At 43.8% G+C, this 848,363-nt stretch overlaps 5 protein-coding genes and 1 long non-coding RNA gene across 30 annotated transcripts; 5 read left to right on the top strand and 1 right to left on the bottom strand.

Moving 5' to 3' along the window:
- Window positions 1-343: 343 nt before the first annotated feature.
- On the top strand, window positions 344-98,724 carry SGMS1 (sphingomyelin synthase 1). 18 transcript variants are annotated; one of them, XM_064513554.1, is made up of 10 exons: window positions 344-516; window positions 6,234-6,312; window positions 8,825-8,877; window positions 9,853-9,987; window positions 29,940-30,058; window positions 82,983-83,814; window positions 89,839-89,956; window positions 93,382-93,535; window positions 94,194-94,360; window positions 96,213-98,724. In XM_064513554.1, the coding sequence occupies exons 6-10, from the start codon at window positions 83,192-83,194 to the stop codon at window positions 96,390-96,392; spliced, it is 1,242 nt and encodes a 413-aa protein (XP_064369624.1). In that variant the 5' UTR covers window positions 344-516; window positions 6,234-6,312; window positions 8,825-8,877; window positions 9,853-9,987; window positions 29,940-30,058; window positions 82,983-83,191; the 3' UTR covers window positions 96,393-98,724. The 18 variants fall into 18 exon arrangements, with proteins under 18 accessions (XP_064369624.1, XP_064369627.1, XP_025953163.1 ...); XM_064513555.1 differs by lacking the exons at window positions 344-516; window positions 6,234-6,312; window positions 8,825-8,877; window positions 9,853-9,987 and adding exons at window positions 21,912-21,967; window positions 66,365-66,450; XM_064513558.1 differs by lacking the exons at window positions 344-516; window positions 6,234-6,312; window positions 8,825-8,877; window positions 9,853-9,987; window positions 29,940-30,058 and adding exons at window positions 42,490-42,623; window positions 81,394-81,593; window positions 81,669-81,775.
- A 14,015-nt stretch (window positions 98,725-112,739) lies between these two features.
- LOC112981627 (putative neutral ceramidase C) lies at window positions 112,740-137,656 on the top strand. The gene is made up of 21 exons (XM_026097424.2): window positions 112,740-112,858; window positions 114,185-114,331; window positions 116,907-117,016; window positions 117,510-117,659; window positions 118,216-118,392; window positions 118,572-118,699; window positions 119,285-119,362; window positions 121,051-121,171; window positions 122,644-122,769; window positions 123,144-123,230; window positions 124,869-124,973; window positions 125,125-125,206; window positions 125,693-125,808; window positions 127,541-127,635; window positions 128,726-128,765; window positions 129,531-129,626; window positions 130,566-130,661; window positions 131,321-131,470; window positions 132,415-132,474; window positions 133,230-133,318; window positions 137,138-137,656. The coding sequence occupies exons 2-21, from the start codon at window positions 114,199-114,201 to the stop codon at window positions 137,325-137,327; spliced, it is 2,229 nt and encodes a 742-aa protein (XP_025953209.2). The 5' UTR covers window positions 112,740-112,858; window positions 114,185-114,198; the 3' UTR covers window positions 137,328-137,656.
- Window positions 137,657-144,294: 6,638 nt separating this feature from the next.
- A1CF (APOBEC1 complementation factor) lies at window positions 144,295-177,702 on the bottom strand. Of its 5 annotated transcripts, none has more exons than XM_026097429.2 (12): window positions 177,567-177,702; window positions 169,645-169,788; window positions 165,756-165,890; window positions 165,070-165,200; window positions 163,386-163,624; window positions 160,295-160,459; window positions 156,902-156,999; window positions 155,733-156,003; window positions 153,307-153,371; window positions 150,603-150,739; window positions 149,742-149,875; window positions 144,295-147,332 (listed from the first exon to the last, which is right to left on the bottom strand). In XM_026097429.2, exons 2-12 carry the CDS (start codon window positions 169,741-169,743, stop codon window positions 147,181-147,183), a joined length of 1,626 nt encoding a protein of 541 aa, XP_025953214.2. In that variant the 5' UTR covers window positions 169,744-169,788; window positions 177,567-177,702; the 3' UTR covers window positions 144,295-147,180. The 5 variants fall into 5 exon arrangements, with proteins under 5 accessions (XP_025953214.2, XP_025953212.2, XP_025953211.2 ...); XM_026097427.2 differs by having other exon boundaries at window positions 153,307-153,491; XM_026097426.2 differs by having other exon boundaries at window positions 153,307-153,515.
- Window positions 157,201-166,698, top strand: LOC135328678 (uncharacterized). The gene is made up of 4 exons (XR_010389635.1): window positions 157,201-157,801; window positions 159,930-159,995; window positions 162,598-162,782; window positions 166,477-166,698. It is a non-coding gene; the product is annotated as an uncharacterized LOC135328678 (long non-coding RNA).
- Window positions 177,703-211,025: 33,323 nt separating the features above from the next.
- PRKG1 (protein kinase cGMP-dependent 1) lies at window positions 211,026-707,799 on the top strand. 4 transcript variants are annotated; one of them, XM_064513567.1, is made up of 18 exons: window positions 211,026-211,137; window positions 279,297-279,463; window positions 395,539-395,652; window positions 501,204-501,309; window positions 536,707-536,770; window positions 568,296-568,373; window positions 573,728-573,822; window positions 620,316-620,381; window positions 630,734-630,808; window positions 669,768-669,864; window positions 685,850-685,989; window positions 689,709-689,798; window positions 692,296-692,437; window positions 695,843-696,006; window positions 697,020-697,142; window positions 697,241-697,303; window positions 698,395-698,461; window positions 703,293-707,799. In XM_064513567.1, exons 2-18 carry the CDS (start codon window positions 279,340-279,342, stop codon window positions 703,389-703,391), a joined length of 1,707 nt encoding a protein of 568 aa, XP_064369637.1. In that variant the 5' UTR covers window positions 211,026-211,137; window positions 279,297-279,339; the 3' UTR covers window positions 703,392-707,799. The 4 variants fall into 4 exon arrangements, with proteins under 4 accessions (XP_064369637.1, XP_025953205.1, XP_025953204.1 ...); XM_026097420.2 differs by lacking the exon at window positions 211,026-211,137 and adding an exon at window positions 211,349-211,811; XM_026097419.2 differs by lacking the exon at window positions 211,026-211,137 and adding an exon at window positions 246,788-247,465.
- Window positions 707,800-710,485: 2,686 nt separating this feature from the next.
- Window positions 710,486-711,971, top strand: DKK1 (dickkopf WNT signaling pathway inhibitor 1). The gene is made up of 4 exons (XM_064514470.1): window positions 710,486-710,799; window positions 710,905-711,061; window positions 711,135-711,245; window positions 711,356-711,971. The coding sequence occupies exons 1-4, from the start codon at window positions 710,608-710,610 to the stop codon at window positions 711,604-711,606; spliced, it is 711 nt and encodes a 236-aa protein (XP_064370540.1). The 5' UTR covers window positions 710,486-710,607; the 3' UTR covers window positions 711,607-711,971.
- The last annotated feature ends 136,392 nt before the right edge of the window (window positions 711,972-848,363 follow it).

An 848,363-nucleotide genomic window follows, 5' to 3' on the forward strand; every position in this document is an offset into this window, starting at 1 on the left:
TGCCCAGGGATGTCATTCCCCCTAGATGCGCCACCCCCCACCCAGAGGTGTCACCCCCCACCAAGTGTCACCCCATGCCCACGGGTGTCACCTCCAGCCAAGTGCCACCCCTCACCCAGGTGCCCCAGCTCCTACCCCAGTGTCGCCTCCCTGCAAGCGCCACCCTCGCCCAGGTGTGTCACCCCCCGCCCACCCAAATGCCGCCCCTCGCCCAGGTGTCCAAGCGCCTCCTCGAGTGTCACCCCCACCCCGGTGTCGCCCCTCGCCCAGGGGGTGTCACCTCCCCCCCGGCCCCGGCCGGTGCGCGGCGCGCAGAAGATGGCCGCGCAGGATGACACGGCGGTCACGTGGGCGCGCGCTGCCCTCCGCCCCGCTCCGCTCCGCGCCCCGCCCGCCGCCGCCGCCGCCGCCGCACGGGACACGGGGCCGCCGCCGCCGCCGCTGCCGCTGCCCAGGGGGATCCGCCCGGCAGGCGGCCGCGCCAACCCGCCGCGGGCCTCCGCGCAGCGCAGCCCGGTGAGCAGCGAGCCCCCCCCCCCCCCCCCACCGCCTCCTCGGCGCAGGGCCGGGCGGCGGGGCCGGGGCGCAGGCCTGGGGGGCTGGGCGGCGTGACAGGGCGGCGGGCGGCGGCGGAGCGGTGACATGTCGCGGCGGAGCGGGGCCGCAGCGCGGCCGGGTCCGGCCCGCGGGCCCGGGAGGTCCCGTTCCTCAGCCCGCCCGCGGTGCCCTCAGCCCCGGGGGGGTCCGGTGCCCTCAGCCCCGGAGGCTCCGGGGGGAACCGGTGCCCTCAGCCCCCGGGGGGGTCCGGTGCCGGCAGTGCCGGGGGTCCCTTCCCCTCAGGGACCGCAGCCCTGGAGGGTCCGGTCCCCCAGCTGCTGGCAGGGCCTGGGACCTTCTCAGCCCCCATGGGGGTCTGGGGGGGATCCGCTCCCCTCCTCCCTGTGAGGGATTTGGGGGGGCAGGTCCCCTCCTCCCTGTGAGGGATTTGGGGGGGCAGGTCCCCTCAGGCCCAGGGGCCCCTTCCCCTCGGGGACTGTGGCCGTGGGGGGGTCCTGTCCCCTCAGTCCTGGGGGTCTGGGCCCCTCAATGCCAGGGCCCCTCCTGCTCAGCCTGGCCATGAGGTCTGGGCCCCACGGCAGGGCCTGGGGGGGTCCCATCCCCTTGGTCCCAGTGTGGCTCTGGGGGGCCCAGGGGGGCCGGTCACCCCAGCCCCATGGCGCCTGGGGCAGGGGGGGTCCGGTCCCCTCAACCCGGGAAGCTCCTGGGTGGTGTGGCCCCAAGGACACCCCCGGGTGTGGGGTGGCTCGCAGGGGAGTCACCCGTCACGAAATTACGGTCCAGACAACCGCAAGGGCCGTCCGCCCACAGCCCTGTGCCTTCCAGGGACGGTGGGGGTGACTGTAGAAGACACGTGGCAGGACCTGCATCTGCAGACGTCCTTTCTCCTCTGCTGTCCCTCCTCTGCTGTAAACAGGTTGGTTTCTCTCTTACGCAAAGCTCTAGGTGTCCACCGTGCCTCACCGCGCGCCCACGTGAGCGGGGAGGAAATCCCGCTTGCAGAAAACGCGTCCAAGTAGCTCGGACCCGGCGTCGCAAGACCTTGTGCGTCGCGCCTAAGGGTGCTTCCCCGCCTGTGAAGGGTGCCCTGTGTGCAGGGATGACCAGGTAAAACTTGGCTGCAGCGCTAGGCTTGGCAGTGTTTTCCTGAACCGAACTGCAGCAAACTGATTTTTTTGTGTGTGTAGGGAGGACTCTACGGAGCTAGAGTCGCTCCTGGTACGCCGCTGAAGTGAGAGCTCTGGGCGAGCTGAGGTGATCTGGGCATCCTGCAAGGTCAAAACAGTGTAAGGTGGAAGTGAAGCTAGTGTAGGTGTCTGAGGCAGGAGAAATTGAGAGGAAAAAAACCTGAAAACTTCAAGATTTGGGGTGGTGGTGTTAAGGCTGTTTCAAATCCGTGAATCAGAGGTTCACGGGGTAGTGACAGCCTCAATGTGTCAGGGGCCGAGAGACTTAACAGCAGAACTAGTGCTGAGAGGCCTTGCCTTCATCAGTGGTCATCACCTTCATCACCTTGGCAGGTGAATACTCTCCTGGTTTACTTGTGAAATTGCTTGCTGATCGAAGGGCTGGATTATTTGGATATATTTTTGGGGGTGTATAATGTATGTGGCTGTCTGATTACTACTGTGTGCCTGCTAGAGGCCCTATTTTGATCAAGCTTTCTAATTTATTCAGTCTTGTGTGAAAACCTCATTAAGAAGGCCTGGTGCCTTCAGGGGCTCTCACTGTACGTAAGAGAGGTGAGGGCGGAAGGAAAAAGAAAAGGGTATTATTTGTAAAAATGGAGCTCTGCCATATTGACACGGTGCCGATGAAGCTTGCAGACACTGAATCACGCAGTCTCTCTTATTAGGGCTAGAAATAGGATGTCAGTGTTTCAAACCCACTGAATGTCCTGTCGTCAAATAGGCCGGGATCAGCGTCGGTGTGTCGCTGCGTGACAGCAGCTTTCGTAGAGATTGCTTCAAAATCTGTTCGGCCACTTCAGTTCTGTGGGGAGGAAAATGATTTGTGTTAGCCTTCTTGCCACTTTGCAAACTAGTATAAAATTTAGGCGTGATTCCTCATAATTCAAGTCTGTGGAAGCTCTGCCATCGATCCGGGTGGGTTTGGGCTTGGCTATATTTGTTTTGGGAATGTCTTTTGGACTGAAAGAGTGCGTACTTTCTGTTTTATTTTGTGAGGCTTTTCGCGGGCGTTGAAATTGCTTCAGCTTTGTGAACTTGCTTACAATTCAGAATGAGAATGCAGTCAACCCTATTTGGTTGCAGATGGAAGATAAATGCTAGTTTTAGAATAGTGATATAACCCCCCTTAAATCTAGAGAGATTGCATTGATTTTCTGGGTTCGCGTATGTAGAACAGAATTAAATTTAGCTCACATGTCTTTAAATTGTGTTTGTAATCTGTGTATCAAACTTTGGTTCCCAAATCATTTATCATGCTTCTTTCATCTTTCATATATCAGCCTAGCGACAATATATCTCTATGCGCTTTATTATTTTTTTAAGGAAAACTTACAACACTTATAAATTTAATAAATTGAAGCCCTCAGATAAGTTTTAGGAGTTAGAGGTACTAATGGATACTCTGACTATTCAGGATTAATGGTATCTTCAAAAGGCGGTAACTTCTTAATAGCTCCTTCTGTATGACTGTTCTCCATGTATATCATCGTTTCTCTAAACACGCTGCAAACTTCAATAGATGCTGCTTTTAATTAAATAATTATTAAGTTCTCTTTAACTGAGAACTCTTTTTGGGGATGAATGCATACATTATTGGTGAGAGCAACTTGAAAATTCTTTCAGTTTTCTGGTCACTACCATACTGCGTTGATGTTCAAGACCGGTTAATTGGTGTGCTAAATATGGGTGGCCTGGGACTTGCTCAGATTTAATAGCAATTTCAGTCTGGCCGTAAGGAACAGTCGCTGAATTAAGACTTTCTAATTGGGGCCACTGTACGTCGTGTAAAATGCTCAGACAAAAATAATCCAGAACCTTTTTCTCCAACGTGTCAGATAAGGCCTGTTTGGAGGTTAAAAAAAAAAAAACTGTGTAAAAGCATCTAAAAACTAACGAGGATGGTTGTATGTGGTCGTGAACACTGGTTCTGTAGGATCTGACATTAGATCCTTCTCTTTGAAAAGCACTGTGTGGTTCCCAGAGACACATGTCGTGCGGTAAGGATTTTTAAGGCTTCACAGCAAGGTAGTCCAAACTGTTCTTTGCTGAAATAGAGCAGAGCACCTGGATGCTATTTTAGTTGTAATTCAAGTGTAATACATCAGAAACAGCTGTATGTAGAGAAATGCTCTGAAGCAGAGGTGAGGCCCAAAACGAGCTCAAAAACACGAGTTTCTGATTTGAGAATTTGGGTCTCATGATTGGGCCCACCTGAAAGAAATGGCTTAACACTGAGCCTTGTGTAAACCATCAGTGTTTTTTGAAGGATTTCAGTGTCACTGTAGCTCTCTTGCACCCAGGAAACCAACACAGAGATGGGGGCAGCTGGTCCTCCAAAGGCTGATGTTCTGCGTGACTTTTGTACTGTCACCTTGGAAACTATGTTCTCAATGTAGGTGGCTTCATTACAGCTAGTAATTATAAGTCCTCTTCTTTCTTTTCCCCACCCAAAGTCAGGGGAAATGTAGAAGAGAATTCAGAAGGCATGAAACCTACTGGCTTTTGGTGGAGCTTTCGTCCTAAATCTGCTTTATGCTTTTGAAATGTATTGGAGATGGTGTTTGGTGCTGGTTGTACGTGCTTGGCTTTTGTTGGTAAAAACAATATCCATGTTAATAAACTACTAAGTATAACTAGTTTCCTTATGCTACGTATAGTTTGCTAAAATAAGTGAATATTTAAACATGTTTAGAACACTATTTGTGGTTTATCAAGCATTAATGTAGTTGGGGAAGAAATGCTTGAAGGTACCACCCAAATTTTGTTCTGATAGTTCTTGGCTAAGAGTATGTAAGATAAAAGAAGATCTAATTTAGGAATATATTGCTTGGCTTTTGAAGAAATGCAGCTTTTTATATTAACTTATTACTATCAGTGTTTTTTACAGTTCACTCATCCAAGTTGATAGATTCCTGTATTCAAAGGAAAACACTCGTAAGTCTTTAACATGAAAGCATTTTCACTAACATTAGGTTTCACTTATGCAAGCTTGCTTAGCTTTAAACAAAAAATTCTTCCTCCACTTCACCGTGACCCGAAAGCTGTTTTCTCTCTTGGACTTCCCAGGGTGGTGCTTCTTCTGCCTCTTCGATTTTTAATCTCTTTGCGGGTAGCTTTCAACGCACAGCGCATTGCCACTTGGAAAAAAGTCTTAAAGAAATCCCTGAAAGGCTGAACTCTAGTAGCTTTGGTTTTTTTTTTCACATAGGACACATAGCTGTGTGAAAACTGGCAGCTTTCTTATTAAATTGGTTGAGGCGCAGGTGCGCAATTGGAAAGCTGGATAGCAGAATCCTTCAGATGTGGTGGTTGGACTGGCTTTTTTCAGTGTGATATGCGGTATTTCATCCTCATCAGTCAGCTGGGATGGGGCTTGTAAAATTTAGTGCTCCCGTGAATATCCGTGTTGGTCCCTTACTTCTGAAGAACAGCGGTGAGTTGAGTAGCGTTGCCTAAGTCTTCATCAGGGAGGAGGTAGGAGAAAACAGAAGTATAAAATGGCAGAAGAGATTGTGATTCCTGCCTTGAGAGCTGGAACAACATCGTCCGAGATATATTGCATGCAAAATCCAGCAGTTTGCAAGGAGAGCTCACCGAATAAAGCAGCTGCTTTTCCTCCTTGCTCTCTTGTTACATGTGAACGTAGCTCTGTAGCATACCTGGAGAGAAGAGCTTTTGTGGCCTTAGCTTAAGAAAGATTTTTCAAGAGCTGTCATCTTTTCCTGGCTAGTGCAGCCTACACCTTTAATTTCCTTGAGTGGAAAAGAGCATAAAATTTTTGGAATGTCTTACTGTTTTCCTTGTCTGTCCATTAGTGTATTAGCTTCGTTCTGTGTGTGTTGAATATCATTAAAAGTCATTTGCATAGTTAATGTTTGGAGTGCTGAGATTCGTACTAATTGAATTTAAAATCTTATACTTGCATTTATTAAAATGGCAGATTTAGACGATTGAAATGCTTTAGTGGGAGAATATATAAGCGTTTGCAAATTTGTCCTTGTAAGTGAATCTACCGCTCCATTTGTGGTAGATTCAACGGGAGACCCTAAACACACAGATCAGGTTTCGACGGGGTTTTACCATCTCTTTTTTTGTTACGATGTGGTGACAGCTGGCAAAATCCAGTATGTTGGAAGTGTTCATGCTTAACATCTGTTCAGGGTCACTGTTGACCCTAAAGTGACATTAAATGCTTCTGTAAAAATGGTAAGTGGGGAATATAGAATACAGAGCCTTTCTTTTAGGTCAAAATAAGCTTCTCCTCCTGCAGCCATAATTCTGGGTACTAGTGGAGACAGGCCAACTGTTGGGGCTGTTAGTCCTTAAACTCTGTTGTGCTTTCTTAAATTTTCTGTGGCAGGGTCTGATTTATGGTTGTTTTATGTTTTACACCTTTTGCCTCAATCTGATATCTGACAGTAGTTGTAGAGGATGGTCTGCATAAAACTCTTGGGTTTAACACTTCATCTTTATTCTTAATTACAGCAAAAGAACCAGAGTTTAAACAGACACAGAAACAGATCTTACCACCTACAGGAGGCCCTACCACTGCGCTTTTCATAAGGTAGAGAGTTAAAAAATTACCTTTGGTTGGAAAGAAGTCATAAAGATTGTGTTTACTAGGTTTCCCTAGTAGTGTACATCTGTGCCTCTCTAGATAGCACAGTGTTTTTAAAAAGCTTGTCTCAAAATAATTCTGTAAAATCTCTTGATACCACTCTTTGACCTTCTGCCACTGAGCTGGCGTTTTCTACAGTCTTCTGGCATGAGTTCTCCTGCCACTTTCAAGTAAAAATCTACCACGCATTGAAAAGTTTGACGCTGCAGTTGAGAACTGTGCCAAGCTATAAAAACCCTATTTGTCCACAGAATGGATTTTTGCTTGCTGGGAAGACTTGGATAGTACTTGAATAACTGCACAGGAATTGCTTTGAATCTACATACTAATGAAACAGCTCCATATAAATCGAGCTATCGTTTCTGTTCTACTGTGAGGTCTATAATTTGTCTTCATTGCAGCCTCTGCTCTTCCAGACTGTTTTATGTAGTCAAATTGTATAGCTCTGGAAAACTTTGTCAGGAAAGTTAATTTAAAACTATTTGAAAGATTTTACAATGACTACTCTCGTGAGAAAGACCTTGGAAGTGACTTGAGGAGGATTCTTGCAAAAATACCTGCTCGGATATGCGAATGACATACAGTTCCCAGTGCATGCTCATCATCCACTGATAGGAGTGACTCAAATGCCAGTGGCCACCTTCAACACCAGCGTTGTTAGCTAGCTTAACTGGTGAAGACGTGTTAGGGTTCAAAGCCCATTTGCTTTAAATGGGAGTGAAAATCCAGAACAGATTTTTTAGGGGAAACATTTCTAGGCTAATAGGTGAGTGAACAACAAGGCCTACAGGAAGGAAGAGGAAGCAGCATTTTATTTTCAAAATTGTGTAGGATGGTGAAGGTAGGCGTTTGGGGGCCAGGGCGATGCTGGGATAGATCATATGTCGGGGAAAAAAAGAATACAAAAAACTTTGAATAAATCAGGAATGGGGAAAGAAGACTGAATGCAAGCAAGTGAAGGCCCCTACTCAAATAGTTTCTTGATGGAATATGTTGTTCTGTGTTTCCATCAACACGTCTGGGATGCCAGGATATAGGTTTGGTGGAATTGTGATTTTATGCAGTTTCAGTCATGATAGGAGAAACTCGGATTTGCCAAGAGCAATATTTGGTAATGGGCTAGTTTTTCTTATCTGCTCTTCATGAAACAGTGCAAAAGCCTTTTTAGGTAGCAAGGAGCAATTATTCACAAATTTAAAAAAAGTCAGATTTTGACTTTGTTTTCATGAATTTCCTGTTTCAGTTTTTCTGCTTTTCTGCCTGTGAATAGATTGTTTATCAAAGGACACTTTTTTTTCTTTTTTTAAATGAGGCCTAAATTATGTGTGTCAAATGCAGATTACTTACATTCTGATACTTTGTTCAGAATTTATTTGGGAACATTTGCAAGAGAATGGGTAGTTGAATTGAGAAGACACAGACCCATCTAGCCCTGTATCTTTTTTCCAGCTCTGGCCAAAAGCAGACACTAAGGGAGGACCATAAAGTAGAGCAAGTGTTTATGATTGCTTACCATTTTTCAGCCAGTTTTCTTAGCAGCCACTTCTTGAACCAGGTCTGTCATCTCTGTGTTCAGTAACTCTTGGTGGAGTCCTCTTCCACAAACTTTTCCAGTTTACCCATGTAAATGTTTAGCATCTATAATGTCCTTGAGATGGAACCCCAGTTAAATGTACTTTTTGTGAGGCGTAGTTAAGATTGCTACCTAGCATGAGATAACATAGGAAATAGTCTAGGATAATCTGAAAAGATAAACAACCTACGATTAATTAATGTTGTTATCATAGTCTATGTCCAACTTAGCTGTAGGTATGTTAAAAGGAAATGAGATGACTATAAAATATTAGAGGGTGAAAAGATCAGCTAGGGTTTCTCACTGGCAGAAGCCAGAAAGCCAGCTTAGTCTTTACAGACTGGTCAATAGTATTTTTAATCTTCTGTACAGTTGAGTAGCTTTAAATTATCCTGGTCTATTGCAAGTAAATACATTTGCTAATGTAAGTGTAAGTGGGTATGATTATGCTTGTGAAGATCACAGAAGCACAGGAAGATTTAGGTTCGAGTCTCTAGCCCAACCTCCTGCTCAGAGCAAGGCTAACTTCACGTTTTATGAAAATCTCCAAGGATGGAGATTTACTATGGTAAGAATCTCATTTAGGATTTGGGGAGGGGTATGACTTCTGTGCACCCTGAGGTTCCCGTCTCACTCGTAGAGACTCTCAACCCTGCAGATTTCTTCTGGTGTTTCCCAGTTCTTGTACTGGAGGAGGCAGTAAATGGTCAACACCTACTCACCCTGTCTGTGCCAGCCTGTGATTTTACAGAGCCAGGTTATAGCATCGGCCTTGCAGAGTGAAGAGTTTCAGGCTGTTTGGCTGTTCCTTATATGGAAACTATTTTGTGCTTTTGGTCATCTCTGTTGCCCTTTCTTGAACTTTTCTTGTTCTGTTTTTTTGAGATGGGAGTGGAGAAGAGGGAAGAACCTGAGCTGCAGATGGATTCACGATACAGGTGCACCAGATTTGTGCCATAGAAGATACTGTTACCTGTTTTGTTCTCTGTGCCTGTCTAATTGAGCTGATGTTTTCAAGGAACTATGAGTTACTCCTTGAGGATCTTAGTTCTGAATAGTGTTGGTTAAATCACAGTTCATCTTGTACTGGCATTTTCTCTTAAGCATCATTTTACAGCTGTCTACAGTGAACTTCACTTGCCATTTTATTGAGTGGCACCAATCTTTAAAACGCTTTTGTGATTCTTCACATTAGTTCCTTTTCTTTGCTAATGTTACACAAAGTACTCAAGACATTAAATGTTTTCAGTGTACTATCCGCCCTTTCTCCAGGCTGAGCATGTTGAACAGGACAGATACCTCTAGATCTCCATTGGCAGAGGTCTTTCTACTAAGAAAACTGTCCATTTGTTCTTTACTCTTCTGTAATCTTTTTATCAATCATTTTTCTGTGCAAGGATCTTCCCTCTTATCTGTTGCTGCTTAGTTTATTTAGGAGCCTTTGGTGAAAGACCTTGTCAAATGCCATGAGGAAATAAATCCAAGTAGTCTGCTTTAGCCATATCTCCTTTAGCTGTATCTTTTATCCTTTGACTCCTTTGGAGAATTCCAGTATGCTTAGAGACGGGATTCCCTTTTCAAAAGCCCTGTCGGAGTCTCAGTTAGTTTTGGGTTTTATTCAGTAACAATCTGGGAATCTTGTTTTCATGTTCGGGACATATGTTATTGGTAAGAACTCTTCATCTTTTCATCCTGAGTTGCCTAAAGGTGGAATATGTACCAAAAACGATGCAAAATTGGTGAACGTCTTATATTTTTTAGGTAAAAAAATATCCTTTCCTAACGCCTGCTGCGTTTTGTTTTGAGTTTTCAGTTTGTTCTTTCAAGCAGTTCCTCTAATAGCTGCATGTTGAAATTCAGTCTGTAAGATGCTATGCCATGCTGCTAGATTAATTACTTATTTTTATGTGCAGATTTGATGGTAACCTCATCAGTGTTTGGACCTTCTACCTGAAGCCTTGCAAAAACTAAGATGAAAAAAAGCCAAAACAACGTGGTGATTTTGGAAACAGCGATTATTTAAATTTGTTTCCCTGATTTCAGGAAAAGTGAGTTCTATAGTTTGCCTTTGCTGATTGTCAATATCATTAATAAACTATATCTGAACACTTTAATGCGCACATAGGTTTGTAGAGGCAACTGGCTTACTCCAGAAAACATTTTTTTATTGTATGAGAAGGACTAATTTCTCGTGGGATATTCAAGCAGGTGAAGCCTTTTTATCTGTCATGTGTAAGGTGACAGATCTTGTAATTTCTATGTGTTTCTAACTACATTCTGCATAGTTGGACTTCACAGGGTATAGTGATTTCAAAATAGCTGGGTATACAAATGTACAGCCCAATAAGTACACCCTGCTCCTTTTTGAATGTCAGAAAAATAACTGTATCTTGTAGTCTTGGTTAGTCATGTGTAGCTGGGACACACAGTTCAGTTCCATCTCCTGCGTGAGCTCGTCACATCAAAGCGAGCTTTCTGGGCTAAATTCATTCATGGCTGTAGTAGCACTGATTTCCCTCCCCCTTCCCTTCCTCTTCCCATTTTACGGTGTTAAACTGTGTCCCAGTAGGTCATGGAGAGCTGCCTCCTGGTCTTCTGGTTCAGGGGAGGACCCTGACTTCCAGCAGGGAAGGAAGTAACAACATGATGTCAGCATGTGGGTTCTTGTCGTATATTTGCTGCCTTCACTAGTGTTTTTTATAAAGTAGTGGTTGACTTTGCTTCTCTGAAGTCTGTGCCACGCAGAATGCTACTGGTGATCTCTGCACCATTGAAGTGGAATAACTTGTGCGATGAACGGTGTGTGTCTGTTTGATGTATTGTTGATGTTGGAGAAGGAAAAGAAGTTGTGGGACTCTAAGGGCCACATGCCGCAGACATATTTGTGGTGCCTGATCTTAGTATCATACAATTAAAATATTGATGCTGTTACAGTGATACAGTAACAGCCTTGACTAGTCCATCTTCTCGGAAGGGATTTCAGAATTTACAAAGCTGGTTCGCAGTATCTTAGATGAAGTGTATGCGTGAATATATGCTTGTATTTGATGTGTAAGTGTATCCAAAATACAACTAAGCATGAAATCAGTCTATGATACAGGGTCAGAGCTTGCAGACTCAAGGGCTTTGTATGTGGAGCTTTGTGTATTTCTTGCATCCTCTTGTCATTCCTCTTAATGTTGCTAATTTTCACCAAAACAGAAAACACAGGCTTCAGCTAGAAGGAATGAAAAGGCCAGTTATCTCGGCAGACACTACAAAGTGAGACATTTTCAGTATATGCTCGTTGAAATGAATACGCTGACCTTTCTGTGTTTGTAGCTTTAAAAATAGGGGGAGAATTAAAAGAATGAGAGAGAGAAAGGCAATGCATTTGTGTGCTTCTCTGGAGTCAGTATTATCCCCGTTTGGATTTGGATGTTTGTTTCCTTTCAAGAACTCTTAAAAAAAAAAATGCTTTTTTAAATCTTCTCTGAAAATGGTTTAGCAAACTTCTTCCTAAAACAGAAGTGCGTGACTGTGTGGTCATCTTAAACCAAAGAATTAATCATTTATTTAAGTTGAATTGTCGTGTGTTTCATAACACATACAGCTTACTTGTACCTTACTCTTAAAAAACAAAACAAAAACACAGGTCAAGCCCTTAGAAGGCAGATTGTCTTGTACAGTGAATGTTATGTTGTTTTGAACAAGGCACCCTTTTCTATTATTATAAATTTGGTATTTTTATTGCTATGATTTACATTCGCAGGGTGAGGGCAGCACTGTTCCTCCAGTGGCAGTCTGAAGTGAGACCTCTCCATAGACAAACCTTATAAAGTTAACCGTGCTGGGGAGAAAGAGCAGAGCTATTCCCTTACCTGGAGCCATTTGCGGGTACTTAAAGCTGCATGTTTAATTCATTCCTCAAGTGTAAGTATTGATATGCAGTGTACATGCCATACAGCAGTAAGTTGCTAAACAGAGCATTTAATATAAGTATTCTCGGTGCAACATTTAAAGTATTCCCAAATTAAACCTGCTAGTCAAGGGGACTACCTGTCATCAAAGTCAGTGGAGGTGTATGTGAGGCTGAGAGGTGAAGCTCAAGTTGTAGAGTAGAGTTTCTGCCCTTTCTGGACTGATCCTCACGCCGTTCCTCCGTGTCTTCCAGCTCTTCATGTTCCTTCAAGCTTTCTCGAGGGCCCTGTCATGCCCCTTTAGACCTCTGCTGCCGCCACCTTGGTGCTGGGCTCATACTTGTTCCTGGAGCTGATGTTCGTGTTCATCTGCAAGTAATTTCCTAGTAATTGTGGTGGGGGGAAGGGTTAAAATATTCTTGGAGATTGTTTGTAATGACTGGTAATACTTGTGATTGATCGAGCATAAGTGGAGAACGGTCTTTGAAAGTGTTAAAACGGAAAACAAAGTCTGCCTTGTAAGGTCAGCATCAGAAATGTAGGGTCTGTGTTGATTTTTCTTTTTTTTTTTTAATACTAGATTTTATATCCAGTTTCACAGACAATGAATCACTTTGTTTCCCTTCTTTTCCCTAATCGAACTGCTCTTGCAAAGTGTGTCAACCTCTCCTTAGTTGTCCATAGAAAGACCCACACCTACGTCCGTAGAGAGCAGAATCCGCTCGTGCTTTTGGGCCTTGAAATATCCCTTTCATGACTACCAGCTCAGCGGCTAAGCCTATTAGTGTAAACTCTTTAGTTGTTGCATGCAGGCATTTTTTCCTCCTTCTCCCAGTCCTGCACCCTCTCAGGGCCACAGTGTGCAGCGTTTGCTGTAGCTTTCTGCTTTTTCGTGGACGGTGCCAGCGTCCCGGGGACACTGGAGGATGCTTTGCCGCGGTGGCTGTCCCCATGCTCTCCCTTACGGCCCTGCCTTTAAACAGCCAAAAAGCGGTGTGCGGGGTTGTCCTTGCCGCTGAGAGGAGCCTCTTCCTGTTTGTGTGTATAAACGAGTGTGCACGTGCGGATTTTCACCAAGCTGTGATGAGCTGGACCGAAAATACCAAACGAAAGCATCCAAGTTCTGCTCTCCCCAGCTCAACAGGACACAGTGTAGTGCTTGCTCCGTGGGAGATGCACGTACGTAGCCATTTTCAACCCGAATTGCAGCCCAGATCAAAACTTGCAGATCTCAAGGCCTATGGAGAGCGGCTTTTCCCGGTAAACTTAGCTCAGCGCAACCTTCGGTAAGCAGGCTTAACTCTTGGCAAGGGGAGGTGAGCGGCTTGTGCGGTGCAAGGCACATATTGCCCGTGCGCTTTGGGAAGTGTGAGTGCGGGGCGCCTCAGATAACGGCGTGCAGCAGCTGGGCTCAAAACCCTTGTGGTTTACCAGCAGCCTGGAGGAAGCAGTCTGCAGTGACGGTGTAGCTCAGAAGTACAACGGAGCCGCTTGTGAAAGCACATCGGTTGACGCGATTCACTAAACAACAGAAAAAACATGCTGGGGTGGGGGGGACCCTCAGTGCCCTATGGGGACTAGGTGAGGTTTGCTGAAGAATTTCCCTGGCTCTTGACTCCTGCCTGTCTGTGGGAGGGCTGGAGTCGGGATGAGCATTCCCGCAGGGCAGGGGAGGGAGAACAGGCTGTAATTGCTGCCTGTATAGGAATTGCCTCCTCTCCCTCGCTCCGGAGGATTTGATCAGATTCCAGCAGTTAAGGGGAATTAGCAGTTCCTTGGCTGGGGTAAAGACTTGCAGATGGCGTCTTGGGGAAGGGCAGCAGAACACATCCCTTTTGGGGAAAATCAGCTACTCTTGACCTCCAGCTGTAGCTAGTTTTGTGGCCTGTAGTTGGGGGAAGGTAGATCCAAAAAACATGCTTTTGCCAGATTTAAGATCAGCTGAGCTGTAAAATCTGCAGTCAAGTTGTCTGCTGCTTACAAGTAGGATATGTTGCACTACTGATACTTAGGAACTGCTTGTTGCTGACTCTGAAATTTCTGTACTTACATGGGGAACCGAAAGAGGACGACTCAGAATCAAACTGTTTACTCTAGGACTGTAGTTTATCATCACTGGGCTCCGAAACAGAAATGGGCAGAAGCATCCCTTTCCAAACAGGATTGTGTTTAATAATACAGTGATTTTAGTGTTTGTGATACTGGTCCTCTTTTGGTGTTGTTACTATTCTCCCTTTTGAACAAGGCATCGTGGAGAAACGATGGGTGTGCATATGGGTAAGTGTGCCTAGGTCCTCTCTACTGACACTAAGACCTTGCTCCCAAGCACTGGTTTTCTCTGTAGTCCCACTTTTGCCCTTTGAGGAAGATGTAGCTCAGTTTCCTGATATTTTTTTTCCCCAGTTTTTCAGAAAAAAAAACATTATGTTCAACTAGAATTTGTGCATATATTTCTGGAGTTTTTTTTTTTTTTGTTTTTTTTTTTTTTTTTTTTTGGCCTGGCAATTTAATGTTTTGGGCCCTTTCCTAAACCATTTGATTAGCTGTTAAAATTGGAAGAGGCGGTTTGCTATTTATTAAGTTAACGGAAAACTTGAGTAACAGATGCATACAGACATTATGAGAGATGGCCTCTGAAAAAGGGAAGTAAGTCAAAGCCAAGGTAATGTTTTAATTATTGACAAAACGTGCTTGGAAAGGATTATTTATCCCTCACATCTGTATAAATGCTAGCTTTCAGACTCCCAGCTATTAGTATTTTTAATAGGAATAGAACATAGTGGGGAATTCCCCCCTCAATCCCCCATCCAGTACTTTAGTTTCTTCAAGGAAGTTACTTTTCTTTCAAAAACCACATTTTGGTCACTGGATACAGTATCAAAGTTCACCGTAGAAGCTGTCAGATGGAAGAAGGAACGTAGCCCTTGTTAAAATGCTAAAAACACAGTGAAACTCTTCTCTTTGAAGCAAAACTTAAAACCATTGAGGTTACATAATAAAAACCTGAAGATGGTGAGTAGTAACAACGCAAACACCGGGGAGAGCAGGTCTGAGGGAGGGGAAATGTTAGGAGATGTAGTGAGTGGGGAAACAAGGAGCAAGCACTAGATGAACATGAACCATTTGTAGCGCTGGGATTCCTAAAAAGCGGGTAAAGTTGGTGCTCATGCAGGTCAAAAATAGGCTGCTGGTATTTCTGGCTTCTGTGGCCTGAGGCTTTTAAAATGCTGTTCATGTTAGCTGCTTAGGCAGTGAGACAGTGACATGACAACTCTTCAATCCAGCATCTGACCTTGCTCCCTTAGCCCTGCAGTTGTGTATTAGTCAGCCCTAGAGATGCAGTTTAGGCATGAAATGACTTTCGAGTCTTTTTCTCATGCGGCTTTTCTTTGGAAATGGTCAAAGTTAAATTCGAGTCTTAGTATTTTTTGTGTGTTTGCTGGTTTCATTGGTGTCAATTCTTAGAACTGAATTCTGCTTCTCAGAAACGCGGTCTGCTCCTGAACGGCTGGCTTTGAGGAGTGCCAGACACGCCGGGCGTGAGCTTTAAAGTGCCTCTTTCCTCAGTCGCTTTTGTAGTGGCCCCGCAGATTCTCCTGTCCCACAGGGCTTGGTTTTGCCTTGAAGGCTGCTTAACAAATGGAGCACTCTCAAAACCAAACTTTGCAAGTAGGCATTTTCTAAGAAGCAGTTTCTAAATGAATAATTTAGAATGAAGAATTGTTTTTCTGCAGTTTGCAAAGTCACCGTCTCTTAACTGCACAGGAGGAATGCTGGAACCGTGCACAGATGCTTTCCAATACATGGAAGAAACAAGATTAAAAACCAGTTACTGAAACGTGGTGGGGGTGTGGTCCAGTAAACTCTTTTGCCAAGTTGATGGTTTTTAGGTCAAAACAGAGGATAGAAAACCCTAAGGATATGAAATGAATTTCTGCTGCGAACCCTAGGAACCTTTGAAAGTCGGGATGACTTTTGTGGTTAGATGTTTCGGATCTTTGCGGGGGCTTTCCTAGGACTGAGCTGTACTTGGAATTTGTTGCATATGAACTTGAGTTTATTTACGGACATGCTGCTCTCTGACAGAAGAGATGCCCACTGTCCACCTTCTCCCATCCTCTGCCCCCAGGAAGTCATCTGCGTCTTGCTAATGCATGTGCTTTAAGCCCACTTAAGAAGCACTAAGATTTAGGTATCAGGCATCAGACTGAAGGAAATGGATGAAGGATGTATTCATTTTTAACACAGAATAGCTGTCGCCCATCAACCACTCTTGTACGCTGCTTTGTAGACTGTTTAAAGCATCTGTGTGCCCTTCAATGGGTTGTTCTCACAGCATCATTTTCTAACTTTACATTTTATTTGCAGTGAATTGCTGTCCAGTGCAAACTCAGCTTGAATTCATTGCCCTCAGCGGGGAGGTGCATGTGCAGGTCTCTCACTTTTGGCTGCTGCAACAAAAGAATAAATAAATCTCTCTTCCCAGGAGACTCAAGCCAGTGTCACAGGAGAAAACAGTTTCTGCTAAGTTTAGCATGTGTGGCAGGTGACGGTAAAACATCTTTGGGAGTTCAAGGTCTGTGGCTCCTCTGAGCACTGCATATTGTCAAGAAACCTTACTGCTGAACTGTTATATTTTACAGACGCAAGGGAATAAACCACTACCAGCACGCTGATAGCAGAGCCTCTCTCTGCTTTGCCTCCAGAGACCCAAGAAACAGGCAAGATTTGTGAAACTTAGGAGCAGGCTGCACCTCAGCCTAATTACCTGGCTCCATCACAGACCCAGCTGTGGAATTTAATACTCCAGGAGAGCGAGCAAGTATTGAATTACTATGTCATTACCTACATGATGCTGGTCTGATGAACAGATCTGTCTCTAGCTTCCTCCTACCTGCCATTCATAACTATGGCACCAAAAGAATTAGCAAAAAGGAACATGGAGACAATTTTAATGCAGTAGCTGATATGTTGTCTCGCTTTTGCTCCACTTAACACGCTAGCTTTTAGTCTGTAGGAGAGATCTGAGAGATGCATTTGGTAAGTTTAAAAAAAAGGTTTGCTGTAAAAGAGGGGAGGAAGGAATTGCAGCAGAGCTTCAGGCTGTCAGAGGCTCTGCTTGTCATTCTGGGTCTGCATCCCCTCACCACTAGCTATCTGTCTAAGCTCAAAATTAGCTCTCAAGAAAACCTGCTTCAGGAAAATGAGTGCTTGATATTGGCCAGTCATCGTCTTTTTCTTCCTCAGGCTTCCTTTTTTCCCCCATGCAGAGCCTGCTGCCCAAATCTAGCTACGTAGCTCTGATCATGCTCATCTCCCTTTGCCCCTGCACATGCTTGGATAGTGTTTCACGGGCCAGCGCCGGAGGAGGATGGTGGGAAGCCTTAGCTGGATCACAGGACACAGTTGCTTTCTATCCCTTCTGCATAGTATGAAAGGGTAGGTAAAAAAACATACTGGTGAAGTGTTTCAGAAAGTGCTGAGCTCTTGCTTTGATGTGTCCCTGCGATTCACACCTGCAGTGATGTGAGAAGAAAAGTGCATTAAATCGCAGGGCAACATCATATGTAAGCAGATCCCAGGCCAGTCATGGAGGATGACTTTGTGTACAGAAAAGTCATGTGAGTTTAAAATGGAGATGTGATCATGTGTTGCATCCTCCTGTACCTTTGTCTCTTTTTCTCTGACCTTTGGATTCTCCCCAAAGCTGAAGTTTTGCTACTATCTTTGGCCCACTTGTAATTTCTGTTATAAAAGAGCTTTTCTAGCTTCTCTGTTCCCATAGATTTCCCTGCTGAACCTGCACTCAGAAGTCACTTTAGCTCTGAGAGGATGTGCATCTACCTGCTTGAATGCCGCAGTGTTTTCCTCTTCCATCCCCATCCCAGCTTATTTAATCGTGTTATTCCCCTGTTATGCAAGAGTTTAAAAAGTGGCATTTGCTCTAGTTCGTAAGTGTGGTGACATGCTCTTTGTCAGCAGCTTGTGACTGACTGTGACTGTCACTTCACACGTGAAGGTGACATCAGTGTGACAGTATATAAATCTTGCAAACGTGACCCTAGAAATGCTGAGTGTGAACTGAAGGCACACTAATTTAACCAACTGCAAAATGAAAATGTCTCATTCTTGGTGTGTCCAAGTCTGGTGTCAGCTGCCCTTCCTTCCTTTTCTTCCTGCATCAGATGTTGTAGCCTAAAATTAAAATCCGTTATGCAGAAGAACGGGAAACATCATAGCGTGACATTTCAGTTTTCATTACCTTTGCACCAGCGCTTGCACCACCACGAGAGGCTTTATTCTGGTCAGCGTCGTAGCTTGCGGACAGTTCATCACGCTGCGCAAAGTGAGCTAACGTGCACCTGCACTCTGGCCTGTAATTAATTCAGACCCCAAATTAAGAAAAGGGGTTTGAAGAATGCGAAAGGCTGCTATGATTTCTCTGGGGGTGGCACAACCCTTGTAAATCTCTGAAGCGGGAGGACATAGAAACTGCAGAAGAAAGGATGGCATCGGGTGTGTAGCTTGGAAAGGTCTCTGGGGAGGGAGGTGATGCTGAACTGTAATATCACTAATGAAAATCAAGGCCTGATAGGTCATCAGGCAGTGGTTGCTCAGTCGGTCCGTGTTAGGCTGATGCTTTAATTGGACTAAACGGATAACGGATACCTGTGTCACTTTACAAGTGTCTGAAGCCTGAGCAGGAAAATTTGAATGGACACAGAGACTGAAGGTTGCTTTTATTTTCCAGCCACTCCGCTTACGTTAGTACTAACATAAATATTCAAGAATACAAGGAAAACTTCCATATTGCTCTTTGTGCTCTGCTGACTCCTGCAGAGACTGAATTCTCTATGGATCTTAATTTGACATGCTTTTGAAACTTGCTACAACATAGGTGAAATGTGTAAGTCTACTTACGCTTCTTTCAGAATTAGGCTTTCTCAACCAATCTGCCTGTAAAGCTCGTATCTCTGAAGGGGGGCAAAAAAAAGTAGAAAACTCTTATTTTTAAAGATTCCAGGTTTTGTATGCTGCATTTAAGCAAACCAGCTAATTTGGCACTTAATATGGCTGCATAACTGTTTTTGTCCCTGGTGTGAAAAAAAACCTGACAGATAAGTCTGTTTTGTTTTACTGTTATGTGGTGGTTTTGATTTGGTCCTGGACTTGTTAAATACTAAGCGATAACACACTCTTTGACTTTTCAGAGCGAGACTGAAATTATTTTGACTCACGGTGTGTTTTCAGATAAGAGAGATGGTAATTTCTTCTATTTGGTGGCAGGGTTATCATGAGGAACCCATAATAAACCTGCAAGTTTTTGCTTAGATTCTTGAGCTTAGTCTAATTTTCCTGTATTTAGGTGTCGCACAAGGCTCGTTTTGAGGAACTATCCTGTAGAGTTGTAAGGCTGAAGTTAACTTCGTGGAGGGTAAGCACCAAGTTGACCAAAGCTTCCCCCAACTTACTCGCTTTTATCTTTTTCATATATTGGATTGACTTGGTTTCACTTCTTGCAGTTTCTGTTTGAGGTCTCTGAGCACACTAGACAAATTCTAGTTTTGAAGGTAGTATGAGTTAGGATCTTACTGCAAAGGTCTGTACAATTTTTGGTACCTTACAAAGAAATGGCTTGTCAAACTGTAGGGCTTATTTTTCAGCACATGTATTTTTGGTGATGTCCAAACTTGCTGTTTCGTTGTTCTAATGCTGTGTAGGATCTCTTAGTATTTTTTTTTATCATTAAAGTAGAAGTGCATGCGGGTATGTAGTATTATTTTACAGCAAACCTGCATATAATTAAGTTACCTGAAGGACAGAAAAAAAGTGTTCGTATCTGCTAGATCACTGTTTAAGAGACGAGCCTTTTTTTCCCTGTTTATATTTGCTTAATTCCACATTTTGAATGTAGCTTGAGATAAGTTCATCGATTAATTAGACAGCTTATGAAGTAACGAACTGGTGTAGAACCGCCCCGGCTGGGAATTCCCTGACGGAGTCAAAGAAAGAAACCACAACCCACGTAAATTATGTACCTGGGGCTCCGGGACAGGGAGCCTGCGGAGCCAAATAAGGCGAGAAAGAGCAGGAGGTTGCTGTGTCACACCGAAAAAATGCATTAATCAATTAGCAGTAGAGAACCAGAATGGTGAGGCTGGAGAATAATAGTCTCTTTTTTCTATGTAGGTATCTTGGTCTTAGCAAGAGGCAGCAGCCCATCTGATTTATGCTGTTGCTGCTCTGCTCATCCTAAAGCAGAGATCAGGAATCGAGTATGTGGAGGGCATGTCTCTAAAGGAGAAGAGTTTCAAGCTGGAAATGGAGGTTCTTTCTTGCTGCTTTTGAACTGTAACGTTCTTAATATTGCTGTCCTCCAGGTCTATGGCCTCGAGATACTTAAATTGAGTTGTGGTGACCTGAGTGTTAAGCTTGAAAATTTCCACTGTCAAATGTCATGGTTTTGTCTCTGGTGTGACCCATGTGGTTGACTCCTCTGCTCTTTAAAGACCAACCCTGTTAACATGCTTTGTGCAGAGCTTTGTTTTTAAGGTGGGTATGAATGTTGTAACACTTAGTGTTAGCAGATTAGCTGGTTAGCTGGATTTCACTATTACTATTATTGTTTAAATTGGGGACCAGACCTCAGGGAAACTCTCTTTGCTTTTACAGTTGTCTTCTTTAGCCCACTTCCTAGGGAAGATCCCGTAGAAAAGGATTTGCCCTACCTTGCTGCAGCACATAGTTTTTCCTACAGATTAATACACTGTGGTCTGCTCTGGACTGAGTGAGCAAGGGTGAAATGGCAGCCCAGCTTTGTCTTCTGCTTGTCCTCACCCTTGCTATAACAACCTTATTTTGCATATTATTAAGAGCTACACTTTTGTTTTGCTGTCATTTTGCTTTTGCGAAAGAGTTCTTTATGGGGATAGTGCCCGAAGGAAGAAAGTTTCTCGCAGTATCTGTAGGAGTCGTAGTCCTTTACTGTGCAAATGCTGAAATCTATGTATCGCTTTAATGTTTCTTGGAGCTAAAATATTTTTGGATAAACAAAGCATTTCACAGACTCCATAAACCGCTTGCAGGCAACCCTTCGCCTCCGACTGGAAAGCAGCCATCGTGAGCACTGCAGTGCGAACAAGGAGCTCTAACACCGCCGGGAGCCGCGAGTGGGAGGCAGTGAGGCCACGTGGAATAGCTAAATGTTAATTTTGATCCGAGTATCGGATTCCAAACCGGTGACTTCACGAAGAAATCGCCAGATTTTTTTCCTGCAACAATTTACAGTTGTATTTCTCCCCAGCACAGGCGCTGAATATTGCTGTGTACTGAGTAGGAATATTGATGCTACAAAACATACTCGAGGAGTGCTAGCTTGAAAGCAGCTTTAGCAGCTTCCATGTAGAAACCTAGCCTAGAAGCGACAGCAGAAATGAATTTGGTAAGGCGATCTGGCAAGTATGGTTTAGCACCAAATACTTGGAGATAGCAGATGTGCATTCTCCTGCTATTAGACATAGCAGCATTGTCGTTTTTCATTTCAAGCAGTGCTATGAACAGCTCTGTAATCTGTTGGCAATGTTGCTGCTTTGCCCTTTTATTCTATAGGCTGCCTAAATCCTAAAGGACATAGGAAGTCCGTGTGCTTGTTCAGCTGTTGAACTTTTGCTAGCAGCGTTAGAGGCTAAGGTGATCAGCTTTTGGGGATATTGAGACACTTTTGCTTTTCCAGAGCTGGTGCCTCTCATTCTAGACTTTAGAGTGTGTTCACATCAAAGAAGGGATGAAGGAACTTTCTTTAAAAATCAGTTGTTCTGCTATCTTTGACACTTGAAAAGCTCAGTGCCATATCTTAGGAATCAAGGAGGAGCCTATTTAGATGAAGTTTATTTCTGGAAAAGTTTTTCTTACAGGGGAGAGTCACATTTCTGGTATTTGTTGTTTCCTGGTAAGAAGAGGTTTCTGAAATATCTCCCTGTGTAGTTATAAAGGGGAAGAAAGGCTTAAGTGTTCTCAACCTGTGGATTGTAACCTGGCTTGTTTTTTGTAGAGAAATGAGAGAGGAAAGCCGACAGCTTGTGACAACTTAAAAATCAGAGCAGCTGTGTAAACATACCTGCATGAATCTGTAAGTAGCCTGATGCAAATCTGCAGACCCAAAGAAGAGGTATTTTTTTGTTTTTTCCCACCCTGTCTGAATAGTAGCTGCCCTGCTGGGCACAGAGATGGACGGGTGGCACTCCTTCCAGATATTGCTGTGCACACAAAGAGTTTAAGTGGGATCAAGAGGAGGCTGAAAACTATTTGGATGAGAGATTCGCTGAGGGTTACTCAATGCCGGCTCAGGAAACTCCTGAAGCCAAAAATAGTCACAGCCTCAGAGAGGAAGAACCTCGTCCCAGGCACAGTATTTAGCTCCTTTTACGCCTTGATCCAACTGATAAGGAACCGTTGTGAGATTTTCTGTTGTATAGGGGTAGCATGGAAATAAAAGCACTGAAGCTTGGGGTGACTACATTCAAGGTTAGTTATAGTGGAAGCAACTGCCAGACTCGGTGCCTGATACAGCCCTGGGAGGAATCCCTGCAAAAATTAGCCACTGATCTCGGGGGCTTGGCTTCAGCCCAGAGGGGTTGCAAGAATGATACCTAAGTGGCTTTTCAAAGCTCTAGATCTCATCAGATTGGAACTGCTCGGGAGAAAGAATCCATTGATCCAGGTGGCATTGGTGACTTCCATTTCACAGGTTTTGGGGGGTTTTTTTGTTTGTTTTTTCATTTAGTTTTCCTGGTCAGCAAGGTGAATTGAAAAGGAGGTTGAAATGGGATAGCTGCCCAACCATTGTGTGCATGGCAGCGTTTGCTATTCTGATACTAGTACCACTTTCTTGTAAATCTCCTGTGTAGAAGAAGTATTGAATCATATTTTAATGGCTAATATATATGTATTTTTTCAAGAAGTCTCCTTTATAAACTTTAGTGTCACCTGATAACAGCACATTTTTGTATACCCAGAAGATAGTTAACTTCCACAATAGTTTAAGGAAAGATGCTTGTGCACTTTTTTGGTATACAATATTTGTCCAATGAATAGAGAAATTTTTTTTTTTTCCTTTTCGCTTCAGTGGAAGTCTTGCTGTGCGTCATGAAGCAGGTTGTTCATTAGCTTATATACGCAGCGTAAGTAATAAGTGCAAAAAGGTCCTCAGAGGAACAGCGAGGCCAACTGCTGCCTACCTGAGACACAGGGCAGCGGACAAAGGAGACATTCAGCCACCAGCGGAGGATCACGTTCCAGAAGCAAATCTGTGAACTAAAGCCCTTAACCCTGCTGGAGTCCAACAACCGCATAACAAAGATCTGTTTTTGTGCCCCACTTACTTCGCTTAACCTCTTCCAGTTACACAGCCCGTAAATGACCTGCTCTCTCCGCTCTGCCCATGCTCCCTTTGAGATCTGTGGGTAACTTCAACGGCTTCCACCCCGGTCTCCTGCCGTTCTTGCCCCACCACCATCACCACAACCCCACCTGCACCATACTGTCCAATTACTTAAGTATCAAACTAGTAGTAACTGTTTTCTGGTTAAAAGTTGAAACATTTAAGTATGAGAAATGTAAGTTTTCAACTCTCCAGTCAGCAAAGGGTGCAGCTCCTTTTGCCAAACCAGTTATACTGATTTCTGTCTTTGTAAATAAATCCCGAATAGTAGGTGTTGCCACAAAGCCCAGTAAAAACATTTAGTCCCTCTGTTATTTGAGGGCAAAAATGGTGCTTCACTGCTTTGTATCAACTGTTACTTTTTAAAGATGCTTGCAAAGATGGAATATGTTTAAGGCCTGTTGTTTAAAAAGACCTGCAAAATGGGAAGAGCTAGGTGTAAGCTGGTGTGACTTGTTCCGGAGTCAGTAAGCAAACTTGGTAGGAAAGGTTTTTGGTGTGTGTCATGTATTTAATGTACATACAGTGTGGTTTCTGAAGCATGATGCTGTTTGCGTGTCAAGACGAACCACTTCTGTCTCGATGCCTTTAGCAGACCATGCTTGCCGTGGTCTCAACCTGCATGCCATAAGGGCAAAATAGATACTGATCGATGGAAAATGAGCCAAATCGGATGCCAAACACAGGTATGATTGCTCACATTAACCAATACAATCTACAGTAGTTGTTGTCAGGGAAGGAAGACAGTAAACTGTAATTGTGGTATTATCTCCGCCAAGAGCAGTGGCAACTCCAGTCATACCCTGCATTCCTCACCGCTAAAACCGTCGTCTAATGAGCTCACAAGGTACGTCGTACAAAAGGTCATGGACTACAGTGAAGGTTTATAATTTCCTAGCCATTTTTCAGAAAGAGGCATGTGACCTTTTCCAGGTAGCTTCAGCGATCACAAGTTGGAAGAGCCCCAGACGGGTTTGTCGGTCAGCAAGGAGCATGTGTTTCAAAAGCCAGCGTTGCAGCGGATGGCATTTCATTCAAAAAGGTTATCAAAAATTCATGTAAAAAAGGTGTTAACAGCGTACCTCGAGTTGATTGTCAAAGCTGCGGCTTTTCAGGAAAGTCCGTGTAGTATACGTAGGCTGGATAGGACTGCAAGTGGGAGCTGCATGTGGTGGAAACTTTCTTCCAAATATTGAGCCACAAAATGTGATCTCTCCAAATAATTGGACCTTGGATTTTATAACCTGGGGTAATTTTCTAGAGAGATCCAATATGAATACAGCATAAAGAATATCCTGCACATTACCTAATTATGAGGTAGTTAGAGATGTTTCGTTTTTATCTGTATTCCAACCTAGTAATTAGCTTGTTTTCTGAGAATTAGCTAATCTTATTTTTCTGTCTTCAAAGTATTTTCAGGTTGATCTGGGAAGTTTTGAGCATCCCACCATGCCGGGACAAGTGAAAATATCAGTGTGCACCAAGTCACTTCTTGGCGTCCTGTTATCCATCTAGTTTAGAGATTTTCGAGAGTCAGTGGAGCAGTTTTGCGCCCTAAAGGATATGGAGACTCATAACAACATAGTGGCCAGATTTGTGGAGAGAAGTCTGCCCTGGAAAGTGTTATTTGGAGGCAGGAATGATTATGTTGCGAGCAGGGAAAAGGAGCTTTGCCTGTTAATGGGGATCATTATTTGTTGCATAATCCTGTCCTGTTTTGGATCTCCTATGACAGGGCCTAAAAATAAATCTGGGCCATAGTCAAAGAGGTGTTTGGGTCTGGTTGATTTGTCATGGAAGCTGATTTCTCCTTGTTGTATGACTTATCTGCTGTTGTTATTTAGTAAGGGACCTCAAAATTGCAACTCCTTAACTGATTCTTGTGCAGTCGTTTTCTTCATCCTTCTAAAAGTTCTGCTTTGCAGTTTTTAAAGTGTAAAATGCAAATCAAGACTTGTTGGGGTATTAATTATTCAGTTTGATTATAACAAACATTTTAGTTGGCTTTAGTCAGGCTAGTGCAGTAGGTGCACAGGTATCTTGGGACATGTAACCAAGAGCAGTTGTATCCTGCCATCATAAAAGGGCAAAATGCTTTTAATAACAAAGAAAGTGTGCCCGTTGCAAGCAATATCTTTCCTCTTGTCAGTGAGATCTTTTGAGCATCCTCACTTTGATTTTGTTCACAGCCCAATTCAGGGGACTTGGACACTATAAGAGCTAAACCAAGGTAGTCCAATGGATAGTCTTGCTAACTCACATATTTATGGGGCTGTCCCTGGACGTGGGCACAGTAGGGCTAATTCTACAATACTTTTTAAGTCCCGTCAGGCAGCGTGTTAGCTGTTTTGCTAACTTCTTTCCGTTCAAGAAAGATAAAAGGGATGTTTCTGGGCTGCCTCCCTTACCGCTCCATTGAGTCCTGATTAAAGTGCGGTGTGGGTGAGGGGGAACTGCATGTAAATCTTCCTAAAATGGAAAGGGGAACCAAAATGTTTATTTATACTTGTATTACCTTTTACAATTAAAGACAAAATTTAAAATGGTAGTTAGCCTGAAGCATAAAAGCAAAAGCTGAACCCCCCCCCCTTATTATTTAATGGAGGTCCTCTACTGCAGATCTGTCTACTAGTAAAGCAAATAAAGAGTCTTCTTTTCTTCCATACCCTTTTATTGTGGAATGAATGCTACGTTAAGTTAGCTGTATGGATTTATTGTCTCCCGCAAAAAGAGTGCAAAGGCAAACAACTGTAGTTTAGGAGCGATTTACAAAATAGTACAGCGATTAGCGTGTCTTTGGAAGTGTTTTCTGTGTAAGCATTGCCTCACAGATTTTACTGGCTTCTCATGTGCAAGGAGTAAACTATGAGGAGGATTTAAAGAACAGTTAAACATTCTCTCAAAATCCCTCCTGTTGTCTTTAAATGGATCAATTTGACCTCTTTAATCCGAAACCAAAGTGGGCTGATGAACTTGTCCGCTGATCTATTTAGGCTGCATTTCTCCTGTGTATTTTAAGGAGTACTTTAGTGTGTGTGCGACAAATGAGAAGCAAAGATACGAGTGAAACGTGGAAACATGCTTGTCTTCCCGTGCTAGGGTATAAAACGAAAATGCTGCTGTTATCGCTGAGATGCCTTTTCTAAATAGCAGTTGGTGGCTACCGAAATCCAGCCTTTGCAGACGTTCCCGATCCTTACTGTTTATGTCGGATAAGTAAGTAAGGAGACAGCCCACTCTTTCTCCTCTTGCGGCACTGCTGCTTGCAAATACTTGTTAAGTGGGCAGAAAAAGAGGGAGAGGAGAGTCTTGAACTCCAAAGCTTCATATCTGGGCTTTGCAGCCACGGCTGATGTACAGGACACGCAGACTTAGGTGTGGGCCCTTAGGCATGGGATAGTAGCATTCACTTGAGAAATAAGTGAATGTTAATGAAAGAAATTATTTGCCCTTTCTGGAAATCCTGTAGGCTTCAGTGAGCTATAATCTATTTAAATGTATTAATCACAGGTGCAGCTTCAGCTCTAAGCCTGTCCTAAGCTGGGGGCTCTGCTGGTCGCAATACGTTGGATCAGATGCTGTAAAATGGTGCATGTATTGTGAATAAGCTAGAGATGCTCTTTACAAGCTGGAGTGACCTTGAGGATGAAGGCAAGAAACATTATCTGGTGCTATTGAAAATGACTGTTAGTTCTTAACTATCTTATGGTATATAGAACAAGATGGGCAAGTAACTTCAGAAATTAATCTTCATAGCATCAAAACCATCAAAATTGCTTCTTAGCTGATGCTTTCGCATTAAAGAAATGCTGTGAACATTAAAGTAAGTGCTATCACGGAGCCGAATGTTGTCGTGTTATGTGCTAAAATAGAAGTGGCTTCTCTCATGCCGTTACGACTTGCTATTGCTTAGCAACTCCAGAAACTGAACTACTTCCATAAAGATATTAAAATGTAGCTTTAGGATTCTGGGCTCTGAACTTACCCACCTGTAACTCAGCAGACCAGCAACCATTGCTGAGAAAAGAGAGAACAGGACTTCTCTTGGGGAAGGAAGGAGTAGAGGATGGAGGAGCTTGGCATACAGGCCAGTCAATTTAGGTAAGATGGACCTTTTTTTCTGAAAAATATATTAAAAATGTTGCAGTTTTTCAAAAAAAAGACGCCGTGAAGTGCTGCGTGTGCCACAAGCAGGCAGTTTACGCTGTACAGTCTGTTTGGTCAGGTGGGACCAATCCTTTCTAGAAGAGGGGCACACACCGAATTTGCAGCTCTGGCCGGACGCAGGGAAGGGTGCAACAGGTTGGTGCGAGGCTTCGTGGGCTTCTTGCTGGCGCTGCTCTTCGCAGCTGCGTGACTCTTCGGGCTTTATAAAACTTGGCTGCTGAGTGAACGCCCGCGAGCAGGGAGTATTTTGTGTTTGGAGGGCGGCTGTTGTTATGAGATGAGTGCAGCGCTGTTACTCATGGAAACGGGGCCGCCTTCTTCGCTGAAGAAGTGCTAGTGGGTGTCGTGGGATGAGTAACTTGTCTTACATTTAGTAAACATTAGCTCCATGCTCTTATTACTACGCTCATACACCAAACTGGGCACGATAACAGGACTGCTACTCGGTAACCACATGGCCAGCACGTATGCGATAGCTCCATCCAGAAGCGTTTTGCAAGGATGGACAAAAGCCATTTCACTTCCAGCCTGTTGCGAAGAGAAGTACCGTGGCGGCACATCCGTGTGGCTTGTCCTCGCCGCCTGAGGCTGGGCTGGTGGGTGTGCGGTGGGCTGAGCAGCTGATGTTAGACTGTCATCTTCCCTGAAGCGCTTTAATAAAACATGCTTGAAGATGAGGCAAGAACGTGGTGGAAAATCCAAATATGAATTCCCAAGTAATTGCAAACGTAACGAGAAAGAAGTTGAAGTAGAAGGAGATTTGAAGTCAGCATGCTGCAGAGTGTTTGCTTTTTGGCAGCAGGTTGCTTGGATTCGGTTCTGCTTCAGAAGGTAGAATTTAATTTTTCCCCACTCATATCTGGATGGAAATGTATGAATTGCAATTTTCTAACTAATGTGAATGGAAGGGGGAGGTCATCTGTTTTTCCTTACCTGAAAGCTCCTTTGAAATAGCCCTACCTTCCTTTCCGTCTGCCCCTCTCTTGGGGCGTCATAGTGAGGGCAAGTCGAACGGGAGGTGGTTCGCTTGGGAATCGCGCTCTCTTTCTCGTCTACCGTGAAAGCTGGAGGGTTGGATGAGGAGTGTGTTCTCTCCCCAGCCGTGTCGTTGGGCGGTTTGTCCACTGTTGCTGGTGCTAATGTTTGATGGCTGTGCGAAAGTTTGGTAATAGCAGAGCGATTCAAAGAAAGAAGCCTTTTTTCAGTGTACTGCCCCGTGAGGATCTTGGTCGGGTGCATTTTGATTTTTGATTTTGGTTTTGCTTCAGTGCAAGTGCTTCTATTGTAAATGATCTTGACCATCTTGAAGACACGCAGAGATGACTTTCATCCTTCCTTCTTCACTTGCCTGTGTCCATTTATTTTCCATCAACACCTGTTGTCTCATTTGCCCATTTTAGAGCCTGGATGGCCTTATCGGCTCCCTTCAAAGAGTATTTGGAGACTTCTTTAGTGTGTGCGCTCCATTTGGCACTTAACACTGCTGGATGCGTATCCCAAGAGTTGTCCTTCCTGCCTGTTCTTCTAGTTATAGAAAATGTGCCCTGGGACCTGTTGGAATTGCTGGAATTGGGTATTGCGTTCCTGTGAATTGCACCACTGTCTGCTGTAACGTGCAGCATTCAAACCCAATATTCAAAGCGAACCGTGTGAAAAACATCAGTCCTGATGGCCTTGGAGAGTTTCCTCCCAAGCGAGCAGCGGTAGCTCTTTTCCTTCAAAGCAGTTTTAGTGGTCTTCCAAAGCTCTAGGGCAAAAGTCACACCAGGAGCTTCCACCCTTAAGTGGACTGATTTGTACTAGTTGTGTTCATGTCTTGGAAAGATGCAAGCATGGCCGTAAGAAGATCCTACGTGTTGTTTGTGCCCCAGTATAGGGGTTGCATAGATGTAGATAGACCTGCCCACCAGTTGGATCTGTGCTGCGCTTGGAGGGGATCACTGAATGCTATTGCTGGTAGTAAACAGCTTCTGGTCTATGGCCCAAGCAAGTGCTCCTGGACCAAATCACCTGGTCAGTGGCTTATTCCTAACAGCTCTGTTTCCCACCTTGGGCTGAATGAACTGTTCTTGTGGTGACAGTCTCATCCAAACTACTTTTTCGTGGCACGGGCTGGGAGCTAGCCACGGATAAAATGGGTGTGTGTACGAGACAAACATCCGCAGGGAGACTGATGCATGCAGGGAACGTCAGATGTGCTCTCTGCAGAGTGCCACAGATGGGATGCTGAAGTGCCCCACAGTCCCTCCAGATCTGATGAAAGCTGCTAATAGACCTTGTCTGGAGACAGGGATCTCTATTCTCTATTTCAGGTTCCTTTGGGACGTACTGTATTTGAAACGTAGTTCTCTGTGTTTGTCCGGTGCTTTACTCTATCTCCCAGCTATTACTATATCTTGACTTCATCTTCCTATTGTAATAACACTAATATTTAATAAGACTAAACAATTGCCACGCTTCTCAACACATGACTTTTTTTTTTTTCTCCACGCAGTGACTCTTATGACTACTTGAGAAGCAGCCAGCAGCAGGTCTTCTGAGCTTTGATTCTCATAGTCGTATTGAGCTTCTCACCTGATGAATCGAGTGCTCTGGGTAGGAAAGCAATTTCAGGTAAGTAAATAAATTTTACCTTTTGAAAGATTCGCATACTATGAAAGTAGAGTGCCCTGTTTTTCAAAATTTTTAAAGTTGGCTGTAAACTGATACTAAATGTGACCCAAACTTGGATAAATTCTTGTTTTGAACATGCACTTGCTGATACGGATTTTTTCGCTTTGCATTCATGGTTTCCTGAACTCATGCCAATGGCAGCATTCAACACTGACAGCAGTCAGTGGTCCTCACTTGGGTATGTGTAGCAAACATCTGACTTAATGTCCTACAGCTGCATGGCACTGTTTGTTTTGGCATCCGTACTGGCTGGTTTCTTGAAGTGAGGCTTTCTTTCACAAAGATGGCTTGCTAGAGAATATGACGATTCTCTCCATTTTCTGTTAGCTTAGACATTGCTTATGCCAGCGTGGCACACTCTTCATGCAAGAAAAAACTGTGCACATAATGAAGCTTCAGTAGTAAGTTGTATAATCTTAGGAAGAGTCAGCTAAAACATCACTTAGAGCAACTCCCTTTTACTTCTTCCAGTTAAGGATAACTAAGAGCAGGACTTCAGAAAATGCAGATTAGGTTAATTGCTCCAAAAAGACTCCTTATAAGGAAATCTTTGCCCTTCTAGCTGTTGAAAGCAGAATGATATATTGGGTAGGCAACCAGACTGGCAGTTGGTTTTCTGGTTCTTCTTCCCAGTTTTGGTTTTGACATAGATGAATGACCTGCAAAGAGAAAATAAATTGGGTGCCTGCACTTTCTTGTTGCTTGTGGTTATGGTTTTTTTCTTTCAATAATCCTTTTGAAGCTGTGCAAGGAGTTGCTGAAAGGCATCTCTTAAGCTTCTTTAATGGTTTTGTTGGGTTTGATCTATGCTGGAAAGCTCCGTGACTGATTTAAGAGTTAGAGGGGGAGATGTAAGAACTGGCAAATGAAAGCAGCACTATTGCACAAAGAGATTTTGAGAAAGAATGTATTTTAAAAACAGTTATTTGTTTCTTCATGTGTAGCCTGAGTGATTAGCATATTGTATGAAACAAGTCTTTGGTGCCCCCAGCTCTTAGTTGGAAAAGCTGCTTCCTTTTGCTTTAGACACTCTTGAAAACTGGTGAGACTGAACTGGATGCTTTGGAGTGATCTCAGTGAGGGACAAAACAGAAAAGCAACTTTCAGTGGTAATTCTCCCTATAGGTGCCCTGACCGAACTTGTTTTCAGAAAGGTCTGTATTAGTCCCTCTCCTTCTTTGTTTCTTTTTTTCTTCCTTGTAAAGCAGATGTCACGTTGCTTCATGCTTCTGAATGTCAAGTGTTGTACAATTAAGATGTTTAATAGTGCCTCCGCAGATACTGTAAGAAATCTGGTCGGTACTCAGAAATAATGAGAAAAATACTGTGACTAAATATTTGATCAACATTGCTGAAATGCACAGAATTGATGGTTTTCTTTGTGTCTCACATAAGGTGAAATATTATGGGCAGGGTTTAATTTTGCAGTTACTGCTTCCTGAAAGCTAGAAGCTGTGTGATAGTTGTTAAGGACAAAACCATAATACCCCTAGTCATGTTTTCATCAAAGATTCTTGGAAAAATTCCTACCGTTTTTTTTTTCCCCAACCATATAAATATTAAGGGTGGAAGACACTCTTTTACCAGGCAACAGAAACTCCTATCATTATATTGATTCATCTTTTGTTTCCTCTGGGCCTTATACACAGATGCTATAAATAATGTAGTAATCTATTACTTAAAGTTAAATGTGGATTTAATAGGTTGAACCTAAACAGGGGTAGTGCAAGAGAGGCAAGGCTTTCTTTGTTTCATGCTAAATATAAAAGTTTCAAACCACACTGTTGTGTATGTGGCATATCTTGAAATTCGTGCTAAGAAAAGACGTGCAGACACCTAGAAATCTGGAACCTATATACTTTTTGTGTGGTTGTCCCCATATATGGCAGTGTATGTTCCAAACTAGTGGAGTCACAAAACACGTGGGTGACTTTTATTTTGACTTGTTGTTTAAATGTAGGGATCAAATAGAGTGGAATATCAAGTGAATCAGTCATGTTTCTTAGCCCTTTTGCATCAGTAATAGCTTTTTTTGGGGGGAGGAAGGCATCCCGTTTCTCATTTGTTAGCTTTGCAGAACTTGGACCTTAAAATAATCTAGATAACCTTTCATTATATAAATATGCCCATCCTTCAGCTCGGCACTGCACTTGCTTGATATAGCTGCTTGCTGAATTTTCTTTTAATTTTAAACTGCAGAGTCTTTGAAAGAGAAACCCTCGGTTACTTTTATGTACCACTTAATGGTTCTGGCCGTGGCAGCTCTCTTGACTGAGAGCAAAGCAAATGCACCGATTGCTGTATAATGAGAATATAAGAGTAACTATTTAAAGCAGACATTGCAGCGTGAAGCAGTGGTTTATGACTGCAACTAAATTTCTCTTGATAATTTGTGTTTAAATGTATTAGTACTACCTATTACTGCTGGGTATGCTTATACCTATGAAATGTAACTCCATGGGAACAGAGCCTCAAGATATAATCTATTTTACTAAAAATATTTTTCCATAAATTGCTTGTTTAGAAATAAAAATGTGTATGAATACAGCAGGGGCTTAAAATGGTTAAAATTAAATTTGAATACAGACTACTCGATAGTTTAACAGGCACTGAGATTTTCAGTTATGAAATTTCCCACTTAAATGGGCAACAATTGGGTAGAAGAGATGTTTAGGAAAAAAAAAAACCCGTGAAATGTCAAACGCATGAGAGAGAGTCTGCATTAGAAGTGCTCTCTCTGGTTCCTAGGTGCTGCACATGTAAAAGTACCTTTTGTGAAAATCATTAATCGTATATGTAACTGACTGCAAACGTAGTGGTGTTTTTATGTCCTCTGTAGGCTATTAGTTCGTTGCAAAGTTGACTTTTAAGTAATCACCTCCCTTCCAGAAATGACTGATGGTGAAGTTGCCTCCGAGTTACGGCATGATGTGGCAGGTTAAAGCCCAGGACGTCTGTGTGAGCATCGCATTCGTTCACCCTCTGCACACCGAAGGCAACGCGTTTTGCAGCACCACCCGCCAGACCTGCTGCTGGTTTTTTTAATCCCCCCTCTCTGGGAAAGTTTGGGGATCATTTTCCACTTTCCTTTGTGTGAAACTTAGAAAAAGGAGCTGCCCGTTATGGAATAATAGCTAAAAGAGCTAGTCGGTCTGGGGCCTGCAGTGAATACTGGGCGGTTTTGGTTAGGCTGTATATGGTTATGGTTATACATTAGGCTTTCTGGAATTAAATGGACTTCCCCGCTAGCTTCACCCCCAGCTTCTTCCAGGCACACGTCAAAAATGTCCTGTAGAAGTAGGAATGGCAAGTGGGTGTTGCAGGATCTCCCTAGCTGCTTTGGGCACAAACGCACGGCCCGCAGGTGTTTTTTTTAAAGGTGAGGCGAAGCTGATGAGCGAATCCATGCGATCCTCAGTCCCCAGGAATACGTGAATCCAGCCCGTGGACTGAGCTGCTGCTGCCGTCTCCTCCCATGTCCCTACAGCAGTCTTGTACCCAGCGGGAAGCGAGGAGTCCAAGGAGAGAAGCAGTTGCTCAGCGTCTCGGGCACTAATCCAAAACTGAAGATTTAACTGAATTTTGGAGCAGCTATTATACATTCCCCGCGTTCGGTTTGTCGTGGATTGATCACATTTGACTGTCATAGCTCCTCTAGCCATTGCTGCTTGTTAAATAGCTTGGCTGAGTCTTGGTAGACGAGTATCATAAGATGGAAGATGAAGCATCCATAAGCAGGTGGCTATCAATAATTTCACTGTCTTCTCCCAGCTCATTTTCCCTCAGGTATAGAGCAGCCGTCTTGGGCTCTGGTGAAAGGGAGCAGGAAATGACTGTTTCTGAAAACAGGCTCTACCTCCCGGTGATTAATCCTTAATCCGAAGAGTAAAGCTTTCCTCTGTTTGTTTGTCCGCCGAATTAGCAAATGGCTGCTGCTGTGTCCTGGGGCTCTCCCTGAGTTACCCTGAGATTGATTCATAGCTTACAGCCCCAAGTAATAGGATTTCCCGTAAGGGCTGCTTGCGTGTTTCTAAAGAGAAAACGGGCCTGAAACACAACACAAGTTTGTTTGTTTTTTTTTATTTGGGATGGTGTCTTTTTAACACAACTTTTTTGACTTCCTTTGAAGGTAGGACAACTGGGGTCTGCTGCGTGCCGCTGCTTTGTAGCCGTGCTGTTACAGCTTCAGCTCTTACGTTACCAACAGCCTCGTGCAAGTGCTGTTTTGTGCTGAAGTCCTGTTGGAAGTCATTCAAAACGTGTTGTTTATTCGGTTTCCCGAGGAAAACGCCATCTTGCCGTGCTGCAGTCGTGTTTCACTCCCTAGCAATGCATCAGGAAGTTAAAGACTGCAAGTTGAGCCTCTCTTGAGTTTGGGGGGGTTTCTCTGTGTTTATGTCTGGTTTAAGGAACCATTGAGAAAACTTGTATTCGGGTCGTGTCAAAGCCTTTGAAGAATCCACACATCCTCTTGGTCTATAACCCAGGAGACACAGACTGCGTCTCCGATGGTGCTTCTTGGCACGTTATATTATTAATTGGCCATTTTCTCCCAACTTTAATCATTCATTGTATCCAAAGACTGCGCTGCCTTGTTGAATTAGACAGTATTCAATAGCTCTCTCTACTAGTGGATAAGTGTTGACTAGTTCTTTCGTTATTACAATGCTAGACATAGTTGTTTTTAATTACTCCATGGTTTTGCAGTTTTATTATTCCACAGCTGATACGGTTCTGGGAATTCTTGCACAAGATGCTTTCTTCAAGTTCATTTGTTAAATGTGTTTCTCTGTTCACATAGATTTGTGTTTTTCCAAGATGCATTAAAACAATTTTTTTTGTCCTGTGTTCCCTCTCCATCTGCTTTTTTATTTTTTTATTTTTTTTTAATTTCCAATAAATAGTGGAAAGGTTGTCAGCAACTGTTGCAACAGGAGACTTGCGTGTAGTTCTTAGATAAAACGTTATCTCTAATGTATTTTTCCTGATGGTGATAAACATGTAACAAAGTCTGGGTAGAATATTTGATGTTAAAGTGCTGAAGAATTTTTTAGTCTTTACTGAGGATGCCTGCTCCATCACAGGAGTCCTCGGTCCCAAATGGTTAAATCATGTGTGCATCCAAGCTAAATCAAGGTGAACTTCAATATCTTCTTGTCTAGAGCACGTTTCTCCCTTTAGGTTCCTCCCTGCCCTTCTCTGGGTTGTGGGACTCTTCATTTCGCCTGTCCCAGACATTGATGCATTGCTAAATTCCCCAAGCTTTACTAATAGTTTCTTGGAAGGCTCAAGTTAAAACAGCCTTGGAAGCTCCCTGGTTTATACTGCACATCCTGAAGGGAGAGTGGCAGAAGAACATGTAAAGAACGTGCTTTGCACAAAAGCTGCTTGTATTATTCGGGTATGTTAACTGTGCTTTCAAGGTCACTTCAGTTGTCAGATGTTTCGTGAAAGTTGTCGTCGATCCAAATTAGGCCAATGCCCTCCTCAGCCTGATACAGCTGCTGGATGGCTGCCCCTTGCCAAAGATTTTTACGGACTAAATCCCTCAGTGTGAGGGCACTGGGTAGCCCTTCCATAGTACCGGTGTGTCCACTCTTACTGCTCCAAAAATAATAACACTGCATGAAAAGCGTTTAAATGAAGCCAGCAGCAGGTATGGAAGTGAGCACCATAAAAAAAGGCAAAGGTAGACTAGCAGGTCTGGGCATAGTGGTGAACATGGAAGATGTGCGTCTCTCCTAAAAGCCATTGCAACGCTGGGCTCGCTGTTCCTCCCGTTGACAGCTTTTTCCGTGTTTTCGTCTTTTGTGAACTTTCTCAGGGAAGGCAGCTGACAACCAAGAACGTGAAGGCACCAGCTCCAGTTCTGCACTGCTTTTCAGTTGTTACCGATCCTGTTTAAAGTCCCCAAACCCACCGCTGAACAGATGATTGAATTCCCAGGGAGCGTTGCGATCATAAGCGTTACCCTACGTCGCGGAAATTATCTGAAAGCTGGTGTGTAGTCCTCTAGCTGCCAGTTGTCTTTCAGCATCCTTGTTGTGCTTTTTCGTTGTTAAATGCTTATTGCAAAGCTCAGATAAACTCACCTGTCGGCAGTTAGGAGAACATCTCTTCCTGTCTCCAGCTGCTCCTTAATCACAGTGGTACGTGGCAGTTTAAAAGCTGGTTTACAAAGGAGATAAGGAAGCAGCTAGTTGTAGCTGCAGAATTTCTCCAAGGGGTTTTTCTCACACTCCAGCAATATTTGGCGTGAGGTTGCACTTGTGATTCATGAGCATGCCAGTGTACTTGAAGCGAAAGGACAGGTCTGTCTTTAAATCAGCGCTGGCTCTGAAGCATCACCCACCAGTTGGATCTCAGACTTGTTAGCAAGGTGGTAACATCGTGGAGCTGAGCTGGATTCCTAAAATGGGTTGATTTGCTCTGCTTTTAGATCAGCCGCACAGGTAAATGGCCTGCAGTATCCTACAGGTATTTAATCCCACAATCGCAACTTGTGTATGAAATAACACAGCTTTCTGTCTGTACCCTCATCTCCCCTGCAAGATTTTTCCCAAAACTTCGGGTCAGGAGGCAGATTGTGTAATGGAATAGATAGGTCCCTCATCAAACTTTAATAATTTTAGTGCTATGTTAAAATAATGAAATATAGGAGTGTAGCACAAGAATAAAGAGCTAAAACTTTGGGGACTGTAACCTGGCTAAATTCTGTAGGACTTAGTTTTACAGGATAGCAGTCAGTATGAATGTGATTTAATTTTTGCTTGTAGGGAGAGGTGTGTTTTGTGTGCTCAGCTTCACAACTTGAACGCACCGCTCTTCGCCCACTGAATTGCCCAGCGAAAAGGCAAAGGGGAGCAGTGGATGAGCTGGTCGGTATCTGTATTTCTGCGCTTCAGCGCAGTTTCTGCACGACAGCATTCCTTTCGCTCGCAGAGTTTTCTGAATGTTTGGTTGCTTATCGGAGGCACGCGGATACGGTCACGCCGTGCTCGCCCTGCTTGTCCTCGGTCCCTCGTCACTGTAGATGACGGGGAGCTGGGGCAGGGCTACCTTTGGTTTGGTTCAGGTAGCCGTTCTTATGCCAGCCAGGATACTCTGAAATAAAGAAATGAATGTTAGCTAGAGAGTTTTCTGGTGGCTCTTGCATCATTACAAGATCCAAGAAGTGGCTAGAAAATATCATTTTTTCTTTTTCTCTCCTTTCCTTTTCTTTTTTCTGTGTCGTCTGCTGTCCTTCCCTCTATGGAGTAAAGGAGAGAGAGAGAGAGGGAGGTGAGTTTTCTGCAATTTTCCCTTCTGCTGTAGGAAAAAATAAACGCGGCAGGACTGGTAGATCCTCATAATCATCTCCTTCAGTACCTGTAATAGCAGCAGGGAGGCCTAGAGGTTAAGATGAAAATGTGAGTTCAGTTGAGCTTAGAATAGAAAGAGTGTGCAGTAATTCAGGATAAAGGGGATTTTCGAGGGAGAGTATAGAGTGAGTAACATAGTGCAGCAACACCCTGCTATCCATTGCTTTTCTGTCCGTTGGTTTAGAGAACTGTTGCTCATCATTTAATACCCAGCTTTGCAAACTGCCTCATTACTCTGTTTTCTTTTGACTTTTTTGATCTTGATGAGAAGTGGGCATTGGAGGAGGATGCTGATGACAGTGAACATGTCCTCATTCAGAAAGAGGCAGCAAAGGCACTTGGACCAAGTGATCCCTTGTCGTAAAGAGATGTACAAAGTAAAGTCTCGAGCAGGCAGGCATTTGCCTCTTGATTCTTACTTTAGAAAGCAGTCAGCATGGCCAGCCATTGGAAAGCCAGTATTTCCGAAGTCCTTCCATGCATCCCTGCTCTATTACGTTCATTGTTCTGGGAGAAATTGTGTCACTATCTATCAGATTTTTAGCTGTTGAACTTTTCGGGAATGCATCCTGGGTGGATAGCAGGGTGTTTCCTGTTACGCTTTGAAACCTGGACAAGGCAATTGTCTGGAAAGGAGTGGACTGAAAAAGAAGGGAAGAGAGTATTCAACAACCCAAGTGAGGGAAAGGAGGTAAACACTTGGCGTGGCTTGCCGGAGGAGTTGCCTCGGGCCGGCAGCCCTGTTTCAGAGGCCACATTCACATAATTAGAATTATAAAAGCAAAGACTCTTTGGAAACCTGAAATTTGAGACCACAAGATAGACTAAGTTCCTGAACAGGTTGATTAAGGCTCTCATTCTTTCTCAAACTGAGGCATTGTCTGCTTACCTGTGTGTGATCGCCACTTTATCACCCCAGCCAAAATTAGTCAGTCCTATGTATTCCAGACATTGTCCCAAACTGCACGATAGGGATCCCAAGCAGAGTGTCCCAGGGAAGAGCTTTATTTTTACCCCACAGCTCTTGCAAGGTTGATGGAAAGACTTTGGAAATTGTTTCTTTAAATGAGCATATATAAACACTCCAGCAAGTTTTCTTCAGCGTTGTGCTAATTCAGGCTGGTGCAAAAAACATCGTCCCTGCAAAACGTACGTTAAATCCAGAGTTTTTTCTCTGCACATTTGTAACCCCATTGTTCGCCAGGAAAATGCCAGGTAAGGGGTTTTTTTAATGTTTCCGCACCAATTGTCTAGTTTTAGCTGGAAAAATGCTTTTATTCCATCAGGATTAGCTTCTCTGTGTTAATTCTGGGGTTAGCGAAAATAGACACCTTAAAACAAATCTGTGTTGTCCTCCTATGTCGGGAGAAATTTCCAGTTCGAGGTGCTAATAATTGGCAAAAATATGCGTGCTGGCAGGAATTTGAGAATACAGCAATGTCCCTTGGCGTCCTGTGATTACTAATAACACGAGAAGTATTGGGTGTGCCGTTTCCACATGAAAAGAGGAAACGGGCGTGCGTGGAGCACAGATGAGGTAGAGAAGTTGGTATGCGGTGAGGTTAACGGAGCTGTAAAGCAGCAAGCGGTTACTCACCGGGTGCAGAGGTTTCTCTGTGTGCCTCCGTAGAGGTCAGTTTGCCGGTTCTGCATCCAGGAATAATAAATACAGATGACCAAGATCTGTTTTTAGAGAAGCAGAAACATAAGCATCTTGAGATACATGTTCTACTTAATTTACTTGAAGTAGATGAATGAATGCTAGGAGTTGTTAATGAAGGGATAAAGAAAAAAAACAATAAGGTGCTGTAACAAAAATTTGATTCCCCTGTGTTTTGAATGCGCCGTTGGTCTTCCATCTCGAAAAAGAAGAAGGCTCAGTGGAGGATGATGAAGGTGATCTAAGGCATGGAGCAGCTTTTGTGTAAGAAACTCCTAAAAAAAAACTTTGACTCTTTTGCTCGGAGAAGAAATGATTGTGGACGGAGGAACGTGATCAGAGGAATCCTATGGAAAGAGTGAGTAGATGATCACTGTTCCCAGGCCCTCCCCATCCAAAAAATAGTGTCAGATAAAGCTGGGGAGTGGCAAGCTTAAAATAAGGGAAGTTTTTTTTTTCAGGCAGCATGCAGAAATGCTGCAGGGTCTTGCACAGGCTCAAAGTTTGCAGGGGCTGGAAGGAGACTGGCTAAAATCAAGCTGTGGCTGTTAAAGACAGCACCTCCTGGCACGGGAAAAAGGGATGAAAACAGTATTTTAGAAGAGGGCCTTCTATCTTAAACTTGCAGCAGCAGTGTGAAATCTAGCATTATTTTGTTAAGTACGTAATAAATAATTCTAGCCTGCTTTGTTGTTTTAAAATACTGTGTTGGATTCATTTGCGATAACACGACGGCTACAAGTTGGGGCAGCGGATTAAAAGCGGCTTGGCTTCTGCACTGAATTTTTTGGCAGTTAGATTAACGGCAAGCAGGCATCCGGCATAGTTTGTGGCAAGCGGTTTGGGTGATAAAAAGTCGGTGTTTAAGAGCAGATAATAGCGGCGGTTGTTGTGGATAATTTGCTGTATTACTTGACTGCAGTTTTGCGATCCGTTGCTGTTAGGAAACAGTGCTAAGAGCCCGGTACGTCGGGGTGGCAGCTGGTGACCAGGTTAGCGTGGTGTGTTGGAGACCAACCTTTGGGTAGAGTTGACACTCTTGAAGTCAACCAAGCAGTTTAGAGGGTGATGCATTCTTGCACAGTACGCTGCTTTTTACTACGGAGAGGTGATTGCTTGCCTGTCATATGAAATGACTTTTTGGAGGCTTTTTGCTCTCTGCAACCTGTGGGTTTTAGGAGGCTTTAGAAGGTGAAGGAGGACGGAGGTGGAAGAACATGCCTCAAATCAGAGGTGTTCTGGCAAGCGCAGAGGGAAATTGGTGGTTGTAGAAGTTGCGGGGTGGGGGAGCTATCAGCTTGGAGCTGATGTTTTTAAAAAAAAAAAAAAATTGCAGTGAACTGAAATATAGATGAGCGGGTGGTCGGGTGGGATCCCACGTTGTGTGCACAAACGGCAGCTTGCCGTGGCGCATCGCTGAACGGCAATATCTTGGAAGTGGGGGGGAAAAAAACCACATTGCCAGTTTGCTTCCAAAGCACTAAGCGGAGTATTAAAAAAGAAATTTCAGTTCTGAACAGGCTGTATCCAAAGGCAGGGCTTTGGTGACCTGCGTGATAAATTGGAGGGTAAATTCAATGTAATTTATCTCCGATCATGTCTGTTGGTGTGAAGTAGCTGCATTTGTGTTCACTAGCAAGGTGGAAACTTCTCACCTTTTTTGCTTCCTGTAAAAAAAAAAAAAAAAAAAAAAAAAAAAAAAAAAAACTGATAAGTCTTAAGATAGTAAGGAGAGTATTTCTGAATGTACTCTGACTAAATTTGCCATAAGGAACTGAAGAAGTGTAAAAGATGACGGTTGGGAGGCAGATGCTTATTGCACAGTGACAGTAGATTTCTAGATAGTTTGATTTATAGATAAATCTATTGCTTGCCTGTATTTCCCTAGCCATAAGCGGTTAGCAAACGGGATTTAAAAGCTAAAACTTTGATATAATCTAGAGACCTTTTTACTCTTTTTTTTTTTTTTTTTTTTTTTAAATCCCATCTGCCAAGTTCGGCACTTATGGCTAAGACGTCACGTGGCACCGAAAGAGCCAAGAGAAGTGACGCATCTTGGTATCCCATGGTAACTCTCCCTTTCCTTCGTTTTTAGCTTGTTGCTCTGCTACCAGATAAACTAACCTGCCGGGGGGGATTAGATTTCCTTTGCTCGCGAGAGATGACGGTGAGGATGCAGTATTTTCACCAACTGTTTGCAGAATGGCAACCCGCACTGGTTTTTTAGAAAACAAAGCCCAAGCATCCCCCCCCACCACCACCCCGCTTAGCTTTTGAACGTGCAGGAAGTATTTGGTGGTGGCTTTTGCCGTCCGTTTGCTGTTCAGAGGACTCAAGCTCGCTGGAGAAACTTCTCAACCCCCCAAGGATGTATCCTGCAAGCGTCTGTTGGGTTCAGGGGTAAAATCTCACCAAGGCTAAATTTGCAGTTCAGGTCTTACAGTTCACACAGGCTTTGCTGCTGGAAACTTGTTAATTGATGCTTTCTTTTTTCTCTTTCTCTTTTTTTCTTCTTTTTTTCTTCCCCATCGACTATTTTTAATCTCGGAATTGTTATGTGTGGTTACCGACTGCATCTTTAATTAGAAAGATCTGACTTAAATGTCTTCAGAAAAAGCTCTTCATTTTGCATTCAGATATGTTGGTATTATTTAGGATTCTTCTTTTTTTTTAATATATCACTTAAACTGATTTTCTGTTCTATGCCTAAATATCCACAGCTGACTGTATTATATTAAGACACTAGTGGTACCGTTTGGTCAACCAGAAAGCTGCAGACTGCAAATCTGCAAATCACCTAATTTAAATAGCGTGTATCGTCTTTGCAGTCGCACATGCAAAACTTTGAGCCTCTTTTCGTGCCCTCGTTCCAAGTTCTTCTGTAAGCGCTTGCAAGCGTACCTGGTACGAACGCCGGTAAAATAAATCTGGCTAAATACATTCCTTTGCCCTGCAAATTAGGCTTGGAGTTTGGGGGAGGGAACAGCTTTCAGAAACCCAGCCTGTTTCTGGGTCTGAAAGAAAGGGCTAGTTTTTACTCGCCCGCGGTCGGCGTTTGCCGGAGGAGGCAGCGCGGCCGAGGTTTGCAGCGTGGCAGGATTTGCATTTGCTGTTGCCTCAGCTGTGAGTGAGCTTGTGAAATTTCGGTCTTCTCCGGGGTGGAATAAAACAGTACTTTCCCGAGTTAAGATACAAGTAGATAATGCTAGCAGGTAGGTACGGGGGACTCATTTTGGTGCGCCCAAGCGATCGTTTTTGGTGCCTTGGAGTGCACGGCGGCCGTGTGCCTGGCCGTGGCGTTTCTGGGAGGGGAGGGATGTAGAGACGTAGAGACGTAGTCGTGACCAATTTTGGACTTCCTAGATTTGGGGCCGTCGATCCGTATGTTTGCAGTTAGCAGGCTGCGAAGCGGGCGTGTGTCGCAGCTGATGCACAGCGTGCACGGAGGCACTCGTGTGTCTGGAAGCGTTACAAGACTGCTGGGGTATGTACAAGCTCAGCCTTTTTTGCGGACGTGCCAAAGCAGGGTCTGTCTCTTTTTCTGTTTGTCCAGAGCAGGTATTTAGTCCAGAGCGCTGCTGTTATTGTAGCGGGGCTGAATTGCCCTCGGTTAGATTTTTACTTACGTGCTAACGCGAGCTGTGTGCTTGCATCAGGAGTGCTGCATGGTTAAGTACAAACAATAGCCGATTTGTGGCGGCTGAAAGGGGTGGGGGGAAAAAAACATCTTCTGTAATTCCAGGAAAAAGGCAAGTCTATTTACAGCAGGAGTCAGCAAGAGTTTATTAAGCCATACTTGACTCTTTTCCTGCATTTTCTGCATAGATTAGGATGACTTAATCATGAGTTGCTTAGGCAGAATAATAAATAATTCAGCCATTATTTAAGTTACTAATTGCAGGAGCTTTGACCTCAAGGTGTAAAGAATTGCTATACGTTTCCAAGCGTGAAACTGCTAGCAAGAACTACATGTATCGAGCGTGCGTTTGTGCATGTCTGTGAGCATACCTCCAGCGGGAACCCCTGCATTTGCAAAAGACTTTTAACAAAATGGGTAAAATCAGGGATTCATTTAGTAGAAACTCCTGGCAGTACACATTTAGCTGAGCTGGTTCAAAAAAAGCCTGTATGTGGTTTTGGTTCTCTGATTTGGGTAACAGTGTTGACCTTGAAAACACTTTTTGGGAACTGAAAGAGTTAAGGAGCTCTTCCCCAACAGACTAGGCTTTTAAGGCACTAGGGGAGAAGGAGCTGTGCTACAGAGAAAGGTCTGAACTGGCAATACGACGAGTAAATGAAGAACGGTGCAATGCAAGTGTGATATGGAAAAGTGATGTAATGCAAATGATACGAAGTATATGCAGCTGGTGACTGTGGGTACTAAATGGAAACAAAAACAAATGTAAAGGAAAGGCCAGAAGTTTAAGGTCCACTGGTAAAGGTTATCGAAACTAGTAATAGAAAGTTCTCCAGCGAGGACAGAAAAACATATTTTCAGAGGCAGGAGGGTTGAGATGGCCTGGAGATGGGAATACCTGTGTGGACCTAGGTTCAGTGCCAGAGGAGCGCTACCCTACTACCAGTTGTTTATTATTTTAATCAAGTGCAGGATATTTAATATGTGTAGAAGGTGATTGGATTATGTCATAATCTAGATAAGATTAAAACCTGTATCAGAGCTACCTTGTAGTCATTTGTTGTTCTTTCTGTCCGCTGAAAGTCTAACTCATCTGTGCCTTTAATCTCCGATATCTCCTGTTCCTCACACTTTTTACCGGCTGTGTTTCATCAGCTGCATGTAATGATTATTTTTACACACTAAACTGCTATCTCTAACTGGTTAATAATACACAATTTTATCTATATTGTCTTGCCCAAAATACAACTAAAAGAGTTGGAGCCCTAGGAGAGAAACAAAGCTGCCACTTGAGGAAACCAGAGGTTGTGACTGTGGTTAGGACAGTTGGAGCTGGAGAAGTAGGACTGGGCCATACGTGGCAAATTGAGTAATATGGGGTCTTTCAATGGAGAACTGAATCTGAAATGTCATGAGCCAGTGACACTTTTTTTGAGAAGCTGCTTTAACTTGTCGGGTAGGTGACTTTTAAGTGGCATTAGGTCTAATGACCTAGCCACTGGGCTCGTTTAAAATTTTTATTATTAAATGTTAGTGCTGTTGATGATATAATACTTAGATTTTTGCTTTGTTGTGAAGGTCTTTGTCGGTGGTAGCTTTTTTTTTATATATTTTTTGGAGCTGTAGGTATGTAGGTTTGTGGGTTAAAGAAAAGGGAGGAGGAACCTTCCAAACAGATTAAACTGTCCTCAGCAACGAGATTACAGCTTGCGATACAGAGGGAAGACGAGGCCTTAACAACAGCACAGATAGGAAATGGCTAAGGAAATGAGAACCTCTAGCTGCCGTGTTAAGCCTGCGTTAACATCCTCTCTCCAAGGAGAATTGCCATGGTCCCGTCCCTTGTTTAGAAAACAGCGTATCGAAGGGAAGTCCCTCGAGGGAAGGGGTCGTCTTCGTTAGCCCCTGGCTAATGGTGAGACGGTTTCTCACGGTAACATGCGTTGGGCTAAGGTACGGGCTCGGAGAAGGGCCTGCCTCTGCGGGCATCCGGTGCTTGGAGCAGTTGTGAAATTGGGAATAGTCTGATGCCTCTGGGTTTTCAGGATATTCGAGTCATGGGTAGACCAGTGCATCCCACCAGCCATTGCCATAGACGTGCCTGGGAGTATGTCTGCGTTGTCCAGTCCATCTACAAAATGATCAAGTAGAGACTCCTTAAGTAGTTTGCTTTTCTATAACCCCATTAGCCAAAAAATCTCCGTGGGAGGAGAAGTTTGGTTTCAGGAACTGTTTTCTTGGGTGTGGGTGGAGGGGAGGACAACCGAAACATAAAGCCTCTTTTGACCTTGCTTGTTCCGGCAGCGTGAAAGCCCAGAAGCAGAAATAATTAACTGGGAAGTAGCTATAAAGCTCAGAAACCTGACCAGTTAATAAAACACGGGATAACCACCTTGCTGGGAAAGCGATGTGTTGGCTAGGAAACCTTCCTGTCACGGTGTTACACATTATAGGTGACCGGCAAAAGTCCGACGACTGGATTGTCTGCATAATACCATTTGTATAGCTGTTCGTCGGGTGACATCCACCCATACAGAGGGACTTTCTTGCAAAGAAATATTGCAGAAGACGAGTGTATGGGAATGCAGACCTCCCTGTGCCACCACCACCTCTGCCCACGCTTCTCCTGAAGGCTCCCACATCCATCCTATGCTGTCCCCGTGCCATTCCCCTTGCTCTTCCCTGTGCCCTATTCAGAAGGACCTTGTAGGTGGCCAAGGAAGAGAGAGGGCAGGAACCTCCGAGTGTGAAAGGTAAAGGGCTGCTGGTCACCTTTTGGGGTAGTGAGATGAGGAGAGGACTCCTCTATGTCCTGATAGGCAGAGATGGTTTCCCAAGAGAGCAGTCTTTCTGTGTTGTAGATCAAGGGGAAGGTAATCTTCCCCTTGCAGGAGCCTTGTCCATGATTTCTTTGCCTTCATGCATGGCTTTCAGACTTGGAATAGGGTAGCTGGTTTTTATTTTGCAAGAAAATGCCTGTTCATATAGCAGGTAGAACGAAACAAGAGACAGCTGTTATCGTAAGGAGCATATCTGGCCCAAAGTGAAGCATCTGTTGGCTTAGAAAGTACACACAGAATATGTCATTCAGTTTGTGGGACTCCATCAGTGTGTGTGCTACCTGTGAGCTTGCAGAGGTGAAGAGAGAGGTTAAATCAAGGGTGAGTCACTTGGACCAATGGTAATTTGGAAGAAGTGAAAACTAGGCTATACTACAGCCAAGAGTGCCAAAGTTTTGAGACCCAGGAATGCTGTGTCTCATTGCTTCTTTGGGCATAGCTGGCCAAGGAATAAAGGTACCTGCCGATGTGGTCAGAAGTAGTGGGGAAAGCCTTTTGGCAACAGCACCATGCTATCTACAAGTGAAGCTTGTTCTTCTAGGCAGCTGCCTCTTAGAAGCTCTGCCATTTGTATTCTTTTTTCTTTCTTTCTCTCTTTTTTTTTTTCCTGTTGTCCTCATAGATATTCAAAACACACTCCTAGATTCCTAGATTATCTGGGTTACACTTAAAGAATTACTTCTATGGGAAGGATAATGAAGAACAACAAACCTGTCATCTGGTAGATTTTTATCTTGTTCTGCAGGCAAGTGTGCTTCCACTGAGAGATCTTCAAGGGCTTTTGGAGAAAAGTGCTTGAAAACCAGTGGGCAGTTTTGCTTCCCCAGCTTTGGTCTGTCCATATAGGCCCTGGGAATGTAAGTCTGTAACTTGAAGCTTATCTTAAATGATTTGGCTGTCATCTGTGGTGTTTCACAACATTACCAGACTGACGCTAGAACAAGAATCGGTGGTGGGATTGGCGAGATTAGCCTCTCTTCTTCTTCTAGTTCTAGTCCATGGCAAGACCTCGTGTACCACCGCAATGAATATCTGCAAATGATACCAGCTGTGTAAAGAGTCCATCCTAAAGGTGCTGCCATGAAAGTTGGCCAACCTTGTCTGGGCCAGGTAGGCCTTGTGCAATTGAGTCTGCGGAGGCTTTTGTGTTCTTTTTTTTGCTGGCGGAAACAGAAGCAATGGGCCTGAGCAGGAAAATTTTTGCTGAAGCACAATAATACAGCTGTCGCTGGTGCACGAGGATGAAATGCAGGCTGCAGGAGGAGTTTTTTGACACCCCAGGAACATTTGTGGAGAGTTTGGACACATGAAACAGTTCTGCAGGGACTGACGGAGCCCGTATACACCTGAACATTTTTACTCGGAGAAGTTTAATCCAGAACTCCTGGTGGGAGTGGGGAACTTCTGTGTACTTCTGGTGTGCCACAGCCTTTGCCATGGAAAGGCAAAGAAAAAGGGCTTCTGCTCCACGCTGGGGGTTGTACTAGTGGTGACAGATACATATAGGAACCTGTGATTTCCTGTGGCAACCCATGTCTGCTTCCTTTCTTGCAGGCTTGCTTTCGTGCACAGTTGGATCAGAGTTTGTCCTGGAAGCAATAAACTGCACCACAAGAAGTTAAACAGCGATTTAAAAAGAAAAAATCGGTGAAACTCAGAATGGCTTTTTAAAATAGCACAGGCAGGAGAGAAAATGTGTTTGGATTATTCGGTCTCTTGGGTTTTGGGTCTTTTTTTTTATAGGCCCTAAAAATACCCGGAGGTTAAATTTAGAAAGCTTTCCCCCTAATAAACATTGGTCAGTAAATGTTCAGTGGTTGGTTGTCCTTTAGAACTGAAAGCCCTGGAAAGCAGCGGTCCGTTTTGGACACCCAAGATAAATTGCGTGAGCCCAACTCCTTAGCACGGCGCCTGGGAGTGCAACGCATCTGGTTAGGTATTTGCTCTTAGCTGATATTTTGTTAGAGAGAGGCGATGGCTGTGGAAATTTTGAGTTTTCCTGTACTTAGCAGTGTAGCAAATATGTTCTTCGACTGACATTAGCAAATAGTCACCTAAGCAAGGGTAACTAAGCAGTGCAGTGACTTATGGAAGGTTATGGTGAACTCCTTACTGCAAGCAAACGTACATCTTTTCTGCTGAAATCTCCTTGGGTTTATGGCATCATCACTTATGGAAAATCCTGTAGCCTTTCTTGCCTAGGAAAAAAAGCTTCTGTGTCCACCTTAGCCATGCTGCCCTGTTGCATAGTATATTTAAGGAAATAGTGCAGTTATTTTTCTTGCTAGATGAACAACTCAAAATATAGCAGGACGCCTGTTGGGTGACTGTGGATTGAAAAGGCTGGCTGTGCTACACCGGTTTTATGTTGTGCCTTCCAGTTGTCATTATTCGTGCACTCAATGCTGCTGTAAATGTTTCCCTTTTTCTGATGAGGGAAGTCTGTCAGGACCACTCGGAAAACACATGTTGGGGGATAGGTTGTGGCTGTCTCAGCTGGAGCCCTGCGATATCTTTGGAGCAAGAGAGGGTCCCGGCTCCCTGTTGGCTGCTAAACTGTTTCCTTGGGTATCTGGTCTGATATACATATACATGTGTGTATCTATATTTCCTTATATCTTGTTATATCTGTATTTTTTCTGTAATATCTACAATAACCCTGCAACTTCAGCAAAACGTGGGTCATTATGTTGTTAGCAGCAGCAATAGGGGCTGCCTTCATGGGTGGATCTAGCAAACCAGCAGCGTGCTGGGCATCCCTGTGCTGCTCTTTTTGCTTTGCAAGGCAGCTGCTGTCTGAATGTCACATCCAGGCTGCTGGCATGTCACGGCTTGGATGCTTATTGCTGTGCAACTCTTGGAGAAAAGCTGCTCTACTACAGTGTAAGGCAACTGGCTTTGCAAGCAGCTTACTATATGCAAAACCACAAAGACTTTCAAGAGGGGCCCAACAGTGCCGTCTTTAATCGGTTAATAGCCCTGGGACCTGTTACCCAGGACTCTTTAGAACCAGTCTGAACTGCTCCTTAGTTAAATAGAGCTGGAAGTGCCTCCTGTATCAAAAAGACGAAACATAAACACAGAAGCTCAATATTACCAGCTTGCATGCGGTAAAATATACTTCTGTTCCTGAAATCAGTTCGTGGCAGTATTGCATATAAATAGCAGTCCCTTTCTGAGACTTCCCCTGGTTGCCTCCAGCCTGGGTTGGATGGCTTCCTAGTGGTGGTGACCACTAATAGTGGCATTAAACAGCAAATGAGTTGACCAAGAGTAACCAGGAACCGTCTGGTTGTGGAGGACAAGCTGCAGTCACTCTTTCCCAGGCAAGATGGGCACAGCGGAGAGGTGCTAGCGAGGACGCTCACCTGGTCTCCATCACCTGGAGCAGCACCCTCTTATTTAAGGGTGCTGTTCAGCTCCTTTCACGAGCACTGAAATCCCTGATTTCACAAAATGCCAGTGCTGATGTGCATTGTAAAGAAGCAGCTGATAATGCTTTTATGGCGGTGAGGAAATTACTTGGGCTGTAATTAGCATCCTCTCTCTTCCCTTACAAGTCCGGAGAGAATGCCGTAGTTATTTCTGTGTTTAGCTGGTTCTGCTTTATTGGTTTTAATTCAGTACGAAACAGTAGATTATACCTCCCAGGAGAAAAGCGCCGTGTAAATGGGGTTTTGTGCCTGTTGAGAATGCTACAAGTGAAAAGAAACTAACTTAATCTCAGTAGGACGAGCTGCTTTGATGTTCTCCGATGCTGGTCTAATTTGCACATTCACAGCTACGGGATTTCTAAAGACCACAGTTTAGTTTAGCTGAGAATATGCGCCTTCTTTAAGACCAGGAGATTGGTGGAGTGAACGTATATTGCTTCAGGGCTCTCTTTTGGATTTGATGCACTGTACTAAAATCTATCTTGGCAGTTGTCAAAAAAAAACCTTCCTTCCAGCAGGAAACATGGCATTGCTTATAGTGATAGGAAGGTCCTACCAGAAGATGCAGCTTTGGTCCAGCTTCAGGCAGCCCTGCTCTGAGCAGGGGTTTGGACTGGCTGACCTCCAGAAGTCCCTTGCACCCTGGAGCTCTTGGCAGTGGACTTCATGACGCAAAGCTAACGTTGGGTTGGAAAATACCGGGGGCAAAAAGCCAGACTCATGAATGGACTTTAAATACCTGTGAACAAACACAGGTGGCAAGCCTGTTTAAAAATTATAGTGTTCTTTTGCTGGGGGAAGAGTTGGGAAGGGACCACAAGCGCTTTGGCCACGCATGTGACAGCTGGTGTGGTATATCGTCTCATCTGGGCTCTCCTTCCAAGCCCCCAACGTGCTCCATCTATTTGCAAAGGGAAAGGGGGAGGAGGGATGCTAAACTGAGATCCAGTAAAGACCAATGCGCTACCAAAAACATGTTTTATCTCAATGTTTTGTTCAAAAAGCCTGAATTCCCTATAGAAAGTTTCCTGTTCCTTCTCCTTAGGGTGAGGTCTCAGTAGGTAGGATCCACTTTCTACTTCCCTCAGTGAAAACCCCCACTGGCCTTTTTTTTTTTTTTTTGCCAGACCACTTCAAGTTGTAGGAACAGGAAATGCTGGAGATTTAAAATAATTACTGTTTTATTTTTAATTTATCTCTTGGCCTTAAAGGCAAAGTTTTTAGGACTTCTGTTCTCTTATCCCAGGGAATGAAGATTTTAGATAGTAAACCTGAAGGGTACCCGTGTCTGAATCTTCTTCCAGCTTTGGGAGGCAACAGCAAGAGCACTGGTGGAGCTGAGGGTGTTTTGAGGCATGGCTGAGGAAGCACGTTCATCGAAAGGTGCCGTTCAACAAAGGAAACAGGAAAGACCTGAGGGAGACAGAGGCTGAGGGAGAAGTGTACGGAATCGGGTGACGCCGTGCAGGCTGGCGAAACTTCTTCCGAGTGCTCCATCTGTGTCCCCAGCGTGTGACCCCTGCGTCACCGGAGGAGGAAAAAGCAGAGTTTGAGCCCAGCTGTAGCAGAGGTGAGCTAGCAAGTACCCAAAACTGAATCTCAGACCTGAGAATGAGCTATGTCTCTGCCAAGCTGGCGTGTGATCTGTCAACACAAGGATGTTGTGGGTTTCTGACATGGGTGGCAGCTTAGATGGTGCTAAGATGCTTCTTTTGAACTCTTGTTTTCATTTGAGCCATCTCTTCAATCTGATCTTGGATGAGCAAGTCAACTGGGAAAACGATTTTATCTTAGTGTTGTGAGTGAACTGGCTGTAGTTTTGTTGAACCCCAGTAAGCTGGACATGCAAAAATGAGTGTGAGCTACAAGGGTGGCAGTCTGTCCCAAAAGAAACAGCACATCTTCTGGCAAAAGCCAGGAGTGTGTAGAAGACCTCCTAATATTGGATGAATGCGGTATTCATCTGGCAACGTTCAGCCTGGCTCTATCACCTGAGTCACTGTTTTGCATAGAGCTGTAGAAAAATACCGATTTTATTCTTGTCTCATGTTCTCCCCTGCTTACGTCTTTCCTCGTGTAACTGAGTAGCTACAGAAGGGCTCTGTTTCTTTTTCATTCTCCTCTGTGTGTGTGTGTGTGTGTGTGTGTGTGTGTGTGTGTGTGTGTCTATATATATATACCCCGTGACGTTGCAGGAGTGTTTGCTTTGGAAGAAATCGATCCATCTGAGCCAAACTGAAAGCAAACGTGCAAGATAAAAGCCTTCCTTTTTTCCTCCTCCTCCTCTTATAGAGAAGGGGGGCCCGAAGAGTCACAGAAGATTATCACCTGGGAAGGACAGTAAGCCTGTGAAGGTAAAGGGCCTCTCTCTGTTTAACTAATTCAGTAGGAAACACCCCCATGAAACTGAACTTGAGTTTAAGGGATTGCACTGGGGGCAGAATGGGGGCAATCCTTACAATCCTCCCTCCCCCGCCCCCCCCAAAAATATTAGTGCAGTATGGAAGTGAGTTGACTACAGTAAACCTGAATTTCAGCTCTTCCTGGCTTTCTAAGCAATTCAGAGCTCCAGGTTCTGAGAAGCTTTCTAAGACTATTCCATTTTTTTTTCTTTTAAGTGCTCAGTATGAATCGAAATTATTAATTTGGGTAAAAACTCTATCTCAGTATAGACTGAGAGAAGGTTGTGGGAAATTCCACAAAACTAGACAGTTCATTTCTGGTTTAAGTACAAGTATTTTGGTATGTCTTAAGCTGCATTTGCTATCAATATACTTGCAAGCTGCAGAAAAAGAAACTCATACATCATGTCCCAAGATTTTGTAAACTCACTATGTGAAGCCAAACATCTAAATGAATGTTTAGGCACTACATTTTTGCAGAAGTGCGGGTCACCAAGCATCTCTGTCTCCAGCAGTAATACTTAAATGGACAGGGCAAGAAAGCAAGCCCATCTCTCTGGAAGGGTCACACATGTACCTTTACCCTTTTTTTACTCTGTGTTAGATATTTTAAACCCATTATAGAATTACTTTTTTTTGTGAACTGTAATTGCAGAGCTAAAAGCTTTGAAAGTGGCTTTGTTCCGACAAGGCGTAGCTAGTTTAACAGTCAGCGGAAGGTCTGCGGAAATCTTGTTCTGGAGTAGGGCTCCCTGGTGTCGGTAGGGAAACGCCTAATTTCTTCTTACTTAGGAAATCTTACTGTGCAAAGTGATAATATCCAAGTAATGCCATCCTTTGAGAGTAGTTAGGAAAGATCTCTACCAAAAAATGTGCATTTCCTATGGCTCCAGTTTCCAAGAGCAAGTCATGGATGGCAGCGTCCAAAATTTTATATATAAATCTACCTGCCCAGTTTGCACACAATCAGCTCCAGTATTTCTGTGTTTGGATAATCCACCTGGGAATAATTGAAAGGCTGCAGTTTATCAAGGAGAGAGATTTCTCTCTTCCCTATTCTTATCATATGGGAACTTTCAAGATCAATGTTGAGTGCAGAACTGCACGATGCTTTGCCCTGTGGAATATATGTGATGTGGTAAATGTTTTGAAAAAACGCATGTAGTCTTTGCTTAGTGATTGGTGGTTTAAAAAAAAAAAAGAAAAAAGAAAAACAAAAAACCCCACAAGTGTCAACAGAATAAATGCCAGCCGAAATGTATGTAACATTTGCCAGGTGAGTGGTATTTGACCGTGTTTGCCCATGGCTTGATTTAGCAATTGCTGTTCTGTGTATGCTATGGTGTTGTATACTTGAGGGATATTTTTGGTATTGAGAGAACTACTAGAGAAACTACTAGTAATGCTCTATATAGACCACAGACATATTCTCGGTCATTAAAATTAACCGTATCAGTAAGAAGTCAAAGTGTATCTGCCACTTGAGGAGTATTTACTTCCAAATCAAATCTGCGCACGTTCAACCTTCTAAAGTACATGACTCCCGAGAAGTTGGTTTGCATCAAGCCTCGACTGGTGTGGATGGATACTGCATTTAAGCAGAACGCAAGATTTGCTGAAAAATGCATGCTCCTGCTTCTGCCTGGAGTGCACAATACCTCTGTGGTCAAAGTTGGTGAGACTTTACTTCAACGGGAGCAGGATGAAGTTCCTTAAGGTCCCTGTTCAGGTCGGTACTAAGTGTTGTAGTCAAAGGGACAAATCCTGGTGCCTATAGCGAAGTGTACGTTTAAGAACTATCGTGAATTGGGATCTTAGTGAATGCTGAATTCTTTGGGGGATACTTATGCTAGGAAGCAGCGTTTTAACGGTCTTGGTGGATGGTAATTTTTAATGCTTAGACAGAACTGATGCTTGCTTTTCCTGTAGGAATAAATTGGACCAGCAGTTTCCATTAGGATGAAAACTAAATAGGAGCAACCACAGGTAACAAGGATAGTTGGTTTAGGAATCAGTGTGGTATTGATTAGCGCCTTCCGCATAGTTTTAACAAGCATTAGACAACCAGACTGGAATAGAAGTGCTGATGTTTTATCGTTTCTGACGTGGTGGTCTCTAATATTTTCCAAGTGTGCAGGTTGCCACATCTTGCTTCCTGTGGTCATATCCTTTGCTTCTGCAGCAAAAGGGATGCTTCCTGCAGGAAGCATTATACACTTACCTTGTAAGAAAGCCAACCTCCTGCGTCTGGAGCGCAAAGGCTGCGCTGAACAGTAGCCACTTTGATCTTTCTCCTTTCTTGTTTCTCGTGTGCATCTCACTTATAACAGGCAAGGTTGTAAAAACAAGATCTCATGGGCCAGCGCAAAAATAGGAACTGGGACCTCTCTTTATCTCGCTCTGGTCATTGATTGAACTGGTCATTGATTGAACCGGAGGAACGGTCAGATTGGGTGATACCAGAGGGGAAAAAAAAGGCAGTGTCATGCCTGTGGTAGCATTGCTGTATGTTTTCTCCTTTTCTTGGAAGGAACACAGATAAAGGGGCCTATAAACATACTTCCCATTATCAGCTCTTCAAGCCTTTAGTGATTAATGGCTCGGACTTCCCGAGCATGATGCTTGCCTCTTTATTTTTCTAAATTCATCTGATCGCCCTTTGAACCCAGGTAGACCTTTGGCATTTGCAATGGGCTACGGGAGGAAGTTGCATGAAGAGGATATGTATCATGACTGTGGGATCACGCAGCTCACCCAGCTGTGCAAAGGTGATAACACTGGCCACGCTGACACAGGATATTGAGGATATAACACCGTGTGGTCTTAACAAAGAGCTTTTTATCACTTCTGTTTCATTAGTCCCCTTGCCTTTGGGATGGAGGAAGTGGGTATTTGAAGTCTTAATTTGCAGTACTCATCCGCAACGTGTCTATTAATGAGTCAAGGCGTTGGATAGGCAGATATGTCTGAGTCGGTGCAGTTTAACCTTTAAGCATTTACCAGTACTTCCAGTTACCTAGGAAAAAGAGGGAGCAGGAGGCAGTGATTAATTAATAGCAGCCTTGTGTTTCACCTTCAGAGTTTCCGAGTGAGATATAAGCCGTTCCTGGTTGATACCTGTGTGTACATTAATCCTGTGAGAGAGAAGATGCTCATTGCATATCTGAACAGCAGGTGCAGGTTATATATTTGGGATAGTTAAACCTACATATTCCATCCTGGTGACAAGCCACAGAAAATACATTGCAAATTAAGGAGTTGGATTTCTCTAATTTGAATTCTGTGTGACCTTTTTTGCATACAAATACACAGGATGTAGAGACTGAATTGGTTCATCTTTGGCAGGAACAAGCCCCCTCCCTGCGCCCAAATGACCTGTTGTTGGCCCTTAACACAAAACACAATGACATATTAACTCTTTATTTGCATCTTTTTTAAGCTGTTAATTTCACTTGTACTGGAAAGTTTCGACTCCTTTCAGGTCTTTCAGGTTAATAAGCAACTCGGATTCTCCTTTGAACAGCAAGAGATAGAGTCACTAGACCATAAAGTTGGTATTTGCAGAATGGTGCATTGCTGCTGCAAAAGAATAGAGAAGATCTGAGGAAATATTCAAGTCTTTTATGTCTCTGCCTCTCCTCTGCATAGAGGTCAGCATTAAGACTATTTCAAATTTCACTGTTTTAAAACAGGGATTGCTCAGCAGGCCTGCAAGCAGGCAGTTCTGTGCTTTAATGAAGCGTACTTTCAATATAAACTCCTTTATTTTCTGAAGGAAGTACATTTGGCTTGCAGTGCTCTACAGAAGCACAAGCGTGGACGTTTTGGCTTCATTTGCCCACCTTTCTGCATAATGTCTTGCTGTATCCGGTCAGCTGTATTTTAAATCAGGGAGGATATTTTCCTCCTATGAAGGGTTCTTCATTGCTCCTTGGGTGGGCAGCAGAATCCGACATCGATCATTACAACAGCGTTGTAACAAGATTTAGGGCAAATAACAGTGAAACTCTCTCTTCCGTGCAAAAATCAACAGGGTTCCCAGTCTGTGTGCATCATTACAGTATTTGGCAAGGAAACAGTCTGTTGCCTGCCCATAAACAGAGGCCTTTGAGTTGAAATTTCTTTTTTTAGGAAGAAGTATAACAAAAGGGACGTTCTTACGTTGTAACTTCTTTACCTAGAGGATTTTGACGGACGCTCTACCTGGACACAGGCTGAAGTCGCGTGAGAATAAGTCCTTGCAGTGTGAAAAACGTTCTCATGGGTGAGGTGATGAGTTGAAGAGGGTGTTTTGTTTAATGTTGCTTTTAATGCTTTGTTTTTTCTGGATTAAAATGTGACCACAGCAATCACAAATACCTGCACAGCTCATTTCTGAAAGTGAATCGTGACAGTGCAGCGCGCTACCCTTTTTTTTTTTCTTTGCTCTCCTCTCTGAAGAAGTGCTGGGAGTTGCATTCCACGCTGGAATTTGAGCTTCTAATAGCAGAGGCACCACTGAGAAAATCAACGCATTGAACTGATCTGAAAAGAAACCGCAACGTTTAACTCGAAACAGCAGAAGGATGTACACACCCTGCGGCCGAGGGAAGTATGTGTGACAAGCAAATCGGCTGGTTTTGCGCGTAGAGATGACTGCAGTTAGATGAAAGCTCGTGACTTAAGCTGTTTACATGGCTGGGACAATGCAAATGGTACAGTTTGTTGTCCACAGTGAAAGATGTGGTGTCGTGGAGGCCCTCCACCGTGGGCAGAGATCACACTGGTGCTTCTGCCGTCTTTACGGCTTTCAGGCACAGCTGGCACACGCTGATGAGCTGGTGTCTGATTCCTCAGAGCTGTCGCAATTTAGCGGAGTCCCGTGACTGTGTGCAGGCGCAGATGGAGAAGGGGAGCGAACTGGCAGCTGCCCAGGACGGATCCTGCAGCCAGACGAAGCATCGAGAGGTCGCAAAATCAGCATGAGGTCAAAGTACAAACACGTGTTCAAACGCAATAACATGGCAAATTTCTTAATTCACTTCTGAAGGAGGAGCGGGCGAGTTTTTCATCTCGGTTTCCAGAAGACACCTGTTTGCTAGAAGGCTGCAAAATCATCATCATGGCTAGAGATTTAAAATACACATTCCCTCTTGCACACACGTTCAAGCAAGCAATGCTCAAATACCCTTTTTTGTTGCTGATGGAGGGAAGAGTTTTGTTCAGGTGATTTGATTAAACTTAGAAGCAAGGTGGGCTTTTTATAGGAAAAGAAAGAAAAGTGTGGTTTCCTCCGGACATCACTCCGTGAGTCATACACTGTATGACACAGCATTCCTCTCTGGAAGCTTAATTGCTAGAGCTGAAAAGCATATTCCAGCAACCTTAAGGTAATTTTAGTGAAACTTATTCAGTTTCAAAAGCAACTGTCCACGCCTAACTCCTTTGCATGTAAAGAGTTGTAATGGCTCTTAATGCTATAATGTAGATGAACTAGAGTTTCACAGTTTTTCTCTTTAAGCCAGTCTATAGGAACAATGATAGATTTGTCTTTTTGTCTACTGCACTTTTTTTTTTTTAACTAATGGTTTATTTAAGATCATGTTATATTGAAAAGAAGCATAAACATTTGCTGTTTGAAAGCAGCATTAATTGTCTGTAAAAAAAAAAAAAAAAAAAAAAAAAAAAAAAAAAAACAGAGAAAAGAAACCCCAAATCTCAAAAGACAGTGCAGATCAGTGCTAACAGAAAGCTTAATTTCAGAGACAAGACAATTTTTACATCATTAATAAAAAGTGCTTTGTTTTTGGATCATAAAGCAAATACGCTGAAAGGTCTCTAATCAAAAGTTAATGATGCCCTCAATTTTTTATTTTCTTTACAATGGAATTTCAGCTTAGGAGAGTGGTTAAAAAACCAGCTTGGGGCTGGAGGAAGCAATAAGCTTGAGGACACGGGATTTGTTGCATTCGCAGCATCTCTGGATGTGTGTAAGTTTGCAGATTGCACAGTGAATTTACTGTAAACTAGATAACTTGTTTGGGAGGGAAGGGGTTAAAATGCTGAAACCACAACAATAAATAGCAATTTTGGAGTGGTTATTCAACTTAGTGTGATATTAACTGCTAAGTGGAATAGAGGGTTTGATGCTTTTCAAGCAGGAATTCAATGCGGTAGTTAATGCTTCCTTTCAAATGAGCAGGCACATTGGAGTGAAGATCAAATAGCCTCACTCTGAAGGGAATGGGCTGTGTGTTTGAAATCTTTTAAAAAGTTATCCTTGAGCTGTTGTTGAATGTGGTGTTTTAAAGTATTTTCAAGCAAACAGAGATCTGATTAGCCTTTTTATGGTCCTGTAGCACGTTTATTTTGATATGTTAGTAGCCAGAATCAGATGATTTGAAGGTTTGGGAGGGGAGGATTTAAAATGTTCTTGAGATACTTTCTCTATGGTATATGGTTTCTTGACTGGCATATGGTTAATGCGTGGATTTATATTGCTCATGTATATCCAGTCTTGTAGAAACTGAGGTGCTGATCCTCAAAGTAAGTAATCAGTCTTTGAACTCTTAGGCTCTTTCGCATTGTGGTGATACTTGTCCTCGGTAGCCAGCAACCAAGCCAGCACACTTGCCTCTGTGCTAAGCCCTGTGCAAACAGTTCCTCAGAAGGCAAGACTATAGCTTCTTCATTAAAGCCATGCTCTGAAATGAGTGCCATTTGGTAATTTAAGGAGAGAGGGGTGCATTGCTTTAAAAATCACCACCTTTCTGTTTCATGACATGTCTCTTGCTCCTTAGCAGCAGAGAAGATAAAGCTACTTTGTCTGTACTATTTACTTTTTAAATTTTGTTTTTATTTGTCACTTCTTATGCATGCTGGGCATCTCAGGCTTTCCTTCCTCTTTTAACATGAAAATATTTTTGTATAACTCAACTTCTTGTTCCTTTTCTGCAGCTCTGTTGGTAGTAGTGTAGTGGCATATGAATGCAATACCTCCGTAAGACCTGTCGTGGCTGAAATTCCATATATTTCCTGTTGCGCTGTTTACTGGAACTCAAAACTTTGTGCAGTGATGACCAAAAAGTTAATACTGGGTTGATGTTTTCCTTCATCTGTGTTGTGGTGCTTGGGACTCGGAGTTGAGTTAGCTCGGTGATGTGGATGGGTTATGTTCTTACGTGCACTCCTTCCCACCTTCAGTGCTGGATTTCATCTGTCGGTATGTATTTTCTTTACTGATGTAGAAGGAAAAAGGTGACGTGGCTAATATAATTTAGTTCCTCTGACATTTTTTTTAACATTTAAGCAGATATTTAAGCTGTCAAGGCAAGTAAGACCTTTCCCCGGCAAGGCTTCTGGAAGGATGCTGTCTAACCAGTGTACATGCTGTTTGAATTAAATTTGCAAGTAAATGTTCATGCTGAAGCTGGGTGGTGGCTGTTTGTTTGAAGAGCTAGCAAGTGACCCGAAATTCAGTGTCCTGTCACATAGCTCATATCCTGATTAAGAAAGAAGTCAGGCTCGGACATCGTCTCTCCTCTTTATGCATTTTCATGGTAATTGTCATGCTCGTACTCAAGCAGAGTGTGGGAAGGTAGCGATGAAGCAGAGCAACAGCAATTTAACCAGAAGCAGTACTCCCAGATACTCAGCCGTGTGGAAAGAAAATGATGTAACCACTTCTCGCTGCCTTCTAACTCTTTGCCTAAATATGTCCTGGCTGAGGTGTGTCCAAAAAAACCCTTGCAAATACTTTGGGAAAATTCATTAAGTATACTTCTCTTTATTTGTTTAAAGCTGTGTGTGGTATTTAGTTGTATCTGCCTGGACACATGCAGTATTTAAATAAACATGTCGAAAAGGTGTTCCCAAAGCTCACTTTTAATTACCTGTAATACTAGTCAAGCTGTCCTCTCTCCTCGCTTCTCCCTTCTTGCCCCACCTCGCTCATGGGAAAACAGGGTTGTCTTTGTTACCCGCCTTGAGGTCGTTGAACCCATCATGGATCACTGGGAAGAGGAGTTGCAAATATAAGGTCTGCTGGAGCAATAAAGAGCATTTTTGTCAAATATGGACGCATGCGAACATCAGAGGTGAATTATTAAGTTGGCCACTGTCCTCACCAGCTGCATTCTGCTGTCCCCTTAGATGCATATTGGCCGAAAGTAGACACGGGTGACATCTGCATAATGAGGAACGCATCACCTGTGGTGTGTTCTGTAGTTAATCCTCTAATTTCTCATATTTATGCTTAATGGGCAGAAGTGACAGAGTTGGTACCGATAGAACGACATCTAAGAGATTCTTTAGGTAATGAATAAATTACCAATTCTACTCCAGAATCTCCCCAAGAAAGCAGGGCAAGATTTGGCAAATGGATTTTTCAAGTGTTTTGGAGATAATTTACTCAAAGACAGCTGAAAGGAGGGGGAAAAAAAAAGAGCTTGTCAGTGGCTTACTGTTAATCCACACTTTTAGTCTGTCCTCAAATTTAAAATAAAATTTTAAGCTGGACATGACTCTTTGGCCTGCTGAAGACAAAGCCTCAGTGTTAAAAATCCTCCTAAAAAGAAGTATGAAAAATGAGATCTGATAGTCAGTTCACTTGAGTGAGGGTCTGCCAGCTCCCGTATCTGCAAGGTGATCTGCAAGAAAAGAGGAATGAACTTGCACTTTTTCTTTAATTCTTAAGAACAAAGCTGTTTGAGAAAGGGTGGGAGAGAATAATGTTTTTACAACTTTCGTGTTAAAATCTGGTTGGGATTTTTTTAAGGACCATTTAAATGTAATGATTTTTTGATGATCTTTAAAACAAAACAGCAGACTTTTTATTTTATTTATTCAAAGCATGGGAATTGGCTGGGCTCACTAAGACATTAAGATGCTGGCTCTGTTCTCCTTGATTTGGCGCTTGCAGAAGTACTATTTGACTTTCGGCATCCTTCATCAGAACCAGGAAGAGATATGATATTCCTGAAAATTAACGGAAAAAACAAGAATGAAAAAATGGAAAGCAGTCATACTGACACTGCCTTTATTACATTACAAAGCAGGTAAAAGCCCCATGTGAGAATTTCTCCCCCCAGAGCTGGGAATCTGGCTGGGAAAAGCTGGGAAATCCAGCCCCAGCTCACAGCAGGGCCAATGTCGCAGCTACAGCAGGTTGCTTAGGGTTGTGTCCAGGTGAGTCTGGGCAGTCCCCGAGGATGGAGATCCTCCACTGCTGACCTGGGGCAGTTCTGCAAGCACTGCACACAGAGGGAAGAACTTTTTCTTTAGGGCTAGCCGGGATTTCCCAAGGGTTCTGCTGCTTTTGCTGTACTCCTCTAAGCAAAGTCCCTCCCCGTTGACTCTGTAACCCCTTTGGGCAGTGGAAGATGCAGATGGATTCACCCTTTGCTGTCCTGTGTCTGGGCTGAACCAGCCCAGCTCCTGCAGCCTCTCCTCGTATGCGCTGGCCTCCAGCCCAACCATCACCGTGGCATTGTGCTGGCCTTGCTCCAGTTTGTGGACATCTCTCTTACTGTGAGGCCCCAGAGTGGACAGTGTCTACACATAGCCTCATGAGTGCTGGGTAAGGGAAAAAAAAAATACTTCCCTTGACCTGCTGGTTACACTGTGGCTAACGCAGCTGAGGATGTGGTTTGACCTAATTATTGACTTATGGCCAACTTGTTCCCCAGGACCCCCTGGTCCTTTCCTACAGAGCTGCTTGCCAGCAAGTCAGTCATGTTACATCACCACACACTAACATGGTAAGCTTAAAAATTTAATCTACGATTTATTCTTAACCCCTTCTCTGGGCATCTCTCCTTCCGAATCTTTGAAGGTTAGTGACAAACCTATGGACATTTTTGGCCTCCTTACTTTATGGAGGAGCAGACCATGAGCAAATTACAGCATTTGATACCTGACTATCTGGCTGTCTACAAGTCTGTCGGGAGCAAGGATTGATGGGCCATGCCAGAGGTACATATCTATGAAAAATACTACTCTTATTAAAAAATATTACCCTCCGGTATAACAATGTTAGTATGAAGGGATTTCTGGATGCAGCTTCTGGAAGTACTTCTTCTACTCGGTAGTTCTTCGATGTGGTTCTGCAGATTCCTAGGTATTACTGGCAAAGGCTCTGTCTCTGGGATGGAGTTCAAAAACCTGATGCTACTTTTAGTTAATGCTGCTGTCTGGTTTTTTTTCCACATTATTTCATCCATGAAGTGAAAGCAGGCCACTTAATATGGCTCTGAATTCACTTCTGGACAACATCCCTTTAGCTTACAGCTGCCAGAAGGTTGTGCAGACTGTCTGCTCTCACGTAAGTCTGGATGGATATGGAGAACGCTCTGCCAGTGCTGTTGCTCCCCTCGGTCTCGCCAAGCGGTGGCCTTGGTCTGCTCTGTATTGCATTTTGCACTGAATTGTATGGAGATGACAATGTAGTCAAAGTCTTGCACCAAAAGGGGAGGGGATTTTACCAGTATCGGAGTCAATTTTGCATGTTGAATATATTAGTATCAGTACGTATCGTCTAAAATCTTAGTGTTGTGGTTCCTTTCCTTGTTAAGTAATAGCTCCTTTGCTGCCCCTAACACGCCGAGCAGCTCTGAGCTGGATCTCCCCACCTTCCCGCAATGAGCTGGCTGGTGGATGTCCTTCAGTCCCTCTTGTGCTCACCAAGGAAGCTCCACACCTTCCTCTGCTGTTCAGCTTTTCCACTCCGTTTTTATGGGCAGGATGTCATTCATGCGATAGTAGTGTATATATTTACGTGCTTGGGAGAGGCCAGCTCATCCAGGGCTGTATGTTCCTAGTCCCTGGTGTGTCGTCTGGGATAAAGGTTAGGGAGGACAACAACCGTAGGGACTTGCTGCTGGTTGCAGCCGTTTGACTCACCTGGCACCCTGTGGCAATCGAGTGAGCTAAACTCGTGCTGGGGCTTTGCGACTGAGAACTTTTCTTTGTTTGTTTGTTTTTACGTGGCGAAATATTAGCCTGCTTTCAAGGGAGAATTTAACCCCTGATATTCATATATGGAAAAATGAATCCTTCCTCTCGGCATTAACTCTTCCGTTTCGTAGCGTAATGCTTTCTCCGTGCTTTCAAAAGCGATAGCAACGTGAGGCTTCACTGCGGGTTATTTGACTAAATGCCAAAGAATCGCTAGTCTTGAATTTTGCTGCTATAAAACATCTTTTTTTTTTTTTTTTCCCCATGTATCAATTTTTGTTTTGCCGTTAAAAGCCAAGCTTGAAAGGTGCCCCCGCTATAGGAACCGGTGGTAGAGCTCCTGGGCGGTTGACAGCTCCATGTTGTGCTCCTGTCCGCGGTGGGGGGGTGTCACGCACGGTGGGACCTTCCCCTGCCCATCTCCAAGCCGCGGCCGCTTGCGGGGCGCGCGACGGCCATGCCCGGCCTTGGCGCTCTCTTATCGCACCCGGGGGAGTCGCGGGCCCCCCTCCAGCCGGACTGGCCTTCCCCGTCTCTCTCCTCCTCCTCCTCCTCCTCCTCCTCCTCGCGGCTGCTGACGTACTCGGGCAGCGAGGCGAGCAAACGCGGCTGGGGACGGTGCAGCGCTCCAGCGCGGCGCACGGCCGGTGAGCGGCGGCGGCTCGGCGCCCCACGAACCTTTCGGCGGGGTGTTTGTAGGCGCTTCCCAAGAGGCGGAGCGCCTCTTCTGGGCTCAAAAAGAGTGGGAGAAGGGGCTGTCGGCGAGCCGGGCTCCGGCGCCGATAGCCCGGAGGAAGTCGAAAGGCAGCTTTTAATTTGAAGGAAGTTCAGCTCGCAGAAGATAGGCTGGGGCGCGGACGAAAAGCTCGGGCGCAGAAAGCTGCCTTCAGCTCCTCAAAGGCCTCGGTGCTGCCTCGCTTTGCCTTAAGCGTAACGTCTGGCTTGCAGGCAGCAAGATTAAATTCAAAAAGGTTAAAAAATCGGCTGCTAATATCCGCTGCCTGCCTTCCCCGAGCGAGCAGCTCTCGGGGTCCGGGCGACCCCGTCCTGGTTAAAAAGAGTATTTAGATTTTGGCCACGGGCTGCGTGCGGGAAGGGAGGAGAGGTCTAAACTGCAATTTTTTAAAACTTTTTTTTGCTTTCGGTTTTTCTTGGCAGCGTTCAAACGTTAGTCACCAATAAAAGCCAGGTAGGCTGCCAGCGACAGGAGAGGCGGCTGCCCGAAGAGCAGATTTTTCTCCGGGGCGGGCGGCCTCGTCCTGCTGGGGTCTGTCAGCCTCCGATGCGTCTCGGTCGAAGGCGTTTTCCTCGTCGCTGCTGAGCGTTAGGCGGGGGTTGAATTTCCTTGGGTTTGTAGGTTTGGTGGCCGTGTTTGCGACGTGCCGGCGAACGGCGTTGAGGTGCCCGGTGGGGCAATGGCCCCCGGCCTCGAAGTCGGGGAGAAGCTCCTCGTGCGCCTCTCCCTACCCCATCTTAACCCTCGCTTCATACCCCTGCGGCAGCTGCAACCCCCCCCTCGTGTGAAAACACAGCAGCCGGAGAGCAGCGTGGTGTTTTTAGGGTCTTTTAACGTGATTTTGAGCAGCTGGGAAGAGGGAGAGCCAGTGCCGCGTGCCTGTGGCGCGCTCGGTGTGCCGCAGCGTCGACCCCCTGGATCCTCCGGCTGTGGAGGGAGGAGGCACCGGCGGGGCAACGAGTCACGGGGCTTCGCTCTGAGAAACCACAGAAATCCCCTCAGTGGGCCGAAAAAGCAGGAATAAAACTTCACCCCTAAGCAGGGTCTTCAACAGATCTACAGCCAAGCCTTTCCGGGCCTGTACGGGATCCTGCGTGTGTGGTTTCGGACGTGACCGCCTTTCCCTCTCCTCTTAAACCTCTCTTGAACTGAATGCTTTAATCTGTAAGCTTTCTAATAGATTTATAGTGCTCAATTTAACTAAATTGTTGCTGGACTTTTGCGTGAAAACCAAACAACAGTGCCTGGAGTGGCTGGTTTTGTGTTTGCATACATATACAGTATACAGCATACAACGAAAATGTGTGTGTGTATAAATACTTGCGTATTTATTTTTACTAGGATGGGGAGAGCAAGCTTCGGCTGTAAAAAAGAGGCTTTTTTATTTTTTATTTTTTTTTTAAAGTAAAGCTCAGCTGCTTATGGCATTACCGGATGAATCATTAACGCAAGGTCCCGCTGCTTATGAAGGCTGTTCAGGAGAAGTCTCTCCCCTGAAACTCCCTTTTTTTCCCGAGAGGTAAGGAAGGAGCAAAGTTATTTACAGACTCCTCCGTAGCGTGCGGGTGTTTGCTGCTGGCCTGGCTTTTCGTGCTGGTCGATGAAGTAACGTAGGCCAGTGGGTTTAAGCCGAAGAGGGAACCTCCTCCCCTCTCACCATGCACAAAGGTTAAAGCACTTCCTAAGCGAGCGTCTCCAGTGTTAAGGGCCGAGGAAGAGGAGGGGAAATACAGCATGGCCCGCTCCGGGCTGGATTAGCTCATGCATTGCCTATCGTGCTGGAGGAGCAGCAGGTGGGTAACGCTTTTATTTTCCATGAGCGAGAAAAGTTTGCTCTAAAGCCGTTCGGTTGTGGGGGGAGAGGGGGGGCGGAAATCGGCCTTTCTGCCCCTGTTTGTTGAACTCAACAAACTTGAGGGCAAGCAAGGTTTCAAAAAACCACAAGCTGAGATGCGTGGGTTATCCGCGATCAGATAAGGCTGACAGGCTGTTCTGGGCTGTTGCTGCTGGGTGTAGTGAGGAACAGGTTCTCACAGCTGGCTGCCTGGACTGTGTTGGGAGGGGGTGGTTGTACTGGTGTCTCCCCTGGCAACAGGAGTCGCGTGGTAATTCATAAATCCCATCAGCTACCTGTGAATACTGCAATCATTGATGAAGCTTGATTTTAGATGTACTTACGTTGTTATCGGAGGCTTTGTTTTCTGGACCGTGAGTCCAGCTTGTTAGTTTGAGCTGTGAAAATCTGCTGCGTGTGTTGCCATGCTTAAATCTGCACCCGAGTTTGTCCGACTTCACTTTCTGGAGGCCTTTAGGGAACTGATTTCTCTGATGCCTTTGATACTTCTCATCTGTAGAGTCCTGCCTGCGTATTCTTTAAAATTCAGTCATTGCATTTGCAATGAACTTACCTTGTCCAAGTAATCTGGAGTACAGAAAGTGTTTAGAAAGCATGTAAAAATACTTTATACAGAGAATGGCAAAAGTAGCTTCATTTCTGATGTTCACATCAGTTATTTAAATGAAGGAGAAAGCTTAAGTCCTTGATCTAGGCCCTATCTTGTTGCCTAAGTCCAGGAGCATGGCTCTGAATGTCCAGCTAAACTCTAAGACACGCCAAATCGACGAGTCAATTCAATTAAAAAAAAAAGCCTCAAAAACTTGCTTCATGCTGTTGCACGTGGCTTGGCGCCTTGCACAGCTTGTGCTTTGGGTCCTGCGTTTTCTTCGGCCTGAGAAGATTCAAACTGCCCTTGCTGCTCAGGAAAGTGCATGTTAGGTCTAGTATCAAGTGCATCAGCCACTGCTCGGAGAAGGGACTGGATTCGAGCCTTTCCCTGAAAGATGTGGGTTGTAGCAGTTTATGTCAAAGATCTCCGAATCGAGAGCATCCGAGTGAGCGCTCTCAGCTGCTCTATCGAATAGTCACGTTGCCTTGCAGAAGAAAGGAATGGTCCCCCCCATTCGGTTGAGGCTCTGCATCTTTGCTCGAGTTAGCCCATGGCTGTAGGCAGGACCTGCAGCCCTACGTACCACTTGTCTTATGAGTGATTCTCCCATGGGTTAGCACGGACAGGTTCCTGCTTAGCCAACTTCCAACTCCAGGCTGTGGGTCCCAGTGCGAGTTGCTTGCAGCAGGACAAAAGTCCTTCGATTCCCTCTTCCCCATGTGTTCGCCTGTTCCCCTGCGTATTGAATCTCTTGCACCTCTGATTAATAGCTGGGCTTCTCCCTTTTGACTTTTTAGGGACGGGAGGTGCTGGCTGGGACTTCATCCGGTTTACGGGAGCCACAGCGGGAGGACAGGAGGACGGCAGTCCTTTTGGTAACCAGGTAGCCACCTCGACAGTGTGCAGTAAGAGCCGTCTCAGCTGGGAGACACAGGGCACAGGAAAAAGGAAGGCAGCCTAGTTCCCCTTCAGCTCTCTTGAGACGCCTGTTTCGGGGTGGTGTTTGAGAGCCTATCTGCTGCCCCTTGCACGCTTGCCGTGGGCCTGGAGATGACTTTTGCCAGGAAAATTGGCCCGATGGGGTTCTCGGTTGTCTCCAGTTGTTCTCTGCAGCCGTTTCCCCGACAAGAAACGGAGGGGATGACTCAAGTTAAAAATAGAAATAAAGATTAGGAAACTCGAGGTATGGTGTCAACATAGAGCTCAGCTGCTCTAACGACTCGCTGCTGCCACCGCAAGGGGAAGGACTTGCTTATGCTTGTGTGACCGCGCAGCGAGCTAAGCCCAGCAGCAAACTCATCCGGAGGGAGAAGGTCATTTTCCCCCATGCACCCGGAGAAGCCCAGGAGAAGAGGTGGCCCAGGAGACAAGGGTCTCAGGGTGCTTCTGATAAAAGCACCTTTTAACTTTACTTTAACAGGTAACCCAAGTCCAGGTGGGCTGGGGCTGGAGCTGAAAGCAGCTCAGATGCTTTTGCATTAGCGTCAGCTGTTCTGCATGCTCGGCTCAGGTTGAAAATCAGAGCTATGCCACCCATGCTGCTGTTTATAGCTGGGGCTAGCTAATTCAGGTTAGTCAACCCACCTTAAAAAAAAAAAAAGTGTTTTTTGTTGTTGGTTTTTTTTTAAGTGATTCTGAAACAAAATTATATTGGGAGAAAATATTCTCTTGAAACATCCCTTTTCTCTCAGGTGCTCTAAGGAGAAGGCTTACTTTGCTGTTCAAATTGTTCACATTCTTCTAGTTTATGGAGAAGATTTATATGAGTAGCTGAAAAAAATAGGTAAAAAGTATTGGGGCCTTAATTTCATTTACTAAATCTAAGACTTGAAGTGTGTGAACTGTCAGAGAGCTATTCATTAGGGTAAATGTATCGTGTGCATTGTAAACTGCTTACTTTTGAAGCATTGCTTTTAGGAAGTGGTCATTATATAGTGTTTTGTCAGCAACTCTTCTCTCTGTGTTTATCGCTAGTTCCTCTAATTATCATTAGTTGTTGTAAGTTTATCTGAATATATTCTTCTGTAGCCTTTCTTAAAATGGGCCAAAAGCCAGATAAGGAAATTGTAATTTTCTTTGTTGAACAGTTTGTTTTCTGATACTTTTTTGTTTCTTTGGGGATTATTTTTCTTTGTCAGTCTTAAAACAGCGTGATTGCTCAAGCTGCTCTTTGGTTCAGATGAGTTCCTGTTGTTAGAGCACTTCCAGCCACCTTTCAATACCCAATTAAATGTCCTGTTAAGTGACAAACTAAGAAGAAAATATTCAGGGGCAATTCCAGATAGGTTTGGGAAGCTGGTTCCTAAAAGTCAGCAGATGTGCTATGCTCCCTGTGCGGGACATAGAAGAAAAGCAGCATTTAGTTCAAGATAACTAAACAATGTTTAGTTATGTAGTATTTAGTTCAAAAAAACTATAATGTAACCCTTTCTCTTGGCAGATGACTTGAGGACAAACATCACTTCTTTTGCTTGAGCGGCCTTTTCCACGTGGCAGTAAATAAAAGCTTATCTAGAACTAGGTGGAATTCTGTATCAAGTCAAATTGTGCCTCTTTGTTTGTGCACACAGATTGGAATTCCTCTGTGTTTGAAAGTAAGTTTAAGAATTAAAGTTATTCTTTCAGCCCCTGGACAAGAATCCTGAAGACAAGCAGCTAGTTTTCTTACCAGTTAAGTTTCAAAATGCTTTCAAGATGCACTCTCACTTGGTACAAGGTGGTTAACCAAGAGTAAAAGTGCTTTGGTGCCTTTGGTACATATAATTACATTTTCTTGTAAATTAAAAAGATCAATTTGTTCTTACTGAACCTTTAGCAGTGAAGGAGATGTTTCTTTTGTAAGAAAGGTGGTATTGTTATACTTAGTTATTGTTTAAAATAAAATGTAAAGTCTAACGAGGTTAAACCCAGTTTACTAATGCTGAGGAAGCTGATGCTTTGGGATCAGTGGGTATTGAACATCCAGGATGAAGAGGATTTGCTAGGAAGGAGACCAACTTAGTTTCAGTTTAGCTTTGATTTCAATTTCCTAGTCTTCCTAGCCTTCTGGGTTTTGTTTACTTTCTGATTCTGTTTCTGTGTTGTGAAATTTTCTCTTTTACGCCCAATCACATGCTTTTCTTTGGGGACATTCGTTCTAAACTAGTCACAGCATACGTAAATCCACAGCAAAATGCTGGCATTGTTCAGCCCTCTGCAGGTGTTTATATGTAGCACTCGGGTTACAAAAATAAAGATCAGATTTTAGCAAACTCAAAGAAATTTTGTTTCGGATTAGTACAGTTGCACAGAGATAACAGAGAACTGCTGCAGATCGTGAGAGTATCTCTGGTCCTGTTGAACACCGGACCTATGAAGAGCAAGTAATGTATTGCAAATACAAAATGAGAAATGAAAGAAACCTTACAGCTGTATTGGAGCGAGTTTCTTTGCCTTCACCATTCTCCTTGCAGTTGCACAAAACGTAAGCAGTTTGCTAGAGACTATGTTTTAGAAGAATGAAAAAGCTCTTCTAGGATGCTGGAATAATCCAGTAAAACACTTTGTCCCTGCTTTGATAAATAAATTTCTCTCAAACCTTATATATTTTTTTAAATGATAAAAATCTCTTCCTATAATAAAATTTTAACTGTTTAGCAAAGGAACCATTTGCAAACTTTTTCCATGGATGCAGTGGCGTAGGTTTTTCAGTTTAAGAAGGAAAGGAGGGGAAAGAATTGATCCAATAATTCCAGGTTCCTGAAACTAAAAGCACGAGGTTACTGAATTAGATTTATATGGGAGAAAAGCAACACAGGCTTAGACTTTTGTTAATGTTTAATGTTCTGTGTCGGTCTTCACAGGAATAATTGAGCCATCGGCGCAGGAGTGATCCCATCAGCAGAGTTTATTTTGAGTGATTACAGAGCCCGCTGTGGTTTTCCTTTCAATGCAGGCTGCGCTAATTGATGAACAGGGCCATAATTTATTTACAGTCCTCAAGATCCTTTCAGGTTGATCCTCCTCCTTTTAAAAACACTTGAAAGGGGAGCGAGGAGGAGAAGGATGGTGGGGCCCATTGAGAAATTTTGCGCTGGACTGCAAACTGCAGTTGTCTAAAACACTGTCTTCTTTTTTTTTTCTTTAGTGTCGTGATTTTGCCCTGGCCTAGGTTTAGGAGCCTCCCTGTTTCGTTAGAAGTCAGTTGACCTTTAATGTGGAGCGTGTGCCGTGAGGTCGGGGAAGATCTGATGTGCAGAGGTGACACGAGCTGCGGCGGGTGGGGGAAAGGAGGGAGGTGATGAGGAGTGGAAGCCACCACCGATTAGATGAGAGAAAAGATAAAAAGAGCTAGAGAGGGGGGAAAAAACACCTGCGGTTGTTCTCTAGGTCTCAGCTTAGGATGAATGCTGTTTTTCTTCCTGATTTTGTTAGATCCCAAAATAATCCTGTTTGTCTACAGTAGCTGCAGTGGGCACCTATTGAGCGTTATAGCCCTGTATGGTGGGAGAGAGTAGCGGAGGCACCTTAAAGACGTGAGGATTTGTGTCCTGGAGGCTCCTTATGCCTTGTCCTACCCTTGAGAAGTTGTTTGCACCGCCAAGCGCCGTCTCCATCCCAAACTCGTTTATCCGGCTGCAACTTAATGACAACCTCAAATCCCGAAATCTGCTCGGAAATGCGGAGCGGTAAAAAGGTAATCGGAAAATATTTTAGAACACATCCTAATTTTGAAGATTAAAGGCCGTTTGAAGAGTGTAGGGTTTTCAGGTAGATGCACGGTTAGTTTGCATGGCTGAACTTTGATGCGCCAGCCACCGCTGTTTTGAAAGCTGCTATGCGATGCTCCTTGAACCAAATTTTGCAAATGCAAGGAAGAAGTTGTGCATTGTAAACGCGAGTACTACAACAATACTATTCGTCAATCAGCTGCCTGGAATTACAAAATAGATACATAAATGAAAGAGAAGGATGACAGCAGTTTGGGGCAAGTCTTCCATATGTAGCTATTACTCTTTTCCCTGGGAAAATTTGCTAAAATGATACTTTCATGTAGACGTAACTGCTAACACTTGAAAGAAAGACATTGTATTCCAGCTCATGCACGTGCCAAAGTGTTGGAAAACAGATGAAGCAGACTACTTTCAATAGGACAATTGATGCTACTTTCATCTCTTCAAGCAGCTTTGCAGAGGTATCTGAAGGAAGGATTATTTCAGCCCTTATGGCCTAATTATCAGACTGGTGCGTGTCCTGCCTCTCCCACAAAAAGTTTTATATTTGCTGGAGAGGTGAAATAAAATCGGCTGAAATTTGACTTGAGGCTTGATTCTGCCTTTTGGCCATTTGGCCTGACTAAAGAAGATGTGGAGCAGAAAGATTTCTGTAGTTTTTTAGGCAGAGTGGAAATGAAATGCAACAGTTGTTAATATAAAACTTCGTTGCCTGCTGAGTGTCCCTTAAGTGCGTGCCCTCCATTAGGGGACATAAGTCCCATTTTAGTGAATTATTTATGCTGATTCTACAGTAACAGGACTTGTTGCTTATGAAAGTGCATGCATTTATATTTTATGCCTCTGCCTGGCCTTTTTTTTTTTTTTTAATAAAACAAGTGCCAGAAAGATGGTTACTTGGCAAAAATTGGCTTTTAGTAAGCTAGTAAAAATACAAGTTTACTGATTTGGGCTGGTGCTGTTTGCATAATGCTCTCCTCCACGGTAGCTGTGCCTCTCTTTTCCAGGATCTTCTGCCAGTTTCTAAACATGTGTCCCTCTTTGCTACTCACCCAGAAAGCAAGGAGAGCTTGTAGCACTGCTGCTCACAACCTGTCTCCTACAAATCGCTTTGTGGTCTCCGGGGAGGACGAGAAATCCCCGTAACCCAGCTTAGACAGGTGGGAATGTGATATAGTTCTGGTCTGCTGTAGCCACTACCTTTTTATAGTCCAAGATTGGCAAACTCCCCTTGAGTCCTAATTCATATGGGGCTGTGCTTGGCAGTCTTTTTGCAAGATGCATTTTGCATTTAAGTGATGGTGAGATAGGTTGCGTTACATACGTACAGATGCTGTGACCATTTGCGCGCAGGTGTTTTGAAGAGGCAGCTCCGACGTGCTGTGCTCCTGCTTTGGCGGTGTATTACCCTTTACTCTGCCCGCGAGAGGCTGCTGGGCTCTTGTACCCCTGCGTGGTTTATAACTTAGCTGCCGCGATTCAGGCTAGCATAAGCTTTCTCAGGATCAAATTAAATTAGGTTGCTACATTGCTTCATTAATGGCATGAAATAAAACCTATACTAAAACACTTCTTTTTTTTGGTCGTGTTACAGTACCACTAAGGGTGATCTGCATGTTTCACCAGGATTTCTGCTGCAGTACTGTCATCCCCATCTCCATTAAATTTTTGTGAATGTAGATATTTTCACACGAAATGAGAGTTCTGCAATGCCTAAGGACAGATAATAATACACTTGCTTTTAAAAGCAGATTTCATACATCTTTACGCTCTGCAAAATCTTTGCAAATGCAGCTCCACCCCCACAAAACCCACCCAAAACCAACAAAAAAAAATACAAACCCAAATTACTGTGACTGTTTAATATCTTTTGGTATGAGAACTCATGGTACCTGATCTTATCACTTCTAAAACCAGTACGCTTTTTTTTTTTTTCCATTAGGTAGTCTGATCAACGTTTTAAAATGTCTGTACTGTTAGCGTGAGAAATACTGATGGTGCCGGAGGGCTACTTGTGAATTTTCAAGATCTGTCTACAGGGAAGATTATTTTGTAAGATCCCTCATTAAAAGCCCTTATTTTATCAGGTTTATAAGATCTGGTAGACGTTCTTTCCACGTGCTAGGCCTGTCTCAAGGGAACAAGTCAGAGCGTGGTGCAAGGAGTGGTCCTGCAGAACAAGCCCGCCTGAGCGAGGGATCGTTGGATGAAGTTACGACTCTGTCAGGTTGGCCCCAATTTACTTGGTCCTCTTAAGATAGTCTCCTGACTCCTCTGCTCTAAAGCAGTATATGGGTTTCTGCAGTACAGGAATGCCCCGACGGCTGTGCTGATCCTCTGCCCGTTAGAGTCATCAGCGTAGTTATTATTCCTTTATTTTGTTTGCTCACCCAGGTATGCAGCAGTGATGCTACGTCCTGCTGGACCTCTGGAGGGAACGCGGCCGCTGATGATTTACATAAGGGAAAGGCTTATTCCCAACGAGCCTGTTACACCGCGGGTTGGTTTATAGGAATATTGCTTTTTCCGACACGGCTGCTGCTTCGTTATCGACGTTGCTCCTCGTCTTTTGGATTAGACCGCTGAGCTTCTGCGGCCGTTTCTAACCGTTCTCTGCTTCTCTCCCGTTCCTACCTGGCAACTTCTCTTCCCTTCCCACAAGCCGACGGACTGGCGGCTTCACAGCCATCGCCGCTCCTCTTTTTTGAGCCCCACCTCCTCGGCGTTAGTGCCTGGCTTTCATTAGCGCCTTGCTAAGCTGGGTTTTGCCCAGCCGCTTTTAGAAAGCTACGGCATCCACGCGACCGTGGGTTTTAATCCTTCCTCCCCTCCCTCTCGTCTCCTTCACCGGATTTTATCTGGGTTCGTGCTCCTGGGGATAAAAGAGTCGTTCCTCCGGATTTCTCAGTTCTTTCTGCCGCTATAGCCGTGCCGCAAACGGCTCCACGATCCTTTCGGAGTGACGGGCAGCCATTAGTTGATCAAACGGTTAACTCTGCCCGTTGCCGCACAGCCGGGGAGGAATGCTGATTTTCGAGGGTGGAAGCAGCTTTTCGGTTTCGGAACGGACCGAAATTATTTTAGCAATTAGGTTGGTTTGGCGAGAGCCCCGCAGGGAGAGAAAACGCCGCATGGGTTCAGCCGCAGGGAGCTAGAGTTATTAGCTCGATAAAGCGCGTACGCCGTGACGTAGGCTGTAAGCTTATGTTATCGTGGAAGAGACACTGTCCAGTGCTGCATGACAAGCTGTTAACTCTTATTTCTAAATATATATAATGAAGGGGATCACAGGGACTTAAGAGGGTTTTATCCTACAGTTCCAAGCCTAAGGCTTGCCTCGCCTTTTTGCGGTTAGAAGCAGACATTTAGGCTGGTTAGCAAATACGTCCTAGCAGCTGTAAAAACATGTGCTGGTTATAGCAGACTGGATCCGGTGGTGTTATCTCCTCCTGCGGCGTGAGAGAAGTATCACATGAATCACCTTCTCAAGATAGGTATCTGCCTTAGGTATTTTTAATTATTTCTAGTTGTGGGGCGTGAACTAACAGCAGATTAAGCTTTGATACACTTGGCTTTGAGATACTTTGCAATCGATTTATGGGCTTTTTTTTTTGTGATGTAAAATATTATTTTCTTTAAGTGCTATTTTTTAGCATCACTTAATTTCCAGGGGAGGAATGCAAGCTAGTCCTACTTACCCAGTGCTTAGAGTTGCAAATCTTCCATTTGGCTGGTGTTGCAGCTTAGTTTTTAAATGGGTTTAACTGAAGCCCTCCAAAGCTACCAGTTCAGCATGCGGATCGGTTACGCTGTCATCGCCATAGAAATAGCCCGTCTGGCATGTTTGGGGTGGCAGATCCTGGAGTCCCTGCCTGCCGGAGAGAGGATGGCTGGGAAACACCCTACTTGATGTGCTCATAACTGGAATTGCTGGATGGCTAATGGATTTCTTCATAACGACGTTAGGAAGAAATGATGCAGCCACGTTTCCTATACCCCGACGTGTCACTAGAGGAAGAAAAACAGCCAGAAGGAGAGGGAATTGGATGTGTGCAGGAAGAACTTTCTTCTGAGGCTTATTAAAGAGTTCATAATTTCCGGAACAGTTAGATAACAAGCTATGAGTCCTTTTATTACCTATCTTTATTTGTGAACATATTTGGTCACAACTTGGAAAATAAGCTGAGAGAAATATTCCAAACACTAAGAGCATGCCACGCTTTGAACCCACCGCACCGCTTCCAAATAATTCTGCGTGTGGCCTTGGACCTCGTTTTGCTGATATCTAGCGGTGCACACAGCCGTCGTCTCTGGCTGTGGGGAAGCAAGCGTGTTTTTAATGTTCTTTTGTGCTCTTAAAATATCTGACATTTGAAAAATGTTGAAAGTGCTGGAAGTGCTGGGAACGCTCGCTTGATGTTCTTGGGAGGTAGTTTGTGCATCTCTCTCTTTTGGGAGGTTCAAAGTTGAATCGTCGCTGGAAGCGAGATTTTAGCAGGATTTGCTGTATTATGGTATAATCGCGGAAGGGATGGAAGTCATACCCTTGCGATAGTCTGCCTCCGGTCAAGGATCGTTGAGTATGGATAGTCAATGACGTTAAGATCTGCCGACCAAGACGGAGGCAAAACTGCCCAGTGTGCGGGGGGGGAAACATCTCGGAAAATAGGGACCCCTGAATTGGGGAACAGAGCCAGTCCGAGTTGCTGTCCCTTTCCAGCACTCCTTCTTGCTTTCAGTGGAAGAGATGTTGGCATCACAGTGGGGAAGAGAGATGTTTCATCTCTCCGGTAACGTTGACCAGCTCGTGGTCCTACGTACCAGAAATGATGTTGCGTATTTGTCGTCTTCTCCCTTTCAGACCAGGGATCAGTATGTGTTATATGAAAACAAATTAATAAGGACAAACCTGAGGATTCTTCTGTTTTAGAAGATTAACGATGTTGAAAATTAATCATGTTGATGGTATGCTTTTTGGGCAGGTTTGTGAATAGTGACAGCTGAAATACAGAAATGAGCATCTTCCATGGAGGTATCTAGATACTTAAACTCTGGGGACTTTGAAGCTTTTTGATCTAGTTCTGCTGTGCTGGACTTCAAAAGTAGTGTTATTTGAAATAAAATACTTACATTGCTAATGAAATATGAAAGTATATTATTCTAGGCTGGGTTTCTAAGGGCATAAACTCAGTTTTATGTTGTTTTACACATAATTCAAGGCAGTTTGGAGGAAGTAACTGTTGTGGTCTGGATGCTGTCTAACATATCTTCAAGAACAAAACCAAATATTAAGGCTTAAATCAATTATCTTATTTTTTAAGTGCAGTGAGGCTATATATTCATTGTAGTTTCTCTCAGTATTCTTTTTCCAAATCTGCATGGCTGGTTTTGTAAAATATTCTGGCATACGCATTTTAAAACTACATTAAGTTCAGTCACAAGACCGTTCTCAGTTTCTCTAGGCAAAACTTCCCTTTTTGTTTTGATAGGTGTTTTTTATTCTTGCTACTGCTTAGATTTCTAGAGGCTCGCCACAAATCTGGCTTTCTAGCAGTAAATGACTTTTAGGCATTTAAAGGTGTACCCTCCCCCCCCCCCCCCAAAAAAAAAAAAACCCCTTGGCTCCTTTAACGGACTTAAAATACAGAGCATTTCCTCCTTTTTACCTTCGTGTTTCCATACATGTGCCCTACTCCATCCTCTCCCCATTTCCACATCTTGTGGAAAAATAGGATTTTTTTTTTTTTCCTTTTTGCCTGTGTTTTATCTGTTTTCCTGCTGCGGTCTTTTCTTGTCTCCATGTAAACACGAGGAGGTTTGGATAGTTTTAGGAGGAAGGGAAGTATTATCTTGTGCATTTTAGCAATATGGCTAGCTGAGAGGTTTCGCGAGGACACTGAGATCTATTTCTAGCTCTGCCCCATCTCTGGCTGACCCAGATCCCAAATTATAACTACCCAGCCGCTCGGAATGGAGGAGAAAATAGATGTTGTGTTGGAGACGACTGCCAGAGCCTCGCTGCTTTCCAAGCGGACAACTCGGAAATACTTAGTTACTTCTGCCCGGAAAATAGATGTGCAGGTTTTGAACACAGTATGTCTTGTGGTGTCCATGGTGGCTTTGTAGTAGTGAGGACGGGACCAATGCACTCGTAGAAGTCTTTGCTGAAGAATTAAAGGTCCCGTGGCAAAACCGGCTCACCTGTGGGTAAGAAGCAATATGATCATCTGTGACACTCTGTTCCTGTCGTTGCAGGCTGAAATAGTTCAAAGGCTTTTTTTCCCCCTCGAGAACAGGGTTGCAAAAGTGAGTTCTTAGAAGTTAAATGTAGTTTGGTTTGTTGTTTTTCCTCCCGTGCAAATGAACTTTTTTTTCATGTATTAGTCACGTCTTTCTTGCACAGAAGCAAAAGTGAAAGTGTGTTTTGGGTTGAAAGGTGGGTTTCCTATGGTAGCCGTTCAGAAATAATCTAATATTGCTCCTGCTTGCATTGTAGGCGTTACGTTACTTTAGGACTTATCTCAGACATCAGGTTTGTGGCATACGATATAAAATCAGATTTACGCGTGGATTACCCTTGCAATAGGTGGGAAGCACTGAGCTATTCCTGCCTCCAAAAACGTGGTGACTGAGCATCTTGCGCTCGATTCAGTCTCATTCGTTTGAGATGGCTTCTCTTACGCTCTGCGGTCCGAAATAATTGCTCAAAAATTTAAGCCGAAGCCGAGACGTCCCCCCGCCGCCCCGCACCCCATGCTCTCCACCCCCGGCACGTTCAAAGCAGTCTTTCTGTAGCTGCAAAACAACGGCCCAGCTTAGCAACTGTTCGGGTAAGAGGATTGCTGGTCAGGTGAAACCTTGTCGTAAATGTTTGCTGGTTTCCATAACTACTTCGGAGAAGTAGAAGGGAAAAGGGGAGGAAGAAAGTAGATCAAGGAGACTTGGGGCTACAAAGCAGCTGAAGAATGAGGCTTCCCCTTTTAATCAGGTTTGGATGCAAAAGATGCCACTAAGACCTCGTGCGTACGTGTGTATGTATATGTGTATTGTATGTGTGCGTACATATATGCATACAAACAACATACATATGTATTTTTGTAACGGATTTTAAGGTATTTACTTGCAGTGTTTCTCGTTTAAAGATAAGTTGTTTGGTTCTTCTGATTTAATGCGAGTGCTTTCATTTGGAAATCCTCAGCACTTGAATCTCTGAATCTGTGCGTGGCTGGTGAGCAGATTCCCCTCACTGCGGGTGGCTTCTTTTTAATTTTTTTTTAAAATCGAGTTGGGAAATATATATATATATTTTTTCTTCTCTTGGAATAATTTAGCAAAAACAGACCCCTCAGGGATTTAAATTGCATAAAGGTGATTTTCCTCTTTCTGAAGTTGTGTAAGTAGCTACACAAGGTATGGTGGAATAGCCTCACGTTGCTTTTAGTCTCTCTTTTTCAACCTGAGCTTTATAGTAGTCATTCCCGTTGCTCTGCTTTTGCCTGGGCTGCTCTCCGTCTGGGCCTGACCTCGGCAACCCAGCTCAGCAAAACTCGTGCATCCGGCTGCGCCTTAGAATTTGTCCGTACGGCATAAAACCACTTTTACTGCAACGTTTGGAAATGTCGGTGGTCTCGCACTTCCCTGTGGCGCGGCCGCTTGCAAGGGGCAATCCGTGCCACGGAGACAAAACTGTATCTTGGCGGGAAGGAAGTAATTTTGCAGGTTTTTTTGAGGGTCTTGTTAGTGATATCCAACGTGCAATTTGCAGCAGGCATTGCCCTCTCCTGGCAAATCGGTTTGCAGGGGGAGTTTGCAGCTATCGGGCGTCCGGTCACCGAGGTGTTGGAGCGTTATTGTGAATTAAGAGAAAATGCCCGTGGAGGAAGTGACTGTAGCCGTGACTCAGCCCCTGTTGCTACGAACAGTTTGTGTTGTGCTGTGCAGATGCAGAACGAGAAGTCTGTACTTTCACCCCGAAATATATATGTGTATATATATAAAAAAATAAAATTTGGGGAATTAACTTGGGAGTTGCTTTCTAAGGCATTAAGCCTTCCATCGTTATTGCAGCCGACTTCTCTCCTCTGTACGTGTGTACGCATACACATGGTCAGTCTCTATCTCTGTGTGTGTTTTTTAAGGGAGACAGCTCCTCTATTTTATCTCCGAGCTGGGCTTATGCCTGGACCTTGCTCGCTTGAACAGTATTTTTGCCAGTGGTTTTATCGCGTGAACTTTTCCGGAGTGTTTGGGAATGATAAGCGATTTTGCTACTGAAATATATTTACTGCTTCACTACATTAGAAATACCAGGAAGAGCGTTTGAGTATCTCGCTGGCTCCTGGTGAAGAGCTAGTTGCGGTTTCTGAAATGGCTGGTTATTTTACTGATTTCTATAGTGACTGTTGCCTTGGCAGCAAAGGTCCTCACTTCGAGGATAAAAGCACTGTATAAACAGGAGGAAGGCATGATTTGATTTGGGCAAGCTGCGATCTGGCTTTGCCTTTTACAACGCTATCCCTGCTCTTCTGTAAATAGTATCGTCCCCTTTTTCCTACCTACTTCCAGCTAGGGCTTGCTTCGTTCAGGTTTTAAAGCGGTTTTCTTGCAGGAAGGTCTTGGCTTTTAACCAAAGTGGTAGGTGCCCTCAGGTTTGGTCCTCAGACCCATCGGCAGCTAGACCGTCATCTCCTCGGAGCGATGAAGAAGAAAGCAGGTCTCACCGCGGGAAGTTTGCCCGTGCTCTCCCTCGAGTGCTCGTCTAACCTGCTGGCGTAACCTCCCTGTGGGTTATGGTATCGCAGCCCTTGTACGGGCTGATTGAAGTGGTGAAGGCAAATATTTTCCTTACCAGAACTCCCTGTCACTGAAGTGGAAAAGGATCTGAAAGTTTCGAGTTAGCACTCTGGTCACTGGGAAAAAAGATTGTGTAAACATGCGGGGTTTCGCAGCAGTCTTTGCTGATGGTATTTTCTCTTGCTCAGTCTCGTAGTGGGTAACCAGTGCACTGGTTTTGCACTCCATCATTATTATTATAGTGCAATTAGTATCATTATGATAATTGCATTGTTATTTATAATTGGTTATCAGATACTGTGTCCTCAGTGAAGCAGGTCTGCTGCAGATGGAGGGAGTTTCAGGGTCGCACCCGTGCCTCTGCCCATCGCCTTGTCTCGCTGGTGAAATGGGGTAAGCTAAGCCGACGGACGCTGCCCTGCAGCAGCTGATGCCCATCTGCACATCCTCTCTTTGGCTTTCATGGAGGGGAGAAGATCTATTGTGGAAGTAATGGGGACAGCAAGGGCTGTTGGCCTCCCAAATCGCTCCAAAAAGGGTCTGCAAACGTCACTTGGTCAAGCTTATAGGAGTAACAGCTCCGTTATGATAGTTTAAGAAATCAGCATCTGCAAACCTGTCCTACCTGCCTTATGAGCTCTGCTAGACATCTCGTTGTGAGATAACGTACATCAGCTCACGCTGCCTTTACCATGCAGGAGGTATTTTTAACTTAACACACTGGAAGGTGTTGGTATAGAAGGTTTTTGCCTACTCCTACCCTGTGACACGGGATATGTAATGGAAGTTTGAATGATACGCTGTTCCTTAGAAATTTTAGTCATCTTGTTTTAACCCAGAACAGGCATAGAAAACGAATCAGTGGCCTGCATCCTTAAGAGGATGCATCCTTAAGAGGATGCAGGTGAGAGGAAGCATCGCTTTCCTCTCACCCTCTTCCCGTGAGTGTCAACTACTAAGTCTTTACAAGAGGTGCTTGATGGTGACTTACTCGCTCGTGTTGCGATAGCGATGGGCTGGGCTTCCCCAGACGCCGTGCTTGTGCTATGGGAAATGCCATTCTTGGGTGCTGAGGCTTTCTGCTTGTTAACTTGTTGCTCCTTGCGGATTCGGATGCCCTAACGGTGCGTTCATCCGCAGAGGACAGCACCTGGATTTCAAACCGGGATGGGAGCGTCTGAGTATTTGTGTGATGGGATTTCTCATCTTTAAAATCAACAAAGTCCCTTAGGAGGGCTCCTTTTATACCCCGTAAAGACAAAAATAGGACCCAAGAGCAATCTTTGCTCTTCTCTAGGGTACCTTTTAAAGGCACTATGGATGGTGACTCTAAAAAAACAAAGCCCATCCGAGCTTCTGAATTGACCATATTATTTTTTCCCCCCGTTAGCAGTATTGCCAGGTCCTGTAGTTTTACTGCAAAACACATTTGCTGTTTCTCATAAAGCTGCCAGAGCAGGTATCATTGGGCTACAGTAGCATATTATGAACTTTGTGCCTGTATCAAAACAGTATTTGTCGGCTGGCAGTAGATTTTGGTTTTTCACTGCTGTGATAGTAGGCTCCATGCAGAGCTCACCTTAAAATCTAGCTTAGTCCAGGCACGAGGAGATGCAGGTATGTGATGAGTAGTGAGATGCAATTTGGAAGTTGGCTGCCGTCACTTAAACAGTCATGTGTGAAGACCTTTGCGTTGGATTCAGAGTCCTGAATCCTGAATCAGTTGTATTCAATGTCCTGAATCCTTAAGCGAGCCAGAGGCTCGCAGGACACTGTCAAGGGCTGGACAGAAAGACTGGTATGTCAAGGTGATCCTGGTTAAAGATAATCTTTCCTCCTTTCCCATTCCAGCTTTCCGCATGGTTTGGGAAGCCGTCATTCCAAGAGTCGAGCTTTTAAAACTTAAAAGACTTAATATCGCCCTACCTTGTGGTGTGCTCTGACAGCCCAAAATCCAAGGTAGCATCCACAAAACGAAACTTGTGGAGGCACCGGTTGAGCTGTTAAACAGCATGGGAAAATGACAGCCTGCCGCGGACTGAGAGCCAGGCTGATAACAGCAGACTTCAAAAATAAGTAACTTGAGGCTCTTAATGCCTTATCAAGATCATAAGATAAATGAGGCCAGGCTCAGAAGCAGCGAGCGCATGGACCGCTGTCGTTTCAGCGAACATTAGCATCCGTTATTGCCATTAGCGTTAGTTATAAATTTGAGGCTGAGTGGTTTCTGGTGCTGCGTTTCGTGGATTCTGATTTTTCAGCCCAAGGACAAATGGAAAAGCGTCTGTGCGCTTTGTGACAGAGGTATTTCCTTGAAATAGGTACCAGTTTCCTGAGATCTGAATTAGTTACATCACTCGAGACTGAAATCTTGCGGACATCGACAAGGGCATGAGGTTTCTGGCCACAGGCATCAGCAAGCTGCCCTACCCGCTCCTGGAGCAAGGATGCTCAAGGCTGAGGTAGCCCCTAACGCACAGCTTGAGGCCGGATGAGGAGCTGGATGCAAAGCGTCTCTCCAGTAAGCGGTGGTGGTGCTGAAGGCTCCCTGGCACGCGGTAGGATCCAGGGTACACGCTTGGGTTTTGTATTGCAGCTGTGATGAGCTCCAGCATTTCAGGTGCCCTGTAACTACGTTGTGACTGCAGCGAACGCGATGGAGACTGGAGTGGCGGACAGTCGAGATACCGTACTTCGGAGAAGGTCTTGTAGGAGTTTATAACGTGGGTTAACATGCATAATTCAGTTGATCCTTTTTTCCGTGTTCAGTGCTGTATAACTAAATACCAATTTGCTGAACACAGCTGGGATGATGAAGTGATGTGTGGCTAAAAAGCTTCCTCGGTACAGATAATCCCACAGAGAGAGGGAAGGGGGAAAAAAAAAAGCCTGTACCTTCTCTTCTGCTGTGTTAAAATAGCACTGGTGTTCACAAGGGAGAATATTTATCTCCATCCCTGTTTGCTCTACATACGTAAATACGAGTGTGTGCATGGGCTATGCAACAAGTCGAAAGCGATGCTGCTTGCTTACTCTGGCCAGGGAACAAGGGGAATCTCAAAAATACATTTTTAGGTAACCAGCTTTTATAAGCTTGCTGTTTTTGTGATTAATCGAGTGTAGAAATTTGTGATCTGATTCTTTCTTTAGTATCACTTTCATTCTTTTTCTACTGTTTCATTTTATAGCTGGCCACAGGCTTTTATTTGAATTGCAGCAGTATAACGTGGAAGCTATAAAATATGTCTTGAAATGAAGCTAAACCTCTACTAGGGTTCTGTAAACCTAAATGCTTTGGTTTATTAGCAAGACAGCCTGTTTGGGCCTCCACATTGGCTTTTACTTCACCTGGGAAGTATAACCTTGCTTATATCCGTCATTTTTGTGTGTTACAGATCTCCAGAAAAGTGTTCAGGGTGATATGCTAGATTTTCTGCTGTGCAAAAAAAAAAAAGCCAAGCTATTACCGTTCAATAATTAGGTGCAACGCATCCAGCTCATACCCCAGGGTGGGGCAGAAGGTTTGCAACATTAATAATATTAAACTTTTGCTGTGTAGATCGTTAAATCCATTAGTCTTCTTACTGTAAGGCGTTTGGGTACTGGTTAGGGAGCAGAACGGCATAGCAGTGGAGAGCTCGCAGATACGGAGCAGGAAGGATCCCTTCCCACAGCTGTTGAAGTAACGTGTGCGATGCCAAATTGCTAATGCTCTTGAATAATTCGTAGCAAGCTCAGAAAGGACAGTTTTGTATGTGCGAGGCTGGCACTCGAACTGATTAATCTCTTTCAAGCCAGAGCCTGGCTATTCTTTTGCAGCAATTTTGCCCTTAAACATGAATTGCAAGCTATTGGTAAAGGCTGTCTTAATAACTGCTTTGGGTTTTTTCTTCTTTTCTTTCCTCTCTAGAAAGAAGACTGCAAGCGTGAATATGAAGTGAAGCGTTTCCTATGCTTGCCCCAACGCGTGGACGTTCGAGACGGGGACTCGTCGTCGGCCCAGCAGGTTCCTCTGACAAGATGAAAAAGCCACGGAGGAGCTTTCCGCTGCCCTGGAGTCGCAGTGACTGCTGCCCGGTTTGAAATCCATGCCAGCCTGTGCCCGGGTTGCCCGACGCGATGAAAGAAGTGGTGTTCTGGTCACCCGAGGAGGTGACGAGTTGGCTAACGGAGAATGCCGCGCCCGAGTACTGCGAGCCGCTGAAGAGCTTCACCGGGCAGGATTTGATTAACCTAACGGCGGAGGATTTTAAGAAGTCGCCTCTGTCGCGGGTGTCTTCCGACAGCGGGCAGCGGCTGTTGCACATGATCGAGACTCTGAAAATGACTCACCACATCGAGGCTCACAAAAACGGGCACGTCAACGGGCACATCCGTGTCGGCACGAGCGACGCCGGGCGCAAAAATGGCTTCGGCAGCAAAATGAAACTGAACGGGATGCCAAATGGGTATAAAAAGGAGATGATAAAGATCCCCATGCCAGAGCCGGAGCGCTCGCAGTATCCCATGGAATGGGGGAAGACTTTCCTGGCTTTTATTTATGCACTTTTTTGTTTCATCTTTACCACAGTGACTATCTCAGTCGTTCACGAACGAGTGCCTCCCAAGGAGGTGCAGCCTCCCCTACCAGATGCATTTTTTGATCGCTTTGATCGGGTGCAATGGGCCTTTTCTATTTGTGAAATCAACGGCATGATCCTTGTAGGACTGTGGTTTGTTCAGTGGCTGCTCTTAAAATACAAGTAAGTAAGACTGAAAACTCAGTGCTGAGTTTTACTTGTGATGGCTTTTGGGGGCTTGGATACCGGTTTATATGTTCATGTCTGAGTAAAATGGGGCTGGCTTCTTGTGATCTTCCAGGTTTTGGTATCCCCAACTGGAATAGATACACCATGGGCTCTGCAATTTGTGTGATTTGCAAAGGCAGAAAGGGAAAGAAGTTCAGTTCAGCTGCTGCATGAGAAACTAATTGCTGTGGACTTGTTTGCCTGCAGAACTGAGCCCCATTTAGCTACAAAAACCCGTGAATTGAATATGGCAATATTCTTAACTCAGTCGACTGTCCAATCTATACATAGCGAGCACAGTTCATGCTGGTGTAACTTGTCAGCCACTAACCAACTTGAGGTAGGTTTAGTGTCCATGGTTTAGTCCTTGCAGTCATTTAGTCCTTGCAGCTAAGCAGCGTTGAGTGGAAAGTTTTGAAGTATACTTTCTGCTTGACATGAGATGGGACAGGTACTGACAAACACAGAGCATGGCTCTGTCAAAAGCTAATCATAAAATAAGCAAAAATGCAGATATTCGTTTTTACAGGGTTTACAGGGTCTCAGGGCTGTCTGGGTATCTGCTTTCACCTCGTCAGGATGGCAAAGTAGAGTTTGCCCTCCAGTGGTAGTCCCTTACCTCATCTTCTACCAAGCAGATGTGCACGTGGATGTTAATTTAGTGTATCTGATGTGCTGCCAATCCACACCTCCGTCTGCCTTGCAATGAGTGATCTGATATAAAATCTGCTGCTGCCAAGACCTAATGACTGAAGTGTTCGAAGTCAAGTGGCTATAAGCAGTATCATATAAGTAAGTAGCATGTCACCTTTCCTTTCGGAGAGCAGGCACAAGTGTGTTCCCAACCCAGAAGCACGCTATTAAATGTCTAGAGCTGGTCTGGAAAAGAGGGGTTGGAAATAGTTGAATAATAATTGTCAGTGCTGTTGACAAAAGGATGGAAATGCAGAGTGTAGTGCGAGAAACAAAATGCTATGAAAAGTTGCCTGCGTGCTCTACTTAGTGTCTGCATTTCTCCATCGGTTTTTGCATTTGGTCTGCTGCTTGCATGTTCCTCTGTTGTCTTCTACGCGTAGGAATTTGTAATGACTTTGGAATTTTTTAGGCTTTGCTTTTTGAAAGAAAAAAACCAGAGTCCAATGGATCACTGGCCCTTATAACAGAGAAAAGCATTCAAACTTAACTTAAATATAATATTATATATAATATTCACCAGCTTCCTGAGGTCAGCTTGAAAAGAGAGAATTGCTAAGGTCAGGCAGGATAAACTTGTGCAACATAGTTGTGGATTTCTATAGGAATCTGTCAAATAAATCATCCACATGATGCTGTGAACTTTTCATCCCTGAGAGCTGCCTCGAACATCCTGGAGAGTCAGCTTTTGCTCTGTGTGTTCCCAGTAATGCATTTCTGATGAGCACTTCCCATGCAGCAGGGTAAATTTATCTATGAAAAAGCAAAAAAAAAAAAAAACAACACATTACTTTATGAAATATAAAGGTCATTAATACATAAAGTGAGTGCTGGAAAAATAAATCAGTTCTGAGACAGTGGTTTTATCATCTTTCCTATTGCTTTATACTAGCTGAAGTATTTTATTAGCTGATGTTTTAAAACCATTGTACATTTTTATGGAGGTTGCGCTCCTTAAAGGAAAGTTTCTAAAACAGTGAAGTTATTCTATCATTTATTTTTATTGTAGGACTCTTAACAAACTGTGAAATTGATCTTTTAAAAATTATTTTTTGTTTTTAATGTACACACGTGCATAGGAGGAGGAATTTACTCTGGCTTGGCCTCTTGTTTTGTTTAGGTCTATAAGCTTCAGTATTAGACTCCTATGTTGGTAGCTGCAGTAGCTGAGCACTGTGGTTCCTGTCCCCACTGCTCCAACTTGCCCATGGTGAACTAGAGGGAATATTAACTTACTTGGCCTCTCTGAGCATCAGTGTTTTTTTGAGACCAAGGGAGGTATCCAGAGAAGGTGACATGGGATCGCTTTCCAAAATGGAGAGTCAGGCTAACAAGGCAGTATGAGGGATCCAAACACCCTGTGATGGAGCTGAGCAGGGTCTTCAAATATATTATAGCAGCATCCATAAAGTCCTTGGAGGTCTCAAAGCAGTGAGAGATGGGTTGACTTGACAACACAGTATTTGGCATCACCAATAGATGTAGAGATTCCCCCCTCGCTGTGCTTGGTTGCGTTCCTTCTTACTTGCCTCGCTTTCTGGTGTAAGTGAACGATTTAGGGAGGCTCATCCAGGGCTTTCAATTCCCAGTAGCAGCCCTGGAATAGCCATTCTGTACCGGTCAGTCTGTCCTGGTCGCATAATGCTCTTGCGGCATTTCTTCTTGCATATCAGCGAACAGGGCAATCATCCACAGTTAGAAAGATCCCCGACCATTTGTTGCTTTTTCTCAGGAGGCTTCCCGATCCAAACTGAGGTGTTCCCAGCAGGAACAGGAAACATGGACAGTGGAGGCCCGAGAAACTCCTCACATTTACGGTAGTGGCACCAAGATTTGTGGTGCGGGAAATAACTTTTAAAGCCTTCTTAAACTGGATGGGCGAGACTCTAATCATGAACGTGTTGGCAGGAGCAAGGTTGCAGAAACCTGACAGCGTGGGTCAGATCCTTCTTGCTGTTTTTAGTACAGGTTCGATAATGGGGGGAAACGGACAGATGTCAGATGTCCTTCACCCTCAGGACACGGATAGAAAAGGTCCATCAGAAGGTTTTGAGCCTTACATCTGCCAAAGCCTGACAGGCCCATAAGAAGCAGGAAGGGAAGAAGGGGAGAGGTGTTCATTAGCACAAGACCTCAGGGCTGTGGCTTGTTTGTGGCTTTGGATGGTGAATGACTAAGTGCTGTAAAAGAGTAGAATCGCTTTTGTGGCATGGGTTATCACCTCCCTTTGAAACTAATGCAAGACTAAAGAGAGGAAACGAAGCCAGCTGGACCTCCCCCACTTTTCTAACCTCTGATGGTTTGGGGATAGCCCATTTGAGATGTGAAAATACGAATTGGAGGCCAGTGATTGCTGGCCAGGATGAAACCATCTCCTAGCCTAGTCAGATGACCGAGATACTATTCACAGATGTCTCCAAGTGAAAGTACAGGATCGCTGATGACCCAGAAACTGCATCTGAGCTGAGCTGTAACCAGTGCCTGGGTTGAACCTTCGGTGAAAGCAGGCTGCTTCCCCATTTCAGACTTTTTGACATGCTTTTCTTTGCCCAGCAGTGAAACGTCTATGGCTTGTCACACCAGATATGTTATTTAGCAATAACCTGATTTCGCCCAAGCTTAGCCTGCTATTCTCAGAAGTGGTGAAGGATGGTAGAAATGTGTGTCATTCACATTGCTGATCGCTCAGGCCTTCGTTGTCCCACCATTTAGTCCAGGGCTTGCACGGTGATGTTGAATAGGACCTACCTGTTTTTTGTGACATTTCAAAGTTGTGGTCTAAACAGAGAAGGGTGCTAGAGAGTTTAAGGTTATCTTTGGTTTCTGGCTGGCTCTGTCCTACCTGCTCTGCAAGCTTCCTCAAGAACGAAAGCTTCGGTGCTCAGCACTCGCCTGGATGTGATGCAAGGAGAAAGGTTCCCGCTTTCTTTGGCACTTTCATTTTCCATGTGAAGCACTGTCCGTGGCATTTACGGTAGGTTGGGTTGGCCGGTTTAGAAAAGAGGAGCAGGCTGGGTGTGCAGGTCTTGGCTGGAGCCTCCTTGGGGCCGGCCGAGCCTTTTTCCACGAGGGAACGTAGGGAACTCGAGGAATTTAGGCAAGCCGCCGATCTGCGAGTGCTGCTGATGCACAGCGAAGTTTTCTGGGAAGCATTCCCAGATGTTTCTGGAGAAGTACGGTGGTGGTTCTTGGCCGTGCTTCACGTTGGATTCAGCCTGCACCCTCACAGGGCTGAGAAAGCCCCGCCTGTTAGGTGAGGACTGGATAGCTGTAAAGCCTGACAGGTTGTCCTGGCCGGTAATAAGCTTAGCGGATGTAATCGTTAGCTGAGATTGCACAGTGATGTTGAATAGCACCTCATAATTGCAAGGAAAAAAAAATCCTATTTTGAACTGAAACTACGTGGCTTTTCACATCTTTATATATTACAGTACAGACAGCACTTTGACACAGACTTTTCTAAGCTAAGTACACCAAGTACGACCAAGTAGCTCTGTATGTTATGTTAAAAAGTGGCTGAAATGTTCAGTACTGGGTAAAACACTACTGCTTCTGAGGTGTGGTGCTTCTCAGTCTTTAATCCCCAACCCCTTCCTTGTCTTTACAACAGGTTATAAAGAAAAGTGACTTCGTGTATGGTTATAAAAGCTAGGCACAGGTGTGAAATCTTCAGTGGATCACCCTTCCAACAGAAAAACTCCATCTATGAGAAACGGATGAAAACCTCTTCCCCAGGGACACAGTGCCTTCAACTCTTCCATTTCAGTTCATGGAGCTACACTAATAGAGTTATAATTTTTAATTCCCAATTATGTCCTTGTTTGCCCTGGGAAGGAGAAAAAAAAACCCTAAAACACCATGTTTCAATAGCTGTGATCACTCTAAAGTGTAACAAAATACACGTACACTGTCCGTATGCTGCACTGTAGTATTTGAAACTTTTCTGATAAATTAAGATACCCAAAGCTGTTGTTGATCTGGCGCTGCAAAGTCATAGTCCCGTGAGAACGGCAGCACTGCAGTTTAATAACCTTGTCAAAAGCTGTTAATGAAGATGGCCAATTCTGAGCTTCAAAAGAGCTCAGCTTGGTAGAGCCCATTGGAAATACTATTTTTTTAGAAGCCAAAGTTTCAAAATAGTGACAAATGAATGCCGGGATTTACACCCGTTGATGGCAGGGTAATCCTTGTACATCCAAATGATCGTCTTTGTAAATAATGATGATGTAAAATCAAACAAAACCCAACAGGATTTGTAACCACCAGGATGTGGGAGGACTGGAGTTGTTAAATTTATGAATAGTTGTAATTGGATCTGCCCTTGCTTTGGCAATGCTCTTGCATTGCAGCGACTCTCTTTACTGAAAGCCAGGCAAACCCAGGTAAAGCGAGCTCCCACCCCGATGGATGGATGTGCCAGGAAAGGTTTAATTGCTGTAGCTCTTTCTTTTGGTGCGTAGCAGTGAAACTCGGTTTCAGAGCTGGCTGTCATTTCTCAGTTGAAGTTGTAGCTTGTGCCGTTGCTGGTTTTTGCAAAGCTCTGCTTTGCAGTACCCCAGACTCGTATCTGGCCTCTCATATACTTCAGCAATTAACTGGCAGCCTTGGATGCATAAATCTGCTTGAAACTGTGTCTGCTTGCCTTTACAGTGTCTTCCCGTGAAAACACCTTTTTCTGCATCTAATGCAGCTCTAAACTGATATTTCTGAAGTTTCAATGCTGATATGAATTGTTTGCTTTTTTTAAAGCTATGCGAGAAAGACAGGCTCACTGGAAAGAGGAGCCACTATTCATTTCTGCTGAACTTTTCTATAGAAGTAGTGTTAGTTCTCATTTGTTTGGGTCATATCGAGCTATTTCTTCTAAAACAGCCCTTCGTAATTAATGAACGTATGTTTTATCATATAATAATGATATTGTAACTTTATCTCCTTCCTTTAATACAAAATTAGTTACCGCTCTAAGCTAACTGAGGGGTGTGAGCTGTGAAATCCCTTCTGGTGTCTTCAACGCCAGATTTGCACGGACACTCATGATACAATCGTTAGGTTTCCTGTAATCAACTTCGTGGGTAAACTTAGTCGAATTCTTTGTGTATTCCTGACCTGTAAAGCGTGGGAAAATTTGTCAAGTAATTCAATGTTCTTAGGTGTAAACCGATACACGTGATTACATCAGAAGTCCTGGGTTTCAAAAGCACAAATAAGAGAAAAGTTACTAGCTCATGTGTTTGCATTGAATGACCTCTCTTTTTTTTTTCTCTCTCTCTCCTTTTTTCCTTCTAGGTCTATTATTAGCAGAAGATTTTTCTGTATAGTTGGCACACTATACCTATACCGGTGTATTACAATGTATGTAACTACACTCCCAGTACCTGGCATGCATTTCAACTGCTCTCCAAAGGTAAGTTTCTTGCTGCCATTCCATACTGTAATCTGAATATTCTTCTGTTGTCTCACCATTGCCAAAAACTCTGAGCAGCACTTCCACAGTAATGGTTATTAATTTGAAAATATTGATTTGGCATGACAGGGACTTCCTTCTGCAGATCATCTGCTTTGCCTCTCGGTTGGGGTGTTGATTGCTTTTAGGCAGCGTAGTCATTCCCACCCATTTTGAAGGCCTGATCTATGCAATTTCTGTAGCATTTTTGCCTAATTTGTGGGACCAGTTCTTTTCCGTCTCCAAACCAGCTGAAGCAGTGCAGCCTACGGAGGTGCCATATGGGACTCATTTATTTCTAAACAATTCAGCGTGTTAAATTGGAGTGCGACTTGTATTTGAAAAGGATCCGGAGAGACTTTCTTTCCAGGCCAGTTCAGCGTGAAGCTTTCTGTCCCCTTTGTTGCCATTTGCCCCTCAGAGGTTACAGCTTGGGATCTTCATTCGGTCTCTGGACCTGACTTGATGTCCCAAGAGAAACCCCATCGCGGTTCCCCTGTGTCCTGCAGTTTGGTCTGGGGAACGTGCGTGCACTCACGAGGTGTGTCTGTATATATATATATTTTTGCAATCATGTTAGGGCAAGAACTTGCCACCTCCTCACCCAGCAAGCAGTGACTCCTGTCACACCCATAAAATGGGCTTGCAAAAGCCATCACTGAAATAAAGTCACTAAGGCAGAGATGGTTTAGGCAGGACCCTTTTTGTCACTGTTGAATGGTGTTTCATAGGTCAGGGTGGGATGAGACGGGGCAGCGTTCTTGCATCCATCTAATGTAACACGAGCATTTGTGTGAGCTCCTTGCTGTAACGTGCTGTTTGTGGTAGGGAAATGCAATTTGATACTGGCTGAACGTATGTGATATGACACAGTGTGCCTATACTTGATGCAAGTGCTCTTTCTCCACTGCAGTTCATCTTCTGGCCCGCCCAGGATTATCTGCACTAACGATTTAAGAAAGAAAACAAGTAATTTCCATGAAACATCTATTGCACATGCAGCCCACAGGCTTCGTGAGCACAGTCAGAGGTTAGATGACGGGTAGCAGAATCATAAATCAAACTCCTGATTTGACTTGATATATGTACTGGCACTGTTTTGATGAGTAGTGCTGGAACATATAAATCTGCAGTGCAAACAGAGCTGCCATGCTTCAGGTCCTAGGGGAAACGAAGCCAACAAATGCTTGACAATTCGCAGCGTTTGCCAAGCCACATGTGGCTGCTTAAGAGACTTAAGTCTTTTGTAAAGAGAACTGAGTGGGAGAGAAATCAACATGGTATTTGATCAGTCAGCCATTATGAAATTAAAAAAACCAGCACAGATATTTATGAACCTAAATGAGTAAATCTGCCACTTTTGGGAAATTTACAGTGTTGGCACGTTGGCCTCATTACTCAAAGTAGAGACAAGCCTACGTTGCCCTCTTCTATTTCCGTGATAAGTCTCTGCCACTAATAATAGCAAGGTTTTCTCGAAAGATATAAATATATTGGTGGGAAAAAATAACTTCTCATCACCTTAGTGAACTATATATAATTGTAAAGAGTGGGCATTTGAAGGCATTTTAACGTTTGATAAGGAACTGTTAGCAAGAAATATTTAATTACTACAAAAGATACCACGTAGATCTGTCCAAAAAGTACTATTCACACTTCTTAACTAAGAATAAGGTTTTAAATAAAGGAATAACATGCCTATAATGACTGGCCGGGTGATCTTTTTTTCCTTCTTACTGTTAAATGGTTCAAGCAGATTGCAAAACTTCTTAAAATGAGCGAAGGCAGCAGCAGGAATGTAACTGGTGGCATTTATCCATTAGTTCTTCTTTGAGCTCAAACAGTGTCTGGCTTCCCTTTGGGTCCAGGAAACGCTTGATACGTCCCAGTTGTGCTTGTCCCACAGTGCCCGTTTTTTTTTCGGTGGGTCCATTTAATGCGTGGGCTCGTGTTAGAGCTGGGAGCAGCAAAAGCAAGGTCTGCGAGCGTCAGGGAGGAGGCAGAGGAGAGTCCTCCCAAGAAGGGCTCCAGTTTGGCTTTCCAAAGGCAAATTGGGGTTCTTGAAATATCCTCTGAGCCAGCACCGTGGACTGGAGGTAGTCTGGATCAACTCCATCAGGTGTTCAGGAAGGCGCCTATTACTCATGGGCACTGTTTGAATTAAAGTTTTGGGTAAGACGTTCTGTTTTGTGCGTTAAATCTGGGTTTAGGCACCTGGATGTCTGGATTGGGTAGTCTGTCTGCTTTTCTGTTGCATTATCATCTGTAGGGCCTGCACTGTTATGAACAAACTGAATTTAATTAAGCTTCCTTTATTTAGAGTGCGTTGCTTCTCTAACAGAAGGAAAAACAGATGTTTAGAGAACATTAAAAAAATTCTAATTATAACTGGAAATATTTTTAATTACTATTTTTGTGGAGCTGGTTTTTTTTTTTTTTTTTTTTTTTTTGAGACTTACATCCCAGAATCAGTAGGAAAAACAGATTTATTTTTCTGACCCTCACTGTATATCTGTGGCTTATGAAAACATCCCTCAATACAAAGATATAATGAATTTAAAAAAAAAAAAAGTCAACCCATTACCTCTGCTTGAAGATTTCTACTACAGTCATCCTGCTGCACAGACACAAACATTAGCAAAGGCTGCCAGCAAAACCTCTGCAGAAAATTATGCCTTTAAATAGCACCAGCAATGACTATTTAGAAATACCAGAGAGAACAATTTTTGCTCCCCAACTGTTCTTCCGTAACTGTGGCACTCTGCATGTAGCTGTTGACAGTATTTTGATACCCTTGGGAACACTTTTTTGATGTGGTATCACACTGAAAAGATACCGTATTTATTACTGCAACTGGAAGTGACTGGGTAAAGATTTTGTACATATGTACATTTGTACTGACTTGCACATATATCTGCAGATTTTTTTGTTTAAATAAAACTACCTTTTCTCCTTCAATCTGTTTTGTGATCGTAGGAAAAGTCAGAAGTCCCTCAGTGTATTGTATTCGTAGGGAAGTTTTAATAATTTCCTTGATTCCCTGCCTTGGGAATGCTTCAAACCAAATACTGCTTTAGGCAGATGGTTATAGGACAATAGAGTCTCCTGCTGTGTTCATATGAAGACTATCGCTATAATGCGTGCAAAGGATCGATCAGAAATAGCTCATGTCTCATTTCCTGTCTTTTTTCCTCTGGAAACATGTTGCTAGCTTTTGGGAGAAATTGTAGCATTTTACTGATTAAATTCTCATGTATCAACGCAAAAGGGAATAAACCATCTCTCCCACAATGGTGAAGGATAGAGCTGCTCGCTAATGCCGTACTTTAAACTCGGAATGGTTGGCACTGACTTGTTACCGTGATTTTATTTTGCTCTTCCACTAGCTTTTTGGAGACTGGGAATCTCATCTGCGAAGGATAATGAAGCTGCTTGCTGGCGGAGGATTGTCCATCACAGGCTCCCACAACATGTGTGGTGACTATCTGTACAGCGGTCACACTGTCATATTAACGCTTACCTACTTATTTATCAAAGAGTGTAAGTTCATTGCTGTTCTTGCTCGATGTCCTGTTGTATAAATTCCCTTCTCGTTAAAGAATTACTGTTGTGCTGATCCATAAATAGAATTCACATAAAAATACGCTCTTTTTCAATTAAATTAGTAGGAATTCAATGACATAGCTTATAGATAAAGAAAAATTTGGAGACAGAATAAAGCACTTTACCATGTAGATATTTGAATTCTGCATTTTATTCAAAAATATTTTGTTTAGAGTATAGTTCAAACCTGTTTTCTACCCTACCTGATGGACATTATTTTAACTAAGCATCTCCTAGCCTAGCAAGATATGGATGTCCTGCTAAATGCAATGTTGCTGATTTTACAAAGTTCAGGCCTTAGCGTATGCATTTATGTTGCATGAAAGGAAAGAATTGATTGCCGTCTATGTAGAATCAATATTGAAGTACAAAACAGTTACTTTTACAGACCAAGATATATCAGATCTTTGTCTGTTGGGCTTTTGAGTTATTCCTTAAGAGAGCGATACTTATTTTGTAATCTCAGCATTCCTGCACTAAATTTTAGTGCTGACGTCACTGGAGCGCAGTCTGTGTCCTCTACTAATTATAGCAATGGTCTTGAGCGCTCAAAACGTTACGCTTTGAAGTCATCACTGCTTGTGCTTCTTTGCAGATTCTCCACGGCGACTCTGGTGGTATCACTGGCTTTGCTGGACACTCAGCATGGTCGGGATGTTCTGCATCCTCCTTGCTCATGACCACTACACTGTGGACGTGGTGGTGGCTTACTACATCACTACACGACTTTTCTGGTGGTATCACACGATGGCCAACCAGCAAGTGAGTTTCTCCCGGTCTTTGGATCCGCTTGGCTCCGCGCCTCTTGCTGTAGCGTGGCGGTGGGTGAATACGCACACCTTGCCCTGAGCCTTTCCGCAGGAGTAGCAGTGTCCTGTGGCGTGTCCCTCTCTTCCCCGCTCACGTGGTGTTTGCAGGAAGAGGAGGAGACATCCGTTGAGCTCATCTTGCATTTTGACCGCAAAAAAATATCTGAAGGCTTACTGACAGGCAGGCCTCTCTCCTTTGGCTGTGTAACTGCAATTTTTGAGGTCCCTCTGACTTCTGGCCAGTTGGCCATTTTTGTGGTATTAGAGCCAGGCATTTAGGTGTGGTGGTTTTTTTGTTTTGTTTTCTTAACTGGGTTTTCCTTGCATTTTGTGGCTTGTACCTTTTAGTTAGGCGACAACTATCTTGAAGAATAGTACGAGGCCAGGCTGTTCTCGCTAGAAATGATCCATTTGCTCAAAGTGTTTCGAAATGACAATAAGTTCCCCTAACAGAGATAAATGTTTTCATTTTGGAGGATAACGGAGTAGAACAAGCTGCTTCTGTTCTAAGGCCTGTCTCTGGGAAGACATGAAAAATTGGGTGATGCGGGAAATACTGAGAACAAGGAGCTGCACGGGAGGAAACACAGCACATGATGGGAGGTAGCAAAGCGTGGTCGTTACAGTGTTAAAATACTCGCCTGGAGAGCAGGGGTAAATGATCCGAAGGTCTGATGAGGAAGTCTAAGTGAGGTCTCTTGTAGTTCTTTGTTCTTTCTTTCCTGCAAGTGAACTAGATCAATAAAAGATGAGTTTACATTGCTGAGAAAATACACAATTTGCATTATGCATGCAAAAGACCTAGTGAGGTAGAAGAAACTTAAGACAGCATAATTTCTCCTCGGTCTGTAACAACAGATCAGAGTCCGAAATATTTTCTATGCAAAATGGAGAAGGCTATTTTGCTTATTGGTTGCATATGACTCCAGTTAATTATGCTTGACAAAGGTCTAGTATGATGATAGGAAGTTTGCAATTAATATCTTTGTGGTGCAGGTTCTTTAGTTCACAATGTCATATATTATTGCAAGGATTTTGATGCTACTTGGAGCAGTACACCACAGTGAAGCCCTTGCATCACCTGGGTGCTGTTGTATCTACCACTGAATACTTAACTGAGATTTCAGTTCAATATTCATTCACAGTTTGGGAATCATTGTGTTTGATAGCAATCCGTGCCCAAGCTTTGTAACTGTTGTAACTGAATTTGCTCCTGTGCTCTGTCGAAATGACGGTACTGAGTGCCTGTGTTTTGAAGTTGGAAGTTACTAAGTCAAACTTACCTTAAATGCTCATGAGGGCTTGCTTCAGAAAAGCCCTTGGCCTTGTATGGAAACGCATCTGTTGTGCTGTACGGTGTGACTCAGATAAAATGGCTCAGCATTGCCTCCCTAAACCAGTAAGGCATTGAGAAATAACGATTCCTGGATCCTTCCCCGATGCACTTTTGTGTGCAACACTGCTGTTCTCCTTCCTTGTCCTGCTGTTCCACGTGCAGAGGGAGAGAGGTGTGGCTGTGGCTTGGGTGTGACCTTAAAATTCAAAGCTGAAGTCCCCCAGGTTTAAAGTAGTTTTATTTTACATACGAGTTTCAAGACGTGCAGACCCCTTTCTAGTGGGATAATACAATGCTGCTCTGCTCTGGCCTTGAAAAAAATCTAAGCATTTATAGGTTTTTGGAAATCGCTGTAGGCAAAACGTGTGGTTTTGGAAAGCCACTGATGGTTGCAAGCAATGTGCAGTGAAGTCATACGAGGAAGTAACGTGCTCTTTCGTAACTCTTTTCTCCGATTATCTCTGTGCAGGTGCTAAAAGAAGCTTCCCAAACTAACCTCCTGGCAAGGGTCTGGTGGTACAAGCCCTTCCAGTACTTTGAGAAGAACGTCCAAGGAATCGTACCTCGCTCCTACCACTGGCACTTCCCCTGGCCGGTGCTCCACCGCGGTAGGCAAGCTAAATACAGCAGATTGGTGAATGACACATAACAGCGTGTCAAAAAGACAAAATGTGGGGGGAAAGGACCTGTCCCAAGTGCTAAGAACTCCGTACGAGAAGATGCCATAAAACACGAACTGCTCCCTAACCCTTTCTTTAACAGTTACCTTGACCTAACCTATTCAGTTACCTGGTAAGCACTGTGATCTTTTTTTCTCTCCAAAGGATCTGCGTTGGACAACAATAAAGAAAATTTAACTTATCATGCACTGTTATACATTTCTTGTTAATAGATTTGGGATTTGCATTACCCATCACCATGTTCCTTTGTATATGATGCGACAGCATAGATGAAGGCTTTTATATCATAAGTTCTGGTCTTTCCAGTCACGTCTGGGAATAAAGCATATTATTTTCTTGGGAAAACATACTTTTCATATCTCTTGCCCCAAAGATTGGGCTGTAAGCCATTTTCTAGCAAATGACTATATGAAGGTTTCTAAATATACCTGCCTTGGGTAAAATTGAGAAATCTTTCTACCTGTTGCACCGACATACAAATAAGATGATAGACACAGGAAGGTTTGGTAATCTCGATTTTGTAGAATCTGCAGTGACTGTGTCAAAAAGTGCAAAAAAAAAAAAAAAAAGAAAAAAAGAGAAAAAAAAAGATGTAAAGTGATTTTCTAAGTATTTCCTAACTTTATTTTTCAAAATGTGTATGAAAATTAAATTTAAAAAGATTTTTACATGTCAGAGAATAGAGAGTTAAAATTTAAAAAAAAATGCTTCTTGAGAGAGAGAGAGATTTGTCTATGTTTCTAGTGCCTTTCTTGTCTTGATTGTATGGTCAGTAGGCAGTCTTAAATGTTTTTATTTAAAATAAAGTATTCCATGAAAGCAGAATTATATATACTGTAATTACTAATTTTTGCATTTATAGCTAAATTAAACTGGAAATTTGCTTATAATGTTGAAATTGCCATGTGTAGGGAAAAACCAAATAAAAAGGGTCAGATCTTGTTCACACATTGTGGGCAGGTCATACTAAAATATATCACTTTATTGTCTACTTGGTAGCTGTATTTTAAAAAGAAAAACAGCCATGAATTCCTGTTTTTTAAGAATTTTACAAATGATCACTGAGTGAACTACGAATGGTTTCTCCATCCCGTATTGAAATGTTGTTGAAAAACAACAAAGATAATCTATTTCTTTAAAATATTTGTGCAGAAACTGCATGTAATTTTAAGTTTCACTCCTATCATACATACTGTATGTCTGGGGAAGTATTCTATCCTACGTGCAGAACTTGCCAATGTGCAGAACAAAATAGTTTTTTTTAAGAATGAAGAAGAGAAAATATATATATAAATATATATATATCCATTCTGTATTTTACGTGAAGCAGAGTTATCTTCTGTAGGGTTTTTGTGTATTCACAAGGTGATATTTGTATTGTAAAACAAAAATGGTGAAGGAAAATAAAAAGGCTTTTAAAAAATGTAGTTTCCTTTATCTTTTTAATATTAATTTTAAATTTAAAGCTAGGTTTATTCTTCCAAACCTTGTTTTTAATTTTGTGTTATTGCACTATAGGCCATCAAAATTGGACTGTATGGAAACTGCATTGATTTTGAATTGCTGTTCACGATTTGGCAAATCAGTGCCTTATTTGAAATAAATGCTATGCAATAGATTCTGGTCTTTAGAGATCTGAGAGCGGATCTGAGAAGCCTTCCTTGGAACCATCCCCAGGGCTTGAAAAATCTACCCCAAAACTGCTGGGAAGGAGCGCATTACAAGCTAAACTATCTATCAGTCTTGTGATTTAAACTACAAAACCTGTCAAATTTCTGTGAGTATGTTGCGGCGAAAGTATCTTTTTTTTTTTTTTCTGATGAGCTAAGTTTATGTCTACTTCTCTACCGTGTTCCCCAGCCTTGGTCTAGGACCTCCTCGAAGAATTGATCCAGTGTTACTTCTGCTGCTTTGCCTTGCTGTTGCCTGGGATGCTAAATAACAGTTGTCTGTTTCTTATTAGTTCCCTTTTCTCCCTGGGAGGGTTGGGTTTTCTTTGCTTCCCATGTTTCTTGGCAAAACTCTTTGCAACAGCATTTGCAGAGCTCTTTGCAAATTTGGGGGCTTAGTTCTGCAGGTTTTACATTAAGTTCCTGTTGGCAATACTATCTTTGCAAGTATATGGTCAAAAGTTCATTTAAAAACAAAAATACATCCCAAAATGATTTCTTGAGAGAATTCACGCTCCCAGACGTAAATGAATGAGTAGATTTTTCAAGACCTGGATCACGCACATCGAAAACCATTGACATAAGTAAATGTATGGATATATGCACATGACATTAAATGGAATCTGCTGAATTCTGCATTGTAGTGTCTGACTTACTGCATGAATTTTGCTAAACATGGTTTCATTTTTCGCAGTAGAGCTGTGCTTTATTAAAACATGCTGTCTTGAGAAATGCTGGGCAAGCAGGAACATGGAGCCCACTAACATGGCATTGCTCCGGTTGCAGCATAGTCTGAAGCAGGGGACCAAGGGAATAGATACAGGACAAAATTGTTTTGCATCAGTGTTAACTACAGACTGTGTTACTTCTGCTGCCTTTTTCTTCTCGTTCCATGTAAGTATCTCCTTAGTGGCACCAGTTTTTTAAGATGAGTGATGGCTTGTGATGAAGCAACACTGCAGGGATAAGTATGCAAAATGCAACTGTTCCTTTTGTAGCGTTTCACTAATGAATTGGGGGATCCCAAATTTCCCGTCATCAAACACTTCAGCTATGTTTTCCAGAAATTATTCAGATACGGTACATCTGATTAATCTGCCTTCATTTTCTGAAGAAGCATAGCAAAGAGACGATGGTGTTCTCCTGGAGATTTTGAACATGTACAGGCACCTTTTGGACTTTGTTTATCTGAGGTGAGATCCCTGGCAGCTTGCTGGGGCAAGCCCGTTCCAGGCTGGAGGCTGCACCGCCCCATACATCATCCCTTTGCCCTGGGGCACTGGCACGAGGATGCTTTGCATGCATCTACTTTGGAAAGTGAAACCTGGTTGGACTCACATGGACCTTTACCACTGACTCCCATCAGAGAGAAGAACACAGCAAAAAACAGTGCCAGCATGAAGCAAGGACTGAAGTGCGTGCGTTTTTGTCGCTTCCATCTTAAACGTACTTCACCTAAGTCAGCAAAAGAGTTAAACTCCTGTGTTGTGCTGGCTAGATAGAAGCAGACCTAAATTTTAACGTGTTATGAAATGCAAATTCCGGGAAGCTGGAATTGAAAGGAAAGATCTGCACTGGAAAAGGCTGGGAAAGGACAGCTTGAGATGGAGAAGAACCCTGGTAATCATCAGTCTTGGGGAAAGAGAAATCAAGATCTTTCCCAGAGGATGAACTTGAACAGATGAGTGCCTGTATTGCTAAGGTCCATCTCCGTTTAGCTTTTAGTCCTTCCAGATGGGGAAAGTTTAAGACCCTTAAAATACAGGGGGGCAGATTTTTGGCTAGCACAGACCAAGCAAGGGCAGTGATCCCTTCCCTTCTCTATACTCTTCTGAAAACAGCACTGTTTTGAGAACAAACTTTTTCAGTCTGGTTCAGCAAGTGTTGCTAGCAGGGGCCTAAGGCAGATAGATGTGTTGTCTTTTATGGTGCATTTGCAGGAAGATTTGTACCTTCCTTTTGAGCTATTTGTTGAGAGCTGCTTCCAGATACAAGCTACCAGGATAGATGAAACCTTCATCTGATGCAGCGTGGCATTCCCACACATCATCTCTCTGCACGTTGTCTCCAGGCACATCTCTAGCACACTTTGGGAGCCAGGCAGGAATCCCTCAACTTGGTTCCAGAAGGCTTTTGCCGGCATCTCTGACCCTGGCAGTTGTCGCTCTGGGCTTGCTGGCAGTCAGTTGGCATGGGTGAGCCTAGAGCAGTCCACCTTGTTCATTTTCTGCCCAATTCTTGCCCAGCAGGACTCCAGCTACCAGGAAAAGCCGCTGGAGTTAGCTTGGCAAGGATCTGCCCAGTTCCTCCCGTTCTGCGTTGTCATTTTTCCCTCTTCAGGCCCGGGGTGCAGTGAGGGTTTTTCTTTCTCTTGTGCCACAGCTTTTCCGCTCAGGTGCTACTTGGCTGCTCCTCGGATCAGGTGCTCTCCCAGTGCTGTTGGCCTCCCAGGTAAGTGCTGTGCCCATAGGGCTGTGTGGGCTGCTGCCGTGAACGCGCGTTTGAGCAGAAGATCCATCCAGGGCTCAGGAATATCTCTAATAAACTACATTTTGGGAGGAAATTAGGATGCTGTTGTCACCAAAGTGTTTTAGACCAAATGCTTCCAAATATATTCGGCTGCCTTGTTGAAAGTTAGTGAAAATTGGTGAAGGGCTTGGGACGGGGGGGTTGGCTTGGGGGAATGTGCTTCAGTCAGAATAGAGGATGGGCCAAAGCCAAAATAAACTGCTTTAGGGTTTCTTCCAATGTCTCCTACGTTTCTAAGTACCTAGAATATTGCCAGATGCTTTGGGAAGTCCCTGCCTCTGACTCCTCCTAGCACCCTAGTCTTCTATAGCTTCTCCAGTCCTCTTTCAGTTCTCAGAACAGCTTTAAGAGTTGATTTATTTTACTAATTTATTAATTATTATTATTTTTTATATATATCTCCTGGTATGTTTGTGCTTATGGACACAAGAGGGGAAGGCAAATTGGGGATCCCTCTACCCCCATCACGGCTGTAAATCACAGCTCTTCTGAGTGCTGTTGTCCTTTGGATCAAAGAGGCAAATTCCTTTCAACCTTGGCATATTTGCTGTGTTTGAATAGGTTTGACCTGCTCACATGGCACCTTGCAAGGGCCTCTTTGTCCCCTAGGTACAGGGGTCCCAGAGGGAGGTTTAGCATCCCTGGGAGCACCCTCATCTGGCGAGGAAGAGCACCTGCCGGAGCGTGGGTGAGTGGGGAGACAGGTCTCCGTGGCGAGTGTTGCCAGTCCTTCATCTGAGACACGCAGTGGTCACTTGTGCTAACCTTGCACCTTGCCTCTTAAATATTTTTAATAACGGGAACAGATTTTCTGAGATCTTTTGCTAAAACTGAAGAATGGAGAACAGGGAGATCTGCTGAACGCAGCCCTGCAGCCTTGAAATGATGGGCAGAGGAAAGTCTGTTTTTCTGCTCTCCTTCCCCCACGGAGAGACCAGTTTGCCCCAGAAATCTCTGAAAGGGCAGGAGAGCTAGGAGAGCTTTTGTTTTCCTCAGCTTCATCATACGATCAGAAAAACCTGAACCCCTGTAGTCCTGCGACTGTCAGAAATCTTTTAACCAGTTTTGCTCTTGAAAGACCTGTGTCTAAACAAGGATGACTCTCTTGAATATCACCATCTGAGGATGGGATTGCTCCTCTCTCTAGTTGGTTAGACCCCATTGCACTTACCTGGAATTGGCTTTCAACACCTTATCGTGATGGGTTGAACTTGCTTCAAGAGCTTTCCTGCAAGGTACCTTAGACTCCTGCAAGAGCCAAAGCAACTCATCCAAACCCCGCTTAATTAATAATTGCTTCTGCTGAGGCTTTACCACTGGTTGCTGCAGACACTGGTCATAACAACATAACCTTGCGGCTCATCACAACACACTCAAAGCACTAAAATGTTGTTCTGCAAGTCGTTAAAATAATAAGGAAGAGATTTCACTGCCTTTTGCCCGGAGCATGCGGTACAAGGTGCAGGTTTCCTCTGCAGACCTGCCAGCTGGTATTTTGAAGCTTAGCGGGAATTACTGTAATTGCTGATTTTTTTTTTTTTTTCCCTGGGGAGAAAGCTATGCTACCAAAACCATTGCTTGCACAACGGTTTGTTTTTAATTAATTTTGGTTCATCTCAGCTTCTTCCATGCAGAGCGGGTTGGCCATGAACAGCGTGAGCTGCTGCGGTGCCTGTAGCTCATCGCAGAAAAGAGATTCGTATTTGCTGCCTGACAGATTGCTTTTAGGTGGTGAGATGAGCTGTAGAAGTGGGACTGCTCTTGCGGCCCTCTGCCAGGTGATCCAGTCTCTGCCATCACTCCAAGGTGATTTTTTTTTTTTGCCTTTGTTCTTCCACATTTTTTTTGATAGGCCTGTAGGAAAATCAAGTTGGAAAGGATGTCAGGAGGCCATTTATTGCTCTGCACTGATCTTTCTCTCTTCGCCTAGAACGTGCAACTCCGTAGCTTCGAGGAGTGACAGATACTGTGATTTTTAATTTATTTATTTATTTTTAGTAAGGGTGCCTTGAAATGTGTTTCCATGCATTGCATTTTGGAAGAGTGATGGAAATGCACCCCGCGATTTTACTTTGCAGCCGAATGACCTTTCCTGGATTAAATCCAGGGTGAAATTTTTGACATATTTTAACACTTGCTCCAATGCCTTGCCGGTGATCCGGTTTGCGCTGCTGTTCAGGACAACAGCAACATGGGTGGTTTTCCACATGTGCTCATCTGGGCCACCCATTGGTGCCATCTCTTTGTGGAAAGCGCTGATTTGTCCGTGCCTAGTGATATGATCCCTTTATAACTGGGTTTCATTCTGTGTTTTAATGTGTGTAGCTAATGGAAGATCTTAGCCAGGTGAAGGGGAAATCAAGCTTGAGTGTCAAAAGTAATAGATGTTATATATGAAACAGGGAACTGATGTTTGGCTTTTTGCTGTTGTTTTAAATAATGTCTGGCAAAATATCTTTCTCTTGTGTTTACGGTGACATCTGAGGTTTTAGCCCACTTGCATTTAATCTGCAAATAGATTTAAGTCACAAGATCTTGAGAAGTTTAGGGTGTTCCTCATGTCTGAAAATTAGCCAAGTATCAGACAGCAGCAAAAATTGCCAGGACTTGGTTTTGCAGAAGTGCAGGAGGGCTGTTACTTATTCTGCATTCCAGAATAACTTTTGGATAGTGGTTGGGAGGTGTCGCTTGCTGCTTCAGGTCAGATGTGACTGGGGAATATCATCGTGGTAGAGAATAAAAGCATGTTTTGGAGCACTGCCTGTACCCTTGTGATTTAGGAGGAAATGATTTAGAGGCGCTTGTTAATTATTTGGACCAAAAACGTGGATTATGGTGATATGTTGTGCACGACATTCGAGTTTAGAAATCGTAATTACTCAAGCTTTGCGTGCCTTTTCGAAAGCCCTTTCTCCCATTCCAGCCTGGAGGTTTCAAAACTTTCTGTGCCTGTTCTTGGCTGTGTTTTCCAGCAGGAATGTTGCTGTTTATTAACACAAACAGCTCTCGTCCCACGGCTGGGAGCAGTTTTCAGCTACGCCACAGACCTCTTGCGGCACGCGGAGGAAGCCGCGCTCACGGCTCTGCTCCGACGCAGCGTGCCGCCTCCGAACGAGCCGTTTGCAAGCACAAGAACACCATGTCACGTAGAGATGTTGGCATCCCTCCTGGAAAACAGCTTCACACCCTGGCTGGCTATTCAGCACATGTGCAAGGACAGGTGCTTAGGGCTCTTGAAGGACGTCACGGTCAGCCCAGCTACTGCTGTGACTACACCAGGTCTTTGTAGGCCTCCTCCTCTTTTATTTTATTTTATTTTTTTTCTTCTGTTGTCAATTCTGTTCTTTTGCATCTCTGCTGAAGTTTTAAGTTTCAAATCTACTTGCAGAAAGGGGTCCTGGGCTTCACTGACATACCTAGAGCTGGGTTTAGTCCTGTGTCCTCCTATTTCTCACAATGCTTCCAGAAGCAAAGGAGTTGAAACAGAAGTAGCAGCAGGCCTACAGCCAACGCGTCTGAAGGCAGAGTGAGCAAAGGTGTTTTGCTGTCTGCTGTTCTTCCTTGGGAGGGCAGCCCTGAGACGAGACTAGGGAGAAACGTTTGTACCAGGTACTGGGTGGAGAGCGTAGCCTGGGTCCTGAGCACCTGTAACGAGGGTTGTGAGACCTTGATGCAATCATGCTTATCTGCAGCAAAAAGACTCCTGTTGATTTTATTTCCTAGCAAAACCCACCTGTACACTGCTTAAACTGCTCAAGTCCAAATTCAGATAGCTCCTGTGACCAGAGAAAGGTATTTCCACAGCAGGCAACTGCAAGCCAGTACTCCTGCCAAATGCAGATGGGACAACTTCTCCCAGCTGAAGCGTGGCAGATTTGGTTTTACCAGAAGAACTAGAGGTTTCACAAAGTGATTTAAGGCAGTTGCACTAATACCATCTTGGACTGACAACTATGCTCAAGTTTTTCTTAGAAATAGTCGAGGAGGTTTAAACCCAGCTCAGATCTTGGTGAAAAATCTGAGTTGCAGCATACGCTCCTGGAGGCAGAAGATGCTCCAGAAGGAAATTGCTGCATGTCAATCTGGGCATATTAGACTAGAGGGCCTGAGAAAGATCTCGTATTACTGCTTGGCACTTCAGGGTCAGTCTGGAGTTAACTACTGCTTTGTGCAGCCCAGTTGCAGCACAAAGATGGGAGGAAAGAGACCACCTAAACTGGCAGAACAACCGTGGGAATTGCTCAACTTTTGGTAACCTATACGCTGGCAATTGGACAACTTATGGTTAGTTACTGGGTTAGCTGGGCTTACTAAACACGCTCCCACAAGCTGAGGATTTAGCCACAGAATTTGACTCTTTCCTGGCCAGGAAGAGTCCACTGTTAATGAGGGAACTGATGTTTGTCTGAGACTTGCGAGAACATCTGTATCGAGATTATATCGTGGTAAACCCACAGCAGTGTTGACGGAAGGGGCTCTGGGGTCCTCTCCTCAGAGCAGGACTGCCACCAGCAGTAAATCAAGGCAGCTGTGGCCTTGTCTCATGAGCTTGAAACTCTACAGCCAGCGTGGGAGCAGTTTTGGTGGTCAGCAGAGCCCAGGCAATGCTGTCGTGGTGGAAAGAGGCTCTCCTGTCCCTCAGGTGTGAACATCAATCTAGAGTGGAAGGACACACATCCATCTGAGATAAGGGAAAAAATCATCCATAAGATGGAAACAGGCTCAGATGCCTTTTGGGTGGCTTTGAGATGCTGAAAATAACATCTTGTAAAAAGTGAAGACAATACTGCCAGCTGTAAATGCATCTCTGTGTGTGTTTATGCCTGGATGGGGTTGGGACAGGGTCTTTGCAGATGATGAGGAAAGCTGGAGCAAGAGTGAGGTTGCGAATCACAGGGCTATGCTCAAGGCTGGCCATGATTTCCACCCACTATATCCCCCCACGATCCTACCGCAGTTCTTAGCCCTTCACTCAACACCATTAAATACTGCTGCTCAGGGCAGGCGTGTGAGTGTTTTCCCTGGGAAAGGCGGCGAAGAAAAGCCGTGTGCTTTGGTCTGATAAGTCACTCCACAGCGTGTGCCCTTGTCAAAGTCCAAGCGGGTTTTTTGCTGACTACTCCATGCAGAAACGTTATCTCCTGTTGTCAGGATCCTCCTGTATTCATGCAAAAAGGACTTTGGTCATTCTTTAATAAACAACTTGATGTAAGAGGCTTCACAATGACTTTCTCCTCCTTGTAGCCAGGCTTTGGTGAATGTCTTGGGTCCACGTGAATAACGTACCCATATCGAGAGGTGATGCTTGCTTCCTTTTTCTGCTACAGGAGCTGACCACGGTTGAGCAAATTGATTTACCCCGAGAAAAACGCAGGGTAGATGCAGCCGCTTTCAGCAGTTGTAGAAATTCAGCCAGAAGTTCTGGCTTTGTAGAAGGTGGCACAAAATGTTCCAGTCTGATAAAGAAAAGGCTGGGCGCTGTAGTGCTTTTTTTGGAAAAAGAAAATGTCAGTCTATTCATTCCCTGCCCATCCTTTTAATACGCCCCGGCTGATGCAAACAAGAAGTCAGCCAGATTATGCAGCAGAGCTGTCCTCTTCCTGGCTCTGTGTGTGTGGTGAGTTGTACCAGCTGGTGGGTCTCTTCTGGACTCTTTATTATGAATTTAATTAACACAAAGGCAGAAAAAGCTGTGGGGAGCCACAGGACGGTGAGGACAGGGTGATACAGAAGAGCTTTCCGAAGACATTCAAAACCCGACGCTATCCAACGAAACGCACAAAGGATCCGAATTTTGCATGCAGAAAGCAACGGCTGCTTCACCCTAAACACAGGGCAGAAATTGCTGGTGGAAAACGAAGTTTTAATTACAGTGCAAACGCTTGTGTGTTTTGGCTTTGGGCCATTCATGCTGAGATGCCTCTGGTCTCCAAACCAAAATTCAACCTGGCATGTAAAAAATCACGCTGTCGGGGTACTGTCCTGATGACGATAAACCGCATCAGAACAGAAGTGATGCCTTACAGAAGGCTTTTAGCCTGGGGGGGAGGATGAGGTGTTCATTCCTTTAGTCCTCAGCCCTTGAAGCATCATTGTATAGTGAGAATCCAACCTGGACACATGAAACCTTTTGTGGTGGTTCTGCTTAGGTAGGACGTGGCGATCACAGCCCTATTCCTGGTAGGGACAAATCACATCCTGGCTGGCCCCCAGAAACTGCATGCCTTTATGTGTTTTAGCCAAAAACGATAGCTGCGAGGAGTGTCGCAGCTGTAGACGAATGCGTGCTGCATGACGGCAAGCTGAATTCAGGCTAAGCCGCTCTTAGCCGCTGCTTGGAATGAACTGAGCTGAAAGCAGCTATTAAAGCTGTAACAAACCGCGCTACGAAGCAACGTGAAGTGTTATAACAGGAGTCTGGAAAAGAAAGGGGAAGAACGGAAAAATACCCCGTGGCTGAACTGCAGCTCCAAACGTGTTTCGTGTTTCTGATTTTCCTCCATTAAAATCAGGACTCTTTAAAGTTCTACATTTCGCTGTAAGTTGCATCTTCTCCGGTGCATTCAGGTGAAGCCACTGAAGGCTTTGACCCATAAATTCAGGAATCCCATATCTAATCATAAGCAAGTACATTTGTAAGATAAGAGTTTTCTTGGAAACCCCATGGACTATAGTTTACTTTCATAATCTTCTCTGGTGACTGCCTGAGACTTACAAAATCAGGGATGAGATCTGTAGATGTTGAAGTGTTCTGCCTTAATTATCCAGGTGCTCTTAGTGCATGAAATTTCCAACTGTGAAGCATAATTACCAGGCTGTCCCACTAGATATTCCTGTAGTTTCCTGCTGGTTTTGAAGGGAAATGCCACGTTGGCATTGCTTGGGCGTATTGGTTGGTTTGTTTTTGCTTTACTGACAGTTTTTAGGCTATACCCCTTGCAGTGAAGCAGGCAATAAAGAGGCACCACTGATGGAGGGTTATGTTCTTCCCTGCTGCAGTCTATGAGAAGGTTTATGCTATAAGGAATTCAGGATTGAAGGGAGGATCAGCAGAAAAGAGAGTGAAGCAAAGGGACAGAATGGAAGAATAAGTACTCTGCTTATTTAGCCTCTCTTAGGACTTGCTTAAATTCGGGTTTTCTATGGAAAGAACATCTGGAAGGTCAAGGGCATGCAGGAAACCCTTGGCGTCCAGCATGTATCTTCCATGTGTGTCTCTTCTGAGATTTGCCTGTTGCCTTTCCTGCACACCAGCATTTGAAGATCAGGATGGATGAGTTTGGTTTCAGAAGGTTTATGGAGAAGATTGTGGTCTAATGTGAATTTATAAAGGAAGAGCCTAGTTTTTGTATGGTGCAAGCTCTGCCGGCTTTGACTAAACGTGTGTTGAGAGGGCTAAGAGGCCAGGAAACACTATTTTCAGCCTGCTGGTTTCAAAGCGAAAATGTGAAAGATGGAAAAAAAAAGGTCTGTAGTCTGAAATGATCTGATTATCCGTGCGAGTTATTCCAAATCAGAAAATATATGTGGAGTGGAAGGATCAAAATGCCTTTCCCCGTTCATCCTCTTTCTTGGAAAGCATTTATTAGCATGTGCTTGGTGTATTTTCTCCAGCATGTTATCACCAACTCTATCCTACAGAGCAAATGTACATTTTGACATCACCTATAACTTCTTCCCTTTGGAGGGCAGGGGAAGATGGTGATTACAGAGTAAGTTTTGGGATCAGAGTTGAGCAGCACCTCCCTAGGCCACTGGTGTGCTCACTGGCCAAGGTATTAACATTGCAGAATTCACACAACACGCAAAATAGCTGAGACCCCCACGGACTGATGTGACACAGTGTTTGTGAAACCCATCAGCATCCTTCTCTTACATGGCCTGTTCCAATTCAAAATGCTGCTAGTGATAGTGTGTTTTATGCTAATTGGGCTTAAGGAGTCTTATTTTAAAAGAGGTGTATTTTAAACGGGCTGATTCTTCTCTGCTAAAGCTCTGTGGATTCAAGTATCTGCCTTTCCCCTTGGAAGCCAAAGCGATAGCCTCTTGGTCTTGGAAAAGGATTCAATAGTTGGTAAGTGGAAGGGATATGGCCTTGCTTTGGAAGGGAAGAAAAGCTAAAAAAATTAAAGAGCAGAAAGAGAAGCAAATGCTTACTTCGTTTAAATTTTTAAAGCACAATTACTTAATTCTTTTTAAAAGATCATATATACAGATTTTTTGAATGCTGTTTTGTGACGATTTAGAAGTACATCCTTGTATAAGGAAGTGTACGTATGTGAAATCTTTTTATATTTACTGTATTTTTTTTCCTTTGTGCTCAGCTTTGCCTGATAGCTTAAATGGGGTGAATATAGCAAGTGGCTTTAGAAGTTTCTCTTTTTTTAATTAAAAAATACATTAACAGAGTCATCTCAAATGCCTGAAATGCTTGTAACAGTGGAAAAATACTGGCCAATTTATCCTATGAGGTTTCTTTAGCAGGCTTACCTGCAAAGTTGCTCCGTAACTGTGTTGTTCAATCCCTTTGAGTGAGAGGAGCCACACTCTTGGGAATGTTAGCTGTGAAATCTTTTCAAATAATTGAATAGCTGGCACCCAGATTGCCCTGGACACCACTCTTACTGCAAGAAATCAAGAGCATCCATGAGGAGAAGTCAAGACAAGCTCAAGATTTCCTCTGCTGAATGCAAGTCTCCTTGCATGAGCCAGTCGAGTGACACTGTCAGAGAAAGCAGATTTGCACGGGCCTTGCTAGTTTGGAAGTGATCCGCAACATTAGTGCTATGTTAGAAGAGAAATTCCTGCACTGGTGTTTTAGTTACTGGCTGTATCTGGGGAAAGGTACAAATCACTATGTTATTGCGTGTATCAGTAGCAGGTAGAAGCCATTTTTTAGCATTATAAATGAAATATAATCTTCTTTGGTCTCATTTTGCATGAAATGAGAAGGGGAAGAAATTCGAGGACTCTCAATCTTGGGAAAGGGTGAGGGCTGTGGAAAAATCTTTTGTCTGTGAGAAGGTAACTTTACATGTTACGATGTGATACCAAGTCGGACTGGTGTGTACAGGGCTACGTCACCCGGGCATCGCCGGACAAACACCTCACCAAATCCTTTTCCTAGGGCTATGAACATTCAGCACAGTAGGATCCTTTGCCAGCAGCATCTGAAAGGGTAACACGTGCCTGGTGCTTCCTCCCATACCAATGTAGAGCAGAAATTCAAGGGCATCCTGACTGCTCCGAACACGACTACCTGTTGCTTCCCAGGCTCTGGTTTCCTTCCAGCTTGGATCAGGTGAGTTAGAGAGCTGGACGGTCAGCAGTTAATGTTCTACATTTCCTGCCAACTGGTTCCTGATGAGACAGCTTCAATTTTTGTGTGAGGTTCATTGTTTGGGGTGGGTGCTCCAGGGCTGCTGCTCTGGGGTGAGCATTGCCCCCCCTCCAGTAGGACCACTGTCCTTGCTTGTGGTGGTTGTGCTCATGACTTGTCTGACTTGGTGGACGCGAGGTGCAGAAACCATCAGGGAGAATTTCTTCCGAGAAGTGGTAGAAACATTTCCAGAACTTTTCTCTGCAGCCAACTTGCTGTTGTTTCTCACCAGCCCAACGACAGCTTGGAGGTACTCTGCAAGACCTGTTGCACCACCAGATGACGACCTTCTCTGCGTGCTCAATAAACGTCCTCCTGGCCATTGCCTTGGCAATCCACCTTCCAGTATGAACACAACTTGGTGCCTCCAAGGAAGGCAGGAAGAGTCCAGATGGGGTTTAACAAGCACTTCAGCAACTTTTACCAAGCCTTCACAGTCTGCAGACTCTGCTATCTGTACCAAAAATTGTGCACTTTCTGTCATCCTGAGCCAGGGTAGGTGGACATGGGTGAGATGGGGATCTGTGGGTCATCATGGCATAACCACATTGAACAGTCTTTTGTAAGATCTTCCCCAAAATGTGTTTTGAGGTGGCATCAACCCCCCCCCCCCCACACACACACACACCTCCCAACAACAGCTGATTTGTGTGTTGGTCCTTTCTAGAGTTAAGATAAATCCTCACTGAGGCTCCCTGAGGTCTTTGTGTTTTGTGGGGTGAGACTAGAAGGCCAAGCCACAGCTACACCAATTGTTTAAAATTCACTTTCTTAAAGATTCATTATGACCTAACAAATGTGCCACCCTTAAAAAGAGTCCTTGCTCTTCTTGCCAACATACAACCTACTTCTGTGTCCTGTTGGCTCATCTCTGGCCTGGGGACACTCATCTATCAGCAGTGTGATAGTTTGCTTGTGATTTTGTCGAACTTGGCTCTTCAGTTACCTCCAGGTCTGGTGCAGAATTTGGGGCAACCTTGCCATTTTCACCGTTTATATAAAGCCCCTAAGCTGAGTGGGACTGCTCAGAGGTTGCCTGCAAGGGAAGGAAGTCCAGGTAGGTAACTATTGCTCTTTGCAATGGCTACATGCAACACCCATCCTACCCCTTGAGTCTCATAGTTTCATAGCATCGCGGCTGGGTAGACCTGGGTGGTACTCTGCGTCAGGGAGAACCATCCCAAGCTAAATTACAGCTGTGTGTCCAGGGTGAAAATATGAGATGCTTCTTAAGAAAGAAGAGAAACTCAGATAGAGCATGCTGGCTCTCTGTTGGGACAGATCAAAGCAAACTGGTCTGCTTAGCACACATGACCATGATTTCACACCCAGGCCAGGTTCTGGAGCAAGGCAACCACACTGTGCTGCTCTTTGCCTGAGCTAATGAGCTCAGGGGACAGAAGCGATGTTCAGTCAAGAGTTCAGTCCTACCCACCACACTGAGAGCACAGTCCAAGGATGAGTTCCTGCATGCGCTTAGATGGAGAAGGATCAAGGCTCTTCTTGCTACATCTCTGCGCAGAGCTGTTGAGAGGTACCGGGCTGATAAAAGCGCAGCCATACTCAGGGGTCAGCTCACATCTAGCGCTGTGCCTGAGCCAGCACGTGCTCCCTGGGATGGGCACGACACGGAGCCTGACATGGACTGGTGGACCCTAGGCTGGGCTTAACAAACCTTGCTGGTCCTGAGCTGGCCTGCTGCAGAGCCATCAGGGTCTCTCTTGGACTCCTGGGTTCCCCCTAAGCAGGATATTCCCGACAGCGCAGAACTCCCCAGGAGTATTTTTCATCCCCTAAGGCAAAACAGATCGGTTTCAGCCAGTGCCGGGGCACTAATTTTCCTCAGTATCACAGCAAGGAGATAACATATCAGAACGCCTTACTTATTCCTACAGTCAGTCCAAAAATTGCTGAGTCGAAAGGAGATACTGAATATGGCCCTGAAACAATAACTCAAATTCCATGTGCTTGACGCTAGCTGGGATATTAACCCCTTGAGTTTGGGGGTGTGAGAGAAATGAGGGCAAAAAGAGGAAGACCAAGTCTCCCGTGATGGTTGGCTAATGGAAAGCTGAATGTGACAGAAAATGTTCAGGTGGTCCCATCCTTAAATTCTCCCTGAAATGCATGGGAGTTTGGGGAGCTGGGGGAAGTAACAGCATAGTGCTCACAGGGTCTTTCATCCCCACCCCACCCCAAGCAAGGGCAAGCAGCTACCATCCCAGGGAGGGGGTGAGACCCTTTGTGTTTGCGAAGAGCAAACCATCAAGACCTTTTGGGCAAAGCATGCTTTAGCAGCTGGGGAATTCATGCATGATGGAACCAACCTGTGACTTAGAAAACCCATGTTAAAAACAAATGAGCTTAAAACCTGAGAATAGGCTCCCATGTTCAAGTTCACCTTCTAAAAACATCTGGCAATGTTGGAGACTGACCTTCCACAAAGATTAGGAGAGCTGGCCAGGTGGAAAGAAGAGGACAACCTAAAGGCAGGTCAAGCTATGCCGAAGCAAAGAAGAGGGAGGAAGCCTTATTCCCAAACTCCTGGTGTACCACAGCTGACCAGTGCAATCCCAGAAAGATTATTTCAGAGAGATAGGCACTGTTCATCATCTAAGATAAATGTGTTGAGAAATCCTACTTCCCTTTTGGATAAAAATTATCAATATCTGTTTCATGTTATCTTGTGCAGTGCCTGACTCACAGGGCTACAGCAGCAATAAAGCCAGTTTTCAGGCTATGAGATGGTCCTTTAGACCTTAGGACATGCAAGGAAGCTCAGCTACAAACAGAATTAAACATACTGAAGCCATACGTCATCAGGAATACAGAAATCTCTAATAAGCTGCGCTACAAGGTAAGTTTGCATAAGATTTCTTAGTACTAGATGTTGCCATTTTTATTGTTATTTCAGCAGTTTAATTGCTTATTAATGTAAGTGAGTCTCGTGCAGACACATTTAAGGATGGCGCTGTGATATCGTTTGTCTGGACGGGTCGTTGCACTGTGTGGCTGGCTGCCAAGCTCGCGCTTCCAGAATAAAATGCGAAATGAAAAAGGGGAGGAAGGAAATGCATAGTATTTAAATTCTGCTACTGGAAAACTTGCTAGGTGAAATTCAGCAATGCTCACAACTGCTTTATCTTACCACAGTGAAATAAGCTGATACAAAGATCATTTATAAGAAGCCTGGATGAGCAGCCAGCTCAACCAGCAATGTTGGTTTTTGTCACCGCTTTTCCAGGACCATAGAGGTTCTTTTCAGCAGTTATCTTTTGCAGATCAGTTGTTTCCAGGGCATCTAAGGATGCATGAAAGTGGCCAAAGCTATTTTAAAGGCTTATTTCTAACTTGGATGCGTGCAAGAAGAGTGAAAGGCATGTCTTTGATCCCACTGCCAGTCCCACCAGGGAAACCTGAAATCCTTGATGCAAATCTTGGATGCCAGAGCAGGACAAAGAGGAGGGCACTGTTGTTTTTTCATACAGGGAAAAAATGGTGTATGTCCCCATAGCCTTACTTTTTTGTTAATCTTTAAAGAGCAATAAACCTATATCTGAGGTGATCCTCGAGCAACCTGTCTCCAAGTGTTTGAGCAGATGCAACACGCCTAGGATGGATGGGTGCCTTTCTCTGGGCAATTTGCTCCCAGTGCTGCTACGGCCCAGGGGAAATCAGGGATCTCATTCGGAGGAGTGTTAGAGTTTGTGTTGTATCTCAGGCAATCCTGAGGTAGGGAAAAACACTCTGTATTCCTAAAATTTGTGGGTCCAGGTTTTTATTATAACGATGGGATGGAAAAACCACAACCATTGTTTTTTTCTAGCTGGGTAGTTGTTTGTTTTGCACTGTGTTTCCTAAATTAATATCATCATCATCATCACCATTGTTATTTTGTGATGTGCTCTGAGCACGAGCAGCAGAAATGCTATTAGGTCTCAGGCTGCAACATCTCTCTCAGCTGCTACACAGGATCTGCTGGAAGACTTGGCTTTATTTAAAATATCCGTGGACTTTATTTGTGCTATTTTTATTTGGATTTACTTATTTTGTTTGTGGCATTTATTCAAAAGATTTCTTCTAAAGATTCGACAGAGTGTCCTCAGAACGACGGCTCTGGGTGTGACGTGCCCGACGTCCGGCGGTTGTCCCCGCTCAGACGGCCTCCCTTCTCTTTCCACAGTGTGTGCTCCCACCATGCGTGGAAGGTCCAAGTGCTCCTTATCCCGCCTGGAGGCTGTGCTCATCGTTTTCCTGACGCTGATGACGGCGGTCACCGCGGTGCTGCTTATCCTCCGCTTCCTCCCCGGGGAAGGAGTTTCCGCCGAAGGCAAGCTGGGATGTTCCAATCCCTCCATCGCAGCCTGCTCCAGTTGCTTGAAATCTGGAGGGTTGGCTGGGGTGGAGGGTGCTGCACAAGGAGGGCTGTGAGGAGGAATAGCTGATTTCTTTTTAAAGCAGCAGTGGCCAGAAACCCTTTCTGGGGTTGGACATCCCAGGCTGCTGTCCCTTGTGCAAAGGCACTGGCACAGAGAGCCCTGCCTCGGAGACTGTGCCGATAAATAGATGCAGCACCTAAAGGGTGGACAGAAAAAAGGGCAGATTGCACTGAAATGTTTGTATGAATCTGGATGTCACCCCAGTTACTCACCCTTCCCCACTCATGGTGAGATGACGTATGCATGGCATGCCTGTGGGCCCAGCAGCTAAACTTTGTTAGTCCATTTTCACCTGAAGCAGCTTGTTTTTTCAGAAAGCGTAAAAATGCATTTAAAAAAAAAAACCAAAACAGGTTGTGAAGCTCCCCTCTGAAACCCAGAGAAATGAGAAAGCTCTTACCTAAGGGGCAACTCTGCACTGTCTGTTCATTTCAAGTTGCAGGATCATGTTGTCCATGAGCCATGTGCCTGGTGCAGTCATTTAAATTAATGGGCTACAGGTAGAGGGTTACTGGGTAGCTGCTGAGCATTTGTAGCCTTCTCTGTGGGTGTGAGGTGTGTGATCCTCTCGCACAACCACGGCCTGTTGCTTCTGCTGGCTGTCACAGCAGGAGTGTGGTGGCCAAACACAAGAGCATCTCTCCAGGCTTCATTTTGGAGGCCTTGGTGCAAGGTGGGTTAGAGTGACCGCAAGGACATTTGCAACCTTCTTTCGCTCTCCTCGCTCTGTGGAAGGAGATCCAGAGAGCCCGTTGATCTGGGTACCACACTGAGGAACCTCCTAGCAGTTGCAATACTGTCACCACCCACGTGCACCTCCAATCCCCTCGCCTGGCATGGGGGAGTTGGGTGTTTGGAGCATCCTGCCCAGAGTCCCCTTCAATTCGCTTCTAGTATGCCCAGAGATGAAAGCTCAAGGGAAAAACATCTGTTAGGAAGTTCTAGCTGTTTCCACCTGATAAGAGCTCTTTCCCAGAGCAAGGGGTTTCCCTTTGACTTCTCCAGATGAATGAGGATTTGCCTTATGTGTCAGGAATGGTAACTTCCAAATTCTTGATTTTTGGTCTCGAATTGGATAGAGTTCACACTTTCCTCATGTTTCTGTGTTGGAACACATAAAATTTTTGTACAAGTGATTCCCCTCTGTATCTTAGCTATGAAGGGAAGAGTTTTAACAGATAACCCTCTCATTTATGCCTGTTTAAGATAACCCTGTCATTTATGCCTATTTAAGTGAGAGAAATGTCTGGGGCTTGTAATGATCAGTCTGCGGCATATGTGAGAATTTCAGCTCTCCTCTGTTTTAAATAACAGCCTAAGACAGGCTGTACTGGGAAGACGAAGCATCCCGTTATCCCACTGCCCTGTCTCTAACAGCAGCCAGCAACAGATGACGAGGGAAGACTGTAAGAACAGATTAAGCGCATACAAATATTTTCCCACAGTGTTATCTCATTCTCCACTAATTTGTGGCTCTGGGACTTCCTGAGACAGAGAGAATTCCTTTTTAAATTTTTTTTTATTTAATATCCCTTGGTGATTTTTCTTCCATGACTTTCTCCAGATGCTTTGCCCATCCTGTAGAAGGACTTCCACACATTTGCAACGGGTGGGATGAGACACAGTGTCCTCTGGGAGGCCTTTTCCTAGCTGTTTGTGTGGAAGTTGCTGGGGCGCTTAGCTTCACCCGTCTCTGAACTTGTGCCAGCTCTGCTGTGCCCTTTTTTGAGATCAGGGCACCAGCGCTGCACGAAGGAAGTGTTGGCTGCCCCAGGGATTTATACACTGACATAGCGATGTGCCCTACTTTGTGCTCTGGTCTTTCCCTGATAGTTCTTGACATGCTCCCCACTTTCTTTAACTGCTACTAAGCTGAAGTTTTCAGGAAAACAGATATTACACCCCAGGATTTGTCTCCTGCATGGCAATGGTGAGCTCAGAGAACTTCATCTTCTGCAAAGCTAGGCTTATCTTCTACCTGCAGTGACTTACTGTGCACTTTACACAGCCCGGTGACTCTGCCTTGTGAGCTCCCTCTGCAAGTCTTCACGGCTGGCTTTGCTAGCCTGGATACCTCAGCAGTGTCAGCAAACTTCGTCACGTTGTTATGCGGTTACCTAGTGAAGTCCCTTCTAGGTCATTTATGACTGTGCCGACGGGCGCGGGATGCAGAGCTCCCTGTGTGACCCCACTCACTCTGAGCCAGGATGGTCCCTCCTTGTCCCTTACCACATTATTCATCTGTCCCAGGCACTTCCCTCCTAACCCATTCTGCTGTATCTTCTGTAAGAGCCTTTGATGAGGGCTGTTTGGAAGTTATCAGCTGGATCCCCTTGTCTACAGGTTTGCTGAGTCCTCCAGTAGGCTTGTTAGGCATGCTTTGCCTTTAAAAAAGTCATGTTAACTTCCCCACCCCCCGCCAAAATTCTGCTTGTTCACGTGTCCACTAATCCACTCTTACTACAGATCCCAGTCAACCAACCTCGACTCAGAGCACGTCAACTAGTGGATCAGGAAACTACTTAATAGGCGTAGGTCGAGCTGACTGCACAGGGCCCGTCGCAGAAATTCCTTTGGTACGTATGGGGAATTGAGCGTGGGGTCTGTGAAATACTGGTTTTCATCTTCTGCCTGTTCTTCGCAGAACTTACCAGATAGTTGTCTTTAACAACTACGTGAACTTTCTTGCAATCATGGGGCAAGACAGTTGTACCCCTGAGCTCATGCTCTGCTACTGAATGACTCAACCATCTGCTTGTCGAGAGAGGATGCCGTTCTGGCAGCTCTACTGCGACTTAGGTCACAAATGACCAAGTGTTTGTATGAATCAATTGCTATATGAGAAAAATTATAAAACCATGGAGTATTTCTGCAGAACCACACCTATAGGTTGACTGGTTTCTGCATATATTAAAAGCTATTAAAAAAGAACTAGCCTATGACCACACTTGCAATGGCTGGATGTAATTCCCTTGATCCTCTGCTAAATCTATGTAGAAATACATACGCAAGTGAATATGTAGCTCAGTATTTTGGCCATATGAGCCTGATAGGCCTCTTCCCTTCCAGATGGGTTTTGCCAACCCTGACCAGGTGGGCGGTGGGCTTCTCACGCGACTCTACAGCCGAGCTTTCATTGTGGCAGAGCCCGATAACTCCAGACGAGTAGTGTTCGTCAGCGCCGACATAGGAATGGTATCTCAGAGAGTGAGGCTGGAGGTACGTGGATGGAAACAAACAGTCTGCACGGTCTGACTTTATTCTGTGTTGTCGCTGGTGTTACCGGTAACGCTGTAGTCATTGCTAAATAATGACAAATATGCTAGCACGTTTGCTTTGGCATCTCCTTGCTCCAGAGACTTGAAGATGTGCTGTGTCCATGCTGAGAAGCTGCCTCTGCTGCTGAGGCTACACTTTGACTGTGCTCTTTTTACCGGAAGCTTTATCAGGAACGCACATGGCACTCGGTGCCTGTGTAACTCTGGATTTCTAGCACCACGGAGGGAGGGAGAGAGAATAGCAGAGAAGTGGAGACCCACTGGGTGATATGGGATTGGCTGTAAGTTGGCCATAGGGCTCTTCACTTAGGAGATTCAATTATCATAAGGCTGTTACCAAGTTGATACCAAAATCCACCGGTGTGGGAGTATCGGGAAGAAAGAGAAGAGTGGGGAGTCAGATGAGAGATGTTTTTTTTTTTTAGCAAGGGCTGATACAAATCTCTGCACTTTTGAGGTGTGAAACAGGGTTTGTAGGATTACCTCCTCCTTCCTAGGTGCTCAAGGAATTGAAGAGCAAGTACGGTGAGCTGTACCGACAGGACAACGTCATTCTCAGTGGCACTCACACGCATTCGGGGCCGGCTGGCTATTTCCAGTACACCCTCTTCTGGTTAACTAGCAAAGGACTGGTCAGACCATCCCTTCAGGCTGTTGTGAATGGCATTGTAAAGGTAGGTGTTTCTACTCCGTTGAAATGAGATCCTGTAAGCATGGGAAAGGCAATGGGGAGATGTCTTCATGACTAAGGTTGCTTTTGTTGGGATGTTCATCATAGCATCTCCAAATGCTGCAATCTTTCCATTCTCTTTCCCATGCATGGGCTAATATCCCCTGCCTTCCTAATTTTCAGAGTATTGATATAGCACATGAGGACATGAAGAAAGGAAGGCTTTTTATAAACAGAGGCACTGTAGAAAACAGTCAGATCAACAGAAGCCCTTACTCTTACCTCCAGAATCCAGCATCTGAGCGAAGCAGGTAAAGGCCCTTTCAACGGCAAAGAAAGAGAGCCCTGAAAGGGGCTCTCTGACCAGGTCCCTAGCCCAGCTGCCTCGGAGTGGGTGTTTCTGGTCATCCATAGGATGGTTCAAAATGTGGACCACAAGAGCATGACACTGGCACCATCATGGGTACTTGAGCGTCTGCTCCCCGCTAAAATGGGTTGTACTAATGGGCCTGAGAGTAGTGGTTGGGTGAGCCTCCGGCTCCCTCCAAGCGTGGCAGAGCATTGGTTAAGGGTCTGACCTTGTGCTTCATTGAAAAAATGAAGAAGATGGCATTAGAAGATGTTGGCATTTGAGTCAGGTGGCATTAAAATGCTATCCTTTGTGCATGAGGTTGTATTTAGAGAGAGGTCCACGTTCCGCTTGATGTCAATGAGAGCGGTAATTTGTCCCTTATATTCAGCAGGTATTTTCCGGTGCTCCTTTCAGGTCTAACCGCTCTCTCGTAATAGCCTCTTTGTTTTCTTGCTCAACTGGTGGAGATTTAACGCATCTGAGCAACACAGAGCGGGACCACAACTGTGGCACTTAATGGGATTACCTTGCTTCGTTGTCCCAGGTATTCATCCAACACTGATAAAGAAATGGTGATGCTGAAGATGGTAGCTGCAAACGGACAGGAGTTGGGCCTTATCAGGTACTGACTACAGAAGTAACATGTTTTGTTCCCCAAATCTTAATGAACCAAAATACCCCAGAAACCACAAGAGGCAGGACACTTGGGCAAGTGGCCCTCAGGCTGTCCTGGGAATAGCATATTTTTGCTGTTATTTAGAATCTGCGCAAAGATGATAGAATAATTCAGGTTGGAAGGGATGTCTGGGAATTTCTGATCCAACCCCCTTTCTACAGTTCCTTTCTATACAACCTCTCCTTTTCAAAAATCATGCTTTCTCACTGCTCCCAGCTAGTCACCAGAGGGTCTCTGGATGACGAATAAGTTTATGGTGAGAGTCTATGAGTGCATAAAACAGGACAGCGTTCTTCATCTGCTCTGGGAGCTATAGCAGCATCTGGTCCATCTCTAGCTTTCTGCCCATCTCTTGGCACATGTTCATAGGCCTCAGCATACAAAAGAGGCTTGGGAAGATGGTCTTATTTGGTCTTCCTTTGGAGGGGTGTAAAACCCGCCCTATACAGCTGGATATTGGACATTTAAGTCTCTTCTTGCTCAACAGTGTGGAAAAGAGGAGGAGGATCACACAGGCACAGCCAGGCTGAGGCTGGGAGCACCCCAGGGCTCCCTGGTCTGACCCCAGCTCACAGCAGGGGCCAACGTTGCACCTGCAGCAGGTTGCCCAGGGTTGTATCCAGGAGAGTCTGGGCAATCCCTGAGGATGGAGATTCCCCGCTCCTCCAAGTCCTTTCCCAGCATGCCACCACTTGCATGGGGAAGGGGTGTTTCCTTAGGGCCAGCTGGGATTTCCCTTATTGCAGCTTGTGCTGGTGCCTCTGCTGCTTTTGCTGTGCTCCTCTGAGCAGAGTTTGCCCCTCTGTAGCTCCTCTGGGCAGCAAAAGGTTCAGCTGTATCCATCTTTGACTTCTCTTCTCTTGATCTCTTGATTATTTTCTTTTAATGCCCCATATTTCGTGCAAAGTGTGCCGTTCCTGGTGTCGAACACTGTGTGCTGAGCTACCTTTTCCAGGAGGCAGCATTTATGACGCCTCTCCTATCAGGAGATCTGAGCCCGAGTGCTTGGCTGGTCAAAGTTTAGAACTCAAGGCCACGCAAATGAAGCAACTCTCGGTAACGAAGTCACCATTCTGGTTTTCTCCTCTAGAAAACACAAGTGAGGGTTTGACTGTGTTAAGAGGAACAGGAAGGTTTTCCTAAGTAACTGTTTTTTTCTCCTGATGTCACAGCTAAGGAAGTAAGGAAAAAAGCCAAGGATCTTTCTTGAGGCACAAGTGCTGTGGAAGGGGGACGCAGCTGCCTGCATTCAGAGGGCGTAAGGGGCTATTCCAGACCCTTCTTCTACCAGCTGTCGCACGCAGCGGTTAACCAAGTGCTGTTTGATAACCTCTGCCCTTTTAAGGGTTGAGCAACTGCTGAGCAGCTGAAATTGCAGGTTTGCACATGGAGGGAGGACCTTCTCAAGCTGCAGAGCACAGCAGTAATCTCAAATAGACCCAGCTGTCTGGTTGGCACATAAAGCAAAGCAAGCTGGTTTGCTCTGGGGAAGGGGATGGCAAGTTCTGCACAGTGCTGAGGAACTCGGTTGCTCTGGTGAGGCAGTGGAGCTTCGTTACGGTGCAACAGAAATAGTGGAATATATATAGATGGAATAATGTATTTCCTATATGTATCTTCTGATTTTTCTTTAGCTGGTTCGCAGTCCATCCAGTCAGCATGAACAACACAAACCACCTAGTGAACAGTGACAACGTGGGCTACGCATCTCACTTGTTTGAACAGGAGAAGAACGAAGGGATGCTCCCGGGAGAGGTGGGACTATTTTAAGACTATCAAAAATAATGGGAAAGAAGGTGCACCAGAATAGGTTGATTGGTGCCTTTTGTGCACCAAAGCAGGTTCTTTCAAACAGTGAAATAAGATAGCAGGATAAATACAGCAAAAGGAGACAAAGATGCGTTCTTTGCCTTATTTACTTTTTTCTGCCTCCAGCAAAGACAAATTACAAGATGTACTCATGGCTTTCCAAAATAGCAGCCAGCTACGTTTATTTAGATTTTAAAGGCAAGCCAAACTTATTTTGATTCAACTATTGAAAATAATGAAAACATTAGAAAGATGTGTGGCACAGCTGAGCCAAAGGGAATGCAATACTATGTCAACGTTGGGGGATAGAGACTGTAGTCAACTTTATTTGTTTCCTGCAACCTCCCAAACAGTTTTGCCTTCCAGTTTTCATTTGTCCTGGGGGCACTTCCATCCTTGGAGAGCAAACACAGCTCCTTTAAAAAGCTTTATTTCCTCTGGAATGTGAATAAGGATATGAACCAACCTCATGGACGCTTTGAATCATGAGCCAATTAACAGAGTGGCCTCTGCGTATCTCCAACTTCGAAACAGTTGCCCGTTCCCATTTCAATCCTCTGGGCAGAGGACCACATGCAGTTCATACCAAAGATGGAAACTAAAGAAAGTTTACTCGTTTCCTACTTGCAAACATTTCTTTTTATGGTGGGTTATCTAAAAGTTTTCAACAAGACCGCACCGTAGTGCATAGTTATGGGTGCAAGTCAGTGCGAGCTGACACACACACAAAGCTAAGTACGTGTGGAAGTGTCTGCAGGTTTCAGTGTTTAGCCTGCTGGGCACATCGCGTCTAACAGCCTTGCAAGAGGATGGCTGAAGAGCTGATAATATATTTAAATAGCCGGTGTTGACGCATGGTATCTCTAAAATGAGAGCATCGTCTGAGAGAGATGAATTCGGCTAACACTCGCTGTATGTAACCAGCCTTGCTTTATGAGTGCTGCTTGACGTTAACTCCTGTGGTCAGATGCAGTGGCTCTCACCCTCTAAATCTGTCGTGGATCGAGCCTGGCAGAAGGAAAATCTCATGCAAGGCGCTATGTTGACCCGTTAGCATCTGGCCAGTAACATTAGGAATTACGAACGAGAGTAAATTGCTACTGCTGAGCTGGAAGAGGTGGAAGAGGCATTATCCAGAAACTAAAATGGTGTGAAGGTCCCCCTTTGGCACCTGCAATGGTAGCTGCATCCAGCGCATCCTTTTCTCTCTGGCTTTTCCCTTGGGGCACTCCTAAATCCGAGCATCAAACCTCCCCGTCACTTCAGAAATAGTTACCAGTGTCCCATGCCAACCAGCTGGCTATAATATCAGTCTCGGCATTGTGTTGCACTTTTGTAACCCTAAGGGAAAGATGCAGGCGATGTTTGCAATCACTGCAAGGCACTAAAACCCATCTGTCTGTGTCTTTATTCCACAGGGCTCTTTTGTTGCTGCTTTTGCGTCCTCTAACCTAGGAGATGTGTCTCCCAATACCAAAGGACCATTCTGCATAAACACGGGCGATTCGTGCGATAACCCACAGAGCACCTGTCCTGTGGGTGGGGTAAGTACATATTCTTGATCTGCATGAAGTTTTATTAAGGAGAAAGTTCCTGCTGGAGGTGCAAATATGGAGCCAGGTGGTGGACCATTCTGCATGAATAAATCACCTGTTTCTTGTATGCTTCAGGATACCCATTTCAGGAACTTACTGTGTCTTGTCCCAGCACACCCAGCTTTCTGGTCGTTCACCCCAAGTCCAAATAAAATCAGAGGTTAACATAGAGACTGGGTGCCCAAAACTTTAGATGGCTTGCAAAAAGTAATTAGTTCCCAAATTACAAAAATCACTTGTGCATTCATCCACTGCACACTCACTTTGCAGTTATGTTCTTTACGTTAACAGGTTACTGGAATTCAAAAAAAATTTCTTAACAGGCAAAGATGTGCATGGCCATGGGTCCTGGTACTGACATGTTTGACAGTACAAGAATTATAGGGCAAAATATCTACTTGAAAGCAAAGGTAAGCAATGTTTTTACCTTAAGAGTATGCATGGATGTGGTTATTAGAAAAACAAAGGCATAATTCATTTGAGCAAATTTCTTGCATCTACTTGTGTGAAAGTTTGTAGGCTTAAAGTACATTAAAATACATATTTATATGCTAAAGAAGGAGTTGCCTGATTTTTCAAAAAACATGCACTTTTATTTTAGATGAAGGATCATAGGCCTTGCAACTTTAAAATGTCAGTTTGTGTTTTTAATCTATCTGGTCCTTATTGGTATTTAATATGGATATTGCTCCCTCATAATCTCCCTCTTCCATACATGTATGTCAGAAGAGTAATGGTGGGAAAAATCACAGGTCCTGAAGACTCCTAGAAGAGCTTGGAGATGCCACCACATACCACTTGTTGGATGAGTTTGACATCATGCTCCTAAACTAATGCAAGTGTGAGCTAAAACGTGTTAGCTTAAACACCCATGAAGCACGTTCATCCTTCCACGCTTGACTTTGCATTTATTCAGCTGAGGTGCTCCAGCCCATTGCCTCACTTACGCTTCTTTGGTCCTTCGGCCCCAAATTCACCCGAATTCACCAGTTCCCCTTCTGCAGATCTGCGTTACTTGAGGACTGTTAGCAGGAGGACGTGTCTGGCACAGGTTCAGGGACAGCAGCTTGTAGGAACTGGAGGAGATCCAGTAAAGCAGTAAGAGCAGAAGGCTTGATGATAGCCATTTCCTTCTGATTGCCGTTTACAGAGGTTTGCCCTAAAGTCCATCTAGACTGATGGTGACTTGCAAGTCAAAGCTCGTCCTACGGAAACTCTTGTCCCAGTCAATGCTCCTTCCATGAGTATCAAATGGAGAGAGGAAACATTGCTGCCGTTTTAACACTCCAGATGTTTGGTTTTCAAATGCAATGTCCTCCATTTCTTCCTACAGTTACAGGAAATTTTGCAAAACCTGTATGACTTCTGGCAACATTTTCTATGTACCAATTCCAGATCTGTGTGTCAGAAAAATCATTCACTGAACAGTTGATGACCGAATTAGAATGACTAAGCAGTCATCCATATAGTAAATGCCTAGTAAAATCTGTGTGTTTGGAAGCAGCGAATACAATGGAGGGTATGTTTTCCCATAGAAAATATTTGTTTTGGTCAGTCTAAGATGTGAGAAATGCAGATACACTAACATCTCCTGTAGTGGCTTTTCCTTCCATTTGAGCCATGAGTAACATGGATGAGGCCAAAAGGTTTCAACCAGCAAAATATTGTCATCCAGGTGGAATAGATGCATGTTTTAGCTGTGAAAAGAAAGACAAGAACTGCTGGCCGAAGAGTATCTGCTGTATGTTACTTGGGCTAGGGAGATCTTGCAGGAATTGGGGCATACAAGATTTAGAGACAAGATGATAGAAACAAAGAAGCTTGGGAAATATGCTCTAGCTTTAATACCTGGAAGATGTCACTAGAAGATGTCAACAGAATATGAAAATAATTCATCCAGCTGAATTTGCAACAGGGAGATAGAGCTGAGTGCCTGATTTCTTCTTCCTCAAGAATTTACACCCATTCCAGAGATTATTCTACACTGGCAAGCTGCATTGCTTTGGTTTGCTGTCTTTGACTCTGCTTACTCTATGTCTGTGCTTTAGGAGGTGTATGCAAATGCTTCCCAGGAGATCACAGGACCTCTCAGCTCGGCACACCAGTGGGTGAACATGAGCGATGTCTCAGTGGAGCTCAACGCCACGCACACGGTAAGGGCAGGAGCTCCCCTAGGCACAGCCCTGGGACCACTCACCAAGGAAGAAATGTTGTCTTCTTATAGCAGGACTTGGCACACTGAAGAGAACTGATTTTAAAGTCTCTCTCTCTTTTTTTTTTCTTTTTTTCCCCTTTTTAATTAAGGTTAAAACATGCAAACCTGCCCTAGGACACAGCTTTGCTGCCGGTACTATTGATGGAGTGGGGGCTTTCAATTTTACACAAGGTAATTGAGGGAACAGATGTCAATAGGATTTCGTACAAATGGGAAAGACATGGGGCATCCCACCAATAGATTCAAACCCTCAGAGTCACTTTGAGAACATCAACAACTGCTTGAAGCACAGTCTCCAAAGGGATGTTTTTAGGAAGGTGTGATCTTATGGTGCCCTTGCAAGTTTGTATTTGCCAAAAGCCTTACAGGCAAGGAAATGACCAGGTTCTGAAGGGAGAAGAGTGCTGAATGAGGAGTGGGGAGGAGAAAGAGCTGGCCTTGAGCCAGTCTCTGCAATTTGTTCTTGCTACCCAGATCCTGCCAAGTATGGAGCTGATGGAGTCCAGCATTTCAAACCACCTAGAAAAGGGAGATACCCAGAATCTGCTGAGAAATATCCCATTCTAGATAAGGAGGGAGTATTTAACATGAAGATTTCTGCCCAGCAGCTGCTGTAGGAGCTGAAGCATCAGTGGATGAAGATGTTTTTCCCTTCAGGTGCAGTAGAAGGGGATCCATTCTGGGACAACATCCGGGACCAGCTGCTGGGAGAGCCATCCAATGAAACACAAGCGTGCCATGAACCCAAGCCAATCCTCTTTAGCACTGGAGAGGTAAGGATGCACTGCTACGTGCCCTGGAAAGCAGAGGGATTGCAGATCTGGACAAATACCTAAGATCAGGGAAAGCAAACAGCATGTGGAGCTCAGCATTCCCTTCTGGCAGTCTCAGGTTTCGGGACATCCTCTGCTGGGGCTCATACCTTTGTGTTTAATAGCTCTGGAAGGGCTTTTCTTCTCTCCTACTCACACTTTCCTGTCTTAATCTATGGGAAGACCTTTCTTTTTGTTGTAAAACATGTTGGACTGTTTAAGTTGAGGTAGCTTGTCACTGTGCGTTTTGGAAACACCAGGGACACTATCAACCTACCCACATTCGCAGTGGTGTCTTCAAAGATCTCTACCGTACTATGACTTCCTCGAGAAATGCCCTGTTGACTTCTCTGCTTTTCTGTTGTATTTATGCAAGTGTCTGCCAGTTCTGTGGATTATAACATCTATTAATGCCGGATTTATTCGTCTATAGTTAGACTCATAGCTGGGCTGAGGCTGGGGACACCCTTTGGTGGGGATCTCTGGTCCGACCCCTGCCCACAGCAGGGCCCATGTCGCAGGTACAATGGGTTGCTCAGGGCCATGTCCGGGAGAGTCTGGACAACCCCAAGGGCGGAGATGCCCCACTGCTCAGGGCTCTCTTCCAGGGCAACACTGCTCACATGGGGAAGGACTGTTTCCTTATGGCCATCTAGGATTTCCCACGCTGCAGCTCGTGCTGTGGTCTCTGGTGCTTTTGCTGTGACCCTCAACTGCAGAGCTGCTTCTGCCAGTGAGTCCCAGCCTGTCCCTGTGCATGGGACCACTTCGTCCTGGGGCAGGACTTTGTGTTTGTCCTTGCTTAACTCTCCCAGAGTCCTACTTAGAACCTTAAAATGAAATTGATGCCACATTTTCCACCTGCTGTTCCTTTGGCTTCAAGGCAAATGTAATGTCCTGCAGAGGGTAGGGCAGCAGGATCATGTCCAAGGTCCTTTAGAGCAATTAGGGAATGCCATCTGGATGAGGCATTTCATTGTTACTCCTTTCATCAATCTCTTTAAAAGCTTTTCTAGTGCCACTTCATCTTTCAATCGGTTCCTTGGCTCATCTCGCTGAAGAGAGGCTCCAGTGTAGACCCTCCTCCTGCCCCAGCTTCTCCACCGAGGCTGGTGCTATCGAGAATAAATTACACTTTATTCTTATGCCTGTATCTCCTTTGAGCATCCTTTTATAGATGCTCTGGCAGGCCTCCTGCCCCTAATGTGTTTGACAAAGTTTTACCATTCATTTTATGCCCCTGCTAAGTTGCTCCCCAGAAATCCTTCTGCCTTTCTGTACCAGGATTTTGCATTTTGTTTGCCAGAGCCATGTCATTCTCGAGTTGCTGGTGGTCTTAATTTCCTTTTATCCTCTTCCCATGCGGGTGGGGAGTTCCTACTCAGGAAATTTCTGTTCTTAGGTGTTACACTGACCTTATTCATCTAATTTGCTTTAAACTACCCCTCCACCAGCACAAATGTTTTTGCCTCACCCATTGCACTCACAATTGTCTCTCCTTAATCTGTGTGTGGTAACCAAACAACTTCTTGTACATGTCATACAGGAGGTAAAATGCTTTCTCACATGGCTGGCTATAGTTTGCAAAGTAATTTTATTTGTTTGATTTAAGACTATAGAAAGGAAAATGCTTCAGCTATCTATCTTGCTATTATTCTCTAAAAGTCATATCCACTTTTTCTTTTCATCTTAGATGACTCGACCTCACCCATGGCATCCTGACATAGTAGATGTTCAGCTTGCTACCATCGGGTCGCTGGCAATTGTTGCTGTTCCTGGAGAGCTTACGTATGTACTTTTGATCTTTTTCTATATATCACAGCTGGCACATTTTTGTTCAAATCCCTCTGTAGTACTTTTGCATGTGGGTGCAATAATCCAGTGTAGAGGGGGATTGGAGGAGGTTAGACTAAAAATTGTCCCCAGCGTATGGTAGCTCTGCAAGCACAACACACATATGTCCACTGCATATAGTCTCTTGTATACTGTCTCCTCTGGGTACCTGGAGTTTCCCATTTTCTTCTTCATTTTATGAACTATCTACGGCCAGTCTATGAGGGAGATGATTGAAACAAGCTTCCTAAGTAATTTTAACTGTTCCCTGCAGAATGTAGTTTAATTGAAATGAAAGGAACACGTTAACTTCGACTCTTCGTGCCACAAATGCTGGAATGATGGATTGCATTGATCTTAATTTTTCATTGATGATAAAATGTTAAGAATCTGGATAGGTTAATGATTTATTTCTATCATCTTTTTTCTATCATCCTGAGTTTTGATTTCATAAAAAGCGATTACTACGTTTCAGTGTTGCCAAACTAAACAAGTACGATCAAGAGGCAAGTGTTTCTCTGGTTCCAAATAAAAGACTTCTGCTCTGTGAAAAATATTTAAGTTTTGGCTTTAATCCTGAATGACAAACACAAATCAAGAAACACCAGAACTGAACATTTCTTGGCTTGAGGTTGCCCAGAGAGTGGGGGATCTTTGTCCTTGCGGGTTGCCCAGACTTGCCTGAGCAATCTGCTATGACGTTGGTGCTGCTGTGAGCTAAGGTTAGACTGAAAACCTCCAGTCTGAGTCTGGCTGTGATTACATATATGAAATGTTTTGAGATGTTTTGATTGAACTCGCAACAGAGAAGACCCAAGTGCTAACAACTTGCTGACAGCCTGCCTTCTGCTCTGGTGTGCTGCACGTCAAAGGTAAAGCTAGCCTGGAGAGAGGGGCCTTGTAGTGACCCCAAGTAGTCAGATACCCCAGCAAAGACTCAGATAAATATCCAGACTTTTGGACTTTAAACAAATTATTCCTTCTTTAACACCCTCTGTGTTCTCTGCATTACTGGAGATTGACATTATTCCCTTAATATCCCTAGGACCATGTCTGGACGTAGGCTACGGGAAGCAGTTAGAAGTGTAAGTAGTTGAGGAAGAAGTTTCTCAAGAGAGCAGTGTATCTGGAACTTCTCATTTCTTAATTATGCTGTTTTTTCTCTTGTCTCCTCCTAGTTGGGATCCTGGGTCTCACATTTTACAGAGGTTTCTTTCTCACGATTACTTCATGCATATTTGTGCATGCACTCACTGACATGCAAGAAAGATGAATGTCCTCCCCAAAAGAAGCAAAGCTGTCAGATTTCCATACATTAAGTCAACAAAACTAAATTAACTGAAATCCTGGCATAACTGATGCTAACAGGTTTTGTCTCTGAAGCCTCTGTGGTGGGGGGTTTAGCTCCTGCAACATGAGAACTGGGAAAAAATGGCATATATATTTTTTTTTCTTCTATTCAACAGATTGATTTATCTTATTTTCAGCTGCAGTCTGAATACCTCCTTAATCTTCCCTGCTGTCCCCATAACTCACTGAGGCGATCTCACAACATGTTATAGTGCTGTGGTTTTTAGGAGAATACAGATATTAGACTTCAAAAGAAACTGTATTCAATTTGTTGCATTTACTGTAGTATGACATCATTTATCCTCTTTCTCTGTGGGGAGTCTCTTTGCTCTTTGGCACTGAATGGAAATCAAGATGTTAATATGGGAGAAATTGCATTTGTAGGGCCATTTTCCTGAGCTTCTGCCTCCAAGAACTTTGCATTCTGTCCTGGTAAATAATAATACATAATTGTGCATTAAGCAGGTATTACAAGAAGAGTTATTTATTTCCTTTCTTAGGAATTTGAGTCTCATGGAACATCAGGAATGAATGTTGTAATTGCAGGCCTGTGCAATGTCTACACCCATTACATCACCACCTATGAAGAATACCAGGTAAACAATTAAAACTGCCTATTGAATGTGCTTGGCTGGGTTCAGATTTTGCTATATGGGATGATACTGATGTGTAATTATGCGCACGCGCAGTAGTCTTTCTTTGCCACAAAAAGCTGAAAAGAGTTATGAGAGTCTTTGGTAGAAATCTTGACACCTGCTTGTTTATTCTGGCCTAGACGAAATAGCGTAAGTGCCAAAGTGGTTCCCAGTAGTTCTGGATAGCTCAGTAAGGAAATGGTCAGATGTACTGAAGGGAGCTCTTCTGGGTTCAGGTCTTTTCAGTGTTTCTTCTGATGACCTGAATGAATTGGTAATGATCTTCACAAGTTGGAGAAGCTGCCAAAAGAAAGATTTGGAGCTGTAAGACCGTGAGGTGACCGTGAATCAGCACCGTAAGGCTGCGGTGGTAAAGGCAGCAACAAAGTTTGCAAGACCCATGAAGTAGCTTTAAAGGTCCCAAGAGGATGTGGTAGATGCTGTGCTGTGAGGAGGACGTGGACAATTGGATGGATCCCAGAGGTTCAGAAATCCTAATCTGGGAGGGAAGGTTGGAAGAACTGGGGTTGTTCAACCCTAGAAGTTGGAGAGGAAAAAGTCCTACCTCATAAAAATTTAAGGAAATAAAGAGCTGTCAGAAATGGAGAGGTGATAACTTGTCCTCCTTTTTTGTGGTGGATAGGAGAACAAAGAAGGACCTGAAATTGCAGCGGCAATACTTAGGTGAGCTGTGAGGCTGTCTTCCAGGCAGTAAGGGGGTTGAGGTACTGGAGATGAATCTCCAGGGAAGTGTACATCCCTCTCATAGGTGACTTTCAGAACTCATTAAATAACCCCCTGCAGATATAGTGCTCGTGTTGTCTTTGGGGAGTAGAATGGGCCACATAAACTGCTCAAGACTCCTTCAAACCCTCCTTTTCCAATTTTGTCCTTTTCTAGGTTCAAAGATATGAGGCAGCGTCAACTATTTATGGGCCACACACTCTTTCAGCTTATATTCAGCTGTACAGAGGACTGGCAAGGGCTATCGCAACGGTAATCAAAACTTTCTGTATGCCACATGCTGCTAGACTTTCAAATCCTGTGAAAGGTGATTGGTATAATTGTTCTTCAGCGAGGTTACATGACTGTTACACCTCTATTTCTTATAAATGTCAATGTCTTTGTGGCATTGTCATATGGTATGAAAAATAATTCCTATACTGAGAGCCTCACACCACTTGCAATTCTGCAAATTTTTGTGCAAAGTTTAGAATATAGGTACCTACCAGGGTTGAGGCTTCCACACCACTAAATTTTAGTATGGCCTGACACTGCTGCTCTTCCACCAAGAGGAAAAAATCTGCTGCATTTCTACTGTACGTGACAGTATTTGTTACCATTGTATCTGTGGCCCACGTTAATGTGCACAGCTGGAACGTACCCGTGGGTGGGAGCTGCCTGCCATAGGATATTTTAGCAGGTGGGTTTGGGGGATCTCAACAACAGGATAGTTTGTGTCTGGCCAGGATTGTTTCTGAACATGGAGCACAAACGGGGATCTTCTCACCGTGCTTTTATCTTCCCTTTATTGCTCTTGTTAAAGTCTATTTAAGCAGTGTACTTTGTTAAAGAGCCATAGAACCGGTATGATTCATCACAGAGGTACTTGGCATCTATAGTTTTGTGTCGTAAGCCCGTGTTTCTTCTCTCAGAATACAGTCCAGGATTTGCCAAGTGGTCCAGAGCCCCCACTTTTCAATGTAACTAGCCTGACCTTGGTGCCTGCCGTCACTGCTGATAACGCTCCATCGAGCAAGACGTTTGGGGATGTGCTGCAAGAAGTGAGACAACAGTATCGAGTGGTGAGAGCTTCAAGGAGATTTGCTAACTTCTGTTTAGGAAAACCTCTTTAAATTCTAAGCCATCTTCCTAAAGAGCCTGTTTTCCAAAGAATTGTGGGGATCTCAAATCAGAAAAATATCATTGTTCTTAGTGGGCTTACATCATGACTGAAAAGGCAGACTTTACATATAGTTTTACTCTGTTAAAACACTGATTGTCCTAATCACTGTGCTGTCTATGCATATGTTATGTGCTTTGTTTTTGGTACTTTCCACCCATTAATAAGGTCAGAGAGTCCTCTTCAATTTTAAAACTGTTTCAAAATGCTTCTCTACTTCGTTACTTTTTAGTAATGAATCAAACTTATCCCCTGAACCTGAAGCTTGTGGATGAATGAGATTTGCCTCCAACATATGGATAACCACACTAGTGACTTGATGAAGCATCAGTACTCTTAAAACTCTGTTTCCTCATAAAACAGCAGTTGATGATTAAATAGGCGAATATTGTACAACGCTATGTTTATAAGCAGAAATCAGGTCACCTGTGATGTCTCTGGTATAAAATGTAAATGAGATGAAATGTCAGAAAGAGTTCAGTGTTTTCAATACTTAATAGTTTAGATAAGGTGTTGAGAGCAAGGGCTTTCATCTCACTGGCATACCTGCAGGAGAGAGGTAAGAAGGAGGCAGGGAGGTCTTGTATTCTTAAAATGTCACTTATTTCCTTCCCTGCTTTACACAGAAATTTTACGTGATACCATGGAGTTCATCTTGCAAGTAGGACAAGTGGAATGGCATAGCACAGCATACAAATTCAGAATATAAATTGTCCATTCCTACTGCAACAAGTGAAATATTATTTAAAAAAAAAAAAACCCCTCTTATCGATGGCTTCTGAAAAGGAAGTTTTTAATGTGCAAAATACCACTCAGTCTTTAAAATAAATTTTAACGTTCCCACAGGGAGAAGTTGCTGAAGTAACTTTTGTAAGCGCAAACCCGAGGAACTCTGCAGAGAATGTGGTAAATATAATGCAACAGTGCTGGAATTGGGGCTTTTATGGACTGGTTAATATTTAGTTACTGCCTCTGCCCTATACGTTTTAGTCTTTGACGTTCAGGCTTCAAAAGGAGTGAAATTGTTCACTTCTAGTTCTTTTTTCTTTGCTGGCTGTTCAGAAGTGTCTCCCTTAACCATGTGCTCTGGTAATTCACACCATCGCAATGTTTTTGAAGCAAAGTCCTAATTTTGGACGTATGTCCATTTGTTAGAGACCACTTTGTCTTGTATTGGACATCTCAAATGTAAAAGCTGCACTGAAGTCAGATACAGATCATTCATGATCTCTTCACATGTTCAAGCTGAAGTCACCTGTGTAACGCACCAGTCCAGATACCTTTTCTCGGTTTCCAGTGCCCTTTTGTAGGAACAAGAGTGGGCTCTAGTCTCCATCCTATCAGCCTGGTATATGATTTTAAGGAAACAAAATGAGAAAAGTACAAAATTCACCCTGTCAGTCATCTTGGATAGAAAGTGATGGCAAATGCCTTACTTGCTGATGCTCTTTTTAATGTCCAGGTTCCTTATGGGTTCTCTGTTTTATTTATAGATGTAAAGTTGTGCATTGCAGGAAATATAAGCATTTTTACTAATAACTACCTAATTTGGCAGTTCAACATGCAGACGCATAGCCTGTTCTCCAGTTGCAAATGAAACACTAGAGAGGGAACTTGCCTGTCCCGTCAGAGCCTGGCGATTCCTCTTATTTTCATTGCAGACGGAACACAACTTCCTGACGGTGGAGAGATACATGAGCACCTCAGGGAGCTGGCATGTGGTGCATAATGATGCCTCCTGGGAGACCAGGTGAGTGACTCACAGTGTCCTCCCCAGATTTCACCCTTTCACAAACTCCGGAGAGTCATGTGAGTTTACCGCAACGTGCTTTCTCTCAGATCTCCAAACGGAGGTTAGTCTTGCCCCTGGAGATCATGCTCTCGGGGGACAGATCAGTCTGCTTTAGTGCAGTTACCGTGTCCAGACCGTAGCACTCAGCCTTCCCCTCAGAAATAGCTTTGGGAAAGGTAGAAACGAGAGCGAGAATTAGAGAAGGAGCTGTTCTGTACTCGGCTTATCGAGCTAGTTAAGACTACAAATGCAAAGACGTTGCTTAACTATGAGGGGTCACCTTACCCAGCACCGAGGTAATGCTGTAGAGTCCAAGACGCATCGGAAATTCATGCAAGACTAATGAGTATGGCTGCCTCTCTTTGTAGTATAGAGTCCAGGTCTAATAATTTGTCATCAGATAATTCATTTTGCAATGTGTTGCTGCAAAGTGACTTTTAGCGGGTTAAAACTTTGTCTCAAGACTAGAGTCAGCAGATCACAAGAAGCAGGAGGTTAGACCATCAGTATCTCACTTTGTGGAGACTTTATAAGAGGCAATTCTTGCCTTTTGTAACGACCAAAAGGAGCCACAAGTGATCCCTTTTACAAATGGAGAGATAAGTTATCCGCCTCTGTGGTTCCTCGGTTGCAGAGCTGGGAACTGGCTGACCACAGTCTAATTTGTTCGTAGCCTGCATCCATCCCTCTGCTGTATGGTACTGAGGAATAGGATACCAAACAGAGAATATCAAAGATTCAGTCAACAGAAGGATTTTTTTAGGAAGACGCTGGCTAGCTTCGCTGTAGATCATAGCGTAGAAATGGTAGACATTTTAAAAGAAGTTCAGAAGAAAACAGAGTTAAGATTGGAGATATCCGGCATTAGGAAAAATACCCATTAAGCGACAAAGCTAATGTCACCTTTCAGAGCGACATCAGAAGTCAGTACATGCCATAGGAATACAAAGGGATCTGTTGTCGAGCCATTCTTTTTGAAGTTATTCCATTATTTGAATAAAAATGGACATTTACCTACCTGTCTCTCCAACCTATCTATAAGAGAATGGCCCTGAAAAACGTCTGTTTTGGGGGATCTTCTGACCTTGCAATGTTCCAGCGCAAGCAGATCTCCTCAAAGATCAGAGAAGCAATGTTCCCAGTAGCTCAGATTCATCAGGAAGGTCTTTTTTTCTGAATTTATGACTAGCAGTTGGTAGGGCATAATTCTCTCTGCCCAAATGCAACCAATTGCTCTCCAAATCTAATCTGGTGGCCAGAACTCCAGCATAAATCCACTGTCTCCCATTGACATGCTCTAATAATGTAACACAATTAAATGTGGTTCAAGCAGGCTGCCTGTCTCTGTGAAATAAAAGCCAATGTACTCATCTTCTGCCCTGGAAAAATTCCTGTTCTATCCCAACGCAGTAGATTTATTCCTACCTGTACTTGGAGCTTTACATGTCTAAGTGTTTGGCCTTTATTTAATACTAGCGCTGTTTTTACCTTGTCACTTAAATTGCACGCTTTTTGTCAAGTTTTCTACTTAAATAAGGCAGTGCTGGCATTTTACCCCCTGTATTCACATACTGTAAGCTATACTTAGCCCTACCTACAAAGATTTTCCACAATCTTGGACAGAAACACTGAAAACGTTTAATAAAATGCCTCTCAAAAAGCTGAAGAACATAGGAAAGGGCAAAACTTTAAGGATGTGCTGCCGTAAAAAATCTAGACATCCTGTTTTTCCTGCTGAGCAATGTCAGACTTTGGATCTAGCCTGCTCTGACAGTGATGCTCGAATACTTCTGCTGTTAAGAAAGAGGAATTATTTTGCCTTTTCCTGTCTGAAGGGACTTACCAGAAGGCAAAGAAATTGCAGGTGGCAATTGTTTCCCTTTCTGCTGCTCCACAAACAATATGTAGTAGAAAACAATATGAGAAAGGGAAAATAGTTTTGTAAATAATGAAAACAAGGAACATGAACTTTGAAATATCAGTAATCAGGGTGATAGGCTCAGGGAGCATCAAGCATCCATACCAGGCATCAGCGAAGTCAGACTGTGGGTTTTTTATGTTAGAAAAACTAAAATTTGATTCCATTGACTTTGGTGGCATTGCAATAGGAGAGTAACACAAGTGAAGGCTTTATTAGTTTAGTGTGACCAAGTGTTAAATAGCTTACAGACACATTTGCAAAATGCATGTTTTCAGGGGTCAAAAGATAGGAAGGTTTGCTGAAGGAGGAGCTACTTTCAGGGAATGGGATCTCTGTTATCTGTCCTTTGTCTTGCATCCACCACTGCAGCAAAGATAGATAAGCTCCATTCAGGTTCTACTTTTGATGGACGCTCTTTTGATGCTTCCAGGGAGAAAAGTTTGACGAATCTTGTGTCTGGGGTGGAGGCGTGGGATGTACTCTGTAATAGCTTTCTTGTGACCATTTAGGAGGATGAACCTAGCTAGAGGAGGAGAGTTTGACTGCCCTGCCTTTAGCAAACAGTCAACAGAGATGAGGTGTGGTTAAATCCCTATGAGCTCATCTTGCATGAGGCCTCCTCCCAGGTGGGATCTGAGCTATCTTCCAATTCCAGAATCCCAGAGCAGGGGTCCTGGTTCACCGAGCTCTCATTAAGAGTTCTTCGACCATTTATTTTTATTTAGAAAAAGAGAGAGCTAATAATGATGTTTTCTAAATTTGTTATGGTTTCCCATTTCCCACCATGGGCCATGAACTTCATGAGTCACTGCCGAGCTCTTCAGTTGCAGCTGCTGCTGTGAGCCAGAAATGTGCAAAGTTACAGAGCGGTGTTAGCGGCTACTGAATGTCTGGCTTGGGTAAAATCAGGGCATGTCAAACAGTACCTCTCACTGGCAGCCTTAAAAAAAAAGAGCAGATTAATCTTTTTTTATCATCCCAAGAGGTGCTCTGTGATGCCTGGCTGAAAAATCCCTCACCACCCGATTCTGGGATGTTTTTGTCTTGCTGTCCTTAGCCTTGAGGTTGAGCAGAAGTGTTTGATCCCTCTCTGACCTGACATTCCTTCCTAAAGTGAAGAAAAATTCTAGCAATTTTTGTCATTGAAATAAATAAATTCCCACAGTGTTGTTTCAACTGGTTCTGTCTTCTAATAGGCCTGAATATCATTTGGGGCCTGCTGGGATGAAGAGATGGTAGGAAGTGTGTGCTGTTGTTTGTTGACCTCTTCAGAAAACATCTGCCTTAGTTTGGGGGGGGGGGTTGTTTTGTTTTTTTTTTTGGCTCTCAGGCACTTCAACTTCTCAAAAACTTACTTAAAAGTTACCCATTGAGCTTATAAAAGAAAATGGGAGTTTGAGAAGGAAATAGCTGAAAAATTTGACCTTAAAATTGACAAACTTTCCAGTAACCTTCAGCTATTTATGTAACCTCTTGGTTCACCACTTCCACTTTTCAGGGAAGACTAAACTGATGGATATTACTCATGGGATAATGTTGTATGGGGTTTATGATACAGAGCTGGTAACATGAGAATGCTTTGGTAGAAATACCTTCTATCTACAGAAATGACCAGTGACTTGTTGTGTAGTGTTTCCAGATATGTCTCAACCCTCCTGTGTTTTGGGTTGGTTTGTTGATTGCTGCTCTAATAGCCTGAATATATGGGAAAAGGTTAAAAAAAAGGCTCCTAAAATACACTGAACTTGAGTTAATCCATCTTGTTCCGCCTAGATTAGTCAGTTTGAGCTCTTGAGCTATTGAAACAAATGAAAGTGGATTTTCTTGTTGACTCTAGTTTTCCATTTGTCTGTTAGATTTTACTGGACCAAAGGGTCACGTGGCCAAAGCAACGCGACAGTTCAGTGGCATATCCCTAGGACCACAGAGCCGGGCACCTACAGAATACGGCACTTTGGGCACTACAAGAAAATACCACTTTTCAAGCCAGCTGTCTTTTATCCATTTGAAGGCACATCTTCAGTGTTTGAAATCATAAATCTATAGGTGATTTCCTTCATGAAAGGAATTTTTTCCTTTGAACAGTTCATTTGATATTCTGTGATGTTCAAATTCGCATTTGGGGGCTGTTCTTACAGTGTTTGTGACTACGCACGTCATTTCTGTCCCTCAAGTGCTGCTGGTTATCTGTTGCTGTGCAATGCAACTCTCCTTTCTGTAAAGTTCTGGCTTGTTCCTGCAGTTCAGCCTAAGTAGTTTGAGATACCTTCATTCGAGCTGTCCTCATCCTGGACTGTTCTTGCAGTTGATTCTTATTGTACTAAAAGACTAACTATTTTACTTTAGTCCTTAAATAAATGTTTATTGATTGTGAATATTCTCTCCCAGAGAGAATTAGTGAATAATGGGAGCTAATCCAGACCATAAAATAGTCCACAAAATTGAGTCCAGCCCATAAAACTGAGAAGAGCTGCTGAAGTCACAAGACACCAAAAGAGAAGACTCAGCAGTCAAGTGACTGAAAGGGCCGATTTCCTACATCGGAGAGCAGAAAAACAGGTTAGATACTCATGAAAAAATTAAAGATTATTTCTTTGATTAGTCTGTTTTAGGATATTTGGAGGATTCATTCTCTCAGTTTAAAACCATCTCAGTCAATAGGTGTGTGTGTGTGAAACAGTGTTATATGAAGTGAATTGTGCATGGTTTTGCATAAATCAGTGGCCTCAGTTTCAGAGACATCTAACGAGACTGTCTTTACAAGATCCTACTGGAGAGGTCTAGAGTAAGGAAAGGGAGGTCAGTCACTCGTAAAATAAGATACTGAAGCAGTCTGCAGGTTTTTCCTGTTAAGCTGTGTTTTTCTCTTTCCCAAATGTGACTTTTCAACTCACTGGTGTGCCACGGGGGCTCGGTGCTGTCCACCTATGCATGAGTTTGTGTCAGTTCAAGAGGACATGGGCCAAATTCTTGAAGAAGTCTTCTGAAAGCTCTCAAATAATTACCAGTAGCCCAAGCAGCCATGGATGGGTTGGAAGAGAGTACCAAAAGGATTATATATGCTCACTCTATATGTGCTCACTCTGCTCTTACGCTCTTCCTGAAGCATCTACCCGTGGCGTGGTCCAGAGGCAGGATGCTGGGCGAGAAGGATCTCAGGACTGACTTTGGCCACTCTTGTACCCTTGTGCTCTGCTCCTGCCTCGCACTCCTGCCACAGCAAAGAGCCTGACCAGGTGGCAGATGCTGTTTTTCCCTCCAACTATCACTTTGGACACCGTGAAAAGAAGCAGGGCTGGATTTCATCGCAATAAGAAGTTTCAGGTGCTTCAGATGGAAATCAAAAAAACCTGAACTTAAGAGTTAAAGCTGCCATTTCCCTTCCTGGTGAAGCAGCTCTGAATAGACCCCAGTCTGCTTCATTTTAGCACTGGGAAGGCTGCAAGGAGGGGACTCTCTGGCTGGATGAAGGGCTGTCTGGAGCCGGCAGCCGGAGCCTGGAGAGGGCTGCGATCACTTGTGTGTAGGTCGCAGGAAGGGCTGGCAGTGCCCCTCCAACCCAACTCTGCTCTTGGAGCAGAGCGTGTAGGTACTGTCAAAGAGGCAGAAGGACAGACCCAAAAGCCATCAGCTGAAAGCATTTTGAGATGAAAAGCAGGTCACCAAGGTGATGGGGGATCTCCATCCTGGGAGGTTTCAGGACCTGCCTGGATGTCGTCGCAGCCACCCATCCACCAGCACAGCCACGCAACACAGCCACCACTTAGTGCTGGTGACAGGTCCCTTCAGAGGTCCCCTCCGAGCACCCTTGCAGCAGCGCTGCGGTGAGGCCGTGGTAAGCAGGGTTGGCTCCCCATCGTCCGAGTCCCTTCCCAGCTCAGGAAGTCTTAGATTTGGTGGCCACAGCAAAAAGAAAACACGGTTGCCAGCTCTGCTTTTAGGGTTCTCATCGTGTCTTATGGCTAAACAACTGTAAATGTTTAATAAGATCCAACAGTGTATATTAATTTTGCATGTGAGCTCTTTAATTCTTCAGAGAATCATTAGTCGGATAATTTTGCCTCTCTTTAAAATCAGTAGGAGAGAATGAATTATTCATTTAAAACCATCTTCAATCAGTCGCAGAGATCCCTCTCCTAAGGAGCTTGAAGCAATCTCAATATTGAGTCGGAAAGAGAGCGCTTTGGAGGAACAATACCAGGAATTAAATCCCTGAAGATGCTCTTAATGTCCTTTTCTAGTAACTCACCCGGCCAGTCTCTCCTCTCTGCTTTCGGTTGCAAAATTACTGTGTCAGTAGTGGTGTCTGTGAGATAAGGGCAATTTGGCAGGCTCCTGCACCAGCATCTCCAGCTCAGCCTGCCACGGTGCAGGATGGGTTTGGTAAGTGCAGCAATACCCGCATTGAAAAGTTTCCTGCAAACTTTCTCCCTCTTTGCACATCAGCTTTGCTCGGCTCATGCCTTCACATGGGACCCCGCTGGCTTCCCGCCTGGTGAAACATGTTTCAGTGCCCTTAAGCAGGGCCTGGTCATCTCTATGAGACAGAGTAGCAGCTCCTGGAGAAGATTTACCTCCTAAAACTTGAGCGTTTGACCCTAAAAGGGAATTTTTAGAAAACTGGCTTTTCTCACATAAGAACCACGGAGGTGGTGAGAGCCAGAATTAGGGTATCTGGAGGGTCCCACAGCACCCATGTGTGGCACAGTGCTGTTCCCCCTATGAAAAATCCTGCAACTTCATAGCATGGCGTCACCATAAAGAAGTTTGAAATGTAGACGCTAAGAAATGAGTTGAATTGATGGATGTAAAATAATGCAGCTGGAGCAGCATCTCTTGGATCTTGGTCCTTAGCAGATAAGGTAGAGTAGGAAACTGGACCTTTCCCTAGCATGCCCTTCCACTTCCCCAGTTTACAGGCTTATTTGTGTATTTGCCACTGCCGGGCACAGGTTTTTTCAGGTTTTTAGGGAGGATGGAGGAGTTTTTTGGAACCTTTTGTAATTTTTGGCTTCCACAGAACTCAGCGGCTCTGAGTGCTGTAGTTTGAGAAACGCTGTCGAGAAAAATACTTTTTTAATATGTTTTTAACAGCATGGTGGATTTCATCCACTTTTTGTACGCATTAAGTCCTTCCCTGTTGGCTGCCTTCGCATCAGCGGCATTTAGCAGGGTGCTGTGATTGAATCCAGCAGCCACTAGATGCCACTGCGGCTTTACAGCAGAGCAAGGTTGTCGCTAAACAGAGTGAAAGCGTATAAAAATTTTCAAGAATTTAGGCAACCTGCCAGGTGGTAAATTTAGAATTGCTCCTCGCAGTTGCTCTCGTCTCTCTAGGGCTGCTCTCCTTCAATGTATAGACATTTGTGCACTGTGTACGTGCTCAGAGGGCGCATGCAAGCTCCACCTTTTTTGTCGTGGTACATAAACTAATATGAACTTTAGGAACTCGGGAGGCGCGTGCTTCTGCAGGCTGATCTTGGCTCGGCGGAGACACCTTGCAGAGCTTCTTTCAATGAGCTGTGTCCGCTCTGCCAAACTTAACCGTGCTATAATTTCCCTCCTGCACAACATCTCATCTGTCCAAAATTGCTGATAGTATTTGGTGCTGCAGAAGAGAGATGCTAAATTAGGATCTGACCCAAGGCACTGGGGTAAAGGGGAGAATCCCGCTGCTATCTCTGGGCTCTGATGCAGGCTTTTAGGAGCTGTCTGATCCTGTGATTGTCTGGTGGTGTTTCCATGTGTCCCACCAAGTATCTTTACGTGCACCCTGAATTAAATGCTTGTTGCTACCCTTGCGTGCCCACGGGCAACTGTCTGCTTTTCAACATCTGCATGACTGGGAGTATATAGGCACAACATTGCTCTGCATCCCATGAACGTCATTCTTCCAGTGTTTCTCTTAAACAGCCCCAAATCTGGATGGGGAGAGGATGTGCAGTCCCCTTCTCCTGGGTCCAGACCAGGGAGAGACTAATGCTGCAGATGAATGTTCAAGGTGGCAGGACATCTCTGGAGACACGGGCCTGCCCAAGCACCACCGTGGATGAGGGGTTGGTGAAGAGGGGCTGTCTCAGCCCACCAAAGGCAGCTGACAAGGGGGAGCTGGGGAGAACTTGCAATTTCAGCCAAGCCCAGGAGTTTGGAGGGTGAAATCACTTCCAGCCCCTGAAAGAAAGGAGCATCCCACAAGGTACCGCCACAGCTGATGTGAGGATGGTGTGGGATGGAGGTCTGGGGAGATCTCTGTACAGCTGTGATGTGCACATCTGTTCCTCTCCAATGTATCTTCCTTCCCCCTAAAGAAATGGGCGTAGGAGTCAGAGAGTAAGTTTGAGACTGAGGATGTATCTCCAGAGAGGAAAAGATCCTAAAAGGTCAGTTAATAAACGCTCCTTTCCCAGAAGCCAGCGGTGCTCTAAGTTGCAATGTAGCAGCACCGGGGCCAGGCTGAGCCACAGGCAGCTAATGAAGAGCAGTGATTTGCGGTGCCTGGCTTGACCACCATACAGCAGGGCACACGGAAAGTCGTTTTTACCTTAAGCAGTTCCCCCAACCCAGAGAGCCGGAGACCTGGCTCCAGTGCCCACACCATGAACCCACCGCCAGCTTTGCCCCAAATTGCCTAGCCCCTGCCCAGCAGAAAGTGTGGGTGGGCTGGACAGGAGGAGGGAGTGTGTGACATTAAAAAAAAAAAATAGGATGTGATTTTTTGAAAACAGGCAAACCCAGGTATGTGAATTCTGGGAGAGAAGATCTGACGGTCCATGGAAACCTTAGCAGGGCTGACAGGGAAAGGGGGACGCACAATCTCAAATATAAGACGACTCCCTTTGAAAGTCACTGCATTTGCAAGCTGGAGCCTTTATCCCATAGGCTTATAACAGGGGTTTTGGTGGGACACAGGAGATATCCTCAGAATGGGGTGTTTTAGAGTCTATCCGGCTCCAAAGGTGGAATCGGTGTGTGATCCTCAGACACGTTTTATTCTTACTTTGCACCTCATGCGTGAGGCCTTGTGCTATAGAAACTTCCAGAGAAGGGCTGGATGGAGGAAGGAAGCAGGAAAACAGTTTTTTGTACCTCCTGTGCTATCAGCAGACAAACGTGTGGCCATCTGCAGAGTTTCTGGGCCATTGACCTTCTCATTGCTTAAGGCTCAAACACGTCTGAGTCTTGTTTGTGGAGAATGGATATGTTATTTGCCTGTGTCTTGCTATCCATGGGGAGCACGTGGCTTTAAAAAGAAAGGGATAATGTTTTTTGAAGTCGGGTCATGGGTTTTACAGTTCTGAAAATCATTCTTGCTCTCCAAAGTTTATCAACCAGCCGCTGTTGAGAAAAGAGGGAATTTCAGGTCTCTGAGAAACTGGAAGGGAAATTCAAAAGAAGAAGAAAAGTGTATTCTCCCATTGCCCTGATTTTAAACAAAACAAAAGCAGGACATAAGGTAAGCCTAACGAGGTAAAATAATAGAGGTGGCAAAGCTGTTGTTCTTGTTAAAGCCCAGAATACAGCCAACCTCGTTATAAATATATGAAAACAATGTCGGGCTATTTGGGGGAAATCTCTTTTGGCCTGGCAGAGGCATCTTTTGTTGAATGCTATGTGATATCAACAGCAAGACACCAGATCTTCCCTCAGCTCTTTGGTTCAGGATCTCTCTAGAGAGAGAGGTGACAAAGGTGCAAAACCAGAACTAGCAGTTATTGCTCCTGGGTTTAGGGATGAAAGCAGGAATTGCTATTGCTCGATTATTTAGCTATGAGCGCATTACAGGTGACAGGTAGTTCTCCTCCATCTTCCTCCCATCCTGCCTCATCCTCTTAAAGTAGCGAGTTTACCTACTGGCTGCCTGGTGACAGGCTCTTCCCATGGTAGGACCGATGCGTCCCAGCTCCAAATGCTGCATCGCCCCTTCTGCCCCACCAACCTCCTTATTTTTGTGCGTTCCTCCCTTGCTAGCCGTAGGCTCCAGCAGCCACTTGCCTCCAACGTGTTTTCTTTGGGATCATGTAGGGAACAAATATTGTTCCTGTTGTTTAGCATTCAGCAGGGCAGGGCAGTGGAAAAATTGGTGCTTTTCTAAGCGTTCAAGGCTGGCTAGCTCTGAAGCGAATGCTGTTATCTGAAGCACTGGGATGACCTGGAGAGTAGCAATTTCCCACTCTTCGCCCTGATGGATCCTGCAAATAAGGTACAGATGCTTTGCTTCGATGAAATGTGAGTTGCCTACAACGTGACTGCCGTAGCAGCCAAAGCTGGACGGGCTCTTCTGAGATTTCCCAGCCACGTCCAGCTTGCTCTTAAAACAGTTTCTAGGCTTTTTTCTTCTCCTTACCTGTTTTCTGCATGTCCACTCTCTCCTTTTCCAATAATCATTGAGCTGCTGAGCTTTCCTCCAAAGGCACGTGGTGTCTGGAGGGAGCGTTCTTCAAAATTCAGGACATGATTTAGCTCCAATTGCAGGTCTCTTGACCCTGCTTTCTAAGTAATCCTTGGGGGTTTTCCTGAAACTCGTGTCATTTCCATTGTGGCTTATTGGGGCACCTTCTACATTACAGTGGCTTCCATTTATATATGTTTAGGTGGCTCGCAATTGCTGTTGCTGGAACTTTGAGAGGTCACGTTTCCTTTTAATCTTTGTGGAAAACGTCTGGAAGTACCGCACGAATGTTACTGCTATAACAAAGTTATAGCAAATATAATTCCTGTGGAGTGACAGAAATGAGGATAAACGTTGGCCAAAGAAGTGATGAGAAAAACCCAAACCCTTGATTTTTGACTTAAAGAGTGCAAAAGCATAAAACTGTGTATTTTCTGCCTCATGCGAGTGCCGGGTGTCATCAGAGTGCATGTTCAAAACTGTTTCAGCAATACTGGGAAGTCTGTGAACTCCTCTATATGACCCCAAATCGATGCCAGCAGAGCAAAGTGTGCTCTTATTTGCCATGCGTGGCATGACCTTTCCAGATAAAACTTTGGACGGAAAAAGACTGAGCCACTCGTGTTGGTTTAAAAAGTTTTAATGATATTTCAAAGTCCAGTTAATGCCCTTTGATTATTCTGGAATTACAAACTTGCTTCACAGAATTTAATCCAGGTTATAATTTCCTTGTAATGGATGATTAAGATGCCATTTCGACTTCATTTCATCTAAGCATATATGATTGCCCTCCAGTAAATGGATGGTGTGATTTTTACTACACTTCATAGTGTTAAAACTCTATACAAATATTGTACGAAGCGTACAAAAATAAGTGCTTCATGCACACACTTTTTAATACTGTTTCTTGCCCTTTTCTTTGACATCTTTCTGAACTTATATAAATAGCTGAAAAAGCAGACTATATTTACTGAACATTGAAAGTGAGAAGCGTTTTCTACCGACAGTAATTTTGCTGTTGTTGTTGTTAGAGAGAGAAGCGGAGATGTATTATTCATTGGCCGTTTTCTCAAACACGACTTAAAACACAGAAAGAGAAGAGAAAATAGAGCCAGAATACCGATAACACTCTTGCAACCCTGTAATCAGGGTTGTCCTTTTTTTTTTTCTTTTTCTTTTTTTTTTTTGTGAATCGAGGTGTGCTGAACAGCAGTGACAAGGACAATAATACCTTTTGGCTCACCTGAACGAGATAGTTCATAAATAGAAACAAGCCTCCGTTAGCAGCAGTTACAGAAGGTCCAAAGTACCTGATTAGAGGTTATGCTCCAGATGTCTTAAAGGGACACTGTCCAAGGGAGCGACTGCGAATGATTTCCGTGCCTAGCCTTGGTTACAAGCTCATTTTCCACAGCCAATATTCCCACCTGCGAGCGCTAATAAGGCTTAACTGAAGAAATGGGTCGTGATCAGGCAAATTTTTGCAGGACGTCCCCGAAAGCCCTGATCCAGGCGGGTACCTAAGCCTCTGCTCCCTGGGAGGCACCGCGGCGTGTCTCGCGAGCCGGCGGCAAGCTCAAAGCAAGGCGAACGCAATCGGCTTGGGGGGTGACGCAGGTAAGGCAACCTACGGCCGTGGGGTTGTCCTCCGTGTAGAAAAGGCCCCCGGTTTCTGCTGGGCTGTAGTAACGCCAGCACAAGGCACGAGAGAGCTCAAGCAGCGCGTGGGAAGCAAGGTGCTCAAAATAAACAGCCAGGACATTAAAAACGACAGCAAATACCTTGACAGTGTCCGTTTAAGTTTCTCACACATACTCTATTTAAGGAGCATGGGTACATGTTAGGTCTAGGCACAGAGAGAGAGAGAGAGATGCTACTACGAAGCTACAAAACACCTTTAACATATGTGTCTAATAGTACCACAAACTATACAGCTTATATGGTTTTGTTCCATTCCTACCAAAATCACGTCAGCTGAAGGATGAGAATACGTAGCTCCTACCAGTCAACACCTTTTCATCGATTATCTTTTCTTTGCAAAGCTTTAGGTGCATACGATAAAGCTCCACTTAAAATAGCAAAATAGCTTTCACGGTGTCACATTATCTGTGACAAACCTGCTAACAAATTTGGGGCCAGGTCTGTTCAAATCAGTGGGCATCAACATCTAAACACTGAGGGGAAGCTGCTCTCGTGACATGCGGGGAAGATGCTTGTTTTTGCTCTCTGACGGAGGAAAATGTAGAGCTGAAATGATGTCGCAGAAGCAACAAATGGGGGTTCAGCTGTTCGTCTTACAGGCGGTAAACTCTCCTGGTTAATAAGTCTATGGGGGTTTTCAGATCTAGACTGAGCAGATTCAAGGTTTCTTTTAGAGTGCATGCTCTATACAATTGCAAAATGTGCCCTGTAGTCACTGACCACTGGATTTCTTCTGTATCTGTAGGGCATGGTTACTCCTACGTCAATCCGGTGGCTAAAATATAAAGATAATCCCCTGCTGCTGGCGAGCAAAGGACACTTTCAGTATCCCAAAAGAGTACGAACCCAACACCAACTACCAGAGGCCGGTGCTGCTCCGAGCGAGAGGACCACGTACTGCTGACGTATGTGAGTTACCCGGGGGAACTTTCATGGATGTGCGCTCTCCTGGGCTAATTAAGCGAAGAATTGGCCCTAATAAATAGTGTTTTTCTGGTCCTCAGCCTTAATAGTCCTAAAGGCTTTCCTGTCTTTGCCTGAAAATTGGATGGGAGGGGAGAACGAACCATTCTTTGTTGTTTGGTGACTTCTAGGTATGACTGGGAAGTAGCAAAGTGAGAGAGAAAACTCTATTGCATGCCTGCTTTCTACTGGAAAAATCGAATTCACATGAAAGAGCGTACAAACTAGCCTGTTAGGTTGGACTGACATATTTATGACAAAACAGCTTTCTTCCTTGGCTGTGCTGGTGTGAATTAAAAAAAAAAGACATTTGAGACGCCTAGCTGAGCCTGAGCACGTCCCCAGAGCGCTTGTGGCATGAGGTTTGCAAAGGCAGTAAGGGGCAAGCCGGAGATCTGTGCAGCAAGGGCCAAAGAGGTGGCTTTAAATTTCTCTATCTGGTAGAGATAGAGGCGAACAGAGAGAGAGAGGAGAGTGGGGAACTGCTAGAAACACTGCTTCCCTCCCAGGCTCTCGAATCACAGCCTGAAAGGGACCTATTCTGTTTTCAGCGTGGATTGTTGCTTGTAAACACACACACACACACACACACAGTGGTATATATATACCTGAGAACCACTTATCTTCTGGGATAATATTCTGCTTTTTAGTATGAAAATCTGATTTTTACTGATTTTTCCTTCATTTTTCTTTTTCCCCCCCCCCTAATGTTCTGTTACGAAACTAACAAACTAGAAGAACAAACCTCTGGCTAAAAAATCTCATTTTAGAAGACAGATTAGTTAAAAATCATGAGAATCTTCCTGCCTGTGCTCAATTTAAGGAAACTAGCGATACAACACAGCATTAAAACGCCCCGTAACCGTCGCTGCGCGTAGCTACTGCGAAGGCGGGGTAAGCTTCGTAGGCGGCATACGTCGCTAAATCTTGTCCCATCGTCACTGCTTGTTTGAGCTGGGTGGCTGTGACAGTTGCAGCTGCGTTAGCAATGGTGTATCCTGCGGCAGAAAGGAGATGCCAGAGCGGAGGTTAGTGGAAAGATGCTCAAAGGCCACCTGATCGTCAGTTTTCGACAGGAAGACTTGTTGTCAATGGGAATAACACAGGGAATGATGAATTTGTCAATGGGTAGATGGGAATGATCTAATTAGACTGGATATCTCACTCTGGGCATGTTTTTCCTCCACGTTAGAGGTAGTAAAATGAACAGCTACAGCTGGAAAATTAATGCATTTTTTTCACCTATTATTTGTTAAAAATATTACTTAAAAACACCCCTCTTTCTTGAGCATTTTTCCTCAGGCTTGGATTAGCTCTGAACTAAGACAGTGGCACTGGTGTTCTGTAAACTATCTATCTCCCACACCTGGCGTGAGGAGTACGAGAAAATATAAGTAACACAGAGCAAAATCTGGGCAGGTTTCATAGACGAGATGTTTGTGCAGCTGGGGAATACATGGCTCTGACACCCTGCACAACCCAAGTATGTGCAGTTCTGTACAGCCACGTTAGACGGGAGACAACTGCCTTCTGTGCAACACTGGGGAGAAAATATTCAGTAAGATGGAAATTTTCCCATCAGCTTTTAATGGAAAATGTGGTTTCGACACTTCAAAATTTTCCATGGGAAAATGTTAGCTTTGCTGATTTAAAATGAATCATTGGGAAAAACAAACATCATTTCGGGCTGGGTTGCCTGAAAGCAGAATATAGGCTCGACCACAATATTTTGTTGTGACAGACTCAAGAATTGAGAGGAAGCCCAAATTTGGAAAGTGTAGCTGGGTACCCATCTGCATCACCGGACCAAGCTCCGCTGCTAAACTACATTTCCCATGATCCAACTTCACCCACCGACTAGCCAGGCGGCCAAGCATCTGGACTGACTTAAAATTAATCAGATCCGAGTGCCTCTCTTGGGGAAAATGGAGATATTGGGCAACACAGAAAGCATATTGCCTTATTGAAGTTGTTACCATGGGAAAAATAGGAGAAATTTGCTATAACTTGACTAGATCACTCAGAGTAAAATATCTTCTTCACGTCAGCAAACCAAGATGCATCTTTTCAAACTGGAATCGAGAAATTGGTCATTTAAAGTGTAGTATTTGCCACTAGCATAGCAGAAATGAGCTGCTACCTGTGTATGGCCTGAGATGTGCTGGGTCTCAGCTAGTGTCGACCAAGGACCAGCGCTTGTGGCAGGCAGAACTTTAATGCATGTCTTATTTGTTGAGATTCCCAGACAAATAAATAAGGGTGGGTGAAAGAAAAAGAAGAGATTATAATCAAGCAGTAAGTGGGGGCTGGATTCAATAGCGTCTCCATTTGGTTTCCATGCTGCGGAAGCTAGCGCAAGCCCAGACAAATTGATCTTTCTGTGGCTTTTGCGGACTTCTGTGGCAGGAAGCCGGATAGATTTTTTTTTTTTTTTTTTAAACCCATCCCTGAGACACTGCAAACAATTCACTAGTACTGACTAATGCATTCCTCATGTGCAGTTTGGTATAAATTGTTCCCACTGCATCAGAATAACCGTCATGCTGCAGAGCATAGTAACTGTAATGCCTACAAGCTGGATTCCTGCTCCTGGCTTAGATTTTCCATAATTTCCCTAGCTGTTTTGGGTAGCTACAGGAGATGTTTTGGTTATGAACTCCCAAACTGGAAATATAAGCCCTCTGGGAGGTGGGAAAGAGCTTGCGTCAGAATCTGAGCGTCACAGTTGTGTCATTTGCCTGGTGGGTGAAATCAAAAGTGTTGATAGAAAAGGACCTGGGATGCCAAGGGAGGATAAAGTGACCATGACTTGAGCAGCTCATGGTGAAGAAGGTCTACACCATCCTAGGCTGTGCTGGCTGGAGCGAAACCAGCAGGTTGAGGGACGGGGTTATTCCCTCTCTTGGCACTGAAAAGCCCATATCTGGATCCGGTGCCCAGTTTGGGGCCCCCACTACAAGAGGCATCTACAAACTGGAGGAAGTCCAGGGCAGGTGCATCCCTGGAGCAGGTTGCCAAGCCGTGGGAGATCTCCACCCTCGGGGATTGCCCAGACTCGCCTGGACACAGCCCTAAGCAACCTGCTGTAGGTGCAACGTTGGCCCTGCTGTGAGCTGGGGTCAGACGGGAGACCCAAAACTGGGACTGCCTCCAGCCTGAGTTTTTCTAAAAGTACACTATATTTTGGGGAGTTCTGGTGTACTGATAAATTGTTGCTCTATAGACAATAAAGATGCCGTACCCAGAAATAATATCAGCCAAGGTAAAAGCATGCAGAGAAGCACAGCCAGATGCTTGCACGCATCCGCACGCCGTGAACGTAAACTGGTGAATTCTTGACATATATAGGAAAGCATATAGAGAAAACCAAATCCCAGGAGACTGTTGCTGTACAGACCTTCACATACCTGGAAAAGCAGGTGCCGCGGGAGGCACCTCCGTTCCTTCCATGGGAATGCCCAGCGTCTGAAGGGTATATTCTGCTGCGTAGGTTTTGGCTTCATCAATATACGCACTGAGCTTGGGCGGTGTGAAGGGATGTCTGTGGATAAAAGAAAAGAGGAGCCTGTTTTCTTTTCTTTTTTTCTCTTCCAGGACTTTCCTGCAAGTTATTTTTACCCAGCAACGTTGGGTTAAATATTCTGGTCATGTCAGCCTTTGCGTGTAGTCTCTACGGTTGGTACGATACCACGCACCAAATGGAAACGTGAGTTAACTGTGCTGATGCATTAACGAAAATATTCTCCTCGTAGCAGTCCGGTTTGTTTGCCGAGTTTATCAGCCCTGGCCCTCGTTTTGGACAAAATATCCTTTCAGGCCATGCTGCCAAACATTGCCATGCTCCAAACTGCCTTCTTAGTCCAAATGAAAGCCTGCTGGAGCCTGGGTCTTTTGATGAAGTACATAGCAAACAGCGTTTTAGATCGGAAGTGTTTAGGAGCGTATTTGGATCTTAAATATAAGCATGCGCCTACAAGCTGCTGTCTTCTTCCTAAAAGAACCAGTGTCTGTTTTGCTTTCCTACTGAAAAACCAGCCCTTTGCCCGCTTGTTTCTGGCTTTACGTAGATTTTTTTGGGCCATCAGCGAGAGAGCGCCAAGCATGGCAGCCCTCGCTGTCGGTCTTCTCCGGGTTACGGCTGCTCTTCTCCCTAATATCCGAAATAATTAAAAATAGATGCCTGCGTGGTTGTATTTTCAGAGAGATGCTGGATAAAAAGACCTTTAAAAAAATTCCTAAAACCCACAAAAAATCCAACAGTTACGTACATGGCAGGGTTCTGGCTGGCGAGGGCAGGAATCGTGATTTTATATAGGAACAGCTGTCTTTGATCTTGGCCAATGGCAGAATGGAGCTGGTAAACAGGCTGTCCCCAATTATTTTTCTGGCAGATTTCTTCCAAGATCTAGAAGGGGAAAAAGGGATTTGCTCTGGTTAATTGCCGCACAGTCGCGCTCTTACCCAGCTCCAGCCCCCGGCACCGTGAAGCTTCATTCCCTCCAAAGGGCTTTTGGAGGTATATTGGCAGCTTCCTGGCTTCAGCTAAGGCAAAAACAGATGGAGGACCTGGTAATTCGGTCCATGCTGAAATACAAGATTCATCTAGACACCTTATACCTTAAAATGCCATTTAATGCCTGAAGGTAATTATTGCCTTGCTAAATCCAATGCCTTTGTCCATTTTGGCAATTAGTTGTTTTCTTCTGTTATCGGCAGGATTTTCTTTGCATTCTCATCAGTAACTCTATGCACTACTTTTTAACAGTGTTAAAGCATTATGGTTGCATTCATCTGTTCTCTGATGCCTCTCTGGCTCGGTGGGATATAGTGTATGCACTATCTAACCAGTCTTAAAAAAAGGCTGTGTTTCTGTCCAATTAATTATACAGGCTTCAACAGGCGATTTCTGCTTCTAGTTTGAAAGAGAAATGCTGAACCATTCTGCCCTCTGCGTAAGAACGGCTTATTCAGTGCTAATTGGGAAACATTGTCTGGAAATGCTTTTGCTTCGTCTTCCCTTTTTAACTCGCTGGGTAGCTGGTTTCCCAAACAGATCTGAATGTAGCTCGACGTTCCCATACCTCCATGGCAGCGATGCTCGGACCAGCTATTTTTCTAAGTAACTCCGCCAAACTTGACCTTCAGCTGAAGGTCGTTGGGTTTCCCCAGATCTTTTTCAGTGCCATAACGATATACATTACAGTGGCACAGGAAAGCAAATTAGCACCCCAAAGCTGGACAAAAGACAAAAAAATCCTGGTTATCTGCTGAAACCGAAACAGCCCAGAGCAACCTGCGGTAGCTGCGATGTTCATGCTGCTGCGAGCGGGCACTTGGACCAGAGACCTTAAAGGGTACTTCCAGCCTGAATCTTTTTGTGGTCTACTTTTTTAAATTTTTGCAAATGCTGGGTTTAATTTTTTAATTGTATCTGCACGAAAACTCCAATTTAAGCTTATCACTTGATAGAGTACATAAACAGGTTCATTAGATTTCTCGAATATGGCAACATTTGTCCCCTGCTGTTCCAACTGCACTATAAGGAGGGTGATTTTAAAATATTATGCCAGCGTTTAAATGATAAGACAGGTCTATTTATTAGCATCGAGCATCCTCACTAGGCAACGGGAACAAAATTAGGAGGGGTCCTTCAAAGGCGCTGTTGAAATGGTCTCAGTTTAGTGGCCAGGAGAGGCTGACCAAGTTAGCAGATGTTAACGAGGTTGTCGTATTAACGAGGCTGTCTCTTATGCAGCCAGGCAGACAGTAGTGTGAACCAGGCCATAGCTGTTCAAGACCAGTTGGACTCCTAGGAAATCCCACTAACCATTTCTAAAGAGTGGGAAAATGAAAAAAAAGTCTGAATTTCACCTGCCCTAGGGCACTGCAGCAACACCATTTCACCCCTCAGGTGTGCCGCTAAAACAGACTAAAGAGTTTGTGAAGCTTTGCAGGGGAAGAAAAAGGCAAATTTCCAGTTTTCAGGTGCAAGGGGGGAAAAGAGGATATTTTCATGAACATCTGGCAAACCACATGCTATGGCAATTTAAGTGTTAATACACAGAGATGTAATTCAAAAATGCAGGGTGAAGTTAATTTCTGATGTTGCTTTGGGTGACTCAGGGGGAAAGGAATTGCCATAAGACACAGACTCTCCAAAACTCGGGGAATTTATTCTGGATTTGTTCTGTTCGGTCCTCAGTTGTCTGTTTGGATCCGTCACATCTGGGCAACCACATCAAAGGCCTCATTGCACAACCAGTGCATTTGCATGGATTGCACAGCTAATCAACACCTCTTTCCCCACAACTGATTTTAAGATATATGTCTGTGATTTCAGCTCTTAGCATTACTGTTTCACGCAAAGTTACGATTTCTGTGGAATTCTGCTTTCCGACCAGGCATGTGGCTTGCCTTGAAATTATGGGAATCAGCGAGAGGTGACATGCTCAGATCTGAGGAGATGATACTTTATTCCATGTTTTTTCTTTATTTTTTGCTGCTTTGGAGTGATTGCGTGGAGGCAGCAAAGCTCTGTGCCCTACCATGACAGGCTCTGATTTGGAAAATGGGTGGGGGGGTTTCTAGCAAAACCACTATTATTTTTCTTTTTATGCGCATTTGTTCCTCAGCGAAGACCGATATGATGCATCCTATTTATCAAATCCATTTGGGATGAGAATTTCTTTACTCCACAATGCTCTTCAGGAGCAATAGTCACAGCTAGAAGGACTTCACGCCCGTGGGTGTCTATGGAAAGTCTCCCTCGAGGGAGAGTGGACACAGCCTGTTCTCCAGCCAGGCAGGTGGGTATTTTAAGATGCTTTTTTTTTTTCCCCCCCATATCACTCAAGATTTATGAATAGCTATATTCATCGGCGTCTACTTCAAGCAGCGGCTTGTTTTTCTGCAAGCATTTCAGGAGAAGACAAAGTCTGGCCAGAACATTTAGTCGACCCTTTGTGAACGTACCTGAGGAGCAAGCTTGATCCCTTGGGGTTTTAAAGTGACGTGGTTCATCGGCGTGAGCTCCATTCCTGGCAAGAGGTCGTAGAGTTTATCCTCTCCCCTCTTTTCTCCTTTGACCTGGTATCCGCGCCCCAGGCCCGTGTAAGCCAGGTAGCCGCGACCTCCTAGTCCTCTAACTCCCGCAGCCCCTACAGGTACATTCATGTAAATTTCTAGGAATGTAAGAAGGCATTAAACTGAATCAAATCACCGGAAAAATTACCCTGATTCTCGCTGTAATGGAAAAGTTAGCCCCACGCACTGATTTGGGGAAGAAGATGGGCAGGAGGGCCAGCAGGCTCGAGGCCACCGCCCTTGACGGCTCTGCCAGGAGCGGGAAAGGGGAGTTCCCGGAGGAATTCCCGGAGCACCCCTTTGGAGGGAGGGCTGATTTACAAGCACCGTGTGCAATTCCCTGCTGCACAGACGTTTTTCCTCTCCGCAGGTTGCAAGAGGCAGTAAATCAGGGCATTACGGCCGGGTGCGGCAGTGGACTCAAAGATGGAGCTTCACCTCCTACTATATCGCTTCTGACTTTAGACCTGGCAATGCTGTTGCTGGAACGAGCCAGACTCAGCGTTGTCATCTTTGGGCTCGAAAGCTTTGATTTGTGAAGTTTAGGGGGAAGCCCTGCTTCTTTCTTACCCCATTTCCATCTTCTCTGCTCTGCTCAGTCAAGGTGAGGCATACCTTTCCATTTAGTTCATGCACAAATCACTTTTGATTTCAGGACACCTTTCTAACGGGATTTGTAGTCAAAAGGCAGAACGGGGACAGCTGATATTACAACGATTCCTACCCACTGGCGTAATTTCAGTTTCCTGAGGAACTCAGAGTTTACACTTCTGTGAATTCCCCGCCCTTATGTGAACCAAGGTCATTTTTTTCACATTACGTTTCCATTTTAATTTTCAGGAGCACCGCTTGGAGCTTGAGGACACTGTGAAGCAAGAGAGGGCTGGTGGACTGTCACCTCTGCAGCTTTCCCAGTGTGATCGTAACGTGAGCTTACGGGGGGCACGGGGGCAGCGAGGCGAATTTCTGCTCTCCAGTTCCCTTTCTCCTTTGGAAAGGAGTAAAAACTGGCTGGTCTGGTCCTCATCAGCCCTCCTGGCATGCGAGACGGGATTTGGAGTTTGCTGCGGGACCCGGACACGGGCTGGGGACACAAGCTGACTTTGCAGCAGGCATCAGCTTTGGAAGGAAGCTTGGGGACAGATTGCTTTTTGCTAGTCCTCAAATTTATTCCCACCCAGATTTAACTGGGAGGTACTTGAGTGTGGGATATGATTTGGTCGCAGGCGCAGTCACCCGGGATCGAAGGCAGAGTCTCAGTAACTCGCAGAAATACTGTATATTTTTCAGAGACTGCTTATTATTAGATTATTTGTCAAAAAGGAGTCCCTCTCCCAGAGCATGCAATCAATTTCTGGATTTCAGTTCTGGTCCCCATTTACCAGCCCCTGCATCAGGGGCTAGGGCTGCTTAGAGATAGCTGCAAAGGTGACCTCCCTGGGAAATGTCATGATTTGGGGCTCAGAAAACAGTGGGACCGGTAAAACTTTCCCCGTGGGCCTTAAAGTAGAGAAGAAGTACAGTTGTGGGCTGTGCCAGTGGCTGGTCGAGGGAGCTGGCTCCAAAGCGGGGGAAAAAATATTATATTTGTTTTCCCTGTTGGGGAAAAAGCAGGAGGATTCCTGGTTTATTTACCCTGGAGGGAGGGTGATTTGGAAGCTGTTTCGAGACAGCTGTCCAGCTTGCTCCAGGCATATGGTTATTTTTTCATTAAATAGTATGCTGGAAGACCACTGTGTGTTTGGAAAGGGAACATGCTAAAAACTGGATTTTTTGTCCCTCTCTTGAAGGGCTCCAGAGTCCGGGGCAATGACGACCAACAGTAAGTTGGACAATATCCCGGGGTCTCGCTGTTGACTTGAGACAGTGGTGGCTGGAGGGCTGGGAAGCCGCTCTCATGAGCTGAAAAGCTTGGGAGCACAGTCAAGCTTTTGTATTTTCCAGTGCCAGATCCTGGAAGGGTGCAGCGCGCTGACGGCTGCTGGTCTTTGGTGGTGGGAACATGAGACGATGTTTGCGTGACGTCCCCCACCGCTAAGAAAACATGAGAAAATGAAGCTTACAGCCACCCTCTGAGGGGGAACGTGCCTCAGCCCGTCCAGCCATCATCAGAAGAGGGGGCTGATGGCGTCATGCCCCAGCTGCTCTTTTTAAAAACACATTAGTACCAGCTGCAGCGTTATGAATGGATACACCGATCAAAATGAGAGAGACTAGTTCACCCATGTTTGCCCTCAAAACGAACGAGGAGGCAGTCATCTAAAACCTGGGAGGCGTGTTTTGATAGATTTCAGCATTGCCATGGCTAGAGTTACCTCGGACGGACGGGGGTCGGATGATGCTCCTGTTGGTCAGCCCCTTGGTGGCCGGGAAATGGAGGTTGGGGAGAGCCGTGTAGGCCTGGGGCGCGTAGAAGACGGGAGCGCCAAGGTAGGCCGTGGCGGGATCGTACACGTGCCCAAACGCGTAGGTGTATTCCCCTTGCAGCACGGTACCTCTTCCCCCGGTGCCCCGGGTGTATCTGACGTAACTGTCTTTGTCGACGGGTTTGGCTAACGTCACCTCGATAGGGGACCCATCCAGCACCTTCGCACCAGGACATCGGGGAAAGAACACGAGAGAGGCACAAACGTGAGGAAATCTCCCAAAATGCACAAGGATTATCCTGCCTAGGGAAGCAGCTTCCCCTCGTAGTTTGCTAACCAGACAGGCATAGCTGAAAGAGTGAGAAAACCACCCAAAAAAAGGCCAAAATCTCCATCCCACAGGTGGAAAAAATAGACTGGAAGGTTTAACATGCTGAAAGCATCCAGCCCTGAAACCAGCCAGGGAGGGCCTAGTTAACCTAGTTACTGTAGCTGGGAAGCCTTTAGAAAGACTTCGCTTCCCTACAAAGCAGCCTATAAACCTATGAGATTATATGTACTCCTATATCAAACAGCAGCAACACTAAAAATAGGAGCGGGGTTAACACCTCTTTGGGAAACGCTCTTGCATTGCAGCACCGCGAATTACATGCAGCGTGAGAAATGCTAAATACAGCAGCCTCCTTGCAAATCTGCATCTGAATTCAGAGCAGATGTTTTGGGTTGACCTTGTTTGTCCCTGTTTACCATTCACATGCTTCCCTGTAAATGTTTCTGTTGGCAGACACCGTACAAGTTTGTGAGCACGAGCCAAGGGAACCCATAGCCCCGCGTTTTCTATTCCTTGTTTCGGCATTGTTCTGTTTCTTTTTGAGCGGTGAACTACATCCTGATTTGGGCAGAACATTTAGCATGAATGCAAGTAGCAAGAAGCCAAAACGAACAGTCTGTGAACACCACACTAGCTGAAAACTCAATTCAGGAATATAAAGGCAGTCCGCAAACAGAGAATAGGGCTATCACCTTCAGGATGCTTTTGTAAGTAATAAGCCACACAGCTTTATTTCAGCAATATGCTGCATAAAGGCCGTATAAATTAGCATTGACACCAGCTTTACCTTCCCATTCAAGGCTTTCATTGCTTCGACAGCATCTTCTCTTTTATTAAAGTGCACAAAGGCGTAGTCTCTGATTTTCTTTACTCTCTCCACTGCACCTACAGGAAAGGTTGGAGTATTAGTTTTGAAATGGAGCATTCAGCAAAACCCTGTCCTGAAGGAGCAGCTGTGTTGTGCTGTAAGCTTTAGAGAGCAGAGGGCAAGAAGACAAGGGGACAGCCCATGTGGTGAGGGATCTCCATCCTCAGGGGTTGCCCAGACTCACCTGGACACGGCCCTGAGCAACCTGCTGTAGCTGCGACGTTGGCCCTGCTGTGAGCTGGGGTCAGACCAGAGACCCCTGGGACCAACCTGAATCTGTCTACAACTTTATAATTACCTATAGTAGCTCAAATATAAATATCTTATTGTTCTCTTTGACGCCTATCCTCTATAGCTTTTCATTCCCCTTGTCAACTCCTCTTCTGCTCCTTGGAACTGCAATACTCAAGTACAAGTGAGTTTGGCTCCAGATTGACCACACAAGCTCCTATTCCCCATGGTCACAGGTTTTAGACCCCAACCTTTATTTTCTTCTTTAGTATTTCATCTTTCCCACTCCTCTTGGTTGGGAAGTGCATTGTTAACCAGCCTCGCCACTGAGACTTCTAGCATCTTCAGACACATCCCTTAAAAATATGGCTAATGAATGCTGAATTACTCTTCCGTTGGCTTCTCCCCCCTTTACAGCTGAACAGGCAACCTGTCCCAATGCTGCAAAAAGTACTTAAGTAACTACAGAAGAAAAAGAAATTTCTTTGGAGTTAAAAGGGAGTCGTTGGGAGCGTCAATGCAGTAAATGAAGTCTATCCCGGCCTATCACCCAAACAGCCTGCACGTCTTCAAAATGACACTGAAACAGTAAGTGGTACTCTGTTTCCTAGTGGGATGAGAGGGTGATTTTCTAAGCGCAAAGTTGTGGGAGTTACATACCGATCCCTTGTTTACAAGTCAAGGCTTTAATGAGCTCTGCGTCTTGAAAATCCCCCTTCTGCCTTCCTGAGAGCGCTCTGTGTTAGTGATGCTTGCTCGCGCCTCAGTCTTGCTCGCTCTCGTTTGTGCCTCTATCAGAACAAAGCAATGTACTACACACGCTTAGGTCATCTCCATGGAGAAACTGGCCGTGTGGCATTACTGGGGGAGTACTGTCCTCCTTAGATAGGTCTGGAGAGCACAACCTGCCCGCTATTGCAGCGCAGCATGTACTAGCTAAAATTACAGGAGACGCCTTTTACAGACTTGCCCGTCTTTGATGCTCCCTTTCAGCATCATCCTGCTTCAGCAGCAGTGACTGGGGCCTATTTAAACACGCGGAAACTGCCGGGGATGAGGATTACACCAAGGTCCCTAGGGAATGAGGGCAGTGTTTTTCGCTGACAGAAGTGATAGGTGAGTCTACAGAAGTCATCTGAGGAGGGGATAAGAAGCATCAAATTTGGCACCAGCCGAATTAAATTAAAGGACGATGCTTTTTGTACTGTCGTTAGACTTGGGATACATAAACAGCGGTCCTACTAGTGTGTTTATGGAGACTCTGCTGATGTGAGAGCCTTTGTGGCAGTTGCTCTGTAACGGGTGCCTCTAGATTTTAACTCTTACTTGGATAATTTTTTATTAGATGATTTGTTATTGGCAAAACAGTTTCTAAATTCACTGGATCAAATGTACACTTGAGGCAAGTGTCGCTGAAATACAGCACAAAGAATAATGCAGACAATCAAGGGAGGACATGAATCACTGCAGATTTTTGCTGACACATTTGATTGTAATCTCACTATAACCGAAATTGCATTTATTCTCCCAAAAGCTCAGCTTTTGCTTGTAGTATGCACATTTTTTAGAGCTATTCCATTCTTTAAAGCATGTCAGAGCTCTACAGAAGGCATTCCTGATTTAATCCAAAGTCAATAAAGCTGTCTAGGAAAAAGAAAAAAAGAGAGATGACAATTTCCAGCACAAAATTGAATACCTGTGTCAGAAGTAAAATGATAAAGTGGCAGAAAGGAAAACTGAAGATGATGTAGTTTGAAATCTTCCACTGTTGTGCTAGGAAACTTTTTTTTCAGGAGCAAACCAGATGACTGTTACAAAAATTTCAGATGGCTTTTAAATGTGTTTCTGAGGAGTGCAAGAAGTTCAGTGTTCAGCAGCGAAACCGAATGAATAAAGGAGGAAGCAGTTAATATAGCAAGATGAAACATTTAACTGAGGGGTAAAATGGGATCGCTAACAGCTTGAGGGTTGCTACAAGTACTAGCTGATAATGTTAGAGGGATAAAAAAGACTTATAAAGAAATTTCTAACAGATCTGTGCATCGCAGCCTACCACAAAAAGAAGAAATATATGGAGCAGAAATGAAAAGTTAGTGATGGAAAAATGAAGCTCTATAGTGTATTTTTAAAAATTAATAGAAGGAAGTTAATAGAAATGAGATGAAAGATGATTTCACTTTGCCAAGCATAAGTTACTAATGCCTAATGGATTGTGTGGCTTGGAGAGCTGCAGAAATGGGTTATTTTTGCTTTGTTGTTTTTGGTAGCATTTTCTACAGCCTGAAAGACTCAGAAGTGAAATCTTATTTGAAAGCCAGCAGAATTTTTATTCCCAACAAACCTACTTGCTTTTTGAAAATTTCACCCTAAGCGCATGTAATATATGCCATGAAGGAATACCATCATGTTCCGGATTAAATGATAAGCGCTGATTATTCACACGTTGACAGTGGAGCTTTTACGGTATGAAAATGATAGAAGTCAACATATAGATAGATTAGACAAAAGATAAATGTAAAAAACCCAGCCAAACAACAAATAAACAAACAAAACCCCCAAGGTGGTATCTTGGTTTCTTTTGCTTGCTCATTTTATGGTGCTTTTTTTTCTTAGAATATGCTTTTTAAGGTGTGCCTAAGGAAATTAAATTCTTCTCAGCAGCAAAAGGGGAGCATCTGTATGAAATCACTATTTCTAACATTATCCTTTTTCATAGGAGAAAAATGCTGAAAGCAGCTGCTGTTTCACAAGCTCTCTTTTTAAGGAAGGTACAAATTCACAGGTGAGATCATTTTTATGATAGAGGCCTCCCCATGCAATATTTTGGACCTCTTCCAGTTGGCAGCCATCTAAAAAAGATTAGTAGTGTTGCTAACTAGAAATTAAGTGGATAGAGGGATGATGTGATGTGCGTGTAGGGTGGGAGCATTCACTTTAATGACAAGTTTTGTGGCATTACTCGTGAACTTTTTATGGCAGAAAAGCTGTTATTTTTTCTCTTTGGCATTTTACAAATGAAGAAAGATTTCCATCTGCAGTAGGAATACTTGTTTAGGAGCTACCGTGTCAATGGGTTCCTACCTTGCTTGATATTGTTGAATTCCTTTTCAATGGTCTCTTCGGTAGTCGATAGCATGAGGTTCCTCACGTAGAGAATTTTTACTGAGGACATGGTGTCTTCATCCACCTCGACTTCTGGCTCTGCCCAGTCAACAGCGATTGGGTGTCCCCATAACTGGATCCTCCCTTTAAAGGCATCGGCATCATCAGTGTCAAACATACTTTGGTTCTTTTTACTTTTGCTCAGAGACTATTTTATAGAGAGTATGAACAGGCTGTGGTATTAGAGCAGTAGAATAGATTGGTTCTACAAAAGGGACCAAAATAAATCTTTCTAGTTCAAAGCACTGGCATTTAGGTAACTTATTTCTGAAAGCAGCTGGCCACACTTTCAGTGTGCTCCCGCCAGTACCTTAGATGCCTGCAGAAATGCAGTGTCCAGAAAGAAAAGAGAGAAAATATGGTATGATTCACTAAGGGAAATACTTTAATGAACATAGTTCTCTTGTAAAAATCCCTGTTCCTTGCAAATGTTTAATTTCCTCGATAATTGGAAACGGATCCAGAAGTCCCACTTGGACAAAGTGAAGTAAGGATTTTTCTGTGTGGAGTTGTATGGTCCCATGGGATAAAGTTGCAATGGAAGCAGTAGAAATAAGGGAAACAAAGGACAATATCACAGGTGCAGGTGTGGAGGAGAAGCATACGGGCTCTGTTGACAGTGGATCAAGCCATCGAGGAGCAGGGAATAAAAAGAGTAAATAAAAAGGTATTTAAAAACAATGTTGTGGTCAGATTCTCATGCTGGGGTCCATAATCATTTGCCTTTAGTCAATTAAGCCATTAGGTAACTGATTAGGGAATTATTCCAGCGATTTTTCAATATGTAATGCAAACTGACTGCCAAGAACTTGTCTCAAAGCTGTTCAAATTGCAGCAATGAGAGTAGGATGGAGGGTGAAGCAGAGGTACCTCTGTCTAGTGAGTTTTTTCACCTCCTGTCTTCTCCAGATGGCAATGATAATTGCCTTCCTGTTTTTCCTCCCTATCCCTTCTGCACATCTTGCAGGGAGATCTTCCTCCCCCTTCCCTTCAAGAGCAGCTGAAATCTGGTCATCCACTAATACCTGGAGACCTAAATTTCATGTGCTCTCTCCTGCTTTGCATTCACCCAGTGTTATCAGTGGCCAGGTTTTTCTCTGGTTATTTTAATCAGCTCAGCAGATAGTGGGAGGTGCAGTGTGGGCAGCTTTCTGTCTAAGCAGAGTAGTAAATGCTAGATGTTTCCTCCAAATAATGGAATACAATATATCTCCCTCTTCAGCAAGGTTCCCTCGAAGAGTCACAAAACTTTTTTTCAATAACAGGAGTGAAAAGTTAAAAAACAAAAAATGGAAAGGGGCTGCTTTCCGCTAGAAAAGCCTGTGAATGAGCTGTGACTTGTGGAGCTAGATTGGGTTGATGTTTAGCTTTCAGCAGTGCCCAGTCTCATTTGAGCTGCTAATGAAAAGGAATAGAAAGATGGTAGTTAATGCCAGCCGAAGTGGAAATAACGACCTGGTTTTACGGGTAGCAAGGAACAACTAATTGTGTTGCCTGTACCACCGTCTTGCTGAAATCCGGTTATCCTCCACCCCAAAGGCGTTCTCTTATTTAAAGAGGAGGCCAGACAAAGTTGCTGTTGAAAGCATCTTCCTTTTTGAGCATTTCTGCCTCTTCTACAAAGCTCCCTCAAAGAGTGGCTAGGTTCACAGTCAAGGATGAATCCTGATAATGATCTTCATTTTCAGATTCATCCAGTACCTCATCTGGAGACACATTCAGTCCTGGCTTGAAACCTCTTTCAAGTTCCTCCCTTATGATTGCAACATCATAAGACTCTCTCCTGCAGTTCAGGCCTTTGAAATTCCCCAAACTGTTTACCGAGTTGTCCCTAAATGGGAAGTCCCTAGCAAATTGCACACGTCTGCTCAGGACTACATTTTCTTTCCCACCTGTCTCACTGTCTTTGCTGAGGATTTTAAGGGCTCTGCTTCCTCAAGGCTACCGTTGTCAGCTGTAGCTGTGCCTGCTCTGTTCCTTCATTCTTGCTGTGGAAGCCATGCAAAAGTTATGCTGAAGCACAGATTAAAATGAATGTGCTCCCATAATTAGGGAGATGCTAAACTGATTCAGAATGTAGAAGATACAGAATAAAAGGAAAAACAGTCAATGTAAAATATCCCGCAACGGCTAAGCATACTCAGACGCATATCAGTGCTCAAAATCATCCTTGTTTCTGGCAATAAGTAAAAGGTGTTTAAATGACTCATGATTCTTCACAGACTATGATATAGAAAGTGCCAAAGAAGGTACGTGGGACGATGCATAACGAACAAATCTCAAAACAGAAGGTCGACTGAATTCTTGCATCGGCAAGTGAGCTGAGTTCAACAAAGTGATGAGGGTAATGTTGAGCATAAGAAAGCACGAGAAAAATGGTGAAATTGCTCCAAATGCACACTTAATGGTAAGTGACTCTTTCATCTAATACCTATTAAACTTCTCCTGCTTTGTAGCGGCCCTTTAGCACCGTCCACCAGTGCAAAATGACATAGACTCATTCTTTAGAAGTCTTCCTCCTACACGGAAAATATCACTTTTCAGGAAAGTCCTCAGCACATTCACAAGGCTGAATGTGTTCTTAAATGCTTTCCTGAGTGATGCTCTCCAATAGGCTATATATAAGGCTATATTTTATTTATAACCCAGAATAACCATAGAATAATATAAGTCCTAGAATAGAGCTGTACAGACACATACAGCTAGATCCATCTAGCTATATTTTTCATAAGTTCTTGCTCCTTAATGAAGTGTGTGGATAATGAGCACGGTGATAAATCGGGATCTGCAGAGAATTGCCCACCTCCTACCCCAGAGCCGTGGCATCTCCATGAGGCAGTCCGGAGCACTGAGGCCACTCCAAGCAAACTGTTAGCAACTGAGAGAAAACCCAGCAGCAATTGCTTCCTTGGGTACGTGGTTCCTCTTGAGACTTCTGTCGCACCACAAGCGGTAAGGATACGACTGACAAGATGAAGCCGTCCCTACCACCCCAGGTCGCTGTACTAACCTGGTAACAATTTTCTCCTTGCCATTGCTGCTGCCCGATGACTCTCATATTCCACGAAAGCAAAACCCCGGTTTTTCGTCTTGTCAGCCGCACTAGGGTACACAATGACGTCCACAACTCCGTCCGTGACTTTCTTCATCTCTGCTAAGATTTCCTCCCTCTTCTTTGTCTTGGGGATCCCCCCCACGAACAGACGGCAGTTGTCCACGCTGGCACAGACCCCAAGGAGACGCCCGTTCCTGCATATAAACCACATTTCTGGTTGGTTGTCCCCGCCTTGTCCCAAAACACAGGTTCAAACACAAGCCCTCCCACTCCAGTGGTGTACGTTGCTTGGGACATTCAGGTCATTTTGCTCAACGTAAGGGGCTCAATCCAACATGAAGGCTGACACCTGACCAAATTTGACATCAAGGTAAGAGAGCACAGTTGAAATGAGGGACTGGAGATTTGGGAGAAACCAAAGCCAAATTTTACTTTAGCTTCCTGGGATTCTCTCTTCTGCTGGTTCCAAAAACAGCTGCTACCACCCAGCTGTACCTACCACCATGAGCACAGCAGCGACCCATATGTTGCCATCAGTGTGTGCCAGGATTTGCCGTGTCTACTCATGACCGAGGTTTGGGGGGAAAAAAAATCCCTCCATTTCTTCTTATCATACATGTGAGAGCTTACAAAAGCCAACTGTTCTGCAGACCCCAAAGTAAAAATTTCCTTCCACACACACTTCCTCACCTCCTTGCAGCTTGAGTACCTCTTGAGGGATCTTGAGAAGTTAAAAACTTCTTCAGAAGGGTCTTTGGAACAAGACAAGTAAGCAAGGGAGGTGAAGATGGTTAAAATCTGATCTTTAACACCCTCCAGCCTCTGATGCAAATCATGTTTCCCAGCCATCCTCCTGTGTCTTGTGACCTGCTCATCCTCGTAGTTGCTAGTAGAGCTTCCCTAATTCACAACCTATCCTTTTTGTGAAAAATTAAAATCTTAAAAACGCCAGAATGGTTCATCAGCAAATACTTTTAAGGGAAGAAATATACTCATCCCACTTCTAATGGGGGGGAAAAAATGTGGTTGAAATCAAAACAAAACATATCAATAGACCCATGTGTTGCTGATTACTGGTTGTTTTGTTCCCAGTTCTTAGTGACAAACATGAGTGTTTTTTCTATTCCTACTCACTGGGGAATGTCACTGATTTGCCATTGGTTTTTATCCTATTTCACTGTTTTTTGCAATCACACTGTCTTTCAGAACATATCTGCAGTATAACGTGAGACTACTCACATGGGTAGGAATACATCAACAGAAAACAGCCCAGAGTGGAACATGAAATGAACCATGACGGTTAGCTGTCAGTTAATTTGATCCACAGCAAAATATTTTTTTCCCAATGTTCTGATAGATTTTTTTTGTAAGGAAGAAATTTCCTGTAAAAGATACTGATTCTGGTGAAATAGTGGTTTCTGTTGACTGCATTTCCAGAGCAACTAGCCATAATACATACTTGCCTTTGTAGCAGGGAATAAAGGAGTGATTGCATAGAGGGAAAAGTGATTTCCTTTTCAATTTTGGGTATCTAAATAACCTTCCTCTAGGTAACGGGGGAAAAATATGGCATGTATAACAAAACGGATTAATACATCATATAATTTAAAGTTGACGTGAAGGTGTTTGTCATGCTTACCTAATCTCGTAATTATTGAGTTGCTTTATTGCATTCTTCGCCTCCTGTTTAGTAGAGAAGGTTACAAAGGCATAGCCCCTATTGTTTCCATTAAAATCCATCATCATTCTCATTTCATAAATTTTGCCAATCTGGAAATGAAAAGAAAAGGCATTCTAAAGGAAAGGTTTGTCAGCAACGTGGGAGATATTTAAACAAGACTGGGTACTTCCTTGACTATATAACGTCAGAGCTCTTTGAATGCTTCCACATATAAGAAAATTATCCAGAGCCTGTTCCACTGTTACACTGATTTCTGGCCCATCAATGAAGTCACACTAAGTAGAAACAGCATGTGCTTAAGAGATAAGGTGGGCAGTTAGCACGTCAGTAAAGAAATATTACGCATACTAGTAAATAGGAGTTTGGCCACTGACTTTAGCAGCTCCAGGATTTCTGATCTCATTGCCCTGAAACCACATCAGGGCTTGGAGCCAAGATGAATGATTTCTTGCTGGGGAGGTGGGGGCTCCTGGGTGGATAAGGGAACGGGGGTGGAGGGGGCTGTACCAGCTAACTGAGGAAAGAACTAGGGTTTCAATAGATGGTTTTCCCAGTCTGGGCCAAATCACCTCCAATTCAGCCTGGAAATGTAGCTTTGATCATCAATATCCTCTGCAAAATGACTATCGGCCATAAAGACTTACTTTTTCACACAATGGTATAAGCTCATCTTCGAAGAGGTCTCGGGGCAGTTTCCCAATGAAGATCTCACAGCCCCTCTCTGGCGGAGGGCCGTCCCAGCCAGGTGGTGGGCCTCCATATTTTCTTTGCCCATTTTCCTGTTGTGGAGAAAAATAAAAGGATGGCTTAAAATATGCAGATTTTAAATGTGGATGTAATCCTCTCGACAAGGAACCCAGACTTTTGTCCAACTTGATGTGACATAATAGACATACACCATTACCAGTGCATTACCAGGCAAGCACTCTCCTTTCCCATAACGAATAACTCTTTACAGACTTAAAATAGATGATACAGTGTGAACTGGCTGCCTCACTGATGTATCTATACTGAAAGACCTCAATATCCCTTTCAGTAGGACTGGTGATATACTGGAAAAGGGTTTGATCTGTACCTAGATGAGTTTCACTAAGGAACATGCATCAGTGCGTTGAACAGGATGTTGTTTCAGCAACCCGATTTCTACTTCAGATGTCCAAGATGGAGACAGTCAAATACCTCCTTGGAAAATAGAGGTTTTCTCGGCTATGGGACGTGAACCCTTGTGGAATGTGTACTAGTTCTGGAATGTGTAATATGGCACTTGCAAAATGTACAAATTGATTCTTCATCCAATTGTAAACATTGATTAGCAACGGTATGTCTCATATTTTAGTAATTCATGGAGATCTTCCTTCTGTATAGACCAAAGAAAAGGTACCAGAAGAATCATGTTTGAAGGCAGAAAGGCTATGTAGAAGGAGAAGGCATCTGGACCTCAGGCACAGCTAACACAAAGGGGAAAAACAGAGATGGAAGTCACAAGGGAAGAAATTACGAGAGAGATTTGGACAGAATGAAAAGTGGAGGGACGGTGCGAATGGATAGGAGCTGCCTTGCAGGCCAGCCAGGGAGCCTGAGACATCATCAGTGGTAAGTGATGCTGGAAAGGAGAGCAGGCGTCTCACCACACTTGGAAAACGGTGTTTCCACCAGCAATTGGACTTGGCAAAGAGCCATCCACACCTGGCACAAGGCCTGGTGAGGACTTGGGCCTGGGGGCTGTCATGGAGGGATAGCGCAGGGGAAGACGTGATGGAGTTGGGCAAGAGCTTGGAAGTGACAGTAGGAGAGCGATGAGTTCTGGATGCGTAGTGACGCTTTTTCTGTGTTTCTTCTCACTGCATGCATGCTTCCTTGCTCAGCAGAGGAGATGTGAAGGAGAGAGCACAAGACATTCAGTGGGATGGAGGACACAAAACCTGGAGCAAGAAGGTCGTGCCAGAGTCCTGGTTTGCATCAGGTCTTGAAGGCACTCCGCACCCAAAAAGCCACCCCAGGGAGTGCAGGTCCCAAAGCCAGGGCTGTGGTGAAGCCCTTTCTCTACCCATCTGGGATTTGAGAGAGAGCCTGGGAGGTGACAAGGTAAGGAAGAGGAGAAAGAAACAGTCCGTTGGAGGGGAGATAGGAGGGTCATCAATAGGAAGAGGAGGCCAGGTGAGGGGCAGGAGAGCTCTCCCACCAGGGACTGTCTGGGGAGTCACCTGGGATGATGCCTGCCTACCCAGCAGGGTAGGGAGCAAGTCTTGGCCCTGAATAATACCCAAAGATGTGAGAAACAGCCGATATTTCCACCTTTGCCTACATTTTTGCTAGATGGGTTTCTCTCTCTCTTCTCCCCTCCTGTTTTTTATCAACTTTTCTGCCTTTCTGGTTTTCTTCTTTCTCACATTTTCCCTCATCTTCCTCTCTACGTTTTTTCTTTTTCTCTCTTTCTCTTTTTTTCCTCTTTTTCTCTCTCTTCTCCCTCTTTCTCTCTCTTCTTCCTATTAATCTTTCTTTTTCCCCTCTCTCTCTCTTTCTCTTTCTCTCTCTCTCTAGCCCTCCTTGTCCTGCTGCAATGCCCTGTGACCAGAGGAGCTGGGAGTTTGCTCATTTGTCTGTTTTTGTCTCCCTCTTTCTGTTATCATTTCCCACTCTGGGAATATTCCAGGCAAGCGAACAACTGACTTGATGAATGGCTGACTTAAGATGACTGCCTGAACGAATTAAGCCTATAGCAAAGGCAGATCCTTGCAGGAAATTAGGACTAGAGCAAGAGCACATTCAATTTTCTTAAGCCTATACCTGGCCTTGAGTTATCCATGCCCATTCTTCACGTTATAAATGCTTTCAGCATAATGTTGGAGTCATAGGAATATTTGAATTTATGAAGGAACCCTCACAGGAAAGCAGACTGGAAGATCGTGAAGTTTCAGGCTGTTTTTCTGCCCCTAGGTTGGCTGCACTGAGCACATGGGTGGTGTGAGGTTTTCTGGCTGCCCCAAGAATTGCGAAATGTCTTTCGATCTATTTGTTAGGTGAAGACAAAATGTCACGGTTGTGTCATGTGTTGCAGTCAACCGTAATCTTCATTGGCACATCAGCCGGAGGAAGGAGCTGGTCATTGAAAGAAATGCTGATTTCACGTTTAATGGGCTGAAAAGGGCTAGGGGAGATTTACCATCCCACTTGTAAACCAAGTGAGAGAAAAATCAATCAGTTAATTTTTTCATTCTGTCAATATATGTGGGAGCTTGTGTGTGAGGAGACTCAGCAAAAAATAAAATCGTCTTTCTATCTGCAGTGGCTTCGTATGTGGCCTGAAGGCAGCATCTAAATGGGCTCGTCTTCACAATCTGGCTGGAGGGAAGGAGGATCTGTGTTGTCCTCTTTGCCAAGATGAGCAACCCTGGTACATGTTAAGCAAGGAGGTGTTTGGCTCAACGATAAGTAGGCTGGAAAAAAGGCACGGAGAGATGGAAAAGGGAAATGAGGAGGACAAAAGAGAAAATGGTAAACTCGAAAGAAAGGGCAAAGGTGGGGAGAAAGAAGATGATCATGGTGTGTTTGTGTGGGGGGGAAATCTGTGACTCAGAAATGAGCCATTGCCAGATGTAGGTGACTCTGAAAAACAGAAGATGAAGAACGCCCCAGCAAATATAAGACACAGAGAAGCAATGTCACCTCCTGTGTACAGAATGGCATAAAGGGCCTCAAGTGCAACAAACCCAGCTGCTGGCCTAGTCTGAGGGTGCGCACAGGTTTAAGGGCTATGTGAAAATACTTTTCCCCAAAATGTCAATTTTTGCTTTGGGCTGTTGTGCCCTCTAGTGCCAAGTCAAGAACGGCAAAGTTCAAGACAACGACCTTCCTAAAACTGACTGTTTTCAATCACTGCTTCTTAGAGAATGCAAGGCCGGTCATACTATTGCCTAATGCTTTTGAAAAATTAATTTTTTGGGGGTGTGCTTAACTAAGAAAGACTTGCTGAGATGGCTTTGGAGGGATCTTCCTGTTCTCCATCTGCCCGGACCAGAGGAGGCTTTCTGCTCAAGAGACCTTGCAGACCCAGCCCGGGAGCAAACCCTTGGCTATCGGGCAGGTAAGGTACTTTCTCATGTGTATTTGTGTATGTGAGTGCAGTATGAAATGCAGACCTGGCAGTCACGCATCAGGCTTTTTACGGCCAAGGCTGGGCCTAAGCTCGTCAGAAACTCTGAGGCGTTTAATGGGCTTTCTCTCCAATGCAGTCAAGACTTATACACAGCAATGCCCACCCTTCCCAAGACTAAGCCGTGCTCAGTTTTTGTTTCCTGTTTATCGTAATCACATTGGGCGAAGAATTCCTGGAGGAATACTATCTGCTTTATAAAAGACAGCATCTATTACACATTTTAACGTCGTACATCTATTAGAGAAAAAGGGAGAGGAGAATCAGTGAGAAGCAAAGCTTCACACTTAGAGATTTGCTGCTCAAGCCCCTGATGCAATTTATCGATTAGAGATGAAACCAGACACTGTGCAATAAAGGACGTGACCATGAGTTCCTACCTGGATCAAATTATATCCTGTTCGCTGAATTAATGCACGGAGGGCAGCTTCTTTCTGTGTGCCGGTCAATCCATCCCCGGATTTGTGATTTGATTCCATTGTGAGTGATTATCAGCAAAAAATCAGGTTAATTAGGGGTGCTCACTGCAATCAAATTTAAGATAAATTAAATAAATTAATACAGCTAGGAGGAGAAAGTCCACCCTCCTGAGAAAGTTAACGGGCTCATTCTCCTAAATCAATAATTTTGAGATTAAAAAAAACTAAAAAACCCCACAGACTCTGTGGAGAAAGCAAAATTATCCCCCTCTTACATGTTGCATGAAAATAAATAGCATTTAAGCCCACAATTCATTTTTGGACAGCACTCTAGTACGACGCAGAGGGATACTGTAACACGTTCGTGCTCGTGTCTAAAAGGAGACACATCTAAGATACCTAATCCCGCACCAACTACATGCGGATGGAGTCCTTCATGCCATGGTGTCCAGCTGATGCTGGGTGGGGAATCTGGCATGAGCCAAGGAAGGTACTTTAGAAAAGATGTGGTCTGTTTCCAGAAACCAGGAACATGGAGAACTTCAGATCTGTATCTACAGTCAGGGCTGGGACAGTCTTGGGTTCAGACCATTTGGTTCAGAACTGTAGTTTTGGGTCATGTCTAATTAGAGAACTTTTTTAAGTTTAGTTTTTGGGCTGAAAAAACTGTAAAGGCAAAATCTGAATCGGAACTGGGCCATGCACACAGATTTTGCTGCACGCTGAGCTTTGTCTTGGTGCACGCAAGTAGCATTTGCACGAGTACATACAGAAGTAGGTCTGCAGGTACAAAGCTGAGCTTTAGGACTTGTGAAACCACTACTGGCTGATGCTGAATACCAGCAAGAGCAAAACTATTGTGTGCTCTGAGAGCTCCTGCCCAGTTCATCCACCGAATTGCTTGCTCAGGTGCTTGTAGTTGGGGCACGTGCTGTGGGCAGGCAGGACCAAGAAACAAGTTTGAAAACCTTAGCACTGATATGCGTCCATCCTAGCCAAAGTCAAAAGAAGTCTGAAAGAGGCGGAAGGGAGAAGAGAAGGTTTCTCAGCGGCAGATCTAGCTAAGCGCACCAATTATAAGTTAAAACAACGCTGCACGCTTAGAAACTCCACAGTATCATGCAATAATCAATCCAGCTATGCGGTAGTCCTTGTTCAACGTGCTCTGAAGGCACAACTTCACACGGCGATCAAGCCCTGCTTGCTTCTTTTCCCCTTTTGACGTGCACGATGTCTATGGCCTTCCCACTCTTCCTACCTTCCTCCCCTGTGCAAGACCCACTCCCTGCTGAAAGCCGCTGCTGCCCCATGTGCCACGTCACTGTATTAAAATGCAACACATCCTTGCAAGAGCCTCATTTGGGCAGAAAAGCCACTTGGCTTGGCTTGACCATCTCAAGCTGGAGGCTGCAAATCATCTCCTAGGCTTCGTAGCAGGAAACGGCTCAACGGTGCCATCCAAAATTGTTATTTTTGCCTTCAGTCTGAGCCTGAGCTGAACCCTCTGAGGCAGAGAAAAGCATCCATAACTGCCGGGATGACTTAGAGAGCAAATAGGGCCAAAACAGGCCGGGGTGGGTGTAACAGGGACACACAGCGGGTGTGCGGGAATGGTCTTTCCCGGGAAGGGGAAGGGTGGGAGGAAGGGAAAATCCGGAGGAACAGAAGAGGGAGAAGGGAAGGGGGGGTGGATTGCTGCAGTTGTGCTGTGAGCTGATACCAAATTTGGAGGAGAGGGCTCCCCTGAATCCCCCAGTACAGAGGGTTTTTTGGTGTATATAACATGAGCTTTTCACATAAAGAAATGCAGCTGAAGAAGTGCAATGTATCTGACTACGGCAGCGCTTCCAAACATGTGCTCGCACTACAGAAATCACAGAAACAACGTTTTCTAAGAACTGCCTGTTTAACACCAAAATCTTTTATTATCACAGGCTGCTTTTGGGGTTTGTTGAGGAATAGTTAAGGTTTGAGATTGGCCGCTTTGCATTTGGACATCTCTCGCTCTGCGCTCCTGCATCTGTACATCCCGTTAAAACTTAAGTAGGTGCCTAAATTTAAGTAGAAGGATTATTTGCAGTGCTGAAAGTCAGACATGTGCTTAGGTCCTTGTAGTGCTGGGGTGTAACTCCGACCCTGCCACACTGTGCTGCAGAGGCTGCAACAGAAATACTTGGAAATAGAGACATCCCTGGAATGCCATATAATAGTTATTTATTGCTCAGGTTTCTGAGACTCTTCTGATTCTTTTTTTCATTGTGTTCACAGGATCTCCAGTGTTTTAATCGCTACCAGTGTGCAGGGGCTGGGAGATGGATTGAGCAATGCAATAGGTCTCTCCCACCTCTAATTGCAAAATGAGTGTTTTCTGCAGTGGCTGGAGCCTGATTGTATTTTTGGTTTATTTTTCATAGAATCAGATATATATTTAGGCAAGTTCGATTTTTTTTTTCCTGTTTTCATGTCCTTTGAATTAGGATTCAGCTGGCTTCGGGGGTTTATTTAACATCTGGGAAAACGTGGAGTGAATCCATGAGGAAATATATAATGTGCTTTGTCATGGAGACTTGGAGGTTGCTCCCTGGCTGGCGTACGTCCAGCGCATGACCCAACTTCGTGTTTTTCTTCTGCCGCACCGAGGTCAGCGGCAAAGCCCCGTCAACCCTCGTGGCGTGAGGAGGGCCAGGAGGGGTTTCGCCATCGCAAGCCGCAGTCCCGCAGCCTTGCGTCGCTCCCCCAGCAACTCACCCAGAGCTTGGGTTCAGCACAACACGGGACAGGATTAGCAAGCTGACACGGAAAAATGAATTGGACGTTTTCCCAGGCTAATTAAAAAAAAAAAAAAAAAAACCCTTAAGAGCGTATTGTACGCATTTGCTCCGAATCAGCTGATCAGCGGTTGCTCAAAGACAACAATTAAAAACAAAATTGGCTTTGGATCCTTCGGTCCTTTAGCCACTTCTGATGGCTTTATAAGCAAGAAAACCTTCTGAAAGACATAGTTTTGGCTACTTAAACACGTAAGCAAATGGCAGAAACAGACTGAAGGCCGTGTCCGCTGTGGGGTGCTTCATGCTCACGTCGTGCACAGCAAGTCCCTTGGGCTGCAAGCGCGCGGCCGCGTGGGACTGGGCCTCCCCTGCTCCACACAGAGCGATTCTATACGTGCCCCATCCAGGAAGGTGCTGGTGTAGCTGCTTCATACGAGGTACTGAGAAGGGAATTGTTTGCAGGATCTGCCCTAGAAAAGTGAGTCACGCTGGTAGCCCTGGCTCTCCCGTCCCGTAGCAACGCTGTCGTTCTCGGGGATGCAAGGGGAAAGGCTCAGCAAGAGATGGCTGTGCTCCCAGATACCCATAATATTCACGGACTTAGATTTCATTAGAGCCGGGCAAATTAGCCCATAACAGCCCCAGGAGGTCACTCAAAGCTTTAAGCTGTTCCAGTGGCAGGAGGTTATGTCCCACCCCTGGTGCCGGGGGGGTCATGCACAAGATTGTCTCCTCCACGCTGTGGCAGATACATCGATGCTGCAGGCACAGGAGCAAGGACAAGGGCAGTCAGCCCGCCGTGCTGCTGCAGCCGCCCTCTTCCCAACACCGAGGTTACCCCAGGTGTCGATTTTGCCTCCGTAATCGGAGCACAGACGTAGACATATTGCCAGCCAGCAGGTCTACCCGCCGCGGGTGTTGCATCCTTGCGCCCAGACGGGTTTCCATAGCAGCTGAAGTTTTCAGGTTGCTGCCTGTCCTGAGCAGTGACCTAGATAGAAAACTAGTGTAAAAGGCCTTTTTTCCCCCGTCACGACGACTGTTTCATGCCATGCTTTCTGATGAGCCAGCCAGCTTAGCCAGCTCCTTTGAATATATTTGCATGCAGAACCGTAAATGCTGCGTGCCTCCTCCTCCTGGGACGCATATCATGTACTTCTTGAACGCAGGCATCCAGAAAGCTGTGTTATTTCCAGCCAACATTTCAGTTGAGGAGATTGCTCCACGTTGAACAGCGAGCACAAATTGTGGGGGTCAGGGATAGCTCTGGACCATGCTTTTCCCAAACAGATGCATTTACAGGAGAAACAATATCCCTCTTCAGCTTCTGCCTTATTAGATAAGACCAGACAAGCTCTGCAGGTCTCTCTTCTTGTAAGATATCCTGCAAATTTTCGGCTGTTTTGGACCAAAATGTCTAGACATCTGCGTACGCCGGTGGAGAAGATATGTTCAAGTAATCTGCTAGAAATAACAGAGCAAGAACGTTCAAGGCTGTATTAATCACAGTGACTGTGGAATCCGATGTTGAAGATTTCCATGGATTTTTTTTAAAAGCGCTAGAGAAATTGGTTGTGGTGCTCTCAGGGGGTGTATTAATGACGGCCCGGCCTTATCCCCCATCCTTGGAGATATTCAAAAGCCATCTGGACGTGGTCCTGGGCAATGTGCTCTAGGTGGCCTTGCTTGAGCAGGGGGTTGGACTGTGATCTCCAGAGGTCCCTTCCGACCTCAACCGTTCTGTGATTCTGTAACCTGCGCCTAGCGCTTCCGTCACGCCACCTGAAAACCACCTTGCACGCTGGGGTCATGGCCCGCTCACCCCCCGAACGACACCTACTTCTCAATTTGCTGCTAACGCCGGGTTTTGAGAAAGCGCTCCGACGGGCGGCAGTCCCACCTGCCAAGCGCTGAGGCTGCCTCAGCGGGATTAATGTGGTGCCCGTGCTGCAAATCGAGTGGCGACACGGTTTCGCCGCTTTATCGGAAAACGCCTCCCTTGGGAGCTGAATAAATGGTTATGTTTCTGCGACGGAAGGGGCTGGGCAGACAAGCAGCGTCTTGCACCGCTTTCCCCCCCGCCGCCGCCGCCGCCTCCGAATTTCAGCCGGCCTTGGCAGCCCGGTGAATGAGTAACAGAAATTCCCCCAGCGCCCGGGGTTTTTGTGACAGCCTCGCCGCCCTGAACGCTGCTGGCTCTCCTCTCCGCCTGGTCCAGCTGTAACCTGCCTTCCTTGACCAGATGAGGTCTGAACGTCTTCTGTAGGGCGCTATTAATTCCCCACCTCCGCTGCCCCAAATCCACGTGTCAAGCAGTTGCATCAGGGCACTTCCAGTGTGCAGACCCCAAGCCGTGGTGGGAGCTTTCGTTTCCCAGCCTTGGGGGCTTCATCCCGTTCCTCTTCCTCCGCTCATCAGCCTCAGTCCTTGCACCGGTGCCTGTGTGCCGAGCTAATCTTTCTTTTTTTTTTTTTTTTGCAAGGGTAGCAGAGGAGAGCTGCTGCCACGGGACCTGGGGAAACACGACTACTTTCTCTGCTGCTTTGTTCCCTGAGTCATTAATCAATTAGCAGATACCTACTGACACGGGAAGGGGGGAAAACTCCCCTTTCCTACCCGCCGCTGGAAAGCGTTAACAACTGTGGCAAGTTAAGGCAGTATTTTTAGCACTATTTAAAACCAAAATAACTCGGTAGAAGCAATTGTTCTGCAACCCAGTCATTTTCAGGCGCTTGGCCCTGAGGTTGCTTGCTGTTAATAATGAGCTCGATATAAATAATAAAAAAAAAATAGTTACGTTTTATTCAGGAGAACTTTATATTGAAATTAGGATCTTCAGAGCTGCTAAGTGCCTGGGTGCATTTCCTGTTTGATGTTCATTTTTGATGAAATTTGAAGCAATGCCACTTATTTATCATGGACACAGAGCCAAGAACACTGTGCTATTACAAAAGGAGAGTATTATTTTTATTTTAAATAAGAGCATTGTTTAATTTGATTTTTTACTCTCTTCAGTGAATGCTACCATTTCTTTTAGGTTTCTATTCAAGCTGTAAAACGCTGAGAAGAGTAAACGTGCTTTATGTGCAACGAACCCCGTACTGACAAACACCAAAATTACTATGATGATGTTGCACTTCTCCGCGACTGCTTCGCTGTGTGGTTTTTCTTGCTAACAGTATCCAGCACACACAGACTTTGATGCTCTCCGCTGTCTAGCCTAGGGCAAGATGAATCCGGGAGTGTTTATTCCACAAACGCGGTGGTTTTTGCTTTGCTCCGGGGTTTGTGCTTGCAAAAGGAGGAGCTGGTTTCCCAGGCTAAGGGATATCTCCCAGGCCAGGCTACCCGCAAGCAGGGCAATACGCCTCGTGCTACGACCGCCGGCAAAGCGGCTGGTGATTTTGCAGAGCGGCAGAAAAGGTGCGTTTTTCCAGCCTAACCCGGCCGCTCCCCGGCTGCTTTCGCGCTCTGAGCTTGCCCGTTCGCAGCGCGCTGCGGGGAAACCTGGTTACTGTTTCCACGAACGAGATAACCAAGCGGTGTTTATCCTGCGCGGATCAATACGCTCTCTTCTCCGAATGCACGGAGTCACTCGGACACCTCTAACGAAGGCCATTTTGCAAAATTCCCCCCCGTCCCCCGTGCAACCACTCCGGGTGCAGAATAACAGCCTTTGAAAAGAGCGAATAAATACATTCACCCTTTACTCTCAATAAATCAAATAGACAAACTTGACAAACCATTTTGCTTTAGCTTATCAGCTACCCTTTCACAGGCTCTGGGGTTTTTCCCCCACTACGGGCTTCAAGCAAGCTTCCCTGGGGAAGTATTCAGTTCACTCTTCCTATTTTTCCCCCAAACAGCCACTTCTCAAGGTTCGCGAGCCCCTTCCCCAGCGCCGTGAGACGCGCCAGCGGCCGTCCGCAGCAAGCTGCTCTCCGCTCGAGCGGGAAGCGCGGCGGGACGGGGTCCGATTTAGCAGCGCAACGAGAAAGCCCAATTCCTCTGCTTTTCCACCGAATCGTCTTTTTCCCGTTCTGCTGGTCCCAGAGAAAGTGGGAATTTGGAGATATTTGCGGGGAAGGGGGATACATTCGCTCGGAGCGATTACCTCCTTGCCTCCGTTGCTCCAACGCGCCGCAGGTGCGCAGTGTTTGCAGCACGTGACCCTTGCAAAAACGATTTCGGTATGAAACGGGTGGCTTTTTTTTTTTTTTTTTCCCTGCAGCTTCTGTTTCTTTGGAAGCGGCTTCTGGCCTCTAAACAGCACTTTGCTCGCACGCAGCTGCATTGCCAAACGCACGAACAGGGCGGAAAGGTCCTTCCCCGGAGGAGACGTGCCTGCGGCTGAACCCAGCCTTCGTGCCCCCTCTTTATTTGCAACCTCCCAAACGCATCGCCAGCTTTGAGGCCAGCCTCGCGCCCGCACGCGCTGCCGCCTAAGCCTTGGGCTCCTCCGGGGCGAAAGAGCCGAAGAGAAGCGCCATGCGTTAGGGAAAGTTCCGATTTTTAGGAGCAGCAGTCGCCTCTGAAATGCAGCCCGACCTTTTGCAAAGCGAAGGAATGGTAAGAAAACGGCCGGCCTAGGTGAAGAGATCTCTAATGATTAGCCATACGAAGCTGTGCTTTAACAAACCAAGACCAAATTATTGCAAGGTAAATGCCCCCCCCCCTTCCCCCTCCCTTGGCCGACTTCGTTTTTTAGCAAATGCAAGCGATTAGCAGGGTCAGCGCTGCCCGGCAAAGCAAAGCGCCGAAGAAAGCGTCTCGCCGCGACTGCCCGGGCAGAGATCACCCCGAGGCCTTCACGAAACTCTTATCAGCCCATCGGGCTCCCCAGCCGTGCCTCTCGCTTATCGAAAAATAAAGGCGAGCGTCGCAAAGCGCGCGGGGCCGGGGCGGCGGGTGCCCGCCGGCAGCATCTCCCTGCCCGGCGCGAGCCCCCGGGATGCTGGCGGAGAAGCGCCGGCCCCTCCGATGTCCGGCAGCACCCGCCGCACGCTGTAAAGGTGGGAAAGGAGGGCGATTCCAGCGGCTCCTTCCCCCTCCCGGCACCCACATCGGGCTCAGAAGCGGCCCCGCGGAAAAAGCCGAGCGGCAGCACCCTACCTGAGCGATTTGGGGGAGATCACCGCCCGGGGAAACTTCTCCTTGATTATGGAGAATCTGCGACGTGTCACTCCGGTTATTCCCTAATCATCATATCAAACTCCAAAGGTTCAGCAGCCCCAGGTTGGTTTACAGTCCCTCCGGGTTAAACGTTAACTCGCTCTATCTCCCGGCTCCCTGCAGGCCTTTGACCAGATAGCTGGGTCACCGCAGCTCAGACACCACCTACACAAGCTGATTTTTTTGGTAAATAAATACAAAGGACCGAAGTCAGGTTGCTGCTTAAAGACAACCATTTTGCTTTAGCATTTTACCATTTTGAAACCGGCGATTTGCTTCAGCGTAAAACACTTTTCTGGGTAATTCTCGCTGGCTTTGCTCTGTTAATAGACTCCCAGCAGAGGTCTTGGGGCGAGGAATACGGCCTGGTGTTGGGCCCGGCTTCAGTGTTAATTTTTAGTTTTCCTGAGGAAGGCCAAAAGTGTTTCTTTCTGCCCTGTCTCCTAATGATACATCTCTCTCGCCAGTGGCTTCAGTGTCCGTAACCTGCAAACTCTAAATGCTGGGATGGTTTGAGAGACAATTTAGTCAAGATGTCATTATGGAAACTGCAGTTCGTTCTACTGGACGCAGCTATGCTGCTCCGGTCCTTCAGCAGCTAATGCCAGTTTTGGGCAAGTGCCTTCGTGAAAGGGAGACTTGATTATGGAGCACAGCTCCTTCACAGCTCTGCAATGGGAAGGTTTCGTTTCCCTGAGCAAACCCCTCCCTCTCCTTTCCCCACAGTCTTATTCCAGGAGATCATCTCCAGTGAGCACCATCAAGCGACCAAGGAGGAGAGCGGAGGCTCTCCTGCAGGGAATATGTTGGTTGCACTCTTCAAATATCACAACCTCCTGAACGAAGAAGAAATTAAGGTCCCTTGCTGCTCGCTACTGCTTCGCTGCGAGCAAACCCATCAGAAGAGAGATGAGCTGAGACTCCGTAACGCATAAGAGCACCATCTGGTTTCCCCGGTCCTGGCAGTCACGGAGCCAGACGACAGCCTTTCCTTTCGGTGCAGATTCAATTTTGCTCTCCGCTGCGTCAGGGAGCCGGAACAGACAGTGCTCCAGATCAGCCGAGCAGATACCAAATACTCATGTAGCGTGGAAAGCCAGTCTGGGGGAGTTTGTTGTACCTGGAAGAGTCTTCAAATAAATGTGACAGCCATGAGTCTCCTGCTATGGGTTGCTTCCAGGTGAGGCAACTTCTGCTCATCCAGCTATTGTGGTCCTCAAGGTACCATACGCTGCTCACGTCTATCGATGCAACTGCAGAACTGCCCATCTTCCTCTGCTAAAGTCCTTCAGGGTCCTAATAGTAATGAAATGGGTGCTGCAGTAATTCTAACGCGACATTCAAGTTTAACATCGCAACATAAGGATCTGTCCCCGCAATTGCATCCTGCTGTGAATATCTCTTATCTTGATGTTGGACCATAACCGTGTTACAACCTGCGGTAACGGCCAGATTTAGCCAGTCCTAAAGACGTTCCCCAACGAATACACTTTGCCTACATTGATACTGAACCGCATTTAAAACGGTCTCGGGCTCAGTTTCGAGGCATTTTACATGAATTGTTAACAATTAGGTGTTCAGAATTGGAAAAGTGCCATATCTTTGTTTATCTTTAAAAGCATTAGCTATTTCTGTGCGGTGGTTAGATAAGAGGAGGCCTTGCTGCGTGAGCTGCTGGGTCTCATCCGCTCAGCCCAACTGCTGCGCTAACATGACGGCTGTCTTGCAGAGGCACTGTTGCATCTACCCACTTCTTGGCCCAAAAACTAAATTGCTGTCAATTATTTTTTGAAGTGATACGTGAAAAAAAGTGAGAGTAAACTAAGGCCAGCTGGAATTATACCTAAACTTGGGAGCTGGGCAGTTCTGTCTCGGCCTCCAAAATCAGACGTGAAGAGACACATCACAGTGGTATTTGGTGTGTAACGAAATGGATGCTGCTGTTTCAGGCTGTTTGCAGGCAGACAAGGATTGTGTCCTGTCACAGACATTACGAAAAAATGAGATTGCTCCCGAGAAGGTGTCCGCCCTCTGTTATCCACCCGTGAAAAAGTGAGATGATCTGCAATAATTTTGTGATCAAATAAATGCTGCTGCCCTGCATAGAGATAGCAGGAAATCAGCTGCAAGGAGAGGAAGACTCATGCATCTGCATGTGACCATCAATAAAATGAAGTCATGCTAAGGTGTCTCTGGGGGGGGAGAGGAATAAGCTGCTGGAGAGAGCAATATGATTTGTTACCTGATAGCAGGTTGCTGATGAGTCTGATGGTACATGAGCACGACTGGGAAATGCAATATATATAGGTGTCTGTGAGCATGGCAGGAGAAATCTGATGCCTGCCAAAAGCAAACAGTCCCTTTACAGACTTGGAATCGCTGCTTTGGAAACACTTTTTCTCTCCGTGTGTTTCCCTGATGACAGGGTTGTCTAATGCAAGAAATATCACCCAGCCATGCATAGCTGGCACGCTGGCACTGCAGAGGAAAAGCCATCTGCTCATTAGATGAAATGCATATGACAAGCTGTGTTACATACGTAAATAGAAAAGTTTGGGATGCAAGGCTGGTTGCTGAGCCGGTGCAAACCAGGGAAGCGCTGCAGAAGATGGCCATGGCAGGGAAAGCCGGAGCTGGCCCCACGCTCTGTCCTTGAGGGCACTTCCTTCAGTTTTCAGACAGTTGGAGCTCAGTAAATCTCAAGTTATTTTAAGCTAGCGCAGTGCAAGGGGATGATGGGCTTTGGCTCAAGGAGTTTGGTTTTAACTCTTTCAGGGAACGGCAAAATCATCCTTTCATCTGGGATGCAGAAGGGGGAATGGGCTAGATGTTCCCAGGCCTCCACATTGCCAATATGTCATTTTGGCTGCATGGGGATGGGGGGGAGAGATTTCTGGCTGGGTGTGATGGGAAGGTCTGCAGGGAGGGTCCCACAACCCAAAGAAGTAGGCTGTAGCTTGGGCTGGTTCGGGTTTTTTTTTCTCCTTTTAGGGGCACAGGATCCAGAATTGCAGATTGAAAGGGTTTCTTTACCCCATTTTGGAGCAAAAAATGGCTGAGCTTCCACCAATTTGACCTGCATGCGTGGGGAAATTAGGGCGACACACACGGAGGTACGGGAGGAACCATGCAAAGGCATGGAGATGCCAAAGGAATTGTGATTTTAGCACAATTTTTGAAGGCCCTCAGGTTGTGTGGGAATGGCAGCTATGATGCTCCTCCCTTCTACGAAGCCACAAATCTTCCTCTCACTGGGGCAGAGCGTTGCTCAGAAGAGAAGTGACCTGTGTTTATCTTTCCTTGAAAGCCTCTTGAGAGGCGTACTGAAGAAGCTCTAACAGTAGTAAGATGTAGTTGTTTCTTTTTCCATCGTCAGAAGTGGGTTGCCTTTTCGAGAATTCCCCTCTGCCTGGTGGAATTAGATGAAAGTACTTCCAACTAGAGAAAAGTCATACTTGAATGAACGTCCTCCCTTGTGTTACTTACTTGCTGCCATGAAAATCCTAATGGAAGTCAGATCCTCCAGCTTCCCATGGAAGTGACTCAAGAAATTTCCCGGGATGCACAGGGAGGGGTTAGTGACAAAATCAGCATCTCAGCCACCATGAGTCCTGCTAGCTGTAGCTGCCCATCAGCGTAGTAATGGAGCCATTAAGAAATCTTGGATTTCACAAGGAGCAGGGGTGCTCTGGGCAGGACCTCGTGCCTAGTCCCTCCTCTCGGTCAGGCGGCCCAGGGCTCTGCCCCGAAGGTGACAAAATGTTTGCGTCCAGTTTTGCTGGGGACCCAGCTACCTGCTTTACTGCGTGGAAAGCTGATTTTGCATGATTAATTTTCAGAGCAGAATGGGAAGAACGGTTACAAAATGCAGAGCGCATCGCTACATACCCGCCCACTCGAGGAACTTTCTGTGAATCAGTTTTAATTTAATTTGCCAGTAACTCCTGCAACTGATGCCAGCAAACACGAGGCCCAAAAGCCCAAACCCCAGACAAGTGGAAATAATCAACCTGCTCCGCTCTCCAAGTGGGATGCAGCGTTTCCTGGTACGCCAGCAGAAAATATCTCACTAATTCACTTATGCCCAAAATTCTGGTGTGCTCCGTGGACTGAGCAAGAAAGTTGGGAATTAATGAGAGGATCAGCAGCTTTAAAGAGAATTTTCCAAAGGGCACATGACGAGGGAGCAATACTCCACGTGGGCTCCATCTCTCCTTCTCCCCCCTGAACATCTGCTGATGCCCACTCTTGGAGACGGGATACGGCCACAGTGCTGGCAGAGAGGGTGGGAGCGCAGGACTGTGGTGGGTGAGGAGCACGGGTGGAGGGACAAGGCTCCCCGGACTGGCATTTGTACAAGGGGAACAGGTTTTGAAGTAGGGGAGATTTTTATTTAGCATCAGGGTTTTTTTTGAACATTGCTGGGGAGGCTCAGTGGAGAAGCGGGATGAGAACTCAGGGAAACGTTGTGTTGGAAACCACCATTGCTCAGGACATTGTCCGCCTCATTTAAAAACGTAAGGGCTCGACATGCCACAGCGGGTGCAGAATCCTTCCTCAGTAGGTCACTTTGCTTGGGCACCTTTTGACATGTACAAAGAGACTCCACAAGAAGGAGAGACACAACTTTAAAGGGATGAAGCAAATATTTACTGGTTAATACATGCAGTGGATAACTGTGACTTGGGAGCTCCTGGGCCAAACACTGAGGTGCTCACCACCTGAGAAGCGTTTGCTGGCCAGTCATCGGCCAGGTGGGGAGGGTTTAGTGCCCACTGCTCCCTGGAAGGGGACCTCAGTGATGTTTCCAGATCTCTGTTTTTTCTTTTAGGATGTTACAGCTTTCCATGCTGGAGCTTCTTCTTTTGAATCCTTGAGCTATGAGTGGACCCATCTCAACAATGTTCCCTCTGTCAGCTGGTTTGGTTTTCTCAGCTTGCACAGATGGAGCCTATGGACCTTCTCATGGCTCTCCCTCGGTTTTCTCAGGTGTTTGAGCCAAGGTTATACAGCTGGGCCGAACCCACTCGAGGCCTTGGATCGCAGGGCCCGGGCCCGTAGGAGCTGGGCAGGTGAGGTGATTGCCAGGTGGGACCAGGCAAGACCTAGCTGGAGAGCCACCTGAAGCAGATCTGGGAGGACCAGCTGCCAAGTGGTGAGAAGACAAGGTGCCAGGCCCAGCCCAGGGGTGTAGCAGCTTTGAGGCAGGACTTGGAGGAGGGGGACTGCTCTGTGGTTGGTGGGTGCAGCAGGAAGGAAAGCAGAAGTTCTCCTGAGGTGAGAAGGGATGGTTTTTGGTGGGAGGTGTTGGCTTTCTGAGGGGCTGGTTTGGCTTGGGCTGTCGGGGCCATGGTGGAGTTTGGGGCAGGAGCCTTTGCGTGTCCGTATGCCCAGAGGAGTGGGATGGTGCTGGAGGTGGCCCAAAACAAGAAAGTTTTTGTTCCTGGACTTGGAGAATGTCTTTCAGATAACGCAGTAATTCTTGTGCAGCCCCTTGTTGAGAGCTAGAGTTTGGGAACGGTGGGACTCGGTATTTGCTTTTGGTATGTGTTGCTGTGAACGTTGGCTGAGACTGGTGATTTAATGATTTCCCTTTCCAAACCTTGGAAGCTGATGTCAAAAGCTGCCAAGCAGCTCGGACCCCAGAGCTCTACTCGTGTACTCGTAAGAGCAGTGCGTGCCTTGGCACATCAGAAATGCTCATCTTGGCACCAAAGCAGCTAAAACCGAGTACTCAAAATATGTCACAGCATAGTATCTCCTGCAGCTCTCTCCTTCGGCTGCACAAAGGAGCGGTTCATCTTAAGGGATGAATGTAGTGTTGGGGTCTGAGGTTTCTTTTAAAAAAAAAAAAAAAAAAAAAAAAAGAAATTAGAGGTAATTGGAAGCTCTGAGTAGCTAGCAAGGGGACTATCTGATCTAAAAGTAGAAACTGCTCCTGCAAGCTTGTATGATAACATGCAGGATATGTGCTCCAGAGAGAGCAATAGATGTTGCTCTTATGTTATGCCATATACAAATTGCACTGCGTGTATTATTATAGCAACGGCAGTGAGGCAGAGCATCGATAGCTCAGCTGTGATACATTACTCCTGCGATGCTCACGCACCTCTCTGGTTAGGTAATGCTGGAAAACTCCCCCGAGTCCTCGGTTTGGTGCTGGCAGAGGGGACATCTGGGGTTAGCCTGACTGCGTCGAGCTCCAGGTGTGGAGAAATGTGCCTCTGGTCGGTGGTCTGACTGCTGGACATGGAAGAAGAAATGAGCTATTGCTAAGAGGGCTTTGCGTTTTCCCGAGTGTCATGCGAGCCACGTGTTCAGTAGGGCATTAGCTGGGGAGAGTTATATATGTGTGTCTCTTAAAACTGCAAATTACAGATTGTATTAAACATCATTATAACTCATTACAGCTATAGAAACATCATTGCACTCCTTTCCCCAGACTAAATCTACGTAGCGTAATGTTACTGCGGTCTGTAATTATAAACAATTAGATTCAAGTCTTAATGATTTCAAAAACAGAGCCTGCGTTTCAGCAGCCTACGGCATACCTGGCTAGATCGCTTCTAGCCAACGAAGGAGTTTATATTGGACATGGGAAACAAATTTACCTGTATATATAAATATACATAGATAAACTGATCCCAGTTGGTGTCAGGTGAAACACAAACTCTTGGATCGTTAAGACATGTCAAGTTTTTGGTTGTTTTGGGAGGAAAAGCAAGAGGGGTCTTGCTAAAATACCTCCTTGTTCATCCAAAATGGAATAGCTCATGACACTTGTGCTGGGCACCAGAGACTTGGGATCAAACCTTTTGTTCAAAAGTTGGCGTAAAAGGGATTTGTGTTGTCATCTCTCAGGCCAGGGAGTATTTAGCCTCCTGCGTTGCCCCTTGTCCCTTGTTGTTCTCGCTGAGAAGTTTTGAGTTTTGACTGTGCAGCAGTGATTTGCCAACAGCACGTGTGGTGCTGGGAAGATGTTGAATCGCACTGCTGCCAAACAAAATAGAGTAAATTACAGAAGTTGTGTGTGTGCATGTGGTTTCAAGACACAGCTGTGGTCATAAGATCTCTTTGGTTTATGTTTATGACATGTTGATATGAGCTCCATTTGTGTAATGACACTGTTTCAATATTGACTAAATACTGACACTGCTCTGGTCCATAAACGTTCCCTTCCTATTCCTCTGCTCTCAGATTGACACCTCCTGTAACGTAGCGTGTCTGCCTGCTGCGACTACACCTTTTTCTGCAGTCTTGTGGGTTTTATGTGAGCATTATTGATGGGGATCACAAGAGAAAAGCATCAATGACATTACTGTAATTGCCTCGTTGTTCCCTGATGTGACGTTAGTGTGAATAATCATAACGCAGAAGCCAAGTCTCATACTCAAGCTCAGGTAACTATATACTGTTGAGCACATGAAATGCTCATTTTTAATTTGTCTGCTGAATATTACTTTCTGACATGGATTTTAGAGACTAATTACAAAAAAGTAAGTTCATGATGATGTAAGCCCATGATTAAAATGGGAGCTGGTGGCAATATCAGTTGCAGAGACATCCTTGTCTCCCCACTTCCAGAAGAGCCTGTGCCTGCTGGTGATGCCTTCCCTTTTAGCAAATAATGCTTCAAAAGATGTTACTAGACCTAAATTCTTGGGAATTTAATTGAAGTTACACTTGGTCACTTTTAGTTATGCTGAAAGTTTCCCGACCTGCTTCCTGATTATTGTTAACTTTCTTTATTCCTCTCTTCCCTCCCCACCCTGCTTTTGTTCATGCAGTTTCTTGATACTATTGATATGACCTCAGTTGTCTGTTTTGGAAAAGCACAGCTCTATCACCTAAAGTATATGGCGTTGTTATGGGCAAGTAATAAAAAGTAATGATATCTTTTTCATAAAACAATATGTCCTTCATTTATGTAGGAGGATGTGAAGACAGATCTAGCAATTGTAGGTTTTAAGTTTCATTTAATTTTAGGTTTTAAAAAGTTCCTTTCTACAGCAATGAAAAATACTATGGATAAGTTTGTCCTTCAGACTAAAATAAAGAAGTTGGATAGTTCATCGTTCTTGACAGCCATGGTCCTCAGGAAATGAAAGGAATGATATTTATTTGAAAATAATGCTTCTGAATACATGTTCTGCAGCCCAAATAGAAGAGCTCTGACAAAGAAAATTAATATCTGGACGAATATTTCCATACCATGGTAGAGTAGGTACAGTTCAAATCTGGCTTTTATTTCTTGGTTATTTTTCACTGTTCCTCCCAGAGTAAACTGGCAATAAAATTACTTGATGTGGAAATGGTTTTCTCTGAGCTTTGATTTCCCAACCAGCTCTTATTTCACCTTTAAGTATGTTCTAAAGTAATAAGATATTTTAACAGTAATAGAGTAGTTTACATTAAACATAAGTGAAAAGTAATAATTGGATTTACTCTATGAATCACTGACAATAAGTAATCTAATACTGTTAGGTCCTGTTTAAATAAATGTCTTAGGTATTTCATATGCCAAAAATTATTAAGGCTCACTGTTAACATTCCAGTCTATATATATATATATATATATATAATATTTAAAATTTTCTCCTGGCTGAAATGGAAGCTCATGAAACAAGTAATTAGGCTGAAAGGCCAGACATGGTTATTTTACAGGACTTTTTTGTGGCTTGTGTGTGTGGGAGAAAGGTTTACTTTTTTGGTTCGGGACACGTAAGGAAAGTGGCACGGAAAAGCCAGGACTCGCACGTTTATTAGTCTGTTTGTTTTGGAAGGACACCCTGTACCAGGTTGCATGAACTCAGCATGTTGCAGCTACAGCATGTAACCCCTTCTGATGGAGGAGAGACTTCCCCCTGCCCTACCCCCCTATTTTTTGCCAGTTTAGGGAGATCCTGAAACGTGCTTGGTGAAATAATGCTCTTCAACAGTATTTTTGCCTTCCAGGGTACCTATGTCCCTCAGAGCTCAGGCTTGTTGGATGTGGTTAATTCTCTAATACAGGTGTAACTTCTGCATCCTAATAACTCCTTCAGGTGCTTGTCTTATTCTGGGGGCTCAGATGAGGGCTGATCAGCCAAAGTAAGCAAGTTAGCTTAAAATGGAGACTGCCAGATGTTACAAGCTAGAGTGAAGGAATATAGGTCGGTGCCTCCAAGGGAGGAGAAGGGCAAGCACGAATTTATCCATGTGGCTATAAGCACACCTCTAAAATAAAAAAAGCACTTCTGGGGATGGGGGGAATGTGGGAAATGTGCCGTTGTCTGATGGTTTGGCACTTTCACAGTGTCCTGTCCATTGGAGCAGAAGACTTTCTTCTGTCCTTAAGTCTCTGCAGCTGTCTCTGGTTCCTCCTGTGTGATGGAGTACCACATCTTCAGGCACAAACCTGCAAGAATCAGCTGTGGGCCGGGGAACTGGCAATATTAAATCAATTTAAAACCTCATCTGATAAGGAAAAGATGGTGGCAAATGGGAAATCCCCCTGCAGCTATACATAGGTGTGAGGAAGACGGTGTCAATGATGCTGTTCTACTTTTCTGAAGGGAGAAAATGGTGAATTATGCACAATTATACCTAAACTGAAGAGGGAGCAGGAGAAAGTGGTATTGGTCTTGAGATATAAGGCTGTTGGTAAGGGATGGTAATGTTTTGCATAAAGTAGTAGGGAAGTCTAGGTATGAGAGATTGGAAGGATGAGGCTTTTTCCTTTCTTTGATGTTGGCAGAGCTTAGACTCTTCTTCCGCTGGGAGACCAGGGAGGAAAATGAGGTTTTCTGGACAGCAGGTTGGATCTTGTAGCAAAACCTAACCAGAGTCTTATGTCTCTTCTGGGCTTTGGTTGCCCTCAGTCTGAGATGCTGCTTTCTTCCGTGTGGCTTTTGCTTTTTCCCCAATTGCAAGCATGCAGAATATTTCCAAATCTGCCTTTAAAACAGGAGTCACCTTATGAAACGGGTACCAAACTATTATCAGCAATTTGAGAATGAATTAGCTACTGTGTTATGCTTTGGCGTCCTGATTTGGTTTTGTAAGTCACTGATTTACTAATTCACTGAGAAATAACAAAAAAGAAAAGCACCGAGGCCAAATGGTGGGAAAAGAAGCAAAAGCAGTCAGGAGCAGCATTTAACCTGACAGTGTGTTGTCTTATAGTCAGGAGGTGTGAGCCTGGCCCAGGTATTTCCCTGCAGAAAGGGGGAAAAGCGTTTGCTTGGCTATGTATTGGATAATCCTCAGCGAATTATGGGTGAGCCTAGCCTAAGCACCAAGGTCTGCATAGGTCCATTAGCTAACAACGGGGAAAAAGAAGCAAGAAAGAAATGCTATGGAGAATCGGGAACTAAAGTTTCCTTTGCGTTGGTACTGCTACTCTGCTGGTGTTTTGAGGACTGGCCGATTGCAATATTGCAGCATCCCAAGATAACTGTCCCCTTTCCATCTTCTCTTGTAACTGTTTTTCCTCATGGTAGAAAAAATGGATCGAGGTCAAACTATGCCTGAACAGGACTGGCAGAAGTGCTGCTGGAGTAAGTCAGGACTGCGTGGCCTGGTCCATGCTGGACATCAGCAGTCTGCACTGAATGGCCTTGGGGATGGATGAGAAAGAAGGGAAAGGGGGGAAACGACAAAATGAAGTAAAAATTCCTGTGACTTGAAAGATAGGAGAGTTAACAGGTGGGTGATGCATAATACTGGCATGAATGCAGTGCTATTTCTTTAAAAGAGTGGAGAACTGTTCAGTCAAACTTCAAGCTCCATAGGTACGGCAATAATTATTCACCTAAACCAAAGAGGGATCTCAATTTTTCTTTCTGTACGGAGTGTTTTATAGGAAATAACAAATGGCCCTGAAGCCATTCATATGCCAGTGTAGGATGAATGAAGTTCTGCAGCACCAGTCCTGCCTCTATTTATGTGCACACCTGCACTGATCATGAAAAATGGGGGTCTCTGGACATCCTCAAGCCCAGCTTTTTTGTCTCAAGGCTACAGCGATGCATCCTTTTGTCTCAGTCTTTTTTTTATGTGCTAGTGTGTTGCATGGAAAGAGGAGAGAGCTGCCAGGAGGGACTCCGGGACCTACCTACCTCTTTTTCCACGCTTATTGCCACAGACCTTCAGAGGGGGGATGGAGACACTCTGACCCCATCACTCCAAATTTAGACATCTTGGTGATGGGGAGGTAGATACCTATCCATGGACCAGCAGTTTTAAAGTAGTGAGATCCAGAATCAGCACTGTCCAAGAACAGTTTTAAAAATAAATGACTTCTTAGATTTGTTCTTTTTCTTTCTTGTTTTCTGTTCTTTTTCCAGTCATTTATCAATTGGTCTGTTGCTCTGGCTGCTTGGTTTTGACCTTGGGTTGCCTTTAGCCATTGAGATGAAGGGTCCTACGTGCAGACAGATGAACTAGAGTTGGCTTTTGGGGTACAAGACCTTGTCTGAGCCTAGGTAGGAAGTGGGAAGGCTTGTGTCTTCTTCAGCACTCCACAAGAGGTTACGAAAAGTGGTCCTGGTCCCAGTGAGGAGGCTCGGACCTTCCACCTGGTCTAAATGTGAACTTCCTTGAGGTTTTGGGTTTGGATCTAGCCTGTGGAGGGAGGGTGAAATCCGCAGCATTGCTGCTCAGCTGGGAAGTTGAGTTTTCCCTGAGCTCAGGTGGGTGGTTGGACTGGTCTCTTGCTTTAGGCCAAATCTGAACAAAACAGGGTCTGTGATGCAAGGTAGCAGTGTTTATTTCTGGATGTGTGACTGCTAACCGCTAGCAGAGTAAATATTTAATATAATAGAATGGAAAAATAGACTAACCTGAGTAGTTTAGACAGGGTTGTGTCCCTTCAACATACACGTAAGGGTTTTTTTCCTTTGAAACAATTTTTTTTTCTTTAAATGAATCTGAGGCCATGTTAGCCTTAAGGGTGTCACAGTTTGCCTTGCAGTTTAAAATGAGCTCTGCCAGCACCCTCCCTGAAGCTGCCCTGCATAATGAGGTATGGGGAAGATATTCATCTTGAAGTGGCGTTTTAAACGGACCCTTTTCAGCCGCAGCCAAGTTTAAACCTCCAAATGTTTCCATGCCTAGAGAAATGGTGTTACTTTTAAATACATAAAAACTGACAGCACCGCTCCAGAATCTGTTCCCACCACTGCTTCTAAGCTATGACCAAGTCACGATGACAGACATCATCTCTGATTCAAGTTAAATACATAATGCAACACATTCTCTTTTTTTGTTTTTTTTGTCATGAGCTGCATTTGGTGAGTGGTGAAGCTGAGGTGGTTTATGAAGTGGTTTGGAGTTGTGGGTTTCGCTAAGGCTAGTGAATTCAGTACGGTCTAATGGTATACCTGAATCCCTACCCCCAAAAAGTACTTGTTAATCCAGGCCTTGGCCTCTCCCAAGCAGATGGTGCATTTCCAGCTCTGTTTTCCTAAAGCCTCTCTGGCAATCATAAACAGCTATTTGCTGCAGCTGGTAGAGCACCAGTCAGGTGTCTCCCACCGGGGTAAGGTGATGGTGAAGCAGGCAAAGCAGACAGAAACGTTGTCATAGGCGATGCTGAAGACCAGTTTTTCCTCTTGAAGTGGTTTTGGGTGATGCAGGCTCCTTTTTTTCCGCTGTGACACTTGCCATCACTCCAGATTCCCATGGTGGAGGCGATGGTGTGGGAGTCCAAGTGGAACACAGTCTTACTAGAAAATAAGGTGAAACTCATTTTTATACATATTTCTGGTAGCTAAGGAAGTGCCTGTTTGAGCAGGTGACAAGCAGGAGTTCTTCTAAACCAGGAGCATTTCTGTTACTGGTAAATGCATTTCAACTGTACAAGCTTCCTCTTGGAGGAACCTGGTCCAGATATGGCCCTCAACCTTGTGCTCAGGGTTAGGACTTGGGAGAGGGCATGCCAGCAGTGGGGAGCAGCTCACCTGTCCCACCTCAGGGCCGAGCGTGACTTGAGCTGCTGCAGAAGATGGGTCACGCTCCCTGCCACCATCCCTGCTCCCAGGGTAGCGTCCAGGAACGGAGCGAGGCGGCCAGCCCTCGGAGGGTGCATTGGGCGAGTGATGGGAAGCAAAGTCTTGCTTCCCTCTGAGTCAGTACACAAAAAGGTTAACTTGTTCTTTCCTAAACTCAAAGTCATCTTCAACCATTCTGTCTCTCTGACTTGTATTCTAGCTTGTTTAGGGATTTTAAGAGTGGTGCTCTGATTTCCAAGTCCCCTGTTAAAAGTGAGGACAAACCAATTAGTAGTAAGGTTTTCTTTTTTATTATTATTATTATTATTATTAGAGCTGGCTGGAAGCCTGTAGGGTTTTTTTTCCTCTTTTGGTGGGAAGAGAAGCTTCCAAAAAATCTCTTACCATTCGTCATGGTGAAACCAGACTTATAAAAATGTTTTCGAAGAAGGTAACCACCAGCAGGGCCAGGTCCCCCAGACCTGGTGCTGGGGAGAAATGGGTTTGTGTTTCCAGCCTGAGCAGCACTGAAGAGCAGGGTGAATGCAGCTCTCCCTCAGCTGCGGCACAAGCCCTGGCTGCTTCATTTTTTGGCTATTCTTGCTGTGGCCAGAGATGCCATCCTGGACCTACAAAGTAGCCTCCTCTGAAGCTTCGATATCTCTTTGAGGTGGTTTTGGCCCTGCAAATTGTCCCTTTTTTGTCCCTGCCCCACACCAATAGAAAAGTGACTTAGACAGCCCCAGACTGACTTTCTACTGGAGCTACAGCAAATGAGATGTCCCTTCTATGTAGCTGAGAATCTCAAAGTGTTCCCAATTAAGGCGTATTTTCCCAAATTTGTGACTCATCAAAATATTTCTTGTCTTTCCAGCCACTTCTGCCCATTGCAAATGTAATCACTATAGATCATGCAGGTCCAACGTGCAGCGGTACAGAAAGGAGGCATCACTCTTTAACCTTCATTTGCCCTATGTTTTCTTCAGCTAGAACACCACCCTTCTTGGCAGACCTTCCTAGAAACATTTATGTAATATGCTGCTTTATTCTTGTCCCTTTGAAAGCAGCCAAACTTGTCACAAAACTTCTCGCAGCTAGTAATTGCTGAAGTCTTTCCAGTCTTCACTAACAAATTACAACTTCAGAGATAAAATATAGCCCTGGGTATTGTGTAGAAGTGGCATGCTCCAGATATTTTAATGACTAATTTGTATGTCTGGGAGGGAAAAAAAAGTTCAGCTACCATGCAACTAAGCTACATATGTAAATTCTGAATCGTAAACAAATGTGCTCTCTGGGACTATAAATTTTTGGCAGTTTACAAAGAAAGAGCTAAGTTTAAACAGGGATTCATTCAGCTGCTGTAGAAAGTAATCAAAATACCTCAGATGTCACAAGGGGGTGGATTTAGCCATTCATCCTCCCCGGCAGAGTATTATTGTTACTACTTGCTTGGTATGGCCCCTTCCTAAGTGTGCAGTAATGCAATATCCTTTAGCTCCTTTCCTATGCATACCGAAATCCTGTAAGTAAACTATTTTGGGCTTTTTTTTTATTATTTTGGTCTACCAAAAGCAAATGCCTTGTTCAGCAGTGCCAGTGAGCAAACGGAGTGGGAGGCAGAGAGCAATGGGGCAGGATGGGGAGCAAGTGGCCTCCCAAATAAGTACCCCATTACAGAGTTTAATGAACGTGGGGGTTTTTTGTTGTGGCGTGTGTGGGGTTTTTTGAGAACCATAAAGTGGTGGTGTTGGAAGGGAGCTCTGGAGGTGATAGGACCCAACCCCTGCTCGAAGCAAATACAAGATTTTTGTCCCTTTTCGTAGTCTGCTTGAATCAATTCTGCTATGAAGAGATCATAAATGGATCAAAACTGTGTTTGTAGGTTATTTGGTCTGCTCTCTAACCTTCCCAGGGGTTTCCTGCTGCCTAAGCAAAATGCCTTTGAACAAGGGTGCCTTGTTTCTCGGGAACAGTGAAAGCACTGGTGATCGATACCATGCAGTACACATCGGATTGCATCAGAGCCTCTTTAAATAGGCTGTGGGTGGAAATGTAAGTGAATGCGGTGATGCTCTGTTCAGCTGTGATCGTTTCCTTAATCTGAGAATATCAACGATAATCAATATGTAGCCATACAGATGAACGGTAGCTTGAAGGCTTAGCATATATATTTTATAATAACTATTTCAGAGAAAAAAAATCCTATGAAACTAAAATAAAAATATCAGGAGCTGTTGGGGGAATAAGGATTTCTGTCTAGACAAAGAGGGAGGGATAGGCCCAGACTTCCTATATATTAGCATATCCTAGTGATTTGGAGAAATAAAATGACCTATCCCTGGTAGGTGGAGGGAGTAAATATAAGATGTCTTAATCTACTTCTGCAAGACTGAGATTACACATGATTTCTCCCATGCAAGTAGTTAAGTCAGCAGGGTTTCAGGGTTGCCGAGAGCAGTTGTGGAGCCGCAGTCGCTGTATGACGTGCCCTGGAAACCTCCAAGGTCGGGCAGGGTGGTCCGGGAATAGGTGGCTCCTCTTTCTGTTGAGATTAACTAGATGCTGCTGCTTGGCCTCTGAGCCCCTGCCAGGAAAGGGTGCCTGGACCACCACCGTGGACGTGTGAGCTACTCCGAGGCTGTTCATGAGTAGGAGGAAGGGATCACCTCCAGAGGCCCTTTCCAGCCCTATGCTTTGTGATTGCCAGAAAAGCTGATGGATCTGAATAGGCCTGGTTTAGCCTCAAAGTCATTAGACCCTTTCTGGATCTGTCATCAGAGAAGTTCACTTGAGTGCTGAACAGTTTCCAGCACACCTCCACTTCCAAGCAGTCGCTGGAGAACGTCAAAGGGGGTCTTGGGCGTTTGGATGCTGTGACAAGTGGAATAACTTTAAATTCAAAGTATGGTCGTGGCCAACTCCGCTGACTTCATCCCCAAGTATATTAGGCTTTGTTGCTACTCCTGGTGACGCACATAAGTTTTTATAATGTATTAGTGCAGAGCCAAGACAGCCAGCGGCGTGCTACCACTCTTCTGGTTTACTCATCATCAAAAGAATTTAACTTGGTTCCACTTGCAAAATCTTGCCCTCAGGGCTACAGCTCGAGGACGGAGCTGAGTGGAAAACTTTGCTTTTTGGTTCAGCCAGCAAACTAAAAAAATATGTACTTTGGGTCAACCGAAATAATTGTGTGTGCTGCTGCCCCCCCCCTCCCCCTTGTGAAATGAAGAAACCTGAAATTCCTTTTGGGTTGCCTCAACTATTGGGACTACTTCAAGATGAAACATTGCACTTCTGTTTATTTTTAAAGGTGTTAATCAAGCTTAGCCAATATCAATTGATAAAGTTATCTCTCTTCTTTTATGAAGAAGGTCTCCACGATGTGTTGTGGTAGCCCAGTTTAACTTTTCTTAATTGGAGTGTTCCTGTGTGTTTAACAGCAACCCTACTGGTTTTAGGAGGGAGAGGCATTCTTCTGTCTTTTTTTTTTTTTCTTCTTTTCTTCTCCTCTTTGACAAATGAATGCTAACGTCTAAAGACATTACTGCCCTTTCAACTGCACCATCACCAGTCCAGGAAGAACCGCAGAATGACTGCTGGATTCAGGAACAGAATATCAAATCTGAGCTAAAAATGGCCACAAAGTCAGAGTTCAGACACTATAGTTTCATTTTTGTCACATCTCAGAACCAAACAGCGAGTTCCTGGTCATCTGGGCTTATGCTGAGTTATAACTTGACCCTGGAGTCATGTTTTAATATCTTCTGGGTTGTTTTTTTTCTTAGGTCTGACCTAAATTTCTGTCTGTAGAAAAATGCACATGAATTTAACTATGAAATAACCCGTTACTGCTATGAATTTATTTTCCTAGGCATTATCACGTAACTACTAATTATGACAATACTAGGACAACATTTCACTTGTAACTTTTTTCCACTTTGCATATGTGAACTTTTGAAGACCTTTTCTTTGGAAATGGAAGTACAGCAAGGGCATTTATGATAACGTTATATCAGTCTAAGGTGTCTGCAAGTTCAATTTAAAAAGCGCCCTGCTCTTAAGGACCTAGTAGAACCCCTGGGAACTGCTCTGATTATCCAGGGTACAGCGTTGCCAAAGCTTAGACCTCTCCTTATTCTTCTTTTACTTACTTTTTTTTTTCCTCTCTCTCCCCACATGAGCTTTATTTTCCTTTAGGCTCTGCAGAGCCAGCTTCCCTTGGACAAAGGGAATGCGTTTCCCCCTGGGTTCGGCGCTCTATTCCTCTCGCTCAACAAGCCTTTTCCCTCTTTTATTACCTTTTCTGGAATCCGAAGCTAGTTCTGTTCCAGAAATAGCACAGATTGTTTTTAAGCAAGCAGCCTATTTCGGTTAATATCAGATAAAACATTTAAGCTGTTGAATGTGAAGTACATAAGAGCACAAAAAAAAAAAAAAGCGTTTGTCTTGAAATCGCAGGAGATCCCTAGGGTTTATAAAAGTGGTCCTGCAGGAATGTCCTGAATCATAAAACAGGGAAAAATATTCAAGGTATTCAGTAATTCTACCTATTATTTATCAGTACTGAAACTCCTTTTCAGTTCTGATCCCTGACTTAAGAGGCCTGCCATGCTGTGTTTAACACCAGCTTGGTTCCTCTCAGGCCCTATGGAGTTGCAACTAGCCTTTAATCCAGAAAAAGTCACAATATTAATTGCAGAAACAGAAAAATCATAAGAATGGACAGCAAAGCATCACCAGTAATCAGGGCATAATGGGTTGTGCCAGGTAAGGTTATTTCTCACTTTCTTTTAAAATGACCCACTTCTAGCTGCTTATAAATTTGCCAGACTTGGGCTGGATGTTTTCCACTCAGCCTTAGACTGACTTTTTTTTTTTTTCTTCACCCTTTTCTGGAAGGATTTGAGTTGAAGGGAAGAAAAAAAAGCTTGAGAGAAGAAACTTTGTCCACTGCCAGCTGTGCTTATCGCCCTTTCATTCAGGGGCTGCACAGCAGCTCTTGGCTCTGGAAGGAATTGGGCATAGAGGGGGTAGTTGACTCTAAACCTTAAAGACTGGACCACAAGATATCCTGGACCACTGATTCGGCCAACTTCTTGTTGTCTGGCATGTGTCAGTGCTAAGGAGCCTGCTGAGATTTGTCCATCATTCTCTCTTGTCCACTTAAGCTCTCTTCTCAAGTATTTAAAGTATCACTGGGGCAGGTGTGCAAGATATGATCAACAGCTGGCTGGGGGAAGAACAAGCTGCTTTTCAGATGTTGCTAAAAATGAAGCTTTGAGATGTATCACTTTTGCAAGGAAACCAAAAAGAGGAAAACTTTTGAACAGCATACATATGGCTCTGAGATTATTATTTATTTCTTTGAGTTAGAGGTGCATTTTGGGGGACTTCTCTGATTGAGGGCTCCAGACTAAAGCTGAGAAGAGATAGATCAGTGTTTAGGTGTGGAAGAAGCTGTAAAAACTTGGCAAACTGAAGAACACAGTGAGAATTATAATCTGGGTTCTGAGATGCTGGAGTTGATTATACTTGCGGTGGCCCAAGGATATAGCATGAAGTGCTGTCTGTCTTTGGCCAGCTGAAACCTTCAGTCTGGAACAGAAATGGCAGATTTCAAAGCTAAATACAAGCTAAGAACAATTGTGTGGTGTTTCAGGCCATCTCTGAGAGGAAAGGCTTTTCTCACCTGGGAAATGAAGGTGCTGATGAGCATGGGTCAGGGGAAGGGGGGATAGAGAGAAAGAAAGGAGTGATAAAATGGTAGTCCCCAAAGGTGGGGAGAGGTGGAAGCTGTTTATAGCTTTTGGAGCATGGAGAAGTTAGGGTTAGAGCAAGATGATAAAATACTGAAGAAACAATCTCTCTGCTGAGTTTGTATGTTTTATGCACGAGCACAACTACGACATTAGGTTGTCCTACAGGGATTTTCAATGTACCATCAGGAAAGCACTGTCTTGACAGGCTGTATTTTGAGTTGACCTTGATTCCTGGAGACTCCCATAAGCAGTAAAGTACTATCTGAAATGAAGGCATCGCAAGGAAGATGTGTTCTTGTGCCAGCATGGCTGTCTATGGGGCTGTGCTGTGAACTGGATCAGTCTGGTGGATTTTTCCCACCCAGTGTCCCACCCTGTGTCCTGGCCTTCAGCTTTCTGTACTCTCCTGCAAGGGAGAGATGTGGCAGAGTCTTGCTGTCCACCCTGTTTTCTCCAGATTAGCTTGCTTTTTGGTGAATACAGGCAGGCATTCCTACCTACCGTCTTCACCAGGGTTTGGTCTAGGTTTCCAGCAACACGGAGCTCTGCTGGGACCCTGGCAGCAGGGAAGGACCCTTGTGTGCAGGAAGGACTAACTATGCCAAGTTGTCAGCCTGCAGTGATGGGCATTGAGGATTATGGCCAATTACAGCATTCTGATTGACTGTAAAACTGATTGCCTGAAGTGTTTGGGACTATGGAAATCTGTCTGGATTGTAACTGCAATGAGAGGCTTTTAAACTTTAAAGGAATTTCAGCTGCATGTAAAATACTTCTGAAAATATTAGGCCCTATTAGACACTTAACATGCAGGTGATTTAGAGCTGTAAATGCTTATATAGAAAGAGTTCCAAGCATCAGTTCAAAAATCCTGTCTAGGCTGAGGATTTCTCAGTGCTTTAATACAAGTGCCACTCAGTAACAAATCTCTTAGTGTCATGGGTCAGACAAGGGAGCAGAATTAGTTTAATGGGAATATCACATGTGGGTGATATGTGCCTTCTACCCCACACCTGCATTTCTGGCTACCAGGAAATTGCATAGTGGGAGGAAAATAGGACACCTATGCAGTTCTAAGGCTGACACAAAATATAGCTGCTACTCAGACGTCTTCAAGTACAAGCACATCCATATTTTTGTTTCTTCAGTTTCAAAATAATAGGGGATGGAATTTGTTATAATGCATCTCTTTCAAGACTGAAGTGCCTCATATAATGTGCCACAACATTCATGATCTCAACATGCAGAACAATTTGAGCAAAGCAAATTTTGTAACTCTCGGTGCAAAAGCGTCTTGTGGATGCCACGTTCCTGGTGACAATTGCGATATGTCCCACAAGCAGCGTGTGGCTGCTGAACACCACATGGCAGCCAAGGTGCAAAGGAGCAGTGACAGGAGCCCTGAACGAAAGCCTAGAGCAGTTGTGATTTCTTCCATGGTTCGAAATATGGAAAATGCTCGCAAAAGAACCAAAGTCAACTTTGGGCCAGTGCTCTTGATCTGGGAGAAATTAATCCCAGCCTTGTGTTTAATGGGCCCTGACCTCTGCGGAGAGGGGAAGAACCACTTTTTTAGCCAACCTTGATCATTCATTCAAGTCCGGCTATAAAACTCCTTCCTAGGTGGGTCACCACAGGCTGTCCCTGGTACCTGTGGGGCTGGGCTTGGTAGGATGCACCAGGCTTTGGTACCAGCGAGAGGCTATCTCGCTTGGGACTAAGCCATTTCGCACTCAAGCCCCCTTGACTACAGCTGCTGAGAGGTGGCACAGGGCATCTCATTCCTGCTGGTGTTTTCTGGTGAGAGAACACTTGACTAGCCAAGTAGGTGAAAAGTAGGTTGTTAGGCTTTCTAATCATCATGGTGCGAGCGGAGGTGGTCTTCCACCTTGGCCAGAGCCCAGTTCTCGGAGGGAAGAAACATGGGTGCAGGTTGTCTGAGGATGACCCTTGTAGGCAAACACATCTCGTAAGGGGAAAACAGTTTCTAAAATGATAGAGCTGGTCCCATCACCTTGGTTTTTTTTCCCCTTAATATATGTAGAAACACCAATTGATCTAGATAGTAAACAGTGACTCTGAATAGCAATTCTCTGCTGTCCTTTTACTTCAAAAAGTGGTCAACATTGTCTCTTAGCTGTTGAATAAAGACGTTCACGGGAGCAAAGCATGCTTATCTAGCTATTTTCAGGCTCCAGCATAGGAAGTAGCTGATGCATAAAGTGCTTAAATGAAAAGCAAATTCACCAGAGGGAAAAATATTAATTTACAAAAAGCATCTGGTTCCGTTGGTGTTTTTTTTCCTCACTGCACTGAGCTGACAGCATGCGTGGACCAAATGCTTTCTTAGTGTTAGGTATGACTTGCTAAATTTCTGAGTTTGCATCGCTAACAAAAAGTATAAAAAGGAGGTTATAAAACAGACAACAGTGCCTCTAAAGACAGTTTCTGCAAAAGTATGTGCCTGCTAAATGTGAGATATTTCAGTAGCAGTCTGTAGTATTGATAACTTTTTCTTTTGTTGCAGATACACTCACTAAATTAAAAAAATCAGTTCCCCAAACTGTAATGTATTCCTGATCCATTTGTACTTAGTGAGATTAACCCTCACGAATTTTTGACCTGTTCTAGCTAAATGCTTTTATATATTCCTACTAAACTCAGTGAAGACTGAACTTCTATGCATTATAGTGCCTTTGCAGTCAGTATTCTTCACTTTTTTTTTTTTTTTTTGGTGTTGCTTTTTCCCCACCCCTGAGTCAGTAGGAACATTTGTGCTGTGCTGTGTTTGGTGTTGATTCTCAGTCAAAAACTGTTTAATCATAAAAGAGCCTGTTTCTTAGCAAGATTTGAAAATTTATGTTGAAGGAGTTCATAGGCAGCGAAGCATCTTTGTTCTTCAAACAGTTCTCTGGCCAGTAGTCTCCAAAAGCAAAGTGCATGGAAGCTGAATGTGCAGTTGCTTGGGATTTTTAAAATGAAAATGTAGTTAGAAACCAGAGCCCTGAAGGGAGATGAGCTGCAAAACAGGGCAAAGCTGAGCTGAAAAGGAAAATTGATATTTGGTGTATTAATTTCTCGTGGTTATTGAGATTCACGTTAACAACTACACCAGAAAGTGACATTATTATTGTTAAAATGATGTTGAAATGCGGAGACTAGCCAGCTGCAGGATGTTCTCTGAGAATGCTACTTTGCTAAAAGTAAAATAAACAGTTGGTCTCCAGCATCTAAATATTGATGCAAAGATGTAAAAGTTTAACAGGCTTTCTACTTCATAAAGCACAATGTGACGGGGAATGTCAAAAGGCAGCAGTCGCTCTCATGGCATGAGATATTCTCAGCATCTTCATGAAGTAGTTGAAACTCAAGAGCTTCCCAGAAGAGCAGGTTGAGACCCAGGCAATAAGAGTTAACAACTACATCATCCAGGAGTTAGGCTGGAGTACCAAAGCAAGGAGTGGTATTTTCTGGAGTCTAGAAATCGTTCACTAGTTAAAAGTCCACTGGAAGAGCATCCCTGGGATAGGGCCCCAAGTGGTGGGGGATCTCCAGCCTCAAGGACTTCAACATAAAGTTTAAGAGGGTTGAGTGTTGTAGCGTTACTGAATGAATTAGTCAGAAATGAATATTAATGAAATGCAGTGATTCATTCATTTCAATGGAATAAACTGGTTTTACTTCACCAGCAACAGTGAGTGACTGGAAAGTCAAAAAGCCTTTATCCAACAGCAGCCATTCCCCTCTGGCTGTACTGGTTTTCCTCTTCTAAATAAAATGGCTAATTAAGCATTTCCTAGAATTGCCATGTGCACCGTTATTCAGCAGGATTTGTCACTTTATTAATAGATTCAAACTATTCTTCTTCTCCCAGAGAATGCAAGGCCCTGTAGTGGCCATATCTCCTTCACTTGCTCCAGCAAGATGTGCAGCCCAGTTCGGGCTGCATCCATGAGAGGAGGTCCCTGCGGAGATGTATAGTCCCAGGGAACGGAGCAGCTTGCAGCCAATGCTCAGCAGGTTTTCTCTTATAAAATAACTATCAGTTAAGCTCAGTTGTATTTTTTTCCCCCTTCAGTATGCTTCAGACAACTGTAACGTGTCGGTCGTGATTATAATTGCGTGTCAATACAGCAGAATGATCTGGCAGATACAGAGCAAGATGTGTGTGTGGCTTTTCGGTTTTGTTTTTTGGGGGAGGTGGGTTTTTTTTTTTTGTTTTTTTTTTTTTCTTCCCACTTTTCCATTTTGGTTGTTGAAGCATTAAAGCCCCCAGACTTGCCAATTAAGTTGAGCTGGAGCCCTGGGTGAGGCCAGCGGAGGCCACAGGGGTGGTGCTGCTGGAGGCCCAGGTGTGGGAGGAGAGGCTGCAGGAGCTGGGCTGCTCAGCTGGGACACGAAAAGGTGAAGGAGGATCCACCTGCATCTTCTGCTGCCCAGAGGGGTTAGAGGTGACTGGGTTGGGTCTGCTCGAAGCACCAGAGCCTGTGGCCCAAGGTGCAACGTGGGAAATCCCAGCTGGCGCCAGGAAAACGGTGCTTCCCTGGGTGCATGGTGGGTGCCTACGGCAGGTCCCAGAGTGGTGGGGGATCTCCATCCCCGGGGATGGCCCAGAGTCACCCAGACACGGCCCTGAGCAACCTGCTGTAGTGGTGCTGTTGGCCCTGCTGCGAGCCGGGGCAGAGCAGAGCAGAGCATCCCCAGGCTGCCTCCAGCCCGAGCCTGGCTGCGATTCCCGGGTGTTTTCATGGCGCGTGCGGGTGATGCCAAACCAGAGCGACTGTACACGTTGCCGCTTCAGAAAAGAAACTCCTGTCATGTTTGCAAGGTCAGAATAGTTCGATACGAGAGTCATCTGTGGGAAAATAAACATGGATTTCAAGGTCATATGTGTAGGTCATTGCTTCCCCTGCAGTCGCTGGTTGAAACTTATATACAAACTCCATAGACTCATTTTTGGCATGGGACCAGCTCGCATTTGGTCTTGCCCCTGCTGAACATTCCCATTTTAGCAAAACGGACAATGGTTATTTTCTAACAGCTCTGTCACCTTCCTAATTTTAAAGAGCGGCTTTTGACATCTAAAGCGAGTTTCTTATTCCTGCTCAGGCTTGAGTCGTCATCTCTAGCGCTGTGTTCAAGTGTAATGGATTAGCAGACCTCAGGAAGGAAAAGATGGATCAGACCTCAAAGCAGATTTCCACAAATACCCTGAGCAATAATTCAGCCTGTTTCGAGAGCCGATCAGATATAAACTTTGAGTGGTGTTCAGGAAGAGCTGCTTTTTGCAGCCTTGCCTGGTGTCACTTTCCCAAGATAACCGTCAGTTGTCGCACTGAGTGCCCTGGTTTTATTTTGGCGCTGGAACATAATTCTGAGGAGTAGAAGGCTTTTTAGATGTGTCACAGATGAGATGCTGGGCATTTTACAGAAACGCTTGGCTCTCCAAATAGACCTTCAGCGGCTTAATGTATTTGTGGTTGGCCGGGTGGTGGTTAGCAGCTGCGTTGCGCCGCTGCAAGCTGCAGCCTGGCACGGACACGACGAGGCCCGATATAGTTCGAAAAGCAGAAAGGAGGGAGATGCTTTATTCTGTAATTGCTGCTGAGTTGCAGCAGGCTGGGAAACGCTAAAATCTGGGCTTGGCGCTTTGGAAAACGGAGCTGTGAGTGCTGTGGTTCCTGTACGTGCAGGTGACTTTGCAGCAGAGCTCTGCTGCACGTCACGAGGTGGGAAGTCGCTTCTGCTCCCTTTGAGCTGCAACCCATGGCGTGGCTGTCTGACACAACACAGCTGTATTGGAAATCCTGGGTCCCCCTGGTCACCTGCTGCTTTTGCTGTCTATCAAATGCAGGCAAAATAAGGATTTTTTCCATTCCTCTCAGGTGTTTGAAGGAGCTTCACTCCCTCCCCTTCCTGGGTTCATTTTGTGGTCAGAGAAATCCCTCATAGTTACCTGGACCCCAATATAAGCAATATCAGCCCTGCATTAGGTGGTGATAGATTTGGCTGTGTAAGGACAGTTCCTCTCTGATCTATGCCACCTCTCTGGTCTTGAAGTTGTTCTCTGGAGGAAATCATGGGGGTCAGGGCCTATTTCATATGGAAGTAAAAGATTATATATATAAAAAAATATATTTATTTATTTTCTTTCACAGTAGAAGCGGTGCCATGTGAGACAGGGCTACAAGCACTGGGGGATCTCTGTCCTCAGGGATTGCCCAGACTCACCTGGACGTGGCCCTGAGCAACCCGCTGTAGCTGTGACGTTGGCAGTAAGATTGGCTGCCTGTACCAGCTTCCCCCAAAAACCTTCAGGGACCCCCTCTCTCTTGGATGACGTACTAATGGAAGGCAGTGAAATAGTTTAGGAATGATAGTTGGGCCCCTAAGCAATCTTGGGCCATCTACATGCTGGCAAGCAAAGAGGCAAATGAGTTTCTCTGCCGCTCATGACCTGTTATTTTTTTTGACTTCAGAGGTTTTGCTTTGAAGAGTCCCAGATGTATTTAACCTGAGCATATTTCTAACCTGCAGCAATACTATTTCCAAAAGGAGACAAAATAAAAACTAGTGTGAGTGAATCTTCCCATGATGATGGTTGGGACATGAAGAGCTGTTCCCTAGGCTAAAAAGCAGCCCTCTGATTTGCTTCTTTGGACTACTACCTTCCAACAGAAGGAAATGGAAATACGTGAGGTCTTGAGCCGCGTCTTGCTGCAAAAGCTGCACATTTTGTGTCTGTAGCTGCTTCTGTGTCCCCTTCACGAAGAAGGACGTCCCAGGCCCCTTCAGGAGTACAGCGGCGCGTTGAAGCTCGTGTCCAGGGTGGAAGTACCTCCCCTGTGGAAGTGCTTTGGTGGGGAAGCAGGAACTTATGGAAAGGGCCGTTTGGTCCTAAAACATTAATGTATGGAAAATGGCTCAAAGAGCTCATCTGGGAATCCCCTGATCAGTTCAAGACACATGAAAGACATCGTAATTGCTGGACACAGTAATGTATTACAGGAAGCCCAAAGAATTGGGTCAGTTGTGTCATTTCCCATTAGGCAACTGGAACAGTCGTTTTGTTAAGAACTCGGTTCTTAACGTGTTTCTCTCTCTGTCTCTGAAGAATGAGGTATCGGGATTTGAATGCCTGACATCCGTAATGAATAGCAGCCTGAATTAAATATCTTCCATGTGTCAGAACCCCATTTCACAGTAATAACGCCGTTAGCAGGCAATATTGCTGGCACCGGGGAAATGCAACCGTTAAATATGGCAGGTCCTCTTCGGAGAGGATCACTTGCTCCAACGATCATGAAGGTGCTTCTGTTCCTGTGGTTTTGCGAGAACTAGAAAGTGCCCTGATAGGTCTCCTAATATATAAGTGTAATATTCTCAGTCTTGAATTCCTACAGATCCCGACGTCGTTCTCATTCGCTCCCGACGTGGCAGCTCCCTGCGTGTTCAACAGCTTTGGCTTTGCCAGGGTTTGTCAGCAAGCAGTGCTGTAAACGTGCGGTTTCGCACACGTCCCCCAAAACATTCCCAAACAGGCTCTGTTCTTCTCTCTGTGAATGGTCTATCAGTGTTTTTCTGGGACAGACCGATCCACTTGCTTCCTTCAGACTCTGAAGAAGTCAGGAGATGTTTCGGAGGCGTCAGCCACCAGCCCGGGTGAGGCTCTCGGAAGAGCTGAAATCCTCTGGAGGACAAGTTTTATTCAGCGGCAAAGCGTCTTTATAATAAAGGCACTAGAAGTATGGAAAAGTCTGTTTGTAATTAATGAGACAATGGAAGATGTTAAAGGGGGAAGTTTTTATTTGGAAATCATCTATTCAGGAGATGGAAAAAAAGTTCCATCAGAAACTGAGGGTTTTTTTGATTCAGTTATGACTGAAAGCTCTGAGCTCTTATGCATGTTCACTGTGTGCTGGATTCACGTAGCCACGATAGGTTTCACTTGTGTAGTTCTAATTTATTTTTTTTTTATTTTTTATTTTACACTCTCAATATTAAAAAGAAAAACGTTCCTAGAAGTCTATATTCTGGCTAAAGCATATTCAGGTTCACAGGGAGAGCAAACATGAAAGAAAACGAGGCAGCTGGACACCACAGGTGTCTGCAGAATGAGAGGGAATGTGGATGAGAGCAGATGAAGTTGTGCGTATGTGTACAGAGAGGATAGTTAATATTATTTAAAAAAAAAAAAAAAAAAGAAGCCAAAACAGAGTTTTATCCTGGGGCATCTGACTGGATAAAACTAGAATGAAATCCTGACTATCCTTGAAGTTGCTGGATTTTTTTATTAATCCCTGGGATGCTATCAAGCAGTCGCAAAGAAAACTCAGCAATAAGAGCATGCATCCAGTACGGTCATATCGATTTATCCGAATAATTACTTTGGCTTCCTATTTGTCCTTAAGTTACTGCATTAAATTATGACGTTGTGATGGTGGTAGTGGCATTTTAATCCGTATTAATACAAGAAGAAATTAAAATTAGGGGACCACATATAAGGCAATTGCTGTGTTTCTGTGAGCTAATGAAATTTTGTAAGCCAAAATCCTAGGTATCAATGATCAGAATAGTTTTTTCAACTCGTGATTATATTGATGCCTCTAACATCATTCTGCTGGAAGTTGCGATGGATTGTCCTTAATGGAAAAAAAAATCAATCCAGTTCTGTAGAAATATTTGAACAGCATCCCCAGATGCTTTACATGATCCAAAGGAAAGAGGTATTTTTTTGCAGACTTTAGTAGCTTCATGACTTAAGAGCTATAAGTCATGCAGTACCTATATACTCAGATGCTGCTTTACACCCAAAGCAAACTCAAGGATGCTTTACTGGTGTCAAGCAACCAGTGAGTTTTTGGGAAGATCTGTGAGGAGCTTGCCATGCAGGCCACTCTGCAGTGTTAGTTATTATGGGTTTGGAAGAATGCGAATCTTTAACATAAATGTCTTTTTGTATTTCCCATGCAACAAAAACTTTGTTCGGATCCTTTCTACTTAGTACTTGGAGTGAGTGTGGCGAGAAAGCCTCGTAGCTGCCTTAAAAATTAGACACTGAGGAGGTGACACAGTTTATTACATTATCTCTTTTAATAGGGACTAAAGCCATATTCACTCTCTGTTCTTTTGGCAGTGGTAGAAATATTGAAGATGGAAATAGCACAAAGTTAATCCATCCTTGTACTCTTAAAAGCAGCCCCATAACAAGTCATCTCCTGTGTGATAAGGAAGTGATTTAAAAAAAAAAAAAAAAGGCAAGGAGTTCCTGGACTCTGTCTTAATTGATATTTGATGCGGTGCCATCTCACTTCTGGTACTGCACCCGGTTCCAGGAGGTGATTTACCACATAAAGCTAAAACAGTCAAGGTAGAATAAAAATGCATGAACCAAAACAGAGCTGGAAGCTGCTGTAATGAAATAATTCACTGCTAGTGGAGCTGCTGGAGGTGACGTGCCCATCAGTACCTACGCAGTGAGCCCGAGATTGCCGTCCGGCGGACCTCGTTCATGCATCAGGTCCCTCAGACCTGGGAAGTGGGAAACTGCTTGAGGTGTCTCAAGCTTCATTTGGTGCTGGGGTGAGAGCCCAGTTTCCACCAGCATCTCGTGGCACCGTGCTTGGCAATGCACTGCTGCAGAAGACCTACCTGTAGGACACGCAGCCAAGCCTCTCCTGCAATTGCACTGTACCAATGTCTCTAAAGAGAGATCCCACAGATGGAAATACAGAAATATCCACTGTCCCTGTGCCCTTTTAAAACAAAAATTCCTTAAATGATTTCTTTAGTATGATTTCTGGGCTTTATTAATGCTCTCCAACTTTAAATGGAAGTGTCCTGCTAACCATCTTAAAGACCTTCCTCATGCTAGGTCTGTGTTGTCTGGTCTGGAAGTCAGCTGCGCCCTTTAGGGGGTTGCAGCAAAAGTTCAACTGACTTAAGAAAAAAATAATTTATTATAATAGGTACACAGTTTTGTCATTATTTAAATAGGCCATAAATTCTGATTTAGCAGGAGGGCAAATGCTAAGCGTTACGGACTTCATATGGCTCTGCGCTCCTCCAAAACACATAGATCAAACTTGAGGTCATAACGCTGTTGCTGCAGGGGCTCGTTGCTTGCAAAAGTGAGTTTAAAAGAGAAACGGTGGGGGCCGCGTGCAGGGAATTAGAGGACTCGGGATAAAAGCCAGGGTATTGATTTTATAAAATCCAGCATCACCTTTGATACTCTGTTAAAGTTACACTAACGGATTACTGGCACGGTTTCCAGCAGGATAATTACGGCCGCAGTCTGAGTAATGTCTGCATGCTTTGGTCTCGCAAAGCGATCTCCCTTTATTACCAGGAGCTGGAATGAAAAATGAAGGCGCTGATTTCTTCCTGGGTCAATATCTGGCATATTTTACATATCTACTTTCTGTAAACTCGCTTCTGCAGTGCTTCACGGCGGAGAAGCTGCTTAGCGCCAAGAACAAGTTCTGGCGATACTTGCCAAAGGCAACAGCGTTACTTCCAAAAGCGTATTGCGTTCTGCAGCTCTTGTAAATAAAATGTTGTTGCTCTTGTTGTTCACCCACAGTTTGGAGTTTGCGTCGGAAATGGAGGGACTCGCTCGTTTGGGCTGCTCTGGGATCTGTGTTTCTGGCAAACTGCTATCCGCTCCTGTAGTTGGTCTCGTGCTTGCTCTTTGCACATGTATCGGATATGTTATAATCCCTTAGGGACTCAGAAGCTACGTTTTTAAAAGTGCCAGTAAGAAGCACCAATAATTATGCTACCGTAAAATTTTTTGCCAATTTTTGTAGGAGGCACCTGGGCTACAACCGGTTTGGGTTTTTTCATGGTTTTTTTGTGTTGTTGTTGTTGTTGTTGTTGTTCCCCACCCCGTTTACCATTGGAAATAGTTGCAATTGGCCTTATCAGAAAAATCAAACGTTACTCTCAGCCCTTGCTCAGAATAAATGAGACTGGCTGTGGTGTTCCTGTAGTCTGTTGACCGCTTGATGAGTTTGCAGCGCGTGGGAGGGCAAAAGCCCGCTTTGGGTTTCACCCTCCCCAGGAACAAGGGCAGGAAAGTATCTGAGCTGGGGCTGGTGGCTGCAGTGGGAGCGTGACTGGACACCGTCTGCTGCTGTGGGGATGTTTGGGGCTATCTCCAAGGAGAGGAACCAGATGAGAGAACATCTTGATGGTTACCCACCACTGAACCGTCCCTTCCCAGGGACTCGCCTGCCTGCCTGATGCTTGGGGGCCTCTTTGCACCATTTTCGAAGCAGTAGGGTTATGCTGACACCAAAGCGAGGGATAAGATACATAACGCTTCTCCCTGGGAAGATGGGATAATGCTAAATCCTCTCTTTCTGCAAGGCTGCTGGCCACGTTGCGCCAATCCCCCTCACCCTGAAGGGTTTCCAGTTAGGAGCCTTCAGGGTTGTCTAATTCCCTGCTTAATTTTTATGTACATATATAGGGGATGTCTGGAAGACTTAAGAGGGTTAAAGCCAATTTAGATGTCTGGCTGTACTCAGCCCTTTAATTCTTCCTACTGTTGCTTCATTATAGGCTGTGTTTCATCTCTGCGCTTGTCTAAAGCATCCGAAGATGCTTATCTTTAGATAAAACACAGTTGCTTTAGGCTAAATCTAGATGCTGTGCTGGTCGTGTTCCTGGAAGGGCAAACGGACACAGAGGGTAACTTGAGTTTGAGCGTAAGGACAGAGGTGAGACTGCGATTTAATAGGCTTTGTGAGTTGGTCTCTCTGTGGGTGCCTATGCTGAAGGTTGCCTTTATCTGGGCTTCCCCAGGAGCTGACCTTGAAGCCGCAGCAGTTGCTGGTTGTAAAACTGGTACCGCTCTCCTTATAGCCCTTAATCTAGATGCAAAGTAGACCGCTGACAGTGTTTTCCCTCCTGCAACTCCAAAGCAACCAAAGCTGGATGGGATATTAATAATGATCACATGCTGGACTACTCATATACTTAAAACTTCTACTGAGGTTGCATGGGCAGGAAGGCAGGTTTTTTCTATCTACCTGCTTTTTCTGTCTTGGCCCTCAGCTCCAGAGACTTTTATTTTATTTTATTTAAACAAAACTTTATGTATCCAAATAGAGAAACAAATATAAGTAGTGGTTGTATATAGGGTCCAGTAATATAGTGGTGAAGGCGCTCTCAGCCTGGAGAGCCTTTGCAGTACGTGGTGGTGGTGATGAGATATTAGCTGTTTTCATTAGCAGATTTGCTGATTCCTCCTCCCCAGAAATCAGGGGTTTCGGGCAATGTGGGTGATCCCAGGCACGGTGGGAAGGACCTTCCTCCCCGCAGGACAGTGTCCTACGCCTCTGCATCCTGCCACCTCAGTGGGGTCATCTTGGTCTTTCTGGAGACTGCGTACGAGCGCTGGGTTTTCTGCATCTAAAGGTCTTGCAGAAGGAGACTTCTGGTCTCGCATCAGCACAGCTTCCGGGAGGACATTTTTCATCCTCTTCCGATGTCATGTTTTAAACAGCCAAAAAAGGACAACCAAACATTTTGCTTCTATTTTTGTTTCCTAGTTGGACTGGAGTTTTAAATTAAGACAGCTTGACCAATCTTTGTATGGTGTTTAAAGCAACTTCATGAGATTAGGATGGCACGTGACGTCCAGCCTTCTAAGCGAGCTCGAATGATAAAGCAGATGGTGCGTTGCCAAGTTCAGCAGGGCTCTAGAAGCCGTTCATCATGGTGTGGTCGGTACATCCCAAAATAACAAAGGGCTTGAAGCCTTGTCACCAAAAGCACTGGCAAAGCACCTTGTGTCTTTACCAAAATCGAGAGATGCAAAAAGCTATTGGAGGTAAGTACATATCGTGCAATGAGGCAGAAGTAACAGCGGTGTTGAACAATAGCTGAATAAGAGTGTATTAAATATGAGATATTATGTTTTATTGCTATCGGCAAGACCATGCCTTCTCCCATGCTGGAAATTTTGACCTGCCGACTTTGTTCCTTTTGGTTTGCTTTGATTATAAGTGACTCGGGAATCTGCATGCGGGCTGACTTGGTTCATTTTAGAATGGGAAACTAGCGGTTTTTCTACAATATGTGTCTACCACCATTTCAAATTAAAGCTGTAAGACATCTGTAGACGGTTCTGGTATGAAGCCCTGATACACTCGGGTGCTGCCTGGCTATCCTCTCTCCTTAAAGCATGGTTGGTTCAGCATCTATCCTGATTCCTGCTCTCCATCTGGGAGGCCAAAGCTTGTAGATGCTCCTTGAGTGTGAATAATGAAGAAAGAATTTAAAAAATGACCCTGGAAAGCATTGTTTGATATTGGCAAAACCTGGATGCTTGGTTAGCGTACGCTTTATACAAAATGTAAGCGTGTTTCCTGGTGCGTTTCCTCTTCTAGTTCCTTGAAGTTACGTTCACAAAGGCCTTGAGGAGTACGGGAATTGTGCTCCCGTCTTTATAGATGAAGCATTACTCGCAGAACGATGTTTCAGCAGCGTATTTTGTACTGAATATTTTACCAATGCGTCTCGGCGGTCCGGAGCATCGCTGTGCATGGTGCGCGCGACAAGTCGCCCGCGGCGGTGTCCTCAGAGTGGCTGTGGCCGGGCTGGGCTTGGGGACGCGAGGAGCACACGCGTGTTTTCGCCCGGTGCTCCATGGCCTCTTCCTACACGAGAGGGCGCTCGTTGCCTTCCGATGAGGCAAGAGGAGAGTGTTTCGGCGGCTTGGCCCCACGCACGCCTTGGCCGTGCTAGTTCCCGCTTGCGGACGAGCATCCCTGGACAGGCAGCTCCTCTCCTCCAAGGCCGCTCCTCGGCTGAGGATGGGAACCGGGAGCAACTCCGACCCCGGAGGTTTTCAACCACACGCAAAAAGCTGTAGGGACGGGTGTAAGTGCGGGAAAACACACCGCCACCTCCGACTGACGAAAAGAGAGGCTGCTAATTGATCTTTCCCTTAAGATGCTGTTGATGCGCTCATCCTCCAAGGGCACCGCAGGTGCTTTCCCCCCCTCCTCACCCTGCCCCGGCGGTCCCCCAGAGCCATCCCCCCCTTCCCAGCCGGGCGCGAGGGGCCCCAGCCCTCCTTCCTGGAAGCAAGAGCGGTTTCAGATGGAAATGCGATACGGGAGCGGATGGTGCCCTTTGCCAGCCAGCATTAAAAATGCATGTGCAAAGATGGGCTCTTCCAAATAAGTCCAGGACGGGTGAATTCCTGCCTCCTCCGAGGCCGCTGGCAAGCACCCAGGCTCCCTGCCCTCCCCAGCCGGCAGCCAGCCTTCCCCCCTCGCAGGCCGAGGGGCACCGGGGGCCCCTGGGCCTGGGCTCTGCACCCCGGGGGGGGGGGGGACCCAAGCTGGGGTGCCCCGGCGTGGGGGGCAGCAGGGCATCTCGGTGGGGAGGGCTGTGGGGCGAGATGTGGGGTGCTCGGGCAGGGCGCCCCGGAAGGAAGGGATGCGGGGATGGGCATGGGGTGCGCCGGGAGGGAGGGAGGGATGGATGGAGAGCGGGATGGAGAGCGCCCCGAGGGGGAGAGATGCAGGGCGGGATGCGGGGTGCCCCGAAAGGGAGGCATGAGGGTGCCGCAGTGAGGAGGGGTGGGGTGAAGGGTGCCCGGGGGGGCCGGGGGGGGGGCGGCGCTGGGGCGCAGGGACGGGCCGGCTCCACGTGGCTCATTAGCAGAAGGCAATTTAATATTTATGAAGCGCTCTCGTTTGAATCCCAAGTCTTCGGCTCCAGTTACAGGGAGCTGCGTCACCCCGCGATCACATGGTAATTGTTGCTATTTCCAGGCTCGCTGCCTCGCGGAGTGGCACAAAAGCTTTCCCCTCTTTTTTTTTTGCTTTTTTTTTTTGCTTTTTGTCCCCCCCCCCACCTTCTCTCTCCTTTTCCTCCGCCTTTCTTTTTTTCCTCCGCTTTAATCTCCTTTCGGGCCGGGCGCGGAGGATGGGGCTGCCGCCTTGACCCGGGGCGGGCCGGACCCGTGTCCCCCCCGCCCCCCGGCCGCACACGCCGCCTCCCCGGCTCGCTCGGGGCGCGGAGCTGGTGGCTGCGGCGGCTCCAGCTCGGCTCCTCGATGAAAGCTCCGCACCCGGCAGCGGCTCCGCACTAGCTCTGCTGCGCGCAGCGGGACGGCGGAGCAGCCCCGGGGGGCGGGGGGGGGGCGGGACGCCCCCCAAAATGAGCGAGCTGGAAGGCGACTTCGCCAAGCTGCTGCTGCTCAAGGAGGAGCGCATCAAGGAGCTGGAGCGGCGCTTGGGCGAGAAGGACGAGGAGATCCAGGAGCTGCGGCGGCGGCTGCACAAATGCCAGTCGGTGCTGCCGGCGCCCAGCCCGCACATGGGGCCCCGCACCACGCGGGCGCAGGGCATCTCCGCCGAGCCGCAGACCTACCGCTCCTTCCACGACCTCCGCCAGGCTTTCCGCAAGTTCGCCAAGGCCGAGAGGTAGGGCCGGGCGCGGCTCCCCCCCCCCCCTTTTCCTCCAGCAGCAGCAAAAAAAAAAAAAAAAAAAAAACCCCTTCCCAAAGTTTGTCCCGGCGTGGGGGGATGCGGCGGCGCCGGGACGCGGTTCCCCCCGCTCCCCGCCCCGCTCCGACCGCCGGGGAAGGACCGTCGACCGGCCCCGGAGGCAGAGGAAGCGCATTAGGGGCTTTTAGCCCCCCCCGGCTATCGCATAACCCATTTAGGGCTGCCCGCCCCCCCCTCGCTGCTGCGCTGCAGCCCGGCTGCCCGCGGTGCCCGGGGCAGAGCGGCGGGGGGGGGCACGGCGACCCGCTCCGCTCCGGCCCGGCGGAAAGTTTGCAGCCGGCCCGGGAAGTTGGTTTTCATCTGCCTTAAGAGCGATCCTCAGCTCGGCTGCTCTTCTCTCTTTTGCAGCGCATCCCTGGGGTCAGCGCTGCTCCGGGCCCCCCTTGCAGGGCGGGTGCTGCCGGCACCGCTCTCCCCCCAAAACCACCCCCAGCACCGCTTCCCTGACCCCATCCATCCAAAACCCTCCAAAAAAACTAAGACCGCCGCTCCTCCACCCCTTTATCCCGGTGCGTTGCCTTGCGATACCCGGTGTCGAGCAAGCGGCACCCACGGAGATAATTTTGGGGGCACGTAACTATCGGCGGGATCCCGGGCGCGCTGCGGAAGCCGAGGATCTGGGCCCTTTGGGGCGGTTCGAGCGTGCGACTGTCTCGTCTGAGTATATTCTGGGAAAGCTGGAAAGCGGCGCTGCTCCGTTTCCGTGGGGATTTCCTAGGGCGACGGGAAAGTTGCTGTCTGCGCGCAGCGCTCGGGGCGAGTTCGCTGCAGCTGCAGCTTGGGGAAGTAAATGTCAGGCTTGTTTCAAGGGTAGCTGCGACTCTGGCACTCGCAGAGCAGGAGATACCCGAAGGTCTGGTTTCTTCTGCGTGTGGTTATTTATTTTGGCAAAAGTCATTCGTCAATAGTCCTGCTTTCACCCGGGTGTGTTTGGGTTTGGATTTGCACCTCTCTCCTGAATCCTCCCCCAAAATACAGCTTGCTGTCGCTCAAGCCGAACGCCCGCTCTTCCCTTGACGGTCGTCCCCCGCCCTTTGAACAAGGCTGTTTCTCCTCTGATGATTAATGAAGAGCTGTTGAGGTCTTTTTTTTTAAATTTTCCTTAATTGCCTGGGTTGATCTGATGAAATAAAGTACCGTCCCCAGCAAGTTGTACGACCGCGGCAGGGCGATCCATCACCCCCCAGCCTCAGTGAAGGCCAAGCATCGCAGCGGGAGAGGGACCTCAGAGCCCACCTTTCCCTGCCAGCACCCTTTCTAAGGCTGCGGTCAGCCCCGTCTTCCCTTGCATCGAAGGGGACCTGCTGTCCGGGAGGGCCAGGTGACAAGGGCAGGAGCGTGGTGTCCCTCGCTCTGCCAGCGGAGCCTTGCGATGGAGCTAGCAGGGACGGTGGCATTGACCTGCAGGGAATGGAGTAACAGGGGTTTGGTGGCCAGCACACGCCGTTTTCGTTTAGGAGGGAATAAACACGCTCGCGGCTGCAGCTAGCTTTATTCCTGGGCTGGCAGCGATGTGCCAGAAAAAGCCGCTTCCCCGCGACGTTGCGTAGGGAGAGGGACTTCCGTCGCTCGTTCCTGCAGCAGATGCGTTTGATGTTTTGGAGGAACTCCTGTACCTTGATACTACAGGGCGAGCTCACGTCTGGTTTAGCGTTTGCCATCGCCCTTTCGTCTCTTCGTTGCTTCCCGCTTCTTCCCCACGTTGCTTGCGCCTGTCCTGGATGGTTCCCATCACGCGGAGTGCTTCCAGTCTGGGGAAAAACCCCTCAGCGGGGCCTGTTTCCCTCCCCGATGGCCCTCCGGGCTGGCGCCTAATTCCCTGCCCGTATCCCTACTCTGCCCGTGATGCATCCCGCGTAGTTTATCCCTGGTTAACCCATAACCGTATGGTTTCCCGCAGCCTTTCCCGTACCTTGGCCGGGCTCTTGGCAGCCCTGCCGATGGCAACCAAGCCGATTTTGGATTGCTCCGAGTTTTTCATTAAGGTCCGTTTAATCCCGCTCCTGCCTCGTTACGTTACAGCCGGCTCCCGTCTCGCGGAGGGAGCTTTAATCGGGTCGTCTCCCGAAGAGCCTCATGCCTGTGCTTTGGCAACAGATAACGTTGTCTAAACTGTTTATCCTGCAGGTCCGTGAGTGGTTCGGGAAGCGCAAAACATCCCTCTTCCCCAAACCCCAGGGACAACTTGCGTGTCGTAGAAACCCAGCATGATATTTCGGCCCGTTCAGTGCACTGCTTTCAAATTGGGGCCAATGGAAACCTTTTCATCTAGGTATGCGGGTCTGGATCAGACTTTAAATGTGTTTTTTCCCCCTCTGAAGATATATTTACAATTATCTGCAGTGCGTTTAATTCTATTTAGAGCCAGCTTGACTGCAACATACACTAACACATGTAAAACTCTCGGGAAGTCGACACTAATGAACGACACCATAGAAACTCAGAAAGTAGCTAAATCCCAGCTGAAGGCAGAAGCAGAAAACACAGTTTGTCTCTACGTTTTATCTAGCAAAATGTTGTGCGTATTGTAACCTGTGTCTGGAACAGGTACCAGGGTTGGAGTCCTAAAGGCCTGCTAAGGTGTGAAGAAAGCGCCATAAAAACAGAAAGATATGGAAAGACACGTTACCTTTCATCTGCAAGCGTGTTTTTATTCAGTTATCTTTTCGGAGAACTTAATTTTAGCAGAAGAAAGGAAAGCACGTAGATGTAGATGGCCACAGACCTACAGCAAATCCCCTATAAATCAAAGCCTTTCCAAAGAGTCAGGACACCGCGACTTCATACAGTGCCAAATGGGCGTGCGTATTTCTCGAAAAACAGTTTTTTTCCTTGTTGTTTTGCTAATATTTTACTGTCAGCGTTGAGGAAAATTGCACCCCCGACGATTCTTCCGTTTGCATTTGCTCCGCGAGTTTTCGTGCGCTCGCCTCGGAGCCCGATCAGCGTTTCAGACCGTTGGTGGGTTCGATGCCGGCGGATGCCACCTCTCGCGGCTGGTTATCACAGTCTGCGAAAGCAAAACAAGTTGAGTGGCTGTTGTTTTTCCCGAGCGCGGTAACAGCCACGCGCGCGGGGACTAGACGACAGCGTGATCTCGGCGCTTTGCTAACGCCGCCGGAAGCGTTTCCTAGTAGAGGCAGTCCTGGTTGCTAAGCAAAACCTTTGCCACCGTGCAAGCACGGCAAATGATAAATGGTGCAAAAAGTAGATGACGAGGTGCACTCAAAGCCGGGACTAACAGCCGGATAAATACCGCGGGGATTTGCAAAACTGCCTAATTCCCGCAGCGAGGTGCTGCTGGAAACCCGAGGGGTGCTAATCTACGCTTTGCGGTGTCTAAACACAGTTTGCGCCGCGCGGATGAGCAGCGTGTGCGATAATCCCCAGCATCTAGGTCGGCCTCTGGGTAAATTCCCCAAAATACGTTATTTAACTCAGAAACGCGGTATCTAATTCCAGCTTAATGCGGCTCATTGGAGTTGACAAGCGTTATTCTAACTGACGTAGCACTACGTTACTTTGGAAACTGTTAAGTACCTTGAAATAATCAATAATACATATACAAAAATGTATTAATGTGCTGGAGCCACAACTAAAAGTAAGTTGCGGCTGTATAAGCTGCTTTGTGTGTGCAATTATATCCTTAACTTTGCAAATTTCTCTTGGACAGCCTTGTCGATGCATTTTTTCGGCATCACTTTCTAGCTACGGCAGGGCTATAGGTCCAGAGTTAGCGTCTTCTGAGGCAGAAGTGATGTTTTCCCACCGCGTTCCCCGTAACTTGTCGTTATTTGATGCGCCAGCTGACCCCATCCTCAACTTTTTGAAGGGTTTTCCCCTCTTTCCCGTTGTTTCGGAAAGCCTTTGCCACAAGATGGCAGTGGGGTCTAACTAACGGGAGGTTTTGGGGTGTATTTTGGTTTCGGCTTCGCAGTCCTTTTCCCGTGTCCGTATCGATGTTGGCCTTAAGGAATATCCGGCGTGAATCCCTAATTTTCCCACCTTCTGCCTCGTCTAACGTGTCCCCGTGCAGGCGGGGAGCGCGTGGCCGAAAGTCGCCCGTCGCCGTCGGGTCCACGACCCCTTAACCCGGAGGGGACCAATCTGCCACCGACTCCTCGCGTCCCCTGTGCTTTGCTCTGCCTCCCACGAGCTGCCCAAAAAAGAGCCTTTTCCCTCTGCGGGAAGGCTGGATACGGCCCTGCTGGAGTTTCCGGCCCCCCCCGCCGCCCGGCCCCCTTCGGCGAGGCTTTCTGGGAAGTCGGCTCCCGCCGGGGTGGCTGAGTTGCGTTAATTTAGACATGAGCTCATCCTCTGCCGGCCTCCGAAGGATTATCGATCCTGCCTTCAGCCGCCGGGCAGCTAAATAAATAAATAAAACGGAGCCAGCAGCTCCACTGGGCTGTACCTGTGGTTACGAGCCCTCGAGGCCTCCGGAAGCCAGAGAATTAGCATTTTTTCTTATCTTTGAATATCGGGGACAAGCGAGCAACATGCTGTAAGAGGCAAAAAGCGACACTTCTGTGTTGCTTATGTTAAAGAGAGCCTTTAATGAAAGGATCGTGTGGGACCGCAGGTCACTTAGTACTTGCTAGAGCAGAGCAGTTATGCCTTAAATAGTAAGTATGTTTTTTTTCTTTTTTTTTTCTTTTTTTTTTGCCTGATGGCAAGATCACATGAGAATTTACAAAATTCATCTCAGTCTCCCAAATTAATATTGCTCAGACTGGCCCAGATCTTAGGCAGAAATAGGGAGAGAGCAGGAAAATTTTCCATTACCAGCGCAGCAGCAGGTCACCAGACGTATGGAACCGGTGCGGGTTTAATCTTTAAATTGTCCTAAAAAATGTCTCTGTTCGCTCGTTTGGGACTGATCCGCTACCATCCGCTTCCAGTGCGCTGTCACAGCACATTCCTTGGATGCTTCCTTCCTGGATGATCGACACCTAAAGATCATCAGGATTCCTTCAGATTCCTTCATATCAGTGTATTTAGGAAGATTTAAAAGCTAAGTTTAATTGCTGTTGCTTAGTTAGTGCCCTCAGCATGTTGCTGTCCCAAAGAGGGGAGAAAACGTGAGGGAAGAAAATTTCAGCCCAACATCGTTTAATTTGCAAATCTCACAGAAACCAGTGTAAAGGGAATGATTGAAATTGGAGTCTGATTATTCGCTTGGCTAATCCTTTAGCTGATTATCTGAGCAGAGTAACTTAGTCCGTTGCTTAAAAAAGCTAAGGATAAGTCCTACGGTTAAGTCAAGTTTGGAGACAAGGGGGTTGTTGCATGCCGTGCCAAGAGAGATGGCAGGGGGTCATCGGGTCCCTCGAGAAGCCCGAGGTCGGCAAAACAAGCAGAAGGGTTTTAGAGAAAGAGAGAAGCTAAGGTTTATCGTTAATCAATTGAAACCATTTCCCTTCGTTTAATTTTTAATGGGCTGAAGCTACTGCTCCCCTTCCCGGGCATTGCTCTTCCGAGGCTCGCTGCGAAGACCCAGGGGGACGAGCAAGCGGCGAAAGTGGGAAGTCCTGTTCCCAAAAGAGGACGTGGGGTGGTATCTATCTGCTGCAAGGCGCGAGCCGTGGGACCAAGCCCGTCTCCAGCATCCTTTTCCACCTTTATTGCTTGTTTTCCGCTCGGTGGCGATGCCGGGGTTTTCATTCTGCACGTTTTTAATGAAGCCTCGAATACTCGGCTTTACTATTTATTGCAGTCGGTTGGCAGCTCGCGTGTCGACGCCGCGCTTTGCAGGGGCTGGCTCCGTGGGGAAGCGGGGCGACGGGAAGAGAGCCTGCTGCCAGGCCCCTGCTTGCACCGAGCCGTTCCCGATAGCGTCATCTCAAATTCCTTATTCCGACTATTTTTAAACGACTCGAGCCATAAGGCTTTCGCTGCCTCCCTGGAGGGCTCAGCCACGGCCAAACAGACTTACTGAGGGTGAGGGATTACAGTGCCCTGCACCTTCTGCCTGGGGAGAGCTTGCCCGGTTGCCTTATGAATCCCTGAAACTGTGATTACACATAAACTTTAAAACTAGAGCTGTGCTGCTGGGCGATGTTATGATAAACTGCTTCTCTCTCTCAAATCTTCGATGTGAACTCATTTAAAAAAACAGAAAAGGGAGACGGTATCTAGCAAATGCGGTGCATTATTTTTCCACAGTAGCTTTTGGATATCACAAAAGTTCACTTGAAGTCTGGAGAAGAAGAAAAAGGCCGTGCGTCTCGCTTGCGGTTGCATTTTTAAAAGCAGTGCATAGATTTAGGCTTATATGGTATTGTAAACTACTCAGCCACAGTAGATTTTTTTTGGCCCATTTCTAGTCACAGTGAGTGTCATTTTTGTTAGAACTTTAGACTTTATCACAAAGGTAATTGTATAGCAAAAATCCTCAGGGCAATAAAGTGTCTCAAAGTAAAATGAGATTGAAAGGACTCAAATAACACGGTGCGTGCCTCTTTGCAGTTTTACTAATGAGAAACTTTGGAAAAAAGCCTTCCCAAGATATTCATTCGGTTGCCCGTGGAGTTGGTGCAGGTCCTGGAAAATATCTAACGTAGCTTGGCAAGTGACTTCTTAAAGAGCTTTACCCTCCATTGTGACCTCCTGGCTGGAAAAGATGAGGACTGCTTCACCCTTTTTTACAGGGTTTTTCAACATTTTGCTTGTGGGTGTTCCTTAAGCATAGTTGTTCCATTAGTAATAAAACCATGCAGTCACAAGTGAAGTATGTGCGTGTAGAGGAGATGCTAAAAAAGACGGTGGAATGAAGGCCGAGCTCAAGATAGCGCGTGTTTTAGCAGAAGCGGGGATGTTTCGGACCTCACTGTTGGCCCGCTGGGATTCGCAAGCCCAAACGGTGATGCTTGTGTTTTGGATCACGTTAACGTTTGGTGGGTAGCCCTGGCAAACTGTGCGGAGCACCATCGGAGACGGGGAGCCACCTCTCCTGTAGTGCTACCAGACGTCTCTGCGGTGTCTGACACCGTGCTTTGCCTCAGGTCTTGAAAGGAGGAAAGAAGAGGTGGTGGTCACATACCTGAGAAGGAGAATTTCTGAGTCAGCGCCCAAATCTGTCCAGCCGATGGCCACAAGTTGTGGACTCTTCGTCCTCAGGGACACGGCCTGGAGCAACCTGCTGGAGCTGCAACGTTGGCCGTGCTGTGAGGTGGAGTCGGACTGGAGACCCTCCAACCTAATCTTCCCGGGCTTTCTGAGATGCCTGCAGCTTGGTGCTCCCAGGTGATGAGCTTCCAGAAGGCAAACGTGCCAGGAAGGTGGTTGTGGTTGTTAGAGGCAGCCCAGAGCTCCTGGCAGCTGGTGGTGAGAGGGTTGACCAAAGCCGTGGGAGCTGGGGAGAGCAGACATGCCTTGCAGCAAAGGAACGGTCCGGCGCTCAGTACAGGCTTGAGTGGCTTCCTGGGAGCCTCTAATCAGGACCAGGTTTGCTGTCCCCCAATACCCTCCGCTGTAGTGTCTCCACTCGATTAAATTTTGATCACTGGGTGATATGTGCCTGCGTTCACGAGGTCTTCTTAGCTACTGAATTGCTGCTTCCTCTCTTCTCAGGATGGGTTTGAATAAATTACACAAAACTTGTGCTGCGGGAAAGTGTTTCCCTGTAGCACAAATGAACTGATTTAAACAGGGTCGGGCTGAGTAAAAACATTCATTTGAATCCATGTCTTCTCGCTTGTTAAAACTAGCCGCATAATAAAGATGCCCGCTGGGTTTTTTGGGGCATTTCACAATGCAACCTAATGCAGTCAGATCCACTATAATGGGCTAGGTATAACTTTTCGTTTGGTTTAAATGTCGGTTAGAACAAGAAGTTAGGTATAGTCTTAAAATTCAGCTGATGTCTGTCTTTAAAGACGACGTGCCTTGAAGGGCACACCAGAACAGCTAGGTCTGTGTTGCATTTCCCTTCCCAGGAGATGCTGTTGTATCTCTGAAAGAGTGAGGAGTGTTATGTACTGTCATATATATTGGAGCAGGGCTGTCTCTTCTCTTTAGGACTCAGAAACCCTTATAAATCTCGCAGGGTGAATATACAAAGTGGAGCTTTAACGGAGATTTGTTATCAGTAGCATCTACTGGTACAACACCATATCTAAGCGTTCCTGACCCGGAGTGCTGTATGATTTGAGCTAGAGTAGCTACAAAATAAGAGCTGAAGGTGTAACTAAGCTTAATTATAAAGAAAGGCTTACCGCCTGTTTAATTTTATAAACAAATTAATTTTACATTGCCTTCCTTTAGCATTTGCTTTCTTCATGCATTTGGGGTTTTAAGATTTATTGGCACATATATAAAAACATATGCCTGCAAGGTCCTCACAGCAGCAAATTAAGTGCAAGTCGGTCATGCGACTGTAAGATTCAAACAGCATAAATTGTTTTGTCCCTTAATTGCTTAATGGGCACTCACATGCATTTATTTCAATTATTTTGGCAAGGCGCATGGGTGTCTTCTAAAAAGACCACTGAGCTGAGGGAGGTGCTTAAGGATGAAAACTAGGGGTTTAATTACCTGTCCAGACACATTAGGAGAAAACAAAATACTGGTATGTGAGGCCCAGAAAGTAAATGCACAGGTGGGAAACAGTTTGAGGGTGTCAGTGTCTTAATAGTTTGTTTTTCTGATATATGGTTTGCAGTAATGAGGTACAGTAAAAGGCTGTGATTGAATCTGGAGAGAGCAAAAGGATGGGAATTTTGTGTTTTTGCTCGTGTTTTGCTCTTGGTTTGAAGTTCCTATAAAATCCTCCAAGATAAAAGTCACTGCCAGTATTTTCCATGACAAATCAGTGGATAATTTCCACTGTAAAAATTCTGTCGAGTTGTTTCTAATGGCAGATTTGGTTCTGAAACTTGTAATTCTACTTTCTATTCGTGTGTATACATATGATGTTTTCCCCATTTAATTTCTTCGAACTTTTTAATGCTTTGCATACCGAGGATCGGCACAAGATTTGACTCTGTCTTACTTACCCTGCAGCACAGGAAAAGCGGGAAGTATAATTGGAAATAATTTATTGAGCAGGAGATATTTTGTGATCCCAAACACTCTAAAACTGGCTTAAAGTGCGTGCAGAATTTTGACTGTATGGTAGCTATCTTAGAACAGGTGCGATTACTAAGCTAAAATGCAATTATAACAACTGGAATCGATGGGTGTAGCAGCAAGTTGAGCCTTCAGAAATACATCCTGAAGAATGGTTTCCAGCTTGGCTATTTTTAATGGTTTGAAGAAGTGCTCAGAAATAAGTATAGTGCAGAGAAAGATAAGAGATTTTTATGGTGCTTCAAATAAAGCTGGAAGGGGAGTTGCTAGACTGTGTGTTACTTAAGAATATGTCTATTAAAAGAAAAAAAAAGCTAGTAGGAGTAAACATGTCAAACATGGCTTTGGGAGGTACTTTGGGGCGATTCGAGAAACGTGTGCTGTTGGTTTCAAAACATACTGATTGCTATTGCAGGCACTCTTGCAAGTCGAAAGAAAATAAATCTACGTGCTGGGAGAAATACTGTGGAAATACAGTGAGTGTGAAGCGCAGACAGATTAGATTTTGGAGTAATTTGGAAAGATGGCTCTGCGAAAAACTGAAGGAGCAAACAGCTCTAGAAATGTGAGAGGCTTGGATGGCTAACTCTGTTTTATAAGGTTACTCTGCTATTATTAGCGGGCAGTTTTGTCCTCTGTCTACAGGAACACGTCCAGAAGTTCAGAGTTCGTCATCACACCTTTAATAACAAAAATACGCGGTATTTGGGAAGCGGCTCCCAGCTGGGGTGGGATCGTTCCTCCAGGAACAACCAGAATGAAGCACGGGCTGCAGCGCGCCAGGGAGATTTTTTTTGGTAAAATAGCTGGAAAGTAGCTTTAGTCTGGCAGACGCGTGAGACAACTTTGGCAAAAACAAGGCTGTGTCTCCAAGCGTACTCGGAGGCATTTTTGCTTTTCATCTCCCAGCATTTATCACTGGAGGGCAGTGGTGTCTGAGAAGATGACTGGAAGGAGAAAACCATAGATAAGTAACACGGCACAGCTCCTGTGAGGCTAATTCGGCATATGCTCGAGACATTGAGCATGTCGTGGAAAGCTGTAGTTGGAGCCACGAGGATTTTATTACTTAAAGGTGTTTCATTGCCTGGTGTTACCTTAAAGTCACGTCTCGTAATTGGGTGCTGTTGGGTATGACGTTCCTGTCTTTGCTGCTGCACCGCGCAACACCGTGCTGACTGCGTCGCTGATGCCCGTTTTTCGGAAAATAAGAAAAATGAGGTGTTAAATGCTTGTAACTTGGGTGGAAGGCAATAAGCGCAGGAGAGCGGGATGAGCCAGCCTTGATGAACCTTTGTGAAGATCGACCATGCCGGAAGAGCAGCACGCTATGCTTCAGCATCCAGAAATGTGCTGCCCACAGGACGACTCCAGCCCACACCCATTTGATGTGTCTTCTGATGCAGCCCTGAAGCTGCTGAGCTCTCTGAGGTTGCCCCATCCCAGGCTCAGCTCTCACTTCCCGTCTTGTTGAAGGGTGTTTTGAGATCGGACTTTGGTCAGACACCGTCATTAGGCCTGAATTCGTCCCACTAGACCTCCTCTTCCTTGTCAGTGCTGGGGGTAGTGTCTGTACCTTGCCATTTTGCATGGCTGATGAATGCTTGAAGAGCGAAGAGGAGCCTGGAGCTCCTGCTGCTGCAGAAGCCCTTGGGACCGCAAGGAAAGCGGAGGGAGCACAGCAGAACCGAGTCAAGGCCTGCTCAGGGCAGGCCTACTTGATCCGGACCAGTCCGTGCCTGGCATGTTGGCTGGACCAGTGGCCACCTGAGCATTAAGAAAGCAGAGATGCCCAGAACATTCCTCCTCAAGAACTCAGTCTTTGCATGCAAAATCTGGGCTTGCTCACTGCAGTCGAGGGAGAAGGTGCTGATTTGCGTAATTCAGCCACAAGCGTTCAACGTGGACCATACTTAGGGGCTTCCTCTGTTGAAGGTGTCGAAAGTGTCCCAACGTATCAGCTGGTGCTGGGACGCTTTGCTTGGGAGCGGGCTTTTTAAATCTTCCAGTGCAGGTGAAATACATTGGGCTAACCCCAGGCAGATCCTTCAGAGACGAATGGCACTAACGTCTTCTTTCCCCTTGTGGCATCGCTTGAGGGAGAAGGGAGAGGAGAGCGGAAATCTCTTGCTGCACAGCTCTGGCCTGGTTTCTGTTGTCTCCCAGAGCGACGTTTTTTCCCCCCCTTCTTTCTGCAGCTCCTTTTCTGTTCTGCTCAGATGAAGCTGCTCCCCAAAGAGTTACTCGATCACAGGGTCTATAAATAGACGGCCGCTCTGCCAATGTCAAAAAAATAAAAAGGACTGACAAGGTGGATAAAGCGTAATATTTACATGCCGCTGCAGTAGCCACCTTTGCCATTTTTAGATGAGCACTGGAGGGCACGGAGAAGACTAACAGTGGTTTCTCCATAGGCTACAGAAGCCTAAATCTGTTTCACCTTCGGCGGGTCCTCGGCAAACACGCGGAGCGGATGGATTACGTGGCTGACGCCGTTGGCTTCAACACTCGCTGCTTTTGCTGCTTACTGCTACCGTCACGGGCCGGTGCGCTGTGCCCGTATAAATCCCGAGGCGATGGGAGAGATAACGTCTTCACCCTTGACTGTGATTCGGAAGATCATATACAGGTTTCTGCTCTTCAGAGCCTTTTTTTTTAATATAGAAAACAGAATTAGATCCAAGTAGAGCGTCACAGTTCAACTTTCTCAATAACAGGCTGAGATTTCGACAGCTGAGCGTGCTGAACGCGATACACCGCGCGCCTGTGTTTTGGGGGGTGTGGTGTGCTGTGTATTATTCAGTCCCTGGTTCAAAAAATAATGAGCTATTTAATGAATCAGAGCTGAAATCTATCTCTTATTTGGATACGCAGAAAACTCAACCCCCTTGCTCTGTTACTTACCCAAGTGAAATCCATGGATACCAGGGAATCATGACATCTTAAAGAGATTTTCTATGAAGACGGCTAGCCAAAAAATGGGCACTTGAAAGCATGCAAATGGCAATATTTTTTCCTTTTTTCCTTTTTTTTAAATTTGATCTTTTATTAAGAATGTAGCAGTCATCCCAGAATTATCAGAAGATGATGTTAAATTTTCTTCAAAAAACGAACGCTTTACTGTTTGTCAAATACCAAACTCCTTTGTAAGGACAAGGAGAAATCTTGGACTTTAGTTTCCTGTAAAGATAATACTGGGCTTCTCTTAACTAGAGAAGCACATCATATACCCACAGGTTTCTAACATGCTTGTCTGAAGTTAGATTCCTTCCAAGTGGCCAGAACTCACCTGTTGAGCAATAGCAGATCTTTCCTTTACTAAAGTGTTTGAGAGGGTTTGAAATAAGGGTTTGAAAGTAGGCAAAAAACAAGCTTTATGCCTTTGAGGTATGTTATATTTACTTAAGCAGATGTGATTTATATGAAGATTTCCACCACAACAAGGAACAGAATGTAAGATGTTGTAGTTTTGGAGAAACTGCCCTTAAAGCTGTTCACAGTTTCTTGTTCCATTTTGCTGCGTCTCCTTTTAGACCATTGAATTTAGCCTGGTGATCTGCAAAAATTCAGATAAATGCAATAGTCTTTTGAAGAAAAGCCACTAGGTCAGAAAAAAAAATTGTGCTTTTGAAAACATAGCGTTTTACCTGAGATCTCTTTACTTACTAACACACGTGTTATTCCTGTCGTCTGGAAATTAGTAGCTCATACTGGCAGATACGGCACTCTCATGCATGCATCATACTTGCCAAAAAATGAAAGAAATGAATTCAGAATAGAGTTGTGTTTACTGTATAGCAAAACTGTATAGCAAAACTCTCCTGAGCTGGCTGCTTTTGTACAGTTACTCTAAAATATGTATGTTTGCTCATTTCCTTGGCATCTAAGGACTGAAAAACCCTTAGATCTTCAACTGTGTGGTCCAAAATCTACCCAGCGTGTGGCCCTGCGGACCAAACCAGGTTCTCCAGGTCCATAAAAAGGTGCCATGAATCCAACGGGTGCAGAGACAGAGCCAGCCAGCTTGGGCAAAGGAAAACCAGCACTAGTGATGAATCGCAGCAGCAATACATATAGGTAATGGAAGAGAATAGTGAATAAATAAACGTATGATGATTGGATTCATTATGGCAAGTGTCAATAACGGTAGGTACTGGCAGTGGCTGGCTGATGACTTGTTACTTCTAGTAAATGGGAAAGCATCAGATTATTAAAACCTAATGCGGTAGTGTGAAGAAAAGAATTGAAACAAGAATGAAGCACAGATTGTAAATAAGGACAAAAAAGACCGTTCTCTGCTGCGACACAGTAAAACAAAATGTACATTTCAGGCAAAATCTGAATCTCAGTTTTACTTGCAGATATGAAAAATGCCTGGGGATGTGGCACTCAGATGCAGCCTGGAGTTGGACGGGTATTTGGCTGGGGGAATAATCAGGACTGTGGTTTAGACTTACCATTGGCACACAGTTTTGCAGGTTGTTCTGATGGGATTTCAGCCTAAACGAGGGAAAAAAGTTCCCAAGATTGGCTTTTACAGGGAGATTTTTTGACAGCCCTCTGTAGAGCATCCCCATGTGTAAGAGTGCTTTTTATCAGTAGGTTTGAAGTGAACCTCTTTAGACCCATTTTACAGATGAGGAACATGAATAACGTACCCGTAGTAGTGTATTGGCTGGTAGCAGAGTCAGGAAGAGACCTGAGGTTGCTCAGTCTGAGCCTCGTGCTCAACCTTTTTATGGATGTAAGTGGGAATGGGTGCGTCCAAAGCAGATCAGCAACACAAAGCTGACTCTAGTGCTGCTCCGGTTTTGGGAACGTTCATCAAAACCATGAAGAAAGGAAAGGAAAATGTTATCCTGCCTCTGAAAAACGATGGGGCAGCTGCACCGTGAGCAACTGCCTGCGGTCTGGTTTCTTCCCCTCGCAAACTGAGAATTTCCTGGCTGCTAAGAAACCACTTACAGGAATAAGACAGTACTATCGTTTTATCACCACGGGCAGGGGTGTATACACCAAGGCGAGTGTTGATTGATTTTTCATGCCCCATTAAGAAATCCGTCTCAAGATAAAGGGTGAAATCTATATCTTTTTCCTTTTACTGCATAATACGTGGCTGGTGCATTAACATAAGGTTTGGGCAGTAAAGCTCTGCCTGCCAGTAGCATATTGCTTGCTTTGATCTGCAGTTTCATTATTGGATGCCTGGCTGAGGTAAAGGACTGGATTTTCTTTCTGGAAACGCAGAACGGGATAATTGCTTTTCCTTGCAGAAGCTTTTAGGTTTTGCAGATGCTCATGCGCTTTGCATCTTCTGTAGGACTCACTTCTCCATATAACTCTGCTCTGGTGGAGGAGAAGAAGAGCTATTCGGTGCAATATTTATCATCCGCTCGATGCAAACAGCTTTTCCAGCACATACGTGCAGTGCACCCGATCTCCTACAGAAACAAAACTATGGGTTTGGGGGCAGCAGAGGAAAAAACACGTGGGAAAGGAAAGTGGAAATGGTGTCAGAGGTCAGCTGAAGTACAGTTTTACAGTGGTTTTGGTGTCTGATTTGATCTCTTCTGATTCCGTGCAGTACAATCTGTCATGAAGGATTGGTGTTTAATAATTTAGTGCTGTCCTGGAGAAGCAAGTAAACTTTTCAGGTGATGACTGGAAAGGGTAGAATTGAACATGCAATGCTGTTTTAGAAAGAGCTGCAGAGGAAATAGCAAAATCTGACCTTTTAATCTTTTTGGATTTGCTAGTATTTTTGAAGCAAGGTACAGCAGCCAACATGTGAAAGTCAAAGCATGGAAGATAATCAGCTCATTGAAGAGACTGTATTTGTTTCTGAGAGCAACTCCTTTAGGAACATAAAAAGTAGTGTAAAATACTGGGTTTTGTGCTTTTGCCATATGTGCTTGATGTGCCACATGTATTTTTGGGAAGAAATCTGATGACATGGGCGCATGCTCCTTCAGCACACTGTAGTGTTGTGACTTGCCCAACTATGACCTGTATTAGCAATGAAATAACTGCATAAAATTTTCATGGATTTCCTAGTGTGATCTTTTATGGCTGATACATGCAGGCCTTCATTTCGTGCCTCTTATTGCATTGAGATGATTAAAACACGCCTCAGAAGAAAAGCAACTCAACCAGGCTAAGTGGCATCCTGTCAAGGTCATCACCTGGCCATCTGGGTGCATCTTAGCCCCTCAACATGACATCGAGGGGTGCTACTGCCCTTGGGCTCCCTACCAAGACCTTTTTCTCTGGGGTGACATTGAATTTAAAGGTATGAAGGGCCAGGAGCATAGGACCCCTGATCAAAGTGAAGTTTGCGTCTACTGTGCAGTAAATCAAGACCAGTTTCATGTAATAATCTAGATGGTTAAAGCGAGAATTGATTTCAAACAGCATCCAGGAGATGTTCAGTTATTTCTGTCTATCCTACCCGGCTCCTTCTGCTGTTTCTCAGTATGAGCTCTCGTACCTTTTAACTGTGTTGACCTAAAACGTGCCATTACTACTCTGATACAAGAGAATAGGTAATTTCCACCCTCCCTTGTGTCTTGACTTCTGTATCGTGGAGGCTTGGACTGATTTGTTTTCCTTCTCTTTCATTCTGTTGCTTCTCATTAAGCAGGTTAAAAATTAACTCTCTGCAAGAAGTTTGAAATAAAATCTAAATAAAGTGTGAAAATGGCAAAAAAAAAAAAAATCCATGACCATATTAGTTACTGTCCGTTTTAGTTACATCATTAATCTCCTCAGCTAGTGTTTCTCTGATTGCTTCTTCCCAAGCAAGCATGTGCAGCAGTCAATTTTAGCTGCCTTTTTTTTTTTTTCCCCCCCCCCACAATGAATTTTCTTCTGACCCCATCCTGGGGCTGTGATTCATTAGGAACTGGAAGCAGCAGTATTTGCGTGGGCGTTGGATTTACTCGTCATGCAATCATTTTCACATTGTGAGGCATAATGGGATGCTGATAGAGTCTGTACGTCTGTATTCAGTGCGAATTCCCGGCATGAAAAGTCTGCGGGGGGGGCTGACAGCATTTGTAAATCCAGTGTGTAACTTTCATTTATAGAAAGCGACTTTACAATTACACTTGTATTCACTTTTGAGCCGTTTTACGGCGCCCAAATGATGTCAGATGGCACAAGAATGAATGAAAATTGCTTTAGTTTTCATAAAGGGATGTGTTAAAAGGCCAGCAAAGCTGGCTGTGATCATCAAGACTGATTTGGAGGAGATGGGCTATTAGACTTTTCTGAGGTTTTGTTTTTTACTTCTATATTTATGTCTTTAAAAGAAAAAAAAAAAGCCTTCGAGCATGGTTTTAAAATTGCTAGTGATTGAGAAAGCACCGCGATCCCTTGTAAAATGTTTAAAAGATTAATTGCTCTAATTGCTCTGCCTTAAATGCTTGTTCCACGTTTCAAGCCTGAAATGGTCAAACTTCACTGTCCTGCTATTAAATCCTTACTGCCTTGTTTGCTGGATTAGCTGTCTATTCTCGGGCTTTTCTCGACGGCAGCTCATCACTCTTATCCCTCCCTTTCTTGAGATAAAACCAGTGAGTTCCTGGAATAGAAGACATGCTTAACAAGTTCAAGTTCATAAGTTATATAGCTTGGTGCCGTCTAATTACATTACATCAATGCTAATGCTTTTTCCACCCAGTTTGCAACCTCCTCAACAAAAACTGCTAAGCTGGTTTCACGAGATCTATTTTCCATACAGCCATACAGATTGGCATTCATAATACTGCCGTGATTTCTTTAGCAGTTACATTCAGAATCGCTCATCCCAAAGCATGTCCATGATCGATGTCAAGCTGCCATAACTATCTGTGCTATTCCCTTTACCTTCAAAAAAAAAAATATCTGGGCAACGTTTGCTTTCCCCTGGCCCTCCAAGGTGTTGCTCAGCAGTTCAAAACTCACCGAAAATCAACAGCGGAGAAAACTTAGTGGCTCCCAGGTCCACCTTTTTTGAAAATGTGACATGCCAGTTGTTTGCATTTGCAGGCTTAAAAATGCATAACAGCCCTAGTTGTCATTTAGCATCATTGGTAGTGTGGAACACAAGGTGTTAATGGCTTTGTCCATAACACTGTGGTTCTTCTAAAATACAGAAAAAGCCTAGAAGAATACTTGTCATCATCCCTTCCTACCTGATGTGAGGTCTAGCATGTTTTTCTTCATGTTGCATATGATACCCTGGAGCTAGAAGACTCTCTAGTACTGTCCGGTGATATTTAGTGACGCAGATGCTCTTTTCACGCTGTCGAGACCTCTAGCGCAGAGCAGTGCGATTGCAGTGGTCCATAATAGCATGGCTCTTCTCTTTCTCACCACTGACAGTCTGTAAAGGGCTGATTGCTCTGTTTTGCCATGTTTTATCTGTCCGTAGCACATGTCCCCCTCTGTTTAACCTGTTAAGGGACCGATGCATAAGATCTTTTTTCTCCTGGGTTTCCAGCAACCTGCCAGGTCATGATGTTTTGCCTCCGCAGTCCTTCCTAAGGAAGCTATGACGGTTGAGTTTAACAAGGCAGCTGTGTGAATCTTCCTGCCCGCTTTGGTTAACGGGAGCTCAGGTGGAATTTGTGCAATTCCACAATGCGCAATTCCAGGGTTTCTGTCCAGGGTCTACTCTTGGTGGACAGGAGCTTCTTTTCTCTGCAGCTTGTGGCATCTTGGCTAAGCTGCGCTAAGATTTTGATTTGAGTCTACAGAAGCCCTCCTTTCTTTATTTTAGCTCATATATATATATATATGTGTATATATACATATATATATAAAAGATAGATCTCCTGTTTAGCTCTTTAAACACGTTATTTGCAGTTGCCCCACTGCGAACATAAGGGTTGCTTCTAGCTTGTGTGACTTTTGGTCCTCTCTCCTCTGGTGGTTGCCCTCTTGTGACCGCTTCCTTCTCCCTCCAGCTGCTCACACTAGTAGAAGTTAGTCTTCAGTAACATGGTTTAAGGAAGCAGTCGAGACACCGTTTCAGATTTTGTGATGGAAGAATTTTGTTTGAGTGTCTGTTCCCGTCAGAAGCTGCTTGAGCCTCATACTCCACTGATGAAACTATTGAGGTAATGATTTCACAGTGTGTAAGAAACATTTTCCACTGACATTATCTCGATCTGGCCTTCAGACCCACAAGAAGATAATAGGATAATTATGACCTAATTTCGTGCGCTTAGACGTTGTTTTCATCATAGACAAATGTTCCCGAAAAAGTGAAATGTCATCCTGTTACCGCCTGATCTTTAAAACCTTTGAGAGGTCTCTCATTTTTGCCTTTACAAATATCATTCTCACTTGTGTACATTGCATAAAATAATTGCTCTGTTTATCAGTGTGATGAAGCAGGTCCTGGCACACTAAAATACGTGATGGCTTACTGTTCTTTTGCAAATAAAAATTGGACAGGAGGTTAAACACAGATTTTTCTTTATAAGCATACACCTTGTTTAAGAGAACTGAATTAAAATGCAGGCTTTAAATGAGAAAAGGTGCAGGTTCTTTTGGGGCTTGCGCCTCTGGAATAAGATCAAGTGTGCATGGATGAGTGTGATGGTTGTACCAGCTTGGCAGCACTGATGGATTCGCCTTTCGGGAAGCCCTTATATAGCTACTTATAGACTGGAAGACTTGGAGCTGGTAGCCTTCATGAAGTTATAACACCCCTTCCAGGTTATTGTATAGCCACAATCAACAGAGAAACAGAGCAAAAGTACAAAATTTAGAAATTCCGGTGAACAGTAATAGTATGCGGAAAAGGGATGGTATTATGGATTTTGAGGAAGCTGTTCAGAAATGCATCTCTAGCTCTAAAACTGGCACGACTGAGCTGCAAACAGTGGCTCAGCAGGGATTTTTGCACTCAAACTACAATATGCTCCAGCGTAAGGGTCTGGCTCTGCACCCAAATGAGAAAACTGCAGTTGTGTTTACCTGTGGCACTGCCTGGGGTCAGGAGGGGGACAGAGACAGAGAAGAGCCTTGAATCGGGGCAGAGGGAAGAAAAGGGTCACCATGTGCTTTCCTGGGTATAGAGGGTAATAAGAGTCTGAGCTCTGAAAACCCGAATGACTTGTGGACTGATAGTAAAAGGTCTGGCAAAGGCAGGCTAATCTATTCTGTCTTTTTGCACAGCCAATCTCTGCTAAATTTCTATTGCTTTTAGCTCAGAAGAGCTTGGTAGAATAGTCAGTAGGGCAAGAAAAAAAATGGTTTCGGTACCACTGTGCAGAAGAACCAGTAATGGACTGGGTGTGGACAGAGCTTAAATTTAAATTAGATTGAACCCTGGGACTGGGTAGATGCTTTGCCATCACCTTCCTGGCTACGAAATGTTAAGGGAAGAAAAGGAAAAGAGAGGGAAAAGAGCAGATGCAGTGTATGATATGCAGCAATATGACATGCATAAACAACAGGTATGGAAGTGTATCAGTGTTATCCAGGGTCTCTGGCTGCTGCAAAGGACAAGGGCATCACGTACATCGGGGCTGCCAGGTCAGGCTGTATTCCTAGTGCGGACGCAACACGTCCCGTAAAGGACTGAACACTGCTGTAATGAGCAAGTCCAGTAAAAACCCAGTGACAGGCTCGGATAAGAAGGAATATTCAAGTTACAAATGAAGTCTTGCCTCAGTTTAGTCATAAATCTCACCACTATATTAACTGCATTCCCCAAATGCCATGGGCCTGATTTTCCAGGCTGTGCCCTGGTGCAGTGGTTAGTTATTTCAGTGGGGAGGGAGTTATATTCCTCACATCACATCAGAAGAGCTGAATAACGTCGGAGGCGAGCGCTGTGACTGACACCTCTAGCCGCGCGTGCGTAGCTGGGGGATGGCGATGAGCAGGGACCACCGGCGGTTTTTGGTACCTACCGCCCAAGGCAAGCGGGTGGGAGCATTTTGAAGCACAGACTAAGGTTATCAGGCAGGCCTTGATTACCAGAGATTAAACACACGTGGATTATTTCAGCGTTATCTTCCATAGGACAGCACATATTTCATGATCAAGGTAATGAGAGACCCACGTTTAGCAGCCTTGACTTCAGGTTATAGGTCCCTTGAGATGGGCAATGCGGATCCCGGTGAAGGAGGTGAAATGCAGAGAGCGACTCTTAGCTTAACGCTGGGAAGTGGTTAAAAATGTCAAAAATCTAATGCTTCAGTTGCCGGGGAAAGGAGGGAGGCTGTTTCAGAAGGAAAAGCTCGAGGGCTGCACAGACCCGAAGCTTTCCTGGGCATGAAACATGCTTTCAGATTTGGGTCCCCACCCTCTGCTCTCATAAAAGGAGTCATAGACCAGAAATCTTTAAACACATGGTTTGAATAAGGTAAAGTACATAGCCAGCGGGCCAAGCTATGCCCTAAGGTACATCTGGGTAACCACATTGCCCCCAGAGGAGCTCTACGGATGCAACCAGAGGTAGCAATTGGCCTGGGGGGACCGAGCGAGGATGAAAGGCTGCAGTGTTCAGCCCCTGGTATTTTTAACAGTTAAACTCTGGGGAAGGATTCCTGGGTCAAAGCTGCCAAACCCCCAAAAGCAACTGTTGGGTTGGGAGAAGCGGCTCCTGTGTGCCGGCACACGCAGCCCAGCCATGTGAAATATTTTCCCATCGCCGTCAGGAAGAGCACGGCTCTTCGCAGCGGCTATAAATGGAGGAGACATCTGGATGGCTGCAATGTTCCCGACAGCAGCAGCAGCAAGAAACCCCAAGGTGGAGAGCGAGAGGGAAGATTTATGAACAAATATCTGCTTGGGCAGAAAAGCAGTGGTTGTGTGGGGGCTTTTAAAACACAAACCTACCCAGCTGGAGTGACGGTGGCCACCTCAGAGCTCAGCTACGAAGCACAGGAGAAGGTGGCTGAGGTGGCACCGCAGACAGACCTCTGTCTTCTTGATTCGAAGGCAGAGATGTATGATCTACCACTTTGCTTGGTAGCTTGCTCTCATGGTCATTTGTCCTTCATGTGCAGAATAGGTGCCTTCTTGTTTGAATTTGTCTGTCCTCCGGTTCTGGCTAACTGGTTCTCGTAACACCTTTCTCTGCTACTTCGAAAGTGCCGTTTAATACTGAGCATTTCATCTCCGTGAAGGTGTCTCCATAATATAATGAAGTTTTCTCTTGATCTTTTTTAATAAGCTAAGCAGGTCAGCCCCTTTATGTCTCTGGATAAAGGTATTTTTTCAGGTCTCCTGATATTTGCTTGCCATCTTCTTCAGCACCGTCTTCTTCAGCACCGTCTATAACTGTTCGGCATCCTTTTCCGCAGTGTTAGCATAGCGTAGCGTTGTTGCATGCCCTGTCGCCTAGCTGTGGCCTCTGTTCCTCCTTCCTTAACAGATTTCTGTGAAATTCATGGATTTCATTTCCATGAAAGCAGGCAGGTCAGTGGGAGCCATCAATCCAGGTTGCCTGTGCCATCGGCTGTCACCTTGTCCCTCGTGCCACCGGGCAGTGGTGAGGGACAGTCAGAGCCCGGTGCAAGGGGAGTCCATACAGCGGTGTGTAGACCACCACCAACGCAAAGGAGGAAAGTAGAAAGGCTCTTCATAGCAGGAGGAGATAGGTCTGTCTTGTATGAGACCAGCCACCATCACAGCTATTTTGTGTCCTTGCTAATGCTGACAGCATGGCTTTCCTTGCCCATCCATAACACCACCAGTTGGGCAAAAGAGAAGACCTGCTGCGGTCTCCTTTTGCTCTCTATTTCTGTTTCTCTCTCAGTCCAGAGGACGTTCACCCGAACCCTTCCAAGCACTGAGATTTCTCATCAGCAGCTGGCTCAGGGTAGGGGGGACGAGGTGGGCTAAGAGGGACGAAATATGGCTCACTGTGCTCCTATCAAGGGTTAGACCTAGGTCTAGGTCTGGACCTAGGTCTAGACCAAGGTCAAGACCTAGCAAGGGTTTTAGAGCAAGGTCAGGGCAGGAAAAAAGAGGATAAAGCCTGGGCAGGTGAGAGTCAACATACACACTTGCTTAGATGCTTCTGAAGGCCGTTTTACGGCTAGATGGTCGTTCCCTACTTAAAAAAAAACAGCACTTTGAATACAAGGGTTTTTTGGAGCCACTTTCTGGAAGTGAAAATGATTATGAAGACTTGGGAGGGGTGGACAAACAATATCTGCTGGTTTGCAATCTTGTCCCTTAAAATACATTGACAAGCCAAAAAAGAGAAAGAAGAGGTGCTTAGCAGAGAAATGCATTTTTTTTTTTTTCAATTTCCTTTGAACTCACTAGCATCATCTATAAATCAACCACCGGATGCAGGGAGATTTAATGCATGATTCTTTCTGGTGGCTAAATGCAGCCCTTCCCATTTGCCTTCTGTAATCGCTGGGATAAAGCAGGCATGGCTGTGGAGTTTGCCCTCACGGGGCAGCACTTGGCTTTGTCTGCCAAGTCCGATAACTGGCATTGCCTCCTCGTAATGACTCCTTTAAAAGAAATCTAAAGTATAAATAATTAATACCTGTTAAATAATTCAGGCTGGAAATACACTCCACGATTTTAGCAAGCTGACCATGATAAGATTGAGCAATTATACTAGTTAACCCATAAAACATGCAGCTGGCAGATCTGCAATTAGTTCACATTTTCGGCTGCTTTATGTTTTTAGGAACAAACATGAGCCACACTGGTAGAAACTAAAGCTACAGCTAAAAAAAAAAAAAAAATACGGGTTAAATGATGTGGTTTGAACGCTCAGCAAACAAACTGTATTCAAATTCAATTGGATTTATTTTCAAATGGCAAGCTGGTGCTTTTTCCTTTTGAAAAAAAAAAGAGAAACAGTTTGTTTTTCTTTTTTTAAGCTTTAATCACTGTTCTCTGCAAGAACTTGAAGCTGTTTCAGAAGGCTGTTAGCAGCGCGATGAAGGAAGTTATCCTCTAGATACTCTGTCCTGGTCTCTGCAGATTTCTCCTGGTCTTTCTTCACATGTTGCTGAATAGGTAGTGGGATAGTTTAAAAAAATATATATATTTTTTTAACCTATTAGGATCATGGAAGAAATCTAATAATGATGTACATACTGATGGTCCAGTTCTGCGAATGCGTGCAAGTAACTGCACGCCAATCAGTGGCCGGTAAAACCTGCGCGATTTATTTGGAGATTGAGAGACAATTCAGGTTAACAACTCTGGGATGGTTACTGAGATCTGCCTGCACACTAAAAGCCTTTTCAAGTAAAAATAGAACATAATTTAGCAGATAAACAGGAAAACCATTGCCTTAATTTGAAGCTTTGAATGCAGAGTTAAGAAGTTGATTTTAGAACTTAAAATGGTCATTGTCCAAACACTCAGTGCTTTGTCTACATTATATTTGGCTGTAGATGATAAGAACTAGCCTCAAAAAACCTGATCTTTTTTCCAAACAGTATGAACTAAACAGATAAGTGTCTTACACAGTTATGCTAAAGGCTTTGCTATGGAAATATAGACTCTCTTGACTCTTCCTACCTAGAAATATGAGCAGATATGTATGGATTTGGTTCTGTTTGTGTGGGTTTTTTGTTTTGTTTTTTGCATAAAACTACAGGAACGTGTTTATGATGCCTTATTTACACGAGGAGGCACCTGCCATCCTGATCCCTCAAAGGATGTTTCTAAAAAATCTGTATGGGTCAAAGGAAAATCATCTCCGAGGATTCCTGTTTTCTCCTTCTCCAGTTTTGTTTAGATGCATTCCTTTTCCCTGTAGAGGTAATCCCTAGTTAGTACTGAATTTAAACTGATGCACCTCCTTACGGCATTGGAAGAGCCCTGTTAAAATGGGTCAATGGAAGGTTAAATTCAAGAAATCCTTTCTGTTTCCCAAGATGAACTGGAAAGTCTTGGCATTCACCTCTTCCCTGAACTTTTCCTACCGTCTGGAGATTATCGAGGTAAAGGGAAACGTCCACTGAGGATCTCAAAACCTGCAAAAGCACAGGCAGAAATGTTGGGTGGACACCAAATGTGTCCCCTCCCTCTACAAACCTCAGCTGGGACGTGGTCTAACTTAGTCTTAGCCTGAATCTGGGCTGACCGCACTTTGCCACCAAAGAATTGGGTTCTGGACCATTTCAGCCTGCGGCTAAGTTTATTTCCCTGAATCACCTAATCTGTTTGCGGTTTCGATTTGCCTTTTTAAAGCTTTATTTACCCTGCCTCCTAAGTGTTCCTATGAAAATATAAGCTTTAGGGTTAAAAAAAAAAAATAATCTCTCTCTCTCTTTTATTATAGTGGGTCACCTGTATTGATTCTTTCCCCATATTTTAGACCTCCACACTCAGCATTTGTTGTTCTGCTGCCCAATCGATATCAGTTCCTCCTGGAAATTGCATTAGTGTTTTTAAATATGAGCTCACTTGCAAAGTTTAAATTTTTCTGTACATCTGAGAAGCTTTGGGAGTTTTTTTTATTTGAGATGATGTATTAATTGCAATTGCAGTTGTATGTGTGTGTGCGTGTATAAATATATATATAAAATGGTATTAGCATAAGCTATCTTAATTTAATTGACTTTTCTGAGAGTTTAGTAGAAAATACTAAAAATTGAAAGCAAAAAAAGATTCAGACTTCTGAAAACTGAATCATTTAAACATCTAAAGAAATGAGAATAAAAAGAGAATTGTGATATATATTGAAAATGAAATGTATTGCTTTTTCAGACTGGTCATGTTTAACAATTGCATTCTTCCCTTAATGTTAAGAAACAGAGTTTTTTAGGTTTATAAACCCCTGATTTTTTTGCACATGCTGAGAGTGGTTGCACGTTATCTTAGTGGCGACGTGTATTGGGTTTTGAGCCAAGTGCCAGGAATCGGTGTGAATCAAGGGTCTGCTAATGGCTCCCTTGTAACGTCCATCCTCGGGCCTATTAGTGTAATCGAATCATTGACTCAAAGTCTGAAAAAAAATCGTTTAATCCCTCTGCGTCTCTTTGTGGGACACATCCTGAGCCGTAGGAGAATCGAATACCTTCCAGAAGGTCCGGTAAATTTTTCATAGCCAGGCTGTCGGTCTCTGTTGTATAGATTCCTTCTATAAGGAGATGACTTAATGCTGTGAAATACATTACCACTGGTAGGATTGAATCAATTAAACAGAAATCTTGAGAGGATTCGTTAGCGAGTATTTGCCCAGCCCTCTGTAAGGGCAGAGGTGCTCAGTGCTATATGAACATCCAGGTGGAGGACAGAGATTTTAGTAGAGTCGCTGGGAGGATGAGGCAGGGCACAACGAAACCCCTGTATAGGGATTTATAGAAATATGCCCTTAATATGCTACACACCCACTTCTTTACAGTTACAGCAGCTAACTCGAGAAAAACTGGTACTATTAATCCTACCCACCTGCTGAGAAATGCAATAGCATCAATATGTCAATGCGAATTTCAAGCAATGTTCCTGGCCTCCTTGGTCTCTTTTTTTCCTTTAAATGCATGCGTATTTTTGCTTCTGTATTTCCTTTCGATTGATTTTTTGGTTGGTGATGCGACAAGTATTCAGCGTGTTTGCTGGGAGCGCTGGTCAGTAGAGGGCGGCATTAGACCTTGTGTTTTGCGTTTTCTCCTCTTAAAAGAAATTAGAATTAAATAACAGGGGGGGAAAAAAAAGGAATGTGGAGAATGCTGTGCCTGCCAGAGCTGCAGGCCATGTAAGGGAATAGAGCGGGGCCAAATACCCACCGAGCGGGGAGGGGGCACGCAACGCTTCGAGCCGCGTCACGCTGACATCGGGAGCTGCAAACAGTCGTTTTACTGATAGTCACAGCTTTTAAGCAAAAAAAATGAAAGAAAGCAAGCAGAAAATAAAAGGGCAGGTTTTGAAAAAAGCAGATGTTTGTGTATCCGTGAAGGAGCAGTGGGATTTTTCAGAACTGCTTCTGAATTAGCGCCGTCGTTGAAAGAGCAAAAATAGGAAAAACGCTGGTTTTCCGCGCGCCACGATGTAGGTTTTCATGCTGCCTACCAGGATCAATCTTTTTTCTTCTAGCAACACGAGAGCCATTTACCTCATGCCTGATGCTTTCAAGATGAGCTTGTATATCAAGGTTTAGGTGTATAGATTACATATAAAAGGATATGAGAAAATAGCACTGCTGTTAAGGCTTTACCTGAAATCAGTTCTTGCATAGAAGTGGTCTACAAAAGGCTGCAAACTTTAGATGAACGGTGGTTTCCGGAGCTGGGAGAAGCGGCCCCAAAGCACACGTTGCCTTTGTAGGTTGATTGCTTGTGAAGGATGGTTTTTATCCAGCTTTGAGGAAGTTCCCGGGAGTCGAGCCCGGGGTTGCCTGGCAGTGCAATCCGTGCTGTTCTCCACCTGCATCAAAGAGCGGGAGACGGCGGGGAAGCAGCACGTGGGTTAACCTTCCCGGCGCGTTTTAACGTATGTTTTAATTGTGCGCTGCGGAGAGGGCTCGGGGTCGGAGCAAAACCAGCTGGAGACGGAGGCAGAAAAGGGGCCGCACCATGGTTTTGCACGGCCCATGTTGCCAACAGTGGGTGCTGGAGAGGCGCGGGAGCTCGAGTTTGGGCGTTTCGGTAACGGCGATGCAGCAAGGACGAGGATGGAGCTCACGGTGCCTGGGTTCAGCTGCTAAACTGGAAGTGGGAATTTGGTAAAAGTGAGAATAAAAGCTCTGTCCGTCCCCTGATTCAGTCAACGCTGGCCTCTAACGCTCTGATGTGCAGAGCAACCGGTGACAAATAGGAAAACTTGGAGCATAAACATTTTTACGCACTTGGAGAGCTCACCTGGACGAAGCTTTCCCAAGCGCAAATAAGAAATCGCCGTAGAAGTCGGTGTAGCGCTGTAAAACCTTTGTGAAACCCAACGCGACCCCAGTTTGCAGCTTCTGCCTGGACGGTTCATGGATGCTGGTGCCTTGACGCTGGGTCCTCTGCAGGACGGAGCCGTTAATGGTCACGGAGCTCAGCTCTGAGTGCAAAGGTTTTCCAAACTCTTTGCTGGAAGAGAGGCTTCAGCATGACTAGAATCATGGACACAGAGATTTCTAGGTCCTTAAGTAAAAATCTGACATTGCAGCGAAATATTTCTAGCTGCACAGGACACATAGCTGTTGGAAAAAACTTCCAAACAAATTCCCTCATTAATCTATTTCTAAGAAAAAGCGGGCAACTGGTATTTATCTTTAAGAAACACCAGTCTGTTGCCCAGTCACATAAAATGCAGGTTTAAAATGTATGTTTAGCGTTCATTGTTACAAATATTTGAAACATTAAAATATTTTTTAATAAGCACAGGAATTAATCTGATTACATAAAGAGACAGCATACTTGCTTACAACACATTCGTCCTAAAATGATGTTAACGCACTGGTTATTTTCATATTGGTAGCATAATACGTGTTTATTACTAATCTGATTTCAAATATAAATGAGTCGTTTTGAAGGCTGGACAAATTTGCACGACAGACCAGGCCAGTTATGGTAGTTGAGTGGTGAATTACTGGGAAGAAGAGATAAGAAACACTGCAGGGTCCGAAAGGCGATGAGAGGGAGCACCCAGGATTGCAGATGCTTGGGGCCGACAACACAGGAAGAAATGGCACCACGCAGCTCTGAAGTCGGGCCGTAGGAGTGAGCCCCTATAGATGAAAATAATTTGGGGGGAAAATTAAGTCTCTTGCTGTTTGCACCTTTCTGGGTACTTTGCTTTCAACTTTTCGCAGCTGGAGAACTGATTAAAAAATCAGCACGTTGCGGAAGGCAATAGAGGTTTGCAAAAGAGAAAGACGTAACTGTACGGTAAGAGAAGACAAACATCAGTTTTGCTCAACCTGAGTTTTTACCAGCATACTGCTGAAAACCTATGCAAAAAATACTGCTCAGAAATGTGCCATTAGAAACTGTTATGACCAGCTGGGGTCCAAAAGAGTCAATTAAAAGACAAACTCGGAGATGATCTCACCCGGAAAAGGTTAGTGGATGTAGATGAAGTCAGAAGCATATGCATAAAGACGGGATTTGACCCCAGATGTCCTGATATCCTGCTAATTACCTGAGCGACCGGATCATGTAACACAATAACGTCAGATCTATATTCTGCCCAACGCCTTTCTTAAGCAACTTAGTACAAAGATGATACAGAGCGCATGTTAGGCAGTCGTAAGGTTGCTGGCTGTGCAGATGCCACACACAAGCTGCCAGCTTGGCCAGGGTGTTGTCTCTGAAAATGAGGTCTGTGAAACCTTCAGCGTATGTTGACCGTTCGGTCACTGGATGACGTGCAGGGCTCTATACAGCATTCGGATTTTGTCTCCGTTGCGTGACCAAGCTGGATTATTTGTGTCCTTTGGCAGTTGCCCCGTGCCATTTGGTCCATGAGTTGGGTAACAGATGAGTCACAGAGCTCTCCCGCCTCTTTACTGCAACCCAGAGATATCGTATAGCAGAAGGAGGACCATACGTTGAATAGCGAAGATAAAATGATCCCGGAGCACTGGCCATCCCGAGCGGTTACACGACGATTCCTGGCAGGGGAAGGATTTCTCCTGGCGCGAGGTGAGAAGCGTGAGGGAGCAGGCCTGGCCCTCCCAGCCATCCCAGCGTGGAGATCAGCGGCCTCAGAGCCAACGTGCAGCTCCCACGTTCCTTCAAAAGTCGCAGCTTCCCCCGATCTCGTAGATAAATTTGTGCAGGCCAAGAGGTACCTGCACGTTTCTCAGCTTTTTGCCTGTTTTTCCAACTGCGTCAGCTGAGTTCAGTTTTTCTACAAACTTCACCCCCTTTATACCCTTCAAGCATCATGGTTTCAAGAGTAGATCTGCTTCCTTACATTTAGGATAATTGGTTCCTGTGTTCATTTGCCAGTAGCTTTTGGCTGAAAGCAAAAGAAAACTACATTTCCAGGGCTCTCCTTGTTTAAATGCTGCTTTTGCTCTACATAGTCAGTGCCCTGGGACTGCTGAGAAAAGCAGGGGCACAGTGAGTGTCTAATTGTAGTAACTGGAAAACCGCACTAAGTACTTATTTTGGCAGTTTTCGGAACAAGTTGCTGCTTAGCAGGAACCTAAAGAGACTTCTTAAGGCAGCTGGATCATTTTGAAGCCGCTTCTGGCTTAATCCAGCCCACAGGAGGATGTGTCCAAGCTTTGCTCAGAGCCGACCTAGCGGGGCAGTTCAGCCCTGTTTGGAAGGTGGGAAAAAATAAACCGGTTGCTCAAGGTGTGTATGGCTAGGAGGACTCAGGAGCAGGGATCACGGACCTAGCTCCGCTGTAGACCTACCTGGAGATGTCTCCCATTTGCAGCTCCTCTTCTGTCTAGGGGCAGCACAGAGAATGGGTTCACTCTCCCCTGAAGGAAGCCCAGCCCCAGAGCTTTGGTTTGGGTGGGCAACACGAGAACGTGCTACCAGCAAACCTGCAGCGTCCCCTCCTATCCCACAGAGACTCATGAGCACCAAACGGGCACCAAAGTGAAGGGGTGGGGACATCTTCTGCCACTGTAAGTGATCACCGGATGAGACAAGCTGTTAAAATCCAGCTATCGTTGAGATAGCGGGAGAAGAGGCATGGCTTTCAAAGAAACCTGTCAATTGAAGTGTGTCAGATGCTTTTTGGACTGCAGAGGATCTGTGGTTTCTATAGACGCATAGGCAGGTTAGCTATGAATAGGGTCTTATTAGCAAGGGAACGAAGCCGGGGAGAACTCTTACGGTCGCTCTAATGGAAGGAAAAAATAACAGGCTCTTGACAGGCTTGTTGAATGTGCATTCAACTTCCCGTTTTACATAGATGCTGAGAATAGTTTATTGTTGTGCCATTTATATGCAAAACTCATGTTCCTCTCGTAAAGATGTTCTTCTACCATTTTGGCTCTGCAGCCCTGCCAGCAGGAACCACAGGTAGAGGCTCTGCTCCGGTCTGAGAAATGAGGGAGGGGAGGGTTATCTTCCCCATAAGGACCTTGTGAGTGCACTGTGTCCTTCGTGCCTTTAATTTTTCTGGGCAAAGGGCCCTCGAAGGAGTACGGGCAACTTGCATCTTAATCTGATTGTGGCACACGCATGTGTGTAGGCTGGGGGCGGAGGGACTGAAACCGCTGCGTTATATAGATAATCCGGCGCTATTACACTGTTGTAATGTCTCATCATTTTGCTGTGCATGACACAAGCATTCATTTTTGTGTTATTATGTATGCCCCTAATGTGATATAAAAAGCTAAGCATATTACCAATTACAGCGCAGCACGCTATTATTTTTTTCTTGTCTCTGCAGTGAGCATTTTTTTGTCAGTTAATAGATCTTGGGGTATTTTTCTCATACACTGTCTACTCAAAATGGTCCTTATACTGGGAGGATTTCCTAAGGCAGGCTGCAGCGGTTGCAGGTTCTTCACAAGAGCTACTTCTCAGTGTTTCTTAGTGACAATGGAAAAAAAAGGATCTACATACTAAAAAACCTTGAGATAACCCAGCCGAGATGCTGATTTGACTTCACTTAGGCATCAGTGGGGTTTAAGAGAGAGCACACACTGCAGCAGTGCATCTCCATCCCTTCAGTCGGGAAGAATAAATGGGTCTCAAGTCTCATTTTTAATTGCATCTACGTTCATCAATGCTGTGTGCTTCAGAAAGGCCCAAAATGAGGAAAGTCCAATGTCACGAGCCAACAGGGCTTCTTTGTTGGAGAGAAATGGGGCTGAAGCATCCCCAGATATTGCTGATTCCTGCTCCTCGGTCTTGGCGAGGCAGCTCTCTGCGACACAGTAGCTCTAGCTTCAGCGGTGTCCTTGGGGGCTGAATGATTCCCCAGCTGCCCTTGGAGGCCAGAAGAGAGGTTTGTCTCAGCTGGGAGAGCCCGAGGAAAAGGTGGATGTGTTGGTGTTTCAGTAGGTGGCACTCCGTCCTCTGCATCAGCATCGATTTTGGGCCTGTGGTGGAGGTAGCATCCCACAGATGAGACACGGCGACTCTCACAGACGACCTGCAAATCAGGTTGGTTATGGCAGACTTTTTGCAAGAGTTCAGCTTATGTGCATGCCACTCTTCCACATGTCTTTCTGTATTTTTAGTCTTCTTCACATCCTAAAGGCATTGCTTTGAATAAGTGTATAGGGAACGTATTCTGCAAGTCACGTGGGTACCAGACCTGCCAATTCTTCTCCAATCTGCACAAAGCTAAGACAAGCAAGCAAATAGGCTGCAAACATCCAAACAGGTCAACTTTTGCTTTCTCCTGCAGGCCGATCTGCTCCCGTAGATATTTTGGGAAAGGACTAAGGAATGGATTGCAATGGATTAGGCAGGTGAAGGCAAAAAAAAGAAAAGCACTTCCAGGAGGGAAGATGTTGATGAATGTACTCAGTCATGCAGCTCTAGCTTCTCCTTCCCCGCTGTCCTGGCTGACTCTAGCAAGGTGACGTGTGCCTGTCAGCGATCCAGCTTGCCACCTGAGTTTTGATTGGCGAGCGCCGCGCAATGTTTTCGGAACAGAGAGCTTTCAAATATGTTTTTAGCTTCGAAGATGGCAGCTGAGTGGGTGCATTTGGTGACAGATGATCCTTGAAAGGTTTCGAAGCAGAGCTATTAAAACCCAGAAACTGTGCACAGCGGAAATATTGTGAGTATATCAGAGCCTGCGCGGGGAGAGGAGAAGAAGAAACAGTGATGTTTCGCGGGGATGCCTGTGATTCCCGTTAGCGAGCAAGTCCTGGTGACGTTTTGGGGCAGAGGTGAAGCCATCTGTAGGTGTCCCCCCCCAACTTGCTGCTTGGTGACATCTGGGCTGGGTGATGCACAGTGTTGCAGGGGTCCGAGCAGCAAAAGGCTTTGGGACGTAGAGGACGTTTCACTGCTGGCTCCCTTAACAAACTCCAAGCAGGCTTCGTTTTGCCATCCCCGAACCAAGTCCGCCGTTGCATTCCTGCCATTCTTCCCTGCAAAGCTTTTTCTTCTCATTCGCTTGCTCAGGAAGACAAAGCAGCTGCTCTGAAAACCTGAGGGTTTTTTTGCTGGGAAATTTAAGCTGAGAAGAATGGCATCATAGGATTTATTTTGATGGGGTTGGGGCAGTGGGATCTCCATGCTGCTGGGGCTGCGAGACAGCCGGTAACCTGAAAGCCTGAAGTATGAGCTGCACAGGCAGCTGCAGTCCCCAAACCCCACTTGGCTGATGGTTTCTTCAGAAGAGCAGTAAACAACCCAAAACAGGCAACTGTCTGCAGCCTTCACAGGGCAGGACTCAGCCGACAGGTTGTAAAGACCTTTGGGCTTCCTCGGCCTCATCCTGAATCAGGGAAGGCCGGCCCTAGGTTTACGGCTGTTCACCGTAGCCGCAAATCTGAAACTGTGACATAAAAATCTCTCTTTGGATCTCGTAGGTCTTATGGGACTGGGGGAATCTGCTTTCCACCTGTAAATAAATATTTCCTTTAGCTATAGTTAGTTGAATTCCTGGCCAGTTTTATTTCCCATAAAGCCAGCAGCAGCAATCTCGGGGATACGCTCAACAGCAGATATGCGAGTTTCCATAACCAGTGGGGAGAAATACTTGCAAGAGAGCATCCTAAGTATATGCCGCCTCATAAAACACGTCAGCCCTGACAGCCTACACCTCTGTCGAGCAGCATTTCTGATGTTTTTCTCCAGATCCTTTCTGACGTACGCGCTGTTGTCCCAGTCCTACGCACCTCTCATGGAAACCAAGTAACGTGGCTTTACTGCTTGTTATTGAGAAATTATGCACAACGGGTTCCCCCCAGGGCTGTCACTCTTTTGAAGCCTGGGGGACTTCACTTACTCACCTCGCGGTCTTACTCGTGCAGAAGTTAATATCACTTGTGCAGGGAAGAAACCAATAAAACTTTAAGCATCTTTGCTGGATGCTATTAAATAGTTTTTTAACCATTGATTTCGAGTTTGTAGGCAGCAGGACTGCATCTATTTAGTGCCACATTCCCTTAAAACAGAAATGTTCAGAAGATACTTAGTACTTTTGCTCCTAGTGAGTTATGTAAGATGCAAATGGAAGAAATACACAGCAAAAAAATGCTGTCTGAACTTAAAGCCCGCTGTCAGCCCATGAAAAAGACCAGCGAACTTTGCTTTTCTGCCTAGCAAATGCACCCAGAAGACTTAAAACTGAAGCGTTTTACATAAGCCCATTCTGTTTTTCACGTGCATCTTGAAAAAAAGGCAGGAGTTTCCAAATACGTGGAAGAACCTGCAAAGTCTCATGCAAGATTTATGAAAAGAATCCAGGCCCTTTCAAACAACAGCTTTGAATAGGGGAGTAGTTGTAATTCCTCATCCGGTTTTTAATTTTATGAAGCCCATCTGCAGGTTGAAAGCTGGAGCTTTGGACTCAGCCCAGTGCCAGGAGGTATCAATAGGAAGAAAAAACAACAACAACAAAAACCATGAGTGCTGTCTCTGTCCGGATCACTCTCATTTCCAACTGATGCCCGAATCGGAGGTCTGGACAGCCCTGCTAAAGGCAGGTACGGACGGGTAGCTGCCACCCGCTTCCAAGAAATGGATCCATCATCACATTCCTCCCCAAATCCAGCTGCCAGAAAGGGAACCGAAACAGCTGCTGCCCCGAGAGCACCCAAGCACGCTGCTCCGGTGACCGAGCGCTGCAAAAGCTCTTGGGGGGACCCACATCTTGCAGAGCGGTGGGGATTTTTACCCCATCTCCGTACAATCTTATCAGGAAACCAAGTCCAACTATTCCTTTTGCCCACAGGTCCCTTTTTCTGTCCTAGGGGGCCAAGTCCGGGAGCTGTGTTCGTCACAGCGTGCATCACCGTCCCTCTTCCGCGCTGGGGAAAGGCAGGCAAGACAAAAGAAAGCAGAGCCATTTGGCAGCCAGGGCTCCGCCGATCCGGCTCATTTGTTCTGTTCTGTTATTTTTGTGCCGCAAACCCGTAAACAGCATCGCATAGGTAGAACCAAAGCGTCACGGTTCCTCAGCGCGTAGACAACCCCGGAGCTCGCGCACGGGGAAAATCCTGACGTGTTCGGTGCAGCAGAATCTAGCGGATACTTTTGTGTAGGTAGCGGGGCTACACGGAGAGTGCACCCATATTTTAACCTGCTTTTTCAGTGCTTTGAGACCCGTATGCACAACCTCCAGATTTTTTTCCAGCGAAGACACGTTTGACCAATATTTACCTTAATATCTGGGGGTCGGAGCCCAAAGCTCAGGCTGAGCAGGGTCATGGGTTTGCCAGGCTCTGGTTTGTGTGATCCTTCGTAGAAGACAATAAAAATGGGGTGTAAAAAAAGTGAGCACGCGATAAGCTGGGCAAGTTCTGTAGGAGCGAGGAGCACCCTTGATTCGAGCAGGTGGTGGGAAGGGAGAAGACCTGGGACATCCCCAAAAGCGGGGTGCTCGGTGCTTGGGAGCGGGAGGGCAGATTTCTGCAGGCTCCCCGCAGCGTGCGGGCTGCTTCCACGTCCCCCTCCCGCAAAAGCGTGGGAGCAGAGGGTCCCCCCCCCCGCCCCGGGCAAGGAGGGCTTCAGCCCACTCCTCAGCTCTTGCACCGGGCCCTGGGGAGCCTGTAGGCGCCCACGGGCCCCCCCGGGATTTCGGGGTGGGGGGAAGCCCTGGGGGGGCCGCGCAGCCGCGGGCGGGCGCGGCTCGGCGGTGGGGGGGGGGAGGGGCGGTGGCGGCTGCCGCGGGTTCGCGTCCCGCTCTCCCCCTCGGGGGGCCGCGCCGTGCGGGGCGCTGGGAGCCGGCGGCCCCCGGGGGAGGGAAGGAGCGCGGCGCGGCGCAAGTGCCTCCGTGCCTCCTCGCAGACGCCCCTTCCTCCCTGCCTTCCCTCCCTCCTCCCCTTCCTCCCCCTCCGCGCGTGTGTGTGTGTGTTGAGTGTGTGTGTGTGTGTGTGTGCGTGCATGTGTGTGCGTGTGTCTCGCTGTCTCTCCAGCCCAGCCTGACGCAGGCAGATCGAAATCACCCCTAACAAGCCGGGCTCCGGAGCGCGGTGCCGCGGGGGAGGAGGCGGCGGCGGGGGTCCGGCTGCGGCGGGGCCGCCAGCGCCGCTGCCCCGGCGCGCAGCGGGGCCGGGGCCGCAGGCAGCGCCCCGGCGGCGGCGGCGGCGCGGGGAAGTTGGCCCAAGTGCGGGGAGGCAGCGGGGGGGAAAGTTGCCGGGAGAGGCGCGGGGCGAGCCGGGCAGCGGCGGCGGCGGCCAGGACCATGGGCACTTTGCGGGATTTACAGTACGCGCTGCAGGAGAAGATCGAGGAGCTGCGGCAGCGGGATGCGCTCATCGACGAGCTGGAGCTGGAGTTGGACCAGAAGGACGAACTGATCCAGAAGCTGCAAAACGAGCTGGACAAGTACCGCTCCGTGATCCGGCCCGCCACGCAGCAGGCGCAGCAGCAAAGCGCCGGCACCTTGCAGGGCGAGCAGAGGACCAAGCGGCAGGCGATCTCAGCCGAGCCCACCGCCTTTGACATCCAGGACCTCAGCCACGTCACCCTGCCCTTCTACCCCAAGAGCCCACAGTAAGCAGGGGTTGAGCCTCGGGGACCCATAGCGGCTGTCTCGGGCGAGCGGAGCGCTCCGCTGTCGTGGCTCTCCGCCCGCTCGCCGCGGCCGTGCTCGCCGGGCAGCCACCTGTGTGCGGGGGGGGGGCGGAGGGCAGGCTCCCCCCCCGCCCGCGCTGCCCTGCCCCGGGCAGCCGCATTGCTGCCGCCGCCGCCCGCGGGGCCCCGGGGCCGCTCGGCAGCCTCCGCGGGGAGCCGCTGCCTGCGCCCGCTGCGGCCCCGGGGAGCCGCTCGCTCGCTCTGCCCGCTGCGGCCGCGGCGTGTGGCCGCTCCGGGGGCGGCCGCTGCCCGCGCCCCCTCGCCGGCTGCAGGGCAAGTTGCTGCTCCCTTTCCCGGGTGGCAAAGTTGCGTGTTTGGGGCCGCGGTGCGAGTGCGCGTTGCCGGGCAGGATCGGGCCCTGCTCGGGGGGCAGCAGGAGCCGGTGCCGAGGCGGAGGGGGCAGCACCCCCCCCCCCCCAACCCGGGGGGGCTCTGCCGGGGGGCCCCGGGGCCGGCTAAGCGCACGGCCTTGGCGGCAAGTTGGGCAGAGGCCGGCGGGTGCCTTGGGGTGATCCTGGTCTGGGGGTTGACCTGAGCTTCCCTGGGGCTGGGGGCTTCACCCGTGCGGGGAGGGAAGGGGGAAACGCCGGGGCGCAAGCGATGCCACCATCAGCGAGGCAGCCCATGTCCCGTCGGAGCCATTCAAAGCCGAGCGGGCGAGGAGGCAGCAGGGAAACTTGTAGCTTGGCGTGGGGACAGCAAGCAAGGGACGGGAGCGCCAGGTCCCCAGCAGCCTCCCCTCGCCCGTGCTGGCCTCCTCCCCGCCCAAGCAGAGGTGTTTGCTGGGGGGAGAGTGGTGGTGTTTGAGGGGGGCGAAGCCCGTAGCACCGTCCCGGTTTGCTCGAGGATTTGCAAAAGGCAGCACGAAGGGAAAGTTGTGAGGATCCTCGCCTCCCAGCTCGCAGTACGTCTGGGAGATGGTCTGTCCTTGTTTCACACTTGCCGCAGACTATGCAAATCGCAGCGATTTAATGGGGAAAACGGAGACCTCGCAGGAGCGGCGGTGCCTCCCCCACCCAACACTTAATATCTTTTTTTTTCTTTAGACTAGCCAATAAATGGTAAAGCATTTGGTTCAACCTTAAAAAAAAAGAAAAAGGGCAGGTTATCCGGTGTTGAACTGCCTTCATGTCAAAACGCGCGGCCCCGCGTTGCGTTTAGCACGAGCGTGGGTCTGCCCAGCGGTCGCTGCGGAGGGACCGGCCCGGGTTGGGGGCACCCCGGGTTAAAACACCCCATCGCCGCCTCGGGGGCTGAGCCGCTTTACTCGCTCGACGTAGCGGCGAGCTGGAGGAGAGGGGCCTCCCTGAGTCACAGCCGGCTGCTGCTTGTGGCTGACATTTTCCTTGCTGAGTTAACGCCGGGGAACAGGAGGGAAGGCGGCTGCCCGCGAGCAGCCGGCTTGCGAGGGGCTGTTCGGAGCATCTCGGTGTGTGTGGGGGGTCTTGGGACGTCTTGGGACGCGGGTCGCCCGCTGCCGCTTGTCGCGACACGCGGTCGCGGCGTTGACTCCGGCGGGCGCCTGCTTTTCCTCCCGCGAAAAAGGCGCTTTTGGTGCGGCGGTGCCAGAGCGATGACCTTAGCGGGGGTCTTCCCCACCGCGGCCGGCCTGCGCCCGCGCTGGGAACGTGAACATGGGGCGTGAAGTGACTATATGTTTTTTTTTTTTTTTCTTAAAGATGGCATAAATACCCCAAGGGAAGCCAAAAAAAAGGGGGGGTTGCCAAGAAGCGGTGCTGCTGCCCAGGCGGCCGCGTGCCACCGGCATGGGCGCCGGCGGCCTCCGCTCGACGCCTCGGCCGCGCGTCCCCGCGGCGGCAGCACCGGCGGGAGCGTGTGGCGGCGGCCGCCGCTCGCCGGTGCAGGCGGGGGCGGTTAGGTGGGACCCTGCGGTGGTGGCGGGGGGGAGAAGGCAGAACTGAGCCGGGCTCGGCCGCCGCGGAGGCCGTGAGGGCCGCCTCGCCTCGGGTGGGCGCGGGGGGAGGCGAGGCGAGGCCAGGCCCGGGGCGGCCCCAGCTTGGCCCGCGGCCGCCCGCTCCGCCATGGCGGGTCTGCGCCGTCTCCTGGCAACGGCCGCCCGCCCCGGGGCGGGGGAGGGGAGGCGGCGCGGCCCCTGCCTAGGGCGGCGGCGGCGGCCTGCCCTTCCCCTCCCCTCCCCTGCCGCCTCCCCCACCCAGCCCGAGCTTCCCCGCAGATATTTTGCCCTTTTAAGGCGAATCGCCGCCGCTCGGAGTTTAAACGGCGGCGGGGAGAAAGTGGCGGGACCCGAAAAGTAGGAAACGCGCCGACGCCCCCCTTCACCCCCCCCCCCCCGCTTCTTCCCGCCGCCGCCGCCGCCGCCATTTCCCCGCGCTGGGGCCGGGCCCAGGTGCGCGGGGAGGGTTCGGCCGTGGCGCCCCCAGAGCCCCCGGGGAGCCCCCCGGGCACCGGCCCTGCCACCTTCGTGCCATGCCTCATCCTTTCCCAGGGCGGTACCTTCAGTGGGTTTGTGCCGTGTGTGAAGACCCCCGTGTACAAAATGGCGCAAACTGCGGTGGGCAGGTGCAGGCGGGGAGGCGTTAGGGCTTTGCTCCCCGCCAGGTTGGCGCGAGGAAGCCTCGCGTCGCGGTGGGTGATGTCCTGTGATTTCGGAGGGAGTACCGGCAGACGTGGCAGTTTTCACCCGGTAGCTCCATGCGTCCATTCTCCGAGGGCTGGTGAAAATGCTTCAGCTCAAATCAGAAATCTTGAATCTCTGCTGTGTACAGTAAAATATGTAGGAAACCTGTCAAAACTTTGAATTAATTTTTTTTCCAGCTGCTAATTTCTCATTCCTTGAGTTCCTTCTTGCAGTTTTATTTGGGGATAATGCAGGCCGCTTGCCTGAAGTGATGTTTAATATTGACCTTCCATGGTCAATACTACGCGTAAGATTTTCATTTAACTTACTGCTTCATACTATAATCATTCATACTGTAATCGCTGAGGTGAAAAAGAGCACGTGTTTGCTGCATCAGAAACGAACTTTGCTCAAGCAAAATAGTTCACTGTTTTCTAAAGCATTTGCTACCTTACGGATTAGTCATGTTATGGTGATGGAGCCTCACACCTAAGGGTGGATATGCAGAGATAATGCAGAGTCTCCTGGAGGTAAAGTGTCATCTCAGGTGCTCACTGAAATCTGTAAGTTATGGCACTGATAAGTACTTTTAATTTGAGCATCCAAATGGAGAGAACTGCTACATAAAAGAAGGAAAAAAATGACAGCAGTGTATTTCTTACCCAGATTTCTTATGCTAAAACGTAACCTGGATTAGTCGGACTCAGCGGTGCAGTACCTGGGAGCTTCTGGGTGTGGAAACACAGTTGGCTTCATTTATTGGGATCATGAACGCCTAAATCATGCCTTTTCTTATACTTCTCCACATAAGCCCCAAACATAGCTTGCATAGTGCTCCTGTGTGCTTGAAAGGAACCTCTCGTCTTGATTACATTAAAAATGTGTCACACAATCTTTAGGCTATTTTGATGTGGTATATAACCATTTATGGCAGCAATGGAGGGAAAGGCAGAGAGGATTTGGAAGCGTGGGTATATACTTAAAATAAGTTTCAGAGCACACAGGACTTTATTTGCTGTTGCAGGGTTGGGCCACTATAAATTTCACTGTAAATTTATCTTGCTGATGTGAAATGGGACTTTGGGTTCCCATGAGTTTGTACCTAAAATATACGGAGGGACACATCTTGCCGTTTTCTTCCGAGTTAAGAGACCGATGAGAGAAGTTGGATATTTGCATCTGTATCAGTCTTTGTGCTTGAGTGACTGGAAGGAAGTTGCCTAAAGTAAGAGCTGTTATTCCCCCTGCCAATGGAAATAACTTGCAAGAAGTGAGTGGAGAAAATGGGCAAAGACTTGAGAAAGTGGGAGTGTTTTCCATGGTGGAAAAATGCCATGACAAATCCTTATCTCGTCTTCATCTTCTGAAATTTGCTGCTCTGTTTGTTTTTCCACACCTTTGACCTCTCGCAGGATATATTTTGGCTGCTAACGGCCTGTCAGCATTAAGAAGACTGTGAGACCAAGTTTGCACCAACAATTAGGCCAGTTAAGATTTTGCAAAGCTGAGAACCCAAGAACAGCTTTTCTGACCAGGAAGCTGTAACTCTTTCTTTGCTTTTGTTGCTTGGTATTTATGATGGGAAAATACCCATGCCTTGGAAAAGAATGTTTCCTTTTGTGATTGACAACAGCTGTATCCTTTTCGAAGGCTGTATAATCAGCATATTTTGTGTTCCAGAAGGAAAAAATGTGCAGACATAATGTAAAACAGAGTAGACGGCTAATGAGTATGAGGGATCTGTAGGGCCCAGTCTTCTCTTGTCCGAGATGGTGTATAGTCTATCGTTGCCGCAAGTGAGATAAGGAATAATGCTTTGTCATTTATAGAAAATCTTGAGTAAGATGAAAAATGGCATGTTTACATGAGTTAACAAACTTAAAAATGCTTTGAGTGTGAAATTGGGAGATCTGCCAAAATCCCACAGATTCATTTTTTGGGAGGGGGAGGGGAAAGCATTCTGTGAGTCATATTTAAGAGCTCTGTTTTTTTTTTTCTTAACATATTTGGTTGCATAGCCTTGGGGGAAGTACAATGTACATACAGGAGATTTAACTAAATCCCTTCAACAGCTAAATTGGTTCTTTGAAGGCAAATGAGCACATCTTTTATGGACTAGAGGCATGTTTTTAAGTGATCGTAATAGTAATAAAATAAAGTAAAAATATTTGAATAAGCACTTTGTATTTACAGTATTTGCATAAATATCAGCAGATCATTTTGTAAATGGTATCTATGCTGCAGTACCTAGGAGCCTTCCACTAATTAAAACTCACGAAGTATAGTTCTAAAAAAACCCCTTTTCTTTAAACCCACACATTCCTATTTCAAAAATAATCTGGAGGATGGTTGCCAACATAATTTAACCACTAGAAATTGAGATTGAGGGACCAGTAGCTGGGAACAGAGGCAACCATCCCAGAGTGACTGCTTCCTAAAATCTGGGACAGAAGCTATGAAAATGGACAAGCAATGCTGGCCTCCTTAGTCATATTACATTCTGGGTTTGGTGTCGTTGCAAAAAATAGCATATCAAAAGCAGCATCACATCATCACTCAGCAGCGCTGGATGCAAATGGACAGAAAGGAGGGAGAAATCTTTTTTTTTTTTTTTTTTTTTTTTTTTTTTTAGTGTGTGTGTGTATATGTATTTATATAAAAATAACTCAGTGTGATGTGTCCAGCAACCAACTAAAAGCATTTATCATTTGTTTGAGAGTAGCTAACTGCTGTGGTTACTCTTATGTTATGCAATGTAGTGTTAAATCAATTTGACTGTAGTTCAGCATTGTTCTGAAGAGTGTCTTATGTGCCTGGAAAACTCTGCTAATTCTTGATTGAACTTTGACAGCCGTTAATGTCAGTGGACTTCCACGGCCGTGCAAGACTCCTGCTCCCAGGCTTTGCGTTGAGTGGTGACGAGGCAGCGTCTCTCTGCCGGTGGGAAGGTCCGTGTCTGCCACGATCTCTATAAGAAGCGAGAGAGGATGATGTGCTCACTAATGTGAGATGTGGCCTAGAGCAGCGCCTTGGGCAATGATATCCCTTAGGCCTCGTGGATCAGCTTGCACTGATTAGCTTTCCATTTGTCTTGTGGCTGTCAAGGGGAAGTTAGAGATACCAGAGCAACTTTCTCCCGCTGGTCTGGCAGCATTTTGCCACTCACACCATATTGCGCTTTCTGTGTTTGGCTCCAGCTGGCTAATTTGAGATGCTGTGAAGGATAGCAGCTCCTGTACCGAGCGCTATGAATCTGGATACGTGGGGCCTGTCGCCTACCCAGCAGCCCAGTCCTGAATTTCTTGAATCTACACGGTTGACTGAGGCAGCGTGACGGAGTTGCCTTGCGAAACCAGCTAGCTTGCAGCAGGTCGGACAGCGGGCCCCATGGCATCCCGAGCCCCCATTTTTGTTGTGAAGGGTTATATGCTTCCAAACAGAAGCTTTGCATAAAGCATGTTGGGGATAGTGGAGAAAGCAAGTCAGTCAAACGTTGTTTTACTCTGTTTTGACAGGTCTGATTTGGCAGCGGTGGAGTACTGTGGTGCTGTTGGATGGGGCTTTCCTCCGCGCGAGGGTATATGTGACTCATACCTCGGCGTCTGTGTCATTTAATGCATTGTAAAGTGGCGTGTGTGAGATTGCTGATAGGTTTGCTCTCTGTACAATTCAGCCTTCTCATCCTTTGGTCAGAGCCTGTGGTGAGGAATAACTATATTTAGTTATTAGGTAGAGGACAAAGATTTTTCTGTATTGGCAAGTACTGTTCTGGGCTGTCTCCGAAGTATGTTTATTTACATACGGCGAAAGAGTTGATTGATTAAGCTGTAATGATCAGAAGACGTTTCCTTCAAAGGAAGGATCACAAATAATTAGTTGGACAAGGCTATTAAAAGCCGTATCTTTGTTTTGTGGCTTTGTCTGAATCTTGCCTTGACTAGCAATGGAAAGATTAAACTGCAATTTTAGTTACTTTTAGTTGACTTAGAAATATGTGTTTTTGTTGCTACTATGAATTTCTGCTGCTTCTAGATACCAGTTTTAGCAGTGTCATGTAATATCGTAAGTTGTTAAACAAAATTGCACTGAAACTTTTATGCTGCTTATATGCAAAACAGATTTAAAATATCCCATAAGCCTAACAAACAGTGGCGTAAAGCAAGCTAACAATGCTTAACAGCAGTTAATTTACAGACTTTTTAAAAATTATAATACGTATCCACAGATTTGCTTTCTAGAGAATTAGCTTTTCTCCTCATCTGTATTACTTGGTGAATGCTGTTGGTAGGGAGTTTTTAAGTACAGCAGCAGGAAACAAGGTCCGAGACTTTTGGCAAGAACCCCACCTGAGTTTAGCAGTTTTCCTGGAGGTGAATACGCGATGCGCATGAATGCCTTCTCTCCAGACTTGCTGTGAAAGCTTTTGCATCTTGTGTTCCTAAATGCAGTATGCATCTTACATGTCAGAAATTCGTAATAATAATAAAAAGTGTGCTAATGTTGGAAATGATGTAGAAGCACAAGCCGATAGACTTCGCAGCTGCCAGCAGCAATCTGTGTTGGAGGCCCCCAGAGAAGGAGGAGGACTACATGCCCTTAAGTAAGTACTGTCCCTCAGAGCATCAGGTGAAATGTATGATTCAAAGGAAGAAATTGCTTAGATGCACGCTTTTACAAAGTTAGAAACACAGTGACTTGGTAGGTAGCGGTTTCTTTGCTTATCTGCTTTGGAACAGATATTGTGGGTTTCTAAGGTTTCAGAAATTAGGTAATATAAACCTTGCCTTAAGATAAGGGGTCCTTGCCAACTGGAAACTACATCTTGAACTAGCGGGTTTGGTGGCTTAAATGCCACATCAGTCCTGATTTACCATCATAAATGATACTCTTTACTCGCTGTTTTGCTGAAGTTTCTTGCTTTTGGCTTTTTGTGATGCTAAAATACTGGTATTTGTAACTGTCTAAAGGATGGATGTTTGTATAGATGTTTTTCAACTGCTGTTTGCTTTTTCTTGGGGATATGTGCAGGTGGCGACGTCCATGCCATTCAGGTTGCGTGGTTTGTTTTTTTGCTTTGAAGGGCTGGTAGAACAGGAAAAGAAAAATATTTAATACAGTGGAGCGTGCAACTCCTTTCTATCAAGTAATTCCTTTCTCTTTCTGCGGACATCTATAGAAAGTGGCATTATCTGTAGAAAGGGGTTGGTTGCAAGTGTGAAAGTTGTTTGGGTAGGTACCGTGTCTCCTGATCTAATCCTGAAATTGCGTTAAGGTCTTTCAGAAACACTGCTAAGCATCTACCTTGAAAGGTTTGGGTCGTGGGGATAGCTACAGTGTACTTGTGAAATGGCAAGCACAGGACTTACATTTTTGCAATGTTCACACAGTCACTGGTTTCCTAGGAAACTAGTGCCTGAGCACATATAGCCAAACTTGCACGCTGGTGCATGGTTTCAAAGTATAGCAGCAGAAAATGGGCTCCCGGACTTTAAAAATTGCAAAGTGGAGTTAGGATTATTTGGACTGTACTTAGTGCTTGTTTGTTAGTAACAATCTTGAGGCAGAATATTTCTGAAAAAAGCCCCTAGGAATACTGCAACTCTTTTTTTTTATTATTATTTTTTGGTCTGGAGCTGTTTCTTTCTTCGGACTCCCTTTTTGATTAGATTTGTGAGCATATTTGTCGGAGATGTTTCCTGTTAAAACACACAAACTGTGTCAGGAAAGCCTTGGATCAGCTCTGCAATGTAGGCTTGAGGTAAATTGGAAAAACACCCTGCCAGGCCAGCTTATCTGGTTCAGTTATTTAATATTCTGGTGGTGGGTAATCTGAACAAATAGAAGAAATCGTACTGTAGCTGTCTGAGGTGACTGAAAATGAAACTGTAGTCTTGTAAATACCCACATATTTTTAGTTAAACGGTATTTTAGGTTCAAAGCAAGTAAGTAATGACAACTGTGTATATGCATGCCTATATTTATCCATGCATGCATGAGTATTACATTAACATAAATATACTATGAGACTGACTTTTATTAAAGTACAAAATGAGTCAACCTTAATATTGGTAGTGTATATAGAATATTTTCCAAAATTGGTTGGACTCTGGGAATGTAAAAATGCTGCTGGCTCCTGCTGTCTGGCAGTCAGTGTAATTCAGACTCAGTGGCAAAAGAATAAATAACTGGCGACATGCAACAAAGGCTTTAGACTTTCATCGCATCCCTGCCCCTAACCCCCTGGTGTAACTTGGTCCCTAAGATCTGTCGGAGCTTATTACTATTTAAACTGCCTACCTAATGGGAACTTTCTGCAAAAATCCACTGGGTGCGGGGAATTCGTTAGTGTTTTTGCAGTCCACAGGCTAAACAAAGAAAATAACTTTCTTGAGATGGGTAACGTTTCTGAACAGATGAAATCAATTGCTGTATGACTCAGACAACAGCACATCAAGGCAATAGCCAGGTACTTAATGAAGCTGTAGTTAAACCAAATGTAATGCCAATAATGCCATTAAATAAGCTTCTGTTGGTCTGAAACCACCTGGTCAGCCTCACGTCAGCCCGTGGGAAGGTAAGGGAGCGTGTAATCCTGGATACTATTTCTGGGCACGTGAAGGGCGGGAAGGTGACCAGGGTAGTCAACATGGATTTGCAAAGGGGAGGTTGTGCCTAACCAGCCTGACAGCCCTCTGTGATGAGGTGGCCGGCTTGGTGCATGAGGGGAGAGCAGTGGTTGTTATTTATCTCGACTTTAGTGAGGCTTTTGATGGTCTCCAGTAACATCCTCATAGACAAGCTGCTGGAGTGCGGGGTAGAGAAGTGGTCAGTGCGATGGACTGAAAACTGGCTGAACTGCTGGGCTCGGAGGGTTGCGATGAGCAGCATGAAGTGCAGCTGGAGGCCAGTCACTAGTGGTGTCCTCTAGGGGTGGATACAGGGCCAGTACTGTTTAATGTCCCCATTAATGACCTGGATGATTGGACTAAATGCACAAAACTGGGATGAGTGGTTGTGCTGCCATTCAGAGGCACCTTGACAGCCTGGAGAAATGGGCAGACAGGAACTTCATGAAGTTTGACGAGGCAAAATGCACAGCCCTGCCCCTGGGAAGGCGTAACCCCATGTACCGGTACAGGCTGGGGCTGACCAGCTGGAAAGCATCTTTGCAGAGAAGGACCTTGTGGACAAGTTGACCAAGGACCAGTAACACACCCTCATGGCAAAGAAGGCCAACAGTGTCCTGGACTGCATGAGGAAAACTGGTCAAAGAAGGTGATCCTTCCCCCCTAGTCAGCCCTGGTGAGGCCACACCTGGAGTGCTGTGTCCACTTCTGGGCTCTCCAGGGCAAGAAGGACATGGACCTGCTGGAATGAGTTCTGCAGGGAGCCACAAAGAGGAAGGGACTGCATCATCCTCGTATGAGGAGAGCCTGAGAGAGCTGGGACTCTTTAGCCTGGAGAAGAGAAGGCTCAGGGGGACCTTATCCACGTGTATAAATATCTGAAGGGAGAGTGTAAAGAGGATGGGGCCAGCCTCTTCTTCGTGGTGCCCAGCGACAGGATGAGAGGCAATGGGCACAAACTGCTGTAGGAGGTTTTGTCTGAACACAAGAAAACACTTCTTCACTCTGAGGGTGGTCAAGCACTGGAACAGGTTGTCCAGAAAGGCTGTGGAGTCTCTATCCCTGGAGATATTCATAACTTGACTGGACATGTTCCTGGGCAACCTGCTGTAGCTGACCCTGCCTGGGCAGGGGAGGTTGGACCAGGTGATCTCCAGAGGTCCCTTCCAACCTCAACCATTCTGCGATTCTGAAACAGCGGTCATCTTAATAGCTATAGAGATGCTTTGAAAATCATAGCTCTTAAATCTGAGAAATTCCATTAACTAGAGAAAATGGAGGAGCACGGTGGAAGCAGCGTTCATCTGTTTGCCTTTAATTTTCAGTGTTGTTTAAAGCAGTGAAATTCTATATGGGGTTGCACATGAATTTCGTAACAGTAGCTGAAACTCCATCAAATTTGGGAGAAATGCATTTTTTTGAACTGTGTTTTGTAGTTTTTTTGAGACAGATATTGAGATAAATGATTTTGAGACATGATAAATGACATGATTTTCTTTTTTTTAGCAGCGTGGCTCAACGTAGCTGCTACCGAGATCACAGTGGCTCGCTTTTGTTGTCTTGGCTAGGCAGAGCTGGGTACCTGCATGGGAGCCTGCGGAGAGGTGTGGAACAGACTGTCTGTTCTTCCCAGCAGCAAGGAGTTTTGGTGAGAGGCTGGCAGGGACAGACGAGGCCATAGGGTTTCATTTGCTCTCTCTTCCTGCAGTGACAAGTGAGGGGAAAAAAGGAACTGAGTGTTTGCGTGTCATGAAGGTGGGGGCTAAGGAGGGAAAAGGAAATGGTGGCACTCTTCCAGCTTGCCAGATGCAGTCTGCTCCCTTCGTCCCTGCTTCCAGGTTCCCCCGTGTGTGCTGGGGTCCTCCTTGTCCCCTTCGCAGCGTGTGTCCTGGCTCTGCGTTCCCAAAGCCCTCTGCCTTCCCGCTGCTGCTGTTCTGCACAGCAGGGCAGACTGCCCTTCCCAGGGAGAGGGCTCTGTGCGCCCCATCGTCTCCTTCTCCGTTCTCTTCTTAGCCTTCCTTACTTGCTCCCCTGGATCTCTCCTTCATTTCTATTCCTGCTCCTCCTTCCTCTCCAAGATTTTTCGCACTTCGTATGGACGTTTTGCCCTTTTCTTCACTTTCCTACCCCAAAGCTCTTCCTTCTCTGGAGCTCTCCCATAGGGTCTAGACTCCACATCTCCCTAAAAAAAGCTGCCTTGTTCCCACTATACATTGGAAGACAGAGTTTCCAGTGGCTATAGTATACAATAGCCATGGAGGCTCGGTATCTTTTTTTCCCCCAACAATCCAGCTTTTCTAGCATGCCAGTTTGTACAGGATCAGCCTGCTTGCGACTGATCAGATGTGACGTTCCCTGGGCCTCCTGTTATGGGCCGACAGCAACTCTATCAAGCCGACTGCCCAGACCTTGCTTTGCTCAGCCCAGAGACAGATAATGCGCATCCCCCGGCCCTAAAGAGCGAACGCCGAAAAGGACGCAGAGCGGAAGAGCGGCTGGCTTTGTGTCAGCGCAGTAAGTGATAATGGTATCGAGTTATATTGACAAAACATCATGATACGCGCAGTGCAGTGGCAGTGTCATTCCGCAGTTATTCGGTATGTCTCCGTGCTCTGTTTGATGAGGTGCTCCTCCAGCTCTGGAAGGCTGCAGATCACCTTTTATTATTCCTTATCCTTGCTGCGGTCGTGCCTATGGACCAAGCAAGAATAAAGCCTCACCGTGGCAGGAAGCATGCAGCCATAAAATAGCGGGCTAGAGCTCAGTTAGAAATGGTGTGTGTATGTGTGTGTGCACGTACCTTCATGCTGTGCATGGTCTATATGTGAGTGGAAATGGAATGATTTGTCTAAACTTGTTAGGTATTTAGAAAATACTTGAATCGGAGTGTATTTCTTTTTTTCCGTATGCATCTCTGCATTTTTTGTAAATCCTGTTAGTAACAGGGCAGTTGCATGAAGGGGAGAACTGGTCTCCTCTTCATCAGACACTTGATTGCTTCATATTTTCCCAGTTGGAGTCTAAGTCTGTGAGGCACATGAGAGAAATGGAGCGTGGAAAGGCAATGGCTTTTATATATTAGCCGTATACCCAAACACAGATGTACTCAGATACCATGATAATGAGTGTGGGAGGAGAGCTGAAATAAGGTGAATTCTTTGTTTTTCCTTGACATTGTCCTGGTTCAGAGCATAGCTTGCGATTCATGAATGGAAGGCGCAGACTTTGACTTGCCACTTGAAGTCAGACTTGTTGCTGTGGGAATATAATTGAACCTTTACAGCGTTTCTGCTTTGGAGAAGGGACACAGGTGGTGCAGCTCGTGTTTTGTTACTTCTTAACTGAGTCTGACAGGGTATCTCATAGTTGCAGCTTGCATTGGCAGGAAGAGCTCTTGTGGCCTTTTTTTGGCTACGGCACAGTATTCAGTTGCGTGGTGGGTATTATATTGCGGCACAGCAGCCTTTCATTAGCGGAGTCGCAAGGGAATGCTAACTATCCATCTTCCCGCTATTCATTTGCTAGATTTATTAATGTGCCTGCAGGAGGGCATGCACCATCAAGGAGGAGCGCTTTCTGCAGTCACGGCCAACCCGAATACCACAGCACATTAGCCAATAATTGCAAATTCGGGTATGTTATATGTACCACCGCTGTTTGTTAGGTATCGGGCACTGGGGAAATGACATTTGGCTCTGTATGGTGGCAGACCTGACCTCTGCTCCTATTGTGCAAAAACAGCTGCTCTGCCTTCTGCTTTGCAAGTGTTGTTATTTTCTCATCAGCCACCATGGCAGGTACTTCACAAACATGTGTTGTCCACAACTAGGGACAAATGATCGCTCCCCTCCTAAATCCCAAAGCTCTCTGCTTTCTTTTTTCCTCCAGACTGTGTACAAGGATGACTGTTACTCTTCTTTAGGCAAAGGAAGAATCATTGTCAAGCAGATCTCGACTCGTTTTAATTTCATGCCATCAGTCTTGCATAGACACAGCAGATTTTTTTTTAATGGAAAGCCAAATAGAGCTCAAATAGGGGGCCATTAGCCTGATATTTAGAGCCTCACTTGGCAGGTATAGACCCAAGTTGAGGTATTATCCCTGTATTTACAGATTCAAGTGGAAAAGCTCCCACAGGGAATGAGGCAGCCCCATGAGCATAGCGAGGATGAATTCTTGGGAAACTTGGCTGAAATTGGGCAAAGCACGGATATGAGTCCATGTCACTCAAATAAGTAGAGGCTTTACATCTAGAATATGGAGGCTCTTTTCTTCTCTCCTTGGTTTTGACCAGAAATTACATCCATGAGCTGGAAGACTTTGTCTTTGTCTTTTTTCCTTTTTTTTCTATTGCAAATTTAATCAAAATGAACCTGTCTCTTTCTTAAATTTTCGTAATTTTTTTTCCGAAGCAGAAAGATTTTGGAGGCAGTCTCTGGGCTGGGTTATAAATTGGAGGCACATTACTTGATCGAGCTTGCTAGACCTGAGGGCCGCAAGAGTTTTGCTTGGCTGCAAGGCTAGTACCGAAGATGGCAACTGTTTAGATATAGCCTAATAATCATCCAGAGCATTGTGGTAGCATTGTTAAATTGGTGCAAAATTAATGAATGTGTAACAAAAATGTAAAGCATTGTAAATTTGCATACTACTTGTATAGGGTTTGGAAGTGGAGGTGGAAACAACCTGACTTAGGTACTGAAGCAGAGCAGAAGTCTCAGGATGATCAAGACAGCTACACAGGATGTAGATGCTTGTGTAACTTACTGAGAAGGTAGGATCTTTAAAGATATATAAAGTTTTAATAGATGTTGGATGAGCCTTGTAAGGCTTAGATTCTAGTTCCCGAATAGTTCCTAGATTATTTTATTTTTAAGTTACTTTTCAAGTAACTTTTGACATAGTACTGAAGAAATGATAGCATAGGGGAATAATATTCCACACTTTTCCAAGCCCCTTAGTGGAATTTTTTCCAATTTAATTTAAGAGTGTGATACTGATTCCCCCAAAAGCCCTAACTTGATGTTAGGTTGTTTGCTCTGTAACTCGGTCAGGGTTGTCCCAGATCTCCCCTTGACTTCCTCATGCAAAATGTGAGGTGTGAGAGGGGTCGTCACACTCTGAATTGCAAGTATTTGCCGTCTGATGTAGTCTCTTAGGTCACCAAAAGGTAGACAAGGCAGAACGCAAGGCTGCCAAATTCTTTGTGCTTGGGCATCACCCGTCGTTCCTCTGGGTTTATTGTTGGGAGATGATAGTGCTATGTCTACCGTACCTATGCTGCTGTACAGGTTTTCTTCTTTCCACCATCTTCTGCTTCTTTTAAACCTTTCTTGTGCTCTGCACGCTTTCAGAAGACCCAAAAGTCTGTTTTTTGTCTATTTGTATTGGTGATACCGAGATTGCTCAGACACAGCCATTGAATGCCCTGATACCAATCCTGATAGCAGGATTGCTTTATAGGCTCAAGTGCATTTTTTTTCCAGTGCTTTCACACTAATTTTCTGGGGTAGCTGTCTTTTATTCTCAATATGTGTACTGCAGAAAACTACAGAATATTTTTTTCCCCTGAGTAAGAAGCTATCCTTTTGCCCTTTGGCAATATACTTTTTAAAAATACATCTGTTATGCAGTAAGGAATTCTGAGGAGTTAAATCAGTCGTCTGCTTGTGCCTCTCTGCACTCATCTCAAGAGGTAAATCAGATGCCACCCTGACAGACATCTATCTGTATGGTAAGACTTTAGCAGGCAAGCTTTGGTTTAAGTGATTAGGGGAAAAAATCATTCTGGGTACCAAGATGCATGCACAGTAGTTTTCAATGCAAAGAAGAGTACTTCTTTTTCACATGCACTGCTACAGGTGCCCAGGTATGGGATCATTTATAGGAAACAAACCCCCCAAATAATACTTTGGAGAGCTACAGTGCTATTTAAACAAGAATCTCAAAATGCTAATTTTCTTTTGTTTGTTTACTGCTTGAAAAAGCTTTTATTAGAAGCAGCCTCCCTTCAGAACACAGGTCTTTGAAAACTTTTGCTGGTGACGCAGGTCTTGTTGAATGAAATAACTAGTGTTTCCACTTTGATTATTAGAGGTTTGGTTCACAGCCAGGCGTATCTGAGCAGAGCTGCTTCGTATAGAGGCTAAGGTTAAGGATCCATCCTACTGCTGGTGCTTCGGCTGAAAACTTCATTTTATCCGCAGGACTCAGGAGAGTGGTCACGGTCACGTACAGCAGAGATTTGTTCTGGGGAACAAAAAGAAAAAGTAATAAGATGGTGATACTACAGCTGGTTCCTTACAACGGTTAAATATAGACAAAATAGCATGTAGTAGGGAAAAAAATGTTCGCTCTGCTAACTGGGCTATATTTAGGTGTCGGATAAACAGATTTCTGCTTTTGACCCTCCCCCTCACACCCCCGAAACAGCTTTATATGCTGTCTGCAAATGTCTTGGTTGTTCATGGCTTCTGTTCTGTGCAAAAAAAGTAATTCTGGCTGGTAAGGAAAGGAGATCTGTTACAGCTGAAAATCTGAGAAGATAAGCTTTTATGTGTATGGTCCCTATGTCCAGTCTTATTCTTGCCCTGCAGTCCTTCGTTATATCTACCTCCATAGGATGTTCCAGTTTGCAATACAGTTACTACTTAAAATACAAAAAAACCCCTCACTATGACTAAGTGGTATAGGCTAAATAATAAACATCTTCTCTTATAGTTGCTGTATTTGATAGCACTTGTGAATTTTTACCTTGCAACAGGCTATTTTCCCAGCAGTACTGCCGGTGGTGATTGCATGGTTAGCTCTACTTGTTCGTCAGTGCATAAGTGGTTTTATTTTATTTTATTAAAAACAAATAGTGTAATATTCTGCCAGAAGAGATTAGGACAGGGAGTCCTCAGAGCTGCAACTGTTACTTTGTGTTTGGAGAAGAAGGTTTCATATGCCCACATAAAACGCTTCTTGCAACCTTAGAGGTGGCCTGAGTGCAGTATGAAGTTATTTTATTAGTTTAATTTTTGCTTTTTGCAGACATACTTGTCTCTTTCATAAGGTTTTTTTTTTTCTTTTCCTTCCTTCTAGCTTATAAAAGGTTGGGCAGCCTGGATGTCCAGTGTACTATCTTGGAGGAAATTCTGGCCAGCAGAACAGGCTTCAGTCTGTCCCAGCATTGCAGACTTTGATCTAGCTGGTGTTCAATGCTGACTTAACAGCACTCGTAAAGTCTTGATTTTCCTCTCCCAGAGAGTGTTAGCTGTAATTCCTTTGTAAGGATAGGACTTGGCAATTAGAAGTTGGGTTTCATGGCTAATTAAATTGCAAACTACGAAACTGGGTCTTTAACAAAAACATAGGATATGTAAAATTCCAGTGTTCATTTATCCACCAAGCTCTTGGTTGATAGACATTGATTCTCCCCCCACCCCCTCAAGACAAACGTAGTTTCCCAAGTTTCCCTTTAAATAACAATGCTTAATACAGATATTAGTTAATGACAGATTTGTTTAGGGTTCTTTTTCTACTAACCTGACAGTAGGCTAGAGTCTCTAAAACCGACTTGATTACTATTAGAGATCCCAGGAAGGTGAACAGCTGGCAGTTTTGAGTAGTTAAAATTTGGTCTGTTTTTTTCTGGTCTAAAAGCTGTGTGGAGCCCAGTTTGATTCTTGGAAAGGATAGCTGGTCACTTGGGATTTCTGCTGCTTAACTTCCAGCTGGGCGTGCTGTGCATAACTGTCCAAAAAATGAAATTAGAGCACCTGCAAGTAGTAATTCTGCCTGTCGCTTCTTTGTTCTCCATGACCTGGCAAGAGCCTCTACAGACGTCTCTTTACTGCTTGGGAGAGAAATCTGATAACTGTAGAGCTGAAACTCGGGGAGTATCTCTTTCAACCGGATTTTTGGTTGTATTCTTGTTTTTGGATGCTGCTTTGATAGCACAGGACCTGGCAGAAGTCCTCAACTCTTGGACATTCACAGGACATTGGAGACAGTGGTAGGAGAACATCAAAGATGAAACGTCATCACAACTTTAATTCTCTGACCAGGGTCAGTTGAGAGATTTTTTTATTGTATTATGGTTTCAGTCAAAGCCAGTCGCAGCATTTAATGAGAAATGATGTGACTGAGACTGGTTTAGATGGGTTTTCTATGTTTCCTCATTCATTTGCCTTATGTCTCAGGGTCCTGGAAGGGCTTTTTGCAGCGCTAGCATCTCCTTAAGTGCTATTAGCTGCACAGTGTAAGTGGTCTTATGCAGATGCCTCTGTGTGTTTTTACTATGGCAAAATCATCAGTATGGTTATAAAATTTGTTTATATTGAAATTGCGGTTCATTGGGTAAAGATTAAAAGAAATTCCAGCTTCTAACAAAATTAAGAAAGATTTAAGATAATAGTGATGACAGCTTAATGTTGTTGAATCATTGTCTGGCTTCCTCAATACTTAGTATGAAAATATTGATCACTGGGGCCCAGCTCAGTTATTGGAAGATGGCAGAGAGATGGCTGAGGACAAAAAATTTTTTGCCCCAGGGACCCAGGTTAAGCATGTTGAACTCTATTTAACCCATTCCTGCCACCTCCATGTCCTTTGCAGTTCATCGCCTTGCCCACAAAATAGTGCAAAGATTTCTCCTTACTAAAATACGCTGCAGCTGAGCAGGATCTGTAACTGTGGTTTATCCAAACAACTTGTTCAAGTGTTGGTGTTTCAAAAACAATTGTAGTAATTTAAAGAACAAATATTCATTGTTTTGTTTCCTTCAGTGCATGCAAGTGTGTACATAGCTCAATTGAGTTTGAAGGGGGAAAAATATTCTGATTTACTCTTTTTTGAAAGGGGCAATCTACAGCTGCTGAAAAGGATTAAATATAAAAATAATCTGGTTTAATAATACAGAGATGTTGAAGCTCTGCAGACCGCATATGATTTGCTTGACCTTTATAAATAGAACAGCATTGTATCTTTATTGCAAAAGGACTGTAAAGTAGCATGCTGATTTGCTGTTCACCATATATTGCAGTTTTTAGATTTTATTCCTTGACCAGAAAGGCAAATTGTCCAAGTAGGATTTGGACAGAATAGCACTGTACATACCGGCTTTCTCAGAGCACTGCCAAAAAAATGCAGATACACATGCACAAAAGCAGCAGATGAAAACCGACTGGGTCAGACTGGTCTCTTGTCTGTGGTTTCAACAAGAGTACTGGTATGAATGTGTTACAGGCCCTTATCTAATCAGTGTAGGGTTTTATCACACGCCAAGTAGTGGCTTAGTCCAAGACACCCTGTCCGCACCTAATGCAAACCAGCACTGATATGTTGTGGTATCACAAAACACGTTCAGGACTTGATGCTCAGGAATTGTCTGGCCGAGGCCCCAAAACAACCACTGGGGCCACAGGTCCAGCTTCAACGCTGCATTTCGTCTCTGGAGGTCCTTTCCAAGCTGTGCTATTTTTTGATTCTGGCATTACTTATGCTTTTTGTTCGGATTTATTTTACAAAACCGGCAGACTCCATATCGTCGAAATGAGCTACAGGTTACTGTGGCTCTCACGGCACTTCTCCCTTCCCAGGAAGAAGTTATTTAACATGTTGAGCACCTTGTAAAATTTGTCACCAACTACTAAAAAAATACGGTATAGAGAAAGAAAAACAGGGGAAGTCAAATCCTAACGTCCCTTTTAGCATCAGTTTAGGAACACTACACCTAATATTTTTGACAACATCTGTCTTAAAGGACACCAGGATTAAAGATGAATAAATAAACAAGCAAGCAAAGGCAAGTAGTTACTTCGTTGCAAGAGGTGGATGTCCTGTGTGTCGTGATGGACAAAGAGTTGTCATTTTTGGAGTCTCATGGGGACGTAGGTAAAATCAAAGTGTATTTCCAAAGTTGTGGCTGTGTGTCAGTGCTAGCTGAAAGAGCCTGTAGGTGAGCAGAGGAATTTCATTTAAGATAGGTGAATCTTGCACGACGTGGTGGGTGACCTACACAGTCGGTGGGTGAAAGTAAATAATCTGAAGTCCATTGAAAATAAAAGGCGTTTCAAACTTTCCATAAAAGAAGGCATACAAGTACTGGTCTCTGGACAAGCAAACAATAATATCTCTTTCTTTCAGATGCTGTGCTTAGAGATCGGCTGCTGTTTCTAGGTATTGTCATGGAGTTTTCTTTCTAGCTCTGGCTGCTGTTGCTGTCTGCTGGCAGAGGGGAGATAATAGACTGAATTTAGATAAAAATGCTGCAGTGAAAGTTGTGCTATTTGTTCACTCACTCCAAAGATTTGTGTGTTTTTATTCTGTAAACTCAGTAAAGGGAGAGAAGGTATGTGTTTTGGGTTTTTTTTAGGAGTTTCAGTGTCAGTTACTTTCATTTTTCATTGATTTAACACATGCAGGGGTTGATCTCTTTAAACATGTTCTGCTCGAGAATATGTGATTTATTAATTTATAGACAAACAGCTTGTGTTTGCTTTTGACTCTGAGGCAAAGAAGTGCCAGAGCATATTTAAAAAATGCAGTTAAATGGTATTAAGTAATACTTCTTTAGGTCAGAGTTAAATTGGATTTAAAATTATTTCTGCTTACTCAAGGAGTTCCTGTTTCCTATTTAAAAAAACAAAACAAAACAAACAAAACAAAACAAGAAAACCCCCAGCTCTTTAGCGTGCATACTTTTTGCTCTTGTTATCTCTCTGTTTATTCATGTAAATATTTCCTAAGTTTAGTGTGTGGATTTTGGGGGGGAACCTCAAAATATGGCAGGATTGTAGTGGGGTTGCTCAAAAGCAAAGCAAACACTGCCTTCAAAACCCCATACAGTATTTGGGATGGAGGAAGCTGTTACCGTTTCCGTCGAGAACCACTTGTGCCACATGTAAAAGGCCATTGTTTCCTTCACTGATTCTTGTGAGGGTGGTTTTTTTTCCTCCTTTTCCACCAAATCTAATTGAAGTACCTCTGCTACTTCCTTTTTCCTCTTCTACTCTTCTGCGTTAACCCCGAGGGCTCTTCTGATTCTTTCTAGCTCCTCTTCCAAGCCTGCTGTGTCTTCCTTCAGACCTTTAGCTTCTGGCCTGCAGCTCCAGCTTTCTGCTCAAGGAAGATGATCCAGAGTAAATGCAATGGGAGCAACCATTCCCCATTTTGAAGATGGAGAGAGCAAGTTGAAAAGGTGCTTAAAAGTAGGGTAAATATAGTAATGCAAGGAAAAGAACATATGGGGTAAATTAGACATGTGAGCTAACTTACTCTTTCAATCATATGATGCAGAGAGATGTAATTTAATTCTGTGCCCTCTTCTAGCTTATCTTCTCTGTCACAGTTCTCAGCCTTGAGCTGTTTCCTTTCTCCTGTGCCCCTGTTTTGAGCCTTCCTCTAAATAAATGTTTTTTTTGTGAAGTGCCTGGGCAGCAGACTGGCACTCTTCATAGTAATTCGTGAGGAGCAGGGGCACTGATAACTGCCCACAGCCATAGCATATGTTGCAGACTGGTGCACAAACAGTTCAATCTACCATATGTCACACTTCAGAAATGTTTTGAGAGAAACATATATGGCTGAGTTCTGGTTGCCACTCTTGCAGGCATGTCGAAGCATGGGATACAGATGGCCAAGTGTCATCTCCATTTGCCCTCCTTGAGTTCCACCTGATAAAACAAGTTCTAGATCCAGAGCATCACTTATAATGGGGTGTTAGTTATCTGGGCCCTAACGCTTGAGATTGTGCAAGGTGGCCCTCCCAGAGGCTTGAGGATTAAATCCGTAATCCTTCATACACCTTTTGAAACTGTCTTGCGTTCCTCTTGGTAGGATTCAAGTCAACTCTTGATCCGTTCTCTAACGTTTGATTCCTTGCACTTGCAGATCTTTGTTGCTTTATGCATTGACGCATTTACCTGCCAGCAAATCAGTATGCATCTGTCCCATTTTCCGTGGTGCTTATTATCATAATCCTGTTCACCCATAGTCTTTGTTCTGGCAGTGTTTGAAAAGAGAATCCCCCACGTCCCCTGATGTGACAGTGACAAACTACAGCTCCACTTCGTGCACCCTGTCTTTCAGAACAGAGCCTTGTTTCTGCAGAAACTGTCTAGTGATGGCAAATATGTATGCTTTCCATCACTCAAGGCTTAACAGTGAATCTCGAGCACTCCTGTTTTATTAAAGGAATTACTTTCTTGGCTTGCTACAGGAGATAAAATGGCAGTCTATTTAATGCACCTTGCTGCCCTATCCTCCAGAAACAAGCAGTGCTCTCGTTTCTCTTTGAAATGGTCCAGTTTGTAAAGAGTAGAGATCTGGCAAGCTTTCACTCAGGAATAACTCAATATCTTTCATGCTAGAATTATGGCTTGCCCCCCCGCAAAGCTGCAATACCAGTAGGTTACGGTTCTCCAAAACTTGCTTAAAGGAATCGTTTCCCTGGTGAGCATGCTCTTCCTCAGCTTTACTTTGGCAGTAAGCTTGGGTTGCTCTATCCTTTCTTCTTGTATTCCCTGAATACAAGTGATGCTATAAAATGTCAGGTTGCTAGTATGCTGGTTGTGCAAAAGTATCTCGCTGTTTGTAAGAAATATGGTGTTTCTCCTGTCAATATCCTGTCAGGCTGAAATTCCTAGAAACCTTCAAATCCTCTGAAGGACAGTTATTTCAGTCCAAGAAGGGCTATGTCCCAAAGCTTTTAAAATTGCATAGTCTTTTCCTTGCCCACCTTTCACTTACCTTCTTCTGATGTGTTATTTATCACTTATTGTTCAAAATTATTCTTTTGAATTCTTTCTTGCATTCCTACTTGGACTGTAACACAGCAATCCTCATTGCTAACTGAACTCTTGACTTGGGAATTTTATAGGATTGCCAGGAAAGATAATATCACCTGTAAGCGTAGCATGATTCTAGCACTTGTCTAATATGCAGCAGTTTGAAGAAACCCCTCTGCAGATAGCTGTAGAAGAAATAGCTGGATAGGGTGTCAGAGGTTTCAGGTATCCCTATATTTTCTAAGCAGTGTATATGGGAATTTGGAAAGCTTCTCTGAATGTCCAGCATATTTCCTCTTGCCTTCTAATTGATTAGAGGACCTGAGACTTTATGGAGACTCAGCCCTGAGGCTGCAGGTTTCCAAGCCTAGGACCATGTTGGCTTTTAAGGGAAATCCGCTTCTCTAAAGTTAATCACCTTCTGTTGCTTGTTTGCTTTATAGCTAGGCACTCTGGCCATGGCTGTGAGGCTGCGGTCCCACCTGCAGCACACCTCCATAAAGACAGCACCTTAGTCCATCTCTCTACTTCAGACCTATGTGTAGTGTTTCTGTGTTGCTTTATGGACTAGATGGGTTTTGCCTTTGGTTGCAGTCGAAGGCAGAAGTACAACTAATGGCCTGGGATTCTTAATAGACTTACTAAAACAAGATTAGCGCAAAAGTACATCTGAACAAAAAGCATCTTATACGAGGCAATTGCTGTCTGGATATTCTTCAAAGCTCAGCAGGATAGGGACAATCGATACACATGCAGCGGGAATAAGAATTAGAAGGTAATATTCCATATATGACAATCTCTCCCTGATCTGACTTTGGCTGGATGGAAACCGCCAGTGGCACCTTCCGGCTAGGAGTCCCAGCCTTGCTGCTTTTCTTTCTGCTGCAGTTCTTTCTCCGTTTAAATGTTATCAAGTTGTATGACTTGCTATTTAGGTTGTTGGGAGTTCGCTGTTGTTTGGCTGGAGGCGCTTGCCCAGCTAGTCTGGTTTATTATTAGACTACCCGTAGTCTGCAAGATGGTGCTCCCATGACTTCACTCAGGATTGCTGTTTTACTGTATCCTGAAGTAGCCTTTCCGAAAGCAGATATATCAGCAGTACTTGTCTTTAAATCCCTCTGCCTTGCCCCCTGACTCTCAAGGGGATAATGTTTTTTAGGTAATCCCATACATCTGCTTTCAAACACTTGTTTTAAAGCATGGCAGCTAAAGCCAGTCCTTTTACTGACTCTTAAAGAAGCAAGTATTTCTCCCTAAAATCCCTAAGAATATTTATTCAAGAAGCAGGGATTCTTCACATTGCAGTCTGCTGTTGTACACCTATAGCGTTTGAAACGGGGACTTCTCCAGGCAGCACCGGTAAAGCAGGACTAAGGCACCTTTTGTACTGACAGTAACATCCATCAGAAGGGTTAGCTGCATCAGATTGATTGATTGTTGAATCTCCGATCTTCTTTCACGAGTCACATCTGTGAAATCACATCCTAAACTTACATTGGAGGCAACTTTGTATTTACACTATCATGACACTGCTCACTTCTGGTGCTCTTACGCTGAGGAGGAGCAAAGTGCTTTTGCAGAGCACATTCATTTTGCCTAGGCAACAGCGCGTTTAGAAAAGATCGCAAAATGTTTGTAGCCTCTAAGCCAAGAGATGAGAATGAGCTGTCTCTGCTCAGAGGAGCTCTAATTGGATTTCTGCATCTATTTAAATTAGGTTATCATCCAGTTGGCAGATTTCCTGCTTATTCCACCAGGGCGAAGTCCATCTCTGTAACTGCTATCAGTAACTTTCTTCTCCAGGGCATCTGAATGCAGTTCTCTGTCCGCATGTTCATTTATCACTGTGAAGTGATGCAGACCTCAAAATACGTTAATAAACTTTGGAGAACTGTTTTTAGGTGCCGTTTAGCTGGACTCCTTATACTTGCCTCCAGTCAGGGTTTACTGCTTGGGAGCTGCCAAGACTAGAAGTGTAAGTGGATAGTTGACTGACTGATGAAGAAACTCTTGCCTTAAAATAGATGTTTCTGTCTGAGATAGATTATTGTGACCTTCAAGATGTGTTGTCTGTGTGTCTACTACTCTGTCTTCATAACTGAACCCGTCTGGTGGAAATGAACTGGAAGAGTTCAGACGGTCTCTGGAACCCTTGGCATCGCGACATATGGGTGCAATTTTTCCCCCCACTCTATTTTCATTAGCTTTAAAAGTCTCCAGCTCAGTCGCACTGGACGTGTGCATCAAGCATGGCAACATGACAACACCTCTCCAAAAAAAAATACTGTTTTTTTCTTTGCCAGGCATGTGGCCATCTCTTGGAGAGGTCCCATTTCTCCTTCGCCATGACCTTACTATGTGATTTAGCCTATGATTAACCGGCCAAAGCTTATACGTCAAGGGACCATTTGCTTCAGCTAATCAAGTAGCTGATACGTCCTGTTCAAAGGTATCGGCAGTGGCTTCCCAATGCAGCTTGTGTGGGAGTTCCTCGGAGGTGCCAGATATTTCAAAGCAGGCAAATTCTATTGGCAAGAGCCAACTTTTCCTTACTGAGCAAGCCAACGTTTCCAGTATCTAAAGCTGTTTTTTTGTAGGAGGTAAAATACTAACCTAGAAAACAGTGGTAAATTGAGATCTGTGGGGTGAGACACGTTAAAATACAAGAGTTAACAAAAACCCCACGTCACTTGCTTACAGTATTTTTGTGCTGACAACGTTTTTCAGCGTAGGTGAAAGGAGAATTTAACTTTTGTCTTAAATTATTTCACATTTTAAATGTCAATGCTAAAACATAATATAATGAGCAACAGGGTAAACGAACTGTGTTTTTTACTGATATACTTAGAAATCCTAACTAGAGCTGTCTGTCAGCACATGCACTACAAAGCTCCTCTACTCCCATAACTGAAAGTTGTATTTAAATACAGGCAAGGTTTTAGGTTTAGACGAGGGCGCAGTTGATTTCCCTGCTGCTTGTGTCTTTACTCAAAATGTCAGTTTAAAAAATTTCAGTGTACTGTGCTAAAGAACATATTCTTCCCCCAGCTACGAAGCAACAGTCTGCGCTGAAGATGTTTAAGGTCCTGCTCAATTTTTTTTTTCCTCTCGGCATTTGACGCCAAATGCACTGTGGGTTGTATGCTGTAAAAAAAAAAAAAGGCAAGCACTGGATAGAAAATCATCAAGTATATTAAAAGGCCTTTCTTATTCCGTCCGGACTTGAACTCTACTCTATTTCCAGTTAATGGGATCAGAATAACTCTCAGGAGTTATATTTAAAATTCCCTTTAAGAAGCATTTAAAGCGGTCTTTGACCATAGCCAAAATAAACGGATAACGTAGAGTCATCAGCTATTAATGACATTACAGTCCAAAGCAGACCCAGAATACGCTGAAAGGTCTAGGCATTTCTGCGCTGTCCTGCTCCTAGGAGTATGCAAGCCTTAAAAGAGGATCCATTTATTTGTTTACGGGCTTAATGGTGTCAAGACAGTATCCAGTATTACCTACTCTAGAAAGCTACAGTTTTTGTTGCATTGCTGTCATGCAAAAAGTATATACTGCTGTATTCTGCAAAGATTTGTTATTATGCTGCAGGCTTTAATGCAAAATCTCCTGGAGCGGCGTGGGGGGAACCCCCCACCTTTCTACATTTTTTTGGAATATGTGTGTTTCCCACTGCTTTTTATTTCCACATTGTCACATTTTGGAGAGGAAAACACTTTTAGATGTTACACGGTGTGGATTGTAAACAGATGATTGTATTAGTTGTCTGGACTCTTGCATTTGATTATCCTGGATCAGAGGCAGTAGTTTTCCCACGTTTCCTACTGAAATTAGCTGAATGCTGTGTGGAGGAGTACCGATATGGAAGCTCCCCAAAAATGTAGCGTTTCAGGATAAATTTCTACAAATACGCTTGCTGGATTTGGTTGGTGGAGAGATGCAATGGATGTACGGTCAGTGTATTTAATTTAATTTGGATTTTTACAGCATTGATGAAGCAGCGCAAGGCGAGATGCTGCCGATGGTAATAGCTCTGAGCAATGTTTACAATATCAGCAAATAAGGAGCACTTATCTCTGAGGGAGCTGCACTTTTACTGCTTTAAGGTTCAGCCCTGGTGGCAGGCATCGTGTGTCCTCTTGGTCAAACTTCTGTAGATCTTTCCCTCCTAAATATAGTGTTTTAGGTCATTTGTAGCAGTTTGCATACCCTTGATGGTTGAGGTTCTAGAAAAAAAGTGTTTTTCCCACATGCGTGTTGAGCGTAAAAGTTTGTATTGAAAAGTGTTTTAAAAAAGAGTTTAGAGAGAGGAACAGCTAAAGAAATTCTTGTAGACTTTTTCCTCTTCTCTGTAAAGTAAATACAATATGTAATTTTTTTGCATAGACATTTTCCAGCCTTATTTGCCTGGTACATTGCTTTTTGGTTTTGCTCCAGTAGACTGTCTCCACAGCCTGGTAGTTTAAAGTGCTTTCAGTATGTAGCTGTGGTGTTATGCTTGTGAACACCAGGAAATTGAGACCTGTTCCCAAATATTCTGTTAGTGTTGCCTAAACTGAACTCCAGTCTCTCTTTCTCCTGGTCCACCTTTGTTAAATCAACTATTCCCAGTAGTATATTCCCTGGAAAACCATACTCGTGTAGCTACTATAGCCTTCTTTTGACCTAAAGTTCATGCAAGCCCTGTTGCAAACTGATGCTCTACCAATGCAGTACGTTGCAGAAATCTGAAGCCCTCCTTGAAAACTTCCCTGGATCTATATTGCAGTAATCTTTCCGTCTGCACGTATGTTTTTTCCTGTCGTTAAAGTCAGCAGGCAGCACTGCTGATGTTGAAATAGGACCTTTTGGGATGAAGATTAACACTTTGTTCTAATATTTATCGTATGTGCCTGAAGGTACAAATCTAGCATAGAGCACGTGCTTTTTTTGTGTGTGCATTGAGTTAAAAGGTTGAGATTACTATTAACTTTGCTGTTTATAAAATGTAAACTACAGACAGAGTAACAGTCTATAAAACAGGGTTTTGTGTATAACTGCGTATACTGCAGACTACTATAGCAGTAACTTTGCTTCTTATCTAGGGCTGCAGAACACTCCCAACTGTTTTATCGCATCTGCTACAAAACAAGATTTTTTATTTTCTGCATTCATGCATATTTGAGTAGCCAACAGATGTTAGCAACAGGGCTTTGAGCAAAATGCTGGGCCAGATTCTGCATTTCGCTGTGGCCGCAGCAATAAAATAAACCTTACTACGAGCCTTTTCTGGCACAGCCGCGATGCGGCTTCTGTGCCGAGCTGCTACCTGCTGAGGTGGGAAACGCGGCTGAATTTTTGGGCGCTCATTAGCTGTTGTGCTCACTTGCTGGCGTAGTTAGCGGCCAACGCAGATCCACCGGGTCTGATTTGGCTGGAGAACTGCACCAGCCCGCAGTAAGGGATTAGGAGGTGCATGTGTAATTTAACATGTATTTACGTGCTTTTCTTCTAAGGAACATCTATCTTGCAACCAGTAATACAGGTTTTCCTGAATTAGGAAAAGTTTTCTAAAAATAAGGTGCTTTTCGCACGTCTTATATGAATTAACTTGCACCTACCATTGCCTTATTCCTTACGTTGGTGGACTTAAACCGATTTCGGAAAGGCTATATTGGAGAGGATTGTGCCTTCTTTTTTTTTTTTGAGTTGCTCATCATGTCTCCATTGCACTTAATCATTATTTTCTCAGAAAAAAAAGTGATGGCTTGCTGCCAGGTTCCCTGCCTCTGGAGAGTAAAGATGACAACTGCTTTCTCTTCTGACTGACCCTCCGCATTAGGAGCCATTCAATTCGCAATTAAGTAAATATTCATGAAAATGCACTCTTCTTGAAACAGGGTCATTTGGAGAAAGTCTGTTCTATTACAAATAGCGTAGGCTTATTTTATTTGCAGGTCATCTCCATTAGAGACTTGAATTGGAAAATACAAAATAAATACCCTTAAAAATTAAGAGGACTAATGAAACAACTGCGTCTGGTTGAAATGACTGACTTCTGAAGGCATGAGCGCGTATGTGACCATTTTCAGTGCTTTTTGTATTGAAATACAGACTCATGTATAAATGTGTCAGGGATAGATGCCATTTACCTGAAATATTTTTGTGTGAGTTACCGAAGGAAAACTGTTTAATAAAATCCAGAAGAAGCTGAAGGACGGTGCTGTGCCAAGCACGTGGGAATGGCAATCTACATTGCATGAATAATTTTTCTGTATTATTAGCCTGACGAATACTCCCTTCCATGGAACAATAGAGTTAATCTTACTGTAGCTATGACGATGTATTTTTAGTATCAACTAATTTTCAAATAGTTCAAGCTAAGCTTGTCTTTTTTTTCTTTTTAAGACAGATGGAAAATTTACTGATGAAAGGGTTTTTAGCTTCAAACTACAAAACGTACCATGGTATGATGTGAATGCACTCGTAAACGTGGAGCTTGATTCACGATGTGCTTGTTCCTACAGCGAGACGCTGCATATGGGCGTCTGGAGGTGCTTTTATCTCCTGCTACTCTATTTGTGTTTGAAGTCTCATTATTTAAGGACAGCTGGTTAAAGTAATACTTATTTTTTTTTAATGTTCAGATGTGGCAGAGTTATTATCCGGACTATTCTATGGAGATATCTAATTTTAATATGCTTAGTTTTGGCAGAGAAAGTATGTTATTGGTGTTGTGGCCGGCATGCTTTTTGTCTTAATGGTTGTATTCTTTTATTGACATTAAAGGGGGTTGAATGACTTAGTGGGCTCCTGAGCTTTAATCTCTGCAAGACCTCTATGTTGAAGGATCGAGGCTTTTTATGCTCTCACTCTGTTAGTTCAGAGATCCTCTTAGAATAGAAGAATACTATTAAACTTGCAAATTCCCATAGTTTGCTCCTGTTTTATATGTTCTACTGCTTTTCCCCCAAATGAACTTCCGATGGATTTTTTTCTTGGCCTCCGCACTGCTCCATCTCGGTCAAACAGGCCAAGTTTTCTGGATTCCTTCAAATCCTTCCCTGTACTCGGTTCCTCCAAGAAAACCTTTTTTTGTTGTTGTTGGCCTCTAAATTAACAGAGGAGCTCCAACCTCAACCATCTCTGAATTCCCCCCAGTCTCCTGTGGATATTTCATAAACACTCCGCTTGAAAGACTGACCTTATTTTATCAAGGAGAAAGTCTCATTTTTGAGGCTTGGAATGAAAGAAGCGGCTGAAACTGTAGTGCTGGCTGATATGACTAATGTGAAAGCTTTTATTATGCCTTCTCCTTTGGCATGCAGTCGGAGTAATGCTAATAATTAGTGCCTTTGTTATGAGAGTTTTGGGGACCTGTGGGGGTGGCTAGGACTGAAAGAGCAGTATTTAGTCAAGTCGTAGCCTAGAAAGACTGCAATCTCGCTGGAGCACAGAAGAACAAGCAAGTGGAGAAAGCAGGTTATCTGTCATCTAGTCAACCTTATACATTACCAGCCTTTCATTACCGAAGGCGAGAACAGCATCGGCCTTTCTGGTGGCTTTTATTTGCTTGCAGTAGGGAATGGGAATGACACTATGTGGAGTTGGATAAGATTTCACAAGAGCAAAGTGTTTTCATAGCAGTCTGATTTTTTTTTTTTTTTTTTTTTTTTTTTCCTTACGAACGGTCCGGAAAAGTCTGGTCTGCTTCACGTCCTGCGCTTTGGTTAGGTCAGTACTGATGGACTTTGATGTGAAGTCATGTGTTTTGTTGAAATAACCCCAAAGCAATCACAAACATAATAATTCTTTGAAATAACCCCAAAGCAATCACAAACATAATAATTCTAAGTGTTAAAGAACTAAATCTACGCTGTGTATAACCATGAGGTATACTTTAAACACTGTAACACAGATGCCATATCCCTAAGGTTGACTTTTTTTGGACTTTTGAAGCCCCAGTTTGGCTGTCTTTCAAGGGAGCATGATCCACTAACATACCTTTTTTTAAAAAGAGCTTTTTAAATTTGTCTATGTATTATTTCAACAAGACAAAACTCATTCCAGTGCCTAAGTTCTGCAGGTTGCAGTTGTCCATCTGGGCTATGTTCACGTTAGCAGTTTGTTCAGCCCACTGAAGTGGATCCATAGAGTGAGAAACTAAGTGCCGAGGACCTGGTGTCCGCTCTGAATGTGTTTCAGGGCTTTTGGTTTGGTCTAGGTCTAGTCTGATCCTATGGATTGAACCTGTGCTAGTGGTTGAAGCCGAAAACTGGGTGAATGGAGATGACTGGGAGTTGTACCTCAAACACGTTCCTGGTGTGCATCTACTAGTGTCTGCTGGGTGCAAACTAACTGGTGGCAAAGCCTTCTCCAGGAGCTTATACAGTGAGGTTTTAGTGAAAACTCTGTTAAAGGTTGGCTCACTCCTTGGATGCTCTTTGTGTGTTTTTTAATTTAGCTGCTTATAACAATAGTTTGGGGGTTTTGCGCCGAATTATCGTGTGATGGTATCTCTGGAAACCCCTTAAATACCCCCTCCAGAAAGTAAAAGCCCAGCAAACTTATGGGGAGAAGGTGTATACATATGTATTCCCACAGATTCAAAGTTTTAAAGGTATCAAGCAGATGGCTCAGTAGCAAATATATCGCTTGGAAATGATTTTCTTTTTTAATTATCCTATTTAAGCCCTGGTTCTTATGCATTTAGTATCTTCAGCTGTTCATTTGCACAAAGTTGCTTTGGGAGGCTTTTTTAAAATATGTATCATAATGTTGTAGTTACGCTGCATTAGCAGATAGATTAAGTTGGACTTGACGGTCCGAAGGGAATATTCGAGGGTTTGTTCAGCATATTGACTAGCGTGTCAAGTCTTAGCAGTAAGTACCTGAGAGTGACACAGCGTATGGGGAGCACTGTGGTAGTACGAATTAACAAAATCTCAGAAAAATCAGGAAAAAACACCTAAGTGGTTTGGTTCTTCCTTTTGCAAGATTATAGTTGCAGAGGCATTTCTGGAGAAAGCGGTTACGCTGCATATCCATTTGCATAGTCTCCCGGAGAACGCTGGAAGGGCACCTCAATTTTCTATTTTCAGAAACGGCTGTTTCCCTCCTAAACTCTTCTAAGAGTGAAGAACTTCAGACTTCTAACACAGTCTCATTCAAAACCAAAATTGCTTGCATAATTTTGTGCATACAAGTAAAATTTTTTGAATTTTCCACTAATGAGCAATCAAAAGAATGAATGGTGGTGCTATTTCTGCAATGATGGTGTCTCCTCTGAATCTTATTGCCTTTAGAGTTTGGTTAATACTGCATGAGAGGGCATTCTTTGAGTATCTCCTGCTTTTATATTCCCCAGTCTCTATAATTTAATAGAAAATACAGTCAACTAAGTAAAAGCTTTAAATTTCTTGTTTGTATTTCAGTTCTGTACGTGGAAGATATTTCAAGTACCTGTGTTAGTCTTTGAAGTTACAGACATGAAACTCGTAGCTAGAAGGATTTTGCAATCATGTGGAATCTACTCTTTAATTCAAAACTTGGCCTATCTAAAACTTATTTACAAGTTAACACTTAAGTTTTTTTTGTTGTTTAGTCCTTTGTAGTTGGACTTTTATCAGATTTGGGGGAAAAAATCTGGAGTTTTTGCAGGAAAATGCTGGCGCACTGGGACAGCGCGGTTGGGCTAAACCTCACAGGCTACTAATAAGCTCAGTTGAAGGACACGTGGATAAATCTTGCCTTTCTTCTTCTAGGTCCAAGGAACTAATAAAGGAAGCAATCCTTGACAACGACTTCATGAAGAATCTGGAACTGTCGCAGATCCAGGAGATTGTGGATTGTATGTATCCCGTGGAGTATGGCAAGGACAGCTGCATCATCAAAGAAGGAGACGTGGGGTCCCTGGTGTACGTCATGGAAGGTATGGTTTAAAGTGCTAATATTTGACGTAGCTCTGTTTCGTTTTTTCACCACATAGAGACTAAAACATGCAGAAAGAGATTGAGGACACTGTCTAAATACGTTTGTTGGGAAATTGCATGCACTACTCTTGCCTGGAAGAATTCACGCTAGACTTGTCTATCTCCCTGTGTACAGAAAGATGGTTAAAACTCTTAACTTAGCCCTGAGATACATTGGAATAAACCTCCACCTACATATAATCCTTTGGCTTTGAGGTGATTGCTTGCTTTTAAATTAAGGATTTAAAAAGGAGAATGATGTTACAGAAATGGGAGATGAGACTCGACTGTCTCATTGGACAAGGAGAATATAATACCTCCCTACCTTATAAAATGCTGAAAGTGAGTTGATAAATGTTAGGAAAGCATACTGGGATCTTTCCAGAAGCAGAGTATTGTGCAACTAAAAATAGTAGTGTTCTGCCTTGTGCATGAAATGTGCAGTATATGTAGTTTAGCACACCTGATGTGTCACAGTGATGTGCTGCGTTAGGGTTTTATTTTCTGGTGGAACAAGAGAGGAGTGAACGTTCTGCTATTTTTTGGGAGCCATCAGATTTCTGAATCTTATGACCAGACCCTTAGAGATGTTGTCACTGCGTTGCTTCTCCAAAATGTTAGCTATTTGTGTTTTGTATCCTGTTCTTTCAAATTCCCTCAATCTCTCCATGTCTAATCAGGCATATTTTTAATATATATGTATATATACACACATATAAATGTGTGTGTAATTTTGTTTTTTAAAGCAAGTATGTGTTGTCTACTATAGCATCGCTTTTCTGTCAGTGGCTGGTGGTAATGAGTTTCGACACTAATGGCACTTTTAATTTAGCTAGTGCAACAAATGAATTCTCAGTCTGATTTGGTGCAGTGCAAATGGGTAGATGCTTATACAGTCTCTTTTTGCTCCTTACCAGAGCTGTCTGGTAGACTCACGAGCATTTTGGCCGTAGAAAAACATCCGAGAAGAGTGGAGGTTTCCCTCTGGTCTGTGCCTTTCGAGCAAACGTGGGAAAACGACAGATTATGTATAACTTGTGTGTGTGTTAATGTACGAGTACATGCAGAAAATAATGTCTAAGAATTTTCCTTTAAACAAGAGGATTTTCAAGGCAGTAAAGGATTCTTTTAAACATAGTTTCCTGCCAAACTGTTAATGCTGTATAGTTGCAAATGCTCTCTGCTAGTTTCCCAAAACAGCTTTAATGTTCTGTCCTTTTAAGGTTAAGTCTTTTCTCTGGGCACAGATTTAATTCCTTCAGCTTTTAATATTTATACATTTTGCACATTCAAATGGTATTTTACATTATGAAGTAGTTAGTGGGAGATTCCAAAGCAAATCATGATAGGCTTCTACCCCAGCATTACATGGAATAATTTAGGGTTTTTTATCCTTTCTTTGAAAGCGGCAACTATTTTAATGAGGTGCAGTATCTGTCCTGTCGCTCATAACAAGCTGCTTTAAAACAATACTTGAATGGTACTTTTTCATGGTAAAATGTGTGAGGATGTGGGGATTTTATTATGCAGTTCTGGTTCAGTTTTCCAAAACACTGCCAGTTCAGAGGCACGTCTGCCATGTGGCTGGCTCCAGAGATTGTGTTCAACGTTGTCCCTTGACAAAACCTCGTAACAACAGAACACTTTCAAAATGAGCAGGTACTTATCTCCTGTTAAGTGTCTTCACATCCTTTGGAGAAGTCTTTTAGGGGCTTTACAGCCACACCTCTTCCCAGTACAGTCATGGCAACTGAACATGGCTTGGTACTGGGACGACCCTTTATTTAATGCATCTGATGCTGTGCTGCTCCTGTGACTATCCTCAATTTACCAGATGTTTCTAATTGCTGCTTGAAGCTCCAGCCCTCAGTTCTTGATCCCTGTCTCCTAAAACAACTCGTGTCAAAGGCACCCTCATGTGTTTCAGGCTCTTCAGCTTATTCTTGTTCTTCCTGCAGCGTTCTCTGGAGGACAGCAGGACTTGGCTCTCCCCCAGTCTCCTCCTTTGGTCTTATAACTTAATTTATGATTATTTAAATAGCTCGCTAAATATACAGAATGCTTTACAAACAAAATTATGAAGGGTTTATAGTCTATGTTTAGATATAATGCAATGAGTGGTAATGGAGCAAGCTGGAAGATGATGTTATCAGTGGGTTGGGTTATGGTTATGACAGCAGGCTCATTTGTTCCTTTTGGCTTATTATTCTGCATCTTCTCAGTTGCTCCAAAAACAAAAAAAAACAAAACAAAACAAAACAAAAAAACCCCCCGGCTATAAACTATTCCTTACAAAGCTCTACTGGAAAAACCTTTCTTAATGAATCTCCTAGTTGAACATCAATATTTTCTCAAAAATCACATAAACACTGCAAATATTTCTTCCATGGATTCTTTTTTTCCTTCTTTGTTTGGCCTTATAAGCAATTTTTAATCATGCTTATCAGGGTTATGTAGAGCATTTGATAATAGTTACTCATGCATGTTTCTAATTTATGGTTCAACACTTAGAAACAGCCTCTTGCCAGAAGTCTGAGTTCTATATTGGTGATGTTTCCTTAGATTAAATTAAACCATAACTTAAGATGGATTTGAAAACATCCATCACTTTCACTGTTACTTTCCATGCTATCTTTCATCATTATGGAGCCACAGTAATCTGTGTTTCGAGTTTTGCCTTACCCCGTAAGGCTTATTAGATGTGAAGACTCTACTAATCTTGGTGAGATCTTTATAACTATGATCCTTTGTGATTTCGGTTCTTTCACCATGGATGTTAAAATATATGTCTGTGTGACACTTGCTGAGTTCAGTGAATCTTAAAAGCTGGATAGTGATAATTGCTGAGCTCCAGACTCTTGCTGCTTTGGTGTGGCTTGACTGTGGCTTTATGAAGGTGGTTCTCAGGCTTGCTGTAGTCCTTGGGGTGGGAATGGCCATGTTTTGTACCTTATTGTACCTTAGCAAATGACAACACAAAGGTTCAGGAAAAGAATTGTGACTCCACTTTTCCATTCCCTATCTGGTTCTATCAGAAAGGTAATTTACTGCTGGCCAATACTAGGTTTGCACGTAGAGTCGTTTTTAGGCACGCATTTGCCTAGCCACCTCCACAACAGCAGGCTTGGCCTCTGCAGAACTTTCTTCTCCTGTCATGTGCTGTCATGCATGGGATGACTTAAACTTTGTATTCTTTATCCCATTATGGCATGCCTTGCATTAGTCTTCCTGCCCTCCTGTATTTCTCTTTATCATCAGGTGCCAGAGCAGCAATGGTAGGAACAGATTGGACTCTAGAGATGAAAAATTGGCAAATACAGTGAAGTCTGAGAACACAGGAAGAAAATCTTTGACACATAATTGATGGAATAATGAAACGTATGGAGCTGCAGTGCTGGGCGGGAAGAAATGAAACACAATGTAGGAAAACAGATATTGGGGTATATTGGGAACTGAATTTTAGATGAGGGAGAGAAGAAAACTGACTATCTTTCCCTCAGAGTAGAATTGGTGAAATACTTGTAGAGGGAAATTTGAATGAGATAGCGTGTTCGGAGAGAGGCTATTCTTATCTGCAGTATGCCAGATAGAAGCAAGCATGGAGTTTGGGAAGCAGGGGCATGCCTCTCATGTTTCGTGGTTCATCTGGGTTAGGTTTTGTCCAATAGTCTCAAAAGGCAAGAAAATACCCAACAGATTGAGGGACTTCCCATCCAAACACTCTCTGGCCTGAGATGCGCTGATCAGGGATCTTACTTTTTTATGGTGTTGGTATATAAAGGAATGGGAGAAGTGCTGTTAGTCGTCTCTTCCATTTTCTAAACCCAATAGCTGAGAATATGCTCTGTTCTTGTTAGAATATATATTGTTCTAAGGGTAGTTGGGCAGATTTTTTTTGTCCTTAAAACCGAGGTTTTTTTCAGAGCCAGAGAAGGTTATCTCCGCTAGTCAATTGTATTCTGTCTCTTAAAATTAGTCAACCGCCTCCAGTTATCTTTGTTTAAGAGAAAAAATGTTTTTCCAAACTCTAGTTTTGCAGGTTTGCATTGGTTGACTTAAAGCCTCCTTTGAGTGTAACATTTTTTTACAGTTTTCTGAAAGCACTTAAAAATGTGAAAACCTGAAAAGGTCTCTCTCTGAGATGGGGGAAAAAGCAGCATTTTCATGCATCTAGATCTCTACCATGTTGACAGCTTTGAGTTATGTGTGGGTGTTACCTCTCACTAATGAGGATAAATGTGATATCCCACATCTAAAACCAAATGTTTCCTCTTGTGCTCCCTCTCCGTCTGAACCTGTCAACTGCAGTATGTCATATTTGATGGTTGTATTATGAAAGGAAAATATATCGGCAAAGCTGTAGATAAATCAGGTGATAACGTACAAGTTCTCGGCTCTCATGTGAATAGCAGTCGTGCCATTATAAACAGATGTTCTGATTCTTTTAGAAAATGTATTAATAGGCCTAAAGAGCACTACTTTTATGTTTGCTTCTATTCCCATGCAGTATAGAGAAATAACAGAGTGAGCAGGGTGAATGAAAAGGCTTATTGGTCTTCCTACTGTTAAAATACTTGAACTGACTTTTTTGCATTTTTTTTGTATTGGTGGTAGCTGCTGTAACATCTTCCTTTGTTTGTTTTCCTGAAAGTTAATATTGAGGTTATGCTTCTGCACCAGAATTTGAGGACGTGAGCTGGAGAAGAATAATCCTGTCTGGGCCCCAGCACTGTAGGATGAGAAAGGAAGTATTGGCTTGAAGTGCCCATGTTGAGTAACAGCTGAACCTCCTAGACTCTCCCCAGCCTTTGTTTTAGTAATTTTTCCTTCTTTTATATTTGCTTTTGCTTTATCTTCAGTCCTGGAGAATCCCCTTTTACATTTAAAGGAGACTGTTTTCTACATCATTCTTTTGAACAGCTTCTTCAAAGCAATGAAACTTCTAATTGTGCCCTCCCAGGGGACCATGTTTTCCTGGGAGTGCAGAGACATCTTGGGAAGGACCGTATTCCTAGCACGTGTGTGGTTTGCCAGGATTTCAAACTCAGCATTGAGAGGGGAAGACAAAGTCTCTGTAGTCCTTTGAACTACAGAGAGAAATGCAAGAGGTCCTGGCGAAACGGCCGTCAGAGGCAGCAGAGCTGTCTAGTCCCAGATGAATGAAATCCTCAGGACCTCAAAGGAACTCTCTCAGTCTCTGGGGATCTTTGCTGTTGAATCAAAACCAAAGCAGGCGTGCAGATACTATCTGTCTTCCTCAAGATATCGACTCGCTGCTGCCTGCAGGTTCTCACAGCCTTTGCCCAAGTTTTGTGACACCGTAAGATATTATCATCAATCTGTTGGCCAACCTGCTTATGCACATAATCACTTCCAAAGGTGTCCTGAAGTGCCTCACGCTTTTCCCCTCCTTATTGCTTTGGGCAACTGCGTAGTTAAATGTTTCTCTAACTGGACAATGATCGCGTTAGACTCTTGGATGCTATATGCTGTTACTTGCATATTCTGCATTCAGTCTGCCTTTGTCACCCTCCCTCTGACCCCTCTTTCGTCCCTTTTCCGCGGACTGCTCTCATAAGAATCTGATTTAATGGGACATAATTGCTCTTCTAGCCCTAGGGTCTTCTGAGTCAGTTCCTTTTCATCTCAGCAAAAGGATTGGGTAGGACTGTTTTTTTTGAAATGAAAGAAATGGAGATCAGAGACCCACTTTGGATTAAAGTAGGCTAAATGCCTTTGTTCCCTAGTGCAAGTCCAAAATAGTGAAATGGGGGCAATAACACTGCCACCTCAGTGGAGAGACTGTATCATGTCTCTTGACCTTCAGTGCATTTATTTTCATATTACATTATGTCCTGCTTGCAAAAGGTCCCTGGGTTTATTATAATCTGCTACAATTGCCATTGCAAAGTCCAGATGTGTGATCTTCTCCTGGCCCTGTTGGTATTCACCAAAGCTGTGAAGGTGGTAATCATTCATCTCACAAATCTGCACAGATAATTTCTGTAGCTACTTGGTGAAGGGATGCTGTCTGGATCAAATATCAAAATCTCTCTAGTCCAGTCTGTCTAGTTTTTAGTTGGTTTACTCTCTGGAGCTAAGAGCAAATATGCAGGTTCTGGCTGAGTCAAGCCCAGAGTCATTAGCAGAGCTCTGTCTCTGCTGGAGTGTCTCGGGTTAGTCTCACGCTCGGAGATCATACTCTAAGAGATGGAGTTGACCCCCATAGGTACGGATTTGCCTGGTTGCATAGCACATGTTGTCATAGATGTCCAAATAATATCCTCACTAGACTTTCTCAAGATCTCTGACTCTTCAGATGACCAGGAAGTTCCAGCCTTCTTGATGCAGGGCCAGATGTCTTCAGCATGCTTCCAAATATATTCCTGGTAGTGTAGCTGGGTCCTCCATTTCCACTTTCCTGCATCTCCTGAGGATCTTCAGGAAAGTAATGATATGCCCACTGTATGCCCACTGCCAATGTAATGCCCACTGTAATCAGGTCTTTTCTAATACTGTTAAGGCAATTCTGGTTTTAAGACTTGTTCTGTCTTTCAGTATGAGTGTTTTGTGTTTTGGGGCCTACCTCAGTCTCCAAACCTCTCCTCAAGGGATTTGGATCTGTCTTCCTAAACAAATAGCAGAAAGTTGCATCTCATACCACAGATGTTAGATGACTCGTGAGACTGGAGAGCGTTTACTCTGTGTCCGTAAGGAGCAGTGAGTAGGAAGGAATCAATTGCACATTTATGGTGAAGTGGGATTTTCTGCGCAGCACACCGACAAATCATTAGCCTGCGAGGAAGCTACCTTTCACATGAGTTTCCATTAGTTTTGTGAAAACATACCGTGGCAGCAGTTCTATTTGCCTATTAGGCAAATCACCTATTTAATGTCTTCTGCTTCTTTTTCTTCATCATGCTATTGTACAGTTGGTCAGGAGTGAGACCAGGGTTTTTCCTGCAGCCAGAGATACTGTTCCTCCCTGGATTCTTGCAGCCTCCCTGGATTAGCTATTCAGATCTTCATTTTTCTCATGGAGATGAGTGGTTTAGTGGTCATCTCTCCTCTGTTTGGGAAACTTCCATGCTGTCATGGCTGATCCCTCCTCAAATCACCCATCTCTGGTGAGACCATGAGGTATCAAGGCAAGAAGACCCTGTTGTAAGGCCCTCTGTGGTTAAGATGTTCTCTAGTATAGATGTCTTCACTCAGAAGATCATCCTAGTGGACAGCAGACTTTATTAGGAGACCAAAGGCAGAAATATTAGTTATCATTCCAGGTGAGCAAGACACCTCATATTATCTTTGAGACATGTTTCTGTACCAGTGCTGTGTGCTGCTGCCTGGCGTTGTGTGTGCATCTTCGCGTCAGCGATGCACCATTGCTCAGGCTTCCACGTGGAAAGTGGCCTTTGGCAGAGCCTTTCTGCAGTCGGTGCTTTTGTGGGACTTGAAGACCATCCCTCGGGCAGTCCAGTTGCATGAAAGACTATTCTTAGAGCTCCTTACAATATCAGTTTACATATGGGCCAAAGGAGCCTCAAAATGTGCTATATGGGTGTTTGCACCTGGCACTGGCTCTCCTGTATATCAGAGTCCTGGGGAAGAGCTTGTGGGGCAGAGGAGCAAAGGGGTAAGATCTCAAAATATTGGGTGCTAGTAAGTAACTTTCCTTTTTGTCATAGTTGCCTTTTTGTTCCTGTTTCTTTTAATTTATGTGGAGCTGACTCCACCTCTGAGGTACTCAGGTTTGTTTCTAATATTAAGTTGACACTTTGAGACTGTTTCATGTCTAGTCTTCGTATTTGCAAGAAATAGGTTTAATGTTATGTAGAGACGTGTTCATCTTAAGATAACAGTTTTATTTTTGGTACTGTTTAGTGATTTCACTCATATATTGCTCTACCTGTAATTCCAGTCCTGCCCTTGGCTAGACATATGATTAAAAAAACCAAATAACTTTGTGTGGATATTTATATAAACTGTGTCCTAATCTACTTGGAAATCCTGAAAGATTTCATTATAAATGATACTAATACTCAAAAAGTGTATTTAGAGACTGGCAGCACAGGAACAATAAAAAAAGGCTTCTATGGCTTGTCAGCCACATGCTTTTTTATTGATGCAGTGTGAAAACTTGCAGCTCTAGAAAATCACCATAACTTACACACTGAATCAAAGAAGAAACTGTACGTTTCCCGCAGCAGTCTTAGTCTTATTCTAAATCTCCTGTGGCATTTAACTGAGGACTTCATGCATCTTAATAGTTTTTTGTGAGTTTTACATGTACAAAAAGCAGTCAGCATAAAATTGGAGCAGAAACCTGTTTGGTCTTTGTGAAGGTTTCTTAACTATCACTTATGGAAATCGGACATTATACCCACTACTTCCATTTGGAATTTCTACAATTGATGTTAATTTTTTTTTCAAACCCCCCTTTTTTGCTGGGAGTAAAAAAGTTGGTTATTTATTGGTAATAAATAATAAGTGTTTATAACATAGTATTTTTACATAAATAGGTAAAATGCAGACTTGTGTGGCTGCTAACCCTTTATTAAAATGGTTTCGTTTTGGACTATTAAGGCCTACCCTATAAGAACACTGTTGGAAATATATAGAAAGCAGCACTTAAGATAGTGTATCAAATTATAAACTTGTTTCTAGCAGTCTTCTAGGTTACAGCACACCAAACGCTCAGCTGCTCTGTTCACTTACTCTATGTGATATCAGAGCACCTTGCACGTAGCCGGTCTTAAATCAGATATTTATGCACCGTTGTTTTAAAATCTAGTATGATATCAGTGGAAGTCTTACACCATTATAGATCTTGTTATTTTTTTAATTTCACAGTATCTTAACAGTTAACTCTTCTAAAGATAGTTATTCCCTCTTACCAGTGACAGAGATGGATGAATAATTGAATAATATGAAGAATTTTCTCATTATCACGGTGACAGTGTATTATAGGCAATGATTATGCTCCTGATTAGATAGAGGTTGATATTTGTTCTGTATGAAGTAATTATTCTTTTAGAGCTACAGAATTAACTCTTATCACTTTAAATAATAGCACAATAAGAACGATAGAGGTGTATTAATGTAGTAGTATAATACTTTTTCAATGTGTTACACGATATTCTCATTACCTTTTCTCCTAAAAAATAATTCCAACGAAAGGGAAAGTCAGTATATGTGTTTTCATGTTGTACTACTTTCATATGAGCCATTAGCAAGATTGCTGAATCAGAGCAAAACGGGGCTTAGGGAAGGAAAGATTATCCTGTTTTAGAAGGACAGCAAGAGCTCTCCTAAGTCCTGGCTCATGTGGCTATGAAAGGAAGTTTTATAGAAAGATCACAAGTACCAAAAGAGGAGCTTATGAAGTGGGAATGAAGTCAAACAGTGTGCAGACTAACCCGAACCCTCTTTCCCCCTCGGACAAGCACAGGGAAATGCCGGCGCTGCCTGCGAATGCCTGTCCCGCCTGGCGTGTGGCTGTAAGGAGATTTCCATAACCAGGTGCAGAGCTTCTCGCTGGTTCATCCGAACAAGCAGCACTTAAAAGTGATTATTTGATTAGTGCTTTGGATCAGTTGAGTAATTAAAGCTTTTTGGCCTCTCCCGATGAAGAGGCTGAGGAAAGGGACCTTGCCAGCTTTGGCAGGGTGGTTGGTGACAGGGCCGCTTGAAGCCACCCGTGTCTCGCTGGTAGCTCCTGAGCACCGTGTTTCATCCTCCCGGTACTGATGGACATATGCTGAGAAGGCTCCTCTACTCTCCCTGCTGCATGTAGCAGTTTAGGACCATCAGATAGTTCATGTTGGAAGGGACCTCAGGAGATCTCCTGTCCAACCTCCTGCTTAAAGCAGGGCCAGCTCTGGGGTCAGATCAGGTTGCTCTGGGCTTTGTCCAGGTGAGTCTTGAGAGCTTCTTAGGATGGAGACACCACAGCTTCCTGGGGCATCCTGCTCCACTGCTTGACTAAGATGTTGCATGGGGTGAGCAAATAATCTGTAGCCCACCCATGTTGGTTTTGACGTACTGACAGCTTTTTAAAACTTATTTTATGGTAAGCAGTGGCAAAAGGATGTACTCAAACTGGAGGATGTTAATTGCTTTAATCCTTTCTGAGTAATCAACACCTAAGCTGTGGTTAGTTTAAGCCAATATATGTTTCTGGGGGAAACCACAACCAAATAGGAGCTAATGATTTTAGTCGTATCAAATACTTCCTTGTAGCTGTTTAAAGAATTAAAAAAAATAAAAAAGAAGAAGAAGAAAAAAATCAATTTTCTTGAGGTATTGCCAAACTCTGATCAGCAGAAAGGAGGGATGGTACAGTATAATAAGTATTCGTGTGCTTGACAGTACTCAGATGAAGATATCTGATGTGTCTCCGTCCTGTTGTGTGTCCTTCAACTTGGGCTGTCAGCTCTAGCTTCCCCGTTAGATTCAGATGAGAGCAAACTCCTGGCACGTTCCTCAACTGTCTTTAAATTTTACTGTTAAGATGACCTGAAAATATTTTCACTTTAAAAATGTTGCCCAGCTTTCTCTGGGATCTGTTCATATTCACAGTTATTTACTACCCTGGCTGTTTCACTCATCGGATCTGGAACTTCTCAGAATCTTAAGTTCCCATTTTTCAGTGTAATATTGAACAGGGCTGGAGCAAATGCAGCAAAAGCTGGAGTCCTCATTGCTAGGGAGGAGTATTCAGAATTTAGCAGATAGATATACTGTTCTCGTACAACCTGTTTCTTCTGCAGGCAGCCAAACATTTATTTTTTCCCTCATATTCCTGTGCAGGGAAGAAAATGCATAGGGGTAATCTCAATTAAAAGGTTCCCAGTGTGTAACAAACATAATGAATGTGTACTTTTCCTTATATCAGATCATGTTCTATTAATTTTTGTGTTTCTGAGTGGTTATGCAGAGACCACTTCATCCCTAAGCAGGGTTTTGTTTACAAAATAAATTGGTTAGATAAAGACTCATTCATTTTATTAAAAGCAGCTGAAAAAGGAGGCACAAATGTCCCTCTCGTCTCCCCCACAGTTCCCTGACTCCCTTTTACTGAAACGCCCACAACTGAAATGTAAAATAAAAGGCCTTTTCATCATAATAGTATACATTAAAGTGCCTGGATTTTGACCTTTGTTTCTGCCCATTAAAATACATGGCTATATAATTTAGTCTGTGTATGTAGATAGAAAGACTCTAGTGTTAGCAATCCAAGCTAGTATTAAAGGAGCACTCGATGCAAAATGCTGTCTTTTGTTAGCTGGCATTTGGTTCGTTTTGGATTGCTTGCTTACTTTTAAAGCTGATCTTCAAAGCAAAAAAAAAACCCCAAACCCCACTATCCAAGCCTCATTTTGTCGGACAAGTCCCCTAATACTGCTCTAGGATGTCTAAAGAGAGCCGAAAGTAAGCGGTTCGAGGATGAGGAAGGAGAGGAAGGTTTCCTGCTTGTTCTTTGCACTGGAAAGTCAGGTCGTCCCTACCTTGAGGTTTTGTCTGTGTCTGTGTCGTTTTTTTTTTTTTTTTATAATCTGTGATGAAAAATAAGCAAGTGAAAACAGGAAAATTGAGGAAGGAAGGAACTTTTGGTCTTTTGAACTCCCAGGTCTCTAATAATTGAAAAATGAGCTGAAATGGAGAGGGAGGAAGTCACTTTAAGCTGTCTTGGTGACCCTCTGCTGCCAGGGGAGCTGACTCAAATGCCCAGACTGACTCTCCGCTTCATACTCTGCACATACGACACGGTCCCTGAGCAGGCCGCTTCCCGGGGTAACGCCCCGCAAACACCCCTGCTTTTAGCTCGTCGGTGATGCTGCTTGTTCTGGAGTTGCTGCGAGTGGTAACTTGCAATCAGCACTGTTTGCTGCTGCGGTGGATGGAGGAGGAGGGGGTAAAATGGGGAAACCCAGTAGCAATTCCTCCCTAAATCATGGAGACGAGAATCTAGAATTTATCCCTGTTCCTTAAGTGCTTCACCTTGGTTGAACATCTTTATCCCAGGGAAATTCAGCCTAGATTCATCTCTCCACTCAGATCAGTGGAAAAACTCCCACTGATTTGTATGGCAAAGGCTCTTTGCAGACCAGAAGTTGGACATGGCACAATCCAAGAAGAAGTAAAACAGAAGGGGAATAAAGTCAGTGAGATGTGGAGATTTTTGACTGCATTCTTCAGCAAAGTGTTTTGTTGTTTTCTTTTCTGGTTTAATGTGTTGGTTCCAATCTCAAGCTTCTGTGTAACCTTCGCAGATGAGTCTTGGAAAATTGAGATTTTTCTTCATATAAACAAATCTTTCAAATCTATCAGAACGTCGGATCAATGTTTGCGCTGTGTTCTTCTAAAATAACAAACTACAATGTATCCTCGCAGCTGCTCTTCCTAGCACATCTTGTCACTTGATAATTAAATGCAATCTGAATATACACGAATTAAGATCGAAAAGCTAATAAAACAAGATGTTTGCCATCCTTGAGCTAAGTAGTTTATATCCCCTTTGTTTGGACTGAAAACAGCTATTTTGTGAAATGACTAGAACATGAAATAACTCTGTGTACGCTTTATGGTATTAACAGTAAAAGCCGCAGCTGATGTGTGAGATGATGCAGACTTTGAAAAGCAATAATCCTGTTGTAGTTACGCAGTTGCGTCCTTCCAGTGGAGATCCACAAGGGACTGTTTATCATTGCCTACATGATGGAAACCCTTATCTGGAAGTAGGAGGAAACTTGAAATTCTTTTTTGCCTGGATTTATTTATTTTGTTGGTAATGATTTAGCTTTAGAGGCTTTGAGTTAACCATATTTTGGTTGTCTCTTGTTCCTGAGCTGCTTCCACCTCTTATCTGGATTTGTCATTGCTCTCTGGAGAGGATGGAGATGTCTAGTAGCTTGTACGAAAAACTTTGTTCATAAGTAGCTGGAATCCACGGAAAATATCTCTTGGACATTCAAGCGTGGGTGGTTTATACTTAAATGGGCCTTTTCAGGGCGTTCAGCCCAAAACATTGTGTTCTTTGCTGTGTCCTCTTGCGGCAGCTCTTCCCATTTGCAAAGCAAGTCAAATGATAGTATTGATAAATGGTCTTAATTAGGAAGCGGGGAACTGCCAGTGCCAAAGCCCTGCTAACTTCATCAGTGCAAACTCATGACTAATGCCTGAGGTTTTGTGCAGACCTGCTATTCCTGTGGCTCACGGAGTGTTTTTTTACCCCAAAACCTGGTGGTTGAAGTGATCCATTGAAGCACATAGTAGTCTATGGGCTAGACACTCCACCATGGTTGAGAAACTTTTGCTTCCCAGTATAAACCTTTTAGAGCTGTGTGGTCAAAATGTCCTAAAATGACAACCATCTCCAGACATCTCCTTTAAACAGTGGTTTCCTGTGTTGAAATCGGGATTGAGCTAAATTCGTGGAAGGTTTTGCCGAGGAATGTGTTTATTCCCAGCCGGTACAAGATAAGAGAAGGATGCATGCTTGGTAATGCTCCCTCGGAGGGAACAGCAGGGCCTCCTGAGCTGCATGATGAATGAAAAGAAAGGAAGTTTATTTTCTGCTTTTAATCATCGGTTCCTGCTTGTTATCATTTGTCACTAAAATATCTTCTCGGTACATTGTTTTCCTTCTTGGAAAATGCAAGCCTTTTTCACAGACCTGGCTTAGCCGAAAATACCTAAGAAGAGTGCAGAATTAACCTTGCTCTTAACTGCCTCTCAGTGCAAGACTAGTAAATAAATTAAACTCTGATCGGACAGATCATGACCATCAGGAAATGGAAGTGTTTTGGCTCACGTTGGTGCTTTTGGTGATGGAGGGAAAGCCGGAGGTGCTGGGGAGAGCTGAGAGGTCTCAGAAGGTCCCCTTGCTGCTTTGCCCCTTTAAATTTGAACACTAATTTCAGCTTTCCAGCTTACTTTTGTGAAATAAATGTCTTGCTTAACTGTCAGAATAAGCAGGGCTGTCTTTTCTTGTTGGAATCATGCTGGGAGGAGGCTGGGGAGTCATAGAGCCAAAGATGCCTTCCTAGTCTTTTTTTATTTTATTTTATTTTATTTTATTTTATTGCAAGTCTGGAGGATTTGGGGCCTCAAAGTGCATCCTTAGCAGCATCTATTACTGGTATAGAGCAAAATGTAGCGTGTCCTTTCTGCTTGATGATTGTGTGTCAGACCAGCAGGATCAGAAGAACAAGCGTGTTGGGGCCTCTTGGCCTGGGACCTCTGCCACATTTGTGCTAGGTTTTGGGGAGGGCTCGTTTTAGGGCACGTGGGCTTGCTTTCCTCTGCAGATGGTGATATTTGTCGCCAAAAGGCAGTGTGTTTTTGTTTTTTGTTTTTCAGGGTTTTTTTTTGCTAGATCTTGCAAGATGTCTGCTCATTTCTGAAGTGAAAGTTTGCACTGACCTTTTTCTGCTGTGGTTCTTAACAGTTGCTGTCCCTGTATCGTTTGCAGGGTAACCCCAAAAAAGTCTTACTCTTGTTTCTTTTCTTTTTCTTCAAAGGTAGCCTAAAGCTAGCCCTGACATTGCCACTCTTATTTCTCACCAAATTGTTTAAAAATTGGTGTTTGTGTTTTCTTAATACTGTATTTGAGCAATTATGACTGTATATTAGCATGCAGAGCCAGGTCCTTGGGTGACATAAACCAGCAAAGTACCATCTGGTGGGGATCTGATGGCCATTTCCATACTCTGGGAGTCTGGTCCCATATTCTATGCTGGCTTTTAATGTTATTTACAGTAGTGAGATGATCAAGTTAGATGTTCTCTTAAGATTTTGTGCTCAAATAACGGAGCTAGAAAGAAATGAAAGCTTATGGCAAAGCAAAACAGAAAATGCTCATGGCAAACTAAAGCTAATGGAAAAAAATGGTACCGTGGAATGGTGTATTTATACGGAGACATTCAGAGATGATTTCTTTTCACTGCTAGTCAGTAAGAAATGGAATTTATTAAGTTAAGCAACAAGATTAATGACATTCCTTAAGTGAGCAATGTCTAAACTGGTTAACGCTTAAAAACTCTCACTGGGCTGCTGTTAACCTTAAGTAAATGACAAGACTGATGTATTTTAAAGTGTAGTTTAATTTTCCAATTCTTATGACATAGAATTGGCATTTAGGATGCGTTTTCCATAAATATTGCATTGTATTGCAGCAGAGGAAAAGACGTCGCGAAGGCTTATTTCGCTGCCCTACCATTTGTTATACACGGCATTCACAATATTATGCAGATCAGTTGTCAAACTGCGGGATATCTGGGTTGAAGAATTGCTCCCATTTGAGAATAGAAATTAGTCAGTTCTTGCCTCTCATATGTTACAAATTAGGGATTTTTAAGAGCTCCATAAGGAGCAGGAAGAAGCATCATGTATAAAAGCTTACTATTAATAACTGCATTCCATGTCAGCTCTGCGGTGATCATTAATATCAGTGCTAAGTTTTCCTCCAGTCCTGTCAAAGACTTATTTATGCTGGCCTATGTTTGAATTACCCAGGTGTTTTGATCACAGGATGAGCTGTGGTCCCTCCGCTCGAGCGAATGCTCTGATTTAGGTTCAGAAGTGGATTTTTGTCTCTAAGTTTTAAATACTGAACTAGCACATTTTGCCTCCTCATCTTGTTCGCAAGGCTGTTTGCTGCGTGCTTTGCAGACTTTACTCTCAGTAAATGCAACCTGGTTTAGCCGTGATGCTTTCCCGTAAGCCTCGCGGAGTTTCCTAAGCCGGAAGAAATCCAGCTTTACAGCAGCAGAAAAACCCACAGTGGGAAATGCAGACCGAGGTCTCGCTGCCTTCCCTGTGTAGAGGACTTTGCCTTGCAGCTGGACCCGTTTGGCTAGCTTGCTGCGTGTGATGTTTTCAAAATCCATGCCCATATGTACTTATCGGGAAGGGCATGAAATCCTCCCTGGGAATAACTTCCAGAGGTCTATAACGAATGAAGGACTCAGTTATGCCGACAGCAAGCAGTTTTGAATGTGCCATTGTAAATCCATCAACTAATCCCCACGTTACAAAAGGTTATTAAAAAAAAAAAAGTATTTACAGTTTTCGTATGAAGTCACCTCTAATGAGACGTTTTGCAAATACATTTAATCTGCCAGTCTGAGACTCGTACCGCGGCTTTCTAACGTAGCTGGTCCAAGGTGCACTGCAGTGAATTGAATTAAACCCCCGCTATTATTCAATTAGCAAATGACTATTCCTAAATTACCCTCCTCTTCCCCCTCCTCCCCTGAAGTTACAGCATCTAGAGCAATGAATGCCGGTGCATAGAGGTCTTAGGGCACCTGAATGACAGAAGAAAGGCGTGAAGCCTGTTTGCTGCCTCCTCAGTTCATAGTTTTCTTCCTCAAATATAAGAGGACTTGCAGCTGGGTTTCAGTAGGGGGGTCACCGTGCTCCTGGTTTTGCCGTTACCAAGTGGTAAATGGGGAGTTTCATAGATCAATATTTGTGTATTCCTACCAGAATCTCCTCCCTTCTGCAAATAACAAGATCAGGAAGGGGGGGGAAAAGAAAAGAACTATGCGAAGCTGTGATAGTGAAATTAAAAATGATCACAGAAGGGAAAATTTCATTACATAAACCAGGGCAGGCTAAAAAAGGCACAACCGTAGCTCGCTTGTCACTTCTCAAATTCATAACTAATGCATGTGAACGCGAAGCCTTGACTTCTCGCATCCCTTGCGGGTGGAGGGGTTAGGCACTAGCTGACTAATACTAGTGAGCTTTAGTTTAAGATGGCAGTTTTTACTAAGTAAGTGTTTTTTATTTAGGTCACCTGCTTGCCTTATGAACAAAAATAAGATTTGCTGCTACCGCAGCAAAACTTTTGAGAGCGGAGAACAAGCTCGGTTCCTCCTTGTCTTCTGCAGCCTCAGCAAAGCCATTAGCTGTGGTCCGGTTATAGCTAGGTGTTACCGGTGATGATCCCGGAGCTGGGGAAAATGCCGCTTTATATTGGGTAGGAGGAGATTGAATTTGTACCTAATTCTGGCAGTTAAGAACATAGTCTTAGGATGTGTAACCTCAGCACGCTAATGATATATGAATCCTCATATTTTCCTCATATAATCCTCCTATTCCTATTCCTGGGAATGCTCATGCTTCATGGTATACCACTTGAAAGAGAGAGTCCTAGGCAAAATGTGCAGTTTGTTTTCCTAAACTACCTTTTTATATGTGCAAGAAGTGCTGTACACAACATAATACATATTAAGTGATTGGGTGACTGAAATGGTGAAGGTTGGTGTCAGCAAATGCAGAGAAACAGCTCTAGTAGCTAAACAGCAGTGGATGGGATTTAAATTCGCGGTCGTACTCGGGAACGAAAGGTTGGAGTCGTCATTGAGTGTTCCCTGGTTATGCCAACTTGGTGTCCAGCAAGTGAGCAAAAAAGCAAATAGCATGTTTGCTTTTATTGAGAAAGGAGTTGAAAGCAAACCAGAAAGCACTGTCACCGACTGTATAGCATCATGGTTTGTCCCTACATTAAGTGCTTTATGCAATGCTAATCCCCTGTCAAAAAGGTATGGTAAAACTGCAAAAGGCACAGAGAAGGGGATGCTCGGAGGTAGGGATTAGTTTCTATTTGAGAAGAGACTAGTAGACTAGGAAAGAGGCAATGGAAGAGCAGGGATATGATAAAGATCACAAGTATTGTGGAAAAGGTGAATAGCGAATGAAAGATTGCTGGGTGGTTGTCCCACCGTCCAAGAGTTAGGAGGCACCAACAGACCTGAGCAAGCAACCGGTATGAGCAACATCTGTACATGTTTAGATGGTGACGGTACTGCTAACAGGATATATGAAAGCCAGAAATATAAATGGGCTAAAAAAGGGATTAGGCGTATCTAAGCAGAACAGTTCCACTCCTTTGCGTTTTGCTTTACACACCCCATTGCCTTTGTTTTATAGCGTGTCAAAAGCTCGCTCAGCGTAGGCACGTAGTGTGAAATGCCGGCTCCGCTGGAGTGGAGCAGAGTGTATTCACGGACCAGCTGAAATAAGGACAAGGGATGGAAGTCCACCATCAGACAGACGGCGTTCAGGGTCAGACATGCGACGGAAACGTTTGTGGTAACTGCTGTTCAAAAGCAGTAATAAGAGGAATGGAAGTTTTCTATGGAAGTCCTACCAATTCTGTGTTTTATGCTCGAGAGAACCTCAGTCACGAACTTCGTACACAAATTTCCATTAGGCAATTTTTTAATGAGGTGTAAAAGCACTTTTTTCTACTTCCAATATGTGCGTGTTTTTACGAAAATAAGCATTCTGGAAAATTGTGGTTTTTATTCATTTGGCTTAATTGTCTCCTAAGGTATTTGTTTTACTATTTCTGTTACGTGCAGAACGTTTCAAACATATCGTGATGTCTTCTAGACTGTGTAATTGCTCATCAGTGAACGTCCTTCTTGATCTCAGATTTGAGTGTAGCCTTCTGAAAAAGGCAACACTTCAAGAAACTGTAATGCATTTGATCTGCTGGTGGCAGATTAATAGCCATTACGCTTCTTCAGGGATGTGTTTTACTGACCTTTTTACCCTCTCTTTTTCCTCCTGTTAAGCCTAGTGTATGCCAAATAAACTTGACTAAAGCACGCTGGGAGCAGGCAAGAACCAAACTGTTCTAAACTTAATCTCAGGGTTTAATGAGGAAAAAAGTTAGCTTTCCTGATGGCAGATGATTGCTGCTGTGCTAAAATGTTATTGCTGATCTCTACAGACTGCTTTGATTTCTAGCATCATTCTGTCATGCCTTCAGGAATGAAAGCTATGAAAATGCCCTGTTTTTCCTGGTGACGTTGGAGCTCTCAATGTCATGAAGTCAAACAGACAAGAATAGGAAAAAAAGAAGACTGAGTTGATCTTCTAGAACTGCTTGTCGCTACCACGTGTCACACTTTCAGTGGTTTAGTTGACAGTTTTCTGACCTTGCCAGAAGACCATGACTTTTATCTGCCTTACAGTTCAACCTAAAAGAAATTATCCTGTTTGAGTGCTTAACACCTGCCCATTCTGTGCTAGATGAGTATGGGCCTGTCTTATTCTAGCTGGAGACTCTGGCATAAAGTTTTGGTGGGATGCTGTATTCACTTAGTGTATCTTGGTGCTTCCTTGAGGCCTGGATGAGTGGACAACCCTATCTTCTCCTCAGTGCTTTCTACCACAGAAGTAATGTTTTTCCCCTTTCTCTTCCTCCGGTAAGGAAAACAGAGCTCTTAGGCTTACTGCCTTCAGTCTATACTGGTGAAGAACTTGAGAAAAATTGTGACTTTTGGGTTGTTAACAAAAAACACGACTGCTTAAGCTCCACGCCTGAATTTTCTCATGACTTACTCTGCCATGGAGAAGGACATGCAGATGGAGCATGTGTCTGCAAGCCTTAACTCATCTGAAAAGGGAAGCTGAGTACTTTCTCTTCTGGTGCATATAGGAATAAGCTAAAAGTCCTTGTAGTATGAGTCTGGAGACGTACTTCTGATGCTCTTGATGCAGCTCTTGATAGTCAATGATTTCCACACCCCAGGGCACACATCCCTCTGAATGACTAATGACACAGCAAAAGAAGGAGAAAAAAACTGGGGAAACAAGGAATCTTCCCTACATGGAAATGTACCAAAATATGGACAGCGCGTCAAGCATGTGAAGCACTTATGTGGCCACTTGTGACTTTAGCAAACATGAATCCCGCAGAAGGAGCTTTCTTGCCCTGTGACTAGGCTTTCTGTACATGCACCGAAGTTTCCAGGGAGCATCAATGTGATTGTGTAGGTGCAATACACCCTGGCTTTGTGCGTGTATGTGTGTGTATGTAGCGTGGGCTCACTCTGAGCATGCATGCCAACTCTTTTGGCTGCTTCTTCCCTTGTCTGAGGAGCACCTGGGAAGGAAGGTAGCTTGGAGCAAGCTGCCGCCTTCAGTTCTCCCCAAAGCGTGTTCCTCAGGCTGGTTTCACAGTTGGCTGTGGGAAGTGATGCACCTCGTGGACACATTGGCAGTCCCACTGCCATATGGTACTTGAGGAAAGGCAGGGCAGCCAGCCCTGGTGTGCCAAGAAATGGCCCATGTATTATGTGAGAACAGCCAAAGCCTTTGCCTTTTAGGAGCAAGAATTCAGTTGTCATTACAAAATAGCATTTTGCAATCAGCACATGGAGCTGACCTCTGGTGGGACACGCAAACAGTACCAACAGAGATTGCTGCGAGGCAATCCAGACCGTAATCCTACAACAGATGTGTTTACTCTCCATGTCTGAGCAAACTCTAAGGCATAAGAGGATTACGAATATTCTGAAAGCTCAAATGATATCAGAAGCACAAATCTGCCCAAGACAACGTTGGCATCTCGGCTTAAGAAACTATGTATGTAAAGGATGGCTGTCTTCACTAATAGCTGAAAAGTCACTTCATTTGAATTGCCGTACAGTAGTGTAACTTGTCGGGTGTTGCACTCAAGCAGATCAGAAGAGATTGAGAAATGCACATCAGTCCAGAGGAGGAATCTAAAGGAATGGTCTATCTCACCCAATAAAAAAGATTCACAGGCTCATCCACATCTAACAAATTTATGCCTAACTGAAATTCGGTACATATCGTGGTGCCTGTTGTACTTGGAATACTTGAAACCAGTTTTCTGTTCCTTTGAAGTCCATCTGAAAGCTTTCTGTAATGCAAAGTAACACTTCTAATATGCCGCTGGATAGAAATGGTTCACAGCATCCTTGTTTTCAAAAGTATTATCCATCAATGTGAAACTCAGTTGGGAGTAAAATCTTGTTTTTTCTGGGTTTAAGGTTTTGCTGGAGAAAACTCAAGTGTCCACATCTTGCCTTCCATATCTTTCTGAGGGAATAGAGATTTTTAGTGCTGGTAGGTTCAGGTGGAGGATTCTCCATATTAAAAGCCTTGATAATGGAGTCATTATAGGCCATGTCATAAAAGCATGTTAAGTAAATCTGGTTTTTCATTTGACTCGCATAGTACCTACGAAAAGTGCAACTCTTTTGTCCCAAAGTTTCCCTCTGTCCTCTAGATGGAGAGGCATAAAGCTCCAGACCATCTCAGCAGAACAAATACCTGGCTGGACTGCAGCAGTACTAACACTTTATATTCTTTGGCCTACTGATCACTGAGGATATCCACATTTTTTTTCTCAACCACCCCTCTAAATGACCTCCTGATAATAGTAATCTGCAAGTTTTCCACATAGACCCTATGGGGTAATTTTTCTTGATCTCATGTGGTGCTCCAAACTTCTTGGTGCAATGGAGACTTTCAGTCTCAGCTTGTAAATGACTGTCCCTGTACGGTGATAAAAATACTAAATGTAGAATTTAGGGTTTTTTAGATGGTAAAACTAGTTATTTCTTGAAATGCTGGATTTATCTACAAAGAGGTATCAGTACTTGATGTGATGTCCAACTTGGTGTTTTATTAATGCACTCTTCAATATGAAGGGGATACTGACTGCACTTTAAGGGCCAGGTCCTTCAGGCTCCTTCTCACAACATCTGCTCTGCAGATTCTAAACTCCGCAGGTATTTTAGGGAGCAGTTTGCAGTATCCATGAATCCCTGGGCTTGCGGTAGAGGCAGTTGCATTTGACGTGCTAAAAATTCTGCCCGACAGTCTTGCTCTGCTTGTGCTTCCTGCGATATTTAACAGAGGATTTTAGGCAGGGTATCCTGCCTAGGAATTTGGCTTGTGCAAGCATTTAAGTCTGCTTTCTGCTTGCAATATTTGTACTACTGGTGCAGATGTAGAAATTCTTCTCAGCACCGAAGAGGTAGGTATTGTTGGAGCTCTGTAGCAAATTTTGGACCAAGTTTTCAAACTTAGATGCCTCAAGTTGAGGTGCCTGAATATCTGCATAAGCACTGTAAGGTTCCTGGCCTCTCTCTCTAGCTCAAAAAAATAAAAATTTGCCATGCCCAGATCTCTCAGGTGTTTCACAGAGGGCACTTTATAGTCCTTCAGATAAAAGCCTGGATGAGTATCTGGCTATCTTGGCTGCATTATGTCCGACTGTCTCCCGTAAATAGTTTGTCTCTGCCTTCTCCTGTTCACCTTCAACGGAAGCTTTTCAATGTATCCTCCTAGAGCAGTAACTCAAACCCACCCGACTGGGCTGCCCCATCATCCAAAAATGTGTCACCCCAGATTGAGGGTGTTGCCTTCACTCCCATCATCCTTTTGCCTTTCTTTCTCCCAAAACACCCTCCCGGTCAGCTCCAAAGCTCTCAAGTCCTTCCCGGTTTTCTTGCCCTTGCTCGGTGATATTTACCAAGCTGAAGCATGATTCTTGCAGCGTTCGAGCTGCCGGAGAACATTATTGACAAGTTTTAACAAAGAATTTACAGGAGTGCTTTATGCTTTCTATTCTCTCGCTTGTGCAACGGTTCCCCCCTTTAGCTGCTGTTGCTAAGCGGCCTTAAAAATTTGCATTTCAAGGCAATCTTAATTTAAAGCACAGCCTCAGCAAATGGCATCCCGTAACCTAAAACTGGAAGACAGTTGAAACAATTGCTAGTGCAGTCAGTATATTAATCACGGCAACGAATGATTTAGGCTGCTACGTGAACCAGAGGAATCCATTTTATAAGATGTGCACAAGCTTCCCATCAGCTATCTAGCAGAGGTTAATAATGCTGAAAATGTTTCTGAGTCGCAGCCAGTGCGGCTGAGGTTTTAGGGGGGGCGGTGGGGGAAAAGAAGGCAATGCTAGCTACAGAGAAGGGCAGTTTAAGTTTGTCTTTCAGAAGATATTGATTCTTGCACTGTGGGAGCCTAGAGAATGGTATAATTCCAGGTGGGACGTGTCCTTTAAGTGAATGGGAAAAACAAGATTAGTAAACAGATAAAGCAATTGAGAAAAGTGGCAATGGAGAGAAAGGCTGGGTTTCATTGAATACTGTAATTGAATAGCAAAATGGTGTTGTTAATGAAGTCCTTGTACCTATTTTAGTCAAAAAGGAAGGCAAGGGAGATTTTTTATTTGTTAAATCAGCTGATATAGTTGGAAAAATTGCAGGAGCCTGGGATTTGAGAGTCTGTCTTTGGATCATGTAGGTGTCCTGCCTCTGCATCAGCCTTGGGGTAAATAGGCAAAGTAACAAACATGCTCAAAAATGTGTGAGTAAATACTAAGCAGGATGATGGAGCAGGACTCAACGGTATGATGAAGCTAGTCATGTGCTGGGAAGTGAGTTAAAAGCCAAGTCTCCAAGGCTGAGTACAATGTGATTCAACAGAATGACAAGGGTGCCATAAATCTGAAGGTTTACGTGATGTAGATCCAGGGTCCGAACGGCACCAACAGCCCAGTGTGCCCGGAAAGTACCGTACTTTCTTGGAGAACTGGGGGGATTCCATTTAATCTAAAAAGGAACAAAACAAAACCCAGTTGTCTCGGTTGGGAGAAGAAGAAATTCATTTTTAGAAGCAAAGCAGTTTCCTGCACAGAGCTGAATTAATACAGTCAGGTTATAAGTATTCGAAGCATCTGTTCGGAGTGATCTGCCCACCAAGAATTAGTCAATGGCAACCTTTGTGAAGATTTCTGAATGAACGTATATTGGCCAATTTCATAATCTTTTAATCAGAAATTCGGGTAGATGCATTGTTAATTGAACCCTATGTAAGGAGCGGCTGAATATTTTATTGTATTTTTAGGCTTCTTTTGCTCAGAAATAACGTTTTCTCCTGCGGCCTTGCACTCTGTTATCTTGGCTTCCTTTTATGCTTGATAGACCGTATGCCAAGTCTACGTTTGTGGTACGTTTGTGCTGGTGCACCCATCTGACGATGTAAATCGGCTCTTCACAAGAGCAAGCGTTGCGAGGAGCGGCCATCCTGAGACGGTGAGGGCTGCATGAACGTTCGTGTGCTCTGCAGGAATCGCATAAAAGCCGTGTAGAAATAAGCCTCAGGCTTGTCATTCACTGCTGTTCACCTCTTTTCATTACCTAGCCTAACCTGCTGTGACTGGAGGTCTATGATAGCTCTCGATGCTGAATTTAGAGGCGAATGGGGCCAAGGAGAACGGGGAGGGTAGGACCTGGGGTGGGACTACTTGGAGGCCTCACATTCCTCACACCTTTGGCTGTATGAAACCTCCTTCCAAGGCTGATGTTGCCTTTGTTTTGCCTGAGATGTGGGAAGGTCCTCCCACCCCAGGGACCCTCTCATCCCCCTGCCAGGCCCCTGAGGAGCGTGGCCATGGTGGGTCGCCTTGGGTGGAGCAGGTGCTGCTAAGGGGACTTGAGGGCACCTGCATATCTGCAACTTAGAAGTCTGAGAGGTGGTAATGACCAGAGCACTCTTCTCACTTGATCCGAAGGACGTGTGAGAAACCGAGGCAACTCCTTTGTTTAATGGATTTCTTCTTCGTCCTTCCTTTCTGCATTTCTTCCTGTCTCATGGAGTCTGGGTTTGTACCCAGCAGTTTGTGGGGTTTGACAGGTCATAGCTCCACGGGAGCTTCAGATCCCTGTTTTGTATGGCACATGGGTAGATGGCAGCTTCTGGTTCACTCTTTTGATGTAATAATGAATCTCATAATTTCTGTTTCAAGAGCAACTAGTGAGGTCACTTTGCTCCCTGTTATTTCCGACCATGTCCTCCATCCCACATCAGATGAAGGATGTTTGCCCATTGGACCCTTTTTCCCTTGTCTGAAAACACTTCTGCTTCTGCCATTCATTACCACTTTGTGTTTTTGAGTTTGTCAGGAACAACCATTTCATTTAGTGTGGGGAAAAAGCAGGTGCAGAAAGACTTTTTTTTTTTCCTTCCAGCTATTTGAACGTGATATAGGAGATTGGCTTTGACAATATTGGAAGGATTAAAAATGTCTACATCTTCCATGTGTAAGAAAGAAAACCTGTCTCTGACCTTTTAAGTAACTTTATTTACTTTTTGGAGGGTACTTTAAAGAAAAAGAGACCAAGATTTAAGAGGAGTCTTCTACTTAATGGGTAGATAAAGTAGCTGATGAGGTGCAAACATTGCTTTCTTAACCAAAAATAAATCATGCACACACACATAAAAGTCTTTAGACCTGAAAAGCTCTCAAAAGTGGCTCCAAAAAAAGTGTGTATTGCTGGGTCATTGTGCCTGAACGTCCGATAATGTCAGTCAATCTTGACTTTGTCTTTTTGACCACAACAGCAATGTCACTCCTGTGATTCATCCTGTCTTCTCTAGCACTTCTGGCTAGCATTTGGATGTTTTATTTTCTCCAGGCATCAAGGTAATTTGTAGAGGTGTTTAATAGCTGATTCAGATTTGAGCTGGCCGCAATTTCATCCTTGCAGAAGGTGTTCAGAATTGCTCGGTTTGTGGCCTTTCTGAAAAAAAAAAAAAATCTTGTAGCACGCTGGAACCATATGTTTATGAGTTCATGTTTTTAAGTGGGTTTGTGTATTAAATATGATCTAGCAGGAAATTTGTGCTTTGCTTATGTGTGATGGAGATAAAGCATGAAGCCCATTATTAGGCTTTTTATTATGTTTTTCGGAAGATGCTCACATCCAGTTTTTCCAGAAAACACAGGGTTTTATTTATTGTGCATATTAGCAGAAGCATCAGCTCTTCCTGCAAGGAGAGAGGCAGTTTGAGCTCTCTGCAGAGTGGGGTGCAGTGATGGCAAATGGTTGGACATGATGCTGGAGATCACTTTCAGTTGTAGGTCACCAAGGAGGAACAGAGTAAGCTGAGTTAATGTTGCTTGTCACATAATGAAATACTTATCGCCTCTTTAGTGTATATTGCTCTTAAATAAATACAACTTTCAAGACATCACTTTCAGTAAATAATTCGCTACGGAATATAAAATGACGTGAAGAAACGAGGTCCAAATGCCTACCAGGCAGAGCTTCCCAGAACCCAAAAAAGGGAAAGAGTTTGAGTTTCCTGAAATCACTTCAATACATGTCTTCCTTGGGAAACTAAGTGCCCAGCATGCTCAGCAGCAAAGTCGAACATCGCTATCCTCTACTGCGGTTCTGCGTGTGTTGGTGCGGTTAAATGCTTTGCGTCATACTTGCCATGTTTGTGTTCTCTTGTGGCTATCACAGTATGCATGTACTGCTCAAGGCCAGAGCACGTGTTGTAGCTTTGTTGTTGTTGTTGTTGTTTTAATATATTGGTATTAGGGAGCTTAAGGCCTTTTGTGATTGTTCCAAAATGGGTTCTGGTTTTTGCTTTTTTTTTTTGTTTGTTTTAAATCTTGGATTTTTTTTTATCTTGGATCATGCTCCAGGACAGCCAGGGAGTTGTGAGATAATCTCCCTGGGTGTTTTTCAGAGCTTGCCTTAGCATTGCTAAATTATTCTGTAATGATGGAGCAGGTCCAGAGATGCAACACGATCTTTAGTGGAGAGCTGCGGTCTGTTGCCACAGCAGTTCTTACAGCTACTGACAGGGTAGGGAGAAAGATCGTGCGAGTCCATGTTCATGATCTGATGACATCTCAGGTATGTTGCTCTGACATGCTCTGAGCAGGTGACCTAACATTTGGGGTGGATCAGAGCAAGATGCATGAAGGGTAGGACTGAATCTTTCCTGACTTTTGGGGGATGGCCCTATCGAGTGCTACAGCTGAGGCTGCAGACGGTATTTTGCTGCAGTCCTGGCCTACGAGACTGGAGGAACAGGACTGCTGGTGACCTCAGCAAGGAGTGAAGCTAAGCAACTAAGATTTGATATGAGGTTTCGGTTCCTTAAGGGACAAGAAAGCCAGTATTGTCTGCAGTTGTCAGAGATGTTGGTATATTGAGTTTATCAGCAGTGCTGGTGAGCTGAAAAACGTTAGCTTCCCCAGGAATGAAATTCAAGTCTGTCTATAAGAATGAAGCAAGCAACTCTCTTATTTCCTTGTATTATGAATTTTATTTCAATTTTCCTTCTACTTCTCTGACTTATCAGAAATCTTGATGGAGCCGGGAATTACTTTTTGGTCACCTGAAGTCATCCTAGGACGCTTGTGCCTCATGGCCTTTGGTGAGCTGAAGGGCAAGTGTGGATTTTGGATCATCTTCACGCTACTGTGAATAACACCTCCCATGTTTAAGTCTTATATTTCTCATGCTATTTGTGAAACCTTGAAGGTTTGAAACTTTGAGGGAAAGGTACATGAGGAGCATCTGTCCTTCCCTCCTCCCAGCCATTTCGGACCCAGGTTAATGCAGTCCCTGAAGCAGACGCTGGCTGATGTTAGCATGCAAGTGCAGCAGCCGTGGCTGGAAACGGATACGTTCTTCACTTCTCGGCGCACTCAAGACATTGACCTCATCAAGCTTCAGGAGGACGAACGAGGCCCTGTGAAGAGAGACAGGGCTGCTATTCCCTAATTGCATTTTCCCTCGGAAAGACACTCAGATGGTGCTGATAACTCCTAAGCAGGGGGGAGTAGAAAGCCAACCAGGTGGAGAAGTCCTGCAACGCTGATGTAAATCTCGCCAGTTCTGGCTTATTTTGTTTGAGGGAAAACGATAGCTTGCCTTGCTAAACGTCTAAAGTATTCCCAGTGAGAGAAAATTTTTGTACAGGTGCACAGAGTATCTGTATATACATGCACAGAAACAGAGTTTTGCAACTTGGATAAACCCTAAGAGAGGGAATGTGTGATGTGTCTTATGTTTCACCCTCATACTGGGGATCTGATGAAGTTTTATATTAAGTTTTGAGTTCTGGATAATCCTATAAAGTTCCAGATAATCTTATAAAGCTTTTTCTTATTGAAAATTCTGACATAATGCTTTGTTCGGTCTCGAACTGGATTGCCCAGTTATGTTTCTATCCTGGCATCTCTTTTAATCATTTTTTGCTATAATTTGGTATCCATGTATCGAATTTCATTGTTCTTGCACCAAGCTGCTGGTATTTGCATTTGAATTACTTTCCTGGGCCTGCCCAAACTTTAGTTTTCAATTTCACCATTCTTTTGCCGTTTGAGATAATCGAATGAATAAAAGATGGAAAGTTGCTGGCTCTGTTTTTGCCGCTGCAAATACCGCATTGCTAACACTTTCAGAGGAAAGGTTAGCTGTGTTTGGGCACCGTTATTTGTACTTCTCAAGTACCTCAGGAGTCACAGAGATGACATTGCGAGGCAGAAGGTGATGGCCAGTGCTGAGGACAGCGGGGACGACATAAAATAGATTACAGATTTTGGGGCAAAGATCATTTTTCTGTCTTCATATCTGACTGCTCCGCTGAACCGCGGGTGTTATGTTGCATAAAGGTCTGACTCAAATAAGCCTCTGTTTCTCTAGGATGTTTTAGGGCGTTTGAGTGCCACAAGCCTTTTTTTCGATAACGATGCTGTCAAACATTGAGGAAGAAAGTGAAGTACAATTTTTGTAGTGCTGACTGTAAACACATGTTGCAGACTACAGTTGTCCTGAGAGCTTCATTCGGGAGCCAAATGAACAAAATAGGTACTTTGGTAACGTATAGAAGACCTTCTTGTTTAATCAGAGAATGAGACTGCTGGACATCTTAACTAAGGATAAGCCAGGGTGGAAAAATAGGATATCTGTTCCCATTAGTAGGTGTTGTTTTTGTGCCCACGCTTTGCCCCTTCCATGGTTCAGTTGATTTACAGGGAAGTAGTTTAACGCATGAGTAAAAATTCAGTAGAGCAGGCAGTAATTTGGAGACCGCATTACTATTACTTACCCAAACCAGTGACCAGAATGGCCATTTAGCAGGTTAGAAGCATTTACGGAGATATATGAATTAAGCCGTTACTACTTGTGTGTTTTTTTTATTATTCAGAGTAACTTACTGATTGACTTCCCCAAGTAAATGTGTGCATTGATTCCTTAAGCTCCTACGTAAGTGCATCTTTCCCAGGAACAGGAGTTATTGATGTGCTCGTTACAGTCTTACTCTTCTTAAGTCGAGCATTTTAGAGATTGTGTCATCTTCCAGCTCTTTGTTTCGTTGAGGTAACATTTGCTAATTTAACAGTGAGATACGGTTGTGAACGTCCAAGAGCAACAGCTTGCAGTGGAGTGACTCTGGAGATAAATACTTCCCGTTGTCCTTTCTAAATTTAATGTACGTAGTGCAGTTCTGTTCGCTATAAGCAACTACAAATAGAGACTCAGTGTATCCTGACTAGGAGTTATTTTAAGTTTTAGATCCTTAGGTTCTGGATTTCCCGTTACTATTTTTTGCAATTACTTTTTTCTTTAAAATTAGTATTGTATCAGTATATTTTTTGTTTGTTCTTCCAAAGGATCGGTTTTTATCGGATCTGGATTTTCTTTTTGAAAGCTGTTTGTGTATGGTGTAGGTTGAGTGTGTTTTATTCTGTCCGGTGGAAAGAAAAAGGAGTGGAAATGGTGTATCTTTATTATAGCCTCTGGGGAGCAGAGCCTGACTCAGAGCGGGACTGTTGCCAGCTAGGTCAGGGCTCAGCCTGTTGCTTCCCAACCTCTATGGAGACACGGGGTTATCTCACCGTAGGACCATGCCACTTAAAAGCATAGATAACCTCTGTGCTTACCTTGGATGTGAAGTTGAGACAACTATGATCCACATCAAATGGTAGTCGTGTTTTTGGACCCCCCTGAATTAAAAGAGTGCCCTTTGCATAAGGACAGTTTTCTGCAGGACCTAAAATCATTTCCCCACTGGCTCTAGCTAAGTGCTGTTTGCACTTGAAGTCAGGACTGTTCATACAAAGCTAATGCTTTGCAACATGATTAAAAAGTAAATAGTTGAATAGTGCTCTACAAACTGATGAGGAAGAAGAGAAGAAGAAGAAAGTGGAATGATTTAAACCAGCTTTGCTTATGCTCCTAAGTTACCTTGGATGCATATTCGCTACTGGCTACACTTTTCAAATCTAATTGCTGTTTTCCTGCTGAAGCAGCTGATGATGAGGTTTGCATGTTCAATTTAAAGAAAATATGATGATCATGACATGATCAAGAAGCAGGTTGAGTAACAGGGGTGGGGTTGTGCTAATAAGTGCATTAACGTCGCTTCTGATTATTGTGTCCTTCACTGTTGTAAGGCAGCTATAACTGATTCCCTCTTATACTGAAATGCAGCCAACCTGGACATGTCTTCAGCTTGAGAGAAGCCAAAGAGTGGTGGTTGTGCCTTGGAGTTAATGTATAATAACAGTGTATAATATGATTAACATGGCGTGCCATATTCTTGGGAATAAGGGTCCTTGTCCTTGCTTTTTCCAGGGATGATCAGCTTGGCGCTGCTTGAACTACTTGAGAGACAGTGGTTACACTAGGGTTTTTTGGCAGAGAGCTCATTTTCATGGTAATCTGCACGAGGGAGCTGCTTAATTCTCTCTCTTTGAAAGCAATCTGCACTTGATGCCTTATATTGAAAAAAGGAGAGCAACCCGTAGTGGGAAGCCAGGGTATGGTCGCAGCGATAATGCGAGGCGGGGAGGACTTTTCCAGGAATTGGCAAATACTTCTACCTTTCCTTTTAACTGGAATAAAACAGGGGAGGCCCCTACAAGATGTTACGGGTTCCCTGGCAATGGTTACAGTAGCAGGGACCATCCCAGAGTCTTAACATTTCTTAAAAATAAGTAATTAACTCTAGCAAATTAACGCAAATTGTGATTCATCAGAGCAGCAGAGAAAGCTGGTATTGAATAATCCTGAAATCAAATTTTTCAGCATCCTGCACAACCCTTGCAGGGGCACTTTCCCAGTTTATTTGCTTCTTTACAGTAAGCACCAAAAACGCTTATCGTTTTCCAAGGGAAATCGTTTTCTTCTTTTTCTTACCCAGGGGTATATGTGTCAGCGTCTGAGGTCATCAGTCGCTCCTCTTCTTGTCGCCTCATTGAGACGAATGGTTTTTAGAAAGAGGCTTCGGATTTTCTTGCGTTAAATTTTGGCTGGGCTAATTCGCTCCTCCTCGGGACGTCTCATGCTGTGCCTCCTGCCTCTGGAGGGAAATAAATGGCACGCGAGCAAGTATAGCTCACTGCAAGTGGTAATACACAGGCAGCTTAACGGTGTCCCCAAAATCCTGCCTGTCATTCGTGACACTGGCCCTGATGGGACCTGCAGAGGTAGCAGGGAGGTGCCTGTTTTTGGAGGTCCTTGTGAAGGCACCACCAAGCATGTACAGTACAGCTCTGCTTTATTAAAATAACTACTTCAAATTTACAACGAGGATGGCTTATGTTATTTACCCTTGTTCTCAATTGCATATTTTGGAATACGTAGAAATAAGGAAGCAATTGTGTTTGCAACGGCAGCGTTGACACCTGAAAAGGTGTTCGAATGTGACCTTAGCTGCATCTGTTTCAGAAGGAAGACTGGAAAGGAGGGGAGAAACACCATAAAGCTTTGGGGTTATATGCACCAACGTGATCGCTCCCAGGTTGCAAACACTAACCACTGAAAAAAGATCCCACAGCACTTGGGTTACAACTGACAGGTAGTCTTAAGTGACAGAAAAACCTGTTTATACGAGCACACGTATATGAATTTGCAGCCAGCAGCGCTTTTGTGAGCGTTCACTTCTTGCCTTTCAGTTCTCCATGAACCTGTGGCTTCCTATTTTATTTTCTTGTCATTTTTTGTCCGTCTTCTCCATCCTTTGCTCTCATGTTTTTCTTGCTTTGACCTCTTTTGACGATGGCTGCTTAGAAAGTCCCTTTTTGTTAGCAGCTGTCTTGTAGAAGGTACATGAACCTAGGGAGGTTGTGGGTGCTCCATCCTTGGAGATGCTCCAAAGCCCTCTGGACACAGTCCTGGGCAACATGCTCTAGGTGACCCTGCTTGAACAGGGGGTTGGACTAGATGATCTCCAGAGGTCCCTTCCAACCTCAACCATTCTGCGATTCTGTGAGAAGAGCATGTGTCCAACCTGAAACTTGCCGTCAGCTCCACAGCACCAAGGGTAGTGGTTTCTCAGCCTCTTCTTGTATGGCAAAATGTTCTTGCTGTATTTAGATGGTCATGCTTGTTCTTCACCCGGCAGGTACCTGAGAGTGCTAAGGTGTTGCCTTTGCTGAGGCAACATCCAAATGAAGGAAACCAGGTTTAGGAAGCTTCAGATTGCTGGTGATGAAAGGAGAAGATGGTGCAAATTGTGTCCAAAAAGCCAGTTTCTTCAAAAATGCTGGACTGTGGGAAAAATGAGCAAGAGGCCGGGAGGGGAACTTAGAAAAGGATGACCATGAAACATGTTGGCTGTGGAGGAGAGAGCAGTGATGGAGCCAAAAAAGCAAATCTGTTGGTGTTGTTTTTGCTAACAGTACTGGGGCAGGATCAGCACGGACCCTTGGGAAGGCGTTTTGCCTGGGATATAAAGCCAGTGTCGAAGGGGCAGCTCCGACAGACGTACAGCTGGGCAGGCAGCACGCAACTTGGATGCCCCGCTCCATAATTCCTGCGACCTTTTGGACTAAACAGCCAAACCGCCTGCCAAACTGACATTTCCCAGTGCCTCACAACTTGTTTGACCAGGCAAGAAGTATTTATTACGGGATTGATCGGGGAGTGCTCAGGCAGGAACAGAGTCTGCACTGATTGCGGATTTGCAATTAATCTATTAGTTATGCAGGAAAAATGAGGGGGAGGAACTGGTGCGAGGCAGGCTGCTCCATCCCTCCTGTTGCAAAGCCTATCTTTAGTCCAGAACCGTGGCGTAATTCTTTCTAGCGCAGCTTCTTATTACTCTCCTATTAGTCTATACAATAAATTGCCAGTAGGTAAAATAATAATGCAAAAATGAGTCAATTCTTCTATTAAAAAATCACAGGGTTTGCTCTTCTCGCTGCTCGAAGAGACGTTGGAGGAATTTGAAGCGCACTAATTGTGGCAGTTAAAGTTACGACTGTAGCTGGATTGCACCAAACGGAGGGCTCCTTTTCATTTCCTTTATACTTATCTCCGAGGATTAAATTGCACAAGAATTATGAGGTTTGTAAGCGGTGTTTTATTTTGGAGTTTCCTTCATATTTTTCTGGCTTGGAGTTGTGTTAGTCTTTTTTTTTTTTGCATGGGCAAAGCTTTGAGTGCAAGGCCTGGAAACTGTGTGCTTTCTAGCACTGCCTTGCTCCTGGGTTAGAGAGCATTGAACCGTATTTTTTTTGGTATAAGGAGCGTTATTTTGTGCTGTCGGAAAAAAAAAGATTGCCATTGCAGTCAAAAGAGTCGTTTATTTGTAGTTCATACAGCACTTCCAGGAATAAATATTAAAATATTTACTTTTTTGTTCCCTATTGCAAGGAAATCTGTAAAATGCATGTTTTGGAGCGTTGTTTTCTGAAGCAAACTAATTTGTAGCTGTAAAATAATACAAGGCTGTTAAGGTGCTATTTCAGGAGAAAATGGAGCCTGCCCCAGGCTATCTACTTTGGACGCTTACATGTTTCTGTGCGACAAAGTGCTTTCTTTTTGCAGCTGCATACCTTGGCAGCCTGCGTTAACCTAACAGTGATTACAAAAGGCACTTAGGAGTCTATTAAATGGCTGCTCTTAATAAGCCTGAGAATAAAAATGGATTTTACATTGCAAAAAAGTTTTTGTCGCTACCGTCATGCGAGAGGCCACAACGTAGAAAGCAGCCCAGCGGTTTTGTTTGCTCCAAATTGCGCTGCGGTAGTGGCACGAATGATGTTTATGGAGTTGATCATCTTCTCCAAATTAAGTTGGGGGGCCTCTTGCCTGGCGGCAGAGTCTGTTTGACCGGACGCTTTGCCGTGTTGCCACGCTTTGTCGTTTCCAAACCGTATGGGATGCATACGACACCTCCCTACGCAAGATGCGCAAGCCGTGAGCGCGGAGAAGAAGAAAGCAGAGGGCAAAAATGAAGAAGTCTTCATGTTCCCTCGCTCCCCCTCTGGACCCGGCACGAAGGATCTTGCAGCGACAAGCCCAGCTTGCTTATTCAACCTCTGCTTATTGCTGTCATGATAAATTTTAGCCTTGACTCCTCAGCAAAGCTGCCTGTTTGCGGTGGGAACGGTATGTGGTGGGGTTACGCTAACACGAGAGGCAGGATAGGAAATGTGTAATAACTCTCTCAAAAGCAGCAGACGTTTTTGCTCTTCCTCCCCCTCTTCCTCCACCCACAACACACACATTTTTTTTGTCGTGTCAAGGTTGCAAAATAGCAGCCAGCGATGAATTTGCAAGTTCAAGGGCTCTGCAGGTCTCCAGACCTTGAGGGGCTCAGCAGCATGCAAGGGGCAAATGTCCAGCTGCAAAAGCTCTTGATATCTCCAAGATGAAATGCAACAAAACTTGGTTCTGTAATGCTGTATTAGCCATTTGAAGAAGGGAGACTCCAAAGTCGTTAAACCTTATCCTGTGCTGTTGCTGTGTCGGTGGTAGTGACTCCATAGCAAGTGTTGTACCTCACCTTAATTATATGCCATGTGGTTTTTTATGAGTGAGTGCAAATTTGGGCTTTTGCAAAGTGCAAATAATGCATCTCGCATACTGTATAACTTTATTTACTTATTTTTTCTCGTTGCATCTACCCTTTCTCCAGCAGGCTGAGCCCAGATACCCTACGCTTACTTTTAGTGCTGTTCGTTCTTTATCCCCTTGTCTTTTTGATCTCTTAAATTACTGAGTCCTTGCTAGAGTTTAGGAGCTCCACTTCACTTTCGTTGGCCCGGCTGGGCTCGTATCCCAAGCGAATACACAAAATACCAAAGTCTCGGTCGTTTTGGAGCGAGTCTGCCTTTGCCTCCTGTTTGGACAGTCTGGTTCAGTCTGTCCTAAATCTGTTCCAGTTTGTATAAATATTTGTTAGCGCAGCAGGCAGGCCTCCCCTCCAATTCACTAAAATCCTCTATCTTGCTAAAATATATACATATCACTGTTACTGTGCTGTGGCTTTTTTTGTGCTTTGCTTTCAAATCACATGGAAATAAATCTGTATTTTGATTTTTTTCTTTTTTTCTATTTTTTTTTTAAGCAAATCCGTTCGGGAAGAATTGAGCAGCTCGACCGAAAAAAGTGATGGAATCATAGTTTCCATTTTTATTTTTTTACAGCAAAGAATTACCTTTAAATCCTAAAGCTGATATAATATATGAACTCTGAGAAGCGAAAAGCTCTGGCACTCGCTTTCAGTAGGAAATGCATACAAATGTGCAGCTTGGCAGCCCTTATGCTCGTGGTATATTCACAGCGCTTTTGCTTCAGGCTGTCCCAGGCCTCTTTAAAGGATTCCCAAAAGCTTTTATTATTTGGAAATAATTTCCTTCGGTATTGCTAAACTTTGCGTTTTCATCAAGAACTGAAACTTCTGCTGTTTTTTTTATTTTTTCCAAAAAAGCTTAATTTCTATAGTGAAGGATTTTGAAAATGGTGAGTAGAAGATTGCTCCACGATCCCTACATGGATTTTTTTTTTTTTGAAGTTATCAGCTTTAGTATTAAGTATTGTTAAAAATGACTTTCTGAGCCAGCTGGAATTAGAAATACTGTCTCCTATAAGGTCAGACAAGAGTGTTTATTAAACATGAGTTGTGATTCTGTGATGCTGTGCTTCATGCAATGTTCAATTATAAGAGGCTCAAAGCAAGCCTTGAGACCAAAACTCTTACTTTTGTGCATGATATCCCCATTCCTAAAGAAAAGATATTGTAAGTACAGTATATGAAAACACACAGCCAGTTTTTTATACATTATTCCTGTTTAGGTCTAATTCTCAGCTAAATGTGTTTATTCTAAGATATCAAGTATTCTCCAAGTGAATCTCTTCCCCAAAATAACCTTATATAAAGGTCACTTTAGCCCCTTACAGCACGTTTTAAAGGATAACATGACCGTACATTTTTGGCTAGTCTTTTAAAATAAATTTGAAGGCCTCTCCAAGCACATCATCAGCCTAACATGTGAAAATATGTCCCAAGCTTCCCAGAGGATTTTGACTAATGCATTTTCACTGAAACAGGCAAATTTTTTGGCCCGAGCCGCAGCTGAGATAAATCAGCATAACTTCATTGGCTTCAGCCAAGCCTCTCGAATTTATGCTAGTTGAGGATCCAGGCTCTATAGAGAATTATTTCACTGAATTGACTACTTTGTCAAAAAGATTAACCCGAAACGTTTTTACCACTTCTGAGCAAATGTATGTCCATGGCAATGAATAGCTTTTCATTCAACAGAACGTGATTAACTAGGCTCGGCAGCTTCTGACAGAAATCAATATATATATTTTTTTGTTGTTGTGATCTGATACATTTTGAATTTCACTGAGATATTTCACACACTTTTGTGTAGCAGGAACCACTTACAACAGCTAATTCCCTCAATTATATATTTCCTCTTTGAATTTATGATCGGGGAGATGTAACGTGAGCATTTTTCTTTATAGCACCGCAGAACAATGAAAACAAGGTAATATATTAAAAAAGATTGAGCACCAGAAATTGGTGAGGAAGCGCTGTGAATAACCCAGGGATGTTGCAGCAGTGTTTGCACGCAGGCCCATAGTGCAGATCTATTTGCCCTTTTAAAAACATTTGGCTTTAAATAAACTCTGCGCTGCACAATTTAACAGTAGTGCTATTGTGCTTAAGCCTCCCAGGTAACGTATATCCCTTAGTCCGAAATTCTTTGAGTCAAATACCATGTCGGCGCATCCATGCAAAATGGCGTGTAAGGAGACTTGATGCTTGAGAAGACAACATGAACACCACTGAAACCAGAAGCATTACAGTGGAAGAAAAATGCAACTTGAGTTAAATATCTCTTCATTGGTCTCTTCAGCTTATTTTAGAGCTTTCCTGTAATGTTTAATATTCAGGATGGTTTTCATCTGATAGGAAGTGGAGGAAAAAATTGGCTCTGTCTTCATTTAGGTCCCAGTAATTGTTAACAATAAGGTTACGTGCTGCGCTTCCTGCCGTACCGTATGTGTTGGTGGAAGACATCATCAATAAATATATATATATATATTTTTTTTAGCAGTATAAAAAAGTGCTGAGGAATTCTCATATGTACATCAACTCATATAAAGGAGTCATTTAAATTTATCCTGAATATACAGGTTAGAATTGCATATTTTCTCCCTGTGATTGAATTCCCGGCAGTCTACCTCCGTTCACTTGCTGAAATAGAAAATTTTCATTCTTTAAGCAGAGGGGAGACTGTAGTAAGTTTTTATTATTGGAAATTATTTTCTGTGGAAGCTGAAGAAAACAGTATTTTCGGTCTGGAAAAGTGTATGTGGCAATACTGTCTCTGCTTTGCAGAGAGCTCTGGATTATCTCAAATACAAATTGTCTTGCATGTTCTCATTAATGTGTTGTAAGTCACTTCTTGACCCATCATTCAGTGCTTAGCATTTATCTGCGTCTTTTGCTTGGTTCTTAAATCTCTGCTCATTTTACCTCTTTCCTTACTCATACATCAAAATTTTAGAGTTGCTGAGGGACTTTAGCCCAGCTCAGAGTATGCCGATACATTAAATGAGTTTGCTGTAGTTGGTTTATGACGATGCAAGAACTTCTGGATGTTTGTTTTACATACAGGCAAACCAAATGCAGGTGAAATGCCGAGTGGTCTCAACCCCATTAGCTTCTCCGAGCTGTAAAACACTCAGCCTTTCACAAGCAAAGACCTTGCTGAAGAAGACTTACTAATTTCACTGCAGAATAGAAATATTAAAGCGCAGAAGATGAAGCACCAGAAGGTTCAGGTTTGTGTTCAAAAAGAGATACCAAACAAACCTCGTCGCTTGACTTTCCATTTGTTAAAGATTATGTGATGCTCTGGGAATTGTCCTGTTTAAGATTCCTCCCCATAGCATGTTAATTAAACCGGTAAATTGTCTGCTTTGAGGCTACTTTTCTTCAGGAGGTCTGAACAAAAGTCACCATCTGCTGCTAAATTAGTGCAGAAAACCAAGCCTCCCTCTGGTCTGAGCCTCGAGGTCATCCTGGTAATTGCAGACATTGCCTGGGTAAATTTTATGTGACCATAACTTCAGCAAAATTCTTCCCAAACTCCTTGTCATTAGAAACGGAGGAGGTGGGAGAGGGAAGGTTGTTTGAACCTGGTCTTCCCGGGTGTTAAGTGGGGTCATAGAGTCCTTTTATGTAAGAAATTCAATTTCAAGCCGTAAGTAGAGGAGCAGACGGTTATCTTGGGAGCTGGACTTCTCAGGCAGCTGTAAAACTTGGGCATCAGCCGCATCTTAAGCGTTTGTGATGGAGTTTATTATGGTTTCCAGGAAGCTACGCTGCGATTTTGGTGATGTTAATCTTCAACGCAACGTGGTGTAGCCCATCTCAGCATGGATTTTTATGTTATTTTTAAAAATTTCTTTTTCTCTGGAGACTTTCTCGGGGCTTCTTCGAGTGAAAAGTCAATCATCTTCCTCTCGCGGAGAAAATTAAATGATTGTTCGCCTTAACTGATGCAAGCTCGTAGCTGGCATGGAAAGTCTGCCTGACTCTGCCCTCTACGTGGATATTATTTTTGCTGCTCCTGTGCTGGAAAGCAACTGTATAGCTGTCATCCAGTTACACTCCTACATGCTTCTATGAACTGCTGTGCCAGCTGCCAAAACCCAACTTGCAGTTTTGATTGAATACTATTTCGCTGGCGTCCAAATTGATATGGAAACAGGGCAGCAGCTAAAGTCACGAAAACCAGGGAACAGTTTCCAAGGACAGGTGTGGGCAGCGGCCGGATATGTGAAGGGGGTGATAGGTCCAGCTAGCAGTCTTCAGAAAGTAAAACAGTGAGATTTATAATATACAACCCGTTTTGGTCGAAGTTTTAACCTGTTTTACAGGCAAAACCCAATGCATGGTTGCATTAGGAATCACCATTGCGCATTAATAGCTAAATAACCCAGCAGAGAGCAACTGTCAGAAGTCTCCTGTTTTAAGAGAGAATAACAACTAATTGCTTCTGAGACAGCTGTGTACTCGGTGTATAATACTGCTGTCGGAAATAGCGATGGATGAATGCAGCAAGTGTGCTTAGTGTGATGGATATGACACATCGTTTGCTCTTTTATAATGCTGTTTATTAGCACTGGAGAACGGGTAGAGGCAATCCTCGGAAACTCTGAGCAGTCCCTGTCTTGGAAGCAAATACTGCTGTTTCACGGGACGTGGGAGAGAGAGTGAAGAGTGGTTTGGGGTAATGACGGAGCATGCTGAGCTCAGCTCACAGAGGAAGAAAATCCGCAGTAATTTAGAGATTTTCCTTCTTTCAGGGTATGCGTACATATTTCCTGTGTTGATTTTTCTGTTTTATATGTCACTTGATAACACTAAGAGCAGCTCGTAACAACCGCTGAATTTAGACTGCATTAGGGTTTACACAGAGGGGGAGAAAAAAAGATAGCTTTTTCTCTAAGCCAGCTATGGGATGTCTCTTGAACAGAACTACCAGGACAGCCTGAGAAAATGGTATGCCTCTTAATTTCTCTGATGTCTGTGATTCTCTTATTCTTTGCACAAGAGAAAAGGAAAGGAATCCTTTCCTTTCTTCCCCCACCCCTAGCACGTATCCAGCCCTTATGGAGGAACCAATTAGTTGAGAACGAAAGGAGGAGGAAGAGCCAAGGAGATGCAGGTAAGCTGTATAAACTCTTGAATTTGCTTCCAAGCCCTGCTTTTGGGGATTCTTGTTCCAGATGTAGCTGAGGCATTGACTGCTCAGGGAGGTCATGGACTCTCCATCCTGGGAGGTGTCCAACGCTTGGCTGGTCAAAGCCATGGCTGCCTCAGTCTAGCGTGGTGATTGTCCTACTTCCAAAGAGAGGTTAGACTAGAGACCAGAAGGTCACCATCACATCTGATCTTGAGATACCTGCGTTTTCTCTCTCTAATTCTTCCAGTATCAATGCCTTTCAGAGAGAGCAGATCTAAAAAGCTTTCCAGTGAGACATTATGGTTTTTCTTTGTGTTTGCTCCATCTCAAAATCCATGTCTACAGCTTCTTCAAAGCTTTTAATGCTCAAAATCTTCAAAAGCTATTTTGTGCTATTTTGTATTTCGTGGGGTGAAGGAGACTACAGTGCCGCTGAGAAAGCTGTTATTTGGGTAATTTGTAGGAACAGAAATGGTCTGCAGAGAAATTGTCTTTACCAAATTATCCTGGGAGATGTTCTAAGAGGCTTTTCCCAAGAGACCAACCATCTCAATTTTTCTTTTAATGTCAGTTCAGATTCTGAACGTGGTTGGTGTTCCTACTGCGCCGAGTGAAATGTTAGTAATCAAGTTCCTGGCTATCTTAGTCTGAGAGGGACAAGAAAAGGTCTGGCTTCCAAAAATGCTATTTTTAGATAATCAGCAGTGTGCTTTGAAAAGCTGTTCCAAAGGAGGACATGTTAATCCTTGAGATGAGTGAGCCCTTGTCAACTGTCACCTCACCCAACAAGGGCAAGTTTAGGAGAAGTCCCATGAGCCATGTGGGGCTGATGAGGAGCAAGGTAGACACAAGCTGGAGACTACCGTCCTGGGGAAAACACCTCCTGGAAAGCGAAGGTCTAGATTTGTGCTTCCTGCCCAAAACATAGCTCGTAAAGGAGACCAAATCTGCAAAGTACAGTGTTCAAGGCAAGCGCTAGGATAAAGCTCAGTACACATCATTGATAAGGGGGAGCACTGTAGATACGGCAAAACAGTTATGATCAATCATGAAAAGTAAATGTGGACGTATTGTGTTCAAGATTTCTTGGGAATGTATTTGGTGATGCAGAAAAAAATTACTTTTATCAGGGAGGAAGCTTTTTCCATATCTCATCTGTTGACATTTCTTCCAAAGTTTGGATACTGCTATTATCAGTTGTTTCCTATGGGAAAAAATTGAAACAAAACATGCCTGTTGCTTAAGAAAGAAAAATAAAGCACCCTTCACAACGACCTCCTTTATTTCTTTGCTTTACTTCCATGAAAATGGTTAGTAGGAGAGTCCTAATCTCCAGAAAATAATATTCTAAAACCTTGAAAATATAATTTATTGCAGAACAACATATTAATTCAGCATAATAGTTTTTATGCCAGAAATCAAACGTTCTACAGGAGTTTTGTCCCTGGACTGGATTTACTGAGAACAAAGCATTAAAAAGCTGTGGTCCAAACATTATCACATTCAGAGAAAAATGCTCCCTATTCTGACTCTGCATCCAAGGACCCCTTGTTTCAGTTCATTTTCGAGGTCACTGTTATTATTTAATTTGCATTCACAGTCATAAATGCCATAAATTGTTTGATCAAAACCTTTGTTTTTGGTCTTCCCACCTGTTTATATAATCTCAATTTGATATTTTTGAAAAGCATGCCCAGACTAGTGTGTCTTGAACTAAAATAATCCTACTGTGGAAGTCTTCAGAGAGTCAGAATCTCAAAACCAGCACAAAGATGCATCCGATGCCCCTAGAGAAAGAAACCCACAGATTTAGACAGAATGAATATTTTAAAACCTATTATTTTTTGTGTCGGGTATGTGCCTTTTTACCCAAAGGTTACAAATTTTTATGCTGCTTTTTGTGTTGTGAGAAAGGCATTTATGAAGGTTGCTTGTTGATCTTCCCGTAAGCATTAATTTTACAGAAAAATGTGCTTTTGTGCCAACCTCTTAGAACAGGATTTAAGAATAATTAGTTTAATAAATTGCTTTGCTGTGAACATTGCCTGGAATATTTTATGGAAACAAAATAGATTAGTTAAGAAGGACTTCTCAAAGATTCGTAGTTGGAACACGATTGCTAACAGGAAAGAAGTCTTCTCTTACCCATGTTCTGTAGCCCAAAAGCCTCCTTCTGAACCAAATCAATCACCAGCGACTCCCGTCTAGAAAATAATACAAATGCAATTTTAGAGAAAGAAAAAGCCATAAAACCAAGCTGCATAGTGTTGCCACCAGCCAACAGGATAACTGCGAATAATAGGAATCGCATGTGTTATTTCAGAAATAAATGGAGAAATCGAAACAAGCTTCTCGATTTTGCTGGTTACGCAAGAAAAGAGAATGGCTGTAGACCCGTGCTACAAAACCAAAGGGTTGTAATATATTTAGGTGGTTCTGTCACTGTTTTTCTCATCTTTTATATATGAAAAGACATGATTTGCCCATGTTCTTCCAGAGGCCAGACCAGTGCCATACTCACGTGGAGAAAAGCGTTGTCCTACAGGGAGTGAGGTTGCTTGCAGACCAATGCACCATTAGCACATATGCCTGGAAAAATCTGGTCCACGAGGGTAGTGGAGTTATTCCAAGTTATTTGCTGTATTGCATCCAATTATTAATAACTTAATGAGCCTTTGAAGTTGACATATCCTGGTTTTAAGCACAAGTCATGAAGAGCAGCGTTGAGTTTGACAGGGTAAAATAAAAAATACAGCAGTGTTTTGACTATTACTTTGAGACATTATTGATAACTTGATACTTGATTTTGGCTTTAAAAACAAAATGGTATCTTTGAGGACTTTGCAAACAGAAAAAGGGTGCTTAATTCTCTCTGCTGTTTTTATGATTTGTGACTTTTCTCCAATGGGAGCTGGCTGAATGTGGGCCCTGCTTATCCGCTGTTATGTCTCTCCGTTCCCTGCATTTTTTTTATGGTCTATTATTCCTATTAAAGAAGTCCATTATGAATTATTTTCCTCTACTGATAATAAATGTATCATCTTAGTGGAAATTATTGCTTTTCTGCATATTCTCCAAATTACATAAATGACGAGGATCCACTCGTGTTGGATTAGAACAAACTGATGCTTTATTGATCTCTGAATTTTTTTTTTTTTAGTTGTGCAATTTTGTGTATAAGCTCTTTTATGAAGAGCATTTGGAAAAATCCCAGGTAGAATAATGTTTTAGAGATCTCTTTCTTAACTGAGCTGACACTAGGTCATTTTAAAAACTCACCTCTCTTTAAAAAGCTTTGCTCACTAATCAAGGAGTTGAGCGCCGAGTTAAAGTCCCTCTGAAGCAACCCAAGCAGAAGATTTCCTCCTCCATCCCTATCTCTAAGGGCTTAATCAGCTGAGATGCTAAAAGGGGCAGATTCATAAAGGTGGCCCAGGTGTTTTTCCTCACTTCATGTTTACACCCAGGTTTAGGAAGGAAATTGCCTGTTGTGGAAGGAAATGACTGGGAGCCAGGGACTTCTGGAAGCACCTGCAGCTTTGATATTTAAGGTACTGGACTTGATCTGCGACTTGTAAATGGAGCTGGGTTAGTTAATGCCACTTCTTCCACCATGCAAATATGACTGATCTGATTGCTAGAATTTAAATACCTCCTTCTTCTACATGGGAGTCTGCTAATAATGTTAATAAAGCAGGATGTCAAGATGGTTTTGTAGATGCTATTTTATTCTTGAGCTCTTTTTTTTTTAATTTTGAGGTTTGGGGGGGGGGTTTGTTTGTTTTTTAGAATGGGTGGCAATTATTTCCACTTGCGCCTTCACATTTATCTTCTACAGTTCTTTTCTTCTTTTGGTTTCTTATAGCTGTTTGGTAGGATATACATTTCTAAATCTTGCCTTCTTTCCTATATGACACATGCACGAATTCTTCGTTTAGAAGGAGTACTATATATGGCTCTACTTACAAAAATGGAAATAAACCCAAACTGAAAATCCTCCTAGCCCATTTGGCTCCAAATCGTACTTTTTAAACTGTGTGAGAGCTCGGGATATTTTAAGGTCTGGATCCAAGGTAAACACAGCAGTTACCCCATGAAACGACGGCTATACTGCGAAGAACACGTACATCCTGGGGGTCACCTGGCGAGCTGTCTGCGGGTTTGCTGCTGCCGAGGAATATTAATGACAGACAGATGTTTTGCCCCCGACGTCCTTTTATATCTGCTTCAAAAGTTAAATTTGCATCGTAGCTGCTGGTTCCTTGAACCAACAGAAATGTGTTTTATATCGGTGCCAAAACCGGTTTCAAAGGCGCCAGGCTGCTGCGCTCCCAGTAATCAGATCGCCTATCGTTCATCGCCTTTGGCACTGACCCGCAGCCTTGCCGTCGTATTTTTGATTGCGATGAAAGGCTTTTCAGTATTTTTGCTACAATCCACTCGTGACCTCTCCTTTATGGGTGTACGAAATGGTATTTTTTAAATAAATGTGCTTTGGGGGTGGTGGGTTTTTTTGCTCACCGGAGGCACGGGTGACTTTGTCAGGTTTTCTAGGATTTGAGCAAGCGGTACGAAGAGGGAGAACTTTTTTGTAGGTAAAAAGTCGGTGCTCTAGGTACAGCTTAGGCTGTAGAAATAAGCACTCAGAGAAAAAAACCATGTAGTGACTAATTAAAATCCCAGTTCAGCACCTGGGCACTGCTATCAGGGAAAGTCTTGCACCTGGGACTAACTTGCTGGGGGAAGATGCAAGGCAGATAAACTGGCTGTTTTCATAGGAATGATGCTGAGGCTGCTAATGCACTCTTAAAATTGCAGTATAAAATTAATTATGAAGAGAAGAAACAGGCACTGAGCAAGCAAAACGTTATTATTTTAAAGCTATTTCATTTTGCATTGATCGCACAGGGTCTCTTCTGTCATCCTTTGCTTCCTGATGCCCCGTTCACACTAAATACTGAGGGATCCGGGAAGATTCCCTCTGCTTCATCACTGTTTCTGTTGACAAGCTGAAATTTTCTAGATTAAATCAAGCGTCGTATTTAGTACTGCAATGTAATTAAAGAACATGGTTTTTCAATTGGATCTTGCCGTATATGGTAATATTTCTCCTTGCTGGGTTAAACACTGTAAGCACCATTAGAGCTTTATGCGGCCGTTCTTACGTCTTGTCAGTTAAACGATCATCTCGTATGCAAAGAACACAAAATTTGGGGTTAGGAATGAGTTTTGCAATATGTTCTGCTATCTGGTTAACGACCCGAATGCCGCAATTGAAATTCTGCCGAAACGCTACCTTTGCATTTATACCAATCGTGCATTTGCAATTATGCATTTATACTGAGCTGGATACCTGTGTAGCTCAATTTTTGGCACAAATATTTTTCAGAATTTTTTCTTGACACTTTTGGTAATGTGTTTTCTTCCTTTGCCTGGAAGTCTGCAAGTAGAGAACAGGCATGTTATAGTCGGAGGTTAGCTTTGAGATAGCCCATTCCCATTTATTTCAGCTTTGGCTTCTATGGCAGTGGGATCCTTAACAAGCAACAATTTTTTAAAGCAATTTAAAGCTGCATAGCACAGGCTCAGGTTTTCAGAAACGTTGACTGATTTTTGGATGCGTGAAAGAGAAGCGGTTATCAACCGAGGCTGAAATATCTTGTTGGTTTAATAAATTGCCAAAATGCTAAAGAAAGCTTTGTTTAGATATTCGCGTTATCATTTTTCTATGCTTGAGCAAACACTTAGTTCAGTCCCAAACCATGTGGCAACTGGCAAATAGAGTGAGAAATGTTATAGAAAAGCAGAGAGTGTTTATTTGTACGATAGATAAGAATGTTTTCTACGGTTTGCTGGCTCCTCGTCATGTGCTTGTGTTGGGAGGAAATTTATATCCTCTCATCTTAATGAAAATAATTAAATACCGTTTGCAAAAGGAGCTGCTGGACTGTGTGCGCTCTATGTCGTGTACCTGCTGCAATTTTTAATATGCCTTGATGGTTATAAGAGTTGTGCATTGAAAGTAAACAGGTAAAAATGCCTTCTCTGTCGTTTGCAGTCACATGTAGGTAATTCAAAGAGTCTTAAAAACCCTCTGGTTTCATTTGAAGCAAAAGGAATTCTGATTTACTGAATCATTTCTTCACTTGCAGGTTATGAAATCGCTCATTTGCTCCGTCTGCTACCAAGGGGCATCCGCGGTTCTGGTAAACCAAACACGTTAGCGCTGCTCAGACATTAGCTTTTGCCTACAGCCAGGAGACTAGAAATTTGACAGGGAAATAATGTGCTTTAATGAAGTATTCATCACTTGCCCCCATTTTTCATCATTAAAACAGCCATTTCAATTTAGAAATGGACCTGAAAATTCATGAAATCTACCATGCAGAACAGATGGTTTTCGCTGCAGATGGAAAAAAAAAAAGTCAAGCTGTTCATGAACAGCAGTCAATGTATTTTAAGCAATTAAGTGGTTTTTTTGGGAGGTATAATAGGTCAAGTTCTCTCTCTTTTTTTTTTAATGGCAGAGGTTATTTGCCCAAACTGATAAAATTTTCTTTTTAACTTAGCTAAATGAAGGTTATGTTTAAAGTACTATGTTTGATTAAACACAGGACGTGGCTTTTCAGCAGAGTCTGGGGCGGTGAAAAAGAGCATCTCAACATTTGCATATTTTTAGCTGGATACTTTTTGAAGGAAGGAAGAAGAGTGTTTTTTGTTGGTTTTTTGTTGTTTTTTAATCCTTTTCTACAACTGTAGCAATTCAGTTTCAGTGTGGGCTTGGTAGTTCTCTGCCATTCCTGGCTGCCAAGAGCCACTTGTTTTGAACCACTTGGGAAGCAAGTGCACATGATGGCTCCAATGTATAATTCAGATTCCTCTGGCGTATCCTTATCCTACATATCCCGTGTTGCCAGTTTGTTCGCAGGTGCTTGGCAGGTCCCTCTGAACAGAGATCTCCCTCTGGCAGTGCTGGTGATGGGAGAGCTCTGCCCTGCCTTTCCCACCTGTTTTGAGTTATGTCGTTGGTGGTTTCTTCACCTGAAGCTTTTTTCCTAATTACTGTGGGCTTTTTGAGCCTCCTGTTGCTTTGTTGCCTGGAGTCAGAGTTGAGCTTGCTGGTCTGCTTGGATGGTCTCCAGGCACCCTGTTTTTCTGGATGAAGTTCTCAGGCTGTTTCCCACAGCTTTTTCTGAAGGTGAGAGAACTGATTGCAGTTACTCAGTGTTTCTGTAAGATTGGCTGTAGTTAATAACCTGTTTGTTCATCATTGTGCTTGTTGTGGTTGTATTTATCAGGAGCATGACCTGTAGAAATTGGTATATATATTGCTTTTCTTCTCATGGATCTCTTTTGACAAGTATGACCTGTCTGAACCTAGAAGGGGGTCTCAGGGCTGGAGGAATGAATGGATCCTATCGCTTGTGTTTGGGGCCTTTCCCTCTAGGAAGAGCTGTTCAGGCAGTACCAATCTGTAATGGAGGTTTTGGGAAGTTTTATGGAGTTTGAAATGTCACTTGTAGCTCTCAAAGCAAGGGCTGCTTACAGGAACTTTTTGGGTTTCTTGAATTGTGTGTAGCATTTTGTCAGCAACGTAGCCAGCGTCGGCTGGTGTTTGCTTTCTTGTGGATCTGAGCTTTTGGAGGTGGAGAGTCCCTTTCATGTCCCCATGTCTCCTGATGCAACGCAACTGTGAGAGTGTGCAAGGGGGAAAACTTTGCATTGTGGTTTTATTCTCTGAGATATCCCTTTGAATCCTCAAAGGAATGTTTTTCTGTCTTAATAACATTCCTGGGAGTTGTTGACTTACTCCCCTTTCCTTTAAAATCTGGAGATCTGGGAGGCATGCTAGCGTGGGCTTGCCACATCGCACCTCCAGGTAACCTGATGTATGAGTGGATTTGGCCAAAGATGAGTTTATGCAAGAGAAAATCCTCTTTTGTGAGGGTTGCAGATCAGCTTCTAGCTTAGCAAGACTTAAGCAGTGCAATGCTGTGGCCAGAGTGATTTAAACTGTTCCAACTGTGGTTAATCTTGAATTGAAAAAAATCTACAGAGGCACTTTATATTCTGTATTCACCGGCTCCCAGAAGATTAAATATGTTTTTGTAGTATTCCAGACAGTGTGATCCTGCCGGATTGTAAAATCCTAATAGAGAGCAATTTAACACAGCGATGCCCTCATTATGGGCCAGGCATATTTTTTGATTTATAAATACTGGTGTTTTGTTCTCCCATTGTCTCTGCAGTATCAGCTGTGCTCCAGCCGTGTTTGGAGAGCAGACGTGGAGCGGTAGCTAATAAAGAAAGTTGACTTGGTGTCTGACTCTTTCAATAGGACCAAAACAGCACTCTGAAAAATGGAGACACGATTCATTTGCATTTTAAGACAAGCCTGGCATCTATTGAAGTTTAACCTATTACGTGTTTCTAATCGTTTGTTAGACTTCTGTTTTTTCCGGTGGTGCTCCTGTCTGTCAGGCTCCGAATCCAAGACACATCAAAGGGTGCTTGCCCTGCTCCGATGCTTCCTTCTGCTGCAACATCTCCCCAGCATGGTTCCCCTCAAAGCCCTCAGAAAGGGGGAGGACCTGGGGCTTAGAAGAACCTTTGTGGTGGCTGTAAAGACAGTCTGAATAGGTCAAAACTAATGAAGGACTAATGAAACTATAGGTGGAGAAAGCTGAGGGCTGGGCATCCATGCTGTGAGTGGGGTAGGCCAGCAGCACTGCTGTAGTCTTCTGCTCTCGCCATGGGTTTTGAGACAGGAAAAGTTGATCTGATCTTCGGTGGAGAAGTGAATTTTTGTCAAACGTTGAACTTTTCTGTTCTCTTCATATTCAAAGTAAGCCGTTAATACTAGAAGAAACTCTACTTATTAAAGGAAACTGCTTCATCTTATAGCTTAATGAGTCAGCTTTGCCCACAAAAGGAGATGAGATGGGTCTTCAGGTCTGGTCCAGAGCTGTGGCAGCTGTATTCAGCTAAAGGTAATAAGGTGTGCTAACCTTAACAGAAGACCCTACAGTGGTATCGGATATCTTAGCGAATAAAATTACAATACAAAGCCTTTTCCCATTGCACGTGAAAGAATGATGGTACTGGTTAAGTGTCAAATCAGAAATTTCCATTCTGTTGGCAGTAGTAAGGAGCCCTTTTTGTATTTTTGTTATTACACAAATAAGCTAGGTGCCTTCAGGACTGAAATATTACACCTGTATGTCAAATACCCCATTTTTGAACTAGTGAAGCAAAAGGCATTGCTTCTTGACAGTCGCAGCCTTGCAAATTTTGATAAGCAGATGTAGAACAAATGCCAATGAAGCAAGAGCGCAAGCACTAAACCTCCTCCTCAGCTTGCTATCCTCACTCAAAATTGCCTAATATATTTTGATTATATAAACAATAAATGAACCAGGTGGGCATGTTTATTCCCCTAGCTGCTGCTTTGCAACGCAGGCTTTTAGTCCTACGAGCCTCCTTCATACAAGAGGGAAATGCAGAACTGCTTGTTGTGCTGTTTTGTCTCGGCGGTGGTGGGGAAAGCAAATACTCGAGTGGGAGAAGATCCATCCGGCTCAATATCATGGCCACCAGTGAGGCATTTTTACCCAACTTGTGGGCTTCTGGGGATAATTGCTGTAGCTTTCTGCTCATTTATAATTAAATGTTCTTTCTGGCCAGAAGAATTTCTAGGCTCGTTAAAGTGCTTCAAGCCTAAGGGGTTTTGGGACGACAGACCTTTTCATCTGTAAATAAGACTGGATAGAGGAGAGTTTGAAATTTGGGGAGAGAGATAGCTCTTTTCCTCTACCGATGGTAGCAAGCAGCCTTAGACATGCTGTTGGTGAGAGATGTAAGGTGAGTTAATCTGCCCTTCTGCCGCCCTGAACCCAGGATGCAATTTGGTCACAAAGAGTTTGCTTAAGATGAAAAGGAAAAAGCTAATCTAGCCTTCTCTGTGGAGCGAAAAGGAAATTTCAAAACAACAAAGCTCTTATTAAATCACTGACCTTTTGAAGGAACAGTGTTCATACATCTCATACAAAATGATTTTTTCTACCCTCCCCAAAAAACCTTTAGTCTTCCAGGATCCCCAGGATGTCTTTAAAATGCTTGTTTGGCAACAATTCCCAGGGTTATTCATAAGCCCTTTAAAAGAGGGACTCTAAGAATAAACTGTAGGGAAAATCCTTGCATTGATTCTGTCAGTGAGTAATGCTACAATGTCCCTAAGCAGGGACGTATTGATGTTATAGACTTTGGCCGAGATCTTCAGCAGCAGCTGAATGAAGGCGTTATTGAGTTAGTAGGGCTGAACTTTCCTGAAGAAGTGGCTGCTCAATTACAGCCAGGGCAACAAATATTCTGTGTTGGAGAATACCAGTGCTAAGACCATAATTATTTCTCCCAGCCTTTTGTAGGTCTCATATTTGCTTGAGCCTTACATTCCTGCTGTCATGAGCCTCCAAACCAAGAATAAGCTTTTTGGGGTGGCACCAAGGTGAAAAGTTTAAAAATGTCATTTGTTTGAGATGCATCTAAGCATCCTTGCCATAAACTCCTTCCTAAGGAAGCAGAAACCATAGTGAGATGTTAACTCTGCTGGGAAGCCTGGAAGAGGGGTGATGCTCTTTCACTGCAGAAAAACCAGAGGAACAAATGTTTTCATGGTGAACATAAGAAAAGAGGTTTGGGTACCTAATGAATAACTTTGTCGTGAAGCATTTTTCCCAGGCTGTCTCATTTGTATCATTTGCTAGAGGGCACCCGGTAGCACCCACCAGCTGAAACATCTCCCATCTCCCATGGTAGGAGCCCCCAGGCTTGGTGAAAACCAGTCCCCAAATCGGAGGTCCCAGTTCTTTCTTGCATGGCGTCTTTCTTGCATGCCTATGAGCCCGGCAGCTCCACCTTTTCCCCTGAACACTGGACAAGCTGAAAAGGAAAATGTGCTTTAATTCCCATAAACGAAAGGGTTATGTTCTTGATTACAAAATGGGAAGAAGAGGAGTAGAAAATAAGTGAGTTTATAGATACCTTAAAACCAGTCTTATTTGTTTCTCCCTGTTGTCATTTCAGATTCCTCCAAGATATCACTTAGCCTGAGGGAGTTGTTTTCTGGCAGGGCCAGGTTTGGGTTTCTTCATCCAAGATCTATTTGTTGATTATTGAGTCTTCTTTCGACTTTCATTCACACACAGCATGGCCCAGGTCCTGCACCCTTGCTTCCCTCTTGCTAATATCTTTAGTGAAATGCGTTGTATGAGCCGCTTGGGTTGTGCCTGGGAATGTAAATGAGCCGGTGCCCAAGGCTGGCTGGCGTTTGAGCTCCTCGGCCATCCGGATGGGCTGATTTTACATACAAGGCTCATCTTGCTGTCTGGGGAGAAAATTGGATTGCCTTCCCCTCTTCCTTCCGGGCGAACAGAGCTTGCGGTATGAATCTGCTCCGTGCTTTGAAATAGCTGGAAACTCTTAGATTGCGAGAAGAATCATCGATACAATGTTTCAGACAGTCTCACAATTCAAGATGTGACTCTGGGCTTCTGGGGAGCCCGTGGGTGACGTTAATAAAACATGAATTGGCCTTTGGGGCCTCCCTTTTTCCCTTGCATTAGTTTCAGGGGCTTTGGTTGCGGCAACATCCCACTGGAGAAGCAGCGGGTCCTTTCGCAGCCCACGTTCGTTGTTGGGAGCCTTTCCTTCAGAGATCCCATGTCGGACAGGGTAGTCAGAGCCTGGTAGCTGTCCCCATGCATCAAAGTGCATCCTCCCCATGCATCAAAGTGCTCTTCAGAGGATGTTTTCTGAGCCCTTTTCTGCGAAGTAGTGGAAAGGAGGCTGGTAATTAAAATCTTGGCTTAACCTGCGGTGGCAGTGAAAACGCAACAGCAGGCTCCCGATTAGTGTCCAGGGTTGAAGGACCTGATGGTACCTTTGACTTGAAGCATTAAATGTTAATTATCACTCCTGTTTGATCTGCAGATATGGGCCAGGATCCCTCCGTTTGGGCTGAGCAAGTCGCTCGGTGCTGTTGTATCCCTGGTCTTGGCAGGTTGCTGCAGTTAACTCGCTTCTCTTGCTTCCCGGGGGGAATTTGCTTCCATGCCACAAATCCTGTTGTCTCTGCTGAGCCAGCCAAGTGGCTGCAGGCAGGGGGGAAAAAGGAGCGAGCGCATCCCTTTGCCTAGACACCCAACTGCCCAGAAGAGCCACCGCTGTGGACAAGAGCAACCAGGAGCTTCAGTGAGGACAGCTAACCCGTGAGCATCTCAGCTGCCAAAGCGGTTCTTCCGTTAAGTAGATTAATGAGAAATAGGACTTTTAATTCCAAAAATGCATTGCGTTGTTTCAAGTGAGTACATTTAGGAGGGTACGCCATGCTTTTTTGGCAGCCTTTGTTTTGTTAGATACACTGGTCCAATGTAAATTTTTAAATGCCCACCGCCTCAAATTTTAAATGAACCAACATCTGTTTTGGAGATGGAGAAGTTCATGCAAACCTCATTTGCTCCAAGAGATTTTTCCACCAATTGAAATATATGCGAGGCGACTGCTTTGGATTGCTTCCTTTAAATCGTCCGTGGCTCTCGTTTATCAGTTGAGCTGGAAGTGAAAGAACTGAACTGCTGCGGGCAGGGAAGAAGCTGTTTCCACCCTGGCAAAAATTGAGGAATACAGGCAATCTTGCGAGAGAGCTTTTTCTCCGAGGATTTCCAGTCTGGTTTGTAGATCAAAGGAGCCTTGATGTGCACTTGAACTTTTGGATGCTTATCTGTACAAAACTGAAGCTCTAAACCTGTTGAGATTCTCAAAACCCCAGTTCACAGGAAATACTTATTGTTGTAACAGGAAAAAAAAAATTCCCCTGGCGTTTACTTGCCAAGTGACTATTTTCCAAACGAAATGTTCCACTGTAGAAAAAGTGGGTCATGATAATGGCTTTCAAACTAATGCAGGGCTTTTTTTGTTTTAATCATCTTTTTAACCCCACACGGACCTTATAAGCCAGTTAGCTGCGTATTGCCCTTCTTTTAAAAGCTTTGTTAAAAGCTGGGATAACGTAGAGGTGGGTAAGAGAAATGCATGCCATAGAGATGACTACTGAGTGTGGAAATATGGTCACTTTTGCTTCTTCTCCTTAAAAATGTGCTGAGAACAGCAAATAGTGAAGTTGGCTCTTGCACTGCTTTATTTAAATATATGGTGGTCATAGATATCATCATGCATTAGGGTTAGGAGATCCCGCACATTGCTATGTGTTACTCCCTGGACTGCTCTTAGAAGCGTTGTGAATTTTAGCCGTTCGCTGGAAAAGTAGAGTGGATGTAGTACCGATTTCGTGCGACACAGATGTCCTTTCCTCTTTGGTCTCGGGGCATTAGCACAAACTTGTGGACTTTCTGATGTCGATCTTGGAGCCATCATACGATCCTGCTCTTCGGCCGCCTTCTGAAACGCCGATGAGATGAGAAACCCGCGGTGGGAGGAAATTTGCAGGCAGGTTAGGTCTGCTTTTGATTTCCCCACGTGAATAGACTTTGCTCTGTCCCTGTGGCCAACCTGGAAGCCTCTGTGCAGCATCCTTCAAGAGAAAGGGGTCCTCCCGCATGCTAAGCAGCGGGGCGGAAGAGGTGGGTTTGATCCAAGCCGCGGCTGGGAATTGCACAAGTGAAATTCTTAATTTCCCTGCTGCTCCCAAAGAAAACAAGAACAGGGAGCGGAGAGCAGGCTGTGGACCGCTTCGGGATTTGAAGATATTAACAGGATATGAATTTCACGCCGGCAGCCAGCGGAAAGGGAAACAGAAGCATTAAATGCTCTAGCTCAGCTTCTTTGCTCTGTTCAGCAGTCTGCTTTGCGTTTAAAATTAGTCCCTAGGAACACGTCTGTATTTATGTATATTGGAGATGAAGGCTCGAGGTCGAGGTTTTAGAAATGTGTAAACGCTTTGGGAGCACGGGGGCCGTTTTTAAAAGTGATTATGTGTGCCAGTCATCTTCAAGGCTGTTGGGGTTGGTGCGTGGCAGCCCCTCGCGGGAGTCCTCTCTGCTGCAACGCCCGGAAAACAGGCAGCTCCTTCCTCGCTGGAGGACGACGGTTTGCTTTTCCTACTAGTGCTGGCGTGCCGGGGTTATTTTCCTGTGATGGAAGACTGCTCGGTGGTCATTAAGGAGCAAGTTCCTGTGTTTTGAAATGTTTTAGGTTGACTACCTGGTGATGGGAGGCAGCTTGGGTTGCAAGCTGGGCCCTAGTGTCACTCCAGTTTGATGTGGGCAGTAGGTCCACCCAGGACTTTTTCCGTGAGGTTTAATAGGTTTTATGCTGATTGGCCTCCCTGCTCTTTAAAAGCTGAATGTGGGAACAGCACGCAGTGAGTTAATGTAATGTTTTCTGCTAGCGCAATAGGATTTATACCAAGCTTCGTTACGTGAATTTGCACTTTGCTAGTTAAAGAAATGGATCAGCAAGGATGCCGCAGTTTAGTGTTGTAGATGGATGTTTCTCATTTGCTCACAAAGGGAAAAAGAGAGAGGTTCTGGTATAAGCACACATAAGGAAAGTCATCTGCAAATGCCGTGAGAAAGGTGGGCAATGAAGTGAGCAAAGGCAGAAGCAACGTTTCTTTGGAACAGACTTGACACGATGCCAATGGCAGATAGCTCAAACGTAAGCATGTATAATTTCTTTCTTATCAGGTATAACTTCTTTTTGGAAGTGCATTAATACGCACTGGATAAGGCTGTGCTAGGAGGAGCCTGTGTGTGAGGATTTGGCTTTAGGTTGTTATGAATATGTATCATCGTGAAGTCGGCTCCTTGTTGTGAGGTTCACGTGTTGGCAGCTCCCCAGATGTCATGGTCTCATTTTTCTGCTCGAGTCGCTTGTGCTGTGCCCTTCTGGCTGCTGCAGTTAATGCTACCCTGCCTCGATTTTTGGTATGGAAAATAAGCCAGGTCAGGTATTTGCTGAAAGGATACAGAGCTTCTCCGTTCTGTCGTGGTTTCGTTGTCTAGTCTTGGCACGAGCGACGCGTGGCCTTGCCACTGTGCTAGTCTGTAGGCATGGGCGGAGAAGAAACCTGGACTTACTATTCCTTTACACAGCAGCAACTACGTGGCCTGGCTCAGGCCAAGATTTGCGGTGCCGTTACTGCCTGGATTCAGTTTTGTTGCCCAATATATACATGAAGATACATAGCACAAAATGCACAACAGCTTCCCCATTTGCTGCATGTCATCACTTTCCCAGCTCATTAAAGCCATTCTCTGAGCTTGAGATCTATCCAAATATATCGTGCCAGAAAGCTTTGTCTCCACACTTTGAAACCTTACCAGCAATGTGGGAGAAAGTCATGTCAGAGGAGCTTGGAAATGTCGCTGGCAAATGGTAAATGCAGCAAGAGCCTTTGCAGGTGGGGCCAGCCGCAGCAGAGGTGATCGTGGCTCCAAGGGGCTCCAGCTGGGACCCTCATGCTGTCTCGCGGGTTAGAGGTTTCCTGGAAAGGTGCATTTGAGGTTTTTTTGCTTCTTTTTGTGCATTTGGGTTTTTAAGGTTGAGCCAAACTATAGTGACACCTAAATAAATGTGGAAGAGCTGTAGCAAGGCGGAGCAGTTTTCTTGCTCTGACGTACAACCATCCTGAAATTCAGGCTTCTCCATCTCAATGGCTGGTCAGACTCTAGCAGCTCATCACATGTAAAAGAGAACAACCCCTATGGATATGGCTTCCAGTTCTTTGCATGCTGGTGTGTGGTTTTTTTCAGTTCAATAAAGTAGAATAACAAGTGTATCTATAGCTGTTAGGCTTCTGGGAAGAAGCCGGGTCACTAGCAACACTCCCCAAGCAGCAGATCGAAGCCTCATATCAACCAACTTCTCTTACTGTTTATTAGAGGAAAATACTTCTGCAATTGTAACCCATGCTAATGCGTGGGAGGCTACACCACGAATATTTAACCAAGCCTCCGTTAGCATCCGTGTGCAAACGCGTGAATGCGCACACGCACACTCGGTGATGGTGACGGCAGAGGAATGTATTTCGTGTTTCTCAAAATAGTTGTCTTTCTCTGCAGGAAAGAGTTTCTTGCAATGCAGACTGCATTTCCGTTGCTTCTCGGGCAAACCAATTTCTGAAAGGAGTTTTGTCGCTCTTGCGGTCTGTAACAGATATACAGTATTAAAGGTTAGCACGCTCCATGAGAAAAGCCTACGAAAATTGAGGCCAGTTGCTAAAATTGAGGCGAAAAGGCAGACGTTTCCTTACATACGATAATTTGACAGCGTGAGTCCTAACACCTTTAAGGAATTATTTATGTGCATTTGTGGTGATTTCCAGCAGATTGGACTTTAATTAATTGTCCATTAATGTGTTTAAATTATTAAGAAAAGCTAATTAGTAAGCTTTATCATGTACAACATGATTTAATAGCATCTCTTTTGGTATAAGGACCTATATCAGTGAGGACTATGTTTACAACATATGACGTTATAATAACAAGCATATAATCCTGTTTTAAGATGTATTAAACTATTCATATATAAAAAAGAAAAGCCTATATAGTGATTAAAAGTAATTTTCCAGAGAATGAGACGTTTGTGCCTGGAATTCCAGGAAAAGGATTTATTAAGCGAATGCACATAGACTGTTTGAATACTAGCAATTATCTGTTTTTACTTTGTGTTTCTGTGTGCACTATTTTACCTTGTATTTGCAGCTCAGATAACTTATCAACAGGCTTTACTCTTGCTACCAAAAGTGCAGGAATACCCAAACCATCCTGAAATCTTTGCTGCTGGGGGTGGAGATGAGCAAAGCCCAAGCTGTGGTGTTAGGTGAAGCCGAGCATCTCCCTTTGCAGATAGGGAAAAGCCAGCTCAACTCGAGGCATTGCAGAGCCTTTCCTTAGGACGTGTTTCCCTTTCCCAGCAGAATCAATTTGCGAGGATACCTCGGTTTTGAGGCAATGCATAGAAATGTGTTGTCACTTCTGAGTCACATTGAATGTAATTGCTGCAACAAAGCTGGTATTTAGCGAAGCGAATTCCCCAGGCAGTTGCTGTTGTCAGACCTGCCAAGGCTCACCGAGGCTCACCGATATTTTCTGGCCACCGGCAAGGCTGCGTCTGACTCACTCCATCAGCAAGACTCTTCGCGATAGTGATGCAGGACTGTTAAACTTTGCCTTGTGAAGGTACAGCCTTTTCAGAAATCTTTCGTTTCCTTGAAGCGCTGCTGTGTAGAAACTTCTGCTTGAAAATGTGTTGGTGTTACAAAGCACGTACGAGCTCATGCTCGCCGGGTACCGCTCTGCTTGCATTGCCTATCGACTGAGTTGGGGGAGTTTCGTGCATGCAATTAAAGAAAAATTTGGGCTAGATATACTAACATCCCAGAGCGGTGTTTTAAAAAGACCAACAGATGCATTTGCAGGGATGTGTCGTCCTCCTTTTATATTTCATTTCCTCTGAGTTGGGATTTTTGTTTGTATTCTTCAGCACAACTCTGGAGTCAGTTTGGCAGGGATGATTTGAGACTCGGTGACGGTCGATTTTTCAGGTTTTACTTTCTTAACGGAATGATTTGCTCTGCATTTTTGGACTAGAGCTGATTTTTAGAGATGTTTAAGAGTGAAGCATGTGATTCCAAGGGGCTTAAGAAGAGATAAGCACTAAGTTCATGTGAACTTTGAATTGTGAAGGGGTGGCCAGTTGTAAAAAGTGGGGAGACTTTGGGGCAGGAGGATGTGGCTCTGTTCAGCATGTCTCTGGAAAGGCTGGTTGGAAATAAACTGCACGTTAAACAGGAAAGGCAGATCGGACGGGGCTGCAGGGATGAGGATGAGGATGGAGCAGCTGCCTTGGAAGGCTCCTCAGTTTGGAAAGCAGAGATGCAACCGAGGTTTATAAAATCATCAAAGCTGTGAATGAAGCGGATGTGGAGCTCTTGGTCACCAGATTCATTAGTGCCTGGCGACACTAGTAGGGAAGTGGGTAAAAGATGGTGGTATTTTACACGGCAGGCAGTGAACTGCTGCAATCTGCTGTCACAGGAGGCGGAGGGGAAGGATGGTGCCAGCCCGTGCCAAGAGGGATTAGCCAAATTCACAGACAGCAGGTCCCAACACAGATATGAAAGCCAAGACAGGGACGTGCTCACTAGCAGTCCTGTACAACAGTTGTGGATGCTGCTTTTTCAAATGAATGTGGACCACACAATTGGCCAGGCTCCCGTATTTTTCTGAAATATCATTATTACTGGGCTAGGTGGACCACCAGCCCATGGCCAAATAGGACATTTCTGATGTCCTCATCGATACAGATCTAGGATCCTTGCAGATAGGTTCCACCCGAGGTAAAATAGGCCAGGCTCTGGGCACTTTATAGGAGTGTTTCAAAGTAGCAATTGAATAGGTGAGCTGGTAGGTTTAGTGGTGTACATATTCAAATTAAGTCATTAAAAACTCTTTATTCAAGGGGAAAGAAAAGGGGAGGGGATAGGACAGAAGTTAGTAAGAAAATTCGAGGAGCAATTTGAACAAGTGAAATCTCGTTTAGGCAGGGCAGCCCAGCAGCCAGGGAAGAATCAAATCTATCCGTGTTCCTGCAGACATGCTAGAAATCCAGAGAAAAGGATGGATGAACAGAAATGCCTGGTTTTCACTGAAGACCTTGATAGAGAAAAGGCATCTCCAAGCTTGGTGACAGGTTGTAGGCTGATGGGAGAGACTGTGTTATACAGGACTGATGGAGTTGGTTGTGCTGGTGGCAGAATAAAGAAGGCTGAGAATCAAACAGGTAAATGTTGTCTGTATCAGCAAGTCACACCAAAGCCCAGATTAAAAAATATATATAGGGACTATGCTGTGAAGCATTCAACTATCACTAGCGTCAGTGGCTGTGATATGCTGGGTGAGACCAGAGAGGTTTTAAGGGCAGAGAACAAAATACTAGTGGGAGATCTCAACTGCCCTCTGGGTCGATGTCACATTTGGAGCTAATCATGGCAATGTAGAATAATTTAGGTTGGAAAGGGACCTCTGGAGCTCTCTAGTCCAAAGAGTGCTGCTCAAAGCAGGGCTACCTTCCACAGAAGGTGGGTTGCTCTGGGCCTTGTTGAGTTTTAATATCTCCAAGGATAGAGCCCCAAGGCAGGTTCCCCAAAGGATGGATGCTAGCATGGGACCTTCCCCACCCTTCAACTGTGGTCAGCTTTGCAGTTTCATGAGCATCTCTGTTCAGCCTTGTGTTCTTGAGTGTGTTCACAACTGCCCTGGAAAAAGGGGAGGACAGTGGGCAAAGTTTGCTAGTGATCCGGAGTTATTCAGAGTGGTAAAACCGAAGCCTTCTGCAAGGGGTTGCAGAAGATGCTTAGTGACTTGACAACCAAAATTTCGTGTCAATAAACCCAAAGTAACGCCTATGGGGAAAAGAAACCTAGCCATACATCTATGACAGCAGGCTCCAAATTAACTTTTGCCATGAAGAAGAGGGGCTTTGGAGAAAACACCAACTTAGTGTCCAGCTTCCGTAGAGAGGGAAGAGGACACGTCTCCCTGCTTGTGCTCTGCCGCCGCAGCAGCTGGGCTTTGCACGTACCCACAAAGGTCAAGGCGACGACGGGGAGGAGACAGTACATCACTGCTTGGAAACCACAAGTTCAGAGCATGCCAAGAGCTTGGTAGCGCAGCTGGAACTGCGTAAATATGATTTATGAGAGCGTTGCTGGGTTTTGCATACCAAAACTGAAACTGCCAGGACCTTTGCAACAGCCTAGCATTTGCAATCGTAGCTCCCTGCAGGCAATAAACTTCCAAAGAGACGAGTTTTCTCAGGCACTGTGGTCTGTCTTATATGTTTCTGTGTTTCCTAACAAGCAGCAAATTTTATACATGATTCCTGGAGTTTTTCCAATAGACTTTCTTATTTTCTGTTTTACCGAAGCCTACTTCTTATACCAGCGTCTGTAAGAACATTTTGTTAAGCATTTGAGGAGGAATAATGCAAAACTACTTTTTTTTTTTTTTTTTTTTTTCCTTAAAGTCTCAACCTCTTAAAATCTGATTTCTGTTTTGGAGTCTTCTGGCAGTATGTGCATAGTGAGTGATTTCTACAGGCTGCTTTTTCTCCCTGTGGAGGTACCCGACCTCGGCTCCCAAATCTGCCAGTCGAGGTAGTTGCTAAAGTGTTTTAGCTGATTAGATTAAATTCCTTTTGCTGCTGCTGGCTCAGGTCCTGTAATGCCACAAAACGTACTGCAGGAGCCCAGCACTGTAAGTGGCAGTCGTTAGGGACAGTGGCAAGCACGGTAATTACAGGAATGCTCTAAAGAACCCTTGACTTGGCTGTTCACAGCTTGCAGGCTTGCTCCCCTCTACTGTACCCTGTGGACTGATACCGCAGGTGGCTATTTAAGTCAGCAAGCATAAGTGCAACAGGTTTTGATGTTAACAGCTTAATAAAATGAGGAATAGTTGACCTGTTTCTCCTGTTTTGCCACTGCAGGCTCTGTTTCCATGTCACCTTCCCCAGTGGCAGCCCTTAACCCATCCGTTCTTCCACGCTTTTTTTTGCAAAGACTTGCTTAAAAAGATTACAACAGAATTTTGCCTGGTAATGTTTTTGCCCCCAAAGGCTAACAGCTTCCTTTTTGCTTTAGCCACGTGACTGCACGTTTGCAGAATGAAGATGCTCGACTTGGATTACGCTGCTTGGCGTTGCGGCATCCTGACTTGAGTGATTAGACTCTGGAGTCTAATGAATCATTCTGACTTTATCATAAATAATGATAAACTCCCAGTTTTTCTGGGAGTTCGTGGTCAAGTGTCACTTGGACACTTAGAGACTGAGAGAAGGAAGCAACTTCTACTTTTTCAAACACTGCATGTGAACTTCTTTCCATTACAAAAAGCTGCTTTTATGGCTGCAATACAACACCATCTACTCTGGTTCGGTTTTGCTTGCATGATGTTACTACTGCTGCACAAATATTACCATAATAAAACATCCTTCCTAATAATTAATGCTCTTATAAAATGAAAAGGGTTATCATGGAAAAAGCTACTGTGGTCTATAAAGCACTCTCTGTATTTTCACATATGGCTTCAAAGCATCGTATTATGCTTTAAATAAGATGCAAGGCAGAACAACTGTGAGCATATTGTGGAGCTACATATAAGGCTTTTGTCATTTGGGTAGTTTAAGAAAAGTATATTGCAAAGAAAATGTCAGGTTAATTGCCATACATAATTATATTGTAGTAGAGAAAAGGATTTTAACAAGCCCGTGAATTGAAGCGAACAATTCAGTTGGAGGAAGGTCTGATCTTTATGATTTGTTGAATAAAGTTAATTTAATGTAAAATTTTACCCAGCTTATTAGCTTATTCAGAAAACTTTCTTTGGGAGGAAATGTAAAGAAGACTGAGATGTTGCCAGCTTAAACAAGGGAGATGGTGATTTGTGTTCTGTTCAAGGAGAGCAGCTTGACAGCTCTTTAGTTGCAATAAAAGTAGATAAGATCCAGCTGGTGCAGTTAATAGGGCTGACTTCCTTTAAAAAAAAAAAAAAACACTATCTCTTTGTCTCACTAATGATCTATGCTGCTTAAATACAGTGATAGGAATGAGTAAAAAGGGCACATGCTGCATATTTTTTCCATCTGCGGTCTTGGGCGGTGCTTCCCTGGCTGCCGAAGCCGATCCGCTGGCGACTGCCTTGCCCATCCATCCTCCCTTGGCCGCACATGTGTGGTCCTGGTCTTCTTATGCTTTCTGCACTTGTGAGATCCTTCCTAGGATCTTAGTGAGACTGAGATGTAACAGGGAAAAAGAAAGTAAAGAAAAGAGCGGTAGAACATCTTGACAAAACTGGAAGATGCTCTGCATTGGGGACAAACAAAGTTGTTTCAGGCCATCTGAAGTTGCAGCTACTCCTAATGATTTTTACATGAATGAATGGTTTGGTTATTGCACCAAATATCGCGACATGCTATGACACGATCCAAGGTTGTGTTTTTTTGCACATGGGAAAAGTGTTCAGGGCTCGTGGGAAGGTCTTAGCTGTGATGGGTCCTGATAGTGAAAGCAGCTGGGGTGCTGGCTTGCTGCTGTGGGACGTGAGCTCTACCGTGGTCTTTCCTGAGCTTTTGCAGGGTTGCACTGTGGGCTCTGTCGGGCTCCACAGCATCCTACTGCTGCTCCGCTACGTGGGGTCTTGGAGAGGAAGGGCTTGCACCGCGTTGCGCTGTGTAGGTGTGCACAGCTCTCTCCCGAGAGCTGAGCGTTTGGGGTACGGACTTGGCAGGCCAACAGACTTGCAAAGGTATCAAAAAGGATGTTATAGGACAGTGAAAAATATTTTCACATGACTTACTCTTAAAAATTGCCTTAAACCTATTTTTGGTGAAATAACGTTTTGGGGTCAGCCGCAGATGAGGAGCAGCTATTGCACTCCAAAGCCAGTTTGCAGGAGTACTTCACAGAGCCCAAAACACAGGAGTAAAGCAGAGGGAAGAGGACCATTCATGGTGCTATGAGGACCTCTGGGCATGTCAAATAGTTGAATGTCTTTTTTTCCAGAGAGAGGGAGCAGGATCTGCCCCTTGCAGCAACAGTGAGCTGTTTGGCTCAGCTGCAGAGTTCATCTCCTCTGTCACTGGCACAGCATCATCAGCGCAGTCCAAGTCTTTAAGACATCTGCCGTCTATTTATGCTACGACAAGATTTATGCCACCCGTAAACTTCTTCAGACCGCAGCAAAACTAAACAGCAGTGGAGAGAATCGTCTCTGTTTCGTACCAGTGATGGTGATGAAAGGCTGCGTTTTGCTGTGAGGAGATCCCATAACACCTAAGGTTTAAATTGTTGCCCTCTTGTGCCTTAAGCTCTTCCCCTCTCAAATAGCTTCAGTGAGTTTGCATTTTACATGCTCTTGAATATGTTACAGCAATTTAAGCATCACTCACTTTCTCATCTGCTTCTCTTCTTGTCCCTGGGAAGTGAAGAAGAAGCTGTTTCATATTTTGCAGTAACATTTACTCCCTGTTGCTGCGTTTGTGACAGTATCTTTCAAGGACCTGGCAGTTTTGCTTAGTGGTTGTTTATGTGTCTCTTTGTTTCAATTCTCCTTTTAGTGCATAATCTCTTCCTACCTTTTCTGATGTTTTGCAGAACAGTCACTTTTTCCTTAATCGCTGTCTCTGCTAAGGAATCTCCTCTTTCCGCTTGCTTTTGTTATTATTTTTCCTCTGTTTCTCCTTCCTTCTCTGCTAGATTACCCTTTCCCTCCCTTCTTTTCCATTTGTCGTTGACTTTTTTTTTCTCCCCTTCTGTTTAGTACTTCTCATGCCTCTTGCATTTGTGCTCATCGGTGCTCTGTAACTCTCAGACAGGTACTGCGAACTATTTTAGGATCGTAAAGGGTTTTGGGTCATGCTCAGGAGAATTATCGGTCTTCTCTAACTTTGCAAGACCACTGTCAAGAGCATGGTCTCTACATTTGCAAGCCCGCTGTCCCTAGGCGAGTTGTGAAGCTGCCATCAGCTGTACTGCAACGTGCTGCCCCTCTTGATTGCACGTGGTTGCAATCAATGTGTCGCTCTTTAAGGAAAATGGATGTAGGTGCGTATTTTCCTCCCATCCAGAATTACATCAACTTGCGATAACCTGCTTCAGTTAATTTGACCTGTATGTAAATCATAACTCTTATCTTATTGAAACAAAGTTTACAATTTCTCTGCTGTCGCACCTGAATCCACCTTATAATGTCACGTCCAAATGTCTCTGGTTGCAAGTGTCTTTGTTATGCCGAGAACCTCAATGGCCTTTAGTATGTTTTATTTTTAATGCTGAACACTGCTTTTAGGCATCAGCTTCACTGGTTAAAGATCACAAGACTCCGATGAGCTGCATTTTTGTATTTGAATACATCATGAGGCTACTTTGACATCTGGGTGAATTATATTGGTATATTGGTTCTGCAGTGTAGTTAAAGCACTTGGTGATGAGGATCCCCAGAGACTACTTAATTTTTTTCATAATGAAAAGAGCTGAGCAGCTCACAACTAGAGCGCGTGAGTAGAAGTTGAAATTTATTGGTATTTTGGCCTTGACTGTGCACAAGTTTGACCAAGGAGCGTTGCACGGTTGAAGGTTTCATCATGCTCGTATGGACTTGAATGCTAATAAGGCAACAGTAAAAGGCAAGATGCTAAAAGATGATGTTACTGCCTAGTAACAGTAATTTGCTTTAGGGAAGAAGAAAAACAGCAGCAGAGAAAATTGCACGCTTATGTTCTCCTGTGAAGGTTGCGTGTGTGGAGGATTTTTCATAGGATGTGCTAAAATAAATGTTTGGTGTATTAGGGGTGTTACATGCCTTCAGCTTCAATTTTGAAGTAAAGATGAATCTGACTTTGCCAATCGCCATTAAAGGGCATTATTCCCTGCTGTGCTGTTTTACAGAAGGACTTAACCATTTTCACAATGCTAGGCAAAATAATAATACTTCTGAAAAGAGATCGTGCAATGAAGGGCAAAAAACTCGCCTAGACGTGAAGAACAGATTCCTTTTACAGTAGCAATAGCTGAGGTTCCCCGTTGGCCAGCAAGAATTGTATATTTTGATGAGATTTTATAATTAGGGCTACCTACGGCTACGAACGCTTCTTTCAAATTTATTTCATTAGAGACTAAAGAAATGAGTTTGAATAAAATGTACCCAAGCTATTATGCTTATCCTCCTTCTCTGTTTGTCTCTAATTCGCGCTGTCTGCAGGCTAGCGCAGGACCAGACATTGGCACTTTTTAGGAAACATTTCAATTGCATAATCTGATTCATTGCAAAACAGAATGTGCGTTAAAATTTCCCAGAAACTTTAATTTCTAGAAAAGAAGCTGTGGAGTTTATCAGGATTTTTGGAGGTAATCTAGACTTAAAAATAATATATATATAAAAAAATGTAGTTTTGATGTGCATTCATACATTAACTTAGCTTATAATCTCCTTGCTTATTCCTTTCTTCCCCAAATGCTTCCGTTGTTTGTATGTCTGGTGCAGCAACATAATTTGGGCTAATTTTGGGGAATGTGGGAGGTGAGCGTTAGCCCCCATGATGCTTAAGTCCCGCTGAACCTGCGCTGTGGGAATCCTATTGAAAGCGGTTCCTGTCCTCCCCGGGGGACAACGTCTGTACCCTGATGCAGACGGCAAATAAAAAAATGACATTGCTTTGGCAAAAATCCGGAGGTGTTTCAGGGAAAGCATGCTCTAACGTGCCATTTGATTGCAAAATGTTTTCTCCGCTGCTGACAGCTTGTCCCCTTCAAAGCCACAGCTGCCGCGCTTTGGTGAATACCGGGGTGTCCGGGGACAGGCTTTCTCCAGGAAAGTCTATCAATAACAAAACTATATAATACGTTTTGTAGCGAGGCCAATGATGCTTCGATATTTGGCTGCCTCATCTATAGGTATAGATAAGCTTAATGCATAAGTGCATTTCTGGAGGTGTTTTATTGCTTATGTTAAACTTTCTCTCGCGGTTTTGGAGGCTGCCTGCTCGGTTTTTGAGCAAGCAGGCGTGATTTTGCAAAGCTTTGGGGAGCAAGGGTGCTGTTTGCTGATGCTTCTCATGCGCAGGCCCCGTTCGTTTCCCAGAGGAGATCCGGATGGCCGCTCCCGATCCTTCCCCCCTTTCCCGAGGGATGCCTGAGGATCGGTAGCCTTTATGCAGGAATGCTCAGAGTTGGCAGATTAATGGCAGGGCTCCCTTTTGGGGATGTTTGCTTCCACCTGTATTCAATCCATTTTTTCTCCAAGAAAGTGAAAAAACAGAGCTTCGCCATAAAATGGCATCTAAATATGCAGCGCATCATCAGCGGGAAGGTAATCGAATATACCCGTGCGGTAATCAAGTGTTCACACGGAAACGTAGCAGTTCAGCAGCTCCGTTTGTGCACACGGTGCCAGGCAGTAGCACAGTGATGTATGTTTTAGGCAGATTGAAAAGAAAAAAAAATATATAAAGAACTGAACTTTTTTTTAATGAACTAGGTGAGGTGTTTATTCCAGGGAAATCCAGAGAAAGCCTTCAGAAATGTTGAACTTATTTTGGTGCTAGGTTGTAGGAACAACAGCTTTTTTGCAAAAAACATTCCAATCAAAAGCTTTTTTCTGTTTTGTTTTTTTTGTTAAGGGAGACTAGTAATGACTTCTGCAGCTTTGCACACAGACTGTCATGTGATGCTTAAAGAAAAAAAGGCAGGATCTTCACCACTTTGTTAGCCTCCTAAGCAAAGCGCCCCAAAACCACGCTGTGTCACGTGTAATGGCGCTGACCTAGTTTTCCCAACAGGTTTGTGGAAGGGCAGAGTTTGCATTCCCAAATGTAATATTCATTTTGTCCATTTTAATGGTGAAGTAGAACACAAAGTGAGAAGCACTAGTCTTTGGAAATGCTTTTGAAAAAGGAGCTAGCTACACTAGTTTGCTTAAGCAATGGCTAAACGTTTTGGGCATCAGATTTTTGGAGGTGTTCAGTGGTTTACGGTTGTAGATGGCAACAAGAAGTTGCACATCATCTCAGAGGACAGAAGAGGAGCCTTTTTTGTCTGTTTTTTTTCCAACCATCTGAATTTCTAGTTGGAGATCAGTTTGCATCTCAAGGCATCTCAGCTCTTAGGAGGATACTTGATGAGCCTAACAACTATACCTGAAGTTGAAATATGGCAGGTTGTGGGGGGAAAAAATGATTTTTGCTTCCTTCTCCCTGGAGGAGAGTGGAAGCCAAGTTGCATCTTCCAGAAGCAGGTGGCTTTTTGGTGAAGAGCGTTCGTGTTTTGTTTTTGTTTTGTTTTTGTTTTGTTTTTTTTCCCTGTTTTAACTGTTGTGCTGAGGCTCTAGGGAAAGTTGGTCTCCTCCTGTTGGGACCCCATGGCATGTCCCTGCTCCCTGAGCTTGCCTGCTCCTTGGCCTCCTCAGGAGGTGGTAGAGGCGAGCAGAGCGAGGAGAGGAGAAGCTGGTGCTTCTTTGCGGTGAAAGATGTAGCACGAGAGAACATACCGTATTCTGATGTTTCTCGTAACGTCTACGTGTGGCTCCATCTCCTCCCTTTCTGTCTTCACAGTATCTACAGCATGCCCTCTGATCTCCTCCCTGGACTTGCCATCTCATCAGCTTGACCCTTTAAATTCGAGGGAATCCCAGGTAGCAGGATTAACTCTGTCCTAACTGTCAAAAAGCAAGGTTATATCGCAGATATTTCCTGATGATGATGTGCATAAATGCACCTATGCTTTCTTCATCTCTATTCTCATTTTAACGATATCTTTATGCTACGCGCGAGGAAGTTGCTGTCATCTTGACATGTCTGTCCTACCACCATGGGCGACGCTCCTCCCAGTCCGGATGCCGTTGGTTGCGGTCGCGCTGGTCCTTGGACATCAGGCCATGAGATCGCTGAAGTGATGCACTTCACTAGTGGCTGGTGTGTGTTGGTTCCTCTTGAACAGCTCTCCAAAGAGCTTCCAACTCTTTTATTTTTGTCAGCAGAAGAGCATGGGGAGAAAGTCTTTTACTTTGCCCATTCCCTCTGTTCTGTTTAAGCAGCTAGGTGGGTGGGCAGCTTTGGAAAAAAATTTATTTAAATATATGTGCCAGCCAACTGTTGGGATGTGTTTTTACAAGATGTATGCTATGGATGAATTCAGACAACATGATACCTATAAAAATATGACAGGCTGGATTAAAAATGAATGAGGAATACATGATTTATTGATGAGTTGCATCAGCATAGTGTGTATGCAGTGTACTCTTGAGCAGTATTTGGACCATGCACACGTGTAAGAACATATATACTTGTTTTTAAAAACTTGGTAAAAGCAGATGCAGCTTTATGGGTTAACTACAATGGGAAATTATTGTCGTTATTTGTGTGTTAAGTACATAATGTAACCACCTAGTTTTTGATCCCTACAAAGGAAATTTTCCTCTGTGTAATTTACCTGGAGATGGAAACATATGGCATTTTCTATTCATCTGAAATAAGTGGATCATCCTCTTATTTCTACATGAGCTTTTTTGTCATAGGCACCGTGTAGTCTGGAAAAAAACAAACCCGGTGAACTTGGATTCTTTTATTTTACAGAGCAGATTTCCTTAAATGTCAGTGCAAAGATTTTTCTTCTTTTCATCTGTCCTTTTGAAAATCTGTGGAAGCTAAACCTTTGTGGTTTTCTTGTTTGTCTGCAAGTGAATAGCTATATCTCCATTTCTTTTTAAATTCTGTCTGGATTTCTTTCCCTGCGCTTGTAGACAAAGACCCCTAAAAAAGTGAGATCTCGGTGAGGATGCTTTCCAAATGATAGCTACAATACATAAATTGTCATAAGGGCAAAACCTCCCCGTATGTATAAATAACAAACAACCAGGAAAACTGAGAAGTTACTATATGATATATTTTATCTTTAAGAAAGTTGCTAGCAAGTGTTCTTCTGTAATGCATATATATATATATATATATATATAAAAATAAAATTTTAAATAAATATACCTTATATCTTGGCAAATTTGTTGTTGAATAGAATTGTACAAAAATACGGAGAGAACTGAATATGATCCCACTTTTAACCAAGTTTATTGCAAGCTCTTAATTCATGCAAAATGAAGTGACAAATTTCACTGAGCATATGTTTCTGGTAAAGGCTTTTAAGGTAACTTGCGTTTTGGTGGAATTAATATGAAACGAAAGCTGTTGTTCCAGTGTTTGCAGTAAATACACTGCAGCAAATATTTGACGATCACGAATGCTCGCCTCGCTTTCAACTGGGTAATGGTAAGATAACTAGGCAAAGCTGAAAAATTGTAAAGTGTTTCCAAAATTGAGACTCAGACTTATAGGTTGAGACATGTAACTTGAACTGGTTACGTGTGTTCAAGACACCCAGAGGCAGGAGCTTCTAACTGGTTATTGGTGAGGGCTGGTTTTGTTGCTCCTCTCTGATGTTCCCTGGGTAAACACCTTCATTATGCAGTGTTTTCTTCCTGCTAAATTTTATACACCTTGTCCAAAGGGTTGCAATGCATGATTTTGCCTTATGTGCACGATATGCATTTGTGTTATTATAATGGGCTCTCACAGAGATTGCCCTAATTTTCCAGTGACACTGAAAAGCATCCGTGCCACGGTAATACTTTACTGTTTTTTGACAGACTTAATTCATGTGTTTTCACAAGAGACTACTAGAAAACTGTCCAATTAATGCAAAAAATAGCTATTTCTGCTTAATGCTCCATGCACAAACTCTGACGTAGCTGTGCCCAGACCATGCAGATTCGATCATCCCTTTGGTGACTTTGGGGAGGGGTGCAGGAGGGAATCACTTGCCCAAGTTTGTCCAGAGAAGCCAGCTTAATTCATTGCCTGAAACTCTGACGTCATTTAATAGATTTGGGTTAATTTGATTTTAATAAAACCAACTATGCAATTTCCCTGTCAAAGCACAAGGATGATCTCTGCGATGCAACTTTGATGTTGCAAAGCCCTTGGCCGCGTCCTTCCCACGTGCTGCTGTGGTGTCTCCGGCACTAATAGTTTCCATATCATGAGTCAGACCCCTGAAACATGTTTAATTATTTTAAAAGCATCATAAATTAACTTTTAATAGCTCATGATTTTTTTACTCCTTTTTTTTATACCCTGATATAAATGCACGCGTAGTCATGTGTGACATTTAGCATCTCTAGCGTTTAAAGTTGCTGCTAAAGCATTTTTTGTCCTCTGATGCAAGAGGCTGCTTGGTGTATTAGATGCTAGATATAAAATATGTGATTGCCCTAGCTTGGATCCATCACCACGCTTTAGTAGCCTGTAAATCTACCCATGCGGTAGAAAGGAAGGATGTTTAGAGGTTAGGGCCTTTTCTGGGCTTTGCAAGATCAGTTCTCAGCACTTTCAGAACTGGTCGATGTGATCTTGAGCAATGGTGTCTGGCCCTTGGTTCTCCACCATATAGTGAGGTCTACAGAGTGATCAGAAAATGCTGCTTCTGGAAAACTCTGGCTTTGTTTTGGAGGGTTTTTTTGGTTTGCTTTATTCCCTCTCTGTTTTCATCGAGAATAACTTGAAAACATCACTAAAAAGAGATTTGACATTTATGATTGGAGTGAAATAGAAATTTATGGTGGAAAGGTCTAAGAAAAGACAAGGCTGGTCCTCTGAGAATTTCCCAGTGTTTTGTTTTTAAAGCAATGCTGCTTTATGAGGTTAGAAAAAAAATCCCAACGTGTCAGCAAGGTCAGTATATTTCTAACAGAACTGATCAATTTTGGTGAAATTGCATTTTCTGATGTCACCCTGAGAGGGTACTAAGCACTGACTTCCCAAAAGTTTTACTCCCAGCAATAGTAGGAGCCCATGTTCTACTCTTGGCTGTACTTTGAATGTCTTTATTTAAGTAATCTATGTGTAAGGCAGTAATTAGTCCTTCATATGGATCTGAGAGGATGATGATGATGAAGTATGGATAGCAATGAATAGAAAAGCCTGGGAAGAACCTGCTGGTTTGGCTCCTGGTGCAGTTGCCCCTTTCCCCAAAAGTCGCCTTGAAGGGTAGAAGGGGATCTCTTAATTGTGTCCCCAAAATTGCTGCAAAGTTTTCTTATTAAATGAAGCTGGGTAGAGTTATTGCTGCATTTATATATATGATCGATAGTGTGCTTGAAATGATAATAAGGAGTAGTTGATACAATTTTCATTGGAAGATGGTAGTTGGAGTGCATGTTTATTTTAATGATTTTTTGGAACAGGAAAAGTCCAAGTGATTTATGATAACTTCTATCGTTTTGATAACATTGAAATGTCCTGTTTCTGGAAGGTCAGGAGCATCAAATTTAGGGGGTGGTTGACTCACTTTGCTTCAATGCTGTGGTATATTCAAATGCAAACTTCAAAGTTTTATGTTACAAACTTAGTATGACATTAAATTGTGCCTATTTTAAGTAGCGTGAATTGATATCATCAGATTAAAGCATTTTTCTTCCTTGAAAGAAAGTATACCCACCTCTTCACAAGTTGACTAGGAAATTAAACATTAAATAAAAGTAATATGTCTCAGTAGGAGAATTCCACATATTACTCGGATCCTGCAGAGACCGGTTTTCTTATCAATTGCTTTTTTCATGGTTTATTTGTTAGCGGTGTTCATTAAACTGTCATTTTTAGAAGGTCTAACTGTGGCTTAGTGATCACTTAATTGATCACTAAATGCTTATATTAAATGGTAATGGCAAAAGGCTTGTGGAGTGCCTGAGTTAAAGCCTGGAATTTAGCATTCACTAGGAAATAGGTGTTTGGTAAAATATTTGCTATGTGTTTTTTTTGTATTTGTGGTGAAAGTATCTGAAGGAAACACATTATAACTTCCAGAGCAACAGTGTGAATAACTGATGCATCCAGTTTTTCAAGGAGAAAAAGCATTATTTTGGAGCAACTGCTATCCACGACTGCAAAAGATAATAGTTTTTCCTTCCAGTGGTTGAATTAGCTGGTATCAAAACTCTGTCAGGTCTCCTTAATATCTCATTTCTGTATCTTCAGTTTTCATTTCTGTATCTTGGTGATCAACGTTGCCTAGATGCCTTCTAGATGGACACCATGAAGATCAATATATCTGAATATATGTGTGGTTAACCAGAGCATCGTTTCAAAGTAAGCCTTGAATCCAAGCAGCCTCGAGCCTGTAGCAAATCCAAGCGTGCCGAGTTACTGTCAAAATAACCTCGGTTTTGGTCAAATCTAGCGGCAGAGCAAGAAGTAAACTTTTTTTTTCCTAACATTTTTCTATATAACAAAACTGTTCTTCATCCTCAGTTGTCTTCAAAGCCATGGTGTTTGATGGAGCGTTATGGGACAGTTGCCTCTTTCTAGTATATCATGTGCCACCTGCACAAACAGAAAAGAAAACCATAATTTGCCCCTCTGCGTGAGAGGTGAAATCTTGTGCAAGCAGCAGATAGCATAGTTTCACCTTTTTTTTTTTTTTTTTTTTTTTTTTTTCTTTTTTTGATGGAAGCTAAAGTGTGATTGGGTTTCTAGTTAGGATTTGTCTTCCTTTGTTTTGCTCTTTAACTGCCTTCACTACTCTTGCCCGTTATCGGGGATCTGAAACACGTCTTTTCCACCTTCGTTTGCACAGATAGATCGTTTTGCTCTGCTCATAAGGTGTCTGCAGTTTAATTTGAACTGCCTACAATTTTGTGGGCATGATTGGGACTGCCCCTGCCTTTTTCTAACATCAGTTTCACTGGTAGCATCAGGTTTGTCCTTATGTAGATTTTTGCAAAATGCAAATATTCTCCACTATTCATTTTCTTAAACCATTTGAAGGTTATACAGGAGACTGTGATTCTGTGCATTTCTCATTTTTCCCCCCAAACTTTTGCTCTCACTTAGAATTTTTATTTCTCCTGATTTTCTTTGGGAAGCACTTGATATAAAAGAGATTATAACTTTGCAGGTAGAAACACCTAGCAACTGCTTCCAGATTGTTTGATCCCACCAAAACACCGCTGTTAGCTTTCGTCCAAGTATCTTTCTTGTTAAACATTTTTCTTCTGTTAGGGAAACTGTTAGTTTATTGTGTAAGGAAAAAAAAATCACTTCTCAGAGGTAAAGCTCTACAGAGCAAAGTTTCCTGCTGGTTTTGCATCTGTTTGCAGTCCACCAGTAATTGAATTATTCTGATTTACGCTGCTGTGATTGAAATGAGGGCCAAGGTGCACTTTAAACTCAGCCAGGGGAACCTGAAAATTGTGTTTTCAGAAAACAGGATATCTTTTCACTTGGTCGAATACGGAGAGAACTTTTTAAATCCGAGTTGTCCCCGAGTCCTGAAAATACACTAAAATACATATGGTTTTTGGCAAAATCTTCACTGGCGCGCAGCAGAATGCTGCAAGAATAAGTGATGTCCTGCTATGAAAATTTTCACTTGCCTATCAAATACTCTGGCATCCGCTAAACAAAACCGATGTAAAGATTCACGTAAAATCCCAGAGCTTTGTGCTGTGATAATCCACGCATTTTACAGCTAAACGTCTGTCCAGATGCTAGAGTGAACTTGCGTTTTTTGTTGCGATTTACTCTGCAGGAATTAGGAATTGAAGAAAATATTCTTCTTTTGAAGACTAGGTAAGTTCAGCTTTCCAAAGTGACCTTTTTTCCTTAATATCCAAGTCTCGAATCCTTTAATCAATGCAAGGTCCTCCGTGCCGTGGTGTTAAATCTTGCTGCTTGACCATAACTTTGCCTTATATGTACAAAAACACTGCAGATTTTTGCTGCTGGTCCATATTAATGTATTTCCTTCTCAATGCGGGCATCTCATAACATAAGGAAAAGAAATCAGAAGGGAAAATTTCTCTTCCCGGATTTTTGGCAGCTGTTAATGCAAACTGCTGTAGCCCTTACGCAGTCAGGACTTGCTGGAGCAACTTCTGCATCCTTTGCCGTGAGAATCCTTGCTTTTCCCAAAGAGGGATGGTGGGTTTTTGGCCTTGTGCCACATGCCCATCCGCCTGCTGAAGGTCCTGTGGATTTTAGCTGTTTGTGCTGTTGCTACAGCCTTGAAAACCTGCATAAAAGCCTTACTGATCGGCTGTAAAATAAAGCCAATCTCAGAAACACTCTCTAGTGCTATTTATTTTGTTCTAAAGCTTGTTTAGGTATATACATAGCAGACCTTATGCAAGTCAGTCACTAAAAAAAGTACTTCTTGGAAAGCATTTGCTGTTATGTCACTGCTTTTGTAGGTGGAAAAAAGTCTGGACTTAAATATGCAATTAGTTAAAGAATAAGAAAGGCTTATTTCTGGTGAGACGTATGCCATGGGTTTGTCATAACAAGGTAACCTTCTTTTCCAAGGATAATTTTGCTCTTTGTCGTAGCTTTTTGAGTAAATGCAATGACTGCTTTTTATCGGAAATGGGTTTTTCTTCTCCGCTGCCCTCCCCAAGAGAGCAAGCCTCGCGGGGGGCCGAGGGACCTCGGTGCCAGCAGTCGGTTTGGATGTCTCGTAGAAACGGTGATGTTACGTGCGTGCTTCCTTCTGCATTTTCCCTTCCGTGAGAGGCTGCACGATGCTAATTATTTCCAATATTAAAACGCAGGCAGCTTTGCTAATGATAAGGTGAACAATTCAGAGAGCAAAGCATCCCTTTCCTTCTCTTCGGGAAGATTATTCCCAGCCATCCCAAAAGGCGGCACGCTTCGGGGTTTGGTGGCCTCCCGACCGCCCTGAGCAGTTCCCTCTGCATTTCCCGGGAATCCCGCGGGATTGAGCTGGGCGGCCCCTCAGCGCTAACGGGAGCCAGGGAGGTAAACCACCCGCGGTTCTTGGAAATACAGTATTTTAGCTGTGTGGAGACCTATTCCATTTAGAAATTAAAAAAAATAAGCATTAACACTTAAAATACTGGGGTCTTGCTTTGATGTCCCATTTCCTCCTCCTCCTCCAGTGTCCAAGAGGACTCCCTATGTGCGACGGCAGAAAGCCATCGTTGCTGTAGAGCTGTATCACTTCCATGACTCATGCTCTAATCCATCCCCTAAAGATGAAATTTAGGAATCGGATCCCAAGCCTGTTGGGAGTGAGCCGGCTAGCAGTAACATAATATATATATTTGAGACTCCTGAGCTGAATCGTTCTTGCTGTGAAGTACGGGAGATGCACCACCATTGCAGATGGACAACTGGGACCTTGCACGTTTTGACCCCAGTCTGGGCTCTCTAGAGCTGCAGGCCCTATAGATGCATAGAGCTGGAAGGTCTTTTTTGTTTATTTGCTTTTCAGCTGTAGTAAAAGCTACGGGATATGAGAATAAGAAAAGACACATCTCAAGGCAATGTTATAAACGGAATCATTTCAGGAAGTCTTTAAGTCCTTTAGTAACCCAAGCTATGGTCTCCTGGCCTGGAAAAATATTATGTTTAGACAGTTTTCCAAATGTTCAGTGTCAGAAAAATAACAGAATAATTCTCCATGAAAAGAAGAGGAATTGTAGTGCGTGAAAAGCCTTTGATGGGGAATTTTGGCTTCAGAAGCCCAGCAGAATATGGCTGCATAAATCACATATATGGGACAGAAGGTTTTTCTTAACTATTTTGCTTTGGTTGTTCTAAAACATGTTTTTTATATATATAATTATTATTAATACGTGTTATTATTAATATATATTATTCTTGTGTGTCAGAAGCCTCTGCAGTGGTTGTCTAAGAGCTGAAGCGAAGAGCTGTCTGCAACTTTAACTGTGCAGACTTGGTCTAGTAGTGCTAGCTGGGAAGTCCTCCCTCATCCTGCAAACAGCTCTTCCCAGCAGTGTTCATGCTGCTGAGGTGAATTCAAAGGGACAAATGCAATGCATAAAAGATGAATTGTCAATGGGAAATATCAATTAAAAGAAAAAAAGCATAATATTAAGCCGACAAGGTAATTTGTTGCATTACCAAAAGGTATTGTAGGAAACCTGTTTTAGCCTGAAAGGTATTAAACAAGTTGTGGGGTTTGAACCTAGCAAAATGAAAGGATTTTTCCTTTGGGGTAGAAAACTTGGTCCTTTTTGTAATAGGAACTCATGTTACTGGCCAAACACTGCTGTAAGCTTATCAGGTTTAGCAGCAGCGACATCAAATTCTTATTTACTTCTCTTTTGTTTAAGCAGCACTCGAGTAGAAACAGCAATGCTTGTAGGCATCCATTTCAGCGGACTGTTTTGATGGTAACATGCTGGCTTCCCACTGTTTAGTTATTTAAAATCTGACATAAAAGAGAGAGAGAGGAGACTGTTCCTTCCTTAAGGAGTTGGTTTTGGATATTTTCAGCACCCAAGCCTTCAGCAGGGCTGATTTAATGCCTTTCCAGCTCGCCCTGCTGCGTGACATCGGGAGAGATATAAAGAAAAATATGAATTTTTAATGGTGCTTGCACTCTGGGAGAGATGTGAGTGCCGATGTTCATCTCTCCCTCTCTGTCCCTTTCTGCCTTCACAGTAATTTTGCTTTTTTGTGGATGGGGCAAAAAAGATGAGGGATTTTTTTTTTTTTTTTCTTCTACCCCTCATCGGACCTGCACGGAAACAGAGTTTGTCACGGACCAAGTGCAATCTTTGGTACTCTTGGCACGTGCTGCAAGATGAAAGGATCAGGGAGGACATCCAAGGTTTTGTCATCTTGTTCTTTCAGAAGTTGTGCTATCAAAGGTAATCATTTCGTTATTTGTGTGATATCTAGCGCTTGATCTCTCCTTTCCCTAGCTAAGAGATCTCGGCCTTGATTGCAAGAAGCATCAAAGCTTGGGACTGATGCTTGCTAGCCAAAAACAATGCTACTGTAGACAAGTTTTTTCCCCACAATGTTTTTTTTCTCCTTCTTCAAAGAGCAAATGGATACTCTTAGTCATAATTAACTTCATTTTCGAGCAGGAGAAATGTCTAAGCGAGAATGACATAAAGCAGCATCTCTCACAAGGGAGGACGGAGGGTTTGCTTCTTCTGGCTGGCGGAGAGTTAGGCGTGGCAATGAAATAGTGCCAGAAAAACAGCAATATTGTCCTCCAAGGATTCATTTCAATGCAAACTCGGTCCTTGAAATTTAGTGGACCGCCCTGGGTTGTTGCATGCTTTGCCTGAATTGGCCTCTGGTTTCAGCGCTTTTAAGATTTCAAGAGAGAAGCTGGACCTGAATGTTGAGTACTTTGGGATAGGCAAGTTTGGGTGGGTGTTCAAGCATCTCCATTCAGTTTCTGGAGGGTATATTGTAGAAGCTCTTAAATTAAAACTGCTATTAACATCAGTCGGAGAACTACGTCTTCTACCCTAAAGTCGCCTTAGGTACCAGCTGCTAGACAACTAGTAGGTTCTTGGAGATTGGAGCTATTGCGAAATCAAGATATAGCTTTCCTATTCTTTAAAGTGTGAGAATAAGCACGTCTGGATCTCTGTTTCCTTGTTTCTTTTGCATGTCTAGTATTAGCCTACTCTGAGTGTTTGGAGATTGCTCTGGTTTTGGAAGCAGCCAAACAATTTTGGTGTGACCCCGTGGGGCACCACTTTCTTTACAGAGCTCAACCGTTGTTTCCTTTCCTAGGCAGTTTGTTACCAGCATGTGATGAATAAGCTAAGGCAGAACCTGCCAGGTTTTCATATCTTCTCCCATTTACTGCTCCTGGAGATTGATTTACACTTTCCTTTCCTTATTTTTTTTCCCCCCTTTGCTCTGCTGTCACTAAGTAAATTACTACAACCCAATTTGGGGCTTTATTGAATCATAATCTTTTAATGAGCCAGGTAAGCCAGATGTTGAGATGATACCTTAGGTTGCATCATAAAGCTCATAAATGTCTGGAGGAAAAAGATGCCTCATCTTCTGTGGAAGATGTTTTTGTTTGCTTTGATAGATGGTAAAATCTAGTTCAAAACTTTCTGGTAAAATGGCACAGGGAGAGGCTTTGTGCTTATTTTCAGAGAGTCTTCTGGAGTTCTTCCTCACCTGTTTTGATTTAAGATGACACAGGATTCCTCAGTCGTTGCAGAACATCTCGAACTTGTATGCTCTCTGGAGTGCAATGGCTCTAACAAATGAGTCTCATGAATTTCCCTGCTGATGCAGTGTGTTCATCACCTCTGGGTTTTAATACCTGCCATCTGTCTCTGTGTTTGGCTCTGTGATGCTCTAAAAAAAATAAGAATAATAATAATAAAAAAAAAACCCCTGCGCCCTTTTTTAGTAACTCAAAAGCCACTTTTATTGTTATTACCATATTTATTAAGGCAAAAAACAGCAGGTGAGGCACCCTGTTGTGCCACCCACTGTACAAGCAGCTTTACACCCAACATCATGCAGTGCAGCCAGAGAGGAGGAGAAAAAAATGTAGCACTTGTTTGCTCTAAGTTTTGACATCAAATGCTACATGAAGGCTCTGTAGCCTGACAGTCCTTGGCCGTGCGTGTAGAGTCAACATACAAGTGGCAATGGGAGACGTGACATATATAATCTTGCACGTGCGTGTGTGTACATGCAATGGTCTTTTAACATCCCAGTGTATTAAGTAGAGCAAAGAGAGGATTTCTTTTTCCTCCACAAACTCCAACCTGCGTAGCCGATGTAATTCCACCCTCCGGGTGCTTCCTTGGCTGCTGACACGCGGCTACAGCGATAGATGTTAAAACACCCGCGGCCTGTCCCTCCTCAAAGTGGTGAAAATCTCATAAGACGCGTGGATATAGGTGAGAAATGCTATAGCATAAATAGTCAATGGAGCAGATGGGCTCGGCTGACTCACCCCCCAAGGGAGGAGGTGCAGCGTTGGTGCAGCCGCTCTCCCTTTGCCGCTCATTCAAGGGGCAGGATATCAAGCGGGCGAGTGGAGTGTACAGATTGCCGTCGTTACGGGCGCGTTTGCATTTTCCTAAACTGTTTTCACTAGATAAGCCTGTGTGTGTATATATATTTAAGGTAAAGGAAAACACTCTTAAACATTCTAGAAGTTGCAACAGATGGCAGTCATTTCTCTGGGCTTGTTTGGGACTTCTTGCAAAATGGCTAATGTGATCCTGTGTCAGCAGCTTATGCTCTGGGCGTTTTTGTGGAGGAATTTTGCTGCCATGCCCAAAATTTGGAAGCGGATATTTCTCCTCTTCCCTCCCTGGCTTCTTTCCTCCAGTGCTTCCATGGGAGCCTGCTACTCGAGCATCGAGATGTAGAGTATGGCCATGGTGGTGGCATCCGTAGTTTGGTCAGCCAGGATCTTATTACAGTCCCCCCTAAGGCTAAGAGTTGGATCTCACTTTGCTTGCTTTGGATTTGATTTTTGTGGTGGTAGTTGATGTCATCTCAGCGCCGTGGGCTTTTCTCCTTGGGAGCTTTTCCTGTGTACTTGGAGAAACAACTTGCTCAGATCCACATAGGGTGGAGCAATGCCCTGGAGGAGGGCCTGGAGCAGGTGGATCATAAAACCTTTCCCAGGACAAGTCCTTTACCTGGATTGTGTCCAGGAGGGATGTAACGAAGTCTGTGCAAGATGACACTTACCCTAAGCATTAATAAAAGTAACTGCCAGGTTTTTGTACATCTGAGCTTTCTGTTTGGCAGCAGGGGATGGATTGCCTTTAAACAGATGATCAGTTGCCTTAAGTATCCTCTTCAACACTATATCTCATTGTTTTTGGTCAGTCACACCATATCCTGTTATTAAAAGGAAGATTAACAAGTGGGCTTGGAAAACCTTTGCTCAACTCTCCTGTTTTCTGGAGCTTCTTGTGTAGTTTCTGCCATAAACAGTGGATAGTGCCTTTACTTACGGTTTATATTCTACTTGATGATGGTCTAATGTCAGTATTATAATTAATAAGTCATGTTCCATCTCAACATGAGGAAAAACTTCTTTACTGTGTGGGTAACAGAGCACTGGAACAGGTCACCCAGGCAGGTTGTGGAGTCTCCATCCCTGGAGATATTCAAAAGCCGTCTGGACACAGTCCTGGGCAATGTGCTCTAGGTGACCCTGCTTGAGCAGGGGAGTTGGACTAGATGATCTCCAGAGGTCCCTTCCAACCTCAACCGTTCTGTGATTCCTGTGACTTATTAGCCAGGTTTCCTAAATAAGCTTAGATGCTGTTTCTTTAGTTCTCCCAAATTTCCTATTAGCTCACTTTAGCACAGTAGGAGAGAGGGATAAAATGCTCAAATGTGGCCAGATGCTCATGGGGTTGTCAAAGTTGATAGGTAGAGGATGGAGACTTGCCTTGGTGCCTCTGCTAAGGGAATGGCAGGTAAAACTTGCCTGCTTTGTGGTCCCTGGTAGCAGTAGATATCCCAGCCAGGGTCCAGAGCTCTGGACAGGTCAGAGGTGATGTGTAGGGGCTGGGATAAGTGCAGCGGAAGGACTAGGGATGTTTGCTGGCTTCCTTCAGCCTTGTGTCCTATTAGCCTTGCCACTAATGGAAGAATTTGTTTTATTTTCAGGTTGGATGGAAAGATTCAATTTTGTGGCTATTATTCTTTTTTTTTTTTTTTTTTTTTTTTTTCCTCAGATATGAGTATGCAGTAACATGTACCTATTTGCTGCTAAAATTCCTCAGGCTGTTGTTCTTCTGAAGTGTGAACAGCTGTGTTGGGTCACATCTTTAGTCTGATCCATGGCTTTGTTTCCAGCAGGGATGGGACCATCTCAGAGGTGGTTTCCTCACGCTGAGGCTCACCCCTTGCATTTCAGGCGACTTCCCCAAATGCAGGAGACCCGTCTGCAGACTCGGTGGCACTGGGGGACTGTGTTTGCACCCTTCAGGATCTGCTCCCCTTCCCTCATCCCGTTGCACCTCTGGGCCAAGCAGTGCTGGGCACCACCCGCCATCTCCTCGGGTGAAATCCCACATCTGGCTGGCTGTTGCCATGGCCTTTACTTTGGAAAGGTGAAGCCAGTGCTTCACCCAACTCTCTGTCCACCTCGGTGCACGAGATATTTGTTTGCCTGTGTCCCTGAAAGTCTTGACTCGGCTAAACATCGGGGATTGGTGTGGTTATTGTTCTTCAAACCGAAGGGTTGCTATTGTGTGTTAGAGTGCTTTTTCTCGTAAATGCAGAGTACCCCGGTGCTAGCTGGAGAACCGAACATCCATTCCCAGGTAAATTATTGCTGCTTCTGAAATCTTCACAGTGACCATTTGGCAGGCAATTAACCTTGCAATAGAATATGCAGTATAACTGGCATCGTGGGCAAGAACTGAGAATTGTAGAGGCTTCTAAATAGCTTCTCAGGTCTGCGTTGCCTGCTCTTTCCCTGTTACGCCTCTTCGGCGCCGGCTCCTCAGCTGTCGCTGTACAGCAGCTGGTGAAGAGGATGCTTGACCCCCTCTTCCCCAAAGGCTTTGACGTACAGGTCTCTTCCTTTTAAACGCTCAACGTACTGGCGAAGCGGATCCTGGACTGTATCAAAGCATGTAACGTGCCAGCTGTCACCGCTCAGCCAAAGAGAGGTTCCTGCTGCAAGCAGCCCTGGGGATTTTGGATGTCTTCCAACTTAGGAGTGAGAAATGCTTACTTTGAAACAGTGGGGTTTTTTTTGTTTTGTTTTGTTTTTGCATGATTATCTGCTGTTATTACATGCTGCAATAATACTTTTGGAGCAATTAGCTATGTTATCATTTGCAGCCATAAGTAATTCATGTGCAAGACAGTTAGGAAAGAGCATGGGCTTGGTGTGCTGGAACATATTTGGTTTGTTGCTGAAGCAGAAAACATAGGACAGAAATCAGGTAGTACCATCTAAATCTAAACTTTTGATTTTTGTTCAGTCACTTCAAGTTTTGAGCTCTCTCTTAGCTCTACCATATACTTTTAAAAGGATGGGATTAAGCGAGAGGGGTTTGTGCATGCCATTTGCCCACGAGATCTTCAAGTGCTGCCACCTGGATTATATGTTTTATTTATTTATTTTTTTTTTCAAACAGAGAGGTGGACAAAGAAGTCCTATCTAGATCTGGAAAACTGTTAATCTTGTTCTTGCATCCAGTCAAAAATGGCAGGGGCAACTTAACCTTGGGGATTTGGATTTGAATCTGAAGGCTCTCATTCTCGGAGGCTTGCAAAAAATCAAAGGCTTGAGACTGGCGAGTCTGATTCAAGCGCAATTTTAGTTCAAAGCAACGAGTGGGAGTTGCACATGCCATAAAAGCCTGTGAATATAGGATGCATACATTTAACAAGGAGTGCTTTGATAACTTATTCCATACGTCCTAAAGGAAATTCACCTATTTCCCTTTAACTTTTTTTTCCCTGAAGTCTCGAGCATATTGAATGCAGAACCTATAGCATACTTAGCGCTACATGAAAGAGCTGGAATACTGGACTGGATGCTTAAGCATGCATTAAAAGTACAACTGGCTTCTCTATAGGGTGACTTGTGAGCCCTTGTCAAAATGACAAGAAGCTTTCTAACATATTCTTGGATCGAGCTTGGGGTATAGGAGAGAAGATGGTCACTGAGTTGCAGTTCAATCACTTTTGCTGCTTTTTCTTGAATTTAACCTCTGTCTGATGTAGCTGGCATGTTCTTGGACTGTGGCCCTGTATATCTCCGCGTACTGTCTGCGTCCATTAAAAGCCTGTCTTGGATCTACATGCAGAGCGCATGCGTCGTGCTGGAGTGCCGTGGATTTATTTTCATTAGGGGTTCCTGCAGGACTCATTTTTAGTCTTCAGTTCTTGTTGGTCTGAGTGTCACGTTTGCCCAAAGAGGTACTAAGCAGATGACGGATGCGTCATAACAACGACGACGAAGGAGCTGAACGCAGAAATGACAGCTTTTTCCCCAGCTACCTTAGAGGTTCAGAAGTGGTTGGCACTGGATTAGTGAAATGATTACGCCCAAGACACGAATGAAGCTGTTGGTCTCCCCCTAGGCCTTTCAGTGAGGCTTTATTCAAGCTGTTGGTAACAACCAGATGACATTGAGGTGAGCTCGAGGTTTTTGGAGAGAATTGAAATAGCAGCCGCAGTCCAAAGCAGAGATTTATCAGGACTTGTGCGGCTGGAAGGGTTTCGCTGCAGGCTGGATCTGAATGCAAGGGGTGAGAGATTAATTTGGAGCTGGATACTCCAAAGGCAGTAAAGAAACAGGATGACCTGACCATAAAAATGGAAAAACACCAGATCCTGGCAAAGGAAAGAAGCAGAGAGAACTTTTGGTTAAAATAGTGGCGGAAAAGGCTCTTAGAAATGTGAGCAAAGTAACCTTCTGGGGCAAGGGAGTTTTTTGAACCCCCATGCAGTCCTGCCTTGTCCCTGGAAAGTATTGGGTATATTCTTGGGGAACAAAGAGGATAATCAAAAGAATACTTGATTATTTATCATCAATATTTGGTTGCTATTCAGAAACCCAGTGGATCCTAAATATTGACCAAATACTCCACTTGAAAGGGGTATGACTTATGAGCAACAGCCTTCCAGAACAGAAGTGAAACTCTCGGTTGAGCAACCCAAAATACTGAGCCTGAATCATAAATAAGAGGCTGATTTTTATATGGTGCTTTACATTTTTTGAAAAAGGTAACAAATGAAGCGGCATTTTGGGAAGGGAGCTGGCGTCGGCTGCTTTTATAAACTCATTGGGGTAGCTAGTGGAAAGAGGAGTCATTATGCTGTTGTCTGTCTTTGCAGAGACCGTCGCATGGCAGTAGTATTTGGTGTAATAGCTGTTTTTGCTGTAGCAGTGACAGTAAAATTCACTTTTGAAGTGAGGAGTGTATTTCCTGACTCCATTTTCCTTGGCTTTAGTGTAGAAGACATCATTTACTCTCTTTTTTTTCCCCCCTCTTCTGAATTTGTAGTCTCTTGGTAGTCCATGACCTTGTTCACTGTGTGCGCGTGAAGCCCATCTGTATTTTGAGTAAAATTGGTCTTTCCAGCACAGCTTGCTTGAACTTGAGAGGTCATTAAACTTGCCGAGCATCACTTAGAACATTTTATTTGATATGAAGAAGTTCATGTTCAATATGCCATCAGCCCTAGTCGTAGAGAAAAATCAGCTGAAACGCATCACTCCTTTTAGCTTTGGTTGGATCCGTTGGCTTTAAGACTTGTGGCTGTACGGGACTTCTGGGCTCTAAGCGTGTAATGGGAACGTCTGAAGAAGTCCGTGGTTGTGCTGCAGTAATAAAAGCAGCTGACGAGGCAGCACTCTAATGGAAAAAGAATGAGAAACTTTCAGATAGGTTAGAAGACTTCCTTAATTGTCTTTTTCCTTTACTATATTACAAATTTGGAGGTTGGAGTACCCAGCTCTACTAAGAGCACGAGGCATCAGCCAGCACAGCTTTTGTGAAGTCTCTGGCTGCCATTGGCTTTTCCAAGATGCAGGAATGTGGTGGATTCATTTTCCATTAGCAAAAAATAGTTGGCTTTGGCAGATTGGGTCTACCTGTTGCTTTTTAAGCCATGCATCCCTGTGGACACTACAGCATTAACACTGGTTTTAAGCAGGCTATGGCAGATTGACGCTTAAAGTCTTTAAAAAAGATATTTTAGACTTAAAAATGTATCAAGGCATCCTCTTGTCACTGGAATGACGTATCATGGTGGTGTAAGGCAAAAAGCGATGGTATGGGCGCATTTTTGAATTTCCTTTTAAACTGGTTTAAGGTATATCGTGGTGGCACTGTCACTGGAGCTTTGACGGTCTGCAGAAATGCACAAGTGAAAGTCGGTATGAAGAAAGACTACCTAGTATTAGATCAGTAGATACATTTGTGAAAAAACAGGGAGTTTCTCTGTACGCAGAGCCTGTGACGTCTCAGTGCAGGCAATTTTGTGACATCTCCAGCAGGAAATCCAAAATCAGCCCAAGCTTCCATACTAAATATTGCTGCTTTTTTGGGGACAGTGTTGCCAGATGTATTCCTTCTTCTGTTTAGGTTGTTTTTACTTTAGCAGAGAATTACCTCCTTGTGTCTTCCAGTTGAGTGTTTTAGAAAGGTATCTATCATCACCACCACCAATGTTTGAAGATGAGGAAAATAAAATAAAAATCAAGGAATTGCTAATGAGGTGCAGAGCTTAAAACAGCATTTATTACACAGACTTATTCTGTTTGATCAACACATCAATATATCCATTAAGTGAACTGCATTTGAAAGTTTAGCATTTTTATTTTTCTCCTCTTCAAAGAACAGAGAGAGGAGGAACAGTTACTCTGAATTAACTTCTTGTCACCTATTTTATGAATCCCTCTTTAGAAGCAAGAGGGAGTTGTTATTCCTATACTGTGGGCAAAATCCTCCATTCTTTAGGTGCTCAAGCATGGTCAGGATGAGTAGATGACTTAGGGATGCTATGCTACTGTTCAGCTATGAGGAAAAGGGGTAAAAAAAGGAGCTTTTTCCTTCCTGAAAGAGCTGCAGTAACAAACCTTCAGTGAAAGAGTCAAGCTCTCACTCTTGTTCCCCATTACCTTCTGAATATTTGAGCATTTTTCCTGGCCATTGCTGCTCAGGATAAGACCCTTTTCCCCCCTATTCTTGACTCCTAATCCCAGCTCTCAAACCAGCTTGGAAGAGGGCATAACCTGACAACCCTGTAGCTATTTGGGAATATGTGCTGGGGAGCTGAGCACCAGTGAATGTCCCAGTATTGGCAGTGTACGCCAGTCTTGGAAGAAGCTGCCCTTGCAGGTTGCTCCAAGTTGCCTTTATTGTTAGTTTTCAAGATAAAGAATACAGCTACTTAAAACATAGCACTGTAATAATGCAACCATAGGGCAAAAAGATCAACTTCAGAAATGCATTTTTAAGGATGCACTTACAGATAGTCCTTTATTACTCTTTCAACACCTGGCCTAGCTTCTGGCTCTTGATTTAAGCTGGCCTCTTTTATCTTGTGAAGGTTCTCTGTGTCTAGAGGGAGGAAAGGGGCATCGACCAGAATCAGCCTTATTCTTTGCTTCTTGGCTTCAGCCTCTGCATCTCCTTTGCGATGCTCTAGAACTGCCTTGGTGGGACTGTACAAATCTCATCAGGAGAGAAATTAAGTGGGCTGTCTTCTTACTTGGTGCATAACTAGTCGTCTCTCTTGAGTTCTGCACAAATATCGAGCAAGTTATTGTGTTTGAAACTGAGTGAGCTGTTAAATCTACGTGACACCTTCTCCATCCCTCTGGACAGAGCTGTGATTTTTCCAGACTCCCTTCTCCAGGCTGCAGCTGCCCTTCCCTTTGTATGAATTCCTTATTAAGTACCAGCAAATGCGAGTTTCTTGACACTAAATCTCACTCTTCTTGGCAGGCCCATGCACAGCAGACCTGAAGCTAGGCTATCTACAGTCTTTGCTTTCAACTTTTTTGATTTGCAGACACCTAAACATTTTCTGTTAGAAGTACAGACCTTTTATTATGACCTTAGTTTGCCGACAGCGGGCTTGCTTTTCTTGGTCACCTTCTGTTGACTGATTCCCTAAGGAGCCATGGACCATGAAGCTACAAAATTGCATTCATTTTTGGTACTGTTTTACTGTCAGAATAAACTTTTATCTGTCCCTTTATTTATGGCACCTGCCTCATACACTGAGCTTTCTCTCTTTACAAGTCGCATCAATCTCTGGAAGTACAATCATCCATTTTATTTCCGAGGACGTTTTCTCCTCTGCTGTTTTCCCCTGGAAGACATCTAGGGCATCAGCACGATTTGGACGCAGGCTACCACCCACACTTCCCACCCGTTCCCACACGGTCCTTCACCATGGCCATTAACCAGTGGTGGTCTTGTTGGGATCATTAAAGACCGTTATGAGAGGCACTATGGAAACAGCTCACCACAGAGAGAGGAAAAGCTTTCTTCTCCATATAGTCTAACACGCATGGATCTATTAAACTAGCAGTTGTTATCAAATCACTTGAGTTTAATAAATTGCTTGGAGGACTGAAGAGTGACAAATGACGTCCTGTAAACAAAAACCGGCTGGATTTTCTCAACAGATGCTGCCTCCTCTTCTTCTTCCTGGTTACAAATAGCTCCAGAAACGGAAATGTCAGGATTTGTGGGCATTCTGGGTCTCTACCTGAATCCCACTGGTTTCATTGCTGTAGAAAGGTGAGAGAATGGGAGACATGGCAAAATATTGTCGCTCCACGCAGCGATCATCTCGGTAGGCTTAGCAGGCCTGAGGCAGTTACGGTGCTCACAGATTTCTTCAGGAAGATGAAAGATGTTTTCTTTAATTAGTGCTCATGTCCAGGACCCTGGTTTTGTGTCTAAGGAGTAATGATGTGGAAATTTTCTGCTAGACCCTTAGCTACGTGCCCTATGAAGGATGTTAAAATCCAGCAAACACAGTGCAGGTCCAGTGTTTGCTCCCACTGTGTCTTCTCAAGAGGTCTTGAAGGCCTTTGCCATGATTTGAGTTGCAAAGAGCAAGGCGCTTGGAAGGATTTCTGAGATCTCTTTTTATAATGGGATTAGAAGCAATATCAAGCGGTTCTGAGGAGGTGCTGCCTGCTACTGCAGATGCCAAAATTGTTAGGGTATCTGCAAGGGACATGTTACTCCACTGTCTTGATTTTTTTCCTTAAAAAAACCCATGCTTGTTATTGATATGCCCAGCAGCGTACCAGGGTTTTGTTCATACCTACTTTCCTTTTCCCTTGCTGTTGTGCTGGCTGTTAGTTATGTCCACCACTTATTTAAGAGAAACCAAGCAAAGGCAGATCTGCCCAGATAAAGATTTTTTTTAAACAGAGCAAGTGCAGGATCGTACACACTGTTTCCTGCTTTCCACACATGCAATTTTTCTGTGAGCTTTTTAGACACCAAAAGTTCCTCCATGCAAGTCTGCTCTAGATGGAGACCTATGAGAATATTTAATATAGAATTTTAAAAATTGCATCAGCATCTGCAAATTGCAGAAGACAGCAAGTCCTACCAAGTTGGACAATTAAGTGAGGAGTTGGGATGTTTAGAATATTACTAATGGGTGGTCTAGTATACAAAATTAACCAAAACTGTGAATACTAAGATTCAATTATGAGAACTTCTTTCTTCTTGTAATCACATTTTGTGAGGAACTTATTCAAGATATTTAGGAAACAGGCTGTGTGAGTGCAGTGGTATCTATTGCACCTTTCTACGCTTGCACCTTTTTTCTAAGACGACAGCAAAAGCATTTCACTACTGCAGGGTATTTGATGCTACAGTGGAAGAAATATCACTTTGGGCAGTAAAATAACTAAAGAGCTATTAATACCAGTTCTGCTTTGATGTGTATTTTTATTTGTATATCTATGCTAACATATGCTCTGAACACAAAATATTTACCTAACGAGCAGTTTCTGCAAACTGATCTTTGGAAAATTCCCCAAATGAAAGAACGAAAATGGAAACATACTTTCATGTTGACTAAAATGCACTTGATTGGCAAGTAGAAATAGTGTTTGCTAGGGAAAAGCATCCCTAACTATAAAAATTACTGCTTTCTGCCAGCATGAGTGCTCTTTGTGTAAAGCATGTAGTTTTGTTGTAGTAACGACACAAACTTCTTGGGAGGAAAAAACCTCTCTCAGCCTTCAAAAATGTCTTAAATTAATCTCCATGAGTTTTTGGGAGACCTATTGCCATGTTATGTCTGACTCTGGTGTATACTTGAGGTAATTAAATGTGTATAAAATCACTGCAACGGTAGCTTGGACTCGTAACTAACTCATACTCTTATTTTTTTTTTTAACCTTTCTCTATAGCTTGGTCTTTCAGTGTTTATGGAAGGTTTTAAAGATGCTAGTTGAGGCTTAAGAAGCATGTGCAGTTTTTCTGGAATAACTACTTTTGCAGGGTGTCCCGTGTTTCATTACCTTTTTAAAAATCACCATGTTTCCAGTAAAACAGATGCATTTCCCTATAAGTCTCTCTGGAAAAAATTACAGTGGCTTGGTTTACTGCGCTGAACAGGCACGGGAGACTTGCACCCCGCTGCTCTAGCGATGCAGGTAGAGTATTCCAGTGTTGGCGAAACCTATAATTTGATTATGCTGCAAATTTGGAGAGGTAAATTAGGCTAATCCTCAGTCTCGCTGCATCTGGGCTAACTGTGAAGCGAGAACTTGCTCCGGTCAGCAATTACTCTGCTTCGCTATGGCATACCCAACAGGGATTTGGTCAGTTTAAAATGGGAAGATATAATAAATAACTAAGGGCTTGAAATCTTGATTTTGTATATAATGGTGCAAAACCAACCCATCTATTTAAGGGCTGCATGAGCAGTAGTTCTCTTCATTTTGCTTCTGTGCAGGATGTTGCCATGCAGCTGGAGTTAGGTTTCTTAAGAAACCACATGGGCAAATTGGAAGAGACGGGCTATTAATTGCTGTTGCTTAATCTGACATCTAGATGTTGAGTGATGGTGCATTTTGCCTTTGTTTTTTGCTGTCGGCAAGAGCAATTACATAGACTCAGTGACTGGCCAAAATGCAGCTACTCGCCTCTTTGGAAAATCGCAGCTGCAAAATGTTAACAGGAATCGTTGTCAGCTCAGATTGACCAGCTCTGGGTGAGGAAACCGTTTTGGTCTTGATGTTCCTGCTCACATTTCCATAGCTTTTCTAGACTTCTGCCCTGCAGACTCGCATAAAGGGAAATGATCTTTGGATAAAATGTTTGCGGTGGCTGATTTTTGTCTGTATGGTCCTAATTTTGCAGAGTTGAACACCATGGAAGGTATTTCCAAGAATCTCGTTCTCATCCCGTCGCATCGTCTCTGTTATTTCTCCTTGGCCTGTTCATGAAGTTTTCAGGTCTGTTACGGACACGATGTTTCGCCCTTGTGTTTCAATAGTAAGAGTCAGATATCCAGCAAATTTGGTACTTCTCTCTTGAGCAGAGGAAAAGCTCTGTAGTTGCACGGCTTTATAGACCTGCAGCTGTTTATGCCTTTTTCTCTTGGAAAACTAAGATCTGAAATTTGCCGTTGGCAGCGATATATGAGCAGTGGTGGAAGGTAAAGTGGAAAAAAGAGTACAAGCGTTAGGCGGTTGTATTACCATGTCAGCGTTTAAGCATTGTCCCTGGGCAGGATTCAAAGCTGTGGGATAAGGGTCTGAATCCTACTGATAATTTCATATTATGGCAACCTCAGCTGCCATAACAACGAATCACGGTTCCTAATTTTGCTCGTGTTGGACATGACGGTGATATAACTTCCCTGTATGTGTAACCTGCTTTTGAAGATCTCACTCGGTAAAGTTTGAAGGTCCAAGCTGGTACGGTTTTACCCTAGTCTGCTGTCACTGGAAAGGATTGTGGTCTGGCTGGACTCTGAAGAGCAACTCCAAATCACTGCAGAGCAGTCTGCACTATGTTATGTGTTGTGTGCCATGCGCATTGTGGCCAGCTTTGCTTCTGACACCTTAATCTGTCCTTCCTTCCTCCTGGCTCATCAGGTACCAGCCGCCGAAGCAGCCAATTTGTCATAAGCGCTTTCAAATGGACTAATGTTTACAAAGAGATTGATCTTCCAGCTAAACTTTATTTTTTTCTGCCCTTTGCTGAATAAGGAAATGCAAAGCCTTTAGGGATCCTTTGCTTAAGTACAAGCTTAAAAAAAAATAAAATACTGTACATGAAGCCAAAAATTATTCTTGTTTCCCCCCCACACACATACACCTGCGCTAATACATGACTAAACTGAGCATTTTCTTTCAGTCGTCTTGAAAGTCTGTAGTACAGTGTTAGCACTGGGATCAATTACTATGCAGATGTCAGTTAAGTCATGTCATATTAGGGAACACGCACTCACGACTACATTGTATCACCGCTAATGAGGGGCTATCTCGGAGCCGTCTTTTATGAAGTGCTGCATTAGCATGGTACCTTGTGAGTGATTTGTAGTCATCTGGGAGAGCAGCTAGCCATGTAGTCACGTGCTCCTATCTGTTTTTTTTTTTTTTCCCTTAAATTGTTTCTAGGAGTTGGGAAGGGATCTCAGAATAACCAAGAGTTATTTTCTTCCAGCATGTTGTCCTCAGTAGAAAGTTGGCATAGCTGCTCCTCACATAGAAGACAGCATTGGTAGAGATGGAGCATAGCGACGGACCCAACTGATTGCGGGTGGGGATTCGGAGAGGGGAACTGGTCTCGGTTTTGGTGTTTCTTCTAGGCACACTGCCGCATACGGAGGCGGTTTGAAGTATAATGCTAATTTGGGACGAGCCGAAGGGTTCACTCACCGTATTGCGTTGTATGGGAAAGTATATGGCTGTAAAATATGCTGTATCAGGTTGTCCTGTGTTCTCGCTCATGCATTCCCGAGCAAGGAATATAATGTAATTTCAGGATGGCAGAATGGCAGTGTCAGATTTATAGTTATTCCTATTTAAACCAAGGTTGGCTGGTTGTGCCTGTGTCTTCTGAGCTCACTCGCTGTGAATGCAGGACTGAGTTTTACATTCTTAATTGCCTGTGAAAAGTAAACATTGAGTCCTGGTGCTCAATTAAATTAGCATAGCAAACTGTTAAAAGAATGTTATTAAGGTTACTGAGTCAAATGCTCAAATATTGGGAAATCATAATTCTGGGTTTTCTCAAATTCTGTTCAATTGTCCTGTACTGCGTATTTATCTCCAGTCAACGTTGAGTTGATGGGTCATGTAGGACCCTGGCTCTATGCAGTGCACAGGGTCAGTGCTGTCCATGAACCCAATTCAGTGCTCAATCTGGTCTGCAGAGCAGCATTAGTATCCTCAGCTGTGTGGACTATCCATCTTATGTGACGTGGCTGATGGTCTCGGCCTCTTAGATCCGCTCTACAGACCTGTGACACTTGGAGAAACATCGAGGAGCTGTAACTGTGTTGTTGCTGTTACTCTGACAGTGGTAGAGGGGGCAGGGCCCCCCATCACGATACGTGCTAGCGTTGTCTTCCTGTTGCTCAGCTCTAGGTTAACCCCACATCCAAGTTTGACCCAGACTGTCCAGGTTTCAGGTCGGGTTATGGGTTAGGGTGCAAGTCTCCAGGGTCATGGCTTGGCAGCAGGGTGGTTCCCACCACAACAGCAACCATGGGGAAAAAGATGTGGGCTAAGGTAGCTCTGCCAAGTCTACCCAACTCCCAAACCTCATCTCCCCGAGTCTTCCTGCTGATCTCTGTCCATCCAGTCCCAGTTGATTGGGTCTTGCTGCCTACCTCTGAAGCTATCTGCAGGAGGTAGAAGTGTTCTCCAGCAGGAATGGATAGTCCTGGACTCCTATCTGTCCCTGGTCAGATCCATCAGCCACCTTGAGGATCTGATCTACCTGAATACAGCACTTGGTTTCCAGAGGCTCCCTAACTTCTGTGGACTGAAATGGTTTGGTCTTTCCTAGGTCTTTCTGCCAGCCCAAAACCTATGGTGCCCCAAAAATGGAGATAATACAACCTGTGGATTATATCTCTCAGGTGCAATGGCAGTGAGAACTGTAGGAACTTCTAGCTGCTTAAAAGTGAACCAAAAAAACAGTTTTGAGTCTTTAGGGAAAGAAGATATGCTTTCCTGCAAGACAACTCTTTTAACAAGAAATGGGTGAGTAAAAGAAATCAATTGAAAACTAAAATTGTGAATTGTGTTGTTTAGAGAAATTCAGGTGCACTTGGTAACTACTTCTAGAGAGGATATACAGAGACAAACTGTTTGTAAATATTATGCAGAAATGGCTCCTACATTAATTTGTTACCCTCTTAGCAACTCTGTTCCAGTCCTCAGAAATTACTTGTAATAAATTGCTCATAATTGGTTCCTAAATGTGAGGAAATTATCAACTCTCAATTGCTGAATATTTTAAGTCGTAAATTATGAGTACAACAGTGCTACAGGTCTGGATTTTGTAACCCATACATGTCCCCGGGGCTACATGTTCAGCAGCAATAAAATATATAAAGAATAGTAGTATATTATTAAATGGAGCTCATTTAAATGGGTTGATATTAAAAATGTTTGAGCAATTTTGTGATCAAGACCAAAGCTTGCAAGAGAAGTAAAACAAACTACTGCAAACCATGCTTGCTAGTCGGAAAATATCTGTATCAGTGGGGTACATGATCTTCATGCTGAGCATGAGTTTATAGCTCTTGTTTTGTACTATAGTTTTGTACTCTAGTTTTAATTATATTCTGAATTGCAGGGCAGAGCTTTTTCTGTGAGAGTGTGGGGGGAAGATAAGAGTTGATGAAGTGAGAGCAGTAAATCTTCTGCGACTTCTTTTTGCTGCACAATTGTTCTGAAAAAGAGCAAATAAGAGGAGAGCTGACGTCAAAATCCTTCAGCGTTTGGTATGCAACAGTTGGTAGATTTTGGACGACTTCTTGCATTGCTTTTTGCTCTCTTTACTCTTGGCTATTCTTGCCTGAAGTTGAATTTAATGTAAAGGTGTGTGTCGCTATTAATAGATGTAATTGCTTAGAATAAATAACTATTGATTGTGGGAAGAATGGGGCTTTCACAGTCGACATCCTTATAATAGCGCAAGCTTATAGCAGTAAAGGTTTTGCCTTCCACCAGTGAACTCTGAACCTATGGAGGGAAATCTGAAACTTAGCATATGGAATAAGGAAAGGGTTTTCATGCAAAATCAGACATTTTTTAATTTTAGTGCAAAGTAATTGTAGTTGTTCAAAGTTACTTACCTGCAAACCAGTGGAGTTTATCACACAAATGTGTATAAGATGCAGAATTAGGCTTAAATTTCAGAATTACCAGAAATCTGCTATCCTTAGCTGTGTTTTCCCCCTTTTTTTTCCTGTTTGCACCTGTCCAGTCCTTCAGGCGTATCAGACACTTAAAATGAAAAATGCAGAATGTAGTATATTAAATCTAGAGCCTTGAATCTCCTGAGGGAGGAGAGGGATCCATCAGTGCTAAGTGAAATTTCTCCCGTCGATCCTTCTGCCTCCCAAGTAACGCTTGTATGGAGAGGGCAAGAGGAAGAGGATGCTAGAGACAGAAAGATGCATTTCTGTCGCCTCAGTATAACCAAATCTAGTGAAATCTAATGAAGCCCAGACCCATTAAGGAAGATGCAAATCTTTCTGCTTTTTCTCCCCTCTCTGCACTACAGGGATCCGTTTATCACCTTACTTGTATTTATTGGGCATTTGAGCAGTTGTTTGCATCTTACTTGCTGTTAATCAACACATCCAGCAATTTAGCAAGTCTGGCCAGGAGCCGGGGTTCGCTGGACACCAGCTTCGGAGCCGCGCACGAGTGCGCTGGGATAGACTGTCATTTGTCTTGGTGACAGGGGCTGGGAATTAATGAGTCGGTTCAAGGTAATGCTAATTTGCTACTGTCCAAGGTCCAATTTTTGGCTTTTGCAGCTGCTGGGTTGCATGGGCGAGAGGCCTGAACGTATCCCTCCTTGGCTAGACCAGCAATATATATGTCAGCAGGAATAAATTAATGTGTTCTGCATATATAATAGCTCTCACCAGCAGTTTTCTTCCCAATGTTATGACCACACAGGATTTTTTGGTATATGTATGTTATGCATGGTCATAGGAGAAGATGCTGTGTGTTCCCGGAGCCGGGATGCGGGGACAAAGTGGTGGCAGAACAGGATAAAATATCCTTTTTGCCGAGTGCTGGAAAATTAATAACTACATTGGCTTGATCTCACATGGGGAAATTCAGAAGCGTCATTTCTGCTGTTATAGCTTCTTCTGCTTGCCAGGCTGAGGAGGACGTTTCTTCCCCATCAGTTCTTCACATTGAGCTTGGTACAAAAGCTACCTTAATTGCAAAGTGAAGCAGTGCCACCTGCTCCTCCTCCCTTCTTTTCCCTCTCCTCCTAAATTGGCAAACAACAGCAGTTCCTACAAATATAGCAAACGTTTCCCCACTCCTGGAAAAAGCAGCAGGCACTGAGAAAAGCCCTGGTATAATATTGTCCCAGTAAATTGTTAGATGGCGTTTAACAGGATAGTATACTTGGACTGGTGTGTCTGCAAATATTTTTCAGGTATGTACGCCTCCTCCTGAGATATGTACTAGACGGACCATTCGTACAGGTTTCTATATTTGAATTTTTCCTGGCATTTTCATCTCCCTTCTGAATCCTTGCCATCTCAAAGTATCCAAGCTGTCACTGTAATGTTTCCTCTTGTGTTGGTCTGCTTCAGTTTATGGTATAGTGAGAAACCTGGGAAATGTTAAAGGGGAAATAGTTAATTTAAAGTATGTTGGAAATGAACCCCACTCTTGTAACTCTTTGCTTCTAATCTGTCTGGGAAATACTTATTTCCCTATGTTTATTGAGACTCGTGAAAACAAATCAAAAGGTTTTCCTGGTACGAGGCACCTTTGACAGTTACTTAAAGTATAGTCAGATACATAAAAACAAACCAATGGCAAACTGGCAAGCAAAGTGCCAGCACAAAGGATGAGATATTGTCCTTTCCTTAAGTGATAGACCTCAGATATATGAGAGTCTACCTGACTTTTGAATTCCCAAAGATGTCTTAAAGTGTCTTCCACTGATGGGTGAACGTTGTCTCCAGAGCTTCAGCTCTTCCTGCCCGGGAAATGGGTCCAGCAGGTGAGACATGATCCTGAAATTACACATAGCATCGTGCGGATGTGAAAGATATCCCAGGCTCGGTCCCAAGCTGAACCCTTCCTGATCCGGCTTTGCTCAAGTGAAAGTCAGGCAGGCAAATAGCTGCTGCTGTTGTGCTTCCCAAATGCAATGAGTTGAGTGGTCTTGGATTCCCCTCTTGCCTTGCCTTCACGCTGCTATGGCTGGGATTGTGGCACAGCTGCTAAGTCCACTGCTGTGTTGCAGAAACTGGCTGTGCTTTGGTATCTCCTGCTTCTCGATCGCCAAGAGGAAGGCTTGATGGCAATATGCTATGGAGAGAAAAAGAAAGGGGAAGTGGATCGGGAATGCTAGGATAGCCTTTGCTTTCTGGACAGACCAAGAAGAGCAAGTCTTAAGGTTTGGGCCCAAACCTGGGATGCTTAATCCCAGACCTTTGGCTCATCCATGGGGCATTGAGTCTGGAGCCGTAGCCATCATCAGTGTTTCCGTGGGCTTTGGATAAGGGAAGGGAAAAAAGAAGCCTATAGCTTTCTACCTGAGAGCAGATGTTGTTAGAAGAATGATTTCCCCTGTGATCCTTGTTTGGGTGGAGGAACCGAGCATCTGAGCAATGTTATCCACCTCAGCTATTAGCTACTACCGCATGAATTGCATGAATGTCTGAGTGGTGTCCGCAGCAAGAAGAGCCTATCAAGCAACATAATTAACACCGTCCCTCTGCCGTATGCAATGGGCACCCCGATGGGCAAAGGCTAAGGGAAACAAAGGCATTTGCGCGTTGAGAGAGTGTTCTCCAGACAACCCTTTCATTAATCCTAATCACAAAGATAGATCACGCACCGAGGAGTAATTAGCCAGACAGCTCCTTGAGCCTCGGCACCATGTAGCTTCTTTAATGGGAGTTAGGCAGCTGTCCTCCTTGAAGAAGGCGTTTTAGTCTCAGGTAGCTCAGACCCAGGGCTACCTGCTTGTAGTTCCCAGCACAATTAGGTCATCCTAACTGTGGCATCCCGCAGGCTACATGAAACAGAAAGCTTTAAAAGGTGCAAATCCCTGCTCCGTCTCTGAAGCGCTTGTACCACGCGGCCAGCGCTGTACCGGGGTGCGGTGTGTCCCAGCCGCGGCCCTGTTTGTTGCTGGCAATCGGGAAAACAGAAGGGAGGTGTGTGTGGGGGGGTCTTTAAGAGCAGCTTAAAGTGGTTTTGCTTTTGTCAGCTAGCTCTCTCTCCTTATTAATGGCTCCACGGGACATCACTTACTCGGGTTCAGACCTCATGCTTCAGCTGGCAGTGCAGCCAGCTACCTCCCTGCAATTGAGCTGGCGACGGCCCCTTCCTTATTTACAGCCAGAAAGTGCGATTAGTACCCGCTTAGGCTCACGTCCCGCACCGGGTGCAGAGCCGTTGTCTTGGTATCCTGTGCGTTGTTTCCCCAGGTAAGACATCAAAAACACGTCTCATGCACCTCTTCACCTCCCCTACGCGCAAGCTGTCAAGGGGTCGCAGCCTTTGGCGATGGCTGTGGCAGCAGAAGGGCCGTGGCTTGTCCTACCTGCGATGCGCAGCTCTGCCTTGGTGCACAGACTCGTGGTAATCTGTAAGCACCTCTCTCCGGCTTAGTGCCGCCATTTGGGTTCGTCCTCCTTGTCATACTGATGCGTGTCCTTGTCTGTAATTTTTGGCACTTGTAGCGGACAGATGAGTGAACTTTTGCCTTCAACGTTTCTTGGCACATAAGGTGCAAGCAAACCATAACCCCGAACAAGCCATCTGTCCCCAGCAGAAACAGGACTGGGCTGCTGCGACCCCCGAGATGGTCTCCCTGCGACCACCCAGGACACGCCGAGCCTGCGCTGAACCAGATCACGATCGGGCAGAGACTTTGGGACCTGGACTGTAAATTATTGCCGTTTTTAGCACAACTTCTACAAAACTTGCTTAGCATGAGTAGCTAAACTTGCTGAAGCCCTAGGCCGCACTCCCTAGTTCAGTATTTTTTACCCAAACCCGTGTTGTTCCTCTTATTCTTCCCACGACTTCCCCCTGCCCCTAATTCTCTCCCCCTCTCTCTCTCCTGCTGCCAAGCTGCAATGTCGAGCCACGGCGTGGTGTAGAGACCGGTACTAAATGCGGTTTTGTCTCGACGTTGCTGCTGCTGCGGCAGAGCTGCCGTTGCCGAGGCGCGTTGGGCAACGCCGCGCCGGTGCCCCGGGAGCCGTCCGCGAGGGAGACAACCTCGTGCACCTGCACGGGGGAGAAAGGGCGCGAAAAGGGCAGAAGGTCGCCTCTAGGGCACGAACCCCACGTACTCATTTGCCACCTGCGCAGGAGCAGGAGACCCCCCGATGCCCCAGCCCGTTTCTGGAAGGTTCCGGGAGGGCGGACTGCGCACGGCAGCTCATTTGCATGGGGAGGGAGGAAGCACCTCCCTGAGGCGGGGCAGGAACCTATAAAACCTGCTGACTGGGTGCGGGGGGGGCTTGTTTGCGAGGACTGGAGATCTCGAGCGGAGTCAGCGGGACATCATTGGACTCGGAGTGGCGGTAGCTAGTTTCTTTTCTCCTTTTCCAACTTTATCTTTTCCCCTTACCCTTGCTCCTCTCTCCCCTTCGCCTTTCCCCACCTTTTCTCCCCACTCTGTTGAAAATAAAGTTAAAAGGTTGTAGGATATTTGACCGGTTTTAGGGTCTTAATCTCATCCTTGGGATCGTAATGAAACCTTCCCGATACTGGATCGGGACAGCACTGTGTTACCTTATCAGTTGTGTGTAACGTCATCTGGTTGCTGCAGATGTCCAGCTTGTGCTTCAGCTGGGGGCATTCTGCGTCCAGGTGCCCGTGCAGAGGCTGCTTCTGTGGTTGGAGCACCCGCGGTCTGCATCTGTGCTGTCAGAAGAGCCGCATCTGTATGAACTAGTGGGATTTGGTCAGATCTGGGTGCAAGGTGTTGTCCAAAGTGTTCATCAGCGGCTTGACTTCTTGTATTGATACGCGAGGCTGCAAGGCTCCCTTTTTTTCCCTCATCCTAGTTAGTCCGTTGTGGTGAGACGTTTATGGCACTGTCTACATTTGTGTCCTCGGCTCTCCTCCATCTAGTCTGTCCTTCCCGGGCTTTGGTGGCCTCCACCAGGCACTGCGCTGTAGAAGCTGAATATGGCTGGGTCAAGCGATACGCTCCTCTCGTAGGATGCAGAGCAGGGATGGCTCACCTGGTTAACTGGCTCTGGGAGCCAGTAACATCTGCAGTAGATATGAATCCTTCTCTAATTTGTGTTGCAGAAGGTGAGCAGGGCTTATGTAATTGCTATGTGTTATTACCCAACACAAGTTCTCACCTGTGGCTGCTCTGAGGCAGCTTTATGCAATGGCCGAAGCTCAAGGATGGATGAACTATTTAAGGACCGTGGATTCCCTTCCTATTTCAGAAAGGGAGCTCATGGTGAAGGAGGAGGTGTTTGTTCATGAGATCATCAGATAGAGAGAGCTTGCCTCGTCCAAAGCTCAATAAATTCAGTTACGATTTTATGGGAGAACTGCCGTCCCACACTGCCGTGGGTGAGTTTATAGCATGCTCGCGGTATTTCTCTATGGGGTAGTTTGTACCGCTTTGACAAATGCAACACACTAGAGAAACCCATGATCATCTTCTGCGTTTATGGGCCAGCGGTGTTGTACAAGATAATTTTCCACCCACTAGTGTTCAGTGTAACGTTATACACTTGTTGTTAAAACTTTTGAGAAGTATCAGGGCAACTATGGGCCATAGGAGTAAGGCAGCCACTTGGAAAAGCTGTGGATAAGAGCTATATTCAAGCTGCTCAGTGGAAGAGAAATTGATATATCCTCTTGGGAAATAAATAGGAGTTAGTCTTTGAAAATGCAGTGATATTCCTGTGAATAGGAATAAACGACTGCCCTCGCAGAAAAGTTCGGTGGTGGAACCCTCTCCTGGTTTTGTCCTCCTGTCATCTGCCTCTGCAGTAGCAAAAAACAGCACAAATTTGTGGCTGGCTCTGCATTTCTTTTGCTTTTTTCCCCAAAAGGTCTTGTCCGTAACCTTTCCATCTGTTCTTAACTAGCTTTCTGTAGTCTTAATCTTCAGCCGCACGCTGGATATGAATTTCCTTTAAATTATGTCTATTCACCCAGCACTCTTGGCACTCAGGCATCTATTATATAATAATTAAAACTCAGGTCTTCTAAGTCTTCTGAATTTTGCAGCTGACGGGCTTGCAGAGCCCTGTTAAATGAGCCTTTCCCCTTCCCCGGGAAGGGGTCTGGAGGATTGAGTGGCAGATAAACTCCGCAGCCTCTGGTGCGAGAAGGGGGAAGCGCTGGATGCAGGTTTGTAGGAGTTGGGAGGTTGTTAGGCAGGAAGAAGTGGGTGGCCAGGCAGAGGAAAAGGACCCTAATTGCCATCCTTGGAGCTGTAACGAAAGAAATGAATTGCTAAGGCTTTGCATCAGGTGCTCGAGCTCCGGACTGGTACATGTTTAATGGCTTTCACCGCGAGTGCCCTATTTAAATACCTGTCAGCATCCGCCCGCTGTTGCTTTGGAAGGCGGCTATGAAAGCAAGCACTTGCCGTGGGGAAAATAGTTTCAAACATGCTAAGCCTGTTTTCCATTGGAAATCAGAACTCCCTGGCTGATTTTGTTTGCCTGGGGGCCAGCACTTGAAAAGTTTGCCTTTAAAATCGCCTTATGCTTATTATGTACTATTCATGTGAATGAGAATGCCGAAACTTTCTCCTGGCTTGCTACGGAAAACTTGTTTCCTGGCACCAGATAGCATGAATCTGCTAACTCTGGGCTGAAAAATTGTTTGTAGGCAGATCGTGAGATCTGTCTACTCCACTTTCTGAAATAGTGTGCCCAGAGAAAGCAATATCAGATGTATATATATTTTTAAATTATACAGTCGAAAGACTGACATTATAAAGCAGAAGCAAAATGGGACTTGCCAGTCTATATTACCTCCATCAGTTAATGTCAGTGCACTGATTCTTGCTTCTCTGATGTCTACAGACAGTAATAAATCACATTTGACTGAGCCGAGTCAACATGCTGATTTGCAGACATGAAGTAACAGCTAATAAAAGTAAGCATTTCAGGTTTTTACAGTACAGCTACTGGATTACGCTGAAGTATTGCAGCTGCAGAGTACCGAGGCTTCGCAATTTGAAAGTTCAGCGTATACTTTATGCATGCAAAACTAATTAAAACACAGTTTGCTCCTGTTTTCAGAAGCAACTTCAAATACATTTGACTGAAAAATTATATCCCTCTATACTACAAGGCATTTCTTGTCTTTTAATTTTCCCTTTTATCAACTTGGGTTTTAAACAAAAGCTTGTACCACAAGGTAATACTTTTCTCTAGACAGCGATCTCCCAGAAACCTTCATATCTGCCTTTTATAAATAATTATTGTTACCTTGATATTTCAAGTGGATGGTACTCAGCATTATGTAAAATATCTTCTGCCCATCTTTACAGCCCTTTTAGATTGTCTCTCTACAAAGGAGAAGCAACGTTATGATAATGTTTGTACAGCATGAGCAGCCCCTATTAGTCCAAGCTCCAACTTCTAGGATTTCTATACCCAAAAAAGCTGTTAGCCTGAATCCTCAGCTTTCTGCTCCAAGGTACAGTGTGGTTTTTATACGCCCACACTTCCTAGGTGGTTGCAATGCAGTGGGAAGAGCAGAGCTACTCCAGAAGAGCCATCTTCTTCCAGGCTCTTGGTGTGGCCCAGAAGTCCTTAGCCACCGCGTGAGCCGAGATAACTTCAGGGGTGTGAGTGGGGCCTGGATGATAAATTTGCCTCTTCTTTGTCTCAGGGTAATGTCTGTATTTCACATATTCGAATTTCTCTCCCTTTCTTCCTACTCTTTATTCTTTAAACCAAATGACCTATTAAAGTTCACAGCCTGTGTATTTTTTTTTTTTCCAAATTATTAACTTCTTTAGGTTCTCCAAAACAGTCTTCTTGTTCCTGTTTTTTGGGTGTCAGCTCTCTTCTGGAGGAAAGCATCCTGGGTGACTTTAATATAACCTATATCTCTTCCCTGTTGCTCAGGGAGCGCTGATTTTAGACTTGTGCTTGTATCATGGAGAAGGAAACTGCCTGTCAGCTGCCAAGCACGAAACAGTTATGCAGGCTCAGGAGTGATGTTCATTTGCTGGATGGACCGCTAGTAAATTTTGGAAGCGGTGCTGGACAATACAAAAGCAAAATCTGTTAAACAAATGCAAGCCATCAGGTGTGCGTCCTCCACAAGCTATTCTGAAGTCTAAATGCTCCAGGCAGGTACGATTCTCTGAGGAGTTGGTGATTTGGTTGCTATTGACAGTTTTTTCATATTCTTGGTTCTCCTCTTGATTGCTCTGGATGGTTTTTGACACACTTGACTTTTGTTTTAAAAAAAAAAAAAAAAAAATTTGTGTTGAGGCAGTGATGCTCTTTTCCCCTCTCTCCCTAGCAGCAAAGATTGCAAACTGTTCTTGCTTCGCACCCAGGATGCTTTTAAGGTGTTAAGTCAGTGTTAGGAGTCATTTCAGTGCAACGTTAGAGTAAATAACAGTCTAAAAAGTAGCATTCATCTCCCCATGTGGTTGCAGTACAGATGGTGGAAGCCAAGGAGCTCCCTAGTTCCCTGGCTGCTCATTTCTTTCCCTGTTTGCAGAGCCGGGAGGTGTTCTGGCTCCTAGCAGAGAAACTCCACTGCCTCGTCCCTTGGTGGTTTGCTTCGATTGCATATTCCCTTGCATTGCATTGCCAACGATAGCCTCTTCCCCGGCCGCGCGGCTGGCTGCAGCTCTCCCCTCCTGCTAGCTCTGCTCCATTTAGAGAAGCCAGTTATTGTGTTTGCGGCAGCTGTTTCTTCCCCAAATCAGTGGAAAGTCTCTAGATCATTTTACTCTTTTCTGTAAAGTGATTTAATACCAGCTGGAGGTGTAACAAGGATATTCTCACCTGCCAAGATTTGAAACAGCTCCATTCATTACTGTACTTGCTCTTTTCCCTGATAGGGAAGCCTTATTCACAGGGCTTGAATGAAATTAGTGCTGTGCACGCCTCTCCTGGGGGCTAGTGCTCATGTGGCCTGAAGAGAAGTCCCACGACGTTGCCCGCGAGGATCTAGTCTGCTTGGTAGGAGTGCATCGCAGCGGCAGCCCATTGCAATCAGGCAAATGAGAAGGGATTAGTCTACTACATTAACCACCGGCTATGCTTTTCTTGAGGGTCTTGCTGCAAAGTAGCATTTTGTTTTTCCATGACTGTGGGAAAAGTTGTGTGTGTGTCTGATGATTAGGAAGGGGTGCGAACTGGCTAAAATGAGGCATGACCCAACTCTGCTGACCCAAGCAGTTCAGAAACTTAAGATACCTGATTAAGGTTACTGGTTGGAAATCTAGCAGTACCTTTCTTCGTCGAGAATTGGTTTGATTAAATTGAAAAGTATTTGTTTTCAAAAGAGATTGTTCATTTTTTGCCTGTAGAACATGTAAGATTTGGAAGTACCTATTTTATCAATAGCACTTTGCTGTTGAAAGCACTACTGAGTAGTTTATTGACCAGCTATTCAAAAAATTCTTATGCTGGGCAAGAAATGGAAAACAACAAAATGCCACTGGTTCTATTCAGCTCAGAAGCCTGGGCTTATTGCAGATGTCAGCTGAAAACACTGACTTACTTGAGACCCTTCTCTGCTTCATCCAAGTGAGAATTTTGCCCATTGACTGGGGATGTGGTCCAAGCTTTCCTTCCAGTTGCCAGGGCCATTGAGTCTGCATAGTTCAATCTCTTGTCCCAGGTATTTATCAGTAAAATGTGGTAAACTGGGAAGAGAAAACCCGTGCAACAGTGGAGCTAGTCTTTTCTTGCAGCAGTGACTACTGCAGGTAATTTTGATCAATAAGAGTGTGAAAGCTTTGTGAGATTTACTTCACGTGAAGCTGTGCACCAAAGGTCCATCTCCTCACTCATGTGGTTTATTCTCTAGACAATAGTATATAGCAGTGTGTGTGTGTGTGTGTGTGTATATATATATTTTTTTTTTCTTCTTCTTTCCAGAAGAAAAAGAGAGGAGATAACTGAGACCCTGAGCAGATGCTGGCACGTTGCCATCTTTTTTTAAAAATTTTCTTGGTCCCCTACCTAACCTGAGAAGGAAAACTTAGCTTTGTGCAGGACTGGAGCAGGTAAAATCCTCTGGAAAATGCTCTGCTCTTATTTTCCTTTTGCCACCCCTTCCCGAGATTGAATTGATTTGCACTGAGAAGAAGAGGAAGAGTTTTCCAAGGGAAGGATTAGCAGGCTCTCAGGTTGAACCTGGACGGGAACATAACTGATATGCGAGCGCAAAAGCAATACTGCATTTGCAAGTCACCCAAAGAGGAGCTGTGTTTTGTGAACGTGAAATCTGTCATTGCTGGTGCAGAATTGCTATTAGGTGGCTTCTGAGCGTTGTGTGGGTAAGGTGCCGTTAGCCATGCTGCAAAGGCAGTAACAACGAAAACAGCAGGCATACCTTGCTTTTTTTCCTCAGATGGGAAAGTTTGGTTATTAATAGTAATAATATAATTGTGCAGAGGCTGTTCAAATATAAAGAGAGTTTTTTTGCTCCTCTTCTTTCAAAAGATAAAGGGAGAATATAAGACTAAGATTGTTCAAGTCGGAAGGGACCTCAGGAGATCTCTAGCCCAACCTCCTGCTCAAAGCAGGGCCAGCTCTGACCAGAAGGGTCAGACCAGGTTGCCAGTTGGTTTTTGAAAACTGCCAAGGCTGGAGGTGCACAAACATTACACTGCCGGGCTGGAGACCTTATTATTATTGACCACCAGTGATCACCAAACAGCTAGGGAGCTATGGAAGTGTAGGCAGATGCTCGAGGCTGGCTCAAGTCTCTCTCCTTGGCCAAGGAAGGGTTAGGAGGACCTGCCACCAACATGCCTTTGTCTCCAGGTTTCCCACAGATGGTTGTTCTACCCCGTTCTCCTCTTTGCATCATTTCACATCCGTAAGAAGTAGTTGAGAGAGGTAGTGAAGTGGCATCGCCAAAACTGTTAATGGTGCAAGACTGTTTTCCTGGCTAAAGTTGAGCTTAGAAGGTGCTATTGCAGTACTATTAGGTGACAATTTCAAAGAGCTGGTCTCCTCCTAGCTTTTGCAGCATCTCTGCTGTGAAACTATTGGTTCAAGTCTTGTATTTTTGGACCGATTCACGCTCGGTCTTCTCTGACCTCAGGGGAAGTGTACCTTCTCTGTTGGACACGGACCTGAGTCCTCTGATCTGTGTCTTTACATGGAGTCTAAATGTTTGGCCGCTTCCCATCCTTCAGCTACCTCCATCAGTTAGGCCCCCCAAACCTGCAATGTGGGGACAACTTTTATTTTCCTAACAACTCTATGGCCAGAATTGACGGGGCGTATATGATCTCTGGCTGATGTGAAGGTACCTTGGAGCCTCGCGGGCCTTTTCACTTGTTGAAAGTATTTTTTAGCCCCCTGAAGTGTCTTTCAAGGATGTTCCCAGTATCAGTGGCTGGAAGAGCTCCTAATCCAGAATTTCCCTTGAATAATGTTTTCTTTGCAAAGTGTAATTTCTGATAAGAGCTATATTTGGTTGGCAGTCAGCTGAATTATATATTCTAAAAATTATTCAGGGCCATATATGTATGCATATATATAATAGAAAGTGTGTATAATATTATCAGTATGTCTGTTTTCATCAATTTAGCTTTTTAATTATTTTTGTGGATCTTCTACTTCTTTATGAAATGCCTGTTCCTAATTCTTTTATAGAAATTTTATCTGTTGCTTTACCGCTGCACTTTAAGCACATGATTATGATGAGTGAAGAGAGGGAGATGCTTTTGCTTTTCAAGGGGACTTCAACCTCTGGTTTTGTTCTGCTTAATAAGAGATTGCAGCGATTGTGTGTCCCACTATCGCATACCAAATGCGGCTTTCATTTTAATTAAAAGAGTTAAAGTAGACTGGTCAGCTCCAGTGTTTTATACGTTTAGGTTTCTATCTTTTTTTTAATATATATATAACATCTTGAAATACTTCCAAAATATTTTGAAAAGCCAGGAAATGAAAGACTGCTCTCGAGCAAGGGAGGAGCACTGTAACTAGAAAAGAAATTTGGACTGTGTAATCCTTACAGCTTGTTTAGGGCAGGTGAACAAAACAAGTCTTATCTCTTACTGAATTGCGAAAAAAACATTGCAGTATTTTAAGAGCAGTGAAGTTATCCAAGGATCTTGGAAGGCTTTAAAGAAGAAAGAAGAAGGGAAAAATAAGTCAGGGTTTTTCAGCTGTTAAAATACGCCAGGAACAAAAGGGTTGTTATGGAAACCCTGAAGATAAGTGTAAAGTTTGCTCGTCTGCTGCTTTGCTTTTGGAGAACTGAGGCGGGGAAGTTCAGAGACGGTCGCGAGCCTCGTGCCACCACGCGAGCCGAGGTGGCCCCAGGGCGAGCTCTGCCCCGCCGATCCCTTCGCCCTCCAAGCCACCGCCTGGATCCCAACATCCAACCCTGCTGCCTTTTTAATTCCTCCCCTCTTCGATAAAGCAGAAAACCCAGTTTTGTCCTATTTTGAAAGGCGGCGTGTCATTTATCCAAGAGCTTCAAAATGCAGATGGAGCCCTGTTCGCACTTCCCACTCCACCTTCGGGTCGCCCGAGGGGCTGATGTGGCCTATTTACCAAAGCCGATGCGCGCTTTGGAGAAGCGAGACGTCGTACAGAAACAGTCGAGCATCCTTTGATCTGGAGGGATCTCCAAATACCCGGATGGGGAAGCGCCGAGATCCGAGCGTGAGCGAGTCTCCTGCGTGCAAGGGTGAAGACGGGGAAAGAGAAAGCTTTGAGAGACGGGATAAGCAGATTTCTGCATGCCAGGACTCCTACCACTTTCCTCCTGTTACTGCAAACTGGACCGGGGCTGTTTTTGGTATCCTTCAGCCAATCCTACGAGCAATAAGGCGTCTGATTCATTCTGCTCTTTCGCGGGGCTCTCGGGGACGAGAAGGGTTTGCTGGTGAATAATGTCAAAGCAAAGAGGTTTATGGCCTCAGAAGGCACCTATGCAACTGCAGCGCATGCTCCGTTAGTACTTGTCTCCTATTACTATCACAGATACATCTTAGATGAACATTTCTTATCTGCGCTGACTGGTTTCTTGTTTCTTTCTTTCTTTTTGAACCATCTGAATAGCATCCAGGAATGTTGTACACAAGACAAAATTCCCCTTGACTTGAACTACATTTTTTCATTTTCCGCTGGCTGCTCAGTAGGTAAATACCTCGTCGAGTCCTTGTTATCTCCGTTGGCCGACTAACCCCCGAGTTTTAGACGTGCTTCTCCAGCAGCTTTTTTTGCATCGTACCGCCCTGTAGATGTTAAAGCCGCCTTACGGGCTCGCTGCGAGGAAGCTCATTATCCGGTGCTTGCTTGTGCGTGTTGCAGAAGCCTACGTGCATGCCTTTAAGCTAAAACGCACCTGCAGTCGGAAGCGATTTATAGAATCGTGGAATAATTTAGATCGGAAGGGGCTTTGGGGTGTCACCTATTCCTCCCCCTGTGCATGTATATTGATATCCGTTTAATTTGGTTCTGCTTCAGGATTCACTTGAAGAAGATAGCTGCGAATTGCATCTATACACAAGCAGAGCTTATCTTTTTGGAATAAATCATTAGCAAGTCAGAGAGTAACCCTTATATTTGCTTCCAGCCTTGTTTGGCGCTTTATTTGAGCGCGTCCATGTGCCGCGCGGGTTTTGCCTTCAGGCTGGTTTTCAGTGCCCTGCTTCGACAGCCTTGCCCCAGCAGCCAACCCAAATCTTATTTGGGTTATTTTCTCTCTGCCCTGCCATGCTTTTCTCCCTGTTACCCTGGCTGCCTCTTCTCCGCTCTGCTGGGTATGACTCAGGCTCTTTATGCTTCGCTTAACCTTCCTTCCTTCCTTCCCCCTCGCCTAGGTTTTAATTCTTACTTTTAAAGCCCAGAGGAAGTTTCTTTATCCTTGTCTTCAGATGCGCTCAATTCTCCAAGCCTCTCTCTGCCCCTAGGCTGCTTTTCACGGCTTTCGGCGATCGCCGCCTTTATTTCCCTTCTCTGTTTTTAAAAATGTTTCCACAAAGTAGGAGCCTGCATGCAGATCTGCTCTTATCTCCAGTAACCCTTTCTCACCAGTAAGTCTTGGTTTAAATCCGAGGAGCGTTACTGTTGTTCACCGCTCCAAGGCTGAGACTGTGCAATGTTGACTTACTGCTCCAAGGCCAGTGAGAAAACGGTAGCGATCGCTGTGGTCGGCTGAGCGGGAACGTGTTCCCGCTGTGCTACAGCACTTCGGGCCGCCCGAGACTCGCAAATGTCCTTTTGCTTTGAAAACCACTGTTTAATTATAATTATTTTTATTATTCTTGTGGAAGAAAGCAGTAAGAAATAGTCGTAACGTATCATTTGTGGAAAGGTGGAAGGAAACTCCTGCCATGTTGCTGCCAAGTCCTGACCAACGAGCAAGGTGGAGCAGCACCGGTTTGGTAGGTATTGGCTGTTGTGGGACATCTCTTTGGATGGGCCTCTGCTGCTGTCAGAGAGGCTGCTCCGTCCTGTCTGCTTAACCCTCCCAAATAAATCTGGCTGCTACAAATTCTCCAAAATAACGTTTGTAGGGCCAGGGAGGCCAACGGCTGCCTCTTCTCCAGCTCCCCAAAAGAGTTGTCCTAGATGACATGCAGTCTTGGGGGAGGCTGGACTGCTGGTCGGTCAAATCTGACTGCACCTCTGCTTTATAAATTCAAAATAAGTTTGAATAAGTACTTTTTAGAAATGTGTTATAGATGAGACTAATAGCACTAATAGCAGATCCTTAAGGCTGACCAATGCTGACCACTGAAAAACCCTGGTTTTAGTTCCCCATAATGTGCAAAGCTTTAAAAGGCTGAGCTTTAAACTTCTGGCACCGATGCCAGCTTTAAAGCAAAATTGCTTTGGAAAAACGCCATCAGAAAAGGTTTAGCCTTTTTTCGGGGAGATATCTAAGGAAAAAATTATGTTTTTCTCCATATTCAGCGCACTCTAGCAACACTTTACTTAAAGCTTAATGCTGCCGTGTTTCGGAACATGACTTAAAATTTGGCAAAACATGCTCTTTTTTTTTTTTTTTCTTTTTCTTTTCCCCTCCTCCTTAAACAGTTCAAAACCTCTCCAAGCTTGGGTGAGGGATAAGCATATCTAAAGCTGCCGTTCCCACGCGTGGGTTGGAGCAGCTGCTTTTGTGGCGCAGGTTGCGAAAGGCCGAGCGTTGCTGCACGGTCCTTTCTGTAACTTGATAACTGTTGACTTTGCAATATTAATGGCATTGCTGGGAAGTAATTAGAGATGCACATCTCTTGACTTTTAAAAAGCAAGCTAAAACTCCCTTCTATTATATGGCTTTCTAGTGGTGTAAGTGTGTCTCTTCAGCTCTAACCCCTATTCTCTTTTCTCTCCTTTCCCTGACCTGCACAGGCATTATTTTTTTGCAAAGTCTGGGTTTCAAGCACTTGAAAGCTATGCTTGAAGTCGGTGGAGTTGGAGCTTCGAATATACAAAGGGCTGTACAGTGATAAGATTGTTTAAAATCATCATAATAAGGATAATAAATTGAGTTTTGCATGTTGGATGCTCTGCAGTGGGTGCTTCTGACCTTAATGCTAAAACCTTGTGGCTGGGTAATGGGATAACTGCTGCCTCATCTCAAATGCAGTTTTTGAAATAAATTCCCTATTGTTAAGGAAAATGCACAGATCCATAGCGATAATTCCTAAAGACAGCTAATTAAAAATAATTATTCTTCTGCCTTCAGAGCGGAGCTTGAAAAGCATCCAAGAAATCAACCTGCAGTGCAAGCGCCGAGCAGGGGGGATAAAACAAAATATTGAATAGACATTCATGAATTCTGCACTGAACCAAGTGGGAGTCTGCCCCCACTTATCTTTTTTAAGAGAGTAGTGTGAGGAAGTCTGTGCCATGATGTATGCATTGCATGGTGATGAACAGATATTGAACCCAGGACCTCTGTTTTGTTATTCTCCTAATTTCTTCAATATAGTTTTTTTTGTTGTTGTTGTTGGTTTTTTTTTTTTTTTTAATTTTGCATGTGGGTGTAAAAAAACAATTAGGCCCCCCCGGGAGACCTAACCATATTTTTTGGAGCTAAAAGCAGAGTAGTAACTTAAATATAGATAAAGCTGATGACTCTCATCCGTATTTCATAGGTATTGTCACGATATACCATTGAAAATCGAGGCCAGAATTAAGCCTCCCAGGCAATTTCTGTTTATACCAGGGAGGAGAAATAAAGAACTAGAAACGTTGCTGACGTATTCCTGACATTAATGGATTTACAGGACGATAGACAAAAGTGTGTGTTAGTAAAACATCCTGCTGTGTAGAACGGGGCATCTTTAGGCCCTTAGATATTCTCCTAGATAGTCCTATACCTTTAAAATTAAGGAAGTGAGGGACAGGTTTGTGGCTGTAAATCAGTTCAGTTTTTCTTTGCCTTGAAATAGCAAGTGGTTTTCCAGACGTGCCTCGAAGCGGTGCGGAGAAAGTAGGAGCCGGTAATGTGCCACGAGGGTTTTGCCCATTACATAAATTACGTGCCGGCTGACAAATTCTTCAAGTCGAGTTAATCTGTTTTCTTCTGTGCCCGGAAAGAGAGAGTGACCATTTAATTATGAGAAGGGAAAAAAAATAATTATCTTACTAATTGAGAGAGTCATATCAGTGCGATTTGGTTTATAGTTGGATTTATTTGAGGAACATGGAGGCAGTGCAGGCAGAGATGTTATTTAATGTTTAATTGCAACGGACTCGATGTGACAAAGCACCAAATGTTCTCATCAAAACAAAAATAGCCTGGGAGCCTTATCATTACACGGGGCAAGCGCGGGGAGGCTTCGGGACGTGCAGTCAAACCGGATCCTGCTTTTCCTTCCTTCATGCCGTATCTTTACCTTTGCATGCTTACGGTGACCCATATTTAACTTCCCGTCCTGAAGAGCCTCTTCCACGTGTACAGTATTTCCAAGGATCACGTCATCTCCTAAAACGCAGCCTCGAGGTGGACCGTGGGAACCGCGGCCAGTATTTTCATTTTTGCTGAGAAAAACTAAGGGTAACTCAATGCGAGCCTATTTTAAGAAGTCCTTAAAAAAAAATACAAAAAACCAAAAAAACCTCTCTTGGATTTATTTTAATTGTTACTATTTATCACTGGGCAATGTAATACCCTGCAAATGCTGCAATTATTGCATATAGCGGCTTGTTGAGTGCAACCCCGTGCATAATGCAGGCGATCATCACTCTGGGTTTGAACCAAGCAAAAATATGAACAAATTTTAAGCGGACCGGGTTTGATCTAAACTAGCTACTTAGCCGTTGGAGTTCTGATTGCTCTGCAATTAAATTTGCCGTTGCAATGCAATTAGCGCTTGCGGTTTGGGTTGCAAAAGCTTAACTTTGCTCCCAAAGTTTCTGCTTCCTCAGCAAATTTACTAGCCGCTAATTAAGGTTGCAAGTTCTGGGTGACAAGTGGGAAAAAATGGAAAGGAAGGCAAGCTGTTTTGCAGTACTATTTTTTTTTTCTTTTTTCCTGGATTGACTGTATGTCTAGGTGAACGGCTTTTGCCTAAAAATCTATGCAAAGAAATAAGGATAAGGCTCGGTCTCATCTTATCCAAGTGAATTGGTGGGAAAAGGACAAAAGGGGCTGTTTAGTCTCTGAAGACAAGGAATGACGGCACAGTGTTTTCTACCTAAAAATTTATTTTCCAAAGGTGGGGCATGTTTTAAGTAACACAGCCTGGAAAAGAAGCAAAGAGGTTGCATGGGGACATATGAGCATCTGCCAGAAACCAAATATTTCGAGTTATGCACACGCAAAGTGATTTCTGGCAGTTACTTTTGCAGGGAGCAGGCTCATGGCTTCCAGACTTTCCTTCTGTTTTGCATCCTCGTGCTAGTCGCCTTTTTACGTTTACGGTGAGAAAATTAAATTGATGGCGCGGTTTGAGTTGGAGAACCGATTCATAAAACTTTCTTGGCTGAAAGCGTACGTGAAAAGGTAGATGTGATAAAGAAGTAAATGAAACGACTGATCGGTCAGAGGATAGCGGTCCACGTGGGAATGGAGAAGAGTAGGGAATCCAAAGCATAGCCACCAAAATATAGCTGCCGACCACTACTTTTTGGTAGATGCGTCGTTAGCTAAGACACAGATTCCTAAATGTTATAGTTTGTCTATATGAAAAATCCTCCCGTGTTGTCCTCCATCAATGCAGAAGAGCATCTTCTGGCTGGCAGAAAAATGCATGGTTTGGGTGCAAGCAAAAGCTCTGCAAAAGCAGCTCAGCTTTAAATTCAGTATCAGTGTTCAATTCAATAATACTCCTGCAAAAAATGCCGTGTTTTCCAATCTTCTCGCCTTGGAAAAAAAGCATCGCTTGCATTATGTAGCATTTGTTTTACTTGGGTGTCGAAGGAGGCTGCAAATTTGTCTTTATCTCCATGCATTGATCAGTGTTACTGTGCTCTACTCTTTTGTTTGCATGGGAAATAAAATGTTTTGCACGGCTCATGGTCTTGGGGAGTTTATCGTCAGGTGTTTAATGTCCCAGCTTCTTTAATTAGGCAGCGCGAGGATGGAATACTTTCTCCGGTGTAAGAAATAGTAATTAAACAGCATATTTATTACTATACCATACTAGAAGAGAAATGACCTGGCCATATCTTTTTGCTTGCTGTAGTATCGGAGATCAAATATTTCCATTTTTTGAGTCCAGCCTTCCTCAGGCTGCCGGCCTGCTCAATCTTTCTTTTATAACCCATCGCCGAGCTTTGGTTCACGAGATAAATGCCTCCAAAATGCTGAGATGCTTAATTTCTAGCAAGCGAAAAAAACTCAGACTCATTTCACGTTCAGACCGCGCTGTTCTCGGGTTGCTGATTTATGGAGGCTTTCCTGAAACACCTCTTTTCTGTCATCACATTACTGCCTTCTTTCTGATCGTTTCCAGTAAAAACACGGGCACTTTTATGATAGCTGTTTCATCTGTGTGTAGCAACATTATATTTAAATTTGCAAAATAAGAAGCGGGCCCTGAAATGACAGCAGCGTTTCATTAGCGTGACTGGTGGAAGAAACTTTTAAATTACTGCGTGTGAAATTCATATCTGTTACCTTTCAGAAAACAAATTTGGGGTTTGTATTGAGAAATGAGATGTGCATTGTGTTGTATTATATACTTCTGGAAGAATGAGTTTGGGTTTTTTTTCCCCTGGAAAACGTTCTCCACAGTTTTGTATATTCTCCCTGCAATATATTCTTTAAACTTTTTTATTAGGTGTAAGAGTAGTTTGAATGTAGATGTTAAAGGAGCATTGAAATCATTGATTAAAAAAAGTTAACTGCTAAACTAAGAATCGTTACTAGTGAACACATCAAATCGTGGCCTTTGAGCACTTTTCGTATAGAAAATACGTATTTAAATTCTGAATTCTTCAAAACAAATGCTAATTGTCTGTTTGCTGACTAATATCCAAACTCTGCACCACTTGATGTCATGGGAACTTTCCATCCTTATCTTTCACTTAATGCTAATGGCTTTTTGGTTTTGCCATGAAACTGGAAGTATATTGAATTTGAGCAATTCTTGCCTACCCAACGGTTCCTAAAGTGTATGATTTTCTCCCAAGCTCTACGGCTTCTGCTTGAAACTTAACATGGATTTTACAAATACATACAAACCAAGATAACGTCTGACTTTTTTGAAGCACATCCCCTCTTCTGTAAGCAAAACTAGTTAGTTTGCTGTGATTTTGGTTTTGCTTTTTTGAGTGTGATCAGATGTAATTTTTAACTGTATCCAAAATGGGAAATCTTTTCCATTACCCTTTTTAATTAGCATTTTATCTTCAAGGCCAGCATGCTTCTTGCATGTTGGTGGAAATGGCTGATGCAGTAACAGGACTGTGGAGATGGTGGTAGGGGTCTCTCAAAATTAGTTGGGCAACATCCTGACTGCTGTTTCCAGGCAGTAGATCTCACTTCCACAGATCTTTGCAATAACCAGGCAGCACTTACCATCAAGATATGGCAGTAATAGCTCAATTTTATAAATGTAAAAAAAGTATAAGGAGGATATGAATGTGTATGTACCAGGCAGAGGGGTTTGGAGATCCACCAGCTAGCTTGAGGAACGGGATTACCTGCACCAGTGTTGCAGTTGCAACAGTAATAGCAATAGTAATAATAGTAATAGCAATAGTAGCTGAGCTGCTATTTCTATATATCACTCTTTGGAGCTCTTTCGAAGCCCAAAGCAGCTCTTTCCAGCCATCGTCGCTCCTTCTCTCGGTGATTTCCATCCCCAGCTTGCCTCAGCCCTTGGATAGCATCCGTGGATAATGCAGGGTTTTTTTAATGCTGGGACAGAAATGGCCCTCACACCCTAAGCTATGAATAGATTCAGAATCTGGCTCCATATTTTAAAGTCTTTACAGAAAAACTAATGGGATACAGGAAGGCATGCATCTTCCTTATGAAGATGGATGGCGAGCATGGATTGCTGTGGGAAGCAACGGATGATGTCTGGAGCAGTGTGACAGAACTTCTCAGGCTTTCAAATAATACATCTGCACGTTTTTGCTGAGGTTTTTGGGTGGTTGACTTTTCTTCTGAAACAGGTTATGATCCCATGAGTTGGAAGCAAGGAAAACTCATTCACCTTGCAGATCTGTCTGCTTGCTGCAGAAATATTCCCCCTGGAGCTCCCTAGAAACTCTGCAAGCTGTTAAAAAAAAAAAAAAAATCTCCAAAATTCCCTAGGAGTCCGTAAAGCATGTGATGAAGCATTAATTGTTACTTTTGCTAGTTCTTGAGATAAATATCTCATTTTTTATGCTTTATATTAGATGAAAATTAACTTTTAAAGCGAAGTCAGTAGATACTAGGAGTGGAATCCCAGTTCTTTAGGAGCTAATGATATTGATAATGATCAATAGCCTGGGAATTAAGTTTTATTTTTTTCTTTAGGCCTTAAGTATTGTTTTGCATAGTCTAAGATTTCGGTGATCACTTTGCCATATGAATATTGGTGAATGTTTTCTTCGTGGGTATTTAGTTCTAGGTGCTAATGGCATTATCAGTGACTGATATTAATACTAAATCTGATGGAAGCCGTGTCTTTAGACTTTCACTTGCCTTCTAATGTTTAAGTGTATAGTATGTATGCAATGATAGGAGCTGCAGAACTGCACGCGTATATCAGCCCAAAATGACTGGCCAACATTTTCCAAAGGGAAACGTGTTTTTGCCCACCTATGGGCATATGATTTTGCTGCACCCTAATAATGTTAGAAAATGGATTTATTCCCTTTAGATGTATTCCCTCTGGATTTATTCCCTTTGGATTTACTCTATTGCGGCTACCCTCCCTGGCATCTCTCCTGCGGCACGTCTAGAAGTTTGCATGAGAAAAATCTGCTTTTGCCTATTCACTGCTTTTCTATAAATAAAACACCATATATATATATAAGTGTCTGTGTAAGCTTTTTCTGTCTTCGCTATGTCAGGGGGTTTCAGTTTCTCTGAATTTCTTAATGCCAGGCACCAGCCCACTCTTCGGCACTTCTTGCCTTCCCTTTAGCGAACAACTGTGTTCAGGAGTCTCTCAGCGGCGCATTAAAAGCAAATCTCCTCGTGGCTCTGCTTTAACGTAATTTTTGGCGTCAAGGTGCCGCATTGTACAGGATTTATCGATGCTTTCCTGCAGGTCGGAGGATGTTTGGAAGCATTAGCTACCTGTAATGGTTTTTGTTTGTCCCTGATTTAATACGCCGCTTCTGCGTTCCTCTTGTTTTAATACAATCTTCGTGAAACCTCTGGAGTGGATGATTAACGTGTGGAAGTACCTTAATGCAGTATGTTCCCCTCAACGTCACCTTGCCCCCTTTCTTTAGGGATATATTTCAGTGTTTCTGCCCAATTTGAGGTCTTTTATTTATGTATCTGGCAGAGATATTATGCATTAAGCTTTTTTAGAGTTCTCTAAGTTTGCTTCTTCTAGTTGTTTTTGTAGAGGAGGGATGGCTAAACTGGAACTGTTATCCCCTTTGCCTGAAGGTGTACAGTGTGTATATAATGCTGTCGATATACCCACAGATAGGCAGGCCTGGCAGAATTGTGTTTATGTAGTAGAATTTGCTCTTTGCAGTCTTGCAGTTTTGTTTTGCAGGGTATAACATTAGGTCCCGTCAGCAGGAGGTGGGGTCCTATAATGGCAAATTATTTTGAGTTACGTACTCTTGCAAACGTTCGAGGGTAACTTTGGTACCTGACATACAAATTTAGATGGTCCTAAGGCTGAGAAGAACCAGTAAGATGTTGCGCTCGCTCTTGCAGAGCACCGTGCATAGAGGACAAGCCAGAGATTACTAAGTTTTAGGGGATGGTATAGCACCGAGCATTGGCAGGATCCCTTAATTACCTGCTCCCCAATTTGGGGACAAGAGCAGCTCTTTAGTGGCTGAGAATATTTGGAATTTGCATTTTCCTTCCTTGCCCTGTTTTGCGACATCCGAAACGGTGGTCGTGGGCGTGATAACCTTGCGTTCCCCCCACACCTCTACTGCGCTCTCTCCTTGTGTTGCCGCCTGTCTTCAGCATTCAAACGCATTCAACCTTTGCTTTTAAATACCCTTTCTATGGCTCTTCTCTGCGCCGTGTTGGTAAGCAGATAAAACAGACTTGCTCCAGTAAGATGAAATGTTTAAAAAGAAAAGGTACGACAAGATGCGACTTAAATAATGGCCAGGGGTCAAAGTAATTTTCCTTTTGATAACAGCTGGGCTATTCATGGCTGACTGTTCTCGGGGATTAATTCCTCTGCAAAAATGAGCAAAGTTACTCTGCGGTTTTCCCACGTGATGTTAAAGACCTAAATCTTCCTGGTTTTAATACAAAAATTGGAGAAAATTTCACCTGGAAGTGTAATATGTGAAATAAAGTTTGCATTGAGCTTAGTGCACCTCTTCCGGAGTCTATACCAATACGCTGCTAAGAAAATTCAAGAACTGAACGCTTATATAGGCAATAGTTGCTTCTAAGCTTTTTTTGAGTGTATATGCTCCCTGTCATGATGTGTTTGTTTAATTTGTCTTCAAATTGTAGGACTCTGGTATTTTTATTCATACTTTAATAGAAGTACTAAATTATAGAACGAGTCTGAGGAAAATTTCCTATTTAAAATGATCTCTCTTCCTTTTTTCTCGCAGATGGGAAGGTCGAAGTGACGAAAGAAGGTGTGAAGCTGTGCACCATGGGACCTGGCAAGGTATTTGGGGAGTTGGCCATCCTCTACAACTGCACCCGGACAGCAACTGTCAAAAGTAAGTTGATTTTCAAACTTATATACTGAATTCCTTAGGATTTTAATATTAGGGTTCTTATTTCTATGGTTAGCAGGCTACATAAATGTGCATATATGAAACTCCATTAAAATACTTTAGCTTTATCCATCTGGTTCTGTTTTTCCAAAGCAGCATATGGTGGTGTTGAACTGTTGATACTTAGATACTTAGAAATATATTTCATTCTTTGGACCTTGGCAGAGCTGCTATTCACTCTCCCGGCTTGAAGATGTTTTGTTTCAGTTAATTTTCTGCTGTCAGTAGTCCTCGATACTGCTTTCCCCTGAAAGAGCTTAATCTCCCAGAAACGTTTGGAGGAACATTTTTCACGCACAATGAAGTAAGAGCGAAGAGGGCTCATCTCTTTGGGCTCTTGTTTTTTCAACTTGGAAGACTTCAGTTTGATTCCTTGCCCTGCTATAGACTTTCTCCGGATCCCAAGCAGCTTCTTCCAGGAAAAGAGAGGATGTCTACCAACATTAGCCTGGGGAAGCTCTTTAACCCTGTAATCGATAAGAAAGGAGAGTGAGGCTTTGCTAGGCACCTGCCCTAAAATACAGTTCTCTTGAGGAGACCGTGTCTTTCTTTGGTGATGGGTTTCCCTGGTTAAGTCAGTTTTTGCGAACGTCTCTGCTGGACTTCTAACGTCACAGTTCTCCTCAAGTGAAACGGAGACTAGTAGCAGTTTCGAACATCTCAAGCATGTTGGATGTCCATGAGTATCTCATATTGTCAAGAACTCACCACGTGGGGATCCAGGCCGGGAGGGCAACGTAAGGGAGCTATACCACATGGCCACAGATCTTGGAAACTGGTATGGTTTTCCATGAAAGGTTGAAGCACGGCTGAATTTGTCTTCAGTTTCTGCGTTGCACTCCTAATCTGCTGTGTGCTCTCAGGCCACCCGTGGGGATGGATCAGAAATGGTCTGGGTGGGTAGAAGTTTTCCTTGCGCCGTGATGGGTGTATGATCCAGATGACTCTGTTGCTGAAACATATCTGGCCCTTGTGGGCTGAGTCTTTAGAAGAAACTCTTATGTATTTTTTCAAGACCAGTCCTTCTGTTTCCCCCCTCTTAGACTGACTAAACAGGCAGAATCGGAAAAAACCTGGATGGCTAAAAGCTTTTTTCACTTCTCCTGTAACTTCTGTGCATGTTGTGAGCAAAAGCATGGGTTACACAATACGTGGAGGGAAATTGCATTAATCTGTACAACAGAAATCTGTTTTCATTTAAATCCAGCTTATAAAGAGTTGAGAATCGGGAGGCATGATATCACAGTTCTTGACCTTGAGGTCAAGAGCTCCAAATGGCCTCTTAAGCAGAGAGGTTTTATGGGAGATGATAAATAGTTCTGTGGTTTAAAGACACTGTAGTGGAGGAGTTGGAAGGAGGCAGATGGGATAGATGATGAGAATAATACAGAGACACAAAAGGACTATCAAAATGAGGCATAAGTCCCTGTTCAGAAGAAAAAGTCTTTTAAAAATATCTAATTAAAAAAAGGAAGTAAGAGAAGAAATAGGCAGAAATGTCAAGACAGGGAAGGATAACTAGATGCTCTTGCAAAGAACATGCAGTTCTCTGTAATCCTAAAGAACTTGACTGAGGGACTCTGTTTTCACCTGTGTAAACTTTCTCTCTTTAAAAGCACTGTTTAATGCAGGTTAGCCCCTGGCTAGCCCACAGGCAGTTCATGGACAGCTCAGTTTATAATTTGGAGTAATCTGTAATCCCAGACATTGCAGTTTTAGTTAGGTGTGGCAAATGTGCACGTTGCACCAGTCATGTGTAGCCCCACCAAGGAGAGCCTGTGTGAGGGCCACAGCACCAGAGACCTCTGGACTGCTTCCACCAAGGTGTATTGGACTGCTCTTTTATGAGACACTTGATATCTCTTCCCGTTAGTCTGCTGGGGACTCAAGGCTACAAATGGGAAGGAGGTATTGATCTACTCCATCCTGCCCATACCTGCTTTCCCTGTAGGCGTGTTGTCCACGTAGAGGTATAGCCTGTGTTTCTGAGTGAAATTTTGGAGGATTGTTGGTGATGATGAATTCACGTGAGCCTCAAGCTCATGTTATGATACAGTTAAAGGAAATGGGAAGGAGAAGGGAAAGAGGGGAGATGCTGGATTCCTAGGAAGAGAAATGAGAGATCATTACAAGGTTTATTTGGGGAGAAGTAAACTTTTGATAATTGTAATGAAGACAGACACCCAGTCGACCTTAATGCTGGAGGCGGTGAAGGATGCATCAAGGGGCATCACCCAACTGTCATTTACAGAAACACTTTAGGGCAGGACTTCCCAGTTTTCAGGAGATGGATTTGCACCACCCTTAGAGTGTCAGAAGTTGCCCGCCAGTTCTTCATTACCAGGACTTTAAGTATTTCTTTTTAAAAAATGAGGTTCCAGCGAGGACTGAAGGAAGGATTCATTACGGTACCGTGAAGCTCAACGGTGCCTTCGGGCCATGCCGATGTGTCAGCCGCGTTGACGTCGCTTTGCTGTAATTGCGTTGTGGGTGTACTCTTGCTTTAAATTTGTAAATAATGAAGTTTTTAGTGCTACAGCATTCATCTACGCTGGCTCCTCAGCTGTTGCTCTCTCTGTAGGAGACTAAATTTAAGGGGATAAATCATTTTAGGAAGTACTTTGTCTTTTAAAAGTAATTTAAGAGAGTTTGAATTTTAATTATTCTTATCTGACTCCTCCTTGGTTCACTTTGACCTCTTTTAATGAGAGACAGCACAGGTCTCCTGAAAGCCTCTTCTGAGAGAATTATTACAGTATTTTTGCAGTCTGTATTATTACAGTCTTAAGTAAAAGCAGGAGGGGTCCAAGAAGAGACCGCCTCTGAATACCTAAGGGTTCCTCTTGATCTCGGTGAGGAAGGTAGGGCCACATCTCCTGGACAGTGGCTTCGTATTTAAGACAGCTACTAAAAAGTTTTTGACACCTAATTATTGGTTGCTAATTTTGAAGCTTTTACATTCCATTTCTAAATGTTACTGCAAGAAGGCTTTTTTTTCTTTTTCCTCCGATGAAGATTTTTCACACTCTCGCTCCGAGTAAGTCCTTGTCACGGCTTTCTGCTGTTGTTCACGCATCGACTTCCTTTACATATACAGCGAAGTGCAAATCAGCAGCTGTTTTTTTCCTGTATCTGCAGTTGATCCAGGGCTTTTAAATGGCCAAATGGGAAAATCACAGCCTGCTCACAGCTTAGAGGAGAATCACAGACTTTTTATACCCTGATTCCAACAAATAATTTTACTCAGTATGGTAGAATAAGGTAGAAGGTGATATTACTTATTTCTTATTAAAGATGAATTATTTCACAGCTAACATGCTGCCTTTAAATCCTCTGGGAGAGCAGTATTCTCCAGCTATGTCTGTTTACCTGTATATCCCAAATTGCCGTTGTCTTCTCTTTGAGGAAACAAGTTTAGTGCCCTAAAATAATAGAAGCTGTAAACTCGGGTCTCAGATCACTCGGAAATCACATTGTTGACTCAGAGTGTGATCTGAGTGCTAAAAATATGCTGGGTTTTGGGTTTGTTAGTTTTTTTTTTTTTTTTTTTTTTTTTAATATATATATATATACTTTTGTTCAGGCTAGCTGTTTTCTCCCAGCCACACATGCAGGTCAATACTAGGCTGAACGCTAGCATGAATCTTTCTCGTACGCTGTGAGACTAAGTAAAGAAAGCATTTGTCTTGCTTCGTGCCCAGCAAACAGGATGTTCAAGCATGTTATTGCAAGAACCTGAAGGAAGCAAAGACATATATAAAACCTGATTTTGTATATTAGTAGCATTAATGGCATAGGGGACTATCTGGTAAGTCAAAAAAAAAAAAAAAAAAGAAGAAGAAAAAGAAAAAACAAAGACCCTCCCCAGAGAATTCATGTTGCATATACAACTTTTTAATTCAGCATTTGATAACGCAGAATATGTGTTTAGTAAATGAAAATTCATCTTGCACATTCATTACTAATGTGCCGTGGTTCTCATGACTTGGAAAGAGTAACCTGATGAGTAGCATGTAGTATTGTTATTGCAAGCAGTTTAGGGGAACGTTATGATTTTGTGAAAGGAATGGATTCCCAAATTTTATTCCTTTGGGGGTAGAATTCGAATACAAAATCTTCTTGCAAAAAAGCCTCAATAAAATGCCACCAGCCTCAATGGAGTTACGCACAAGACGCCGGTCCGTGTTTTCAGGGAAATAACGCGAGTGGAAAAAAGAAAGCACAAACTGAACCTGTTAAACTGCAAATTATGTAAATCTTTTTTTTTCTGCTAAAACTAAGAGGGTCTCCTCAAACACTAGCATGAGAGTTGCTAAGCTGCCGTGCCCATCGGCACGGCTAGTTGTGCAAAAGTCACTACTGTGCAGCATGTTTAAGTAGTTGGTCAGTGTTGTTGCCAAGCTTGGATGAGTCTGAATTTTCCTCATCTTTTTTTTTTTTTTTTTTTTTAAGCATTCCTATGGAAATAGCAGGCTTGGGAGGTAACTGCAGCCGCAGAAGGTACCATAGCTTTGCAAGCGGCTTCGCGACACTGCTAATTGGCAAGGAAAACTAATGCAAGAGAGTGCCGCTTGCCAATTAAAATTGCAGCGGCTCGTTGCGAACCCTTGGGAGCGATGCTGCCTCTGTATGTTCTGTTCTAACAGTTACGGGTATAAAGTTGTTCAGATCTTAAAACAATCAAATGCTGGCTAGAAGGCCAAAGTTAATGGTGGACGTTTGGCCATTTGATTAAAATCTTTCTGATATGGCTTATTTATGAACATTAAATTCATAAACCGGAGACAAGGAGGTTGCAGGTCAGCCTGAAGTGCCTCGGTCCATACGTTGGTGAGGGATACATGGGACTGTCCTTGGAGAAGGCGATTTAAACTCTTGAAACTCCTGCATTTCTCTCTGAGCAGTCCTCACTTGTGGAACCACAACGCTCTGGACACTGATACTTTGATTAGATCAGCATTGCACCTTTAATGCAGTTTTAATTAGAGTTTCTTGCCATATTGTGGCACATGGGCTGGCTGGAGGAGGAGGTGGTGGCGTGGTGGGACATGACTTTTGCGTCCTGGGGTCTGTCAGGGGTTGGTGTATGGCTCACTAGCACAGTAGTAATCGGATTCCCCAGGAATCGGATACATCCGTGGTGCTCATCTCTGCTCAAAACATTAATCAAGTGTCTTCTTCCCACCACCAGCGTGTCATGGAGACCGCTTGCTGAACACTACTACATGGCTAAGATAAAAATATTCCTGGCTCCAGGGCTGAAATGCCAATTGATGTTATTAATTAGGGTAATTTTATGATAAAGCAGCCACCAGTGAGAACTGCCTGCATAAAGATGTAGGGATTAAGCAGACTGTTATGCTTTTTCCAGGGAATGCAATAAGGTGGAACTTGATCCTTCCTCCCGGGGAAAGAGAGCAAGAGCGAAAGTGCTGTTGAGGACAAGGGACAAGACGTAGCTGAACTCTTTTTTTTTTTTTAACAGCGACCGAGAGGGAGTCTAATCAAAGGGAGAATAGGTGGAGATGGGAAGAGCAAAATGAAAAATTCATGCAACAGCTGGGTCCACTGTCTACCCCAAACGCCTACAGGCTTATTGAACTTGATGGCAAAAATAGAAGAGCTGGTTACGGAAACAGGGCAAAAAAAAAAAAAAAAGAGGCAATATGGCATGATTTATCTTGTATCTTGTAGTGTGTTGATACTTTTTTGATGATGATTTTTTTTTGTAAGCAGTGAGCCGTATGGGTGGTTTAACATCCACAGGAATGACCAACCGTGGGAAGTTTGGGTCCAAAGTCCGGCACGATGTCTCGTCCTGGCCGGTGGCATGCAGTAAAGGCTCTACTTGGCACAACCATGGTGTGAAGTGAAACAGCATGATTTCACACTCCAATTTATAGATATATGGCCTGTCTGAATAAAAATAAAAAGGTCCAGATTCCAGAAAGCAGGCCATAGATTTGAGTGACAAATTCTGCAACAGTTCTGGGCGTTTCAGGTGCCGTAGCAGGCTGTTGACTGCAGAAACCAGCCAAGAAAGCGTCATCCCTTTGCACTACCTTTTTAATTTGGGAAATAGAAATAAAGCAGCTGAGCCAAAGGAAATCAATTTGGATTTGATTGTGGTTAAGTATTAGGTCTGTGCTGGGAGCATGTTTCCTTCCAATACAGCGTGTGTGTGTGTGTATATATATATATATTTTTTTTAATCTTGATGCAACCCCATTGCCTGGATCTCAAGACTCAAGTCACTGCATCAGCTAGAGCTGGGTGTTGCGGCGATGCTAAAAAAAAACGTTTAGCCGCTGACTGTGTGCGCAAATGCTTTGGGGTTTTTCCTCGCTTTGACCTTTATTTTCATTTTTATCGTCAATCGGGTAAACTTCAGATGGTTTGGAGCAGTGCAATGAAGTTGAGTAAAATACCACTAGTATATCAAGGCATATTGAGCTATAATCAAAAATTTACAGGGGAAAAAAGAAGGGGAAAGAGCCATGTTTTGTAATTGCGAGCAAGATTGATGCGGAGGGTCTCTTTTTAGAGGAGGAGGCTGGATGGAGGAAGCTCATTCACTGGGCAATGAGGCTGAAAAAAGGCTGTTTTCGCAAAAATCTTTAGATGAGAAAGCTAACAGTCCTTTCCAAATGCAGTTGCTTCGGGTAAATAGAAACATGAGACTGAAATTAAAAAAAAAAAAAAGACTTATGTATGAGGAAAATGCAAGCTTTGGCAATGTTGCGTTAGATTCTCTAAAGAAATGCTTTACCTTCCCAATTTTATCGAATGAATGTGTTTATTAATTTCAAGGATATAGTGTATTTCAGTTACTGGTGTAGGCACAACCATGGTTGGGGCTAAAATAGCAGCATGTGAGGGCTTGGGGCTGCTGCCGCGTGGCTCTACGGTGTTACAAAGCACCGGCGCTGCCTCCAGGAATTTTCCATATGGATTTTTTCTTTGTTTGTTTTTTAGTTATTATTATTAAAAACAAGAAATCCCTTGTGCTGCCTTTCTTCTCCTTTAATTTTCCCAGCTGGGGTGTGCGTTTGCTGTCCTTGTAGTTGAGAAAATGTGCTCTTTATGTGTTTTAGTCCGTGCTTTTAATTTAAAAAAATATATAGATTTAATTTTTTGTTGTTATTACCCGTCCTTAACTTTGTGCTTTGTTTAGTTTGCCTGCCGTTGGCTGTTTTGACATTTTCCAGCTTGTTTCAGGATGTAAAATTTTGCTTTTTTTTTTTTTTGCTTTTTTTTCCTCCTTAGAGCCTTTTCCGCGGCTCATTTGACTGATTGTTCATCTTTTTTTTAAATTGAACAGAATTGTTTATCTTTCATTTTGCTTCTATTAAACTTAGCTGGGATGAGCTTTCTCCTGGTGCTTACCTACCTACCTGGAGTTATCCCCTTGGTCCTTTGGTTGGTTTAATAGTGCTTTTACCTTTATGCCATCGCTTGCAGGTGCTTCCGAGGAGAAACGTTGCCGTGAGTGGACTTTGTCAGCAGCGCTCATTAGACCAGCGCGAAAGTAGTGATAACTTTTGGTGCCGGTTGAGCTGTTTTGCTAAGCCAAGTCGTTGCAATCCGTCTCGCGGGCAGGAGCGGAAGAGAGATGCCGAAGTTTTAGCTGTTGTATTGGGAATCGATGAAACATCTAAACTTTCTGCAAAATCCAAGTTTGGTCAAGAGCTCGAGGGCTAGGCAAGGTACTTAAAGACATGGATTTAATAACTCTTAGGGCTTTAAGTGATGTTTAGCCCATGGTGACAAGTCTCCTTGTTAACATTGCGCTTTGCTTCTTTTCTCTTACATACGTTACCCAAAGCGTTTTAGCAATCGGTGTTTCATTTAAATAGTCCAAGCCGGTTCCTGGGGGCTGTTTTAAGTTCTTGCTGTATTTTAACTCAGCCCCCAATGATGGTTGATTATGGGACACGTAGCAATGCGTCAATGGGAGTAAACGGATGCAGCAGCATCCTAAACTTCAGCCCAAACAAATCTTTTAGTTTTTTCTCCGCCTACTGATGTGGATAGTTTCCTAGTTAGTTGTAGAGTAGCTCCAAGGCTTCGGTCTTGGACTGCTCACTGTCTGCAGCCCTCCCTTCAGCACGTATTTTGAGGCTTTCCAAAAGGCATTGCATAACAGCACCTCGAAAACTCGCAGATCGTTTACGTTAAGAGATACCAGCTGCTAGGAATGGGGCTCAAAATCCTTGGTGGCAGCTAAATTATCAGAACGGAGCATGGCAACAACTCCCGTCCTAGTTTTATGTCGTGACGGCTTTGGGCACCTGGAGAAATGAAGGTTTGCAGAACTATGCAGCCCATTAAAGCTCTTGAAGAGCATCGGTCAAATATCCTCGCAGTAGCAGCTCGGGAGGTTTAGAAATCACGTGCAATTTTACGAAAGCCCTCCTGTATGGTAAATTTGGAGTGAGTCGGGCCAAAGGGAGGTGTCTACCACCGGGTATCCTGGCCACCCTCCGGAAAGGACCGAGTCTCCTGCAGATCCTGAGCTGTCTCTGCTAAGTCCCTGGATGATGTCTTGGGGAGACTGCAGAGCCTCAGAAGGCTTTAGACACCCACGTTCAGGTAACTGAATATAGTCCTTGCAGTCTGGCATTATATCCTGCTGTCTGACACGTTCCCGTTACAGAGAATAACTCTTCCCTCGTTCAAACACACAAAATTATTTCAGACTCCATAGTATGAAATCATTTTGTTATAGGAAAAAGCTTTCAGTGAGAGTCCGGGTTTAAAAACTATACAGACCTGTCTGCCAGTGCTAATAATAAAATAATATTTGTTGCTTGATGCGGAAGAAGTATGATCATCATTCAGGGGAAATTAAGCACTCGAGTTGTTTTTGAAATACCCCTGGATAATGTTTTTGTTGGTATTTTTGTTTTAATTGCAAAGTCAGATAATCCGAAAAACTTACACATTCGTAAGTGGATTATGACTTTCTCCGTGCCGCCCTCGAAGAAGCAGTTAATATTAACGGCAGCTGTAAAATAATTACTTCACAAGAGCTTCATTTTCTTCCCCTTTTATTCATGTCTCTGAAAACATTATTGATGTGTGAAATGATAAGGCTGGAGCAGATCTGATGGATGAGATGACTCAACTTTGCTAATGGCACTAACCCTTTGCTTGGAGCAGAGCTCGGTAAACACGGCAATGCAGTAATATTCTTTGCAGCCTGTATTAATTTACAGCCTCAACCATACATGGCCTTTTCTCAGGCTACATCGCTTTTGGTGAACTCCCATTTTGGCGATCCTAAAACCAAATCTCTCCATCAGTTGGAAGAAGTTTGGATGTCTGAGTCAGTAAAAGGTTTGTACAATAAATGTTGTTTTTGACACCCAGTGTTGGGACCCTCATCTCCATGCCTCACCTGGTTAAGTGCCTATGTATAAAGTTTACCAGCCAGCTAAATGGAGTTGAAAACATAGCTGTGGAAATAAAAATTATAACTGTACTATTCTCATTGCGCCTCCAAAATCTTGGAAAGAAAAGAACAAAGCAAATAGGAAGCAATTTTTTTTTAAACTCTTCCTAAAATGCTGAAACACTTTTCTTTTTCCCAACAACCAAGAGACCAACATCAGCAGTTGTCTGCCATGTGTAGGTATTTTTTTAAATTATGAACTCTTTCTGCCTCATTTAGTCTTTCTGCCACAACATTTTATGGAAAATTCTTTAGTTTCTTTAAGATTTCTGATTCCTTAATTAAAGTAAATAGAAAAGAGTCAACATTTTCCAAACTTTTGGCCCTGTCTTCTAAAAGCAAGAGAAATACTTCAGTACCAAGCTGCTTCAGGGTGGGCCATCTTTTAATACAGTTTACAAAAGAAAAGCGATAAATAGAAGATATGAACTGTCCTTATTTTTTTATTTATTTTGAGTGAAAATTATAGGTGAAATATGCCAATGAACCCTGGCTCCTAGGACAAATAGAAAAAAGAGCGATATCTCCTTTATTTTAGATATTTCTACGTAGGTAATGATAAGTTTATCTTCTGGAAGTGAAAAGTCCTTTTTTTCCTATGTGTTTTCAGTAAAGCACTTTGACTCCATAAACAATTAGCTTGAAACCTGCTTTCATGCTTCCCTGGAAACCTATTTATCACTTTGATTTTCTTTCTCCTTCCCCTTGCGCTTCCTATTCTCTCGCTAGCGCGACCCTTTAAAGAGCACATAAAGGATGCCCAAAGTGCATCCGTTGGAAGATTGGCACTGATTTTGCCTTATTTTATTGCTTTACAAGGGGCAAAACGGACACCAGCAGCTTGTCCAGCTCAGTCGAGAGATGCAGCCCAGCTCTCCTGTTTAGCACCTTTTCAAAGCTAAAATCCGTGCTGTGCAATGAAGAAAAATCTCTATACAAGTGCTAAAGATGAGGAAAAGCCTTCTTTTCAATACTGCCCAAGTATAACGCAGCTAATTCTTGTTTCCTTATTTTGGGAAAGACCAGGAAGCTGCAGCGAGAGAGGGAGGTGTTGGACACGAGCAGGAATCACGCAGGAGTGATGGAAAGCGACTTTTTGGGGGAAATCAGGTTTTGTGGAGCTTGTTGTGACTGCCGAAGATGCTAAAAGTTGCCAATCGCGTGTAGGTGGCTTGTTCGGAAGGTGGGCTCCACTCTCGTTTGGGTTGCATGGGTGTTTCAAGCGTGCGAGGTGCTGGTGCGGCAGATGGGTATGCCATGTGCTGCATCACAGTGTGTTTAAGGTTATATTTTTATATATGGAAAAACAAAATAGCGACTGCAAAACACATGTCTATCTACCACCCTGCCTACATTGCTTGTACTTTTGGGGTTTTTTTGGTATTCGCCATCTGCGATTGCTGGTTTGCCTTTAGGAATTCCCAGTGGGAGCCGGGTCTGTGTCCTATATATTCCCGTGCTCACATAGGGGCTGACACTATAGCCCAGCTCCCCAGCAGTTCCCAAAGCAAGCAGTTAAGACAGTGGCATACAAATTGTTTGCAACTTGCTCTTCAGGGAATATAGACCATGTAAAAATAAATTCTTGCGCTAGCGCTTATGAATAGGTAAAAGCAGCTGCTATTCTTTTTTCCTCTTTCCTTTCCAGCTTTGCTGAATTATCAGATGAACAAGAGTAGTGGGGCAATAGTTCATCAAAGCAAGAGAACTTAAAAGTTTTCCCCTTCCCTATAATGGACATAAGGTGGAAGCTATTTATGGAGAAGGCATCTGAGGGTGCATCCAATGTGATGACCACCAGTGGTTGTGTCTCCTGAGCCCTTGCGATCGGCTCAAGCTGTGTTTAGACAAAAATACGTTCATTATTTGATGAGCCGTGTTTGTTCTTGATATGACTATGTTATTTTGACCGCGCTCGCATTTTTATTCTGAGCCATGCAATGCCTTGGTTTCATGGACAGCGTTTGAAGGAGTTTTTACAGTGACAAAGTGCTGTGGAAAAATGTTTAAACTTAAAATCTGGCCGTTTAGCACTGTGTGTTAGCAAGCCTTCACCTACCATGCCTTTGTGTTGCTGCAGTGATTTAAAGTAGTCAATTTAGCATTGTTCACTATTTTTAAAATGACTGTGCTTTAGTTCCTAAAGAAGGAGAATTCTCTATTGTAGCCGGCTTACACTGAAAAATACTACTGTTTCTCCAAATTCATTGTCTTCCCTGCTCTCAGTGACAAAATACCTGAAATCTTCTTTATTATGTAATATTTCTAACCATGAGTCCATTTGCTAGTGGCAACTTAGCAAAGTCAGAAGAAAATTGCAAGTTTGCCACGTGTTGTGATGCCCCAGATGTCATCTTCAGTGACCAAGATTTACTGAAGATTGTAATGCTGTAAAGAAGTCTGTAATTTACTTGCACTTATCCACTCTAAAGGTCTTGGGCAAAGATGGATATAATATTATTTAAGAGCCAATGTATAAAAGCACTTGGATACAAATTAAATCAACGGAAAAGCAGATAGACTTTTTAATTAAAAGCAAGCAAACAAGTTCTCAGAATTGCAGATCTGAAAAAACTCATAACGTTTTTATGAATTGCGTCTTCTCTCTAAAAGCAATCAGAACAGGAGCATTTTATTTGTCTTCAGACTGCAATAAAAGCCACCCAGACGACGGACTTTGACAACTGTATTTACTTCTCGAAGCTATTTGCAAAAAGCTTCATTTTTGAGCTTAAATGCAATGGTTGGTTGAAACGCGTGTAATGAAGCTCTAGTCTCTCCAGCCTCTATCCAATACCCAGGAGAAGAAATGAGATTAAAATAGTCTATCATTTGAATCATCAGGAGGGAGATGGAGGATGTGCAGAGGGCCAGACGTATTTGGGTATTTCTTCAGGTTTTCAGGGTATTTTGCAGCCTCCCTAAATAGCAACATAAAGCACAGCTGCTACTGTAATGACAATTTCTGTGGCTTTTACAAAAGTAAAATATATATGTATGTCCAGTATATATGACACATACTGGACATCCTAAATTGTTGGTTTTATGTGACTTGAATTGAACTCAAGTCACTTGAAGTCAGTTGAGCAGTTTGGTTAGTGTTTAAATGCAGAGATCTACACAAGGAAAAATCCCTGCTGTCTTTAAAGAAGTGGAATTGTCTTTATTTCTTCTGTTTTTTTCTTTTTTTCCTGTCTCTCTTATTACTCTTTTAGCTTATTTGCAATAGAGGACAGGCACAATGATTGACTAAAATTGCATAACACGCCCAGCTTGGATCCTGTCTTTTTATAGTTAGATTTTTTTATATGCAAGGGACAGGTACGGATTTCTTCATGATATAATATCAGCACTGAGCAAGGCAACGGTTGAGAGTTTACCAAAACTGAGGTTAAGTGATTTCTGCCAAGCCAGGCTGTTGAGCTGCGATACTTCTCATGCAGTCAAACGTGGAGTCACTCAGAGCAAAATTGCATTTCCTTAAAGAGAGACCATCTAGCTGATGCTCTCTAGATATTATGCCCCGATGCATAAGCTTAAAAATAACATTTCTGAAACTGAGTGCTCTTATGGAAGTAGTTTGAGTACCGTCAAGAAAGGCATGGAGAGTTGCTCCAATAATATGGTGCTTTGTATAAATGTTTTTTTGAAAGTCTTTGGCAGAGGAGCGTTTCCGTCTGTAGAAAACTTGAGAGCTGCTCAGCCTTCCTCATGTGTGCTGTAGGATAGTCTATCAAATCACTGTCTTTTTATCTGTTTTTTCAGTGTTCTCTCTAGTTTTTGAGATAGTGAAATATAGCAGAAGACAAGGAGAAAATCCAGTGAGCTAAAAGCAAGTGGTGGTGAATTCCCAAAGGAGGTGTGCTGTGAACTCAGTAGGACGCTGGATGGTTTGTGCTTTGATGCCTCCTTAGATGAGATGGGGATGAGTTGGAGGGAGGAACGCTGATGACATGGAGAAAGCAGACCAGGTGACGGGAGACGTTTAAGGAAGCGTTAGAAGTTGGCATTTTCCATGGCCACCATGTCTTCACGGTGGCAGTAGCTGAGCTTGTCGTACTGAGGTGTCAAAATGCCTCGTAGTAGGCCAGTACTTGCCCAGAGATACCACTAAGGGTCAGCAGCAGAGGCAGCATGGAGATGTGGCTCTTCTGTCTTCCCGGCTCATTCCCTGCTCGCTAAAACACATTCTCCCTTTGAAAAGTGTTTAAGACCTGATTAGACACAGTAATCTCTATATTACAAGTCTCCTGAGCCACTTCAGATTTTTTTCTTCTTTAAATTTCTTCCCCGCATTTTTGCTTCGCTTCTTCCAGTCTTTGTCCTTTATCATTTTCATGGAGCTCTGTGATTCTTTCTCACAGTCATTGCAAGAGACCTGGAATATAGATTGATCGTTAGATATTGTCCGGGAAGAGTAAAGTTTGCCTTGTTCTGTCATCTTATAACATCCCCGCTCAGAGATATCTGACACAAGCCAATACTCAAAGCGCAGCACATCTCTTGGAGACCAGGCAGAAATCCAAACACAGATAGTCTTTACACCACCCGAGGATGGGCTGTACCACTTGTGAGCAGTGTTAAGTGCTCCTTTCGGTGCACATCCCCACGCTGTAGTTAATCTGGTTGCAATCTCAGACAGCCCCTCTGCTTCGCCGCAGTCACTTCTCCTTTGCAGTTAGCTCTCCTTCCGGCTAGCTGAACTTTATTTTTGCGATTCGGGTCAGGAATGAAGAAAAATCTTAATTGTATCTCATTTTGCTTTTTACGTGTCTTTCCAGTCAATGATCCAAACTCAGAGTGTGGTTTCCCCTTTTGACTTCTTCCTCTGTGCTCATTCAGGCACCATTAAGCCTACATGCATATGCTCTGCCCTCTAAATAGGAGCTTAATTTGGCCTAATTTCTATTGATCTCTTGTGATGCCTGCAGGCATTATTTTGTATATATGCACACACTTGTACTTTATATGTATTTATATATATGCATACGTATGTATGCAGAAATCCACATGCACATAAATGGTCTTGGTTAGGCCACCATTTTATCTAAGAGCCTTAGACACTACCGTGATGCAAAGTGAGAAAATCCCAAATCAGTCTCACTAGAGGAGGGAGCTGATTATCTTCCTTTTTTTTCTGCGAGACGAGATAATCAAGAGTGGCATTTTATAGCCTCGGTGTCCATGTTGCAGGTTCAGCTCCTAGGATCGTGAAACCTTACCAACTGCTGAAAACCACCAATTGACCTAGCCAAATCCGTAGCCTTGAAGACGCCTGGGAATCCAGAAAAGCGCACAGTACTAACAAAGTGGATAATATATCAGGACTTGAAGGCATTTAAAGGGCTAAAGATATTCAAGTGATTGATCTAAAAAGTTTATTCTAATCCCTTGTTCTAAGAAGCTTTCACAGGCAGCAATTTAGGACCCTGTTTTATTGCAGGTTAAATACTTGTTTCAAGGAGCCCTTTGCTCAATACACCTGGAGATCATCAGCTGTCACTAAGTGACATTGCAGACCCTTAGCTTGGCTGTTATGTCATCAGATAAGGAACTTTATTCTTTTCCTCCTTTCCTAATCAGAGGTACCAATTTGTGCTACAGTCACTAAGACTTGTGAAGCAACCTGTGGCATGCTCTATGGTTGTTACTCTTCGATTAAAAATGTTGCTGGCTAAAATAGCAAGTATTCTCATGGGGTTGTTGCATGGTTTCCGCTTAGCCCTCTGTGCCGGGCAGTTGAGTCTCCTCTCCTGACTCTCCAATTTTAACATGCAGGAAGCTGATTATATTTAATTGCAAGGATTACGTAGCTTTATCCGTGCCTGTCAGCAGGGAGGAGTCTTCTTGTGTGCTAGGTATTCCTGAATCCTACTGAAAATGGTGCGTGTTATTAACATGGGGACCTGTAGTATGTGTAAGACCAGACTCCGATTTCCCTTGATGTGAGATAGTGCAAAGGTGTATCTATAGGGGGAATTAAGGAAAGCTTAGCTGAATTAGGGGAGGAGTGGAAGGCTTCCATGCTTTGGACATAGACACTCTTTATCATAAACCACAGCATTTGTGCTGTGAGGAGCTGACACCTCCCTTTAGCAATGAAGTCCTACAAGTGTTGGTTGGAAGGGACCTCAGCAAACTCTTGTCCAACCTCCTGCTTGAAGAGAGACTATTACGGCAGCCACAGCTTAGTAAAGATGAGTCTTGAAACCCCGAAAGGATGGAGATCCTCCACCTCTCTGGTGACCTTTCCCAGAGCTGCACCATCCTCTTGAGGAAGAATTTTCTCTTCACGTCCAACCTGAACGTCCCAAGCCACAGCTTTTGGCTGTTGTCCCTCACCATAAAAGTTTGGCAACAAATGTAATTGCCTTCGCAGTTCAGGACCGTTCTTGCACCTATTGATGCTGCTGCTCTCCCAAAAGGAGCCCTGCCTTAAGGAGCTACGGCTGTTTCCTTGTGCCCTTGTCCACCTCTAGTTATTCAGGTATGCACCAGTGGGTCCAGTGCCACGGGAATTGGGTTGGCAGCCAATCCAGCTTAAATATACCCCCTCTCCCCAAAACAAAGCAACCCTTTAGGTTATTTTTAACCTAAATCTGAACTTAGCAATGCAGCTGCATAAACAGTTTTCCTGGCATGACCGAGGGCTGGTGTGGGAGTGCGTGGGAAAGGGAAGTGTGGGAGAAAAGGAATGTGATAGGGACAGCTTTGGACAATAATGGGAAAAAAGAAATTAAAAGTGCAAAAATCCTCTTTCTTTCTGCACAATGATGTTTGGGTTAGACTTAACGGGCTTCAAAGTGCTTTTTTGCTCCGGACCATTAGTGGCCTGGACTTTGCTGTTTCCCTGTGGGCCACGTCCTGAGATGGCCCAGTTTGTACAGGGAGAAGATGAGGGCATCAGAGGACCTACAGCGCTTATGCTCAGCTGTACTGTGTTTCACGTGGGATGGTATTTTGGTTTATTTGAGAGAAAAAAAAAAAATGAACCTGCGTGCTTCACCCCAGGTATAGAGTACTGAGTTCAGGTTTCCTCGTTGTCCCAGTCTTTTGATGTAGTTTTGAATAACCCTGCTTGGCCTTCAGTGCTGGTACGCATGAAACTGGGATAATATGACTTTCAGCTATCTGCGTTATTGACTGCGGTTGTAAGCTTTCTAGGATGAGGACTATTCCTGCGATAAACCAGGCACCGGTCTTGCTTGGCATTTCTAGACTGTATTCTGATGCTAGTAATAATTATTTTTATGCAGCAGCTGATGGAAGTGTGTTATTGAATAAAAATCTTATGTAGCTTTGCTGGTGTGACATTGTGTCTTGTTAGTACTTTTTTTTTTTTGTAAGTATGACAATTATAATTGGATCATATAATTTAGTTACTGGCAAAATTAGGTCTTTCATTAGCTGGTGTTTTTCAGTCTGCCATTAACAACTTCTGGAAACTGTGGACACTGAAGCATTGGCAAATTTTATTCACGATAATATGTAATCCAGTTAGATTGTAATTAGGTAGTTATACTTGTCCAATAGTGTTTGTACTTCCATACGTTCATTATAACGAAACGTATACAGCCCATTACATGGCTGTTTTAAAAAATACGTTCAAAAATGAAATATTTTGAGTCTGAATATTTCAGAGGAGTCAATGTTACACTTCAAAGTTGATTTGGAAATTTTGTCGTTGTCCAAATATTTGAATGCTTCAGATTAACACTAAAAGGTTTATGGTATTTACCCAAGCATTGTTCCATTTCTAATTGTCGCTTGACAAATATTGTGATATCTGAGAAGACTCACCAACACCAATTCATTAGGAAGCAGCTGCAAACAAGCTGATCTACTGGAGTTGGGGGCTGCTGCTGTGTTAGACCTTTTTTTTTTTTTGTGTGTGGTCTGAAAGAGATCCTTCTTCCTTCTCCACCAAATCGAGGAAGATGATGGTGGTGGCATTCAGCATCTGTTATTGATACTATTGATACTTCATTGATACTATGCTCTTCTCTCCTTCATCATAGGCTCCACCGAGTGAGTGATGTTATCAAGAAATGGTCAGGGAGACATCCAGGCGTTGCTATGCCCTTATTCCTCTCTGGGTCTTAACAGAAGCATGCCAAGACTTCAGTGGAAGCAGATTTTTCTCTAATTGGCCCCCTATGAATGTATTTGCTCCCACGATTCCAGTAAATATTTGGCTGGAATTATTTCACAGGCAGTTGTGGAATGGCAGAGTGCATTACTACATCTGCTTCTCCCAGGTGATGGTCATCTGCAGCAATGTCTGCTTCTCCCAGGTGATGGGGGATCACAGCAAATGTCCATGCCTTTCCCTTTCCATTTTAAAGCCTGCAAAACAGGTGAAACTTCTTCAGGATATCCCTGAATCTTTATAGTGATGTACAGGGCGAAGGTGGTAAGGACAACCCTGAATTTAGAAGTAAAGCTTACGGATCTGCTTCAGCTCTGGACTGAGCCACAGTCAGTACAAATCAGTTAAAGCTTAAGGCCCAAAATCCATTAAAGAGTGACAGATTTTCTTTCACTTCACAGAGCACACCCAAAGTCATTTTTCTGCTCTATCTGCTCATCCCTGCTAATATTTTTATAGGGACCTCAAAATGAAAATGAGCGTGCCTTGAATCTTTTTGCATTCTGCTGGGATTGACAGAAAAGGGTCCATCCATAGGAAGTGTTGGGGATTCATAAGATTTTTCTCTCTAAAAGCATTCTTCCCTTTTGTCAATAAAATAGAGCCAAAGTAGCAGAAAAGGCTGCTCCCTTTTCAATAAATCAAAATACTCATTTCCACTTAGAGATACCCAAACAAGTGTTTCGATGCCTGAGGGTGGCTTTCAATTTGATCGTTTCCCTGGGATTACACAGTGCATTAATATTAACCTCAGTTTCCAGGGGAACTGCTGCATCGCGAACATTGGGCAAGATTCGTATCGACCCTTGCGCTTGTACTGGGGGCATCCAGTGCTTATTGCAGCTTGAAGGAGTCTCGCCGCCAACGCGGAGGACTTGGCAAGTGGTTGAACCGCGCTGACAGCTAAAGCCGGCCGTTGCCGTTCGGGGTGATTTGGTGTTTTGTAGAGAACAGGCTCGTGAAGTGGGAACGACTGCGTTTCCCATGTGGCTCTTCAGTCCCTTTAGGGACCCACTTAGATAAGGATTTAGCAAATGCGCTGTGCCTCGCAGTTCTTTCCCGTGATTTGAGAAATCTGAGCAGGTTTTAAGGTGAGAGAAGGCATTTGCAGCTAATTGCTGAAATCTTCTGCGTGAGAATTAGCTTTTGCCTTTGTTGAAAAGGACTTATATTTGGAAAAAACTCCTAAATTGGGAAAGGTCTGGGCCCATCATGCCCCTGCTGCTAGCTGCCGTGTCCTGCCATGGGCCTTGCGCCAGTGCTAGCAGCGATGGATGCACTTTTGCTGGCGGCCTCACTGTAATTTGCCCCAAAAAACCCTGAAAAATGCTCGCTCGTGGCCAGTTGCAGATGAGCTAGTGGTGTTGGGGCAGACTGGAAAGATGCTGGAAGCCCCTACACTAAGGATGGGAGAAGTCCTTCTTCCACGCTGGAAATCAGGGAGGTGGTAAACCTGCAGAAACCTGATGCTATTTTAATTCCTGCAGTGGAGATTATGGCTGAGATGTTTTGAGGTGAGAGACTTGGGGGAAATTATCTCATTTTTCCTACTTGTTTTGGAAATCTCTTTCCTCAGCATGCTGCATTATAGATGCTATGGTCAGAAAGAGTAATAGGAATATCATGAAACAGTGTTTAAGAAGAGTCTTTATTTGCTTTTAGTCTGATAAAGAGCACGTTACCAACTTTGACCTCTAATCTCTATTCTTGAACAGCAGAGGAGCAACACTCAGTTAAGAAATAATTGCCATACATACATACATACATACATATATATAAAAAGAAAAGATTTCCCATGGCTTTTGTTTTTATGTTATATTCTTAATTAATTCGCTGAGATGAATTTGTGTGGACAACTAGCACAGAGATGCCAAACTCCTCGCTTTCTGATCGGAGCCGTCACGTTGAAAGAGGAGCACGGTAAATGCCGCTTAATTACTATGGTTCTCCTTGTAACGTAGCATCGCAGCTCTCTGCTGTGTTTGAGACGAAAACTCAGCACCAGGTTGTGCGCTTTGGAAATCTTTCAAACCTGAGATTTTCAGGCTATTTGGGCCCAATAGAAAAGGAAATCGCTTACTACTTTCCCTGAACTATTTAAAAGAGGAAAAAGATCTATAGGAGGTGTAGCGGAGGACGGCTGTTTTCTGTGTTAGGTGAGAATAGGGTGGTCCAGGAGTGCTGGAGAGTGACAAGCAGTGATTTGAGGTGCGGGTGGAGGCAGCAGTGGGCACAGGGCAGCGGGGACCATGCATGGGGAGCAACTCTCAAGCGTGTCGTGGACATCTGGGGTGGCTGGAGACAAGGCAGAAGTGCAGACACGCTTAGGTGCGTCCATTTATGCGTCAGAACGGCATAAATGCCGTTCCTGCTATTGCTCGTCATGCGCTAGCGGTAACGCTGGTGTAAGCACATGGGCACATTTGAGACCTGCACATCCTCCTTCGGACCTGACGTAAAGCAGCAAACATTAAAACTAAGTCAGGGTTGATGAAAAATTGCCCAGAGAGTGATTAGTTTTAAAAGTTACCCCACTGGATCCAATAAAAAATATCATCTCTACGCTCGAACCTTGTCTATCCAGAATTTAGTTTTTTTAGACAATGCAAATTATTCTCTACAGGCTATTTAGACCCTTGGACCGAAATCGTATCCATACCGACATAGCCGAAGGACGTGGGTATGTAGTAGGAGTTGGGGGGAACCAGCACTGCCCTGCGTTTTCATGCCAGCAAGGCCAATGCTGGCTGGAAGAACGGCTGCTTTCTGCTCGCAACAGATATAATTGTGTAAGATATATAGGAGAGCTGCCAAATGTGTGAACGTCACACTCAAAGCAGCCTGATTACCTGCTTTAGGAAGGCACGGTGAAGTTTTAACAAGGTGGTGTTAGTTGTACTCGGCTCAGAAAGTACTAGCTGCTGGTTTCTCGGCTTGCCAGAATTGCATGTGTTGTTGGCATCCTTGTATTTGCATAACTGCACGTATATAAAAAGGGGAAAAAAATCCTAATCCCAAAGGCTTCTGCTACAGTTTTAAGGTCTAAAGGATGTGCTAGTCGCGTTATGCCCCCAAAGCTGCCCTATTCCATTTTGTGGTTTTAACTTTTTTCTCAGGACTTACATATTTCACGGTCTGATAGAAACGGTGCAAAAATACCGAAGAAAGGGTCTGGGTTTGAAGCTGGTTTTGTTCTGGAACATGTTGCCCTGTAGTCTGTAACGTTATTCAAACTTGCATCACTCATCGTTTTCTATAATGTTGTATTTTACCTCTAGGAAATAAAGGCTGAAGATACTAAAAGTCAACCTCTTGGAAACCTCACAAAGAAAATTGCCTGTTTAGAAGACCTTTTACTTGCATGAATTTTATTATAATGTGGGCTTGTTTCTCAGCTCCTACAGCTTATTTTCCTCCAAATATCTGTCAATTCAAGTTACAAATAATATTTCTTCAGTAATACAGGTTGTGAGCTGTATTAACCGCTGCAGAGATTGCAACTACTTAAAGACTAACAAGCTAATTAAGACCACATCTCGGGCTAAGATTTCTATTGTAAATCCATTAATTTTTATGACTTGGATAAATTTCAGTAAAGCAGTAACTATTCTTTTCCCCGCTGTATGGAAAACATGATATGAAACACTGTTGTAAATTCGGAGTCCAAAGGGCTATGAGGCATTCATAGTCATGAATAATATTGCAGTTGGTTTAGCAAAAGGATGATAGTGTGACTAAAGCTTTCTAATAACACTATTATTTTTGTATTCTAGGGAATGTACATTTAATGGAAAAGCAAAGATAGCACAAGCTGGGAAAGAGTATGGTTGGATTTACTGAACTTATCCTTTAGGTCTACCAACACCATAGCTCTGAATTGCAGCACCAGGCAAAGTGAGTTAGGATAGATGAGACTCTGTCTTACATTTCTATGTTCCTGTTAAATCTGGCCACTCTTCAAATGTTCACGCCTTGAATAACACGGGTGAGATTTTGAGATGATGCTTGAAAAGATCTATTTGGAAAAGCTTGTTCAGACTGTGTTTGCACTCCTCTTTTTTTTTTTTTTTTAAGCTATTTTGACTAGTGTTCAAAGCTGATCATCGTGCGCATGCAGTTAATCATTTCAGAATACCAGTAATTGCTGAATAGCTTTTGGGTTTGCATCTATTTTTAAATCAAAAAAGTCTCATCATTTATTCTTACTACAGTTTCTAAGCCTGTGAAAAGTTTACATTGCAGACAGAAGAGATGTGCGTGGCGGGGGGGAAAGTGCTTTTATATATCTGCTAGGATTTATTGCGTGGGCACGCAGTGGATCAGCTTCCAAGCTTGCCACAGGCTTTTGCTCGCACAAGCAAGCATTTGTGCCTGTAACATGTGTGCTTTAGTTGTTGGCCTCCCATTCTGCTTTGCACGTCCTATTGACAGGTGGATATTTCTCTTTTGGCTTTGGAGTCCAATCACATTGATGAGACATGTTCAGGATGGCAACCAGCCCTGTGATCTTCTGCTCTTCTGCCACTTGCCAAGGAGATTTCCAGCTGGTACTCGCCAAGGGTGATGTTTCTGCCCCAAACCTTGCATTTTCTGTCACCAGTCTGCAGCCTCGTCCTTGCATAGCGGCGAGGGTGCTCTGCTGACGCTGGGGAACTTGCACACCTACCTAGAGTATATAAACCTGTGATTTATCCGACATGCTTTAGCGGTGTTTCCTATTCACCAAAGCATGGAGAACGCATGGAGAGTGAGCGTTATGGATGAGATTTGAAGTTAGAAGAATACGTTTCCAAAAAGATTCTGTTAAGGTACAGATTAAAACAGGTAGGTGTAGACTAATGAAATAATATTATAAAAGTGCAAGAGGCTGCAGCGCAATTCTAGATTGCACTTATCAGTGGGAGTCTTCCTTTGCTCTTTTAATGTCTGAAGGATCTCAGAAAGCTGCCATGGGCTGGCCAATTCCTCGAGCTGCGTCTTTTCTGCCCCCATGGCACGAGGCAGTGGTTGCCTTCCAAGCATAGACCTCCGTGTGTCCTCATCTAACTCACCCAAGCTGGCATACCTTGATTTCTGTTTTGCCTATAAAAGTTCACCCGTGGTGCACAGCAGTGCAGTCCAGTCCACTATACGATATTGCAGAAATCCTCCTCTCCACCCCAGGACTGCTGAAGTATTGATTAATTTGCACCCCATCACCGCCTTAACCCGGTGTGTCCTAATGTTCTGCAATAATGCCGATTAAATCTCATAGATGGTGCAAGCAACGGTGTGAGGATCACGTTGTAAAACCCATGCATTTATTTTGCTGGGAGCTTTGCACCAAGTCTGCTTCCTTCAAAAGGTGAAGCTATGAGTGTGGTGCTCAACCTGGTGTCTACCCATAGCCCGTGGTCATGACAGATCTCCTGCTGGAGACTCAGCACTAAGTGTCCATCTCATGCTTTCCTGGTTATTTTGGCCTTATGCTGGGGTCAGATCATGCACACTTTATATTTTATGCCATTTTATATTTTTTGTAGATACATATATGTTCATTTAGGTACAAGTACGTATATAATGGGAGACCGTATCTTCTTGCCAACACAGATCTAGTTGTGAATTCTTCTTTTCCCAATCGCAATTGCTTTTCCTAACTCTCTGAAAATGCTGTGTTCACGTGATGGGTATTGCAGTGGTCTGGACGCTATCTGGAGACTAAGTCAACGTTCTTAGCTCGTATGGAAATATTTTATTCTGTTCTTTAAAGAATTTTATTTACATTCATTTGTGAATGCTCATACATAGTAGAAACGCACCAAAGCACTGAAAAAGGAGCTCTGTCTGAAATGCCTGCACAAGGCAGTGGTGGAGTGTTTATGATCTATTTGTTTAAAAGCAATTTTTCTGTTCCATTTGGTCACTAAGTTCTGCTGTCCCTAAGTAGGTTTTTCTGCGTAACTGCTTGAAACAGTTCTACAGGCTCAAATCTGTTGTGACTCGTAATACAAAATATACTACTGGCAATTATTCCATTGCATATATGCAGTATATTTATTTAAAATATGATACATAATCAAAATATGAATCAGAATATGTTTACATACCTGCATGTTCTAATTAATCCACAATTTTCACAAGCTTTATTTTTTTAATTATACCAACTGCCTAGACCATGACAACGCTTGCTGGTATTTATGATGCAAGTTCTTACTGAGTCATCCATAATGAATTATTTTGATTTATTTTTGATTAAAGGTTAGTATATACTAACTTCTTAAGAAGGGAATGTGCTTACGTACCCTCCATTGTTGTTTTATTATCAAGCTCACCATTAGGAGTTATTTTGATATAGGGTATTATGCACGATGGATAGAGTCATACCTGCTCAAAGCCTGAAATGAAGATTAGATGCGAAGGAGAGAGCGGGACCTGATAAGGTCAAGGAAGCACATTACAGAAACACAAACTGCCTAGATATCAAGTGAGATATCACTGAAATAAGACCGATGTTAAGTGTTTTGGTGTGCTATCACTAAGGGAAGCAAGACCGGGAAAAGAAACAGAGGCGATCGTATGAACGACTCCTTAATGGCAGAGATAGTTGTTTGCAAGTGTTACGTGCATTTATGGTCAGCAAAGTAGCTTCTTAACAGATCGACCTTCTGCGTGTGCATGCAAATCGGTGTGCTTATTTTGATGGCCTGCTTGAATTTTTACTACCATGTTTGACAGCTTTGAAAATTATGTAAGCAGTTCATTTGGGGATGACAAACTAGGTATTTTTAGCAACTTTCGAAATAACTGCCGAGCGCAGAATAGACTGACAGTGATGCATAATGGAGCGCGAACCCAACCTGGCTTTCAAACCCCAGAGCGGTTTTGACATTTTTATGTTGCTAATAGATAAGCTGTAAAATGAGAGCAGGGAGATACGGCTGGCATGGGAGCTTGTGATGCTATTGTAAGAGCGATTTTGCAGTTTGAGAGACCTTTCCTTTATTTATTTATATATTTTACAGATTGCTTCAGCCAGCTTTTTTTTTTTTGCCAGTGCACTGGAAGGCCACTGCTTGATTTTTCATGCAGTGGTGAGTCCAGTTCATCTAGGTCACTGGGCTGACTGGCGCTTAGGAGACAAGTTATAGCTAATATGATGGACCACAGCAGGCTGAGAAGTATTTTCATCTGTTATGATTGCACCAGCAGCAAATTGTTCCATGCATATTAGATGTTTTAGCTATGTGTGTTTATGAAGGTGGCTTGATTTGAGGGGGATTAGATCCTTCAGCAAAAGAGGTGTCTTCAAAGAAAAGGAGGTTGCTCTGACCAGGTTTTGTGGACATTTCCAAACTGCAAAAGCAGCTTAGGTGGGAATTGGTCATTTTCTTTGACTCTCAATATTATTTTTACCTGTCCTGCTGTTAGAGGTATATGTATGCAAAAGAAGGAATGGTATCCGGACAAGAGCAATTCAGTTTTTGTTAAAGTCGGCCAGGAAACCTATTGAGCTGTGATCAGTTGTGTGCAAATGATATCCACGTAGCACGGCTGCTTTCCAAGAGACCAGAGCTATAGGGAGAAAGGGGGTATGGGGGACATTGCCCAAGAAGTAGCCTGAATTAAGTGCTTTCTTAATATATAGCAGACAAAAAGCTCAGATCCTGAATAGGAGCGTGGCTCTGAAATCTCTTTGGAGGCCAGAAGTCCTCCAGCAAATTCTTGCGGTGACAAGTGTGGGCTCAGGGCACCTACCTCCAACCATTGCAGTTCCTGGTGCATCTACTGGCGCCTTATGGAAATGCCATTGATGAGCCACAGATGGGCATCTCTAGAGCGGCGTTGCACTAAATTAGCACAAACAGACCAAAAAAAGTGCTACAAACCAGGGTGCTGGTGTGGAAATATCATCTTTGTCTCGCTGGTGGATGTTGCAGTTCTTCCCTCCTTGGCCATCCCCGGGTTTCTCCTCATCTACCGGCTTGAGTTTGGCCTCTTGTGTGGGTCAGTGATTTCAGCTTCATCACTCCCAGCGTTTTCTTTGGCATTTTCAATATTCAGCTTCTTTGGGTATATCTGAATGCATCCCTGGGCCTCCAGGGCATCCCGGTGAAGCCAGGTGTAACTGGAGAGGGGTGTCACCCATATGCTGTTAGTTCCTCATTAAATGCCATTATTTTTATTAGTTTTAATAATTACACTGAGAATATTTTCTTACAGAGCATGCGATTTAAAATACATTTTCCTTTGGACAGCGATTCGAAATTTTCATTTTATAAATGAGCTTTTGTCCCTTCTTAAAATCATCCATACAATCTTTTCACGACGTAGTTGTTTCATGAAGTTGTTCCAAGCTGTTTTGTTAAGAATTATTAAAGTCACTCCCAAGCTGAATATTTACAAATAATTTCAGCTTTAATGGTAGCTGGCTATCCGCGTCCCTTATGAGGCTTCAGAAATCTCATTTCTTGTTTTTAGTGTATTATCATGTAAAAACATGCTGGAGTTTCAGCTGATCTGCTCTGATGCGTACCAAAAGCTCATCTGCAGGAAAGCCTAAAGCAGTCACAGTGCAGGTATAAGATAAAAGTAATTCGTGATTTATATTGTAAAGATGATGGATGAGATGGGGGAATGCCCATTAAACACAAGTTTTAAAAAAAACCACGCCAAACTGCCCTTTTTCCTTCCACTGCCCTCAAAATGTAGGCATAACCTCCTGGGATGGTCTTGATGTTCAAGGTGTTTCTGTGCCATATCCTGGGGAAGAGGAATTACTTAGGATCCTGAAGTTAATGATTCTGCTTCAACGCATATGCATGTAAAGGGAGCTAATAATTTTTTTTTTTTTTTTTTTTAAGAAAAACTCCAGTATGGGGATTTCCAAACTTTTCAGAATTTCACTTTCTAAGTTTCCTGTTCTCTGACTTCTTTTTGCATTCAAATGCATTCAGCTACATATGGATATCATGGTCATGTTATAAATAGTTCATTGTATACCTTTGGTAGCTAAAATAACATCTTACCCATTTAAATTTCTTCCAGCATCTCACCTACCTAAATATATGGGAAAATGCCATCTAACCAAGCAAATTAGCCATAATAGAAATATTTTCTCTTCCTCCTCATGTCACATTGCCTGATGATATGACACTGGGTGGATGGGGGATAATAACTTGTGAAATAAATGCTTCCCTCCGGGACACGCTGCAAATCTCGTGCCTTGTCCTGCTTACCTGTATGCTATTGGAAAAGTGAATGACTTTTAAAACCATGCTAGTTATTTTTTTAGAAAAATTACTTTGTATCGCATTGAAGGTGATGGTAGGGACTGGCATTTTATTTCTAATTTCCTATGGAGTAGATGGGTATATCTTATCTGTAGAAAAGTATATAGCATAAACAACTAAAAACCCTATATAAATATTTTCTCTAAAGCACAGTTCAAAAGCAATATTGAGCAGTGCAGTAATACACAAGCATTTTACTGTTTCCCCCTTGAGGTCCCTAGGCACTGTAATCAACCAAAATTAAATAAACACGTTTGTATATTTGTTAATTGTATTGGTATATATCTGCAAATATGTACAAGTATACCGATAAATATATGGTAACTATGCAATACATAGAAATACATAATATCAGTAAATAGATACTGTGGTGCTGCTATTGTGTAGCTGTTGTTGGGGGGGTAGGATTTTTTGTTTTTACTTTTTTTCCTTTTTTTTTCAATGAAAGAAGTGCAATAGGAATACTGAAACACATATGGTTGGGCAAATATTACCATGCTGTTCATTCAAATGCCGTGGACAATTGCAAGTGAGTCAGTCCCTTACGTCAAAGACCTGCTTTAAAACGGAACGGCAACTTTGCCATGGGAATATTGCTCTCAAAGGAAACTTCACATTTTTTTTTTAAATCCTGTAAGCACAGTTTTGCTTTAAAAAGCAAATTGTTCAAAAGCAGAGATGCATAATGCAGAGAGCAAACTAAATCCACCGTTGTTTCACTACCTCCGTAATGTTCTAGCGGTTATATTGAAGAGTGACATTAATAAATCAAGTTGTATTGTGCAGCACAAAATAACAAGTTGCGATTATATTTTTATTTGCAGTCGTGCATTTTTTCCAAGCGAAACGGCATTCATGAAGCAATTGAATTCTGTCAGCAAACTTGCACATCAAATATAATTTAAAACTGCTTTTATTTATGCGATTTCCAGACCGTGAATAATGTTTCGAGGAAAGCCAAAGAGTGAAATCCTGTTCCTGGTAAGCGCGGTTGGAAAACTCTTAGCTCATTTTGTCCTTCCTCTGCTGTCCTCCTCCTCCTCCTCCTGGTTTATTAGCAGCAGCGTGTTCCCACCTCCCAGGATATTAAAAGTATATTTGCCTTCCTGAGCGTGTTTTTCCTGTACACGGCAAGGATGTGCCCAAACAAGCTGTTTTGCAAAGGAGCTTAGTAGCCTGTTGGGATCAATTTGAAGACCATCTTCACCTGCACACAGATGCTTCATCTATACAGAAGTGTCCTGCATTGGGCTGGCGAGGAGCAGTTTGCATTTGGAGCAAAAGGTGCAAGTTAATGCAGCTGTGAAGCTCCTGATTTACTTACTGCAGTTCAGCAAAGCGTAGGCTCGGGTATTTTCTGGCCCTACGCTCGATTCCCGTTAAGATGGTTGGATTCTCTAGTTTTTCCTCTGCAAACATTCGGGAGAATTTAATCCTTTTGGAACAGAGCTTCACGTAACGCAGTGCTGCTCCACCATGACCTACACTGGGAAGAGATGCAGGACCGTATTAAATAGCTTGCAAAGACAAACCTTCCTGAGCATCCCGGATCTGGAGCCGGGGAGCATCTCTCGGCGGTCTCCTTCCACCTGCAAACTCGTGGGAAATCCCATCTCGACTGGAGAACATCAACAGCTCTTCATCATGCTGGAAGCAGCAAGCTGCATGCGATCTAATAGTATTTCCAGATGAAAATGGGCATAATGCAAAGGGAGAGGCTGGAGAACATCTTATTAGAAGGCATGCGAACAGGGTAAAGGGGGAATGCAGGACATCTCTATTTATATTATTCTCCATGTTCTTTGAATATTCAGTGCATTGCGACCCCATCTCCAAACTTCTCAGCTCGCCTCATAAAATTAATTGGCCGACGCTCTAAAAAGAAGACAGCGTTCGTACATCACGCCTTTGACAGCCGTGATCGCAAATGCAAAGCGAATGCAAAAGTAACTTTGCATTTCAGCCCCGAGCAGCCTCTGAACACACGAGATAGATGATGGATGTCAGAAACATCAGCAGTACCTGGCTGATATCAGGTTCTGGTTTTCCAAATATAACTGCTAGTTAGCAACGTCCACGGCGACATACGCTGTATCTTAACATCAGCCTTTTGCATTATTGGCTTATTGCTGCTGTTGAGGAAAAATTTGCAGCTGCCTGACGTGCCGTTCTGCACCAGAAACCCCTATGAGATGATGGCCTACGCTTAAGCGAATATGGTGCCGGCCGTGTTGATATTGGACTTGTACTGCATTTTAGGCTAAGAACTATGGGGGGAAAAAAGAAGAAAAGAGAGATAGAGAAGCCTTTACCTATACTTTTCACATAAGTTGCTAATATGAAATATGAGGCAGATGTGACCACTTGGAGAGACGAGGTTAATGAGAAATGATACATCTGGATTGTAAAGAGTTTGTGACGTTCTGCACCGCATTGTGAAATATTCTGAATTATCTGTGGGGTTTTTTTTTCCCCCTCTTTTGATATAAATCGCTGTTCGTTTTGGGATGCTCGCAAGGCTCTGCGAGGTTGGCAGCAGCTGCGGCGGCAAGTCTCTGGGGACACACGACAGGTCGTGCGTGGAAGTGGCATCTGCTGCAGCGTCAGCTCGAGCGCTGGCTCCGGATCACAGCGTTGCTTCGGTATTTATGATGATTAATAACGGTGTTGGAGGAACGGCTATGAGGCACGCGCCGGAAAACCGTTCCTTCCAACCCAGCCAAGTATGCAGGACTTCACCCCCGCAAATCTTCCTCTTGTTTTTAAAAATGTGCCTCATCGTCTCCAGTTTGCAAGGAAAAAGTATATGACTTCCAGTTTGTGATAGCAGTCAAAAAAATTTTGGCCGTGCTATCGCTGTATCCAGCCTACTTTTAGTAAAGCTTGCTGTGGTGTCTGTATTGCCTGTGTTTCCAGCTGCTCTGCAGATGTATTTGGATAGCGTTTAGCATACTGCCCCGGGAAGGACGATGCCCAGGTTCAAATCCTTACTCCACTGTTTCTTAAATAACCGGTGACTCTGCTGGTATCCATGACAAACACATCCGTCCCTGCAGCACAAATTGCATTTCTGCAAAACCGCTGGGAAGTTTTTGGTCTTGCTCTGAGGAGGAAGAGGAGCAGATGTCACAACTTCCACGTTGCCCAAAATGATGCTCTCGCCCATAACCTACAGCTGATGGCCTTGCAAAAGGGGAAGATGTCCTGCTGGGTGACAACGCACGAAGAAGAGAAAAAAGTAGGAAGAACACAAATGTTAAATACCGTTAACCCAGAAATCCTCAATCAGATCCCCAACATCGAAATTTGGCTTCAAAATAATACTTTGCCGTTACTTTTGGTTGATCGGGCTTTTTGGGGACCTGGCAAGTTCCATGGAAACATGCTTTTTGCATCATCACATGCCGCTGGGAAGGGGCAGGCCAAGAAAACCAGCTTGTTTCAGGTGGTGGTGCACGCGCGAGGGTTGACAACGATGCTTCGGAGAAGGGAAATACAGCTAATTCTGGCCAAGGGTATGAGAAACTATCACTAGGAATATCACTATCACTAAGACAGAGAAAAGCAGTTTAAATAAGACAGTGATAAGGAGTTGAACAAAAAAGAAAAGTGAACCAAATCTGCAGATGTTTTGCTCTGGATAATAAATGCGTTTCCCTCAAAAGTACGGCGATTCGTAGAGATTTCACGCCAAGTTTTTAAAAAGAATATAGCCCTGATCTTAAAATGCAATTTGGCAGAGGTTAATATTAAGGGAAGTGTTTGCAGGATGGTTCTTAAGTGGAACGATTATATTATTATTAAATCGAACCATTTCATTAGCTGATCAGCTATAATATGTTTTTCTTTCCAGTAGGGTGGCAGAAGCAGACAGCAGGTCAGCTACTTAAAAAGGACTTTTTCTCCTTTTTTTATTGTTTGACTATAAAAATGATGTCAACAAACTATTTCTGCATTTTTGTTTTATTTTTTTTTAAAAAGTCTCTTTCTACTTTTAGCAATGCTTCTTATTTTCTAGGGGTGTTTCCTTTTGTGCTTATATTAGCAAATTAATTAAAGAGAACTGTAAGACCCAGTGATGCAGCTTGTCGTAATTACGCTGAGGAGCTTAAAACATGCAAGCCTCCCCAAATTAATTGCAAAGCTATTTCATATGTGAGTAGCCAGAATTAATCATTAACCTAATAATTCCCTTTCCTACATTATTTCTTTGTTAAAAATGAGTAATTTTAATTGGATAATGAGGTGCCAGTGCGAATCGTGAATTGTACATTACCCAAGCTAATGGGAAAAAGAGGGCTTATGCAAGTAGCATTACAGATGCCATTACAAATGCCTCCGCAGTGAATATTTTATCCTGATAAATTCTTAGTTTATATCCAGATTGCTTTTGAATTTCTAGAACCTTTAACGTGCGCTGTCATTTATCCGTTTAATGTCCAAGGTATCTAGGTCTTAGGAGCGGTGTAGATAGGGCTCAAACCCTGCGGTAAGACCCAGTGTGTGGTGCCAGGTTTTTCAGCCCTTCTCTGGTGGCAGAAAAATCTGAGCAATGGGAGCATGAAAGATTAGCACCGAATGCTGTGCTTGCAAGAAGGTGGGAGTAATTTCATCTTTCTGGGAGAAAAAAGCATCTCAAAAGCCTGGAAAAATTTATTGGAGGGATAGTTGGGAATTTCTAAGTATGTGATGTTTAAATTGTGAACCTTTTAATGAGGTTTTAATGAGGGTTTTTAGGGATCTCCTTTTCAAAGAGAATGGAGCCCACTTTTCCAGTGAAAAGAATTTCTTCTCGTCAAGAAGGGATGGCAAAGGGAAAATTACTGAGTGTGGCATTTCCCACCCTGGAGGAGAGAAATTTATAGAAATAAGGCTCCAATAACATACTGATCACCATTTGAAGTATTTTTGTTTGCAAACAGTAACCATACTATACTGTCTAATATTCCAGCTTTTTTCTATTTTTACTAAGAGGTGTAGATTTGACAAATGATTTTTTCACAGGGTTGGTTGGATAACTGAATTTAAAGATAACACCCAACAAACCTATGATGATGCACTACCATTAGAATAGCTTTCTCAGAGCTGGGAAGGGATTTCTTAGCTTAAAAAAAATGGATTTTACAAGCTGCTTATGTTTTTTTTCTGCAATGAGTGCAGTCATTCGCCCCACCGCCAAACGGAGCGCAGAACGAGAGCGCTTGGCCTTGCCCAGACTGAACCCAAAAACCCACTTGGGCAACAGCAACTGCTGTGAATCCGCCTTTCCCGCTATTTCGTATCCCTCTCCAAACTCAGTCCTACTCTGATGACTACTGTTTCTCCCGCATGGCTCTTCTCATCTATCTGCCCTGGCCCCCTCGCCCCTCCCTGCTCCTCGTTACAGTAATTGCGCTCTTTTGAAGTTAATTAGAAATGAGTAAGCTAAGTGGATAATCATTTCCCAGGATCAAGGTGCATGCAGGTTAAATGTGTGAGAGCACTCTGGAAGGAATAACTGAAGAGGGATATTGACTTTCAAATACCTTGCCAAATGCCTATGTCTGATTTTTTTATTATTAGTATTAATTCATTTTTTTTTATAAAAAAAATAGCCGCAGTTCTTAGGGTATCAGAGCAGTTTGTGAGGATTAAGAAGCATGGCTCTCATAGACTTTATACGAAGAGTTGAATGCTTAAATGCATCTATATATCTAAAATAAATAACAGCATGTTCTTGTAATTGATTTCATAGGATCGGGGTTTTTTGGGAGGATTCTTTTGGATACCCTTACCAAGCATTTTAAATAGATGTTTTCCTACTTGGTGTCTTTAAGCAATGCACACTCGTATTTTTGCTCTCAGACTAGTGCGGGGATATAATAAGCAAACTCAGCTGTCCCTCTTCATGTGTTTGTGCTTACAGAGCTAGTGTAATCATGTTATAATTGAAGTGTTTGGATCACTGAAGCATTTGTGGGATGCACAAGTAAAAGCTTTGCATGATTAACCTGAAAAGTGATTTTTTTTTCTTTTTTTAATTGAAAGATAGATTTCCCAAGCTGCTTTTGGATTCTCAGAGTTAATGATGACTGCAGTCATCCACCCTTGAAACCCAACAGTGTAGCCTGGACCCTTGGATGCCCTGGAGAACTGGGCATGCCTTGCAGGTTATCCAGGAACCACCGCAATCAAGGCAAAAAATAAGTAAGGAATATATTTACAGCTGTGGTGAACATTAACACGGTTGTGAAGGTTGTAGGCTGGTAAACACTATATAGGGCTTATTAGCTATTAGCAGCTATCAACACATCAGGGCTCTCCCTGGCCCACAGCTTTTTGATGCATCACTTTTGTTGCAGGAGGTTTGGTGACTCTCCTGCACTGTTGACTGCCTTCACATCATCTCCAATCCTAATTAGAAATGGAAGCTATCAATTAACTATTTCTCCCATGTTTAATTAAAATATTTGCCCAGTGCCCATGAGCAAACTGTGAAGTCGGTTTGAAGTAAAATACTCTTTCTCCTGTATCTCAGCAGGACACCTGACAATACTTGGAACCTTGTGTTTTATATATGCATGTAAATTGTCATCTGCGTGTTGCACAAACGTAACAAAATTGTCCCCTCCTCCATTGCCTGAGGGATGCTACAACTTCAGAGCTTAAACACATTACCTGCGCTTTTCTAGAAAAACTACTGCTTTTCTTCAGAAGTCTTGGCAGATATGAAGAACCTCTTTAATGGAGACTTTCATATGTATCATTCATTCTCCGGAAAAGATGATATCCAGTAAATCTAAGCCTGTGATTTGCTAACTGACAGCTGCTCTTGTCTCCAACTGAAATTTTGCTATAAAATAACCCCAATGGATCATGGTGTAGGTTCTCCCTCCCTCCTGGAAAGCATCGCCTAATGATCACGGGTCATTTCCCATCACGCTTGAAGCGTGTAGCGGGTAATTACAGCTGGAGCAGATGATACCTTCAGCAGCATCATTTCTCAGATTTCGGTCTCAGACTAACATGCTGATTTGGCCTGTTCCATCATGACTTATGAGACCTTACAAGGTCATGCAGTTACAGATCTGAGTTGAGGGGCTGACTATGCTACTACGGTTCCTTCTTCATCCTGTTACTTATTAAAATCACTAATTACATCTTAATACAGGAAAAAATATGCGAAACCTAATAAGGACAGGTCAATATATGCCAGTCTCTACTCTGCTTGCCAGAAACGTATTTTATTATTGTTTTCTAGCTGACGATCAAGACTTCCAGTCACAAAGGTTGTTTGCAGGTCGTAGAGGTTGAATCTAGTTGTCTCCTTGACTGACTGCCTTTCTAATGATTGTTACCAAACAGTTAAAAAGGTTAATGGTAAGGTGAGTCGAGCCTTGCGACAGTGCGTCCTTCTCAAGTCTTTGCTTGTAGGTCCTTCCGTGATGAGGACATGGGGATGGCTATGCTCTTTTATGAGGCCCTAGTTGAGTGGATTGCAGTTAAGGATGCTAAAAACTGGAAAAAAACATCAGTTTTAGGACCTGCAACAGACTGTCTTTCTGCCAGGGCGGAGATTTCCCTGTTGCACATTTTCTGTGTACTCTCACTGCAGATTTCTCAAGGATGTATTTAATTAGCCCTCCTCTTAGAAGATTTTCTTTTAACACTTATTGTCCTCTTTCAGGCGATGAGCTTATGATGATTACTCGTTGCTTTTGTTACTTTTGAAAGCTCATCCCATCATGTTTAACCTCCATTGCTTTTGCCTGACCCTCCTTCATTTCTGTGTTTGAGATGCCTTTTCAGCGTTTCCCCTCGCTCTGTCAAGTATCTGTCTTCGTCTCCATCTCTGAGATACCCCGCGACTGTCTCCTGTGCTCCCACGTTGTTTTCAGGAGTTTTGGCTTTTCTGAGGTCAGTTTGGCTCTCGTGAGCCTTTGAATACCTGGATTGCCTTGCCGAATTTTACGTGCAAGAGAAAAATCAAAATGCCTCGCCGGCATTACGTAGACCAGCTGGACACGAGGTCTAGAGGCACCAGAATAAAGGTTTGCTGTGCGCTCACTTTTCCCCAGGAGGAACCAAAGGCTCTGCAAGAAGTGGTCAGATAAACCTCCCATAGCCACCCTGGCAGGGCAAGATGCTGGGGAAGTTTAAACATTTACTGCTTAAATGTTGTGCAGCTTCATTTTCCAGTCTTTTTGCATCTTATTAAGATTGTTGAATTACAGCTGCTGGTCTGTGCCGTTGCATTGCAATGCCGGATTGCTGCTTTTGTGATTAATTTCAGTAATTTGTCTCCTCTTCACTGCTCTATTGCTACTCTGCCTGGCTTTTCTGTTGTTATTGGTTTTCTGGAAAGAACAGTGGGAAGTATATCCACGGTTTATAAAGTTATAAATAAACCCAAAGAACAGTAAAAGTTAAAATGAAGTCCCTAAAACTTTATTATGTGATCTTTTCTTTTCCATTAAAGGCACATTTTCTTAATCTGCTACCAAAAATGATTATTTTGCAGGCAGCTGGGTGTGCTCTCCCTTCTGAGTCTGTCATTTCATGCGCTGAACTCTGACATTTAAAATCCTTTGGAAATAATCTCAGTTAATATATAGGATATTGCCTGATTCGTTATTTGTGTGGCTTTATAAGGAGCACGAGATAATGGGCTATATAAATTACGTGACATGTAGCGCAGCTAAACAGTAATTTAATTTCTGCGTTAATTCTCTTGACTGAAGCGATGTGCCTGGCAGCATAAACCCTACGAAGTGTTTCATTTAGGAATGTGTAGATGGAAAAAAACCTAGCTTTTTCCCATGTATTCTGGACCCATTTTACTACCTGTAACGTCAACTGAAAATGGTATTTGAGAAGTAATCCTAGGTGTAGAAAGGCAGTACGTCTAGGAGAGCCGCTGCTGCTTACACACATACCCCCTCCCAGCAGAAATATTAGTGGGTTATTTTGGAGTGTGCTAGGAAGAGTTCTTGAAGGAAAATGCTCTTTTTTCATTTTTGTGGGGGGTTCTTTGATTTTAAGCAGCAACAGATGTATGCAGGGTCCCTCTTCGTTACTGATTAACAGAGGCCAAACTCTCCACCTCTTCAAATGTAGCGTTGTCTGAGTAATAAGGAGGGCCTTGGGCCCTTAATGACTGATGATACGGCTGACTTGTCTATAAGACACACAACTGACTTGTCAATAGCTAAAAAGAGGAGAAGGACGCAAAAATGGAGGCGTTTCTGTTTCCAGTTATTTGTCTGCAGCGGGCATCCCCATTGCTTAGCTGGAAATCACAGCAACTCTCTCTATCTGCCCGTCGTCTTTTTGGAAAACGCTCGGACAACGGCAGCAGAAAGATGGAGCGAGAGATGGATCTGCACAGCATTAAATTCCTTCAAGTTTTGTGAAAACAGGTGTGTGTATATATATATATTTAGTAGAACACAGGAACTCTATTTAAATGCAAACTGCAGGAGCGATGCCTTAAGAAAAAACAGAGAGTATGTTAAATGGAAGTGTGCCAGGTTAGCAATCTAATTCTCTGCATGATGGATTTAGCTCTCTCCCTTCATAGGTAGGATTTTCAGCACGTATGCTGTATGAATGAAAGGGTCTTTGCTTCTACAGAGTGAGCTGTCTGTGCAAAGGTATCGCAGGGAAATTTTGGGGGAAGACCTGGTGGGGCAGAGCCAGCCGGCAGGAGCAGCACCTTGAAGCTGTTTCAGAAAGCACCAGCTGGATCCTGCAGTTTGGGTGTGGACATCTCGACTCTGGTTTAGTTTCTCTCTCCTTTCTTCGCCGTTTTCTCTTTTTAGCAGCCTAGCTCCTTGTTTTCTGCCTCTTCTGCCTGCCTGGCCCGCTGGGAAAATACTTGGCTAGCAAAAGCAGTGCAACTCGGGTGAGATTGGCCACTGATCTGGCTTGCATCTGGTTTGGGGTGCGGGATCCCCCCTAAAATCCCGGTGCCGCATGATCCTGCTGCGGCAGAAGGTACCGTGGGACCCGCTTCCCGGTGTAGCCTGATTTTCCCATGATTAGGGTGCTCGTTTTAGGTGTGGGGGACTTAAGTCTAAATCCTTAAGTGGGATGAGTTTGAGTGATGGCATTACTGCACCGTTCTCACGCGTCCCTACATGAATTCCCCAACGGCTGATGCTTCATCTGTCCAATTTTAGCTAGTTATAGTTTCCTTTTGGAAAAAAAGTGTCCTGTCTCTAAACATTTCCAAAAAACTTGAGTGCTGAGTGACTAAGCATTGATTACCGTCTTGCTAAAGGTAGGTAAGAAAATGAAGAGCCAGCTAATGCAGTCCTAGCACTTCGTTTTGGGGCAGAACTGCCTCGAAGGAGGAGAAGGTGGGGAGTAGCTCCAGATGGACCCGTGCTTGGGAGACTGGCAGGAGAGGCAGCAGCAGTTACATGGTCTATTAGGAAATAACAGATTTTGCACGCGGTAGAATCGGGGCAAATCTAGAAAACCCATTGGAGTGAAAGGACCATTTGACAATGGATGGAGGAAGCCTAGAAGAAAGTGCCATGAATTTGATTTGGTGTCATCCCCTGCTGAGGTTTCCTTAACAAAGGGCAGAAATTCCAAAGTGCCTAGAAATTATCCAATAAATTTGTCGTGGGATGTACATATTTGCTTAATATTCTTTTGTTCGGTTGAATATTTGGCTGCTGAAAATGCTGAGAAGCCATTTTTTTCTGGTGGTGATTTCTAAAGATCTTAACTGCAAGAGTATCTTAGATAACTTTGTTATTCGTTATGAATAATATTTTAATAATAAGCTATTGTTGGGAGTTACGTTGTAGTGAGATGCAGTGGAAACACGGGGATTGCTCTTTGGAATATGAGGACTTCAAAGCACTTTTGAAGAGAGATAAGTGTCATTGGCTTTATTTTACCCAAACAAATCTGTGAACTCTAAGAGGTAGTTAATTCCTTGAAGCTCACCTTCTGAGTCTGGAGCAAAGGTGGGGGGGGGGGGGTAAAAAAAGCAAATGATGATTTATTTACGAAAATGCAATCAGCATTTTCATTTCCCAGGCCTAATAAAAGTATTGATAAAAAGCACACTGCCTATTGCCAATTAGAAATTAATGTTCCTTTGATTTTGCTGTTTGGAACAGCACACCGACACTGTATTTGTTTGCAAGATAAGTCTGCTACACAAAATAAATTGCCTGCAATAGAAAGGGCATTATCCTAAAACAAACAAACAAACAAAAATCCATATTAATCAGCTTCTGCGTTACTGTCTGTCGGTGCTGTTCATTTTTCATAAAATTGGCCGCAGAGCCCGTGAAAGGACTCCTCCTGTACAAAGTGCTTTATAACGGGGAAGGAATGATCCTACTTCCAAGTTTGTGGTGGACAAAACAAAATAAATGGCTTAAATTAGAGGAAGGAAGATTCAAGCTGGGCATTGGGAAAAACTTTCTAGACTTAAGGATAATGAAATACTAGAACAAACTGCCTGGGTTGCCTAGTAGTGTCTGTTATTGAATAAATATCTGTTGGGAATAGCAAGGTCTGGATTTCCATGGGAAACCCTCCATCCCTGTTCTTACGGGATTTTAGTGCAATATTTTGAACCCTTTGCTTTCCCTTAGCACATCTCCCGAATCGCAGAATTACACGTAGTAAGGGTTATCCCTTTGCGAAGCAGACTGCTGTTGGAAAGGCACACATGGGACTGTAGCTGACTTCGAAGCAACGTGGAGCAAAACACACCGACCTTGCAAGACCTGGACATTGCCCAGTGGCGGCAACTGGTTCACGTTTTCAGGTGTAAAACCCCATTTTGCACCTGAAATCGGTGTGGGCCTCGGTTTTTATAGGTTATTCTGCTGACGGAAAATGCACGTTTTGCCATCTTTGCATTAGCAGGTCAAGCGGGTGTTAAGAGCTGCTGCTTTGGGAAGCTCTGGTCATTGTAAGAGCATCACGTTTGGTGGCCTTAGCTTCATCGAGGGAGTCCTGCAGTGAGGCCTTAGCACATGTTTAGACATGTCAAAACCCCTGAAGAGCTTTGATTATCTCAGTCTTCCCAAGAGGAGCAATTTCCAAAGGCAACATATGAGGTATCCGAGATGTGGGAATGGCATCACCCAGCGTGTTGCTGCCGCGCACGCGTGCCGTGCAACACAACATGCCAAATTTTATTCTCAGTCACAAGCTTTTGTTTCTGCAGGCTTTTCTAGCACAACTTTCCTGTAAAATTTGCAGTTACGGCGTTTTGTATTTGCTTGCTTACCCAAAAATAGTACCCTGGGCTTTTTCTCCGTCTCTCTCCTTGTCGGACATTGAAGTGATAAATAGGAGGCAAAGTGTCATAAAGAGCATTCGCATTGCTTGGACCGGTGTTTCCCCAAATCGCTTCCGATTGCTGCCAATTTTTTCCATCCTGATGGGCAGCACCTGAATCGAATACCGGGTTTTGATCGATCTTTAGGCTTTGCAGCCTTCTCAATATTGTTATTGGGCTTTTCTTGACCATAGACCATAAACTAAAATCACTACTCCCTTTGCGTTGCAAAAAGCTGGTTTTGACACCTCCAAAGCTTTTCTGGTTGTGGATGCTTTAGCAGTAAAAGGAACAAAAATGATATTTTAGACTGAATATATGATTCCTAAGCTCTTTCGCTGGCTTTCTGCAGCGCGCTCAGCGTTGCCTTTGGCAAACCCCCTCCTTTGTGCGTGTTGCTCGGTTTTGATAACGGCGAATTGATTTGGTAACGTTTGTACGGTATTTTGGCAGCATTAATTATCACCCTTCCTAATGTTAGTAAAACGTGGGCTTGCGCTGATAGTATTAAACTTACTTTCGGTCTTCTTAAGTCCAGCCTTTCTCTTGTTTTCCAAAAAAAGCTGCTGCTAACTGCAGCTTACTCTAATAACCGATAGAGGAAAATAATAGGTTGTGAGATGCTACTTTTCCTTGTCTCAGTACTATTTTCTTCATGGTCTGTGGAAGAAACCCTTCCACTTTTCTCCTTCGTTTAGTACCCTTTATTTTTTTCTGTCTCAAAAATAATTTTCACCCGGGTGCAGGCACGGTGTGAGAATGGCCACGGAGAAACTTGCCAAGTTTTGAGTTGCTGGTAAGTCTTTTAAGTGCATGCCATGCCCTAAGGGCAGAAAGACTCTTTTAAATGCAGAGAGCAACTGCAATTCCTTTAAAAAACAAAAATGAATACCAAAAGCACAGTCTCCTGCTTTCCGGATCCTGCCAATGCTGCTTCGTGTTGATGCCTGTATAACGTCTTCCCGGCTTTGCCTGCCTGCTCTGCTTTGCAGACTGAGGTGCAGGCACGTACTCATCACCTAGCAGTTGTGTTAAGGTGAATACTTAATATCCACGATATCAAGCTGTTAACAAAATTTCTGCGTTGCATGCACAAAGTTTTGTTGCAAAAACGCTATTGGAATTGCAAAACAGAGAGCTCCAGAGTTAGAGAACATCAGCTTCTCGTGCCTTTGGCCATCCCCATTTTGACATATTGTTTAATTAAATTATTTTACATTCTGGTTTTCTTCAGGCCTCTGGAATAAGGCAGGACACCTGAGAGAAAGAGTGATATGCAGCCACATAATGAAGTATAGTGCCGTGTTGCGTATTCGCCAAGGCACGCAGGGTGCATTGACATTTTTCCTTGACTTTGCAGGGCTCTGCTGCTTAATGTAGATTTTGTGCAATTACTCAGGTTTCATTAAAAAAAATCAGGCCGGAATCGAAGCAGAAATTGCCATCGTATGGTAATCGAATTGGCTTCATCAGCAGTCGGTCCCTCGGACGGCCTTTTTAATGCATAGTGACGGACATACTGCGTTATCACCAGCAGCAAAAAATACATTTGCAGGGGGTGTTATATTTCCTGAGAGCAAAGAAATGAAGTATTTTTGCCTCTTTTTACATAGTAGCCACTTTTGATCCACCCCCTCTACCTTCCTGCTCTTTGCAGCTCAGAAATTGCCTTAATTCTTAGATACTGAATTTTTAAGCCCGCGCAAGTGTGTGTCACTGGTTTTCGAAGTTTACCACTGTCTTTTGGGCAGGTTTTGGGGGAAAGAGAGGTAAGGGAATATCTCAGAGACAAAGCTTCCTTTTTGGAAATACCGAGTCCTGGTGATAAAGTCTGAGCATGCCAAAAGGTTCAAAAGCATTAATTTCTAGGCTGTGTAAATATGGAATAGCAAATGAATTTTTCATTAACTTTGGAGATTCATATAGGCTAAAATCTTCAAAAACTGAGGCCGGTGACGTGGCATGGGAGGATCACCGCAATTTTAATACAGGTGAAAACAGACTTCAGTCTGTTTGTATATTCTCTTGGTGTCTTCATTCCAGCCACCCTCAAAATACTTAGGAAGGAAATATCCTCATCTTTGTATAAAGTGAATTAATCCACCCTCGGTCCGGCCAGGCCGCGAGCTGCATTTCAAAAGCCTTGTTGTTTTTTGTGTTGATGTAGAGTTGCATTTTTGCATGCCCACCAGGCAATACCAGATAGCAATTTGTTTCAGTCTTTCCATAAACGGAGCAAAGCGTATCGTCAAAGTTTGGGCTTTTTTAGAATCTACTAAGTGGTTTTTTTTCTAAATTGGAGCCACATAATCTATTAGGATTATTTTTGAAGTATCTGTCTTCATCTTGTTTGCGATGATGTCTTCCTTGAAATGCGTGTGGCCATGCATTAATGGCTCATGAGGATGAGAAAGGGGATTACACGTGAGAAAAGTGGGTACTGTGCGTATTAATAATTATGCTATCACAGCTCTTTCTTGCTTGAGCAAACATTGAAGTAAGAGAGAGTGCATACACAAAGCTTGCGAATTTTCCGGTTGCGTTCTGTATCTTTTTTTCCCACTTACACTAGATATCTCAGTGAAGGCGCTTATCTCTCAGATACTAGCACTGTATTCCACAATAAAGTTATAATCTTGTGATTCCGCCATCAAAGTCTGTGATTAAGGGTATAACTGTGTTACTGGAAACTCTTTTCTTGTGATTTTATACAGAAGAGAAAAGTTATAGACTGGGGATGCATCTTAAATCACTCATATATGTAATTATGAACATGAAGGATCATGCTTATTCTTCTGAAAGGTGGATGGAGAAAGTTTGATGTCCAGTTTGTTAGTTTTGATGCTCAGAGGCACAGTTAAAGGCTCAAGAACTTCTTAGAAACGTTCTTTTTTCAAGAGCGGACTGTCTAGTGGATTGGGCAGTAAACCCAAACTTGCAACGTGTGGGTGCAATACCCTGTTGTGTCACAAATTTCCAGTTTAATACCAAATAAATAGCTTCCTTTTCCTATTTCCTCTGTGCTCTGTCTATAAAACCCCATCTGACACTTTTGTAAAAGCAGCAAATGTTGCTGGTAAGCATTGAGCAGGGCTTTGAAGCCCAGTAATGCAAACCATGCAAGAGCCTAGTATTTAGTTAAATTGGCCCATTTGCTGGTTATGATTTTGGTAGGCTGGCAAAGCCTAGCTGATGTGTGCCAACAACTCAAGAGCGATGGGTATTTGAAGCACTGTGGCTGGTGTTTCGTGGCCCAGGGCAAAGACAATTCTCCAGTGCGAGCTTCCACCTTGATTACCCAAAGAAAATACTGTGAGCGTTTCAACTCCTTAAAACCATAGTATAATAAGCTTTTTTATTGAGTGAATTTATACAGAGATTGATCCCACTTGGCCGCATAATTACCTTGAAGAGCAAACAGTGTAGGTGAGAAATCGTTGTTAAAAATACAAAGAGAGAAGGAGTGAGATTTTGTGTTGCCTGGTTTTCAATTCCAAGTGAATCTGCTGTAAGTGGCTTGATGCTTTGTTGTAGCGTAAAAATTTGTAGCTGTCACCCATCTTTAGCACTGCGCTATATATTCTGTTGTAATGACAACGTGATTTGTACTTCCCGCTAAATGGAAGTAGCAATTTACTCTTCATGATAAGAGGGGGGGGGGGGGGAAAAACAAACCAAAAGCGAAATAACAGAGTTAAGGCAGAATACAACCTTTTTATGAGTAAGAGCCTTAAGTAGGTTTGTTTATCATAACCAGGTGCAATACTTCAGGCAGCTTTGATCAGTGACTCTAACATATTGGTATAGGTATCGATATATCTATATAGAATAGATAGAATAGAATAGAATCAATATAGGATTGATTTAGAAAAGGTAGGAATAGCTTTACCATCCCCTATAGGGAGCAACAGGAAAATCCTCCCCTTACCTTCCTCCCATGATCTAAAGGTATCTTTTTCAAGGCCATCAGTAGAGCATAATGAGTGATGCTTTGTGTCGGGTTCATTTTGTCATTAATATTTGCAGGCAGTTCTGTGCTTTTAGAAACACATTTCAGTAATACATGCTCAAAAGTAAAAGAGTGAAAGGCTTCCATTTGCATGTAGTGCTGATTTCACCAGCATCCTACATTTTAAAGCCTATCAGAAGAAAATTGAGATATCCCACCTGCTGCTGTATTGTAAGCAAAAGAAAAGCTATCACTTACAGAGAAATACATACTCTTTTTTTTCTTTTTTCCACATCTAATGCTTTGCTCATTTAAGGTTGTGATGAACTTCCCTGTCTGCGGGAGTTTTGCTTCCATGTGAAATAACGTTGCCTATAGATTTCCATTTACACTACCGTAATTTAACATAGTGGAAGGAACTGATTGAAGCATTCTGTAGGCTTCTCCATCAGCATCTCTAATGTTTTCATCAATTAATTTAATGCTGGCCTTTTCCACCCAAAGAAATTTTACCAGTGTAATATGGAAAGGTTTTTGTATGAAATGCGACTTCTTGAAGTCAATGGAAACTTTCTTATTGACTTCAGTGGGGCCAGGAGTTCACCTGTAACTATTTAAAAAGCATCAGGCCTTTTAGAAGACCACATAGATTATTCATAAGGAAAGTTAATGAGAGCAGATATTTAATCATTAAAACAGATCCTAGGTTCCTGGTCATCGTTATTGCAGTGGCATCAGTTTTATGTGAACGTAATACAGTCAAAGATGAATGTTTTCCGCTGAAGCAAGACTTGCAAGTCAGGGTTCTCTTTGAGCCTGTAACATTAACATGTACAGTTATGAGAAGACATTTTCTGTTCTGCCTGGTCTTTTATACATTATTGAGCATTTTCTTGCCTCTCAGTGTACCCTTTTTTTGTCCAAATTCTGACCTGTACAGTCCAAATGTTTCATATTAATATATTCTGGGGCTGGCCTGGAGAGAACATATGATTACGGTCCTATGTGCGAGTCTTCCTCAACAGCAACAGCTGTTGTAAAATAGAGGTTCAAAAATTAAAAAGACCTGATGCTACCTGGTGCCAGCACTTCAGAGGATTTCACGGATCCGAGCTGAGGCATTTCAGAAACGCCAGAATTGGTTTATCAATGGTCATTTTTAGGCATAGATGTTGTCAAGATTTTATATGCCAAGATATTTTGATTTTTGTCATTGGCATTTATTGACTAGATTTTAAAATCAAACAAGGATGTCTCAGCAGCTCCCAGCTACTGAAGAGGAAAAAGGAGGAGAAAAATGCTGCCAGAAGATATGAATTGACCACCTTGCTATTATACTCAATATCAGGTGAAGTTCTCTCCCTGCTGACTTCTGCTGAGAACGAGGTTTACATCCACTTCTTACACGATAAATCTTACTAAATGATTTACTTTCGGCATTGTAGCTGGCCGTGGGTGATTCCTTGAAGTTAGACACCTCACAGATTTGGTTCCCGTTATCAAAAAGTGGGTAGCTAGTGTCAACTTAACCTTTCTTAGCAGTTTCCAAAATCTGTATGTACTAGGATTTTGGTTAAAAAATTATATTTATAAATATGTGTCCAGAGCAGCAATTTTTTAACCCACACATTTTCTATAAACCTAAAAGCCGTTGTTTCCTCTATGAGCTAAGTAGCTGGTTTGGTATTGCTAGAGAAAACCGCGTTGGCATGGCCGTTCTTTGCCAGCGTCGTTCACGTGAAATGTGTCTCTGGTTTCTCCAACGGAGTCCTAATTATATCAACAAAAATTCACATATCCTTAAGAGCTGGCATTACCAATTCCTTTCTTCACAGTGTCAACATGTCTGTTGGCTTAGTCGGGTCTTTTACCCTTCTGATGGCAAAATTAATTGCGTGAGGTCTTCTGCTCTGGAGAAGTGGAGGTGCTCAGACAAGCTATCAACCACGGAGGGCCCACCACGGCGAAGCTTTTAAAAATCAGCTGCTGGGCTTATTTATTGCTGCTAATCAGGCCTGGATGTTTGTAGACCTAGTAGTAGTGGAAGAGCTCATAAATCTTCCTGCAAAATGGAAATGTCTAAGATGCCAGGATGCCAGCAAACGCTGGCCGTATTTGTCTTTATCTAGCCTCAGACAGGGCCTCCTTGCAAAAACATCTAGCTGAAAATTTCAGCCCATCAGCTTTAACAAGCCTATTTCTAAAATACCATATCTGCTTAAGAGCCCTTCATTTTACTGGAAACTTGTATATGAGTTTTTACTGTCGGTATATCCCAGCATTACGTGCAGTTCATCAGGAAATATCTCGCGCCCTGACGCTGCGGTAAGCTAATCTACTTAGAGAAGATGTTGGCACCAGCAAGTCTGTGTTTTGGTCTATCCCCAGGAATTATGAGGCACGAGAAGAGAGAGCTCATGCAAACGTTTGCCTTCTGCTTTCTCTCAGCGCCTAAATTTGGATCTTTAGTTCCTACTTTGCTCCATTCCCACAGCACGGCGGGGCCAGAATATTACCTAAACGGGTTAGAGATTCCAGCGGCGCGGCTCTGCGAGAGGCTGCTCTGATTTATGCTTGTGGTCGTGGAGACCAGGCGGGTTCTGGCTTTTCTCAGGACGCAGGTCCTCAAACAGTTGCGGAAAGCAAGTGTGAAATGATTGGGATGTATCCGGGGGTTGGGATGTACCTCGGGCTGAGAAGAGGGCAGAGGAGGAATTGGCTTGGATGCTCTTCTGCATGTGCCGTCAGGAAGAGAGGGAGCCCGGCAGTGCTCCTCGCCCTCCTATGCAGCCCTTATCCATGCACAAAGCTGCTGCTTGTCCTTTCTGTAAGAAATCACTAAATGTCAAATTGGTGGGATGTTTCTTTCTATGGTTTTTTGCTCATCCTGAAACGACTTGGACCAGATGAACAACTTTCAGTGCCCTAGGAAAGAGCTGTCCTTCATATTTGTCTAGGACACATGTATTTGGATGTTGAAGATGGGTCCCTTGTCAGCAGATGACTTATTCAGGGCTATGAGCTACCCCAGGGAAGAAATATCTGCTGTTTCACAGCTACAAAAACCATACTGATGAATTTAGCCCTATGTAATTGCATGCTCAAAGCATCTTTTTGGTCATATATTAAGAATATCAATCGCTATTTACGTAATGCTTTATAAAGGCATTACTCTACGCTGGAATACTTGCTTGGACCTGTTTCTTCAGGGTAGTAGGAAGCTGACATCACCTGAGAAAGTTTGTACTAATACAAGTTGGCACACGTATCTTCAGAAGATACTCACGTATCTTCAGATAAGCATCCAAAATTTTCATCAGTATCAAACTATTCATGATTATTTATAGAAAACGAGCATTTATTAATTTTGATCTTTTGCAAGCTAACAATTCTGCTTTGTTTTGCTGCAAATCTAAAGCACCTGTTAGTTGTTAAATATCTGTTGCTGGCTAACCTGATCTTAAAAATCTCACCTCTTCTTGATGTGTGTATTAATATTTAGCAGAAAAGAGGGACACGAAACAGCCATGACGATTAATTCCTGGCATGTTGAATGGGAATGGGAAGGTGTCAGGTAGAGGCAGTGTGGTCTGATTGTATTATCCAGCACTCTACTTAAAGATCTGTCAGCATTTTCTTATAAATTCTTAATTTTAGAGAATTAGCTCGTTTGCAAAGATAAGAATGGCTTCAGATGATTGTAGCGATTTCAAATTAAGAGGAATATGGAATAAGCAAATACATGGCAACAACTGTTGAGACCTTTGCGGGAACAGTTTAATGATACGCAGAAATTCTTTTGCATCTGGAAAAAGAAACTTGGCAGATGGTATTGTTGAACTCTTTGGAAAGTATGTATCTGTTTAAAAAAAAAAAAAAAGCCTTTTTTTTCCAACTGAGCCTAGCATGAAGCATAATTTCTGTTTAACAGAGCATAGTAAATTCACAAAAGGATTTTGGGATAAGGAATAGATACTGAAATCAGTTAGGCTCAGGAGTGAATACTGCACCCAAGTAGGGATTGCAGGAAGATGTTTAAATTTGAGGAGCCTCATTGGCATTTGACCACGATACCTTGTTAAATTGCTGCTCGTGCAAAGAACTGCCCTGGCTTGAAGAAGTGCCACCTTTGAACTTTAGCTGCCATATTCTGCTAGAAGTTCCGTTTTCTCCTTTTCTAGGAAGAAAGCAGCATCGTTCCTGCTAATAAGATGCTGAGCAATTTCTTAAGTATGTAGCCACTGAAAAAATGCTATTCTGGAAGTTGCCAAAAATCTGCCTGTATGACCTAAACCCTCAGAGGTCTTCCATCTCCAACTCAGTGCACCAGCAGAAAACTAGCCCAGCATAAAAACACACACACGCACCCTAAAAAAAAAAAAAAGAAAAGAAGAAAACCAACCACCCCCTAAAATCCATAGATCCCAAGGAGGCTGGATGTTCACTTTGTCAGATCTCTTTCCCAAAGACAGATCGTCCTAACTGGCTGCGTGGGAGAGCTTTTATTCGCCCTTAAATATATAGGGAGCTGATGATGCTCTTGTGGACAGGGAGGATGCTGTGAGATCAGTCCGGGTTAACTTGCTACTTGGAGCTGATAACAGTCAGGAAAAAGCTTGTAAATGCACTTAACTGTTAATATTTTTAAAGTCCTACATCTGTTTCTGGCATCAGGCAAGGCGGTTTAGTTGTTTAGAGAGGAGACGAGTAGAAACATCTCATCTGCGTTTTACCGTTGGCTTTCCGGGGAGGCTGTAGCAAAGACGTCTAATTAGGTCTTGGAAGGTTTTAATTTCAGAAGATTGCTTGATAAATTATTTATGCTTTCTGAATGCAAGCAGTATCAACCGAGAATTAAAGAATTATTTTAGATTGGTGAACAATGAAGCAATATTCACTCTGAACTACGAAAGACTGCTTGCGATTTATGACAAGAAGCAGCCTGGGTGCATTACCAGGTTTCATCTTTTCTTTTCCGTTTTCAACTTTTGTGTGCAGCACACCTGCATTTATATGACACAAAGAATATCTTTACCTGATTTAGTGGTAACAGTTGTAACTTAAATAATAGCATGGTATAAAAATAATTTGAGATAAATGCCGAAATCATACGTTCATGCATGCTTATGATAATATTGGTGTATATTTTATATTGTCCGTCTTTTCTCCCTTAGACACGTTTTTTCTCTGTTGTTCTTTTCCTTCCCTTTTTAGCACACACAAGCTTTTAACCTTCTCTTTTTTGAATATAAAACTTCATTATCAGGCTGTAACATCCCAGCTTTTCGGACGTGGGCCCGGCTGCCGTAAATCCTGTGTCATGATCTGGGCTATATTTGAGGTCAATATTTTTTTTATTTTTCGAAGAAGAAAGCAAGGATTAAACGAAAGAGAAGGATGCGAACGCTTTTAACCGTGGGAAGGGGTGTCCTTTTTAGGGCAAAAATGAAATGATTGAGGAACAAGTTTTCCAGGTGTCTCTGCAGTGGCCGGTAGCTGAACAGCAGGGTCCTTTCTGCTGCTTTCTCCCACTCTCTGCTCCGAAGACAGCACTTGTAAACAGAAACAGCTCCTTGCAGCCAGACCTCATCCGGGCTCTGGAGCTAGTGTTTACATCTTTAGGAGCCCTGTACTTGGGTCACGGAAAACATGCTCTTCTTTAATACCAACTCTGACAAAAGGGGAGCAAATAGTAACAAAAATGCAATTTCTCCCGGACATGTGCAAGTCGGGGATGAAAGCCACGGGAAATACCGCAGCGTGCTTATGCTGGCCTGCCATAAATCAGGTTTTTTTCCTCTTCAGCCCTGATGTTTTAATAAAAAAACTAATGTTAGCTCTCCTCAAATGCTGCTGTGACTGGACAAGCTCTGAGTGTGAACTGTAAGAGGCAGCAGACTTGCTGAATTTTTTGCAACGGTGGAGTATGAAAGAGGTAAAACATAGGTTTTGAATCTTTCTGCACCTCTGCACGTGGCCTCGCTGCTGCCAAGCCATCTTCCCCCACCCACCCTCTGGTTGAGGGCTCCTGCTCTGCTGTTGGGCTTTGCTCTTCTCTCCCCCGAAGTTCAAACACCACAAAAGTCCTGAGATGAAGCTTTCTTTCAGGAGCTAAGTGGCCTTAATCCTGAGGAAGGGTTTGCCTAAAGCAACTTAACTCCTGGGTAAGAGCTTCACAGCAGCACTTTAATTTATGTCCATTGACTTGGTTGATCAAAGAGTCTCCATGTGTTTGAGTCCTCAGAGTACCCTATTCCTCTTCAGTCTTTGCTGTATGGAAGTAGTCCCTTCTTGTCCGATTTTTGCAGTTTTGGCTTGGTATAGGTTTCCCGGGAAAAGAGGAAGTCTCTTTGGAGATGTCTGCACGTTTTCCTCTCCTGAGTCCACTCATCTTAAGCCCCGTGCTTTGAGGTGTGATGTTCACGTGACAGATGAAAGCACCAGAGGGCTGGGAGAGCACCTGGGCTCCTCGAAGGAAGACCCTTCGAATAAGCCTTTGGGATGGAGGTGGCCTCTCATACCGTTGACTATCACAGTCATTTTGCTGTAGGGGTAGCGTGAAATTTGAGATCGTGGGTTGTAGCCTCAGTGGGATGATGTCAGAGCTTGGACATTTAGAAAAGAGAGATCCACCTCCTGGCTATAAATCAGATAGACATGGAGGTATTTTGTAGGTATTTTATAGGAAAAAAGTACACTGAATGATAACATTTTTATTTGTTGAACAGAAATAGCTTGAAATAGGGGGAAAAAAAACCCCACCCCAACTCTCTATATTGAGCGAATTTCAATACAGAGACAACGACCATTTATATCAAGCTAACTTTAAGGCATGCTATAAGAAATTACAGGAATCACTTTCATTATTATTTCATTTGGCAAAAGCTTAATTAATTGCAATATTAGAAAGGGACACCTGAAATGCGTACGCCAAACCTCAGGATGCGGATGACGCATTTGTTGCGTATGAGTGGGCTTTGATCGCTTTTCGCATTTACGCAACGTCCCTGTTTGTATGCCTCATTCAAGCACCGCACGTGAATCAATCTGGCGTTTTTCCTGTTTCAATGCAAACTTTCCTAGAGTAAACACATCACCCCCAGGCAACGTTTGTCACTGCAGGATGACATTGAGATTGGGCTACCTGACAAGTGAGTTGACTTAATGCATGAGCGCAGTCAACCTCATCTAGATGACGGTGCCTTTAACGTACAAACGATGCTGCCGAGAGGATCTCGTAACTATTTGGTTTTTGCACGAGGCCATCATTTCCATTCAGAATGATACAGAATGCCATTGTGTTTGCAGGAGTCCTGTAAGAGTGAATGAGATGTTTTGTATTCATTAAAAAGCGGCTTTGGAGAGAGCGATGATTGATTGATGGCCAATTAAGTGACGGGGCTAGTGCAATAGCCCACAGCCTGCTGTGAATAGGATCTCTCTTCTGCTTGTCTCCTTTTCTCTGCTTAGGGTGATAGAAATGGGTTGTTTACCCTTATGATGATATTTTGTTCCAGAAACAGTGGCAAAATAAGGATTGCTTCTTTGAATAAGCCAGTTGCAATGAGTTAGAGCAAGAAAACACGCTGTTGCTATCAAAGTCCTTGGTTGTCGCAGTTATTGCTACATTTCAGTTTGGCTATTAGTTATCCCAATTCGTTCTTGGTGGGTTTTTTTGGGGTGCTGCAAATAGCTGTTTTCAAGGGAAGCTTCATAACTTCTGTGCCACTTGCATCTGCTGCTTTTTGTCCTTTGAAAGAGCCAAGCGCGCTTTAATGTTAAGGAAAGCCGGCTCAATTTGCACGTGCGCCGGGGAGAGCAGCGGGTTTCCCTTGAAGTCGATGCACTTGAATTCAGAGCGAGTGGCTGACATCAAAGTTAAGGGCTCTCCATGTACATGCCACAAGGGCTGCATGTCCACGCTTGGAGGAAATCAATAGAAGAGGAAAGTAAGCATTGCACGAGTGCAGATATTAATCTAACCCGCTCCTCTGTGGACTTGGATCAGGGAACTGCCTTACTTTACACAAGCCACTAAACTGGTAGCAATAGCGACAAGTGCCACATCAGAGGATCTGAGACTTGGCGCCCTAAAAACCTGAGACTGGAGGTCCCTGTGCCCTGTTAGTTAACCTCCATCCCAAAATTGTACTCAGAAGTCATGATATAAATACCCTGTTGCGCTCAGCTTCAGCGTGCAAAACAAAGCCAGCAGTAAGCCCCAATAACCGCTTGATACTTAATGCATGTAATGGTTAAATAGCTGATCCTTTCATGCATATGAAAAACTTGGCATACACTTCCCCCGAAGAAAAACTGCCATTCTAATAAATTCTGGAAAAATAGTTTTTGGATGCCTGCATAAAATTCTACAAGTCTTATCTAAAGCTAACCCACTGGCATGAATGTTTTGCTTTTTGCCCAGTAACTCAGATATATATTTTCTGCACTTACTTATGCAAAATTCCCCAAGAAGTCTATATTTATTTCATCAGTTTTGCAGTATTTTTCATGAAATAACAAGAAAACCTTATTCTGTAGCTAGTAAAAATACTTGGTAGTAGTTTAAAATATTAGCCTTTAGTATGAAGGGTGCCCTTGGATTTAGAAGAAACTTGGATTTAAGAGCAGCAATGATGATTTAGCTCTCTGGTTCCAAAAAAAAGTGATGAAGGGAGAGTATATTTTATGGTGTGCGTAAGCAGAGGATGAACGTAGAGCTGCTGAGTGGGCAGGCATGCATTTTCACAAAACACCCTGCGGATTTGGGAGTATAGGAAAATTATAGGAAACTTATTTCCTAAATAATCCTTGAGCTGTTCCGTGGCTTCCTCAGAGGGCGAGATGCCTTCCATTTGGAAAGGATGGGTAAAATTTGGCTTTAACATCCATTTCTGTATCAAGATGGTGTAATTTTGGAGGTCACCTCCATTATAGGTAGAATAGCGGAAGGCTGTGCACAGCGAGTGTGAATGTTTGGAAGGGTCTTCAAATCTGTAAAAATATTAACTGGTCTCTTTTAGCATTAGAAAAGCAATGGAGAAGAAAGGGAAAGGAAACATGCTTTTTTTTTTCAGTTTCTGCAGATTAAATGTTTGAGCTTGGCCAGGTCTAAAACAATGGCTTTTGTAGCTATAGATCTACCTAATTTGCACTTCGCATTTTTCTGTATGGCTGAAATAAAATAAGAATGTGCACTAAAAGTAAGTTTTTATTCCGTAATCTCTGTGGAATATTTTTCTTAAGCACCAGAGGAATTTTCTAAGCCATTGCGGTTTTCTTCAGATTTCAGAATGAAGCATCGTATTATAGACTCAACAAAAGTTTTGCTTTTGCCCCAAATTGGTTTTGTCTTTTCATTTCTCAAATAGCCATCCTGTTTTGGGTCAATTCAAAGCAAATTTTCCCCCTTAGGTACGTCTTGGCCACCCTGCCGTACACGTGATTACCTTTGAGTTTTGGGTTTTTTTTTCCAAACATCTAGTGCTTCATAATTTATTTGCAGAGCCTTTTGTTGAACATACTGGCTCTTGCTTCTAAGAATTCAGCAGGGGCATTGCCAACATTTTTGTTTAGTGTTCTCGTTGCACCTGGGACGCCTCAGTGTTTAGTTCATTAGGATTTTAGATATTTCAAAAATGTTGGTCTCAGCGCAAAAAGGCTCTAAAAGCGTTCTTCCATCTTTCTATATTTTCTATAGTTCGTACCTAAAAGGTTTCCATTTTCTCTTTTGCCATGTTCACAAACACTTTGCTTTCAGACTGGTAAAATACCTTTGCAGCACTAGGTCATCTCCTGGCTCCAGATCTTCTATGAAGATGCTCAAGAAGTGGCTTTTGCCTCATCTCATCAGTCTGCCATCATTTCCTTTGGTTTCATCTTACCATATTTCTTAGTTGCCTGCTTGCTTTGAACATCTTCTGGAGCCCCAAAACTCTTCTTTGGATAGCTCACATACTCTTTTTTTGACTCTGCAGCCTGTTTGCTTCATTTTGCTCTTTACTGCGGCAAGTCTGCTTCTTGTCCTTTCTTTACGTGACGGCAATCGGCATCGTAAGTGGTTCTCTTAAGTGTCCTGCTGTCTTGGGTTGTTTCTCTTGTGTCCTGAATTTATAAATATATGATCAACTTGATGGTTATCCCGCTCTAGTGCTCTTTTGTGTTTATGAGTTTTCATATAAATGTTAGTGCTATTTGTAATCCAGTCGTCAAATATGGCTCAACTTGCGTAGTCTCATCGCACTTATGTTGTGTGAAACTTCTTATCCACCGTAGCTTGTGCCCACATTTTAATTTTTTGTGCTGTCCCCAAAGACAATTTTGTTGCAGGACCTGTTCAAAATCTGCATAGAGGTCTTCTTATATCTTTTGTATCTTCTCCTGCTTCATCAGTGACAGTAGTCACAGGATGAATATTCTTCAATATTCTTAAAAATGTAAGATTTCAACAGTTGGGCTTTTTCTGGGCTGAAGAAGACAATCTGTGTCCCTCCCACAATATGGCAGGCCAGAGAATTGCTCCTTAGGCTTTCCTTTGGGTCATTGGGCCTCAAAGTCCTTATTATCGGTAAAATTATGGCTGTTATAAACTCTTAGTATCAGGAGGGCACACAAAGTTTTGCTCTATGTTAAGGGCATGCAGTCTTCTTGAGTGGGGGGGCAACAAGATCTTCAACAACATATTTCCTAATCGTGATTCATGTTCTTAGAATTTAGAGTGATTATGGGAATAATTAAATGTTATAGAAATTTCTGGAGGATAGTTTGTAGTCAGTAGTTTTTTCGCAAGGTGTGAAGAACCTTCCTTTCAAAAATACTGAAAAGAGAGGGCCTTTTGCTACAGTTTGTCTTTGCAGTATATTCCCAGCATTTCTTTAATAGTGGGAAGGAAAGTCAACTTCTTTAAGTAAAGACCGTCTCCAGACTGGTGGCTTAGACAGAGGATGTGGCCTGTAGGATCCAAGTGCTATTTGTGACTTCTTTTTTTAATTCTAAAGCTAAATATCCACATTCCTTATTAAGTTTCCACCAAACTCTTCACGGCTTTTACTAGAAGCATTTAGAATTTTCTTACAATTTTGAGTGACTTAATGTTTATTTTTGTGGTTGCTCATTTTACTCTTCTCCAAGCATGATGCCTATGACAGCTTAATATCTATAATAACGCACTGAAGACCAAGGCAGCTTTCTGAGGAATCGGCATCATGCAAATAAATGAGAAGAAAGTTACTAATAACTATTTTATATCAACATTTCAGTTTATTCTCCTACAGAGCAGCAGCTTGCAAAAGATGGTTTGTGAAAGCCGTGATTGTTAATGATCAGCGGTGTTTGCTCTTTCCATGTAATTAAAAATAACTGCATGTTCCATTGAGTATAATAATACAGGCAATTGCCTGAATGTTTGTACCGTTGTTGTTCAACCTTGAATGGCTGAAGAGCCAATTAGTCATTGCAGAGACTTGCAGAAAACCACAAAATAATCACGGCCGGCGTTCTGACGTTGCGGGGATTAAATTGTCATCATAACTCAAAGCAGCAATAAAAATATCGCGGAGCAGCGTCAAGGCGATGACGATTTTGTGTTTGCCTGAAATATCGGACGGCGTGCCATTTTCTTTCTTTGTTTCTCCGGAAATGTGCTTTTTGTGCCGTTCCCTGGGGAAAAAGGAGGTTGAGAGCTCCAGACGTTCTTCATGGTACACGCTAGTCACCTTTGCAGGTATTACCTGTTGTAAAAGCAGCACCTTGGTTTGCAAGCTGGATTTGCAGTTTCCATAATGATTAAAATTTAAGGTTCAACGTGGAGCCAAGCCGAGTCCACAGTGACTAAGGTGGGGCTCAGGCAGCCAGCTTCTGATCTCATTTATTTTTCTGGAAATGCCAGCAAATTAGACCTGGCCCGGTCGTATTTTTTCTCCTCTGACGTACAAAATCAGAGATTTCATGTCAAGGGGAGGCCAACTACAGGACAAGAAAGTTCAATAACGCAGCGATTTTTGCCTTTGGACAAGGGCTGCGTCTGCTTTCTGAAATGTATGAGTACATCTGTACCAACTGTGGCGTGGGCTGTATTCAGATGCAATATATCTTTATTTGAACAAAAAAAATATAGTGACTTTTTAGAACAAGGTCATGTCCTTGCTAAATGCTAAAGCCTGTCATTGTCCCTGCTTCTCTGAAAATTGTGTGGAAATGGTGAAAGGAGCACAGAGTATGTGAATTGTGGGTTTTTTTTAATATGTGAACTGTGATTTTTATGGAATTGGGCCAGAATATTTCACCCACTTACTTCTACATCGAGTCAAAACTTTAGGGTTGTTCATAAATAGGTTCTTTGTGTATTGAACATCTACCACAGGGGTTAGGAGTGTGTTTGCAAGGATCTCCTAGTGTGTACGGCACTCCAGCATATCTTTTTCCTGGGCTTCCTTCAAGTAATAAGGTAAAAAAAAGTGATTTATAAAAGCTCCCTGACTGTGTACCATATCTTTCTAAACTGCTATACAGCTGATTTTTAACTCTGTAGCAAATGACAGCAAGCAGGTTCCCCGTAGTGTTTAGGGCTCTGTTTCTATAAGCGTTTCATCAAAGCGGCGTCTTCGGCGTGAAACGATGTGTCTTCCCATACACTTGAAGGATCTCCAGCAAGGCTGGACGTTGCTGTAGGGTTATAATTGCCCTAAGGACCTACAGCAATATTTCCTCAGTCTGTTGCACTGAGGTCCTCATTTTTCCATTCCCGGACAATAATACTTCGTAATATTTTTTTTTCTTTAGTGCCTAAAGTGTTTGAATATCCTCTGCTTTCAGCCACTTCCCTGGGAACGGAGAATACATGGATCGTCCAGGAGGTGGCCCAAAACAAAGTTGGGTGTGGTCAACGCTCTCTTCCTACTAAGAAAAGCTCTTGCAAGTCTCATTTGCTGCACGTTTAGGATGCAAACACTAGCCTTGACCATGCAAATTTGTATTTCTGCAGCTTTTCCATCCGTAGGTATTCTTGTTTCTCACTAAGGGATCCGAAGTCTATATGGTGCTCTCATGGAATATAGCGGCTTTTGTTTTGAGCAGAGCAAAAATGAGCATGAACAGGCAGTTCTTGCAAACCTGCAGCTTGGTTTTCCATTGATTTGTGCTCATAGGTGGTAGTTTTGGTGTCTAAGAAACCACGCTTGGCATTTTTCTCAGATTTGGGGCATTTCCAGAGTCACTGGTCTCTGACAACATCTCAGCTACTTTCTGACACTCTTATTTCGACCCAGTCACCTCTAAGTCTGCACAATAAATTGCTTTTGAGCAGAATTTAAATGCACCCCTCTGCTCATATGTGAACAAAACTGGCCTAAAGACCAGCAGGTATTGGGGATGGACGGAAAGAGCATACAGTGACAGAGCAAAAATGGGTAGTGCCCACTGTTTTTTTAATTAGAATACCTAGGACTTCTCCAGAACTATAATATTTTTTAATGATTAAATATCCCAATGGTTTGGAGACTTCTAATTTCTTGTAATGACTCCATTTTTATATATTCTACATAGATAAAACTGAACAAAATGTATTCCCTGGCATAATTTTATCGTAAATAATGGTGGTAGTTTCTCAGCCTGTACAACGCACTACTGCTATGTGTTGGCGTAAAGTTTTCTGTTGCTGGTATTTAATTATGTTTATGGAATACACTATATTAAGGCTTAATTGGTATTTAGAAGTGCCATTGTCATTAATAGTTAAAGCTCAAGAGATCTATCAAAATAGCTAGCGAAAGCATGTTCCTTGATGCATCACACCTGGCTTTGGAAGAAAATTGCTGATTTACCTATGCTAATTCTCCAAATCCAGCAAAGCCTGCTGTTCCTAAACACCGAAGGCAAATTAATGAAATTATGCAAATTACACGGCCCTGGATTGAGGCTGCATTTTGGAAGCAAAATACGTCTCGGAACAAATTGTTCTCCGTCAAAAATTTTGTTCCGTGCATCAAACTTTGTGGAAGCCCGGTGTCAGGATTAGCGATGACTCTCACGGCAGTAATTCGGAGTTGGCACAACACTCATCCGCTTTCCTCGCTCTGCTCAGCTAACAAGCTAGTCCACAAATGAAAACTAAAAATAATTGTTTCATTAAATCCCTGATGAGCCTTCCTTATTTTGCAGCAGCCAAAATATTCAGCCCTTTTAATAAGAGTTTATTATTATGTTACGGTGTTAAAAAAAAAAAAAAAAAAAAAAAACTGGAAGGAAAAGAGAGAAATCTTTAAAAAGCAATTACTCTGGATATTCGTGTTGCTATAACGACAAGATGCGGCTCTTGATGAGCTATCGTTTTCTTAATGTTGTTAAAAAGTTTAGTTGCCATAACAACCGTAGGCATTTTTATTTTCAGGAACGGAGAGTTTTGCTTTTTATCTATGCATGTAGATACCTGCATCTTTTTGGCGTGTTGAACGCTTACATGTATAAATATGCAATAGAAAGATATGTGTCAGTGTTCAACATGCCAAAAAAAATTCAGGTTGAGCTACCGCACTGGAATACATAGGAACAAATATGTTTATCTCTATATGTCAAATATGGCTTTTAACAATTACTAGGAACATGGAAACTTTCTGCGATCTGAAAATACCACCTGTCTTGAGGGGGGGGGAAAAAAAAAAAAGACTTTCTTTTTAGAGGTATTCAGTGTTACTCAGTTGAATTTATATCTCCAGGGCTGGCAACGCTTTGGCGTGTGAGTGGAGATACAAGGTTGGAGGTCAATGGAGCAGACGCTGCTGAAACGAGCAGTTATTACGCTCCAGCATTTAGTGCTGCTGGCACTTATCTGCTCCGGCAGAAATGAGCACGGCTGAAACGGCCGCGCCACATTAAGCATTGAAAAATGGCCCTTTTGGCCCCTTTTTGAGCCTTGAGGACAGTAAACCACTTCTCCTCTTAGTTGCCTGAGCATGTGGCTATTACTCGGTTGTTTTCTGCCCGAGAGATCTGGTCTCTGCTCAAGAAGGGGCAAAAATGTTGGGATATTAGTATTTTCTAACACCTACTTGCATTATTAGTTATTTTAGTTATAGCTCATGAGCTCATGGCTATGGAAAAAAGGCTAGCATGGGTTGTCTCTATTTAAAGAAGATGCAAAAAGGTTGGGACATTAGTATTTTCCAACACCTACTTAGCTCGCAATCTATACTAAAATAATCTTACGGAGAAAGGGCCAGTATGGGTTGTCTCTGCCGGCTTTTTCAGGGCCATCCGAAGAAGCGGGCGGCAAATAAATAAATAAGACCGAGGAAATTATCTTTTTCAATTGCTTGCGCCGAGGTCCCCAACGTGACATCGCTACCGCGGCATCGGCGCGCCTGGGTTTCTGCCTCGCTTTTCCACCGCTTCCCCTCTCCCTGCCATTTCTCGTTTTCAGGACGCCGAATCAAAGCGGGGCCGCGGGATTGCTGCAGCATGTCCAGCGAGGGAGGGTCGGGCCGGGGCCTTAACAGGCTGTCACTTTTCATCACGGTTCGTTTGGAAAATAGAAAAGAAATCATGCGGGGAGATTGTTTGGGACTGGGTGTTTTTTTTCCCCTACTGCCTGGCTTTACGCTGGAATTTCAGCCAGCTTTGGCAGCAGCCTGATTTGGGTATGAAAACAGCTGGAATTGGAAACGAAGCACCGATAAAATTGGCGGAGCTCAACCTGCTGAAAGAGCTGTTTTATGAAGTCTTTGGCTAAAAAAAAAAAAAAGAGACAACTTTAAAAAATACATATTTATATGTGTGTTTATATATAAATACTCCTGCTGTAAATGGTGAAGCTAATACAGAGTGTCAGGTTGACGTTGTGGTGTTGAGGGTCGTGCTTTCTGCAGGAGATCCTAGGAAGAAATTTGGATTAGAGTGGAATTCCCTACTTAATTTTTTAAGGTGTATATACATACATACACACTTTATATATACATATATATAAAAATATATATTTCCACTTTCCACTGCATTTTTTCACTTCAGCAGGGTGGGAGTGGTGGATATTTCTCTGAAAAGCCCAGTACCATTCCTTGCCATTCCTACTTCTTCATGTCATATTTTCTTCTTGGACGAGAACGGAGGAGTTTGTGCCCTGAAATGGCTAAATTAAAAAAAGAAAAAAGGAGTTGAAGATCCTAGGTGCTGTTGTACATGTCTTCGACACCCAGGACAATCTGACTGCTGCAAGTTGTCTGTAAATGCAGTAGGGTTATGAATAAAATGCCTAACAAGTATTAAAAAATAATAATAATAATTCTACCTAACTCCTTGCTTGTCAAAATAAAAAAAAATAATAATAATTCTACCTAACTCCTTGCTTGTCAAAAGAAAGGAAAGCTGGTAGCAGGATTTGGCACCTAGACTTGGTTGGCTTCATTGCCCAGGTTGTACAAAGTCTAATGTTGGAAATCACAGCAAAAATATTCATCTTTATGCTCTGATTTTAAAGAAAGCACTTATAGCTGTAATCTAAGTGAAGATTTTGGACCTGATTTTGCTTCTTCAGGTTACTGTGTATGTACACAGAGTATTGTGCTTTCAGCATAAAGGGGCATAATTAGCAGAAAGAGATTGAAATAAAGGATATTACTCTTTCCGCGGCAGTGGTCCAACTGTAGGCTGCCAGGCAGTGTGTAGTAAAAAAACAAATAATTAAAAAAAAAAACAAACACACATACACACACAAAAAACCCCTAACTATTGTTGATGATGTTATTAATTTGCAGAGAGCCCCAGTCTGTGATTGCCCCGCACTTGCCTGTGCTGGGCTCCATATCCCAACAAAAGAAAAACTAAGTCCTGGCCCAGAATATAGGTCTGAAGCGTATTAGTATCTTTTAATAAAAGCATGATTATTTGCAACGCTTTCAGGGAACACAAGGTGTGTCATACCTTAAAAAAAGTATAGTGATAGATGCCATGGAGCAAACCAAGGGAGAATAGTCCCAATAAGCTCTTTCATCTTCTCCTACTATGTAAAAGCATGAAAAGTTAGGGAATGAGACAGGATTTAACTGTTTTAAAGTTAATATGCTTAATTGAAGGTGCAATTTAAAAATGCTGTGCTCATTAAAGCTGATGATTAGTGCTTATTACCTAAACCTAATTGCCTCAATCTTCTCCATCTTTTCTCCTTTTCCATTTTATTTCCCCACTAATTAGTCTTTTTTTAATTATTAAAATAATGATTGAGAACTGAGGCAGAGAGCATGTTCAAATTGTCCAAAAATCAAACAGGAATTCATCCTGAACCGAAATTTCCAAAGCCCCAGACCTGTCGTTACCATAATTAATCCTGGCTCTAAAGCTCCATGGAGCAAGGAGGAGGCAGGTGAGCAAATGAAATCAAGTTCATCCTATGTGCTGTCTCTCGAGGGCTCATTTTTAGACCACGTTTTCTGCTGTAAGTTATACAAGAAAATAACAGAGCTCCGTGTATTTGCGGCCGGATGTATTATAGACTCAGAAATTGCTGCTGCTTATTAAAATATTTGGGTTGGAACGGAGATGGGCAATTGAAACAGCACGTGGATGCAGATGTGGAACCTGGGAGATTTTGTATCCGAGGTTTTTGGCTCCGTAAAGTTATCTTTAGCTACCTTGCAGTTATGCTGCAGAGTCTGTTTCAGAGATTTACTGCATGGTACAAATTATTTTAGGCTTTTTTTTTATTATTATTATTACTATTGTTTGCTCTCCCCAGCCAGCCATAGGAGCTGCCTAGAATGAAATCGTTAGGCACAGGTCTCCCCATGCAAATACTGATATGCTTTGTGACAGTAAAATATTTCATGAAAATATTGTCTGGATTGATGGCTGGCTCCCAGATTTTTAAAGGATTGATGGCTGGCTCCCAGATTTTTAAAGAACCTTTCTAAAATTATGTGGGGGTGGGAGTGGGGAGAGTTCAGGGGAAACAACTTTTCATTGCAGTTTTTTTTCCCTAAAAATCAGGTTTTTATCCAGCTCTGCGAACAGCAAACTCAATGGCCATGCCCTGTGCTTTCATGATGATACCAGCTGATAACATTTATATAACCAAATCATCTCATTACTGTATTTCTTATTTTCCTGCCTCATCCTTGTGCTGCTAACAGCTGTTCCAGCCATTAGGAACATCTTTCAGGGTAGAGGCAGGATAGTCGCGCTTTTCCCCCTATGACTTTTTACATCATTTTTAACAGCCAAATGTTGAAAGTCAGAAATGAATGGCACGGATTTATAATTCCGGTCTCCAAGATGTACAGCTTAAATAAATAAAGGTGAACAGCATAGCCCTGTTTCCCTGCATTTCTTGTATCTTCACCCATAGGGTAGCTGCAGGGTCCAACACATCTGAGATAACTAATGAGGAATTCTGCATGTTGTCACTCTGAATAAATGCAGAGTTATTTAGCACAGGTGCTTCTGCAATTAAGATGTACTGATAAAATCTGGGGTGCAGTAGACCTGAAAGTCACATTTCTGCTTGTCTGGGGTGTTGTTGTAGCATAAATTCATGGAGCCATAACGTTAACCACGCAAGAAGTGCAAAATCAAGGTGTGCAAAGGTTGGTTTCTTTGTCTGATCATTTGGAATTTGCTATCATCTTTAAGTCCATATTGAAGTTTTATGCATTTTAGGGGGAAACTTGGACATTTTACCTGGAAATTTCGCACTGAGCAACTCATAGCCATCTGGGCCATTTGCGTGCAAAGGCTCTAGAAACACAGCTGGAAGTATCATTTCTAGAGTGCATATTTGTTTAGTTTGTGACCTAAAAATATTTTTTGCTAGGAAAATATTTGAATTTCCTTTACTAGACATCATAGGATTTTCTGGATAGATGGAAATATGATAATAATAAGGAGGATATGGAGGGGTTTTTTTTGCATTAGCTTTGTTTATAAACAAAAATTTGCCATTTTTTTTCAGCACTTACTTTTTTGGAGGCCTGCTTGTTGGAACGAAAAATTCCCACTTTGCCCTATCTATGCGAATGTTTTCTCATGAGGAGAATCAGTCCAAATTAAAATATTTATGTTCTATCACAGATAGCTACGCTGAAAAATGGTGGGTAGCTAAAATAGGAGAGTAGCTGTGACTTGCAGAGGAGCTAGAGATGTTGCAGTGTCCTGCTTTGGAGAATTTGCCCGGACCCAGTGACAGCTTTGTGCTGTTTATTATTTATTTAATTAATTATTTTGATTTCCAAAAGAAATCCAAAATGCTAAAGAAGATGCACCCTCCTTGCTCAACTTAGTTTGCTTGGAAGATGCTAAAATGAAGATATATTGGCCTCACAGTACTTCCTAATTTGTTAGGTTTTAAGAAGGGGGGAAGGAGGGAACTGAAGTATCCTTATAGCTAAGAGACTAGCTCTACAAGTAGGGAACTTAAGCAGGGAAATGCTGTATTATTGACAGTGCTCATTGGTGAATAGTAATGCCAAATAATATTTGTAACCTATTTTTTTGTAACACTTTGGAACTAAATAACTATTTGTAGCTATTTGGTATCAATACCCAGTGAAGGATGTGTTAATCAGGGCTGTTTTTTCTTGCAATGTGTGGCTCATGTATTTCTCACCATTGGAATTTATATGTATATATGCATATATTTATATATGTTTATATAAATATATATATTCATAATTCCTCCAAGCCCTTCGTTGCTTGTGGAAAGGGGGCTCTTGTTACACATTCCGAGCACTTCTGCTTGCCGGTTCCCAGCACGTACTCCTCCCGCTTTCCGGGCAGTCGGAGAAATGAGATGAGGGATGCAGCCCTCAACGGCTAGTTGCGTTTATCTCCGCTTGATTACAGATTTATCTTGCGTCTAGCTCTTTTCACGCTGCCCGTGCCGTCAGCCCTCGCTGATGTGCATAATAAACCTGGTTTTGGTGCTGGCCTTTTCCTGGTGCTTTCTTGCTATTTTAATTTGGCATGTGAAGGCATGTGAGTGGATGTATTGCACGGAAATTTCTGCTTGACCAAACTGTCTGGTGCTTTGAGATCATGCCCCCCTGGGGAAATGCCCATGATTTAGAGGAGCCTGGTTTTGCTCCAGAATCAGTGGTTTTACAAGGCTTTTGTGTAGACTTATGTTTAATTAAAAAACAAATTGTCGCGGTTCAAGGGAAGAGGCAGTCTGGATGGCTTGATGTGGACAAAAAAAAGATCCCAGGACTATCAGGTAATCCAGGTCGGAAGGAACCTCGGGAGGTCTCTAGCCCAACCTGCTCCTGAAACCATCGGAGCAGGCTCAACGCTGAGCTAAGCAATACCTCTTAGCTCTTCCCTCCTTTCGTAATTCGGTTCAAACGTGCACATTTGGTTTTGTAGCGTCTCTCATGCTGAATGTAGTTGCCACAAACATGTAAATTAAACATTTGTTCCTCTTTTCTGGTTCTTTGCTGGAGCCCAGGTGTGACAGTACTGAACAGTTTGGCAGTGGCTTTGAAGGGACTGGCCTGCAAAAGATTTCTCCTAAGGGTAGCAGAAAGAAGTGTCTTGGGAACCTTTCGATAAGGAAATTTGGGTTTTTCTGAAAATATTTGTTTACTTCTTTTCTCCGGAAACTACTTAGTCCACGGTAATCAGCTTGCAGGTGGCTTGGCGAGCAGTGTCATCTGAGCGTTGCTGGGTTCCTGCATGCCGTCAGGGCACTTCAGGGGCTGAAAAAAGCCGATTTACGCAGCTTCCAACGAACCATGGGATCAGGTTTCATTGAGGAGGAGCTTTTACACAAGATTATTTCATTCTGCTCTTTCAGGCCCTCTTTATCGTGCAGCAACCAGGGGATCCAAGCTGCAAGTGTGTCGTTGGAGGCTCTACCTGTTTCTAGCATTGGCGTGCTGCACTTCAGCGCTCATAAATTCAGGTCAAAAAGTAAATGCTACGTCAGCATGTCTGTATTTATGACCGCTTAAGGAGATAGAGAGTATGGATACAGCAGAGGGAGAAGTGTGATGGACAGTTTTTTTCTTTTTTTTCTTCTTTTTCGTGGCCAGAGATTTGTTCTGAGATGTACTTCATTCCTCCACTAATCAAGTAGATGTGATTTTTGGCAACTGAAATGTATTTTGCAGAGTTCAGTACCCCAAGGAACCTTTTTCCATGACTTGGGGTTTCTAAATTGTTTCTAAACTGAAAAAAAGCCCTTCACTCTCAATGAAGTACCTTTCCCCAGGGTGGTGGTGTTTTACTAAGTTCACGTGATGCTTCACTGTGAAGGGGGGGAGATGGAAAATACTACATTTTCTTTGTGGTGTGACAAAACAATAACTAAAAAAAGATGGATCAAATACTTACCGATGGATTGTGATGGTGAACAGATGCATTTTAATTAATACCACGGAAACAGTTTCTGTTTTCTGTTTCATTCACTGAAGGTGAAGATATTCAAAACCTGGTGCTATTCCGAATGTTAGTTAGATAGCGATATTTTATAACGCAGGTCCAGACACTTAGAAATCTATCACCAAACAAAGGCTCTTTATATCTGTGGGATGAGACTTTCTTTAGCTCTTTTGCTCTTCAGATGTCTGTGTGTTGATGAAGGGATTTGAACACGGCTAAAGCATGGCTTGACTTTCTATCTACTTTTCCTATTGCAAGGACCCTGGTTGGCATAGATAAACCAGTGAAACTATTTCCCCCCCCATTTTACTGGAAATAATAATACAAGATAATGCTACAAGACATAGAGTTGAATGCAGCTTCCTTCAAGAAGGTCACCTTCATTAGAAGGAAGGTGGTAAAACTCCCAATCTGAGAGATGGACGTTGGGAAGCACAGGGAAGCATCACGCTGGAGGGAAGGTGACAGTAGGCTTCTTCACGTGTCCTCCTCAGGACCAGGTTCATTTAGGATTTTCAGTGCTGACATCAACATAAATAAATATTGCGACTGTGCTGAAGGCAGAAGGGTGGGAGACGTTGTCCATGGAATGGATGTAGTCCATCTCTGCATAGCTGCAGTAAGGGAAACTTCGTCTGGACAAAATGCAAGGGTTAATACCGAGAATTATTGGTTGGAAACGGGGAAAAAAGAGGAGGAGGATGAGGGTGTATTAGTCAATCATAGCATGAGTGTTAGGCACTAATGTGGTTATGCTGCGAAAGCGAGCAATGAGAACCGGTGGGGCGGCAGGAGAAGCACCACTGGCCATGGTTGAGATGCCACCTCGCCAGGAGCCTGCTGGGGGCATGGGAAGCTATGGATGAGGAAGGGATGTGACACTCGTTTTAGGAGGACAGCCTGAAAGCCTCGGCCAGCATAGTTTAGCAGAGTGGAAACTGGGTAGTCTCTACGACCGCACCTGGGAGCTAACCACAAGGGAAGGAGAAGGCATCTTTGGCTGAAAGGCAGCGTTGGCGAAGGCCCACGTGGTGCGTGCTGCCCTCGAATGAGATCGCTCTACAAGAGAAAGTTTTGTGACTGCAAGATTAGTTCAATTCTTCCGATCATGGTCAAAGTGAATTATTAGCTATTATTATTAATTATTCCTGATAGCAACCAGAAGGTGCTTTGCAGACTAATGTAGACAGATGCTCGTCAACATTGAAAGTTTGTCCCAGCAGTTTTTCGGCACATGTTTGTTTTTCCACAATGTTTTATTTTAATATAAACAATATAAAAGTCAAATTTAAGTTTGCTAGGTAATGTTTTTTAAAACAATTTCAGATTTCCAGTTACAGTAAGTTACAACTCCCTGCTGATTCTTGAGTCATAATGCTTGAAGAATAACCCATATTGCTTTTAATAATTCAATACCATCTACTTCACTGCTTTTACATCAACTCTTAGTGACATTTGATACTCATTAGACTTTTTTTTTTTAGTAGACTATGCCAAGACTTTGACAATACGATGTTGTATGGGAATATGTAGTTTTTAATTGCATGTAGTTTTTAATTGCATGTAGTTTTGGCGACAAAAAAAAAAAGAAAAACATCACTAGGCAAAGGTCAAAATGTTCCATTTGACCTCAAGCTGTTTTTCTTTTAACAACAATAGATTTTTAATTTGAAACTTTTTTACATTTTAATCTACATGCCATATTAATTTTTAAACAAAAATAATGAAAGAGTAAAAAATGCAGCCAAACTTGTTTTTTTAATGGATGTGGAATATTTTCAGAGCAGATTTCAAAATGCGACATTTTTATTTTAATTCTGTAACTATTAGAATATAACGTGAAAAGGAAATAGCATGTTTTAACCATCTGCAACGTGTTGGTGTTACTGGATTATGGGAATACTGCATTTACCTCAAATAGGCTGTGTGCATATTGGTCAATCGAATCCAGCTCCATCGACTGCATCCTTTTTCCGAATGGTAAAAGCTTTTGTGTGTAGGGTTTTTTCTTTTCTTTTTTTCTTTGTATGAGGTCTACTTCTACATGAGCAGGCTGCTTCCAATATTTTCCTGAAAATTTCTCCTGAAATTGTCATTTGAAGTGTGTGACTTCTTTATCGGTCACGTTTTATGAATATCTGTGCTTTGTATGTAATAAATAGTAGAAGTTCTAAGATGATGGAGAAATAGCTGTGCATATTCAATACTTCATCTGATTTAAGTTGCTTTTGCTTGAAAGCCTAATATTAGTTAGAAGCTCCATAACATGCAACATTTTGTTTTCTTTTAATAGCTACAACCTCAAGTACTGTATCTGTTCAGTCAGAGGTAGCTGAAAGAGGACGATTACGGTAGAGGACCTAAATTTGCTCTGTTACAACCAAGCAAGAAAAATTTCCCAACTTGCCTTTTTGTGAAGAGGCTCCTGTTGAAATCTTTCCCATAAACATAAATGTCTAAAGACACAAAATCCCACACTTCTTTTTTTTTTTTTCCCTTGGTGGATAAATAACTTTAACAGTGAGGTCTTCAGTCAACTGACACAGCGTTTGGGATCAAAAAGTGCTCTTCCAGTGAAAAGTGAGGACACATTTATGTCTTTATTTGTTAGCTATAATTTGCTTTTCTCCACAGCGAAGTCCATAGATGGCAAATGAGGTTTTTTCTCACCAGATTTGTCCATTCCCACTTTAGCCTCCCTAGTGCATATTGGGAAGAGTAACCCAGTCCGATTTATGGCGAGCAGAAATGATTTGCGGGCACAATTGGTTTAGTGAGGTGCAAGGGTAAGAAGTGGGCATCTCCTTGCACGTCTGTCATGGGGGTCTGCTGTTTGTCTCCAATAAATGGCATTTCCCCCAAATTTGAGACAAAATTCCCTAAGAGCTCTGAGTGCATTAATATCAAACAAACATGTTGACATTTTATATCCTAATGCATTAAGGGTATAAATTAGAATGAGGTTGGGCAATGTAGGGCCGTGCATAATTCTATAATTTATTTTATCTCCAGCGAAGGGGTTTCTTGCTTTAGAATTTATTGCATTAAATGTTTTCATTTAGACTTTTTGCTTGGGATGAGCATGTACCTGGATAGCAAACAGCAGCATGAGGGGAGAGTGGAATTAGGAGATCCTCTTCAGAATTGGGAGCAGCCACCTCCAACAACCCTCTGCAAACCCAATCTGGTTGCAAAGGGACCTCCAAGACAGGTCTGTGATCAAGCAGCTGCTGGCAACCTGTCTAGCGACAGCAAAGATGGCTAAACAATAGTGTAGAGTTGATTGACTGAGGTGCAAAGAGGAGAGATAAAGGGAGAATTATTTTTTTAAGGCAAAATGAGTGAGTGCTATCCAAAGGGAATGAAGGAAATATGAACATATGCTTTTTACTGCCAGTCACAGCTTCCCCCTCCCGAAGTGTGCACCAACGTAGATGTTCGTGGCATCTTCTCGCAGCAGTGTTAATGGGACACCCCATCATGCCCCTTCTTATATCACCCCTGAACTTGGGCTTTAACGTGGCCCAGGACGTCATCTGCTTCCTAACCATGGCCACGAGGGTCTGTGAACCTCTTGGATCTGGCAAAAAGCCATCACAGATGCATCATAGCTCAATATACCCATATATTTAGAAAATATCGCATGTATTTCTGTATATTAGTATACACGTACTCTGTTTGGACTTCAGTGACCAATTTCATTCCATATAGCCTTGAATGACCACATCAGTTTAGACACTTTTGTATAGGAAAATACTTACTTGACCAGAAAGTGAAAATAAAGGATAAAGACAACAGAGTAACCACTTGAAATTGCTATTAGTAAAAATACAACAAAATTGTATGTAGCTTTAGTCCTTCTGAGGATTTACTTATCCACTGCATGAGAAAGATAGTGACTGATGCTGGATCTTTAGGATTTTATTATTTTCAGTGCAAAAATTTCATGAACATGTTTAAGATTACAGCAGAAAGATTTGAAAGTCTTAGTAATTGCAACCTTGCACAGTAGTTAACATTTTTCTTCCTTTTTTGGTGCTATGAAATTATAAGATATATATGAAGCTTTTCCTTTCCTTTGTGGCTTGTGGTAAAGATTCTGGCCACAGAGATGAGGGGAAGAAGGCACCACATATTTACAGACTGCAAATCTTAGCTATGCAAGCGTTTATATAACAACTGATTAATCTACAAATTTAACTGAGCATTAGTGACATGCTATCTCTACTTCCACGCTTCTCTCCTTGCTGATTTACAAGTGAAGCAGTAGTGTGGTCTTTTATGGGATTATAATGGAGCCCTTTAGATGGCAAATAAAAGCCATTTGGACAATTGCTGTCTAAAGGTTGCATATAAAAATGTGCAGAATAAAACTGTTTGCTGATTCTCGTTATCATGGATTTACTCTTCTTTAGCATATGTATCTTCATTTATTTGACGTTTGTTAAAATAATAGAACAAGCCTGGGCTATGTTCTTAGGCACTTCTCCCTCTATCTATATAAATCCCCGTGAAAGAAAAAATCCCAGTGTATAAAAAGTTTGTGTCAGTAGTTACATACAAGCCATTTTGGGGTCATTTTTGCTCAGAAAAAATAGAGTAAATACATATTTTCTCTTTTCAGGCACTGGCACCAATGAGTGTTCTGGTTTGCTTAGAGCTGTCATCATTGTGCAAGGACAAAAATCTGCAGATCTGCTTTAATAATCAGAGTTCCTTAACGCGTTAGTTGTCTAAAGCAATCAATGTTTCAATCAAATAATGTTCTCGATAAAGCCTTGGCCAAGCAATTACTTTTGAATTATAGATATAAAAGAAGATTTCAGCAAGATATCCCTGACTAAAATCATAAACTTGGTATGTCTGGAAATATAAGCTGTCAGGATCATTCCTGAGTAATTTCCCTGTAGCAAGTATTGCTTCCAGGGTCGTGGGCCACTGTAGTACATCTTTGTCTACTGTGCCGAGGAACGGTTGCAATTAACTGTTCTAATTAATTTACTGCCTCAGATGAGCATGTCCAACCCAACAGGGCACACTGCATTAATGATGAAAGAAATACCAGTACATTTTATGAATTTGTCTATCGACTTTTAGAAAATTTGACTCTGGGAACAGCAGCTTTTGAGCACTCCTCTGTGTCTGGTCTTCTTGGCCCCCAAATCCTCTGTGATGGGGAACAGAAATTTTGCAGGGACAGCATGATGCCCATGGCCTTGCAAATGGGGTGGGAATAATTTCATCCTACCTTTAGCTATCTTAAAATTAGATCTCAAAGCTAATCCTGAAGACTCCTTTGATGGCAAGAGGATAGAGTTGGGCACCTCCAGAGCATGACTCATCTCTCTTTTTTGTTGTTGTTGGGGTTTTTTGTGTTTAGTGTTAAATGGGTTGTTCCGTGTTTATAATTTAGAGGATCATTTTTTATTATTATAATTCTTTGCTATGGTTCTTACAAATTTGCTTAGAGTTCTGACCTTTGTTATCACTCCTGAATAATAGGATAATTCACTGAAGATAAACAGGATACACTGAAGTCATCATCTAGAAGTGCTTATATAAAATTAGCAGAAATACAAGGTATCTCAAGGAGCAGAAAGGGAAACTCAACAAGTTTCACTTATATGACATTGATCTTGTGGGGAAAGGTGAGGAACAGTATGCAAAGGCATCAGAAAACAGCATTTTCTGCCAGCCCTCAGCATTTTGTTCTGCTCTGTTAAGAAGACTTATTTCAATCAACATTGTCTTTTGATTAAAAAAGAAAAAAAAAAAAAGAAACTTTTGAGTAACCCTTTCTGCATGAAAAATTTTGCTTCTAGATAACAGACCTTTTTCTGCAAAGACCCAAAGTATGTAGATTCAGTGACTCTGATTGTATTTCGGTGTCCCATTACTCTGTGATTCCCCTCCAAAACAGTCCCAGCCATGAATCTGACTCTTGCTGATGCCGTTTTGGCGTTGAAGTGTTGTATTTCTGTGGTTCATTTGTGCCTTCTTTGGGGAAAAGTGCACAAAAGGGGCAATGCAGAAGGACAGGGACGTTCTTGGTGTTTCCCTCAGACTAATTTTTTGGAAGAAAGGCTTGTCCCAAGAAGGAGGTGTTGAATTCCTACGTGCTTTCCAGGGTCAGGGGGACATGGGCACGGAGAAACAGTAAATGAAGTGGAGAGGGCCTCTGTATTGCCTCAACACGGGGAAAAGTAGCTCAGACAACTTGTGTGCCCTAAATATTCTGCATCTTGCACCAGCCAGGAGGCAGATTGCATTGCTTTTTATCTGATGGCAGGAGGAGGTGAGGATTTGGTGCGTCAAACTGTGTCCGACCTCCGTCGCAGCAATTCAGTGAAAGTTTGAGCATGGCTTAGTTCCTCGTATTTGCAGAGTCTTATGAAATACCGTAGAAATCTCAGACTTGAAAGACATGCAGAGTGATCAGTGGACAAGACACTAATCTCAGGATACTGAGCTAAAGCTTTGAGACATTGAATTGATGAGCTGGAAAACAGGCTCAGATTAAGAAATGTCAAGTTATTATGATGTCCTATAAGCAGAAGGGTAAGAAAATTGAGATATTTGGTTGTACCAGGAACAAACTAGAAACAGATTGTTATGGACTCCTTTTGACATGTGCTGTCAATGCAATATCACAATATATGGAGATATATATGGGAGATATGACATATATGAGACACGAAGATTTATGTTGGAATGAAGGGCACATAATTTTTGTGTTCATATATTGTCTGAGAATCAATATGCAAAAAATGCGCGCTGAAATCTAGCAATTCACTGCAGAATCACAAGAAGAGGACAGTGATGGCCTGAATTATATGTCCTAAAATATCTTGAGCCAGGGAAATGGGATTAGTGAATATTTGCATGCCTGATTTTTTGAGTTGTTCTTGCGGGGTTATGTGGCTCAAAGGGTGACCTAATCATTGCGCTATGGCAAGTAAAACATTTGGTGTTAAAGCGATTGGGTCATCAGAAATTAGAGAGGAGCAATTTTGTGTACTCCAAATGCATTCATAAACAAATTCCTAATTGAGCAGAATTGAAACACGTACACAAGGCTAGAGAAATGTTTAACAACCATCAAAGTTCACTGAGATAATTCTATTCCTATCTTCAAGTGCAGAATAAGGAGAGAGCATAAAAATATTAATTATGACCTTATATTTCCTGACTTAGTTGGCCATGAAAGGGCAATCTCTTTTTTTTCAGAATGGAGACAGGGGTCCAATCTATTTTATTTTTAATTATTATTTTGGCATGCTTATTAATCTTTTTCTAATACATATTTCTGTTGATGTGGTACAGAATACAAATTTAAGAACTGTGCAAGTAGTATTTAGATATCGCCCATCAGAGAGTTCACAGTCTAGGGCTTTATACTTTACAGCTGAATTTCAGAAAGTAAGCACAAGAAGTTTAATAGTCGTAGGCCCTTTTTTTTTATTATTCTTTAATTACTGGTAATATAGCGTTAGTCAATCCCAGAGATGAAAGGTTCCTTGGTTATGTCTAGAAAGTCATTTTTTTCCCCAGCTGGTGGATATCATCTTGGGTGTTTTTGCTTTAGACTCCAAAGCACTAGGCTGGACCTTCTCTGGTCTTGAATTTTTTATAAGTCATATATTAATATTTTGCCAGACTACATATTTATTTCAGTCTCTGTTGTTCCCTTTTACTTAGAAAATATGCTGGGACAGGGGAGGGAGTTTCCAAGGGTTGGATGAGCTAGCTTAAGTGAACGGGTGCAAGTCTATGGCAGGCATTTGAGGCTCTAGGCAGAGCACCTGGACTGGTTTAAAGGAATCTGCATTAAAATTAGATGATCTTTCTCATTAAAGCTAATAAAGCAAGGAAAATTCAGAGTTAAGGTAATTGCTACTTTAACTGGTGAGCTGGGTGTAATGGCTAGAGCAGGCTTAAATGTGAAACATTGCTGGCCCATAGGATGTCAAACCCCAGCGTCTCCTCCAAAGTAAAGACCTGGGTTGGTTTTTTGCTTGCTTGCTTTTGCTCTGTTTTATTAATTGGTCTTAGAAGAGTCATATCAATCATTGAAATTGTAGGGTTGCCCTATGGCCCAACACACAGTTTGTGGAGGAGGTATACCATAAATAAATGCTGTGACTAGCTTTGCTTCAGAAAGTTTTTCAAAATACCAATATTTCAGCCTATGTATATATTTATATATATATATAAATTCTGTTTTGTAATGCTTTTGGAAACCTCCTCTTTCTGCCAAGGAGTCCTCGGTTGGGTTTAGCCACTAAAGTACTCTCGACGCGTAGAGACGTGTCCTTACTCGCATGCTCCTTCCATTCGCTTGCTCCCATTATCGGTTGATTCACTGAGGCGCTTCCTCCGTGATTTTTCCTTGCTAGAGACAGTTGTAGGCAAGCGCTTTTGAAGTATTATTTTTGCATGCCAGGGATGAAATGCGTGAGGATGGGCCCTTGCATCAGGGACAGCATGAAGAAGCGTGTGCAAGCCCCTCTCCTGCTTTCAGCGGCTGTGTGCTGTCGGCAAAAGCTGCCTTGTTTTCACATTTTAAGCACTGGGAATTTGCAAGGAATTTGCACTATATCTATATATATATTTATTATATATATATTGCAATATATAGGTCAGACAACTGCTGTCCGATGCAGAAAAGTGGTTATTGCAAATGCCAGGCACCAGAAGGGAGGGATGAAACATCCTTGTTGACCGGCATCATCACTAGCCCTCAGACACCTATCAAGTTATTGGAACTTATCATGGCAACCAAGGAAGTTTCCTCCCACCCCAAGTGCACAGACATTTTTGCTAATAAAGCCTAATGATCCTCTTGTTTGTGCAAGTGTTAACTGAGAGTAACCACATGGCATGAGAGTTCATCAGCTGTGAGAAGAAATTTTAAACAGGTGAAATCGAGAAGAATCAAATCAACTGCCTTTCACAAAGTGCTATTATATTGTTTAATTCTATTTCCATAGGTGTTAAATGAGACTTGAACCAGAGAAGGGTTGAGAGAAGATGCTCTGCTCCAATTATTAAAGCTTGTCATAGCATGCACTGAAAACACTGAAAAGTGAAGTTGTGTGGCTATTAAAGGAAAATATTATTTAGAGGTGGAATGAGATGTTGTCGTGTTGTCAATCATCATCTTAATCTAATATGTCCTCCAGTAATTCCCCAAATTCCCATTCTCACAGGCCAATTGATGCTTGGCAAAACTTGGCTTTAGGCTGTATATCTGCAGTGCCTATGGGATCCGAAAGATTTTGAAAGATTTGGAAGGTTTAATTTTATTGATTGCCTTTTATGTTAATTATAATATTTCTAGGTTTGATCTTGTATCGCCGAAGTCACTGGTTCTTGGAATCTAAAATACTATATATAACTAGTGGCTTCAACCAGCCACCTCTCCTCCTTCCCTCCCATTCTGCTTCCTTTCAGCATTTACCAATTTTCAAAGTCTTTATTAAAAAAAAAAAAAAAAAACAAACCCGAAAGAATGACATCCAAAGTCCAGTGTAGTCAAGTATGGCAAACTGTACACTTTTCAGTCTTGATATTGGGATATCTTATCATTTTTAACTCAGACCTGAGAGCAGTGATTGGCTTTAATGCCATCCATTAAGATAAAAGAATTGCTCTGATTTAAATGAATGTAAAATTTGCTTCGGTGTTTTGGAAGTTCATCACTTCATAGATGTAGGTGCATGGGTTTTTTTATCTTTTTACCACTGTAAGATTCTGCTGTTATGTTGTATTTCCTATCTACGCTGCCTCCTCACTGCCTCTATTAGTATCCTGAGCTTGTTCTTCAGTGAAAATGCAGTTTCGTAGGAAAAGAACTGGATATATAGGTTAAAAACATGGACGTGAATTACTTTTAATGATTCAGAAATCAAGCCCAATGATACTTGAAGTCAACATTTCTTAGACGTGGAAAACTTGGTAATAAGTTTAAAAATGTCAGGTATCTGTTCCCATGGTTAAAACACTGATTACTTACTAGACATTGGGAAAGAATATAACTGAAAAACAAACTTTGTATCACACCAGAATGAAAGCTTCCATCCAGAAGGAAAAGGACTATTTTGTGGTTATTACTGCAATGTAACAAAGTAGCACTATATGTTTTTGGGAAGGAGGGATGCCCCCTCAAATGAGTGTGAACTGTAGTGTATAATGCAAATTATATGCTGTGCTCGGTAAATGCAGGATTTTTCTGAAGTTTTTAACAGGCCTGTTAATTATTACCTAATTCCAAACAGTTCAGTAGTTGCCTAAATTCATTTCCATTTTAAATTTCAGTATCTCTTGGGCTTCTTTGCCTTAAGTTATATAGAGCTGAAAGTCGAGCACTGGTATCTAACGGGAAGTTTAGGGTCCCCTCTGGAGATCTGGAACTGGCATTTTTAATCCAGAGCTGACTCCTATCCACATGCCAAACAGGTAGCGTGGATAACATTAACTATTCATGATGCAATATATTGCAAACGTCTTCATTAGTTTGAAAAAGTGTTTATTTTTTGCTCCCAGTAGCATTTCTACCATGGAAACTGTGCCAGCCTTTTGGGTAGGGTCGTGAACCAGCAAGGTTCAGGCAGATTTGTGATTTATTTATTTATTTTTTTAAATATCCTTACATAGTAAGCCTTCTTAATAATTTATCCACACATCAAGATCTCCAGACTGACAGTGGCTGAGTTTATTTGGGTTGCAGCTGAGCATCCGGTACCTCTGGTGACTTTGGAAAGCATTAGAGGTGTTCAAAATATCACAGGATCATACCCTAGATATGATCAATCTTTCCAAAGCTAACTACTTGACTTTTTCTCTTTTTTTTCAATCGGAGAAAGATTTTTGCAATCTAAAAAACCCTCTTTAAAATCTACATTGCTTGTAAAACACAATAGAGTAGGAATGTTATGGGAAATAGCTTTTTTGATCATCATTGTAGACTTTCTTCATCTATAGACTAGTTGGTAATATGTAATCATAGCCATGTAAGCAGCCTGCTGAAATAGCTTAATCCTGTTTTCCGGCAGACCCGTATATGATAAATTTATTTTTGATGAAATGTTAAGTACGGGTTGCTTTATAATAGCAGTGTTTTCTGCCTGTGTGCAGACTTAAATCAGGGAAAAAAATAAGAATAAGCTCGAAAAGTTGCTAGACAACGAGTGAATAGCTTGTGTATCTGCATGCTAGTAATGGGAGTAAACAAGAGGTATTGCAAGCCTGGGTATGTAATTGTAGCTACGACTTAATTAGCATTACAGAGGCTGGCGGAGATGATTTACATTCCTGGAAATTTGATATAGAGGGATGCGACTTGTTCAGGAGAGGGGAGGCGAGGAAGCGCTGCCTTGCAAATGAAGGGGTACAGACTTTCTGCATGCGGGAGACAGAGGTATTGACAGCACTTTGATAATAATAAAAAGAGAGAATGAAAAAGATTCAATATACAGGAGAACATCAGGAAAACCGAGCAAAGGGAGGTTTTTTGAACAACTGAAAAAGGCACGCTGTTTTATGTATATGGAGGCACTACTCCTTGGTCTTTTTTTTTGTGTGTGTGTTTTTGTTTTTGGAAAAAATACTCATAAACCAAATGTTTTATGAGGGCAAGAAAGGACTATATGTTGAGGCCAGTTTTCACAGTAGTAGCTGACTTCCCTAATACAGAGAGGCTTTGACCTGTCCAAAGTGATCCAGCAATATCCGCACCCCGCTCCGTGCAGAAGCATCAGGAGGACCACGTGCATCCTGCTGGCAAATAAAGTCGATGATCGTTGCTGAGGTGTAAACACAGGATAAAATAAAAACAAATGATTCTACCCAAAAAAATAATTAAAAAAAAGATTTGGCAATTTGGCATAAAGCATATTTCTGCAGTTTGAACCAACGTGGGACCTACTATCCCCACAGTGCCAAAAGCCATGTTACTTGGTCTGTCTGTCTCTAAATAGCGTTGTCATGTCCCATAGATTTTTTTCCCCCTACTTCTTAAGCGTTTTGCAATTTCTTCTCCTTTGTTTAGGAAAGGGAGGAAAAAAACATGTTAGCGCAGTCTGCATTTTGCATAAATGTTTAAAAATGTGGCATCAGCTCAAGTGCTTCGCTGCCATTTCCAGAAGCGTTCAGACATCCAGGAACCGAAGCACCATTAAAAAAATCGATGGGACTTTGGCTGCCTGCTTCGTAAAGAGCATTTGAAGGTGGGACTTAGGCGCCTAAGTCCATTAGACACATTTTCACATTTTCCTTACTGGGTTTCCTAAATACTTGGAAGTTGATTTAGGTGCTTAGGCCAACTTTGACATTTTGATGCTGGTTCCTGCATGTGGTAGACAGAATTTATTAGATGGGTATCCTGTTTTGAATGCAAACCACTACTGATGATCAGTGCCACGTCCACCTTAGAAACGGGAATATCTAAAATTAAGCATTATTAAATGCTTCCCCCAAAAGGGAATAACCAAAAGGGCAAATCATGTAAGCTAAAATCCAGTTTGCAAGTACTTAAAGCCAAGTGGGGCTCTCTTTGGCAATCTATAAACACTATATGAGTGTGGCTGGTAGTTAACACATCATTTTTAGCTGTGTCTTTTGATGAAAGCATGGATTTGTAAGCTCAGCTTTGATCAACAAGTGATAAAATAGAGTTTTTTAAAGTACTGAAGTGCTCCTGTTCTGAAGTTTAGGTCTTTGCTTTGTTCTAAAGCTGCTGTTCATGGCGAGCGTTCAGGAAAGGCCATTGACTCTCATAGCCTTGGGGACTCGATAGGAACCATGCAGATGGGGTATGGATGTGAGCAAGGCTATCAGGGATTTTTTTTGGCTCATTCTGGGGTTAAATGCTGTAGGCTTTTGGAATTTCGGACTAGATTACAACTGACAAGAGCTTCAGATAAATCCAAAAATAGATGTCAGTCCTGGTGAAGAATAGGAAATTTAGACCTTTCAGCAGCAGAGTGATTTTGATCAATTCTGAAATTAGGTAGTCTGTACTCTAAGAGTAGTGATATGGCCTTAGAGTCAATGTCCTATGTATTTTTAAGAGGATTTGCATATTTGCTGACTCAAAGTTAACTTGAAAAAGTCAGTTGAATGGCAAGAGTTCCTACAGGTCAATCTGAACCAGCAGAGTTTTTTTTCTTTTAGATGTTATTTCACTTACAGCATCGTTGTCACCAGCAGTCTGCATAACTGGTGTTTTATTTTTTATCTTGTTTCCTCGCACGCTGACATAGTAAAGGGAGCTCAGACATGCTGAGGTTTGACAGTCCTTCAGGTTGAGGCTGTTATTCCTATGTGACTTTACGACACGATCTATCAAAGGCCCTTTCCTTATCCGTCCATCAGTGTTTGGTCTTGCTTTGATTTACTGATGGAAACGCTGGCATCGTTGCTCAGCTACATGAATAATAATCCGAAAAAACAGAGCCTCGAGCCTCGTGAGTGCAAATACTCTAGTCTTTGCAGCAATATTTATTGGCTAAGGGACCATGTTAAAAATATATATATATATATGAAGCAATGCTTCATTTCTCATTTTTGTCCACATTTGTTTTAGGAGTTAATAGAATTAAACATTTCTAGTCTCCATAGGGAAATAAAATCCACAGAAAAATATAAATGTTTCACTATAACCTTGTCTCAAGCTTTCCCCTGAAAGAAATGTGATGAAGCCCTCGCTTATCTATTTCACGTTACTTAATTTGCAAAACAGGCTTAAATGCTGCCAGTGAAGTTTTGGTGTGTTTTAGTATGGTTAAATGGGTTTTAGTATGGGTAAATGCAGTTTCTTTATCGTTGCCCTGGGTTTACGGGAAACATTCATGCCATGGGGAAGGTGGACGCAGGCGACAGCTCCCATTTTTCTTTTTTTTTAGATCAGGTTAATTCACGGATAAATAGCAAAATAACGCAGGAAGCAGGAATGTGTGAGCCTGTTGATTTGGCTCTGCTGGTTTTAATGAGCTTTCTGAGGACTTGGTGCCTCTGCAGTCTGCAACCTGGAGTTAAAACTGGCATTAAGAAGCATCGTTTGGCGTTACCAACATGATGAAGCATTGGGGACTGTCCATCCGGATCGGGAAGCAGAGTCAACAAATAACCCTGTTCCCTAAAAAGCCGCCAGGTTAGTGGAAAAAAAGGCTTTGCACAGTGCTAAGTTATGCATATCATTGCCATGCACCTTTAAAGCAATTAATCCCCAAACCAAAAGAAATTTCTCTATACTGTTGATGTAAAGATGCATAATTCCTCCTGGTATAGTTGTACGGGCGCAGCATGGAGCATTGCTGGCCTCCATATAGCCTTTCTTGAAATCACAACTCTTGTCTTGGGCAAGAAGAGAGCTGCAGCTTCCCGTGTTTTAGGAAACTCGAGTGACTCTTCTGCTGTTATAGATAAACTCTAATGAGTCCAACTCTCTCCTAATACCATGTTCATGTCGCAGTATCTTGCCTGAAATGACTCGCTTTCAAGGAAGGACTCGTTTCCTTCCGTGCAAGAATTACAGGTTGAAAATCCGAATTCGTTTTGCTGGCGCAGATGGATTTTGACACTTGACAGTGTCGTTGCCGTTCTGGCCTCAGCTCAATTATAATTGAACTGCATAATAATTACATTCACTTACTGTGCTAGTAACTGGATAGAATTTGACGACCACTAAAGATATTTTTTTCTTTGGTGCTTAGCATTCATAATGTCTCACACTGTAATAGAAAGTGAAGCTACTTTGAAAGGATAAGTGGAGACACTAAGATCTTGCTCCAAAGAGCAGAAGTATTTCAAACTAAATGAGCCATTGGTTAAAACGTTGGATTTTGAAGAATGAGTTTAGTAATGCCAGTCAAAAGTAGCAATTTTGCAGCTAGTGCTTGGACACGTGTTTTGGATGGGACCATTGGTCATCTTGGGCATGAGCTTGCCTCACTTCTTGTCCTGTACGGCAGGACTTCTCTGGAGATCACGGGAGAAAAAGTGCCATTCCCTATCTACAGAGAAGGATCCATAAGGATTTTGATTCAGGAAGCTGCATTTCTTTTCGGTGGTGCCCTAAAATTGAATATTAGGCAGTAGGGCTGGCATCTTGCAGGCATCTTGCATTGGGACTCGTGCCAGCGCCTGGTGTCTCTGAACTCTTAAACGGTTGAGAAGAAAATGTTTAATTACATGTAAAATCTGTTATGCTTAGCTTAGATTAACTTTTTGAACTTGGAAGGGCTCTAGGGAAAACATTTATCATGTATAGCATGTCGAACTTTGTTCAAGGTCTCCTTTAGCCTGGCTAAAGAAATGCGATAGAAGAAGTAAGAGTAATAACTGAGTATATAAGGCATGAATGAAGTTCAAATACATTTATTACAAATGACTCTGTCTTACAGCCAGCCTACAGGCAAAGATGTTTAAAAGTATCACAGCAGTGGCTGTGGTATATCTTTCCAAGTCAGACCTGGCTATTTAAACTCTGGAGATTAAGCTGAGTTATCTACTCAAGAAACCTAAGTTTTGAACTGAATCTTCCCTCCGTTTCCTGCCCGAGGCAGCATCCTTCCTACATTTCCTTCTTCTATCCTTTAACCTTTCTCTTCTTAAGTGAAAATGATTTTTTGCAAAGCTGTGATAGATGCAACACATGGAAAACCTAGTTCTCCAAAGTTTTCACATGTATCTGGTCATTGAAGAAGAGGCTGGTGCCAGAAATAGGAAATTTTAGTTTTAAAAATGCAATTGCGTTTCTCTATTGCTGGGACAACTTTTGCTAATCATTTGTAGTTAAAAGTTATTTTCCTGAATATGAATCTTTAAATTGAACATGATAGCAGTGATTATTAAAAACAAACGAGCTACATCTTAAAGGATAATTTTAGATATCAGGCAGTATCTAAAGTCCATCTATCTTAATCTGTTTAAAATGAGTTAATGTTGTCTCTGCTGTTCATGCGGCCAAAATCAGTAATTTTCTCATCAGCAAAATTGCCTATTGAATTAACTTCTTCGTACGCTTCGAGGCAGCGTAGCCCGAAGCATCTTGCGCCCTGAGATTTTTTTGGTCATCGGTGAGCGAAACTGTATTTCAGATCTGACATTTCAGATCCGATTGATCTCGGGGAGAAGTTTCTGGGGAACTTAAGAGTGCTGATGCCAGAGCAAACTTCTGCCAAAAATGTATAAAAATAAAAAAAATGAAAAAAAAGGGAAAAAAAAAAAAGCAAGGAGTGGAGACAGTACCACAAATCCTTCACGAGTGCAGCCCCAGAGATGGCTTTGCAGGATTCAGTGGTGCTTTTAGGCGGTATATATAAAACTACCTATTTTGGGGTATTTTTAGGTGGCCTCCGCTGGCTATTTCCCAGGCAGAGACCCAGCGATGAGATGCTGCCGGCTCCCTTTTCTCGTTGTCCCCTCTTTCTGCCTGCCCTTGACTCTCAACCTGGCTACTGTGGTGGCTGCAGGAGGTAAAAATCATATTCAGCATTTAAGGGATTTTAGCAGATAAGGATTGGATATTTGGATAGTGGTTTCTAAATTAACTCATTAAAAACGCAAAGGGCAAAATCCAGGTGAAGTAGCGAGTGGCTTCTTTGGAGTGTATTCCAGCCGCTGAATTTTATCAGGTCATTTAAGTTAAATTACCTTTGAAGGGCCAGAGTCTCCGTCCCTGAAGTTAAGGGGCGTTTTACCATTCAGTCTTTCTTGCTCTCATTAATTTTAAGTGGGGAATGCCATCAATAAAACAAGTTATTTGGGCAGAAACTCTGCAGGAGGCAAACCGTCGTGTGCGTGTAGAAATGATCAGTGTAGAAAGCAGAATTAAGGAGCGACCGAGTTTGTGAAATGAGCTTCATGAAAGCTTTGGACTCTCCAAGTGATATAATAGCAGGCGTTTTTAATGACATGTATGTCAACATAGGTGTTAATGCTTAATATCCCTTATGCAGCTTTCGAGTGTCCTTTTATTGGCGCCTGAGTTGCATCATCTGCCTGGAAGTTGTTTGCATTCTGCATATTCGGTCGAAAAGGAAAGAAAAAACATGTTGTCGTGCCCAATGGCCTATATTCTTGACTTAGTGTTATTGCCAACAGTTGTTTTCCCCTGCTGGCTTTCACGGCGTTTCACCCAGGCTTGGCAGAAACATCACACAAATAAATATAGTAATAATAATAATTCGGCTCTCAGAGCCCTTTCCCGATGAGAAGGTTGCACTGGTTTTTCAGCACCGTTAGATTTAAGCCGGTGATTATGATCTGTAACAGAAGAACGAAAATTGCCAAAATTGACATATGAAGCTTATTAAATTGCAAATATATTTTCATGCTGCTTGCACGTGTAGGCACATATGCCAGAAAAGTACTTAACAGACTACTTGTCCCTTTGCATTTTAAAATTTAGACATGCTGGGTTTTTTTAATGGTTTATTTCTTGCTGAACCAGTGCAGCCTAACAGTGTGTTAAAGGTGTTTTGGCATGTTGTGCTCCATTCCTCAGATAACTGTGTATCTTCTGCTAAAAACAGAGCCCAGAAACATGAGAAATCTGGTTTTTCTGTGCTCTGGATGTGCTGTGGCTACCGGGGAGAGCACAAGCCAGACACGCACTGGGTCGCTACCCAGAAGGTTAGCGTGCCTCTCCGATAATCGGGTTTTTATGGCTGGATCGCAAAGCGCTGCCAATTTAAGAAAGTAATTACTTTAATACACAGTTTCAAGTCTTTCCCACCAAAAGGGAATATGCATTTAATTTAGAAAGTTAACGTTCGGGCGAGAACCTTGCCAATTTGCAGGTTCAGGCCACGTTCTTTGTTCCAGCTGAAGATGAAAACACGCTAAAACCAAAATTAGCAGAGGGTGTTTAGCACTTTTCTGGGCAACTTTCTTAGCAGCTTGATAGGTAGCTAATGCAAGTTGATCCACGGCGCTCCCTGCAAACGCAGGGGTGCTTCGGGGCATTGCATCGCTGAGCAGATCTTATCCCCCCTCTCCGATCTTGGACGTAAATACGGGAGTGCTTGAATTTCCAGATGTGCTGGGATGGTGGATCAACCTACTCGATCCTATGGAAGGCAATCAGAAAGCAAAGTGGCCTTAATGGTACAGATCCTGCTTTCGTTAACATAAGCCTTCGCTCCCCAGAGCCGGGATTTCACTGCGAATTTTTTTGGCTTGGGAAAGTGGTAACATTGAAACAAAAATACAGTGAAAATTAAGTAGCTAAATTGCATAGTAAAGTAGAAAGTCCGTTATTAACTGAGATTGCAGATTTAATACAAAATATTTAATAGATGTGTATTTTTTGTCACTGAATGTTTGGGAAGTTGTAAAACGTGCGGTGGTCACACCGCCTATTTGTCCTGCCACATTGCTCATTTTTGTTCTTTTTTTCCCCCTGTATTCCCCAGATTTAATAATCTGAACATATCGATGTTGTGGCTTATTTACAATGCTTTTTGATTATGGGATACTTAAATAGCATTTTACATTGTAATAGCCAACATTTGCAGTTGAATGACTATGTAGGTACTGGTGATGATGGTAATTAATATTCCAGAATCAGTGTTTTTAATTATATAATTAGACTTATCTAGTCTTTTTGTTTAGAAGGCCAAAAAAACGATACCTATTTATAATACAGGCACCTGCCTAACTCTTCACACATTAAAAATTAAGGAAAGGTTCAAAATAAAAAGAGGAAGTCAGGCACTTTTGAAGAAGTGTTTGGTTTAAAGTCTGCATACTAAACATTTTATGCATTTTGGCTTTAAAGGATCTCTATAGGATGACAAATGCCTATAAATGAGTTTTGGATATTGGGAAAAGTGGCCTTTCGTTCAGCAGTCGTATGTTGTTCTAATCTCACTTGCTTCTCTGCACTTGGAAAGAAGAAGGTATTTTGGGGCTGAGTATTTTGGCTCTGTGCTGCGAGGGGTGGTCTCGCCGGTAACTGCGAAAGCAATTCTGTCTCTCTTCATCTTCAAGCTATTGCAATCAGTGGCACAACGGCTGAAGATGATTATAGCAAAAAAAACCCCCCAAAAAAACAAACAAAAAACCCCCAACCCTCTGCTAGACATAGCTGAGTATATACACTGGGCATTTTTACAATATAACCATCCAAAAAAATAAAAATAAAAATAAAGAGCTGCTGACAGCCCATTGGAATAAGTTCATTAACAGAAATACACTCCACTGAAAGTTTGGCAGGTCCAAATGGAAGCGGCCCCAATCAAAATAGGCGGACTGTTTCTTTTAGTTTTCTGGAGGAAATATGTACTATATGTATATACACTATAATACTCCGTGGGTGTTTTGCTTTGTATATATACTATATATACAGTATAATACTCTGTGGGTGTTTTGTTTTTGCCATCAGCACGCTGGTTCCTAATCTCATATATGATCACAGCGCTCAGTTGATCTGTTGCTAAATGAACGTGAAGAAATAGCAATTAAAACAGTGATGGTTGAATTCTTGTTGGACTGGGATCTGGCCGGGATACAGAGAGGGGTCGTTGCCTTCGGCACCCCATCTGCACCCTCCTGCTCTGCGGATCGGGTATGACCATGGTTAAGCCAGACTATTTGTACTCTTTAGCAAAAACTGAGTGTTTCTTATTATGAGGCGCTTATGAAAGTAGCAGAGTGGGTGTTAAAAAAAAGGATGGATGAAGATAAATAGATGCACAGAAAAAAATAGCAGTCCTATTTTTGCATGGACACTGAGCTGAGTATTATAATTTAGGATGGACATCTTAAGAGTGTGACACGCTGTTATGTAAAAACATCAGCCCAGCGTTCTCTCTCTCTCTTTCAAAAAAAAAAAAGCCAAATTAAGCACTAGTGATTTAAAAAGAAAAGAGAGAGAACATCTTTCTGCCCCTATGTTAAACCCATGATCTGCTTACATCTTGAATACCATGTACACTTCTGGGTTCCCCCATCTCAAAAAACCCTACAGTCGAACTGGAGGAGGTGGAAAGAAGCCTGAAGATTGTGGGATACAACTTTTCCGGGGAGAATGGGAAGGTCATTTTTTCTCAAGTGCAGGAAAATAATCTAAACTAACCCAGCTCTTTGTGCACCTCAGAAGCTCTTGAGCCTCCTTCTGCTTGTGTTTACGCTGGGCTATAGAAAAGAGATGGAAATATCCAGGCTGGTTAACTGGAAGAAAATTGAGCTTCCATTCTTTTTAGGTCCAGGAGCTGCTTTCAAGACTTTTGCCAAATTATGGGGTTGAGGAATAGCATCCCGAGAGAGCCCGAAGACGTTTGCAGATGTCCTCTCCCTTGCGTGGGACGTAGCACTGTTGGAAGGGCTTGCTCACCTCCCGTAGGTTAACGCTAGTCCTTGTATTTCCATCCCCATATTTATGCCTTTCAAGGAGGAATCTGTTTTAGCGCGGCAGCTGGCATGGGCTAGAGTTTAGGTGGAAGCTAATCGGTGTTGGTACAGATGGGACTAAGAAAATACTCATTAATTGGGATAACACCTAACACAGTTGGCAGGCATATGTGTAATCAGGAGCCACCACTGTAAAGGGCAGAAATCATGTTTTAAAGCAGCTGTGTGAAACAGAAGGATTTTTCAAGTAATTTTAAGTTTCAGCCAGTTGTGTGGGCTACACTTGTCCAAGGTAGCAAGCTTGGTTATGTTTTTGTTTCTTTGGAAAGAGCGTAATATGCCTCCTATGTGTCTAATGAATGAGGTGAAACTGCAAAGAAATGAAAATTAAGCCTATAAGGAAACAGGGGAAAAGGAGAAAGATCTCCTAAGCCTCGAAAGATGGCTGTTTGAATCCAAAACCGTAGTGTGTTTGCACGCGCCAAAAAATGCGAGCCTTTTCCTGCAAAGATATTAGATACCCTGTCTTGTAAGTGTGGATAGAGGAACTGCGGTTCCACTTCTTCCACTTACATATTCTTTCTGAGTTTTCGCATAATGTTAAGGCCTGATATTTGGATAATGCTGCTATGTGTATATATATATATACATATATATATTATTTTTTTCACATCTTCACACTGATAATTTTAATCTTAAGAGAAGATTCACTGCAATTAGTTAAGAGTAACGCAATAAGAATGGCTTTTGGAAGTCCAACCGATCAACAGCTTCAGCAATTTTCTAAACGGATTCCAATAAAAGTCTTGTTAAATAAAGTTCTTCACAGTCGTAGAGTATGGAGCTACAAACAAATCAATGCTAAACTCATCCAGAAGTGGATGCGGTTACTTGGAAAGGGTCGAACCGCTGGCAGTCATAGAGCATCATTTGTTTTCCATCAGACCAAAGAACTGCACTAGAGCCGGTGCAAGGGGGGACAAGTCTGGGGAAGAAGATGTGAAGGAGGGAGCAGGACTTGCCGTGCTGCCACCAGCCCACGGTTGCATCGTAGTCACAACGTGAGACTTCATCTGGAGATCTTTGCCTGTCTAGGTGCTTGTTGCAACCACTAACAAACAGTCAGTATCAGACATTGAAAATAGAAGAAGGTATTTGCTTGTTTGTGATTAATTCTGCAGGACCAAGGCTGAAAGTGGTCTAATACTGTCTAAAACGGCAAATATGTAATGCTACTGATATTGATACCATGAGAAATAAGGGGAATGTCTCTATGAGATCCAGCTGATAAATATTTCCAGCCTTTAATTCTTTGTAATGCCAATGAATATGAATTTACATGAAACAGATTTGGCCAGACATGCCTTAAAGATTTTTTCGCAGATCCAAAAAAATCTTCTTGATGACAGAGTGTAATCCAGTTGAGGTTGTCGGGGTGGGTCGGCTGCATAGCGACCTGAAAAATATAAAACCCTCTGGGGCTAAAATTTGCAGGTGACCGAAGGAATTTTGGAATTTAGAGTATTAAAATATAGTTGAGGACAGAGCAGTTGCCTTGGTCTCTGGAGCAATGTGCTTGGAAGACTAGCTGAAGGAGGAAGAAGTTAGTCTGGGCATGTATAAGGACTGAATTTTAACTGCAGTAGCAGTTAAAGCAGTAGCAACTTTATAATGAACTACCTGCCAGCCCTGTTCGTGCTGGGATGACAATGAGGCATTGCTGTGCCCACTAAAACCAGCTCACAAAATGTTCGGGTAAACTGATGGTCTATTCTGACCATCTTCTGGATCAGGAAGGCATCACTGGTGACCGGTTGGGTTTAGACGGGACAAACTAGGCTATTCCCCTGGACAGCAGACAAACATTGCCATCCTGGAGGCAAGGGGGGAACGTGGCGGTGGGACAGTGGAGTGGAGACCTGGGACCTCAGAGAGCTGTGAGCATCTCCCTGTGGACCTCCAGGTCTTGCAGCAGTGGAAAAGTGCAAAGAGAACTAATGGCTGGGGTGAAAAGTCAACCATGTTCCTGATTAATCAGCTCGGCCCAGATGTTTAGTGAAAAGAGCCGTTAAATTGAGGGGAGCGATGGCTTTCTGAAGGCATGTGGGGCTCTGGAGCTGAGCAGAGGTAGGTGGGTAAAACGTTGTGTGTGATACCCACGATACCGTGGTCCTCGTGGCCTCGTGCTCTCCGAATTGCCGTGGACTTAAAAGTAAAATTGGATTTGTGGTAATCTGGTAACACAGACCAAATTTAAATCTGTGCTCCAGAATGAACATCAAACGCCTGAAGTGCCAGACTGATGGCCCCTCCACGGTGAACTAACTCCTGCTAGGGGATTATTAGAAGGCGTAAAAAATTCAATTTTTTGAAGGCATTAGCTGCTTTTCTCAAAGAACTTTGGGTTAAGCCTATCGTGAAAGGGCAACATCTCTGTTATTAAAAAAAAAAAAAAAAAAAAAAAAAGAAGGAAAACATGAACAGTGTTCATCACTTTATTACCTTATTTGTCCGTGAGGTGGGCATTGTTAATTTAACTTGACCAAAGAATTATCTGCCTCTCTTGACTTAGGGTTGTGCATGTTTTATAACTCATGGAGAGAAAGACTGCATGAACTCATCTCGAGAAATTTTTTTTCCCCAGTAGCATTGATTTTCCAAACTTTTATACTTTGTGCAATTTAAGCCACACTGACAAAACCCCCCAGTAACTCAATCTTGGAGCTGTATCTGATCCAGAAAGTAAAACAAGGTTGCCAGAGGGGAGTTTTTGGTTGGATTTTGTGTGAAACTGTAGGGGAAAGTGGGAAGGGTAATGCAGGATCACCGTACAGCACCTGTCTGCCGGGCTTTGTGGAGCTGTTCCTTGGGTGAGGTTGATCTTCTCTTCCTAGCACAGATTCCCTGCATTTTCTCCATCTGAATCCAGCGTCAAGGGGAGCTAACGATAAAGATGGAGAGGGGCCAGCAGGAAAGGTAGCTGCTAGTGGGAGTGGGGCCCGACACGGATGTTTTGATCTTCTTGATTATGATTTTTTAGACTCTGAGCAAAGGCAAAGTTCATGAAAGGAAGAAATACAGCACTTTGGAGCAGGAGAGTGCTGCTGGCTTGTGTATATTCAAGTGTTCGTGGTCTCCTTGCAACGTGGAGATCGGAGCTGCCTGTGGGGTTCAAGATATGGACTCGCTATGGATTTTTACACCCAGAGAACGATTTTCTTCTTGTTTCTCTATTTCTTTTCCAGCAGTCTCTAACATCTTTGTCTTTTTGACCACAGCTGAACAGTGAGAGGATAATTTAAGTGTTGCGCAGTGACTTCTGCATGGCAATTACTAATTTAGAGCCACTCTTGTCTATATGCTGTTAAGACCAGCTTTCCCCAGGTGCATCGCTTGTATGCAACAGCACTGAAGCTACGTGCAGGATTATGGCTTAGCTACTCGGTATCCATCTGCAGCTCTTCTCCATCCTTTTTAGATTGCCTCCAAAAAATTTTACGTGATCATCAAACTTTATCGCCTTTCCTTCACTCTCACCTTACCTTTCATTTTCAGGTCATGTATGAATATGTTGGTCAGAGTGAATCCCGCTGCAAATCCCTCTATCCTGTTGTGTGATTCATATCTTTTAACCCTGGTGCAGAAGAGGATATTCCCTTTTATCCTATAACAGCTTGGCTTCTGGAGCCGCCTTGGGAAGAGGCCACGTCCAAAGCTTGTTTGAAACTCAGATACACGTTCCCAGCAGGACCACCCGTGTCCACGTGCTACTTGGTTCCTGCAAAGGAGTCAGTGGATTGATGCCCTGCTCATACCCTCTACGCGCAGCAATTTTCTCAAAGCTCCTGGGAATCCTCTAAAAAAAAATCTGCATCACATTTACCACCCTCTAGTCCTTTATTACGAAAGCTGATCTGAACAATAGGCCACCTGCCAAAATTATTAGGTTGGCAGTCTGAACGATTAGCGTTCATTTAAAATGCTAAAGAGCGCCTGAGCTGGCCAAGGCACTTTCTCACCATTCATCTGGTCTGTTTGCCCTAAATCTTTTCTGCTGATGCTTCAGTTTGAGGAAGTTTCTTGCTCGTGATTTCTGCTTGCAGTAACACATCTGGGGAGCTCCCCTAGCTCCTCGCAGCTCAACGGTGATGGCGAGTCCTGATGTAGCTTTTCTGCTCCAACCTTGTCGTCTTTAAATACTTATTCTAAACCTCGGTTATCTTTGGTCCTGCAGAGGCTCTGGCAAGCTTTCTACTTCTGCTGCCTTTGAAAAAGGCTTTAGTATTGATCTTCAGCTAGTTGTTCCTCCAAATCTCTGCTTGCCTGCCATGCTGGGGTTTTGCATTTCTCTTACTCGAGTTTACACTCTTCTCTTTAAAAAGAAGAATTAAAAAAAAAAGGAATCCTCTTGCTTCCAATATCTTTCTGCACTTTGCTGTTTAACCATGGGAGCTTTTTCTTGCTTTATTTAAAGCCTTTTTGGGGTAGCTGGTATACATTTGCTCTTAAACTCTCATAGGTGCAATTAGACAATATCGGTGCCACCTCTTAATTTTTTTTTTTTTGCCCTTTTGGCTGCTCCCTTGAATTCCCTTTCAACAAGTTTCCGCACTTCTATGCAATCTTCTCCTTTTGAGGCTAAAGGCACTGTAGCAGTAGTTTTGCTTTGCTGTTTTCCCAGAAGTGCTAAATTTGAGGACCCAGTGGCCACTTTCAGAGTGACTTTTCAGGAGAAACTTCTGAAATCAAACCTTTTGCAGTGCCCCGAGATATTTTTTTTCCCCCTCCTATGCATTCTCCAAATGGCTGCTTTAAGGAGGAGATTTCACTATTATCCAAACAGTTGTGACATTCACTTAGGCGAGGAAGACCTGCAGTCTCCCAGTGGTCCTGCCTTTGCCGTTTCCCAGGTATTTTGTACTCTTGCAGAGTCCTTTCCGACAAGTTTCTGGGGTGCTGATTTAAAAGTAGTTGCAATTGGTGTCTGTTCATTTGCAGATTTTCAAGGACTTGTATAGAAAGTGTATACACGTGGTCTTAGTGCCATAACCTATTTTTGTGTGCTCTGTCTAAATGAAACTTCCTTCACTGAGATTTGCTAAATGCTCTTCCATATCTTCGGATATTCCTGACCTGTGTCTTGTCTTTTTTTAGGCTATAGAGCTTTTAAGTCCCCATACCTAGAGACTGTATAGCTCTTAACTAGATGCTTTTCCATTCCTATAAGCTTTTTTTTTTCTTTTTTTAGAAATCTTTCCTATAAATTCTGATTTTCTGAGAATCAAAATCTTCTGACCACTATTTCTGATCTCCAGTAAAGTCTGCAGTTTACAAGTTCACAAGAATAGATGTCTGGAAATGAACACAAATGCAATCTGTCTTCTGAATAGTTACTTTTTATAGTTTTTTAAACAGTGTAATTGCAGAAAATTGGCAAGCTATGAGGCTTGGGGAGAAAGCTATTTGGCTTTTTTGTTGGCGTAGGAATTACCAAGGGTACATGATTATTCACAGATTATTTACATTGGATTTACGTTGCAGTTTACCTGCATTGCTTCCTGTCAATCAAACTGTGCCCTAAACAAGTTTTGCGCAAGGAGTGTTGAATAAAAATGAAAAGAAAATCACGATACAAATTAAAAGCAACTACTCAAAACTCTCAGACCTCAATAAATGAACTATAACTGCTTTCAGCTATTTTCCATTAACTAGCTGTAGGCATGTAGCTAGTACTACTGAAATCAGTATGTCTACTTACTCGCTCTTTTAAGGCTTAAACATGCTTAGGTGCCCCTTTGGGTTGTGCCCATGGTGTTCAGCATTTTGCAGAATCAAAACCTTAAGGAGTAAAGATTTACTGTGAAGGTATTTGAAAGATGAATATTATAGCCAGGTAAATGTGTAATGGATCATCATGTACCATTTAATGTTAGCGTAGAAGGACTTGTGGTAAGAAGTTTCAGAGTACAGCCAGGAAGAACTTATGCTTTCAATAAGGTTCAGTAATTTGTTGGCTCTGGCTTTTGCGGCACTTGAAGAAGTGTGAGGTCTTCTTGTTATTTAATAAGAAGTTCAAGCTCCAACGCAGTTATTGCAGGAGAAATATATAGCTGGAACTGTTCCAGCCTGCTTGGCTGTATCGGCCGAATACTTTGAATTGTTGGAAGCGGGTTGTAAAATGCCTTCCCTATAGACCAGGAAAGTTGCTGCTTCTTTAGCATCAGGTTCCTCCCTCTTTCATCTTTGGTCTTGAAAGCTGAGCAGATCCAGAAGCCCAGCGTGGTTGTGAGGCTCGTACTGAAGCGAGCACCCCAGGCTTGCGTCCACCGCATAAGCCATGATCTGTCCTGCCAAAATTCACCCTAAGTTGTCCCGAGATTTGTGTAAGTGTGATATTCAGCTTGGTGGCCACCTTCCCTTTTGTCCTTACTCCTTCACGCTCTGTCTTTGAAGCCGCTGTGCTGTGAACCTCATGCCAAGTGCAAATAACCCAATCCAGCATTGATTTTTGTTCCTCTGCACTCATTTGCTCACTCTGTCTTTTTTTTCTTAGCAGTGAATTTCACTGTTGGCTCTTAAAAACACAAAAAACTCCCAAACAGCAGCAGTGATATTTAGTTAGCTGCAAAGTGGATGAGCAAACTTAACAGGTTGGCAGTCTTCGTTGCCTTCTTAACCTCAATTACTGCTTGCCTTTTGGATCCAACTTCAAGTGACATGTGAATTATTAAAAATTGCTTTTGGCTGGGGATGGGAGAAATTTTAAAATAATAAATGGTATTAGAAGAAGGAAAGGAATTCTTTCATATTCAGTTTTAAGCATGATTTCTGATCACTAAAATGCTTCTCTAACTTCTGTACAGCAGAGTTGCCAGCTACAACTGTTGGTTTTAAGTTAGCAGCATTTTTCATCAAAGTCAAGATGATCTCTGATGATTCTGCATATCAACAAGTGACTTTTATTTGATATATGTATTAATCATTGAAGATGTATGCCCCTTTCAGTCTTCAGTAATGCACTGGAAACTCCCTTTGCAACAGATCTCGAAAACGCACAAGTTCATCTATTGAAATATGAAATAGAGTGTTATTTTCTCTGTATATATGTATTTAACAGCTTGGAAAATAGCTTCTCATGAATCATATTAAGCACTCTGTCATCTGCAGAAAATGAACATCTACTTCTGTTCAGATAAAATGTTCTTGCCAGCCAGACTGAATGGTTAGAGGAGCAAGATTTGAAAGCTCAGGGCCAGCATTAATAATTTTTGCACGCACTGATGTGATGCCTTTTGGTGAAGAATCGGAGTGCTCTGCTCAAGGAAGGCTGGCGGTTCGTGGTTCAGGCAACGATAGCGCCTTTCGTGTTGCGGAAATAAAACGGTGGCCCCAGGGTTAAGTTTGTCCTTTGTGTGCTGCTGGAGGGAGAGGGAAGTTCACCCACCCAGTCATTCTGGGGACACTGGTGTCCCAGTGGAAGCAAACTGAGCAAAGAGAGAGAAATTGCACCTTCTCTGTGCATGTTAGTTTGGCTGGGTACTCTCTGGCTGGGACTTTCTTTTCAAGCTTGCATGGCAGGTGGATAGTGCAAAGCAGAAAACCCAGTCTCTTCGACCCCAGGAGCCATTGCAACAAATGATTGTATAATTTCTTTAAAAAAACCCTGTGTCCTGCAGGACAAGTGAACTTGCTTTGTCTTTTCTATTTTTTCTGATAATAAGCAGCTCTACCTAAGCACACTTTATGCTCTCCACGTTCCCAGTGCCTGTATCTGTTGCTCCTTCCTCAGCTATCCACCCCTTTCCTGGCTTGAAATCCTTTCTCCATTTCTGTCTTCTCTACCTACCCATCTCTTGCTGAATCCCTTATTTTTTTTCCAGTTCTTTTTACTATTATCCCTTTCTTTGACTGTTATCTTTTGCTGTGGCAACATCTACCCTTCCACCTTCACATGTGCAGAGGGCAGGCAGAGGACTTGTGCTTTGAGGGCAGGAAGGGGAGACAGAGGTGGTCTGGCTGAGGACTCTCTATGGGCCACGGGGTCTGGAGGGACCATCATGTCGTTGGGGACTGAAATTCTCAGCTGTCTGACCTCAGGGTTTGAACCAAAAGATTCGGCACAGACTGGAAAGACAGTTCCTTCCAAAAAGGAGACTTGGAGCGGTGGAGGACATCAAAGCTTTGGCAATGCTATGGCCATGTAGCAGTAGAAATACCATCAGGTTGTGTAAGGCACTCGTTTTTGAGGAAAAGGATGGGGAGTGAACGATAGCAAGCATGAAAAGAGGCCTCTGAAGGCAGAGCTCCTGTTGGCCCCCAGCATGGAGAGCAATGCTACAAGCTCCTCGCCCTTCCCTTAGACGATCAGTCTGTTTTATGGTCTATTTTTAATGATTTAAGCTATGGGCTTTTCGCTGTGTTCAGCACACTGAGGACAGGAATAAAAGACTTTCTGGAGAGGAAGCGGCTCGCTAAGCGCTCGCATGGTGCTCTTCCAGCAGCCGGACTGAAGCTACCATCTCTTTTTGCATCAGCTGGCAAACAGCCAAGCACGCGGTGCTGGTTTTCGATCGCCTTTGACCTGTCTGGATTTCTGACGGCAAAGGGAAAAGGGTGTGCAAGTCTGCTTCTGATTTCCCAGACACTGGGTTGCATGTGCACCACTGTGCTTGGGAGGAGGAAGAGGAGGAGGAGAGCCGTGCTGGAGACTCCCCTCCATCCCCTGGTCCTCGGAGGCCCCTGCTCGTGCTGGGGACTACAGGATGGACACGAGCACGGATGGCTAGGGAAATCTTTTTGGATTTGGGGTGATAAAAGTTTGCACATTCAGGAGGGGTTTATAATGGTTTCATAAAACATTCTGGTCTGAAAGAAGGGTGAGCTTGCAATCCCTGCAGTCGGTTTTGGCTAGAATTAGGTTTATCAGCAAGGTAATGGTGTGTGTAATAATTATATCTCAAAATATTAACACTGGTGCTGAATAAAATTCAATACAAACTTCTGGATATGATTGCTTGTTAAACCTTGTTAAAGTAAATGTACTACTAAAATAGACAAATGAATGCTGAAGCAGCTCAGACAAATGAATTTTATGAATCTTGCTGGAAACAACAGTATATTTCAGCAGCTGTATCTTCTTGTAGGAAAAATGTCTGTTGTTTTGCTTTAAACTTCTTTAAACGGCTGGTTGTGTATTTTACTTTTGCCGGCTGTTCCACTTCTCAGAGCTAAAGCCAGATAGGGGCTAACCCAAAACGTAACATCTGTCTTTGGCCTGCCAGTAGAAGTGAGGTTGCTCTTAATTTCTCATGATAAGCATGCCAGTGTTTGCTCTTTAATTAATGAGAGTTATTAACAGCTTAGCAATATTTTAGACTATGGTATGAGGTGTGATCGAAAAGAAAAAGCTGTAGTGCCCCGGAAACTTCTCTCTATTGTCAGTTTAGTTGATCGTGGCATTTGCTGATCTTGTTTTGCCCAGCGGCTTCCCATGGGCACAATTATTTTCTTGGCATGGGAAGATGAGGGCAGATGTCCTGGGCCAGACTTAACCTACTGAGAGCCCTCTTGCCAGGTATGGCCAGCAGCAGAGGCTTAATGTAGAGCATAATAGGCCTAACGCATATGATAATTCCTCTGCATACTCTCCGAGGCTTCAAGAAGTGTCATTTTAAGGATTTTCCAAAGAGAGGGCTTCGTATTTAATAGCCTTCAGTGCGTTTCTCTTCCGTGAAACCTTTATAATGGTCCCTTGAAGACAATTACGTCCACAGCATCTTGCACGTGCCTTAAACACAAACCGACCAGCATGCTGTCTTGCGTATTTTGAACCTGCCTTTCACTATTTTCTTTTAAAAGGTTTGCACAATCCTAGAAGGGTTCAGGTTGGTGGGACCTCTGGAGGTCTCCAGTCCCATGTCCTGCTCAAAAGGTTGCTCCCAAGTTGGAAGAGGCAAGTAAAGAGTTGATACAACTTCGCTCCCTGCCTTGCCATCCTCCCGTACCTACCTGCCCTCCACGGTCTTCTCTTTTCCTTGCTGAAGCTGGGTAGGTGCACGAAGGAGCACGTGCACCCACACACCCATGAAGAGATGTCATCCCTGTCCGTAATCTTGGGGAGAAAAGCTTGGAGGAACCCAGTTACTTGGCCTGCACTGCTCTCAAAGCACTTTCCCTTTTCTTTGAAAGCCGAGAGGTTCTCGCATAACTGCTCCGTGACTGTTTTGTGAGATATTTATTGGTGTATGGATGCGGAGGTTACTAATAGCTAGTTTACATTAGCTTGTAGTGTTGTTGTATTTTTTTTTCCCAGCCGAAAACTGTACTTAGCGTGCTCTTTTCATGGCTCAGCACTTAACAGCTTGAAGGTGTCAGAATTAATGAGGGGGAGAAAGAAGCTGTAGTGACTGCAAGTGCAGGGGAAATATGTAAAGGAAGAGATAATATTTGAGTCACAGCTCAAAGTCATGGCTCAGATGAGGAATTAGAGCAATGTTTTCTTGTCGTGTGATTCAGTTACTCCTCAATACCCTTCTTTGTGGGTGCGTGTCGTGTCCCACGGTGAGGGTCTGTCTTTGGGTCTTCTGCACTTCTCCAGGACGATATCCTAGATACCATCTGGATGGGGTGTCACTGGGCTTACGCTGTGCTTATCTGCTTCCCTTCCCACCATTGCAACAAAAATAGGAATTTTTCTGGACTTCCCACCATCATGAAAATGATTTTTCCAGACTTGGTCTGCAACTTGCCCCGTGGGGTGGGAGCTGAAAGGGTTGGTGAGAGGCAGCGTCTCCGCACCCTGGGTCTCTAGGAAGTGGGGAGAAGTGTATGGAGTAGGAAAACTCCAGGAGAAGTCTGGAGCTTAAATGGAAATGGAAAGATGGTCTTTATTTTCTAGGAAATGAATATCCTAATTGGATATTCCCTGGAGCCTTCTGCCTTATCTCCATGTGTTTATTATTTAGGAATGAGAGAAGTGTAAATATCTCAAACATTGGGAATATTTCCATTTTTACAATGAAGTGCCAAGGCCCTTGCTAGACACTGAATTATAGGGCTCGGCTATCACACTTGATATGACACTTCAGAGAATAATTTATTCCTTCGCTTAATACTGTACAGTCTGCCTACATGTAGCAATGCAAAAATTCATCCTGCCTTTATACGCGTGTCATTTTGCTTAGTAGAATAAGATTGCTATCGGTTTAATTTGCTCTGCTAATAGCACCAAGTAGCACAAAATAATTCTTTGCATTCCTCTGCTTTTATACAGACAGCCCCGTTTATGGGTTTTTCTTTGTATTTGTATTTTTGCATCAGTGTAACAGCACGGGTTTTAAGTTTTAATAACAAAAGTCCCAGTGCACAGCTCCGATGCTCAGAAGAAAAATAAATGCTACACGCATGCGCTTGATCTGTACATAAAAAGTAAGAATATATGACAAAAGTCCTTCTATAAAACACACAGCTGAGAAATAGCTCAAAGACATAGCGGTGTCGCCCTCCTTTTACAAAATTTGGAGCCAAACCTACTATGGACATTGCTATGCAGGTCTTAACTTTACGATGCATCCCAGGAGCGACAGTATTAGAAAGGAAGACGCAGGAAAACGTGAACAGGACCCTGGGGATCCCATTAGTTCCTGCATCAGACTCTATATATTGGCTCTGTAAAGAGTTTTTATGCATAGCAGAGCTGAGAAAAGTATTACACTTGTTAGACAGAGGAAAAAAAAGAACTATTCTCTACTCTAATTTCATAAACTCTTGCAGCTTTAATTAGAATAATTTCTTTTTTAAATCAATAAAGCGTCTTGTCAAAAAAGTGTCCATTGCCAATTAGCCGTACCTGTTGAAGGCATAGTGGCACTTGCTCAAGCCTTATTGTTATTATTCATGAATAAAAGCATCCCGCAGTGCAGCATTATAAGTGAAGGTGTCTGGCTGGGTAAATGGATTTCCACATGGCTTCACGCTGCTCTGTCCGGTCGGATGAGCTTTATAGGAAGTTGGCTGTACTCGCTACTTTTTGCATTAAAAGTGCCCAAATAGCACCTAGAGCTGGGCAGGAAAAAAAAAAGGCAGGGAAAGAATGGTTTAATACTATTTAGAAGGTATCCTGAATTTTGTTATGTGCAAATAACTCTTAAAAAATAAAAAGGTCTTCCTTGCAAAACCAGTTTTGATAACTCTGAATGGAAAATGTGGACCAATTCTGCCCGGTTTTCGGTGTGGGCATTACCTTGTGGAATGAAGGAGTAAGGAAAGGACTAATAGGTGCCTTGGAGGTGGAAAGATGGGCAGGTCTAGCTGGGAGACTATGAATTACGAGTCCGGAGACCTGGATCAAAGCTTTTTACGGACCGTGGTAGAGACACTTCATTTTTCCAATGAAATCGATACGTAATGCTTTATCACTGCAAGGCACAGTTATTGCTTATAAAGTTCTTTGGCTTTCTTTTTTAGAAAAGGCCTTGCCTGTGCACTTATTTTAACAAGCAGACATTATCTGCTAGCTGTATATCCTTAAAGCAACATTTTCTTGCAAACAGGCTTTGAGCTCTCTGGTGCATTTTCCAATCGTTTTCAAAATGCTCAAGCCTATTACCGTGTTCAGGCGTGTGTCCCTTCAGAATACCGCCTACTCGCTTTCATCATTTATTTAATCTTTTGCTCCCTAAGAATGATCAAACTAATTCGGAACTGGCGAGTTCATCTTAAAAATTAATCCCAGGTTCTGCCCTGTTGGTTTTTATTTGCACGCCCACTCGTTGCATTTGCTGTTTTCCTAACTAGCCAAGCACTTCCCAAGATTGTTTTTTGGGGTGTCATCTTGAGATATGACGTATAAGAGAGGTTCTCCGAGCAGAAGTTTGTGCTGCTTTTACAACTTGAAGAAACCCAGCAGCTTATGCTTGCAGAACCCGTTTTTTGGTAGCAGCGCACCAGCTCCATCCTTCCCGAATCCCGGATCCACAGCACGGCCCCCGCTGTGCTGCAGGACATTGGTTTCCCTGCTGCAGCATCCATCTGAGGTGCCTCATCTCTGTTTTCTTTTGCTGTTGCTTTTAAATGCTGCCCCAAGCTTAATTCTTCATTTATCCATTGATTCCCTGCTAAATTAGGGCGGTCTTAAGGTATTTCCTTTAATTGGTTATATTAATCTTTTTGTTGTTGTTCTTGGGGGCCCTTTAGGCAGTGAGTAAAACTGATTTGTAGTTCCCTTTAAAATGTGAATATATTACTTTGCTCATTACTCTTAAGAAACAGGATTTCTCTGTAATGGTTTTATGTTCATGGCATGCTGAGGTGGTGATATTTGTCCAGCTGAGTCTCACACCCCATGAGAAACCTGGTTTGTTTTTTCCTTTTTTCCTTCTTCTAATAATTCCATGCATTTTGCTCCAATGCCTCTTCAGAAGTTCACCGACATCAAGGAGTTCTCTGTGTTTGCTGCATTAAAAAAGTTATTTGAGCAAGTAGGTTTTAAGCTTCTGCCCTGCATTAGACCCTCCTTGGGTGTCTCTTAGTCTTGCCAACCCAGACCACTTCCCGTTAAACTTAAAACGCTACTTGAAAGCATTTTGGTGGGTTTCAAATCATTCTGAATACATTCTTTGTAAACTGCTTTAAGGAACTATTTCAGCTTTCATCTTTTATATGAACATTTAATACCGTACCAGATACAACGTCTTAAATATTTTGTGAGCTTTTTGTCGTACAAGGGAAGTTTAATTAAAAACCTAGAAATACTTCTGTATGGTAGAAATTTAAAAAGACTACTACTATATTTATACAGAAGAGATTACTAAGAGATGACATAATAAAGCTTATGTAAAATAATGGTTTGTTTAAAGACAGCATATTAGGATATCTTCATTTTTCATAATAGAAATTATATGGACATGCTTTGAAGTTCAAAGAGAAAAGCCTGATACAATGAAAGACTTGCATAAGACAGAATTAATCCTTGTCACAAGGTCTTATTAAGACCAAGAAGTTATGAGTCTTCACAGAGGACTGAGATATTTTGTGGGGGGACACAGGAACAGTGCTAGTTATGTTAGATCCAAACAAACAACGGCACACGCCCTCAGCCAAAACCTGAGTCTTAAATTAATAAAACACTCACGATGGGGTTACTCCAGGAAAAATCATTAGGAGGCATCTTGTACTTGAAGCGTTGGGTAGAGGTGGTTTTTAAGGCAGAAGGTTGGATGACACGCTTCACTGTTCTGGCCAAGAAAGTCCTGGGCTCTTAAGTGGTATGTAATAAAGATTACTGTACTCAGCACTGGTAGATAAATCTTGTCAGATCTTAAGTATAAGGGTTTTCCGCGTTGTAAGCTGTATGATGAACGAGTAAGAAAGAAATCCTCTCCGTTGAGGTCAATGAATGCTTGGCTTTAAGCTTTACAAGAGCCTCAGGGCTTCCGCAAGTTGGTAGTACTCAAGTTATCATTTCTTTTTACATAGTCCACTGCCACTCTGACTCTGGATTTTCAGAAGCCAGGAGAGATCACACGTATTAAATATATATGTGTGTGTGTGTGTATATGTATATACATATATATATGAATAATAAAAGTCAAGACCTCCATGATTAGCACTGTGTGAATTTGAGGTGGGTTTGGGGAAAGTTCTTCCCTCTGAATCAAAAAGAGGACAACCCACCTGTACTGCCAAGGAAGCGGTAGCAGATGGGAAAAGTCTTCCCTCAGTTTCCTTCAGACACTCAGTGCATCCTTTCCTTCAAGGAATAAGAGCCTAACAAATGAATTGGTTCTTCTTTTTTACATTTAAATAGACCCTTTTTTTGCATCAGCAGCTTCAGCGGGAGAAGGGGACAGCCCAGCTGCCCAGCGCGACATACTGAAAACACCTTAAAACCCATGATAGGTTCTGTTACTCTACTTAAACATCAACTGCGTTATTCTCTTTGCTATTTTATTGCTAAAGACGGACTGATTGTGATTGTAACATCCACCAAGTCGTTTCTACAGAATGACTGCAATATTTCATTAGCCGAGGAAGCTACTGTACAGTTGTGCAATTAATAGGCTTCAGCTGGATTTTCTGAAAGCTCATTAGGAAACTTCATATCTTCCATGTATGCTCTCTGTTATATAAAAAATCATTTGTTTTCATATGCTTTTTTGAGAGCCACTGCGTCCTCCCCCTTTGACTTACAGCAGTGCCAGTAGGGATCAGTTCAGAGTTCTGCTTGCTTTTTTTATATATACCTATTAGGTTTTGTTCCTAACCATTTTTTATCGGTTTCTTTTCTTGGTCATGTCTGCTCTTTTCCAGGCTTATTTCATTCGTATATAAAATGTGTGCCGTTCTCTAGAATATCCTGGGTCTCCATAGTTTATTATGGAGAAAACAAAACTATCTCAAGCAACTTTTATTGAATCGTGCCCATCCTGCTGTGTTGCCACCTCACATAATACAAATGTATCCAGCATCACTGAGACCGGTGCTTAAATAGTGGCAAAACACTTCTTTAGAAAGTAATGCGATTCTGGTACTTACCCGTTATTCTATTTGTTAACGTTTTAGCAATTTGGTGGTAAGAATACATGGTTTTGAGATTGCAAAATGCGATTCAGGACCAACTCGTACTTTAGCGGTGTAAACAGCATGTAGTTTTGAGAAGAGGAAGGGTTAATCTCCTGTGTAAACTGCTGAGTATTTTATCTGTACCTACAACATGTGCAGGTGAGCATCCAAAATCATCTGCCAGGAGACTTGGAAGATGAGTTAGAGCTGATGCGCACAGGCTGGCTGGAGAGCAGGGTCCTCCTCTGAGCTTTATAATGATATTTTAGCTCTCTTTGAATGACAAATATTCCAGATATAGGGTACATCTTCCCTACGAGTGCCATTCCTGCACTGCGTGTGCCAAATTCTTGAGCTTCTTCACGTTTCCCGCTTCAATTAAAAATGCGTATTGAAAGAGCGTATCGTACATCCCATATCTGTTGATACCAAATCTTTTGCCTGGTAGCAGCTTGATTAACTCCTTTAGCGGAAACCTGCTGTAAAAATTCATCCTGAGGCAGAAAAATTTTGGACCAAATTGAGGGGAGTGGAAAAAAAATACATATATATATAGCAAATGCTAATATTCCTATAACCTCTTACATCTCCCCGATAGCTTCCAGAGTTTTATCAGTAAGCCAAGCTCACCACCCTCCCGGTTTTTAAACTAGCAACTATTTGTGCAAGTGAGATAGCAGACTAACAGGACTGCTTTTTAAAGATGCGTATTTTTATTTCGTTTTTAAGTGGACTGATGATATTTTCAGAGCTCAGCCGTGAGACTGGCAAATGTGTGTGCGTTTGGCTCCAGATCAGCGCCGTCGTTTCGCCCTTCAGTGCAGTATCCATGGCAAAGGAGTGGCTCTCTTTTATGGCAAGATCGCGCAGATCCAAATAAGCAATTAGTTTTATTTATGACCTGAAAAGGAGCCAAGTATTCAAGCACTTGTGCCCTTTGAACAGCAGTTACCTACCCTCTGTGCTCCAAGGAAGCAACATAGTTCAGGGAAGTCTGTGCGTTGTGCTCTTATAGTACTTAAAATCATCCTGTACCCCATCGTTAGGATCATTTTAGGCCTGCTACAAGTCTTTGCTGGTTTTTTTTTGTTGTTTTTTTGATGTATATATTTTTTCTTTAATTCCTGTGCCTCCCTTGGTGTGCGAGGAAAAGCTACAGCTCTGCGCCAAGACTGCAAAAAAGTGAAATGCCAGCAGCTTCTGCAGATTTTTTTTTTCATTTTTGAAGGTTAGTTTGATTTTAAACAGTAGCACAAACGACAGAAAAACTCTTAGTTTGGCACATGGCTCTAAACCGTGCTAGTTGTTGGCTGACCGGATGCATGCAGCATCTCCGCCTTGCTCCGTGCCGCATCCCGAAAAGGAGCCCGCTGGCGGTTTGCTCACGGTTCAGGATGTACCTGGAGGAGCAGAATAACTCAACGTGGCCTTTCTGTTTATTTAAATACGCACATATGCTTTCCATCCTTATTTTATAAAATACAAACTACGAAACGCAAGGAAGGGGGACTGAACGTGTTCTCGCTGGAAGTGATTTCTTGCAATAATCCCCATGAGAACTGAACAAACGTGAGGCGCTGCTTAAGTTTATGGGAAAATTTGACTTCCAGTTGCTGCTGGAAAGACCCTAAGGCCACCAAGGTGCCACTGTTTATTTGCCTGAGGGTTTCCTAGGCAAATAAGCAAGCAGTCATGTGAATAAAATAGGCTAAAAGCAGAAGGGAGGTCGTGAATTCTGCCCGCTGTGCAAGGCAATAAAGCGTTGCAGGTCCAATAAGACATCCAGCTAGCGCCTTAGCCGGGAATGATTCGCTCAGTGAGCCTTGAAAAGCTGCGAAAAGCTTCATTGAGCAGATGAAAACTTGGAAAGCCGCTAAAATATTGCAATACTCCTTGGCCAGGTATTTAGTTTCATTTTGATGTAATGCACCTATTTGAGCCGTCATCTCCTTGTAGCTGGCCTGCAACAGGCTGGGGGACACAACAGCGCTGTAAGAAGTGTCCCCTAAAGCAAGAGACTTAAGCCTGGGAGAGGATGGTCTTATCAACAGTAGTTCATTAATGCTTTGGCTCCAAGTCAGTCGTTTCTGTGCTCTGCCCCATCAGGGCATGGGTGCACATCTCAGCACCGGCTATGCTGCTCTCCTATAAACTCTTTAATTGGTAACACTTATGCTCAAGTCAAGCGTCGTCCATAGTTGCGTTAAAGCACGCCCTTACTTGGGCAGGAAGAAGACCATCAGAGAGGATCGGAGCTGCTGAGTCCTTCAGGCTTGTGCTTCTGCGCTGCAATAATGAAGTATATGCACTTATTTTTTTTCCACTCTCCAGTTTTGACCTGTGAAATCCTGGTTCCTTTGCTCTGATTCTTGCTCTTCTTTCCTATTTGCTCAGGAGCGTCTTGCAACAGCGTGCGCCGGCCTGGCCTTTGATTTCGGTCCTGGCAACCCAAAGCTTTCATCTGGGGTTTCAGATTCAAATGAATCTGTTTCTCAAAGGATATCTTGTCGGAAAGCGCGAGAAACTATGGTTTGGCTGAGGTTGATTTAAAACCTCTGTTCTTGAACTGTATTTTTCTAATTATCCATAGCCTTTGTTCGGGGCTCGCACTTGAATCCTCATTTTTGTAGGTTTGCTCATCTCTAATACGCAATTAGTCGTACTCTGAAATTACCGCGGGCTGCAGAGCGCTGTGCAATACCCTCGTTTGTGGGTCCGAGGCTCCTAAAAACGCGAGGGTGATATCATCTAAGCAATTTTAGCAGGTCCAGTGATATCTGAGGTAGCACTTCTGCTAAACCATTAACTCCATGGAAAGCAAAAGCCGCTTTCTCGCATTTGGAGGTGTGATTTGGAAATCGAAGTACCCCTCTGCTTGTAACGGCCATCTCTGCTTCGATGCTTGCCTCGAAATACGAGCGGGTGGAAAGATAGAACGGATTGGTAATTGTAACATTTTAGTTCGGAAAAGTGTAAAAGGGCCAATAAACTTTAATTGGGGAATAAACTGCAATCTAGCCACTTTGATTGTGGTATTGTATTTTATATTATTGAATAGCCTTACAAAACTCCCGTCACGGCTATCTGTACACTAAGAAGGTTGCATCACCCTTCAGAAACTTGACCTCCATCGTCGCTAAACTTAACCTAGAAAATCCCTTTGATCTCTGCTTTTAAGTGAGGCTGAGTTGTCATCCCGACAGTTCACACCACTTGCTTGGGCTCGGCAGTAACTCGTCAGGGTAGATAGCTTTAATTAAAGAATTGCCACTGTATTTGGCAAAGAGAGGACAATTTACAGCCAAGTAATTAAGTGGACAAGGAGGGTCAGAAACCACGGTTTTGACTTATTGATTTCTTAGTCATTTTCTTTTTTTAAAAAATTTTGAATTACATGACAATAGGGGGGGAAAAAAGTGAATTTAACTATTTGCTGTCTCCCGACCTTACTCAGCTGGTGGTGGCAGCTTAACAGTTCTGCTTTTGATACAGGGATTGTTTGAAAGAAATACAGGCAAAAGCATTAATTTCACACTGAAGAGCGGATGTAATTGAAAAAAATAGTTCTAATGAGCGAGGAAGACACTAAGGTGTGTTCATGGTAAAAAATATTGGTAAAAAGTTATTTCTAATGAACTGGGAAGACAGTAAGGTGTGTTCATGGTAAAAAATATCAGTAAAAAAATATTTCTAATGAACTAGTAAGACGGAAAGGTGCGGTCATGGTAGGGCACAGTGACACTCTGGGATATTCTAATCCAAAGAAAAAAATGCATAAACTATATTTCATTCATTATTTTCACATTCCCTGTATGAACAGCAGCAAATGCAGGAGAAGGAGGCTTTCCTTCTCAGTTTTTTCTCCCTCTTGCCCAGTTGAATTAGATTTGTGTCTTCTTCTAGAATAGAAGTCATCTAAAAGTCAATTAAAAAGCTTATTTTGCACAGGATAGTAACAGAAAAATAGAGGTCACATTCATATTAGTGGTCTCTTCTGCAAATAGGTCATACTTTGCTATCAGTTTGATTGTAAAACTAAAAGCAGTTCTCAAAAATACCTTGGAACAGCTCCTCACACTTCTGTTTTGAAACATAGAAGAGGCTTCACATGATACAGTACCTTCATTTAGTTTTGCAATGCCATTTTAAGAAGAAAAAATTGAATTTGCACTTTCAAGGTTTTGCTTCCTGCAAATGTTGTTATGGATAAAAAATACTCATTAATCAGAGTGTTTGTGGACTAGCAAATAGAAGCAAAGTAATTTTATGAGTTTTGTTCATGAGACTATCTGTAAATATTTTTCTGAAACTGTTTTTTTTTCTCATTTCTGTTTCCTGTAGTGAAATGGAATATAGGGATGAAATTTATTGCAATTACTTTCTGAAAAAAAAATAGCAAATTCAGTAGTCTTTAGAGCAGTTTTGTTTATTTAAACTGTTTCTCTAAGGAGGAACCCCATCAGAAACATTATGTATGAAAACATTCATAATTAATGCAAATGTCTAAGCCATATCTGAGTTGATATTCTGGAACATTTTGGATTTTGTGCTTTCAATCTACAAGATACTGTTTGCTTCTCTTTGCACATTCTTCTCTAATTTATGCAATATTGACCTGTTACTTTTGTTTTTACATACTTACAGTGAGTCTCCCACTTTAAAAATATATGGTCTAATATATAGTACAGCGGAGACATGAAAACCAAAGTTGGAAAAAAAAACACAGTTCAAACCCTCAGAAATCGGTGCATATTCAATTATTAGGATATAACAGGATTTGGGTCTTGAAAACCTCCCGAGGTCAATGAGAACAGCCTGCCTTGACGACTTTGCATCTCAGTGGCACAGTCGTTCTTGGGCAATATATCCAAAGCCCATGCGCTATAGCTAAAACGTAATATAAAGTTTGATACCTATTTTGGATCATTTCAGCGCGTGCTTAGTCTGTTATCCCACAGATTAAACTTTCATTAAGGTTTTGAGGTGTGTACCCATTTTCATGCTTTCTCCTGAAGACTCTGCAGTTCGCAACGGGTTTTTCAAATTTGCTAATTAAATTTTCCCCTTGTCTTCTTCTTCTTCTTCTTTTTTTTTCCCTCCAGCTCTCGTAAATGTGAAACTTTGGGCTATTGATCGGCAATGTTTTCAAACAATAATGATGAGGACAGGCCTTATCAAGCATACTGAGTATATGGAATTTTTAAAAAGGTAGGACACTTGTTTACTTTATTAAAAAAAATACAGTAAAACTGCCGTCCCGCAGCTTTGGCTTTTTTGTGAGTGCAGTATTTGGTTGCTTTCTTTTCGTCGCTTTTTATTTGCTGTTTAACTCTCTGTAAGCCATGTCCCACAGCAAGGAGGACGGTCAGGAGTAGTTTTACTGCTGTTTAGTCTCGCTCTCATTGCAAGTAATTCGTTTGCAAAGAGGAATACATCCTCGGGGTATCAAACCGCAGGCTGCACAGAAAAGAAAAGAAAAAAACCTTAATATGAGTCATTCAAAGCTTCCCTTATCACAGAAATAGCCGTCAAAAAATAAACGACTCCCTAGGGAAAAATCTGATTTGTAAAGTGGTCTAGAAGCAAGTCCATGGGAAGTGCGTTTTTGTACCTGAAATCCGAGGCAAAATGCAAGTTCCTAGTGAAACCCAAGCTGTAGGTTTCTATAAGATATGGATGACTAACAGGAGACACATGAAGTGAGGTCTCTCATTCCTTAAATCTGAGTTTAATCTCTCAGGTTTTGTTCAGTTAGTGCCACCATCTCAAATCATGATGAAGCTTCCTTGTTGAAGCTATGTATAACATCCCAATAACTCAAGCATACCCTAGCAATAAAGAATTGGATACATTTCATGTTAGCAGAAGCAATACAAAATATCAAACACAGTAATATTCATATTTAATACCAAAAATGTTGATGCAAAAGACCACAAAACCAGAAGTGCCAAAATAGCAGAAAACAAAACACCCTGTCGCTGTGCTGGAAGCGTTCAAAAAAATCGTGCATCCAAATGTTAGCAAGCATCGGCTTTCCTGCCCCTTGGTGACTTAAACCAAGAAGTGAATATAAGCTCAGCTCTGGGGGCGAGGGCTTCTGGCTCTCATTCAAAGCAGGAGCTATGCACGCGTTAAGCTCTTAAGCTTTGAGCTTTAATAGAGATTTTCTAGAAGATTGTCAAGATTAATTTGGATGCAGATTGCACAGAGCCTGCCCGGCTTTAATTTTAAGGCCAACGGTGCAAGGAAAAAATGGAGAATAGTTTTCTCCCCCTGTGCCTGAGCTTCTTGGTCACAGCCTGTTACAGTGTGTGAGGCTGTGTTTGAATACCCATTAGAAATGCTAAAAGCAAGGAGATATCTTTTTATTGCAATCGTGCAGTTTCAGTTTGGGAAAATGTTTCTTCATGGCCCCCAACTGTAGTGCGGGCCAAGCTAGTTGCATGGTTTTTGTTATAAAACATCATTTCCCCCCTGTTTTTCCTCTGTATGCCAATAGCTGTCTAAAGTGCGATATAAATTCAATTTTTCATGTTAATGACACATTAAATGCTCATTTTTAAGGAGGCCTCCCTGCTCAATGCTTTTAAGGAAAAAAACATGCATTAAATTTGAAATCAAGGGAGTGTATCAGTTGTTGATCATCCTCTTTGGCTTTGTTTTCTTTCTCTTATTAATAAGTGAATGAAAATGCTCCTGTTAAGAAATCAAACATAGCAGAGTTTTCTTATAAAGACATAAGTGGAACCTGTTCATAGAAAAGTCAGTGTGGTTGGAAAGCGTTATTTTCTCTTTGCAGTGCTGTAAAAAAGTTGCACTTTGTAACCTTGTCATTAGTCACAGAAACACAACAGTCACCCTCTCAATAACTCATTTTCACCTGCCAGCTAAGTGTGATGGAAATGTAGCTTTGGGGGGCAAAATGAAAGTATTCGTCTTTTCTCATTCCTCTTGCTGAAAGCAGTGGCAGTCTGATCCCTAGGATCACCTCGGTTCCACGTATTCGTTCCAAGGGTTGTTACCCCTTTGGCCGGTATTTGTGGTCCTGCTGGATTTTTCCTTTGAAGGAACATGTTGATGATGCAGGTCAGCTCTTTTTTCCTTAGTTTCATCCTTTTATGTCCGGAGAATGCCTATCCCAGCCCTTTCTCCTGCATACCGCAAGGAAAACAGAAAAAGCACATTGCTTAGTTGAGAAATCCAAGCCTGCCCTCCCAACGGATGCTGTGCCAGAAGGCTGCATCCCAGGTTGCTCCAAGGACTCTGTGCCATTGCATAGCATGGTTCCTTTTCCTCGATTTTGATGGTGGCTCCTGGTGTTTTCCCTCCACCGAGGGTATGCTCATGTTTCTGAGGCCACCAGAAGATGTTCCATCCATTAATTTAGAAAATAGTGCAGCCTATTTTCTCGACTTGAGAAGCGCAGAAGGAAACAATATTGGCCCAGGTGTTCTGGTACCCACTTAAGGCATCACAGTCCACATGAACGGTGTATCTGTAGTACGTAGTTCACGTAGGCTTATAGAAGCTGAGATAAATCTTTTGTTTTATATAAATCAACTACAGCACATTGGAGTGTGGAGCAAGTGAACATCCTCTTTTTCATGGTGTAGAACTCATTGTATTTTGGTTTTGTTCACTGTTACAATGTTATAATGATTTTTCTTTTCTCAAACCTCTAATTAAAATGAATCCGTTTAAGCAAGATCAGAGTATTTTAGTCAAGCAGACAACTATTTATAAAAGGCTGCATTTGTTCGGGAAATAAAAGACTCGAAAAAACTTTACCCTGTAGCAGGTGGAATCGTTTCCTGCTAAATCGTAAAAGTATTGTGGAGGAATACGAATATCCACTCTCCAAAAAGACCAGACTGTCTTGGAAGAGTAAATATTGCTTTTTTTTTTTTTTTTGCAAAAACTTTCTAAATATTGCATAAAAAGATGCCTAATGTTCCGGTCCATTGTGTAAACTCTAATTCATCCAAGATCCTGGAACAGATCAGCAGAACAAAAGATAAACATTCTGTGTAGCCTTAGAGGAAGGATCTAACTTTAGAATAGGAAGCTTGAAGGGAGTTATACATGCACACACACAATCTTGGATTCTTATAAATAAAACTCCAGTAATGCTAATAGAGAGCAAAAAAAGAAAATTAAACTTAAGATATCTTGTTAGCCCAAACTCTGAACTTAAACTTTATGTTAATGTTGCAAATTGTAGTTCTGTTGAAAAAATGCATGCTTTTTTGGCCTTTAACATTTTGTCGTAGTGCTCTGGCTTGATCTTTAGTCTAGTCTACAGTTTTAGCTGAGGCCCGATTGGCTTAAGTGGGAGGTTTTGATCTGATGAACTGTGGCAGAACTGAGTTGATTATATCTAAGAAACAAGAGTTTATGCACTCATCTGTACAGGGAATTCGAGCAGTAAACCACGGGTTTGATTGTGACAACACATACTGAAATCAGCCAGCACAAGCAGAATGAGTATTTTAAGGGAGAATGTTTTGCTTTTTACAAAGGTCATTTATCAATGACAGGAAAGCAAATATATAAAAAAAAAGTGAAGCTTTATTAAATGACTTTATCTTTGAAAGATTGCCCGCAGTTTCCCATAAAATGTTTCCCAAAGGGCATCTCAGGATGAAATTATAGTGGACAGGAGCAGAAGCAAAGCTAAAAGAGTGTGGCAGAGTGAGGAGAGACTTTTGAAAAGAGAGTTGAAAATTGGTGCTGCGTTGGTGAAGTATGTGTCCTAAGATTCAGACGATTAAACCTGCAAAAGGGCCTTGACATGAAGAAAACAGTTCTTGTGGAGCACTGAAACATGGACAAAGTAAACCAATGGGATAGCAGAGAAAGAGAGGAAGGAAATTATTTGTATAAGGTAAATAAATGCATCTGCTCTTAATACGAAGTTATCTTATCCCATACGTAGGAACAGCCATAGTGGTGCAAGCCAGGAGCCCATCTAGTCCAGCATCCTTTCCATTCCTTCTCTCCCCAGCTGGCGCTCAGGGCCAAAATGAAGGAGACTGCTCCCACTAAGATGGGTCGGCAGACCAAGTCTTTGAAGGCCGAGAGAGCTGTGTCAAAAAGTGTCCACATCCACAAGATCTGGACGTCACCCATCTTCAGGATGCCCCAATTTTCTGAGGCTTCAAAGGCAGTCCAGAGAGTGTCCTTAGGAGGAATAAACTTGACTGTCATGTCATGATCAGGTTGCCTCTGATCTCAGAGACCACCACGAAGAAGACAGAGTTACCCCACCTTGGTTTCATTGGTGTTCTCCAGGCCAACAAACACCAGATCAAACATGCCATCAGTCAGCTGGGCTAGGGATACGGTGAGAAGAAAGCTTATATCCAGGTTAAGATCTGCTGAATGTAGCTAGCAAGCCTGGAAACATCCAAAGAGCATCCACCAAGAGCTGTGTACAGATGAGATGACCAAACTTAGAAATCAGCTCACCTTTCTCTACCATGCCCAGAACTGGCCATAAGAACATGTCTGGGAAAGAGTTAAAACAGGGTGAGCTAACAAATATGTATTCTGGCTGTTTTGCAGCTGAACTGGCTTTCTGACTCCTGTCTGTGGAAAGCTCTGAATCTTTTCTTTCTTCTGAAATTCTCACCTGTGATATTTTTCAGCCCTCTATTTGCTGTTAGCATGACTAAAGCTTGGCGGATTGTATGCCACCCACAATTTTACTCAGATTTGCAGAGCTGTCAAGTAGTATCTTACTTCCCTCTTAAGATGTGCTGGGTTTTGTATCGCTTTATGCTCTGTAAAACCGGACTGCTAAGAGAGTTAAGACTGGATGACTGATCCAAAGTATGGCATACCTAATACAGTGGCAGTTTTAGCTGGAAATGGATCTTGGTGCAAGGAGCTGGACTCTTTGTCCCATCTCAAGAGCAGGGTACGGCTCTGGAGAGGGCACCTGGAGATGACGGGGTCTCTCTCAGAGCAGGCCTCTGTCTAATGCATTCTTGGCTGAGGTCTACAGCCACCTTGAGTCCACAGTGAGTGTTAAAATTGTCTTTTTTTCATAACGTCTTGAAGTGAGTAAGATGATAGGCATGAGTGACTATCAAGCAGGCAGAACATCAACCCAACATCAACACACTTAGTGGTTTAATGGTGTTAGAGGACTCCTCAGCGCGAAGGATGCATACTCATATGCAGCAAATCAAGGACTTTTTATATGTAATATCCATTTCAGTTTTTGTGTATTAAGGGAAGATGGAAATACCACTTAGCCCTTGACTCTGGTAAGGTTTATGTGCGTGCTAAACTTAACATACACTGAGTTACCTGGGGTTTATTACAGTGGGGAAGACTAAACTGACTGAAGCGCGTTTGCAAGACCGAAATTTAGTCTTATTTTGTCTGCATTTTCCTTTGATAAATCATGTTACACCTAGCTTTGGTGCAAATAGGCATTTTAGAAAGTCCGCCACGAACTTTGTGTTTCTCTGCTTAGATTTCTCGATGCTACAGCTGCAAATTGGAGTAACGCATCCGAGCCTGCAACTCGTACAGATGTCAGAGAATTGGCGCGCACGTCGGCAGGGCTCAGCTAATAGGCGTTGTGGTTAAAATCAGGAGGGAGCAGGAGCAACGTTGAGACGGGAGCTTGGCTGAGGGGAACACGCCACAAGGAAGAGCGTTAATGAGTTACGGTAGCAGGGGCGCAACGAGGGGAGCCTACGGGAGTGCAAACGGGAGAATAAATAAGATGTCAGGAAGGAACCTGGGATTGGCATAATGGAAGAAAGAAGTGAAAGGCCCTCATACGTCTTTGGGCAGGCACAGGAAGGGTTTATAGAGAGCAGGTGCATAGTGTTTTTTTTAATGTGATGCTGAGTGTAAGGCTGCAGTCGGTGACGATGCTCCGTGCACCCACAGGATCTCTCAGGAGGTCCTCTGCCCCTCCAAGGCTCACGCGTAAAGGATGGAGACAGACTGAGGAGGGAGCGGGATGTGCGTTTGGTGGTATTTCAGGAGGGCAGCGTAGAAAGAGCTGTACGTCTGATTTGGAAATCACACAAACGCTTGTCTGGCCTGTCTGTTGGTTTCCGCAGGAGCGCTTGAAATTCAGCCCGTGCTTGGGACGCTTGAGGACATTGTGAAGGAAGTTTGTGTTTGCAAGCGGCTGGACGTACGAGGGTGGTTTTCCCCGCGCCGCAGTGCACGGCCGGGCACTGAAGCAGAACTGAAATGATGCGCCAACGTATCAAACTGTCAGTTTTGTTCTGTCCTTCAACAAGAAAAATAGCATCTCTCCTAGTTATTTATTTATTTATTTTGCTGGCGAGAAGGTCAGCTTAAGATTTTTTTCAAGAAAATTTATACTTAACGGCTATAGTAGCTGTAATCCGGCCTCCGTAGTCCCATGTGAATGATATTAACGCATGTAAAATAGTTGGTGTAGATATTTTTTTAAGTAATGGAAGTTTAATATTAGTTATATTTTTAATCTAAGGAAAACCTGCAGTGGAGGTAGTAGACCACAAGGAAAGGGGAGGAAAAGGAGGAACTATAATGTTCCCTTGAATCAAAGCAGGAGAAAGGGGGAGGAATAACTGAAGCTTTGTGTGGGAATATTTTCAACACGGGAACTTAAAATAACCTGTCCTACCAAACGCAATAAGGTGATTGAATACAGCAGACCCCAGACCGCCCCAGTCTTGGCTTCCACCGTAATCGATATTTGGATTAATGCAAACAGGAGTAAATCCATATCTCTCTTTAATGTAGTGCTACTTGCATCGCTCTTGGCGCACCGAAGAGGGACTAGCCCTGAATCTAGATGAGGCACGCTGCGATTTTGCTTTTGCTACTACTGTTGATTGACAAAATCAGACTGTTTGTACACCAACATATCCGGGTGTTGACTCTGTTGCCTGATCATAGATGCTGCATCCGCTGCTAGGAATACCATTAACACGGATTGATTTTCTTTTTCCGCGTCGCTCTGCATATGCTTACCTTCAGTCAAAGCATTCGCACTTAAGGATTGGGTTGGTTTTTTATTTTATTTTTATTTCTGCAGGTGCCCGTTACAGCTTTAGCAAGAGTGTAATAAGGGGAAAAAGGCTTTTCCCCGTTATTCTTCCCTTCAAGTGTGGCAGTTTAAGTGTGGCAGTAAATAATTTACAAAAGGCAGATGACAGACAGCTACGTTGCTCCCCTAATGTCTACCTGGGCGGCAATTTAGGGCTTTGCTAAAATGGAGAAGCGATATGTCATGTAGGAAAGAGCTTGTTATGCAGAACAGTGGAGCAACCACAGGCTGTGCAAGCAAGGCCACAGCGGGTAGCTGGCAATAAGGCATCTGTAGGCACTAAGGATTTTGAGATATTTGGCTTTCTTTGACCGTTCTTTTCTCATTTGACCCAGAGTTTTCTTGGTGAGTCAAAATCTAATTTGCTAGTAGGATTGTTGAGGAAAACAACCCAGGAACCTTCTTCTTTTCTACCATGTGTTTTTTTTTTCTTCCCATAAAAGTTACTGTATCAGTGAGGAAAACACCCTCAAAGGTATGCTCATGATGTCAATACACAGAAGATCTCATTTTGTTTCAGATCACTGGATTCTCCTTTTAGAATTTTTTTTTAAGCAGTTACAAGTCAACATGGTCCATGTGAAATCCATTTTGAAGAGCAGTAGGTCCACAAGTAGCCGTTTGGGCTCTGCAGGCCTATTTGCATAGACAGAAAAGAAGTCCACTCTTTCATCAGCAGATGTTAAAATGCACGTGTAGTGTGTAGCATTAAATCTTGGACTTCTGGACTTTTTCTCCTGGGTGGATTTTTGGTGTGGATTTTTTTTTTAATATCCAAACCATCTTTTTTAAGGTGAATGCTGTCTTTTTATTTGTCCCAGTTACTGTTTTTTCCCGTGATGAGCATCATGTTTTACCTTTGAACACATGTAGATTCTGGTCTCAGGTACAGATCAACCAGCGTGGAGTAATTCACTGGTAAATCAGGTATTATTATGGATTTGCATATGTGCAAATGGGAACAGAATCCGGTCCTATATCATTCCAGGGGTTCTTCGAGGCCGTTGGGGTTGACTACATGTCTTAACATCCTGCCTATTTGGAGAAAGAAAACTCTTTCTGGTAGTTTTGTGTCAGGACCAAACCAGTTCTGTCTTGCTGCCTAACTATTAGCTGCTGTCATGGTTCACGACACTTTCTGAACTTCAGAACAAACCAGACTGAGAAGCAACCTACACATTCGTGTTGCCTGTGTTAACTAAGCACTAGGGCTCTTTACAACTTGATGCAAAAGTTTAGGCATAGCTGCGGATTTATTGGGGTGTTAGAGTTTGTTTGAACTCATTTGTTAACCTAACCAAGGTAGCATTTTATATTCATGTAATATTACGTGGGCATTGGTGTATATACTGGGAGGATTGTTTTTAATTGTTAGCTAAAATGTAGAAAAGCATGGACAGATTACAGTTTGACATTTATGCTACAAACATGAAAGGAGATCAAAGTATTATCCTTTAAGGCTATTTTATTCTGATCACATTATCTTGTGACCTAAAATAAGACTCTGCAAAGGTAGCATGAGCTCCAAAACAAGATCTACTGCCGATAGCTACTTGCAGAAGAGTCTTGGGTGGCTTCAGTGAGTTTTCCCGTACAAGTGATGAGCTGAGGAGGCAGCCCAGAATAAGCAGGCGAGACTCCTTAGTTTGTTCTTTCATAAGTGCTATGTGGCAATAATCTTTGGGCCTTTGATCTATCAACTATTTAAAATGTCCAAGGAAGTTATTCATGCCCTAGTGGTGGCACAGTAGAGCTGAGCAGTGACACGTAGCATTGAAGTTGGATGAGTCGTGACCTGCAAAAGTTGAGACACTTTGGAGGTTTTTCACGTGTGGTTTATGCTTCATTTCAAAATGGCCAGTGATGGAGCGGCACCCGTGAGTTATAGTGGATGGTTGAAGTAACCTTGCAAGGGACATTCTGCATGGCTGTAGAGAGATGAGAAAAGGCATGCTATGATCATGGAGGCCAGAAGATAGCCCTGGTGTCACCATGGGAACTTGATATACCTGATACCTGGCTAAATTAGGTGGAACAGAGGCAAAACCTTACAGGATAGCAGTTCAGCTCAGCCTGAACACAAAACCACTTGTGAGCCCCCAGAGATATTCAACCATCCAGGGAAGCCAGACAGTCCCTGTAGAGGATTCCAAAAGAATGGAGATGGCAGTCTAAAAGAGATAGGTAAAACACAGAAAGAAAGTTAAAAAAAATCAAACTCCAAACCACCAAAAAAACCCCACTCCCAAACCATGACAGCGCTAAGATGAAGTGAACTATTTAAGAGGTATTTAAGTCAACAGGCAGCTGCTGATGCAGACAGATGCATCAAATGATTCTGCCTTTTGGGAAATCTTGCAGATCACTGAGGGAGGGTAGTGATGATGAAGTGGGAGCTATAGAAAAGTAAAGTATAGATAAGTCATGAAAGCAGCAAGAGGGTATGAGAAAAAAATGCATAGTTAATAGTGTTAAGGGCAATACAAAAGAGAAAAACTAATAATCATTGTAAAATTGGTCCCACTGTAGGTTGTAGAGATCACAGTGCTGTTTAAAGAAAGAAAAATGAACTCAGAATGGCAAAAATATTCAAGCAATGTATCTATTGTGTATGATGGAATTCAACAGCTATTAGAATTAGTTATTTTTGAATCAACAAGCCTAGATAGTTTGCATTGAAGAATTTTTAAAGAGTTGTTGTGGGAGTTCCTTGGGTCATTAATTCTGTTTTTAATGAATTTTAAAGCAGCCAGGAGGTTCCAGAAGGGAAAGAGAGCGTTGATGTCAGGCCAGCGTTGAATAGATGGGATGATATTGCTCTTGGACAAAATATGTAACAGCTGAAACAGGATTCAGATTCTGAAAGAAGATGATAGGGATGTGAAAACCAGTGGGTTTGTGGGAAGTAGATGTTGGGAAATTATTTGGGGGTCTTTTATTGCGGAAAGAAGTCTGCATGATAAATACAGAAATGTTGACATAAGGTTATCAGACACCTGTGAAAAACTCGATCTGGTAAGAAACTGCTGAAAGCTAGCTAGGAAAAGCTCTGGAGGGTCTGGAGTTGGCTCAGTAGCTGAAAATGAAGCTATTGCAATGTTAGCCCCCCAAAATTTGAAGAAGTCCTTGCATGGGCAGTCAAAGAAAAGAAAAAAAAAAGACATAAACATGAACTCTCATGGTGCACTCTCTACTGCTGCAAGACCTTGTGCTGTTCAGATGTCCATAATTCAAGAGATAATAGGTAGCTTGGATAGAGTTGAGAGAAGAGCCATGGGAATGGGGTTGGAAAACATGCCTTATAGTGGGGGACACAAGGAGCTCAATGCATCTACTCTAGCCTAGGCAGTGTAGTAACACTGTCACAGCCTACAGGAATCTATGCAGGGAGCAAAACTAGAATAAAACACTCTTAAAAAAGGTATGAGAGGTGGCCAAAGATCGAGGTAGGATAGAAATAAGCCTAGTGTTATAACACAGCTAATTCTTAACTATTGAAACAATATGAAAAAGATTATGGTTGATTTTAGAATTCATTTCAAAATCAAGTTTTACTGCTTTTCTTAAACTTGCATCCTGCTTTAAGCAAGTAATTCAAGGAAGGCCAATGTCCTGTGTTGCACAGGAAATCAGAGTACATGAGTTATTATTTGGCTTCTACAATCTATTAATCTGTTATTTATAATTGAATGGAAACCTGTTTTAGAATGATTCCTGCTTTCTTCACTCCCCCTGGGTTGATAGGCAAGTATTGATGTTAGTTTTAGAGTAGAGTCAGCACAGAAAACTCAGCCCTACTGTCTTTATTCTAATATTTTATTCTTTATTAAATGCAATGGCTTTTTCTCCTCCATTGTAAAATGGTGCAGATACGATGTCATTTTTTACTCTGCTGTTTGATTCTTGGGCAAAATCGCCCAAGACCAAGTCGCGCTCGCTGGTCCGCATCCAGACGAATGACCCAGGGACACTGGTATTTAGCAAGTGCCCTTATGGCAGCTGCATCTCCGCGTGCCCTTGGCTGAACGCCTTGCCCAGCGGCAGCCCAGGGCTGCCCGGTGCCAGGGCCTGGAGCTGGGCGGGAGAGGAACAGGTTGGAGAGCACGAAGCAAAGCGCTGAGCAGAACCTGATCTGCAGAAGTTAGCAGCCACGGTCAAGCGGAGCGAAAAAGCGAACCGCCGCGGAAGAAATCGTTTAGAAAATAGCGGGTGCTTCCTTGTTTGTCACACCAACCCCATGCCAAAATATAGCGTCTTTCGCCAATAGTTTGCCCTAGATGTTTGAATTGGGCAAAGCCTCCAGAACTCCCTTTAGGACCCCTCCTAAGAGATGAAAGCCTTCAGGTTCTTTGGAGTGGTCTGCAGCAAATTATTAATCCGTTAATCTGTGGGTTAGAAATCAAAGTAGAAAGAGCAATGCAGCAGTCTGGTTTTGTACCTGACTGCTCTGAAGATCTCGGCAAGGTAGGCTCACCTCGCTTGGGTGAAAAATGAAGAAAACATGATATACTTGAAAAACAGGGTCCCCAAAGGCAGTTTTGGAGCCCTTCATTAGTGTGCAGCCTCTTGATCATCACAGCCATTTCAGAACTCATTCTTGTGTCTGACATTTCTCAAAAAAAGCATTTATCCACCCATCCAACATGTTATCACCCCAGACAGTGCCTGTTCTTGTGTCTGTTTTCGTGCTCAAATTGGAAATAGCTACCTCCCAAAGCGTCTGCCAGTCCCCTGTCCTCAAAGGAATCGTACAGGAATTGATGCGCTCGGGAGAAGGGTTTCAGCCATGCTTGGTAGGCTGCTTTGAAATATTTTGCTTTTTTGCCAGGCAAGCTGAGACTGGCCTCCTCAGTGACAGCCCTTCCACATCTCCCTGTTGTGAGAAATGCATTTGTAGGCTTTCGCAAGTCAAACTCGACTTCCTTTTCTCCTGCTAATGATCAGATAATAACGATATATCAGCTCCTCTGGGAGGATTTTTTATTATTATTATTGTTTTTTCAAATGAGTGAGTAACCTGAGGGTTTCTTAACAGGAAGGTGCAGGCTGGTGAAATTTAGCTTCTGTTTTTTGGGGTTTTTTTTTCCCCCTGTTCTAAGAAGAAATGCCTAAATTTTACCACAATGTATTAGACCACGTATGGAAGCCCTCAGCTCCTTGTCTTGCCAGAAGAATGGTGACTAGATAAGTTTTTTACATGCCTTAAATTACATCCAATTACACTGATGCTGGTGATATAAATTTTACTTGCTCCAGCGAGGCAGAAAATATATTTTGCTCTCCTTTGCCCAAATGAGGTAACTTATCAGATACTGATATGGGAATGAACAGTCTATCAAGTTGCAGCCATAAAACAAGGGATACTGGAAACTAGGATGTAAAATCCTACACTTTCTTAAATTGGCCATTTTGTATGCAACTTTTGCAACTTGGCTTCCAGATTTCAGTATCAATTCGTTATTGCTTTTTTCCTTTTCAGTCCAAAATGATAGCTCAATAGGCAGTGGAACAGTTGCATTGCATGGACGCTAGTGTTCTTCACTGGTGGTGTTTTATTAACCATGGAAATCGATGGGAGAGGAATGTTCTCGCCGGTCCATGCGTGTAACCATTGGTGCCAACTGGGGGGAATCATGCCTTTAGGTTATGTTTGTCAGTCCTCTTGCTGCTGCATTATAGGATGTAGCATCCAAGTGATCAACTTGCTCCAAATCACATTTTTGGCTTCCATTTATTTGCTAGGCTAGCTCCCATGTTGGGACTGCAGAGCAACCTGTTAATAGCAAGACTAGCCATGGTTTGACATCCCGTGCTACACAAAGAACTCATTATCAAGGGAAATTACTAGTCACTCACTGGGTGCTGGTCAGTTGGTGTTAAATCTACTTTTCTCCTTCCTATCCCAATGAAAAGACTGTTGGATTGGAGCATTCTCCATTTCTACCGGCATCTTCATCCTCCAGCTCTTCACCATGCCTCTGTTCTGGCATGTGCCGATACTTTTCCTCTTTGCAAAACTGTTAATCATGTTGTGTTGGTAACTGCAAAACCAAGGAAACCTTGCTTATACTCATGCAAAATTGAAATGTGTAAAATGTGTCTGATGTTTGGGGTGTTGTTTATGTAGTAGAAAGTCGTAGTAGTAGAAAAAGTATTGTTTTCCACACCTAGTAGAACAGTTTGAGGACAGACTATTTTCTAGAAGGGTATCTTTGATTTAATGTTTGACAGCTCTGGACCCAAACTGTCTTTTGATCCTAATGAAAATCCTGAGTTTTCCTGCAAGTTCACAGTGCCAAGCAAAGCATTTTGGCAAACCATTTGTTTGATGCAAAAATGCAGCTTTAGGGTGAGCTGAAGCAACTGAATAATTTGATGGCAGAGTATTTCAGTAATAACGGAAGAATTTTCTGCTCCCTCAGTGACTGATTTCTTGCACAACGGAATGACTGGCTGTTGAGGATGATGGGAGAGTCGTGGATGTAATTCGCCTTGGCTTTAGAAAGGTTGTTGACACTGTCCCGCAGTGTCCTCGTTTGGAAGTTGAGGAGCTGTGAGGTGGATGCACGGACAGTTAGATGGGTTGAAAGTTGGCCGGGCTGCCAGGCTTCAAGAGAGATAATCAGTGGCTTGATGTCCAGTTGGCACCAGTGAAAAGTGGAGTACCTCAGTGGTTGATACTGGGGCTGTTACTCCATGTCCCTACTGACAACCTGGTTGATGAGATAGGATGCATCTTCTGCAAAGGTGCAGCCAGGAGTAAATTAGGGGGTAGGGGATGATTGTGACAAGCCAAAGAGTGGACCTTCATTTGAGAGGGGTCTTGAGAAACTTGACTCTTGAGCCAAAAGCGACCTCATGAAATTCAACAAGGAGTGTAGCGCAGTGGTTTTGCTCCTGGGGCCACATAACCCCATGCATCAGCATAGGCTGTGAATTGACTGGCTGGACAGGAGGCCTACAGAAAAGTGGGTGCCAAGCTGAATGTGAGCCAACGCTGCACCGTCGTCATGACTATGGCAAACTGCATTCTGGGCTACGTTAGGAAGAGCAAGGCCGGCAGATGAAAATAAGTTTTTAATCCTCTCTACTCGGTGCTGGAGAGGTCACCCCTGAAATACTGTGCTTTGGGCCCCCCGTTCAAGAGGGACGTGGAGACAGTGGGGCAGGCCCCATGGAGGCTGCCAGGAGGGTCAGAGGTCTGGAGGACACGAGCTGTGAGAGGAGATGGAGGGAGCTGGGCTTGTTGAGGCTGGCAGAGCTGGGAAGAGGTCTGCCTCTTGGTGGGAAAGGAGCCTGGCATTTTCTTCCACCCCCAAGAAAACAAAACAAATCGAGGAACTTGCAAACATATCCAGAAAAGGAACACAAGGGAGAAAAGCAAGTTTTGTCCAGAGCTTGAGAACATTTGCCTTTTTAAGGATACTGCTATGAAAAGATTTCAGGAGGAAGCTCGTGGGCCAGCTCTGTATTTGTGGGCAAGTCATCGTGCTTGGCAGGCTCCGTTGGACAACTGGCATCTAGAAAGAGCAGAATTAGATGAAATCTGTCAGAAGGTGGGTAGCCACGAGCTAGCTGAGAGCAGTAGCTGACTCCGGAGGAGGGGGAAGGCCCACCACGTTGCCATGCCCAGCCGCAGAGGAGAGCGGGTGCAGAAGACCAACGAGGCTGTGCTGGTTACTCAACCAGTGTTGTGTAGACCTCCTTAACAAAAATTGCGGTTGTCTTAACAGAAATGATACCCATCACCTTTGTTTCACTTACTAATAGACATGTGGCATGCAGTGTCTCCAGGTTTTAAATCAGAAAGCTGTTTTTTTCAACCCACTTTTTTTTTTCTTGCAGTAATGAGCCCTTCCAAAAACCATTGACTTGTGAGTAGTGGGATATGTTTACTACGGCTTCAAATTTCAAATAAACAGCTTAGAAATGTAAACAACACTTTTAAAAAAATTGACTATTGAGTGTAGCTGTGCCTTTTGCAGCCTGCAGCCGTGGTAGAAAAATGGAAGGGTTCGTTTCTTCCTGAGCAATTAAAAACCTGATCGTTTCATTTCAGGGTTAGATATTTATCAAGACAAAATACCCCAGCAAGAAGCAATACTTCGTATGATGACCACCACATGTGAGGAAAATAGGTCAGGCAGGACCAGCTCTGTTGCCACGGCAACTGCTTAATAGCCAGCGGAAGAGGCTAACTTGATGCATAAGTGCTATTCCTTTACAGGAGTTTTATTGTCAGGTCTTATTTTTACGACGACCTGATGGCGATTGAGATGAAAACAGTGTCCACCTTGCTAATCCTCCGCCCGTAGCTGGGCATCGGGCTTGGGCTTTCTATACGTTTCCACACCCTCCGGATGGTGATTTGCACGCGAGTGAATTTGCATCCGGCGGGTTTATGGGGGTCTCCTGCTCCCGGCAATGCTGCCGTCGCTGCAGCTTTACGGGAAGATCGGACTATCGCCGCTTGTAGCCACCTTGACTTAGCAAAGCGAGGGTCTTTTTTTTAGCACAGTGTGTACTTCTTATTCAGAGGTTGATCTCAAGTATTAAAGCGACATCATAAAATGATAAAGAAGAAAGTATAACTGCTATGCTCAAGGAGGTCAAAGTGGCAGCAGAGCTTACATAAGCTGGTTTTTTATCCTTTTTATTTGTACTGGCTAGAACTGAAAGGCCTCGCTAAGATTCCTGAAACTAGAGGAGTCTTTGTGCCAGAAAGATGCCTGAGACTTCAAACTATGTATTCAAAGTTACCATGGGAAGATCTTTTCCTTTATCCCCAGAACGCACAGAGCCTGTTTGATGAAGCTACAAAGAGAAGACCTTGGTGTGCAACGTTGCAAGAGAGAAACATGAAGCAATTTTATTAACCGCGCTGTTGCATCGCACTGACAAATTCCAGTTGCTTTAGGGAGACGGCGAGTGTTGCTTGCCGCTAATCGCATCTGGTGCAGCAGCGAGTCCTAAGCACCAAGGCACGGCATTAAAAGAAATTAGTCGCAATCTGGGAGAGAAACGAAAATAGGAGTAAAAGTCAGTAACTAGTTAACAGTATCTGAACTTGGAGTCTCCTTTTTTTTTAGTGAAGTATTTGCTGAAGTCTAACTCTGCTGTAAAGTTGCTTAATATCTAGTGAATGTTTTTGCAGTGCAAAGACCAAGTATTTTGCACAAGGCTGTTGGCTTGATGAAAGCAGCCCTATGTGTGCCCGTTTCTGCTGGCACTGATCGTGGTAGTACCAGTCGCAATTGAGAAGAAAGCTTCATCAACCGGGGTGAGCAAAACTTGAAGTCAGATATTATTTCTTGACATTATTTAATTGGCATTCCAGCGCTTGCTTTATTTGTTGTAAGCCAAAAAGATCTGATACAGGTTTACCAAGGCAGGCGTTTTCATAATTCTTACTTAAATACATTTAGACAGATATGAAGAAGAGATGTTTTTTGTCTCTGCTGGAAAAGGCTAGCTAGGACTTTTGAAGAGAACCTTGGTGAAAAAAAAAATCCCATCTGTTTTAGTAAGCAAACTTGCATATCAAAGGGTTTAGCCTTCATTTCATCTTTCCTTATGGATGGCTGACAATTATCACATTGCCCAGCTAACCCAGCTATGGGTGAGAAGGGACTGCCGTAAAAATGGAAATTGCTGTGCCGCTTCTCCCTGAGATCACTTTTTTTTTTTAATTATTATTTATTTCCCAGGCCATTTGGTAAATCTTTGCTTAAAATCCAGTTCGACAAGAGCAAAGAATTCTTTAAGAGTCTGATTAGCTGCCGCTTGAGTTAACTCTTAATAAACACAAAAGCCTTAAGAGGTGCTCGTTCGAATAACGATCACGTAACCCTGTTTTGCTCATTGGAAATCCTTTTGGGATTAATACATGTCTCGGTATACTTTTGTTCAAGCAAAAATGAATTAGTACTCCCTGGCTCTTAGAAGCTTTGAAATAAAATGAATTATTGCTTCCTCTGCAAATTGGAACCGTACATATTGGAACATAAAACACATGAACTGGGCTGCATCCTTCTGACGGAGCGCTTTTAATCTTCGTTATTAATCTGCATAATACAGTTGTTGACTACAAGTAAACCCTGTTGCTGAATGCAAAACAAACCACCCTGAGATGGAAAATATGGCCAGGGTCTTGGAATGAATCTTGGAGCAAAGCGAAACGCAGGAGCGCATACTGTAACCCTGAGCTATATTAGAGTTTAAAGGCCAAATGAAGAGGTAAAGAACTGGGCATGCTTTCAAAAAACAGCTCATTAAACTTCAGCTCTGAACTAGGCTGCCTGTTAGGAAGCATGCAGTAAGGCTCCGCTTTGATACTCTTTGGCAGGGCGTATCACGTCTAATTTTGGATTTGACATTGCGTAAAGATACTGTAGATTCTGCCAGAGACGTGAAGCTGAAGACTGAGCCTCGTGATAGAAGAAGCCGCTAGCTTGGTATTTGGGTGCAATTAGAGGTGTGAGTGAAATATTGTGATAATATTGCGTTATATTCGCTGGATAATGGCTCATAAGAAAAATAGATTCTTTCTGTGTTTACACTGTGTCCCTGTGAAGCGATTACTATGAAGGACACTTTAAGTGTGTTATCCGAGTGCAATCCATTCCTATTCCTTCATCTCCTTCAAGCAAAGCTGTATTTATTTGTCTTGCCCTTTCTTGCTGAGTTATGCCTACGGCTTGGCAAGCTCGTCAGTAGTTAATCTGGCGGGTAAAAAGAGAAAATTGACTGTAACAAATATTTGAAATACATCTTCTGTCAAGAAGATGGCTTAGGGAGCTTTTATTCCTTCTTTTCTCAAGGTAGCTCCTTCTGCTCCTTCCCTTGACATCCAAACAAAATAACCTCTTAGAACCACTGAAGGCTGTCGATGGAGCTAGGAGCACAGGCAGTATCTCAGTTTTTTCCTCAATTATTTTTTTCTGTCGTCGAGTTTAACTTGCACTGGTTTTAGTTATGTAGTTCCTCTTAAGTCATTAGCATTGGTTTCAGAGGAGGTGGCCAGCTGGCATGAGGTGCGGTAAGGAGCAGCACGTGGACATGGTTAACACTTAAACACCTCTGATGCTCTGAGCTGGCTTAGTTTTTATTCTTCCTGCTCACATTAAAGCACTAACACAAGCATGGTGTTCAGCTATTTTTCTGAGTAAATTGCCATACTGTTTTGATACTCGCCAGTAATATCATCTTTGGAAATATCAGCGTGATAGGGAATAGGATTTCTGGCCTGTGCTATAATAGCAGCAGATTTCTAAATTTTATCTAATTTTCTGAGCGTGAGCAGTGAGAGTCTCATAATGCTCTGGGCACTGGTTGTATAGTATGATGGATGGTGGTGGCTCATAGAGCTTGTCCTGCTACGTCCCTAGCTGTCTGGGACGTTTTCTGTACTTGGTCCTGACTTGTGTCCCTCCAGACATCGCATCTGTCCTCTGGGTTGTCTTCTTCTCTTTCTCCTGTAGCTAGGAACAAGACGAGTAATATGGTGATTTTATTTTTCTGTTTAAATAACCCGCAGTATGAATTTGTTATGTGACAATAGGAAGGATACTTGCACATGCAGATGTGAAGATGGTTTTCCAAAAGGAAAACACGCTGAATATGGCAAGTTTGGGGGGCTTGTTTATTTATTTATTTATTGGCGGTATGCTGGAGCATTGGAAAGGTCTTAAAACGTATCTTCATTCAAGTCTCTGAGCAGAGTACATATTTTCTACCTGCTAATTGTTGTGCTGTGTATTAGCAGAGTACAAGAAAGATTAACTATAAAGCCTTTAACGTGATTAGAAAGAGCTGTTTAGATGTGTATCTCACTTATGATTTGTAATTGCCTTGAGACTTGGCAATCTGCCTTATAGATGCAAATAATAGTCCCCCTTCAAAATGGTTTAAACAAGCCGAAGTACAAAGACACAGCAAGTATTAATCTAAAGATAGAAAAGTGTAATTAGTAGTAAATAAATTGGTACAGAAAGTATCTACGACAGTAAACCTCATTTAGAAGCTTGTATTTTTACATAGTGTCCTGCTGAATAAAATTAACTTATTTGATCACTAACTTCCCACAGATTATAGGTTTAGTAAATTGGTTATTTTGTCTTCCTTGCTTCTAGTTTATGGTGTCTCCCTTTGTGCTCTAATACGTATGAAAATGTTCCCTAAGTGATGTGGGCTAATTTTCTAATGACTTTGTGCTTACCGCTCTCGTCCATGAGCCTGTGAATGCCTGTGGGAGAGGCTTTTTTGGTTAATGAGCTGCCTAGACAAAAGAAAAGGCTATTAATGAACTAAGTTTTCTCCTTCCTTGCATTAAAACTCTAAAATTCAAGTTGATTTGAACAAAACAAAGAATCTGGCTGGTATTTGGGAGCTTCCAACTGAAGTGAAACAAAGGGTAAGCGTAGGGGACATGCATCAAACTGGAGGAAAAATGGAGTTCTACTTTTTGATCTGCTTTTAGCCAAAAAGCTTCTCACCTGGTAGATCCAGATCTAATTCCTTCTTCATGCTCAGGGTGAGCCAAACCTGCTTCTCGAGGCAATGTCCTAACCATGGTGCTACCAGATATTCTGGTTGAGATATTTTTAGTCTGTCCTGGAGATCCTCCAAAAGCAGTGCAAATCAATGTCTCCTGAGATGTGGTAAATGTGGGGTTTTTTTGTTTGATTGGGTTTTTCCCCCCTGAGAAAGAGGAGGGAATCAGATATGAGTCTTCCAAGTGCTGTGATAAGCTCTGTCATGCCAAGGTGCAAGGGAGGGCCTTTTCCATGCTTGTATAGTCCCGGAGAAGAACTTCTGCCACGTGGCAGACTGACGTAGAAGTCATGAATAGCTTCCGAATGGCCAAAACTGCATTACTACATTTTAATGAATATTTTACTTGGAGAAGTAAGTATTCTTGGCTTTCCCGAGCAACGGTCAGTTAGGTTTAATCAAAGTGATGGTTTTGTTTCATTTTTAAAGTTAGAGCTTTTGTTCATTGCTTGCACTTTGTCTTGGGATTTGTAGAAAAGCTTCCTGATCTAAGACAAGTTTTTTTCCCCCGGTAGCATCTTCCTGCTGATGCATTAAGATAAAACTCATAAGTAGGAATTTGGTCAGAAAATGATTGCTCAGAATAAGGGCGAGAAGATGAAGGTACAAAGATACGTCAGGCTGGCAATAATATATCATCTCCAGAGAACCTGCTTGCTAGTAGAATGTGTGTTAAAATATTCTATTAGGTGAAATCATTTCAAACTATATGTGTTTAAACAGCTCTGCAAAGTATCTTCAAAATAGCAAGCTACCAGCACCATGACAAACTGGAGCACATAAAATTTGCAATACTAAGCCGTGTCTGGAAGCTTTTGTAGTTGAATTGGAGCAGGCAGAGAATGAAAACAGTTGCTGGAGGTTACGCACCAGAAGGCTGCTCAAGTCTAGAAAAAGACCTGGCTTTTCTGGATATTAGGCCGTGTCCTGTCGATCGAGACACGCTAGCTTGGATCTTTTGGATTATAGCAGCTCCATTGGCCCAGATTCAGGGAGACAGCTATCCACAGCAAACTCAAGGATGGGTTTCATAGTCTTATATATACGTTAAAGTTCTGTTCCAAGTGGGAATAGATTTTAAATGCTGATAGAGTCTCCTTTGGCGCTCTATGTTCGTTCATCAGGAAAGTAATCACATAGATAATTTGGCTGTCTGGATAGGATTGCGTAACTTGAAATGGTATCTTTTTTAGTTTTTATTTCAGGGAACCAATTCTAATTTCACATAGGTTCTGCATTCTGATTAATGTCAATAGAAATTAAACTTGTGTAACAGGGTAAAGTGCACTTCAGTCACGTTACTAATAGGAGCTTTTTTTTCTTTGGTCACTCAAAAAAAAGCCCAATAAATAGAGCCATTTGAGCACAGATCAACTAAGTGTTTTTACGTCCAGAGACTAGTCTTTTTTTTTTTCCTGTGTCTAGTACATTTGCAAATCTTAATGATCATTTTATGCGTTTGTCCTCTACTTTCAGGGGATGAATTTTTAATGCGCAGGCAGAAGGTGACAGTTTTATTGCTTTTATGAGCATCAGGAATGCATTCTAAATTCAATTATATACTGTCTCTGGAAACATCAACACAACTGACTTTTCAGTAAATACAACTCATAGATTGCTGAAAAATAAGGACAGTAATTTCCAGACTGACTTTAACTGTGGGAATCGAGTAGCATATTACATGTGACATAGAAAAATACAAGGTAATGCATACTGGGAAGAATAATTTAAACTTCTTATAGATGCTGATAAACCAGCGTAATTATTTCTGGAAAAAGATCAAGGGGTTGCTACAGCTCAATGAAGAGAAGCTCATAATTTGCCTCAGCAGTTCATAACACAATTAGAAATATGTATTTTAAAGTGTAGAAAAAAACCAGGGAATTATATGCCATGAAAATGATCTCACAGAACATGCTTACAGGAATTATGGTGTCGAATTGTAGTTTAGACCAGGAAGAATCAAGCTGAGGCTAGACTGTCCTCAGGGAGACAGTAAAAATACCTAACTTTTAATAATTTAGAATATTACAGCTGTCTTCTTGGGAATTAATATTCTGTTAAGCTGCTAGTGAGGATGCTAAGGAGAACCAGTTGGCTGATACAAATCAGCAAGATACTGACTTAAATAAGAAAACGCAAATCCTAAACATCTCCTTTTTCCTCCATTGGAGGAAATCCTAGTTGTAATCCATGGCTGGGATTTACAGATGCATTTATAAATCCAAGCGAATGGGGCTTAGGCTCCAAATGTCGTTACGCATCCAGGAGCTTTTGTTCCTCCGTTTTAGACGAACGAAATTTTTTATGTCAGATTACAACTGACAGGTTAATGTAACACTTCCATAAATTCCCACCTTTCATAAACAGCCTGGTCTCAGGCTGTCAAACAGTGCGGCTTTCCAGCGGTGCTAAGGTGTTTAGCTCGGAGGGAATGGAATCATTCTTTCGCCGTGACATATAATTGCGTATTAGTAATGTTGGATAAAGCAGTCATCCTCCGAGTCGTCCCGTAATCTCGTTACTAGGCTAAAAAAATTATTTGCAGTCACTTAACATGCATCACTTTTGGCTGACGGTCTTGAAAATAAGCTTCTCTCTCGCTGTACGATTTCTGAAACCGTTTCAGAAAGCGAATAGCTCGCAGTGGTGTCCCATCCCATGGATGAGCAGGCTATGGCTACTGGATGTCTAAGCTAAAACTGCAAAGTAACTATCTCCTTAAGCACAGCCTCAGTTACAGCCTCCATAGACATGTGCCATTGTTTTGGTTTGTTTTGTTTTTTCTTGGAGAAAGACCAAACCATATCTTCATAAAAGAAACTCAACTTTGTCTTGGAGGCTCCCAAATGAAGAAGACTCTATCCCCAATGAAGCTGCTGTAGTGCTTTCCTTCCTGATAGGAGCCTGGAAATGAGACCAGATCTCAATTTATCTGATTTCTAATTCACATACCTAACCTTTCTTCATCTGTAAGATGGAAAAGATCTTCACTATCTGACCTTTTTCCCACGTAGGTAAAAATTGCTCTGAATTCATATCAAATGATGAGCCCTCCTCCTCCCCCTGTGGCTTAGGATAGTTGTTGTGGTCTCCTCTGAGCTCTTCCTAGTATTTTTAGCTTTTTTGTGATACAGGAACAGGACACTCTATCTGTTGGGCTGTCCCAATCCTGCCTGTAGTTTCAAGGTTATTATTCTGCATTCGAGAATCATTATTTCAATCACAGTGCCAAAGCAAGCTCTTCTGGAGGAGGTTATGGGGGAGGGCCAGGATATCCTGTTTTAAGTCGATGCTTCCGTGCTTGCTTTGATGCTGTTGCCGCAATCTGCATGCCTATTCCGAAAACGAGTCATTGCGTGCTTGGAATATTAAAGTGCATTTTATTAGACATTAATCACCAGGGAGGGGAGTAAATTGCCTCATCTGAAAGCTTGAGGAATGATCGTCAATAAATTGAAATGACATTGAACTAGAAATGGATTTATGGGAATTGCTTTCAACAGCCGTTGCTCACTCCTTTTAACTATATTTTGATATCTGTCAGTGAGTCAGTTTTTAATTAATCTTAAGTGTTTCCTCCTAAACATATATAGTGGTATTTTGAATCAAGAAGCCCCATTGCCCTGAATAAATCCACATACACTGAATCAACACATTTGCCTTTGTCAGCCAGAGCCATAATCTTATCATGACAACTGTCTTTCTATGAAAAAGAAGTTGACTGGTATAAATTATACCTTTTAAATAACTGTTGATAGGTCCTAGATTAACAGTTTCGTTAACTCGACATTAATCTTAGGTAAATCAGTAGTTCTCAGGGTGACTTCTCCTCTTCCCAGTTCTTTGAAATTTGTCTAATTCTCTGAGAGCTCTTAAAGCGTGCAGAGAGTTTTTCAGCTGTCGTATTTATTTTTTCATATAATAGTACAGGTATAATATGTAATCCAGTGAGTGCAAGACTTCTCTCGTATGACCTATAGTCAAGGAGGGGACATCACAGGAGCCAGGCTGTTGACTAATAGCAGAGGGAGCCCAGGACCCTATATTTGGGGATGCAAACGATCCCGTTCCCTTTTCCCATAGTGTGATGTCCACAGCGATCTTTACTTTGAGGATAGGCTCTGATCATAGCTGGTGTCACAGGACACTGCCATGGGCCCAAAGGACGTGCAGGGCACATCCTCTGGTACACTGTCTGCACAGTGTGCTTCCAAATCCAACCTTGGGTAGTGTTCACTCATAGATCTCATCACTTGTCTGATACTTCTGGTTGAATGACAGTTTCCAGGAGATTGCCCATCACATGCTTGTTGCATCTACTGCAGCCTGAGCGGCTCCCATATAAAACAGTCTCTGCCAAATCACTGTAAAGCATATACCCATCGCTAAGTCTAGCTTTTTCTCCCCTAACCCTTAATATTATGCTACAAGCTTGACAAACTATGACAACGTGTCCGTAGATCATGCATTACGTCTGCTGATCTCATGTGGTCAACCCCTGTGTAACTGCAAATCCACTGGTTGCAAGTGGAAATCTTGTAACAGACGGGCTTTAAGCATCCCGTTAGCTTCATGTGGTCTTAAACCCGTGTGTGTATAAGTAAGAGGAACCCCATAAAGTCCCTCAGTATTCAAATCTCTCAACAGGTCGTAAGAACAGGCATCCCGAGACCCAGTATCCTTGGAAAAGTAAGAATAGAAAAACAGAAAGCAAGAAAGCAGGGTAGCAAAAGTAACGTGCTTTCATATGTGATAAATGAAATTTATCCAGGAACCTAATTAGCAGAAGTGGCTCTTTTTGGACATTGCATTATGCTAAGGAGAATTTGTTATGAACAAGGTTAGAGTTTGGCACTGAGCAACACGATGCGTGAGATTGCAGGGGAAGCAGTCCGTGGGTTGCTATTAACTGATATTTACTGCACTCTAAACATATGTGTTTCTTAAATGGTGTAAAAACTTCCAAGCAGCTAAAAGAGCCATTGCTCTAAGGAGCTTTGAATGTTGAGATGAAATCCGGCATATCATATGGCACAAGCTCCGAGGGTTAAGTGATTTCTTTACACTCCCACAATGATACCCAAATGGGGATTTCTGAACTGAGACCAGCAGAGGAGCAAACATATTTACTGTGATTGTGCAGCCATAAATACGGAAGAAATCCCGTGTTTCTGTGTTAGCTGGCTGACTCTTTGGAAAACGGTTGTCTTGGAGCTGGAGAGGGCATTTCTTTCTTTTTAGACATGTAGTCTCAATGCATTTGAGTACGTTTGCACTTTCTTCATGATGACATTGCTTCCGATAAAGGGATTTATGTGGCAGTGATTCTGTCTTGTCTTAGTGCATAGAGAGGGGTATGTGGTGAGGCATGCCTGTACTTCTTTTAAAATGTGTTCTTTTTAGAAAACCTTGATGAATAACATTAAGGAGAAAATAGATAACTGTGTGTAAATGGAAGAGCAAAGAGTCAGCACCAAAAATGAGTAAGACTACTTCCTACCTTTTAGATCCATGTGCCTTTAATTTATTTTTCACTGATGTGCTTGTGGGCTACTTTCCGTTCTGTTTACTTCGTATCGGCAACAGAAGACCTTATGTTGTGTCTCACCAGTTTCCATCCACAGCAGAAGTTCTTAAATTGGGCCTACCTTTCCCTATTTCTCCATCTAAATACCATGTTGCCTCAAGAAAGACCCATTAAAATTCCCCAACGCTCATGTTTCAAAACCCTTTTTATTGCTCTTCTGCAACATAACATAGGGAAAAGCTTTAGAAGTTCAACCATGGGCAAAAGATCGTTGGGTATGAAGGCATTTTTCTTAGTCTCTTAGCTCAGGATTGTAATATTTGTGTGCCAGTCGAGATTCATTTTGGGGAGAGAGAGGCAGGTATGTGATGCACTGATACTGTGTAATTTGTTGATTAGCAAATCATTAAATGAATTGATAGAAGTTAGTGAAGCTTTGTTGTTACAGTGGAAAAAAGTAATGGAAAAATAGGACAGAGTTGCGTATCTGTGGCCGTTTAAGTGGAGAAAGAGGGATGCAACCTTCAGAAAGCAGGGGCAGTGCAGCTGAGCTGATCCGATGTGTGTTGGCTCGAGAACGGACACAAAATTTCCCAGGAGTTTGCTCTCCGGCATGAGCGGCCGTTGCATGCGTCAACTGAAGTGCTGCCAGTCTGCCTTAACCGCTGGCCAAAAAGTTTTCCTCCCGTCTCCAGACCGTTTTGTAGCTGGCGTGCATCGCAGATCGCGGGACGTCCGCGTGGGCTGCTGTGGCTGGACCCGTGCTCTCCCTGCCGTTCATCCAAAGCAGAGATTTGGCTCCCGTTTAAGGGCTAAGCAGCTCTGTTAGCGTGATACCATGCCCCCAACAAGCGTTTGGTATTAGCCTAAGCGTAACATTGCACTAGCAAAATCTGGGCCAGGTCTTAACACAGACGGGAGCCAACATTGGGGTTAGAGCCCTTAGTTGTATATGGCAGCTCTTCAAATACAGAGGAAACAATAAGTAAAGATCGCTTGACAGTCACTGAGCAGAGTTTCGTTTGATACCTTAAACAGTCTCCTCAGCGTGTGCTTTAGTTTTTATTTTTTCCGCTCGCCGTTGTATGCCTTTCCTGTTTATAATATTTTTGAGATTATGGGTTTTTTAAGCAATTGAATTTTCAAATCTTATATCGAATCTCTCCAGTTTATTTGATTATTTCTTCAATACCATCCAAACCGTTTGAAAATCCTCCATGTTTAATTCATTTTTAGCTGCATAGCACAAAACATGCTGCGGAGGTTTGCTGTGCATAGCAAATTTTTGACTCCTGAAATGTAAAAGAGGAAAAAAAACCCAACTGTATTGCAAATTTGAAGATTAAATCCTTCTTCTGTTTTCTTTTAACTCAATAGCAGGACCTAAAGGTATACTGGAGGAAGAGAATTGTGCAGAATTGTACCAATTTGGGAAAAAAAGAAAAAGAAAAAGAGGGAGGCTGGGAGAGGTGGTGTTTTCCCAAGCCTTGTGCCCCAGTGGACTCGTGGAAGTTGCTTCTCAAGGCAAGCCCCCGCTGTTTTTTGCAGCCCACCAGAAAGAAGAGGGTGCCCGTGACCTGGCTGTTCCTCCTGGACCCCGTGGTGGTGCACGGGAGTCACTTCCACCCAGCCTTCCCGCGGGCCATCAAAGACAGCAGCACTCCTCTACACAAGGACATTTGCAGGAGCCGTCCCAAGAGTCAGAATAAAACTAGTCTGAAACAGGGAATTAAGACAACCCACCATCTGTTAGCCATCAGAAGTTCACAGAGGATAAATGTCCCGAATTACAACCCCTAATGCCTGCGACCGGCAGATGAGCACTCTGCAGAGAGAATGACTTTTCTTAAAATAGGAAGGGGCTGGCTGGCTGTATATTTTTTGCCTCCGGCAAATCTCGAAGTCAGCGCTCCTCTTCTGTCTCCAACCGGGTATTAATTATTCAGAGCTGCTCTGTGGTTGTGCAGGTTAACAACTTTGCTTTCCCCCTTCGGTGTGTGCGGTTCGAAGCGCTGAATTAGGTAGCTGATATGTTGTGGATGCCTTGCTGACGTACGTGCTGGGTGCAGGTTCAGGTTAGCCTGAGGTCCGGGTTAGGGTCTCACCAAGGCTACTTTTCTGTTGCAAGGTTTGAAATGCCTCTCTCTGACGCACCCAGACCAATTTGTGGTATCATTTTCATTTGTATGCACATCCAGTTGCTGTAATTTTACCCCACAAAGAGGAACAAGAGCTTTGTAGAGTCTGCTGCCTCTTTTCGTAGCTTATTTCCCTCTGTAGGGTCTAACTAAATGGGTTCCTCGAAGACTCTTCTCAGTGACAATCTACTGATCAAAAGTACTTGTGCTTTGACTCGTCCCTCTGGCTAGGGGTGAATCATCTAAGACGCATTGATCCGGAGTGAGAAGTTCAAGGTTGCCCCTGAAGCCAGTGCTGCTGTGTTTCGTTGCACGCGGCATGTAGTTACTCTGCCAGACCCAGGGTCACCCCTCCAAACCCACTCCTTAGGTCAATGCCGAGAAGGTTTTCCATTTTATTCTTTTGCTGCCGTTGGAAAACTCTTCTGATTCGTCCCAAAGTAATTAACCACCAAAAATACAGATATATGTATTTTAATGCTCGCTTTGTGAATCACACAGACTCAGTCCGTTTGCAACATGTGTGTCAGGGAGGGATTTTTTCACCGGTGCCTTTGCTTTGGTGGGTTTGAAAGACGTTGTCTGGGAGGAGGCGACATGCTTGCGATTCCACTTACCTTAAAAACATTCCCAGCGTGTTTTTTTTTTTTCTTGGATATAATTATGAAGACAGAAAACTGCAGTAGTCATTTTAACGTGCTCATTTAGTGGCGCTGCTTAAAAGGAAGTAGGCGGGAAGCAGCGTTAGAGGAGCGTAACAGCAGCGAACGTTGCACAGCAGATCCTGTGCGTTTGGAAATAGTATTGTCGGTGTCCTCATGAAAGAGATATTATTGTGACAATTTGCTGTCAAGTGCAGGAGACGTCTGTTAGAGACAAAACGCCTGGTTTTAAATTGTTTTGGAAGATGCAAATATCTAATTTGGAGAGAGGCGACAACGTGGACCGTGCATGCAAACACAACCTGCCACTTCTTTAAACTGTCATGTACCGTTGTCTGCAGAACACTAATCGATGTTTAAAGATCCCTTTTAAGGCGCAGCTCAAGAAGCAGCCACAAACACCTTTCTTTTTCTAGCTATGGCATTTGCATCTTGTATGAGATAATGGTGTTTGTGATAGTTTGACTTTATTCCATTACTGCAGTGATGCGTTTATTGTTCCAGTCAAAATTCATAATAATAAGTAGTCAGCCTAGATGCATTTGCTTGAGGATTTTCCACGGAGCCAGAAGGATTTTGACGATATTGCAAATGCAGGATCATAGAAATAAAACACATAGGGTGCAGTGGTGAGAGGCTTCTTGTGACAGGTATTGTCTTTTAATAGCCTGCAGAATAAATTTGGAGGAGACAGGGGAGCTGGGAGATACAGAAGCTTTTCTTTAGGTCCGTAGTTACAATTTGATTTGCAAATATGAAGAAATACCAACTGCTACAGCAGAAAAAAAAATAGCATAGTGTACTCAAAAGGTAATACCAGGTATTATCTCTCCTGCAGCAAAGGCTGGTCTCTGTAGACCGCCACAAAAAGAGCACTGCTAGGCCTACGAGGCAATGCCCATCCTCCGCTGTGAATTGAGCAGCCAAAAAATGTGCATGCTTAAAGTTGTTTGATATTTCCAAAGTTGTTATTGTCCTTGAGCATTTGCAGCTCTTTCTGAGCAACTGTCCTTCTCAAAGTTATTGGAGAGTAGATACGTATGCAATGGGTGAATGGGTTTCTATGCCTGCTAATTTCTATGCTTTTCTCTCATCTTGACAGCAACTCTATATATATATATATATATATATATATATGTACTTTTTTTTTTCTTTTTTAAATTGCAGTCTTCTCAGCGACCGCAAAATGAGATACCGTAGGAGGGCTGTCTTTGAGAATGGACCCCTGTCAGGGAAAGAGAGGGAGTGACAGATCTGGGGAAAAAAGTGCTCAGAATACCTGAGGAGCCTATTAAACACTCACAGCCTGCAGACCAAAATAAGGTGTCTAGCTGTATTAACTCACCCTGGGAAGAGTGGAGTCTGCTAGTACATAGTGTCCATCCCCATGGCTATTCAAAGGGAAATGACAAAAACGGGTTGGCATGGAAGGAAAAGGAGAGATTGTTTCGGTTTAGGGACAGCATGTCGTGGAAATTCAGATAAAAAGGAGGTCCTGCCTTCTTTCCCCCCTGAAGAGTCCTATGGCACAGTCAATGAGGTCCTGCGTCTGCTGGGAGCTCCTTAAAAATGGTCCATGTGCACATTTCCACTGGAACGGGTGCCGTTTTCCTCTTGTCAAGACCCTGGTTGTGTGTAGAAGATGAGAAAATGCTTATCCTGAGTCAATACACACCATGTAGTTGATAGATGAGCATCCCTCACATGGGTTCCCCACGTTGGCATCAGTGTTCGGTCCTCCTGCTGTCGGTGGACCACTTCATCCATCCATTAGTGTAGCTACTAGCCTCTCGTCACAAGAGGTTTGAGCTATTTAGACCTAAAGGAAATGCGATCCTTCACACTTGCTTTACTTCAGCTTCTCCATCACGTGAAAAAGTCACTTCATCTACTTTCTGCATCTCTCTCACTTTCATATGTATAGCAGCCCTTAAGAGATAAGGTCCATGTTATGGTTGACAGAGCTTTAAAACTGTAGATGCAGCATTTTCAACCTCTCCGAGATGAGCAATTGCAAACGATTTTAATGCCTTTGTAGCTTTAGCCCAGCAGACAGGTCATCTGCAGCAATGGTAGAGCAAATGTATTCTCTTCTCCAAAAAGTGACATTATTTGAGCTGATTTCAAAGCTGGATGTAGATGTAATTAATGCGAGTGTGAGAGAATGTCGCTCTCCATCTCTTTTCTTCTTTTTCTCTAATACTCTTTAAGCTAAGCAAAATATCCAGGAAATTGCTTCAGGAAAACTAGCCTTGACTTATCAATTGCATTGGTAATAGAGTAAGTATCGAGCTTCTGGAGAACTAAATACACCCTTTCTGAACTTATTTTCTGCCTCTTCTTTTCCATTTGGTGCCATAGGCACTATGTATGGAAAAAAAAATTGTTTATCCTCCAAGTAATACCTATTCATCTGACAGGAGAGAGGAATTGGTATTTCAGTGAAAAGCTCACAACACGTAGCTACTGTATCACTCAGTGTTTTTGCCTCTCTTGCACAGGGATTGCTATGCTGAGGCATCCAGCAACTCTATCAGCTTGAGGCCACCACTCGTAGCTGATGTCCCCATTCAAAGGAGATTATCTGACCATCTTCTCCGAAATCTTACTTCTCCCCAGCAAGCCAGCATGCTCTCCAGCCACTGCACGGTGTCGGCATTGTGGCATCGCCAGGCACTTCTGGCAGCCGTTTACCCACCCAGCATCTCCAAGTACTTCTTGTCCACGTGCACCAGGTCTCCCCTGGCTTAGCTCCACCATGGCCTCCAATAGCGGTTTTGCTCATGCGCTGAAACCCGACATGCAGCCTTTTTTACCAAGGTGGAAATGCACTTTTAAGCACCGGGCAATGCAAAACATAAAGCCAAGCCCACCCTTCCACAGCTGCTCTCATCCTCCTGAGCTAGGTTAGGTTTTACTCCATAACCATTTGCTCTATATGGCTGTGTTGACATGGAGCACTGCGTTGCTAGTGCCAATGCACTCGAGATTTTTTTTTTCCCCCTCCTGAAACTGTCTTCTGGAAGATCCCACTTAAACCAGTGACAACCAACTCTCAGGGCAGATTTCAAACTGGGAAAGGTGATTTCTCCTTTGTGCAGTGGGAGTGTGTGCCGTTCTCCGGTACAGTATGTTCCAGTTTAAGAAGGCAAAGGGAAGACAAGATAAAGGGTTTCACAGTAAATTATGTTTGCAAACTTTCAAGAATTAGTCTCAAAACAATTTTCTTAGTTCCCTGGTTAAGGCCGTGATGCCGATGGAACCAGCAGTTCAGTTCTGACGCAGTCTGTTGACAACTGGACAGCCGCCAGTTACATAGCATCACCAGCTTGAGTTGTTCAAAATATAGTTTTGTATCCTAAATCAAGTGTCAGATGCTACTAGGTACGATTTAACCTTAGCTCTTTGAGAGAAGAAAGGTGCTGCTTTCCTGCAGTGCTTTAGGGCCACCCCAAATGGGGTAAAGAAAGGTCAAAAACACGTAACATTTTTCAATCTCCGTTCCAATATAGGGGCGCAAAAAAAAAAAAAAGGTGTTTCATGGAATGCAGACAGACTTAATTTCCTGCTGCTGATTTATTCTGCTTTTTAAACTGTGCCTACCCATCTGGCCTACAGCGGAGAGCACTGGCAACAGTTGTATTTATTATTGTGCCAAGCAGTAACAAAGGACGAAGGTTTTGTTTCTCGGTTTTAACCCATAAGGACTGTCTGCCACTGTCTGCAGAGCTAAGCAATCACCCTTAATGAACATCCTTCAAAAGCTTAGGAAACGTGTCTTGAAATACGCTTGGAAGGTCAATAGCTACTTTTGGGCTGGACGGAGTACAGAAGGTGTCAAGGACCCTCCATCCGTGCAACCATTTCGCTACCAATTGAGTGACGCTGTGTTCATGCATGTCAGAAGCTGGATATGTTCTCAGAGCACTGGCATCCATGCCACTGAGTATTTTTAGGGTCAGATCAACACCTTGGATTCCAGCCAGGATTACTGAGGAGCCCTTGCTAGTTTAGGACAGGAGTAGTCCCATGGGATGAATCAAAAGTTACGTGGTCACCTACATATATTCCATACTTTTGTGCGGATGGTGATGGTAGCAGAGGATGGATGATGCTTCTGCTCTCGTTCAGTAGCAGCTACAGGTGACAGGAGGATTGACATTTCTCGCCTCTTCTCACCTGCTTCAGAATAAGCATGGCTTTGCTTTTGCATTTGGCCTGCGATTCAACTCCGACATTTTTGCGCAGCTGATTTTCCATATTTTGGCATCCCCTGTTTAATATCCCTGTTCAACTACGTAAAAGTTCTAGCTTTCAAGTCAACAAGAAAAGCAGCTGTAAAAGGCCTAGAGACAACAAGGAGTTCTCCACAGTGCCCTCACAAGCTATAGGGACCGTCATCGAGTGCAAAATATTTTGTAGGTGGAATGAATGTGGAATATAGCAGACAGAAGGTCTCCTCTTCTAGCCAGCTTGAGCAGCTTATAGCTGGTGCAACTAGTTCAGTTCCCCATTCCAAGGTCAAAGAAAAGTCAATCCAGGCTTGGGACAGAGCAAGTGGAGAAATTCAGATATTGCTGTTCATCCTGTTACCCGTGACAGCTGTGAAATCGCCGTTCGGGCTGCTTAATTCAGTCGCCGTTTGCAATAAAGCTTAGCGGTGTTTGTGGATTGATTTAAAAAAAAAAGAAGACGAAGAAAAGAAGAGAGAGAAAAAGATTTGGGTTTATTGGCATTTAGTTTTAAAATTCAATTTCCTTATGCCGTTTTGAAGAAGGAAACCGCTAACTGGGCAGAAATCGCTACAGGAGAGCTGTGACATCTCGTCAGTGGCAGCATCTCGGATGCTGACATCTCAGTCCAAAGGTCTGCAGCTCCTCCTACTTGGACTTCACGGACTTAGATGTCCCTCTGGACCTGAAATGGCTCCTCATGTGCCACCAGCACCAGCTTTATTCCATAACTTGGAAATTAGGTTCCCTTGATCCTGCTTTTCGGGCAAGGGGACGGAATAAGTAGTTTCTTGATGAGACTGACCCATATTTTCTGTGAGTTCTTTCATCATAAGTAAAGAATATCTCCAAACTCAAACATCTGCTGTTCTGTTTTATATCATTTCTCAGACAATTTCACAAAATTGTAGAAAATAGAGAATATTTTTTTATCTGTTGCTGTGCTGCAAAATCTTGAAATTCAATTTCTTTCTTTCGTGTCTTCTGCCCTCCTGTTTGACTTTCTAGTGTTTATTTTCCCATTTGCAGCAATTTGCTCCTCAGATCTCGATTTTCCTATGAGTTTAGGTACCCACATGAAAACAGTCTTCAAAATACTGATCTTCATGTGTGAATATTTAGATAATACTGACAGATTTGGGAAAAGTAAGAATCTATTTTAAGACCCTGTTTAATGTCATCATGGAGAGAATGAGGGTATATTTTTATTTAACTGGAGTATCAAGCCAAGCACCCGATATTATGCTGTGCACGTGAGCATTTTTTCGAATCTTGTTCTTCTGTCAGAGTTGTCATCAGCTCAGCCTGAATTTATGACATTTTTTAACAGGTCAATAAATGTTTTCTCTTTGCTATTTCATAAGGACGTTTATGGCCCTTCATAAATGGCTATAAATCTGTGACGTTAATTTTGTACTTCTGTGGTGTTATCTTGATGGCGCTAGTTTTGTCAACAGGCTGATTTTCTGATTATCCGCTCTATTGCTATGTTGAAACTCTATTTCTCTTTAGGAAAATTTCCTTATTGGTTTAATGTCCTAGCTTTTCAATAGTATGATTTTGTCATTCTTGAATTTAATACATGTAAGATATAATACATGTAATCCATACATGCAATAGCTCACCTGCTATTTGTGCTATAATAATAATTTCTAAGAAAAAAATGATGTTAGTGAGAGCCTGAGTAATTGCATTTTTCTGCACATAGTTGGCCAGTTCTGTCTTGATTATTATTTGATACATTAAATGAAAAATATATTTATTAAACAAAAAATGGAGGCTTCCAGTTTTTCTAATTCTACTGTATCGTAGCATACATTGGTTTTAAGTTAACAAAAACAAATCCTGTATTAATTGTGCTCACAAATATTCCATTGACGTCCCCGGGGATTTCTTTTTGCAAGGAAGCTTGGCCCCAGACACAACCCTGCTATTTGCTATCACGCTCTCTGCAAAGTCTCCAGACCTCCTTTGCTTTTACGGTTGGGTTTTTCTCTGGGTGCAGCAGCAACTGCTGGATTGTGCCTGGCCACCCAGAAACCGTCTATAGCTCATGAAGCATCGCTGGAGCGGCCACCCAGCAAGCAAAGTGCCAGGGCCTGCTCACAGGTTTGGTCTGGGTTTTTTAGCTCTCCAAAACCTGAATAGCTTTTCCCGCTTGTGTGTCACAAAGCAAAATGTGGAACCTCATCTGAGAGGGAAAATCTGATTTATTTGGGGTTGCATTTACCCCTCTTCAAGGAAATCCCACCATCACCCCCCACTTTGTGCCTAATAATGCTCTTGAAATTAGGACGACACATCTGAGGACCTAAATTTAAATCTGGAAGCGTAAGATTGTGTTTACACCATGTAATGGAGTGTGATAAAGCAACTGCTGAGCGAGCAACTCCTGGAATAGACTGAATAGAGCTGTATCAGCTCAGTGCTACATTTGGGCTAATAGCTCGTGCAGATACATTGCTAATTAGCCTACTGATGATAGGCATTTTTAATTAGAGCAGGTCCAGCACTTCTTTCCTGCCTTTGGAAAGTACACTGTGTCTATGTTGGTTCATTCAGCATCAGACCGAACCTTGAGAATATTGATGGAAGTCAAGCTTTTATGGAAAACAGAGAATGAGAAACCAAGCGATGGGAGGTTTGCTGATAGCTTAGAGGTCGGGGTGCTTACGTGAGATTTGGAGAGTCAGATTCAAATTCCCATCCCTCCTGCCTGAGACTGAATTAAATCTCTGTCTGTTGTTTCCTGGATGAGTGTTGCTGCATCTCTCTTGCATCTTGACCAGAAGGTCTAGCCTGGCCTGGGAAATCTTTGCCAAGGAGTATGCTATGAAAAAAAAAAAAGTGAAAAAGTTGCCTTTTTGGCAAAAGAAGATAAACCTCGGATGTAAAGCTCCTGATGGACTGTGCAATAATTCTAGCAGTAGTTAAATGCTGTTTTCTTGCTGCCCCCGCACCCTCTGCGGCTTTGTGTTCTGCATTTGCTGTGTCTACCTGTAGCATCAGGCAGGTTTGTATCTATTGCTTATTAGATCCAATCTCTTCCTCTTTTTTATTTGTTTTTCTGGTGGGATAGAACTGAGGCAGGGAAGTTTTGCACAATCCCATGTGTGACTGAAGACGTTTGCAGCACAGATGAATCCTAGTAAATCCTTAATTGAGTCTTAGTTGCTTCCCAGCTTGACGGAGGGTTCTCCAGATGTTTATTGCAAGTGGTCTCCCATCGTAACAAGTGAACACTTAAAAATATGCCTTGGGTGGCACAAGAACACAGGATTTCCATTACAGATGCTGCTTTTATGGTAAACACTTAGCAAGTCCTTAGCAACGAGGGCAACATGTGCATGAAATATATATGAAATAAGTACAGCTGGCTTTGTGAAATATATATTCAGTAATCAAGGGTTCTCTTGTATTGCAGTGTTCCCACATTCCAGAGCCTTCCTGAGGAGATACTTAGTAAGCTTGCAGATGTCCTTGAAGAGGTAAGTGCTTTTAATTTTGAGATCTAATGAGTTCATAGTCTGGGAGCCTTCTGGTAGCAATATCCAGGCTCCTCTCAGAAATAACCGCTTCACAATTTCGCTCCCAATTACGGCTGCCTGTTCTCGCACGTAGAGACAACGAGTGGAGCGGTGTGAAAAATGACTCCGTTTTGCAGGGGGCTTAGGTGTTTTTAATTGGTTTTCGTTCCAGTTGGGAGCTGAAATGATAGTTTCCTGCGTTTTGGAGATCTCCTGCCGTGGTCCCTGCACTGGGGACCTGTCCTGAGGTCTTCTCCTGAGGAGCCTCATGGGTGGGCAGCGATGGAGGAGGCATATTTTGGCCTGAACACATGCGGGAAACGATAGCTGTGTTGGGTTTTGTTATTTTAGTGCTTGTGCAGGTGTGGGAATGGCACTGAAGGTAAGGGAAAGGCTGCTCCCAGAAGAATTACAGCAGAGAAGGGTAAACGTAGTGTACGTCGAGATATCTGAAAGTCATCATGGAGTTGTGCCACGTCTACCTGGTTATAAGCTGGTATCTCATTAGTGTCAGGCTTCTAATAAGTCTTCATTAAAAAAACTTTCGCTCTAACCGAATGTGTAAAATGGATGTAAAATACCTAAATTATCTGGCAGGTAGTTTGTCCGTGTAGTTTGGGATTTATTCTCGCAGTGCTCCATTCTGTGCCTGAAGAATTGCACATTAGCAAATATTGCAGACACTGTTAATAAAACCTTTCACAGTATAACCCAGTATGATTTAACTGCATGAAATCTCTGTGTACAACAGTATTTTATTGCCTCTCTTGTTACAGTAGGGTTTTTCGCATATGCCTTGCTGTCCTGAGCCAATTCTAATAACTATGTTTATAGAAAAATGTTAGTGTATAGTAGTAACTACCACCTATCTCATTGATTTTAAGAAATGAAGCTGCTGACATTTTCTTAAGTTGATTGTAGGGTCTTTTTTTTGGGCCTTTTTATGTAATGTACAGATAAAATGTAATCTGAACAAATCACACATTTGTCATACAGAGTAACTTCATAGATCGGCTTTGTTTCCTTTACTGCAACGGAGAGAAAAGAGCCATATGAACTCAATATGCTATGAATTAAATCTGCGTATCGCCAAAACATGCCTAAGCAGAAACAGATAGTTTAATTAGCTTGGATCACAGATATGACTTTAATCTCCTTATCAAGAGTCAGGTAAAATGTATAAAGTCAGCAAAACTTTTCCAGGCACCCTTAAAGTTTCAACGGGGAAAACACAATTAAGAACATAGATGTAGAGATGAGGCACTTATCTAAAAAAATAAGCACTTGCCTTAAGACCACTCTTGTAGATCTTTAACTAGCAAGTTAATCCTCCAGGATTTTATGTTTACCTTGCAGTTTCTAAGAGAACCAATACCAAGAAGAAGCTAAATTGCAGAAATTAAGGTGACTCCTAACTCGAAAATTAGGAGAAACCCAAACTGCATAACAATAACATTATATTGCTGCTCTGTTAAGAGACACTAGCGTCTTTTATAGTGATTTATTTTCTCACCCGTCGCTGCATGAGGGCAATTCTGTGAACTTAGACGAGATGCTACGTTGCAAGAGCAGCGTATCGTCCCCAGTCTGTTTGGCGGGACCCGCTAGATACGTCTTCCAAAATCAATTGCTTCAAAATATATGCCAAAATATATACCAAAATATATGTTATTCACTGTGTTGTTCTTATTTGTTTTAACATACCACATTTTACATAAACTATAAAATCCCCTTACCATATATTTTGTGTTTAACACTATCAAGCATATTAAAGCTAAAGTGACAATAACTTTTTTTTGTCCTGGCTGTTACTGTAACAAGGATTGAGTTAAACTGACTGACTGGGCACAGTTTGAGGCAGGGAATAATCTCTTAATGTCAAGATTTAAAGCAGGTTTTCTTCTGATACAGTTCTGTGAATAGTTGCAGTCCTACATTTTTTTAAGCAATTTCTGAAGCCCGTTAACTGAAACCCAGAAGCTGTTTTAATTGGCCTTTTCCCAAAGCAAATGTGGCTATGGTCTTATGAGGACAGTGGGAAAAACAGCCGAAGTTTGTTAACGTAATTTCATTTTTAGAATTGATGGAAATGCTAAATTAACTTATTTAGCCCAGATGGATTGAGTGAGGATTAACGAAACCCTGGGGGAGTTCCTTTTCCCTCGCAGTGGCTTCTGGCTTGGGTGAGATCATTCCCATCTCCCATCTCCAAAATTGCTCATGGTTCGTACACAGGTGAGAGTAGAAGCAAGGCAATTGGCTTTGGTTTTAGCAGATCCAAACCCGAACCGCTGGTTTTGTGAGTTTTTGCAAAGAAGTCTTTGAGATAAATGAAGATTTACAGGTGCTTGGTCTGTAATTTACCCCATTTCCCATGATCACAGGATGACCCAGGCACAGCCCTTTTTGTGGTGCCCAAAGACTGGTTCTCTGTGTTGTTACATTAGATTATTTTCATTATATTAGTATTTTTTAGCATTACATAGATATTTGTTAATATGTAACGTATAACTGACTCTGTATTAACATTTCTCAACATGTTTGGTAACAACCACAGTTACTTTCGGCGCCTCCGAAAGCTGAGCAGCCGTTTTAGTTCAGAGTCTGATTTAGTTTGGTTTTAATGCCACCTCCGTCGGAACAGCTCTTCCTGGCCTGAGATTTTTATTGCGTTGTTTGTTCTCACGCTTGCCAAACATAATGTGCAAATCAACAAGTAACGTGCTTCTGCAGCTTAAGACTTAATCCTCATTTTATTTGGGTTTTGTTAGGTTGGTGTCCTAAGGAAATGAGGCTTGTGCAAGCGCTCTGGCTGTCTACAGGACTGCCCTCCAATTTTTTTTTAGTTGCTTGCCCAAAGCACATTTGGCACGTGGGATGAAATGTCCGTGGTGCATCATAAATTCATCAAAATTTCTGGTTAGGGAGAGAAGAATCGAACTGGTGGCCCCACCATGGAAGAGGCTGCAGCAGGAGCCCATCGCTTACTTGGCTTTTTGGTTTCTGGCCAACCAGCGCATGCAAACCAGTTGGGAGAAGGGAGAAACGAGCTCCTGTAGCCGTTCAGGATGATGGGCGAGCAAGGGTTAGTCATGGTCATGATGCTCAAGGGATGAAGGACCCATATTCCTCTGCACCTGGAACAGTTTGTTTAGTGGGGTGGTGCATCTCACCTAGCTTTTGCTGCATATCTGGGACGTAAGAAGCAACACGTATCACCATAACCTGGCAGGCTTTTTAAAAAGATGTGTAAATCTTCATGAGGCCTCCAATGCAAACCTAGGGCCCTGAGCTGCTCCTTCCAAAAAAAATCTGCAGCTCGGTTATTTTTGTCCCCGATGTGCACAGCTACCGCTTTGTTCGCTTCCTAGAGGCGCTGCACTGGTAGCGAAATAGTTTCGCTCTGCCGTGTTTTCGTAAAGAAATTTGGCACGTTTGTGTTTAAAAATCGCAGGATTAATGTCGTTAGCAAAGACGTTAACAGGATGTGTCCCGTGCCGCAAGTGCTGTGCGTCTCGGGCGTCTAAATACCTGTAGCGGTTGTATAAATATCCTTGCTCTAGGTGAACACAAAGCTCCCTTGCAAAACTGCACTTTCTTGCACACTGTTTTTATTCATCAACTATCTGAATAATTGTAGTTTCCTTGGGTCAGAGAGGGGAATTTGTCTGAGAATTGAAAGATTTACTATAGGTGATTAATAACCAAGATTAAAAGCCTTTTTTTTTTTTTTTTTATGAAGCTGCAAAACCCTATGAAAATGCAAAACCCTGACCTTTCTTTCCCCCTTTTTGAAGGCTTGGAAATAATTTATGGTTGCCTTTTCTGAATGCAGAGTTTCACATTTTCTTGGAATTAAAAAAAAGAAAATACAGTTGTGTACTTTTTTCCATTGTGCACTGCTAATACGTTATTTATCACTAAAATGAATGCATTTTCTGTAGCAAACAATTCTTTTCTAAGAATATGCAGCTTTCACCTTCTAGCACTTCGTTATAGTGCAGACAGTTTGTAACAGATGGGAATAAGCTAATTTTTTTAGGGAGTCTGCTTTTCTTTATTTTCTTTGGGGCAAAAAATATTTTTCTTGGTTTCATTTCCATCCTGAGGTCGATTGATTCTCTTGGGTTTTTTTTGTTTTGTTTTTTTCCTTTTTCAGATATATCCTCCGTGTCAGGCGAATGTAAAGCTTATATCCTTGAAAGATTTATGTCCAAAATCGGTAGTTCGGGTAGCACAACTTATAATTAAGTTTGCCTGACCTTCTTGCTTTTGAAACTGCTTCCAGTTGCTAAAAATTTTGGCAAGTTATCTCTTTTATCTGAAATTATTCCGTGTGGCCGTTGGCCCAGAGGGGATTTTATTTTATTTTTTTCCCAACCGAAACTGCTAATCCTGTTTCAAAGAACGAGATTGCTCTGCCCATATGTCAGGGATGGACTTCTGTTATCCCCCGAATGTATGTCCTGGTTTGTTTGAGTTACATATGGCTTTCAAAAACCTTATCAGACCTAACTGCTGACCTACCTAGCGAGATTTGTTACAGTTTGCTTATATACATATATATATTTTATGTATATATGATAGATAGAAAATGTACTGTAATACGTAGTGTTAAATACAGCTAATTTCCCCGAATCAAGGATGCAAACCACTTCATTAACAAATTCCGGGTTTTAATTGTTGTAACCGTAGGGCCTGGCACGTTCAGCTTGGCTTAGGAGTGCGTAAGGGCCCTGGGACTACTGTCCCCATCGTGCTCCACGTGTGCATTTGGGAACATTTTGTCCCATAACAAGTGTTGATGCTTCAAAACTCTTTTTTTCGGATTCAGAGGGAAAGCCACGGGGCAGTTCCTAGTGAAAAAAATTGAGTTATTTCGGAACAGTCAGGCAAAAATGGTTAAAGGAAAACCGAAGTCAGCTCCATTCCTGGTGGTCGACCTTCCTTCCCAGGTCCTGATGATGGGCTGCGAGCTTAAAGCTGCCGTGCTTAGTTCAGCTTCAAAAGCTGGCTGGGTCAGACGTGCCGTGTTTTGGCAGTCCTCGTGCTAAGAAGCAAACCTTCCTCCTTTCTCCACCTTGCAATTAATATGTAACAGAAATCCTTATGCTGCCGCTGTTTAATTAGTGTGGTCTAAATATAGCCCTCCTTCCATGAAGAATGGCAGGGCAAGAGCGATTAGAGCAGGGGAAATAATATATATTGCTTTGCACTTGTCTCACGTTAGATTTTCACGTGACATTCATGGAAATGGAGTTTTGTTTATCCAAGTATTCTGGGAGAAAAGTGTCTGGGGTCTGCTGAAAAAAAAAATCGTTGCACAAAAAAATGCACTTGGAAAAAACAATGTGCAAGATTACGATAAAGTCCTCAGTTACAGTGTCGAGATGAATTGAGTAGAGGAGTGTCCTTGTCTTACACATATGACAGACCTTTTCTGGCCTTTCGACATATGGAGTATGGCTTCTGTGAATAATAATCTAGTTGGAAAATAGAGCCCCTGATCAACTTTCGGTTTTTATCCAAGTATAAGATGCAGCTAAACGTGTGTGCTTACATATAATTTTAAAGGACGTTAGGGAACAAAAGAGAAAAACTTGGTTGTTTCTTTGTACCTGATCACGACTGTATGGTGACGCTCACTTAAAAATTGCTGTAACGCTTGCATTGGGATAAAAAGCATTGTTTTGATAGACTTTTTTTTAATCTTTTTCCTCTTTTTCTTTAGTCTGTTGTGTGCATTGACCTTTTAAAGGCACTTACAAATAAACCTGTGCTTAGGTATCACAGCAGAGGAGTGGGCTCGTTTAGATATTCCCTGGTCCAAGTAGATAGTTGCCAGGGATCTGATCATCTACATCCATCTTATAATTAACATTCTGTGATGTCCTTATTCTCCTACAGCAGTAGAAACCAAGAAATGTTTGTGGGTCGAGGAGGACACTTGGAGCATCCATCGAGATCACTAAATAGTCAGAAACCCTTCATGCACAAGCAGTTGGATACTGAGAGAGCATTTGGGAGAAGTTTAGTATATATTTGCCCTATTTTTGCTCTTCCCAGCACGCCCACTCATGGCAGGTGTTGGAGAGGACACGGAGCTGGGCAAACCCTTGGTCTGCTGCAGCCTGGCCCATTCTTAGGTCTACCATGAACCACATCACGTTCATTGCTATACGGAGTAACATTTCTGAAGGGTTGGGGGTGGGATACTGTCATTTAACAATAATGGAACTTTACAGCATCTGTATTACCCAAGTGAAGCCTAATTTAAACAACACTATGGCTATGCCAAGTTCTTGATATAAGTAACGTACAAGTGCTTAAAAATTAATGTCTGATGAAGTAGTTTGCCAGCAAAATCAAAATTTGGCCAGGTAAATGGCTCAGGCTCCCTCTAACTAGAGCATAATCTCTTGTTTGAATTTACGGCTCTGTTCCTTCATTCAAAACCAAATTGAAGCTGTGCAGGACAAGTTGTCTGCTACGAAGAAAACTGGCAAACGAGCCGACTGTGTCGTTGGATGCCGTCACCCTGCTGAAAAAGCGCCTGTGATTATTCCGATGGTTTCCATGACCACTCCACCCTGGCAGAAAGGAGAAGCAGAGAAGCGCAGTGAGCCTGGCTTGCTGCCGGGCTCTGCTTTTCTCTGCCGGTTTGGGATTTGGGCCCCGAGATGCACCAGCTCGCTGCAAATGGAAACCGAGGAAATGAAATCCCGCGTGAATAAGTGGGGGGCAGAAATTTTAGGGATCAGCGTGCCTCGAAAATGCAACCCAGTGCCAACACCCAAGGTGAAGACAGCAAAAAGTTGATCTGATGCGTGCGCTGCAGGAAAAGAAGGGGTGCTGCCGTTGGAAGTGGAGGTGCTGGGGAGTCAAGCTGTAGCTGATTCCCTGTTTACCACTGCTTTCCCTGGGGACTGGTGGGTGATTCATCGTTGAACAAACCAACCGCTCCCTAACCAAGCAAGGAATTAAAAAATAAGACGAGCTTTCAGCCCGATCGCTTCGCTGCTCCTGCTCGTGGCACAGGCAAATGAGGGCTGAGGTTGGCGTTACTAAACAGTTATTATTATTAGAGCTGACGTTGTTCAACTCAGCGCAAAGTGCGGAGAAGATTAAGTGGCCGTGATGGGACATCTGTTAAAACCGTGTATGCAGAGCAACGCGGCCAGTGCCAGATGTGAACTTTGTACCACCAGCGTCATCCTTCACGTATTTATGCTCTTTTTACGCCTATCTATAAAATATGTGACATTTGTATGCCATTTATCGCAGAAACGTTTAGAAACAGCTTAGTATTTCCATCTCGACAAGCCTCGGCAACACGTGGCACGGGTTTCCTCCTTGGGATGAACCCTGGAGGCTCCCGTGCCGCTGCATCTGCTCCGCGCAGGGCTGTGGTTTCGGCAGGAGGTGAGTTAGGAGGTGTCACGAGCAGGCAGGCTCTCAGCCTGGGCTGCTGGGCATCAGCTTCAGTCCTTTTTGCAGGAGGAACTGTTAAGTGTTTGCACTGGACGCAGCTGTGGAGCAATGCAAGCCTTGCGGTCGCGGAGGAGTTCTGCCAAATATACTTTACCGTCAGGGAGCTACGCTATCTTTGCGACTTATTTGATGAAATGAGTTTTCAAATCTCTCAAGAACCAGAGTGCGTTGGGTTCGAAGCTCCCAGTTGCTTCGGAGGAATCCTTTCAGGAGGTTTTCCGTGAAGAGCTGGATTCCTCCAGAGAGGGCAGGAATTTGTTATTATTGAATTGAGTGTCAGAAGTGCTGCTGCCCTTTTCTCTGGGCTTATTTCGTAGACCGCAAACACAGGTTCTGTTTTTCCGATGCAAATTGGGAAATCCATTGAAGTCAGGGCGATGTTTCCGAGGAACGCAGCTGGAGAATCGTATCCCCTGTGAGCTATTTGGGGTGCATGCGCGAACGTGTGCATCTACGTTATTTGTAAAGAGGCTGTAGATAGAGGCAGGAGTCCCAAAAGCCACGCAGAAGGCTGGGAGCAACGCGGCAGCTTGCTGTGCTGTCCCAGAGCACGGTCCCATAGTTTGTGTAATTGTCTTTGCAGGGAGCCAACTATTTAAATGGACCAAGAACAAGGCATAGCTTAACTATGGAGGAAGCATGCTATTCAGAAGCTGTAGCCTGCTATTTTGCATCGAATATTTGCTTTTTTGTATGCAATAGCATGCAAAGTTAAGGGCGCAATAGCCACTTTGGAGATACCTTTGAAAACAACTCGGGCACTTTGCAGCAGAAATGCTCCCAAGAGGGAGGGCAAGGGAGGCTTTGGTAGGTGCGGGATCCCGCTGCCGAGCAGAGCCGGTGTTATCCCAGGGAAGCAGCGCGGACCCGGCAGCGTTGTGCCGCTTCCCCTCCCGAGGATGCAGCTCCGTCGGAGGCACCCAGAGCCCAGCCTTAAAAATCTCAAAACACATCCTCGCCTTTGAATTCCCGCAGAATCCGGCAAAGATAATAAAGCCTGGAAATCCCTTCGGAGAAATAGCCCCCCCCAAAACTGTTCCTCCAAAGGGAGCCTCATCCTGTAAGCCTGACTTTTTCTAGTGCGGTGTTCGTATCGGGAAACTTTTTCTTGCATCGTCCGGAAGAGTTTTTGTCTTTGCCTGTTTCTCGAGTGTCTCCTCAGTATTTTTCCACTTTCAGTAATAAGGGGTCCAATGGACTTTAAATCCGTTCTGTGATAATTCCCTGATAAGATGCTAATTTATAAAACCGCCGCACTCAAGATCATCCCATTCAGGTTGTGCAGCTTTATGGGCATGCAGGCTTGCTGTTTGACAGCGTTGGATTAAAACCAGCTGTGGCCTATCTAGAGTATATTTTTTGCGTTATCTGGAAACAGATTCTTCAGACTATCACAGCTATTAAAGAAACAAAAAAATACAAAATTGCTTTTTATGGTTAATCTTAAGTGACTTCCAGTGGGTCACAGATATGACAAAAGGATTTAAGTAAATCTGTAACTGAGCATTTGCACTTGCAGATTTGCAGGCTCTCCTTGGGAAATGGGCAAGGTGAATGCGAATTTTTCACCGAATATAGGACAAGAGGGAGGCCACAAAGTGAAACTCATAAGATCCAAGGAAATGTCTCCTCCGTGAGCAGGCCATGCACATAATTTTCCCGTATTTATTAGCTTGCTTTTTGCAGCTTTGAGCTGCGTGTGCACTCCAGCAAGCCTGGCTGCCCACAAATCCGTAGCGGGTTTGTGTGAAGAGAGGAGGTACAATAAACATCGCCTGGTTAGCATCATGAAATAAGCCTTAAAAAAAGTACAAATTTCCTCTAGCTAGCTAGCATCATCATTATTTTATAAGTTATGCTGTTCAGGGTTGACCCTTCAAAAGCAGACAGTATCCTGAGATTTAGACCATGGCCATGCATGCTCTGCGTGAGCCAAAATGCTGTGTCCGCAACGGTATTTATGGTGGAAAGCAGCTCTTTTAACAACAAAAGTGCTGTAGTAGGGCTTGTTTTTCAACGTTTTGTTTGGTTTGGGCAGAACACGTATGGATTCTGTTTTTCTGTGCTTTTTATAGAGACCTTGGGGCCAACAGGTTGACCAGCTCGTTTCTGTTTTCCTACACTCCCGTAGTAGATGGGTTTTCTTCGCAGTTGCTAAAGAGCCATTCGATAACGCTTATTCCGCGCTGCTTAGAAAGAAGGGTGGATTAGTGCTAATGACCCGACAAGCAGTATTTGGTAAATCTATTTGTCAAGGAAGAAAAAGCAGCAGAAAAGGAGAAAGGTTGTGACAAAGTAGTAGCAGTAGTACTTGGTGAAGAAAAAGTCAAGACCGGACCTTGCTTGGTAGGAATTTGGTGATGTTTGCATATATCGTGGCAGAGCCGTTGTTCCTCCCATGTAAGTAGGAGACACAGGCCAGAAAACTCTTTTCTGTCATAATTCATAACTCAGATACAGGTTGCTACTTGTGTGTCTGATGATTTCCAAAAAAAGCAAAACACGTTAGGTCTTATAATACAGGCCTAGAGTTTGTGCACACCAGAACACTCTGGGATGGGTTCAGCTATATCCTACTTCCCATCACTGTTGCTGCATATCGGTTTTGACACTGGTCAAAAGGGACCAGCTTTTACCAGGCTTGACTGAGGCTTAGCTGAGACCAGATCAGGGAGGGTCAAGGCGGTGCTAAGCAGATGTGTCAAGTCTCATGCATTCAGCCCCAAATTTGTGCTCCCGCACTTGCTGCACAATTCTCATTTGCAGATTGATGGGGCCACAACCATGCCTGTGATGTCTCCCCGTGCCCCAGTTATTTATCCTGAGACTAAAATGGTGATACGCTTTTTGCGACATGACAAGTGGCTGTGTGTCCTGCAGAGCGTGTCGGGTCAGAACCAAAGCTCTAAGGCTTCAGGGACTGTCAGTAAAACCAGTAGCGGGGACGAAATATGATTTTCAAGTTATGCATGTTTTCAGAAAAGGATCATTCTGAAATACGTCTCGGGTAGAGGCAGAGTGACCTGTTTCTGAAATCTTCCAAAAAGGAGTTTGGGGTTTTCAGATAAATTCTTGCTGCTCCCAGATATAAATCCCCTTTGGCTGTTACTCGGGCACTGTAAAACTTACTCCCATTGGGCCGTACTGTTTTGACAGAGTAAAATATTGGGAAATGAGGTAAGAGGTGCAAGATAGAAGCTTGAAGCTCTGCATTTACTGCAACTTATAACGCCTGAGGCTTACTTGGAAATTCAGGTTTGCCCTCCCTTTGGATTGGTATCTTCTTTTCTTCACATTGACTCTGTCTGCCACATCCCGACCTGCTCACGTTCAATGGGAGAAATAATTCTAGTGCTGGAGTTTAACTTGGCTTCATATTTTATATTAAAAGTCATAATCTTTAATCGTAGGTGGATGAACACACTCGTGTTCTCATCCAGGTCCTCCTGCCCATTTTCTGCCTCTTGGCTCTTTGTGTCACACTAGTGGAAGAGTAGTTGATGTGAACCTTTGCCCAACTGGGAAAGATTAAAGGAATTAAGCTTAACCTAATTTTTTTAACTGCCAGGGATGGAGTATGAGGCCACTTGGCTGTCACTTGTTACCCAGGCTAGGGATGGATGGAGGATTATTGCCACCTTCTTCTCCTAAGGAGCAACAGCCTGGAGGCCAGACCAGCCAGTAGCACAACTTTAGAGCAGCCTTGAGGCTCACCTTAACTAAAATACTCTGCGGAGTTTCGGGCTATTCTTTTGATAACAGTATAATAAATGATGCTTATTTGACACAGTAAAGGAAGAGTGTGGTTTGGTCCAGGCTCCTGCTAGTTTCTTCTTTCACAACCCCAGTCTGCCCACTCCGATGTGTTGAAGAGGCTCTACAGGTCTGGTTGTGCTGGCTTGGTATGAGCTGGGGTTTGGGATAAATCCTTGGTCGCTTGGTAAGCTTGTGTCAAGTGCTTTATGGAAGGGTCAGAATTTAAGCTCTCCAGTTGTCTAAGGTTTAGCATGGAACCGGAAAATCTAATTCAGAAATTAAAATATATATATTCTTCTAGAATTGAATTTGCTTCTAGTGATGTCAGTATCAGCAGCAAGGAATGGTACTATCTTGCTCCAACATGACAGGCAGACCACAGATTTGTATAGCATATTCCCCCCTTAAAAAAAAAAGCTGTATAAGATTAATGAACTACAACGAAGAAAAAGGCAATTAACACCCTCTGAGTTTCCATTCCCACACAAACATCCATAACAGTCTAGGTTGCCTCCTGCCCCCTAAGCTCAGGACCAGCAGAAGGAGCACCTGGGAGCCCGGCATCAGAGCCCGTCTATTCAGTCTAATCTAGAGCAGATGCCTTAACGTCCTCCTCCGGAGACTGGAGGTTGCTGTGGGCCGTGGGAACCGCTCAGCCCCATCCGGGTAAGGTCTTGTTGAAGGCTGATGTCAAGGTTGGACGACTGACGGGCTCAATTCACTGCACTAAGCGCCGTGGAGCAGTCCGTACTTTGCATGTTAGTTTAAAAAGCTTAGTAGTTGTAGGCAATAGTAGCGGACTTGTCATTTTGATTTACAACTGGGCCTTCATTATCTGTAAAGAATAATCCCAGTTTATACCTATGTTTCACAGAGAAATTTCCATCATTTTGACCTTATCTTTCATCCCAGTGAGAGCAAATCAGCATTTCTTGAGATCTGATTAATGTTTTAATCTGTAGATGCCAAGGGTGAAAAAAGTGAGATGTGCCAATGTGTGTGTTTCTTGTCGGTTGAGAGGACCTCCTTCTGCGAGTTTATTTTCGCAGCGCTTTCCAAAAATGCCTACATTTTTACCCGCACATCACTAGATAAATGAATAGATCAATACATACACACAAAAGCTTCATTTTGTGGTAATGAGCTTGCCTGACTCGCTTCTTTTTTTTGTTTTCAAGAACCAAAGAAACAGAAACCCAACCTTATGCTTCTTTGAAAACGTTACATTTCGTTCCTCCACCTCCGAATGGCACGAAGCAGGAAAAATGTGCATTGCTTTTAATAAAGCTCCTTTTATCTGTAAAGCACAGACAGTGCTCTTTTTATCTATAAAAGCAGAAAAATATAATTAGCAATTATGTTAAAAAAACACCCAAATATTAATTAACGTGATGGGTGTTTTCCCCTTTGATTCAGACTTAGTTCCCCGGTAGTTTCTGCTATAACATTGTCCACACTGACATCTACTGGCTCCCAGGCTGCCTCCTCCCGAGCAGCTCTTGCGATGGAAATTAGGGAAATGAGGAAAATCGAGAGGACAGTAGCTGTGTTCGTGGAGGTGGCCATACCTATGGCCACCCAAGGAAAGGCCCTCCACCACCGCGCCAGGCTCTCGTTCCCTTCTCTGTGCTGGGACGTCAATCTTGAGTCTTGATGCAGCACCTAGAGACTATGGCCACGGAGCCATCAGTTCAATCTCAGCTTCTTGTTAAGAAGATCAAGCATTAAAAATGGGTAGATATCCACTTCCACAAAGCTTGGTGACTTGTGAAAATACACCAGAGCCGGCAGGTGTTTCTTGCCGCCAAGAGTTTATTTTCCTTGGGAAATAAACTTCTTTGTGCTCATTTGAGTAGCTTTCTTTTTCGCACCGATAGTGCCTGCGTGTTGTTAAACATTCAATTAAGGTCTTGGGGATGCATTTGAAATAACTTCTTATTTCCTACTAGTGCTGTGGTATTTGCAGTATCTCGCCATTGTAATAATAGTAATTGAGAAGTGTCTTTATGATAGCAGAAATCCATTTCATCCTGAATCCATGAAATGGTAGCGGCACTGGATATCTTAATAGATAACCCCAAGACTGAGCAGCTGGAGGAAGGAAGAAAGGCATCAGAAATGGAGTTACTGATGTGGTAAAATTGAAACGGCCTCATTTCCATACTTCACAGAATGCAGCAAAACAGCATTTGAGATAAGTTTTACTATTTACATTTTTAATAAGTTGTGGGCTGGTGTTCTTGTTAATAGGGAATTGCCAGCGAAGCTTCCCGAAGTGACGTTGCTGCCTCTGGAGGGGGTCGGATCCGGCTCCGGAGGGCACAGAAAATCCCACGGCTGATTGCTGCCCCACTCGTTGGGTTTTTCTCATTCTGCCCCTAGATGAGAAGCTTGTTTCTTGATTGCTTCATCCTTCATCCTTCATCCACCAAAACCCTCTCCCGATCTCCAGCATTAGGGCAGGAGTGTTGGAGCTGCAAGGAGGAAAAATGAAGTATGTGCCGAGCATCAACGCTCCCTAAATAATTTGGGTACCAGAGGAACCCTTGGGTGCATTTTTGGCCGCAGGCAGCCCTGCGGTGGCCACCTGGGAGCTTCTCCCTGAGCTGGAGAAGGAGCTCAGCCTATTTCTCTCGAAAGGCAGAAAGCTGTGTATTTGTAGAGTTGCGATGTTACTGGATAGTCCTTTCATACAGCAAATTCCTGCCAAATACAGAGGCTGGATGATGAAGTAAGTAACATCAGTAAGACAGGGTTTTTTTTCTTTAACGGAGAGTTTCTCAGCCACTGGAACTGATTGCATAGGAACATGATAGATTCTCATCCCATGCAGCCTTACTATTGAAATTGGATTTTTTTTTTTTTCAAAAGCAAAACTTTTTGGTTGAGCGGTTGTTGGGTTAGATGAAAGGAGGTTTTGTTTTGGGCTTTTTTTTTTTTTTCAACAAAAACGCTGAGGATTAGGTGATTCAAATGGTGCTTTCTAGCCCTACGAAGGTATGAAATTCAAAAATTTGTTCCTAATCTTCAAAGCTTTCAGGGAGCTGAGCGCAGCTTAGAACATTTGCTTTTCATTTCCAGTCCTTGGGCATTATGGAAATAAGTGCACGGGGTTGTATTTGAACATAACACCCAGAAGCTTTCCTGGATGCGGCTTCGGACCCTGGAGTGATAGACACAGGATGAAACCCTCCTCACAAAACATTGCTATCATCATTTTAGACTAGGCATAACTCAGGTTGGCTGCAGTGCGCAATAAGGGAAGAGTGTCTTTGTCTTAAAGGGTTAAGAAATTCCTGCCTGACAAGTAACTCCTAGAACTGGTTGTAAAAGCAAAAGGAAACAGCCGGCAGCTCCTTGCCAGCGTGGTTAAGGCAGGAATAGCCTGTAGGAATTGCTGCTGTGGTTTCCAGTTGATCTGGACTTTGTTTTGTGGCCTTGCTGACTAGTCATTAAAGCAGTATTCAGTTAAATACTTTAAAACTGTGAAATCTGAAGGTCCTGATCTTGGAACCAAGGAACTCATTGGAATCGAGTCAGGGTTCATATACTCTCTGGTATAATTTGGAGCAAACTAATCACTTTTTTAGGAAGCTGAAAATGCTGGCATAGCCCATGGCCTGCGGATGATGGGGCATAAGGAATTGGGACTGACCCAATTTAACCCAGTGGTGCCATGTCCTCGATTGCTTCGTCACACTAGCTCTGAGGGACTTGGGAAGGGTGAAGGCAAAGCCTGGTCGTGTAGTATGTGCGCACCTGGACCTCCAGCTGGGGCCAGTGGGACGCACAAGGCAGGCAGTAATCTGAAGGGATTTGCAGGTGGAAATATAAATCGTATTAGGAGGTACCTGGCCAGCATGGGAGACAAACTCATACTGTTCTCCTTAAAAAAAAAAAAAAAAAAAAAGGGAGAGAACATTTTGCAAACACGAGAGAAGACGAAAAAGTAAGGCATTTTTCTGCGGGTGGTTTTCGTGCTGGGTTACCTTCAGTTAGATCTCAGGGGTGCACGGACAGGAAGAAGAAAATCCAACTTTGCAATGTGCAGATGTTCATCGTTCTTGGTGTTCTGCACCAGATGTGAGGTTGAGGGTCAGCGGACACTGAGTCGCGTTAGCGTCTCCCCATAGCCTCCTCCTCGCTGCGGGAAAGAGCACTTTGATCCCTTGCGCGAGGTATTTGCTTCTTCGTCGGCAGCGTGCAGCTTTGATAGCAGATGTCGAGTGTGGGAAATGAAATGTGAGCTGCTGTCGTGACTCCACATGCCTGGGGGCTGTGACGTGTCCAGGCCGCCTCGCTTTTCACGCTTGCATTTCCCGCAGTCGGGTCAGAATTCGCAGCTGCCGTGCCGGGAGGGCTCCTCATCTCTGCACAGCTGGCAGCATGTTGGGGTATCACCGAGAAGGGAAAAAGCCCTCTCTGAAAGCCACGTGCTTAAAACTCGGCTCCGTGCTCAACCACCGGCATCTTGGGAATTACCGTTTAGTCTGTCTTCAGTTCCTCATCTCAAAAGGGGCATTAGTCGCCCTCTCCTCACGCACAGAGATGTTGAGAAGATATGGACGTTAAACTTACTCCACGAGGCCATAGAAATACCTAGGACAGCTAGAACTGGACACACGGTTTATGGATAACTCCAGTTTTATAGGAAAATCCCCAACTTCTGGCTTTTGGCAAGACCTCCCGTGCAGGACTCGTTGAGTGCCGGGGTGGTCTGCATGTAACCAACCGATCACAGCCTGAGGCCGAATCATTTTAGGGGGCATCATTAGGCTTGACACATCCCTTGAGGACAAATGCACCCATAAATAGTCTCCTTACAATGCACGTGGGCTGAGCTGTCGTGGAGAAAAGGCAGGAAGGGGTCTTTTGCAGTTCATCCAAGTCCTTCAGCTACCCTTCCAACAACCAACGTTGCAGTTTGTGCCGAAAAATAAGGCTCCTAAATATCTCAAAATTAATATAAAATGAAAATAACTGTCTATTTTGGCAATTCAGAGGGAAGATAAGTGCAAAAATAGCTCATTGCTGGGAAAAGTTATGATAATAGCGCAGGGGAAAATGCTGACGTCTTATTTCAGGACATCGGTGGAACAGATGTGCTCTTCTCTTTCCGTTCTCCTCCCTTTCTCGTTTCTGTGAGCCACAGAGGCTGGGAAATCCAGATGATGTGCCTGTTTTAACCAGCAGATAGTTGTATGATATGTTCTTTTACTAACGGTGAGGGTTTTTCTTGACTGCTCAGAAGAAGTGGTGTTTATTAAGTGTCATTTTGGGCGATCCTGTCTCTGTTCCAAGGAACCAGGGTCGATCCTGTGCTCGTGCACTTGTAAATCCAAATTGTAACTTCCCAAAGGCACAAAAATTATGGTTTTTTTCTGTGCTTTGGAGTTCAAAAAGCTAGTTAAGTAATCTCTGGATCAATTTGCTGCCCTTGCCTGTTAAGGAAATAGTCAGCTGTCCATTAGCAGTGCTGCATCTTGTGCCAAAAATCTGACCTAGATTATATTTCCCAGTGTTGCTCTGTTTTTCTTTTCAGGACTGATACTGTGATATACTCAAAAAGCTGTTTGAAAGCGCACAAAAGATCTAGTTGAGTATTTGCATGACCAGTTATTGCATGAGAGATTGAGACGTTACTGCTGCAGGGTTAATTCTTTATACGCTCGTATCTTTTAGCTATCTAAACTTTTATCACGTTCTTAGGTCAAAGGATGATTTTATTTTAGTGTCATGTTCCACTGCTAGTTGGACCAAAGCCTGGAATAAGTTGTAGGCAGTGGGATGGTCTGGGAAATTTTCTGTGTAATGACTTTATAGCTCTTTTCTGTTAGACACGGCTAGAATTGCCTAAGCCTTGCATTTGTTGCACTGTGAAGTATTTGTATGTGCGGAAAACTGGAAATTTCTCAGCATTCGTGGAATGGATCGCGTATTTTGCCATGTAGCTCTGTGAATTTTGGAGGCTGAGAATATAATTGGAAAGCACTGCATGGTAGAGTTATAAAATCCTTCATATTGACACAATCGTAAAATTACTCTGTTAGCTGTTATGAAGGAAAGAATATTCTTTTGGTAAAATTTTCACCAACAATAACAGATACTGACTTCTGTTGTGGAAGGAGGAAATATTTTTATGTTGGAATATGCTTTTTATGTTAATTTGGCATGTCCTGCTGTCAGGAGGAAAGTTGCATCCCAGTTTAGGGTGCATTGCTCAAATCAAGCAGCTTCTGTTTCCCTTGAGAAAATTTGTTATTGCTATTTAAAATAATAGAGCTTTCTGCTTTACCAGTATCAGTGCACACTCAGAATAAAAGTTCACCGGTAATTGCTTCAAAGAATATATTTTAGACTTACATTTTACCTGTTTCGGTAAAATCATGTTGAGACTAGCTAATCAAATGCTTTTCCTGTTTTTGCTGTGAGTTTGTAGTTCTTACTGACAATTTAAAGGCATCTTCACATTTGCATACGGAAAGTAGCCTCTCTCCTTTGATTCAGACCTCTAAAAGCAAATAGAGTTCATTGCAGGTTACTTGAAAAGTGGCTGAGTAGATTCAATTAAAATGCTTTTTTGTTCATTATAATAGACTAGAAAATTAGTTTTGTTCCTCATAGCCATGCAGTAACTTGTCTGAATAAGCATACAAAATTTGTTACAAATTAAGAAAAATATCTGAAATAAATACGTTGATTTACATTGTTTACTTCAAAATTCATTTTTGCAAGGAATTGATTGCCTTTTTTAATAGTTATGGAACTGACCTAAGGATTTGGGAAGAAAACTAGTGTTCTGTACACATTCTTCCATTATAAAGAGAAAAACAAATCAGAGAGATTCAAGAAAGCAGGGGAAAAGAGCATCCACTTTTCTTGCATTTCAATGGAATTTAATTAAGAATCCATACACTTATAAAAAAGTTGCTTGCCATTTGAGAGAAATACGAACCATTTGTTACTGACTGTATTTTCTCAAAGCAAAGAGTCAAGGTCTATATGCTGTCCTATTGACCTGAGACCTTTAAAAAAAAAAAAAAAAAAGAAAGAAAGAAAAAGAAAAACCTTTCCCTTCTCTGCCAGTAAAATAGGAGTGCATTGCTTTATCACTGCTGGGAAGCTATCTTGGCAAAAACTCTACTGAAATCAAGCAATCTGAGCCATAGTCACAGCGACGTGTTAGTGTTTGGAGTAGACCCAAAATGCCATTGAACTGGTTGTTTGGATACAGATCTCAATCCCACAGAAGCTTACATTCAAAATTAAGCATGGGCAACTGGTTCTAGGCATGAAGTTAAGTCCTTCTTTCTCATGTTAATGCTTTTGGTTTCCAGTTGGCAGCTTGATTTTTTTTCCCCTGGAGTCAGCATCATTCCTAGACCACATATATTTACTAAGTGTCAATTGGCTTGCTGTATATATATGTATTTTATGAATATATATATGCATACATACACATATTTGCTTACTTATTGATTTTACTGTTCACCAATTTTTAGTTGGGTTGAAGGATGAATTAATTCCACTCTGTTGCCCAGATATTTCTAATTACTTATCACTCAGTTAATTCTCCACATTTCACCTTGATTACCTGTGAATCAGTTATTCGTCTAGCCAGCAGGCCACGTATTGATTTTTTCTCCCCCAGTTCATTGCCTGCTTGATTTGTAGCCTAATGTCACTGTCAACTTTCACCCAGCTAATTTGCTGTCTCTCCCATTATCGCTGCTATCGTTCAGGGTAATAAATCCTCTTTTTTTTTTTTTTCCATACTGGTTCCTCTCTTGCCTTCCTGAGCAACCCTCTTTTCTAACTCTCTTCTTCCGTTTGCTCTTAGCGTGTCCCTGTCTGCTGCTCTCACCTGCTTGTCTTACCCGTTTGCTCTCTTAATCCCTGAACTCTCTCTCCTTGAATTCCCCATCTTCGTCCTGGGCATCTGTCTTGACTTTTTCTCCTCTTCCTCCCCATCTGGATCTCTTCCAGCTTTTCCCTTTAAACCTCTGCCTATGCAACGTTCTCTCCGTCTTCGATTTCTCTTCCATCTGAAATTGGTATGTCTTCTCAGAAAATCATCCCCTCCATTAATCTACTTTTATTTCTCTCTTCTTGTTCCTTTGCCCAAGGAAATGAAGCTCTCCCCCACTGACAGGACTTCTGCAGTTGATCTCTTTCGGTGGCCTCTGGTGATACCGAATAAATGGGTGGTGGCAGGGTTGAGCTTCCTTTTCTGACACCCTCATCCTTCCTTTCTTGCTTTCTCATCCTTTGAGCATCTGGTCCTTCTCCAAGAGCATCAGGATTTCTAATTCTTATTTTGTCAGACTGACAGCTACTTTGTCTGCTGTTTCTCCTATTACATTTTCACGTCGATCTTTGGCATGTATCTCTTCAGGTGGATGCCTGCTTTCAATGTGTCAGAAAAGTAGCACTTCTGAGCTTCTACGATATTCCTACAAGCTTCCTTCCAGAAACAAGGTCAAGCCCGAGGCAGCGGCTTGGTCACCCTTTTCAATCCGTGCCCTATCTATTCCAACTCTTGCAGCTTGTCATCGAAATCTGGGGACATCTGGGTAGGAGAGACAACGTGAGGCTAAGGGGTCAGGAAAGCATTGCCTCCTGTAACAGCTGGTGACAGCATTTTGATACCCGATCTGTTTTTTGGGTAGAAACAGATGTGCCGGAGCAGCGCAGAGAAGAAGTCGCTGCGAGGTGGTTGCCCCTGAGGCTCTCTGCAACGTAGAAAACCCGATTGCTTTCGAAAAATGATTGTGAGACCTCATTATTGTAATGATATGGACGTAGCTAGAGTTAAAATGTGGTTTCTAATGCTTTGTGTCTACTTAGAGCAAATTAGGGCAGGAAATTTATTTAACAGTAATGCACTAAATTGATGCATTTTTTTAGAGTCTCTTTCCTCCTCTGTCTCCCTTAAAAGTCCACAGTGCATATAAGAATCAAAGCTATATCTAAAGTCTTTTTTATGTACACATTACAATTAAACCCTAATGGAGCCAGCCCAAATCCCCTGGCTCACAGTCCGTAGATGTCCCACAGCCTACTTGATATTCGTCGACATCCTTTAGTCTTAGAGGCGGCTGTATACGACTCTATGAAGCTAAACAAATCTTCATCAGCTCAGGGCAGCTTCTATATTCAGCCGGTCCCAAGGGAGTGGGACTTAATTTTATTTATTTAAAGAGTTCCTTAGCATGCTCAGTATTGCTCAGAACTGGCTTTTGGAGAGTGGGCTGCTGGGAAGGAAACTTGAAGTGATTGTAGGACTTGAACACTTGTCTCCTGCCTAGGAAATAGCTATTGTGAGGTCAAATCAGCAGATTATGATTTAAAAGAAGAAAAGAGTTGAGCAAACCTTACGATTACACGGGAGAGAGCAAAGAAACCTCCTCATCACTGATCTTAAGGAGTAGAGAAGAAAAAGGCTCAGTGGCAGGTTGTTGATTCGAAAGATGCACAAGGAGCACAATATCACCCACCCCGTTGGGTGGTGAGGAAGATGGAGATGGAAGAGGTCACTGCTTTAGAAGGAAAGGGCAAAAAGCTCTTTTCATCACCTGCACTTCTCTTCCATTTTGCACGCAGGAACCTGGGCCAGCCTTCACCAAATACGGTCGCTTGTCCCTTTCTTTTGCTGTTTATACACTCCTGAAAATTACATTTGATGAGCACTGGGTTGAAGTCCAGGGAAGTCTAGGGAGGAAGATGATAAAATCAAACCTAAAAAGACAATGTTGTGTTTTCAGTACGACTAAAAGATGACTTCATTGGAATTTATGCCTACCTCATGCACTTTTTCTTTTGCTTAGTATTGTTTACTTTAGTGGACTTCTTCAATGAGGCATGTCGCTTTAGTGACAGACCTAATAAATCGTGTTTGAGTGTGTATCCCACAAAAGGTACAAGTGGTCCTATTTGCCGGCCATTTGTAGCCAGGAGGAAAGCTGTGCTAAGGTTGGATGTTCTGCTGTTATAACCTTAACTTTTATGGTGTTAATGGACACAGAACTGATGAGCTGTGCATCATGGGCCTGAAAACACCAGAGCTATGGCGCTTCTTTTTATTTCCAAGTGAGAAGAGAACAATCAAGAATGATCACAACCATAACATCGTATTTACGGAAGAATGCAAATGCTATAAATTCATGGCAAAAATTCAGGACCTGCAGTTTCACCCAAGAGGTGTTCAGAGCTGGAAGTCACTGCGTGAAGGTTATCTTTTGTTCTTTGAGTATGTTCAGTTGCTTGAGGTTCACTTCTGCTTGGACTGTTCCCATTTTTATGACCTTATTTCCATCATCCATCCGGCCTTGTCCACAGCAGTGTTGTTGGGTGCAGCCCAGAAGCTAAGCTGGGAGAGGACTGGTTCCAGCTCAGTTTGGGGATGTTCTGCATGATGGCCAGACACTGAAATTAGAGAAAAGTTTTTGAGAAAGAGGAAGAAAAGGAAGAGTATTAACCTTAGCTGTGGGTACCCCCATCCTGTGGCTTCTACTCCCTTCCCTGCTGGCTCACCTGGTAACGTGCTGGAAACTAAAATTGCGAAACGGTAGTGCCAAACCCCAAAAGAAACAAGCAGGGAATTAAAGTAATCTTTTAACCAAAGAACTTTAAATTGGGAACATTTATCATATCTTGAGATTTTAGCAGCAGCGGAGGATTGCTGTTTTATTCATTTCTTTGCGTACCCAGTGGATTCATTGCGAGTTGCACTTTGCATTTGCTTTAACTAAGCGTAATTGCTGGATATGCCTCTCAGGCTGCTGCCGTACTCCATGTTATATTCCTTTCATTTGGAGAAATTAGTATAATCAAGTTCTTAAAAACATGCATTATTTCTTAGGTATTAGGAGAGCCACCAATCACTTTTAGTCCCATGGAAAGGTATTTCTTAGCGTACTGTTTTCTGTTTATTGTTGGGATTGTGACTAGTTATTTTGCAGCATTTTAACTACTGCTTTTTTCTGGAAATCAAATGAACTGTTATCAGATTCCCACCTCGTACCTCAGAAGGATGCTAAGGCAACTGCGGCGGACGACAGGTAAACCCGCTGTTTGACGTGTATTATTCCAGTCCCTTCTAAAGCTGTGGACTTGAACACCCACGCACGATTAGTCCCCATGGGGTGCATTAAGACTGTTGTTGTTCAGGAAATTGCTTGTGCGGGAATCGGAAGCAAACTGTCTGCTGCAGAAGACATCACATTTAGAAAAGACGCACAGATTAAGAAAAATGTGATGAGTACGTTGTTTTCCCATCACTGCTAGCGTCCATTAGAAAGCCGCAGTGGATCAGTGCAGGAAGAGGGGAATGTTTACCGCAAAGCTTTACCGAGATGAGAGTCCCCCACAATTGCTACAAAACAGTTTTGACTTTAATGTATATATTCAAACTTCTCTTGAGCAGCAAGGCTAGTTTTCTTTTTCAGAAAGAAGAGCAAGTTTGTAATCCTTTGCAAAGAGAGGAAAACTTACGGCGGAATAAATATAACGCAGAAAAAGCCAGCTGAATCAGAAGAGGAGGTTGTGAACCCAAGCTGCCGTTGTTTCATACGCAGGTTTACAGCAGAAGTTCACAAACATTTGGGATGGCGGAAAAAGTGCTAATAATTTTGCGTATGAATTTAAGCCAGGACACCTTGTCGTGGGCCAGTCTGTGCCTCCTTGTCTCTCGACACAGTCGGAGGTTAGCAGAGCTGCTCAGCGACCTCCTCCAGGTGCTCCGTAGGGTTTCTCCTTCCTCACCCCCCTTTCCAGCCCATGATGAGGTTGCATTAGCAGGCATGAGTTAACCTTCAGTTCCCCCTCGGCCGCACGTCTTTTTTATATTGAACTTTCCCACCTGTTTTGGTGGTGGATGTACTGCATAAAGTTAAGCTCTTGTTTGGAGGGACATGGAGAAATCTTGAGCATCAAAAATCAGACCCACCAGCTGCATTTCGATTTACAATCTGAGTAAGCGGAAGACTGCCATATGATAGTTTTGCCCCTCAGATTTTTCAGGGAGCAGCATGTTTAGATATTTCATGAGTGGAACACTTAGTAAAACCAGAGAAACAGTCTTACATGGTTCCTAAGGAACTGAATACAGAAGATCAGTTATTATCCCGAACTTGCTTTTGCAGAGCTTGCCAGAAAATAAACATTTGTTTTAATTTTGTTAGCACTGCTGTTGTCATTTCAGAATTGAAAAATATTTGGGGCAGAAAGTACAGAGCAGAAGCAAAAGTATTTTGAAAGCTGCCTGTGTTTAGAGTCTTCATGATGGCCCTGTAACTATTTTTTTTAAACCACCAGCAAAATAACAAACATATTCAGATCTATAAAAACTACGCCTTGGGGTAGATGGATTATACATTCAGAGCTGTCATCAAAACCGTGTTATCCTCACTGGTTATGTGGTGCAAACCTGTGGCTGGTTAATAGAGAGTGAGAAAGTCGTGCTTTCAAAGCTGTCTTTGTGTTCCTGTTCCCCTTATGTGACCTTTTAAAGGATTTTGGCCTCTCCGCTGCCCAGCTGACGTGGGTTACGTAGGATTCCAAACATCAAATCTATTTTCCACCTTTTTAAAATGTTCTGAATGTAAATGCAGAAGTCAGGCAATCCAGCTGGAGAAAAATTAAGTGTGCTGAAGAAGTTTGCTTAACTGTTCGGTTAAGTCTCCAGAGTCAAGGTTTCTCCGGGAAACCTGTGTCAGCACTTGGTGAGGCTTTAAAGCTTCTCACCCTTTGATGGTGGTCGGCGACAGAAGCTTTGATTGAGGCTGGTGGTGACAAAATAGGGTCGGTTCATCCTTACCTTCTCCCAGACATGGATGTTCAAAGTTGTAAGACCAGACAGACCCAGTGTTGGGTCCCCTGATGTCTTGTGGAGGAGGACTTGACAGCACTGTGTTCACCACTGGCCTGAAGGGCCCAAGGGATGCCAAAACCAGGATGTTTGATGCTCCTGTGGTCAGCACGGCTGCTGATGAGCCCGGGGCACAGCAACGTTCGGGACACATCTGGGCACTCATGGATGCGTTTTCTATTTAAGCCACTCTGCTCTGGCCGTTCACGGAGGACAAGGTTTTGGCCCTCTGGGCATAGCATTGGGAAGTAAGAAAGATTATTTTTCCTCTAATTAGCGGAATGGTTTGAGTTTATTAGCTGTAAGCCATTGCCATACACAAAGGAGGGTTGTGATAGAAACCGCTTTGCAAAGGGCACGATGCAGACATGCAGACGGCAAATTCTCTGATCTCGTTCTAGCCACGGTGTTGCCATTGCAAACAAGAGGGAAAACACGGACAAAGCAAACTCAGCGTGTGATGCTGCACTTGCTTAACTGTTAATGGGAGAAATTAATTGCATAAAATACCATCTTTTCTCAGAGGCGTGGTAGTGCATGATCACTGAGCCAACGCAACGTGTTTAGCACATGATCAGACAAGCACTTTCATTTGGGGCTAGTTTCAGTGGGAGGTTTTCCTTGGTAAGGACTTGCAGTTTCCGTCTGAGAGACCACAGTGACTCCAAGAAAAACAGTTATTGTCAAAATTCGGCGCTGCTTGTTGTCGCGGAAAATACCTTGCTGTTTCTAATTTTGTCGATGTTTGGAGCGAGATCAGTCTCATAAAAATCCAATTACTTCCCAAGAGAGTTTTAATTACAGAGGGTGTTTCTCCACTCAGGGCTGGGGCGGTACGCTGGTATTCTGCACAGGACAGAGCAGTCCGTAAAGCAGACTATTTACATTTTTGGAGCACAAACTGGCTTGATCCTGGGATGCGCTATGTCTGTGTGAGGTCTTTTGGTTGGTATGTTGAGCACGTCAGAGAAGCTGCTTGATGTCTCAGCAGATCGAGCCCAGTGAGTAAATGCTTCCCCTCTACACTAGCATTTTTGCTGCATCTATGGCAGTACAAAAAAGGGGGTGGAAAAAAAGAGACTTCTATAAAAGTTTCTGTTCCTGGACAATCTGGGTGTCTCCAGGAGAGAGGCACTTGTCACACTGATGGGCCACAAAGGACTTTGAAGAGAGGAACAAGCTCTAGGACTTGTGTTAATTCAGGTTGTAGAAGATTGTAGGTTTAGGAAAGGTTCAAGCTCCTCTGTGTACTGAGGTTGGTTTTAACCTAAATGTATGTGAAGACCATTTCGACACTGGGTACCGCATGCTTTGGAATAAGATCTGGCCCTGATGAGTGATGGTGTTGCATAGAAACTAGACTTCAGATCTTTCTTTTTTAGCCTTTTTGTCTGATCTATTTTTTTTCTAAGGCGATATAACAGTTTGGAATGACAATAACAATTAATGTGGAGCTCTTGCTGTTTGATACCCAGATTTTAGTGTTTCAGGTACCTTGTATATACACTCTGTCTACATGTAGTTGGAAAGTGCTGAGCAGTTTCCATTTGTCTTTCTTAGCATCACTTTTCTGAGAAATTCGATTTCTGTGGTTACACGCCACTGTTGCAAATTTAATCTGTCTCTCCACTTTCATCTGTACTCTAGATGTGTTTAGGATTTCATCTTGAGTATTAAACATCAGAATAGTTCATCATGATGGTGACATTGATAGTAATGGAGAGTTTAAGAACGGGAACAAGATGCAGTGTTCACTACTAGATCCTAATTCAGATGTTGAAATTCTTCCTCTTCCTAAAATCAAGCTAAATTCAAGTCTTCTGTGTTAGCACACATTGTTTGAATTGCTTTTAATACGAGTTAAACATTCAGCTCATTGTGCCGGCAGCTGAAGCCTAAGGTTTGACAGAATAACTATAGGCAATTCTGGTTATTTAGCTGGATCCTTCTAGTTAAACTTCCCAACAATGAAACTGCAGGCACAGATACATGGGCATGCATCTGGATTTGGCTGCAAATGCACAAATATTCCTGGTTAAAACAGAGCTATGAATCAAGGCTAGCATTAGTTTATATAGGGGGAAAAAATATATTTAGTGCTCTAAGTTAATATTTTTTTTACCTCCCGCAGAGCCAGCAAGCTGTTTCTTTTAGCAGACCAAGTATCAGTAGATGCCTGGTTGGGAAAGACAGTGTGTTATATGGTATAAAAGCATGAAGCCAAAGAGTTGTCCAGACTGACTATAGCTCCCATATGAGAGATTGAACCCTTTCCAAAATTATTTAGTCAAACTCAAGGATCTCTTTAATTGCCAAGGAAAAGAAATATATATATATATTTATATTTATATGTATATATTTGGGTATATATTTGGTGAGAAGATGAAGATATGAAGTTAAATAGATGAAATATATTCATACTACATAGATCTTGTTGCAGAATGTTTTCTAGTATGTTACGTTGTAGCAAACCAAGTAGATTTTTGTTTTTCTTTATCTATCAGTCTGGCTCCTTAAGGATTTAACAGAAGTGTCTTTTCACAAAAAAATGTTTGAAAAAATTCCCAGGTATTGTTTAAAATAAGAGTGAGTCTTGTTCCTGAATCCTGAAATCTTAATGGTACAAGAAAGACCAGAATGTGGTTATGAGGACAGCAGTTAGCAGAATGCAAGGATTAACAAATTGGATTTATGCAGAATTTCCAGAGGTGGAAAAAAAAAAAGATCAGTGGTAAGAATAGAGGCGAGGGGTCAGAAAATGGACTGATATGAAATGCAGGAAATGCTCTGTTGACTTCATGCTGACTTATGACAGTTGAGAAATGCTCCAAGGAGTTTAAAACGCAAATTGGACTCTCTCTAATTTTATGTTTTTCTCTTCCTTGCTCTTGCCGAGCCCAACTCCATGAGCATCAAGTAATTTTAGTGGAAATTTGAGTTGAGGTAATATATACATGACATTCTCTTAGTTATATGTAGTTCAAGTTTGTTTCCTATTAAAACATTTTGCTTAAGGAACTGTACTTCATTCTCGAAGACAACTAATTGAAGTTTCCTCTTTATTAGCTGTGTTTCCCTCCTTCCTGGCATGCCCTTTTTGTCAGTATAACGCAATGGCTTTGAGTTGGAGTTCAGCCTCCCTGAAAAGATTCAGGAACCCTGAAAATCAAAGTCCTGTGCTCGTTGCTTCTCTCATTACCATCGAGCAAAAGTGTTTAAATGCTCATAGGAGTTCAGCCACGTATGGAAGGCAAACTAAAATTAAAACCACAAGAATTAACGGGAAAAATCTTTTTTTTTTTCTTTCTTTTCTCCGCTGGAGTGGAACCACTTATCTTTAACTTCTCATGCATTGCACAAGCAAAAAAAAAAAAAAAAAAAAAAAAAAAAAAAAAAAACAGTGGAAAAATTGAGATACAAGGGTTTTATCACTCATTTTCTTAGGAAGAAACCTAGTATTATAGCACTTGGGTATCTGGTTGTTCATGTGCCTTGCGTTCTGCTCAGGCTCACTACGGCATCCCTGCACTGCTGAGGAGACGGTGGTCTCCTCTTAAAGGTTTGGTACGGCAAATTTCCGGATTATATAGGAAAGCGGGGTATTGGGAGACCTGGGACAGATCCGTATGGGCTGGGGAGCATGCCGTGCAAGCTGGGCAGACCCTTTCCTCCCGAGTACCTGAAGTGCCCAGGGTTCATCCATCAAACAGCAGCCTGGTTAGTGTGACAGATGCTCCAAATCTTGTAGCATTCATAATGTATTGAAATGAGCCTTTTTGCTTATAAAATACACATTTGTGGCTTGCTAGTATGTCTGTTCTCAACAGTAATTTCTTGGCTTCGCTGTTTCCTTGAGCCGCCGATTCTCTCACCAAACTGCGACCTAGATGACTTATCTTATAGCCATTTTTTTCCCCACATATGCAAGACCTCTGTAGCTTTTAGCTTTCTGCCGGGTCACCTCAGCCTCGACAGGTTGTACAACTGTATTTTTGCAGCCTGCATTTCTCTTTTGGGTTTTTTTTCCACTCCATTTTTACACTGGACTTCAGCGCTAGTTCTCCACTCGAGAGAAGAAAATATAAGAATAGTTGATACAGAGCTGTCAGCTCTTGCAGAGTGGCATTAATTTCTGTATTGCTTTTGTGGGCTGGAGCACCTTCTGTGTCTTTAGAAGTATACTTGAAAACCTACAGGACCCCTAGGTTTCAGTGAAATATATTTATGATGTTAAATTAGCGTTCATCACTGAACCTTTGTATTGCCTCTGAAATAAAAGTGTTCTTGATACAGCTCTTATCTCAGTCCATTTAATCTTGTAAATGCAAGTGCAGAAGAAGTGGTGGGGTCAGCCTCAGGCTAGTAAAGACACAAGTACCTCTTAAACCTGCTTGCTTTATTGCCTCTCTCTTTTGCAATTTTAATTCAAATATTATTGCTTCTGCATGTGGCTTGCAGCATTGTTGTATCCTCGCGTTGGTCCTGGACTGGTCTTCTGTAAGTGAAATGCAGTTTGTGGTGCTAAAATAGCATATGTGAATCAGCTATACCATGAATATATTTGACATATTTGCCTAAAGGCTTGCTCCAGATGATGTTGTGCAATGCCACCATATGTACCCGAGAACAGTTTGTTACCTTTAACTTGTCTGGATGGAAATAAGAGGCATCGTAGCTGTTTTTATTTGCATGTGTCGTAAGGGAGCTTGGCACTCTACATGCTGTACAGAGTGCTTTCGGTCTAAACGGACAGAAATAATTCTGTTAGACGGGCGAAGCACACAGATGAGTTGGTTTGGTTTGTGTTAGGGAAGGAAGACTGAAGATGAAGCGCGAGCGTGTTGTTAGGGAATGGGAAAAGACGAGTTGAATCAAGCAAAAAGAATTGTGGTGAGGTGAGATGGAATTAACAGTGAAAGAAATGGGCAAAAAATAAGGAAAAAGGAAGACGTGGACCAAAGGAAGGGCATGGGGAGATGCCGAAGAGGAGGTCAAATGCACAAATGGGAATGGAAGGAAGGACTTTAAGGATATGATGTGAGTGTTGGGAGAAGGAGATGACTGAGCGCAGTATTTTGAATGAGAGTCCAGAAAAAAATGATGCAGTAGTCAAGGGATGCTAAAGTAAGGGAGAACCAAGGCTCAAGATTTGTTCCCCTCCCATATACTGATTTTATGGGAGCCTAGATGGGAAGACTGATTGACAGGAATCAGATAAGGCAGTAAAATTATGAATCTCACTGTTAAGTGGTTGATGTAGCCGTAATTGGTGACTAAGAGGGGAGGAATAGGGGTGTGTGGTTAGAGGATTATCGGCAGAGAGAAGCATCGCAACGAATAAGAACCATTAGATTATCTGTTGCAGTTTGTTTGCACACCCTGAGCTCCCAAAACGTCCCCTGAGTGCTGCCTGGCTGAAAATATTTTCTTGAGTTAGTTGAAGAGCTCTTAGAAAATCACCTTTCGATCAAAGCGGTTAGCGGTTCTGATTGCCTGGTCCAACCAAGAGCGACTACCTGCTGAGAAAGATCACACCTACACTGAGGTTCTTGCTTTGTTTTGTCTAAGGATCAATTTAGTAAGGAACATGTGCACTGGATATAGGTTACCAGTAGTAAAGTTGGAAACTTTTTTGACCAGTATTTTCAATCATTAGTGAGAGTTATGGATTTTTGGGTGCCTGCTAGATGGCACTTGAAAGGACCCGATCCCAACACCTTATAAAATCAATCCCTCTCAAGAAGTCTCAACGTGGATGTTCAAAAATGTGCATCCTCGCACTCTGCCACCCAGAGCATCCCGTGTAAGAGCTAGAACTGTAAGGATGTGTCCACACAGGTCAGTGCTCATCTCCAGGCTTTTGGTCCTGGACTATTTAGGAAAAATACCACGGTAATTAGATGCATTGGAGCCCAGTAGGAGTTGGGGCTACTCAGAAGTTGGTCTTCCAGATTCAGCTTCTCTGGTCCCTTTTCTAAGATTGACATGATATTCGGTATTTGTTATTTTGACAGAGGACTTTTTTTTCTTCCAGTCATTAATCTTTTGAAGGATCCGAAGAATATTATTTACTAGTGTTCTCTTTTGACATTCTGAGTTTGTTTTTTGAGAATTTTTGGTAGTGTACAAACATCCACAGACCAAGTGTGTGTGTGTGTGTGTGTATATATATATATAAATAGATATATAAAATAACCTACTAAATTTCACATTACAGTTCACTTTGATATATTTTCTTTTTGTATGACATTTATTTTACATTAATATCACCCAAGTCCAGTGCTCCCAAAGCCAAGAGTAGGGTTTTTTTCAGATACATTAGATATTTTACACAAACCTTTACGGATTTATTATCCTGTTGGAGTCTGTAATCAGTCTTCAAGTGGCACCAAAAAGATTGAGTGTAAAAGGAAAAAAAAATACAGCTCAATAAAATGTCCTTGGGGACAGAAAGAAAAAAAATCTAAAGCTTAGCCAAATTCTAGGATTCTGATCAATTCCTCCTCCTTAGCTCCAGATCTGTCCTCACTGTTGTTTATACATACTTGGGGATTAAAAGAGCTTTCTGGGGCTTTGTGCTTATTGTGGCTTCAAAAAACACGCGGGCCAGAACCTCATTCATTTTGCCAGGGGAAATTTTAGGTAGGAAGCTCTTCAAGCAGAGCACGCTTGAAGAAAATGCCGTTCTTCTGCGGACTGAGTATGAATGTGGAATTTTTATTTAGAACATATTGGGTTTTATTTCGTTGGTGGTGTATACATAGGTTTGATTTTGGTGGTGTAATACAAGGGATGGAGCTAGCCTGTTATGATGCATACTTTGATAAGATACAACAGAAATTTAGCAATGAATATTCCAGAAAATAAGACAAAAAGGCAGACTAATACTTAAGCTACCTTGATAACAGGAAAAAGAGTGAAAATAATCTGCATTCGAATGCTGGAAAACAGAGCATATACCAAAACAATGAAAAAAAACCACTGAAAAGAGCTATTTTTACAATAGATTTATTATTGTAATTTCAGTTCATGTACTGTATTCTCTGCTGAAAATTCCTGTGTCTGGTTTACTTAGTATAAATGGATTTAGGTTGTGAGGACAATTCATCTGGGCAAAAGCTGGCACTGGCGAACTAACAAGAAAAATGGGCAAGCTGGAAAGGGATTCTTTTTAATTATTATATTCCTTGACACAGGGCAATTTCTAAATCGTTACCAACATCACACTTGGAGGAAATTCATTCAGGGTTATGTTTCTGGAAGCGTTATCTTGCAAAACTGCCAAGCTATAAGCTGAAGAGCAACCTCTGATTCTGCTTGTTCTTGTTAATTTTATTTATTTATTTATTTATCTATCTATTTATTTTTCAGACGCACTATGAAAGCGGAGAGTACATTATAAGACAAGGTGCTCGAGGGGACACTTTCTTCATAATCAGCAAAGGGAAGGTGAGTTGATACCCCCTTTAAGGAAAATTCAATGATGATGATGGTGTGCTCTTGAAATTTGGTGCCAGCCAGTACTTTCTTGCCCCCCAACCCACAGTGTTGCAACACTTGACATTTAATTAAAACTTCTTGCTGCTCTATCAGTAGAATAATGGCTTGAAGGGGGAAAAAAAAGTTAAATCTCACACTGTTTTACACGTGCTCACATTGCATGCTTTGGGGGTTGGTGACCATCATGAAGCCTCTTGGTGAATGACCAAAAAGCTCCGTGCTTTCTCCCTGAATAATCGAAATGGTGTGGATATTCCTGTCTTCATTCCCTGAGAGAGGGGCCACCTTATCGCCAAGTGCTTTGCCTACCTAGTTTCTAAGCCTAGACCCAAAAAGGACAGCCAAAATGCCTGCTCGCCAAGTCCATGGGTACCTTCCTATCTCTTCCAGGCCAGAACAACTCTACTCAGCCCAGGGTGACAGCAGACTCCCTTGGTAGCATGGGGAAAGTCTCTTGGCTTCATTCTTTTACTCAGAATTAAATAATAGGAACACAGAGAAGTCTAAGCTTTCTCTTTGGGGAGGAAAAAAAAAAGGTCTAAGTTTCTGTTCCACTGCTCACAGGGAAAAAACACTTTTTGACCACTTTTTTTAACCTCTTTTCCCATCAAATCCTGATGGGATTTTGTAGATCTTCCGTTTGAAATTCGTTTTTAGCTAATGCTATTACGCTTGACAAATATTTGGCTCCCTTCCACATAGCGGGATGCGGGTGTTCAAGGGAATACACAGTGATTTCCCCCTACGGATGAGATGTGATACATAAAAAGTAAACACAAAGGGATAAATATGCTTGAAAGCAAGCCAACGCCAGCCTCCTGATTCATAGATCTGACATTTGCACCAAGTCACATATTAGTGTAGGCCTTGTGTAATTAAAGATAACAAAAAGCTCCTGGCATTCGTCGAGGAAGAGTGTGGGTGTTGCGTACCCGTTCCCAACCTGGGGACTGCACATATGGTGGATTGTTTCCCAAGGCTGTTGCCAGCCATCAGGTACTAAAACTAGCTTTTTGCCTTCATCTGCCACTCTCTGGCTCTGAAAGCAAGTCTTCATCAGGAGAAAAAGAGTGGTGTTTTTCAGGTAAATCAGATAATCATGGACAGGTTTCTGAAATGAATATAATTACGGACTGTGCCGGTATTATTAGCACTGAAGGAGGTCCTAAGCATGATCCTTCTCTTTCGTTTTCTGCTCTTCACTGTTAAGTTTGATGGCATTGTCTCACGCTCTTTCAGTTCCCTCTACTCAGAAGTAGTATTTTCTGTTCTCCCAGAGTAAGGACAAGCACGACCCACGCTTCCAAATCCTTTCCAGGGCAGACCATTTTTAAGGTGGTAGTCCATCCTCTGTGCTTAAGAGGATGTCTGTAATCCCCGATTTCCAGCTTTACCAATCACTGAGCAAGCAGAGTGATCACCTGAGTTAGGAAGTTGTCATCAGTGCACTCCAGAAGCCTCCTAGACTACTTGTGCCCCACTGCCTTGTCCCTCCAGCAGATATCGAGGTGGTTCAAGTCCCCCTTGAGGACCAGGGCCAACAAACATGAGGCTTCTTCCAGTTGTCTGATGAAGGTCTCATTTACTATTTCTTCCTGAGCAGGTGGCCTGTAGTAGACATCCACCACAACATCACCTACATTGATCTACCCTCTAATCCTCATCCATCTGCTCTTAGCTGGCTCCTCGTCCATCCCTAGGCAGCGCCCCTATGCATTCCCACTGATCTTTTGCGTAAAGGACAAGCCTCATCCTTGCCATCCCACCATGTCTCTGAGATCCCAGTGAGATCATAGCCTTGTACCTGCACTCAGACCTCTAATTCCTCCTGGTTGTTCACCATCCTGTGTGTTTAAGCATACAGGCACTTCAGAGGGACACCTAGCACACTGACTTCCCATAAAAAGGGTAAAAACTTCCTCCATAAGCCTGTTCTGTAGGCACTTCCTATTTGTGTGCATACGCTTGAGGTGGGCCCACTTCAGCCCTGTTTTGTTTATTAGGAGGTCTCTCTTATCCATATCACGCTGCACCCTTTGCTTGCCAACCCAGTCCACGACTTCCTCACTTGGTTGTGGGTCATCATCTCCCACCCCATCCTTGCCGGTTTAAAGTGCTCCTCACCAAACTGGCAGTCGCTTGGCAAAGATGCTTTTGACCCACTTGGTCAGGTGGATCCCATCTCTTCCTAGAATTCCCCCATCCTCAAAGAGGTTGTAAAAGCCAAATCCCTGTTGTCAACAGCTACTGCGCAACCTCTTGTTGACACACATGATCCATCCAGTCCTCCTCAAGCCCTTCCCCCTCACTGGCAGGATGGAGAAGAAAACCATCTGGGCCCCCATGCCCTTGACCATGGCTCCAGAGCCCTGTAGTTGTGCTTGATATGCTCCAGGTCATCCCTAGCCACATCGTTGTTGCCCACGTGTTCACTTTGACAGATCCCTTCACTACTTTATCTTCTTGTGGCAGCTGATGGCCAAAGGAAGTAGTTAAAATAAAACTATACATACAGGCTTATTGAGAAGTTCCCAGACCCTCAGCTAAATCCTTGTGACCAGCCAGAAATCTAAGTTGAATTCTGCATAAGCTTCTCTTGCAACCTTACTGATTTGCAAGAGGTATCAGTGAATGGTAAAGGATGGAAGGAACGGGAGACTACTTAATTTAATGTGTGTATTGAGCCGCATGAGCTACACGGTGTATATAAGAACAACTCCGTGATAAGGGTACAGCACAAGCCAGGAGGAATAGAGCCCTAGCACTGAGACATTGAATAAATGAATCCGTGCATGCTGTCTGGGCTTTCCGAAGCAGGGTCACATAATGTGCCGTGCTAACACCTGACCCCGGCAGCTTAATAAGCCGGAAAATTTTCTGGCTCTGGCTCATGTATCTGGGACCTCACGTGTCCCTTCTGCATTCAGCAGCTTCATGTGAGTATTATCACAGTGAAAGCTGCTTTTGAAGGCTCCCTCCTGCCTTTTATGTCAGAGCTGCTCTAGTGACAATACTTGAATCAAGTGAACAGAGATGATTTTCAAACTTCCTAGCTCATCGCTTCTCTCAGAAATGCTTAGAACAGCTTTTTTCCCATTTTTCTTTCAGCCCCTGCGCGCTTCATGGGTATTTCATGTAGCAGCACAGCCAGTTTAAGCTTTTCCCCTCTGTCTTCTCCAACTCCAGCCACAGCACTTGATCGCACTCCTGTGCTCATTTGGTTGTCTGGGGGCATGTGACTACGAATTTAACACATGCAGGTTCACTTTGCTGTCTCTGCCTGTGGTCAGCAAAAACAGCTACTCTTGCAAAATTGGAAAGGTGTGTGCAAGAGCAGGAGCTGTCTGAGGCGGTTTTGACACTGAAAAAAATTGCTTGGGGAATCTGGCCTTACAATTCTCTTCTCTTTATCACAGTCTAATTCCTCAAGTCCCAGTGAATAGAAATCAAAGTTTGTTCAAAACAACCTGTGTACAGAAATCCGTTGAATAAAACATTGGATGAAAACACTTTGATCCCCTCTAGTTGCTAAATGCTGCTGCTCTGAGCCTGTTCAGGATCTCGTCTTTACAGAGAGATTATGTATCACGCTGTGTCGTTGTATACCATTTTCCCTTCAAGAGCAATGGTTTGTCACCAATTTAATATGAGATCGTGCAGGTGCTTCGTTGGTGCCATGGCTATTAAAGTATGTCATCGCTTTGAACCACGTAGAAATTACACTCCCGTAATCCCTCGGCATTTGTTTTTTAGGATCAGCAGAGGTCGTAGAGAAAGAGCTAAAAAATGTATTAAGTTTTCCTTTGTTTGTCCAAGGATTTTTTTTTTTCCCCTCTCAGCTACAAATCTTCCTGGCTCATCTGTTACGCTTTCCCTACCTTCGTCTGATCTTTGATGAGTCACTGCAGATGTTAAATGTAGTATATTGTAGACTGAGTGCTCATTAATGACTCAAACCCACTGTTTTTGCCATCCGTGAAGGAGAGTGGAGAAGGTGCAGGGTGCAATTGTAAATTTAATGGTAAAATTAAACTGGAATGTCTCTAAATCGGAAATAAAGTGTCTAATGCCCCTGATTTGGGCTTTTCAAATTTGCATATGGACAATCTCTGATTAAAGCAAGCGAACAGCCTGAAATGGAAATGGAGTTGAGAGATTGCTCCTTGTACATGGAGATACCTCCAGAGGGTCGCTCACCCCACTTTAGCTTTGGATGACTCACCTTTGGACATGCCCATCCAGCTCCACTGACTGTAGAGGGAGCCTGGACAACTGGATTTATAGGTGACTAATGTTAGGGGAGATGATACCCACCATGCACTGATGGCAGGGGGCTGTATTTCAGCTGCCTTCTTGTACTGCAGGACATACGAGTTGCCTCTAGGAAAGAGTTAGCCGAAAAGGAAGAAACACGTCCAATATGAGGGCCATGGGGTCAACAACACTCATCATTCCTGGAGACTTTTGAATCCTTAGTAACCACTGGAGCATGTCATGCCATGTCTCAGCAACCATCCCCATCGGGGGCTTTGTCACTACGTGGCTGCTAGGACTCGCATCCTATACTGGTTCTGGACAGACCACCAAAGGCAGTCTGGAGCCGCTTACTAAGATAATGCAAAGTAGTGGGGTCCTCAGAAGATCAAGTACTATTTTTCTTCTGAAATGTAAAGTAAAATGTCATTTTCCTTTAAACATTCATGTAAATACTTGATTTTTGCTCCAGCTATCATTATCTTTTCACTGAATTCAGGAGAGGAACCACTAAAAAAGAGAGATTCTTCATCCTGTAATGTTCCAAACAGTTTCATTTCAATTATGTATGAATGTAGACTTTTTTCTATCCCTTAAGTGAACTTAACAACACAAGAAATCATGTGCAACTAAGCTAACAGAAGCCTTTGCCATGTGTCTGTCTTCTACACATAAAATATTTGGAATCTATTTCTGCCGTTGACTCCATATGGGCAATGACTGTGCTTGTGCAGCCAGCTCCATGTTTAGAGCTTAAAACGTTCAGAAAATACGAGTATAGCACTTTTGCAAGAGTAGTATGTATCTGAGTGGAAAATAATTATTCATTTTCTTGAATGGCTTGAGACCGGCTTATGGAGAATCAGTAACTGGCTGCCGATGCTGAAGGGAGAGCGCAGGCCAGGAGAATTACGTGGCTGCCGGGCAGGAACACAGACCAGCGCGTTTTCTGGGAGATCTAGGAGATGACTAATCCCTCTCTGAACAAGCAGATGTTATTAATTAATTAAAAGTTTTTAAAATGCTGGGGGGTTTTGGCTTTTCAACAGGTGAACGTTACTCGTGAAGACTCCCCCAGTGAAGATCCAGTCTTTCTCCGCACTTTAGGGAAAGGAGATTGGTTTGGAGAAAAAGCCCTTCAAGGGTAAGTGCGCCTTATGATGTAGCTCTTCTGCTGAGATATTTTTGCAAGGAGTTGTTCTGCCGTCCTCAGGGGGCCCGTGCAGTCTGGAAATAGGTTAGAGTTGCATTGCAAGCGGTTTTACCAGCTGTGTTTTGTGCATTGTCACTTCGTGCTGCGTGTTGCAATGAGATTGGGCCTTAACGGGGAAATAAGATTTGGTTTGCAATTGCATGGCCAAATATAGATCCCCCCAGCCTGTTTGTAGACATAATAAAATAGCTTATCTTTGCGCTACCTTCCCTGACCATGCATTTGAAGATCTGAAACATTTGACGTTTTTCAACCTAAATCTGTTTGACATGCAGGGTGAGGACATAATCATGGTCTTCTAGGTGAGGTAGACAGGCAGACAGCTGAAGGCAGGCTGGTGGTGGTGGGTCTTTGTTTTTTGGTTTTTGTTTAAATTGTGGTATTGTATCGGTACGGGTTTGAGAGAGGGGGTAATTAAAAGTGAGCGACCCATTTTTTTACAACCACTTTGCTTAGGAGATGACTTTGCTGAACAAAAAGAATAGAAACTGTAGATCCATATTAATCAGATGATTATTATAAAAGCGTGCTTTATTTCCATAGGGAGGATTAAGAATAGGAATAGTACAACATGTGCTTTAGGACATGCTCTAGGAATTTGGGGCACCCATTAATCTTGAAGGACAACCACTTGGTCCCATTCTGGGGACTTCTCTCTGCATCCGACCCATGGGGCATCTCCTTGGTGCTGTGATAATGTGTTCAGGAACTCATAAATCAGTCTTCTTCCAGAAAGAAGACACCAAAACGTTTAGAGCCCAAATTCTGTGCTACTTCTGGCAGCCAGGGAGCCCAGCACAATTACTCAAGCGCACAAAACTCTTGAGCCTCACCTCTGAAAATCCAATACTATGGTTATTAAAATAAGTATCCTTGTTTTGGTTTCTTTTTTGATATTAAGGGAGAGGTGAGTTACACTTTTCATTTTTTTTTCCACAAACATATAAACTAGAAGCACTTGGTTTTTTGTCAAGAACAGAGATTCTCACAGAAACTTAACCCTGAGAGCTGGTATGTTAAGAGAAGCACCAAATATTTTGAGACAGCCAATCTGATGCTGAGAGCAGGCAGCAGCGTGCCAAACAAATCGTCTTTTGAAGAAGATCAGATATGGGAAAATAAAGGAATTTCATACCTTACATCCCTAAAGAGTTCTAGCAATGCACAATGCCCCAGTGAGCAGAATTTCTCAGCATTTCAAATACAGTTCTTCTGGCTCAGATTGAAATTACTTAATTTACAATAAGTACTTCATCTGCATATATTTAAATATGCCGCACAGAATAGCTTTGCTCTTCTGAAACTGAACTGAAACGTAGCAATAATTGGTAGTGTATTTCCGATTTACAGGGAAAGCCTGGTATTTTTTGATTTAAAGACAGCATATCTGAAATACTATACATCCAGTTTCTAATAAGTTCAGTTATTCTGCAGCTAGATTTTAATTTAGGAGTGTGAAAATGTGCTACTGTAAAGCATTTAGCAACTCGATGAATTACTAACACGTGAGGATCTTCTAGGACATCACTGCTTGGCACTCACGGTAAACCTTCAGGATGTTTCTACTATATGTGTAAAATACACTTATGACTGACAGTTTAAGAGAAGGAAATTTTTAATCTATTTTCTTGGATAATTTTTCAAAACTTTCCTGGGATTTGTTTAGCCATAGCTTCGTTAAATGCTGTTAAAACATACTCGGTAGCACGTGTGTTAAAATACAAAAAAACCCTGAATATAATTTTGTAATTTCTTATGTGTAGGAGGCAGTAACTACTCTAAAGCGTTTTTTCTGACAAGATAAAGTAATAGTTGCAGTTTTCATTCTGCATCTTGCTGCACAGCGGGAGTGCAGATCCCAAGTATCTTGTATGCTCTCATGGAAATACTTAAACTGACATGGAAATACAGTGATGATATACATTATTCTGTTTTTCTCGCTTGCGCCAGATGGCACTCATTATTTCTCAGTATCCCATTCCACACTGACAGGAACAAAACAAGTCATGAAATTATCAGGCGCGTTATCTTACAGGAATACTTAAGGCTCCCAAGGATTACGTGGTTCTCTTACCTTCCTGCCTAATTGAATCAGAGAGAGCAGATGTATAATTTACAGTATAACAATATATAATTTAGAATGTATTCACAATCAGTTATTTTGCTGTGATCTTTTTTAATTGAAAAAAAAATTATAAAACCGTTTGCGGCAATTATTTCTAGCAATAGGGAAGGGACAGATTTCATTTAAATAGGCAAAGGGAAGCCAGGGCAATAACTCGATGCAACTTTGTGGCTAATGTGCATTTTTATAAAAGCAGCTTATAATTATGCATTCTGTTGTGCTCCGGAGTGTTTTTAATGCAGTTACCACCAGAGGTAGCTAGTTCAATGTGACCAAGACGTATATTGGTGAGGTTACAAAAAAGGTTTCCTAAAAGAAAGTTTTGTTTCTAAAGCACCATAGTTTGCTCATTTGTCTGTGTAATCTATCTTTGAAAATAATGAAATGGCTTGTTTTTTCTTCCCGCTCCCACGCTTTAGAATTGATCTTCTTCCGTTGGGTTGATTTATAAATCCACGCGGATGTTTGCTTTGCTGGCGATAGGTTTTCGTGATTTCGCTGAGCCAAAGAGAAACGTGCTTTCACTTGACGGCAAGCGATAACGGAGCACCATGACAGCCAGTTTGAGGAGACGATTTCTTGGCAACAGGTTTTAATTATTTTAAGGCACGCATATTGAAAAAGCCTGGGAAGCCTTCCTGCCTCCTTGTCTGCATGCGCTGAGGGTTGGCTCTCAGATGAGACCCACTGGTTGCTGCCTCCATGGGCAGCTCTCAGTTGGAGGAGATAGCCCTGTTAAAAGGGCATCCTCAGTTGTTCTTTCTCGTTGGTAAAGAGTAAAATGTGGTTTTTTAGACGTGTCAACAGAGTGAGGAAGAAAGGCGGGTCTTTGGGTCATGCATTGGGTAGAAACCCAGATCTTGGGGTTCCTGGGTCAGCTTCTGAGAGCACCATCCTGCTAATGCGTAGGGCCTCGGTGTCCACGGGCTTGGGTATCCACACCATGCTATGAATGCTACACATCCGTACCATGTAGCAGTTTTCTTGGCCTGTTTCCTTGTCCTTCTCCGTCTTGAAAAAGAGACTGCAGACTCTTCGAGGATGCACTTGTCTCCTGCTAAATGGGAGCGCAGTGGGACTCTTGGCTGGTCTCTAGAGAAAGAATATCACAAAAGAAAAAATAATGATTGAGATCCGATCTTCATGCATTGGTCAAACTGGGTTTGATTTTGCTTTTCGGTTTTTAGGGAGAATGCTGGGTTGAGAAACTGGTGATGATTGCACTTTGAGCTTCTTTTCCTACTCTAGCAGATGAATTTGTTTTGTTGCCCTCAAGATCATTTGAAAATGAGTACTGTAGCGCTAGTCTCTCACAGGACCCACCAGCACCTCCTCCGTTCAAGGGAACTTGTGCTATTTCCCATTTGTATCTCCACCTCCAGAGGCTCCTGCTCCGTTATATTCCCAGCATATCAGAAGCCGTCTGTCCTCCAGCTCTCCAAAGTCTCTTTGCTATGTTTCGCTTATGTTAGGACCCCAAAATCTTTGGTACGTTTTGCGCACTGGTGATTTGCAGGAATGATAAAGCGATATATATCTGTATATGTAGTAGTGCCAAAAGAAAATTTATTTTCCGACCAGCCAAAAAATTTATATCGTCTTTCTGCCCTCATGTGAACGGGTGCAAACTGCCGTGATGAATTTTGTCTTCAGACTTTTTATCTGTGGAGGCAACTGTCTGTAGAAAGGAGAGATGGGATAAGGAAAAAGTGGCTTTGAAAGTAAGGAGTAATGCATGTGGAAATGTGTTTCTTTAAATCAGAAATGCAGTTGACAATGTCATGGCTTTATTTTTTCCTAAATTAATGTAGGAACGGAATAGAATCATTAAAAAAATTTAAAAGGTCTAGTAGCTGATGGTTATGAGAAGAATGAGACATCAGTAGGACATTAGAGTATTGGCAGTGCTATTGATTTGCTTATTTTTTAAAAAATGTTGTTTTTTTCTTGCTGTGGCCAGGGTTATGAATCCACTTCCAGCAAAAATCATTTTTGTTAAATGGGTATAAATACGATAGGAGGTGCTGAGGTCCCAAGAATATATTCCTGATCTTAGTCTTGCTGTAGTGCCAATGTCATTTCTGTGTAATTGCGATGTTGGTACTTCTAAACTGACCTTTACGCTCCCTCCTTTCCCAGATAAGATCCTAGGAATTTTTGTTTTCTTCAAAAACTTAAATGTCAAAACCTGGAAACTTGTTTAAGTGACACACACACACACACCTTTTTGCCCTGGCATCTTATTTCTTGCCCTTCCTATCTTTCTTTTTTCTTACCTGCTGCTTTTCCGTTTTTCCAGAAATTCTTTCCCCTGAGTTCCCGGGTTCCTGAACTACGTGCCTTCTTGCCAGCCTTCCCTAACAACTTTTGAAGGGCTGCAGGGATTTATTTAGTCTGCTTACATAACAGTGTGGTGGGAGAATGAGGCTGGTTCTTAATGTTTGGAAAATAGCTGATTTGGATAGTGAAACTGCTTTGCATGCTGCCTTATTCAAATACCCTTTTCTTTCTCCTCTTTTCTCCCCTCCTCCTTTTTCTCCCCTCCTCCTTTTTCTCCCCTCCCTTTTTTTCTCCCCTCCTTTTTTCTCCCCTCCTTTTTTCTCCCCTCCTTTTTTCTCCCCTCCTTTTTTCTCCCCTCCTTTTTTCTCCCCTCCTTTTTTCTCCCCTCCTTTTTTCTCCCCTCCTTTTTTCTCCCCTCCTTTTTTTCTCCCCTTCTTTTTTTCTCCCCTCCTTTTTTTCTCCCCTCCTTTTTTCTCCCCTCCTTTTTTCTCCCCTCCTTTTTTCTCCCCTCCTTTTTTCTCCCCTCCTTTTTTCTCCCCTCCTTTTTTCTCCCCTCCTTTTTTTCTCCCCTTCTTTTTTTCTCCCCTCCTTTTTTCTCCCCTCCTTTTTTCTCCCCTCCTTTTTTTCTCCCCTCCTTTTTTTCTCCCCTCCTTTTTTCTCCCCTCCCTTTTTTCCTCCCCTCCCTTTTTTCCTCCCCTCCTTTTTTTCTCCCCTCCTTTTTTTCTCCCCTCCTTTTTTCTCCCCTCCTTTTTTTCTCCCCTCCTTTTTTTCTCCCCTTCTTTTTTTCTCCCCTCCTTTTTTCTCCCCTCCTTTTTTCTCCCCTCCTTTTTTTCTCCCCTCCTTTTTTCTCCCCTCCTTTTTTCTCCCCTCCTTTTTTTCTCCCCTTCTTTTTTTCTCCCCTCCTTTTTTCTCCCCTCCTTTTTTCTCCCCTCCTTTTTTTCTCCCCTCCTTTTTTTCTCCCCTCCTTTTTTCTCCCCTCCCTTTTTTCCTCCCCTCCCTTTTTTCCTCCCCTCCTTTTTTTCCCCCCTCCTTTTTTTCCCCCCTCCTTTTTTTCTCCCCTCCTTTTTTTCCCCTCCTTTTTTTCCCCTCCTTTTTTTTCCCCTCCTTTTTTTCCCCTCCTTTTTTTTCCCCTCCTTTTTTTTCCCCTCCTTTTTTTCCCCTCCTTTTTTTCCCCTCCTTTTTTTCCCCTCCTTTTTTTCCCCTCCTTTTTTTCCCCTCCTTTTTTTCCCCTCCTTTTTTTCCCCTCCTTTTTTCCCCTCCTTTTTTCCCCTCCTTTTTTTCCCCTCCTTTTTTTCCCTCCTTTTTTTCCCTCCTTTTTTTCCCTCCTTTTTTTCTCCCTCCTTTTTTTCTCCCTCCTTTTTTTCTCCCTCCTTTTTTTCTCCCTCCTTTTTTTCTCCCTCCTTTTTTCTCCCTCCTTTTTTCTCCCTCCTTTTTTTCCCCTCCTTTTTTTTTCTCCCCTCCTTTTTTTTCTCCCCTCCTTTTTTTTTCTCCCCTCCTTTTTTTTCTCCCCTCCTTTTTTTCTCCCCTCCTTTTTTTCTCCCCTCCTTTTTTCTCCCCTCCTTTTTTTCTCCCTCCTTTTTTTCTCCCTCCTTTTTTTCTCCCCTCCTTTTTTTTCCCTCCTTTTTTTCCCTCCTTTTTTCCCTCCTTTTTTTCCCCTCCTTTTTTTCCCCTCCTTTTTTTCCCTCCTTTTTTTCCCTCCTTTTTTTTCCCTCCTTTTTTTCCCTCCTTTTTTTTCCCTCCTTTTTTTCCCTCCTTTTCTTTTCCTCCCTTTTTTCTTCCCTCCTTTTTCTCTCCCCTCCCTTTTTTCTCCCCTCCCTTTTTTCTCCCCTCCCTTTTTTCTCCCCTCCCTTTTTTCTCCCCTCCCTTTTTTCTCCCCTCCTTTTTTTCTCCCCTCCTTTTTTTCTCCCCACTGTGAGTGTCCTTGGCCATCCTGGAAAGGAAAAGTGCAGGAGGCTGGAGTGGCTCTTTTACCACTTTATTCCTTTTTTGGTGGTGGTGGTGGTGAAATGGAGGCTCCCGCTGGGACTGATCTTCCCTCTCCCGGCAAAGCGGGGTGTTTCTCACTCTTCCCCGCTGTCAGACGCTTCCTCTTTTCCCCTCCGTTTGACACGGGCGCGTTTCTGCTGCTTACGAGTCACCTGCTGGGACGTACGTAATGAGTTTTAATTCACTACATGCGCTGTCGTTTCTCGCAGCCCTCGCCGTGCCAGAGCCGCTGCGTGCAGCAGAGCCGCTGGAGTGTCCTTGGCTGAACCGATCGTTGAATAGAAGTGCAATGGTTCATCTTAGTCGGGCAGCTTGCTCGCGATCCTGTGCCTCCCACTAAAACGTTAGCATCTGCCGACCCGTTAACCCGACTGCCCTGCGTTTTCTCCGCAAGGGAAAAAGGGACGGAGGCTTGGAAATGTTTTTTGCCCCGGGGAATTTCCTGGCGGCAAGAGCGAGGCGGTGGCATGAGCAAACACGAGCCTCATCTCAGACGGTGCTGTTTGACGGTATGGCTTGGTTTCTAGTTCGCCCAGAGAAAGTATTAATATTTCTGGGCTTTCCTGGGGCGCGTGCTGAGCTACGCACGGATTGCCTGCGCTGATCTGCACCGCCCTGCTGCCCGAGTCCTGGCTTTGGAGTGTTTACAGCTAAAACAGTTTCCCTCACTAAATTATGGATTTGAGCTACTGGAGCTCGGCTGCCTGCATAAAAGGCATCTGTGTGTTTTAGTCGCAGCAGAACGTGCGAATGACCTGTCATCTCCTGGGGATATCCGCTGGTGAAACATAAATATTACAAGGAGAAACTGTGATTCTGGCTCCTGAACAGAGCAGTCCCTCTGAAGTCCCTCTGCTTTGTTCATGCTGTCTACCAGAAACGGTCTTAAGGCGATATCCACAGGTTTTTGGGAGCCTTCCTTGTCAAAACCAGGCTCCACTGGTTCCCTGTGGTTCTCCAAGGGGCTCGGAAGGACCTGGCTGCTTGCATGGTACCCGCTCTTCTTCTTCCCAGCTAACTGGTGTTGAAGGGCAGCCCCAGCTACGAATCCATCCATCGTTCATGGTGGGATTTTCCCTTGGGAGCAATCAGCGCATTTGTGAAACAGCTGCCAAGCCCCTGAGTGACTGCATGGGTCTGGGAAAACGGCAAAATTATGATGTTAAAAAAAGTCCTGGGGATCGGCGATTGCAAAGGGAAAGCATCTCGCTAGAGTTGGTGCTGTGAAGAGATTCAAAATTCCCATTCATTTCTCAATTCCCAAGACATTTAGGGTACAGGATCAGCCATAGGGCACAGGATCTGCTCAGGAAAAAGTAGTTTTCCAGCCAGGAGCCCTCTTGAAATGAAGTTCCTCCCCTGTGCTCAGCATTGCTTGGAGAGAAGAAAAATAAGGTCTCGTCCCCAGCATCTTAGAAGAAGAGCGGTGCTTTGCATGATGATGCACAAGTGAATGAAATTAAAGATAAGAGGATTTTTGCTTTGTGTAATGTTGGGAAGCAGCCTTTATCCCCCTGTTACTGACTAAGGGCACTGTCTTAATTTACAGTTTTACTACCTAGTGGCTTTGCAGCCCTTCTTACCTTCAGCACCTGCAGCGTAGCGCGAATGACTCCCAGATTGCCTGTGTCTGGCGTACGAGCTCTAGAGACCGGCAGGAAGTTATTTGGTCCATTGTGTCAGCTTTTTTCCATTTATTACAAATTAGGCAGTCTTCAGACCTATTTCAGCCATTACGGCCTTATTTCCTGCTTTAGTCCTCTGCTGGTTAGGTAGATAAGTGCACGTATCATATCAGGAGAGGCATGGAAGATGAGACTGGGGAATGCCGGCTGATGGTATTTGATAATGTAGGAAATTGGGGGTGTCAAGACGCTCAGATAACAGCTGCAAAACTATCAGAGAAGTACCGTTTCGTGCCGGACAGCGTGCAACTGCTTAACCCAAGACGCAGGGAACGTCGTAAGCTTGCAAAGGGTTTCGAAAAGCCCTTGGCAAACTCAGGAAACAAAAACCCCTCGAAGGCTTTGGACTACATGAGCTCTAAACCACAGAGAGCCGGAAGCAAGGAGGTGATGTGTCACCTAGAAAGTGTCACCATATGCTTCCCCGTGGTGTAGCCTTTCTTCCTCCAGGCATATGGCTGCGATTAGCATCAGGAGAATTGGCTACGGGGGGACCTTTGGTCTGGTTGATCTCAGAAGCGCGCGCCACGCCGTTAATTAAATATAAATGAGCAGCTATTTCCACTGTGAGTGGAGACAGGCCTGTCCAGACTGGCTCCTGGGGTTGGCGTGCCCCGGTCTCAAAGTCCTCAGATAGTGAAATGCCCTTGCATAGATATTTCATATATTGATATCCGAGATGATACTCCTGTTGCAAAGGGAATGCCGAAACCTTCATGGCCTTTGCAATTTGTGTTGTTTTGTTATCGCAGATAAATAATGGTTGCTGAGGTAGTTGCCCCACTTCTGCAAATAGAAATCCTTGCTATTTGTATTCTTCATAAAATATGACCCTGGATTACGTCGGCTCGTGCAGGAGTTTGCTCTGAGCATCTTCTGTTTGTTGCCCAAAGCTCTTTAATGCTCTGGGAAGCTCTCTGGCAGGTGAGAGGCTCTCAGTTAAGGGACTCGTCCAAAGCCTTTTAAAATGAACTGGAAGGTTCACAGTGGTTTTTGTTAGGCAGTTACAAAAATGTAGATCCACATTTGTTACCTGGAAAAAATTAAGTTTGTTCCTTTTAAATCTGTCTTGACTTTAGCAAACATTATACATAGAAATGAGGGGAGAAAAAGGAGACAGAGGGACAGAGCAAGACATATTGCTTTTAAAAGCATCCTTCCATCCATCTAGCCCAGTGTCCTCTCTTTTGACACCAGCTGATGAGAATTACCTAAGTAAGAGAGGGAGCAGGAGTAAGACTGGGAATATTCTCCCAGCGCTTAGTGGTCTGGGACTAAAGAACATCCTGAACCAGAGCTGTATGTTTTATCACCCTTGATGGTTTTTTGGTTCACTTTTCAAGTTCGTGCAAACATTTTTATCATCCACAGCCTTCTGTGACAATTAGTTCCACAGTTTAACTGCGCAGGATGTGGAGAAATGCCTTTTGTTGGCTTTGGCCGAGCCATCTGCTCCTTTCCCGAGATGCCTCCTCGTTCTCGAATGTGCAATTGGTTGGTTGATTTGCAGATAGCTCAAGAGTCTGTTGTCTGGGGCTACAGATGTGGCAACAAGCTAACTCGTGTGCAGTTTGTACAAGCTAAATAATGATTTTTTTTTTCTTTATGATGTTTATGGTTTGTGGTATCCTAAGCAATTTAGTGAGAGCTCTTCAACTTGGCCTCACTTTTTCTTTTACCCGACATAGTCCTTTTAGATAAAAATATTCTGGAGCTAGAGATGATGGACGGCAGCATCATTCTGCGTTGTTGACAAGCAGCTATTCATACACTGGTGATGGAGGAAGCTGATATCATGGTCGAACCCCATCACTTAATTTCCCTAATGCCATCTGAAAGCCGGGAAGGCTTTCCAGATTTGGACCACCTAGCAAGGTATAGGAGATGTGCTCCTTCAGGCCTGCATATACTAAGGGCTTCTTCAGGGCACAAATGACACAGCAAGCAGAGCAGTTGCAAAATAATCTGATCTGGGTGAATTAGGAGAACGGGAGTAATGCATCAGATTTTTGGTCCCCTGTTCTGGCTTTTGGTTTTGAGGCAACTTTTGGTGGTGTGATATTTTCTAAACGTGACCGACCCCGGATATTTTATGCCAAGTGTTTTTCCCAAAGGAAGCTAGCTTGGAAGCAGTTTTGCCTTGCCAATGTCCTCTCCCTGCTGTGTTACTAAAGACATTTTAAAGTAGGCCATCCAAATTTCGGATTTCTCACTTTTGGTGGTGTATTACTTGCTGAGAACTTGTCTGGTAGACTTTGGCGGGTGGAGGTGTTAGAAATGATACCCAGAACGTCTCTCAGCATCTCTGTTTAGACGATCACTTAAAAAGCTCACGCAGGGCTGGGTTTAAGCAATAAGACTGTGAATCAGGGCTTTTCGACTGCTTGATTTCCCATTGTCAAACACCTTGCTTCGAAATTTCTCGCGTTTTGGTGCAATTGACTCGGGAAATCAGCCGTAGCCTTATTTTATAATAAAGCCGAATAAAAAAATGTTGCACTCGAACAGCAGTAAACATCGCGTTTGGAAGGCAAAACAAATGATTAGATACTTTAGCAAGATCCGTGAGCGCCAGCACCGGCCTCTTTTGTGTCTCATCAATTGTCTGCCGTTGGTGCTGAATCTTGAGTAGCCGCTTTGCATTTCAGAGGCGTGTTTGCCTAAAATCCATAATCACGAAAATACATCAGCTACTGAAGGAAGAGAGGCAGTCGTATTAATAGGAGGTCTGTGCACAAAATCTGCTTGTTTGTATTGTCTAAAAAAAAAAAAAAAGAAGCAAAGAAAAAGAAAACAAATGACCAGCTTTTTATTTACTTTATCAAACAGAAAACCTCTTTTGAGAAATGGCCATTAGGAGATGATTAGTGGTAAATTCAGAATGCCTGATTTACTGCTCTGCTTTTTAACAGAAGTATATAAATGAAGTTGTTTCAATTTCTACAGTAAAGTCATGCTCAGAGCCAATATCATGACTCCAATGAAGTTAATGAATAATCGGGTTGTTTGGAGCCTTAAAGCTAATAATCATTAGTTTATAAGAACTCACATTATTAATAGTTCTGGCTTTTTGCAAGCTGACTCATTCCCTGGGAACTAAAAATGTGCATTTGCCTTGCTTTGAGGATACAGTCCCGTAGTCCCACTCCGTGCACCTCCTTCTGAGTTTAAAATATATATAACATTGGGCAACACGATTTTGCCAGTTGGAGGAAAGCAGAATTGCAACAGTTTTATTGTTATGGAGATATTTGCTTACACTTATTGCAGTGGATGTCTCTGAACGTTTTTCTCATTTCTGTTTGCCTTACCTCCCGTTTTGGAACTTGAAAGAAACCTTATGGTTGGAACGGGAAATACCACCAACACTGAAGTATTATGTTGTTGCTGTTGTAACTCTCTTAAAATCATTTCTATAAGTTTCATTCATCGAAAATTGATTTTTATTTTTATTTTTTACAACAAGCAGGTATAGGAACCCTGTGCCATGATGCCATGCCTAGTCATTGCATCAACACTATAAAGCAGCATTGTAAAGTAGAATATTTAATATTAAGCCTCATGATTCAAGAAGAATATAGCATTCCTTACAGAAGCACATTGAAATAATTCCAGCTCTCAAAATACAAAATCAAAGATCATAACGGCTTTAATTCTGAATGTTGAGCAATTTAAACACAAGGAGTAGGCCACTGAAATTATCTGGTGAATTAAACACAGTCAGCATTTATCCCATAATATAGTATAGTAATATTAGACCCCCACCTTCGGAATAACAAATTGGTACAAGTTTATATTTAATATGTATTTCTAATGATGTGTTATTTTCTTAGTCTTCCTATTTTTATACTGACTATTATGAACAATTCTTAACCACTTTTTGATGTAATTTAGGTTGTTCAGGATAGTCTGTGGGGAGAAAGAGGAATCTTAACAGTTATAGACTTGCTTTTTTTAAGATTACTTTTCTGTATCTAGCCTGTAAGTACACGTAGTCCTTGAACAACCTAGTTCCCTTTCTAAACTCGCCTGTAGGTCTGGATCACAACCCTAAAATTTTTCAGCATCAGGCATTGGCTAGAGATGATCTCCTAAATACAATGAACCTGGAATCCAGTTAACTCTGGTTTTGCTTTATGAGGATAAAAAAGGAAATATGGTTTAGCAACACTAGAACTAAATATGTTTTAACTTCATGGAGGTTAGACGGATTATTGCAACACCAAGAAATAGTCTGTGTCCGTTCGAATCTAGGATGACTTTGTGGAGGGCTGCGCGTCCCACCACGTTTTGCTTAGGGCTTGGTGGCCCGTAGGTCTTTCTATGGTTTCCAGAGAGCAAAGCTCTTCCAGGGGATGATTCATGCCGTGCTGAAACAGATCCCCAGTCATCCCCCTCGAGATGCCAGGCCGTCTCCGTAACACGCGGGCAGCTGGCCCGGACACGATGCCCAACTTTTAGCAGGCTAATGGAGGTCAACCATCTCCGAGGCATTGACTTTATTTCTCACGGGACGAAGAAGAAAGCCTCTGAGTGGCTGCTAGCAGTGGAAAGCCTGGTGATGAGTATCTATTTTCCACATTTTATGTGACGTCTGTCCAGCTATTAAGTAACATAGTTAACAGCCGTTGGCACGCTTAAAATTAAGCATGAAATATATATCAGGCAGGAGCTGGCCAAGCTGTCTGTGTGAGAGCTTATTTAGTTCCATTTTGTTAGGAACTTGACTATATTTAAAGATCATCTTGAGATTGCCCTTTTCAAGTAACACTCATTTAAATTGATAATAAAAGATCAAAAGAGGAATGCCCCCTTCAACAGCCCTTCGTTAAAGAATAGATTGGAGCCTGCAATACTCAGTTGGGTTTTTTGTTTGCTTGCTTGCTTGGCTGGTTTGAAGAATATGTTTGGTGATGGGCTATAATCTTGCCCTGTGGCAGAGTTATAGAGGTATAATGTAATTTGTACCCAAAAACGTGTCAGAGCTGCATTTGCGAAGTGCGGAGCAGAGAACCAGATATCGTCCCTCATGCAAAGCTGCAACGTGTTGCACAAGCGGTGGCCTGCCCGCAGTGGCGTTTTTGCAAAAGATTGACCAAACGATCGAACCAAGAGTCTTGGCTTGTGGTGTCATCCCTTTATTAGCCAAAAAAATAGTCAAGTTTGGGGCCGTGTGCCTTTTGTCAGAGTTGACTTCACGTTTTTGCTGGGAAGTGGGAGACTGAGTTTGCCCCCACGCAAAACTTAATGGAGCAAACCAAGATAGCTGTTTCCTCCTGCTGTTTAGCTGTATTTATATTTGGCTGCATCACCTGCAATATCCCGGCGGCTGCAGAACCCATGTATTTCTCATCAAATCTCTGCCCACCGGCGGCAGCACCGATGTGTCCCAAAAGGTGCTGCGGAGGTGGCAGGTGGTCCCGGATGTCCGAGGCGCGGGAAGCTGCCGCAAGCAAACGGGAGAGCAGGGTAAATCTGCAAATACACGTGGGAACCCGGGCTCTGCAAGAACCAGGGGGGAGAAGGAAATATTTAAGGGGTCTATAAAGGCTTTGCACATTGCATAATAATACTAGAAAATAATGTTGATCGAGGAATGCAACAAAAATGGTCTTTTCGCTGTTGCTTTTGTTTGTTAAGGATGCGACTCCTTTTTCTCGAATGCATTGGACGTTAGCGGTTTGTTCGTTTTATGTCCTGGAGATGTTTTCTGCTGAAGAGCAAGCACCACGCTGTTCATGACATAGGAGAATGATAGGTAAACGGCTGAAAACGGTTGCCGAAAACACAGCGTGTGTTCATGCAGGTGCTGTGTCTTGCAGAGGAGAAGAAAAAGATCACAGCATTTGGAGCAGTCTAGCTAATAAACCGAAAAGAGAAATCGTTTCCAGGTAGGCATATGATGGTGTCTGACTGGGTTAACTATCTCAGTCTATCAGCGTGAAAAATGTCTATGCGCTGTCATCTGCAAAGAAGCTTTGAACGGGTAGGAGCATCCTGATAACTAACCTGGTAATGACCCTGTATTTATTGCACCTACCTTTTCGGTTCAAAGGCCAACTTTTTGGCTTTTCGGTTGGCTTTCAGATTGCAAGCAAGGTTGTCAGCTGCACAAACGATTTGAAGCCTGCAAATTCATGATTTCAAATGAAGTCCTAATACCCGCGTGCCCCGAACGTGCCACCTGCATTGGCAACGTTGTGATCTCTGCAAAAAGGCCAGGAGTTGAGATATCATGGCCACTCTTCGTGGAAAGGGTTTCAGAGCCAGAACAGAAGTAGCTCTGGGTTGGGTGATAGTCCAAGACCACTAGACCAGGTTCTCAAGGTTTGCTTTTCCGTTTTTCATCTTCCCCTCAAGCGTGAACTATTCCTATCTCTTGACGCTCATCAGTCTACTGGACTCCCGCTTTGAAATCAATGCTTGGCGTTAGCATTACTTTTTAAATCTTAGATTACATCATTCCTCCCTTTAGCATCTTTGCAGCAGGGCTGTTCACGCCGGTGATGTAAAATCAAGCCCTAAAGGCTCCACTTTCAGTTACGGCCTCTGAACACGAACTAAGTTGCATTAACTGTTAATGCAAACGATACAGTTAAGCTTCTAAGTACTCAGTGCCTTCAAGTAAATACATGTTGTTGCTGCGTGTGCCTGACGCCCATCTGACAGCAGCAAGGCTCTAAAAGGGAAGCTGGAACCGGTGTAGCCATCGGGACCTTGGAGGCTGGCTGGAAATATCATCCTCAGTGTTTTAACATTTAAAAATAAATAGATTGTATTATCGCTAAACAAAGTCAGGTTTTATTTTAGGCAAACAAGAAACTCGAGCATAGCTTTCCAAACGCGTTGCAGCGGTCTTGTTACAGCATCAGAATCTCGTCTGCAAAGGTCATTACCTTTATGTCTGGCTTACATAATAAATGTTTAAAAACAGACTTTTTTATTATTTTTTAAATTAAGAGAGTGAGTTATTTTTCTTTAATGTTGATGTAAATGTCCAGCGGAGGTGTCTGTTTACTTAACGCAAAATATTTGGGTTGTTAAATGCAGCATTATTGAGGAACGCTCCTTGTCTCTCTGTGCTTAATGACCTGTTTGGATTTTACTAGGAGAAATCATGTTATCAGTGGCCCTTAGAAATATTCACTCGGCATTTCCTTTTTTAAGGTGAATTTGCATTTGCTCTTTCAGACCCGGTTTTACGTGCCGGGGAAGGGACTCAACCACGCGGATGGCGCGGAAGAGGTTAAGCAGCCCGTCCCGGGAATGGAAGCCGTGCTGCCACGTTCGCCTCTAACCTTCATAGCCGAAATAGCGCAAAAACCTGCTAATGGGGCTTAAAGGAAGGTTTATTACACCCCACAGCACCCGGGTAGACAGCGTTTTTCAGCAGTTATCTTTTTCATTTCTGCGAGGCATCTACCCAGATTAGGAAAAATACTCTTTGCAGTGAAGACTGCGTAATGCATGTCTTAATGAGGTGTGAAGAAGGGGAGCGATACAAAAAGCTGAAAATTACAGGAGAGCTGCAAAAGCAATCGCTGCTCCTTGTTGATAATCAGAGCGGCTCAGGTACAAATGAACTTAAAATCACAGCCTGTCTTTAGCTAGTTAAGCTGTTTTGATCGAAATGTATATTAAGGGATTGTGTATGTAGCTGATGACTTTTAAGGAGGAAATATTTAAGGGTGATAGTGGGCACTTTTGTGAGCCTCAACTTTTAGGCAGTATTTTAGGGCAGTATTAGGGCAGCATTAGTATATTTAGGGCAGTATTTCTGCAGTATTAATGCTTATCACAGAGCTACTACCTCCGTCCTATGCCAAATATTCTTTAAAGTGGAAGCTGCCCAAATAAAATGGGCCTGTTTTTTTGAAAGGTATCAAGACTTTCTGATGGATGAGGGAGCCTTAGACAGCTTTCTTCAGTACTTCAGGCTGCCTGACTTGATGAAGGTGAAAGAGGACACCAGCCTCAGCGTTGGGATTAGTCCTTCGTTTCTAGCTCTTTACATGATGGACTAGACCATGCCGCCTTTTTAAGCCTAGACATCAGGTTGGCTCTGCTATTAGGCATTTGGCTGCTTGAGGGCTGGGGATGTCCCAGGGCTGTCAGCACATCTCAGCCTGCACTGTGAGCCTGGATGTAAAAAAAAGAAAATTTCTTCTCATGGGGGAAAAAGAAAATAACGGGTGGATCGGTTGCATCGTCTGTTGTTTTGCTTTTAGGACTGCTTTGGAAGAGGAAATCAAAATGCTCTGTTGGATGAGATTACCAGGAAAATTCAGTTTCATAAGGACTAAGGTGGGAGAAGAGCAGGGTTAGGCTTGTCTCCTCCAAAACTCTTCTCCGTGAGGTGCTGGCAAGCGTTGAGGCTTTCTGCAAAGGGAGGAGGTTGAGGTGCGGCAGGGATGTGCTCAGCCCTGGGTGCTGCAGCGGTGCTGGGAGCCGGGCAGGGAAGCCGAGCAGGGCACCCCGGGGTGAGCTGGGTCTGGCAGGCTCTGCTCAAATCCGTGACGTGTTGCCAAAGACGCATCGTTCCATCTTCCCGCAGCCCTCATTCCATTTGTTTTTGCCCCAGAAAGGCTGCTCACGAGGCTCGCTTCCCACATTGCCCCCGGCCATCTTGTCTCCTCCAGCCCTGGTCCCTTCACCTCCCAGCTGGCCCTTTTCGTTCCTGCCAGGGCTTCTCCTTTGCTCCGCATGAGCCAGTTGTCAGTGTAGGGGTTGCTTCTCTGCAGGTCAAAGGCCCCATACCTTCTCTCTCTTCTCATCCTTCTCTAATCACAAGGCTCTTATCCCAAATCCATTTGCTCCTGTGCTGCCAAACTGCCCTGGCAGAAATCCTGCGGCCAGGCTGATTTCCTCTGATTACGATTGTCGTCTTCCCAGTTCTGCCGTCTCTCTAACTAAACAATATGGTCCCAGCTGTCTTCTCACGTCCTGACAGGCATTTGTCAAGCTTGCTACTCCGTTTTCCATCCAATATCTCACTGTTCTTCTACCAAGCGAAAAATGACAAGCTGTGATTCTCCTGACTTGCTCTCCCATGTCCCAACGACAACTCTGTCCTCCTTCTTGCCCGATCTTTTCTTCTAACCTGCCAAGTCATCTTTGTGGTCCCTCTCTTGTCCCTTCTCTGATCTGTCTTGCTTTATCCTTTCCCTTTGCTTCTTGCTCTCTCTTAGATCTTATCCACCCCAGGCAAACATGCTTTGCTCTCCCCTGTTTTAGAGATAGGCCTCCTTCCCCAGCTACTGCCTCCTCTTCCTTTCTTCTGGTCACTGATAGCATTTAGTATATTGAAAGCTGCTGGGATTTCTCCTCTTCCACTGTTACAGAATCATCAAATCATGATTTAGGTCGGAAGGGATTTCCAGATATCTAGTCCAACCCTTGGCTCAAAACAGGTCTAATTAGATTAGGTTGCTCATGGCCATGCCAAAATGCGTGTCCGTGAATAATCCTAAATACATGTATTTTTTCTTCCTTTTCCTTTCCTCTCTTCAGCTTCTACTCTATGAACTCCAATGTAAATCTTCTAGTAAGCTGCTGTAAGCATTCATAATCAAAACCCAGGACCAGCAATCAATTTCTCTCCTTTTTGAGTTGTCATTTAAATTCAGAGCTGCCAACAGTTATCTTCTCTTGGCATCTGTGACTTTCTTCTTATTGCACGCTGTGGAGAATCCATATCTGTTCTTCAGCTTTCTGTGCAGGGATTCACAGTGGTTGTTCCCTAGTTCTCCTCTCTTTCTCTCTTTACTGTAACTTCAATTAATCATCTCTGTACTGATGCCTTATAGCTCATTTCTGCATTCATCTCCCTTACAAACAGGAATCTCAGCTGTTTCTCTGATACCTCGTACAGACGCCTTGTATAGACTGACTGACAGTGTGACTACAATAAAATATGGAGTCTTCCTCCCTAGTTTCTTCTTTTCTGCACAGTGGTACCAATCTGCCTCTTCCCCATGTCTCTAGGGTGGATTTCATCTTCATTTTCTTCCAAACCCCACCTCCAAGCCGTCTCTAACCCTGCAAGTTTTCTATAGGAAAGTTCTCTAGTACACCTTCATGGCTGTTCATGTGGCGAACTCTCCAGAGTTTTCCCTGTCTTTTGTTATCCCAAAGCTGTTCCAAAGATATTGTACCTACTCTGTCACTCTTGTCACTTGTCACTCTGAGAAGTCGTGCGGCATTTTCTGGTTTGTCCAGCCTCTAGCGCGCCAACGTCCTGCGTCTCAACCACAGCTTCAGGGCTCCGATCAAGCGCTAATCCCAAAATCCTCGGGAAGGCTTGGAGGTGCGGTGGGGTCTTCCAGAGTGAAAGAGTGTTTTGCATGCCCAGCTGCGACGTGATTAGGATGCCTCTTGAACATCGCTCTGAGATGCTCTCCTCTCTCTGAGAGGTACTGTCAGACATAATGAATTGTTACTGCCGTAATTAGGAAACACACACGTCTGCACCGTTAGTACCTCTAGAAAGTGCTAATTTGATTGCTGTAATGGACTTCCCATGTTTATTCGCTCAGATATATGCCTGTTACTGAGGTCCAGGCAGGCTTTAGGTTTTTTGAAGCATACCTTGGTTGTGACCAGTTTAAAGATGTTGATGGTGCTCTCAGGAGTTGTGCTGCCAGTGGAACGCCGATCACCAGAAGTACAGCAACCCGATGGGGGAATATTGAGCTGCATCCACTGGGCTCAGTGCAGCTGTTTCCAGTGGTTTGAGAGTGTTTACATTAAAAAAAGAAAGGAAAAAGCTTATTGATAAGATGAGCAGCTTTCTAAGCTGAAGGACTAGGACACATTTGCTGTATGCAGAGGCTCAGAGGGGAATGTGAAGAAAAGTTTGCTGTTGCGACTTGCGATTAAAAGATCACTGCGAAAAGGAGTGACGCAAAAGAGGGGAATAAAGCTGGTTGTTGAAGCACAGCAGATAGCTATGGAAGGACATGAGTATCTTCTGCGTGCTCCCTCCTAGTTCTCCCAGCCAGGTAAAGAGACACATCTGTTTTTGCTGTATCCTGAGCATGCCAGCTTGCTGCAGAGCTTTGATATCCCCAAAATCCGAAGTACTTGTCCTGCCCCCATGCTACCTCTCTCCCACTCAGATGGGACACTAAGGCCATGGCTAGCCTTCATTTCATTTTAACAAATGTTATACGTTCATATGCCAGAACTTCCCTAATGAAGCAATTTCCCTGCAACAGCTAAAGGGCCTGGCAGAGATTTAAATTCCTGTAATTTTTGTATTACTATCAAATTCAGATTTTTTTTCCAGCCTCTGGGCTTTGTAAAATCAAGTTCATCATTCCCAAATCTAAAGCTATAAAATGCACATCTTTAAGGCACATGTTAAATTCCATTATTTCCTCAATCATATTATAATTAAGTGAAAAAATGTTTTCAGTTATGGAATGGAGAAGAAGTTGGAACATTTTAGAGTATTTTTTACCATGATCTCACAAAGATGATAATGGCTATTACAGCAGGGTAATCATCCTAGCAGGTTAATCATCCTAGGTGCTATTTTATTTTCCTGCTCCTACTGTAATCTTAGATACAAGATGTTTGGGAACTTCACAAAGAAGTTTTTCTTTGAACTATGCAATAATATGAGTCTTCTACTTTTCTTCTTTCAAACAAAGGGAGACCACAAAGTAGTGAAAAGAGCAGAAACTTGGCAAGAGGAGCTAAGCATTGGATAAGGAGAGAGGGATGATGGTTTCATTGGTTTGACTTCTCTCTGTGGGATTTAAATCCATTTAATATTTCTCTAGTGTTTTCTTTTAAAAGTATTACCTGTGGTGACGTCCAAAAGAAGTTGTTCAAACGTCTTCCAAATTAAGCCATCCATCCTGTTAGGCGACTTCGGCATGTGAGGGTTCGGCTGAAGGTAGCTCTGACTGATGGATCAGTCATGATCATCTTATGATAATCTAGGTAAAAATCTACAAAATACATGAGTATATGGATACACTCATTTTTCATTCATACATCTGTGTTCTGAACCCCTGAATCACTTTTGCACCAGGCTGGGATAGAGATGTTGCCAAGTAAGTAGTTGAGCTTCTTTTGGTCTTGGTTAGAAAGTAGTCTTCCTTTTTTTTTTCCTTCTTCTTTTTCACTTGAATTTTCGTCATTCTTTGAAACTGCTGTTGTAAAGGTTTTGTAATACCTTATCTTCCTGCAGAAAGAAAAGAAGAATACTGAACTGTAACTATTCATTACTCTCATTCTTGTAGGAGGTGCAAAGACATCTGCTTTTCACCACGCTGCCTCTTGTAGAGTAATACTTGCACAATACTTCAATCTGTGCAAGAGACTGCTCCGGGAGCAGATGTCATGTTTGCTCTTATGGCGCTCCATGCTAATAATTGTCCCAAAGGACCACTGTCTTAAAAAATATGTCTGCTATATGAAAGACATAAGCAACTAGCAGTAGGCTGGGTCACATTTGAGACAGAAAAGACGCAAATTAAGTCAAGGAGAGGGAAACATTGGAAGTTCCTTGCCAAGGCATTGATTTCCTAGACTGAAGGCTCCTTCATACCAAGCTAGTGTGCCGCCGCAGTCTAGACCCAACTCCTCCCTATGCTTGATTGCAGACGTGACCAGATATGTCTTCTAATGTCTACACCAAAAGGACAGTAATTAAGCAGTTGCAAACAGGAGGATAAAACTTGATGGAAATATATGGAAGCTGAAAGGACCATATGCATCAGTGCAGAAATAGCCTGAAACTACTTTGCAGAAAGCTTGCACCAGCTTTTATGCAGAAGTTGTGGAGTAAATCATTGTTCCGTCATCTGGCGTGTGCAAATAACTAGGTTGCAACATTTTTTACCTGCTGCATCTGATGGCAAAGGCTTCCTGATGATTTTAATATCTTGACCTTGGACATTTTGCAGTTTCCTCCGGAATGACTAAGGCTACAAAAAATGATGGAATGGATTTTGAACTCAATATTATTCTGCTCTGAAGCCAATATCTTTTATTACCACAGGTTAATGTACTACTTCTAAAGTAAAGATGACTCTAGTTGTGATTTTCTCTCCTATCTCGCATCAAAAATCCTCATCTGAAATGCTGTTAGTGCTCAGCCTTCAAGATTTGTCTGAGTATATCTGCTATAAAGAAAACTAAGCAGATGGCATAAAGAAACCTGTAAATCACTCACTTGTCCCTTTTTCTTCCACATTTTGTTCCTATTACTCATGTGACCTACCACAATTTTTAGAAGTTCTTAGTGTTAGAGTGAAAGTATGTTTAGTCTGTAGAGTAACTGTTAGTGACAAAAAAAAGTGTATTTGGTATTGCATGATTCTTAAAAATTAGCTGAATTTATTGAAGCAGGGGGGAATTTCATGCAGGAAATGTTGTCTGGAGGTAGTAAAGTCACAGAAACATTGGCTAGAAGGGAACTCTGAAGGTCTCTGCTCCAGCCTCCTGCTTGAAGTGGGACTGTCACAAATGCTAGGGCAGTCTTGGAGCATCCAAGGATGGATAATCCATCATCTCTTGACCTATTGCACTGCTGTACAACCCCATGAATGAGAAAGTTTTTCCGAAATTCTTCACAGATCTCTTATCTCAACTTCCTAAACCACAACTTGTAGCTGCTGCCTCTTACTTTACCCATTGATTTATTATCTGCTACTGCAAAGAAGAGTTTGATCCATTTTCCCATCTTTTTGAATTGAATTACATTTGTTTGTATTATAGCTCTCTATTTCCTTGTTTGTAATCTTAAAACAGACAACTTATAAGTATATTTCTGATTAGAGCGCACTTAAATAAAAACCAAATTGACTATAAATGGTTTTCATCATGTCAAGCAGCTATAGCATAATCATCCCATAAATACTGTGTTAAAAGACCCTTGTACAAGGGCATTTTTGTACTGTTTCTAACTACATGATCATATTATTTCTTAGGAAGTACATTATCATGTAATATCCTCTTTTAATATCTAGTTCTCTGTATGCAATTGAGAAGATACAAAGGTATTTTTTATGGGTAGGAGATGTCTCCTCTCATAAGCTGCTATTCTGTTTAAATGGACAAGTTAAGCTTTATGTGTATATTCAAATAATGGAAAATGTTTCCAGTTTCAGGTCAGCACCTTTAATAGTTTGCTTTATATCTCTTAGCATAAGAAATAATATTGAAGGTATACGAAAACATGGGATTACTGCACAACATGTGCAGCACTACTGGCCGAAAAGAGATAACGTAGTGCTTATTGCATGCTGACTAAATTATGTTTATATAATATACAAGGTATAATGGATTAGTATAGCCTGGAAATAAAAAGTCCTCCCCAACAAAAATACAGTATGAATTTTTATACCCCTCATTTTAACGGTTGAATGGAGGGGAACGTACGCTTGTTTTTGTATAGAAAAGACGCACAGCGAAGTAGTTGGGGTTAACGCCATCCGCATTTTTTACATGGTGGTATATAAAGCAGCAAAGAGGAGCCAAACTTCAGCTTTTTCATAACGAAGCTTTTTTTGCTCTTCCTTCTTCATGCCGGTTATGTCCATCGACGTTCCCAGTCTCAGAGGAAAAGCAGAGAGCTGGATGGTGGCACTCAGGGCAACGGCAAGCCTGGAGAGCAGAGATTTCCCCCAGTCTCTGAAATAATTAAGTAATTACTAGAAGTACAATTGCATGTGCTGTAGTACATAATATTTATTATGTGTAGTTAAAATACATTAAATACAATGTTTTTATGACTCAGACACTTTAAGTCAGATTCATGCTTCAGGTGACGCGTGGAAGCTTTTACTGATGTTATTGGGTCTACTGTTGACACCTGGCTGCAATTTTGATTGAAAATATCGGGAAGTTAGGATAAAAAAAATCAAGTGTTTTGAAAGGTGAAGTTGGGCAGTGTGGCTGCTAACATTTAAAAAAAATATATTGTCTGTGCAACTTTTAATTTGCTTTTTTTTTCTTTTTTTCTTTTTTTTGCCTGAAGCAAAAGAATTGCCCTGGAAAAAACACCAGCACATGTAATTTAAACCAAACAGTAGGGCATTTGACAGGGATTATTGTAGCTATTTGCTTCAGAAAGCTATTGAGCCCTGTCTTTCATGGGAATGGGAATGGGAATAGATCTGATCTGCCCGGCTTTCACTGGGGGTCCACAAGAGCGGAGAGGTCAATCCGTATGGATCACAAATATACGTTTGTACCTTAAAAACCACATCACGTGTGCTTTCTGGCCTCGTTCCTGGAGGTATCTTCTTGCTAAGCAGGGCATCTCGGAGGAATACAAACCAATTTAGAAAATGTTTTGTAGTTATAAAAGTGCTCGTGATAGGTTTGTTAGAAAGTGTTTTAGTTAACCTTCCAGCCTTGTTTCTCCTTTATTCCTTTGGTGGATGGGGAACAATTTTTTTCCCCCTGCGGAGATTCTGAATTAAAGATAACGGAAGGGAATTATTTTAATTGTCTGAAACCTTAATTTAGTAAGGAGACACAGTTGATGGTGGTTTTATTGGCTATATTTGCATAGTAAAATGGCTACAATGTTTCGACTTTGTGCTTTAATGCCATAATTTCCCAAATTAGCCCATCTCCCTTGCTTTTCAAAGCAAAGAGAATATTTGAGTGTGTGCGATTAAGTGCCCTCTCGCTCCTAAAAGAACACAAGGGGAAAGCAGTTGTGTTGATTTGAAAAACGTTGCTTGGACCAAAAAAGAGCGTTTCCATGTTGAGGGAATTAGTCAACATATGTGCCAGCAACCGCGTGGGACTCAGCATGGATTTGTGTCCTTAAGCCACTGTGCCAACAGAGCGAGACTCGACAGTCCCCAAAGTCATTTAGTGTGTTCAAAGGCAGCGTGAAACCTTTACATTTCAGATTTAACTAGAATTAAAAAAAAAAAAAAAACGGATTTCTCAGAGATTTTTTTCACCAGATCTAAATGAATAGCTTGAGACATTAAAACAGCATAAAATGATGATGTTTATTAATCACAGTGGGCACAGCTCATTGGGATAATTTGGATATTTTGTGTTCCAGTGTAAATATTTTCAAACAGAGTGAAAGGGAAGGTAAATGCAGCAAAGAACGCTTAGGAATGCATTAAATCAAAACCATTTACAACTCACCATTCTTGGTACAGGGAAGGTTTTATAGGTAGCCTTTCCTTCTACCCTGTTCGAAAATACTCTCGAAGTGTTTTTCCCACGTATCCAATATACTGCATTTCATGATGGCAATTGGCATATATTTTATCTCATTCCCTCCTTATTAATATGTAATATATCAGATTTATAAGATTTCTGTGTTCGCTGAGTGCCAGGAGCAGGAGCGGGGTCTTATCCGGTACTCCAACCAAAAAACTCCTACTCGATAGGAAGCGTGTTATTAATGTGCGCATTAAAAATAAATGTGTTATGTTTGATGCTGAACTTGATGATGCTTTGCTAAAATTCATTTCCTAGCAGCATTGCAGAATTTGGCTAGTTACTGCCCTGATTGTGTGTTAACGTTCCTTTCTGACTTAATTTGTGGTGGTTTATGGCCCTTATACGACACTGTCTGCAGTAGATCAGGACAGTTGGTTATCCTTTTGCCACCTCTCTGTTTTCCTTCTCTTTAGTCCTCCATGCACTGGTGGGTTTCAAACCTTCAGGTTGACTTTGCCCAATTTTGGCAGCAAAACAAGTAAGATATAAGGGGGTTCCTACACTCCTTCCAAGAACAAAATGCACAAGTCCGTTGGAAAACAGGTTTCATTGCTTAGGTGGATCATCAAACAACATGTTTTCTTCTCCGGGTCCAGAAGAGCATAGAGAAATAGTCACTGGTGCTTGTAGCGTTGAGCTGTAGGGACGTCACATGGCTCGTCCGTAGGTTATTATCCCAGGTAACTCTTCCAGTGATCTTCTGATAATACAAAACAGGAGAAGCAGCCGTTACATTGCTTTTCCAATTTTCTTTTGAAAAATTACAAGCTGTTTTGTGCATGAGGTTTTTCATATTGTAGCCAGAGCAAGAACACGCGAGAACTTTGTCTCTTTTTTGCTTCAGTGGGTCCCGTCTTTGTAAGTGTTAGGTCTATTCTGATGGCAGTTTTGTCTGAATAAGCTCCAAAGAGTCAGACACGTAATTAATTCCTGTACCTTTATTGAGATGAAATGTATACTAGTCTTTCTAGACTTCAATAGCTTGAAAACCAGGTAAAACTAAACAGAAACCCCAGTTCTTGATCGGATTGTTTAATTCTGCATGAGTTCATCAGAAGAGCTCCTGTTTTCTTTAGCTAGACTTTGATCTCAGGTTATATTCATGCTATTTAACCGAACGAAATTCTGCTCATTAAGATATTTTGAAAAATAATTGATTTACTAATAATAGGACTTTGTTTCCTCCAAAGTCTTTGATCCTTTAACAAGGTTAAAATATCAATATATCCCAGAGTGAAGTAATTATGTGAGAGAGTGATTTTTTATATATATATTCCTTGTTTGCATGTGATCTCTAGTGACTTACTAGATAATATGCTAAAGTCTTTCGTGAAGAAAATGGGTCAAACACCACTTCACGTGGCTCAGTAAGACAAATTCTGTTGCTGCTCTTCTGCAAATTACTTTTTTTAAAGTAATGTCTGTCAAATCTAGCGGTTTGCCACTTTTTGTTTCCTTTTCAAAATGCTTTCAAAAGAGCCTTGTAGTGTTATCAATTAAAAAAATGTAAAAAAAGTTAAAAAGTAATAATAATACACGCATACATTTGTGTGCATATATAGACACAGACACAGTCTACTTCATACATATAAAACAACTCATACTGTTCAAAACATATTAAAATTTGACGCCTACTCTGTTCGGTTGCAACACTGGTTGCTGGTGTGAAGACTATTTATTCTGACTAAACCTGTGTGCAGATAAAAGGTTTCCTCTTAAAAAGGGGACGTTTCTTTGTCGTTTGGCTTTGTCTAGCTCTATATTATCAGATCAAGGACAGTTGATATGTACCTTAAGCAAAGTCAGGCTGCAAGGCTGTTGTTTGTAGAACTCCTCTGATTTGCACAAAATATAAATTAGTTGTCCTTGCATGTGATAATTAACTTTTAGGATACCTTAAAACACTCTTGTCAACCACTTGCTGTTGGGATTCTAATGTAAAATGTGTGGCAGCATACCAGCGCATTTTAAAGACATCTTTTTTTAAAGAAAAAATTGGTCACTTTATACCTCTGGGTTGCTTCACACGGGGAATATTATTAATTACTTGCTAGTGAGATGCTGCTTTAATAGAATGAGTCAGAGTAAATTACAAGAAAAATTGGTTTAAATCGTTAATAGGTTTAGCATAAATAGATTTAGATTTAGCATCCTAGCATCAGCTTTGCTTACTCTGGTTCCACTTTAGTCTTCCTTTTTATCCATATTAAACTTAAGCCACAGTTTAGCTCCAAAAATATTATGATGTTAATCCCTATAAATAACCACCTTTGTCTTTCTGGTCTTCCAAATCTAGTATGCCAGACCATGTAAATATTTTAAATGGACTTCTCTGTAAGACACGGGACAAGTTGCTAACAGATTGGGTCCACTAAAAATTGTGAGACCATCCCGGAGATGGTGATCTCTGAGGGCTGTTGCTGTTCCAGGAGTGAGGAGCACACTCCTTGAGGCATCTCAACAGCTCCAACCACTATTGACTGACCCAACTGTGTCACACGTGGCAAAATACAGTGACTTTTGGGGACTGCGTCTTTGTCCAGTGGTCTACCAGCTGCAGTGCAAGAGTGAAGAAGGTTGTATGATGAGTATGGGTCACATAAGAAAAGGTGGTATGTCCCAACAAGGCGTCTAGATCTAGGAATGGGACCTAGTGGCACAGGAACATGGGACAGAGCCGGGGTTGCAGCCCTGCGTCCTGCCCGCTTTGCGCTGGGAGAAATCACAAGACCAATTTCCAAGACATTCAGCGTCTGGGAGAAATGGGAAGAAGTTGGGTTTTTTCCCCACTGTGGCTCCATGCAGATGAGGGAAGACCAGTGAAAGGTGTAAGGTGAAAGTAAAACCAGGTGAAGATTCAGAAAGAGAGAAAAAAGCTGGAAAGAGGAAAGAAAAGAAAGAGAAACATTGCAAGCACAGATAGGGGAAGTCTGTCTAACCATTGCTATACAGAAAGAGTAAGGGGCAGTTCAGTCATGCCTATACACTCCACACACAAAACTCTCTAGAAATGTCATTTGCAAAGCTTTAGAAATTGGTAGTTGTAAATGTGAGAGTAAATTTTGTTGTAGCAGCTGCTTACAAGGCACGCAATTTGACTTTTATACAGTCAGCTCATGTTGCCTGCACCGTCAAGCTGAGATGTCACTCGGCTGCTTCTGAGTGAACAAAAAAAAAGAGCTCATAAAAAATTGTCTTCTGACACTTTTGTCACTGTTTGACCCAGAAATGATTGATATATAATTAGCTCCATAAAGAATTTGTTTGCATTTGCTTAGAGGACTTTCACTGTTAGCTGTCACGGTCAACAAATAGCACATCGTCGTTGGAGCTGGGACAGGAATTAATGATGAAGGAGGAGGCAAGAGCAGTTGTTTCAGTAAAGAAAAACCTGTGATGACGCTGCTAGTAAGAAATGCAAAAGCAAAAGCTTGCAGCTGTACAAATCTCCCTTTTAAAACATACTAAAACAAGCATTTCTGGGAAGAAAATGAAAAGATTTTGAGTGAGTAGGTTTTTGTTCTTTAGGCCTTCAAGGTAGCAGAACATGCACACTAATATTAATGAAATCCTCGCGTAGATACAGGCAGCGTTAGTGGTTTCGGTAGAAGTTAGCCTGGAAATAGTCCCTTCTCAGGCCATAGGGTCTGTTCTGAGTTGGGCTAGGTCTCAAGGTTGCTCTGTGTGGGTGAGAGGACAGATTGCTCGCATCCTCGTCACAGGAGCTGATGCAACGAAGAGCCCATTTGCTGCGTCAGTCTATAGCGTCAGAGTCCTGCAATCGTCGTGTGAGATGTTCAGTGCTAAATGTGGGTACAGGGAAGTCATAAATCCCTGGCCCTACCACAAACTCGTGCAACCTCCACAGCGACGGCGGAAGTCTTACGGTATTCATAAACCGAAACACCTGAGAAAAACCTCATTGCCATATAATGATGAATGAATGTGAGTATTTTAGTGCCTTTAAGAACAAGGGCACCTGTTTCTTGCTGCTCCATGGCTCTGTAGGTCGCAGGGGAAAGGAGAAAGCTTGGAGAGGGAACGAACCGACTGTGCTGGACCTGCCATCACTGAAGACCTGCTGCCTCCGCAAATAGCCATCTGTTAAAAATAAGATTGAATTACTCTAATTTCATCCAGAAAACTGTTGATATGAATAGACCTGAGCTCAGAGGAAGGAAATGAAATGAAGTTTTGCTGTGTAACCTTCTCATGGTCTTCTGAAAGGGTTTTAAGACCTCTAGGATCATTCAGTTGGACTGCAGAAGATGTGCTGTAGAGACTCAGCCACTTATACCTCCCAACGATCTGTGCTTTTTTTATACTTCAGATAGAGTTAGCGAAGCGACAGTCATTGGCGTGCACTGCTGGATTCCCGGTAGGATGGAAGCAAATCCAACCATGACGAGATCTGTGCAATTACAACATTTTAAGCTAGATAACGTTCCACGCACAACCTAATAGCAGAGGATAAAGATATTTATCTCTTTTCTTTTTCTTCACCCATAAAAGACTGTTTGCAAGAATGACTTTGGTTGAGTAACTATCTGAATATCTGTAATATATCTCTTAAATGCTTTCTGTTAGCTGTTCTGCCTTTGGATTTCCCTTCTCAGCCAGATGGATTCCCAAAGGGACAGCAGAAAGTAGAGAGTTTTTGTGAGAGTTTGTCTGCCTTTTCTCTAGTAAATAGTCTACAAGCACCTCGCTTTCAAGCATTTTACATACCCCTGATGCTGCCAATAATGTCCTTTTCCCCAAGACCGTGAGAAAAGCTTATGGATATTAATAGAGAGAGGGAATATCTTTTTTCAAAATGCTGCATCCTTTCTACATGCGCTTGAGCATTAGTAATCGATGTTTTGTACCTTCAGGTGAACATCTGATGGGTTGTATCACTTCTCTACAGATTTAGAAGTAGACATCCCAAGTTCATCTACAGCTTTCCCGGACGCAGTGCTACTTTTGCAAAAATCAGACTTTGGTTCTACATATGACTCATATCTAATTCACTAACAGATATGTAATGATGAGAAAGGGCAAAGAAAATGTTTTTCACATGAATTTTGACAGCTGTTATTTATCATAAAATAATGCAGTACATTTTTGTGCCTCTTTAGAAACATAGTACTAATATTTAGCTTTCCTGTGCATTTAGTGAACACGTGACTTTAATGTATATAAAATGCTACTGAAGGATTTGGATCAAGTTTTCTTTGAGTAAGATAGCACTGGTACAGAGATTTTAAAAAAACCCTTCTATTTAGTTCATTTGAAATCTTTGCAGAAAACAACGTTTTCTTATCTCTGTTTCAGTAATGAGACGTGAAGAGAGAGATGCTAAGACGTATTTTCTTACAGTTACTTAGCTTTGCTGATTTTTCATGGGACCTGAGAATTCTTATCACCTGTTTTTCTTCCTCACTGTCTATGTGTTTCTGCTGTGTGATATCATGTGAAATAGGGCTTGGTTTCTCAGTCTGATATTTTTAAAGCTTCAGAATATGGGCCAAGGACTCTTAAGTAAAGCCAGAACCTCTGTTCAAACACGTTCTCACATCTGCAAACACACGTACAGAAAAGGGTGAATTAAAGGCATTAATAAATATCGAAATGTAACTTACTGGTTGCAAGCACAAATCCATATGATAATGTCATTGCTTGGATTTTTAACAGGAAAGCTAGATATTCTTCAAAAAATGTCTTTGGATCAAAAAGTTGGAAAAACATTGCTTTAGAGCAGCTCTTGTTTTGCCTAAGTAAGCCTAATTGGAAACTCTACTCGAAGGATGCGTGTGAAATTTTAATCGTCTATGAAGACAACAATTTTATTCAGGAGTTTTTAATCTGAAACTTTGCCGTGTTAGGAATGCATCAGTTTTTCCCATCTTTAGAAAATTAATTGAGCAGTTATTGCATTCCTGTAGAGGCACTGATATCACGGGAACACTTAGTTGTGCTAGTACAGCCAGATAAAATCCCTTCTGCAGGCCCTGAATGCGTCTTAGACCGCTGTTATCAAATGCAGTCTGTATAATTTAACTGTCGACTTCGTTCGTATAAATCAGATTTCGGGGCTTGGCATCAATATGATCACTGCAGGCAAAATGAAAGTTGTAGGTAGATCGAAAAAGCCCATTATTCAGTTCTGTGAGAAGCTTGCACTTGGTGTTTATAAAAGAAAACGTAGGCCTTGGTGTGGTAAACGAGTACTAAGTCATCCTTGTGATAGGCACTTTCTAAAGCTTTATAAGAGTCATGAAAAATGATACCTATAAATTACAGGTAGCCTGTTAAAAATGTGGCTCTGCTCAGTAATGGTTTGCTGGCATTTAAGCCAGATAATGTTTGCAGGGAAGAAAGCCCGGGTAATCTTTCTGTTAATGCTGAGGAACACAAAAAGAGTTCTTCTCCTTGTTCTGTAACTATATGACTTATTGCTGAACCAGTGGGAATTAAACACCTTGATACGATAATGAACCATGAGCAAACAGTGAAAACCCTCACCGTTTTCTGCATTAGCTAGTTAATGTTTTGTTTTTAATGGGATTTATGCCCAAACTCTAAATCTTACCTGAACTTTATCCCTTTCCAGCTCTGGATAGATATGTTTTCCTCCATATATATTGAGGTAAAACACAGTAAAGTTAAGTAGATTTAAAATGGTTGGAAGCCAACCTTCTTTAACGTTCTCAATCGTTTTATTTAAGCTTAGGCTCACATGCCTTGTTCACCCAGCTGTTTTTTTTAACGTTTTCTTCATAAGAGGTTGCTCACTTTAACTCTTCAGGTGGTTTCATGCTGATCTAGATTTCCCGTTCCCCCACCAGAGGAGAAGCTGGGACTCACCCTGGTTGTGCAAGTCGCTCGGCCCTCAAAGTATTTGGATTTCAGGTTCAAATTTGATTTGCAGATGCCACGCACACTGGGACATGTTTTACCCCACCAAAAGGGTGATCTTAACTCCGTTTGTTTAGAGCCATTGAATGCGCTAGGGCGGTAGCCCGGGACTGTGGCCTGCAGAGGACTTTGTTGCAGACGCAGCTGATGATAGTCCTATAAATTGCATGGGAAACGTGGGGCTGAGAAGCTGCAATACTGTAATGGCAATAGCTGCACACAACGAACGTGTGAAGGAAGGGAGGAATAAATTTGCAGCCACTCATACTTAATGATACACGTAGCTCTACTATTTCCCATTTTAAAGGACCTAACATTCGTGCATGATGTTGAGAAGCATCATAATTTGTTTTTTAATTCTCTCTTTGGCTGATACATATCAGAATGAGAAAGGAAAGGGTGAGTTTCTTGGAAAGGTAGAACGGTTTTAAACTGGCTGTGATACACGGGGTAATTGCTTAGGTTTTTCCTGGGCGTTGCACCGAGCTGGCTGCCGCGTCTGCCGTCTTGACGCACCAGCGTTCACCAGCGCACGACTGATAAAACGAGTCCTCGGAGCAGCCGGATCCGTCGTTTTGGGGGGTATACGTTCACCCAGAACGAGAGCGACTGTTCTGCAGCCTCCCTGAACGCCGCGCTAAAAAGCGGTGGTATAACAAGACGCCGTGGAGCGAGCAGCCCGCCCCAAAACACCTGAGCTGTGTCGAATGTCTTTTATGCAAAAGCGTCCCGTTCCTGCCAGCGTCTTTGCGCGGTCCTGTAAGCGCTCGCTGGGGGAAGCATCTGGCACGCAGGCGGGAAGTGCCAGCGCCGGCGGGAAGGAAGCCGGCAGCGGGTCGCGGTCGGCGCGTCGGGGCCCGGAGGAGTCCTCCTCCCGCGGACGGGGAGGGCTGGGGCTGCCGTTGCTTTCATCTCGTGTCGCAGTGATAGCAATATTCATCAGCAAGACATTGGCTGCAGGACGCGAGGCCACGGATGAAAATCCATCGCTTTCCTCCCGGGAAGCTGATAGGTGACAACCCTAATTGCTCTCTTAACACTTGTATCATACTCCCAGCAAAATGATTTCCTGTAGGTCGAGTAAGTGTCACCCCCACTGGTGCCAGAAACTAATTCATTTCTTTGCACGTCAGTTCAATTCCTTGGGCAGGATTTTTAAAATGACACAGAGGAGCTGTTCCCGTGTACTGTTTCTAATTCTCCTAGAAATGTTGGCTGTAAAACTTAATTTAATGTTATTAAAAGAAAGGGTCGTTTTTATCAGCGTAATACACTTCTAGCAGTTGTAATTTTCTCAGTTAATAAATAAGAGAGATTATTCCTTTTGTAAGACTGTGTTTGTCAGAGCTCATTTCGATACGGGGTTTTTGCAGCTCTTGCCGTCTCCAGCTGCTGTGTAGAACAGGCTCATTGAGAGGCAAACGCACCGTATCTTGGATGCCTGCTCTGTGATTCCTCATTTTGATTTGGATTTAGTAATGAAATGTATTCCTGCAAAATCCTGTATTAGGGATATGTCACATTCTATGTGTGGGACATGTTGTTCAAGAGCAGCATCTTTATTGGCTGAAGATTAGGCTGATTTTTTATTCTCAGCAAGAAGTCTTACTTGTTACAGTGATATTTGAAATTTTATCTTTTCTAATCTAGTTTCTTGAATTTTGTCTTCAAAGACTGTAAAAGAGATGTTAAAGGTAATATTTAAATTGATGTTTTGAAAAATAACCTATGTGTTCTGCTTATCTCAGAAGAGTAGACTAGCTCAGATCAGATCAGAAGGGACCTCTGGAGATCATCTGGGTCAATGTCCTGCTCAGAGCAGAGCCAGCTTCTGTTTTCTTCCTGAAACTGTTTTGTGGCATCAAGCCTAGTAACTGAGGGATTTTTGTTTGTTATTATCAACAGTGAAAATTTGATTTTTTACTGAATCAAGAGTAGGGATTAGACATGAGGTTCTTGGGTAGTGCTGGCTGTAGGCCAAGATGGAAAATGAAGGTGAGGGTGTAGAAATTATTACAAGTGAAAGGTAATCAAAGCTTTAAATGAGTAGTGCATTCCCACTTAGAGAACTTCCAGCCTCAACTCAGATCATTCTAGTTTCTGAAATGGCATGTGTAAGTCCATCAAGTCAGAAGTGCCGTCATAACCGGGAAAAACATAAAGGCTGTGTTGAAAGAGGCAGTCAGAAGCTAGGGAGTGATTCAGGTAGCTATAGGCTGGAAAACTTCAATGTCATGCAAGTGTTTAATTATCTTTTCCTTCAAAATTTCTTCCAAAGGCTTGGAGGAAAATGCAACATGTTGTGTCCGTGCAGGAGAACTGACCTTTTAACATCAAAGAAACCACAGCAGATACTGCCTGTCTGAGCCTGATAAAGGATTTTTTGTGGCTCCACATGCAAATGTAGAAATGAAGCGATTAAGAGATGAGTGGAAGAACTGTAAAATCGGTACAGATCAGGTAGCACGGAAAGTTAGCGTGCTGGAGTTAAGTGGAGTTTCTTAAGCGTCGGTCCTAGGCCTGATTCTGTTTAATATCATCATTTAACAGCATTGGCTCAGATCAAGATGTTGTACAGAAAGAACTGGGTCACTTGGGTCTGACGAGATGATGTGCTTAAAGACTGGCAACAGTAATTTTGACTGAACTCGTCAATATGTAGAAAGAGATTTGGGTCCCAATCTTGACTGCAAGAATGAGGATGAACCACCAGCTCGGTGGAGCTGTGAAAACAGTAAATGTTGTTCTAGGAGATGCCGAGAGAGGTGTATCCAGCAAGAAGAGGGCAATATTTGTACCGTTGTACAAAGCCCTGGTGAGATGTAGTCTGGACTATTCCAAACAACTAAGGACACTTATGTTCATGAGACATGAACTCAAACTGGAACAGGTACAAAAAAGGACAAGAGAGTAAAAGATCTTCTCTTAAGAAGAAGGATTAGGAAACCTTGATTTGCCTAATGCAGTGACATAAAATCTGAGTTTTTATTTTTTTGAATGTAAATATATCCAGGGAAAGAAAATACTTTAACTTCAGGACAGTTTTGGTCCGGGAACAAATAGGTTTAAGCTTGCTGTGAATAAATTTAGACTGGGAAACAGAAAAAGATCCCTAACCATTAGAAAAATGAGTTCTGGAAGAGTCTTCAGTGGCTCTACTGGCCAAATTGATTTTAATTTGATTCTGTAAATTTGTGAAAGATACTATATGGCATACCTGAAATAGCAGGAAAATGCTCCATGAAAGTAACTTAGTTTCCATGGGATTCCAAAAATTCCCACCAGATCTGGATAATGTTCCAGATCCAGAAACCAGGATCCCAGACTGTGATACTGTTTCCCAGCTCTGATGGGAATCTGTATTCAGCATGAACTCCACAGACCCTGGAAGAGAAAGTGGTTTAGGGTCTGAGTTTGAGGTCCAATTCTGAGCACTAACTGAGACAATAAATATGGATATATCTGCGTTCTTTGACAGTAAAGCATCATTATATTACTATCACTTAACATAGTAAAAAGACAGAAAGTCATCTCAAAATCAAATTAAATTAGGAGACCTTTGCCCAACACAGTGAAATAAAAGCTGACAATTTATTATTTTATTATTTTATTTTTGAGCATTGGGGAACTTTTCCACCAAAAGAGTATAAGATGCAAAAAAATCATGATACACAGTTCAAAACCTTTAGTGTGAGTATGGACAATAAAAAGAAAGATTTAGAAGGCAGCGGTGCAGTGTCTCTCATCTCAGCTAAGTGAATTTGAAAACTAGAATGAAAATTAATTTATAGCAGGCATGGAAGTGTAGGTTTCTAGGGAAAAAGAAAAAAAACAGGCCAAGGCAGGATATTTCCTGAAGGCAATGGCAGTCATGCACAGATTAATATAAGGTGTAAGCAAGGCAATAATCTTATCCTTCTTTTCTGTGTGTTGGAGAGCGCTTAGATATCATGTCCTCTGCCGGTAAGGCTTGAGCGTGAACTCACTAGGACAAGTGGAGATGTTCACTAGCTGCAAAGCACTGTGCACGTTCCTAGTGCAATGCAGCTTTCAGCTGTGGGTAATAATTCCCTGCTGGAATAGATTTAGAAAAATAAACGCAGCCACCTCCACAGTAATTATCATTATCTACCAAAAATTAGGACTGTCGGGCAAATGAAGATCTACGTCTCGTGTAGAAGCATGATGAAGTATTGCCATAGAGGCTGAAGTTACGTTTTTCCACTAACAGAAGCCTGCGATAACGTTGATGTGCAGTGAGCTTGTGGTTATGAGTTGCAAGGGAATGCTGGGAACAGCAGCAGCTTTGGGGTTATGTTTGTTTTAAGCTGTGATTTATTTTGCTGCTCCCGCTTGAAGAGCTGCCTCGAAACAGCTTTCCCCCTCCTCGCCTGGGCTTGGTGCACATGAAGCGTGAAATCTCATTTGGCTTCTTCAGTGCTTTACCAAAGATTTTAGTTTATTTTCAGGCTACAGCAAATCACTCCTTTCAGATTTTTCACTTTCTGAGACTGTAATATGCTACACTCCAGACATTACGCAATCATTTTTTAAAGTAAATATACTAGTGGTGATAGAGCATAATCGAGCTTTTTATACCAATACTTTTAAAAATATACCATATGCTTCTTTCTGTTACTAGTAAGATTGTTCACTAAAGGTCAATGAATATTTTCTAAGGAGTCAAAAATAATTTTCTTGTGAAAATGCCTTTCACAGGCAGAACACCTCGTTTGTTCACTGCTTTTTGCTTCTGTATGATGCATGTTTTAAGCAATTAATTGTGCTATTTTGTAGTAGAAACACAAACCTTTTCATAGCCTGGAAGATTAGGCGATTACTCGGTGACTACTTTTTACCTTCTCTTTTCCATCCTGGCCGTAAGTTCACACCGTATCCCTTAACCTTGTACCAGTGATGATTAGCTGTGCAGTGAATTGCATTGATTTAACCGAAAACTCAGCCTTCAAAAAAATTGATTTGTCTTAGCTTTAAGCTGATCACAGACCCTCACTTTTAGCCAAACTATAAAATCTGCTCCATCGTTCTGTGCACAGAAATGAGAAAATAAGGTGAAAGGAAATGAATAGTTTCATGTCTTTATTGATGATAAACTTGGCCCATAATTTTCCCTTCCTTGCTATTACCACTATAAAATAACACACAGAACAAGAAATTGAGTACTGAAACTAAATTATGACCCGATCAGCTTGTCAGCACAGCAGACTATGATATGCCATAGGGATCCTCAGGTCAGCTTTACATGCGTTAATCTGACCATGAGAATCAGTCTAGCTGTGGCACTAGCGCAGCATAATCTGATTTAGTCACTGTGTCTCTTCTGCGTGCTGCCAGTACTCGCTCCAGCCTGCTTAAAGTTAGCTCGAGCATCTCCATGCTACAGTGACTCCATACACTGCCCAAATTGAAACATAAGTCGCATGAAAAGCACAGACTTGCAGAGTCTCAGATTTAGGGCTCCTTGCATCAGTGGGAGGCTCTGGGAAATTTTTTGAGGATCCTGATTTCTCACGGGCATCCTGCTAGCTGGTCTGGAAGACATCTGTGAAACATCACTTCAGGAGATGTGAAAAGGCGACTGAAAACGGGCTGCAGCGAGTCCCTCCCATTGCTCTTCCTGCAGCAGTGCACTTGCATCAGCAGGCACCAGTGTGGTCCTCTGTGGCCATTAACTGTTGGCCTTCAGGATATTAATTTTATTGTTCTACTTCAAAATGAAGGGTTTTGGCACCTTCTGCTGTTGGTCATCGTGCTTTTGTCAGCACGGTAATCCATTAAACATTTCATGGAGCTAATAGAGAAAGGGTTCACTGTGATTAGCCAAACAATACTCGTTCTCCTGAGTCTACCATTTCTCTGGCCACCTTTCTGGGATATGACACAAGAGCTTTGCTTTGCACCATGTGATCATCTGCAAGACTGCAGAGATTGCTTCAGGTGCAAACTGATGAGCACCTGCCTGGTTTTGGTGAATATTAGAAGCAGAAGGTGCAAGAGACACAGGTGATGTCTGCTTGGCACATCCAGCAGCTTTCTCCCTTGGAAATTTGATGAAGATCACAAAAGCTGCCATTTGGCTATTGCTCCCAGCACAGCACTGCTCTGCCTGGCTTTAGGTATTGAGAGCCTGAGTGCCTGGTATCCCACAAAGCCGGGAAAGAAAGAACAGACTGGAAGTTATCCAAGCTTAATGGTCAGGGAGCAGTAAGAGGGGCCTGCTCCACGAGGGAGGAGGAGCTGGGAGCCAAGGGCAACCCCAGCAGGGGAAATGTCCTCACCAGTGGGGCAGAGTCCCACAGCATCTGAGCTGGGTGGGCAGATCCAGGTGCTGGTAACAGGCTCCATTGATTGTCCTAGACCTAGCAAAGGGATCAGGTCTGGGGTCCAGCCAGGAGCAGCAGGAGATGGGGCCGGAGATAGGGCTGGAGACAAGGCTACAACATCAAGCAAGGTCCATCCAGGAGAGGAGTCTGAAGATAGGGCTGGTGACAAGGCTACAACATCAGGCAAGGTCCATCCAGGAGATGGGTCTGAAGATAGGGCTGGTGACAAGGCTACAACATCAAGCAAGGTCCATCCAGGAGAGGAGTCTGAAGATAGGGCTGGTGACAAGGCTACAACATCAGGCAAGGTCCATCCAGGAGATGGGTCTGAAGATAGGGCTGGTGACAAGGCTACAACATCAAGCAAGGTCCATCCAGGAGAGGAGTCTGAAGATAGGGCTGGTGACAAGGCTACAACATCAGGCAAGATCCATCCAGGAGATGGGTCTGAAGATAGGGCTGGTGACAAGGCTACAACATCAGGCAAGATCCATCCAGGAGATGGGTCTGAAGATAGGGCTGGTGACAAGGCTACAACATCAGGCAAGGCTGATCCAGGAGATGGGTCTGAAGATAGCGCTGGAGACAAGCTATCTACAATATAGATCCAAGGTCCCTCCAAGAGACAAAACCAGGAACAAGATGAAAGACAACACAGGAGACAAGTCTCTATCTACAACATAGCTCAGGCAAGTTCTGATGGCCTGAGGCTGAGCTGAAATGGGGCTCCTGGGCTGGCAGGGGTGGGGAGGTGGAGGATGGAGGTCCCAGGTGAGGCCAGTCAAGGTGATTAAGGCCTGTTGGTGCCCTCAGGGCCATCAGTGAGAACAGCTGGGTAGTGCATGAGGAAGTCAGAGGATTTGTGGGGCAACAGAGAGATGCAGTGAATTTGGTCTGCAGAAATGAAGAAGCAATGAGTAAAACTGCTTGAGTCAGTAACATGGGGAGGCAGGTAAGAGGGCACACGGTGTCCCTGTGGTGGGGAGGCAACGTGGGGGACTCAGGTCTGCTGGTGTAGGGGATTGGGCAGAGGTAGAGCATGAAGAGGAGGAAAAAAGGAAGGTGTGGATTCCCTGCCCCAGAAGGGATTGCAGAGACCTCCTGCAAGGTAGGGGAAAGGGAATTTGGTGCCAGGGAAATGTAAAGGTTGGATAGTGTTGGCCAAAGATGTGCAGCGGGGAGAAAAACCACTTCTACAGCTTGTCATCTAGATCCTGCATCTGCTATCTGTGATGGAGAAGCCATAATCTTGTTACAGCTTCCTTGCCCTTCCCTTTTCTGCAGTGCTTAGGAATTTAACAAGGATGCAGTTTAAAGCATATTTCTTTTTTTAAAAGACTGTGAATTCGGAATAAATCCTTAAAACTTTTCTCAGCTGAAAAAAGCCTCCTACCACACGCAGATAGAACAGATATCTTTGCTGTGAGATGTGGTTTTAATAAATCTGTGTGTTGCTTATCACTTCAGCATGGCAAAGAGTATTTGTCCCAGCACTCTCAATGTGCAAAGAAGCCAAGTTTATAAAAAACAAACCAAAAAAAAGTGCATATCATAGAAATACTTGAAAGGGAGGGGGGAAAAAATTCAGCTGTTTAAGGAGCTCAACCTGTAAGTAGTTACTCAGTTGTTGCCATTAATGTGGAACCTTACTGAAGCATCTCCTGTGTTAATGTATGGTTTTGAGACCTAAATATAATGGTCTTACTGCTAGTAGGGTACAAATGCTGGCACGTTGCCGTAAGAGTGACACAATTAGGGATAATATGATCCCTGCCTCTGTAGAGATCACATGGGTGCTGCTTTATGAACATGTCAACACAGTAAAGAAGTTAGGCTAAACTGAAACAGTGCCATTAACTCTTAAAGAGAGGCCCTATGAGCCAGACACCAGTTTTGTTACTGATGAGACTAATGCCTTGCTGTATGATCTAAGGAGCCTCGTTCACGCTCCCTCTGCATTGGTTTGCCCACCTATAAAATATGCACAAAAATATTACCATAGACCTTAGCTGCTTATAAGATTTAATTATGAAAACTTGAAGCTCCTGCCTGTATTTTAAAATGATGTGTTATGTAAGTGCTATGTTGACGTTGTTAACATGTAATAGATGTATCTCATTACTTTGAGTCTCAAATCATAGGTTGGTTTGATTTTAATACAGTTCTTCTCATAAATATACCTTTAAATGAGGAAATAGTAGCTTACCCTTCAGGGAGAGTGCAAGTACATTGAATTAGTTGTGGTAGAGGACATATATGATTTTGCGAGCAATTTGCAGTTATCAATTCTTGACCAAATATGGTGAGAAAATAGTGCAAGTGATAATTCTTTATTAATACTACGCCCCACATGATTCATAAATCTTTCATACTGTTGCAGTGAAGATTACCTCGAATAGAGGAGTTAGGGTAAGAACCTGATTATGCTTCTCTGCAAGGGGGGAAAAATTCTTCATGCTGACTGTTAAAATAGTCGATACTATTAGATTTATGTCAGCTTCTTGGTAATCAAGTGGTAGCAAGAAGCTTTTTCTCTTCTTTCAGATCACAACGAGCACATACCCTTCCCTTCTCAGCATGGTTTTTGGCTGACACAATCCCCTCTTGGTTTCCTGAATTGCTGGCTGCCTAAAATAGTGTGTATAAAAGCTAAGGTGGCTAATAGAAGCTGATTTAAAACCAGCTTTTAGAAATGAGGAGGGGGAATCTGTAAGGTGTTTTGTTCATATTTCTTGCCCTCTACATCTTCCCATTTGCTTCCAAGTCCTTTAAGGATTTGGTACCAAGCCACCTCAGCTCTGCCAAAACAAGCACATTCATCTGGAGATGAGTCTTTAATTAAAATGTGCCTTTCTGGAGTACTTTTGGAGGCAAGCAGCAGAAGGTGGTATAGAAGCAGAGGGCTGGGCTACTGGGGTCAAAGAAGCCTGTTGAGGCAAGGTCCGTATCTGCTCCTCGGCACTGTGGGGCTTGTTCATGGACAGGTCTAGATACCAGGTTTCATTGAAAGCTTTGTAGGAACTAGCTTGAATTAATTCCAGCTGTGGAAGGACCTCAGGCAAACTATCCTGCTGAGGATGCAGGAGATAAGTGCTGCTCAAGAGAGGTGGTGATGATCAGGAGATGCCTAAGAGGCTTCTTTGGGCAATGTGACAGTTGAGGAGGTGTCTCAGATGGACAGGATGACTTGGCCTGTGGAGGTTCCTCTCTTTCTCCATTGGCAGTAGAAGGCTTTTCTCATGAGAGTGCTTCTGCTTTAATTAATACCATTTTTGGCAGTGTTTACCTGCATTATATCTCCTAACATGGACAAAGGTGGTCTAGCGATGTAACTGAAAGTCCCCTTTTTTGCACTCATTAATTCAGCAGCTTGCTTACATCAGATCTGCGATGCCAGAAAAAGCCAACAATAGCCATCTCTAATGTAGTATCTTCTGTCCTTAGATCCAGGGGTTCACAAAGTAAATCAAAGCATTATTCTCGTTTTAATGTAGGAATCGGATATCAGTGGTGAAATAACTTCTTTGAGGTTGTGCTGTAGCTAGTGGCAAGGCTGATGAGTGAACACTCGCAATCTAGCGCGCTGTTCATAACACCAGTTGTTTCCTCAGATAAATGCAATAATTACAAAATTGGAGCTTTTTGTTTTAATTAGAGCCTTTATGTTATATCCCCGAATATATGACAGTTCATGTAAACTGGAGTTGATTTTCCATCATTCATGAAACTGAAAAGAAGCAAAAGCACCCCAGGCGTTTTCCTTTGCAGGAAATAGCATCCATCATTAACACAAAACAGAAGATAATTTTCAGACTCCGCTCACCATCTTGAAATGATTCCAGCACATCATTACTTCTGGGGAGAGTTTTGAATTAAAACTTGGCGTGCTCTTAGCAGCCTCTGCTGGGAGTTTCATTTGCTTTGAGATGTGTTGGTGCAGTAAGTGAAGAGCAGAATTTTCTTGACCAAAAGAGTAATGAAAAGCTTATTTATTTTATAATCTCTGACTCCTTAACTTTACAAATATTTACTTTTTTGGGGGGGGGGTTTGTTTTTTTTTTTTTTGCAAATGCTCTTGTGAAATCTTTCTGAAAGCAACACTTTTCAGTTGGAGCCACAGAAATTTCCCCTTAATTTTAGAAACAAAATAAGTGCAAGTTATATGCTATATAATTACAATATGTAATTATATAATAGTATGTAATATGTATATGCATGTAATATGTAATGTAATATGTAATTATGCAATATGTAGTTATGTATGTAATATATATACAATATGTAATTATATAGCATATAATATAGCATAACACAAATTATTAGAAAAGGTTGGTACTCTTTTCCAGCTACCGTTTACAGTTATTGAATTAAAAAAACCCTGTAAGTAACATTTTTAAGTCATGTTCTCTGAATTAATTCAAGTGTTGTTCTGTAAGAAATGTTTTCCTTTCCTAGTAGCCGTATAAGCTAAATTGCAGGGTTGTGTATGTGTGTTTTGATACATACCTTCAAATTGTGGTACTTTGAGGCAAAGTCTCTTTGCTATCATATTTCATTGCTTTTATAGAAGCTGTGGATTTTTTTAATGCCTTTTTCTGTAGCAACAATGTCAATTTTGTTAGATTTTAAAAAAATTAAATTTTTTTTTTTAAATTAAAAGTATAACTCATTTCAAGTGAAACTTTTTCCAAGTTGCATATGATATTTAATACTTTCTGTGTTTGGGTATATGCTGATTTAATAATTGAGGGTACCATAAAATCAACCCCTACTTCTTGCTTCCATGTAGGTAAGGTGATAACTTCATTTATACAAATAGTCCCAGGAAAGCAATGACCATCCTACCTAAATTGGCTTGAAGACTGCCAAAGGGCTAATGACTTTCACTGCAAACTCAGCTACTGTACCTAAAAATGCGCAGGCATCGCGTCATCTGTGCTAGCGGTTGCGGTGATGCCTCTATCACCTGCGTAGCCCTGGGAAAAAGGCCAGGGGGCAAAGACTGTGCGCTGATTTTTAGATGAATTCATTTGGGAGCCTTAGAATGACATTGCCAAAATGTAAATTTAGTCATTTGATTTTTTTTTTCTTCCTCTCTCTCTAAAAATGATGATAACGCATTCTTATTTGAGAAGGTCGCGGAAGGATCTTGACCGTCCACCAAGTGTAGGTGGGTCAGAATCTGGCCTTGAGCGTTTCTTAACGTGGTACTCGATGAGCTAGATTTGAGATATTTAGGAGAGCCTGTGTCTGAAACAAGTGAAAGAAAAAATATATATATATATTTTGGAAAAAAAAATCAGTTAGCAACTATCATTGAGCAATAATAGCTCAAAAATACCAGCTCCATCTCCCCTTAAATTTTGTTGATCGTTCCCTGACTACACTCTCATCTTCTAATTTGGAGGTAAAAATTATCTTTACTGGGTATTCTGAAAATGGGTGTCCAAATTTGGTCTTACTAAAAAGACCTAGGCATTTTTTTTTCTAAGGAGAGGATATTGCCCACCCACAACCTCAAAATGCCTTTCATATAGGTTTTGCCTTGAATTTAATTGGGCCTGACACAAAGCCGGTCAAGAGAACAGCAGAAGAGGCTCAGCTGTAAACTTGATACTTCCCGTGCTAGTGTACTCACACCTAATAATAAATGCTATTTTGTGCCGGCAGCCCGCTCGTCTGGCGGGGGAAGTATTGATCCCGAAAGCCATGCAAACATAGTGCTAAGTTTGCACCATTTTGCATTCGTGCTCGGGAAATGATATAGAGCAGCGTTTACTGAAGTTGTAACAGCAGGTTTCAAGCTAATATATGGGTTATATGGTATTTTGTTGAATTAAACCTTCCAAAATGTAGTTTCTGCTTGTTTGAAGAATTACTTTGGTGTTATTAAGGGGTGTGGTGGGGTAGGAGCTATGAGACCCAGTGCTGGAGCAAGACCTGGCTGAAGTAGGGGATGTGGAATGGTAACAAAGCAAAAATATTTTATTTTATATATATAGAATATCATCTAAAAGGTTTAAAAAATGAAAGTTAAATTTTCACAATCTGAGTAAATGGAATCGGGGGCAGAAGCTGACAAATGACCTTTTCTTATCAAAGCTCCCTATATTCTTACATACTCGTATTTTCAAACACCACATTATAAAGACAGTGTGATCAATAAAGTTTTATCAGAAGGCTTTCCTGGAAATGATAAAAAAAAAAAAATCTTATTAATTTCAGTGGTTGACAGCTTATCAGAAACAAAACTATTGAAATATATTATATACGCCGAACATATAGCAAATTATAACCGTGAAATTCTTCCCGTGTGCATATTTCTTCTGCTGGTAAATAACATAGTCGTATGTTTATACTGATGTAAGACTTTTTTTTGAATGGTTTTAGGAATTTGGCTATTTTTTTTTTCCTTTTAGAGTTTTTGGAGCTGGTAGAGAGGATTCCCGTGCTCTTTAGGATGAAAAGTCACCCTGAGATTTGCCAGACATTAGAATCTGGGTCCAATGCCGGGCTCATGAGCACCAGCTTAAGTAAACGCTATCATAAAAGACCTCCCGCTAGGTTTTTTTTGGCAAACGGGCACGTTTCGGCGGGGACGGTGCCAGCGGCGGGCGCGTGAAATATGTCCTGCTTTGCAGCTCCGAAATACCCTCTGCTCACGTTTCCCAGGGATGCGCAGCAGAAACCCCCCGAGCAGCTGTGACCTTTGGCGAGTTTTAAGTTCGAGGGGCTGTAAAATGCCAGAGCTAGTCGCAGGGACACATAAAGGAACGGGCTCGAAGGAAACGGGACGTTTCCGAGGAGGAAATGGTGCAGGCGGTCGTTGCCGATGGATTATTCGGACAGGGAAGGTGACTCTTCTGAGGACGAGCGCTGCTTCTCGGGAAGCGGTGATGAATACTCCGGCGACGAAGTCGGGAGAGTGTCGGAGTCAGTGCTTGCAAGAAATCCTTTAAAATACCAGATGGCTGGGTTTAACGCGATTTGCTGTGGCTAGGGGCTGGCTGGCTGTATATTACCTTTACCGCGCGTGCTAACATCTGGTTTTGCATTAATACGACTGAGGCTAATGGCTGGATCGCTGCATGTCTCGAGATATGTTTGCAAATTTGTGGGCAAATGCTAACTATAGAGAGTGCTTGAGCATAGGCAGAGGCTGAGCGTGTCATGTATTTCATGGAAACGTTTCTCCTTTCTGTGTGTTGGCTATCGGACTGCAGCTATGTCGACTTTTCTCCCCGTGGAGCTTTTCTGCTCTGCTTCTGGGTCGTGTAATCGATTCTCCCTGGGCAGCTGCCTCCAGTGCTGGTGATAACGGGGCGCTTGCCCTGCCGCGATTAAGCGGCGTGGACCGCGGTTAGCAGCGCTAGGACGACGCTAAATCAGACCTTCCAGAACGGGTTGCTCAGGACCTTAATGCTGCTTTGACATACTGCTAATGGCACCTCTCTTTTTCTGGTGGGACGGTTGTGCTCCAAAGTCATGCAGGCAGGAGCAAGCGCAGCGTTGTATTTTTTACGGTAGAGGGTCATTACTTGGCAGCAGAGTGGAGTTTTGTGATTTTTTTTCTTCCTTTTTTGCACAGAGTTCAACTTGTGCAGAGCATTGGGAAAGGTCCAAATCCCATATCTTTCTGCATTTATAAAAGCCCATACAGCTCTGTAGTTTGTGTGTTTGCCCTAAATCAAATATCCTTAGAAAGCTGCATTCATTCTACGTTAATGTCATGCTGATTAAAAAAAGAGCTATTAAGTACGTTATCCATCCATTTTAATCTCCAGTATTAAGAGTTATTTAGAACAGCTCAACTGAAGCCATAAACACCTGTATTTTCCTTGTCTGTAATCTGAAAATGGCAATAAAGGTGAACTGTCTCTTTGTGGCAGAACGGCGTCTGAGATAATAGGACGTGTGTGTGTTCAGTTTTTAGATGGGGTCAATGAACCACCAAAAACTTGAAATTCTCACGTAATAATGTATTAATATACTGGCAGAAGTGGACACAGCAACTTACAGAATTACAATATCTAAGATTCCATTATTCTATCTATATTTACCAAAGTTTCAAATATTAGTAGATATAGGTATACTGCTATTAGGCAGCTATTTTCTGTTTCCTTTAAATTACCATGATTTTATTGTCTTTGACAAATTGCACTAATATGTAGTTATTCTCATTCAAAACAGGTGCAATTACAGCCTTCAGATGTAGGCTTGAATATCGGTATTTTCCATCTATTTTTCTGCTTGTTCTGTTTTAAAGATAGTTTACCTAATAAATTTAGGTCCTTATTTCTTGAACCCAGGTAGGGAGAGTGCATGCACACGTGTAAGTGAGCCTGCACAGCACGGTGATGCAACCATATTCCTCCTTTAAACCCTCCAGTTTTCAAACAGTATGATTACTTTTTCTAATAGCACTTTTAAAACTTACTTCACTGGAAATATACAGTAATTTTCTAGTCTAAATGATTTAGATATGTCTGAAAGAGGTGGACCTATTTTGCCTGTAATGCATTTACAGTTCATAAGTGGAAAGATTTGCAGTGCATTTGAATAAAATGCACTATTATGTTGCTAACTGTTTCAGTGCACATCGTAAGGAACCAGACTGCCTAAAACAAGTAAAAGATATGGGTTGATACGTGGTTGAATGTCTTATTTACAGGGGGGAACCTATTTCTATCCCCCCCCCAACCTGTGTGTATATATATATTTTTTTAACTGTCATATCCTTAAAGCTTGTATGGATAATGGACATCTGTGAAAGTATAGCTGTGAAACCCATGATCTTATTCTGAAAATGTCTTAATAATGATGTATAGGTTGAAGCATAAAGATAGTAATGAAAATAATATCGCTTGCTTAAGAAATGTATTTTTCTTTCAGGGAGGATGTCAGAACAGCCAATGTCATCGCGGCTGAAGCGGTAACTTGTCTCGTCATAGACAGAGAGTAAGTACATAATTTTCCTATCTTGTAAAAGATGTGAACTGGAGATACTCAATCCCCCAGTTTCTTTTTTAAACTAGAGACTTTGATCGTTTTCCGTGGAGATGTCACTTAATTTTGAGTAATATGTTTGCAGTATATTATGTGTGTCCTTGATGAGTTGGAGAGATGGTCCCAGTAAATCAATAAGATGAAATTCAGTAAAGACAAATGCAGGAAATTAGGAAGAAGTGCACAAAGACAAAATGGAGATAAATGGGGAGATAGCATTACCATGGAAAAGGATCCGGGTGTTATAGTGGAGCACAGATTGAGTACAAGTCAGCAAAATGTCACGGAAGAAATAAATTTTCCTGGGAAATGTAAGAAGAGCATCATGTTGTTCTACTCCACGTGGGGCTGGAGAGCCCTCACTTGAAGCGCTAGGGCTTGAAGAAGGTAGAAGAGATCAGAAAAATAAAATAATTACTTTCCTCCTCTATGTAATATGGAAAGCGTGGAGAAATTAGGTGTTTCTAATCCAGCAAAGAAGCATCTGTGCTCCAGAAAAGTGTCTCAAAGTCAGCTGTTCTCCGTGACTGTTGGGAATAGGTTTTAAAATAAAAAAAATTGACATCACTTGAGAAGTTCAGCATAGCTGTTAAGATGTTTTTTGAATTGTAAGGGCAGTGCCACACTGGAATAGGCCATCGAGAGATGCTGAGAAATACTCTGCATTCATGCCAGAAAGCGTTAGCTGTACGTGTTATTCCTACTTGGGGGACGTTCATGATTCTGTAGGAGATATACATATTTTTTTTCCCCCATGAAAATACAAGGCCGTAGTTCAGTAGTGATCAAAAATCCAAATCAGATGTTAGGAATTACTTGCAAAAATAGCATAAGTCCATGGTTTGGCAGCGTTTTGCATGCTGGGGGCTGTTCTGGTTCCGTCAACCCAAAAGTGACCGTGTTATACCCGGAAATTGTTGAAAAGAATGTCTTAAAGAGAATGATGGAAAGAGGGAACAGCTTCCATTTGAAAAATGGTGAAGTAGGTGAGGGCTCCTTAGCCTGGCAAGGAGATGATAAAAGGGAATATGATACAGATCTGGAAGTGTTCAAAAAGAGATTGGAGGAGTTAATAGGAGAGAAATCCATATCTAGGACCTACCTCGGGATTAGGAAGTCTGAAGGGCCTACGAGAACGTCTAAGGCAGCGGGTATCATAAATGCTTGCTCCGTTCTTCTACTCTTCCCCGAGCATCTACTGCTGAGGAAGGACACTGTCCAAGTTAGGACAGCGAGCTGGCTGGAGCTTGGGTCTGGCCCTCAAAGACCGTTCTTATATTCTGAGGAGATGCATAAGAGATGCTTAGACGCGTATCCTTTAGGGAAGGTCTAGGTACGCTCAATTCTGCTTGAATACAGGAGTTTTGCATTAAATTATCTCTTGAGATTTCTTCCAGTCCTTCATTTCCAAATATCTAAAATTCTGTGATGACAAAACTTGAAGGAACAATATTCTTCAGAAAAGCCGTGATGTGCCAGTTAGCTTCTGATCAGTTGAAGATAACTATGATCAATCCATTGTAAGCACACGGTGAACTTTAGGACACTTGGCTAAGTGGGGGTTTTTTTTGTGACAAGTGACTTAATCAGATATTTTAGCAAATGCTAATTCAGAGAAATATAAAGCAACAAGCAACTCCTGCACTCTTTTTCTCATCAGCTCTGTAAGGGAGGTCTATGCTTCTGCAGTGCAAGCATAAAAAAAAATTCAAATAACTGCAATAATCCCAGAGTTACTCCTCCTTGATCGTTTTACCAGCTGTTTCTTTGCTTAAGGTGCCTTTCTCTCCGTAATGCCCTTGAGATAGTAAGTAAGCACATGTTTAAATTTAAACTTGTGAAGAGGTAGTTAATCCACGGCCTATACCAGAGATTCGGGTAATGCTCTGCAATTAGTAGCAAAGTAACACTATTTATACAAATGCTATTTATAGTGCAAGACAAGTAATGCTATTTATAGTGTTATTTATACTGTGAAGAAGGCTGTCTGTGTCCTGACCCATTCCAGCTTTGTTGTTGTAGCTCTCATCTTCTCTTAGATTATTATTTTATGGGTGTGTGGATAAGCGTAGAAGCTCATTTTGATACAGTGAAAATTTATTAGGATTTCTCTAGGTTTGGTAAATGTGCAAATACTGTTGTGCTAATAAGGGAGAGGAAAAAAAAAATCCTCTTTTTGCATCCGGATACACTGAATATTAAAACATAGTTTGTTATGGCGGTCATGGTAAATATCCCCATCACGTTATGCACAAGGTATCGGTGGAAAGGGGACGTTGGCTTTCCCTACGGTCAGAAGCTGTTACTGTGCCCTTGGTGCAGACCAAGTAGTGAGGCTTGTTATTAAGGTTGCTTAATATTTTCTATTAGGAGATGAGCTCCCGGCTTAGTCGCGTGCCGCTACTGAAGCAGCAATTTTCATGCTCTACGTGTGCCTGAATCTGAAGCATTTCAGCAACATTGATTTTTTTTTTTTTTGCAATTTCCAAGAACACATTATGGGATATAGTTTTCTTAATAGTCAACCACATCCCGCATCCGTTTCTCTGAGAAACTCTAAAATTTCCGTCGTGTTGGAGAGGGGGTTAAAGTTAGCCATTAAAATTATCTTGTCATCAGAGTAGGGCTCTTCCACCTTCTTTGGGTTTTGGGGGGTGTGGGGTTTTTTTTTTTTTTGTTGGTGTTGGTTTTTATTTCCTAGAAAAATCTTCCCAGGACAACCCAAAAATATTGCTCGGAATTGCTTGGAGCGTGCGTACCATTGCAGGGGCTAACCAGCACCCTGGCAGAGCTCATATTGGCACTTACCTTCAGCAGTCCTCTAAATAGCTGCAAAATACCTTTGAGCCTCTAGTTAACATCTTGAAGCTTTCACCTTTTTATATGTTCCTTAGAGCTGGAGGTCTAGTCTCTGGATTTATGGCCAAAAGTAGGGCTGTTTCAGCTGCTGGAGAGTTTTGAGGGTAATAATGCGTGAAACTTTCTGTACAAGGGTGAGTGCCAAAGCCAGGCCAACAAGCAAGCACTGAAAGAGTCGATTTTGAGCCTGGAGGTTGCTTAAGCTTAGGGAAAATGATAGGGTTTGCATAAAATCATTCTGCAATTAAAAGAAATAAATGTCGAAGTGTTGCACGAGTGTAGCGCTGGCGGTTGAAAATGCCATGAGAAAGGGCAAATGGCAAAATACGGTGGATCTTTAACAAACTTTCACAGTGTCAGTGCTGCTTTCCTTTTTAATTTCCCCATGGAAAAAAGACCATTACAGTCACAAGTACATCCCAAAGATGACAACCCCCCCCCCCCCAAAAGTAGTATAGTTATTGCTTGCAAATCTATGTAAATATGTCTTTTAACAATAAACATCCAGCAATCTGTTCTGACATAGAAATGAGCAGAGTAGTAGTCTGGCCAAGAAGACGACCTGCAATGTAGTAAATGATTTTTGTGTCCTACAGATTTTTAGCCGTTCTGTTCCCACTAAAGCCTTTGGCCTGAAAATACATCCATTCCTGAACACTTGCTTTGCTAAGGAAAATTTATTTATTTATACGGACAACATGGGCACTCTCTTCATTTTGCAATTACATTTTAAAATTCCTTTAGCAAATTTGGGTGGGATTTATGGGATGGGGCACTCTCAGGCTTTCCCCAGCTTGGTAGCAGTCTCCACCGTGCAGGAGGTGAGGCCAAGCCAATAACCCATTTCTAACCGAGCTGTATCAGAAATTTCAACTGACTTTACTGCATTTCGCTCCCATGTTAATGAGTACTATTGTCCTTGGACAACAATTAATTCCACCTTATCAATAAGGAAATCGCAGGTATCAAAAGCGCTTGAGAAGCAGTTAAACAGATACAACTGACTCACTGGGCCCAACAATGAGGAAGCTACAGGATCAATACTGAACTTTTGATTCAGTTGCTATTTTAAACTTGATGTCTGTGAACTATTTCAAATAGTCTCCACATCTTATTTTCTGAAATTAGTATCTTTGGAACTGTGTAATCAGTGGAGGCCAGTATATGGACAATAAGTCATCTGATAAAGTTCATGGAGGAGAGAAATCAGTCTGAGTTGCAACCGGAGATGGTTCCTCTCTTCTCTTTTTTTTTTTTTTTGTTGTTGTTTTTTGGGGGTTTTGGGTTGTGTGTGGTTTTGGGGTTTTTTGGGGTTTTTTTTTGGTTTTTTTTTTTTTAAGATGTGATAGAGAAAAAGAAGTGGATGCACATGAATTGCACGTGTTGCGGATATGACCAGAGAGAGAGAATGTGGAGGGGAGATGCCTCCGTAGGGACCATGACTCTTGGAAGGTAGTGGTCATGGAGAGGGGGAAGATGTGAGCTAGCAGAGGGAAAAATTGCATAGAGAAGCAGGTTTGGTGTGCTGGAGAGTGAACAAAAGTGATAGGCATTTACAGAAGGTGAGAAAGCAAAGAAGAATATGTAGACTCTGGAGAAAAGAAAAGGCAATACAGTGGAAATGGCCAAGGACTGGAATCGGTGAAGCAACCCAGGCTGTGACTGAATAAGAAGGGAGGTTTTGCAGCCGTTATGACAAATCCTGCAAGGAATCCATTGCAAAACCGGGGATTCTGCGAGGAGCCGGAACAGGCAGCCTGGGGACAGCCGCACACAGGGAATCGGAGGCTTGCCTGGAAAACGCAAGGGCATTTTGTGTGTCGGGAGTAAAGATGCAAAATTTGCTCCTGGGTAAAGGTGAGGTGATAGGAGAGCAACCATACCTGAAACGCAGCTATTGAACACAGCTGGAGGCAAAAATGAGGTTAAAAAGGTAATAGAGTAACCTTCCCTAGGGATTTAATAGACTGGTACCTAATACAGAGGAGGCATCAAGCATGGATATTTGTTTTGGGTCAAAATCAGTTTGAAGATAGTAAAAGAGTATTGTAGTGGTGAAGGGAGTCTGCTATGGCTGTGTTTGGATAGGAATAGCATAATCTGTAAAGCTTTTGTAGAGAAAGATTTCTGGAATTGTGTAAATGACTGAATTTCCAGGTATGAAGAAGAAAATAACTGCATTCATCCCAGATATCCCTGGATATGATAGCATACACAGAGCCATTGAAACAACAGAGTTGGTCAGAGCAGGCTTTGACACGTAATGAATATGCTGTCGCAGGTTGTTTTTGGTAGGCAGTGATAAGCTGGCCCTGGAAAATAACCTTGGATCAAGTGATAACATTCTGATTTAGCTTAAATTTTGAAAGTAGGTCTGTAACTGTGACTCTCGATATTGAAAATAGAACAGTGAGAAATTAAGGGACCTCTTTAGGGAAATGGGTCGGACTAGGGCCCCCAGGATTCCTCCCATCTAATGGGCTGAAATCTGGATCGCAAGAAAGGTGACATATTTAGGAAAAGACTACCAGGGAATTCAGTTATAATCCAGGAGTTTGTCTTGTGGGAACAGCTGAAGCGGATGAGCTCGTTAGCTCCAGATTGATGTCCCACCAATATTTAGAAAATCCAGACGTAGAAAAGGCAGCGCGTTCCCAAAGAGGTATTTCCAGCATTATTATTGTAGAGGTATTTCCTGCATTGGTGCCATTGCACAAGCTCTCGGGATGACCGCGTTGCAGTGCTGTCTCGTTTTCATGCTGTCATTTGAGGTTCCATTAATCCAATAGGGAAAATAAAATAAGACTCATAAAAATTAGCTCCAAAAGTTCAGTAGACAGAACGGCCATTTGAATGCTCTATTTCAGTTAAAAAGTGGAACCCATAAAATACTTTGGTCATTTCGCTTGGCATCCAGCATAGAAATCCATCCAAATAAAGCAAAGGCCGTGTGAGCGAGTAAATAAAATCCATATATTGTTCTTGGGAATTGTAAAACTATGCAATAAATTTTTCTGGCCGTTTCAATGCATTTGTACAATGCTTCAGATACTTGGGAAACCAGAAAGCTTGTTGCAGGAATATAGTTTCTTTCTGATCAAGCATATGGTCTAGGTAGACGTACTAATACTTTATAGGGGTTCTTAGTTGTCAGATGTCTTTTACTCTTTTTTTTAATCTCCCCAAGAGAGAATTCTAACTTCTTTGGAATTCATAACGCTTTCCGTGTTTATGATTTGGTAAGACCTTACGTGGAACAAATGTGAAACTGTTGCTAGTTAAGGATGCCCTGTTGTGATACTGCAGCGATTCCTCCTCTAGGAAGAAGCTAATTGTAGGAAATGTGTGAAATTGTTGATTTTTTGATGTGCTTCAAGCGTTGGCTGTGTCACGGCTTGTGTTAATGAATTTTCAGGCTCCCTAGAGGGGTTGGTTGTTAGATTTGGTGTAAAGGTACAGTGGCAGCTTGGGGAAAACCTACTATGCCAATATGTTGAATTTGATGGCTTGATCCTATTGGAAATTTTTTATAAAATATTTTCTGATTTAAAAAAAAAAATTGTGTAGCTTCTAGTAGGAGAACCTTGAGCATCTGTTTCGTAATTCAGTTTGAATAAACAAATGCATATGCTGCTTGCAGCTACTTTGTATGTAGGTAAAACAGGAAGAAAAAAGTTAAAACTCATTCTTCAAATTTTGATAGTTATTGGTGCCCTGAAAGAGAAGTCTGTGCAACTCAGTTTTTTTTTTTGACATATACCCGTGGAGCCTGAAGAAAGTATTTATAAATGAGTTCCTAGTCTTTTGAACTGTAAGGCTATTTGCATTGTAATTGATGCTTCAGATTCATCCTTTATTTATACCTGCTTTTTTCCCCATCTATATAATTTATTTACGTTTATAGCAATATCACGCCGGAGTGCTGAGATTTACTAGGTTTAAACGTTGTGGGTGCTGGCAGGACAAAATTGCCTAGTGTAAATGTTAAAGAAAGAAGCCGAAGAGCCAATAAAACCTGTGGCACAGCCGCTCCTGAATCGTCTGAGTAAGGGCCAGCTCTTAAATATTTTTGGTATTCCTGAAGATTCAACCAGAAGTCTTGTGAGGACACAGATTTTAAAGAGAGTTTAAACCTTTTGGATATTTTCAGATAGTTTTGGCTTGCTTGCGGATCCCATTAGCAGAGGAAAACTGAGACCACACATGTGGTTTTCTTTCTAAAAAGCTGGCAGGAGAGAGAGTACTTTGACTTTATATTTTTCCTGCGTATCTGGAAGCCTTATTTTAGTTTGCAGTGCAGGAAAGGTTGCTATATCGACCCTCTTGGCAATGGAAAGCAGAGCAAAATAAAATAAAGAAAGCATTATCCTAGCATGACTGACCCTATACAAGCTGAACGCTTTCCTGGGAGACTTTCATTTTTGCTGTTTTAGTGTTTTTCCCAGTTGGGGTGAAGTTTATCCATGGAGAAAATTGGTTATGAGGAGAAAATGGAAACAATGAAGAGGGAGGGCTACAAGGGGCAAAAACTGAGCAGTTTTCTGCTGAGATTTTTGGGGGAAGTTGTGACCAAACTGATGCATCAACAGCGAGCTGAGACTAGACAAGAAAGAAGTTACTCCAGTGAATTTCAAAATCCTGCCCGGTCCTGAGCCTTGCTTAAGATATTTAAATATAACCTTAAGGATATTAGACAAACAGTCCCTTCCCCCCCCCCCCTCTTATTTTGACAGGTTAATTATACAAAGATTTATTCACTTTGCCAAAAATTGGAACATTTAACCCCTCCATATTTTCCTACCCCCATTAAAGCCAGTCAAGACCTGCTATTTTAGCAAGGCATTTTAAGCTGTAGGCTGTGTTTCAGAGCACATCAGGATGGTTGCAGTACCACACTGTCCTGCTTACTTGCCTAAATAAGCTTGTGGTGCATGTGGATGTTCGTAGCTTCATCCATGAACTTCGTAGCTTCATCCATGAACTTCGTAGCTTCATCCATGAACTTCGTAGCTTCATCTCGCTTTCCTATTGCTTTCTTTTAAGGGTTTTTGCTAGAATCTATGGCCCAAATGGCACATGTTTGGCCCCAAAAATATGGCATGTGCTGTGCTGTGGGAGATATTCTTCCAGCCAAATCTGGCTGACTTGGCACGCCTCGTACCAGCGATGCTGACGGTCCTGGTGATGATGCAGGGCTAGATTGTGGATGGGTCTTGGTGGGTCTCCAGCTCTTGATCCTTTGAATCTTCCTTCTAGAGCCCTGTAGAAGTAACTGAATTCTGTAAATCACTGCTGAGAACAGTAAGGATTAATGAAGCGAGTGTCAACCAACAGACTTGGTTGACTTATTTTGCCTAGATTCCCTCCCCCCTCCTTTTTTTTGGCAGGGGGGCATCGCTGTTTCTTTGAAAAAAGCAACATCCTTGATGCGTCGAACGGCAGCACAGAGTTTCTCTTATTTCAAGCACGCTGCTGAGTAAGAAATTTTGCATCAAGAAGATCCTGTAGTTAGCAGCACATCTGAATATTGAAAATTACAGCCTGCTGAGCCTACCACACAAAAAAAAAAAAAAAAATCCTAACACAATTTCCACGGCAGCGCAAAGGAGCCTTTTCCTTTTCCTCCTAATTAATGAGGTCCTATTGCTTTCCCAATGCTGCGTAAATGACTTCCTGGATTGGGTAATTTAAAATATTATGGATTAAATAAAGTGGAAAAATGGGGGAATTTGTGTGGGTAGAGGATGTTTCCAGAGCTGCAATGACTGTAATTATGCAAGAGGCCGTGCTGGAAAGGCCCTGTTAGAGCAAGTTATAGCCCGTTCATCTCACTAAGAGCTGAAGTTTGGGGCTTTTCAGTAAATACATGGGCAGATTAAAAATGTATATAACGTCGTATGATCATAAACCAAATGCTTTAGGGAAAAATGATTAACCTACCCTGTGTTTTCCTCACCTGCTGAATAGCTTTAGTTCTGATCCATCCTATAAGTCTTTCTCTGAGAGAGGACCATATTAAATATTTTGTTGTTCTTAAATCTCTAAGTATGACCCTAAATGTTTGGTTTACTCTTCAATTAATAGCCATTTCATTACTTGAGCTCCATTTTTAGCTCGTCAAGAGTGTTGCGACCACATATAAGATGGAGGACCTGCAGGTCTTTCATTTGTGGATCTGTCACTGTAAGACAGAGGGAGAAGAGTCCTGCTTAGCCAAGAGGTTGTAGTTTATAAGTTTGTCCTTTCAAATTAGCCTAGCTGTTTTCTCATTTTGCAAATAGCTCTTTCTTTAAAAATAAATAAATAAATAAATACTGTGGGTGACAGACACTGGGAATAATGAAAATGGGGTGGAGTATGCTCTTTGTATGGAAATTTATATAGTTATATTATGGAAAATTATATATATAAAGTGGACCTGTTTAATTTTTTTCTTTTTTTACTTCTTATTTAGTTTCTGGTACTATATAATATCCCCAACAAAGATATAACAGTTACACTTTTTTTAGTTTTTACTGCTACACTTCTCTAATTTTTACTTATGTTTCTTACTTGAGTAAACAGTTTAAGGTAGAAACTTACTGGGTCCACTTGTCTGAGTCACTCATGATATAAAAAGATGTTCCAACCCTTTTTCCGATGTGACTGAGCCCTCTGCATCTCTCCTGGGACAGAGGATGGTGTTAGGGGACTGCTTGAGATGCTCTCCGTGTGTACAGAAGAGAGCTCAGCATTGGGTATCAGGTGCTTCTAATGTTTCACTGTGTCTTACACCCTGTTAAACCCAATTAAATCTAAATTTCCTCTTTAATATCATCAAGCAGTTTGGCTTATGGCAAAACACCTGCCTTTCTGCCCCCTCTTTCTTTCCCTTCTGCTTTCTTTTTTTTTGCTGTTGTTGGTTTTTCCCCCTCTTTCCATTTTGTTTCTGCTCCCTCTGGTTTTGGCTGCTGTTTCTCCTGCCGAGAAGAACTGAGATACAGAAGTGAGGATTGCCCTTCGTTTAGAAAACGGGGGGATTGGTTGCGCTTCTGGTGTGGGGACAGGGCTGCAGTGGTGGCCCTGCTCCTCGCCACCATGGGATTCTGCAGCAACGTTCACAGTTTGAGATTCCCCCTAGAACTTGTATTTCCGCTGTTGGAGGGAGGGAAAACTTTAGCGGTGATTTCACTGAGCTCAGGCCCTAAAAAAGCTGGAAAAATAAGATTGGATTGCCTTGTTGTTCCATTTTCACCTCTTCTAAAGCACGTCTGAGGCCAGGTTTCCAGCGCGTGTCCTGCTGTGGCCCAGCTTCAGGTGGTCTTAGCTGTCTCATCGTCATCAAGGACAGGCCATGGTTGCTGCCAAAGACCCCAACTTTGCTTGCTTGGCTCCCAGATGGAAACTGTCTTATTATTATTATTTAAAAAAAACAAAACAAAAAACTTCTACCTTTATTTTCACAGCTCCTTCAAACATCTGATTGGCGGTCTAGATGACGTTTCCAATAAAGCCTATGAAGATGCCGAAGCGAAAGCAAAGTAAGTGTCAGCTCATTATGTTCAGTGTAAATCTCATTTTGCTTTCCTCAGCCTGTGTTTGTTGACAGCAAATCGCAGTAACTTCAAAAAGACTTTTTTTTCCCCAACATAATGGTGTAAAATAGCATAAGCAGTAGTGAATTAGGCTCTTGCTCTGATTTTTCACCCTGGAGGAACCTCTTTCTGCCAGTCTTGCTCTCTCCATCCTCGTGGAAGGAGCAGAGGGAGCCTGGTCTAATGTCAGTGGTCAGAGGCAGGTGCTCCCAACATCTCTCTTAATTGCACTACTTGAGTCCAGCAAAGCACTGGATTTTAAAAATTGGTCGCAAAATAGTTATCTTGAAATGTTGCAAGGTGGGAAACTAGGGAATTTTAAAAGCTCAAGTAGCGAAGGAAATTGTTTTAAAGAATTTACGTCTTTAAAGAGTCTGATCTTTCTGGAACATTTTACAAAGTAGGGACATCCTCGAAGAAGAAGAGTGGAAAATTGAGCCGTGTCATTTTTGAATGGATGCTACAGTTATTTTGATGTGAAGCGATACATTCATCTGAAATCCTAGCTACGAATATAGGTTCCTTTGAGAAGTGAGCTATAGTGAATTGTAATTTTAGAATATATCAAAAAAAACCCACTCATAATTCATTCTTGATCTAGAACTTGTTTTTTTAACAGAAAGACTTTGGATTCTATACCAGCAATAGAACTTTTTAAGAGGAACATGTTCTGATTAAATTGATACTGAATATAAATGCATATGATTCAAAGCCAACGATAATTTAAAAGAAAGCTGAAGGTGTTGTATATATAAAAAAAAAATCTTAATTTTTTTCTGTTTTTTTTCCTTTTAATTTTATTTTTACTACCACATTTAAGAAAGGGAGAGGGTTAAATGTTTTCTCAGGAAGTGTGACAGTGTTATTCAGTGGTCTTCAGTGGTCTAAATTTAAGTTTGCTCTTAAGTTATACATAGTAACCTCTCATTAAACTAGAGAGGTTTGAAATAGCATATAACAAAGGTATTTGGCACTTCTGTGGAGAGAAAATGAGAAGGACCTAAATGGTTTTTTAATTAAAATCAATTTTTGTTTGTTTCCAAAAGTAAATTTGCATCCCAAGAATCTTTTTCTTGTACAAGACTTGGTAATATCGCAAAGCACCAGCACATTGAGAGAGTATTTTCTTTTTTATCATCTTTGAATGGTATTTGAAATAAACTTTTAATCATGTATAAATTTAAGATACTGTAAGGCGCCCTACGGTTGCATTTTTATTTAGGATAATATTTCCCTGCCCCTAATAAAACATGCAAGATTTCTTTTCAAATACTTCAGTTCCTTAAAATACCTGTTGACTTGCTTAAAAAGGCAGGAGACTAGAGACAGAACAAGCAGTTCCAGAGAGATGATCACAAGTAGCCCAGGCGTGTGGCATGTTTTTGGTTTACTGTTTGGGTTATTTAGACTTCCATCAAAATGAAATGGAAGAAAATGTTGGTAGTGAAATTTTTTTACTCTTTTATTAATAACATGATGATGTTATACGCAAACGCTTTATGAGATTACACCACAGTTCCTTAGTGCTCAGCCAAGTTTGCAGATAAAACTTACCATATCCCATTTCATAGTCTGTCTTCTCACATTTGTGGTTTTTAGCTGTCTTATTAATCGAGTATCATGCAGCAATCTATTGTCACAGGCCACATTTGCGTACACAGATATTGGAAATACAAGATAGCTTTGTGACTGTTAGGGAAGACCTTTCGGGACGCGTTGTCCACTTGGCTCATTTTGCCTTAACTCTAAAGAAACCTCCCTTGGCTTTGTAGCATGTCTTTTGGGAGACTGCAACCTTGGCCGTATTTTGGATAAAATTTTGGATAAACTCTTTCTTTTAGCAACCAGCAGGTCAATGTTGGCTGTAACGTTTTTGAGCTTTTATCTTCAGTGTTCCTCCTCTTTTCTTCTAATGCCAAGGCTTTCATACGAATGGAAGGGCAAAGTGAAAGCTTCTCGGTGACACAGGAGTTGTTTCCTCAAAAGGTGGTTTGAGTAATTTTTTTATAGCAATGTTGAAAACTCAGAGGTCTGTGCTCAAACCTTGTCACTTGAGACTGTAGGCGACAATGACGCTGTTGCCCTTTGCACGTTGACATTTTGACTTTGAAAAAGCAGAAGGGATCGGTGCTGCCTGCCCTGAAAAGCATCGTGAAAGCAATGCTCTTTCAAAAGCTATGGCATTTATTAGGCAAATACCATATTCACGCTTGCTCGACGTCTTGAAAGCAGGTGCACGCCTGGAAAAAAATGAATAGAATAGTAAAAATTACCGAGTTACTTTGAGAGTGAAGTGGGATGTATTGTAAGCTGCTCCGTAATGTCTTGTCTTGTCAGATACTGAAACAACAACCATTGAGTGATATATTTTTCTCCCAGAAGTGTTCTACTTAGGAGAAAGTCTAACCTGGATTCATTTTCATGCTGCTGTTAATTAGCATCAGCTAATTGTCCTTCATGAGATTATCTTTTCCAAGGGGAAGTTTGTGAAAGGGAAGAACTTGTCGTATAAAGCACAGTCAGGTTCAGTGAAGTGCTCGGCTTTACAAAACTGAAATCACGTAATAGTGCCCCCCGCCCCCTTCCCCTTTTGTTGCCTCCTTGTAGCTAGCATCTCATTTTCCAGGCTTGTATGGCAGATGACAAAAAAAACCCTTTGAATGGATAGAAATTTTCTATATAAAGTTACCTCTCCGGGTATCAGGTGGATCGAGATGATCCCTTGAAAGGTCAGAAATTCAGCAAGCATAATCATGCATAATAAATGCAAAAGATATAATTTGAAACTTCAGTAGAGTGTCAAAGCCTGCTCTTGGTCAATATAGTGGTCAAATTTTTGTTTTGTTTTAATCTCTGTCCTAGAGCAACACTGCAGCCATAGAGCTGATGGAAAGGGTTGGTCCTAGTATGAACCTGGTTTTGGTAAACCTGCTGCAGAACTTGTTTTAGCTATCCCCAGTGACTTGCAGGGAAGCAGGTAGAGCACTCGCTCTGTGGTGGGTGGAAACTTCTTAGTCTGGTAGTGGTGCTTCTGCAGGAGGTATCTGGGAGGGTGTTAGGCAGAAGTTACGGGTTAAGAAGTTAAGTTCCAGATCTCCTGGGGGTAAGTTGACCTTTCTGTGTGACCAGCACAAGACTAAGTGAGGTGTCATGGAGGCGTTTAAGGCTTTCCCTTGCCCTTCACCCTGGTCTTAGGCATCTGCATCCTGGCCGTGACAATTGTAGATGTCTCCCTACTCCACGTGGGCACCTTTGGGTTCTGCCCTAAATGCCTGGGGCTTGGACTGCACAGGCAACCTAGATGCTTGACACAAGGCTGTGTAGTTGTTCTGGTGGGAAGGTGCCCAGAAGTCACTGCCAAGTAGACCTCCGAGTTGTGTTCTTCAATGGATTTTGGCCTTACCTCAAGAAGACATCTCCATCTAGAAAAGCGATTCTCATTTAGGCTGCTGAACTCGGTGGAAGTTAGAAAAGTCACTTACATGCACAAGCGGAGTTATTTTTAATGTTCTTTGGTGAGTTTTCTTAAATTCATATGACTATAAAAATTTAGCTTTCATCTAAATGGAAGAACCATTTATCCTCACTGGAACCATTCATCCTCGTCGTTCCTCATGGAAGACCCCCTGGTTTTTTTAATCCTCATGATTACAGAAAACATCTTTAAAATACAAGCTTTAAATGCCTTAGCACCAGAACCTATTTGCTTGTTTCCCTCTAATATCTTATTAGTATCATATTTTGGAGAGACTTTTTGATGTTTTTTGCAGGCATGGGGTTGGCAGTTCTGTTTACATATGTTGTTGTGTTAAATATCTTGATTAAGTTAGAAATCGTAAAGCCATCTTCAGTGAAACAGTAGATAATCAATGTTCTACTCAGGTATTTTCAAATAAGTTAACTAATTCGTCAACCAATTAATTTTACAGTTGCATCCTTACCAGTATAAAGGTGAAACAAAGATGCAAGCATTTAACTTGGCTCACTTTCTGAAAAAACAGAAGCAATTTCAGAAGAACAACACTTCTGTCCCAGTGCCAGGGTTCAGCACATGCTGCCTGTTATTCAGTGAAGGAAGCAAATATCTAAAGAAGAAAACCTTTATTTGTGTAGATTAGTTCCAGGTGGATCCACTACTGAAGCCCTCAGAAATCCAAGAGGAAACAGGTGGCTTCTAATGCAGCTACTGATGCCGAGTGAGAGCACCGTGGAGACCACCGCTAACTCTGTGCATGCTGATCGCTTCTGCTGGGGCCTTCCCCGTTCGAAGGACTCCTGAAGTTCATCCCCGTGTGCCACCCTACCCCGTAACGTGGTCACCAGAGGTCCCCTCTGGCTTGCTGCCACGTCTATCTGATGCGGCTGTAACAAGGCAGCACCCTCTGCCATGGCACAGAGACAAGGATGGTGACAAGGTGTCACCTCACTGGCGAGCCAGGAATATTGGTAGCTGCCCGGGCTTTACCCGGCCAGACAGAGCGTATCGATGTGGATGACCAGGTTCCCTGCGCTTGTTTTCTCCTGTCGCATCCAGAATTATCCGCTGGCGTTCATCCCCTATGGCAGTGGGGCTTGAAATTAATACCCTACTGAAGTGTAGGCACCGGTGTCTTAATGTGATTGCTTGAGGCTCTCTGCAGACAGGCTATTTTGATTACTTTCTTCACTTTTCCTCACTCTAGCTGTTTTGCAGCCCTGGGGACCGACGGCGTTATACTCAAAGCTGAAATTGTCTCCTTTTCATATGACTTGAGTAGGCATGGACCTTTGTGTAGATGTCCAGTGCTCCTTCCTTCCTAGCAGCTTCGGCCTCAGACTCTCTTCGTCTTTACTTGATCAGTGTTTTAATACAGGACCTTGGAATAGCTCCATCCAAATATTTTGTTTTATTGGCCAGAGGAGTCACTTTTGTCACTTTATCCATCTTCCTTTGCTGAATTTATTCATAACAAAGCATCCTTCTAATAGTTTATTGACTTAGGTTTTTGTGCAGGTTTTGTTGCTGTTACTATTTTTTCCATTTTAGATGCATGCTTTCCTTTCTACTTCCCTCTCCCCCTCCATTTTGGATTTAAAAGTAGAATTGACCTCATTTTAATAAGAATTATTTAAATACAGCTTTACAGTTTGAGCAAACGGGATGGTGTCATGTCCCTTCTGTTGTCCTTCCGTTGGCTGCTTACAAAACGGTAATACGTACCAAGATACCTTCTAGTACTAGGATTTTCTACGATGCCAGTTTAGGAAAACTTTTGGACTCGGAGCTAAGCACACGCTCGTGCCTGGCTGAACTGACACTTGCTCCTTGTCTTACAGTGACCGGTAGCTGGTGTGCAGATGCCATCTACTGTTTAAGACCTTCAACGTGCTGCGTCCGAAGTGTTACGTTTTGCAAGATGAACTCTTTGTATCCCAAAGTCCATGTCATTTCTTCCTGGTCAATGTGTTAAAAAGGGAAAGTAGTTTCAGGTGTCCTCTGTTGCTCTTCAGGCGTCTTCCTTGGAGGGCTGCATCTGCATCTCTACGTATTTCCTTCCTATACAGCTTTTTCTTCTCCTTCGTGAGGTTTCCTTTGAGGGGCTGCTTTTTTAGGTGGAAATCGTCTCTAAAAGATGAATGTTTACTGCATGTGGATAAGTCCGTATTAGTACAGATCAATGGGAATGGATTAGTAGAGCAAAAATGCTGGTGACGAGGACCTCGCATCTAAAGTACGTGCATTTTGGTGGGGTTTTCCTCTGGATTGCTTTGAGTCTGATTCCATGGACTGAACGTTAGAGAGCGCTTGGAGCATGCTAGATCAGCTCCCGATCTTCTGGTTGAGGGTCACGTGGAAGCAGATTGATGCTCTTGTACCATCTCTGAGACATGAGCCAAAGGGTTTGAGAGGGAACTGCCAGGGGACTTGCTGCAGAAGCACGCTCTTGCTCTGGGTTAAACTGTATCTTAATGCACCTTGTGTGTAAGGACTGCTGTTTATTAATTACGTAACTGGAGTATTTGAAGACTGTTGGCAGTGATCTGGTCAGACTTACTGGTATTTAGGTGTTGTAGACATCTGGTCTTTGCTGGTTTACGAGTGCCAGGGTTCAAGTTCTGGCCGGCTTCTCTCTAAAGGCTGGATTTGGCCCTAATGGTCTTCAGGGCACAGAAAAGGGCCGTGGCCCATGGTCGACTGTGGCTTATCTCCATGCAAACACCTGTTTTGGTGAGATGGGAAAGCTTTAAATGCAGCAAGCGCAGTGGTGCGCAGTGTTTGACGATATAAACAGTCCAGGGATTTTGGATGACTGTTGTCCAGTTCATCTCATTTACTAAATACTGTTGTGTATTAGGAAACGATTATTTTGGGTTTGTTTTGTTTCCTTTTAGGAAAATAAGCCAAAAAAAGATTTATCTTAATCATCGCCGTAAGTGAAATTTTCAGAGTTCCAAAATGGGAGCGACCAATTAAAGGGAATGACTTAATTAAGCTCTGACTTCTTGTTGGGCCACAGGATTTTGGGGTTTCTTTTTTTATTTGTTGTTTTGGAGATTTCTTTTTTTTCTTTTTTTTGAAAGCTTTTGCTGAAATACTTCACTGACCCATAGACTACACTTAGATGAGAAATTTTTCTGCAGGAGAAAACACTTTCTGGCTCACAGAGTTGCAAAAGTTTGGACAGCCTAAGGAGCTGTAAGAATTGGCTCCATCTCCCTTTGTGTCAATTGTTTTCTGAATTAGTGAACATATGGGAACCAGCTTTTGTCTTGGCTATGTGCTGTGCCAGAATGGGGAGGAAGAGGAAAAAAAAGGTTGCGGAAGATGCTAAAAGAGAGGGGTGTGGGGGGGAATTTTTTAATGCTATGAAAAAGAGGTTGCAGTCATCTATTTTTTTAAACTGTGTAAACAATTAAAGTAATTCTCTTGCTTAATTAGTGTTGTGAACAAATCAGAACTGAGCCCAGCCTATTACGTGCATTTTATAAATTTAAATTTGTATGAGATTAAATATCCTGTTATTTTGGAAAAAAGCACTGAGAAGGTAGCTTTGACTTTAGATGGTGTTATTTGACCGCTCATATGTGAGGCTACTTCTTCTTTCTGTTGGAGAATTTCGCGTATAACAGAGCCTGGCCTTAAATCACTTCTAACTTCATACTGAAGCCAGCTATAGTTTGTATCCAAGTCTAACCATCACATTTTCCCAATTGCTGGAATAAATAGGTGTTTACTTAGCAAATAAGTTCTCGGGAATTGTTTAACATCCGGTATGGCATTCCTGATTAAAGCTAGTGGAGATTGCTAAATTGTGATTTTCCTTTTTTTTTTTTTTTGAAGGTGAAGTGCTATTTACTTTAAGACTTGCATTATTCCTGCAGACATCTCCCCTGGGTACGCTTTATGGCTGCCTTCCTCCTGAGAAAATGCACTGTGTAATGCACTACGTAGCTCACAAGGGATATATTGAATTAGCTTTTAAAAGCAGGTCTTTTTTGTTTAGGTAATAATCTATGTGCTTTTTCTCTTCCAAACCCGACCTTTAGATACAATAATGAGCTGTGTCAGGTGGAACTTTAGCAAAAAAAAAAGTGCCTTTGAAGCAGGCTGCTACTATAATATTTTGGTGCATTTGTTTTATAAAATTAGGGCCCGTACTAGCTCAGAGGTGATGAAATAAAAATGCAGCAGAGAGCTTTTGGAAGATTATGACTGTCATTCCGGAGAAAATAGAGAAGTGCTGCTGTGACTGCAGGTACCGGCTCAGCAGTTCCCGTTGTGCATGTTAGCACTTGATGGAAATGTAGATCTGCATATTAGAAATATTAACTATTCTTCTGGCGTTTTATCTAAATTTTTTTTCTGAGATTGCTGAGAATACTTTACTAAACCCGGTATGGTCATATGTAGCTTGGTATAGCACAGTCACAGTAGCTTTAAGGAGGAACTTTTGGCCCAGTTTGGCACCCATGAGGAATGGAGAGGTGGAGGTTGCATTAAAACATTTTTTGCCCAGTTTCTTGATCTGGACATTTGGCATTCAATGCATTTTAGAGCTGTCCCAAAGACCATATGAACACCTCTGCAATTACTATGCCACTGGAATATGGGCTAGTTGGGTCCCACTTGCATCAGAAGGACTTTAAATGACATATAGGCACTTGAATGGAGTCAGCTCAGTGGTACTTCTGTCCTGATTTTGGAAAAGATGGAAATAATTTGGGGTTTATATGTTGCTTTTCCGGTGCTGGACTTATCTACTAGACCAGTTGTGCCTGACCAACTCTTAAAAGAGTCTTCTGGAGGGTTATAGGGGCTCCGGCATGGGCAGCAACGTCAGAGGAAGAGATGGGGGAGCCCAGTCTCCCTGGTGTTGACTTCCCTTAGCAGAGCTGGAAGAAGTGTTGCCAGAGGAAAGAAATGAGTTTCTTCCCGTTTACTTTAAAAAACTAAAATTAAACAAAAGCCTTTTCAGGATGAGATGTGATGGGAATAGCTACAGGCACAAAGTTGTGAATTTTTGGTGCATGCAGTTGTTGGAAAAGAGAGGGAAAAGAGCTAAGTGGCGGGTCCGTGTTTCAAAGATGAGTGAAAATGTATTTTATATTTATATTGTATTTATTTATATTTGTTCCCCTTGGGAAAATTGGTAAGCGTGGCACCCAAAAAGCGCATGGCAAATTCAATTGACCCATGCACAGTAATTGTGTCAAATTCAAAGATGAAATTCGATCGCTGAACTGTGAAATGGAAGAAATTTAATCCTGCTATAAGTGAAAACCTCAATACGGCCTTAACTTCGAACTTACCACTGACGCCTCTGTCACGCTAGCAGCTGAGATGCCAAAGCAAAGTATCTTCTTTCCTTTTCTCGCTGTAAAAAGATGATAATTTTTCTTAAAAGTTCAAACTAATTTCCAGATGTGGCTTACAGTCTTCTTCCGATACTTTGCTGCTAATTGCAGTCCACGTAAAACTTAAATTTTTTGCTCGCATCTTATGCTTATTAATACCAAATATAAGCAATATTGGACTGTGGTGGCACCTATATTGCAGGTTGCCAAAAGTCTTTAATGGCGAGAGTCTCTTATCTTACGATTTCTATTAATTTGGCCAAACCCGAAGCACCTTAATCAAAGTCTGATCTTCCCCATTATTTCGGAGGTTAATATAAAACTGCCTGGAGGTTTGTAATAGGGCTATTGTAATTAAATTTGTGATGCAAGTTAAGAGGACGTTACTCGTAGGTGTATTTAAAACACACTTCACTAGTGATGGGAGTGAGGTGTTTCCAGCTCTGTCTGCTCAGTATAGCATCACATGCAAACACATTTGCGCTCCATCCTTACGGTCTCATTTTCAGGTGTGATTTTTAGGGTCACCGTACAGAACGCATCAAACCACGTAATTTCTCGGTAACGAAACAAGGGATTAGTCTCATGCGATCTTGATAAAGCGTGCTCAAGAAAGCATTTCTGGAGCTGCGAGTGCAGCGGTGCTCCTAAGCGAGGGAGGTTTGCTCGGATGTTTCCTAATCCTTCACGCTTCTCGATGATGCTTTCTCATGAAGCTGCATTTCTTGCACGCTGCGATTTTAATGGATCGCTGTGGCTTATTTCATTTTAGAGACTGTTTTTGTGCCTAAGTGATATCGTTCATCTCTGGCCAAATGTTCTTATGGCTTCACATTGCTTTAGGAGCCCGTAATAAGAAATGCGCTGGCAGTACGCCAGTACACTGCCCGTGACTCCTTTTCCATGTAGGAAAGGGGCAGTCTCTCCCCAGAAATGCTGTTTGCACGGACTAAGTAACTTTTTCTATGCTTTGAAACATTAGCCATTTCTCTAAACCTCCGCAGCTTCATAGCTCGCTTTCTGATTTCAAACGCTCGGGGAAATCGGTGTCTCAAGTTTATCTCTTTGAGATCCGAAAGCTGTTTTATGATCCCGTTATCACCCCCACGGCTTACAAATAGGCTGTTTTAATAATTAGGCAATAATGGAAGTGTTACAGTTTGTATTTGGGCTAGGTTTTGACACGAAAATGTTTATTAAACATCGAGATGGGTTTAGTCAAGGCATTACCTGCTGCTTGCACGAGATAGCACAGCAGCAAGAAAATAAAGCTCCAAAGTTCACGTCTCGGGGAAAAAAAAAGTCTTGCATGCAAATTATTGCTGTTTCAAATGCTAAATGTTGCAGCTGACATTTAAAAAAGGAATTGTTCTCGTCTTTTATGGTTGCCGCGTTTGCAAAGGGTAAAGTCCTCCCAGAGAGTGCCAGTAAAGCCTTGCAGTGGTCATCGCCTGTGCTCGGCTCCTTGCAAAGCCCTCCCTAAAATTAATTATCATCGAATATTCCTCTGGCAGTCGAGGAAAACAAATCCCTGGTAACCTCAGGTTTCTTTATGTGAACTTGTTAAACCCAGAAGCAAAACCAGGGGTGTTTTCTCTTGTTTCTGCACAAGTCTCAATCCCTTTTTGTTTAAAGCAGCCAGGTTTTTGCAATTGCCTCGTTACTCAGGACAGCCACCATCTATTGCTCCTGGAAAGGGGAAAAAATATTCAGGCTTTCCAGGAGATAAGTAGAAGGTGTAAAGGCTGGAAACAAGTGGTCCTGCACTTTCATTTTTCTAATGTGTTGCATAAAGGTTGGTAATGGTTTCGGATGTGGACATGTCTAGAGCTAGAGATCCCTTGAGTGAAGGGTCATTTTATGGTGAGTGTCTTTGAATGGCCTCCAGCATTTTGCAATATTGGTTTGGACATGGTGTGTGGGGTTGGGGAACCCTATTCTGATGTTTGCTTGACCTACATCATCTCCTATGCTATTTAGTAGAGAGGTCTAACCTTTAAAAAAGCTGAGCTTTAGGTGTGCCGGGGGCTGTGTCGCTCAAGAAGTCAACGGGAGCCATGAAAATGAATTGTCCTTTTGCTTCAGTGGATGTTGGATGTCACTTTTTTTCCAAAGGGAAAAAAAAAAGAGAGAAAATTTACCTGAGCTATTTTCAAGTTTGCTTAATTTTCCCCAAGATTTTTAGCATACAAAATACTTAGAAAATGAACATGCTTAGGAGAGGGTGCCATTCCTGCTGCGGGGGCTCAGGATAGGGCTTATTTGTGTCACCCCTTACAAAAAAAGCAAAATGAGGATGATCAGGAGCTGAGGTAGAGGAATTCCTGGAAAGAAACTTTTTGGGTACCGTGAGGGTATTTGGTGATGGAAAGCCCTTGTAGTCTGAAGACTGCAGTGAGAAAGTGCCTTTGTAAACCTCCGCTTAACACTTAAATTTGGGGGTCCCTACGCTGACCTCCAGCGCTTCTGGCCGTGAGTCAGTAAGAAATTTGGTTACATGGGCATGCAGTGCCATTGAAGTTAATTTTATCTGAACTGTTTATTTTGGTTACAAGATAAATACCAGTGGGATATTTGCATATGGGTGCAAATGTGCTTGCTTGAAACTTGAACCGTTATAAGAAAAGGCTGCATTAATTCAAATGTTTTAAAGGTTATTTTAGCATTGGCTTTTTAGAATTTTTCAGAACTTGAAATAATTTATTACAACGTTACTCTCTCTCTCTTCTGCTTTCAAAAATCTTGTTTATTATGTGCAGGATTCTAGTATCATAACGGCAGTTCTCAGTGGCAATCAAATTGCTAATTTTCCTGAAGTCCTGAATCTTTAATAAAGCACCTCATCTAGATTTTTTTAAAGCTAGCTCTGTTGAGAGAGGGGAAAAAAAAATCCAGTAACACATTGAAAATATATTCAGTTCTTCAAAACTGTGAAGAAAGCATGCTCTTTGTTCAGAAAATCACTTTTACACTAGGTTAGGGACCTGGGTTTGGAACGGTCCTTGAGCTGCTGTTGCCAAAGGCGTTAATATTTTAGATAAGTGTAAATACAGCCGGGCCGGTGGCATGCAGAAGGCTTTGTTCATTCGAGCTGGGCAGATGGCCGCAGCTGTCTCCTGCGTGGGCCACCTGGCCAGGCTCTCCTACAAAGCGGTCGGGGGCCAGAGGAGCAGGATGCAGGCTACGGCTTGGCTTACGTTCGTGTTCGAGAGCTGGGAGCCCATCACCGCGTCTGGGAAGGGCTGCTCCGTGGGGCCGGTGGCAGTGAGGAGTTCGGGGGTTTTCCTGGTCCGTACGTCACCTGCAAGCTCCTTCTGCAAGACCTCCTTGCTGGTGGTCCCATAGGGCAGCCATGGTCCCTGCTTCACGTTGCACCCTGCCCCGCGGTACGCGAGGCCCTGGCATCACGCAAGGATGCCAAGCGGGACCAAGCGCGAGGACTTTGAGGCCAGAAGGATGCAGGGCTTTTAGTCACGATGATTACCCAGAAGCCCGAAACAGCACTTTGACTTTAAATCCTGGAACAATTTTACGGGACTGTGGGCTACTTATAAAATGAGCAAACTCGTATAGCACTGCTTAAAATATTGAACACACAGAAAGGTTGTGCTTTTTCAAGCAGTTCTTCAGGGAAGAGCTTCATTCTCCAGGCCAAGACCCATTTAAAATGATAATATCCACCTTACAAGGCCCTGAGCCTCCTTTAAATTACCAATTATTGCCCTGTTCCTGCAATGCATCGCTCTGGTTGCACTCTGCAAGAATCGATTGCAATTTGGGGTGGTCGGGGAATTCGGGATCAGGCCTTCGGCTGAGGAGAAACTGTTTTGTTTGTTCAGAAAATAAGTATTGTGAGCGAGCTTCAGGAATAAAATGGTCTAATCTAGGAAATGATTCAATTCCAGAGAGCAGTATCAGTCTTTTAATAGTCAGCGCTCATTGATTGCAGTCTCTGAAAAAAATTTATATTCGCTGTGTTTAGTTGATAAGGGGTAGCATTATCTGGCTTTTCTGTTAGAACGCTTCTCTTACCCAGTGCCTCTTTCATATTTATACATCTAATAAAACATAACACTGTCAGCTTAGACCTGTGCATTTGTATTTTGCTCTTCCGCTCTTTAGTCTCAGTTTCTATGGGAACCCGGCTTGGTACGGCGGTAGAGAATAAAGAAATGAAGAGAGTTCTTCAGAGACCGCACTCCGTCTCTGTGCACGATTCCCAGGATTGCGGAGTATCTGCAAGCGACTGGAGTGGTTGCACGGGTGCCAAATCAGCTGGGAAGGGGGAAATCGATGCAAGTTAAACGTGAGAAAGTTGAGGGTAATTGAGTTTCCTGGTGGAAGCAGGGCTTGGGGGGAAGGAGGAGTCCTGCTTCCAGGAATATTTTTTATTGGCTGGTTTTATACATTTTTTGCTTTGAAAATACATGGCCAATACTTAAGTCAGGTTGACATTTTCTGATGAGGAAATAACTATGATTTACTATTGCTTTCTTTTAGGGCTGTTTCATGGGAAGGGCTCCACCACACCAAAAAGACTCTGCATTTGGTATAGCTCATGAGCTGAAAACATGTTATGTTAGTATGCAATTGCAGAGGTTTTGTGAAGAAACATATTCTAGTTAATATATTACAGTAAATGATTTAGTATCCACTGCTTCAGTAGTTGTCAGCGAATCCAGGTGAGCAATACAGATTAGCTGAAACAGCTAGCAGGAAATAATTAGGAAAACCTCCTAAGGACACGTCTCGCAGTGCCACAGTGTGTCAGTGAGCTCCGTAGGAGATGCCTGCATTTCTAACCAGCTTGGAAGGATGTGAACGTGACGTTTTGAATACATAGGGTATGGTTTGCAATGTCTCTGTCATACCATCCTTGCAGTAGTTTTCCATTTCCCACGTGCCCTGAGGGGTGCCGGCCTCCATGCTCCTCAGCAGACATCAAAACACACGTCCCAACAGCTGAGGCTGAATCCTGTGATTCAGAATTGCTTTTCTATATAGGTTTTTTTGCTCTCTTTCCCTTGCACTGTGTATTTCATAATTTGGAGCCATAGGCTTTTCTGTGCTCTGACCTGAGCAGGTTAATCCTGCAGTCGCATTGCGATAACCCTTCTCTTGACATCTCTTCTTCTCACATCTGCCTGCCTTGAAGCTGGTTTGGGATGGCACTCTTAATTTATGGTTAGTACGTTGTAGTATTAGATGAAGAAATTTCACGGTTTCTCCTGCTCTCACTGTGTGAATCTGTTGGGTTGGAAGGAACAGGGTGGCTAAAACCTTTGACTGTTCAACAGTGTTGAACAGCACCACGAACAACCTTGGGCCAGTTGCTTTTCTCCGACCTCCGGTTTCTTGATCTGAAAAAAAAATATGTAGCCTTTCAGATCTACTGATGAAAGCACTACATCAGAAACTGATATTGTTAGGCATCTCCGTTGCGCCGCACTACAACTCTAGGGTATGTCTCAGCATCTCTTTTCAGAGGTCCTTGAAATGTTTTTCTGTGCTTCATCTTTGCAGCGAAGTGATTTAAAAATTATCTTTTCGAATAGTAGTCAAGTGTTGAGTGCCTGACCTCTCGACACAGATCTAGAAATAGCTTCTTACCTGTGCTGGGAAGCTGTGCCTCCCTTTTCAGGCATCCTTATACAGTCAGTGTTACCTCCTCGTATATATATGGTTGCTGTGTGTTGACCATGAAATTGCCTGGGCGGTTTCTGTCTCCACTACAAAGATGGGAGTGCGTAAGAGGTGGTCACGCTCTTGCTCAAACTGATTTTTTTTTTTTTTTTCCCCCAATATGAGAGTGCGTTCTCAACTTTTCCAGATTGCATTCATCCTGGGAAATCAGTGTCCTGGTCTGTGATTTCCCCTGACTCTGTGGACATGCCTTTCTGTCCTTGGCAATGAGGTGCTCTGCAGCCCTCACCACCTCCCAGCTGGTCCTTCTGCTGCTGCCCATCTGTGCAGATCCCCATGGTGGGAGAGTATCAAGTCACGGCTCATGGCAGTGCTGAGCAGGGTCCCAAAGGTCCTCGCTCTTACCACCCCCACCGAAGGATGTGGACCTCCCCACTGGTTTACAGGGTGGGATTAACAATCTACGATGACAACTCTAGAAAGGCTTGTTATAGAAATAGTCCAGTTACAGCAAGTTGGGTTACTCTGTCTAGGTTTACACTTCTCAGAACTGTACTGCCTGGATAACAAGTGAGTCAATAGGAGCAGAAAGGCCTTTTTGGCTGGTGATGACTTTTTGGGGCTTGAGAGGCTGGGGGAGGAGCTGCATCACAGCAAAAGGAGCTCGCTGGTGTCTGATGTGGTGTAGGACATTCCTGGGGATCTTGGAGGGGCTCTGCAGCTGGATGAAGACAACTTCCAGCTGGTAAGATTGACAAATCTGACCTACCACTGTGCTACTCATAGCATAACAGCTCAAGTGTGTAGGTGGCAGAGAACAGGTGGTCACAAGAAGAGGTTTTCTGTGTAGCAGACACTCTCACTGTGGACTTTGAGGACCCAGGCGTTAGGTTTAGTCCTGTAGTTGTAAGAATTCCTGAAATGAGATACGGGCTCCAATTCAAATGCCAGGCAGGGACTTCTAGGTCAGATACCCGCCTCCATCCTTAACAACCACAGGGTCTCTTGCTCCAGCCCACGCAGGAAGAGCCGAAAGAAGAATGCTGCAATGATCTCAAACCTCCGAACTTGGATTCGGGCAGGTCATCTGCTGTGCGCTGACTGCTCACTTTAGCTACTGCACACTGAACCTTTCGGTTTACGGGGGAAACATAATCTCTCCGGTTCATTGGTACCAACTCCCACTCACGTCCGAGCGTGGGGACACAGGAGCTTCCTCTCTCTGGTTGCACCGCTCATTCCCAAAGCTGGGGAAAGGCAGACAGAGCTGCATCTCTTCTGGTGTCCTTAGACTTCTTGGTTCCCCCAGCCCATGACTTGTATTTGGAGTTGTCAGACCAAGATTAATTTGAGAATATTATCTGTTCAAGAAGATGTGACCACAGAAGTGGCCTACACTTAGTTTGCCGCAGCAACTGAAGAGAAGTGAGTGGTGGCACGTAGGCCTGATGTTTAAGGGACAATGTTGTTAGGTCCTAAATGCCTACTATCATGAAGGAATGACTCTTGCCCCCATTTCACTGCTTTTTGGGGAGCAAAGAGGTAGGGAGGGGAGCTACATTCGGTGTCGCCGGTTACCTTTGGTTACCTGTTACCTTTGGTGTCACCTTCATGAGCGCTGTGGCCCATCATGCCGATGTCACAGACCTCATAAAGTATATCCATCTCCCATAACGTTTTCCATGGAGCCATGCTTGAAAGGAAAACGCAAGAAGAATGGCTCGGTGCATGCTTTGCATTGTAGTTTAAGGGAAAAGCAATAGGTATTGCTGGAGAGAAGGCAGAGGAATCAAGAGAGCTGTAGAAATAAGGCGGAGCAGCACGGCATCCAAGCAGGAAACAAACAGCAGGGAAGGGAAGCACGCAGCGGAGGGAGAGAGCGATGCGTTTAGCTGCAGCGCAGCAGAAATGAGTGAGGCTCACTGCAGGTCAGTGGCACTTTGGCTGCTCATCATGGGTGAGATTCGCATCCGTGGCCCCTCTCGCGGAGCAGGAACAAATGCGGCTGGTGTGGAAAATGGTGGGAGAAAAACCTTTCTCGCAGCCTTTCAGCTGAAATGGTCCTCTCTTTCCTTCCATGTCCCCAGAGGAGAGGTTTCACCACGGTGTTGGTACAGCTTGGAGCCCCAGTAGCCTTGGAAATGCCACGACTGCTGTACAAAGGACTATTACAGCAATGCTGGGTCTTGCATAGGCTGTTTATATAAGATTAAAACCTACCAGGGATAAAAAAAAATGCATTTTTATACCTTAACACAATAAAACACCAATATGTTTTTAAAAACAGGTTTTATTTTACCCTGCTAGATGCAGACATCCATAATTCCCTTGTGCCATTTAAAAAAGGAGTTCTGACCTTGTCTGGGTTGCCTGTTGTTAATCAAGAGTCAGCTGCATTTTATCCTGAAGAGCCTTACAGTAAAATTCCACAATTACGCTTGTTCGGTGTGGGGCTGAGTTCAGCCCTTTTCTAATTCATTTTCGATCCTGCGTTGCAGCAGTAGAAGCTAATTCCAAACCACCACCGCTAATTCCAGGAAACGAAGAAGTCATTAAGGCTCTTTGGGGAGTTTCGAGTGACAATGTAGCCATTAGTGGAGGGGAAATGTAGGAAGATGATCTTTATCAGAAACCAAGTGTTTGGCTACGTAGTTATAAACTGAAAGTGCCTATTTACCTTTGGCTAAGTATTATTTTTGTTATATTAAAAAATGTGTTATCGGGTCACTTCATGCTCTTGGTGAGCAGTGGTTATAATTTTGCAGTTCAGTAAAGATGTTGAAGGAGGAAAATACCGACTGCTGAAAGGAGGTGCATGATCCTCTTTGAGATATGAATCCAACTTTGGGGTGTTTTTTGTGTATAGGGTGACTAGTATTGGATGCGTGTTTGTGATGCGGTGTTGCAACAAGAAGATCATTGCTGTAACCTGGGGCTTTGTGTCGTATCACGAAATAGAGATGATCGTTCTTGTGTGACTGGTTCACTTTCTGTTGGAAAAAACCAGCTCTGGGCATCTCTGTGCCACAAAGATACGTGCGAGTGTTAACTACAAAACTTTGGATTTATGGCAATGCTGTAGATGGTGGCCCAGTCCTCCTCTCGTTTGGGCTGGGGGGGGGTGCTAAGCTAGCTTTCCTGCTCCTGAAGCCCTGGCCATGGACAAGCCCGCAGCAGATGCAGCTACAGGAGCTCCTTTCCTCCACCCAAGGCAGGAGGGGAGAGTGGCTGGAGCAGAGAGCTGGAGGCAGGCATTTTCCTGTGCTCTGCCCGGACCCACGCAGGGATTCAGAGAGTCGTGACTGGCTGGTAAAATATATATTTTTGCTGCTGCGTCTGCTCTGTGTGGCTGAGGTCATCAACAGGACTGCCGAAGGTGGGGAAAGGCTATAACACAGCAGCTTTCATTTGAAATAATCCCCTTTATCATAAGCTACCGTTGCAGGGCTTGTGTTTGTTTTGCTGCAGAGCTGCACTAAGAAAGGTGTCTGAATTTTTTTTCCTGGTGGCAAGGCCATTTTGTTTTCTGTCTGCTACTTGTGTGCCTGGCTGACCTTGCCTCGGGATGCTGCTCGCACCGCAGAAATCAGCAGTCATGTCCACCCTCCCATGTACTCTGGGAACCAGGATCATTTTGGCGTGTGAAACTCCCTCCCTTCGTGTAACACCGTTGTGATAGCTACTGCTGACCCTGATGAGGTTCAGCGTAGGTGGGAAGGGGCGTGAAAAGCTGCCCAGATCTTGAGCTGTTGTTACCAGCTCATCTGTCTTCCATCAAGAAACCTCAGAAGGTGATGCAGAGGTTGAATGCAAGGCCAGCACCCCTTCCCTAGGAGATGTCTGAACCTCAAATTGCCGAGAGAGTATTCAAGAGAAATATCACTATGTGCTTGCCCTGCTTTTTCCCTGTGGATCCCCTTGGTCATTCTTGAGAACAGAATACCGAGCAAAGTGGTTCTTTGAGCGGATCCCAGACATGTTTTCTTAAATAAGTTTCAGAGTATATCCTCATTTTACAAATAAGAAAACAGGTATGGAGAGATTAAGCAAATTACCAGAAGTCAAAAAAGAAAAGCCAAGGCAGAACTGGAGCTGACACCTTCTTATTCCCATCTCTGGTCCAAAGATCTAAATGTAAATGGCAGAGAAGGAGACAGTGGGAAAAGTTTCACCTGTAAAATTACTTGGTGCTTTAGTGAACTAACATCAGATCATTACAGCAGCAAGCAAGCAACTTTTTGCATTTCTGATTTTAGTTGTGAAACAATTAGTCTGTAAAACTTAGGTACTTAAGTGTGGAGAAGAATTCCTTATAGCAGACCATATTCATCACTACTGCAGACACTGAGCATGTAGATACTTTCAAAATAATTTATAATCCTGAGGAAGTTGTATCTCCCTTCCTTAAGTAAATCCTGAAAATGCCAAATGGTAAGGGTGGACCTAAAGTCAGAATTGAGCAGGTTTCTAAAAATATGGTTTTATCACTGTCCCCAAACTTGTTTGAATGAGCTCTTAGCAGCCCGCCTGAGTTTGACCCGCGTGGAAACCAAGGAGTGATGAACTCTGTTTGCTTAATGTGTAACCCCTTTTTTGATCAGTAAGAAGATATGAGTGTCTTTATTAGATCAGATGAGGTGTCCCCTTACCTCATCCCCAGTGAGGCTCAAAGCTGTGTGCAAGAGGAAGAGCAAAAATAGGGAGCATGGATATACATCGTGCTTCCTCCAAGTGCCCTCTGAACCTCCAGCCATCCTTGCCATGGGGTTTTCTTAGTTCAGAGTCCCGGCTTTGTCGTTATTCACGTAGAAGCTTGTTCCTACCTTACTGCCCTTCTCTGAATAGTTCACGTTACTGCTATTTCAGTATACGGGTTGACTAGAGTGGTACCTTGTACTAGAGGAGCAGGGGTACAGTAGATGTGTACAAAGGCAGGTTGTCTTCTGCTCCTTTCCGTCAGTAATCCCTGACGTTCAGGTTGTCTCTTTGACCGTCACCGAGCAGTGAGCTGATGCTTTCAGGGAGCCATCTATCACAAATGTCAGAGCCTACTCCTGAGTGGGTCCAACCCTCTCAGGGCCCATCTTTTGATATCAAAAGTTGTGAATGCTTTTTCTACCCGTATCAGTTTATCTATATTTCATTTCATCTGACAACTTATTAGCAAGTCACTGAATCTCCTAAGGTCCTGCTGCAGCACTTGGCAGTTAGCCCTTTTTTGTTGTTTTTTTGTTTGTTTTTGGTTTTGAATAATTAATGTCAACAGAAAACCTTATCATTCTGCTATCAAACCTTTTGCCAGGCCAGTTTTGAATCCATTAAAGGGGGCAGCACCACAGATCTCTGGTGACTGCCCCCGCTGACCTCCACGCTCTGAAGTGGTTATTTATCCATGAGAAGACCTTTCCTTTCATCTCCTGGCAGCTTAGCTGCTTTAATTGCCTTGCTGAGGAACCTTATGAGATGACTTTTGGAAATCAAATAGACTCTGTCAAGTGTCCTGACCCTTGTCTGTGACCCCTTCAATAACTCCGATAGGTTTGTGAGGCATAGGTCCCTTTTCCCTTTTACGAAATCCACTTTGCACCTGTATCTGCTAATTCTACTCTTTATTATAGTTTTCGTGTTACAGCCCATAATTTCCCAGGTCACCTCCACAAGCCTTAGGGTTTTTTTATACCAGTTTGTCTGCTGGGAAACCAGTGTGCATGTTAACCGGCCAGTTAGCACATAGGTACCCTCAACGTATTTGTGCTACCTCAAGGAAAGGTGTCTAGGGACCCTAGGGTGACCTTGGAGTGCTGCAGATAATGCAGGGAGCAGAGGTAGGGGTGCACTGGGGGCATTTTTAGAGTATATGGGACACAAGGATAACTGGGAATATTGTAGTGAGGGGAAACATGGGAAAGATGAGGATGTTCTGATAACTCAGCAGAGCTGATGTTGATAAACTGTAATCGTGGTTGATGCTCTTCAGTAAAGCAGCCTCAAGCAGTCAGAGAAAAGTGAGGATTAAAACTGTAGGAGAACAGCAATATTTTGTGAAAATCCTGACATTGATTTGTAAAGCTAAGCTGCTAATAAACCTGAATACAAATTAAAGTTTGAGTATACAAGAACGTCTCCTGAAGGCGAGACCTTGCTAAAGCTCTTTTAAGCATATAGGTCTGTGGCAATGAGCTGAAGTGTCGCTTATGGAAATGGAAACGTGGGATATTTCTGCCCTCCAGTGGAAGTATGGGAAAGTACCTTTCAGGAGCTGTCGCTGCCGGAAAACTCAGGGCAGCCCGTGAAGGGATGTTAAGATGCTTCCTGGAAACGCATTGCTTTTGGCTCGTTGTTCTCTAAGTTATTGTCAGTATTTCTCAGCAGATTCCCTTAGTCGTCTTTAGGTTCACCTGTCCGTGTGGGTTAATATACCTGCCCTTACTTTGCCGAATTTTTCAAATGTGGGGCACTGAACTAAGTAGACGGTGAGTAGGCAGCGACGTTTCTGTGCTGCAGCATGCAAATACAGCTTGGAGGTGCATTTTGGGGAACGCTCAATGATGCAAATCACGTTCAACTCTTGGGGTACCATGAGCCCATCTCCTACATGAACTGAGTACATTGGCAGTGGGTTAGGAAATATTTCCAGGATCCAACCAGTTGCTGAACTGCTGTGACTTCAGGAGTTTTCTGCCTGCCAGCTTCCTGGAGTTCCCAGAAAGAGACAACTTGCATCATTTTTCAGGTTAACAGATCATCTGCAGTAGAAAAAACTTGGGTGTTTGGGTGGCTTGTTGGTTTGGTTTGGTTTTTTTCCCCTAATTAGCCCATGATAATATTCAAATGCTGACAAAGCACTTTATAGTTTTCGCATGTGGTGAATTTAGCATTTGCATCAGTGAAGAAGTGAAAACGACACTTTTGCCCCATGTTAGTCACCATGTGCTAAATAATGTTTGATAAGAAACTTCCTTTTATCCCGTCAAGACAAGTCTTAAGATTGCACAGCTACTCCCTTTTCTCGTAGAACGAAAACAGACTTCCAGATCGGGCGCCAGGCGTTGTGAAGCACAACTCTCATTTCTTTTAATGCTCTACAAGAAGGGCTCTTGCATGTCTCAATTTATTCCTGTCTGCTTATATACAGCAAATTGGAAGTGCCAATGTAAGAATGGCTGCAACAGGTTGGACAAAAGGTTTAGCTTGCTCAGTCCTGTCTCTGACCGTGGATAACGGCAGATCTCCAGGGAAGAGAGTAAGAGCCGAACAGATGCTTATTGATTTGCGATCTACCAGTCTCCAGTGATTTGGGACTGAAGGACATCCTGCAGCAGAGGTGCTGTCTGTATATTTAATGGGCCATAGCGATTTTTTTCCCCCCCCTGCATCTGCTTAGTTACTGTTTGACCCCATGAAAAATTTTAACATCCACATCTTTCTGCATCAAGGCACGGTGTGGCTTACTTCCCAGTTGCGTAAAGTATCTCCTTTTGTTTGATTTGCTTCTGCTACCAGCTAGTTCTGTCCGATGCCTCCTAGTTCTTTTATGGGCAGAGACAACACACAGTTATTTGCTTTTTGTTCTTTCCATAGCACACAGACATTTTAGACCTTTCCCATCCTCCATGAGTTGTCTTCTTCCCAAGAAGAAGCACCCAGTCACTCCTGGGATAGAAAACGTTACAGACCTTTGGTCTTTATTGTTATGCTTCTCAGTACCTTTCCCAGTTCTAGTATATCATTGTGTTTTTGAGATGGGAGGAGAGGGGGAATATGAATCAATTGTGTGGTTCATGTTGCCATATGTGCAACTGTGTGTAGTCTTTAATATCTGGGTGGACCATAGATGCATGTGGGGATTCTGTATTATTTTTTCATTCCTTTTTCTAATAACTTCTACTCATTTTTATTTGATTTTTGACCATTACTGAGTATTGAGCCAGTATTTTCATGGAACTATCCACTCCAAGATCTCATTTCTAGGTGGAGGTGGACAACTCATAGCCCATTATGGCATGTATAAGACTAGCAATTTTTTTTCCTGATGTGCATCACTGCATTTCAGTGGAATTTCAAGTAAATGTATTACCTTGTCACTCAGTATCATTAAGTCCTTTTGCAATTTTTCCACCTTGTGCTTTTGTCTACTATGTTCGTTAATTAAATAGCCTCAACAAATGCTGTCATTTAACTTATTCCCCCCTTTTATTGATAATCTATAAGGATATTGAACAGAAGAGTTTTGAGGACTGTTGGCCTCCATCCATGAGGAAAAATGGCCGTTTATTACCATCCTCTGTTTCCTATTTTTAACTTTTTTTTAATCAATGCAAAGACCTTTCCTCTTATCTTATGGCAGCTTCATTTCTTTAACAGCCTTGTCAAATGCCTTTTGGAAAGACAGGCTAAATGTATCGACCAGATCTGTCTTGCCCATGTGCATGTTGACTCCTTCAAAGATTTGTGAGGCATGTTGGCTGTTCCCCAAGTAAGTCGTATTTATCCAGTGTCAGCTAATTCTGTTAGTACAGATGTTAGGCTTACTAGTGTATAGTGCTCTGGATCGCATCAAGAAGCCACTTCCATCCCTCTGGGAGCAGAGATGGTTATAAACCACACTTAGTAGTTCACCTTGAGTTCATTGAGAACTTTTGGGTGAATACCATCTGGTCCTGGAGGTTGCTTAATGCTCACTGTATCAACTCATGTCCTCTACTGACACTTCAGTTGGAGGCTGTTACTTGGATGATTCCCCTGTGAAGAAAGACTGTGGTATGAGGATGTCCTCAAGATCTTCCATGTTGAACCCAGGGGTAAAAAGTGCACTTAGTTTTCTTTATATAGCTTTGTTCTCAGTGTGCTCTTCCTATAGCATGGTTGTCTATAGACCTGACAGCCTCTCTGTCAGGCTCCTTGCTGCTGCTGTGATTGAGAAGAATTTATTATTTGTTTAGACTGTCTTTTGAAGTTCTCTCTTAGCAGGTTTTTTTTTTTTTGATTCTTTGCTTTCTTTTTTTCTTTTTTGATTTGTTTGAAACAACTTCATATTTGAAAGATGCCTTCTTGCCTTTAATATACTATCTTACCCTGCTGTTCAGCCACACCAACTTCCTTTTAACCTATGTTCGTGTTGAATAGATGATACACTGGCTGTATGCTTCCAGTTGCCTGTGTGCTACTACTGAGATTCTCTCTCCTAATTAGTTCTTTTTAGCTACTCTTTGAATTCCCCTTTTTTTAATTTTTTAATGCAAGAGTAGTCAGTGTTTTTTTTCTTTTAATCTCTTTTCAGTCCTCCAGCCATGTTAAATCTAAATACATCATGGTTCCTGTGACAGGGAGGTTCTTCAATGGTAGTATTTTGAGTTGGGCCTTACACATTATTCAGGATCAAGTCACAAGTTGTTTCATTGTTCCTGGGCTGCCTGATTGGGTGTTCCCTAAAATAATCATTAATTATATCCAAAAATTTAGGCTGGATACGCAGTATATGTATGGTTTGTTACCCTTTTGTGCTGCATTTCTTGTCTTTGCAGAGGTCTTGTCAGAGCTCCTTCAGCACATCACAGTTACTGTTGCCAGTCTGGTGCATGGTTGGAAGTCTAGTCCTAATACTCTACTTCCCTATTTAGACCTGGAATTTCCATTTATAGATGCTCTGGGTGACTTGCTGATGATTCGATTTGTTAATCTGATCTGACACAACACGCGTCTTCCCTTAAGAGAGGCTACTTGGTGTAGCCTGCACGTTTTGAGCGTGTTCAGTAGCTTTTATTTTATCCCAGTGATTATCTTTTCAAGTTGTCTGTATATCCATTGTGTCAAAGCCTTGTTGAAAGCTAGATGTTCTAGTTCTCCTATTTTCTTTCTTAGATTCTGTTTGTGGGATGATACACATACAATTGCTTTGGATTTTTTTATTTCTCTGGTTTCTGTCTATATGGACCATCTGTTCTGATGCTTCTTTCCCATCCTGTCCTCGACCTTTGCCAGATGCTGGCCTCTGTTAGTTGGGTACAGTTTTAAGCTCCAGGACAAACTTTCTGCCTCTGCAGAGCCTTTCCCACCTGGTACCAAAAGCAGGACTTTTCACCTTTGGCAGCAGAGCTGCAACCAGCCACACACAGCACTGAAGACCATGCAGTGGATGTGACATTTGAATGGGATTCACTTGTCTAAACAGTCATCTCATGCTGTTTTGGACAACCTGGATTGTTCTTCCCTCTGTCCATCTGGTTTGCCGTGAGAGTGTGGACTCTGATAGTTCCTGTGCCATTTGTGCTAGGCCCATGCGAATTACCCCAATACGGTAGGACTTCAGAAATGAGAATAGCACCAATTTTTAGATACCTGACTTAATGATCAGTCTTCCAATAACGGGAGCCTCATGCTGGTGGGACCAAATCTGTACTTCATCCTTACCGTTGGGAGTGCTCTTTCTTCTTTTTTTTTTCCCCACACCTTCAAGCCCGTTTCAGTGTCTCCCAGATCATTTGGTTTTGCCCCCAAAGCATCTAGGGTTCTGCTCTTCCCATGATGCAGCTCCCCAGGTGGACCTCCAGTTGGCTGTGTAGAGCCCTTGGCAATGGTGTCTCCCAGAGCCAACGTGATATTGCGGGGAGCGCTGAGCAGCATGTTGCAGCATGTTTTCCAGGTTCACGTGGCATTGCACAAATGCCAGAACAGACCAGTGACCGTGTTGAAGGACTCTAATAAATGTCCATCTTTTATATCCCACAGGGCCCAAGACATTGATTTTGCTTTTGAAAGTGATCATAGCAAGGATGCAGAATCTTAAAGGATGAGTCAGACTAAAAGAGAGTTTAACAGAGGATAATATTAGGACAGGGTTGGCTGTATGGAACCCAGTTTTGTTGAGGTCCTCCCACGGTTTCATCTGTCTGCCAGAATAAACAAGTAGAACGAAAAGCTCACTTTGTAAGGAAAAATCTGCTTCCTGCCTGCTCCCACTTTTCCAGTAGGATCTTATGCAATGTTCCATCCTCCCCGTCTTCCCCAAATATGGCACCTTTTTTTTTTCAAAGCCGATGAAGAAGTGATCCGTGCCGGAGGAAACAACTTCAGCAGTGATGCCAGCGTGGCTGCAGCACTCTGACATTTGCAAAATGGATCAAAGCTTGACGTTTTTGCCGTAACTCTTTGGGAGGTTTTCTTCCATGACCCTGGTGCAATTAATGGTTCTCACTGGGCATTTTGGGGAAGCCACCGATTTGACACAGTGTCATTCACCCATCTGCTGCAGCAACATCTGCAGAAATGTCTCCTGGCAGCCCTTGAAGAGCAGCTCGTTCAGTGGAGGTTGACCTCCACTTCTTATCAGTTGCCAAGCTGGAGACCACGTAGTGGGTGAATCTTTCCTGGAAAGCTAAGGCCGTTTAAAAAAGAAACGGGTTAATACAGCTCGCTGGGCAAAAACACAAGCGGTCGTTATGTGAAACACAGGGGACTTTAACAAACATGCAATTAATAACAAACATGGTAAGTTGGACAAATGAATATGTCCAACATCAGCAATATATCGATCCATTCCCCTTGTTCTTTTAAAAATACTAGAGAAAGAAAGAAGGCAATCAAGCCTTTTTAATCCAAGTATTGCTGTTGCCATGGTGAGCATTTACTTATGCAAGCGATGCAATCCTACGTTAAGGCTAGAGGCAAAAGGGCCAACAAGCTTTTACGTGCGTAAATAAGCAGATTTGGGGTTCAGGGTTTCTAATTAGCAGGTTGCAACACTATTAGATCACGAGATTTTGTAAAGTAGAACAGCAGCAGAAAGAATTAACTGTGATTTGAGCAATTTGATGCTGTAATTGGACTTTATTTTCCTCAAGTTTGCCTATAACTCAGTGAGAAGGCACTTGCCGATGTTGGGCACGGCTCTTCCCTGTTGTCCCACCAGTTGCGTTAAAATAGCTGTTCCGGCCTGTGATACGTGGTGGCACGCTTGGACCAACTTCTCTAGGTGGGATTTGCTGACCTTAAAGGCGTTGATATTTGGGTTTTAAACAAGGTGTATATATATGGGACCAAAATATTTGGCGGAAGAGCCTTCTCCCTGGGACGGAGCATTTCATGACTGATGGAAATGGTGGGTTCGTAATATGGAGCACTGTACTCGGGCATTAACGCTAAGCGGTAAGTCTACTCTTAGCCATCAAGGATCCATATTTACATGGGGGGGGTGAACAATACTGAGAGCAGCAGAAGAGATCAAAGTAATTTGGAAAAAAACTATCTTTGTGAGCTAAACTTGCGCTGAGAAATGTAAATCCGCTCTTGATGAAGTAGAGGCTGTGTCATTTTATTTATTTATTTATTTATCGCTTTTGGTGCCACAGAAAGGGAATTGGCCTTTCCAACACGAATGCTTTTCCCTGGGTGCTTCTCATCAGCACGGATGGCACGTGGGGGATTTCCAAAGGGAAAAGATTAGGGATCCATGGGTATTTCCTCCAAAGAAAATCAGAAAGGCTAGAAGAAAGAAAGCCGTCATGCCTTATTGGCCAAATATATGTTCCTGTCTACAGCTACAAACTGTTAAATTGAGGGAGAGTGGAGAGAATAGAGGGAAGTCAGTGGATCGTCTCCTTCCCTGCTGTAGTATTTCTTTTTTTCTTCTGAATTATTCAAGGGCAGCTATCACCAGGGACAAACGAGCATGGAAGTAACCATGGGAGGTTGCTTTTTCACTGATTTCACATTACTTTAATAATTAGGCTTTGAGTGCTACAACAGAACAGGGTGTCACTGAGTGCATCCAAACTGTAGCGAATTTAGCTGGTGGATTTGAGGGTTTCGGTCTCAATTTTATCTCGGTAGTGACCTGCGATTTAGGAACAGCGGAATAGGAATGGATTCAGCAGCTCGAAAAATTTATTGGCAAAAAGCACCTGGCAATCCTTCAAGGAGCCGCGCTCGGTTCAGGCCATGCCAGCTTGCAGGGGGGTGTTGGATGTTGCGCTGCAACCCAGCAGGATACAGCTAGTAATTTGTCCAAAAAGACCGCTTATTCCTACAAGTGTTAGCAGGCGAGAGAATGTGCCAAGACGACCATTAAGGCGTAATACTGCCGGTTGCTGTAATAGCAAAGTTAAAAAAGCCCAGCGAAGTGCGTGGTGCTCTCAGTTTGCTCTCATTAAATAGAGAGCAGCTTTCTCTTTGCAGCGTAGCTTGGAGCACAACACGCGTTTCGTGGCAATCTGATCCTAACCGCGCACTTCGGTTGCAACGAGCACAGCTGCGGACAAAAATCCAACTGCTTTCCAGGGATTTGGGATGGGGCGACCAGGACGTGAAACTCTCAGTGGAGTCCAATGAGCTAAAACGTGTAATGGGCTGTCTTTGGTCTGCTGGGTGCAGTGTTTTGTTTGAAGAGCATTAAACACTTGTTGGTTAAAATATATATATATTTGCATATTTTAAATATATATATATAAAAATATACTACCACACACCTGCTGGCATAGAAATGTGGTGTTATTGAGATATGTGCAGGAGGAGCTTAATAAATCAGTGCTGCTTCAGTGAGGCAAGAGCGATGCCCGTTGCCACCCGTTAACAAGTCAGGCTCATCTTCTCCATGTACTTGGTCTGCGAGGAAAACTAGTTGGGATTTTTTCTAATGCAAATGCTGACACGTCAAAAAAAGGAAATGCCTTACAGAAATACGTGATTTCCACAAAGGTTTATCTGGTGGAAAAAAAACAGAAATATTGGTAAAGATTGTTTTGAAATGATCTCTCATTTTGTGCTTCATGCTGGTTGTATTGAAATGAAAGTAAAATGTCGAGGTCAGAGTGCGGTCTTTGAGTTGCAAGGAAAAATTATTTGCTTTTCCTTAGAATTTTGGTTTGCGTGGAATTTCAGGCTGTGTCGTTGGTGTCTGTTTTGGAATAGGAAAAGAGTTTTCGTGTTGTATTTTTCCACCAACTTAATAATGAGGTTTCCATCCAGGTGTAATCCAGGGTGTCAACGTATTCTGGGTTTAGTCCCTTTCTGCTGAGGCTCAACACAGATAAAATTCAGTGGCAGTGAGACAGCTTCTTTGATCTGGAGCTAACAGCATCCAGAGTTAAATAAAATAAAATAAAAACTCCTTGAGCAATATCTTTTAATACTGTGCAGAACAGGAAACAACACCAGAGGAAGGAATACTGCACATCCTGCCCCCTCCTACCCTTTTTTAATTAAAATTGATTAAAGTATTGTTTTGGTAAGTATATAGCGTAGTGTCTTGTTTGACCTATTTCAGGACATTCGCAGCACTAGGCAGATTACACACGTGCAAATGGTATTTTAACGTCTCGCGCTGGGTCATTGAAAGATAATCTTGCTCGGAGCATCAGGCTGTTTCTCGAGAACTTAAAGGAGAAACACTTGGATTTGGAAACTAAAATACATATTGCTGTGGCATGTCACTAGAGCTATGTATTTAATGTAGCTGTGAAATGGTGCCCAGGCAGATCCTCTGGGGCAGGGGTAGGACAGCACAGGTTCAGCAAAGCGCTTACAGAGCGGTCCAAATCTGAGTTTTTCTCCCCGAACCTTTGAGGAAGGCTGCCTCCTCCCTTCCCCCGCAGCTCTGGAGGGCAGAATTTGGCCCTGGATGCACAGCGACCAGATGAGATGGGGTGGTAAAAAAGCAGCTGGAGGACTCGGGCAACGCGACCCGGACTGGGTGCAATTTCGGCACCGCGGCGCACGGTGTTGCACGCCTGCTGCATCAGCACCCGGTGCCAGGGGCCAAATTAGCAAAGGCAAATTGGGCCCCTGAACAATGATGGGGAATGAGGCATCTGCAAATGGATATTTAAACCAGTCAGTAAGAGAATATTGCAAAAAGAGAGCGCTGAAATCCTGTTGCTCCCCTGGGTCTAGGCATCAAACCAAAAAAGCGGCTTTCTGGTGCCTTTTGTGAGCCTGAGCTTCATGAAAGCTTTTCCTGAAAATTGTCTCTTTGGATGCAGACATCTGGCTCATCCTTTCCCTTTGAAACACGGGCAGAGGAGGAGGTCCTGGTTTTGACCGCAAATCACTGCGACTGCTCGGCTTTCCGCTGCCTGAGCACACCTCCCGGATCCTCCTCCGGGGATGGAGATAAAAGGAAGCTTAATGTGCCAGTCCCGGAAAAGATGAGATATTAGGCATTCAAAAGCTCCGTGCAATCCAGGTAGAAGGACCTGGGTCACGAAGGAAGCATCTGGGTCGCGTAGGGCAGCACTGACCTTGGCACCTCGGTAATTTTATCGGCAAAACTCAGCTGCCCAAATGTTTTGGGGGTTTTGGCTCTGACCTCTTTTTGATGTTCAGTAGAAAACCGTTTTACCGTGCCCGTCCCTAGGGACAGCTTGGAAATAGGGTATGGATCAGATCTGTTTGCATCCGCTCTGCAGCTTGTCCGTACATGCAGTCAGTCTGTCATATTTAGAGAGTGCTAGATTGACTTTTTGCCCCAAATGAGAACTTGCTGAAGGTCTGCGCGCACTCAGGGAGCTTGTCCCAAATTTCCATTCTGCAACAGCCACCGGAGCTATTGCTCCAGCCTGTCCTCAGAGACCCCAGACCAATGCCCCAGACCTTCATGTTTCTCATAGGCGTGATCCAGACGGGGAAAAAAGGATGCATTTGGAAAACTGATAGTTGTATGCAACCAGTTTCATCCATGCTTTTATACCATGAGGCAGAGATTTGCTGAGGACTTGTATTAGCAGGTATTTCACAGTAGAAGAGTCCAGCTTTGTTCTTTTTATGATTGTTTAACAGCAAAATTGTCATGAAGGTCCATGGCACAGAAACACTGCTCATGCATAATCTTTGGTTCACCACGGTAATGGAAAAAAAATCACGTGTGGTTCGTCGACCAAAAATTTTGCTCGTTTCCAGCATACGAGCGCATAGAATTGCATGGTAGCATGATAATGGAGTGCAGCAATCAAAATGCACCCTCATACATGCAAAATTCTTGCATCTGCTTGGACTGAGATTATTTTTTTTCCTCTTGTCTGCTTGTGGGCACAGATACACGGATAGTATCATGCATCTTAAAGGGAGCAGTGCATTTCCCCTAGTTATAAGAGGACAGATTCCCACCGCAAGCTTCTGATAAACTCTACAGCATTGTGAGATTTGGGGGTTGTTCTGTTTTTTTCCTAATGAAGTCTCTCACCACGCATCATATGTTCAGCTGAGGTCCCACCGCTGTACTCGTGCTACAGCTAGGCAGGAGGCACAGAACCTAGTAGGCATAATGTGTTTAATAAGGTATTGCCGCCTTTTGTCACACTTAGGCATTCAACGATAATAGCTTGGCTGTTAAGACTTTTTGGAGAGCGGGGATGATGAGAAGGTCTTTCTGAAATGCGCTAACTGACTGTATTTGAATGCCTTCGATTGCATTTCTCGGCAAAACTGCTCTCGGTGCCATAGCTGGTCTTCAGAGCCCCGTAATGCCAATAAATTTGCCTAACTATTAAAACAGCTCACAAGGAACAAAGCTTGTTATAACGGCATAACACTATGTTCACATTGCATATGATTCTAATCACAAAGTCTTGTGTTTTTAACACGGCGGGGGGAGAAAAAACCATTTCTCTGTTAGTTTTTTAACTTTATGTTTTCAATTTCAGATCTCCTTCCCCTTCCAGAGGAAGTTAGAGATGCCATAGCTTTAATGTCTGTTTTAGCTGCAACTCAAATGTTCACTTTCTGTAAGAAAATCTAAACCAGGAGGTATGCTATTTCTCCTGATTTGAAAAGCGTTAAAGGCAAGTACACTGGAAGTTAAAGTGCTGGTAGGTCAAAGGGAAATTCACAGCCCCGACAACATTAACTTGAAAAGAAAGAGAACCTTTCTTTTCAATGCAATTGTCTGTGCAGCTGTAGCTTGCAATTGCATAATCGCCACTAGCACATTGCTTTAAGAAATCCAAATGAAATCTCTCTGATTTGGATTTTCAGTAGAAGGTAAAAAGGCAAAAGGAAGTGGTAGCAGCTAAATCGGGAATTAAAGCCACTGCACTGCTGACCTCAGAAGGATGGTCTGGAAGGAGGAGACCTGAACCAAGGAAAAGCTCTGTTACTATTTATCGTACTTTTCCCCTATATCCATCTATCTATAGCAATGTGTAGATAGATGGATATATGCCTTCTAAATTTTTCCTGTTGTTTGTAATTAGAAAAAAAAAGCTAAGAGTGGGAGATCAAGATGCTGTTTTTTTCTTTGCTCTTCCATGGTGGAGTGCAGCAAATCCTCATCTGCAAGTAAATCCCTGCTCTAAAAGGTAAAATCCCTCCTAGGAACAGGTTAACGTTAGTATAGCAAACACTGTGCAGAATATTTATGGCCATACTCACACATCCCCAGTCCTGGGGATCACGGTCGTCTTGTGCCAGCACTTTTACCCAGCAGCCTGGTGTCTTGTCAGTCTTCCTGCTGTCACTATAAATGGCGATGTCCGGGTCTGGTTTTGTGATTCTGTATTTGTGAACAAGCTAATAAAGTCATGTAACGTGACGGAGCTTAACGCGAACTCAGCTTTTGTGTAACGTTATGTGATTGACAGTAAAATAGGTAAAGAGATGGTTTTTCTCTTGATGTTTTCATTCTCACCGATGGCAGCAATTATCCGAAAGGGATGTTTTGAAAGTAAAGGTGCGTTTCTGTGGCGTGAGAGAGATGGACATCTGGTACCTGGAGGAAGAAACACAAAACCTAGGCGTTCCCTATGCAGAGAGCCTGTCCTTAGGAGATGCTCATTTTCTGCTATCGCTGCCTGCTCTACCTTACTGTAATTTTGGGCTGAGCACCTTCTTTTTAGTTAATAGGCCTGTGGAGAGAGCTCTGCAACTCGCAGGATGAAACCCTTAGAGGACAATATTACCGCCTTCCCCAGCAGTGTTTCTGGTTGGTATCTTTGGTTATTTCTTTTTGCTGCAACGGGCTGTCGAGGGTCATCTCTCCATCCAAAGCACGCGCTCGCTCAGATGGACTGGCATCCCGAGCAAACGCTAGGGAAAAAGCGTGCTTCCCACGTGGGGTGGGGATGTCTGAGAGGGTGAGTGGCAACGCACCACGAAGAAATACGGATTTGCTGTCAATGCCTCTCCAGAATTTGCTTGCAGGCATTTCCAGGCTCTGGATCTTGCTGGTTGGGTAAAATACACTGTCGATCTGCCATGCTTCTGTCTGTTGCCTGCATGTGGCTAAGAGCAAGGTGACTTATCTTCCGAGTCCCCCGCAAACAGGGCGTAGTTGAAGGTAAGGACCTCATGCGGCGCTGACACGAGGTGGTTTCTCTTCTGCTTTCACCCGTGTGACCATTCATGGATTTCCTGCTGTGCAAAGGTCGGTGGCTTGGACATACATGAGCCTGAGCTTTCCGCAAAATGCTGGGCGCAGGGTAGGAGGAATGGGGGCACCCACACCATCTGCCGCATTTGCTCTTCCCTGCATTGCTTCCGCATCTCACTGCTCCTCGTTACGTGAACGTGATCCATAGCTCTTGCTACGTTTCATTTTCTTGTTTAGCATTGCCTCTCTGTTAATGAACAGCATTTGCAAATCCAGTCCAGAAATTTCTCCGTGATTCAGGGTGCAAGGCAGCTGAGCAGCAGCTGGGTGTCATAAGTAGACCCAGGTCATTTATTTACTGCATCTAGACTATGCATGTCCAGGTGTATAGCAAAAACAGTGACAAAATTGAAATTTGACGCCATTTTTGCCTTCATTTATCGTCAATTGTTTTTAAAAAAAATCCAGCATCAGCTGAAACTGTGCTGAAAAGTTAGTGCCTAAGAATTAGAAGAAGCTGGACTGAGACTCAATTTCCGTTTCGTTACGTGGGCACTGAAATGCAGTTTGTTTTTGTGGTGTTTTTTTTCCCACCCCGTTTGTGGCTGCTAAGTTGGTTGCATGTGTGACTTCTTGCAAGCTGAGCCTCATCATCGCCATCCAGCTCCTGCGATTCAGTTTATTTTACTCTTTGCGGAGATTGAATTTTTCTGCTTGCAGAAGTGCATCGTCCCCAGGATGGGTGCTGTGGTGATCTGGCCGGCCAACAAACTGGAATATAAGGCCGACAAAATAGCTGTTAAATAGCTAGGGTTTGTCACAGAGGAAGGCTCAGAAATTCTATTTTTGCCAGCCCAAAATTGTTATGTTTGTTATCATCAGGGAGCTGATCGTCGGTTCCCATTTGGTTACAATTTACGTCTAGTTGGCAGCATACAGGTGGAAAGAAGCCAAGTTTTGCATCAAGATGACTGTTTGGTAGCAGATGTCTAATGTTTCCCAACACATTCGGTTCATGTGATAGGAATCACGAGCTAGTTTAGGGAAGCTGAGCAGTTGGGTAATTACAAACCTTTGCTCATGTCGTTTTCTCATTTCTTCTTTTTTAGCTGCCTAGTTAAGGCTGTTCTGATTTTTGTATCTATAGCTTGGGGATTGCAGCTTGAAATGTGTTTCAGCGTAATAACTGTCCTATGAAGCAATCGGTTACTTAAATAGTTGGGAAGCTCCAGCAGCGTGTGCAAAAGCCACATGCCTTCCTCACCCTCCGTGCATAACAGGAATTGTCCAGATGCTTAGGGCATGCTTCAAGAGCTGCTCCTTCCAAGTGACGGGACATGTGTACGCCGGTGTTTCCTCGTGGTCCCCTAGATAACTCTGCTTTCTCATATGGGACTGCTATGCATGCTGAGGATGATGCAGACCCAACTCATTTTAATTACTGATTCACTGAGCGTATTAATTTTATTTTGAGGGAGAGAAAGAAATTGTGGTTCCAAGCCCCATATCTCCCACAGTAAAGAGCTGATGCTTGTTAGGACAAGCTAGAGTTACAGAAAGGCAGTCACGTTTAATGAGACTTCGATCAATCTCTGTCATTCAGGTTTACAAAAACCTTGGAGAAGGTTTCTCTGCTTGGAGAAGAGCTTGTGAGATTCTGCAGGACGCTCATGTTTGACCTAAGGCTAAACTTTTCCTCCGTCTCCCTGTCAGCACCTGAAATCACCTATGGAGGAGATACTTGCCTTGATGGAAACACAAGGGCAGTCTCACCATAGTGAACTGTTAGCTTTGGTAGGCATCGTTAGGGTTGCTTAAATAAGGATAGTTTGGTAGAGTCAGTTAGAAAAGCCAAAAAAATGTTTGCATGAGCGAAGAAGTCCCGTTAGAGTGCAGTGGGAGTTGACACCTCGCATCCCTCAAGCTCTTGTGAAAACCTCAGCCTTACGTTTAAAAGCTCTTTGCTAATGGAGGAGAATAGGTGATTTGCAAGGATCCTTGAGTTACAGAGCACGGACCTTTTGTTGTTCTTTCCTATTTGAGTCATTTAATGGCTTGAGAAGTTCTCTGTGTCTGTTCTTTCTTGCATTTTCAGCTGTTATGTTTCTGGCTCTCTGGCCTGTGCTATCTGGGGCACAAAGCGCAATTGCCACAATATTGCAAGAAGGGCTTTTTCCAAATTATGTCTAATCCAACTAGAGTCAGAAAATCCCAGAAATGGCGGTATGGCAAGTTTGTCTGAGATTTGCTGAGCGGCTCCAGAACTTCTCCGGATTCAAATACGGGCCTGATCCGCATTCCCTCCTCTGGGTGCTGAATCAAGCCTCAGAACTTGCCTGAGGTGCCTTCCTAATATGCCTGTTGCATATCAATCTAGGAACCTAAAACACTAATATTAATAATGTTATTGTTGGTATAATATACCAACTCTTCCAGAAGTCAAAGGAATCATTTTTTGTTCGAAAAATCTCAGAGCAGCAGTATATGGCCGCAGGTCTAGAATATAACTCCTTTCTCATCAGGCTGCTAAGCACCAGGTGGGAAAGGACCCTGGCATCTGAAAAGCTGGACCCATGAGAAATATGCCCTGAACTGACACACACATTATTCCCACAGTGGGCTAAGTTATTTCCACATCGACAGCATGTCAGCTTGCACAAGCTTGTGGCAAACTTGTCTCTACCATCCATCCTCTCTCTGTTCTGTTCCCAGGGAGTAGCCCGGGTGTCCTCTGCAATATCGCAGCTCAAGCTGGTCTCCTTAACCTGTCGCAGAACCGAACATATTCCTGTAGACATACTAACTTTAACTGTTAAACTTTTGTTTTTCTTCAAATGGCTCTCCTCATCCCTTGAAAGGATGCCTTTGATTTTGGAGAGCGATGCTGGAATTAAAGAAAGGTGTTGCGGGACTGATTCTCGCCTATAGCACAGATGATGAAGTTAAGACGTCCCATATCTTTTACACTAGAAGTCTGTAGAAAGACTGTCTTGACTGCACCGTGTTTCCTGGCTGCCCGTTTTCAGCTGCAGAATGAAACCGAGAAGAACAAGGAGCACACTTTCCAAGATCTCAGTAGCTCCTGTTTAGAGAGTGCCCCACAGATTAAGCAAGCTGCCTGAAAGTCCATAAAGTTGGATTTGTGTTCTGAATTTCAGGATGATGATCATGACCTGATTTCTGATTCATGGAATAAATTGGGAATATTTGCATTTTGGCATTTTTATTTAAGCGACTTAAGAGATTTCTTCTTAGGCTTTCCAGGGCTGAGATGTCTACCTCCTGTTAGTTGTAGTGCTCACGTTGACGCTAAAATTAAAGCACGCCATCCTCCCATTCACCTTCAGATAAATCTAACTTGATTGAAAGTAATCTGCAAGATTTAGGAGATTTTGAGAATTTACAGGTATGTTCTTTGACAGAATTTGGCCATAAATTGTGTGCCTTTAGACAATAATGATCTTGTCCTTTTATTGCAATTTGATTTGAAAGTGGACTTTGACCTTTGCAGCAGGGAACAAAACAGAATACAGATGTGACAGTTGTTATCAAGCATATGATAGGCTTGCATACATTTTATACTCATTTTTGTTTCACTATGGATTTTATGGATACCTTTTGTTTCTAAGATGCCTGTTGCGCAGTGTCTGGAGAACTGGATCCGATTTGTTTTACAGGCTTCATTGCACTTGTATGTACTAACTACACATAACCAGTCTATCTGAGAATTAGCAGAAGATTTCCAAAACACCCAACCAAAGTAGCACCGTAGTTACTTTTTTTAATGAAATATTCATGGATTTTTGCCCAAGACAGGCCCACTTTAAAAGCCATCAGCTTTCAGCTTCTGTGGCTCGACACACGCAACCTGAAGAGCTTGTGGCTGCAGCAGGAGATGCTGGGTCCTCACAGACCCAAGGCTTTTGAGGAGAATTGGTAGCTCTTCCAGGAGTTGAGTAGCACCCCGTTTGCCTTCCCAGTACCACGGCATGTTTTATCTGGTTTTGTCGCTTCACGTCACACGCTATGAACTCTACGCAATTTTTGTAGGACTCTGCGGTCATTCAGGATAAGAGGTATTACAGGAGATCTTTTTTTCCTCATCTTTCCTGTACATCTTTGGAAACCCTAGCCGTACTCACATAGTGGCATTTGGCATCTCTCACCCCCTCTTTGCTGGGGGGATGCAGTCCCCTGCAGCTAATGCCAAGTTTTTTCGCTAGAAGTTTTGCATCAGTTGTTTCACCGTTGAAGGAAAGTTTTCCATATTGGGATCTCAGCTTTCTAGCAATTATAAGTCATTAAATGTATTTAAGTGGTCAGGAAAGCCACGGATAAATCATACGCTGTATATATATTTAGCATGAACATTAGACCCATCTCATCGCGCTGTCACCCCTGAAATGATGTGCCTTGTGTGATTTAGAAGGGAATTGGAAATACGTCTTTCATTTAACAGTTTTTTCTTCTTTTTTTTAAGGGTTATGAGTTTAATATGCACCTCATGATTAGTTAAAATGATCAATAAGCAACTGTGTCACACAAGGTTGTTCCAAGTTCGAAGCAGGCGCGGTGGTGATTAGTTTCCAAAATCGGATGCAGTCAGACCGATGCGGCCATAGGAACAAGGTCACTGGCAGGATCTGGTGACAGTATAAATAATAAAGCAAAGCTTAACTTATTTGGTGTCAGTACCCCCCAGATAAGAGTGCTTTATTGCATTGTCTTTTGGGCGTTCTTATGGGACCTTTCGCCTTTCTCGACACCTCTTTTTGTTTTTTTGCCCTCAAATTGCTTTTTTTTCCCCCTCTTCTCTCACAATGTCATTTTGGTTTTCAATAAAATAAAGAAGGTGATTTGAAGGGAACAAGTCATTAAATCAATTTCATTCCTTTATTGAATTAGATTATTAGTTACAGAGACAGGCATGACAGATTAGATCCGTTAAAAAGATGGATAGGTGGATGGGTATATATGATCACTGCTAACACTATGATACTTTATCTTTACTGTAGCATAAACTGGGCTCGAATGAAGCACGTAATGCTCGGGTGAAATAGCACATTATGGTTACAGTTAGTGGCAAAGCATTATGGATAAAATTGAATATTGAAAACTGTACGCTTCCAAGCCAATTCCCCCTTTACACCCTGCATGCCTTTCTCCATAACCCTGGCAATGTTTCCCCCCCCCCCCCCCCCATACAAGTCCGTACCACCAACGGCCAAAGACTGTACATGCACGGAGACTTCTCTGGCAGCTGAATGTCAAACGTTATTGCGTGGGTGGATCCTGTTCATCCATTTCCCTTCTGAGCCTTTCTAAAAATACCGTGAACCTTGACAAGGAGATATTTTGGAGGCATCATATTCATGGGTATATTCATGGGAAGCTTATTTTGGCAGGCTTGCATGTGTTAGATTTGCATGCTTCCATAGTTAAGGGCTTGGTGAACTTCTGTCACGAGCCAGTTGCACATGGGCGAAAGGGAGAGCATCTGGATTTTGGGACCTCCTGGGTTGGAATTTCTCCTCCAAGCGAGTTTATAGCAGGAAAAGAAGCGAAGATATTCTTATAGGAATGTTAATATGTGACTGAAGTCATTCATTTCAGGCATTTGCACACCAGCCCTCAGCTTATCGGATCTGATTTCATAGAACCTGGCTGTGATTTCTCTCCAGGGACCTTAATGATCTTGCCACTTTCAATAAACATTTATAGCAACTGCTGCCAGCCTGTGGATAAGAGAAACTTATATGAGAGACTTTATCTTCCAAAAATACCAAAAGACAAAACAAACCACCCACTCTTCACAAGAAGATCAATAGAAAATGTCAAAATGTAGCGTTTGCTTGGTAGCTGGAGCTGAATTGCAGTAGCAGCCGCTTGGGCTGTAGGCACACAGTAGGTACGTTTGCTTTTCTCACTTTGCAAAAAGTGCCAGTTGGAGTTATGCTGTAATTGGGACCAGCAAAACTAGGAGTGTGAATAAAAGCAAACTGTAAGAGATAAGATGGAAATTAAGCAGGTAAACGCTGTTCCACACTCAGGCCATTCGGGTACAGTATTGCGCAGTACTCATGTTTGCACGTCTAAGAAATTTCCGTTTTTTCGCATAAAAAAATCCAGATATGAAGCCGAAGCTGCCTTCTTCGCCAACCTGAAACTGTCTGATTTCAACATCATTGACACCCTTGGAGTTGGAGGGTTTGGACGAGTTGAACTGGTAGGTAACCTTTTTTTTTTTTTCTTTGAATTTTGTGTAATGTGTTGGGAACGAGTACTATGTTACCAGTCTTTTCATTTTTCTTCGTTATTATACTTGAATTATTGGAAGAGGAGTATGTGACAGGCTTATAATTTTACCAATAGTTGAAGAAAGTTGTGTTACTTTTCTGGGAAAATAAAAATATATGAATAAACAGCACTAATCCTAAAGAATATATGTACTAGGTTGAGAGAGGAGCATTTATCTTCTCTCTCCAAGCGGTCTTATACCGAAGCAGTACCTTTTTATGACATTGATTGCCTTTTAACAAGAACCCAAAGAGTCATGATGGTGTTGAGTGATGAGATTGAAAGAGCAGCCTAAAATCTTAATTAGCCAAAACTGCAGTGATGGTCCGCTGTCTGCTGTAAGCAGTTCCTAATCTAGGTCTAGAGATCGATCTCCTACTTGATTTTGAAGAAAACCAGAGATTACATGTCTGAATTAGAACACTAGCTCACAGAAAGATATCTCTTGTTTGCAGAATTTTAAAGAAAGCACAAAATCTGAGCTTGCTTTTTGCTCCACTTGGGTTTAGAGCCATGCATTTCTTTTTTTATTATTAAAACGAGGGCTGAGCAGGAAGAGCCGGAAAGGGTAGCCGTTGTGCAACCCATTTGTAAGATCGTGTGACTACAAAAGCTTATAATAGAAAGAGGGAGCTTAGTTTACATCACAGCGCTGAGCAGGGAGGCGTTTCTGATACCGGACACCAGTACAGTATGTGAGGAACTCCTTCAAGTCAGGAGGCGGAAAAGTAAACAGAGTTACTGCTGCCATCACACAAGTTAGAGGAAATCCCCGCTCCCGAACAGTACGGAAGCCAAAAGCGCCTTTTTGCAGTATCCCCTTAGCGCCGGGAGCTTGAAAACCAGCAAAATAAGTGGTTTGATCATTGCTTGTGACTAACAGGTGAATTCTATGTTTAGATGGCAAATTGCTTCTACCTTTTCCTATTCGGAGGTTATTTAAAATCATGCAGAGCAGAGCAGACCAGTGAGGACTTTGATCCCTTCCCATTGTTTTATTTATTTTTTTTTCCCATGAGCAGCTGGTGTTTTGGAAGATCACGAGAGCTCAGCCATAGCCTGAGAAGGTGTCTTTTCCCCGCTCCTTCTATAGTCAGCGGAGAGAGAGGGTCTCCTGCCGAGGATGCTCGGGAGCAGGAGTCTAATTTGGGATACACTAAATCAATTGGGTTGTGTTACTGAAGGCGAGCCCTCTAGCTCCAGCTGCTTTTCGTGTTAGCGTGGAAGCTATGTGGTGTTAGCGTGGAAGCTATATGGTGTTAGCGTGGAAGCTATATGGTGTTAGCGTGGAAGCTATATGGTGTTAGCAAGAACTCAGTCGTATCTATGGATGAAACCTTGGCCAGGTCTGAGGAACAGCACGGATGGACACGTTCTGTCGTTTTAGGGTATCAGATGACAGTTAGGTAGAAATACGTAAATCTTAGGAGACTTACAAATTTTAGAAGCCCGCAGGAAGCGCTGGGTAGTACCTGAGCAGCCTGCAGAAGGCTACGGATGGTGGAAAAGCCTTCATCGCCTTGTAGGGGGTTGTCTTCAGCGGTGGGTTTAGGAGATTCCAAGCGGGAGAATGCTGGTTAAGGTCATTTTCTGGGTAAATTATAAGTGCAGTGGTGAATCAGACAAGGAGCCTTCTGCTTCCTAGTCTGCTTAAACCACTTTCCGTATGGATTTCCTGCTGTCAGTTTGTTTATTGGTGACATCAAAATTATTTGTGCTGTATGATTACAATTATTCCCGTTGCTGGGCCAGGAAGAAATGATCCTGCCAAGTGGAGGAGGAGGTGACAGGAATAGAAGCGTTTTATTTTGGGAAAGGTGTTTCGGTGATCAGCGGGAACTAGATTGGGAATAGAGGAAAAATGCAGGAAAAGCTAATGGCGTGCTGGTATAATCTACGAAGACTTTTTCAGTTATTGCACCTAAAGCGAGTCTGCTGAAAATATGCATTTAGGACAGAATTGACAGCAGAGCCAAGTATGCAGAGAAGATCTTATGTGTCAAATCTAGATAACCAGGATTTTTAGTTACTTAGGAAAATAGGTTGTATTATGTCACTAAATATTCATATCTTTCTGCTCAAGAGGCTGTAGCGGTTCTTAACTGATACCGGATTACACACAGAAGGATAAAAGATATTTTAAAGTTTATCTTAACATTCTTGATTTTATTACTTTTCTTTAGCACCGGGGAAAACTATGTTAATATTCTGTAGTCTTGAACATTTTAAACAGCTAAGTACCTTTCAGAGTTGCCATCTCAGTGCTGAGTATTGGCAAGCGAAATTGTTATTAAAGCAAGAAAAGATTATTTTCATCAAAACGGAGTGTAGGATTTCCACCTCTTGCTTCTGTCGTCTTTAGAAGAATGTATTTCATAATTTCAGGCTAAAAATGAACTGATGCAATATGTATCAGAGGAACGGACTCCTTTATTACCTTACTGTATTATGGTAGCTTGCTAGTGCACAGCAACGTTGAAATTTGTTGCTGAAAAAAATTCCAATTATTGCACTTTGCTTATTTGATCGTTTTTACCCGAGGAAAGTGCATTGCAAGAAAAAAACTGTTTATAGTTTAACCTTATCTTCCATGCACAAGCAAGCTCAACACCCTGGTGTGTCTTCATACCCTTCAAGAGGGCAACTGGCAGTGTCTGGTTAGAAACTTGGACGTCTAGGACTTAGTTTGGGTCTTGCTGGCCAAGGATAAATAATGTTCTCGTTTGCCTGTATTTTAATCTTCAGATGTGGCTTGTATAAATATGAGATGATATTCCAGACACTGCTGTGAATACTGATTATTTTGAGAGTTTGTCCCTTGGATGAATTTAAATGCAGGTACCTGTCCCTTGGGCGAAATAGCTATCTAAATAATTTTCTGTTCTATGGATATTACATGTGAAAATATCTTTTTGTCCTGGTTTTGCTCCTGTGACAAAAAGCTTACACGTACAGCGTGGTGACAAATCTTAGTTAGTGCATGTCTTAATGGAACCTGTCCTAGGTAGTTTTATTTTCTGACTATATCAAGAGAAATTTTCAACAGGTGTGTGTTTGCTCAATTTTTTACATAGTTTGCTCAATTTTTATGGTTAGTTGATGCCCGTATCTTGTCATGAGGGATGTTGTTCTCCTTCTTCATCCTTAACTGGACGTCCTCTGTAGTCAACTTTAGGAGATTGCTGTTGAAGGGATAAAACAGACAACTTGTCATGTTTTCACATGGTGACCAGCTATGCAATTATAACAAAAGTGGCATTTTTCAATTGGGCACAAACCACGCTAAGTCCACACACTTCTGTCAAAATGCTGTCTGCCAATCTTCCTTCTTTTCCTCACTGACTGTGTTGCAGTTAGCTATGAAAACAATGAACTGGCATGAAAATAAGCAAAAAGTAGTTTTTCCACGTGCCACCCCTGGAAAAGGGTGCATATAGTCATCTTCGGACAGCTTCTCGACCCTTCACTCCCTGCATAGCCTGTCCAGTTTCTGTAGCTCCAAAAGCATGGTTATAAAAACGACAAGTGGCCGGAGGTAGGTAAAATAAAGGCATTTGTTCACTTACAGGGCGAGCGGTGTGATCCCGCTCCTCGACATTTAGCGCGTAAACAGGCGGGCTGGAACAGACCGCGGTCTGCCCCGGCGCAGACGGTGCTACATTCCTAGAAGCCCCCTCATAAATTGCCGGAGAGTCTGCCAAGTAGGTGCAAGCCGCTCCAGGACGCGTCTCCCCGTGCCTGCTCTCCAGCTTTCCGACACCTCCCTTAGCCTGGGAGAAAGCAAATAAGACGCCTGGACTTCTTGGCTTGAACAACTGATGTAGCCACAATTTTTTTTGCTCAGTAGCTTCTTCGCTGGCGCTCATCGGAGTGGTAGCTGAGCCTCTTCGAAGGATGCTCCCACGTGTGCTTTCATGCCACATGAAGGGCAGCTCCATGAATAGACAGGTGTGGTACTGACTTGTACGAAGTCTATTAACATATATATACATATATAGAAGAGTTTTTTTCCTGAAAAATATTTATACAGCTGTCTAATGTTGTGAAGAGACTCTTGTCTATAGGAGTAGAAGGACCAGAGGCAAAAGGCTTGGGACTGCGCGTTGCTACGACTTTAGCATGCCCTTTCCCAGGCAGATTGACTGCAGGCTGAGCAGGTGATGTGAGCCTTCACTTACTTTACCTTTATTTTGGTAGCTAGCATTTGATCTTCCGAATTTGTAGTCGTGCTGCTTTGCTGGGTTCCCTCCTGCCACTCGTCACCTAAGTGCGATAGCAGCAGCCGTGTCCACGTTTCAGTAGCCCTGTGATCCAGATGCCTCGATAATACGTTGTGATAGTGAGTGGATGCATCATCACAAGTTCATATCCTTCAGAGTACCCTTTTGCAGAGGTCAGAGGTGCTGGTCAGGTGTCCCAGGCCATCATAAATCATCTCTTCTCAACTTCATCGCTCTTGTCTTTGTCCTTTCGTTTGCTTTTGGTTTAAACTCCTCTGTTTCTAATCGTCTGCCCTAGGTCAGGCATTTGGGATTTAAATAAAGATTACTTTAGACAGCTCTGAAACAAATGGAACAGAGTATCTGAACGTACAGGGTTAGATTCGTTATGGCTACGTAGTCAGTTCATGAAGAGGATGGCTGAGCACAGGCAGACTCAAATTCAGCGCCATGCCTGAACACGCGCCGTTGTTGTATTGACTCCCGCAGTTATCACCTCCAGCAATCTCTCTGAGACAGGGCGTTGAGAAAAGAAGATTTTAAATTCCCTCAGCTTTTACAAAATTGCAAAAATAATATGACTTCTTCACCCCCTCCCCATCACCAGCTTGTTCGAGGCTCTATTTCAGCTGAATATCTTTTTTCACTTTTCAGGCCAGTCAAATATTCAGATATGCCAATCAAAACCAGTAGACTTTTCCGCCATCTCCACACATATGCAAGTTAGGAGGGAGCTGGGCGTTGTGCGTGGCTGCGGGTAACGTATGGCCAAGGGCATCCTGAAGGCAACAATATCTACAGGCAGATTAAGGACATCTAGCCCTTACTCGACAAAATATTTAATCATAAGTTTTAATGCTCCGCAGGTTTGTGGAAGTCAGTGACACTGAAAGCACATAGTTCGAGCATATGTTCATTAAACATAGGGCTGGAAGGGACCGAAGGAGATCATCCATCCCATTTTCATGGCACAAGGCGGAATCAAAGAGACCTAAACATTTCTGACCATTTTTCCCTTAACCTCTTGTTGAAATCCTTTAGTGATGCAGGTTCCCAGTGCAATTTATTCCAGTGCTTACCTGTTCTTAACTGACAAGAAAGGTTTTCCTGGTATTTAACATCTTCCCATGCTGTAGCCTGTCATTGCTTGTCCTTCTTGCTCCAAGAGAACTTGGAGGCAGTTTATGGCCTTCTCCTGCAGTAAGGTTTATATATTTGAAGACCGTTATCACATTAAGCTGTAGTACTTTCGCCTTTAGAGGAGATAAATTTACTTTTGAGCTTTACAAGCATTTCATGCTTTCTAGGCCTGCGATCATTCTCGCTGCTTTATCTCCAGGTGGTTCTCGTCTCTTTTGAGCAATGCCCCAAGCAAGGCACGTTGATCTAACCGGGGCCTTACCATAGGAAGAGCAGGAAAATGGCAATTGAGCGTAGTGCTTTGCCTTTACCATTACTGAATTGTGTCCTTTCTCTCTCGAGTCATCACTTCAATTCGTTAAGATCAGGTTGGATTCCCGTGCTTTTCTCAGAAGTGCTCATAGCCCCCTCTGCCTCGATTCTGATTGATGGCGCAAAGTTAAGAACGTTCTTCTCACTCCATCACGCAAGCTGTTAATGAAGGTATTTAACGGTGCCATGTTCTAGGCAGACCCCTGTGAAATGCCACTTTTAACGTCCTTTCAGCTTCCTCGTGACCGCTAAAAGCTGAACTCCTTTGCAGTGTGCAGACTAATACAGACATAAGCTTAAAAACTAAGCCTTTGCTTCGGCCACGTTTTACTGGGGCTCTGGAAGGCCTATTTTAAATGGTCAATGTGGCATTTTTCACTTTCATTCGTGTTTTAAGAGAAATCTGACCACGGATGATAAAGAACAATCAAATTTATTGCAGCCTCCAGCCTTTTATGTAAACAAAATCATTAGCGAATTAATTAGATGGCAAGGAAAAAAAAAAAGTAATTGTCTTCCAATAGACCAATAGATGCATAAATCAGACATTTATTAGTGAAAACTTCCAATTGCATAGCTATCATTTTGATCCATCTGTTATAAAGGTTTTTTTAGACAGATCAGTCGTCTTCTCTTTGAAATTGCTTAATTTTTATTTCGAAACCATGAAGCCTTTGGCCTCCTTCCTTTTGACAGAATGGGCATTTCTTAATTATTACAGGGAATTAAAATGAGAGCATCAGTGATTTTGTATATAGGCCCACCAGTTGTTTTCAAGGAGTTAGTGGCTTTTTTCCATTTGGTTTAATATGTATTAGCTATATAACCCTTCTTCTGGCCTTTGCTTTATATTGGAGTGATTCTATGCAGGAAGCAGTTTACATTCCTCACTTGTTTTTAGCCTTTTCCTTCTAGACATATTTGAAAAAATAATATTTACCTCTGGCATTTATGGAAAGACACAAGTTTTTATACACTTCCCAATGCCCTTGCTTAAAAAAAAACATAGTTGTGCATGTTGGCAAACACCGAATATAAATTTTCCCTACAGTATTCAGAGCGTGGAATTAAAGATTTGTAGCAAAGTTCAGGGTTTGATTAAGCAGCTTTAATTAACGGTTAAGCAGATGAGGTTTTCTAAGGAACCGTGTATTTTTTTAGTGTGCATGTATGTGTACTTATAGAGTATAATTTTCTAAGGTATTTTCCTGTGGAGTCCCTCAGCATTTAGACTGTGCCATGGGATGGGCTGTGATATTTAGTGCCCTCCCAAATAGTTTTAGCATTTAGTTGAATCTAGCCTTGTTCAATCATGATAAAATAAGGGCAGTAGCAGGGGCATTTCGAAGGCAAGCGATATTATTAGGGAGCAAGCTGTTTCGTTCTGGAGGAACGTAAATATATTGAGTGCTGAAACCGTGCCGGACAGCTTTGCCTGGGCGAAAAAATTGCTGCTTTGTCCATGCAGCAGGTCAGCTGTTGGGATTAAGAGAGCTCAGCTTGCCTTCTCATTAGCCCGTCTAAGTGCTGCACTCGGCGACAGCTGCCGCTATTTTTGTTGATTCGAGTGCATATATCTGGGAAACCACTGCAAGTTTAAAAAAGAAAGAAAAAAAATGGCATGCACCCAGCAAGCAACAGCATTCGTACTTTGGTTGCTGGCTGCTCTCTGGAGTCGGTTGTTTTTTAACGTGATACAAAGGTATCCCCGTCTTTTTTTCACGATAGCACTGATTTCTGGCTCCGTCATGTCCAGAATATACAGACGTTAGCTAGCAAAAACCCATTCAAAACTATCTGAACTACCATCTCTGTCTTTTGGGGTTGAGATGGCCACAGTGAATTCAACAGGAGACGAGCAATAAGAACCTTGTCTGTGAGCAACGTACACAAGACCTCAAGAAAAGCTTCTGTCCAGCTCCTAAAAGATCGCCATTACTGAGGGTTTAGGAAAAAAGCCACATCTCCAGAGTAAACTAAGTATTTTTTCTTTATTTGCACAGACTCCGCTTGCTGGGTGTTCTCATTTAGCTGGGAGCCAGACCAACCACCTCGAGGATTAGCAGAAAATGTGAAAGCTCTTGTGCAAGGTTTTTTTGCGCGCATCGCACCTAGAAGCTTCGCGTTCAAATGTTGCCATTATATCTATCAGCGACAAGAAATTTGGGGCTCTTGAAGCAGACGTCATTCAAATTGCAACCTTTATTTCAAAGGTGAAAGGAAAAATAGATTATAAATGTAAAACGTGTTCAGCTCTGCTCCCATGCCTGTGGTCTGCTGCCCTTTTGTGTCTGTAAGGGACCCACCACGAGCTGGGCTGCATCTGTGGTGCTTCAGCCACCACTGCTCTGAGTCCTGTCGGCTTTAAGGCTTTGCGCAGGGTAACGCAGTGGAAAATATTATCTGTAGCAGCCCCTTAGAGAACAAGTACAGTGCTGCCTACTACGGTTTTTTGGAGAACGCACAGCTCTGCAAGAGCTGTCATCCATGGGCATAACATCTACAGTAACGGGGAGCTCGGAGCATCAGTAGAGGTTCTTCACCATCGCTTCCTAGGAGCAGATCACGCACATACAAGTGCAGTCAAAATAATATAGCCTCCGTCTAAATCCTGATTATGACAAGGTTGAGGAGGCTCGAGGCTGCTTTGGCTTGCTGCAGGCACGTCACTCAATCGTCACTGAAAAAAAAAATCCTTCCTTATTGGGATCATTCTACTTTCTGGTGAACACTTATTAAAGTTTAATGTTTCTACAGGGCAGCTTGAATTTTAGCAGCTCAGTTCTTATCGGAGTTGCACAGAAATTGCTACTGTTGTGGACTTTTTATATGAAGTAATGAATATGCGCACACGAATATATAGCAAATAAATATACTGAGAGCAAGATAGAGAAAGCATAAGAACCACACAGGTACAGCCATTTACTCTTTTTTCCATCCGAGCCTGGGTTTGCTCTCATAAATATCCATTTTCCCAAAAGTGTGAAAAAGTGGTAAGGTCGAAACGTATTTATTTGCATGTGAATTATAGCAGCGTTCGGGGAAAAAAAAATCAGACCTTGAAAGTACTGTGTGTTTTGGAAGTGGCAGCAGCTTGTACGTCATAAGGCCAACGAACATTTTTGGAGTGGTTCCAACATTTTTGTAAAAGCTGAGTGAGCCCAGCAGAAGCCAGCTGAGGTCTCATGAAACTTGGAAGAGCAGGAGAGGTTGGATCCCTTCTCCTCTCCCCCGTGTCAGCATCTTGTCCTAATTTTGTGCGGTTGCTGTTGTGCTGAACCCACTACCAAGACATCTTCACACGCACCCGTTGCAATAGTGGACATTTATAATTTTTTTTTTACTGAGGCGCAGTATTTTCTCAATGCTAAGATGTTAGAAGTCATCCTGTGAATTCAAAATGATTGGCAGCCCAACGAAGCCCCCTTCGCTGCTGTGTCCTCATGTCCTCTTTAGAGGACTGTCTCGCTTGGGTGTATTTTCAGCTCATGACCCATCTGGTTGGGCTCGCTCGGGAGTAGCTCTGTCATGACGACCCAGGCTGCCAAGCAGACGCCGGTGGCATGGGACCAGGCCGTCACGCTGGAACACCGTATCACCAGGTTGTCCTCCTCTCCCTCCGGCAGCTTCGGGCCGGGGCAGGCAGGACTGCGGCGAGCGGTGGCTCATAATTTCCAGTGCCTGACTCATGGACCCAGGGTTCACTGCCCGCGAGGGCACCGTTGCTCATCGCTCCTGCCTGAGTAGACTTTTAGGCCTGTCTCCTTGCCTTGTTTGGGTTTGTGTGTTTGTTTTCCTCTGTGATGATTCTTCAAAATTGTTCTTAGTTTTTTTCTTTAAAGCTTTCATGAGTTTTTTCTTCTCTCTCTCTCCAAAGATCGTAGGAATATAGCGCAGGGGCCAGGTAGCTGCCTAGTGAGTGTCCAGAGCAAGTAGATGGAGGTGGGAGGGGGGGAAGCGATGACCAAGCAGTTGATGGCACCTTCCAGGCATGCGAGGAGGAGACAGTTCTGGGGTCTGGCACAGAGAAAAGCTCCTTTCTCCAATTCGTGTCCACCCTGGACACTCTGGGGCTTTCTTGCTTCCAAGGTCTGGATGGGTTTCATGCATGGAGTGTAGGAACTGCCTCCTCTTCGTCAGCCTGGCAACTGCTGCGAGCTCATGTGATGGGAAGGGTCTGAAAGATGGAGGAATCTGGCTCTCCCAGAGTAGCTCCATCCAGGCAACATCTCAAGTGTGTGATGGCCCATCACCACAGTATTTGGGCTAGCGTATATTTGCAAAATAGATGCAACTGTTTCTTTTTTCATGTTTTGCTTCTACAAATGCCTGGTTTAATTATAGAGAAGGTTTCTGGTGATTTTGGGTTGCTGGGATGCGGTTCATTGCCTGGATGAGAATCCTGCAGAACTACCCAGTCTACTGAATTTTACCTCTTTCTGGTTTTGTGCATCACCTCTTCAGAGTGGTGTTTGGGCACAGGCTTTACTTAACTCCCCTCTCTGTTGCATTTTCGTATCTTTCGGATAGAAAATATGCTCCAGTTCCATGACTGAAAGGGATTATGTGGAAATCTCCTTCAGAGTTTCGTTCCTAACAGAGGGCAAGAGCTCATTCAGATAAATTTGAAGTGAATCAGACCACGAGAGAGTCAGCGGTACCTACAGGTTTACCCGGGTTTGCTATTTTGGGGATTATTGCACTAGAAAGGAAGGCATGGGCCCGCAGCCTGGCGCATGCGGGAAGCTGTCTACACTGCTCCAGTAAGAGGGTTGTTGTTGAGCTTGGTTTGCATTTTGCAATTTAGCCCATGCAAGCTAGAGGCAGAATTGCAGGCACGGACTGTGTGCCAAGCGCTGTGACACAATAGAAACATAATGGGAGGCTTAAATACATATATGAAAGTGGAGTGAAAGGGAAGAAGGAGCATATTCAGTGCTATAATTTTTATTTATGATTTTTCCCTGCTATTGGGCCTTTCAGTGAATATACAAGTTTAATATTGTCATTGATTAAATGACTATTTTCAGGAGAACGTGGACATCTGCAGCAGACTCGATGCTTGCTCTTACCACCAGTGCACTGAATCTCAGAGAGGGGGATTTTGGAGGTTTTTGCACTCAAGAAAGGCAATGACTATGCAAGGAAGCTGTGAAGGAAGGAAAGGGAAGGGACCAGAAATTCATTTAACTTGCAAAGAACTTGGTAGGGAGATGGAGGCTGGTGGTTGTCTCGCGTAGATCCTCTTAGCTGCTCTCCTGGCCTCGGAGAGACGCGACTGAAACCCAAGGCTCCAGCAGGTCTCCAGCAAATCAATAATCCCGGGGCCTTGGAAATTTAAGATGTTGCTTAAAGCTGTTCTGAGTCGAAGTTGGTCTCGTGAGCTTCCCGCGCCGGGGGACTGCACGCTTTCCCTTTCTGCAGCATTTAGGAGATTTTTGCGGTGGATTGGTTTGGAAGGCTGAACTGCATGGCCAATACATCTAGTTCCTCTGCACCTGAGATCCACAGTGTCTGTGGCTTTTGCGGCTGTGTGTGCTATTTTTCCCATGGTAATTGGGAGACAGGGTGTTCTCATCAGCCCATTCTTATTTTCTCAATATTGCTATTTTTTTTTTTCTTTAAAGTAAAAAGTGTCCGTGACTCCTGGATTTTTCTCTTCTATTTTTGAAACAGCTTTTCAAAATAAACTAAAACTTGAATAATGTGCACAATAATTAGAGTCTGAATTAATTAGGAGGATACTGAAATGAGACTGGGGTTAGAAATGTTTTTTCTATTTACTATCATGGGTTTAATATTGAAAAATATTGCTTGTAGGAATAGTAGAATGACCTGGATTTTCCCAGCTTTACATCATGAAAACAGTCGTCATTATTAGCCCCATTTGGCAGTCTCGGTAGAAACCCCAGAGCAAGAGGAGGCAAGTAGACATGCTAAAGGAGGAGGGGAAGCTTGCAGGATTTATTTGTCCAGAGATGTACAAACAGCAGTAAATTTGCTCACAAAAGCACATAGAAAGGAAAATAATCCAAAGGAAAAGTGATCCAAAAGCAAGCCCTAGGCTTCGTACCTCACCTACATGTTTTGGTGTATTAGCACATTTAATACAAATTAATCCCCCCGTGCTCTCAAACCCTGGCAAATCCTCTGCATTATGAAGCAGACTGGGAACGCGAATGGAAATTTTATCTAAATTCTCCTGTGGCGTTAGGTCAAAGTCTTGCGTTGGCTAATTGTAACCTCTTGTTTGTTCTATATTTAAACATTTGTGGCAGTGAGAGCATTATCAAATAGAAATGCTGCCTTTTTTTTTCTCTCTCATATTAACTTTTGTGTATTTATTTTGAAGCTGTACAAGTAACTATAGGAAAGCAGGTTACTTCCTCAGGTTCTTCATCATCTGCCCAGGCATCCCTTAAAAACAAGAAAAGAAAGAAAAAAGTAGTTAAAAACAAAAAATCCTTTGTAATGAAAGACAAAAAATTGAACAAATAGTCACAATCCTTGATATTAAAATGACATACCAGAAATGGAAGAACAGTGATTTATTCACGTTATGCTTCATTATATAATTTTGGAAGTTAGTGATCTGAGAATCCACCAGGTTTTTAGGTTTATTTTTATCATTGACGTATAGTAAAGATAGGCAGCAGTAGCATTAGAGAAATAGGGATTTGTGTTTCAAGTATGTTTAGAAGTGCTGAATGCCTTTTTTATAATTGCTCCCAGGTCTCCCAGTTTCAGGGCAAGCAGCATGAACTGGACAGCCCTGGTTGCATCTTGCTCCTGTAGGTCCTCCTCCTCCTCCTCCTCCTCTAGGAATTGCTCGTAGCAATTTGTTTATTCACTCAAATACAGCTAGAACGCAGAGAAAAGCTAAGAGCAGAGCAGGCCAATAAATATATGCTAAGTCATACCAAACCTTCATCTTTTTTTGCAAGCTTTGGTAAATTCTGCTCGGCCCCATCACCACCATGTCTGGGTTGGGCAGATGGTCTACAGGCTTCAGTTTTTCCCTCTTTTTGAAAACATATATTTCAGAGCCTCCCCCAAACAACTTTCTCAACCCGGTCTAGAACCTGAAAGTTTTGGTGCTAAGATCTTCTGGTCTTAAGCTGAGATTTGGGAAGAGTAAATTGTGTCAGACACGTTGGAAGTGGGTAGCTGAATAGCCACCCGCTGTTTCTTCAAGGACTTTGATATGACCCGGGATTTTTCTTTACCTTTGCTGTTATTTCATTGCTTGTGCATCCCTTCTCTCCCCATCACCCTGAAACGGCCTGGTATGAGCTAGATCAATACCATCAAACAGTGGAACTGAAGTACGTATGTCATTTATTCAAAACAAAACCAAAAAAAAACCCCCACCCATCCCCAAATCAAAAACATTTCTATCACTTTCAGTCTTCAATAAATGCAAAATCTGGTTTGAGCTGTGGTCAGCTAACGTAAGAGAGCAGCATCATGTAACACCATGTTTGATGTTCAGTGAAGTAACTGGGGAGCTCTGCTGGGACGGATGAGGAGAAAAGGTTTTCTTTACTTTAGGCAGCTTGTTTTGATCTTTGTACCCTCTCTCCCCAAAGGTTTAAATGGCAAACACAGGCTTCATGCAAAGATGATAATTGAAAGTCTCAGTGTGAAATGCAGGGTAGTTTCTCTGGAAATATAAATTTTCGTGGGGGGTTAGAAACGCTTGCAGCTGTGGGGAAAATGAGAAGCCACAAATCGGAGGACAGATGTCACACAGAAACTCCAAGTGGTTTTAAAAGAAAAGTCCAAGACGTAAAGTTGCAGCTAAAACCACCCTAAGAGTGAACATGGATTTACTGCTATGCAAGGACAGGTAACCACTTTTTTTGTAAAGGTGATGGGAGTACTCGGGTATTTCTGCACACTGGTGTTATGCCAAGAGCAAAGAACACAAGCCAGCAAATCTCTGGCTGCTCCTATGAAAGTAGTAGCAAAATGCTGGTAAAACTGGCATCTCCACGGATGTTTTGAGACGGTCGAGAGTAATCTGAAGAAGTTCAGTTCATCTTCAGATTTTCCTGGCTTTATTAAATTCACTAACCTTAAACTGTGTCATGCAAATTGCATGCCATGAAATTCTGCTGCTGCTTCGTCAAAGGCGGTGAGCCTGATTTATGGCAGTGATTTATGTTGGTGACGTGCGAAGAACTATAATGTCTGTGTTTTGGGTCATTATGGGTGAAAACTCTGAAGTAGCGTTAATAAATCAAAGCATTTAGGATGAAATATTTGGCCATAGAAAAGTGGATTCTCATTTATTAACGCATATATCTGAATCACTTGTAGTGGTGTTGAGAATTGGTTTGGCGTATCGTTTGACCAGCTGAGAATCTGCCTTTTGGTTTTGGTTTCCTGAAACTGTACGTGTCTTTGTGGGCTAGAGAGGACGCCTTAGTACCAGTTTGATTTCTGGCAGAGGTTGGATGGGCTGAACTATTATGTGAACAAAACCAAGGCAGAAGAAGCTGGTCAAGGTTATGGTTGCAAGGATAGCCCAGGAAAAGTTTTGCAGATGCCATGTCTAATCTCAGCCCACATTTCTGTTCTCAAGAAAATACAAAAATATTATATTAAAATGAAATTGTATGAGTGTTACCTCCTAATCTAAAAGGCAAGCTGGATTTCGGATTTGGTCTACACTTCAAAGCCGCTCTTGGGCATAACGAGAGATGAGCAGGTTGTCTGCTGGCTGAAGCTGGAGGTAAAAGCCAGGTTCCTACAGGAAAACCAAAATTCCTCCTTTCTCTTTTAGTGATAACTAGTAAGGGATGGCCAGGTTGGAAAGAATGGATATATTAATTTCCAACAGCTGAAATGAATGTATGCGTTGGTTGCAATCTGAAGCACGTGCTAGGGTAGCTGACAGTAGTACAAATATATTCCTTTTGCCCGTTCTGGTACTCTGCGTGTGTGTGTGTAGTGCAGGGCTGCAGAGCTACATGATATCAAGTCAACCTGAAACTGTAAAAATGAATGGGAAAAGGTGGAGACAGAGCAGATTCCACCTATTCACTCTGCCATTCCTGAAAGCCTCTTCAATGCCATGCTTATCTCCAGGAGGCCGGTGGATATACGGGTCCCAACCTTTTGCTGGTTGGCAAATGGACACTGGTGTCAGCTGTTGGAGTAGGAAGTCATTAAAGACTTAAGATGAAAGCCGTGAGACTTTTAAGAGCTTGGGTGCATCCAAAGCGATCCCAAACTTCAGCTCAGGAGATGAAATAATCTCCATTTTTTAGCTCATAGTTTTTCCAGTACACAAGTTTCTCTGCGAGCTGCGGAACCAGATGAGCCCGCTTTCCCGTGGATTTGTGTATTTTGTTCCTGAGTCTCTTGCCCGTGCAGTACTTTTACTTCCCCTCCATCACCAGCCCTATCTCTGCTGTGATGCACGTGGCAGGGAAGGGACTGCAATGCTTGCACTGCTCATAGCCAGCCTGAGCGCCCGGCTCCTGCAAAAGGGGACGTTTAACACCTCCGTTCCTTCCTTGCCAGCACTCCTTGGGGTCCCTCTCCTCTACCCATCCATCAGTCTTAACCAATTTGCAGGATTAGAAGTGTCTTGGAGATTTGTGCCTGCCTTTCAGCTCTGCCTGGAAACGCTCTAGGGTTCAGAAGTTACTAGGGCAACATTGGCAAGCAAGCAGACGGATCGCTTCAACCTCATCTCGGGAAACCAGGCTAAAAATATGTTCCTGAGGCTCAAGGTTAAAAGTAATGGCGTGACAAAGCAGTGCCATGAAAAAGCCAGCTTTAAAAACATTTAAGGACTGCATTTCCCTGCCAGCATCAGTGCATATGTTACTAGTTATAGAGAAAGGCTTTATGCAAGTTGAATCTAGCACCATCTCATGCAAGAGTCATGCTGATGGTTGGGTTTTCCCTTTGACACAGTAAGTCTTAGAGATGGTTTTTCGATTTGATGGCATACTGTAACAGCGCACATGCCAACCGTGCATGATGCAGCAATATGCCAAACATTTAGAAATCCAGTTCCTACCGAACCCATCCATTGACCTGAAACAAGTGCGCTGTATTTGAATTTTCTTTCTACAAAAGAAATTATATATGTATATTTTTTAGCTTTCTTGAGGGTGGGGAGATTACTTGATGGCCATGCCAAGCATTAAATTAAAAATTGTCACAGCTGCACGACGGGGGAGATATGCCTGCTTCTAACCGGTGGGTTTGTCTACTTTATCCAAGGTCCAGTTGAAAAGTGAAGAATCGAAAACGTTTGCCATGAAGATCTTGAAGAAGCGGCACATAGTGGACACGAGACAGCAGGAGCACATACGGTCGGAGAAGCAGATAATGCAGAGCGCTCACTCGGACTTCATCGTGAGGTACCGTCCCTCCAGCCTACGCGCTCGCTCCCCTGGGGAAGCAAAGTGTGGAAAAATCTTAGCCTTTAAAACCACATTGCAATGAAAATGGTATAGGAATAGTCCCTGCATCACTGTAGAAACATTTTAGCCGTAGCTTCCCTGCAAGCGACTGCTAATACGGCACCGTAGGATAGGGTCTTCTCCAGGCCAGCGTGAGATTACTCTGCCCATGGCAAATGGGGGGCTTCTGCCCATGCTACCAGTGTGACACCGAGCGTAAATTTAACCTGGGGTTTAACTTATTTCCTCAGGATTTGTGCCACGCTAGCATGGCTGCATGGCTCCTGCGTCCGAGCAAACATGCAACCAGCCTGGAGCGTGGGCAGGGCTTGCCGATGTCTGTGCGCGATGCTCCGTGTAGACGTGCCCTCCGGGACTCACCATTAACTTGGCTCGATATTGAATTTCCTCTCTTGCAAATAGACTCAGAAAGGATGCTCTTTCCAGATCAGGAGCCATCACGGGAATAAAGATTCAGCTGTATTTGGCACTTCTCTTTATGGCGTACTAGCTAGATCCAGTTCACTGTCCCTTAACTCTTTGTGCATAGATGCGCTAAAACCTTATTCCTCTGCAGAACTTAAGGAGATGCAGCTTTTCAATGTGTGAAAACAGGCGCCAGTCACTTTTGTTTATTTTTACTGTAATAGCCAAATTCTCTGACACTTTAAGAACTGTGAATATTTGCCAGCCAAAAGAGGAGATGATCCTTTATATGTTTTAGGTTAGAATAAGAGTACTGAGCAGCTGAGACCTGTGATAGGCAGGGTAATGCCTCTCACCGAGCAGGAGCTATCTCAAATGAGGCCTCTTGTCTACGGCGGTCGCCAAGGCTTCCTCCACAGCCAGCACAGAGCAGAGGAAACCTCACAAGAGTGATTCATCCCACCCTAAAATAGATGACCAAGGCACTTGGCTTTTGCTGGAGATCATTCCTGCTCCCAGGAAGCTGCAGAGATACTTTATTAGCACAGGACGGAAACCAGTCAGCTCCTTCCTTCAGAGCACTTGGGAACATCTCCACCGTCCTGGTTCTGCCCAGCGACAAGGTGCCACTCAGAGCCCTCAGAAATGGGTCCCAAACTCAGTTTGGGACCAGCAGGTCTCCTTAGCTCTTGCCCAGCCTCAGTCCTGCCAGCTTCAAGCCGGCTCCGTGCAGAGCGATGCCATGAAGCTCCCCAAAGGCTATTTTTCCTCAGCTGAAGTGGAGGAGGGAAGCAGAAGACTATAAGCATGTTTTTTATCACCAACTGAGCTGGCTGTTACTTTTGAAGCATTTATTTCACCTTCATGTTTGATTCATTTGCCACAGCTGTTGCTGGCGGGAGTAAACAGGATGACACTGTGCATGGCTTCAGTTTCCTCTGCACACTGAGGATCTTTATTATCTGATTCACAAACATGCCCCCGTTACCTAGGCTCAAGCCAAATATTCCTTGCAAACCGTTTCAGCATATAGATGTGTTTTCTAATGTTTGATCTGGATCGATAGGCTGATGCAGTGGAAGGTGAAGCACGGGGCTAGCCAACAGCGGGGACGTTTTGACACCATTTCAAGAATATCCACTTTCAAATAGAGAGCGTGAACCTGCAGACTTTTGCAAATGACTGATCCTCGTGGCTAATAAAACAAATACATGTCACTATACTGTCCTCATTCCCGTGTTTATCCTTTCAATAGTCAAGTAAGAAAAAAAAGATGCAGAGTGCTGAGAAGCAAAGCACTGAAATAGGGCAACAGTGACTGCATGATCTCGAGAAGTGATCTGAAATTTTTTTCCTGCTCTGAACTGAGCTCAGAAGAGGAAAAGGTGACAAGAGGCGAAGGTGAGGGAAGAACTTTCTCGAATGCTTTATGTCCTGGTTTCTGTCAAAACCCAGTTATGCTTCAGGGCATCCTTACCCAGGCTGTAGAGCAGAGGACTTCAGCAAGGCCGAGTGGTCTGGCAGAAGCGGTCTGGCCTGACAGTGATTCCAAAGTGGAAAAAGCAGGCTATTTTGCAGAAAATAAAAGTGTTATCATGAAACCGCGAAAAATCCTTGAGCAATAGTTCAGTGTGATTGCTAAAAGTACATTAAACAGGCGAAAGAAACAGAAGACGCCAAGTGTCACTAAATAAAACTTAGTCATAGATAAACTAATAGCTTTCCAGAACAAATGCTATGCCTGGATTTGATGAAGAGCCAAATGGATATTGAGGAAAGGATGTCTGCATTGGAGATGTAGGTTGTGAAATGCTATGGGAAGTGAAGGTCTTTGCAATGTGAAGTCGTATGGGAGCCGGTATGTTTTGCCATATACCTTAGGTTGATATTTAACTGACTGCCTTCAAGAGGAATCAAATCCTGCTGGTCTTTTCCCTGGTCTATCACACAGCCCTATAAAAGATATGAATAACTGGCTTTATCACTAGCTTTGCAAAACCACCTGTTCCAATAGATACCATGTCACACTGTCAGCCCCTTTAATTTTTAGCTGTGGGGATTTCCATGCATCATGCAATTGCCCCATAACTGGCTATGCCTCCGAATCCCCTATTGCTGCAGAACTGTGCTGAGAAATTCAGATTTTTTAAAATTAATTTCTAAACAGTACAGCTGCAAAGAAACCCTTGCAGTATCTGGATATAACGTGCTTGCTTCTTCAGGGAGCCTCAAATGATACTTACCCATGTAACAGGGAGGCAGAAAAATTCATCTGAATCTGAGACGCAAATGGACTGATACCAATTCAGTATTAACGCCATCACTTTCTGTACGGGTCTCGCAGTCTCAGAGTGTCTGGAGGATTTCCCTTCCCTGCCAAAGCAAATCTCCAGCCCTCCCCTATCATCTTTCCTCCCCTCTTCTCATATCCTCTTGCAAATCTTTGAAATACTGCTCCTACTAACCTCAGTTGTGCCTTTAAAACAAAGAGCTTCGGGGAAAAAAATTGGTTCAATATTAAAATTTTAAAAAGCAGCTAGTACAGAATGTCCTATTTTTATTTTCATAGTTTCAATGTTGCATTTTATTTAATGTATCAGGGGCTGGCACAGAGCAGGGATTTTGCCACATAATTTAGATCACAGCTGAGAAATAACAGATTCATAAACCCTGGCCCATCTATCTTTTTAGGCAAATTTTCCTACATACGCAGTTCCTGGAAGGAAAATGAAGAGTGCTTTTAATTACCTAAATATTAGGAGATTCTTTTTAAACTCTCCAAAGTATATGAGAAAATCAGTTAATTTTGAGTTCTTAAATGGGTCACAAATTGGGTGGCATTCCTCTGAAATGATTAAATGAGAAGATGACTGAAGATCTACTGCTGGACTCTGTAGCTTGAAGAATAAGATAATATGGATGTATGGTATGAAAAATTCTCTTTCAAATGAAGCTGGAAAGCTGAATACCAAGTTATGCAGTTAGAAATGACAGACTATATTTAGTACCCAGAGCAGTGATGACCTCCGCCTTCGTTGTCTGCGATACGCTCTGCCATTCAAGTGTCAAACCTTTTCTGCTGAAATATTTCCCGCGGGATACAAAAGACTGAAGAGAGATTGCAATGATACCCGTAAATGTAGCAGCGGGTCTGAAAGGTTCACCGTAGTCTTGTGGCACTGCTTGGGGTGAAGCGCGTGGTCTGTAAGAAGTGGGAACTTTTACTGTATTTTCTTGTTTGCCAACAACAGGCTCTACAGGACGTTCAAGGACAGCAAGTATTTGTACATGCTGATGGAAGCCTGTCTAGGTGGAGAGCTCTGGACAATTCTCAGGGACAGGTAAGTTTTAAGAAATATTGTGTGAAAGCGTGGAGTATTTTCCAATATGCCTTCAGGTAACCTAAAATCTCTATCTTTCACGGGCAAAACCACATTATATTTGATTTAAGATCCTAGTAAGACTGGGAAATCATCTTTTCCTATACAGTTGACCAGAGACCAAGTGAATCTAGTTATAACTGAGAATAGCGTAAGAACTGATTAAGTTGCATCCAGTGTGTACAAGACTTTATACAAGCGGAGTCGTATCTCAGGCTATTTCGTCGCGGTCTCTCCGAAAGCTCTCCAAGAGTGCCAGAAAAAGTGCAGTGGGGGTAGCGATGACAGTCTCATGATGAGTTGCATCTATGATGCATCTTTGACTGTCCTTTCTCTGCCACATCATCTCTAAAGGACACGTTATCAGAAGCTCTCAGTACCCTTAAATTGCTAGCGCTGTATTTTAACGGTAGCGTTTTCCAGGCATGGAACACAGCCGTGTCACCAGTGCTCATTTCGACATAAAAAGTGCAGCGTTGTTCTAAGCCCTCTGGAAAATCAGCACATCCCATCGCAAGCTGCACGCTCTGAGGAAGGACTTGCTTTCTCCATCTCAAAGCTTGTTCCTCCGTTCCCCCTCTGCAACTGTGATTAGTGTCATATCACAGAGGTGTTGTGTGCTTAAGCTTAGTATTTGTGAAGCAGTCAGGTAGTGATGAGGAAGGCCAGAGAAAATTTCAGGAGGAAGTCAGTAATTCGGAGTCTGGAAAGCATGCGGTGAACAAGGCTCGGGGCCACGCACGGAAGCGGGAGACAGTCGTCACGCGTAGCCCTGCAAGAAGCGTTGTTCAGTCAGGGCACAAAATGAGAGAGAAGTGCCATGGAAAAAAACAGTATGAAAGCATGTAATTAAAGACTGCACCATAATGCATGGGCAGCTGTGGTTCTGGTATTTCCACTCTTCCGAGGGCTGGAGCTTGCAGGGTTTTGCTTTAGCACGTGTAGAGAGGAAGAAGGAAGAAGGTGGATTGTGTGAGTGCACGATACGTGCACATAACACAACTTTGGGGCAGCAAGTGGTGTGATAAATCATATATAGCTATATAATAGCATCATACTTGGAACATAACTTCATATAACTAAAAAAAAAAAGTGGAAGAGGTGCATCAGAAATGTCACTCAGCAAATATAATTTTTTTTGATCATCCAGAACAAATGTTTTTGACTCTTCCTTTCCCTAAAAACATGCCTTCTCTGCACCATTAAAATCAGGACAGTAGCAAAGTTACCGGGTGTTAGAATTTATTCCTTTTTCATTTTCCGTTTCAGAGCCTGGTTACTTAATCGTTACTTCTCTCGCCTCTAAATCGTGGGTCTGCTGCCACCTAGCTAAGAAGCACTTTTGTCCGCCTTGCAACAAGCAGAGCTTTACTGTTCTGCCGCCAAACTCAGAGCACGAGCTCAAGGCGGGTAGTGGCATGTGGTTTGCTTCCTGTAAGCGTTCTGCAAACAGAAAATAAAGTGAGGATACAAAAACGCAATTTATGCTGAATTTGAAATTAACACTTCAAATTCCGACAGCTGTTATTTTTTGCCTTTTGTCTCAGTTACAAACTTCGGTCTCAGCGATTCTTGATCTCCACAATAAGTGGGGATCAAAATGTATGTATCACCCAAAACTCAGAGGTTTATAATAAAAAATCACCTTTTACTTGCAAGGTACTTATCTGTAAATCATTACCTATATGATGCAATTATAAAATGCAACTTAACATATTTTAGATGTGAATATTTGATATGAACGTGGATTGAAGGCAAAGATGCTAACATCCAAAATGGAATTGTGGTTGCTTTTAGGTATAAAAGCAAGTTCAGTAATGGGCATTTTCCAGGTATTAGAATGATCCTACTGAGCTGTATAGATATTGTAACAGTAGGATAAAATCAAGGGAAGAGATTGGACTGGTCTACTATATGGCTTTAGGCTGTTAATAAGAGAAAACAAATGTAAACATAATGATTTGGCTGGCAGCTAACGAGTAGCTCTCTAATTCACACCTGGCTATCTGGCATTCTCCTAATTGCGCTGATTTATGGAGACGTCCTTTGGCCATTTGGGTAAAGCATAAAGGTAGCATCCACACACAGATGCTTTGCTTATTCGTTTCCTTAAAATTTTTAACTTTGAGCTTCATATGCTGACAGCTGTCCTGCAGTTTGATTTCTTATAGCAGCTTGTGGGTTGCTGCAGTGAAGCATATTCTTTTGACACCACGATGTCAAGTGTTGGAAAATTCAGCTTTATGGAAAAGCCATTTGGAAATGTGATTGTATGTTAGGACTTGATCGAGGAAGGAGAATGTGGCAGAACAGTCCCTAGAGGTAAAAGAAATGCTTGACTTAACTCCAGGCAGAATGGCTAGCACCTTGCCAAATTGAGCCCTAGTGATGTGTAGTAACAGCTCGGTCCTGTATAAACTAATCGCTTTGTCCTCTTTCCCTTTCTCGTGTTACGTAGAGGTTCGTTTGAAGATTCGACGACCAGATTTTATACCGCGTGTGTGGTTGAAGCTTTTGCCTATTTGCATTCCAAAGGAATCATCTATAGGGACCTCAAGCCAGAAAACCTCATTCTGGATCATCGAGGTTATGCCAAACTGGTAAGATCCCCTAGTGTCTGCCTTCACTCAAAAAACAAACAAACAAACCCAAAAAAGAGCCATCTCCAGCTTTCTTCTGGTACAGGACACCTTGTATTAGGGGTAGAGGAGAGCATAGGATTAACCATTGAGGGTCAGAAACAAGGTCTGCCCAGCAAAGGGTCCTGTTTCTGATGGTGGCCGTTGGTAGAGGTTGAGTTAAGATGTTGGTAGAGGTTGAGTTAAGAGCAGGGCAAGGACGTTGTCACTCATTCTCAGGAAATTCTCCTGGCCTCCAGCGGACTGTGGCTCAGGGGCAGAGCTGAGCTGTAAAACGCTATTTCTGGCTAAAGCTTGGCATTCAGAGCTACAATCCTGGTGGCTGGTGGAAAAAAAATTTGCAGAGTACTGGTGTTTCTGAGTAGGTTCTATTCCACACATAAAAACCCATAATTCTTAATGGAAATATTAGTCGTGACATTGTCATGGCAAGAAGTATTATTAATCGCATTGGATCATCAGACTGTGCTGCTGAACTGTGGCTGATACAGCTTCTTGCTTTGGTAGGGGGATTCGATTTGGACTTGTCCTAACTGTTGGTAATGTTGTAATGTCTAAAGCTTCAACTTTTCATGGAAGAGGTTATGTATGTGCCTGAGCACCATACTTTCAAATAAAGCCAATGTTCACTGGAGTTTGCTGGAGCACCTCATACACTGGCAGTTTGTGCTCCTTAGTTAATGAACGTAACAGCACTAACACATTTTAACTGCCTTCTCTTAAGAGCCTTCCACCAAGGCTGTTAAAAACATAGCTGCCGTTAGGGATGTGCTCTGAACACCGGAGTCTCAAGGACATCCATTCCCAAACATGTGCACTGCAAGGAAGAGATTACAGCAGATTTTTTTCAGATTTAACAGCCCACTGAGTCCTTGCCTGGGCCTTGCCTTGCGTAGGCACTCATGGGAAGAACGGGCTACTAGGCAACGTTATGCTCTGACAGTAAAGGCCACTTCTGTATTAGCACTGCGAACACACCTGACTGATCTGTGGAAACTCCTGTGAGATGGCTGCTTATGGCTCTGGCTAAACTGGTCTTCTCAGATGGTTGTGATGCCTCTGAGTGTTGTCCTCCTGCAGCATCCACCTCTTCAAACCAGGACAGCAGAATCTATGCAAGACCTTCACCTCCACAAATGCCAGGTTGCTTTGACAGAGGGCTAAGTAACCTGGCTTAGCTCCTAGTCCCTGAATATTATGAACCCAAAATGTTGATATTACCACAGAGCAACCAACATGTGGCCTTCTCCTGCTGCATGTCTTCATGAAGGACAAGGTAGCTGGAGATCAAGCAGGATAACGTACATGGCTATACTCTATTGTAAGAGCTTAGAAAGTGGCAGTGGGGTTTTTGCCCTGCACGCTGGCCACTCCTTGGTGACTGCTATGTCCAGGCTCATATGACCACAGGGCACCTTGCCACCGCTATGTCCAGGCTCATATGACCACAGGGCACCTTGCCACCCTCTGGTGACGCGTTGCATCTTAATATTGCATCAGAAGGTTTGTTGAGGGTTTTTAAGTAAAGCTGCATCAAAAATGTTCGTGTTGAGAGTGTTTCCATGGGTTTTACTTTATTGTGGTATTCACTCATATTATTTCGTTGTGTCAAGAATCAGTGTAGATGTGCTCTGCGCATAAAGCACACACCAAATGTCCAGGGATTGCAAAAATCTCTGTGAGCCCATGGAGAAAGGAAGGAAAAAGGAGGACTTCTCTCCGTGGGAGGTGCTGTCTCACCTCTCTTTGGGAATCACCCTTATTAACGGGTGACAGTGTGGGCACTTGGGAAGCCTTTTCTACATCAGTGAAGGATGGGGCAATACAACCCTAAAAAGAGGGCTGTCTCCAAGAGGGGTTCATGATCTTCTGCATTCCCACCACCCTGAGATGATCTTCTGCATTCCCACCACCCTGAGAGTCACCAAGGGCCAACATCTCTGCCTCTGGGTTGAGGGATTCTTCCCTGTCTTTGGGAAGAGAAACTCAGGAGCAGCAACTGCAGCCAGGAGCAGTAGGTCAGGCTATTTTGGTGTGGTGCCACTTCACTCCATGCATGCAACCGATGAGCACCACCAGAAGCCTTTACGGCCAGGCAGCAAGGAGGTGTACTGCCAAGTGTCAGTGGTCAGAGTTTATCCTCCACAGCATTTCTCTAAGGCTGGTGGGGTCCAGTGAGGTGTCAGATGAGAAAGGTGGATTGATTGCAGGGCTGTTCTTCTCCCAGCCCTCAGGAGGGTCCAAACTGGAGTCTCCACCTCTCCCATCATCAGCCATACACCACAGGCTCCTGAGATGTTTTGATCTCACTGGCAATTTAGGACTCATCCATGGGGCCTGCACGGTGTGGCACAAGAGAAGTATCACGGATCACATGATCAACCCCAATCATTTGGGGACTGTGTCCATGTGGGATTGCAGTGCTGCTGTTTTGCCCATCCCTAGCACAGGGAGGTGTAGGAGTGTTTCACAGCCATCAAGGGACAGCAGCGTGCTACAGAGCACAGCCGTGGCCACGCACAGCCCTGAGGGCAGAGCACTTGATGGACTAGTGGGTAGAGCTAAAACTAAGGCAAGCCTATTAAACTGAGGTCTTCTTGGGACCTAGGGGTTCTTTTGGTTCCCATTATAATCTAATTTTCCATGATTGCCTGTAGGACACTGCTGTGCCACAGGGGCACGCTGAGCTTTGTGAGCCAGCCAGCACGTTGCAACAGCCTCACGTTCAAGTAAACTGCGAGGACACTTGTTTTACTGCCTCACCCTTTATACTGGAAGTGAAATTTGAACTTTTCATCCATGCCTGCATGGTCAGCATTTAGCAAGGACAGCCTGTGAGCAGCTAGTGAGCTCACGCACGTATTTTCTGGGGTTAAATATGAAGAAGATACACTTGCCCACTATTTGCCCTGCCTAAAGCTGTCACTGGGGCAGCTGAGCTGAGTTGCAACGAGAGGAGGAGAATCGACGTGAGCGGTGCATGCTGTTGCTGATCTTTTGCTCTGAAGTTGATACACCAAGCAGGGTAGTTCATTGCTCAGGTAAAGGCTGGGAGGTTTAAAATAAAAAAAACCAACAGCCTGAGCTGTGAACGATATCAAGTTGCATCTACCAAGAAACGTTCAGAGCGTTGGCATTTGTTCTTCCTACCTCAAGAGGATCTCCATCTTGTATTACGAAGGATAAATCGGCAAAAAAAGGTCACTGCAGTTGCCTGCTTTCCGAACAACCCACAATGCTTTAGTTATGATAATATTCCCACGAGGAAAACTTATTTCTGCTTTGCTTTGCTTTAAGAAAAGCAGAGTCCATGGCTGAAATTGCCTTACTTTCGGGTGCCTTGATGGAATTCTGTTCCTTTCACAGGTCGATTTTGGCTTTGCAAAGAAAATAGGATTTGGAAAGAAAACATGGACTTTTTGTGGAACTCCAGAGTACGTAGCCCCAGAGATCATCCTGAACAAAGGTCACGACATTTCAGCAGACTACTGGTCACTGGGAATCTTAATGTATGAACTCCTGACTGGCAGGTATGGGCATTGGAGCCGGCGCGGCTGATAAAAATAGAGCAGAATATTTCTGCCGTTGTCACTCTGATTAGAAGTCTGGAGGATTCAGAGCGGGTGCATGCTCTGGTGGCACAGAGCAGCCTAAACACTGTACTGTTGAACTGAATTGTTTTTTTCCTTTTTAACCATAGCTTCCGTATGGATCTCTCAAACGGCAAGGCATTGCTAGGCTTTCTAGGAAATGCTGTAAAATGACACCAAAACCCCACCCTCATTTTTGGCTCTTGTAGCTGCCACTGAGCTGAACGTGGTGGGGAAAGGGTTTGCAATGCAAGCAGGGCGGTGGGTCTTGCACATCTGCAAGAGAGGCAGTAGGTCTGCCGTGGTGGAGACTTGAGTCGCCATATCCATCGCGTCCATTATTTAGTTTAGACACAAGGGTTGCCACCTTAAAAGCTCTTCTTGCCTGTGCTTCTTAAGCACTTAGGCAGTTCTTGGTTCTCTTGTACTTTGGGCACGTACATGACAGTGTAGCCCAAAGCAAGCAAACCCTGCTCTCCACGTTTAGGAGCTGTTTATTTATATACTGCTGTTCTTCACTCAACTTGTCTCTCTTCTGTTAAACCGAGGGAAGCCTAATTAATCCCCAACAACAATGTGTCACAGCATCACATAGAAAATAAACCAGGGAGCAGAGCTCAGACCCTTGTTCCTCAGGCTGGCAGGACCTGGGGCGTTATGGAAAGAAAACTTTCAGCCTGTGCTGCCTGAAGAACATGACTTTACTGTTTGATGCTTCCTTTCCACCAACTGGAAAAACATCACTTAAATCCAGGGAGTATCAGAGCTCCTTGGCCAAAAAACGTTTAAGGTCATAGGAGGCAAAACAAAACATTTCTAGTTGTCATCTACCTTTTCTCCTTTCTCATACAATAGGGAGCTATGTTTTGTTTTGGTTTGTTTTTTATAACAGTCTATAACATGCTATTTTAAAAGATGAGCTTTTAATCTTTTTCCTTCTCTCTGCTCTGAAGTCCACCTTTCTCAGGCCCAGACCCCATGAAGACCTACAACATCATATTAAGGGGAATTGATATGATTGAATTTCCAAAGAAGATTGCCAAAAATGCTGCTAATTTAATTAAAAAACTATGCAGGTAAATGCATGAAATGTAATCAGCTTTATCTCAGGCACAGAGAAATGAGTCCCTCAGAATGATTAAAAAAGTAACCAATTTTGTTATTCCTTTTACAGGGACAACCCATCAGAAAGATTAGGGAACTTGAAAAATGGAGTAAAAGATATCCAAAAGCACAAGTAAGTGTCTTTGCCAACCATCCATCACTTTAACACACACAAACATTCATTTCAAATACTTTAATTTTTTGTGAAAGTCAGTTTTCTAGAATTCCTTTGGCCTGTCCCTTCTTTCTGCTTTAGACTTTAATTTGCAGCAGGGGTTTTTTGAGTATTTTGGTATATATTTCTAGCCTTACCTGTGAACAAAATGCATTGCACATTGGGTAAGACCTTTACACTTGGATTACTACAACGCAGAAGATCGTTTGGAAACGATCCAACTAGGCCACTGCCTGTTTGCACTTTTTTTTTTGGTTTGCAGAATCACTTTCCAAGATTTCCCTGTATTTCCCTCCACCCAGACAAACTTTCTTTCTAGCCCTAAGGTTAGTCCATCACCCCTTCTGGTCTGATGGCACAGAGTTCTTAAGAGACATTGTATAAGCTCTATTTTTCTGCAGGAATTGATTCAAAAGAGCAGTTTTCACATTGCTCGAGAGGAATAAGAATGAGTTCAGGGCACTTCCCTGTAGCAGGCTATCTCAACATCGGCAGGTTATTTCGTCTCATCCGTGCTGGTCCTTCTCTGCTCCCATCCCCAAAGCAATACAGATGTGCTGGATGGACATTTGGGGGTGGACGGGTTGAAGCCCCAACTCACGGCTCACTCACCTGCCTGAGCTGCCAAAGCCTGAGCAGACCAAGGCACCCAAATGGAGAGGAGGACATCCCCGTGCAGGTCCTTAGCTCAAAATCTCGTATGGAGATGGTTTATAAAGGGTCTCGGTTGAGAGGGATCAACCCTACAGGAAGCAAACAGCAGCTGCCAGGACACCTGCAGTGAAGAACGGTGTTCTTCTGAGAGCGCGTAACTTATTCATGCCATTATATCACTGCTGGGTTGCTCCACCCACTTCATTTTCAGCTGGAAAAAAGCATATATAAAGATGACAGGAAAAATTCTTAACGCTAATTAGATAATTTTGAAGAACGTAGCTGCAGGAGTTAAAACCTACTGCTTAAGCAATTTAAATTTCATTATGTGCTACAATTACATCTTAGCTGTATGTCTAACTTCCTGATCTGTTTTCTTATCCTCTCTCTTCTAGATGGTTTGAAGGCTTTAACTGGGAAGGGTTGCGAAAAGGGACACTGACACCTCCTATAATACCCAGTGTAAGTTTACCACTTATTTTCTCTTTGCCCTCCAGTAAGTTTCTTTAACCTGAATTTTGTGAAGTTCCAGCACCAATACACTGTATTTAAGTGGATACAAGCTTCTCTTGTATTTCTTTTGAAGATACTTGTCAAAAAAAAGAAAAAGAAAAGAAAAGAAAACCAAAGCCCCAAGACAAAGTCAGTTTAGAGACATTTTCATGTATACCTTGTCTCCTGGCAGTCTCTTCAAGGGGAAAGAGATTTGGGGGCATGACTGTGAAGAAGTGCTCTTCCCAGCAGGAGAAGCAGGAAAGAGTCTCCCACTACTACCTATTCATCGCTTTTTCACCTGCTCCCCTCGTTTCTTCCTCTGCTTTTCACATTTCAGCAGAGCTGCTACTTTCACCCCTTTTCTCTGATGTGTCTTCTTTCTTTCTCCTAGTTCTTCTCTTTTTTGGTGGGGCAAGTGGGATTTGTATGCCACCTCCCTTTTCCTCTCTCACTAACCTTTCCCCTTGTCTTTTCTTGTGTGCTTTTTACCCTTTTCTCCTGCGTCCGTGTCCTACATGAAAAGCTCTGTTGCCGACCAGTTCATGTTTAACTGGGAGCAGGCTCCGAGGGACAGCGCTACTCATTTTCCTTTGCAGCAAAGCTCTTCCTTTGATGTCTTTGTGAGCTCTTCACCCATAGAGCCTGCTGCAAAGGGAAACCAAACAGGATTAGCTGATAGAAATTACCTTGGCCCCTTCTGTTCTGCAGCCTCCCCTCCTTGTTTCAGCTTAATCCCTTTCCCTTCATGCCTCTCCTGCGGGATCATCAAGAGAACGGCGTTTGCAATCGCATTTCATTGTGCCCCTTTGCTCAGTCCACTCATGGTCCTGTACCTCCTGCAGCAGTAGCACACACGGCTCCAGGGCTAAATCCTCCGGCACCGAGTTTTCTTCACAGCAACAAAAGAGGAAAAGGGTTTTGTGTCTCCCTCTCTCCCTGTGAGATGCATTGTCAAGTCGGACAAGGAAATCAAGTTTACTCCTTTACTTCCAGTTTCAGTTCCTGGTTTACCTGTGCTATGTGCAGGATGTCGGCGTAGCCTGAATATGTCCAGATGTGTTTTCCTTAGTCTTCCTAATGGATTTTTAGTTTAGTAAGAGTGTATCCAATGCTCTTACAAATATCAAGTCAAGTTTGATCTGAGTTCTCTTACAGTTGCTGGTAGATGATAGCTGTGGTTGTCTCTTCAACCAAGTGGTCACCTCCTGAAGATTGCTGCTGCGCCGGGTGTTCCTAAACCCATGCGTTTTCCTTTGCGTGCTCATCTGTGCACCCATGCACAATGTGGACATTGAAACACTAGCCCTGCTAGTCTGCTGTGAAGGACTAAGTGAGGGATTAAGTACAGTAACCCCATCAGTTCTTCCCAGCTGTGAGATTCAACCCCACCGAGCATTCATGCTAGCAGAGCTATATTCTGACTTTTATTTTTGCATGCTCACCAGCATGCTCACCAGTATCCTTAGAGTTCCTGCTGTTAATTCCTAAAACCTTTGGGTTTCAGCTTATGGCTTACATTCTGGCCAGCCTCTTGAACCCATTTGATCTTTTTTTTTACTGGACTGCCCCCCTTTCTTGATGTATGGGACTGTGAAACCAACCATCATTTACAGTGGCATGGTTTTCCATCACAGCCAGAAGTACAGTCTTTTATTGCCAGGGAGAGGGCTGCACAACTACCAACCCTGCATGTCCAACCCTCAGACAGAACAACCGGCAGCAGTGACTTCAGCAATATCTACTCTCCAAGTGCATGAATTCCTCCATGATATACCAACCTGGCATGTTGCTCCACCATCGGACGTTGTCTCTACTCCTTTGGCGTTACCTGGAGGGGCCATTCCCCTACCAGTTATGCAGGGCTTGGGAAATCACGCTTTCTCTGCTTTTTCGTTTAGGATCATTCATTATTTCTTGGCCTCATCAGGGTGTATGTTCCTGGGTCCAGTGACTTCCTACCAGGGAAACATGTCTGTGATTGCCCCCAAGAGAGTGATCTGCTGTCACCCATTCAGCCAGGCCACCGACACCAAGCCAGCCCACTGTGTGAAGTAGATGGGAGCAGCCTTCCCTCTTCAAAGGCCTCCGTCTTTCTTCCAGGACAGCTTCTCCTCAAGGCTGACACCCATACCTTGCCCTAAGCCCAGTTCAAGACAACTGATTCTTTCCTGGATCTCTTAGGACTAATGTCTTCTCTAGGCGTACGGTTAAGATCTTCTCCAGAGCATCCCTACATTAGCTAGTGAACCTTCCTGACACTTTTTCAACCCCACAACCTTGTTTTCTGCAACGTACTCAGTTGTTTTGGCAAAAGTTCAGCTGTCAATAAGGGCCACATCTGAAAACCGACCAAAAAATACTAAACTCTGGGAGAAGAAATCAGTTTCTTCTTCAGTCCGTCCACTTCTCCGTGTTAGCTGGAAAGAAGCCAGCAGGGCTAAACATACAGACTAGCTGTTTTTTTAAGAGAACAGTCTTTCACAGCTCTTCAATTCGCATCAGCAGTTACGTGGTACTACTGGTGAGGCTATCAAAAGGTGCTGTTCAGCTCTTGTTCCATAGGATTTTAGGATAGATCTCAATTCTGTCCTACCAGAAGGACAACCTGCTTCTGGACGTTGCTTCAGGGAAGCAGCTGAGCCTTGATACTGCAGCTTAAATCTGTGTTGGTGGTAGCTGTCCTGCAAAGATACTCCTACCTCCTAGTGTCTCTTCCTAAAGACGTGAAGACTTGGATTTTGGCTTTCCTTTGAGGAAGACATGCAGATCTCTGTGCCATCATTCATCACAAGCCCATAGGCCAGTAAGCAACCAGGCAGATGATACAGGTGTTTGCACTTTACCTTCTTGGATGGAGAAAGGATAAATCTGTAGTGTCCCTTCCTGGCTGGGGTGGGCGTTGAGAGGGGCATTTGTTCCAGCGTCTCTGAAGGAGCGCAGGCCACGGATTGGTGACCTGGACCTCAGAGCTGCAGGAAATCGTAGACAACAGCATTAGCATCGCATAACATCAACCAGCATGGTGACACCTGATCCAACCTTTTTCCCTAAATTGCATTTCTTCTGAGGAACCCTCCCCTACATATTAGCCAGCGGGCACACTCAACTTTTTTATTTTGTGAGATGAAGACCTTTCCAAATGCCATCAGCTTGCCAAAGCAGGGCTCATTTCCAGTGAGGGCTCATCTAACCAGAGCTCAAACAACAAAGATGCCCGAAGAGCGGACACCAGCAGAGCAGCCTTGTGGAGCTCCGCCGATGCTTTCACCGAGTACAGTCCGCTTACCAAGGAACTATCACTTTTGAGGTGTTTTTGACAAGAAGCTACTGCTCGCGCGCATCCACCCTGTGAACGGGCATACCGACAGCTGCATCTGTTTTACTTTAATACCTGTTGGCTTATATGTTTATTCCCAGCCCTCCTGCTTCTGGAGGCAACCTTGCATAGGGATTTCCTAGTTGGAAGATGCACTGCAGCCCTGTGTCACTGCACGTGAGAGTGGAGGAAAGCGAGCTTAGAGCACAGCCTAACCTCCAGCCGAGGGGAAGGTTCTCCAGTTTAACAGTGCCTCCACCAACAAAGCAAACAGAAAAAAACAACTCAGAGATAAGGAATTATAGCATTCAGTACCAAGTGAAGCATCTCATCACTCTATTAAGCTTTTACATGCTTTTTCAAACTGAGTTGAGGATTTAAGGATCTCAATTTTCACCAAGATGTTTTAAGCAGCAGATAAGTGGTGATGCAGCTGAGCAACAAATTCAATTTAGAGTTGAATTCTGACTTTTATTTGATCAAATAGCCTTCTCCCAAGGCTTATAGCAGCATCCAGCATCAAATGTGTCTCCTGAACTGGGGACTGGTTCACAAACTTATTGGAGGACAAGCTGGACTCTAGCAGTAAGTTCTCCAACAGCTACACAAGGGACGTGAAACTATTACAACATACGCCAAATGTTTCCTTAAAGAGCATTCCTGTGGGAAGTGCAGTCCTCCCCAAATCTGCACTGGCGACCTTGAGGTACCGCTGAAAGCACTGACTTTGCTCTAGTAAGACACAGATTATTTTTGCCTGGAGGAGCTGCTGGTCTATTTTTGTATTGCTTCAGTTTTTAAAATTACATTGAATCTATCAGGATCTTAGTATAAGAAAGATTTAATTATTGTCATAAAGCAGAAAAATTAAATTACTTAATTAAAGTAGGTTTTAAATTACACTATTTCCAAAAAAAAAAAAAAGAAAGAAAAAGGTAGTTTACCTTCATAATCCTGTTAGATGGCTGAAACTCAGACTTTCTGGTTCATTGGAAGCATTCATATTTGGTTCTGTTATAGTTCAAGGCAAATTCATTTGGGTCAAAATTCATGATTGGAAATTCAGATGCATGCAAGGAATATCAGTTTCTCTCAGTTTGCAGGCTCTGCAGGCAATACTTGTCAGGAATCTCAAAGCCACCAGAGGCCAAGCTCACGGCCTCAAATTCGGGATCCTGGAGCCACAACTTGAGATCCCGAGCTTTAGAGAAGAGAGCGAGCCCTGGAAGAAGGCAGGGGCTTTTCAAAATCTTTTCTGCCAACCAGCTGGGTAGGAAAGTTGTTCTTGGGCCAGAGATCCTAGAGGGCCTGGATCTTCGGTAGCGGTGCTAGGGGACCAGCTAGGATTTTGTGGCAAGTCCTCGTGGGACTGAGCAAAAAATTGTTGAACGCAAGACTTCTGTGTTCTTTAGAGGTTCGAAATCGAGCTTGCCCAACGAGCCAAGTCAGCCACCCGATCGTGTAACTCTGTTCTTTCACCAGGTTGCATCTCCGACAGACACAAGCAATTTCGACAGCTTCCCTGAGGACAGTGATGAACCACCCCCTGATGACAACTCAGGATGGGACATAGATTTTTAATGTATTTCTTTTACCTGCTTCTGCCTTGCTGAAGACAGCTTCCTGGGACGTGGCTGCCAGCAGAACTGAAAGAATTGGGGAGGATTAGTGCTCGGGGTCACCATGATGCCTTGATTGATGCTGCTACAGTAACTACAGTGGCATTAGGACTTCTTGCTTAGATGACAATAGTGCTCTTCATGTTTTATGTTCAAACTTAAAATAGCAGTTGACATGGTGGTCCTGATGCAAAGCCTTTCACCGGTAAAGAAATACGTTTTCTATCACTGCAGCGATCTTGCTATGCTGTAATTATAAAAGTTGAAAGATACCCAGTGTAAGATACACTTAATTCTAGCTGCAAGGTACTGGCTTTTATCAGTAGGATCAATAGTAATTTATTAAGTACTGTAGCTAAGCGCAGTACAGGATTTGGGCTACTCCCACACGTGAAGCTCTGTAGGTCTTCTACTGTAGGCCAGTGTAGAAACAGAGGAGGACCACAAAAACACCGGTCAAAGAGGTCGTGTCAAAGCAGTGGTAAGATTTGTCCTTTTGCTTTCCAAGCAGTGTTCATGACGAGATTGAATGTTACCATTCCTCTTTCTTTTTGAGAGTTTTTTTGTTTAACCTGACGTAACAAAAGCACAACTGCTATAGATTCTGTTAAGAACTGTTAAGGCAGATATGGGTCGCTTCTCACATACAACTGAGAACATAGTATAACACAAGGGTTTTTTTTTTCTTTGTGGTACAATTACATAATTGCATGAAAAAAATCATAAAATTATCCATTTTACATATAAAATAGCTCTTAAATAATGGTCCTATAATAAAGCGACAGCAGCCAACTGGTCTTCTTGATTAGCTATTAGACATGAAACTAAGCTTAACTTTTACCTTTTTAGAACCCAAAGGGAAAATACAAGACCTGTAATGTACTTTATAGGTGCTATGTACATCCTTCATCTGTGAATATACCTATTCAGTCAACGACCATTTCAGAAATACGTAGCAAGAGACATTGCTTTCCATTGCGCTCTAAGAACAGAAGACTTTAGGTCTCCATTTCTGCATCTCTTCCACCTTTGCTTCAAAGCCCGTTTTTTTAAAAATAAAGCATATGGTACGGGGCCAGCGTGCTGGCTCTGTCTGGAAGTTTGCACATCAAAACGTAATTGTAACGCCGCACCAGCGTAAGTCAGAAGGTACTCCACAAAAAGTCAGTGCAATTAAAAGGAAAATTGGTATTAGCTCAACGCAGACATGTTGCATTTGGGTGAGATTTACTGCTCTACGTATCTCCAAAGTAGCAAGTCCTCAGCGACCGTGCTTAGGCACGGTGATGGCTAGAGATGAGGCACCTCATAATAATAATAATAAAAAAAAAGGAGCTGGGAAAGTAATAATATTACTCCTGCACTTTCCTCTCGCTTCCACAGCTTTTCTGCAAGAGCAGCTTCTTTGCTTTAGCGAAGTCTCTTCTGACTTGCACCGAAGTAACCAAAAATCCTGTCCTCTATGCCTGCTTGGCAGGCGTACCCGCAGCTAAAGGTTTATCCCGTCATTCCTACGCGAAGCCCGAGCTCTCGGACCCTGTAACCGACTCTGCCGAAACCTCCTTGTATTCGTGCCTGCCCCGAGCTTAGCAGATCCCCGTTTGATCGCAGAGTTACCAAGAGCTGTTGTAGATGACAGAAGTCAAAAGACCAACTTTTGCTAGTCGCAATGGATTATCTCCTGCTCTAACTATGATTGCGAATTATCCCTTATGTTTCGGTAACTCCTGGGAGTTGCTGGCTTTTATGATGTGCGTGTCCACGTACACGAGTAATTTCGTTGCAGGAGTATCCCTCCAAAGGATAAGAGTCGAGGCTTTGACTTTGTTCCCCTGAGTAGGAGTTTTACCTCAAAGAGGGGAGTGCTAAGAAAACATACACATCAACAGTAAAAATACATATATATATTTCTCTGATGCTAATTCCCAGCACCTTTCCATTTTCACAGTGCGACTTGTGTAGTCTTAATAGAGTGTATTAAAAAGCTATTTTCTCCACTTCTTTGACAGTCTCAACAGTATCTAAAGTTTGCCGAAGAGCTCAGTTATTGCAGACCCCCTTTAAAAACAGTCTGTTTCACTGAATTTTCTTCATGCTTTAATAGATGAGCGACTTAACATCTTCAGCGCAATAACTTCAGGTTATTTCTGCTATTCATTAATCACGCGTGGCATCGTATTAACATCTGTTTGCCTTGAAAACCTTGGGGAAAAGACAGTAACTACGTCTACCGGGAATTACTTGCATAGGACAAATACACGCTTAGTTTTAAACATTTATCTTAAGGATTGAAAACCCTGCCTGAAAGCAAATACTAAATACTAGGGCTAAAATAACTGCTAGGCATCCTACCAAACAAGCAGTCACCCGACTGCATTAAAGCTGAATTCTGTATTCATGTCCCCCTATTTCTTCACTCAGTGACGTGGCTACGTCGGACAAGAAAACTTGTTTCATTTGTTACCTTTGTACAGAAGACTCGAAAGAGGAGTTTGTCTCAGTTCTAGATATTATAATATTTAGCGCTTGAGATTTGGTTGTCCAGCAAGGACTTGCCACGGGAAAAGAGCATCACAATGTTTTTTGGGGGAGAACTGAAAACATTGCAGGAAGAATGTTTTAAAAAATGAGGAGTTATTTTCTTTCTGCCTCTCAGTTTTTCCTTATGCCACATACAGTAATACCTGAACCGTGTGGCATGCACTGTATCGAATATAATTTTATTTTGATATCAAACACCTCACTCAACTCTCATCACCTTTACTAAGCATACTTTAAACATAGTTAGCATATGTATATTAATAATATACGTCTTCATTTATGAGTAATATATTTGAGTTGCATAATATATATATATATTCACAACAACTGATTGCCTCTGTGTTTCCACATACGGTCTTTTCTTCTTTGTCTCCTTTTTTAATATATGGGACGACGGTGTATTTACGTAAGGGGAAATCAGCTACCATATTTAAAACAAATGTGTTAAGATTGGTGTCCTAAGATACAGATGATCTGTAGCTTCTTACAGTGCTGCATTATCCATAGTAAACTCTTATTTAACAACAGGACCACAAGCAAATATTTATGTAAATAGATATTTTCGTGTTGATATTTTGTGGTACACATATAACTTTTTCTTTAGAGTTCCATGGCATTATTACTTCATTTTCTTATTTGTAATGTAATGTTTTTAGATCAAAGTAGACTTGAATTAATGTCATAATTGTCAGTATTATTAAACTTTATGTCAACTGTACTGTTACTCATCTGTCCCATAGTTTTAGAACATGACTAGCTATCTGGCATTGTTGCAAGTGCCTTAAATTCATGGCATCCTATAAAAATACAAATTTGGTGTTATGCTGCATGACAAAGACAAACACACCTCAAAATGTTGTCCTTTCTTAGCTTGCTGCGTTTTACAGTTCTTTCTGCTAACAATTTCTAAGCCTTTATTATATAATATTGATGAATTACAGAAATGATGAAGTTGTTCTCTTATTTCTGTTAAATGTACCAGAGCTGTGTATCTGTTAATGAGATACAGAGTCATTTCTGTGAAATGTATAAATGTATGTGCGGGTCAAATTAATATATGACATACTATCAGTCTGTATACAGGTATTCCTGTTTTGCTAAGCTGTGCAGATTTAAACTATCGTGCAGTAACGTTCCGACATACCGTGTTTTCTAAACTTCATTACAAACGGTCCGCCCAGAGAAAGGATTTAGCAATTCGGTGTCACCACGGCCACGCAAAACTGCATTTTGACGCGAAACCAATGACTGGGGAAAAAATAAATTTATTAAAAAAAAAAAAAAAAAGCCGCCTCGTGCTTGCACCACTCAACAAAACAGGATCTGTGCTTTCTATGAGTTCTTCTATATGCAAGTCCTTACGGAGGCAAGCTCGCGGCCCACCCGCAAGCTAACCGCCGAAAATGTTACTGCTTTTCCTTCCTCCGCAGCTGCCCGCGGCGGAGAAACGGAGCGCCGAGACTTGGACCAGTTTCGGGCTTTACTGGCAAAGGGAAATGTCCTTCGGAGTTGCCTGTCCTACCGATTGCGGTCGACGCTGGTTTTACACTGGTCGTTTATTTTGTATTCTCACGCCTCTGTTTCGCCCCGTTCTCTCCCCACCGCGGATTCTGCGTAAAAGGGGTTTTGTTTGTCGGAAGACGTCCGTCGCCGAATGGTCGTTGACCAGTTGCACTCTTTTGATGTAGACTTAAGAACCTGGTTTTTGGTTTTTTTTCCCCCCATCAACTTAACCGCTTTGGTTTCGCTCTGTATTTTCCCCGCAGCTGTAATTGCTGAGTGCCTGTTGTATACTTTATAGAGTTGAAATAAAAATAATTACTTTTGAACACCGTTTTGGGGCGGTTCTTGCACGCCAGAATTCAAGCGCGGGAGAATCCCGCTTCCGTTTCGTGTTTTAAATCCTATTTTTTATTCTGTTTCGTGGCAATACACAGTAATATCGTAACGAGACGTTATGCAGTACTCGTAGGCTGAGTCCTACCGAGCCGTATCCGTGCAAAGGCAAAGGTCCCCGGTCGCACGTCTGGTGTCTCTTTGAGCACCAGCATGACCCTGGGCAACCTCAGCTGACGTTGAGGTTGGAGCCACCCCCGAAGGTGGCCCCGCCGTGAGCAGGGCTTGGGGCAGCAGACCCCCGGGGTCCTTCCCAGCCTAAAGTATTTGATGGATGTGCTAAATAACGGGCAGCTCTCGTGTGTAAATCACACCATGGTCGAGGCTAAGGGTACGTGTTTTGGTGCTATGGAGAAGACACCTATGGAGAGGTCTCTCTATGGTCTTCTATGGAGAGATGACACTGGAGAAGGCAATGAAGAAGACAAGAACATTTCCTTCCAGTTGGGAAATAAACTTGATAACTGCCTAAATAGGAGCTGAGAAGCAACTCTAAATGATTTTTTTTCAAGATGTGGCAATCACACTTAAAAATATATATATAGCCTTTTGATGCAGCCATTCTGTCGAGGAAATTTCCAGCTTTCTAATCAGCTCCTGCGTTAGGTGCTCCCCAAAACTTTCCCAGCCAATTACTAGCCCGGCCTGAGCCTCCTTCACCTGAAATACCTGACACTATCTTACCCCAAAGTAACTCCAATACCTGTAATGCTGGATGTGGGTGAGCGGCGCTCTGGTTTTAATTAAAAGACTGCAACTTCTGAACTCAGCACCCTTGCCTTAGGGCAATAAATATTTATGCTCTGGAAGCTTTGATGGATTTGGGCACCAGTGCAGTATTTAATGTTTTTCTCCTTTTTTCCTTTCAAAAACGTCTTCAAAAAATAGCATTAGCCCATCAGCATGGAAAAAATCAGTCTGTGATTATTCAGCTGATTTGTTTCCACTACTAAACTCCCACTAGCTCTTTAGGGAGCAAGGGAGACGGGGCGGGAAAGGGAGCGTGGCCAAACGAATCAGAGTAAATTCAGCAACTGGGTAGGTGGCAGAAAGGTAAAAAAGACCTGTGAGAAGACCCCCCCTCCCCCCCCATACAGACCGCCCTTGCACCCGAGCAGGCCGTGCCTCCTGCATGATGCTCCAGCTCAGCCCAGCTGCTCACCTGCACCTCATTAAAGACATTAGTGCCCTGGTACGGCTTGGCATGCCCTAGGTCTGGTCCCATCACAGCAGAAGTCAATAACAGCAGTGTCAGATTTTAAGGAAAAGGAAAAAAATAAGGCACCTTATAGCAAAAGATGCCAGGCTTCAGCATCACCACCTGATCTTTTTTCCCCAAGCTCCAAATTATCTGCTCTCTCACTGTTACACAGAGCAAATAGCAGCAATGTCTCTTGTTTTCTTTTTCTTTTTTTAAAGAAACATGCTGCCTCAATGAAAAGACGCCAGAAAAAAAATAAAATACCTTTTTGTAGTGAAGGCTGCAGCCTCTGAAGGCTACTTTTCCCCCCTGCCACCCTTCTCCCTCCTGCTGCACCGTATGACGTCTGTGCAAGGCTCCTGCCTGGGGACACCCATGAGCCCCGGTATGGCATCACTCAGCGCTGGGCACATTTTGCCCCCCCCAAAAAGTATCAGTGCTATAATATATTGTTACCCATCCTCAGGGCACAAATTCTGGCCAAAAATGGGTGCATGCAGCTAAAAAATAGATACATATATTGTAATGCCTATCCAGGTAGCTAGTTTGCTATAGCTGTCACTTAAAACTCAGCAGGATTCGGCCTCAGCTCTTTGAAGCAAACACGCACCTATATGAATTATAAATATAAATACAAATTAAATATGAATATACACAGGCCCCTGCAGGGCTCCGCTGCAGTCCCGGACGCGGCCGCCAGGAGACGCCGCAGTGCTGGCGGCGCCGCGCCGCGCTGCCCCGACGGGGGGGGCGGCCCGCGGCGCCCCGAGGGCCGGGGGCGGCCGGGCCGTGTCGGTGTGCGGGGGTGCGGGGGGGGGTCCCGACTCTTTTGATCTCCGCGCATCAAAGGGAGCCCCGAGACCGGCCCCGCTTGGGGGGGGAGGGTCTCAGGGGCTGCCCCCCCCCCCCCCCACAGACACCCAGTTGCGCCCCGTCCCGCCGGAGGTGCCCGGCTGAGCCCCGGGGCTCTCCCCCCTCCTCCCCCGGGCCGGGGGTGCGGAGCGCCCCCCCCCCCTTCCTGCAAAGCTGCGCTGGCGCCAGGAAGGGAGCCGGGGCGAGGGGGGGGGGGGGGGGGGGGTGCAGATTTGTACGAGACCAAAGGACCGACTGTGCCACCGGGAAGGGGGCCGGGGGGGGGGACTCGGCTCCCCACGGCGGCTCCAAGGCGCGGGGTTGGAGGGGGGGGGCTGCACAGGGCGAGCACCCCCACACACACCCTCCCCGTCGGGCTGGAGACAGCAGCATGTGGCGGGGCCGCGGCGAGAGCTGCCCTCGCCGTTGCGAAATCCCCTCCCGGGCCGGCGGCCAATGCCTGCGCCGTCGGGGGGGGGGGGGGGGGGGGGGCCGGGGGAAGGGGGGGGGGGGCAGCGGCGCAGCCCCCTGGGGCCCTTTGAAATCGCATCCGCGGCGCCCTCCTCCCTTAGGGGCGGGGGCAGGCGGCGGCCCCCGGGGCTATAAAGGCGGCGGCGGCGGGCAGCGCAGGTAGCCGCGACTCCGCGGAGCTGCTGCTGCCGCGACGGGGCGGGTGGGGGGGGGCAGGATGCGGGCGCTGCTGCCGCTGCTGGCGGCGCTGAGCTGCGCGGCCCCGGCGGGGCGGGCGGCGGCCCCCGGCGGCGCCCTCAGCTCCAACGCCATCAAGGGCCCCCCCGGGGGGGCCGCGGCCAGCGCCGCCCCGGCCCACGCGTTGCCCTTCGACGGCAGCAACAAGCCGCCGCCGGCCGCCACCCGCCAGGTAGGTGCCGCCCCCCCACCCCACCCCCCCCCCGGACCCGACCCACGGAGCCCGGGCTGCGCGCTGACCCGCTGTGCCCCCCCCTTCCACCCCCCCCCCCCGCAGCCCTTCCCCTGCGCCGAGGACGAGGACTGCGGCCCCGACGAGTACTGCGGAGGGGCGGCCCGGGGCGGCGGCCCCCCGCTCTGCCTCGCCTGCCGCCGGCGCCGCAAGCGCTGCCTGCGCGACGCCATGTGCTGCCCTGGCACGGCCTGCAGCAACGGTGAGGGGCGGCGGGACGGGTTTGGGGGGGGGGGGGTGGTTTGGGGCTCCCGTGGCTGACGGCCTCCCCGCAGGCATCTGCGCGCCCCCCGAGCCCCAGCCCGGCGCCGGCGAGCTGGATGAGACGGGCGCCGAGGCGCTGCCCCGACGGACGCCCGCGCCCGCCTGGCTGCCCGCCGCCAAAGGTAAGCGATGAGGGGGTCCCCCTGCGGCAGGGGGGGGTCTGGGGTCGTCCCCCCCCCCCCCCGACGGCCAGGCCGGGCTCACCCGGCGGCCTTCCTCCCCCCCCGCCCAGGTGAGGAAGGGGACTTCTGCCTGCGCTCCTCGGACTGCGCCGCCGGCCTCTGCTGCGCCCGCCACTTCTGGTCCAAGATGTGCAAGCCCGTGCTGCGGGAAGGCCAGGTGTGCACCAAGCACCGCCGGAAAGGCTCCCACGGCCTGGAGATCTTCCAGCGCTGCCACTGCGCCGAGGGCCTCGCCTGTCGCCTGCAGCGGGACCACGGCCCCGCCAACGCCTCCCGCCTGCACACCTGCCAGCGGCACTGACCCCCGCCCCGACGGGAGGCACGGACTCTGCGCCGGGGCTGGCGGCACGCGGGATGTGCCCGGCTGGAGCTTACCCGGCGCGCTCCTCCTCCCGCCGCTGGAGCTGGAGCGGAAGGTTGTTTCTCTGGGGAACTACTTTTTTTTTTTTTTTTTTTTTTTTTTAAAGCGACTAATTGCAGTACGTTACTGTGTTGTGAATACTCGAGGTGGCACTTAACTGTATATATGCCGGAACTTTATCGATTATTCCAAGGGTGCTGCCTTGTGCTCTTCAAGCTATGACTGTGACTTTGTACACACTGGGTTTTATCGTGTTTCAGTGGACGGACCTTCTGTTTGCAAGCGAATAAACGGTTCTTAAATAAGCCGGGCCGGCGTGCTGTCTCGCTAAACCGGGATGTCCCCCCCGCACCCAGGATGCCGGCAGCCGAGTCCTGCCTGCAGCCCCACAGCTGTCCCCAGGCACCAGGGGCTCCTGCCGTTTGCAGGCTGCCTTTTCCCCCCCAACCCCTACAAACACGGCCCGGAGGAAGCATCTGGATGGGTGATCCTGAGCCACGGCCGCCCCCAAACTGCGGGGAGGCTTCGTATTGCTCGTGGGTGGCTTATTTAGGAGCCAGGAGGGCCAACGCAGGCAGCCAGTGCGGTGCTGCAGTAGCCCCGTAGAGCAAGTCCTTCCTTGCCCAGATGTGGCCCCTACCTGCGGATGAACCCTGACATGTGGTGGGAAATGTTTTGCCTGGAGAGGGAGGGGAACCACCTTGGCTTGGTTGTCCCTCAGCCCTGCCGGCAGCTATAGGAGACGTGCATGAAGCCGTCCTGCAAAAAATGCCAAGAGGAGGCAAGCTTCTCCTATAAACGCTGCTGGCAAACTCCAGCTCAATGCTAGGGGCAGGAGACAGGGCTCGTTGTCCGCTAACCATGGGAAAAGCCGTTCGGTTATCACCGTTCAGCTGCTTGCGGGAATTGCGGTGTGCTGTGATAGCCAGAAGTCAGTGATAACCTCTGACCTGGCTGACCCAAAACACGAGGTCGTGCCGGTGCCCGGTCGCTCTTGCCGCAGCTGAAAGCCCTCACAGGCGGGACGCAGACCTCAAAGGGATGCGTGGAGGCAGCGCTGCTGGCTCCAAACCCAGCTCCGCCGTGCTGCCAGCTCAGTTCCCACGCGTGCGTTTGGCTGGCACCATGCAGGCAGGGTGGAACGCGGGGTGGCAATACCAGCTGGGCCAGGACCTGAGCTGCCCTTGGGCTGGTTTGCCCCCTCCAGCAATAGCTGCCCCCGTGGGAAGCTGCATTTCCCCCCTCACTCCATGAAGGTCTCTGCAGCCCCCTCCCCATGGGCACAGCAGAGCCCAGTGGGTGCCAGGGGTCCCCGCCGTGCTGGGTGCACTGGGTGCCTCCTCTGTGGCCACCTACCCTTGGGGCTAGGTAGAAGTGTCCTTCACGTGCCCATCTCTGCAGCCACGCGCAAGGCTGCTAGTGACTCTTGCGGCTGGTTGGAGCACTTGGGCCTTCAAGATCCGCCTTGGATCTCAGCAGCTTTCCGTGTGTGGACAGACCCTTCCACGTGAGCGGGAGTAGATGGGTCCCACGTGCAGCCTCACCTGCTTGCTGTGCTGCTGCTGCTGCTGCTCCTAGGTCTGGGGAGCACCAGGTGCCTCCCAGGGTAAGGTCCCGGCTGAGGAGGGCCGTGGGGCCAAATCTCGTCACGCGAGATGCAGTCCCTTCCGCTGTCCCCTCAGAGAGCAGTGCTTCTGGAAAGGCAGGTCGGCTGAGGGGCAGACGGCCCACACCACCCTCAAGGACCGGGTGGGCTTTAGACGGCAGTGAAACATCTTCCTGCCCCATTTTTAAGGGTTGAGGAGGTTCTCCTGGACTTCATCCCCTCTAATACCCTGAGGACAAGGTGGTCTGAGAGCACCCGGTGCCAGGGAGCTTCAGGGTCTTGCAGCAGCCGAGGTGGGACCAGTTGCAGCACTTTCTGGCCCCACAAACCTTGCTCGTGGACTTCAGGCTGGGCTGGCAAAGGCACATCAGAAGCCTGGCATGGAGTCACGCCTGTCTTAAAACCTTTAGTCTGGGGTGGCTCAGCTCCTTCTAGTCCCAAGTCTGTGTGCCATCTGCCCTCTCTGTGGGACGAGCGCTGGCTCTGCGGTGGCAGTTCAGCAGCATGTGGGGCCAAACGTGGGCTGCTCGGACCGACTGGGGCAGTCCGGTGAGCGGAGAGGCCTCGAGATGTCCGTCGGCGCAGCAGCGGGTCCTGGTGCATGGTAGAGACCATTTCTTGATTCAGCGGCTTTGCCATCTGCTGCTTTCGGAGCCTTCTCCTTTCCCTGATGAATCGGCCAGGCGGAGAGCTGCAAGCACAACTTTCCGCCACCTCCGCCTAGTTAATTAGATGAGGAAGGCTAAGGGTGGTTTAACTACTGATGCTGTCCTCCTACTATCGTGAGCAGCAGATTGAGCATTGTCACTGGCTGTAAATTTGCCAGGCACCTCCTGTATCCTCTTCAGCTGGCAGCTTCAGTGGAGGAGAAAAGCATTGCTCCAACAGATCTGTCACTTGTCGGCTTGCTTGCAGTCTGTGGGAGAGGTCTGGCCTCCAGAAGCTACGTGAGAGTCCTCCCTACGCAAAGCAGACATGCACCGTTGCTTTGTTCCACGTCAAAACTGGCCTGCAAACTGGCACATCCCCGTGCCCCTGGCGGAGCAGCACCCTGTCAAGCACGAGGGTCACCCCGGGTGCACCGGCTCCCGTTCACAGGGATGCTCCAGGAACACCAGGACCTTAGGTAGTGCTTGCACGCCTCCCTTTTAAAGAAATAAATCCGATTTCTAGCGTTTCAGCTGCTAATGCCTCTGGTTAGAGACCTGCGGGGCTGCCCTGGAGCGTGGGATTACGGACTACGACCTCCCGGCGGTTAACTTCAACTCCAGCTGCAGCATGCTCCCTCCTCTCTCAGACGACTGCAAGCACCAAGAAGCAGCTCCTGCTGAACCGATACGGCACGCTCTCTTTCCAGGGCGGACCGATACGGCTTTGACATCTTTGGACACAGGTAACACCTGGTGTCACCTGTGCCTGATCCAGGAAAGCTGTGCTCATGGTCCTTGAAGTGCCCATTACACCTTTTTTTTTGTTTTAGATTCACATTTTATCAAATCTTGCTCACACCCTGATTTCTTTTTTTTTAATTTTATTTTATAAACATCCTCCTTACTGGCATTATTTAGACGGCTTTCGCCTGTCCTTCTCCAGCTCGAGATGCTGTGGTACGTTCTGATCCGAGCAGTTGCTTTTGGCATTTGTGGTATTTCCTCCAGGTGTTGATAACACCTTCTGAAATCAGTTTTAATTGCCACTTGAGCACGTCCTGCCTCCCCTTCCCTGCTAAGTTAGACGCAGAGTTGAGTATCTTCAAACCTCATGTTTAAGTTTGATCCTTAAAACTACATTTTAGCACCTGAAGAGCCAAATTTCTGAAGAGCCTTGCGGTGACACCTGGCACTACTCAGCACTTAAGATACCGTAATACAGTGACCCTCTTCAGTCTGAAAAACACTGACCCGGGTACCTTTTCTTTCGTTGTTCATATGCTCTTGGTGTTTGTTCCCTTTTGTTTCAGGCAGTCTGGTCGTCTCCACACCTGTGCGTCCACTGACGACTTCATGGTTCTCAGCCCAGGGAGGAGTGAGCTGCGATGGACTCTGAGACCCATCTGGCTGCAGGAAGCAGGAGCTACATCTCGACTTTCTGCTGTGTCTTCTGTGGCTGGACTTTCTCCTCTTCCTCAGCCCCAAAGAAAGAGCATTTTAGTGGCCTTTCTTCCAGGGGAGAAGCAGTTCAGGTCAGCCCTGAGTACCTGATGCAGGTCATCCCTGGGATATTGCGTTTGCTCCCATCCTAGCGTTAAGTGACGCCAGCGAAGAGCAGACGTATGCTCGTTGCTCTCCCCAAGGGAGACACATCTGTAGTACGGTGGTTTGGTGCTTCCCAGAACCTGGATTCAGTAACATCCCTTAGAGAAAAAAAAAAAAAAAAAAAAGACAAAATGCCCCTGGTCAGTTTGTTAAGACTTAAAAAACATTTTCTTAAAGAATAGATTTCTCAGTCTTCCTTGGCCCCATTCGTTATCATCTAGGACAGCTACTCTGCAGCGTTGCGTGTTCACCTGCTGCTAGGACTTGCAACTGCAATAAAGCTCAAGTAGCCTGAGAAGTCAAAGCTTTCATGCCACCACAGCAAGATCCAGGAATCCCTGTCATCTCCCTCTGTCCCATGGACACATCCTGCAGAACTGCTGACAGTGGTTTAAAGTGTAGGTGTAGCGTCTCCGGGGGGCACAACGGGGCTGATAGAGATGGACCAAGCAAACTGTCTTGCCATGGGGTGCTTCCTTTTGGAGAAAGGCCTGATTTAACACCTGGGCCTTAAAAAGGGAGAAGAGTATGGGAAGCTGAACATACACTAATCAGATTGCAAGAAGACTGGCTCTGAGCTTGCTATCCAGATCCAGATACAACAGCAAACTCCAAGTTAAGGGATTGCTGCATCCAAAGGCAGAGAACAGAGGCAATAAAGAGAAGCACATTGACCACTGTGTTTCAGGGTGCTACGCGTGGTTCAGTAACACCTGCACCAAGAGGCATCTCAGGATGTGCTTCCCCAGACCCCTCTCCACTCCAATCACATTACTCATTAGGGAGGAAAAAAAAAGAAGAAAAAGCATATTCTGAGCAACTAGTGCTAATAAAATAGACAGGTTTTGGTGGGGGAGGAGGTTTAGCACTGCCAGACAGCGTGTTTACTCACTGTTCCTGGTTATTCTGCCGAAAGAGCAAGCTAACAAAGTTATATAAAGTTAAATATTGTTATTTACAACAATAAAAATGGAGCATTGTAAAGCAGCCTCTTCTAATGACTAGTTGCTGGCAGCACAGCTTTACAGCCTTTTACGAATATAACTGTCCTCCTTAGTTGCTCCTTCAAATTAAATTCTATATCAAGACGCAGCACAGCTGCTTATTATCAGACCGTGGAAGGGCGACTGAAGCGCTGGCAAAGCATAAATAAGCACGATCCTATCGTTGCTGTTATATGCACGGTACGGCACTAAGCAGAGTGTTTAGCTATAGCCCTTGCCCGGCTCAACCTCCAAACTGGGCGTCTTGGCCTCGGAGACATGGGAAAGGAACTGGCGACATCCGTGCAGGGCCTCATGGATCTAAGGAGGTCCAGGATAAGGGATGAGCACATACTTTGCACGTGTGTTCAGGCCATAATGCTCAAAATAGTCGAACCTAGACTCCGAGGACCTTCCCAGCTCAGACCCTTGCAGGAGGTGGCTTGCACTCTCACTATCTAGCAATAAGCTAGGTGGTAAAATTGATCCTCTTCTCATTAAATTTCCTACTTCGCTCCCCAGAGCACCTGAGTAGCTAGTAATACATATTTCCCTTTTTTTAGATATGCTTATTGGTGTTAAAGCGCTCAGCAGGTGTGGTTTTTGTTGAAGTGTGAAGCTTTTTTAAGACTACAAGAAATGCCACCCCAAGTCAGGCCCATGTAGACCAGCATCGGCTGCAGCAGCAGCAGTAGGAAACAGTATTTAAGGAGTCTGCATGAACCTGCTCATCATCTGTGGTCTGCTCCTTCAGGTACTGCCCTGACAGCTACAATTACGATATTGCAGATTTTTTTTTCCCTTCAATGTCTGTTTATGGGGCAATTTTCCATTAATTTGCCTACTTGCTTAGTTTTGCAAAGCCCTTCCAGACCCTTAACCATGCCTTGTTAGAAACCTTGCAACTCTAAGGCATTATGTTAAAAATAATAATGTCACAGAGGCCCATAGCCCTAACGCTGCCCTGAGGTGACATTTGCTATATAAACACAGATGTGAGCCTTCTGGAGGGCAAATACTATTTTCTTCAAATTTTCTGAGCTCCTTGAGAAACTTGTTTCATCTGGAGTTGTACTACAAGAAGCACCCCATGCTATCAAAGCATTAAAATATACAGCGATATACTAGCAATTAGACTGAGGGCCTCCTGTAGCAACAGAAATCCATTCATTCCAGCAACTCTACGTGCTAAAGCATAGCAGAATATTTTCCAAAACTGCTTCTTTTGCTTTTTTCTTTTTTTAATCCAGAAGCACTACTACCACGATGTCTGATAGCTACCTCCAGCTCTGCAGCAGGCTCCTGGGCAGCATGCAACTGAAAATGCTCATTAAAAGGCTTAGTGGAAATACTCACGGGACCCACGTAGTGTAAGAAAGGGCTGCAAACCAGTGTGCTCCCAGCAGGGCTTGGATTCACCCACAGACAACAGGGTGGGAAAAGTTTCTGTTTTATACCCCTCTCCCTCGATCCAGAGCACGCTTACGACTCAAAAACATGAAAGCACTGAACTGAAAAAGCAGGTGAAAAACTTTATGGATGTAAGGCAATACAGAGAGCTTTTTTGGGTTGTTTTTCCTTGTTTTTGGAGTTTTTTTGTCTTTTTTTAGTAGTAGTTCAACCACCTGCTTAAGCTGTCCTTTACTCTAAGTCTTTCGGCTGAGGTTTTGTTGAGTTAAACCTTGATCTCACCACCACCCTTGGAGGGGGGGGGGACCTCCATACAGGTGGCCCAGCATCCAATTACTCCTCGCCTATGAAAGGCCGAGGTGTAGTAGCATCCAAGGTGTCGTTTCCTCCGCCTCGTGCAGGCGGCTGTGCTGCTTTAAACAGCTAACGCTACATCCCCGGGCATCCAAAATGATGTTTGTTACTGCTTTTGCCATGCACTGTTTCTTGCACATTTTTTTCCCCCACCGTGCATGACTTGTGTCCCTAATTAACTTAAGGGTGGGCCGGGACAGCCGAGGAACTTAAGGAGGGCGCTTCTTGGCAGACCTGCTAATCTAGCGATCAGTGAGGGAGGGGATCCATTAGCGGGTCATCGCGGGGGAGTAGCAAGTCCATCAGCATGCAAATCGGCCCCGAGGATGAAAGGGCAGGGTGGGCAGTGTGGGACCCACAGCTGGGCCCCGGTGGGGTGTTAAGCCTCACCCCCCGCCTTGCAAATCCCAGCTCTGAGTAGCTGGTTGAGCAGAGGGAAGCGGGGATGGCTGGAGCAAGTGTGTAGTGGTGATTTTTTTTTTGCATGAGAAAGTCGCGCCTCGACCAGTCTCCCGGCTTGCGTTTGAGGGAATCAACAAGGGAAGCGAGCCAGGGGGTTGCAAGGACTTTGCTCAGGAGCCTCCCAAAGGGATGAAGCTGTTCCCGGATAAAACAGGGGGTCCCCTTTGAAACAACTGGGAAGCAACACCTGGGAATAAATATTGTGACAGAGGGAGGTGACAGATGGCATCCCAGAAGGATCAGCGCCGGGACTTCTGCTTTTGGGCTCTCCCTACCTCCTTTTTCAGAAGCCTTAGAAACAGCAAAAAATAAAGGGTAACGCGGTGAGGACGAGCTCCCACGCAAGGGGAGAGTTTAGCCTACTTTTATCAGCTTAAAAATGGATGGATAAATGAGGATATAAGAGAGGTATATATGTACAAGGTGAAAACACATAAATCAAGTCATAAGGGCACTAGGCAAATTCGTAGAAGACAGCTTCGGGTGCAATAACCGGTTTAGGATATCTCCAAATGCCGATTATTGGCAGTGGGAAGGATGATGCTCTAAGTGGCTGATGTTTAAAACCTGCCTCCTCGAGGCTCTGCTGCTGGTTCTTCGGGACGAGGTCCCCAGGCTGCGAGTACGTGGGTGTCAGACCCGCAGGGAAGCGGTGGTCTATTCTGGGGGGTTAAATTAAACCTTATTTTAAAATGTGTGATGGGTTCAACATGCTGATTTTGAGAAAAGTAGGTGATTGAGTAAGAGCTCCGTCACTGGGAGCAGAGCCCTGGCGAGCGAACAGCGGCGTCGAGGCCTGTTTCGTCTCCCAGCGCTAATCCTGGTTTCCTTTTGGAAATGACCTCTGGAAACTTAAATCCGATGTGAGCAGCGCATCCCCCGTCTGTATCTGTAATGCCCCACGTGCAAAGAGACGCACAAAGAACTTCTCGTAGCAGGTCGTCCATCTGACCACGTCTGCCTTATGGTGGCTGAGCTTTAAATACGTGTGTATATATATATATATGTGTGTGTGTGTGTGTGTATATATATATATATGTGTATGTGTATGTATATATGTATATATGTATTTTCCAATTTCACTGTGCACCTCTTAATATCCTTGGTCAGGGTTTTTACAAGATTGACTTAAAATATGCCGACTCCCTAGTTAATTACTAATGAATGAAATGCCCTTAATGTGCTAAACCGTAGAAGAATATGTAAAAAAAATTGTTCATTTGCTCTTTTTTAATCTTGAGAGCCAATTCACCATAGAGAAAGAAGTATTTCTGTATTGTTTTGAGCTTGCCCTTCCACATATATCCTCTGTTTTCGCAGTAGTACACCACAGATTCACAGTCCTGTTCCACAGCTTTATAGGCAGCCTGGTGATGCACAAGTTGCACTTTAAAATGAAAACTTCGCAATATAATAAGACCTTAGAAAATGCTGGACAGGTAGGGACCTCTAGTTAAGATTTCTTTTTCCGAGCAATTGGTTTCACACAAGGAAAAGTAAATTGAAACTATAATTCATTTAAAGGCTTACACGTTTGAGGAGCATCTTGCAATTGATTCTGTAGCAGAATGGAAAGGGAATAGTAAAAAAGTTCCCGTTACAAACAGTTTTTCTTAGAAGCAGTAGTGTGTGTAGAGCCTTGCTTGACTTCTTGTCTAGCGAAAAGCAGTTTTTTTGCACCCGCTGCCGATTTGAGGTCATCTGGTCTCCTGGAGCAGCTTGGGAAGGTTCACACAAATGGCAAGCTGTTTCTCAGCTTTTGAGAACAAACTGTGGTCAACTAGGACAAGAGCTAACTGAGCTTATTTCCATCACAGATGTCTGTCCAGGCCCTTTACTCTGGCTCCCTTGGTCCCTCTTTAACTTGTATGTTAGCAGGTCTTTGCGGGTTTTAGATGGTCCCACACTTTGGGTTGTCCCAATGGCCTGACCTCCACTGTGCTGCCCCAGTTTGCTCTCCGGGCTTTGCTGGTCTTGAGACACACGTTAGCGAGGATTTCAGCTGCTTTAGCCAGAAGGAATGCCTGACCATAAATGATCATCTAAGAAACGAAATTTCTTTTGGCCGCAGCCCAGCTTGCACAAGGGGATGAATGATGGCCAAGATACTGCACAAGCCAGGTTCTTCTTCCCTATTTGGATACTTGCTTCTTGCATACCACAGCCTTGGGTTGCCTTCAGGGAGGAGGTGAGGGAAGAGCCTTAAACTGCACTCAGACAGGACTTTACTCCAGTCCTGTCCACAGGACAATCTCACTAGCTCTTCGGAGATTTCAGCCTGAAGCCCAAATATTTGGTGCAGAAATTTGGTTCTACGGGTAGCTTTTTAACTTTTTTAAGACTCTTCGAGAAGTGGGGCATACACAGCTTTTGCTCAGGGACCAATGCTGGGACAACAGCAAGAACTCCTCAGAAAGCATTTGCGCTCAGCATCTTCGTGGACTGTCTGGGACAGCAGCACCCAGGCCAAGCCCGAGAGACTTCGGCACACCGCGGTTGTCTGTCCCGGGGCTGGCGAGGGGCCGACCCTCCCGTGCGCGGGCAACGGTCTGACCCAAACACCCCCAGAGCTCCTGACTACACTTTCACAGAAGACTCTTACTCATGCAAGATGTAATCTTGGTTTCCTCCTGCCAAGAAAAGGCAGAATTATGAGAAATAGTCAGATAGTTTGTCTAGTCTCATGGGCTTCCAGCTTGCCCTTTGCGAACTGTGCATTGCAGATGTGGAAGCAGATATCGGTCCTTCTACCCCACGGGAGCTGGCCGTCATCATTTGGGTGATCTCTGCTGTAATTTCTGTTTCTAGCAGAGCCCCAGAGGGCTAATCCCACTCCTGATTTGGATGCCTTTTCTCCCAGCAGTCTAATAACATTTCCATTAGACAGCAAGCAGCACACGTCAGTAAAAGCTGCTGTCAGCCTATTTTTCTGATCAGCTGAAAACCAATAGGAGTGTGGAAGCCCTTGCAACCCAACTTAATCATGTGCTTTTATCCTTGTCATGGAATTTTATATTGTCTTCGGAGTCGCAATTTTGCTCTTGTGGTTGTATTTTTTGTACCTTCAAAATCACAGTTCAATAAAATGTCAATTTTAAAGGTTTTTTTTTTTAATTATTATTGTCTGGCCTACAGCTCAGATACTACTTTAACAACCACTTTGTTACTCAAAGAGAGGAAGTCCTCTGGAGCTAGAAAGGTAACATGACAAATCCTCAATCAGTTGAAAAAAATATCATGTTTCTCCCATGTTAAAGGCGGCTGAACACAGTGTTTGTAAGGAGATACCTGTCAAACAAAGCAGATTTTTTTCTTCTTCTTCTTCTCGCGGCTCCAGAGAGGCTGTACTCACGCTGGCCTTTCGTCTCTGGAAGTACAGGCTCCAGCTCGGGAGTGGGGGACAGCACGAGTGACAGCAACGGTCCTTCTGCGCTAAGCAGAGGGTGCTGGCAAAGAAGGAGAGGTGCAACAGGTTCCTGGAGAAACCAAATTACTATTTGCCGGGTCATATTGTTATGCCACCTTAACCCAAAATGATCAGAGGGAAGGGGAGAACCCTTCCTTCAGCTCACAACACAGAAACATCAGCACGTGTGTTGAAAACTTGTTAATACGAGCTTTTTCCAGAGTTGTAAATGACTATTAGCATTTTTTTGTGCATCCAATGTCCTTCCCTGTATAGCAGATTTTTACAAATATCATCCGACCATTGCTAAAACACTGCTTGGGGGAAAGAGGGCTCCAGCTATTAGCTGGCCTGTAAAGCTCATTTGCATCCCTTTTTAAGAGCATCAAGATTTTCTGGACAACTTGAGACAAGGAATCCTCTTGGCACGTCACTCTTGTAGCACATTGCTGCTGGCTGGCAGGTCCCTTATTACCCAGTAAAACCTCCTGTCTTCTGGCTCTGCGGACTAACTCGTCTCCAGTATATTATAAAAGCCCGTTGCCACAGGAGTGCCAGTGGTACCACAGCTGTTTTATAAAGGTCTCAGCTGGCAGCAAGCAGCCAGACAAAAGAATATTAATTTTTTTCTCTGGCAGATGCTCCAGATTTCATTGATTTTTTTCTTTTTTTTAAGTTTAGTGACATGTTGAATACTGCGTTGTGTGCTACCCTCTGGGTTGCTACTTGACCTTTTATTCTTAAAGTTCATAAAACGAAAGTTGGTAAATTAGCGGCAAATGCCTCTAACAATTTCAGGCTGTCTAGTTCCCGAATTTGTTGCTGTTGAGCAACCACAGCTATTAGCTGCATCCCCAGGGTCTGTGTTTTTCCCCAACCTGTCTGCTATTTAACAGCTCATCTGTTCAAACAGCTAAGCCTTGGTTCTGCATTTGGTGGAAGGCCAAGGTTTCTTGCATCAGAGTCCTGTCCGCAGGTCCCGCAAGCGGTGCTCGGTGCTCGGTTCCTGAGCTGAACCGACTCACGGAGCCGCTCGACTTTCCCACATCCCAAATCCACACTTGGACTTCAGCCAGGGGTGCTAACATGCCGCAGTGCCCTGGGAAGCCCCCATCCCCTCCCCTCTTCCTCTGGAATAGCTCTTCCCTTCGGGAAATCATCAGCTGGCCAGTTTGAAGGCTGCTTCTTGGTGACAGTGGTGAAGGAAACGCATGAGACCCATGTCCGTCTCCTTCAGTGCCCACCTCCGATGGTCTCCCCCAAGGGTCCTTGTGTCCCCCTTGACACGTATCCCCAAGAGGACGCTGCTGGCACGGCTCAGTGGTGCTGGCTAATGTTGTCACCAAACTATCTGTGTTGAGTTGCTCCTGGCTGTAGCAACCCAAGCGTCATCCTTGGAAAGCAGGAACCTTGTCCAGTGCGTATGCAAACACTCCCCAGGGTTGGGATTGGAGCGGAGGTCTTGTTCCTGCCGAAGCTTTTCAACTCTGTTTTAGCTAATTCTTCCATTGTGCTGGAGAGCAATAACGGCTTAGGAAGTCTTTTGTTCTTTAGGTGCCTTGATCCCTTTTCTAAACCTGACTCGGCCTTAAGCTCCTCAAAGAGTGGGGAAACAGTACTTGTGCTTTTAAACAATGTTGCCCTAGTCATTAGCAAGATGCTTTCAAAGCCAGAGTTGTCTTTGTTGTCATAACATCTTAGTCCCGAATACCTCTCACTCCTAAACAGCCTGGTACTATTAAATATCTTCACTGTTGTTAGAAGTTGAAGACCAGCCTCTGCCTGTTACAGAGGTAAGCGTATTCTCTAGAAGGGTTCGGCCAACTCAGCAACGTGTGTTTGCAAACGTGTGCGGCTCCGCAGAGCTGTTGGGGCTCCAGGGTGCTGTGGGATTTCGGGTTTCTAACGCCGAGCACAAGCAAGGCTGGCTCGTTCATGCCGGCAGAGCTGAAGCAATGCTGGCTGCTCGCTCAGAGCAGCAGGTCTGGGGCTGCTGTCTAATCTTTGCACAATAGCAGGGGTTTGGGCCACGCGCCTCGGCACAGCGAGCGACTTGAACGCCGGTCTTCTTTTGTGCTAGCCGCTAGACTATTGCATTAAAAAGCAAAACCCACAGGCATGCCTAGGCTGAGCCGGAGATGATCAAGCCCAGCAGCCCGTCTCCGACAGCAGCCAGGAGTGACTGCCTGGGGACACACGCAGCAGTGGAGCAGGACTGCAGCGGTGCCTTGCCAGTCGTGCTTTCCCAGGCGCGAGCGGTCTGGGACTCGGCCTCGCTTCTGGTCCAAAACAGCCCTGGTGAGATGAGCAAAAATCCAGCCGCTTCTCGAAACATGCAATGGTTTTGAAGCATAAAATCTGGTCTCTTCCTTTCCCCCGCAGCTGCCCGAAAGCAGCAGTGAGCATCTCGCATGACCATCGAGGACCTGGGCTGTGAGCATTTCGGGTCACGCAGCGGCAGGACCTCAGACACCAGAGGTTTCAGGGTGAAAGCCTGGGCTCCTGAGCTGGGGAATCACGCTTTTCCATCCCTCCCTTGAGCTATGTCTAGCCTGTCGCGCTTTAGGTGCTTAAGCACCTAAATGGTCTCCCTAAGGTCATCTAGGAAGAGGATGAAGCCTCAAATTAGTCATGAGATCATCATATCATCCCTGTTGGCTGCATAGTTCCTCCTCTGCAGTAACACACAGCTTCCCAGTCCAGGAAAAAAACCCTCAAAACGTTGTTTTGTGCATATTAGGCATTATTTCGTCCCTGTAAACATCTTTTGGATAACTTTTAAGCAGGTTTATGGAAAAGATTCCATCTAAGGATTTAACGTTGTTCTAAAACGAGATAAGGAGCAAGGCCATATTCTTGTCTAGTTAGGACAACGTTCTGGGGCTTACCTTTCTAGCACTGTATTTTAGGAAGGGTGCTGGGCACTATTTAGCATTGGCTTTATATTTTGCAGAGCCACTGAGATAGGGTAATCGAATGTGAGGATTTTTTTGAATAAAACATATGCCTTCTTGCTGCAACAAACTTAAAGTCCTTTGTGGCAAGAAGGAGGAATGTACACAAGATTTGCCCCCAGAATACTATTTTCCTCCCAATGTGCGTGACTTGGCACGCCCACATTCAACAGGCATATATAAAATAGGCAGAGAGGAACAGGAAAAAGCAGATGTTACGGAGAATAATGCTGAATTTTGCTGGGGGGGTTTTGTTTACTTTTTTGGGGTGCTTTAAGGAAACAAGCTGATTAGGTCATGACCAGCAGCCACGGTACATGCAGTCCAAAGAAATAGCTGTCTCATCTGATTTCCCAGCTTTGTAAGGCACGAACTGGCCTCGCTATCTCCATTCTTATCTTTCCTAAAGTTAAGATGACTGATGTGGTATTTCAGCAGATCCAGAGCTCCCATTGTAACCCCTGGCTGAAAAACTTCTTAAGGCTCTTAAGCTCTCCCTCCCTCGCCATTCAGTCTGGGCTTCACTTTAGATTACGCTCATCTCTGCTCCGGTTCAGCATGGGTCCCACGCGGTTTTGTCCTTATCCTCTGCTCTTCTTCTCTAGCTCTGGTTCAAACCTGGTGGTCTCATTCGCAGTATGACTTCTACCGTTGCATGTCTGTTGACCCTCTGATTTTCTCTGAGGTGTTTGACTCTCTTACCTTGACCGAGCCGTCACTGCGAACAGCATCACGGCTGCTCCTGTCCTCAGCCATCGCCCCGTTACTGGGTTTTCGTTAACCCTCTCTGGCATTGCCTGTTTGAGCCACATCTAAATCATGCTATATCTTCCCCAGCTTCATCTCCTGCAAGCCAGTCTTTCCTTTCTGACCCAAAGAGTTTCTTTCTCATCATGCTGTGGGTCCATTACTGAACACATTACTGCCACTGCATTTATGTCCTACTTTTATCCACTTGAAAAGATACCATAGAGATACTTTTCTTGTCTTGTTTTGGCTGGATTTGGTCCACTTACCCTTCTGCTTTCTCTCCTATCCACCCTCCTTGCCTCCCTACTCATTGTGTCAAGAGTAGACACAACCATCTTTCAAGACATCCGATTTGACATTGAGGCCGGTCCCCCAGTGCCCCCGAGCTTCCTTGACAGCCTAGAAATTGAAAACTTCCAGCAAATAACCATTTCCTATGCCTCCTCGTATTGGAAGCTACCCAGAAACTCCAGCAAGATCACCTGGCTCTCATCCTTCAAATTACTCCTTCCCTCACCGCTTACCAAAAATAACGCCAGCCCCCACCTCCGAAAGGGGAGGCTGACTCGTGTGTTGTGGCGGCTGCTTGGGAGACAGAGCCGTACCGCCCCGTGGCTTCCTTCGGCTTATTAAGCTCTCTATTTTCCAAGTTAGTTACATTATAAGTGGCTTGACCCATCTATTTGCTCTGACTCTGCACAGGGGAACCAGATTCTCTTGTCACTGCTCCAAGGTAAATGGAAAAGGATCCGGAAACAACAATAGTAGATGACTATAAAAGGCAATAAAAGAACAAGGAAAACGAGCTTTGCATTAAAGCACGCGTGTGCAGGTATTGCAGGCACGTTCTTAAGTGATGAAGGCAGAAAGGAAGCACGCCCAACACGAGATAGTGTACAACAAGAGAAAAAGCAAATTCTAGACCCAAAGTGTACCACCCGTCCATGTATATTTGGTAAAACCATTCTGCCTGCTGGATTTTATTTTTCTCACTGAGGTACATGTTGCTCTTAAATAAACATGATTATACCCTACATGGAGCTAGAGCGTGGTCCAAACACTAAAAATAACACTCAGAATGTAGAGACTTCAATTAGATGCATACTGCTCAACAATTTAACTTCTAATTGGCTTGTGGTTATTCCACAACTAGGAACCAACCCTGTTGTGTTTAAAGGATTGACAGTCTAGCAAAACAGGGACCCGAAACACATTTTTTTTTAAAGCAAAATGACTGAAAAAAGGAAACCTGTGTGCTGCATGTTGAGGAACCTGTTGGTTTGTGCACCGCTTGCCCTTAACTCAGAGCTCTTCTGCAGCCGTTCTACCATCGACAGTTAGGTTCAGCTCCTCATCCACTCATCGACTCCATTTCTACAGTCCCACTAAGTTTTCCTAACCTAATTTGGGGCCTCGAAGTGGTGGCTTGCTTCAGGTTCGGCTCATCTCATAGGCCTGTCAGAGAGAGGTATGTGCAAAGCATCTAGTTTTCTGTCCTCCACCACTGCAGTTCGAGGTCCATTTTCAGCCAGCAGCAACGGAGCTTGGATCATCTTTATTCCCTTACTTTTTATTTTTATTTAATTCTTCTAATTCCTGATAGATGCAGTATTAACCAACTAAGCTAGTGGCAAAGTGGGGAGCTGCGTCTATCTCTTAGTGACTAGTTGCCTTCGTCTTAGCTCTGCTCCCCGTTTCCTTGCACAGTTTGCGTCACGGTCTGACACTGTGGGGACTAGGATGGGACTTGTTAAGGCCCAGCCTAATGGCAGCCCTAAAGCTCAGACTGCAGGTTTGTCACGGCATCAAGGAAGTGAGAAGGCTCGTGCCTGGCAGAACTTGGGCCGTGTTTCACCTCGGACGTAAAGTAACCGTCAGCATCCCGAGAATCGTTCATCAGGTGCTATCACGAATGGTGATTCCTCAAAGACTGTGCTGTGGACAGCGGCACGGTTTTCCTTTTCTGTCCAAAATCACATTGACCCTCACTGCCTCCCTCCACTAATCTTGCTCCCTGCTTGACAATTTAGCAGAGATTTAAGCCAGAGTCAACCATTTAGCAGAGATTTAAGCCAAAGTCAACCATTGCTTGCAGACAAAGCTTTTCCAAGGCTCTTGTGAATGAGGGGTGGATTTCCAGATGAACTCTTCTGGATACACCAGCAAAAATTTGCAGAGTTGCCCATGTGCCTGGCAAGAATACGTGAGGCTGCAGAGCTTTGCATCTGGCTACAGCCATGGTATCACTCCTTTTTTTCCCAGGGCGCTGGAGTAGTTCTTCTTTCCTTTCTTTCCTTTCTTAAATTTCCAAGCCACTTTTTTCCCCAGCTAAACACCCAAGGAAAATTTGTTTACTATAATCCCATGGTCACCAAGTCCCTGTTTTGTACATGTGACAGAGACTTAACTGAAGGAGAGCATGATAATTTAGGGAAAAAAAGCATAAACTGCAAGCAGGAGCAGCATGTGCATTAAAATGTATATTCTGTATGTGGTTAGAAAGTAAATCCTGAGCTTATTTCCCTAGCACTTTGTTTGCGAAATGAATCCTGAGGCCTTTCAGGCAGCTTAAAAGCCTGCAGTGCTTTGTGCAGCCAAGTTCAGCAAGTGCATTTGGTCTTGCAGTCCTCGACAGCTCGCCCATCCCAAACGCGTGGACGTATCGGTGCCTGTGGACGCTGAGCTCTGGACACTGAGTATGATTTGCTGCAAGTTGCAATCTTGAAGGTTTAGAGTGCTTTATGCTTCGGATCTTGAAGGCCCGACCACTTTGTAGAAGATGCAATTACACGCCGTGGTGTGTCTAAGAAAGTGTCTACTGCGTTGCACCAGGCAGAAGAGCCCACAGCTAGCACCTTGTTCGGTCGGGTTAAGGTGAAATTAAACTCAGTGCTCTTGCCCGAAACCGTGTCACAGCAGGAGCAGCAGCCAGCCCTTTCTCGTGTGAGCAGGTTTCACTCAAGCAAGAAGTAGCCCAGAAACCACCAGAGCGGGAATGGTTTCAATTTTGCATTATTCGGCGCAGTTCAGTCCTATAATTACCCGACTCCTTTCCAGCCATGTCCAGCTGACCGACAATCTCACACAGGGCAGGATGACACAGGCGTTACGTTTCTTCTGGCCCTTTTCTTACACCAGAAGTAAAACTATGCAGTGTGTCACTGTGGTTGTTGGGAAGCGAAGGCAAGTGTCTAGCTGCCCTTGAACTGTTCCTGAATTAAGCTGTAACGAAGCTACTGTAAGGAGCAAAGTACAGCTCTGGGACAATTTTCGCATGTAATACAGTTAACACTTCAGGGCAGCTCTGCATGTAGAGCAGAAAGGTAGTGAAATTTTTCAAGACAGTCTTTGGTCCCCATAAAAAGCTGTATTTTTCTAAAGCGGGACTTAGCTCTTTTGCCTGCAGACATATCTCTTAATTTGCTGGATCAGATGTTTCACTACAATTAAAAAAAGAATAGTTTACAAGGTTCTTTTTTTGTTGTTGTTTTGAAATAGTGGGGGTTTGATATGTTCTACAAATGGTGAACTGAATTAAAGCACAGAATCAAAATGATGAGACTAAGTACAGCTTGACGATTAGCCCAGGGATGCTTTTAGTTGTAGAACATGAGAAGGTCCCATGGTCATGTTGCTGTGTGGCAGCCACCCAGGGAGGCTCACATTTTGAGTTGCTTTCTTGCCATTTGTTGCGTATGAAGTTACTGGCTTTGTTTCTTTTTTTTTTTTTTAGCTGCAATAATTTAGGAAAGAAAATTGAATAAGAGTAGAAATGCACGAAGGTCCCCTCTCTGACCTGGTAAAGTGTCTGCATGAATTGCTTATAAAGACTGATATTACACTACCGTGCACTCCGTCGTTGTGCAACTTTATTAATGAAAGTTATTCTGCAACGTTGCAGCAACGTAGCATCTAGAAGGCTCATCCACTACTGATACCTCATTGCACAAATTCCTCCCTGCATCAAAGTGTTTGTTGGCAAGTGTTTTGAGGCACACTGGAAAAAATGCAAATGATTTAGTGGTGCACAATGGGACCTGATCTACCAAGATTAAAGCCCAACTTTTAGGTATCTAAACTGAGAAAGCCTATACTTTTTCAGGGCCAAGATCTTGTTAGACAAGGTTTTGGCTACCTCTAATAGTATTTATTTCCCTGAGGGCCTCCAGATGCAGAATCCAGTGCTGTGAATCAGTCAGAGAGCCTTCATCCCACTCACCGCCTTCATCCCACTCATCACCACCATCACGAGCCCACCTTCCTCTTGTGGTTTCGAGCAGCAACAGGGCTGATTGCCATGGTTCGCGGAAGGGTGGCATTACGCTGCTCCGTTATAGGTCTCCCTGCGTAAATAGCACAGGAGATGTCTGCTGCTAAAAGCCTGCTACATTAGCTACAACAAATGTAGAAGTAGCTAAATAACAGGAACAGGAAATGACTACCCGAGGTTTGCCAGCTGTCAGCAAAATTCTAACCTGCTTGAATAATTTTCGAGCCCAATTTACTAAAAACTGTGATCTGGAGTTAAATATAGCAAGATGCAAATAACATAGGGCAAGAGTTGGCTCGGGCTGGATCCTTGCTTTGGTTTGCAGACCTTGGAATAACTCTCCCTGTTTATTTGGGGCCTGATACTGCAGAGCGCTGAGTGACTTCTGGGAGCGCCTGAGCACCTTCAGTTCCTTGGGAGTGAAGGATACTCAGCACCTCCCAGCAATTGCTCGACGTTTTGCAGTACCAGGCCCTTGATAGTAGGTTACCAGCTCGCCAAGGCGCACACAGTATACTTAGGAGTGCATTGAAATGAGAGACTGCAGATGAGCGGATTTGACCCAGGATCCTTTCATTAAACCCTGGACGTAAACACACGCAAACTGAATGCCATCAGCAGCCACCTTGGGACAGGAAATAGCTGTTTCCAAACCATGTTATCGGGGCTCCCAGCGAATAAAGACTTGGCTACCATGCTGGTACACCATACCTGTTTTGGTCCGGTCCGGATGGTCTTCAATCATGGCCAAAGTGCCTAAAGCTCTCCACTTTTAGGAGGAGCTCCAGACTCCTTGCTCCTTGCTAGGTAAGCTCAGAGCATGAGGAAGAGCTACGGGGATGAAGGCTTGGGCTCTTCTCTGCCAGCTATCAACCATGCTCCCTCCTGAGCAATCACGGGCACTCAACGCTCACCCCAAGGCTAGGCAAACTTTCTTCTTCTCCCGATACAGTTTGAACCCACCTCTTCCGCCTCCCAACCCAATGCGTTGACCAGCGGGCCACTGCATGGCACGGACTGATTTTCTTCAAGAGACAACATCCAAACTCACTTCCATTCAGGACCCTTGGAGGTGGGAAGGGGAGGACTTGTTCAGAGGCAGGACGCTGGGTGTCTGGGGCATGGGCATGGTGGCCATGTACCTGGGGAGTTCATGGACTTTCAAAATTAGGGATCGGGGGGAAAGGATTTTAAAGAAAATAATATTGAACGTCGTAGTTAAAGAAGGTGATAGTTACGGGTATCCAAGTGTCTGGGGACAGTTAGCCCTCACTCTTATCACACCGAAATGCAGCATACGTGAGCCCCCCGGGTTGCCTACCTCACATCTTTATAAAGGTAGAGAAATATGACCCATTTGGAGGAGAGAAATACTCTATCTGGACTAACACACAGGTCCTCTCCCCAGCAGGCCCTTCCTAATCTGCCACAGGCAGCTCTCATTTCTAAAAGCCGGGTTTGCTGGTATTAAATGGTGAGCGGACAGTCTTTCCCGTGGTATAATGTCGCTACTGAAATGCTTCTTGGGGCAAAATCCAGGCCAGGCTGCCTGAGAAATGCAAATTGACTTTCTGAGGCAGAGAAGGTGGTAAAACCACGGATCACTCTGAATTTCCTGTTATTTATAGTTAGGAATTTAAATGCCGCACAATGCGCACCAAAGGCATCATACTCCACCAGACACCAAGGAGTTTTGCTGGACTTCAGTGCTGTCTCTAGGTCAGCTGAGAGCTTTTATTTCTATCCCGCTTTGTCAGGTATAATATTGATTGCTTATTTTGAGGTGAAGAGAGTCAGTGTCAGTCTGTCTGTCATGGACATCCAGTGCTCACATCTCTCCTGCCTCCTCTGAGCCCAGGAGAGCGCTGAATTGCGTCGTCACATATGTGAAAGGCCAAAAAAGCCGGCTTGCTCAGCCAAGAAGACTCCCACCACACATTTGGGTAAATATTTTCTATGGGAATGCAAAATAACTCATATTCTCCTCTTCTGCAGGCTTATCCAGGCCAAACATCTTGCTCCCTTCCTGGGCACCCTCTGGGTTTCTTGGTAACTCTGTGGAGCCCTGGAGCAAAGCACTGCACGTTGCTAGCTTCATTTCTAACCAATCCATCCCTACCTAAGCACTTCATAAGCATAAACTCACATCTTTTCTACATGTCCCCTGGATTTCTCTAGGGGTGGCAGCCCAGGAGGCTGCATTTGCTGTCAAAGCAGGTAATTCATGGTCTTTTTTTTTTTTTTTTTTTTTTGAGGCAGATGGTGGCCGGGTCTTAAAATAAAATAAACTGGTCCGTTTGCAACAAATTGCTTCATGATGCTTATCAGCCTAGATCTGACGGGGCAGGTTGGGCCATCACAATGATGTGACAGTTCCCAAAGCGAAACGATTTGGAGCAAGTAATTTTCTTTTCATTGTGATGAGGCATAAAGTCAGCCCAAAGAAAGACGATAGCGCAGAATAATTCCCTGGGTAGATATGGCATCTACTAGACAGGGAATGGGGAAGCTTCAAGAGGCACAATTGTTGTTAATCATCCTTTCGGAGTAGCGTAGTGCGGTGTGCGGGAAGGAGGGGATGCCACTTTTTAACGCCTGGCACATCATGCTCATCCTCTTTATAAGTAAATATATATATATATATATGTATCCTCATTCAGTCTCTCTTTCAGTGATATTAGGTAATGATGAAGATCAGCCTGAGTAAACCGTGATCTGGAGGTGCCTTGACTATAACGAAAGCTGAGCACCACCGTCGGCAGCAGTGGTGGCCGGTGCCTTGGTCCTGTCCCAGGGTACGTGACGTTTTGGAGCGGCTTATGGTCTAGCACGTGCACCAGTTCAAAGACATCATTTCTCTCTTGGCGTTCGAGGTCTCATGGGCTGCAGAGAAAGCAACCTGCCAGTCCTGCCTCGGTGCAGGCACTTCACGTCACTTAGTCCTGGCCCCACTCCCAGGACTAAGCGTGCCATCAGCTTGTTTTGGTAATGGAAAACAGACCGTCGTAGCAGTGACGGTGCTGAACGGGTGCCGTCTGGGTCTGCACGTGAGTCTGCACATCTCGTGCACAAGGGTGTAGGCAAGCAGTTTGTTCATTAGGCCTTTTTATTTACTTATTTATTACAAAAGAGTCTTGTGGCTGTGTTTTATCCGGCCTGAGACATAACTGCCCTCTTGCACTTCACTTATTATTTTTAGATTGCTCCAGGATTTATAGAGTAACCCAACAGCTAGCAAAGTACGTTTATTTTTCAGCTCAGGCATATATATCCTCCATATACAGCTCTTGATGTATTGAAATGATTAGTGTGCAAAAGTTTGCTTGGTTGGCATTTTCAAAGCCGTGTTCCAGTTTCCTTATTAAATTTGATTCTAAACAGAAATAAACAGCAATAAACTAAGATCTTTTCTTGAACTGCACATCCCAAAATTGTTAATTGGGGCTAGCTAGACCTAGAACTCTGGATTGTTTCTTAAATTTGGATTCATCTAGGCTCAATCCCTAGCAAACTAGCAGTAGGAAGCCGATCTCAAGGCTCTGACCCATATAGTTTTACCCCCAAGTTCTTCTCCACCGACTCCCAGCTCGCTCAGGAGACAGCTGTGATCCCTTCCCGCCTCCCTGGAGGTCTGGCAGCTGCTGAAGCTCCTTTCAGTAATTTTGTAGTATCCTTTGTCACTTACCAAACGAGTCCGCCAACTTCTTTCCTACCTCCTGCCGAAAGGTAGACTTTCACCCCGGAAAGTGTGTCTGCTCCCTGAGCCACTTTCTCAATCACCTTTCGAGGCTGCCTCTTCTGTCTGGCCTTGGAAGCGTGCTGAGAAGAGCTCAAAGAAAGGAGAGACTTCATTTAATGACAAAGAGCAAGCTCCATGACTATGTCTCATCTAAACCAACTGCAATAAAATAAAACAAAACAAAACAAAACAAAACAAAACAAAACAAAACAAAACAAAACAAAACCCAACAGAAAATGAAAAGAATTTTGCACTGTTTTCCTTCCCATAGGAACTGCAAATCTCGTCAATAGTATGCATTATGCATATGTTATACCGTCTGTCAAAGCTGACAGGCTCCCTCTTCCCCTGCTCTCCACCAAGAAAGCTGGCAAAGCTAATACTGGTGGAAAGCAGACCATCAGAGGTAAGAAGAAGTCTTCAGATCGCCGATGTGTTGGCCCAGCGAGGAAAATTATAAATTTTTGTGTGCTTGCGAGGTCCAAAGTGCAAGGAAGTTCCCCCAGCAGAACCCTCCAGCTGCCCCAGCCCCGCGGAGCAGAAAGACCAGATTTACCTGCAGTGTGGTGTATCTGCTCACCTAAAACTGCCAGGGCCCCAGGAGAACAAGTGGGCCACCAATCTTGGGGGAGGTGCTGGGGGAAGATTTTAGGGGTCTACAGCTCAGTACTAGGCCAAAGTAGTAGAAAATGGGTGGTTATTGGAGAGCGACTGGTCACGGTCATGCATAATCTGGGAACTAGAGAAGGGACATCGCACAGAAGTGGTGGTGGGAGGTTCAAAGCATGTACGTGGAGCTAAGTCGGCCCACAACGTGGAGCTAAGCTGTGGGATGCATTGCCACAGGAGGTTGTGGGTGCCAAGCATCTACACAGGGGTCAAAAAGTGATGGACTATCTCATGGGAGGGGAGAGAAAAAAAAAAGCTAATCCAGGGCTATTCGAGGCCAAGAAAGACAATCTCTGGTGCAGGAAGTCTCAGCACTGTCATTTGCTGTGAGGTCTTTGGGGACCTACCCCAACCCTGCTCCCGTATAACTGCCCTTGCTCTCCCAGGCCTTCCTGAGCCACTTTGGGCCAAAGCTGGCCCTTTGGGCTGACCCAGTGCTGCTTTGCGAAAGACTGCCTGAAAAGCTCTGTCTTCTCAAAAGACCCTGTGTTTCCCCTGTTTCTAGACCCCATCAGTTACCACAGGGGCCTCTGCGGTACCCAACGCGCTGAGACACTGGTGCCTTTGCCCCTCTTTGCTTTCGACGTGTCTCCTCTCTTAGGGACCACCTACCCTCTCCGCCCTTCCTCCACCGTATTTGAAGCCCTTCAGGCTTTGCTTGCTTCCCCTACAGTACTAAGAGCCCTGGAGACTCTTATTTAAACCCATTGCTCTCCCAGTCCTTGCTTTTAGGGAGCCCTTTTGCCGTGCTTTTTGTTAAATATTGTAGGGTTTTTTTCTTTTTTTTAAGACCTCCAGTTTGAGAGGTGGCATCAGCTGCTCAGCACAGGTCCAAATCATGACCGCCCGTGGTACTGGTGGGACCTCCATGAGGACAGTGACAGCGAGAGGCCCTTGAGAAAATAACAGTTGCGTGGAGAAGAGAGAGAAAGAGCAGGTCAGAGCTGCCAGTGCTTGTCCATGCTTTCCTTATTGGTCTGTACAATTTGCATTTGAGCCTGGATTTGCATTGTAACTATTGCAATTTATTTATTCCCATGCAGTGTGTAATTTAAGTAAGTTCTGTTGAATGCAGCTGAAAATGTGCTATATGGCTCATCTAATGAAAAGGGAAAAAAATGTATGCAATCTGATCATTATAATGTAGTGATACACCAGTGATCAACAAAAATAAAATGGTTATATTATTGGTAAACGAAACTGTACTTTGGCAGCCAAAGAATAATCGCTTTAAGTGTTTGATCAAGTGGATCGGGATAGCGTTGGGTTCTGTATATATAAATAAAGTGGTACTGTTAATAGTAAACAGCTCCGCTGCTCTTTTAAAAGGCATATTTCTTCAACACATGAAGAAAGTTAAAGTTACAACTCGGTGAAATTTCAGTTTGCTCACTCATCTGTTTATCATTTACTCTTTGGCTGCTTGTGCCCAGAATTTAGCCTTTCAGAATGATGTTTATGGTAGGTGGTCCCTTCAAAGCGGTTTTGTTTCACTGAAGCATTTTGATTTGCTGGGGAAGACTCATGCAAGCTTTTCCTTCAACTGCATCCAACACCGTTACGAGCCAGTGCAAGAAAAACTGCTGGTACAGTATGTCCTGTCTGTGAGATACTTTGCAGTATATGCAGTGAGATACTTTGAAGTATAATTTATCATGGAATTTCAGGGCCAAAGAACTTGTTTGGGTGTTTTTCCTCCCTGCTTCATTGCCAAGTGGAGGGGGAAAAAAAAGGTTATATGCAAAATGCTATTCTATGTATAATCTAAATATCATATCAATGGTTTTATCTACACACACAATAATATAGCAGTAGCTGCCCTTTGCAGGAGCATCAGGCTCCAGCAGCAGGCACTGGGTCGGGCTCTCCCAGCCAGCCAGAGCCAGCTCCCTCTGAGGCAGTGAAAAAGGCGATGACTTTTCAGAGATTTATGGCCCCTTTTCCCATTTCCCTTCATGTGACGACTGTTTTGGGGGGGGTCACACACTGCCCCACGCTCCTGGCCAGTGCTCGAGGCAGAAGATCCCTTGTGCTCCTCTACCCTTGGAAATGGTGCATGGGCAGCCCTCGTCCAAGGCTGCAAGCTGGGCAGGACCATGCAATACTCATCACCGCCTTGAACCTATAACATCTATTGTAAGGGAAAATATCAAATAGAACTTGCTCCGTTTTTTTTTAACAGAGCTCATGTTAGCAATTGCTAAAATCCAACCCACTTGCACAACCTTCCATGTTGTAAAGCATTTCTACGAAATTTGCAGACTTGCAAGATGAGGGTATGGCTGTTGAACAAGGTGTTGTTTCAGCGCAGCTCTGTTGAACCATGTTATTTGTTTAACAGTAAAAAAAAAAAAAAAAAAAAGACTTTTCAAGCTTAAAAACGTGTTGAGCTTTTGAGGAAATATGACTTCATCACCTTAAAGGAGAATGCCTTCTGGTTTAAAGCTTTACAGGAAAACTGTGCTTTCAGAAGAGCTCTACAGGTTTTATTGTAAGAATATGGGAAAGCAACACAAAAATTAAAATGCTTTTCATCTGCCTGTTCACCTAAAGAAAATGACATTATATGCTCTTTAACAAGCCTGGTGAGCACTTTCCCTAAGAAAAAGAGGCTGCGGAACAAGAACGTAATCTTTACACGGCACCAACATGAGGGACACGTAACAGGCGTCCTGTTTCGTGGGAGCCAGACTCTATAAATGAAGTGTAGCTGAGCACAAGCTGAACATGCACTCGCTGTGCAAGTGCTCAACGTAAACACAAAACATCAGCAGACCGAAACATGAGCTTAGTTTTGTCCCACAGCCAAGACAAAATTTCAAAAAGAAAAACAAAGTGTGGTTGGTTGGATCAGCGTTACGCTACTCTCTAAATAACGTGCTCGCCCACAAGTAAAACACCTCCCAGACGCGTGCACCGGCTGCTGCATTATTTAGCCTTTGCAAATCCCGCAGGAGGTCGGCGGGACTTCAGGCATGTGCAGCAAGCGGTCAAAAACCCGAGGCTCAAAACTGCAGGATGCTTGTCTGTGCCCTTAACTCGGCTCCCACCATCTTTAGATGGACCAGCGTCAACTTGGCATTGAGTCGGCTCTACGGGGAGATATAGCCCTGCCTCTGCGTGGCGTAAAGCCACCCCGGTGAAGGGTGGCAAAACAGGTGGAGCAGAAGTAGGACCGAAAGATGGGCAGCAAATGTGCAAAGTGGAAGCTGAAGGCACGCGCCATCAGCTCAGCATCCTTGCCTTTCCCTTGTGATGCATCCCTCCCAAAATAAAAAGCACTGAATCGTATTGCTGAAATAGCAATGCACAACTTTTTTCTTATTTTTTCCCCCTGTATATCCTCGCTTGGAAAACACACAACCAAACCGTTTCCTGCTCTGCCCAGAGGTGCGGCGGTCCCAGCAAGGTGGCCGCATCCGCGCGGCAGGTCCCCGGGGCGGCCCGCGCCTTCCAGCGCGCCGGCTCGCAGCGTCCTCGCGGGCTGGCCCAGACCTCCTCGGCCAGCCTTCGTGCGCCCCAAAAAGCCCGTAAATCGCCCCGCTCGCGCTGCGCGACCTCCCGACGTGAGCAGCGGACAGGAAGACGGAGAGCGCGAACGGCAGTGCCGCTCCGCAGGTGGCTGCCGACTGTCGAGCTGTAATTTAAACAGCTGGAAATGACATGTCGCAATGTCGCCCGCGGAAAATTATAGGCATTTAGCTCGCCTTGGTGCTCTGCCCGTGGCTGGCTGAGGGGAAGAGCCCTTGCCAGGGAGGCGAGGAAGAACCAGCAGTGTTTTCTTTTTAATGGCGAAGGTTTTAGTGCTACGCAGTGCCATACGTGACACTTCCATCATCAGGATGCCAGATGTGGTTCCCACTCATTTCCTCACCCTCCGACCATCAGGAGATGGGGAATCCTTATATAATTGAGAAGGAAACCCAAAGAAGAGCAGGTATCTGAGTGGTCCTGCCCTCCTTCCACATACTGCTGGCCTCGTTGCCTTAAACCTATTATATATTAATCTATACAACTTCCCGGTGGGGAAGGGTAGGTTGCTTTCAGCTGAACTACATTCAGAAACTTTAACGTTCAAATTGTCCAGAAAAGTGATAGAAAAAATAAACCTCGGTTTCTTACAGACCTCTCGACTTTTCCTGATTATGCTTTGCCTCTAGTTCCACTGGACAGTCATGGGTAAAGGAGAAAACTGCTTTTAAAAGTGAGAAAGGGCCCCGACTTCTACAACCAGTTTTGACCTACACCTGGGAAGATGACTGGTCGCTGCTGGTAGCTGCAGTGCCCAGATGGACTCCTGGGGATACATTCAGCTCCTGTTTCCAGTGAAACCGCTGTGGGCGGATCACCTGTGCCTTTTATCCAGGGGAAATTCTGCTTATTGAGGCCGGGTTTCCACCTCTGCGATGGACCTCGGGGTACGTGCAGGGACTGAACCCAGCAGCCTGTGCTGGTGGGCGCTGTCGAAGCTCACAAGCAGGAGAACCAGAGCAGCAGGACCTGCCTCACCCTGGGGCTTCGTCCCTCTGGCCTTGGGACATGCCACACACAACCCTCTTTTCCTAAGGAAACTTGAAAGGAGCTGGCTGCAAACTGCCTTTTGGGCCAGTCTGGGTCTATTTATCTTTATCTGCCTGGGTCTAGTGCAGGCAAGGGGAGACCATGACAGGTTAGGGATGCAGCACTTGCTCTTCTTGCACTATTTAGCCAGCAGATTTGAGAGGAAAAGAAGAAAAACAAATGCAACCAAAAAAAATGGACCAATTTTAACAACGAAACACTAGAGAAATGTAGAACTTGTTCCTCTGCCTGCGCTCAGAGGGCATAACAGAGGGTCTGAAGATGGGGGAGCAGGCTGAAGCCGATAAGGAAAAGATGGGGCTAGATTTTGCAAAATGGGGAGTAGAATAGGACCAGCGGGGACTAACCTCCATGACCAAATGATAAGTGAGAAAGTCATTGGTGACACGCTGGACGCACCCAGAGAGCCGGCGTGCGTGCGCCCGGCCGGACGTGCACGCACTTGGCAGCTGCCGCAGCCGCGTGCGAAGAGCACAACGCGCCCGCACCGCTCCACGCACCGCCTGCCTCTCCCGAAGGGTTAAAGACGAGGCCTCTCCACTTTCCCCAGCTGGGATCAAGCTGCAGATGTGGAAACAGCTGCTGGAGCCCAGGCAGGCTGGGGGGGTGAGGGCTGCCCCCCAAGAGGCTTGTCGCGACAACTTGAGGGAAGCGGCGCAAAAAGCTAAGCGAGGGAAGAGATTGCCAAGCCGGAAGGAAGTTGCAGAGGGTAAGGAGAGGATGGGGGAGGTGGATTCTCCTTGTGCCTTTGCCTCCGTTGCAGAAGAGCAAAGAAAGGCAGGGACCAAGCTGGAGGCGGGGCAGAGGGCCAAAAATGGCACAGAACCACTTGGGATTTGGGCTGTGACTGCAATTCTTGGTCCTCCTGGAAGGAGAGGCAGAGGACCAGAGGTGACAGAAGGACACGATGATGCCAGCGGCATCCTGTGTCGCGCGAGGAAGAGCACCGCACCAGGTCGAGGGAGGTGATCCTTCCCCTCTCTGCAGCACGGGTGAAGGAGGGGCCACATCTGGAGTGCTGGGTCCAGGTCTGGGCTGCCCAGCACAAGGGAGACACGGATCTGCTGGAGAGAGTCCTGCAAAGGGCCACAAAGACGATGAAGGGACCAGAGCATCCCTCATACTGAGAGCGGCTGGGAGAGCTGGGACTGCTCAACCTGGGGAAGACAAGGCTCAATGTGTATAAATATCTGATGGGAGGGTGTAAAGAGGATGGGGCCAGACCCTTCTCAGGGGTGTCCAGAGAATTGACGAGATGCAATGGGCACAAACTGGAATACAGGAAATTCCATTTAAACGCAAGAAAAAGCTTCTTTATGCTGAAGGTGCTCAAACACTGGAGCAGGTTGCCTGGAGAGGTTATAGGGTCTCCATCCTTGGAGACATTCACAGCGCAACTGGACACGGTCCTGGGCAACCTGCTCTAGCTGGGCCTGAACCAGAGATCTCCAGAGGTTCCTGGAAGTCCCACCAATGCCATGATTATGTGAAGGACAGCCGGGCTATTCCTCCCGCAGGGCAAATGGACGAGTCACTGCTGGAGCCTCCTGATACCTGCAGGCTGCCCAACAAACCAAGACCCATGAAGATCGAGGCAATGCTCCGGCAGGATCGGAAATCACAGCTCTGCTGAGGAGGTAAGACAGAGCGGCTGAACGCAGTCTTGGCAGGAGCCAGGCACCCACATATGAGGGAACAACCCCCCATGTCTTGGGATACAGGAATGACTTCCCTGAAGAGGCAAACTCACTGGTGGGAGCAGAAGGCAAGCACAGCTGCCTGAATTAAAATGGCAGTGGGAGAAGTCATGTCCTCAGCAGCCGCAGTAGCGTGGCTGGAAACGGCAATCCCTGGAGACCTAGGGCCTCTCTCTCTGCTGCTGGATACAAGCGTTCAGCCCCACCCAGGAGAGGTCCTGGCCCGTGGCCTCTCTGCTGACATGGACGTGGGCTTCCTTCGAGGAAGCCGTGCAAGAGGACCTGCGAAGCCCACAAATGCTGACTTAGAGCACTTGCTGGCAACCATTTTCCTGGTCCTGGCCCCTCCTGGCAGCACTCCCTGTCCAAGCACAACGCCGTGGCTCGCTGGGTTTCAAACCAAGCAGCTGTGCGTCTGGCCGGCTTTGAACGTGGGTAGGGCACCTCAAACATCTGGCTGTGCTGTCCTGCCTCGCTCGGCGCCGTGATTCCCTGGCCCAAGGCCACACGGAGTGACTTTGAGGGGCAGTGGTGCGGGGAACCGCTCCTTTTGGATGTGGCCCACACGAAGCGCATGTGGTGGGTGCAATCACTAGAAAGCTGCAAACGAATCGGAGGAGAAAAATGTTCAAGCTGACCCTCAACACAAGAGGCCTTTGACAGCACGGCAGGGCACCCGCCGGGTGAGTGGCAGGTTGGGTTGTATCCTTGGCATGTCCAGCAACGCCTAAAGACCTTGGCAGCATCTGCCAGGGGAAATTTGCCATGGAAATCAAAGGGAACGATCACAAATCTGAAGTCTAAAGGAGAACCCAGAGCTCCGTGAGGATCAAGGCTCTGTAAACTGCCTTGGCAGAGATGCCGGAGCAACAGCTCTGAAAGAAACAGCCAAGCACCCAGAGCAGGGCCAGGGATCGCTCCCCACGCTGGATGCTAGGAGCTCCTGCATGGTCTGCTCTCCCCTGCAAGGCCAGATGTCCACTACACGGACACCAAAAACTACACTTACGGGAGAAACAGAAAAACCTACTTTGCAGTCACTGGGATTGGCTAGGTCAGCATCTTCCCCTAAATGTCCACTCTTTCTTCTGTTCCCTTTTCCTGCAACTTCTAAACCCACAGAGAAAGGGCCATCGCAGAAACTCTACCACGCTCCCTCCGCAGCCTCCAGGCAGGGCTTGCGGACCGCTGTCGGAGGCAGAGAGCCCTCTCCCCAAACCAGTGCCCATTGCTTACCTTTCTCACCCAAATGTTAATGGGATAATGTTAGGCAAGTGCTTTGAAGATGAAGAAGAAAGACTAGACAAACACTGGCAGATAAACAGAATGCTTCGTCTTCTAAGGGAGCAGCGTCAGCGTCACTTGGGAAAGAGTGGTTCCAATTATTTTTCCCAGTGTTTCCCCGTATTGCAGAAGACACAGGTCACAGCTGAACCCTCTTTCTCTAGCAATTCAAAACATAACATTTGATCCAGGCTCGGCAGGATGCTGCTGCGAAGGATACACTGATGCCTCGGCTAAGTTGCCAGTTAATTCAACAGCTATTAACCTAAGTAAAACTATAACCTGCTGAGTAAACAGTTTCCTATTGTTTCTAGAGATTACTGTGCTGGGAAGTCATTAATAATCTAGAAGCACATTCAATTTATCTTTGTTTATTAGCTGCTTTTGTCAGACACGAGTATCATCCTCCTGCTATTGAAGTATCACACTACGACATTAGCCCTGACTACAGCCTCTGTAAAGTCAACAATCTGATATGGTCATTAATCTTACACTTCAAAAGGGGAGGCAGGAGATTAAATAGGAAGATCTCACATCTGGTGTTCCACTTGCTGATCGTGATGGCCCGAAATCAGATAACGGATTGTTCTAGGATCATCCTCACATGCTAGACGCTGCAAAACGCCTCGGAAGCCCATTATGAACTTTTTAACCTAATGATTTCTTAGGAACTTCAATCAACAATGTTTCTTTTAGCTTGAGCCCATAGGGAACTACCTGTTTATCTTACATCTGGCTTGAATTGATTTTTTCTCTCTCTCTGCTCTAGTCTAACTTTTAAAGGTGAGACTAATGTGAAATACAGGAAATCCTGATCAGCTCATCAGGCCAAGACGCTGCTTAGCTTGGACAGGTTCAGTCTTTGCACCTGGAAACACACAGAAATGTTCATCCAGTGTATGCCGGGAGTAGGGTTTGGTTGCCTGAACTTAGGCATCAGGTGCAATTTGGGATGTCCTGGGGTAGCCATCGCAGCCAAAGCGGACTGACAGATGTGATGCAGGACCTCCAGATGAGCTGTGCCCTTTGGAAGAAGAGCTGGAAGACCCCACAGCACCTAAAATGTCTGTGTTTGCGTGGCTAAATCCCATCCCTAGTTTATAAATTTAAAACTGGGCAGGTGCTCCCATAGATTCAACATGCAGCAGCTCATCTTTGAGCTAAAGCAACCTGATGAACAGGTAAATCACACCAAATTTACTTGGTGAAATGGGCCCTGGTGGGTCCAGAGCCCACCATCACGGCTGTGTGCTCACGGCCAACCTCCCACCAGCTGCAGACCGGGAGAGACCTTCTGCTGAGAAGCTCCATGACCACAAAGGTGAAATTACACATAAGCATTGACTCCTCGGACTTAATAAGAAGCCATTTCTTTCTCATTGTCCAGCCTTTTGAACAAAACAGAGTTAGAAAATCCAGTGAAATTGCAGGAGGAACAGTCTGCCATATCAGAGCTGGGTCGATGTGCTACTTAACAGCCACAGGTACCACCTGGACATCTTTCCGCTCGTTCCGACAACCTAATCTGCTGGGCCAGCGAAAGACACAAATCTTACCTGAAGAAAAGAGTTAAAAATCTTTGATCTGTGGCTGCAACAAATATTGTGACTCCCTTGCCAGTGGCATCACACGGTTGTGTAAAGGAAGATATACACACACATGTACATGCACATGGCAACACAGATTAAATTCAGGCCTTATTTATTCTGGAAGGAATGACTTAAAAAAACCTGTCAAAATAATATGGGCTTTAATAATAACGATTTTTTCATGGGCTTTCACTGCCGCTAGTGCTGCCACATGCCCAGTACACCAGTTACTGGAATGCCTTGTTGTGGAGCGATGTATAAAGTATCCTCTGCGGTTAAAGCGGTGGCACATACAGGCCGTTGCAGCCAAACCAAACTCAGCATCATTTTTCTGGGCAGTGTTTACTGAGCGTGCTATGAACGTTTGCTTTCTGAATGATTCCTTTCTTACCCTCCCATAACGAAGGAAACTGGCTTGTAGCACAAATCACAGATGATAAAGTTTTGCCCTCCACGCACAGAAACCACTCTTCACTTCTGGAAAAATCGCTGACGGTTCTTTCGAAGGTGGAAGGAGCTATTTGCTAGCATAAATGAGGAACTTCATTAGAAATACTCAAACTTTCCCTCTTTTTCAGTTTCGATCATTTTGAGATACGGCACCTTACCATCACAACGCTGTCGTTCACCATCAGACAACGGGAAACATGTCTCTCTCTTTCTCTCTGTATCGACACGATAACGAAGTTGGTAAAATATGCCACCAGCAGAAATGCAGCATCTCCCATGCTTACTGGATATTGTACAATATTTAAATATATTTATTCTCTTCCTTTTGGAAGATCCTACAGTGTATTCTCTTTTAAGCACTTTTCTTGTTTATCATGACCGCACACTGTAACAGAGCCAGAAAAGCAAGCTGGAGGATTCACGGTTCCTAGAAGTCTCTAACATTCTTGAGTAGGAAATTCGGTCAGACTTCCAGCATCCGTGTGTCTTTCTGGGGCCATTTGTTAGTAAACGTAATGGCACTTCTTTTCCCCCCTCCTTAAGACTAGACAGTGTATTTTTTCCAGAATCTACCTTATTCAATATCTCCTTGGGCATTTCCATGCTAACATTGTTCTTAGTGCAAACTGTGCTGTGTTATTGCAAAATATATGGCAATGCAAAAACTCTCTGTGTGTGCGTGTATATATACGCACGTGAAAGTGTTCACATGCGGGCGTATATAACATATAGGCCACGTTTCTTCCTTTGTTAAGAGTATGTGACCTGCCTTTGGCGATGTTGTAAACTGGAGTCTGTTTGATGTATCCGACCTATTGCTTCCGAAGCAACCTCACCTGATGCTTCTCATTTCTTTGTTTTAAGGGTATGAAACGGTGTTAAGGATGCCAACTCTCCTCTTGGAAAGTACGACATATTTGATCTACAGGAATACTAATTTGCCTTTTCTTTTTTTTTTTTTTTTTTAAGAGACAATTTTTTCGTTTTACTTAAATTCTGCTTAACCCCCTAAGAGCTATGTTGCTGGGCTGGGAGAAGGCTGGCAGGAGATCTCCCCTCCTCCCATTTGTGCAACAGCCCAGCCCTTTGGGTACTTTCTGGTGATGTACAAGATTAGGTTCAAATCCCTCCAGGCAAGGAGGAACTTCAGTGTGAATCTCCCACATCCTAAACGAGTGCTTTAATCACTGAGATATTGCATAAAGAGAGGGAGGGGACCTTTCGGAAGAAAAGACTTGGGGGGGGGGGGGGGTTGAAAGCAAGTATTAGACCAAAAACCAGTAGAGGCTTCAAGGCCTCCTGAGATGATCTGAGTGATGAATCTTGCCTGAAAAGAGATACTGAATTTTCTGAGAAGAACACAGTTTACCTAATCTAGTCATCTTATCGTTTTCTGTTAGTCGGTTTACGTGGATCTTTATCTGTTCTACGTGAATCTTAATCCTCTTTAGGTGACCCGAATTCAGATCTGGTTGCTAGCTGAGATTACTGAGTGCGAGCGGAGTACCTAATCCCCCTCCTCTATACCTCATACGTGCAGGCTTTAATATCCTTCTTTTGCTTTAAACATGCTGGCACTTTTTTGGTTGCAGACATCTCTATATAAAATACATTACCTACTATGTATGACTTGAAATGCATGTCAAGAGCTGCAGCATGGGTGATCGAGCTGGTGCCAGTACTCACTTTTACTGCTGGCTTTACCACACAAAGAAGACATTGTATATAAGGTTAAAGACAGCAGTATTTATCCATACCTGCTACTCATGCGAATGCATGGTGCTTGATAGCATGCCAAAGGACAAATCAAAATAGTCCTCTGATGAAAAATACCATATCTTCCACCGATCCTTCCTTTGCAAGGTACTCCTGCAGCAGAAAGAGCATTGTTTTAGAAAAAAATAGGAGTTCTCAGTTCCATTTTTTAGGGGAAGGCTCTGTTGCTCTGTGCAATTTGTAATCATAAAGCTCGAGCAGTTACTTACATCTCTCATCGTGAGTTCACACAGAAAAATGAAAGTTGCTGTGTGTTGGCTCCATCCCGTAAGACAAAACGATTCGCCTGCCAGCCCGGTCCTTGATCAGCCACGGCCACCCAGCCCTTCACGTACCCATGCTGTACGGGTGAAGGACTTGGGGCAGGCAAAGCTGAAGCGGGGTCATGGTGTTTATCAGATGAAATCTGTTGAGCTGGGAATCCTAATTCAGAAATTAAAGCCTTTGGAAGACTGGAAGTCTGGAAGACTACTGTCATTTGCGGAGACGGCAGAGATTTGATATTAAGAGCAATTGCAGAACTTTTCTTGCCACCCGTGACTGAAATGGGCAGGAGATGGGCTGACATTTAAGAGGGCTCCCCGGTGGTTTTTATGGAATATATAGCAGAAAACCTTTGCAACCCTCCTTGCTGAACTGTGGACCCAACTTAACCATTTGTTGCCCAAGCCAGGAAGGTAGGAGCAGGCCGGAGGGGTCTCATCCGCCCAGCCCCGCCGGTAGGTAAGCGCCGAAAAGAAAGAAAGGCAAAATCTTTGATCTCAGCGAGGTGCTAATTTGTAAGATTTGGGGGCAGTTAGAGCCTTAGGAAGCAAGGGCCAGTACATAAACAATGGCACTTATCTGGCAGGCTATTAATGACACATTACTATCTCCACACTTACTCATTTACACAAGTGTTTGAAGACAAGACTACGTGTCAATAAAGGAATTAGACCAGACACCTTGAGTCCATCAGGTTTATCTGGGTTTGCTGACAGCAGCAGTAGGTGACACCAAGCGAGGGGGGCAACTTCAAAGTGCCACAGGCCTGGGTTTTTCCACCGAAGACAAACAACCTTTACGGCTTTGGGAGCCACAAACAAAGAGCGGGGGGAAGGCGGCTGGGAGATGAAAGGCTCGTCCAGCCGGCAAGCGCCGCGCTTTCCCAGCCCCGCGCCTCTAGCTGCTCCTCATTCAGTTGCGGGGGTTTGATGTTCATCTCAGTGCTCCACAACTTTCATCTCGGCCCTCCTGAAAGGAAGGAATGGGGGAAAAAGGGAGGATGGAGAGCGCAGAAGGCTGGAGGTCGTCACCTGCTGCATGGTGAGGCCAAGGGAACCAGCAACGGTCCTGCACGTGAGAACGTGCCCATGGTTCAGGCTCCGGCCGACAACCTCTCCCTCCAGCCTGTGTTTTATATTGCCAGGGTGAGATAAAATAACCTGCATTTGTGTGTGATGGAGAGCCCGGATTTGTTTCTTATGATCGTGCAAATGTTCTTACCTTGAAGTCTTCTGACTCTACCGGTTGCTGTGTTGCCTCTGCTACAAACCTCACCTCTCTGCTTTCCCCAGGTCTTCTCGGTTGCGGTGACCACCACTAAACCTTGAAAGCCAGCAGAAAGTTTCAGCAGAATCTAAAAAATTGTATGTTAGCTTTCAAATTTTTCACTTTTAAGCAAATGAGGAGCCAGGTATTACTCTCATAATCAGGTAAATTTTTATCCCTTGATGCTAAGGTTGAATGATTTAACCAGTAGCTTTTGCACCTTACTTTTGTCTCTTTGGTGTGTTTAAAATAGAAGTTTTGAATGAAATGTTAAAAACAGGTGCTTCAATGAGAAGAGATTAAACGAAAAACCTTAAAAAACCACTATGAAACTTGTATTTCACCTATTCCTACCTGTAGTGGACATTATGAAGGACAAATATATAAGGACCAACAGAGCTGCTCCTGGCTGCACATTTTAAATCTCTGAATCATGTCGCTGAACGATATCGGTCTGAATAAATGAGGGTTAAAACACCATCTGTAACATCCCCAGCTATGAGGTTTCCTTTGAAACATCACCGTTAAAGGGCAGCCATGTGCCTGTGCTGCTTTGCACGCTGCTGCCATCACTGCCCCGTGATGCCCCGTGCCCCTTTGCACGGCGACCTGGCCGTTAACTTCGGTATTAAGCAATTCCTACGATTTTCACTGAGGGCTTTTTTTCCTCTCTCTAAAATGCCTTTCGTTCGTGCACTGTTCACACCGTTTGATTACGACGTCTGGAGAAAAGGAGAAGCAGGGTGATGGATATCCCGCTTGGAAAAGGTGTCAGATAAGCGCGGTGGGCTGCGGTGTCTGAGGACGGGGGCCAGCGGGTGTCACGGGAGCTGCCCGGAGCCACCTCAACGCCAAGGTGGTTTGGCAGGAGCACCTCTGCCCTCTTCTGGGACAGCCCCTTTGGGCCTCCCGAGCAATTCAAAGCCCCTCTGGTGCGGCTGGCCCAGCCCTTTGCGGCACCTGGCTTCTTCTGGCCATGGGACAGCGGCTCTGCGTCGGAGATTGCAGCTCCTGCATGAAATCCAAAGGGCTTCCCGTGAGCGCTGCCCATGAGCCTGAACACGGACAACCGGCCCGTTGCAACCGGGAAGCGGCTCCAAACCAAACGCATCGGCCTGCCTGGCCGCGGGTGCTCACGAAACGGCTCCCGCTTCGCTTCGCGCGCCCGCATGTGCGCAGATCGCCCTCCGCTTGCGGTCCGCGCTTTGCTTTTTTTCCTTTTGTCGCTGCCTCTAATTTGTGGCCGTTCGGTAACCGCTAGTTGCAGGCCTGCTGGGCTCAGCCCCCTTTACAGAAGCTGTTCTCTGCGACCACAACCATCTCGGAAAAATCAGGATGTAATGGAATATTTACTCTCTGATTGTTTAACAACATCTGAGCATCCGAGCAATTCTCGTAAGACCCCGAGGAATGCAAATCCGGAGAAGGCAAAGCCATGCCAGAGTCAGCTTCTGAAAATAATGTGCGAGACACTGTCTTATTTGCTTTGGACCGCGCGAAGCAGAGCCGAAGAATAGCTGGGATAACGACGTGCACAGTGAACTGTGTTTCTAATTAGCCGTAAGCCAGTGCTTTTCTGCAATGTGGCGACCGATTGTATTTATTTAGTAATAAATAAATATGGAATGGGGTGTGTGTGTATCTATCTGTATAAAATAATATGTACCGGAAAACAATATGTAATGCCATAACGTATATAAGGAATTGCTCATATGAGGGCCCAGGGTGGGACTTGGTGATGCACCGACCTTCTGCTCGTCCTCTGCGAGGGCTCGTCCCGCTTTGGTGTCCTCTCGCCCAGGGCACGAGATGCCGGGAGGGAGGGTGAGGGGGAAGCCTACGGGTAGACCCTGGGAATTTGCAAGCAAAGGAGCTTTTTTTTTTTGAAATTAAGTATGCCCATTGCTATGCATCTATACAAGAGGTAAAAGCAAGGGGCTGCGTATCACACTTGGAATAATAAGCAAGTTTTTTTTGCTGGTGAGATCCTGCAAAAAGGTCCTGGGATGCCCATTTCTATTGACACCATCTAAGGTCTCCCTTTTTCCAGAGTTATAACACACGGCTGTGAATACGTATTTTCTACAATTGATGCAAAAAAAAAAAAAAAAAAAAAAAAAATCCTGGAAAGTGAAATTGTGTCTTTCAGTGACTTTAATTGACTCATAGGAAGGCCTGTGTGTTCACCGGCACAGGCACAGGAGCAGAACATCCCTCCGGGAGAACCAGCCCTCATGATCCCAAGAAATTGGGCCAGATAACATCCACCCCACATGCCCTAAATGCTTCCTGCTATTCAGTAACGAACTTAAGGTTTTAACACAAAAGACTAAAAGCTGCAAAAATTCAAGGGCGTTTTCAATGCTTGACTCTGAGCCCCAGCAAGAGAGAGAATTTTTTTATCAATGCCACATCTCAGGTGACCCTAGGAGGGGGACCATGTCCCATTTAACGCCCAAACCCAGCCGTCCCCACTGACACAGCCTAGCAAAATATGGCCTAGATCCCCAAATCAGTGATCACTTAAATCCAGCGTGTGTGAGCAGGACACACCTGCCAGGCCAAACATCTTGCCACCAGCTCTCGCTGTCCTCCAGCGCTTCAGAGGAGGGCAAAAACCCCACCAAGCAAGCTGGGAAGCAAAGGATGGGGAAAAATTCTTCCTGGGCTCTGCAGATGGCCGGCAGTCTTAGACATCTGGGATTAATACAGTGCACACATATATATTAATATATGCATATGTATATACATATATATTAATATATGTGTATGTATGTGTATGTATATACATATATATTAATATATGTGTATGTACATACACATATATTTTATTTATATACACATACATGTATATATATACACACATATATATGTATATATACATGTATACATGTGTATATATATACATATACATGTATACATATGTGTATATATATACACAGTATATACAAATGTATATACTGTAATAAACAATAATTAAATCTTTTTTTTCAGCTTTAGTGGGGCTTATCACAAATCACATCCCCCAAAAGACATGCTTTAATTTCTGTCTGTCCATCCATATGCAACACCTCTCATGGTAAGCACCAGAATAGGTTGTATTTCCTGCCCCCAGCCACCTTGCATGAAAAGCCATTGCAGAAACCCAGTGCAAGGCTGCTATAACTGCTTTGCTTAACAAAGCTGCTTTAGAGCTGTGACTATATTCCATCGTATTTCTCAGTTATACCGGTAGCAACCGTTGCTTTGTCTGTGATTGCATTGCATTTAATACCCAACTTGATCAAGAGGAAAAAAAAAACCCTGCCGTTGAATATTGCACCCAGGGATTGCAATATAAGCACGAGTGGGCGCTTTATTGACCCTGCCTCCCTCTCTCCCATCGATTTTGTCTTGACGCTATAGGCCTGGCTGGACAGTCTGGATACACAGAGCCGAGCGCGTCTTTGGAGAGGCATGATTTTGCACGCCCAGCTTGTGAGGCACCTCTTAAACATTCCTGCCATTTCTTCGTTTACTGGTGTGATTTCTGGTGTAATAATCACAACGCTGAAGTACAGCGCCGTGCAAGCAAGCCGTGGTGAGGTGCTGGAGAGCTGGTTCTATCGAAGCAGAAATGCAAGAGCACATTGAGCTCTCGCTCAAGGTATAGTAGTCATACAATAGATGGGATGTAAAGAAGACAAAATCTTGAGCTCGCTATTCTCCCCTAGCTTTTTTCTCCTGGACCCAATGGCCAAGCCGTTCTCTGGCAGCGTGCTCGAGCAGCAAACCCACGGCTCGTGCGAACAGCAGGGCTACACGCTCCCCGCTAGTGCTGGCTGCTCTCAGCAGCACATAATCTTGCTATGGGCAGCACGAGGCAGGCCTGGCCACCGGCAGACTGTGACCGGGCCACGCAGCATCTATCAACCAGACTAACACCTTAAGCATCGTCCTCTCTCGCCATATCACTTACAGGAAGAAATTCCCAGCTTGCATTCCCGGCCGTGGCAAGATTTCCTTTATTACCCTTTTCCTTTCTGGTGCAGCGGCCAAGAGCAAGGCAGCGTTTAGCCCACGGTTACCAGTCTCCCGCGAAACTGCAGCATCTGCTTTTGCGCCTTGCGGTATCCTTTCAAGCCACCAGCAAGCAGATGCAGAGCACATGTACGAAGGGAAAGCGCCGCGGATGACTTGAAGCGCTGCTATAATAAGACCGTTCGCTCTCGACAGCGCTGGCGTGGCTGGGGTCTGCTTCCTCTGGGGTCTACCGGCCTCCCCGGGCGGCGAGAATTGCTCTGCGGTTTCAACGCAACGTCAAGCGCCTACGGCACAAACGGTGACCTTTAGGTTGAGCACGTGGCGATCGCTTTATTCCTTCTACGGCGGTATAGAAAGCCGGCGAGAAGTGAAGATGCTCGGACTTGTGGGTTGTGCATGACACAAACCTCAAAATTTTTCCAATATGTATTGACGCATCTCTTTTTGGGTCAGCTTTGGTAATGCGTGCAGCTACGGATGCCTTGCAAGGCTTCTGATTGCAGGGGTGCCTCCAAAGTCTGGGCAAGATACTATGGTGAAGCCGGTTCCTGGGACAGTGAATCCACTTGGGAATACCTTGCGAGGAGCATCACGACATGCGTTGCTTTCTGAGAGCTGCAGAAGACCAACCTCGTGTCCCTTGCTGCGTGCGGGGCTGAACGTTGGCCAGTGCCCTGAAAACATCAGGACCGAGCCGTGAGGGAGCCAGTGCTCAGCAGCAGCTCCAAAATGCCTGGCAGATCCCACCAAGGTGGACATAGCCAGAGAGACAACTCTGTCCTCCCTCAGGAAGCGTTTAACGACTTCTAGTGTTAGGCTGCAGGTTTAAAAAATTTGGTTTTGTGAGGCCCATGGTGCTAAGTGAATGCAAAAGCTTAATTTTTCTCTCCTGTATTTCCCTGTATGGCTTTGGACATTTTTCAGTATGTGAATATTCCAGTTTGGGTCCCTGAAATGAATGTGCCATTTGGCGTTAGGATTTAAAATGTTTACCTCTTTTAAAATTTTCATGCAAACAACTTGCTTTGGGGTTTTGTTCAACAGATTTCAACTGAAAAGGAGCAGCAAGATGTTTTATCATCTTTCACCGTTTTACTTACATAAACGGAGAACTGCCACGAGATTTTGCTTATTGCTGTGTAATTTTGGCTCTGGCAAAGTCCATGGCAAACCACCCCCATCTTCATCTTTCCCTGCCTGACCAGTGGGAGAGGCGGTGAGCCAATCTGCTTGGTTTTCCCCCCAAAAAGAGGAGAACGGCTGAGAAACCGTTCCCGCTGGAGAAGATCCTTCAGCCCGATGCAAGGGCATGGCGCAAAAACAGTCTCCTGCCATCGCTGCTACGGGGTTGGGATGGGCTGGTTTGGAGAAGGAGGCTGGACACAAGCAGGGGCAGATAACTCCTGTCCCCGGCAATACCGTCGGAAACGTGGCATCGAAACCACTCTCCCGTGTTTGGATGGCCTTTGGCATGGAGATGGATGGACCACAGCGATATTCTTGCTCTTCAGTCCTGGGCCGTCAAGAGGAATCAGCTGCCAAACACAGTGTGATAGCAAGGGTTGCACTCGGCTGGTGTAAATATTAATCTTGAGGGATTGCAGACAAATGTTCGAGATTAGCAAGTACTTGAATGGCAACGCTCTGACATTAAGGACGTGGTAGCTGTTAAAGATCTTCACTTCCAGTGCAAGCAGAGCTGGAGAGCAGGACCCTCTTCCGTAACACCATACATCGCGCTAAGCCTCTTTAAAAGAAATTAATGCACAACCACAGGCTCTTATCTGTGAAGTGGGTCCTTGCTCCAGCGGGGTTTTAGGAAGCCTGGTAGTAATGCAAGGTGGGCTTCGGGATGAAGCTTGTATTTGCCGAGAACTTGAGCTTGGCCCTGCCGAGGGCAGGGAACGTGGAAACACGCATCTTGCTTGCTTTCCTCGGCGTCTGCAAGGCCACTTTTCCCTCTGGCAGGAGAGCACACCCAAAGCATGCCAGCCTCCGCTGGAGGGAAACAGCTGGCCGCAAGAGAAGACCGACCCTCCTTCCCCTCCCACGGATGTGCACGGGCGTCTAGGTATCGGGAGGAGTTTCTAGCTGGCTTCCAGCGCTGCGAAAGCATGCAGTGCCCTGGGCCAGGGAGAAGGCTTTGCCCGTGGCTGTCAGTCCTGCAAAGGCTTCGAGACGCACATGCTGCGCTACGGTGCAGCTGCCCACGCGATTTACGCTCCGAAACAGAAAATTTCACCTATAGGAAGACAAAACACAATAGCAGCTGAATGGTTTTCCTGTGCTTTCTGCTTTCTCCTGTACAGAAGGAAAAAAAAAAAAATGCCACCAGTTTGCAAACGCTTAGCCCTCCAGCCCAGCAGAGTTTAGCGTAAGTGCTAGAACTAATGTAAACAGAGAATTACACTCTTACAGCTGCATGTGGTGTTATAATTACACAAGAATGCAGCTCAGCCACTGCTGCAGCGTATGCGCCACTCTGTCGCCAAATTTGCAGATGTTCAGCCTTACTTTTATTAAGCATGACAATGCCCAGCAGGATCTATTTTCTCTGATTATACTCAACTGGAGAGGAATATTAAAAGGCAGGATAATTAAAAATATATGCCTAAACAAAGGATGTGCCTACAATTCTTTTCCTAGCGCTTTGAAATAGTTCAAATTTCTCGGCTGGCTCGGGTATATAGAGAACCAAAAGGATGTCTTAAATTCAGACATATGTCTTCATTCTGTTTAATGTGCCAGAACAAAAACATAGCTCAGGACCACCATGAATTGATTTTTCAGCGACGGCTCGGCAGAGAATGCTCCTAATTCCACTGCGTGGCTTCCAGGACAGATCTTGCAGATAGGCTCGATCTTTCTTCCGTAGGAAACCGTTATAGTCTACATATCTGCTAAATTTTGCAGTGGGGATGTTTCATAGCGGAGGTATTTTTCGCCTGAGCCCCTCGGAGACTAAGGCATTAACTCTGCATTATTAAGAATTACTATTTTTTTACATTCTCAGAGGAACACCCATGAAGGGATGCTGAGCAGAAAAAAGTCTTTGTGAGCAGCAAGTATTTCATTAAATTGCCCCAGACACTTATGACAGGCCCCTAAATGATCATCGGGCTCCAAGGTTTCAAAGGACAAGGATTTGAGGAAAGCAAACAGCCTTATTAGGACGACGGACAACCAGTTGACAGAAGGGCAGAAGGCAGGAAAACACGGGCACTAATTTACCGCAGGATGATTGGGAGCGATAGTAATTAAGAAAGAAGTCAAGGAGACAGAGCCAAGGTGAGGGGACATGCAAGGGAACCAGGCGTTAAAAAATTCAGAAACGGCGTGAGACAGGTTGGAAAGGGAAATTCGGCCCGGGATGGTGCAAGTGTTAGGGCAATTATAGCCTTGCACAAAAAAAAGGGTGCAAGTTTACTTTCCAAAACTGTGTTTTGCAGGAAGCAGTAATGAGAGAAGCAGGAGTGAGGGGTCACAGGAGCGACAAGGCAGCTAGCGGGAGCATTACTGCTGCCTCGAAACCAGAAGATAGCGGCACGCGTGGCTGGAAGGGTCAGGAAAGACATGCAGAAGCAGCCAAATACGCTATTTTTAAAGAAGGGGATTTAAAATAGCTGTTGCTTAGTGGGTGGTGCCATTTGCTGCTTGCAGGGGAAGAAGCAAGACGCTGCCTTGCATTTAACCCCCCCACACTCCCAAGTGATGCTCAATCCAGCAACAAATTCATCCTTTGCTCAACCTAGATGCATTTGCAAACATCTTAGCACCATGCGAGAAGGAAACAGAAAGGCAGGTGGGAACTGGGCTACAGGGCTGAATTTCTATATATTTCTGATAATTTAGTAGCTTGCACAGCGTGCAATATATGGGCAGCACTTCAGCAGAGCGTCACGAGCTGCAAAAGCAGCGGCGGCTGGAGCAGCATGATTTTTTTTTCTTCCATCCTGCCCTATAGCAGCATGCAAAGTAGACCTGACGTTTCCGCATCCTTGCTTTTCTCCTTCAAGTTTTGGGCTCTCCTTTAGCAAATCTCAGCAGCCTGCAAGCGAAGCCGGCTGACATCGCCCACAGCGAGAGATGCCGGTGGGACGCAGCGTCTGCTGTGAGGCAATAGAAAAACGTTGCAACCAGATCTAAAAAGGGCAGAACCTGAAACAAAAATAACAATTTGAAATAAAAAGCGGAACTTGGGCAAAATTCATGCTCTTAAACCCAACCTGGTAATCTTGAAAATCCCCAGCCTCCTGCCTTATCTCGGGGGCCTAAGGTCTGTGGACACCTCGGTTTTGATCTTAAAGCTCCCCAGACACCTAATGCTCCGTCAGAAGTGCGTCGCGAGTGACAGAGCTAAGTGGCAGCGTGCCTGCATTTTATCCAAAGGGTCTCTGGTGTCAAACATCTAAGGAGGCCTTGGAGCAGGACCTGGGACTTCCTTCTCCGCCCTCCCCCTGCTCCTCAAGCACCGCACTCCCCAAGCTGCTGCTTCCCTGTATTTTCTGTAGGGCCAAAACCAGAAAATTGCTCCTCACACCAGGTGATTTCTGCTGTTCGGTTAAAAAAAGAGTGTTTTTCTTTAATGTGGATGGTAAATGCTGTTGGACTGGGACCATCTTTTCTCTTCTTGCTGATCATGCCCGAAGCTCCCACGTGCTCCCGCAGTGCACGCAGACGAGGGTGTTTGCAAACCCGGTGGCTGTACTTTCCCATTCGGCTATCAAAAATGAAGGTGATGCAATCGAGTCGCAGCAAAAGCCAGAAAGAAATAGGTCCTCTTCACTCAAACTGCGCTGCTGTTTTGGATGTCCTATCGTGCACACCATTGTGTACTCCAAGTTCACACTTTCTGCTCGAGCAAGAAAAACTGCAAGAGAGCAAGCCACACCGGTGCACACATCCTAACCTACCTTGCAAGCAGATTTCTTTAGAGATTTGAACTGAGCTATTCCTCGGGGGTAAAACTTTGCAACGCAGTCGCTGCGCATTCAGCCCTTGCGTGCAAAATACATTTTATGCAGTGGTGGCACAGAGCGGTCCAAGCCCTGGTGCACCGAGCAGGATGCAAACAGAGCGAAGCTGTCTGCTGTGCCACAGAGCTCACACCACCTGGGTGAAATTTTGGCGTAGGGCCCTCGAACGCAGGCTTCAAGGGGATCCCATGGTCTAAAAAACTACTTCTGCCTTTTGGAAGTGCCTAGATCTATTGGCACTGCAGATTGCCGGTTTTGGGGACCATATTTCATGGTAGTTATTTAACATGGAATATTACAGCAGCTTCCATTGCTCCCTCCCCCCAGAATTAGACCCCTCTGTGCTGAGAGCTATCAAGACAGCGTGGCATTCACTAACAACTCCCTCCAGCCCCCATATTAATCTAGGTTTGTGATTTTTCAACATTTCCAATATTTGGACTCCTACAAGTATTCCGGACCTCTGTTTGATGGCTCCACACCAGCTGGTTACGGCCTCACGCGATGACCTTGTGCGGACTCCTTGGGCCATGGGCCACCAGAACTGAACTTACGGATGACATCTACTATTCACTCTGTCACTTCTACCCATATAGAAATGCTCGTTGCTTAGCATCGCCTCCACCTCGGAGGAAGACTGTGTGTTATGCAGTTGGAGGATTAAATAATAACAGCAGCAGAGGTCTGGGGAAGCTGTGAAAGGTCCGGAAAGGTAAGGCTTTTTTTGTTTTTTTCTCAGATCTAGCTCCAGAGAGGCGGAAAGCTGGTCTGATACACAGCAGCAACAGCTGGAACTGCTCCTGCATCTCTGCCGGCAAAGCTGTGGAGGAGACTGAGCGCTCCCCCCATCCGAGCGACAGAGGAAGTGAGGAGAACAACAGCACACGAAAAATAGGTTATGCCGGGAGGAAGTCCGGATTAGGCAGCCAGATTTCCTCTACATAAATCTTGCTGTGAACTGAGTCATTAAAACACAAGTTCTTTCCCCTCGCTTCCAAGCATGTCTCTAAAGTTGCAGAGAGGCCCCGAGATGATAAGCTCAGCCCAAATTTTCGTGAGTCCTCACTGTTGCAGTTTGCAAAATGACCCCAGCGAGTCAGTCCTTGCTGTTGCCCTCACCCCAGCATCTCTGACACATGGTGGGACAGGCCCAGCTTGGTGGCCGGACCACAGGGTTGAAGCTGTGGGTTCGCAGGTGCCAGGAGAAAGTTGTCGCGGCTCTTCTGGGCCCTCTTTGGGGGACACCTTGATCTGAAAGGCAGCAGCCCGTGGGCTGAAGGAAAGGACTACCACGGAAAGCTGGTTGCAAGGCAATGGCGTGTTCGCCCTCGTCCCCCCCCGAGAGATCTTTGCTTCACATCAGGAAGGCTGAAATGAGCTCGTTTTACCCAAATTATTTCCAAACTGCTTCCAAGGAGCACAAGGGGGGAAAAAAAAAAAAAAGAAAGAAAAAATACCCAAACCTTTATAATGAGGTGCCAAAGCTCCTAAAAAGAGATCTGAAAATTCAGGAGTGGGAAGCAAAGTCGTGTCTCCTGTGGCACGCGGCTGGCTTCTCCCCAGGGTTGACAGCAGGGCTACCTTACTACCACCACCCTTGAGGGATCCAGCTAATCTGAGTGTGTGCCAATAACTGTATTTGCAAACACATATAAATTCATATATGGATTTCCTATACTGTATTTAGGATATATTTGTTTGTACACACTAGATAGAAGAGATCAAGGGAAAAAAAAAGACAAAACCACAGCCCTTCATGCTTTGTTTTCTCCCACAGTCGTTAAGTGTTTAATTAACATCTGGAGGCTCTATAAAAGTGTTATTTAAGGAGAGAGAGTTCCCCAGAAGTGTTTATTTGCAATGCCTTCGTCCCTGTGGCAGAGCGGCTTTTGGATGTGAAGCTCACTGGCAGCGCGTTGCATTGAAGTGACTCTTTTGTAGTCTCGGGGTCTGTACGACTGCCAGAGCCAGCAGATTACCACATTAAAAATGCACGTCAGCCTCGTTAAGGAGCCCCGTCTGGCAGCATCCGGTCGGGAGCGCTCTGGTGGAAGGCTGGGTTTAACGGCAGGGTTGAGTCCGCCAGGCGGGAGGGAGCTGGTAGGATCGCTCGCGCCGTTATCCTTCTCCCTTATTTTTTTTTTTTTTTGAAGTGGCTCAGATGTGTGTTTATTTGGGAAAGGGGGAGGGGTGGTTGGGGCATCTTTAGCTTCGCCGTTCACTCGTGTCCCCGTCCTCTGGCAAGACTCGTAACCCCTGTGGCAGCGCAGAGCCTGATTCAGGGATCCCACGTGCCCCGCGCTGCCGCCTTGTCCCGCGAGGTGACGAGGATGGTGGGGGAAACGCCAGGCGAGAGGTCCACATCTGCCTCCAAAGGGGCCAGAGCGCTTCGCGTTGCGGCTTCGGGCCTTTCGTCACCTCCAGAAAGCGACCTCGGCAGCATCCCAGCCCCAGGCGTGACGGAGCTGGGTACCGCGACATGGGAGTGGGGCCAGCGGGATGGCCACCGCCTAACGGGGGGTGGCTGTGGGGCAGGGACACCGGTGGGGCTTCCCACGGGCCCCGCGTCGCACCCTGAGCAGGGACCGGTGGGTGCTGCGTCCTGCAGGGGCACAGGAAGCCCCCGGCACCATGGAGGACAGAGGCGGCGCCCGGAAAGCTGGATTCACAGAATCCCGCAGCATCACAGAACGGCTGAGGTGGGAACGGACCTCTGGGGATCATCTAGGCCAGCTGCCCTGCTCAAGCAGGGTCACCTGGAGCACGTTGCCCAGGACCCTGTGTAGAGCCTGCACCGCTCAGGGAAGGGCTCTGATGGCCTTAGATTGGGATGTAGGCAGGTTTTAGCCACTTCTGTCCAGTAAAATGAGCCAGAAAGATCTGCTTTCCAGCTCTGGTTGGTGCCCAGTGCTTGTCAGACTCCTCGGGCTGGCCTCAACATGTCCCGGCACCCCAGGATGGTCTTGAATGGTCTCCAAACCCAAGACTCAACGGCAGGCTCCAGCTGTGCATCGCAGTAGTGTCAAGACTCAGCGACAGGCTCCAGTTGTGCGTTGCAGCAGTGTCACACGGCACAAGGAGGAACCATCCCTTCCATGTCCTCCTCCCGCTGCTTCACCATCTTATGGCAGAGGGAAGGACCAACACGGAGCTGGGAAACAGCTGTGGTGCCTGCAATGAGCATGGAGGGAGATGAAGCATCAGCGACTTGCAAGACAACAATCGTTCTGGATATAGTACAAAACAGATCGACAAGCTAAAGAAAATACCGTAAAAACATTGTGCTCATCCTTGCTCGTTGAAGCAACACTGGCTTTCATGTACTGGCAGGACAGATTGCTTGGAAAAAGTAAATTAATCAGATGGAAAAAAACAAAAGAACAAACTGCATTGCTGTGAGCATGATTCCAGCTTGAGTTTTACAAGTAACTTGAAATATATGGCTGCATTTTGTAAAGCAGAGATTAATTGAAAACACGTCAGCGTCGTTAAAGCTGGGTGGCAAGGGAAAATACGACACATTCAATGGAAATACTGCTGTTCAGCATAGCTCTTTCTAGAGCATGAAATGTTGTCGTCTTCCTCGATGGGCGATATTTTGTCGAAAACAGCAGAAGCAAAGCACGGAGCAAATTGCAAAGGACTCCCTCACAAAGGAGTTTTAGAACAAGCTCAAGAGCCTGATACCCCGAGCGCTGAGATGCTGGTGGGTTTTCGTTAGCGTATCCTCGGTGTGCACCACGATGGGGCAAGGGCTGCTCTGGACTTGCCGCGTTGCAGGCAAGAGCTGCGATCCGCCCTTTGCTGGCCTGCTCAAGGCCATCGGCGCGAGAGGAGGAAACAGCTCATCCGTCTGCTCCAGCTTTTCGGGAAAAGGTGCAGTTTGTACAGCAGGCGTGGTTGTAAATAATAATAATAAAAAATAACCCCTCCTTAATCAGCTGGGCCAAGGGCAGAAGCTGCACAGCTTTGGAGCGCGTGTGGACCATGCTTTTAATTATCTGCCGTGCAGACCATCTCCGAGCTCCTCGAGAAACTAACGGAGGGAGGAATTGTGCGCGATAGGATTTTTCTGCTTGTTTGTTTGCTTTTCATTTTGAAGCATACGGGAAAGCACATCATTTTGCAATACCGCTGCAGTATTTTATCAAGCAGTCTAGCTGCAGCCAGATGTGCTGCGGGGAGAGACTCCTGTCATCGTTTCTTCTTGGCGTCGGCTATAGAGGGGACGGAGGAAGACTGGCCTCACCGAGCTAGTGCCGGCCTTCGTGAATACCCACCACTGTTTCTTGCTGAGCCCCTCCACAAAATTACTTTCCTACAGCCTTGCCCAGGGCGTTCGGTGAGGACGTGCTGACCTTACATTGCATTTGCTCTGCTGCATGCAGCACCCAACTGGAGGGGCTTGACGAACGGCCCCTTCATATTTGATTAACGTATTTCTTCTGTTTCCAGATTCAAGTAAAGCCAAAAGAGAATTAATATGCACTTCTGCTTTGTCTGGTTTTGCTTGTTTTTTTAGTGGAACATCACTTAACATCTCTCTGTGCCATTCTGAAAGGAAAGCCCCCAGTAAAATTTAGCAGATGTGGGTTTTTTTCCATGGGGAAGGGGCATTATTTCCCTTCTAGATTTTAAAGGGTGATCTAACAATCCCACTTCATGCACATAAGTAAGTACAGCAAGGAGAAATTCATTCCACCTAATGACTTAGCCCTAAAACACCTCTAGTGTAGTTATCAACCCAGAAACCGTAGCTCACTGGATATCCCAGCATTTATTAACACTGCATCGAGCCATTTATGGGAAATCAGTCCACTGTCTACCTTTCCTTCAAAAGCATCTGATACATTTTCTGGTGTGTTCACCATTTTGCCTTCATCTTCTGGAACTGACTCATTTCAATACGATGATATGTGTCAAACCTGTAGTAAAAGACTGGGGAAAAAAAAAAATAAATTCCCTCACTCTAGCTGTGATACCTCTACCTAATTTATATAAGCATCATGCTTTATTTTTCTCCTGGAAATAGTGATGCAAAAAGATTCAACTCAGAGCATTGACTTGTCTTTACTACTGGTGATGAAACAAGTCAGTGAGCCTGTAACTACGGAGCAATTTATTCCACAGCTGCAAGAAACAACTTACCAAAAAGCGGGGTTTGTTTATTAAATTCCCCTCATGCTCATTCACATTAACTGTTATATCACAGCTAGTCTCTCTCCACCATGGAGGCAGCATTTAACGCAAATCTGAGCCAATTTACCAAGATTTGGCAAGTTACACTAATTCATGGCGCTCTCCTTTTTTCCCCTCTCTGCCTTTCTCCTCCTGAGTGCAAAGTCCTCCAGGTGGTCCCTGATCCTCTGTGGCACCGAAACTACAGCATTTAGATAGTCTCACGTCTCTGAAGACTGCATCTCCTAAGTGGATCCTGCAATTTTATTTTATTTTTTTTTTTGCATTATTGGCATAAGGATAAAAATTGCAAGGGCCTTGAGTGCTGTGGTTTTCCAGCTCAGCAATCAAATGAGGATGACAGAAGCAAGACAGGAGAGTCTGAACACAACATAATTTGTGAGATTGGACAAAACATACAATGCTCAGAACAATATCAGCTTTTTTCACTGATTTGTTTTCCATTACCTAACATGATTATACCCATTTTTAAGTGCACATAAAAAATGTGAACACTGCAGCAAATTTTGAACCATCCAGGGTCTACCATGGTTTGGAAAGAATTTGAAAGCAAACAACAACTTCTTGGCAAAATTACATTTAAATGCACGGTAAGTTGTTCAAGAAACTCTTGAAGCATTGGCTCAGTCCTTGCACCTCTTCAGGGAGCCATGCCTCCAATTTCAAAGCTTGGATGCAGCAATTTAGTTATTGCAAATGGTATCTTCGATTGACTTTTAAATAATAATTAAAAAAGAATAGATTAGCTTCTGCCGAACTATCAGAACCCTTTTACTAGTGGTTCTCAGTTGGCAAAAGCATGGTTTCTGCTTTCATTAGCCTCAAATATGGCTTCAGTGGAGTCAAAGACATGAGACAGTGTCTTTATAAGACTTCTGAGCACTCCAAATGAAGCTATTACGCGGTAGTGTCTGTAATTGTCTCGATCAGCTTAGCACATGGTTTAACTGATTTTATAGGTGTTTTGATGTCCTTAAATGTGAGCTATCTGATGTGTAGGGTCAGACTTAAACTCTGCCATGTGTTCGTGCCTAAGGAGCTGCCAGGATTTTCGTGCTTCCAGAGCCCACGAACTCTGCCAAACCTCTCTTCTGTCAACGGGGCAGCGTTCGAGCAACATTTGGGGTTTTTTTTTGAAAAGTTCAAAGCTGAGTGGTGTCTAAGGGAGCAAGCCAAATGCAAAGCTTTCACCGATTATTTCTCTTTTACCTATTCCGTAAACACCCTGCCCAGGTCGCTGGCTTGCCCTGCAGTGTCCACAGATCCCCGTCACACGGTGCTGGAGTTCAGACTCGAGGCGGGCAAACTCTGCGGCGCTTGAGGTTTTGTGAGTTTGGCCAACCGCGTTTCAGGTTCACAGGGTTTGCCTGCTAATTTAGGGTAAAAAAGTTTATTTCACCACCGTTTCAAATCATACTGTTTGTGTCCAAGATACTCGGTCTGCAAAAAAACAAGCATATTTTCCTGCCTCGGGGAGAGCAGAGCACCTCTCCAAGTGCACAGCAGCACAAATAGGTGCACTATTTATTGACTTCTGTATATATAGTTTCCCTCCACGCTTTCTAAAGTATCTCTGCATGTTTTTCACTTTACCCATTCTCTAGGGGTTTTTTTTTCTCTTTTTTTTTTAAACCCCTTGTTTTTCATCATTTTTTTTAAGCGAAACACAAAGCTGACACTATTTTTGTTTCGGCGAACAGAAATGACTGAGTGGATGGTAGCTATGGGGTACATTCACTATCCTGTCAATGCTTCATCCCCAAAATATTCCAACCAGATTAAATGAAAAGAAGCTAATGAACCTGAGAGTTATGTCTTACAAGGAAACAAATGGAGAAAACAAACATGTGTGCTAAGCCTTTAGGGGAATATCTTTTTATTCAACCTATCTGTTGGAAAAGCAAAAAGCATCAAGCGTGGTTCAGTCAGGTCCAGCTCAATTAATAAGGTTTCATGGTTTTTCCTTCAAGTATTTCTTCTGGTTTGAGAGTTTGCATCACGAGCCCGGAAGGCAACTGGAGTGACCATAAAACCTGTTACTAACCAGATCAACCGAAGCAGCACATTCAGCATCAACCAAGGCAAACGTCACATGCGATTTTTTTTCCACCTCAGAAAATTTTCAGTCCTTTCAAGATCTGGAAGGCATCAGAATTGGCCCTGAGATCAAAATGTGTCTTCAGTATAATGAGGTGGTGGAGGTGGTCCCACCCGGCCGCCCTGCCCCGACGGGGTGGACTCACCTACGCGCTGTCAAAAGAGTTGACGGACTCGACGTATTTCTTTGCGACGTTTGCAGTCGAAGGGATCGGCACATGTTTTCGGGACGGAAAGCTACTCCCGTGGAAACGCTTGGAGACGGGGGGATGATTCACAGCTTTATTTAGGCGCCGTAGCTTTTACAGCTCGTTCTGCACGCAATAATACACCATGTTCTGGCTGAGGTGGGGCCACGTCCTCCAGCATGGACCTTCTCCATTTGCCTCGCTCTGTGTTTCGCGTGCCGAACGCGGGCCTGCTTGACGGGAGCAGAAAGCAATTAAAGCAGGGGACGGGAGCTTTTCACCCCTTTTCCTCTTCGAGGCAATCTGTCTTTCCGAACCGACCAGTTACGTCACGCGCTGTGACCTCAGGGCTGCTGGAGCGGCTTGCCAAAACCCGTGCCCTTTCTTCGGAAGATAAGAAGTAACAGACCCCTAAGTGTCGGCTGAAAAGAGGAGCAAAGCGGCTGTCGGCCTCCCCGCGTGTGCCGGGCACCCACCAGCGACCGGAGCCCCAGCAGCCCCCAGCGGCTCCCGAGCACCTGAGACCCATCCAGGGGAGATGGTCGGCGCTGCGGGAAATGAATAAATGCCTCAGATGTGCCATCCCAGGAACAACTACTTAAACTAAGCACAGCTATAGTCTCTTTGATCATCTTAGTTGTTGCTCCGTGGATGCAACTGTTGTCCGCTGGCTCACGTTCCCAACGATTTGCATCGCCACTGCGAAACAGCAAATAGCTCCTGTTACTCGTAAGAGAAATGGGAGGAGAAAAAATAAATCTGTGATTACCACTTGCCCTTGGAGCTGGCATCAGGGTTTTCCGTTTCCCTGTGCAGGGGCCACGGTGGAGAGACATCAGATAACTGCTCTCTCCCGGCCCTTGCGATGGGCTTTCTCCGCAGGCCACCGCCGATGCAGGCACCACGGGTTTCTTCGGGTCTCCACTTCTGCACGTATTCAAAACATGCCCCGTGCAACTGCTCTCAGCAGTTATTAGCCTGCTAATGGCTTCCGAAAATACTTAGCCTTAATTAAATGCTAATTTCATGCCAGGAGGAAAGGTCCCTTCGGAACAAAAAGCGAAACACTAAAAAAAGAAGAGGTGAAAACTCCCACTATTCTGGCTTTCCATTTGCCATAAATTGTTCGGATGGACTCGAGCAAACATTTTGGCTGGAAAAATAGGTTCTGACCATAATCTAATTTTTTTAACTTTCTCATGATGCTTTCACAAATATTACACCACCCCAGCTTCTTAGTGAATGTTTCCGAGGCTCTGCTGAGCCTTCTGCTCTGAAAACACCCAAAATGTTCCTTCTTCCAGTGGTCAGGACGAGTGGAGTGGGCAAGAGCTGACAAAGGGAAGAAAAGGAGATGATTAATGTGCTGTAGAAAATATGAGGATCCTATCGCTTAATGAATCCCCACTTCTTTCTCCACGCAGACTTGTGTCCCATGTGGCCCTTCTTGTATTCATGCAGCAAAGGGCAGGATCTGGGCCTCTGGACATGCTGTCCTTCCTAAGCTAGCGTGTGCTGATACTATGTCGGTGGTGTCACTGCGTGGTCCTTTCAAATCCTATTCACACATATCTAAATATTTGTATATATATCCCAAGCTGTAAAATAATTGCATCTTCAAGAAAATGGAATTACGACTCTAGAGTTTCGTTTGCTGCAAAGACTCCATGGAACAAAACTCTGTTTTAGCCTTGCTGTGGAGAAAATACATTTTTTTCATTAGCAATGTCATGTGTGTCTTCCACTACTGCGGCAAGATTTCTGAGTAGAAGGAGATGACATCTTTGGAGAGACTTTCTTACCCATCCAGGATTCCAAATATAAATATGGTTTTTCTGCTGTTTTCCATTGCTTCACTTTCCCATGTCTTACCTATGCTTGAACTAGAGTCAAGGGACCCCTTACCAGGACATTCTTGCACCATTTCCCAAGATCTGTGTTTCTGAAGATAGACTCGGTTTGGCTGTCCAGAAACACCTCCTGAGACAGCAGCGTTAGGTTAGAGCTGTTACTGATCCTGCAGTTGATAAAATCACATATATGGAGGCTGGAGAAGACAGGCGGGAGATGAACTGCGGTCGAAGGCACACAAAATTCTGACTGACTTTAACAGAAATAAAATCAGATACTGTTTTTCCTGCTTCAGGAGAATTTAAAGCTGGTTCATTAACATCTCTGCCTGATACGTGATGCAAGTAACGTAATTACAGCTCAAGACCTTATCCCATATCATTAGCAGGAGCTTTTGCATCTACTGCTCAGACTGATTCAAGTGAAGAATTGCTTTCTATGACCTGTCACAAATAAAGGACCATTATAATCAAAACCTAGCCTTGATTTATATAGGCTGTTTTCTCACACTGCCAGGATTGAGGCTTTTAATACCAATTGTTGCCAAGGGACTTTTATGAAAGTTGATCTAGTTTAATCACACATTTGCTGCTTCTAATAAGGTTTAGAAAAGTATTAAGAAACAAAAACAGTCCCATCTGAATGGATTTCTCCTACTCTTCATGTTTTCTCCAGTCTTGGATTATTAATTGCAATGACTGTGATATGCTTTGATTTATTCAAATCAAAGCATGCGTCTCTGGCTTCAGTTGCGCTCAATTTAACTTTAGACATTGATAGAAGACATCATAGTGATATAAAGGACATCTGTTTTTGATAAATGATATCCGGAGATGCATGGGACTACTGAATGCAGAAATCCCCAAAATATCTGCAGGTTCCTTTTTGCATCGTAATACATGCATTTGTTTTGCTTCAAACACTAATGACAAAACAAAGTGTTTTATGAAGATGTGCGCACGAGCACCTGGACATCCTAAGAAACAGAAGAAGGTCTGCTATAAAAGCTTATTAAAATAAAGGCCGATAGGCTGAGTGTCACACAGATGAAAGGCCCCAGATACTACTCTGAGCCTGCAAAGGACCTTAAAGTACATATAATTATGGCTATATTGACAATACAGTTGTTGATATGCAACTACTTCCTCCTCATGGGGCTACTGCGAAATGCAAATTCCAAAACCCACAAAAGTACCTGCAATACTTTGAAAAATGACTTGGATCAAGCAGGCAGCCCGGGCAGGCAGCGTTTTCCTTTGCTGGGTCTGCAGCGGGCAGCTGAGCCCTAGTGGAGTTGGGGAGTCGGGACACGTTCCCCACCAGGGCTGCTAATAACAGCAAACGGGCTGCTCGTAGCAGCCGAGGGGGCACATTTTCCCTATTCGAGATGTCCCTGAATGACACCCTATTCATTAAAATGTGAGAGTGGCTACGGACTGAGACAGAGGGCTCATGCCGAGGTGTCTCCTGGCCTTGAGTGATCCCCAACATGCTCTTGGCTTCCTCAACACGTGCTGGAGCACTTCACTGCCCAGCTACATCAGAAGAGGCTCAGGATCTTGTGTCAGCTCCAGAGCTACAGCCAGATCTTCCAGGACTTTGAACTGTGATGGGCAGTGGTAGGTAGGATGAGACTGAAGTGAGCATTTTGAAGCCTGCTGTTGCCATCTTAATGTGCAGTGCTATAACGTGGTGCTTTTTGCTGACGATACAGGTGGGGAGGCTGGGCTGAACCCGGTATCATGGCAATGCAATTCTATTTTTGGTTCTGCTTTTACTATTTTTCTTATCTTTCAGTGTTGCAAGTTGCTAACTGGACACACAAGCCTTTGGTGAAATAAAGGTGAAAAAGCTACGCTTAACGCACTCAGAGTTCCTCTCGGTCCCATCAGTTCTTTGCTTTGCTTTATACCAGGCAACTGGCTTAGAAGAAAAATCTATCCAAGGAGCCTAAATGGCCAATGTTTCCTTGATTTTAAGAGGAATCTGAGCACAAAGGGTCAACTCCTGAAAGGTTATCAGAGTGGAATTTCTAACCCATGGTGTTATTTCCTCGTCCTGGGATCTCAGGGGTGCAGGGGCTAGTCACTGCGGATAACGTAATTCAGTGCCTTCCTGCTACCGAAGGCAGAGGAGAGGTGCAGAAAGCAGGACGTTTTGCAGAAATGCTCCCATATGTCCCTGACCAAGAATGACTTTTGTTTGCTAAACAGCAAAAAAAAAAAAAAAAAAAAAAAAAAAACAACTCCTTTAATCTGCAGGACACAATCAATAAATGATAAGGATTCCAGCAGCAGGACAGGAAAGTCCCGCGAGATAGCTCTGGCACTTCACAAAGGCAAATACCTCAAGGAGGATTAAAACATGCTGTGGGGCTCACTGCCAACCACCCGATCCTCTCCTAAGTCACGGAGCCTCAGTGTGATCCGTTGACCAGATCCTTTCCTGGAAGGCTATTCTCATTTTGTCAAAAACATGGGTTTCTCTGCAAATTGATTAGTCTCTAAACTGATTACCATCCTTTATGAAGTTATTAATACTATAAGCAAGAGGAATTAAATTAAGAGCTGGGTAAGGTAGAATTAGTTCTGCTGAAATGCGTGGCAATATATCCTTCTTCATCCGGATCTGGATACGGTACGCCATTTACACACAAAGTAAAAGGCAAAAAGTACTGCTTGGATGTTTAGAGAAATAAGACAGTGAAGAGGCAGAGAATTTGTTTAACATGAGGCCTGAGATACATGAATTTGCCAGTGCTCAAGCTTTCTTGGTGTAGAGCTGTCAGCCCTACCTGTACTTTCCTGGCTGAGATCTGGCTCTGTGTGCAGCCTGTTCTCTGATGCCGCTGGAACGACTTCATAAACATACCTGAGCACCTGAGTTACAAATGCAATGAATAAATAAAAGGGAATTGGATCATAAAAATACAGAACAAGATATTTCTGCTCAGGTGTTTTTTACAACATTTTTTTCGACAATACAAGTATAGAAGAGTAGGCTGTATGAATAATTATGTACTCTCACCTATCCATGCTCTAGAAGAACTCTGCATTGTCGGTAAGAAGAAGATCTCATCATTTGAGAATATACTGGGGAACACCATTAGAGTGGTCTGTTGCTTATGTCCAGTTTAGGGCATATTTTGAAATATTTGCCACCTGTTGATATCACATAAATTGGGAGTGGGAGGTTGGGAGGGCAAATTATGGGTTGATCTTAGCATTATATTTCTGTTAAAATATAAGGAAGCAAACTGCAGCAACTTGTCGAAGATGTACTACAACCATTGCTTGATAAACTGATTTCTTTATGGTACATTAGCAGGGATTTTTTTTTTCTATAGGCAAGTAAAATAAAAAAAAAAAACGTGTCAGGACTTCCTAGTTGTGTGAATTTGCATGAGTGACTTCAGCATGGCCAGAATGACACACAGAGTTGGATTTGTATTTTCAGACCATTAAAAAAGTGCCCTATCCATTTATTTTATCAAAAATATGGAGAGATCCATCATTATTGAAGAGTGACCAAAACTGGTGCCAATAAGAAGAACTCAGAAGAGACCACTTCAGAAATGATAGAAATGTTGGCTTATGGTCATAGTGGATGGATCGTGGTGGGATTATACTGAGACAAGGAGGGTCCAGATTGGGCAGTAGGAAGTACTGTCTATAAGACCTCAAATCCCAGGTATTGTCCAGCTGAGATGGGGGGGTGTAGAGTCTTTCAGAAGAGGCTGAACTTGCCTGGGGGCACCACCAGGCCAATGACCTTCTGAGGTGCAAACTATGCGAGTCTGGGGCAGACAAGCTTCACAGACCCTGGGGTGAGGAGGAAGGCCATAAAAAAGGCTTCCTCAGTCCTTGTGTTCCCGGGAGGACTGGCAGTGGTTTAGCAAAGGAAGATGATGTCTAAATACAGCTCAGGACAGAAATTGCTGAGTCCAGAAGGCAGCAGGACTGGTAAATGTACATATTCAAAGGATTTCATCCCACCACAGCTCCTGAATCCCAGAGTCTAAGACTAGCTTATCTTAAATGTTTCATCCTATTTCCATTATTTTGTTATTTGGAGGCATTGCTATAGATGTGGACACAGACACAGAGCAGTGAGACTGTGGTGAATTCACTGGAGACTTTCTGCAAGCGGTAGAGGCAGGTGGTGCTCTGTGAGCCTTGGCTCGTCCCCTTCGTGCAAGGGTGCTTTTGGGCAGCTGAGGATTGCTCAGGGCCACCCAACTCAAGTGCTTTGTGCTTAGAAAGTGCTTTGCTGTGTCACAGACTGAATGCACTAACAGCCCTAATGTTATTTAGCTCTTTATTATACTAAAGCTAAGATCTTGAAGTGTAGGAGCCAGGCATAAGACGACGGTATCCCCCATATGATCAGGCATCACTGCCTGCTGGGCTGAGGCCCTGGTGCAAATGGGCTACAGGAGTCTGGATGAACAACTTCTAATTGGGTTTGTGCGGCAGTCCCAGAGATCGGTAATCATTTGCACAATAGTCATTGAAGTCTCCAAGCTAGAATACGATATAATATATTTCCAAAAGACTTGTAGGTGTAAATGGTGCTGAGAATTGCACATCTGATACTACAAGAAGCTGTGGACCAGGTTCTCCTGAAAGCAGCAAGACGCTCTCGGCTCCAGTGGTTTTCTCCTACCATCACCTGGGCGCTGAGCTGCGTCTCTGCCAGTATTTTCGGGAAGACGTTAGCCCTGTAAAGCGACCTGCCTGCCGTGACGCTCAACGTTGCAACGACAGAATATTGAGGCACGTGGCTTCTGCTGTAGGACTGCAGCAAAATCATAGTTATTTTACGAAATTGTGACTGTATAAAATACTTTCCAACAGCAGCTGGAAACTAAGATGGCCTTTGTGGTGCTTTATTGGCAGTGCTCTACAGCCCTGCTCCAGTACACCTTATAACCCAGAAAATACCGAATTCTTTTCAACAGGAAGGGAAAAAAGGAGGATGAGATGGCAAAACTGTCTCGGAGAACACGTCTGTTATGTAAAACTACTCTTCCTAAGAAAAAAGGGCCACGTGTGCTCTTCTGCTTACCAACAGCAACTCTAATGTATTGGGAGTTTAGATACACTTGAGACAGACGGAGCATCGGCTCCAGGCAACATGGGGTTGATCTCAAACATAAGTCCTTACAGACACCTGGTGTCGGTCCTGATTCCATTTAGGTCTAAGACAGTCTCCTTTGGGCAGGTGGAGGAACAGGACACAAGGAATTTCCACATCCTGAGACACCGGCAGGAATTAGGCTCCTGCAAGGTCAGGCTGCATCAGGATAGCAACTGGGAGAATCTACGCTCCAGCCACACTTCAGGCATCTACTTCCTAAGCACCAGATCTTTTAGTTATGGTCCAGCTGGTTTTGACAAGCTCATGCGGTATTTATATTCATCTTTTCCCCAGGAAAATACATTTAAAATGCTGGCTGTAAGCTAGCATCTTTTTGATACAGCTCTAGTCTAAAGATAACTGTGTCTGTATTGAGCTAAAACCCTCTCATGTGTCTGGGCAGAAGGATACAGCAGTAACAACAACAACAACAAAGAATAGCTATATTGATATAATCAAGTGAACATGGAAATCCACCATCTTAGTGTTGTCACTACATGCATATAGAAAATAGGAAGGACCAGAGGTCACCAAAATCATTTCTTGAGAGAGGCAAGCCAAACTGACTCATGCATAGTTTGATTCAGTCTATGTTCTCACATTTTAATTCTGAATAAACTCTCAGAGATGACAAGACAGGAGACTTTGAATATTTATGTTAGATTCAAGTGTTCAGAGTTAGAATCTATGTCTTATAAATTTGGATACTGTACATGTCTGTGTGTGGGTGTGGGTGTCTAAATACTGTGTGTATATACAAAGCTCTAGTTCTCTGGACCATCCTATAAGGGACGGATCTGAAACACTGCTACCGGGCTGCGTGAACTTCTGTTTTCCATTCCACAGTTGTCTTATTATTGAGTATTTGCTCTAACAAACATTGCAAATGCAACATTTTGAGAACATCTTGGAGCACAATTTCTATTATTTTCCCATGTGGATCTATAATAGGATGAAAACAATTTTCCTGGGCCCCTCTTCTTGCTCCCCCCCCCCACCCTGTTTTGTTTTCCTCTTTTGGAACAGACACTTCTGTATTTATTCAAAAAACCTTTGCAAGAATGAATTTAGGCAGTTTCAGGAGCAAACACAAATCACAGCTCTCTACAGCCCTAAGCAGGAAACAAGAGCTTAGAACGGATTTCTTCCTTAAGATGTTAATCTAAAGAAATAGAGGAGGAGGAGGATCTTCTTAAGGTAGAAGCTGCTGAAATATGTTGTTCCAGGACACGTGAGTATCGTGGGGGGGGCAGAGGAAGCAGAGAGTGCGGTGCCTGGGATGCCCCACCTCCAGTGTCGGCAGCAGCACAGTAATGACTTTGAAGGAGAAGAACAGACCTGCAAAAATGTTTCCAGCATTAATGGAAAAAAAGAAAAAACAAAAAGGCCAGTCCTGGATTTGTGTGAGAGAGGGGGGACTGATCCATAAGAGCTCAGACCGAACGGAGGATGGTGCCTTGCAGCCCTCCGCGTGGAGCGAGGGCCGGAGCCCCAGGAGCATCCCCCCTCTTGGAGGTCGGGCTGCCCAGGCTCAGGGCCACCTTGGGGCCAGCGCTGCGGAGGGCTGTCCCCTTCCCTGGGTGACCCTGCAAGCAGCTCCCGGACAGCACCAGCTGCGGGAAGGTCTCTGCCGGGGCTGAACCCCCTTCCCCTGGGAGCTACTTTTAAGCTGTGGCTGCAGAGCTTGGCTCCTGCTTGAGCCCCAGCTCCATCGCAGCTGTGCCCGACCACGGACAGGCTGATCCTGACCCATTTATTTTGTTCTGCAAGTGAAGGTTAGCTGAGATGGGTGGACGTCAACAGAGTATTTTGATTCTGCTTTTTGTTTGATCTTTTGCTTGATTTCCTTTTAACATGACACCTTTCTTCAAAAAAAATACCCAGGCACTATTTTTTTTCCCCACCGAACTTCAAGGATCTGGTCTATCACTCTGACCAGGTGTCAAGCAGGTGCTGTTCAAATTCACAGCAGCTTTGCAGTCCTGGCACACTACAGCTCAATCTCAGCGTAGCATATCCCATACAGACGCATACAGTTCACAGGCGAGGAAACTCAGGAAAGAGGTGGCGACTAGCACCTGCGTCTATATCGATTAGCCTGAGGCGTTGCGTGTTATTAGCCAAGCAAGTGTCTGAAAGATGCTAAGCGAGCCGAGATAGCTTGACAGCGTCTGTAGCCTCATCTGCTCTTTTCAAGGCGATATGAAAGTCACGTGTTGGAAGACAAGTCGATGGCAGAGAAGACAAGCATGTATTTAAGCCAACTCCGTCTTGTTCTTTGCTCTCAGTAACGCTGGCCTGAAGAGCTCAGATGCGCAAAGCGTGCACAGGCACCGTAAAATTGATGGTTGCCCGCGACGCAAAGCCAAGGCCACTGAGGCATGCATGTGTGCCTCGTCTGCTGCTTTCTTTTCCCATGCACGTGTTTATGGATTTGTCTCAGCTAAGCCAGATCTTATTTTGTTGCCAGTTTAATAAGGCTAGATTAGGAGGCAACTGATGGCTGAATCCCCCGATTAAAGGGGAAATAGAATTCATCTGAGCCTTTGAAAATGAAAAAAATCCAAGCTCAGGATGCAGGTGTCAGCCCGGCAAGCCCCTGGTTTGCTGCACAGAGCTCAGCAGGGGTGGTCACCGGTTGGGGTTTGGTGGGGGGAGAGGTGCTCCTGGCCCAGAGGATGCGGTGGCTCCCTTAGGACCAGGGTCCCTGGGCTGCCACAGCCTGGGAGGGACATTGTAACTGGAAAGATCATGTCAAATAAATCCAGAACTCAGATATTCCGTGTCAAGACACAAAACAAAACCAATATATGGCCACAAAAAATAGCCTGGAAGAGTTGTTCCAAAAATCAGGAAGCCCAGAAGCAACCTGGAGGCTGCTCAGAAATTACTGTTATAAGCCCAGGCAAAGCATGTGCTGCAATTCAAGAAAAGAAAGTGGTCTAAGATGGCCCTGTATCGCTCAGCAGGGAAGTGAAGGGAATGTCATGGGGTGGATCAGCATTCAACCACGGGAAGCTTAGCCATGGAGGAGAACAGGGAAGCACCAATTGGATCGGGTCGGGTATTAGCAAGAAATTGGGAAAAAATATTCACAGAACACCTTGGAAAGGATGCTCGAGCTGATAGTAAGTATTCCTGTATGCATCAAAAGCAGAAAGGCAGTTGGGGAATCAGTAGGACCGTTCAATGCCAAAGGCGTAAAGGGCCACGGTAGAGAAGATAATAACGTGTGTCAGCTCTTCCTGCTTAAAGTCCTGGAGAGATGACATGTTCCCTGCAGCAGGCTGGTCAGAGGCCAGTCTGAAGTAAATATGTGGGAAGCGTTGCACCAGGCAGGTCAGATGGGACCAAGTCTCCAGGACTGAACGGCATCACCCAGAAGTGCTGGAGGAACTTAGCTGCGAGCCTGCAGAACTGCCAGGCCAAGGAGTGCAACCTGTCATCGAGAGCTGCCGCTGTGCCGGAGGACTGGCAAATCAGCCCATCTCTCTAGAAAACGCTCAGAAAGGGATCCTGGGAAACACAGACTGGTGAACTCATTGCAAAAGCTACGGAGCCCTGACCAAGCCTGTTGGGAAAGAGGACGGCTGCACTCCAGGGGACTGAGCTCCTGGTATCGTAGCCGGTGTGAATAAGGTCACGGGAACGCGATGCTTCTGGAAAGCCTTTGAAAAGGCTTCACCCCAAAGGGTGAAGAAACTAAGCTGCGGTAGGACTGGAGGAAAAGATGTCTTATGAACTGAAAGTTCACTGAAAGCCAGGAAGAGAAGGGCTGCATGGTCACTTCTCAGCCTGGAGAAGGGCTGCTGGAAGCTGTTGAAGTAAAGTGAATCTCCAGGTTAGTGCATTACCCAGCTCTTCTGGGCAATCAAATGCCTTGCTGATGGTGAGAAACTCCAGAAGGATATCACAAACCCGAGTGAAGGGGAGAAAAGGTGGCAGATGAGTGCGAGTGTAGGTAAACATGAGCAATATATCTAAGGAAAAACAGTCCGGAGCCTATCACACAGTGCTGAGCTCAGAACTGGCAGTTCAGAAAAGTTCAGCTCAGAAAAGATCCTGGGGTTATTGCTGACAGTTTTCTGAAACCGCAGCTCAGTTTATAGTGCCAGCCGAGTAACAAACCTCCAGGTCCTGTTGCCGCAGGAGCTGGACACAGTATCATCGGGTTCAAAAGGCAGTTAGACAGATTTCTGGTCAATGAGTGCATATTCCCTGTTTTTGTGGATGGTCCTCAAAAGTGGCAGGACTCACATGATGCCATAAATAGGGTCTCCAGTACCCATGGCCAGTGACAGCATATGTTCACAGACCTCAGCTGAACTATAGAAATCCAGTTGTGCTTCCACAAGAGCTGTGTCACTGTACCAAGGTCTAATTTCAAATGGGGTAGGAGGCTTAGAGGAGGGCACCTGTGCCAGCACCTAGAAACCCAAGAGCGGCACTGAGGTGAATTGACTCTAAAAATGAGGAACTTTCACTAAAAAGAGTTGCCATGGCCTGTCTGTTCTCTAGGATGTGACTTTAAACCAATTCATTTTGATTTCTGTTTTACTGAGCTGAGAAAAGACAAAGCAGGTAACACTCGTAAAACAAAAAGGGGGAGTTCACTCCCCAAAAAGGGAGGTTCACTAACCTATATGTTTCCTTAATGTTAATTTGCATACAGATAACAAACATAACATTTTTGTTATTTAATATGAAAAGGTTCCTTGGGCTTCAGCTGAGCCAGATTTTCATATAATTTTTTGTATAAGTTCAAGGTATATTCAGTGAGATCATATGTTGTTATATGACCCTTCCTGTGCCATTTTTGGCAACTGATATGACACCGCCACGGCACCATTATGCAAGTGTAATAGCCATGTCTTCGCCCTCTCCAGTGATGCTCCCAGACTAGTCGTGGTGGTGCGGAGTACCACGTGGGCTGACGTGCTGCCAAAGGTCCCATGGGCAGACGGTGCTGCACCTCTCATCGCCTTGGGTCCACTTCTAAGGCAGGCTCCTGGTGCGAGAGAGAGGACATCTTCAGCCTAGGTGACATCTGGGGACATAGCTGGGCTCTCTAGTGATAGTTTCATTGGAAACGTCGCGCTGTTTTTATCAGTTAAAAAAGTTTTATAGCCACAATAAATGCAACTGCACAAATTGTAGCAAAAAATGGAGGGGATCTCTGATAAATACAAGTAATATACTAAAAAGCAAGTACAAAAAAAGTCGGAGGATTCCTAGTCTCTCCTTCCATGTATTGCTAATCTTTATACTTCTTAAAAAAATATATATATGTATTTTTGGTAATAGGCCCCCAAACCAAACAGAAGGACAGTTTTTTTCAGGATTTTTGCAACGGGGGTACACTACTGGACAACACATCCATCATTCATTCGCAGGGTCCAAACCCTTTCTTAAAACAAAGTTGCATACAGCAGCAACATCAAGTTCTTATTGCATATGGCCCTTAAACAGGTACAGCACAAGATACAGCCTAGGGCTTGGAGTATGTTTTAATTTGCAAAGAACAAGTGAGGGATGATACAGAAAACATGTTAATATCAGAGTCAAACGATCATGCAATGCTCTGTATGTGTGTGTGTGTATATATATATATATGTATATATATACAAATAGCTGTGCAAGTCACTCCGAGTGTAGGGTTTCTCAAATTTTATGGCTTGAGATTTATATGTTCACAGACAAATACTAAGGAGCAAATCAAATGCTTGGCACAAGAAGAACCTGTGCTTTAGCAGCTGATCAGCAGTGTGTCATATGTTGTCTAATCAACACAATCAATCCACACTCCGAAGACAAGTAAGGACGGATTTCTGCTTCCATTCTGCATCAGGAGCAAAGCTTTCCCCAGTTCCAGTGGGAGCAAGGTCGGGCCCTTTGAATCCTGCCCGGTCGGTGAGGTGGTTTCCCGCGCGTTTCTGGGTGCCGGCATCGATGGCGATGGGACTCACTGGATTGCAGCCGCTTACTGGTTTTCCAGTACAGCCTGAGGGGCAGCTCGCATGTCCCCCAGAAAGGGCTGAGCAGAGCTGCCAGAAAGAAAAATCGCACGGGAGTGGCAGGATGTGCAAAAAGTTTATTCCTCATTCTATCCGATAAGGAGGAAAAAAAAAAAAAATCGTGCCTTCTAGACTTTCACGTTTACCAGCAAGACATTTCAAGGAGAGGTTCTGCCAAGGCGGAGCGATGCGGCTGGGGCGAGTGAGGCAGGATTCGCCACGAGGGCCGCTCGGCGCGGCGTGTGGAAATGGGTGCTGGCGCAGGGCATCAGGGCCCCGAAATGACACGTTTCTCCTCGGGCTGCTGTTCCACTGCCCAGGGCTGAGGGGGAAGGAGGCGAGGAGCATGAATTCCCTCACCCACCTCCAAGTCAATTCAGTGCGGGCTCTCGCTGGTCAGAGTTCCTACTCCACAGCATATTGTAATTTGTGTGTGTTGGAAGCGTACAATAATGCTGAGCTAATGTGGGTTTGCACTTAAGTAAACATGTTTTCAGAGTTACTAATGCATGACAGAGTGCTGGGTCTCCCCTGAATTAGGAGAAGAAAGGAAAACAGCTATATGAAAGGAGGAACGTGCCGGGCTGTCAGGGAAACACTGCAGTAGAAAGTCTGCAAATCCATACTTTAGTCTTTGATAAAGAACAATTTTTTCTAATTACAGGGCTGAGAATCAAGCAGCGCATTATACCCGGGCTATTCGGCAGAGCAGGCACCTACCGCTTTTGAAATTTTTATCAAGTCTCTTAGAGCAGTAAAAGCTATACTTTATTTCGGGTCTTAGGACTGTAAGCCACAAATATCCCAAATGGGGTTTAAATGAAGAAAAAACACATCAAAAGCAACTACCTTAGCTGCCCATGAAAGACTAAGCAGTGTTACTGCCATGAGTGGGATGTAAATTAAATAATATTACTCATTTTTCTAGCTGCTAGAGTCTCAGTGTTTTTTTAAATCTGACTACCGCACATCTGAGAAGAGCAATGCATCATTCAAACTAAAAAGTCATGCTCTTTCCTGTCTTAAAAGACTTCTTTGGAGAGCTGCTTGGGTTTGGGAGGTTATCTGCATACATGGCAGCACAAACTCAAGGTCCACGTACTTACCCCTGGTGATGGACTCCTACTATTCCCTTCAAATGAGGGAGAGAAATAAAATGCTGATTTTGTTTGATGTATTTTTAATGTATGTTCTGAAGGATCTCGTCTGATAAACTATCATGAGAAACGGACCTTCCACAGCATTTCCTAATGCAGCACATGGTTTTGATCTATAAAGTGAACCACAATAAGAAAACCACGTGTTAACAGCGTGGGAACACCAAGAAGAGAGACCTTTCTTACAGTGTTTTGAACATGGTGAGATTTCTAGATAGCTTTGCACCACCGACGCCTCTTTCATCAGCAAGACAGATCCCAGGGCTTCGTCAGGATGACAAAAGCAACTTAAACGAGCAAAATTGGAAAATAGAATGAAAAGAAGGGGGGAAAATACAGAAACTCGCTTGAGATAAGCTGGTAAGCTCTCTAGATATTATGCGGTTTTATGTGAGAGGGCACTATAATGATGGAGCAATTTGAAATTGAGATGCTTAGGGATCCCACAAGTCCCAGAGCAGAAACCCAAGTGGCAGGACCTTTACTCCCTAGCGTTACAAAAACCGCTGGGTTACATGCTGAGCATCCAAATATCCAGAACCAGACAGCAACGCTCACTAGACACTGTGTCAGAGCAAAGCACCACTCTCTTGGTCTTGGGTGAAGCTGTGGCCCTGCAGGGACTTGCTCTTGGAAGCATCTTCCCTGCTGCCAACAAAACTACCCAAGTGAGAAAGTTTCCCGCAAGAAGAAGGACTCTTGCAAATAAAAAGAAATAAGTGGGAGATATGACCAAGCTCTGTGACAGCCTGGGTAGCGTGAAGAAGAGGAAAGGGGAACAGTAAGCTGCTCTCTCTTGCCTCAAGAGCCGGGCAGTGTTGCACAGAACCAGTAGTCAGGAGGTCCAAAACAAGCCAAGGAGATGCTTCGCCACACAGCGCACAGCTACGCTGTGAAACTCCCCGCTGTGGGACAACGTGGGTGCTTGGACTTTGCGTGCGTTCAAAGACATTGGGCCATTTCGGTTAGGAAAAGCTTACCCGCTGCAAAAACAGCACCACTGACTTAAGAGGTCCTCCAACCTCCATATCGTGGAGAAAGGGGGATAGTATTTGAGGAAAGTATCACCGTATGCTTGGCCTGATTTTAATGCTTCCCTAAGCATCCACTGCTGGAGACAGGAGAAAAGAACTTGACAGACCTCCTGAATGATTTGGAATGTCTGTTTTTATATTATATTCTCCTATAAATGTAGTGTGAAAACAAATATCAGAGCTCGCAATTTGCAGATAGCAAATAAAGAGGGGTGCAAAGGAAATGAAGCAGAAGTTTGCCAAGACCTTGCCGGATAGACCTGCCTTCTTAACTGTAGTCCCGATGCCAGCTGACAGGTAAACAATCTTGTGTTAATATAAAACCTCGTCATCACAGAAAGGGTAAAAGCACTTCCTAAACACACACAGACTAAACATGATCACATTCTGCAAGCAGCTGAAAGGACCACAATATTTTTTACTGCTGTTGAAGTGAACAAGTTCAACAGATAGTTTCACTATAAGAAATAAGAATATCTCAATTTAAGCACAAGCTTACATTTATTAAGGCAATTAAAGTTATGTGTGTTTGCTCAAGAGCTGTTGTCTTGAATGAGAAGCGAGTTTAAGCGTTTTCGTGAGCTGGGACTTTGCTGCATTGAAAGTCAGCTATGCAACTGGAGAAAAGAGGAAGAAAACCTAAAATAGATACGCGCACACACAAAAATGCAAAAAGAGTGTTTCTTTTTATGTCTGTCTGCTATGCTTAGTGGGCTTTCTTGGCTAAGTCTGAGCTAAATATTACTGAAAATAGCATAGTACTGTAGTTATTTCAAAGCACTGTCTGTATTTGTTCTGTGCACTGGGTGGGCAGGAAGCTTCATTTCATAAATCACTTTCAGCGAGACAGTAGGCTATAAAAAGGGAGGGTTTTTTTTCCCTTTAGTGTTTTTAGGTCTGAAAGTTCTGAAGTGGCACAGCCTACATACGGGGGAAAGTTCAAAAACATGCGTCGCGCTGCTCTGCAGCCCTTCGCTCGCACCCAGGAGCCCCGGGAGGCATCGGCCGGCCCCCCGCGCCTGCAGGTCCCAGGTCTCGCAGCTCGGAGGGGGGACATTTGCCAGCAAAACCGCCCGAGCTTCTGCTCATTCCCAGGCCCCTGCAAGGCCCTCTGCAAGCAGCACCAGGGGCCCATCCAGCCAAATAGCTGCCCCGCAGAAGAAGACCAGCTGGTTTTTGGTAGTTTCCTCGCACAGTTTTGGGTACGATCGTGCAGGGATGTGGGGCAGGAACGAGGAAGAGGGGAGGAGTAAGCAGGCAGAAGAGCCTGCTCGATCCTGTGATTCTGCTTCAAAGTTATTTATTAAAACTTCATTGTCAGATGGAGCTTTATACTCAAGAAGGAGCAACTGTAGATAAGGTTGCTCCACGTGGTACGTGTTGGGAATGACAGGGAATAGAGTCCTCTGCCCACAGCGAGGAGAAAGGTGCTCTCTGCTTCAGCTGATTGAATCCTGACTTCTCCCACTTCCATTAAGCCCGACGGTGCTCTGCCCACCAATACCTAAAATGTGCCCTGCAATTTTAGCACTGGCTGGACATGGGCTTCTAAAATATTACAGAGAAGTAAATATCGTTGGGTGAGGGGGATTTATCCAGGTTTGCTGTTTCTCCCAAGAGTCAGCAAAACTTCCAAGAATGGGGCTCAGGAAGTTCACACCTCCTAGATGTCATGCACTGAACATAATATAGGAATATAGGGACATCTATATTGAGTCAGCACCCCAAATCGTCCCCTCCTGCCTCTGTTTGACAGTCCCCAGTCCTGAAAGCCTCAACAAAACAGAACCAGCAATTTTAGATCCGTTGTTTCCCTGGCCTACTCTCCCAAGGAACGCCACAATTTTGCAGTGTCCTGAGCTCAGATAACACACAACTGGGTTGTAGGCTCCAAACAAGTTTCACCCTCCCCTGTAGAAGACTCCCATCTCATGCATTTGCACTGAGTCCCTGTGATGGTCAGCCTGGTCCACAGTCTGCTGTTGGATGTGGGAGAGCCACTGCAGACCCCCCGTGCACTCTCCACCCGACTCCAGGCTCAAAGCAGCTTGGAAACGTGCTCCTCAGCTACCTCGTACCACAAGACCTTCTGCCTCTGCTCTTGCAGTTCAGGGGTGAAGATGGCTGCAAAGGCTGTCCTCCGATGAGCGTTAACCTCTCGTTCCATGTTCTCCAGCCTCAAGATATCTGTATCTAATTTCCTTTGAAAAGAATAGCTCTTCCTGGTGTTGGCAGAAAAAGGTGTGCTAAGAGTTCCAGGAAAACAGCAGCAAACTTTTAATGATTTGTCTTAAAAGCAGGAGATATCATTCTTTTTATGCTACAAAGTCAACCTATGAAAGGGTGGAATATGATTGCTTAAAATAGCTGTCAACACGCAACGGAAACCAACCTAATGGACTGCATACGCAAAGTGCTAGTTATACTACCTGCATCTGAGAAGAAAAACTAATTAAAATTCGTATCTGAGGTTATTTCCAATTTACTTTGTGGATCACATTTAGGACTGCATTTAAAAAATCCTGTCAGGTTGAAAGATTTGTTTTAATCCAAATACCAGTTTTTAGAATAGTTTCGGAGGGGAACTTTGGAACTGGCAAGCAGGACGATCTGTGATATTGCTCGTGGAAAAACGTTCTCCTCTTTTGCACATGGGAACACTCTGAATTTGCAAGTAGACATCTGTATCTACCATTTTGTGGACACAAAAACAGGAGCAGTAGCCAAACACTCAAACTGAATTATTTTCAGTGGGGCTGATGCAAGTAAGCATTTTGCCAGCTGATGCTACTTTAATAAGTAAAGTAACTTGCAGCGAGTTTATGATGATGGCATGCATGGCAGATTATGACCCTCCAAGTCTAGATAGTGTTCCACATTTGCATATATCAAGGGAATAATTAAAAACAACTCCGATCGATATTAGCAGCTCTCAAAGTCATAGGTCTTCCTCAGTATGACTGCAGCACAACTCTAAAGCTTTTCCTAGTCCATGGCCATATTCTGACCTGAGCCAGAGTTTCAACGGTTCTCCGCTGTGGCTGAGATTTCACTCCGTTGTCTTAATGGATATTGCTTTAGAAGAGAACATCAAATGCCGGGAAGGCGCCATTAATAGCCAGACTAAATCTTTTAATTTTCCATAGTAATTATTAAGCTGAATCATTAAACCGAGGCTGCCAGCTGTGTTCTGTTACCCCGCAGTCTCCCATGTTTCACGTTCTCGAGCGGGTTTGTCATTGGATTTCCATGAATCCGCTGAATGTTGAAGTTTGCTTTTAAATTCTCCCGCAATCATGCAAACCACACAATAAGGCTAACCATTGTAATTTGACTTGCAGAAAATGAAAATGAGCTATCTGGAAACTAGTTTTAGTGTTGATATGTTGGCCGAGTTCAGTGCGCCTCATTTTGTATCACTTTGATCAGAAATAAAATAAAATCTATGAAAATTAAAGCCAGAAAAAACTTGCTCCAAACCGAGACTCTTAAATGTAGAAGTATTGGTTCAAGCTGAGTGATTAATGGCAGCAGTTCTCTATTTTCCACAATGGTGCAAACAGTTAGTTCAAGAGTGTTGTTGCTATTGTTACATATTTAAAGCTAAAATCCGCTATATATCACATTTCAAAAAAAAGAGCTCTGTATGCCAGACAACAGCACTTCAGTCCTCATATCGGTTGGATGTGGATCTCAGGCCCCAGAGGGATATAGACAAGACTGTAGATGCTTCAGGTAATAAATAAATGGCATAATCTTGATGAGTTGGGTGTTAAGATTTTTTTTTTCACTAATCTTCCCAATAATCTAGAATAATGAATTTACTTCTTGAATTTCCATGCTTTCAATAAAGTCAGAGATGCATGATACCACACAAAGCTGTCATAATTCAGGATATGGATATGCCACACAGTATATTCTCTTTGAACTTAGCTTGGCCTTAACCCTTTTGCTAAAAGCAGAACTACCTGAAAAATGTTGCAGTCTGGATCATGCACATGTTTCATTTTTGACATGTTATATAGGACTTCATCAGAAATAGTTTGAATTGCACAAACCCCACTAAAAGGCTTTTAAAATAAGACCAGTGAAATTCATCTGTGGAGCCGGTCTCATAAGGCACATTGATTTGTGGTGTTGTTTCGCAAATGTCCTAGAGCAGCCGCTTTTGCTGGCCAAATTATTTCTATTTCAAAAATAGAATACTAGACCAAAGAGCTGAGGGAGCTGTAAATCCTCGCCCATTCCTGGTTCACCAGCTGCAATAATATCTGTAATATATATATATTTAGTAAGAGAGCCTCTAGGCGAGGATATTGTCTTGATCTACCAGGACACATTGATTAAGACTAAAGGCAAACAAGCAAAGCAGTAGATTAAGCGAAGAACCTAGGCCAAAGTCTTGCAAAGACCTAGCGTGCCAGGCAAAGCTGGGGAAGAGACTCAGGGATGCGGTGGGATTGTGGAGCATCAGGTGCTGGGAGAAACCAGCTGTGGACGCTGAAGTGGGTGGCACAGGCAAGTCCCTCTCTGGAAACACGATTTGAGTCCCTCGACAGGGTAGAACATGTTCTGGCAGCCAAAGATCAAGAGCATTACAGCTTTTCTCACACGTTCTCCATCCAGGAAAGCCATAAGGAAGAACTCTTCCTTTTCCACGAAACAATGCTACAGAAGCAATTTAAGGAGAGACGTTCCTAGGAAGTGGCTTAAGAAAAAAGAAGCAGAGATGCAATGTGTTAGTCTCCATAGTGCATTAAGGCTAGATGGATTAGATGAGGCAGACCATACATAGCTGACTAGGGTATCTTGGTTGTCTTTAAATCAGTGTTTTACAACTAGTTTTTCCAGTGCCGTAGAATTTTTTTGACCTCTTTATATGCTTGACGTAATGTTCCCACAGAAAGTGTACAGGCTGAAGAAAATGCAACAGAAAGGGCACCTTATATCATCTAAATAATTCATTCTGCAAATGCAGGCCTGGTCTATAAATTTTGCACATTGCAAGTCCATTACTCTTATTCCTTGCTTTAGAGCCTGCCAAGCCAGCATCTTGCTCCTGAGGCTTGGCCAAGCATTTCATACATCTCAGGAAGATTTTGGTGCTGCACAATCTAAAATTCTCCCTGTTTTAATTTCAACCCAGTTTAAGTAACCAAATAGTTAGATAATATTAACTAAATAATACCTTTCTTCTTAAAATGATGACATCCCTCAGGCAGCTCCAGTCGCCCAGGTTTTCCTAACAAGCAGGTCCTAGTCTCCAGTATGTATTTACATGTCAACATACATCTCTAAACTAAACTAAACTAAACTAAAAATGAACTTACACTAACTAAGAAGTGGGCTTTACAAAACCACCTCTGGGGCTTGGGGCTCAGTTCTAGTTTCTGATATGACTTTGCAACCAAATCCTTGAGATGATACAGTTTTTATATTAAAAAAATCTTTACTTGAATGAAGGTGTTCATCCCCCCCCCCCCTTTTTTTTTCATCCTGCTGAACTGAATGACCAGCAAGCTTAATGCATGCTTCACAACTTAGCACTATCATGGTGTACATTTTCTGATGGGCTAGAGAACCACCATTTCTGCTCCTTCTTAGGTGCAGCAGCATTTTGGCAGGGTGAAGTGCTCACTGGGCTGAGCAGATGAGAACCTAGCTGTTTGCTTGCATTTTCTCGCAATACCAAAAAACCCAGCAGCAACCTATATGTGCTGCATTTCCTAGTTAAACATGGTGGACCCTTTTGGGAAAGAGTTAAAGTGAATTTTAAAGTCACCGGTACTCCGGGCTACGAAACTTTTGAAAGGAGGACAACAGGGACCAGAAGGGAAAAGAAAGAGAAAGGATGGGGAGGCGATGGAGAGACGGAGGAGCTGCGAGGCAACACAATCTGTAAACTGCTTCCTTCGGCGCCTGTGGGAAGGTATAATCAGTCATCTGCTGCTCGTTTTTGTGTGCATGGTGTGTGTGTGTATGTGTGTGTGTTTTTAACTTCCATTGCAATCCCCAAAGACTAGCCTCCTGGTTTGGCTTTTTTTGGTGGTGATAGTGTATGTTTGTGTAAGGGGTGTCAGGGGACTGAAATTGTGATACCAACTAGCAATTTGGGTGTGTGGGTGAAAATTAACTGTTGTAGTTGGTTATTTTATGGGCCCAAAATATGGCTGTTAAAAACCCCAACATTCACCATATGAGCTTTCTGTATCCAGACCATAAAATGTCTGGGATACATAGACGGGATCCAAGCCGACTTCCTGCCATGAAATTGTGCTTCGCTAATGAACACTCCAGCCTGTTTTCTAAACTTGGAGACCTCTTGTTTTCCCCAGAGGATATTACATTGTTTGTCTTTGGGAAAGTTGTTTGTGTGCTACAATTATGAAGTTTATAGAACCTAAAAATCCACCTGAAAAGGGACTGCTACTTTACACACAGTTCAGTTTAGGTACCAAAAAAAAAAAAAAAAACCCCTACATTCAAAATCTGCAAAAAAATGCAATTATTACAATTACAGTTATAATTGGTCATTCTAAAAGCTAGTAACCTTTCAATAACTATACTTAAATTAAATGCTAGCAGTCTTTTTCTAGGTGGGGTTTATTTTCCCCCCACTCTATTCTTTTCTTGAGCACACTATTTCTCTAGCATCACCAAATACCTTTTTCCTGACCATGTTTTTAGATAGGGTATGTGCCATATTTTCATATCAGGACAGGTTTGGATACTCCCCCTTCCTCACTGGACAATATCTCTATTGTGAGGCTTCTCAAAGTGTCTCTCTCCCATCTGATGACTTGCAACACCCATGTCCCCATGCAGAGTACTCCTGCAATGTCTAAAAAGACTTTATATAAAATAATACATTGATTAGACTGTAAATGCACATTCTTTCCCTGGCACCTCAAAATGCAATAAGAATGGGGTCTTTATGTCTCAGCATCACCCCGGTTAAGATTAGTTTCTCTGAGCCACCTTTGAAAGAGCAGAGAGTCATTTTTTTTAAGCCTGGGTGACTCTGGAAGGCTAATAAAAACAGATATGAGAGAAGACAGATTAGCCTTATCACCAGAGACATAAATACATCAAAGGTGTCATTATCAGTGTTTTAGCTACTGCGTACCAATGTTACCTAAAATCTACCAATGTTTTCATCAGATGCATTAATCAGATCTAATTTCTTGACACAGAAGGAGAAGTAAATATGCCCTTTATTTGGACTGCAGCTGAGTTAGGGTTTCGAAGATGAAAGCTGTGATTTTGGATTGCTTTTAAATGGAAAGACGGTGTGATTAGTGCTATGTGCACTTGTACACGACATCCTGACCATTGCAACGCAGTGCAATAAGTAGGGTTCAAGGAGCAGCAGCGCATGGACCGCAGAGAGCAAAACCAGGTCTTAATCCCAGTGAAGTGACGCTATTCGAACTGCGTTGCTTGCTACGTGGGAGGGTGACTTCCAGTTTCACACATGAAAAGTTATGTTATCCTATGTTAAACACAGTCCAGTTTCAGATAGTTCCCCAGTTCCCAGGCTGCAGATACTCAGGGAAATAAAAGTGTTTAACAGCAGCAGTACAATTCAAAGGTAGTTTAGATGGGATTTTTAATTTGGTCACTCCCTCTACTGGAGACTTTCTGCCTAGGCTTTATTCAGATGGTAATCATATTACCAATAAATCAGTCCTAGAAGAGTGGGGTTTTTTTTTTAATATTTCTTAAAAAAAAGGCACAGACAAGTCTGCATTAAACTTTTTTAGTTTACAGAGCGCAAGCTGTGCAGAGCTGGCAGAGCTGTGAGTACATTTGGTGAAACACACGGCATAATTGCCATGCAGCCTGTCATGACACTGTCCTAATATACAGCCACACAGGGAGGCAGGGAGAGATGGTCCACGCGGCTTAGAGAAGTTGGATGGCATCTTTTCCCTTATACAGGAGCCTTTAAAGCAGCGCCTTATTTTCACCTTCTCAGTGCCTGCTTCTGGGTCACGCACTGCCAGGATGCTGAGCTACCTTATTAATGGGATTTTTTTAAAACTCCCATATCTTTACATGTACTCTTTCTTAAGAATTGGAAAACAGTGGAAAGGGCATTGGAGGATACATCCCAGCAGAGCCTAGCTTAAGAAGTGGAGGTGATGGGATCGCAATGAGTTTCTGCAGCCTATTCGACTTTCTTTGCATAAGCCCAGCAGATAGAGAACATGGCTTTGAAGGCTTTACAGTGCATGCATAATATTAAGCCTGGACACAGCTCTGTGTAAATGCTAAAAGCCTAGACAAAGGGTAAGCAAATGTAAATCCAGCATATTTTGCCGAGGAAGATTAATAAAATGCTGCAATAACAAAAAGCCCAATGAATGGCCAATATTTACTCTAGTAAATACAAAGAATTAACTCTTAGCATCACTAAATGTAATTCAGTAGCAATGCTAGATCAGTGTAGGAACATTTGCTGCCTTAATCTGCTATTAAACTGGAGAGATGGGGGTAATTCCTGAAAGATTTTGATGGGAAATGGTTTATTTATCTAAATTCAAATCTTTTTCAATAACAAAACTCCTCAGTCAAAATACAGCATTACTGCTGTTGCGATGTATTTAAATATTTTTTTCTTTGGTAGTTCTGACTGCAGCACTGGCCATGCTTAGAAATTGCCTGTCTTGAGCAATACAAGCTTTTCTTAGCTAGATTTGGTTAAGCAAGGACTGTGTTTAAGCCAGAGGCCAGACACTGTTTAACATGGGTGTGCATTCCAGACTCTTGTTTTAAGGTTGCTCATGGAAATTTTCATCTGGCCTGTCTGGGTTTTGGGTTTTTTGTTTGTTTCTTCTCTGAGCCGCCTATCACAGATGTTAGGGTCCTAACAGTTATCCTAAGACAGACCAATTTTTGAGAGGCTGGTGAAATTTTCTTTGGTTTTGCTCCATCTCTCTCCTTTTTCTTTTTTTTTTTTTTTTTTTGTTGTTGTTACGCTGCCATTCACTCTTTGATCTGGTGATGTCCTTACCTAGGAGAGGTTTTATCAAAAAACCCCAGCCCATCTAACCAGATTGCAACCCCCTCAGGTTCTGTTTAACCTCCTCTGGGAATGAGCACCGTGTGATGGGACCTTCTCTCGGTGAAGATGCCCCGGGACCCACCACTCCTTTGAGGCCCATCTTGAATTTGGTGTCATTTTGGAAGGCCACCTTCTTGGAGAGACTGAAAGTCTTGTATTAATTCATCCCACTAAGTGTCTCTCGTGAGGCTCAGGATGTTAAATTTAATGCAGATAGCCTGAAAGAAACTCTTCTAAAGTTGGAAAGTAGCAAGAATTAAAGAGCTAGGCTTGGTTGTCCAGTAACATCAGGGCAGGACCCGCAGTCCATGGAGCTTACATTAAGTCATGGGCTGAGAGGCGGCTTCAATAATTCAAGTTTCACAGAGGAAATAGGGGTTTCTCGCAAACTCTTCATTTTTATTTAGTTCAGTGGTGAGGAAAAACTGGGAGCAAAATATAAATCTGAGTCCAGCTCCCACTACCTTTGAGAACAGAAAACTTCATAAAATAACAACGTAGGATGGACACCTCTGAATCAACTAAGCAAGTATTGGAAATCTGAAGTTTAAATGCAGACTCCCAAGTTGAACATAAAGATGTTTGTAATAATCATAAAGAGAATGGGGAAAAGAAAGACTGAAAATGTTGAAAAATAAACAACTAAACATTAAGACAGCATTGCTATTTTAAATAATGTGTAGTCAAAAGGTGATACCTTTTAAAAAGTCATAATATCGAATAACCCAGAAGTTCTGAAAGCTTCTGAGCAAGAATTGGAGCCCGCTGAAGTCTTCTTGATAGCAATGGGAAACTTTGACCCTGGCATGCTGTCCTTAGAGATGGTTGCTCAGATAGAGGAGTAGGTGGTTAAAGCTGATCGAAGAGCAGAGGGTTTTCCAGGTACCCCCAATTATAGCAACATCGCAGCCCAATAGCCCTGTGATGAGTCAGTGTGAAACCCCCAAGGTCAAGCCCAGACCTGCTGCCTGCTCCCGTCAAGCAGGAACGTGGCTGCTAGACGGGCTGGTTTGCTGCACGTCCAGTAGCTGCAAAACATATACAAGTTTAATGTTGTGATACTTGAAAATGCCACCTGTATTATTCCACACTAACGACTATAGCTTTAAAAAAAAGAAAAGCCATGTAGACTTTCTTGAACAGAAGAAAAGTCCAGACAGGAAAGTGAAAAAGAGCATGAGGCTAGTGGCGTAGGAGTGCCTCCAAATGATGTGCTAAGTCAGCATGATAACTAGCAGTATGTGACAACCTCAGATAACCGTCGGTCAAATTAAAGCGATCTATAGAAGTGGCATTAGGAGGCTACAAACATCTCTTCGGACCCAAAAGCTGACTTCTGCACCAGGATGGATATCAAATGCTGCAGGGTTTCACTGCCAGGGTTGAAGAATGTTCCCTGAGAGCCCATGGTATATTCAAATATACTTCTTCCCTTGCTTATCCCTGAAATTGTATGCTGTTTTAATATATAAAGAAGCAACCCAAGGACTCTGCCATGCTATTAAAAGGTCAAGAGCAAATTTTCCAGGATCTCCCAGCTTTTATGACCTAGCCCTACATGTTGCTAGCAAAAATTAAAGTAGAAGACAGCCCTTCTTAATGTGTTTCTGCCTCCCAGTCATCCACCTCCGTGCTACAACCCCCCTCAGCTCGCGGCCTCCAGATCAGACCATGGATATAAAGCACATCTCTCGTCGATATTGCCAGTAACCTGGAGTCTTACATAAGTCAAAACAGCAAAGGAATAAAGACATTTCAGGTCTTTATTTTCCAAATTGCTGAGAGCCCCCAAACGAGAAAGTAGCAAAGAAGAGTAATCAGGCCTGAACGCCTCTGTAAATCCCGGTAAAGTGAATTATGCAGACAGCTATTTCTCAGAGCATGGACCTCTGCAGCCTGCTATAGGTTTTCATATGTGCTTCCTCAGTTATAGGAAATTTCAGGCTCCCTCATCTGCTCCCAGTGACATCCGGTAGCTGCCAGTCCTGCTTGCCGCGCTCCCAATCTGGTCAGCACAACTCGCAAGCACTTATCAGTGACTCATCCCCGCACGTGAAGATCTTAAGAAGGAGTCTCATCTCCGTGTTTGCCGAATTCCTGCTGCTGCCTGCAAAGGAAGGCTCACGCTGACGAGGGACCGCGGAGCAGAGCTCGAGACGGGAGAGGCTTTGATGTTACGGGACTGCATGTTGGCGTGTGCTCTCTCAAGGCAGGATTTCAGTCGATCTGTTAAATGGTGTTTGCTTCGTTGCCGAGCTCAGGTAGTCGCAGCTTAACAAAAACCATCCTTCAGCTTTTTTCAGGCAACAGCTGAATGCAAGATGCAATTCAAAGGTTTGTTTTTCAAAATCTGGCATTTAAACTACATTGCTGCTGCTGTTGGAATAGCTCTCTGCCGGATCAGATCAGAGGGAGAAGTGTCAGTCTACGCAGAGAAACTGTCTTAAATCTTCCCTTTCGAGTATCAGCGGACAAATCAAGATAGGAAAAAGTTATGCAGCAAAAATATCAGTTATACATTAAAGATTTAACGCAGGGCTCCTGTCTGCTAAAGTCTGAGTGCTCCAAATGCAGAGAAACCACACAGAGTTAATGATAATTAATATCATATGTCCTTTATCAAAGCTTCCCCAAGAAAAGCAGCTTAAGGGAAAATCCGTAAATGTGCATCTTGACCACAGTCTACCAATCTTCTTCCGCATTGGAGCCTTTAACTAATTTGTTGGTTTAATTACTGAGGCGCAGGAAAGTTTGCAAGAGTGATAATTGCATATTCTTTGATTGCTGATCATTACATCAAGCAGTCTTTATGGATTAAAAATAAACCCAGAGTGCAGTATATGAACCTGGGAAATCAGTCTGTGCCTAAATCTGGAAGTATAAGTCTCCTACTATTGGCTGAGAAGCCAAAGCAAAAAAAAAAAAAGAAAAGAAAAAAGCAGCGAAGTTGCAAAATCTGTAATTGCTGTGACAGAGAGTTAACTGCAGCCTAAGAAAATTTGGGATTAAAGGTGGGTTCAGCAAGATCAATGAGACTGCAGGCTCTTAGTCAAGGGCAGTTTAGAGGCTTGTTAGGTAGCTCCTAATGTGCCACTTGCATCTTTAATTGGATAGGGTAGGATAGACTACCGGGACGCTCTGCTCCGCTCAGAGCCGGCGCTGGAGGAATTGCCAGAAGGTCAAACGGAAGAGCGAAGCAGGGGGAGGAGGAAGTGGTAATTGCAGAGATGAGAGATGATTGCGAACGGCCTTGGAGGAGTCTGTGTGTCTGGCAAGACGCGACGGGCCAAGCAACAAACAGGAGGCGAGCGGCTCGCGGGACATCCTCCTTCCCGGACTCGCTCCCAGCCTGGAGCGATGCTGTCCCGCCGGTAGCTGTCCCTGGCAGCTGCTGAAGGAGCCAAGCACGGTAACAGCTCACTAATTGCCGCACCAACCCCAGTGTCACGGCCAAAAACATTGGCTGTACGTACATTTGCACAGCAATCAAGCAGGTAACTATAGCTGCCTCTGCTGAAACACCTCCTTTTTCAAGAGCTATTAGCTGAAATGAAAAGATGAAGGCAAAGAGCCATAGCTGATAACTGAGTAGCCTTCCTTCTGCTCTGGCTCTGTCTAAAGTAGGTCTTCTCTGTCCTGCCTAGGGTTTACAAAATGGAGCATCTTACAAAGATGTGCATCATTTTGCAGTCAAACTAAGTGCTCACATAGGGAACAGCCATTACACATCAGCTGAGCTTTCCAAGTCTGAGGAAAACCAAACGTAGCTTGAAAAGAGAAATGTGGAGGAAATACTCCAAGCAAACTTATCTACATTATTTTTATCCTATCAAGAAGGTCAGAAGGTGACGAGCGGCCCTGGACGACACTATGATATATTGGAGGTGTTTGAAGGAGCACCTGAAACACATACGGGAAAGAGAGACTTGGAGCACACGAGCCAGGGCCTGAAGTCACAGGCAACTGCAAAAACCTCAAAGGTTAGAAAAGATTGCAAGGGAAATCAGAGGTGGCAGCACAAGAATTTGGGCAGTAATGCTACAGATGCTAGCCACTGTTTATTAGCATTACATTATACCTGATTCTTTTTAATCACCCTCACCCCAAAGGCATATATTTTTTTTAATTATCGCCACCTCCAACCTGTGCAGTTAAAATGCTTAATTTACTCTTCAGAATTTCTTCTCTAGAGTTTTTCCTCAGACCGCCCACACACCACCTTGTTCCTATATATACATACACCGAAAGAGGCTGTTCTGACATTCGGTAGTAAATCTGAGATGCAAAAGCTATGGAGGGAGAGGGAGAATGCAGAGGGCCTTACCTGGCACACCAAAATTTGGTTTGAATTTAGTTATTTGAAAGCACCAAGCTTGTAATCACATTACAGCTAGAGTCGCTATACTGTTCAGATTTTTTTTTATATATAGATGTGGAAGATGAAATATGCAATCACAAAAGGGTTCATTACTTGAACTTTTTTGATAGGTATTTTAAGAATAATTTTATTTTTCAAGAAAAATATGCATTTAGAGTTACTACAATATCTGTTTTCTAATCAGTTTTTTTTTTTTTTTTTTTTTTTGTCTAACATGTACCTACAGTGCAACTATGGTATATCTTTATAATGCACACCATTTGCCAAGACAAACATTATAATAATAAGGAAAGTATCTTAAAGCATTTGTGTAGTATTTTTGGAGTTGTATTGGAAAACGCAAAGCCACAACAATATCATCATTCTAATTCAAGTTTAAAGGCAAGAAAAGTAAATATTAAGAATGTTCTTCTATAACTGCTTTGCGACTGATACATTGACATTCTAGTACATGAAAGTACAAACTGTTTCAGCTAATGGGTTTTTAAAGTACGCACTGAACAAGCTTACAAACATAATAGCTTTTTGCCTGCGATCCATTACACTCTCTGCAGTGGCATCACTCACAGGCAAAAGATACCGGTGGACTGAGACCAAACTCAGCAGAGATCTTAGTCAGAACTTGGAAACCTCCTGGTTACAAAGAAAAAAAAATTATTTTAAGTTGGAAGTGGCATTAAGCAGTTGGTCTGAAGTCACCGTCTTCATGAAGCTCCCTAATTCATAAAATTCCATCACATCCTCCCCTCAGTGTTATTTCCAGGCTGATGAGTCCTAGTCTCTTTAGTCATTCCTCACATGGAAGTCATTCCAGACCTTTGATTAGCTCCTCATCCTTCTCTGGACTTTTTCCAGTCGCCTACATCCTCTTGGAGATCAGAACCGCCCAGGCTCTTCTAGACATAGGCCTGCAATGGATTTGTAGTGCTGAAATGATGCTCTCCAACTGACTTGTACTTCCACCAACATTTGCTTTGCTCCTTTGGCAGCTACTGCTCTCTGCCAATATTTTCATGGTGCTATTAGTTGTAACCAAGGTGGAAAAAGTGAGCTTAGCGCCCATCTCCATACAGCAAAAGGCAAAGCCCTCCTGTGTATCGCTGCTTGACCTGCTTTGTATGTTTTGTCACACAAGTCTCAGTGTCCTTTCTCAGCCCTTCATAGTTCATCCCTCAACCCTATTCCCCTGAATAGCTTAGTATCATCAAGAAGCTTGAACATCTGATGGTCACTCCCTCATCCCCCTCATTTCTAAATATGCTGAACATCACAAATCCCTGTGTAATCTGTGGGTGACCTCCCTTTTCTGGAAGCAGATCACCTACCCCAGCTTTTTCCTGTATTCTCCTGTCCCCGTTCTCAAAGCTTTTTGATAGGTGACCGATTTTTGCTTTGAGTTTCCAAAATGGTGCCCTTAAATCACATCATTGCAGTTGGCAGGAAGACAAAGCTACTTTTAAAACAACTTTTTCTTTTTTAATATAGCTCCCCTTTTTGAAATGGAGTGCAATAATGGCAGATTTAGGGGGCATTTGTTGTTCATGCTGGAAAATGGAATTAACCTACATTATATTTGCTGCTGAGTGGTCTGGTACTTCCCTGATAACATTCAAAGTATCTAATTTTGGAAGGTCTTTCAAATTTTGTAAAGCAGTACCATTCCTCTTCTCAAAAACTGTCTCACTCTGCTGCCATCCGTGGGTCTCCAGGAGGATGGGCTTTCCCAGTCATCATCTCACTGTTTCCAGGACTCATGCAATTATAAAACCGTAAGTACCATCTTCTCCCTTTCTTTCTGTTCTATTTAAAAGCACCATCTTTCTCTTTTCCTTCCCCTCCCTCCCCCTTTTCCCCCAGCAATTTGTTAAAGATCCTGGTTAGACCTTTGTTGTTTTATTGTGAAGCAGCCTATCAATACCATCTGTTGATAACAGGACACGGGCTGGAAGTATTTTATTTTGTCATTTTTGATGTTCAAGTTGAGTCTCGCAGGCTCCTAGCAAAGAGAGATCTGGATGCTGGCTTCACATCTCGTCAACGCACAGCCCGGGAACGTCGCAGAGGGACGTCTTCCCCCAAAATCATCCGAGGCCGTTGCTCTCACTAGGATCACAGCTCATGGAGGCATTTCTTGAGGCCTCACAGTTTCATGCTGGATCCAAATAACTCTTTCAAATATACTGTTGCATAATAATTTGAGTAGTGTTAAGGGAGCCAAACAGTACTTATATCAAACAACTGTCTCGCAAACTTGCCCTAACAATATTTGAATAGTTAACCATATTCAATGCATTCATAAAATGGTCCGAGCAGGGAGATGAGAACATCTGCTAATGACACTCAGTCACTGAAGGTAACACGGACTGATGGAAGAGTTGTAGAAGGACCTTATGAGGCTGAAAGGCTGGGTAATGAAGAGGAAGATGAACTTCAATTCTGGTAAGGTAAAACAATGCACAGGGGGGAAAAAAAATACAGAAATTCTGCATATACAGAAATGGTGAGATTTGAGCTGACCATTACCAAAATGTTACAGTCAATAGACCCACAAAAACAGCATCTCAGCGTTCACTCGAGGTAAAAAAAGCAAATCAAATGTTAGGAATTATTAGGAAAGGAACAGCCAAAAAACCCACAAAAGCCACAAAACAAGAACATTACGCTGCTGTCTAAATCCATGGTTTACCTACAGCCTGACTGTTCTGGGCAGTTCTGGTCTCCTCATCTCAAGAAAGGCTACAGCAGAAGCGTGTAGGGGGGAATCAGAGCAGCCTCATCAAAAGGTGCAAAGCAGCCCCTAGACAAGGAACAACAGTCAGTGGGGGACACTGCCATTCAGCCTGAAAGAGCCCACCAAAAGCACTATGGCAAGAGGGAGATGTGTTCATAACTGCTAGACAGGATGCAAATCTGGAACGAGAGCCACCAAAGCAACCCCACACTTAAGGCTTAATCCCAGCTACAGTAAAGTATGCATGGTTATGCATTGGTTTAAGCCAGTTAACATTTCCAGGTTGTTTTTTTGTTTTGTCTTGGGGTTTTTTTGGTTTTTTTTTTTTTTTAGTTTGTTTTGTTTGTTTGTTTGTTTTTAATGCTGCTCCATTTGTTAGGGACTCTGGTCATATTTGTTCTTTTACAGGAACAGAAGAAAACCAGCTCATCATCTTCACACAAGTGACCTCAGGTTTTTTTTAGCTTCTATTGCACAATGTGCAAATCCTTCTCCACTGCACTTCTCTGGCAGGACACAGCCAGACTCAGATGCCCTAGGCCCTGGCAGAGCAAGAGGCAAGAAATGCAGAGGAAAGATGGGGACTACCTCAATCTCTCAAGATAGGTCTCTCATAGTTGGGGGAACTGGGAGAAGGCTCAGAGCAGATTAAATTTGATAGCAGCTCTCAGCTTTTGCTCATTTGCTTGGTTTTAAACAGCTCAGCCACCCACCTTCCCTCCAGGACAGGCCCTCTGAGGAGCAGGATCTCAGCCTGTTATACACCGGTGACACTACTTGAGATCACAGGCTCTACTTCTGCCACCAAATTTCCACAGCCCATAATCTCCACAGGGACAGACACCTCTCTGCTGCTTTAGGAGGTCATGCAAACTTAAGGATGAAGATAGCCATCTGCTACTTCTTTAATGCAGAGTTTGGTCTCCCTGGCACTGCCAGCATAGCATGGAGAGGGCTCCATAGGAAGCAAAATCCATGCAGCAGTATTTTCCATGTGTTTCAAGCTTTTTCAGCAGTGATAGACATGGCTTTAAGTTCTTCTGCAAGTGAACAACTAGCTACTGATGCTGTACAGCTGGTGTCCTTAAAGACATTTTGCCTTTACAGTGGGGTCATGTTATCAAGGACTTGCTGAAAAATCTACCTTATTCTTCAATGAATTTAGTTTTGCCATCTAAGGAGGTCTGAGTCAAAGGACGCTGTGTTTGTGACCGACTGTTCTAAGTGAATTAAAATAGACCTGATTTAAATTGATGTTCAGTGGGAAGAAGTTAATCATTAATGATATCCCTACATCTAAAGGTATAATGGAAATGCTAATGAGGATCAGACCCACATATAGTCCCCCCGATCATACTCTTGCCTGTTAAGAGGCAGACTAAAATCACCATAACCTATTAATATAATCAAAGAGCAAATGTTGTCCAATATCACCAGTGTTTTCCGCAAGTGACATGTGCTCTGTCGCAGATAGGACAAATATAACGGGCTGGATTACAAGCACGTTCAGATAAAGAATTAGCTTGGGGACAGTTAGGGCTTGAACCGCCAAAGGTGATCAAATTGAAACAATACATAGCAGGAATCAGTTGTTTGGGTGGTTTGTTTTTTTCCTTAAGTGTAAAAAGAAAAAAAACACAGCAAATACATGCATGTTGGATTTTTATCTTGCTGCCCCTCATAAATCACAGAACTGCCATGAAAACTTAGTGTCCCCCCCAAAAAAAACATTTCATACTGAACAAAATATATACTATAAATGAGCTCCTGCTTCCCGTTTGTACCCAAAAACCAATATGACATTATTTCTGGAGAGAAACAGTCCCATCCGTCTTCTCCATTAAACTGATTAATTGTTTCTCCATTTGTATTCTTTGTGATGTTCCTCCAAAACACTCCACAAATTATCTGCCCCTTAGAAAACCAGAAGTTGTTTGGCTTCCCCCCTGCTCCTTTCTTCCTCCTCTCCCTCCTCTTTAAACTTAAATGCAGCCTGAGCGACTTAAGAGCTCGCATTAGGTTTAACGGCTGCGCCGTAGACCTGCTGGCACCACGGGCAGAGAGGGAGGGCTCCGCCGCGCCGCGAAGATGCGCGCGGTTCCCGGGCCAGCAGAGAGCCAAAGGCCACCCCTATCATTAGCGCCAGCGCCACGAGATTTACCCTGTGATTAATCGTTAAAGTCGGCCTCAAAACTCAGCCCGGCTTGTACTTACCCCACGGGACCGGGAACTTGAGCCGAGAGCTCATTAGCTGCACCGGGCTTCTCATTTAATCTCTCTGCGATAACCTTTTTCCTAATATTTGAGGGGGAAAAAAAATGAAATACAGGTGATTTTTTTCTGTTTGAGGAGTCGGGGGGGCAGTTGTTTGCTGCCTGCAAAGGGAAACAGCAGGAGCATTTTGCTTGTCAGGGGGACAGTAATTCTTCCAATCCCCCTAAAGAGCGAACGAGGGGCAGCGCACCGCTTTTGATCTGCCGTAATTATAAAAATAAAAGCGAACGGACGCAAAGCCCGTGTGCCACGGGAAGGTCACACGCTTTTTTAAGCCTCTAGGATCCCCTCGGTGGCTCATTCCAGCATGTCCCCAACACCGGCTATTTTTAGGAATAACAGCGGGTCCCGTTATACATCCTGCCCATATAAACCGAGCGCCCTGCCGAGGGGATGCTCCTGTAGGGCAGCTAATAAGTAGGTAGGAAGAGGACGGCTCTACTTTGGGCTCACCCACTGCGGCGAGGAAGGACAGCAGGAGCGTCTCCGCTCTGGCGTCATGCAGTCCCCCTGCAGCGCCCGTGCAATTTAAATCATTACAAGGCAATGCTGCAAGTATGAACCCCTGGCACAAAATAAAGTAATTACATTTAATTAGGCAGCCGAAAAAGAAAAAGGAAAAAAGTGACGGCCTGAGACTCGCTGCCTTAGATGTAGCCTTTTGTTGACTCAACACAGGACAGGTAATGAGTGAAACTTCAAAGTGCAAGAGACTAAATTGCTGCTTAATTAGTGGAGCCCCAGCCGAAAACACAGTGAAACAAAACAAAAAAACCCTCAGTTTTCCTTCCCCAAAAGGAATTCAAAGATTCCACGTCTCACGGAAGCCCTGAAATTAAGGATCTTTCTATTAAGTGCCTGTTTGCGGTCAGAAGAGCTGCCGGTTTTGTTAACGTAAAGCCCGTGAGAGGTGCTAGATGGGCAGCCCCGGAGCCCGACGCTGCCCAAAAGGGGATTCAGCGCAAGCAAGTTACTGGCTCACAAGTCTCGCTCGCCTGCTAAGCATCAAGTACAGATATTTAATCCTTTGAGTACTCTGCTCGCATGGTGCATTTGCGCCAGGCAACCTACCACGGGGCCATAGCTTTAAGGAGTCCAAAATGATACATATAGAAAAAAGAAGTAGATATTATAACGCCAGCTTTTTGTGCACAGTCTTTCTCAGTTTTGCTATTTCATATCCAGGATCACACACTTCACCAGAGCTCATCTCTGGAAGCCACTTAGGGGGGCACACATCCTGCTGTTTTATCATATAACCGAAACTAAAAGTAAAAAAAATGGGTCTCAACAATGAATTCGGCTAGTCTTTCCTCTCTGGGCCAGCATTTTAGTCTAGTGTCAGTCAGAGACGAGAAACAAGCTATTTATTGTCCCCATCCTGTCCCTTACATGCTTCTATCAAACCATTTGAAATCAGTCTGCAAGTCTCCGCTGCCGAGGTGCTCAGGAAGCATCGTCAGAAGCCTTAGCAGCTGATGGAGCCTTTATTACCTCTCTGTCTGCAACCATTTTGGCTACTGAGAACAGCTGAGGGTACAAGAAACACAGGGAAAGAGCTGGAGTTTGCTCGGGAAGTTTGCTTTTATTTTGTGGGGACAAGGAGACTATTCCGATGTAGTAAAACTATTCCCTGCATCGTCACAAGCTAGGTGCTTTCCCATTTTGCAAAGGGACTTGGAGGCTCAGGGCAAGAACCAGCTCTCTTAAGACAAACCTGGGTTAGCTGGACATGCAGGAGAGCAGTGTCGCACCGTGCAGAGGTGCCTGCGGTGATGCGGGTCGCTGCAATCCAAAAAAGCAGTGGCATTACGTTACCAATTATCATCTCCGAGCACATGGCAGGACAGCCCCATCCACCCACAGATGAGCAATACTGGAGGTGACAGCAGACGAGCCTGGCAACCGGCATCCAGAAGGCAGGACTCAACCTTCAGCTGAAGGCATGCAAAACAGTATTTTCTGCTTGCAAGTGATGCAGGCCATTAGACTAGGAAGGCAAGAAATCTTGGAGCAGGGGACCAGAACTGCTAGAGACTCAAGACTACATGTCCCACCACCTGCAGGAGCAACCCAGGGTGCCTCCACCCAATATTCAGGGGCTCTCTGCTGTGGAAGGGGATGATGATGGCCAGGGGGGATTCAAACCCACAAGCAAATTAAACCTTCATACCTATATTCCCAAGCCCATGCTTTACTGATTAGACTTTAGTATTAAGAACAGTGCTACTCCTTCCTCCGGCAGTTCTGCTCTCAAACTGGTGAGCTTGCTCATTTAATAGCTGTTTTTGGAGAACTGTGGGCTCTGAATTGCAAGATGCTCAATGTGCAACCTCAGAAAAAACACCCAAAAGCATGTGGGATGAGTCAGAGCTCATATACGCTCTGTGTGGCCCGTGGCTAGCTTAAAACAACTCCCCGCGCAGCACACTGTGGTGCCCCAGCATCCACTGGCCATACTGGGAGCTGACACTTCACATTTTTACCACGTGAAATCACTATCTTGAGGCCCAGGGCCTCATTCTGAACATACGGAGCCCTCAACACATGTCATGGGGGGGCACTCCATCACCGGGCTTGGGGTCCTGCAAATACAGGCCAGTTAGAGATCTGAACATAGGTAAAAGACTCCCCCCATCTGAAATTCAGCAGCTTCATCAGCTACGTATTTCCACAACCACAAGCCCAGAGGTTTGGGTTTCCTCTATGCAAGCTAGCTTTGCAAGCTGGGGAAACAGCTCCAGGGAGCTTTATTCCGTTCACCGGTTCAAGCAGGGGCTACCAAAGGAAAACACAGGTTGCAGGACATCACCGCTATATAACGTGAAACACGTGCAGTATCCCTTGCATCAGATTTGCACAGTGCTCTTTATTTCATGACTTTAAATTTAGACATAAGAAATACAGTCAGTTTTCAGTAGAAAGAGTGACTGCACTGGATCTGTTCTACAAAGATATAAAGTGAATATCTAGAGCAAACAGCAGTTATCTTCACTGTTTTGGGTTTTTTTTCCCCCTGTCACCAAGCACAGCAGTTAGGAGTATGCTGGATTAACAGCTTTATCTATTGGTATATCCTTTTGCCAATACAAGCCACAGCTCTGACATAATTCCAGTGTTTCATTCAAGTCAATAGGACTATCTTGTAATAACGTGTTGCTCCTTTTTATGATAGTGGCAGACACAGGCCCAAGTGTAAAATAAAGAGAGAGGAAGAAAAGAGGCAATTCATCGGAGTGTGACCAAAATCTGAAACAGATAAAGCAAGCATGAGAGCTACATCAAAAAGCAAGCATGGGCCAACTGAAATCAGATGTAAATTAGATTCCACATATCTTTCACCACCACATAGAAATGACTTTTTTTTTTTTAATATAAAGATAGATGCTGAAGTGCTATTTGAATTCTCATTTCCAGATATGAAGGAAATGCAAAACGGGGGCCGGGGGAAGAGAACACATATATGCTTCTGCTGCTATAAATCCGTGCTCACTGAGGAGCATTTTTCTTGAAAAAGAGATATGAGATTGGAAAGAATGAGCCTTTTTTCCCCAGAGAAACCTAGAGTCCTAACTGAGAACACCAGGGAAGCAATAGAAACTTGTCCGTTTGGACAGCACACGTTAATGCACGGGCAAAGCTGCTACGTGTTAAAGATAAAGAAGAATCCAAAGAATACAACAAAGAACACCATTGATGACTTGTGCTTTTTAGCATTCAGCTAGTGCAAAAACAAGTTATGCTTTGGGAAACCCATATGTCACCACCTCACTGTCTTTCTAAGGGCACGCAGCCATAGGCACTTCTTTAAGCTGTTGATTGTGAATGAAATTGTAAATGCAGTCAAATAATTGCAGATTGTAAGCTAACAATTCTCTTCCAAATCTATTAATAATCCTGTCTCAAATCCATGTGTAAAGCTATAGAAGCAGTTCATGCATCTAATCAGTGATAAGTCACAGACCCAAACAGGTGACTGCAAGACACACAGGCTCACTGAAATTTGTATCAGGACTTGTATTTGATTAAACACAAAGTAGCAGCTAGAAATTGCTGTAAAGAAGTTCTTACTTCACTTTTCCTTCTAATCCAAGTTAGTATCTACCATTGCTGGAATAGACTTCAAGAGGAAAACTCAGCTGAGAGGAAGGTCATCTGAAGAGGGAAAGAACAAGCTTAATAAAATTGCTTAATTCTTTCCTCCAGGACAGTCCTTTTCTACAGGTGGGGTAATTCACCAAAGCCTGTCTTTGTGGCAGAACATAACAGGCAACGCGATGGGTCCTGTTCGCACAAATACTACCAGTTCAGGGCTTTAACCACCGCTGCACCCTCAGGGGCTTGGGAAGCGAGTAGACACCTCGTAATCCGGCCTTGTCACTCTCCCAGAGAGCAGCTCTCCTCAGGCTACCACGAAGTCAAAGTATTTCTGACAGTGCACCCATTATAATCCTATCACCTTTCTTGACAAAAATCCTGTTCCGCACGACGATGCTTTCTGGAGCTAGACCATACAAACGTTGTCATCTTAGCTCTCCCCCAAGAGTCCTCCAGCTCCCATGCCATGCTCCTGAAGACCTTCAGAGCTAGAAGAGGTCATTTCTCCCTCAGAACAGCAATCTCAACTTATTAAAAGGCAGACAAATTTGGAGCCCTCTTAGAGCCAGTCCAGATTTTTGCAATAATGTGGGAAAAACTGATTTTTGCTGTATTAGGAAGGAAGACCCAGGAACATGCTCTGATTGCCCTGCCTGGGAAGGGCACGACCGGATAGAAACTTGAGAGAGGACTGGAGAAGCATGTGGGACTTTCTGCTCTGGCCTAGTGTGGAGTCCTCAGATTCCTTTCATATTAATAAGTTTTCACCCTGAGTCAACCACTGAGATTGCGAGCAGAGTTTTACCTGCTCGGAGGCATCTATTAGATTAAAGGAAATGGATGTGTGATTGCTCCTTGCTGAATAACGTAAAGAATACTAAGCCCAGGAAAAGACCAAACAAGTGCCCCTGTTCAGATTTCCCGGTTTTCGCTTCCTCCTCCCCCCGGAGCATTCATCGGGCAGAGGATCACTATTCCTATACAAGTCCAGCGTTCTTCCGCGTAGCTCATGGCTCATCTTCTGAACAGCTGTGATTTTACAGCTCAGCTTCCTTTTCCCGTGGAGAAAAGGCTGCTCCCTCTCACCCAAGGCTTTTTGGCATTCGTCTCAATCTTCTCATGCAGTTACAACTTTGATACCAGCCGTATCAGCCTCTTGACCTCCTTTTTTCCCTCCCTTCCCAGAGGTGTACGTTACCATACGTTACTTCTTCCCTGTCGACAAGCCTGGTCTGACTGGTTTTCAGATTTTAGCTAGCATGTCAAGAGGCTTACGCTTCGACAGCCTGCCACCACCGGCCTCCCTTCCTGGTACGCACAGAGCAAAATACTTAGCACGATGGATACAAGTGCACAAAAACTATGAGACACGCACAGCAATTTCATGCCTAGAACATAGCATGCAGAAGTCATCTGCAATCAGATCCCCACTCAGTTGCAATCAAGACTTCTGTATTTTTAAACCAAAAGCCACCTTCCTTTCATGATACCATGCCTTTAGCTTAAAGGAAGCTATGACTTACCAGAAAAATATCGTAACACAGCTAAAGTCATAGCTCCTGAAGGCCGTCATAAACAGTTATTCTAGAGCACAGCAAGTTATTCCATTCATTGTCCTGTAAATACCATGATTAAGTGGTTAAGCTGAGCAATTATATGTGCATTTTTACAAGCAAGCAGCTGAACGTGCACACTTCCCACAGCCAGGCAGTATGTTTCCACCTTATTGCTTTTAAATATTTTGATAAAGCAAGTTTGAAGCCTTTTTTTTTTTTTAAACAGAGAGAACATTCTTGTTATAAGGGAACATTAAGAACAACGTGTTTGCTCTTAGCTATTTTATAAGAGTATTATAGGATGGGGACTAACTCCAATATTAGTCTTTGATTGCCACCATTATAAGAGGGCCTACAGCTATAGTGTCTCATATAAAAACACATGGTGCAGTTAGAAAAACTATTTTTGGTGTTTACTGAGAATGTCTGGGGAAAATCAAGTTCAATAGGCTTCCTTTCTTCTCTCCTCAGCAGAAGAGTTTCCCTTTCAGCAAGAAAAGTTTATGTGCTACCAAGTGCCTTCACTTCCTACCAGTAGGGTCTCTGCCAGAGCACTACATCCCGTATTGCACAACCTGCTCCCTGGGAGATAAGGATAAGCTGGAGACTCCAGAGAGTTGCTCCTGCTTTATCCCTTAGTAACAACTAGACCAGTCCACTCCAGTGTACTCCGAGAAGGACTAGGCAGAGGACACGCACGAGAACCGTTTCCAAACAGGTGAAAATCTGCTGCAGGCCGCAAAGGAGCAGACTGCTCATGCTTTGGGTCTGCTGTGGATAGGATGAGAAGGAATGGGCTTAACAGGCAGCTAAATATTGGGAGAGTGTCCAGGAAGGTTACAAAATTTCTCCATCCGAGATTTGTAACAGCGATGACAGAAGAACCTCACAGGAACGGCTTAAAGGCAGTCAGTCTTGGCTTTGGCAAGGAGCTAGCCGTGTCCAACTCTGCAGCTACCTTCCACCTCTCCTTCTTACATCTTCTATACTCCCAGTGTTTTAAATTTCTCAGGATGTAGGCACATGCTTACACACATGCAGAGTCCCACCTCAGCCAGGCACTGTCAGTGGGCACAGTATTAGCACAGAACGGAGACACGGTCAACTTGCGTGGATGCAGCATGGGGCAGTCAAGCGCCCGGCGCTGTACTGTAGCAGCAGAGGCTGCTGAAGGCACCTCGGCCCCAGAGACAAAGTTTGGTTTTGCTTTGGCAGCAGCAGCATGTGTCCTCAAGGATGTGGAGCAGGCAGGGATGGGGGCACGGGGGTTTAAGAAGGGGAAAAGGAGGAAAACTGCCTTTTCCATTGCTCATTCACATCTGCATCCACACATACTCCTCTGTACTTCTGCAAAGACATCTCTCCCTCCTAAGCCCCCTTAGGATTAAGGGTGGGCAGAAAGATGAGATGAGAGTCCTCCTCCTCCTCATGTAAAAGATGAAGGGTGGAAAAGGGAGGAAAAGCCAGAAGGGCTCTCGGAGAGAAGTGACTCCTTCTCTCCTATCAATTCCTCTAAAGTAGGAAGTAGAAATTGCTGCTGTGGAGAGGGGCCTCCTTTGGCCACAGGCTCTACCTACCTTCTCCCCTGAGCTTTAGCCAGACAAGCAGGATGGTCTTCTGCAGGGACAGCCCCGGCAATACAGGCACTGCAGTGGCTCAGGAGGGAGCCGGCCGCCCCTCGGGCTTGGATTGCCAGCTCGAGGAGTTCACACCTGGCTTTCCTCTTGTAGGCTGCAAGTGGGACAGCTGAGCCAGGTGTTGTCAGGAGGTACATCACGACAGATGTGCTCCACTCCAGACTTACTGACATTTTAGCACTTTCATGCTAGTACCGTGTTTTCAAGGCACTTAAAAACCCTGGTTTGAAGAGACCTGAGAATTAGAGGGGTGAATGTCCAGATTTAAAGGTACACCTGAGCTTTTCCTTCCTGTCACTGAATCGCACACCTGCATGCATGCAGTGTATGAACAGTAAGGCATGCGCATTAGGACGTGGCCTTCAAATGCTTTGACAGTCTGGTTTTGCTCTCCCTCTTCTGAATATTTCTACATATATAAAAAAAATACAAGCTCTTCTTGAAATAGTGAATGCCTTTGTAGGTTAAGAAAGCCAGCAGATGAGCAGATGTTTCCAAAATAATTTGGCCACTTGCCAAGAGAGGCACAGACAGGAGACAGGCAAAGAAGCAGGGAGGTGGGGTGGACATGGGAGCTTCCATGGCAGAAGTACTGACCAAGGAGTGCTGTGAAGCTATGCTGAAGTACATCTCCACAGAAGAATAAGTCCCCAGCACCACATCCAGCTATTGCTCTGGGAAAGGGTATTCCTTGATTCTCCAGTCTACGTAACACTGCCTTTACCTTCCTCCCCAGTTCATCCTGATCCAAACTGCTAAATATGAGACAGCCTACGAGGTAGGGCTGTTTGGAAAGCAAGACTATGAGATCAGTGGTTTCTAATGACTCAGCCCTCCCCAGAGCCAGCCCAAGGCATCTTAGCATAAGCCTATACAAGCAAGAGGCAGGGATTAGCAGGTCAGCCTACCCTCAGAGGAACCAGCTCATCCCTTCAGCCGTAGGCAAAAGCAGCACCTTCTTCCCTTTCTTTGCTGATGCCAGCCCTGAGCCTGCTCTCAAAAAACCGGAATTTGCCCTTGTAAGGACTATAAAAGCATACTTAACTCTGGAGCATAGCAAAAATCCGGTTTGCTAGGAAGGAGCCCTGTGCAGGGGTAGAGGTAAGGGTGTTTGGGCAGGCAGCATAACTTTCCCACGTAATTACTCACCATTTCCTTATTCCGAGGCAGGCACACGCAACATGCAGCAAGGCACCTTCTAGGTGCAATTTCAGAAGGTGCTTCCCCAAGCTGCTTGTTCTAACCACGTAAGCATCCTTCCAGTCATACTTGCGACAGTAAAGAAATGGCTTTGAATCACTGACAGTTTTAACATTTTGCCACGTCACACCCTTAGGAAGGAATGTACCTCTGCCTAAATTTGCAAGGTAGTTACGGCCCTGATAAAGGAATCAAGGTAGTAATAATCCCCTCAGTGATACTTTGTGACTTTCATGCAGACTCTCGCTTTTGTCACTACACTATGGAAAATTTTAAAGAGTGGTTTTATAAATACTTCCTCATTCAGGGAGAAGCAAGAGGTAGAAAACAGGTCTCAGGAAATATAAAGTATGTATGAGACATTATTTCCAAACTAGTGCATGGAGAAGCAGCCCAGATTGTGCCCTTTTAAGAGATACAGTTTAGATTTGGCTTATTGCACTTATAAAGCACCAAATTAGAACATTGCTTTAAAAGCAAAAAACTGCATAAGGTGTCAAAGAGGTACAGGAGAAAAGCGAGCAGTTAAGTGGACGGCCAGACACCACAAACCCTTTTATGCTGCAGACAGGCTATGAAAATCACTTAGATACAATCCATCATGTCAGAAGGTGGTACTGGTAAGAGACAGAAAGAAGGAAGAGAGTTTTTTCAGGCTACAAAATCCAGAATAGCTCCTGTTCTCTCCACCATAAAATTTAAAGACGCATATCACAAAGTCTCTGTAGATTGAAGACAATTAGCTCTTTGCTGCAAATCAGGAGTCTCCTTTTTCACACATTTTAATTTAGCATTAGAATAAATTAATTGATAACTGCCTATCAAGCATTTCTGCAGATTACGTGGTTTTAGATGGCTTAAAAGAACAAATTGTTGAATTCTGCATATTCCATAGCTTTCAGTGCACAGCTGGCCTACAGCTGCAAGCAAAAGTGTTTTGAAATAACTAGCCTGAAACACACCTGGGACTTGCCAACTGAAATGCAAAACAGTTGCTATTGAGTTGAGTTGCACCTAGCTTTACTTCCCCGTTCTTAATATTGACTTAAGAACTTGGGAGCTAACCTTTGCTCTTCAAAATATACATAGTTTTATAGCTATTCAATATTCCTGTTAAATAGCTTAGCATTGATACAGTAGCGATGAACACACAAGAAATGCTCATGGTATACCAGCAGAAAGGGAGCTTGATTAATCCTCACCAGAATTAGCCAAGTGAATAGTCTCCACTGAGAGAAGACTTTAATCAAGTTTCCACTTTATTATCCTAAAGACCTTCCACAAGCATCCATCAAGCAGCAAAGGTGCTCAGTTGTGCCAAAGATCGCTCTGAAGTCTACCAAAACAGGCAGCCTGCCTCAGCTATTTAGGAACAAAACCTCAACCACTGCATAGTCGTCTTGGGTACTTGTAATGGTGGAAGGCAACAATAACAAAGAAAAAACACCTGTAACATCAATGATTTTTTTTCCCCCTATATAGATACCCTTACAGAAACTTCTGAAGCATAGATTTGGCTTTTACAAGCCAGCATTGTGCCCATACACACACACTCACATTAAATATTCATTTTAATTTGTTTTACCTCAGTGTAAACAACTGCATGCAGGAAACATTAAGAACCAAAACTCCAAGGTCAAAATTCATCTTCTCCAGCTGACATTCTTGCACCACAAGCCAGCACTCACTGAACTACATGATATTTGTTGCTTGATGCTTCCATCATTTTAACAGCTTCCATCATACAGTTTTCAACCAATCCTTTTCTCCAGCTTTCCTCAGAAACAGCCTCATCTTCCAGATTAACTGAAGATGTTCTTGTCTGACCCACAGTCATCTGGGCAACTCAGGTGACTCTCACCACTGCTCATACAAGTCCAAAGAGCCCAAGACAACCTGCAGAACAGGAGAGCAACGCAGGGTAGCTGAACAGCAGAAACTAATGTCCACAGGCCGCTGATCTGAGATATGCTGCTCTTGATAGAGAAATGCACCCTGAGCTCTTGGCAGCAACGTTACTGCAGGCACATGGCCAAACACCCCAAACTAGCAAAGTCTCTTGCTGCCCAGACCACTGAGAATTGAGGAGTCTGGAGGAAGCTGCTGACAACTAGCAAAATCGGTCCTGTGCAGAGCCATTTTGCTCCTTCAGCAACACCTTCCTCAGGACCTAGAGGGTCTTATTTTTCCAGTCAGCTGGGATGTTTGATCTGCCAGCTACCTGTGCTGCATACAGCTAAACTTTAGTCACCTCCTAAAAAGAAAAATCTCTCAGAAATCTAATCTGGGGGACTGCAGCACTACTGAAAGTAATGAATGATTCCAAGCAGCAGAAATGGGTTATACTTGTTGTTTTCCTAGGATACTTAGCCCTTACTGCCTGGAAGTTGTGGGATGAGCCAGGCCATACAAGGTCTGATCTGAAATCCAACCTTTCTAGCACAGGAAAAGATGGTCCACATGGCAGAAATGAAAAATTTACTCCAAGTGCAATAAATGTGTTTTTCACCACCACCACCCTCAAATTGAATCAGCAAGCACACGATGCTCCATGATTTTCTTGCAAAAAAGTGTAGGCATTTCAGGGCAAGCAACGACCAAACCGTGGTGCTGGTTAGCAGCACAGAAGATTGAGCATAGAGCATTCACGTCAAGGCTGCATGAGGCTGGCACAACATCTAAGAAAGATATTGCTTCAAAGAGAAGACCTGCATTTTAGGCAAGGACTGGTGTAAGGATGTGTCACAAACTGCAAAAGCTGGCCTAACATAATATTAGATCAATCCACCTTAATAAGGGATCTCATTCACAGCACCGAGCATTTTTGGCCTCATGACTGTCCCATAACAGCCACAAATTCATTTCCCAAAGACTAATGTTCTACTCCGATATATCACAGAGCATTAAATCAGTGATTTATATTAAATTGGATCAAACTGCAGAGCTTTTACTATGGCAGCTGGTAAGGAAAAACACGCACACTTCTGGATCCTATTCCAGCCACAGGATCTCAAGCAGCTATTGAAATCCACTATTCAAGCAGCTATTGAAATGTTCATCTGACAAATGGGGAGGGGGAATAAGACTGGAGATTTATACATTAAAATGGGTTATCAGAACCAGGGCTGGCACTTCTGCGTCAGCAGGAAACCCATTGCCATTGGTACCTGCTACTTGTACTTCATCTGCTGAAGCTGCTGCCTCTTTGGCTCACTAAAGCAAAACACCAGTGCACATAGCAAAGCTGCTGGGGTTTTTTTTTTTTCCCCTCTCCATCAGCATCAGGGCCAAGCACACAGTGAACCTGCTGCTCTTTTCCGAGCTCTCCTCCTCCTTGGTAACGTGAAGCAGGAGGCACTAGTGAGGGTGGCCTTCCTGGGCCTGGTGAGGTCAATGTAGCTCCATACCCTGGCTCTACCCGCAAGGCAGGGAAGGGTGACCATGTAATGAAGAGGCGACAGGCAGCCTGCTTACAGGAGCAGAGCAGCATCCACGGGGCTATTATGCTAGTGGTGAAATGCTCTAATTCATGACAAGCAAAAGCTGAATAAAACAAGTATGTATTTTAGCCTCACTTGTGTCAGCTCTATCAGTTCCTCCTGCATGCCAAGCATTGCCCAAACATTGCTTGAATGAGGACTAATTTCTGACAGGATACAATTTTCACAAGTTACCTGAAGTCCCTGGATGCACACAAAGAGTGCTGAGCTCCATCTCGTGCGTTTACAGCAACCAAAAACACTTGTTTCATTTCAACAGAGCTCCAGAGTCCATTATACATAACTCTCTCCTTTTAAAAGATTGTTTTAATGAAGTAAAACTCAACTGAACTGAAGCAGTGGGATGTCTTATCTATAGTTTCATTTTCTGAGATCTCTGTCCTACACAACTCCCAGCATAAGCAATCAAAGCTTTGCGGTTGCTCTCTGCACTCCCTGCTGAGCTTCACTTGAGGGAAACACAACTGTATCCTCAAGTCCCCTAAAATGTCCCATACTACAAGCTTACACATTGTAGATCCTCCACCTTCAACATCATGCCGAGAAAGTTGTGTTTTACCCTTTGCTTTGGCAACACTAGTTGAAATCTTCTGATCAATGTTTCTGTTCAGAAGGTGTCAAAGAGTTCACAGAGCTGGCGTGTGAATCCCAGTTTCTGGGGCCTGGTTTTAGATTCTTCACAGACTCATATCTCTGTGCTGGTTGGATTTGCCTTACACTTTTTCAAGGTTGCCTTAGACCAAAGCTTGCTTTCAAGAGAAAGATAAAGAAAGAAAACCAACTCTCTGGAGAGCAGCACACATTTATGAGACTTGTGAACAAACCTTGGAGTCCTACTTCTCCTTCTTGCAGCAGGTCTCCTGTATCTTGAGGGACCACTGACCTACAAAACATCTATAGAAAACTAACTGAGAAGAAATTAAGACAGGAGGTTGCATTTAAAATGAATCACATTTAAAAATGATTTAGTGGCAAATCTGCCCATCAACACTTAGAAAGAATTATTTTACAAATAGGTGACATTTACTTTATGCAATAGCAGCAAAACTACGGTCTGTCTCATATTAGAGGCATACAGTTCTGTTGTTTATTTTTCATTAATTAGATAGATTTACTGGATGGTCTTTTATAAAAGAGGAAAACACCTTCCTTCTCATCTTCCAGTAAGGGACAAGGAATTTGCTCAAGACCCTTGAGAATAGCTGTGAAGACCACTTCATACAGCTTCATTGCTCCCATCTTGTAGTGGGGTAAAGCAACTACAGGCATCCAGTCTGACGAGATGCCAACATTTTCACTGGGGCATGGTCGCAAGCATTACCTCAGATAACTCTCTAACATCGCTTCCTGGAAGAGCCTTGCTGTTAAGAGCTGTAATATCATACATCATTTTCTAACCACATCCTGCTATTGTGATTTCAGGGAAAATACTGCAGTTGGAGTCAAATAGAACAAAATAATTTCCTTTTGGGAACACAGGCTAAAAGATTCTAAGTATCTTGGCAGTTGACAGAATTGGTAGGTGCTAACAGCTATGCTTTTTCAGAATTTAGACCAAATATTATTAACAGCAGTTAAATTCATATCAAGCGTTTAAATGCAAGCTGACCAAAGTTATCCAAATGTGTTTTCACAGGCCAACTGCTCATCTCTTACCATAAAACTATTTTTAGTAAGTCTATTAAGCCTTCTATTTCTTTCTTGCCAACTAAGTTAGTCAGGATGCACAAATCACTTGACTAAAATTGCAATTTTAGCTTCCTATTATATTAGAGTGGGAGTAGGCCAGTCAAGAAGTCTCACTCGTTTCTTTGAAGGGTAGTGCAACAAAATGCTACAGCAAGTGACTTCATTGCAGAACTATCTGACTGCCAGATCAAATTTAACCTCAGGATAAGTAAAGTATACAATATTCAAGCCAGGCAATATAATGCAGCTACAGGCCTGCCTCTTGTATTTTCTTTTTTCCTGCGCTCCTTTGATGCCATAGTTTTCTCTAAGAATATACACTATTTCTCAAAATTTTGTCTTCACAGATTGTATTTCAAGGTGTTTCTGCAGGATGTTTGCAAGCAGAACAAATATTCCTTATGAAGATGTCAAAACAAATCCAGACATCTCAATTCTAGTCCATCATCTGGTCTTTTATATGTTCTTAATTTTTAGTTGTATAATTGTTATAAGGGGCTTCCTAAATTTGCTGTTCTCCCTGTGCTTCACATATTAAGGACAAGCAGATTGCAGGAACATTTTAGAGCTCCTCTTAAACAAGAAATACCTGGCTTATTAACCAATAAAGTATGAGCTTCTGCATGTAGTGAAAGCAAGCAATTGGTTGTTCAAGCAACTTTTTAACCAGAACTGAACACAATCTTCAGCCTAAAATAATCAAACATGTAAACCTATTCATCTACTAGAAAAAAGAAAAAGAAAAAAGAAGGAAAAAAGATTAAACATTAGTGTTGCCACATGAGTGATAATCAAAAAGCTGGAGTTATTCCTTGTCTTTGTCCAGTCCCTACATTGGCATGGTCAAGAAAACAACTACAGAAGCAATTCAGATGTATAGGCACAAAAGCAACCAAAATGGGAGGGGATGCTAAGCTTTACTACTTATTCCATTGCAAATGAAATTCTTTTCAGCAGTTCTGCACAAGGTAGCCTGATGGCCGAGAAACTCTATGCTGGCTTTGAGAATCATGGAAACTAATTAGGCAGCAATCCTTTAAAGCACCCTGGTATTATGTGCTCATCTGAGTTAAATCAAGAAAAATTATCCCCTGAAAATCTAAAGTGAAGAGCAAGAGTTGCAGATATTGACTTCAGACTAGTTTGCAGAGATGCTCTCCAGTGACCAAGGTTTTTAAATCTCTATGCAGAAAAATAAAAAGACACAGCTGGCACTTTGAATCATCCATCAGTGGATACGACATCTCACACATGCCCAACGTGGCTTCTCCTACTGTCCCCCTCCGGCTGACAACTACGTGCCAGCGAGAGCCAGGAGCATGACTTCCAGTGCTGTTTTCAGCTACGGTTTTGCACTGCTTAAGATTTTACCTCTGTTTATTCTTCCGCTGCTTCTCCAACGCTCTCTGCAGCACGTTACCAGCTCCAATTTGTTATGCAACACTTACTTTGGCAAGCTAGATACCTGAATTAGTCAGCCTAACCACATTGCCACGGTCACAGCTTTGATGTCTGGAAGTCTGCTCTGTTTCAAAATACCCTTGAATTTTCTGTCCTGCCATTTCACTGTACACATGAGCCCACATCTTGCTGCACAGAAGTTTGGTATGACTCCGAACACCTCTAGTTTAACCTGGAGTGCAATGCACAGTTGCTTCCAGACGTCTTGAGATTGCCCAAACGATGCACTGACTTTGTTCCTGTGATTTGCAGGTTGGCTGCTCAAGACAGTATCCTCTGATTTACAGCATGCAACTGCACACATTCATAAGTTCGGGCCGCTTTTGCCTGAATCCACAAGACAAAGTTCAGAGCAACTGCAGTTACAAGTGGCCAGAGGAAGAACAGACTTTGTAGCACAGGGTAGATGGACTTAGTCTTGCACTGCAGACAGCACGCTCTGCCACCCAAGCTACAATTAGCCCTCTTAAAAGCAGGTTCATGGCTGTTCATAGCTGCTGATTTTGTTACCAAAGTTAGCTTGGGTACCGCTATGTAACCCCACATTATGTGGTCCAACCATATCCAGTGTATGCACAAGATCCTGATGAAGAAAGGGTAATTTGTTGTGGGCCATAGTGGGGATTGAGACAGCCAACATTTCTCAGCCTAAGGCAGCTGCATCAGGAACTTCCATGCACACACACATTGTTGTTAATCCCATGGAGACTGTGCACATGAAAATGCATTAACATGAGAGTAGGTCTCAGCAAGAAAAGCATTTAGTTGTCTACCAAGTTATCTAGTAGAAGACAAAGACAGACTTCCAATGTTCGTTTGGAACTGGCTTGCAAAATTAATAGGCTACAAGTCCATTCAAAGACAAACCTATTCTATGCTCATTAGGTTTGCTATCTGTTACTACAAATAGAGGAAATGGAGGTTTTGCTTTCTAACAAAGAAACCTCCTTTGGGACCTGAAAAAAAGAAGAGAGTTTCCTGTCTGCCAGTTCAACTGATAATACAGAGTTAGTCTTGGAAAAAAAAAAAAACCCTCATATCCTTTCCCTCAAAAAGAGAAAATTTCTCTGTTATACTTATTCAGTCTTCCTTGAAAAATTACATCTTTCTGTATTCAATTTTCATAGTTTCTGATTGTAGACAGCTCTGCTGAAATTACTGTAATTGAAAACAATACAAAAGGAAATGGAGAAGAATTGCATGAAAATGGTATTGTCAATCAAAAACTCTTAAGATCCATGAGTACCTCAGAGATGGTTATGAGCCTCATGGAACCCACGTGAGTTAGATGCATCAGGACTGGTGATTCATCTGGATGCATCATCTTTACCAGCACAGCCCACGGGATCCTGGAGCCAGCACCAACGAACTGCTGCGGAGAGTTACTGCATGTGTCCACACCTTTCCACCTCAGAAATCTCAGGCAAACCTTTCAAAACTACCTCCACGTACAACAAAAAGTAGCAGGAGAACATGATCTTTACGTATAGATTGACCCTTCCCTGAGAATCCACGACTAGTCATTGCTGGAGAGGGGACACTGGACTGGAAAGTCTTTTGCTAGACTTGATAGTGCCATTTATGCTTTTCACCTTACAAATCCCAAGGCACAGGGCTGAACTTTTCTGTTTTGTGGGGTTTTTTTTTTTTTTTTCATTAGAGACTGACATTCTAATTAAATGGAGGGAATTCAATTAGATTTTAAGATCAAATTGTATTAGCTAAACTAGGCTTTTGGGAAGGTATTTTCATATACTTCATGTAGGAAAATATTTTTTGAAAAAATGTATTTTGCATTCCACAGAAAACTTCCTGCTAGCACACTTATACAGGAAATGTCAATGAATTCCTGCATAGACATATATCAGCCTGAAGTGATAAAAGCAAGCCAGACCCAGGCCTACATGGCAAACACTGAACAGAAGCTTACCCAGGCAGGTCCACTGGAATTCCTCTGGGACAGATTAAAAGCCACAGAGACTGAATAAGAGAATTAGCAAAATTAATAAGGGGGGGGGGGAAAAGTCAAAGAAAGCCAAAGCCAGTCATCAGCAGCTCTCTGCCAAGAAACAGAGACAGGGTCCCCGTGTACATACTGCCTGGAAAGGTGGTCCTGGAGGTTACAAGCGAGGGAACAAACAGCACGCTGGATCCTGCAACAGCAGTCCCTATCTCACTGTTGCTGATGAGATAGTGGACCTGAGGTAATGGCCAGAAGGTCCAAAGTCAACAATAATAGACCAGCAAACACACTCTCAACACTGTCACATATTTAAATCAGAATCGGTTGCATCAGGCTTAAGCAATTACAGCTTTGCTAGCTCAAACCAATGCTGCTTGGTGGAAGTCACTAGTCACACCGCAGTATATGTGGAAGGGTTTTCACAAACAACGTGGAAAAGGGGGTAAACAGTAGCTCAGAAAGTCCAATAGTGATATTAAGTTATTCAAGACAGTAAAGAGAAGGGCAGATTGTGAAGAACTGCAGAAGGGCCTACAGGACTGAGTAACAGGATCTTCAAATGATTAATGAATGAAATGATTAATGAAGTGACATGTGAAAAAAACAACCATAACATCACAGATAAAATGATGGGCTCCATACAGCCCATTTCAACCCAGGAGTGAGATCTTAGGGTCAGGCTATATAGCTAGCGATATCAGCTCAGTGCACAGTCATGATAAAATAGAAAACATTAAGCTTTCTTAAAAAGAAACAGAGATCATCATTACGCTACTGCATAAATCCACATTTTGTCCAGAGCTTGGATGCCACACGTGGTTGTGGTCCTTCTCATCCTCTCCTCAAACAGGTAGGCTGATACTGGCGAATGCTGAAGGAGGGAGAGCAAGGATGACCAGTGGTCTGGAAGGCTACATGCCTTCATGCACAGAATGGCTGCATAAATTAGGACTTTCTCATCCAGAAGAGATGATGCAGAGAGCAATAAATATCTCTAAAATCATGAGCGGCAGGGAGAGGCTGCATAGGAGCTAATTGCTCCCTGACTCTTCCCACACAAGAGCTGGGGACTGTCAAATGCAACTAGCAAGTGGCAGGTTCAAGAACAAATATGCAGGTGTATTTTTTTTTCCTTATAGTGCTTATTTAAGCTTTGTAACTCCTTGCCAAAGACGTTCAGATACTGACGGTTCACATGTATTCAAGGAGGAACTACACAGTTCATGGAAGAGTTCGCTAAGCTACCAATCACTTAAACTATATGAGGCTTGGGAGGTTCAAGTTGAAAGGAACACACTCTCCCAGCATCCAGTTATTTCTCTGTATCACCCCTCTTATATGCCACACTCACAAAAGAAGCACCATGAGATCACAAAACTTCCTGTGAGAACCAGCATCGATGATGCTTAAGTGAAGTTACTTCTTTTTCGAGCACGTCCGTAGGTGCTGCAGCTTCTAAGCTCTTCAGCAGATACCAGGCCAGAGCACACTTAATTAATGCCATAAAATCTTGAAGATTTGTATTGGAAATAATATTTTACTTTTGCCCTCTTCAGGGACCACTGAGAATAAGCTACTATTTTTGTCCCTTCACCTAGAAAATTGTTTTATGCAAAATCACAGTATACTTCCAGCCACTAGATAATTAGTTCAGGATGGAAGATACAGCAGGGAAAAAAATTACTCACTGCAATACATTTCAGTCCTCTAACTTGCATTTTAAAGGTGTCACATGAGCACAAGACCTCGTAGCATAAATCAGGAATTAAGCTGATATTCTGGAAAAATCATACCAAAGGAAGAAATTGGACCTATTTCAAAGCACTATTGCTTGGCAAGAGAGTGACATTGTAACATAATTTTTATATTGTATGAAGTTAATAAACTGCTCCAGCAAGTAAAATTTATGACATTCACTAAAATAATTATTGCATCCCCCTTGGGGCAGGACTTTTTCGCCTTGCTCATAAGGTTTTAAGCTGCTCATTTACAATCATGGAACAGGCCCTAGCAAGATCCCACACGTTGCTTTAAGAGCATCGCTTTTTGATTCTGACACTGGCAAGTAAACTCAGCCAATTTAAAGTTTTTCATAGCTTCACAGAAGATAATTTGTTGCAAAACCCTGAGTCTACCACTGGACAACACTCCATAACCCCCTCTCCTTTTCAGCAGTGCCAGCAGAGCCAGACTAGAAAAAAAACAAACAACAAATGACTGCTATGTACTTTAAAACTGTATGTATCTTGCTAGCAGAATGTCTCTGTAGACAGCAAGGGATGTCCAAAAGTAACCCAGCGAGGAAGGGATACTCTTGCACCGGGTTCCTTTCAGGTGCATGTATTCACCTGGCATATTTTCCTGGATCAGCACTCTGTACTTACAGAAATTTTCAGCTCAGCAGCTGTTACTTAAAACCAATCCACATCTGAATGTATACTTCCCCAGAAGACCTTTGTATATTCTCCAAAAATAACACAGGTGAAGAGAGACCAGCTTTTTACATGAACATAGAGACTTGAATTTTCTGTGCTCACATGAATATATCTGATGATCTGAACATCTGTGCGCTCACATATCTGATGGGGATACAGGTTTTCCATAAACTCAATTCACATTCTGTTAACACAGCTAACTCTTTCCTGCACAGAAGGTAACAGGGAGGCATTGCTCAGAAAATTGTGAGTACCTCTTTCTATAGAGAGTTTGAAATAGTTTATGGGTTATATATTTTCAGTCCCACACGCACACTATTTTTTTGTGGAGCCATCTCACTGCCAGCTTGTAGACTGTGCCCTGATGCACTTTCTCTTCTGGTCTCCACAGAGAACCCAAGCTACTATATTAGTATCAACTCCAGTTTTTACTTAAATAAAAGTATTTACCACTAGAGATGTACATTGCCTCAGATGGGAGCTGATGTCACAGCCCACTGGGACATCAGACTTCTGGGGGAACCTCTGTGCAAGTTTGACTGGATACTTCCTTTAAGTGAGCTTTTTGCAGCCTTGCAAGAAGCCCTCAAAGTTCAGGGTTGCCTGGGGAAAAAGCCCTGCGTGCGTTTGGGCTGCTTCCTTGCATTGCCTTCATGGTTCTGCTTTCCTTTTAGTATGAAGGAGTCTCAGTTTCCAGGACCAAACCCACACATATCACACCCTCTATCACGAGATGAGACCATGGAGCAGAGTTCAATAGAGACCAGCACTGGTGATACAAGGTTTCATGAGATACCAGACACCTGCCACCCATTTGGCTTTGGGCTGCCCTGGAGATACACATAGAGAAGTGTTCAGCAGCTGATGAGCAATTTCAATTAATGTTAATTAAAGCCATTTACCTACTGGAAAACATGTAACATTTGCTTTCCTAACAGGGAAGAAAAAAAAAAAAAAAAAAAAAAAAGAGACAGTATCTGTATTTCAGCATCTGATTGTAGAACAGACAGCTAAAATATTTGCTTAGTATTTACACATTGAAGTTTGTGTCTGTTCCTTGCAGAGTTGTTTGATAAATCTAGATGCTTTACTAATAATGATGTAAGCAGCCCTCACGTTAACCTTGGAAAATAAGCTGTTCAGATACATGAAGATTAATTTCTACATAATTACATACAGGGCACAGTTGCCAAGGACTTAGAAGGCTATTGCTGTACATAAGCCAGCAAAGATGAGGGGAAACGTGACACAACTCCTGAAGGAATTTGTTGCAAAAGATGCACCATTAATGAAATACTTAATTGTAAGTACCTCAACATGAAAAGCTGGTGTCAATGGCTGCAACAGCTTTTCCAACCATTCAACTACTTCTGTAGGACTGCTGTGATTATAAAAGTCTGGGTTGACCATTAGACACCATGCAGCAAGGAGCAAGGTCTCATCTTTTCAGATAAACTCAAACTTCTTGGGCATTATAACTGTCTCCCCCCCTCATTTGATTTAATAGACTTTAGACCTTTATAGACTGACCTCAACTCCTGCAGTCAGCATCTGTGGCTTGCAGCAGCTCCGTGACTGAAAGATTTGTGCTGGCTCCAACGCTTACGTAAAACCTGACATACATAAGAAGAAAGCTCAGGTTTTGTGTACAAATACAGTGATTTGTAAAGACATTGCAAAAAAAGCTGAGGCAATTCAATACTTTGAGCAAAGTTTCTTTCAATGGGAAAGCTCATCATTTGTCATTAATACATTTGACATTCATACCGCTTTACTCAAGAAATAGTGTAATATGCTTTAACTTAATTTCTTGTTCCTCCATGCCCCAAAGCAAGGGAATTTGCAGCTCTCTTACACTTGACACAGATAGCTATATCAACAGGGTTAAGTATCTGGCTTTGGACTGAGTCCTTTTCTTTCAACAGAAAGTGCTTAAATGCTGGCTTGCTCCTTAAAAAGAGTAAAAAAGAGGAGAAAGAAGAAATGGTTTTGCCTTTGTTGGATATTTAAGATCTTGGAAGTCTTGGGAACTTCAGGTCTTTAAAATTGAGGCTCATGTGTCAGATTCTGGCAGCTCTGTACTAGTCCAGATTTGGCTTTGCCAGTTCCTTGGGGAATTTTGCTGCCTGTAAAACACCTCAGCTACTTCCCTCTTTAACATAGGCCACAAGATCAAAGCAAGTGGAACAAATGGAACAATCTCATTACAACTTCAGGGTAAACCTAATGTGCAGAAAAGCTGGAAAAAACCCCAATGAGGACCTGTCCACTTGGTTTCTGCATGAAGCAAAGCTCAGGAGATGCAAGGATACACTCAGGTATGTGTGACTGTCCAGAGCAACACAGGATTGAGAGGAGTTGTACGAGAGCACAAGAGCTTTCTGCCAAACCTTGTGTCAAATCCAGCCTGCAAGTTTGGTCTCGGTACTTGGGTGTTTATGCTTTTGGACTTCTGCTAATCTCCAGCTATTAGTGACAGGATGAAACTCAGTATGGAGGAACAGAACATCCCTGATCCATCTAATTCCAGGTTTCCACTCGGAGCCAGCCACAGCAGCAGACAGGTCTGAAGTCAGCCCCAACAACTGCAATTCCTGCAGTCTGTTTGTGTACCAACACATTAAGGAAAGGTGGAAGCAGATTTATTACATCTTTGGGACCTGGTGCTCCAGCAGGAAAGCAAAAGTCACAGGTGAAGCTCTGACTGGCAGCTATAACAGACACACAGGAGCCGAGCAGTGAAGAGACTGGATGAAGTGGAAAGAAAATGGAAAACCAGGTAATTAGGTAAGTCAATGAGTATGAAAGCCACTAGATGACGAGGCAGCCAAATGTAAATGACAGGTGGCTGCTTTTCTTCAGCTGCCAATACATGGTCAGGACATCGCCAGGCTCTGCCCTTGCCCTCACCTCAGTTGTTCACATCACGTCCTTCTGCCAACAAAATACAACCCCCAAATCTCAGCAGATCCCTAAGGAACCAAAACACACATGAACACCACGGCAGAAGATATTACTGGACCATGAAAGATGGGAAGGAGAACAGCCATCAATAATACCTCAAGGCTAAACTGGTATTTAGTAATCTGCAGACAACTCTTCATATTGCTTAGGGTTATATACAGCCTGACAGAGATGGTGTAGCTTTCTGGCATAAATGAGCCCTTCTATATGCACATATTCCTACTCATTCTGCTATTAAAAAAAAAAAAAGCTCTCCTACAACAGTCTAATCTGGCCAAGATTAGCCAAGTGAAGTATTAAAGCTTTTTGTTCTGTATCTTTTACGACTATTTTACCTACAGATACTTTGGCTGACAGTGTATTCATTACTTAACTGAATAAAATGCATATTCTCAATCAGGTACTTTTATTAACAGGCTAATTATGGTTTTTTTACATGTTTCCACAGCGCCCAGGAAATATCACTCTGCTTCAGACACATATATACAGGACAGGATTGCAGCTGTTTGTATGGAGAAAGTCACGCTCTTTGGCTATTTTACTAGGAGAGTTTTGTACTCAGGTATCAACTAAATATACTTATCAGTCAGTGTTTGTAATAGGCTTTTCAAGACAGAACATTTCAGCAAAGGCTCCATTCTGCAAAAGTCTATTTTCATTCCTTAACTTTACAGGGGTGTTTTCAGCACCTTGTATTTGTGGTTTACTAGAGGACATGAGGCCAAACTCCATATGAATTCAATTACCTGGAGAGGAGGGGAAAGAAGAAGCAAAACAAAATAAAGCACGACAACAAAAAAAGAAGTTCCAGTAGTGTATTAGTTATTATGTCATTGCTTTATGAAACAGAAATGAGGAACTAAATACATACGGCTTATGACCACGTCTCTACAAGTGAATATTGACCGAGGTTCAATATGATGTCATTAACAGAAATCAAAGTTTGCTCTTGCCAGCAGTTAAGTCATTTCAGAAGCTGGCATGCAGAATACCAAATAAGACTCAAAAAACCTCCAAAAAAAAAAATCTGTTCACTATTCTAATCAGTTCAACACAGCAAACATTAAAGAACAGTTAAGTACATATTTAATCAATTTTGTATTATGTCCTACCGTTTGCAATACTTTTCCACGTCAGTGGTATTTTCCTTCTGTTTACCTGTAATGCGATAATCCTGTGATACTTTAGTGTCCCAGGCAGACTAGGAGACCATGCACTGAAATAGTGCAACTTGTAGCTTGCAGAGCATTTATTGTGGGTGTTTCAAACCTAGGTGGAAAAGAACACAGCATTGTCATACAGCGTAACATTAACACCACCTTGGCTCACTATAGCAGGCTTGTTCTTTTGTTTCTAGTATTTGTGGTACATTTTTATTACCAACAAAGACGTCGTGAAACATTCTGACACATTAAGCGCAGAAATGTGGAAGAAACAGCCTGGAAATGCTGAAAAATACGATTTGGTTCCCTAAGAAATAAAAACTTCTCATTCAAAAAAATTGCATGTATTCATGCATGCATGTGTGTGTACTAGTAAATGGGTTACTCTACTAGTTTTTTTTTTTTTTTTTTTTTTTTTTTTTTATTGTCCACTCACCTTTCTCACCACCCCTTCTAAATTTATGTCCTATTAAAGATCAGCTCATAGCCACATCAAATCCACTGTCTGGTCATACCTCCTCCGTACAGAGAGATGTTGTCATAACTTGTGACAATTTTGAAAACAGAATGAGGTGTTTTTGCCAAGATGATCCCCCTCCAAAAGCCTTTTAAAAAGCTCATTCCCTTGAATCTAGGACCACAAGCTCCACAGAGAGTAAGCTAGGGTCACACTATATTATTCATTCAAACCAAAAAGTAAATGCAGCCCAAAGGTAGCTTGCTTGGGTGCTGCAGGCTTTTTCCCATGGCAGAACTCATTTGGCATCCTCACACGATGCCCCTCAGCTCACGAGTCCACAGACAGCGGTGCATCATCTGCCTGGAGAGCAATCACAGCACCACCTCAACCCCCAGCAGCCAAAAAATAAAGAAACTTGGCATTTTACTAAGGACACCAGCAAAACACATGCATTTCACGAGCCCCCTCTACTGTCTTTTTTTGGAAATACCACTGTGGTCAAAAAGTGAGCTTTCGAGGAAACAGCTAGACCTCGTGAACCACTCACTCCTCTTTCACTAGTCTTATGGGGGCTTCAGAGAAAACCTGATAATTTTAAGAAGTAAATTGAAGTTATTTTCAGTGCCTGGAACAATCCTGGGAGAGAAAGAATTCAAGCCCAACCAGACCAAACCTTTGGTCCTGCCTCTGTTACACCAAGTGCTAGTCCAAACTTAAGAGCGGGCTTTCCAAATGGCAGCAGCATCAAACAAATGAAACAGGGGACTGGAATTTAGGAGAGATGCGTTCTGTCCCGGGATCTGCTATGAAATTACTGTGCAACTCTGGAGCTCCACACACATTTTGACTATTTTGACTTTTTTTTTTTTTTTTAAAAGAAAAGTAAAAGAAACACCTCCTGGAAATGTAAGCACAGCACTGCAGGAAGAGCTCTTCTTACTTGGCTAGCATAGTGATTACATCCAAGCATCTTGCACCCAAGGAGTTTGCTGATGCTTTGCCTGCAGCCACTTCCCAGTGCAGGTATTTGTTCTTTAACTCCACCAGTTAAAAGAGAAGCTCAGCCAAGATGAGGTTTTATGCCTCAGCAGTTTGATCCTGAGGTCCCAAGTCCTTTGTTTTTCTCTAACATGCTTGAGCTTAGCCTTTGCAAGTCACCTTGTGCACTAATGCGAGTCAGTGATTTACTCATCCTGACCCGATTTCTCATGCAGGCTTCAAACTTGTTTACTCGGGGGACAAGGAGCTTGTGCTGAGCAAACTGGCACGAGAATTAGGTGTGAGCCTTCAAGCTCTAGATTTACTCAGGACAGAAAGCTGTGCCCTCCCATCTCCATAGATGAGCTAGCTGTACATCCCAGCTCCAAAAATACTCTTACCATATGGGAATTGAGATAGGCACCTCACACCGCAACACAGCCAAACTTGCAATTGATATCATGCTCTGGGAGTAAACACAGAGGAACTTTATTCTATTTTTTCTGCTCTCCCCCTACTTCAGGCCTTAAATTTACTAGATGGCTTTAAGCTTGCCAACCACCTCAATCTTATCAAAAATGTCAAAATCCTGCACAAGCACAAAAACATGTGCTGGCAAGTTTTACTGCCAGGGAGGCTCCTCAGGGATAATATTTTTGTAGTGAGAAATAACAGCAGGTCTTGAAAAGTATCCTTCCTTCATCTTAAAGGGTTATGTACGTACCTACAACAGAGGTGACACTTGAGCTTGTGAGGCTGTGCACAGCATTCCCGACTCCATGCCAAGAGACTTAGCAGTTGCATTCAAACCACTGACTACCAGTTTGATTCCCATGGCAGAATGCCACTTTTCTTAAAAGCTAACATACTCTACAGATTCTGCCAGTATCCACGTCTAACTGAGGAAAATCCCCAAAACCTCTAAAATACAGCATGTAATTACAGTCAGAAATGGAGCAGTCATCGCTTGCACCAATTTCTGCTATGTTGCAGGTTAATCGACACTTCCAAGGCATCTCCCTCAGGGAGCCCTGCTTTTTCTGACCTTGCTAATTCCAGTTTAAACTCTTCCGATGCGCTGCCGGATTTCAGTGCCGCTGGGCTTTACTCCTGCCCCAACTGCAGTCTCCGGTTTCTGCCTCACAGCGGGACTTTTGCCACTGCTTTTGAGAGCCAGAAGTCATCAGCACACCAGCTTCGGCAAAGGCAACCGTGTGAACTACACCACACTAATGTCCTCAGTCGCAGAAGGGTATTACACGTGACACAGTTACACACAAAGCAGGTACTTTCAGCTAGTACAGCATGAGTTCATAAAAATGATAACAGCACTAAGATTGCCCCTTCATGTTGCATTTGACATATGCAGCAACAGGGATGCTTTGAAACACTGGTTTTCAGGTAACTGCAAAATTTTAAGATATGGCCTTTCCTTCCCTTTTGGCCCTGTGCAGAATCAGAAGATTTTTTTGTCTGTGATCCCACAGTTTTTCTTTCACCACACTAAGAATAAATCTGAGCACAAGAAGGTGCAACAACCTGCCTTTTTGACCTTTTACTGTAGATTCCAGCTGAAGATTGGAAGCAGCATCTGCAAACTGTAACTTCACATACATAAGCCACAAGCCAAAAATTATTCTCAGCTATAACAATATACAGAAAAGCAAGTCTCATGGAAAGCTTGGTTTTCAGCAGAGATAAGCTTTTGGTAATGTGTATAATGTCATCCTGTAACAGGAGCAGAGCTCAAAGCAAGATTGCACAAACCTGACTATAAGTCTGTGTCATATTAAGTACATTGTCCGGGTGTGTAATCTTCCCACTGCGCCCCTGGGAGCTGAACTGCAATATAGGAAATATATGCAAAGTACCGCATCTGATCTCGCATCCCGAGTCTTTTCTGTGCCCTCCTTTCAGACCGCAGATCCAGCACCGCGGTGGAGCCGGATCTGAACTCAGCACTGATGCCAAGACCCTGCAAACAGCAGCCAGCCAATAATCTGGACATTTTTATGCCTGTTAATGTAACATTCAAAACATATCATTGCTATATCAACAACTATAACGTTCTTTATTGCAACTTCTCCCGCTGCAACTCCTTCCAAGCAGGAGATTAAATTTGCAGCAACAACCCCCAGCTATCTGAGGGGCACAGAGGAGGCATATCAAAATCGCTAGCATTTCTGGCTGCCAACTGCTCTCTCTGAAGTCTTCCACATGTCAGCTCGTGATTCCCTGTTAGTGTGCAGTTGCCATCAGGGGGTCTCTCCAGCAGAGAAGTCTTCAGCCATTTAAGGTCAACCGTTGCACCTTAAACATCACGGAGCCCACAAAGACCGCGGAGCAGCATCGTAGCTCCTGTCAAACAACCGCACAACGTCCAAGTTCAAGTGCACTTTGACGCACACGGCCGTAGTTTTTATTTGCATCAGTTTCTAGGGCAGACTAAGAACTGGTGCCCGCAGGGACCCAATCTAGCCAAAAGTCTTCACTTCTACTGCAACCTATACAACCTTAGGAGAAAGAAGATGGGACAAGCAAAATAATAATAATAATACTCTGTTATCATACAGGTGGCTCTTCCCTCCATCTCCCCACAAAGCCAAGCATTGCCAGAGGTGTAATAACCAACAGTGCCTGCGTAGAGCTCAAGATGCAGGAGAAAGCACCAAGATTTTCAGCTGGTACTCGGCTCCCCTGCCTTTAAAGCAACTTGGAAATTGCAAAGATGCCCAAAAATTTGGCAGCTGGAACTGAAAAAATGAGTCAGCCTTGTGTAGCCTTCTTCCCAGCACTGAAAGGGCATTGAATATATCCATGCAATTTGTTAATACATGATGGGATGGGATTGTCGAGACACAACCAACCCTCCTGGCCCCTTCCCTCAGGCAGGGACCTCCCCACCCCTCTGGGCCCCCTCGTCCCAAGGGAGCCACTGTGTCCTCGGGGCTGAGCTCAGGGCAGGAAGCGGGGGGACCCCCATCTGCCACGCAAGGCAGGGCTCCTTTCTGTTAACTTCGGCTGGTGCCGCCCTCTCGCCCAGGTTAGCAGCGGGCAAGGCCCAGTGGGTGACCCCCGGCCCGGCCATGCTGGGCTCCTCCTGCCCCCCTCACAGGGCAGCGCTAGGCCCCGCTGCCGCCCGGTCGCCTAGCAACCGCCCCCGCCCCGCCCGGTCGCCTAGCAACCGCCCCCGCCCCGCCCAGGCCCCGCCAGCCCCAGTCCTCCATTTTCCCTGCTCCTCTGTGGCTTTTTCTGGCCCAGCGGCAAATCTCCGTTTTTGCCTTATTTTTCGCGTGGGGGAACTGGCAGTAACCTGGGGAAACCGGAGCGTGGGCTGCCGCGCTGGTGGGCACGGGTCAGGGCTGCACTGCCCTGTGCTGGTGGGAAAGGGATCTATGGCCTCTCTCCAGCACCTGCCTGCTCTTTTGGGAGAGAGATGGCAGGGTTTTTGTTATATTTAAGACATGCGATTTAAAGGGTCACAGTATGAGGCCTGCTTCCACCTGTTCTTACACAAAACACATTCATCCTTTCCCTCAAAAACTGTGTTTAAAAATGTGAAAATATTTAGCCCCCGGAAGAGCCTTTCTTCCCCCGACGCTGCAGTCATTACACTTCATAAATAATCAATCCCATCTGAGAGAGCGCAAATTTACCTCACTGCAGCTTTCAATGACTTCCCAGGGGAAGTGTCCTGACTGTCTTCTGGGAAGAAGAAGTAGTAGAAGAAACAGTCAATTTACTATACTCACCACCATTTATACATGTTATTCTTCATCTATATAAAATACACACACACGCATAGACACAGGAGGAGATTCAAAGCATCCAAGAAATCCTCAATTCTTCGTAGGATTAGCAGCTATTCCAAAATAATCAAGTCATTAAGTACATGAGTTAATACTGAAAAATATGATCTTCCAGCTCAGAAAAGACCCAGAGAAATAACAATTTACAAAAGACAGTTAAATCATTCATTATGTTTGATAGATCCCTGTAAAAAAAAAATATATACACATATACATTGATATACATACACACACACGTATGTATATATAAAACTTTAAGTTCTGCTTCACCCATCTCTTCAAAAGCAGAAGACATGCTGCCAATTTGGGGATAAAAGATGCACTCAGAGGAACAAAAATAATAGAGGAATAAAAATAATAAATGATCTAGAAAGTTCAGATAACATTTTATGCCAGACATGAAAGAACCCATTTATAAAACCAAGCCCACGGGTGTGTATATTGCTAGATAAGTAGGCATGAAGGGGTTTTAGCCCAGGATTAAGTAAGGTCATAGTACCTTAAAGCTGCAAGCTTGATTACAACCAAGCCCCTGCCCTGGGACTCCTGCACACTCATACTCAGGGGATTTCTTCTCTGCTCCCCTTCCACCACAAAGATACAAGAAGAGATTTTTTTTGTTGTTGTTTGTTTTGTGTTGTTTTGCCTAGTTAGGAGTCTCTGGTCTCCATTCCTGGTTATCGCTTTTTTTTTTTTTTTTTTTTTTTTTAAAATGTTGCCCTGAAAACAGTGGAACAACACCAAAATGCTTTCACACTTATTTCTCACAAAATGCCTTGATTGGTGTTAATTATGTTGTCTTCAGTCTCTTCCACATCTGTCCAATATCCAGCCTCAGATTCATCATCAAGCCATCTAACCTAAGTTAATTTATATCCACTTGCTCACCTTTTTAAATACTAGCTTTTCCTGAGTCCTCCAAAGCTTCTCCATCATTATAATATTTAGCAAAAACTAGTTGTAGTGATTTAAAGACTTCCTTTAAGCTTGCAAGTAACTTCATAACCCTAACAGATATTGTTAAATCTGCCACTACTTTGAAGTACTTTTTCCAATTAATACCAAAGTTTTCCTCCCAAAAATCTACTTATTGATAAAATATTCTATGTAAATATTGAATGGATAAGTTTAAAATATATGAAGATGCTATGTAAAAAAAAAAAAAAAAAAAAAGGTATCTAGCTCACACTTGCTATTAACAGCAGCATGGCCAAGAAGCAAGAACAGGTCAAATTATAACATAAATGTTTACAATGTAAACATAATTCTGTTTGTGTAGCTCCCACTTTTATATATAATCTTTTGAATTCCTACATTAAGTATACAAAATACATTCCCTTAAGGAAGAAAACACAGTGGCCCTTACAGTGGACCTTAAGAGCAACAGAGAATCCTTTGGCAAGATTTGAGGCTGGTTTACAGTCCCTCAAAGCCAACAGAAACAGTCCCAGTAAAAACAAAAGTTTGTCAAGATCTTGACAAAAATTAGCAAGATTTGGAGATAAAACCTACTTTTTTTTCCCCAAAAAACAAACATGTAATTTCAAAAGAGCTTGCAAAACAACATAGCTAACCCTGGGCAAAGAGGCCACATAACACGTGGGAATTTCATTTTTTGCCATCATGGAAGGACCAGGAAGCTGGCAGCATAGCCACAGGACTTTCATTTCAGTATTTGAGAGTCTTTCCCCATGAAAAGTGCTTTTTCCATGAAAAGACATTCTTGAAAGGCAAGTTTTGGGATATACAGCAGTGTGAGACCTCCTTGCATGCCCTCACCTTTGGAGAAGGCAGCACGGCACAGCAGAGCCCCGCAAAGGCTGGCCCCACTGGCACATAGCACAGCCACACACACCAGAGCCAGACATGCAATTGCCATTAATGAGAAAAATTAACTCCTGAGCCTGGCACGTGGGTCTCATGGTCACCAAGCTTTTCTCATGAGAGGTCATTATTAATTTACAGAACTGCTAGGGAAGAAAGCATACAGCTTCTGGGAGATGGTCCGTGCATCCAGTGAATGATGCAGGACTGGGGCCCTCAGAGAGCAGCCAGGATGATTAACCAAGAGCAGAAGGGTACTCTGTAGCTTGTGCCCTACAGAAAACCTTGAAACTATGCTGAGGCTACACAAGATAGATTCTTCTGTCTACAAAGGCTGAACCTCTGTAGCCCACCAGAAAAGAAACCCACACAATACCACATGCCAGCATGCACATGAACCCACTCACCATGTCCTCAGAGATACCTCCAGCCATCCAAACCCCCACACCACCAACAGCAGAAAACAATGAAGGATCATGCATAAGAAAAGCCAAAGACTTACAGCCATTTCAAGCTCTAGTCCTCTTCACCTGCAGCCCAACCACAGCAAGCTTCCCTGAGCCTTACAAAGAGGGCTTTCATCTTTTAAATAGAGGCCACCTGTAGCAAGGAAGACTTCCCCCATTGCACTCGAGCATCACTTACTCCGTGCTCTCTGTTTTCTCACAGCCGGCTGTGCTTAACATGCTGCAGCAGAAGCAGCCAAGAGGGGTTTTCCCAGGCAGCACCAGCTGGTAACTCCAGCTGCGTGTGCTCCAGGCTGATGCATTGCAAGGGGAGCAAAAGGAGCCCACCGTGCTCCTGAAAAGTTACACGCTAGGGCAGCAAGGCCAAGGCACGGTGGGGTGACGTCTCCAAAAGTTTCTCTAGGCTAAAGCCTAAGAGAGGCATTTGAGCTTGGCGAGGGGCGGGGGGTCTGCATTGGGGGTGAAGTGGAAGATGTCTTGAGGATCTAACTAAAATAAAACTGTGGAATAGTATCGATGTACACACACGCACACAACTATGACTACAATCACAAAGGCAGGTTAACAGTTTGATCCCTTTTCCGCTGAGGACAACACGTTGCAAAGTGCACATTTCCAAGCTTCACTTTTACGGTATTCCTGCCATTAAGGGCTGAACTCAGCAAATGATTTGTAGACTTCTGACAGACAAAGACTTTTTGCTTTCTTCTTTTTCCTAAAATACTTATTTTTGGATTTACATCTACGTGGTTCAATTAGAAAACAAAACGAAGAATGAAGCAGGACAGAAAGCACACCTTCAAGGCAAGGCTCAAAGGGGAATTACGAAAACCATGTGCCAAAGGGAACGGCTATTAATATTTCAATTGCACTCTACCACTGCAGTATTAGACACCACTATTCAGTTTTTAAGGCAGGGTCTTCCCTCGTTTCACTGACAAAAATAAAGTAATCAAAATGCGCCTAATCCTGGAAATAGCACCTGAGCTATCCTCATACACACGTCTCACCCGCACGCCTTGGGCAAGCAGTTTTACATAAAACACTGCGGCCTTATTTTTTCAACTCTGATTTCCCTAGCCAATATAATATTGTTTTTTAAATAGCGAGAGGGAGTCAAATATCTCTTATAACACTCGGTTATTCCGTAGTCCTTGATGCTTCAGTCTGTCTTGCTTCTCCACGGACGTTGTTGCCATCTAGTGTGATGATGATGTGACTGCCATAATTTTCGATACAGAAAAAAATGTAGGAAGCAAATGCAGTATCAAAACCAGTGAGTCGAGATTGCAGTAAAGCTAGACTGAACCTGGGAGCAAGCAGCAATTATTGGAGCAGCATTTCAAAAGTTAGGTGGTTATAAGGACTGATTTGGTGGTCCTACGTATAAGACAGGTTTTGGCCAAGTGGTTGTGCTACCATACTTTTCATCTGCTGTGTTCAGCTTTTAATCCAAAATGTTAAACTCATCCTTTAATAGTCTCTGCGTCCTTCCTTTTTTTTCAGTTTCTGCTAGCAAAAGTCTAAAAAAAAAAACCAAAATAAAAAAAATGACAAGCATTTGGAAAGATACTCTTGATGCATTGATTCCAGTTGCAATGTAAATGTAAAAGGAAAATGTACATATCTTTAAAGGCAACTAATCATACTGGAAAAAATTGAAGTATAATACAACACATAGACATTACTGTACAATAACAAACCATTTTTGCATCAAGAGCTGGATTATGGGGCATCAGTTCTCAAGACTATATGTCAAAGTGCCTAGATCACTCCCCTGAATCAAAGGGCAGTTAATTTGAGACTTGGAAAGAAAAAACATCTGGAAATCCAGATGTATTCATCCCATTCCTTAAGACTAGTTTGCAAAGAGGGACCCACATCTCAATGACATCTCCTTTCAGGGATTAGGTCTTGACTGGCACATATTTGGCTGTGTTTCTTTCCTAGAGAAATTGTATGTTGGCCGGTTGTACTGGAACAGGCCACAGAAGGCAGATACTAAACCAAGCACAGACGTGCTGGGGTGGCCACACATCTCCGGAGTGACGATACGCCGGCTCAGGCAGAGTAAATGCCTCATGGAGATACAGAGATATCAGGTAGATACCTTAGATGTGCCCATCGTGGGAACGTGGTGAGATCAGATAGCTGAGCCTGAAGTTTCCCCTGTTGCCTCACAGTGAAGACCCCAGTCACCAGGTTATAAAGTGAGATAGAAATTGCTTTCACCTAATCAACAGCATATAGAAAAGGGGAGATAATCTCACAAAGTTGGTCTATTTATATTCTTGCTGGCAACCAGATTGGGAGAAAAAAATATTTCTTCAAATCTCTGAGATGCAACAAGCGTTTTTTGGTATTTTCAGTGCATGAGAGGAGACTGGGTTGATTTCCTATGGACCCGTACACAGTTAACAGGAGAAAATGGTACCATAATATATCGGGCTCCTCTACGATGCATGTGAACGAGAGTTATGGCTGAAGAGCTAATTAAAGTTCTGAAGCTTTTTAATTCCTGAATCCTTGGCTTCACAGCCTTCCTATTCTTTGAGCAGAAAGATTTACTTTGACTCAAGAGCTACATCTCTGATAATTTTTCCTGTAGCTAATTAATGTTTTTAAGAGCTGTCAGCAAAAGAAAGCTTGGGCAGCAAAGGAAAGTTTCATTAAAATATAAATCTCAAAATGTAAATCACTTCAGAGGACAACCCAAATTGTGGCGGTCAGTCTGGGCTATGGCTGTCATTGGGGGAAGAATTTATTTGTAGGCATTGGCCGTTTTTAGCCTTTATTCACCTCTTTCACAACCTTTTCTATCTGCTGAAAGCTTGTCTGCTAGCATACAACCCTGATGATTTAAAATCAAGCAAGTTAATATTTCTAGTGCTTGCGGGGTAGGAATGTGCACGTTCATGTGTGTGTAGCTAGGACCGCAACATATACAACTATCCTTCAGACCTGTCACGATACACCTTTCTAAACCCACGTTTAAAACCTCTCTGCTCCTTATTTGCCATGTAGGCACAGGGTTATCAGCCCCGGTGGGATCCACCTGATGTTCCTGCAAAGGCTGTGCACAGCCTGGGGCCAGCAAGGCAGCCGATGAGGATGTCTGGTCCGAGCGTGGCCTCAGCCTTCAATTAGAGCGGCCACGGTTAGTTGCTGCTTTGGCAAGCTCCCAAAACTCGGTTGACGATGCGAGCCACAAAATAGGAATAGCAGTTTTTAAAAGGCGTGAGTCTCAGGCCTAAACCCAGGAAGGGAAAAAGCTCTTCTTTTCCCTTGGGACTCCCTCCCTGCTGCATTTCTAAGGCTTGCTAGGAGAAAAAGTAAACAAACAAATAAATAAAAATTAAAAATATTGCCTAAAAATAAATAAATAAAGGACTGTAAAAACTGAACCTAAAGAAAAAGCTCTCAACTGTGTCCCTCTGTAAGTCCTGTGTTCTTAAATAACTGCCCCCTCTCCTCATCCGTATCAACTGAAGCCTAGGGGACAACTTGTTTGACGTGTGCAGGTTTTGTAACTGCCAGAAAAAGTAATTTTTTTTCAGCCGTCCTATATTGAGCTGCTTCTCTTGAGATGTATTCAAATAGCACAAGCGAAGGGAATACGCTTCAGGATTCAGGCTGTGTTACAACGTGACCCGAAGGACGGGGGTGGCCCAGAGGGAGCGAGCTGGAGAAGCAGGGCACAGCTAGGGGAGCCCAACTCGTCCAGGATAAAAAAGAAATTGCTTCTCTGATGGCCTGCAAAGTGGGGATATGTTATGTCGAAGGCAGTCAAGAGCTAGCTTGCCTAGATCTAAGTCTTTCCTGCCGTACCTGAAGTGTTGCTGTCCATGTGACATAATACTGTCGTGATGTGCAAACTCAGAAAAAGACAAAGAAGTTGTATGTGTAGCGTTAGGAGCAATGATGTGCAACATACCCCTTTCTTTTAGCACACAACGTAGCATGTAGATTTCTTCCTTTACTATATCCAAAGCCGTATTCCTCCTGGGAAATAAGAATACAGCTGGCTTGGAAATATTGTCAAGATGGGGATTTTCTACAGAAACGAGCAGCTTTAGCTGCTCGAAACTACCACATATATCCACGGCAATTTGTGCAAAGCTCTGGGTAGGATGAGTTTTACACTCTGCTCTCCCAGTAGACTAGAATGGGGACTCAAGAGTTAAGTAAGTGCAAACAACTGAAATACATCTGGTCATACAGCTGCAGATCTTATAAAGTCTTTGTGGATTCCTCAGCCAGTCCCAAGTGGAACGCTTTAACGCACCAGGGGCATAGTCATTTGCTTTGCTTTTTATATGCTGACTTTGCAAATGAAAAATGTTGCTTTATTTACTTGTACAGCATTATTAGGTTAAAAAAAAAATTGACTCTTTAACTTCCTGGTAAAAATGAGAAACTTATACTTAAGGCCGGAAAGAGGAAATGCAGAGGAACAGCTCCAGAGCAATGCAAAAACAAGAGTAGGATGCTGTTTGTTTTTAATAAGCCCACTCCTTTGACCATCTGACCAGTCCTTTTATGGACAAAAATGAGGTTTTTCCCATGACTGCTTTTATGACTGTGCCAAAATAGTCTTCAGTTTTGCCTTGTAAGTCACTTACAAATATCTATTCCAGACTGCAAACCATTGCTGCAAAGCCCTCCCAGAGAGCAAGTGTTCCAACTACTTCCACATTTTTTTAGTTCTTCTTTTACCATAATTGTTTTAAGGTTCATCTGATTACTACAAAATACATTTTTCTAAATAGAAATCCAACAGCGGAAGGCCTGGAGGTCACCCGGGCAAGTTATTCCAAGGATCTAGTGCTCTCCTCTTTATTTTAGCAGTCCTGGAGGCACTCGCCTGCTTTCCTGCTGTCCTGTGCTGACATCTTCTGGGCCCTACTCACACTGCACAAAACCAGATCCTGGGACATTGGCGGGAGGCAGCCCAAAATCCTCCAAATTCTGGGCATTAAGGGATTTCTGAACTGAGCAAAAAAATCTCGCTCTTCTGTTTTCCCACAAGGATTATTCTCCTCAGAGATTTCTTAGGTGGCCAAAAAAATAACATGAAACCAAACAAAACAACTCCCCCAACTACCTCCTAAGAGCTAATTTGCTTTAATTTTATTATTCTGTATTACTATTAAGCAATAGCAGAGGAGGGCTCAGGAGTCTGGTCTGGGGTGTAAGTAATCTCTCGGCTTCCCAACATCACACGTTTTGAACTTTGCTGTGGAAAGCTGCTTCGTCCAAAGGCTACTTTAACTTCTCAAATGACCACGTCCCCAAATAAAGCTTTTGTTCAGGCAGAAGTGTAATGCCCTGGTTATGCATTTTCTTCACGGAGCTGCACATAGGGGAATCCAAGGCAACTACCACGTGCTTTCCTCTGTGCAGCTCTTTAACACCGTCCACGTGGTATGGAGGTCTTCTGCTCCCAGTGCGGTCACTGCATATCTAGGGGGAAGTCTGGCCAAGAGGCTGATGCACCCTCATCACCTGCATGTTGATTTGATCCAAAAGTGTCCTTAGTCCTCACATGGACAAGTGTTACAGCTAAATACCGAACAACAGCCCGGCAGCAGGAATGGAGGTGGCAGGGTGGGATTCACCTTGGCCCACGTTAGTGTCCCACAACGAAGGCCTCCAGATATCTCGGGCCCCCCTACTCCTCCCTGAACGCCTGGGCTGCTCTAGAAAAATTGCACTTCTCCCTCACCCAGCTGCTTAAAGCAGCCACCAAATGGAGTCCTGAGTTGTCTTTGGGCTCAGGTCAAGGCACATGCTTCAAGACAAACCTTCTGCACATGCAAGGCAGTAGCCAGAGTCCCTTGCCAAAATACAAGAGAACTGTTTACTGATGCTCACCACCTCGGGGATCAAGCAGTTGCAGAGTAGGAGGTTTTGCAACATAATTTTAGAGTTAGGCCTCTCATTTTCACCATTTTATTTGAAAGAAGCTTGTAAAGAACGGGCCTTGGCTTTAGGTGAGCTGATCAGTAACTCTTCACCCAGCTCTAATCCACTGTCGCCCCATCGATAATGAACCGCAACAACGCAAACATCGAGGTGAGTAGTCCAGTGTATTTAACAAGCGAGTACACACAACTCTTTCAGCACCTTCTCATTCAATTAAATAAACCTACAACATGAGAAATAGACTCGATGGTACATAGAAACGTCAATGATGATTTAAAAAGTGGTGCTAAGTAGTGCCGGTTTGAACACAAGTCTCATCACACAGGAAAATGATGCTATGCAGCTGCAAGCCAAATTAGATGTTTCCTGGAGAAGGGAGTGTTAGCAGAGTTAGTCTGGTGTTTTGTCTGTCACAGGTCACTAATTTTATCCCATTTCCCCCGTATCAAGCTGAAAAGCTTGGGCTGAAAGAGGTTCTTGGTCATCTTGAAACTGAATTGTGTCTCAAAGAAAGAGACTGGGAGAGAACAAGCCACTGGTCTGCACGGACCTGCTGTAAGTATGGGGTGGAAGAAAGAGGTGAAAACGTAACCAAGAAATCATCCAAACTGCAGTTTTGTCCTAGTTATTCTTTGTATCTCCAGAATCTGTCAGACAGGGAGCCCTCCCCACCGCATCCCGTGTGGTAAGTTGTCTTTGGTCTCCCGTCAAGGGACAAGGGAAGGGTGAGGGGAAAGCCTCGCAAGCAACTGTGTGTCGGGTGACTTGGTAGGGGAACAGTTTCTGGCCCTCAAATGTTTCCATAGGGTCTGTGCGGCCAACCCTCAGGGTGGGACAGTGGACCTGCTCGATTTACTGGAAAGAATATGCACCTTTTTTAAGCACGACCCAGCTTAAAAGTGCTGAATTCTTGTGTAATTTGGGCATCGTTTTTGGTTTTCTCCTGCATTGCAGGAACAGACCAATGGTCAAACAGGCTTTACCTAGGAATGCCTGCTGAATCAAAATCGCAGGGCATCCAGCTCGTAAGCTAATGAATCCCCCCTTTGCTGTGCTGAGATAACTCATGGACACAGAAGCAGCAGCTGCTGCAATTGAAAAAGGAAAAAAAAAAAAAAAAAGTAGGGGGTGATGCCTCCAAGCAGAGGGTAGTACGTCTCATCAGCAGGTAAGACAGCCTGAATACTAACGCAGTCTCAAAAACATGCTACAAAACCTACACTTCTTTCTCCTTACTTTCTTCAGCTGAATTTACTAGGGACCGAGTGACCTGGTAGCATCGGAGTCAGACACGTCCCCAAACAAATCACTGTTCGGTCGAGAAGCCCTCTGCTTTGCGGGAGAGATAGAGCAGCCCATAACCCCTGAAAGCACAACTGCCCTGAACAGCTCATTAGTGGACAAAGTTATTAATACACCCATGGTGGAGGAGCTAAGTAGAGAACGCATTATAAGCTGAACAAACACTAATGGCAATTCCCAGCTCTATAAGCCACCCCACGCAGTGCTCGGACTTGTGTACACGTCAGCGAAAAAGCAAATCTGAATACGCTAGAAACAAGAAGGAAAGTGGCAGAGGCCGAAAGAAGAGAGGATGCTGCAGCTTCTCCCAGATCCTATCAGAAGACCAAGGCATGAGTTTAATGCTAATTTGGCCCTAAGTGCTGCCGTGCTGATGAGCTCCTGGCAAGGGGAACGTGGAAGCCTCTCCACCACGGGACGCTGGTTTCGGTACCCTACAGTCCGAGTCTAGAGGACAGGAGGAGCAAGATCCTCGGTGACCAGCTCTGGTCTTTCCCAGCATCCCTGGGCTTTCGGAAGCGCAGCCTTGTTTCCTCTCCTCTTCACAGCTTTCTCGCCATCTCCACGTGCCCCTCTGGTAATGCGTTTTGCAGAAGCTGTGACGAGGCCCCTGGTTCACAAGCTGTGAATTAAGAGCTGTAATGAGCCGAGGGAAATTGAGCTTAGTGGTTTTACTTGCTGCTGTTCCAATACCGACTGCAAAACGCCCCAAGAGGAAGTTAGGCCACACTGTGATTTGTTAAAGCTTCCAATTGACCAGAGAGCTGTACATTTAACAGACCAAAGGGGAAAAATTAGACCAGACGAAACCATAGCCAGTCCTGCCTGTTGCTTTTATGGCATATAGCACAAGGGGGACTCTCCCATCTGCGATTGCACAGGGCGGAAAGAGAAGGGCGAGGGTGAGGATGAATCAATCAGCTCTGCAGCTGAATATGCAGAGACCATTTTAGGCTGCGAGTTTTTAAATCTGCAGGCACTGTTCATCTGCAAAATTCATTGAACAGGTGTATCCGCTTATGTTCATGTCCAACTGCTGTCCTGTTTCCTTGCAGCCCCTGCTTTTACACTGCGAGTCATAAATTCCAAATATCCTCTTAAGTTTTTTGGACATTGATTTGAGAGACTTTGCTGAACCACTAGATAAAAAGACAGAAAACTGGACCACCCAGAGAAACCTCCAATTATAATCCAGGGCTGGGAGAGTCCGCTGGGGGGGCTGAAAATGGTGGAGGGTTGAGGTTTGGGCAGTAGAGTAGGAGACCAGAGCTACGCATAGGAAGAGTGACAGAAGGAGGATGTGCATGGCCCGGTGTCGAAGCACTTGAGTCATTCCTGGAGTCACCCTGCCTTGGAGTAATGCATCATAACCTGGCAGAAGAAGAATAAAAGTACAATTTCAGGGGTCTGCTAACAGGAGCATGTATCGGTGTGCTTTGCCGTACCGCTTGCTAGGGCGCTGCTATGACGAAAGCTCGATATTGCCCGGCTACGCACATCACTTTCTGCCCTTAGATACAGCACACCCCGTAAGGCTTAGCAGCATTTAGAGTTCGCTCCGGATGATATGCTGGAAAACCAAGATTCAAATGCACAAGCTGTGTTGCCTTTAACTTTTAGAAAGAGAATATAGCAGGGACAATATTGCTGAATTGTCTGCACCGTGCCTTTCTTAGCTGGCATGCAAAGAAAGCCCTGAGTATCTTGTTAACAGAAACAGTGTTATTGTGAAGCTACATTTAGCAGGAGAATGTGGGTTTATAGGCAAAGTCACAAAAGATAGTGACTAAAATGAAACAGGGCATTAACTGGGTATTCAAATAAAGTTGTAGGTGACCTCGCAATTACTTTAAAAGCCTTCCCAAAGAAGAGACATTATCATCATAATTAGAACTTCATTTTAGTGGGAAAATTTGTATTACACAGCTGCCACAATTCTCATTATAAGTGAGCAAATAATTGTCCTTCCTCACCATATTAAATTCCTATTATATCTTCAAAGCATCAGTGAAAACGGAGAGTCCTCACTTTCCAAGGCTGTGCTAGCGGACAATGCTTGAAATATTCTATTAATCAAAAATGTGACAATGAATGCTCCGAGTACATTGATATCTCATGGTGGACGTGACCATCCGCAGCCAATGACAACTGGCTCATTAATGGGTTTTAAGATCTCAGCCATGTACCTCAGCAGGAAAAGAAAGTAGCTAAAACCATGAGGGATAGAGCTGGAGAAACCGCCTTCTATTTGGATTTCTCTCCTCTGTCCCTCTGCTATCTGCAGCACTACGGTCACATCAAGCGTCTCGAGTCCACCAGGACACCCTTGGTGGTCATGAAATGGCCACGCGCATCCTGGCCGGCCAGCTGGCTGCTGCCAAATGAGTGGATAAGGGCTGCTTTTTTTTGTCTTCTGGGGTGGATGGGAGTCTTCACTTCATTCTCACTTTCCTCTATCCACCTGTCAATTTTTCTGACACTTGCAGGATCTTAGCTATCTTTGAGACTTACAGCCTTCCATCCAATTTGGATGAGATTGGTCAATGGGTTCAGAAATGATCCAGAGCAGGAGTGACAGGCGTGTGGACAGTGCAGTCACGTAAGTGTTTCCCTAGAAATTCAACTGAAAACAAGTTAGTAACAACAGTGTTAAAAAAATGGAAGCCCTCAAATCTTAGGAGGGCGAATTAGTACCTCACAGCTGCTGGTGGACTCATTTTGACCAGACGTCTGCGAAGCACGGGGTGATATATGTGCATTTGTGTAGTGATGTTCAGGGGCTCGGGTTGAGCACTTCCCACAGAACATGTGCATGACTGCAGCTCATGCGGCTCTTCGCCAAATATTAAGACCACCGTCAAACCTGCAGATAAGACAGTCACTTGGAAAAGAACCTGAATTCCTGAAAGTAGGCGCAAGACGCCAGCAGCTAGGTAAAACTCTGGCCGACCTTAAGATGCTGGTGCCATGTCATAAATCCAGATTTTTTTTTTTTTTTTAATGCAGTCAAACTCAAATAATGGAGGTTTTTTGGTGGTCTTTCTTACTTTTTCTGGATTCAGCTAGAAGGACTCTGGAAACATATTACTAGCCAAGACTCTAAAACGTGACAGACATCCTCTTATACTTTTTTAAAGCAATAAGCCAAGTCTGCAATGTTTATTATACTGCAGAGAAGGAATCCACTCCCTCTGGGTTCCAAACCAATAAATTTAAAGGCTAAAAAACTAATAATGTTAACACAACAGCCTGTGCAAAAGCAGCGTCATCAGCAGAATGCTTGCTCAGGCTGAACTTGTCACAACATGGCATTTTAAAAGGAGGGGGAAAAAATCAAGCTACCTGAAGCAGTTTACGTTTATGTAGTTAACAGTGTCCAGGTTTATGACTACCTGTTGCCTCACTTGGGCAAAGTTACTTGTAGAAGCACATGAGACTCTCTTGCATCTAATCACAACACCTCTTGTTTTTTACCTTTATTTCTCCCCTTGGTTTGAGGGTTATATTTTCCCCCTCGGTTTGAGGGTTATATTTTTCCCCTCTATTCAGCCATGTAGAGCTACGTAAAGCTCCAACTGCAAATACAACCTAGCTGATCAGACCTCCCCGCCCCAAAATGATTAGAAACTGCAAGAGTGGTAGGCTAAGGGGACAATATTTCCCAGCCAGACTGCAGACTTAATGTAAATAAAACCTTTCTTAGAAGTTGGAGAGGTTTTAAAGAGCAGCTAAGCCCTCCAATAATTGCTAGACTGCTAGGAACATCCTCTTCCTATTGCACTGTTCAAATACAAATAAGCTCTGCTGCCACCAGCAGCAACACGGACTACCTATGCACCAAATGCTACTTAACTCTATGTTATTGAACATATTTTTTTTAAAAAAAGCAAATAATACTACTGACCTGAAATCAGTGCGATGCTCAACATGCAGCTGTAAAAAAAAATAGCCAACACAATGTTGGGCATCACCCGACGGGGGACTGAGCTCATGACAGAGCTGTCATTTTTTTTGCCTTCGTCTTTGCATGAAGTGAGAAAGCGGCTGGGAAAGCCACACACCCCTTCAGCGCAAAACCTGCCGTAGAAGTGGCTTAAAGAAAGGCAGAGGAAAAGCTTCACTGGATGGTGATGCCTTTATTGAGAAAATACCTTTTGCCGAGGTTTGTTTCGTTTATCTAACGCGTGCTTTAGCCCGGCTGCCTCGCGAGAGCCGGCCGGTATTTGTGCGTCCCCACGCCGGCATTCTTCACAACTGATCTGATTTTAAATCCACCTTTATGGCAACAGGATTGAATCAACTCTCGTAAACTGAGCGGCCAAAAGAGAAATGTGAAAACAGAACTGGGACCTACCAGTCTTGGAGGGGGGGTTACATATTTACACTTAAGAAGGACACGGCCTGAAACCCTGAACTCAGCAAGAGAGAACTAATAGGGCTCGAGCTGCGTGCGCATGAAAAAAGGCCAGTTGTAAAAGGTTTCCATAACAAGCTTAGTATTAAAAAAAAGGCACTAAGCCAATCCCTGCTCCAGTCGGAGCAGCGCATGCAGCCCCAGGGCCGGGGGAGCGCGGTGAGCAGCCCGGAGAGCGCAGGGGGGGCTTGTGGCACCCATTGCCCCCCTGGCAGCGTGCATGGAGCGGGAGCTGCCAGCAGCAGCACGACAGGCCGGGCTGCCCCCGTTGCATCCGCTGCCCCCGTTGCATCCGCTGCCCCCGTTGCATCCGCTCAGCTCCGCAGCGGCTGCAGGCCAGAAAGGGGCATATCCGCAGAGGGCAAAAGCCTGGGGAGCTGCGGCAAATTGATTATATTGGACCCTCACTGGAGAGCCAGCGGCACGGATATGTCCTGGTCGCTGCAGATACCTGCTCTGGTCTACTGTAGAGGCACTCCTGCACTGCAGCTCCCCAGGCTCACACCATTAAGGCATTAGCAGACTTGATTGGGTTATGTGGTTCCCCAGGAGAAGGCCAAAGTGATCAGGACACTCATTTTACAGGGAATGACATTCAGTATTGGGCTGGAGAGTGAGGAATAGCCCGGACATACCACATACCCTACCATCTGCAAGGGGTGGGATTCACAGAGTGAGTGAACGGGCTGCTCAAAGAGCAGCTGTGCAAACGCTCCCCTACTGATACCCTCAAGCATTGGAGCAAAAATGTTTGTCAGGCAACCGCTCGCCTCAGTGACCAGCCGCCGCGTGGCTCTACGCCCGTATGCTCGTTTCCAAGGGGAATCCGTCGAGCGGCCGAGTGTGCTCAGAGCGCAAGCTGGAGCTGCACCCCAAGCCTGCCTCCCCGTGCGAGCCGTGCCCGGGAGTGCAGGGTTGGGTCTGCGATCACCACACAGAGAAATAACCCTAGAAGCAGAGAGCTGTTGTCCGGTAAGCATGGGGTTGGCCGTCACCATAGCTCAAGGGTACTGTGGTTGCGTGGTGCCCTGTAATAGTTTAGCTCTCCGGGGGGGGGGTGGACATCGTTGCAGGGCTCGTTGACACAAACTACGTGGGGAGGTGAAGGTTGCGATCCATTACACCAGATCCCAGCCGCTGCAATGTACTCGGGGAGACCACATAGCCCAAACGATATGTGAGCGGACAGGGGTCCCCACCATCCAGGAGGGAGATTCCTTGTGGCCAGGTGGTTTCAGGTCTACAGGGCGTGCTGTGTGGGTGCATGATCCAGCCAAACCCGGGCAGCTGGAAGGGGAAATCATTGCTGATGGGCCAGGAGCCACCCACGTGGTACTAATCCAAGGGGAAAGTGTCCCAGCCCATGTCCCCTCCAGGAGACTCTCGCCCAGAGAACCACGACCTGCTGAACATGCCGAGCAGAGCCGCAACGTTGCTGCTCTCCATCCCTGCCCTGTACCCTGGCGGCAGTTGGGACACCAAGGGAACTGCATGAGCACATCGAACCCAACATCCACAAGATAAAGATCCTACTTCAAGGCTGATGTAAAGTGCAACGAATCAGGATGGGACAACCCCTGGCAGTGACTGTCATCTTGGCTGTCGAATTCAGGACTATGGGGAAAACACATTATTCTCCTGGTCATCGGGGCTGATCAGTTTTGTGTGCATATGTGTTAAAAATTACCATATATTTCCTATATCTATATTAATGTGCATATTCACTATGATTTAGTTGCTTGTACACCTTAGCTGTTTGGTTAGGCTAATACCGGAAAGGCATGGCTGAACCTCGACCACACACTGGCGGCACCGAGACCACGTCTCTGTCAGTCGGCGTGGGGTGTAGTGAGCACACCTGCACAAGATGTGGTGGGGAGTCAGTGACCGGCAGAGTACGTGGTCGCAGGCACAGCGTGTGAAGCTACACGCTGACCAAATTCCCATCGGGGCCAGGCAGGTGTATCCCGTTTTGTCCACGATGTCTAGCTGCTTCCCGGGCAGTAGCTACTCAAGGTTAGCGCAGCGGGGAGAAGGATTAAATCTGGTAGATTTAAGGGGGCTCTGAGGATACAACGAGTCGAGTCCCACCTGGGCGTCCGGCCCGTGCCTCCAGCAGCCTCCCACCAGCGATCCCTCCCCGTGGTTCCCCAGGCAGCTCGGAGCGTAAATTCTGTATTACATCCATCCTGTTTAACCCCCTATGAACCCTGAGCTCTCCCTCCGCTGGTGTCCGACCCTCTCTTGCCCGCCTTGCGGTCACACCGCCCCACAGAGCTTCTCGAAGAAGTTATTTCAGTGCATTCACACAGACAGGCTCCTTTTATAACTCCATGCAGCATTTTTGCTGCTTGAAGAAAGGCCAGGGAAAATATTCCTATCATCAGTAACAAGAGCTGAGGTGACAGTCTCATGAAATGGCCTCACCCAGGCCATTTTTTTTTACAAGCTAAGGCTGTACAAGGACTGGTTTGTCACTGGCTGAACTATTCTTCTGTGCTTTATTCAGGAGACATACTTTTCCTTTTTTTTTTTAATGCAATTATAAAGCTGCCATTTCAGCAGCAGCAACAACAAAAATAGCCTGAATATCAGCAGAACATCCCACTTGTTGGATGATGCGTTCCTGTAATGCGCTCGCCTTCAACCAAAATCCGTGGTCCAGAAGTGCAGCAAGCTCTCCGACATGGAGACATGGTCAGTGAAGTTGTCCACTGAGCAGCATTTGCTTTTAACACCAGCTGTGCTGAGAAACTGCAGTGTTAGGACCGCTGTACCGAAAGCGGGTAGGACGTTTGCAAGAGATGACTCTGCTAGCGAGGTATCACCATCCTGGTCACCTAAAGCCCACCACAGAGGGACCACTGAGAAGTTCCTTGTGCTCTGCAGTGAAAGCAAGATGAAGGCTCAGCCGGCCAGGTCTGCTTGGACGCGCTCCTGGCTAGAAGCCTGCAACAGGCTGGGCCCCCAAATAGCTTATCACGCCAGCAGCACAACGTCCTAGCACACACTAACCGCTTTGATTGATGGAAATCCATGTAAACAAGGGAGATGATGCTTTTTGATTGATATTGAAAAAACAACCCTTTTGGGTTTTGTTTGGGTTGGGTTTTTTTTGGAGGAAGCTTTCCCAAGAGACACTTAAGGCAAGCAGGGTTAAGTTGGATGGTTAAGAAAAGGAAAAGCACAGTGGCAGAGGGGGGACCCCAGTTCCCGACTCAGAGGAGTGGACACCATGTCTGGGCACCTCCAGGGCTCTCCTAGGAGAGCATCAGCCCAAGGTGACACCCGGTGGGGGGGGTGTCACCAGGAGCCACTCTCCAGAGCATCCTTGGGACCAAGGTGGGGGTGTGGGACACGCTGTGGGATGCAGCGGAAGAGCCGTTCGGGGTTGTGCACGGCTTCTCATGGGATGCTTTGGGGACCAACCAAAGGTGGAAAAAAGGAGGGGTCTAGGCGATTTGGGGAGGAACAAACATGGCAACACAGAGGGATATGGGAATCAAAAGGGGCTGGTCGGGTGTAAACGGGGCTGGCCAGTACGCTTGTTTGGCCATACCCCAGCGCAGTCAGTCCTATCTTCTTACTAAGTCCCTTCCAAAGTGGGTTCCTGGGTGTGAGGGACTCATGTGTGCGTGTCAATGTGAGAAACGGAGGTGACACATCCTGCAGCAGCAGCAGATGGGGCGTTTGGCTGTATTTGTAGCCTGTCACCCTGTTTTTAAGCTTCAGAAGCTTTGCTGTCTTTTCTTTTCATGTTTTTTTGCTTTAGCCACTACATCTTCATTAGTGTGAGGACGTGCAGGTTATGAGGAAGGATGGAAAGCAGCGTCGCGACCATGGAGCAGCTGCTGCGGTCGGTGCAGCTTCGCCAGCTGCCTTTTTGGAGGCTACAAGTAGTTGTAGCCTAACGCACAAGCAGGGCTGCGAAGGGAAACCCAAGCTCACTGAGTCAGGAGAAGTGATTTAGAAGGTATTTAGCAGCCTTTCTTGTTCTTGTTTCTTTCTCTCCCCTTTAAGATATATTCAGCTTAATTAACAGATTCTTTTCATTGGCAGTGGTCTTTTCTTAGCCGTTGACTTGTTTCAGTAGGAAAATCTATTTTAGCTAATAGGCAAGGTCTCAGCTATGCATTTATGGATGCTGATGGATGGATGGACAGAGGGGTATAGGTGTGTGCACAGACACGTATGCAAAGAGTACCTGAGCAAGAAGGGAGAGCAAACCCCCTCGGAGCAAGCAAGGGCATGGCTTTGCTGAGAGTCCAGGGAAAAAGGACAGTAATTCGTCATCTTGGCAGGACAATTAGCAACACGGCCGTAGTCTGGTCCTTGCACTACATGGGGTATCCACATGCAGGGCAAAGTCCTGTCCGTCCTGTCCTCGCTCACCTTCTTTTTAAGGGAATGAAGAAGCTGACGATGGCTGAGCCGAGCACAGCAGAGCCGTGAGCCCCAGCTCTGTTTGCTTCCCAAGCTTTCAATTCATTTAGATTTTAAAAACCTAACCAAAAACCAGTTACTGCCCCAAACTGCGAAGGGCTTTCAAGGCCACTGCGTGCCCTGATGTCTACTCAGAAGTCACACACTTCATCGCTTTCTGCACGTGCAGCGTGCAACTGTGCAGCATTTTCAGTCTGCAAAGGATTTTATCAGGCACGTAAACCAAGGGGAGAGACATATACTTAGTATTCTCACTTAGCTTGATGACGCTATTAAGTTTTGTAGTTACTGCCTTCTTTTGCTCCATGTCTCTCATTTGAGCAATGGCAATGAATCAGCGTGGTCCCATGCGCTGTTTGGTTTTAACCCCGCTCTCTTGGGAGTAGCATGCTGTGGTAGCTCTCCGTAACACAGAATCAGGGCAGACCCCGCTTAATATTTTATAAATTTAAAAAGTGCACATCTCCCTCTCATTAAAGCAGCCTCTTCTTCTACCAGCATTTCCGGGATACCAAGTCAGAATGAAATAGCTCTTTGTGAATGCTGTTGGATGCCATCTAGATCTAATTTCTAAGATGTAATACATTAAAAAATCTTCCTACCTGTGAAAATTTAATCAGATCAAGTAACGAAGCTAATACACTTTCCCTTGGTGACCTTCATCACAGAAGTAAGAACTTTGTTGCACGCTAGAAGTAATCACACCAAAGTACAGGTTTTCTGGACTCTCGTGGGGGCTTTCCAGCATTAGGAGAACCAAAAGGGTTAAAAAGCAGTGGCTGAACTGCAGGAGTGCTGAACGTCACCATTTTGCCATATTATTCACAAAAAAAAGCATTAACCATTGGGCAACCTGCTGCCAGTGTAATTCAGGTCTGCACCAAAGGATCTGAGACTCTTCTTGCCCGGCTGGGAGCTGCTCCGTCCCCAGCTCTCCCCATCCTCATGTCTGGTGTCACAGCAGCGGTGCTGCAAACCACCCCCGGGGCTGGCAGCATCCACGGCTAGCTGCATGCAAAGAAATGTCACGTTATCCCGCCTCACGGAAGAGCGGTGCCGGAAAGCCACGTTGCCTTCTCGGAGCTGGGGCCACCCTGAGAGCGTTGCGAGTGAATTGCCCAATTTTGCCTATGGTCCAGGGCTGCTTCACAGCTTTATCGTTTCGTCGGCTGAGCTTGGCGTTCCCGGGTGTCCAAACACTGTCTTCTCCCAAAAATAATGAAAAAAGGTAGTATTTCTCAGTGTTCCTCTAATGGGTTTTGGAGAATCAGCTACCTTGAAAACTCCTTTGGTGACCCATGCTGTTCTGCTGGTTTATCAAACCTGGTGGTTTACCAATGCTTTGCAATAAATGCAAGCATTTGCCAGACTACAAGCGACGAGATGGTCAATCGCATGCTGAGCAGCTACCGCCGGGGCGTGCAGCGTGTGGCGGAGGAGCACACACGCGTGTGCAGAGCAGGGGCGAGCGCCTGCCGCTTCTACTTCTGCCGAGCGATCCCGCGGCGAAATCGCTGCGCTGCACCGAGGAAGACGCACACAGCCTGGAGCACGACTGCATCGTCCTTTCCCCCTGCCCCGGCAAACCTTGCGTGCAAGCACCGTCTCATTAACACTTCCTTTTCTTTGAGTATCTTAACAGGTCCTAGGCTGTTTTGGAGGCTTCCTTTGCAATCATGCTCATGGTGGTGTGTACTCAAAAAAAGAAAAAAATAAAATCCAAGTTTCTATTTTTCTGCTGCATTTCCTTATTCTCAGCACGAGGTTTTCCACTTCTACAGCCCGCAAGCCGGTCATTCAGATATTGCTGGTGCAGAAAACGTGCCAGATGCCGAACAAAGCCATGAAGCAGTCGTGGAGGAGCGCACGGCTTGAATCAACGGCAGCAGCAACGAAGCATTACCTGGACTGGCCAGCTGTGGAGTAGCTTGCACGAGCAGTTAATGTTTTGCACAAATTTTGCAAATTTCGGCGGTTAAATTGTACCCCGAGATCCAGCTACCTTCTTCTACTTACTGTCTCCACAAAAGCAAGGCTAATGCAAAGCTTTTCAAGGGCAAGGAGAAGCTACCGTATCAGTCCGCACCATTATTGCTCCCGTATCTGACACCTGCTGCCTGCTTACAAGCTCAATTCTGTATTAATTTATAGCGTAACATCCACAGAAAAGAAAAAATAATGATAACAGTCCCCCCTCCAAACCTTCTGCACCCATGAAACCGATTTTCCAAAGCCCTCCCTTCTCCAACGTTGCTCAGGTCATTGAAATTCAATGCAAGTTTGGTTACGACCTAGTTAGATAAACCTTGCCTGCTGTTCACAGAACTAGCGTAAAAGTTTGGGGAGGGGAAAAAAGAAAGAAAGGGGAAAAAAAGCACACATCAGACAGGTAGAAAACTGAGACCAGCTAGGAGAAAACGTTTCTCTAAAATGCGTATGACCTTATCAGAGCATTTAGTAAGAACCAAACTGACAGATCTTGCAACAATTATGGTGTAGTGAAATAATAACAGTATCTTGCACAGGATTAAAATACAACATTTTGCTAGTTATTTCAAAGAATAGATTTTTTTTTTCCTTCCATCATTCTCATCCCCATGTTCAGACTCTATCTAAACTCCAAAGAGCTACTTTTAGTTAGGTACCAAGTGCAAATATGCCAAGATAAGAGAGTTAGGAGAAATAAATACCAAGTCTTTTTTTCTTTTTTCTCCTTCTTGCACGATAGGCTACATTGCATTTCTCATGCCTAAAGACAAGTACCGTCGCTCAAAATATTTGGTCAGAAACCTCAGGCTGAAAGGGAGGTTATTTGACAGAAACGTCACATCTACATTGGCTTGTACAACAGTGATGCCTATCATATAATTACACGCGTTTCTCTATTGACTCTTCCTGTCTTTCAAGAGTTACCCATTCTCACGACTGGTTTAATCTCATCTGGAAAAAAAACCCAACCTGCATACTACAACAGGACGCTTTTCTCATGTGAATACGTATTTTTTTCTTCTTTCTAATACTGCATTGGAGAAAAACACTTTGCTCTGCAGTGCTAATGTCTCTTAGGTATTACGTGGCGATTACCAACAGTGGCATTTCTCAGCTCCCTATTCAAGTTGTAGCGAGACACACTCACTACTTTGAGTTACAAATAAAAATTAAAAGCGGGTGCCAGTATTTTACAACTAAACCTTGCTTAAAGTTTTCAAACCCATTCTTTGGGGGTGTTAGGTCACCCTTTGCCCTTGACGGATTTGTATATGCATATTAGCCTCCTAAAACAGACCTTTTTTATCCCCTCCACCATGAGCCATTTGTCTTTACGGCAGGTTTACACGCAATGCTGGACTGGTGATTTGACTGGTTAACCCTACAGCTCAGTAGGATGGAAAATGTATCTATCCCCTTCCTGTTAATTACTTTTTATGCCTATTTCTATGCTGTGGACTCTGGTATCATCCTGGTTTAGTTCAGAGAACTATAACCCTAGGATGACAATTATTGATGCAGCACAAA

This window comes from Dromaius novaehollandiae, chromosome 6 (genome assembly GCF_036370855.1).
Source record: "Dromaius novaehollandiae isolate bDroNov1 chromosome 6, bDroNov1.hap1, whole genome shotgun sequence".
Lineage (NCBI taxonomy): Eukaryota > Metazoa > Chordata > Aves > Casuariiformes > Dromaiidae > Dromaius > Dromaius novaehollandiae.

Bases quoted from the DNA above. Each gene is read 5' to 3' on its own strand.
- DKK1 (XM_064514470.1), top strand. From the start codon at position 710,608: ATGCGGGCGCTGCTGCCGCTGCTGGCGGCGCTGAGCTGCGCGGCCCCG. The intron at 710,800-710,904 runs GTAGGTGCCGCC...CCCCCCCCGCAG, and splicing joins CGCCGGCCGCCACCCGCCAG to CCCTTCCCCTGCGCCGAGGA. The intron at 711,246-711,355 runs GTAAGCGATGAG...CCCCCCGCCCAG, and splicing joins CTGGCTGCCCGCCGCCAAAG to GTGAGGAAGGGGACTTCTGC.
- PRKG1 (XM_026097419.2), top strand. From the start codon at position 247,155: ATGGGCACTTTGCGGGATTTACAGTACGCGCTGCAGGAGAAGATCGAG. The intron at 536,771-568,295 runs GTAAGTGCTTTT...TTTATTTTTCAG, and splicing joins TTGCAGATGTCCTTGAAGAG to ACGCACTATGAAAGCGGAGA. The intron at 620,382-630,733 runs GTAAGTACATAA...TTATTTTCACAG, and splicing joins TGTCTCGTCATAGACAGAGA to CTCCTTCAAACATCTGATTG.
- LOC112981627 (XM_026097424.2), top strand. From the start codon at position 114,199: ATGCGTGGAAGGTCCAAGTGCTCCTTATCCCGCCTGGAGGCTGTGCTC. The intron at 117,660-118,215 runs GTACGTGGATGG...CCTCCTTCCTAG, and splicing joins CTCAGAGAGTGAGGCTGGAG to GTGCTCAAGGAATTGAAGAG. The intron at 125,809-127,540 runs GTAAGGATGCAC...TTTTCATCTTAG, and splicing joins TCCTCTTTAGCACTGGAGAG to ATGACTCGACCTCACCCATG.
- A1CF (XM_026097426.2), bottom strand. From the start codon at position 169,743: ATGGAATCAAATCACAAATCCGGGGATGGATTGACCGGCACACAGAAA. The intron at 163,625-165,069 runs GTAAGCATGACA...GTTTATATGCAG, and splicing joins CTCAATAATTACGAGATTAG to GAACGGGCGTCTCCTTGGGG. The intron at 156,004-156,901 runs GTAAAGCTGGTG...CCTGGTGCGAAG, and splicing joins TGAAAGCCTTGAATGGGAAG to GTGCTGGATGGGTCCCCTAT.
- SGMS1 (XM_064513554.1), top strand. From the start codon at position 83,192: ATGAAAGAAGTGGTGTTCTGGTCACCCGAGGAGGTGACGAGTTGGCTA. The intron at 89,957-93,381 runs GTAAGTTTCTTG...CTCTTCCACTAG, and splicing joins ATTTCAACTGCTCTCCAAAG to CTTTTTGGAGACTGGGAATC. The intron at 94,361-96,212 runs GTGAGTTTCTCC...ATCTCTGTGCAG, and splicing joins ACACGATGGCCAACCAGCAA to GTGCTAAAAGAAGCTTCCCA.